Source organism: Penicillium digitatum, chromosome 1 (genome assembly GCF_016767815.1).
Source record: "Penicillium digitatum chromosome 1, complete sequence".
Classification (NCBI taxonomy): domain Eukaryota; kingdom Fungi; phylum Ascomycota; class Eurotiomycetes; order Eurotiales; family Aspergillaceae; genus Penicillium; species Penicillium digitatum.
The window spans coordinates 6,182,548-7,072,223 of record NC_089384.1 but is presented as its reverse complement, the minus strand read 5'-3'; the positions used below and the strand labels follow the sequence as shown (position 1 = coordinate 7,072,223).

The window sequence follows — 889,676 nt, the reverse complement described above, 5'->3', positions numbered from 1 at the left end:
ATGGAAACCCATTTAATCCTCAGCTAACCAACCCGAATCCGTACCTTGTTGGGGATTTCCAGCTTTACCGTGGGCAGCAATTTTTCACAGCGCCGGGAGTAGTCCGTTGATAGAAATGGACCGCGGATGCAGGATGCAGCGATGCTGCCTTACGGGCGCAGCTCGTACTTTTGCTACTTGGGAATTTTTTTTTTCCATTGTCGCTCCCCTCTGCCCTTTGGACTGATTGACCTTCTTAAAATCCACGAAAATAGGTCATATACCTACCTGGTCAGGCTGTTCACTCGATTTTGGAGGTGTGTTCCTCTCACAACCCAATTCGAGATTTTGGTATTTGTGCGAGCCAAAGCGAAACAGGTCCCTGCACATCCATGCCCAGAATTGACAAGATTCCTCTCTGAGGGTGTGAAATACTGCACAAGCTGCAGTATAGGAGTGTCGGAATGGTTGCTTCGTCGCTACTACCCTCTCGGTCTGGCTGTGGCGAGGCAATGGACCAAAAGCGACCCCCTTGAGCAACCGAGCAGTGACCTCGACCCTATCTATTCAAAACTGCCTTTCTACACCCTATCCATACCGTTTGCACCATAGCTGTCTTGGCTAGTACAACATGCATTGGAATACTCAAAGAAAGCGTCTTCCACTACCCCCCGCAAATGTTGGCAAAGCAGAATGGGGCTCTTTGGTCGCAGGCAGCCGGGGTGGAATTCGTCGAGATTGAGCGCCAAGTGTGAGTCATGAAGGCTACCGGGGTTCGTACAAATGGCAGCCTTGCTCAATGGGTCCACGATGCCTGGACAGAGTCTCTTGATCATGTGAAGAGCGCTCAAACGGTTGATGTTACTGTCATGGCTTAGGCTAAGCATTCATGCGCTTGACCTTTGTCTCAATATTCTATTTCTAAGCATGAAAAACCTGGATCGAGAGTTTGGCTTGCCACAGGCGTCCTTTGGTCGTCAATCTTTGCCTTCTTGCTAGCACTCGATATGACGAGAAGACTCGGGGTTCCGACGAACATGAAATTTTATCTTACGTGTCATCTTCTAGAATTTGTATGGAGCTGGATGCCTAGAAAAGACATTTACATCAAGCTTATACAACATAACAACCTAGGTAGTATACTACATACACATTTGCTCCAGACTTTGCTCGGTATGGCCACCTCCGCTCACTTCAGGGAAGCATTGCCAATTAGATTATCAAAAACAACAAAATTCAAAGACTCCTGTCCACCATCCTAACTTGATTACCAATCCCTTAGTTTACCAAAGCGGGGTCGACTTTTAGGAAGAGTCAACAGGCCTTGTTCAGCTCGGCTCATCCAAACACACCAGGCCAGGGAACCAGAAGTCTGCTTTTCTTCCACTCTTTATCCCCATCGGTTTTGATTAAACTCTATTCTATGATGTCGGTGGACGAGCAAATCAAACTCTCCAACTTCTCCAGCATCTTTTCCCTCGAGGGCAAGGTCGCCGTCGTAACAGGCGGTTCTCGGGGACTAGGACTTCATGCGGCATCAGGGTATGTATCTCTTTATATTCAGCTTGGAGCATCCCTCACTGAAATACTCTTACACATCTGCAGTCTTCTACAAGCCGGGTGCTCCAAAGTTTACATCACCTCCCGCAAGAAGGCAGCCTGTGACGAAGCAGTCGCAGCTCTCAATGCCATCCCCAACAAGCGGCCCGGTGCGCAAGCTATCTCTGTACCAGCTGATAGCTCAGATATGAAAGAGCTAGACCGACTTGTGGCTCAGGTGGCCGAGACCACAGACCGGGTTGATATTCTCTTTGCCAACGCTGGCGCTATGTGGATGGAGAAGTTTGATACCCATCCCGAGAAGATGTTCTCTAAGGTGATGGATTTGAATGTAAAGAGTGTGTTCTACACGGTCCAGAAGTAAGTTCCGAATCTGCCTGAACCTGGGGATGAAACACGATTCTCACACCGGCCTAGATTCACCCCTCTCCTCACAGCAAAGGCAACCAGAACGGACCCATCCCGTGTCATTATCACCGCCTCTGTGGCAGGCATTGAGGTTGGCACAGTTGGTGAAAGCGCCATACCATCTTACTCCGCTTCCAAGGCGGCTGTTATCCATCTGGCGAAGAACTTGGCTGTTGAGCTTGGGCCACGAAATGTCTTGACCAACACTATTGCGCCAGGATTCTACCCCTCGAAGATGTCTAGTGAACTTATCGAGTCACAAGGCGGCATGAAGCAGCTCGAGGAGTGCTCACCGAATGGTCGGCTTGGCAAACCTGAGGATATCGCTGGTTTGGTTGTCTTTCTCGGGTCTAGGGCGTCCAGTCATTTGAATGGAGCGGTCATTGCGACAGATGGTGGAGCTATGCTTAAAGGGAAAATCTAAACTTTTGATTTCGATTTCCTGTTGACACCGAAGGTCAAACTACGGAGTAACTTGATCAATGCAGTAACCAATCCTCGAATTGAAACTCATCAGAATTACGATCGGAAAAAGAACCATAAATTTGCAAGGAGAGTACATCAAAAAGTGAACATGTACGCATCTTCCGTAGGAGATCTCGGGTACAGGCGCCGGTCACTTCTGGGCCAAGGCGGATGTTCTCCACACCTCTCCCGCATTCAAAGCCACCTTTCCCCACCTCCATATATTTCCCATTGCCATGTCCAACATGGCCTCCCAGGAGCCCCGATATGTGGCAGTGGCCCAGCGCAAGCAAGCTGAGCTTGCTGCAGCCATTCCGACCGAATGGCGGCTACCCACACACGTTTTCTCTGAGGGGATGCTCTCAATTTCCGAGTCGATTACCGCTGGCCCAACAAGTTACCGAGAAGTCAGAGTGATGGAAATTCCACGGACTTGTGGCTTACTTACATCCAAAGAATTGAAAATTACAGAGATATACAATGTGCGGGGCCTTGTGGCGGAGATGGCAGAGGGGTCGGTTGAAAGCCGAGGACGTGGTGCGAGGGTTTTGCAAGGTGCGCTCGCATGTTAGCCGATATTCCGATTAAGTCACTCAGATATACGGTATATCGCAGAGAGCAGCCATCGCTCACCAACTCACCCGATATTTAACTGAGCCCCTCTTCGACCGCGCCTTGCAACAAGCCCGGGAGCTGGACGACCACCTGCAGCGCACGGGTACACCGATCGGCCCCTTGCATGGACTCCCAGTTTCAGTAAAGGACACATTTAATATTATGGGTGTGGACTTTAGCATCGGATTGTCTGCCCTGGCATTCAACCCCGCAGAAGCAAATGCCCCGCTGGTAGACCTGCTGCAGTCTCTAGGCGCTGTAGTGATTGCGAAAACAAACATACCACAAACGCTCGCAACGTTAGACAGTTGCAACCATCTCTTCGGACGCACGTTAAACCCTCTCAACCGTATATGGACTGCTGGCGGAAGCACTGGCGGGGAGGGCGCGTTGATCGCCATGAGCGGGTCCATGATCGGCTTTGGCACAGATATTGGCGGTAGCATCCGTATACCGGCCATGTGCCAAGGTATCTATAGCTTCAAGCCAAGTAATGGACGCGTGCCATTTGGAGATCAACAGAGAGGCCAGATTGAAGGCAAGGGCCGGATAGGGCTGCAAGCAGTAGCTGGTCCGTTAGCTCGCTCTGTTGCGGATATCAACGCCATCATGGCGGAGATTGTCCCTCGCGCAGAGCTATTCGGCGAAGATTGCATTCCCGGCGCATGGTTGGCACCATCAGTTCCGCTTTCTCTTGCTCCATCATGCAACTTCACTATCGGTGTTCTCAAAACGGATGGTCTCGTCACACCTCTACCCCCGATCACCCGGATCTTGACCGAAGTCGCGAACAGCCTCCGCCGTATACCCGGCGTTGATGTCGTTGAGAGTCCACTTCCACCGGTCCTACCTAAATGCCAGGCGCTTGCTGGCCGGCTCATGGGCGTCGATGATGGGTCCCACATGCTTGACCTTATCGAGAGCATGGACGATGACCTCATTCCGTGGCTGCAGGGCCGAATGAAGCGCGGCAAGGCCTTGACGGTAGTTCAAATGGCGGCGCTGCAGGCTCGGCGGGCCGAAATTGAGAAGGGGATGATGAAGATATGGGCGTTGTCCTCACCCCGTTCAGCCGGTGCCCGACGCGTCGACGCCATTATTTGCCCTGTGGCGCCACACCCGGTCCCAGAGATCGACCGCTACAATGCCGTTGGGTACACCTCGACCTTTGTGCTGCTAGACTACCCGGCTGGCTCGGTTCCTGTCCGCTCATTTACAGAATCCGATCTTGAGATTGGCCGGGAGATGGAGGCACCTGTGTTGGGAAGCTGGGATAAGGCTAATCGTCAGCTTTGTAAGTCGAAATTGACACTTGACTCACAGATGATCTTTTGCTAATTGTTCCATCTACAGGGGATGAGAAAACGATTGACCGTCGGGTCTACCTTGGGTCACCTCTCAGTGTGCAGGTCGTCACCCCCAAGCAGCACGATTACCAGCTCTTCCGGGCAATGGAGATTGTTGATCGGGCTGTGCAGGGCGGGAGCTCGACCAGTGCGAAGTTATAGCTTGCATTAATCTGTGCAGAACAACATGACAAAGTCATGGAAACGATCAAAAGTTGGAGCTCAGCATCCTACGAAAATCTTCGAGAGCCAGATGTGGTAAGAAATCTGCCAGGGAAATAGCCACTCGTCGGCTGTCGGCTCTCGCACATGGCTGATTCGTTGTTTTGGGAAAATCAATCAACTCGACCAATCAGTAGCTTTAGAGGTCGTTTTTAAAACTAAACTAGGGGCCCTGTAGCCCCTAACCAATTCATAAAAAGAGTAAAAAACTCGAGCGCTCCTTAATCGCTATAGCATCCTAGTATGATAGAAGACGCTGAGATCCTCGTGACAGTATGTCCAACATGGTTACAAAGGCATTCGACGTTAGGAGGCGGTCCTTGCCTAGCGCTATCATGCTATTTGCAGGCTTAAGCAATGGATGTGGTGTAATTTTACGGATTAGATGCCGTCGCGATCTCGACTAGGGTATAGGTGGGAGGTTCCTCTTTCGTAGGCGCTATCGACAAAGTCTACAAAGACATGGCCTTTCTCCGAATTGCCATTTGATTCCAATTCACTAGCCGTAAGGGCAGGAAGCAGGCCCGACGAATCTCGTATTTTAATATCCTCGCTACAATCCATAATTTCTCTTCCTCCGCTTCATCGAGGAATTGCTTCGAATACGATACCTTAGCTTGTTCACTAGTCCAGGTCTATGTCCGTCAGAGCTGGCGCATGTTCACGAACGGCATCACGGTGTAGGGGTCGTCTCGGCCATCCCCAGCGCAGCGTTCTTGCCACTTACGTCGTAGATCAGCTCCTCGACCATTGTATTCACACTCGACCCCATAGGCTCAAATCCCAGGCCCTGGTGGACGCCATTAGGCCCGTGGTGTTCGAACTCGTCTAGCAGTTGTGTGATATATCGGGTTCCTTCGACTGGTGCGACTTCGGTGATGTGGCGCAAGGTTCGTAGCTCGGTGGTCGATCCTAGGAGTTTCGAGACTAGGATCTTCAGGGCGACATATCTACTGTTTCTTTGGAGGACATAAGTAACAATCATCTATCCTATCGTGGGCAGAAAATGGAGAAACTGAAGTTTGTTCAGGTCACGGGCGAGCCACACCGTTGAGTAGGAACCCTCGCCAAGCTTCCGGATGACCTTGTACTGGCACTTGAAGAGGTCACCGAGAACGACTGGATGATACCCCCCTGGGCGGTAATCCTCCACCCACTCACAGGGTAAGGTGATAGTTTGGAATCTCTACTCGACATCCATTGACTTTGCTGGTGGAGTGGGAGGAGACGAGGTACTCATGGCTGCGATAAATGCATCGTTGTCCAAGTGGTGCCGAACCACCTATCTTGTACGAGTTGCAGGATTGGGGAAGACCCAAACTCGGGAGAAACTGGACAGTAATTCCCAACGGGCTTTGGGCAAGGCCTCCGGGGTATACCTTTATGGTTGTTGAGATTCGGATGTTGTTGCGGAACACGCGTCATAGTGCGCCCTACATCTCATTCGCGCCGGGTTAGCTCCGTCAGAGTGCATCCATAGCACTCTTTACATTTCTTTAAACTCGTTTATCCCCTTACCTTGAGGTCTATGAAGATGGCGTTGTTCATTTTTAACTGTTTCTTATGGTAGAGAATCTAGCAATCCTACTTTCATGTTTTTTTTTTTTTGGAATTTAGTAGACCACCCTTGGGTAGTGACTATCACCTCGACTCGGTGGCCGATGGTGCTCAAGCACCGATTGAAGTCATTTGACTCTAGCTCCCCCAGATCCCCCGATCTATTGACTCGGGAAACAAACCCAGTTCCCTCAATTCCTCGGTGACGTTAGAATCGGCTTTTAGTCTACCTTTACCTTGCATGAGGCATGTTGAGGATCTTTCGGGTTAAGACCCGATGGACCCCCATCGACTAGACCATAGTCGATCTGCCTTCCTCTCGTCACGACGGGAAAGAATGTGCGGAGTGTAAATTGGCCCAGACACAATGGCTAACAAGCATTGCGGCTAACCCGCGATCAGACCAAAAATCAATCTCGCGATGCTCTTAATTATGGCGCAATCGCTGCGCTTTTGCCGGGTTTGGACTGGCGTCCACGATCCCATGTCAACGCTAAGGCAAACGGGAAACAAGTGACAAGCCAAAAAAAAAACAAATAAGCGTCGAATCCACGTGTAATCTGTTTCTTACTGGTTTTATAATGCGGCCTCCGCCAATCCCTTCTACAGCTCTGGAGTCGACTAGTTAGACTGACCTTCTAAATCCATCCCCAACATGTCCAAGGAAGACAAGGAACTGGGCTATGTGCTGGGCACGGAATCCGATGGAACAGACTCTTTTGACACCATCACTGCTCTGGTAGCCGCAGGTATGGATTGCGCTGTGGTAAATGTCGAAGCCAGCTGACAGGATCCTTTCGTTCAGACCATGCCCATGAGATCAAGCTTCGGACGATGACATGGCAGAAGACGGCCTGCTTGCTTGCCGGTGAGCAGGTTTGTCTGGCTATTATGGCACAATCGTGGTCTCTCTCGTGAGTGATCGGTTCCTTCAAATGTCGGGTTGCGACGACGCTGACAGGGGTGTCTCACTCAGTGTTCTCGGATGGGTTCCAGGGATCATTACGATGGTCCTTTGCGGACTCCTATTCTGGGTCACGTCCATCACGATGCATAAGTATATCATGAAGCATCCTCATATCATGGATATCTGTGCGTCTTCAACGGTCCGAGACTCCTGGTTTCTACGGGCAATGAAAGCTAACAGGCTACTTACCGAAAGGCGACTTTGGATATCATGTATTTGGACAGAGCAAAACTGCCTACATCTTCTCCGCATTCATGATGCTTGCGAACAATATTCTTCTCATCGGATTTCACGTCTTGACCGGCGCCAAGGTTCTGAATACCCTCTCGGACCACTCATTGTGCACGGCTGTCTTCTCAATCATTGTGGCCCTGATGGGAGTCATCATGTCTATCCCACGGACCTTGCACCATGTTAGCCTCATGTCCATGTTTTCATGCAAGTAGCGGAGTTCTCTCCAGCCGTCCATTGGCTCTGACTGACCATCCCACAGCCGCCTCCATGGGTATTGCAATCCTCCTTTTCCTCATTTTCGCCGGTATCGAGAAAGCCCCTTTCTACGGAAACAGCGGCAACTACCCGACTGAAGGACCCGTGAAAACCTATGCCTTCCCCTTACCAGGTACCACGTGGGTTGCTTGCATGAACGCTGTGATGAATATCACCTTTATCTGGGTCCCCCAAATTTTGTTCCCAACCTTCATCTCCGAGATGGAAAGACCACAAGATTTCCCCAAAGCACTGGCCGTTCTCGCAGTGATCTCTGCCATCCTCTTCATCGTCCCTTCCACCATCGGATTCCATTTCCTAGGCCAATATTCTACAGCCCCAGCCTTTGGCAGTCTGGGAATCGTCTCGGACAAGAAAGCGTCATTCGGCTTCGTGATCGTCCCTACCCTGATTATTGGTGCAATCTACGCCAACGTGACTGGGAAGTTCCTCTACACTCGCATCCTCGGCAAGTCTCGACATTCCCACAGCCACACCGTGATTGGATGGGGCGTTTGGGGGATCATCATGGTCGTGATCTGGATCCTTGGGTTTGTTTTCGCAGAGATCATTCCCAGCATGGGTGATTTCCTTTCCCTGCTGAGTGCGGCCTTTGATTCGTTCTTTGGGTTCATCTATTTCGCCCTTGCATACTGGCAATTGAACCGGGGAGCCCTTTTCCGCGGTCTGGGGAGGACTGCCATGACGGTGCTCAATGTTTTCATCCTGATAGTTGGACTGTTCTTGCTAGGTCCTGGGATGTATGCAGCCGTGGAGGCGATCATTGCTGACTACGCGGGAGATGTCACACCTGCCTTTACGTGTGCCAACATGGCTATCTAAGGGGAGATCACTGAGTAGCTTTTATTTTATGACCAGATGAGCGATTTGATGCGATTGTAATGTTTGATGACGCTGCAAAGCCAGCAGGGCACTTCTAAAGAAAAAGGAAAGGAACTGGAATATCACTGGCCGGCGGAAATCCAGGGCTTCGGTCTATCATGTCTTTGTAGAGTCCCTGTGAGGGATGGAATGTTTTATTGTATCTTCGCGCACTGCAAAATCACCGCAAAAAAACTGCTAGACTAGCGCTCGACGCGTTATTCGACACTACTGAGACATTTTAATCACGGAATATAGAAGAATGCTTCCAGTTTATGACCGAAGAGTGCCATGCAGCCACTCTAACCCTGTCAGGAATATCAAAGCATTTGAATATCCAACAAACGGTTAATTCTCGATCAGACTCTTAGGAAAGCCAGAAGAAGTAAAAATCCTGACAACCCTCACTTTGACTCTCTTCCAAATCCCCCTCCACTCCACCTCCATCTTCTCCCTCACCAAAAAACGCAATGGCATCCATCAACCCCACAAATCAGCCGCTTCAAAATACAGTAAACCCCTTTCTCGACCAACTGGCCTTCCAAACATGGGTAGCCCCTATCAACAAACCAACAGGCCGTATTGAAGGTGGCGTGGCAATGATCCAATCAAAGGACCGAATCTCCACCACATGCGCGTGTTAAAAGGGCCTATCCATTCCGCCTAGCTTTGCGGCCTTGTGTGTGTTTTTCTTGAAGTATGCCGGGAGCCCGTTGAGGGGCGGCCGCGTAGTATCACAGCAGGATAATCCACCATGTTGGCATCGTTCCTCGACGAAACTGTTTCTCGGGCTTGTATCGTGGAATGCACCTGAGTAAGAGACAAGCACGTTCATGGCAACTGAGTGTCGTGCTAGACAGTTCAGGAGGTTGACTTCCACGTCAGTTTTCATGGATAGAGACGTCGGGCTGAGACCAGGGCGCGGCTTTGTGCGAAAAGCGCTTCTCATGATCCATGTTCAGTTGGGTTGAGTGCTTGTCCTGTTGAGGTAAAATTGTTTGAGGATTGAGAAAAGGTTTCTGCTTGTGGTTGACTGGGATTCGGTATATCACTATTCTGCATGAGGCAACAAAAGAATGTCTGCTTGATTTTTCCCAGGTCTCGGTAGCGTCGGTGGCATTTTGGAATACGCCATCCCACCTGGGATGCCCTTCTATATACATGGTCGTTCATTCGTGAATTGACTTCCAGAACTCCTCTTTGTCTTGAGAGTCCTATTTTGTCAATCGGGAGGTGCTGGAGTGGCTAAAGCCGCACTAGAGGGATCCATAACGGAAATCGCCAGTGTTTGATGAGGGCAAGTCCCGTGGTCGTTGATGTGTTCGATCTCAACCAAGCACCATCTGATACCCTGTTTGGTAGGTCAGATAGTCAAGATATCATTTTCACGAGCATCGATACCGTCTACAGTTTAAAAGTCACTACAACTTTGACTCGACTGGATATTGTCAATCATCTACCGAGACGGCAAGTAAGTCCACTGGTCTCTGTATGGATACCTTGAGATTTGTCACATTTGCTCAACTGGAAATTCAAATTGGAAACAATCCAGTCACTGTGTTAAACTAGTTGCTGAAAGGGAGCTTGAATTATATCAAAAGTAAAAAAGATGTGCTCTCCTTTGAATCAGCAGCGTGGATACTAGGCAATCTCTCCAACATTACGCACCAGCGATACACTCATGCCTCCACTGAATCAGGCCCGCATTAATCAAAATCGGGATTGCCTGGTCCTCAATCCACTCCGTACATTGAATTAATGGCCGACGAGGCTCTCCAGGCTCGTAGAACGTCAGAGGATCCCAGCTCTTGACGGGCTCCGTCTTCATCGTCACTTGGTTGAAAGCCTTCTGCTTCGGTGGCGCTGGGATAGACTGAAGAAGATCGTTCCAGTTCTTGGGATAGTTGAGAGCTCTGGTATGCCCAAGGAGATCCGTCGAGAAGAAGTTCTCGTCCGTCTCGGGGTTTTCGTATTTTGCTGACTCGTAGTGCATGTCTGTCACAACGTCACCCGTAACGTGGTGCTTGATGCCACTACCTAGACCCTGAGCGTCTGTCTGGACGAAGAGTAAAGTGTGATATCGTGGTATGGGCATGTCTAGGTCTTCGATTGAAAGTCTCAATCTGACTTTATAGACTGGGTAAATCTGGGAGGATGGCATCTTCAGGCTGGAAGTTGGAGATAAACAGGAAGATGAATTAGCGATCGGTGTAGCTGTCTTTTGGTCACGGAGCTAAATGTTTGATATTGCGATCCTCTGGTCTTTAAGAACTGATCCCCGCTTTCTTCTTCTTGCAAATAGGGTATCACGGAATGCAGTGCACCGCCCAGTCAAATTGGAAATCGCAAAAATTGTATCTCGACATCAGTGAGGGCACTTCAGATCTTCTCTGACAGCCGGTGTTAGTATTTCCAATAGGTCTGGTCTTATAATCTCGCTATACTTGGTGCATAGTGTGATTTTGATTCTTTTGCCTCTCATTTTCGCCCACACGCTTGACTGGACATACTCTGCAGGGTACATCTATGAGATGGTGTAGAATGACGTAAAGACAATCTGCACTAAAAACAGTGACTGATTTTGATTCTTGTCATCTCAACATCCAGCACAAACTAGTTTGTCGACTAATGTTCAAGTCCAAGTGTCTAAATAAATACTGGAGCCTTTTGTACTCAAGCTTAGTGACACTCGTGTCTCTTTTGACAGGGTTATACGAATCGACGATCAAACTCACTAGCCACGATAAACTCAACAGTAGCAAAATCCTTTTATGCTGGAGCGATGCAGCTAACAAGAGAAAGGTTGGAAAGACCGTCTGTGAGAAATGGATCGATTGGGAAGGTGGACATGTGACATTGACAATCAGGGAAGGTGCAAGGGAACCGTCCACTTTGGGAAGGTGCTTGGGGAATATAAAGGGCTCCCACCCTCAGTCCATCCCTTCCCTTCTTCCTCTCCCCATCCCTCTTGACCACCATCTCACCATAGTCCCTATGAGACAGCGTAGGCGGAGAATCCTGTAGCACCTGGGTACCTCGCCTATGCATGAAGACATCAACATTGCCAAGTTATTGAGGCCCATGCAGCTTCACCCACATCAAACCGGGCTTTCTCGTGTGAGCTCTTTGGCAAAGTCGTGGCTGAGCCTTTGGGCTCTCCATAGCCATTTGACGAGTCCCACGGAATACAGGGGGGGGGGGGGGGGGGGGGGGATTTTGATCACACCCTCTTTCATTGTACAGCTAGTCAGTCAGGTAGTCACCCCATCAATAAGCTTGGACTTGATTTTCCTCATTTCCCTGTATTCTAACTAGACAAGAGAGTTAATCCGTGTCTACAATGTCCTCAAAACCGCGAAACATCCCGACCAAAGATCTTATTCAACGTCCACCGGAAAGCCACACGGAGTTTGTTGCGCCAACTGATAGACATGCTGATATACGCCATCTTCCAAATGAGCGATGCAGTACGACCCTTGATCCCTTCCGGTAGGAAACTGTTGGAGGCACGGTCACCGTTGTGGGGTATTTGCATCAATGCCCGTTCGTCACCAATGTACGCCATCGTGCCCAGGTTGCGGAAAGAAAACGGCGGGGTCTGGGCCAGATCACCTTTATTCAAGCGATCAGCCAGCCACTTCGATTCTTGGTTGGTAGCCTGTGCCGTTGCAGGAGGGGCACCGTTCTCTGGCATGGCATTGTCACCTAACGCAAACACGTCCCGAAGAACGGCTGTCTGGCCTGCTTCATTTTGCAGCTGTACACGCAGATGCCCGTCGACAAGAAGGGGCCCGTTCTTGGGAGCTTTCTTGAATTTCCACGATGCGATTTCAGGATTTTGAGGTGCTTCTGAGGAGGCCTCAATGCTATGAACTGAGTCTGTAGGGAATGCCTCGACTGAATCAAGCGATTCGGTAATGAACTTGGGCATACCATTACCAGTCGCCCAGACACACATACCAACACCCAGTTCACCATCCTCCTCGGTTGTAAGAGTCAGACAACGCTTAGGATCCATGTGGTATGGCGGAGGCGCACCGGGCGCGCCCCAGCGCAAACTTTTGACATGGTGGGAGGTCTTGATATCAATACCCTCGCGCGTCATAGTCTCCATCGCATAGCGTGAAAGCGACTCGTCGAACATTGAAAGCACCTTGGGCGCAACATCGTACAAGGTGATCTTCGGCATTTCATTAAGACTCGGGTATAGTGCCATCATGTCGGAGTAGATAAAATCGCGCAGCGATGCTGCAAGCTCGATACCGGTTGGGCCAGCTCCAACAATCGCGAAGTTCAGTAGCCATTTTCGCATCTCTGGGGTAGTGAATGGTAGGACGGCCAGCTCAAAGCATTCCCGCACACGCCGCTTGACCCTTTTCGCGTCCCCGATGTCCTTGAAGAACATTGCATTCTCCCGCACCCCTGGTGTCCCAAACGTGCGGCTGACGGCGCCTACCGCAATGACAAGCTTGTCATAGGGTACTTCGAAGATTTCTCCCTGTTCCCATTGAAGATGTGCTTGCATTGGTTGCTTATTCGTGGCCTCCGGGCCTTCTTCGGTTCCTCGGTACTCTTCCGCCGTGCGAGGTGACTCGGTAACACCGCTTTTAACGACAGTTGCTTCGCATAGAACGGTTTTCTTTTTCAAGTTAACTGCACGCGCAGCTCCCTGGATGAAGTCGACTTTGGCGCGCGGGTCGCGCACGGGCTCGACTATGTTCGAGAAATCAAGGGATCCGCTGGCCGTGTTGGTGAGGAGAGGGGTAAAAACAAAGTATGAGCGAGGGGAGATTATGAGAGGTGCATAGGTCTTTTGAGAAAGCCTCCGCGAAAGGGTGTATCCGCCCCAGCCGGATCCAAGAATGACGACTCGTTCTTTTTTCGTGTCTAACTCCTGGGCTGTAGAGGGCTGTTCAGCTTGTGTTGCAAGGCATCTCCAGCCTGGTGTATGAATAGCGGGAGCAATGTTAGGAGGAGATTTGTGTGTAATATTAAAAGGGTGGGCAAGGGGATGGAACGGGTTCCGTTTGCGCAGGGTCTGGCGCCGCAGAGGGAGCATCGCGTTCAATGGCCGGGTTTGCATGATAATGCAGGACTATCTCAGTGTATGTCAGTAGATCGAAGGTGCTCTTTGTTTAAAAACAATCTCATTTCAGCACTAAATTATGCCGTCTAAATGCGGCAGTGGTGCTCACGAGGAAGGATTTCCCTATTCCGCTGACACATCGATGACCTCACCGTCTGCAGGGCAAAGAAAGGAGGTATCCGGCGCGGATCTCGAGCCTGGCCCACTCGGTAGGATCCATAGTGCTTCGGGTACTCGGGTTCCCGTGAACGTTTCGGGAATTGAGGACTGTTATTACTACTCAATCTGTCCAGCTCGCGGACATCCGGGACCCTTCGGAGCTGCGGATAAGAACGAGCTGCACGTGCCGTCGGAGACGATCGGGAGCTTCAGGCACATGCTGTCCACATGGCACTGAGGAGTTTTGACAGATTCATTTCAGCTGTAATTGAGTTTGGGGGAGGTTGGTGAAGAACAGAGGAGAAAACGAAGATATTATGAGTTCAATAGGAGCGTCATACGATGGGGTTGCGCTAGGGCTTGGCAATATCACATGGATCATACAAATGCGTCATAAGTTACCTCAAGCACCTCCCATGTTTAAGCGACTTGAGGCTTTTTTTTACTGTGGATTGATCTCGAGGCAACAAGGATACAACCAGGTCCCGGGTTATTCTCTCACGTTCTCTTCCGCGGTCCAGCGGATGCCCTTGTGTTCTAGGATTTGAGAACCCAGTTTCCTCGGCACTTGGAGTTAATCGAATTCAATCCTTTCTCGGTTAAAATAGGTCTCAAAAGTATCTAAGCAAATGGCGTGAGGCTTTGCGAACTTATCTGTCCGTTCGCATCCAATTATCGTGTATCGAGATTTTGCCTTCATTTCAGAGGCGGTGGGAAAGGCGGTGATGTATGTCTCAGAATTATGACATGCATGCGTGGCGTCTTGTGGCACAGTCCTAGTCTGAGTCAGAAGGTCGGATTTAGGGGCAGATTGCCTAATCGGGACGGTCTTTTTTCCTCCGCTGTACATCTTCAGCCTTATCAAAGTGCCTTCATTAGCCCCCCGAGTTTTAGGTTCTAGTAGGTCTTTGAATCGCTGTGTAATAAATTATTGTGACCCTTGTATTACTACACCAGGACCAATTCTTGGTCTCCGAGCCCTGATGGCGAATTGGCGTGAAAATGATGCACATGGCTAGGCAGATCTATGGTACGTATACTGTTGAACGAAATACAGCGCACTTTTCCACTAGACCATAACAAAAACAAGGTTCCTGTTTATGGCCTAGGGAGGCCGTATTTGAGGTTTGACATATACTTTCGGAATGACGACTCAAACGGCTGCCTGCGTATAACCCATGATATCTAAAGAGCAGCATTTTGCTTCTGTGCATATCTCTAATATCAGATCAAGTGTATTCACTTTTCGCTTTTCTTCGTCATTTACTCTCGCAGGTTGCACAATTTGCATCAATCGACCACTTCAAGATGGCTTCCTTCTACCAACTCAATCAGCCTTCCAATCTGTTTTGGGAATTTGTCAACGGCAATCTAGAGGATCATCCTTTCTTCGGTCCTCGCGGACACCACAGACACCACGGACATTGTGAACGTCGAAGTTCCCAGCGGGAGTCGCCGGGTAATACTCTACATTCAATGTTGAAGGCACATAAGACGGTTCCAATGACTCTGACTGAGTGTATCGCGTGTGAGTCGAATTCGACATACCACTGTCAACATAGGAGCAGTGAATAGCATGTTTGGTACAGTTCGTACATGGACATTGTTCATCGCACTGCGTTGGTTAGCAAACGCTCAAGCCAGGAGGTGTTCCTCATACCTTTATTCTTCGTGCCTTACACTGTGGACAACCATTGCGCGACTTGCGATGTGATCTCCTTGGGCCCATTATCAAGGTTATAAAAAAAAGGGAAGAGAGATCAATCCATCCGAGATGCGGAAATGGAGCGACGGAGACGGAAACGCCTCTACGCCCCCACATCGCTTGTCTGAGCCGCGTAAAAGCCAAGACGTTTCCTAAATGACAAGAAGAACGCTCGAACAAATTCTTTCAGTTGGAAGGTCTTGATGTTGGTACTTCATTACATTCGTGACTGGCGGAATCTATATGTGAGGATACTCACTTAACTGTTTAAAAGCAACACTAACTAACAATCTCTCAACTCATACAGTCCAGATCTTAGGACACATCTGCCGAGCTGTCTCGCATGACAACTTCCATGGAATCCCGTTGTGTGCCTTGCAGACCCTATTTATCCTGCTCAGCCCGCCGCTGTACACGGCATCTATCTACATGACCCTCGGGCGAACGGTGGCCTACCTTGAGGCCGAGCACCTGAGCATGATACCCGTCCAGTGGATGACCAAGATCTTCGCAACAGGAGATGTCGCCTCGTTTCTCTTACAATGCGCTGTTAAGTAAAGTCACTTTCATCAAATCAGACAAATGGCCAACCAGGGACTAAGAGAATGAAAGCTAAGTAACTCTCATCTAAGGTGGCGGCCTTGTGTCCACGGAAGGCTCCATGCGTGAAGTAGGCTCAAATCTAACCATCGGTGACCTTGTCATCCAGCTTCTCTTCATTGGCTTCCTTGTGATCGTCACGACGATCTTTAAATTCCGAATTTCGCGTCGGCCAACCCTCATATCATAGTCAGAGCGCGATCGAACCCGCTGTAATGGCTGGAAACAGCGCAACTGGTTCACCATCCTCATTGGGCTGTATATTGTCAGCTTCTTGATAATAGTGCGGTCTGTTTTCCACCTGCTGGAGTACAAGGAGGGTCACAATGGCCACCCCATGACGCTGGAAACCTTTTTATACATCTTTGATGAGTTGCTGATGCTTATTGCTATGGTCGTCATGAATATGTGCCATCCTGCTAAGATCTTAAGGGATGGAAAGCATGGAAGCCAGCAGTGCTCAGATGTGATACAGCTAAGCTAGAGAGCGAATACAGTAAGTCCTTTGGCTAGTTCCTTTTACCAATCAGACCATTTCAAATTCTCGTCCAAGCTTCTTCAACTCTGATCAGAACTTCAACAACTTCTCACGCTGTATAGAAGACGGGTATATCCAAATTTCCCCCAAAAAAATCGAAACAACGGCAATACCAAGAAAAAACATCCAATCATTAGATGCCATAAATCATATCATCGTGACCTGTAGTCCACACTAGACCGTAGATCGTAACTTTTTCGCACAGTGCCGCTGCTTAATCCACCAACGTATAGATCTGGCCGCCTTGATGTCTCTGTGCCATGTGTAGAAACAGGTAGTAGACTGCCACCATATCCATCGATACTCCTCCTCATTCGCGACAAACTTGTCGTTTTCTCCATCTCCAAAGCCTGGAGTATTGCCTCGCCCCGTTCACTTCTCGCAGGCACCTTCTCCCGGTTAGACAGCCAGCGCCGACCACCCACACGGAAGAAACCACCAATATCATCAACCATGAGAGCGACCCAGACAAGTGGAATCGAAATTGCAAAGCCAATACCAAAAGTAAAAATTGCCACGTAACCGAGGTTCAAATTTTCGAATTCTTTCAGGTTGATCGTGAAGATGGAGGCGATGAACGACAACGGCAGGAAGACAATAGTAACAATAGTAAAGACCATAATTGTCTTGCTCTGGCGGGCTGTACCAGCGGCCTGATCACGCGCAAAGCGTGCTTCAAAAGCGTTGGCGTGTTTCTGCTTAAGATCTAGCAGGTCCGTAATGGAGTGGTAGATGCGCTCGGCCTGTTTATCCATGCGGTCAATATCCTTCAGATGCATGTCGATCATGCGCTGCTGGTCTTTGAACCGTTTCTTGACCTCAAATTGGGACCGATGCTGGCCTTGGTAGGTCTCGCAGACAATTTCTTGGAAGTCAAGCAGCACGTTGGTTTGGTGCTCCAGCACTGTCCGGATCATGTTCAGCTCGTCTCGAATGTCCTTTGTCTCGGCTAGGAGATCGGTTTCCTGTCCGATGTCCAATAGCCGGTCGACGAAGAGTGGCTGGCCGTCCTCGTCGCAGTAGCTGCTACTTTCGTTCGTCCCATTGTGGGGCTTGGGCGGAGAGCTGAAGGAGCCGTTCAGCTTCCGGTGACTTTTCAACCAGTCGGATGCCTGTCCGGAGGCGTGATTGAACTGGTTAAAAAGCACGGTCTCTTTGTCTGTGGCTATACCGATGGATGACTCGAACATATCTAAAAACTGGTACTCTTCATCGCCTAAGCGGTGTCGATCGAAGACTCCCGAGCATCGATTAGTGATTATCATGGCCAGATCATACACTGATTTAACCGGGTCTCGGGTTTTGGAATTGATGTCTTCGATGATCCCATCCAGCACGTTAAGCGGGTCATTCTTGGGCTGATCCCATCTCTGCGGGAAGGCCGTTACAATCAGATTCGTGCCCAAAACCCACATCCACAGTTGATCAACCATGAATATCTTGGGATCTGCCCCCATTCCGGGGCTTTTTGTTTGGTAACGATACACCACCTGATCCTGATCCCGACTCTTGGTATCGATGTTTGGGTAGAAAAACTGGTCCAGCGTTCGGCGAATATGGAGGGAGGTCGTAGAGGATGATAGATGCGCGTCAATGAGCATCTCGTCTCTTGTGCGCCTTCGCTTCATCCCACTGGACACAAACTCCAGCATTTCCGCTCGTAAGATTGCATCCTGCATCTTTTGTCTGCGCTCTGTGGTCTCGAAGTGTAGATACGGCATGAACACGCAGACATTACCTGCAGAAACCAGAGGGTGAGAGTCTTTACAAAATGTTGATGAAGACAGGGGTGATGACCGCGCCTGTTTCTCACTCTGGCCCCACGGTGACTTCCCTTTCGTCTCCTGTCTGGGAGTTCCCGGTGCGCTGCTGGACTTGCCACGCTTCTGATTGTTTTTGCTCTTTTTTCCATGTGAGCCTGCCCCTTCATCGTGGAAGAAAGAATCCAGCTTGTCAGGTTTGCCGCCTGTGCCTTTTTGCTTGCGAATAGTGCTATCCATGGCCTTCGCCTGCACACTCTCGGAAACAGGCTCCTCTGAAACCTCCTCTTCGTGTCGCCGCAGCATCGTCCGCGGCGTATTCTGACACAACGGCCGCATAAAGTGCGAGTGCGTCCTTTGACCCCGATGCTGATAGTTGAAAGACTTTTCCAGTCCCTTGAACCCGTCAACATCATGCGCCCCTTCCTCAATAAAAGACTTGGTAAGCAGAGCTTCCACCCACGCCATATTGTTCGCCGGTAAGTGAATCCACCGGAAATCAGTGCCACGACTGTCAGCCGGCACTGTAGTAATAGCCTGTTTTCTAGGATTCTCCTGATCCCTCCCATAAAGCAGATTAAACACCGACATGCGCTTAACCCGATTCTCATTATGGAAATTTCCAAAATCAACAACAGTAGCATCGAACGCCGCACAAGCGTCCTTCACATCATCAGACAGGCTCTCAACATTGTTAAACGGCGCAAGTAACAGCACAATATCCTTCCTCTTGAACTGCGCCGCGCGCAGAAACGGCGTACTGCCAAAATTATCCCTAACCCGACGCCTCAGATCCGGTCTCTCGAGCAGACACTCCACAACCTCTTTATGACCCCCCTGCGCAGCAAGATGCAGCGGCGTGATACCATTCAACAGCTGAGCATTGATCTGCGCGCCTTCGCCGACCAAAATCCGGACAATCTCCACACACCCCTTATCACAGGCATTATGAAGCGGCGTCCAGCCACCATCACTCGCAGCATTTACAGCCGACTTGTGCGCAAGCAGCAGCTGCACGATATCCGCCCTGTCGTGGGCTGTAGCAACATGCAACGCCGTCTTACCACGCAACTCAACCGCATCGATCTTCGCCGGCCCGGGCCTCTGACCCTCCCCGTCCCCCTCACCAGCATTCCTCGTCAACAACATCTCCGCCAGCCTCCAATTCCCCGACGCACACGCCCAATGCAATGGCGTACGTCCAAGCTCATCTCGTCCCCCAGCCCCGTCAACAAGACACTCCGTCCTCAATAGCAACTTCACAGCCTCATCCCCCCACCCCCACCGACAAGCCTTATCAGCAGCGAGGTTATGCAACGCATTCCTCTGGCGCAGATCGCGCTTGTTCACATCCGCGCCGCGCATAATGAGCAGATGCAGGATATCAGTGTGATTCTTCCATGCGGCAGTCATGAGAGCGGTGCGACCGTCTTTATCCGCGGAGTCTGGGCTGGCGCCATGATCGAGGAGGAGACGGACGATTTCATAGTGGTCGCGTTCGACTGCGCGAAGAAGTGGTGAGGCGCGGTTTGAGGGGACGTCTGTTTTTGCGCCGAGGATGAGGAGATATTCTGTTGCAGCGACGCAAGCTCGTTCGGCGCTGCGCATTAATCCGATACGGAGGAAGTTGTCGGTTACTTGATTGTACTCTTGGGCGAGGAAGATTATCTTTTTGAGGGAGTCGATGTCGTTTGATTCTGCGGCGCGTAGGAGTCGAGGCTCGAGACGCTCGTGGCTGTCGCTTGTTATGCTGGAGCGGGAGGGCGGCATGGCGGGTAGTGGCGAGGTGAATTTATGAGGGGAGTCGTGATCATTAGATTACTTATCGTATGTTGTTGTGTATACGGTGTCGTTAATCCATTGTCGGTGGTTGTTTTTTTTTTAAATTGATTGAGCCTCTTTGGTTATTTTTCCCCCCGATAAGGTGAAGTACGAGGTCAGAGGGAATTGGACAAAGCTACGGAGTAGACTTGAGTAAATCTCTCAAGTGACAACAGCAAACGGCCCTTGCTCGGTCCGGAAGAGATCTGCGGGCGTGAAGGTCCTTTCTTTTCTTGGCCCCCAATCTCATGGGGGAATCTGTAACCGACGGTGACAAAAGGGAAGAGGCTGTGTGGCTGATCCCTCTCGTGTTGTCTAATTTAGTGGGTTTGACCTCGGCATTTGCATGGATTCATGGATTGACAGGCTAGGTTTTTTGGTTGGGAAGGATTAAGGAAAATTCCATAAAACTCTAGATAATTCCAGGGTGTGGCAACTTGAAAGGTCCAATCTAAGAGACACAGGCCCGGTGTCAACCAAAAATAAAGAATCTGGTAACTCAAGCCAGAACCATGGATCCGGGAGAACTCAATGGCACAACTACAAATAAAAATACTACGTTATGAGAAACGTCGAAGTAAGTAAACCCTCGTACAGTGAATTGTACAGACATTAGAATCTTTATTTCTATCAGGCAGCTTCCAGCGTGACAAACTACAGAAAACAGGGGGAATCCGAGGCGAAGAGGGAAGAAAAGCAGCAAGAAAAATTAGAATGACAAGGTGATAATAAACGAAAAACCCCTCCTCTGGAGATACCGATGCCCATATGCTGATAGTTATGATGTGCTTCTCCATGGATGCTGCCCCCGATGAATTAAAGGTTCCCGCTTTTGGCTTTCGCTTCCCTGTGCATCACGCCGACCCAGCCTAGTAGTTCGCGTCACAAGATGCACATATCAACAGAAAATGGATCAAGAGGGTAGTCAGAGTCACACAGTTGGTATTCTGAATATGCAAGCCATGTCCTCATGCCATGAAATCTAATCATAGAGAAAAGACACAGGACATTGCTATTTAATGCTTCTTTTTGTCCTTCTGCGGGACTTCCTTGAGAATATCGTCGAAACTCATGTTCGGGTTAAATCGACTAAGCGGACGAGTGGGAGGCTCGATGGGAGCAACACCTGCGGGAAGAGGCAGGGCTTCCAATCCAGGATAGAATGAGTGGCGATGCTCAGATCGTTGGGCAGCGGTAGGCGAGCGGGTTCGTGGAATAGCTGGAGGGGGAGTTGTGAGCCCACCTGGGGCCATCATAGGGTTCGGGTAAGGATCCGAAGAGGACCCAGCCGACGATGGTTGGCCCTGGTAAGGTGATGATATAGAGGACTCCTCATCATCATAGGTGGCGTCATCCATCATAGGAGGATCGAGAAGAGCGCCTGCCTCGGCCCACTGCTCGGCGACTTGCCAACAATGACTGCGGCGGTATACACCTTCCACTCCATTGATCACTACGTCAGATGGCAAGCTGACAACACCAGCCCCACCTGCAACTCCGAACCAGCTGCGAGAAGTCTTAGTGTCGTTTTGTATCCAGGGAGCACCGCCACGTGGGGCAATGCAGAGGAAATACTCCACACCCTCATTGAAGTGCACATCAGGGACATCCACCACCAGCATGGGGAGGGCTTGAATGACGGCATATAGGAAGATCCACTGGCCACATCGGAGGTCGGTAAGATCAGTGACATTCTTGCCGTGCGCCGAACGACGCTCGAATTGCATGAAGCTCTCAATGAAAGGAGTGGGTCGCATGGCTTCCCGGGTATAAGATGCCATCAAAACAGCGTTGATGTCGGAGTCCTTGAGCTTTTTAGCACTCTGCTTGGCCTCCTTCTTGGCATCAAGCGGTTTCCGATGCAAGGGCTGCAGCGACGGAATCTGAGGAATGTCGAATGGAATGGGAGGAAGCACTGGTGGTGTGCTTCGGTCGTACTCGGAAAGAACTTGCCGCAAAGCACGAAGGGTCACTTGCTTTGGATCGGATGATTCTAATGACTCATTGTTCACGCCCGAGATATCAATGGTACGCGTCGTAAGGGACGTCCTGTCAACCATCAAATCGTAGAGATCGGTGAAGTCGTGGTACAGATCCAAAAGGAGAAGACGATTCAGCCCGTTTTCCTCAAACTCGTTCTTCTTTGATCGAGCCTTGGGCGGCCACGAGCCGTACTTCTGTCGATAGTACTGGATAGTAAAGCGGCGGAATTCTTGGAATCCCGTCTTCCAGTTCTTGAAGCGCACCACCTTACTTTCCTCGGACGTAGTCGAGTTGGCGACGCCCGAGAAAACCGAAGGGAAATCGAAATCTTCCAGTTTGCCATAGAGACCGCGCAGACGGGTGTCGAGGTCAATGAACGCGCGCTCCAAACGTTTCTGCGTGATGGGATGGATAAATGCATATTTAGGGCTTCGCAATTGCTTGATCTCATCGAGCTTTCCAACGCCATGGACAAAGCCCTCAACATAGAGCGGATAGTAGCGCAGGCGCTCACCTAAGACAATGGCCTCGATCGTCTTCTCCCTGCTTCGACGGACATCTGCAAGGCGCAATTCTTCACAGTAGTTGCTGAAACTGGAGGTGGCAGTCTCACCAAAATTGGACGCATCCAAGTTCGAGAACTCAAACCGGGCCAAAAGGACTGCGACGTCCATGAAGATAGAGAAAAGAGTGGATGACTTGGGTGAGGCAATCAAAGACTGGCCGAGCAGGAATGCGAAGAGATTGCGGAACAAAAGAAGGGTCTCTGTGTCTTCTGGAGTGAGCTTTGCTTGCGGGTTGGATACATCACAATTCAGCGGAATGGGGAGATAAAGATGGAGTTCCTGTGCTTCCTCAGTTGTATCTTCGAATGCCAATCTTTGGCTTCCCGCGCTGTCGTTGTCGTTTTCGGGCTGACTGTCCAGTGGTGACATGGGGGGAGAGGTTGTGTCGAGGGACAATGCTTGGGTTGGCTGCTCAAGCCCACTCTTACCATCCTCACCGCGGGCTAGATAGGTGAGGGACGGTGATTCGGCGAAGATGGTGGAATCGACCTTGAAGGATGGGGCACGGCCGGCGCTCTGGGGGAACAAATAGACATAGGTGTCGCCTTGCTCGTTCCATAGTTCCTGGATCTGGAAAGTAGCAAAACAAAAGATCAACTTGGCACACTTCAAATCAGAATAGACTCCCATATGCATACCTGTTCTCCTGTGGACAATGGATTCAGATCGTAAACGACTTTCTGGTCCAGTCCTGCAATCCAAGCAGCCGGAAGCATAGGAGTTTGCCGCTTATCGATTGAGCTGCCGCGCGAACGACCGGGCATCCAACTTCTGCGCCTCGATGAGGGTGTGCTGGGGCGAGAATCCGGGGTCGATCCTGGGATAGCCAGCCCTCCGGAGCTGGATGGCCTAGTCATATCGCGCCCCCTGCTCTGCGGATTGCCAACGAGCGAACTCGGCGCGCTGCTGGCCAGATCTTGGTTCACCGCCAGAAGTGAAGGTGGCGGGGGTAAGCCTTCCATGTCGAGGTTGTCAGGCATGGTTCGGGGCTCAGAAGAGTAGATGGCATTTGGGGTCGAGACATGACGCGTGGGTTTTGAGCTACTCTGGTGTCGTTTGTCAATGGGGTTTTCCGAGGAATTCAAGACTGGCGCAGACACGGTCGAGGAGTGGGAGTCCCGATCTTTGGATCCCAACGAAAACAGAGACGAGATCCGCCTCGCCGACTTAACGGGAGCCGACAACATCGTAGGTGGTATGGATGTTGGAGGATAGATTTATCGGGGAGGAAGACGACCCAGTAGAGAAGGTCAAGCCCGCATGGGAGCCCTGGAGGAATGAAGAGTTTACTTGGCAGGTGATAGAAAGGCGGAAGTTTAGGTGGCCGAGGAATGGATCGGCGGGAGGGATTGGAAGAATGACAGTAAACTTGATGTCTTTCACTCCAGTGCTAGGAATGGATGAGGCTGAGCTGAGATCCAAAACAAACAAAAAAAAAAAACAAAGCAGGAAAGAGAAATGCACAGGGAGAAGAAGCTCAGGAGAAGTACGGATTAATTTGATTAATCAAAAAAAAAGATAACATGGTAGCCTTACTTTATTTTACCTTTTAATTTTACTGTTTTAACACTAGAATACAACGGAATACATCTACCATTCATATAATACGTAGAGATGGAAAAGACGGAGCACCTTCGAACCACTTGCCAATAATAGAACTATGAGTGGTTCCCTGGCTGAGCATGTCTTGGATTGGACCCCAATTAAATACAGGAGAGATTTCCGTATCGATATACAACCAAATAGGCAATCACATTTACAATTCTTTCATACGTGAGAATTACTTGAAAATTGCATCTACATAATGTGTCAGCCCACTACATTGATCCGGGATAGGACAGAAGAAAAAAAAAAACTAACTGAACATGGAGACTTTACTCCAACATGCCCATGATCATCCAGTAAAAGTCCATGTAGAAAACACGATCATGCCGCTGCCATCCGACAGATCCCACCAAGGTTTGCGAACTGGAGGATACAAGTGCGTATCAGGTTGGTATCGCCAAGACACTTTTCAATGACGTGCCTCGATGCCCATATATACATGTCTATATTATATCTCTATATTATATGTCTACTCCGTATATTATATCGATATATATTGAGATAACACTAGGGCACTTTCTACGTGTATATTTGAAAAAAATTACTACTTAAATTGTAACACATAAAACCTATCCTGACACGATTCCAATATATTTGTATATAGACATCTCACTATAAACCAAACTAGTCAATTTTGATGTTCCTGTACTTGTTTGACCCCCTGGAGCCATTCAATTCCCGTTCTCATATACGGTGCCCACCCGCCACATTCTATCCGTGGAAGCCCAAGCTTCTGCCCAAACATTAATGAGTGTTAACTTATACGTGCGCACCTAATATCCACGATCGTCTCTAATCTCCTAGCATGACACACACCGTTCCCCCCGACCAGCCTATTGACCTCCTAACCGGCTGGCCCAACCCCGCGCTCCTCCCCGCGCTCAATCTGCGCCACTCCGCCACAACCGTACTCTCCAATCCCTCCCTCGCAAACCCTGCCCTTCTCTACGGTCCCGATGAAGGATACGAGCCGCTGCGCACACACATCGCTGCATGGCTGAGCGATTTCTACCAGCAGCGCGAGCCCATCTCAACACAGCGCATTTGTATCACCGGCGGGGCGAGCCAGAACCTAGCTTGCGTGCTGCAAACCTTCACAGATCCGGTCTACACACGAAATGTATGGATGGTCGTACCGACATACCACCTGGCTGCGCGCATCATGGACGACGCCGGCTTCGCCGGGCGTCTACGTGGAATCCCCGAAGATGACGAGGGTGTTGACATAGCGGTGCTGGAGAACGGGTTGCGCGCCGCGGAAAAGATTGCTCTGCGCGATGGAAATACTGAGCCGGTAGGACAGTCCTCGACCCATGACTCAGTTGACATGACCGGGAGGCACCGTGCCATGCTACTGTGCCATCGTTTATTGAGTCCCGGGCTGACCTTGCCCCTCTTTCCCTGCAGAAAATGAAACCGCCTAGGCCCTGGCGCAAGATCTACAAGCATATCATCTATGCTGTGCCGACTTTCGCAAATCCCTCAGGGAAGATCATGTCGCTGCATAGACGTGAAGCGCTCGTTCGCCTCGCCCGCCAGTACGATGCACTGATCGTCACGGATGATGTGTACGATTTCCTTTGGTGGTCGGCCACGCCAGGAGAGGAATTCTACGGTAACCGTGCGTGTAGTCCGCGCCTTATCGACGTGGACCGCTACTTGGACGGTGGTCCACTGGATGAATGGGGACACACAATAAGCAACGGTAGTTTCAGCAAGCTGATCGGACCTGGGGCCCGTACCGGCTGGGCCGAGGCGTCGGAAAGAGTTGCGTATGGATTATCACAAACGTACGCGATACTGCTTGGGATGACTTGACTCTCCTTTTTTATTTTTTTTTTCTCGGATTCGGAGTTTCAAACTGACCCGATATCGCTTGCAGAGGCTCTTCCCGATCGGGCGGCGCTCCTTCCCATCTAACCGCCGCTATCATTGACCAGATGTTCCCCACAGGCGTACCAAACCACATCCGTAACGTCCTCCAACCGAAATACGCCGAGCGCTACCACACTTTGCTATCGGCAGTCCTCGAGCATCTCGTCCCGCTGGGCGTCACAGTCCCAGCACCGGGCCCCGCCGCCGGAGGATACTTTATGTGGATCGGTCTACCGGCGCCGTTGATCGCCGCCGACGTAGTCCAGCTCGCGCAGAGCGACGAAAAACTGCGTGTGTCACCTGGTCATGTGTTCCAGGTCCCCGGAGACCGGGTGATTGATGAGGGGTTTGCGGATCATCTACGCCTCTGTTTTGCGTGGGAAGAGCCACCTCATTTGACCGAGGGGATACGTAGGCTAGCGCGTGTTCTCAATCGTATGACTCGTACCCAGGTCTAGGTTATTGTGGTGGCGCTGGATATGGATCCGCGCCACTTCGGAGCCACGCCAGCTGGACCAGAATACGGTCCGTACCGTGTCCACTAGAGACGCGTGGTGGATGAAATTTAAGTACATAGAGAATCTCCAAAAGTCGCCTCGCCAGCTTATCTAAGCCGTTCGAGTTGGGGTGTAGTTTCCGTTTCACATGTTGAGGCTCTGCATAGGGCACTATGCTATGATGCGAACCTGAGTTGGCCCATGTCATTTATGAACACATAACCTGACACGTCTTGAAACCTTGAAAGATGGACGGAGTAATCCCGGCAAAAACAGGGGGTAAAGTATAAGATCCGAGACAGTAGAAAGGATCAGAAGGGCCAATCTCGAGCGGGTCTTGATCCTGCCTCAGGGGAAGCAAAGCTTGGCATTGACATTTTCCCGTCTCTCTCTCTCTCTCTCTCTCTCTCTCTCTTTCACCAAATGCCAACCCTTAGAGTTGACCTTTTGGGAATTCCAGATGTCGTGGCCTCGTCCTGTTGTGTCTTTTTGCTTTTTTTTTTGTTCTCCGTCATCAGGAATCCTTCCACCCCGGAATGTTCATCCATACCTGATGAACGCCCCCTGCCAACACGCGGGGGATATTCACCTTTGACTCGAGGCGTCGAGTCTCATCCGTGTTACATGTGTACATTTCCTAGATTCAGACATCCAACATAGACACGAACGTGCGATATGAAGCAACCGGAATGAACCAGCGATATTTTCCAAATCCAATCACCGGTGGAAACTACCATCACTAGCACTATTGAATTACCGCAGACAAACTATTATACAGGGGGATCCACTCGGTTCAAGGGCACAGTGATACGCGACAACGTGCAATGCTCATCCTGTTCCCCCTGTGAGCAGAACCTGCATCTCAGATGATTGGAATGGATAATCTGGCATACCCTGTTTGAGTTATGGATCTAGTTATATAGCGCGTAGACCCTGAGTACTCTTTTATTTCATTTAGCAGGCTGTTTGTTCATTGGAGTTGGATATACCCCGTACCGTTCAAGGTGCCTCCTAAGTTGCACTTCGAAACAACTGACGGCGCTATTTCGCCGAATGAACCTGCAAGAGTTTCGGCGTTTCAACTTCAGGCTGTCGTGTTTCAAGTCCAACGTTGTCGCCAATTGTGGGATTGTGATTGGTGGGGTGTGGTGGACGTGAGGGCCCCAGTGCTTCTTGATTGGCTGAAAGGTGGAAGGTTGTAAACGCTTCGATTTATAGGTATGATGACTCTCTAGTGTGTCCTATTTCTGTATTGTTGTCTTTTTTTTCTTCTCTCGTTCATTCTCTTCTCTTCGATTCATTTCTTTGACACCCTCCCTTTGTCTTCGCTCCTTTTGGGGAAGGAACTGTGCATCTGGAGGTTGACTCTTTAAATCTTCTTTTACTCTCTTTCTGCATATCGCTGCTGGTCAAGCGTTGAACTCGATTCTTATTCCAATCTTTACAGCGCTGGTTGCTGAATTATCTTCATTCTTTAGAATTCTCCATTTTTTTTCATACTTCGCTGCTGGTCCAGCGTTCTCCATTGTCAACATGGCCGTTTTACAGACATCCCTCGCGATCTTTATCGCTCACATCATCCTTTTACTCGGATTGCCAGCCTCTTTGGTCGCAGCTGCGCCAGTCGCCGTTCCCATCTCTCCGGTTAATAACGTGTTGGTTGCTACTGAAAAGAGATCCGCCTCGAGCTACTGGGTCGCCAATGTTGAGCGCCAGGGTATTGTGCCCTTTGCCAAGAGTCCAGACTATAAGATTTTCCGAAATGTGAAGGACTATGGCGCCAAGGGTCAGTCAATTATCCACACATCTTTCCGTTGGGCATTATGCTGACTAGATCATAGGTGATGGCTCCACTGACGACACCGTGGCTATCAACGAGGCGATTTCTTCTGGAGGCCGTTGTGGTAAAGGCTGTGATTCCTCCACCACCACTCCTGCTATTGTATACTTCCCGCCTGGTACCTATGTTGTCTCAAAGCCCATTGTCCAGTACTACTACACCCAGATCGTCGGTGATGCTGTCGATTTGCCTATCATCAAGGCCTCCGCCAAGTTCGCCGGCATGGCTGTGATTGACTCTGATCCCTACGAGGATAACGGCGACAATTGGTTCACCAATCAGAACAACTTCTTCCGCGCCATTCGCAACTTGGTCATTGATTTGACCAGCGTCCCCGCTGGCTCCGGTGCCGGTATTCATTGGCAGGTCGGCCAGGCCACTAGCTTGCAGAACATTCGTTTCGAGATGGTTAAGGGTGGTGGTGAAGCCAACAAGCAGCAGGGTGTCTTCATGGACAACGGATCTGGTGGTTTTATGTCTGACTTGACTTTCAACGGTGGTAACTACGGAATGTTCCTGGGTAACCAACAGTTCACTACTCGTAATTTGGTCTTCAACGACGTGCAGACTGCCATCTTTATGAACTGGAACTGGGCCTGGACTTTTAAGTCAGTCAGGATCAACAACTGCGAGGTCGGGCTGAATATGTCTACCTCTCCTGCTAATCAGACTGTTGGCTCCGTCTTGATGCTGGACAGCAAGCTCACCAACACCCCCATTGGTATCGTCACTGCTTGGACCCAGAAGAGCATCCCCGTTGGCGGTGGTGACTTGATTTTGGATAACGTGGACTTCTCTGGCTCCAAAGTTGCTGTGGCTGGTGTTGATGGCGAGACCATCCTGGCTGGTGGATCAGTCGTCGAAAACTGGGTTCAGGGTAACACCTACACCCCGTCCAAAACGGTCAACAAGCGCGCCAGCCAGGCTGAGCCTGAACTGGTTATCGTCGTTGAGACTGTTACGGAGACCATTCTTGCATGTCCCGCTTCCTATGGCCTTCCCAGCGCCACCCTTGCTGGCAGTGATGTTCCTGCCCCTGCAAGAACTGCATCGCTCGGATCCGCCCCCTCTCCTTCGCCCGCACCGGGTGCTGGTGCCGGCAGCGATACGGATCGCCTTATTAACCCTCCTTCCATTCCCGCACTGAACAGTGTCTTGTCTCTTCTCGGAGTAAGCACTTCAGAGGCTTTTGATGTCCCCGAGCCTACTCCCGTAGCTGCTCCTTCCACCGAGGCCCCTGTCACTTCCGCGGTGCCTGTAGGGTCTTGGCCCTCCAGTGTTGTCTCGGTTCAGCAACCTTCTGTGTCTGTCACCTTCGCTGCTCCGCCTACTCAAACTTCTAGCAGTGGCTCTCAAGTTAGCCAGGTCCCCCAGTCCAGCAGCGATAGCAGAACGGCCAATTGTGGTGCCGTAGCTGCTGTTTCCTCTGCCCGCACGCAGAGCGCTCTGAAGACTGCTCCCAAGCCCGCCAGCCTGCTCAAAGGGGCCGCCATCTTTGAGCGCTCCAAGCCTTTGTACGAGGATGTCGCAGCCTCCTCCTTCGTTAGCGTCAAGTCTGCTGGCGCCAAGGGTGACGGAACCACTGACGACACCGAGGCTATTCAGAAGATCTTTGACAGCTACAAGGATGGCCAGGTCATCTACTTTGATCATGGTGCCTATGTCATCACCTCCACCATCAAGGTTCCCAAGGACATTAAGATCACTGGTGAGATCTGGCCCATGCTTATGGCCCACGGCGAGAATTTCGCGGACCAAGAGAACCCCGTCCCTGTCTTCCAAGTCGGCCAAAAGGGTGACACCGGCTCTGTCGAAATGAGCGACCTCATTATCACTACCAAGGGCCCAGCCCCGGGGGCTATCCTGATGGAGTGGAACGTTGCCGGCGCTTCCCAAGGCTCTGCCGGTATGTGGGATGTCCACTTCCGCATCGGTGGCGCCGCTGGTACCAAGCTGCAGAGTGACACTTGCCCCAAGACCCCCAAGGAAAAGACGACCCCTAACATGGATTGTATGGCCGCCTTCATGCTCCTGCACATTACCAAGACTGGTAGTGCTTATCTCGAGAACAACTGGTTCTGGACCGCCGATCACGAGCTTGACCTCAAGGATCACAACCAGATCAACGTCTACACCGGCCGTGGTGTACTCATCGAGTCCCAAAATCCCGTTTGGCTGTGGGGTACCTCCTCGGAGCACCACCAGCTGTACAACTACCAGGTCTCGAGTGCTAAGAACGTCTTCATGGGCCTTATCCAATCCGAGACTCCATACTACCAGTCCAACCCGACCTCGCTGACCCCCTTCACCCCACAAAATTCCTGGAATGACCCTGACTTTGCGAATTGCAAGACCAACTCTTGCCGCAAGTCCTGGGGTCTGCGTGTTCTCAGCTCTTCGGACGTCTTCGTCTATGGTGCCGGTCTCTACAGTTTTTTCGAGAACTACGCCCAGTCTTGTCTCAACTCAGAGGACTGCCAGGAGAACATGGTCGAGGTCGACTGTTCGGATGTCAAGCTGTATGGTCTCAGCACGAAGGCTGCTGTGAACATGGTTACCTCGTCCAGTGGTCGGTCTCTCGTCCCGCAGAAGCCGAACAAGAGCAACTTCTGCTCTACTATCGCTCTCTTTGAACAGTCTGCTTAGATCATTCCTCTCTTCTGGAGCTCTATCCTTATCCTCATTTTCATTTCCGTCCATTGTTGTAAACAATACCATTTCTATCTTTTGTACTTTTCCCCACCTTTGTGCGAGATGCAATGTCCCTCTCTTCCCCCATCTCCCTATCCTTATGCTCACTCCAGGCAATCGTTTCCTTAGATTGTTCGGATGCCGGATTCACACTTCTAAGGTCGCTTGATACCACTGGATCCTGTTGATTCTTTTTTCATGGGATCATCAATAGACTTTTTTTCTTCCTTTCTGTGATATATATGTGGTTAGACACAACGCCAAAAGAATACATCCCTGTAGCTTCCTCTTACCCGTCAAAAATGCTAGCCTGCTTCTCTGTCCCTCGCGCCGGGCCAGGTAGATCCCCGTGTCGGTGCCAGCAAGTGCGGCTACTCTTTCATCCTTTTCTGCGTTCTTCCACGGTTAATTCGATAAATGTGCATAGTATAGGCTAATCTGAAAAGCCTTGGGACAATTGAGGTGACTCTCTATGTTAAATAATTCTATTACCCAAAGTCTCCTGACTATAATCAAGTAATACACGGCTGAAATCAAGCGCTGGGAAGTATAAAAAAAAAACAAATAGCAAAAACGTAGAAAAGTAAGACAGGGACAAGGGGGGACAAGGGAAGGAAATCATAGTTCATGTTTTGTTCGGGAGCCGATGTCGGAACGGCATATTTTTCTCGAGTTGGTAAGATAGGAACTTCCCGGAGTTCCTATGTTCGAATAAGGGAGGCTCGGATCACTGGGAGCAGTGGCTCTGGTTCTACAGTCGATAGGATCCGAGCATACGCCTCCCAGGTCATTCGGAGCAAGACACCCCGGGTAACTCGCTGTAGAAAGGTTGTTCCATTTTCCACGGGACCGCGCAAATGGTGAAGAGCCACAAGCGACTAGGATATGAGTTGTCCTCGGGTTACTTGCAATAGCAGTACCGGAAACCCAACAATCAAGAACGCAAAAGGTATCCATAGGAGATATGGGGTAGATCAATTCGCCCTCGATAGTCCGCCATGGAACAAGCTTTTCCTTCTTGGTCGCGGCAAAGGAAAGTTCATTCAGGTTATTGCTTGTGCCATGGCCGGAATAAAAGGAGACGAAGAGGGTTGGTTAGGCGATGCGGCGTTTGGACACAACCTTCTTGGCGAAGACGTTCTCTCAGATCCTAGCCTGGAGTAGGATAATTGTTCTTCATTACATATGTCTGGCTTGTAACTCCGAAAATGTCAGCCATCATATGGGCAAGAATTTCTCCGCCTTCTCGAGCAAGAGTATTGTCGTCGTCCCAGTGACAAATGAAGGCCGTGATATATGAGTACTGTTTCCCTCTAGCTTTAACTGCCCCTTTCCGGGGCGGATTTTAGAGCAGGAAGGGCTATCCTTTTGGAGTTGACCCTTGTGGGAATTTCGGATGGAAATGTCGGAGATGCTGGTGAGGTCGCAGAGGTGGGCGAGGTGGGGTCACACTGAAGGGATCCCATAGTGTGGTGACTTGACTGAGTGCCGTAGAGAGGATAAGCGGAAAGTGATTCGAGTAGGGAGGAAGAAAAGTGAGAAGTATTCTTGCCACAGAATGGCTTAAGGGTCGTGAATGTGAAGGATTCACAAAATGGCGACGAGAACTTGAATATGACGGAGAAGTGAGAAATCCCAAAAAAATTGAGGGATGAGTTCAAGTGAACATCGAATGATTCTTATGGCGAGAGTTGAAGAAGGTCAAGGCAGAGATGCTTGTGAAAGGAAATGCAAACTTCATGTAGGACTCGGATAAAACCAAAGAATCAGAATTCCTACGCCTATTCTGGCTGGTATGATTCCTTGTAGAATCTTGGGACTAATCCCCATCCCTCCATCTCCAGTTCCAGTTCCAGAATCCTGGCACAAATCATCATAAATAAGAGGCCAAGGTATCCTAAATGGAAAAAAAGCAAGTCCAAATGGAGTCGAGCAAAAAGTCTAGAGCTCCTTTTTCAGAGAATGTTCAGGCTTGTGGGTGGTCTCGTAGTCAACATGTACAAAGGCACGCTCAACATCGGGGAGTGACTCAAGCTTGATCTGGAGCTCTTCGGCGACATCATGAGTGGCACGCAGGGATGCCTCTGCGTCCATGACCACATCCACCTCGACGAGCAGGCGAGGGCCAGAGGTGTATGCACGGACGGTATCGATGGCAGTGATGGCGGGGGAGTGGGTCATGGCTGATAGGCAATGTTAGTGAATGTTTTTTACCAAGAGCACCGAAAAACCGAAAGAAGTGAACATACAGATATAAGTGATGAGCTGCTGCATCTTGGTATCGGCAGTAACGCCGACGAGTAATTGGAACTCGCCATAGGCAGAGTGTAGCCACAGCGCACTGACCAGCACGGACAGAATGATAGCACCCATAGGATCGATCCACCAACGCAGCTTACTGCCGCCGACGGAGGTCAGGATACCGAACCCGTTGATGAACAGATCGTTACGGTGATCCTCCCACAGAATGCGGATCTGCGAGACCTGGTTGCGCAGGGCCCAGCAGTACAAGAAGAGGGCGAATTTAGTGGCGAAGGCGACGGCGACGGCAAGGATGGAAGGTAAGTGGAAAGAGTCGGTTTCTTCCTGGGATCCCGACACCAGTTCGCGAATAGAGAAGGCGATAATGATGAAAGAGACGGCGGTCATGAGGAAGCAGAAGCAAATATTGCCAGCGGTTTCAATTCGGGCCTTTCCAGCCGGGAACTTGCGTGGATCAACGCGGTTGACTGCCTTATTGCATAGCAGGAGGGTCAGATTGGACATGGGGTCGAAGACAGCGTCAGCCATTGTGGTGAAAAGAGAGAGCGACCCGGATGACACGGCACCGTAAATCTGGATAGCCGAGAGAAGTAGGTTCGCGGCAAAACTACCGTAAACTGCGATCCGGTACTTAAGACGATTGTCGACGCTCAATTCGCGGGCAGCACGTCGGTGCTCCTCGACAGGCTTCAGCATGCGCTCGATGTTTTCATTTTGGGACTCGTAGAATCCCTGCAGCTTCTTGGTGATGAAAGCCTGCTGTCCAAGACGCGCAGTGTGTTTCACGATGGAACCCACTTTCCGGCTTTTATTTGCAGTGGAGTCCCGTTTCCGCGATGTGTTGGCTTTTATCTGTCGGATCTCATCCTCGGTCTTTAGCTTCGAGGCAAGCTGGAATGGATCGCTTTCAGGGGTGTAACGTGGCGGAGGTTGACCTTCTTCGTCGCTGGAACTACCACTGCGATGTTGCTGCACAGTGGTGAGCTCGTGCTCAAGGGCGGTTGTGGTCCCCTCGTTGATAGAAAGTGGAGCCATCCTGTCGGTCCGGTGTGACGGTGAGCTGCTATGAGTAAGATGCAAGCTCTGGAAGGCATGAGGGTGGTTGGAGAGACTGTGACGCAAATGGTCCTCCATTATAAACTAGATCAATGGGGAGGGGAATGGAAGAGATGAATGAATCCTTTCATGCAAGGGGAGAGATAAATTCCAACCTGGGAAAATCGCGGCAGTGCTTATATTATCACGAAGATCGCCCCACCTTAGCTTCTTGGCAGGGCGTTTGACATATACACCCCTACCCTGTTGCAGGTCCTTGGGCTATCATCATTGAAGATCTAATGGCCCTTGAACAAGGTCTGATAAAGATGCTGAAATAGATGTTCCCTGGCTCTCATGATAACTCGGATAATGTGGTTCTTCGGAATTGAATCGAATGGGGGGTGAGAAACAAAACAAAACCCTCGGTTCCTGTTTCGGGCCTTGGGGGTCTATCTTCCTAGTTCGACATGGGTTACTGGCAGATGCGGCTTGATCTCTGCCGGAATGTGAAACCGTGACTTGACTAGATCTCGTGTCTCTATAAGTCGTTGATGTTTGCTACCGATTTCGTCAGAGCAACTGTACCCCCAACGCAACGCAGTAGCTCCCACTATTAAAGGGTCAACCCTTTCCGTTCGTCTTCCTCTCTCTTCTTTCCTTCCCCAACCGATCTATCAGATATCTGGTTCATCTCATCTCATCTCTGTTTGCAAACCCATTCATGCCCAATTCAAAGCTGAAAATCTTCGTGATCAACATGGCTAAAGAACCAACCACCCCCAAGAAAGCTATCAAGCCAGTCAAAGCAGGTATTTTAAAACGGACCCCTGTCAAGGTCTCCCCTGCGAAAACCTCGTCCACTGCTGCCGACAAAGAGCTTGTGTTCCTGTGGAAGTGTGTCAAAATGTCCAGCGGCATGAAGGTAGGTGTCTCTCAGATGTGCTTTCCTTGTCTGATCAAACACATGATAACATAACATTTACTGACTGAGCTCTCTTATAGATCGATTGGTCTGCCATTGCCACAGATGCTGGCAAGTCGGTTAACACTGTTCAGAAGCAGTGGTCCCGTCTTAATATCAAAATGGAGAAGATAGTTTCGGCCGCTACCGCCAATGACTCTGACAAGGACGTCGACGAGGACAGTGACGGTGACCTGGTCGCCGCATCCAATGACTCTGAGTAGAGAGACCGGGATCTGGGTGGACAGGCTCTAGATGAGTTCTGATGGGCCACCCTTTCTGATTTTTGCTACTTGGTTCTCTGGATTCTTTTTGTAATTGCTCATTCACTGTTCTTGGGTGCACTCTAATATATGGCCCTAAGTCTTGTTCTCGTGGCGGTAGCTTTCTGGGAATGCCTGTGACGGTCTGAGATTCTTTTCTTTGACACGACTCAATACAATGAGACGAACTTCAACAAATCCTTGTTATGTTCTTTTCAGTCAGAGAAATTTTGCTTACTTCTGAGCGGCAAACCAATATCCGAACTATTCAAGATGATATTGAAGTTAGGGTTGTACAATCGGGGTTGACCGTTAGATCCGAACCCTGCAAGATACCAATCAGATATCAATCCTTGTCCTATGTGCGTCCAACTTGTACAATCTAACCCTAAGATGACCTCATTCCTGCAGGACCCCAGATCCGAGCCCCTCCTTTAATACCCCACCCCTTTCCAGCCCAGCCCATCCGTCTTGGAACTTCCTCAAATCATCGAATTCATCATGTCTAACCCCTACTTTGATATCGAATACACTTCGGCTGGCGGCCAGGGTAAGTGAACTCCCCCATCTCAACACAGTGACACTAACACCATGCAGTGGAAAATTGGGGTCGCATCGAGTTCAAACTTTATGACGACGTCGTCCCCAAGACCGCGACCAACTTCCGCGCCCTCGCCACAGGCGAAACAGGCTTTGGATATGCGGGCTCTGCTTTTCAACGTGTGATTTCTGGGTTCATGGCTCAGGGTGGTGACTTTACTAGCGGAAATGTCGGTCGTGGTACCTCCACGAGGAATGCCGAGCTCCGGCTGATTCGTACTTTCTCTTTAGGGCACGGGCGGCAAGTCAATCTACGGTGAGAAGTTTGCCGATGAGAACTTCCAGGTCAAGCATACCAAGGGTGGGTTGCTCTCTATGGCAAATGCCGGACCGAACACCAATGGTTCCCAGTTCTTCATTACTGTAAGCCGAGGCTATGCTGAAACAGGATTGGGAACGCGTTGTGCTAACTAGGATCAGTTTGTGAAAACTCCCCATTTGGATGGTAAACACGTTGTTTTCGGAGAGGTTGTTTCCGGTCAGGACATAATCCAGAAGATGGAGAGCAAGAGCTTAGATCGGTCTGGAAAGACTGATGGTACCATCAAGATTGCTGCCTCGGGAACAGTTTAAGCTATCCTTGATAAATGATACTCTACTCTATCTAGACTATTTGCTGAATAGCAAACCTGGACATGAATTTATGCATCTCACCTTTTCGATCGATTCATCAGTTTGATGGTTTTTTTCATCTCTGGATCTGGGTCGCATGAATACTTCCAAGCCTGGGGCAAATCCCTCAGCTCTATAATATCTTATAGAAATTTTTTTTTTTTTAAAAACAGTACCAGGAACAAAATGCTGGGACATACACAAGTAGACTGCCAACCAAATCATTTCACAGCAACCATAAACAACCGCGGATACTTCAACAAAACCCTCCCATCAACAGAAACCGGATAAGCATCCCGCAATCGCCTCAAATAATCCTTCAAGAAAGCCTCCTCCTCCGCATCGTCCAACGGATCCACAAACGGCCTCAACCCCGTCCCCTGAACCCACTCAACAACCGCCTCATGATTCTCCAGGGCATGATAATAACTCGTCTCAAAAACCTGAACCTGACTACAAAACGGCTTGACCAGATCATAAAGTTCCTGTGGCGATTGGAATCCATCTCTTTGCACACCAGCCAGTTTCTCCGCCCACGGACCTTCCGCCGCCGTCTCCCGCATAAGAAGATGCGACGGCTCGTTCAGGTTATGCGGAACCTGGAGCGCAAAAACAGCGCCCTTTTCCTGCGGCTGCAGCAGTCGTTTGATAACCGCAATGCGGTCGTCGGCTTTGAGCCACTGGAACACCGCGTTCGAGAAGAAGAGGTCGACGGGCTCGGCTGGGTCGGGCGTATAGATGGACAGGTCTGCGACGTGGAAGTCCCGGTCTGGAAGGACTTTCTTTGCGCAGTTGATCATGTCCGGGGATGAGTCTAGACCAGTGATTGTGGCTGATGGGTATTGGGTTGCGAGCACTGTTGTTGAGTTCGCTGGGCCGCAGCCTAGGTCGATTATTCTCTTTGGCGCTGTGAGGGGCACGTGCGATAGGAGATCGCGGGCTGGCTGGGTGCGTTCGTTTTCAAATTTGAGGTACTGGCTGGCGCTCCAGTCTTTGGCTGGTTGCGACATTGTTGTAGTGAGGGATCTATGGAATGGTCTTGGGGTTGGAATTCTTGGACAGTGGGTGAATAGCCGGGTTGTTGTTCTATTCAGGCAACCGTGCATAGTTTTTCGTGATTTTTAAATACTGGAAGATCTCAAAATTGTATAGGGAATGCTTGGTTTTATGTCGACGTGGTGTTTAATGAGGTACATCCAGGAAGTGGCGATGTCGGATGTTCGGTGATCTCTCCGATATCGTCATCAACAGCGACGATGAGTGGAGCATGGTGAGTCTGACATTGAAATACCGATGTATCTAACTATCTAACTACTAGCTAAGCGTAGGGGGAACAGGTTAACCCAAATTGAACATGATGTGCTTCCGACATGGTGCCGCCAACTTTTCAGTGGGCCATTCTTCACGCTTTCCGAATTTAGTTGCCCACCAAGTTGCCCAACATTGCCTCAATCCAAGCCAAGACGTCGGAAGCACTGTCAGTGGGGAAAGGCACAGCCGATGCGCTGGTGGACGGCTCAGCGCTGGCGGTATGAACGTGTGCCGCAGCCGAAGTAGCCGATCGACGGGCAGTGGTGGCGAAAGTGGTAGGCCGAGCAGAAACCTTGGTGGCGGGAGTAGTGGACTTGACAGCAGCTGTAGTGGGAGTTCGAACGGCGCCAGATGGGACGGTAGTAACAGCGATCTCCGTAGCGCTGGGGGTCGACGACGCTTTCGACAGGGCCTTCGACGACCAGGCCTTCGACGATGCAACTGAAGCCGAGCTAGATTCCGACACGGCCTTGGACGATGTAGCAGTAACGAGAGCTGAGCTAGACGCAGACACGGCCTTGGACGGCGCAGCCGGAGTCGAGCTAAATTCACTCACAGTGAAATCGACACATGACTCGTACGTCTGGTCGATGGACTCTGCGTACCAGTACCACTGCAGCACACAGTCATTGGCGGTGGCACACTGGCTTCCAATATCTTCAGGGATAGTGATACTGAAGCTGGTCTGGTTGGGCTTGACGCCGGTGGCGGTGGATGCATAGACATCCCAGTAGATCAGCGGGGTACCAATAACTTTGTTGAAAGCAGTGCTGACGATGGAGACGTTAGCGACACCGGTGTGGGGTGCGCGGATATCGACTTGGAAGTCGACCGTCTCTCCAGCTTTGTACGAGTGGACATTGTCCTTGTTGTCGTCGAACTTGTAGCCTTTGCAAAGCCAGATGTCACACTCAGCGGCGTTATAGTCGTCCTGGGTGGCGGCAACTTGTAGCTCGCCTTGGATGTTCCCGTACTTGTCGGCGGCTTGATTGGACAGGACTTGCTGGCCACAGGCGGCTCCCATGGCGAGACCGGGCTGTCGGGCTGCCGGGCTGGTCACAAAGCCATGGGCGTTGACAAAGGAAATAACGCTGGCGAAAGCCAGAGCGGGGGTGAAGTTCTTCATGTTGAACGAGTTGAAATATCGGGAGAAGTGAATGGAATTGATCGGTAAACCGGACCGATGAATGAATGTATAGTATAGTTGTTGAATGAAAGTCTGCACGGTATCAAACCGGAGGAAATGAATGGAAAGTGAATGAAAGTTCAAAAAAGACTGATCTGCATGCTCAACCGGTCTTATGTCGCGCTGGTGTGCCGCTGCTTATATAGTAGACGAATTCAAAATGAGCTCTAGTGAACTGCATACGACATTAATCAACTACAAACAGTCACTTGAGACTTGTCAAAAATCTAGAACCGTGAGAAGGGCTGAATGCACGTATCACACTGAAACACATCGGATATGCCCAAGGGACAGCGCTCCCCCCCCCCCCCTTCCCCCGGGAGAGAACACCGGTAAATCTATGTTGTAGTACACGTCATCTCGGAACAATATGTCCACCGGTGCATATTGAACTAGGCTGGGCGATCTTCTTAATCGAGATGAGGCCGTTTCTGGGGCTAGGGTTGCCAAGCCTTCACGCGCCGAACAGGGATACCGAGTTTCACGTTGATGGGACCTGCCAAGAAGGGGGCTGACTGAGACATGGAGTTGATAGCGCTATACTTTGATTTAGAACGTGTAGATCGTAAAATAAACTTATGACCTGGTAGTGGTGCTGGGGCGATTTTCCAATTTTATTCCAGGATGAACCCAAATCTTTGGTGGCCCAATCGGTGCTTTGCAAATCAACCCAAATTTTATGAAACTGACATAGGTATGGAAGTCTTATTTGAGCTATCAAGGGTTTCATCCAAAGGTCTTCTAGAAAACTTTTCATTTTGTTGCTTCGTCTTCGGCTGACCTCCCAACATGAAACATTCATACATGCAAAGGATCATTTACACACAATTCTTCCGGAGAGCGAGCAACTTCAGCTTTACTCGCTTAAGGTTAGCTATTATGATCAGTAAAGCTTTGAACTAGTGGCATCGGCCTTTCGAGAATACCCATTGCTGACCATGAAAGTAGAGTGCTTCTTAGATCAAATATTTCATAGAGCCTCATGTACACTTCCTACCTCTGTACCCACTCAGCTCTTAAGCCTTTAGGAGGTCTCTTACTCTTAAGACTGCCGAAAAATCGATTTTGACCGCCGTATCATTAACAACGCGCGTGGTCGAATTAGGATGCGATGGGAAACGAGACAACAAAAAGTGAAACCAGCAGCTTCATTGTGAGGCATCCAGACACCGATGAAGCAATGGATCATATCTCTAGCACAATTAGGAAATTACAATTCTTCTCTTTTTAAGGATTGTTGGTTGCTCGGATACGTTTCACTTGAACGACATGGGACGTATCCACTCAGCACCATACTTCCAGAACTGATTTATCAAGTCTCGAATGTTGCTAGATGAACATCATCGCTCAGCTCTAAACGGTTTGGTGACAGATCGAAAATAATCTTTCCCGTCGTATGCTCTCCATCCAGTCTCCATCCAGTCTCTTGAATACCTCCTCGGACTGCTCAAGAGGCCAGACACTATTTACCAAATCCCGACGCATTCCCTTCTCAATCAACTTAGAAATCTCCCCTAACACAATCAACAACAACACCGAACTTATTGAGAAGGTGTGCAGCCTACTCCTTCAAATCTGTGCCTGGGTAGTTAAGCCCCTCCTTCGCACCAAGCGATCTGACAAGCTCCACAGTCCGAGCACCACACGTCCCAACTACCTCCGCACCAAGTAGAGTAACCAACTGCACAAAGCCAAATACCCACACTACCAGAAGCAGCAGTAACAAGAACTCTCCTTCCAACCCAAGCAACCTTGGCAGCCTCCAGATCCATCTCCGCTCCATTTCCCGCGCTAGCAAGAGCATGAACGAAAAAAGACCTTGCCAAGCCGTCTGCGCTGAGACAGGCACCGCAGCAGCCTGCACCCAGCTCCGACCCTTAGGTTCGGGTGCTAGCTGGTCTGTTACAGCCATGGAATGCTCGCGCGCATTTCCTGGTCGGATATAGTTTGTGCGTGCGTACATTTCATCGCCTGGTTGGAAGGGTGAGTCTTCCGGTGCATGGGAGAACGATTTCTGCCATGTCCAGGCATGGAATTAGAGTGTGGGCTTTTGATGGAGGGAAATCCTTTGGCCAGAGTAGTTCGCCCGTGTAGGGACTACAGGCCTTGATTTGGATTAAGTGCTCTCCCTGTGCATGATCATGATTTGGGGTTGGGAGGGGTGTGGTTGTGAAGGTGAAGGGCTTTGGAGGAGGCGATTTCTTGGATAAGGCTGTGCATTTTGGAGGGCACGGGGTTGACAGGGTTGGAACTTGTCGATATTTTGCTTGAAATGAGGAATGGGTTAATCGTGTTCTGTTCTCGAGTGATCTAGTTGAGGCGATGACGTCATTCGAGAGCCAGCGATCCCCGTGTACCCGGAGTTCTTTAGGGAACCCAAGTGTATTATAGTGTGCATTTGCTCGTTCGAATCAGAACTAACCTAAATGTTGCAAGCTGCTTTGTATGTCTCGTGTCGGATATTTAAAGCTACGGATCATTAATTAATGCTCCGCCAAAAGCTTAGGCCATCTGTCGTAGCTTAGTAAATGCGAGACAACTTCAACCCTGTAAGAATAGATGTTGACTTTTAATTGTGATGTTTCTCGAATTGTCCTGTCAATATGCATGAAGATGTCATGTTGGAGAAGGAAGTGAGATTTAACCAGGCAGGGACTTTCTGCAGAATTGCTGTGAAGAATGCACTTGGTACAGACACATCCTATTGGTAAGAAATGGTACTTTTGGGATTTCACATGCAATTACCCAAATGACGTCCAATCCGAAGCCCTCAAACTAACAGAGGTTTCCACTCCACAATCCCACATATCAAAAGCCTACGTCTTAAGCCTATATATAACATGGGTTGTTTAACAAGTGGTTCCCTAATATGGCTTTTGACAGGACAAGAGCGGGGTGCCATATGGTCCGATGCCTTTCCATCCAATCCAAACCCTAGTCGAACATGGTTCGGACTCTTTACTCTTGACTTTGATCTCCCACTTCGCTTTTTGTTTACTTTTTTTTTTCCAAAAAAAAAAAAAAAAAAAACAAACGCTTCCGAACGGTTTCTACAATGGATGGAATACATACTGAGCCCGAGGATAATATTGCCGTGGTACGTTTCCTCAATTCTTCTTTTTCTTTGTTTGAAGCTGATTTGGCTGACACATTTCAGGATCCCACGACCCATATCACGACCGTTTACGGCGATGACTGGCAATCGTATGTATTTTCTCTTTGTCCGAGATGGAAATATAGCTCACAATCTTAGGGAAACCACTTCGATCGGCTCCTCGCTTTATCGGGGGCTAGAGGAGAATGGCCGACGGTATCAAACGTTGAGCCAGAAGGAATATCTGTACGCAGTGGTTTCCGAGTTGGGGTATTGCCTACTTACGTCCTATCAGGGTCCCATCGGATGAGAAGCAATTCGAGACATACGAAGCTGGGTATGGGCAATCCTCTTAAAAGGTCTTCCGGTCAACTGATAACTAACTATTGTAGCCACTTGGTAGCTCTCGTCATGGACTCAGAATATGACAACCCTCTTTTCCGAGCGCCGGTGAAGGATCCTAAAAACATCCTTGATCTTGGAACCGGTCTGGGTAACTGGGCCATGTATGTGGAAAGAAAATATCGCTCTCATCTTCACAAAGTACCACCACTCACTCTCTTCCAGTGATGTAGCCGACATGTTCCCAACCGGTAAGTCCAGAATCTCAATCCAATTGGCCCCTATCAAAACATTAACCAAATAGCCAGCCACCGTCCGCGGAGTCGATCTCTTCCCCCCACCAGTAACGTGGATGCCCCCAAACTGCATCCTGGAAGTCGACAACATCGCCCAAGACTGGACCTGGGACGAACCTCAAGACCTAATTCACATGCGCATCATGATCGGATCCTTCGACGACGTGGAATGGGCACGCGTCTACCAGCAATGCTACGAGTAAGCCACCACCTTCCTCTTCCCTTTCCCAGCTAACCAAGCCCAACCAGCAACATCCGCCCTGGCGGCTGGATCGAACAATTAGAAGCAAGCCCCTACATCGAATGCGACGACGGCAGTCTTCCAGAAGATAACATCCTTCGCAGCTGGGGCCCAGCCCTATCCGCCTGCGGTCAGCGTGCCGGCCGCCCGCTAGAAACAATCGACATGATGCAAGATGCGTTCCGTAAGGCCGGCTTCGTGGACATCTGTGTAAAAGACTACAAGTGGCCCATTGGCCCCTGGCCCCGTGATCAGAAATTTAAAGAGGCCGGCACGGTTAACCACCATCATTGGACGTCCGGTATGGAGGGCTGGGCGATGTGGTTGCTATGTAAATTCGGGGCGCCGCAACCTTGGTCTAGGGATGAGGTGATTGTTTATGTGGCGAAGTTGAGGGCGGAGCTTAAGAATCCGAGGTATCATATTTATGAGCGCGCGTATGTGTTTCCCTCCTTTCTTTCTCCGGAATGTGGTGTGGGTTGGGTTGACATTTTGGCAGGCGACGTGTGTGGGCGAGGAAGCCTTTCCCCGAGGAAATTGTGGCGAGGAATCAGGCTAATGAGAGGACTGCTATCAAGATTGAGTGAAGAATGGTAAGATTTTATTCAGGTAAATGTAATAGGTTACAGGATGACATTTCTAATTATGCATGGAAGCAGCCAGCCTCGGTTGAGCCCCTCGTTCATAGCTGCTGTCAGTTGCTATCAATTAATTCAATCTTTTCTTGTGATATAGACCTTGTACGTTCTAAAGGGATACTAGACCACAGAGGGTACATAACTTGCATGTATGTAATTACTGGAAAGGAAATTGTACCTAGTGTACGAAACGATGGTGCCCTTGCTGTCCTAGAGTTCAAACATGCCGAAGGCAGTCGTTTAAAAAAAAAAAACCAATGAGTATATGTGAAGTGATAATGTGCGAGGTATCATAGAGGGCAAAGGGTAAAAAAGAACCAAAAGAAACCCAAAAAAAGGCAAAAACTATACGCTTACAAAGATAAACAAAACCACAATCAGAATTGAAACCGACCCCCCAAAAAAAAAGAATCCAGGCGCTAGGCTATAAGAACAATACGTGCTATCGGTGATCACTAATCGATCCCTGCATGACGCTAGCGCTCCTGCTCAGTGGGCTGGAAGCGCACTCGATCAATCTAAGGCTGCGAATTGCCATGCGCCCGATCCCGCTCACCCAAATCGTTCGTATCATGATCATCAGCGAAAGGATTCCGCACGTGGAAATCCTCAGAGTTATATTCATACCGACCGGTAGTCGCCGATCCCGACACGGGGTAGGAACCAAGTGGACGGCCGCCAGTCATGATCGGAGAAGGCAGTTGTGCCGCGACGAATGCAGGGGACTCGGGTCTCCCTGTTTCGGCCTGAGCTGGGGCCACGAGGGGCGGAGAGAGATTCGCAGCGGCTGGTGCGACAGCCTGTGACGGCGAGGAGCTATCCATATGAGACGTGGTCGGCGATAAAGATCCTGTGATCTTGCGTGCCTTTAGCATGGCACGCTGCTGCTGCGACAGCGCGACGGAGATCTCGTCGTTCGTCTCAATGAGTGTCAAAAGGGTGTCCTCGTCCGGAGCCGGGTTGTTCATGTGGATGTATCCTTGAATTAAACGCGAAGCGCTCCCGCAGCGGTCAACGAACTCCTTGATGAGATCGTTGTCTTCCAGCTCTACTGGGGGCGTAGACTGGACAAATTGCGTTAGTAGTTTCGCCGAATTGCGCGCTTCCTCGATGCGGGCTGCTAGTTCCTCTGCGTTGGGGAGGGTATTTGCCGGTAGGTGGGACGGTCTATATGGCTGTTGCTGGTGACCGTGAAACCTAGGCGGGACTTGCGGCGGGGCTTGCGGCGGGACTGTGGGATTCATTGGGAAACGGTCGGTCTGGTTAGGTTAGAGTCTTGGGCGACACGCAGAGAGATGTTGGATATGCTCACCAACCCGTGCGAGGCTTTCGTCTTCTCCTTCGCCCACATCTGCAGCAGTAGTTTCAGATCCTCGTCCCATGCGCGCTGTTGCTCGAGGGTATCCAGATACTGGCGGAGATAGCTCTGCACGTGCCAGTCGCGTCCTGTGCGAAGCAGCTCTTTGACGGTCGTCACGAATTTGGCATCAAAGTTGCGCGTGAAAGTGTGGCCTGGGTTATCAGCCAGAATGCGCATGAGCATGATCGCATTGTACTGGGTTTGGTTCGAGGTGGCAGCAGAATCGGAAAAGTACTTCCGAATGCGCAGAGCCGCTTCCTTGGCGGCATTGGGGCTTGACTCGGCGGCTTCAACGATTTTGGGAAGGTGGACGACTTCGGCTCCTTGCTGCAGTGGTGTGAATGAGGTGGTCAGTCTTGAAAAAGGGTTGTTTCTTGTCATCTCCGAGGCACCTACCGCGTCGCGCGAAGAGCCATTCACATTCTCATTTGCATTTGATTCGCAGAAGGCAGTCTGGAAAAGTTGTCAGTCTACCTTATCCAATCTTTCTGGGATCAGCACAAACCAGTTCTTTCAGCACAGTGGCCTCTGGTGAGTCTTCACGATGTTCGACACTGTCGCTGGAGCCTATGTTCGGGTACAAGTCAGCGAATTTGCGGGGAGACGTGGAGACGGCGAGACACTCACTTGAGCGCCCGCTCAGAGAACCCAGGAAGCGCTTCATGGTAATTACCCAGTCTCTTGTTTTTTTTTTTTGAGGAAAGATTGAAAGAACGAAGAAAATTTCAGATTGCCAGAGAATGATTTTAGCCGGGGGATGACTGCCGGACTACCAGTCTGCAGGGAACTGGCAATGGGTGCCCTCGCTAAGGAGTCAAGAGAATGGAACAATGAGAGATATATATCAAGTCAATATCTCCAGCGGTCAAAGCCACATTCCACGCACGCCTCCAGGTGTTCTGCAATGCCAAGCTGAAGACCAGGCTCCAGGGAATTAGTATTCTTGGTGACTCAGCCACGTGTGAGGGTACATGGTACACAACTCCATTACTCATGGTCCCTGTATTTGTAAGTACCAGGTACTTGTCACTATGCACTTCTTTAAATCCTTATCGAACTACCACCCCCACTACTCTCCTTCAACAGCATCAGCCAGATGCCCCAAAGTCTCAAACCACTAATTAAAGACCGGATGCCCTGTATTCCCCATGAAAGCCTTGGAACTCTCAGGCTATATAGAGTCAAGACGAATCGTATGCTAATCTTTCTCGTAGGTTGAGTTGGTGATCATTAAATTAGCTCTACGCTGTCTAGATAACCCTATCTAGGCCCCACCCCACACCCATGTTACATGGCACTCAACATATACGCAAAGTGATATGGGTTAGGCTTATAACATACTACGCGATAAGAATCATTTAAAAAGGTCGCGCCCTATAGGCGACCGGCTTTAGACTTACCAAAGGAGACCCGGTCCACTTTCTTTAACACCACCAGCTTGTAGTATTTTGAAAGTCGGTGCAGGGCGTCGAGAGTGTCTGGGAAAGCTTGGTCATGTCCTGATGTAGATGCCGAATTCGCGGCTTTCCTCGTCGGTTGGGGGGTTGAGGCCTAATCGCGTGGCAGGAGTGGGGTGAATTGCTGATAGTCTAAGTATGGAAAGTCCGGGTTGCGGTTTGTTGGGCGCTTTTGAGGCCGTAGGTTGTTGGAAGAATCGCGGGTGAATTGAGTCGTGCTTTTGGAGAGGATTGGTGCTAACGCGGAGATGATGCCGCTTCCCCAATCAATTGGAGTGCCGTATATGTCGAAGCATAGTAAACGGTAGTCCGAGAGGTTGGTCATTTTGGTTTGGGTAGGTGTGTACATATATAGAGAGAGGTAACCTTGGGTGATGGGGGTATCTTGAACGTGTTATTTATTATGGACCGTGTACCTGTATCCCCGTGTGTAGATCCCTGCTTGTACGGAGTATTTATATCGATGTTGCCCTTGGCGTGATTCTAGCTAAGGATTGTCGGGACCAAAAGTGGCAAGAGCAGGGTGTCCTTGAGGTTCCATTCCGCCGACACGTCCCCATGCGAAGTTTACGTAAGAAAAGAACTCGTTCCAAGAGATGTGTGTTAGAGGTTCATTCATCGTTGCAGGATGGGATGCAGATGTAACCAAAAAAAAATGAAATCACATTATATGACTGAAAGATCCGAACCTCGACAGAGATGTGCTAGACAAGACAGAAACGGAGAAACACTCTCTATCAAAAGAGAAAACACTCGATAGAGTCACGGAGAAAGAACCACGTTTGTATCATGATTGGATCGGGAAGTACAGAATCCTATTTCCATCACCCTGGGGCCATATCGTTTAAACTTTTTATTGGGTTCTCCTCCGAGTGTTGGCGCCATGACCTTAAAATCTTGTATGATCCGGTATCGATTCCGTTCCAACATACGTAACTGATGCACAGAACTCCGATCCTTCCCGTCCACCGCAAAAATCTTTTCACATCACGTCCCCTCACACCTTCTTATGGCGATCCGTTTATGCCTCAATGAGAGCACGGCGGATCTGAGTACCACGCTGGCGGGAAGAGAGGCGGACCTGCTTGTCGGTGCTGGCCTTCTTGACCTCCTCGGCAGCCTCGGTGAGGATGAGCTCGATGTGGCAGGGGTTGGTCATGTAGGGGTTGATCTGAAAAGAAAGGTCAGCTTTCTGGAGACAGACTAAACCGTCAATCCTGGGGAAAACGTACACGACCGTGAGCACGGTAAGTGCGGCGGCGACCCTTGGGAGCCTGGTTGACCTGGATGCGCTTGATGATCAAGGCGCTGGTGTCGAGACCCTTGCCATCGGCGTTGGCCTCAGCGTTCTTGAGCAGATCGATGATGTGCTCAGCAGACTTGACGGGCCAGCGGGCCTTGGAGACACCGAACTGCTTGCCTATGAACCAAAAATTGTCAGTCGATGTTCGACTCCGTTCAAAATCTTCTTCCAGATTGTAGATCCACAGCATCGCAAATAAGCCAAGATATCCATCCTCTCATTCCGTTCTTGTTTTCCTCATCAATTTGCTGCATTTCCCAGTGGCTGTCGTATCATTTGGCGATGCTGTTCTTCTTCCCACAATCCGTTCCTCCGATCCTTCCAAAATTTTCTTAAAATTTAAAAGGGCGACTCACCCTGGGCAGTGCGACCGGTGGAGCCAGCGTAACGGCGCATGGGAACGGCCATGGTCTTGTTGGTAACGTTCTCGAGGAAAGCAAGGGCCTTGGACAGCTTCATGCCGTTGACGGCCTGGGCGGTCTCACGGGTGTTCTTGAAGCTGACACGGAGGTAAGAGCCGCGCGCGCGGGCGCTCTTGGCCTCCGAGATCTCCTGGGCGGCGTAACGGACCTGTGAAAAGCATCGCTCGTTAGCAATGGGATCGTCGTTGAATGTTGGTGATTGTGACAGCGAAAGTCGACCCGGCGATCGGACATTGAATGTGCATCACACAGGTGGCATTTCGTAAAGAACGGGATTCGGAATGGTCATTATCGATGACAGGAACACGCAGCACTCACCATCTTGAAGGAGTTGGCGAGGGGGGTGTGATGGTCCTCGGTGATGAGTTGTTGTCGCTTTTCGTCGTCGTCCGGCTCTCGCTTGAGCCACTAGATTTGGTGCGGTTTTTTTCGCTCTTGGCGCTCTGGCCCTAAGCGAGCCCTAACGCTAGCCGTTTTTGGAAGGTTTTCTCAATGAGTTATGTCAGATCTTAGTCACTAGCTTCCTGCTCCACATCTCAGGTGTCCATCTTGTTACAATCAACCAAGGCAGACATTGCCTTTGGAAGCTAGACTTGATGCAAACTTGATTCTTAATGATTGAACGAGGCAAATTCTCTTCCGTAAACTTATTTGTACATTTGATTAATTTTCCCTATTTCTTCTGCTCTGGCACCTGTGTAATAAGCTCACCCTTTTCAACAGCCGACCGCAGGTTATCCAGCACCAGAATCTCCATCTCCTTTTGAGTCTCATAGGTTCCAGTACCAATATGCGGCAGCAACATCACATTAGGGTTGCTGATTAGCCCAGGCTCAATTTGCGGCTCACACTCATACACATCCAAACCAGCAGAACGCACCTATAGAACATCCACCAGTCAGCCAATATTCTCCGCATACCCATCCCTGGAAGGTACAAGTTCAACGCGCAGCATTACGTACCTTGCCAGAGTCAAGCGCCGCAACCAACGCCTTCTCATCAATCAGCGCACCACGAGCCGTGTTCACAATCACGACACCATCCTTCATCTTGGCGAACTCGGTCGCACCAATAATGTGGCGCGTAGAGGCGTTCAAGGCCAAGTTCAAGCTGAGCACGTCCGAACTGGCAAGTAACTCATCAAACGAGACGTATGTCGCGCTAACTTCCAGATCAGCTGGTAGACGAGATCGGTTGTGGTACTGAATCTTCATTCCGAAGGCCTTGGCGCGGATTGCCATTTCCTGCTCATGGTCAGCTGGGGTCTGGTGGACCACTATCTGTGCTACATACCCGTCCGATACCTCCCATACCCAGAATTCCGAGGACCTTGTTCTTGGGATCGTGGCCCAGGGTGGTCTTGTACTCCTTCCCTCCTGCGGTGATTGGGCCTTGCCACTTTCCTATCATTGGGATCATTGTTAGTTACTGGTTACTGAGGAGGAGATCGTTCCGGCTCTAGGTTAGAGCCACTTACCTTCCCGGAGAGCAGTAATAGGTACATGGGCCTGGCGCAAAGCGCCGATCATGAGGAAAATACCCACGTCGGCTGTCGCATTGTTGACAGCGACTGGGGTGCTGGACACAGCGATGTTCTTCTCTGTGCAGGCAGCGACATCAATGTTATCGTATCCCGCGCCGTTATGGCAGATGTACTTCAGAGATTCAGGCAGGACTGCGAGCATCTCTGCATTGAACGGACCGGTGTACTATACGCTGTAAGTAGGATAGCTCGAAGTGTGGGAGCAATCAATGCTTACCTTGGTGGAGTTGTTGGATCGGTAGAGAGCGACTACATCGTCGTACTTGCCAGCTTTGCAGTTTGCAATGAACTCCTCTCTGGTTCCGCTGGGAAATTCCTGATTTGTCTGTATTAGCGGGATTCGATCGCGGAGCAATAGGGATCTCTTACCTTCAATGTCAAAAGAGATGAGATGCTCTCCCACTCCTTGCGCGCATGCGTAATTTCTCCAATGAGAAGAGCTGATTGTGGTGCCATGTTGTTTCTGCAAATGTTAGATGCGCCAAATGATGTCAGCAGGGTTGCTCACATTTGGTGAGTTCTATAGTTCTACAGGAGTATATCAAGACGAAGGGAGGGGAATGAAGCAAATTGGAGATTAGCAAGTTTGAGAATGAAAAGAAAGGAGAAATCTGAAAGGTCCAGAAAATCAAAAAGATCATTGGAGATCCCCGCTATCGTGGAACCCCCATGTCACGACGGGGGCTCCTCCGACGGTGTTTTGAAAATCCAACATAGACATGGTCTTGGAGATATAGATCGTATACTTGACCATTGATATTTCTACCAATTTGTTTCTAGATCCGTCCCTCTACACAATTGATTCACTTCCCCTATTAGCTTATGAACCTACACATAGGTAACTTCTAACCCGCGAAGTAAATGCAAGATGTCAACCCCCCACGTCGGGTATTGAAATCACCCTTTTGGTCCAAACCCCGGCAGCGGAGCACCTCCGGGCTGTTCTTCCCCCCCCCCCCCCACGACCGAGTGGAGTCTACGAGCGTTGGCTGAGGGGATTCAACGGGCCGAGTTGAAATGCCGTAGGTCGGGTTTCGCTACTTTCTAATTTTCTAATTCTTGAATTCTCTCCCTACAACATACCTACTCTCTATACTACAGTATACATCATGTCAATCACAACCACCACCGCGCTCGTTCTCCACGGTGCCAAAGACCTCCGCCTTGTCAGTACATCCTAGATACAAACCCAAGACCCAATTAACCCAAACACCAGGAACAACGCACCATCCCCGACCCATCACCAAAAGAAGTCCAAGTCGCCATCCGCTCAACCGGAATCTGCGGCTCAGACTTGCACTACTACAGCCACGGCCGCAATGGCGACTTCGTCGTGCGAGCACCAATGTGTCTAGGCCATGAATCCGCAGGTACAGTAACAGCAACCGGCAGCGAAGTAACAACCCTAAAAGTCGGCGATCGTGTCGCACTGGAAGTTGGTCTCCCATGCCGCACCTGCGCACTCTGCCAACAAGGCCGCTACAACATCTGCAAAGCGATGCAATTCCGCAGCTCAGCCAAAGCCTTCCCGCATCTCGACGGCACGCTGATGGAGCGCACAAACCACCCAGCAGATATGTGCCATTTGCTCCCGGACAGTGTGTCCGATGCGGGCGGTGCGCTTGTCGAGCCGCTCGCTGTCACGTTGCATGCGGTGCGTCGCTCCCACCCGCCGAGTCAGGAGGAGGTTTTGCAGAACCGTGCTGCTGGGGAGGAGACTGCGGCGTTGGTTTTCGGTGCTGGTGCGATTGGGTTACTGCTTGCTGCCGCGTTGGCGGCTAGTGAGAATTTCTCGTCGATTGTTGTTGCGGACATTGATGCGCGGAGACTTCAAATCGCTGAGGATATGGGGCTTGGGCTTAAGACTGCTCTGATTCCTAGGGCGGAGACTCCGCCTCCCGCGAAGGATGCGCCTCATGCGGAGCAGACGGCTTATGCGCTGGAGAATGCGCAGAAGGTTGCGGGTCAGCTGGTTGACGCGGTTGGTGTGAAGGATGGTTTTGTTGTTCATGGTTTCACTCGTTGTTATGACTGTACTGGCGTGCCGGCTTGCGTGCAGGCTGGAATCTACGCTAGTGCGCCTGGCGGTGTGCTGGTGCAGATTGGCATGGGTAATCCTATCCAGACCCTACCTGTTGGCGCGGCAGCGCTGCGTGAGGTGGATATCATTGGTGTGTTCCGTTATGATGGGTCTGCGTACCCTGCTGCTATTGCGCTGCTGGCGAGCGGGAAGATGAAGAGTGTTGAGGAGAAGGTTGTTACTCACAGGCTCAAGTTGGAGGAGGGAGAGCGGGCGTTTACCCTTGCTGGAAAGGGAGTTGATGAGGAGGGGAACCCTGTGGTGAAAGTTATTATTGAGAGCCGATGGGGCGCCAGCGGCTCTCTGTGAATTTAGCAGTGGTGATGACGGTGATGATGATGAATTGTGTTTTTTTAAAAAAAATACCCGCCTTGTGACAGAAGAGTAAAGGGAAATGTTTATAGATCTCGGTGAGATCGGTGAGATCTATGGGTACAAAATTAAATTACTGAACATATCTCAAACGACATCACGATGTTGATAATAGTAGCAACATGTCAGGCGCGAAATGCCAATGTAATTTGGTTGATGGCACGGCTTCTGGTTCAGAGATCGGCTCCCGGAGCATAGCCTGAGTCCGCCCTATGTCGACTGGAGATTGAACCTTCACTTTTGCATAAAAGACTACATCCCACGGATTTGCGGTAGAGATGACACCAGAACCGCCAGTTCTCGTGCAGATTACTGAACTTCTTGATCTTCTAGTTATCTAGTTATCTAGCATCTACTCCAAGAATATCATGACATCACCTTTCTTTGCCGCAACTAGAAATTGGAGGGGAACCTCTCTCAAGAAGGCACAGTGCCTAACCTTCTAGCTGTAATTCTAGTAGGAAGAGTTTCACTTCACATTACCCTTTTCTAGTTTCTCTTGAGTTGATTTTCGAAGAAACAGCATGCCGCTTTTGAACGACGCCTTCGTCCAGTTGGCGTCGATGTTGGCGATGGTATTCAGGGCTATGTTGTACGTATCTGCTTCCTTTTCCTCTTCGAGTCGCTGTCAATAGACATAATCTTCCATTTCAAAATGGCCGACGGAGACAGACATGAAAGGAAGAAGCGAAAATGACCAGGAGTAGCAAAAAGTGCGACGAAATAGACCGTTACTTCGAAAAGGGTTGGACAGTAGCCAGGCGCAAAGTCTCTATTGGAGAAAATTGGATGAAGACGAGAGTTGGCAGACGAGTGAGTTCCTTAAATATTCGAGAGTCAGTTGGACTACGGACTATGCCCTTGGTAAGAGTATTTGCTAATTTTAACATTGAGCGGCTACAGGCAGAGAACATATAGGAAAATCTCTAACGTCACTTCTGATCGTTCGTCCTGAGCATGGGAGGACTCCCGGAGCAGCCCTGAGCAGATCAGAAAAGTAGGTCAATCGGTATCACGTGGCTCAATGATGACTCAGATGTGCTCCCGAGTAGTTTGTAGGGTTTGCATCATATCTGTACCTGAGGCAGCCACACTCTAGCGCTTGGGATCAAGTGCTTGGCCTCACCAGGGGTTACAACCGTCAGGGCTTTGTAAGCCCACAGAGAAAGGGGTTCTAAATTGGAGCAAGTGAGTGCTTGGCAGATTATGTAATAAATCATACTAGGACCTAGTTCTACCCAATAGAAACCATGCGATCCTTGCAGAATCTCACAAATCCTGGTAAAGAGAGCACCCAAAACGGCGTCCCAGGTAGCCACTTTCGGCGCCCATTTTACCGTCAACTAGCGTTGGGGGTGGAATCGATTTTCCATCTCTTATACCGTTCCCCCAATATTTTCGGGTTGGCTGCTCATTTCAACCCTCCACCCAGCAAGAGGCTCTGCCCCGTCATGTACCCTGTTTTCACCAGCATGGTCACAACGTTGGCCGTTTCCTCGGGAGTTCCAAGGCGACCAAGTGGAATACCAGCTACCACATCGGGGATGGCCGCAGCGTTAGGGATCATGCCAGTGTCACCAATCATAGCAGGCGCCACGTCGTTAACACTGATATTGAATTCAGCAAGCCGGGTAGAAAGGTTCTTCATCATTCCTGTCAGACCACCTTTAGAGGCGGCGTAATCTTGAAGAGGGTTAGCTTTGTATTCCCCAGAACGTGAATGAGTCACATACGACATCCATTGATTCCCCCGCCTTGCGCAGCAATAGAGGACATTAACACAATGCGCCCCCAATTCTGGCTCTTCATATGCTCGACCGCCCCCTTGACGAGAATAAATGAAGCGCGTAGATTGACACGTAGAGTGTAGTCGAACTCTTCGAGAGAGCAGTCCCAGATTTGAGGAATCCGCTTCCCGTGTCCAGCGTTCGAGATCAGAATGTCAGGCCGGTGGCCGTGCTCGGTGTCGATTTGCTGGAACATCTTCTCTATGTCGTCAGCGGAGCCAACATCCACTTTGTGGATTGAGATTTGGAGCTTGTTGTTGGCGTATTTAGTCTGCAGATCGGTCACCAACGCATTCATTGCAGTTAGGTTGGTCGCGTATGTCAGGGCGAGATGCACTCCATGTTGGGCGAGCTGGTGTGCACAAGCAGCTCCAATTCTACAAAATCCATTGTCAGTAATTCATCCTCAGTGTGGGGTAACATGAGCTTGGGGAATACCATACCCTCCCGATGCACCGCTGATAAGCGCAAGTCGACCCTGGATCTCGTTAAGTGACATGATGCGATAGAGCTGATATGTGTGTTGATGTGTAACGATAAAGTGTAGAAGCAAATCACCAAATCTCCAAATCTCCAAAGCTCCAAGTTTGATCTGGCAAAGCAGCCTCGGTCGGGGTCATCTCCGATGGTACCCCCGCAGCTCCCCTCCGTATCATTTGCCGTCAAATCGGGGCGTGGGGGCACCACAACAACGCATCACATGCATCCTACAATAAGCAAAGCCACCCCGATCATTTAAAAGAGAAGGCTGCTGCTCATATCCCCCATCCAAGCAGAAGGCTGCCAAGATTGCGAGCGTGCCTCTCTAGATTGATACAAATCGGATGCATTCTGAAACGCATCCAGTCCCAATAAGCCATTAGAAATCTGGTCTCCGGATACATATTCGCCCACAGCCTCCAAGTCCAGCCACGAGAAGTCATTGGCAGGGCTAAATTGCATGTACCCCGTGTCTGCGACCGGGTTCGGAAGAGCTGTTTGCAAAGAAAAGTCACTATTTTGCTGTTTCTCTTCGGGTGGATTTGTGGGTTTGGGCTTCCACAGAAGCTCTAGAAGACGAGCATAACGCGACCCGACATCGTCAGTGCCGGCGCTTGCTTGTTTGAGGACTTCCGTTGTTCGGATGACTAGGCCCTGGACTTTTGCTTCTTCTGATGGGACCATCATTCCGAATGAGCGAGCCTATAGTATTGGTCAGATGTTATGCAGAAGACGGTACTCAAGCAGGGATCTTACCTTGTAGAGGAAAACGGCAGAATAGATGCCATATCTAAGTCGCATGAGCTGATTGTTTCGAAATAACACGCGATGAGAGAAAAACCTACAAGTAGAAGCGCAGAGGCATGAAATGGAGATGCTTCTCAGGATCTACCAGATCCACAAGGATTGTCAGGTAGGACTTGGCCGCATCAACAGATTCATAAATGAACCGTGAATCCTGCATCGATGCGACATTCTTAAACGTCGATCGTAGATGTTCTCGCTGGCCTTGTAGGTCGGTTTTCGGTTTGACTAGCGACTGCGAGATCGCAGCTTGGAATGCGAAAGCAGTTGTGTACAGCCGCAAATACTCGTATGACAACTGTAGTGTTGCTCGCACAGGGGGTGAGCCTGTTGATATGTTAAAACCAATACACACCCAGGCGCCCAAAGAGGTAAGAAACGGCACTTACAATCCAGTGACCCCCAAAGTGACTTCCACCGCAGAATCGCCAGACGGAAGTCATCCACATATTTAACATAGTCTCCCATCAACATCATCTGGTTACTAGTACGCATGCCCGAATACAGAACCTCATGAACATTCCCATAAAGTTGCGTAAGATCCAACGTAGCTTGAAAGATCTTCGCATAGTCCTCGTCGCCCTCGTTAACCGGCTGCAGCGACGGAAAATCCTGACTAACAAGACCAGTCATGGGTCCCGGGCCACGAGACCAGAAAGCACGTCCAATACGCACAGAAATCAAACGATCAGAGATATAGCAGCTCGCCCAGGCCAGCCGCCGACGAGCCTCACTCTCATGATCCCCATAAGGATCCCCACGGAAAGAAGTGCGATCCATGCCGATGAAATAACCCGATCGTAGCGCAAGCCCGACATGCATCCACGCAGCGCGGTCTTCCTCTCCGCGGCCAACGCGCTCAATACGAGGCCGTAGCCCCTGTGGTTCCCACTCGGCAAGTAACAGAAGCGCTTCGACCGCTTCAACATCGCACTCCGCGCCCGCGGCGATGCCAGAAATCAGCTCGTGCATGTACTTGGAGCAGTATTCGTGGATTTCGGGCTGGTCGACCAAGTCCTTGGAGGCGATCGTCAGGACTGCAGTGAGAAGGTGCTTCTCATTCGTGGCGAAGGAGTCTAAAGCTATGCGCGTAAAGTACTTCCGCGGCACGAGGGGAAGATACGGATGGAAGTTCTCCGCGTAGCGAGAGATCAGTTGCCATACCGTTTCCGGGTCTAGAGCACACGTCTGAACGAGTCTGTAGGCCCTGATGCCTATAGTTTGGTTGCTAAAGTCTGAGACAACGTCGTTGCGCAGGCTGTTGTATCCGGGGAACGCTGTTCGCTCCGACCGAACGTGGTCGTTGCGGACCTCGGGTATTGCCCCCGTGCCTTCCGTGGCGATGCCGGTCAAGCATTGCCAGGCGTCTGATGGATTCCGCGGGACAGATGATATTGAGGTATCATCATCCTCGACCGATGCTGAGGCTGGTGCTGGTGCTGGTGCTGGTGGGTTGGGTGGCAAGAAGACCAACGGGCCGGGATAAGATGCCGATTGCACTTTGCGGGGTTCAGAGTTGGTTGGACTTGATTCTTCCGAATCCTTGTCTGGCGACTGATTTGCGGGTGTAAAGTTTTTGATTTTGTTCTTTCGGATTCGACGACCTCCACGATTTGAGCCGCCTAAAATACATTCGCGGTTTTCGCGTACGCAGCGCTGGCATGGTGGTTTGCCAGGGTTACCGTTGGAGTCTCTGGATGCGATCAGCGTGGAACCAATATTCCGCCGATCCGGGGAAAGATCGCAAGGGATTTACTGAAAAAGGGAGAGAATGAGAGAAGTCGATAGTCTTACAGGTCACATCGAGACTTGCGCTGTCTGCAATGCAAGCAGGCTCGAGAAACACGCTTGGCGATCTCGCGCCGTGAGGCTTCTGGCGGGGATTCTTCGCCCATAGCGATATCGAAGGAACATTGAAGAGTTTGAAATTAAAGTCCAACGTCCAACGTCCCCACAGAGAAGTCCACTGGCTCTTACTCATCGTGTACTCCAACGCCAGCTATGTGGGGGAGCACCGTGGAAAACCTGGTCAAATCTTCTTCTCCTTCACAACTACTTCACAACTAGATATTGTACATCTATGCATGTGTATAATCTTCCTTTTGGATTACTGAAGTTAGAAAAACCCGACTAGAATACTAGAAGATACGATCTCACCTCGTCATACACCATTTAAGGAAACCCACTGCCAATTGCCGACGGCTATTGACATCGGCTGTAGGTATTGCCCGGACCCCGCGTGCTCGGTCTGGTCTGATTGGATTTCTCATTTGGAGCTCCTCCCATTTGGTTCTTTTGGTTCTTTTGATTCTTTTGATTCTTTCGGTGCTTTTCATAGCAAATTCTTTTTCATCATCATATCCATATTCACAATGGCAGATGTTATGTCCCTCTTCTCCCTAAGCGGGAAAACTGCTCTCGTTACCGGTGGAACTCGAGGTATTGGCCAAGCTATGGCCTTTGCCCTGGCTGAGGCCGGCGCCGATATCATCTTGATTCAGGTGAGTCCTTTGCGAGGAAAGAGTTGAAGAGCACATGTTCACATCTGAATAGAGAGATACCACCAACACATTAACGAAGGACGAGATCATTAATCGCCTTGGGCGAAAGGCATGGATCCATGTCGCCGAGCTTGGAGATCGCCAAGCTGTCAAGGACATCCTCCCTGCATTGACCAGCCAAGGACTGAAACCCGAGATTCTAGTGAACTGCGCGGGGATCCAACGGAGACACCCGGCGGAGAAATTCCCAGATGAGGACTGGGATGAGGTAAGTCGAGACCGATAAAACCCCGCAATCCAAATCCACCCCCCCCCCCCCTCTCTGCAACCTTGAAACAACATGTCTCATTCGTGGGATGATGGATAGGTTTTGGAAATCAACCTATCGTCCGTCTTCATCATGTGCCGAGAATTCGCCGCCTATCTCCTGGCTCGCGATGCGTCTGAATTCCCACAGGGTCGCCGTGGCTCTATCATTAATGTCGCATCGCTGCTCACCTTCCAGGGTGGAATTACAGTCCCCGCTTATGCGGCATCCAAGGGTGGTATTGGGCAATTGACCAAAGCGCTCTCAAATGACTGGCTCGCCAAAGGCATCAATGTCAATGCGATTGCCCCCGGTTATATTGCTACCGATATGAACACCGCCCTCATCGCCGATGCGACCCGCAACGCCAGTATCATGGCACGCATCCCTGCTGGCCGATGGGGAAAGCCCGAGGATTTCAAGGGTGCTGTGGTATATCTGGCCAGTCAGGCTAGCAGTTATGTGTCTGGTGAGATCCTGACAGTTGATGGTGGATGGATGGGACGGTAAAGATGGAAGAATATCACGGAGTTGAAACAAATTAGAAGTCTTGGGGGGAGTACGGAGTGGTCAGTGCACAGCTCTCTGAAACCACGACCAAACCGATGTCTTGCAAAACACCGGCCTGAGGAACTTTTCCAGTCGAAATCAAGTCTAAAAATTGTTTCAGATTCTTTCTATCCAACGGCGTCACGCTCAGAGTCGAACTCGGATCTGCGGAGATCTTCAATCTTCAGCAAATGTCGAAAGGGGCCACTAGTCTTTTTTAGAAACACTGGCGCCTTTAGTCTCAAAGGAGTTCTCCCGATAGGTCTGCCCTGTCATTTAAGCGCCTGCCTTGGCTAATCAGACCATACAGGGGGTTTGTAGAAACATGACATGTACTCTCATGAATTTCCTTTTCTTCAACTTCCGGGCCGAGCTTTGATTTCATCTTTCTTCTTCCTCGAATCGTTTGGCTTTGATAGTCCGTGGAATACACCCTGTCTTTACTGAATCCACTGTCTTTACTGAACTTGCCTTGGAGCCTGACGCTACGTCTGGTGTGAACTACCTCGACATTATCCGATTTCGTTGGAAAGATCCAAAAACGTGCCAACCCCTTGCTTGCATTCCAGACATTTTGAGAGCCTTGACAAAACTTCGAATTTTTGACGGGCTAATTTCTCTGGAATTCCAACCGACCGGGGTTATTTTGAGTTGTTTTGTGGACTTCAACCTGGACATTCACAGTGATCCTCATTGTTCATTGTCAACCACAAACAAATGAGCTACAATGCGCTCATGATAAGACATTGTCTTTGTCTGATACAATTAAAGAGGGCCCTATCTATATCGACGCACGTTCGCTAGCCCTGTTGATAATCCATCTCATCTGATCCATCCACCGTCGTTGACTTCGATTCCTCGCAGGCGCCCATATCCACTCGACTCGCACATCTTCCTCTCTCGATTTCAGCTGTTGAGCAGCTGCTCAAAACATACTCCGGATCGCTGTCCTGACGAAAAGAGCCCGCATCTCTTTTTTTTATTTTTATTTTTATTTTTATTTTCAATATCTGCACCTGTTCAATGGCAGCAACCCATCCGCATGTTGCGGCACGAGGGTACGGGTCAAATGCGACATACATATTTGAGTACTCTAGGGGGTTGGGGGGCGTGGACGTCCCTCGCGATGTGATCATTACTCGGATCATCTACGTTTCCCTGAGCGCCGTGGCAGTCGCATTGTTCTGTGGCCGGGTCGCCCAGATCAGCCATGCCTATCTACGCCAAATCACCGCATCTAGCGCAGACAAGCGCCAGCAGACTTTCTGGGCCCAGGAACAATCAAGATGGTGGTCCAAAATCAAGAAGCATATCCTCTATGCCCCACTAGGAAAAAAGAGACACAACCGAGAATTACAGCTCTCGTCTGCTGTCAATGTCGGCACCTTACCCTCCCGACTGCAGACCATCCTGGTCGCACTATACTTCACTAGCCAAGTCGCATACTGCTTTGTTCTGGACTATAGAGTCAACAAAAAAGCAGCCTTATTGGCCGAGCTGCGTGGCCGATCCGGGGTAATGGCCGTCCTCAACATGGTCCCGCTCTTCCTCCTCGCCGGCCGAAATAACCCCTTGATTGCAATCCTTCACGTTAGCTTTGACACATACAATCTCCTCCACCGCTGGCTAGGCCGCATGGTCGTCCTTGAGGCAGTCATACACACAGCTGCATGGACTGTCAACGCCGTCGACGAGGAAAACTTCTCCCTCATGCTCGTCCGCGTACGTGATACCCCCTTCTTCTTATGGGGCTTGATAGGCACAGTCGCAGCGGTTTTCCTCAGTCTACACTCTCCTTCACCCATCCGCCACGCTTTCTACGAGACCTTCCTACATCTGCACCAACTCGCCGCCGTGCTCACCTTTGTGGGCGTATACCTCCACCTCCAGCTGGATAATCTCCCGCAGCAAAGCTGGGCGAGATCAATCGCCTGCATGTGGCTGGGCGACCGACTCGCGCGACTCTTCCGCCTCATTCACCTGAACGTCTCGACCTCAGGCACAACCACGATGGTCGTTCAAGCTCTCCCAGGCGAAGCCTGCCGCGTAACCTTCCACCTGCCCAAACTGGTCCAGATCGAACCAGGCTGCCACGTCTTCGCCTACGTCCCCAGCATTTCATGGTGGATGTCACACCCATTCTCAATCGCCTGGACCGAACCCAGCACGAGCAGCACCGCAGCCTCAATCCCCTCCCCAGCCCAACGGCAAACACGGGGCAAAGAATCCGCCGATGTGGAAAAACAATCGGACCTCCTCAATAGACTCTCAAAACCATCCACCCAAGTCTCCCTCATTATCAGCGCCCGAAAAGGCATGACCCGCCGTCTCTACAACGCCGCCGATGCTTCCCCCTCCAAAACCCTCACATTATCAGGCTTCATCGAAGGCCCCTACGGCTCACACCCAACAAATCCCTCCAGCTACGGCACAACAGTCCTCTTCAGCGCTGGCGCAGGAATCACCCACCACCTGCTCTACACGCGCGCACTCGTGACCGCCGCAGCACAGAACACCGCCGCAACGCGGAAAGTCTACCTGATCTGGTCTGTCCGGTCTACAGATCACCTCACCTGGGTGAGCGGCTACATGGACCAGATCCTGCGCTTGCCAGATCGGCGGGATATTCTCGTTGTCAAGCTTTTCATCTCGAAGCCGCGTCGTGCGACGGATGTCGTGAGTCCTTCTGCGACGGTGCTGATGCATTCTGGGAGGTGTAGGCCGGACGTTGTTCTTGATGAGATTTTGCCGGGGAGAACCGGGGCTATGCTGGTGAGTGTTTGTGGGCCTGGGGCTTTTGCGGATGAGGTTAGGGCTGCGGCGAGAGAGAGGATTGGGAAGGGGGCCGTGGTAGATTTTGTGGAGGAGGCTTTTACATGGTGAGGTGTCGTTTGGGGTTGTTTTCTTCTTGTTTTGAGCTTTCCTTTCTCCCCAAGGGGTGTTTCCTTCTTGTTCTTTTCTTTAATGCGAGCTTTGTTCTCCGTTGTGCTTTGCGGTTGGCGATTGCGCACATGTCGTTTTTTGATTTAGAACTGTATACTCTGTACATTGTTACTTTTATCATCTCCACACTCTTCCTGGATGAATTTGAGAAAATCCTACTGAGAAATTGGGAAGGCGGTTGACTGTGAAATCTATTCAATATGCACGAGATGCCTGAGAAACGTATTTAACATGCAATAAAACAAGATGTTCTAAGCGAGTATATATATGCAAAAATCCAGGCAATGCCTTTTTGCAGGACCAAGTGTCACATGGAAGCAAGAGAACATGCACCAAGGACAGGAAGGATCAGGTATGGCGGTCTAATTCAGAGCGCTTTTCGGGGGTAACAGTAGCCATCGGAAGTCTGTCTCAGTTGAACCACAAACAACCAAAAAAGACAACCACATAATAGTGAAAAATAAAATCAAGCAGTCTTTGTCTTCTTGCTACGTGTTCCCTTGGGCACACGAGCGAGCCAGTAGATGCACACAGCACCAAAGATGTTGAAGATGATAAACGCCCACATGATACCGAAGTTGCGCCATGCATCTTTGTAGTAGCTCAGCACGCTGGCGAGATAAGTATCGGTATCTGCGATAGTGCAGAAAGCGCAGTTGCTAGTGGCGTTGTTGTCGACGAGGTAACCGCCAGCAGGAGCAGCGACCTGAGTTCCGTTGACAACGAGTCCGTTCATATAGGTATTCATGTACTCGAAACAGGTCTTGCCGGCAGTGGGCTCGAAGTGGAGCAACTCGACGGACTCACACTCGACCTTTGCACCGGATGTGCCGGTCGACAACATCGCAGAGACTAGGTAAGTGAACGGCGAGACGCGGTACATGAAGATCCAGAAGTGAGGCATTTTGTCCGGGGTAGCGAGGACACCACAGAAGATCAGACAGAGGGAGAAGAGCAAGTTGGCGAGATTGCCTCCTGTTTCGGCAAGCTCGATACCGGCAATCATCATATGAGAGAATGTGCTGGTGAACAACATAAAGGTTAAGATGAGGAGCCACATCAGAGCGCCTCGCTCATGGAGGTCATCGGCACTGGCGTTGCGTTGCAGCCCGACGGGATAGTACCAGCAGAGGAAGATGAGCACAGACATCAGGGCGTTCCATGGGAGTTCGACAAGGATGTTTGCCGACATAAAGGCTTGCCATGAGTATGTTTTGGAGGGGCGTTCGCGGACTTCGTAGAGGGAGCGCTGGGTAACGAAGTGTGGCATGATTTGTTGCACCAAGTTACCGAAGATTGTCATCAACATGAAGATACTGAACATCTGGTTCTGGAGTCCTTGCATACTGTTCTGGGCGTGGAAGAAGGAGAAACCGACGTAGAGGGCAGTCAAACTGCAGAGCGCAGTCTTGGAGTAAATGTAGATAGGAGTCCGCCAGTATTGGCTGAACACACGGATGAGACACTGCCAGAGTTGGACGGCGAACGGTGCAGCGAATTCATTGAAGCCGGCTGGGTCGTTATCGGTTGTGGCAACGGGCTTTAGAGAGAGGTTGTTCCTGAGCTCGGCGAGGTGGTTTTGTACTGCCTTGCGCTCAGGGCTTTCGCGCCATACAGCAGGCCAGTCGATATCACTATGGGTTCCGGGAGCAGCTCCAATCACCTCAAGCATCCACTCAGCAGGGTTGGCCTCAGGAGAAAGCTTGGGAGCACCATTTCGTTCAAAGTAGTTAGAGAGCGTGGAAGAATGCTCGCCGATTTCTCCGAAATAGACGGTTCTACCACCCTTAGCGAGGAATAGGAGACGATCGAATCTCTGGAAGAGCATAGCAGAGGGCTGGTGAATTGTGCAGAGAATAGCCTGACCGTGCTTAGTCAAGGTGTCAATAAGATCCAAGATAGACCAAGATGTTTGACTGTCAAGACCCGAAGTGGGCTCATCCAGGAAGAGAAGCAGCTGCGGCTTGGCAGCTAGCTCGACACCAATAGTAAGACGCTTGCGCTGTTCGACATTGAGACCTTCACCGGGGACACCGACGACGGCATCCGCATAGTGTTCCATTCCAAGAAGCTTAATTACTTCCTCGACGTAGTCAAGTTTCTCCTGGTGAGAAACGTGACGCGGCTGACGGAGAATGGCGCTGAAGCGGAGGGCCTCGCGGACTGTGGTAGTGTGGAGATGGAGATCCTGCTGTTGAACGTAACCAGTCTTACGCTGGAAAGACTGGTCGCGAGGACGACCATCAACCAACATCTCACCAGACACAACACCCATTGTGACACGCGTGGCAAGGACATCCAGAAGAGTGGTTTTACCGGCCCCAGAAACACCCATCAATGCAGTGCAGGTACCGGGCTTAACCCAGCCGTCAACGTGGTCGAGAATGCGACGTTCCTCATTTTTGATGTGAACATCGTAACACACGTCTTGCCATTGGAAAATAGAAGTTTGTCTTTGGATTGCAGCAGACTCTTGTTCGCCGCCGGAGCCAGCACCATCCTTCTTTTCCGCAGAGGACACACCGTGTGTCTGCTCGACATCACCATCGGAATTGCCGGAGTTCTTGGGGGCGTAGCCACGACGGAAAAGCAGAACCTCGCCCTTGGACTTAGCCTCGGAGATGTACTCGGTGCCGACAAGGTAGGTGACCATGAAGAAGACCATAAACCCAATCATAATTCCCATGTTCCTCCACCTGTGGCTGTTGGAGTACTGGAAGCTTGCAGTGTAGTAGGCCTCACCACTGACAAAGTTCTGGCCGGCCACAGCTCCTTTCGCCGAGCAAATCTTGTTGAACCGGCCGACATCAGCGTAGGAGTCTCCCGCCGGGATGAAAGACTCTGGGTTGCAGGGGAAATTGCGACCGTGGAACTCGTTCACAATCAAGGTCTCAAACCCATATGCGATTGGGTCAATGTAGTTCATCCAGCGAGACCAACCAAGCATGTTGCGGGTTGGGATGGTGAATCCAGTGTAGATGACCAGACCGAGGATCAGGATTGCGGCGGGCACCAGAGCCTGAGATAGGGTACGCGAGTAAGAAGCGATGGTTCGGAAAATCATCGACATGGTCAATGTGGTCACGAATGAGAAGAGCATGAAGGTGAAGAAAGCGCCAGCGTTTTGGCGAAGACCAGTCATGAAGTAGAGCGTAACGTTAAAAGTGATGGCATTAAGGATTTTGTACGGCATGTCACATAGCATTGACGAAATTGCTTCGGCAAACGGATGATACATGGCGTAGCGAGCTTGTTTCTCGACAATAGGACGTTGCGCGTAAAGAGTTAGAATTTCCAGGGCACTGGAGAAGGAGTTGAGCAGGACAGCGAAGAAGAGGAGGGCACCACGAGAGTAAAAACTGGTCACGTCGTCGGGCAGCTGATAGAAAACCGAACCGACAATCAAAGCCATAATCGTGTTTCCAATCAAGGCGGATATAGTTAGACTGTAGTCACTTTTCAAGCGCTGGAAACCACGTGTAACACAGATTTGGACCTGCTCGGCGACAGATAGGGTGTATGGAGACTTAGCGCGCTGGCCCTTCGACTGCATAGCCTTGCGAGATTCAACAAACTGTTGGAACGACTCGCCACCAATAGGGTACTGTGTATTGTAGTCGTCAATCTCTTTCTGAAGCTCCTTGTACGCAGCACTATTTTTCCAGGCCTTAGCGAACTCGTCGGGGGTACGGGGAACCATTTTCTCAAAGCCAGGCTTAACAACTCGCTCAGCGGGGCTAGTAAGAGAGGTCAGGAAATCGGCGGTAGTCTGGCGGTCGGGACAATGGAAGCCCATGTTCGTGAAGAATTCCCTAGCCTCGGTGGTGCGGCCAAAGTAGATCTGTCGACCCTCGTACAGTACAGTCACCTTATCGAAGACATCGTAGGCACTCTGAGATGCCTGGTAGATAGCGACCGCACAGGTGGTGCCCGAGTACTTAGACATCAGATTCAATGTCTTACAGAACTCCAGAGCATTGGCACTGTCCAGACCACGGGTACTGTTATCCCAGCATTGAAGAGGGCTGCCACAGAGAGTAGCCTCGGCGATACTGACACGCTTTCGTTCACCACCGGAAACTCCACGGATGAAATCGTTACCGACTCTGGTGTTGATAGTGTGCGAAAGACCAAGCATAGCCATGACAACATCACGCATGTGCTCTGCATACTGGTCACGACTGACGCCCGGCAAACGATTGCGCGGGGCACGAGCCAGAGCAGCAAATTTCAACGTATTTCCTACCGAAAGCTGGGGGAAATGGACATCGGTTTCGGCAGTATAGATAGCCTCACCGCGGAACTGATTGCGCATCTCCTTATCGGAGATTCCTTGGTAGTTCATGTGAGAATTGGCATCTTTGAAGATACCGTTCATCTCCCCCGCAATGGTCTTCAAGAAGGTCGAACAGCCAGATCCAGGACGGCCGAGAACGATCAGCATCTCACCGTTCTTAACAAGACCATCGAAGTCGCGCAGAATTTGAATCTTCTGCTTGCCAGTGCCGGCCATCGTACGGAAAAAGGCACCAATTTCCAGAACAGAGTTAGCCACATCCTTCTGGTAGTCTGTAGGACTGCCGAATCCGTGTACGCTGAGGTTTTTGAATGCCAGACCAGCCTGACGCTTAGGGTATCGTTCTGGATCGCGTGATTGGATAGCAAGGAGGTTCTTCATCCAATTCTTGGCCTTGAAGTTTCCACTGTGAGGGTTGAGAGTTGAGTCCTCATGGGTTTCGATGAAAGGGTTCTCTGCATTCTGGGGTGACACAGAGAAGCGCGTTGACTGGCGGGTGAGTTGCTGGGCCAGACGGGTGACTTCGGCATCCGTGTACTTCTCGTCACCGACCTCGCTCTTCTCATTGGCAGTGTCTTCGGTGTTCACGCTGGCAGTAGGGTCATGGCGGCGAGCTTCCATGTTGGCGACATGTGATTCCTGTGCGTCTTGAATGCCGGCGAAGTTGGTGTTAAATGTCCCAAGGACCGACATGATGACCTTCCAGCACGGTCACTGTCGAATGGATAGAGGTTTGGGGCTGATTAAGTGGGGTGGATTCCCTAGAATTGATGAAAAGAGAATGGGATGACCATCCACTGGATATAGTTAAAGATTATATAAATTATTAGGTATCGAGCAATGAGAAGAGCAATGAGAAGAAAGAAAAGTGATAAGCAAAGAGTTTGGATTAAGGAGTTATAAAGTAAGAAAATGTAGCAAGATCTGGGACTCGGCTAGGTTGCTTCCTTTTTGCCCGAAAAGAGAAAAAAAAAACGGAGACTCCCGTTGAAACAGACCCGGGGCGGAACTGGTGAGTTTCCGGGCGATTTCAAAAGTAAAATTTTCGTATAGGATTTTGGAAAGATCTAGCCTTTCGTGGCTGAGTGCCAAGAATCAATACCACGGGTTTATCTCTATATTAGGATAACCATGGTCATCATCGTAGGGATTTGATTGTGTTGTATGCTCGGACACTAAACTAAGAGCGAACACGAATGCGATGTACGGAGTACAAAGCATGACTATATACATGTATAGAGTCCTCCGTACCTGCTACTTCAATTTGATAGCCAAGCAAGGGGTTTGCCATGTTCTTTGTACATGTGCCACACACGTGTCTACAGGCGATGAGCAAAGTTCCTGCCCAGGTGGTCGTACATGGAGAGTCAGCACGGGACTATAACTATCCGTTTCACATAGGGCTCGGATGCCCGGGCCACACTGCATCCGAGCTGGATGACTAAGCTATTCCTAGCCCAGGAGGGTCCTGGGGGTATCCACGGATCCAAAGCTTGGATGAATAGATTCTTGGAAGCTAAACCGTATACGGAATGTGGAATGCTGGACTCCACCTTATCTCCGCACCTTAACTCCACGTAACCTCCCTCCTAACCCCTTAATATCGTATGAACCAAATCCCGCCTATTTCGTTGGGGGAAAGAGTCTCTGGTGTTGAAATACTTTGAAAAATCTCAGGTAGAATGTACTTCGTATGGATGAGTACTGTCAGATACGTGCTATAGCCCCCTTGCATGGGGTTGATATTTAGGCCGATGTCTATTGGTCCTTTCGGATGAGCCTAGCCAGCGACCTTGGAAAGCGCCAGGCTGCAATGATTCCATGGTTTTTGGCCCATGCCTATCTTGGAAATATGGAGCATGCCTGTTCGAGTGAGCGGACATTTTCAAAATCTGACTAGACGAGTAAAAATTCGGATACGCCGCAAGGAAAAAGTGAGATATATTAATCTAAATTGTACATTGGATATTGTTTAAAAACAAAGAGCGGTGTGCCAATCATAATCTTCCAAGGAACCTACAAATACAGCATTTGAATCATAGAGATCAGTCATATTCAAGACATGTCGGTCGCAGCCTCGTCATCATCTGGATCATCTTCTTCATCGATCAGTTCCACCAATAAATTGCCACCACGGCCTATCTTCTCTCTGATCGATCCTCCCTCGTCAACAGCATACACCACCCGAGGCATCGGTGAGACCAGTTGAAATCCGTATTGGTGCACAAACCCCTCCGGTGCACTCGCCACCGGACGCTCTATATCCTGCTCCAGTAAGATCTCATAACACTCAACCACGGCGTAAATCTCTTCAATGTCCGCATCGGGCGCAAACTTGCGCATGATACGCTCGCCAGACGGGAGCCGCACGCTTATACGGACGGCATCCTTGACATCTGGTCCGGGCTCCGCGCTAAGCGATTGCCCGCGCCAAAGCTTCCACTGGGCAAGATTACGGCGTCGCTGTTCCTCATCTGCCTGTCGGCCAGCGGCTTCCTGTTCTTCGCGTTGGCGTTCCATCTCCGCTTCTCGGCGCTGGCGTGCCCGTTCACGGTCAATCGCCAGCGACCGCTCGTAGGCTGAGTCTTGCTCTTCGCGAAGACTGCGCGAGGCTTGTTGCTCAGCGCGTGAAGATCGGAGTCGATCTAGAGGCTCACTGTTAGATGTCAAAACTGCACGGAGCTTGTTCACGACCTCAGATGGCGTAGTGAGCCCAGCAATTCGTCCTACAACAGACATGGCAGTTGACGAAACATTTGGGGTATGGACGATGACTGCTGCAAAGGGGAATTTAGTGCATTTCAACGAGTTGGCAACTTGGTACGCTTCAGAATCTTGCACACTGCCGCCCCACACCAGCAGGTTGTTGTGGGAGTCATTGACGAATTCCACGACCTCAGGCGCCAGCAAAGTATCACGGACCCAGTTGTTTGTATCGTCATGCTCTGGAGATAAGAGAATGACCACGAGGTACTTCAAGTCGCGATGAGCTTTCTCCAGCGCCATGTTGTATCCGTTCTCCAGGAACGGAAGCGGGTTTGATTCGTATTCTTCCTCAAACTCGCGGATGAAGCGAGCGGCAGTATCCTTGGGGCCGAGGGATCGACGGCCAGTGGTATTCCGGCGAGCGCCTTGCAGCGCAGGATTCGCCGTCCTATTAAACAAGCGAGGCAAGAAAGGGAAGAGGACACCAAAGAGGCGGAATGAACTGCAGAAAAGTCGATACACCAAATTAAACGGAGTGAGAAGTAGACTAAGAATGAATGAAGGCCGGTAGATGGGCTGGTCTCCAGGTTGCGTGTCAACTCGTGGAGCCAGATCTGTAGCTGTGGCACGAGCATTTTGCGACAAGTGTTCGGTCAAATCGTCGGTCATCAGATTCTGGGTTCGGCGGTTGGGTTGTGGTGGAGGCGGGCGATCCATGGCAGCTCGAGCTTCTTCAAGGGGATCCGGGCCTTCGCCATCAAAGAACTTGGAGATGGCAATCTATCGTACGGAGATCAGTCAAACACGTACGCTTGGCCAGAAGCTGGGGAAGATAGACCAACCTGCAGATTCCATTGCGACCGGCGTAGCAGGGGGATTGCTTCCGAAGGTTCCTGGCTGGTGACAGCCATGTACATTTCTAGCGTAGATTTCTCGCTATCGGAAAGGTGGTCCAGGTCAATCTCCGGTTGTGACATCTTGTTGTTTCAGGGCCGTAGACCATTAACTCAAGAGTGTGGATGATATCAAGAGAAAGAATGAGGAACAGCCATGAAGAGGAAGATCATCTAAGGATGGTCATTGAGCACGTGCAGATGGTCCACTACACAGACAGTAAGAACGACGTGACGTCGAAGCTCAAGTGGCCTGAACGAAGCTCTCATTGATGTTCTGACCGCCTGGTCCGTGCGTGTCCCCCTTCACTCGAGTTCGTCTCTCGCCCCGCGTCTTCATATCCATCAGTCTTGTCGCTCTCACTCATTCTTTGGGATGAGAGACGACTTCGGTCTTATCCTTTAATTTCATTCATGCTTATTGTTATCGGTTGAGATACTGCCCGACGTCCGTGGGCTCTCCCGGAATTGACCCGCCGCCAATCGCATAGACCATTGGCGACTTGAATTTACATCAGATCAAAGCCGGGGAATGCGGTTTTCACCCAATAGCACCCTTTGATCTCTACCGAGTCCGGTTTCAATGGGGATCTATTTGCGCTGATCCGTACCATCAAGTGGGTATCAGCCAAACATCATGGCGTCTACCGGAAAGCCTCCCTTAGAGGATGCTCGTCGAACAACCGGATCACCGAAAATGAAGAGCCGCGGTGAGTGCGACTCAAGTTCAAAGGCTGCCACACTATTCCATTTCAGGTCTGAGATGGGCAAGCCGGAGATAAAAGCCGAATTTGATACAGCCGGAGTTGCTGACAACGATGATTATGCTTGATAGAGAATGCGAAAGACACTTTGTGCCGCAACGTGACCATATATGGGCGATGCCGCTATGAAGACAAAGGTATTGGCGAACCTTGATCACGGACAGCGTGTGTGGTGAAGCTGATTTGGAACTCTTGTATCCAGGTTGTGCTTTCAATCATGACCCAACGAAGCTTAATGCAAACCAGTCGGACAGGTGCGATTGCAAACTTTGTTTTTTTTTAAAGACAAACACTGGGCAAGTTTTGCTAACAAGAAATGTCCCGTATGATAGCAAGAAGCGGTTCAATGTCGACTCACCCAGTTTCACCCCATCTTTGCTATCTGGGAACGTCGCATCAGCACCAAAAAAGTCCACCGCAATATCCCCGAAAGCTGCCAGTGCAGCTCCTTTTCAACCTCGAACAACATCATCACGTATGTGCTTAGTGGGAAGAAGGAGGAAGGTCACGAAGGCATCAGCTGACGTTAGAAAAAGGTTCAAACACGAGTACGCCAACAACACGTTCAGAAGCAGCCCAGGATTGGGCGGTAGCCGATGTGCAGGAGTTTGTTCCCCAGGGCTTTGAGCACGTGGTCAGTCGTCCCTGCCCTATCATTTGATTCCCCTCATCCATGGATTGCTTCTTGATATTTTACCCATCCCAACCTCTCTCTCCTTGCACTGGTCGTATTCTTATCATCATCTCTATCATCGTGATGGCGCAGGGTAGCTTGTCAGCCCTGGCAGCGGAGTTTGATCCTGGGCGTCATGAGACTCCCCGGTACTTCACCTCTCATCTGCCTCAGGCTGACCCTCCCCCGATCTTCAGCGCTGCTCTGTACCGCCGTCGTGCTAATGCTCGCAACCAGACACCTCTTCAGGGCAATGGAAATGGAGGGATCACCCCCACAGGTGCATTTGATCCTTTTGTGACTACTCCAACTCCCATGACTCCAGGTGCTGTTGGCCCTGTTTCTGCCAATCCTTATTCCCACGACCCTACTGGCACGATGGGGGGCGCTTTTTTTGCAAACCAAACTGGATTCCAACAACCGGTACGTTGATATCCAATTTTTCATACTTTTTGTAGCTTTGAATGAGCGCTAACCGCCCCAGTAGATTCAGTACCATCTCTATGCCCCAATTGGCCCTCACAGCCAAAACACATTGGGTTACCAGCGCAACGTGCATGATCTCTTTATCCCCAACGACTTGCGCGAAGAGCTGCAGAAGAAATCCGCGGCTACCCTTCAAACTCTCCCTAGTATGTTGAACCGCAACTGGCATTTATTTGTACTTATTCTGACGAACTTGAAGACACCCAGCTTCCTGCCCAGGTCGACTACTTCCATTCCCTTGTCCCTCTGGATCTCAGTCATCAAAAGAATGCTGCGACCTTTGGCTACCCGAGCTGGATCTACAAGGCCCAGTCTAGTAAAGATGGCACATTCTATGCTCTTCGCAGACTTGAGGGTATGACAATCCCCTACTCTCTTTTTTTTGTAGCCTCCAACTCATCTTGATAGGTTTCCGCCTGACCAATGAGAAGGCTATCCGTTCTGTGCAAGCATGGAAGCGCGTCTGCAACGCCAGTGTGGTGACCATTCACGACGCGTTCACTAGCCGCAGCTTCCAAGACAGTTCTCTGATATTTGTGACTGACTATCACCCACTGTCTAAGACACTTGCAGACCAGCATCTCAACACTGGAACCCGCTTCCCTGGCCGTCACACCAATGCTCATATCCCTGAGCAAGTTCTCTGGGGCTACATGACCCAGATCGCCAATGGACTCAAGGCAATTCACACCAATGGTCTTGCTGCCCGAGTGCTTGAGCCTAGCAAGGTTCTACTTACCGCGAAGACCCGTGTCCGCATCAATGCTTGCGCTATCCTTGACGTGGTGCAGTTCGACACCCAGCGAACTTTGGCCGATCTCCAGCGACAAGATCTAGTCAACTTTGGCCAGTTGATTGTCACCCTTGGCGCCAACTCGCCTATTGTCATCCACAATCCTACCAAAGCCATGGAGCATTTTACTCGCTCCTACAGCCCTCAGTTAAAGAACTCTGTCTTCTGGCTGTTGAATGGACAGCAGAAGGATCAGGAGCGAACCATTGACACTTTTATCACTGGCATCTCATCCCAGCTGATGTCGACCTTTGATTCGGCACTTCACCTTGATGATCAACTAAACTATGATCTCGGCCGTGAGTTGGAGAATGGACGAATTGTACGCCTGCTGAGCAAACTCGGGCTCATCAATGAACGCCCTGAATATGAACTTGACCAGCGCTGGTCGGAGAGTGGAGAACGCTACTTCCTGAAGCTTTTCCGTGATTACGTCTTCCACTCGGTGGATAGCCAAGGTGAAGCGGTGGTTGATCTCGGCCATGTGCTCACTTGTTTGAACAAGCTCGATGCGGGAATTGACGAGAAGATCCATCTGGTCAGTCGCGACGAGCAGAGTTCCTTCATTGTCAGCTACAAGGAGGTCAAGAAAGCTCTTGAGTCCTCTTTTCAGGCTCTGATGAAGCCGGCTAGACGAATGCACTAGCGAGTCTTCGAAATATTCTACACTCGATAATGGTATGGTTTCTGACTGCTTGCCGCTTGCTATTTCTGATCACCTGTTTGATGCTCATGTCTCTGGTTTGGCAGGCTGTTAATCAGAGGTACTCGCTCAGGGGTTAACTCAAGGGTTTCATCTTTTGTTCATTTTTGCAAGCACAGATCTCGTTCGCCACCGTGAGTGAACTACAAACTTAGGAATGAAGAATTTCAAATTGTTCTCTTTGAATGTAAGCCTGTAGACATCTCTCACAGTTCACCACGAGTCATCCCATTTCCACAACCCTTTAATCTCTCCACAAGTTCTTCAATCATCAGTTCTTCCTCGCCTTCACCTTCGTCTTTGTCCTGGATCCTCTTTGGCGGAACCAACACCCGGTCCAAAACATGCACCACCCCATCCCTCGCCAACAGATTCATCAGTCTAACCCTACCAAACCCATTAACCCGCATGTCAACCTTCCCAAACTCCCTCTTAATATCAACCTTCAAGTCCCAGTCCTTCAACAGAGTCCCAAGCCACACATTCGCAGACTCTTCCTCTAGCCGCTCACCCTCGCCCTTACCCTCATCTCCACTCCTACCACCATGCCCAGAAAACAACCGATGAGCCTCCCCATTACTACTATACAAGACATCTGAGTATAGCGTTCGATTTGGCACAATATGATACTGCATCAGCGCACGCAAACACCCCTCACCTTGTCGCGAGAAAAGAAATCGATTAGCACGCTCCCCGAGCTGTCTAAACGCAGCATTCGTAGGAGCGAAGGTTGTACCGCCCTGTCTCTGCGCAGGGTCAAGTTTGGAAGCGAGTTTTGTGCGTGCTAGCGCCAGCGTGAAGGTGCTAAAATCGGCCGGTGCTTGGTGCAGCAGGGTGCGTGTCTCTGGGGGTGGGTGCAAGGGACTGGATAATATGTGGATCATGCCGTTTTTGGTTTTCTTGAGGGGAAGTTAGTATCTACATGTTTGCCCATGTGTCATGCACATTGTACGAGGGCTACTCATGGCTACTCACCATATCAGCCCCAACTACCCTACTTCTCCGGTTCAAGATCACTCCGTTGTGGTGCTCTCGAACAACAATCCTCTGTGGCAAACCCGATTCCAGAGCTGGCTCGGTCAGTTTCGTGGGCAGTGTCCCGTGGCTCGCGATATGCTCGATGGAAAATCGACCAGGTAGGATGTGGTATCGCAGCAAGCGGGACAGGAACTTGGGACTGGGACCATATCGCAGTGGAAGTCCCTCTAGGGCTTGGTTTGTTAGCGCGAAGAAGGTGTGATTTGCCGTCGTGCTGTTAAGGATCTCGATTAGGTCCTTATCATCGGTGAGAAGTTCGGCGAGGAGGTATGTATGCTCGCTTTCTTTGATGAGTTCCCATGTTGTTTTGTCTGCGTGGCAGAGCGAGCCTGGACAGGCGTCGATTGGTCGGTGGATTGGATGGTGTCGGTATCTGTCGTGGTCGTCTCTGCAGTCTCCGTGTCGGGGGTGTGGAGGATATGGTCTGTCTTCGTCATCACGGTGTCCAGGCCATCCGCCGTGTTCGGGCCTTCTTCCATGTCCAGGGGGTTCGTCGTCGTCGGGCCATCCCCCACGTCTGGGATGATCACCACCGGGCCATCTCCCGTGCGGATCTTCGTTGTATCCGGGCCAATCGCCGTGCGGTGGATATTCATCATCATCATGCCAGTCTCTGTGTCTTTCCCAGCCTCTATGTTCATCCGGAGAGATGTCCAACTGGCCCATCTCAACATCTGACTTGGACAAATGGTCATTGGCAGCTGGAGTCTCGGATATTATCTCCGCAAGGTTACCCTCATCGGGGATCACAAAGGCCGAAGCCATTGTAGCTGCCACAGACAAGAAAAGGTAAATAGAACGCATAGTGCCAATGTCGACAGGGAAATTGGAGCTAAAAGTAGATGTTCGATCAAGCCGTGGTGATATGCCTATATACACTCAAATTCCTCCCTGTAGAACCCTTTCAACTGCCTTGCTTTCTGGTTGTACTGGTGGGCTAAAATTGATCAACTACATCGCATAGCCTAGATGCAAACGATTCAGTCCTTGTCGGTCCGGTTGTCGTACAGTGCACAGACTCGAGAGACACCTTGATCAATAATAGCAAAGTCAGGGCTGGGAACATGTTACATGTTCCATTCAAGACCAGAAATCGGCGGAATACAGATATGCGGGTTATATTTTGCAGTGTCAGTTCCGGGATCAACTCGCTTCGTCGAGATCTTGTGTTCACAGACTATTCAATGTCAATTCTTGCTGTTCAATTAAAACCGAACGGGGTTGGAAGAAATGCATAGCCAACTCGTACCGACATGATGTAAGTGAGATTTCTCATGTACAATTTTTTTTTTCTCGTCCTAGCGTTTAATCCAGGTCCGGCACAGGCAGCCCATTGACAATCTTGACTTTCCGGCCAAGCTTGTCCAGAGCGACCTTGGAATTGTGCGCACGCAGCTTGCTCGTCTCTTCATCGGACACAAGCACGAAGTCATATGTGAGGAGAGGATGACCCTCGGCGACGTGATATTTCTTAGCAATCTCAGCGTCGGCCTTGCCTATGTCTACAGTCAAGGAATCCTTGACGCCGAAGACAGCATCTGAGGTTTCGTAAGGGTCGTTGCGGAGGTATAGAGCACTAGAACTTAAGTTAGCATGATGTAGATCACAAAACAAATCAATGACAAAAGCAAAAAAACTTACGTTACCAAATGGTCATAACCTTCTTTCTCAAACATAAAATGCAGATGCGAAGGACGATACGGATGACGATGTAACTTCTTCAATAATTTCCCAACCGGCCCATCATGAGGAATCGGATACGGCACCGGCGTAATCGCCTTAAACCAAAAGACGCCCGTGTGATCGGAGCGCATAACACACCTCCCATCCGGCCTCTTCCTCCCGGCATACTGGACATCATAATGTCCCGTCGAATCCGTCTCCCAGATATCAATCTTGACATCTTCCACCGGCAACCCCTGCAAGTCCCGCAGAGTACAAACAACCAACAAGGGCTCGCCTTTGGGATCATGCGACATGGAATCACCGGCTGGCATTTCCACCGCGTCGTGCGTGTGGAAAGGGCCCAGGACCGTTCCCTCAGTGGATCCCTTGGGTTTTGGGTGGTCGATTGAGTCGACGAGGATGGATAGTCCGAGCACGTCGGACAGCAGGATGAATTCCTGTCTCACGTCTGTGCAGATCTGGCCGACTTCTGTCAGGAAGCGGAGGCCGGTCATCCATTCGTCACTGCTGAGACGGGTTTCGCGGGCGAAGTCGTGCAGATGGGTTACTAGGCGCTCAAGAATGTATTTCATGCGCTCGTCTTCGCAGAGACTGTTGATGGTGATTACATTGTCGGTGATGTTGTCCACTGTTTGATCTTTCATTGGTGGGATCTTGACTTTGGAGGGATCCATGGTGGGATGTGGTATTGTAGCCTGGGATGTATAGAATGAGATAATGAATCATTCAATAGTTGAGAGCTACATGAAATCCGGGGTCAAGTTGTTAATATCTTGTAGGAATTGGTGGGGTTCTCATGCAAGTGAGTCGACTCGTTCAATCATCACCCCGCAACCCCCCACCGTCGGATATAAGATCGGATTTATATATCGGGGTTTTGGTGGTTAACAGTGTAGACTACGGTGGAATTCGACGGTTGCCTGGTCTTAGGCTTCTTATTACGGGGGTAAAATATTATCAAGGCCGGGTGATAGTGATGGAACAACACCAGCATCAACAAAAATGCGAATTTCACATTTCCAAGGGTTTAAACCCCAGAAATAAATGACGAGAGACCTTACATCCGAAGTAGGCACCGGATGAGAGTATCTAGAGATCCTACCGACATCAAGATTCTCACAGCTGTCTAGACATGCTAGATATCCAGACACAACAATGACATGTGTGCATAGTAGAAACCTAGTCGGATAGAGGTAGATGAGCGTATTTCCATGGTCATAGAAATGTCGAACGAAGGGTAGAGATATTCTAGTGGTTGGAAGAAGCAAAAAAAAAAAAAAAGAACGCTAATTAGAGGGATATCTAACATAGTACTCCCACACCCAACCCATTTTGCTAACGGCGATGTAAGAACCACCCAAAATTTACACAAATCAACAGAAGAGACAGTACTTTACGCATGCACCATGCGCCGGTCACGGTCACAATCAGCCTCTCGCTCACGATCATGGTCACGCTCTCGTTCTCGTTCTCGTTCACGCTCACGCTCATAAGCACTGGCACCAGAACCCTGAGCCGGGTTTGGAGCAGGAAGAACAATGACTGGATGTTGATGGTCCCCAGCGCGCTCCACACCACGTTCTCTCTCCTGCACAGCAGCAGCAACACGGGTGTGATGATCGACAGTATCCATAATAGCCTGTCTGAGCCGCTGATTGGCATCGGGGTCCTCATCCTCGGAACGATCCAAGACACGACCAGCGGGGGCACGAGGACGGTCCCTCCTCTCTGCCTCACTCACAGCCCGTCGCGGGGAATTGTCACTTGAATGAAGCTCCATCGGATTTGTAGTCCCAGGAGCCAGGTTTGGGGCGGAAGGGGCGGACTCGCGTCGGTTTTGATAGTAGTAGGCATTCCTCTCTGGCTCGAAGGGTGGTTCTCGGGGATGCTCACGCTCAGCGGAGATCGGGGGGAGTGGACCCATACCAAACTGGGGCGGGGTTACGTTTGCACTGGAGCGGTCGGTGTCGGGACGCTCGTGGGATGTCGTCGATGTGGTGATTCCCGCCCGCATTGCTGTAATTTCTTCTTCTTTGACGTCGCGCCAGGAGCACTTTGCGTGTTTCTTCGTGCAGCCAACGCAGGCTGTGAGGTTCTTGAGGCAGTCCATGTGGAGACGGCGGCAACGGTCGCAGGGTGGGATCACACGCTCGCCACGCTGAAGCTCCTCCATGCGGGCTATCATTTCTAACTTGAAGGGGCCTCCATCATCCTTCTCTTGGTGAATGGATTTTGGCGGCGGGAGGAGGGATGATGGGGTGCTTGGGATCGCGACTGCCGCTGTGGTTGCAGCCGTGGTTGAGGTTGTGGTTGCGGGTGTGGTTACGGCTGCAGCTGGGACTGCGGTTGTTGTCACGGGATTGTAGAGACTGTAATCTGCTGGGTCGGAGGCACGAGGCCGGGGGAGAGGTTGGGGGTTGACAGGGGCTGTTGCATCGTCATAGCCGCGGGCGTGGCGGTCAGCTGTTGTGAAAAACCTCTTCATCAAGTCTGCCCGGGTTGTTGGGGAGGCACCTTTGATTGATTGTCCGTTGATCATGGTGACATTATCGGTGGATTGTGAGAACATGAATTGTGATGACAAAGGGTTCTGGTTCTCTTCGGTGTGTTCGCCTTCAGGGCGATGAGTGTTGACAGCGACGAAACCAGACGGGGAAGGGCGAGACGATGCATGACCGTTTCCTGGGCCATGACCGTTGGCATCGCGCCAGATTTCGGTGACATTTCGAGAATTCCTATGTAGAGAAGCATCGTTCTCTCGTCGGGTGACAATAGCATTGCGGCGGTTCTTCAACCGATGGTTGAGCTGTCGCGCTCGAGCAGAGACTAAACGCAGAAAGATCGTCAGCGAAAACCTCCTAAGCTGATTCGAGTGATTCCTTACCTTGATCGGCCATTTGAATGATATGATGCAAGTTCTTCTCAAGAATCTCCAGCGCGCCCAGCTCCTTTTCCTCGTCCTCAATGATAGGCTGGGGCGGGATCATCTTCTGGGGCATACCGGACGCAATCAAAACGAAATCCTCCTCGCTGATTTCTACACGACACTGTTTCGTGTAGAACTGGCAGACTCGCACGCCGTTGCGCGACTTTTCCAGATTGAACTGTTCAGGCTTATTCTTCGCGAATTCAACCACATCGAGCCAAGTCACTGTAGGTCCGTCTTTGCCATGAGATTTCAACACTTGCGGGGGTCCATCGAATAGACGCTCGAATCGTTTGATCAAGATTGGACCGAGCGGGCATGCGCCCAGATTTCCGGCGATGCTCTCGTGGCGATGTAAAACGCCGTCGTATTCGCCGAGCAGGTGGATTATCGCAGGCATGGTATCATCGACGGAGACGAGGGGTAGGTTGTCCGGGTATTGCCGTGCCAGATAGTTTATTTGCAGGTGATTCGAGTGCGTCTTGAGCATTTTCGACATGCCGTGATCGGCAGTGGGAGATCTCGGCCGTTTGTGAGACGACTCCGCCGTTGGGGCGTGGGATTCCATTGTGGGTGGTGGTGGGAGAAACCACTAAAATACACCCTGGAAGCTGGTTTGGGGATATGGTGGAAAGAGATTGGAGAGTGGGAGGACAGAGAGAGGAAGTCGCGGAGGGAATTCAGATAAGAACGCGCAGTATGGAACTTGCGCGGAAATGAACCGGACTTGCGCGGAAGGAAACCGGCAGGTAACTCCTTTTAAATAACTCAAGCAACATCCATGAAGGTGAAGAAATGAAAGGGGAAAATCGTAGGGCACCTACAGAGGGGAGGAACAACGCACGGGGAGTGGAGAGGAAAAACGTGATCTGTGTTTTCCGTTGGGGGCCCAGGACTCGGAGGGTCTCTTCTTTTCATTTTTCTTCAATTATTTTCTTGATGGACGAATAGTGCTACAACGGAAATTCCGACAACGTACGCTATGTGAGGAACTTCCACTAAAGTACCTGGCCACCTTGGAGCCCTCGGCGGAGTCCCGCCGGAGGGTTCCGCTGGCCTGCGATACGCTGTTTGAACCGGTGTACAACAGTTACGCCTTGCCTACTCCGTATAGTCTCACATATTTAGAGAAGAACTTTACATAATATTAGGAGCAGGTGAGCTCATCTTATAGGTTCATAGCTAATCTATCTCCAAAATTAAGCCTTGAGCCTTGTGGATCTGCGTTGATTTTGCTGATGCCTGGGCTGAAACATTTTCGGCCCCGGGGGAGCTCGGAGGAAATTTACGACAATCTGGCCTGAGATCAGATTACTTGAAAAAAATAGCAAAGAGATACATAAACAATGCAGATACATGGACACAATGGAGAAGGAAATCATACAGTCGAGTGTCAATTGCTCAGATCCGAAAAGCAAGATACCTGTAATTCAACAGTAAAATACCTCCGAGCGGGATCTCTCATGACTATGGAGCGAAATAATACATTGGTAATTGGTAATCTCCATACCAAGGCGGACTCACGACTCTCATGCCTAAGGCCACACTCTCAACCTGAAAATCCCTCATATACACGCCCACCTTTGCTTGTATCTTCCGCTATCTCCCCCCCCCAAGAGTACACAGAGATACAGAGATACCATAACTCTGTATCCCTCAGACCCAATCTTGCTTGCCTCGTTTAATATCTTCCTTCCCTTTCCGAAATCCCTCAATTACACAGACCATGTCTGAACGAGGCTCATTCCGAGGCGGTCGCGGTCGTGGAGGCCGCGGCGGACAGGGCCAGCAGAAAAGTGGCGGTGGTGGCGGTGCACAGGAGAAGCCTAAAAAGGAAAACATCTTGGATCTCAGCAAGTACATGGACAAGGAAGTCCAAGTGAAGTTCAATGGTGGTCGTGAGGGTATGTTGGATTGATATCTTCTCATCTTATCTCGTTAATTGGCGTTTTGGTTTGGTTTTTTTTAATTTTCTACTTTTGGTCAATGAGGACTTCTCATCGCCGATGAATTAATTGAGCTAATTGTAACTAGTCATCGGAACCCTCAAGGGCTACGATCAGCTGATGAACCTGGTCCTCGACGACGTGAAAGAAACCATGCGGGGTGAGTTCCAAGTTTCTTCCATGAATCGAATCTATCTGTCTCTGCTTCGTATGTGCTAACTTCCCCAGATGAGGAGGGCAACACTACCACCCGCTCAATGGGTCTGATCGTCGCCCGTGGTACTTTGATCGTACTGATCTCCCCCGCTGACGGCAGCGAGGAGATCCCCAACCCTTTCTTGCAAGCAGAAGAGTAAACTAAAAGCTCTTTATCCGACGAATTATCTCCTTTCCGGGTTTCATTCACTCCGGATCTAGATGTCATTTCGGGAAATGAACATCCTGGATCTGGTTGGAGCTTCATAACCCTACACACCTTGATGTTCCACTGACTCTCTGCGTGCGCCGGAACATACGCTCATCAGCAGCTACGAAAGGAACGAACGCAATGTGATGGTTTCGTTTTTTTTTTCCTTTTTTTTTTTTTTTCTGTCGACTTGTAATGTGCATGGTAGGACTGCTACGGTTCTGATTCGGTTCTGTCTTTTGTCACTCTTTTCTTCTCACGGAAGCAGATGTATTTGGGGATCGGCTTATGATACATAGCGCCTACCCAAAAAAAAGAAATACCCCCAAAAAAAGACAATGTCAACACGAAAGGTCAAGCGAACTGCGTAGGTATCATAGTTTCAAAGCCAGCGTAACAAATTCACATACCATCCTGTGCACTACCCCTAATCATCGATCTACTGGCCCACTTCCCCAGATGTGGGCCCCACCGTTTCTCCAAATTCAGCAGAGTCATCGGAAGCTTCATCACTAGGGTCATCAGCTGGCAGGGAAACCTGTCGCGGCTCTGCATCCTTCAACCTTCTTACACCCTCAGCTTCCTCGACCCAGGGCCCAACCTTCTCCATGCCATCGATAAACTCGGCCCCAATGCGCAGACTAAGACCCGCGCTTAGAGCACGCTCGATACGGGTCTCGCGAGTCTGCGACACAAGGGTGCGGAAAACGTGCACGAAGAAGCCGCCAAGAATATCAACGCTCCAGTCCTCCGGAACAAGATCGAGAACTTCGCGGACATCGAACCATGCCGCGAAGCGCGCGAGGAGATCGCAGGTGCGCTCGATGCGGTCTGAGAGGTCCTCGATGTGTAGGAACTCGTTCAGCAGGTGACGGAAGAGCGTTGTCTGTAGATTGTAGTCTGCTAGTTCTGGCGGGGTGCCTGTTGATGAAGGAGAGCTGCGCGGGCCTCCGAAGAGACAGTAGCGGATTGCGGAGTCGTGGTCGCCTAACCCGTGTGTGAGGAGGTGAAGGGCTGGGCCGTGGTGGCCCTGTAGGCCGTCGAGGATAATGCACTCCGAGACTAGCTCGTTCCGGAATGGCTCGATGCGGGTAAGGACGTTGGGGATTGAGTAGCTTATTCCTGTTGGGATGGGGTTGGAGGTAAACTGGGAGCTGTTGATTCCACCCAACAGCTGAAGTAACCGGAGTCGGGACTGCCACCAGGGCTCTGTGGGGGTATTCTCGATTATGAAGTTTAGATATGTCGGTTTGGGGGCACGTAAGGCTCGATAGGTTAAGTAGGAGTCGGCCAAAGAAGTTCGTGCTTCGGGGGATGACTCAAGCACGGAGAGTACCGTGTCTAAGTAATGTGAGATCAGGTCGTCGGCATATTGCGTGTACTGTATTCACACATTAATCAGATGTTCATAGACCAAGATAACCGAGCGTCTCACATTCTTTGCAAATACCAAGTGCTCTAGGTAAACCTGGACCGCATTTGGAGCTCGCTCCTTGAGTAAAGCAACAACCTCCGCCGGTTCCAGTCTAACACGGCTGGTATTGTCTGCAAATACCTGGATACCCAGATTGGGGTTCCGCGCAGCCAGCCAAGAGCCATACTCTTCAACCAGCTGCACGTCCTTGATCTTGACCAAGTACCTGCGCATCTGCGTCTCCACGCCATTGGCGGAAACCTCTCCGCCAGCGTCAGTCTCTCCATCGACGATTCGTCGCCAGGTTTTGAGGACATTTCGAGACATCTTTTGGCTTTGATACAGACGACTTAGCACATAAAGCCGCTTGTATGTTTCCAGGAGCATCACTGCGCGATCGAAATTCCCTTTCCAATTATCAACGAGCCTATTCAATTCGGGGCGAATTGGCGACGCCGCCCGCTGATCTCGTGTCAGGTAGGCATCTTGTTCCAATGTCAGGTGCAACAGCGCGGCATCTGTGCTATCCAAAACATTTGTTTCATCGGTGATACTACCATATCCCCGCTTCTGTTGCCAGGATAGAAGGAACCTTTTAACCATGTTGAGAACAGGACTGCGAGAAGCATCCAAACCAGAGGATTCAACCCCTATCTTTCCAACCTGTTCAAGATATTTTCCCACCATGCTTGCCAGCCCAGCGTGTGTCCAAATACCCTGAGGCCCCTGCAGAACCTCGCATCGCAACAGAGGAACAAAAAGTAATGCCAAGCGCGGATCGAGGTTACCTGCCAGTAGCGCTTTTTCGGTGCCGTCGATTGCTGCGGCATTGCGGCTGTCTGGCTGCATAGAGAGAAGGTCCCCATAAAGCATAAGGCTGGCCTTTTGCTTCACATAGCTCAATCCAATAAATTCAGCCTCAGTCTTTGGCTCAGTGTCCTGGACAGAGAGCAGTAGATCCATAATGATATCTCTACGCAGCACCATGTGCTCGCTCTCCACCGTCTCCTGAGCCCTATGCAAGGTGTCCTCCAGCTGGGCTATCAATGGATTATGCAGTACGCGCCATATTTGAGATCCAGACCACATGACAAGACTGCTTTGGACCTTGCCCAGTCCATGTGCAAATTTTGCTTCTTCTGCGTCGCGTTCAGCCTCCCAGCCTTGGCTTGCTGAACCGTCGCTCTTCTTGGAACCCCCCGAGTCAGTCAATTCTTGCAAATCGAACAGTTCTTTCTCCTTTTGGGAGTGCTCGATGGATGCCTGGGTTCTTGAATCTGCCACTGACACATGCGGGGGCAGCGTGGAGTTTTTGAGGCGTACTATCCGCAAGAGCTGCCCGATTTCGTTGAGCTCAAGGTGGCTAGGGCTGAGAGTATGTCGGAGGCCAACTTGGGTGAATTGCGTCTCTCCAGAAGACGGTATCTCTAACCAACTCTTGGTCCGCTCACTCTCCCCTGGGTCTTCATCCCAACGTTGGATTTCGAGTCTTGTCCGAGACTTTCCAGCGTCTTCGTCTTCGATCACAGCGAGAACAAACTCCTCTTTGCCATCTCCACTGGTCTGGAACGTTTCATCAAGCTCATTTGTATCAATCACAACCGACTTTGGGAATCTGTGGAAGTTGATTGTGCCACGAACGACTTCACCATCCATGTCAACAAACATTCCAACGCCCGGTTCTGTTTCCTCGGTTCCGGTTACAAGTAGAAATTCAGAAGGGGTTGGGGACACCACGTGAGGCTGGAGACGCCTCGAGCTTTGCTTTGCTGGCGGAGGTGGAGGCGACAAGGGCTTCAAGCTGTCGTTGGTGGGAGACTTGTTGTCTGGTTCGTGGTCACTGGGGAGCTTGGGGGAGCCTTTCCCCTCTTGTTCCTCTGAGCTTGATCTTCGAGATTCCCCGGTAGATGTGAAAGGATCAGGTGTCCCTGACGGCGATCTATCTAGCTGAGCCGCTTGTGCCTGCGGTGAGAGCATTCCTACAAGGGCGTTCATGCTAGTGCTTCTGCCACGTCCTGAAGCATCACTCGTTGGGGAAGTAGGGTATGAGGAAGAGGGTGAACGTTTGAGCGGAGTTCGCGGAGCTGGGTTCATATCTTCCACATGCCCTGACACAAAGACCTCATTTGAAGAGGATATCGGGAAGAGCGGAATCTTCTGCTGGTGTGCTACTTCAAGTAGTGAGTATGAATTTGTATCCGCAGCACATGCGATCGTTCCTCGTCGTGCCGCAGTTAAACAACCAGGGAACTCGATCTTCTTGATCCGTCGTGCTTCATCGCCAATCTGAACCAGCATGATCCTGTTCTGCACGGCAATCATGATAGTCGGATCCTCGCCTTCCTCTGCATCCCAGTTGAGATCCAACCCACCGATCCAGCGGCAGTTATTGACCTTTGTGGCTCCAAAAGCCGGGCTGAGCTCCGGTAGCATGTAGAACGTAACCGTGCCATTGCAGAGAACACATGCCTTGTTCACTGAGGATAAGACGACTATTTGTCGAACACCTTCTTGATTACTACCCGCTAGAGGACTCTGGGCAAATAGTATCGGTAGTCGGGATGCTAATATAAAGGTGGGTTCGGCGGCTTCATCTGGTGATGCTGGCGGGAGGCATACGAAGTGCAAGATCTCGGCTGCAGAGGTGCCAACGTATAGATTTTCATCTATACAATGTTAGTCAGCTCAGGGATCGTCGAGCAGGCAGCCCCTTTGACCAAAAAAATAGAGCTTACTCCAGTATTCAACACAGGTGATGTAGACGTCGGAGCTATGCTCAGTCGCTAGTGGCACATCCTCAAAGAGGGAATGTAACAAATAAGGTGCAGATCCTAATGTATTGATCTTACGTCTCTTGCGAGGACCAATTCCATCCTCTGAAGCCATCATGAGGCTGTACTTCCGAACATCTCCCCGCAAGCTTGGAGAGCGACGATGTGAGGGCGGTCAGCAACTGGGGCCAAAGCTCAGGGGGCCACAGTCAACCACGGTGGACAACGACCACATCGGGTAGAATTTGTCCGGCAGAATCTGGCTAGATTTACATACAGACGTCTTGTAATGTGCAATTACGACGGGACATGTCGTTCTAGTTGGTGTTCATTGATGGTCTTTTTATGTTTTAGGTATATGCAGGCAGTAAAGCAGGCGTATATTGTACAAGACACCATTTTACGTTTAAACTATGATGCCGAGGTCATTCTAGAGCTGCCTTTCGTTTGTGCTCTATTTTAGCTCTAGATGTGACTGAACTAGAAAACAAAGACGGTCAGCAAGGCGGTCACCTCCATCTATAGGGCGACCGTCATCTCCTGCCATAAAACCATGCTACTGTAAACTGGTGCCTCGAGTCCATTGCTGTCATCTTGAAAGAATACACTCTTCATACAGCCTGCATACTTGTGATAACTGGATTCCCTATCACTTTTTACATTCAAATTTGTCATGATTTTGTATCCAACAACCTCAACCCCAGATCGTACACTGTGCCCAGACAGTCGGAACAATATCGGCCCGTGCGCCGCGTGTCATATTCCTCGCGATAACAGATCTCCATCTTTCCCCTTTGTGGACTGCTATTTGATGTGGGGTGACAGTGCAGACCCTTGGGGCTAGGACCGACAATGGATTCATTTGCCATTACAGAGGGTTTGGTTCCTCAGGACCAACATGACAGCCCACCTGAATCACCCATATCCAGCAAATTGACCGAAGAGACCAACAAGTTTCAACGCGCCATTTCAGCCTGGAGAGGTAATTCTTATCTTACATATTATGGAGTCGCTACTGACATATGATAGGGATTGATTTGACCAACACGCTTGTGAAACTCGATGCAACCGCTACCGATCTCGTTGAACAACAACGCCGTGCACTCGTGCAAAGAAAGGACCTAGCGCAGAAGACAAAAGACTACAAAAAGCTAGACGATGAATCTAAGCTCTCGGAATACAAAACGTTACTGAAATCCTATCAGTCCTTTATCGATCTTTTGACCAACCAAGGCAAGACGTCATCGTCTTCCTTCTTACAACTATACTCTTCATTATCCGAGGCTCCGGACCCCTACCCACTCCTGGAAGCTTCGGTCGACTCCCTTGTCTTGTCCGAAGATACAGTTCCTAAGCTGACCTCGGAAAGAGACCAACTGCAGAAGTCAGTGGATCGTCTCACCAGGCAACAAGAGGAGACTGAGAAACGCCTGCAGGAGGAACGTGCTGCGCGAAGGAAACTAGAGGAAAACCAAGAATCAAGAGCTAAGGAGATCGAAGCATCATGGAATGCTGTCTTGACAGAAAAGACAAATAACTGGGCGGCAAAGGAGAAGACGTTAGAGGAGAAAGTGGAAAACCAGGATCGACTGATCAAGGAGCTCAAAGCAAGTTACGAAGTCTCCCAGCGCCTGGGTGAGGGTGGTAATCAGGGTGACGATATCGAGGGTTCGCGAAGTGGCGCTACTGCAGCTGAGCTCGAGCTCGTTTCTGCTGATTTGGAGAAAACAAGCTTGAGGTTGGCTGATGTGGAAGCACGCAATGAACAAATGCGGTTGGAGCTGGCTCAGGCTGCATCACATGCATCTGGTCCTATTTCTGTTGAGGACGACCCAGATTACTTACGACTCCAGTCGGAGAACTCTTCCTTGCTTCGGAAACTCGATGCTGCACGATTTGACAAAGACTCGGAACGACACACTTGGGAAGCTAAACTGCTTCAATCGGAGCGAGCTGCTTCAAAGGCAGCGGCGGAAAGGGAAGAGTTGCGTGTGCGGTTAGCAAAGGTAGCTGACTACGATGAGATCCGCCGGGAGCTGGAGATGATCAGGTCGGTTGAGTTTGCAGCCGGTGACGATGATGAGGCGGGAGACGGTGCTGGTGATGGTACCGCGGCTGATGCAAATGGTGAGGTGGCCAAATCCAAAGACAAGAACTCCCTGGAGCAACTCCTCATGGCCCGGAACAAGAAATTGACAGATGACCTCACCCTCCTACGAGTATCGCACCGCGATATCCAAGGGCAGCTTGAAGCACTAGGAACTGAGCTTTCAACTTCGAAGGGGGAGCTGGAAAAGTCACGAACCCTGTCAACCACTCTTGAAAATGACCTCCTTCGCGTGCAAGCTGAGGCTGCAAATGCATTCCCATCCTCGGCCATGTCTGTTGCAGGGACCTACACATCAAGATACCCGCACTCTGCCCGTCGGGGCGCATCATCGCCCACCTCATCCATCATCTCTGGCTTTGACCAGAGTGCCGTGTCTGCAAACGCCATAGAATCAATGCGTGCAGGAGAAGCTGTTGGTGGCGGTTCTGGCCTCCTACCTATGATTCAGGCCCAACGAGATCGCTTCAAGAAAAAGAATGCTGAACTCGAAGAAGAGCTGTCAAAGTTATATGCCACCGTCAAGTCTCTGCGACAGGAAGTTGCATCGCTCCAAAAGGACAACCTAAGCCTTTACGAAAAGACTCGCTATGTCTCTACCTATAGTCGTGGTCAGGGTGCTTCCACATCTGCATCATCAATTGCAAACACCCCCAGCTCAACTTCCGTCTATACCTCTGCAGACACGCCTTCTGGTCTGTCTCTCGACCGATATCAGAACGCCTACGAGGCTCGAATCTCACCATTTGCCGCATTCCGGGGCCGTGAATCAGCACGCGCATACAAACGCATGAGCCTACCCGAGCGGATTGTATTCTCTCTCACTCGAGTCATTCTGGCCAACCGGACGAGTCGGAACCTATTCGCTGGCTACTGCTTTGCACTCCACCTTCTGCTTTTCACTGTGCTCTATATGATGAGCACAACGGAGATTGAGAAACATAGCGCTATGGACTCCGTCAGTAGCGCCGCTGCCGTTGCATACGGTGGTAGTAGTGGAGGCAGAGGTGGGAGCCAGCTGCACGGTGATGACTGGCAGCAGGAAGGTTTCAACTAATGTTCCAAGGTTTTGTCTGATGTTTACACAGCGAAGAGCTCCGGAGTTCCTTTTTTTTTATTTAATCATTTTCTCTTCATGACTGGTCATAAGTCCTGCCTGGCGTTCAGGTTTGAGTGATGCTCTATGTTGTATCATTCTGGGATGTGAGTCGAGCTACATCGTTCATCTTTGATTTCTAGCAAATATCATATGTCTGTGACTAAAAAATAATGAGATGACCGTAGATGTCGGGCCTTTCCAATGTCAAATAATTTTCTAATACCACACCACACCTTGCTGACTGACACTTGCCCCCATGGGATTGGTAGATCACTTGGAAAGAATCTAGATACACAGATGTAGAGGTAGTATTGCCACAAAATAGGTACTTACAAGGTACAACAATAACCAAACGGGTCAGAGCAACTTCGTATAAGATGGTATCTACGCGCCAGTGGACTGCAACGAAAGCGAAAACTAAGACGGGGCGGAACGAAAGCCAAACTCCGCTATTTTAGCCTCCGCCGTTCAACATTGGAAGGACAGATTGTAAATAAGTTGACCCAAGTGAACTATAGCATGAGTGAAAACACGAGTAAGCTCTATTTGATTAGTGCTAAAATCCATGTAGCCAATGCCTGCAACAGTTTCCCCGAGTTCTGCACAAACCCTAGGATTAGTGACTTGGCATTATTTTCTCTGCACACTAGCCTGTCACGGTAATTATCTCGCATATCTAACCGCCTCAACAGACATGACAAAGTTCTTCAGTCAGATTTATTATTAGCCCCGGGGAATTAATAGAACTCATCACATTGGCTCAGTTTTAACAACCATGACTAAACGGTCAAGGGAAACCCCGTTGATTTGCTTAGCGCGTCGCTATCATGATTTAGTCAAAACTTGTTTCCTGCCAACGACAAATTAGAAGCCGAAGAGGTGGGGGGGGACCTGCCATCGGCGCATCTATCCACCAATGACAGGATGTGGTCGAGCCTTAATCCCTGCTAGTACCTGCAGGTTGCATCAATCGCTCTGTTAATAGCACAGCACTGTTTCGAGTCGGGCCTGTGTTACTATGTTTGATAAATGCTTGAATTGAATGACAGTTGTGATTACTACCGCATCTATCTGTATAAATGCCCCTCGGCCCAGATTATACATCATGTCAATCACTCCCTTTTCATCCCTTTCTTCAACATTCTTACCTCCCCTCTTCACACCCGAACTGCATCAGAAGCTTGCTGGATAATCCTTGATTTTCTCAGAAAAAATCCCCCGCCATCGGCCACCTCGCTATTCCAGTCTACCAGCGTATTTGCATAGTAGCTATGCATTTTGCTCCCATCATCATCTGTTTTGCAGCAATATCACTTGCTGCCCCAACAAACTTCCTTGACGATGTATACGACTGGACCGAGGAACTGTCTGAATTCTATGGGAAAGTGAGGCAGTACATCAAAAACGCAAAATACAACATCAGAGCACCAGGGGCTTGCGAGGTTTCTAAGATTGCTCTGCCCTCATATGCTTTGGGATTGACCAGCCCGTCTGGCCTAAAGCCGAAATACGTTGCGCTAGGACGGGGTACCCAGGTATGACAGGTTCCTGGGATATCTTGTTGAGTTAAACCACTCATCATGAAACTAGAACTATACATGTGCGGACTCTACTGCCAAATCCACACCCACGGCGATAGGGGCCATTGCAAGACTCTACAATGCCACATGCATTGCAGCCAATCTCCCCGATCTCCTGGCAAACCTCCCCGACCTTTCCTACAAAACTTCCTTACCAACCAACGAATATGCCTCGTTTCTTCCCGCCAACCTCGAATTGTTGGGTCATCATTTCTTCTATGATGCCACAACCCCCGAGTTCAACTTGAACACCACACCCAAAAAGCAAGATGGCATTGTAATGACTAAAAAAGGAGGTGCAATCGATGCACCCTCAGGTGCAGTGTCAGGAAAGCACGGTGCTGTGCCTTGGCTCTATCTCATAGCTACCGATGGAACGGTGGGCAATTACAAGAGTGTCTATCGAGTCGACACTGCCGCTGGGCTCCCACCAAAGACCTGCAAGGGTATGCCAGCTGCATTTGAAATGCAATATGCTGCAAACTACTTCTTTTTTGGGGAGTAGCTGATTGTTTTTGTTGTGTTTGTACATAAGGAGGGGGGGATTTTGATTGGAGATATGATTTTTCGATTTACGGGGCGGCGATGTCTTACTTTCTTACCGTTCTTTCTACATATTCAATGGCAGTTAATGGGCTGTATAACTAAATGAATCAATTGTTTTTCTTTAACATCATCGATCTTGGTGCTTCATCTCATCGACTACAAAGCTTAAGCAAACAGATTTCCCGGTTGCATAGAACGACCTACGTTTTTGTTAGAGATGTCACCTTCTTCACAGGTTAGTCCTTTTACATTTGTCACCAAATAATCAACGACCAATTTGCGTCTCGAACGAAACAGGGCTTTTCTAGTCACGTGGCATTTTCCCGGAGGAAGCAGTTCACGTGATGTCCTCTCGCGGAGGAAACGCTAGGCCTAAAACAGCCTAGCGCCGTTCTGATTTTCTGAAAGATCCCAAAGGCGCAAAAAAAATCTCGACCGCATCAACGAGCAGCAACGGTATCGATCCGCATCCGACAGATAGTCAGCGGCCAATTCTGCTTGAACTGCTTGATCCTACTATCTCAGATACGTTGCCAATTTTTCTCCATCTTTATCGACTCTCGGAACTTTTATTCCAATTTTCAACTACACTCGGTTTAAGCGCTCGGAAACGACAGCTTAACCTCACTCCCCTTTGACTCCTTTTACAACTGAGTCTTATTTCTCAAAACACACACAATGTCTTCTTTCGCTCCTCGTGGACGTGGTGGATTTGGTGGTGACCGCGGTGGCCGTGGCGGTGGTCGAGGTTTGTTCAGTCCAGTCCATCCGAAGCAGCAAGCATGCATGCATGCCCAAAGTGCCGTTGGTGACTCTATCGCACCAATGCCCATGATCCTCTCTTGCTGCGAGATTATAGTTCACCTTGCTGACTTGGTAAAGGTGGTTTCGGCGACCGTGGTGGCCGTGGAGGTGGCCGTGGTGGCTTCGGTGGTCGTGGAGGTGGCCGTGGTGGCTTTGGTGACCGTGGCGGCCGTGGAGGTGGTCGTGGTGCCCCTCGTGGTGGTCGTGGTGCCCCTCGTGGTGGCCGTGGTGCTCCTCGCGGTGGCGGCGGCGCTCGTGGTGGTGCCAAGGTTGTCATTGTAAGTGTCCGAATGTAGCATGAAGATGGGTATCAGCCACTAACAGACTCTTTTTCCTTGCGAACAGGAGCCTCACCGTCACGCCGGTATCTTCGTCGCTCGCGGCGGTAAGGAGGACATGCTTGTGACAAAAAACCTTACGCCTGGAACTGCCGTCTACGGCGAAAAGCGCATCTCCGTTGAGGGCCCCTCAACTGAGGATGGTACCGTTACCAAGAACGAGTTCCGTGTCTGGAACCCCTTCCGTTCTAAGGTAAATGCCCCATTTCCTGGATTAAAGATGCATGGCATCGTTCCCGGTTTTGTAGAAGTTGTCTCGGAATTCTTCAATATCGCCGCGATAGTCATGACTGCGTGTTGTCTAGTCCTTTTTTTCTAACACCTTTTCTCTTTTCTAGTTGGCCGCTGGTGTGCTGGGTGGTCTTGATGACATCTACATGAAGCCCGGCTCCAAGGTTCTTTACATCGGTGCTGCCTCCGGTACCTCCGTTTCTCACGTCGCTGATATTGTCGGACCTACCGGTAACGTCTACGCCGTTGAGTTCTCTCACCGCTCCGGTCGTGATCTGATCGGCATGGCCACTCACCGTACCAACGTTATCCCCATCGTTGAGGATGCCCGTCACCCTCTCCGTTACCGTATGCTTGTGCCCATGGTTGATGTCATCTTTGCCGATGTTGCCCAGCCCGATCAGGCCCGTATTGTCGGATTGAACGCCCACATGTTCCTCAAGGCTGAGGGTGGTGTCATTGTCTCCATCAAGGCCAACTGCATTGACAGTACAGCTAAGCCCGAGGTTGTGTTCGCTAAGGAGGTCCAGAAGATGCGTGAGGAGAAGATTAAGCCCAAGGAGCAGCTGACCCTCGAGCCTTTCGAGCGTGACCACTGTATTGTCGCTGGTATCTACAAGCGTACTGCCGCGTAAAAAGGTCTTAATCTCTGGTCTCTGGTCATGTCCATTCCCTTTTGATGTTCCCCTCGGCGTCTCGTGTTCTGTGATGTATCGAATGTTTTCCACCTTTCTTGTGACAGGTATTTCCGCCTATGTACTTTTGGCCGCGTCTTAAAATTTAGTTTTCCTTTTCGATGAATTTTACACGCTGGAATGTGTCATACTGAGTGTCTTGATCTGAAGTGTTGAGATAGCTCTGGTTAGCGTATGATATCCGTACCTAGATAGCAACCAGTGGCCAATACAAGCGATCTTAGTTTTGTTTGGGCCGTTAATTCAGATTGATTCGAGGATTATAAAGCTTGTTCTGCAAGTGCCTTTGTATCTCGACCGATGTAGAGCACAGATGACACAAACTCAGGACATACCACAACGAAGGTGCAGCACTTTGCTAGTTGTTGCTATCGTCCAAAATTCAAAAAGGTCTCTCGCTTTTTTTCACAGGTCAGATCGTCGTCCCAGTCCTAATCTCGGACTTGCGCCGAAAATCGGATTTCTCACCAAGGCTAGCACTAAGAAAATGACTCGGAATTGATACGCCATGTGTGCATAAGGCGATCATATTCGTGGGATAAAATCACCATTAGCTACTGGGGAAATTGTCCTGGCTAAACGAGTGTTGGGGAGACACGAGTTCCTCTTCAACTCCGCACGGTGTGTTACTATTTGATAAAACATATCGATTTCCGTTCTAGGTGCTTACCAGTAACCAGAATGATCTCAAAAAGTGATCTAGTTTCCGAAACTGCGTTGTCATATACTAATCTTGTCGATTCTCATTACCGGCGAGGGGGGTTATGTCGGTCAGGAACTGGCGGCTTCCTTCCTCCAAAGCACACCAGCTACAATGACCGTGACTGGCATTGATATCGTTGAGTCCGAGGTCCCAGAGTCAACTGCACGGCACGCGAAGCCGCCTCAGCTGTGTCAAGGCCGATCTCACAACCATCAAAGAGGTCCACGAGTTTATCAGCGTATCTAACCCCTTCGAGACAGTTTACATCCTCCACGGCATCATGTCCGGTGGCTCCAAGGCCAAATTCGAGCTGGGCATTCGCGTCAATCTCGACGCAGCACGCTACAATCTTGACTGACTACGCATGACTATGCCGGGAGCGAAGGTGGTCTTCACATCATCACTGGCAGTCTACGGCTATTCACCGCCAAGATTCTTCATTGACAGGACAAACTTCCCACCTCCTTCTCATATGGATCGCAGAAAATCATTGTTGAGACACTGCTGAGCGACTACTCGCGGCGCGGGTTCCTGGATGACCGGTCTGTGCGTCTGCCCACGGTGACAGTGAGAGCTGGCAAGCCCGCGCAGGCCGCCAGTAGTTTTGCTAGTGAGATAATCCGTGAGCCCTTCCATGGTAAGAAGGCCATTCTGCCAGTGGCTAGGGAAACGGAGATGTGAATTTGCTCGCCGCGCATTGTTGTCAAGAACTTATTTCATGCGCGCGACGTACTTGAAGGGACATTTGGAGAATCAAGATCTATTAATCTTCCCGGGTTGAATGTTAGTATTCAGCAGATGTTGGATGCTTTGCTGAAAATTGGTGGTAAGGAGCGTCGCGATCCCGTTGAGGAGAAGTATGATGCTGCTACCGACAAGTTTGTGAAGTCATTGATTGACTCCTCGATTTGATACTGCTTGTGCGTTCGAGTTGGGGTTTGCGGCGGATGTTTCGATGGAGGAGAACATTAGATAGATTGCAAGCCGGTTTGCATGAGACACAAAGTATGTAGCCAATCAATAGGCGCGAAATTGGATGACCGAAATTGAAGAATCGGAAAACGAGACGTACCAGAATACCTCAGCATCAAGAAAATCGATTTTTGACATCATCAAAATTAATTCTAACCACAAATAGGCCATTAGACTGCATTCTAGCCTACATAACGAATCAATGCAGAGTAAGGAAGTATTCGGGATGTCAAGGGCGGTTTGGAAAAGCGGGTTATGTAATTGGCTGAGCTGGGCGAACATTTTCAGACTTCGGAACCTCAACCTCAGGGTATCTCCATCAGCTCTTTTCTCCATCTCTCCCCTTTTCCCCCTCCCTCCACCTATACAAGTCGTTCTCAATGGCTTCTCGGCGCCTTGCTTTCAACCTGAACCAGGCTCTCCGTACTCGTGCGGCCCTGAAGTCCATCCAACCCGTGAAGCGTGGCTTTGCGTCGCCGGTTGCGTTGCCGTCCACCACCCAGTCCACTACCCTCTCCAACGGATTCACGGTACGACCAAGCAACTCATCTCAATGACATCGCAATTTAGCTAACTCGCTTCTAGATCGCCACTGATCACTCGCCATGGGCCCAGACCTCGACGGTCGGCGTGTGGATCGATGCCGGTAGCCGGGCAGAGACTGACAAGACCAACGGAACTGCACACTTCCTTGAGCACCTTGCCTTCAAGGTTCGACTCTACAAACCCCAAAAAACAAAGCGCTTTTACCTGATGAATATCACTAGGGCACCAACAAGCGCTCCCAGCACCAATTGGAGCTTGAGATCGAGAACATGGGCGCTCACCTTAACGCCTACACTTCGGTACGACCCGGGAACCCACCATCAGCGTCTACCAATCTAAATACTGATCGCGACTACAGAGGGAGAACACTGTCTACTACGCCAAGGCCTTTAACAACGATGTCCCCAAGGCCGTCGACATCCTCGCCGATATCCTTCAGAACTCCAAGCTCGAGGCTGGTGCCATTGAGCGCGAGCGCGATGTGATCCTTCGCGAGCAGGAGGAGGTTGACAAGCAGCTCGAGGAGGTTGTTTTCGACCACCTTCACGCCACCGCTTACCAGGCCCAGCCCCTTGGCCGCACCATCCTCGGCCCCAAGGAGAATATCCAAACCATCACCCGGGACAACCTGACCGACTACATCAAGACCAACTACACTGCTGACCGCATGGTCCTGGTCGGTGCCGGTGGCATTCCTCACGAGCAGCTCGTGAGACTCGCCGAGGAGCACTTCGGTAGCCTCCCCAGCAAGGCCCCTACCTCCGCTGCCCTGGCCCTCACTGCTGAGCAGAAGCGCACTCCGGAGTTCATCGGTTCCGAAGTCCGTCTCCGCGACGACACCATCCCCTCCGCTCACATTGCTCTCGCCGTCGAGGGTGTTAGCTGGAAGGATGATGATTACTTCACCGCTCTGGTTACCCAAGCCATCGTCGGCAACTGGGACCGTGCCATGGGCCAGTCGCCCTTCCTCGGCAGCAAGCTCAGCTCCCACGTCAGCCACCACAACCTCGCTAACAGCTTCATGAGCTTCTCCACCAGCTACAGCGACACCGGGTAAGTTTTGTGATCTTGTTGATAATCCATGTCTTTGGTCGAAAACATGCTGACTTGAAATTAGTCTCTGGGGTATCTACCTTGTCAGCGAGAACCTTACTCAGCTCGATGACCTGATTCACTTCACTCTTCGCGAGTGGTCTCGCCTGTGCAACAACGTCACCTCCGCCGAGGTTGAGCGTGCCAAGGCCCAGCTTAAGGCTTCCATCCTCCTGTCTCTCGATGGCACCACCGCCGTCGCTGAGGACATTGGCCGCCAGATCATCACTACTGGCCGCCGCCTGACCGCCGAGGATATTGAGCGTACTGTCAGCCAGATCACCGAGAAGGATGTCATGGACTTCGCTACCCGCAAGCTGTGGGATCAGGACCTCGCCATGAGCGCTGTCGGCAGCATCGAGGGTATCCTCGACTACCAGCGCATCCGTGGAGACATGTCCCGCATGATCTCTTAAGTTGTTCTACAGTATGATCGCGTGTGAAGATAGCTGCTGAATGCTCCAGGAAAACTGGGGGTTTGGCGGCTTTGAATTGAATGTACTATCAATCATTGCCTTGGGCTGTTAGATCCCAAATTCGTGTGTGAAATAGCAATTAATGGTTTGCCATAGTAGACTATATAGTTTGCCGCCTTTGCAGCAAACACGCCAATTATTTCCTTTGTCTGTTCTAATTCTTCCAGTGCACGCACCGCGCGGTTGTTCTTTCCAATCATCTTGTCGTCGCCATCGTAACTTCTGAAATCAGGTCGTGTGTTGAATTCTCGGTGCCCTCTTCCACGGTAAACTGCTTGCTTTTCCCACACACCAAACCCTGAGTTCTTGTATTTGCTCCATCTTGTTGTTCCTTTAAATCGTCGTTTACCCTTTGCTTACTCAATGCCAGCTTGATCAAAACTTCATACCCTAACTAAGTACCTATCTAGGTACTTTATTTTGATGATAGTTATCTGAACTGATTCGGTTCAATTCGCAAAATCCTGCATGTTGCCTCAATATCTTCATTTTGTGACCACTGCTTTTTCAATTATTGTCTAACTGATATTGATGTTTTAGTGACTGAGCTTCTCTTATCATGGAGCGATTCTCCACTCTGCCAGCCGAGTTGCGCCAGCTGATTTGGGAGTTTGCCGTTCCATCACGAGTCATTGAGATTGGAGAGCCGTGCGACCCAGATATCTTACCAGAGGAAGACCTCAGAAAAGCATGGATTCACAACAGGAAGTATCCAGCCATTGCTCATGTCTGCTGGGAATCCCGCCGAATCGTTTTGGCCAAATTCAAGCTTCCCAAAGGCCTAACTCTTGCGCCAGATTGTTTGACAGACGCTCGATGGTGGTGGAAGTCTACCGACATAATTCACTTCAATGCTCCTGAGATTATTGCAGCCACTCAAAGACGCAGATTAGAGGATGACTTGCTCGACTTGATCAAGGTTCATATTCTATGCAAGAAGGTCTCTATCAGTGCGGATGTAGTCCACCCTTTTTTGCGTTTCCGTACCAGGTCCGATTTCTCACAGTCGTTGGTATGGGAAGTACTTATCTCAACGAAGACATGCATTATCTCCCTACACACTGTCTGTATTCGAGCCACCAAAGAGCAAGCTCGGGAGCTGGGTCTCTTTGGCAACGGTGACGAGCCAGCACAGTTGATCGACCCGTTTGACAAGACAGCCATCAAGCGATTCAGACAGCTCTGGACGAACACAAAACAAGAAGTATCTTCAGTCAAGTTCTTCGACACAATCAACACCGAAAGATTCACATTTCGAGTCGAAAGATGGCTCGCGGAGATGGCAGCGGAGTACATTGATTTCAAATGGACCAATCCACCGTTCCCAACCCCAGGACCACAGTTTATAACTGAAGGACTTCGTCGGTACCCATCTCAAAGACACAATCCTGACACTAAACAATATCTTGTCGAATTTCCCACTCTGGAATTGAGGATCATGTTTCGGCTCTGCCCATCTGAAGCAGTCGATCCTGTGATTACGTAACCAGTCCGCATTTGCGTCGGGAGATTTTTTGAAGGCAAATTTGTTTGAAGTGCATTTTCCTATAACTCTTACCACATCATTACAATGGGAAAACGCGGCGGTAAAAAGGTAATTTTATCCTTCATACGTGCCGTGTGAGTTGTTTGTTGTATTGACCGTGTCTTCTTTCTTCTAGGGTGGTAAAGGCCGCGGCGGCGGCGGCGGCGGCGGCGCAGGCCGTACGCGCTCTCAATGGCAGGATATCACCAGAGAGAACGAGAAGTTCGAACGCTACTACAATGAGCCCGAGTTCCTTCCGGAGGAGGAAAAGGATGTTTTTTGGGCTACCATGCGCAAGGATCTTCCTAACAGCTTCCGTTTCACCGGCTCTCGAGGGTAAGTCACAATGGCCTTTTTTCGCAATTGGCGCATTGAGAGGATTCAAGTAAGATTGACCGTTTTGTGCCTTCATTAGACATGCGTTGGCCGTCCAGCAGCGTCTTAAGGACCACCACATCCCCGAAATCACTTCTATCAAATACGAGGACGAATTCGTTGAGCCACCCCGCCCAGTTTCATGGTACCCCGATCAGCTCGCTTGGTCCATGACCACTCCTAAGAATGTTATTCGTCGATTTGCGCCTTTTTCTAAGTTCCAAAAGTTCCTTGTCGCCGAGACTGACGTCGGAAATATCAGTCGCCAGGAGGTTGTTAGCATGATTCCTCCTCTCCTCATCGATGCTAGGCCTGGAATGACTGTGTTGGATATGTGCGCTGCACCGGGCAGTAAGTCTGCGCAGCTTATGGAACTGCTTCACGCAGGTGAGGAAGATGCCATTGCCCAAGTCACTGAACAGGTCAAGAACGGCACTGCTGGACCCGAACCCCTCGGCCCCGAAGGACTGAATGACGACGGCCGAAGCACGGGCCTATTGATTGCCAACGACAGCGACTACAAACGCGCTCATATGCTTATTCACCAGATGAAGCGCCTGAGTTCGCCCAACCTAATCGTTACCAACCACGATGCCACAATGTTCCCTTCCATCAAGCTGCCTCCCCTGCCCACTGCCGATGGCAGCAAGCCAAAGAACAGATACTTGAAGTTTGACCGCATCCTGGCAGACGTTCCTTGCTCTGGCGATGGTACCGCACGCAAGAACGTCGGCGTCTGGAAGGACTGGACCCCTGGCAACGCTTTGGGACTTCACAGCACGCAGTCTCGGATATTGGTTCGCGCCCTGCAGATGCTGAAGGTCGGTGGACGGGTCGTCTACTCAACCTGCAGTCTGAACCCTGTGGAGAACGAGGCTGTTGTTGCCTCTGCAATTGAACGCTGCGGCGGCGCTGCCAACGTCAAGATCATCGACTGCAGCCAGGAGTTGCCCGGCCTCAAGAGAGCCTCCGGCCTGAAAAACTGGAAGGTGATGGATCGTGAGGGCCGCATGTGGAACAACTGGCAGGAGATTGAGGACCACCGAGATCAGGAGGGCATCAATGGTCTTGCCAGACTTGCAGAGGGCATGTTTGCCCCGACAGGCGAGGCCGCCAACCTGCCGCTTGACCGATGCATGCGTGTCTATCCTCACCAGCAAGACACTGGCGGTTTCTTCATCACAGTTCTTGAGAAGACCTCCGAGATCAAGGCTAAGCCGGAGAGCAGCAACGTCATCCCCAAGGCTTCCGTCGCAGCTCTCGCCGCGGAGCTTGATTCTAAGAAGAACGAAGTAGAGGGAAAGCCCCTGGAGAAGCTCGAGTCGCTGGATGAATTGGTCACTCCCGACCAACAGGCCCAGGAGGAACTCGCCAAGAATGCTTCCGTTGCCGAGGCCGCCCACCAACTTCCGTACTCTGCTACTCTTGATGCATCGACCCCTGTTTCTCTCATGAAGCGGGATGCAGATGATCTTGAAGAGGAACTTCCTGCTAAGAGGACTAAGCTCCACGATGGTAGCGAGGTCCTTGTCGGCGACCGCCCTGTTCACGCCCCAGCGCCTGCAGTGGGAACTGGTATTGACACGCCTGTTGATAGCACACCTCCCACCTCCGCGGCTACTACACAACCTTTCAAGAAGAGAGGTCCCCGCCAAGAGGAGCCGTTCAAGTACCTGGATCCCAACCACGAGGAGCTTCTTCCCATCTATGAATTCTACAAGTTGTCGGAGCGATTCCCCCGTGACCGTTTCATGGTCCGCAATGCCGAAGGTCTCCCTACCCGCACAGTTTACTACACCAGTGCCCTAGGACGTGACATTCTCACCTGCAATGAAGGCCAGGGCTTGAAGTTCGTCCACTGCGGTGTGAAGATGTTCGTTAAGCAGGATGCACAGCGGGAGAACGTCTGCAGATGGCGTGTTCAGACCGATGGCCTGAAAATCGCCGAGCCTTGGCTGGGCCCTGAGCGGTCAGTCATCCTGACCAAGCGGGAGACTCTGCGCCGTCTCCTCGTGGAGATGTTCCCTAAGGTCAATGACGATGGCTGGAAGAATCTGGGCGAGATTGGCGAGCAAGTCAAGGATATCCCCATGGGTTGCAGTATTCTTCGCGTTCAAGCGACCGGCGAAGAAGATGGTCTTCCGTGAGTTTACCCCCTTCACATTCATTTGAGTGACATTTGCATCTTACTAACACAATCTATAGCGAGGCCATGGTTCTGCCCTTGTGGCGATCTCTCCATTCCTTGAACCTGATGCTTCCCAAGGAAGAGCGCCGGGCCATGTTGCTGCGTATTTTCAATGACTCCACCCCTCTTATCAATACCACCCAGAAGCAGAGTGGTAAGACCGAACCGACCGCTGACGCTGAGGACGTTGCACTGAAGGAGGAGAATGTCGAGGTTGGACAGGAAGCGCAGGACGATGTGGATGATCGTGAGACATACACCAAGGATGGCGATGAGGAGGATCGCTTCAACACCACCGTGTAAATTGCACTGTTTTTACAAGCTCCTACTATGGATATCTCTATGCCGTATCAAAATCCAACATCATGAAATCTGTTCCTAGTTTTAGGTCGGACTCCGTAATCTGAGTGATCTGCAACGGGGAAACGTCGGTAGCACTCTGCATGTACCTTCATCTTATGTCCGAAGTACAACGTGCACCGGTTAAATTCAGGATCTCCACACCTTCCCCGCAGGAAAATTGCTTTCTTTTTCCAAGTTGATTAATATGGCGCCACACTGACATGACATGGTGATTGCCATTGACCTTGCTAAGGGCATACGAGCATCTCTTATTTCGACTCTATACTCCGTACAGCTCTTTAGATCAGACTGAAATGGAATGGCAATCTACTCAGGTGAGAGCAGATCACATCTTCACCAAATCTCGTGTCTTTTGATATGTGGAAAATAGAGGCCCCGCAAGGTAAGCTGGCGATCTTTGCTCCGGTTACCATGTGAGGGTTTGGGGTAAATGATGGACCGTAGGGGCTTGCGGCCATAAGGAATCGAGGAATTTTGCTTACCACCTCCGTATTGTCCACGTTGGGTTGGTTTGCTTGGATTGTGTTAGATGTGTCTCTTATAGTATACAACAGGTTACCAGTATAGTCAACACTATCGGAGTACTCGTTATTTAGGACACTTGATTTTTGATAAGGACACCCCTCTTCCAGTCGTTCCAAGATGTCCCTTTAAATAGCTTCAATTTGGCCGCAATTACATGCTGCATCGGACCCTGCACCCCTGTCTGCATGAGCTATGCGGAGCATCCGGGGCACCCCTCAATCTGGGAGAATGACGAAAGTCCTGGGAAACGGCTCATCGCTACAGTAGTATAGCAGTTGCATGTTGTATTAATTAGTGTTAACGCTATGCCGAATTTCTCTGTGCTATATGAATGGCGCAACCCCTGCATTGCAAGGCGATTGGACTTGAATTCAAGTGCTTTCCCCCCCCCTCTCTCCCTAGCAACCCGCTTCACCACTGTTGAGACAGCTATGAAGCTTTCGTCTTCTTGGGCTGTTGTTGGTCTAGCGGCCCAGGCCGCTGGTGCTGCCATTAGCCATTCGGTGAATGGATTTACCATCACTGAGCACCCGGACCCTGTCAAGAGGGACTTACTCCAGAAATATGTAGGTTAGGGTTTTGGTCCTTGGATTTGGATGGTTTAGTTGACAGGCATCTCGTGTAGGTTACTTGGGATGACAAGTCTCTCTTTGTCAATGGGGAGAGACTCATGCTCTTTAGTGGTGAAATTCACCCATATCGGTGAGTTTAAAGGCGTCATTTGTTTTTTTTTTTGGAGATTTCAAGAAAGGATGATGCTGATCAGGATCTCCATAGTTTGCCTGTCCCATCTCTGTGGATCGATGTGCTCCAAAAAGTCAAGGCTCTAGGATTCAACTGCGTTTCTTTCTATACAGACTGGGCTCTGCTGGAAGGTAAGCCAGGTGAGTATACTGCTGAGGGAGTCTTCGCCCTGGAGCCATTTTTCGACGCCGCCAAAGAGGCTGGTATCTATCTTCTGGCCCGTCCTGGTCCTCACATCAATGCCGAAGTATCTGGTGGAGGTTTCCCAGGATGGATTCAGCGCGTCAATGGAACTCTGCGAACTAGTGATGAAGCGTACCTGAAAGCAACAGACAAGTAAATTATCCGGTTCAAATGCAAGACTGGAGGCACATGAGAACTGACATCTCAACTAGCTACGTTGCCCATGTTGCCGCAACTCTAGCCAAGGGTCAAATCACAAATGGAGGACCTATTATTCTTTATCAACCCGAGAACGAGTACAGTGGCGCGTGCTGTGGATACACCGGTTTCCCAGACGGAGCTTATATGCAATATGTGGAGGACCAGGCTCGCAAGGCTGGAATAGTTGTCCCTTTTATCAACAACGATGCCTCTCCTGGCGGCCACAATGCCCCTGGAACTGGCAAGGGTGCTGTAGATATCTACGGACATGACAGCTACCCTCTCGGCTTTGACTGCGCAAACCCTTCTACCTGGCCAGCGGGTAATCTGCCCACTAATTTCTATACCACACACATGAGACAGAGTCCCTCCACCCCATATTCTCTGGTTGAGGTAAGATATAAGGATATCTGCCATGCGGATTGTCAATCTGACTGAAGTATAGTTCCAAGGCGGTGCCTTTGATCCATGGGGAGGTGTCGGGTTCACAAAATGTGCTGCCCTCCTGAACCATGAGTTCGAGAGAGTGTTCTATAAGAACAATCTCAGCTTCCGAGTTGCATTCCTCAACTTGTACATGGTAAGTCCCGGCTCTCCTGTCACACAAATTGATTCTCATCTTAATTTGGTAGATCTTTGGTGGCACCAATTGGGGCAACCTGGGCCACCCCGGTGGATACACATCCTATGACTATGGTTCCCCGATTACTGAATCTCGCAACATCACCCGCGAGAAATATAGCGAGCTGAAGCTGATTGGAAACTTTGCTAAAGTGTCACCGGCATACCTTGTATCAACACCAGGAGACTTGACTACTTCCAAGTACACCAACTCGTCTGATCTGGCCGTGACTCCCCTGCTCGGAGGCAATAATACCGCTTCTTCCTTCTTCGTTATTCGACACTCTGACTACGCAAGCCAAGCGTCAGTCGACTATCAGCTCAATGTTCCTACCAGTGCCGGTGAATTAATCATTCCCCAGCTTGGAGGAAGCCTAACTCTGAGCGGCCGTGATTCTAAGATTCATGTCGTTGACTATGATGTGGCTGGCACTAATATCCTCTACTCCTCTGCTGAGGTCTTTACCTGGACGAAGTCTGGTAAATCGAAGATTCTTGTGCTCTACGGCGGCCCTGGCGAGCATCATGAGTTGGCTGTCTCTTCTGAGTCTAAGGCCTCTGTTATTGAAGGGTCATCAGCAAGCATCACCACCAAGCAGATGGGCAAGGCGGTTGTTATCGGCTGGGATGTCTCTACCACTCGCCGTATCGTGCAAGTTGGTGATTTGCAGATTATTCTTCTAGGCAAGTACTCTCTCAAACACCATTCTGCTTTATCGTAACTAACTAAATTACCAGATCGAAACTCTGCTTACAACTACTGGGTTCCTCAGCTCCCAAACAATGGCACAAGCCCTGGGTATAGCTCCCAAAAGACTGCCCCTTCATCTCTCATCGTCAAGGCCGGCTACCTCGTGCGTACCGCTTATGTGCAGGGCAACGACCTTCATCTCACTGCTGATTTCAACACCACCACCCCGATTGAGGTGATCGGCGCTCCGTCCAACACCAAGAGCCTTATCATCAACGGCAACCAAGCGCAGATCAATGTCGACAAGAACGGGATCTGGTCTAGCAGCGTCGCTTACACAGCACCGACAATCGATCTTCCGTCCCTGAAGAGTCTGGAGTGGAAGTCGATTGATACTCTGCCCGAGATCCAGAGCTCGTACGATGATTCCGCATGGGTTCCAGCAAACAGACCTACCAAAAACAGCGACCATAAACTCAAGACCCCAACCTCGCTGTTCTCCTCTGACTACAGCTTCCACACGGGAACCCTCCTCTTCCGGGGCCACTTCGTCGCAACCGGGGATGAGAAGACTTTCTCCGTGCAGACTCAGGGTGGCAGCGCGTTCGGTAGCGCGGTATGGCTGAACGAGAGCCACATAGGATCATGGGCCGGAATTTCCATCGACGCCGACCACAACGGAACCTACACACTCCCCGCCCTGGAGAAGGGCATGTCGTACGTGTTCACCGTAGTTATAGACAACATGGGCCTGAACGAAAACTGGGTCGTTGGTGAAGAGCAGATGAAGCTTCCCCGTGGTATCCTCAACTACGAGTTGTCCGACCACTCCGCGAGTGACCTTAGCTGGAAGCTGACTGGCAACCTCGGCGGCGAGGATTACCTGGACAAGGTACGCGGCCCGCTCAATGAGGGTGGTCTCTACGCCGAGCGTCAGGGATTCCACCAGACCCAGCCGCCGACCCAAAACTGGAAATCCGATAGTCCCTTCGATGGCCTGTCAGCACCTGGAATCAAGTTCTACAGCGCGAGCTTTGATTTGAACATCGAGAAGGGTTGGGATGTTCCTCTCTACTTTAACTTTGGGAACACCACATCGGCGGCAGCTTACCGTGTCCAGCTCTATGTCAATGGGTACCAGTACGCCAAGTATGTGAACAATATTGGTCCCCAGACGAGCTTCCCTGTTCCCGAGGGTATTCTCAACTACCAGGGTACCAACTATTTGGGGTTGAGTCTGTGGGTGCTTGAGTCGGATGGTGCTAAGTTGGAGAGTTTGGACTTGGTTTATACTACTCCTGTGTTGACGACGCTGAAGGTTGAGTCGGTGGATCAGCCTAAGTATAGGATGCGCCAGGGAGCTTATTAGGTGTGTAAGTCATACAAAGAGAGTTAGTCAAATTGATTTACCCCATATTGTGACCTTGAATATGATGTATCCAAGATCATGAGCAAATGTCCGAAGTATGTCAAAAAGATGGGGGCATCCAACATCTCCACTTCGTAGATCCCAGCCACCCCCAACCTCCTCCCTCTTTGTGACATTTTTATTTTTCTTACTTCCTTGCGATTCTCCGTTTTTTTTAAACCTTTTTAAGATCTCTTAAAACTTGTACTGCGTACTCCATTTTTCCAACAAAACCCACACCCTCTGAAGGCTGCATATGCCATCAATCCCCACACGCGCATATCAACTCGCAAGCTGACCTCAAGCCATATATTCGCTGGAATCGAAATCTCCAACCCGTCGCACAGTCGCAACATTTCTCCCCTGGAAACTCCAAACCAATGGCCAAACAATCAGACAAATAGACAAATAGATACAATGTCATCCCACCCTCTCGACGCCCTCGACCTAATTCCTACCAAACCCAACCTCAACAGAAGAGACTTAAACCCAAACCTCCTATACACCGAAACCTCCCTCCACAAACGCTACACAACAATCTCCATCCCTTCAACTTACGGCCGACTCCACACAAGCCCCGCCGCAGGGACGGTAGTTGGGATCGTACTAGGCAGCGTAGCAGGCTTCGTACTGCTAATGTACATACTCTACCTGGCCGTGAACCCAGGCGGTGTCGCGCGTGGTGGCGCAGCAGTGCCAACCTCATCGTCGATCTCGATGTCGATGGACGAAGAAGAGATCGTGGAGGTGCGCAGACGACGCGGTTCATCTGCTGGACGGAGACGACGCGACGTCATCGAAGTTGCCGAGGAAAGGGAGACTTTCCGTGATAGTTATCGGCGTCGTCCGTCGACGAGACGTGATCGCGTCGTTGTTGAGGAGTCTCTGGCTACTTCGACAACTGGAGATGAGGACGTTATTGAGGTTCAGGAGGAGGAGTCTAGTGTGCCTTCTGATGTTTCGCCGCGTCCGCCGCGGAGGTCTAGACGGAGTGGGGTTAGGCGTTTTGATCCCATGGCTTATGGTGGGGATAGTGATTATAGTCCTCATCGGTGATTTGGGGGGGGGGGGGGGGGGGTTAAATGTTTGTTTCTTTCGAGGATGGGTTGCGATACCCCTTTTTATGTGGTATGATTTATTCGTTATTCGTTATTGATTGATGATGCTAGTTGACATCTTGTTATGATGGATGAGAATGCTTTTATGATTCTTAGATATAATGCATATGTAAGAGCCAAACCCAAAGAAAAATTCAAAGAAAAACACGCAGAGAGAATGCTAGACAAACGCTAGACTTCATGTATAAGTTGACGCATTGAGCATGTACGGGTAACCTCCTCGAATCTATGCCTTATCCTCAATTGAGGCCTTCTTGAGCTCGTCCTCAACGTCGGCCACGGCATCCAGCTCTTGAGCCAGCTCAGCTTCCGCCGAGGGAACGACGTTCTTATGAGCGGGCTTCTTGGCAGCATCAGTGGCCCGGCCGTTGGTGTGGGGGACGTTGGCGGCCTCGGTCTCCTCCTCTTCAAGGCGGGTAATCTCTTCCTGGGCCTTCTTGATGTTCTGCGGGGTAATTAGCAACCGGTCACAACCAACAACTTTGAAAACAATTAAACTGACCTCTTCCGTCTTGCTGGCCTGGTTCTTCTTCCATTCGGTGATCTTGGCTGCTAGCTTCTCCACAGAGGCGGGAACATCCGACTGGTTCATAGGAGGGTCGATCTTAACCTTGGCGAAGTCCTCAATAATACCAACATTCATGTTGAACTTGGTGCTCTCAACACTGGCGGCGGCACCGCCCTTCTTGCCGCCCTTCTTGCCCTTCTTGCCACCGGAACCGACAAAGTAGTCCTCCTCGTCGTTCTTCCGCACAACCTTCATTCCCTTGATCTCAGCAGCTTCCACAGTGCGGCCAACTCCGGCACGGAAATTGCCGCCCTCATCCTTCTTCTCGTCCAGACCAAGGGAGGTGAAGTCGTAGGTGGGATCAAAGTGACGGATCAGACCCTGTGCGGTCAGGATCTCATCGGCGTAGGCAAGCTGCGAGGCTTCCTCTAGCTTCTTATCAGCGATCTTCTTGCGCTTCTCGCGAGCAAAGGCCTCTTGCTCGGCCTTCTGGCGCTCTCGGCGCACACGCCAGGCCTCATCCTCGTACTCCTTGTAGGCACGACGGGCCTTGAAGTAGGCATCCTTGATAGTGCGGATAGCAGTGTATTTTTCCTGCTGCTCGTTGCGCAGCTTGGTGCGCTCATCACGCAAAGCGTTCAGGTTCTTGAAAACACCGTCCTGCTCGGCCTTGATGGAATCGAGCTCCTTCTGGATCTCGGCGTACTTGTCGCTCAGTGCCTTGGCCTCGGGGTTGTCGAGGGTCTTGCGCAGTTCGGAGATCTGTGTCTTGATGTCATTAATGCCCTTCTGCGCCTCGTCCAGGCTGGCGAAGCTCTTGCGCTGCTTGCGCAAGTTGGAGACCTCGGTGAGAGCCTTGCGTTCATCCACCAGACGAAGGGTGCCGGAGTCGACCTGCTTTTCCAGACGGGCAATTTCCTTATCGATCTCCTCAACACTCTTGAATGATAGACGTCCACGAGAGTTGTTCTGCTCGGTAATACGGGCCTTGAGGTTGGCGTCCAAGGCGTTGATCTTCTCCTGGATGGAAGACCGGCTGGACTTAAAGCCGGACTGCTTCTGGCGAATGGAGGAGAGTTCGGCGCGCAGCTCCTGCTGCCTCTTAACGGTGGGCGAATCCTGGTTGTTGGGCTTGGCGCTGTCCAATTTTGCCTTGATTTGGTTCTGTTGCGCATATCAGTCATTGGCCTGAGGACATGGTATGCAAGTAAACAATGAACACGAGGGCAATCAACAATCAGAGTGGGTCAGTGATCACCCCCGCCATCCAAGTCAGATGACAGCACAATGAAAAAATTCCAAAAAAAGAGCACACATACCAATTTCTCTTGAGCAGCAGTGTGCTCCTTCTCGGCCTCAGCGAGACTGGTCTTGTAGGCGGCCTCGTCCGGCTTAGTGGGCTTAACCCGCTGCGCATCAGTAGCAGCCATTGCGACGAATTGATCGTAAAAAAAGAGACAGGGAGAAGGGAGGAACGAATTGCCTTCCGAGTATCCTGAATGGATTAAATAGACCAACGAGACCAAAGCGAAACTGAAAAGGGGAAACTTCGAATTATTAAAATGGTTCGGTCGGTTTCTCCGCTTAAGCGTCGCTGGCAGAAAGTTCCCGCCGATTTTTCGACTTCACCTTTCATCTCTCTCCACCGGAGCTCTCTACCCGTTTTTTTTTTAACAATATCTCTTGGCAAGACAACCTCCTATTTCTTTCTCTATCCCAGTCATCGACTTCACAATCCACCATGGATGGGGATTCGGCATACTCCATGGAGGCCGAGCGCGAGATGACTCGGCTCTGGCGCACCTTCAGAACAGTCTATGAACTGCTCGCTGACCGGGTAGGCACTTCAGATCGAGCCTCTGATGTCTCAGTATCACTCGTTATGCCTATTTGCTCAAGACTAACCATCGGCGATACACCAGGGCTACGAAGTGTCTGATAATGAGCTGGTACTCCCGCTAGAAGACTTCCGCGCAAAATATGCTGACCCTCTGGGCTATCCTGAGTATGCGAAATCCTTGCGCCCACCGTCCTATTGTCTCGAGAAAGTGAAAACTTGAGCCGAGAAATGCCGGCAAACATCTTTCAAAAAGTGCATATCACTAACATACTGTTTTGCAACAACAGTCGTACCAAGATGAAAATCCAAGCCCGCCCCACCGAAACCATGAAGCTGAAGTACACCGCACTGCCCAGCAAAGCAAACCCAAACCCTCAGCCAGACTGCGGCACAATCTACGTCGACTTCTGCCCCGACTCCTCAGGTGTCGGAACCAAGCAAGTGCGCGCCTTCAATCACCTTGTCGATGAGAACAACTTCCACACTGGTATCTTTATCACTCAGACGCCGATCTCGCCTTCTGCCGTGCGCCTGCTTTCTGGCGTTCCCGGCCGCATTTGCGAGCACTTCCAAGAACAGGATCTGCTTGTCAACATCACCCGCCACGAGCTGGTCCCTAAGCACGTCCTGCTTAGCCCCGAGGAGAAGGGCAAGCTTCTCGAGCGCTACCGTCTGAAGGAGTCTCAGCTTCCCCGCATACAGATCTCCGATCCTGTCGCTCGCTACCTTGGCTTGCGCCGTGGTCAGGTCGTCAAGATTATCCGCAAGTCCGAGACTGCGGGTCGTTATGCCAGTTACCGCTGGGTCATTTAAGCTGCACAGCCAGGTTGCTGGGAAATGGAATAGGAAGATTGACATGCGACTCTTCAGAATGGACTGACGCTTGATCGTCGTCTTCTTTTTCCTTTCTAATTGGCGGGGTTTGCAGAAAGTCAACCCCTGGTTCCTGTGAACGTCAACCTCACAAATTCAAATCGCATCAAGTCCACTTCTCTGTCTCCAATTTGACCGCTTTCTACACTCTGCAGATCTGCAGGAAATACCCCATTTGGCAGTCGAAAAAGAGCAGTTGATGTCAGACAGAAGTGGACACTTGGGGAGTTATTTTTTTTTACTCATCGCCTCACCTTCAAACACAAAAAAAGTTTTTGGTCTCCCCCTTGTATTATGGGCAGCATGGCGTATAGGCGCAAAACTTCTCCTGCTTTGGGAGATTGCGATGGGGGGTTTTGCCTGTGATTTTACATAATGGCCGTGTCTTTGTATGTCTAGAAAAATTCAATCTATGAATGGCTGTCACTTCGAGCTTGGTGGAAGTTGTAGATCATTGTTGTCTAGTTACGTGCTTATGCCACACACACACACTCATCAGTCACGATCTACTTGAAGCCCCAATAGGTGTACCATCTGCCAGCTATTAAATAGTGATCTATCATAGCCCTGCTGTACATACATACTTCGTTCCTTCTTATGCTCGGCTCCACTTGAAATCCCGAAACTAGCATCACACAGGGCGCAGTATGAGAATTGTCTGGACATGATGTGGTCTTGTGTTTCTCTGATTTTCTCACCATGACTTCATTAGGTAGGTAGGTAGGTAGATTTAATTAACGTCCGGCAGGGAGCAAGCTTTCGCTTGCTTCCGCGACCTCCCATGGGGTATATTCACCTTTACAACCATCTGCGAAATAGGGGCACCTTTGAGAAAAGGCTCCCAGACTCCCAGACTGTCTCTATTCTAATCGCTTAACCCTTCCGGTGACCCTCCCATCGTGGCTGGTCCATCCACCCCCGACCGTCCCATGGACGCGCGAAATGCCGAATACACTCGGCCCCCCGACCCCCCCTTCCCTACCAACCTCAACACGCGCGCTGGAAAACGGATGAAAAGCACCAAAGGGCCAGCTGCCCCCCGGTCCTCTCCCAAAAGGTGCCAGCGCCACAACCACAACCACAACCGTGTCCGCCTCTGCTGCCATCATCGAGCGGCTGGACGCAAAGGCCCGGTAGTCCTAAAGCAGGAAGACCGCCTTGCTCGCAAGGAACCATATGCGATACGAAAACAACTCGAGAGTGCCCTCAAAGGAGTCACACCTCACACCGACATTCCTAAGATCACCCGCACTGCCACAGGGTGGGCGATCACGCCCGGCCCCCTAGCCCGCCCTAGCCTCATCACTGAACAGGGGCTCAATGCCATCAAGGACGCACTAAACGCCCATAGCGTTAAAGTTCCTCAGAAATGGTACAACTATGCGGTCCCCGGAGTACCCCCCTCGATACAAGCCTGGGACGACACCCTTATCCAGACCGGCTCTGTGATTGAAGATAAGGTCTTCGCGCAGACGAAGCTTAAGCCAGTCAGCTGCCGTACCTCGAGGCATGGAGCCAGCCCCACCAAGCACAACATCACCTGGGTGATCTCTTTCCTCAGCCCAGTTGCCCCATTCACGCTCTTCAGCCGCAGCAGCGTCGCCAGGGCCATTCTAAAGAAGCCGCAGATCCAACACCATAATCCTGGCTGCCAAAGCTACTGTCACACAGCCCGGTGCAATCGTACCCCCCGCTGCCGAACTGCGCAGCCCCAACGAACGAGCATAACGGCCCCGCCGGGGCTAATTGCACTAACCCGGTTAGATGCGCCAACTGTCACGGCCCACGACCTTCAGGGCACACTGACTGCCCAGTCCGCCCTTCTCGCACTGCGAAGGGAACACTTAGCTTCCCCTCCCGAGCTGAGGTTGATAAATTCCGACGATACGGCGACAGATGGTATAGAGATGCCCACTCTACACCTACTCCACCACAAAACGAGGACACCCCCCCTACGGCACCCACCAGCAAGAGGAAAGTCCCCCGGGTCGGGGAGGACGGTTTCCAAACTGTCACTAGGCCGTCCAGGAAAGCAGCCTTTAAAGGCAACTTCGCGTGGACGTCGCTTAGGGGAAACAACGAGTCCCCACCTAGCCCCCAAGTCTCTATCCCGACACAAGAAATGGACGTCGACAACAGCACCCCCGCCTCGTCTGAATGATAGGACACCCTAATAGACTCAGACGCGCGCGGCGCGTACGACCCTCGGTCCCACGGGAGGTCCTAGTCTTCTGGGCCAACGTCCGAAGACAGACGGCGTGTCACACAACCGCCCTCCAACTTGCTTACGAATCCGCATGCGATGTGGTCTGCATCCAGGAGCCCTACGTCTCTGCTCCAACAAAGAAAACGGGACACCCGGCATACGACTGCTACGCCCCGACCGACGAATGGGATAGCTCTGACCCTATGTCAGGGTGCGGGCTGGCAGGACGGTATGATAGGAGATGACTGGTAGGAACAGGTCATAACAGATCAGATTCCACTTGACAGGTACAGGCAGGGGCAGGCTATTATACAAGACGTAGCTCGAAGAGCTACAACAGGATCTAGAACTGAAGTTCAGATATGTGCTCCCGAGAGGATTGCAGGGTTGCATACTCTCGGCGCCTGAGGCCGCTACTCAGCGGCGCTCGGACCAAGCACTCGGTCACAAGAAAAAGGGGTTTCATGTTGGATAAGCAAGGGCTTGGCATGTTATGTAATAACCCTACATTATAACTGGTGTTTAGCACTATCCAATAGAAACCATGCGATCCTTACAGAATCTCAGATAAACAGGTCGGAGATCACGTGTCGTGATCTTCCTCTTACTAAGCATCACGGTTCGCACCGTTACATAAACGGCACCCAAATCGACACTGGCGCTGGCGCTATCAACTCACGCTCTCATGTTTTCGACGCTGAAGCAATCGGAGCCTGGCGAGGGCTCGAATGGGCAATCGTGGTAGCTCCGCCTAGGTCGAAAATCCGGCTCTGTATTGATAGCACATCCGTTATCTGGTGTATTAGGGGGAATGCCTCTAACTCCTCGCAATGGGCATTTTTAGCCTGCCACCGGGCTATGGAACAGCACAATATCAGTCTCCGATGGGCCCCTGGGCACACTGGGATCGAAGGGAACGAAGCTGCTGACACCTTAGCCGGTGAAGGCGCGCTACGCGGTAGTGCTATAGGGATGGAAGCCGAACCCATGATTAGCGGGATCTGATCCATCTTCCGGGAACTCCGGAACGAGGCTCGCTTACGCTGGTGGGACACGGTCTCTCAAAAACTCTCCCAGTGGTACCGACGCTGGTCAGACACCTACGAGATTGATTCACTGCCGGAACTCGAACTCCGACGACCAGCGCTCCACCGCTGGCTTGCCCTCCGCTCGTCGCATGGCGACTTCGACTGGTACCACCGCAAGTTCAAGCACGAAGACGCCAAACTCGACTGCTCATGCGGCCGCCGAAAGTCACCAGAGCGCCTCGCTCTCTGCCACAAAACCCAGAGGTCTTTCCGACATTGGCCAAAACGCCCCCCGACGCCTCCAACCGACAGGATAGAGGCAGTCGCCTACCTTCGCAGCCTGGACCCCAAGCAGTTTGTTGAACTACTGGAGCTCACAAGTTTCTACTCGCGGGTCTGCACGAGGTAACTCACTCATTTGTATCCTCAACAAAGTCTCTTGGCACCCGCCAATCACACACCTGGACCCCCCGGGACCCTCACCCCCATGATGGCCGGCTCACACGTCGGAGACAGCCGTCACCAACTGGCTACTCAGCCCTCGCATTTACGAATGCATGAACTGCAATCTGTGGAGAAGGATCTTTGTATAATAGAAACCATAGCATTGCACGTCCCAATACCCCATGGTAGGTAGGTAGGTAGATTTAATTAACGTCCGGCAGGGAGCAAGCGAAAGTTCATGCATTCGTAAATGCGAGGGCTGAGTAGCCAGTTGGTGACGGCTGTCTCCGACGTGTGAGCCGGCCATCATGGGGGTGAGGGTCCCGGGGGGTCCAGGTGTGTGATTGGCGGGTGCCAAGAGACTTTGTTGAGGATAAAACTGAGTGAGTTACCTCGTGCAGACCCGCGTCCATGACTTCATTTGACTCTGGAATGGATGAGTACTTGCCCTTCGCGAGATCTTCTCCCACAAACAGAACGTATGAGTATCGTGCTACTTTGCCATGATTATGCATTCACGAACGAGCTACAACCCGCTCAAATCGACTCTTAGCAGCTGCGGGCAGAATCCCTTCGCCTACGAGAAGTCCACACGTCAGACCCGTGCTTCAAAACAACTAAACCTTGGCGGTAGCCTTTCCTAGGAGGTGGCACCATTCTCGGCTTCGCCCGAACCTTTTTTTAGCATCTGCTAGAACCGATGGCACCACCGTCTTGAGCCTTATCGGCGCTGGACCTGCTATGCTATCGATGAAAGGTCACATTCTGGCAGGCAGACCGCGTGACCCTATCTCAGTCACACTGTCGTATAGTTGTACAGTGGCCTTGCTCGAAGACGAGCGATGCAAGGCCAATAATAGTAGCTTTCCATAGTCGGGAGTGAAGACAAAGCTATCAATGATGATTCGACCGATAGCCCCGTACCAAATAGAGAAGTCGCCCTACAACATCAGTAGGATGCTGTCAATCTTACAATTTTGCATATGGGGATGGAAGACTCGATATCCACGTTATTGGGACTAGCGTGAAGAAAATGGCTTGCACAGCCAGACCCTATAGGCTTAGCGTATTTGCAACAGCTCTAGTGAACATTTTGCGAGCTTAACAATAGCTGCCCAAAACACCTACAGCAGCTAAAATATGATTGATAGGCATGGAGCACAGGGTGTAAAAGTTTCCTGGCCAGAGTCTCCGACCTTCCTTGTCGGTCGGTGAGATAGTATCGCTAGCCAGAGGAATAATTGAGATGAGGAGAAAGCTGGTGCATTGAGCGATTAAGGAGATCCTGCTGTTGCTATAAAGAAGAGTTTCGGTAAATCTTGAGGAAAAATTGGATCTATGTATGTTGCTTAGAGAATCAACGTAGTTTCACGGTGTCAGGAAAGCATTGTGACTACGGCACAATGCCCGATGCTAAATCGGTCCCCTACGCTTAGCGGAGAATGCAGAAAGATGTTGCTGTCGGGATTATCCTCCGTAAATATTGCGTGTTTACAGATTGTGAACTACTCAATATAGCGGATCAAATTCCACAAGTTGTACAGCGAATATGCTCCACTGGTGGTTTGTTTCGTCTGGATACGTAATATCTGGGGAAGGAATGAACTGACAGGGAGGATCAACAACATGTTATTCAAATTTAAATAATTAAAGTAGATGGTTTCCACTGAAGAATGCATACACACGACATCTTAGAGGTGGCTCTGGAAGTGACATGGTGCGTGTTGGGAGGGGAAGGTTAGAAGCCAAGTACAACATAAAATGGAGAGCCAATTGCATGGCTCCACTAACAGGAAGAGCTTCGTACATTGCATAAAAAAAAAACTAGCGACTGTAACTAAAAATGTGAGACTAGTCCAAATGCAAAAGATGAAAAAAAAAAACCACGTTAGCTCTTTAAAGTAGAAATGAGGCGCAAGCATCAAACCTGGAAACGGTTGACTAAGCCCCGAACTGCGCCACTGGCACTCTTACTCGATTCCGGCGCTTCCTTTTCATCTTCATCTACTTCTCTCTCTTTCTTGAGTGCGTTAGTCTCGAGTTCACAATCCATCCGACACAGAAACGCCCCCCCCCCCCCCCCCCCCTTCCCCATATCCACATTTACAGCGCAATTTCCTCAAATCCGCCCTAAGTCCGATACCACCGGGGAGCTCCACCTTCAATTTCCACTATGTCTTACAACAAACCCGTAAGTCCCCCCCCAAAAAATCAAGAACAACTAATCGCAAACAATCCTGAAAACACAAATCCTAAATACTAATCTTTTCCAGACAAGCCCACCACCCTCCTACCCCGCCCAAGTCCACAACGCAGGTCCTTACCACCAACAACAGCCAGGCCAAAGCCCCGGCGCCGCGAACGACTACTATGGCGGCCAGCCCCAACAACAGGGCTACTACCCACCCCAACAAGGCTATGGCCAACCTCAGCAAAACCAGCAGGGCTATTACCCTCAAGGCCAGCAGCCGATGTACTACTCGCCGCAGCAGCAGGTTCAGGGCTACCCCCCTCAACAGCAGCAGGGATACTATGCCGATGCTCGCGGGCGCTCTGACGGTGGTGCAGGTGGCATCTGTGCGGGTATAATGGCTGCGATGGCTTGCTGCTGCTGTTTGGATATCTTATTCTAGACCTATTCTGGGTTTGGGTCTTTATGACACGCAATACGCGACAACGTTTCTGTTTGGGTTTAGCTGGATTTGGAGTTGCTTTAAGTCGCTATGCTGTGCACGGACTGCACTCTTGGGAAACTATCGAGTGATAGAGGCTGGCGGTTCTATGTTTCCTGGGGTTGGCTTTTGACTTGGGGGTTAGGGCTTTGTGAATCCGGGGTTGGGAGCTGGTCTTGGGGTGTGGTGGTTTTTTTTTTCCCGCTCCCTTCGTATATATCCTTGTTTTTTTATTACTTCTCGCTGGCGCAAAACTGGACTCGGCGTTCTTGGGTCCTGGGGTTGGGCGTCAATTGTACTACACTTTTGTTTTTACTCTCCCTCGAGTCGGTTTGTGATGTTCTACCTAATTGATCCTTTCCAGTTGCTATACATACCGTACACTCCGATGATAAGTGTAGGCAGCAGTTTAATCGGTTCAGAAGTTACTACTGGATAGAAAGATATGCCCACTTTAATGACAAGGCAGAAGCATTATCATCCAACGTTACAACCCTGTAACTAGAACTCTGTCTAGGAATACGTTAGTTACCGTTTGATACCCAGGCCCTGCTTGTCCGTGTCCCATGAGGCTGACGTTTGAGAAATTCACCTCGTTAGTCATGAAGGGTTCTGTTCTCTTCCTTTCAGAGGTCGTTGTAATGCTTTCTGAGCCCAATGATTCTTGTTCGTCACTGAAGTTGAAAAGTTCTCCCTCCTAAGAACGATTGCTTAGCAGATGAGAGTACTTTTGGTTGGCATTTAGGCATCTGAACTGTTGCTGGTGGTACGGGCTGACCAGGCATGTTCGCTCTCGTCCTTCTGGACTCGTTGGGAGTGGGCGTAGAACCGAACTGAGATTGAGAGGAGGTGGAGAATCAGAGCTCTTGGGTTTGACTTGGTCTTGTTCGTTTCCGGGGCATGTGAACTGGGTATTTACAGCCATGAGTTGGATTCGAGGTGACAAGACTCAATTGCCGAACTTTCCTTGGTGTCTTCAGAGCAAGGTAGCAAACGGAACGAAATGAGGAGCTATGGATAGGGGAAAAGATCTTTAAACCAAATTTGGTTTGATGATTGATTTGTCGGTTAGAGATGAGAGAATGTAGAAGAATAGATATGATTGCTGTACTAGATGAAGAGGCTATGCTCCGTGGTTGATAACCTTCAATGGAGGCATCAGAAGCTCAAGTCATCCGATATTTGGTAGCTTGTAGAACAAATTTTGTTAAAGCTGATAACAAGAAGACTCTGAGGTCTTGCGTGGCTATGATCTTGTTTTCAAAGTGACCTTTTTGAGGGGAGTGCGTCTAGAGCGAGCTCTTTTCTCAAATGTGAACATACAGGGAGTGGATGACCTCATGGAAAATTGACTACAGTGACAAGATAAGCGGGCGGTTGATTGGAAATTTTGTAGAGTTGTAGCCTGTTTGATTTCACATTAAGAGCGTTTGGAGAAAAGGCCACTCGCAATCTAATCAGGGTTGTGCATCATCATGTGACGGATGTGACTCTGAATGATTTCCCAAAAATTCTTGTAAATCTCTATCTATAGTATTTGTATAGGGATACATCATTGGAAAGGCTCCAAATAGAGTGCCAGCCATGCCCGAGCCGATAGAAGTGCCCAAGGATGCAACACATTCAACATAAACGCCAATAGGCGCACGAGGGGGAATAAAAGAAAACAGGAAGCAAGAAGCAGCAAACCTAGAAGAAAAGGTAAAGGGGTGTGTAAGATGTGTACATAGTCTCGAACCCCGAAAAAGTCTCCAGCCTAACAACCTGTGTGTAAGAGACAACAAGCCCTGACCCAAAATTTCCAAGAAAGAAAACGACAGAAGAAAAACCAGCCGTCACATCATATCATGCCATCTATAATCGCACCACCCTGGAGGGGGGGAAGTCTTAATGATCATGTCGCGATAATAGCCCACCAACATCATGAAGCTCGACATCAGCATCCACAGTCAAAGCCGTCGAACCAGACATTGGAAGCAAACGCGAATTCCCAAAAGCCGACGCCGGAAACGGTAGATCCGGAGCACCAGAAAGCGTCGACCGTAGCCCATACGCAGCTCGCGATGGTCCGAAAATCCCCAAATCCTCCAAAAAGGCCCTGCTGCCGCCGCCTCTGCGATGCTGCGTAGACTCTACGGGTGAGGACAAGGTAGTCTGGGCCCGCACATGTTCCGGCCCGGACCCCAGCAGTGGTCTGGTCAGCAACCCACCGACATCCGAGAATGACACACGACGCGGCATCTCGGAGAAAGGCGAGATCTCCCGGGGGGACTCGTTTGTGCGCAGGTATTCACGCGGCGTGACTTTTGGCCCGAGACTGTCTGTCGCCGAGGCACGGTCGTCATCTGCGCGACGGGTTGTTGAAAATGACCATGTTGGATCTAGAGTTCCTGTGCGAGCAACTGCTGATGGCGGTTGAGAGGATGGGGCGGTTGATGGTAGTTTGGGCACACGAGCTCCGTCCGAAGTACCGGGGATTGTGTAGATGTCTGGATCTAGACGGATGCATAGACCCGTTGCTAGTTCCGAGTCTGAGCCCCATTGGTTTTGCATGACTGTATTTCTGCGTAGGAAAGATTTGTCAATGTTTTCTGAGACGGAGGCTGAGCCTTGAGCGCGTTTGTATTTTAGTTTCTTGACGCCGCGGTCTCGGACGAAGGAGCCTATCACTAGGACATTTGAGACCGCTGTTGCGGCAAGGATTTCGAAGGAGGCGAGTAAGGAGCGGTATGGCTGGGACCCTCTGTGTTGAAGTACGGAGGGGACGCGGTAGGAGGTTATGGCGACCAGTATGAGAGATAGACAGAAGAGGGATGCGAGGGCGAGACGGCGCTTTAAAGGCATTTGAGTCATGAGGATTATGGGGACTGGGATGGCCACGAGTAGAAGGTCGGTGATCACGTCACAGGTGCCCATCGTTATTAGATTGACGTGGCCGGTACGGCATTTTGGACCTGGGTCCGGGGTGACCTGCCAGTAGTGGTTGAAGGGTTGGCATTCCGCCAAGGTTGCGATGACCACGGCGACTAGGGTTGATAAGAGGAAGAAAGAGATAAAGCGTAGGAAGAAACTCGTTGATCGGCGCCAGGTAAGCCCTGTGACTCGCTTTAGGAATTCACATACTGTCACTTTAGCCGTCCAGATGCTGTAGTAGTTTGTGAGCCACTGCGAACACGCAGATGCAAGATAAAGATAAGAATGAGATGGGGGTGCATCTTACAAGAGGGCATAGAAGATACGCGCAGCAAGAACCAGCTTGCTACCTAGCTCTCTCTTCGATATCTCCTTCTCTGACAAGCCTGTGGTGGTGGTATTATTAGTCCCCAAAACGAGAACGAAATGCACGAGGACCATGCGAATCAACAGGGGCATGACAGCGATCATCATGACCTTGTCCTCGGCGAAAAAGCGCTCAACACGAATATAGCGACCACAGAGGCGCACGACGATGATCACTAAGGAGAACATAGTAGCCCACCAGCTCATCATGAGCGTCGGGTTGATCTGGTTTCTGGTCTGAAAGGCTGGTGGGGTCTCTTGATAAGTGCCACGCACGACTAGCGAAATGGCCATGGTGACCATGGTGACCATGAAGGCTTAACCACACACACACACACACACAAAAAAAAGAACAGCACACAGCAAGCGACGGGGTTTACATTGCTCCTCACACGTGGGAAAGTGTGGGGATGTTTTAGGTAGGGGGCTATGGGGCGAATTGCGGAGACCAAGATGAAGCCTGGACGATCTTGTGAGAACTAAAGATGAGAAAAACACAATTTAATGACATCGTATAATCGAAAGAGATAGGGGAATTAATTAGAGAGTATCAACAAGGTAGAATCTCCCCTACAAGAAGAGGGGAAAGATCAAGGATTGCCCAGATAAGCCTCCTCTATAAACAGCCAGTGATATTCGACTGGCTAATCTGAGAGAATCGAATTATTAGAACGTCTCCCCTTTCCGATCCGAGGAGGATAATACGTACCTTGGAACAGATAAATCAACCCCAATCGCTTTGGGACATTACACAATTTTCAGGGATTACACCTGGTCACAACAGCGGGCGACGGCCTTGGTTTGTGGTTTGCGGTGTACTCTGTAGGCGTGAACTATTTCTACTTTCAAAAGCCCCTGGGGGCATAGAATCCACAGATGAACAGGGATATACAACATAAAGCAGAGGAAATAGCCCTGATAAGCGAAGAGCCCTAGACACTTCGGAGTCTACCCTGTGGATGTCTAAATGTGTGATATCGTATGTTAGCTCTCAACCTTGAAATTATGTCCAAAGGTTATCTACTCCGTGCGTTCGTCGGGAAATGTGATCTCTCCCAAATCCTTATGATTGTCAAAATGATTAGTCGCGCAACCTTCATCCCACCACAGCCGAGTCTTCCGGCCTCGCTTCATCCTGAGCCCAGTCCACTCAACACAATCCGCAGCTCCTGAAGGAATTTGGTAACTTCCGTCTCCGTCCCGACAGTGATACGGAGACAGCCTTCACATCCAAGCTCTTTCCCACGGAAGCGGACCACCACACCACGCTTCTCTGCCATCGCCTCGTAAGCCGCATGCGCAGTCACGTTACTTGGTCGGCCCTCGGTGTCCAGAATCTGCACGAGCAAGAAGTTTGCGTCGCTACCACCAAGGAATTGCCCTACGCCAGGAATCGTCGGGAGCTCACGGAGCAGACGGTCGCGTTGCGCGATGATCTGCGAGCGGGAGCGGTGCATCACTGCCAGATTGGGGGCCGTGAGTGCGGCGGAGGCGAGCGCGCTGGTAGGGCTGGAGATGTTATAAGGAGCTTTGAGACTGTTAAGCAGACGCGCGACCTCCACACTGGCATAGGCCACGCCGAGGCGGATACCGGCCAGACCAAATGCCTTGCTGAGTGTCTGCATGACGACTAGGTTGGGCCACTCGGTCACCCACTCTGCCAGACTAGAGCCTTCGGGCGCAAAGTCGATATACGCTTCATCGACCACCACGATGCCGTTCCAAGTTGGGTGTTCAAGAACCTTGCGGATGTCCTCTTTGCGGATCAGATTCGCGGTCGGGTTGCCCGGTGAGCAGATATAGGCCAGCTTGATTGATGGGTCGGCTGATAGGGCCTCGTTGACCTTATCGGCTTGTAGGTGGAATCTGTTCGTAGCGTCGAGTGGTACCTTGACGATCTCGAGGTCGTTGACCTGCGCGCTAACGCTGTACATTCCGTAGGTTGGGGGACATGTGAGGATCTTGTCTTTGCCGGGAACGCAGAAGCAGCGTAGTAGCGCGTCAATGGCTTCGTCTGAGCCTACGCCGCAGAACATGTTCTCGGGGAGAAGGGTCTTCGGGGTGTGGTGGTGGGTATTGCGGAGGTTGCAGAAGAGCTGCTTCAACTCAATTTGGTGACTGGGAGACGCAGTGTTAGGTTCAATTGGTCTGAATGCGACGCGACAGCAGGAGTTTCACTTACGGATCCGGGTAGCGGTTCAGGCCGAGGAAATCAATCTCCAGCTGGGAGGCTCCCGTGGCATTGCCAGTCTGGGAGGATTGCAAGGCTCCCTCGCTATTCAGGGCAAGACTGGGACCGAAGGCATTCTCGTTGGCGTCGAGGAGGACGTTCGTCCCATCATCTTTGTAGTCACTGACTCATTAGCACGCCGGTACCGGTGATTGGGAATGGGCCGCACATACTCTCTGGCGCATCGGTAAGGCTGCAATGCCAGGATGTTAGGACGGGCGCATGTGGCCAAATTAAAAGGAGACTTCGAAGCCATAGTGGTGAGGAATGTGAGATGTTGAGAGTTCCGAGGTTGGTGGGGAGCCCAGGTGGGGGGATTTTTATCGGGACTCGATGACTCAAATACCGATCTATACACTTGACTAGTAGAATCGAAGTATAGAGAACAAGAATAGTCGGCCGCTTACGTGTAATGCCTTTTGAGTTGGTCTGATTGTCTTTTTACATATGAAGGCGGCTCAAAAGCACTTTTCTAGATTTCTTTGAAATCTGTCCAGGGATCAGGGATGTAACGTATCTTGCAAGCGAGCGGCCACCTTAAAAAGACATAAATGCGATCAAATACAATCCGACATCTCAATAATGATGGAAAGGTGAGACTTTCTAATAGCTTAATTCTTTGTAGATGATGTGTAACCTATGAAGGTGGTTTAGAAAAGTTTACTCTGCATGATCGCGACAGAGATTTTTTTTTTTTGTGTAAACGGCGGACCTGTGAATTACTGTATCCGGTTAGTTTTGCCATTTTGGGTTTAGCAACTCAATACGTCGTCACGTAACCTCCCTTCAATACCGCCGACATAAAAGACCCGTCTTCGCTGCTCCCCCTCCCTTTCTCTCTCTTTTCCATTATTCTGCCTCTCTATCTTGCACTCATCGCCGCCCCATTTCTTTTACTCTGGCCCCCACCGACTACTGCACATTTGCTTTCAACCAAACGCACTGCCCCTTTCATTTTATCGGAGATGCCGCTCGATCCGACTCCCTGGTCGTTCTGACCAGCGTAGGCTGCAATGCTATCCAGTCGCTCAGGAGCGGAAACACTGGGGTGATCCAGTCATCCACTGCATCGCATGATTGGATTTCAATACTCCATTTTCCGAAGAACTCTACAAAGATATCTAGACCGCTTTCTTTCTGCTGGTGGGGTGTCTGTTATTTCGCTGACCTCCCTTGGTGCGAAGTCTCCCAAATTGTCCTCCTTGATGCTGCATGCTCCGCTTCATCCGCCCCATCTCAGGCCCCACCTGAGGTTACATTGCACAGCCCTTGACGCCGCAGATCTACTCTCGGCTGCTTGTTCGCGAATGCCTCGACCTCCCATTTGTCGTCATCGTTGGCCTCTCCGGTCTCTCCGCGCCCAATCGGCGAACCTTGAAAGAATACCACGGCGATGCGAGCCAATAGCGAAAATACCGCACACTCGCCTGACCTCGGTCGATACTGCATCATGCGGCCAATGCTGGACTGCAACCACGAGAGCCATGCCACGATCGTACCGTCACCTACCGAATGGAGAGAGGGCTGACGACTAGTGCGGGCATACGTCACAAAGGTCATAAGCGAGGGTGGTGGGAATCGTGGCCGGTGAACTACAGCCCGTGGCTATGAAACTGGTGTGGTTTCGCGTCTTGGATGCAGTGGCCTGGATTGCAGGAGCTGGCCGAGATTGTCTGCGTTGGGTAGAAGGTGAAGTTCGCCTCACGGGCGACCGTCGTCTATAAAAAGACTACAAATCCACCCAAGTTGCAAAACCGGAATTCAAGCCCCCTTCAAATTCTCCTCTCCCCTGCACCTTGTCCCCTGTCCCTATCCCTCATCCCCGGTTCCGTGTTCTGTGTCAACTTCCCTGTTTTATGAGTGCCCACAATCCTCGACGATCATACCTTTCCAGGTGGTGAGCAGACCCAAACAACGGAAATTACCACCGGCATCTCAACATGTCCAGGCAGATGTCTCTTGGAGTGGTCCAAACTTTTTGAATCAGGATCCACCTCTTCAATTCATGACAAAATTCAAAGGGAACGGCGGTTCCTGGTCGTCAGTCCAAAAAAAAAAGTTCGAGTGTTGGGAAGAGACATTCGAAAGTTGGTGCCTCCCGGTCCAATAAAGGCCTCCATCGTCGCAGCAGCGTTTCGTTTCCTATCGTTCATGCTCAATTCTCGGCCCTTCCCGTCGAAGACCGGCTAGAGTTCCTGTCCTGGTTATTTGAGGGTGCTTTGTCTCATTATATTTGTACGTCTTTGAGCACAGATGCCACTGTATCAAGATGCATCGCAAACCAATATTCAGACATCACATTAGACTAACCAGCCAAGCCCAAATACCGAACTGGTTAACGCTCAGCATACCCCTTGTACGGGAAAAGGTTACTATGGTCCGAGGAAGAAGTATCTTTATTGGTGAAGCTCAGGGAAGAACAGAATCTTGCTTGGTCGGAGGTGACGAGACATTTTGCACAGAAATTCGCCAGGAGGAGTAAAGGGTCCATACAGGTGTAGTGGAGCACGACGCTCAAGAAATAGCCGCGAACTCTAGCGGACGCCACGTAGGAAATGCCATCCAAATCGATACTTAGACCAATCCCTCGTTTTCTCTTGCACCACAAACCACAATGTGAATAAACAGAGGACTGTAAATTGTCTTCGAGTTAGTTTTGCCGTTTCCGGTTTGGCGAAGAGACAGACCTACCGGAGAGTCTCGCAGAAGATCTCAGGCGCGTCCCAGTCTTGCGGGAGTCATTAGACATGCGGGAGGGAGCCTCCTATATATGTAGTCAGCATTAGGAATACAAATTTAAAACGCAGGAAATAATGCGGCCAAAAGAAAGAAGAGGTTCTTAAATTGGCAAGAATGTGGCGCAAAGACACTGTTTGAAGAGAGGCGTGATGCTGAACGATAAAATTCAACTGTCTTCAACAATGCCTTCTAAACTATCAGTAGAATAAAGAAGAATAGGCGCGAAGTGGTACAAGACCAATTGGTTGTTTCAAAAATCCGACTATTAAACCTTTTCATTTTCTTTTTGAACAGTGAAAGAAAGTTGGGTGTTCATTAAATATTATTGGGCAAACGACACTCTCGACCCCAAATGACCAAAACTTGTCGCACTGCTATCAGGCTTGAGCAAGAATCGAGTTACAGAACTTTGGGATTTCTTTTCGGTCGCAATCTGCAGTTGAGCCCGAGCCTCAACTCATGGAATGTCTATACCACTCGGTAGTGAATCCAAGTTGCTCTGGCTCTCCCAAAGAAAGCTTATGACGAAGCCCACGCTTCTCCAAGCTCTGGCAGAACGCTTTTTTCGAAGAGAAATCCTCTGCCGAGCGGTTTTGACCCGTGTCATGGCTATAGTCATCCGGCTGTCTGTCATTGGCTACTTCAGGGTTGGTTGCCTCGCTGGTGCGATAGAGCACTAACGCCCACCAAGATCTGAAACTATTCCATAACCCGCCCATACGCCATTCGGGAACGGATTTTGTTTCGGCCTTGGTCTCCCTCCTGATGGTTTTTCCAGGAAGAAGCGTATCTGTGTATGCGGCCAATTCCGCAATCGTGGCATAATTGTTGTGCCAGCATTTGTTGATAATGTTGTCAATTAACGGATCACGATCTAACTTTGGAAATTCCATGTTCTGCAGTAAGTCCACAACCTTGCGTCCGTGCTCGTTAGGATTCTCGGTAAGACATCGATCTCCATAAACCTCAAAGCCGTAGTTTATGAGGTAGAACAAGGAACCGAGGGCGAATTGTTCGGTTCGAGGGCCTAGGAAGCCGGAACTCCCACGTTGTCCTTGATCCAGCTCGTCGCTGTTGAGTATTCTTCCATACGGGGCCATGCAGGCTTCAAAATCTGTCCCGATTTCCGCCGTACAATCAAATTCTGACACTTTTAATCGGTCACGATCAAGTAAAATATTTTCAGGTCGTAGGTCGCCATGAGCGAGATTAAGCGATTCTAGGAAAGCGACGGCTTGTGCGAGGTCGTTCATCCACTCCTTTCGTAGGGGTAGAGGTTCCAGTTTTTCCACTTTAGTAACCACGGAAGTTCGCTGGTCGCGAATATGATTGTTTTGTATCCTACAACAGAGGGATAACCGTGCCAAGCGCCCAACCACCCATCCTGGGTAGTTGGGCGCTTGGCACGGTTATGGGAAGGATTCCTAACCTAAGTCGAGCCTTAGGGCCCGATCACTTGGGCAAATCGACTATTGTCAAGCAAATGCGGATGATTCCTTCAGACGGCTTCTCTGAACAGGAACAGCAGGGTGTTCTTCGCGCGCAGAGCCCAAGGGAAGGAGCTACTGAGGTCATCTTTACTCAGGCCGGCATAAATTGGCGCATGGTGGATCTATGTGGTCAAACTCTGGAAAGAAAGAAGTGGATGCCGTGCCTTGGAGACGTGGATTGTCTCGTATTCGTGGTCGCGCTATCTAGCTATGATCATTGTCTAGCTGAGGGTCACTGTACTGTGCGTGTCAAGTCAAGTATTGTGTATGACGTCGAGTTCTAATACGACAGCAGAACCAGATGCGGGAAGCAATGAAGCTCTTCGACTCCTCTGCCAACAGCGACCATTTCAAAAGCAAGCCTATTCTCCTTATCTTGGACAAACTGGACGTTTTCGAGGAGAAGCTCAACCACTCACCTATCTCTGGACACTTTCCAGACTTCAATGACTCCGAGGCCACATTTTGGGCTGCGGCGGAATATTTTGGCCACCTTTTCCAGCAAATCAATAGAACACAGGGCCGTGAGATCTGCGTTCATTATACGAATACGACTGACGATAATTTCCTCAAGTCGATGATGGCTTTGTTGTATCAAATAGTTATGGCACAAAGGCTTCGCTCCCATGGTGTTCGCGACATTTATTAGGTGGCGCGGCCGGCATAATCAAATTTCGCATGAAATCGACCTCCATGGTGTTATATCATCCAGAAGCGATAGCTATACTATCTTTCCAATAGATTACTTCAAGACCCAGATATAGATCACGGGCCGACGCTTCCTGCGGATTAGCGGTGACTGTTTGCCTCCAAACGAATACCGAATACAATTCTTCTACATATAGCTCCGGCTCCCCTCGCGGACTGTTCAGATACAAATATTTTAGCATAATATCTAGCCTGTCTCTAAATACCTACCTGTTAACCTAGGTATGGACTCGCATTTTGATCTAGTTGGCAGTTGGTTGTGCTTGTCATGCTCGCGGGAAGCCCGCCCTCGTGGTAAATCGATGGCCAAAGGAAATTAGTCACGTGCGACGGCTTCATCATGTTTACACTGTTTGCACTTGTCAAGAAGTACATAAGCCCGTGAATTGCCCTTCAGCAGTATTTTTTTTATCTTCATCAAAACGAGTCGCTAAGTTCACCGAGATGGACAACGAGATTCATCCCATCATTGAACTACCAACCATTGCCGATATTGAGGCGTCGACCGATGTCCTTAGTATACGAACCAACGCCATTAAAGTGGTTCGAGTAAAGGAACACTTCGCAGTCAAGATTGGGTATTCGATCCCGCCTTTGGAAGCTGAGAACATGAAATTTGTTGCAGCCAACAGCAAGGTTCCTGTGCCAAAGGTTCACGCCAACTTTGTCGACCCAGAGACCCAGAAAAGATATGTCGTTATGGATTTCGTCCCTGGTACAGACTTGCAAAAGTTACTGCCATCGCTCACCCCAATCGAGAAAACGACGGTCAGCAAGAGGATCAAACAGGCGATCAATGAACTGCGAACATTACCATCACCTGACTACTTTGGGAACTTGAATGGGACGCCTTACATCGACGGTGTTCTTTCAACTCCTGATAACAACCCAATCATTTCTGGGCCATTCAAGGATCAGAAGCAGATGAATCAAGGAATACTGGAGAGACTGGGCCAAACGCAGTCACCGCACTACATTCGATTGTTGAAAGAAATGATCAACTGCACCCTCAAGAACCATCGAATTGTCTTTACTCATGGAGACCTGCAACCAAAGAACATAATTGTGGAGCGAATAGGGGTCTGCAATGATGGAGACGCAGACTTCAAAGTCACTCTCATCGACTGGAATTTGTCAGGATGGTACCCCGAGTTTTGGGATTTTTGCAATTCAACATTGTACTGCCAAATGAAACCGGATTGGCTCGAGCTTATCCCAGACATATTTGACCAATACCCGATAGAATACCTAATGATGCAAGTCGTCTACTCGTCGGTTTTTTATTGATGGTAGATTTGGGAAAAATATAAAACATTCTCTGTATTTACATTTTCTTGTACTCGGGATCCATCCCACGACCTCCTTATTTGTCACCCCAATCAGAGAGCAGAAATCGATTTCAATATAGAAATGACGCATTCGATACGAGAACACGAGGAAAGAAGATAGGTAACGGAATTGAGCTCAGACTGTTGTGACCCAGAGTCGTGATACGTTGGAAGATACGTTCAGTTGTAGAATGAACAACTTCTACAAAGAACCAGTACTCGAGCTTTCGGATTCATTCCGTCAGAGGTTGTACCGTGATAAGTGGGCTTGACGAACTTAGCTCATTCTACCGCTTTAAGATGCCCTTTTCAAATGCCAATTTCTGCACGTCTCGCAACCAGTCTCCACAACGATAAAGTGGTGTACCGGGATACAATTGCTTGCCCCCGAGCGTCAACTGGGCCCGAGGCGCCTCGACTGCTCTGCAGCACTCCGTCTCGAATCTGGTCAAATCTGCCTGCGCAATGGATCCAATCACTTTCTTTGTACCTGGGACATAAGACGCCGAGAACTCAGGGTCAAAGGAACCTCTTGGGTCGTATTTCATACCCTGAAGTAAATTTCCAGTGACGTGATAGAGACGTCCTCCTTCGGACGTTCGCGGGGCAGTGGGGTTGGTTTCAATGTAAATGGCTTCATGGTTAGGGCGCACCAAGATATTCGGCCGTGTAAACACTGAAAGACATATTTAAAGAGGTTTGAGATGTGGTAACAAAATTGGCTATCGAGGTCTTGCTGATGAGGGCTGCTACGTCCGTACAAGTCTTACTTATATGTTGAAAAGAAAAACTAAGGACTTCATTGTGGCTAAGACCATTCTCATCGAAATATTGCATGTGTCGGCGTGCATAGAAGGTACCGCGCGCCAAAATCTACGGTTGGCCCTGATTGGCGTACACATCAAACTTTTGTGCGCAGGTTGCATTACACGGCGAGACGCCCATCACGAACCAGATGCTAATTTTTCTTTATTTCTATTGTCTATTTTTGTGCGAGTCTGGCAGTGTTAGTTCTCACAGTCCTTGCCCTTTATGCGCATGTCAAACGTGAAGGAAGAGTGTTTTACTTGTTCGAGGAAATCATATTGTTTAATTATATTTAATTAAATTGAGCCCCACTGGGCAGAAAAGGAAGGATGGTGTTTATTAGATGTTATTGGCTTGTTTGTCTCCACTCGCTCTGATGTCCGTGCATTCCCCAATACCTTGACCTCCCCCAAGTCTACCAGCGACTGTTCTTACTTGGACGTCACTACGCACCCGTTTTTGCCATGTTCCCCCGGCAACCAATTTTCAGTCATACCACTCTGTAGAGAAAGGACCAGCCAAGGTGTATGAATCTCCTATCCTGACAGTCTGGTTCTATAGTTGCTCAGCGTTTTTTTTCGCGCGCATCATCTCCTGCTGCCCTTTTTTCTTTTCACCGCATGTGACCGACCACTTTGATGACTTGCTCAAACCACCACAAATGGCTGTTTCTCAACAATCCTCGGACCACCGATCGCCTCAAATGCGAGTCGAGATTAAACCTCCCTCTTCCAAGAACTCAGCATCAGCGGCGAAGGATTTCACGTAGATCCGGCGGCAGCCAATCGTCCGACCCACTGTGTGAGTTGACTCGCTTGAATACTGCATTGTCAGCTCAAGGGCTGGATGGGAAGTTCCGCGCAATTGAAGGTCTGCTGTGCCTGTTTTATTGGTTATAAAATTATGATTGACTCGGCAACAATTTACCTACGAGGGACTGGAGCAATTTGTGATGTGCTTTCAAGGTGCTAGGAAGGGGTAGACACCGCTACAATGGAGCTGGCGTTGTGGCTTCTGCATAGGATTGTCAATTTGCACCGAGACCAAAAGCCACCCAAATGAAGAATTAAAAAAAAAAAAAACAAGAAAAAGCAAGCTGAGTGAATTCCTTGCACGGCCCCTCGTTTCAAATTGTCGAATGCTTATATTGTATTCTCTCTAATGATAGACTCATGAAATGCTTGACGCTGGAAAGAAATCTATCAGATCAAATGTGAGCCCCCAGAAATCAATAATTGAGAAATGGAGGATGCGCTTGCAGGGCGCCTTGAAGCCGTTGACATTCATTTTGAACGGCCTTGCTTGCCATGAAGAATGCACTGTCACTTCGAGACTAAAGTGATTACGGGTGTTATGTATGAAGATTCATGTCATTTCAACCTCTACGACCATAATTCTAAGCGCAGTGACTGGAACCATGAAGCCTCGGAGACAAAGGGCGAAAGGATACGGTCAATCCAAAGGGACCAATCGTCATCCCATCGCAAAGCACAGACAGCTAAGCAATATTCCCAATACCCTGGATACCATCCAGACTTTTCCCAATCAATTATCACGAGGCGCGAACATTCTTGATCTTGATGAGATTTCTCGCGGAGAATGATATTTTTCCTTTGCAAATCACCGTGGGTGAATGTCGCTTTATGGCCCTTGAAAATAAAAGGAAAGCATCTTCGAAGATATTCTGCTCTGTAGAGTGGGCCTCCGTTGTAGGTGTACTTTCGCAACATTGCTTCGTTGAGGTCTTCTTCAGAGTAAAAAGGACCATTCACCAACGGATCTGGCTCGTGTGTCCAAAATATCTCATCCAGAAGTCGTCTTTGGTCGAAACTGCCGAAGTAGTTTGGGGATGGAAGCTGGCGCAAGTCGTCAAAGTATCTCCGTAAGTGTTTCAGTATTTCTTCTTTCTCCGGTTTTGTAAGTTGTGGCCATGCTGAAAGAAGTGTTTGGCCGAGTATGCGCTCCATGACAATGAAATTTTTGCCTGTCTCTGGGTCTGAATAAAGGGCGAAGACCCGCGGGACGGAGATGGTTGTTTTCTGCCGAACAAATAACATATTTTCCCCTTCAATGAGATTGACACCCAGTCCAAATTTTACAACATAATGCTGGCCTACTCCGACAATTCTTCGTCCTCCATATTCCATGGAAATGTCCGGGGCGTTCTCTATTTCGGTGCCGGTGGGTAGTGGACAAGGCAAGTCGGTTGCATAGAACGGAACTTCGAATGATTTCTTCATCATCATTAACGGTCATTTGGTAGACCGAGGGGTAGATTGGAGGGTAGGGAGGTGGCAACGAAGGGAGTAGCAGATGGTTTTATTCATAATCAGTGATGCAAACACCTGACATATATATGTTTGTTTGTCTTCATCACGTGGTCAGCGCCTGCCAAGGTCATGAGACTAAAGTATGATTTGAGTTCGGGACTATAGTAGTGCGGATCCGAGAGATGCAGTATGTGGTGGTACTAGGATAAGTTATTCAGGTTATTACACGGTACTTGAGATAAAGTTTACTTCTTGAGTCCGAGGGCAAAATAAAGGGGCCTAGAACTAAAGGCCTTATGGCCGCAGCTCCTCAACCACGGACCCACATCTCCAGACCTAGGACCTGTTTGAACACGATTCCACAGATTAATTACAAAGTTGGCTTCGTATCACTCCATATGTGTCTAGCTTGGACAGCGAACCATACAGGCCAGGAGACGCTGTTTCTGGATCTTTAGGGGCCTCAAAGTACCTTAGGTAGGGTTACCAAAACACGGGTATCCAAGAATACCGTATCAGAGAAATCCAAGAAGTAGACCGGTTGCTGCACCGGATGATTCGAAATTTTGCGTTTTGATTGAATCTCATCCCCTCGGCCCGTCACCTTCATGTCCAAAATTAAATCAATACAGTAATCTATTCCATGTGGTTTGTTTGGTGTTGCGGCTGAGAATAACATGTTTAGTCATCTCATTGGAAGCCAATCATCGACCCGATGTGGAGCCTTACCTACAGTGACTCCGCAAAAGTTTTAACACCCCTGGCCCCACACCCCCTATATTATGTAATTTTCTGCCGGAATAAAACTCCATGAATTCAAACTATCTATCTAGTACGGCGTACACCACCCCTGGCTCTCAATAATAGCCTCCACCCGATTCGGCATGGTCTCAGAGAGATGCTTTAGATGATCTAGATCTATTTGATCCCATGCAAGCTGCGCTGTAGCTACCAAAATAGCCTTAGTTTCGTCATTGTTCCTCATATGAATGAGATCGGGCCGAAGCTTATAGATTTCAGCTTTCAATAGCGCCCAGAGGTTTTCAATTGGGTTCAAATCCGGCGAGTACGGAGGCCATTCCATAACTTCAATATTCATTTAACGTAAAGCATCCCGAACAACGCATGCAGTATGTGTAGGCGCATTATCATGTTGAAAAATAGCACCTTCATTGGACATCAAAGTAGGTAGAATCCGGCGGTATAACTCTTCAATAACAAGACCAGTTATACCCGTACGCTCAGCCTCAGGATTACCAAAGAGTGGGATAAGCCCCGTTCGGCGCGTAGCCCCCGAAAAAGCAGCCCAAAACATCTGTTTAACTTGCTTGCCTCGGTGTGGTAATCCTTGACATTGTCCTTCTTTCGGCTGGTCTCTCGGGCGAACAAAGGTCCATTCTCGACGAACACCAATCCCACGCTCAACCGTACACTCATCAGACCAAAAAACACGGGCCCAATCCTCAGGGGTAAAGTGTTGGTAACGTACGGCCCAACGGAGTCGTTTAAGTGCAGCTTCCTCAGATAAATAAGGCCTCCAGCTACATCTCCATTTCCGGAGGTTTTCAGCATTTAAAAGGCGTCGAATTGAGTCGATTTTCACTTTATAAGATACCTCAGTAAGAAGGTCTTCGTGGGTAATACGTGGATTATTCGAGATAGCATCCAAAAGACGTACTTTGTCGGTGGCATCAAGCTTCTTTGGTCGACCAGAGCGAGGTTTCGTAACACCAGCACGCCGTTCGTGCTCTTTTTTAATTGTATACCGGATTGTAGAGAGAGAAATCCATGGGTACCGGTTGTGAATGCGCTTATAACCCCAGTGAACAGCCGAGTGAAGCTCACATATCCTCTCTCTAAGAGCCGGGGTAAGCTCAGATCGAGCAGGCATTGCTGGCAGCCTATAAAATAGGAATATTATAGGGGTATAGAGAGCAGAGAGAGGTAGAGAAACGCGAGATATACGCGCCATGGGCGAGCTTCACTAGCGCGTGATATAGAGCGGTGTATACTATAATGGAAGGCGGTACAAAGGTGGGGCCAAAGGGGGTGTTAAAACTTTTGCGTAGTGACTGTATTAAGGCCGCAGAGCCCGTTTCGTTTGTATCCTTTTTAACCCCCCTGAAAGATTTTGGTACCCGTGAAATCCATCGATTGAATAGTATGGAGCTGCTGCCTACCGAAATCTTTTTATATTTATTATTAAACGTCATTGGAATCCTAAGTACTATTGGCTATCTTTTAAAGTAGAAAAACGATATCATTGCTTAGCCAGAAGACTTCTGAGATAGGACCTACGATCAGTCTATTGACATCTGAATTACACCTGAATATACAAGCAAAAAAAATTATCCTCAAGACTACAAATCACAGACCCCGTAATCGCTTTGACCGACGTGGCGTATATTTGACAGTGCACGCATTCATTTTGCCTGATCGTCCTTTACCCCTCTGCGGCTCCCTAGGCTGCTCTTCTAGGCGCCCTCTTTTTCGAGACGAGCGCGTCGCATGCTGTGATAAAGATTCCAGCCTAGGGCCAAGTTCTGGATATGCCGCCTGTGTGGCTCCCCTCGTCACTCTCCGTGTAGAAATCTCCGCCAACTTTGAATCGGTGCTCGTTGTTTGACATCCAGAAGAGGAGACGGAAATGTCAATTCTTGACAGGCAGATTGATGGCTTCACGACGGTGGTAGGGCCGGGTCTCATCAATCGAGGATCAATATTTGTCATATCAAAATCGACAGAGGAGGCGGGAGTTTCAGTGCCTTGCCCGATTCTCAGATTCCATAGATGTTTCCCTGGAAGAACCGTCATCGTGGCTAACCCGTGGCCTTTCGGTGAGATGACATAGTTTGATACTGACATCATATTTGTGTTCATTATTAGCATGGGCTAAGAATTCGGTGATTTTGGCAAACTTGGGAAGATCGAGACAGACTTCCCAGTTACAGCTAATCCCGTCGTATGCATGAACCAGATGCGAGTCGATGAGATGACGACGAAGTGAGTCCGGTCGCTTCGAAGGAAATTTATGTGGAGGCGGGTTCGACGCCGAGCGACGAGACTCACCAAAACAGATGATGCAAACATCCGTTGGACATATTTGTGTATTATCATCAGACGCCAGTTGCTCGGGCTGTTCAATAGGGATGTTTACCTCTTCATCGAAATCCCAATTGACACGGTTGCCTCGCCTGCTCGGCTCGCAAAGCAGTAGAAGCGCAACCATGTCCTTGGTAACCTGGATGTGTCGAGTAAGTAATTTGTCCTCATGAAAGTCTTCTGCGTCAGGGCCGTAAAAGTTCTCCACAAGCCGAGCTCGTTCAGGAAATACGTAGCCCGGGATAGGGAGCTCCCAGTCTTCTTCAGCGGAACTATCAGCATCGCGTTCCTGAACATCAGATTCGCCGAGAAGCATTTGCTTGATCTGTCGGTCAACTTCAAGCACGGGGGCATTATTGAAATAGTCCTTTCTGGCTGTCTCGCGAGTTTCGATCGCCAACGTTTTCCGAAGTTTGGCCATGTCTTTTTTGACGGTCTCATGCCTTTGGAAGAGGTGTGGAAAGGTGTCACGGGCGTTCTTGATTGTGCCAGCCACGGACCGCATCTCCGCCATAAGCTCTCTTTTCTCGCGTCTCAGTTGCAGAATTTCAGGGTTCTGGCAAATGGCACGTTTATGAGCTTCGGTAAGATCAGATGGTGCCGATAAATCTCTCTTCCTAAGCATACTCCCAGCGAAGCGTACCAGACCTTCTTGGGAGGGTCGAAGAAGAACGACATGCTGAAGGTCGCGCGCAATAAATTGTGATCGGTAATGTTTTTCAAACACCGCGTCACCAGACTGCCCGAGCACCCTTTGTCGCTCCTGGCTGGTAAAATTTTCTGCGAGTAGATAGTTAGCTTCGTTGCGAGAGATCCCATCTATCATGGCAAAAATGAATCCATCATCTCGCGTTCAGCAAGTGACATACTGTTGACTTCATTTGCCGTCCAGCGGCGGAAATTATAATGCCCAATATCGTATTCGAATCTAGCATCTCGACCTAACTCCTTGAGCGCCTGCCGACTTGAATCATAGGTCATTGGCAAAAGCTCCATCGCGGAAAGCGAACGCAATGATCTGAGCTATCGGGCAATAGGCCAGTTGAAAATCGCCGTGCATGAAGAATTTGGTTCTGTAGGCAAGGATCAGTGTCGAAGTTGGTTCATGAGAAATTCGAATCAAAATTTCAGCTTACCCATCAGCGCCTTCCGGTCGACCTTTGAGATTGCGAAACTCGATGATAGCACAGAGGACATCACGTTTACTTTGAAGGTCTTTCAGATAGAAAAGTTCGATATCGCGATAGCAGACCGAGCCCGGAAGATCTTTCAAGGAAATGTGCTTTGGAAGATCACTCTGGAAGGTGTCATCCCGTTTGCGTTTGCCCAAAACTGGATTGCCAGGCGACGAGGTGTCTTGAGGAAGTAAGACGCCAGGTCGCGTGCCTGTTATGGCGGACCAGAGCTGGACTGTAGCAAACTGAACAATCATGCTCCCGTGACGAAAGAATCTCGAATGGACCCAGTGATGCCGGTAAATCACACCAAAAGCATCCACATCCAGAGTATTTTTGTCCTTTGTTCGTCGGGGAATTTTGCGCTCAGCTGGGAATACACCCGCGAGAAACTTTTCTAGGGTAAGAATACTCTGTTTAAGAACAGACAGGATATAACTTACTCGTCGCATCTGTTGACGGGCATCCTCACCGACGCGGCGACGGGCGAAGAGCTCGAAGTATTGACAAAGGCGTCGCCAGTATTCATCATACGACTGAAGCAGTTTCTTTCGTGATGCTTTGAACATCCAATCAAAAAAGTTCATGTAGATCGTCTGATCCTCCAAAAGAAGAAAGTCCACATAGTCCTCGTTCGATTGAATGCAAAATCTATTATTCTCAGTCACAAGACTTTTCCCGACCAAGTGAGCACTTACTTTCGCCAATAACGTTCGACGACAGCAATGCCTTCCAAGGTCTTTGGCTTGAAGTTTGGAGGGAGCCATCCAAGACTGCGAAAATGTTCCAGTCTGGCTCGAGTTTCTTCGCAAAGAATGGGATCGGTCCAGTATTGGTGCTCATCAGTTTGAGCCGGATATACAGGCGCAGGTGACATGGAGGCGGTCGGATACAAAGTCTAGGGTGGAAAATTTGTGTTGTGGGAAACGACAACGTCAAGGTCGCCTTGAAGCGTGGGCAACGAGGGTGAGAAAATGGGAGGTGCAATGACACCGGAAGGGAGGGAAGGCGATGCATCTTATAGGCGCTCAAATGGACTGGGCGAAAAGGGAGGGGAGCCATTTTCGGCGTCGTTTTGGTCGCCAGTGGAAACGAGGGGAACAACTGTGCAAGTCGAGCGTCAACATCAGGACCGGAGGATGACTAAAAGTACTGGGTGGGTGCAGAATAGTGGTGTTACAGGGCAGTGGGCGGTCAAGGGGCGGCTGGACGTCCAAAATTACGGGTGGAAAGGCAGCCGTTTCTGGCCTCAAAAGCGGTCATTTTCGACCTCAATCCCACAGGTCCTCATATTCTATGTGTAATTGAATATACCGTTGCCATGCAGCTTTTTGATTTACTTGATCGTTATACAACTGCAAGATTTAGAATCCTTATAAGCAACCATAAAGTGACAATCAGATCAAAGAAGAGCGTTGTCGTTGAGATACGTTGAAAAATGCCTGTCCAGAGACGAATACGTCGAAGTGCATGGTGGAATGTGAGATGTACATTGAAACATTTGTAGAAGATAGCCTCTAGGCTATGAAATGTGGCAATCCCACAGTTCTTATGAGGGTTTGGAGGTGGCCGCTCGCATGTGAAACATGTTATCCACCATCAGATGAGGCAGAGAGACAGGCTTTATATGTCCTTCCAATTGAAGAAAACCCCATCTGCAGCTATCAGGCAGAAGTGCAGAATGCAAGGCGGACTACATGACCACCTAGAATATAACCTTTTCAAATGCTTCTTGTAGCCCTCTTTTCCCTAACCACGCTTCCAGCGCTTGCATATCACCCCGATTGGCCCGCTGGCCACCTCGCTCTCCTAGCGAGTCTGTGATTTCCTCCATCCCCGAAAAGACTCTCTGAACATCCTCTGTCTCTCGAAACCTCTCGCTGACTTTTTTCTGATGGCTAGGAATATCACCCCAGGAGTGTGTCTTGATGAAACTCATATAAGAGTCGATATCAGATGATGCACCCTCAAGACACAATACGCCCGGCTTGCCCGCCAGCACAAAGCCCGTCAGAGCATATCCTGGTGCGAGGTTGACCATGTCATCTCTCTTTTTACGGGTTGACAGGGATGGGAAATAGAACCAGACTCGGACAGTTGGCCCCCTGTCTGTATCTTTCGGAGTCACGGTCTGGGACTGTTTGCTTTCAAGGAAGCGGCTGGCTTCTGCTTGGATGTATTCGAATGCCTCTAAAGCATCAGCACCTTGCGGTATTGAGGCAGTAAGTCCCGCAACTTCGGCTCTGGACATCCACTCGGGTTGTCGAACCGAATAGCCCAATGGCGGTGAGTGGTCAAGTGTCTCTGGATTATCACATTGCAGCGGCACGGAAATGTTCACTTGAATGATTCTGCCTCCTTCTGCAATTGGTAGACAGACAGTGAGAGAGATGCTTGAAGGGAGTTTAGGAGGTGTGGAAGTCGGATTTTCGCACCAGTCGCGGAGTCTCTCCACACACTGCGTTGTGAATTCCGGGATTTCCAGCTCGCCCGGAGACGGGAACATCGCCATTAGAAGGTCAATCGTGGACAACTGTGACTCCGTGATGTCCACCGGTAGAAAACATGATTTTTCAAAAGTCATCTTGTTCACTGCAGATGCAAGAGTCATCAATATCGAAGAACATTCATAAAATCGAGTGCTGAGTGATTTTTGAGCTGGATAAAATCAGGTATGTGCGGGATAAGCAATCGTGGTTCTTGTTTGTAGGCGTTGAAACAAATTTACTAGAAGAGGCACAGTGATACAAAGAGTTGGACGGTTGAAATTTTGAGCACGTCTGTTTTTCGACATCATCAAGTTCAAGTCTCGAAATTGCCTCTCTTGGATGCAGGGCCGACCTCGGGGATATAATTATTATGTAATCACCTCCCTGATCCATCCGTGGGGCTGTATCCTACGGCAGTCTATCACTGTCAGTGCGCCTGTTCAGATTCCTGTACGGAGTAGGATGATATATAACAAAAGTCAAAATATGAATATTTAGCTATATATGCCGCATTTCCTCAGAAGGGGGGCAGTTTCCTAGATATCTTCATTGTGTCGATTTGAGCCTCTCGCCTACAACACATGCGCAAGCTACACCAACAAGAATAGGCGGCCGCTTATGCGGACTTGTGGAGTCTTTGCAGATGTCCGCTTTTGTCCCCATTCTCAGTTTCGCAGATGGACGGCACCAAAAAAACGAAAAGGATACAACTTATACCAATAACAAAAAATCTTCTAAAAACACTGCTAGAAAGACTTAAAGAACAGTACGAAACCAGGCGTCCCAAAGATTACATAAGCGGGCGACTATTCTTGGCCTTGTAGTTCTAGCCAAGTGGTCTAATCTTTTAGTGTCTCCATGGTAGCGGGGGTCTGAGCGTTTAGAATATCGCCGCTACCCCAAGGTCCTCCAAGATGCTTGGCGACTAGACTGCGACATCGCCCGTCACGGTGGGCGGTGGGCTATTTAGATTTTCGAGTACCCGTCCATTAGACTACGACAACACCCATTAAAGTGGAGACACTTTTAGCGTCGCCAAGATATATGCGGGCACTCATGGCAAAGTGGATACTGCCAAGAACTGATTAGTTATGTATGTTGTATATAAAATAGCCTAACTAATAGGGTAATTTTTGCATTATTTTTGCACAACAGTGGGCGATGGACGTCAAATTTCAAAAGGCCCACGGGCTGTGGACACTTCCTAGTGCCCATGGACGGGCGATGTCGCAGTCTACCGTCCATAACGCCCACGGCCCACGGGGTTACCTTTCAGTCATGCCCACTATACCCACCATTACATAAAGTTACCTAAAATGGACGTATAACTCGCTAACTTTATATAATAAATAACTATTCTGTATACCTATTTGACTAACTCTATGTAAAATCGCGGTTTTTGATCTATGGTATCTATAAATTTTACTAAAATATCGAAGTATATATGTAAATGTAACTAACTATACGTACCGGATTTTCCCTGGTGGGTGGGGCTTTCCTATTTGAGCTGCCGCTTTTATGAGGGTGCTCAGGCTCACTGAGTAGATGTGAGCACGGGCTCAGATTAGTGATCATGCTCAGTTCAGTCACGTGCAGAATGACTGATGCTCAGTAAGTGCTCAGTGAGTGCTCATTGGATGCTCACTGATTACTCAGTGATGCTCAGTGTCCAATCAGTGAGCAACACTGATGCTCTCAGCACGCCGCAGGCTATACCCAGAAGGGATTAGCCCCATAGGGTAGTTCATACCGTGATAGTTAAGTCGTTGATGGCATTGCTGCTGCCCTCATTTTTTGGAGCACTACATCCCACCAAGAAGATACGTCATGACCAAGTGGCGCAGGAAAGAGCGGAGAACTCCGTCCGTTTCAGGATGTTGTCTCCCTCTGTCTTCTAATTGAGAGCGGCTCGAGCTCAAAGTCTTGGATATAAAAGCAGACCGTGTGCCAACACTAGTATGTAATTATCCACACGCCTTCTATTCAAAAATCTTTTACCTGGTACCCTGATCTAATATCGCGATCTTTTATTTTGAATACATCCCCTACCTCCAGGCCGTACCGCACTTGATTATGGGCAGAAAAGACTTTTTTGCTAAGCGCGATGAGATTGCTGAGACGAAACGTCGTCTACAGCGGGAAAGGAATGGCTATGTCCCTGGAGCCCATAGACAGGAGGACTTAATTTGGGAGAAAGACAAAAGGCTTCCCAAGACCAAAAGATTGCATTATGAAACTATAAATCTTTGGCTGAAGTGAGTTAAGCCGCATCTGAAGTGGCAATCCCTTCCCGTTCATGAATAAAGCAGACATTCCCTTAGTTTCACTGTAGACCCAGAAAATGGGTTTGAATATTAAAAAACTTCCCTTAGTTGTCCGGCTCCAAGTCATGAGATGATCAAGGAATTCATCCGCTGGTACACAAGTTCCATTCAAGGACGACTGAACGAGGATGAGCTACCCACGGTGAGAACCGTGAGTGCGCATGCAGAACGATTCTTTGATGGATTTGAACAATTCACAAAAACTAAAATCGTCCCAGATGATCGAAAGGAAATAAAAGCGGTTGGTTTACTCGCCATTTCCCCTCTGAGATAATCATAAACAATTCTAACCTCGAAATAGTGGATTAAAAAAAACTTGACAGCAGATGGCATCTTGTGGACCAAAAGAAGGAGAAGCTCAACTTCACAAGGCAGGATTTTCTGAGAACAGTCTCGTCTTTGTGGCAGACAGATCACCAAACATGTATTCCTGGGTTGCTCAAGGTCGTCATCTTGTTCGCTCTTCAACTGTACCTCTTTACTAGAGCAAGAGTCGGGTCTTTCATACCCTCCAGCGAGGACAAACATGAGAGGGGTATCTTCGATACAGGCTGCGAAGTGATAACCTGAGGGAACACATTGAAGGGCAGCACTTGGCTAGGATTTGGAATTGTCAGACAAAGCCGCTATGCGGATGCTCTCAAACCTTCAACAGTGAGCGTGACCTTCGGCATCACTTGCACGACGCGCATGGGCTAAAAGAAACCATATGGCAATATCCAAAGCTACCCAATAAGAGAAAGCGCGCTTGCAAGGGGGAGTCACAAAGCTGTTCAACAGAACCAGAAGAGGAGCGTCCTAAAAAAATCCAATTCCATCACTACCTACCTCCACGTCATGAACGTGAGCACTGTGTGTCAGAAAAATCATCTGCCACCGTCCCGGCCTTGCTTTCGCTTGTCGGAGAAAATCAGGAACAATCCTCCCGCCATAGTATGTGTGACAAATCCAGCATGAGCAACAGAAGCAACTCACTGGAACTATGCTTCTCGGAGGCAGGTTCTCCACTCAGCTCGGGGCCAACAACACCAGGTCTTGAGGCTATCGATCCTCGAATCATAGAGCCTTTTGAATTCAATAAGGAGGATGCACGCCAATCTTGTGATCAAGCTGCTGTTCAGCTGAATTCACTTAATCTCCCACCAGAAGAGGGCGAAATCACAAAAAGGTCTGTCAGTGGCATAGAATAGCCGCAACCTCCCACCCCAAGCTTTGCCAGTCAGCCTCCTGGACACTGTGCTGTCAATGAAGCGAACGAGGAGAGGAAAGTCTTGCAAGATTGTAATGACAATCTATTATTTAAATATTTATGCCATAATTTACGCAGAAACTGGGTCGAACTGGGGCTATACTAGGTTTTCTGGGGCCCCAGTCACTGGATCTGGGTTGGGCCTAGGTTATGAGGTTTCGAACCAAACTGGGTCGTGCGGAAGTCTAACTGTGCCATTCATTACCGAGCTACGAATACCTCCATAGTTGTGCTATTTATTATGGCCTACTCATTCGTCATGCCAGAATCCCGCTTTATAGAAAACCTCAAAACTCTAGAAACAAATTCCAACAGGGTGCTCCTGATCTTCTTGGCAGCTGCTCGCATAACCTTTTGAGCATTTGGTAGGTAGATACACGGGCGGTGTGATAGGTGAGTCTCAAAGAGTCGTCAATTGTGTTGGTCTCTTCGAGAGATTTCCATGTCCCTAAAAAAAATGGGTTCCAACTTTCCAAATGATCTGCTTGTGGCTAAGACTTCTCACGAATGGTATATGGATTGAGGACCAGAAGTACCTTCAGAGTCCGTACCTGAATTTAAGCCAAAGTCACGGATGCGCCCGTGCGGGGAACGGGCCGAGATCCTTTTTATCGGTTCCACTTTGGAGCCGTGAGGCTCCGCCTTGCCTTACACGGGGAGGGTACTATTTGTGGAATTGATGGTTGCTAGAACGAATTATTCGGTCCTAGAATGCATTTCATAAACATCAGTTGCCTACATTGCCTAGGTGTTTCCTCCCCCCCCCCCCCTCTCCCCCTCCCTTGGCCGTCACATGCCTGACTAATTCATGCTGGGCCACTTTTTGACTAGCTATGTGTCCTCTTTGCCTCCGCCTTTGATTTGGCTGCATCGAGTGACGGCAGAGAATTTGGGGAGGGATATGGCTCGGCTACCAAGGATTCCCATGATTCATGGGTCACCAACCTTTGCCAGGCAACCAGTAGGCGAGCAATCCCCTGTATGAGAAGTCCTCACCATGAACTGGAGGGAACATGAAAGGGCACGTTGATTAAACAAAAACGATTCTCGAGCAAGTCGTTTGACGTTTTCTACATCTTGAGATAATAGGGCAAAAATCAAAGGGGAACAAGAACCATTGATGCTGAATGATTTATTTTACAAATGAAAGGCTCTATGTAGTCTGTATATATCTATTGGGCCCAATTAAAATTTCCTGCCGATGCACATCAGATACATCACACAACATTGATGGTTTTTGATACATGGGGCACAAAAATGCCCAACCCCTCCAAATGCCACAAGTCTGCAACATAGGGCTATTCTGTAACAAGGGAGTCGCTTATTCTTTCTTGGTCTCCTTCAGCTCCGACGACATTGGTGCTTGGGCGGGCTTATTCGCCCCAGAGGGGGTCTCGAGTGCTGATGCGGCTGCCATCCGAGATTTCTTGTGCTTATCACGTTTCTCCATGATGTAAGTCCAGCTCTTACCAAGGCCTGCAGTAAACGGTGCTTTGATCGTTTGGACAGTACTTGGCCAGCGGATTGTCTTCTCAATAGACTTGGAGACCTCTTCCTGAAGGTGGTCATCCCCAGAAATCCGTCGCTCAAATGAACCGCCTTGAGGCCGACGAAGAACCTCGTCCGAATCCTTACCCTCCTGGATCATTTTATCGAAATCGGCTTGAGGGATCTCATAGCGAGACTGATACTGGAAATACAGCTTTCGCCGGAAAGATTCAGGCAAGCGACGAACCATGTTACCACGCATCACCGGATCCATATCTTGCGCCATGGCTAAGATAGCATTCGGGTCATCAATCCAATCCTCGATGCTGCAGCGGGGGTCTTGGAAAGTAACATTGGGAAGATTTTCGATGAGTGGTGCGTAGAGCCGGCGGAAGTGCGCCATTTGCCCTGAAACAATATTTCGCACCTTGCTGGGATCCTCTGCGGGGAGAGCCATGCGCAAATCTCCCATATAACTCATACCCGCGATTGTGCTATAGAGCTCGAACTCACTGAATCTTTCTGGCAGTAACAGCAGTGCGACACGCAAAGCAGACAACAAATTCATCTGGTTGGCCAATCGCACCTTCGGGTGGTCCCGCAAGATCTTGACAGGCTTTTGCAGACGACCAGCGAGATACATGGTGTCCCACTGCGTGAGATCTCGACATAATGTATCCAGGTTCACCACACCGTATTTGATCATCGTCCCATTCACGGTGATATAAGGATGGAAGTACACTCCCGCGCCGAAGCGGTCCTGTACTTGGGAGACTGTGTACGACCCGAGCGAGCCTAATGCAGAGTAGTGATCACGATTTTGGTTAAGATTGATAGCATGCCAGTGCTGGGAGTATGAAACTCCGAAAATGAAGTCAATCATTTTCCCGGACCCCTTTTGCATGTTTTGGATGGCTGTAGGCGCCGAGGGGTGCAGTGAGCTGGACGGAGCTCCGCTGCCATTTTGCGCAAAAACACCTGACCCATAGGCAAATGCGTATCGGATTGGTGCTTTGAACTGCCAAAGGATCATTCGCAATGCCTCCTTGAAATCTTGGTTTATGATCATGTGCTGGTTGACTCCAAAATCCTTGGAAGGAAGCTCCGAAAAATTTGTGATTGACAAGTCCGGATTTTCGTCCCAGTTTTCGGGTAGCATCAAGGATGAAGACGTCGAGAACGAGGAGGAGGATGACTTGTTGGTGGTCACTTTGCACAGCAGATGCGACTTTGAAGCCCTGTTATTTGCCGAGAGTCGGCCATTGTAGGGAGTAATCGGATGACAATCGAATGATAGAAAACGCTCTGTAGAAGGAAGAACACCTGAGGGTGAGAGAAGAGTGCGTGAGCGCCAGAGAGAGCTGGGGTTAGCTCCTCGAGAAGCAACCATCTAGAATGTAAGTTGTAGCGAGACCATTGGATACAGTGGGGGATCTGACATACCGTGACTACCGGCATGATTGGAGTTCGGATAGAGAAAACTGGGGCGCGTAGCGCAATTCTTAAGTCAATTCAAACAGCCCGCATAGAATGCAAATGAGTTAATTGAAGTGAAGTGAATTTGGGTGCTCCGTCAACATTTCCGGCTCTGACGTACTCCCCGTCCTGCTCCGCATCTAATTCGGGTGCTGAGTAATGATCACGTGGACGCGTCGAAGACGCATAACAACCAAAAGTCAACAGACGCGGAGGATCAACAACATCGACTCCTTCGATAATTTTTGCCTACTTCCGCCACGAAAGATCACCTCACATGTCGGGCGTAGGTCCTGATTATCTCTGATTGCCCTGATACCTCGCCATGGTCTCTGAAATGGATACATTTGCGGCCCGCCTAGCCAGCTTTGACATTGTGCTAAAGCCAGAAAAACGCAGATCTTCTGGCACAAAAACGCCCAAAGCGATTACATGGCCACACCAGCGACCTTCACCGGCTGAGGTATGTCATTCTTCGCAGATGTTACACACGCCCATTCCATGGTGATTGACTTCGCGGGATTCTAGTTGGCACACGCCGGATTCTATTACAAACCATACGAAACAAATCCAGACAACACAACTTGTTTCGAGTGCCACCGGGCGCTTGACGGCTGGGAGGAGGATGATAACCCCATCACAGAGCATCTCAAACATGCGCCCGACTGCGGGTGGGCCATTATGATGGACCTCCAACAAAGCAGTTCTAACCCCGCATCGATTGAAGACCCTACGGGCGATCGGATCACACAAGCGAGACTGGCAACATTTGGTACAGCATGGCCTCATGACGGGAAAGAGGGCTGGGTTTGCCAGTCAGATAAGGTAAGGCGCCGCTGCACCGTATCCAAATTCTCTTGGCTCACAACGAAGATAGATGGTTGAAGGCGGATGGTATTTCTGCCCTACAGATGAGAGCAATGACCTAGCCAGCTGTGTCTATTGCAAGTTGTCTTTGGATGGCTGGGAGCCCAAGGACGATCCATTGTGGGTTTTCATCGCTCCTTCCCAGTTGGACAGTTTCTGACCCTCCCCAAGTGACGAACATTATCGTCGCTCTTCAGATTGCTCATTCTTTGTCTTCGCCCAACCTCCGGGAACGAAGGCCAAATCCACTCGTGCTAAGAAGTCTCGTGTGTCCAAGGCTTCCTCCCGGCTTTCAACCCAATCTGTTGGCCTAGTTTCATCCGAAGCGCCCGATATGGAAATGGATGACTATACGGACCAAAGCATCATTTCCCAAGCAACCACAAAATCCAAATCTACAAAGAAGGCAGCCAAGAGCAAATCCAAGGGATCTAAAGCCAGGAAGGAAGAATCTGCGGAGATGGAAAGCCAAGTTGAGGCCGACACTGAAGAAGTCACCCAGCCAGAGCCTATCAAACCCAAACGTTCAGGCAGAGGGACAAAGAGGGACAGCGAGGATATAAAGGATGAACCAAACTCATTTGGCATGCAGGAAAGAGAACTATCGCAGCCGCCAGCAGAACCCCCAGCGAAGAGACGCGCTAAAAAAACACGGAGCAGCAGCATTACTCGCAACTACAATTATGAACACAGTGACATTGCAATGGCGGATGCAGAGCCAGTAAATGATGCTGCTTCGCTAGAAGAACACAATAGAGGTCGGAAGCTCACAAAAAAGAGAGCGTCCAAGGCCTACAAGATCTCCGATGTCCCTTTTTCATCAAATTCTCAGTCAGACAGGCGAGCCCCTCGTGACTCGGAGATCGAAGCGGAAATTAAAGCAGGCCTCGAAGCAGATATCCCGCAACCTGTCGGATCTGAACCTGAGATCGAGGCTGAGCCAGCAGAGCAACGGGCATCGAAAAAGAAATCTACTAAAAAGTCCAAGGCTGCGCCTAAAATCATCCAACCGACCATACATGATCAAGTGGAGGATGCCAGTGATCGCGAGGACTATTCAGATCCTCACGTCGAACCGGTTGAAGATGAACCAGAGGCACCTGAGCCGCCAGCTCCAAAGTCTAAGCCGGCAAAAGGACCCAAGAAAAGGGGGACAAAGAAGACTAACACCGAAGAGACGAATCAAGCACAATTACCAGAACCTCGAGATTTTTTTGGGTTCGGGGCTCCCGATGTTCGAGATGATTCCGAGCGCCATGACTCCGTTGTCTCCGTCGAGATCGTCAGCAAGGAGCTGAATCATGTACCGGAGAGTGAAGAACAAATTTCCAAGGCTGAATTAAAAGAGATTTCTCGGAAGAAAAATGCCACATCAACCAAAGAGAAAAAATCTAAGAAATCCGAGAAAAGCGCGGAGCAAGCTCCTGTTCCTGAACCCCCGGTCGAAGAAATTCGTGCTGTGCCGTCGGATGAGGAACAGGATGATGAATTTGAGACTGCTGATGATTTGCCTGACCAGCTTGAGATGGTCAACCCTCCCGAGGAGCCTTCTCCACATCCACAAGAAATGTCTCTCGAGCCACAATCTCATCGGAAGTCGCCCAGTCTACCGCCAAAGACCGTTAAACGGTATAGCGATATTCCCCACGAAGAGCATCTTGCAGAGACCCTAGTCCAAAGCCAGACCTCCCCTCACGATATGCATGAGTCTCGGCGGAACTCAAAACGCTCTAACCGCTCCGCCTCACCACTTCCGCTAGCTTACGAAAGCACTCCCTCGCCATCACCCCAGTCATCAGATGCCGAAAACAAGCCTCCCCCGTCGCGGCCCTCAGCATCCCGTCCACCTGTTCAATCAACAACGAACCACACTGATCTCCGAGCGCCTCTGGCAGTTAGTACCCCATCACCATCCAAGCGCAACGCTATTGGTGGATTCAGACCATCCGGCCATCCATGGACACCGGTGGATATTGATGAAGTGCTGTTTGGAGAGGCTAGCGATAAGGAAAACGCGGATTTATCTGAACTTTTCAAAGGCGTGAAAGCCAGCTTGACTAGCCCAGAGAGGAAGATGACGGTTCAAGAATGGATCGCGTGGAACGCAAAGAATGGCGAGGAACGACTGAAGAGAGAATGCGAGCGACTTGTGGGCCGATTTGAAAAGGAAGGTGGCCGAGCAATGCAGCGACTCGCAGCTATCGAGTGCATCGACTGAATCAACAGTTCAACTATGTTTTCGGATGGATGATATGATTTGCATGTTAGGCGTTATGCTAGGTGTTGGAAACCCCTTGTTACATTTTTAGCTCACAGTTTAAATTTTTGGGAAGTGCCATTATTGCACACGAAGAACATAAGCAGTAAAAAAAAATCAGAGTGGAAAATATGCTAAAACACCATGGGTATCAAGAACAGAACGCACACCCTAGAACAACACTCAAGAAATGATTCCCAAACGGCCCTCCCAGCTATCATCTTCCTTCTTAACCTTGTCTCTCTTCCGCTTCTCATTGCGCTTCCGCCTCTTCTCCTCCCTCTCCTTGGCATCGATCTCCTCCCGCTCCTTAAGCCGCACTCCCAGATCGAGTTGCCAAGCCTTGCGCTCTTCCTCGTCCCGCTGACGCTTCCGATGTGAAAGCATCCTCAACCGCAAGCGCACGTCCTCAACATTCGCCCTCTTCACCTCGCCACTTTGCCCTGTCGCAATCAAATGTTGTTTGCTGTTCAAGTGCTCCACAAGCTGCAGATTGTCCTTGTAGGTGAGATCGCAGTCCTTGCAGTAAAATCCAGCGCCGCGACCGCGCTTTCCCATTCCCGAGCCTCCAGGCACAATCATCGTCTTTCCCACCATGGACGCGACATCTAGGCGCTGGTTGCGGGCTGTGGTATCCTCGAGCATGCTGTAATCGACTGGTGCGTGGTATTTCTTGCCCAGTAGTTTGGCTTCGTAGCGGGCTTTTCCTTCGGCTTTGCGCTTCGCTTCAGTTTCGGCGGCCTTTTTAGCGTATTCTTCGCGGTCCCAGGTTTTTCGGAAGGCCGTGTCCGACACCGGGGTGCCGTAGGCATTGGGTCCTGACATATTTGTGGTTGATGTGAAGATATGGTTTTGGGGAGATGTAGTGGGAGGTTGCTGGGTGGCGATCTTTAAAGTTGGAGCTTCGAAGGTTGAGATCGATTCAAGTCCGCTATTGAAGATTATATAAGCGACATACCAACCCACGCCTTCACCTGTACATGACTTCTAGGAGGCTGAAAATAGGCAGCTATTTTGGAAAAATGAAGTATTTGATAACTGCGTCGGATTAAATGCTTCCAACTCGATAGAAGCGTCAGTGGCTGCGATTTCAGGCAACAGTTTTCGACCCGCTCGTATAAGATGAACAACACCACCCTCACGTCGAATGTACACCATTAAGCTACAAGCAGCCGTCTTGGAAAACAAGTCCAGAAACATGAAGCCATGCCAGTCGCCCTTATATTCTCAAGCCACCAGCACCAATCTAATGACCCTCCCCTCTGAACTCCACATCCAAATAAGCACCTACCTTTCCTACCCAGATGCCCTAGCTCTTAAACACAGCAGCCGCCACTTCTACTCAATAGTCTTCACTGGCGTGCGCCTGAAAGTTGAATGGCTCATTGAACGCTTCGAGCATAAACTCGAATGCCCCATGGAGAAGTGTTCGTTCAGTACGGATGAGTCGTTTTGCAATGGACGAGTCTGCGGCATCATGGAGCGCCGTCGGTGGCATCTTGAGTGTCGCCCAGTTCGGGGTGGCTGTCTGCTTTTTAATGGCCAGACTTGCCGGGCGGACTTCTTGCCCGGTTGGTTTAAAGTGAGGGCACAGGGAAAACGGAGAGCTGTCAAGGTTATGGAGAGCTGGGGGTATGAAGGTCGGTTCCCTCTTCTGGCTCTATCTTCTTCCCGCGTGATGAGACATTGGCTGATACCGTGTTGCATAGTCTTTGTAATTGGAATTCTGGCGGTTCTGTTGGGCTTGCTGTGGAATTTTGCCCAAAGGTGAGACATGGGTTTGGATTGGCTTTCATGTGGCTTAAAGAGACCTGCTGATTGTACTCGCAGAACTTGGTACCTCGAAAGCAGATTGAGGGGACACTCTGCGACTATTCATTGAGTTATGACGCGCACTTTCAGCCACGTCTCCTATCAAGAGGAGCTCGGAAGTCAATTGACAAGTCCAGAAATATTTCCGCCCATGAACATGAATTCGAACTGGCATGTCACGATGCATACACGAGGGCCTCGTTGCCACAAGATATGACTTTAGATGTGACTTGGCGATCAAGCTCGCAAAATATTGATCCTGTAATACTGTATGTAACAGCTTTTCAAGAGACTCTTTCATAGTTGTGATGGAATGGAGGGGAGAATCGAGGACGACGGAAATGCACCCATGCCGAGGCCATTTCTCCAGACTTAAGAGCTATGTAACCCGATCTTCACAGCTTGCAAGCTTTCTGGGTGCTGTGATGAAGTGAACATGAAATTTGACCTCATCTCGCAGAGAATCTTGGTCCTGACCTTGATCTTTTCGATGACGTCACATTGACGACCGTGTATAGTTCCTCCAAGTATATAATTTCTCCCTCCAGCTGCTTCAGGCGCTCTATTCTGCCACATCGTCTCATTCTGTAAACATCGACCATAATGTCTACCGCAGATGCTACTATCAATACCAACACGGGCAATCACCCCGTCGATCCCTACAAGACGCAGAACTTCGAAGACCCGCCTCTCCCTCAGAAGATCGAAGAGCTGGTTGAATTTATCAACCAAGTTAAATTCGGCATGCTGACAACCAAGCAGTCAGAGGGAGAATTCCTGGCCTCCCGGTGCATGGCATTAGCCGCGACGGTACGAACATAATCACAGCAAAGGAACAGCCTGCTAATCCATCACCCAAAACCAGGAGAACGGCGGCATCGACCTCATTTTCCACACCAACCTCTTCTCTGGCAAAACAATGGATCTTACCGTGCACCCCAAAGAAACCAACATGTCGTTCCTCGATCCCATTAGTGGAGCCTGGGCCTCCATCTCCGGCACTGCATCAGTGATTGGTGATCCCGCTGTTGTGAAGAAGTATTACTCACCCGCACTCAAGGCATGGCTTGGTGATATGGGTGATGGTGTGCACGATGGTGGACCCTCCGACCCCCGGATTGGTGTTATTAAGCTCGAGGCCAAGTTGGCCACGCATGTTGTTGCGCACAAGGGCCTACTTGGCCGTGCCTATGAAACTGTGAAGGGTGCTGTGCAGGGCCGTGTTCCACATGTCAATGGCATTCGGGAGCTGAGTTTGCAGGAGTTTGCAGAGTGTATTATTCTTCGTCCCCCTCTTGAGATCTTGGGCTAACTTGCCTCTTCAGGGCGCCGGACGCATCGGGAATAAGTGTATTTTTACAAGGAAACTTGAAAGAAGAGTATACGCTCAGTGTTAAGAGACATCTAACGCATTTCATGGAAGCAAAGTTAAACGACTTTTGAAAAAAAAAGTTATGCTACCCTGCATAGTTGTCCATCAATCCGGTCTACCTCATTGCGCGTAGGCTCTATCCTCTCTTGGACCTGATTTGAAGGCATAAGTAAAAATCTCACCTTGACAAGGAACTCGGCACTCATTCGTACAGCAGCTTTCAATTGCAATAGTGTGCTACGAAGATTTTGCCAAGAGCTACCTACCATTCGCTCATCGTTCTGCAAACCTCTGATCATGTGGGCTAGTGGCCATAGGGGATGCTTATCCCGTCCTGCTTCAATATCAGCATGGACAAGTGTCAAATACTCCTTCGTGCATGCTCTTAACTTCCAGCTTGTAACCTAGCCCCTCGAGGATAGCCCACAACTCCTCCCAGGTCATGCCATCTACGGGTAGTTTCTCAGCCACTACCTCCATCCTTTCTCCCATCACAGGTTTAAAACAACTCGCCGGTTGTTTTTGAATGGGCTGTGCTTCGCCGCGCGCTTGACTACAGCTTCAGCGACACACTTAGTCTGGCTATACGCGATGGCGTTGGCGACTGAGGGCTCCTCCACAGCATCCAGCTCTTCTTGAAAGTCCCACCGCCGACCACCATAAATAGAGGAATTGTATGCAAGAGGGATCTATCGTGAGGTGCAATAGATCGGTGGTTGAGCGATTGTTGGCGGGCTTCAGGACTTCGTAGCTTTTTTTCCAATGTATCGTCGCACCAGTGTGCATGATGATGTTGATCGCTTAGCCACTGGCTAGCGAGTTCCAGCGTACCTGATCAAGTCCTAGATTTGGTAGTGACAGGTCGCTCCGCCAGATTTCTAGATTCTCCGTGTGGTGAATTAGTCCACCAGAGCACTTTCATAGCTGCATCAATGGTGTGCTGTCTAGCTGCGTCATCTGTATCACCACACATAAGACAAATGACACGACTGACGTGGGCGATGTTCGAGCAGCTGCCTTAGAATTTGTGTGCCGACAAACACCGTCGGCACCAATTAAGAGCATGGTATAAGACCGTTTGTCACTGTCTCTGGGTATATCATTGCTCGTGACATTTTCAAAGTTTGTGGGTCTTTGTTGAACACTCAAAACGTCGCAGTCATACCAGTTGAGCTTAGCCATGATATCAACAGAGACCTTGTCTGAGTAACGATCTGCGAAGTGACTATGTTTCGTGTGTGTGCAACTAACCATTCCGGTCTATCATCTATCATCAGGTAAATCTTCAACCGAAGCGAATCTTCCTACCGTGAATCTTTACCATCTGGCCTGTGGCCATTCTTTCATTATCTTCTCATTAACAACTCCGTGCAAAGCCTTCCTGGGGTTGGGGTGTGACAAGTGCAGATCTCAACTCCCCTGGTTCCCAAGCACTCTCAAATGGAGGACTCAATCCCCCAGTCTTTCAACATCATCTTACTATTGACAAGATATACCCACTGGTCCAAGCATTCCGACCTGGCAAATGATATCGTTTAGCCCCTTCGGCCTCCCCGCTCGACCCGTGCTTTGACTTCCCTGTTCATGCAATTCTGATTCCAACTCCGATGATCCTTCGTCACGTCCTACATAACGAACGCGAAATGTTCTCAAAAAGGTGATATCTTGTAAGTCAGTTTGTCTCATTTAGTGGATCGAATCACAACCGGCCACTGTTCACCAGCGCATTGTATCGTCAGGGCCACATGACTCACATTCTTCAGTTCTCTGATCTTCTAGCCCATCTGAGGGGTCTGGACCTCGAGTGGCTGGAACTGTAGAAAAAGAAGCATAGCATGATGACAGTCTAGACTTTTGTACCAGCACATGGCCAAATCATTTCGGGATGGGGTTGGTCTTCCCAGAAGGCCATGAATACAGTGCACCAAGATGAAAATGCTGTGTTTTCCGTTCGGGGGACTCTTTTGAAGGGGAAACCGACATCGTTGTGGATGCACGACCACCGCGATGCCTTTAACAGATCAAAAAGCCATCGCTGTTACACAGACGACATGTTTACTGAGTCTTGGAAATCGTGGTATCGATCTGCATAAAATTCCAAGATAGTTCTCAGTGCCTTGAAAGTTGCACTTAGCGCAGCCCTATTATTGCATGACACTGAGCAACAAGGGCTAAACTACATGGAAACTATCACGGAAGTCTCCAGCTCAAGAGATAATCCACCATTCCCATGCCCCGGTGGTTTACATACTCTCAGAGTCCACCGAGGGTTCCGGTGGTGCACTAGCTGCTGGTGATGTTGCTCTAGAACCGTAAATCGAACCAAGGTAGTAGCACAGACTCTCAGTTTTGGTCGATTGTTTCCTTTTAATTCTTAACATCGCATATAACAGTAGATCATTTCCGTATTTGTCCATGACTACATTCGTAGATACTGTCTAGGATAATGCGGGGGGGTGGACTCACGCTGGCTCACACATACTATTCCTGGTTGCACTAGTAGAGATCGGTTTATTAACGAAAAAAGACAAGTTAGATTATATCTCTAGGGGTCCAAATAAAAGATGCAGTCAACTTCTCTATCCTGATCTTCTTCTCCTTGACATTTTTGCTTGTTTCATTAGAACGGGAGTATACGCATACAGATTCATCTTTTCTTACCTCATCCCACAAGACTTTCAGGTTTAGCTTCCAATTTCATCAGCATGGCGGCCGAAACCCCAACGTATCCTTTATCTCCTATGGATCTTCTTATAGCCACACACCCAAATAACGCCGAGGCAATCCCTAAATTGCTGAACGAGGTTGTCGAGAGCGTCAATAACCTAACGACTGGAACCGATCAAGACCGTAAGGATACGTTAGTCAAGTGTCGAGCTTTAGCTTTAGCGATCGAAACGCCTCGGGAGACGATGGTTGATCACTGCTGGGGACAGGTAAGTGCCCAAGAGTCTCAGAGCTTGAACAGAATAAGTGATGTCGTAGATGGGTACAATTGCGGCTATAGGGTTTGGCGTGGACGCAGGATTATGGATCTTGATGGCTCAGAATGGCGATAAACCCCAGAAGGTTACTGACTTGGCCATGAGCCTTGGGGTCGACCCCAAACTTCTCAGTGGGCTCCTCACAATCAATTACAACGCTCTAGCTAACTGTAGGCTAGGTCGTTTGATGCGACATGTCAGTGCGATGGGACTCCTCATCGAGGTCGGTGAAGATGAATATCTGTCTACAAACTATACCAAGGCGCTGAGCCTCCCTCAGATTGGACATGGGTATCTTGGTTTGTGAGTGCTCATTTGACTCTAAGCCAAATACCAGGGAACGGTGCGACTAATACATCTTCACACCCACCTAGAACCGCGTGCAATGGCTCGGGCATTTTGAAATTCCACGAGTTCTCTCGCAAGCGGGGCTGGGTGAATCCAACAAATCCTCAGGACACGTCTCTGATGTATGCCTATGGTACCGACAAGGACATCTTTTCTTGGGTGGTAGATTTGGGTTACGGAAAACACCTGAATGATTACTTGGGTGGTTACAATCTGGGTCGGCCACTCTGGATGGACCCTGACGTCTATCCCGTGAAGGAGAGGCTGATCGATGGGGCTGAATCTAGCCCAGATGCACCATTCCTTGTAGATATTGGCGGCAACGTGGGCCATGACTTGGTGAGGTTTCAAAGTCGCCATCCGAACGCTCCTGGAAAGTTGATTCTTCAAGACTTGCCCATGATGATTCGCCAGATCAAGGATCTAGATCCGGCGATAATCCGAATGGAGTATGACTTCCATGATGAGCAACCCGTCAAAGGTCAGAGTCTAGAGATCTTCCCCATGATTCCCTTCCAACTCTCTCGATATCAATTCCGAATGAAGTGACTTACACAATCTCAGGTGCCCGGGCTTATTACATACACTCAACGCTACATAACTGGTCGGACGATGTATGTGAAATCATACTTTCACGAGTGAAAGAGGCCATGAAACCTGGGTATAGTAGACTATTGATCAATGAGAACGTGATGCCGACCACCGGAGCCCATTGGGAGACCACGGGACTCGACATGATTATGTTGACCCTCTTCTCTTCCGAGCAGCGGACTAGTACAGCGTGGTATGACTTGATTGAAAGGAGGGCGGGCTTGAAAATAGTCCAAGTGTGGAGCGCTGGAAAGGGAGTAGAAAGTGTGATTGAGTGTGAACTAGTCTAAACTTGTTCAACAGGTGTGGTTCAGATGTAGCCTTGGGAAGTATCAACTCGTTACCTCCCAACCTCGAGCACTCTCTTCCCATTCGTCGCAACTTTGGCTATACTATCCCGTCTAGCCTCAGGTAGCGTGAGGATACTGATTGTCAGACCAGGTGTCTGAATATTAATCCCCTAAACGAAGGACCTAGACAGTAATCAATCTATCAGTGTCACACACCATAAAAATTTTATTATCCACCAAGGCATTTCCAATTCGGTTCCGGTGGGACAAGCCTGGCTATGGTCGAGCTGACTAGAGAGGTAGATACAAGGCTATGCGTACAGTGCACACGAAGTTGATTAGATTCAGCATTGAAGACTATTAAGCACTTGATTAAAACAAAAGGCGGTTTCACCAAAAAAGGGACCTTTGCTCCGCCACCACTACAGGTAAAAAAAAAGATAATATTGGGGTATCGTCCACAAACTCCCGATGCCACGCGCATAATTCATGAATGGGCATCATTTCCAAATTGACGCCGAAGTGAGCGAACAGTTAAATCTAGTGAGTTTGTTAGCATAAAAATTATGATGTGCAAGTGTGTAAAGACCCACCAAAGCAAGAGGAAAACGATAAGGAACACGGCCGTTGTGCAGCAGCAGAGCTTTGGCCTTTTGAGGAGTAGCCTGCAATTTGCGGTATGCCTCATGAACGTGTCGTGGCTCAATGGGAGTCCGCCCCTCCTCGGGGGGATCAAACAAGCCGGTCTCGCGCTTCCGCTTCTTGAGATTTTCACCGGCGTCGGCACCTCCACGGCGGTGCTTCTCATTATCTTCGCGCTCCTTGACTTTGAGTGCCTCCTCGGTAAGAGTCTGGACGATCTCAAATGTGAGAAAACCGAGAATGTCCACAATGTCATCGTTTGGCTTAGATTCGGTCACGATGCCGAAGCCTGCCCACTCGCGGAATCGCTTGGTCTTGCGGTAGGTGAAGGAAGCCTGGCGACACTCGGACCAGAAGACATACTCCTCTCGCGTCATATGGCGGGTGCGTTCATCGGCGGCAGCAAGACGCTGGAGGGTCGCGTAGTTTTGCTCCTCCTCTTCTTCATCCTCTTCATCTTCGCGCTCGGGGACTTGAACTGAGTAGAAACTGTTGACATCCCACGCAAGTCCGACCTTGGCGCGCTTATTCTTGGGCTTGGGAGCCACATCTTGGGGGCCTGCAACAACACCAGCCGCATCGTCGGCGGCGGCGAAATCTGCGGCATCACCACCACCCTTGTCGTCGGAGTCCTTGACATTCTTGCGGACATCCTTCCATGACAAAAAGGTTCGCAGACGGGAGACTTTAGCCTTGTCGTGGCGGATCAGGAAAATTAGATCGTCGGTAGATATCGAGCGAACTCCGCGGCGAGTTGCCAATGCGGTGCTACGTGTCAGCTATTTGATTGTCAGTAACAAGAGCCTTTCAAGGCAAATTTTCCTGCTACCCACAATTTCGATCACTTGTTGGCGGGTGATCTCTTCAATCAAAGTGGTAGTCTCGGGGGACGGCTCTGCTGTCTCTCCGGAGACAAACATCATCTTTAAATCTTTGTCAGTAAACAAGTCTCCAATCGTGTTTTCTTTCTTTCCATGATCTTCCTGGCTCTCGATGATTGTTTCGGGGCTGGTCGTGGCACTGTCGACCTGAAAACTCGAACGAGTTGAAGATGTGGATGCAAAGCAAGCGAAGCCGAAGGCGAGCCAATCCATCCATAGTAGCATTATGCGACCGGGTGTAATTCTTGTGAAAGTACTCCCCCCTGGAGAAGAAGTCTGACTTAGAATTGTCCGACAGATGATCTTGATTTGCATCAGAGACCTCTTCAACAGAATGCATGGAAAAGTCCGTAATAAAATCCAAGCCTGAAGCTGAAGCTGAGGCTGCATAAGGAGCATTGATAGGAGAGGTAATGATACAATCACTTGAGGGCAAATCAGGATCAATCAAGGCCCCATCAAGTTCACTTAGCATGAGTTCTTCCTGGCTTCGCGCAGATTCATTCCGACACTGCATCCAGAGCTCCACGATTGATCTGCCACCAACAGACATGCTTGATGAATGACCACACAGATAATGTGTCCAATACAGTGAATGGATGGAATCTCGAAGAATGCGTGAGATGCGTTTGTAGATGGATTTGAAAAAATTTTTCAGGCCACAGGACGATCAAAAGAGGAAGAAAGGCAGTGTTGGTAACTGATATGCCGAAAAGACAAAGAGGTAATGAAGTCTTTCGGTGAATGGAGCGTTCGAAATCTTGGATAAGAAAGATAAAGAGTGACAGATAGCGAGGAAGGTGAAAAGAGAGCATCAAAACACCTTGGTACGATGAGTGGCACCCATCACAAGTCAACATCGATAAGAAGCTCTCGCGACCCCGCAAGTATCAGAACTCAGAAGAGAAGGCCCTACTGGCTTGGCAATTGCTCCTGAGGCCAAGAAATTTGACATACTCCTTGGTCTTCAGCCCAGTATCCCTCAATGATTCAACGCCCAACCTTCAATATTGGCAGGACCAATTGCAGAAAGGATCCGGGCATTTCGAGAATTGCAACAAAGTTGCTTGACATCAGAATACGCGTATACCAGCAGCCGAACAATGCAAGACTAAACGGCTTTTGCGCCCTATTTCAACCCTCGTTATGAAAATCGAAAGAGGAGACGGATACAATAGCGTCATTCCAGCGAATGAGTACATGCTCAAGGCAAGTGACATGTCGCAAGCCCGGCCGGACCACCCTTGAATATCATAGTTGCTAGAAAAGCAGCTTCGAACTTCCCATAATGACTTTGTTCCACGGTACTCGGAAAATCGAGGGGGCCGTGGCCCCATCCGCAAAAAGGATGCGTTTGCGCCGCGCAAGTTGTGTCGTAAAGCCAGCCGACAGTCGCGGTATGTTCAGGGGCCTTCCGAGGCCTAGTCAGACGTTCAAATGAAAATTTTCGAGAGCCAGAAAGATCGAGAGACCATAAATCTCAAGCAAAATGAACCAGAGACCGTAGAGGAACTCACCTGTTGTATCTCCTGTCGATATTTCGGATTCCGATCGGAGCTCATGATGGATGGCGGTAACCCTACCAAGGGAAAGGTTTTGATGATTGAGGTGGGGCTTATACAGGTGTTCAACTGGTGTGAGTGAGCGATTTTGGATTGATTCAAGTCAAAATGACAGAAGATGGGCGCAAGGAGGATGAAGCTCTGGAGGTTCGGAGAAGCCCAGGCCGATCTGGGGGGGAGATAAGCGATAACCGGATCCTCTTTGATCCGGCGGTCGCGGAGTATTCTGCCGCTATCGCGGGGCACGGCTGTTCTTTTTTTTTCGGACTGCTAGACATACAGTGAGGTTCATTGCTTTCTGCTCAATTGCATAACCTCAGACCCTACAGTCAAGATGCTTCACCTTATTGGACTTGGTCTTGCTGATGAGACGGATATCACCGTCCGTGGTCTGGAGATCGTGAAGCGGGCCGAGAGAGTCTATCTAGAGGCATACACGAGTATTCTTCTTGTCGATAAAGAAAAACTGGTGAGTTGAGCTCCAAGTTCTTATCTTCCACCCCGAACAATTACATGCCTTTTGTGCAGATGGACTGATTAAAAATTTTACCAGTAGGAAGCGTTCTATGGCCGCCCCGTCATCGAGGCAGACCGTGAACTGGTCGAGACCGGCAGCGATGACATCCTCGCCGGTGGTGACAAAGCCGACATTGTGTTCCTAGTAGTGGGAGATCCATTCGGGTACGACCTTTATCACTTCCCGCTCTAAGATCTATAACTAACGCCATACTGCGCACAGCGCAACAACGCACACCGATCTCGTCCTCCGCGCGCGCGAACTTGGCATCGAGACCAAAGTTGTCCCGAACGCATCCATCATGTCCGGAATCGGCTGCACAGGTCTCCAGCTGTACAACTTCGGACAAACAGTCAGCATGGTTTTCTTCACCGAGACCTGGAAGCCATCGTCGTACTACGACCGTGTGCGCGAGAACGTGCAGATCGGCTTGCATACACTAGTTCTGCTTGATATTAAGGTCAAGGAGCAGTCATTGGAGAACATGGCTCGCGGACGCCGCATTTTCGAGCCCCCGCGTTACATGACTGTTGCGCAATGTGCAGCACAGATGCTGGAGACTGAGGAGGAGCGACAGGAGGGTGTCTATGGGCCAGATAGCTTGGCTGTCGGTGCAGCGCGTGTTGGCGCTGCTAACCAGCAGCTTGTTTCTGGCACCCTTAAGGAGTTGGCAACTGTTGACATGGGCGCGCCACTGCACAGTCTTGTTCTTCTTGGTCGCAGAACACACGATCTTGAGAGGGACTACATTCGCGAGTATGCAGTCAATAAGGAAACTTTTGATGCAAGCTATGTCAAGGGATATGGGGCTAGCTTGTAAGAGTTGGAGTTTGCCAAGAGACAATGATTTCAGGATTAAAAATATGTGATAAGCTTACCAAATTACTTGCTATGATGCACTGGAGTTCTTGGGACGATCAATATTGGAAAAAGACACGCGGGCATCACATCAAATATGTTCTTTCTCGCCAGGAAGAAGAGTCTCATGTCCAGAGCCTTCATATACGAAGTTAGCTGCAAGGCAACCACACACGGATACCAATGCTATCATCCACCAGGCGAAGCCGACCATGCCAACAGTGCCAATCAGACCAACAAGTATAACGAACTTCCGACCATCCCATTCGGCATCGGCAACGCAATCCCGTGTAAAGTCGAAGACACGGCAGAGATCCAGCATCGCCAATTGACCCTTCCGCGGCAACGCCACCCAGGTTATCAGCGCGGGGCCAGTACTTGAAGCGGGTTGTGGTTATCGGAGCGGCCTCGAACAAGCTGTAATTTGCAACCATCCCCCAAATGTAACTTTTGATTGAACACGTTGAATGTGATAGAGAAACGTCTATTTTAGAAACCTTTGAATTAATCGTATAATCCACTAGGGTTTTTAATGACCAACACCGGCGGCCAGTGGCGCGGATTAGCGTTTCAGCCACATTCCAAGGATACGTCTAGTTACACACATGTACATCAGTCACTATAGCAAGGAGTCCTGCCACAATATATTGCAAGGCTACCATACTGAACCCCACAAGGCGAAGATAGGAGTTCGCATGATCAAGGCTATCAAACTTCCTGAAGTGGATACGGTACCTGGTCTTTTGCATACTTTTGATTTGCAACGAGGTGTAATTTTTCATACGGAGGACTGTGAAAACCCTATACTTAACTAGTTAGTTACCTGTAATGTAAATGTTTTACCTAAGCTGAGAAAAGGCCCCGGGTCCACCCGTGGACCCACGGTCACAGGCCTCGGGAGACTCCGTTGGAGAAATCGAGAGTTTCACACGACGCTCGTATTAATTTTGAAACTGCCTTGTAGGTAGTATTGTGGACAGTTAAGAGCCATAATTTAGAGGTCGACAACAGATGACATAGATACCGTTGAACCATAGACACCACACGTTGATCGACTATTTGGTCTTTGAGCAATATTTTGAGTGAATGGAAGTCTAGGTAGAAGCTCCCAGTGACATTGCATATACTCCGTGCATTGTAAACCATTCGACGCTGGGAGCTACAGCGTATAGATAGGAGATGGGGTGAAGTATGCTTTTATAATCCTTACAACACACCCAGCTAAAGAAAACCTATCAAGGGTCCATGAACACAGTTGAGATGCCTCTTCTTTTAGTGTGTTAAACGGCGTGCTATTTCCAGAATCACCAGTCCGAACATGCGCGGAAGATGAACCGATTCCTTAGCGTGCCACTAGTCCACGTCTGTTCATCAAAGCTTTTGATACAAGCCTTCTAAGAGAATCCATTCCGGGACACAAAATAAACGAAGCAACCTGAACCCCACTTGGTTTTCCATCCTCATATATATAGAAGTAGTTGTAACCATCAGTTACATGTGTTTCTCTCATAGAAGCATGTTACATAGAAACAATGCAGGTAACTTTCAATACTGTTCCACATAGTTGAAAGGGATCCCTTCTTCCCCATTGCCAAGCTACTGGCCGAAGAAATCCATAGCACTTCTCGAACAGAGTGTAGCTGGAACACTTTCTCTTAGTTTCACACCAGTACGGGAGTGGGGAGGTGGGAAGGACTTGGGGCCGAGTATGGACGGCCCGATTTAGAAGGTGTAGATAGCTGGTGTTTACGTACTTGCTGAAGTGGTTTCTTTGTGAACAGGTTACGATATTGGCCAAGAAGTGAATTCTCGTTCTCGTGTACGCTGTACGCAGCGAAACTTGAGAAGCCGGCAGCAGGCCAACATTTTATGCTCCCCTTGCCTCCATACAAAGCATGATGAAGATAGAGCCTCGTGGTTTGAATCCCTCTACTTGAAAGCCGGGAATGCTTTGATGCGCTTATTGCACAGATGTCCTCCATACAGAGTATGCATCAGGGGTGACAGGTAAAAATTCCAAAAAAAGAGGCAATTTTTAAATCACCCAGTTATTCTCCAACCTGTACCTGGAGATGGCAAAACAGTAGATCGATGTGATAGATGCAGTGGTCTGTTCCAACACGGAAGAAAACAGAGAAAAGCAACGACGACCTCAGGACCTGGTAACATACTAGAGGCGCCTGCGCATGCCAGCAGCCAGCCAAAGAAATGAGCTATGAGGAATTTGAAAAAAGGAAGACAAGTTCTGCAAGGTGCAAGGAAGAACATTTTAGCGAAGGGAGAAATATTTGAAAGCCAAAGTAGCCACGAAGCCAGCGGCAAGCAGTGAACCCCCCAGAGTGACAGCCTGGAGAGCAACGTTCATCATCTGGTGACGGTTGCGGGTGCTGCAACGCTTGTTAAAGTCAGCCGTGTCATTTGCACAGGGGAAGGGGGTGTCAGGGACCTCCTCCTCGAGGAACTCGCAGAGTGGGGCCCAGCCGTCGTTGATGTTGTATTCAAGCAGACGCTCGGGGGGCACCAAACTGCGGACCTGGGCGACATGATCCTCGTAGACTTGCTTGCCTTTTCCGGGAAAGTCACCACGGAAAAATGTCTCAAAGAACTTATTCAGCATAGGGTAGTACATGCCCGCGGCCCAGCTGAAGTTCGACACAAACTTGTGCTCTGGGTCTGAGATGCGCCAGAAGACAGTCTTCATGACGGATCTGGTGATTTGTTAGTAAGTTGCTCGCAAGACCGGGTGTACGTATTAAATAAGGTGTGACTGTGACTGTGACTTACGCGTGCCACGGGTTGACATCACGGGTAGTCAGGATGACCTTCGCATTGGGATAGGCCTCGATCAGCTCTTTTGCAAAAGCACAGGCAGGCCAGTCACAGACAGCCTGACAGTCACCCAGAAGCTGGTCCCATTCCTTGCGGCTGAACTCGCCAATTCCGTTGTACTTCGCGTTTAGGGCATCGTGCCACATCAAGCAATCCGGCGGGTTCTCAACACTTGCGCACATCATGTGGTAGCACTTGACATAGCCCAGTCGCTCAAAGGCCTTGCGAAGAGCTATTAAATTACGGTTAATTTTCATGTTTCTCCTTCCATCAGGCCCGGTTAACCATGAATACACAAAGTCCAACGCAACGCAGTACATCATACTCACAGGCAGTTCCAGTGCGACCAACGCCCAGAGCAAGGACCTTCATAGGTACTGTGCGGTGGCACTTTCGTCTGTCAATGTTTGTATCATCGGTAAAGATGTCGGTCATGGGCTGGGGAGCCAGAAAATCGGAGAGCATTAGAGACATAGTGGGATGTTTATGAGCTCAATTATGATTTGACATCGATGGAACTTGAATAGAGAGAGGATGTGTAGATGAAATGAACGAGAGGAAGTAATGGAGCTGGATAAAGAACGGGCAAGACTAATAGAAAAATTCTAGAAGGGGGGGATTAACGAAGTTGATATGGAGATCAGGGGAAGAAATAGCAAATGAATGAACGCAAAAATGCAATAAAATAACCAAGACTCGGTAGTGAACTGATCCCCAAGGGAGATCGATACAACAATGAAGTAGAGTGGGCACTCGGTCACAGAGGCAGTGCCAACGATGAGGCTCAAACCACTCTCTCAAAGTCCCCAAGTAGTCCATATGCACATCTCCCCGTGAGTGGCCAGGTTTCCGCCTATGATGTCCTAGTCTTGACTTTGAGCAATTCCTTCATTGTTGAATTCAGGTTGTGCCCCATGTGGACGGCTAGATTCCAAAAACAGAGGGTCCACGAGTGAACACGAACCACGTTGTACATTGGCAGCATTGAAAGAGGGATACGTACCTAGTTGAGAAGCCATTGTGTGTACATCGTGCTGGGGCGCGTAAAGACACGATGTTACAGGCTGACGCACAGGGATGTCGAGGATCATCAGGAGTGGATTTGGTGGACTTGCCATCTGTACAGTACGGATTTGGTGGTGCAAAGGGCAAAAAGTCGGTGAATTTGGCAAAGGAAATTTACCAAAAAGGATCCCAAGTCGATACTGTCTCGTACACCTTTTTAACCTGTGGAGAGTGTCTATTTCTAAAAGCAAAGGCCATGCCTTTAGGAGTGCACAGCATCTATCGTAGGCTCATGGACCAATCGTAGACTCGTCTACAATGTATGAGTCTGCAAAGTTGCGGTGCGATATGCCATCTCATACCTCAGCACAACACGGTGAAAGCGGCTCGAATTGGGTCTGCTAGGTTTGGCACACAAATATCTCAAGCAGATCAATATCGCAGCTGTCCCCGCCAGGGGAACATCGTCCCGGGTAAGAGAATGCGGCCTTCCTGTCCCATCGGAATAGTTGGGTCGTTTTAATTCTCACGTGTTAATCATCGTCCTGCTAGCGCAAGGGTAGAAAGACATACATTGATTAAAATACATAGAACTAGCTCGAACAGCTTAGAATAGCTTCTGTGATTTTTGTGCCTAGAAAACTCAACGCACCCTGCTCAGAGAATATCCTGTTCACCATACAACCCTTGGACTACCAGGTAAAGCAAAGACGCTTTCTGAACAGCCTCTTCCTCCGCAATTAGCAGAAAGAATGGAAAGAGAACCTTATGCAGCTTACTCGTATAACCTGTGATTTCGACAGCGGCCACTAAGTAATGGCATGAACTGTGCCGGCGATCTGATAATCTCCAGAGTAATCGCTCCTAATTTGAACATGAACAGAACTGATATTATCTGAAAGCCACCGGTACACCTGAAACTCCGTGCAAATGACTGTTTTGGTTTGGGTTGTCCAATGCAGCCGGGTCCGTTATCGACAAGGATCCCCATATCGTTCCCGAATCCGAGTATCAAGCAAGGTTGTCTTCTACTCCAACTTATCCAGGTGTTCCAATCGCGTGAGAACGACCTGCTTGCTTGTCTCTTGAATCTCGCCTGCGAGAAAGACTTCGTCCAGAATAGCGTAGACCTACAGATTCCGACACACGTGGTCAGTATCATGGCTCGTGCAACTACGCCAGCCCCGGTTCATGCCGAGCAGTGAGTCCCCAGCGATTTGCACGCACCTTGTAGAAATTGAAGACCAAATCCAGCTCACACACATTGCCGAAGAATTGGTCTAGCACTTCGACAAAGAAATGGATAGCCTCGAGATAGGCTAGCTCGTTGTCATTCGCGTCGACGCAGACGCAAAAGAACAAACCAGCATATCTCCGATAGACAACCTTGGTACTCCGACGGAACTCAACAAAGTTGGACTGGTATTTCTGATCTCGAGGGGCGACAAGACGATGGACCTATACGGTTGGAGGGAGTTAGTCCGATGGGAACCTCGGAGCAAGTGCAGGTGCAGGTGGTGTTGGATGGACAAACCTCGCCTTTCAGTTTGATTTTCTCTTCATCCTGTAAGCCGGTGTCAGCTTAAGTTCCTAGTTCGGTACGGACAAACGAGTTTTCGCAACACTCACACTATATGGTGAGTACCATTTCGCCAGGCGCGTTTTCCCCCTATACCGTCATTAGCGTCTGGGATTGAAAATGAGCGGAGTGGACAGCAACTCACTGGCGATTCTGAACTATGATAAATGAGAGAACCATTGCGACAGAAAGCCAGGATGTTACCTGGTCAGCATTTATGAAACCACTCGGGGAGTGTTGCGACAAGCTTTGGATGGTCTCCGTTGCTCCCGTCATCGAAGCTCCCCCTCCCATATTGCCCAGACTTACCGCCTGGATCGGATTCTATAGAGATGCAGATGAAATAGAACCGCATTTTGGAGAATTGTAGCATGTCAATTTCTGAATCTGCAAAAATCTTGGATTCCTGTGAGACTTCCAATACATCAACTGAACTAATATGACGAAATTGGTAAAACATAGAATATCAACAGACATAAAGCGTAGAATTCATTAAAGGCTCCCGTTGCAGCCCGGTGTAACACAATTTACAACGAGGCAACGAAGGACACCGTGTAGTGACGGAATTGATTAACCTGATTTGCCATGTTCCGTAGCACTCAGCTATAGCTTTCACCCCGAGCTCATTCGATTCCAGAAGCTCGTCAGACGATTCTAGAAATACTCCATTAGCAACCACGTAGATGTAGCATTGAGACTGGAAGGAAGTCTGCCATAAGAAAGCCAAAAAAAAGATTGAAGAAAGGAACCACATACCGTATAACTCTGCGGACTAGTAGGCCCTATAGAGCTTTCCCCCTTGCGGCTCTGGACCTGACCCTGGCGCTGATTCTGGCTCTCATCCTCAGAGTCCTCCTCAGACTCGTAATTCTCGGAGTCTTCAGAGTCAGGAAACCACCGCTCAGGGTCTCCATTATAAACAAGATACCATCCGATTTTTTCACCGGGTGCTAGACGATCGCGCAATTCCTCCAGCGCCGCCGTTTGATCGTGCGTCAACCCAGATCCCTGTTCCACATAATCCTCAATATTCTCCCCTCCACAATCACCACTCTCATCCTCTGAAATCTCTAGGACCCGCGTGGAAATATACGCATAGTCCTGGCTGACGGTGCCACTCGTCTCGTCGGCGGGATCATACTGCTCAATAAATGACAGCTCCGGCAGCCGCGTCACGAGGTCCGCCTGTGTTTTGCGGAAAGACGTTTTGAGGAGCTCGGTGGTCAGCGGTTGCTGGATGTATTCCGCGGCTGCTTCTTCCAGGTTATGGAGTACGATGTATACGCGGATCCCCGTGAACCCGGCGCGGGGCCAGCGGAAGCCGTGGAGCATATAGACTGGCATAGTAGTTGGCCTGGTTCTTATTTATAGGGCCTGTTTCTGGGTTCGGGGGGACTGTCACAGTGTCTATCGACCGCTAGCTAGGAATTAAAGTCGGATTTTCATGGAATTCGGAGTTCATATTATGTCTGTGTCATAGCTCGTATGTTGAAGCGCGATTGGGGTGTGCGGGTCCCGTGCGTAGTTTCAACGGGAGTTTCGATTTGTCCTGCTTTGATATGCCTCCAAATTTGGATGGAATTCGATATTAGGAGATTTGAGTTGATCACTTGAAACGCGCAGGTCTGAAGAAAGGGTCGTGCCTTGCTTCTATCACGTGTCATATACATATAAGACTTGGTTCGTTGGCCTTGTTATTTGGCTGCGGTGGTAGGCTCTTACTTTCTGCAAGTTAAATACCATCGGGGATTTTCTTTACGGTCTAATCTATTCAAAAAGCAGAAATTTGCTATTTCCAATGTATTTTCATTTCAGATTCGTTTGTTCTTAACGTTGGAAGTACGGATTCTCCAACTGGTAACTTGGGAATTCCGCGCTGAACATGACCTATCATATTCGGGGAACCACTCGGCCTAATTCAATGACAGATCTTTTACTGGTAGCAACTCAACTGGAGTTAACACAAATCGTTTGAAATGAGATGTGATGCGTAGTGCAGGGCCAGAGCCAAGACATTCGATCTAGCGAAGCCCTGTCCAAGGCTCTGGAAAGGAAACTGACAAGGAAACTGGCTAAAACCAAAACACTGAGCACTGAGTTCTGGTGGATATTAAGATTATGAGCTTCTCAATCATGGTCTCCTCTTCAAATCCGCAAATCTTCGCGTCAGTTCATCCAGCTCGGGTATCCCACTGTTGTTAATCTTGTGCTGGGAGGCACCATCCTCTTTAGGGACAGCCGAGGCTTTCCCCTCTGTGCCGGGAAGCTTGACTCTGGGATTGAGATTGTCCATTCTGGGAGCTGGCGGCGCAACGCTAACAGGACTTCGGCCCGAAGCGAGTCCACGGGGAGGTGTAGCTTTGGTCAATTCACTGGTCTCCGAGGCGCGTCTCGCTTCAGAGATGTTCGGCCTCAACGCCGAGTCTCCTTGCTGCTTGCCAGGAGTTTGCGGTAATTGGGGTTCCTCTGCATCGCCATTACCACCATCACCGAGATCCTCCACAAATTCTGGCGGCGCACTTCCTAACTCTTCTTCGGCTCCACGCCACTCAACACCGTATGCTTTCGCAATTTCTCGGAGGTAACTCTCAACAAGTTCCTGTCCTGGCGGACGCACACGCAAGCTCTTGAGGAGCCTATCCGGAACCTTGACAGTATCGACCTTATTATCTTGCGCCAGAGTCATGAACTCCTTGCCGTATCGCTCGCCTAGCATAGTGCGAAGCATGGTAAATTCCCGCACCTCATGCGGAAAGCGGTGCCACGCGTAGAAGACTACAGTAGCAGCCTCATCGAGCGCAGTATCCATGTAAGGGTTCTCTTCATCCGCAAGCCCGTCGCTGGAGTCTTCTGCGGCACTACCAGGTGCTGTTATAGGCGCGACCCGTTCAGCCTCCTTCTTCTGCCCTCCTCCTCCCAGCCAAGAGAACCCAAATCGCGAGCCAGTGCTATCACCAGCGCCCTTAACGCCTGCCGTAGTTGATACCGCAGCACTAGCGTGTTCATGGGAGCGCTTCTTGAGTAAGTCCTTGGCGCGAAGTCTGGCGCGAGTCCCCTGGTCGCTGAAGGCCATTTGATCCAGCACGTTTGCGCGCGCCAGCAGCAGCTCACAGTAGAGCTCGACCATTTCCATTACTTCCACTGCGATATCGGTAGCAATGACATTTTCGACTCGAATGCGCGCTGATGCATCGCGGCCTTCACTGAGGAGCTGGGAGAGTTCACGGCGTTGGACGACTGAGGAGGCTGTGTCTTTCTTTTGAAGAAGGCGAAGACGGGGGATCAGTAGGCGTAGGGTGGAAACTAGTCTAGTCTTTGATTCCATTGTGTTAGTCATTTGGTCTCTGTATCAGACGCGCATGGGATTTGCAGAGTAGGGCAAGCGTTATATGGGCAGTGCGGGGTAGCCTTCGGGGCTCTAGGTAACGAGATTTAGGGGGGAGTGTCTCGAAGATGAAGTGCGTATGTAAAAAAAAAAGAAGAGTAGACCATGATTGCTTACCGTTTGAGCCGAGGGAGGCATTTTGGCGTGATGAGTTGTTAGAAGAGAAGATGTGAGGGGGGAAATGGAGACCGGAGCCGAGAGACCTTGGGGTCACCACTTTCTCCATCTGTCCTCTGCTTTCTCACTTTTGTAACTTGAAGAAATCCCACAATACTCAAATAATGGAATGAGGAAATGTTCGTTATCTTTTTGGAGTGTTCTGGGTGACCGTCTCATGGCTATGATATAAGCGCCTTATTGCTTGAGTTCCTCCAGTGTATCGGCAATAGCCTGTCTGATGCCTTTAGTGTAGAGGAGCCATTTGTTGATCTCCTTTGTTGTTGCGGCGGGCGGTGATCTCATCTAACAATAAATTGAACTCATTCAAGGTCGTTGTCTCGACATTCTTAGCGAAGCACTCTGAATATCATCAGGATGAAAGAATTCAAAACTGTAGACACTGAATTACCTACCCTGGACCTGGTCTTCTGCCATATTGAAGAAGCTTCAGGTCCTAGAGGATGTAGTGAATGGGGAAATGAGATGGAGTAGAGAGATGGGAGGAGAACAATGGCTAGCTGGACTCTAGGGACTCAAGAGATCAACCAAATTAAGTCGATCTGGATTGGTTTCGTGTGTGACCTTGCCTTTTGTCATTTTTTCACTCTTTGTATTTCTCATACTTCCCTGTTTTATGCCTGCGTTCTGTGATGTGGGTTTAAGATCATTAGAGGCGCATTTTTAGTTTGAGACATTGGAATTTTTCAAATCTTTTCCAACTGACCTGAAGACTTGCCCTGGATGCTTTGCCGCCTCGTTTGTACTTACGGGACTTCCGTTTTAGGAAGTCCACGGGAGTGGGTAGAGTACTTTCAACATTGTTAGCGAGAAGTCAACCTTGGACGAGTAACAAGGATATAAAGACCCTACCAGTCTCTAAAACAAAAATTTCACTCACACAGATTCTTATAGAATTAAAAAATTGCCTCTAACAACGCCCATCCTTCCACCAAAGCGGGAGGATGTCTTGCAGATATCTATATCGCTCTTTGGGCGAAGCTAAGTTTATTCCAAAGGTTTTGTGCTATGGAATATGAGAGATTTCGGTTATATTCCGTTCTTGGTATGTTTTATCAGAAGATTGTCATGACCCAAACGACCTATTTATCAAATATCCACCGCGTTGGAGTCTCGCCTGCTTCCTTGTCCCAATAATCCGGTAGGATCTTCGCTGCAGTGATTACATTCAAAAAACTCGTAGCGGTCCAAAATTTCCCTAGATATTCAACCATAGAGTCATTCTGGGCCCGCGACCGACACTCCAAGCCAGCCACGAAGATAACCCACAGAACACATTTGAAGAGCACCTCGTCGTCTTTCCAAATATAAGTCAGACCCACCAGTTTGGAGACTAGATCGTCCTGAGTTGTGAGGGTTTCTGTGAGCACATCCAGAATGCGTCTGCCATATAGCAAAGCCACGATTTTGAATGCCTGCGACAATGCGCAGAGATGATTGATTTCCTCTGGAAAAGACTGTCTCATCTGTTGGAGGCTCAAGGCCCAGGCGTAACGGCCAAAGTGTTGAGTGAGTTCCATCATTGTGGTGGCACCTTGTACATGTGTTTGGAGAGCGGCACTGTCAGGCTGTCCTGCAATGGCGTCCCTTTCGTGGGAGAGAAATCGTATCGCTGATGACAGAAACCTCGGACACCCAAGGAAAGATTTTTCAATTTCTTCTTTGAGTTGCGTTTCTGCACGTCCGTCGAACATGAACTCTGACACCAGTTTCGGTCGCAAAATGTGGCTTCCAGTGTTTCGATTCTATTTCGTGGCCAGTCAGTCTCTCGTATGGCTCTAAGCCATCCGTTAGGCTTATTACAACTCACTGATGAATCTGGTAAAAGATTAAATCCCAAATCTGCTGTACTGTCTCTCCAGGTCCATTATTGACTCCAGCTTGTACCTCCAGCAGTGGGCGACGGGATGTTATCAAACGTTTAGCACCCTCAAGATGAAAATCCCAGCCTTTGCTTCCGGATTCGAGGAAATCCAGGGGAACGAAAAGACATATTCTAGCAACGGTGGTGTCACTTTTTTCTATTTTTCCGTTACTGCACACCCGGAAGAGCGCTTCCATGGCTTGATGTTTGAAAAGTAGCGCATCATGATTGGCATTAAGGAGGCTGGCGGGTGTCGAAGCTTGAATTTTGGAATGATGGGCCTGTATTGGCATGATGCCGCGCCGCAAAAGCAAGGATACCCTTCTGCAAGACCGAATCGTTCAATCCAAAGGAGATCAAACTCTGGAGTGAATTTCTGGCGCTATCTTATACAGTGAACAATTTGCATGTGCGTTCGTTGTCCGGATTGCGATATCAGCCATTGAAACCACGTTGATAGAGCACTGTGTGCAGATGTTAGTAGTCGATGTAATATTTCGAGCTTGGATCCAGGTTTGACATGGACGGGTCTTGAAAGGTAAGCGGCAGAGTTCTGCTAGCAGCAGGCGCCTGGACCAGCGCGCAAGGTAGTTTCTTCGGCGTCGATTAAACAAATTTGGCAGTTCTAGAAATGTACATAGTAGGGCCATCCATCATACCCTCGTACGAATGGAATGGCCTTGCATCTTTCCGCGAATAGCCACGCCCTTGACCCACCTCAGAGGTCGCTTGTCCAAGCATTCCACACCGAACTTCTCACAATTAGCGCATGGTATTCCGAACTGGTCGCATTGAAAGCGGCGGTTGCGACATGTCCAGCATGGACCGCACACTATCTCCATTTGGATGGAGCATGGGGAATGTGCAATGTGGCGAAGAGAGGCACAAGATTTGCTGACTGAGCCGGCCGGCTATGCCCGTGGGCCCGGGCCGTCACAGCAATGCAGGTTTGAACCCGGGTGTTTTGATAAATCAACTCCACATATTCAGCTCATATTCTGTGTCTGTTATTTATACTCTGCCAGAAGAAAAAAATACGAGAGGCGGTTTAACAGCATAGAAAAATAGACCAAGAACTTCTTTAGTTACAATACCAGGGTATTAAAGATGATTCACAGAGCCAGTGAGAGGCTAGTTAGCCCTAGTTAGTGGCTACGCCTCTTTTTCCGACTACAAAGATTTTTTTTTCTCCGATTTATTCTACATTTTACGACCCCTGTATGGATATCTCCGCTGATTGATAATCGAGCCTTCTTCAAGGGTCATATCATACCTTATGGCAAAAGATAACAGACCATTGAATCCAACTCTTTGGTTCGGAACAACATGATCGCAATGCGACGAGACTAGAAGCTAGATCGGAGAGTTTGGACGGCCCTGGGCGGGAGAAGAACCAAGGCGACGGTGCTCAATTGGCCACTGGATAGGAGTCTGACACAGTTGAGCGCAGAGAGACACCTTTGAATCTAGTTTAGAAGAAGAAAAGATGGTGATGGCTGGGCTGAAGGATTCACTATTAACCGTAGACGTGCAGCGACATCGGGGCTCTCGGGGTTATATTTGAGGAGTCAACAAGATTAGCAACGGAGAAACTGAGCCATCTGAGACATTTATAGCCCAAGCACATACTTACAACAACCCCAGTCCTCGAATTGCTGTAACCAACGCGGGCCCGACGGCCCAGGAAGAGACACCAGGCACCGTCGAGCCAATCAAGCACGGTATACAGCAAAAATCGAACCGCAAAAATCGAAAACAAGCCACTATAACACAAAAACATCAGCAATTTGGGGGCCGAAGAGCGGTCCATGAGAGGTAAGAAGAGGGAAGGTTACTGTACGGTTAAAATCCGTCAAATCCGTGGACATGTTTAGAACATTGAGTCCATTTAGTCGAATGAGCCCCATCTTAATTGGTTGACCCACCAGGTGCTGAGCCATGCTGATTGGCCCGCTCGGTTCCTGACATCATTGGCGTGGAAGTCTGTTGCCGCCATGCCTATTTAGGAATAATATCATGTATCATGTACTGAGGGTTGATTTTAGCAATCCCTTCGCGTTTCAGTATTGCTTAGCCGTAGATGTGAGGTTTGAGTGTGCATGTTATTCTAATTTATATAGCTGCCAGGAGTCGCACAAAGAATACCGTCTTTTGTTTCCTATCTCCATAAACCAATCTCAATCTCCTCGCAACAACTTCAAAATCGATCTTTGCATTTGCCAACAAGGGAGTTTCTGACATTGTCACTTGATTTTGACTACAGTGTGTGCCTTTCCAGCCCCATTTCATGCCCCTTATGTCCAATAACTAACGAGACCGTAATTTTCTACAGCCTCTTCAAACCAAAATGACTGCCATCCAACCTACAATAGAAGCAAGAATCACACAAACATCTACAATGAACATTGCTACAAGCTTGCTTAAGCGTAGCAATTTGGGCAACCCCGACAAATACCCCCTCTATATCTTCCTCATCATCGCCGGCTGCATTGTAGGAGGACTTATCGGGTTCAGTGTATACACCATGTACCACGGTCTTGACGACTCAGGGAACACGAATGACGTGCCCTACGAGCAACGAAAATACATGCGCGAGACCAGGCAGCGGTATTTGAACATATTGGCTGTTGAGTCGAGGAGACCTGACATGATCATTCCTATCAGAGAAGTGAATGCTTGATTGCTTGGATTTGGCGTTGGGAATGGAGATGTCTACATGTGGATCAGCAGCAAGGACCTGCCTGGGCTCTAGTTGGGTATCAGCATTTTGGTTTGATGCAGATGATATGCGAGCAACTAGTAAGGATTGGTGCATGTATATGGCGGATCAGATAACGGAAAAAAGGCAATTTCAATATTTGTTGATTTTCAATTTACCAAGTATTGCAAAGACAGAGTGGTGCTTGACCAGAGGAATCAAAGCGAGGATGAATGGTGAAAGAGTGCTTTGCATGATCATAAAGGATCTGTCTGAGATCTCGAAAGATCATAGTAGCAAGGATTGACGAATCAAAGAACACACGTTAGATTTCCCATGTCCAACCAGCCATCATATGTAAGCAAAAACAATTTCCCTTGCGTACCAAAAGCAATAGAAAGGGATATTTAACAAGCCAAAAAAAAAGAAATGCGGAGGAGAAAAAGGGATATAAGAGTCATGAAGCAGAGGGGAAAAGGTCCAACCTTGAGCGTCGTCAATAAAGGGCATCCGATGGATGTGAAGAATCATGAAAAAAGGGGATTGTGTAGAAAATAATTAAAAATGTGAACGAATCAGACAAGATTAGACACCTGCAGAGTTTCAATGAGATTGATAGCCGCAGACAAACATAGTTCAGAAAGGATGCCCCATGGGGATGTCTGTACACACCCCGTACATATATGCAATATTGCATGATCAATATAGCTGAGTCAATCAGACCTGATCTACAAGTTCGCAACCATGGCAGCGATGGCGCCGAATGCCAGGGTCAGCATGGAGACGGTGGCGCTGGTGGCACCGCCCGTGGCAGAAGATGTGGACGCAGCGGCAACGACAGCGGTCGTCGTCGTTGGGGCCTCTTGGATGTCAGCAGAACCAGTCAGAACATGAGGCTGATAGGTGTAGCTTGTTGTCGGGCTCGACTTGGGCAGACGGGCGGCAGGACTAGTCATGCTGAACACGGAAGTCGTGGAGATGGAGCCAGCAGTAAAAGTCCAGCTAACAGTGGAGGCCCAGCTAGCGGTAGAAGTCGGGCCAGCAGTAGAGGTCGGGCTAGCAGTAGAGGTGGGGCTAGCAGTAAAGGTGAAGCTAACAGTAGATGTGGAGCTGGGGGTAGAAGTGGGAATCGAAGTTGAAGTTGACGAGGGAGTGGAGGTGGAGGTGGAGGTGGAGGTGGGTGTCTCAGTGGTGCTGGTGCTGGTGCTGGTGCTGGTGCTGGTGCTTGTCGAAGTAGGTGTGGGACTCGAGGTGCTAGTGCTAGAGCTAGTGCTTGAGCTAGTACTGGTGCTGGAGCTGGTGTGGGTGTGGGTGCGGGTGCTGGTGCTGGTGCTGGTGCTGGTGCTGGTGCTGCTAGTGGAGCTGCTAGTGGAGCTACGAGTGGAGGTAAGACTGCTGATGGAGACCTCGATGGTCTCAGACGAGGTGCTGCCGTTACCCTCCTTCTCAAAGACAACAATGTGCGCGGTCTCGCCCTTGGGGATGGTCACGACGCAGCCGGTGGCGCCGCCAGCGCCAACGAAGGGATCACCGGTCATCTCATTGACGTCGTTGACAGCAGGGTCAATCTTGCAGGGCAAGCCATGGCAGCCGTCACCATCACATTCAATCGCGATACCAAAGTCAGGCTTGACATTGCGGAAGGGCGTGGAGGGCTCCAAGTAGATTGGGTTCCAGCCGATTTTCAAGAAGGTCTTGCCACTTTTGTCGGTGTTGCCACCGGCGGTGTACGGAGACCAGTTACCGATGGGTTTCTCGGAGGTACCCCAGACACAGCCTTCCTCCGCAGTGACACCAGGAGCGTTAATGTAGTACTGGGCAGCAGTGGAGCACCAGTAGGACGTGCCGGGCACGGCCAGATCGGCCAGTGTATCAACCGTGGTGGGGATAATCATTGCCTCATTTCCAGGAAGCACAGTCTGGCAGAAAGAAACAGGCTTTCCAGCTTTGTTATGGGCCTTGACAACACCAATGGCCGACTCACAGTAGCCACGGTGGGGGAAGGGTTTATGAATTTTGCCATCATCATCACAGTACAGACCACCTCTCAACGACATAGGGTAAGTGTAGGACGTCGCCTTGGGATCCCATTGCATAGATACCTGACCGGAAGGGCAGGCGTAAGGGCAGTAGTTGCCAGGTTTGCAGCGCTCGTCGGGGCTCATAGCCCAGCCGGCATTTTGCTCATTTGGGGTGATCTCAACCAGGCCAGCATTGGGGGGGAACTCGCACTTCCCACTCCTCTCTGCCAGAGCCACATCACGATTCTCGTGGTGATGGCTCTGGTCATGGCTATGTTTGGCAGCTTCAGCGCTCGCAACGAGGGCGACAAGCGCCGCTGCGCAGAAAGATGCGACCTGGAACTTCATTGTGTCAGGGGGGAAAAGACTTAGCAAATTTAAATTAATGAAATGAATGAGTATATAAAGCGAATGGATTAGTCAAACGAGTGACAAAAAGAAATGGCCAATGGCCAAGAACAGATACAGTGCTCACAGAGAATGAAGGTCAAGACGAGAGAAAGGAAAGAGATGGGGAAAGGCAGCAAGAAAAGGGAGAGGGACACGGCCACACGGCCACTCGAGAGCAGGGTCCCAGCTCAGGTCCACGAGTCTGCTAGCCTAAAAAAGTGTTAGATCTGGTATCTGCGCGCAATTTCGGCGCAGAGAGCAGACTTTAGGAGCAGCCCCGACATTTTCATGAGCGGTTTGTCCGTGATGGCCCATAATTCCCATAGTCGCTCCCCGAAACAGGAATTATGGGAGCAGCCTTGGACCCCAAAGGATGTACCCCTGAAGCAAACTCCACTAGTGGACAGCCACATGTAGCTACTAGACACTTAGTGTCAGGGGCAGAGACAGCCTGCAGCCAATGATGAACGCCATTACCCCGACGGTTCCTGCTTGGCAGGAAAAGCAAGGCCAATGAGCTAAGAAAGTTGCTTTGTGGAGTTGCCTTCCGACATTTTTCAACAGCAAAAAGCAAAACATCAATTCATCATTGAAGGGAAATGTGGAGGAGAGTGGAGGAAAGGGACCGGCGTTGCTCGGCGCAACCTTTGGGAACCTTGGAGATCATGTCACATGATATCTCAACGTCTAACCTTGGAATTTGCAACCTGCGAAGGTTGTAATTAATGGTACAGTACACATAGAAATAAAACGCTAATCAAATGAATCCAGAATGCATCATACGTTGTTTATACATACATCAAAAGGAGTGAACTCCACTGAAGGGAATTAATGGGGAAACCAGGCTAATATTCCCAAGTGGAGTATACCACAGATTGCTCCTGTAGCCTGGTAACCCATCAATCCCAATCAAGCCCACCACACTGCGGTCTGAACCCGTTGATCATTACAAGTGGACTCTCCCTTCTTTTTATAGGCACGGAATCACAATGCCAAGAAATCCGAAGCCTTGGGAATGTGTTGTCCGACTGCCAATGTGTCGCTTAGTACTCTGTAGCTTTTGGTCAAAGCTTGGTCTAGGAGTGTATGGGGTCTTGAAATAGCGAGGGATTAACAGGATCACTGTTGTGATCACTTTGATCATGAGCTCCATCAAATGCTATGTACAAGATGCGCCATAGTTGCACAAATTGTAATTAAACGGTCGGAATCTCAACGCAAGAAGCATGAAGTTGACTCATTATGGGATGTAGGTGTCGAATATCGGTATCTGGGACAGATTGAGCCAAATGTGTCAGATTAACCGAGTCTTACCAGGGCTACTCCGTCGTGAAGGACAACGGCCAAGTAGGTTCCTTTTCTACTTCCTTGTGCTTTTAACCCCCAGTACCTAGCTCTCAACGGTAGCGATCCTTGCATCCGCTTCGATCTCAATGCACTGCAGCGAGTTCTAAGAGTGGAACTCAAGAGGAGCGATGCCTCACGCATGATAAACAAGAAGTCGTTTTTGAGTTTACTGCAAGGACTGTTGATGTTCCTGGCATGGTGAGTACCCACTCGGCCCATCACTCTTATATTTCGCGGGGCCCCAGTGCATCTGAAGATATATATGACAGGTCGCATTGACATTACCACACCGTTATTAAACTCAACTCTTCCTCCTGATGGGCCTATTTTTGGACCAGTGAACGAAGCTGGAAAGAAAGAGTTGCACTTCAGACTTCAACATAAAATTCAGAATCAGTCGGTAGGAGTCTTTCTCGCTAGTGCAAGTCACATGCACAGACCTAGAGGCATTATATCGCCATCCACATTGGCTCGGTAGGTACTGCATCGTGTTGGACAAAGCTTCTTGGTCCAAACTTCTATTGACTTGTATTGCCAGACATGCACCATGGCCTTTCGCCACAGAGCTGTATCATCAGACATGATCTATTCACATAAAAAGCTACTCGCCTCGCTGGGCCTCGAGGTCCTTCCACCCAGCAAAAGCCGGGACATCATCGCAGTCTCTCCATCCCCAAGCAATGCAATAATGCCGTGCAAGCAACTGCCACTCCTCCATCTCATCAAGCATCTCTAGCGCAGAAACTCTTTCCTTCTCATCGTCGTTGACCCACCGCTGCCAAATAAACTCAATATCAGCTGCAGCCTGGCCATCCCTAAAGCCCTGATCTTGGAAGCGGCCTCGCTGCGCCTCAAGCGACGCATACCTAGGGAGGGTTTTGAGCTGAATCCCTCGCGCTGCAAGGTTCGACACCATTGTCCGACCGAAGGCATCATTCGGCCGGATGGGCTCATATAGAATCAGTCCGAGCGGAGTGACCTTCGCCTGTGCCTCCTGCAAGATATCTCCAGGCCCGGATACTGCATGCCCATGACCAAAAAGGCGTTGTGTGAAGAACGTAACAACCTGTTCCGCTTCAGTGGGTGATAGATAAACCAAACAGCATTCAGAAATCAGCAGAGTCGGCAATCCCGTCTCAACGCCTGGCAATGCTCCAGCAGGGTCACTGCATGTCGAAAGCGACCGCAGATCAACTGGGTGAATGTGGTACGAGGGTGAATGCAGCGCATCCCCGGCCTCCGACACGGTAATTCCAGTATCCTTTTCCGACGAAACCTCTGACGAGTCAATCCCCAGCGCGGTCTGCAGTACAGGCGCCGATCTAATCGCGCGGATTTTCTCCGCCGTATTTACGGCGAAATCGAGCTCGTGGTAAACGAAGTCCGGGGTTTGACGCGACGACAGAAGTCGGAAGACGCGCGTGTCCGACCCAGCGCCTAGAGATATGATTTGTTTCTTATTTTGTTTCTTATGTATATTTTCCGGTAAGCTCGGGCCGAGGAACCGCGCCACGAGCTGGTCGATGGCTGTTGTGCGGGCGTAGGTTCCTGGCGCGCGGGGAGATGTCCCGATCAGCCATGGGCTCCCATCTCATCAGGGGTAGAGTTGCTTGAGAAAATTGGCTCACCTCTGTTGATAATTGGCAATCTTCGCGTCGCCGACCCGGCGGGTGTCAATGCTGCTGCGTATGCGTCCTCTAGGTAACCTAGCTCGACGGCGCTGAGGCGGGATACACTTGCGTCATTGTCTGTACCTTGGACGATGCGATCTTTTCCAGAAGGGGGCCCGATTTCTTCTGTGCGACCTAGACCACGACCACGGCCTCGGCCTCGTCGGAGAGTGTTTAGGTTGGGAATGTGAGAGGCCATGGGGAATGGAGGAAGCTTGGAGCTTCGGCGTCCGTGGTGGGGTAGCTACTTGCCCCGGTGGGCATGTCAGTCAATTTTGTGATTTCATCGTCTATTATCTCCAAGTCAGTTTCACAATACCACCTCTTTTTCAAATTGTTCATCTACATCGCTCCCCTTTTTTGATCGACTCATGAATTCTGGCTGGGTATGTCCAAATTGAAGAAATGAAGTACACTAAATATCTCGAGTTCAACATTTACTGCAACGATCTTGCTCCCTATTGTCAATGCCGCCAAGTTATCACAGGGCCGTGCCTTTTCAAATGTCCCAAACACAAGCCCCGTGCCATTAGATGTACTGGTAGAGCTGCCATTAGACCTGCACCTAAGCCAACTTACCCTTGACAAAGGTAATAGCCTGTGCACCATACTCGGCTCCGTAGCCCTGGTGGGTCGCGCCGTTACTGCCGTTGCAGCAGTACGGATCCGTGGAGTCGCAGTATGATTGAATCTTACTGGCCGATGGACAAGAGAAGCCAGAAGGACGTGCGTCGAACTATATCTCTAGTATCAGATGCAAAGTTACTCGTCCAGGGGGGAGGTATGGGGAAGTACATACACCTCCAGCAGCACAAGTTCCAACATCATACGAAAGTCCTGCCATATACAGCGGATCACCCATGAAAATTGCTGCCTTGACCATGTTCACAGCGGATGTCGACAGCTGGACCGCGGTGTTTGTGTAGCCTTGGTTTGGGACGCCGCCGCCGCACAAGGCTGCATCCATGATTTCACCACCCTAGTTCATCGTAAGAAGTTGGTCTTTTCTATGGAAGAAGAAGAATATGGCTCACCTGAGAATATCCGACCAGAATAAGCTTGGTCGATGGACACTGTGTATTATAGGAGTTCACAGCCGCGGCAACAGCTGCAATGCCCTGGGCAACTGAGTTCGAGTAGCTCACGCTGCCGCAGGATGATTGTCCACCACATGCAGGATAGCTGATGGCCTCGGCCGTGGAGCCTGAGTAGGCGCCGAGGAGGCCATCTACAACTGTTCTGGATGAGCCGTATCCGGGAGATACGGTGGTCTCGCGCGCGCCGAAGATGTGGACGGCCGGGCAATTGATACGTTTCTTGATGTCCACCTCAACCGGGACGGCGAGGGCGCCGCCGGCAAGGAGGCAGAATTTTAAGATCTTGGAGATCATGGTGTCAATAGATATCAATCAAAACTTGAACAAGCTGGCTTTTGCCTTGGATGGGATTGCGTGTGCAAGTAGATTTGATGTTCGAATTGCCGGGATCACGGTTGCTTTACCTAGATTTAGAATGCCCCTTTGCAACTGGAGTGAGAAAATCTTTGCATTTTGCCATATAGTAGGTTGCCAGGAAATTAGTAAACGTGTCCCTTTCGACCGAGCGGGGCTTTTTGCCTAGTACTCGTTTTGGGAATGAAATTTCATGACAGAATCGCCAGGATCAGCCGTGAAGAAATGGAACAGGATCCACAATTAGGCTGAATCAACCAGTGTATAGATTTGAGTAAGGCTGGAATGGCTCGGAAATGACAGGCCATTGGATGCGTTGAAATTGTGACCCGCCTGCAGATACCTTGTGGTAGGTCTCCGCGTTGTTATAGGCAACTAAGCCGCAGATCTTTCTGGGGTATGCAACCGGGATCCTCGCTTTGACTAGGTAGGGCGAACTTGAGTTCTTCATATGCATTTCGGCACAAGAGCTAAGCCCATTCCCAGGACCAGAGACAAAATCAGAGAACTAACTGTAGTGATGCCATTGCCCAGATATGGTCTCACAGCATGGCCATCGAAGATAATCGGGCCAACTTCCCAATCGGTGATGGCTCGAAACGAACTTGTTTCATTAGCCTCAGTTAGCTAGTTGGTTGTAAAGATTCAAAATGCAGAGTGCTAGAGGTGGCCAGGTGGCCCCCTATATCCCTGATCATGATGGATTCTGAAATGCCGAAAATAGGATTCTAGAATGCGATTTTCACAACTATCGACCGACCCCGAGAGCCCTGCCCGATGTTTCTCGTGTCAGGTCTCTTTGATATGTACAATTGAGCTGGAATAAAGTATCTAAACATAAACAAAGTTGTTTCGGCAAAGAGGACAAGTGCTTTGGTTGCTGCTCTTGAACCAGCGGAACAGACAGACCGAGTGGAAGGTGTTCTTGCAAGTGGCACACCGCTTGTTCGGTGTCTGCATGTCTGTTGAGATAACAGAATAACAGATGGCACACTCACTCTGGCCTTTCAGAGCGCCTTGGACGTTCCGTCGGAAGGCCAGCAAGCCATCAACCAGGTTACCGTTGGCAAACATAATCACTCCCTGGATCGTCAGCAGCCAGCTCTTCCATTTCTTCTCATCCACGAGCACGCGACTGCGACCGACAACCAACGCAGGTTGAAGCGGGTACGCGGGTGGAAGAGTGATAGAAATGGCAACTGGAGGTGACTCCTCGTCGACTGGAATGCTGGCAATGATTTCGCCTGTCTTTGGAGAAATCTTCACCTCCAGGGCGCGCTCTTCGTTTGCATCCTGGGTGGCAATCCAGTCGGTCACACTTTTGAGTGCATCTTCTACGACGAGCGGGGAGATCTGGGAACACTGTTAGCTATGGTTGCTCGTATAAAGGGGCCCACTACCAAAGACCACTGACGTATCTTTCCGACCAGGCTTCTACCGGACCCTTGATGCGTTTCTTGGTGTCAATCCACCAATTCTTGGTCATGTTGGCAGAGTATCTCATACACAGATAATACAAATGTACCAGGAGCCATTGTGTTTCCTTTTCGGCACTCTCGGACTCATCTGGCTCAAATGATCGAATTTCAAGTTTGGATGCATCGATCATCTTTCCGTGCGATTTTTGAAGGAAATCAAACGTGAATTCCAGCAGTGGAGTGAGGATATTGTTCTCTCTGATGCTTGACATGTAGTATTCTTGGACAGGAAGCGACTGATCGGTCCGTTAGCAGACTGTTCTCAACAGTTTGTTGCAGATAAATCAAAACTTACAGCATTTGCGAAATGATCGAATACCACCTTCCAGCTGAGAAGATATGCCCGCACACTGGTCCACATCTTGTCATCTCCATAGGCAGCAGAGACCATTTGCATTGTCGGGGGTTCAAGCAATAGAGACACAAGCTCATCAGGAAGGCTGACTGCAGTCTTTGACAAGGCCACCTCAAAAGATACCTTCTCCTGAGCATGAGGAATATAGTGATGGAGAATTGTGTAAGCAGTTCGCTGAACTGCGCGACTGTGCGCAGTCAAAAGATGGAACGTTTCACTGACATCCTCCAAGTTGTCAACGGGGATAGTGTTCATCAGGCGTCGTAATAAGTCAACAGCAACATCCCGAGGTTGGTGGAATGTGGTTGAGGAATCTATATTTTGTTAGATCTATCAGTGATGAGAGAAACCTAAAGCGCTTACCAAACGTGTCAATGGTGGAGGCCAGAGCATTGAAAAGACCAGCCTTTCGATCTGACCAAGCATCTTGAACATCGTCGTTGCTGTCACTTTCTGAGATAGACTTCAATCGTGCGAATAGTCTGAAAGACGAGACCAGCAATGGCAAAGCCTCTTCGCCTCCATTGGTTCCCTGCAGCACAGAGCTTAGAACACCCATGCTTTCCTCCCAATGAGATCCATAAATTTCCCCAAGAGCTGGAAGGACAAGAGACAAAGTTTGGATGACCTCGGATTTCAAACCAAGAGACATAGAATCCGATTGAAGACATTCAATCAAGTTCTTGGTGAGGAAAACCAATCGTTGTGTTGGAATAGTGGAGACAACCTCTTCTTCCCCGGACAACAAGATATTCAACAAAGCCAGCTTCCGCAATCCTGCGCACAGTTAGTTTTGGTACTATTTTTGCTAGTGTGTCGTCAGACACTTACCAATTTGGGAAGGATCCTGGGGCTTGAGTCCAGTGGAGTCGGCGATTAGCTCATTACAGATTCTGTTTCCGATGGGATTTGAAAGTATGGAGCTTCGCAACACAGCAAACCACGATGCCGAGCGGATGACATTAGCCGTTCGTGCCTCTCTACAGATCTTCGCAACGTCCTCCGATGATTTGGACTTTTGCAATGAGTCCGCAACGGACATTATCTTGACGAAGGCTTCGCCAACCCTGTAGTCCAAGGGAGATGTACCCTTTAGATCCTCTAGTCTGCTTTCCCAAAATTCGGCAAACGAAGATGAAACGGTCTTCTCGGGTGCGAAGCTGACTGGTTCATTGTCACGAATCCAATTACCGACCACCTTTCGGCCAGCGAAAACAATCTCCATGTACTCTTCTCGCTGATCAGCCAGCTCTAGACCTGAGATGCCGTTGCAATTCTCAATACTCAAATCATCATCTATAAGTTGAATTGCCAAGGGCAAGAAATGGAACAAAGTCTCTAGATCCCCCTGGTCCAGATATTTCAGTATCTCAGAAGTAGAGAGAACGCTGACAGTGAATATTGCCAGGCGGAATGCAGAAGAGCGATGGTCTGAATCGCGGGGAATAGTCGGCCATAATGCCTTGAAGGAGTCAGATAGTTCACGCTGGACCAAGTGAACAGCGCCTCCTAGGGGACTTGTTATAGCAGTGGAAGAGCGAGGTGGAAGTTGAAGAAAGGGTGTCAAAGATTCCTCCCATGAACGGCGAGACGGCAAAAGATCCTTCACGGTACCAGTCGCGCCTTCAGCCGTAAGGCCTGGCAACAACTCCTCTGCGATAGCAAGAAGTGATTCAATCCTGAACCGGAGTTAGTTCATTTTCCTGCAGAAAATATGCCAATGGAGCACTCACGACAATGATTCTTCATCCACATGACTGAATCCATGTTGGAGGATTTCTATGCCCGACTTGGCACTCGTATCACCAACTCCAGATTCTTTAAATGATTTTAGCAACGCTTCCGCTAATCTTGCCACCTCTTCAGTTGGTGATTCTGTGAGGAAAAGTAGCTTTCCTGCTAATTTCGATCCAAGAGTTCCATTCTGGAACTCTCGAACTGAAGATGGTGCAGACTTTCCGATATGAGAAAGTCCATGCAAGACATCAAAGACTTTATCATCTGAAGATAACGACTCGATCAAGTATAAGAATATCTGATCCCTCAGTTCGTCTTGTGATGTTTTATTTTGAAGAACTGCAGTGATGATAGGCCAATGGGCATGGCTTCCTTTGCAAGCTTTGCCAAGAGCCCGTACAATTAGTGAGTTGAGCTTCTCTTTATGCTCGGCATAATTGAAATCGAGAGAGAAAAGTAAGCCTTGGAGTACATGCACATTGGACTGCTCTGGCTCCAGGGCCAAGGCTCGTTCAACAACGTTTTCGAAACTGGATGCAAATCCATCCCACTCCCGACACTTCAAGATAATTGAAATCAATCTATCAGCAGATGGCGAAAGCAAAAGCTCCGGTACGTCATTTTGCACGAAATTCTGGAGGTCTTGAGACTTTCTAGCGACATGAGGTAGGCTGCAAACACACTCCACTACTGTAGCGGCAGCTCCATACGGTTTCCCATTTCGGTTGCGCAGGACATCGAGACAACCTTCGAGAAGAGAAGTGCTTGTTCTGTCAAAGACCTCCAATACTTGAGGCTCGACCTCGGTATCTGCAACCCGTGAGAGGACAGCAGACTCCAAATCCAAGAGGCGTTTGGATTGGGCACATACTGAGTCTTGAGATTCACGGAAGTCCTTTGATTGTTCTGGAGACGATAGCTTCACGGCTTCAAGCAGCCCATCGGAAAGGCATGTACACAATAATTGCAGTTCCTGGGTTTGCTTAGTGGAAGCCAGAGCGAGAACACAATCCACACAAATTCCTTCGGCCAACTCGGCCGGAAGTGACCACTGTGTCAGCTTTGGGTCAATTTTCACATACTGCACCACCAAAGGAGACAGTCTCTTCGCGATGAAGTCGGACTTTTGCTCCTGGGGGACCAATGTTGAAAGCCATGTGCCTATCTGGATGTAGGATTTCCATCCGATGGCGAGGTTTGAACGCGGTTCTTCTCTCGAGTTGAGGCCTTCTTGCAAAGCCTCAGTCAAGGCAATAGCGCTAGTACAGGTGATTCCATGGTCAGCAGTGGCCTTGTCGGCACCTGCTAGCACTTCTTGGGGGGTAATTCGAAGTAGTTGGTCTAGATTTGACCAAAAGTTGGAGTGCCCACCTTGGGACCCTTTCTGCATGTACTGGCGCAATCTCTTTGAGGAAGATGATTTCCCAGTGTAATCATCTGTCCATATTTGAGGCCTCAGTGAAGATAATAAAAGGAGAGACTCTGACAATTCGGTAGCCGATCCGATCTGCTGGAGAGACAGAGATTTACCAATGACGGCTGAACTAAGAGTCTTCCAGTCAATCCATCCAGGCTCTCGGGAAACCGCAGATCGGAGCAAAATGTATATGGACCGGCGAACATATGGATCATCGTGGTAACAGAGAGCCCACAAATTCTTGCTGGCTAAAAGATTCTCAATTTCTGATAGGTTCTTCCGCAAATCTTCGTCGGACGAATTGCCTAGAGACAATCAATGGTTGGATTGGGAGTATTGCAAGGTAAAAAGGTTTTAACATACCTAGAACACGGTTGAAAAGCAAAATTGCGGCTCCCGCAACACGGGAATATTTCCCTTCGGCGTCATCTCTCTTTACTGTCCTTTCATCACTCAATGTCAAGGCTGTTTGGTGAAGAATGACATCATCTACAAAGTCCAAAATGGAACCCTGGTAGATCCTCCACACGTTGTTTCTTTTGTCTTCGGTTGTAAAGACTTTTGTGAACGATTCAAGGGCGGCACGGTGGACTAGTCGATCATTATCGTAGATTCCTGCGATCCATGCTCCAATGATCTTGGGTAAATTGGGCAAGATCCGCTTCCCCACAAGACCAGAAATTGTTCCTTGTATCGGATGGGCAACCTGACGTACTCGCCGAGACAAGTCAATAGAGAGTCTGGGATAAATTCTGAACTGAGAGAAAACATTGTTATTAGTTGGTGTTTGTCTCTAGAATTGATTTATGCATACCCATGCATCTAGAAACCCGTCATCAAGAGTTCCTTTCTTCTCTTCCACCGTTGATATATGGTCGCGCAGCTCTTCTAGAGCTTTCAACCGTGTTATGTCATCTTTTTTCAGTAAATTTTTGAATGCGATAACGAGTTGCTGCTCCGCGATGCGAGAAAGATCCGGAGGTGCTGCAATATATGTCAGAGCGGACGGCTCCTTTCCTTCGCTGGAGAGACCGCCAGAAAAGCTCCCGAATGATCCAAAGGCGCTAGCAGCAGCGCGACTGCTGGAGGCCTGAGATTTGAACTTTTTGCTCATGTGGGGTATGAGGTCAGCGGGATAAGCAAGTAGTAGGAGATGACCTCAAATTGAGGGTTTGGAAAGGCTTTGCAGAGAATAAAGAGCTCTGGCTGTAGATTCTGGTTCAATTGGATTGAACACTGTATCACTCTCCCATCGCATGAGTAAAAGTCGAAGTGCATTCAATGTTGGATCTCCAAAAGATACGCGGGACTCAGATAGCCATCACGTGAGTTTGTGTCATCGCTGTCCCAAATAGGACAAGCGCAGACGCGGAGCCGCGAAAGATGAGAGCGAGCTCTCTTCACTTTCGATCCTTTGCCCTCTTGCGTTCTGCATCGGAGCCCAGCCAAGATGAAGTTCTTCATAGAGTATGTCTCCTTTGCATGGTGCCTATCTAGTCTCCAAGCTGACCACATCCGTCCGCACCAGTGATCTTCCGGTGCTGTTTCCATATCCTCGCATCTACCCCGAACAATATGCCTACATGTGCGATCTCAAAAAGACCCTCGACGCAGGGGGTCACTGTGTGCTGGAAATGCCCTCAGGAACTGGCAAGACAGTTTCGCTACTGTCGTTGATCGTCGCCTACCAACAGCATTATCCAGAGCACCGTAAGCTCATCTACTGCTCCCGAACCATGTCGGAGATCGAGAAAGCGTTAGCGGAGTTGAAGGCTTTGATGGAACATCGTGCTAAGGAGCTGGGTCATGAGGAGGAATTCCGTGCGCTTGGCCTAACCAGTCGGAAGAATCTTTGTCTTCATCCTTCGGTAAAGAGAGAGAAAAGCGGTACCGTAGTTGATGCTAGATGCAGAAGCTTGACGGCTGGGTTTGTCAAGGAGAAGAAGGAGCGCGGTGAAGATGTTGAGCTTTGCGTATACCATGAGGTATGATTTTGTTATCTGCAATGCAGCATTGAACGAGCTAACAGGCCTAGAACCTTGACTTGCTCGAACCACATAACCTCGTCCCCCCCGGCGTTTTCACACTCGACGGGTTGGCAAGATACGGAGAAGAGCATAAACAATGTCCCTACTTCTCCGCTCGACGCATGGTAAGATCTCGAGCAAGTGTTCCACACAAAGTACCCCATTTCTAACATGTATCACTAGATGCCGTGGTGCAATATCATTATCTATTCCTATCACTATCTTCTCGATCCTAAAATTGCGGAACGAGTGTCACGAGAGCTCTCAAAAGATTGCATCGTGGTCTTTGACGAAGCGCACAACATTGACAACGTCTGTATCGAATCACTCAGTATAGACCTGAGCGAGGATTCTCTACGAAAAGCGACTCGGGGTGCAAACAATCTGGAACGCAGAATCGAAGAAATGAAGAGCACAGATGAAGAAAAACTCAAGAACGAATACTCAAAATTAGTGGAGGGGCTGCAGGAAGCTGAGAAGGCCCGGGAAGAAGATCAATTTATCTCGAATCCGGTCTTGCCAGATGATTTACTAAAGGAAGCTGTTCCTGGTAACATTCGCCGGGCTGAACATTTTGTCTCTTTTTTGAAGAGATTCATCGAATATCTGAAGACTCGGATGAAGGTCACCCATACCATTTCTGAGACACCTCCTTCTTTCCTCACTCACCTGAAAGACCTTACTTATATTGAACGAAAGCCTTTGAGGTTTTGTGCCGAGCGCTTGACGTCACTTGTACGGACGCTGGAACTTGTCAACATTGAAGATTATCAGCCTCTTCAAGAGGTGGCAACATTTGCAACACTGGTCGCAACTTATGATAAGGGATTTGTTCTCATCCTTGAGCCCTTCGAGTCCGAAGCGGCTACTGTACCGAATCCGATCCTCCATTTCACGTGCTTGGATGCCGCTATTGCCATCAAGCCGGTATTCGATCGCTTCAGCTCTGTGATCATTACCTCGGGAACATTGTCACCCTTAGAAATGTATCCGAAAATGCTGGGGTTCACCGCTGTTCTGCAGGAATCATACAGCATGACACTCGCTCGGCGATCTTTCTTGCCCATGATTGTCACTCGAGGCTCAGACCAAGCACAGGTTTCATCTTCGTTTGGAATTCGCAACGACCCCGGTGTTGTGCGAAACTACGGAAGCCTAGTTACCGAGTTTGCTCGCATCACACCCGACGGCGTTGTCGTTTTCTTCCCCTCCTATCTCTACATGGAATCAATCATTAGCATGTGGCAAGGTATGGGCATTCTGGATCAAATCTGGAACTATAAATTGATTCTCGTGGAAACCCCCGATGCACAAGAATCATCACTCGCCCTGGAGACTTACCGAACAGCTTGTTGCAACGGACGTGGCGCAATCTTGTTCTGTGTCGCTCGAGGCAAAGTTTCCGAGGGTATTGATTTCGATCACCATTACGGTCGTGCAGTGTTGTGTATTGGTGTTCCCTTCCAATACACAGAATCTCGAATTCTGAAAGCTCGTCTCGAGTTCTTGCGTGAGAATTACCGCATTCGGGAGAACGACTTCTTATCTTTCGACGCTATTCGACATGCCGCCCAGTGTCTGGGTCGTGTCTTGCGTGGAAAAGACGACTACGGAGTCATGGTGTTGGCAGATCGTCGATTCGAGCGAAAGCGTCCTCAACTCCCCAAGTGGATCAACCAGGCAATGTTGGACAGCGAAACCAATCTTAGCACTGATATGGCTGTATCAAATGCCAAGAACTTCTTGCGGACCATGGCCCAGCCTTTTAAATCGAAAGATCAAGAAGGCATTTCCACCTGGGGCTTGGCTGATATCGAGCGACATGAGGCAAAGAGGAGGACCGAGGAAGAGCGGATGATGAGAGAGGTGAATGACGGGCACCCAATAGGTGGAATTATCCCGTCTGCATCCCTGGTCGTCGAGGATGAATACGACGATAACATTGATGCGGACCTCATGATGCTCGATGCGCCATAAAATAATGTTGTTTGTTCTATACATAATGATGCATCTACTGGCATGGGCAGGGCGTTTGGAATTGGGCACTTGCGCCATTTGGCATGGTTTTTCTAAGGGTAAAGACCATTTACCTTGCAATTGAAGACAGATCTTTAACAGAACTCTCCTCGGGATCTCAGCAAATCCTGAGGGGAGATGATCAAGGCATCTATACAGTGCTCCGTGTAGCTCGGTATCGGATCAAGTATCTGAAATCTAGTGAGCCCTCAATGATCTTCTTCCCACACTCGCCCTATTAAATGGAATAACAGAACCAGAGATTCAAAGCACCCACTGTACGCAATATCAAGATATTATAACTTGGCCATTCATTAACAAACGTATCTTCAACCGGACAAGAGGACTCAATAGTTGTCCACATCCCCAGACGGTAGATAAGCGCACCCTGCTCTTGGAATATCAAATAGGTCACAGTTCCACCAGGATGTACCTCCAAATCCCATCAAGGTAGCGCTAGATTATCATGCGTCTACTGTCCTCGTTTGTTGTTGGCTTGAGAGGCCATAGAAGCGGCACTTTTGGCCTTGGATCCCGCCACCGCAGAGAAAACACCAAATAATCTGACAGCATAGTCTTCTACAAATACTAATGCCAGTGTGGGTCCTCTCATGTGGTATTTGTCGCCCAGCCGTGATTGTTATAGCATCAAGATCGCGGCGAGTCCAAGGGGGGGAGCTACAAGGCATTGAGGAGCAGCTACCTAGGTCCCTTTTCACGCCGAAAGGCTCTACATATCCATCTGCTCGGTTATGATTGATTTCTCGAACAAGAAAGGCATACTCCTCCTCGTCAAATGAAGCTGGGAATTTGGCAGGAGACGAATCAGCTAGCGAAATACGTACTCGGCCTATCCACCATCAAGTGCAACAGTACCGAACAGCTGGCTTCGAGCGCACCAAGAGGAGAAGCCACGCTCACAGTAGAAACATTCCCGGCAGCTTATAGTAAACGGTGAGACTACTCGATCTCCCGATTGGAAGTTCTTGATGTCCGATTCAAGCTTGACAACTTCACCTGTAAACTTGTAGCCTATGACAAACTCTGTGCCAGACTTTTGGTGGCCGCGAAAGACATGGAGTTCAGTTTGCAGATATGAGGGATTATAGGCTTTTGCAGATAGTTCCTGATATCTTACCTGCTACATAACGCAGTGTGTGGTGCCTTCAAGATAAAATCTGTTGAATCTTGGATCTGGGGGAGGGACGCTTGCTCGATGCTCGATAGCTACCTTCGACGGGCCCTTGATAACGACGCCTTGCATTTTGGAGAATTGCGATCTTTCCCGTGGATTGTGCAGAGCATTCTAAGAGATTAATAGAAGTTGCAACTGAGATTGGAGTCTCATTTTAAGTCGCAGCTTTAAGTCGCAGCGTAGTCCCACAACATCACCAAGGGTCCTCGGCAGATCTTGGATTCATGCTGGCTAAAACGAATTTCAATAGCGTTCTGGCATGACTGAATCGAAAGTGAACAATATCCGGTCTATGATTTCGAGATCTGAAGTGCTCCAGGGGCATGATTGACCTTCATCCATCCAAAGAAGGAAGTTTCAAAAGTCGTTAGTGATAGCGGGGGACTTTTTCCGGGGTAACGGTAAGGAGGCCTAGAGACATACATGGCTGTTTAAGGCTACAATAGAAGTATAAGCCATGCTTGAACATCATTACCTGGTTAAAGATTTATTTTATTGAACAAGTCAAGATGCTAATATGAACAGGACTTTTTGGTTCCGCTGCACAAAGACAAACTCCAGATCATCGACACATCAAAGATGAGGTGAAAACACATAAAATAATGAAAGCGTTGCATAAACACAATATACACATGAGGAAAAGACAAGAAAGACACATTTCAAAACTCCGTCCAGTCAGGGACTATGCTACGGGAGCAAGAATGTCGAACGAACCAGTGCCAACGGTACCGACACGGCCAACAACAATTCGGCTACTAGGACTCTTGAGGTTATCGGCACCCCTCTCGAGCACAACGTCCTTCAGAGCGCCGACGGTAGTCTCGAAACTGGCCCGTGCGAAGGCAGATGAGGCATCCTTGACCAAGCCATTGCGACTGAAGGCCTTGAAGCCACCGGACTGTGTCATCACATCACCGATCAAATTCAAGTGACGGTTGTCAACGGAGATACTGTGACCTTTGAAAACGGCATCCATTTCGCGGACGATAGTAGCGCGAGCAGCTTCAACACCGTACAGGTTGAGCATGTCGTGGATGGAGTTGGTGTAGATCGAGTGGGGCTTGATGATATCCTGATAGTCACGCATGGCGAGCAGGTTGACACCCTCAGTGAGGATGTTGGCGGGATCACCCTTCGCCTCATCGGCCTCGACGAAGACACAGTTGCCCATGCCGGGGATGCACTGGATGACAGCGAGGTGCAGAACTTTTTCAACCAGGGGAAGGAGGAGAAGTTTGGGGGTCTCAACGTCGTACTGCAGTTGGATGGAGCACGTGTTGCCGTTCTTTGGGTCGAACTTGAACTTCGTGATCTCCTCGAACTTGCCCACGACATCTTCCTCGCACGCCTTGCTGTCGTGGACGGTCTCATCGTCAGACTCATCTTCGGAGTCCGAGTCCGAGTCCGAGCCGTCCTTCATTTGCACGTCGCGAGTGTCGTTGGCAGGCTTGCTGCTCTCATCTTCGTCTTCGTCTTCATCGGGGGTATCTTGGCGTCTGATGATATCTTGCTCGCCGGCGTCGGGTCCTTCGTAGGAGACCTGGTTGCCCCTATTCTGAGCTCCGGCGGCCCGCTTGGCATCGTCCTCGTCGTCTTCATTGTCATCGTCGGCTGGCTGGGCCTCAGAGTCGGCGCCTCTTGGTGCCTCCGCGATTTTACCGACCGAAACACCAATTTCGGGCTGGGAAGTTGTGCCCTTAACGCCCTTCTTCTCTTCGTTGCGCTTCTTTAGCTCGACCTTGGTGAGTCTCACCAACCGAGGGATGAGCTTGGATTTCAGAGCAATCAGAACATCCTTGGTCTCAATGGCGTATTCCTTAGTGTATTCTTCAGACGGGAAAAAGTCAATGTCGATGTCGTAGATCTTAGCCCTGGCGTGGCCAATGCCCGAGCCAATGCGTTCCTTGACTTGCACCTTGTCAACAAGTTCAGCAATACTCAGTTTGCTGATAGCCTTGGCAAATTTCTCCGAGTCATCCTTGGAAATCTCTTCGTTCAGAAGAAGAGTCATCGTAGGTGTCATAATCTTGGCACTTGCAGTCATAACAATTTCACGTAGACGGGGAATACCTAGTGTGACGTTCTTTGCCGAGTGACCAGCCAAATGGAAGGTGTTGAGAGTCATCTGTGTGGAGGGTTCTCCGACGGATTGACCGGCCATAATTCCGACAGCCTCACCGGGGTCAATGATAGACTTCATATACTTCATGTTCATCAGTGCTTCGAAGGTCTTCTTGGTAATCTTGCCCTCGATGTTCTTCTTCTTGTCTTTGATGAGCTTGTTTTTGTTGACGTCCGCATACTATTTTCAAAAGCTGTTAGAATTGCAAATAATCACCGGAAAGAGACAGTGAGTTCATACCTTCTTTAGCTCCTGGGCGAACGCTTCGGATGTACTTCCGAGGTTTCCTCCAGGGGGGAAGTGAGACAACACAGGGTCCACAGCATCAATCTTTCCGGTCTTGCGGACCGCCTTCATGGCGTCCTTGTGCCAAGTAGTTACGTTTTCCTTGGCCAGTTTGTGGTAATCATCTGCTTGGACTTGCTTGGAAATGGAGATGTGGTTCTGGGCAAGGAAATCAAAGTCGTTCAGGTGCACCTGTTTGGTGATATCGAGACCGTCCTCTCCGTACAAGAACTGGACAATGGAGCCATCTGACGCTTCACGGACAGAGGAGTCGTATTCAGCCTTAAGACCTTCCATGCCCTTAATCAAACAACGTTGCAGGTAACCAGATCTAGAGGTCTTGACAGCAGTATCAATCAGACCCTCACGACCAGCCATGGCGTGGAAGTAATATTCCTGAGGCTTGATTCCGGTCAAGAAACGACCAGAAACGTAACCTCCTGCCATCGGGTTAGTTTCGAAAGCTTTGAATGACGGAAGACTCTTTCCACTGATCATGAGTGGTACACGGCGACCTTCAAGAACCTGTTGGCCGAGATTACAAGAAATCAGGTTGGCATTAACACCGGATCCCTTTGCTCCAGATATCGTCATAGACTGCATTTGATTCCAAGGGAAAGGCTTAGCAAGGCCGTACGGGAGACAGGCGCTAGTGATTTCAGAGGAAAGCTTGGCAGACCGGGCGTTAGAAACGCTATCCAGGCCACTTTGTTTGTCGTCATCACGAAGAACCTCTTCCAATCGTCGGTTCAACTCAGCAGTTTGGTCACCAGGAGCCTTGTCCAAGGTCACATACTTCAAGGCAACTTCGCGACCCATCTGAGGAGCAGTGGCTAACTTCTCCTTGCGGATACGGTCACCCTCCTTGGTCAACCGAAGATCGTCGATACCACAGCTGAAACCCCGCAAATTCAGGACGCGAGTGAGGAGTCTTCCAAGAACACCGATGAGCTTACCAGCAGTGCTGTATCCATAAACTTCATGGATGGCATCGATGAGACCACCGGCGGTGGGACCGAGCTGTTTCTTGTCGAGGATACCACAAAGGTACTCTCCATCCTGGAAGATAACTTCTCCTTCTTCATTGCCCTCACCCCATCGTTCGCCAGGGGTAGAAGACTTACTCTTCAAGGTCAACCCTCCTCGCTCTGGGGGCTGGATGTTCTTAAGGATTGTTGTGATGATCTGCTTTCCAGTCCATAGGCACTTGGGCTTGCGCATGGCGGGCTCGACCAGCTGGATCCGGTCAGTGACAATGTGCGAATGTTCTGGTCTCAAGCAACTGTACAACAGCTGGTGATAGTCCTCCTCGTCATAGAAGCTGTCACGGCACGTGACCCACGTTCCCATGGAAATATGATCTTGAATTAGACCTCTCAGCGGCTTTCCTGATGTCGCAACGAGGTACTGGTGGTCGGCATCTGCCAGCATTCTGGCTTCCGCTTGAGCAAGCTCGTTTTGAGGGAAATGCATATTCATCTCGTCACCATCGAAATCGGCGTTGTAGGTGTTACAATTGGCGTAGTGCATGCGAATAACCCGCTCGTTGGGAAGGACACGAGCCTTGTGACCCATGATGGAGGGTTTGTGCAGAGTTGGCTGACGGTTCATCAAGACGTAATCACCAGTGGTGAGATGACGGTAGACCTTCTTGTTACGCGAGCCTTTTTGGCGCCAATTTGACGGTGCGAGCAGTTGGTTGGCAAGTGCTGTGCGCTCTTCCAAGTTCTTAAACTTGAGGTTGATTACTTGTCCATTTTCATTCTCGATTGAAGAAGCGCCGGGGTATTTGTCGGGACCGTTGATAACAGCCTCCTTCAACTCCCAGAAGTTGTGGTTTGTCACAGGTTCAGGGAAAGTCAACTTCTTGGCGAAGACAAGGGGTACACCAATCTCATTGGGTTCGATGTTGGGATCGGGCGAGATAACACTTCGAGCAGCAAAGTTGACACGCTTGCCCATCATGTTCTTTCGGAACAAACCTTCCTTCTTCTCGAGAATCTGTTTGATACCGTTAGGCTGTGACGCGGCAGCTGAGCCGGTGACCGAAGTGCGATCGCGGTCAATCAAACCGTTGACCACATCTTGGAGCTGAACAATAGCTTGAAGGAGATCACTGTAGTTCCGTGCCCGAGACATGGTCTTCTCTTCCTCGTTTTGGATCTCCTTACTGATTTGGTTGATAGTGTCACAGCCCTTCAAAATCGCATTGAATGAAGTGTTCTGCTGTGCCTCCATGACTGTTCCAGCACCTTGCTGGACTGCGGGCCGGTACTTGTTTGGCGGCACCATAAGACTTTTGATGAAGAACATGTCCGCCGACACAACTTTCACTCCCTTGGGCACTGGCCGAGAGTTGTACACAAGCTGCAGGATCTCACTTTCTTTTTGGAAAAGAAGATGAAGTGCTCCATAGACTTCGGAAGAAGACATAAATTCCTGGCCGGCCGATCCCTGTACCTCCTGCACGACAGCCACACCACGGCGAATTTCCTCCTCGGCTCCGTGAATCTCAGAAAAACCGTTCTTAGACTTGGAGTTCCTTTCTTGGTCGAGAAGGACCATGGTATTCGGTGCCTGGAATCCTCCTTGCAGCATCGCAAGCTTCTGCTTCTCGGGTAATTGCTTTCGGAAAATTTTGTTGTAGCGGTCCTTTTTATAAGCGGGGGACACTCTACCATAACGTTAGCTCGGAAAGGCAGATTCAAGGTCGAGAATTATTGTATAACGTACCCGCTGCAGTTGACACACTTCTTGAACCCATTGATATCCTTGAAAAAAGCCTTGAGCAACTCTCGTCTGGCTTCTGCGGCAATAGGATTCTGTCCGCCAGGCATCAATCCGTCCAATTTTCCCTCTTTCTTGGCTTCGCGGATGCGCCGAGTGACATAATCAGTCCGCTTTTGCATATAGTCATCATCATCGGGATCGTCTGAGTCGTCCGAGTCGTCTTCCTTGTCCTTGGTGGCCTTTGATTTGGCTCCTTTGACAGCTCCCATCGCATCGACAATAGAAACTTCGTCGACCAAGCCATATTGCAGAAGGCGTAATTTGCAGGTGTACATGTTGACCTGGTTGCGACCCATCTGCAGACGAAGACAGTACACACATTGTGCTCGGAGAAGGCGGAAAATGTGATCGAAGAAGGTGACATTATAGAAGGGTACTGGTAGCTCAATGTGTCCAGGGTGTCCAGTACAAGTGAAAGAGTTCTGGCGACAGGTTGTGCATCTGTAAAATAGGAAAACCCCTCACGTTAGAAGATTGAACTACAAATTGATCAAGCCAGGACTTACACATGATCTCCCCAAGCGCCCATGGCAGGATCTTGAAGACCTCCAGGAACAGGATTGTTAAATGAATCCAAAGTCGGAGTATTGTGAATTCTTTTCACCGAGAGAGCTTTGATCTCTTCCTCGGAGTAGACATTGAAGTCGACCCCATTAATGGTCGAGGCGACCGGGCGCGCAAAAGTTGCCATTGTAGCCTGCAGCTCCTTGAGCAACAGAAAACGCTGGCGCACGAAATCAAAGTGCTCGGATTCAGATCTCCAAGTGTTTTTAGTTCTGGAGCGAACTTTTTTTTTTCCGGAGGAGCAACTTCTTTTCTGTCAGTTGCCACCGCCTTGTCCTTTTGGGTTTCTGCGTGGACTACTCGTGTCATGCACAGTTCCTGTTATTTGTCTACGCTTCGTTCATTCAACCTTTTTGTGATATATTACCGCCAGAAGACCGAGTGAGTCAGAAGCCATTGACAGCATGGCCGACGCATCGGGTAACATGCTGAAGCGTCCTCACCCTGAGGATCAACACGACAACTCCCAGAAGAGGTCCCGCTCCAACCATGGGTCCCCAGTACCAGGTCAAGGAGGTGCTGCCCCAGGCAAGCCAGATATCGCGAAAATAATGGCAGAAGCAAGGGCAAAAGCAGAAGCTGTGCGCGCTCGCCTACAAGCGCATCATGGTGGCGTGACTGCGACACCAACACCGCCAGCACCTCTAGCACCACCTGCACCGGATGCTGCAAGTCCTCCTCCCCCCCCACCACCGGCTCCTACTATGTCGAAACTGGAACAAATGAAAGCTCGAGTTGCCGCAGCTACTCAACGAGCCAGCGCACCCTCTCAGCCAAGACCCAGTGCACCATCCTACCAACCACCAGCGCATGACGACGAGGGCATATCCAAGGCTCGCGGTGGTCTGGATGTTGGCCTTCATCCTGCGCTCCTCTCTGATGCTGTGCCGGAATATCGTGGTGCAAATGGACGACCAACCAAGCCAAAGCGTGCTGGTGGGCCCCAGCTTGATCTGTCTGGTCCGTCTGTCGAGGAAATCAAGAACAACCCTTACTTTGACCCGGCTATCAACCCAAAAGCAACGTTTGCCAAGCCCCGTCAAACTCGAGAGCTCCTATTCAATCAAAAAGGCAAATATATCCAACAGGCAGCGGCTCTACGCAGACAGGCACAGCTGGAAGCTATGAAGAAAAGAATTGCAGAGAAATCACGACAGGCCGGACTTGACGAGGATATTGATGTGGAAAAGGCATTCCTTGTCCCTGCTCCACCTGCTATAGAGTGGTGGGATGCCAAGTTAGTTGATGGCAGTGACTATGACGCAATTAATAACCAGGAAAACATCAAACTCGATACCCTCAACAGCTATATTCAGCATCCTATCGAGCTTCAACCTCCGCAAGAAAAGCACATGCCCGTACAAAAGCCAATGTTCCTTACCCCGAAAGAACAAGCCAAGATTCGTCGACAACGACGCATGGCAGATTTGAAGGAACAACAAGCCAAGATCAGACTGGGACTCGAGGAAGCACCGCCTCCAAAGGTCAAGAAATCCAATCTCATGCGGGTTTTGGGAGAACAAGCTGTGAAGGATCCCACGGCTGTGGAAGCTCGTGTGACCAGGGAAATCGCAGATCGGAAGGAAGCACACGAGATGGCGAACGAAGACCGTAAACTGACCAAGGAGCAACGGCGCGAAAAGCTGGAAGCTCAGAAGGAGAAGGATGCCTCGTTGGGCATATTCCAATCTGTGTACCGAATTGATAGTCTGGCGAGTGGCCGGAACCGCTTCAAGATCGGCAAAAACGCAGAGCAAAATAATCTGACGGGCATGTGTGTTATGCATCCCCGGCTCAACCTGGTGATCGTCGAGGGCGGCCAGCACTCCATCAACAACTACCGAAAGCTGATGCTGAACCGCATTGATTGGACCGAAAACCCCGGATCCGATCGAGTACCTGCAGACAGCCCTGAAGCTCAGGTGTCATGGTTATCCACTGAGGATGACAAGGGAGACCCCCGGGATTTCAGTGCGAACACGTGTAATCTCCTCTGGGAAGGTCAGACCAAAGGCCGGGTTTTCAGGAAATGGTTTGGTGCCCGTATCTGTGAAACAGACTCTGCTGCCAAAGCAGCGCTGTCCCGATCTAAGATGGAGAATTTTTGGACACTAGCGAAGAGTGCCAAGCCAGCTGAATATTAATATTTCCTACGGCTGATAATCAACGTCTAGGTCGATTGTACTTTTACAGATAGAGAACTTGCTTCATAGCCATTATCATTCATACGCATGATGCTCCAGACGCTTATTATTTAAACATCACCCCGTAGGCACCGTAAGATATTCCAAACAAACACTCAATTAGAGCTATGAAAACTTTTAGTCAAACAAAATTCCCTACCCACATAAACCCCGCTCCGTATGCAAAGCAAATATTCCGATGCTAGGATATTACAGAAGAACATGTATGTAAAACAAATTTATCAAGAAGGAGGAGGACCCTGGTTCCCGCCGCTCAAATTGCGTAGCAGATCCAGCTGAGCTTTAACTTGGTCAAAGTTCATAGCTGCGTTTTGGGCCAGGGGAGGCTGATACTGTTGCTGAGGCTGTTGGTAATGCTGCTGAGACTGTTGGTAATGCTGTTGGTGTTGCAGAAGCTGCAGGAACTGTTGCTGCTGTTGTTGTTGCAACATAGCCAGGGATTGAGAATTAAACTGAGGAGCACCCTGTTGGGCGTTCTGGAGGTTGTTGGGTTGTGGTTGTTGGAAGGCCGGGTATGGAGAGAACTGGAATGGCATCTGTGGCTGCGCTCCACCTTGGCCGAATTGCGGCTGTTGCTGTTGCACTAGTTGCGGGCTCTGGGCCTGCTGCTGTGAGTACTGCGCATACGCAGTGAAAGGCCGGGGCATCCCGTATGGCTGCTGGGGTTGCTGGTAAATTGGCTGGCTGTAGGGAACAGCAGGCTGGGCTTGAGGCTGAGGCTGAGGCTCGTGGGTTGAGCCGCTGGCCTGCTGGGGTCGACGATCCTGATCCCACTCCCTTCCTCCGCGTCCACCTCTGCCTCGTCCTGCGCGTCCACGGTCACCCCGGCCACGACCTCTTCCGCCACGGAACCCACCACGCTCGTTGCCTTCAACCGGCGGCTCACGAGTATTCATCATCTCGTGGAGATTGGTAGGGCGTGCAAGCGGGGTGTAGCCTTCCTCACCTCCGGCATCGTCGTAGTTGAGCTCGCTCTGGTTCAATTTTGATGGTCCCGGGGCAGGCTTCTTGCCTTTGGGGCCTTCCCTGGCTTCCTTTCGCTCCTGACGCTTCTGCTTCAGTTTCCGCTTGTATTCAGCCTCCGCTTCATCGTCAGAGAATTCCATTTCTTCAGCGGCAACTTCCTCGTCGTGGAAGTTAGAAGCGTCACTTCCCTTCATGCCCTTGAGCGGCTGGGTGAACACAAAGGTGGAGTGCTCCTCAACATAGAAGATATCCTTGCCCTTGACTAAGCCCTTTTCCTGAACTTCGGATGCTGTGGCGTATGTGGTGGTATATAGAGGATTCTCTACTCTGCCCAGGGTCTCTGCTACTACGCCAATGACCTGGCGATCATCGGAGCACAGCAAGGATCCCGACTCAAGTACCTGATATTCTCCAGAGGTATTAGCCTCGATAAGAACATTTTTATCAATAGCGGCATGAATTTTGCCGAGATACACAATCTTCATTTCGGGGGTGATCTTAACGTCAGGGATAGGCAGGACCTCCTCCTCGATCTCGTTGGTGGTCCGCAGTTGTCCTCCTGCTTTCCCCTTGCCATCTCCTTCGTCGTCAGAACCACCTTCGGCCCGCATAAGAATCTGAGCTTGCTCCTCTGCGCTAAGTATAGGATAGTCTTCATCGTCACTATCATCGGAGTCCGAGGAATCAGAGCTGTCTGAAGATGACTCGTATGGTGAAGAGTCAACCTCCCACTCGGGGTGCTCTTCTTCCTTGTCATCGCCAGCCTGACCAGAGGCTTCGATCATGTTGTCTTGGTGGGCATCCTGCTCAACGTCCATAGCTTCGCTGAGAGGGGCAGTGGGTTCAATTTTGAATTTGTTCGCTTCTGTCTCATTCTTCATAGCTGCGTCGGTGGACTCGAACTGGATAATTTTCCGGGTTTCCTCTTCCTTGGTTTCGGTTTCGATTTCCTGGAAGTCCACTTGTTGATCCTGCTCTTGCTTGACTGTGTGTTCGGTCGAATACGAGCTAGTTTCTTGTTCGGAATTGTGCTGAATGAGATTTAATCCGGGGATCATCTGGCTTGGCTTCGAGGAAGTAGACAGTTCAACTGCGCCTTTTCCGGCATTTAGGCTATCTGTACTCATGTCCGGTGGACCTGCAGCCAAGGGAGTGTTATAGAAATCGCTGCCGTTGTCTGGAGTCCCTGCGATAGGCGTCTCGATAAGACAGGGTTTTTTCGGGGCAGGACCTTCATCCACACATGTGGTATCACTTGATGATTTGTGGTGTCCGTCCATATTGAAATCTACCAACTCCAGTACTTTTTGAATAAAAACGAGTTGACTTGGAAAGATCAGAAAGTTGGACGGGAAACTTTTTTTTTATTTTGCCAGACTCTGCAGGGCGGTCAAGAAGGTCTTATCGGTTATCGTCCATGGATCCAATTGATACCTCGCGACTCAACTCCAACTTGCAAGATGGCAGGGAACGACTATTCTTCTGGGGATGCCCATAAGCCTCGGACAAAGAAGCAGTATTTCAATGAACCTATTTTTGAACTAAGGATGACACTAACCAATACATAGACCCCCACCAGCCCCCTTCTACATTCCCCTCAACATCACACTCTACCTATGCCTAGTTGCCAACACTCTTGCCGCCATATTCTCTCCAATTCAAGATTGTGACGAGGTCTTTAATTTTTGGGAACCTGTACATTATCTGCAGCATGGATATGGTCTTCAAACCTGGGAATATTCACCGGCTTATTCTATTCGTAGCTGGCTCTACGTGTCGCTCCATGCTGCCGTAGGCAAGATCGGGTCCTTGGTAGTCCACACCAAGACAGCTGAATTCTACACAATCCGCCTCTCTCTTGCATTTTTATGCGCAGCGTGTCAGACTCGACTATACTCTGCAATCTGTCGTACACTCAGTCCCCGCATCGGTCTCTTGTTTGTGATGATCACCACATTCAGCCCTGGCATGTTTCATGCTTCGACTGCCTTTTTGCCCTCTACGTTTACCATGTATATGTCTATGCTTGGTCTGGCTTCGTTCTTGGATTGGAAAAATAACCAGAAAACAGCGCGGGGCATCATGTGGTTTGGCCTAGGGACAATTGTTGGGTGGCCGTTTGCTGGTGCTCTCATTGTGCCTCTTTTGGTTGAAGAGGCTATCGTTGGGTTCACTTCTGGATCCGCCGGCTTACTGTTGTATAATGTCATTGAGGGCATCATTCGTTGTTTGTCTATTCTAGTAAGTGACATCCTACTTGGTTTGAATGTCGTTGCTAAGATGTGTCCCAGGCTCTTGAAGTTGCAGTTGACTATGCTTTCTTCCGAAAGCTAGTTCTCGTCCCTTGGAACATTGTTGCGTACAACATCTTCGGGGGAGAAGGTAAGGGACCGGATATCTTTGGAACTGAGCCGTGGACCTTCTACGTTCGAAACCTCTTGCTCAACTTCAACGTCTGGTTTGTCTTCGCCATGCTATCCGCGCCCCTCTTACTTTTTCAAATCATCTTTCGATCGCACACCACGTCCTTGCACACATCCTTGCGGTCCATGACGCTTGTCGCTCCCTTTTACATGTGGTTCGTAATTTTCTCGGTCCAGCCACACAAGGAAGAGCGGTTTATGTACCCAGCATATCCGTTCCTGGCACTCAACGCGGCTTTGAGCTTCCATCTTATTTTGACCTACCTTGGCTCCACCAACCAAAAGGAACTGATCGGCCGCGTACCAACCAAACTGAAGATTTTTGCAGCATTGTCAGTTGTACTAGTCGGTCTGAACGCCGGAATGCTGCGCACTCTAGGGATGGTTACAGCCTATAACGCTCCATTGAAGGTGTTCAACCCCCTTCAGAGTGTGGATATCACGCATGCAGGAGACTCGGTGTGCTTCGGCAAGGAGTGGTACCGCTTCCCGTCGTCATATTTCCTTCCCAATGACATGCGCGCCAAGTTCATACGAAGTGAATTCCGAGGACTACTTCCAGGCGAGTTCCCAGATGCGCCGAGTTATCTTGCGCGTCTGGATGGTGCCTCGCAGATTCCATCTGGCATGAATGATCTCAACATCGAGGACCCTAGCAAATACGTAAGTGTCTCAACGTGGCGCTGGGAGGATTTGTCCTGTCCCTATGCTAACTCTACAATAGGTTGATCTCTCTCAATGTTCTTTCCTGGTTGACTCTTACTTCCCTGGTCACGACGCAACCGAACTAGAGCCCCAGTATTTCCTGGACAAGGCGCAGTGGGAAACGCTTTCCTGCGCAAGCTTCCTCGATGCGTCTCAAACAGGTCTGCTAGGTCGATTGATCTGGATTCCTGATCTCCCAGTCATTCCAGTCCACTTCCGACGCAAATGGGGCGAATACTGTTTACTCCAACGAAAAGTCGCAAGCCATGTATAGAGCTAAAATATGCTCAGAAAGTCTTCTAGATAAAACGTTTAGAATATTTCTCTAAAAAAAATCAACTGAGAAATATTCGCATCGAACGCAAGCAAACAAGTAACACAGGTTATCAAGTATAAGCGCAGCGCCACCATCAGGTTTTCTCCGCAAATATTTCCCTCACAATGGAAAAATGCATGCGGTCTCGGATTTTACAGATTGAAAAAGACGGTGCCCGCCTCTTCCCCAGACAAGATTGTCTCTATTACCAATCACAGCTCACAGGTTGACCAAAGATGGCCCTATCTCGTATCGGATCAACACGGTATCTCGCATGAGAGCACCATCTAGGCAGTCAATTTCGTACTCCGCACTCTGAAGCTGATAAGGGCGATCCGATTTGTGTTCGCTATATACTAAAAAAAACATTGTTTGATTACTCGACTTTCGATTCTTGGTGCATCTTGCAACTACGCACTGCCTTGAAGTATTTCACCATGAACATTTCGATACTAGAGTCCCTATGGTACAATATCTCGTCGATCCCAACGAAAGAGGCCGTGCATGCCTCGCTCATTCTCGGTGTCTGTTGGTGGCTTGTTATCTTGATCTTAAAAAAGTGGGCTTCTAGCACAGCCAAAGCTTCGAGAAGTGATCTTGAGAGACCTGCTGCAGGTGGGAGAGGAAAGGTTACTAGGTCACCAGGTGGTAAGGAAATGGTCAATTAATACGTTAATGAGAACGAAAGTCTCGCTGACTCCTGCTGCATAGAATGGACTCCATCGGACTTCAAGCGGCCAACAGCAGCCCCATACTCGGGATGGGATGTCCATTCGACGAAGCCGATTCCCTATCGGCCGTTTAGATATGGCCCGTACGTTAAGCAGATCCACCGAAGATATTTCTGGCCGTCTTTTTAACCTTTTCCGCCAGAAAATATTACATCACGCTGGGTCTGCGGAGCATGAAATGGGACGAATGGATCGGTGAGTCGTTCTTCAATGATCAGATCCTGCCAGCGCACTACCTCTTACCCTCTACACGCAGAACTCGATAACCACTATCTAAGATACCACGCCGACAAAGCACGCCGCATCGAAGAGCGCGGGAGAAAATGCTGCCATACAGCACCAGAGGCAATGGACGCTGCAATCGAACTACTCGAAGAACTGTAAGAGCAATCCAAACATGCACACTCTATGTCGAAGAATCCCCTCCTAAGACCCTTCCCACCAGATGCGCCTACCTCCCCGAAAGATACCCAAGCATGTTCACCACGACCGCAACGGGAATCACCAACAAAGTAACCAACGAAACCTTCCACATAACCCAGCGCCCACTCACCGAAGACCCAATGGCGACAGCAGCCCGACTCGTGCAAGACGACCTAGCCATAATGATCGAGCGCCCAGACGGCGAATACTACCTCCTCGCAAGGGCGGTGCTGCTAGCTGGGTTCTGGCGACTGAGCGACAAATTCGGGTTGCGGCTGTCCGAAATCCACACATCAGGCGACGTACCGCAATTCAAGAGCAAGCTGGAGAAAGGGATGATGAATTTCTTCCGACGATTGCGGCCCGAGGAGCCATTTATTCGGAACAACTATTTCATCCAGGTGGATGATAATCTGGCGTGGTCGCATAGTATTGGGTCTGAGGACGCGGAGACAGTATCGTGGAATACAGTGGAAAAGAACCAGGCTATTGAGAATCATTTCTTTCGCTCGGAGAGGCAGTCGCTAAGAAGATTGCCTAGATCTGGAGCGGTGGTTTTTACTATTCGGACTTATTTTGAGCCTATAACTGCGATTGTTGAAGAGCCTTATGTTCCGGGGCGTTTGGCGGATGCAGTTAGGAGTTGGGGGGATGATGTTGGTCGGTATAAAGGGAAGAAGATGTACCAGGATGTTCTGTTGGAGATTTTGGATGAGAAGCATAAAGTGCAGATTGAAGGGGGCTTAGAGATTGAAAAGGAGGATGAGGTTAGGAAGTACCCTTTTTGAATGCCATGTGGCTCTGGCTTCTTGTGAGTGATGTCATTCGTTTGTTCAATTTTTTTGAAGAAGTTTCTTTCCAAGGTTGGGACTTTTAGATGTAAATATGGCAGTGCCGTGCCTGATCTTGGTCTTGAAGCCGTGTATCCAAACACATCGGCACTGGATTAAGATGACCTCGACAGGCACAAGATGGATGTAATGCTCTCAAGAGTTGACCAATTCGAGATCCCCGTACCCTCGCTGATCATGCTTAATATAAATCCGACCACAAGCATCATATATCTGCAATGGGCTCAGCTCTCCGACCCCCGCCCCGTCTCGCATAAGCCATCTCACGCTCCTCACGCCAAGAGCACTCATCGCGGAATTCACAGATCCGACATTTCCACGCGTCCATAATATCCACGCCACGGGGATCTCGCTTGCCACGCCACCAGGTCATCTGGTCGGTGAGGTGGGAGGTAAGGGTTGTCGGATCAAAGAGGAAAGATCTGTTTCCGATGAGCTGTCTGTCTAGGTCTTCGTTGGCAACAGATGAAAGGTATCTAGCTGTAAGTACTGGGGAGAGGAGGGTTGAGTATGATTCCAAGAGCTCTGGCTGGGAGACTGATGGGATAGATGGTGCGACGGATTGTGTGTCGGCGGAGTTTTCAGGGAGGAATGTGAGGCGAAGTTGTTGTATCATGAGACTCCAAAGACGGGAGAGGTTGTTGTGTGTTAGGAGGATGCCGGTTGAGTCTTGGCTAGCAGTAGAAGGACCCTCGTTCTGTTCAGATTCTTGGGAGGAGAGAGCGTCGAAGAATTGGTCATTCAGGCCGCCAACCTCCGAGACGAAGGCGTTTGTGAACGGTTTCTCGGCGTTGAAATCATAGCGAGCGGCGAGGAGGTCAATAGTAACATCGTCGCTTGTAATCAGCCGGTTGAGCATATGGTAGTAGAGTTGCAACTGGAGAAGAGTAGGTCGGAAGCCCGTGCTCTTGACATTCGGTAGTGATCGATTACCCTTCGTCTTCACGTCTGTCAAATAAATCCTGGGCAGGTCATAGACCGCCGCAGGTAGTTCCAACTCAGTTTGCCCCGTTTTCTCAACTTCACCTTGTCCCAAATCCGACAGCTTTATCCCGCCTTGCGAAGAAGAAAGCAAAAAGTCCGACAAGGACATTTGATACTCTGGGAGCGCCGCTCGTGACGCTACAGCATCCGCATAGTACCCAGCAGCAGTAGCCTCAAGCTCTGGGTCCGGGCACTCGTAGGACAACTGATCAATAATGCCATTGACAAATTCACCATCGACAACGCCCCAAACCTCCATCTCACGCGTGATGCCATATTCGCGCAGCATACGCAGTCCCTGGATGATATTCCATATCCTGAGACCCCACGCGTCCTCTTTGGTCGTGATTTCCACGGGAACGGTAGTGTAGATCTCATCCTCGAGAGTCTTGTGTATGGAACTCCCTTTCTTCATTGCAGCAGTCCTCTTCTTCTGCCCTCCATGTTTGGTCAACGTGAACCAGTACTGCAGCTCGCACCAAGCTGGTGAGACGAGATCAGTCACCGAGAACGCTTTGTTGGGTGCTTGCCGGAACCGTTCAACGGGGGGTCGAGTATCGAGCGCCGCGGCTTCGGGATCCTGCTGTGTCCACTCGAGCGCGCGCGCTACGTTGCGCTCGCGTTCTTTTACTCGGCCTTCGGTTGAATTGGAGTTCTCGACTAAACGCTTCGGAGAAGGATGTTGTCAGTTCAATTCGGATTGGATGTAATGGGACCGATCCACAGGGAAAGTACGTGTGATCCACGGCGAAGGAGAAATATAAAGGTAAAGACGAAGAAGCATACCAAACGGGCTGTTCCTGTTGCTGTTGCCAGTGCGCGGGCTTGACCTCCCCATTGCACTCGCACTCGCGCCCGATCTAACCGCCTGACCTGGTCGAGGCTGCGGCTGCCGCCATGCCGAGCGAGGCCCTGCCCGACCCAGCACCTTAGGCGGCCGAACGCTAGCTGGCTCAATACCATCCTCGATGTCAGCAACGAGTGCCTCTAGAGCTTCCGGGCGCAATGACTCGAGTTCGGCGAGTTCGGGGGATTTGGGTACGGTGGTGTATTCGATCGGCGTTGGGGTCGAGATCCAGGTTGGTGTCAAGATCGAAGTGGCGTCGGCGTCGGTCGCGTATTTGGCGACGGCTTTGTTCAGTAAACTGGTCAACAGATCCTCTTCTTCTGGAGTGAAGTCAGATCCATAGTCTGATTCATCCTCGTTTATCTCTGGGCAGGACATGCCTGCGATTAGAGAGGATCATGTTGTGTAGATCGAGTTGACGTTCGGGTGCGTCATTGCCATGTGAGGGAGCTGCCTGAAGAATCCCGTTGTTCTTACTGGCTGGCCATCACATACTTGATAGTTGTAGAAATACAAGAGAGATTACATAGATTGCAAGTTAGCTAAAGATATTGAAGTCGATTGATCTAAGTAGTTGCTCTAAGTATCCCCATACGTCGTTTCCCCTTTAGAAAAAGAAAAAAGAAATATTCCCAACGCCGATACCAGGCAGGGATCTATAAATCTATATATCCAACCACTCACGGTCCTTTTAATTCTATTGTCTACTATTCGTATTTTCATGCAGCCCTAACAGAGATCATCTTCGCCCCTGAAACAGCACGCAATACACCAACACCCATACTTTCTGTCGCAGCGAGCGCCTCGGCAGCCGCAACCTCCTTAGCAGCCTTCTGATTCAACCAGCTCAGATAAGTCTGCCAGCCAACCGCAATACACCCAGAGAAAACATTCCGGAACTGCGCTGGCACATACATGAAGCTGAACGCGGTGATAGCGGGCCAGAGCTTGACACTGTTCTGGATGCTAACTGGGAGAGCCTTCTTCAATCGCTCCCAGGTCTCGTCAAGCGTTGCACCAGCAAGCAGAGATTGCACGCTAAAGAAGTACGTGTTGAAGACAGGAGTAAAGCACGTCTGCTGCACAACGACCTTCGTCAAGATCGAGAGCAACTTGCTCGGGTAGTTGAAATGGTTGCCGAGGAACATGAACCTAAGAGAGAGAGCGGTGATGTCAGATAACATGTTCATACGCCTACAGGTATCTTCCACATAGTAACAATCCGAAAGAGACCGTTGGTCGCACGTCGCACAACCGAATACCAACATCATAGAACATACCATTTATAAGACGGAATACTCGACCCAGCACCCACACACAGATGACGCAGAGTTCTGAGCGGATCATAGCCAGCGCTCACAGTGCCCCCACCCCCCTGCGCAACCACATCCCCATCTTCCGAGTCCGATAGCGCAGGAACAGGAACCTCAGAAGGAAATAGCATCTGCGCGCTCAGATCACCACACAGGTAGATGATGATCGAGCTCCAGAACTGTGTCGTGTACGGCTTGCGCGCCTGCACCCGCGCATACCATCTTCCGAATTTCCCGACCGGGCCAGCCTTTATCACCTCGCGGAATCCACGAATTCGCGCCGGTGTGGTCGCCGCCCCGGCTGCGGCTGCGGCTGTAGCGGCGGAAGTTGTGTTGGGCAGCTGGGGTGGGGTTGAGGCGGTTGAATGGTGCGAGTGCGGTGGGGTTTCACGTGTGGTATTTCTCTCGGCAGGTGCTTTCCCTGTAGGATGGCCTGTAGAGTGGTTGGAGTTGTGTCGGCGTTGTGGGCGTGTTCGGCGGAATACCTGGGGTTCGAATCTGGGGGTTATCGGTCGGCGGAGAGTGGAGTTTGAGGGTGAGATTGAGGCCCTGAATAAGGGGCCATTTCGGAGGAGGGCCATTTCCAATGCCACATCTAGATATTTACAAGGTGGGGGGAAATAGTCAAAAGTGAAAGTGGAAATAGTATCGAAAAATAGGAAACAAAAAGCTTTGAAATCCGAACTCGGGGTTGGTGGCGATAAGAGCCGAAAAGCAGGTGAAACTCCGAGATCAGTCCCGGGTGCAGGTTCCGACGAGGCTTGGATTTGTTGTCGTGATCTACGCTATGAAGGACGAGATATGTGAAAAGAAGTGCTTTTTAAGGTAAACTGACATTTGTAACATAAAACCCGAACACCGGCTCTATATATCGCATCCCATAAAAACATTAGTCGGATGAGGTTGCCCTCGGTATGATATAAACGGGTATCAAAGTAATGACAGGCATAACACGCAAATGAGGCACTTTTGGGGACATGAGAGGAAAGGGGCCAATAGAAAATAGGATTAGTGACACAGGCATGTATAGGTATGAAAAGCCTGGACAGGAGAGGGGTAAGATGAGAGAGAATATGCTAGCTGCTCAGCAGCCGCCTATTTCTTGAAGGATTCACGGGTGTTGACACGATCAATATCGTAAGGGTTTCCCTCATAGGTAACCGAGCGAGCCAGCGAGCCAGCAGTGCGGTTGGAAGCGACAGATTGCGCACGGCTGCGAACACGCTCCGTGGGGAGTGCGTCAACACCATCCTGAGACTCGCTGGAGAGTGAGCCTTCGGGCGCAGGAGCCTCTGTGCGGTCGTATTCCACTTTTTCTTCTGCCGGCGGCGGGGCGGAAAACTGTTCCTGAATCTTGCGCATGAATGCGTCGGACTGGGCGGCAAACTTGCACCGTGTGCGGATTGCGGGTCCGTACTTGTAGAACAAGAATGGGAAGGGCACGCAGGCGAGCGCCAGGAAGGCCGGGATCGATGATGCCCAGTGAATACCCAGGTTCTTGTACATGTAGGTGGTGAAGAGAGGGAAGGCGGCACCGAAGAGGGAACGGATGACGGAGTTGGCGGCTAGCACGGAGGCGGCGAAGATGGTGTAGGAGTCTATGAGGTAGTTCATGATGCTGAGGAACACTAGGACCATCCCGAAGCCGAAGGGGACGCCGGCTGCGATGCTGACCATGAAGTGGATTGAGGGGTAGTTAGTCCATGCGAACCAGAATAGGCCGATTGGGATTGCGGTGGAAGCGATGAGGCAAGGCGGGAGACGAGACTCTGGGGGTGCAAATCCATTATATTCATCGGACACCTTGACGTAGCGCTTGTTGTCCCAAAGGGAGTAAGCGACGGCACCCAACATGCCAATCATGATACCGAGGAAGGGAAGGCCACCAACACCCTGGTTCCAGCCGCGAGACTGCTGGTAGACAATAGGGAAGGCGGCGAACATCATGTACAAGGTGCCGTAGATAATAGCCATGTAGAGAGAAAGTAAGAACACAATAGGCTCCTGGAACAAAAGAATCCAAGGACGGGACAGCGACACCTTGAAGGACTCCTTCAGAGACACCTTGCCTTGGTCGATTTCAAGCTTACTCCGATAGACCTTACCGGATAGCTTTGAGAGTCTCTCCGCACGGCGGCGGAGAAGCACGGGCGCATAGGTCTCGGGGATCGTCAGAGAGCCGAGAATCCAAACGGTACCAGAAAAGATGGCAAGGAAACCCATGACCCATTGCCAGCCGCCGTCACTCATACCAATGAAGCCACCAATGATGGGGCCGACAGTGGGGCCGAGGAAGGGTGCGGCGGCGAACAAACTCATAGCCACACCTCGCTGCTTAGCAGGAAACATATCCGCAATGACACCACCAGCGTTAGTTAAAGGCGAGGATCCAAAAGAACCGGCAAAGAACCGGAGTATGATGATAGACCAAGGATTTTTGGAACCTGCGACTCCGGCATTGAAAGCTGCGAGAGCGGCGTAGGTGGTAATGAAAAGGATTTGGCGGCCAAACAGCTCACTCAGTGGAGCCCAGAGCAATGGTCCAATCTATTCCGAAGAAACGTTAGCATGCAAAACCAACCATACAAGCTCAAGGGCCAATGTCTGGAGAGTCGAAGTCTTACCGCGAAACCAAGAACGAAAAGCGAGACACCAAGAGTGGCAAGTTCTTCCCCGATTTTAAACTGCATCATGATCTCTCGGAGACCGCCCGTATAGGCAGACGATACCAGTGAAACAGCCAATGTTGCGATGGCCACCAGCATGGTAATAGTCCATTTCTTCACCTCGCTGAAGTTCATGGGATTGCGAGGGTCGTTTGGAATCCATGTTACTTCAAATGGGTCCTCATCTGTTCCTGAACCGGGGTATGGGTGATCAATGATATCTCGCGTGACAACACCCTGGTCAAAGACCAAGCGCCAGAATGGAATCGTCGTTGGGGCAGAGGACTCAATCTTGTCTGAGACCTGAGGATCTGCTGCCATAGTGGGCAGGAATTAAATTGAGATTACGATGTGTGTATTCGAAATTAAGGATGTGTAGGATCAAAAAAGCGGTGGGTATGAAGCTTTGCGGGGGAAGGAGATGCCGAGCAAAATTAGCGGAATGATTACAGTGCAGAGACCTCGGGATGGAGCTCCTCTATATATAAAGGCAACTGCAGGGTTATGGATGCACTAAGCGCAAATAGAGCACGGCTATGTAGAATCCGGTGTGCAGGTAGGATAGGGTGGAATAGGTGGGTCCTAGGCCCGGCCAAGATATTATTCTGACCATGAAAGTTGGGATCTGGTCCCTTGTGTTATTTTAGGGGTATTTGAGATTAAAAAGTTATGTCGGTTTCATACTGCTTTCGCACCTCGAACAGTGTACTGGTGTACTTCCACAGTGAATTAAAAGGTTATGCGTAGGACGGAGTACAAAGATTCAGATGCAGGTGCAACCCTGCTCGGGGCTTATCTGTTTGCAGCCACGTTTTTACCGCCACGTGATTTATGAAAGTTTTATGTTGAGCCACTCGGGTATGCGGCATCGATCTGATTGGCCCACTTGGCTTCCCGAAGGTTTCATGACAAGTCGAACTTCCCAGGGTCCTACCACTTTTACTTATTCTCTAGTCTATTCTATTCTGTACACCGTATAACGCAGGGGACATTGACTTCGTTTAGCTTAGCTAATATTGTACATAATATGCTAATGCACAGATGGTTCCCATAAGTAAATATGCACATGGGGACCGTGCATAGGTTTGGGATTCCACATTTGGACGCTCCAATCGGACTCGGTACCTTACCGAAGTTTCATCCACCCGTGGACGCTGAGAGCAGATCTAAAGTTCTCTGCTCCGTAGATCAGGTCAGCTAAGGATAATCTCCGGTGCGTGTGGGTTTTGTAATCATGACCGACTAAACTCCATGTACTTCGTAAGTTGCGTATGAATCATATTATGATTATCAATCCTCATGATGAAGAGGCCTATGCATGGTGGAGATGCAGTGTACAATGTGTGTATAAAGTTTCCAGTCTTTTCTGATCAGCCCCCGTTGAGTACCCGATTGCCGACTTCCGATGTTAACACCATAATTTGCTTACTCGTCTCGTCTTTGAAATCAACCACCAAATAGGCACCAGCGCCGTGATCCAGGTTTCCATGGAGATAATCGGAGCGGAGTCAGTCTAGTGCTACTTTGAAATGGCCATATTTAGATTCTTGTCATTGAATAGGGGTATACCATATACGGAGTACTCCGTACATTGTTTTGATGAAGTTCATATAGATTATCAGGCCACCCATGTCAAAGACGCGCATGGGCTGGTATAAGCCGTCATATGAGGCATGCACGGACTCGAGTTAAAATAAAAGGCAGGAAAGACGTCTCCCAAGCTGGTCAACTTCCAGCTGGGGATCGGTCAGAGATATGGTGTACCTTGAGTAGGGGAAAAACTCAGGTACTAAATCTCCGAGGTTCGGTCAAGGTTCGGCAGTGCCATGAGAAAAAACTAACTGGCCACACGCGGGTGGCTTGCAGAAAAAAAATGAGCAAGGAGAACCAGGGAAAGCGATGTCTTAAATTCTACCGCTAGAATTTTCCGCGGTGCTTGGCGCCTTCTTCTGTTTTGGCCTCAGGCCAGCTGTCAGATTTGGATCCACTGGGAATAAGTACATTTCCTACCAGGCTATATAGCCTTGATCTTGGCACTTAACTGGGGTATACATGTCAACCTAAATCCATAGATACCCCCTCTGCCTCAGCTACTTGATTCCCAAATCTCGAATAGTTTCCAGCGATGGTGTTACCAAGATCAAAGAAACGAAACACGCGTTCAAGTCACTCTATCCCCACTTTAAGTCTTCATGATAGCTGGGAGAGAGACACCTAAACTGCCCAGGTGCCATCCAGCGTCTGGGTCAGCCCTGCGAGTAGGTTACCATCGTTTTCTTTTTTTCACATATGTAACACCAAATAGCTCACCTTCCTAGAAATCCATGCAATGCTGTAAAATCAGAATTGCTGTCTTAGGAGTGCACTCCCAGTTGCCTCTAGTTTGCGTGCTGGGTTTTAGACCAGGATCGACCAACTGACATTCATACACATGTAGATCTGTATTAAAATTATCTACTCCCTTGTTCTCCCAAGTTCGACTTGATAATTGAGTAGAGATAAAAATGGCTTATTCGGGAATATTCCTGGCTAAAAAGGCGATGAGTCACTGATATTATATGCCTAGGTACGGATACAGAACCACCACAAGGCCGTCGACAATGACCTACCACCGCTTTGGGGCCCTATGATGCGCTGAGATCATTGTGACTCCATCATATCCGCGTATTTAATTTGAAGTTAAGTTCTCATGCGGCAATCGGATTTGATTCTTGAGTCTGGTCAATTTCAGTTAGCATGATGTGCACGAATTAGTCGGAGCCCCGAATTCGGGTTGTGTGCTGGTTAACTTGTTAGTTGTGTGATTGCTTGGTCGCTGAATTTTTGTACAGTTGGACTTGATTGGGGATTTCCAACTCCCAGTTACGTCTTAAACTGGGGATAAGTCAAGGTGAAGTCACAGTCCAAGTTGGTGCATTGAGTGCTCGGGGGTGGCAGTCCAGTTCTGAAATCCCGGTACACTGAGGTGGCATGCGTTCTTTAGGCGGTTTTTCCAAGTGGCCATCAGAATCCGTTGTCTGTATGTGACTGTCCAATGATTGATGTGTGGTGTTGATGATGTTGCCTCTTTGTTGTGCAATGAGAAGGAGAACTTCCGGGAAGAGTTTGGGTGGGATCGAATCACTCGTTTGTTTGTTGATTCTTAAATAATCACATTCAGAGACAAGGTCTCTTATTGTTGCGGGCTAAAACAAATTTTCATCTCGTTTTGGATGGTGTTGTTGGGCGTCGGCATTAGCCCCAGAGGCGTGACCTGTTTGGAGGTAGACGGCAAGTCTTGCGACCGAAGAGTTTCTCTCGACATGCAGCAATGTGAACACAGGAGAGAACGTAAACCAAGGCAGCGGAAAAAGAAGGCGCGTCGGTTTCTACACATTACCCTTTCATGTTTATCGTTTACCGGAATAGAGTGGAATAATGAACCATAGAAGACAGCATTGAAGCGTCTTGTCATGAGATGATGCGCGCTAAGGCATCATGTTAAAGGGGGCCCCCATAATGTACATGCCCATGACTGATTCATCAATCGATGGTGAGCAGTAGCATCGATAAAAAAAAAAAGCAAAATTGCGAGGCAACCCGGTGCCGAAACCCATTGATATTTGAAAGCAAACCCATCATGTATCGCCAGTAGTCATGATAAAAAGATAAAAACAAACCCCATGATCGCCTTTCAGAAAACCAGCTCGTTGAAAAGAAAAATTACGAGCGCTCGCCACGGAGACGGCGGGCCAACTGGATGTCCTTGGACTGGATGGTGACACGCTTGGCGTGGATAGCGCAGAGGTTGGTGTCTTCGAAGAGAGAGACGAGGTAGGCCTCAACGGACTCCTGGAGAGCACCGATGGCAGAGGACTGGAAGCGGAGATCGGACTTGAAGTCCTGGGCGATCTCACGGACCAGACGCTGGAAGGGAAGCTTGCGAATCAAAAGCTCAGTGGACTTCTGGTAGCGGCGAATCTCGCGAAGAGCGACGGTACCTGGAGATGGAACGTTAGAAATATTCTAGAGTGGGTTGGGTGGATGCCATGTTCGACATGAGGCGGAACTTACCGGGCTTGTAGCGGTGGGGCTTCTTGACACCTCCGGTGGAGGGGGCGGCCTTGCGGGCGGCCTTGGAAGCGAGCTGCTTACGGGGAGCCTTGCCACCAGTGGACTTACCTATTTAAACAGTTAGCAAAATGGTTCTTCTCCACGCGTGAACGCGTCACTAAATCCCCCTTCGGACACGGTCACCTGACCACGCAGGCTTTACCAGCGAGGGAGGAAAAATGGACAAGTATGAAAAAAAAAAGGAAAGACTTACGGGCAGTCTGCTTGGTACGAGCCATCTTGGATGATAGACTTGATGAAAAAAGTGTTTTTGTTGATGAAAGAGTTGGTTGGCGTGGATGGATGTAAAAGGGAAGAGAGAGGAGGGTGGGGGAAGAGTATTTGTAGGAGTCGGGAGGGGGGGATTGATCTGGAAGGGAGCAACGAATCAGGGGAAGTGAGCCGATCTGGATCAGGCAGGAAATTCAGCGCGTAGGACTAGGGACTGCGTAGCGTGTAGCCCAGAGACTGATTTGCGGTGAGCTCTGATTGGCTGAGCTGAATCAAAGTGCTGGTACTGCCAACTAAGCGAGCTCTGGACCAATAGGAATGCAGGATCAGGGAGTGTAGAATGTCAACCACTTGAATTCTTGATCTTGCAACCAACCTCCTTTGAATCCATAATTAATGTATTCTGGTGTATTCGGCATCTTTTGGAATGTATAATGCTTCTTTTTTTATTGTATATTTACATTGTTGGTGGTGGATTATAGAAGGATCAAAGATGGACCACGGCAAAGTCGGCGTTTCCAACTCTGGGGTCTCCCGGTAGATCAAGGTTGGTCTGTGATCCTGCATTCTCATTGGTGGACGCGATCCCTAGCGCGTGATTTCCCAGACCTCGCTCATTCTCGTATCATACAAATATCCTCTGTCCACATCCGTTTTCTTTATCTCTTTTTCCATCAATTCCATCAATTCCATCGACCACTCAACTACCATCTCCTCTTCAACCCACTTAAACAAATCTCTCTTTTCTTCTAATCCATATTCAAGATGTCTGGCCGTAAGTTATTACCCCACACTACAATCTTTTCAGCAAGAAGCGCGTTCTAACGCGTCTCGTTTCAGGCGGCAAGGGTGGAAAGGGTCTCGGCAAAGGTGGTGCCAAGCGTCACCGCAAGATTTTGCGTGACAACATCCAGGGAATTACCAAGCCCGCTATCCGTCGTCTCGCACGTCGTGGTGGTGTCAAGCGTATCTCCGCTATGATCTACGAGGAGACCCGTGGTGTCCTCAAGACCTTCCTCGAGGGTGTCATCCGTGATGCTGTCACCTACACTGAGCACGCCAAGCGCAAGACTGTCACTTCTCTTGACGTTGTCTACGCTCTCAAGCGCCAGGGCCGTAAGTTTTCACGTGTCTTTCCGTTCTACAACGCGTCTCTAACCTTCTTATTCAGGTACCCTCTACGGTTTCGGTGGCTAAATCATTTGTTCTTTTCTTTTCCGGGCTGGTTCACGGTACGACGGGACGTTGGGGTGTTCTCTGATTTATTTTACTACAACTGTCATGGGTCTCTGGGTTTGCTTTTCATAACACTCGATTACCACTATTGCGCGTCCATGGTGTGCGCTTCTGAGATTTATTGTATCATAGCGGCCTCCAAATTACGGCTGGCACCATGGACATGGTGGGATCAAGCACTTAAGTGCGATCCGATACGAATACAATCAAAACTTGAAATAATCTTTTGGACTTCTTTTGGTTTTGCGAGTAGTAAACCTCGTTTGGTAGAAGTACGGTATCTTGGCTTGTATTGCGGTGCTCAGCACGCTTTGATAGTTGGAGCTGGCCATTTTTGCTGTTCGCAGCTGACGTCCTCGTGGTTTATGGATGGTTGACACGTTGTTTGGATGGCCTGAGCGTTTTCCATCCTCGCCATCGACTCATCCTTGATTTTGTGTGGGTTTGATTAAATCTTCGTTTTGTAGTCCCGAACTTCCAATTCCTTCAACCGTCCATCAATCGATTCTACCTGTGTCACGCTATCGCTGATTTTCTTCCATGATATGCATAGAATACTTACCATTTGTATGTGCCTGTGTCAACTTTATCTCCACTTTTCGTGGCTTGTATTTAACTTGTATGCTCCACTGCCATCGTTGTCAACTCGTGTGGCATGTTGGCTTGAGGTGGCTCAGGGTGGGAAATTGTGTGAAGGACACAGACACTCGTCTATAATATATATCTCAATGCCAGCGATAGACTAGACTCGCAATCAACACGTAAAACGGTATAAGCCCCCACACAAGTTGCATTACAAGAATTCGAAGACATCGAGGATTGCTCAACTGCCCACATTGAAACCATTGAGACCACCATGGTGGCGTGGCAAAGACAATAATCCAAGTTGAAGTTGAACCTCCCAAAACGGCAGTTCAACTGTACTTGGCGCCATAAATCTAAACTCCGACCTGCCCACAACCAAGCTGCAAGAACTCACATCTTAACGGAAGTACACTAGAGATAGGCCGAAAGATCAAGATCAAAACTCAAATTCCATGGTCTCCTTTCGAAATCTGGCGGAAGTCCGTTCTTTTTTTCTAGAAGGACTGAGTCGAACACCTGAAAAGGGGGTCCCAACTGTCGTCCTTGGCACAACGACCGAGGGCGCTTCCACAAGCACAGCAGAATTAGCTTGGAGCGCCCTTTCAGTACTTACACCTTACAAGGCTAAAAATTAAAGGAGTCCAAGGCCTAGTCCGCTAGATGGCGAAATACCACACTAGTAAGCGAGGAAGTGCAGCTGCAACCTCCTTGCAACAGGCCAAAGGGCGCCCACAAACAGCATCTGCCGGCAGCAAACATCAACGTACTTGACGATAGGTATACGTGAGAAAAACCAAACTCCTGCATGTTGTCAAGTTTGTAAGAGCTTATGTATACGCCTACATGTGCCTAAGACATCCTCTAAGATTGGTAAGCGAACGACTACTGCCTGGCAACCGATGGGCCACCCCTGCCCAGAAGTTAAAATCCGAATCAGATCAAATCCGCCAGCCACGTCACCGAATAGACTAACTTAAATATACAGAGAAGAGAAAGACTGCCAGCAAATCAGCTGAAATGCAGACAAACACCTCAGACCTGCAAGTTTTTTTTTGATTCAGTATACAGGTCACCCATGGAACCAGACCGTAGGATGTACATTTGCATCTATCCACCCCTCGTTCGGTCTACATCATCACTAGATGAGCCAAGTATCAACACCACCAAGATCTACCACAGTACGACCACGATGGAGAGTACACCACGATGGAGAGTACACCACGATGGAGAGTACACCACGATGGAGAAAAAAACATCACCGAGAAGTACACAGTTCGAAGAGCTCCTCCGCAGGTTAGCAAGGAACCGGACTATCATATGAACATTGACAAAATAACAGCACTAACAAAACTATAGCATACGTCTTGACCATAAAAATAGCGACCTTATCACTGTGTGTGGCGACGAAGAATACGCTGTGCGCAAATGCATAGTCTTCCCAAGGTCGGATTTCTTTGCCAAAGCGTGCGATGGTGGATTGACGGTAAAACGAATATTGAGATGACGGGAACAAGACCGATCCAAGAGGTTTCTACTAGCTAACTAAATACAGGAACCGACTACAAATAGGGTTGTGTTACTCTATGAGCCGACTCCAGTCAGGCAAATGATTGAATATCCCTACACTCTGAACTACCACGTGGCGATTCATTCCTCAGAAGCGGACCCTTCTCGACAACCAGACGAAGAGGCAGCTCATGATAGGCCGGAAAATCATGATGGCACAGACGATAAAACGGTGTCCGCATGCAACGCCTTGTCAATTCTTGTATCGATGTACTCACTTGCAGACCAAATGTGCATCCATGGGCTCAAGGCTCCCTCAAAAGAGACGCTTGAGAAAGAGCTGACTCGGCGCTGGCTGGACTCGAGCACGTTCCCGCATGCCGTCCATGAGATATACAAAACGACATCTATAGATGACCAATGTCTACGAGACCTGGCAGTGAAAATAACCATGGACAACCCTGTATGCATGAGAACTGGAGTGGAACTGAATCCATGGCTTCTACAGATTCCTTGATGAAATCCATCCCCCAGTTTTCATCTGATTTGGCTGTAGCAAGGATGGACAGAACGGTTGCCGACTGGAATCGCCATGGAGTGTGTAAGCTCAACTGGGTTCGGTAGGATACCCAGTAGGGTGCTAACTCCAAAGTTAGCCTCGAAGAAAAAACAGAAAGGCTTAAGTGAGACCTGCTGAGAATAAGACTGGAACATTGGAATAATTCAAAGTCCATTGTCCCAATAAACAAACGGTAATGGTGGTTAATTTGCCGTTGGGCATTTTAAAAAGGGATCAGCCTCGAGCGAAGTGCACTAACAATAATACCAAGGAGCTGTTGTACTCCCCAGAAGGTGAATAGAAAAGATCAAAATGAAACCAAAAGCAGACATCAGATCGTATAATAGAGTGAGCACCACGTGTAAAACCAAATCACCAGCTCGATACCCTAGGCCGATTTGATTGACACCCCAACAACCACCCATCAGCTTGGCCACGAACAGAGAAGACTAGTGCGGATAGGGGTAAGCGAGACTAGAATAGGACACCAGAGGTGTTGTTCTGATCACAGCAATGGAATTAACGGGGGCATTTGGAGATCTACACGAATACCCCAATCACCACATCGCACAAAAAAAGACCCAATCAAATCCTTGCAGAATCTGTGATGACCGTCAAATTGCTAGGACCTCGTAGACCTCCGAACTGCCTGCCCAGTGAAGTCGAAAAGACCTCGTATCCTCACGCCGTCAACCCCAACCCGGCCTAAAATTGCGAAATCTCATTTGCAGAGAGCCCCGATAGCAGAAATGAGCTCTGGTCGTTGCGAACTAGCAGGAAAAATACGCCGCAAAGTGAAAAACTTGGCCGAAAGAGATATTGATGAACCCATCAACGTGTTGGGTTCTTGTTCGGGATGAAATCCATGGATATCATCTTCGATGTCCAACAGGGCAAGTGACCAGCCAATCGTCCGAATGGGGCTTCTAGAATACCGAAAACTGCCACGATGGAACCAGCTGTGATTTCAATTGCACAGTATAAGAATTTTCAGCAACGCTTGCGACTAATTCGACATAGTGCCACTGGACCCCAGCCTGTATCTTGACTCGGTCAACAAATTTTACAAGACACTTGGATCTCCAGATCTCTACGACCACATCTCTGTGCTCTCAATTCTTTCACCCAGATGGATCATAGTCGTCAGTCCGATGATACAGACATGCATGCCACATTTTTATCCACAGCCACATATCAACAGGTCATGACAAAGAACAGGCAAATAAGCAGCAGGGCTATATCTGGCGCCGTGATGGGCTCTCTCACTGGTGCAACCCAATAATCGCACCAGACATCTTCCTCATTCAGAGACGCCGTACCCATCCCACCAAAATAAGACCAAGCGCCCGCCATCGCTGAGATACAAGTATCGCAACAGCGGATGTGCTGTAGGATTTTGAATTTTACGATTTGTCTATGGCCTGCATGGGAAAATTTGCATTTTTAAGGTGTGGTGAGAAGTAGAAGAAAAAAAAAACCCTCCCCTAAAAATTAGGTCTAGCATGTCCTGGTTTCGATCCAGGGTCCTCCGGGTTATGAGCCCGGCGCTCTTCCCCTGAGCTAACATGCTGGGATGTTGAAACAAAGATCATTATTTGTCGACATAAAGAAAGTTGATTTGAATCGAAAACAAAATGTAGCGACTCACTACGTACATCAAGTCTTCCACCAAGAGGACTCTAACTCATGAGACTACTCTCATGGTTGGTTCAAGCTTTTAAATAAGTAGCTGGGTAAGTACCGACGCAACCTAGATTAATATGCAAGAGTCTATTTTATACAGAAATCTAATTGTCCTCGATGAAAGTTCCATCTGAAGGGCTATAGTTATTGTCACGATGAGATGACAAAGCAGTTAGCTTGTGGTCAACTCGAAAGCTTCTTGTATTGTAAGCCGATGTCATCGCCTCGAAAACTCATCTATAGGAACTCTGTACTTTAAACATGGCATCTACCTCTGTAGGGATCAAACTTGTTTGCGACTAAATGCCACAATATTCAGTGTTTACCTTCCCTTTCCTGTTCAGGAAATACCGATACCTTGCAGCTTGCCACCTCATTTTCAAGGCGGCATCCTACAGCCCCAGCCGGTAAGCTCATTGTTATCCGTGGCGTCCAGTTTAAAATTGCTGCATAACTTCTATCGGTTGGAGCTCCGAAACTTTCAATGTAACCCATATATCCTTGGGTCACGACAAAACATGATACAGAAGCGGCTACGTCTCTACCAATATATGCCATCCTCGTGCTCTCCTTAACCAGATACCAGGAGTTGAACTTTCATTCCCCCCAAGAGCCAATTTGCTAGGGTTCTCTAAGGTTCTGTCAAAATGGCCATCACAAGCAATGGACTTGAAGGCTGGCTCAAAAGGTGCCTGGCCATTAATGGGTTCCAGTTTCCGACTCTATACGATTAGACATCAAATTTGAGCAAAACAGAAATTTCTGTGTATTACAATGCCACCAGAGACGTGTGGCATTCCGGAATGCAGAGATAAATCGTGGCGAGCTTCTAGAATTTTGGAACACACGTGTACATAGGCAACCAAGTAAGGAAGCTGCCATCCCTTGCTGTCATGAGCTGCATAGCCAAGACAATTTCACCAACAAAGCTCCTAGGAGCCTTCTTTCTAAAGTTTTCCTAACACAAGATGACGAGGCGCATAGCATGTGCATGCGCGGCTAGCCTCGAAAATCTAAACGGACACGTGATAGCCCTTCAAATTACCAATGTGTGAGTCAGAACAAACAGTCAGTGTTAGAAATCCCAAATTACGAACATCGGGATAATCAAAAATCAGAATCAGCCACTGCGAAAAATCCCCCGCCAAAATATCCAAAAAAACAAGTCTCCGAAAACGAATTTGGAAACAGGAAGCATGGTTCTCCGACGATGTCGGCAATGCCCGGAGGCCGACATTCCGATACGAAAATAGAAAGCTTCCAGAAGAATGAGTGCAGCGCTAGCGGCATACACAAGCCACGGAAATTCCTTCTGGAACATACCAGAAATACCGAATTCGATTACATGCAGATCGTGGCTGCCCAAGTGCTGTATGGTAACAGGTTAAACCGGCAACTTGAACGGCGTAACGGCAGTACCGAGAAGTGGCTGTGCTGCCCTAGCGTCAAGCCCAATCAATTACATTGAAGAGTTTTCACTGTGCATTAGACTGTTACTAAATATGATCCTGCATGACAATCTCGCAGACCCATCGCCGAGAAACCCGAATTTAAAGTGCTGACACAGGGTTTGTTTTTCTCGTCGGAATTAGATGCCGGTGAAAATTTTTTCTCCGTATTTTTTCTGAATCCTTGTGCAGGGGCCCTCTATTGGCAATGAGGAACAAAATTGATGTCTACCCAATTGAGAAGAAGGTTATGTAGATTGTAAACAAGGGTGCCTTCGGCACGTAGTAGGCAAATCCGCCCTCAGATTTACACATTCCACTGTGAGTGGGCCATTGGATCTGGATAATTGGATCAGCCGAGGCCGGTTTGCCACTTCCCCGGACTCTGTAGGCCACGTTTTGGCATACCCTTGAGGAATTTGCCAAGATCTTCATAGATCTGTCCAGGGAGAAAGGGAGATCAGCTGGAATTGGGCCAGACTGGTCGGTAAGCACGGCAGACCCCGGACCCGAGTTCGCGTGTCCAGACCGAGAAAATCACTTGGCCCCGAAAACATGCCGGTCGGATTATTGTTGCGCTAGTGGATTTTCAAAGGGGGATCTTCGAGAGGTCACAGGGCACCTGTTAGACTATTGTTGCTGCCTTCTGTTTTGGTGCTGAAACAAGATCTAAGCTGGAAAGTCGGGGTTTGCCGATGCTGCTCGGTTCGGAGGCCCTTGATCTGCAATCTGATACCCTGGCATTTAGCGTATAAGCCATATGCATATGCACGGTTGAAGGGTGACAGTGCTGAAACAGAAAATTTCGGATGTAACCCACAGTACTCCGTACATGGCGTTCGTACCACGCTACTCAAGGTGTTCCGCGTGCCACAAAGGCCGCGCTCACAATGTAGCTACCTCTACTCCGTATAGGGGCCCGAGCACCGTGAAAATTGTGAAAATTGTGAAAATTTTGAAAATACCTAATTCAACATTAAAACTATCTTTGAATACTCCAAATTAATTCTCAACATTTTCTGACTCAAAAAGGAAAACATATGATTCACACGTGATCGAGTCATCGAATCATCAAAATTATCGAACAATGCAGACCAGAAAATTAAGGCAATCAGCCCACAGCAAAGGGACCATGTGACATTGATCTTAGAACCTTACGCATGAGATCCTTGTGTAGCCTAACAATGATAAGTACAAATTGGGCATTTCCCACCGAGCCTATGCCAGAGCTAAGTCCTATAGAGACAAGCGCTTACTTACATCGGGGAGCAGGTGTAAGACAAGGAAAATATACACGACAGCCCTTTGCTTAGAACCAAAACAAAAAACAAAAACAAAAACAAAAGACCTATGGTGACCCAAGATCTGGGGTCAGCTGGTCATCAAGTTCCTTTACCCAAACTAGATCCATGGTCCCGAGTCTAACTTGAGCTTATCATGCCATTAGATGCATGGTCAGCTGACTATCGCGTCTGTCGAACTACGGCCGAGCGGAATCCGCCGATTGGCGCGTAGTGGGGAGACATCGCGAGACAATCCTAAGACAATCGGACCAAGACCATTGAAAGACAGTTGGTAGACAATTATTTCACAGCCACAATTCAGAGCATTTGAGTCTTGAAAAAAATGGGGTCAGAGAACGAAGGAAAGAGAAGAATGTGCTCTGCATAATTTTCTTCCCATGTTGTGCAGGAATGGAACGTTGGGACGGCCGACCCGAACCTTTGGGCATCAGCCACATGGCTCATTCTGATGTGGCTGGTGTTTATAAGGAAAGTAATGAAGTATTGTGGACAAATAATATGGTTCCTCGGCCGAATAACTCTCCGGGTTTCAAGTCCACAGTTCTGGGTATTCTACAAAGTACGGAGTACGGAGCAATGAGTTCTGACTCACCGGAGATGGTAGATCAGGCTGAATTACCAATCCCCAACGGACGAAATTTTAGTAGGTGAAATGGGCCCAAAAACAAACTAAGGTGTGGCTCAGCCCTACTAGGGTAGGGATTTCTCCTCGGTATCTCCACCCCCGTTTTCCTAATCCTAAATTTGGCCCTGGTCACCCGAGTGCAAATCGGAGCTAGCTCTAGACTATGCGACAGAGTTTTTTTTTTATTTTTACTTCTTTTCCTTTTCTTCTCTAAGCGATGTACTGTAAACCTTGGCTGAATCGTTTATCCGACGTCTCTCCTTAAGAAATTCTAAAATATCCAAATTTATTTTGTAGATCCTAAAGCGATTTCTATTGACACCCAACAAGCCCAATCACATAGAATGTAGGTGTGGTGGATCCTTGTGGCTTTTGTTTGTCCTGTAAGCCACAACTTCATAAGGGAAAAGAGCGAGTGAAAAAGATCCCCAGATCAGATCAGTGGAACTTGGTAAAAAAAATGTGTATATGGCGATACGAGTCCTGTCCCGATCTGGACTAGCCTAGGAATTTAGTAGAATTAAAAATAATGATTACGCCAAATACGCCAAATACGCTAAATTGATCAATACGGTAAATTCTTGTTCGGAGACCCCGAGCTAGTGTGAGGTCATCTAGCTCAGAGCGCTCTTTATTAACTCAAGTCCTCCCGACCTCTTTCAACTTCATTACTCATACCCCAAACACTCTGACTCTTGAGATCATCATATCAAGTAAGATTTGTTTTTCCTCCGGTCGAGTCATTCTCCAGAACCAAACTCACACCTACCACAGTCAACTTCATTAAAGTTCCAGCCCTCATACAACTCCATTCGATCAGCCTCCCGACGTTTCCAGACTCTTCGCTACCTGAAGCTTTGAACCAAAGTCTTCAAATCCAGACTTCTCCAAAAGCACGGCCACAACTGATCCGGAAAACATAATCGGATTTTGTGCCGTCGGGTTCTATAAAAGCTCGCCTTTCCCCGGTGGCGAACACTACCCACTCTTTCTGACGTCCCCAACACCGTGATAACATAATGCTTATGTACCCACGTAAGGGTCTCATCACCGATCCATACAATTCAGAGGACATCATCATACAAGACGACCAGTACTCACCTGATTTCTATTCCGAGAACGCCTTGCACTACGATCAATCTCGTTTGCAGTCGCCGTTCCAGTGCCACCCCAGTGTACAGCTCTCCCCGCCATCTTCCGCACCTTCTTCGCCTACTTTCTCCTCTCCGACCTTTTCGACTTCTTATCCGCATACGTCTGACTGTCTATCGTTTGGGGCTCCTTCGATGACCCCAGCGCCTTCGTACAACCCGTCGTACGACATCCTGGGTTCCAATTCACCTTCGCACTATTTGCCTCAATTTCCTCAGCAATATTATACGCCGATGCTGGTACAACAGCCTCTCACCGGTAACCAGGGTTGGGACAGCAACCTGCAGCTGTTGAGCCCTGCACGTATCCCATACGCCGGTGTGCAAAAGCGATCTTCACCCTCGGCATCCGCGCGCTCGGCGCCCTCAAGGTCGGCAGCCAACAACTTCCACCGCCGTTCCAATAGCGCCAACAAGCCGCTACCTACCCCGGTGCAAACCCCTATCCAAAACTCATTTCTTGCTACTCCCTTCCAAAATTTCGACCCCTCCTCCCAAGATGGTCAAAATGCCGAGGCCGAGTCTGCGATGAGAAAAGCGATCATGGACCAGCAGAAGCAGTCAACCCCGCAGCAAATGCAGAACGACTACTCTCTGGCTCCATCGGTATCGACAATGAGCCATAACTCGCCGGTGACTCCGCAGACAACCCTCGACGAACTCGACGAAGCATCCAAGTCGATGACTAATGGTGAGAATCGAACTCCTGATATTGATAGGTGGATGGACCAATACTTACGTTTCGACTCACCTCTAGAATACAACAACACCAGTGGTGCCATGTCAATTGGAGTCCCAAAACTGAACAGAACCATTTCCGACATATACCAAGATGAATTATATAATCCCGCCATCATGGCAGCACCCCAGGTGTCCAAACCGATGGGACAAACCCATCTCAACCCGCGCAATTTCATTGCCGATCGCCTACAGGCTGCCAGTCAGGGACACATGTCTGCTCGTTCGCAATCACCTGCCAACAGACGGGATCGGTCACCTTTCCGTACCTCTTCCCCATTCGCTGGTGAGATGGGCAGCAATGCTCTCCAGCATCCGCAGATGGCTACCAGCATCCCGTTGGGCCAGAACGTTATGCACGGAATGAACACCGGAGAAATCAAGACTATGTCCCCCAAGGATGCAGTCTTGGATTTCCAAGACAACGATGATGCCCTGCCTCCTCTGTTCCCCCCCGGCCAAGCTGATTTCAACCTGGGTGATGCGCTTGGCTTGCGACGTGATAATGGCTCAATGCGACCGATAGAAGCATTCCCTCAATATTCGGTACCCAGCATGGCCCAACCACAATTCGCATTTTCCGAACCACAAATGCATCGTGCGCAGAGTAACCTCTTGCAACAAAGTAGCAAATTCCCTTCGTTACCAGCAGTGGAATCGACTGAGAGCTCGCCTCCAAGCCAAATGAATATGCCAATTACAGAAGGTGTTCCTCGTCCTGCCAACACATCTTCGGATGCGGGCACCTACACTTGCACCTACCACAACTGCAGCGACCGATTTGACTCCCCCTCCAGACTCCAGCGACACAAGCGTGAGGCACATCGGCAAACAACACCGGGCGGCCACCTTGTCAGCCGGGATACCTCGCTCCGCAACTCACAGGCTGGTCCACACAAGTGCGAACGCATCAATCCGTCTACAGGCAAAGCATGCAATTCCATCTTCTCCAGACCCTACGATCTTACACGGCACGAGCACACGATCCACACAGCCGGAAAGCAGAAGGTGCGCTGTCACATCTGTAACGAAGACAAAACCTTCAGCCGAAACGATGCTTTGACAAGACGTAAGTTTTCCTCTCTTTTTTTTCACCCCTTTAAGTTGTTCATACGCTAATTACAATAATTACAGATATGCGAGTGGTTCATCCCGAAATCGACTGGCCAGGCAAGCAGCGCAGGAGGAGAGACTGAGAGCGCCTTCCACGTCATAGTTTACCGGATCGGCATGCCGAACGTCATAGGTGGACCCGCTTGGGCCCACCAAAAATCCGGGGCTTCGTCATCATGACGATTCAGCTCCCTAATTCCTCATGAGCTCTCTCCGTATCACTATTCGGATTCCGAATTTTGTTCTATGTGTACGATTTTACGTTGATGATTTGATTTGCATGCGGACCCCCTTTAGCATTTGTCGGTGCGTTTTTTTTTTGGTTTTGGTTTTCTCGTTTATGTTGATGCCTTAGGCTCCAGGAAAACAAACGGTTTTGGTGTTGTCCATTTCTGTTGTATATGGTGTTGCTGCATATTTTGACCCCCAGTACAGTGTTTCCCTCTTGTACTATAGTACATTCCCCCCCCCCCCCAAAAACATGTATATTAGGCTTTGGATGTGGCATGGATTCATTTGGAAATGATCAAACTCCACACACCGCATTACGCTCCACAATCACCCTAGAAGGAGTAAAACGCCCCTCTTGCTCTGAAACAAAAGAGTTATATAGACTCGAATCCGTTGCTCCCCACCTAGATCACACCTGCATGTTCATACGCACTAATGTCAGCCATCATTACTGCTCCACGTCGATCGCTAAGTACGATGCACCCTGTGCAACAAAATCATAGGTGCTTTGTTCAGAATGTACCTTGCACATTGTAGACTGATTAGAGTTGTCAAAAAAAATCCCCACTATGGGCAAGGTTGACCAATGTATATTGTGTTTGGCAAATTGCAATAAATTAATTAATATCTCCACGGATGAGCCCCGATTCGCGCTGATCCTACCTTGTACTCCGTCCTCTTTACTCCGCATTGCATCAACAATGGCAATTACCCATTAATTTCTTGTTACTGTTGCGGATATCCAAGTGCCAAGAGTATGATCCTATGATTGCGTATCTTGTAGACCCATCCAGGAAAGCCTTGGAACACACCCGCGCTCATCCAAACTCTGGCCCGATAAGCAATTTGGATCCTGGTACCCGGTATGATTGTTTGGAGGAGGTTGGATTTGGAAGATCGACGTATTTGCAGACAACCATAGCACAACTACTAGTCCCGATTCAGGATTTCGTCCTCGATTTCCACATCACCGAATTGCTTATCTGGGTATATGGCTTGCATGTGGGGGGGGGGGGGGGGGTTAGTACCCATGTGCGGTGTATCATCCCCCATCTCCTATATTTTGCCGGGTACGAATGTTGCGGTCATTGTCTTTGATTGTCGGCGTCATCAACAACAACTAGCTTCTATTCAAGGTTGTGTAATTAAAACTATCCTTATCTACAATTGGGATCGGCATTTATCCAAGCTTTTACCATCGTACCAGATAAGCCACGGTAAATATTGGGCATGTTTTATAAACACCCTTAAAATGATAGACAATAAATCATAGACAGGGTGCACATCGGTGGGTCTATGGCCAAATAGCCATGGGTCTTTCATACGCCCGTTGTATTGGAGTGGGGATAGGAAGGTGGAGAGGTGGGACAATGGTGGATGTGTGGCTGGGGACGAACTTCTCGTTTTGTGTACTCCGGACGCCGTATGATGACCGCAAAGTTGCTGATTACCATTTACATTGGTGGTGTGATGGATGGCTTGTCATAGGTGGCTTCTTTTGATTGGTTTCTTCTGGTCGCTATTTTTTAGTTGGTGCTAATGCAAAATACTCCGGTGCGCTATATCCCTTGCATGGTCGCATCGTCGAGGGGGTCACATGAGATGTAAAACGTGATGTAGAACGTGATCAATGTGTCTTCCGTAAGACTTGGCAATTATAGAGCACAGCAATCATATCGAGTTCTAGCCACAGAATGCCTCCAACGTCAAGAGGTTATCTCTTCCCAAACTCTCCCTGGGTGACTCCAAAGGTAACCCCGAACTCCGTTTGATGCATGTGCATATTCGACGTATGCAGGCTCCGATTTGATGACAGAGATATCTATATCACTCCATACATGTGCGCATTCCAGCCAGCTTTAAACAACCATGTTGCCTCAGAAGAGGCCGATAGGAAGAGAAAAACCGATGTTCTGCTTCTTTCATGTAGAAGGGAAACGGGTTCAAAATGGGCTGGAGCAGCTAGGGATCTGCTCTAGGGTGTGTGGTATCAAGATAGCCATTCGCGAAAAGCATGTTGATTTGAGAGTAGTGCTTTAGAAACGCCCCTTTCGTATCATCTTGCATCTTAGGAGTTTTCAATTGACTGCGAGATTTGCTATCCTGCTACGTTCCCATCAGAGGTGACGGTCCTTTTGCTCACTAGTACTAGAATCCAGAGTTTCTCACGATCCTTCGCTGACGCCAGCATCACACAGTTCAATGTGATCTTTTGTACCTTTCAACATAGCTCCGACTCTGCAATCCCTCGCTCGGATTTGGAACCGAGCATATACCTATTCAAGCAATCGACCTTGTGTTTGTCCTGTCTATCAAACACCCTTTTTTTTAAATTGTCAACTCGACTTCCTCAAGCCCCGTCGCTGCCTGATTACCCTACGGATTTTCTAGTGCTCTTGCTGCTCTTTCGATTGATTCTTAGCCCTGATGCGCCATCCTCAACATTGACCAAGTCAATACTTCAACTATAACCATGCATTCTCAGTCTAGTGGCTTAGGTGTTTACTTCTCTGCGATCCTCGAGACCGTTGAATGTCTATAAGACAGAGAGATGGCATATGTCCAATATAGGGATCCGATTGATATCTCTGTAAATCTTGCAATCGATGCAGGGGGTTGATCATACGACCCATTCCTGCAAAAGGAAATCCCATGGGGAACGAATTGGGGGGGTACCTCGGGTGCTGACCCCCTACAGAACCAACGCCGGTGAATGATCTTGATTGGATTGATAACCATCGTGAAGTGTGTGCCATGTTATTCGTATGCCTTTATTCATTATTGTGCTGACTGAAGAGACCCCGTCTCAGTATTCATCCAAAGCGCCAATGGTTATGGCACAAGTATCCAATGCATCGAGAAATGACCGCTCGTTACAGAGATCAGCAAACGACCAAATTCCAACTGCTAAACAACGAAACTGGAACGAGATGGCCGGTAGTCGAATTGAGACCCTGATTCTAGGACCCGTCGATCGAACCTCCATCCTAGAGCTTTTGATTTCAAAGTGCGCCTCGAAATGAGCTAAAGGCACTCCTTCTGTGCTTTGGGAGTACGAAGTCACTGGAATACTCGAAGACAGCTTGAGTCCGGCCGTGGAGTATAATTTGTGAACAAAGTAAATTCGATACGATCGGACGTGGTGAATGTTAAACCTTTAGGACCAAGTTGCTAAGAAACCCTTCTTGTCTCCTGGGGAATTGGATAGGACCCAGAAACGAAAGCAGAAGCTGGCGTCTATCTTCACATTCTACGGGGAGAGAATGAAACAGCAAATCGATTTTGTCACTCTGGCTATTCTCGATGTCCCGTCTTCCCCCCGGACGCAGCTGGTTCTCAAACTAGCAGAGATGCGGACGTGCCTAGTTTTCCAAACACTGGCTTCACTTCATTTAGGCTCTTGGTTGCCGAAAAACACAACCCCTATATGGCCGGGGTAATCATTTCAATGTTGCATTGCCATTGTGGCAAGGTTTCACAGATCACACAGAGAACAACGCCACCACTGATGCGATTGGTGGCAGATCATCCTTTCAGCAATTCCTTCATCCGAGGATTTGGTTATTCGGGCGTGGGCGGAACAAACTAGGGATGCGTTCAACGACACATGAAATTCACCTGACCCAGGGATCAGAAATGAATGGTGGGATATTCACGAAGAGCGTATCCTCAGGGCACAGGACACCTAGGGTAAAAAAGAAAGCCGGCAAAACTAATCAGCACCTCGAAGGGGCGAAGGCTCTCGGATTGCATTCCGGAAATGATGGAAACCATTAAACTGAGGTGGGAGCTGGTTGTTTCAGGATCGCTGTTTCACAAACGCTTTGATCTTCATAATGGCTATAGGGTTATTCTCCAATTTCATGTAACATCGAGCCCACACTCGCACGCTTATGCCTCTTTCTGCTTCAAAACAGACTGCTACCCACTGAGAGGGTTCTATCCGTGGCCAAGATAGATCCAGAAGTTGACATTCGACTAAAAGCGACCGGAGAATGCAACCTACAAAAAATGACCACACTCGTGGATATTTTGAAAAACTACCTCTGCCGGGGAAAGCCAGGGGTTCAGGGAACGTTGGTTTGTTGCCAGGTCTTTGAGCACAAACAGTGATCTCCCAGGAAGAAGTATGTACACTTGATGTTGCCAGACTGAAATTTTCAAAGTTCACAATAGTTGCGCAAAAGACAATAACTCTTAATTAAATTGTCGCATAAACATCTTTGAGCCTTCTGTTACACTAAGATCAAGGGAAACAAATCTCAGCAGAGAGCCTGATATACAATGACTGATCGAGGTAAGCGATGTCAATGGTGGGTATGTTAGGGTAAAAACCTTGAAAATATAAAGTCACCGTTGCCTGCAATCCGGTGGAATTTGTTGGGTCAAAAAAAGGTATAGATGTGATGGAAATACCATCACATGGATTCTCAGGGCCCAAAAAAGATAAATGTAGCATGTCCTGGTTTCGATCCAGGGTCCTCCGGGTTATGAGCCCGGCGCTCTTCCCCTGAGCTAACATGCTGTTGAGATGTTATCATGTACTGTTAAAGAATCTATAGCTATGCAAACACCTTTCAAAGTTCAAAGGTGATCTAGAAAAAACAAACGCAAAAGGATCACCCTCGTCAGAAGTGAAAGACGAAGAGAAAGAAATCAGGGGGTGAACAAAAGTTATATTGTGAAGATGGTCTACATACTTGGCCTAGTTACTATTTTTGAAAGTTGAGTCGGCACTCTCAACCCGATAGGAAATTCTCCTAACGTATTTAGCAGTGAACTTTTCGTACCAAAATCACTGTAGAGAATGACTTTAAATGTGCTGGAAAGAGTAATAGATTACTTGAGGACGTGAACTTTCAACCAATCAGCATGTTAGCTCAGGGGAAGAGCGCCGGGCTCATAACCCGGAGGACCCTGGATCGAAACCAGGACATGCTACATTCATCTTTTTTGGGCCCTGAGAATCCATGTGATAAAAGTCACTCAATTTATGACTCTGCATCATATTCCACACTGTGGCTATAGCCCAAGGCACCCAGGTTGTTGGTGCTTGCCTGTGGTTTTTTTTTAATGGGTTTGTAGAACATATCACCTGCTACGCATGCTTCTATCTATATATGTTCTATGTGTTTTTACAGCGTGACCATGAAGTCATCAACACCGCAGATGGTCAGCTGTGCACAGAGAAAAGTATTGTGACAGGTCAGATAACCGACAAGAATAGTTCCAACATTTCACTAGCTCCGAAAATAGCCCTATGTGCTCGATCACAATGCTAACTTACTTTTGTTTCAATCGGGCAATCCTATTTCGATCAATCACATACAGAATACCCTCGACCCACCACCAGCCAGGTAGGTACCTACGGGCTACTTGAGCACAAATTCAGTTTGCACGGTGTGATACAACTTCCCCTACTGCCTCAGGCCACCATCCACATAGCACAAATCATTTGGACACAGTGGAAGTACTTGATTTATGCGCTTTGTCACCAAAGGCACCTACAGCATTAGGCTTGAAGCCTCGTACCCTTAACTCAATTTCCCCCAAATCCCTTATAGTGCAAATCCAAAACCTCTAACTCATCGCTGAATATACCGGGGGAAGGGGTATCTCCAAAGTGGGGGCGGAAATCTTCAAATAGCTCGAGGCCCCTGTCTGGCGTTTATATATCCATCAAAAGAAATACAACGCTCGGTTCCTGTTCGTACCCTCAGCATAGATAAATACCGTTACCTCCATAGGCCCAAATCTCTTTTGAAACAAGCGAAATAGGTAGCGCCCGAGGGAAGAAAAGAAAAATTGAAACGGTCTTTCGGCCAACCTGAAACCAACCTCCAACCCAACACTACCCCAACCCAACAAACCACCCATTCAGACAAAAATGGGCCAAAAAGCCTCCGTTCCCCAGCCGGGCGCACAAATCCAAGTCATTGGTGCCGGGCTACCACGTACAGGGACCTCATCGTTCAGCCAAGCGCTAGAAACTCTCCTGAATGGACCGGTGTACCACTGCGGCACACAAATATCGATAGGCCCACCAACTGAGATTAAAAGCTGGATGCCAATTCTGCAGAACTGGCTCAGAAAGGATGACCGCACAAGCCGGGCAAAGATGCTCACCCTCCTGCACCGCCGATTGACCGGCTACGTCGCCATCACCGACTCCCCAGGCTCTGAGCTCGTCCTGGAACTCATGGAGCTGTACCCAGACGCCAAGGTCATCTGCACCACACGAGATCCTGTATCATGGGAGAAGAGCATGCTCCACGTGCAGAGTTTGACGGGCGTCTGGTTTGCGCGTGCTGTTCTGCTCCCGCTGGACGGGATGAGACATTTTATCCCATATGGGTACCTGCTGGCGGCGCTTTGGGAGAGGCTCTATGGTGGGGTTGCAGGTCAGCATGGGAGGGAGACGTATGCGAGGCATGTTGCTTGGTTAAAGGAGTTTGTGCCCGAGGATAGGTTGGTTTTCTTCGATGTCAAGGATGGGTGGGGTCCGCTGTGTGAGGCTCTGGGTGTCGAGGCTCCGGTCGATGTGCCGTTTCCTCGTATCAATGACTCTGAGGCCATTGAGAGGTCTGTAAATTATCATTTACGTAGGGGCCTTATGCGCTGGGCTTACATTGTCGGCGTCATTGGTGTTGGGGTGGCGGCTTTTCGCATGTGGAGGTGAGACGGGGTAGGTTGATTGCAGAGTGTGAGAAGTGACCATGTGGCTTCTTTTTGTTGCGGGGATTCGTATAGTATAACTTTAGGGGCTTTGGATTTTTTTTTGGTTTCGCAAACTTCAACACCTCAGCGACTTGCATGCCTTGGATGACGTCCGTTTATTGCAGGGCCAGGGGGAGCATCAGTCAAAGACTCATCACGAACAAATCAGATAGATCGATCTTTACAGTTTCTTACATAGCCATGTACACACTAGATTAATGACGTTGACATCCTTTGGAATATGTGATGGATAATATGAAACCGAAATACATCGCCCTACTGGTTATACATACATGTAAGACTCTATACACAATCGCCAACCTTGGAACTCATAAGCGTAAATCAGATATCATAGTCGATCCTGTTCGAGCGATGGCGAACCCTCACTTCCATACTCATTTCTTTCGAAGGTAGTTTCGATCTGTGTGTGAGCAAAGATCTTACCATGGGGGATAATGCGCTCCTCGCTAGAGTTGCTAGCCGGGCCAATGTTGGTACCCATGGGAATATCCTCCTTGCCATTGACTGTGATCATAGTGAGGCTGTTAGGATCCTTGACCTTTCCGAATCCAGATGGATACCGCGGGGAAGTATTGTCACTTGACCAGGGACCATATTTCTTCCCACTGTTATATTCGCCGATGAAGCGGGGCAGGAATCGGGAGGCAATCGCCTTGAAGGACGGGATAGAGGCAGCAAGGATGCCGATGTTAGTTTCGATGACTGACCAGTACATGGCACCGCTGATGGCGTACGTGGAGTCCTTTGAGCTAAGCATGGTAGGAATGAACGTGATTCGGATGATAGAGGAAACACAAGTGCTGTAGGGCGTAATCCGTTAAAAAGCGGTCAGGAGGAAGTATTAGGGTACACTTACAAAAGACCAAGACAGAGAATTAAGGCCAGAATAAGCTTCTGCTTCCGAGGCATCTGGAGACGGAAGACGACATTAATCGGTAGGGTATAAGTCAAGAGATCGGTGAAAATGTTCAGGGCGGCGTTGCACAGGTAGAAAAGGTTGATCTGGACGCATTTTCCGGGTTTAGTGGTATTCCAGGCTTTGCTAATGGGCTGACATTGGAATGCAGCTACAAGAACGAATGAGCCGGCTTGTGCCATAATAACTCCCATCATAAGATAGGAGAGGCGAGTGAGATGGCGATCTCCGAGGCGAGTATAGAACCACAGGACGGAGGTTTTGATGAATCCAAGTGTTGCGAGATAGAACATCGAGCTCAGCCAGACGGTCTGGGGATAGGTTAAAAATGCAATACTGAACAAGGTCGGGTCCATCTCCTTACCAAAGCATAATCGACCATTCTGGTCTGATCAACATCCTGAATGTGTTCTCCAAGTCCATCTTTGACCGCTACATGACATTGGCTTTTGCAAACAGTTGTAGGAAGCGAAGCTGGAACATACCGACAATTGTGACAGCAATAAATGACCATGAAAACACCTATTCACATTAGTTCCGAGGGTCATTAATGATCGAGTTGATTCTTTCCGTACACAAGCGCCAATAATGAGGTCTGGGGGGAAGTCAGTATAGCGTTGGTAAAACCGGTCAAGAATAACTGCTTACAGTCGTCAATGCCCATTTGACGCAAGACAAAAATGCGTGCAAAGAGCCGGAGAGCCAAAACAATGAAGGTCAAGGCAGCAAATGCTACACAGATACCCACGACCACAGGGCCTTGAGAACCATTAGTACCAGCCATGACGAGCAATGTGGAGGGATCAAATTGAAACGAATAGAATGGAGAGAAAAGACAGGAATTTGATGTCAAGAAAGAATTAGGTCAATTGAATAACATAGATTAGTCGCTTCACTTGTCCATCCCACGGAGAACGGACGATAAAAGGATCACTTTAAGAATGATCAAAATGTATCAAGAAGATCTGGTGCCTCGGTCTACAATTTATAAGGATATTCATCTCTAATGCCCCTTGAATTCGTTCAAGTAAAGTGACTGCGCACACCAAATATGCGCATCGTGCATGGATCTAGTAGTCCTCGAGGTCCACTGTATTCCATCAAAAAGGCCGTTGGCAAAAAAAAAAGAAAAAAAAGAAAATCTAGCACGGATTGCCATGGCCTTCTCTTCCTAGAGCAACGCGAGACAGATAAGATGGTCTTAACCAAGCATCTTCACTACTCGGGATCTTTGGGGATCTATGCGTGATACGCCTGTCGATTATGTGGAGAGCGTTAGTTTCACCTTATTTTAGAGAAACATAGAAAAAGCCCTACGACGGGCTTTCCAGAGCAATGGGTTGCCACTCAAGTGCAACCGTTGGATTTATAATTCATTGTAAAAACGAAGTCCTAATCCCTGTCCATAGGGATCCCTGTTCCGGGGACAAGAATGCATTATGATTTAGCACCCAAGATACCCACCTGAAGGCCCCAATAGGGGGTCAGTCGTCAACACATCCGACACCTCGAAGACGATCCTGAATTCCCGACCATTGGGAAGTGCATATAATCGATACATTACTCATCCCTCAAAAGAAACTAGGAAAAACAAGAAAGATGATTTGAAAGAACGAAAGCGAAAAAAAAAGTCCGTGCCCGGAGGATGTCCGGGGAGGCAGAGAGATTTGATTCAGTTTTGCTTACATGCTCGTCGAGATGCCCAATGGTGATCCTTATGTGTAAGTATGATCTAACATAGATACCTTACATGCTGTCCTGAATTGAATCAACAAGCCAAAATGCCACGGACAAAAAAGGGGTAATCGGAGCGCATAGAGAACACAACGGAAGATTTCCAATCATTTTATGGCGAATCCTGATTACTAGGTCGTAACCTCGAAGGAGCTGAACGGTTTGTACGTTGCAAAACACGAGAGCTTTTGTCAATGCGCTCACCTACGGAGCACGGAGCATATTTGGAGTTATGGACAGTGCCTTGTCCGTGATGCAATGATGCACAGACTTGAAGCCAATCCGCTATGCAGCTCAACTCCGATCAGCACGACGACTCCATTTGCCTTCCGAGCCATCCTGGAGAGTGGATCGCCGATTGTGGCGCCTTATAAGAAGTAGGCGAAAATTAATAGACTGCAGATGATTTGGAAGTCTGTGTGCATTTCATATGTGATATGAGTGGGAGTAAAAAATCTGCACTGCATATTCTCAAGAATTCACAAAAGTACGAAGACATGGAACTTTTATACTCCGTACTCCGTCCGAATAACAAATATTGCACATCAAGCCCCTTTCCCAAGATTCTCAGTGGTCAGCGTTCCTCAATTTGCATTGAACATTCTCCGGACTACGAAGTAGAAGTATCATGCTCCGTTAGTTTTTGCTTCCAAACTGCTCCGTTATGGGGATTGAAAAGTACAAGAATCGTGCCAAGCACACCAACTCCCGGTGTTGGCTTCACTGGATGACAAATTTCAAGAATCAAGTATCTTTTGTATGACAGCCCATCTGAAAGGTACCTAAGCACAGCATAAGGACAACATCAATTCTCTCAGCCCTTAAAATGGGCTTGGGATATAAAATGGTGCGTGTTTGTTATGAATGAAATTCTTATTTGGTACTATCAACTTCAGTAGGAAATCGGAAGTGCGTAAAGCAAGAGAACAGCGAAACGGTGTCATCCGACATTTCAACATTGCTTTTTTGCCCTTTAGCTGGTTGGAAAGTTAAATCGTGCTGATATTGTAGATATATACCTTTCATGTGAAGCTATAGTAAATCCTCGTTATGGTGACCATATTTTACGAGTGCCTTGGGTTAACGAGTAATCACCAGTGCTTCCGTAGATCCGCCATGGCAATTATGAAATTCCCTTGTTAACCCCTTCTTCCTTAAATTGTCTTGCCACACTCACCTGCCTTCGCAGGATTGGGTCTGTTGTACCGTACGAGATCTTTCATAGTCCGTAATTTCTAGAATTTAGGTACCTCCATAGGCGCGTGCCATAAGAATGGTACAGACAAAGAAGCGTTGACGATGTTGCATTAAATTGGATTCTCTTTACCCTCGAAATAGCTAAAGGGAAGATAAGAGCTCTAATATCTGATGTGAGTTTAGCGTGATTGATTTAGTAATAAAGTAAGCTAACTAGTTATCGTATGTGTTCAAGAGAATCGAGGACCAATTACAGAGAGTGTAGTTTAAATGTACTGCGACACCCCAAATTATTAGCACCTTTTTAAACACTTGAAACATTTCTCCAGGTTTAGTAACGCGAAATGGCCTTCTTTGATTTAAGACATTAATAAGCTCACATCTCCCTTGATCGTGCCAAGCGCCCACTGCACCTATCGAGTTTTGGGCCCTAGAAAATCCTCAATATTTTACCATGTACCCAATCCATCGGTTAAGTATCCGTTATCTGACTTACCCGTCTAAAAGATACCCAGGCACTATGTGAATCCTCTCAATCTTCGAACTAGCTAAAAGTAAGAGAGACAGCTGGGATCAATCTTTGATACCTGATGTGGACGAAGCACAATTGTTCAAAAAAAAGCCCTGTGTATGAAGTTAGATGTGGAAATAGACTAGGGTGCTTTCTTTCCTTCAGTTCACTTGATACTCTTTACCAAGCTTTTATTTAACTTTATAAAATTCTCCTCTGACTTCCCCAACTGGTCCGAAGGTTACGAAATTTGGCATGTATCTGCGAGGCGCTAAAGTATCTTTCATATGGGCAAGTCCTATCAAAGATACCGAATTTGCAGATCGGGTATCAGGTGAAAATTGGGGATCTACCGGGGCCCAACACCCGGTAGGTGCATTGGGGGCGCTGGGCACGGTTATGTCGAGGGTGAGGGAAACACAGATTGTTGAAATCTTGTGCTAGTGTGCCTTTTACGCGCACTACCTAGAAGAAAACTAAATTTGAGCAGTTGCGTATTATGAAAAAGATGGTGTGGTGCTACCGATCCCCAATCCCACGAGGGCTTGGAAGACTACAACATTCTTAACGAAATACGTTGAGGTTTTGTTTTTCTCGACTGCTTTCAATCAATTAAAATGCCTCACCGATCGATCCCCACTTGTTAAAAAAACGCTCGGTCCATCTCTTAGAAGGTCCCCGAGGCCGAGAGGAGGCCTTTTTCGGGCAAATATGAGTTAATTATAACGCAGGTATAGGAATACAAGGGTTTGCTCTCAGGGAGGAGATGATTTTTTAAAGCAACTGTGTTTCTTTGACCCCTCCAGAGTTAAAAGGAGCATGTAAGCCTAAGATAAATGCATAATATCTGAGTATCTCGATGTTGTGAAGACCTTGATTTAACGAATTTTCTGACGGTTTACTATACCAAATAAAGGAGACCTGATCCTACTGGTGTGTTGTCTGGTGCAGCCCCCACCAACAGGGAATTATAGATCCGGTCGATGTTGTATGCACTGCTCACGTGATGGCACATTGAAGTTCTACAAAAGATCTCCAAGTACGGGAGTAAGGTGCTATATTAACATGTCACCCTTCTAGATTATATTGACAGTCTCCTTGGCGTTGTAGTTACAGTATACGCGGTAAACTAAAAAGGCCTAACGCAGTTTCCCCCTTTTGACTCCTGTATCAAACCTCAAATATGGCCCCCCTAGGCCATAAACAGGAACCTTGGTTTTTGTTATGGTCTAGTGGAAAAGTACGCTGTGTTTCGTTCAACGTCCTGTATATCTTTAGCTAGTTCGAAAGTTGAGGAAAAAGCAAGTTATGGCGTTCGTGTAATTGGTATATTTTGTATGAAATGACCATATTAAGGTACCCAATTTCCAAAACTATTGACAAGGGGAGTTGTGACTGGAGCGCATCAACGCAGATGTGTTGGGCACTTGGCATAAGCCGCTCAGGCATTGTGACGCTGATGGGGATTGAAAACAGTTTACCCCCAATTCCCCTGTCACATTCGTTTCAAGAACACGCCCGGCATATGCATGCGGGTCACACCTCGCACGAGGGCTGGGCCGCCATCACCTGCAGCTTCATGAAGTCGACTCCAAACGATGTACAGCGACAGTGAGAAACACTGGCTATTCCATAGTGGAGGACGCCAGCCTCCCGCTCCTAGTGCGAGGTATGCACTTTGTTATTTGCGTCTGGCCCTGTGCAAAGGACGCTCGAGATTCCCCGGGAAAGAAACTCCCCAAGCATCTCAAAACCGGTGCTGGTCATTGGCCCAAATTTGGATGGGCAACGGCGCCCCTCTTGGAGTGCCGAACCCGCACGGCCCCCTTGGACACCTGGGAACGTCTTTCTCCCTTTCCAGAACATCACTACCCCTTTGGGAAACAATGCTCTGGGATCAGACGTTGCTAGGGATGTGTGCGACGATAGACCAGCCACAAGGCTGCAATGCCGAACGAGCAAGCGGGGTCGCAATTCCTCTGCGATTCACCAATGCCCCTAGCGCGTGGACTAGCGCAAAGGGGGGAGGTGTAGATGCAATGAGATGCCATATGCCGAGCATATCTTCAACGGTTTAGACCTAGCTTGGTCTAAACTTGCACAATCATCAGAGAAACGCTGCGTCCTCGTGGGGTCTTGTTAGCTCGACATTGGCCCCCCTGACCAATGCCATTTGGTCGATGCACTGTGACCAATGACCTTTTGGCCTAAACGTTTACTCCGATAGATTTGCTGTTTAATGCCAGTGGTATTTCGTAGTACTTAATGCCCGGAGGGGCTATGTCCCCTCGGTCACAAAGACACGTTTTTTTCTTCGCATCAGCATCTCCAAATCAACCATGGGCCTTGCAGAAAATGTCCTGCCACTGGTGACAGTGACCAATGTCATATTAGGTTTTGTGGCCTATGTTTTTTTCAAGTTCAGCTGGCAAATCATTTACAATCGCTTCTTCAGTCCGCTCGCCAAGTTCCCCGGTCCTTTCTGGGGTTCTGTAACTCGTCTCTGGATCGCATGGCAGAATCTGCAGGAAACCGAGGTTCCAACTGTCTATGCGCTTGCTAAAAAACATGGTTGGTCTTGATTCGATCTGAAAAAGGAATGTGATTTCTAAAAAAGTGAATTATCTCAGGCCCTGTTGTTCGCATTACCCCGACATTGTTGCTGGTCAACGATCACAAAAAGCTTCCGGAACTCTACCACCGCAATGCAGACAAGACCGGGCACTATATTACGGGAAGCTTCGGTGAGACCGAGTCTCTGTTCAATATGAGGTCTCACAAGACCCATGCCGGGTTCAGAAAGCACATTGCCGGACCGGTATGACGAGACAGGAGCTCAGATGTAGTGATCAAACACTGACCCTCAACATAGTACAGCTTCAGCAACATCAAAAAAATGGAGCCATTGGTTGATGAGCGCATTACCCAATGGATCGGCAAGCTCAATGAAAAGTTCGCGAAGAGCGGCGAAGCCTTCGACTTCGCCTGGTGGGCAGTGTAAGCAACACATAAGCTAAATGAAAAAAAACCCCCCTCCGACTAACGACGCAATCAGCTACATGGCCTACGACATAATCAGCGAAATCGGCTTCGGCGAGCCTTTCGGCTTCATCGAAAAGGGCGAAGACATCGGGGGCCTAATCCAAGGCTTCCACGACGGTCTCCCAGCCTTCGGCCTCCTAGCCCGCTTGCACCCCTTCACCTCATGGGTAAAGACCACCTTCTTAAAAAAATACCTTGTCGCCAAGCCAGCCGACAACTCCGGCATTGGTGTTCTAATGCGCTTCCGTGACCGACTCATCGACAAGCGCATCAAGGACATCAAATACGGCAGGAAGCCCAACCGCACAGACCTGCTCCAGACTTTCCTTGAGGCTCTCACGGAAGACGGAAAGCCCCTTGATCTGGAGTACATCCGCGCAGAGGTTCTGCTCGTCCTCCTTGCTGGTGCAGACACAACAGGCACCGCCTTCCAGGCCATGGTGCAGTTCCTCTTGACCCACCCGGAGGCGTATAAGCGTATGATGGAGGAAATCGACAACGCCGCTCGTAAGGGCCTTATCTCAGATATGCCACAGTACGATGAGGTCCTAGAGCACCTGCCTTTCTATGTCGGCTGTGTGAAGGAGACCATGCGTCTATGTCCGTCTGCGCCGAATATCTTCCCCCGTTATGTCCCTGAGCCGGGGATCGATCTTTATGGTTGCTTTGCGCCGGCGGGTACGGAGATTACCTGTAATCCGTACCTTGTGCATCGGGATCCGAACCTTTATGGGTATGATGCCGAAGAGTTTAAGCCAGAGAGATGGTTAGATGTTGAGAGGGCGAAATTATATAATAAGTATAACTTTTCGTTTGGGTATGGATCGCGTGTTTGTTTGGGGAGGGATATTGCTATGATGGAATTGTTTAAGGGTCCTTTGCAGGCAAGTTCCTTTCCGGTTGTCCTATAAGACTGCCATTTTGGAGTGACTGCTAATTTGTCGTTTAGTTCTTCCGCCAATACAAGCCGCAGACTGCACAGGGTAAGCCTGATGCTCAGTTCATGATCAAAGGTGGTGTTGGCTACTGGAGAGATGTGTGGTTGAACATCTCTCCCCGGGCAGAGGTGAAGGCTGAGTGAAAGCTTGATGAGCTTTGGAGGAAATTAGTATTGTTGAAGCTGAGAGCCTTGGTGGGATTTACACCAAAACCATCACGACTATAGATTTCAAAAAAAAAAGCCACTCAGAAGGCCTTTTACGAAAACAACGTTCGAAATTTATAGTTGGATACCTATTTTTTGTTTTCTCCATTCCTCGCTGTGATTTCTGTGCATCATGTACAAGCCATTTGCATTTTCATTGTTCATATGATATTCCTGATCTCCATATCTCAATCGAACTTGATTTAGCTCAAGGGTAGCTGGGTCCTTTGCTAGAAATAGCTCACCGTTCCAAAAATTGATCACTGAATCGAATCCAGGCAAATATTGCGGTTCCTGGAACATGATGATAAGCACGGTGTACGGTGAAAATCTACCCCTGAGGTCGATGGTCACTGCGTAGCGATCTCGCAGAGTGTTGATGCATTCCTCTGTGCTGTCGAACCCAGAGCACGTTGTTCTGATGAGTTTCAAGATCGCAGCGGACAGCACAGCGTGTCCTTCATCTCGTATAACCTTTTGTGTTTCGGTTATGAATTCATCAGCAAAGGTCCCTCAGTCGCCCCGTGCCATGATATCTTGAACTACCTTTGCATCCACTTTGCTGGCCAGCTATGCCCGGACTTGCTGCGATAGCTGCATCTATTTCTCTATATTTGGGGCATTTTGGATGAATCGTGCGATGGTTGCATCGATGAGAGGGCGGATATTTTTGAGGCGGAGAAACTTGTCGATGGTATCAAGCCATGCGTCAAAATCCCCCCCTCTTTTAAAAGGCGCGACGGGACAGGCTATGCTAAAATTGCCTGGCTCAGGTGGATCAGTTGGTTGATCCCTTTCGGCGGGGGTTTCGAAACCAAGTTCACCCCGGTCGCGGTTGTTTGGTGCGCCTGGTTGAGTCTGTGTGCGGGCTACACCGGGGGCCTGGGCTGTGCTGTCACTCGTTGTCCTATTTTCAGAAAGGTTACGTCAGAGAAATCCTTTGAAAGATGGATGAGCAAGTGAGAGTCTTACAGATTGGTAAGACGGATGGTGAAGTTGGAGATCCGAGAAGAGAGATGGTGAGTGATGAAGTGATCTATGGAAGTCTCCAGGGCTGGATGTAGGAGGGAGGTATGGAAGAGGATATCGAGACAGAAAGCAACAAAAAGAGCCATTTGATCTGGTCTGATCTGGGTATCCAGATCTAGAAAATGACCTAGATGGAACGGCATTTATGATGAATGGTAAAACTAGTGCCCATTTTAAGCCAAAGTGAACATGATGCTATTCCTGTTATTCCTATGCCATGAATGGTAAAATGTCTCCGTAAGACACCCTGATCCAGCCGACATAAGACAAGGACAAGAATGAACGTGGAAGATAATTCGGAGTAGAAATCACCTAAATGGATGTATGAATAGATAGGAACTAGATGGAAATTATCGTATGGACACGACAAACAAGATACAAGTCAGGATAAGTTTCGTTGAATGCTTTTAATAACCCGCTCACCCGCCAGTAGAACATGGAACAGGGCACACTGTGAAATATGGAAAATGGAGAAAAACGCCCGACACATTTGTAAGGCATTCATGATCATTCAGCAGAACCCATGACAGCTTCCTAAACACAAAGACAATAGATGTTAGCAATGGAGCTAGAAGGGGAGTCTGAAACCAAGGTTTCTGCTTACTCTTGCTTCATGGTACAAAGGAGTAATACCAGTCCAGTGAACGAACTGGTACACACCCTGTCCAACAAGGACCTCCAGTCCAGGAATGGTGGTCCAACCCGCATCAGATGCAAGCTGCATCAAGGCAGTGACGGTAGGCTTGTAGGCCATCTCAAGAAGAACGCGGTGCTTGCTAGCGTCAGAAGACTTGCCGATGAGAGTGCCGTCAATCTCCTGAGCACGCTCGAACATGTGGCAGAGCGTCTCGCGCATAACAGGGTCGATGGAACGGTCGGCGGGAATCGTGCCGATAGCGACCTGAGGAACGGTGTCAAGCTGCGCTCGGTTGTCTACCACGCGGATGTTGTAGTTAATCGGGAAGGTTGAGACCATGTCCTCGAGCTTGCTGGCGCTACGGCCCACCACGTAGATTGGGGAGAAGCCCATGTCGTGGAGGGCAAAGATGGCAGCACGGGCAGTACCGCCGCCGCCGATGACCACGGCACTCTCGTTGCCGGTAGAACCGTAAACGCCTGCATTGCGCATGCATCGAACCATACCTTGCCAATCGGTGTTGTAGCCAATTAGACGAGGGGGCTTGTCACCGTTGGGGACGGGAACGATGGTGTTGACGGCGCCGATGATTTCAGCTTCCTGGGCAACTTCGTCGAGCAGGGGCATGATATCCAGCTTGAGAGGGATCGTCACCGAGGCGCCACCGAAGTCCGATGCGCGGATGAAGTCTTTGACGTCTTCGATGTTGGTGGTCTCCAGGCGGGAGTATTCGTGGGGTAGACCCATTTTGCCGAAAAGGGTGTTGTGAAGAGCGGGAGACCGCGAGCCAGAGACAGGGGAACCGAAGACAGCGAACTTCTTGGCCTTAATTTCACCCATCAGGGAGAGACCACGGCGAATCTCTGCAGCTGACAGTTGACCAGGTGCCGCCTTGAAAGGAAGGCTGGGGTGAGACACCGGGGTCATGAAGCCATTCAGGATGCGGCTGAGCTGACCACTATCGCCCATGTTGATCGCAATGAGCGGCACATCGTGAGCTTCTTCAGCCCATGTCTTGAACTTCCGAAGGGCATTGTTATCATCAAGGCTATTGGCAACACCGACGAGCTTGATCACATCGCCGTACTCCAGAGCACGGTTGTAGGATTGCATCCAGGACACGTTGGCCCATGACAGAGTGCCCATCGGATCATGGTGCGAGGCGATGATCCTAGAGTAACCCTTCATTTCAGTAACGGCGCGGAGCATTGCATCGGGGAACGCGATCTCAAGATCCACGAATTCGCACCCAGAACGGAACGCTAGTCGGTACAGCTGTATTGCCGCATCATGAGCATCATCGGGAAAGCGGCCACCTTGGCTCTTGGTACGGATGGTGAAGATGAGCGGTAGGGTGGTACTACGGCGAAGGATAGACAATTGTTCGTTGACGTAATCAACCGAGGGAATATCGCCGTCAACTGTAGGGTCCCTCAATAAATCCACCCGCAGTTCCACAGCATCAGACCCGACACATGCCTCGGTGATAGTATCGCCCGAATTTTGGACATCAGGCAGAGTCAGTGAGACAAAGAAGCTGTGCTTCTTTTTCTTAATGAGATCAAGGCTGTCTGATTGGCCGGTGACTACCCGCATGAAGCGGGTAAAGTCCTCTGAGGCAAGGGCCAGCTCCGTTGAGGTGGAGTGTTGGCTATAGTACTGAATATTACTGCAATCTTGGAACCAAGGCTTGCGTCGTAGCCACACGCCCATCATGTCCTCCACATAGGCAGGGCGGGTCTTATCACTCTGGAGGAAGTCCATCACCAGCTTGACGTCGCGCATGATGAGGAGCACATTGCCCTTGCTCTTGTGGTAGTCGGTAAGCAGCTTTCGCGCCTCCGGCATTTCGACTACACCTCCGCCGCAGGCGAAGACATATCCAGTAGGATGATCTTTAAGGACGCGCTTAAGGACAGCAAGTTCTGCGTCCCTGAAACCCTCCCAGCCGCGTGTCTTGATTATATCGGGGATAGTGATGCCCTCGGAGGTCTCAAGCTCTATGTCAAGATCGATGAACTGGCGACCAAGGGCCTTAGCAACCCAGTTGCCAGCAGTGGTCTTGCCGGCACCACGCATGCCGATTATGAAGATAGAGGCACTGCTCCGCTCCACATCGCTTGAGGAAGCATGCTCGTCTTCCTTCAATTCTTTGCCATCGAGATTCACGCTGAACATTTGCTTCAAAGCGTCCCACCAGCCAGGCCAGGTCTTGCCAACACATTCTTTCTCCAGAATTAGTGTAGACTGGGGAGCGATAAGAGACAGCACACTGAAACTGAAAGCGACTCGATGGTCATCGTAACAGAAAACACCACCGGAGGGCTGTCGAAGGGTAGAACGCTCAATGCCGTCGATTTCAAGCCCGTCGTCATGCTCACGGCACACTACACCGAATTTAGCCAATTCGTCTTTCATAGCCTTGATACGGTTGCATTCCTTGACACGCTGGTTTGCGATACCGTAGATACGAGTTGTGTGGTTTGAGCCCTTGCCCCGGGCAACGGCTGCGAGAACGGAGGCAGTAAGGAAGGCATCTGTCATGGGCTCCATATCCACATTAGGCAGCGGCTGCAAGATGCCATCAGCAGGTCCGGTAACAGTGGTTGAAGTATCGGTCTGTACAACAGAGCAGCCCATAGGCCGTAGAATGTCTACGGCGAAACGGGCATCGCCCTGAAGGGACTTGGAACCAATGTTAGGGACAGTGCAGGTGGTGCCAGTGACGGCAGCAATGGCCAAAGGATAGGTTGCAGAGCTTGCGTCGCTCTCCACAACATATTCGGCGGGGTTCACGTAGTGAGCCTGAGGAATGTGGTAGGTGTGCTCCTCGGTGGTGGATTTCTTCACGTCGATGCCGAAAGATCTCATCATCGCAGTGGTCATATCGATATAAGGCTGTGAAATGGGCTTACCACCGACAAGCTTCAAAGTGACCGGCTCCTTGGCGTACGGAGCGCACATGAGCAGTGAGGAGACGTACTGAGAAGAAACTTTAGCGGCCAAGTTGATCTTCCCTCCTGCGAAGCCTCCAGAAGCGGCAATCTTGAGAGGAAGGCATCCCTTGCTTTCCATGTACTCGACACCGGCACCATTAACGGTAAGAGCATCAACAAGATCACCAATGGGCCTTTGCTTCATGCGATTGTTGCCGGTCAAGACACTCGAGTCGACACTGCTGGGAGTTGCGAGTGTAGCCACAGTGGTGAGGAAACGCGAGGCAGTACCGGCGTTACCCAAGTACAAAGACGAAGGACTTGCGATGATCTTCCCGCCTTTGCCGTTCACAACAAGGACCTCACCTTCCTCCTCCCAAGAGAAAGTTGCCGCACCGAGGCGTTCTAGGGCATTTAACATGACCTCAGTGTCATCGGAGTGCAAGAGATTCTTGATGCGGCAGGTACCAGAGCCAAGCGCAGCGAGCACAAGGGCACGGTTGGAGATACTCTTCGATCCGGGGGGTGCGCAAGTGACATTGAGCGACTTTGGCACTCCGGGGTGAACCTCAACGCTGGGAGCAAGGACGACACCAATATCTTCGTTAGAGACGACGCTGGCCTTTGGCTCATGAGTACGGCCGATTGCTGACAAGAGCACAACCTTCTTTTTCGGGCCATCATTTTTCTTGTCCAAAGCCATGTTGAATAGCAATTGGTCTACTGAGCAGTGCTTGCCAGCAGTCAACTTACGAACCCGTGGATCTTTCATGGAAGTGGGCAAGCCGTACGCCGATATGCACTTTACCACACGAGCGACGGCAACACCTTTCAGGGTACCCAAATGTCTCGCAAGCTCTGCCTCCTTCACCATGCCGATTGCGACACATTCGCCATGAAGGATCTGAGGGGTAAGGATCGCCTCAATGGCATGTCCAATAGAATGACCCCAGTTGAGCAGGTTGCGAAGGCCACCCTCACGCTCATCCGCAGAGACGACAAAGGCCTTGTGACGTGCCGATGCCAAGATTCTAGCCTTCAGGATATCCCGGATGTCGTCGAAGCGACCTTGGCCAGCCTTCGGCTCGCTGCGCACAGCAGCCAAAATTGATTCTGCGTTATCTTCCAAGGCAGTGAACTCCTCTTCACTTGAGATGGCAGCAGTCTTGATGACCTCGGCCATGCCATTGATGAACTCTCGGACGGGAAGAGTCTCTAGGAACTCGAGATCAATGTAAATTCTCGATGGCTGCCAGATAGAACCTATGAGGTTCTTACCAAGAGGAGTGTCAATAGCTGTCTTTCCTCCAATTGAGGAGTCCACCATGGCAAGAAGAGTGGTCGGGACCTGTACGAAGCGTATACCTCGCATGTAGGTTGCTGCAACAAATCCAGCCAAATCCCCAATCACACCACCACCCAACGCAATGATCACTGTGTCTCTACCACATGGTGGGGTTTGGCTCAGCATCCAATCTTCAATGTCGGCTTTTGTCTGCCGTGACTTGGAGCTTTCTCCGGGGGCCGCATGGTGGACGAGAAGCCGCGGGGCTGGGGTGATGGAAGCGGTGGCAGCCTCAAAGGTCTTTTGGAAAGTGGGGGTATAAAGCGATCCGATGTTGGTATCGGTGATGAGAACATAGGTTGTCGAGGACAAGCCACTGACCAGGTCCTTTGCGACAAAATTGCGCCAAAGACCAAAATCAGCGACAATGCTCTCCCGGCCCAAGATGCTGATCTTGGTGGGTTCGGACATTGTGGAGGAGGATCTAGATGAGGATTTGGTAGTGACAAAGTTCAATGACTGCTCATTTCATTCTGTAACTTGTTAGTACCCCGACTCACTGTACTTTGTCTGTTTCCCCCACAATGAAGCCAGGGATACGACCTAGGAAGGTGCACACCAATCATTTGGAGGAAATAGATTGATTTGAGAAGGTTGACCAACCTGGAAAGAGCTGAGCCAATGACCAATGGTGTATCAAGAGAATGTATTTCTCAAGTCTAGAGCCAGCGAGACAAAAAAGGGAAAAGAGTAATGCTTCCACTCCGGTGTCGCGGGTCCGGTGTCGCGGGCAGTTTGTTGACCGCCCGGTGACTCAATCTGTCGATCTATACGGAGTACACCCTTGGACTACAACGGGTTCAACACTCAGACCATCTACGATTTAAATCATACAGACATGTGCTCTTATTCGTAAGTTTCTCGCTAGCTTAAATGAGTGTAAATATCGACTATGGAGTTGATATGATATCCCAAAATTTGCCAAATTCTACGTCTTAACTTCAACTTTCAACTTGGCCGACATCGCCTGTTTTGAACGTAAACCCTACAAATAGCAGAAACTGTTGTGAAGATTCGGTCTTGTGTCAAGTCAACTTTGATTACCGAGTCCGATTCAAGATTTTCATCGACTTGACTGCATCCAACTGACCTGGCGATTTCAATGCGCCTGCTAATTTCGAATTAAATGTCGCCTGGATACGTTCATTCAATCCTGTCCTATGGACTCTCAATGGCCAGGTCCTGCTTTTGAAAACTCTATTATTCCGCCAGTTTACGACTCTGAAGCGGCCTGAAAACGTTTGCAGGGGTGCTTTACTCTAGGGCTAGTGTCTCCACTAGGGTCAACTTCTTTTAAACTGCCTGTCTCCTTAGCGTTCTGGATTCCTGTTTGGGCATAGTGACCAGCGAGCTGGGTAAAGCCTGATGGAAGAAGCTTGAGCTATCTCCTATGGTCATGGGTAGAAGGGTGAAGGAGAAGTCTAGGTCGACCTGAACAGGGGATGAACGGCGCACCAAGGCTTGTTTGCTTTAGGGAAATGAGCCTAACGATCGGAAGCTCTTCTGATCTTCCAAGGTTATGTGGTGCATGCAAACTTTCCAATAGATTTCTATGGGGTTTAGCGGCCGTTAAATTTAAAGACGTACATCATACCAAGGCCCTGTTGGACTGACCCACTGAGTACCTACGTATATGTGTAGGTGGTATATGATAATGCCCAGTCTACCTGGGAATGCTGTGAGCTTGTACATACATGCTCCTAGCTTCCACTGTTAGGTTTATTGTAGAACTTCGTAGGCTAGCACAGAATTAGCCTGCTGGTAGTGTTATTCATATGGAGCATAGAATTAGATAGCCATCCCTGGAAGACATTGCAAGTCGAATTGTTGTATCTATATTCAATGCACAAATTAAGAACAGAAGATGTCAAAATGGACTCACATAATCTTGCTGTCTTGGACACCAGGCTCACCTGAGACCCCTACTATACTGCCTAGGGTAGGTTGAAAGTAGATTGGAGGAACGAAGACATGGGGAAAGTCGAGAGAAATGTCAGGTTTGAAACGACACACAGTCGCTACCTACTTGAGCTGTGGCATTTCGTGGTACCACACCGTAAATCACTGAAGAATTGAAATCTTTGTTTGTCTGAATATTTACACATGAGCACATGTCCATCACTCTTCTTCCTCATCCTCGTCATCGTCGTCGTCCTCAGTCTCCGAGACTTCCTCTCCGAGCTCCTTGAGCCGTTTCTTAGACAATTGTCAGTCAGATCCCCAAGAGCCAAGAGCAGCTCGAGAAAGTAAAGAGCCTTTAAACATACCTTGTCCTCCATTCGCTTAGCCTCAAGGTCTCCAAATACAATCAGCAGGTCTTCCAATTCAGACTGGGCTGATTGGCGAGCCTCCTCCTTTTCTTTAGCTTCAGTATGAGCCTTGTCGAGCTGAGCCTGGATGCTTTTGAGAGTCTCGGCTGCACTACGAGCGTGGGACTCGGCCTCCCTGGCCTTGTCCTCAGCCTCTTTAGCTCGCGATTCCAGCGCAGAGGTCTGAGACGCGGCATCTTCTTGGGCGGTTTCAAGATCGTTGCTGGACTTCTGAGCCTTGGCAAGGTCTGACTCCAAAACTGCGACAGATTGCTTCAGAGTGGCGATCTCGGCTTCATGTTCTTTTTTGGCTGCGGCGATAATTGACTCGAGAGTTCCGACTGTGTTATTGTGGCCAGCTGATTGAGCCTCATATTGTTGCTTGGTCGTAGAGAGGGTAGACTCCAAATTCTCAACTTTGCTCTTGTAGTCACCGACTTCCGCTTCATGACTTTGCTTGGCTGCGGCCAACTTGGATTCCAGGCTGTGCAACTTTTTGATGAGATCAGCGACTTCTCCATCGTGGGTTCTCTTTGTGTTTTCAAAGTCCTTGATTTTCTTGCTGAGGTCTGTCACCTGACCATCATTGGCTTTCTTGATGTTTTCTAGGTCTTGAATCTTCTTTTCAAGACCGGCAACCTGCTCATCGTGAGCATCCTTGTACTTGCTAATTGTACCCTGCAACTCCTGGATCTTCTTATTGAGGTTTTCGACTTCATCATGATGGGATTTCTTAGTGCTTTCCAGATCTTGAATCTTCTTTTGAAGGTCAGCGACCAGTACACCATGGGCCTCATTGGACTGGCTGATGATGGTTTCCAACTCCTGGACTTTCTTATTGAGATTGACAACTTCTCCAATATGTTGTTCCTGAATGCGAGAAAGCTCTGACTCCAAGCCACGAATGGTTCGCTGCAGATTAGCAAGCTCTCGCTCATGATGCTCTCTCAATTCCTTTGCTTTGTTGCTCTTGCTTTCAGATTCCGCCGAAGTCTGTTTGAGCTGATTATCGATGGCACGGAGCTGATCACTATGCTGCTTGAGTAACTCGTTCTCATAACGCTTATGTTCATTTTCAAGCCTCGACAGCTGTTGAGATAGCTCTTGCGCATGACGTTGTTGTAGAGATTCGTTGGCTTGTTGAATCTTGGACAACTCAACCGCATTGGATTCCTTTGACTTGCGATGATCCAACTGTTCTTGATCAAGCCTCCGTTGCATACTAACGATATCAGACTCAAGTTTTTTAAGGGTCTGGGTGCGTTCTTCAATTTCTGTACGCAAAGAATCAACAAGCTCACGCGAAATTCCCTTTTCAACGCCATTGGCAACAACAGAAATCTCGAACTCGGGTTCACGGTCAATGGCACGGAGCAACCGGCTGAAATTGTCTTTCAGGAATTCAACAAACGAGCGGTCAAAAAAGACCTCCGGCAGTCCACCCTCAAGCTGACCACCAGCGGTTTGGGGAAGGACCTCAAAGTCACGAATTAATGGACATTCTCGAAGTTTTGTGATCTTGTCAATATACTGTTCCCTGCCAAGCTGTTCGATGAGTAGCTTATGAAGCGTGATGCGAGGGATCGGGGAGTCTTTTGTAGAGAACTCATAGATGACACCCAACAGTACAGTGCAAAGGCCGGGCACCAATCTACTGGGGGTGCGCTGGTGTTTGATTTCCTGCAACAAGGTTTGAATGCAGCTACCCTCTCCAAGAAGATCATTCACAACGTCTGGGTCTTCAAAGAGCCACCCGCAGAGTAGCATCAGATAACCGACTGTGATTCTTTCATCATCGCCACGCTGCAGACCAGTAATCAGATTTCCAACGACAGATTGGACACTGGTGACTACTTCTTCACCACTCTCAGCATCGCCCTCAGAAACAGCCATAGCTGTTGCCTTAGCCTCTGCATCATCAAAGAGCAAATGGAACATAAGAACACAGGCCATCCACACTTGATATGGATCGGAATTACCTCGCGCTTCTGGGGCAATGAGCAGTACAGATAAAATGTTGGGAATCCGATCCTGCCCACTAGTATGGCCTTCAATCGCTCGTCTGAGCACATGCATGCGAATTCCAGGATGGTGAGCGAAAAACGCTTTCATACATTCGCAGGCAGCAAGCCGTGCGTCTAAAAGGTTGTTGGGAGCAGGCTCGAGGCTGAGCTTCAAAAAAGCTTCAATCACATTGATGCGCAAAGATTCATTCGCATCATTGTTGCCGCGGGAGTAAGAGCCCCACAGGACTTCAATATCACCAAACCTTTCCTGCAACGGGGAGTTGCCGCGAATCAGATCGGCACAAGTTGATAAGGCCTAGAATTGTTAGAAAAACTTACACGTAAGGATAGGTAATAGCAAAATCTCACCTTTGAGGTCACGCTAACACTGAACTTTTGACCGAATGCAATGCTAAGAGCTTGTTCTGTCACTCCATTCTGCCAAAATGCAGTTTGATTTATGGGTGTGCTCATGCCACCGCGAATCAAGAACAACTGAATAATAGCCAATAGGCCCCAGACATTCTTATCTCGATGGACCAGAGTCCACTGTGGTACCAGCTCGTTGTCTTCTGGCTCCTGCTGACATTCATGAAGCAGCTGCGTTACTCTTTTCACACAACCTGTCTCGCGGAAAAAAGATTGGTTGGAAACATTGAACCTCAACAAGTGGGCCAACAAGGAGAGACAGTCTTCCACTACCTCGGTCCCATGAGTCAATGCTCCCTCCGCTTCGATGAGAGTGAAAAGTATTTCAAATGCATTCTCGAATGCCACAAGCTTTTGGAGCTCTTCTGAAGCGGGGGTCAGGGCAATCAACAAGATGAGAGCCTCTAACAGATATCAGATTGTCAGCTCTAACCTTCATGTCCCACAGGGACGCAAATTTTCAGCAAGACATACCGTTTCGTACTGGCTCCCTTGCATCTGTCAGCACACTGACTAGCTTGGAAATGCCAAGCGGCGCTGTAAAAATGCATTCTTGTGTTCGTTCTGGTCGTGCGCTGCAAATATGGGAAATCAATTGGAGTGAATATAGGCGAGAGTAAAATTCGCGGGCTTCTAAAAGGTTAAGTAGGGTAGTAATATTATCTTGTCGCTTTAAAGATGTTAGTCCATCAGATCGTGACTGAGGTCACGTTGCGTACCTGAGTGAATTCATCTGCCAGCCACAGAGCTATTTCGTCCGATGCTTCAGGCTAGAAATTTATGTGAGCAATTTGAGTGAAACACCTCAGAGTACAAGATACCCACACTTGTTTCATCAGGCGTAAAAAGCATTAAAAGGGTCTCGAGGACCACTTTGATGGTGTCCACATCCTCACTGTCATTGCGTAGACTGTTTATCAATGACCGCAGGCCACCAGAAGCAACTGATGCAGGGTAGAGTTTTGCAAAGCTTCTTAATCCTTGGATCGCTGCGCGACGATCTTCCAACAACGTAGCACTCTGCAGTCTATTGCTCAATACGTCGATAGTGTCCGTAGCCGTTTGTTTGGCCGGAGCTTGCGACTCGAGGATTCGGAACATGGTGGTTGATTCGCAATATCATGGTCACTGCCGGCCAAGGGCGTGAGAATTTGTAGTCATATACGGAAGAGCAAAAGCTGAAAAGAAAAGAGGTGGTTGGGTAGCCGATTGCTGTAGAAAGCTGTCCTAATGTACTGCCCAAGGGGGCCAAACACCGATCTTGGTTCAACCCGCAGAATCGCCGACCGCCCGGAATTTATCTTTTCGTCAACGGCAAGCTCACTTTGGCTACTCTCAACCTGCACCGCGATCATATCTGCGGTTGCATCTGTTTTTGTCTCCATTACATGTTTCAGGGGAGTCTGTATATTATCTGAACAGGCTCAAATTCCATCTCATTCCCTAACAGAGAGATCGCGCCTTCGCCGGCACGAATACTATCAACTGATTGCGACACATAGGAGTACCGGAGCCCTCTTGAATTTGACCTCACAAGTGTCGCATTATCATCATGGGTGTCCCAGCGCTGTTCCGATGGCTGTCCACCAAATATCCGAAGATCGTCTCTCCGGTTATTGAGGAGCAGGCCCAAGTGGTCGATGGAGAAGAAATCCCAATCGACATCACTCGCCCGAACCCGAATGGTGAGGAGCAGGATAACCTTTATCTGGACATGAATGGTATTGTTCATCCATGTACTCATCCGGAGGGGAAGCCTCCCCCAGCGGACGAGCAGGAAATGATGATGGAAATTTATAAGTACACCGATCGAGTGGTCAACATGGTGCGCCCCAGAAAGCTTCTCATGATCGCTATCGGTATGTTTATACTCGAATGGAGTTTGGAATTCTCTCACATTTTCAAAATTGGCAATTTCCACTAACCTCGATCATATGGATAGATGGCGTTGCCCCAAGAGCGAAGATGAACCAGCAACGCGCGCGTCGATTCCGCGCGGCGCAAGAGGCCAAGGAGAATGATCAGAAGAAAGAGGAACTCCAGAAGATGCTCGCTCAGCAGCATGTTGCGAAGACCGGTGAGCAGTTGGTTCGGGAGGAGGTTGTTCAGAAGACATGGGACAGCAACGTAATCACGCCAGGAACACCATTCATGGATATCCTTGCTGCCTCGCTGCGGTATTGGATTGCCTACAAGCTCAACACTGACCCGGGCTGGGAAAACGTATGTTTTAATGTGTTTTCTTGATTCTAATGAATATGCTAACATTGACAGCTGAAAATCATTATCTCGGATGCCACCGTCCCAGGAGAAGGAGAGCACAAGATCATGAATTTTGTGCGATCACAGCGAGCCTCGCCTAACCACGACCCCAACACTCGTCATGTCATCTATGGTTTAGTAAGTTTTTGGCGATTGCCCCAAGCAGTCTTCTCGGATCACTAATTTCACATCTAACAGGATGCTGACTTGATCATGCTGGGTCTTGGTACTCACGAGCCTTACTTCCGAGTACTGCGTGAAGACGTGTTTGCGCAAGACTCAAGGCCTCGGGGCTGCAGACTTTGTGGACAGACTGGCCACAAGGCCGAGGAGTGTCTAGGCCGCCCAAAGGAGAAGAGTGGAGAATTTGACGAAAAGCAGCACGCGGCTCCTTTAAAACCTTTCATTTGGCTTCATGTCGCCGTGCTAAGGGAATATCTTGCCGTGGAGCTTCGTGTTCCTCAACAGCCGTTCCCATTCGACCTTGAACGTGCACTGGATGACTGGGTCTTTATGTGTTTCTTCGTTGGAAACGATTTCCTTCCTCATCTTCCTTCTTTGGATATTCGTGAAAATGGAATTGATACGCTGATCGCCATCTGGCGCGACAATCTCCCCGCCATGGGAAGTTACCTCACCAAAGATGGAAGTGTTGAGTTGAAAAACGCTCAAATCATATTGCAAGGACTGGCCAAACAAGAAGATGCCATTTTCGCGCGCCGTAGGCAAGCGGATGAAAGAAAACAGGCAAACGAGAAGAGACGCAAGGAGCAAGATGCGGCACGAAATAAAGAGCGTGCTCAAAAGCGAAGACGGAGTTCCCCTCAGCGTGACTTGACAGCTGAGGATCGCTCTCGCGGTGGCGGCGCCGAGCCCGTCCCTCCTATGGAACTCATCACCCCTGGCCGAGGTCACTTGAACAAGGAGACCAGGGAACTGACACACAGCATGGTTATCAACCGTGGAGCTGTGTACCGTGCTAACATGGAAAATAAGAGCGCCGCTGCTGTGCTGAAGAGCAAACTTATGAAGGTCAACCAAAATGCCAGAGACAGCGAAACTTTAGCTACAAACGGCGAGGACGTATCAACTGAACTCCCAGAGCAGTCCTCTCCGGGGGTTCTCGGAAAACGAAAGGCGGATGTGGCTGAACAGGATGTTACTGAGGCAGGAACACCGGGCAGAGACTCTCCTCTGGCCAATTTAGCTGTTGCCGAGAAGCCTAAACAAGATGAGGCCCCAGAAGACACTGTCAAGCTATGGGAGCCAGGATACGCCGATAGATACTATGAGCAAAAATTCGGCGTGGACCCGAAAGATTTAGAATTCCGCCACCAGGTCGCTCGCGAATATGCGATTGGTCTTTGCTGGGTTCTACGATACTATTTCCAGGGGTGCCCCTCTTGGGTTTGTTCACAATCCATACCTTATTACACAATTGAGCTTCACTAACTTGATGGCAGACCTGGTATTACCCGAGGCACTATGCGCCCTTTGGTAGGTTTTTTCCTTTCGTCTTTTGCCTCGGATTTCTCGGAAAGAAGCTAACACATGCGTCCAGCCGCCGATTTTGTTGATATCGCCGATATGGACGTTCAGTTCGAGAAGGGCACAATCTTCAAACCATTTGAACAGCTCATGGGAGTCTTGCCTGCCGCATCTAACCACGCGCTACCGAAAGTTTTCCACCCTCTCATGGAAAATCCCGATAGCGAGATCATCGATTTCTACCCGGAGGACTTCCCCCTAGATTTGAACGGCAAGAAATTTGCCTGGCAAGGCGTGATTCTTCTCCCTTTCATTGACGAAACTCGTCTTCTAAACGCCATGGCGAAGGTATATCCTCTTCTTACTGAGGATGAGAAGAGCCGCAACTCTCATGGCCAGGAAGTTCTTCTGCTATCCGACCGAAATCCCTTGTACCAAGACCTTGTCGCGAACTTCTACTCAAAGAAGCCCGGTCCGGCACAATATCCTCTCAAAGAGGACGTCAGTGGCGGCCTTGCCGGAATTGTCGAGCGCAGCGAAACCTATATCCCCCACAGCTCCTTGGTCTCGCCATTGGAGGCACATGGCATGCCAGGAGTTGATGATGATCGTTCCCTGACGTGAGTTAAGCTCTCAAATCTCCGCAGTTTGTTTCGTATACTAACTGATCAAAGAGTTCTGTATTCAATTCCGAAAACTTCTCATGTCCACAAGTCTATGCTTCTCCGCGGGGTGAAGCTACCTACGCCAATGTTGGATTCAAATGATATCAGAGCCACCCAGACCCGATCTCAAAACTCGGGCCGATCATTTGGCGGCGCACCTTTCCAGGGCAGAGGACGCGGCGGCAGGATGAACTACTCGAGTGACCGCGCGAACCCATTTGCTGCGCATCTTGACCCGAAGTTCAATTCTGGCCCACAAGGTGGTCCTGGAGGTCCCAGTGGTACCCCAATGGTACCTCCTGGCTGGGTTCCCCCTGGCCAAGGGTACGGAGGCTACGCCAGAGGGCCACCTCCCCCTCCACGTGGCGGAATTTCACACCAGTACCCACCTCAGCACCCACCCCAACACGGCTATCAACAGCCTGGGGAATTTTATGGCCAGCAAAACAACCAGTACAACCAGGGTGGTCAGTATAATAACGGTCATCAATCAGGCTATGGCCAGCAGGATTATCGCGGAGGCAGAGGAGGTAACCGCGGAGGCCGCAGCCGTGGTGGGCAGAACCGAGACCCCTACTCCCACAACCAAGGCGGAGGAGGGTATAATCGGTACTAGGAAGTAGACAAAGGTCCAGCTTTCTGACAATCACTTCTTGCTTCTTTCAATACTGCTGTCGGTATCTGTTGACACGTTTGGGAATTGGGCACGAGGGTCTGGGGAAGAAACGGAGTTAGAAAATTGTAAATGAATTCACTTGATGTTTTGGTGAGCTTTTTGTTTGCCCCTGTATAGCACATATGGCTTGAGCCTTTGGCTGACACCTGCAGTTTATATAGGTTGCTCGACGTGCATCCCATGCTGCATCATAGTTGGGCTATGTAGATACTGTCACAACTACCACATAGTTTACTTGTCATGTGTAGGGTATGGTCGTTGAATAGTTTTAAATTGTTAGATTTCTTATAATTCTCTCTCTTAATTCTCGTAGTCTTCCGCTTGCAACCCTAACATGATGCTTGCCTGGGTATGGCAGGCGGTGTACATGGAGGGGCCAAGGCAAGGCACACTGGCAGAAAAACGAGGCGGGGTGACTCACCCGTGGACTTGCAAGCCCTGAGAGGTTGTTGGTTGCAGTCAATTTTCTCTCCTAAACCACTGGAGTCACCACATCATGGATTTTCCTGCGGAAGAAGAACTCGTGCTCGCTCGGTGGAGGGAGATCGATGCCTTCAAACGCCAAGTTGAACTTTCGGCTGGAAAGCCACGCTATGGATTTCTAGACGGCCCTCCGTTCGCTACCGGAACCCCTCATTATGGGCACTTGCTTGCTTCGGTAAGATACAGTGAACAATTTGCGAATGAGTTGAAAGTTGTTCTAATAATTTTCATTAGACAATCAAGGATGTGATCCCCCGTTATTGGTCTATGAAGGGATTCCATGTGGAGCGCCGTTTTGGCTGGGATACGCATGGTGTTCCCATTGAGTAAGTTCAATTCAATTCAAGGCAGGACTTGTTCAACATTGTGTAGTATAGGTTTGGCTGATACAAACTCTAGATATGAGATCGACAAAAAATTGGGCATGTCTGGTTTGCAGGCGGTCCAAGAGATCGGAATCGAGAAATACAACGAGGAGTGCAGGTCGATTGTTATGAGATACGCGACAGAATGGCGCCAAACCATAGAGCGATTGGGTCGCTGGATTGACTTTGACAACGATTACAAAGTATGCTCGATAACGTCTGATTTTCTGTGCCCTTGTATTGATGCTTTTTTCTTTTCATTTAGACCATGAACCCGTCATTCATGGAATCCGTCTGGTGGGTTTTCAAGGAGCTCTTTGATAAGGGCCTCGTCTACCGCGGATATCGTGTTATGCCTTACTCCACCGCCCTCAACACGCCCCTCAGCAACTTCGAAGCGCAGCAGAACTACAAGGATGTGCAGGACCCCGCCGTTGTTGTGACATTCCCTCTGTTGGATGACCCCGAGACATGCCTACTTGCATGGACCACCACCCCATGGACGCTTCCATCACACACCGGTCTGTGCGCTAATCCCAACTTTGAGTACGTCAAGATCTACGATGAGGCCACAAAGAAAAACTACATCCTCCTAGAGGCTCTTCTTCGAACTATCTACAAGGACCCGAAGAAGGCCAAGTTCAAGATTGTCGACCGCATCAAGGGTTCCGACATGCTCGGATGGAAGTACCAGCCCCTATTTGATTACTTCTATGAAGAATTCAAGGACTGTGGTTTCCAAGTGCTGAATGACGAATACGTCACTGCCGAGGATGGTGTGGGTATTGTTCATCAGGCTCCTGCCTTTGGTGAGGAGGATTACCAAGTTGCCATGAATCACGGTGTCATTTCCGAGACTCGTCTTCCTCCCAACCCCGTTGATGCGCAGGGCTGTTTCACAGCCGAAGTCCGGGACTTCGTGGGCCAGAATGTCAAGGCTGCTGACAAGGGTATCATCAAGCTCCTCAAGGGCAATGGTCGTGTTCTTGTTGACAGCCAGATTACTCACAGCTATCCTTTCTGCTGGCGCTCCGACACCCCTCTGATATACCGTGCTGTGCCCTCTTGGTTTGTGAAGGTTAAGCCTATCATTCCCGACATCCTTGAAGGCATTGAGAAGTCTCACTGGGTCCCATCCAATGTTAAGGAACGGAGGTTTGCCAGCTGGATTCGGAACGCTCATGACTGGAACATTTCTCGGAACCGTTTCTGGGGAACGCCATTGCCATTGTGGGTTAGTGATGATTTCTCAGAAGTTGTTGCAGTCGGTAGCATTGAGCAGCTGAGGGAGTTGAGTGGCTATGAGGGCGAGCTGACCGATATTCATCGTGACAAAGTCGATCACATCACGATTCCTTCTTCGAAAGGAAAAGGCGTTTTGAGACGTGTCTCAGAGGTCTTCGATTGCTGGTTTGAATCAGGAAGTATGCCCTTTGCAAGTGTCCACTACCCCTTTGAGGATGCAGAGAAGTTCGAGGACCGTTTCCCAGCAGACTTTATTGCCGAAGGTCTCGAGTAAGTTACTTTTTTTCCCCTTTACCTGCGAGCTTTCACGCTAATAGTGGATTCTTAGTCAAACCCGAGGATGGTTCTATGTACTCAGCGTGATTGGAGTTCACTTGCGCCAGAGACTACCATACAAGAACGTGGTGGTGAATGGCATTGTGCTTGCAGAGAACGGCCTAAAGATGTCCAAAAGGTGCGTAAACACCATCCCGATATGACAAGGATCCGATCTCCATCTTAATACGTTGATTCCACAGATTGAAAAATTACCCCGACCCATCGCTGATCATGAATTCATATGGGTGAGTTCTGCTTTTCTTCAGTCCCGAGTTCAACTTTAAATGCTCTTCGGGAGTTTTATCACGCAACTTGTTATTAATGTTGTCAAAACAGATCGGACGCTCTTCGATTGTACATGATCAACAGCCCTGTCGTTCGGGCTGAGCCTCTTAGATTTAAAGAAACCGGCGTCAAAGAAATTGTCAGCAAAGTGCTTCTCCCGTTATGGAACAGCTACAAGTTCTTCGAGGGCCAGGTGACCCTCCTGAAGAAGGCATCCAACATTGACTTTATCTTTGATCCTGCAGCAGAGAGCACTAACACTAACGTTATGGATCGTTGGATCCTTGCCAGCTGTCAATCACTACTCCTGTTCATTGACCAGGAAATGGCCGCTTACCGTCTGTATACAGTTGTGCCACGGCTCCTAGAGTTGATTGACAACACTACAAACTGGTACATTCGCTTCAACCGCAAGAGACTCAAGGGCGAAAATGGCGTTGATGACACGTTGCACGCCCTGAACACTCTCTTTGAGGTTCTCTACACTCTTGTCCGAGGCCTCGCTCCATTCACTCCATTCATCACCGACAACATCTACCAGCGCCTTCTTCCCCACATTCCTGAGTCACTTCGTGCCGAAGATAGCCGTTGCGTACACTTCCTTCCCTTCCCCGAAGTGCGCCAAGAGCTCTTTGATGAAGTTGTTGAACGCAGAGTCTCTCGGATGCAGATTATTATCGAACTCGGCCGTATCTCTCGGGAGCGTCGGACTATTGGTCTCAAGACCCCCTTGAAGTCGCTTGTCGTGATACATAATGACACGCAATATCTCGAAGATGTTAAATCCCTCGAGCCCTACATTCTTGAAGAGCTTAACGTTTTGGAGCTTGTTCTCTCCTCCGACGAAGCCAAATACAACGTTGAATACTCAGTGTCCGCTGACTGGCCTGTGCTTGGAAAGAAGCTGAAGAAGGCTGTTCAAACGGTCAAGAAGGCATTGCCTTCTCTCACTAGCAATGATGTGAAGGGATACCTCGCGGACAAGAAGATCTTGGTTGATGGTATTGAACTCGTTGAGGGTGACCTGGTCGTGAAGCGAGGAATCAAGGAGACCAACAACTCCAAGGGCATGGAAACCAACACGGATGCTGACGTGTTGACCATTCTCGATGTGAACTTGTACCCAGAGCTGGCTCATCAGGGCCTGGGTCGTGAGATCATCAACCGAATTCAACGCCTTCGAAAGAAGGCTGGTCTTGTTCCCACCGACGATGTGAAAATGGAATACACCGTGATCTCGGATCCGGACAACATTGGCCTTGATGAGGCTTTCAAGTCCCAGGCTCAAGCCTTTGAGAAGGTCCTGCGCCGCCCCGTTGAGCAGAGTGCACATGGTGGCGATAAGCTTCCTACCGGAGAGGAAGAGGGCACCATCTCGCAGGAAGAACAGGAGGTGCAAAATGCCACTTTCTTGTTGCGCCTTCTGAAGCTTTAGAAAGTTAACCCAAGGACTAAATGTAGATATCAAGTCTACGTTTAAACTATCTTTTTTTTGTTGCTCTAAATGAAATTACATGGTCTTTCATCAATGAATTGTTCATCTTCCATACCTAGCGAAATCCAACTTGGAACAATTTACAAATGGTCCTGCTTGGGCCGCAATACGAAAAAAGCTCCAATCGTGCCTCCAATGCTTCCAACAAGTTTTTAACAGGAACCTTTTTTTTAGCCCTTTTTGGACGCCGCCTGTTGGGGTTGGTTAGCATGTCGAACGGCACAGCACTCGCTCGCCACCTACCAGGTAGCAATCCTTCAGTCGCATAAACTCTTTGACACACATATCTTTATGTACTGAATTGTAATCCGCAACAACACACTTGCCGTATGCCGCAACCTATCAAGCTAGTCAGTTTGGCAATGCAGAGATGAGGTTAACAGAAGCTACACACCTCTACGGAACATTGGGCTGAGGCCTTAGCAATCTTCTCGACTGGACGAGTCCTTCCCGGCATATTGTGAGGGTGAGGCGAAGATGTAGCCCCGAGATGCAATGTAGCTTCATGTTCCGATGTGAAGCCAATCGGACCTCCAGAGCTTGGAAATCCAAGAATGTTACATAATACCACGTGACTGTTTTACATGTTTCTGTCGCGACAACCAAAACAACCCACTCAGTCCATCCACTGTTACTTCCATTTATGGCGCATGGGTTTAGTCTATTTTTCCCATACTTTTGGAATTTCTGATTGCAAAGTGCCTCTGTCCGCGCATGTCTTTCATCCTTGGCGCTCCCCGCTTTCGCAATGATTTATTTGGACCTGCAGCTCTATGACCCAGATGCGATAGGCGCGCATTAAGATCGCGAATTTTCGATGCCTCCGATATCCTCTCAGCGTCGAGCCGTGACCGAAGAGATCTCATCTCTTTCAGACGATGGTAGGGCGCAATTGATCACTCGTCACTTCAAGTGGAACCTGACCTCTATAGATGTCGGCTTTCTCTACCAAGTTATCGCTGCCGCCGAGACTAAACCTGAAGCGGATCGACTCCCATTCCGGGCACTCTTTGAAGCATATGATGAAGTCATTGGCGAACATGGCGTCAACGCGGACCCAGGCCATGCTTGTCTGCGCTTCCTGTTTAAGATGGGAAGCAAAGGTGTGCGCGGCGATACTCTTTTCGACAAGTTCGAGAATGCGCTCCAACAGATGGGAATCGTGATTGAAATCGGCGATGACGGTTCTACGAATCCTCATGAGACACATGACTATAATCAATATACAGTGGATGTTACCCACAGCCAGGCGGTTGAATTCGACCATGACCATTCTCCAATTACGAATGGGTTACCACCGACACCCAAACGGCGCGCATCATTCAACACTACGTACGATATTGGTGAGGATGCTACACAGAGAAGTACAATCAATCGCCCTAGCTCTCGATCATCAATGTCGCGACTAGAAGTTGGCAAGTCCGAGTTTTATAAACCAAAACTGTCATTTACCTCCAGGCATAACTCCGGGACTACCAAATCCCCAGATCGGACACAATTAATCAGCCAGTTTTTGGATGTTGGTCGGCGATTGCTTAGCAGATTTGATGGAACAGAAAACAAGCACGGAGTCACGGCAGACCTCCCTTTGACTAATGGAGTAGTTGCGAGGTCAGCCGTTGCTCGTGATCGTTCGAGGAGAATAGCTGAAGCCTCACGTTACCGTCGTTCACCCTCGTACGATTCTTCAAATACTTCCGAGTCCGAAGATGTGCAATCAATCATGTCGCAGAGCCCAGAACACGATTCTTTTGACAAAGAAGAGGTGCCGCCAGAGTTCATTTATCGCCCACAACTCTCAGATCTACTTCGAGATGCATCGACCTTCAACATGTACCGACAGCGATCAATCTGCCGCCGAATTTTGACGCAATGGCTGAAAAAGGCCTTTCAAGCGCGACAGACTCGCCAAACCAGGGAAACGCTTGCTGTCAACTACGATCGAGGCCTTCTTCTCCGACAAGCCTTTGATCCATGGCGAGGGGTAATTCAAGAAAAACGCCACTCGGCTCGAACAGATCGGTTCTTCATGCACCTCGAAGCGCGTGCCAGTCGCGCACGGGATTTATATTTGATGACCAAGGCGTTCAGTCACTGGGCCCAGCTCACGTCGGAAGAAGTAGCTCGGACCTCAGCTGCCCGGAGACATGTGCTTGGCGTCAAATATTTCAATGCCTGGCGCGAGATCACAGCCGTCAATGAATTAAAGGCTCAGCGTTTTGCGCTACGGAGGCCCTTCAATGTATGGCGGAAGAAGATCCCAGGCTTAAAGGCAGCAGAGGCACAAGCAGTCAGTGTGCGCAACACAAAGATTCAAAAAGCAGCGTTTTGGGACTGGTGGTGGTGCTTCTGTGACCGGCGTGTCCTTGAGGTTTCTGATTATCGACTCAAAAGACGGTCACTTCTTTCCTGGCTTCGGAACCTGCGAACTAATCGAGAGCGTGACCATGAAATAGACCTGCACAATAAACGGTCCTCTCTGAAGTCAGTACTTCAGATATGGTCTCATCACTCCAAAGCCATTACACTTGCAGATCAGGAAGTCCAGGCTTTTCGGCGCCAACGTGACCTCAGAGAAATCTTTGATGAATGGAGAATTCAGTCCCGGTTGGCTCCGGCTGCTTCTCGGGTTTCGGATATGGTCGATATTAGGATTCTACGAAACGCATTTTCACAATGGGTTGGGAAGATCGAAATGATCAGACAGGCAGAAGAGGCAGATCGACATCGAATTCAGCACAACGCGTGGATATCCTGGAACGATACGCTTCGGTGCTTGGCTCTTCGTGCTCGAATCGACGAGCGAATCAAAATGGAGGCGATGTACAAATGGATATTGATGGAAAGATTCGAGCTGATGCGAAGGATACGCGAGCAACGCATCAAGCAGGAAGTATTCTCTCGATTTGTGACAAATACTCGGGACACTTATACCCGCTTGCTGTTTCATGCCGAAGCCCACGAAGCTCATCAAACCGAAAACTTGGTTCGATCTAAATTTGCCATTTGGCGTGATCAAGTGCAACTTCAGCGTGAGCGCGAGTATATAGCATCTGAGTTCTATGCGCCACGGCTCGCAGCCGAGTCTCTTGCGATCTGGCGGTCCAAGCATAGTCAAGTGGTGAAGATGGAAGGATGGGCTCAAGATGCTCGATTCTATTTTTTGATGAAGAGGTCCATGAAGAATTGGCATCAGGCCAAAGTGGACTCTGGCAAACGACGGCGGCAAGAATCGTATGCTAAAGTCCGGCGGCTTGTTAAGGTCAATCTTGCGTCCAAGGCGTTAGCTGCCTGGTCATCAAAAACTCATATCATCATGGAGATGGAGCAACAAGCTGGTGGTATTGATCGCGAAAAATTACTTGCCGACACGTCCGAGATATTCGTCCAATGGCACGACAAAACAACTAAGAGGCTTCAGGATTGCCAGGAAGCTGATGATACCTATTTTCGCCAACTAGCATTTGACCAGATGATGCAAATGTCCGAAACCTTCATCATTCGACGTGAGATGGAAGACCAAGCAGACAATGTACACCGGTTGCATGTGCTACGACTGGCGGCAGCTTCTCTTCGCAAGCTCAGCCTTCGTATCTTCCAGATTGGCAGCACCGCCGAGACCGCCGAAGCCATGCGGGAAAGAAATATGAGGAAGCACTCGAGAAACATTTTCCATGATTGGGTGGACAAGGCCCGAATGAAGCTGGAGGCTCGAGATTCGGCCGGTCCAACCTTCACGCCTGCACAAATGTCATCCTTCGGAAACGGCGATGGCGCCGGATCAGCGATGTTCGACCCCTGGTATCAAGAGCAGGCAGAAACGCCTTTCAAAATAAGTGACTTCACGGCAACATCTCAGACAACATCTCAGGCGACCTTCAATGATCCGATCTCTGCAAGCCCCTTGGCAACTCCCAATTTCACGACATCCCCATCTAAACGAGCCGCCCGGGCTCGAGTTCTCGCCCAACTATCCACCACCCCCGCCACTCCTTTACGCACACCTTTCGCAAGTCGACTACTTCGAGCCGGGACTACGACTGCTTTGTCCACCTCTTCCAAACAGCCACGAACTGGTCGGCAAAGCTCGGTAGGAAATAGCGTCCGATTTGTGGATGAAGAACCTCCCGAATCTCCGACAGATGGTCGCAGGTCAGCGAATCGACGGTCCTGACGTTCTTGTTCGGTGTATGACCTCTTTGCAGCCGATTTTAATCCCATGTACATCAAGTGATTGTCATACTTTGTTTTCTCCCATACCCTGTCGATAGGTGTGATCACGTTTCATTCAATGCATCATCCGGCGCAGCATATAGCGGGTTCAAGTGTTTCTGGGTCTTTGGTATACTCTCTTGTAATTTTGTCATGATTGAATGTGATACTCAAATGATGAAATGGGCTTTAATTAGAAAACTTTTAGTGTAAGGCATCTTCAGTAGATGGGATATATAACAGTCCACTACAGCGTTTAGTCGATCCTGAGGTCAGATACTGTTATGGAATTAACCTGGTTGTGGTAAAGATGATCTTATTACTATGGAATTGTTGCGTAGGATAAGTACGCTGCTTAATAATATATATGTCATCATCCATCCCTCACAGATACAGGTAAATGCTTATCGGGGAGCTCTCTACGGAGTACGGAGTAGCTATCCCCCAGATAACTTCCAAGACTATTGAGCCCTTTGAATGCGAATGTGTCACTGTAAGAAATAGCAATTGCTGAATCCGCATCATGTTTATATTACCTAGCCCCATTGTGTTGTTCAAGTCGAGGGTCATCAATCACACCGAGTGGAGCGGAAGCGTAATCGACCAGGTCTCCAGATCTCTCTTCCGCCTTGTCCCCTGCGTGTGGCCAGACAACTCCCCAAACACCCATCTTCTACATCCCGTCTTCCTTGCGATTCTGGATACTCCCGAGCATAATAATCTTTGAGCTGGCAATGTTTTAACGTGGTTTCAAGCGCAAAGAGCGTCCAAGCCCCGAACAAACCGCCTCTATGCGAGCGGTACTGCCGGGGAGGCCCCCAGCGAAGCTCCAGTCGTTCAGCACGGCGCTGTGGGATGGTCTTCGGGTTGTTGTAAGTACTCTCAACTCTTACCGGATTTTTGCTTCAGCTCTACGGCTCGTTTAAAGCCCCCTTTTGCTGACCCTTGCCCCCGCGCGCTCTCCAATAGGCATACATCTCCGGCCACGCGCTGGTTATCCTCGGCGGTCCGCAAACGCTCCTCCAAACGATTTACGTTGACGATACGGAGACCCTCGAGGCCATAGCTTTTGACGAGATATCTGGCAAGATTGCAGTTTGCGGCGGCCCCGATGTGTTCGTGTACCAGCCATATGGCATCCAGAGCGAGACTCTCAAGGTGCGCGCATACAACCCCACCACTCAGAGCTTGGTCGACCAGCAACACAATACAATCTCATGATGGTGGTATTAACACTTGATTCTCACACATGGAATTTAGTGGTCGCTCCTTTGCACATTCCGCGCCCCCGATGACGACGAACCGATCTATACCCTGTCGTGGGGTTCTCCGAACGAGCTCCTGGTGGGCAACTCCCGCCTCGCCCTTTGGTTTATGAACGACGAACCGCGCCTTGTATGGAAACGAAAGCTTGCGACACCTGTGAAGTTCGCGCAGTTCTCTCCGGATTCATCCTTGATTGTTACAATAGGGCACTATGACCGCTTGGCCAAATTATGGAGACGACTTGCCTTCGGCGCAGACGAGGTTCGATTCGAGAATTCGTATCTACCCCATCCGAATGTTATTACCGGGATACACTGGCGGTTACCTCGGCACCCCGAGCAATCTATGGACAATGTTCTATACACATTTTGCGCCGATAACAAGATTCGAGTATGGGCAGTCACGGAACTTCATGCGCTTTCCGCCCTACAGTTCTGGGCAGAAATTGACTTGGGTGAGTCGGTACAACCCAGGCATGCGTTGGATGAGGACCAAGGACCGCAACGGCGGTATGGGTTTATTTTGGATAGCCGTGACTTCTGTGTTGCGACTGAGCGTGCTGTTCAGAGGACTACAGGAAACAAGCAAAACCATGCACTAGAACATATAATTGAGGTTGCAAGCAAGGCCCCAGAGATCTGCGTTGTCATTGATGGCCAGGGCCATATGTCTGCTTGGGCTTTGGAGGATATTGGCTCTAAAGCAAAGACCACATTGAGCGTCTTCAATATTCTCCATGTCGAAGGCTTGGACTTGGGCTTTGCATTGAATCAGTCGTCACAAGAAGACTACGCTCAGATTCGTGCATTCCAGAGTACAACATTGGATGACAAAATTAGCGTTCTGGTCCATCACTTCGACGGTCGGATTGAGTGGTATGATTCCCATGTGGATGTTTTGTTTGATCCTGCACCCCGCACGAAAAGAATCACCCAAACGGCTTCTTGGTCTGGCCATACTGCTCCTGTGAAAAAGATCGTCCGGAATGCGATTGGAGATACACTGGTGTCACGTACCAATGACAACAAGGCCACCGTATGGACACAGCGGCGTCGAGACGGAAGATCTATCTTAGCACACCAGAGCGTCCTTCTCTCAGATGAGCATATTCATCGGACATGTGTGCTAGAGAACAGGAATCTTCTCGTCAATCTCCACCACAATGGGGTCTCTCTGTGGGATTTCAGCTCAAATCATGCCGTGAAATTGACTTCTCTGCTATTCACGCTGCCCGGCAAGCCATTATGTGTGCTGCCAATCCCCAGCACCCAAGCGACTCCAGGCGTCTCCTATGTGGCAACGATATGGGCAGACATGCACGGAATCGCGTGGGAAATACGAGGCCCAAGTCAAGAAGGCTATAGAGGGACCTTTGTAAGTGGCCATGACTATCAATTACGAGAATTTTGCAACTTTGACATGGGGCTGAAGGAGGATATTGCATATGTCCTTCCCGTGGACCCAGCAGGCCCCAGAACCAAAAAGTCGGGCTTCTTCGATGCTTTTTCTACCGACATTGCTCTCACTTACACCCTTAGTGGAATTGTGCGGACATGGACGGCCACGGTTGATCCAACGAATGCGAAAGTCGATTGGCTACTTCAATCAACCGTTGATACAGGCATTACCAACCCATATATGGCTAGTGGAAGCTCTATTCGCAAGGCAGCTCTGGTTGACCAGGATCGGACTCACCTCACAATTTGGGACACCAACAATGCTCAGCTGGAATTTGAGGAACATTTTGCTCCACATGACATTATCCGAGATTTGGACTGGACATCAACACCAGATAAACAGTCCATCTTGGCGGTGGGATTTCCACACAAGGTTGTTCTCTTATCTCAGCTGCGCTATGATTATCTAGATTCCCGGCCCTCGTGGACACAAGTTCGGGAGATATGGATTCGAGATCTCACACCTCACCCTATAGGAGACTCTTGCTGGCTAAATAACGGCCATTTAGTCATCGGCGCTGGCAACCAACTGTTCATTTATGACAAGGATATTGATATTGGAGATCGCTTAGTATCTGAGCTCCGGATGCCGTCTCGAGGGCTGTCATCTGTCGATCTCTTCGACGTTGTCAGCCGGCTGAATGGCCCATTACCTGTCTTCCATCCACAGTACTTGGCGCAGTATATTCTGGCCGGGAAGACTAGCTTGGTGCACTCCATTCTCTTGAATCTACATCGCAAGCTGAAGTTCTACACCGAGGGCGATGAACTGGATGGTTTCCTAGAGATGCCAGTAGAATGTTTCTACGAGCAAGATGTAGGTGCGCATCATTTAATCCTTTTTCTCAAAACTAACAAAAATTCAGAGTACCCAACAAGCAATCTCCAAGGAAATGCGCTCTTCCCACGTCGATTTCACTGGTGAGGAGTTGTTGTCTGTCGTAGATGAAAACACCGCGACCACGCTCAATGAGAGTTTAGCGCGGATTGCCTTGCCACAACTGTCTAGCCACGAACAATTCCGCTTGGCAGATACCATTGAATGCGTTGCAATGGTTGAGAAGCATCGGCGCTCAATGGACGATAATGCAGCACGCTATCTCTTATTCTTCCGACAGCATATGCTGCGACGGACTCAAGGAGTCGCCAACAAAGACACAGTCTCTTGGCGAGAGATTGTTTGGGCTTACCATAGCAGCAGCCAAGATATTCTCACAGATCTTGTTTCCCGGCAGTTCAATGGAAAACTGACTTGGAAGGCTGCTCGCGAAAGCGGTCTCTTCATGTGGCTATCAGATTCTGTAGCTGTGGTGCGTGCTTATCATATCCTTTTCTTAGCCACGATCTAACCGGTTTATTAGAAAGCACAACTCGAAATCCTCGCCCGATGTGAATACATCAAAACAGAGGAGAAAAACCCCATTGACTGTACTTTGTATTACCTCGCCCTCGGAAAGAAGAACGTCCTTCAGGGTCTCTGGCGTATTGCACACTGGAACCGTGAACAGGCAGCAACCCAACGTTTGTTGGCAAACGACTTCAAAGAACCGCGATGGAGGACATCTGCACTCAAGAATGCTTATGCATTGCTTGGAAAGCGAAGATTTGGTGATCTGACCCTCGCAATGTTTCCTACTAAATACTGCCAGCTAACACTCCACAGAATATGCGGCATCTTTCTTCCTTCTCGCCGATCATCTGCGTGACGCTACAAACGTCATCATAAACCAGATGGGTGACCTGCAGCTCGCGATCGCAATCACTCGAGCGTCAGAAGGGGACAACGGACCGGTTCTACGGGAGATACTGGAAGAAAAAGTATTACCTGAGGCCGCTTCCGAGGGTAATCGCTGGATGGCCTCTTGGGCTTTCTGGATGCTTGGACGACGGGACATGGCAGTACGGGCACTGATTGTGAGTACTTTTCTTCTCCGACATCAACCCCCACACTAATCAGATTTAGTCCCCGGTCGAGACCCTCCTATCACCAACGATAACCCCAGCCACCCCGGGAAGTCCGGGGCGGGTAACCCTTCAGTCCAAGTCTTATCTATCCAACGACCCTGCCTTGGTGGTCTTATACCAACAACTCCGCGAAAAGACACTTCAAACCCTGAAAGGTGCATCCAAAGTGCGACCTAGAGAAGAATGGGAATTCGTAATCCGCAATGCCCGACTCTACGACCGCATGGGCTGCGACTTCCTCGCTCTCGATTTGGTACGCCACTGGGAATTCCTGGGCGGAATCCCTACCCAGAATGCAATGAAGCCTGATACATCCCTAGAGATGGATGAGAACGGAGTTGATTACCGAAAACTGCTTCGTCGGCGGAGCAGCCTCGTAGTTGCTGATATGCCAGTGCGCCGAGCAGATTTCTTGCAGAAACCCGCCGTTTCTGAAATCATACCTGGCGGGCAACAGATGAAAGAAGAAAAGAAACTGAAGCCAAAACCACCTCCTACGATGTTCCATGAGCCGGATGCCAATTCGTTGCTGGATAGCTTTGGGTTCTAGGTTAGAGACTTATTTATGTTGACGTCATACTATTTTTCTGGATATAAACATATCCAGTTACCACCGAGTTGAGAACCAGGGATCTAGGACATATGGATTTTTATCCCTCATGTCCAAGCATTTAATTTAATAGCGATCCTGTGAGAGAATACATGTAGTCCATCACTCCAAGTGTTCACGTGACTCGTGTCAATGCGGTCTACGGAGTGGGAACTTCACGAGTTGTACAAAATACACCAACTTTTAACACAGTCTTCCTCATTCTATCAGTTGTTGGCCCCAAGAAGATAGGTGAGGGAAATCGACCAAGAAGCAAATCCGGCAATTGGATGGATGCTATCCACACTGCACGGGCCTTGATCCCTTGCAGAATGTGATATCGCAGATGAACTCTAGAGAATACATACGACTCAAGGAGGCTGGGAAGATGTTAATCACCATCTACCAGTCAGCCTGACAGACATTTCATGTTCTGATTATGATTGGACCTCTCCAAAACTCTATACGATCTACATTCCACTAAGTACAACGAACATCCGTGTGGTGCTATCATGCTCCTCACACAATGATCAACGATCCCTAGTCATTGCAGTGAGAGTGCTACACAGAAGCGGTCAAAAAGCGTGAAGACGGATTGATTTAGCAATGCAAAGTGGAAAACTCTACAGAAGATTTCGGTTGACAACTGTGCTGAACCCCAATGAGCTAGCCCGCTGGTTGCACTAGCCCCAGATGGCTGCAGATGGTCTGCAAATAGCCTGATAGACTACCTATCCTAGTGCGATCGGCACCACTAATCTACGCTATTGCATTGCAATCTCGCCGATCTTTCAGCTGTCCTCAAACTTCTTGTGAACGATGGAGACTATGGCCGAACGCAAGATCCCTCTTGCGCCAATGGCCTCGGTCACCTCGGCCTATGATCGGGAAAAAATGCAGACTTTTATGGAGACTAAAATTGAGAGCTGGTACTTTAGGACTCCCCCCGCCCGCGGGAAGGTTGAAATCCCTTTTCTCTCTCTGACTTTCGACATTTGCTTTGATGTATGAGTGATATACCTCATCGTTCTTCGCCAGCGACAATGCCTACCAAAATCCCAGGACCGCCCGGAGTTCCCCTCTTGGGTAATATTTTCGATGTCAACCCCAATGAGACGTGGAACTCGCTCAACAAGTTGGCCAAGGAATTTGGTATGACCGCAATCCATCCGCGAACCTAGGCAACACCCGGCCCCAACGAGTAATCACTAACTTGATTAGGCTCGATTTTCAAGATCAATGCTCTCGGTCATGAGATTGTTTTTATCGGTAGTGTCGCTTTGTTGGAAGAGATTTGCGACCAGACCCGATTCCGCAAGTGTGTTACAGGACCAGTAGTCGCAATTCGATATGCCGTGCATGACAGTCTGTTCACAGCATACGACTACGAGAAAAGCTGGGGTATCGCATACAGGATCATGATGCCTCATCTTACGCAATCTGCGACCGACAGCCTCTTCAGCGACATGGCGGAGGTCATCCCGGACCTGACCAAAAAGTGGAGTGCAGGAACCAAGACACGGATCTTGCTCACCAGAGACCTGGACCGTCTCCTGCTTGCATCCTGTATGCAGTGTTTCTTTAACCAGCGCGTGCACGTGCTCGAAGGCGCCGAGCCACCTATGCTCAGTGCCATGGAGGGCGCCACCATAGAGGCGATGAAGCGACCCACCCGCCCCAAGCTACTGAACTGGCTTTACCAGCGCCAATTTGAGAAAGATACGAATACCATGCGTGCGTTCGCTGCGCAGGTAATCAAGACTCGGAAAGAGCAGCCAGAGACTGCTCGTAAGGACATTCTGGATGCGATGTTAAACGGCGCCGACCCGGAGAGCGGCGAGAAGCTCTCCGAGTCGCAGGTTATCGATGAGATCATCACGATCTTTATCGGTGCCGCCACAGCACCCAACCTTGTCTCCTACGCCCTATACTATCTGATGATGAACCCGAGTGAGATCAACAAGGCGCAGGATGAGATCGACCGTGTAGTCGGCGATGGTAATATCGACCTGGAGCATCTGAAGAGCCTCAATTACGTCGAGGCCATCCTGCGCGAATCGATCCGTCTTTCTGCCACCGCACCAGGCTTTAACATCGAACCCATTCCCTCCAACGATAAAAGCCCTATCCTTCTTGCCGGTGGCGAGTATCAAATTGCTCACAACCAGCCCATGATCGCAGTCTTGAGTCAAGTCAACCGCGACCCGGCTGTCTTCAAAGACCCCGAGGCATTCAAGCCTGATCGTGTTTTCGGTGAGAAGTGGGATCAGCTCCCTGCCGCCGCGAAGAAGGGCTTCGGTAACGGCAAGCGCGAATGCACTGGCAAGCTCTGGGCTTGGCGGTGGTCGTTCTTTACTCTCGCCAGCATTATAAAGGAGAATACGTTTGAGCTGGCGGACCCCAAGTACAATCTTGAGTCGAACGGTGCATTCAGTATCAAACCGCTTGAGTTCTACGGTCTTGTTAGCCCACGGAAGTAATTTTGAAATTGACTTTTTTGGTTTTGATAGGATTGGGTCAGTGGACATGAAGTCGGTAATGAATTTGTCGATATACTCTTAACGTTGTTATGAATGAATATCTGAAACAAGTTTGAATCTATCTCTTTTTAATCCTTTTTTCTATCATTTTCTATCTTTAACTTCAAACACAGATGGTGACCAGGTGAAGATGGGCTCATTACGTGGCGGCTACGTAGTGGGCGAGGTATGTCAACGCCACGCTGACATCTAAACTCCCCCATGAGTCCGAAGTAAAAAACAGCACCTAGAGTTCTACAATGGAAAAGAGTATTTGAAAGAATGTGTTTCAATGTATAACCAAAAAAGGACCAGCCTAAAAGTCTCTATATTGACGTAGAAGCAGATACCATTCCAGCTGGGCGTAAACCATCCTCCCGAAACAGAATGATCCAAGAGTCTATCTTCAAAATCATGTATAATCAAATCTCAAAGAAAACCCAAATTTTTTATCCGCTGTAATCAATGGTAACAGCCAGACGAACAGGACCAGAGGACAAGTTAGCACCAATACCACCGACATTAGTCTCAGCGGAAGTGTAAGCGTTATCGACCGTACCGGCATTCTGGGTGACAGAAGAGCAAACAGAGCCAAGGGCATCACAGATCTTCATGCCAGAGATGGACATGCCAGCGTTCTGCGCAGCGATGACCGACACATCGAAGCCAGACCAGCCATTGTTGATAGTGGAACCGAAGTCGAACTCGCCCCAGGTAGAAGCGTAGCCACCCATGCTATCGGTGGGGATGGTGGAGCCGGAGGCGGCGGCCCAGCCACCATTGGAGTTTTCATCGAAGGCAACGTACACGGTCTCGCCGGCGGCAAGAGTGAAAGTGTGACAGGCATTGCCGTACCAGCCTGTCATCTCGCCATCTGGACCGTACTTGTTAAAGATGGCAACGGTCCAGTCCTCGGTGTTCGAACCGGTGAACTGCGCCACGTACTTGTAGTTGCTGGCGGACGAGGCATCAACTGAGATGATATTGCTACCGTAGGGATTGCCCACGTTGCCGGAGTATGTTTCGCCTGAGCCTGATGAGCTGGTGGAGCCGCCGAATCCGGCGGTAGAGTATGAGCCGCTGGAGGGCGTGGAGGTCCAGCTACCACCGCTGGCGGCTGCAGCCTGGCGGTGCTCGAGGGTTGCGGGTCTGGCCAGGGTGCTAGTGGTGAGGGCTGCGAGCAGTATGAGAGACTTGGCGAATTGCATTTTTATAGATGGTCTTGGATGTGGAGTCGCAAAAGAAGGTAAATATCAATGAAGATTTGAACGAGTGTTTCGATGTTCTAGTTGAATTCAAAGGACAGTCTTGTATAAATGAATGAATGGCGGTACCAAAATGAGTGTGGTTGATTGAAGAAAGAGAAATAAACAGGTGGAACAAAGGCAGCTATAAATACTCTCGAAAGTAGCAGAATCTTCTTCTTCCGCCACGTTTCCCTCGAGAGGAAAAGATGAACCGAAAGTTCCGGGTACCTGGCTCTATCCAAGCGAACCATAGGGGGTACACATCTGGGCACGCGTCAAACCGCTGAAAGAACTCGTATACCATGGGTTCCACAAAGGTCGAGGCCACGGATTTGACATTTAGTGACTGTGGATTGGGGTTGGAGCCGGTCGATGTGTCTCATAGTAGATAAATGTAGTCTGATTGGGCCCTTCTGTGTTGATTTAAGCCACCATCAAATCTAGAATTTTGGACAATTCAGGACATTCCTCATTGGTGGGCCTATCAGACCATGAGCTTAGCCATTCTCTTTGTCCATGGACATTCAGTTTCTGTATCCGTGGATGGAAACGGAGTAAGCTCGGAGTAAAGTCAGGCAGAGGAGGCACTTTCCAAGGTTACCTATTCTCCGCATTTTCAATCTAAATACATACCATTCTTCCAGAATGCAGAGGAAGGCTACCAGGCTTGAGAACTGTCGAGAGTGCACAAGGTAGAATTGTGACTGCAAAAGGAGCTACTCGACAAGGACAACTGCCGGTCTGGAAACTTTAATGTTTGCAAATCACATTGTCTGGGTCCAACTACAAAAGGATGCCCTAGTGTGGACCCAGTAGGGATCAGATCGTTTTAGTCCGGGGCTAAAGGCAACGGAACTATCAGGAACTCAGATCCGGGAATGATTAGAACTGTGGCCGCTGCATTGCTAAGATGCGCGAGATAACAGCACTATTATATTTTGACGCCTTACTGCTTCATGCTAGAAGCATCCTATCACTCCTGGGAATTCTCCGAAGTTGATTGTTGATGAGATTTTGTAGGATTTGTGTGATCCGTGGACACCAACGCTGTGGTCCAGGAGGAAAGTAATATGATTGGTTGAAAATGTTTGCGTTTCAACCAATGACAGTACAGTTTGTGGTCTTGGCAGGTCATGAGTTGTGCTGTAACCAATCATCACTGACCCCTTTTTGCAATCCATGGTTAACTACTTCTCAAAGTTCCTTGAATTCTCTTCAAGAGGTCAATTTTTTGGGTTAGAAAAAAGCCGCAATGCAAGCCTTGGATCCTACTTCACATGCAAGTCATCCGCTAAATCTCTCAAACTGCTACCATCTTCCAGCGGATTAGATTTCCACAGGTAGATCGTTTGGTTCTTTCTGTTATCCGGTGTTGTTCCGCTAAGAGTGCCATCTCCCAGCTCTAAACCAAGGGGGCGCGGATTCGGGCAATAAAGAACTCAATGTTCGAAGAGTGAACTTTGGAAGAGATTTCGGGATGGATGTTGCAACTGCCTAAATGCGGAAACAAGCCTTGGCATGTTATGTCAAGTTGATTGTTTCGGATATTTAGGACAAGCATTGGACTGGCTTTTCTTGCTTCAACGGTCATGATTAAAGTTAGACGCTACGCACAAAAAAGACCCTTAACAAAGACCCTTAATGTGATCCTCCTGTGAGACTTGGCCAAAAATTGTGGGTTTCCAAGACAAAAAACAAGTCTAGGCATATAGATGGTCTGATGGAGTCTAGAAAGAAGTTGGCTAGGCTCTATGATGCTCATTAAAAACTTAGATCAGAAGACGCTTTCCCTACTCCCCAAAACTAGGACACACATGCGGCCTCTGTCCTTCAATTTCAACTTAAGCCTACATAATGATTCACCTGGCTCAATATTGTACATTGGAATTGGCATGTAAGATAAAACCGTGTTTCCTTCTCGACTATCCTTTTGGATGCCTTTTTCTAGAGTTTCTTTGTCGAGGTTGACCTTTTCAAAGGAGAATTGGAAGTGGCACTGAGTAGACACTAACTTGTACGAATTACAAAGGCGGAAAAACGCATGAAATTTTCATGCAGGAGACTTTTCTGTGTATATCCAGGGATACAGTATCGATCGCAATTACGTTGGTGAGGTCTGTAACTATACTGTGCAATTGTCTTGTTTCCGGCACCTCTTGCAATGACATTGTCAAGGTGTTTACCGTGTGATAGGATGATGATTTATTCTATCAAGAGAAAATCTGAAAGTAGACATGCAAAGCTAAAATTATAGTCGCGCAGTGTAAAAATAGTCGAGTTGTGTACTCTGATGCCTGTTTAATTAGGCCTTCATTGCACCATCATATCACGTGAAGATACCATCGCGCATCATCCACGTCATCACTTGATCAGCCAGGGTGGCCTCCAGGACTCCACGTGATCTCTCACTGTCATGGACCAATCAAAACAGTATTTAATGGCCGTCCCACCAGGTTTCAGCTGAGTGAGACCCGAAAAATTTAAGCTCAGAAAGACCCGAAATTAAAACACCATTAAAGAGAACTACTCCGTAGAGCCCCTGAATTCCCTAAATTCCCTGATCCTAACAGAGCCCTGATAGAGAATATAGTGTAGAGGTGACAAAAAAATGGGGTTTTTCCTCCTGGTTGGCCGAGCCTTCTACTCCGTACCTGATTATGTAAAGTCAATCTTTAAAGTCAATCTTTCGGGTCTCCCTCAGCTGAAACCCGGTCCCACCTTAGCAGGACTTGGAATTTGCGGACGAGAAGCTACAGGGATCGTATGTTGTATAAATCTTCAAATACGAAGTCCAAGTTAGTTACAAAAGAGATGAATGGGGATCCTTATAATCCATAGCAACACACTATGGGCCCTGAATTTGCGAGAAATTCAAGTGCATTCAAGTCAATACAGCTGATTCTCATAGAGAAGAAATGACCGAAGGAACTAACTGGATGCAATATATAGTGAAAGGAAAGCTTGGGCTGGTTCCTAATCCGCCAAATTAATGACTTGGATTTACGTAAATCCTAGCTGCAGATTGCATGTCTCTATCTAAATATGGACATACGAGCTCAAATAAGAGCTTTGACGACTGGCTGCCTAGCCCTTGCCAAGCAGCCCAACCCCATTTACACCCGAAGGGGGTAACTTCGGGTGTTGAGTTACTTGGCAAAGCTCGGGTAGTAACTGAGATGCGCGGCAATCTGAATCATTAGAGAACCTTGGGGGGGAAATGCATAGATGAGCACAAAGGAAGGGACATTGATACATGATCTGAATGTCCCCTGGATAGGTAAACACGCTGGCCTCAGGCCGCAAGGCCGTCCATCTGTTATTCACGGTTCTCTTATATTTGTTTGGCAACTAGAATCTTACTCGGCTATTCGGATAATCGGAGTACTATATAGTTCCTTACTAGCCTAGAAATTAAATTAAGCTTGGCGTGTTTTGCAGAAAACCCGCAACACGTGCTCCGGCATGTCGATCAGCGGCGAATCGGCCCGATACTCTATCGGGCTAACTCCGAGTGTTGGCACACGCCATGGCTCTGAAATTTCGGAGAATCTCTATGTAATTGTCCCTGGATAAAGGGTATGAAGGGTCTATCCCCACTTTGCCAGCCCCTGACATAAGAAGCCCGATCTTCCCTCCATTTGAGGATCGTTCTACGTTCCTGGCGCTATCTCCAAGATGACTTCTCAACTTTCCTCGCTATCTACGCTGCTGCTCCTAGGATCCTTCCTAGCACCAGTTAGCTCGACCGAGATTCCTGCCAAGGCGCAGCTGATCGACCAAAGAATCTTCAACGTTCTAAACTCGACTCAGCCCGCAGCCGAATTCAATGCGAAGACTGTATGCAATTCCTCCGGTCTCCGGTGGCCCCTTACTGATTGATGTATAGCTGTTTGTTCCTCCCGGATCGACAGGTGAAAGTCTAGCCCAGCAGCCATTCCACGTGTACGACGAGGAATTTCTGAAGATCATCGGAGAAGCTCCAACCCTGACCCGGATCGCGCACTCCCCAAAGGACCCCTTGTTCCATGAGGCGGTTGTATGGTAGGTAACCAAAATGCTACTCAAGCACATCCCAAGGATAGATAGAATCTGACTTTACCGTCTAGGTCTAAGGAAACAGACGAAGTGTTTTTTGTCCAAAATGCAGGCTCTAAGATCGCCGGCACTGGTCTCAACAAGTCGGCTATCGTTGAGAAGATTTCTCTTGAGGAAGCTGCTGCTGTCTCCCACAAGTCGGATGCCGTGGGTCTTGTTAATGTAACCACCGTTCCTTCATCGCCGATGGTTCTCAACCCCAATGGTAGGCATTCAACTCTTTTTTTCTTGTCTGGGTGAAGACAACTGACTGTGCTCCAGGGGGTACCAATTACCGGGGACTGATCATGTTCGCCGGTGAGGGTCAAGGTGATAGTGAACCACCTGCTCTGTGGGCTATGAACCCGAAGAGTCCATTCAATACTTCAGGTCAGTACAAGTCACCTCTTTGCCTTTCAGGAGTTAACCAAGTGACCTCTAGTTGTCCTTAACAACTACTTCGGTCGCCAATTCAACTCTCTGAACGATGTTGCCGTCCACCCAACAAGCAAGGATGTCTACTTCACAGACACCATCTATGGCTATGCACAGGACTTCCGCCCTGCTCCCGGTCTTCCGGAACAAGTTTACCGGTTCAACCCCGAGACAGGTGCTGTGACAGTTGTCGCTGATGGATTTGACCATCCCAACGGTAGGAGTTAAAAAAAACATGCAGGCTTAAAAAGGAATGTGTAACTAACATTACGCCAGGCTTCACTTTCTCTCCGGATGGCAAGTACGCATATGTCACCGATACCGGACTCGACAGCGGCAAATTCGGTCTCAACTTCACCCGCCCTGCCTCTATGTATGTGCTGTCAATTCTTATATTCTCTAATTGTACTTGAAGCTGATGATAGCCTGCTTGTTACAGCTACCGATTTGATGTGAACGAAGATGGCACACTCGAAAACCGCAAGGTCTTTGCCTTTGCTCACTCTGGTGGACCTGATGGTAAGTCAAGCAAGCTAACACAATGTGATTGAGGCTAACCTCTTGGAAAGGCATCCACTGTGATTCATGGGGTAACGTATATGCTGGCTGTGGCGACGGTGTCCATGTCTGGAACCCATCTGGCAAGCTCATCGGCAAGATCTACATTGGATCCACTACAGCGAATTTCAACTTCGCTGGAGAGGGCAGAATGGTTATTTGCGCTGAGACCGACCTTTACTACGCCACAGTAGCCGCGGCCGGGAGCTATATTGACAGCGAGATGTGAGAAGCAGCGGACCACTTTGGGTTTTCGATATCTCGGGTCAGGTCATTGATGTAATAGTAATGATGGGTGATAATGCTGATGTGGCACGTTTATCTTGAGCTTGCGCTAGAGTCGAAACAGTTTTTTGTATTACAAATAAATAACATGAAAGATGTGATAGATCAGGAAGCCTTCTCTCGAGTTTTTACCCCACCCAGACACCATACACGCCATCACCGATGTCCCGTGTGCGATGGCAACTCATGGATCATATTTTCATTTCGACTAGCAAGCTCTTGCAGTGGTTGGGGCACTAGGCTTTCGGGGCCCTTATCGTGGTATTCAACAATGCTCGATCCAGGAACACTTGAGATAAGAGGGCTTGGGTCTATAGGTGTTCCTATGCTCTTCTTTGTCCGATTTCGCCGACTGAGTAAGAACCAGAGTAGACCAGCCAGGATGACCAACCCTGCTACTCCGCCAACAACGCCACCAGCAATAGCTCCGGTGTTGGACGATGACGATGACGAGTTATCCGGCTCGCTTGCGGAGGTGGTGGCATCTGCAGTACTAAAAGTGGTCGTGGTGCTGGAAATTGTACTGGAAATTGATGATGATGGCAAGGCTGTTGAGGTAGTACCTATAGTTGGGGGGGGGGGAGGGGGTTAGAAAATCAGTTCAACTAGTCAATGACTATGATAAAGGCCCAGGCCGTCAAAAAATGACATACCATGATACCAAATTTTCAAGAGAGACATATTACTGTCCAAGGTGGATGTATCATTGGTGCAGCCGACAAAAGAGTTCTTCTTCTCGAAAGCCTGCGTGCCAGCAGCGCAGCAAAAGAAATCATTCGCCTTGTAGACATTTGCTGTTCTATTTGCACAATGTGTGTCATCAAGCAACTCGGAGCAGTCTGCATTTGATGGGCAGCACTTCACGTTTCTTTGATCAGCTGGGCATTTTGTGCCTCCAGGACAACAGGCACGAAACGGTGCCCAAGTTTGGCCGCAATCTTCTTCGGTGACGAGACAGGAGCCGTTTCTGCGGACGGACAGCCCATATGGGCTACTCAGCATATCCGACATTGGATCTTTCACTTATGACTGTGAAAAATAGGGGGGGGAAAGAAAATAATTAGTTGAATGCATATAGAAATTATTACGGAGTAGGGAGAGTGTCAAAGCAAGGTCTCTTGCAAAAATAACTGATGCTGAACCGAGGGGGCGCTTAGTGCTTATATTGGGCAGCTCAATGGTTGGAGGATTGTGCCAGTCTCAATGTCCGTGATGAACATCGAATGAAAAATGGGGCCGTGTCTATTACTAGCGTATACAAAAAAATTTAGAATGATTTGGGGGCCATTTTCAATTGAGCTGCATCACTACGTTGTAGATACTCGTATGGGAAATGAGCGGCGGGGGAACATGGTGCTATTGGCTACACAAATTCACTCCGCAGCTGGCATTTTTAAATCTTATGTTAATCTACTTAGGACCAGCTAAGCAAGTAAATTGTTCACAATATCATAGGCAGTGGAGCCTTCACGGTTGCCCTTAAATTGGATGTGGTCGACTTTGTATACCCGTCTCGTATAAGGTCCCGCTAGCATTTCTTAGCGGTGTCAACAGCACTTCTGCAATAGTATAACTAATACTTTAATTATGGGGGAATTGAAAGAGTATGCATAGAAATGAAGCGGAATTTCCAAGAATTTCGTGTCCACCGACTGTACTCCATTTTATAACCTCCAATGGAGTTTCGCAAAAGCGTTCCTTGACAAATCCGTCAGCAAAATTTTGTTGAGAAATCTGACTTATCATAATACATTCTAGGTACCTCAAACGGATATTAGACCCGAGAAATTATCGCGAGCCATACCCTCACTGAAGAAAAACTAGTCTCATCTAGCCTTTTTACGGAGCACGAGCTTCACAATCTCCAAGAATGCTAATATGATGCCTGGTAGTCACATCAATTAGATAGATCCTAGACTCGCTGGAGAATGAAAGATCGCAAGGAAAGATTTACCAGACTCGGAAGCCATACTCGTACCGAAAATACATCTGACCAACAGATTTTAGATTGTCTCCATGATAAAGATTATCATATTGATGCAGACTTTAAGGATTGCAAAGACTCGAAGATCACATTGAATAGAATTCATGCCTCAATAAGACATCGATGGCCTCGTGGAACCATTAAGAAGAAAGATTGCATCTCCATCTCGTTGGCTATCATGCCTTCTTTCGTAGAAGGTCGAGCGTTTGGCAAGGCTCGAAAGAAAATCGCTGTGGCTAGACGGAGCTCCATTCGAGCTAGGTGCATGCCCAAACAGACTTTGGGAATTAGCCCTATTGGTGACTTGACCGGGGGACAACATCAAGAGACTTACTCCTTGATCCACCACCAAATGGTAAAGAAGCATCCTTCATTTCTTTAGTGGGATTTGCCCACCTCTCGGGTTTAAAGCTGTTTATGTTATCTAATTTCCCAATATCAACCCTATTAAGAACTAGCTGACTCACGTGTCCGGGTCCGCGAAGATAGACTTGTCTCGATGAAGACTATAAGCCTGGGTTGAGACCGTAGTTCCTCCTGGCACATTATAACCGTTGAACTGAGCACCTTCGGGTGGCACCAGTCGAGGGAGACCAAATGGAACAGCGGTATATAATCGCAAAGTCTCGCTGATGATTTGATTGAGGTACGGTAGGTTTCTGAGGCTTTTGTCCGTGATGGGCGCAGGAATACCAGCCAACTCGGCAACAAGCTTCTCTCGCACTCGGCTGTCTCGACACACGGCATACGTAAGATAAGTCAATGTGACAGCTGTAGTATCACTTCCTGCAATAATGTACCCCTGGGCCTCCTGTATAATTTCTGAATATGACATGCCACTCTTGGCGTCAAAAAGTTTTGTGAACAGGGTTGGCTTTGGGTTGGATGGATCTTGAGAGATTAAATTTTTGTAGCGATCAATAGACTGAACGGCATACGTCCTGAGTCTATCCTCTGATTTTGCCGTGTCCTTGATAATCGGTACGGGGACGTATCTTGCAATCTTCACTAGAAGTGGGAAGGTTGTCCGAAAGGGCTGTAGTGAAATCAGTCTTTCCATGTCAAGACTGTATTGATTTTTCTAAAATTCTGTATTAGCAGAGGTATTCTCTTGCCGAACTCAACTCCACAGACTTTGCCAATCTCAAGCATTCGAAATGAGTCTCCAAATGTGAGTTCTCCAATGATGTCCGTGGCCATAAACAGCCACCATTTGAACACATCACTAACGCCATGATCCTTGAGGTCCATTGTGATTTTTTCAACGGCGATGCGGACACGACTGGCTATTAGAGGCTCAAGGCGAGTCAGCGAAGAGTCAGAAATAGGCGATGCCAAAAGACGCCGGTGGTGAGTGTGGAAACTTCTGTCGGTTGTTGAGAATGTGGTGGGCACATTTCCTATGGATAGCTTGCGATAGAAACCAGTTTTAGCAAAACGGCTATTAGTTTTGTGGATCTCCTTCACGGCACTTGTGTCGCAGATATCGATCTGGTATGGGCTGATTCGTACAATAGGTCCTATGTTGATATTAGGCATTTCTTCTTTAACAACACTAAGTGTGGACATCACATACCATATTTTTCATGAAGCTGGTGAACATACATAGGTGCCTTTCCATTTAACCAGTTGTATGTTAAAATGACTTCTGACCATTTTGATAACTCAGGTCCGGGCATATGAGACAGCGAGTTTGTGAGTCTGCGATAGACAGTGCTCTATATCTCGCATGAGTAGCAGTACTTTTGAGGGGACTTTGTTGTGCCTACCAGAATGGCAGCACCAAGCATGCATATTAGCCAGCAGCTAATTCGAAAAGAACCAGTTAAAATTTCAGGTGACTCCATTATGTGTTTCGGGGCAAAGGCTTTTGATATGGAATTGGGCAACTATCACTGGGAAGTCTATTTATATTCTAGATTCTCTAGTAGCACAATGAGGTCGGAGAGTGTTCCGAAATCCCATCATATCCAGTCCTACGTGACACGGCAACATATCGGAAGGGAACCAAATGATCCGATAGGTAAATCTATGTTAGAGCAAAGCAGACAACCCTTTTCGGGGGATGTGGGAAAACTTTTCCTCCAAAAGGAATGGTTTTCTCTTGCCGACTTCCGATATTGTACTCGCCCTGTATATGTAAGGTACATGATTGGCTTTTTTTTTGCTAAAGGATGTAACTTTGCTGGAGAGATCAGTAGACCATCGGAGATATCATTGTCGGTGCACGATGGCATCCAAGGCAACAAAAATAAGAACATCTGCTTATTTATACCAGATTTTCCTAAATATTAAGTTAGTGGGGAAATTGTATCGTTTTGAAGCACTTTCTGGCCTCATTATTGTGCCAAGTTGCTAAGAGAGATGAGGTAGAGACAGAATCTGACTGTCGATTTGGAGACTACCCAGGTATTTTCTTGTCTGTTACTGAGCGAAATACATCAGTTATAGCAGCACAGGTTAGACATGCCGGGCTCATCACACTACGAGATATAAGAAAGTAAAAGCCAAATACAGATAGAGTGTGTGACTTCTCTAGGTGTACAAGGATAACGAGCAGGATGGCTGCTTGAACTTCATAGGCACTCACTATCCGGGGTATGTCCAAGTTTGATACCGATGGTTTTGTTTCTCCCCTTAAATATTTTTTCTCCTTCCTTGCATGTTCGGTACGATTTCCAGAGCCTACCTACCGTTTTGTTGTTAATTGATTAAGTTGGTAGAGCAAGGAAGGAGATGCAGAAGCAAAAAAAAAGACCGGCCCGAGCCCGGGATTGAACCGGGGACCTCGCGCATTAAAGATGCTCAGGGTTGAACCCTAAGCGCGAATCATACCACTAGACCACCCGGGCGGTTATTGCGAGTCAAGAAAAATTGTTAATACATATTCTTTTTCCTCACACAATCTATAAGGCACCCAGGTGAGGATAGGTACTGTTTTGTATCCAACTTTAAATAGCCTATGTTGTACGGTCGCCAGGTACTGTGGTTGGGCGTAGGCACCGTAACGTATTCGGTAAGCGAGCTGGCCACCCCAACCAACTTCTTAATTTAAAATGCATTTTTCTCATATAGCTGGGCATCTATTAATCTTATGCCCTATTTCTCCACAACCACTACACTTTGGGGGGGCCCGTATACGTGGTTGTAAAGCCGGCGAAGGGCTTCTTCGTGGAGGGAGAGGAGGTACTTCAATTGCTTCCACCGGCTCAGTAATCAATTGAGAAGCTTCTTGAACTGAGAGGCCTTCTTCAGCAGGTATCTGCCTCTGGGATCTAGTACGCTTTTGCTTCTGCTTCTCGTTGGCGGCGCGTAAATCCTTGTTTTCTTTAGCGAGTAAGATAGCACATTGCATTGTAAGACGGAAGCCTTTTATAAGCTGGTTTAATGCACGATCTGTGTCAGGGTGCGGGCTGGCAGGACGGTATGATAGGAGATGACTGGTAGGAACATGTCATAACAGATCAGATTCCCATTGACAGGTACAGGCAGGGGCAGGCTATTATACAAGACGTAGCTCGAAGAGCTACAACAGAACTGAAGTTCAGATAAACAGGTCGGAGATCACGTGTCGTGATCTTCCTCTTACTAAGCATCACGGTTCGCACCGTGACAATAGGCGCCCACGACGCCTAAGGCCCGTGTGCCCCAAGGGTAGGGCCCGTCCATGGGCGTGTCCATAGGGCCTATTTCCCGCTTGTATAAGGCCCGTGGGCAGTGCCCACCCGCCCGTCCACAGGCGATGTCGCAGTCTAGTTAGATCCTCTTCTTCTTAGCATTATCTACCAAGTAGGTCTAAAGTTCCTTAGATCTGATCTTAAAAGAAGGTAGATTAGTCTAAATAGAGGGCTCCTACCTTCCTCTAGCTCTATTATGTAGTTAGAAGTCTTTGTCCTTAGAAGGGTCCCCGCTTTTTTATAATCGAATATTTTAAGATACACTTCTAATTTAGGGGGAAATCCTTAACCGATCTAAGTATAAATCCCCACTATATTTATTTAGGTAGTTTAATTAAGGCGTAGATAACTACCAAAAAACCAAAGGGTTCCCGGCCTGAATAGAAAACTAAAACTGATTAATTTCGATTCTGTTTATCAGGGGCTCTTGAACTAAAATAAGAAAATATCTTGCATCACCGCCCGGGTGGTCTAGTGGTATGATTCGCGCTTAGGGTTCAACCCTGAGCATCTTTAATGCGCGAGGTCCCCGGTTCAATCCCGGGCTCGGGCCGGTCTTTTTTTCCCTCTTTTTTGGGCTCTTCCTTACTAATTCAACAATAAAAAAACACTCCAGTTAATCAGATATGCAGTTATTCACATACATCGTGCGTGACTCTTAGATTAACCACCAGAAGAATGTCAACCATGCTCGAATAAAGTTGCTAACATTCACATCACCTCTACTATATGCTCGTGGTATAGTGCTTGGGATGGAGATATAGGTCATGGAAGCATTGATAAAAAAAATTGATAATTGGCGCAGAAGTGGGTTGGAAGAAGGTAGTTCACTAGGTGTAAAATTAAAAATGGAACATTTTGTTTGACCAAGTCTCAAGTATACGTGACAAAAGTGCTTTGGGTTTTGTTGGTGGTTTACCAGATGGGAGCATGGAGGTGCATGGAAAATCGAAGGACATCTGAAGAGAGTATGCAAATACAAATATAATAACACACGCCGTCTTTAATAATCAAAATGTACCTTGGTAACTAACTAGTTAGGGCTTTTTGACGATGTAATCCAGAATCAATGAGGTCATCAGAAGAACATAGGGCATAAACAGTTGAAGCGGCAGAAATGTTGGCTGGATTCCTATTAAGAAGGCAGTACAGAAAAATCTGGCAGGGGTGAGCAACAACTTTAACAACACACATTTTATCTTATATGTATTTTTTGGCACTCAACTTATCAACTGCCCGGGTGGTCTAGTGGTATGATTCGCGCTTAGGGTTCAACCCTGAGCATCTTTAATGCGCGAGGTCCCCGGTTCAATCCCGGGCTCGGGCCAGTTTCCTTTTTTGCCCTTTTTTCGCATTTGTCTATCTACACCACATGGATAGCTCAGTTACAATGTCTTTCTAGATATTGAAGATGGGAACGCTCAAGCAGTATGCTCTCTGGCATACGTCGATTCAGCAGTCGCAAACGAACTTCATACCCTTCATGGCAAACCAAGGCAACCGGGACAGTAAACCAAGGGGAGAAGGGGGCTCATCAAGAGAGGTGTAGGAGTTTGTTTTGTCAATCTGTAAACTACTTACTACTCGTAACCTCCGAAACACCAATTTCACTAACTCATTTACATACTATCCGCCTGCATAAATGAGAGGACAGGTGCATGCGCATAGGGGAGACCTCGTCCCCCACTAAAATATGACGACACTTCTCATTTAGATGTTCTCTCTGTTCTCGCTTTTACAAAGGCGGGAAAAGGCTTAAGTTATGTGTATAAAATTGAGTACTTTATGAAGTAGTAGGGTTTCCTTATATGCATAAGAATGTGTTTATCAAATATAATAAACGGCCAATGGAATAGGTGAACCAAAAAATTGCTGGAAGCATGTTTAAATTTACCGTTGTCTCCACATCGAAAATGTCATTGCCATGGTAAGACCAGCTATAAAGATCTGTAACCCTCGTGAATCGTGAACAAGTTGCAACCCTCTCTAGTTGAAGCCAACAGAAATATGGCGTGCTAAATGGAATGACAATTCCTGGATAAAACGTGTCAGTTGCAGCAGATATCAAAAGGTTTGTATATACTAAATCAGATGTGAATGTAACATAGGAAAGACTAGAATTCGCAAAGGCTATATAGTTTGCTCCACACGTTCGAGGAGCGATTCGCCAAGGCCTTACAGAGAGATAGGTTGTGGGTCACGTCTCTAACTGAGCCATCCAAAAAAACTACTACAACTCCGTATGGAGTAGATAATCCCACAATGCAATATACATGCAAGGCACGCAACATGGTCAACATAGCGCTCGCTATCGGAAGCCCATTATAGAGGAGGGTAACAGACCGGAGACAGAATTTACTTGCAAAAGGACTCGGCCAAAAGGGAAACTGTCTGCGTCTCAGCTAGGCAATGGTATATCTACTTGAAAACTCAATACAACGCTACCTATATCTTGTACGTATTTAAATACGGAGTGAATAGATTGAGACAAAAAATAGACGGGCCAAATGCTTAATGAAGAATTAGAAAGCCCAAAAAGACTGGCCCGAGCCCGGGATTGAACCGGGGACCTCGCGCATTAAAGATGCTCAGGGTTGAACCCTAAGCGCGAATCATACCACTAGACCACCCGGGCAGTTGTTTATATTGAAGAAGATGAATTTGCTTATACAAATCCAATGTCTTTTAATTCCTAAAGTCCACTTGATCCGGATCTTCCCAAATTTGCAACCCTGCCCAGTAACACCCTAAGCTCCATCGAACTCAAGGATAGCTAAATTTTCCATCCACACAAGCATTAACTATTCTTGATTTTGTTTAGCACCTCTGGTGATAGCCTCCGCAATACCACGTGGAGCTGCGACTTCTTTAGGATCTGTGCTCTAGGACCTGTGGCTAGATTTCATGCCGCCACATCATCCAGAGAGATCGCGTATAGGATATCTGTTATGCTTTAAGACACGAGCTGTAAAATCTTGATATAAGGCAGCCCTCTCATTTCTAAGCTTGGTTCTACGATGACGTTGCTCTCTTCTGCCTATTTTTACTTCTCGCATAGCGTGACTGGTCTAAACAGCCATAGGTATTCTTGAATTTAGCCAAGCTTCTCGTACGGTTCCTCGACTTTTTTAATTGACTGTTGAATTGTAAAGGATCAAATAACTCTTGGGATGGTTAAGACTGTTGAATATCTCGTCACTGCTCTCTTTACATCTTCAAGTAAGCCCGGCCCTTCACCTTTCTAGTGGAACAGTACTTAGCTTTGTTGGATGCTGCCTTATTACCGCCTCTAGCACAAGATGCTTCTTTGAGAAGGTCCGACTTCGTTATATGTTAACTTATGTCAGACCCCTAGATTCACATGCCGTGCTTCTGAGAGACCTACTGGCATCTAACTGGCACATTGACATCATTAGATTGATCAAATCCAACTTAAAAAGATTCTGCTTCAAGAGTGTTCTCCTACTGCGAAACGAAAATAGCCATTGGAGCCAATTCTTTTCAGAGTTACCATGTCGCACGCATCGCCCTGAAGGTTACTGAGAAATTTGACGACCTGTCAACGGGCTAGGAAGAAAAGCTTAGCCAAGAAAATCAGTGCTTCAAGCCAACAGAGGACTTAAGGAGGAGAGAAGACGAATAGGGGAGGGAAAAAATTAAGACAAACAGGCAATAACCAGCCTGGGTAGGTAGGTAGGTGGGTAGATTTAATTAACGTCCGGCTGGGAGCAAGCGAAAGCTTGCTCCTACGACCTCCCATAGGGTATTGGGACGTGCAATGCTATGGTTTCTATTATACAAAGATCCTTCTCCACAGATTGCAGTTCGTGCATTCGTAAATGCGAGGGCTGAGTAGCTAGTTGGTGACAGCTGTCTCCGACGTGTGAGCCGGCCATCATGGGGGTGAGGGACCCGGGGGGTCCGGCGCTTGAAAATCTAAATAGCCTACCGCCTACTGTGCACGGGCGATATCGTAGTCTATTAATTCCTAGACGCGTTTTTGGTGGGGTGACTCGTTGGTGAACGACGTTGTTGGCAAGCAAAAGAGAAAAAGAAACCGGCCCGAGCCCGGGATTGAACCGGGGACCTCGCGCATTAAAGATGCTCAGGGTTGAACCCTAAGCGCGAATCATACCACTAGACCACCCGGGCAGTTGATATGTGAAGGACTTCAAGTAAGCCTATATCAACCTTAACCCTGCTCTCGTCACCGAAAGTCTTTCCTGTGTTCAGCAGGACCAACAATTTTACCATACTGTTGTTGGTTTGAGTGTCTAGTTTTGGAGTAACACGTTCCTTTATGGGTTGGGGGAATGCTGGACAATTTGTGAGTAGAAGGTGGTTGGACACACTCCTCATCAGGTCATTATATGTCTCGGGCTATCAGATGCTGGGGATGCGCAATACATGGTAGACCTGGTCTTCACCGCTAGGGATGTTAGGCATGTCCACAGATAGAGCAGGAGTCCCAGACGACAGGGTTGGTGGTGCCCTTCCTAGTTGTTCGGGAGATGGGAGGAAATAATCGTGCCATGTGCCCAGCCTACCATCCCTGTGTTGGTGCACCCCATTCGACAATAAACCCCAATCAACGATAAATTTTGAAACATGTACACCTTGCATAGCGTGCCTAAATAATTGATACAAATATCTTAAAATATTTTTAGAATTGAGTTTGCTTACTCCGCTGCATATACAAGGAAACCCGAAGGGTATACGTTGCATAAAAGGGAACCAGTTAACCTAATATCCGCATACAATAGTCGTAGATAAATTATAACTGAAGCAAGAGAACATTGAAGGTCAACGTATTATTTTTATACATGGGGTTTTTTTTTAAACACTGCTCACTTTTGTATACATACAAACTTATTTAGCAAGCTCAAGGGTTGAGAAATATGGATTTTATGAATTTGCAGTGCTTGTACCGTTTTTATGGGCGCGTCATGCATGATGTGACTGATTTTGTAATTTTGTCGTTCACTCGGGCGCACCAACTTAGTGATGGTGTTGTAGACACATTAAAATAAATCAATACACACCAACTGCCCGGGTGGTCTAGTGGTATGATTCGCGCTTAGGGTTCAACCCTGAGCATCTTTAATGCGCGAGGTCCCCGGTTCAATCCCGGGCTCGGGCCAGTTTCCTTTTTTTCCACGCACTTTTCAATTTTTTTTCTTCAGTGGTAAACTAATTTTACGCAAGGTTAGTTTAAATTTTATACCTCTATAATCGTGTCAAGCGCCCAACACACCTTCGTGTACAACATATTGGTGCGCCCCACTTAACGACAATTCTCACTTAACGATAATTTTTCAAGTTCATATTAACTTTCTTAGCGTTTCACACTCTACCACGATGGCCGATCAAGTTAAAACTCTCGAGGATCGAATTTTTAAGGGTATCAAAATGTTTCGTCAAGCTAAAAATTCTAAAATCGCCCCGTTGGTGCGGGAATTTAGGGTTCTATACTAGCTACCGCCGCGCCCTATTGTTACGCACTGCCTAACTGGTCACAGTTATGTTAGAAGCTTTCCTGGTTATACTTGCCTGTGCTGATCCTCCAACGTCAACGATCTGTCTCTCAACCGAGCTGTTGCTGCGCACAGTCTTAATTCAGCCTAAGTCCTTTTGAGGGTATCGAGGAACGATGCCAGGTAGAGCGCCGAGTAGATCTATACTAGACTTCAGCAAAGCTCGAAAGGCTCGAAAAGCCCGAAACCCGACCCGACTCAACCCTCAAAAGGGTCGGGTTTCGAGCTTTTCGAGCTTTGCGGAAGTCTAATCGGGACGAAGTCGTTACCGTTAGTGCTCGCAAAGTAGGATATAGAGATGAAATTAACCACCTAGGAGCTGATTTCGAGTGCGATAACTCTCTTGTCGTCCTTACAAGAGGCGACGAAGGTGTCCACCGTCTTAGCGAAGGTCTTAAAGACCTCCCTTAGGAGTTTGGCCTCTCGGGCCTTCGCGTCCAGCCGCTCGGTGATGGCAGCAGAGGCGGACATGGTTGTGGTTGCGGTTGTGGAGCTGGCACCTTTTAGGAGAGGACCGGGGGGCTGCTAGCCCTTAGGTGCTTTCATCCGTTTTCCAGCGCGCGTGTTGAGGTTGGTAGGGGAGGAGGGATCAGGAGGCCGAGTGTATTCGGCATTTCGCGCGTCCATGGGACGATCGGGGGTGGATGGACCAACCATGAAGGAGGGTCACCGGAAGGGTTAAGCAATTAAAATAGAGACAGTCTGGGAGTCTGGGAGCCTTTTCTCAAAGGTGCCCCTATTTCGCAGATGGTTGTAAAGGTATAACCAGCCTGGGCCTAGGCGCCACAACTACTTTCTCGTCATACTGCATCTATCTTGTGCTTTTTGTTTAAGTTGGACTTTTTGGCAGGAATCAAGTTATTGCAGTCGTCCGTGTAGAAAGAGCCGGGAATGAAACTCCGAGGATCGTATTAGCGGAGGCTGAAAGTTGTTGTTGGACGTCTTAGCCATTTTTCCGTGCTCGTAACGGAGTTTAGGATCTCTATCAATGTTAGGACCTGGGGATCTTTCCAAGCCAAGGGAAAAGGATTTTGCACCGAAGGTCCAAGAAAGAATCCTTGGAGAACTGGAGGAATCATGTTTAACCCAAGATTCGATCAAGGTTTCCCGTCCTTTTTTAGCCTGTTATAGGCCTCCAAAATGCTCCCTGGAAGTGATAGGAAAGTGCAACACAGTGTCATTTCCAGAAAATTGAGAGCCACGGCACGAGTAGTGTGCATGATAGCCGAGTATCTGTTGGTACTTCCCTGAGCTTGAGCCAGTTCGCTGCTCGATACCCTTGTCCCTGCACAATGACATAATAATACAGTCTGCTCCTAGACCCGCACAGAATCGCCCGATTGGGGAATTGGATACGATTTGGTGGTTTCTCAGACTGACCAGGATAGGCATCTCAGTATTCGTGGGTTCTTGAGTCAGTGACGATATCTACGTAGCCTCCATTGGGCCCCAAAAATTATTTGACGAAGACAGCTGCATGCGATTTCTTGTACCTGTTTTTGTAATATTTCAACCTTTTCAAGTACGATGACTTTAGAATCGTATTCTGCAACTCCTTCAAAACTAACATTATTGTATTGTTCTATCATTAGGTCTATTGTTTCATTGCCCCCGAATTATGTCCAAATCGGGACTTTTGTTTCTCCACCAACAAATATCAGGCTGCCCAGGGTTCTAAAATTTTTGATGAAGAGAAAGAAGAAAAAACATGAACAACAACTTCTAGCCCCGAGTAAGTCTTGCACGCAGTGCTGCCCCAAAGAAGTAGAAGATATACGGGATGAAAACCATACCAACACCAATGAAAGCAAGCAGCCAAGAAGCCCACTGCAAACCAAGACGATCATACATCTGCGTGGTGAACAGTGGGAAAGCTGCACCACCACCAGAGCGCAGGAAGACTTTGGCCGCCAAAGCCGACGCAGCGTACTTCTGGTACGAATCAATGATATAATTATTCACTGAATAGTAGCACAACACCATGCCGAAGCCAAAGGCAATACCCGACGAAGCAGGTCCGACCCAGATGATATGTTTGTAGGAGGTAGCGCCCAAGATGAAGAAGGCAATCGGGATTAAAGGTGCCCCAAGCAGGGCCGCGTAGAGTCGATCTTCTGGTGTTGGAGATCGCATACTGCAGATCTTCTTGAACTTGCCCTCAATGGTGGGAGTGACAACCAGAGCGAAGCCGGCACCGATCAGAATGGGAATGAACATGAGTCCGACCTGGCCGTCGTTGTAGCCATAAAGCTTGGGGAAGATCACTGGGTATGCGAAGAAGAAGGCGTAGAGCATTGCGTAGATCAGCACGATATACATGCACATTAGGTCAAGAACGGGCTCGGTCATGATCATAGTGATGGGTCGGATCAGACTTGTGCGAGCGATTTCGCTGAATGTGAGCTTCGTCTTTTCTTGCTCGGTGATGATGTTTGGGTTTCCAGTTTCTTTGCGGAGTCTTGCGGCGCGGCGCTTAAGAATCACTGGAGCATATGTCTCTGGGACAAGGCCGATCAGGATCGTGATGGCACCGGCGAAGGCTAGGTTCACCCAAAAGAAAAGTTCGAGGCGGCCAGTTCCGATGTTGATCCAACCGGTCACGATGGGACCAAGCACAGGGCCACAGTAAGGTGCAGCAGCAAAGTAAGCGATAGCCATACCACGCTCTTCGATGCTCCAGATATCGGCGATGGTGCCGCCAGCGAGAGAAAGGCCCGAACTGGAGAAGACACCGCAGAGGAATCGGCATACAAGCAAGCCACCGATGTTTGGGGAGAGAGCGCATGGAATGTTGAAGATGGTATATAAAGTGAGAGAGATGATGTATACAGGTCTTCGGCCGATGATCTCGGAGAGGGGAGACCAGAGTAGAGGACCAACTGCGAATCCACAGACCATGATTGAACATGTCAGGATTGCAACTTCGAGAGAGACATTGTATTTATGTTCAATCAAACCCAATCCTCCGGTGACAATGGAGGACCCAAATGCGACACATACCACAACTGCGGAAGCCACCATAGTGATATACCAGCGATAAATGCGAGACCAGTTGTAAGGGTGTTCCGGATCATTGATGGTGAATGTTACAAACTCCGTGGAGCCCTTTCCTCCCTTTTCAATGTCTGTGTCGACCTCATTTGCTGGTGTGCCGACTTTCGTGGATGGAACAGAGCCATGAGATCGAATCTGCTCCAAGGTTGCTTGGGGAACAAGACCGGTACTGGTTTCAACGGTGTATTCTTCAGGGAACACAGGGTCCGTGTCGTGTCCAATTGCTGGGTAATTGTAATCCAACGGTTGAGGGGTTTCTGCGATGCCCCGGTTGCGGAGGCTCTCTTGGGTCTCGGCCATGGATCGGTGCTGGGGATGCAAGGGCTCTGGGGTCTCTGAGTCGTCTGGTATTGTTGGAGACATAATGATGAATGTAAGAGTCTATAGGCAAGGACTTTTGGAATTTATGGAATGGTTGTGCCAAATACGTGAAGACGACATGGCAGATACTTATACTCCCAAGGAGATGAAGGAATGACAGTATGGACCTGCAAGGCCGACTCATCTCCGAGATGGACCGGACGATCACCGGATAGTCGGTAAGGCAGAAAATGGCTCACTGAACCAGTTGCAACATGACCGGCAAAATCTCGGTCCGAGCGATCACCGAAGTGTCGACGTATCGTATCCATGGATCCAGCTGGATCTAGCTGAATCCAGCCCAACTTTAAATTTGTGATATGCCGATATACCGAACTATGATGTTTCAAATCCGATCACATCAGGGTTTTTCTTAGGCCCGATATTTTTTTGGCCGTTGGAAGTCTCTGAATTCTTTACGAGAAGCAAGGGACTTCGCCAATAGTCGACGTAGATGTGATGGGCATTCCAAATGAAAACCCCCCTTTCATAGTAATTTTCTTCTGGTCTTGAAACAAAGAAAGAAATGAGACCCATCAGTCCTCCAATCAATATCAAAAGTTTTCAAAACAGGCTGCAAAGATCACGACAAATTCTAACCTATAATGCCTGTGTGAACACAACCTATAAAATGTGACCACACCTGAGAATCCATTGAGTCTGTCTGAAGTGCTCAAATACGACCTAAGAAATTTCACTTAGAATTTTATAATAAATAACTTTCTGATGCCACAAAAAGATTCTCATTAGGCCCCATAAAATAAGCACCACTGAATCACCCTTCTACTCAATGTTTAGACTGTGGAGCAGGTCCAGTCTTAGAAGGGAAATGCCGCAATCGGTCATTCCGCTATGCCGAAAAATTTCCGGTTTGCTAAAAGTAGGTGTCTGATTCAACTACGGAGTACATATAGCCGAGAAGTGTGCTCTGTGGAGCTTCCATCAACTATATTTTTCTACATCTCATCATGTTGACCCCCCAAAAAAGCCACAGCCTCTAATGACATCAACCCAGACTTACCCAGCACCTCGTTCTCACCTTCTTTCACATGCTTTCGCCATAGAGGTGTCGGTGCAAGCGCTCTTTCTACCTTTTCCCATGATATCTTTGGTACATCATTTTTAATGCTTTTACCAAGGCCTGACTGCTTAGCACGAATTCCGTATCGCCTTATAAATAAAGCGAGAACGATGGGCAATTTTGTGTGTGATATGAGGATGATGCACTTGCTGGTGACGAGATCACGTTACTTGATCGCCCAACAATTTTCGAATCAGGCTGTAAAGGTCGATTCCTTCTTCAATTTGAGTCTGGATCTTTACATTGCATTGACTCATCACAGTACGTGTACGTGTAACCTTTTTCAAATGTACGTTTCCTAAAATGATAGCGAACTTAAGACGCAGATAACTTCGTTTTAAAAGGCACAGCCTGGTGTATTAACATGTTAGCCAAGTATAGGCGTCGTCTTTTTAGCTTTGGCAAAATCGAAATCAATTCGGCGACTTTTCCTTCCTGTCCTCAGAAGGTGAGAATTCTCGCAGGGATCATTTTGAAAAGTGACTATCAACGTGCGCATGTGGGGGGGGGGGGTAGAGTGAATACAGTTCGAAAATTTATTGTCACTGGTCATTTATGAAATAACATGAACAGTGCCTCGCTCCAATCCTTAAGCGGTTCGACCATGAAACTCATGCCTCCGTCTTGGGTAAAACTTGCTGCTCCTCGACCGGGGAATAAACTACATCTTCGGCAAAGTAGTTCTCAGAGTTCATGTGCCTGAACCTGATCCAGAAAATAACCGTTTGCACCGCCAGTGCAACGGCAGGAGCAGCCCAAATCCAGATCAACCACGGGTCCTTGATCGCGGGGATGAGAATCTCACCAAGAGCACTAGATAAGGCAGTCATGAAAAGGAAAATGGCAACGACCAAACCCTTCATGCTTGCTGGGGCTCGAGCGTAGGCCACCTCGTACGCTGTGACGTTGGCAAAACATTCACTTATGGCGCTGAGAGCTGTATTGGGAACCTGCCACCAGATGCTAATATCGGCGACACTGTCACAAGTCGATGAGTGAGTGCCACATGGTGAGAGCTGGTAGACTTTCCATTGGACTAGTGCACCGACAATGCCGGCTAGAGTAGCAATAGAGAAGCCAATGGTCATTCGGGTAATGGGACCGGGCTTCAACCTGCGCCGCTCTAGGAATGGGTAGATCACGAAAGTTAGGATGGGGATGACGACCATGATTGTCAGCGGGTTAAAGTTGTTGAGAACGTCGTTGGGTGCTCCGTTTGTGATCATTGAGGCCCCTTGGTTCGTGGAGACTGAGCCGATACCACCGTCGTTTAGGTTGTAAATGGGGTAAAACCAGAAGATGTCGCACGCCTCTATTAAATGAACACGACTGTTAGCATTGATCAATGTGCCTAAGGGCTTTGCTTGAAGCAAAGTGGAGGAAAGGTCGGGGAGGTATAATACCCATTGTTTTCGCAACCTTGAATACTGCGGTATCCGTCCAATTAACTTCAATTCCCTTACTGCGAAGGTTTGCGGGTTTTGCTGCATCCCAGAAGTCATTGCGCCAGAATTGGAATCTGTTCTGCACAAGGGCAGTCCATCCGATTTTGAAGGCTTCCGCGAGGTCCTTGTTTCCACTGGGAGGATGCTTTTTGGTCTTTTTATAAACAGCAAAGAGAAGGATTGGAAGCAAGAAGTAAATGATACCCGATAGCAGGAAGGAAAGCCAATAACCAACATACTTTTCCGCGTAGGTTGTCGCCAACATGTAGAAAGCACCAATGTTGACAAACATGTAGAATAGCAGCATGGTCCGATTGTTGGTGGTTTCAGGGTCGACAATGACGTTCTCGCCCGACTTGAGAGTCTTGACGTATGGCGTTTGGGATTTGTGTTGATCCAAAACAGTCGGTGAGATATTTGGCTTGAAGAGACCAGCACCGAAAGCAAGAAGTAAGAGGCCAATAACGAACGGTGGAGCCGCGTTAGATTTGCCCTTCTGGAGAACAGATGGGATCGCGCCAATAACCTGGATGATGTGGGCAACGCCGCAGATGAAAACCCCAATCACAATAGCCTTATACCGACCGATATAGGTATCTGCCCAGTAACCACCGAAGATTGGTACGATGTAAGCCAAAAAATTTGAATAGTAGCACGAGGCCAGTACTGGCTTGTAATCCCATTCCGAGAGCCCCGGCAGTCCCTTGGGTTCCACGTGGAGGAGAACCGGCTCCATTGCCACCTGTGAGTAGTAAAACTCTTTAGCAATGGCATTCCTGAAATTCGATCGAAGACATGGCTCACCTTTGGGTAATGGGAATTGGACAAAGTTGGAGAAGAGTGTCTGTGCTCCATAGTAGGAAGCGCGCTCGGCAAACTCGACCAGACAGAGGGAGAAACCGACGAAAGGCAGATTGTCGGCTACTTTACGAAGGGTGTCATTTTCCTCCTTGGTTGGAAGAGTGAATTCATCATCATAGGATTCCTGAGATTCTTGCGATGTCTGCGAGGGCCCGAGGGCTACGGCCCCGGAAGTGTCCGTGATGCGCTCAATATTGCCTGATAAGTTTCATAAGGTCAGCTTTGCATGCTGTTTGAATAGATCAGTATGGACTGCATACTCATTGAAGAATAAAAACAGTTGGACTGATGTTTGGTTGATGGATTTCTGTAGGAAATCGACAATAAATACAGAGCTCCGAGACCCAAAGTTCAGGGATTAACGGCAAATCTCCTACCTCAATCGCGTGATTGTTATGTATTTGGGAATTTTCGATTCGAGTTTTGCCCTGGACTACTAGCACTTCTCCAGCTAAAATGAAGCAATTGCGGGAGATGGCTGCAACGGCACGGCATGGTGGGGAGAAATGACGAATGGACATGGAAATGTAACACTGGCGTATCACCCGGACCCAATTAGAGCACATAGTAACGCTTGGTGATCTTTCTTATGTGTCATACGGCGCTCTGTGGAAGCCATTACGGCTGTATATTCGCAATTTCGTTCTGATCTGGAGAGCGCCTCCAACCCTAAGCACGAATGGACTACATAGTACCCTGGCACAGATACCCTGCAAGTTTTGTCTTTGAGAACAGTTTGAATTGAGGTTTTATCTCAAGCTTTCGCCTTCAGGATGCCAAGATGCCAAGATGTCAAGTTTCCCAATTTGAGGGGCTTGTCTTATCTTCCTTTGCGGCTACCCAGCGCCCAATTTGAAGCAACGGCGAACACGCCATAGGCATTCTTTATTTGCATGTATCTACCTGTAGCATTAGCGTAGCCGTGTCCTGTGTTGAAACCACCCATATTTCCATCTTTATTAACTAGGGACACAAGAATAGTCGGAGGCTTATGTGGCTTTGTTATATGTAGGATATGTTCATTCTTTTCTCGAGCTTTCTAGCCAGTCGCTTTTTTATCGTGAAAGCTCTAGTACCTGGTGCAATAGGTTATTCAATTATTTCCTCGGCCCTAAGTGCAATTCCAGGACGAAGAGCATTTGAAGAAACAATGTGTACCCGGTCCAAAGGTGACCCACCCATGAAGGGTTGCGGAGAGTGGTAGGATCAAACGCATGTGCCGGGTAGCTGGGGTATGCATGTTTCTTAGATAAATGCCGCCTTAAGTGATCTTTGGTCGCTTATTCGTGAACCCAGAGTCTGGACGAGACCGCTTTCGCTCCATTGCCTCCATTTCAGCTCTCATAATCCTTTCCTGTTCAGTCATTTTCTTAGGAGCTGCGAATATAGAGCCCTTCTTCCCAGCTAAAGGATTCTTCTTAGCCACGGCGAACACGTTCTTCGGCTTCTGTGCGCCCATTGACATTGAAATTTTAACGGGAGCGGGAGGCTCAGAGGAAGCGGCAGAGTCGGTGCTTTCTGTCGGTGCACCTGTTTCTTCTAGCGATACCGTTGTCGTTGTAGGAGGTGAAGCAGGCTTTGCATCTGTCTTCTTTGAGCCAAGCCCAAGGTTCAACGTCATTTTTTCTCCATCTTTCCTCTGCAACAATCTTGCCTCGGGTTCTGGGTCGGTCACAATACTGCTAGCCAGCGCCGCTTGCTGGGCTCGCTTAATCTGGTCCTGAATCAAGCGTTGCTCACGTTCTTCGTCTCCCTTCTCCTGGCGTTCTTTCTTTAAGATGGCCTCCCGGCGGCGAAGTGTTTCTGGACTGTTATCAATCCACGCTATAACCAATCCTTTATCAGTCTCCTCAACCCGGCATTTCCCCTCCCGGCCCAAGTAGGCCGCGAATTGTGATAAACTTTTCCATTCTATCCCCGAAGTTAGCATTGGTCCTTACTTCCCCCTTCCATCAAGACATACCCGTGCTGTTCATGTGAATGTGCTATGGGATGGTTAGCCAGAGTGAGCAGAAAAAAGTGACATGCTAGGGACGTACCTGCTTGTCGGCGACAATCTGATTATAAAAATGATTTACGTTGATAGGTTTAGTTCCATGCGTGGTTTTGAGAGTGTCGAGGAAAGTTCGCTCAAATTCGCGACTGAACTCTCTGATGTGCTTGCGTGGGTCTTCTCCAATGATCATCATCTGTCGGACTGAATCCAAAGTTAGCAGATGGTCAGGAGATCTAGGATAGTTCCGTACCATGCGCTTCAGTCATGGTGTGACATTTAAAACCGTTCTCATCCCGACATTGTTTCTCGCAGGCTTGGCAAAACCATCGAAGGCGACCCAATCCTTTGCTTTTGATCTTGTTGCCGATAGCCTTTGTACTGCCAGCCTCCGCGCGGCCCATTTTGTGTGGTGGAAAAGATTTTGAGAGAAGAGCTCCAATAAAGCGACAAGAATAGAAAGATTCTCAGGGTGAAGACGTCAAGGAGTATGATGTGTGTTCAGAAGCATTCGAAGAAAGTCTTGGGAGAAGCTTGGAAGTGGCGCAGATCTGGAACGCGATAAGCCGATTGTTACATAACGTATCACATGACCCATCCGAAGTAGGCCTAGTCCATTTTAAGCTTCCGAAATTGGTTAGTTGATTCTTTAATTCGATGTTTCTACTCCGTAGTTAAAACTAGATGTTTCTATCAACGAATGAAAATGAAAGAAGTCAAAAAGTTAGGATCGTTGAACTATTCTGACATGGAAAAAAAACCAAACTCCCCCAAATCCTACGCCTGCATCCTGAGATCGCTTTTCTACCTAGGATCATAGCGTACATTAAACAAGAAACAAATTTCGCGAAGGCGAAGGGGTTCAAATACAACAGGCGAAGAAATGTCTGATAAACCAGCATGAGTAATGAGTATACCAAGCCTGAAGGTATTACAGGATATATTCATGGATTGCAGATGGTCCGCTCTCGTTGTACTCAACCCGGCTCATGTAACCCTTGCTGAGACCCTGATCAATGACAAAGAAAACCTTGGCAGCCATTTGAGCGCCAAGGAAAACCGCTTCTTCCATTCCATGCCCACCTTGGGATGTGCCAGACGTGCCTGAGTTAACCCCAGCACTGCCACCGCTGGCGCCAGGAGCATTGCTGTTGCCCTGGTCCTTGAAGTCTGGGAAATATTCAGGAAGCTTCAGGGTCTTGACTGAGGTTGGAGTTTGGGAGTGCCCGGTTGAGCGGTAGTGTGATAGCATGCTGGGATCCATGGAGGGCGTGCCGGGCATACCGGGATTGTTGTGAGTTGCAGCCACAAGGAGAGGGTTAACCCCAGGTACCGGGGGGTGGTACATCTGGCCAGGTTGGCCAATAGGAGCCGGTGTGTTGGCACCGGTTGGAAGAGGAGTGGTAAAGTTCGAAGGAATTTCAGAGGTGAAGATGGTGCCGGATGGAGAAAGTATGAACTTTTGCGTGATGACAGCCAACAAAGCCTGTGTGAAACCTGGGTTAATGTTAGTGAAAAATCCCAAGCTCTAGGTAGCAAGAATTAAGCATACCCTTGACCTTGCTTCCACATCCAACGATAATTAAAGAGTCCCAAAGCTCGCTTCGTTTTGTGGCATCTGGGACGGCAAGAATGGTGTGGTGGATCTGAGTCGCAATGTCTTCGAGGATACCACCAGTCAGGCGGTTTCCGACCTTCGAACGCGGAGAAGTCAATAGGAAACGCTCAACGCTGACTTCAATATCCCGAGTGTGACGAATGTACTGCCGAGCACCGTGTGCTGCCGCCTTTTCTCCTTCCAACTGAACAAACTCCTCAAATTGGAAAGATGCCTTCTCTTTCTTTGAGTTAGGCAAGCGGGCTCCCTTGGGGTCAACTGCGCCTTTCTTGTTGGTGGTTTTTTCCTTCTCGACATTGGCAAGGTATTCAGTCGGGTTGCCGCTGACGATCGCGGCAACATCGAGAACACCCTCATCTTCGTCGCCGTTATCCCCCTCAACTCCCGTCTGAGTGCCATCTCCTGGGCCACGCGGAGTAGATTCATCTCCATCTGATCCGCCCGTCGAGGCAGCCGCAGCGGGGTTGGCGCCCTGGCGCGCAGTAGCAGAAGATCCAGGAAGTGGGGTCCCTGGGGGCAAAATCTCAGTGATATTGCTTCGCTTGAGCTGCTCGCACATCTCTCTGGTAAATCCCTTCGGACCAAGCAGCTCAACGAGGCGATCGGTCATAGCATCTCCACCACATCCCTCCAATGCGATTCCCCTGCCGTGTTCGTTGACTGCGAAGTCGGTCACAGCAGTGACATCGACCTTGCCTTTTCCAATATCGACAATCGTGGCTGTAGCTGTACCATAGCCGTAGCAAGCCGCAAGAGCAGGGTCCATTAGACTGAATGCGGGTGCCTTGAACTTCTCAAATACAAATTGAGTAATTGCTTCGCGATCGCGTGCAGACCAGACTGGCTGACCAATAAGCATAATAGGAGTGTGGAAAGGTGGGCTCAATGTATTGTGAATGTGAGTGAGCAGGGCGAAGAAACAGGGCCAGTCGACGATGCGCCCGTTCTCGATCGGATAGATCGCCCCTTCGTCGGAGGCCAGATCCTCCTCGTAGAAGACCTCTTCGATAGTCTTAGTTGGCTCGCCATCATCCTGGGTATTTTCGTCGGTCTTGACAGTGGTTTCTGTGGATGCGGCAGGCTCAGCGTCCTTCATCTCCACGTCCGGCTTTGGGGCATCCGTGCCATTGTTGGCCTTCACCTCTTGACGTCTCTCGTGAACACGGTGAGGCTCATATTCTCCCTTTTTCTCGGCAGGGAACATGCGGGTTGGGAACCGAAATCGTGCGGGCGTGAACGTTTCGGGCAGGCCGAGCTGCGCCAAGGTCATTTGTGAACCCGGCGCAATTAGCTAGACAGATGGGTTAGTTTTTAACAAGAAAATTGGAAGAACAAAACATACCAAGATGTGCTCATCCTTGAAGGGAGGCATCGTTATCAGTTGCAGTAGAGGGCTTTGCGACGAGTGATGACTACGCGTGGGAGCTCCGCGGTGGCTCGATTTGCGTTGGTTGCGCTTTTGTCCCATTGTGGTTTAGTGTGATTTGAGCGCATCAAAAATCACGTGCAGTGGAGTTGTTGGACGAGGAATGACATCTCCGAACATTTGGAAGATCATTGCAAGGTGACAACAGCAAACTTCGATTTACACAATCAAACAAATTGATTTAAGAACGTTGAGCCAACTGGTACAAGTAATTAAACTGTGATGTTTCATGTATTGCTAGAAAATAGTGAGAACAAATTGAAATCATATCGAAATTGTGGAATTGATCATGACACAACTATGCACTTTTGGAATATATGGCAAAGTGCACCTCATCGTCTGCACAGAACCACCTGAGCAGGACTTGTCTATGAGCTCAGGCAAAATAAGACCTGTGGGCATACTCTAAATACCATGGTGGCTGACACACTCTGCTTTCCTGTCATCTGTGCTCACTGGTGAACTGCGATTTCCTGTTATCTTCAACCGAGTTGTACTCGAAACTCTGGACGTCGGAGATATTAGTCGCCTGAATAGTTATGCTCGGTCACTAACTTGTTGTCGGTAGCCTTTGTTGAATATACGATGTATACCTTGGGGACTTCTAGAAAGAGGTAAACCATGCCTATGAAACATTCAAATCATATGCAATTGACCAATGCATTGTGCGCTGTCGCATCATTAGATAGTATATCCTGCCCACAATCCATCCTCTCAAAACAGAAGAAGAAAAATTAGAAACCATTCAGGGAAACTCCAGACCCACATTTCCTGTGGAACACACAAAACGCCATCATCCTTTCCACTCTATGACCAGCACGAGTCTTGGGTGATCCTATTCTGGGACAGCATGGTATTTATCAGTCGCTGATCGGAATAGTTCCTGCTGTTGCCGTAGAAGCTCTTCTTCTGTCAGACCACTTTGCTCCATTTTGCTCTGCTTTTTCTCTCGTGACTATAATTAAGAACCGAGGTCAGCCTATGCTCTAAGGTGTCATAATTCCAAGAAAGATGCTCACGTACCTTCAGCTGCTGCTTGTGTTCTTCGGCAACGGCGAGTACATCAGCGATATAATCACTAAAGCCAAGATCCCGTAATGCCTTCTCCACATGTTCACAAGCGATGGTCTTCTTAGCCTCCTTCTCGCTGATGTCGTTTGCTTCGGAGGAGATCAGGGTGATGAATTCGACACAACATTCCATGAGCAAGTCGCGCGCATCCTTGGAGAAGGTTTGACCAGAGCTAGGTGGTAAAATCTCGGTAATAATCTTTTGAACCGTCGCTATCACAGAGTTAAGTAAGCAAATGCTAGCAAACGCGTGTGTGAAGCCACAATTGCACAGTGGCGAAGCGGCAAAGAAGCTCACAAAAAGCTATACACATTCATGAGAACTATTGCACCGTACCTTTAGGCAGCGATAGATCATCGTTTGCTATTCACGCACATGTCAGCAGGTTGCGTGTAGGCGGCCAAGATCTAGAGATCACTTACAGTTGAATTCTCGGTCGGACATGGCGAATCAGATGATTTGGTGACAGTCGATTCAAAAACAAGTGCCAGATCTTAAGGAAGAAGTGTAAAAAGGGATGCTTTAATTTCTTTGATCTTTTGCGTGGGGCTCAAAGTTTCAAGGCCCATCGCAGGCGCGCGACGGAGTTAAGTACAATTTCTTGCCGGCAGAATTATACCGCTTTGGATCACATAAAGTGCGCTGAATTTTTTTTTTCCAATTTTCGTTTTCATTAGTCTTCACTCTTCTCCAACTACCTTGGAAAGGGTCTTTCAAACGAGATCGACTCTTTCCAAGGCCACACACTAATGGTAAGCTCTTGCTTGAATTTTTTTTTTCAATTTCTACATGATGAACTTTGCTTGTCGCCCCTATCATACATTCCATGGTGACCTTACCTGTCCTAGCCAAACGGACTATCTGAACTTTTTATCAAATCTGCCTATTTGCATCGTCAAATTTTGAAGCCATTGCTAACTTTGATGAAGAATCAAACAGGAGATGAATCTTATTGATGCAGTTTGGAACTTGTTTCTGCTTGGATTACATTCGTGGATCACAATTGGAGGGAAAGGAATTCTTTCACACATCTGTATCTAAAGGTATGCTTCAATGTTTGCCAAATTTTCAACTCCAATTACATGATGTATACCCTTACATTCCATGCTAAACATGAAGGTGCACTGCATCTGATGCTTATAAATGTATTGCTTTTCATCTTTCGACTGACTTGTAAACAATCGTTGCTTTGAATCTTGCACTCAGTGTTCTATGGCGATCGTTACTGACTTGCTACAAAGAAAACAGATTTGAATTTTTTTGAATTAGCTATCAATAACTACTTTTAACTACTTATTCCTGGAAAAGCTCAAGCTCCTTGTCGTTCCATCTGCAAGTTATTATATCAGCATCTTTTTTCGCGTATCTGTGGGATAGGACATACGTATAGAACCGACCGCTGATTTCCTTCGGCGCATCGAGTACTAGCTTGGCCATGACATGGCCGGGCTGTTCGGGCTTGAGGAGCTTGCCGTCTTTGTAGACTCCAGTAAACTTGGAGTGCATTTCGGCGTCCAGTGCTGTAGCATGGTCCTCCCGCAGAGTGCGCTGCATCTCAGTGTCAACCATACCGGGTCTGATAGACACGGAGGTGACGTCAGGTTCTTCAGCACCCAAGCTCATAGCAAAGTTGTTCATGGCGGCTTTTGTGGCAGCATAGAGAGCCCAACCACGGTAGCCGGTGACTGCTGCACCGGAAGACGTGAAGATAATTTTCCCCTTGGATTCACGGAGAGCTGGGAGAGCCGCTTTGGCCTAGGTTCTGTTAGTAGGGCATGGTAGATTTAATGTAGGTCCCATACAAAAGCAACCAAGCTGATAAAGTTGATGTCAAAGCCTTCCTTCCACTGCTGCGGATCGGCGTCGGAGATTTTGCCGATCTGACCTAGGAGGCCGTGGTTAAGGACCATTCCATCGAGCTGACCGAAGGTCTTGATAGCTGTGTCGACGGCCTGTTGGGCAAGAGAGAAGTCTGACAGGTCGCCATTCAAGACTGCCACTTGTTTGCCATATTGCCCCTTGAGCTTTTGGAGGGGTTCAACGCTGCGGGCTACCACCACCACATTGTGGGATTGAGGTGCTGTGAGCAGATACTTGGCCACAGCAAGACCGATACCTAGAGAAGTTGACATCAGTATATGGCCATGCATGCGATTCTGAGGGGCGGTACCTCTTGAAGCTCCTGTGACAATGATGGTCTTGGCCATTTCGATAAATGCTATAGTGGTGTTAGTGGTACGAAGTTTCTAGCAGAAATCAACGCCGAGACAGAGAAAGGAGAAAGGGAAGCCGAGCATGGAATAACAGTAGCAAGGAGTATGCTTGACAGAAGCTTTCGGCATTGCTTTGTATGTCGAGAGACTCATTAAACATGCTCAAGCTGTCTCGGGCTTATGGGCGAAGAAAGATGACTAAAGAGCTTTATAAAGCAACTCACTCAAGCCCTGAGGAACTCTGGATCGGCGCCTTCGGCAGCTCGTATGACTTACTTTCAAATTTAACTTGCAGATGTCTTTGTTGCTGAATTTCAATTATGACAATGAATAACAATGAATAACAATGTGAACCTTGGGAGATCCGTGGACAATGACAGAGTACCGTAAAAGGTTTAGTGCGGTGCTTATTAATTTTTAAGCCACAGGAGGGGTTCTGAAGGGTAGACGTCGTGTTGTACACCGTTTACCAAGTAGTTGTACGGAACAGTGTAGATGGAATAGAACCTAGAGGCATGAGCTTGAGCTATGATCGAAGAATTCTCTCAAATTGGAATAGAAAAACAACCCAATCAACGCATTCTCCGTCGACAGGTGGTTTCCCCAATGAATAGCTCTCGGACTGTGTGATCCTGGCTCTGGAAAACACTAACTTTAATAAACACTTTAGTTTAAAGAACTATATCTAAATTTCAAGTGGTTGTCAGATGGGTGGTATGTATAGTGCACAGTTACAAAGTGCATTGTGTATTATGCAGCCGAACATCTAATAGTGAAGCGAATGGAAAATAGAGCCGTTCATGATTTCAGAGAAGCGATTCGAGGGTTCCGCTTTCATGGGAAACACTTGAGCAATCGCCTAAACGAGCTAAATTTGCAGTTGGGCTATTCCCCCTACTCCCTTAGTACATCTTGTCAAGCACTAGGGTATTAAAAACCCGAAAAAAATACTCGGACCGCCATAATGGCACAAATTGCATCTCATAAATAATTGGCTTTGTCCGCACAGATTGGGAAAAGGACGAATTTGTCATTTTAGTAAGAGTTGTGCATCTTCGTTGATCGTAATATAACTTGTTGTACCTCTAGATTTCCGTCACTGTTTTCTCACGGTCGGGTCCATGGGTAGCGTACATCATTATCTAATATGCCAAGTCATGGAATTCCACCCCGCTTATCTATCCCACTACAACATAGTTGTGCAGGCCGGTGCATAGGAAGCCGGGAAGATAAGCCATGGAGTGCCGAGGAAGATAATATCGAACAGTCCCATCTGCAAGCAATCGTTGCGACGGACACGTCCTTTTGACAATTTACAAGCATTTTTGAATCTGCACCTACAACAATCAGCATGTCGACCGTCATCCTTGGAGGAGGCATCATTGGAGCCTCAATTGGGTACTACCTATCTGCTAACCAGCCAGAAGGTGAGATTCACATCGTTGAGCAATCCCCAGAGCTTTTCACCGCAGCTTCGGGATTTGCCGCCGGTTTCCTAGCCAGAGATTGGTTCGAGCCATCTCTTGCCCCTCTTGGTGCTATGTCCTTCGACTTGCACCACGAGCTTGCCGCAGCACAAGGCGGAGAGAAGAAGTGGGGATTTATGAAAGGAATAGCATTCAACTTAGACACCGTTACTCAACGCAAGCGAGGTGGTCCCCGGGGTGACGATTGGTTGCGAAAGGGCACAAGTAGAGCAGAGACCGCGGCTGGATCTGAGGATACCACCCCTATTGAGTTTCCGGGGTGGTTGACCATGCAAAAAGAGGGAATCCTGGAGAAAATCAGCCAGGGTGAAACTGTGGCTCAAGCGTGGGTTTAAATTAAAAGCGTTTGGCGGGTGATTTGCTAATTGCGCTCAGAGATCCATTGCGGTTGAGTCAATTCCTCATTGACGGTGCTGTGGCCCGAGGTGTTCATCTTCACAATCCAGCCCAGGCAACCGCAGTGGTCAAGGATGGGAAAGGTACGATTACTGGTATCAAAATTTTGTCTTTGGAATCCAAGAAGGAATCAATAATTCCGTGTACGAACCTAGTGCTGAGCATGGGGCCGTGGACACCACAGGTTCTCAGAGATCTATTCCCCTCCTCTCGAGTATCATTTGATATATCACCTTTGGCTGGTTATTCACTGGTAATTCGATCCCCTCGGTACACAATGGAGCACGAGAGAAACAATTATCGGGGAAGAAGCCATGCTGTGTTTACCACGCACCCTGCGTCGTGTGGATTTAGCCCTGAGATCTTCCTTAGGGAAGGCGGAGAGATTTATATCGCAGGTCTCAACAACCCCACGATGAAGCTTCCCCCTTGCGCCATGGATACCAGTCAGCTTTTTGATCCCTCCGAGATGCAGAAACTCAGAGACGTTGCAGTCCGCTTGATGGGAGATCTTCCCAAGGGCGCAAAGGAGGCCACCGACATATCGGCCAACAAAGATGACTTAGAGATTATTCGTGAAGGGCTGTGTTTCCGCCCGGTGGGAGATACTGGTGTTCCCACAATTGGAAGAGTTGGAGATTGCTCTTTGGGAGGGGTGAAAGCAAACCCCAATGGAGGCGTCTTCATAGCCGCTGGGCACGGAGCGTGGGGAATCTCCCTGTGTCTGGGAACTGGAAAGGTGATTTCTGAGATGATCAAAAAGCAAAAGCTCTCAGCAGATGTGAGCGGCTTGGCAGTTCGGGACAAAAGTCCTAGCTCCAAGCTATGAGCATTTGATGCACAATGCGAAAGAGCCCCAGATGCCCCTCTAGATGCAATTTGCCTGTCACTAGCAAAACAACACAAAATCTATGCACGTCTTGAAGATTGAATCCCCCGAGAGTGCGCATCTTGACTTTCCGAAGTTTAGCTCGTCGTCATTAACAAAGACTGATCATCTGCCGACTTCGAATGTAATTGCTCCTTTGTCAACCTCGCGCTAAAGAGCTCAACCTCTTCGCCTGGTACTACGACTATGCAAATTTATCTTCCTCCCTCCCCTCTCCTATACATAGACACGTTGGGGCACCCCATCCACATCTTTGTAATCCAATTTTATTGTTGGACTAGATTGGCATTGGGCAAGAGAGCAGAGAGCAAGTGACATGATCTACATACCTCTTATCAAAGGCATTGATAGCATCGGCCTTTGTCTAGTGATTAGATGGAATGTGTTAGTACTATAACCAACCGGCTGTTCTGAACATCAGACAAGCCTTACAGCCACCCACCAGTGCCGGACTTGACTACAAACCCTACCACTTGACAGCGTCGAGCCAATCCCCAGGGATTCCAACCTAGCCCATGAGCCCAGGTTGCGCTTGAAAGAGTCTAGGGGAGGGTCCGGAAAGCAATCACAAGCTCTATCAGAAGCAAGCACCCACCACAGCATCTGCCTTTCCTTCGAATTTCTTAACACAGTGGTCATTCTTCGTCTTGTAATTGACCCATGATTCTATTGGGGAAGTCCACGTAAGATTGCATAGTCTTGAAGTTATCAGTACTAAGAAAATGAGCCCTGAAAACGAATTGCAACACCCTGTGACTTTACCTGCAGACACCTCTTCATCAACTACACTATGAAAGACGAAAGCGTCTTCGCCTGGCATCACGACAATCCCCTTATCCAACTTCCTCCCCCCCTTTGATCCGAGAGATATTCGTTCAATCGAATTTGTGAACTCGACTTCGTAATGCTCTCTGGGTTCCGTTTTTCTCCTTTCTTTTCTCCTTTATTTTCTCCTTTCTTTCGCCCTTTGTTGTTGGCTCGTTGGACAAATTCAGGCATAAGTCTGCAATGGAGTCTCACTAAATCTGATCTAGTTTATGGCAGTGAACAACCAGTCTACACGATTTAGTCCAAGGACGAGATCGAATCTTTCTAACTCTCCTCCACCTCAAATAAATTTCGCCCCGGTTCTGCATCTAGCGCCAGCAAGGGCCCTGAAGGTAAGCCTCATCGACTATGCCAAGTTAGTGGACAGTGTCAAAGGAAAATCCTTTAGTTATATAGTTAGGTAGATATCTCAAGGCCCACAGGAAAAGACGTGACAATCCTAGGCCTAGGGGCACTACTATACCTCTTCCAAAGTAAGCTTCTTTTTCATGGCCTTTCCAAAAGTTGCTTGTAGGTGTCTTTTTCTTTGGAGAACAGTTTTTCTTCTTGTTATAGCCATTCTTAGAGGAATGAGAAAAGGAAAATTGTGAAAAATAGAAGATGTGCGGTGAAAGATGTGTGTTCAGATGAACAGAATGCTTGTAGTACCTCCAAAATATTGGGCGGCATTTCGGCACTCTCACATACCGCCCTTTACCGCCCTTGACAAAGGGGGTACACGATGCCACTTAGGACTGAATTTCGGAAAATAAATAACCCGACCACTGGGCAGCTCCCCGGGTTTAGTCATCAAGTATTCGCGCCACTCGAGCTCTCCAGAAACTTCAAGCAACGGACATCACCCCAGCTGTCAAAGCAATTTTGCCCTCCTCTCATTTGTGCCTGCGTCTGCAACAAGGCCCTCTAATTTAACATTTCCCCGAATTCTCCTCAGTTTAACATCAGAGCTTGACAGCAACCATGGCCAACTACCTTGCATCCATCTTCGGAACCGAGCAGGACAAGGTCAATTGTTCGTTCTATTACAAAATCGGCGCGTGCCGACACGGCGACCGCTGCTCTCGCAAACATGTCAAACCTTCGTACTCGCAGACTATTCTCATGCCGAACATGTACCAAAACCCGGCCTACGACCCCAAGAACAAGATGAACCCCAGCCAGATGCAGAACCACTTCGACGCCTTCTACGAGGACGTATGGTGTGAGATGTGCAAGTACGGCGAGCTCGAAGAGTTAGTCATTTGCGACAACAACAACGACCGTACGTAGTGACCCCTTTGAACCATCCGATCCTCTACTGACATCTGGTCTCGCGACAATAGATCTCATTGGTAACGTCTACGGCCGATTCAAATACGAAGAAGATGCGCAGGCGGCATGTGATGCGTTAAACTCCCGTTGGTACGCAGCGCGACCTATATACTGCGAGCTATCACCCGTCACAGATTTCCGAGAAGCCTGTTGTCGTCTCAATAGCGGTGAAGGGTGTGTACGAGGGGGCTTCTGCAATTTCATTCACCGGAAAGATCCCTCATCCGAGCTTGATCGCGAGCTCCGACTCAGCACCAAGAAGTGGCTCAAGGAGCGCGGCAGAGATCCTCGCAGCGCTAGCCGAAGCCCCAGCCCTGAGCCCGCCCGGCGGAGATACTAGTGCTGTACCACGGCTCTTGACCTTTCTCATTGTTGTTTTACTACATTCGATCCTTTGGCGTTCGGCGACATCAGTTGGTGGTTCGATTCCACTTTGCTTTGCGCAGCGGTGCATCTAGGGCATGGGGTCTCGGTCTTTCTTCACTTTTGCTGATTTTAATGATATCAGACTTGCGCGATCAATAAAACTCACAGCTAGGCTTCATGTACAAAGTATTGCCAAGTAATTCCCTATGCGTAGTTGAAGCTGAATCTGGTACGTTGACCACCAGCTACTGAGTCATACCGTTCAAGAAAACTGATTCCAAGGCACAGGAATGAAAAATTTCTCTCTAGCATTTGGGTTCACAAGTCATTGTTAGAAACCCACTTTTTCGCTCACTGATTGCCAATTTTTTTAACAAAGTCACGCAAATGAAAGCACATGTGTCTCCCAAGCATTGAACAATAATTCCATGGATTGTACATACCCGACAGATCTGTTTTACATCACACCACTTTGTCAGCTTTCTATCATCCAGCACTGGTAGCTCGACAATGAAGGCACTGGGACCAGATCTAGGGCCATAATGTGTAAATTTGTTAGAACCGAAACCGGACTTGGCCTAATTAATTATTCCGAACACCATGTGTATATGCCGCCTTCGCTTTTCTTCCCAAGGCCTCGAATTGCTGTAACGAATTTCTGACCGCTGTCGGACTCGGCTGGTCTGTTTCGGCTATGTTGGGTACAGATATTTGTATGATCAGGTTATAGACCTATGTGAATGGCAGGAGCTTCAACCATCAGAGTGTACGCTCGCAGCCTACTCTGTATCCTTACCAGTAAAGTCGGACGATGCTAGGGCTGTTCACGAGTTTATCCCCGAGACATCACGTATTTGCTCAGATTCTCCTAGCTAAATTCAGACGTCCTTTGTCCGAAATTGGGAAAGATTCCATTTACATCTGACCAGGAATAGAAACCATGGTTTCCTATTTAAATTTCTCTCCAGTTTTTTTCCAAGGTTGGTGACAGTGTGGTGCCTTAGGAACTGATGCATTTACTAAGCTTTCTTATCGGTCCTTCTTATCTTTCTTTCATCTACAGCCACGCGAGCGCGTCTGATCGCGTCCAAGCCAGTGCTCCGTTGGCACAAAGGAACATGAACTGAGTGGTAATGCGCACTCTGAGACCTCCAGAATAGACGTTACCATAGAAAAATGCCTGAATACAATGACAGCAATCGTGCCTTTCTCCAGGCGTTCATGGCACGCTCGTCGATGACCTTTGAAGATGCGCAACCCATTCTGGCTGCGATATTAACAGTCTCTGGTACTTGACTCCTATTTAACCTCCATACCATGCATGATGGCAATTGCTGACGTTGTTATCGAGCAGAGGGGCGAACAGTGGATCCTGATGAGATTGGGGCAGACCAATTCTCTGACTTTATATCAGCGGCTAACACCGCCGTGTCACCCTTCGACCTCGAAATCAGAAGTTTACTGCCACAAGCCCTTGAATCAGCTCAGCAAGATGCCCCAGACACACCACCGAAGCGAGTGTATGCGCTTGTAAATACTACCAGTGATCCTTTGACACAACTCGCTACCACTTATTCTCCGGACGAGATTGCATTTCTCAAGCGCTTGCTTGACTACATGTTTACTACAAATAATAACCGACTGTGTGAAGGAATGGTAGCTACACAAATGCAGGCCGTCCAACTCCATAAGGTTTCCTCTAGCGAAAGGCAATCCACGGGCAATGATTCAACACAGACCCAAACCGCAGCGGTACAGTCATTGCGCATGACTCAGGCAGAAACTATGATTGTCCACTTGATTGAAGAGGGCTGGCTACAGAAGAGCCCAAAGGGCTACCTCAGTCTTACACCACGAGCACTTATGGAGTTGCGAGGCTGGTTGGTCTCGACGTATAACGACGAGAGTTTCGATGGCCGACGGGTGGAGCGGATCAAATCTTGCGCTGCTTGCAAAGAAATCATCACCGTAGTAAGTATACTTGATCCCAAGTTAGTGCGAAACAGACCTGACCGACATACTCTAAGGGCCAACGCTGCGAGAACCGTGATTGTCCGGGTCGACTTCATGACCATTGCATGCGCAACTTCTTCCGTATGCAGCAAGCCGAAAAATGCCCTGTGTGCCAAAAGGAGTGGCCTGGCGATAAATTTGTGGGCGAAAGAGCGCTCTCTGCGCACCTGAGGCCAAGTAACGCCACTCCACGACAAAGGCAGTCCTCGTCTGCTGCGCCTAGTGCCTTAAGTGACAATTCCGAGGACGAGAACGACGATGCAGAATAAGAACACACTTGAACGCTGGCGTGGCAGATTAAGTCTGTTGTGGGTCTAACCAAATTGTTTTGGCCAAGTGATAATTCCGAGATGCGCTCGCACCGTGGACATGCTCATGTGAATAGCTACGAACGAATGACAGGGAACATATTGAGCAAGGATCACTGCCAGCTTGCTCGAGGTGACGTCCCAAGTGATGTCGCATCTCGTGCATTAACCCTATTCCTGAGCTTTTTGACAAGGCTCAGTCTTACAGGCATTCTCTTTTGTTAACCAAATGTAGATAATACTAGAGTTCATGTGCATGAGAAGGGTCATGGACTTTGTAAGAAACAAAGCCAGATTCAAACATGATCTTGGGATCACCTATGAATAAAATCCAAAATCTTCCGCAATTTGAAATGCAGCTTCCTGGTATATCCGAGGCATCACTACAGATGGAGAAAACGTGGGAGTGTTGATGTTACTAGAGTAGACACCTAAGGGATCACAACCTCAAGCTCGACTTTTTGAACGTTCATCTTTCATCCTTTCATTGAAATTACCCTTGAGATCATTGAACAGTTCCCTAATCTGTTTTTTTTTTTTTGAATTTAACTAGACAACTCCTAGGTGGAATTTTATCGGACCAATTTACTGCTGCAACTCCAAACTTCCCCACAGATCCAAACCTCTCGCACCAAACCTTCCTTGCAGTCGATGACGACGATCTGGAGTGGCCCGATCCCAAACCGGGTAAATCTTGGCCGTGAAGGATACGGACGGAAATATTCGGTCTTCACAGCCAATCGTCACTGTTATATACATCATCCCATCAAACTGGTTGTTGTCCCCGCATTTCCGGGTTCTCTCCCGTTGCTGTTTTTAACATCCAAGCCTACGACATTGCCCTTGGTCGATGCTAAACCTCCACCCACTGGAAGGCGTGTTCAATCAGAATTCAGAAAAATCCTCTGAACTTGAAACGGGCCAGTAAGCTTGACTTTACTTCACCACACTTCACCTTGAGTTCATAACCAGGGTGATTCAAATTGCTACCTGCTCCCTGTCTAATGTAGGTACGTGGTTGGATCTTCTCACTTTGGACTCATTTAGGAAAGTGCTCTTAAACCTCCAGTCCATCTTTTCTCAAAACTCCTCTTACGTCCTCCAACTTTCTCACCCTATGAATAGTGCCGATCGCTTCTTCTTCTTCTTCTTCTTCTTTTTGAACTAGATTTTAATTTATTCAAGTACCTGACCTGACTGAGAACGTGGCGAGACTGCAATATGCAGTTCCAGGGGAGTTTCTACCTGTGTGCCCTTGCCAATCTTCTAACACTTGGATTAGTCGTTGACGTGCGCGGTATTGTCGCTACTTCTGAATCTTGTCAGCGGCTCCTCCAGCAGCCGTATCATAAGGTGCTTCAGAGAACACACAGGCTCTAGCTCGGCGGCCAACTTTAGCAACAATGTGTACCAGACCGGCTTCGATGGGGTGACCTGGGACGAAGACAACTGGCTTCTGAGCTCAACCAACTTGGAACAGGGCCGCTTTCAGTCTCGAGGATCCGTGGCGAACGGATATCTGGGTATCAACGTTGCCAGTGCTGGTCCTTTCTTTGAGATTGATACCCACGAGGATGATACCAACGGCTGGCCACTTTTCTCTAGACGCCAGACTTTTGCAACGGTCAGTGGGTTCTTCAATTCACAGCCTACCACAAATGGCAGCAACTTTCCCTGGTTGTCCCAGTATGGAGACGACAGTGTGATCAGTGGTGTTCCCCACTGGGCGGGAATCATCCTGGATCTCGGTGACGATACCTATCTGGATGCAAAGGTTGACAACAAGACCATCTCCAATTTCCGAACCACATACGACTTCAAAGCAGGTATCTTGATCTGGTCCTATAATTGGACGCCTCGGGGCAACCGGGGATCGTACCAGATTACCTATCGTCTTCTCGCCCACAAACTGTACGTCAATCAGGCTATGGTTGAGATGGAGATTATCCCGACCACGGAATCGGATGCGACCATCGTCAATGTTATCGATGGAGCTTCTGCAGTGCGCACTGAATTTGTGGAGACTGGAGAGGAAAACGGTGCAATCTTCTCGGCAGTCCGGCCGAATGGGATTGCCAACGTCACAGCTTATGTTTACACAAACCTCACTGGGTCGCTAAATGTAGATCTCTCTTCGCGCAAGATTGTGTCCAGCAAGCCATATGTCCACCCCAACAAATCGTCCATTGCGCAAACCGTGAATGTGAAGTTCAAGCCTGGTCAATTAGTTCGCGTCATCAAGTATGTCGGAGGTGCTTCTACGGATGCCTTTGTTGATCCGAAACAAGCGGCCAAGAAGGCTGCCTCCGCCGCGATGAGCAATGGATACACCGAATCTCTTCGAACTCATATTGTAGAATGGGAAAATGTTATGCCCGACGCGTCGGTTGATCACTATGCATTCCCCAACGGGACATTGCCTGCAGATAGCCACATCATTGATTTAGCGGTCATCTCTGTGGCCAGCACTTATTACTTGCTACAGAATACTGCTGGCAAGAATGCAGTCACGGAAACCGCGGGAGCACCGATAAATGTGGACAGCATTTCAGTTGGTGGCTTGACCTCTGATTCCTATGGTGGCCAAGTCTTCTGGGATGCAGATGTATGGATGCAACCTGGCCTTGTTGCTTCTCACCCAGAAGCGTCCGAGCGGTTCACCAATTTCCGTGTGGCCAAGTATAACCAAGCACAGGAGAACATCCAGACTGCCTTTTCTGGCTCCAAGAACCAGACACATTTTAGTCCGTCAGCTGCAATCTTCCCTTGGACTAGTGGTCGCTTTGGCAACTGCACAGCTACTGGTGCTTGTTGGGACTACCAGTATCACCTGAACGGAGACATCGGAATCTCCTTGGTTAACCAATGGGTTACAAGCGGTAATACAAAGGCATTCAAAGAAGAACACTTTCCAATCTACGATTCAGCAGCTACTCTATATGCGGACCTACTGATTCAAAATGGGTCTTATTGGACATTGACCAACATGACCGATCCAGTGAGCTTGGCGGCCTATCTCTTTGCAACATTCAATACTAACATAGAGTAGGATGAATATGCCAACCATGTTGATGCGGGTGGCTTCACCATGCCGCTCATTGCCGAGACTCTCCGACATACCAACGTCTTCCGTCAGCAATTTGGACTTGAAGAGAATGATACCTGGGATGAAATGGCTGACAATGTCTTGATACTTCGTGAAAACGAGGTGACTCTCGAGTTCACTACCATGAATGGAAGCGCTGTGGTCAAGCAAGCAGATGTGGTCATGGTCACCTACCCCTTGGGATACACGGCCAAATACACCAGCGAGAATTCATTGAATGATCTGGACTACGTGAGTATTCTGATATATGACAAAGATCGAGCCAAACTAACAAGAAGCAGTACGCAGCCAAACAATCTGCGGATGGCCCCGCCATGACCTGGGCTATCTTTTCTGTCGTTGCAAACCAAATGTCGCCGTCTGGTTGCTCAGCATACACATATGCGCAGTATTCATATAAGCCTTATACCCGCGCGCCTTTTTACCAAATGTCGGAGCAGATGGTGGATAATGCTACCCGAAATGGAGGCACACATCCGGCATATCCATTCCTTACTGGTCACGGTGGTTCTAATCAGGTTGCCATATATGGTTATCTTGGATTGCGGCTGGTAGCAGATGACATCCTCCATGTGGATCCAAGTTTGCCTCCCCAGATTCCATACTTGAGATACCGTACCTTCTACTGGCGGGGGTGGCCCATCTCAGCGTGGTCAAATTACACACACACGACTATCAGCCATGCCGCAGAGGCTGCCCCATTGGAGACTGCGGATCAGCGATTCGCCAACAAAACCATCACGATTTACTCTGGCCCAGAAGTCGATTCCACCATTTATCATCTCCCTCTCAAGGGCTCTGTTGTAATTCCTAACCGACAGAGTGGATCGGAGAGCACTGTGGCAGGCAACCTCATACAGTGCCAGGCTGTTTACTCTTCAGGTGCATTTGAACCTGGCCAGTTCCCTATATCTGCAGTAGACGGCGCAGCCTCGACAAAATGGCAGCCCTCACTGGCAGCTGAGGTAAACTCTATTACAGTCTCATTTGAAGATGAGGTTGGCGCTTTGGTATCAGGGTTCTACTTCGATTGGGCGCAGGCACCCCCAGTCAATGCCACAGTGATCTTCCACAACAAGACACTGGAAGACCCAGCGACGGCGCTTTCCGCTGGAAGATCGGACTACGTAGTTGTTCACAGCCTGACAAACATCATTCAATCGAATCCATACAATCCTGCAACTACCAACCTTGATAACATTGCCATCCCTACCGGAAATTCAACAAATGTGACTCTATTATCTCCCGTACCAGCACCGCGTTATGCGTCTCTGATTATTGTGGGAAACCAAGCGCTGGGCTCTGTTGATGTGGAGGCTAAAAATGGAACTGGTGCGACTGTTGCTGAGTGGGCTATTCTCGGGCAAGCAAAGACGCGAACTGCTTCCTCAGGCCCCAAATCTGCCAACAAGAAGATGAACTTGCGTGCAGCAGCAGCAGCAGCAGCAGCAGCAGTATCAGATTTGGATGCCTTCATGCGTCGGCGTCGAATGCTCGTGTTCTAACTTTAGATCCTGATTGGCTTGCCCTGGAGTTCTCTTGGAGTTTCTAAGGAGAACTCGCCAAAGAGACTGACTCTGTAAATACAATCTTCTCTTCGATCAGGTTATCTACCGGCACTTCCCCCTCAATACAAATTTATTGAGTAGAAGCTAAATTTTCATCGCACTCCAAAGTAAAAAGTTCAAGTTGTAGATCGTGCCTAGTTGAACAGTATTCGCACCTATTTAAAATTGATATATCCATACATACAGTCATAACGGAAACCCCCTACTCATCAAGAGCAAACCGATCCAAGAACTTGAAGGTCCGAAGTCCCTCCTTAAGATCGTTGGCAAAGGCATCTCCATCGGTGCTACCAGTGTACACACCCTCACGGTCCAGAGAGATAAGCCCAGACTGCAGAGCAGCAGAGCCCTTACCAAGCGCACCAATAGTCTTCCCGAACCGGAACGCATCGAGCAGAATATCCAAAGGCCGACCGGCGGGATACAAAGTCGACGCGCCAGAAGCCTTATTAGGCACACTGGTGAAAGATTTCGAGCCAAAGAGACCCTCCGCCCCATCCGCAACAACAATGGCATCGAACTGCACCGCGTCAGACGCAGAGTACGTCTGATCAACATCATCGACCAACCTCTCCGCCACGACAACGACATCAACACCCGCAGATGACAAAGCAGACTGCAACTTCGCGCCCTGCGCAATCGAAGCCGGCGTATCCACAGACGCAAGGAGTCCCACCTTCAGCCCGTCCAGCTTGGCGAGTTTCTGCCCAAAGGCGCCGATGTTCGCGGTCGTGTTGTCGTGGTAGAAGGAGTCGTCCGGCTGCGGCGGGTCAATGCCAATGGCCTTGGCGACGCGAACGGCGAGATCGTTGCTGATGCGGTTGAGTTGGATGATTACGTTGTTGCGGACGACGCTGCTCTTGACGTTCGATGTCTCGAATCGCATTGCGTCGACGACGAATTGTCTTTCGGCTGGCACGAGCGAGTTCCAGAATAGGCGGGGTTGAGACCAGACGTCTTCGAAGGTCGAGCTGACGGTGCGTTGGAGCTTGCCGCTTGCTGAGCGGTCTGGTGCGGTGAAGAAGCCCTTGCCCACGGTTTGGTTGGCTTGTTTTGGGGAGCCCTTGTTTTCCGTGTTGGGGAAGTAGGCGTTCGGGTTGAGGGGGATGAACATTTGGCCTAGGGTGGTTAGAATGGGGAGGAGCTTGACGGGGAGATTGGGGGTTATGGTGAGGTACGGACCTGCTCCATCACGGTTGTTGTTGTGGATGGGTACGCGGGGCCGGTTGATGGGGAGCTGCTCGAAGTTGGGGCCGCCGTGGCGGTTGAGTTGGGTGTCTAGGTAGGAGAAGAGACGGCCCTGGAGGAGGGGATCATCGGTGAAGTCGACGCCGCGGACGATGTGACCCGGTTGGAACTAAGAAATTAGTATTACTCGCCTAGGATAAATGGGCAAAACGTACCATGGCCTGCTCTGTTTCAGCGAAGTAGTTCATGGGGTTTCGGTTCAGTTGCATCTTGCCCAGCTTTGTGATAGGAACGAGTTCTTCCGGGACAATCTTGGTAGGATCCAAAAGATCAAATCCAAATCGAAGCTGGTCTTCTTCCTCCATGATTTGAACACCAAGCTAACGAATTATTAGCAGATGATCGGGATGGATTTTAGGGGGGGGGTTATTGCTTACCTCCCATTCGGGGAAACGTCCAGCTTCAATGGCTTCGAAAAGATCTTGACGCATAAAGTCCGCATTTTTACCAGCGATCTGCTGTGCTTCCTCCCACACAAAGCTCGCCTTACCCTGAAGTCCCGTCCAGTGGAACTTGACAAGCTTGGTCTTTCCATCGTCAGTAACAAAACGGTAAGTGTGCACGCCAAATCCATTAGTATGACGGAACGACCGAGGAATACCATGCCCAGCCATTGCCCAAATAAGGGTGTGGAGCGCACTCGGCTGCTGACTGAAGAAATCCCAAGCCGAGTCGTGCGCAGTAGCAGCCTGGGGGATTTCGTTGTCGCCGCGGGGCTTGACGGCGTGAATGAGATCCGGGAAAAGGATGGCATCCTGGATGAAGAAAACGGGGACGTTGTTTCCAACAATATCTAGATCGAAATCAGTTGTGTCCGTTCCTTGTCGACAGGGGGTCTCCCGTACCAAAGTTTCCCTCGTCAGTATAGAAGCGAGTCGCAAAGCCGTGGACGTCTCGTGCGGTGTCGGCACTTCCGCGACTGCCAGCAACGGTGGAGAAGCGGGTGAACATTGGGGTTTGTTTGCCTTTGGCGGAAAGGAAAGACGCGGCGGTGATGTTGGACCAGTCACCGTAGGAGGTGAATGTTCCGTGGGCGCCGGCGCCTCGAGCATGAACGGCGCGTTCCGGTACCTTGAAAAACACATGTGAGCTTTGTAACTTCAATTATCGCGTGGGACGCATACTCGTTCATGATCGAAGCGTTGAATCTTCTGGCGGAAAATGAAATCCTCGAGCAGGGTCGCTCCACGCTCTCCAGCACTGAGACTGTTTTGGTCCTCGATCGGGCCGCCAACGTCGGAGGTCAGATAGACGTCTTGATCCTTGAGGTAGAATTGGGAGAGAAATTCTTCGGTGTTGGCAGCAGCATCTCCGTCAGCTCGGCGCGCGATATGAGGGTTGTAGCTGGCCTCGCCGGTCATGTATGGGCAGGCAGCATTGGCAATGCCGGCAAGGCCCGTAACAAGGGCGAGTACGTGCATTGCAACAGTTAAGTAATACAGCTGTTGATCAAAAGCTCAACCTCAGTTGAATTACTAACAGGTCAACCTTCGGAGACAAGACGAAAGAACCCTGGGCTCTCTTTATACTCCGGTTAGAATGTAAACCCGAGCGAACTAAAGCTGCCTAGTGCGACCTTTGTAGTGAGCCAATGAGAAGATCCATAAAGTTGCGAACGACGCATAATTCAGGTCCTATGATTGATCAGACATGAGCTGGCTATGAATTTCCAACCAGAAAGCGATGGATCATTTCAACGCAACGGTCGAGACCAACAGTGTGACAGGATCGAATGACCTGCTGGACATAGTGGGGCGCAAGTAAGCTGTTGACCGTCTCCACGAGCCAAGGAGAGAAGTGGAGACAATCTGCATGCTTTGCTCCGACAGGATCGTTAGCTTGTCCCGGTTGAAATTCTGTCCTGTTGATCCCACCGACGGGCCATTTGCATCAGGCTATCACGAAAGAAATTGGCGAAAGACATAAGCTGATGGAAACTCTTGGCGACTTGAATCTGAGCCGGAAGAGTCGGACTACCTGGAAGAGTTTCAAGTCAACCGTCGTGCATAAGTGAAGGGGGAGTGAAGGGGCTGATGTCTTGGCAGTGATTAACCGTCAAAGGGGACCGTTGGTCGAGGCCGCGATGCTTGGTAATTGGCAAGTAAGATTCTTGCTAAATCCACTTGGCGTTTGAAAAAAAAAAAAAAGCAAGCTGTATGTAGGGGGATCTGCACCCTAGCGTCAAGACATCATGTCTCATTTGGGGGTTAATCTCCCAACCGTTCGGAGGTAACAGTACTCCGTACACCTTGGGCACCGGGAGATAACCGGGGGAATAGATTGCGACATGGGACTTCAGCACTCGAAATTGAGACTTGGGAAATTGACAAGGATCAGGCTGCAGTATCGATCACGAAGCCTATCTTTTCTGTGCCTAATCCTTGGAATCCTTGCTAACGCACATCTCTACCATTTTTAGAACCCACCCGCAACTCAATTGGGATTGTGATGACTCGTTTGTGTGGCTAGCCAAGATGTTGCATCGGTCTTCGAGGCAGTACAACATGGATAGTCAATAATGGACATGGGCAGTCTTGTCCATGAGAAAGTACGTCCCATATTCGTGGCCTACAACACACGGCTGAGCTCGTGGTGGGTGACAAGCTGAGAGATGCTTGGCGGAAGGGGGAATGACGGAAAGAGATGAGACCGGTCCTTTTGGGATCTTGGCAACTGTAAAACTGTAAAATGGACATTTCAAAAATGATCGAAAGAGTTATTTCTAGTGTGAAAGAGGTGGGATAAAGCTTCCGGCAGGTGAGTACGGTGTACAGTCTACGGCGTATTCTCGTAACAAGGGCCAGGGGGCCAGGAAATCTTTTGGGGGATTGAGAATTTCCTTTCTGAATTTGGGTAGAGTCATTGCATTCATCTAACAATCATACGGAAGATCGGCATTGGTTTCCCATGCGAAGGGAAGACAGTAAGCCAAGGTGAACGAATGTCCGAAATGTTCCTTTTGACTACTCCTTTTGTCGATAATTCTGAACAGCTGCAACTCCAACTCCTAGGAGTATGTTGCCTACTCGACCGAAGACATAATATAGATCTATCCTCGAGCCATCGGGGCAATCTCACTCGGTTTAGCGGGGTCACTGCGATCCACAAACCCATACTTCGCATACAATGGGACACCAGCCTTACTAGCATCGATATATGCCCCAACACCCTCAAGATCTGCAATGTCGCACCCCCAGCGAACAAGCATAGAGCCGGCCCCGCGATGACGGTAGTCGGGATGCGTCCCGAGCATGTCAAGGTCCATCTAGGGCGTCAGCAAAGGTACCATCACACAGCATGCAGCGGCTAGCGGTCAAGGGTTACCCTTACAGTAATGCTTCCGATCACCCATCACACGTTTGCGCTCTTTCTCCAGCCCCGCAAAGAAATGATCACATACTTGACCAGGCATGTCCCCGTGCCAAGGTGGAAACCGAGCCCCGCGCTCGTCGGGCATGGCCAGGTCCCATTTCGCATATGCGACTACCCGCGCCTGTCCCTGGGCATCTTTGGTGTTGGGGTCGATCATTTTGAGGTATTTTTGATAAGGCTTTGTGAGCATGGCGGTGCGGTTGGCTGCGGTAAACCAATCACGCACCCCTGGCGTATCTGGGAATAGGTGGCGCATGCCCGGGTCATTGAACACGGTAAACCATAGCTCTGTAATGGCAGGAAGGTCTTGGATCGTGGCGAGTTCTAAGACTAGAGGGGTTGAGGTCGACATTCTGGGCGTTGAGTTTCTTGGTTGTTGTCGCGGGGCAGTTTGGAGTATAGTGGGGTCCAAGGCTAGCGGTCAAGGTTGATTTGATTTGAAATCCTCGCAACGATGGGAAGTCTGAGTCAGGCATCGTATGAGGACGGAGCTCAGAAGGAAATCGTGCTAAGGTCTAACACGCAGGTCTAAATTACATCTAACTTTAAATTGTAACAGGGGGTTAACCCCTGTCAGATCACTTGGGTCTAGTGGGTTCAAATATGAAGAACCCTCTTCTTATTTTAGCTATGTTCATAGGAGTTCGTTGTAGGCAAGTTTACTCAACGCTACCAGGAACATCGACGCCAACCATCCCAGTTTCAGTAGAATCTGGAAGGTGTGGGTCGTGTTGTTAGAGACCGGTTGATCCCTAACGGTGATGGTATGCAAGTTCAGGTGAACGGAATCACTTGGTGGAGTTGAACGCCTTTTTTTTTTTTTTTTTTTTTCAAAGATAGACTGGACGAAGCTAGCGCTGAATGAGGCAAGTTGAAGTAGCGAAGCACGGGCTGGTAACAAAGTCAGCTCAACCCCAATTTTTGGCATCTCCTGTAGATCAAATGCGTAATAGAGTGAATGAAAGTAAGTTCACGCAGATCGTCACTTATCATGTCTCCACGTGGCTTGCCATGCGGATGTGTGATAGTCTCGGGTTATCAAGTTGAGCCCGTCACATGAGAAATATCAATTTAACTGAAATTGCACGAAAACACGAATTAGGTTGGATCGAATCCTCAGTGGTCTCATCTATTGCAGTCCTGTTCTGAATAAGCTTGGCGGGAGTCGTATGACAGTTTGGACGATCCAACACGATTTTGGGTTGAAGAAAGTAGAAAGTGGAACGTAGAAAGTAGAAAAGAGATACATGCAGGCAGGATCAGGAAGATGTCTCACAGCTTGATATCCACTTCTGGATTGATACTTCTTCAACGGGTGTCTTCAACGGGGATCTTCGGGACAGGATGAAACGAGATTGAGACAGAATAAAATTCTATTTGATTACAGTTCCAAGGTATCTACAATTCACATTAACATTAAGAATTACAAGATTGCGGGACAGACGGTCAGATTCGACATGCCCAGGGTCAAAACAAACCGTTCTACCGTCTGTGGACCAGCGACCTTGAAACAGTCGTCTCAAGTGAGCGGCAACAAGTATGCGCCAACCCTACATCGAGAATGTTAGCGATTACATCTCCAGCTAATAGATACAGTGCACATACGAAATAGCTGCAAAGCAGGCGCATAAGATAGCGCCCTCCAGATAATTGGTCTTTCCTTTGAGAACGATAAAGTCAACCAGAAGAACAGCCCCGATCAGTGTGACCAGTTCGAACCCATCAAAATGTAAGGTCATAGACTTGTCCAGAGCCCAACCTATAAGCACCATCGCAGGTGCAACCAAAAGACCGATTTGAATGGCTGATCCAAGAGCAACACTGATGGCAAGATCCATCTGGTTTTTCGAGGCCACGACAACCGCGGTGACATTCTCAGCAACGTTTCCGGCGATGGGAATGACAATTAAACCGACGAAGGATTCACCGAGGACGCCTTGTTGGTTGAGCGTTGAGAAGCTTGAAGAAAAGTATTCGGCGCATAAGGCGATGAGAACCGTTGAGATGGCGAGAAGAGCAACTGATATTGTTCGCTTGGACCTAACAACGTAGCGTTCGCAGCTACATGCTCCAAAGTTTCCCATAGGTGGTTCCGTTTGTGCGGGAAGGCTCGTTCGTCCTTCAAGTGGCTCGTTGTGGAACAGTGGTATTGCTGCTGCTGTGTGTGCGTCGACTGAACGTGACCGTGGTCGCACTTCTTGCATCTCTAGCTGGCGAAAATCTCTACTCGTTGCGTTTCCGACCCGAGTGGGATGTGATTCGAGGTCGTCTGTGTATTGTTGAGGATCGGTTGACTGTGGCACTTGAAGCCGTGTCGAGTGGAACAAGTGGGCGTGTGATTTGAACTGGAAGAAAAGGTACAAGAAATATATGCCGAGGAGGATGATGGACACCCCCCTGCTGAACGACAATGAAATGTGATCAGCAGAAGTGACACTCTTTACGCTGCCATAGAAAGCGCTCTATGTTCCAGGTTAGTATCAAGCTGAATTGGGACACTTGAGACATTGACCTACTGGTATCATAAGGCAAGAAATCGTGAGATTGAGAAGTCCCACAAATGACTGTGTGAGATCAGTGTTATACGTCACATCACTCATTGAGATACAGCCTGCTATTATTGCAGATCCGAGGACGAGCAAGAGATTCACGAGGATAGACCCGAGAAGTGACAATTGAACTACTTCAATGTTGTTTTTCACCAAAGCAGTGCTATGGAAGATTAGTTCCGACTCAGAGCCATGGCAGCCAACTTGGTCCTAAATGCTAACGTACATGCTAAGTTGCTTGTCAGTATCTATTGATTGAAAATGGAGGGATTGCCAAGGTCCCAATGGGACTCACAAAATTATAAGCTCCGCTAGATTCCCTATGGTGATGTTGAGGAGAGCGCCGGCGGTCTCGCCCAAATCTCTGGATATCCTTTCAGTGGCTTCTGTGAGCGTGATCGATAGCGGCACAATAGCAAGGAGGTTCCAGATGAATATTACAATCGCCGGGCTTTGGGTATTGGAGATAATGACTGCCGATACCGCGAATGCACCCGAGAAGATTATCCTGAGGCTGACAATCTGTTGTATTTGTTGTTTGAACATGGAGATTGAACTGCAGGGTCTACCATGATGAGGCCAACCAGATAACATGCCATCATCGGGTTGTGATTTTTCTGGTCGAAGAAAGGTTTTCACTTTGTGGAAGATGTCATCTGGGCCTGAAATCTTGCAGGCTAGCTCGGCATGTCCTTGATAACGATAAGAAGGCTACGTCAGCTTTGACTGGACGAATCGGAAGTATGAGACTCACTGCTCATTTCATATTGACAGGGATAGGAACCACTAGACCTGGGGTCGGATTCAAAAGAAGTATTCAGGGCGGTATGCTCGTCATCTGAGCTTCCAGCGAAAGCACTGATGTCATGAAGGTTCTTATCGTTGGAACCATTCACTGTGGTCATCCTGGAAAAGCCCCGGAAAAAAAAAAAAAAGGGAAGATTAAAAATCACTATACTAATGCCAAAATTAAGGGCGGAATGGCCATCTGAATGTGAAAATGAGAGTTGGGAATGAGCGTGTGTTACAGGTATGGATTAACATTGCGAGAATTGAGTATCGACATGGGAGATGCGCACAACCCCTTTTCCTTGTGGCACGCCTGTTTAAACCGCTTCCAAGTTAGCGGCTCTTGGCCATCATATAATTCGATGTAACTTCACCTTGTGCAGTGCACAGTGGACTGTGTGGGGGGCCATACACCGCCTTCCTAACGCTTACTGTAGACACACTGACGCGCTTTCGGATCAGCGGAATCTTGGAGAGAAGATGACATTTCTCATTTCTTGCAAGTTAAGGGTATGTGTATGAATGCCGGTCACATAGGTTGGAGTCTGGCTTTCTCTCCAATGTTGAGTTTGATAGAAGACAGGTTATGATAAGACCGGCAGGACCGGCAGAATCGGCTGAACCGGCAGTACCGGCAGATTCAAAGGGCGGTACATGAACCCCTGACGAAAAGCCCCACTGTGCGTTGATCACCGATCACGTGGGACAGATGGAGATGCTAACCCAAAAGCAGTCTAGAAAAAAGGGGTGAATCTGAAGCTGCCATGGCTGGAATACAAGAACATGCCCCTAGAGAATCCAATCACCTCCCATTTAAGCGACGGATCTCCCTCACCTGAAAGGAGATAGAGAGGGGAAATTTGTTAAGAAAACGAGGCTAGCAGTCGGTTAATGATCTGTGTCCGGTGGGCATTGGATGAAAGAATCCCCGCAGAGATTGACGTAGCGGGCCAACTACCTTGATAGGTTGCAATAGACCCATACAAGGCTTTGCGATTACGAGTGTGAGAGGGGCTTAGCCATCCAGGGCCATCTTGTACAAAATTGGAGCCCGGAGCATTGCTGAGAGGATTCTCACCTCGGCATGATTCGTTTAATCGCTCACATCTCCCCAACATGCGTGATTTTCCAAAGCCGGTAGTAGAAGACATTCAACTCCAAGGGCTACTGAACGGATTGTACATACAATTGACGGCACCAGCTGCCTCGGGAGTCTCCTTGTACGTTTACCATGATTGCATCTTTGCATCTTCCTGATCCCGAGAATGCGAACAGTATAAATGTGTTTTAACACATTCTTTTTTTTTGGTTCCTAAACCTCTACGAGGCTCTCTCCCTCTCATTGGCCAAACACATACCTAGGGTAACATGGGCGTATATCTGCAGTTCATTTCAAATCGAGCAGCCTTGATGATACAAAGGAAACTCCGTGCATAGTTAGAGATATCGGAGAAGTAGCCTATAGAGAAAATGACATAGGACCTACCTTAGAGCCTAACATGTGATGTTACGGAGGAAGGCGGTGCTTGGAAGGTAGATAGGTTGTCTAGGTAGGAATTTTTTTTGGACAAAGACTTATTCACTGGAGGCAAGACCCCGGTCGCTATGCTGTGCGCTGGCTATGTTTCCTTTCCTTTGGTCAACACCTCAAGAGCTTCCATGGATCGTAAAGACAACTAATTTAATCTATCCAGGGAGCTGGTCTCCTTGGGATGTACTAGGGATTGTTACCGCGGTTAGATCTATCTGTCTAATTAAATCAAGAAGGCGCCGTTAAAACCCTGTGGCGCCAGTGACGAGGACTTACTTGTGATCACCAGTACTGATCACGTGGTTAGGAAGAGACCAACCTGTGGTCCCCAACGGATGTTAGGGCCTTATATATGCCGCTACAATAACAAACAGATGTTCTGTTTGTCCTTATGATCTTTTGGCCTAGCGGTTAGTTAACTAGTTAAATGGTCTTAGTTATGTTGTCCATCAGGAGTAGCGGCCTGATTTGTCTTCGGGATTACAAACCTACAAGGGCATCTTGTAAGACATTCTTATCAGGTGAATGTGTACGAAGTAGAGGGATAGGACTAAGATTGACAAGTGTTTCCCTGGAATGGTCTTAATATGCATCTAGTACTAGTGCCCACCCCCCGCGTGGGGTGAATGTGGAAGCGAGATGAGAGATTAATATCCATAATATCCACATTACATCTGTGGGGGGGGAGCACGATAAAGTCGGAAAGGAACGCTGCACAGAAGAGAGTAGTTGAGAATTCTAGTTGATTGGTCTCAGGGAAAAGTCAGCCGCCTATGCGACCCTGTGTTTTTTTTTTTGGATATTCTTTTTGGATATTCTTTTTGGATATTCTTTTTGGATATTCTTTTTGGATATTCTTTTTGGATATTCTTTTTGGATATGTTTTGAGATGACCGCTTTCGGTATGATTCAGGGGTAAAATGCTGACTTTTTGTCAGAGACTTGTGTAACTATTTGAAGCCAGAGATATCGTCTAGAGATGTATGTCGAGGGGAAAATAATCGCCATCTAGTTATATCTACAACATGTTCATCACTTCCGTCTCACTTCAGTTCTTGCAGCACCTCCTCTGTTGTACGGACGATAACATCAAACGCATTACGGATATACTTCTCTTCCGCCAGAGCATTGGCACTAACCACCCGTAAAACACAGACTCCATCAACCACTGTAGAGGTGATGAAGATTTCGCCCCGCGTGTTGACCAATTCGGAGATCTTCTTAGTCAGGCCGTCAGCCACGTCGTCTTTGGCCACGCGACCAGAGGATTCACTGGCCCCGTTAGATACAAACTGGGGGTTCTTGATGCGGAAGACAGTCAAGCCAAAGCCTGGCTTAGTGACGATCTCAAATAGATCAGAGCGACCGCGCACTAAGTCGGCAAAAATGTCACCGAGCCCAATGGTCTTGCGGATGTGCGCTTTCATGCCGTTGAGACCATAGCTCCGAATCACGAACCAAATCTTCAGCGCGCGGAATCTGCGACCGAGAGAAATAGACCAGTTCCGGTAGTCAATGACGTTCCCCATATCCGAGTATGGGTTACGCAGATAAGTTGGTGTGATATCCAATGCGCTCGTCAGATCCAAGCGATTCCGGACAAAGAGGACGCTTGTGAATGTGAGACCAAAGATAAAATATTTGTCCAGAGACGACTGGAGTGACAAAGCTTACCTAGCGTCAAAGTTGACCAGCAGCCACTTGTGCATATTCGTGTTGAAGCTGTCAACACCCTCAGCAAAGTCCTTCGCCATATGCTGCCACTCATCCGCAACAAGCGACGCACCGGCATAGGCGGCATCAATATGCACCCAGATGCGTTGCCACGCTGGCTTTTCTTGCAGAACTGCCTTGATCTCTGCAAAGCGGTCCACACTGCACGTATTTGTCGTGCCAAAAGTCAACGTGAGGTGGTACGGAGTAAGTCCGTCCTTATCGCACTTCTCAAGAACCTCACGGAGACGAGGTCCGGTCATTTCCATGTTATCCTCCAACCGCGTGATCACACTGCGGAAGCGAGTACCCGCAACCAAAGCACCCTTAGCACCGCTGCTGTGTGTTTGATCACTGGCAAGGGCGACTAGCTTGGCTTGGATATCGAACTTGCGGTCCTCATACTCCGGTGTACCCTCTTTGAGGCCTTCAGCAAGCAGCAGCTCTCGCACACGCCTCTCTCGTGCGGCGACAATTATAGTCGCAATAGCATCACTTGCACTGTTTTGGATCACACCGCCGCCGTGGGTTTCTGACGTACTCCTGAAACACTCAGGTAGTGCCAGAGCTTTTGCAACCCAGTCCATAACAATAGTCTCCATCTCTGTGCATGCTGGCGAGCACAACCAGTTGAAAGCAGGGGCGGTGAACGTGGCGGAGTACATCTCACCCAGAATGCTGGGATACGTCACGCAGGCGGGGAAGTACGCCATGAAATTGGGAGACTGCCAATGGGTCAAGCCGGGTTTGATTTTGGTGTCAACATCTTCCTGAATTTGTGCCCAGTTCTCTGGCTCATCGGGAGGGTTCTCTGGGATTAGAGGTCGAAGGTATCCGGGCTCGACGGCGGGCAGGACTCGGCGCTCGGGCACACTGTCGAAGTATCTGATTACTGCACGAAAACTTGGTTAGATTGAATATAAATGTGCCTGGAAGTTGCACAAAGATAGGACGAGTCGTACTATCATCAATGGCAGAGTGCGCCGCGGTCTTGAACTGATCATGATCCATGCTGCGCGTCAACTAGAGATCTGCGATGCAGGGTACCAGATTTGTTCCGAAGGTGCAAGTACGACAATTGAGGCACAGTAGAATGAAAGATTGAGAAATGAATTAATGAGAATTAACGATAGGAACACAAGTGTGAATTGTGAGATTGAGGACACAGAATGTTTTGAGACAAATTTGCAGACACTTCGAAGACAGGCGCGGGGAGGTCTGGAATTAATTCCGTCGGAACTTGAAATTCACGGCAGTTTCCTTGAGCTCGGAGTGTTCCACCTTTCCGAGGAGCATCTCCATGGATAAACTACTATTTTCCAAACTTCGAGTCTGCTAATAGCTCAATCTTCCTCTTCCCTGGGATCATGAATGTCACCCCTAGGCGTCTTCTCTAATCTCTTCCCATCCTCTGTTACAATCTCCTTGCTAGGGAAAACCACCACAAAGACCCGGACAACGTCTTTGCCTCGATTCACCTATTTGTGGTTTGCGTCGTGGTAGACAATGATATTGTGTCGATTTAAAACTTTCGCTTTGCCTCGACCTGTGATAAATCCGACAGTGCCAGACAACACTACAGCGTAATCCAAGCTTGGTGTCCGATGGACCTGGCCTATATCTGCCAGGGGTAGATCGAGAATGCAAAAGGAAGGACCCCTGGTGTTAGCCAATGGGATCAGAGTTTTCTGCGGAAAGAGCTTGCGGATTTTGTTCACTGGAAAGCCGCGCGACTAGTGAAGTTGGATAACCCCGAACCTAGACTTGGACCCTAGGGTTGAGAATGCCGGAGTAGGAATGGGGCCGTATAGCGTCAGGATTTCGTCGGAAAGCGAAATGATCCTTTCTATGAGTATCTTTGTCTATAATTATGCGACAAATTGGAGTCTCTATGATGAGAAAAATGAGTGCCTGGAGTGGGTTGTGGACAAGTGGAGCTGGAAGAGAGTCTCTGAGGCAAGAAGTGGATATGAAAGTGGAGATGTTTCTTGTATATCAAGAAGATAGTGAGTCAGAAAGACAGAGATGAAGGGCAGTCGTTCATGGAATTGATATGCGCTGTTCCAATTGAGAACCATGAGATTGGTAAGATGGAGGCTGAAAATCTATGAAGCTGCAAGCACAAAGCTTCCAGTCTGACTGCGGGTAGAATAATCTAAATCTAGAGAACGATAGAATAGTCTTTTGATCGATCGTCTTTCTAGCTAATAGATTCGCTGTTGTTCACTTGGCCTCATTTGAATCCCCCTGATCGCCTTCCCCGTCGTCCGGATTGTCAAAGCCCTCATCGTATACCTCCGCCTTGAGCTCCTTCCCTTGGATATTCAACTTATCCATTGGTAGATATACAAACAACATGCGACACCAATCTGTGTCACTCCGGTTTCGGAACGAATGTGCAGTACCCCTTTGCACACTAACATCGCCACGATGCATGTGCCGACTCGCACCTGAATCCAGTACGAGATCAACGTCCCCCTCAATAATTACTCCATAGTCGACACTCACTGTCCGATGCATTGGTGTCGCCTTTCCCGGACGGAGATCTATCAAGCGGAACAGGGTTCCGTTGTCGACTGTGATTCCAGGAGGTTGATGAAGGAACTCGTCATACTGGGCAACGTCCGCCTCAGCATCAACCGAGGCTGGCATATTGGTCGTAGCGTATAGTAGGGCAATCTCGCCATCTTCCCCAGTCGGTGTGGACGGGAGGTAGTCGGGAACTTGCGCATGGGAAAGAAATATTGACTCACCCTCGGTGTTGTGGGTGGTGATGTAGCGGCGGATATAGGGAAGGGGGTTCTTCTCGTATGGAGGCATAATGACTTGACAGAGTTGGATTTTGAGAAAGAGAGAAGCGATTAGGGATTTATCAAAAGTCTCAATCTTGAAGTTCGGAAGTTCTGAATGTACCCTTGACAAAATGCTGTCACATCACGTTGGCGTCATTTCAATAGATCCATGCCTAAGTAGGATTAAGCATAACTCTGTTCCAAGGTTGATCCAAAATCAAATCGCCAGACAAGATGTAGGGACTCTATGGTGCAGGGTGCTTCGATATCATCTCCCAACTTTCTGGTTCAAACTATTCTTCAAGATGCCTCGAGGACTTGCTTTTTCCGTTTTATCAAACCCAGCTGGCAGAGGTAGGTAGGTAGATATATTTAACGTCCGGCAGGGAGCAAGCGAAAGCTTGCTCCTGCGACCTCCCATGGGGTATTGGGACGTGCAGTGCTATGGTTTCTATAATACAAAGATCTTTCTCCACAGATTGCAGTTCATGCATTCGTAAATGCGAGGGCTGAGTAGCCAGTTGATGACAGCTGTCTCCGACATGTGAGCCGGCCATCATGGGGGTGAGGGTCCCGGGGGGTCCCGGGGGGTCCAGGTGTGTGGTGATTGGCGGGTGCCAAAAGACTTTGTTGAGGAAACAAATGAAGGAGTTACCTCGTGCAGACCCGCGAGTAGAAGCTTGTGAGCTCCAGTAGTTCAACAAACTGCTTGGGGTCCAGGCTGCGAAGGTAGGCGACTGCCTCTGTCCTGTCGGTTGGAGGTGTCGGGGGGCGTTTTGGCCAGTGTCGGAAAGACCTCTGGGTTTTGTGGCAGAGAGCGAGGTGCTCTGGTGACTTTCGGCGGCCGCATGAGCAGTCGAGTTTGGCGTCTTCGTGGTTGAACTTGCGGTGGTACCAGTCGAAGTCGCCATGCGACGAGCGGAGGGCAAGCCAGCGGTGGAGCGCTGGTCGTCGGAGTTCGAGTTCCGGCAGTGAATCAATCTCGTAGGTGTCTGACCAGCGTCGGTACCACTGGGAGAGTTTTTGAGAGACCGTGTCCCACCAGCGCAAGCGAGCCTCGTTCCGAAGTTCCCGGAAGATGGATCGGATCCCGCTAATCGTGGGTTCGGCTTCCATCCCTATAGCACTACCGCGTAGCGCGCCTTCACCGGCTAAGGTGTCAGCAGCTTCGTTCCCTTCGATCCCAGTGTGCCCAGGGGCCCATCGGAGACTGATATTGTGCTGTTCCATAGCCCGGTGGCAGGCTAAAAATGCCCATTGCGAGGAGTTCGAGGCATTCCCCCTAATACACCAGATAACGGATGTGCTATCAATACAGAGCCAGATTTTCGACCTAGGCGGAGCTACCGCGATTGCCCGTTCGAGCCCTCGCCAGGCTCCGATTGCTTCGGCGTCGAAAACATGAGAGCGTGAGTTGATAGCGCCAGCGCCAGTGTCGATTTGGGTGCCGTTTGCCATAAGTACGAAGCCATAGCCTACGTACTTGATGCCCTCCTGCCACTGCTCGGAGCCATCTGAGAAGACGCAGATATCTGTGGGTGGGAGTGATTCCTGCCAGACTTGGAAAGCTTTAGACGCGGTCGCCTTATCTATACCCCCTGTAGGATCTATTCTGCAGCCCGGTGAGTAGTGCGGGGGGGAGAGGGTCGGTCTTGGGACTTCCGGGAGGATGCTCCCAAGTCTCTGGATAATTGTCTTTGCCGGTTGGCGGGTGCCGGTGCCGCGGCCTCGGGTGATCATCGGGGGTCGAATGCGACGGACAAGGGTGTGACCTTTGTGGATGGTGTTAAGCCTTAGAGCGAACCGTAGTTTCGCCTCTTCAAGTGTGGCGTATCCAGACGGGATTCCCGCGTCCCTAAAGAGCGAGGGAGTTGGTGTGGTGCGCCATACAGGGAGGACGCCGCGGATGGCGAGTGCCAGGGTCGACTCGATGACATTGATATGCCAGCCAACACGGGCGCTGACGGTGCCCTTGCTAGCCTGTTTTGCGGGCCTATTCCGGCCGCCATACCAGGCCTCAGTTCCGAACGTTAGGGAGGGTATAACACAGGTGATGACTGCTTTGCGAAGTGAGCTCGCGGGCGGGCCGCAGGTCGTGCGGGCCAGATTGCGGATATGTTGTGCGACAGCGCGTGCCTTGCCCGCCCGGGCGAGAATGTGGCTTCTCCATGTGAGCTTTCTATCGAAAAAGACTCCCAGCCAGCGGAGAGTGGGTGTGTATCCTGGTTTCTTGGCCTGAACGGGGTCGATGGTGAGCCGGTCGTTGACTACAATTGAAGGGGACTCATCCCCTCGATGTCTAGTGATATGGATCATCTCTAGTTTCTCGGGGGCGAAGGCCACTTTATTATATTCTCCCCAGGCAAGAATGCTCTGAACGTCCTTAGCGAGGAGTCTGACATTCTGGGTGAGATCGTGGGAGGCTCGGTATAGAGCTAGGTCGTCGGCATACCCGAAACGGAGCGTTTGGTCCATATTGAGGAGTTCGGCTAGGTAGAGCATATATAGTACTGGTGATAATGGGGAGCCTTGGGGGGTTCCGCAGACCACATCGTACTCAGGGGTGGTTGAGCCTTCCAGCCGGACGCGGGCTTTGCGTCCGGTGAGAAAGCTGTCCACGAGAAGTAGCAGTTCTCGTGGCCAGCCCTGCTCGCCCATGCGCTTGAGAAGTCGTCTCCGGAGGAGGGCATCGAATGCACCCTGGACGTCCATCGTGACTAGGGTGACTTGCTTGTTCTGTGAGAGTGCCATTTCGGCATCGTGGGTGAAGGAGGCGACTAGGTCTGTGGCGGAAAGTTTGGGTAGAGCCCCCGCATGCTGGGGGCTGAGGACGCCGTGGGTGAGGGCAGTCCAGGCAATTCTTTTCGCGATGATTCGTTCTAGTCCCTTAGAGAGACAGGATAGGAGGGCGATCGGTCTCCAGGAGCGCACGGAGGACTTATCCTTCTTGCCGACCTTGGGTATCATAGCCACCTCCGCGACCTTCCAGGCCAGGGGGATGTGGCAGAGGGCGAGGCATCGGTTAAACAGAGAGAGGACTATGTCTTTGAGGTGTTCCCAGCAGGCTTTGAGTAGGCGCACAGTTATCCTATCTGAGCCAGGCGACGTGCTGGAGACGCCAATTGTGTTAGCCTCAACTTCTTCCATTGTGACAGATTGTAGCCATGGAAGGCTGGAGGTTGTGGTGATAGGGATAGGGTCCGTTGGTAGGTCGTCGTCTGGGCTAAAACGGCCAAGGACTGCGCGGCGTAGGGCCTCCGCCTTTTCCATGGTGTCCTCCACAGGGAGGCCATCGACGAGAAGGGGAGGGGCCTTAAGGTCGGTGCCCAATTTATGCCAAACCCAGCTGGCAGAGATTACCCCAAAAACGCATTACTCGGATTTGCCGCACCACTGCACCCAGTCTCCAAACAACAAAGTACTTCAACAGCTAGAATTTCATTGTTCACGAGGTCGCCGGTTATGGTGATTTGCACCTGTAGCAATATTGACTCTTCCAGTTTCCATGAGTCTAAAGAACCCTTTAAGAAGAAATTCCAGCATCTTGCTCAAGCCCATCGAGTTTTCAAAAAAAAAGATGGAAAATGGATAAAACTATTGAGCTACAGTGGAGCGACCCTATCATAGAGGACTGTGTTTGGGGATCTAAAATCTGGATCCCGGCGCCAGTCAGGCTGATGGAGCATCAAAACAGAGGCGCATCTGTCAGAACCTTGTTGTCTTAGGTTACTAGCAGAGCCTCATGATCGACCAAATAATTGATGTCATATGTTCATCATCCGCCCAGCTAGAAATTTACCTACTCGCTTGGCAAAGTAACATTTGTCAACTCGGTAAGCAAGTCTGTCCAGTCTGGTGTGCTCAGCTCAACATTAGCGCTGCTCTCTAGTATCTCTGTCCATAAGTCTTCAAGAGGCAATGGACTAATCCATGCATCCTCTGAAGGGTACACCGTTGATTGACTATTGGAAATTCCTTCAGGGAATGTGACGCTTTTGGGATCCAACGAGGCTGGCGTGGGGATATCCGGCTGGGGGGCATTGACTGTTGTAGAATTTGAATTTGAAGACGCAGTAAGCTCCTGCAGCTCACGAGAGCTTACCCTTTTTTCATGTTTCCAATGCTTTCGCAAGATCCCCATCATAGCCTTGATTCCTTCACGTGCGATGGGCGAGGATTGTTGTGCCCGGCTGAGCATTCGACAGGCGTCAAGTACTTCCTCTTTTCGCTTCTCGGCCAGAATTTCATCCCAGTTGAAACACACATCTATCAGAAGAATGGCAGCTGCCATGAACACGTGGTGCATCACTGCCCATACGACCGAGCTATGCGGTGTGAACACAGGCTCTTCCTCATCCATAATGCGTTTTACTTCAAGCACCTTACGTGCAGATCGAAGAGCTACGACATGCGAATAGGAATATTTAGGATCCTTTGCTCCACGCACTAGGTAGTGGCGATGCAACCGACAGAATCGTGAATGGTAACCCTGTTGTACCAGAGCTCGCTGCCATGCAAGAGCTGGCCGCTCATGATAGAGCGCTGAGAATGCACGCCGAGAGGTTTGATCAAAGCGAAAGAAACTGGGGAGCTCAGCGCATATCTTGTTGAGCTTTTGATCGAGATCAAGTATCTTCTCATACGGTACCTCTTGTTCATGAAAGTGGTAGTGTGCCATTTCGTCCACTATTTGGCGACACACAACAGCCAACTCTAATCGACATAGACTGTATGTCATTGCGGTTGGAGTAGAAAGAGGAACACCATTCTCGCTATGGTCGATATCCTCATCCTCAACATTGAGAGGTTGGTGTACAATCATATGCTGAGGATAGATCGAGTACGTCCACTCTTGTGGTCCGCTCAAAAAGCCTATCAACCTTCAAATATCATCAGGAATTGTACCAGCAAGGTCTCTGCTAAAAACGTACCAGTCGTATGTTGCCAAGTCCCACCACAGCCGTCGTTTGAGCTCAATCTTTGTTTTGTCAAACCCATTCGCTGAGCGTTCGGCCACAACACGGGGACAATCCACAAGATGAAGGCCCATACCAGTAGCTTGACTCACAAACGACCTATGCACAAACAACGAACTGACGGATGAGGGCACGTTCATATTGGACAGATGATGGCCAATGACCATGGTCGCTTGCAGTCCCTCAAGGCTGGGATTAGGGATGTAATTGCTCTGGATCAATGCGGCACCCGCCAAAAACGTGTGTTCCTGACTGAATGGTTCTGCGTGCTCCGGCGACTCTATCAGGAGCTTGTAATACAGGGCAGCTGCAGTGATAGCAAACAGCAGCGCCGTATGGGCAAAATTGATAGACTCATTTCGCGCAACAAGCTTGTAGATGGTCTCAATCTGTTGCTCCACATGGCTGGGTATGATAAGATGATACTGGAAGTCTAGGTATTTGCAATAGTACCGAAATAGACTCAGGGCTTCTACCAGCGGTGGCAGATACGACGGCAAATGGATAGTTGCCGGATTCTCGCGAGAGGCGGACCGTTCGCACAACGGAGGAAATTGGTACCTAGGTGTAGTATTCTGCTGTGAAAGCGAGCGGATGGGTTCCCGGTGCTGCAAGAGCTCGGCCCTCAGCGTGGCAGGAACTGCACTGGGGACACGGTGTCCCATGACAATTGTCTCAAGCCAATCGGCTGTCAAACGGGGATCATTTAAATTGCGGCTTTGTGTCTCCCTGTCCTGTCGTGGAGTGCACTGTAAGGTCCGGGGTGGCTCAGACATGCGATCGTCCAACATGGGCCTCTGGTCTGTTTGGCTCATGTGATGTATAGGTGTCGCTCGTAAGCCATAGCCGTAGCTGCAATCTAGTCCCCGGGTAGAGCAGCTACTGCATGGAAGCTCTCTGTCACACTTCAGCTTTTTCTTTCGACAGAACTCGCAGGAAACGGGATCTTGTCGAGACTGTCTCTTCGAGCCTGGGGTGATGACTCCAAGATCTGATCTTCGTTTCATGTTTCAGATCTCTAAGACAAAGTCTAACAATAGATGCAACAGTGAAAGCAATAATTATGGCGCTATCAGTGTTTATTTTGCGCAGGAAACAGCATGTAGTTCTTCGCCCGGAGAGGAGAGTCCGCGGACTCTCCGAGACGCTAAACCAGATCCGTAAATTCTGCCTCCGGGCATCTATACAGTAGCCCGGAGACTCCGAGATCAGTTATCTTTTTCCTTGTAAATGTTGTTAGTTGGAATTTTTTATATAAAGCTCATGGCGTCCCGCAGTACCATCGCTTCAAACTAAATCCGTTGCCTTTTCAAATCGGTCTGCTCATTTCTCCATCCTCAACATTCTCATTGACCCCCAAAATGTTACCAAAGGATAGTCCTCCTACTGAATACACGTACGTGAAAGGTGCTTTAAGCTTTTATGTAGCCGAGCGTGCTGACTATAATAGAACCCGAGCATGGCTTTCCATATTCGGCGCCTTCACATGTGCATTTTGCACGGTGGGCTTCATGAACTCGTTTGGCATCTTCCAAGAGTATTACGCAAAGAATCAGCTATCCTCAAGCTCCACATCTACCATCGCATGGATTGGGGCTATATCAATCTTCTTTCTGTTTGCCACATCTGTCGGAGCGGGGGCAATGCTTGATATTTTCGGACCAAAGGTCAGCTCACTCTTGCTCAATCCTTGGGAGAGAAACTGATGATTCCTTCGCACAGCTTATGGTATATGTTGGCTCATTTGGGTGTGTTTTTGCCCTGATGATGACTTCACTATGCGAGGAGTTTTATCAATTCCTACTTACCCAGGGTATCTTGTTTGGTATTTCCATGGGTCTGGCGACATGGCCAATGCTCGCATTGGTTGGACAATACATCAAAGCGAAGCGTGCTGCGGCGATGGGAATTGTTCTTGCGGGTTCCTCGCTCGGCGGCATTATCTGGCCCATTGCAATCAACAGATTGGTTAAAAATCCCAATCTTGGATTTTCCTGGACAATGCGAATTGTTGGCTTTATCATGATTCCATGCTTTACCTTCTCTTGTGCAGTTGCCAAATCTCCGGACACACCTAAGACGAGTGTGGAGAGTCACCATACAAGCCAACAACGTCACGAATATATCTCTGGACAAAAGGACATACCGCCGAGTCACAAGGCAGAGGCTCTGGCCCTTGTGCGAAAGCCATCCTTGCAGCTACTGTGCCTTGCAATGTTCATCATATACTTTGGCATGTTCTCGCCGTTCTTCTACACGACTTCCTACGCAGTCGAGAAAGGATTTTCGACATCTCTAGCATTCTATACGGTGTCCATTGTGAATGGCGCATCTTTCCCTGGGCGAGTTCTCCCTGGCATCATTGCTGATAAGTACGGAAAATTCAACTGTTGCATCATCGCCACTATATCCGCAGGGATAATTGCATTGTGCTGGACCAAGGTGACATCTGTGGCCGGACTGGTAATTTGGTGCGCTGCATACGGCTTTGCGTCTGGAGTGAGTTTTTTTCTCGAATGACAATAACCTTCAAATGCTAACTAGAACTGTAGGGCATTCTATCCCTCCAGCAAGCTTGTGCAGCTCAAATTTCTACTTCTACCACTCTTGGCTTAGCCATCGGAACTGTGTCAGGTTCCACAGCTCTATCGTATGACCGCCATTTCTCGAAAAGATAATGCGACTTACTGACAAGAAGCACAGTGCTATGGCAAATGTGCCGATCAGTGGGGCGTTAGTGGAAAAATATGGGTATCTTTCCCTGTCATTGTATTCGGGGGTCTCTTTGCTGCTAGGTGGTCTCCTTTTAATTGCTGCACGTCTGGCACAGAACAGAGAGCTTCGAGCAATCGTGTAATATTTGACCATTAAAGTGGCTTTTTGTTATTCGATTCGATGCTCTAACTAATTCTCCGGATAATACATTCAACACAAGGCTAGTTTGACAGCAGGGCCTTTGGAAACACAGCAATCTGGCTCAGACATAACTGTAATTCTAGCATATTTCTTTCAGATGTAGATCAAACGTAGAGTTTTAATTCATATGTATTAAGGGGTTTCTGGTTTTCTCTGATTAGTTGGTCGATGAAGTATGAAAAATCTCAATTTTGACACCGAAAACCTCGCAGCCTAGAGGCACCACTTTCCTATTTTTGCACCGCCAGAATTGTTTCTATTTCTTGCTAGTCCATACATTCTGTATACCACCTATCGTATTGACTCGTCTTTCATGGTCATAGTGGAGGAGGTCCTAAGACGGCCCAAATAAATTGTTATATGTTGTCCGTAGGGCATCTAGGGCAATTTACTGATGCTCCAAATAGAAGTTATTGGTTCCTAGGCTAGAATCTCATCCCTGTGTGCATAAATCAAGATAGATAGAACTAAGATATGTTCCAGAATTTGCAGTCCTAACTTTCAAGCAATTTTGAAATGAGTGTTAGCATGAGGTAACCTGAAGAGGACCGTTGCCGCCATCGACAGGGCCGCCATCGCTATCAGAATCGAATTCAACACAGCCCACTTCCTGACTAATAGTGATATCGAATAGAATTTTGTCGGTCTCAATCTTGGCAATACCGAGGCTATCGCTACAACCGTCCTTAATATGACAGGTCCCAGGGTGACCCTTCAAAGTCTGCCTTGTGCTTAACCGTGAGTAGGGTAGCCCAGAAGTCGGTCTTGACACTAAAATCGTGGCCGTCGCCGATTTATAACAAGGGGTGTGGTTTTCGGGATAGGAATGGTCCTAGAAAGCCTCACTGGCCTCATTTAGGATGGATCGCAAAGCCTACGTAGTGTCCACTTGTGTTGCCGCCGGGGGATCCAGAGATTGCTGAAAAGTCACCACTTGATCAGGGGACCTTCAGGCGCTCGGAAAAGACGGTTGTAGAGGTAGTCATAAGGCAAAGAAGAACATCTCGGCGAGAAGGCATGGTTGCTCTGTAGGAACTGTGATTTCGGGCTGGGAGGTAGACCAAAGGTTGTTTGTGAGGCCCTTCTCTGATCGGCGCCATAAGGAGGTCTTTCATACTTGCCCCAAGTTGCTCTTCTTAAACTCCCTGGCAATCCTGCCCAGTCAGATGGTATCATATGGTGATCAATCACAGTCAAGGGCATTTAACGTATTTTAATCGAGCAACGTTCAACCTAACATCTGGGGTTATGCTTATCATGATGCCCAGTTTGAAGGCACGGATAGTTGCCTTGCTTAAAGTGAGAAAAGAACAGATGAATCCGTCGGTAAATGACTTCAATTTGACAAGTAATCCTGAGTGATTTTATTGGCTTCGAATATCGGGGGCTTCACTTTGGAATCGAGTCATGCAAGTCTAAGCTTCAGATCGTCAAGGTGAAGAGGATAACTGTAAGATCAGGTGCTGCTAACTATTTGATTTAAATAAGGGATTTGGAGAGATTTCTTGAACGACCCTGTACCGCATTCTCCATGTGTGAGAATAGCTTTTTCCAAGTCCTCAACGGTTTAAATGAAGTGCCGAGTTCTGTGGTAATGCAAGAGACTGCGTTTCATCTAGCAGTACCTATTAGGATAAATGACTTGGGAATCTTTAGGATTCGAGCTTCTTTTTGATGATGAAGTTTCAATTCTATCCGAGCTGCTAAACAAGCATGATGGGTGGGATAGGTAGAGTACTAAATTCATTTATCCTAGCTTTCATGGGCACGATAGGCAAAGTAAAAACATTAATAGACTGTATCACTTCCCGAAGGAAGAACATCATTGAAGCCATTCAACAATGGGGGCTTTTACTTCCTCTCTGGCCAGGCGTCATAAAGTCCCTCAAAGACAGTAACATCGTCAAATGTCACCTCTCCCACACCGTTATGGAAGAAGTTAATTTCAGTCGAGTTGGCGTACCAAGACCTGCATGCTGTCAGTTATGGATCAATTTTTTTTTTTGAAACAGGAGGGACTTACCGAGCCCAAGTGCCCAGAGTAAAGCGTCCATTAGCATAGACTTCTAGGATTCCGTTGTCCACCACGATGGTAAGCTCCAAGTTTTCGATTTGTTCTGTTCCATTTCTTAAGACGTCAAAGAGACGAAGACGGCCCGCCTCGTTATCACTGAGAATTCCATCAGTTGTTTTCGATGCGGCACTCGTTTTGCTGCGGTCGATGATGATGGACTCGTTGGAGAATTGGTAGTAGATAGTTGTAGACTCAAGACTAGAGGACAGCACTTGGAAACCAGCTTGCAGTCCGGAGTCACGAGCGGAGGCCGGGAAAGAGATGTTGGCTGTCAGAGCGTAGAACTTGTTTGAGGGTGAGGTGTTGAACGGCACCGACCCAGCCTTGGACAAAGTTTTACCAGACTCGACAAACGATGAGCCGGATGTGAGAGCACTGTAGGTCTCCCTGGCAATTGAGATTCCCAGTGTCTCAAGCTCGAGTTCACCGGATTCTTCGCGGGCCACGCGCCACGATGCGAAGGACTCGCGCGAAAGTTTGTTATCCACCACGTTGGGGATAGTGCGAATATTCAGTTCGCGTGGCAGCAAGAGAGCCCCGGTCCAGTCTTGCTGGGCGCTAGGGAATCCCTCCACCGTCTGGAACAGATCTCCGGTGAGCCAGATGTATGAAATGAAACGATCGGGGGCACCGCTCTTCTTGGATGCCTGAGAGCTAGCTGGCAAAATCTTGCCTGCAGCAGCATACGCCGACAAGCCCCAGTCAAGTACACCGGCCATGGTTGGCTTGAATGCGACGGAGTCGTCGTTTGTGACATTTCCGGTCACCCACAGCATGTCGTGAATTGGAGAGACCTGGGGAATGATGGGGAGCCCTGAGCCCTCAGTACCAAGGGACATGAAGATTTCACCATCCTCACTGTAGCCCTCTGCATTCAGACCGAAGACGTTGCCAACCTCAAAGTTGAAGCCCCATCCGCCAGCCCAGTCACCGGTACCCCAAGTGGTATTGGCGGGCTCATTCCACCATTGGCCGAGATACTCCCAGTATTCGAAATCTGCGTCATACTGACGGTAGAGAAACTGGCAAGGGCCGACATTGTGGACACCGCCAGAGATGGCGACATACCAGCTTCCCTCGGTGCTGTTGACAGATTTGTCTAGAATTGAGCTCTGGAAAACGTAGGGGTCACGGAAACCGGTGACATTGAGAGCAAATGGAGGCGTGGGGATCACAGGGCCTTGATTAGCCTTGGTGAAGTTGCGTCCACCGTCGGACGAAATAGCCAGTGATTGTGTCTCGCTTCCCCTGGTGTAAGGGACAGACCAGTGAATTGGGAGGTACGAAACAGAGGTATACAACAGGGTTGGCAGGCCATTGACACCGCTTGGAATGACGGAGCCATCGAAGACGGCAAGGGGATCATTCTTTCCTCCAGCGATGATTACCGGAGCTCCATCAGGATTGAGATCTTTATAGGTAGCAAGATCATCCGTCGTGGCTCCTGCAATTCCATCGTGAAGCCAACCCACATGGAAGAGACCGGACTTAGGATCGGTGTAGTGCGCGCACGGGTCGCCTATCCTCCCAGAGGGAGGCAGGAGGTGGGCTCTGGGTCTCCATGTGTCGAAAAGGGTTGCATTTGCCAAGGTAGAAAGGTTTGGCGGAGCCGAGTTGTAGTCAACCGAGGGGTTATCGGAATGAGCAGCCAATGCCTGGTTTGCCAGGCCCACGGTGATTGCACTTGAGAGCTTCATGGTGTAGATCTTGGATAGCTCCTAGAGCTTTCCCCGGGATATGCACGCTTAAATACGTCTACGGCATAATATGCCCAGGATCAATTGACCGAGAATAGATGAAGAAAGAGCCAATAGAAAGAATGTCTTGATCAATATAGACTAACTTGTGATGTTCATTTCCTATTTGGATGTAAACGGTAAAACCGCGGGGAAACCCCGGCTGACAGTTTCCCCGGTGCGAACAAAAACCCATGCTTTGTAGAGGATACCTGCACGTAGGCATCCACCGTGCATGAATCACGCAGTATTCCGACATCTGGAGACATGTTCTTGACGTGCAGGAAAGGTTCCGAGGTTTCGGCGTCGGAACTTTCTCATAACAAGGTACTTTTACAACGGAGTAAATATAGGCCATAGCCATACCTAGCTGAATCTAGACCCCTTCTCTTACATTCCCATTCTACGTCTTGTCGATAGAACCCTCGGGATAGAGGGTTTGATGATGGAATGGCAATGTTTAAGAAGTAACCCCCCTCGTCCCCTCTCAATCTGTCCTTGTACGTATGTCAGTGAACTATCTTTAATCTACCTATGGAGTACTTGAATTTAAAACTATTAGGCACCCACAGCACTGTGTAAATATTTTTGCCTCTTCCTCACCGGTCCTCCGCTGTACAGTATGTGGTATCTTGGTCTATGTGGATTCTAATCCACACACATGACCGAAAGCAGATAAAGTGAACCCAAGAAGAATAACAGGACAGATTGACCAGGAAAAGGCCGGTAGGAACGATGTGAAGAAGAAAGAAGGAATGCTATGTACCAGGATTTATTTTGAAATGTATTTCTAGATTCTTTTCTTATCTTTCTCTATATATTATTTTCTTCCTGGCTTTATGCGTAGCATGAATATAGAAGGAAGATACTCCGGGCTTCCCATTCTACAAATAGATCAGAAGGGAGTAAAAAGCTCAACCCGGATAGACGACTTTGATATGTACAACCCAGGGTAGGATCTGAACTAGGATTTCCATCGCATCCTGCAACTTCCGTGCCGTTATCCCCCTCACACTATTCTACACCATCGGCTTTCGTGCCAACGATTTCATGATATGCTCACTACCATAAACGGCAGCAACATCCAAACTGGTTCGCTGGCGTGCATCATCGGCCAAAGGATCAAGTCCCCGATTTATCAGGATCTTGAATCACCAGAACACATTGTACGAGAATTTTGCACGAGACCCTGTACCTGCTTTCTTAGAGACTAGCAAATAAAGAAATGAGGAACCTGCATTGTTATTTGCGAAGAAGTCAGCTCTAGCATTATCAAAAAATTCCAAGATAGTCTCGGTGAGACGTCCTTCTTTTCGTTATAATTGTATTTCCAGTAGCTTTGAGGAGGTGTCATGCCATTTTCTATGTCTTTTGAAAAGGAGTGCATCGCCTTGGAGATTCCGAGAGTTAAAATCCACGCCCATTTCCAGGAACCGCTTGAAGTGACTCTCGTACTTTTCTTCTTTCAGGTACTTTGCTAAATGGTGGAGCGCAGCCTTTCCATTGGAGTCTGGCTAGAGATAATCAACACCTAGTTCGAGAAGATCATTAACAAAAAATGAAGTTTTCGAGATCGTTTGAAGAAGGCTCTCTAAATCACGATGGTAGTCGATATCATTCTTGGGCTTGACTTGCAGGGGAGGGCTATAATCTCAAAGTTGACACAGCCAGTCACCCAGCGCAGCCACGGTCTGATGTTGCCATTGATAGTCTGTCTAGAAAAAGACAAAGATGACTAGACTCACATTCTTTTGGAATTGATTGATGGTTGAAGGAGCTAGGACAGACTTGCCGGAGCTTCAGATAAATTTGACCCACAACAGTCCATCTTCCTCGCCTTGGTGCCACAATTGATAGGGTTTTAGTGGAAGCAAGCCATTTACCTGTCCCCGCAAGATGTGAGAGGCAATTTCGAGAGCATTCACTTCGCTCCAAGCCGTATGCGGTTTGATGAAGCCATTTCCTGATTAAAACAATGTCGGTAAGAGGGGGAGGAAGGATTTTGTCCATAGTGAAGTCACGAATAACATTTTACGCCAACCAGAACAAAATTATTGACATCAGAATCAGGCGGAGCGGACATGACTTTTTTGTTTCCACCGATAACTGATTTTTGCAGAAGTTGAAAAGCAAATCCAAAGGTCAGGGGCTAATTCTGTAAAGCTCTAGCGTGCTTTAGCCCCTTGCAATAGCTGTACATCAATCATAGGCCTATCTATCATGATGCTTAGAGTATCACCCGTCATGATAGGTTTGTGAGAACCACATTTGTCACCGTTGCTTCACGGTCTAAAACTATTTGTTGCACCATCCCATAGATGCGTAGTTGCTAGCAGACTGAGCGCTTTGGAATGATTATGACCGAGCATGAATCCCAGTGACTTGCTAGTTTGATTGACATGATTTCCTCCTTCTCTCTCTCCTAATCCTTTTCCAAGTGAAGTCCAACGACATCAAAAAAAAAACGATATCTAGGGAAGGGTGTAAAAGGGCACTTCTCTATCAAATGTTCAACTTGTTATCCTCCTACTCTATACCATTGACCCGTCCCCCTGAGTTGGACTGGGAATAATTTCGAGTCTTCGCAAGTGTTCGATTTGGTTCAATTTATCCAGTAATAGCCAGAAATCAAAGCCTCAAAGCTTATCCTCCCCTTCGAAGATCCATACAAATTTTTAGAATTCAATCATAACAGAAACCCAGAGACCTAAATCACGTCTGAAGAGTACAAACGAATGTGCACGCCAAGATCATGCGACATGGTCAAATTAGATAATTTCACTGGCTCCTGCCGAGGATTGGGGTCCGCATTTTCGAGGGTATCAAAGTGCTGCATAAGACGAACGACGGTGTAGCTTGCCTCAGTGAGAGCGTATTGTTCTAAAGATTGATTGTCAACCAGCCATTCGGGTTGGGTTTCAATTTAGTGCCTTAGGAGAAAGCAAGGACATGTAATACTTACGACCAAGGCAGATACGCGGTCCACCATTGAAAGGCAGATATTTCCATCCATGCTTAGCAGTTTCCTCCCAGCGCTCGGGCCGGAAGGAAGTTGCGTCTTTACCCCACAGGTCCGTCCGGCGGTGCATAGCGTATACGCTGTACGCAACCATCGTACCCTTCTTGACATAGACCGGGGACTGGTAGTCCGCGCCACCGCCAACCGGTAGGGAGGTGTCTTTGGTTGCAACGCGGAAATTGATAGGCACAGGAGGTTGAAGGCGAAGGACTGGGGGGGGGAAAGTTGGTTTGAATATTCACTAATGCACTATACTGTATATGCTGCAAAGACTCACCTTCATTCAATACATATCGCAGATAATGAATATCCTTTAGCTTGGTATGCGTTACTTCCGACCGCAACTTCTTCGTGTCTCCGAAACTATCCACGATCTCACGACGCAGCCGGTTCCATACATTAGGGTGCCGAGAAAGATAGAAGAAAGTCGAGCTCAGTAAACTGGCCGTACTATCGCGACCAGCCAACAATATGTTGAGCAGGTTATCGCGCAGAATCTTGGGGTCATCGGTGTCGTCCGCTAGTGCTTCAAGGAAGATATACCGACCGTCGGCGTTCTTCTTTTGCGCATTATGTTTCGATTCCAGAGCGAGATGGACATAATGATCGACGACCTCGTGTACTTTCCGGTTTGCTTCACGGAATTCTTTGGGGTTAATGACCCAGTACATTCCCTGCGCACGAATTCGTGCAGCGAGATAATCCTGAGCGGTTCCGAAGGCGTTGGCAAAGCCCTGTGCACTACCGACGGCGCATTTCTCCAGCACGCCCGTCCTCCTCGAAGAGGGAAGCATACACCCAACCGACTCCCCGAATAGGAAGTGCGTTGCCGAATCCAGGGTCAGCAGGAAGAACAAACGCTGGATGTCAAAGCTGCTTCTGTCCTTGGGGATCAGATCGATAAAGTTGGAGATGTGGTCATTTAGCATGGAAAGATCGGCAACCTGTCACTCTTGTCAATCACACGTCGGGCATGAATTCCCCGATTCAACTTACTTGGTCTCTAGTGAACTGCGGGCGTAATAATCCGCGCGCATGTGACCATCCAGCACCGTCGAGAGTGAAGATGCCATCGCCCAGGAGTGGGTAGAAATGTTGGTGTCTTGTTCCCAGAGAAAAATCATTGAATTGGGTAGCGAGAATCGCCTTGACGTTTTCAGGCTCCCTGGTTGTGATTAAATTGCGAGAGAGGAACGTCTGTTTGAAGGTATTTCCATGGACAGCATATTCGTTGTAGAAATGATCGACCCAGCGCTTTTCGCGCACAGCCTTACTCAACCGAATGAAATTTGGAATGCCAAAGAAAGTGGAAGAGCCCGAAAGAGGAGGCTTACAGTGCAAGGCTTTGGATTTTTCGCGGTGATGGTGCAGCTGTGCGAAGTAGCGCACGAGCAAGAAGGCTACGGACAGGGCACCAACCAGAGCAACTGAAGGGCACAACCACATGTTGGGTTTTTATTAAAAAGAAATTGATTTCTCTATTGAATGAAAGAAGGAAGAATTAAATATGTGAAATGAAAGTGGTCTATTTCGCCAAATGCTATATATAGTATGTTCATGGCATCGGTAGAGCCCCGCGTTAGAAAATGTCCGATCATAGGATGTTATAAAATGGGGGAATAGGGCACAACTATGGGCAAATCATAGGAATCCACGTCAATCTCTCGAAAGTTCCAAGATTATGCAAAGATTAGCGAGTCTTGGCTTTGAAACATCTGAGCCACTCCGTCAAAGCCGTGTAGAAGAACTCCCGGGAAATCGCTCCAGGCACGAAGGTCGTGCGGAAATCAAAGCAGTGCTCCGCATTTTTCATGATGTATCCGAAAATTGTGTTTTCCTCCGTCTCCACATTGCACTTCGGGATCTCGGTTGTGATAGACACTCCCTGCGGGGCCAGCGGAGTGCCCTTCGCGAGGGGAGACAAAGTACGCCAGGGATCAAATTGGCCGCCACTCCAGTAAACGTTGGACGGGCGAATAGTCCATCCGCCGGTCTCCGCATTGGCCTCATCCACCAATGGGTGTTTGGGGAAGAGACCCTTCTTGATAGCCTCCGGGAAGGCTCTGTTGCAGTATTCCTGTGCGTACTCGAGGGTCTGGTATTTGGACAGCAGCGAGCGATGTCCGAAGTTGTTGGTCTGGAAGAATCCCCATTGGGTGCAGTACTGCCACGTCCAGCTGATGGTATCCGGGTCGCTAGATGGCTGCGACAGATCGCAAGTGAGCGCCTCGCTGGTTTCAAGTTTCTTGCAGTTGGTATCCAAGTTCATGTTGACCAGCTCCGTGAAAGCCGGCCATGATGCATAGCGCTCCGCGGCATACTGCTTGCCCCGGCTATCGGCAAATCCTTGTGGGGGCGCCGTCTGGTTGGTCTTCGGGTCGGTTTCCATGTGCGCACAGAAGGACTCCAGACTGCCCACACCACCGCCCATACCATAAGACTGGAAATAGTTGTAAACAATGGCGAGTGCGGCGGTGAAATCGCCGTTGCTGTTATTGTCGGCGCCTTCGCCAAAGAATGCCTTCTTGATGGCCGCTGCGGACGATGTGCTTTTGGAGAGCTGCTCATCGACGTACTCCAGTGCGGCCTGGACGTCTCGAGTGCAGTTCAAGTGCCCATATGCCACCAGGCCGTCGTAAACTTGATCGAAGTAGACGCTCATGTCAATCCGTGCTTCCACGGGGGCAGAGGAAGCGTAGGAAGCGTAAATTGTCTCGGGATACAAATGACGGGTGAACGCAGATCGCATGCCCGAGTACGAGCCTCCAACCATGACCCACGGTGTTCCGCCTGGGGTCAGGTCCACATCACTGTAGTTTCTGCGGGTGAAGTTGGCCGCAAAGAAGGGGATGTCGGCCAGAGCCTGTTCGTTGTTCAGGTACAGGAGATGCTCGGGCTGCATGTGCAGGCTGACGTTGTAGGGAAGAGAATCTCCATAGTATCTACTTTGCGTTAATTGAGATCAGGCTTCCACTAGGAAGCGGACACAAACCGGTGCTCCCAAACGATACCAATTCCACCGAACTCTTGAACCATCTGATAAAAGAACGTCGTCGAATTGCCCAGGTAAGCTTGAGCCGACGATTCAGCCGATGCTTCACCAACGTCATACACGAAGACGGGTCCGCCCTCCTTGTAATTATCCTCGGATACCCAGTATCGATTTTGGTAATAACCAACCGAAGAGTTGCTGTGATCAATGGGTAGCTACCAATCGTCAGCATTTCTCTCTGTCTTCAACACCGCCGGGAAATTTCGATACATACCGAAACATACTCTGCCTTAATAATCGAATCCAGCTGGGAGTTGGCAATAGCATGTACCGTAGTTTTTTGACTGAGCAGAGTATCCGGATGAATCCCCAGCTCAGCTGACAGCTTCAGGTCGCGCTTGAATGGTGATGTTACCATTCCCACAGCTGTGCCAGACAGCGCAGCCATGACGGCACTCCCCCGAACCATCGTAGAAAAATGCATATTGGCAGTGCCTCAGTTGTCCTTCACAAACCAAGCCACTCGCGAATGCAATGGCGCTTTTTTTTCCCCCTCCACTGCTGGGTCCCTCACGGAATATATACGGAGATGGCTACGGACTATGGAGCACTGAGGAAATGATAAGACAAATTAAGGCACATTAGGCTTTTTGCCCGAGAACAATACGATAAGAACAATATGCTTGCGTTTGTCTAGAACGGGGACACCCGATAGGATCAACGCCGAGTGGACACAGGCCCGAGACATGACCATTGCGGCCAGCTGTGACTGTATAACCACGAGAGGTTGCAGAGTCTAGTTTCTGAGCTCAAAATGTAACCTGGTCAGCATAAGTCGTATGTCTCGAATTAATTAAAGAATGGCCACCACTACCCCTCACTTCTTTCATGGCTATCGAGGTTTTTTTTTTCAGTCTAATGTGCATTGCATTAGTGTACTCCGTATAGTACGGAGCACTCCGTACATCCTCCGTGCTCCCCCCCCCGCTCAGGTTGACAATCATTTCCTGATTCGGTAAATCTGCAATCGTCGACAGATTCAGCGACGGAAAACTGAGATCATGGATGTTAAATCAATTTCCATGATTTGATCTCCTTGTCTAAGACTGAGCAACACACTTCCGCATCTGGTTTTACCCCAAAAACAGGCACCACGCGAGGTCCTTTCCCCGTACTGGGGGTGGATCCCGAAACCGGGTGTGAAATTGAGGCTGATCATTGGTCAGTGAGAGAAGCAACGGTCAACCGGACTCCGAATAATGGCCGGAGCTTAGTATTGTTATGTGGTAATTGTTTTTGTTGTCATTATAGTTTCCCCGTCTCTCTACCGACTCAATTTATGTCATTATCATGTCTCGGGATCTTCAGGTCTGGAAACGGTGGGAATTGTGGAATGTTGATCTGGAATGTTCACGCCAGATGGGAACCCTCTCTCTCTCCCCCAAATTTGCGCACACCGTAAAGACATACTCCACACATAGTTCATTGTGGCTTGAATTGACATGGGACGATTGTACCACGCGGTTTTCTTCTTCACGGAATTCCGGGAACGGGTCCCTCTGCTATCTCTTTTCTTTTCCCCCTTCAAGGAATCATGTGACACGAGGGAACGGGCGTGTCGTCAAAATACAAAAGGAGCAAGAAGGGGAATGGTTGTGGAGACAATGTTGCAATGATAGATCTTGTGTGGTGATGCTATCATGGTGAGACTACCGGGGGCATAGGTACCAATACATAGACGCGAGGTTGTCTAGATAACAACTTAATTTTCTATTTTTAAAACGCTCCCAAACTTCAACATTCGAAAGATTAATATCAATCTAAATCTATCACATTATTCTCTCGATTTTGTGCGAGGTTGCACAACAGTCCACCACTTCACATCTTGTGGACATCTCACACGGCAATACAGGCAAGATAGACACACTGGTATGTAGTATTATTATACCCAATTCTGAACACAGCACTACAACATATTCTCGGAAAACCGATCTGAGATAAGACACACTGGAATCACACTGTTGCGAGAGGAAGAAAGGAAGAGTATAAATCGTCCAAACACGGAAGGTGAAACGAGGCCTTTCGGCCCACCTTCCACCTATAGATATCTATCCATCCACACCCATAAAACTGTTTCTCGTGTCGACGAGCATTTAGCTGCTACGCGCTATCACGCATGGACTGGGTACTTGAAGCTCTCAGCATCATAACACGGAGGATGGAGTGAGCAGAAATAAAGGCTATTGAGAGATCTGAGGATCGTATGGGACCTAGTGTTGACCATTGGCGATGCCCGAGGGGTTGCGGCGGCGCAACCAACTCACATCCTCTGGAAAAGCTGCCCAGGCAGAATGAGGCAAGAGTGTGATCAAAAATCTGGGAAAAGCCATGCAGAAATTCAAGGCTGAGCAGGAAGAGGGGAATGGAAAGGATGCGGGGAAGCACAAGGACGAGCAAAAGAACGATAGCGCCCCGTCTTCCAAATGGGCTACAGCATTAGGTTGATGGCGTAGCCGACTCGCGTACAATGCGAAAACGTCATGTAAATAAGAAAACGTTGACTCATATCTGGTATGCCGTGGCATATCAACCGGAATTCCTTCATTCTCTGGTTGATGAATTTGAAGGGAGAGTGGCCTATTCTTAAGTCTTAGGTATCCTTTTTCGTCCAAGACAAATGAACCAATCCATGGTAATGGGAAATGAGACAGCTGGACTAGTGCCCGAGAAAGGCCACGGAAAAGATTCATCCGCAAGTGAGCGTCATGACGACCATGTTCCTAGGTTTCAGAAAGCATTTTGCCTTGAGATGGCTGAATACAATCAATCAAAATGTAGCCTACGCTGAGGGTAGGCGCTGTGGGAAAATAAACATTTTGAGATGTTACTATGTAGCCGAGGCGTTGTAGAGCCCAACGACGAAATTGATCAACTAAACGCGATAGGAAAAACAGATTTTCTAGATGGGTAAACTAAATCTGATTAGCCAGAAGGATCGCGTGTACTTTGTTTGTATAGACGTACTGTTCGGCCTGTGCCTTATCCAAATCCATGTAATTGTGGGATCGGTATATCCGCGCAATTCGCCTGAAGCCACGCATACGTGCCTGTTTCGCAAAGTATCTTATCATCGGAGTTCTCGGGGAGGATTTGCTCTCCAACTCGATATGGCAAAGGGAATCGCATTAGAACTTGTTTACTCGGTCGTGCCCCACGCCGAACGTCGACTCTAATGCAAATGTTAAAGCTTCCACAAAGCCAGTCTGCCGGATTAGCTACGTGGCAATCCTCTGCTGTTGAGTCGACATGCTGAGCAACAATGGAGCTAATGGAGTGTCGATTGTAATATCGATATGACAAGAACTTCCGTTCTTGCTCCCAGTAGCTCAGCTCATGGATAACGTTCGTTTCTCGGTTCTTTGCTGCGGAGTAGGTTAGGTCTTCATGCAAAAGGCGAAGAGTCTCAAAAGGGTGTTCGAGCTTGGACATGTAAATGGTGATTTGGGTAGTTGGTATTGCAAGGCGGCCTTTATGCAAGCTTGTACGGGACTCTGGAAGATATAGTTTTCCTGCCCGACGGAAAAATGTACATCCTAATTTTGTGTACCATGGAAAATACTTCTTCGTGTAGAAAGAGAAAGCTGCTCCTGAGAAGGTTTGCAGGGGTGTGTTCGCAGTGACTACTAACACCAGGGGGCCCCCCTTGATCGCTCGGTAGGGTTATGTGCCTAAGGCCCCTGCCGCCAAGAATTCATCCTCCTTACCCATTTCATTACTAATCTGACAGAGATCTATGGTTTCAACAATGTATGGGACTACCAATAGATGTGGCATGAAAATTCTCTGAGCTCTCTAACTAACTAGAATGATCAAATCCGCTTTTTAATAATCTGTGCGGATGAAGCTGACTAAACGTCATATACAATTCATGTTTGCGAAACAATTATAGTGGTCTAAGTGTCTTTGGGGATTTTACACTGTTTTAACTATAGGTTACACCCTTAGTTTCGACATACCCCCTAGTTTTTAGAGCTGTTTGGAGCTATAAGAACTATTAATTCCTTCACTTTCTCAGATGATTTTATCACTAATTCAGACTGTTGAAAGGGGCGGAATTTATCATTTTAGTTAGTTAGAGAGCTCAGAGAATTCTCATGCCACATCTATTGGTAGTTCCATACATTGTTGAAACCATAGATCTCTGTCATTTGGTATAGATACGAAAATTTTCCCATGACGCCGATGGCAGGTAAGTTATCCTGCTGTCTCTCGCATTTGATTTATACGATGCACAGTAGGTTCAGTTTGTGTTCATTCTCCTTGCAATTCCAATTTCAACCCAAAAATTTGGAATCTAAGCATTTCTGTTCCCTAAGAAAGTTTTCTTCCTTATAATAGGCGAAACCTCCCACTGGAAAATCTGCATTTTCTAGATCATTCGGGGCGAGTATTGACAAAGAAGGACAGTTATTAAACTTGTTTACAATTACAGGTCGATCCCTTTTGCTGTAAGCTCACAGCCCCAAAATTCTCCGCATACCAGCGTTCTCAACGATGTAACCTCCTCCCAGTCTGAATGTCCCGGGGCCCTGCAATTTTGCTTCATAGCGTCCCATCGCCATTTCCGTCAAGAATGACCCAAGGTGCTCCGTTGGAGAATGCATTGACTTCATGAGATACCTTACACCTGGGGCAAGCAAAGCCATTCCAAGATTTGAGACAATTCCAGTCACTGCTGCAGATGGAATATACGGTTTGATGGCACCGTGCGTTGCCGAATCAACGAATGCAGGCCTCACGCTATCGACCCGAAATGTTGGCTTTAGCTCTGACAGCGTTCCGAGAAGGGTTTCAGTCTCGCCCTTTACTCTCGCAAAGATCGGTGAGAATCGCCCGGGAGTCTGGGTGGCCCCTTCCCCAGATACATGGATAAATCGGAAGGGATGATCTGAGGGTTGGATTGTGGAAAACGCATTGGCAGCCGCCAGGGTATAATCCTTGGTTATTTTGACGTAATGCCTAATGCTTGTTAGATCTAATCTCTCTGCAACAAAGGAATCTCTCATACTCCTTGGTGACATTGGTTTGGCTTGTCCCTAGGGCCCAAACACATCCATCCGCATCTTTCAGTTGCTCGAGTAGCTCTGGCTTGTATGATTCAAAGTCTGTGTGGGTGATGACGTGAACACGTGGGTCTTTTGCATCCTCTGCCATTCGCACTGGGCTTCGGCTCAGGATTGAGATCTTGGACACTGCTGCGTTTTTGAGCATGGCGTCGAGCACTGAAGACCCGACTAGCCCTGTTGCCCCTGTGAGGATAAGATGCATTTCGGAAATTGTTGAAAGTGTTTGAACTGCTGTAAAGATTATAGGTGAAAAGAGAGACTTGGAGGACGAATATCGATTATATACCTCTAATCGGTTTAATCGGTTCCGAACGCTGAAGTCCGTGACAGAGCAACCCTTGCTGGTGCCCATGTATAGGCGGCCGATGCTGACAGCGTACTAACTATATTCGGTTAGCATGGAGAGTTTAAGTGGGGGTTGAAAAATTTGCAGGTGTTGATTGAATACAACCATGACTGCATACCATACCTCGGCCCCATTGGGATGAGGCTTACCATGGATTACCATTAGCTCAGCATCTCACTGTAATTGCACCTTGAGCCCACAAAGCCGCAACCCAATCACCACACCTAAAAGTAGAAAATGCAGGCATTGAAGGCCGGCTTAGACACTAACTGATCTTTCGAGAAGTCGGCAGTGTTTGAGAGATCTAAGGGTAAGTACCCCAGGTCTGAGGTGAATATCAAACAAAGAATTACTATACTCCTCTTGCATTTGCTAGCCCCAAACTGGAAAATTCAATGCTTCAAGTTGCCTCTAGAGGTTCTTGGTTGATAAAGTGAAATGCGAAGGCAAGTACGCCTCCGAATTTTTTGCTTCCTTCCTCGGACCTTCCTCTTTAACTCTATCAAATCGTGCCTTCTAGTAGAGTTATAACCCTAGCTATGCCATTGGCACTGCTGGCCGCCTTCTATCACGCTTCCTGGAAGCACTAGAACCAATAGATTCAATGATATGCACCGGGGTATCCAAAAATGCATGCAAGAATGTTTTAAAAAGAGGGTTAAAAAATGCAATAACAATGGCGTGAAAGAAGAGGACCAAAAATACAAGGCCTCATGAACGGTCCTTTTTTCTTTCAAGTTGTAAGGAGTACAGGACATGAAACTGAAACAAGCTTACATTAGACCACAATTTTCGAAAAGAAGATCCGTCAACCATGGTGAAAATGAGCTCCGCCAATTAAAAAGAAATAAGGATTTATTCCTTAATCATAACAGGACATCAGAGCGATCATGACTCGATGGGGAAGTAGGATAAGCAAACCAAGCCATGTGATAAACACTTTCAACACCGCATCTATCAGCTAAGTCTATTGAGCCCCATTTTTGGCAGGAAGGTGTTGAAAAGGTTCAATGGCATTTCAAGGATAAGTGCTGGCTTTTCGCTCAACGTTGTGGTATTGTTCTTTATTGACACCATATGCCATAATTTTGGATTTTTTCTTTACCCAATCAACCCCATGTTCTTGCGGAGCTCAGGGCTCACAAAACGCTGATCTCGACCTGTGAAAGTAGTCCAATAGATAATTCTTCTTATCAAAATAAGAGACCTCCTAAAGAAACCTCCTTACGGTATTTTTTACGACATGTCATCAATATCGCCTCCCTTGGGAATATAAATAAAAATGAACTGCAGCTATGTTGGAACGATCACGCCTCAACCTACTTTTCTTCTACCCACGATGAAGTACATCCAACTTGGCAGCATCCTCGCTCTATGCAGCATGGTTTTAGCGGCCACAATTCCCGATGTCCCCACAGCTGATATCATTGCCTGTATCAAGGATGGGCGAAAACCAATTGTCCCGGGCACCGCCTGTGGGCAGTTTCCATAAGGCTGCGCTCCTCATTAGCAGAAATGCGCTTGGAAAAAAGATTTGGTAGGCTCTTTCCCAGAGCTTTTGTTCCAAAACATCAACTTACGAGTCCACCAGCCGTGCTTGCAAGTGTGTTTGTCCTACCTGGCTGATCTACTCTTCTGCCTAGGTAATCTCTTTCTAACATGCAATGCACATATTTGGTTCGAAATCAGCGGACTGTGGTTGTTTGGTTGTGTGGCTCTCAATATGCTGGTCCATTTTCTGGTCACAGTCTATCTTGTCTGACTCAATATCTCAGGATCTCAGGCTGCTTCCTTCATTGACTGCGTATGTGAAGGCGAGGATTCATTTTAACATCTTTGTTTCTCGAATATATGGTGATTCTGTGGAATGCCATGTTTGTTGATTTTTCCAACTTTCAATGGTTCATTCATCTTCTTGATCTCTGGGTGAATCTCAGTTTATAGAACCGAAGAGCAAACAAGGAACTATATGTGGACCGGATAGCCAACTAGTTGACTAACTTTCGGGATATGCTTGCTTTCGCCGGGTCAAAAACAGTGACATCTACGTAATCTTAAGAGCAATAAAAGAATTTCCATAAAACTACTTTTTCTCTTTTTTCTGGAAATTTTGCCTATGGAACATGCTAGTCATCTCCAAGAGAATGTGCAATAGCTCTCTCGGCCTATCGGGACAAGGCACTGTGGAATCGGGAAGGATTCTTTTCCGTCAGGTTAAAATGATCAGGAATTTTTCCTATTTCGATTAAAAGATCCAACCGATGATTATTTTTTTCAAAAGTCAGACTCCTCTTTTACTGCGGGGGGCTCCGTGGTGATCAAACAGTCATCACCCCACACGGAGTTGCACTCGGCAAGGCTATAGTGACCTCCGAAGTATTTGGCGCGGTCTCGTACCCCGATTTGCCACTCTACCGATACCGCCTACTTAATGTACCGCCTGCCTATTGAATAACCATTGGCATCTCCATGCTTAGTCATGTGCTTGTTGTCAGCTAGTAGAACTGGCAGAATATGCAAGGCGGTATTAAGGGGTACAAATTTCCGCCCAATACTTCGGAGGTCCCACCACACAAGGCGAATACGGTCCGGTGACTTTACACTCCTCATAGAAGCTGGCCCTATGTCATTTTTTAACTAGCGAGCTTTACGTCGAATATGCAGCCTTCCATCCCTGGAACGGAAATCATCCAGCCACCAAGAGGCAGAAGCCTCATTGGTGGAACTATGTGCAAATCCACGGAGCACTTTTTAGAGACGGAGCTTCAGCCAGCTGTTCTCCACCTTCTACTATGCAGCATTTAAGCATGAAGAAATCAATGAACTCTCTTGTGTTTTATGCTGCTTGTCTGCTCTCCAACGTATTTTATGTGACAGCAAGTTTCTCTGCAATATTCGTCGAGCAAGATGTTTTTCAAGTCCTTGGCCATTGCATCGATAGGTTTTTTGGCCAAGCAGGCATCTGCGGCCTTTGGAATCACTACTAGCTCTGACTCCTATGTAATCGATGCTGGCTCAGCAAACGACCTTGTTTTTACTGTCAGCCGGACAAATTGTGACATAACATCTATCAACCACTTCGGATCCGAGCTTCAATACAAGTCAACTGGTTCTCATATCGGATCAGGTCTTGGTAGCGCAACTGTTTCGGCGACCGAGAGTGGTGAGTTGAGAAACCAGATCTCCATGGAAAAGTTTCCTGATCAATATAGGCGACTACATCAAGGTGACCTGCGAAACGTCCACCTTGACACATTACTATGTTGTCCACAAGGGAGATTCCATTATCCACATGGCAACTTACACAATTGCAGGTTAGTGCCCTTGGTGCTCAATTGTAACATCTATACTGATCATCTTCTTCAGAGCCCAGTATTGGAGAACTTCGATACATCGCCCGCCTTAATGCCGACCTGCTTCCCAACGAAGAGCCATTTGGCGATGTGTCCAACATTGGAGGTGGTACTGTTATTGAGGGAGCGGATGTGGTACGGTTCCGGTGAAGCGTTTTTTTTCAACGCAAAAAGCTAACATGCATCAGTTCTTGGTTAACGGAGAAACACGAAGCAAGTTCTACTCTAGCCAACGGTTTATTGATGACAAAATCCACTGTAAGAACACCTCTAACTAGTTTTAAGTGACTCGCAATAACACAAACAGGTGTTTCTGGAAGTGCACACCGCGTGTGCATGATCTTGAACCAATACGAAACATCTTCTGGTGGACCGTTCCATCGGTAAGCTCCCTGGCCGACATGACCTGATCCAGGCTAAAATACACTAGAGATATAAACACCAACAATGTCGGCTCTTACACTGGCCTATACTGGTATATGGTATGTGACCACTGTAGCTCACCTAAGAACGGCTTCTTACTTTGTAAAGAACTCCGGACATGTTCAGACTGAGAGCTACCGCCAGGGCCTGCATGGCCCGTACTCGATGACCTTCAGCCTGAACGGAACCCCCAGTTCCACCCTTGACACATCGTTCTTTGCCGATCTCGATATCAAAGGATACGTCGCCACATCTGCTCGAGGCTATGTTAACGGTACTGCATCTGGGGCTGACTCGACTTTCAAATGGGTGATTCACTGGTAGGTTCAATACAGCTCATACCGTGATGTGTCCATAATCTAATTCAGGATAGGAAAAACGACGTCGCACAGTACTGGACCTACACTTCGTCTTCCGGAGTTTTCACCTCCCCTGCCATGAAGCCCGGCACCTACACTATGATCTACTATCAGGGCGAATATGTCGTTGCTACCTCTTCTGTGACTGTTACTGCCGGATCAACCACGTCGAAGAGCATATCCGGGTCTGTGAAAACCGGAACAACAGTCTTCAAGATTGGAGACTGGGATGGAACGTAGGTTTATTGATTTTAATCCGCATAACCTCTATGATATTGACTGCCTTACAGACCAAACGGCTTCCGAAATGCAGCCTACCAGCTCCGCATGCATCCCTCCGACACCCGCATGTCTTCTTGGTCCCCGGGCACCTATACAGTCGGCACCTCTCTAGTTTCTGATTTCCCCATGGCTCTCTTCAAATCGGCGAATTCACCTATGATAATCAAGTTCACAGCATCCTCTTCGCAAACCGGAGCTTCAACTCTGAGAATTGGCACAACACTTTCATTTGCTTCTGGGCGGCCTCAGGTTAACGTTTGTTTAAGCCATATTCTCCAACTTCAACGCCTTGGCATGTATCTGACACTTTAGATAGGTCAACAGCTATTCTGGTCCCATTCCTTCTGCTCCAACTAACCTCAAGTCCCGTGGCGTGACTCGCGGCGCGTATAGAGGATTTGGCGAGGTTTACGACATCTCGATCCCGGCAGGAACTATCGTCGCTGGGTCTAACACTGTAAGGGATTTTGAGCTTATTCAGATGATATGGTGTTAATACGGCTTAGATCACCATCAGCGTTGCTTCTGGTAGCTCTGGAGATACTTACTTGAGTCCAAACTTTGTGAGTGCTTTTCTGATCATCTCGTCTTTTTAATGGAAGCCTAACTATCCTAATAGATCTTTGATTGCGTAGAGCTCTTCCAGTAAATGCTTCAGGCCTACAGTTGAGATTTAAAGATTAGTCTCTTTTTTTTACCCTTTTCGAGATAACCAGAATGCAAATCATCGTCTCTTGCCTGAAAACTTCCTATAGTATCTATACCCTTAAAAGGCCAAGTATAAACGCCGAATAGTAACTAGATGTCATAATAATAGACTAGAATTTAAGAAGTATCACGTGTTGATAGGAAATCTAATTCTTAAAAAAAAAATCCAAAGAAGATCGTAGTCTACCACTCAAGCCCTTGAATGGACCAATCTCCCCCCAACCCAGACAGCCTTCACATTCCGATCATCGCCACCCCAAAGCCATTTCTGAATCTTCTCCTCCCAACTCTCCGTCCCAAACAGATCAACATTCCCCACAGGACCATTCTTGACAAGATCCGCACTCCCATCACCAGGAACACCATCTAACGGGCTCTTCCCTGTCAACTTGACCCCGCCAAGCCGAATCAACTGCACATCCCACAACATCCCCATGTCAAACCCCCCGAGATCACTTGCCATATCAACGACTGCCGCTCCACCACGCGTAGCAAGATAAAGACTTTCCTCAGCAGATAATTTCTCCCATCCATCCGACCCACCCCCATTCACACCTTTCATATGATCCCTCTGCCACGCAGCCGATTGACCCAATAACCGCGAAGCAAGACAAGCCTGTCGCGCCGCCTCAAGAATACTAGGACTATACCCTCCACTAACATCTGTTCCAAGCCCAACCGTAATCCCCTCATCGAGCAGCGTCCTTACAGGACAAATCCCGGACCCCAGCGCCGAGTTCGACGCCGGACAGTGGGAGATCTTCGCCTCGCGTGCGCGGATCAGAGCGCGCTCATCCGCCGATAGATGCACCGCATGCGCGAGGATCGTGCGCGGCGTCAGCAGGTTGTATTTATCATAAACAGCGGCGTAACTGTCTGCCTCGGGGAAGAGCTCTTTAACGAGCGCGAGCTCGCTCATGTTCTCCGAGATATGTGTCTGGATATGCAGTGGGGGTGAATAGCTTGCTGCCAGTTCGCCCAGGCTCTGTAGTGCGGGTCTCGTGCATGAGGGCGCAAAGCGCGGTGTGATGATCGGCTTCACGAGCTTTCCTTCTGGGTCCAGGGTGTGGATATACTCGATTGTCTGGCGAGTTGCGACGACGGAGTCATCGGCGCTGAAGTCGCGGTAGTAGTCTACGCAGAAGTCTGTATTATCCATGCATGCGCGGCCGACGAAGGCGCGTTGGCCGCGGGTGTGGCAGAGGGATGAGAGGGCGTTGGTTGCTGGGATGTGGTTTGTTGCGTAGTATGAGGCGCAAGTTGTGCCGTGGGATAGAGTGCGAGAGATGACTTGGTCGTAGATTTTCTGGGCTAAGAGGGGTGTTTCTTGGGGATCGGTTTTGGTTTGGTGGCCTGTTCTTGGGTCTGGTGCGGACCCGAACCGTGACTCTACTGGGAATGTGTAGGTCTCTAACCAGTCTAGAAGCGTTGATGAGCCAAAAAGGCCCGCGTTTGGGTATTGCGGGGCATGGATGTGGGTGTCTGGGTTGATGTTCAGTTCGTATCGATACTTGGGCTCTGGGACTTGGTTGGACTTTGGAATTTAATGCATACCAATAAAACCGGGGAAGAAGAACTCGTTTTTTTCCTCGTTTGCGGTAACAATCCTTACTTTGATGTTCGAACCATGACCACTGACTTGCCCCTGGGCCTCAATGGTATCGATATCTACCCACCCACTCCGACTCATCAATTCAGCGAACGCAATCTCATCATTGCCATGCCAGTCCCAACCTCGAATCCGGCCATCGACAGCGCAGACCCATAATGCGCCTTGGTTGCGAGATAATTCAGGTTTGGACCCCGAGTCTGGCAGAATTGATTGAATGAATGTGCCGCGGTAGACAGTAAACGCATAATCCGTTGGCGAGCCCATGTCACTGGTAATAGAGCCCATCTTTCCGGCAAGAAAAATTAAAAAGGGGCCAATGATTGATGTAGATAGGATAAAGTTGAGGATGAATGTCTGCAGTGCATGCGCCACTCTCTAGAAAGCAACTAGATCAGAAGAATCGGCGGATATTTATAGACGACAAATGTATGTCAGCCTCCACAGTGGAAAGAAAAAGATCGAAGTATTAACTCAAAATCAACCAGAGGAGAAAAGAAGGTCAGACACATTCATATATCTGTCTTCTCGTTGATTCTGCTCACTACTTGTTGCCAAGCGAGAGGCATAGATAGGAACTATTGCCTATTAAACAGTGGGGTCCGTACAGTAGAGAATTTCAAGCTTGTTCCTGCTTGATTCGAATGTCCTTCAGAGTTTCTTCGGGACATTTGAGACCTGAATTGATAGAGTAGAGTGGATTGAAGCGGGTTGGCTGGATGATTAGGGCCATAATGGGGGGCGGGGTCGGCCGTCTCCGATGGTAATACAGGTGGGATACAGTATTTGGAGCGGGTGAGTTGAATTTCGATAGGGTAATTTAGCACAGGACAGTTTTGTAAGGTAACAGAGCCCCGATAAGGCCTTCGAAAGCCGCAAGTACAGTCCAGTATATACACAAGAAGCCAGTGTCGATTTCGATTGTTAGTTCTTGCTATTTCACTTTTTAGATGTAGTCTCGAACTGGAAAAGACTTGAACGTCTAGAAAACTCTTGATTCTTTGAATTGTATTATGCTTGGTATCCATGAATACTGGATGATCATGTTGAATCAATCTCGCCCGCGTAAGGACGTAGTCTGCAGATAGTCTTTTTCCACCGTCATCAAAAATAGGAAATGTTGAATGTATACAGAGAGAAGAGGCGGGCACTAGAAGACTGAGCCCCCAAAGAAAATAACAAAAAGCAATCAGCGCAGCATGGGTATCATAGATCTCGATAGATCTGTCTCTATTCGCTATCCTCAACAGGCCCGCAAGTGCAGAACAAGTTCTGATCACCAAAGGCGTCATCGACACGAGTCACGGTAGGCCAAAATTTCTTTTCCAAAAGCAAAGGCAACGGGTAAGCAGCCTGCTCGCGAGTGTAAGGACGATCCCACTCAGAGACAAGCAGGTCGCGCTGCGTGTGAGGGGACATCTTCAGCACATTACCCTCGCGAGGCTGGGCACCTGACTCGACCTCGCTGATCTCCTGGCGGATGGAGATCAAGGCATCGCAGAAGCGGTCGAGCTCGGCCTTGTTCTCAGACTCGGTGGGCTCGATCATGAGAGTGTTGGAGACGGGCCAGGACATGGTCGGGGCGTGGAAGCCGTAGTCCTGAAGACGCTTGGCGACATCGATGGCCTCGACACCGCAGGTTTCCTTGAAGGAGCGCAAGTCAATGATGAACTCGTGTGCGCAGCGGCCGTGGTCGTTGGTGTACAGGATCGAGTAGTAGGGCTTCAAACGGGAGAGGATGTAGTTTGCGTTGAGAAGAGTGATTTTGGTAGCGTGGGTCAGACCGCGGTCGCCCATCATGTTGATATAGTTAAAGGTGATAGGCAAGATACTAGCACTGCCCCAGGGAGCAGCGGAGATGGGAGGGGAGGAGGTATCGCCACGCTTCGACTGCAGGTATTCACTGGTAGGATGCGAGGGCAAGAAGGGACGCAGGTGTTCGCCGACACCAATGGGTCCGACACCGGGACCACCGCCACCGTGGGGGATACAGAAGGTCTTGTGGAGGTTCAGGTGGCACACGTCGGCACCAATCTCGCCCGGAGAGCAGAGACCGATTTGGGCGTTCATGTTAGCACCGTCCATGTAGACCTGGCCACCGTGCTGGTGCACCAGGCGGCAGGCTTCCTTGGCACCGGGCTCAAACACACCGAATGTGCTGGGGTAGGTAATCATGAACGCGGCCAACTCGTCCTTGTGCTTTTCGCACTTGGCCTTGAGGTCCTCCAGGTCGAGATTACCCGTCTTGGTGTCACACTTAACAGTCACAACACGCATACCAGCCATGGCAGCACTAGCCGGATTGGTACCGTGAGCAGAGACAGGGATCAAGCACAGGTTGCGCTTGGCATCACCCTTCGCCTCAAAGTACTTCTTGATGACACGAAGGCCGGCGAACTCACCCTGGGCACCCGAGTTGGGCTGCACAGTAACCTCTGCCATGCCAGTGATATCGGCCAGCTGCTGCTCCAGATCGTCAATCATCTTTGTGTAGCCCTTAGCATTCTCGGCAGGCATAAAGGGGTGAATCTGGGAGAACTCCGGCCAGGAAATAGGGATCATTTCCGTGGTAGCGTTGAGCTTCATGGTGCAAGATCCGAGGGGAATCATAGAGTGAGCCAGGGACAGATCCTTTGATTCAAGGTGGTGGATGTACCGGAGCATCTCAGTTTCGGAGTGGTAAGTGTTAAAGACAGGGTGAGTCAGGTAAGAGGAGGTACGCTCCAGGCTGGCGGGGACAGTAGTGAGCCCAAGAGTGCCATCAACCTCGACAAGAGAGACAGACTTGTGAGCGGCAAACACATTTAGAATGCCCTTCACCTCATCCCGGCCAACAGTCTCGTCCAGGGAGAGACCCACCTTGTTTCCGCCAAGACGGCGGAGGAAAACAGAGGCAGCGCGAGCCTCGGCCATGATGGCATCAGCCTCCGCGGCACTTGACAGTTCAATAGCCAGAGTATCAAACAAAACGCCACCGTCAATGCTGTTCGAGCGGACTGGGACATCATAGCCCATGCTGACAAGCTTCTCGCGCAGTAGTGAAGTCATGGACATGATACGCTGAGCAATTGACTTGAGGCCAACAGGGCCGTGGTAGATAGCATACATGGCAGTCATGTTGGCAAGCAGAGCCTGAGCAGTGCAAATGTTGCTGGTAGCCTTCTCGCGGCGAATGTGTTGCTCGCGAGTCTGCAGAGCCAGACGCAGAGCCCGGTTTCCGAGGCGGTCCTTGGACACACCAACGACACGACCAGGGACCTTGCGCTTATACTTGTCTGCACAAGCGAAGAATGCAGCGTGGGGACCGCCGAAGCCCATCGGAACACCCAGACGCTGGGCACTTCCAAAGGCAATATCAGCGCCAAACTCGCCGGGTGCCTTCAAAACGGTCAAGGCCAGCAGGTCAGTGGCCACGCTGAATGTACCACCCTGGCCGTGGATCGAGTCACTCAGAGCCTGGAAGTCGTAGATACCTCCCTCGGTATCGGGGTACTGGGCAAGGACCCCGATCAGGTGATCTTTCTGGTCCTTCACAATCTTGAAGTCATCAGCCAAAATATCTCCGATCACGAGGTTGATTCCGAATCCCTCGGCGCGGGACCGCATCACCGCAATAGTCTGGGGGTGGCAGAGGTGTGACACAACGAAGGACTTATCGGCCTTCTTCTGCTTGGAAGTGGGCATAGTGGCGAATGACATGGTCATGGCCTCGGCGGCGGCGGTAGCCTCGTCCAGAACCGAGGCATTGGCGAAAGGCAGACCAGTCAGATCAGCTGTCAGGGTCTGAAAGTTCAGCAAAGACTCCAGACGGCCCTGGCTGATCTCGGGCTGGTAGGGTGTATAGCTGGTGTACCAGGCAGGGTTCTCGAGAACATTGCGCTGGATGACGGGGGGCACAATAGTGGGGTAGTAGCCGGTTCCGATGTAAGTCTTACCGGAGATATCAATCTGCTTCCGGTAGGTGTCCAGCAGCTTGAGCATATCAGTTTCACCCAAGCCACCCTGCACACTGGAGCGGTACAGGCTGATATCGGCGTGGGGCTCGGAGACTTTAAGGTCCTTCTTGGAGAGAATGTCCTCGGGCAAGACCTGCTTCACGAAGTCATCTAAGGATGCCACTGGCGGGTCGAGCATGGCAAGCATTTCTGCTGCGGCGTCCGGAGAGGGGCCAATGTGGCGGCGGGGGAAGGTATCGAGAGGCTGGAAGATATCCTGGGGGTGGGGATCTCCATGGTCGGAGACAGAGCTAGTATAGACCCCACGACGGGTCACAGGCTGCGAGGTGTTCAATGCTCTCCGAGTATTCAATGGTGAAAATGAAGCTCGGGCAATTGTGGGCACGCGAACACGCGACCGCAGAGCAAGCTGGCGGCCGCCGCGAAGGGCAAACAGTGATGCCGCCATACTGAGACCGGAGGATAATGAGGGCTTTTATGGAAAGCACTCAACACATCCACAAGTAAGTCAGTAAATCAATGAGTTAGGAGAATGAAGAAGACAAAAGTGCCCGAACTGTAGAAAAATAATATTTATTGCCCACGCTTCATGCCTTTTTCCTGTCCGATTGTCCGATGACGGAGAACCTGTCGGGAAACTTAAAATGGCGATAAGGAATTATATGGAACCTCTCTTATCCGACCAATCATAGCTGCGACAATCTGCCAGCAGCCCCAGCTCGGCTGTTGACCGCCTTCCATACGGAGCAGACGGCCGGTTTTCCGTCGGGAAAATTGCTGTACATCTACTACACAAATTCCTCAAGGGGAAAGGCCCCGGTAGTCTCATAGCTTTCCTTGAGCTTCAGTTTAAGCGGGTTATTTAGAAAAGCATTGTAGAAAGGAAAATACCTGCCTTCGCGTTACTTTGTTGATCCCATCTAAGGCATGAATGTTTTCCCGACTCCAATTCGTATAACGGAAGGTCGCATCGCCCTTGGTCACCGATCCGCTTTCCCCGGTCCGCCTACTTTTTGCAGATCTGGAACCACAGACTCAAAGCAAGAAACATCGAGATGATCAGAATCTTTGGTGAACCAATTAGTGCACAAGCACAATTGGAGACACAGGAAGACCTACGCGATAGCGGCATACATTGCCGGTCGGTACCCAGTGCATCCTGTTCCCGGAACACCAAGCTACTCACGATACTACCGAGACCTCCGAAGCCTACAAGGGTAGCACTGGACACAGCACGCGTTCACTAACCACTCAAATTTTTCGCCTGGGATGCCATGCAAGCTGGAATATTAGTATTAGAACCGGCAACAGTAATGAACACTCCCAGGAAGCGGAGACATCGACTTGTCATCGGGTGGTTGAGGAAGTGTCATCTGGGGAGAGTTCCGACAAAGAGTCAGCTATGAGTTTACAAGGGAACTTTGACATTCCATGTCTCTTGATGCGTCGAATCTTAGATCGTGATCGGAAATGCCAAAAGTGTAATTTTCCAAGTAGAAAAGCCTTGATAATCCTGAGCTAGTGCTGGTATAACCCTGGTGCCACTAGATAGACATCGTTGCCGTATATGTCTCAAAGGTGACATTTAAAGAGATGGAAAGTGTTGAAGAGGTTAGAAAGTTCGAAACCGAATCCCAATCTCAGGTTCAATCAGTTCAATTTCATAAATCTGCTAACCCGATCGACGGTAACTTTCATCCTATTCGTCCTCTTCTTCGTCTGCTCCCAAAAGAAGCCCATCGCGCTCTACCCCATCCATTCGATCCTGTTGTCTCAGCTTTCTCACCGACACGAAAACAAAGATCACAAGCGCTGTTCTATTAACTAATCCTGCTACTGCAAAGGCAGCATGGATTGGAATTGGGTTCTCATTAAATGTTTGATGCGATGCGTCAATGCGTCAAGCCCATGCTGAGAGATATCTGGTATTTTCGAGAGACAGACGATGGCACCATACACACGACCAAACGTGGTAACGCCAAAGAATTTGGTAGTATAATTACTACAGCCAAGTTGAGCAAGTAGAACGTAGTGGTGAGTGGGAAAAGAGAACGTACGACATGGCTGAGTAATAGAGAGACTGGAGTAAGACGAAGAGTAGAAAGGTCATACAATCAGCCCAAAATGCCGGGATGGATTTCAGCACACCAATGACCGTGATGAAAAGCACAATCAGCCCAAGCATCATTGGCACACTAAGACGATCAAGTAGGTACCCAATCACGGGCGTTAAGAGAAAACCTCGTACCGGCAGTGCAACGTTGAAGAAGGCACCTGTTCTATCTGCCTCCTCGATCGATCTGAGCATGTATTCATACTGCGAGCGAATCGTTGTGATAAAGTAGTTCATGCGAATCATCAGCAGAACAGTCATCAGCGCAATCAGGATTAACCAGGGTGTAGCCATCTACCTGTACGATGGTAGGCCGTGCATTACACCCTAACCCGAGCTCGTCTGCTGGCGATCCGCGGACGCCTCATATAACGGCCATTGGAAGAGTAACACAGCAGCAGAAGCATCGAATTCACCAGTCACCAGCGCGACAATCGACCCCGCATATCTAGGAAACGCATTCGCGATCTGGAACGAAGGAACAAGTAAGAAGGTGCCAGCCGGGGCGAGGAAGGAATCCCCCGGGATATAGCCGTCGAAGCCGGGCTCATGGAATGCAAAGGACATAATGACACCGCCGATAGCAAGCAGCAGGCAGGCAATGAACCAGCAGATACGTGATCCACATCGATCTAAGATCGTGCCAACCGGAAGTGCGGAGACATCAGCTGTTGTCAAAGCAATGTACATTCAGATGCTCAACAAAACGGCCCAGGTTCAAAACAAGCTAGATGCTAGTTTCCCGCTCTGATTCGCCCGGCCTCGCCTGAATTGCCGCCACTCGTTAGGTCGAAAGCTTTTTCCTCCTATGGCCCAATTTCATCCTATCACAATTAATGTGGCCTAAAATCGTATCTTGCGAGTTGAATTGAAGTTATGGCATCCATAGCTCAACTCGGCGATCATAGATAATGCTATGTACGGATTGGCTACTTTATACTCCATAGCACACACTCTGGCAAAGTATCGTACGTCTAACCCCTGGCCCATGCACTAACATTCTAGTATCTACACAGATCTACACAGATCTCTTGGCCATCTAATACAGCCATTCCAAACAGCACTCTTTCTTAAGTAGCCATGACAGACGATTCCTGCCTCAAGACGTGGATTTTCGAGGGTGCCTTTGACGCTACAGCACCGAGGTGGTTTCAATGCCACGATATTTATCCTGCTCGAGAACCGTATCCCTATTTGCCTCTGATACTGTGTAGCTGGCAACAATATTCGGCGGGCGACAGCCTCAGGAACAGTGCGGATATTCTGCTGCTGATATCTTGTTGGAAGAACACGGAGGGGGTGGAATTATCGACGGAGCCTGGCTCTGACTTTTAAGGAATGGCTGAGAGACGCGCTTTCCTGGGTGCTCGATGAGAATCAGCTTGCCTAGCAACATGGGTAGTATTCTAAAGCTTTGCTCTCTTTTTCGCACGTTGCTACGAATCATTTCGATATTTGTTATTTGCATTTTTCGTGGGAATTTTTATGACAATACTGAGATTTTGCTACAAAGTATGGGCTATAGGCCACATTCACTACCCGTTGGGAAGCAGTAGATTCTAATGGCAAATATAGCCATCTCTGATTTGTCGAGAGGCGATCCACATGAAGTGCGAATGTCCTCCGCTCAGACTTCGAGGTCGCTTACTCATATATCAAGCCACTACGATTTTTATGGTTCCATGGGTCATGTATTCAGGGACAGGGCACGCATTTGTGAATTTACACAAGAAACGCTGGCCTTCACAATGCAAAATCAAAGAATGATGCTTGGAATGCAGCTTTTAAACCAACAGAAGGATCTGAAAGATCAGAGAGAAGAGTGAAGATGTAGAAATATAACAAATCAAGTTCGTCCTAGATGCCAAGAGTTAATGTACAAATGCCATGTTCCACCCATCTTGGGTATGACGTATGGGAGCCCGATGCCAATGACGTAGTCCTGGGGAACCCGTTAAATGTCAACTACGACCAATCTCGTTTTACCTGCTCTGCATGTATTGTCAATTGGATTTTTGGCATAGAATGCTCTTTGTTTGAAGTTCAAAGTTCCAAACACGGATAATTTGCAGGAAACCTATTTGCAACGACAACAACCAATGCACCACATGCGTTTGAAACCCACAAAGGAAAACCAAAACAGCACAATGGCCAACATATCAATTAGTGCCCCTGGCCTGAACAGTGGTGGGTTCCTTTACAATAATGGCAACAATAACGCGCGCCTATGTGTCACAGCTGAGACCGAAGACTTCGACATGGAGACCATAAGAAATTGGCAGGAGGAAGGATTCGACGTCCTATACCTCCCTTATAACGGCGGAGGAAAAGACTACGCTCGCCGGTTACAGTCTGTTAAGGATGGGCTTGGTGTAGGCGAAAACTACGCCGTGATTGGTATGTACAGGACAAGAGACTGTTACTAAATTCCATCAACTCCGAATGGCAAAATAAACAACCTAATTTCAAGCTTATGGCGACGCTGCAGACTACTGTCTCGATTATTATATCAATTCCGTCAATGCCAGTCGACTCTGTGCACTGGTTGCCTATTACCCCAGCTTGATCCCTGATACGCGATCGCGTTTCCCTCTCTCGCTCCATGTCCTCGTGCACTTGGCAGGCGAGACTGTCGATGTACTTGTTCAGCCCGTCGCACTAGGCTTGCAGGGGAAAAAGCGCCGCCAGACGCGGCCAATCAACACAGGTATCGGGACTGGGGAGCGTTTGGACCTGGCGTACCCGGCGTTTACCTATGGTAATGCCATGCCCGGGTTTGCGGAGACGGACCTAGAGGAATACGATCGTCTATCGGCGGAGCTAGCTTGGTCGCGGACTTTGAAGGTTCTGCGGAAGGGGTATTCCAGAGATCCGGATTACGAGCAGCGATACGAGCAGCACGTGGAGGGTAAGTTTCAGATGCAAAACAATCAAAGCAATAGAGCGATGGCAGGCTAATGCTTTGTTAGGCAAATTTTTTTTCGCCGAACGTCAGGAAAACTATGGATGGCTACGTCCAACACAAAACCCCTGGTGTCACTTACACGCCGACAATCAGCGGTGGGATCGGCAAAAATGGCTTGCGTCATTTCTATGAACACTACTTCATAGACAAACTGCCCCCGTCCATGCGCCTCCGACTGCTATCGCGTACCACAGGAACCGATCGCATTGTAGATGAGCTATATGTGAGCTATGAGCACACACAGGAGGTTCCATGGATGCTACCGGGTGTCCCACCGACAAACAAGCGAGTTGAGGTCATCCTCGTGAGCATTGTCAGTGTACGCGCCGGGCGTCTTTACTCCGAGCACGTATACTGGGACCAGGCTAGCGTTCTCGTTCAAATTGGTCTTCTGGATCCCAAGCTGCTGCCAGACGGAGTCCATGGCGTCGACCGACTGCCCGTTGTTGGACGTGAAGCAGCTCGTCGCATCCTCCATGAGGATACAGAGCTTGAACAGGAAGACTACCATAACAAGATGATACGTCGTGCGCGTGCTCGCGCTAGAAGGAGCATAAATCAGAGCTCCCGCATGCCGCAGGCCGGCGATGAGTCTGGTGCTGACTTGAAGCGTGAGGCGGAACAGTTGTTGCCTGACAGGAGTCGGAATAAAGGCAAGGCGGTTCAGAAAACCAAGCCTGCAAGTCTGCAACGAGAAGCCGAGGACGCCGATGAGCATGATGATAATGACGGCGCTGATACAGAAACAGAGTTTAGTGTCAAAACTAGGTCTGAACCTGGCAATCGGGCTGCCCATGTCGAGGATGGGGTAGATGACAGTGCTGGGAACGGGTCTAGACAGACCTGAATTCCCGCATATACTTCTCTTTTTCGAGATAACCACGAATAAACGCCCATGGCCCTTGGTCTGTCTCTAAGGGATATCAAATCGACGATTGATAAATTGAGTTGGGAAAATCCTTTCGATTTTTTAGGTGGCTGTTTTATGATTACAAGCGGTTTTATGCATGTCAATCTCTTCTGTTTAGCATTAATGGTTGTCACTATTGTTGAAATGATAATGAATGCGATATGTATGTTCGGACAGATATTGCAATAATTGAGTTGAACCTTGAAGCTCCACGATAGTAAACTTCGGCATCAAATTGCCGGCGAAACCATATTCCGGTGTGGGATAAGCATAGGCCGGTTCCAAGGTTATGGTAAATGTCAGACCAATGACACTCTCACACCCCTGGGCATGTACACAAAAATCAGTCAACTACCAACTTATCGTATAAAGCAACCTTGGGGAAGATCCGGTGCTTCCACTTTGGGGGTCGAGGCAAGCCGCTTTTCAGTTACCGCACATCTATATAGTGCTGACGTCGACCTCTTCATGTAGGATATGCACTTCCGCGATTGATTCAAGGGAAATTATCGACAAAATCCAAAATTTTATGCGTCAAGTTATCCCCGAAATGTGTTCCTAGCAACTCAAAGACGCATCTCTACGCAATCCCACCTCGGCTCGCCCTGGCCAAAAAGATGCGGCGGCGTTCACACTTCCAGACCGGTCGTAAGCCTCTAGGTCATCATGGCTTCAAACTTGACGAGACGCATGTCACTGGCCCAGTCCCCTTCCTAAATCCCACTTCTGCACTCTACGAACCAACCCAACAGCGAGAAAACACTCATGCATTCCCACGAATCGAGCGTCTATGGCGATCACGCGACAACAGGAAGGGCCGACATGCGGTTCGCGTCGATACAGAGGCCTTACCCCTTGAAATGGGATTGAAAGCACCGCGACTGACGCGATCCATTCCAGCAGTGGTCCAGATCTTTCTCCAGATGGTGACCTACGTCCCTTATTGGGACGTGTCATATCTAGTCGCCATGAGCTTCACTGTCGGATCCGCGGTCTTCATTGTCAATGGGTTCTTCGTGTGGTTACCACTTGTGAACAAGAGGACCGAGTTTCATGGTGAAATTACCGTTGCGGGCGGTTGGACGGCTTTCGTCGGCGCAACTATATTTGAAGTCGGGGGTGTCTTGCTGCTTCTTGAAGCTTTCAACACCAATCATACTGGATGTTTTGGCTGGGCACTTGAGAGCGTTCTCGAGAAGACTATCGAGGATGGGATTTCTCATCGTGCGGTGAATGAGCTCAGGCCGGTGGCCTCGAAATGTGAGCATCATCATGCGAACCGGAAGTCGTTTCTCCGGGAAAATCACTATCATGCCAGTGACAACGCCCACTCTCAGCGGGATAAAACTGGTTTTGTCACTTCATCGACAGATGGTAGGTTATTCCGATGGATTCCGTCGATGTCGGAATTGCGCACGCATTTCTTTCATGAAATTGGCTTTTTATCTTCTTTTATCTTGTTTGTAAGTGCAACGATCTTCTGGGTTGGTGCAATTGTTGGCATTCCTTGTATCTTTAACCACATGAGTAAGGGGCTCATTTATGGCCTCTACTGGGGTACCACGACTCTTGGTGGGGTGGGATTCACTCTGAGTTCACTTTTGTCCATGCTTGAGACACAGTCAAAGTGGTACCTTCCTGCTTGGCATGTTCTGGGCTGGCACATTGGACTCTGGAATTTAATTGGCAGTGTTGGATTTACTCTTTGTGCTGCACTAGGGCCAGCGAGTAGTCACTCTGGCGTGAATTATGAATCATCACTCGCTACATTTTGGGGCTCGATAGCCTTCACGATAGGATCTATGATCCAGTGGTATGAGAGTTTGCAGAAACATCCTGTTGAGAAGAAGTGAAGCAAATCTTGAGTCGGCATGCATGGGAACTGTAAGTGGACTTATAGATTGACTCAGTCGACATTACTTGTCACTAGCTGTACCTATCAGAATACACACGAAAACAAATGTTTATGGTCAACAAGGCTCGACAGATGGGCTTTTCTCTTCGGCATAAGAAGCAATTTTAACACAAATAAGCTGCAATTTGAGCAACGTGAGTAGCAGGGATAGAGGATTTGGTAGAGCAATCAAAGGTTATATTTAAAAAGATCTCTTGCACAATCTCTACCGCCTTCGCCTACATCTAGAAAGACATCTAAAAAGACATCAAAGAATTCCTATAACAACGTACAATAGATGATAAAACAGAGCTATGTACGGCAGCCGATTTGGACCAAATTTGACAATGGAGTTTCTGCCATGCAGAAACTTACAAATCGCCGCTAATAGAACCATACAATACTAGAAAATTGCATAGTATAGTTACACCATAGATCTATTTCTATTAACATTAATGGGGTTTCGAATCCGAACCCCATAAATGTGAAGAGCAACACCGAGGTTGACCTTTACTATGATTCTTCTGGAGTTCTCTTTAACCTCAACTGGGGGTTTTAAGCTGGGTGTGTAAATCAACTTGGATTTTGGTCTTTTCGGAGGTCTAGCGAGAGGCCTCCTTCAGTGATGGTCACATTTGTAGAGTGTGTAAAGGGTCTATAGACCCAAATTAGTTCATCTTTCACAACGATAAGAGCTTTTTTATAAGTTAATGACACAGTCAGCGTTTAACCTAGTAGCATTAAGAGGCTGTCAAGTGAAGTTGTCACCAATAAGATTCTCGCGGAATGATCACCGGCCAACCTCACGCACTACTGTCACCAATCATTTTGACATTGCCATTTCTTTTTGCATAATGGGCGAGTAGAAGGAGATTGTTCATTGGTTTGCCAGCATTTGCCAGCCTTTCTAGAGGGATTAGCCATTCATTGGAATGTATAGGGGACTTCCACATACCACGCATGATCTTAGATCGACATCAAATGAGCCTTTTGGGACTGGAATGTGCGACCAGACAGCCGATTGAGAGAAGGTTAGATTAAAGGACACTTGCCAGCCCCTAATTATGATGCAGAGGTTCCATTAGACGCGTTTCACTTGTAGCGTCACAGTCATTCCAGTCATTCTTCCCCGCCATCCCATTACCGCAGTACAGCAAATATTGGAATGATCAAGACGATAGGGTCTCTATTTAAATGCTAGTAGTAGATGAGCATCCTAATTTGTTTACCTGTCGCCAGAACACAATTCAATTATCACAAACTTTCCAAGCCCACGGGAATCAAAGTCCATCAACCATGCATTCGCTCACCAGGTCACTCATCTCCTTATCCCTGCTATCAAGCACATCCCATGCCCAAAGTTTCGCTCGTGTCTGGACACACTTCTACCCAAACTGCCCCGGAGAAGCATTCAGCAAACTCGACACATATGAAAACTACCAAGAATCCACCCCATCCCAAGACATCACCGTCGACAGTTGCAAAAACTTCGCCGTCCCCTCCTACGAGCACAACCTCGTCAGCGCCATCTCCGTCGATGCAGAGCTTCTCTTCCACAACCACGACCTCCCCTTCTCAGAAGGCGGTAGTGGCTGCAACATTACCGTACACGAGGTCCCGGGTTGCATCGACCCACCCCTCATCAACAAAGAGATACGAAATGGCGTGGAAATCAGCCAGTGCGAGCCACGCCAGTTAGTCGCTTATAGCCAGGTCTGGGTGAATCTTGTTTGTGACAGCGATAGCCCTCTCCACAGCCAGGACATCCCAACAAAGCAGAACAAGGAAGCAAATACCAAGCAGATCACGCCTACTGTCCAGCCCGATGTGCCTGTACGTGTGGAGAAACAGACTTTCGTGGAGAATATCAATAATATCCAGACTCCTGGGTCGAACTCGGATTCTTGGGGTTCGACCCAGGTTCCGCAGAACCAGCGTGAGCCCGTGCAGGAGGGTCAGGTCAATAATGCTGGTCATGGGGAGAGCGACCGGATCGTTCATCAGATGATGGAGTTGTTGAATAATGAGACTTCGTATATCGTCTCTGGCAAACATCACGACAACGATACCCGCTTGGATGTAGCGCTGCATAATAATGGCACTGCCCGGGGAAATCACACAGTGCTATCACGTCGGCACATGTCTAATTTGCGAAACAGGGATGTTCGTTTTGTTTAGAGTCGTTTTAGTGGATATTTGATCAGCGCTATTGTTTTATGTTTGATGAAATGGAATCGTTTGTGTATACTAAATCAATTCAAAGTCCAATGTCATTTCTGAAGAATTTCCATTTGCCAGATCCGCTTTTTAAGAGAGCATCGAAGTGGGATCTCTGTATGTATGCGATTTTCCTTTCAGTACGAACACAACTTGGAGTGGTGCATCATGATTCCCAAGTTAATATTCTAACTTGTCTCTTCTTCGGCCTCTTGAGCTACCTGCTTCCGACGAGCAGCCTCTTTACCGGCAAAACTGAACAACATGCCAAGATCATAGGTCACCTTTAAGCATCCTGCAACAATGAAAGAAACACCGAAATGACCGTTGCGCGACAAAATACCTGTCAACAGGGGACCCATACTTTGGGCGGTAGTCTTCACAACATTTACCGCGCCCATAATAGCAGTGCGCTTGTCTGCCGGTAGAGCCACAGCAAGGAATGCGGAGCGAGGCGCCACATCCATGTTCTGGGAGCAGGCTCTCAGAACCAAGAAGGTCAATGCCAGAGGCAGGCTAGATGGGACGGAGATGAGGGCCAGACAGATTGCCGACGGCAAATGAGTGAAGACCATAGTCTATCAGAAAGTTAGAACTCGCTCAGCGGACCGAGTAGGAAGAACAATTTACCTTGACATTGCCAATTCGTTTGGCAAGGGACGAAGCGACCAACATGGATACCGCGGAGATGATGTTTGTGGTGAAGAAGATAGTACCGAGTTCACCTTCAGGCAGATTGAACTTGCCCTTGAAGAAGTAGGTCATCCAAGACCTTAAAGGCATTAGCTTTGAAGCCAAGAAAATTTGGGATTACACTCACAATGAAGCCAATCCAGATGCAAACGAGTCCACTCCGAATAAGATGAAGAGACGAATAACCAGCGACCACAGGTCCTTCTCGATCGACGGAAATAGCCCCTTCTTCTTTGCGGATGGCTCCACGCCCTGGTCGACTGGTTCTGCCAGCAACGGACGGGTTTCAGAGCCCTGTTCCTGTGGCTCTTCTTTCTGGACCTCGACTTTGCCGCTCAGACCCAGGGCGAAGATCAGCTTAACAACACCAACGCCGGCATATACGAAGAATATGATGCGACAAGCAGGAATGAAATCCCATCCATGGTTTGACTCAAGAGAATTTATGATCCAACCACAGACAAGCATGCCTGTGGCCGATCCAGCAGTCCCAATCAAGGAATACCAGGCAAAAACATCGCTCAGAAGCTCATGTGGTGTGAGATGAGCTAAAGTGGATTCCTCCACGGCGCGGAACGGACCAATCTCATTTCCACTCAGAAAAATTAGCTTGGATTAAAGAACAAACAGAAGCAAGGGAAAAAAAAAACGAACCTGGGACTTATGACACCAAAGACTGCAGCCGTCAGTAAAATCCAAAAATTTCCGAACAGCGCGAAAAGAACTCCGCTGCCAGCCATCAGGATTGACCCGAGCGACAATACCGCCTTGCGACCCATAGAATCAGCAAATAGAGTGAGGAAGAAGCTGATCACCACATCTCCAATCAGTGTGAGAGTCATAAATAAGCCAATGCGGTCATCTGAAATCCCCAAGGCCGACAGATACGATGCCAGAATCAAGGTTGAGCCGCCATACGCGAAGAGGCGCACAAAACGCTGCGCGCAGAGAAGCTTTACGTCGAGCGACGACCTCCACATGGTGGTTAGGCCCAGCTCTTGGAGGGCATGAGCCAAGTAGCGCGTCGGTCGCGATTGACTCGCCATGGTCAAATTGTCAGATGGCAGAAGGAAGAAACAAGTTGAAGCCATCACTTCTTATCTCCGACCTCGGGTTCGGGCTTCGGGCCGAAGCTAAGCTTTTCTGGGAGAACTGAAGAACTATCTTGTCACTCTTTTGGATTCTCAAAAAAAAAATGATCATCTTTGTTCTTCAGATTCTCACGGCTATGCTCTCTACTCAACTACTATATAGTCTTGGGAGGCCATTTCACTCGTCGTTCTGCCCGCACATACAAGTTGGTAGGACGGATCAACAGGAACATGGGATCATACTCCACCGGCCCATCATTCTCTTTTGTAAACTTGTACCGGTACAACAACTTGGGCAAGAACACTTTGATCTCCTGCAAGGCAAAACTGAACCCAATGCACATACGCGGTCCAGCAGCGAAGGGAATATACGCAGTCTTATGGCGATGCTTGACTTCCTCCGTGTCCCAACGATCTGGGTCAAAGCGTGCCGGGTTAGACCATACCGCCGGGTTGTTATGTATGTGGTGAAGTGCCAGGATGATGGTGGAGTCTTTAGGGAGTTTGTATCCCCCTGGAAGAATCATGTCGACCTTGGCAGTGCGCGCAGGCTGGTATGAGGGGTTATGACGGCGCTGGGTTTCTTTAATGAAGTTGTTCAGGAATGGCAGACGATCCGTTAGATCTGCTGTCATTGCAGTATGGGCGTCAATATCGTTATCAACCAGTTCCTGTAGGAGTCTCTCCTGCATGCCGGGATAGTTGACTAGCGAATAAAGCAGCCACGACAGCAGCGAGCTAGTCGTCGTGAAACCCGCGCCAGTGGCCACTACTAGTGCCTCCATCAGACTTGTCTTGGGCAATTTCTCGCCCTTGTTATCCGTGGCGCGAATCGCATAATCTATATAACCGTGAGCTCGAGCTTTCCAATTCCTCGTCATTTTTACTTACCAATCATATTAGAAGCCTGCAATGCAGCATTCTGCAACGGAAGATCCTCGATGCCATTGCGAGAAGCATTTTGAATTGACTCATTTACCATCTCAAAGATACGACAGCGAGTATCCTGTAGTCGTTTCGGGTCACCGAAAGGCAATTTGGCGTACCAACTACCACGGGCAGTCACCTTCTTATTCAATTCCAACAACTCCGCAAATTGATTGACAAGCTCGTGAGTTGGCGCATCCACAGCGGAGAAATGCTTGAAGTCCATACCGAGAACTAGCTTGCCCACCGCCTGCGAACCGAGCTTGAGCATGTACGGGTAGACGTTCCATGCCTCGCCGCGCTCGTCTAGCTCGTCGAACACACTGAAGGCATCCTCGACAGTCTCTTGCATAGTGGGCGCGTAATGGCGCACTGCTTTCGGTCCCAGTGCCGGTGGGAGGAACTTGTGTGCCGCGCGCCATTCGGGTGTATCGGTGTCACCTAAAAAGACACCGGCTTGCTGATTCTTGATCGGATGTAAAGGGTGTGTTTCGTTGATTCTCTTCGTAAAAAAATCAGATTCGGCAAAAGCAATGGCCGATAGCTCAGGATCATTGGTGTGGTAGATTGTCTGGCCCATATTGGTAGTTTGAATGATGGGTCCATACTGGTCAAACAGACGCTGATGGTTTCCCAAGTGATCAGGGTAGACCTCAAAGAAGTTACCCACGAATGGCAGTCCCTTCGGACCAGGGATCTCCCGTACAGCCTTACCATCTATTGAGATGGCGATAGGCTCTTCATGGGCAAAAATCTCAGAGGGAGTGAACAGTATCGAGTCCTCGGACTGAAATCCGATGCCTAGCTTGAGTGTTAGAATAATGCTAGAGGCAATGAGATACGAACTTACCTTTTGGCTCCACGATGGCAAATTGACCAGCAATGAGAAGTTGAAGCCCTGGGTAGTCAACTGTTGTCTCTACTTCGATCGGGCGAGCTGAGGTGATAGCCTCGCCCAACAGGTAAAAAATTTTGGCAACCATCGTCAAAATAGGATTGAAAACAGTCTTTTCTTCTCTCTTCGAAGGCTGAAGGGCCGGCTTACATTTATAAGGATCTCATCATCCGAGCCATTTGAACGGCACAGTTGACCCCACCATTTATGAAAGCGCGTCCCGAGTCTTTTTCATTTCATAATTGTAGAACATGCATATCTCTGATTGCCTCGGTTCAAATCATTTCCTGATAAAGATCCACAATAATAACAGAATCCAGAGATTGGTGGATATCAGGCAGTCGACGGTTGGCCGCTCTGTATCTTCGTGGGTGGACCTTGTTTCGGGCTCACCGGGACGGCACTGCCGCTGTCATAGACGGCCCCACCTACAAGAGATTTGTTTTTTTTTTCTTCGTTGGTTGTTTTTTTTTTGGTTTTGATGCCGAGGCAATTTGGATTCCAAATTGCTGATAGTCCGGTTTCATTTACATGTCGGAAGTGCTAAGTGGGTTATTGCTGTCCTTCCTTTTTTCCAGTACGGAGTGCTTTCCGCGATATTAAAGTAAGACTCCGTCCTTTTGGTTTTCACAAAACTCATTCACAATGTCCGTTCCAGAAACAAAAGAGCTGCGTTCTGAGTGGAAGTCAGATGTCGAGCTTCCGGAGTATACATTGAAAGATGTGGCAGCACATAACACCAAGGGTGATACCTGGGTGATCATCCATGGACAAGGTAACATAACATCCCTTTCAAATAATCCCCCAAAAAAAGAAGGTACTAAAATTGCAACAGTCTTTGAACTCACAAAATATCTGCAAGATCACCCAGGTGGTGCAGACGCTCTCATGGAGGTAGCCGGGATTGATGCGACAGCAGCCTACGAAGATGTTGGCCATTCTGAAGACGCCCGCGAGATCATGCAGCCCTTCCTAGTGGGCACTTTGAAGAATGCTCAGCAGTACGTCCGGCCGAAGGCAGTGCGTGTGGTCTCCCAAAAAGCACCTAAAGACGCCGGTTCCTCATCGACCATCAAGACTATCGCTTGTGCTCTGGGTGGACTGCTCCCAGTCTTGTACATCTTCAGCCAAAGCAGCCATATCACAAACCTGGGAGCCATCAACCAACTGATCCCTCGCCCACCGAAGAACCTACGGTTACCTCAGGGAGGTTTCGTCAACGGCTTTTTGGCTGCTTCTGCTATTTCCACGGCGGTGGGAGTCCTAGTGGCACGACAGGCCGGCAGATTCACCAAGATCGACTCGGGGTTCATGTGCCTGCCATCTCATCTCGAGTCCAAGAAGGCGATTCGTGTCGATCCGCATCTGACACACGGTTTCCTCGAGCCGCAACAATATAAACGCCTGTCTCTCGTTGAAAAGACCGAATTAGCAACGAATGTCTACCGGTTCGTCTTTGCCCTGCCAGCCGCCACAGATGTGGTGGGTCTGCCCATTGGCCAACACATCGCCATCAGAGCCGTTGTCGATGGAGCAACCGTCACTCGCTCATACACCCCTATCTCCAACAACCTCGACCGAGGTCGCATCGAACTCGTGATCAAGTGCTATCCCGACGGTCTACTGAGCGGCAAATACCTCGCCGGCTTGACCGTGGGCGATGAAGTCGAATTCCGCGGGCCCAAGGGCTCTATGCGTTACACCAAGGGTCTTTGTCGCAAGATCGGGATGGTGGCTGGCGGCACAGGCATCACACCCATGTACCAGCTTATCAGGGCCATTTGCGAAAACGACACCGATACGACAGAGGTTAGTCTGATCTACGCGAACCGCAGCGAGTCGGACATCCTCTTGCGCGAGGAGCTGGAACGGTTCGCGCGTCAATACCCTCAAAACCTCAAGCTGTGGTATCTGCTAGACTCTGCGCCCGAGGGCTGGACCTATGGATCGGGATTTGTGGACCAGGCGGTTCTGGCGGAGCAGCTTCCTGCACCATCGCCGGACACAAAGGTCATGCTATGCGGGCCGCCCGGAATGGTCCATGTCACTAAGAAGAATTTGGTTGCGTTGGGCTTTTCTAAACCAGGGGTGGTCGGGAAGATGACTGATCAAATCTTTTGTTTCTAGATGATTTGCCTAACCATAGCCGAGGTGGTTTTCCCACAATCGATGGACATCAGCCCACACCCACTTTGAATGCGGTCAGATAATTAACATCACTTCCCAATTAGTCGTAGATTTGTGTATTTGAAAAGGTATCCACATAGTTTATGATTCCACCATAACCGTTACATCGACGTGGTGGGGTTTGTTATCCAATTAGGATCGTTTTTATAGATCAGGGTGGGTACCATTGATCTGTATGGACTTGTAACCCCAAAAAAAAATTACGGGCAGAAATCTTGACGCTAGTGGATCTGTGGAGGTGGGCAAATCCCTAGCTGAACGGTGATGTTAGATTCTTTTTCGGTTTCGTTTAGTTTGGTTGAGTTGATGAGATTTTTAATATCCTGTCCGGACGGCCCTGTTGCCGAATGCGTTCTCGTGTCCGACGAAGATGAAGAGAGCAAGTCCTCTCCTGAGAGAGCTCTGAGAGATTCCACTCCCCGAATTGCTGATACCCAAGACTTGAACTGGTTGGATCTTACCTGTCAGGGGAAGAAGTACTCTGTACTCCGTATAACGGTGATAGATTAATGCATGCTATAGTCGGCCGCTTGTGCTTGGGATATCCTTGTAGGAGCCTTTTGAGATAGAGATTTTTGCCCACCTTCTTCAGTTTCAGCTATGGACGACAGAGGAAGTGGCTTAATCTGTGCAGTGAACGTTTCTATGGATGACCAGGGTTAAGCTCTGGTAAAATGGACAAGGACCCGAGTATAACCTGCCCTCTCCAATATTTAAACCTTCCCTATTTACATCTTGGATTAGAGACATTCTCATTCTTTCGTATCCTTCTTCGCAGATTTGCGTTTGCTTCGATGCCTGTGAGACCTCCGACGCTTCTTCCTTGGTTTATGTTTCTCCCGCGTTCGAATCATGAAGCGGATCCGTTGTCCTAATCTTCCTTCCCTTGTCTCAAACCCAGTCCTCGAGTTCGTTTCTGTCGATAGTCTCACAAGATGCGAGATGTATAACTTGGCATCCTTCGAGGCCGAGAATGGAGGAAGATGTCGAGGGAGATCAGGCGACATAGTAACAGTCTTCGTTTTCCTTGCCGGTTTATCGTCAGTAGGGACAGGATCCGGAGGCGACGTAGGATCTTGCGCATCAAGTGGAACTTTGACCGATCGTGAAGTCATTGCCCGCGACTGCAAACGACATAGGTAAAGATAGTATAAGAGCAGGAGAAAGACCACGACACCGAGGATAGACCCCGCGATTGCGCCTTTGCTTCCATCTGAAAGTCCACTGCTTGGGGCCGCATTGATTTGTTCAGGCGCAGGAGTCGCTGCTATATCGACCACATGGATGACAGTCGTGAATGGAGTAGTCACCGTCAATGTAACCAAGTCCAACGTTGGCCATGGCCTAGTATACCCCAGAGTAATGACTGTCACAAGAGTCGTGTCTGCCTCGATCAGTGTTTGCGTAACCTCCCGAATCGCAGGTGCCATTGCCCGACAACAGATTGAACTGACATGACAGACTTAAGTGTTTGTAAAAGCTTCACTTGTTTCGCGCCACAAACACGTATGGTATGCACGACCGGATCAAACGGGTCTTCTAATTTATTTAACAAAGCAATCGAACTGATGATAACGGTATCTTCTGACATGAATATGCAGCTTGCACTGCACAGTCACCGGAGTTTCATGGCAATTGGTGGAATGAGCTGCAAGTGGCAATGTTAAGCCAGCTCACTACATCCTGGTGCGGGGATTCTGATGAGCCCGACGAACACCTGTGTCGGGGTCTTTTCCCGCGAGTATAGTCAGTTTAAGAGTCCATGTTCTTACCGAAATACCAGTTACTAGGACTGGAAGCTTTCACCTACGACAGTAGCACGGTCACATCCAAAAATAGAAGACTAAGGCAATCAGCAATATCAAAGACATAGGGCTACGTTCAAATATCTTAGGGCTTGATTTTTTTCCGTACACTAGTAAACCTCCCCTCTTTAAAGCACGTATGTAAGCATTCCTTTCAACAGTCATTTTAACCCTTTTTCGCCCCCTATTCATATAAATCAAAGAAGAGCAATGCGGCACAAATGCCAGTGACCAAAATTATGTGGGGGTTGATGGATTCTAAAACCTGCCGTACGCGAATGCTACGGCGGGGTCTCATGTTGCCTGATTTTTTTCTTTTTTTTTTTGACCAAGGTGCCGAACACTCCGGTTGTTGAGGCATGCAGCTTGATATCCAATCAGTTTCCCACACAAAGATAAAACCAGCGCAGGTGTATGGTCGCCTCGGCCACACGGATGAAACCGCTTGATTCTGGATAAAGTGGCCTACAACCTTCGGAGCGAACTCATAGTATTGGAGATGTGTGGGATACAATTTTTTTTTTTTTTCGCATTTACAGCTTCGCACGTGCAGGAGCAAAGTTCGACCCAGCGCCCTGGCTAATAGCATCAACGATGGTATCAACGCTGTCCAGAATCCACGTACTCCCCTCGTCGCTAGCCAACCACCGCGCAGCCTTCTCCCCCTCGACATCCTTCACCCACGAGCCATCTTCAAGTGCCTTCCGCAACCCAAACACATGCGAGATGACCTGAGGAGCAACGCCAGACTGAGCGCGCAAGCACGAGATAGCAACTATCGACGTAAGAATGCGCCCAGCAGACGCACCGGTGCGTCGCTCTGGATCTGACAACAGAGCACCGTAGTTGCCGTGCAGGATATGCACCGGCAGGTCGGGGTGTGAGTCAGCCAGTTTATTGAATAATTTCTTCTCAAATGGCCGATAGATAGAATCCCAGAGTGCCTGGCCGCGCTCACTGATCGCGGTGATGTTCTCCGGGGTTGGCGCACGGGTCGGAGTGCGGGAGAGCTGGCTGCCGACTGAATCTGGGAGGCTGGCTTTGAAGGCGTTGAGGCAATTAATGGTGCGTGGAATGCCATTGAAGCTGATACATTTCAGACCGACCTCCCGTATCAGCTCGGCGGTCTCAACTTGCTTGTCGGGGTTGGTGCTGGCTAGTTCGTAGAGGGCGGCGAGGGACTCGGGGGAATTCATGGTTATTGTTGCTGCGGTCTGGCATTGTTGTTAAATCGTGCTCACTCTTGATTGAAGAGATTGGCTCACTGATAGGGCGACCCATGATGGCTGCGAGATCTGTTTGGATTGCGCGGTTTGTTGGATCTTTTGGTAAACCGAAGTTATATTTGCTGGCGCTGGAATGGTAGATGGCCGGGCGGAAGGGGCATTGATCAAGGCCTTGAGGCTAGTTGAAAGTCTAGACATGTCGGATAATGAGCTCTCATTCCCTGAGGGTGGATGGTTTTTTTTTTCCATTAAATATTGGGATGGAAGACCAATTCTCTTCCCGAAGTCCGGAGCTTTTGAAAAACAAGCGGAGCTCAGAAGTGAACACCGAGAAATACTGAGTGGGTCGGTAAAATGGCAGTAATGTAATGAGGATATTACCGTAAGATTACCAGTGGGGAACACGTCAAAAATCCGGGGGTCGTGGGGAAATAAAGCACCCGGACGAGAGCCCCAGCGAGTTGCCTAGTAATTTAGTGCTTAAAAAGCATCACCGAAGATTTTGCTGCCGTTCTTGACGATCGTTTGGGGCATCTTTACTATGTGTCTAGGATTTGTACAAACTTTCGCTGGTTTTGTCGCCGTCCGTGCTTTGTTGGGAGTTGGGGGGGTCTACTCCCTGGCATGGTATGTTTCCAAAGTCTTGTGGGATTGGTGCTGATCATAACTGACGACGAAAAAAAGTCCTTTTATCTATCTTCATTCCAGAGACGAGGTGATTTGGCTTTACGAATTGGCTTGTTCTACATAGGTGCTTCCCTTCCGGGTGCATTTGAAGGTACAGATCCATCAATTTCTTTTCTTTTGTGGATGCTAACAGAGTAAAGCTTCTCGCTCGTGGGCTCGAAATCGGGCCTAGAGGTCGCATAGAAGGTTGGCGTTGGATTTTGATTATCGAGGGACTTTTGGTATGTGAAGGCAATTGCTGTTAAATTCAAAGAAAGATTCTGACTGTTAATCAGACATTTGTCTGTGAAGTGTTGAGTTTCTTCTTCCTTCCAAATATCTTGGAGTCTGCGTCTTTCTTGACTACAGAAGAAAAGGAACTTGAAGGGAACAGGCTAATACTTGATAGCCTCGGCCTACTGGGAGGGTAAACTTTTCTGACCCACTAGACGATAAAGCTTGGCTAACGTAAACAGTTCCTTGACGCCGGAAGCAGAATCGTTCAAATGGTCTGAAGTGCGCCGAGGTATGCTGGATCCACAAGTGTGGCTATCTGCCTCGGCGTATTTTGCCATTCTCCCTGGATTATACTGCTTTGATTTGTTTGTATGAATTCCCGGGGTCCAATCGCCGTCTCAAAGTCACTGAGGGTTTCTAGCTGCCAGCAAATATCAAAAACCGCGGTTTAGCCAAAGACGCCAACGAGGGTCAGTTATGGTCTGTGATACCTGATGCTGTCGCGGCCATACTTTACAGGTTTTTCTACTTTGGATCAACTTTTTTTTCAAACGCTCGTTCATGGTTTTTTAGTCGTTGTTGCCATTGTCTCTGATCGTCTCCGTCTCCGAGGCGTGATAATGCTCTTCACTCTCCCAATCGCTATCATTGACTCCCCTCGCGTTCAATTTGGCATGACTATCCTCATGGCAAGCGGCTAACACGCCAGTGTACCGTGTATCAGATGTCGTGGTAGGTCGTGTTCTCCAAGATCTGATGAAAGGGCCTCCACTGACGACAACAGTAAATGGACCGTAGACAATATCAGATCCATAAAGTGAGTTGGATAGCCCTTTTCATGTCATGGGTTCAGTTGTTCTCCAAGAAGAGGCCAGGTCCACCACTCGATTGTCGGAGAACAAAACTTCGTGTTTCCTCTGGAATGGGTTTCAGACCGTACGGATAACATACCATGGTAAGATGGAAAGATGAAATTCAGTCTTTTTCCCCAAGCGCTAGGCGCGTGTAAGCTTGTTTTAAATGAGCATGTTTTTGAGGCCAAGACCCTCAATGGACCGCTGATGCCTATAATCGAAGAAAAAGCAATTCTGCCGAATTAAGATCTTGAAGTGACTTTGACTATGGAGTGTTAAGTATATAATCCGGTGAAATTTAAGGCAAGACAATTTCAGACTCGAGAGCAAAAGAGAGACAAAGTCGGTTGTCCATCGGTTGCGGGGTACCTGACTCCCGTCTTCATTCCATCATCTCAAGGGTATCGGCGATAGTGAACTTGGCATCCGTCTTACTCTGGACTTCTTCCACCTCAACACCGGGAGCAAGCTCTGTCAATGTGAGCTCTCCAGTAGCTCGATTCACCTGGAAGACACACTGTCCGTTGGTTAGGGTTGTCTTGAATCAACTGGACTCTTCGAACGTACCAGGTCTGTGATAATAGTGCTAACAACATTGGCACCAGTCAACGGCAGACTGCATTTTTGTACAATCTTGGGCGATCCATCCTTGGCGACGTGGCTCGTGGCCACCACGATCTTGGTCTTATCCGGGTTCGATATCAAATCCATTGCTCCTCCCATACCCTTGAATACCTTTCCGGGGATCATATAGTTGGCCAAATCGCCGTTGGCACTCACTTGCAGAGCGCCAAGAATAGACACGTCGACATGACCTCCGCGAATCATGCCAAAGGACTCGGTGCTGTCGAATGTGGCGGCTCCAGGAACCAAGGTCACGGTCTCTTTTCCGGCATTGATAATATCGCTGGTCTTGGTCAGTCAGGGCCCAAGTCGTCATGTCGAGGAACAACTTACGGATCCAATTCTTTCTCGGTAGGATAATCACCCTGGGTCTGGTTAGGTCGGGGAGTAGAAAAAGATCTAGTAACTTACCATTCCCAAAATACCATTCTCCGACTGAATCCAAACCTTCACATCTTTGGGCAGGAATGACGGTGCCAACGTGGGAATACCGACACCCAGGTTCACATAGAATCCCGGCTTCAGCTCCTTGGCCGCCCGACGGCCAATCAGTTCTCTTTGCATCTGAGCTGCATCTTTAGCCGACCCGGCCGCAGTAGCCTCGCTCGAGCGTAACTTCCTGTTTTCAATGTGCTTGTCATCCGTAGCAGGGACGATCCGATCCACAAAGATACCCGGTAGGTCCACGTCGTTGGGATCGATAGAGCCAACTGGGACAATGTTCTCTGCCTCTACGATGGTTAGGGTTGCGGCCTTGGCCATAATTGGGCCGAAGGCTTTGGTAGTATATCTAATCAATATTAGTCTCCAACCCTGGAACGGAAAAAGTGGATGTATGTACTCACCGGAACACGCAGTTACCGGCCTCATCCACTTTCCAAGCTCTAAGGATGGCGACATCACCGGTCAAGGCTTCTTCCATCAGGTATGTTTTGCCGTTAAATTCCCGGGTCTCGCGTGGCTTGCCAGACTCCAGGACGTGACCAGACTCATCCATACGAACCGGGATTTTTCCCTCCTGAATAAAGGTGTCTTCGCTTGTCAGATACAATCGTAGCTTGAGAATCAAGTCTATACTCACGGACACCTGTTGGGGTAAAGAAAGCCGGAATCCCAGCACCCCCAGCACGGAGACGTTCAGCCAACGTGCCTTGCGGACAAAGCTCAATAGCAATGCGTCCCGTCAAATATTTCTTTTCTAGCGATTTGTTGTTCCCGAGGTATGAAAGGATCAGACGGTCGATCTGGCCATTTTGCGATAGTGTCGAAAGGCCTCCTTGACCCGCGGAGCCGGCATTGTTTGAGATGGCTGTCAGCGAGTGCAATTGATCAACACCTCGGCGGTGCATGGCATTAATGAGTGTCTCTAGTCTTCGTGTCAGGTCTTTTATTCTCGCGCTGATCACTCGTCCCACGTACCTGCAACCCCGCAAAGACCGAACCCAGAGCTAAGAATTGTCGATCCGCTCTTGATATCGGCAACAGCAGCATCCGCATCTTTAAAGAGCTTTGAGCCGCCGCGCTCGATCTTAGGAGCGAGAGATTGTAAAGGCGCAGGTCTGGAGTATCTAGCGCTGGTGCTGGTGCTAAATGGTTGCAAGGGGTGCACGCTGGCGCGGACTCCAATGAAGAGTCGAGGTCGACAGACTGTGAGCGCCTTGCGCGACAGGGTAGTGGAAATTCTAAGAGTCGTCATGTCTTGGAATTGTTTAGACCAAAAAAAAAGAACAATGCCAAAATGAAATCATCGCGCAGTTCAAACATTTAACGGTATCGGCTAGTCGGGACTACTTCTGGATGCCGAGCGGCCATCCACGGAAGCCATGCAAGTGACATTCCTCCAACCTTCCACCGACCTGTGCATTCTTCTCTTCTTCTATTAATTCCGACTAAACTCCGATTGACTCCTGTGGCTTATATAAGCTCCCAGAGCTTCGTGATTGGTCTTTTGAAATGAAAAAAAAAGCATTCGTCCCAGGTAAACTCCCTATGATGTCACAGGTACCATGAACACTAAACCATGACCCGCCAAACTGGAAATCAACAAAACAGCCCCTTCAATCAGCCCGTCAACTGCTTCTTAAAACCAACCCCCAGATTCCTCTCAGTTGCCCCTCTCCCTCCACGCCCCCTCTGACCATCGCTCTACTCCCGTCGAAGTATCAGCATCGGAAACCATCGAAGACGTAGGCGTAAGATCGGCGACTTGATTTTGAACGAAAAATTGATATTGTTAAAGGTGACTTATTGAAATACATCGGAGAGGGGTATATGACGTTGTGCAAGAAAGCACTCAACAAGGATCTGTCTGGGTGCAACAATCTTTTACATCGTGTGGTCTTTCGCCCTAGATCTTGTAGTCTTGACGAATTACAACTTGGCGTTTAGTAATTTGTATCGGGGTCCTGTGGGGCAGGAAGATACGTGAACTTCAAAGGAATCAGTGTCTTCCATTTGGGGTGTTGGGTGAATATGTGTCAAGATGGTTCTTAGCGATACGTATGTACACGGAAGCTAGGAAGATGGATATGATCAAAAAACAAAGGTTTGATCGAGCCCAAAAAAAATACACCCCTGGGATACGCAAAGTGCCGCATCCTAGACCTACTGAAGATTAAAATCCGGGTTGGCAAAGTCAAGCCAATCCCAATTTAGCATGTCATCAAGAGGCACATCCGGGATCGACGCACCAAACGCGGTGCCCGCACGGTTGACTGCATCTACAATCTGATTATCAGACATGGCAGAGAATTGGAGTGGCTCAAACCAGAAATCTTCAGGTGGTAGTGTTACTGGCGGCGGGCCATGATCCAGGGATGCAGACTGAAATGCTGGCTCGGGTGCATCGGCTTTGCGTAGATGTCCTGTAGATTGTAGAGGTAAGGCTGGTGCACGCCGTATCAACTCACGTAAGAACCTCCCGTAAAGAACGGATGCGCCGCTGCGGTGACGTGGTGTTGCTCCAATCCTTTCTAAAACACCGGCAGTCTCTTCGATGAGATTTCGGACGCTTGGGGCTAGACTGGATCTGCTATCACCGGGTGTTATACTGAGGGTGAGTGCATAGCATGCAGCAAAGGAGATCATTATGACGGTATTATTGGGCATTGATTTCAGTCGTGATTCACCCTGGATGGCTGCTCGTAGGACATTCAATGCAGACGATAGACCAGCGGCTCGGAAGAAACGTTTGACTTCGATTGGAGCTGTCGGATGATTGATGACACCACCGTAGGTGGACAACTGAGTGTGCGTGACAAGAATCTCAACATAGGGGGGTAGAGAGCGTGCTGTAATTTTTTAATTTGGAGGCGGTCAAAATTGGGGTGTTGAACTAACTGTCTCCTTCGCCAATCGACAAGGCCCATGTTGCATACCACTGCTCGTAAAAGATTTGAATGGTCTTCTTGATTCTGTGCGATGGTCAATATATAAGTGATACTCATCAAAGGCATAACGTCTTACGAATGAGCAGCTTCCGAGCCGGTATCGACGAAGCGATGACTATCACAGCTTGATTTAACTTTCTGAAATAGTCCATCCTGTACTTGTTAGAACGGAACTGGATGATATGAAAGGAGAATTTGTAGTAGAAGTTGGGATGGCACCTACAAGGTCCCTTCGAAGAACTGCCATGGAATTCATAGGACCATCATGCGGGTCTGCAATGTTGGACAGGTGCCAACGATCGCAGTTTTCGATTAGCGTTGTTAAAGGAACAGTGTAACTTCGTCCTCGCGCAAGACAAACACTAGACGAGTTAGTGCCAGATCCAGGTGTACTACCAAAAAAGAATCACACGTACCCCCTCTCGACGACATACAACGCAATCCAAGCTCTTTCGCGTCTTCTCAACAGCCGAAGGCCCCATTCTGAGGACGGATCAACATCACCAAATCCATCCATCTGTAAAGCCCTCTTAGCATCTACACACTCGGCTCGTGCTAGGCGATTCATAAGTTCATGGTCAAAGCTTGAAGAGGGCGAGATAATCTTGTTCAGCGATAAGTCTAGAGCCACAGTGAGAGCCATCGCAATATAGGAGCAAGTATCATCATCTCCCAGTCTATCACCAGGTGACATCCATGGAACGTTCACCATGAAAGCCAGAACAATCTCAACAGATCTATGGCGGTGTGTAAACACTCGCTTCGCGAGCCCTTTGCAATGCCTCGATAGCCTCTTAGATAAAGCAACAGCAGATGGCAAAAATAGGGCTGCGCCTGCCAGGATTGAAGTGAAAAGAAAAGCCGACTGGGACCGTACAAAGGACGGGGTATGTGTCAAAGGATCGAGGCCCCATCGAGTATGGGCGAGATTTTGGTAGAAACTTGAACTGTCAGGTATATGCTTTTAACAAGAATAGACAGACCACTTACAATGAGAACAAAGACTCGGACTCATCCAATGTGACCAAGCCTAGTTCAACGGGGTCTACTTCAGGTCCTATATCCAAGTTCGCTCTTGCAGGGACAAAAAAGGACTTGGCACTCGGTTCCCCTCTCGGGGGGCTCTGAAGGAACGAAGGACCGTCCGACAACGGCCGTAGAGACTTTGGGGCACGCCGCATCCCGGTCGGCGAAAGCTGAAGATTGGAAGCTCTAGCAAGCAGCTGAAGAGGATTTTCTGCATCGTCAAGAGCAAGACTCTCCTCTGCATGCATCTCACGTGGAGATGTCGTGCGCGGGTGATCTGACACCTGTGAAAAGCCACGCTCGTGCTCATGACCATTCTGCATTAAGTGGCTCTGTACTTGACCGAGGAGCTCCTGGAGGACTGAAATGGCTCTTTGGGCCTCCTCGTCGCTAGAAGCGTGGACCTTGGGCCGCTTGATTGCCTGCTCGATCTGATGTATCGCTTTCTCCAAGCCCTTACGTTTACTAAATTTCAGTCAGGATTTTTTCCATGTCGATTTGATTTGACTCACTTTTTAACCCCCTTTTGTCGACCCAGATGATGGTTCGGCACAACACACTCTGCACTGGTTTGTTTACATTTCTCGCAGCTGGACGCACCTGCCAGGCGGTTACAGCGAATCTTGCTCCGTCGACAGTTCAAGCATGCAGCTTGTTTTGCATGTGGGCTAGAAGCGGACACTACCGACTCGTTCTCCATGAGTTATTGTTTTTGATCTAGGCCATGGATACTCGTATAAAGGAGGTGCGGGAGTCTGAACAATTGAACAAAATGGGTATTGGCTTCTGTAGCAAATAAATGCAGCCTCTTTCAACAGCCCGGCCGGGCTAGCTCAATCGGTAGAGCGTAAGACTCTTAATCTTAAGGCTGCGGGTTCGACCCCCGCGTTCGGCTATTCCTACAAACCAAACCTGAGATTTCTTTTTTGCTGTTCAATTTAACGATATTGCTTAATAGTGGAAAAGACATTTTTTAATTAATTGAACGGCGTCTTTTTTGAAAAAAAAAATATCCTCTGTTCCAAATAAACCAAGGGTTGCTTCCTTGTAAGGACATAAGTGCCACACATCTGAAAATGGATTGATCCATCTCAATCCCTCCTTCAAATATATACTTCCCACTGATGATTGAAGTTGCAAAACTGTCCATTAAAAGATAGAGCCCATGCCATTCAATTTCTCATGAGTATCACAGAAGTCTCCTCAGGTATCTGCCCTCACCGTGGACACAGTCTACCCACATGATTCAAAACTGCTGGGCACCGATTAGTGGTAGAGTACGATGCAGCCAACGACCCTAGTATAACGAGGAAGTGGTATCAATTGAACATTATTCACTAGGTAGTTACAAGTTATTAAAAAACAAGGCCGCTGGCGTTTTCATGACTTATCAATGGACAGGGAAGATGTGACCGAACCCAACAAACCAAATGATCACCCATCACTCTCCAATCAAGCATGGCGAACGGGACCAGCCTCCTCGCCATGACCTGCTGGCAGAGCACCGGTACCGGGAGGAGTTACATCCAGCAAGCGCGGACCAGACTCATCGGGCCTCTTGTTTGCCTTGACAGTCGCAGGTGCCGGGCCCAAGACAGTCGGATACTTGAAACGGAATCCCCAAGCGAAGAACAAGCGGATCTTGGTCCAGAAACCCATCGCATCCCATCTCTGCCTGAGGACGTCGGCATCCTCTTTGCTACGGGCGCGATATCCCTTGCGAAAACAAAAGAGACAGAAAAGGGAAAGAGGGAGCAAGATGAATGACCAGAAAAGAGGGAAACCACGGCGGGTCTGCCAGCCCGTCATGAGACGACGGAATCGCACCCAGGCTTCGATCATGCCCAGGATGAAAACAATGCCGATCCAACCCAGCACGCATATCAATACAATTGCCAGGTAGGAGATGCCAAGGCCGGATCCCCATGTGCTGGTGAACCAGTTGTCGTCGTCATCGTAGCCATAGTCATCGTAGCCACTGTTAGATGTTCCGCCGGGGTACTGAGTGCTTTCTGGTCCGCCCGACAACCCAGTATAGTATCCAGAGTTGTCGTTATAATCCCCGCTGACGCCCGTGTACTGGCATCCGGCACCTACGTACAGAGACGTAGGAGTGTGATAGTAGCTCAGAAAGTCCAGAGTCCTGCTGGGAATTTGGGTGGGTTCTACGAACACCACCTCGAAGATGTACGTAGTGGGTTGGAATGGCTGGCTGTTGTCGACTGAGGTCGACGCTGCCACATGCTCCCTGGGCAGCAAGGTCGCGATCTCATAGGGCGGATGGACTGAAACAGCGGTCGTAGTGGTCCATTGAGTAGAGCAGGCCGTCGGGGCCGAGAAAGTCAGGTTGACCTGGTAGATGGTGCTATGATAGGTTCCATCGTTGTCTATAGCGCCACGGTAGCCATCGTATAAGCCACGCTCCTCGCCATAGCCAGTGGGATACAGCTCTTCGACAACAGTGTAGTCATAGACGGTATTGGTGGAAGTAATGGTAGACAGGGCCTCGGCTGGCAAAGTTGCAGTTGGAGTGATTTGATTGATTTCAGTGACCAAATCGGAGTAGTAATTTGTATGAACTTCTTGCTCGTAGGTATCCGTCACAATCCAAGGGGCGGCCTGAACGAAGGGACTCCAAATGAATGACAAGAAAAGAATGAACGAGTGTGAAGGCACCATCTTGAATGTTCCCGGGGGCTTGTAGGGAAAAACACTAGGAAAAGGCATTCATAGCTTTATTAAAAAAAAAAAAACCAGATAGCGGCTCATCTTGGAGGACCCTTATTTTGGGTCGATTTGGGGGCGCTTTGTCGTCTAAGGTACAGTATATACTGGTTCCTCCTCGGGAGGAAATTGCCTGCATTAAAGTAGGCAGATGCTCGCGTGTGATTGGTAAGGTCTCTCAATTTGCCAGAGCTAAGTGGAGGGTCTAGTCAGTTTACGATCTAGTCCTAGACCCTAGACTTTTCGCCTCATGTTTTTACCGAGCTGATCTTCTTTTGGTCTTTTGTTAGGATGGTAATGACTCAGGGTTGGCCTAGCCTCATGCATGAAAAAAAAAAACTTAGTTGAATACGCCCAATCACGCATAGAACAGCGCAGACAGAAATACAAGCGTAACTTCGTGGATCGTCAGTGTGTTGCAAGGTCCGATCGCGAGGAATCCATGTGGGGGATTGACAGTCCCGTAAATCCGGTGTACGAAGAGGACAAGGAGAGCGTGAGCCACCTGCTCAATTAGCAGCTCGCAAAGCGCGTAGCCTTGCACCCAAGCCATCCTCAACCTCAGCATCTACCTGCCTAGGCTCTTTAACCTCCTCCTTGGGCGCAGCATCCGCCTCAAGGTTTAGGCGCATATCAACACCCGCATCATCTGCGAGCTGTTCCATAAGCCGATCAACATCGGCCTCCCCCTCCGCACCGTATTCTTGCATCGATATACTCTGTGCAACATCCTCGATCGCACTGCTAGCAATCTTAAAATCTTCCGACCGGGCGAGGAAGTTGTTCGCGTGGGAGACGAGGTGTTCGAGGTTGACGCTCCGTGAGGCAGCGTCTAGACCTCGCGATGCCATAGCGAGCGTCCGGGAGGTGTCGCGGGTACTTTGGGCAGCCTTGAGTTCGTTGATGATGACATCTGCGCGTGCCGCTTCGGATTTGAGCGTTACTTGGCGTCGTTTCTCACGCACGGCGGAGGCGGCGTGAATGCGGGCGATCTGGAACTCGCGGTTTTTCATGGCTTTGTCGGCTTTCGCCTTTTCAGATTTAAAGGTCGCCTCTGCTCGGACGGCTTCTTTTTTGAGTCTGTTGGAGTGTAGCTGGGAAGATAAGGTTAGCCTTGGTTTCATGCATAGGCGGTGACGCACGCTGTGAGGAGGGGAAGCAAAGTGCGGGGAGGCAACTTACTTTGACATTTGTGCGGGCTTCGAAGATAGGGTCTTTGCGAACCATGATATCGGCTAGAAAGAATGTAGAGGATGAGGTTTGCAGGTTTTGTGGAAGGGAGATGGATTTGGGGGGGCGTGGCAACGTCACTGACCGCATTCAGAGCATTCTTAGCGTCCCGAGGTCGGTTGATTTAACACCAGTCTAGTTTTGACCAATATGCAGAAACAGTCTCTCCAAATAGAACTAGGCTAGGAGTTTTGTGGCGATTTGAAAAAAAAAAAAAAAAACTTTGTAATTATGTATATTTCTGCTGCGTGCATATCATGTAAGATTGGCAAACAAGTGCAAGATGAGCCAGTCAATTTTGCATTGTAAAAACTAGTATACAGGCCAAAACAAATTTGAAACCTCAGCGCTGTTTACCCATGAGCAAGGATGAAAGAGCCTTGCTCGCGCTGGAACTCCGAAAACTCCGTTTAACTCGATGCATCTTCCCATTACTGCGTTGCCGACCGGATTTCAATATGTTTCCCCGCGGGTGTCGTTTCGACAGACTGAGACTATCGATTGCCCAGGCCATGGTTAATAACAACTCCCAACTCGGTCGAGCCTCCGAGGCGCCAGCCGACCAGGTCTGCGGGGAGAAAGTCTCACTAACCGCTAGCTGCAATGCTCTGCCCGTCGCATCTCGAAGTGGACGCGCCAAGGCTGGGCTGCAAGCTAATAGTCTGGTGAGAAGTCTCATCCGAAAGATCGGACGGTTGGACACCTTCGAGGACGACAGACTCGGGGTCGAAATCAACCATAGAATCAAAGGGAAATGCCGATAGATCTCCTCCGTCGAGAACGTCAAAGGCAAACCCGTCTTCAGGGAAAGCAGGATTTGGCTCAGCGGGTGAATCACCGTGGAACAGGCGACGGAAGTCATCGTCAGAAAGAGGAGCTGCAACGTCATTTGCAGTCTGAGATTCGTCGGAGAGGTCGAAGAGGGGTAAGGCGCTTCCAGATCCTTCGAGGCCAGCGACGGACACTGCAGGTCACACAACACCGCTGCAGGATGTTGTGTCACGTCGGAGGCCTCAGCCAGAGTGGAAGGCTTAAGGGTGGGAGAGTAGTCGGTAACGGAGGGAGTGGGGAAGGGAATCCGTTCCATAGGAAGTTCATCGCCTTCTTGTTTGAAGAGGGTGGGCGTGAGGGTGGGAGATTCGATGGCGGGAGAGCTGGCTTTGGGCGTCACGCTGCGAGATCCACGGACCTCAGCAGAGAGCTTGGCCACTTGCTGACTCAGGCGGTTGTTCTCTGTCTCCATCTGTGAGAGACGCTGAATCAGGAACTGATTTTGTTGCTCCATCCGGATCTTTTCGGTCTCAAGCTTCTCCATTTCAAGGCGCTTGCGCTCGCGTGATGTTTGAGCAGCAGCACGGTTCCGGAGGACCCGTTCTATCCGGCGCTGCTCTTTTTCATCATCTGTCTTAGCGCGTTTTCTAGACGAGTTAGCGGGGTTCAACGTTTGTTCTAGCGGTGTACAACAACATACCTAGGAGGAAGGTTTGTCTTAGGGGTTGGAAGTTCTTGTCCCCAGGACTTTCTCTTCTTGGTTGGTTTCTTCTCTTCATCTTCTTTCTTAAGATCATCTTCCGGCTCCGGAGAGTCTAATGATGTATCCGCGGGGGAAACTGTGTACATTTCAGGGGATGGTGAGGTTGGGAGGGTATCCAACGGGTTGATAGTATCCGCCATGGTGACGGGGTCAAATGGATAACCGGTGCCGGACGTGAATAATAAGTTCAGTATATAGGTATAGACTTCTAATGACTGCTGTGAAAAGAGGTTCAAATCACATAGGCCACGTTATCATCACGATCGGCACCGGAGACCAGACTCCGGGGAAGATTGAGTCAGAAGCTGAGTCAGCGAAAAGAGAGAGAAAAGAATGGAAAGGACAGCTGTTCAACTGCAAACGGATGGGCAAGATGAAGTTTAAGTAGAGGCCAGCGTGGTCTGAAAGGGATGCTGTCGGAGGGGATGGAACAAAGGGGGGCAACCTTGGAACCTGGACACACACGTACATAAGGTACAAGCTACACCATACATTTTACCATGTGCCACCAAGTACCTCAATAGGGGGCTGAGTAATTGTAACGAGACACGTAAGTTACGTTAATTTCCCCCTGCATTCCGTGGGTTAGCTCCTGTCGGCAGCCAATCATGATTTGCTGCTTGAAACATCGCACTTGCCTTCTTCTTATGGAGCTCCGGAGCTCCGGAGGACATACATCCTAAACGGAGGACATACATCCTAAACGGAGGACATACATCCTAAAAGTGGGCACTTGGGTCTTACCTCTTGCGTTCGATTTACACGGTGTACATGATCCCGTTGTACATATCTTTACTTCCTTCGGCCTCTGGTTTCTCGGGTAATACAAGACACATTTGGTCATTTCGAACTTTTGATCGATCTGAATCACAATATGTCCATCCCACAATACCATGTACAAAATGATGCGAGATCACAAAGAGTCTCGAACAGTCTAGGGTGGATCTAGTATCGATAGGTTCTCCTGAATCTGAAGGCGCAATCAGGGTTGCCCGGAGAATGCTCCATTTAAAACGCCAATCACAGGTATTTTGCAGGTCAATCGTGCCCCGCCCCGTTAATTCTCCGTGCCCCTGACTGAGAATGTAACAATGTTATTGTGTACATGTATGGAGAAGGGGGCCAGTGTACCATTTGGATTGGCGCAAATCTTCCGATGTTATAGAATCATGCATCCCATGTTATAGGTTGAGAGGCTGAAACGGGTGTAGAACAACGTAAATAACAAGGTTGCCCTTCTGTTACTATTTAGGGATAATCTCGGAAGTTTACCTATTTTTGTCTAGGGGTGACTCCTACGGCGTGCATGGACCATTGATGAGTTGCTTGTGAAAAGATAACGATTTACGTCTACCTCAATTCAATACATTATATACACTATAATGTGAATTTATCGGTATTGTCATCCCATTTTGGAAACCTTCGACACCAGGGGAATTATATGCAGTCCCTCAAACAAAGAAGTTAAAAAAAAACGCCAACCCATAGAAACGTGCTCATGACAAGATCGTAAGCGAACATGTGCGGGGCTATGATCAATTGATCTCCTTTACATGGTGACATCCATCGTGTCGTCGCCAGCATCGAGAGCATTCTGGGCCTCCGGGTCGGGGACCACCACACCACGTCCTCGGCCAGCAAGCAGTTCGCGTCGCACTTCAGGTCCAATGTCCTTGTGTCCACGGACGAGAAGCAGATCGAGAAGAGCTTCACGCTGGTCCTCAGTGATATCGTTACGATAACGCTGGGCAAAGACCAAAAGGGACTGGTGCCAGAGAACTGGCAGCTTGTATGCCTTGGAACCAAGTCCTGACGGTCCGTCGTTCATAGCATCATCCGAAGGGTCGACGGCGCGGAAGCGCATGAAGTGGAACACCAGGGCGTCAATGACCTTGTACGGCATGGCATACTTCTTCTCCAAGAAGACACGGATGAACATGTTGACAGCACCAGTGCTTTCAAGGGAGGTCAACGATTGTTCCGCGGCCAGATCACACATGCGGAGCAGAGCGGCTGCAGAGTGCAACACGGGAACGGAGACGCGGGCAATCACAGAGGAGACAATATGGGCTTCACGCAGGGTGCAGGTGCCGGTGGACACGAGCGGGAATAAAAGTCCCTTGAAGAAGCAGGCGGGCTTGTACAGGGCCTTGCGCAGCGCATTATAGGTGTGGACGTTCAACTTCTTGGTTTCGTGGATTTCCTCGCGCACGCGTTCCAAGAGCACAGTGTTGATAAACTCCTGGGCAATGTGAGGCTTGGACGAGATGAAAATACGGGTTACAGCGTAGACGGCGTTGCCGGTCCACGACTCGGGGCGAGTGATATCCAGGAGGGTCTGCCAGTTCGGCACAGAGGGAAGGATCTTAATAGGCTTGGGGAGAGGGCCAGACTTGTAGCGAGAAAGAATCATGCCAACCCTTGAACAAGTTAGCTTGGCTTTACCAGGAACCTTCGCAAAACATACTTCTCATATACTTCCACAGCCTTGGCAGGAATTTGGACTGCATCTTCGGGGACACCACCGCCTTGGATGTATGGACCATGGGGGCCCTCACCAGCCTGCTTCGCCTCGTGCTCGGCAATCTTCTCGAGGATCAAATCGGCAAGGTTGGTGGGGCCAGCGGAGCTGGGGTCCTTAGGGTGGAATATAGGGTCCTCCTCGTGAGGCATGAATTTGTTGAATATATCTAGATCATTGGGGTCGACCTCCTTGTAAATGTTAGAAGCAATATCATCCTAAGGATTCGGGAGTCTTACAACTTGCTCGACTTCATCATCAACCCAATCGTCAGCCTCAAACTTCTCGTCGTCGTCAGAGAAAGCCCCCTCATCCTCGAAGCGGGTATCGAATTCAAATGCATTCGACTGTGGTCTTGCTGAGTTCTTGAGTTGCTCGGCGGCATCCTCGTCGGCCAATTCCTGACCAATCTGCAGAATCTTGCGCGACATCTTCGCATCGACAAAACGCTGTCCATTTTCGCCATTCTCATCGTTTTCGTCAGCTTTTCCTTTGCCTTTCTTGCTGCTCTGTGTCCGAAGGTGCCCCGCGGAAGTTATATCTTCAGCAAGTGGGTTGTGTCTGCGCGCCGCTGCCGCAGCGCGGGAGCTCGAAACCTTTGGCATGGCGGGTAATTCTTCAGATAAACAGAAGAAACCGAAATGAGTAGTTTGGGCTGCCTTATCGAAGTACACACGACGATCAAATTGTGTGGTCATATTTTTTTTTTTCTGCCGGCGGTGCCCCCCAGTGTCTCCACCGCCCTTGCTTCACACCGCCCGAGCCTCTTCACACCTTTTCTGCAATCTATCACTGACCGCCTTAGTCGTATCCCAAGGAAATTGTTGTCCAGCGTGCATGCGATTGACTCTTTATGCATTAAGAGAAAATTGCTGCCTATCAATGAATAAATGCTTCATTAGCGCACTATAAGACCTCGATTTTGGAAGCCACAGGCTGCCAACTAACTGGGTTTCTCGCGTATAAACGCCCGAACAGCTTGACAGGCATACATGCAAGCTCCAAATTAAGTAAGGACCCTACTTCGCAAAAGCAAAGTATCATGGAGCCATGCTCATTGGATTGTGCTTTGCCCAAAATGCTGACGCTCTCCAGGTGGACGGATTATCGACGTACTACAAATCCAGCAGACAAACATAGCCTCCATCATGGCATCCGGTCAAGCCCCCGGGTCCTCCGCTCCCTCTTCCAACATCAACTCCCCGGTCCTACCCCCCAATGGTGGACCTCTGCTGAATGCACAATTTACCGACCTGAATCCAAGATCTTCTCCCGCACCATCCGTCCCAGGCGATGGTCGAGCCAAGCGCAACAAGCGAGACAGTCGCAAGAAACGTGAAGCCAAAGGACTAGACACCGAGAACGCACCACCACCGAAAAAGCGAGCCACAGCTGCACCAAGCACAGCTCTGCCCAGCTCAAAACTGAGTATTCTTCGTCCATTGTTACTCGCCGAGCCGCACGCCTCAGATCGATACCCTCCACAACCTCGCCAGTTGAATCGCGTGAGCCGAAAGACGTCAGATGTTTTGGGTCAGAGCTGGGATTTTTACGAGGTTGTTGATAAACTCACCAACAAGAATGGGTTTCGTTATAGCTATGCCATTGCAGACCCCGGATTCCCTCATATCAAATATCGACAGACCGACGTGCGCCCATACCATGCCCGCTTCAGTTTCGAGGATTCACCGGCTGCCATCTCGTTTTCAGAGAGTGCAACTGCGGTGACAACCAGTGATGCGTGGCACACTGCCCGCGCCAATGTATGTGCCCGAGAGGGTACATATTATTACGAAGCTCGAGTGATTAGTGGCATAATCAATGATCCTCAGGTACCTCAGAACGGCAGATCAACAACTTCACCCCGTGGTCATGTCCGCATCGGTTTTGCCCGACGTGAGGCTGACCTCGATGTGAATGTTGGGGTGGATTGCTACGGGTACGGGATTCGAGATGTGAACGGCGAAGTTGTCAATCGCATGCGATGCGAGTTCTTCTTTCCCAAGGGAGAGGCCATCAACGAAGGCGATGTTATCGGCATGCTCATCACTCTTCCGCCTCTTTCTCTTCACAAGAAGATAGTGGAGGGCACTTACGATCCTGCCGAAAATACCTCATCACAGCCGGTAGCAACCAACATCATCCGAGATCGGATTCCCTTTCACTACAAGTCGGATTTTTGTTGGCAACAATCCAATGTCTTTTCTACGAAACACCTCCGTGACTACGCTTTCAATCTCAAGGAAACACCGACGTTTGGTCCCCCGTCCCCTTTGAACAGCGAGGATGCCACGCTTCGCACACTCCCGGGATCTAGCATCACCATTCTAAAGAACGGAGTCCGAATGGGCACTCCCTTCAAAGAACTTTATGCCTTCCTGCCGCCTGCAAGTCGTCTCGCTAATGGAACAAACAATCTCGGTATTGGCGAACGTGAGAATGCCGACGACGGTTTGATCGGTTATTATCCTGCCGTGAGTTGCTATGGTGGCGGTGCCGTCGAATGCCGATTTGAGGGGCCATGGTGGATTGGGCCACCCGAGAAGACTGAAACTGGTGATCCAGTCCGTGCCATGGGCGAACGCTTCAATGACCAGATCGCCGAAGACGTCATGGCCGATATCGTGGACGAGGTAGAAGCCATGTTCACATGGGGCGGCATTGATGGCGATGTCATCAATAACAACACTGAGCTTGATGGAGCTGGAGTTGTGAGAGGGACGGAGGGGTTGAAGGGTGTTGTCGGCGTGGCGCTTGACTCTACGCTTGCCCATACTCCTGGAACTGCCGGTGCATCTGATTCTGCTGCTAATAGCAACCGTGAGACACCGGCTGCAGGCGATCTTCCAAACCACAGCCTTGAAGATGCGATGAGCATAGAGATAGCCGGTACTCCAAATGTTGAAATGCAGGGTGACGGCGATGTCGAGATGACTTAGTGACATGGATCCGTACTCAACGGGAAAATGGAACCTCGGAATAGGCGTTTGAATTTCGTAATAGCATTGATACCAACTCTGATTTCAAAATTCTATTCACATAATATACATTTCATTTGGTAGTCGTACAGGTATGGGCCTAATTCAAATTCCTTCCCTCCAACATCTCTCCCACTTTCATCACTAACTGATCATCTCCATATTGACCGATGACTTGGATTCCTGTCAGTTCAGCATCTTTCTCTCCAGCAATTGTCACGGGGACTGAAATTGCAGGTAGACCAGCCAGACTCGCGGGAACGGTGAATACGTCGGTGACATATGCATCCAGGGGTGATTGTTTGGTAGATTTGCTCATCAAGTCCGACAGTCGTGGCGGGGAGGAGGGAGCAGTGGGACATATGATGACATCAATGTCATTATCATTTGTAATTTTGTCTGCGCCCTGCGCAGCGAGCGGATGCTTGGCTCTGAAAACAGCGTCAAAATCTTGCTGGACTAAACGACGGACCCGTTGTGCTTGGAGGAAATAGTTGTCAATGGCATCGGCACTCAAAGTGAACGTGCCTAGTACAATTCGTCTCTTCACTTCTTGCCCGAATCCCTGTCCTCGGGTATTTGAGAACAGATATCCATCAGGCTTTCCGTCGCCATCTGGGCCTTCGGCGCGAGTCCCATATCGTACTCCATCGTACTTGGCCAAGTTTGAAGATGCCTCGGCTGGACCCACGACATAATAGGTAGATAATGCGTGTTTTGTGTCGGGCAGAGAGACGGAATGAACGGTGTGTCCTTGTTTCTTCAGGTGTGCCAGAGAAAGAGCCCAAGCTCGTCGGACCGAGGGAGTCAGCTCGGAAACGTTGTACTCTATTGGCACACCGATTCGGAGAGGGGCCGAAGTCAGCCGTGAGGCAAGTTGTGGTGTTTGGAGAGAGGCTTGGATTCGAGAGCGGGAGGAGATGGAGAGGTTCGTAGGGTCGCGCTGGTCATGTTGGTTGAGGATATCTAGGTATGCTATTAGCACAGTTGTAAACCAGCCAACCTGGTCAAAACCTACCGAAGATATCTCGCACATCGGCGGTGGTTTTACCCATTATACCCACTGTATCAAGAGAATTGGCGTATGCCACCACGCCCCATCGTGAAATCAGTCCGTATGACGGTTTGAATCCTACTGTCCCGGTGTAAGCAGCCGGAAGTCTGACCGAGCCTCCGGTGTCCGTTCCTAGTGAGCTGTACAAGTCAGCACATCTAGTATATTAGCTAACGACTAGTCACTTACGCGTAGCATTGGTCGGCGGCGACTGAGGCGGCACTTCCACCAGAGCTACCACCGGACGAGAGGTCTTGCCCGCTGGAATCCTGACGAGGGTTCTTAACAGGACCGAACTGTGAGTTGATCGAGTATGATCCCATCCCAAACTCGTCCAGATTTGTCTTTCCAGCGACAATGGCTCCAGCGGCTTCTAGTTGATCGACAACGGTGGCATTGAACGGGCTCGTAAATTTATTCAAGATTCCCGAAGCGCAGGTCGTCGGAAGGTCGCGCGTGCAGATGTTGTCTTTGATGGAGATCAAGCGGCCGTCCACTGCGGACTTCGGTTTCCCTGATAATCTCGGTTAATCCTGAAGTAGAGAGTGGAAGCTCGATGTTACTACCTTCTTCCTTGCGCACATCTGCTTCCTTTACACGGTCCAGCCATGGCCCCGCGCGCGACAGCGGAGTTATGAAGGTATTAAAAGCATGTGCATATTGATTGGCGACGCATTTCTCAGCCTCGCGCAACAAGGACATTGAGACGAATGTGTGATGAGTAGAATATAGAAAGGGAGTGGGAACGCGAGTTTCCCGGGTCCGTGCTGCCTTTTTTACGGTTCCTGTTCAGGCTCTCTCCTACGAGACACGCATCTAGTATATGTGTAGGTATATACTATGTGACTTCATAGCCTGTTGGAGATAAATAGCCATTGATTGAATAATTTAAAAGAAAAAATCGAACGATTCTGTGCATGTTGTAAGTGATCTCGGAGCTATAGTGTCAACAGTTCCTTCGGGCCGAGCGAAATCGACCAAGACGTCATCCGGATTCGCTCGACTTCTCTTCTCCTCCACTCCCTCACCTACCAGCTATGTTCTCGCGAAGTGTATCACAGACAGCTACCCGAACTGCTCGCCCGGCCTCAGCTCGAGCTGTACCGCAGGTGTTGGGTCAAGACTCATTCGGTCGGCGATACGTTTCGGTCTACGGCTACACACAGGCAAAGGCTCTCATCTACTCCAAATATGGCGAGCCCAAAGATGTCTTGCGGTAAGTCCTCTCAGCTGCAATTGAGCAAATGAAACTGATCAATGCAGCCTGCACAAGCACTCAATCTCCGCGCCGCATGCAACCCAAGTGAATCTGCGCCTGTTGACCGCGCCGATGAACCCCGCCGACGTGAACCAGATCCAGGGTGTCTACCCCAGCAAACCTCCCTTCCAAACGGATCTCGGAAATGCAGAGCCCGCCGCAGTCGGCGGTAATGAGGGTGCATTCGAGGTGCTGTCAACCGGTGCGGGCGTTAAGAGCCTTAGCAAAGGCGACTGGGTCATTATGAAGCGCACAGGCCAAGGTACCTGGCGTACCCACGCCCAGCTGGACGAATCCCAGCTGATCAAGATTGAGAACAAGGAGGGCCTGACTCCGCTGCAAGTTGGCACTGTCAGCGTCAACCCCGTCACTGCGTACCGTATGCTCCGTGATTTCTGTGAATGGGATTGGATGCGTGCCGGTGAGGAATGGATGATACAGAACGGCGCCAACAGCGGTGTCGGACGAGCAGCTATTCAGCTGGGCCGCGAGTGGGGAATCAAGACGCTCAATGTCGTTCGACAGCGCCAGACACCCGAGGAGACCGAGGCTCTCAAGAAGGAGCTTCGGGACCTGGGAGCTACCGTTGTTATCACCGAGGAGGAAATGCTCACTGGCAACTTCCGGGATATGGTCCATGAGTTCACCCGCCAGGGCCGGGAGCCCATTCGCCTGGCATTGAACTGCGTAGGCGGGAAGAATGCCACCGCTCTGGCAAAGACTTTGGCTCCTGATTCGCACATGGTAACCTATGGAGCCATGTCTAAGCAACCTGTTGCATTGCCCTCAGGCCTGCTGATTTTTAAGAACCTCGCGTTTGACGGGTTCTGGGTCAGCAAGTGGGGTGACAAGAACCCCCAGCTGAAGGAGAGTACCATCAAAGATGTGCTCCAGTTGACTCGCTCTGGCAAGTTCCGAGATATTCCGGTGGATGAGGTCAAGTGGAACTGGGAGTCTGAGGGCCCGGAGTTGGCGGAGAGTGTGCAAGGAACTTTGGGTGGCTATCGCAGTGGGAAGGGTGTGTTCACATTCAACGGTGGAGATTAAGTGAACAGCCACCTGGCAATATGAGTGTATTATAAACCTAGCCGATGTTCCCCCGACAACTACTTCTGCGTACAACATGGGTCCAAAAGCTAGGAGTAAATTGTAACAAAATCGAGCTAGAAAAGATAATTATCAACACTCCCAGTTCTTCTTCACCCATTCAAGAATCAGGTTCGTTAGAGACACGTCTGGCATGTACACATCGCTTTCCTTGGCAATATCGACATCGAGACCAGCAAACTTGGCGGCCTGTATGATGTATTTCTCGATGAAGTCAAGGTAGACCAAATCAACCGTCTTCGGTGTCTCGGATGCATTGATGGATTTGAGGGATTGAATACAGTTCGGCACATGGTAAAAGGAGATGGGCGAATGGATGGTGTCATCGCCATCTGTGCCCGCATCATCTTTTGTCGTGTATCCGGGCACAAGGTTCGGACTGGAGATGGGGATTTGCTCACTAGCTTCAGGCCAGTTCTGAGCAATCACGTCTTCCGGATATGCAAGTTGCTCGAGAGGGCCTAAGGTTGTCAACGGAAATTCATCCGCAGATAAAACTTGAGGTTGCTCGTTCAAAACCTCGACAATGAGTTTCGCCTTCTCATATGGGACATCTTTCACATAGCGGAAGGTGCTAGTGAATGGAGATATTATAAAAGTCGAGTCTTGGGTGAAAGGCCCCTTGAAGATATCGAATCTCATAGCGCCCGTATTAACAATGGCTAGGCTAGGCGTGTCCCCACGAGTCTCATCCCTCAAGTCACCCAAAACCTGAGTCTCAAGCCAAGTGTAGATGCTGTTGGGGTTCGGATACTTGGCTCGCGACATATATAAATCACGTGGAGCACATCCATGAACTTGGTCCAGACGAAGGTCGGTCCGTGCTTTGGCGATCAATCGGGAGACATTGAGGCCCTTTTCGGTTGGGAAGGTCTTTTGATCAAGACCAGTGTGGTGATAATAAGAAAAGACATTGTTGTCAATGTACCTGCGCTTGAAGACGGGTCCAGCAGCAGACTGATGACTTGTTTTGCTAGCGAGGCCGTCGATGGACATGAAGCCAACAGTTTCCATGAATCGGCCACTCGCTAGCCCAAAGGCTTTGGAATCATACTGCGCATAGTCACGCACATGCTGGTGCCCGCCAAAGAATTGGATTGGAGTATCCCACCGAATTCCCCGGATCTCCTTGAAGATCGCCCGGTATTCTGGCGAATGAACAGGCACATGGCCGACCACCAAAAACAGATCCACTTCTTTATCCCGAATAGCTTCTTGGAACCAATCCTCTTTGATGGCAGAAGATACTCTCTGAACTACGGTGTTGTTGTAATTTCCGTTGAAATCAAAGAGGAAGCCAAAGGCTATAATACGGATACCTTGTTTCTTGGTAGTGAACTTCTTAAACCGCGGGGCTAAAGGCACGAGCTCTTTGGTGGTCGGATGAATGATATCGATATTTGAAGCCAGATAGTTGCCCCGGAAATTAGGAACGGTGACCAGAAATTCAGCCTCCGATGTGTTTTGCTTGTAAAGTTCGTGGTTTCCCGACGTCAACAAGTCGATGTGCAGGTGCTGCAAGATGTCTGAAAGGTAGATACCCTTGGGCTCGGACGAGTCATAAAGACCGTTCCCTTCGACTCGGTCACCAGTATCTATAACGAGTAGATCTTGTCCTTGTGCTTCAGCCTTTTCCCGCATGTGTGTTGTAAACGATACATAGTCTCCCCAGTCTGCGGAGTAGGACGGTCTATGATTATTAGTACAACTCAAAGCATAGCAGAGTCCAAGGCCTACTCCTGCAGATGACCAGCCAGCCAACCATGAGTATCGGTCGTGTGGAGGAAATTCAGTTGCCCGAAATCCAGATCTCGCAGCGGAGCGGAGATGGGATCGGGCGCGGAGGGCTGAGCGGCGAGTGCCGACGGAAGTAGCCAGAGCAAAGACAACATCAGTACCAACAATACACCCTTGGAAGAGTGGATAAAAGCATCAATTTACGGCCACCAGTACTTTTGGAAGGATTTGAAAGGAACCTGGAAGAGAGCACGTAGTTATAAAGCTAAAAGTAGATACCTCACAAAAGATGTGTTGTGTAAGCAAGGTCAATTGCCCTCAAGGTGCACATGAGCTCTCCAAGTCTTGTTTGGTTACGGTTACAGTACCGGTGAGCTCTGATATCACGTGATGCCCAACATCTTCGGATTTGCATCTCGAAGATTATTCGGACGGCGATGAGTTTTCCCTGGGCATTCACTTGGATCTACTTTCCCGTTCTTCTATTCAATTGCTTTTGCGGTCCGATTTGGTCTGCGATCTTTAATTGAATTTTCCCCCCAATCTGTTTGTTACTATCATCTCATATTTCCGCAATGGCAGCTCCCCGACTTTTCCGCCCAACAGCTCGTCTGTTTTCCTCGCGCCTTGCTTCCACTGCTCTGCGCTCGAATCTCCGCCAGTCCGCCTGTGCTCCTTCAATTCTGCGCCGCGGATATGCCACTGAGGATGGCACCAAGCAGGTCACCGTTCGTGATGCCTTGAACGAGGCCTTGGCAGAGGAGTTGGAACACAACCAGAAGACTTTCGTCCTCGGTGAAGAAGTCGCACAGTACAACGGAGCGTGAGTAGTACATTGGTTCCAGTTGAATCGAGAGCGACGCTGACCATCTGCCTGTACAGATACAAGGTGACGAGGGGTCTGCTCGACCGCTTCGGTCCCAAGCGGGTTATCGATACCCCCATCACAGAGGCCGGCTTCTGTGGTATCGCCGTTGGTGCTGCCCTCGCTGGTCTGCACCCCATTGTGAGTATTTTGGGAAATGACCGTTGAATCTGGGATCGCATGCTAATCATGATCCAGTGCGAGTTCATGACCTTCAACTTCGCCATGCAGGCCATCGATCAGATTATCAACTCCGCCGCTAAGACTCACTACATGTCCGGTGGTATCCAACCTTGCAACATCACTTTCCGCGGTCCCAACGGTTTCGCCGCCGGTGTCGGTGCCCAGCACTCCCAGGATTACTCCGCCTGGTACGGCAGCATTCCTGGTTTGAAGGTTGTCTCCCCTTGGAGCTCCGAGGATGCCAAGGGTCTTCTGAAAGCTGCTATCCGTGACCCCAACCCCGTTGTGGTTCTCGAGAACGAGTAAGATCTTCCCACTCATTTTGCTGGATTTCGTGTGAACTAAGCAACCCTAGGCTCCTGTACGGCCAGTCTTTCCCTATGAGCGAGGCTGCCCAGAAGAACGATTTCGTCCTGCCCCTTGGTAAGGCCAAGATTGAGCGCCCTGGAAAGGACCTTACCATTGTCTCCGTGTCTCGCTGCGTCGGTCAGTCCTTGAACGCCGCCGCCGAGCTCAAGCAGAAGTACGGCGTTGACGCCGAGGTTATCAACCTGCGCTCCATCAAGCCCCTCGATGTTGAGACCATCGTTGCCTCCCTCAAGAAGACTGGGCGCATCATGGTCGTTGAGTCTGGCTACCCCATGTTCGGTCTTTCGTCCGAGATCCTGGCTCTGTCCATGGAGTACGGCTTCGATTACCTGACCGCCCCTGCTGTCCGTGTCACCGGTGCTGAGGTTCCTACTCCTTACGCCGCTGGCCTTGAGGCCATGGCCTTCCCCCAGGAGGACACCATTGTCAGCCAGGCCGCCAAGCTTCTGCGCCTGTAAGCCAATAAAAGAGGGCGAGGAAGGAACTCGCCATAATATAGCCATGTGCCTAGTACCCTTTCATCTCTACCATCTTATGTCGTTGTTTTATTCTGCTTTTGTTATCCAACCGTCTTAGACAGTCTTTTGGAAAGCATGTACCATTACACCTAGATCAGGACCAACGTAAATGTGCTCAAGCGGCTTAGATGGATATTCATTGCTACCTAGTAATTTTTTTTTTAAAAAAATAAGGACATTCCGTATCCTTCAACGCCATTGGACATTTGAAATTTGATTCTCAATTCCAAGTCATGTCCGATATCACGATTTCCATCAGACTTTTTGGGCAACACACCCAACGAAGCAGTCCGTTGGTCGGCGAGGATCGTAATATCCTTCTTGGCCATATTCCTCGTCGGTTTCACTTTCCAAATCACCACATTCACTCTTCTGGGGTCTGCCCACCTTTGATGGATTGTCGCCTTTAGTTTTCGGGTTATCGTCTTCCTCATCGTCTCCTAGAACGTTCTTCTTGACTGGGGCTGTGGGGGCCACCGTTCCCTTGACAGCGGCAAATGAGCTTTTGAAACCTCCCTTCTTAAAGCCCGTGCTTCCTCCACTTGGTGCCACCTTTTCCACAGGAGTCTCGATGACTTTCAGACCGGCCTGCGCATCGGCTTTACGTTCTGCCCGGCGGTTCTTCTCAACGGCATTTGGATCACGTGTTAACTGTTTGAGATCCTGCAAGCGCTTTCTGTGCTGGTGATCGTATGAGCCGATATGTGCTTCGTATTCTGGGTGGCGCGAGTAGGATTTATTGCACAGGCCGCAGGTGAAGGAGCTGAGCGCAGACCGCGCAGACTCGGTCTACAAGGGTTAGCTTAGCAGTGGAAGATGTGGTAGATCTAGAAGATTTAGTACCCTAGGAGCCGGATTCGTGAAACCACGCTATTCTTGTTAGCCGAGGCATTAGATTTTGACAAAATAAGTAGAGCATACCGGTGCCATTGTTCTCAAGCGAGAGTTTCAGTGAAGTTCGGAGAGAGAGTGTGCAGTACGGCCGGGCATTGCGACCATCTGCGTATTTTACATCTACCGGGGCTTACGCGCGTTGCTGCCTGTGAAATGAGGCTGCGATAGATTCATTGCATCCTCATTCAATGCCTATGCGTTCATACTCATATGCTCTTGTGTATCAGTAAGGAGCTATATGGGTCCTATCTTATTTGAGAAAGATTTACACCTATACGCAATATAGTAGATCAAGCAAGTTAATCTACCATAATAACTTACGATGTATACATGGTCACCTGACCATGGATTTTGGGCAATCGTCATTACCCGTCAAGGAAGTAACCTATCAGAACTGCCGTATTTTCGCGACTCGGCGATCGTCAAACCTCAACACTTCCCTGCCTTCTCCCAAGTTCGCCTAAGATGGATGCATGATTGACGAGTTAATTGATTACGACTTTATTTATTACGCTTTTCCCCCAGCTCCTGATAACCAAAACCTCCGAAAATCATATAATGCCGTCTCACGTGCTCTTAAAACCGGAGGATATCGACACCAACTCTATCATCTCTCTGCAAGAATTAGACCCATCACCTGTTCAGGATGCTCTGGATGTCGAAAGCAGTGAATACTTCCCAAGTTCTGCCTCTCCTACACAACATGGAGCTGGGATTTCAATCCCCAAACTTGGCCTAAGTGGGCTTCGTTGGGATTCATGGTGTACGTCAAGCGACAAATTTTAGTCTATGTAGTCTAACCATTATGATCATTCAGTAGCAGGCATTCAAAAATACTCAACCTACCCACCTACGGCTTTCTTCATCCTACACCTCGCCAACACCTCTCTTATCCCACTCATGACTCGCTCTGTGCCCGCCAGCGAATCCTACCTTTTGCTCACTCGACCTACATATCAGGCCCCCGGGCTTGAGCACCTTGTCTTGACAGTTCCTTTAATTGCGCACATTGCCTCAGGGATTGCTCTCAGGAACATTCGTGCAACGCGCAGAGCACGTCTATACGGCGCCGAGACTCGCGCACAGCGAAACATGTTATATTTCTGGCCGCGGATGTCTTTACAGGCACGTACTGGATACTTTGTCGCGCCACTGATTGGATTCCACGTATGGGTCAACCGTGCCACGCCACTACTCGTCGAAGGAGGAAGCTCTGGCGTGGGGCTTGGGTATATTGCTCATGGCTTTGCTCGAAGTCCTGTGTTCTGGAATGCATTCTATTTCTTCTTTGTGACTGCCAGTGTGTGGCACTTCGTTGGTGGCTGGGCGACCTGGATGGGATGGAGAGTGACCACGGCGCGCAAGGAGCGTAGCCAAAAAGGCTTGTTGGATGGTTACCTTGCCCTTACAGAAACGAAATCGAAGAGACAGCGCAAGATTTGGTGGGTTGTCAATGGAGTCGCCACCGCTGGCGCAGCTCTCTGGCTTGCAGGTGCTCTTGGTATTGTTGGACGTGCCGGCGAAGGCGCGGGCTGGGAGGCCAAGGGGTGGAATAAGATGTATAGTCATGTCCCCATCATCGGGAAGTGGCTGTGACAGCTTTGTATGATTGTACATATTACCTACATAGACTTGAACCCAGCATTGTATTAAAAGAGCCTGAAGACATCATGGATACTGTTCTTCTTGCTATACAAACATCGAAACCTGTCCTCTGGTATCACCGCAATAATTGTCTGACCTGCTAGATAAAATTGCGGTTGCTTGTCCTCTCACTATGAGAATTGGATCTGATCTTGCCCTACACACTTCTTGAAGGAATTATACAATTATAGGTGACATAAATTACAAAACAGGTATTGTGGTATTGCAAGCTGGTCCGTGCACAGAATCTTTTTCTCCGCCGCAAGAGCCGTTGAATGCGACATGCTGTGAAAGGCTTCGCTCATGAGCCCCTCGTTGGTATTTGGATCAGCAACGAAATGCGCTAAGCGAATGCTTTTCCCCCCTTCAATTCTCGCCCTATCTCCCCGTTTAACAACCCCTTCGATCCGATCTCGTATCCGAATCCTTTCCACGTCTACAGCCATGGAGGCTCCTCAGGTCCAGCTGGTAGAATACCAGGGAAACAAATACCATGTTGTCAAGGAGGGTCTGGCGAAGATTCTCAACCCGCCTGCACAAGAGGCCGCCTCCAAGGGAACGAAGAAGGATCTTAAAGGCGACGACCAAATGCAATCCGTCTTCTACAACCCAATTCAACAATTTAATCGCGACCTCAGTGTGCTAGCCATTCGCGCCCATGGAGAACACATAATCGACCTGAAGAAGCAAAAAGCGGCCCAGAAGCAGAAGAAGCAGGCAGGCAACCGAGAAAAGAAACGGAAGCGTGAAGACGACCAGGCCGAGAATTCCAGGCCCGCCCCGAAAATAGAACATAAGGAAAACACAGAGACGAACGATCAGGAAGTCTCCGCTCCAGCTGTTGACCAAGAACCTCAATCAGAAGCCCGACCAGAGCAACCCGCAGGTTCCTTCACTGTCCTTGATGCTCTCTCTGCGACTGGACTGCGCGCTCTTCGCTATGCCTCGGAGCTTCCATTTGTCACAAAGGTCGTGGCTAATGACCTGTCAAAGTCAGCAATCGAGTCTATGAAGAAAAACATCGACTACAACAACCTTAAAACGATTCAACCCAATCTGGCCGATGCTCGAGTTTACATGTATGGGCTTGACCCTGCGAGCAAGTTCGATGTCATTGATTTGGATCCATATGGCACAGCATCTCCGTTCCTGGATGCCGCAGTGCAAGCAGCCAAAGACGGTGGCCTTTTGTGTGTTACTTGCACCGATGCCGGTGTCTGGGCCTCCACCGGCTACTCGGAAAAAGCATTTTCTCTGTACGGTGGTATCCCCGTCAAAGGCCTCCACTCCCACGAAGGTGGCCTGCGATTGATCTTGAACGCCATTGCCATGTCTGCAGCTAAATATGGAATGGCTATCGAGCCATTATTGTCTCTGTCCATTGACTTTTACGCTCGGGTCTTTGTTCGGGTCTATCAATCTCCTGCACAGGTCAAATTTACCGCGGGAAACACAATGCTTGTTTACAATTGCGATGTTGGCTGTGGTGCATGGTCAACACAGGCCATCGGGTCTACCAGATCCAAATTGGACCGCAAGGGAAACCCCATATACCACCACGGCCTGGCTAAGGGGCCCACGGCCGGACCGTACTGCGAGCATTGCGGCACAAGAACACATCTTGCAGGACCCATGTGGGGTGGTCCGCTACACAATCCTGACTTTATCCAGAAAATCTTGGACATGCTTCCAGGAGCTGATCCTGAAACGTATCAAACTTGTGCTCGGATTGAGGGAATGTTGACCACTGCCCTTGAAGAGGACCTGGACCTTACACCATCCAACTCCGAGTCATCCTCTCCCGAAAAGCCTGCGCCAGGCACAAAGAACCAGCATGATCCTGCATACCCTGCCATCATTCCTCGAATGGACGTTGCTGCTCGGGAAAAATACCCTTTCTTCTTCTCACTCAGTGCTCTCTCAAAGGTTCTCCACGCAACCACTATTCCAATCGACAATTTCCGCGGAGCTCTCAGCCATCTCGGATATCGCTCCACTCGCAGCCACACCAAACCAAACTCAATTCGCACTGATGCGCCCTGGGAGGTTATTTGGGAGATCATGCGCGAGTGGGTCCGTCAGAAATCACCCATCAAGGAGACATCCTTGAAGCCCGGAACCGCCGGTGCTGCGATCATGGCCAAGGGCCGTGAGAACCTGCGCAAATTGAGCGATGAAGATCAATGGCTATCTCTTCTCAAAAAGGACCTGCTGTCTGCCATTGAGGCTGGCAGGGATGTCAGTGACTTGGTCACCAAGGTTGAAGCCGCTCTCTACCGGTCCGGATCGCGAGCCACCTGGCAACGTGCTCCTACTTCTGCAGAGATTCGTCCCGATGCCGACCCCCAGCCTGTACCGGAAGTGGTAAAGGAACCTGCAAAGCCCTCCATGCGAGCTCACCCTAGTACCCTTGAGGTGGTGTTTGATGAGGCTCTTGGCCGTCAGGTGTCTGCGGCGCATACCAAGAAACGACTAGTGCGATACCAGCTCAACCCTCGTGCTAACTGGGGTCCTCTCAATCGTGCGGGGCGATCATGATGTTCAAATAGATACTTCCGTATATCGAAAAGTCCTCTTGACGGTTAATGCTTCTCTATCAAATCCCCAACTACCTATTGTATATTGTAGAGTGACAAGCCCGACATGTTTACTCCGTGTTATTATTTCCCATTCCCGGTAGTACCATTGTAGGTGTAAATAACCATGAGTCACCTACATTGTGATTCTTAAAGGTGGAATGGGCTTGCCCAATATTTTTCTTGTTGGGGTCACCAAGTGCTTAGTCACAAGTCGATCAGGCGTGCAGATAACATCTATAGTTCTAATGTGGTCTATGCGTTTCGTCAAGTCTTGAACCCCCTGGGCAGATACTACTAAGAATGGCGGTTGGCGGTTGTTTTTGCGGCAAGGTTCGAGTCGAATACAAGGGCCAGCCTCTAGCATCGGTTAGTACTATTCATTGGATGCTTTTTTTTTTTTTTTTTTTTTGGCGAAGTTGACCTAATCCTTTCCCCCTTAAGGGACTATGCCACTGTTACGATTGTCGCAAGCTTACAGGGGCACCCTATAGCTACAGTTTTATTGTCAAAAACAAAGATCTGGAGATCTCCGGAAGTCCGAAAGAAGTGGCAAAAAGATCAGAGGGTGAAACTAGGATTAAAAACTATTTCTGTCCTGATTGTGGTCTGTATTTAGACTACATTTTGTGATGACAGCATCTGACGGAAATGATAGGCACACCGCTGTTTGGACGGAAGATCAAGGCCAATGGAGATCCCGACGAGATTACGATCATCCGGGCAGGAATCTTTGATGATAGCCGAATCTTGAATGAACGGACACCTGTGGCGGAGATGTACATTGAGCAACGATTAAAGTGGATCAGTCCTATCGAGGGGGCTGATCAATTTTGTGGCATGTTGCCACTACCCTAGCAGTTGGGTGTTAAACAATTAGGTTGTATACAATTTGCTTGTGGTGTCATCTTTGTCTAAAAGACAGGCACTGTTTATTCTAGGACGCGCAAGAATGTGGGGTATAGCTGATATCGAAAACTGTATTAAAATGGAAACTGAAACTCATATACATGCACATAAAAACTCCAAGGCTTTGAGACATCTCACATAATGACCCATGAAAACGAGGAAAATGGTCTATCAAAAAACATAACATTATAAAGAGGATATCGGCAGGACTAGATCATTTCGAAACATTTTCGTTGCCCTCTTCGTACTTCTCCCAGTTTGCCAAGATAGAGGCAATGCGGGGAGAGTTGGTGAGCCTGTAGACATCCTCGAAGTATTCCTTGGTGATCTCAAAGGGACGGGCAGTGACATTGGGGATGTACTTGCCAATCAACTTGCTGGGATCGATGGTGGTCTTGTTGATCTTCTTCAACAAGAAAGAACGGAAGGGCTTCACACCAGAGCGCAAGAAGGTACTGTGGAAGGGCACGTCGATACCCTTGAGAGGAATGGTGGCGAAACCACGCTCCAGGGCGATGGGACGCGGCTTGGCCTCGGTTTGCTTGACACATTCTTGGATGATGCTGACTAGGTGCTCCTTGACGTCCTCCAAAGACATGCTCTCCATAAGAGCGGGAATGTCAATGTTCTGCGCCTTCAAGAAGTTCAGCAGGTTGGTGAGGCAGTCAAGAGCACGGAGATCACCAGCGGCAACGTATTGCATGTTGGCAACATTGTAGTTGACAATCTCCAGCAGCCAGCCAGTGTTCTCGGAAATGCTCTCAACAACGTACTGCAGTGCCTGCTCGTTGAAAGTCTTGGAAATACGGCTGGGGTTGACAGCGCACATGGAGTAGTTGGAGCGACCCTGTGCATCACGCTCGACGGCGACCTGCATGGTCAGACCACGGTAGAACACGACAGATACCAAGCTCTCAATTGGCATGACATCAGCCAGAGCGGCCAAAGCCGAGTATTCACCAAGTGAGTGGCCAGCGAAGCTGCTGTCGCGCTGCACTAAGCCCTTAGTACGCATGTCCTCGAAGCTGGCCTTCTCCATCAGAGTCAAGGCTGGCTGAGTGAACTGGGTGGCAGAGAGAAGACCAGTGGGAGACCGGTAGGTGTACGAAGCGGTATTCTCGTCGACCTCCTTGAAGATCTTCTCAGACTTGATAGACCCGTCGGCGTTCACCGACTCGAAGGTCATGGCCATGTAGTTCTCCCGGATTGCCTTACCCCGAGGACCACCGAAGTAGACCGTCAGCTCCTTAGGGTTGTTCTTGACGATGTCAATAATGGAAAGACCGTAATTCTCCATGAAGTGGCGATCAGCTCGATCCCAGACTTCCTGGGCCACTGGGCTAGAACCATACAGCTCCATACCCATACCCTGTTCCTGAGAGCCTTGGCCAGTGAAGACGTAGGAAGTGACTGGCTGCTCTACCTCGGCCTCACCCTGCAGAACCTTCTCCTCTGTCTCCTTGTTGCTGGCTTCAACCTTGATGATCTTGCGACCAGCAATCATGCCGACATGCTGGAGCTTGACAGTGATCATGTCGTTGGGCAGAACCATGCCCACCAACGAGACTTGGAAACCACGAACACGGCCAATGTTGTTCTCGGCAGCCCAGGTCTCGACAAGGCTGCGGACCGCGGCACTGCTGTACATTCCATGGGTGATGGTTCCAGGCAAGTTGGCATAGCTTGAGAAGACGCGCGACACGTGAATGGGATTGTAGTCACCAGACACGCGGGCATAGGTCTCGTTGGAGGCAGGGGCACGCAGTTCCAGAGCCGTCTTGCCACTGAGCGGGATGGGGTTTTCAAAGTAGACCGGTTGCTCAATGGAAGTTCCGTTACGCTGAAGGTAGTCAACCACGGGGTTACCGTGAGAGTCGCCTGCCTCGTATTCGACAGACGCAACTTGAATGACCTCCTTGGTGGGAAGCTCGAGGAGGACTTGTCCAACGGTCTGGACGTTGCTGAACATAGTGGCGTTCTTGAAACGGATCAAGCTCTGCAGGCGGAATGTCAGGGTCTGGCCCAGAAGCTCGATGTCAGAGTCATCCATGCGGAACCATTCCTTCGAGCGGAGGATGGCGACGTCCCGGCTGGTTGCAAGGTGGACCTGCATGGGGACCTCATCCTTGCGCTGGAAGGTGTTTTCATAGTCGGTGTAGGCACCCCGGTACAAGAATTGACTGGTGACATGCATGATGGCTTTGTTATCCCGCTTGATGGTGCCGCAGACCTCGACCATCTTACCGGACTCCTGGTTGATGACAGAATTAATCTGGGCCGTAGTGTCCAGAACATCGCCAACCTTGAGGGGCTGGGCGCCGGGCACCATCTGGAATCCATTGGACAGGTGGACAAGCTTCAGCAAATCTCCGTCAATGGTGCGAGGGAAGATAGGCTTGGTGATTGCCTGCCAGCCTGCCACGATGGCAAAGTCCATAGGGGCAAAGACTTCTTTGCCAGGACGGTCAACGAATGCCTCACCGGTGTTGCCAACTGCATGGACGAAGTCAGCAACATCCTGGGACGTGATGGTCTTCTGGCCACCACTGAAGGTGGCAGTGGTGGGGGTGTCGAAGGGCACGTCCTTGGTGCCGAACCAGATCCGGTAGTAGAACTCCTTGATGCGATCGTTGCGGTCACCCATAACCTCACGAAGAGGAGCGTATCCAGTCTCAGGGTGATACGTGAACAAAAAGGTCAGAGGTACAACGCCATTCTCGGCGGTGCGGCCTTCGAACAGGCTCAGACTAACCTGTCCCTTCTCGTTGATCTTGGCTTCGACGGTCTTGATCAACTTGCCAGACTGGTACGGCTCTCGCACGCTGATAACAGTCTTGGCAGGATCATTGGGATTGGTTACTTCCACATGCATGCCTGCGGTGGGAGCAACAATGCGCTTCATAGGGTTAGACTGGAAGCGGTGACCCTGAACGAAAACATCGGCCAAGAACAGAGCATGCCTCCATGAGTAGACGTTGCCGGCAAGAAGACTAAGCCAGCGGTCCAAGTCTGGCAAGGCTGCAGTGGAAGACAAGCGGAAGCTAGTCTTGGTGGGCTCTTCTGAGATAATCAAACCGTCGAACTCCGATTGAGTGGTGTTCATAAGCTGCCCGCCGAAGTACTCAATGACTGGAATTTTGGTGCTGTCACCACCGTAGACATCACGCAGGAGGCCAGCGATGTGTCCCTGATGAACACCATCAAGAATGTCCTTGACAGGCTCATCAATGATGTTGGAGAAGCGGGCAGCCATAGGACCCTGAAGAATACAGGTACGGCCGACATCTTGATCGACAATAGCCTCAAGATCCTCACTCTGCCACAGAGAATCCTTCTTGAAGAAGAACTCAAAGTTCTCATCCAGAACGGGAACGAAAGGCACGGGCTTCTGGCCGCGTTTCTGGCAGAGCAGCAGGAAGTGTTGCACATCCTGTGCGTTGATCAGTTGATCAGCAGCTTCGGGATAAGCAGACAAAATGTTGTCAACGGTAGGGTATGGGGTATCAATGTCGGAATAGCTTTGGAGCAGTGATGCCTGGCCCTCGGCAGCAGTGAACCGCTCCTCAACACGACGGATGAAGTCACCCGTCAAGCGCTTGAGCGAAGGATCGATCCATCGCGACTCGTGCTTGATGTACATAAGGTCCACCATACGGTGAACGACCTCAGCATAAGTCATATCTTCCAGATCCACGGTTTCGCCTGCGGCGTTACGACCGAACCAGACCTTGTGGAAGTCATCGTTCAACTTCTTGATGATGTAGTTCCGCTGCTTCTTCAGCTCAGGGACACGCTTGGCCTTATCCAGCTTAAAGATCTTCTGATCCATTTCCTGCCAGAACAGCACGCCGCGAGTAGCCAGCTTGTGGATGGGCTCGCCCATCTCAGACAGAACAGTGATCACACCACCGGTTGATTTCTGGTAGGTCTTCTCCCATTCCGAATCGTCCACACCAGGGGCATCGGCAATTGCTTTCTTGGCATTGTAAGAGGTGTGTGCCTCCTTCGCGATCATCATGCGAGACCCGAAGAGACAACCGTCGAAAGGCATAGGAGGGTAGCCAAACTTGGCAGACCACTTACCCGAGAGGTAAGGGTAAGTGTCTTCGGAACCACCGAAGCCACTGCCGGCAACAAGCACAATGTTATCCTGCTTGCGAATGCGGCTGTACATCTGGAGAATGGGCTGGTGGAAGTCCTCAAAGGAGTGGTGACCACCGCCACGGCCACCAGTCCACTGAAGGATGATGGGGAACTTGGGGTTGGCCTTGGCAACGTTGATGACTTGCTGGATGGCATCAACGGAGCCAGGCTTGAAGGCAATGTGTTTAATACCAAGAGTTTCGATGTATTCATTGGCAACTTCAATGGATGGCACACCAGCACCGATAGTCAGACCCTCAATCGGCACGCCTTCCGCGCGCAACCGACCGATCAACGGAATCTGCCAGGCCATGGCACGGGGGTTGACATAGATCAGGTTAATAGTGATACCACGACCAGGAGGGATAGACTTCTCAATCTTGGTAATGGCCTCCGTCATCGTCTTCGCGTTGTAGTAGCCACCACCAGCCAGCTCGATGTGATAACCGGCGTTCATAGTAGCAGCCACAAAGTCCCAGGCAACGGTGGTGGGTGTCATACCAGCCACCATGACAGGAGGAATTCCCAACAGACGACTCATCTTGGTGTCCACGTAGGTTTGACCAGTGGATGTCTGTGTTAGGCGGGGGCCGTGTTCCTTGACCCAGTCCACAGCAAACTTGACGGAATGCTCATCACGGTCGAAGAGCTCCGGCTTGTAGCCGACCTCCGCATTGGTTCCGTCCATTTCACCGGCGAGAATGACCCGAACACCGGTACCGTCCTTGTTTCTGTTGGTCAGAACGCCCAGACCGGAGATGCCGCCGGGGCCGAAGTCAACGATGTGAGTTGCACGGGGGAAGACAGTGGCTTTCTCCCAGTTGACAGCGTCGTGGGTGATCATGCGAACCAATGAGGGTACAATGCTCTTTTCGCCTAGTTGTCGCAGATCCTCTCCAGTCTTGGTGTGGAAGACGGGGATCACAAGTGACTTGGCAGAGATGTCGACGACATCTTTCAGATCCTCGAGAATACGGTCGTAGGCAGAAACAAGGTACTGGCTGTGGAAAGGAGCAGTAATTGGGAGGAAACGGTTGACAAAGCGAACCTTGCGCTGGGTGAACGGCACACGGTTCTGATCAAGTCCGGTGGCCGCCTTGACCTTGCGCAGTCGAACATTCAGACCGTAAAGCGAGATGGGAGGACCAGTCACCACAAAGTTGCGAGCACTGTTCACTAGGGAAATGGAAATGTGGCGGTCCTCGGGCAAATGTTGGTTGGTGGCATCAATGTGCTCTTGAACGGCGGTGAGCGAGAGGTCGCGGATAGACAACATCGGAGTAGGGATTCCCTCGCCATTCTCAACCGAGTCCTGGAGTACCGACGGGGCGATAGAGGTACGGGGGTAGGCTTGCTGACTGCGCAGACCAATCCAGAACAGCATGGTCAGGGCTTTCCGGGCCGCTGTAGCGAAGGACTCCCAGCTGGTAGCGGTTGCAATGGCGGCAGCGGTGACGACTCCCTGGGAGTGACCTGTGGTACCGAGGACACGTTCCAGGATATCACCAGGTTGGCGGCCCAGGACTTTGCAAGTAACCATATAGTGGGCCAACTGGACCAAACCAATCAATGGCAGACTCACAGGCGCAGACACCAGGTAATCGATGTCAGGCTGTGCATCCCGATCTTGCAGCCATTGCATGATGTCCATGCCCTTCGGGTAGAGCTTGCTAGCCTCGGGCTCGTGAGAGAGTGATCGGAGCAATTCGGCGGAGGAAGTAATGAGCTCTTCGACAAAAGAAGGGTACGTGGTGTAGATGCTGCGCAATTCATCAAAGTACTCCTCAATGTTGCCTTGACCACCAAACACAGAGTAGATCCCCGCAGCCTCCTCGTGTGCCGCACGGAACAAGGCCGAGTCGTAGGGCTTGGTGGGCCGGCCCGCCGCAGCTCGCCCGGCATAGTAGGCCTCAACGACTTGATTCTTCTTGGCAACAATTCCGGGGAGCGCAGCTGCTACGGCGTGAACATCATTGCCGCGCATGAATGCACGTTCGAATTCATTCAAAACCAGCTTGAGAACGTCCAAAAAGTTGCCCTGGGCGTCATCTTCCTCTTCGAGCTCGTTGGCCACATGTCCAATGTAGCGGGCGACCAACTCGGTCACTGATGATGGCTCATCATCTTGGGCCAATTCGTCTGTGGGCTCGGGTAAAGAGGCAGTGAAGCTATCTTTCAACTGCGATGCGTGGAAGTGAAGCGAGGTAGGGACGAGGAAAGAAAACTCGAGGGATCCATGCGAGAGGATGAGAGGGCGGAGGGATTGAGAGGATCGAGGGGTATTGATACCGGTTTGGGGACCGGTCAGTGTGCCGTACATGATGTGGCTCTCTCTTTGTGGAACGGAAAAGAAGGAGATTAAGAGCGAATTTGAAGACCAGAGGAACCCTAAAATTGAAGAGGGGTTTCCTATTTTCTCTGTTAGAATTCAAGGACAACCATCATGGGTCTCACGGGTCTTGAGGAACTCACTCACCTGAATTCTACAGGTCTGATGTAAAATGATGGGGGGGGGGGGGGGGGGTATTATCAAGGGAATAAAGAAAAGTAAAGGGACACCAGTTCAACAGATATACACATAAAATAGAAAAACAGGTCCAGAGCACAATTGAGCCTGAAGGGGAAACCTTGGAAGCAATAGGGAAAGAAAAAAAAAGGTCTGGTTGAATTACAGTCAGCTGAAAAGGGTTTAGCGTGGTCGTAGACCCGCCCCAATGGGTTCTGAACTTGGGTTGAACCCGTTGGGAATTAGTACACTGTGTTACCCATGTATTGTAATTGTAACCTAGAAATGTTATTTTGTGATTTGATTTACAATTTTCAATGTTTTCAAATATTTGGAAAATTGTAAGATAGTCAATTTTTATAATATGATGGGTTTAAGATGGGGTGAGATCTATAGGCACTTTGATGTCAGTCTCTAAAATCCAATCTACGTATCTCAATAAGCCGATTGGTAATTGCCGTTGGGAATTTCGCTCGACAACATATGTTGTATATCTCCCCTGACCCCAGCTAGCTATAAAATGATCCACAGGCAATGCCGCGTTTATCGTTGCTTAGTGTCAGATCCTTCGGCCGAAGCTCTGGGACCCCCAACGCCCTCACCAATTTGACCTTATCCCTCCCCATTCCTCCGAATCTCGCTGTCAATGACTCAGTAAATTTATGGGATCATCAGTATTATTACTCTTCCCATTCCCCGAAGTTCGTCTTTCCAATTCCATAGTTATCTATAGGGTGAGTGGTTCCATATTTTGGTTTGAATATATATGTGGATAAAAAAAAACTGGGAAAATTACCACCCGGTATTATTTGATACCACATCTATCTCCGTGCTCCATTTCCTTTCCCACCTTTTTTTCCCTTCTTCTTTCCGGATCAATCCAATTGTCTTGGGGACTTTCACTGATACCTTTCATACATAGGATTGACTCCTATTCTAATTCTCTCATACAACCTTTTCTTCAAGTCATCCCTCCATACTCCTTCTTCCTCCGTCTGGGCACTTGACGGCTCTGTCGCACCCAACCAGGACATTTGTCCTAATTTCGTCCTTCTGTTTAATCAATTGATACCCATTACTTCTATCATGCGTCCGGAAGTTGAACAAGAGCTTGCTCACACCTTGTTGGTGGAGCTGCTTGCCTACCAATTCGCCTCCCCCGTCCGATGGATCGAGACTCAAGATGTGATCCTCGCCGAACAACGCACCGAGCGCATTGTTGAAATTGGTCCCGCAGATACCCTTGGAGGAATGGCCCGGCGGACACTAGCCTCCAAGTATGAGGCCTATGATGCTGCCACTTCGGTCCAGCGCCAGATTCTTTGTTATAATAAGGATGCCAATGAGATCTACTATGATGTCGAGCCCGTGGAGGAAGAACCAGAGGCTGCTGCAGAGCCTACTTCCTCAGCTGCCCCTGCGGCAGCGTCAGCTGCTCCTGCAGCGGGTGCTCCTCCCCCACCCCCCAGTGCAGGCCCCGCTGCCTCAGTGGAAGACACCCCGGTTACAGCAGTCGACATCCTGCGGACACTGGTGGCTCAAAAGCTAAAGAAGAGCATTGGCGATGTGCCATTGTCAAAAGCCATTAAGGATCTTGTTGGAGGTAAGTGCAGCGCAGTCCCTCTCTAAACCAAAAAATTTGTCTCATCTAAGTCGCGAATAGGCAAGTCCACGTTACAAAATGAAATCCTGGGTGACCTGGGTAAGGAATTCGGCTCCACGCCCGAAAAGCCCGAAGATGTTCCCCTCGACGAGTTGGGTGCCTCGATGCAAGCCACATTCAACGGCCAACTTGGCAAGCAGTCTTCCTCCCTCATCGCCAGAATGGTCTCCTCCAAAATGCCCGGTGGCTTCAACATCACTTCTCTTAGAAAATACCTGGAGACTCGGTGGGGTCTGGGACCCGGTCGTCAAGATGGCGTGCTCCTGCTTGCTCTCACAATGGAGCCTGCTGCTCGTCTTGGATCGGAAACGGATGCGAAGGCCTATCTCGACGGCGTAACCAACAAGTATGCCACCAGCGCCGGAGTCAACCTTTCGGCTCCGGTTGCCGGTGGTGATGGCGGCGGTGGCGGCGGTGGTATGATGATGGACCCTGCAGCTATTGATGCCCTGACCAAGGATCAACGAGCGCTGTTCAAGCAGCAACTTGAGATCATTGCTCGCTACCTTAAGATGGACCTCCGTGGTGGTGAAAAGGCCTATGTGACATCTCAAGAGACCCAGAAAGCGCTGCAGGCTCAGCTGGACCTGTGGCAAGCAGAGCACGGTGACTTCTACGCTTCAGGAATTGAGCCATCATTCGATCAGCTGAAGGCCCGGGTCTACGACTCTTCATGGAACTGGGCTCGTCAAGATGCCTTGAGCATGTATTACGACATCATCTTTGGTCGCCTCCAGGTGGTGGACCGTGAAATTGTCAGTCAGTGTATCCGGATCATGAACCGCTCCAACCCTCTCCTCCTCGACTTTATGCAGTACCACATCGACAACTGCCCAACTGAACGCGGAGAAACATACCAGTTGGCCAAGGAACTCGGACAGCAGCTTATTGAGAACTGTCGCGAAGTTTTGGAAGTGGCTCCAGTGTACAAGGATGTCGCTGTGCCTACTGGCCCCCAAACCACTATTGATGCTCGTGGCAACATTAGCTACAAGGAAATTCCTCGCACCAGCGCTCGCAAGCTTGAGCATTACGTTAAGCACATGGCTGAGGGCGGCCCAATCTCCGAGTACAGCAACCGCACTAAAGTTCAGAACGACCTGAAGAGTGTTTACAAGCTCATTCGCAAGCAGCATCGTCTCTCCAAGTCCTCGCAGATCCAGTTTGATGCACTGTACAAGGACGTCGTTCACGCTCTCAGCATGAACGAGAGTCAAATCATCCCCCAGGAGAACGGCCACTCCAAGAAGGGTGGCCGTAATGCTGCGAAACGCACTACTGCCACCCGCCCTGGCAAAGTGGAGACCATCCCATTCCTGCACCTGAAGAAGAAGACAGAACACGGCTGGGACTACAACAAGAAGCTGACTGGTATCTATCTGAATGTGATGGAGTCAGCCGCCAAAAACGGTCTTAGCTTCCAGGGCAAGAACGTTCTGATGACCGGTGCCGGTGCCGGTTCTATCGGTGCGGAGGTCCTCCAAGGTCTGATCAGCGGTGGTGCTCAGGTCATTGTCACCACCAGTCGCTTTTCGCGCGAGGTAACCGAGTACTACCAGGCCATGTACGCTCGTTACGGTGCCCGTGGCTCCCAGCTTGTGGTCGTGCCGTTCAACCAAGGCAGCAAGCAGGATGTTGAGGCTTTGGTTGACTACATCTACGACACAAAGAAGGGTCTTGGATGGGACTTGGACTTTGTCGTTCCCTTTGCTGCCATCTCCGAGAATGGCCGCGAGATCGACTCTATCGATTCCAAGTCCGAGCTTGCTCACCGTATCATGTTGACCAACCTGCTCCGTCTTTTGGGTTCGGTCAAGACCCAAAAGCAAGCTCACGGCTTCGAGACTCGCCCAGCTCAAGTTGTCCTGCCTCTGTCGCCAAACCACGGCACCTTTGGTAACGATGGCTTGTACTCTGAATCTAAACTTGCTCTGGAGACTCTCTTCAACCGTTGGTACTCGGAGAATTGGAGCCACTACCTCACCATCTGTGGTGCTGTCATTGGCTGGACCCGTGGTACTGGCCTGATGAGTGGCAACAATATGGTCGCTGAAGGCGTTGAGAAGCTGGGCGTCCGTACATTCTCCCAGCAGGAGATGGCTTTCAACCTTCTCGGACTGATGTCTCCGGCCATCGCCAACCTTTGCCAGCTCGATCCAGTATTTGCTGATCTTAACGGTGGTTTGCAATTCATTCCTGACCTGAAGGGTCTGATGACTAGGCTTCGCACCGACATCATGGAGACCAGCGATGTCCGCCAGGCTGTCATCAAGGAGACTGCCATCGAGCACAAGATTGTCAACGGCGAAGACAGTGGTGTTCTTTACAAGAAGGTTGTTGCGGAGCCCCGCGCCAACATCAAATTTGAATTCCCCAACCTGCCCGACTGGGAGGAGGAAGTGAAGCCGCTTAATGAGTCCCTCAAGGGCATGGTCAACCTGGACAAGGTGGTCGTCGTCACTGGTTTCTCTGAAGTCGGTCCTTGGGGTAACTCCCGTACCCGGTGGGAGATGGAATCTAAAGGCAAGTTCTCACTGGAGGGCTGCGTTGAGATGGCATGGATCATGGGTCTGATTAAACACCACAACGGTCCCCTTAAGGGCCAGGCCTATTCTGGTTGGGTTGATGCCAAGACCGGTGAGCCCGTCGATGACAAGGACATCAAGGCCAAGTACGAGAAGCACATCTTGGAGCACACTGGTATCCGTCTCATCGAGCCTGAATTGTTCAAGGGATACGACCCTAAGAAGAAGCAGCTCCTTCAAGAAATTGTCATCCAAGAGGATCTCGAACCATTCGAGTCATCCAAGGAGACAGCGGAAGAGTTCAAGCGTGAGCATGGAGACAAGGTTGAGATCTTCGAAATCCCCGAGTCTGGAGAATACACCGTCCGTCTTCGCAAGGGCGCCACCATGCTCATCCCCAAGGCGCTGCAGTTCGATCGTCTTGTCGCCGGACAGGTGCCCACAGGCTGGGACGCCAGCCGCTATGGTATTCCCGATGATATCATTGAGCAGGTGGATCCTGTGACCCTCTTTGTTCTGGTCTGCACAGCCGAGGCTATGCTTTCCGCCGGTATCACCGACCCTTACGAGTTCTACAAGTATGTTCACCTGTCTGAGGTTGGTAATTGTATTGGATCGGGTATCGGTGGTACCCACGCTTTGCGCGGTATGTACAAGGATCGCTTTATGGATAAGCCGTTGCAAAAGGATATCTTGCAGGAGTCCTTTATCAACACCATGTCCGCTTGGGTCAACATGCTACTGTTGTCCTCTACTGGTCCTATTAAGACTCCCGTCGGTGCTTGTGCCACGGCTGTTGAGTCTGTGGATATCGGTTACGAGACTATTGTCGAGGGCAAGGCCCGTGTTTGTTTCGTTGGTGGTTTCGATGACTTCCAGGAGGAGGGTTCTTATGAATTCGCCAACATGAAGGCCACTAGCAACGCCGAAGATGAATTTGCCCACGGTCGTACTCCGCAAGAGATGTCACGACCCACCACCACCACTCGCGCTGGTTTCATGGAGTCCCAAGGTTGCGGTATGCAGCTTATCATGACTGCACAGCTTGCGCTCGACATGGGTGTGCCCATCCACGGTATCATCGCTCTAACCACGACCGCCACCGACAAGATCGGACGGTCCGTTCCCGCTCCTGGCCAGGGTGTCCTGACTACCGCTCGCGAGAACCCCGGCAAGTTCCCGTCCCCTCTGTTGGACATTAAGTACCGTCGCCGTCAATTGGATCTCCGCAAGAAGCAGATCAACGAATGGCAAGAAGCAGAGCTGCTGTACCTCCAGGAGGAGGCTGATGCCATGAAGGCTCAGAGTGACGAGACCTTTAACGAGGCCGAGTATATGCAGGAGCGTGCTCAGCATATTGAGCGCGAAGCTATTCGCCAGGAGAAGGATGCTCAATACAGTCTGGGTAACAACTTCTGGAAGCAGGATCCTCGCATTGCTCCCCTCCGTGGTGCTATGGCTACTTGGGGTCTCACAGTCGATGACATTGACATCGCATCATTCCACGGTACTTCAACTGTCGCAAATGACAAGAACGAGTCCGATGTCATCTGCCAACAGATGAAGCATCTTGGACGCACCAAGGGTAATGCAATTATGGGTATCTTCCAGAAGTACCTCACTGGTCACCCTAAGGGTGCCGCCGGTGCCTGGATGTTCAACGGGTGTTTGCAGGTCTTGGACAGTGGTCTCGTGCCGGGTAACCGCAACGCCGACAACGTTGACAAGGTTATGGAAAAGTTCGACTACATCGTCTACCCCAGCCGCAGTATCCAAACCGACGGTGTCAAGGCGTTCTCCGTCACCTCCTTCGGTTTCGGTCAGAAGGGTGCGCAGGTTATTGGTATTCACCCCAAGTACCTGTACGCCACTCTTGACCAGGCTCAGTACCAAGCCTATAGGACCAAGGTCGAGGCTCGCCAGAAGAAGGCCTACCGTTATTTCCACAACGGCCTGATCAACAATAGCATCTTCGTTGCCAAGACCAAGGCTCCTTATGAAGACGCTCTGCAGAGCAAGATCTTCCTAAACCCCGACTACCGCGTGTCTGTCGACAAGAAGACCTCTGAGCTCAAGTACTCGGCCACTGCCCCCGAAGCCAAGGAGTCCGAGAGCACTCGTCAGACTCTCGAGTCCCTTACCAAGGCCAATGCCACCGAGAACTCAAAGGTCGGTGTTGACGTCGAACACATTGATTCCGTCAATATTGAGAACGAAACCTTCGTCGAGCGCAACTTCACTCAGAATGAACAGGACTACTGCCGCAAGGCTGCCTCCCCACAATCCTCGTTTGCAGGACGATGGAGTGCCAAAGAAGCTGTCTTCAAGTCTTTGGGTGTCAGCAGCAAGGGTGCCGGTGCTGCTCTGAAGGATATTGAGATCGGAGTTGATGCCAACGGCGCTCCGGTGGTCAACGTGAGTGCATGTTTATTCCCCTGATTCCAGTGACAACGCTAACATATCTCCAGCTTCATGGTGCTGCTGCCGCCGCCGCCAAGCAGGCGGGTGTCAAGAAGGTCAGCGTTAGCATCAGCCACAGTGACTCGCAAGCTGTTGCTGTCGCGGTCTCGCAGTTTTAGAGCGCCGCCCATCTTGTTTTTGTGTTCGCATGTAGATCTTAGAGGCTAAATGTTCTCTTGGGTTGAGACGTAATGATTGTGATTTATGTTTTCTTAGATTTCGAACCAGCTTTGTCTCCTGGTTCGTTGTGCTTATAATGGGAGTGATGACATTGATTAGTCCTTTTCTATTTCTTCTGAATTATCAATTAGAGTATGTTCCCTTCACTGGCTTGTTCTCCTTAAAAAAAGAGAAACCTCAAGAATTGGACCTCCATCCGGCACACATCGTTAAAGACGGATCACGGTTCCGTAGTTATACAACCCAACCCGCATGTCTTCACCCGACCTTTTCCTAAGGTATGTTGTGACCTTTATACAGCTCAGCTTTGTCAAAGCTACACTTTGAGCTCACGAATCATATCTTTCCGCCTCCAGACCGGAAGTCATATTCAGGGGCCAGTATTCAGCCATGATGTCCTAATGTTCTAGCTGCGGGAACTAACCCAGGATTCAAGGGGACTCAATTACCGAGATCTCCTAGCTGTTACCAGGCCAAGAAATTATCTGAGTTTCATCTCTTCATTTTGGTCACCACTTAAGAGGTATCTAATGTGGGTAGGGGCCCAAGGTATCTATGAATGTTCATTGGTATGTATGTAAAAGATAGTTGCTCATGGTAAAAGATATCAGGTAGGTGCTCTTTATGAACAACGACGAACAAGGATAGACCGCCTATAGAAGATATTCATAGTTGAAGCATTGTTGATCACAAAGTGTCTGCTGGACAATGATTGGCAGATAGGAGATTTAAAAAAACAACATGGAAAGTATTCAACAACTGATTTTTGACTTGGGATTACCATAAGCAAACCTTCAGTTCCCCTTCCAGGGACCTGGTCGCAGCATCCGATCTTCTTTTCCGTAAACACTGACATCCTTGACAATGGCAATGAATCTCCGGTGGTTCTCCTTGGATTCGCCAATACGAGGACGGAAAACTTTCAAGAGGTCGCTGCTCAGAATGCCAGATGCTGGGATGGCCGCATGGATTTCCCCGGCCGTAGGGAACGTTTGGATTCCAGAGATAGGAGTCGACACACGATGGCCTGCGGATAGTTTAGTTCGTGTCTTGTATCCGAAAATGTACGTTATCCGGAACTCACCTCTGATGCCGTCGGGGCTGTTGGCGCGACTTCCGGGGAGTCTAGGCAAAGGACTTGCGGCGCGAGACCCTTGTGGAGTGCCACCTCGAGAAACCGAAGGAGGGGGGTTGAGTTTCAGTTTCTTGATCTTGCCACCCTCGGTCATTTCAGCTCCAGATCCGACACCAGTGTCGACATCACTGCCAGAACCAGCGCCACCAGTAATGTTTCGCACACGTTTCTTGCCCTATAAAATCAGTATGTATTGACCAGAGGGGAATGCTCGCACAAACCTGCAAAGCGGATGGAGAGATCGGACGCGACGGGGGTTGAGACGCAGGGAGATGCATGCTTTTCACCTTCTTTCGAGATGTGTCGGTGCCGCTCGCATCAGAAGCGTTTGGTGATCCAAGCCTTTTCCGAGATCCAGCAGCTGAGGCTTTTTTCAAGGGGTCTGTATGCTTGGGTCGGCCGGAGGGGGTACTTGATCCCTTGGAGAGGAGCGCTTCTTTCTGGTTCTTTTCTTCTTCTGCCTTCTTCCGTTCCTCCTCCTTGGCCCGTTCGGTTTCGCTGTCGTCGGAGCTCTGTCCACATTAGTCTTGGGTTTGCTGTCACAAACGGGTGAAATTTTACCTCCTCATCCGTGTATGGGTTGACGTCGGAGCCGCTGCTGTAATCAAAGTTTCGTTCTCTCTTCTTCAGAGCCTTGCGAACACCCTTGCCCAACACACGCCGGGCCTCTCTTTCACGTTTCTCTCGCATTTCTTCGGCATCATACTCCTTCTCGTCCTTGAGATCGAACACATTCGCCTTAAGCTGATCCTCTTTAATTCTCTTTTCGGCATCCTTCGCATCTTCATCCTCAATGAAGAGGTCATCGTGCTCTTCGTCATCAGCAAATCGATCTTCTTCGAAATCCATTTCACCGGCCTCCAATCCCGCGCCATTTCCGATATTTGTGCCCTGTTTACCGGCGTAGACTTTGCGCTGTTTGGCATATGTTGCCAATTCTTTTTCTTGCTCCAGCTGCTGCTGTTTTTCCATGAACCATCGAGGGTCTTTCACTCTCTTGGCCATGAATTTCTCGGCCTCGTCAATGGTCAAAGCCTTAAAGTTACTCTTAGCATTGAACTTGTACCACTTTTCGGCCGGGATCATTCTCATCTTTCCATTTTCAAGAACAAAGACCGCATGTGTTTCTGACAGAGCTGCTTCGTAGTTTCCAACCCAGGTGTGCTGGTTGTCAAAATCCTCCAGATGCCATGGCAGGGCTTCTTCATACTTGATCCGTGCTCTTGCGATCTCCTCGGGGGTCATGTCCGACTTGAAAACCTGCTGCGTCTTCTGCTTTGGTGCATTTGGTCTTTTCGAGGTTGAGCCAAGGGCGGGAGCAATTTGGGAAAGGTTCTCGGCACGTTCCTTTTCGCGTGCTGCCTTGCGAGCATCAAATGCTTCGCGTTCGGCTTCATCCATTGGCTGGCCATCGATCTCGGACCTTCCCGAGTTTGGATCATGAGTTCGCGAACGTGGGTCGCGGCGGTGAAGTCGGACTGGTCGAGTGAATTGTGATTCGTCACGAGGGTCGACGCTCTTCTTCGATGCAAATCGTGCGATGTGGTGTTTCAGTCCCTCCATCAGAGCCCTCTTTGTCGTCACCACCGGATAATCAACGTATTTATCACTAAGCAAGGGGCCGCTGAACCCGTTCGCTGCCATGTGGTTGTTTAAAATCTCAAGCATAGGCCGCTCGGATGGAAAGATTGCTTGAGGGTGGGACGGGCGTGAGGGAAGAGTCTTAGTGGCTGTTCTATTGCCGACGGGAGTGGCGCCAGCTGGCTTGGGGACAGGCCTTCTCTTCGGTCTAACCAAAGGATCTGCTGCCTTTGGACGACGCATCCTCATCAGCGGTGCACCATTTGGTCCAGTTGGAGTACGAGCGTTCGAGGGATTCGTTGGGGTTGACATGTTGTCGACGTGCAAAACAGAGTTGCACGAGTGGTAGGAGGCGATGTGACTGGTTGCGTCAGAGTCGGAAATACAGAACAAAGGTGAAAATGTGCCTCTCTTGTGTTGCGACAAGGGGAGAGCAGTTTCAATAAAGAGTAAAAGATCGGTAAGCCACTTGGAAAGAGCTGGAGGCAGCATACCGGAGGTATGACGGTTGACCTCGGAGCAATGTTTTCCCGCCCCGCTGTCACGATCCCGTGACTCGGACAGTTCCCCGACGGTTATGTCATCCATGCATCCGGAGGCTCTTTGACCGAAAGATCACCTCTACAGGGCGTGAGCTCTAACTGCTGGTCTCGTAGGTCATAATGAAGTGTGTAGAAAGTTGAACCAAAACGGAAACGTAGAGGATAAAATTACTACACCTTGCTTGATCCCAATGGTATCTTCTCCGATTAACTGGCTAGGGGCTAGATATATTAAGTTGAATTGCTGATGTATTCTGAGTCGTCTGACTGGAATTTACATTTTTCAAGTAATGCAGAATCTACTGACCGAATCGTTGACCCGGTTCCAGTGGTTTGTATGGACAAGCAATCCAATCACAACCCTTGACACTGTCAGCAGGCATCAAACAGCCAGATGATTATCAACTTACTTGTTTATAAATCTCCGTCCCCCACCATTTGAAACCATCGACCCAGCCAGGGTAAATGAAGACGAAGAAGACAACGACGACTGCAAATGCCAATCCAGAATCCAATGCGGCCGACAAGGTCATCGCATATTTCTCCCACCACGCGGTCTTTCTTCGGCGGATCACATAATTAAACACAAAGCATACAAGGGCCCAGATGGAAAAGTTGAGCCCGGTTGCAGGTGGTATCCAGCTCAGACTGCCAAACAAGATGGGGAAGTTGACCATACGCCAGAAGCTCTTCTTGCTGTGTCTCCCCAGAATCCATGCTCCTAGAGGAGCGACGGCTCCCACTAAAAAGGCCCAGACAAGCGGACGGTAGAGCCCTCCTGGGCCAAAGAAGCGCTGGGGGCCAACGACCCCCCAGAGAATACTGCCATTGAAATGTACTCGAGCAATGGGGCAATTGAACCCATTGATGGCCTCCGGGGTGCAAATTCCCGGGACAAAAGTGAACATCCAGTTCAGCACACCAATTTGGGTCAGACTCGAGATCAAAGTCGCCATCATCTGGACGCCAAACAGAATTCGTGGTGGGATCTTCATGTAATGGCCAAGTTTGAGGTCCGAGGAAAATTTGATCCCTTGTGCAGAGCTGATATATGAGTAGGTCACGAAAATCATGTTCGCCACAGGCCTTCCTGGAAATACGATACCGCAAAGGAGCTGACAGATCAGATAGAGGCTACTGTGTTGATTGGTGACAGCCATGATGATACCCACTGGGATGAAAAACACGGAAGTGATACCAAGAGCCAAGAGTAGCCCATACCAAGGCAGGTGCGTTGGGTAACTATCATATCAGGGTCAGCTACTATCAAAGGTTAAAGTCGGGGGGAAACTTACTATTCCACCGTGAAAATGGCTATGGCAAGCATAGAAATGAACACTATGAGATACCACGTGAGGGGAGCGTCCTTGTAGCGCCTCATCAAGCGACAATGAACATCTTCCCCCGTCAATGGAATTTCCTGGTTCGGTTCATGCGGGATAACCCTTGGGGGTTCACAACTCTGTCGAACCGTCTCATTGCTTCCACGAAGGGGCTGGTAAGTCTCCAAGCCCGTGACTTCTCGTCTGTCCTCAAATGCCTTTCTAGTCTGATGCAATATGTCCTTCCCATACCAGCAAATGGTGTGAGTGACAAGAGATGTCAAAGCAGCAAACTGAACACCGTAAGATAGCACATAGGTGATTGGGAGATAGACTGGGGAGTAATCCTGGTAGGCCTGTTCATCGAACAAGAAGTCTGCGGTCAAGATTCGGCTCACATTGTATGGTCGCCCACCATTATCGAATACAGCTGTTGAAACAATGGGCATATATGCAGAGAAAAGAACATTTTTATAATCTTTCTTTGATCAGCAAAGTCAAATGAGATAGCATGGGGAGAACTTACAAAGTATCGGGGCGGCTATCCAGATGACAACCACCAGTCCCGTCACGATATTGGCTGCGGCCCACCAAGGCGTGAGTAATGGGGAGCCAATGTAGGCAATCTGAGCCCAATCGAAGGTCAGGGGGAACATGCCAAGACCAGAGGCAACACCAAACTAGAGTGGTTAGTCTAAGCAGCGGCCATGGACCTGAATGTCTTACCAAGTTCGAAATCACCACATTTTTGGGTGCCAGCCAAGTTATCACATTAAAATAACTTAGAGCAGGCATCAACAATCCCGGAACAAAATACCAGAGAAATGCGCCTCCCCACACAACCACGAAGAATTTATATCGAGAGATACTCCACCCATTTGCCCTTTTGTTGACAGACTTGTGCATTGTCGAGAACATTGCAGTGGACATCAGAGTTCCCGGCCAGATCATAGCCGATGGCCGCACGAGGAATCGTCGTGTTAGACCCGCGAATGCATATCCCAAAACCTGAGTGGATACGATGAGTAGCAGTTGATAGATGATTGGAACATCCTGGTTGTAAAATTTATGTTGCTCGACAATAACCTGCCTTGGTCAGCTTCGTCACAAAGATCTCGTTGGTGCACTAACGTCGGTCGCGAAGGCAAATCCAAAGGATATATTGCTGCTAATGTAGACACAGGCATGCTCCTTCTCGTTCCAACGGCCCTGGGCAAACCAAAGTCTGACTCGGGACGCCAATGGAACAGGAGGAGCATCGATGTCACCGGATTGTAATTCTCGGTGATGAAGGGATCCGTTCTCAAAAACTTCGAGAGGGTCACCTGTTTGCTTGAAAAGAATATCCCAGAATTTCCCCAGTGGATGGACTAGAACAAGAGCAATGATTGGGGTAATGGAAACACTGGGATAGCGCAAAGAAAAGAAGAGATTGGCGGCGGACCCTGTCAAAGAGAATAACAAAGAAAGAATCCACATCCGAGGTGCTGAACATCATTAGATATACGCAGGAAAAAGCACTAGGAAGAAAGCTTACTGTTTATAGAAAGAGATATATTATCTGTCGCCGGAACTGAGGCTCGAACTTGGGCATATGGCGAATTGTCTGGAGGATCCTCACTCGAGGATTTCGAATCATCATCATCAATGTCGAGGACACTTTCATCATCACTTGTCATGTATGGCGAAGACGCCGGTGTCTCCTGCATCACCGGGTTGCCCGGTACTGCCAATCCGGTGGCAAACGAGTATTTCGAATCAGGGCCCATTCCCACATCGGACACGGCGGATGAAGGCCGACGATTTCTCTCTGCGTACAGGCTGTTTCGTCGCCTGACAGCGGAATGTGATCGTCTCGGGGTGGACACTGGTACGTTGGAAGAACCTCCAATGTCATTTTCGAAGCTCGCGCGTTGTAGATCCTCACGAACGGTCTGACCACGCGGAATTGAGATACCATCTTCTGAGTCGTTTGAGCTACCCAATGATCCATAAGAGGAAGCACCCAGGATGGGCGACGAGGGAAGAAGAGGGGCGCGCGACATGAAGGCCCGAAAGCGCTGAACAATCCCAGTGTCGGGGTTCATGTCGGGAGGCAGATTGTCAATTTCGGGGTAGGTTCCATTGTCGCTCGCACAATCATCAAAATTGGAATCAGTTTGATCCGATTCAGCGGGAAGCCACTTGCGCCTCGGGGCCGAGGGGCAAGACAGCTTCCGCGTCCGCAGTGGAATATTGGCCGACGTGATGGTGGGGGGGATGATGAATTACCGAATTTATTCAGGTTAGGTCGTGCATTAGCTCGAGATCGATCTGGGCATCGAGGAATCAGAGGAGAGAAAACCACAGAGCTAGTGGAGGACTAAGGTGGTAGTGTGGTGAAGAACGACCCATCGTCCCCTCCGGAGCTGGGCTGCCCCACCGACATCGGCAGATTTATCTTCCCTTTCCAATGAAAGGTGACATACGAGGCACGAGATACATCAATATACAGTGTTGTATAATGTTCACTTTCATATGTACAATTGATTTGGTATCTAATCGCTTAAAACAGTTCTACAACCTTTTCATCCTCGTTCTGAGGCGCCTCGATTTGAGGTTGCTCGGACTCCTCTTCACCTTCACCCTCTTCGTCTCGCATCAGGACTTGCACTAACCGGTCACATGCCTCTGTCACATTCTCGTCTTCAACATGCAAGTGAGTCTCGCGGATTAAAGGGTAAACCTGGACTGCTCGCATCTTATCCCGACCTTCTCGAGTTGTGGTCAGGAGGAGCAAGGTTTCTAGATGGGTTGTGATGATGCTGGTGTCGCTGTCTCGTTGCTTATCGGGCGGCAAAAGCTGAAGATCTGGCAGCATATCCGCCGTATCCTCTTCCGACAGCTCCTCTGGACCTGCAAGCGGGAGTAACAGGTAAGGCAAAAGGTTGGCGCCATCCTCGTCAAAGAGCATCGGGTGCGACTCGATCTCGAAAGCCACGTTCTTGATTGTAGATGCAACACCCTTCCTCCGGATATCGCTTTTGTGCTCAGTGAAGACCGTCAGTTTGGTAATGGGGACCACCCCATCGTACTCCTGGCGTTGGGTGAAGTAAGCTCTGCCCTTCTCTGTCTGGGATAGGTCGGCAAACAGGTATGACAGGTAATCATAATTGGCGTACTTGTTGAGATTACCCTCGGCACCCTTCACGAAGCAGTCCATCAGCTGATCGATTGCGTTCTCGGAGGTAGATACGGATTCGGGGATTCTGCGCTTGAGGGAGAACAGATTGTGTAGTTTTTCGGATTTGGCAAGATTGGCCAAAAGCATGGCCACTTCATCAGCGTTGGGTTCCTTGGGATTCTGGGATTGAACGAATTAGCCCCATTCCTGCCTACAGGTATGACACCCGAGGCCACTCACTGTTAATTTTACGAGCAAGGTCTCAACAAACTTGTCATCCTCGGCGAGAAGTTTCAACACCTCTTCATCCCCAGACAAGTTGACCAGGATGGTCAATGCATTCTTCGCAATGGGCTATACAAAAAAAAATCAGTCGAAAGTCACTCCCTCCCCCCTGACACCCCCCATGATCGCGAATAACGCACAGAGTAATCGCGGGCCAGAAGCTTCAAATCGCGAACGGGTAGGAGTTGATGGCGCTTGAACAAATCAGGCTGGGCGGTGGAGAAGCCGACGAGGTTTTCGCAAGCTATGAGCTGTTAGATCATATCTTTGCGCCATGAGAGGAGTTGCCGTACCGATTTGTCTAATTTGGGTGTTGCCATGGTGCAGGAATTCCACCAGCTATAGAAAGATGTGAGTGAGCTGATCAATATCGTCAGTCGCAAACACGCACCTCTTCCAGTTCGGTCGGCATCTTGGAGTATAATCTACAAGCCAAAAAAAGGGCTCCTGCGTGTGTGTTGTCTCCAAAATTGTAGAATCTTAAAGATTTTTTTTTTTCGTGGAAGTGGGGGTCCCCGACGTCACTGGAAGCATAGAGATGCTCCAGCCCTCATTACTGTTTGCAATGCAACAAATTTACCCCTACATACGGATTATAGACAGTCTTGGAGGACAGAGGTGGATATTCACTACTAGGTATCACTTTCAATCAATCCATAATTGTACAACATATATGTTGAAGTTACTATCTCCGAAAGAGGTCGGAACTGCCCCGCCTCTAGCGTTCCCGGAGATCGACTCTTTGGCCTTCAAGGCAGCTATACCCACGGAGTACTCCGTACAGCATAGGTAGACCGCAAGCCTACCGTCTCAACCTCCGAGCCATACCATGGAGAACCCAAATCTCAACGAGATCCATGACTTCCTAGTCTCATTGGCCTTCAAGGCCGGGGATATCATCAACAGTGCACTCCCAGAAACCACCGGCACAGGATCCAAAATGAATAGTCCGTATTGATACAAACAGCAAAAGGGGAAAAAAAAACTGATCTCCATAGGTGCCGACCTCGTCACTGAATATGACCGTGCTGTCGAAAACATGATCTCAACCTCCTTGAGGGAGAAATACCCACATTACGAGTATGTATTTTGCTCTTTCGTAGCTGCTCGCATGCTTTCTGATGCTTTATTCTCTTAGGTTCCACGGCGAGGAAACGTATGATCCAGCGCGCCCATTGACCGATGCTCCTACCTTTGTCGTAGACCCCATTGATGGAACGACGAACTTCGTGCATGGCTTTCCATTTGCCTGTGTTTCGCTCGGGTTCGCTGTTGGACGCATACCGACGGTGGGCGTGGTGTATAACCCCTCCACCAAGACCCTTCATTCTGCTATTCGAGGCCAAGGCGCTTTCCTCAATCGTGAAACTCGCTTGCCGCTTAAAGGTGACAATGTCGAGCCCCTGTCGGGACTAGCGAATGCTCTTATTGCCATTGAATGGGGCGCGGATCGTAGCGGGAACAATTGGGAGACCAAGGTTCGGACTTACGAGAAACTGGGCCAGTCGAAGGAAAACGGTGGTGCTATGGTGCGCGCAATGCGAAGTTTAGGCTCGGCAGCGTTGAATTTATGTGCTGTGGCTGATGGCTCTCTGGATTTGTATTGGGAGGGTGGATGCTGGTCCTGGGATGTCTGCGCGGGATGGGTGATTCTCTCTGAAGCCGGGGGCATTATGGCAGACGGCAACCCGGGAGCTTGGGAGGCTCGCCTTGATGGGCGAAAGTATCTTGCTGTCCGAGGTTCTCCAGGCGGAATTGGACAAAAGGAGATGGTGGAAGAGTTTTGGAGTTATGTACAAGGTGACTTGAAGTATTGATTCTCGGGCTAGTTAGTTGAAAATGATACAAAGTAGAAAAGGCCTCAATCAAAACCAACATTCAAATAATTACAGGGTATGCCTAAGGAAACCATATGTACAATGAAAGCCAGGATGGCGCTATTGTAAGTGACGGAAACCAGCTTTAGTTTCCACTTCGAAGCCAGAGACGCTGTCATCCTCGACAACTTCACGATCAGTCCATCGTGCTGAATCCTGTCTCGATACAAGATGTCGGTCAGTGGTGCTCATATGCGATTCATCATCGGCCGGTAATATGTCTTTTGGACCGGAAGATAGATCTTGCGATCCATGGAGATCGGAAACGTTTGGCAAATCGTCTGTACCTCTTGCTGGATTTGGATCGACGGAGTCGGACTGTCCTTCAACCTCATCACCCGAACTAGTCGGACCGACATCCGGAGACTTGGCCAATTCCACATTTTGCTTCAAAGAATCATCAGTCTCCGCAGGGAGAGTGTGGCCGAAATGTGTATCAACCAAGTGTTTCACAACAGGCCAGCCATAGGCATTGGTAAACATGCGCCGCACAATTATATTGTTGTGGGCATCGGGCTCGAGTCGAACAAGAACCTTACGCCAAGTCAGATCACGGTGATAGGCTCTCGCAATTTTTTCTTCAACCTTGAGGCCACTTTCGTTGTCCGTGGTGCCAGCAGGGGAATGTTCAGTGGCCGCCGACTTCGATTGCTTACCCGGTAGCGAACCAAATGCCAATGTGCGTCGCTTTGTCGGTGAATGGGGTGGTATATCTCCTGGGTGGTAGATGCGATCGTGAAAGATTGTCCGCGGTCGCGAGGCAGGGTCCATTATAAATTCCGCAGGTGGTAAAGGCGGCATCAGCAAGTCCCCCGCACACTCGAAAAATGTCGTCTTTGGAGGCGTATGCACTCCTTCGTGCTCAAGCGAGGGGCGTCCATGAGTAGTGGGCAAGGTGCCATCGCCACCGCCATCACTGGTCTCCAACGTGCTCAGAGTCTGGCTACGCTTATAAATTCTAGCATTTTTGCTATTAGGGGGGTTACTGCCCAGACTTAGGCGAAAAAGCGAGAAAAAGCTGTCCAGGGGACTGTGAGGCGCACTTCCCGAAGAATTTTCCTTCGCCGCACCCTCCTCTAAAAGTTTCTGGCTGGACACATGACTGGGTGCTGCTAGGAATTGTAACGGCCTCGGGGAGGTTATATCTTCGTCCAAAATATCGTCTTTGGGCCTTGCAGAAACCTGGGTCGCAGAAAATGCATCTTGATGATCGGCCTCCAATGCTGGGAGGCTCAAAGGCAGTTCTCCATCGGGGCGAGCGAGTCGCGGGGATTTCGAGTTGGCGCCTGTCAACTCTGCCCACCCCCATTCAGCCACAGTTCCAACAAGTCCATTGTCTCTCCTCGCCTTTTCAACTCGATCTAGACCTTTCCAGTCTAGGAAAAAAAGCGAAGATGTTCGCAAAGGAACTATCCCATCATTCACCACATTCGAATACACTGTGCGATGCTGGAATTTCTTAAGAACCTCGTGGGCAGGACCACAAGGAAGAATCCGTAGAAGCGGTTTGGCGCCAGGATCCGAATTGCCGGGGTCTGTTGCAGATTCTCCTCTTCCAGCAATAATGGCCCCCCAGCCACTTCGAACTTTCGGTGCCGTCCAGCTCAACCCGAGATCCTGGCCGGTGCGACCAACTAGACCTAAATCCAACGCAAATCGAACATACAGTGGATTCTCATTGCTAAGACCGAGAAAAGGGGTTGCAAGAGCAATAAAGTTAACAGGCTTGATTCGCTCAAAAAATTGTGGCGAGTGCTTTTGGATATATGCGATTGCATAGGTCTGAACCAGCCCTCCGAGAGAATGGCCAATAAAACTAATGCTCGTAATCTGGTAGGCATGGTCTTCATTTTGAAATTCTTGGGCATCCACTTGGGGGGTGGATTCCGCAGAATGAGCAGATTGTTGAGCTCGCTCCTTGCGAGGACTGAAAGACCGGGGAAATGGTTTCGACTTTGAGCCCTTCAGAGGGAAATAGGGTTGATCGGGATACGTGAGAAGCAGGACATATTTGGCCAGTCGTTTACCGAGGTATTGAATCCCACGTTCAGTCCGAACGGCATTGCCCGAGAACCCTCTGACAATAACTTGCTCTTCGTTGTCATCGTCGAGGTTATCACCAGACTGGCTATTTTGCTCCTCCTCAGCATGAACGGATTCACTGCTGACAAAATGAGGAATTAGAAAGTTTGTATACCCAAGCGCTCAAAGAAGGATCTCATACCTTGTCGGATTTTCTCGATCATCCAATCCAACAGGGCTGACATGGGGAGCTTTGGCTCGATTGTCTTTCATTTTAGACTTTCTCATGGCTGCGTCAATGCTCTCCTTAAGATAGAGCATGTCTGCCCCGAGATTGCTGTGCAACCCATGTGTCAATAACACGAGATGGACCTTCTTCTTGGCACTTTTCATCGGAGCCTCAGGAGAGACCTCCGGCGCTGGATTGTCACACAGAGGTTGCGACTCTTGACTCTTCTGATCAAGGCTTTTGGAAGCCGGCTTCGCCGAGGGGAATGGCGGATTGTTCCATAGACTACTTGTATCGTCAACATGAAGAGCGATTGCTTTTGAGTACACTCCCTTCGAGGCAAGCACCTGACTACCTCTAGTTTCAGGTAGCCAATGGTCTTGTAACTTTGCCGGAGGCCCGGAAGAACCATTTCCGCCACTCCATGCACCGCCCGAGGAACACGCCAGGGAGTTTTCATCACGGCCGACCAGCAGTTCAAAATGGACCGCTGCGCTACTTGAGAATATCACCTGCGATTGTATCTCAACAATCCAGCTAACGCTGTGTCCACTTGCCGGTCCGCCTTGACCCGGAGAGCCAAAATCGTGCGCTTCCAGGAGACTAGCCGGCACCTTGATGACGGCGTCCCAGCCACCCCCAGCCTTCAGGTATGGTTCAAACTGCGGTTGACCATCTAGGTCCTGTCGCTCATATTTGGTGTTGGGGTCAAACTGCGAGGGATAGCACGCGGCGTATAGCGTGTACGGGCCATGGAGGTATGCAGCGCGCAATGGGCTGGCAGATGTATTCTTCACCCTCACGTAGAGATTTGTAGGAATAGGAAGGATGTGATCGGCCGCTGGATTGTATGTAATGGTGTACCTGTTGGACGATTTCCTATTAGCGACCCAGGAGGGCTTCAGACTTGAGGGGCAATCCAGACAAGACTCACCTAACGACTTCCCCAACGCGAACACTGCCAACTTGGTGGATTAACAACATTTCGGCCACTTTCTTGGTATCCACCGGACTTTTTCGCCAGCCGGAGAAGGTATGAAATCGCGACCTTTTATTGCAGGGCTTTGCTGCACCTTGGTCTGGGGTCTGGGAGGCCAAATAGGTGCGCGCAGTGATCAGCATCGAATCTAATGGGCAGTTCCATTCTAATCAAGCGAATTCCAAAGCGCTAGATAAGAGAGACTAGCGAGACAACAATGATTTCATTTGCTGGCGCGTCCCATATGCTGGGATGGGTGGAGTGTGGTGGTTTACGGGGGTCCAATCCCGGAGATGGCGGAAAACACATGATGACCATCACTTTGCGGATCAACTACTCTACGAACTGGCCCTTGTTTACAAACCATAGACAGTGTACTCTTCAGTTCTAATCTAGTTTAAAATTCTATCGCAACTTTCGTGAACCTCTACCTAATTGATCAAATTCAGCAAACGGCTAGGTTCTTTACGAATCTCCACCCAACCATCTCTTTCGACGCTGACGATCTTTCCATCAATACAGACGCGTCGCCACTTCTCCTCATCTTCTTTAAAATCGATTCGAACCTGCTCGATGTTGGCATAGGTTACCGTATCTTCTATCACATGTTGACCGCCCTGATAGGCCAAAGTCATCAACTGCATCGCGTCTTCCGCCGACATGGGACCGAAGCGGATAAACCTCATCTGTCCATCCAGGGGCACCGAGTCTGGGGAAATCAAGAAATCCTTTTCAAGTCGTGGAACGAGGGTAGCAAGTGCATACATGTGCTCTAGCCCCTCCACTGCTTCTTGGGCTCGTGCCTTGTTCGGGCCATTCGAGGTAGTTAATGTGATTTTGCCTTTGAATTGGTGAGGCGGGGTGCCATCCGAGGGATTCAGTAGCTCTTGTGCGGCCATCTTGAAACGATCGACTCCAAATTTGCGATACTCGGATGTGTCGCTGTCTGCAACTAAAGCAGCATGGAGCCCCCAGCTCGCAACAACGGCCCCGTATAATGTGTGTTGGGCATCGGGGTTGACTTCGGCTCGCTGGCGACCTTCATCGATGACTAACCGACTGCCAGGTGAAAATCTAGCAGCAAAGACCGGTATGGAAGATGGGCTGCCTCGAAGTAGTGTTGAAAGACCCGGCACCGGACCAGATCGTAATCCAATGGAACTTGCCATGGCATTCCCTGTCCCACATGGAATCAACACAATATTCGGGGATACACCAATTGTCATCTTGGATTTGTAGAAGATTTCGAGAATGTCGACGAGGCCCCCGTCGCCCGAAAGAAGGATGATGGTCTGAGGAACGCCATCATGCGCCCGCTCCAGGAACTTCGATTGTGCGAGCTCGATAATAGTTTGTGCCGACTCTGTTTCGTAGGGCTCATAATTCTCTAGCCCAATATATGTAAAAAGGGGCCGCACAACATCTTCAAAGACAGTCTTTGCTTTCCCCGTTCCGGATCCAGTAGATACCACCACCTGCACGATAGGTGGCTCGTCTTCAGATCGAAGATGGCTTGGAATCTTGGTCAGAAACGGAGCCAGCGCAGCAGGCAGGGACTCGATCTCGATCTTTCTTAGGGAAAAGTCCTCGGATTTGGGGCCATCCAGTTCGGTTTTCTCGAAGAACAACACACTAAACCCGGGTGGATTGGACACCACGCAGAGAATATTATTGAAGTCAAGGGAACACTCAACGCCTGCGTGAGATGTGTGTTTCAGGATTTTATCAAATTTATCGACCGCCAAGGGATACGACATCTTTGATATCGCTACCCAGGTGATCATGTAGCGTCGTGAGGGAAAATCCACAGTTGGCAGGGCGGGGTTTACGGCCCGGACTTTGAACCATCTTACTTTGGTTTTCGATAGCAGAGATTCCCCTTTTTGATCAAGTTTGCTTGGCTCTCACTTCAGAGAATCACATCTGAATTCCTCAATTCTTTGCTCGGTACAAAATCGATCGAAGAGAGGCCCATCAAGTCCAGTCAAAGCCTAGACAGGAGATAAGATGATTCAATCCTTGTACCCTCATCCAACTTCTATCATGGCTCCGCCAAGAACACGCTAACCTTTGCTAGCGGGTATTGCATCGACCATCTACACCAATTTGTAGGTTGTTTAGTGGAGCAAAGACAGTATTCAGATGAAACCAAGGCAAATATTACTAGCGCCCGAAGATCGGCAGGATCTACAGCAGAATTTTGAGGGTACGGAGTAGATCGGCTGAGCTCACTATGGATTTATATGCTCACTTGAACGAAAACACCCTGGTTATCTTTTGTCTGAGTCGTTTGCCCTTTTTCCATTTGGTGTAAGGCGTTACTCTTTGAATGGGGAAACAAGGGCGAAGATAGATTCCTAGGGAAGAAACAAGGTCCAACGAGATCTCCTCTATCAAAGCGGTTCGTCATTGCTATTCGGCGGGAATGAAACAAGGTGCTTGGATAGGTACTCCAGGTACTGGTCATTGCCCATCTTATCACGGTCCACTAGGATCGCGGGGTTTCAATGTGACATAGCAAGGGCTGAGTTCAAGCAGGGTTAATTATTGGAAATAGCCCTTGTAATTAGATCAATCTCTGGCAGTGTTCCGAATTTGAAAAGGAGGGCGACAAAACATCTCTCCGTCAAGTTCTTCAGAGTCACGCATGTGGACCTGCCTCTCTCTCATAGGCGACCGATTGATAATTGGGGTTCTTTGTTTCACTGTCCCGGGAAAAATGATCGTTTGGTTTCTTTTCGTTATTCACTTCCTTAGTTAAGATCACCAGGGCCAACTTGAGCGGTTGTTCCCGCAGACTTGGCCGCGACCTCCCAAGGTTGGCCGGACTATACTAACTACTGGCATGGATATTTGAGGTCTTTTGTAATCGGGAGTTTTGAAGGAAGGTTAGAGATGGTGTATGAGTTTCCAAAAAATGGAACAGGTAAATCGTAGATCCGTCATTTACTAATTTCTTGATACAGCCTTGACAAGGCAGGGGGTACATAGAAGACAACCCTACCCAAAAGGTGCCGGTCACAAGATAGAGGATAAAAATAGTCATCACAAAGATAATATTCCCGAGAGATCGATCTTAATCCTGAGCTGGGGAAACATCACGAGGGGGGGGAAGGTGAATTCTCAGAATGAGAGCTATGCTTGTCACTGAGGTTTACCGCGATGAAGGTCTTGGGTAATTGCACACTACATGCTGTGATCAACATAAAATCGAGAGAGGTTAAGGTAGCAGACAACTTACGTGTTGAATTTCGCCTTCAAAGTTTCAATCACCTCCTTCCAGTCCTGATGGGCTGTCAGGCTTCGGCGTGGGGTGCAGCCGATAGAGTGCCTGGAATCAAGCTGCACGTCAAGCGGGTCGAAGGCGTGACAACCAGGGCTAACTGAGATCCGAATGGAGTAAGAGTAGGAGTCCGATTCGCTGTCGCGAGCTTCGTATAGCTCAAAGCAAATCTGAGAGAGGTAATCAAGTTCTGGGATGGCACTCCTGGCAATCTTAGTTTGAATTCCTCCTTCCAAGATACAGTTTAAAAGGGTATATATGTGAGATTCCTTGGTGAAGTAGAAGAAGGACCTGGCATCATCCGAAGCCTGCACTTCTTCTAGATCTCGAACGATTTCTTGAAGAAGGGGGAGAGACGTTAGAAGGCCAATCTCGAGTTTTTCGCTGTCGGTGATTCCGTATTCCTGAGGCGTCACGTAATCGAACAAAACCTTAGCTAGCTTGTACAGTTCCCGGAGCTTCTTGAGACGCTCATCCATCTTGCACTTGGAGGATTGGGAGCCAGGGAAAAGCTTGAAGTAATGATCGTATGAATCATCTAGTGCCCGAAGGTGTGGCAGTGACTCGAGAGTAAGGATACGTTTTTTCAACCCAAAGCGATGGGCAAACGTCTGAGTTTCGATGCGCTCTTCAGATTTGTCGTTCCCGGCATCCTGTCCAAGTTTCCCCTCCGCACTCGCGTCTGCCTTTTGTGCGCTATTGCTTTTCTGTTCTTCGTCTTGGTCACGTGGACTACCTTGAGGCATGAAGACCCATTCCAAAAACTGTCTATTATGGAGTGCATCGAATTTCATACTGTCGTATAGCTCTGAAAGCTTGCTCGGATCCACCTTCTCAGTGTCACAGAACTCTGCAAAGAGTTTTTCCCACCGCTCCTTGAAGAGTCGAGGGTCTTCACCCGCGCACCAACGGCCCTGTATGCTTGATATGTCAGGGGGATTCATGGAGGCTAATTGGCTCGGGGCTTCAGAGTCATTGGATTGAGCCTGGAAGACGTGCGGTGCGTTGTCGAGTTTCTCAAAGTTGTCTCGCATGACGGCCCGGTGGAACTTCATCAGTTCAACTACTCTAGCAAGGACGACCGAAGGTTCTGGGATATTTTTGTCCTTGGGCCAAGCAAATTGTGAGGGTGCAGAGCCTTCTCGCAAAAGCAACTTCAGCTTTTTCTTGACCTGATCCATAACATCCTTGGCGGCATTTGAATCGTCAAGCAAATCTTTCCGCACTTTGATCAAGTCTTCAGGGATATCTTTCTGGTCCAAAAATGAGCATGCCCATATTTGTGCTTTAAGAAAAGTATTAGCTGGATGCAGGTCCTGACAAGGAAGAGAACTCACCACTGGTGCTCACTCTACGTTCCGAGCTGGTAAATACGCGAACGTTATTCAACGCCTCCTTATTCATCAGCTTGAGGTCATCCCGCATATTGAGTCCAAGATCCTGCGATTGATAACGCGCGGCGTGTGTGGGCTCACCACCCCACTTGATTACAAGCTGTAGCTTGTCCAGGATCAAGTCATTCTCGGCGGCAGAGAACCGAGAAAAAGTCGCGTCGGAGATGGAATCACTCCGTGTCTGTGATCTACGCAAGTCTTCGTCCTCTGCCATGAGTCCCTCTCCCTCAGTAGGCATAGATGCAGGTGCAGGGGGCTCTTCAGAGGGCTTGGCCTCGGGCAATGGAGTTGAAGATTTCAGTGGGCCCTGTTCTCCCATTTCTTCTGGCTTTCGTTTCCGGAACATTGGCTTGATCTGTACTTTGGTACCAGGCCAACCGCCCTTTTTCTCCAAAGATGTGCGGAGCAACTTCAGCTTCTCCATATCTTCTAGGCCCTTCTCCATAGCCAGCTTGACGGCATCAGATACACTGGACAATGCAGCTTCCCCCTTGATCACTACTTCATTCTGGTGCCCTTTCAACAAATCCACAAAAGGTTGGCTATGAAAAGTGAACTTGAATTTTTGCTTCGGGGTCCGATCTGCGTGTCGAATCACTGCCACCATGCCCTTCAGCTTCCAGGAGTGTTTTGAAGCAGGAAGGGGTGGAAGGGCTTCGTCGCCAGCGTATTGCACCGAAAGAGCCGGAGATTTCGTGTTAGAGGAGGTATAGCCACGAGAAGTAGAGTAGGCTTCTCGGGAATTTAACTTGCTGAGAGCAGCGCCAATATCGGCACTCTCTATCCCAGATGACGCTACTGATGGAGTGCATGACTCTGGGGGCTCGGCAGTTTTTGGACTTTGGCCGTAAAGCCTGGAAGTGCTAGGAGACTTCAGTAATGTCTTGAGGGATTGACGATGAGATCCTGCCGTGCTCCTTCTGCATGAGCCTATGTCCGGTGATGGCGGCTCGGAAGATTCTGATATCCCCTCACATTTGCGTCTTTCTTCCAGGAAAATATCCCTGAGAATGTTGGCACATTTATCGTAATAATCATTGTTGTCCTTGACGAAGCTCCAGCCGTTGACGTCAATGACGTAGCTTTTATCCCCCACGCGGAGCATGTCAAAACCACAAATTCTTTGACCAAATCCATTTGAGATCTTTGATGCAATTGTGGCCTCCTCCTTGCCAAGCTTCGTAATGTATCGTATTTCCTTTCCGTGGGTATTGCGCCGAACGAGACCGTCGACTACGGGAGATTTGCGCGTCTCTGCGTGACAAAAGTCTGGCCCGACGGTGTAGGCTTTGACATCTTCTGCATTGTCAACCCTAAGGAACTGTTCGTACAGATAGCTTGCATCCTTCTCGGTGACGGATCTTGGAACAGTCAGATTGGGGTCGTATTCCGAGCTTTTGTTGCCGACCTTGCGGAACAGTCTTCTTCCACCGCCGCCGTACTGTTGGTCGTTGGGGAAGTAGATGTGAATGTTATGGTCCTCGCCATTGACAGGCTTTTCAACAAAGGGCTTTTTGAAGACTTTGCCGTCAACAATCAAGGCCTCGCCATCTTCAGACATTGAGACACTCTGGGTTTGAGGGGCACCCCCACCAATTCCGCTCTCTGGACCTTCCAGCTTCACACCAGTCAGGCGGTAGATATGCTGGCCTAGTTCTGGCGATTCTAGAACCGGGCCACCATCGCGGTTGACCTCTATCCGCTTCGGGGTGGGAACACCCATATGATCCAGAATCCTCAGGCAGAGCCGCCTATCCCACAAGACCTTTTGCATAGGCAGGTCATTAACACAGAGCGGTTTGCGAAGTTTAGCATACGCAATGGCTTTGTCCAAGGGGAATCCATCGGAGAAGAAAGCAACCAAGAAGTCACACACGGGCCAATTTTCCACTGCTTCATCGAGAATGACCTTGTCTCCGAAAACGATCACCTCAAATTCGCCTTTTGATTGGAGTCGAGTCAAGATATTCTGGCTTGGTTTGCTGCGTGCTTTCACATCCAAGGCACAGACTCCGATCCTCCACGGTTTCAGGGAGCCGGATTCCACCTCGCTGATCGAACTCGCAGTGGTGCTGGCGGCGGTACTTCCGCTGAACCTTCTAGTTGCGTGGCTTAAAGAGCGTGTGGATTGTCCCATTAGAATGGTGGAGCGAGGGTCAAATCCTGAATCAGCCTTTCCAGATTGGGTTTGGATCGACTTTGCGTGCGATGCAGACCTAGGTGACACCAATGTAGATTCGAGGACGGGCCCTGTGGGTGTCAAGTCGTTGTTATCGGAGTCCGTATCAAGTAAAGGAGACGAGAGGCTGGGTTCTGCAGCTCTCAAGGGTTCAGCATTGGCAAAAGAGCCGTTGCTGTGCTCAGCGGCATCATCCATGTGAGGAATCAATTGTCTAAGCAATTTTTTGGTTTTAAAATCCAATTCAATCGCATCAAATTGATTTGTATCAATGGGGATGGAGGAGTTGTGGATGCGCAAATTCTTAGCAGTTCGCGGAGGATGAGCGGGCTCTTGGATTTTAAGGTTGTATTACCAAATATGGGGTTCCGCATTTGCATAGGCGGAGAGAAAGAATGGGCATTTCGCTGGTTCAAGTTTTGTACTTTTGATTTATGATTAGATTGAATGGGCGGAAAGTTGAATGCTATATGTGCAATCGATTCACCGGGCTTTTTCGAGTTCCAATAGACTACGCCATAGTATATCCCAAAAGTACTCCATACACATGCCCCATCAGTCTAGATACTTGTTGTGGCTGTCACCAGTACATGACGACACTCTATGATAGCAGTTTGATCACACAATACTATCTCCGATAAGATGTTCCGTGGCTTGCATTTTGAAGAATATACTGTATGTAACACAATTGATAGCTTCATTGGTTTTTTTTCATGTAAGGAATACTCAAGAGACATTTTAGACAATTTAATGTGAAAGTATTCTATACCCGGGAAAATGTACATCACATGCTTGAAGGCGGTCTGGTGCCTGCAGGACTAGGCGGGGCAGAAAAAAAACATCGGGAAAAAAAAGAAGACAAAGCTAGTGAGACTAGACTTGGACGACTTGGATACCCTTCGTGGTTGACTAGGTGAAGAAGTCAGAAGAAAAATCTCACTCACAAGGCTAAGGTGTTTCTTCTCATTTCTTGAACCCTACAAATATCCATTGTCGTCAGTGTGCCCTTCGATATCAGCATGCCTTCAGCCGATAATTTCGATCTGCCTCTCGCGAAGAGGCAGAAACGAGTATCGCAGGTTAAGGCTGGAACACGTGGTTCTAAAATCTTTGCTCCTTTCCGTGTAAGTTGAGAAACTCATCTGAATCGCTGCTTTACTCTTAATTGACTTGTCGCTATTAAAGACACTAGGACTAGTGTCGCCAACACCCGTTCCCTTCACATCGGTGCGCCTAGGTAAATCGACCTTTCAAATCACGACTTCAGTGGGGCATTCACTGCAGACTTATGATTTGCGCCGAGGCTTGAATCTCATCTTTCTGAGTCGACCACAAACACCGGAGATCATTACCGCAACATGTGCGTGGCAGGATAAGGTTTTCGCAGCTTGGGGCCATCTTCGGTCGCAGTCCGCCGGAGGCGTCTGGGTTTTCAAGCGTGGCAAACGAGTTGCAGTCCTCGAGGGCCCCACAGACTTGAAGGGACCCATTGAGCGCTTGGTAGTGTTTGGTTCGTGGGTGGTTGGTTGCTGGGTCGGTGGCCTCGAGGTTTGGAAAACGGGCACATACGAGCACTATGCCAGTCTGCGGCCGCAATCTGCTCGGGGTTCCTCTGGAGAGAAGATCTACACCGGGATAATGTGCAACATGCCGACTTATCTGAACAAGATATTCGTGGGCCGATCGGACGGAGCGGTTGACATCTGGAACCTCCGCAGTGGGAAGCTTATTCACACATTGCCCTCTCTGTCGGCAGATTCTGGGCCTGTAACTGCGATTCACCCCACACCTGCTTTATCACTTGTTGCCATTGCCTACAAGGGCGGTGCGTTGGCTATTCAGAACGTGAGCTCAGGTCAGCTGGTGTTGTCTCTCAAGAACGCATCGTCCCGAGGTCTGCCGGTAACATCGATTACTTTCCGTGGCGACGGATTGGGTGCTGGCCACGATGGTCGCAGCTCAGGTGTCATGGCCACTGCGTCAAGTGGTAGCGGCGACATCACGCTTTGGGACTTGAACAATGGAGGTCGAATTGCAGGTATCCTTCGCGGAGCCCACCGAATGTCAAGTGGCGAAAAGCCCATGGGCGCTAATCGTGTTGAGTTCTTGGATGGACAGCCCGTGCTCGTGTCATCGGGCGATGACAATTCTTTGAAGACTTGGATCTTCGACGAAACGCCATTTTCGCCCATTCCCAGACCTCTCCACAGAAGAAACGGACACTCTGCTGCCGTCAGCGCTCTCGATTTCCTGCCGACGTCTTCAGATGGGTCCGAGTCTGGCGGCAAGTGGCTTCTTAGTGCAAGCAAGGATTGCAGTCTCTGGGGACTTAGTCTGCGCAAAGACAGCCAGCATACCGAGATATCGCAGGGTAGCTTGGAACGCAAGGCTAAGAAGCAAGGGCCATCAAACATCTCAAACACAGAGGATCTCAAAGCTCCCGAAGTCACATGCATTGCCTGCAGCCTCAACCGTGATGGCGGAATGGGAGTCACCACCTCCGGTCCAATCTGGTCGAACCCGAAGGTTACAAATGCCGATGCTTCCAACGCAACCGGCTGGGAAAGCGTCGTTACTGGTCATCGGGGCGACAAGTTCGCACGTACTTGGTTCTGGGGCAAAAAGAAAGCTGGTCGATGGGCGTTTGCAACTAGTGATGGAACAGAGGTCAAGGTGCGCAGGTTTCAAAACATGATTGACCCAACGTTCTCTTTCGCTAATTTTAATTTTTACAGAGTGTGGCGGTTTCACAATGTGGTACTTTCGCTGTCATTGGATCAGCTGGAGGTTCTATCGACATGTTCAACATGCAGTCAGGTCTGCACCGACAAAGTTTCCCAGCTCGCCCCCCAGCTGGCCGTGCCACTAAATCCAACGCTCAGACCTTGATCGCCGCGGCTTCTAAACACACCAAAGCTGTGACTGGCTTGATGATTGACAGCTTGAACCGTACTGTTGTCAGCTGTGGTCTGGACGGCAAAGTCAAGGTAAACCCCACCCGTCACTTTTTTTGTAGGGATTTACAAATTAATTTGGTCTGGAATTTAGTTTTGGGATCTTCTCTCTGGAAAATTCATTGATGAACTAGACTGGCATCCCATGGCTGCCATTACTGGACTTCGCTATAACAAGGCGAGCGAATTAGTCGCCTTCAGCTGTGACGACCTCTCGATCCGTGTGATTGACCTCGAGACCAGAAAGCTCGTTCGTGAGTTCTGGGGTTGTGTGGGTCAAGTCAACGACTTCATCTTCTCAAATGATGGACGATGGATCGTTGCTGCCTCCATGGACTCGGTGGTGCGCGTATGGGATATGCCCACCGGGCATCTGATTGACATTTTCCGGGTCTCAAGCACATGTGTCGCTCTGGCCATGTCTTCGACTGGTGAATTCCTTGCCACCGCACACGCTGGTAGTATCGGCATCAGCCTTTGGAGCAACCGAAGCCTTTTCATGCCTGTGTCAACCAAGAATCTGGACGAAAACGTTATTGAAAACGTTGGGCTCCCTGCAACATCAGGAGAAGGCGGTGCTGGTCTGATTGAAGCCGCCTTTGTGAATACTACAGAGCAAGATGAGGCAGAGGGTCCAGTACTGGCAACAGAACAACTACAACACGACATGATGACTCTGAGTCTTGTCCCCAAAAGCAGATGGCAGTCATTGCTTCACTTGGATACTATCCGGGTATGTGTTTGTTCCTTCGTATGTATAAGTCTCTAGCTAACAGTTCAACAGGAACGTAATCGCCCTACGGAAGCCCCAAAGGCACCTGAAAAGGCTCCGTTCTTCCTTCCCTCTCTCCTCGGTTCCAGTGGGCCCGAGATCGTCAGTGAAATTCCCGGCACCGAGGATACCGATGCGGGATCGGTGGCCAAGATCGCCGAAGCTGAAAGATTGCGGATTGCTAAGTTGCAAACCGGTGGAAACGCCAGTGGTCCTCAATCCATTTTCACTCGATCATTGGCATCCGGCCATGATTCCAGTGACTTCAGCTCATTTATCGACCACCTCAAGACCTTATCTCCGGCCAAAGCAGATCTCGAGATTCGTTCACTGGATCCTCGACTACGTGATGGACACTCTGAGTTGTCCGATTTCGTTATTGCCCTGACTGCTCGCCTGCAGTCCAAGAGAGACTTTGAGCTTGTCCATGCGTGGATGGCGGTCTTTTTGAAAATTCACGCCGACACTGTGAGTCTCAGCTCTACTCAAGATGAACCTCAGTATCGTCTGTTACAAGAGGCTCTAGCGATTTGGTCTGCCGAGCAACAGCGGGAGGGAAAGCGCCTAGCTGAGCTGGTGGGTTACTGCCGTGGAGTTGTTGGATTCTTGCGATCTGCTCGGTAATTTGAAATGGACAGATACTGGTTAAATCCTTTTCGGGTCATCAGTGCCTTTTGTTTTCTTTGTTATCTATCATGCGTGTCACGTTGAATCTATATATGCATCTGTTTGATGAATCCAGTGTTTTTGTAGGAATTTAAAGAACTTGGTTCTATCTTCTTTTCGTGCCATTTCTTTCTCAATGGCTCCTGAAACCATTCATATATCCTAGTCATTAAGAGAGATGAGATGAAGATCGAAAGTCATCTCATAATCTTGTCTAAACTTGGAACCCAGGCGCCTCACCATCCCTGACTAATACACCAAAAAAAGAGAAAAAAAAAAAACAAATCCACAACCCACAACCAGAAGGGTTCTTCCACGCATTATGGGGATCCCTCACTTAACCAGACACTTGCTTCCATATGCTGAAAGTGTCTTGTTAGATGGGAGGGCAAGTGATTCAGCACTCCCATGCGTCCAAGCTGTTGTCATTGATGGCCCCAGTCTAGTATACCATGTCTACCGTCGACTCCTGGGCTGGATGGACCCAAGCAGTGATGTTCTTGATTACCAGCCAACCTGCGACGAAATCAGTCGCGGGGTCGTCAGTTGCCTTCTCCAATTAACCAGACTGGGAGTTAACATGTAAGCCTTCACACTAGTCTGAAAACACAGCTATCCTCTGATTATCAATTTTCTTTCTTTCTCTGCCTTTTAGAAATAAGATATGCTTCGATGGTGCCTTGCCTGTCTCTAAGCGAGGAATCCGCTTTTCCAGAATTGAAAAGTTACGACATCGACTGGAATTGGCTCGTCGAAACCTGTCTTTGCCTGCAACGCCCAAATGTCGGGATGTGATCCCGACTAAACGAGGGCAGGTCTGGTGCAGTCGAGGCTTGCCCCAGAGACGAAAAGGCCTTCCAGAGAATCCCTTTATGGTATCGGCGGTCTTTGAGGACTTGCGGAACCGATGGACTAAGGAACAGATCCGGAAAGAGGTTGACGATGATGTCACCTGTCTTGCCGCCGATACTGATTGCACCTGGGCTGAAATCACCGTCATGGTGCCAGGAGAAGCAGATGTCGAGTGCGCTCGTGTGGCAAAACGTACCGGCTGTGCAGTGTTGACAGACGATTCGGATCTTCTGCTTCACGATCTTGGCGAGGATGGCGCGGTCTTGTTTTTAGAGTCGGTGCAAACATCCTCGGGAGTCTGGAATCCGGCCGATCCAGATATTCGGGGGCTGAGAATCTGTCCCTATTCGCTCTCTGGCCGATTGGGGATCCCTAGTGTTCAGTGGTTTGCTTTTGAATTGCAAAAAAATCATCACTTGCGTTTTGCTGAACTTACCCGGATAGCCCAGGAGAGTAGTAAAGCGACTGAGCTCTCCTCGGAGTATCTGGAGTTTCTTCGAGAGTATCAAAATGAGACTGCAGATAACGAGGTGATACGGGGAGCAGGGCAGTCCGCACAACCCTTGGATCCTAGGGTATCGGAGTTATATTGGCAATATGAACTTCCTGGCATCTACTGCTTAGGTGACCAGCCGCATGTCTATCTCGGGATTCTGAACGAAGATTCTTCGAGGCGATGTGCCTGGGAACAAGGTCGAACATATAGGTCCCTAGGGTACTCATTTTTCAACAATTCCCGTCCTACTACCAATCGCTTCGCGGTTGTACATGAATTTGTCCGCAGAGGTGGAAGGATCGTGGCCGAGGAGATCACTTTAAGCGGAACAAAGACCGTGACTTCTGACCTGGATCTCCTCCGGGGACGCCTTGCCCATGCACATGCTACCTTTGACGAAGGTCTGGCACCGGAGAGCTTTTGGTTTTTGTATGCTCTTTCCGATATCTACCGCGATGGATCCGGCACAACCACAGTTCCAAGTGCGAAGGAACTGGAGAGCTTTCTTACGAATGGATACATGGTGCAAAGTACCAAGTGGGCAGACATTCACCTTCTCGCTCAAATACAAGCTGCACTGTACTCTTTACGAATGCTGAAGCAGCTTTTCCACATCGCAGCTCCTGATGATGACTTGGTTGAATCCAGCTCATTACTCGCGGATTTACCTCCACTGCACATCATGATGTCGCGACAGAAAATGATCCAAAGCTTTGCCAACACTCGTCTTGTTCGGCTTGCGGTTCGTCAAGTGATAGAAACATATGGTTAACAGAGATCAAAGATACACCAAGCCAATATACTAGTTATGTGCTTCACAAACTGAAGACCCAGGTAAATGACCATAACCAGCTAAGAATTCGACATTCATGCGTCTCTAAAGATTATAAGGATTGCAAAGGCTTTTGCATTGGTAGTCAATGTAGACGGAGATGACATATTGTGCCACCATGTAACCTTGCCTACGAAGCCCCGGGTCCTTCAAACGATTCGTTCCATTGGCACATAGATTTAGAGTTCTAGAAACAGCCATGGGAGGAGCGGTTCTGCTGGTTCTCGGTGCAGTTGTTTTGCTTGATCGGATAGGGTCCATTGACATCATAATTTAGTCGTGCGGTCTTGCGTGTTGTGGTCGGTTGCTTGCCCGATGTCTGGAGGCGAATTTTGTGTGTTGTTTTACAACTTTCTGGTAAAGAAAGAAACAGATGTGGTTGTGGGTATCATGTGGATGGTCGCAATAGCGACAGACGATTGGGATAATTCGTGCAAGTCGCTCATTTTTCGGGGGCATCGGGAAGGCGTTCAATCACATATTTGCCGCGAGCGACACTCATGATGGGTGCTCCAGGAATCTTGCTGTTATGGTGATTAGAATTTGACTGGTACAGCGAACATAAGGTCGAGATGTAAATTACATACCGAATACGTCTCTTGAGATCACGATCGTTTGTGGCGACAATGTAGACACGATGCTTGATGACACGGTCAACGAGACAGTCATCGGCATATGTTCCCTTGTGGTCACACTTGACTCGCTCGAACCGAGGGTCTTTGGCCACACGTAGGGCAAGTCGGTATTTCGGGCCAAGTTTCTCCAACTCGGCAAGTACACAATCTGTGACGATAGGGATACACTTGGCGTACAAGCAGTCAAGCATGGTTGGGATGACCTCGAGTTTGTGCTGAATGGTGTGAGAGATGAAATTGGTATCAACCAGCACAGAGTATGGGGGGGCAAGAGCCGTGTTGAACTGGAAGAACATTGACGAAGGAGCTTGGGGACTAGAGGCGAACTTGTCAGTGCAATTCTTGCGATAGTATAACACGTTGTACTTACGCCTCTTTGACAAGATCGTCCTTCTTGGCCTCTTTGCCTTTCTCTGTCTTGTCTTGGTTTTGCTTCCTATAACCGACCATTAGCAAGTCGCAACAAGACTGTATTTCGTGGTTGCGACGAACAGGCGATTATCACGCATTGAAATGGCCCTCTTGGCCAGCGCAAACTTGCGAGTCTTTTTCTGAACTCCCATGATGACGAGATGCCGATGGTGATAGTAGCGAGGAAGAGGTTTTTTTTTTCTTATTTCTTATCGGGAAATCAAGCATCTCAGGCTCTGGATGACTAATCAAGTCGGTGGACCCCGGGGGGGCATCCACCTGCAGGCGCCGCAGACCATTATGTCTTCAAACTCCCTCGCTCGTACTCAGCAATAACCCTCCAAACGGCCACTATGTCCAGACCAGATGCAGACTTTGATATGGCGAAGGTAAGTCCCTCCATTTCGGTGTTCGCAAGCAGCATCTGTCTCCCAATACTATGTTGCTAGGCAACGTTGCCCCTCTTACATCCCATCTACCAATTGATCCGAGGTCAGACGGCTGATTCATGATATAGGCACTCGCAGACCTTGCAAAGTACGAGAGTTCACCTATAGCTTACAAAAATAAATCCACAAGACTGACATGATATATCTAGGGGTGAAATGACTGCCTCGGCCCTGGAGAATCATCTCAACTCAATTGAGAGCAAAGTTGATGAACTCTTGGCATCTTTCGAAAGGCATGGTACTGCTGCAGCGGACGCTACATCTGTCGATGAAATCAACCCGAGTCAACCGCGCACAGATCAGGATCAAAAATTAGAGCCATCAAATAGTCCACCCAAGTGATACTGGCCATCGGATCCCTTCTCTACAACTCCATTCTCTGTGATAATCCCATCTATCAAACTCGCAGGAGTAACGTCAAATGCCGGGTTCCAGACATTGATCCCTGGCGCGGCAATTTTCACGGTCTCAATCGCAATCTGATCGGTGGTCTCAGAACCCGCACGGGGACCTTTGATGCTGGTCACCTCAGATGCTGCACGTTGCTCGATGACGATGTCATTTCCTGATTTTGTGGCCATATCGATTGTTGTGAGTGGCGCTGCAACGAGGAACTTGACACCATGGTACTTTGCCAAGACAGCCAGGGCATAGGTGCCAATTTTGTTGGCTGTATCACCATTGGCTGCTACCCTGTCAGCTCCCACCACAATTGCATTCACCCCCACTTGGGGATCTGCGAGCAAAGCGGCCGCCATAGAATCCGTGATGAGCGTAGCTGGAATTTTGTCGTGAACCAACTCGAAGGCTGTAAGGCGAGACCCCTGGTTGTAGGGCCTAGTCTCTGTGCAATAAGCGTGACGTAGGATTTTCTTCGAGGCCAGCGAACGAACCACACCCAATGCGGTGCCATATCCAGAAGTGGCGAGAGAGCTAGTAATTAATGATTAGTGGGAACATACAGTGCATAACGAATAACGCGGTGAATCAGCCCTACCCAGTGTTGCAGTGAGTCAACACAGCAACTTCTGAATTTCCTCTGGCCGCATGGGTCGCGATCCATTCTGCGCCATTGTGCCCAATTCTTTTGTTATCTTCGAGGTCCTTTCCCATCATATCCTCTGCCGCCTGAATAAACGCAGCTGCGACTTCTTGGCCAGTAGAACCTGATGCTTTCGTGCGAGTGACCACTACAGCCTCCAGCTTGCGCGCAGCATCAGCGAGATTGACGGCAGTTGGCCGACTTGTCACCAGATAAGCAAGTTTTTCTGTGATATATTGGCACACCTCTTCTGGTGATTGTGAAAGCTTGCCACTATCCACAGCAGAGGTAAGTTCCGAGGCGAGGGCAAGCATTGCGACGATGGCGATAGCAGGTGCCCCTCGGACTTTCATATCTTTAATTGCATGCCATCCATCTTCAGTAGTCCGAATAGGAATGTATTCTTCGACGAAGGGAAGCTGTAACTGATCCAGGATCTCAAGGTTGCCCTTGCTGAACTTGATTGCCTGCAACATCTTGATATGTGACTGTCAAAATTTTTGAAGAGCTGGGTAAGCAGCGAAGAAAGAACCTTCAAAGCACCGCGGCGACTTGGGCAAGCTTACTTAATCAGTGCCTATCTCCAGAGCTTCGGCCGCGGGGTACAACATCGGTACAACATACACAAGTACAGACTTCCCAGGAACATACCACCAACGTATGTAGGAAATGTAAACAAGTCATAGCGGGATTAAATACCAGGTATTACTGCGTGAATATGCTTCGCATCAATTAGAACACGAGGTTAACGGCACATCGCCGCATCACCAGAAGATATTACCAAGCCGCCTGGGCAAAAACGATCTTTACATGCGCCACTGTTGAGCTCAATAAAAAGCAGGGAAAAAAAAACGAAACCCGCAGGAGAGTAGCCTCCATAACCCCAGGCCTGCAAGTATGGTCAACTGCGTCATGAGAAGAGTTGGTCAATCACCACCTAGGCTTGTATTCGGTCCTCCTAGCTAGAGAATTCCAAATCATTGTGATGGAACTCAAATTGTGCCTCTCTTATCCACCTACAGGCTATTGTAGGTAGGCTCAATCGATGAAATCGAGCAGTGTGTTTTCAGGATCAACTGGAAGAGATGTAGAGCACTGTAGGCTCTAGTTAGAAAGCTGTCGCGCCAGTCATAGGATTGGAACACAAGAAATCATTGACAAACCATTGTTTCCACGGACGAAAGCATCCCCATAGTTTCGTCGTAGTTTTCCGTTCACATATTCCTCGGTCTTTTCAAGGGCGATGTTCATGTAGCCGTCAACCGATTGCAATTCACCTGTAGGCGCATTATGAGTGAAGCCACTAGAAATTAAAAGAACTGCCCATACCCTTGTAGACCACTCCGGAATTCAGTTTCACAATCACAGGCGCACCGATGATCTCACTCAGAAAGACAGAGGGGTCTTTCCCCTCGGAGGTTGGTGCGTTCTCCATATCAATGCTATGATCTGAAACTTATCCAATGTCAATCAACGCAAAATTCAAGGGGAAAAAGGGAAGGCATACCAAGTTGAGATGTGTTTTGTAATAAGAGGAAGGATGAAGCATTCGAAAGTGGTAAAGACCAGGAAGGCGGTGAGGGCGATGTACTGTTGCAAGCGGGGCGGTATTGACAAGTTTTCCCATGGAATCGGACACCGCTTTACTATTCTGCCGGTACTGCCGGTCTTATTGTGTACCTTTTCTAAACTTCATTAACAGCATTCAAATCACTGAAATGGTTGAAGTTTGAGAGACCGGACTTGATAATAAGTATTTGAGGCTAACTATTAAGAAACCAAGACGAGAGACACCTCATATTGTCAAATCTCCCTGCTGGTCAGAACGCGCGCTAATATACCTTTGGTAGGCGGTAAACAACGGTGTCTCTCGAGGTCCCACTGCACCTTATTCCAAGTTTGGAGAGATGTGATACATGTTCCCTCCACCTTAGCTGTCAATTCTTTGGCTTATGCGCAGGCCTCATATCGCACATCTTACTTCTCCGCTAACCAATATTGTATATCACTGATGATAACCAGGTGCCCCCGAGCCACCTATTAAATCCATTCAGTCATCCTACCATAACTTGCACTTCTTGGCTTCATCAATTCCGGCTCCAAGAGGCATGAGCTTTTTCAAAAAGCCCTCGTGGGCAATCAAGAACACAGAGGAAACTGGAATTGATTTTTATCGACGCTCAGAACAAACATACTCTGATATCATTGCTGCGAACCGTGAAGCACACCACAAACCGAAAACACCGGAAATACCAGCAGATACCGAAGACCCAAAACAAAAAAAGCGGCGCCGAATCTCCAGGGAAAAGGGAAAAGGGCACGATGATAGCAATCTGGTGCAAAATGTGACCCGTGAGGTTGCATGCGATCAAATTATGATACCCGAGCCACAAGGGCTCTCGGCCTCCTCGCATGATTCCTCACCCGAACCAACCAAGCCTGTCAAACAACGCGAGGCAACACAAAGACTCGGCTCAGAAAATCGTTTGTCCCAGTCACCGCAAAAAGTCAGTGGCCCAGAACCACTAGGTGCTCTGCCAGTTCGACCAGTGATTGTCCTAGCTGACGACTCGGAAACTCGAAGCCCTCGACCCGTTCAACCTCCTCAGCCTGTTCAGCAGGCAGATGCTCCAGCGGATGACCCGATTGTTCTGATCATGATCTCATCTGAAATTGCGAATACCAAACCATTACTCGTCCATCGAAAAATGTCACAGCGGCTAAGAGATGTGCGGTTGGCATGGTGCAATCGCCAAAATTTTGATCCCCAAATACAGGCATCGATCTACCTGACTTGGAAGGGCCGACGTCTTTTCGACGTGACAACTTGCAGGAGTCTAAACATAAACACGGGGAAGAACTCTACGGCGATCCCTGGCATTGATGATGACACCTTGGCAGACCAGAAAGAGCTGCGCATACATATGGAGGCGGTTACCGACCTACCTCTGCCAGTCAATCAGCAAAGTATTGAGCCTGATAATGACAAGCCCACTACAGGGTCGCAATCCCCAGAAGATGACCCGGGTGAGCCAATGAAACTTGTTTTGAGGAGTCCTGGATACGATGATTTCAGAATCAAAGCAAGAAAAAAGACCCTTATCTCGCGACTCACGTCTGCTTTTCGAGATAAACAGAATGTTCCTGTTGACCATGATATCTTTCTTTTGTTTGATGGAGACAAGCTTGACCCTGATTCATGTCTTGGTGACTATGACATTGACGATCTAGATCTGGTGGATGTCCAAATCAAATAATCTCAGTTGAAGGTTTCGAACCACTGAATAATAGCTAATCAAGGCTAACAAAAATCTAATCACATCTTCCAGTTTGAACTTCGGAAATTTCCATAAAATCATGTACAGTCAATTCCCAAGGTAAACATCAAGGCAGCATCCATGTCGATCACATGATATCTGATAAGCCGTGGGGCTCTTTTTTTTTTCTTTTCCAGAGGGGCCACCGACGACGTTCATTATCCTTAAAATTGATCTTCTGCCTAGACCAATCTACCTCTACATACTTGGCCAAAAATCCCAGAAGATTCGCGTCGGACTCTACCAGCAATCACCGCCCCCCAAACCCCCCCAACAATGAAAGTGATCACCGCCAATTTCGTGACATGCGCCGTGAAGGATTGCAAGACATCGCCGGCCTCTTTCCCATTACATTTCCACGATGCCGAGCTCGAGCAACAGGAACTAGATTTTCACCCCGAATTCATCCGCAACGTCCTTCCCCGAATTGACTGGGTAGCCCTGCGCACCATTTCCAACGAGGTATGAATATCCAAACCGGGGTTGTTCACCGACAGTTGCCTGGGTATTCAGCATTCGTCGATAATTACCAATAAGCTGACTCTAGCGATCTTAGCTTGGATTCCCTAGTCTTCCGGATTCGAAACCCGAGGGCGAGGCTCTCGACAACGAGCAGACATTGAAGGACTTGCACCGGTTGCTGCTTGAGACGCACGTCACAGAAGGGAAGTTGACCTGCGGGAACTGCGGTCATTCATATATGATTAAGGAAGGAATTGCGAACTTCCTTCTTCCAAGCCATCTAGGTAAGAAATAAGGTCTTCCATTTTTTTTTTCTCTTGGTCGTGTTCGTTTTACTAATGAGGCCTCTCCAGTTTGAACAACACAATCCCCACACGCGCTTTTTCACCCAAATTGCTTCGCAAATCGATACCCCAGGGCTAGGAACCGGTCTTTGAGAACCAGTCTCTTCGCCGTTCCTTTCGAATTTTCTTCGAAAAAGAACCCTATGCAGTGGCCCCAAGGTCATCGGACATCCGAGTTGAGTTCTTCTGGGATTTGACACATCTACGCTCTCACATTGCTTTCTGAGAGGACTTTACTTCGGGCTATGACTCGAAACGAAAAACGGGCGAAATTCTTTTGGAATTGGTATATTGTACAAAAGAGTTTGTAGTTTATGAAATCACGGTTGCCTTTGATAAATGTGTCAGTGCTCCCACGCTGAAAACGCCAGCCCGTTTCAACGCCATCCGGTAGATGGGAGTCAAGATGCCTCCCATGGACTTTGCTAAGAAGACCTTGGAAAGTGCTTTTAATTGAGGAATCCCTTGCAGCCCGTTGAACCACAGAGACAGGGGATTCGGTCATCGCTGTCCCACTCTCTTTCGAATTTGTAGTCGTACGTTAGCTCCTCATCTGATAGGTTTTTGTTAGCATCGGTGTTTTCTTGTGAAGCGAGAGCAGTTCACAAACCTCTTTCGATATCCCTGAGCGCATAAATCACAATTCGCTTGCTGCCATCGACCTTGATGATCTTGGCAGTGCAGTTGGGTGTACAGCTGTGATTGATGAATCGCGCAATTCCTCCTCTCTTTGTGGCATCAATGACGGTGTTCTCGTCAATTCGGAAAAGATAACTGCTGCCGATCCCGCTCTTCAGGTATCGTCTTTCTCTCATATCGGCGACTTGCTGACGCACTTTCTCTCCGACATACTCGATGATCATGTCGTTGGCAGTAATGTTTTCCTCGGCATACAAGCCCCAATTGTGAATGGCAGAGCGAGCGAAGCGCACAGGCTTCTTGCGTTTCTTAAGCTGATTGAATCGAAGAACGTCTCCATCGCCGTTCGCAGTGGGGAGGGCCTGCTTTTGCGCATTGATATCTGCAATGAGCCGGCGGTTGTTGACTCGCGTCGACCGGGACGTCGATTTTGATATTGTTTTGGCGGCTGCAATCCGAGCAGCTTCAGCTGCTGCTGCCTGGGGGTCTGCCTTGGCATTTGCTTCACGCTCCTCGCGAGCTTTCTGAACCTTGATCCGATGGGGCAGGTATTTGGACTTTTCCGCCTCAAGAATTCTTTTTCGACCTTCCGTCCGCGCGGCCCCTGTGGTATTTGGCACGTAATATCCAGGGATACTGATAGCGTCCTGGGTCGTACCGGTTTCCAGACCATTGAGAGCTTTGATCTCCTTCTGTTTCCACCCCCATGCAGCCAGATTTTGAATCGTTGATTCGGACTGATCCAGGAGAATTTCTCGCAAAAATCGCAGATCTTCATCATCCTTAACCAGGTGTTGCCAACCATCTAAATCAAGCACGATAGTTTCATCATCTTCCACCGTGGCGCGGGGCTTATCCATGGAAAAGCCCCATTCAATCTCTGTTTTCGGCTCATCGGTAGGGTCGGCGTTCCACGTTTCGCTGACCGAAAGATCATCACCCTCGGGGTGTTTGTGTTTATGAGAGACAAGCTCGGTGAATTGGTCTGCTGATTGATCCTGAGTTGGTAGTTTGTCGAAATCCTCAGCGAGATCATCGCCAACAACAGGCGTTTTCAGGTCCTTAGTTGCATCCTCATACCCGGTTGTTTCCGAGTCAAGGCCAAATAGCTCATCTTCCTGTCGCTGCCGCTTTCGTGCTTCTTCATCTTCGGCCAGTCGCTTTCTCTTGCCTGACGTAGGAGATACCTGAAGTTCATGAGAAACGTCGCTGATCTCAGTTGTGACCTCAAGATCGTCCACATCTTGAATGCCGCGCTCTTCGCTCTCTTGAGATGATTCCAGCTCGTCTGACTGGTATCCTCCATCCCGATCGAACTCCGATGACGTTGAACTTGCGCGACTAGGGGGCCGGCTCTCTCGCTCATCGACATCCCTAGTAGCAGGGGTACGCTGCTCCTCGTCCGAATCTTCACCATCGTGCAGCTGCTGTAAGCGATGATACAAAGGCCGGACTTCTTTCTTTCGTAGTGGTTGCCTGCGCCGTTCATCTAGAAAGGCAGCACCCGCACGGTCAAGACCATGGGCTTTCCGGATACGAGGAAGAGCAAGGACATTCAGACTTGAGGATCTGAGGGGGTCTCGGCCAGAAGACATTTCGCCTCGAGAGCCAGGGGTGCTGTCGATTTGGAACACAGAGCGTTTTTTCCCTTCGGGATCCGAGATACCCAGTCTTTCTCTTTTAGCCGCATGTTTACTAGGTTCCAAATAGTCGTAAAGAGCTGGGGCAGCTATGCGTGACTTCACGTCCTCAAGAAGCTTGTCCCTCAGGTCACGAATGATGATGGACAATACCTCTCGGCATGGATCCAAATCAATCGCCCGCTGCTTTTTCTCTTCCTCGAGATCTAGTTCCGCCTCTTTCCTTGTCCGATCCTTTTCGGCTTTGTTTCGTTGTTCGGTGCGAAGGCGTTCGGGGCTGGGACTTCGTTCGTAGCTCGGGTTCCCATAGGGCTGGCTCTCCATATTCATGATATAGGTGAACAAGGGTTGCATGTGGCACAGTCGGTAGCAGCGTTCAGTTTCTTCCTCACCCCGGCGCGAATTTTCGAAAATGATATAGTAACCGGTTTTGTCACAACGAATCTGCTTGTATGAAAAGAGCCTGAGTCTCTTCCTCAAGTGCGGAACTGTTGTGCTAAGAACCGGGACATAACAATGCGCAATGAAAATGTACGGATCGCGTTTGATCTGACTCAAGATCGGAGTTTCTTCGACTAATGATTGTACAACAGGGGATCGGACACCGGCCCTGGGACCTTCTGGGATAACGACCCCCGGCCGTAATGATGACCTGCCTGAGGGACCTTTGGGCGCAGTCGGTGGTGGTTCGCTTTTCTTGATCTGAAGATCCGGTCTCGGTTCAGTTGCAGCAGGAAGGGTATTCTTGGAAGCCAGTCGCTGGGACTCGACTGCTTTCGCAGCCATTCGCTCTGAGACAATCCCGTCGCGGTCCAGCTCGACCCTTATCCTGCGTGTGCCAATCCGTTGTTCCTTTTTGCATTCGAAGTATGCGCGCCGGGCAGCGCTAGATGCTGACGATGGGCCATTTCCCCGGGCCGAGATGCTATCTTTGTATTTGATAGAGCAGATTCCCAAAAACCGGCCGGTGATCGGGTCTGTGCGGTTTTTGATTTCGGCTACATCTCCAAAACTCGCGAAAAGCGCGCTGATCGGGGCGATCGGAGTCAAAGGGTCAAACCCCGTCACTACGACCTGTATCGGAGGCCCGGGGCCAATGCTCGTTGCCACATCGTATGACCATGGCTTCAGATTGTAAGGCGCGGGTCGGTATTTTGTCTTCTGCTTGCAGCCAGATCCACGGGTATAGTTGGCAATCGCACGACGCGGATCAGGTGGTGCATCTGCTTGGCCATTATTCGCTATGTCCACATACTCAAGCTTTTTTCGCTTTTCCTTTGACGAGGTCCGCTTGTCCAGATCGGGGTCGTACACGACCTTGCAACCTCTCACACGGGGCTCGAGGTGTCGGGTTTGCGACTGGGGGGTCGGAGGGGTGTGGATTGGAGTGATGGAAGATTTGGTGATTTCAGGATTCGGCCTGGAAGAAACAACCGGAGAACCTCCGCCTATTACCTTTGACTGTGATGGACTAGTTAATTTGCAAGGGGGTGATGACTCCGCATTGGTAAGCGGTGTCAGTGTATCAATTTGTGATGGGACGGGATTCGCCGTGGGTGGTGGAGGTAGCCCGGCTTGATCCTCCACGCTTTTCGCCGGGGCGAAAATGGTCAATTCAAGCTCTTTGGGGACCGATGGAGTGCGAGCTCCCCCCTCGTGTGTATCGGGTTTCAGAGACGTCTCAACGGTCGCAGGTGTGCTTGGGGCAAGAGACACTGGGCAATCCGAGCCCCTTTCAGAAATTTGATCAGTTTCAACCTGCAGTTTCCGCCGTTCCTGCGCTGTCTTGAAGCGCTTCTGCTGAAGGACTGACGGGGCGGTGGGGAAGAAGTCTGCAAAGCCAGCCGAGGCGCGTGACATGGTGAGAGGTTGGCTACACGCCAGAGACCGTGGCGCGATCAGAAGGCAGCATCCTTGACAGAGGTGATCCGGCTACTGCGAACACATGCGACCGAGAAGATCCCGGCACGGCAGAATTGAGGAAATTGAGATGAAGGGCCTTATACAGGAGTGCCGATGTCAAGGAAGAGATGAGAACGCAAAAGAGTTTAGAAGAAAAAGGAGGAGTGAAAAGCGATATCCAGGAGCTTTTGAGTCTGCGGAGGTGCCGTTACGCGCAATTCAAGAGTTTGCAGGAGGCTAAGACGCGATGGAGCGGAAGGAAGTGGAATGGTGGGGACGAGTTTGAACTTCACGTTTTCAAGGGATATGAACTCCTATAAGGACAGAAATGACTGGAGCACTGGGGTGAAGTGAGAGCGATTATAATTAGGTAGTGATGAAGTTCAAGTTCCAGTTCCTCGGGGTTATTCACTTGGGTAGTAACAATGAATGATTCAGCAAGGGTTTTTTTTTTTTCTTTTAAAAAAAAACGGACCCCTGTGACCTCACCGCGACTTGATCACTGACCAAGAACACGCCTTCGGTCGCGGTACCTAAGAAGTATCTTTGGACCATAAGGAAGTCAGTTGAATCTTGTTTTTATTTTTTTAAAAAACAATTCTGAGAGTACTTGTCCGTAGCCTTGGTATTCATCTCGTCACTAGGTTGCGCCAAGAACAAAGCCCAACTGCATTGAATGGTTGCAAGGCCTGAGAGATATTACATAGTCATACACTTGAACAAGATGGAGTATCATGTATGTCACTCTATGTATCCAGTTGAAGACCGGGATGCCGCGGAGGGCGCTTAGGGTCTTGGAAGCCGCAGGGTGATTACCCGACCCTTTTAAGAGCAGCGGAACCTCACCTTCAAAGTGATCTATCCATGTGCTGTTTAGTTGAGACTTCTGCACCTCCATTATGGCCAGATAAATCAAAGGATCAGGACAGGTGGAATGTGCAAGCTGTTTCTTTCCCTAAATCAATACGGGGTACGGAGTAGAGACTGTCGACATCGTTAAATCACCCACTCCCATTACTTAATCAATAGGCACCTTCAAGGACTTACCCTATCACATGGTCACCTGTAATTCTTTCTTTTCACTTTTCTCTTATACTGAATTGCCCTCCTGGATCGGAGTAGCCATTAGTTAATGTGTTTATGTTCAACCTTGACAAAACTTTGAGGCTGGTCACTCAGTTCAGCCGTTCCACGCTTGGATCGCCTGGAAATCAGTTATCAGATGGAAAAGTGATACAAGCTAAGCACTAGAATCGCCTGAGCACCATATCAAAAAATTTCATTTTGGACATGATTGACATCAAGCCAGCAATTCCAATGTCGACTCCTTTATAGTGGTCTTTTATAGAATGTAAACGCTGGAAACGGCATGAAATAAGTAAAACAGATCTTCCGTGTCCGTGATATATACGATACAATTTTCGATGTTAGAATAGATGCTTTATTAATATCCGACGGTTGGCACATCTTAAAAATAGCCAGTACTAATGATATGATAGAATCAGTATTCGCGGATGTGACGGAGATCAAGAATTCTCAATCTTGATTGATCATCGAGCGCTCCAGGTCAGCCGCTGATTCCCAAAATTGAATGAGAAAGGGCAACCTACAATGATTCAAGGTCAAACAAGTCCACAGCCCTATGAAATGTGTCATCCCAAATGACATGGCTTGCCACTCCACCAGGGAAAGAAGCGAGCTTAGCCGTATTGACAGAGACGAAACTAACCGGCGATCATCAGAATGAATGAACTCTGCTGCTGAATTCTTACCACTTGTTTCCCCGTGAGAAACGCTCGTCCAATGATCGCGAGCCCGACCATGGCTCTAAATTGACCCGCGGGGCGATGTGTTCGATGATGCTGCCTGTAGCGAAGCATACATCATATTAAGTGACTTGAGCCCACATAAACCACACGATGCCGAAACCCCCAATGTAGAAGCTTAGTTTTCAGAGATGCAGATCCGAATAATGTCAGAAAGGCTGACAGCAGCCGTCAAGTATCGGCCAGCATTCAAAACGTCGCAGTGACTGGAAGTTCCTAATGCAGCTATTCCTCAAAGATCTCACCAAAGATATTGACGTCGTTGTCCGGAGAAGAAAAGGTGGTGGTTTCCTTGGTACGCTCCATCTCGCCCAAGTCTGGGTTGATCTTTGGAAGAGTCTCGGTGACGAGGGTACCATCTTCGACAGGAGCAGGGATTATCGAGAATCATAAACAGAAGATTAGCATGGTGAATGAATTGGATAACCTGGAAGTTTTAGAAATTTCTCATAGCTAGTTGTTTTGTGCGAAAAGGAACGTTGGAATGGAGAAAGAGCTGTGTCGGGCAACCCCAGCTTTAGAAAGACAAAACTAGCTCGATGGGAGATCAACAAAAATGGTATTTAGGGAAGATACTGACATGTTAATAATCTTCCCATCTCACGTTACCATAAAAGCCAGACAAAGGGCCAACTCAAGCTAACGGGATCTTGATGAGAAGTCTCACAGAATTCACTACTAAGGAGATAGGGCCAGGCAAATCGGCACTTAGAGACTTGATATAACCCCTGACTTGCTATCTCATACGGATAGAATGAAGATTAGCAATATGGCCTTCAACTATATTTAATTTCTTACCCTTAATCAAGACAAGCTCTTTTAGTTCTATCAGCTTGAAAAGCATGGGTACAAGGCATGGTATAGGGGGAGTTCTCTAATGGATCCATAAGCATGACTAAGGCCCAGTCAACAACACTTGTACTCCAACCGTTCATTATGTTGCCTGGAGATAACGTTGAAAGCTCTCCACACTTTCAAGCCGGGTTTCTTGGGGACACGGAAACCACACCGTATCTCACACAGCCACTACGAAGCGTAAAGAAAAGACATAGGTCTTTTGTTAGGACTATGTCTTGCCTGACTCTAGTGTGTTTCTGTCTCCTCCCCAAGCCCAAACCCAGACTGGAACCGGAGAACTGACATCCCAAAGTCATTGGGATTGAAAATTAGAGCAAATCTCCTGTATATTGGCTGTCAAAGGTTCAAAAAACCCTCACAGCTCGGGTGGATTGCTCGTGTGGTTCTTCGAACGGAGCTTGTGCTGTTTCTGATGACTCTTCAGTTCTGGAAAACTTGCCATCCAGTTCATCCACTGTAATTTCCTCCGATCAAGGAGATCATCAGACGGTGCATCAGGCAACATATCCAGTGTACGTGAGGCTGTATCCGCAAGAACTTGGATCTCCTCGACGCAGCGACGCTGGTACCGCTCAAAAACAATTCGCTGCTGAGGTGTACAACCGGGAGTCTCCCTTACAGACCTCAAGAAAATAAAGACTGCATACGAAAGGCGCATGCGGAAGTTGCTTCGGAGGATGGGGAAACCAACGTAATATTGTGTTGACGGTTACAATGGATGAAGGCACATCTGCTGGATGGAGATCCTTTCACCGTAGAATGTGGAGATTGATAATTGTAATATCTGTCTAATGTACATAACGAAGAAGAAGAAACTATCTGTTGAGAAAAAGGAGAGTCTGTCTCTCGGAAACGGGACGCCTAACATGTGATCATGTTCTCATGATCCAACGTTTTGGTATGCGTGCTTTGCCCAAGTATACGGCGTCACTGGGAAATCTACCACATAACTTGTCATTGCCTCCTGGTGGGATAAAGAATGGGCTATATGCTCCACTCAATCCATGCCTTGGAGATTAGACGCAAGAATGGACAGCAGCTCATCGAGGTCACCTGTGGCAACTAGGACGCGGACACGGCTACAGATGCAGGCACAGTGGTGCAAAAGAATAAACGCCCGCAGCATTGGATATTGTGACAGTTTGCAGGATATGTGGAACTGAACAAATCAAGTCAAGACCTCTTCACACTCTTGGCCAGGCATGATGGTGTTAGCCATGAAGACAAGATATGAAAGGCCACCTTCGCACAATAGTAAATTTGATGAAAAAAAGATTCCGCCCGTTCCGGGTAGTCAATTATCCCGAGCCACGCAGGCAAATTAACTTTGACACAATACCTGCTTGCGTAATTGTCATCCAGGAGTTAGAACTGGCTTAGTGCCATTTCGTGCGCCAAATAGAAGCACAATTCAAATGTCAGCAGAGTCGGTATTCGCCAATGACTAGATCGAATGTACCTCGTGAAATCCTAGCAGCCATGCAGCTAGTAGCGCATTGGCGCTTTTGCATCGCTGAGGAGCCAGGATGGCTGAACGGATGGCCACAAACATTAACCTGTATGATTGAGCTCAATCGAAGGTTGCCTTCGAAGTGCGGGTAATGCTTAACATGCAAGCACATGCGACGGCATTACGGGCCTGATACAGAGAAGACCTCTCCTCTGCTTTGGAAACTGCATCGGGGATAATACTGTAGATGATTTTGGCCATTCTAAATGAGAGCCCGAACTCTTTTTGGCAAATGAAGTGGGTCTTCCGCGTTTCAGCCAGGGGGTATCGTAGGGCGAAGTTCGACCAGGTAGTGGTGGAAATCCATCAGTTCGCTCTGAAAGATGCGTTCTTGGGATTATAGCTTCATCCAAAGAGTAACCTCCAAACAAAGGTGATCAAATTCCAGAACCGACAAGATCGGACAGTTCAGTGTCGTTAAACCATCTCCAGATCATTCGTTGAACTAGTCGCCGTTGTGAGTTGCCGTCAACACAAATCCTTGTAGTGGCATGATCTTTAAACCTCCACTACAAAAGGTGGGGAAGAAAATCTGTCACATTACCTACTTGTTTAGACACATCGCAGAGACTGGGGCTTTTCTTCTTTGCATATGTTGTACGAATTTTGTGGAGTCAGTGAGTGCTTCTGCAGGTGGCGAGATCTTACTTACGAGCCATACACCCAGACTTGAGCTTGGGTGCCCGTTTTCTTCTACGAGCAAACGAATATGATTTCTCGACACCTGGCATCGCAGCTCTGTTGGAGGACTCTTGACAGATAACCAGCACTCGATCCAAGCCCCCGCCATGGGGTGGCTGTGTGGGGATGCCCGGGATTTAGTGGGAGGCGGTGGGTCACTCATACGAGATCAGCGCTCGGGGTTAAGTGGCGGCTTGTGAGTGGCCTGAACCGTGAAATTGACTCCGCTGGCTACAATCCGGGTTTGCCAGAGAAAAATTCAAATTGTCGGGCATTTCGATGAAAGAGTTGTTAGTGTAGGTAAGGTTTAATAGATTTTATGTTATAAGTCTCGATATGGCCAATCTAGGCGCTCGGTCCGTCGGTTCTATAAAACTTGTATGAGCGGATGACAGCAATACGACGATGTATGGGACCATTCAGTAGTATGCAACTCTCTAACAAAATATGCACTTCCATGTGGGGCACACCAATCCAAAATCACCTGATGAGTAAAATTCCATGCATACAATTATTATGATTCCTCGTTAATTCTCGCTAATTAACATGATATCAAGCTTTCAACGCTGGCCCTAACCCGGCCTTCTGGCTCGATATGCATTCGCAACCGACAAGCCCGTGCACCTACAAATATACACACTCAGTGTACAGGCTATTTGGAAGTTGGGCGCAGTTCATAGGTACAAAGTTGCGCCTTCAATGCATCACTTCTAGCCCGAGAATCACTGTCCCAGAACATATTGGATCTCCTCTGTGATTGTGGCAATTCCTCAAACCTAGGCCTTAAGCCATTTACCTGAGCAAGATCCGACCTAATTCGGGCGCTATCGAAGGAATCAATCCTGTGCATGCTGCCTGCAATGCTAGATGGTTTCACTTACTTGGAACAAAAGAACTCTTCCGCAAAAACCATGTTTCCATTCATTCAATCTTCAGCCGCCTCTTTCAGGCTTCCCGATTTCACATCCGTGTTCCCCAAAGTACCAAGGAATGAACCTCTCTCGCGATGCCTTTCTCGTAGATCAAAGGCGACATCAGGATCAAAGTTCCTACCTTCAGACTTCGATGTTTTTCAACAATCGCAACGTTACTGCGATAAACGGGGAATGATTCCATCTCTTGGCGCTTCTTCAAATACTTTTACATGCTGTTCGACTTGCCTAAGAAGATTTAACTATAGAACCTATGATGGGCCGACCCGCCATGGAGCCTGATATCGCCATCTGTGAGGATTTAGTGGCACATGCACAATTTATGAAAGCTGGAAAGGACTGTCGTCTATCGCACCCACATGGATGAAGTAGACGGCTCTCTCGGGAACTTCTCTCCTTACGGCTAAGCCTGCAATCATGGCCTTAGTTGTTTCCGTATGCACAGTAAATGCTGTGTAGATAATCACTGTATCGGGCTGTTAGTTTGCAATGATATCCAGCGAACGAGCCGGCAACCGACACGTACCGTTATAGTTTGTCCTTGGCCAAGCTATGCATCTAAGCCAGATCCTCGAGGTCGTCGATAACAAACGCCATGCTAAACCCTGTGGACCTATTGTGGACTTAACAGGCATGCCCTAAAGAACTTTCATCGCATTAGCATGTAAGTCCAAATAAGAATAAGCGATCTTTTTCGTACTGAAATTTCTTGTTTAGTAATATTCAGAATCAATTGAGAAGTTTTACCGCTCTCATTCTAATGTAGAACTAGGAATAGAGGGTTAAAAATAAATTTCACAACGATCTAGAGACGGTGTCGTAGATGCGAGAACGTCAATTAAAACGGTAGTATAACTACAGAAAAGTAAGACTAATAAGTTCGCTCTTACTAATTTGTACAAATTTGCCTCCTAACTACGGAGAAGTGAAACAACTCAACCACATTAATGATGACAGCGTTGTGCATTTTAGGTAGGTACAACATTTGGAGCTGAGCGCTTTGCTCCGGTCTTGTGCAGTGAGAGGTCCACCCACGGGTCCACGGGTGGAATATGCGCTTATGTAATTCTTTAGGTGTGAGCCCACGAGCCCCGGGTTTGATGCTTATGTAACACTCAGGGGTGTGCTCAGTGTTACGCAGTGATCAAAAGGCGGCAAGGGATGAGCACCAATGGGGAAAGGGAAGGCCATCTCGCACCTGAAATCCGGTGCCTATGTGGAATATATCAGTGTGCCATTCAGACAAGTCCAGAACAGACAACGATTTTGGCCTCGGGGAGGATGTTCAGGCTTACTGGTCATAGTGCAGCCTTTGCCATGCCTCTTTCTTATTCTCCATCGACAGTTGACATGAGACTAAAGTACTCCGTACAATTTACGGAGAAAGATCAAGGCAATCTATAACGAGGTGTGCGATAGGGTAGCTTAGTGGGTATTCCCTCTCAGTTTCTGGTCTTGTTATGTGAACGATCTTTTCCGGAATTCATGGACCAATAGTGTATACAGTCGGCGATACCGAGTGCAGGGGGGTTGTAAAATTGTCAAAATGGTCAGAATAACAACTGCAGAGGCGTGGAACATCTTTCGAACCTTTCCAAGGTTCCTTTTTTTTCAGGTGATCCTCCCACTAAGAATATGTGCCGGGCCACTAAGAGATGTAATTATAGAATTTATCCCCATCTATAAATTTTTTTTGGGGGGGGGGGAAGGGAAACTTCACTCTCAAAGCTCCGCCACTTTTTTTTCCCTCTCTTCTGGTGGCTCCGATTAAAGCGTGGATTTATATATATGTTGGACCAAAAGAGAAACCAGGTGAAGATCAAACCAAGATAGGGAGTCACTGGGTACAACATAACTTCAGTATCTGGTTGCCCAGGGACTAAAAGTTGCCAAGAAAATCAAGAAAATCAAGAAAATCAAGAAAATCAAGAAAACAAAACTGTACTATCTGTGTACTCCATACTATTATTGACACTATGTCCATCCTATTCACTACAGTAGTCTGATAGTAAATTAAATTAATTAAAATTTCCATTTCTGAGCTGAAGTAAGAAGTTAAGATACATAAGAATCATCGAATGGTACGTGTGCCAAGTGAGACATAGGATTCCCCTGGGAACCAAAATTGGTCCGAGCACTCCCCTCATTGGACCAAAGCTTGCACAAAGTGAAAGAGCTAATAATAATCCGCCCCTCCCCCTACCTTGTCTGTTCTTGCCCCCCTCTATAAATACGAAACACCTGTACCTTCCTAACCGATTTTCTATCTTTTCTCCTCTCTCCGCTGTTTGTGTTTAATCTTCATCCTCCCTTTACAATCTTTGCTCGTTCAATACCCTTGTCTTTGCAGTCCCCTTTCCTTTTTTGCCCATCATGTGGTAAGCTCTTGTCTAGATTCCCCAAATGGTCAATACTCACAATCTGCTTTTAGTGGTATTTTCGGCTACATCAACTACCTCGTGGAGAAGGACCGCAGGTTTATCATTGATACACTGCTCAATGGTAAGTGGCCAGAAATTGGTCCAATGGTGACAACCTTTTGCTCACCGTTATTTCCCTAGGCCTCTCCCGATTGGAGTACCGTGGCTACGACTCGGCTGGGTTGGCCGTGGATGGCAACAAAAAGAATGAAGTCTGCGCATTCAAGGAAGTTGGCAAGGTGGCCAAGTTGAAGGAACTCATTGAACAGAGCACATATGACATGACCAAGACCTTTGAGTCTCATGCTGGTATCTCTCACACCCGTTGGGCTACTCACGGTACCCCCTCCCGCCAGAACTGCCACCCCCACCGGTAAGTCCCTTAAAGTCGATGGAAAAAAAAAGGCAGCCCCGGATCAGTTCAAGATCGAGAAGCTAATTGGATTGTTATTGACTAGTTCTGACCCCAACTGGGAATTCTCCGTGGTTCACAATGGTATCATCACCAACTATAAGGAATTGAAGGCTCTGCTTGAGACCAAGGGCTTCCGCTTCGAGACCGAGACCGATACCGAGTGCATCGCCAAGCTTGCCAAGTACCTCTACGACCAACACCCCGACATTGAATTCACAGTCTTGGCCAAGGCGGTCATCAAAGAGCTTGAGGGCGCCTTCGGATTGCTGCTCAAGTCCGTCCACTACCCCCATGAGGTCATTGCGGCCCGTAAGGGTTCCCCCCTGGTCATCGGTGTGAAGACCTCCAAGAAGATGAAGGTGGATTTCGTGGATGTTGAATATTCGGAAGATGGTGTCCTTTCCGCGGAGCAGGCCTCCCAGAATGCGGCAGCCAAGAAGTCTGCCACAAGCCTCCTTGCCCCTCCCGACAAGTCTCTGTTGCACCGCTCCCAGTCGCGGGCATTCTTGTCCGACGATGGCATCCCCCAGCCCGTCGAGTTCTTCCTGTCTTCTGACCCATCTGCCATTGTAGAGCACACCAAGAAGGTGCTCTACCTGGAAGATGACGATATTGCCCACATCCACGAGGGACAGCTCAACATCCACCGTCTGACCAAGGATGATGGCACCTCCAACGTCCGTGCTATCCAGACTATCGAACTCGAATTGCAGGAGATCATGAAGGGCAAATTCGATCACTTTATGCAGAAGGAGATCTTCGAGCAGCCCGAGTCTGTTGTCAACACTATGAGAGGTCGTCTGGATGTGGCCAACAAGAAGGTTACCCTCGGTGGTCTCCGTCAGTACATCTCGACTATCCGTCGCTGCCGCCGAATCATCTTCATTGCCTGTGGTACCAGCTACCACTCATGTATGGCTGTGCGTGGTATCTTTGAAGAGCTTACTGAGATCCCTATCGCAGTGGAGCTCGCCTCTGATTTCCTTGATCGAAAGGCCCCTGTGTTCCGGGATGACACCTGCGTGTTTGTCTCTCAGTCTGGAGAGACTGCCGATTCCCTAATGGCTCTTCGCTACTGTCTGGAACGTGGCGCCCTGACCGTTGGTTGTGTCAACGTTGTCGGATCTTCCATCTCTCTCCTCACCCACTGCGGTGTGCACATTAACGCTGGTCCTGAGATCGGTGTGGCCTCGACTAAGGCATACACCTCTCAGTTTGTGGCTATGGTCATGTTCGCTTTGTCACTTAGTGAGGATCGTGCTTCTAAGCAGGAGAGACGTGAGGAGATCATGGAGGGCCTTGGACAGATCTCCGAGCAGTTCAAGCAGATCTTGAAGCTCAACGATCCGATCAAGGAGCTATGTGCCAAGTTCTTCAAGGACCAGAAGAGCCTGTTGCTCTTGGGCCGTGGTGCTCAATTCCCCACTGCCCTTGAGGGTGCTCTGAAAATTAAGGAAATCTCATACCTCCACTGCGAAGCTGTCATGTCGGGCGAATTGAAGCACGGTGTCTTGGCTCTTGTTGATGAGAACCTTCCCATTATTATGATTCTCACCCGTGACAACTTGTTCACCAAGTCCTTGAACGCCTACCAGCAAGTCATTGCTCGCGGTGGTCGCCCCATTGTTATCTGCAACCAGGATGACCCCGAGTTCTCGTCCGCCCTAACTGAGAAGATCAACGTGCCCAAGACCGTGGATTGTCTTCAGGGTCTGCTCAATGTGATCCCACTGCAGCTTATTTCTTACTGGCTTGCCGTTGGCGAGGGACTCAATGTCGACTTCCCTCGCAACCTGGCCAAGTCGGTCACTGTCGAGTGAATGTTTCTTTTAGGGCAAGGTTAGACGATTCTTATGATCCGGTCATCTTTTTATTTTTAGGTGTTTTCAGCTTCGGGACAATGGAATCTCGTTGATGTTTTTTTTTAAAAAAAAATCTCTTTTCTGGGCCTGTTGCCCATTCGTAGGTTTGCCGTAAACAATCTGTGTTCAGCCTGCATTAATTCCATTGGACCAATCTCAACTGCTATGGGTGATGACATTCCATTCCGCCTTCCCCGCCAAATGCGGGACCGGGCGATTTCGCCCCTCGAGCTCTTCTGATGCATCAACACTTGTGTCAAGCTCAATTTTCTCAATCCTCAACGAAACAACCTTTTCTCTGTTTCCTCGTACTATTAATCCCTCCCGAAAAATGACTACTATCAAAGGCCCTGGCGCTGCGCAGACTCACGATGGTGAAAGCGAACAATAACCCTTGGAGAGACCCCCAGCTAACAACTACCTAACAACAGGCTCTGGACTCCGCGTTGCAATTGTGCACGCCAGATGGAACACAGTGATCATCGACCAACTGGTCTCAGGAGCGAAGAAGAGCCTGCTCGCAGCTGGCGTGCTGGAGGAGAACATCACAGTCCAGACAGTTCCCGGCAGCTACGAGCTGCCCCTCGCAGTGCAACGGTGAGTGCGGGGATGATATCACACATTGATCTCACATACAATACACCATCCATTTCACAGAATCGATACTGTGTACTTAATCAGAGTGTTGGCTTTCACTGACACTACTTTCCAGCCTCTACGCCGCCTCCCAGCTCCAGGCCAACTCCTCCGTCCAGGGCATCAGCGCCACTGACCTCTTGTCGTCGCCCACTGCCGAGGTGTCGGGCGCTGGCAACTCTACGAGCCCGAAGAAGCCCTTCGATGCTATTATCGCCATTGGTGTCCTCATCAAGGGCGCTACTATGCACTTTGAGTATATCGCTGACGCCGTCAGCCACGGGCTCATGCGCGTCCAGCTTGACTCTGGTGTCCCTGTCATCTTTGGGTTGCTTACCGTTCTGACGGAAGAGCAGGGATTAGAACGGGCTGGTCTTGGAAATAGTGGTATGCACAACCACGGTGAGGACTGGGGAAGTGCTGCTGTGGAGCTGGGTCTCAAGAGGAGGGGGTGGGCTGAGGGCAAGATTCTGTAAGTCTTGAAATAGCTTGACAGACTTCTACTAGATCTTTGAGAGTTGTGGGCTTCAATGGAACCCTCCAACATATTTGGTGTGGATTTTTGGATCTTTAACAACTTGGTCCTTCGAAATAATTTGTTTTCGTTGGAGTAAAAAAAGAAAACACCATCACAGAACCATAATTCTTTGGGAGCATAATCTATTACATGTTCACTCTTCCATCTGTTCGGCTTGACCCTTGTCCTCCTCTTCTTCATCGTCCCCTTCCAGGGCCCGCTTTGCTGCTTTCTCCGCTTCCTCGAGGAGCTCCTTGGGAACTTCCTCATGGCGACCCTTGGTCGGTCCATCGACCGAGCTGATCCACGTCATCTCGAGCTCGAACTCCTTATCCTTGCTTTCCTCGTGGGCAACATGGATAATGCGGGCAGCTTCCTTCACACCGTCCAACAAAGACAGATTGCCCGAGGTCAGGTCTAGTTTCTCGAGTTCGGCTTTGGCGGCCTGTCGTCCCTTCCCAGTAGCAGCACCGTAGTAGCCCTATCAGATTTCGTCAGCATAACTATCAACTTGCACACACGGACCAGTCCGTCGGAACGTACCCAATACAGCCCACTAGGCTCAATCATGTATAGACCAGGACCTCCAGCCTTGGCCCCCTCGACCTTTCCACCGGAGCCGGACTTGGGTCCATTGCCAACCTGTCCATCAACTGGAAGCTCCGCCTCGGTATCCCATCCACCAACAATAGCAGTTACACCAAAAGGCCGTACGCTAGAGTAGAGCGTGTACGCCTGCACATACCCACCCAAGCGATTAGCCAGCGCGGAGGTCGGGATGGGACCTTTGTATGTGCTTCTCCAGGAGGAAGCCTCATCTCTAGCTCTGGAAACGAAGTGACGACCGTCGGGGACGAGTCCAGCGGATACCTGCATTGAAATTAAGAAGCCAAATTAGCAAAAGGCTATTTCGAAGCATTCGCGATGGCATGGTTTTGATGAAAACGCATTTGGGGAAAGGCAGTTTGAGCATAGGGGAAACTCGATCTCACAATTCCGACATGGCGATCGACTGTAGCGATTCTCTTGTTCGCGCCTGGCTTTAGGAGCTTGCTCGTGATGATCTTCTCCACTGCCAACACTACACCGTCCTTGCATCTGATGCCAACGGCAGTGCCTCCATTCTCGACTGCCTTGACGGCATACTCGACCTAGATGGTATGGTCAGCAGCGTGAAATTGGCTGCCGTGGCTCACTGAGCTGGGTTGCATTTGGTTACCTGGAAATTCCGGCCGTCTGGCGAAAACACCGAGTTGGAAAGATCGTAGCCTGTGCCGATCGACGTCTATTTAATCATCCGATTAGCTTGATCGGGATCCAAAATAGAAGATTGTGTATATCCGAAGCTGACTGACCATAATTTTGGTGAGAATGCGATACGGTGAGGCTCAAGAAACAAAAGACGTCACCGTGGGTAGGCCGGGCGATAGAGATAATCGGTAAATTGAACAGATAAGGGAGGAGAATGGTCGGTTTGGAGGGTGACTATGGATAGGTAGGGTGAGGTTGGAAGCTCTGGGGATGATAACGGAAGTTCCCAGGCACTGAGCAGTGACGCTGTCGCGTCACGGGGTTGCCTGAGAGCTTCTAGTCACATGACCTTTGTATACCTAATCGGTACTTCGGTTTGTATGGCTTCTACATCTATCTCATCGGTACCGCCTGAGTACCGTGTGGTTTTAATGTATATCATGGACACAATGTGGAAACACTATGACCATTTCATGGGCTTATTCTTGACAAGTTAAAGGCACAATGTGCAGTTACAACATAAACATTGAGACATCTCCTAGTGGCCCCCCTCGGACTGCAGCCCAACCGAATAAGCCCTTGGGCATCTTTGCCCCTCGATCTAAAACAAAGACAAAACTCTCTACAGTCTTACTTGGATTCATTTATACAGTGAACAAAACATTTGAATCGAGTTTCGACCTTTTCCCGTTCATTAGGATCTTATTGAACTAGACAGAAATCCACCCTGCCATGTCTTCCTCAATACTACAGTGCCCGCACTACGGGCATGCCTCCAACATCTCAAGTGCACTCGCAGCCTTTATCAAGAACCCTCACTGCACACAGGTAGATTTCGCTCGTTCTTGATTTATGATCCCAAGGAACCTGACCAGGAGGACATAATTACATATAGTGTGGCATGTCTACTTCCGAGAACAACTCCAAAGTGCAAGACGAACTCTCAGCTCTGTTTGATAGACAAATGAGTATGACACAAGTGCATTCTGTCCCTAGAGAAACCACCGTACCATCTCAAGCGCCTGCAATTACATACAGCATCACTCAACACTACCACCACTCGGCCCACAGTATCGCCCGGCCCACAGAGCAGCCTTCAAGCATTGACATTTTGAGACATCACGGTCTTGATGCAAGTGCCCTTACTCCTGATCAGCTTGTGCTCTTCCAGAATGCCGATGCAGAACAGAGAGAACGGTTGATTCAAACATGGCAGCTCTACTCGCAGTTTGGAAATGAAGCCAATGTTCCTGCTGGGGACTTTGCTATGCATGATTCTGCCATGGACGACAGTCCAGATGGAAATGCCTATGCCGACGCTGAACCATACATGGTCTCTGGCTATGAAAATATTGCCAATCAAGCCTCTCATCTCCCGAAAGAGCCCACCACTGGTGAAACCTATGTTGGCTCAAAGGACCCGGTATATCAAGGTCAGCAATGGTGGGAGCTGACAAAAGCTGGTCCGATGGAATCAACCTACGGCGCATTTGAAGAGATGAGACGATATTACCCTAGCTGCGGTGTATACCACAATTAGTTCTTTCTTAGATAGTTCTATTGAAACGAATTCCTTTTGTATGCATTTCTCTATCCTTGTTGTTATTTTCACCCCTAGACCAATGCAGTTACCGACTCATACCAAGGAAACTTATCGTAAAGCCCTCGTCGGCCCAAGGAATTTCTATAGAGATACCCCAAACGTGTAAGCCAAATTTAGCAGCTCCTTGAGCCGACCGGAACTTCTTACCCTTTAGGATTCTGAATTGAAATGGTGTGTGGAAAGTGGATGGAATTTATTGGATTCTAGGTACATGTTTCTTTGGGTTATGTCCATCAACTCCCACCATTCAAGTGCTGGTTTAATCACAAACTCATTCCATGACCAATGGTGAAGATAAAAGAGAGTTCGCCATCGGCAATTTTCATAAAGCATTAACCCATCTATCACATGCCAAATGGGCTTCCATGAGTGCTTTCACGTCGAAAAAGTAGTCGATGATGTCGTGCATATCGGAAATTGAAAAGAGACTACCAAGGAATCTCTGTCGATAAATGCAACACCATGGAATTCAAAGTAAAGGAGACACTGGGAAAAGTCAGTCAAACGATTCCATGAAAAAGGATAGATGAAACTGCAGCGCACCTTTACTCCTCATCATCTTCCTCGAGAGCAGCCATGGCATAAGCGAGAGCATCACTGGTACGCTTGACCTCCTCGGCAGCATCGGCGGCGCGCTTAGCCTTGTAGCAGCCCTGGCCAATGTGGCCACACCACTTCTGAAGGACAAGGGGCAAGTTCTTAGCCATGGCCTCGGCGAGAGCATCGGCAGAGCGCTTGACATCGACGGAGGCCTCGGCAGTTCGCTTGCAGCCCTGGCCGATGTGGCCACACCACTTGGGGAGAGTATCGCCGGGACCGCGACTAGTAGCGGCGGCCTGAGCGGTGCCAGCGGCGAGAGCAACGGCGACGACGACGGAGGTGAACTTCATCTTGATGGTTGAAGGAGAAACCGGGAGGTTGAAATTGGGAAGTTGGTTTGAAGAGCGAAGGACAGATACTGAGAAAGCTCGATGATGGAGATGTCTGGAGAAAAAAACATTCGAGAAGACGAACAGTCATGAGGTTTTTATATTCGCAAAGATCAAGGCATCATCGCTGATTCAACAGTAGTCTTGTTATTGAAAAGAGCATGTTGGGCTTGAGTTTCGAAGAACTCGTTCCTCTGAATAGAGGCATGTTTCTCAATAGAGTTCTTTGTCGACGGATATCAGCCCGAATAGAGGTACTGTTCGAGATCACCCGTTCTGAATAGGGTTCTTATTGATGGGTCGCAGCTGGCCACTCCAATAATGAATTCAGGTCTCATATAGAGGGGATCTAGGGCAAGCCATGATCTCGAATGCTTTGACAGACACGCTAATGCCAAGTGAAGTAAGCTAGAGTTCATCAGTCGTAAAGATCTTTTGTTCGAGTTGATCACTAACCTTAGGTATGTGACATTCGAGGACCAGAAAAGGATATGAATAAGAATTGGAGAAAGAAATGTCAGAGTTCGGGGAAAGGTCAATAAGGATGTATGTTGTAGATTGAAGTTTGGATGTTGAGATCCTTTGAGATAAGATCGGGGCGCTAACCACAAGTTGCTGGATGCCGAGCCCATCCGGAGCCTTTTTTTCCCGTTTTCATTCCCTTTTCCACCCCCCTCTCCTTTGGTGATTCGAGATTCTGTCCCCTTTTCTTTGTTTAACCCTCAATCATACCAAAATGTTCTCTAGAACGGCTCAGCCTGCCCGGGTAAGTTATTCTTTTTGTTTTTTTTGCCTTTTCGTCGTTTCCGTGTTTTTGCGCAATCCTTTTCAAGGCAATTGGGGGCTTCGGCTAACCGATCCTTGCTGTCTATAGACTCTGATCCGCAGTGCTTCCGCAGCTTCGTCTCTCGGTCGCTCTATTCCCGCTAGAAGTACGCCTATCGATCTTCCTTGACGTGCCTCCAAATTCCCGCTAACGAATTTGCGCAGCCTTCGCCAGTGTTCAGTCGGACATCTTCAAGCCTACCAAGTATGGTGGCAAGTACACCGTGACCCTCATCCCTGGTATGCCTCGCATCCTTCGCGCCGTCTCTGATTGCTGATTGCATGGCGCACGCTCTGAACTAACACTTGACAAGGTGACGGTATCGGTGCTGAGGTTGCCGAGTCGGTCAAGACCATCTTCAAGGCCGACAATGTTCCCATTGAGTGGGAGCAGGTCGATGTTAGCGGTGTTGACGCCGGTAACAAGCATTCCGAGGAGCTTTTCCGTGAGTCCCTGGCTTCTCTCAAGCGCAACAAGCTCGGTCTGAAGGGTATTCTCCACACTCCCATTGAGCGCTCGGGCCACCAGTCCTTCAACGTTGCACTGCGTCAGGAGCTGGACATCTACGCCTCCATCTCTCTGATCAAGAACATCCCCGGTTACGAGACTCGCCACAAGAATGTCGACCTCTGCATCATCCGTGAGAACACCGAGGGAGAGTACTCCGGCCTCGAGCACCAGTCCGTCAACGGTGTCGTCGAGTCCCTGAAGATCATTACCCGCGCCAAGTCCGAGCGTATCGCCAAGTTTGCTTTCAGCTTCGCCCTTGCCAACAACCGCAAGAAGGTTACCTGCATTCACAAGGCCAACATCATGAAGTTGGCCGATGGTCTCTTCCGCAGCACATTCCACAAGGTCGCTGAGGACTACCCCACCCTGGAGGTGAACGACATGATTGTGGACAACGCCTCCATGCAGGCTGTGTCCCGCCCCCAGCAGTTCGACGTTATGGTCATGCCCAACCTTTACGGTGGCATTCTGTCCAACGTCGGCGCTGCTCTCGTTGGTGGACCTGGTCTTGTCCCCGGTTGCAACATGGGTCGCGATGTTGCCGTCTTCGAGCCCGGCTGCCGTCACGTCGGTCTTGACATCAAGGGCAAGGATCAGGCCAACCCCAGTGCTATGATCCTGTCCGGCTCCATGCTCCTGCGCCACCTTGGTCTTGACGACCACGCCAACCGCATTTCCAAGGCTGTCTACGATGTTATCGGTGAAGGGTGAGTGAACCAGTGTCCCAACAACCTTGTGAAAAATGACCGTGCTGACTTTTGCTTCTTTTAGCCGCACCATGACCCGCGATATGGGTGGTCAGGCTACCACTCACGAGTTCACCCGGGCTGTTTTGGACAAGATGGAGGCATCCCTATAAATTTTGGAATCCCGCGCGCTCCAATATACCTACCGCTACGATTGAGGATTGTGCCTGCTGAATCTTAAAATGTGTTCTGCACACCGTAGATTGGTTGGCGTGGACCTCATTTGATATACTCCTCTTCCTTTCAATTTAGCTCGAAACGTTCCCCGGCAAGTTATAGCAATAGACATTTTCTTTTGTGATCATAACGTGGACATTCATTGCATTAATATTTGGGTATAAACATCAAAGTAGGCCATGAATCTTCAATGGGCCAACTTCATGACGGTGCCCAGAAGGTAAGAGTTCAACCTCCAACTCATTGCGAGGCCTCGAGCAGGCACCTCACAATCGACTAACTTGACCGAGTTGAACATGCAGGTGACCCCCATGAGCAGCCCCCTTCGACAAGACTATGTGATCAAATTCCGATCCAGGAATTTGAACAATGCCCGAGGGAATGCACATGCACAGACAGAATGGGTGAAAGTTATGTACTTGAGGATAACTTGAACACTCTCTCCATCCAGGCTTTTTCTCCATTCTCCTGTTTTTTGTTTGTTTTTGGAACCCACCAAAGACTCCCAGCGGTGCCCGTAGGCAAAACGGTTCAATCAGAATGCGATTCGTCGTTTGCGGCCAGTGTACTTCGAGCTTGCCTTGACGACCTTGCCCTTCTTGGCCATCTGCTCCTTCTTCTTCATAATCCATGCCTTGTCACCCTTCCTTGGTGGCCCACGAGCATTGTTGATCTCCGCGGCCTTCCGTCTCGCATCCAAGACATTAACATCATCCATGCCATCCACAACCCCAGTAATATCACCCGTCAAACCTCCACCACCAACAGTCAAAACCAGATACAATTTGCTGCTCTTAGTGCCGGGGTCATCTTCAAGGATACCCGCACCAAAGCCAGCTTTGATTGCAGCTCCACTGATCATGCTCCGCTGAACATCGTTTTTCGGGTAGAACTGGCAAACCGCACGTCCACCTCGACGAAGGCTGGCATACAGTCCTTCGAAGAACCGTCGCAGACGGCCTTCAGGGCTCACATCGCTGGTTTCCGCATTACACAGCCACTGGATTGCACTGATGCTGATTGCGGCGTCAAATGTGCCTGGTCGGAAGGGAACGCCCTGTCCGATGTCTGCGAGGAACAGATCGCCTTCCACTTCGCGCTGTAGAGCCACGTCCAACATGCTCGGTGAAATATCCATCCCGATCCATGTGTGCGGGCCGCCTTCTTCGGGGGATACTTCGGAGAGCATCTCGCCTGAGAGACCGGAGCCGCAGCCGAGATCGAGGATGAAGGATGGGGATTTTAAGTCGAGGAGTTCAAGTGCGCGACTCGTCATGCTGGCTTGGATGTTGCGGATTCGCGAGGACTTCGTATACTTGCGCGATTCATTGTCATTGTAGAACAAGTCCGGAGGGCTGGATTTTTCAAGGTGTGGGATTAGTACTTTTTATTTGTTCTTCATGATCGGTAAAATAGATTCAGGGGGTCGTACAGAATATCTTCGGGGCGCGACATGGTGTGTGGTATTGAATGTGCAAGTTGCGTTGCAAGTTGAAGTTTAGAAATTCATTAAATTATTTTTGGTGGTGCTGCCTGAGGCATCTGTACCCCAAAACGTCCACGTTTCTCCGAGTGCATCTCCAACCTCTCTTTGAGGCTGAGTCCCTCCTACATTACTTTTCAACACTGTGACCGTTTGACAGCTTTATCATCACTGGTCATCATGTGGATCCTACCGCTAGTCGGTTATTTCGGGGTGGCTGTCGGGTTTGCCTTTCTCACCTTGGCTATAGGTATGGAGCGATATGGAATCCCGACAAGAATGGAAAAGCTGACTTTCGAAACTCCAGCTTCGGGACTATACTATTTATCCGAGCTTGTGGAAGAACACACGGTTCTTGCCCGTCGGGTGTTGACCCGTCTGATCTACGGCATCGTCGCGATACAAGTCCTGCTTCTGATAGTTGACCGTTTCCCCGTGTCATTGTCTCTGCTGAGCATCGGTTCGCATGTGGTATACGCCAGCAATCTGCGCCGATTCCCCATCGTGAAATTATCCGATCCTCTTTTCCTCCTCTCCTGCCTTCTAGTCGGTCTCAACCACTGGTTATGGTTCCGCCACTTCTCGAAGCCCTTGCCTCCGTCGAACAATTGGCGTCAACCGTATGGAGTTAATTACGACGAGATGCCCTCTTTCTCTGAAGTGGCTTCCTACTTTGGGTTGTGCGTGTGGCTCGTTCCATTTGCTCTGTTTGTTAGTCTGAGTGCGGGCGAAAATGTGTTGCCAAGCATGGGCTCTGAGTATGCCACCGGGGCCAAACCCACTGGCCCAGGTCCCTCTGATGGCAAGTCCAAGAACAAGGGAATGGCCAAGGCCTTGGTGGATGGTGTCCGAGATTGGACAAGCGAGACCGGCGAAGTTATGGGACTCTGGAGGGGACAACGTACGAAACGATTCTGAGCTCGGCCACAGGAATTGATACTACAGATAGATGAAATTTAATGCGTATTCCGCTATTCAAAGTCGTACAAATTGAAAAAAAAAAAATTAAAATCGGCAAAGTGGCAGCCTCCATTTCGCGTAACCGTGGATTAGATTTTTAAATAAATAAGAGTAGATAATAATGTATGGACATCAAGCCATAGGGGAAACGCTGAAATATAGAGAGGAAAAGAATTATAAGGGAAAAAGGAGAACTGAAGAGAGATAAAAAGTAGGGGGTATAACGACGGCCAAAATTGCTGACCATGGCATGGGAACTCTCAACTCCAAGGACAACCCATCAAATTTGGTGTGCAACCGCATCTTGATTACCATTATCATTAAAACATTCCCTCGCGACTTTGATGGCTGAGATCGCCAAGTGGGTTAAGTCATCATTCTGCAGTCGTGCAAGTCGTAATTTTTCAGGACAAGAGAGGCAAGGCCACTGGGACATTCCAAAATCAGAAGAGCGTAGAATAAGAAAAGACCGGTGAGAAGCAAATCATGGTTCACTTGCCCTGGTAGAAGGAAGGGTCTTCATGGACAAATAGATTAGTTAAGGCCATGAAGATCTTCTTGTGCTTTGGTCTTACCATCCATAAAGAGCATCGAGCTCTCCCGTCGTTTTGACTTTGCCGAGCGAGTGTCTTCTGAGTCAGGCCCCAACTTGCCATTCAAAGAAGACTGCGAGGTGCCGACACCGGAAGGTTGGTTATACTGCTCATGTCTGGACAACGTCGGTTGGTCATGGCTAGGTTGCATCTGGGTGAAGCTGGTGTCGTAGTGTGTTCTGGGGCCATCGGAAGGACCGTTTGCATTACCACCGGTCCGAAACGAAGTCTGCTGGTACGAAGGCGTAGGGAGATCGGAGTACATTTGATAATGTGAAGGAAGATCATCGGGTGAAAGTGTGTTTTCGACTGTCAGTTCCGTAGCTGAAGTGGCTGGTTTTGATTCAGTGTCGCCAAAGATGCTGTCGTAGTCCGTGAGGAACATCGAGAAAACCGGTGCCGGAATATTGAGAGTTGGGGCAAAGACAATGCCCACATTCCGGACCGTCATCTTATTCACATCAGAATTTCTTACAATCTCGATCAAGAATTGGGATAGAGCCCGTAACAGTGCTAGATTGGGCCTAGGCAATCTGTGCACTAGAGAGTTGAAGGCAACAACCTTCTTTTGGCGATCGTCAAGTTCTGTGAAGTTAGATTGGTAGAAGAAAAGAATACAACCCTGGATGTGTACGTACCGAGAACGCGAAGGAAGTCTAAATGAAGCTCCCGGGTCAAAACTGTCGTCGGAAGCTCTCGAAGGTACTGCTTGAAGAGAGAAGCCACAGCATGAATATCGTAATACTGATCTCCAGACACGAAATCAACATCACCTTCGGTGTTGAAACGTTCTTTCAAGGCTTTGATCACCACATTGGAACCACTTAGACGGAAGATTCCTTCCTCCAAGGCTGCTTCTTTGGCATGGAGATATTCAATACAGCGATAAACCACTGCTGGTAGCTCCATATCAATGCCTGGCAGTCCACAATCTTGCACGGCCTCTGCCAAGGGTATACCAAACACAGGTCTAACAGGATCCGCCCGCTCGACATTGTTGCCTGCTGCTTGTGCATCGCTGCTGGCCTGGGACGTAAGATCGAAAGAGGACCTGCTGCGGAAACCCCATATACTGCGTTTCTTTTCTTTCGTCGTTGTCTTGGGTTTGTTACCCCAGGCTTCCACATCCTGGATGACGGTGCCATTCGTGGGCCTAGATATCAGTCTGGGAGACTGTGTTGTGTGATCAGGAGAAGACATGTTCATGTCCCTGAATTCTGTCAACAAAGCCGTCGGAGGCCGTGGGGATCGAGGTGCTTGCTCAAGAGTGGAACCAATAGTCGGAGGATCAGCTTTTACTGCGTTCTCAAAGCTGAAACCTTGCACAAAGACTCCTAGTTCCTGGTCGGGACTATCAACTCCTCGGCCGAATCTCCTGCTCCCGTTGAAAATTTTAGACTTGGCCTCCGCTCCGGAGAGTGGTTGCTTTTGAGATTCATCTTGAGACTGAGGTTTACTTTTGGAAGATGCTCTGCCACGTCCCTCATTCTCGGAAGAAGCATTCTCAACAAATTCCATGAGAGCATTGACCCATGCATCGCGCTCCTCGTCGCTCTCGGCGCAAAGAACATGTCGAACGAGTGCTGAGGAATCCTTTTTCTTCGGTTCCAAAATCAAAAAAGCATGGCGATACTGGTTGTCGGAGTCTTCCTCGCCCCCAGGAGGTGAAGCGTTCTCGGTGGATTTTGGCGATTGCTTGCCAATCTGGGCATGATGAAGTTTGATAGTCCCCATGTACGGACCACCTGGAGATTCGTAATATTTCAGTTCGGGTCCATCGAGAACAAAATATCTCGCTTTCCAACCACCAAAGTTCTTGCCTCGTTTAGTCAAGTAACCTTCCTTTTGAGGCTTTCCGTCTGGTCCACGTGGCATATCGGACCCTGTCTGGGCGAGACCTTTCACGAGACTTGTCTCGTCGTCTCGAGGCTCTATGGCATCACTTGTCAAAAATTGGCAGATAGCTAGCGCGGCAATCTCATCCATTGGATTTTCCAAAAGTCTGTCAAAGTACGCATTTAGTGCGGCACGTCTCAAGTCAACCTTAGCAGGGGAGTGTCCGCTAAATATACTTTTGTCCGGTAATTTTCCGGCAAACGGAGAAGATTGCCGGACTTTTTGATCAAGTTGTGGCAAAGCACCGATGACTTTTTCAACTCGCCATAGCTCTGACACATCCGACCGCAAGATCACACTGAGAGTAAAGACAGGCTCCTCATCCAGGGACTTGGATACCATATAGCTGTTCCGGGAAGGGCGAAGGCGCGATGAAGATACTCTGACTTGAACCAGAGGAAGGGCATTCGGGGGCAAAAGCAGGCCTGGGTATTCCTCAGACATCAATCCTCGGTAAATTTGGTTGTCAGGAAATTGTGCAGATCTCGGACTATCAATCATGACTGTGGGATCAATTAATGGGATAGGACGTCCCGAAGGGAAGAGAGCAAAACTCGTGGAGTAGTTGTCCATTCTTGGCAAGAGCGGCAACCCTGGCGTCTGATACACGGCTGCCATGGAAGTAGACATGTCTCGAGGCATGCGAGGCATGGGCGAGTTAGTAGGTCGATCTTCTGGTCTCGGGCTCAAAGGCAGTCCAGGGCTCTTGGGCATGGTAGCGATAGATCGCCCATTTCTTGACGAAGCAGGAGGCGGCCGAGAGCCCAAAAGCGACCCCAATGAGTGAGAATCATCTACACTCGGCAGTGATCTCGTAGAAAGCTCCCTATGGACCGTTCCCGGGCTATACGTTGCTGTTTCCCGGGAGCTATGAGAGGACACTGCCCGAGCGGGTCCCACAGGACCAGTAGACTCAAACATATCCCCCTGCAGCGCGGCTTCACGGTCCTGGTCGTCCTGCTCTCTCGTCATTCTTCGCCCACGGCCCTCACTTGGAATCTCAAATACATCCTGGTCGTCGCCATAATCTGAACCGGAATCAGAATCAGATGCCGAAGATGCCATGTTGTTCTCTGCTTGTAGATTCAAAGGTGCAGGCGGTGGTTTGCGACTTGGATGCTGGAACACGCTCATTCCTTCCCCTACTGGGGATGGGATATCTGTGGCAGAGACTGGGCTCGTGTTTTCGAAGCTTCGCCTAAAGGCTTCAGATGGTGGGACAATAGATGGTTGGTCTGGTTTGCACGACACATCCTCTTGATCGCTGCTCGGTACGGCCACAGAGGCTAAAGGCTCGGCAACGGGTAATGACGAAGCGTCTTGTGTATCTTTAAGCCTCTTCCGATATTTATCCTTCTCTTGAAAAGCACGCTCCAGATCCTTGTTGAGGCCAAGAATCAAAGCTCTTTGTTTGTCGACCAATTTCCAAAGTTGCGCGTTTTGAGAGGCCGCTTGGTGTTTCTCCTTTAAGAGATGTACAATTACAGCCTCGGCAGATCCAGCGGCGGTTATGAGATTGCTAATGTCGGTTGGACTGAGAGCATTGACATCAAAGATCGACCTCTGGGAGTTGGAAGACAGGGATGAAATTGCAGAGTCGATCGACGAGGTCCTAGGCATGGCACGATTGGGTGCGCGATCTCCCGGCATCGAGTGTATAGAGCTGATAGAGGAAGAGGCAGATCGATCAGGCCCCGGCGCACGGGATTTTTTCGGCATACTACTCTCATCAAGTTGGCCGCTGAGATTCCCCGATTCTGTTCCTACCATTTCTGGTGATTGCGACAGACCCTGGCCTATGCTAAAGGGTGGTGCAGTGTATTGTGCATTGCCCACACGAGTGATTGGCGACCGATTCTGATAGGAAACAGGATTGCCGGATTTCGGAGAAAGAGGACTCTGGGATGATTCAGAGCCGTCGACACGATTTGACTGAGGCAGGGAGCTTGTATGTAACGGGGAAGGTGTGATGTGTCGAGAGCCAGGAGCAGATCCGGGGCGTTGATCAGATCGAGCTAAATAGTCCCGCGGGATAAGGCCGTTGTTGATCGAGTAGCCAGACTGGATCTTAGAGGAAGTTGGCGAGCTTTCATCGTTCCCTTGCGAAACTTGCGACATGGCTGTAAGAATTGAGACTCATCAGAGTGGTCACGTTCGGGGGCGACACGAGGCGAAGGCCAAAAGGGGCGAAAGCGCGGAACCCCGGAAGCTTAAGCTTGAATGCCAGGGAGAAAAAAGGGGGTCTTGTTAACCGATCAACCAACTGCGAAGAAAATAACGGTGAACACACTCCCTGGTGGCACAGAGAATGAGTGTTAAGAGGGAGAGATACCTCGGGAGCTTAAGAGAGTGAAGTGAGGGGGGGGGAGAGAAAAGGGGGTTTCAAGCTAATAAGGATAATAACAAACAATAAAAACAAGATCAATATGAAAGATATTGGATAGGATAGTCCCAGTACTTTTGAGGAGGCAAATAGAAGAGGAAGTGAGGAAGATAATTTGAGATGTGTTGGTATGCAGACCTGATCCCTTTCAATCTCCTGTCTCTCTACTCCGGGTTACCTAAGAGAGTAGGAGAATGAAATGTGTTGTATACAGTCTATTTCTTTGAGGTCTTTTCTGATTTTACTTATCAAAATCAATAAATTGCCTATAAAGGCTCTTTGCAAACACTATAAATGGGAAAAGGGATATATAGACTCATTTGTGGTACAAAGCCGTCCTAGCATTCGGCACAACTGCAGTGGAACCAGAGCGATATGAAAGTGATTTAGAAATAACTGGATGTTGGTGATTAGAATATTTTGAGTGTCCAGGGGAATACCCGGAGATCGTCTCACAGTTGGACTGGGTTGAGTTCTGTTTCGTATTTGGGTTGAGATGGATTCTATCTTGAAAAATGACCTAGACTCCCCCGTAAATGCAACCGCAATGACTAAATATAATATACAGACCCAAATGTGAAAATGAAAGATTAAAGTGCCAGTCATATAAAAAGTACAAAATAGTACAATTAGGCGATGTTTCCAGCCATGCCCATGAAAATAGCCTGGGCGGCCAGCTGAAGGGACCAGAACCCGACTTTCTTGAACCGCCTTTTCCGGGCTTGATCATCCACGACATCTCGGGCAAACGCATCGTAGGTCTAGAGAAGATATCAGCAACGACCAAAGTAGGGAAAAGAGAAGAGTACTCACTGCAGCTGACAGGTCATCCATCAGGCCACTGTCAAAGATGGTCCAGCTTCCATCAAAATCTTCAACTCGCTTGACCAAGCGGCAATTGATGGGAATTAAAGTGCGCTTGGAGTTGATATAGGCAACAATAGGACGGATCAGTGCGTTGTTGATGTAGGAAAGGTCCCGCGTGAAGATGGGCACAACAGCCCGAACATTGTTGAGGTGCACGCGCAAATCCATGGCGAGGAAGCGTCGATCTTCAGTCTCTGATTCTGGACTGGTGGACGAAGATAGAGGCTGCGGGTAACGATTTGTGGTGACAGTGGTTTCCAACCGATCATAGAAGTCAACCATCACCTTGGCCAAGCTCTCATCGTTTTCTGCAGGCAACATGATGTCGGCCACAATATCTACCGTCCCTTCGTGAATCCAAGAGAATGGGCCCTGAACACCGCGATTAAGATGATCGACATTGAGTCCGTCGACTCGAATCCTGTTATGTTTCTTCCACGGGCTTGGCTTGCCGTCTTCTTCTGCTACGCTATCCTGCCGGATGCCTGTGAATCCATGGGTTTGACGAGCGTGGATCGTGAACAAAGAGTTGTCATACGACCCAGACATCATGTTGGCAGAGAGGAAATCATAGAACAGCCATTGTTTCCGCAACTGAGGGAGATCGCATGAGAAGATGCTCACAGAAAAGGGACGGAAGTTGTCCGGTTGGTAAACGGTGACAAGCAAATCATGCATCTTGAAAGAGTCGATTTCGAAGTCGCCGGGAGTATGCTCATGTCGATAAGATTTAGGATCCAAGTCCTCCTCCGGCCAGTAGACATGGCGGCGGTCGACAACACCCCGTATGCCTTTCACCTCAACATCATGAAGTGGACCCTTTCCATTGAACCATTTGGTAAATGATAGCGTCACGTTGACCGTCTCGATCGACAAATCAAATTGTGTGTAGTTAGTATCTTCCTCTTCATCGGATGCTGCCTGGGAATCTTCGAATCCAGTGTCACCTCGCGCTGCGGCCGCGGCTGCCGCAGACTTCGGAGATCCCTTACTGACATGACCTGTACCTTGGCCCGGCCGTTTTGACACAAATACATTCTTGAAGGTGATGACGCCATTTTTCCATTTGGGCACGATTGCAGATTCAAAGACGACTTTGACTCCAGAAGACTTGGTGAGATAGTTGCCCACCCATCCTGCCAATGTTTCTGTTTAAGCATATTAGTATCCAGGCTTTGCTACAACGACAAGTGGTAGTACCTTGAGCAAAGACTGTGTTGATCGCAAGGATCAGAAGCGAGAAGAATGTAGTAGTTCCCACAACGACCCAGACGATGTGGCCTATCAAAACCCACGAAAAGAGGGCAGCTATCTCATCCAAATTGTAAGGACGAACACTCCTTATAGAAAACCATTTGAATCGTACTTTGAGGCGTGACCAGAACCCAGTTGCTGCGGCCAAAAGCTCCTCCTTGGTTGGCCGATGTAGATGAGGCATATGTGGTAAGCGATCCATTAAGTGTCGACTGTTCGTTGTAGATTGTTGAGTATCTTGGGAAAGTTTGGCTTGTGAATGCGTGGTGGATATATCTTTGCCGGATTGGCCGAGATTCCGGGTATGGTCATTTTCGTTGCGTTCGTGAGTGTCTTGAGAAACCTCTTTCCCACGTCGATGGTTGTTAGAGGTATGTAAAGTTCGTTTCCAGACATGCTGGGCGGTAATTTTGGGAGTGGAGATGATGCATGCTGCCGTAGTGTCCGCAGCAGTTGAGGTAGGCGAGACGCCAAGGACGAAGAAGCCACCAGAAGCAAATCTTTTCGTGAAACCAGTGTGTTTCCTCGGGAGGGTTACAATGCGTTGAGATTGATTCGGAAGGGACGAATCAAGAAATAATCTTGAGCTATAAGCATCGGGGGCCAATACGCGATTTATTCGCATGCGACCAAGAAATGGATTGGCTGCTTCCCAGATGTGGGTGTACAGCCGGCGTCCCAGATTAGCAGACATCTTTGTCTTCACATCCTGGACATGGATGAGAAACTTGACAAGATAATAGGACAGACACGCTGTATCATGAACAGCAGTTGACTTGTTGACAAGAAGCTTTCAAGCTTATGAGAGTTAAGGAACCCAGATGAAATCATCTGAGTTTGTCTCGTTTGCATCAAAAAATCCCTTCCGCCCAGCCCACATTTCATTTTTCCGTGAGGGGAGGAACTGATTAAAATTTGCGATAACAGTTTTTATGGAAAAAAAACTTCACTCTTTAATCAACACAATGTCGGCACCTACAGCTATTCGCCAGCCAGAACAGGCTCAAGGGTTCCAGCCTGAGAATGTCTCTCACAGTTAGTGCTCGATCTGATCTGCAAAAACCCTCTTCATCTAACAACCGAATAGATCAAGATGACGAAGTTTTGATCGATGTACAAGCCACCAACGAGGGTACCCCGGCTAACCCCGTTGCCGAGTCTACGGAAGACAGCGAAATGCGCATCGACGAGGAAGGTCGCCCTGTCTTCACCCCGGCCAAAGACGTCGCCACCGCATATAAGATCGAAACACGAAAGGTGCCTGTACCACCGCACCGTATGACCCCGCTCAAAGCGAGCTGGGCCAAAATCTGCCCTCCTATTGTCGAACACCTCAAGTTGCAAGTGCGAATGAACATCAAAAGCCGATCAGTCGAATTGCGAACCTCGAAGTTTACCAACGATGTGGGAGCTCTGCAAAAAGGTGCCGATTTTGTCAAAGCCTTCACTCTTGGCTTCGATCTCGACGATGCGATTGCCCTCCTCCGACTTGATGATTTGTATATCCAGACTTTCGAGATCAAGGATGTGAAGACTCTGAATGGAGAACACCTTGGCCGTGCCATTGGACGTATTGCAGGCAAGGATGGAAAAACCAAGTTTGCAATCGAAAACGCCAGTCGGACACGAGTGGTACTGGCAGACCAGAAGATTCACATTCTGGGTGGATTTAAGAACATTCACATTGCCCGAGAGGCAATTGTCAGCCTGATTTTGGGTAGCCCTCCGGTAAGTCTTGATCGTATCAATCGTCGAATGAGAATTTTTTAACACAAAGTAGGGCAAGGTTTATGGAAATCTTCGGACCGTCGCCTCGCGAATGAAGGAACGCTTCTGATTCCAAGACTCATATAGTCATCCGGCATGGTGTGGGCGTTCAGGTGCATCAGGTTTTACGCTGTCTTCTTTTTTTTGACCTTGGAGGCATGACGACGTATATATAGATATCTATTCATGGAAATTTCATTCAATTCGATTATGTTTGTGATCCACAGATCAAAAAAGAGCCCCGTGCACGATAAGATGGCCATGATCTACCATGCCCTGTACTTTAATCCTGCTTCAGGGCGTGGAACACCTCCTCGATCCCTTCCCGTGTAACGATCAGCATTTGCAAACCATCGCCAACCTCAATGTGTCTCTCCACGGCACTTGTGAAGGCATCCTGTACAAGCTTCTTAGCCGTCTCCTTGTCCAGAGGCTCAGCCTTCTTGGGCACAAGGGCATGTCCTTCTCCGCTTCCCGGGATGTATTGGTTCTTGGAGTTGACTTGGTTGTCCAGGAAAGGCATGATCAAGCTGGATGCCGCACCGGCAGCCCGGCACTGTTCCCGCTCGTAAGAGCCCACTGGGTCGTAGCTGTACAAAGCTCCCACGCCTTCCTCATCCAGACCAGCCAGAATAGCATGTACATAGTATGGGAAGAAGCGCTTCTCGTAGAGAATAGTCGACAATCGCTGTGCACATGCTCCCACTGACATGGATTTCCCATGTTGGTACTTGTACATCTTCACCACGGTGTCCAGCTTTTCCTTGAGAGCGTTTCCATCCGCGGCAAAACCAACAACGGAAAGAATGATGGTAGCTCCCTCACCGGTCTCATCATCACCGCCGATCTTGAAAACTTTGGGGACCATGCGAGAGTTGATGTTGTAGCCTGATGTGGAACGAGTATCACCAGCTAGGATAGCGAAATCAGCACCCGTGATGCCGAGGGTGGAACCGCCATTATCGGTGTATCTAGTGTAACGGTTAGCCAATTTAATGCTCATAATGAGCAGTTATTTCTTACGGGTAGAACGAATGTTGTTTGACATTAGCAGTTGTTGGCTCAGAGAAGGAGTATCCGATAATCCCAGACTGATTACCCATGAGCGGCGTCATTTTCGGGGAGATATAGCTTGATCGAGATAACTATCACAATAGCAGCTTAAAAAAAGATTAAAGTGTTGAATGTAGAAGACTCTCGAGCTTGGGGAGTTCTAGAAGATGGAGAGCAGAGAAGCTGGGTGTCTGACGCGATGCGGTAGCTGCCTTCTGATTAGGTAAGAAACATCCAAGCTCCCCGAGAGTCCTTTCTCGATGGTTAAGCTCGGCGGATCATTTGCTCTTGGACGTCGAGTTTGGCAAAATCTGATTCAAAAGATTAAAACGGTATAAATCTCTGGATAATATACAGTGTTCGCTTGATCCCTTCAAATCTCGAGGCTTCTACCCAGACACAAACTGCGACGTGATGCTTGGTCTTGGTGACTATGAGAGCAGCAGTGAAGATGAGGTAGAGCACAAGAGTTCTTCACCCAATTTTCTGGCATGTTTACCCCCAAAATGGGACTGAAGAGGTGCTAATTCCGAAACAACAGTGTAACAAGGATAGACCACCTACAATCTCACAAGCTGACCAGAACGAGGGTAGCGTGCCTCTAAATCTCCGCGGGCCAGTTAGCTCCAAGAGTTGGCGCTGACAACTTATCTAGATCAGAAACCATTCCACCAGCAACAAACAGAGACACGCTCTCACATTGCCGCCGATTCAGTCCCAGAAGGACCTGTCCTTGGCCCCGCTGCTATCGACATGGCGCTCCTCTCGGAGGACAAGCATTTGACAAGCGGACGCTCATCTCCCTTTTCCGCTTCACGAGGACTCGTTCAAGACCTCACTCTACCTCCGGTTCCAAATCTAGACATCCCACCATCACCTCCTGGGTCTCCCAACCCAGCCGCGAACGCGAAATTCGAGCATTTCCTCTCGCTCAAAAAACAAGGCGTACACTTCAACTCCAAATTGGCCAGCTCTTCATCGCTCAAGAACCCAAGCTTGCTGAAGAAAATGATGGAACATTCCGGGATCAGTGAGCAATCGCAATATGATACATCTCTACCAGCTGATTTATGGAATCCCTCTAATCTACCCAAATGGGGGTTCAAGGAAGAGCTCTTGAGAACACAACTGGATTCTCGCAAAAAGTCGGAAGAGAAAAAGGCATCGGGCCAGCGAAGCTCGGTTAATTTTGTCTCTGGGACTACCTGAATATGCATTCAGCGGCAAGCGGGCCAAAAGGATCAACCCTAAGTATCCCACAACTCGAATGGCGTCGGGTGCGACAGTTCTTTCCAAAAATGTGGAAATTTAACAAGTTGTGCTATAAGGATGGCTCTGGCACATAACCTGAATGCTTCACATATTCAGTGGCACAGTATTTGCCTGCTCGACGATGGAGTTTACGTTCTGGCATCGTTTCACTCAAGGTCTCTTCTATCCTCTTCCAAACCCCAAGACCACGTGCCCGTCTCGGAGAGCATAATGGTGATATGACCAAAGACTCTAGAAGGACTCCTGGAATATCATCGATACCAATTGACATAGCGCACACTTGAATTTGTGTATATTATCATACTTGTGGATCGAACATTGCAAAAGAAGATTCTTGTTTCAGGCTCGCCACCACCGCCGGACGAACTCTATTTGCGCTGCCTCATCTTCTCAAACAGACTTAAACAACAAACCAACACCATCCGATCAATGTCCTTTTTGTATTCCACTCTGATATGAAGTTTCCCATTTCTGCCGGGTCTTCTCACACCTGAAAGCGCGGCCATTATTCGCTCGGTGTGCTACCATCCACAAGCCTAAAGTTCCGACCAGATCATTTAGACCCTACTGAATGTTTAACACCAATGCTGCGTGCTCGCTTCCACGGAGATGACTGGCTCCCCCCTCTGGACTTGATCAGATCCGCATCGACACATCATTTCTGGGCGGTATCCTGGGTTGTGGAGGAGATTCCTGGTCATGTCCTTCCACTGGACGCATTTCACATCGCCGGGGTTCCCAATTGCTATTTAAATCTCTGCACGACTTCAAAATTTTGGAAGTGGCCACAATTGGGGCCTTGCTGCTGGTACCAGCATGGAGAATAAGGTCAGGCTTGTTAGGGGTGAACATAAATACTTTGGTGCAAAACAAAGGCTGATCATCTTCCGATTTGGTATCGTGGTGCTTGCGGAAGAGCCGGTTGGTGGTAACATACGTGAGAAGCGCCATTGTCATCAATGGGAGGGATAGATGCCGTTGACCCAGCACGACTAGAATTTGGAGAAACGGAGAAAGCATTCAATCCCCTAGAAAGAAGTTTAGATGTTTGAAGATTGCCGAATGGTGGAAAGTACTGCATCATCTAGTATACGAGGTCCACAAGTTTTCAAAGCATAGAGGGATTATCCCTTTGGAAGAGAATGCGAGCACCGAATCAATTTGTACGAAAGAACAGACCTCGGGAGTAACTAAGTATATATTAAAGGGTATACAATCCGATTGTCAAGGTTTGCATTTGAATGAGATATAAAACACATTTGTAGGGTCTAGTGGTCTATATAGTACACTGGTTGATCTATGAGCCGTGACCCGCGAATCTTAGTCAGCCGAGCTCTCCGTCAGCTCGCCTGCCTAAGGTAGCTCCCCATCTTTCGTCATCATTTTACTGTACTGTCCATCTGTTATCCTTCCTTCTTGTCCGCAATCTACCTCACTTTTTCAAGAGCCCCGTTCAAACTGTTGACTTATCTCCATTCGTCATGAACCACTTCCCTGAAGCTTGGGGTCGCGTAGGTGGCACAACTTTCCCAGTCCTTGCTCTGTTGCTAACTACCCGTCCAGCCCAGGAACGATGTCTACGGCGCCTACGACCACTCATATTTGCAGACCACAGGCCCCAAGGTCCATACCTCATCTCCTGCAGTGACGGGGACGTCAGTGGTGGCTGTCAAGTTTAATGGCGGAGTCGTTATAGCTACCGACAACCTGGGTACGCCGTTCCCTTGTCACGTTCCGTTTCCCTCGCTGCATTGACGTCTGACATGTTGTGATTTGTGAACATATAGCCTCCTATGGATCTCTGGCTCGTTTTTCCGACGTGAAGCGTCTGCGTAAATTCGGTGATAAGGCAATTGTTGGCTTTGGCGGTGACGTTTCCGACATGCAATATCTCGACCGTCTCCTCGACTCCATGGATATCAAGGAGAACTACTCGCCTCATGGCAACATGCTCAATGCCAAGAACTTGCACACTTACCTTGCAAAGGTTTTCTATAAACGACGCTCCGAATTCAACCCGCTGTGGAACCATGTCCTTGTCGCAGGCTTCGATGCGCAAGGAGAGCCCTTCCTTAGCTCTGCAGATTTGCTCGGAACGACATTCTCTGCTCCCCATCTGGCTACAGGCTTTGGTGCTCATCTTGCGGTGCCGATCCTGCGCCGCAAGTTCCCCGAGGGCACCCCCCTTGAACAAGTCAGCAAGGAAGACGCAATTGAGGCTTTGAAGGAGTGCTTGAAGGTTCTGTTCTACCGTGATGCACGAAGTACCGACAAGTACTCGATTGCCGTGATCACGAAGGATGGTATTGATTTGAAGGAGGACGAGCAGATTCAGGGTCAGAGCTGGGCCTTTGCCGAGAGAATCAGGGGATACGGCGCCCAAACTGCTTAGATTTCTTATTTACGTTTATCTTTTACATGTAATGCACACGGAATTACGGATGCAAAGATAATTTTGGGGTCCAAATAACTACACTGATCAATTGCAAAGACTGAAACGCGCAAGTAGCCATGCACAACTTGAACCAGTGCCAACCCTTTCACTGGTCTCAAGGCAAGCTCAAGAGAATTGAATCTAGAGCTTGGCGCTAGGCTTGTCAAAGACCACTCGGTTGACACAGGACCCGACTCCCTCCAGCGCAACCTCGACTTCATCGCCGTCCTTTAGCCAGACAGGAGGCTTGCGGCCCATGCCCACGCCTTGGGGTCTGTCAAATAGTTAGTCTATCGGATTCAAGCGGCCGTTTACTTGCTTATCTGAGTGTACTCACGTTCCGGTGAAGATCAGATCTCCAGGCAAGAGTGTAGTTCCCTGAGACAGGAAAGCTATCGTCTTTGCCACGCCGAAGATCATATCCTTCGTCGAAGAAGACTGGACCGTCTGCCCATTCAACTTGGTCGAGATAGCCAAATTGTTGGGATCCGAAATCACCTCGGAAGAAACAATGCCAGGACCAAACGGTGCCCAGCCGTCGAAGCCCTTACCTAGTGACCACTGACCACCACCCCGTTTGATCTGCCAATCCCGGTGGGAAACATCGTTACCAACAGCATAACCCAAAACATATTCCAGCGCCTTGCTTTCGGGGACATTAGTGGCCTCTTTGCCGATCACAGCGACCAGTTCGCACTCGTAATCCAGACCCTCGCCCTCCTGGGCTATTTGGGCCACGGGAATATCATCTCCGGGCCCGGAAATCGAGGTGATGGGCTTGTAAAACAGGATTGGATACGTAGGAATGGGCATGTTGGACTCCTTGGCGTGTTGCTCATAGTTGAGACCCAGGCATCGGACTGTGCCGATATCCTTACGGGCCAGGGGTGCGAGGAGCATTCTCACATCTGCGACCTGCTCGGTAATCCGATATTCGCCGAAGATGTCACCCTGGATGACCCTGGCTTTGGTGGTTTTAGCGATATCGCTCACTCCAGATGGAAGAATAGCATTGCCGTAATAGACTTGGCCATCCTTGGCCAGGAAGCGGATGAGGTGCTATATGGGAAATCAGCATATGTTGATGCAATGAGTACTTTCAATCACGTAATTGATCGAAATGTTTTTTTTTTTTATTTTTTTTTTGGTCTGTCTTCTATGTTGAAATGATCGAGATTAATCTTACTCACAGTAAAGGTAGACATCGCGAAATATGCAGGGAAGTTCAGAAGTTCGAGGGGATTAAGAAGGGTGATCTCTGAGTACTCGGGAAAGACACTCTTTTTCCCCGGAAACATCTCCAGCTCCACCCCAATGATTCGCACTCTTTTCCCCTCTTCACAGTGAAATTCGCAATGGCTCGGCTCTCCGGTCTACAGAGAGACGTTTTGTCTCTATATCGCAAATGCCTGCGGGAGATCCGAAATAAGCCCGAGGTGGGTTATCTCACCTCATCGCCCGTCCAGCCCAGCTGATACCGATTCTATTGTAGGACTCCAGGATCAATTTCAGGAAATATGCCCGGTAAGGCTCTATCAATTGCCTTTCTCGCAGTCCTTTCCTTCCCTTTTCCTTTCCGACGGCATCCCCCCTAGATACCGGTGCAATCCGGCTAAGATGGACTATAGGGCGGAGTTCCAAAAGCACCTGTCGGTGAATAAGAAAGACTTTAGCACCGTCGAATATCTCCTGCGCAAAGGTCATCGACAGCTCGAGTTATATGCTACCCCGGGAATCCGCAATATCCGATGAGCGGACGGTGCCAGACCCCAGAATCTTAGGGTTTGGGGACGCCTACACGGCTATAGTGTTGTATGTCTCATCTCTTTCAGCCTCTTGTCTCCACCAGTTTACTCATTGAAATAGAATCGGAGATCTCCAGCGTCGCCGGTTCCCCAGAAGACGGAATCCTGGGACACGTTGAAGAGCTGTCGCAAAAGACATGGCAACGCATTATTGGGTTGAAGCCCTGTTTTGGAGGCATTTTGTAGAATAATATACCATAGTGTTGCATGGACTATTGGGTCAGTAGAGCTTTGTCATGGTGTGTTCTGCCTAAATTACTGTACCAAACTGTTGACTCCTTGTAAAGATTGGAAGTTTTGAGCTTCATAAAGTAATTACCAATCAATTCTGCACTCAAGAAAAATGGATTTGTCAAAAGCTATTGGATTGTTAGAATCGGGTGTGGAATGGAGTGTGGTTGTGTCCTGAAGTTGCTGGCGGCTGGTAGACTGCGCCACAAGCTTCTAGATGCTTCGGCCGAAGTATAGGAAATCAACATCCAAGGCCGTCGAACAGAGATATAAAATGGCAGATATTCCAGGACAAATGAAACAGAACACCATCATCACAGCCTCTCTCAGATACTTTCTTACTTTCTATCTATCCATCTGTCAATATCTCCTCAAACCAAAAAATCTCTCAAATCCAAAACAATGGCCTTCTTCACACAATCCGGCCTCTCACCACTCTTCCTCCTCAATGACTACGAGGCACCCAACCACTACAAGTCTCGCCAATGTCCCAAGTCCTACCTGTGCTCCAAGCCTCAAGCACGCAGCTCCTCCTTCGCACCGGCATTCGACGTGCGCGAGCTGACAAATGCCTACCACCTCGACGGCGAACTCCCAGGCGTGGACCAGAGCAACATCGAGATCGAATTCACCGATCCACACACCCTCGTGATCAAGGGCCACTCAGGCCGTGACTACATCAATGATGACAGCAATGACGATGCCAGCTCAAGTCGCAGCTCGTCTCCTGCAGGCTGGCGCCAAGCCACGGTTGAAGACGAGGACGCAGAGTCGACTAGCTCGGCCGACACCGCTGCCTCCAACGCTCCTTCGCACTCCGCCATGAAGGACCAGCCTCATTACTGGGCCAAGGAGAGGTCGGTCGGTGACTTCCAGCGCACTTTTAGCTTCACCGCGCGTGTTGACCAGGACTCTGTTCGCGCAAGTCTGAAGAATGGTGTCCTATCTGTTGTCGTGCCGAAAGAGGCGGCTCCTACGCCGAAGAAGATTCGGATCCTGTGATTTGATATCGACAAAAAGAGTGTCACAGTGCCATTGGATTCAAATCCGTGGGCTTGATATCTTTGATTGCATTGGGATCTCCGGGCGGCGTTTCTTTCCTGTATTTTGTACTTTTTATGATCTGACTTAGTGATGAGGAATAATCTAAATTGACGTTTATCTTATTGCTATCCCGCCTGTAGACACTTAATATGCATCTGCATTGCTGGGTGGGCTGTAAAGAACTTGGCTACTTCGACCCTGCGCCTGGCATGTTAAACTATAAAGCCCCCGTGTCTGACTGGATGCCCTTACTTCACATAGATGAATAGCCAGGGAAGCGCTGAACCACGGAGCCAGTTACACGGTGAGAGATGTGCAAAGAAAGGATGACCAGATGGCCGAAGCCTAAGATCGCATCTCATCGGTGACATGCATTCCAGGGATCAGATTGAAAGGCCAAGCCTAAAATTGCGAAACGACATTTGATTGCGGACAGAACTCATGGATTTTGTGCATAACGCCAGTGATTCCTACCAATTCCCCTTCCAATTCCAAAAAAGGGTATACCTAATAAGACTCCATATCCAAAATTGTGTCAAAACTCCCGCCCAAGTCCAAAATTCCACAAAACTTTTGTAGACGCCTTAGGCAAAGGAGGCAAGATCCAAAAAAAAAAAAAAAAAAAAAAAAGAAAAACATCCAAAGGGAAAAAATGGCCACGAACACCGTGACCAGAAAAATTAATAAACCAAAGAAAAGCAGTTGTTATGTGCACAAATCCGTCTGGTGGTGGGCTTTTGTCAACCGACGACGGTGATAGTCATTGTTCCGGCTTCGGGGCCGGCCTCGCATCGGCTCAGAGGAAGCCAGTTCAGCATCAAAGTCAAGGTCCTCCTGCAAGTAACCCGGAGACGTCATAGTTGGCGGCGGAGGAACTTCAGCGCCTGGGTTCTTGCTCCAGATGCGACTGCCCAGTCGGCTTCTGGGTCGAGAGAGTTGTGTATCGTACCCTTCATGAATCTGGTACTCAGAGACCGACCTGCGAAGTCGCTCCTTGGTTTGAGTAGTTGGGCGTTGGTGACTGAGTTGTGATTCTCCACTTGTGGCAGACCTTGTAGCAGACGCAGGGCCAAACGAGCTCATGGACAGTCGATCCCCATACAAAAGCCCCCTAGTAAAGCCTTGGTGGCTCTGGTATGGAACAGAGATCACGGCGGTAGATTGGAACTCGACGAAAGATTCACGCGGCGAGAAATATTCCGTGTATCGGGGCGCACACAACGTTGACCGACGCGAACGTGACGGGGCGAGGGGAGTAGGGACACTTGCATCGTACCAGCGAGAAGCGGCTGGATAAAGCCTTGAACAGTCATCCGGGGATGTCTGCAGATTCTGTAGCGCTTTATCGGCCGGTCGATCTGAATTCAAGTCTTTCAGGAGACAGACGTTCTTTGAGCTGTCCGCACCACATGAGCCAGATGTCCGCGAGCCAGCAGAGCTCTGCGTCCGACTCCGCGGCATAGAATGAACCGAGGTGGCAGAGCTGTAGCCACTGTCAGACTTGGTGAGGGATTGGGACGTGCTCCGGGAAAGACCGACGTCCAAAACGCCTTTCTCCAGTTGGATTCTCGTATCGTCGCAGAGGACAATCCCTTCATCTTCTGGGTCCCCAGGGAATAGGGATTTTCTTCGAGGCTGGATTGTGATAGTGGGAGACTTTTCGAAAGAGAATGGACTGTCCGGAACATCGTCCGATCTCTTCAAGTCAGGCAAGGAGGGAATCTCCAGCGTCGACCCCCGGCTAGGCCCAACGACTTCTATGTTTTCAAGGCCAAGCCCAGAACCTGGAGCGCAGGACCCCTCCAAAGGGATGCGTTCGCTCGGACATGGGGAGGCCGAGCCATTCACAACTCGCAAAGACCCCAATTTGAGAGCGCCGAGCTGAGTATATCGAGCATCCATTGGACTCGCCGGCCGCACTGGGGATGGCAGGCGCAGCGATCTTTGGGCCAAAGGTAATGGCCATTGCAAAACGGTTGACTCAGTCGGATCCTCGATCGGGTTTTCAGGCTCTCCAATGGGCGATGGGACACGTCGAATGGCAACTGATGCTCGTCTTGTGGCAACCCCAGGTCGGGTCAGGAGCGATCGCCGACGAGTTAGCGAGAACCGTTGGTTGCCAACCAAAAAGTGGGTGTTGGAAGATGTCGCATCCCCAATTTGGGTTTCATAGACAGCGCTATTGTGTCTCTGTAGGGGAACTCTAGTTGAACTGGCCCGTTTTGGTGGCTGGTCATGAAGAGGCGAGCATTGGGAAGCTGATTCCCAAGGTTCCGACTGGTACGAAGTTCTTCTCGAAGAGGTTGCGCTTAACAGGGCTGGGCGGGTTGGACGACACTGTGTGGGACTCTGATCACCAGAGGTTCGATCCTCAGTCGGGGTCTCTTCGGGCAACTTTGTTTCAAAGAGGGTAGGTGGGATCCCTGCCTTCTTGGAATAGCTGCCCCTTTTTTCCACCGAGGCACTGGGGCTATTTTTGCCCACCCAAGGATTTTGCCACCCGATCAGCCCTGGATTAATTGCTGAAGGGTCTGCCTCGGGGCGTTGAGAGCTTTGACTGGCATTGAACTTCTTGGTCAGAGGCTTTGAAAGGCGGTTGGAGCGGTGGGTCTCGTCTTTGGCTTTGCTCGATAGGGAGTTGCCCATGACTTCAGAAGCAGATGCGATGCAGGTAGATTAGATTTGCTCCAGATTCAACTGGGCAAGTGTAGTAGGGGGCGGTAGCCAGAATGATATACAATTAGATTAAGGGCTTGGTCGCGAGCACCGTTCCCCCGCACGACAATGAAGTGACCTAGAGAATTTCCAAGCTTTGTCCCGATAGGAGCTTTTCAGATTAGATCGCACCCCCGGACCACTGACGTCAAGCCACGCCCTGATTGCCCACGCAATCCGAGCTCCAAGCTCGTGCAACCGCTGGATTTGGAATTGAGCGTACGATTGGCGGCTCAGGATTCCCCAACAATCCCGGCGATGATAGGGGGGTCCGTGTTTCAGATTGGGTGCGATGCAGGAATTGGTTGGACTGGAGAGCAGACAGATGACCGGGAATATTGAGGTAACGTTGAAGGCAAATAGCCAATCTTCAAAGCCGGGAAGTTCCCTTCTCAACGCAGGATTTGAATTCAAGATTTCAAGAATTTCAGGATTTCAGGATTTCAGGATTTCACGATTTCACGATCTCGGTTCACGGGGGAGGATGGTAGATCAGGGGTAGATCAAAATCGGCAAAAACACCATCCGATCGCCATTAAGGTTATAGACAAGCGAAAAACAAAATTTCCAAAGAAGCAAAAAAAAACAACGAACAATAGAAATTAGAAGGGAAGGGGAAACATACGATACATAAGTGGAGTGAGATTCAAAGTACTCCGTACTAGCAGACGCAAGCATTCAAAAGTTCTCATGGCATTGGCAGTGGAGCTGCATGCAGCTCCACGCGAAAAAAAAAAAAAAAAAAGGTACCTACTGCAACCAGGAAGAGAGAGGTACTGAATACTTTCAATTCAGGTGTCCTTGTAATACAAAATTGATGTACCCTATACATCCTTCCATGTTTGTGTTCTGGACAACTCCATTGTTCCCCCTCTCTCTCTCTCTCTTCTGTATCCGGTCCACCGCAATCGACGTTCTCGTATACAATTTTTTTTTTCTTCTTGTCGTTTTTCGCTTTTTGCTGTTTTTCTTTCTCTATGGGATGACCTTACACATGTATCTGATTTGACAGTGACAAGTGGCAAGGTCAAGTGCTCTTACTCTTGCGAAAACCCCCATACCCTGGCCACACTGCGTTCACTGAGCGTCTGCATCCGGGCACGCTGGTGCTCCACACGGGGTACTTGAGTGACCTCTCACTAGGAGCTGCATGGCGGCATCTTGTTCTGCATTTCCCTTCCTGGTGCAGTCCGAGTTTGAGGGTGCATGTCAAGATCTCGTCGATCGATGCACTTCGGCCCAAAATATTGGCTGGTCCACCGTTCGATTGCTCATGAAGGTATTCATTTTATTCACACAACCACTAAACCACATTTGGTCCCTTGTTGTATGAAGTGAAGAAGAAAGAACTGATGAGAAATATATGGATTGGATGGAACTAGTCAGATGGAACCAGCCTCAGAATAACAAAATGGGTCGATATCCCTAGCCCGCGAGAATCCTCAGCGCTGGAGGACCTTGAAGAATCACAGGAAGACGAGGATCCGGTCTGTAGAGTTCTAGCCCCTCCAGGGGACGTGTCCTCCGTCCACTTGTCCTGACTCTTCACCGCAGGAAGCCCTCGTTCGCGTCAAACCTCAACCCAGCTTACAGATCGATTATGACATCTTGTTGTCCCCCACATATCAGGTCCCCGTCTTGTACTTTGGCCTCAGGTGGCACAACCACGGCCCACTCGGACTAGACGAAGTCTACCAGTATGTCGTACCGGAACGGTACAGGCAAGAATTGAAGAGTGTGGGTGTAATGGGCGGGATTAGTATGGGTGTAGGTGCATTCTCCGATCCTCGTGACAAGAGCTCATGTCTTTTTGTTTTTTTTTTCTTTTTTCTTGTAGTACCATCCTGACTCTGGCGCCCCGGCCTTTTTTGTCCACCCATGCAACACCGCGGATGCCATGGCGAACATTGCAGACGCACAGAGCGTCACTCCTGGGTCATATCTCCTCATCTGGCTCGGCCTTGTAGGTCATTGCGTGAACCTGCACGTCCCACGCGAGCTTTTCGCTTAGCACAGTACCAGCCAGTACTCTTGCATATGGTGGAAACGCTGGGGAATAAAAAAAAATCCAAATGCAAAGCGAGGACTTTAAGTTTCTCTCTCAGTCCACAGTAGGGCCCCGAATCATTAGATTACTCCTCATCTGAGGAAGCTTCCATAGGCACGTCGCTATCTTCGTCCATCGGGGTCTCTTCGTTGTCGCTTTCTTCTTCACGCGGTCGCTTCAAGCCATGGGCCTCCCCATTAGCTTCGGTCGTCGGTCGGGCGGGGAGTGCGCCCGGAGGACCACCGAAGATAGACTTTTGGAGGTCTGTCGAGACTGGGGCTGGCGCAGCCTCAACTGGCGCAACATATGTGCCGCGAAGTTTGGAAATGACATTCGAGGATCCTTTGGCGTAAACAATTTTCTGGACCTTGAGTGAGCGGGTGTTTGCGACGGTAGAAGGATAATGACTACATACCATCTGTTTCCCGAAGAATTCGAATCCTTGTAAAGCCCGCAGTGCCTGTGTACTAGCTTGGACATCCTTGAAAACAATGTGGGCCTGGCCTCGCATTTTGACGGTCTTCATGGTCACCACGTCGAGAACGGTGCCGTATGTAGAGAACAGGGCATAGAGTGCCGTTCGGAGATCATTTTTCTGAATCCTTCGGTCGGGCAAATTTGTGCAGTAGAGTCTAAGAGTTGTTAGCACCAATGCGCGACAGTCTCCTATACTTGGAAGGGCAAGCTCACGTCTGATTGGGAGCGCCGGTAGCAATGGCCTTACTGTCAGGGCCTCCCCGAGCGGGCAATGATTTTGAAGCCATTATTCGGATAATTAGAAAGGTGCGAGGAATTAAAGTCTGATGGGAAGAGTAAATAGGATAGTGTATGGGAGAAATAAAGCTCAATCGCGTGCTGTGTCCATGGCCACTCAAAACCTCGACACAAAAAGTAGCTTGGGGTCATGTGATGTGTTCCCTTACTAAGCGTCTCCGTCATCACCCAGCTCCCCTCCTGAACTACACAACCAAGTACACAAACACGACGGTAGAGAGATCCTCCTGTCGTAACTACATCCAACATGGCCGCTCCTCAAGTTCACCATCTCTTCCATGCACCAATTGCAGACCACTCTTTTTCATCCGACAAGAAGACACTTGCTGTCGCTCGGGAGAACAATGTGGAACTGTATCAACAATCAGGTAACAAGTTCACGTTGAGCGACGAGCTCAAGGGCCACGAAAAGACGGTCACCAGCGTTGATATCGCTCCCAAGAGTGGTCGAATTGTCACTTGCTCTCAGGGTATGTTTTGGCACGGCTCTTTTTAGTGTTCCATGTACAATACCTAACAGGTGGTCGCTCCATAGACCGTAATGCCTACGTTTGGGAGCAGACTCCGACCGGATGGAAACCTACTCTGGTCCTTCTCCGAATAAACCGCGCTGCAACTTTTGTGCGCTGGTCTCCGTCGGAGCAGAAGTTCGCCGTCGGCTCCGGCGCTCGAGCGATTGCAGTCTGCTACTTCGAAGAAGAGAACGACTGGTGGATCTCGAAGCACATCAAGAAGCCTATTCGCAGCACTATTACAACCCTGGCGTGGCACCCGAACTCCGTCCTGCTGGCAGCCGGATCGACCGACTCTCACGCCCGAGTCTTCTCGAGCTTCATCAAGGGCATTGATACCCGCCCGGAGCCGAGTGCATGGGGAGAGCGCCTCCCTTTCAACACCATCTGTGGTGAATACCTGAATGATACCGCTGGTTGGATCCAGGGTGTTGCCTTTTCTCCTAGTGGAAACGCGCTCGCCTTTACTGGACACGATAGCAGTGTTACTGTTGTGTATCCCAGCGCCCCGGAGCAGCCCCCGCGGGCGATGTTGAATATCGCGACCCGTTTGCTGCCGCTCAACAGCCTTATCTGGAATGGCGAGACCGAGATCATCGCTGCTGGACATGTAAGTTGTTTCAGTTTTTTTTTTTTTCCAGTAACACAATGGCTTGCGCTAACCGTATGCAGGACTGTAAGCCTTTCCGTTTCCGCGGCGATGAGAATGGGTGGCAACTTGCCGGCTCTCTGGAGAATAAGGCTGGAGAAGCTGGGGATGCCCGCGAAGAGTCTGCCTTGAACATGTTCCGGCAGATGGACCTCAAGGGCCAGGCCCAGGCGGACACCAAGCTGAAGTCTACCCACCAGAACACTGTTCACACCATCCGGGCCCACGAAGAAGCTAATGGGGTTGTGAGCTCCTTCAGCAGTAAGATTGCCCCAAACTCCTGGAATCAACGAGAGACTAATGCATCTTGTCATAGCGAGCGGTGTCGACGGTCGTGTTGTCATTTGGGCCGCCTGATTTGAACTTCCTTTTAATACTGGCCTTAGTCCATAGTCAGCATGCATATAGTATTGGATAGAATTCTTCGAGCACATTCCAGTCCCTCGTGAGCATTCAGATTACAAGGTCATTGCTTTCACATACACATGTACGTTGTAGTTGTAGTTGTAGACCCAAGTACTCCGTACTCCCCGGGGTAGTGCCCCAAGATCGGTCCAATGAAGGAAATCGATGACATAATGGAGCTACCCCGGATTTCAGCCCTGGAGTCAAATCTCCACACTACAAGGGTTTGTTCTCTTCCTTTAATGATGAATTACCCCGTCCCTCCTACCAAAATCAAAATGTTCAGCCATGACTAGCACTTTGTTATCTCATCTACTGCTATACATCTGTTTCCTGAGCCTCGTCACTGCCCGGAATGAGAAGCATATATCAACCGACCTATTCAACTCCCTGGAAGAGTTATCCCGGCTCGTAGACATTTCATACTGCGTCGGAACAACGGGAGTACAGCAACCATTCCAGTGCCTCAGCCGCTGCGACGAGTTCCCAGATCTAGAACTAGTAACTGTGAGTCACCTACCTCCTCCCAAGCACGACACTCATCTCCACGAGGACACCCAACCCACTAACCCAACCAACGCGCCGCACAGACCTGGAATACGGGCGTTCTCCTCTCTGACTCATGCGGCTACATAGCCCTCTCCCACACCCCCACCGCCAAACAAATCATCCTCGCCTTCCGCGGCACCTACTCCATCACAAACACCATAATCGACCTCTCCGCCTATCCCCAAGCCTACATCCCCTACCCAGATCCGGAAGAAAAATCCACCACAACCCTTATTCCCGCAGATCCCCACTGCGAAAACTGCACCGTCCACGCGGGCTTCATGCGCTCATGGCTTCACACCAGAACAGAAATCCTTCCAGCCGTCACCACCCTGCGCCAAAACTACCCCGATTACGCCGTAACGCTAGTCGGCCATTCCCTTGGCGGCGCGGTCGCAGCACTAGCAGGACTGGAGATGCGTCTCACGGGCTGGGATGCGACGGTGACGACGTTCGGGGAGCCGATGATCGGGAACGGGGCGTTTGCGGCATTCCTCGATGAGCAATTCGGGCTCGTGGATGGGATGTCGATTCCCTCGCTTGAAGGGGGTCAGCGGTTCCGTCGTGTCACGCATTTCGGGGATCCGGTTCCTAGGCTGCCGCTTGCTGAGTGGGGATATAGTCCTCATTCTGGGGAGGTTTTTATCATGAGGGAGGGATTGCCACCACGGAGGGCGGATGTGGTTCATTGTGCTGGTGCGGAGGATTCAGGATGTATTGCGGGCGGCGGGGCGGAGGGGGCTTTGGCTGAATTATATCGGGATTTGAATGTTCCTGTTGGACTGGCCGGGTCTGGTTCTGGTGGGGAGGCGTGTCTGTCGAGTGGGCGTGATGGGGGTCGTAGAGATGTTTCTGAGGAGCAGGCGGTCTTGGGATTTGAGAGTCCGGATATTGCTGATTGTGAGGATGGATTATCGCCTCTCCGGTGGGATTGGTCTCTTATACCGGCGAGGTATCGGCTTTGGGAGCTGTTTTATGCTCATCGAGATTATTTTTGGCGAATTGGTCTTTGTGTTCCTGGGGGAGATCCAACTGGGTAGAGTGTATCTCTATCTATTCGGACTGGATACTGGCGTTGGCTGCTATATTCACGGTTAGTGTACCCCGGATGTCCCAATTTGCGCATTGTCAGATACCTTGCTTTGAGAGAAATGTCGTTGTAGTCCGATCTCTATAATTTCATTTCTGATATTGTTACTCGAAAGCAATTGCAAGCCGAGCCAAGTATCAAGTCAAAACAGCGGTGTAATTATCTCGACGTAATCAAACAGGCTAGGGGAGCAGGGAAGACAATGGCAGGCAGACATGCAAACACGCCCAAAAGCAGCAATTCCAAACAACCATCAAAGCAGAACAGTAAGAATGCTGTGTGGGAAATAAGACAACGATCAAAACCAAAGGACCCCCTGATACATGTATAAAAGACAAAAGACCCTCAAACATTATCACCGACCGTGATCTAAACTCGGCACAATCACAGGTCCAAACTTAACCACACTACCCAGCGCCCCATCCCCCTGAACCATAAAGTCTGCTGCAAGACTCAACTTATGAGCCCCGGAAGGTATATGGCCATATGAAGGATTTATCGTCTCGGGATCATAAGCGACAATAGCGACGTAGTTCCGACGCGCCATGAGCTTGCGGTGCTCACGGGGCTGTCCGTTGACGTCCGTCTGGAAGATTTCCATCATATCTTCCTTGGTATCGCTCACCTGGCCTGAGGATCTGTGGCCGTTGGAGGGGATATAGAGAGGCTTGCTGTGGCTGTGTAGGAGCTTGATGACATATGACGGGGGTGGAGTGTTGACGACGGAGGAGGCGATGAGTTGGTACATTGTCTTGTGGTCTGAAGGGTTTGAGGGGTCGTGGACGAGACCTGCACCGCAGACGTTGACGGCGCCGGAGAGGAAGGTCATGCGGATTGATTTTTGGTGTGCGATGCCTTGCAGTGTGCGGATGAGGTATGTTCGTTCGAGATCCTGGCTTAGGGTTAGTATGGATCTAATTTCGATAGGATAGTAGTTATGGATTTGGTGAGTAGGGGGACGAACCTTCGAGTCGTGTGTCCATTGGTCGCGTAGCTCGTCCATCGAGTTGAATTCGCCAAATGGACTCAGTATACCGCCCATCAGTCCGGATTTGCCTACGGCTCGCTTCACAGAGTCAAAGCCTGAGCCAACGAATTCTTTGGCACCGACCACTCCGGCTACTGAGCTGGTTACTTTGCCTAGCACATTGTACGCGCCGGTCACGGCTCGCTTTCCTGTTGCGACGGTCTGGACGATGTGTTCTGCCGCTTCTAGACGGGGATAGATGAGTGGCACGGCGACCATCCAGAGACAGTGTTGCACACTCGGTGGTAGCATTGCAACCTTCGGGAAGAGACCCTGGTACGTGGGGCCGGCCATTACCTGATGTGGGTTTCTTTCCGAGCGGCAGTCTGGACCGACGACGACAACGCCGGGGCCTAGATATTTAACAAAGTGCCAGCCTGTGCCGGTGATGGTGAAGAGGTCCATGTCGTTGTTGACATTACGGAGGATGTCGAGGGTAGTGTGGTGCTGGAAGAGGAGGTACATTTCAATGCCGATACGGCCGATATTCTTGAACATGTTCGAGAACTGCATATGCTCGGGATACGAGCCGAATCCATCAAAGCTTTTTATGCATGTTAGTGCTGCTCTTGGCTATTGCTGTATGGGCGACTCACATGTCATGATCGTCAATCTGGCAGACATAAGGGATCTGCGCAAACGACTCCCTTATGTGGGGTTGATCGAAATGGCTGGTGTAGTAATGGAAGTATGCGTAAGACACATCCTGCTGGTAAGCTGCTGTCCAAGGAGCGTTCTTTCTAGCCTCTTTTCCGCTGATAGCCAACCACTGCTTGAGAGATGGAATCTCTTTCCACATGCGATCCGCATAAATCTGACCCCCTAGACACAATTGGGCGTGGAAGCCTCCAATCTCATTGTGTTTTTGCATAATATCCTTCCACATGTAACCGACGCCCCCCAAACGAGCCCGCTCACCAGCATTTACATTGAGCGAGAAGTCATTTCCAGAGGTAGCAATGAACCGCCAGTTCGTCTCGTATCGACCAGCGACAAGGAACTCATAGCGAGTGCAGCCAAGGTGTGACGTGATGGCGTAGGTCCATTTCGCAGGACCCGCATCGTCCATCTGCAGATCAATCTCATACCTATAGAAAGTCCAGCGTTGATGGGCGGCAATGCTGACTGCCTTCAATTGTCTCGGATTTGGAGACAAGTCTAGACTCTGGTGCATATGAATCGTGGGTGGCTGCGCGGCATCTGTCACAAGCAAGATAGATCCCATCCAGACTCCGTGCTCGAGATCCATGTTGGTGTAACGCAGATAAGGACCAAAGTAGACACCGTTGGTTGGAGTGTTCTTGTACAGATCCATGCCACTACTCGGAGGAGGCCCAGAGAACCCGGACACTATAGGAGACTGTAGGATTTCGAACCCAGGGGTCAAAGGCACACCTGGTGATGCTAGAGGCTTTCCAAAAGCCGACAGACCCGGAGAAACTAGCGGGTGGGCGCTATACACACTTCCCACCGGGGACAAGGGCGTTTCGTTGAGATTAAGCGGCGTGGGTCCCTTCGGAAACTCCCACTGAGTGGATTGCGTGGGCAAGTGGATATAGTAATACTGGCCTGAGTTTGGATCCATGTGGGCAATCCATCCCTCCGGAAGAGGTGGTGGAGATGCTGGACCTGCGCTAGAGGGCCCCGGAGAAGTTACCTGGATTGTCTGGTGGTGGAAGCCGGACAAGTCATTAGCAACAGAAGCCTGTGGGGGTTGGTTTGTTTGCTGCTGCTGTTGCTGTCTCTGGTCATTCGCAAAAGCGGGATGATCCTGAGGCGAGACTGCGGGTGCAGGGGAAGGCGTTTTTGTGGCAGGAATGGGTTGATTTACTAAGGCTGGGTGCATCATTGCGGCTCCAGCAGCAGCTGGAGCTGCAGCTGCTGTGGCTGCCGCTAACACCGCACCGCTTTGCTTTTCATTAGGATACCCATTCGAAGCAGAAGGACCAGATACACTTGAGTAGGCGGGAGGGGGAGAGGAGCTGAGACGCATTCGGTCCATGTCTTGTTCCGAAGCGTTGGGTGCAATTCTTCCTGGCTGTTCTTGCTGCTGTTGCTGCTGTAGCTGCTGTAGCCCAGATGCAGGGTGCATTTGGGATGGTGATCCACCGTACTGGCTAGGATGAGCCTGAGGTGGGGGGCTGTTGTATTGGCCCGGATGAGCTTGTAGTGCTGGGCTGCTAGTTTGACCCAGGCGAGCCTGAGGCGGTGGAGTGCCATTAGACCCCGGCATCTGAGGTGGCGGACTGCCGTATTGACCCGGATGCACAGCAGTCGACTGATTATCATCATTGACTAACTCATCACCCTGATAAACCATAGGAGGTCCATGAGGCTGGGACCCAGGCTGTTCAGTGGGAGTCCACGGGCGCCGTGGCTGCTGCTGCTGTTCTTGTTGCTGCTGTTGCGGCGGCAAAGTCGGCTGCTGTCCGGAGTACTGGTCAGCTCGTCGCTGTGCAGCGACGTTATGCGATTGAATACGTTGTAGGGTTCCAGTGCCCGCGATACCAGCAGCAGCATAGCGGGCCTCAATATCCGAAGCGGGCTGCTGGCCCGGTTCAACGATAGGAGTCTCTGGTGGCGGGGGTGAGCCAAGCTGTGCGCGGGTTGTCGATATGGAGCTAATGCGATTGAGCGGGCCTTGCGCGGCCTGTAGAATTGACGGGGGACGGGCTGCAGAGATTGAGCTTTGGCGTTGCGGGGGCGGGTAGTATTGTTGACGGTAATCGTATTGAGTTGGATTTACTGGTGGCTCTGGTGGGCCCGGTGGTAGACTGGCTGGGGGTCGGGGGTACGGTCTTGCAGCTAAGGCTTCGCGGTCTGGCGCATCGTAGCTGGGAGATTCGGGCAGCGGCTTTGGAGCTGCTCCTCTTCGTTCGGCTAATGTTGCGACTCGGGGCTCACGGCCGTCCCGCGGCCGGAGCGCTGTTGGGTATTCGTTTGGACTCACGGTGCCTGAGCCAGGACCAACTGGCGAAGACCCATGTTTAATGTTGTCATGATGTCGGTCGTTTGAATTTGAGGTGTGCATCTGGAGACGTTGGCGGTCATCTGGGTAGGGTAGCGGGGCGTTAGGCGGGGAACTGGAGCCCGCGGCCGATGCTGGAGATGACGAGTCCCGTTTGTTGATACGGAGAGGGCCGATGGTGGGTGATTCTTGTCTTGCTGGGCGGTCATTGAGGAAAAGCTCCTCGGAGTGAAGGGCACGGCTGCTACTATTCATTCTGAGAAATTGCGGCTGGGCTTGAAGCTGCAGAAGACAGAATTCAGCCACAGCAGAGTGCGTCGAGGTAGTAGTCCCAATTACGAGGACAAGCGCGAAGATCGTTCAGTAGATGCGGGGCACGGGGAAATCTTCGGGGCTATCTCATCAATTCGTAGAAGATGTCCGAGAGTAAGAAGAAAAAGAAAAAAGAGATGCCGAAGGAACAGGAAGATTTTCTGTAGCCGCCAAGTTGAGCGAGACGCCGACCCCGCAGGTGACGAGAATCATCACAAGTTGCTGCCTTGGGGCCTGCATGTTATGTGCTACATAGGACTACAGAGAACTTCAGGGGGACCAGATGTAGTTTAGATGTTGATCTCTGTTTACAGTCTAATCTATGGGTCATGCAGTTCCATCAAACATATTCGTCTCTATAAAATACAGCCCATATCCATCGTCAATCATGCTAACATACAACCCTCATAGTCCCCATAAATACAAATATGCCCTTGTAGCGCCTATGCTATTCAACCCCCCGAAAAATCAAAAATCAAAAACTCCATTGTCCAATCAAAACCCGAAATTAACCATTTGAAGCCCCTCTTGAGCAATCAGGTCAGACCAGTCCACATCCAATGTATGACCCACATGCATGAGTCGCTCCAACTGCCGCTCATAGACAATCTGGAGGATTGCACGAGTTGTTGCAGCATTGCGGCCCATACCATCTTCCTCGTCTTCCATGCTAGTCATCAATTCCATTGCCATCATCTTCAATCCACTAGCTGATGCCGTAGCACCTGCTAGGAATAAGGGGAAGACGAGGAAGTGTCGATCAGCCCGTCGAGTGTGTGTAGTTCGCTCGGCTAAGCGCAGGATCTCTGTTACGTGGTGGTCTATCTCTGCGTCTGGGGAGAACTCGGACTCGACACGTTGTCCGGGCCACATGCTGCTGTAGGAGAAGAGTTGACAAACGTGGTATAGTGTAGCGGACTATAAAGAGTTAGGTTCACTTTTTTTTTCCCCAGTAGATGGAGAGAGTGAGAGCGGAAAGAACTGACCTGCTGCATAAATTCCCGAGACCGCCGCGGGAGGTTATCCTGATGTTGATGTAAGAAGGCGACATCGGGGGATTCCCATAGTCTCCCGAAAGCCTGGCGCAAGTCGCTTAATTCCTGAGATCTCTTATCAAACTCTTCGAAGGGCACATTCTGTTTATCATGACGAAGGCGAGTAGCCAAAAACCCAAGTTGAGCGGCTAGTCGGAATGTATCGTGGTACAGACGCATGATCACTGGTAGACTTTCATGCTCGTCGGAGTAAATCACACTGTAGCCCTCTGGGGCAGAAGGGTAGAGAAGACATTCCGATCCAGGGAGCATCTGATGATCGATGACGGCTTGTACGAACCCTCCCGTCCCTGCTCCACTGAATAGGGCATATAAATCAATGTGGCACACCCACCAGAGGATAAATGGGTGGGGTTCCTGGCCATATTTGGCCCGTCGAAGGAATGCGATGTGAAGGAGACGAGAGATATGGTGAGACCAGAGATTCGAGCCGTGTGGCTCAGCGGCTGCGATCTGAAAGATGTCAGTATCTAGACTAGAAGGAATTGCCGATGGAATTCTCTTACCTCGTAGATCAGGAGCAGGAAGTGGGTAAGAAATAGTCCGTCAGAAACAAGATCATCGTTATTCCGTAGACTGACTTGAAGCGAGGGAAAAGCTTGTTGATAATATTGTAGCGCATCGACATTGTGACTTGTGCCGCTGTGCGAGAGACTGAGGGCTGATACAGCCATCATAGCATGGGAAAGCTGTGATTCTTGTTAGCAACGGACAGTGGCTCAATAATGACAATACCCACAGGAGGGAACCGAGTGGCTTCCTGCTCTAGGAAGTCCATGCTAAGAGTCATAAAATGACTATCAGATCCACGAGAATCATCGAGCCTATGGTCATGAGGGAACAACTGCCGCCATACGACTCGACGGAAGTGAGAAAAGATCGTAGAATCCTGACCTTTCGGATCAAGGCGCGGGCCTAAGAAAGTCATCTTTTCTACCTTCACATCCGGCGAAGGAAGTGAAGTGAAAGTTGGAGAAAGAGACAGATTGCAGAAAGGATCTGAGATCTCCGATGTTGGCGAGATCCTCGTGATCCTCCCATTCGACGACGAGCGGCGAGTAGCATCTTCAAAAGTCTTCAAAATGACCACATTAGGATCATGATCTTTCGAACTGGAGTCGCCCTTGGCCGCGCTTGTGGGGCTACTAGCCACAGAGCTTCTACACTCGCTGGTTGGATTTGATCTAGCTTTCTCAATTGTCTCATCTGCATACTCTGGCAGCGAGGAGAAACTGTCGGGTGTCATGACGACATGGTACGTGCCGGGACTAAACGCCTCTGCTTTCCTTTCCCGCTCTTCGTCCGAAGTGAGCAGGAAAAAGGGCGGAAGAGAATCCCCGGAAGAGAAATAATCGGTTCTCTCATCATTAGAACCCGGCGAAGTGACTACTTCTAGTCAGTGCTATTAAAAAAACCTCTCTTGACAAAGAAGGTGCTTACGATCCCAAACGACGTGACCATTTGTCTTCACATCGGCCATGCGGCCCATGATACGAGGGGTATCATCGCGAAAGGCCAGCCGTGGGCGATAATCGCAAGTATGGCCTAGACGTGTACATTGCTGTCAAGAAGTATAAGCAAACGTGTGGAGATTAGCAAAAGCGTGAAAAATGCCATACATTACATTGCGGGTGTCCTTCATCACATTTGACTGGAGAATGTGTGTCAGCCACGAGATTGAGACGGGAGCAGTTCTCCAAGCCACTTACCCTTTCGACTCTGGAAACCAAACGAAAAATCACCAATCAATCAACTGCTTTTCGTCCGATTTAATATAACACAAACAAAGAACTCACTCGGCATGTCCTAGATGAGATCAGCTTTGCATTCGGGGTTGAGTCATCAGATAGAGAAGATCACTTACCAGCAACCGGTACGAGATCGCGGAGGCAAGCGGATGCGCGGTGGAGCGATCAAGGCCTTTTCGGACTTCGCAAAGGCGTCAAAAAGATCTTCCTTGGGAGCAATGATGGGTAATCGCAGAGGAGGTTTCCCAGAGATTTTGCTCCGTCTGTTTTGCATGACCAGACTGGTCGTCATGAGGCTGTGCCATCAGCTGATGTACGGACAGGCCGAATTGGAATGGACTTGCTATAGAGTACGTACAGTACAGGATAGTATATATTTAAGGGTTTAATCGTCAAAGAAAAGAGAAAGCTAAAGAAAATAGTATGGGGGAAGGCAAGGTAAATTAAAATGAAGTTATATGGAAAACAGAGGGGAAAGGAAAGAGACTAGATGTATGTTTGCATCAGAAAAATGCATAGGGAGTTCATGGGTATTTTGGACGGGTGGCGTAAGGAAAATGAAATTAGAATTTTATGTTATTTGATGATAATTCAATGGTTCGATTTATTTCTTATCCGATGATTAGACTATTTGGTAAAGGAAGAGGATAGAGCTAAGGGGAAAAAAAGTGAAGAGAAAAAAAATTTAGACCAAAAAAAGGGAAGGGAAAAAAAAGCCAAAAAAAAAACAAGGAAAATGAGAGAGGGAGGGAGAGAAAATTTTTTTCTCCAAAAAATAAAAAATAAAAATAAAAACGCTATATGGCATGCAGATGCCAACCATGTGGACAACTCTTGGAAAGTTACTATTATTGTTATCCCGGACTGAAAGGGAGATAGGGGAAGACAAAGATGGGAACAGGGGCTGAAAGTAAGAGAAACCTTGGACGAACTCTGGAGGAAATCAAGGCTTATCCCTTGAATCGGAGCCGAAGAATGAGCTCAATTAGGAAACCCAAAGTGTCTGGGGAAACTAAAACAAGGTCTCGATCGGCCCGGACCCCCGGTCTGGATCGACCTGTTGAAAAATCGAAGAGATCACACCTTTGGCCCAATTGGGTTAAGGTTGGACTCATTTGGAGGTTAGACACTTTTCGACATGTTTAGACATTCTGGGACTCTCCGCATTCTAAACGGACTTGGCCGAGAGTTAAGCGAGTGGCGTAGACTTGGGCACCTGGGCATTTTCGCGCAGGAGTTTAACTTGCCTCTGGCTCTGTACGTGTTTTCCCAAAGGAATTCCTATTGGTACGATTGCAAGCCCTCGTATCGAACCCATGTACAAAGATGCCCAGAAATTAAGAAATAAGCATCCTACATGATCGACCTGGAAATAAAAATCTCAAACCCAAACAATCCACGTGGGATTCTTAATTTGGGAAAGCCAAGGCTTCGTCCAAGAGACGCTGTACCGGTTCGCATCGCTCACTGGTTCTCCAATCACGAAGTCGGACGATGAGGGTGTCAGGCACATCCGCATGGGCATGCGGACATAGTTTCAGGTACGCCAGAATGGCCTCTGCACGACCCTTGCGGATGGCCTCGACAGACCCGTCTACTGGCCCCGTGAGAATCTTCTCCGCGAGAGCAGTCAAGGGTGCGGCCATTTCCTCACCGGAAGCCTCCGGTGACCCGATCCACTGATCCACTCGTGTAAAGAAAGCCCGGAGCTCATCGTAGCCCGTGCTCACGACCTGTCGTCCACCAAGGTGGAGGGCTTGGGCTAGCGGACTGGTCACCTGTTCCACGTACTTTCCCAGCACTGTGGTTAGCGTTAGCAAGGAACGACGCTAGGGGTTTCCCACAATTTGAGGTGTAATTTTAGGGGGATTGGGATTTGGGGAGCGAAGGGGGGGGGGGGGGTTAGACTGACCTTCACCCGAACCGGCGGTGGCATTGAAACATTGCAGGAGACATTGGACACACGCCGCAAGGGTGTCATCTTGGGTCAAGCCGCGCCCATTCTTCGAGTCTATCTCCATCTGGTCTTGGTCTTGGTCTTCCATCTCTTCCACCACCCCCGGAATAATCTTTAATGCGTCCGTCATGAAATTGAGGTCCTTGCGGGCTTGTGCGATCTCGCCCATTGCTCGCAGTCCATGCGGCCGGTAGAGGACGTTAGCTCGTTTCGCTTCGCGAACCGTAATGGTCTGCTATGCATTAGTCTCCACTGCATGGTTTGAACCCTTTGCCTTGTAACTATAATTAGGGGAAAGTGGCGACATATCAGCCCATACCTTCATTAGGTTCCTCAACTCGTCATTGGCTTGCCACAACGTCTGAGCTTGCCCACTAAATTTCACTAGTGCCTTAAGTACCACTTCTTTACCTTCCCATGTCTTCCCCGCCAAAGCGCGCTCCAATACGGGCCAAACCAATTGAGCTGTTGAGAGGTCAATCTCCGCGTCCAGTGATAACACTGCTTGCGCAATCGCCCGGGCGGCTGTGTGCTTGATAGCCCAGCGGGGGGAATCCAGATTGTCCGAAACGAGTCCCACAATCTCGCGAATGTAAAGCGATACGGCACGCGATCCACCGACATTATCTTGCCATGTCTTCTCAAACTGCTCTTTCACATGTTTGTCATCATCGTGCTTACACACAAAGACGAACGGCAAGGCGCTCGCCGCAAATGCCGTGAACCGATCGTTGGACAGTTTGGACACCGAGTACAGGATCTCACCGGAGATCACTCGTGGCGTCGCATCCTCGGCTGTCAGATAGAGGTTTTTGGCATAGTCAAATGTCTTGAGAACCCGATCGTCCGAAGCGAGCCGCAGCAGATAGCCCAGAGATGAGCAGTAGGAGGCGCTGACCGTGTCGTTTCGGTCCACCACGTGCTTGGTAAGGATTTGAACAAATCGGTCGGCGTATGGGCGGAAGAGCAAGGTTTTCATACTAAGCAGCACCAGCACGCGGCTGCAACCCACCTTCGACGGCAGGCCCACAGCTGACCGAAGCACATCCTCGAGTCTCTGTGCCAGTTCATCGAGATTGCTTTCATCCAAACTGTCAATCAAATACCGCTCAATCACCTCCATCATAGGGGATGTACGAATGCTGGACAAACGCATTTTGTCAATCTCTTGACCGGTGAGACCATATTTGTCGGCGTTCAGGTGGACATAGTTGACAGCCTGTGGCTCTAGAGAGCTCAGAGCACTCAGGAACTTCTCCAGCATAGTGGGGACATATGGACGCAGTAAGTTGCCAGGGCTCTTCTTGATCATTGAGATAAGAGCACCGATGGCATATCCTTGCACTTCTGCCACGCTGGAATCCAGTCCCTTATCGCTCAGAAGGAAGGGGATCGCACTTTTCAGCAAAGTACCGGCGCGCTTCTCCGTGCCGCTCGTCTCGAGTGTGCGGATGACCGAGTTGGTAATGGTTTGACAGAGCTTTAGCGCGGCAGTGCGCACAGATTCCTTGATATCGTCCAGCAATCTAAAAGCCTTGCTGTAAATCTCATCAAGATACTGGGCGTATTTCTCCGTACGGCGACCTTGAATTAAGTCTGCCACAGCAGCACAACTTGCTTGCCGAACACGCCATTCCCGACCAGCTAGAATGCTCTTGAGAAGATCCTGCATGATGTCATCAAAGTGTGTATCGATGACCACATTAGGGTCTCTAACTAGTGCTTGCCAAATGGTGTTCATAGATCTTTGCACGTTCGGGTTGGGATCGAACCGGTAACGGAAAAGCTTGGGGTAGATCTTGGGGTTCTTCGCCAGATAGCCATCGACGCTAGAATCAGAAAAGATGCTGCTGATTCCGAAGCGGCCAAAGGCCGCACGGTTTGTCCAAATGGCATTGTTTGAAGCCAGTGACATAAACCGGTAAACCAAAGTGGGGTCACCTGCCTCGGCGGCCAGGTTCATGATATCCTTGTAGGTATTGACAGACGACCCCTCACCGGTGGGGAGGGCACCAGGCTCAAATAGCTGGGTGTCGGCCTCAATCTTGCCGCCCCCAAGATTGGGGCCAGTCGAAGTGAATGACTCGACCAGGTCTTGGACCAGATCATCTTTCAGGGATTGGTCACCGATCTCATATACAAGGCTGAGTCCGTGTGCTCCAGTCTCCTGCACCACCTCGTCCCGGTTTCCAAGGAGACTGCTGAACGTAGCTTGGCACTTACGCAGCCGCTCCTGCATCTCGTGCATGTGACCGCAGTTCTTAACTAGGCACAGCAGCCAGATTGCAGACGCTTTCCGCAGAGATGGCTTGGGCGCAATGCAATCGGCAATCACCTTGTCACAGATGACCGCGAACACCGATCGCGGGACGTCTGAGCGAGGAAACTCTGCATCAATGTCGAAATCTTGGATGAGAGCACGAGAATCCCAACCAACAGCGACATTGCTCAAGGCACCGCCTACAGTGAATTGAACTTCAGGACTGCGGATTTCGTGTAGACTGTAGAGTGAACTCAGGAAATCGTTGAATAAGGTACTATCCGAGCCAGATCGGGAGAATGTCATAGTCAACAACCCCAGAGAACTGATAGGGATTTGGTTCTCGGTTTTGGCGTCGCGCGATAGCTTTTCCAGAATCTTTTTCCAGCCATCTTCTGTGATAATATCAAGAAACAACACGCCAGATAGACTGAGCTGTCCAATCGCCTCTTGCGCAGTCCTCTGGAGCAAAGTATCCCGGGAAACATCTAGAATATCAAAGAGAGTCTCAATAAACTGCTTGGTTTGTGCTTCTGGAGCTCGGTTCACTAGACCGCGGTAAGCAAGTCGACTCAATAAATACGAGAGTGCTAAAATAGCCCCACGGGCTCGCATGACTTCCGAACCAACAGCAGTATTCCACGTTTGGATGGTAGCAGTCAGTTGAGTAATGAAACTTTTCAGTTGCTCCTCCGAGAAGGCAGGATGCGAAACCAGAAGTCCAAATGCCCGCGCAGTAATACCTTGGTTATCTTGGTTGTTGCTGCAAATAGGCTCCATTAAGGGTGTCGCACGCGAGATCAAGTGTTCAACAACATCATTGGGTGCTAGCGAGCAGATTTCCACGAAATAAACACCGCATTGCCGCAGTCCTTCACGCTCGCCGGTTACAAGGCCTTCAAGGGTGCCAGACAAAAAAGCCAAAACGGAGTCCTTTGCAGACTCTCGAATGTACTCTCTCACGGCCGAACGGGCTTCCACGCTGGTGGAGAGGAGCACTTCTAGCTTATAATCCCAATCTTCTTCTAGACCTGCGGCAACACCCGAGGCTGAGAACGCCTCCCAAAGCAATGTGTTTCGGAGGAATGAAATGGCAGGCATAAACGAGCCTTTGTAGAGGCCAGACAGTAGTTGGGATGCGGACAAAGCTTGAACATTTAAATGTTCCTCTTGCCCTCCTGAGCCAAGCAGGAAACGAGTAGCCTCATCGAACCTTGGGAAGGCAAACCAGGATTCATCGCGAACTGGAGCTGCCGATGAAGCTGACCATTTCCCATCCTTAGCGGGATTGAGGAGCCGGTACCAGTAAGGGTGAAGACCTTTCTTTCCTTCCTCAACAATTTCTTGTTGTCTTTCTGGACCTCTTGCAATGGCCATCAAATCGATCCAACGGGCGACCACATCGCTAAAAGGCAGGAATCGGTTCGCAAAACGCACTGCAGCATACTGAACACCTCGCGTGGCACGGTAACCAGTATCGGGATCAATATCACCAGGCTGCATGCTCATCTGACGAACCAGGAATGGCCGCAGCTGGTCCTGAAAGGTCTTATCGTGGCTGTCCAATGAAGAATTGAGAATACTTCCTAGTGCCTGATCGATACTGACAAATATCTGAGGACTCGAGTCATCAGCACTTAAGGAAGCAAAGAGCCACCGAATCAGGTCGAATTCGAAGTTCTCTACAGCATCGGCTTGCGACAGAAAATCGACTTTGGGAACCAAAATACCGATACTCTCGTAGGCAAGGCCTCGCAGGCTCAGATCTGTTATGGGTAGTTTCTGCCCACTAGCTGCTGGACTGGGCCATCCTTGAGACTGAATGAAATCCCTCAGTCCTGCAATAAGTTTGGGTGCGATTTGTTTGAGATTAGATGGTGTACCCATACGGACAACCCAAGTCGTAAATGTAAAAATCTGGGTCCTTAGTTTCGACGCTTGTAGCCCCTGAGATGATCTAGCAGAGTCTGATAGGAGCCCATTTTCAATGAGTCTCATTATTCGATGAGGGTCTGCAGTAGCTTCGATGGACTTCCCCAGAAAGACGAGGAGCTTCACTTGGAGTGGGGAGCGCACGGGAGGAGCACCACCAGTGCCGAAATACAAATCGTACAATTCTTGCACAACGTCGGGATTTTCAATATCCGCAGCAAACCGTTTCAAAGTCTCATCTCCAAGATCAGCAAGGCGGGAGTTGGCATCAGCAGAAGCGATCAGTGAAGGCAGGAATCGTTGTGGATCCTTGAAAGCACCGCTTCCGATGAATCGAAGGGCGATAACCTTTGTTTCGGTCAGGTTCAACCCACCGCCGGTAGAAGGGTTCCATGTCTCGTTTCCGGGAGCACCCTTATTCAAGAAATTATACTCGTCCGGAGATAGACCGGGACAGGTTGAAGTTTCCCTGGGGCCAGGGGCAAGGAGCAACAATTTCGCCAGCCAAAAGGACAAGAATTGGGTATCTTCCTCTGATAGACCGAGTCGGGCCTTCAGACCCTGATCTTCTTCACTACCTTTTGCTGGCAGCTTGAGAAGTGGCAATAGGCGCAAAACCAGATTAAATACAATAGCACCCTGAGTGGGTGACGTTCCGATCTTTGAGACACCCTGGAGCAAGGGCAGTAGGATTTCAACTCTGGCTTCGGAGCCGAGGCGATCAACACCTTGCTGAGCATAGATGAGATCAAAATGCCGGATCAATTGAGATTTTTGGTCCTTGAACTGCTTCAACAATGCTGCCACTGGCAGCTGAATAGAGGGGGATTTGACTCGGGTGTTGATATGCTGGCAAACCGAGATGATCTTGTTGCGCACCTCCACGCTATCTGACCCAAGCTTCAGCAACAAAGGAGGCAAATACGTTCCAAGTAGTGACTGCAGCTTCTCATCTGTGTCTGCCATGGCAATTCTGAATTCCACCTTGCCTATCAGACTCAACTCGCGAGCCTCAGAACTCTGTGAGTCCGCCATGATGAGTTTGTTTTTGCAGAAGGGTGATTCTAACGGAGCATCAAATTGACACAAGAAACACACGAAGATGACCAATTTATAAACAAATGATATAGGCGGCTACACTCACGTCATCGTCAGTTGAACAAGTACGGGGCACCTGCCCAGGTGTTCCATCGATTAGTCAGTAGCTGATTAGTCACTTTTCTTGGCAGGGCCATTTATCCCTGGCAGGTGCGATTCTGATCAAAGTCAACATACGTAGACGAGTCTACAGGGCATATGCATTAGGAGAGGGAGGAGTAAGGAAGCGAAAATTGAATTTAGATCATTAAAAAGATATAGAATGTTCTAAGTTACAGTGATTATTCATATCTCAACCTTCTGTTCTTTGCACAGCAGCCTCACCTCTCAAGAATCGACCAACCTCCCTTTCTGCCTCAGTCGAAGGTTCAATGTTATCTTTCTGCTTGATTTTTCCAAAGAGGCATCGCCAAAGGTCATCCTTCTTCACCATCTCGCCACCTACGGAGTTATGTTGCATCAAGGTTGTAAGAGTGGCATCTTGTAGTTCCATCGAGTTGGCAGATTCAATAGCCTCTTCAGTGACACCACCACTGTCAGCAGGAGTTTTCAAGAGTGCTTGTTTGACCTGCTTCTCTTTCTCCATGATGTGAGCGAGGCGTCGGGTTACTGAGATCTCATATATAGATTCTTCCACCGTGCCGGAGACAAGGTACATCCACACTGTTGTTGGTCGATTTTGGCCAATACGATGCACTCGCGCAATGACCTGGAGCTCGATTGCCGTGTTAATGAGTGGCTCACATAGAAAGACATGGGTTGCAACAGTCAAATTCAGTCCGGACGACTGTGCTTTGCCATAAAAGCAAAAACACTCAACCTAGATTAGAAATCGTCAGCGTGTGTCTTCCAATGAAGGATGAGTCCGGACCACCTACAGCCGGGTCGGTTTTGAATTTCTCAATGCCATTTGGAGAGTCGATACTGGTGGTGACTATTCCAAGAGATTTGAATGCGATCTGTAAGTGCGACACAAAGATTCCATATTGAGAGAAAATTATCGACTTTGCGCCAGGGTCGTGTTCCCGCAGCCATAGGATGTGTCGGGCCAAAGTGTCGATCTTTGTCCCGTAACCATGCTCCAAGTCAATTTTCTTGATCTCATTGAGATGACCGGAACTGATATCACTGTAAATCGCATTCTGAGAGTGACCTTCGTGGTCCAATTTGACAGGTGTCTTTTCTTCTTGTGCAACTAGCTTCTGTGCCTTGTATGTGATCTGATGGAAATCATTACGCTTTAACTTCTTCTTGCACATTGGGCAACTTTGGTGTGTACCCCACCACATTAGCAAGCATTCAGTACAATACTTATGACCACACACAGTCAACACACCTGCGTGAGTGGTTAGTCGGCGTGTAAAAGACACATCTAGGGAAAGGATAACACACCAACTTCGAAGGTCGACTGACAGACAATGCACTCTCGAGTATTACTGTCGGAGCTCGCATCATCTCTTAGGTGAATTAGATATCTTGCTTTGGACTTGAGGGATGCAATCTTTCCTTCGATGACTTCCTCCTGCTCCAGCCTCAGGGTAAAGGCGTATTCATCGAGCGGCTTGCCTGCACTTTCCTCATCATATGGAGCCACCGTATCCGAAATCTGCTGTAGGTGACGATAATACTCCAGTCGATTGTTCATAGTGTCGCGAAACATCTCAATTTCTCTGTTCAGTTGGCTGGATACTTTAAGTTGCTCAGCGATCATTTGACCGGCGTTTTTCAAGACCATTTCGACGATCTCATGTTCAGCACGAGCATGCGAGTTGCCTGAGCCGGCTTGCCACTCCAGCGATGTTGCAAGTTTGCGAAGTTCACTTACAATGCTGCGGAGCGACCCAAGATCAGGATCAGGCATAAGCTGACTGCGAGTTTCCATGATCTGGAGAAATAGTTGTGGAGAGGGCCCCTCACCTTTGTGGGCCTGAACGATTCCGGCTTTGGCTTCGTGGGAAATGAGAGTGTTCTTGTGACCAGTGAGAGCGTCGTGACGGTCGCTGTACATGGACCTCAAAGCCTCCATGTAGACATACATTTCATCTTGATGTTTTGTTGACCGCTCATACTCGTCACCCTCCAGCTTTGCTTCTTCTTCTTGGTCAATGAGTGACTGAGAGACCAGTTTGGCCATGACATCCCGCCATTCCTTGTATTGCCCAGCATGGATGTTCAGAGCGTCGCAGAATTCTTCAAACTTGCTGAGCAGATTGTATGATTCGACTCCTTTGCTGTAGAGATGGGGATTCAATTTCGGGATGTTCACGAAATCCTTGTCTCGTGCCTTGATCCTGATTTCCTTCATGTAGCGCTCGACTTTCCGGGAAATATCAGTCAACATCTCCTTACGAATGACTTTTGCAGCCTCATAGGCTTCATCCTCACGTTTCTCAAGCCTTTTAAACTCGTCTGAATCTGGCTGTGTTAAATTTGGATCGCTCTTGATTTGGTAGTATGCGTTCGCAGTGAAGAACACTGCAATATGCTGGACCTCGAGTGCACCTCGGAGCTTCAGTCGGCACTGGCCGAGGCGGCTGGTGTTGTCAGGATCTTTGTCCTCTTCTTCCTGGCCATCATTCTTATCATCCAGATTGATGACTTTTAAAGCATCCCCATTATTGTCACCGGTAGCGCCTTTGGCCTTCAATAGGCGCAGTTGTTCTCTACTGTCTTCAACTAGCCGAGTGGCATGGTCCAGTGCCTTCTGCCAAGTCACAAGGGCTTCTTGGCGTCGTTTTGCATTTTCTAGAAGCTGGCCTCTTCGAAGCTGAGATAAAAGGAGCGATCGTTCTTCCGTACGTAAAGCCGCCTCATTGGTCTCAGTCATGACTTCCAGAACCTGAGCCACAGTCCGCAAAGGACCAGAGCCTTGACCTAGGGTTCGGCTATAGGTAAGAATCTCGGGGTAGAGGCATGTTTGGCGGAGTCTCGTCAACCAAGTACGCATTTTTTCGACAATTACAAGGTCTTCGGGGTCCCAGTCACCTCGAAGGGGGGCTCCAACGGCGTTCAAACCGCATTCTTCGCACATTTGCTCAAACAGTTGAGCATACTTCTGTTCTTCTACAGCTGTGAAGGGGGTGGTGATAACAATGCGCTTCTGGGGTGGTAGGCGAAGCTCATCCAATAATTGACCTTTCCTATGCCGTAGAGCGATTTCGTTTATGATTTTTGCCAAGACTGACCCGAAACACAGACACAATCTTCTCCACAAAGGGGCTGAAAAGCAGAACGGCTCGTAATGAAGGAAAAGAAGAAGACCAAATAAGTCATCTATGTTTCTGCGCAGTGGGGTACCAGTCGCCGCCCAAGCAATCTGTCGAGGGATCAAGCGAGCTACTTTCGCTGCATTGCTTACTCCGCTCTCAATCATCTGAGCCTCATCCAGGCATACCCGCCACCATGAAAGGCGAACGAGTGGTGTCTTTCTCTGTACAAATCGCTTTTCGTGCCGTAGGGATCGTTGCGGAGTAGCACCCACATAGTGGATTTCTTTCGCGATGACATTGTAGGTTGTCAAAACAACATCGAACTCGGCAAGCTCGTCGACAATCGTATCGTCGGTTGTTTGTTTCCGACGTTTGATGCCATTGTAATGATGAACACGTAGATTGGGAGCATGCTCTTTCAACTCTTGTTTCCATTGCTCAAGAATTGCGGGGGGAGTGATGATCAAAGTGGCGCCAGTAGGTTTCAATCCGTCGGGATCAGACTTGATGGGCTGGGACTCTCGCTTATTAAGAATTATCAATGCAATCACTTCGACTGTCTTGCCAAGCCCCATTTCCTCTGCAAGTATTCCACCCTTCAAATTATCTGCGGCATCGTGCCACTCAGAAAGATCAGTTGTCAGAATCATGAAAAGACGACTGAAGTAGTAGATGCGTCCATCGGCATCTTTTGTGGAATTGAAAGATGCTGGAAGGTCACTTTTGGGAAGTTCTTCCACAGGCATAATTTCTCCATTTGGCCCGACTTCTCTTCTTTCTCTTTGTAAAAGCCAGCGAACGGCTCTTCTCTGGAACGGGAATAGATTGCATTTTAAATCAGGGCATTTGATATTCGTCGAACTCTCTGTTACCTTGGGAACGTGAACATTATTGTAGAAGTCCCGGGGAGACCATTCTTGCTGTATTCCCAGCATTTGATCACGATATCCGTGAGGCTCGGTCAAGGCTGATGGGCGAAGACATTTTTCCTGCAGCACATATCGTGTAAAGGCTTCCAGGTCTGCTTCCGTCAAACGGCCTAAATTTGGGGCCTCGATCGAATCACTCCAAAGAACTACCGTCTCGAGAGTAAAGTTTGCCCCATCTGGTAAGGCGCACAATTGTGCTTGGTAGCAGGCTGTAGGCACATTATTAGAGAACTTGTCCACGTGAGGCAGTTTGCAGGCGGCCTGAAGTTGTCCAAGGAGATCAAACAGACGCAAATTCTCGCATGAATAGATCAGCAATTCTTCTTCATCGAGACTGGATAGTTCCAGCTCCATACGATTAGGGTCACCATCGGCCGAGTCTGGTTGTGGCGTGTTGTTCAAATCATCGTCCAGAAAATGAACGCTTCGAACGTCTAAGAGTAGAGGAACGCGGGAAATGGAGAGGCTTGGATCAAAAGGCCTTTTATTTTTGCACGTGCTCGTATCGGAGGATTTCTGCGGAGGGAAACATGTTAGTCGTTTTGCTCTAAGACGAGATACCAGTGGCAACCTACTATGCGCAGTGTCAACCGTGCTAATGGAATATAGCCCAGAGGTATCCCAACTAATGATACACCATTTTCTTGTGTCAGACTCCTCGAGCCCCCTTTAGTAGTCTTGCGCCGCTTGGTGGGACGGTCATCGCATTGCTGGAAGATGGGGTACAGAGACTCGAGAGTCGCGTCTAAAATAAGAATGAATGTTAGCGCTTCAATTCTCTCAACACAATCAGCAATAAAGACATACCTGGCAGTATGAGATCTTCGACGACCACACTCATTTTGAAAATAACAGCCTATCTAGTCGCCACACTGGAGAGCTGACAAGAAAAGGGAATGCGACTCGAAAAGATGGGGCAGTTTTCTAATCGCAGTGATCACGGGAAGATAAGACAGGAACTAGTTGCCGGCTAAATGCAACTCCGGCGCAACTTGGTAGATCAAGATGACAGTAGCTCAGGTCTCAACATACTACGTCCAGCTATTTGTAGTCCAGTGCATCAACTGAAATTTCTCGTTTGATAATAGCTATGCTGGTGATACTAAATGTATGATGATTTACTGTGTAAACATATCTGGCTGCTTCCACGGTTCGAAGTGAATATAGCTTTGAACCGCACTGTTCTAAGAAGCCGAGTGTCACGTTTCAGCATTCGTGAGCAAAAAACTGTGTATTCTGACAGGGAGATAGATACTTGAACAGATCTCTGTCTTGCCTAAAATACTCCTACTAACATCACAACAATTAAAAAAAACAGTAGCATCACCAAGGGAGAGACAATCCCCTCAAATCGCAGCGAGATAGACCTCAAAAAGCCCCAACCTTATCATCCTGGCAAAATGGGCATATGGTAAAGTACTCTGCCAACCCCACCTGGATCTGCCATTTTGCAAAACAAGACAGACAAGAAAAGGACTGAACTAGACGAACTCTTGTAGATGCAGACTGAGGCAACCACCTGTGCGAAAGCAGCACTAGATCGGTAGCAAGTCCGGGAGTTTCTTGAACCAGTTTCTCGAATGCTTCCTTCTCGCGCAGCTCTTTCCTGTGTTTCTGACAGACCGCAACGACCACATCCCGAAGACCTCGATCCGACTTTGGTGTTGTTTTGTATGCTTCAAAAGCAGCAGTCAAGAAGTCTTCCGAGTTCCAGTTGTCTTGGGCGAGGGTGACGAAAGTTAATTTTGCTTGAATTTTGAGATATTCCACCTGGAATCTGTCGGCGATTGAGTATACTTTGACAGTGAACAGCATGGGGCACATTTGACGCTCGGACTGGTTGATATCGTAATGTAATCCGTAGAACGAGCGTACCATGGCTTCCACAATGCGTGGATGCTCGTCTTTAATTTCGAAAACATGAGCCTCTTTGCTTCCCTGCAATCCTTGAAGTCAGCCGGGTCTGTAAATTTTAGAGATCTTGGGACTTGGGGAGACTTACACTGGGAACATCAGAGAAGAACCGGCAGAAAGCTTCAGATCGACCGCAGACTACAAGTCTATGCACCTTCAAAACTTGGTCCGTGGTGTAAATTGTGAGGTCGGAGAAGATGCCTGTGGGATAAAGCCTGTGTCTCATCAGTCCTCTCATCTCTCATTCATACGTTGTGTAGACCAAGAACTCACTCCCCCAGTCGGTGGACAAACCGATCAGTACCCTCGACGCAGTGAGAAGTAATTTCCATTGCAAGGGTGCATCAAAGAAAACCTTGACGTGAAGCGGATGAGAAGGAGCCAGTAAAATGTGTGAAGAAGCAAACCAAGGGTCCAAATCTGTTGGGGGTAACCAACAACAAGCATTTCAGATGCTCTTTATCCTCCATGCCAAATGAGACTGAAATATCGAAACAAAGGTAAACAAGTATGCAGGACTTTTTCGTATCTCCCGTGTAGTCTTTATTAGGCCACAAACCATTCTTGAATTTCCTGCAAGATCAAAATTATTTACTGCTGGCGCTCCGTTATCATGACGCGTTGCATCCCACCTCCATGTCCCAAACGAGATATTGTCTACTTGACTTTTGTGACTCTCCTTATTATGCCATCCTCCCTAATTTACAGGAGCACCAGGTCCTTTTCCAATCATAGCCCTCACACTGTCTCTCCCCGTATCCTCATGATCTTGCGGAGAAGAAGAAGAAGCAAAGATTTTGCGTTTAGGATCGGTGTCATATACAACGGTACCATTGACTGCATGAACAGATCGATGGTACGGTTGTCCATTCATATGACTGTTGATAACATTGATGGTGTCACCCCAAGAGCTTGAGCTCCCGCCAGTGACAGATCTATACTGCGCCGTGCCAGACTGACTTGTGTGTAGGTATGATGGCCCTGAATTCAAGGTGTAAGTGGAAATACCGAGCCCCCCTGTTGCCTCAAAATCAAGCCCTCTTTTCATCCAAGATTCAATCGTCGTCTCATTCGAGGTGATGCTGTAAGTTGCGTTGACAAGCAAGGGATATTGGAATTTAATGCTGTTTGAGATGGGTGTATCCCCGAGCTTGGTGATGGTGTTAGTGCCAGTTGTAGTTTGTCTGTTAACTTGACTGTATCCTTGCTGGTTGAGGAGACCATGATTGGAAAAGGATAGTTTCTGGGACCACGAGTGCCGAGAAGAAGTTGCGCTGAAGACTCGTTTGACAACCACAGAGTATGATAAGGAATCATTTCCTCCGGTTTTATTGTGCAAAAGACTTCGAGTCACAGCAAATACTGGCAAGGGAGCAAACACTGTGGGCTGACTGCTGTCACCAGTGATAGTGGCTTTGTGGACTGAGCTATCGTTATCGGTATATATAAAAATATTTCCTGCAACAGCCCAATATGAGCCCACAGTATTTGCCAATGTGATGCCCCCGTCTGCAGAGACATTAAGACCAGTCACCCGGATTTCAAACGAATGTTTTCTCCCGTCTTGAATCATAGGGAGAAAGGGGGATATATCAATCTCCGGCTGTCGGAGATCAAATGCATCAATTCCAACGACCGGACGCCAGAATCCAGGAGCCACGCCTCCCGTAAAGATAGTGGGGTATGGCCAGACAAGCCCGGCAAGTATCCCATCGATATAAAGCTGAACTTCACGAAAAGGAGTGTATCCATACAGCTCACCGACAGTGCTTTCAAAGTCTTGGGTATCTTCAGAGAAGACATTGGACCACCAAAACTCTTCTTCTGATTGCCCACATGCCGAAATTGACACAACAGCACGCGATGCTGCAGCAGGGATCTCGTACATGACTGTTGTGTTGTCGGTGGGCAGTTGGAAGGCACTTGAAGAGTTTGACGTTGACCTTCTGGCAGAGATAGGAAGAATTAGATCTGCGGTCTTGACATTTTGCTCCTCAGAGAAGTGCGCCATCAGGGTCACATTGAATGAGCCGGTGTAAACATCGTTAATGATATTTCCCAAGTCAAATATCAACCTCTGGGGACTCTTCCATAGCGAGTAATACTGCGACATTTCTTTGACATATGTCCAAACAATCCCATTTGCTGTCGGCTCTGCTGTTGAAGTCCGGAACACTTCGTTGTCTCCCAGATACAGGAGTGCGAGACGGTCAAACTGCTTCCCCCGAGAGGTTACTGTGAGGTTGATTCGCACAGTGTCAAAATCGCAGCTTGGAGGCTCATAGTCGCCTGGATAAGTTGCAAGATTAGGTCACAAGTAGAAGTAGCTTTCGAGACCTCTTACCAACAAATGGTGCTCCATAACTGGCTCCAAAAACATGATCCATAAGCAAAATCTCGATATTGCACTTGTTGTTTCTACTAGACCCGAGTGATATTGGCTGATAGAGCTGGAAAAACTCTTGCAAACCAGTTGAACTAGGTGTCTGGGAAGAAAAGGCAGAAACAGACTGCAATCCGCCTCGGGGCGAGGAAGCCGGTGGGAGTTGCCTCAAAATTAACAACCCACATATGCTGGACAGAACCACAATCGCTAGCAGTCCGAGATTTGGATTGGATGTTCTCTGTTTTCTGCGGGTGTCGTTCATCTTTGTGTTCCAATCGCAATGATCAATAGACCAAACAGTATTGGCAGTTGTGTAACTCCTTTGGGAATTCAGTGGTTCATGGCTGAGTACCAACACTGATGATCGATTGCAAGACCTGCGATGCGATTTAAAAACGTTACAGAATGTGACCAGAAGGCAGAGAAGAACAAAAGATAACAGCCATTCGGACAGCCGGGTTAAACAATGCTCCAGTGGAGGCAGCGGATCCTTTAAGGAGACTAGCATGTTGCCTCTGAGGCAGTTGGGATATTGCTTCTTATCCAGGATGGGTAGTTAAAAGGTCAAACAACCTTAGAAGTAGCTCTTGCGATACAACAGGATTATCCAGTACATGCACAATTGTGATCTTCTAGACTTGCCCCTGACGATCAGGTGCATAAAGAGGGGAAGGTGCGACTGAAGTCCGACGCAAGCCCTATGTAATCTTTCCAGGCTACTGTACGCTAACCAAGTCCGGAAATTTGAATTATCCAATGATTTCTATTGATATTGACCAAGAAATGCTTGGTGTTGTCTAACCCTACATAGCAAAATAACCCGGCTAGACGAGCAGGAGAGTATAGTGTACAAAAGAAAGAGAAGTTGTGAGACAAATGTCTCATGTTAAGCAAGTCAAAAACAATCGCTCCAAATCCAATGCAGACTTTTGCCACAATTCACATAAACAAGCGCCAGGCACCAAGAATAAGGGCTGCGGTACCAGTACAGACACCCCTGGAGAGAAAAGAAAGTCAGCATTAGCTCGCACGTCGATAGTGTAGTTCGGGGATCATACATAAGCCACTGCAATGTCGAGAACTTAACAGCTTCTACTCGTTCCCTTAATCCAGCAACCTCCTGCTCAATTCGTGTTTCAGTCTCTTTGATACGCATTTCTTGGCCATTAGCCTCCTCACGAATCCGACCCTTCTCAAGGTTTAGATCCAACCGGACCGAGGCTTGGGTTCGTCCAATCTCATCTCGGAGTCGTGAATTGAGTTTGGCGAGGTCTGCCGCGATCTTCTCGTGTGATGAGCGAGTCAATTGTGCCTCAGTCGAGTCTGCGTTGAGTAGTTCAGAACGCAATTTGGCAAAGTCCACTTTCTGTGTATAAGTTGATCTCTCCGAATCTAGCAAAGCGTTTCCCGTGAGTTCTCCGATAAGCATAATAAAGCACAAATGCGCGATCGCAGTCACACACCTTCTCGGAGGACCATGGTCCTGGTCAGATTTTGAATTGACTCTTGAATGATATCGTTCAAAACCCGCATCATTGCTACGGACTGCTCCTCGCTGAAGCCCTCCGCTTGTAGGCGCTTCACGAATTTCAAGGTATCAAAGTGATGATCTCGAGGCCGGGCTGGCGTCGCATGAAAGGCGCGACGAGCGGAATAGTAGGTAGCCACGTAGACGCCATTGTGTCGGATTGGATTGCCGCGGGAGTTTGTGTTTGACGTTGCTGGCGTGGTGATAGAGGTTCCTCGGGAAACAAGAAACCCGGAGATAGCATCCCGGGGCGAGGAGGAAATGGGCTGGGAGAACTGGAAATGTGGGCTTAAAGAATGGAACTGTCGCTTTGAAGGACTCCAGCATTGGGGAGGTGATCGTCTTTGACTTGTTGCAAGCGCGGGATAGTGGGTGATGGTGACGGATGGACGCGAAGAGGAGCTGTTCCAACTCAGGCGGGGAATGATATTGCGCGGGACATCCGCGACATGTTTTTGAGACGCCATGTCGAGGAGAGTGGACAAATAATTAATCTATTGAAGTGCGCTTGAAACCGATCAGGAGTGACGCAGAAACGGAAGCATGGGGACTATTCCGGGGCCTGCAATGATCGGGATGACTAAAAGGACATGTGAAAGATCGACGCTTGCAGTTTCCCGGCCCCGGTGCCCACACTACCCGCACTGCCCATGAAGGTTGTTGTAGAGTGATAAGTTTGTCAATTCATGCAATTAGAGGACTATTTTGATCGATCTTTGACTAAGGCTGTTTTGAGGAAATATCCAAATTAGACGTCGTATGTAAACGCTATCACAAATCCATTGCCCTTTCGGCTACCTGGTATTCAATTCCAACCTCATGTCTATAAGTCAAACAGCTTCTTCAGCTGCTCGATGGTATCTTGAGGGCCATCAACGGAGTGTCCAATGGTGCGAGGGTCCTCATAGATCTCATAATCGTTTCCTCCGACAAAAGTCTTATCGCCGAAGAAGTGGATGGTCTTGTAGTCGATACCCGAGATGTCCTTCTCGGCTTCGATATGCTGTAGGCAGTAGGTCTTGTCCCAACCGGTGGGGAAAACATCGAAAGAGATCTGACCACCGATAGAATAGCTGTATTGGCGCACTGATTAGTGCCATGTGAGAAGCAAACGTCGACGGACTAAGACTTACGTGAGACCGTAGTCAGGGAACTCCTTCTTCAAGGACTCCACCAGGGTCTTTCTGACATTGTGAATCTTGTCAAAACTATAACGCAGGTCGGTCAGTCAGTTCATTCATGTGGACATAGTGGTGCAAGATCAACACGTACGCTTCGAACTCATCACGCTCCTCGATGCTAGCAGCACGTCCAACGGGACTAATGTTAACCATTCCATTCCGGAACTCAACGAAAGTACCCCGCTTGCGAGGCAACTTGGTGTTGGCAATAAACTTGAGAACAAAATCCACCAGCGCTTGGTACTTGTCCTCCCCAAGCCACTGAATGAAGTTGTTGCTGGCAAGCGACTCGCCGAGACGGAATGCGGTCAGACCGTTTTCGGAGAAGCAGAAATCGAACATTGTGGTAACATCGATGGTGGACGATCCAAGTTGCTCTTGCTGCTTCACGAGGTTCGAGCCGCCAACCTGAATCATGTTAGGAACGGGTTGGGTGCATTGGTTGGGAGGAGACGAACGAATCCAATAGCGCACTTGTGGCGTAATCGAGAGAGCAATTCGAGCATCTCCGGCGAAGCATGCTGTAATAGAAATTTATTAATATAATCGAATAGCAGTGAGTCTCATCGCAACCTACCCGTCTTGCGGGGGTGAGAGTCTCGTCAACATCGAATAGAACTACTGTGTTCTTGATGGGACGATCCTCCAACGAGGGGTAAACACTGGCAGCTTCGGTCATATTGTAGGAACTGTTCAATTGAGTCTCAAATAAGGAGTTTGTCAAAGACAAAAATTGCGCCCAACTTCGGGGTAAATATAGAGAGGGGCCCATTTTGGCCGCAAGCGGTGAGTGAAGGCGGGAGCTTAGCGTGTGGCCATTGGGCCCAGAAGCAGAAGGCCACCTGGTCTGTCTCGACTGTTTAGAGAAACGACAGATTGGTTATAGTGACTCACTCACATATTCCATCCTGTAAACACTACAGCCTTGGACTGCATGTGCATGCTATGTTGCACAGCATTGACATCTAGTCTCTAATGCCTGGCTGTTATCGATAAGACACGGATGGGTCACTTATCAGATCAGAACGAATGGGAACATCGACACTCGAGAATTGTCCAAGCTACTTGTTATAGACTTAAGATATGCATTTCCGACCGTACAAGTCCAGCGCCAAAACCGCTCAGAAAACCATCAAAACTCAGTGTCCCATAGTAGACTGGAAAACCTTAGCCGCAAGCTCACCCAGGAGACGCGTCCGATCCTGCGCTGGAAGATCCAAGAAAACCTCATAAACACTTTTGCCCTTGGCATCGCGGATCGCGCCGAGACGATTGCCCGCAACAGCACCCGCCAGCGCACCCGGTAAGTTGGCAACAATGAAGCCCATAGTGCCACCACTTACACCGCCGACCACTGCCCAGAATCGCCTGGTTGGGCGAGTCCGCCTCCCGCCATCTCCCTCGTTCTCCTCTGCGAGGCCTTCTTCGCGCAGCATTTCTTCAAAGACAGAGCCAAACTGGTCATTGTTACGGTCATCGCGGGTCCCGCCAAACCCAAAGCTAGACCAGGGGAAACCGCCAGTGCTGGTTGGAGGGACTTCCGCGTCCGCTTCTTCCTCGGCCGCCTGGTGTGCGCGAGTAGCGTCGTACTCCCGACGACGCGCGGGGTCGGATAAGGTGAAGTAGGCGTCGTTGATTTCCTGGAACTTTCGTGTGCGTGAGGGCCGTTCCGGGGAGTCGATCGGGACTCGATCGGGATGGGATTTTAGTGATTCCCTAGACTTTATTAGAGGGTTATTCCAAGGCTAGTTGTGGTGCACTCACCTCTTATATGCACTGCGGATCTGTTGTTGGGTGGCATCTTGGGCGACACTAAGAGTCTTATCTGGCATTTGTCAGTTGAAAAAGTCCCAGTTAAGCCTTTGGGAGAGGTCTTACAATAATCGGGACCTGGATAAGAGTAAGTTAAAATTCCGGCAAGAGAGCGGGAGTCAATTCAACATACTCGGCATGGTCACACCTGGTTTTTGGTTCCAACAAGAAATAGTATGGTAGACTTATGATAGACTCGGAAGAACTCGAGAGTCTTCCATGGAGGGGCATCACATGCAGTGACGTCGCAACGTCTTTGTCGCCTGAGGCATAGCTCCCCACTACAACATAGGTTCCACGGTTCAACTGGTCGTGATGTTTGATTTTATACAACTCCATTTCGGGAAAAAAGCACATCCTCAAAAACGATTTTGAAGAATTCTAATGTCTACCACTTGTAGCTTGACTCTCTGGGGTATTTGATCTCCCGCAAAATGGAGTTTGGCAACTAAGTTTAGCCAAACACCCCCAGCCACCTTCATTCCACCAAGGGAGACTGATTAGTCCAATCTGAACATCCCCTTTGACTTGCCTGAAGTTGGCATTTAGTGTGGCCCAGAAACTCCTCTTAGAATCTCAACTGTGCCAGCTGTCAAAAGAGATTTCCGACATAGAACATCCGCAAAAAGCGGTTACACACGTTGACCTAGATCTCGGATTGCGCATCTTCGCAGCAGCAGGTGGCTGACTTGCATCTGTCTCGTTTCAGTCTTTTGATTGCCACACCGAGAGCAAATGCAAAAAAAACGAAAAGGGTTCAAAGAGATAACCAGGGAAATCATTCCGCTGCAGCACCTCAAACCCGCCTTCTTCTGTGTACCATCCTGCCACAATCCAATCCCTCTCATAACCCACAAACCCGTTTCTCAACCCAGACACCTCACTCGCCGGTCTGACTCTAAAAGCATAAAGTTGCACCCGTAACCAGTCTCAGTCTCAGCGTCAGCATCACCACTAACACAATGGGTTGGTTCGACAGCAAATCCAGTGCCGTGTCATCCGGAGGAAATGTGCAGCGACGATCATCACCGACGCCTAGCTCGCACAGCATACACAACAAACGCAGCAAAAACAGCAAATCCGGCTACTCCACCCACCACACGCGAACATCGGCGCCGTCTTTCATCAGCGGGTTAGGCGGCAGCCGGGCAGGAGCCCGATCAAACCCATCTGTGTTCTCGTCGTTCTCATCTTCGTCGCGACGGGCCCGTCCCCGCGATGGATTCGTTCAGCGCATGCTTCGCGACATTAAGCGTCTGTTCCGTGATATTTATCGCTGGGCCCGTCGCAACCCTGTGAAAGTCTTTATGCTGGTTATCTTGCCGCTCCTGACCAGCGGTGTTCTGCCAAAGCTGCTTGCTATGATTGGCATTCGCTTGCCACGTGCTGTTACCAGCGCCCTTGGTGGCGCGGCAAAGTCGAATGGTCGTGGTGGTAGGGGTGTTTTGGGAAAAATTGGCAGTCTCGGGAAAATTGCCAAAATCTTTGCGTAGGCGATGTCCTTTGGACAAGCTGTGCTATTCGACTTTGGGAGCCTGAGGTCCTTTTTTTCCACAATCTGCAATGGCTGAAATTCAACGTTTGACAATCACGATGATATGCCTACAATCCTTTTGATGTTTGTTTTTTTGCTCTTATAAGCCCGCTTTTTTAACGTTTCTCGCTGAAATTTGCCATTTCCCAGTGCTATCATGAGCTGAGAGGCCCGTCTGAATTCGTCAGACTTGTCTTCTTTGGAAAAGTTGTTGTTTCAAATTGACGATGGAGCATCCGGAAATTCACAACACGTCTAGAGTTACATTGAAGTCTCCTATCTATATACTACATTATGTAGTCAAGTGTTGGTACCCAAGCCAGTGGATATGATTTTGTCGGACAGCAGTGCACCGCACTAGTAGAAGTGTCTGCAGCTGGGGGAGTGCACTGGCCCCTAGGCAGACCCGCCTACCAACTGACCAAAAATGGTATGGAGCACATTTTCTCCTGTGGCAAAAGCGATCTTTGCGGACATGCTCCGTAGTACGGCAGATGTGAGATGGATCTGCAAGGATGGAGCAAATATCGTAATATGTGTGACTATGCACGGCATATCCAAGGCTAGTACCTGACTGACGTCATTTCTATCCGGGAAACTCGATTTTGAGAAGAAAAAGTATGTGTACATTTTGGTTTCTACTTGGGTGCAATCCTGACATCCGAGCAGGAATTCTATATAGCAAGGAAGCCTTGAGGAGCTTTTGTGATCAGCACACAGCAGAGAAAGCAGCGACCAACGTCCGAGGTGCAGCTATTCAGCCACTCAAGTCTATGATCGTTGGGAGCGCTTGTTACGCTTCCGAGCGCGGGAGTTAGAGGTGGCAGTGGTCTCGGCATCTTCAACCAGCTCCTCAGCCTCATCAGAATCCCCTTCCTCCTCAGCGGGAGTTCTCAACACCCGACCAACAGTCTTGTTGAAGCACCAGATGGGAAGCTTGAACACCATGGTTTCACGGATAGAGGGACGTTCAATTTGATTAATGTCGAGCAGGAACTCCTGGCGCTCGCCAGCGTCGTTCTGCTCTTCCAAGAAAACGTTGCCAATAGAATCAACAATCAGGGTCTTTCCATTCTCAGCCACGACGCGCTTCCGCTCGCCAACGCTAGCAGTCTGCTCAATAGGGGTGGAGGTACCAGAGGAGGCACGAGCGCTCACACGGCCTCCTTTCTTATCCTTCTTGTTCTCCTTATCCATCATGCGCTTCTGACGACGATTGACAGCTACGGCACCGGCCTCACCGGTCTCAGGGGCAGGAGGAGGCGCGGCTGCGACCGAGTCGATTCCAGGAACAGCCATTTCATCGCCCCAAGCGGCTCTGCGGGCCTGGCGAATGTAGCGGTCCACAAACTCGCGCTGGCGCTTCCAGCTAAGGACCAACGCAGCGTAGTGAGCACCGCCACCGAACACTAGGAACAAGCCCGCCAGTACGGAGCCCAGACCGGGACGGAAGCGCGAATAGTAGTATCCGGTACCCTTCCACAGAGGGAAGCCATTCTTGAGGAAGTGATCATACCGCTCGCGATTCGGGCCGCGCAGGACGTTGGCTACGAGGTTCAGACGGGCAGAGCGGGCATCGGCGTTCTTGACTGCGGCATCAATCTCGCGCTGAGTAGGACCCTTGTTGACATTGACCCCCTGGTTGGACTTGGCCTTGCTCTTATCCTTGGCGTAGTTGGCGATGAAGGCACGCTTGACCTTGTCCGGGTGGATGGTTCTTGACTTCTTGCGGTAGGCCTTGGTGATTTGTTCCTGATTGGCATTGGGACGGATCTCGAGGAGGTCTGCAGCGGGCCAGGTATAGAAGTTAGATACGTGTCCTTGAACTTGATGGAAATGAAGAAGAAGAATGCACTGGCAATGCTTGCAAGACATCACATACCGTAGAAGGTTACATTGGCCCCCTCATTTGTAGCCACATCATTTTGTAGACCAAAGATCTCATAGTCTGGTCAAGGTTAGTTTGGGAGCTCTCCGGGTAAACAATACCCACCTTCTTTGGACCAAGCAGCGACGAGGCCGAAGAGCACGAAGAGCGAGAGAAAGGCAATTGACTTCATGATGATAGCGGTCAATGCCGCAGAAGCCAGAAAATGAACAGAATTAACGAATAAGCTGTGTATTAGTGGAGGACGTGGTTGGAAAAAAAGCGGTCGGGCGGTCAATTACCGTGAAGAACCCAACGTGGCCCCAATCGCCTTGTTTTTTTTTTTTTAAATTGTTTTGGGGGGGGAATACACTTGGGCTCTGCATGAATTATTGCACCTGAGCGTACTCCGTACGGAATACTCCTTAAATGGACTATATATAGAGGGATGTAATTAGGAACTTTTCATCTTCTGTTCGACTGCCTGTTTCTTATTTTTTGTTCTCTACGGAGTACACTAACAGGATTCCTAAGGAGCTACCCAGGGAGCCAGGAACAGGGTCTCAGGGACCCATTACTATTATTAGCAGACTATCTTTCTCATTTTTGGTTATTATTTCTACACTGTCCAGCCATTTCTGTTATACTGGAGAACTGGTGAAACGCCCGTGCTCTGACTAAAAGAAAAAAGTCGAAAGGGGAAAAGTCCCAAGTCTCTTTCCGACGTGTTGTTTCCGGCTCTCTTTCCTTCTCTGCCACTTTCGTCCCTGTCTCATCAACTTTTCAACCTCAATAATTCTTTCCAACCCCCCCCCCCCCCCCCCCCCCCCCCCCCCCCCTTCATAACTCTTCCTCAATCAACATGGTCTCTATTCCAATTGATGCGATCACTTCGCGTTTTGGCGATCGCTTCAATAACTTCCGCAGCACCTCGTTGACCACTCGCTTCGCCAACCTGCGCCCGATTTCGGAGTTCTTCGACATTAAGCGGTTATCCAAGCCTGCCAACTTCGCTGAAGCCCAAAGCCGAGTCAACTACAACTTGTCCTACTTCTCCAGCAACTATGCCGTCGTGTTTGTGATGCTCAGCATCTACAGCTTGCTGACCAACCTGGCGCTGCTGTTCGACATGATCTTTGTGAGCTGTGGTCTCTACGGAATCAACCTGCTGCAAGGTCGGGATTTGGATCTGGGCTTCTCTCGCTTCACCACTTCGCAGCTCTACACGGGACTACTCATCATTGCTGTCCCCATCGGCATCTGGGCGTCTCCCCTTACGACTGCGCTGTGGTTGATCGGTGCTACTGGCGTGTCCGTTTTTGGCCACGCTGCGTTTTTGGATAAGCCGATCGAGAATGCTTTTTCCGAGGAGGCGGTCTAGGTGGTCGGCCGCGAGCTCCTTTTGATATGCCCTCATGGGGAAGACCACCGGGGGCACGAACGGGGAGATATACTAGGGGACGCGCGGCTTGGGGGAAGACACGACTGGAGGAGGTAGATAGCGAGGAGGAAGAATACGGGCGGGAGCTGGTGCGGAGCAGTCGATACAGGCAGGAATATGGAGGGCGAGGGCTGCGGAGACGGCCGGTGGAATATGTGGACCTGACAGATGAATCTGAATTGGTTGATGGGGGTGAATACGATTTATACGACCATGAGGATAGCACAGTGGCCTATGCGATTCAACTGGCCATGCAAGACAAGGAAGATCAACTGGTGGACACAGCGCTCGAGCGAATTCGCCGCGCCCAAGTTCTGGGAAAGAAGAACGTTCGGCTGTCAAAACGCGAACTGGATGCCCTGGAGCGCAAGCGCCAGCAGACGGATGGCTTGAGCGGAAGCCGGCGCCCTTCGGTCAATTCTGTTAAGGTGACGTCGCGCCCATCGTCCCGACGGAGTGCAGTTGTTGCACCAGAGCAGTCCGGCCCGTATCCGACCTATACGCCGGATGCACATAGCACCTGGGCTCGTGGGACAGCGGCTGCGAATAGCCAGCCGTCCAGCTCATCTTCTGCTCCCCGTCCCCGGACTCCAACAACACAATCTCTTCGCTCCCAGCCATCCAATTCACCTCTTCGACCTACCTACACACCATACACCCCCGAGCGCTTTGCCCCCCATGGCCGACCACAGTCGATGCAACAAGCGCCTGTGTTCCAACGGCCACTGCCAGACGATCCTCAATGGGTCCCACCCTACTACGACACAATGCAGATGAGCTCATATGGAGAACCCGTGCCATACCACGCGGTTCCCCTTGGACAACAGAATCGAATGAGTTACCCTTCGACCACCCCGTACCCATCTCATCAATCTCCATCTCCGGGCCAACTTCCACCGCAAGCCACCCCGCCGACCCAGGGCAACCTAGCGCCAGCTCTTGTTCCATCCAAGTTGGGGCCTGTGAAATCCAGTGAAGAATCGGAGGGCAGCGACGAGGATGAAGTGCAGATTGTTAAGGTGGCTAAGGTGGCTGAGCGCAAGGCCCCGTCCGTTGCAGTTGCGCAGAGGCGACCCGTTACTGGAACCACACGTAAACGGACCAGTCGATGATGTTGCCCTAACTTCCAGTTTTTTTCGGCCACGGGTTTTCTTTTCTTTCTTTTCTGCTTTCTTATTTTCGACTCCATCATCACGGTCTTTCCATACCATGACGGCGTTTTTTTTTAGTTAGACCGGTCTGGGGCTACAAGTATACACAAATTCTTCCTCCTTCTGGTTGACTGGTAGATCGTAGGGCTTGGAATCTGAAGTTCCAGAAGTTCAATACGGTGATATAAGTGGACCGATGCAACATGGCTGAAAACGTCTGAACGTCTGAACATCTGATGAATTGCTACATGGGTATTTTCTCAGCCTCCGAACCTTTCCTGTCAAGTAATCCGCCACCGGGTGTTACCGATTAGAGAGATGCATTCAAAGTGCTACTCTTGGAGTAAAAACTGAGGCTGATCACTTGGACTAGGCTGGGATCAATCTTTCTGCCTTTCCTGCCTTGGCATAGAGATGACGTCGTTGAGCTCACTCTCCAGGGCCTTGTGGGCGTCGAGATGATTCTAGTATAAAATCTTTCTTTCTTCTCTGTCTATTCAAGGTATCCAATCCCCCACTCAATATTCCCCTTGCGCATTATTGTCCCTATCCCAGTTTGACATCCCTTGGTCATTTAAGCGCAACTGTTGTCCCCTTTAGGACCTAATCATAGGAGGAATGCTGTGATAAAATTGTAAACAAATGCCAGGACATAAGTGAGTTCCATAACTGGGCAAATTGACCTCGGATCCACACCTTCCTTCCATGCTACATGGAATCACCGGCATTGGAGAAGCGGCGACTGACAGGGTCATATAGGCTCAAGTGCGCATTGCCGTGCCGTCAATCATCCAGTCTCTCGTTTGAATTGGATTGTTAGCGGACATACAAAGACCTCAATTACCTCCATTGTCTCAAATTTGGACTCGAAATACCCCCCCCCCCCCCCCCCCCCAAAAAAGGTCACAAAGATGTGGATTATATCGTTTTGGATGTTTCCCTTGGTATCGGCCTGCATGTGGGTTGGTAAGACATCCTTGAACTGAATTGGAAATCGTGGTCCGGGCTGCAGCTAACATAGTCTTAGCAATGTTGATCGCCATGTTGGTCACCTGGGTCAAAGACGGGAGACCGCACTATGCCAGTATGGATGATGGACAGACTATTGCGTATGTCGTCTTTCCACCATTGGCCCACCCGTACGCTAACGGGACGGTTCTAGGTACATTTCAGATGTCGGAGCGCAAGGTCTGAAGCCGCTGTTCGTCGCAGGTAGTGCTGTCACCGTCGTATTTCTCGATTTAGCACTCCTCTCCGAGCGGTGGCTTCGACACTCAAATCAGTTGGCCTCGAACAAGGGTAGGTTGGACAAGGCATGTGCCATTCTTTCGATCGTTTTCGCAATTGCCGGTGCTGCCGGTCTGATTCTGCTCTCTGTCTTTGATACACTCCGCCACCCGAAATTACACGACGGTTTCATCGGCCTGTTCATGTGAGTGACGTCCTAGGAACGATGCAGCCACCAACTAACCCATCAATCTCTCTCCAGTGCTGGATACGTGGTCAGTGCCATCTTCATTTGTATCGAGTACTTCCGCATCGGAATCTTCTACCGTCGCGAGCACCGTATCTTGCTCGTCAGTTTCTTTATCAAGCTTGTCTTTGTCATTGTCGAGCTCGCACTCGCCATCGCCTTCGGTGTCTGTATCGGGAGTAAGCAGGCATCTAAGCAAAACCCCGGCGCGGTTATCGAGTGGACCATTGCTTTCGTCTTCACTGGATACGTTGTCTCCTTTGTTGTCGATCTATTACCTTCCGTGCGCACCAAAAACCATGTGCCCCAAGGTGAGAAGTACCTGAACCAAGGTGGATTCAGTGGAACCCGTGAAGGTGTCTCCATCGAAGAGCCTCTGACCCATGACTCAATGGGCCCGAGCACCGGCTTTTACCGAGGCCAGCGGGTCTAACAATCTTCTCGAGGTTTTTCATTTTTTTTTTTTTCACTTGTCAAGGATTCTCTTAGTTATAGTGTTGTTCAAGAAGGCATTGCTAGAAGACGTGGTCCCTCTGGGGTCTTAGAATACATGGTCCTGATATAGCATGTGATGTTTTTCATCGTCTATTTCATATGTTCCTACATATAGATCGTAGACCTGAGACAACATCAAATGCACATGCAATAAAGAAACGCTAGACCGATCACAATGCCAAGGTCATTATCGTATCTACATATCTCATATCCAATACAAAAAGCCAACCATACGTCCTAACCCCAAACCCCAGTACAAAAGAAACCTCAAGCCAAAATCTTCATTCGAACCCTCTCCTGCATCTCGACCGTAACCCCGGCCTTCTCCAGATACCCCCTTACGCCCCCATACCTGTGCTCAAGATACTCCGTCGTATCACTCACAAACCCAGGTGGACAACGCGTATAATCCTCCCCGAGCCCAATAGCCCTGATCTCCTCCAACCTCTCCTCAAACTCCGACACAAGCTCCAGCTCAGATCGACCGTAATCATCAACAATCGCTTCAACCGGCACAATACTCCCCACCAGCAGTAACACCAGCAATACAACCAGACCCGTCCGGTCCTTCCCCTGCGTACAGTGGACTAATGTCGGGTATGATTCCTCGCACGCCAAGATCTCGAAGACGGATCGGATTTCACCCATGCTGGAATCTAACGTGTCTTGCGCTAGACCTGTTAATCCACGTGGTTGCATTACTGAGCCGCAGACTAGACGAACGGCATCGCTGCGGTAGCCGGTTGTGACGAGGCCGATTGTTTTGCTGTAGGGTAGTCATTAGTATCAGTTCGAGGATGTCGGTCAATGTCATGCATAGAGGATGGGAAGGAAGAGAGGGGGGGGGGGGAGGAGGGGCACGTTACAGATATGTCAACCAGTCCAATTTTGATATCAAGGCGCGTTCAAAGCCTTTACCGGTGAGATTTACTAAAGCTCGTTTTGAGCCGGGGATTTCGGGGAGGTGTTCGTCTGGGTTGGGTGGGATTCGGCCTGTGGGTGATGGTGACTTTGCTGACGGATCTAATTTGGCATTTTCACGTCGGCGTTTGCGTGTGCCCATTTGATGTTCTGTTCTTGCTTGGGGCATCAGTTTCTGCTCTCGGTTGTCTCGGGTGATTTTGGGACACACTTGGAACGAAGATCAATCACCGTGTGAATGTGGAGTTCTTCCGCTAAACGGCGTTTATCTCGTTCTGAGGCATCGTCGAGCTGGTAGAGTTCACATCAGTTTTTTTGTGAGGTCTTTTGCGTCGCTTATGTCTGCCAACGCATCAAGGGCCATCGGCGTTGGAGCGGGGGTTGGAAATTACCCTCGCACTACGATAAAACACGCCTTCTTTCAGGATACTGTTGGAAATGGTTAGTCTCTTGGATTGAGAGAGGCACTTCGAGGATTCTCCCCGGGTCCGATTCCGTGTCTGAACTCACTCTTTGCGACAGAATTGATTTACCGACCGGCCGACATCGCGGAAATTGATGATATTGTCGAAAGGCCGATCAGGTGAGTCTAGGTCCACACTGTTATGGCGTGACATGATTAATTAAGGGAATATAAGAATCTCAACGGGATAGAGTAGGATGTTTAGAAGTGAAAAAGAGGAACGTGTTTCAACGTGTGGAGAAGTACAAATGGCGGTGGACAGTGTGGACGTTGGGCAGACATCGCGTTTTGACCGATAGTCGCCTGGACAATGAATGTTTTGGAGTTACATTGAATTCAAATTGGTTTAATAGGGATTAAATTGGTGTGTCTTGGAACTGTTGACTATCCATAGCAGAGACGGGTGGTTCTAGCATTCTCAAGGTCCTGTGGGATACCCTTTCTCAAGAATCTCAAGAAGTTGACTGGAAGGGGGAGGGCTGCGTGTCTGTTTTCGAGATCTTCGTACAGGCATCGATCCAGTCTGATGTAATGCATAGGGGGGGGAGAAAAAGCAAGGAAGCAGGGTTTCATGCAAAAGCGATGCGTGAAACAGGTATCGGAGCTCAAAGAACTACAGGATACAGGAAGATCCAGACCTCGGGAAACATTCCACTCCAATCTCAACAAAGGTGTCAGCAAGTACTACACACCTTCATCGATATTGTCCCCGGTTGTTCTTCCATGGTGGCTGCAGGTAGGACCAATCGTGGTTGAAATTGAATCCAGTGCGATAAGCCCCATATGCAACCAGATCCACCTGATGTAGTCTCGCCCCCTGCTCCGTCAGCGCCCACAAACTAATCGCCAATGTATTCTCCCCACTGTTGTTGATCACCCCGGGCGGGAAAGGGAATCTAGTCTGGGGACCGATGTGCGGCAGGTAATGACCGAACTGGTACCCATTCATGAAGATCTGGACAACTGCGGGGCACTCAGATGCACCCAGCTGCAGACCAATCGGAACGTCAAGGCCGGAGTCCAAATCAAGTGTGAAGGTCGTCGTGTAGAATCGGCCTGCGGCACCAGATACACCATCTAGGGGACTGTCTGCGGTGGCCATATCGGACGCGGTGTATCCGGGGAGATGCCAGCCCAGACGTTCGCCATAGAGACCCCCTTCATTCATGGGTCCACGGACGGGGTCGACGTTGGCTTCGCCTCCCGCATTGCCTTGGATGCGCCAGGACGTGAAATTATCGCCAAGAAGCGTCGCACCCAATATGCCACGAGGGTTTTGGGCGCCATTCGGTGACACATTAGCCTCGTCGTGGCCGGTGTAATCCATGACAACGGTCAGGACATTGTTTGTCTTGCGCAGGGTGGAGCTGTTGAATAGGAGTTCCGCCGATGTCACGGCTAGGGCGGGATTGCCAATGGCTCCGCCCACGTAGACTCCATTTAGCCAGGCGGCCCAGCCAGCCGCTACGCCATTCTGAACGGTGAGATTTGCGCCTGTCGCGGTCACACCATCGAACCGTCCCCGGTAGATCTTCGTTCCGGCATGGTAGCCGTAGTCACCAGAGTAAAGCACGGGAAGGGTTAGGGGTGCTATGGAATTGACCGAGGTGGTTTTGTTGCAGACGGTCCAGCGAGAGTCATCATAGTCGGGCTGGATCTCTGGAAGGGTATCTTGCGCTTTCCATGAATTCAGGGTCGGCAGTGAAATCGGAGCATCCTGGGCTCCTGGGGCTGATCCGATCAAACTGCCGTAGGCTGTCTTCGTGGTTGAAATCTCCTCGCCATTCCACTTGATTGTGGTGACATTTGAGTTACCCGTGTAGACCCTAGCGTCACGTATTAGCCACGATTATCATTGGAGCATTAACATCGCACTTACTCCAGATATGTTGTGTTTGCGTTATCACCAACAAGACTGACGGTGTCCCCGCTAACATTGGCTGTGCGGACGAGATATGGCCCCAGGGCAAGAACTTGCTCACTGGGCGCCACAAGCGGATTGGAAGTAGTAGGGACTGCAAAGAAATTCCACGCTGTCTCCTTAGCGAGAAGATAGACTAATACACCATGCGAGAATTTCAGCACTGTTGTGCCGTCTCCTTGAGGATAAGTGTATTTGGTCCCCTGATCCGATGTGGCAGAGCTCACTTTCGAATTGCCGTATGTTTGGAAAGTCACATTGGTCGGTGCGTTTTTGAAGACAAACTCTCCAACCTGTCCGATATTCAGATAGAAAACAATGACATCTACATCGAGGGTGGCATATGTTAAAACTTCGGCGGATGAATAAAGCAAGCTCGAGCCATCACCGATCTGGTAGTCAGTGACAATAATTTTGCTCTGGCGGCCGGCCAACTCAATATTGGGGATTGTAAGGGCTCCTGTGGTTTAGGACTCAAAATTAGCGCTATTCGTCCTCTCAAACACCGGCATACGTACCAGCTGAAGTGTTGACATTAAGCGAAGTGGTAATCACAGCACGAGACGAGCTTGTAGCGTGCGCCAGAACATAGAAACCAGCATAGGTTTCCGGGTTCCGCAAGGCCCAGGTATAGATACTCGCCTCGCTAGTGTATCCCGTTCCATTCCCTTCCATTTCCGTTTTGAGAAGACCCGACGACACACGAGTAAACAGACCAATCAACTTGGTCTGCTTGAGCTTGTCCCGAATCTCACGGGTCTCCCGCAGGGGCGCAGAGTAATCGTACGAAGTATAGACAACCGGGGCAGCACTGTGTCCCCAAGAAGTTGCCCCCATCACCATATAGAGATTCTGCAACGTGACTCTGGATCCGATGTTATTCTTATAGTAGACGTCGGCAAATTCCGGCGACAGTTCGGTCGAACATTGATCGTAGAAAGTCCCTCCCCAGGCAGAGAACCAACCGCCCTCAAACTCCGGCAGGTACTCGGGCTGAGAACTCGAGTAGTTCTGGAACCACTGGTAATAAGTACGGACGAGATTGAACCCCGTGTTTGGGTTGGTGCAGGACAGACCACCAGGATAGGAATCCAGACCATAGATATTGACGGCACCCCCCACATCTTGGTAGTCCGTCGACCAGCTCATAGAGCGCATTCCCTTCTCGTTGTGTGTGCTCGGGATAACAATGCCGGCTTCGCTGAAAGCGGCTTGGATTTGTTCCATGTACGTGACAACGGTGTTATCGGCATTGTGAATTGTCTCCTGCAACTCGTTCTCGTGCTGATTGAGAATGACCGGACCACCATTTGTGATTTGATTTGCCGCGATGATCTTTCCAATCTTCTGGATCCATGGATACCATCGATCATAATAAGAGCTTGCGCTGGTGCGCGTGCTGCCCATTTGACCGTTGGATGCCCATAGTGCGAAACCGCCGGCAGAGGTCTCGGCGTTACAATATGGTCCTGCGCGTGCGATCACATACAAACCCGCCTGCTTCGCATAATCGAACACGCGCTGGACGTCATGGGCGCCGTTTTCGAAGTCGAAAGTATCTTCGGAAGCGGAGTGGAAACTCCAAAAAAAGTAGACTAATTGAAATGAGCACTAGCGCAGGCTAAGACTTCAGAGTCCATTCACTCACCAGAAATCGCATTAAATCCATTTGCGCGTAGCTTCTGAAACACGTCAAGCCAGAGCTCCGGTACGGGGAGTCGCTGGTAATGGAATTCACCGGAGAACACATACACCCTTTCTCCTTTGACTGAGAGGCTATATGTATCCCACGTCACATCAGTCGTCTTGCCATTATCCGTCGCACAGACAAGGTGATTGGATATGAGTCCAAGGAGGGCAGGGAGAAGTGCGAGGAGACGCATTGTTGAGAACTGTCCAGATACCTTTCATTTGGGAATAGGACTGGTTATAATCGGTGTTTTGTTCGGTCCTCGCTATGGAGATATCCCGTCCTGTGCGGGGATTGGTGGATGTTTTGCAGAACACATACCAGATCAGGCAATTTTCCATAATGTCTCATGTCTCAAGAGGGTCGTGAAGGTGCGGGGGGATGGTTTTTGACCAGGCCGCGATGCACTTTTATGTCTTTAATTGATGCTTGGTAGAAAAGTGACAGTGGTAGAATCGAAGAAGATGGCCAACTGAATGGTTTGTCTGTGCTGCGTGGTCGAAGAAGAAGAATAGGGACGACTCGTAAACGTGTTCCACCTAAGCCAACAGATATTCTGGATCTGTTGAAATTCAAAAGACGTCAAGTCCCCTTTCTGGTGTCTGTTTGAGGAGAATTGCTCTTTATGGCACCGGCGACAAGCCAAAGGATCCACAGGAGTCTCCCCGTCGGATTTGCACATCTTTCGATCCGCCCCATGATCAAGAAGCAACTTGACTACTTCCCATACCGATGCCAGTACTGCTAGGGGAAGAGGTGTGTTATCATCGGCCTTCTTCACAATGTACTCTGCTCCATGTTTCAATCACAATTGAACTGTCCCAACCATCTCTTTTGATGCTCCGTATGTCATGGCATGCAGCAAAGTTTGGCCATACGAGTCCAGCACATTAATGTCAGCTCCATGGGCCAGGATCGGCTTCACAGGATGCTTGTTGTCGATTTTGTAGATGGGGTTTGGCTCTTCGCTATCTCCAATGTCCCCCTCTGCACCATAGCTCAACAGAAGCTCCATAGATTTGTGGATGAATGAAACACAGGTTTCATTATTGAGGTTCTCAGGTTGGGACTCGTGTATTGGACGTCGTTGAAGATATCTTGGGGGTTGATATGATCTAGCAGTCGAATCCTATACCACTTCGAACACATTCCTCTGCGGCAATTAGCAAGATGGGAGACTATCCCCCAACGGGTACCAAGAATTGTGAAAAAGAACTAGAGGACACCATAGTAGCAGAATATCTGGTGCATGATATATGGAGTACGTTAGAGGTCGTCTCCGTTGCCGTGTGTGTGGATGATTGTTGGCCAGAGGCTGGGAAATTCGCTCTTTACCACCACTTCGCTGTCAGTGACTGATTCTCTCGTTTACTACCATCCACGACAGAACGTTATGTCTCTTCTCGCACTGTCAAGTGAATTGTTGATCATTATTCTAGCAGAATTGGAGGTTGAAGATGTGATATCAGTCCTCGAAACCCATCCCGATCTCTATCAGATCTCATTCCACAGCCTCCGCAGTCGTCGTTTGGATCTTAGACCGTACTGCACATCCGGGGATATCTTCAGAGTTCGATTGTTACTTCAACCAGGTGCGGATGCCGATAATAGTTCATTCCACTTCGGAACGCCTCTTTCCGACGCCGCGGCAAATGGCCGCGAGGAAGTCGTCAAATTACTGCTTGAACATGGGGCCCGAGTGGACCACGAACTCCATTTCAAACATCAACCTCTCCATGTTGCCGCAAAGAAGGGATAATTTACCATCGTGAAACTGATACTGGATAGCGGCGCTGATGTTAACAGCACGGATCTTTGCGGGCCCACCCCTGTCGTTGCAACCATCTCATCCAAGGGTGAATACTCTTACAACAGTGGAGGGCCGTGGAAAAGACGTGGTCTCTGTCTACACAGAAACCCCAAACGCCCTTCAGCTACTACGATACGATGAAGCTACTTCTTGATTCCGGTGCTGATACCCACATTGCCGATCAATTCTCCCAGTACACAGCACTACACACGGCCGTGTTGAAGTATCCCCATTTGCAACAGGATGCTGTTCATTTGCTGATTGAATACGGGGCCAATCCGAATGCTCAAATTCGGCACGGTGCAACTCCGTTACATTTGGTTGATGCCGCCAATCCAGCTTACGACTGTCGATCTATCGAGATGGCCAGAATCCTCCTTGATCACGGTGCGGATGTCAACGCACAGAACTGGGACGAACGAACACCATTACACATCGCAGCATCTGGTGGTACGCAAGCAGAAACACTCGCTGCAATGTATCTCGCCCACAATGCCAATGTCAATGCAACTGACTTTTATGGGATCACACCACTCCATTTGGCAGTCTCGAAAAAAAAATCACGCGCCAATATCCGAATCGTAGAGCTGTTGTTGAAATCGGGTGCTGATGTGAATGCGAGGTCCGTTAAGGGTCGGACACCTCTACATTTGGCAGTTGATGCTCACGCACCGAACGAAGTGTTCGAATGGCTTTTCGAGCATGGGGCAGACTGGAACAGTTCAAATGGAGAAACCAGCCTTGATACGCCGTTGAAAAAGATGAAAGAACGCATGGGGGATACTAGGACGTCTTTTTGATTCAAATCATGCCTTTTCTCTAGCTTAATCTACATCTGTAGCTGACAAAATTCCTGGTCATCTGGGCTTTTTGCAATTTCAAGTAGGCCCCTAACGATTCTTGAGATTCCCTTTTCTAGACCATCAAGGATATATCCAAGGACACTCGACTAGCCTTCAGGCTCTGTTCTGCTGGCTGTTTACCTATTCAAGCTCAAGTTTTCCACTGCCAGCATCAAATCTCCAACCGGGCCCATACCCGTTTGATCAAAAGTAGCAAATGCACCGCGAGAGGAGCCGTCAGACAATCCCTCGACAAGGCCCGACCATTCCGTGGGTGAGAAATATGATAATTCGAGAGAGACGCGTGCCAAGACGGCGAACTCATTAGCGTAATGCATAAATCCATCTTGCTCATCGGCTATATGGCTCGAATCTCTCGATGCTCGCTTATTCAGGTCTTGCTGTTGATTCAATTTCCAAGCGACCTCCCACCGGTCGAGTGCCTTCCCTAGCGGGTTTTCAGAAAGAGGAAGGGTGTACAGTGAGGATCTTTGATGAAATATGAGACCGTGGATTGCTGTGTCTCGAGAGTTAATTGAACGACCTGCGAACAAGGTCGAAGAAGAGCTCACCTGTAGCGATCGTGAATAAATTCAGCTCGCTAGCACCGTCCAAGAAGTTCGTGCTTTGGGTTGGAGTCTCATTGCATAACCTGCGAACGGAATCCACAAGAGAAAGATTCTTCTCCGGCAGTCCAGGGTTTGACTGGACAGCAGTTAGGAAGTCGGCAGAAGAGGATGCTTGAAACCATGACTCTGGAGATGTCAAATCAATCTGCATCTCCTGGAGAACCATTCGTGGGAATGAATTATGTAAAATCACGAAAGCCGAGTCTAGAAGAAATACATAGTTGCACATTCTGTGTTTGAATTAGCATCTGACTAGCAAGCTTAATTTTCCTTGAACACACCTATTGACTTCTTCTCTTTGAATCCACGCTCGCCAATCGGAATCGCTAAATTTTGAGGTAATGGGTCGGTGACTCTGTCTAGCCCTTGAAAGTCCCATTTCACGTGTTGCCTGCAAATAATTAAACACTAAGTTGTAAAACGAAATTGCAGGCTATTTGATAGACAGTACGTACGGACACGAATTTCGTAAATTGATCACGCTGGATGCGGATTTTTGCTTCATTGCTCCCTTCCCACTTTTGCATAATACAAATCAGATAGGTGGCTTGCAAAGTGCTGATTTGAGTTCGATGGCCTTGATCTGCATCTTTGGCCCTAGTTGCTACGGTCGAGAACATAGGCTGCGAGAACACAACAGCTTCTGTAATGTCAAGGATTGACCTTGCAATATGGCGATCGGCCTTATATGGGGATATACAGCCTCCCATGAGGACCATGTTTGCAAGAAGGAGAGGCGAACAGGATTCGATTCTGAATGTAGGCCTGTGGAAAATTAGACAGTGAGGATGCCAGCGGTCCCAAAAAATATCAACGAAATGGAGGATATTCTCTGGCGAGAAGAATGACATGATATCAGCCACATGTACGCTCCGTTCTGATTTATCATCACAGAAAGGGAGAAGCATGTCCCAAATGTGACAGGACTGAAGCCTTAAGGCATCATTCACAGGGTCTCCCCTTGTGGGACTGTCAGATCTAGTAGATGGTGCTCTGTCCCCATCTGACCATCGATAGTCCCCACCCCGAAGACAGGAATTTGGGCTCATGGGAGAGGTCACCTCTTCAGAGGCACTGCGGTCGTGTTGGTCATCTGCCACGAACAAGCGATTGCAGTTATACGCTTCATTGATTCCAGCGGCACGAGTAAACTTCAAGAGAAAGTTAAACCGGCACCTACCAGCAACGCCCAATTTAGTTCTCAACTGTTGGCCGTGGATAGTTGGCTTTTGCTGGGCTTCGGAAGCGCCAGGAACATCGAGCCCGCTAATGCCACCATGATCATCTACCGCGCTCACAGAAGTTTGTGGATATCTTTCGCTCTTCTGAATATATGTGCATTCAGATTCTTGAAGAGTGCACTCAGCACAAGGGTTTCCTTGGTTACAGGCGCGTTTGCGCTCTGTGCAACGATCACACGCACGCTTTCTCTTTCCAGATCGAGCACGCTGAGGAACTTGGTTGCCAGTTGCTAAAAGAGATGTGCAATTCTTCCAGTGACGGCGAAGGGTATCACTGTCAATCCGTCAAATGGCCGAGCTATCAACTTAAAGTTGGCCTAACTTTACCTGCGTGTGAATTCGGAACCACAGAACTCGCAGAAATGTGGTTTCTTGTCAACATCTACCAGTGAAAGATTTGGTGGTTAACAACAACAAAAAGGACAGTGAAAAAGAGTTTGATCGTACGGGTTGATTTGTGTCTCTTGAGGTGTTGGATCTTTCCAAAGGTTTGGGAGCAAACAGAGCACTGAAAAGGTACAGAGTTCACTTGGCCATTTGAGGAAGTTTGAGACTTCATTTTCAAGGAAGCCCACGAATTTCTTGTGTTTAAGTCCACATTTGAAAATGTAGATCCTAAGCTTTGGGGTGATGTAAATGGAGAAAGAGAAAAGGCTTGGGGTGCTGGTGATGATGATGCGCATGTCACATGTTCTGGGGTATTTTAACCATTCAAAACACACACACGTGTCTACAAGCCCTGAAATGTGCATAAATATGCGATCTGCATACATAACTCTGTATTCATACAGTAACCTACTATAGCCTCATACCAAATGCGTAGGATCGTCTTTGGTGCCTTCACATAGTCTTTACTCATATTTACATTCCGATTTCTTAGCCAGTATCTTCATACACACTTTTGAATAACATGAGACATGCATCAGGGTTTTGCTGAAATTCTACATTGAAAGGATCCCTCCATTTCCCCAATCCCCGAGCTGCGGATCCGGACGTGGTCATCTTGAGAGATCGGATGAAACTCGAACTGGCTGACCAATGTAGTCACGGTCTTTAAGATATTGGTCATGGCAAGATTTCGACCAATGCACATGCGGTGTCCGATACTGAATGGGATGAGGAACCGACTCTGGTTGGACTCGTCTTTTTCCAGCCATCTATCCGGTCGAAATACCGCGTGATCTTCACCCCAGATCTCTGGATTGTGATGGAGAACATAGTTTGATATGCAGACATTTGTCTGTTTTCATAGATTCAAAGGTCAGTATTGTGGATTGAAGACAACCCCCTGAACAGTTAGAAGGGTAGCCAAAACTTACACCGCATGGTATGTCAAATTCTCCAACTCTCGCTCCACCTGGTGACCCAACACGTCGCCACAGCGGCATGGTAAACACTGGATTCAGACGGAAATTCTCCTTCACGCATGCCATGGTGTATGGCAAAGAAGCCTCTAGTCCCTTGATGGGGTAGGAGCTATCTTTATCTTGTAGTGGTTGGAGGGTACTAGCTACCTCGGCGGCAACGGCAGCACATATCTCAGGGTTGTGGATGAGGTGCCAAAAGAGAAGTGTCAAGGTGCCAGAGGTTGAATGAGAGCCTGCTACCCTGGTACGAGTAAGTACATAATGAAAGATTTCCAAGTGGTAGGGAGATCCTCACAGCATAGCAAATGCCTCTGAATTGATTTCTTGCTCGGTGAGACTAGCACCAGTTTCAACGTCTTTCGCAGTCACAAGGCTTTGGAGCAGATCTCGACGGTCGGATGCATTGTTGATCTTGTTGCTAACACACTCGGAGCACGTGGCTTTGAGGTTATTTCTGCTCTTTCCTAGTTTTCTCATCCACGAAACGGGCGACCATCGCGCTAGGAACGTTGACAGGGCCTGGAAGGGAAGTTCACCAACTACGCAGGATAAGAGAATGTGGTCGTTGATTGCGTGTATTTCATCTGCTTCTCCTCTGACTTGGGCATTAAAAGGTCGACTGAAGGCGACCTCGCCCAGGATATCAAGGACGAAGTACGAGATGGTAGACTTCAGGTCGAAGACCTCTTCGGTCTGTGCAAATTTATTGAGTTTGTTGAGTAAGATCTTTATGTGGCCATTGATGAGAGGCTCGAAATTCTCGACAGATGCTTGTGAGAATCCGTGGGCTAGTTGTCGTCGACGAAGGGAATGGACCTGTTCTTGTTCAGCGGGTGGTCTGATCAAATCGGGAGGTGCCTTTTTTACATCTTCATCCCTGCCCCCAAATAGATTGGGGTTAAATGCCGTAAATGCATCATAAAACTCCGTCTTTCCCATTTTCCTACCTCCCTTGTAGATTGGGGCGATAGCTTCACCATCCCAGAAATGGAGATGGTTAGGACCGATTCGGACGACGGGGCCATACTGCTGGTGCAGCTCAACTAGCTTCTCGTGAAGAACTAGTTTGTAAACGTAATATGCCCTCCAGAGGCTCGTCAACGAAGCTATTTTTGGGCCGGGGTATTGCGAAAGGGGATGGAAATATAATATGTAGGATATGTATACCACGAGCAGAAGACCGATGACCAGGCTGGTTATTTGGACCGGTCCCAGAACGGGGAGTGCGACAAGTGATACTTCGAACATTTTATAGAAAAATATAAGGGGCACAGAAGATAGGAATCCAAGAGCCCATCTTTGACCTACAAGTCGAATTTATATCAAGCAAAAACGGAACTGCCGTGACTACCATCCAGGTCGAGGTTCCCCACACTTTTGAAGCCGCGGAATTTCCCACCATGATACACTGTACATTTATTATCCCGACTTAAAAAGACATACACGATCTGCATAAAATGCTATACCTCAATGAGCCAATTGGCCTTGACGTATTGGAGATGTGAACTCTTCCGTTTTCGTTCCCGGAATCCCGCGCCAAGTAACCCCAACTCATCCCGCAATTAGCGTGGATCTCCCGCACCAAAAATTCACTTCATTTTGGTTGTCATCCCACTTCATACCAGCGTAATTCGAGATAAGTAACAAAAGTCTCTGCAGTCAGATCTCCGTACCAATGAGCCTAGTTTTCCAGATAGACTTAACACGTTCATTGGTATGTTCACTGGAACCCCAAATGCGGCATTTGATCCCGAGTTGTCCAAGAGGGGGCGAGTGTGGGGAAATCCCGCGGTGCACTTATGAACCGTCAAGGACCGTCCTCCATTCCAATGGAACATAGTACCCCCGCACATAATCCATATCCGACATGTCTTCAGAGTCGTAGACAGTCACTCCCCTGCAGCTAAATAAGAACTTAGCCCCGTTCGTCCCTTCCATGGAGGCTTCCGAGAAATTCCAAGAACATCACTCACACCAAAAAAAGAACTGAACTGATTTCCGCCTCGCAGGGAGTAGGCGGAAAAAAACCCCCCCCACATTCCCACCCCATTGGCTAAGAAGCGCCTGCTTATAGTGAGGCTAGACATATGCAACAGCCTCCCACCGCCTCCTCCCCCGAATCCCCGGGCCTCGAAATTCTGGAGGATGCAAGAGACACCGTGAACTGGGTCTCTGCAAATGCGAATGCTTTCCCCGGCTAACTTTGGGTTGAAGGAGGGAAGTCCCGCCTACGGTCTCTTTGCATGGGGATGCGGATGAGTTGGTTGGGTTTAAACAGAGTGTTGCTGTCGTTAAGAGCTTAAGAGGGACTTGGGGCAGGTGTTTCGATGGAGGGAGTTGAGGGACAGGGATATGGGTTTGAGGTGAAGGTGGTTATTGATGGGGAAGGGGATGGGGATGAGGCTGTGGCTGTGGCTGATACACTTAGATGGGGTATGGCTCATCGTGAAAGACATGATCAATGATGTTGCCAGGGTTTCAATAAAGACATGGTTGATTAGATCGTGTACATACGAAGCACCGAAAATTACTAGCAAAGTAAGCAATCCCAACCCCAAGACCCCCCAGACCCCCGATTTCAAGGTCCAAAAAGCGCCTGTAAATTATCCGTAAGATCCAAAAATAGCAAAATCGTACATCAAGGCAACGTTTCAAATAGACACACACATCTACGTTCAACATAAGAATCACAGATTCTCAGAGAATCTCGATTCCCTTCTCCCGTTCAACGTCTCACCAATAGTGGGTGGCACAGGAAGAATCTGTCCGAGAGTACTATCCTGCAGACTCTGGATGTCACCGCCGCCGACATCCTTGGAGGAAGATTGAATTCCCGAGTCACGACGGGAGTCACCATTGTTCGACCCATCAGGGCTACCGGAGACGGCCCTGAGGAACGTCCTGCTCAGACGATTCCTCTTCTTGCCGTTCCCATTCTGCCTGGTAGAGTTGGACAAAGAATCGGCACTGTGAATCTTGGCCACATCCAAGTCGTTGCTGTAGTAGCTCGAAGATCTATTGTAGGTTGGGATGAATTCACCCACGACCACAGGGTGTGAGCCAAGTGCTGCACCGCGGGGCTCGTCGCGGCCGGTTAGACTGGCGCCGCCTTGGAAGGCGGGTTCGTTGTCAGTGTTCAAGTCCGGGCCAGGCTGGTGGGGATAGATGGGGACTGGGCCACTGGATCGGCGAACAAGACGGTCACGGAACCAGTTCTTGAGCTTGGTGTCGGCGCGTGGGCTTGTCACAGGTGGTGTGAAGTAGTGCACAACCGTAGGACCTGAGGCAGCTGCATCTCGCTGCTCGATCGGGGGGGGCTCAGTCTGGCTTCGTGTCGGCTGCCGTGAGATTGCGGCGGGCCGGTCGTTTTCATCGGACCGGGAAGGTTCTGCCTCTGGGACTGAGGACGTGGCTGCAACAAGTGTAGCGGGACCGGCTGTCTCCGTGACAATAGAATCTTCGTCTGGGATGGTGACCGTCGAGACATTGTGATCTGTTCCAAGCGAAGCTTGCTCGGGAATACTGTCCGTTGAGTCGTTGTTGTACGGGGCTGCAGTAGGAGCCGGCTCTACTACAGCTACCTGGGAAATAGGTGAGACAGCTTGAGCCTCTTCAGTCTCTGATTTCTCAACCCGAGCTCGTTTACCCTTCTTTCTCCACAAGAAGAATTTGGGAACCTTGCTCTCGGATTTGCTGTCGCGCTTCCTTGCCCCTAGTTCCTTGATCAGATGACACATTAAAAGAGGAAAAGACAGCACAACGAACCTTTTTGTTGCTTCTCCAACTCCTTCACCTCAGCTTCGCGCTGACGCTCCACAGCAGCATGTCTCTGCTCCTCCTCAGCATCCAGACGGGCTTCAATATCGTGGGCTCTCCGTAGCTCGGCATTCTCGGTAATCTCGTCGAGAGTAGGCTGGAGGCGAGACCGAGCAACAGCGTCGATGTCGGCCTGTTCCATATACTTTTGGCCGCCGATATTTACTCGATTGTCCTGAGTAGTAGCTGCTTCAAAATCTTCTGCCTCCCGTCGCACGCGTTCCTGGGCAACTTCATCCCATCCCTTCTGTACCGAAGGGGGAGCGCGACCAGTGTTGGCATAAACTTGCGCCTCCATGTCCTGGAGGGTTCGGTCCACATTGCGGCGGGCAGCTTGCATGAGAAGTTCACGATCCTTTGTCTTTCGGACATCCACTTGGTCCAACTTGGTCCGCAGGCTGGTCATCTGGCTCCGTATTTGCCGCGACTGCTCTGCGTCGATCTGAGAGGCATCCGCGTCGCTCGAAGTTCGTTTGCGGCGAGTGGTCAAGCGCGACCGTTGTGGTGGAGGCGCGGTGCCATAGTATTGCTGGTACTCTGCATTTTCATCTTGCATAAGTGCCAGCTTCTCAGCGGCTCGCTTTTGCGCTGCTTCTTGTAGGGCGATTGCGCGCCGGACAGCAGCCCCATCCACGGTGGATACAGTCTTGCGGTAGCCAAGTTGACTTTGTCCTTTTTGGGCCGCTAGGATGGCGGGGGACTGGCCTGGTTGTTTCTTGGTACTGGTGACTCTGTACATGTCCTTGGCCATGGATATGGCAGCAGCGCGTTGCGAGTTTTTGTAATTTTGTTCCTCAATTTCGCATTGGACAGGTGGCGACGAAGTATACAGCCTCGGATTCGTGCTAGCGGCATGTTGGATCCGGCTTGCTTCTAAAGCGGGATCTAAGTGGTCCAGGGGGCCTTCCTCTTGTACGCGAGCATGTCGCGACGCGCCAGCGGCTGAACGGCCATATGATGATTCAGAGGTGACCCCTGGATCACTGGGTGCTGAGTCGGCTCTCTTGCGGGAGAGTGTATAAGCGCCCGACGCTGCCTGGAGCGCCTTTTCATTCGGGTTGCCACCGACGGCTGTGTGGTGGTAGCGATCGGTCACCGAGCTGCCACGCCTGTGGCCAGCGGATGTAGGGGCCTGGTCCACCGAGGCTCTCTTTTCCCGCACGGCGATCATAGCAGCTCCCAGTCCCTCCGTACTATGCCCGGTAGCAGGTTGGGGTTGCTGGGGTGGAGCGTAGTCCTTCACGCATAGGGCTGCCTTCTCCGCGGCAGGCTGTCTAGTCGGGGGACGCCATACTTCAACAGGTTTGCGGTTCGCGTGTGCGAGAGCGGAGGCCGCGGAGGCGTGGCTGAGGTTTGGAGCACCGCTGCCGGCGCGTGAGCCTGCCGCAAGGCGCATTGTCAGCTGGGGTGTATTCGTCTATCGTCTCGAGGGATGAAACTCACTTAAGTGTTGGGAATTTGTTGCAGTCGGGGCGCGCAAAGATGCCCTACGTTCAGGATGTGTCACATACAGAGCAGCTGTCGCGGCTATCTCACGTGAGGTTAGCGATCCGACCGTAGATTGGATGCACGATCATCTTACCGTCATCTGCTAGCCGGGACTGGCGAGTCACTTGCACAGTTGCCATGATTTAGGAACTGCAACAAAGACAGATAAAACATAAGTCATGGGGAATGAAAAAAAAAGAGGATAGCAGAGAACAAAACTATATGATGTGGAATGGAAGTCCGGAAAGCTTCTTTCATCCCCGTGACGTCGATTGGAAAGCCATTGCATCATCGCCTTGGGGGATTGGGGGGATTTTAAGATTTTTTTTGTGGGGAACCTCGATCTGTCCCGGAGCTACGGAGTGCTTCGAGCTCCATGGGCGCTAGGCAAAGATCTAAGTGGAGTGACGATTCCGCTTTTGAACGAGCGGAGGCCCATTTTTCGGTGGTGACGTGAGGACTTGAATCATTGTCTGAACGAATCCTGATCTACATCGTTTGATCTCGTTCTACGTTATAGATACCCCAATCCTCCACGTTGCAGGATTGAAATCGTGACGATAACACTCAGCTATACTAAGTGATCGGGCAGTGGTGTACCAAGGGGTCCTTGAGAGCCTTAATCAGGCACCATTGCCAAGGATTTGATCAACCACACAGTGATTTTAGCTGCATTTCATTGAAGTGGTCTAGATTAATGCAGAGACTTGAAAAGTCATGCACTCCCCCATCAAACATGCCGATGTAGTATTCCGGTGTATGCATTTCACGCTTCGATCTAATTCTCACGGCTAAGACATGGAGTCCAATGGATCATGACTCAGGACCCCGCACAACGTACCACCAGTCCTAGTATTGCTCCTAGTCACCGCCACTTACTATTGATAGGACATATGAATGTACTATAGGCCTGCACTTTGCACAGTATTAACCCTGTGCTATAAACGAGTTACCGCTGTTTCCGACTTGCGAGCGGCGGCTGGATATCTCATAGAGTTATCCAGCAGCAGATAACGAAAAGGCCCATCGCTTAAGAGATTTACATCTCATTGTACCATACTACACATTTTCATCGTGCCAATTTTCTGCCAATTTTCTGCCAATTTTCTGCCAATTTTCTGCCAATTTTAACCCAACCCTGGGAATAATGGGACCATCGGGATAGGAAACGGGTGACCCATCAAAAATTTCCACAGGAGTAGAATAGATACATTTTGATGGCACTCATTCTCATTTGAAGTCCACGATGGTGTACTCGGGGACATGACTATTGTACACATCGTCCCAAATCAAGTGTCATTAAGTAATGATCGGACTACCAGAGAGGAGAGAGGAGTTGTTGTCGACTATTAAACAGGAAGCTACCTATAACTATAGCTAGAGTGGGGGGCTTGGTAATCAAGCCACCAAGGCAAAAAGGACGTCTCAACATTCTAACTATGTGAGCATTTTTTTAGGCGACGCCACTACTGAGGTAGATCCTGAAGCGATTCGTCTGGTTGAATCAATCCTTAAACAAACCCCCATCATGCGCCACAAATTGCACCATCCATTCCGCATGGCCCTGAAGCTACGCCAGCCTTTCTTGGCAGATACTAGTCTTACCGAATTTATGGATCGAGACCATTCTTCGTCATTCATGGAAACATCTGCTTCGACGTTCTCTGTTTGCCTGGGGCACTGAGCGAGATTATCGGGGTTTGATTTTTATACAGGCGCGGATACAGATGGAGAATCAGGAATGTACGGAGAGGGTAGCAGAGGAACGGTTAGTTATAGAATGAATATCAGGTATCATCCATTCGAGCTTCTCTCTGAACTCTATACGTGAGCCGTGTTTCAGTATCTAGCTAGCGATGTGAAGAACCAGGAACTGAACTGAAAGATCATATAATGTCATGGCTGGTCGTTGCCGTTCTCATCCAATATCGAGCTCGTATCAGCTGTAACGGACATCGGGGGTTTCTTTCCTAGGTACTGCTTGTTATTGATCAGAAGCCAAGCGGCTCCTCTACCGTTGGGAGTACTCAACAAGGCCAATTCATTCCGGTTGATCAACACGCCGCCTTCCTTCTTTTGACTGATGTCGAAGACCTTTCTGGGCCACGCCAGACAAGGGCCACCACACACAGTTCTCATAACATTCAAAGCATCCGCATTGATGATGTGTCACTGGACCAGGTACTTCGGATTTGCCATGGAGCTACCGGTAGACTTGGCTAACGCGGCATGACTGAGCCAGATCACGTCGGACAATTTGCTAATCGATTAGTTTCGCCCACTTATAATCTCCGTGGGACTTCGATTGTTCTCTGCAATGATCAGGCTGGCTTTAGGACTCATAGGGTTAGTGTCGAATCCATCTGTTGGCTGTACCAGGAAAACCAGATCAGCCATTCTCTATAAACTATGCTTCTCTATTTACGAGAATGAATGACAAAGGTCAACCTTACTGCTATGCAAATCGACTCCCTCCCACTAGTTTCACTGCTCGTATCAAGTAGGAGTGTACCATAACGAGGAGCCGTGAAAGGCTTGTAGTATGACCGATGGCACCGAAATCTAAACTATTTCCGTACGAATTTTTCGTATGTTTCTCTTGCTTCGTCTTTAGTTTCCTATGTCTTCATTCAATCTCGGTGTTTGTCTCAAGACCCTTTTATGGAGACTTCAAATAAGGCTATGATGTTTTCGGACAATCAAGCGGTGGTAGCGTTGCGAGCCGTAAATGTCTCACCACGAGGGTCTGTCTAAATGCTGCATTATATACAATGGATCATAAGGCATAATTTTTCTGCGATGGGGAGGAAATTGTGAGAAAAAAATTCCTGCCATTTGTATCACTAGACCATAACAAAAACCAATGTGAACGTTTAGGGGGCCCCTAGGCAGAAATGGACATCAGGGCCCACACAGAGTGGATGTGCTCCATTGGAATCCTGAAGCCTTTTTCAATTTGCGCTGATCCCTTTTGATTTCCTATGCAAAAAGTGTATAGTATCTTTGATTAAGTGAAAACTTGCGTAATTCTCGCCTTTCTTGAGGCTAAGCAAGCGTTATCACCAAGCATTATTCCATCCGGAAACAGACAAAACCCGCTGTGAGAGAAAGAGTCGGTTTGCTTTCTTATTCCCTGAACGAGTCGAGGCTTGGGTCACACTTATCGTGTGTCCCTTGAGGTGTGTTCGAGATGGGATTGCCCTAATGGTGAAAATGGCGCTTCCTAACCGTTGATATCTATGATCTGATAGACAAGATCATCAAGGCACAATGTAATGTGTTGTAGTGGGCTTCTGTGTGCTGATGGAGATAGGAGGAAAGGAAATAACTAGTCTCCTATGGGAGATTCTGTATCATCTTCAGAGGATTTAACACGCTTTCATTTTTATTTTAGAAAGGTAAGGCATGTTCTGGTGATGGAAAATATCAGCAACAAATACTCTAGAACACAATGTGGCACGTAGTCTCGTCCAGTGAAACATCTGATCTCTAGCGTTAGATCGTCGACGATAACGGCTGTTGGTTGGTGACAATTGAATCGTTTCCCATGTTTCTCGGTTGGCGAAATATGTGCATTGGGGGCACTTCGAGCATAGTGGCCACGGACCAGGATGTGCGGCCAGACGTAGCTCCTCATCAACGGATAGATCTTTCCACTGATGTATGCCTTGAGAGTGTTGTGCATCAAATGATTGTTAGCCGGAAGAGAGTCATGGCCAACCCTTACTATGGCTATGATGTTCATCTGTTATGCATTAAGTCAAACCCGCGTAGATATTGTGGACGGATCCGGGCTATACATGCAAAAAACACTTGTATAAACTAGTTAAAGCAACAGTTTCTTACTACATTCAACAACCGTTGTTATTGTAAAAGTGCTCATTTTTGTCAACGGATTAATCGTCACCTAGCGAGCCCAAAGGATCGGTAAATTTGTTGATTCAGCCGATATTTGTGTCGAATTGAGTAAAATGATATAGGTCTCATAGCAGATGCTTGCTCTATCACTCTTGTCACGTATGATCATGAATATCCACTTCTTGAACTGCCGAAGAATTCCAACGTTACCAGCACATCAACGGAGATGAAGCATCTCGAGGATGTCATGACGGGCAAAGAAAGACCGGTTCCATTTCCCAAAGACATCTACACCGGAAAATCGGTTAATTAGGCAAAGAATCAAGATCAAAGTCATACACTTGGCAAGACTTACACATGGGGATGCTCAATAGACAGATGCCCACTTGAATGCTACCGATGATGATCATGGTATGTTTGATTCCTCCGTGAGCAAACCATTTGTAGGCGAAAAATGTCAGAACAAAACTGAGCATGTTTTTGAAAACAAGCATGCAAGTAAAAGCCTCAATGGCAATCTCGCCTATTATTGTCAGCAATCACTTCCACCTAAGACCTGGTAGTCCACATACGATGAGCATCGACGATGTAGAGTGAAGCAGCAACGGCTCCCATCACCATGCCGACGATCAAGAATGCCAAAAAGACATCTGGTAGCAGCCAGCTATATTGCATCGCATCATCTGCGGTCCATCCGAACCCGTAGAGTCCGATGCCGCAGAAAATGAGCTGGGGGACCACCAATAAGATCCGGAATTCAGGCTCGTATTTGCCGCGATTGAGCCGGACCATCAACTTGTTCATGGAATCAGAAAGCAGACCAGACAGGATGAGGCCCACAACAGAACCGATGAAGGCACCTGTGTAAAGATATCCAGTTTTGTCTTCCTCGAACCACATAGGCGGTCCCAGAAATACAATTGCTAGAACCACACCGACGAAGACCGTCCATCCAATGACAACACCTTGGATCAGACAAGCCTAAACCTTCGTCAGTCTGTGAAACTAAATGCAAAGTGTGTTGCTTACCCAGAAGATGCCTGGATGGAAGAACAACGGGAATGGACGAAGGAGCAGCTTGAAGAAGCTTTCATCTGTCATTCGTCCATCGAAAAGCCTAAGCAACTGAGCGAAGGAGTATTTCTCAGAGACTGTTATTGTGGCTTCGGCCTTCGAGCTTCCGTTCAGACCGTTGGAGCCTGGTCCGGGCTCCCTAGTACCATCAGTGGAAGCTCCACTGAGCGAAACATGAGACTCCATGGACTCGCCATGCTCGCTGCTTCGCTTGAAGTCGGTATTCAAGTAATCAGAACGCCGGAAAGCAGTTTCAGGGACAAAAAATAACATCAATGGCAATGAAACACTTAGGAAAATTGCCACAAAGTAGAAAGACCACTGCCAACCCATGGACTTGGTGATCTTGCCTACCACAACGGGAGTCAGGAAGGCCGCGCCAAACAGTGCGACATTGGATACAGCCATTCGCTTCCCTCGTTCCTGCATGTTCTCAATCAATCTCATCAGGTCTCAAATCTGCAGGAGAAAAAAGGCCTAGCTTACATGAACGAAATAAAGATCCCCAACGCAGGCATTGACCAACGCCTCAAACGGCGCCAGTGCAACACCCTGGAATATCCGTGCCCACATGAGACTATTCTTGTTCTTACAACTAACCCCTGCCCAGATACAGCTGATGATCATCAAGACATGCCCGATCAGGAATAGATGACGTTTACCCCAGACTCGAGCCGTTGGCACAATGAGAATGCCCGCCACACCGACACCGCAGAGGTGATATCCCGTCAATAGAGCGGCTGTTGTGAACGTGATTTCCTCATAATCTGCGATGGTAACTGTATTTGCGGCTAGGATGGAGCTTACGGTTGTGCAAAGGATGCTTACGGATGAGAGGATAGCAAGGATCATATCGCGTCGGCATAACGGCCAGTTCTAATGGAACCATTTGGGTCAGCACTTTTGTGCTTATTGAACCAGGTCCTAGAATACGGTGCTCTTCTGGAACCTACCAATGGGTCGTTTGGGTCATCGCTCGGTTGCGGGACGAGGATTATCGGCCGGCTGCCCGACCAATCGCATTTGAGGCCTGAGGCGCCTGGGATCTGGTCGCTCGCATCGTTGTTTTGTTCGTAGATATCAGAAGTGCCTGGAGTTGGAAGTGGTGATGAACCATGTTGGATTCGATTGCGCCAAAGCTAAGGGAATCTTACCTGGAACATGGGCAAGCTTCGTATCTTCCAGCACCCCAAGACCCATGATTGTAGGAAACTCACGACGCGGTGCTTGTATGCCTTGAGGTAATGTAGCGGTTTAATAGAAAATAAAACATTGTCTGGAGGGGTACGGAGTATGTGAGCTCAAACTCCCATGACCCTCCAAACAAGGAAGCTACGTGTGAAAGCTTCTTGGGGCCAATAGGGATATATAGTTGACTTAAGTAAAAGTGAGAGGTCAACACTTAGGATTAAATTTTAGGACTAAATATAAGGACTAACCCTAGGAAAGATAAGCAGCTCGGTCGATATGTACATTAAGACCCGAGTGTGGGCGTAACCTGCAGCGCCATTGTTTCGAATGTGATTGAGGTAAATTTCAAATCCTTGCTTATTCAATATAGCACACTCAAAGCTCCATTCAATTCGTTCAAGCCAACCAAAGGTCCTTTTTATTTAATAGCTTACAGGATGGTACGAGTAGGACGCGGAGAAAGCTGGCCTACGGTCCCATTGTCGGCGCTTCTAAGCTTAGACCGAGGCATCATTCTTGTGCTTGGCCGCTGATCCAATATTCGACCGAGATACAGATAGATCTCTGCAGTCGATAAGGAAACAACTCAAAGAAGTGGTTTTGCTTTTGTAGCACACAGGCTCAACCCCCCAAGTTCGGTGTTGATGAGATCAGGGACTGGCCCACTGTGGAGGAAACAAACCCACTTGTGCTGACCCGGGGGATTGCAGACTTCCCATTTGAACCTTGCGATTGGTATAGAGTGTAAGTCGTACAACCCGAGTCATCGTCCTCTTATTAAAAATAGGGGGGGGGGCGTGGAAGTGAAGCATTGTAGAAACAAGGCGACGGGAGAGGTCTGCACTTGGAATATAGTTGGGAAGTAAATGCCACAGCCCCCAAACTGAAACATCCACAGTTACGCCCAGACCTCTAGGTAATTTTGTGAAATGTCAATACGAGATGGTCTCGAATTCAAAACCATTGGAGGCACATCGATTGGTTCTACACAAACGGCTCCTGGTCCAGGCCCCAGTACCGTAGTCTCGCATTTAAAATCAGACGTTGCCTTTTAGAATATTCATCAAAACAGAAGAAGATGAGAAACTTCGCTGCACAAGCATCCTTACCAGCACGTGATAGTGTACTGTCATGTGACACGTCATGTGATGATAAGTCACATCACCATCAATGGCTTCGAGAGCTAGCTAGACTCCCAAGTTGGGTGGCGCGTTATTTTCCACAGTAGCGGCTACGACGTTATCACATCCCTCATTGAAGTCGAATCCGTGTCCTTGAAGACCTACACCCCTCATCAATATCAAATCCCAATCACCGGGTCCACGCTCTCCTCACCTAAGACTACTGTGCAGCGAGCACGCGCACAAGCACTGACACAACACCCAAGATCCACTACATCTATTCAACCCCATTTTAATCATGTCGTCCGTTTCTCCTTCAAAAGAACACGATCTTGACCCGGAGACGCAATCAGGAGAAGAGCAAGAACACTTAGACAAGGATCACCACGACGCGCAGGGACACCAAGGCGAGTTTGAGGTGAAGGAGCAGGATCGGTGGCTTCCAATTGCCAATGTGGCCCGTATCATGAAGCTTGCACTTCCTGACAATGCGAAGATTGCAAAAGAAGCCAAGGAATGTATGCAGGAATGTGTGAGCGAATACATTTCATTTATCACAAGTGAAGCATCGGAGAAATGCCAGCAGGAGAAGCGCAAAACTGTCAACGGCGAAGACATCCTATTTGCCATGACCTCGCTTGGCTTCGAAAATTACGCCGAAGCACTCAAGATCTACCTATCCAAGTACCGTGAAACCCAGTCTGCCCGCGGTGACAATCAGAGACCACCAAGCGCTGGCTATGGAGTTGGAGGACCTGTTGGTGGCCAGGCCGGAGGTGCGCCTGGCCTAGCTCGTCCAACGGGCTTCTCCAATGCTGAAGGCACCAACCCTATGTCGAATCTCAATCTTGACCCGTCCGAGCAAGATGCATCTGCCTACGGCTATCCGCCCATAGTTGGCCAGCCTCATAACGGCGCAGGTGGCGAGTCATACTAGTGGATAATGCGAAGGAGTCAGCTGAGGGAAATTGCCACCAGTTTGAATCTTGGCTGCATATTCTGGAGTTCAACGACGGTATCGATTTGAACAGACGCCTGAGAAGTGGGGGAAGGCAAGGTGGGGTGCATCTTTGATTTCTACAATGTTCATCTGCACTGGTAGGTATCCCGGCTACTTGATATAGAAGGAGGGAGAGATGTGTTGGGATTTGTGGCTTCCTGGCTTCCTGGGTGCCTGAAGCCTGGACCTTTCCCCGTTTATTTGTCAAACCCTGCTTCCTAGCTTGGTTTTCATCTCTCTTTCATGTCATCTACCGGAGATCTTTTCTCCCGTGGCTTCGCCATCGAGATAGACGTGGGGTGCGTTTAAATACCCCCTATGTAAAATACCCAGGAGTTTTGATATTTAATATCCAATCATTCAAAAACGCCTCTGTGCCGCCTTTTGTGGGGAATTCTTTGGGAGCTAGTTGCAAGGCGAAAGGTTTTGCGGGGAAAAGGTACTGTTGATCTGTGTACTAGTGTATTTTTGACCTATCTATTGGGGTATTACCACGTCCTGCACATGCAACCTGATCTAGAGAACAAAACCTGGCACATTTTCACTCCGACCAATACCACACTTCATCCAACAGCCCCATATCTGCAAAGATGAAGTTCACCATCCTTTTCGCCCTGGCAGCTCTGCTGACCATTGCCGTTGCCCAAGGCCTGGGTGATCTCCCCGACTGCTCGGTATGTGTTTACAGTTTACATGCGGCTGTGCCAAATGGGCCGTCTGCTAAACAACCTATTCCATAGAAATCCTGTGCTACGGGTTCAATCCCCCAGAACTGCGGTATTGATTTTACGTGCGTCTGCAAGTCCAAGTCCTTCCTAGCCGATGTCGCCTGCTGCATCGCTGATAAATGCTCCAAGGCGGATCAGGATAGTATGTTGTCCGCCCTTCCCTATCTCCAATTGAGTACACAAGTGGGAAGATTCCATCTGACTACACATGACGGATAGCGTAAAATGCACAGTGGAAAATATACCGTGAGCTGATACGTTACTCTTCTCCATAGCAACCATCAAGGTTGCCAAGTCAATCTGTGCCCGGGGTGGTGTGACCGATCTGCCCGCCGATGTGGTCTGCTCGAGCAGCAAGTTGAGCTCCAGCTCTAGCGCCAACTCGACCGAGACTGGAACCAACTCCAGTGCCGAGACATCGGGTGCGACTAAGACTTCGGATTCGACTTCTGTGACAGGCACCAAGGCTTCTACCACGGCCTCGAAGAGTGTTTCGAGCAGTGCCTCGTCTGCCTCTGCTGCAGCCACCAGCACTGGCGTCGCTGCGGTTTCCCACAAGGATTCTTCCCTTGTGGCCGCTGCTGGTGCTGCGGCGGCGTTCGCCATTCTGATCTAGAATGAAGCATCATGGGTAATTATGGAGGGAAACAGTATGTTTAGCAGCATTGAAATGTCGGCATGATGATGATGGAATGAATGGAAACACAAGAATGATCTGAGAATGCACCTGTGTCTTATTTTTGTCCACGAGATAGTTTTAATCGATTGGGTACACGGTGTGACTAAGTGCCATCGCCTTCGCACTGGCGAATGGATATTCCACAATAATAATACACTCATAGAAAGAATTACCGATGAACAGATGGAAGTGGTCATTTTTCACGGGCGTCCTCCAGGAGCTTGGTCAGACGTTCCTGACGCTCCTCACGGAGGGCCGCAAAGTTCTGTGGCAGCAGATTAGCACGAAAAACGGCTAACAGGTCAAGCCTGTCCAAGCAAGACAGTTTCCACTTACCCAGAACCAAAACATCATTTCGAAGAAAGCAAAGCTAAAGACCACTCGGTTCTTCAGACGATCCAAGCCTCCAATAGCCGCAGCGCTTGTGTAAGACGAGGCCAGGTGGTCACCTCTGCTTTGGTAGATAAAGAACGCAATTCCAGCATACACAGCAAAGCGACACGCAGCAACTGCGATCCAGACGCTCCAGTAAATTGTCAAGGACTTTGTAATATATTCGGGCAACCGCTGTAGAATCTGCAGATCCTCGGCAGGGAGGTTGCTATTTCGGAGGGGCCGGATGTAGGGGAGAGCTTCATCGAGAGCTTCATGATAGGGGATGTTGGACAGCAGAACGAGGTCGACTAGGGCCTCAGTAAAGATGAGAATGGCACAGAAGGTGAAGGGGGATTGTTGCGGGCTTGACAGGGATGGAAAGTCCTGCACCATGAGTGTTAGCAGTCCAAACTCACTGTATCTAGCAAGATCCATTGCCAACATGGAAGAAATTGCCTTGTAAATCGGAAATGCTGGTGACAACTCACAATGTTTAAAGCTTCGCCCATCATAAATACCAGATCGCAGTCAGTGATGACCTCCGGGCTCTTGACCAGATAGCCGGCGATCACGACTAGAAACACGGCATGTGCCTGGATTAGAGTCTTGGACGAAATTAAACCCATGGTGGAGGAGTCACAATGGCACAAGTTTGTGGACAAAAGACGTTCTAAAAGTCACAGACGGAAGTAACTTGTCCGAGTGTCCTTGGCCGCAACGCATGTGGGGAAAAAGCAGCTACGGTCGAGATGTCCCCCCCCCCCCCCCCCCGCCAACACAACAACTGCGAGGATTGGATCTGATTTGCGACTTGACGTATGCTGATCAATTTGCCTAAATTTATACTGGAATATTGCAAAGTTCCTACCATACTACACAGTGGTCCAAACCCCTGACCATCCTCTACAATGACCGACTCAAACCCAACCTTCAACACAGAGCGCCATGTGAAATACTACCTCCGATGCCTGAAGACTTTCCTCCCGTCCGCTTATACTTCCAATGACTCTAATCGCATGCTCCTGGCCTACCTGACCCTCTCCGGATTGGACGTGCTTGGCGTTCTCCAGAGCAAAACCACCCCGGATGAAAGACAACGGTACATTGACTGGCTCTATCACTGCCAGGTACCTTCGGGCGGATTTCGCGGTTTCCCAGGCACCTTTTTTGGGCCAGATAAGCGAAACAAGGATAATGAAGCCTGGGATCCAGCTAACGTCCCCGCGACATTCTTTGCGCTAGTCAACTTGCTCATCCTCGGGGATGACCTGTCGCGTGTCAAGCGACGGGAGTGTCTTGAGTGGCTTCCTAAAGTTCAACGCGTCGATGGAAGCTTCGGTGAGCTTCTTGGTCCTGGGGGGAGTGTAGGGGGGCCTCGCGATTTGCGATACTGCTGTTGTGCTGCCGGCATACGGTATATCTTGCGCGGGCGGAATGAGACGGGGCTTGAAGGTGTGCCAGATATTGATGTCCTCGGTTTTGCCTCTTTTATCGAGGCGTGCCAGGTATGTAGAGACATCGATGCTCTTTCCGTGATTGGGGTGTTGACACAGTCTACCTAAACAGACATACGACGGTGGCATGGCTGAGTCTCCTTTTTGTGAATCGCATAGTTCGTGTCTCCCTTTCCACCATCTGAATCTTCTAACAATTCACAGGTGGACACACGTACTGCGCAGTTGGGTCTCTAGATTTCTTGCGCCGGACGTCCAATGATGTGAAATCACTGCCCTTACTATCGGCAGGCTCCAATCAGTTTGAGGCTTTGATTACATGGCTGGCTTCAAGGCAAACGGCCCAGCTAGAGGAACCCGATGAGGATGAAGATGAAACGCTTGAGGTGACAGGGACGGGATCTCTTGATGATCGAGTCCGCGGGTTACCCAATGTTCAACCCCTCGGAGCCGACGCACTGCCATGTGCCGGTTTCAATGGCCGATGCAATAAATATGCAGACACATGCTATTCATTCTGGAACGGAGCGACACTGATGGTATGTGCAACCTTGGCTGGTAGTGGTTGTCGACTAACGCGGAAGCCAGATGCTGGACCAATATTCCGTGGTTGATGAAGTTCGTAATCGTCGATACTTGCTGGAGAAAACCCAACATGCTGTCGGTGGGTTTGGGAAAGGGCCTGGGGATCCTCCCGGTAAGGCGATAGCATGCTGATATCCAAGACTGTGTTGCTGATCAAACCGTTAGACCTCCTTCACTCATACTTTGGTATGGCGTCCCTGGCTTTCCAGGGTGAGGCGGGACTCAACCCCGTCGATCCCACGATGGGTTCTAGTGAACGCACAGTTCGACATCTTGAATCGCTGCCTTGGTGGCAATCATGAAGTATATAATACCCGTGCATGTAATTCAATGGTTATTCAGCCATTCCATCATTTGGCTCAGGTCAGCACGAAATCAGCCAATAGCTGCAGTCTACTAAATTAATCGGGCGTCGGTGTACATCGTACGTTGTACAGGTACCGTCCACAAGCAAGGGCTGGATCTTAGGCAGTAAGGTAGTAACAACACGTATTTGCCTGTCTACAACGCAGGATTGGGGTGACCAGGATCAATTTGTTGTTTCAGGGCTATAGTCGAAGTCTGTCGTTCGAGCCAATTAAGGTAGATGGGGTTGCTGACCATTCTGGCCAGTATCAGGAGAGTTATAGATAGGAGCGGAGCCCGGAACACTTTTTTTTCTGTCTGAAATATAGAATGGAGATTGGATATTGTATATAAAGATAATTATAGACGACTCCAAAAAAAATTCAAAAAAAAGGAGAGCCGTCCCAAGTCCCGAGTTCTCCACACGGTCCACGTTCCCGTTGACGTCTTCCAAGGTAGGGATCTTCCATAGGCTTTTTGTGTGCAATTTCCCTTCTCCTTTTATCCTTTGCAGTGTTACTCTATTTCTCCGGCCATCGTTCAGAGCCCCCAGCTACCCTTTTTGAAACCTATCGGCCTCTCCCTCCGCTTCGGATACCGTTTTATCCGCGCATCCGTGTCCCGTTGAATGGCACCCCCGGCACATCAACCATTCCTAGTCTACCCCTTGACGCGCAGAGAGTCTGTCGACAGCGAAACTTGGCAATCATAACATATGCCGCCTCGAACAAGAGCGGGGGTTCAAAGCCAAAAACAGAAGGAGAAGGTGCGTCATGGGGGATGCGATTTAGGGAGCTCCGCCGGTTCCCTTTGTTTAAGCCTTTCGCAAAGTCCGTGGAAATATGGCTAATTTGGAATTCTCGATAGCTTGCCAACTCCTATAATGAACTGCTTGAGTAAGCGATCGCTTTGGTCCCGGTCTAGATGGTCAGTTGCGCTAATATGGTGGTTCTCCACAGGGAGTTCTCCTCCAAGGATCTTCGGACTGTGGGGAATTATACATTGGGGCGGTTAATTGGGAAAGGTTCCTTCGGCAAGGTATATCTCGCCTCGCACAAACTCACCAATGGCTCAAAGGTAGGTCACGTCATGCGAAGAACAAATTAGTGGAGGCAATGTTGATCAAGTCCGCAGGTGGTGCTCAAATCGTCCAGCAAGGAGGACACCAATCTCGTGCGCGAAATTCATCACCATCGCCAATTTCTCCATCCTCATATCACACGGCTGTACGAAGTGATAGTAACTGAGAGCCTCGTTTGGCTTGTGTTGGAGTATTGTCCCGGTACGTTAGCTTGCGCATGGTGGACGATGCCACGGCAAACAAATTGACAATCGTATCTTCTAGGCGATGAGCTCTACAACTACCTCCTTCGACACGGCCCACTCCCGGTAGAAAAAGTGAAGCGGATGTTTACTCAATTGGTGGGAGCGGTCGCCTATGTCCACAGTAAATCCTGTGTGCATCGCGACTTGAAACTGGAAAACATTATGCTGGATAAACAAGAAAATGTGAAGCTCTGCGATTTTGGGTTCACGCGTGGGTATGAAGGAAAAACTAGCTATCTTCAGACCTTCTGTGGGACGATATGCTATAGTGCACCCGAGATGCTCAAAGGAGAGAAGTACGCGGGAGAAAAAGTGGATGTCTGGAGTTTGGGAATCATTCTCTATGCGCTTTTAGCAGGCGAGCTGCCATATGACGACGATGACGACGAAATCACCAAAAAGCGAATATTGTCAGATGAGCCGACCTTCAACGACAAATTCACAGACGATGCCAAGGCTCTGATCAATCTCCTGTTGTCCAAACGACCTCTGATTCGACCCAGTCTAGACGAGATCTTGGCTCATCCTTTCCTTTCGGAGCATGCTCCTGAACAACTTGCCATCCTGAAAATCCCAAGACCCTCGCCATTTACTACGCCACTGGAGAAGACTACATTGCAGCGGATGAAAAGCGCTGGGGTCAACATTGACGAGGTCATTGAAAATGTTCTGGCTCAGCGGTGCGACCCACTCGCCGGCTGGTGGGCACTGCTAATTGAAAAAGAGCAACGGAAGGAACGAAAGAGGGAGCGCAAGCGTCACGAGCGGGAGGTCGAAGCCATTAACCTTCGTCGTCTGAGCGCCGCGAGCAGTCGTCTAGAGAAGCGATCATCGGCTCTAATGGAGGTGGAGGAAGAAGGCTCGGGATTGGGAGATCGTGGGAGACGGGATAGAAGAAGCTTACTATCCCAGTCGGCAGTACCAGATCTTCCTGCGCTTCCTGAACCGCTTCCTATATTCCCAATTGAGCTCACCAAGCCACCATCGTCCCTCGACAAAGCTTCTATACGGTCCCACAACTCGACACGCCGCCGCCCAGTTCCGCCGCCAAAAGATAGACGGCGATCACGGCCCAGTATGCTACATGTTAGCGCATCACAGCCTGAATTAACGCAGCAGCACAGCATCTTCCGGCGTCGTACTAGTCGTCGTCACCAGTATCCGATACTCAGCCAGCTAGCATCCCTCAAGCACTGGTTTGTAGAGTCGGCGAAGAGAGCACGATCTCCCCATGCCAAATCGATGGGCTCGCGCCATTTTCTTTCCGAGAAGCTGAGCCCGGCGAAGTGTCCAGATACTGGAAAGAAAGATGTGGTCTTGTCGTCCCTACAAAGTGAGGTCGCAGGGGAGGAAGTTGTGACACCCACCCAGGTCAAACGAATCTCCAATGCTAGCAGCCTCACTCCTAGTAGTGCCTCATACCGCCAAAACAGCCATTCTTACACTCGCCAGCCGCGGCCATTGACCACCGGTCATAACAGTCATCGAAAATCCCTCTCACCCTCACCTATCACACCACGCGGATCCTATCAGCGTTCATCGGTCGGACTACGAGGACGCAAATCTACATCCTCCTCGGTATCATCGATCCGAAGCATTCATCACGCTCGTGCTCATTCCAAGGCATCTTCGATTTCTTCCAACAGCGTAGATACTATCTCGACGCCCACTGCCAGAGTCTCCAGATCGCCTCACTCATCGATTAAAGTGTTGCCCACCACCCCAGGTTCCTCATCCCGCTTTCCGAGCAATATTCGCTTGGTAAGAGGGCCAGGTGGAGCACCTCGCGAACTTGGCGATCCAGGTCAGATGCCATCGTCATTCAATGAGGCGGTACCAGGGCCGTTATTCTACTCGCCCTCTTCAAGCCTGGTGTTTGCAAGGCGGAAGAGATCTCTCTTCAAGGGTCCAATGATCCATACCACTAATTTGATGGTTTCTGGTGGGGTAGTCAACTCCCCCGTTCTCGGTCAGCCAGCGAATACCAGTCCCGACATCGTGGCAGGGCGGCCTGTTGTACGCAAAAGCCAAATTATCGAGGAAGAGGAAGATATCGAAGGGATTGAGGAAGAAATCGAAGAAGTCGACGAGTTCGACGAACCTGGTGCACCTTCTGATTCCGTTGCCCCCGACGAGCGCCCCGCGGACGAGACCGGATCTCCCTCGAGCGGCAGGACGCCATCTGCTCCTGTTTCAACCCCTGAAACCAATCCCCTTCAGCCTCCTTGCTCCTCCTCTTTGTGCTCGCCGTCCGATGCCGTAGAGAAGATCCACATCGCTGAATAGTGCCGATGTTAACCTGTCAGCTTCATTGCAATTTCCCATCTGCGCATTAGATTCGGGCGTTTCTTTGCCCATCCCAGGATCACTTATTCCTATGTTTGGTTAGACGATAGAGCTTTTTATACCCCCACTTACACAGCGTGTTCTCGTTTTCGTTTCCTTGTTTTGTCTCTTTTTCGGCATCGATCCATCATTGGATCGATGCCTTTCTCCGTCTCTTGCGCTCTTTTCCTTTATGTTTTCCTAGCTTCATGAAGCGCTTTCTCTCCACTATATTTCCTTGAAATTTCATGATGATTCGACCCTCGCTTGAATTTTTATGTCTTTTGCCTAGCATTCCCTTGTCTCATATGGAACGCTGTCCCACAATATCTTGTTGGATTTATCAGCAATAGAATAATTCGATAATGAAATTGCATCGACCATTTCCAACTTTGATATCCCCTCGATCCAACATGCTGTCAGGCTTCTAGAACCTAGAGAGATCTTAGATCGGCAGTCAGTATCTGGAGGAAATCAAGCTCCCAATCCTCATACCGAAGAGCCTGGATATGAACATGTACTTGTCAACAAGGAAACGGATCAACTTCACTTTACTTCTGAGAGATTGTCATACTTCTAGCTGTACGCTATTCAGAAAGCGAATCGGAAAGTGCTATATGAAGAATATCTCATGAAGTCCAAGTCGTAGTCGTCCGTCGCGAGATTGGACATAATCTCAGCTGTCAATTCTTTGTTACTTGTTTGGGCCTTTTGTCCTTTCAAACTCAGAGACTTTCTGGTCTTCTCCTTTCCATCTTTTCCTCAAACGTCATTGATTCTTTCATCCCCAAGCTCCATCAAAATGGATTTCTCTCCGCTAACTGGTCTCTTGGCCCTGCCCCCAGGGGACCCTCGAAGCTTTCTTTCATCAACCTTCACCCTAAGTTGGCGGGTATTGCGACGGTCACCTATTTATGCCGCAAGGGTGATTCGGCTGTGACCCCCAGCCTGTACCAATAGGTCATCATATGGCAACCAGTCAACGTGGACCGCGTTGCCAGAACCATCCAGGATTAAACCCCACCTCATTTTCTTCATTCGGAGACTATTAGTGAAATTCCATAATATTCCAGATACCAGGAACGATCAGCCGCACATTTTCCAGCTTCTCGACCTCGGGCTTGCCCACTGTGACAAAGGGCATACATACGAAGCCATTTCCTCCATTCCCGGAACGACTCTGGCTGCTAAATTGCTGCCTTGGCACGACGATTCTCGCGGGAATTGTGAAGTATCCGTGTTCGTTGAAGCATGGCACTTTCAAATACGAGTCTCGGGGATTCAGTATTGGCATCCCCTGAAACGATGTAGAACCGACCAGAAATGGATCCAAATGGTGCCAAAGAGGCCATACTACACACTGCACATGTAGACGAGTTATGTATAGCTACATTGTTGAGGTAGCCTTTCTGCCCAAGGCCGCTGAGGTCTCTGCTCCTCACTCTGTTTGATTTTCCTCCCTCTCCCTCTCCTCCTTCTCTCTCGGTCAACAGCTCAGCTCATTTCTTGGTCTGCTTTCCATCTTGTCTTTGAGTGTATTAAGGCAACAACGACACTTATATCGGTGGTCTCAAAACTTCCTAAGCTGCCTTCTTCTAATATATGAACAGTGGTCCATGGACACAGCTAGCGACATTGTTCAAGGAGACCACGAGATCCGCTGCCTCTTGGTGCATCTTCGACGCGTTCCAGATTCCCCCAGCAATAGCCGTACGCAATTGCAAATTCCGATCCCGCACTAGTTTTCGTGAGCCATCTGCTAGCTTCGATCCTCGAATTAAGGCGACGAATCCAAGCTGAACGGGTTCCGGCTGCCCTTGGCTGTCGTTTGTATGTCAAAAACCACGAACTCGAAGTCGCGCACCCATTCCAGCCATCTCGTCGTCCATTTAATAGAGTCTTCCGAGCAAAGCCATACAATTCGAAGGCCTTTAATCAGCGGAAGATTTTGCCTGTAGCAGCTCATTGCTACATGTTGGTAACGCAACGTCCGAATTCGTGGCTACGAAAAATCAGCCTGTAAAGAGCAAGCGCTCAAAGTGGACCTGCTCGACCTGCTCGACCTGCTCGATGGAACACAGACACTTACCCAGGCCTTCAGCAAGCTGGGTGCGTGGTCTGCTGTGTCACACAATGACGAGTTAGCCCTGCCACAAATTGACACTTCAACTGCTATCACACAATGCCTAGTGGCGGTCTTACAGTGAATGAGCCATGTCGTACATAAACCCATCGATCGGAGGAGTGGATTGGCATCGAATCCAAGTGCAGAACATCAAATCATTCCAGGACAAGGAGTCTTACGTCGCGATCTTTGACATGTTTTGCACCTGGCTCGGTTTCATCCGCCACTTCCACAGGCTAAACCAAGCCCTCAGTCATGATCGACATGTCCTACGCGTTGTCTTCGGAATATTATGAATGATGGGCCTTCTGTGGGTTTCCGATCGGTCTGTACCGACTCGTTACACATTCTGATGATATCCAAAGCCACTGTCACCAACTAGCCACCGCGGTCACATGTCGGGCTGTCTTCCCTTCCGTCGCGAAGATGGTTTCAGTGACGATATCTCTCTTCTGTGGTTTAATATCATGATATCGTATATGGTTCCCAGCTTGGCAATCTTCATAATTCGGCTTAAAAACTTAGTTGCTATTCTAATCGCGGGCGCTGGGTGATCTCATGTGGTTGTTGCTGGTAATGAAGCATCGTTATATCGGTTGGTCGTCACACATTACTCTATTACATAGAGTATTACATAGCGAAGAATGCCGAGCAAGTAAGGCAGAACCAAAATTCTAACCCTTGTGATCCATCATCCAGTGACCATCAAGATACCGAAAGCAGAGCAAATGACAACCATCTACCGCTCCACATGCAGGGCTTGGTGCTTCTCACCTACAGTCTCATCAATAGCATGAGACCCCACAACAGCTTCCTCATCTTTCGTACTCGGACGATCAGTACCAACATCACTCTCACCAATTTTGTCCACGGTGTTTGTGTACGACGGAACAAAGTTAACAGCAAGAGCATAAGTCCAAGCGACCATGAACTGCAGGCATAATTAGCTACCGACCCAACAACGCAAACGAAAGACAGACAGAAGCATGAATCCAATGGCAAAACCATACCATAGTCGGAATAATAAACGCGAATCCGGTGTTATCACGCATATCAGCCACATGTCCCAGAATAGGCGGCACGACAGCTCCTCCACAAACACCACCAACAATCAACCCAGAGCCACGCTTGTAATGGCGCCCGAGGCCACGGATACCCAGTGCCATGATTGTCGGGAAGCAAACAGACTCAAAGAATAGTGTCATGAATAACATGACAACCCCAACCTGCTTCGTCTGCGTCACGGACGCCGCGAGAAAAGCCACCGTGCACGACAAATACACCAGGAAGACCCAGCGCGCCCGCACGAACTTCATCATCCCCGAGCCGAGGAACCGGCCGACTGCGAACGCGCCCTGCGCGCCGGCAAGATACTTCGCCGCTGTGGCATTCGGTGTACCCGGCCAGGTGTCCTTGACGTAGTTGATGAAGTAGCCCGCGATAGCAACTGGAGAACGCATTTAGCTTGTTGGAAGAACGGAGAAAGTATAAGATGAAGCGGGGAGCGAGGAAAACGCACCCTGCGCGCCTGTATACGTGAACTGCGCCAGTGTCGCATGGAACAACTTGTACTGTTTCCCGAACGGCTTATCCTGCTCATCGACATGGGTCTGCGCAACCTGGAAAGCCATGTCCGCATCTGTGACTTCGGGGATCTTGGATAGGAAGAATACGCCGGCGAGCAAGAAGACGAAGACACCGATGGCGAGGTAAACCCACTGTACGCGCTGCAGGGCTGCTACGTCGTCCTCTGTCTCTGAGAAGAAGACGTACGAGCCCAGTACTGGGCCGACGACTGTGCCAATGGCATTGAAGGCCTGGGCGAAGTTGATTCGGATTTCAGAGTAGCCGGGGGGACCGCAGACTAGATCGAGGCAAGGAGAGATTAAAATTTAGGCACGGCTCAGTGTGGTATGTGTGATTGTCTTACCTGTGAGGTAAGGATTAGCTGCTGTCTCGAGAGACCCCAGTCCGGATCCAATGACGAAGGTGGCTCCGCAGAAGCCACTGAATGATTGGTTTAGTCCCGCAGGCCACATGCATAGAGCTCCGATACCGTATAGACACAGACCAAAGATAAAGACGGTCTTGTAGCCGTAGTTGCGGAGGATCCAGTTTGCGTAGCCAAGGGAGGCTAGGGGGTATGCGCTGTGCTTTATTAGGGGGGGGGGAGGGTTCATTTTGAGTAGGATAGGGGGGTTATGGAGAGACCTCATACCCAAAGTAGGCTGCTTGAAGACCAGCTGAGCGGCCTCGGTCGATGTGTAGGGTTTTTTGAAAATGCGAGTTGAGGGTGTCCAACAAACCATATGCAAAGCCCTACTTGAAGTTTTAGTAAGAGGATTGTCTATGAGCAACCGGTGAAATTAGTAACTTACCCATAAGAAGAACAAGGTCGTGACTAGAGTCAAGGGCCACAGGCTCTGTCGTAGAGTCAAAGTTGCAGCAGAAGTAGTCGCGCGATTATCCACACGCAAGCCTGAGCGGCTTTTAAAGAATTTCTTAACGCCCATTCTTGTATAGAGAAAATGCATTCGAAATAGACAAATGGAATCAGATTCAAAGGGTCCAAAGAAGAGATTTAAAAGGAAAACAACTTAAAAGGCTCCCATTTCTCCACAAACTCCACACTTTCAGTCCGGGGGAAAGCCCCCCCAGACGATCCCTGGAGAAAGACCAGCAATATCCAATCAACCCTCACAATGCGGAGGTGCACCAAGGATTGAAGGTGACTTTGATCGATTTCCCCTGTAGTCTGATCAAAGCCCCCCGCTTTCCAATGGTTAGACCCTGGCAAGGTGGTGTCAGGGTTGCATGGTTGTTTCGACCGTTTGACGTTATTGATCTTGGGGATATGCGGGATGCTATTCCGGTGGTCATGCTGATTCTCTCCCGTGTCTGGTGGAATGTTACTCCGAGACATATGGGTTTAGTCTTACCACGCTGAGCAGCAACCTAGATAATACCCTAGGAACCGTCACGCATCATCGTGTCTACGATATACTTCAGGGGAAGCTATGGGCTACACGCTACCCATACAACAAGATCTAGTTGAATGGCCGTGGATGACGACTGTACTCATTGCAGGGACGCCGATGACAGCGGAATCACATCATTCATTGTTCTCAAACCCAAGGTTGGAAAGAGGTCACGGCTATCCAAGCTAGACGAGGATGTAGATATCTATACCCCCGAAAAGGATCGACTCATCGAATAAAAGCGGTTTCCTATGAAGATACAAGTACAGACTGTCCATCTATCCACAGGTGCAACAATCGCAGGTAGTAATCTTTTTATTCGGATTGATCTATGGGCTTCCATGATAGCATGTCATAAGTAATCCACGCACTCTCGTGTTCAATGCGTGACCAAAATCCAGCCAATCAGGCGCAATCTATTTCTATTACACACCGATTAGCTCCTGCTTGAGCAGATACGCGGGTAGGTGGGGTCCTATTTAGGCATTCGCCAATATAGCCCCAGCCTTTATGCCCGCTTGGGCTTACCAGCGACACCGTTTGGGGCGACAGGGTTGACGGCTTTCGTGCCGTAGAGACGACGCTCGGCGACCTTAAGCACCTCGTCGATCAAGCTGGGAGCTTAGGTTAGTGGGGCATTCTTTCGAGATTAAGCCGCAATAGTCACTTACATTACAGGCGCACTGATCACCAACACTGCCCGCCATTCATTCCAGTCCATAGGCAGAATCGAAAACAGATTCTGGAGGAAGGGAATGTAGAGGATAGCAAAGTGAAGGAGCATGGACAGAGTGATGGCGTAGATAAGCATGGGGTTGTTGCCCAGGAAGAAAGTCAGGAGGGACTCGCTGGAGGACAGTGCGTTCATGGCGTTGAGCATCTCAATCACCACAAGGATGGAAAGAGACACGGTGGAGGCAGACTTGCCCATGTCGTTGCTGAACATTTCGCAGCCAATCTCCGGGAACTGAGCACCACACTTGTGGTAGTGGGACTGAAGTGGCCCTATTAGCAATACTTAATTGATACCGGGATACAGGGTAAACTTACCAACTGCCAGAAAGTGATTCTGGGACCAGCGGGGTTGTAGATAAACCACCAGACGTAACCAAAGACAGTGGCAGCACCAACGTAGATGCCGACAACCATATAGCGGAATAACAACCAGCCTCCGACAAGGGCCTCGTCGCGACGGCGGGGAGGACGATTCATCACATCGTGGTCCGGAGGATTGAAGGACAGAGCAGTAGCGGGCAGACCGTCGGTGACAAGGTTGACCCACAACAGCTGAACGGGAATCAGAGCCTCGGGCATGCCAAGAGCAGCAGTCAGGAAGATAGAGACGACCTCTCCAATGTTGGAAGAAATCAGGTAGCGGATGAACTGCTGAGTGTTGCTGTAAATGGAACGACCTTCCTCGACGGCGACGGCGATAGTAGCGAAGTTGTCATCAGCCAAGACCATATCAGAGGCCATCTTGGCCACGTCGGTTCCGGTGCCCATGGCCACACCAATGTCGGCCTTCTTGAGAGCGGGAGCGTCATTGACACCGTCTCCGGTCATAGCCACAACGTGGTTCAAAGACTGGAGAAGATCAACAAGCTTGGACTTGTGGTTAGGTTCAGTGCGCGAGAAAAGGGAAGCGGTCTGAACGGCCTTGACCTGTTCACTTTCACTGAGAGCGTCGAATTCCCGGCCCGTGTAGCTCTTACCAGTGAGATCCTCGTTGGTGCCAAACACACCAATTGAGCGACAGATAGACTCGGCAGTGTTGCGGTTATCACCGGTGATGACAATAACACGGATTCCGGCAGCGTGACACTTCTTGATGGAATCGGCAACCTCAGGCCGTGGGGGGTCCAACATTGCGACAAGACCAATAAGAGTCATGCTCTGTTCCAGCTTGGTGTAGTCCTCGGTGGTGGTGGCGTTCTTTAAAAGGGGGTTTCCGGAGACATCATCAACACTTGCGATGGCCATGACACGAAGACCACGGTTACCATACTCAACGACTTCCTCGGAGAGAAGCTTCAAGTGATTCACAGTCACAGGAACGCGAGATCCGTTGGCACCTTGAATAACGTGCGAGCAGCGGTCCAGGATGCTTTCAGGGGCACCCTTGACCAGCAACTTTTGTTCCTTGCCCTCGCCAACGAGAACAGACATACTCTTGCGGTCACGGGAGAATTCATAGGTGGCCTTGAGGGGAAGACGGGACTCGTAATGGGCGCTGGCGGCATGCAATCTTTCGGACGCAGGGAGGCGATAAAGCTTCTGGTTCAAGGCGAGGTCGGTGGATCCAATCTTTTCAACCAAAGTACGCAGGGCTCCCTCGGTGGGCTCACCGATGCTAGAGAAGGCTCCGCTCTTGGCATCATGGGAAAGAGTAGCGGCGTTGCAAAGGGCACTGACCTCGGCCAATTGTGCGATGGTCGATGACGAAACAGCCAAGTTCTCGACAACCTTGCCATTCTGGGTAAGCTTGCCCTCGGGAGTGAAAGTAGTGCCTTCGACTTCGATTTCCTCGAATCCAGTGCCAGAGCTGGTCAGGTAAACAATCTTCTCGACGCTCATCTGGTTAGTGGTCAAGGTTCCAGTCTTGTCAGAGCAAATCACGCTGCAGCTGCCCAGGGTTTCGACGGAGGGAAGAGACCGGACAACCGCGTTCTTTTGGGCCATCTTGCGGGTACCCAGTGCCAGACAGGTGGTAATAACCACTGCCAGACCTTCTGGAATAGCCGCCACACCAAGAGAGACCGCAATTTTCAGATAGTAGATAGCACCCTTCGTCCAGCCACCAAACGCGGGATCGTTGAAGTTCTCGTAGTTGATAACCCAAACCAAGACACAGATGACGGTAATGACTTTGGCGAGCATGTCACCGAAGTCGTTTAGCTTCTTCTTCAAAGGGGTTGGCTCGGAAATCTGGGAGGTGATGCTCTCGTGAATACCTCCGATGGCAGTCGAGGCACCGGTCAACACGACCAGAGCCGTAGCGTGACCGTTGACAACAGTGGTACCAGAGAAAACCATGTTGATCTGATCCTGCTTCACGGCCTGCTCATCCTTAATAGCCCGCGTCTCCTTGGCGACACTTTCACTTTCACCGGTCAGAATAGCCTGGTCGACGCGGAAGCTGTTGCTCTGAATAGCGAGCAACCTGCAGTCGGCGGGGACACGGTCACCGACAGAAATTTGAATCACGTCTCCGGGAACCAAATCTTCGGCCTTAACCCTTCGCGTCATTCCATCACGGATGACCTTGGCCACGTTAGCCGAATATTCTTGAAGAGCTGAAATTGCCTTTTCGGCGCTACTTTCTTGGGTCACTCCGACCACGGCATTGAGGATGAGGATGGTAAGTATCTATGAGCGAAGCACAACTTGGTCAGCAAAAGAGAACACAAAGGGATTCAGGGGGAATGTAGAACGTTCCAGGACTTACGACAGCGGGATCCACGAAAGCAGTCCAATCGTCGCCCTCTTCAAAGAGAGCTAGCACAAAGGACACGGCAGCCGAGCCAAGCAGAATAAGAACCAATTGATCCTTGAATTGTTCCAAAATCAGCTCCCACATGGGAGTCGGGGGTTCTTCCGGGAGAGCTAAGTGGCCAGCAGACGTTAGTTCCGATAGTGTCATTTGCGGAATGTGTACTAACCGTTCCGTCCATATTGTTGTCTGTATTTGAAAATCGCGTTTTGCGACAGACCGGTCTGCTCCGACACCCTGAAGTGCTCCAGCGACTCAGCTGGAGTACGGAGAAAGGCGTTCTCCATGATCGCGAACACCCTCAACGGCAATACGCAGGATCAATCGCAATAGCCGCAGAGGTGAGGAATAGTATTTGGGGTAAACAAGAGAGAGATAAATTTCAGTTGTTAAGATAGCATCCCCGATGTCACACAACGTCGGAAAGAGAAATAGAGCCCAGAGGGGGGGTCCAGGTGATGTTCAGAAAAAAAAAAACAGATCAAGCGAAGCAAGGAATATTGAAGATCGAAGATCGAAGACCGAATGGGGAACCTTCAGTGGGGGAAGTCAACGTGTTCTCATCCATTTGATTCTAGGGGCTGAGTAAGCACGGACCTGCCCTGCCCTGGTGGGGAAGCCCCGGGGGTCTACAGGGCTGAAGGCGGGTCATTTTTCCCATGCAATCCTCTGCTTCGTTCTCGTTTCTTTTTGTTTTATTTGATCTTCTATTGAGTATTACGGTAACTAAAAGTACAGGGTATGTACTTGGCACTTCCAGGTTTGACTTACGTTGGCATAGACTCCGGGGTTACTATATCATTCTGGAGTGAATTGAAGCAAAAGAGCCTCCAACGTCATGCCAATTCTCCAACCTGGTTGATTTATGGGGCATCTCTAGGCTGCATCATTTTTGGCCTATCTGTCTTGGCAACTAGGACTGCGGACACCGTTGCGCCAAATGGGTATCAAATCTTCTAATTCGACATAATTGACTCCTCACTGGTCTCTTTTAGCTATGTTTCGTGCCCTGGCCACAGCTCTTCGCGTGTATTGATCCCCAGGCCAAGGTCTTTGATCCAATATGATCGGCCCACTTATGGTTGGGAATCGCTTTATTTCCAGAGCCGAGATCTTCAAGGCTAAAGCACAGTCCCTGCAAGATGCGCGAATGGCATCTCCACAAGCACGCTAATATATCCTTGCCTATAGGGCTGACACTAGAGGCATAAGGCCATGGTGCATCATTCATTTATAACTCTTGATCATCCTTTCCACCCTCGGCAATTTGCCCTTTGCACATGTATTAATCTCTCGATTGATACCTGTCACCTGAGATCTTTACCGTCCCAGCGAGCCGAATGGTCAATTCAACCCACTTTTAGCCGCCAAGATTAGGGGAAAGCGATGTCTTAAAGGTTCGCTCATTCACTGATTCACCGATCAACCGGGCGTTATGATGAATCATATGATTCTAACCCAAGAATCCAAGTTTCCAAGGCTGGAATGATCGATCAGCCTGTGGACATTAGAACAAGAAACTGCAGTCATTTCGAATGGGGTTAAAAAAAACATAATGGAATCTGAACTAAAAGATGCTTCAACTGTAGACCTGACATTTTCATATCCGACTCTCGGTTCCAGCAACTCAAAGCTTGACCGCAAGTTCCCACTTGCTCACGGAAGACCCCTGGATGGTGTGCTTGTCATAGCAAGGTACCCGTTGAAGAAAAAAGCAGTAAACTTCCAAACCAAAGCAATGGTAAGCTTTTGTTTTAACATGAACGTTCTGAATCCGAAGTGTATACTACAAGTCATTCGCATAACAGAAGCCTTGAGATACTTTTGAGGCCTGATTTGAGAGTGGCCTGGGTGTCTGGAAGGTTCCAAGAGATTAGCATCATCCCCAGATCTCCATCTCTAAGGTCAGGAGACCATAAAGGGGCTAAGTACATTGCCAATACCTCCAGGACTGCTCTAGAAATCGTAGGTATGGTTTCTGATCATCGACGGCGATCGGAGTCTCTAGGACAAGGTACTATGACCATAAGATACGCAGAGATTTCTATGTACAAACCAGCTGTACAGAGTAGAATCAAGCAAAAGGCCATCCATCATGCTACTTGTTTGATCCACGTGTCCATGTCTCCTAAAAGGGGAGTCCTGGAAACTGTCTAATATTAGTAGTAAGTGGTAACAAATACGGTCAGATATACCCCACCCCGCGCAAATTAATCGTTAATTAAGGGGATCGACGGTAACATGAATACTGGGCCGCGGCCCAAGTACCGGAATACTTCCACAGAGCGGTGCCACAATAGGGGGCGAGAAGTACCGGGTACAAGAGAACAGCGTATTGTTGTTATGATTCAAATCCCCCCAACTCACTTCACTCCATCTCTCTCCCCCCACTTGGTCGTCTCTACCCATCTTCCTCTTCTGCATCTCGTGCTTCCTATCTCTTAATTCTAAGTCTCAAATTCTAACCACACATCTCGATTCAATTTCACAATGGGTTCTGAGGTACGTTGCTGCCTTCTATCGGGCGCTCTCTCGAGTTGTCACCATCGCAATCCCACATTCCCACCCCCATCTGGAATTCTTGTCGATAAGGACTAGGCTAACAAAAATTGTAACTATGCAGCGTGAGAAGTATGCCCATCGTTCCTAAGAAATCCCATGACCCGACATGACTGACCCCCTCACCAGCAAGACGTTCCTCGCGCGGCTCTGCGAGCAGGCCGAGCGCTACGATGGTAAGATAACTTGCGATGTTTTGGTTTGACGCGTATGCTGACATGTCGCTCTTTGCTTCTCAGAAATGGTTACCTTCATGAAGGTTAGTCGTACCCCCTCATCTTATTTATTGGATATCCATGCTAATCGCCGAACAGGAAGTCGCCAACGTATGACACCATCCTCCCCTCCCCCCACCATATTCGCGATTGACACATATCTAGATTGGTGGCGAGCTCACTGTCGATGAGCGTAACCTGCTTTCCGTTGCCTACAAGAACGTGGTTGGCACACGCCGTGCCTCCTGGCGCATCATTTCCTCCATCGAGCAGAAGGAGGAGAACAAGGGCTCCGAGGAACACGTCAGCATCATCCGCGATTACCGCCAGAAGATCGAAACCGAGCTGGAGCAGGTGTGCCAGGATGTGCTTGATGTTCTTGATGAGGCTCTCATCCCCAAGGCCGAGACTGGAGAGTCCAAGGTCTTCTACTACAAGATGTGGGTTACACCCTTATCAACTTAGTTTTGGAGACTCCTCGATTTGTGGCTTTGTGTTGACTTTGTAAACAGGAAGGGTGATTACCACCGCTACCTCGCCGAGTTCGCTTCCGGCCCCAAGCGCAAGGGCGCCGCTACTGCTGCCCACGAGGCCTACAAGGTAAACAGCTTTTCTTTGGGCTTCGTTTCATAGGCCTTCCCTCTATCTGCTATGAACAGCTGTTGATTGTGTCACAGAACGCCACCGACGTTGCCCAGACCGAACTTACCCCCACTCACCCTATCCGCCTGGGTCTTGCCCTGAACTTCTCCGTTTTCTACTACGAGATCCTCAACTCCCCCGATCGTGCTTGCCACCTTGCCAAGCAGGCATTTGATGATGCCATTGCAGAGCTCGACTCGCTTTCTGAGGAAAGCTACCGTGACAGCACCTTGATCATGCAGCTGCTGCGTGACAACCTTACCCTCTGGACCTCATCTGAGGGCACCGAGGGTGAGAGTGCCGCTAAGGAGGAGAAGTCTGAGGAAGAGGCTGGTGCTCCTGCTGCCGCCACCGAGGCCGCTGCTCCCGCCGAGGAGAAGCCCGAGGAGGCTAAGCCCGCCGAGACTGAAGCCTAAAGAAACAACGTTAGGGGTCGCGACGAGCCGTATGCCGTTTGATAGGGTGGGCGTTCGCATTTATTCCTGGACGTGGTTATGCAAGTCACTTCTTTGTTTTCTCTGCAGCGCTGGGTTGGACCGGCAGATGTCTTGCAAGTCTTCGGGACCGTGTGGGTCGGCCGGCGGAGTTTGATATTCGGTTGACGCGAGCGGAAAAGGGGCTGAGTGGAAATTTCTCTCTCGTTATTGTCTCTATTCCCACTCCAGCACGTTTCAATGTGTTTATTTTCCATTCCACTCCGAGCTTCTTTACCTGACATGCACCTGTGTTGGGTTGCTTGCGTAGCCAGTGATTCCCCTTTTACCAATATTCGTGAATGAAGTTTTAGCCGATACAAGAGTACTAGTTCTTTCCACCGACTCGCCTGTTAATTAGTCCCAAAAGCCTTGACATCCTGAAGAAATCTGCAGACCAAGATGTGCATTTTAACGCTTCCAAGACCAAATTCCCACCATCTTCCCTTAGTTGTGCTACTGTCTGTTTAAAGCTACCACCATCAACTCGGACGCATCCAAACCTCATCACTATGCAAAAACCAGCACGCCATTAACGTCCAAAGCAAAGTCACCAGCACGTCTGACTTTGGCAAACGACCCAAAAAAGGGCCACAAAATGCGTCATCCCATCTAGCGCCAACGATGTAGAACCAAAACCATCGAGAGCCCTGATCCCTTTATTGATACATCAGAGTCAAAATCTGGACAGCAACATCAGCGAAGGCAATGAGGCTACAGTAATACCCCGCCCGCTTTCTCCCATCGTCAAAGCGAACTCATCGAATAAACCCACGTCTTCCCGCCAACGAAGACCAACCAATTGAGACCGGAAGTATTGAGCGCCACTTCCGGGTATCTGCTAGAAGACGGCAGCTGAGCGGTTAAACATCACATTGTATGCAGTCTTGACGTAGGGAACACCACGATGGCGAAGCGGTAGTGTCGGCGACTGGTAGCTGGGGTTTTGAGAAGGTGGTCTGTCGTGCTGTCATTGGATTTTTTTTTAATGCTGATTCCTGCATGTTTGTAGATCTCTGTAGTCATACGGAGTCATTTTCGTTGGGTTATGGTCTAATACAGATTTGTTTAAGGAATAGGGCGAGTCAGATCGGTGTTGTGTTCTGATGGTGTCATTTGGAGAATGAGTTTTAACTTGGGTCAGTTCTATGGCTTCATGGCAGGGCTCTTAAGAGTCCTGCTTGTTTGCTTGATTCTTGGCAACAGCTGGGATGAATGTGAGCTGTTGTTGTTGACCTGTTCCAAGCGAAGATGAGGAGGTCTGGGACACACCAACGACGGTAAGTCATTTCAGTCGAATTTTTATAGGGAACTGACTAGACACTGCCGACCAAGCCAGGGAATCCTAGTTCGTTGCGTACACATATGATATTTTATTTAGCACTCGTTCCGTTAGCGCTATACTCGATTTAATTCGGAGGACGCTTTGGCTGCCGCGTGCAGGCCCTCAAGGCGCTTTTTACGTTGGATGATGAGAAATAGAAGGAAAATATCGGCATGGCTAGGAACCTTATGGAGTTCAAACTGGAGACTAGGTAGCTTAGGATGCTTGATTAAAAGTCGGGGTGCTAGGTCGATCACGACGTGTAGGGCGTTCCTTGGTAAATGTCTTACTTATTGAAGATGATCATCAGCTGTAGAGGTTAGGGATCCAAGGTTGTGAGATCATAGAATTATCGAAATGGATTGGGTCTTTCTATGGGTTGCATGTGCCCAAGCATTTGAGATAGAGGGGATGTACAGAGCAAGGATTAGGAAATGGGGGGAAAAAGTAGAAAGGGTAACATTGGACCCAGCAGAATTAAACCTGCATATGGGTGAAGCAGAAATAGAGGATATACATCTTCCTTTTAAGATGCGTATTTTCAAGGATCAAATCCAGGGGAAAGCAAAGGCGAAAAAAAATTCAAATGGAGACTAGTCATCCGTATTCACATTCACATAAAGTCATCATCCCCAAGATCATCGTCACCACCCTCGTAGTTGGTGTGATCGACGTGGCTGTTGCGGCTTGCATTCAGCGAGATCTTGGTCTTTGCCGCCTTGGATTTCTTGTTGCCCTTGTCGGAAGCACGCTCCTCGCGCAACTTCTCGTTGGAAGCAGTAGTCAGAGCACTAGCAATCTTCTTGATCTCAGCACTCGGCAAGTCGTTCACAAGCTTACGGGCGAAGTCCTGCGCCCAGAGAGAGTAATGGGGCTTCTTGGAGTGCAGGGTGAGGAGCGGCGCGAGGGTCTCGGTCAGACGGGTGAAATGGGCCTTGGTGACAGGCTTGAACAGTGGCATGGCGGAGAGGTCGATGGCGTTAGTAGGATCGGATGAGTCGCTGACAACGATGGCCTTGGGGGCGCCCTTGTTGGGTTTGACATCAACAGAGCCGAAAAGATCCTCGGCGTGGGCAAGGTCGGCTTCCTGCTCGGTCCTGCGCAGACGAGCGCGGCGGTCTGCGTCGTCTTCGCTCTCGGATTCACCGCTACCCTCCTCGCGTCGGCGCTGCTCCCGGAGCTCCTCTATCCGCTGGGCTTTGGTCTTCTTGTTGGCGGCGGCGGCGGCCTTGGCCTTGGCCTCAGCTTCGGCGGCCTTCTTGGCCTTCTCACGCTCTACCTCGGAGTCTTCGGCGGCATCCCATGAGTCAAGGACCTATCGTTTGAGTGTTGTTAGTTTGTTGGGTTTGGCGCAAAAGCGAGGGCCGTGTTGGACAGGTTCGCGATTGTATTGCCTTACATCTTCTTCCTCCTCATCGTCGAAGCGGCGGCGGGGCGCAGCAACAATAGGAGGAGGCACGGGGCTCTCCTCTTCTTCTTCGTCTGCAAGAGATTAAAGGATTAGCAACGGCTACCTGGATCAGAAGATGAGCCAAGTAACTGTGGCAATCACTATAGGAGGCGATAATACAACGGCAATAACATACCCCACTTGGAAGGCGGCATTTTGGGCAATCTAAAGCCTTGTTGATATGGGAAAAAAAATTTTTTTTTGAAAGAAAGTAATGCGCTTTACGCAAGGCTAAAAAGGAACAGGTCAACACAATCGGACCCAGCAAAGGATGGAGGGGCGAGGGCAAATTTTATGTGGGACACACTCATCGTCCCCAGGTGGGATGTGCACGTGATCTCGGGCATTAGATGCCCGATGCGCATGATCTTTGTTTGTAGATTACTTGTTACTATTTTCTAAATTATCAAGTGGTGGAAATTTGTTATCATTGAAAAAGATCCTATTAATTTCATAATCGTCATGGGCAATGGTTCCGTAGATCATCAAACCACCGTTTTCGATGGGCCCTTATCAGGCCCACTCTATGCTGCCAAAAGGCTGCATTTACAGGTTGACAGCAGTGCGGAACTTCTCGCCGGCGTAGATAGCGTTGGCACCAAGCTCCTCCTCAATACGGAGCATCTGGTTAAGCTTGGCAAGACGCTCGGAACGGGCAGGGGCACCGGTCTTGATCTGACCGGCGCGGAGGCCAACGACGATGTCAGCAATGGTGACATCCTCGGTCTCACCGGAACGGTGGGAGACCATGACACCCCAGCCGTCGGCGTAGGAGTCCTTGGCAGCCTGGATAGACTCGGTCAAGGTACCGATCTGGTTGACCTTCAGGAGAAGGGAGTTGCAAGACTTGAGCTCAATGGCCTTCTTGATGCGCAGAGGGTTGGTGACAGTCAAGTCATCACCGACAATCTGGAAGTCAGAGGTCTTGTAGAAGTAGCTCCAAGCCTCCCAATCATCCTCAGCGAAGGGGTCCTCAATGGAGACAATAGGGTACTTGGCAGCGAGAGACTTGTAGAGGTCGGCAAGCTGCTCGTAGGTGAGCCACTTGGTGGGGTCGCTCTCGGGGTTCTTGAAGTCAAGATCGTACTTCTTGGCATCCACCTTGTAGAACTCGCTGGAGGCAACATCCATGGCAATCTTGATCTGGCCAGTGTAGCCAGCCTGTTCAATAGCATCGGTGATGAGGTCAAGAGCCTCCTCGGCGGTCTGAATGTCAGGGGCGACACCACCCTCGTCACCGACGTTACCGGCGGACTGACCGTACCTCTTCTTGGCAAGAGTCTTGAGCTTCTGGTAAACCTCGGAACCCTGGCGGAGAGCCTCGGAGAAAGTGGGAGCGGTGCTATGTTTGGTCAGTTTATAGTTGCAACCCATTTTGAATCTGGAAGTCTTACTCGGGCACAATCATGAACTCCTGGAAGGCGAGACGGCCACCGGCATGGGAGCCACCGTTCAGGACGTTCTGGAAGGGAACGGGCAGGACGTAGGGCTTCTTGGTTCCGGCGAGGTCGGAGATGTGAGCGTAGAGAGGAACACCCTTCTCAGCGGCGGCAGCCTTGGCAATGGCCAGAGAGACACCGAGGATAGCGTTGGCACCGAGCTTGCCCTTGTTGGGGGTTCCATCGAGCTTGTTCAGGAACTCGTCAACCTTGGCCTGGTCCTTAACATCGATGTTCTCCTTGATGAGGGCGGGGCCAATGATATCGTTGACGTTCTTGACAGCGTTCAGGACACCTAATTTTGAGAGGAAGATGTAAGTTTTTTTAATCCCTTGTGATGTGTGGAACCGGGTTCTTTCACTTACCCTTACCACCCCACTTGGTCTTGTCACCGTCGCGGAGCTCAACGGCCTCGTGCTGGCCTAGGAGTGAAGGTTAGCAATCTAGTCCAGTTTTTGTTTCACTGTCCACGAGTCAAGGAGGACGAACCAGTGGAAGCACCGGAAGGAACAATGGCGCGGTGAAGACCGGTCTCGGTGACAACATCCACCTCAACGGTGGGGTTACCGCGCGAGTCGTAGACGGAGCGAGCGTGAATCTTGGAGATAGGCATGTTGAAATAGGACAGGCTGAATATGGTTTCAATCAGTTAGAAGAGAGGAGGACATGGGTTGATATATGGCAAAAGCAACAGGTGACTAACGGCGGGGGGAGGTTCACCGATGACCCAAAAAGATTGGGCGGGAAGAGGTAAGAAGGATATGATTTGCTTGGAGAACTCGACGGGGGCAAGTTCCTACTACGATCACCGGTAGGTCTTTGGTTGGGTTTCTATTCCTTTCCAGAAGACTTGGTGTATAGTAGGTGCATGGGGAGGTGTGCTTTCGGAGGGGCAGGAGGTGGTGTTATGGTGGGGTATATGATGTTATGATGGTTATGATGCTATGATGCTATATTCAAAACTCACCTGTGAAATAAGGACAACTTGATTGAAGGAAACCCTCTACGGAGACACCCGACTACTTAAGCCCTTTCCCCCAGAGAAACCCCGGGAAAGCTCATTGCTGCTCCGATTCTTTCCAATGCAACAGTGGGGCTCAACAGCCATCCTCGAGCACTTGCTGGCTGGTCCGACCAAATGCGTCCTCTTTAGCTACGAGATCTCCCGTTCCTCGGAAGATATTAAACTATGATGACATACTCCATACCGGTCTCCCGATTGCACATGCGCTGTGTTGTAGGACGTGCACATCGTACGGCATACCCCTCCATTGCGTGTCAAGTCCAAGCTATAAATAGCCCCTTACTATCTGGGCTGATGTTACCTTTAAGGTGCTCCGTATAGTAGATTCAAATCTATAGAAATGCCTCAAAGTGATTTATCTTACGTCGCATTCATTTATTTCCAAGGTTCCATTCTAACTTGGGACGAAGACAGCCGTTGGCGCCTGTTTGCTGAGGCCAAGCTATGTCGGACCGAGCTCCGGGTTAATAATCTTCCCTGCTGGGCTTCCAAGGTTCCCATCCCCAGCCAAGCGGGTAGTACTCCGTACTTATGCTATAGCACCTATTGCTAAAAAGGATGTGACAACTCACAATTGTTAGCATGTATCCATATGTGCATATTGAAAACGTTCGATGTAGAGCATACAACGTAGTTAGCTAACTCATTGACGTGAAATCCATTGCACATATCGGGTGTGTTGTATTGAGAATGGGTTGATGTCTGATTTCTCAGACATGAAGGCATCAAGGTACTTGGGCAACTATTTTTTCAAAATTGTGCCTTAATTGAACCACATTCAAAGCATTGGGATGAGAAGGCATCTTGAAGATCAAAATGACTGTGGTGAGAAAGGAACAGGAAACCACTAGAAGATATAGGGAATCTATAGACCAAAGGGGGAAGAAAAGGCCTAAAAGAATCCTAAGTGAAGAACCTTTAAAACGTTTCTAGACTGAAGTTGAAAGATAAACCGATTTCCAGGGTTAACATCATCACGTTATCAACTCTTATTCTGTTCAAGGATGGCATGGATTCAACTTTATTTATGCCTTAGGTGTCTGTTGATGACCAAGATTATGACATAAGACTGCTCTTGGGTCATGTGATGGTCTCTCACGGACGCCGCGCTGCAAGCTGTAAGCTCCCCAAGCAAGGTGCTATCGCCCTTTTCATTCACGATATCCATCCATTTCGCATCCACGACCTGACACGAAACCCTGAATTTCTATCTGAATCACAGTTGTCCTTTGACCATCACCCCCCAACTCGTCCACACTCCGTGAATCTATCGTTCGTCCCTTCTTCATCATGAGCGACCCGGAGCGCGGCCAGGCGCTCGAGGACTATAAAAAGAGCTTGCTCGAGCTACGAGAATGGGAAGCAAAGTTGAAAACTCTTCGCTTGGGTATCAAGGATCTTCAAAGAGAGTTTGATATCTCCGAGGATAACATCAAGGCACTACAAAGTGTTGGTCAGATCATCGGCGAGGTGCTGAAGCAGCTTGACGAAGAGCGATGTAAGTATCCGAGGCCCAAGCGTTTCGCTTCAATGATCGCATCAAGAAGCTAATCCGCTTTACAGTCATCGTCAAGGCGTCATCGGGTCCTCGATATGTGGTCGGTTGTCGTTCAAAGGTGGACAAGTCTAAGATGAAGCAAGGCACACGTGTGGCCTTGGATATGACGACACTCACTATCATGCGGATGCTGCCTCGTGAGGTTGATCCCATGGTGTACAACATGTCTCTAGAAGATCCAGGGTCCGTCAATTTCGCGGGTATTGGCGGTCTTAACGACCAGATCAGAGAGCTCCGTGAGGTCATCGAACTACCCCTGAAGAACCCAGAGCTTTTCCTCAGAGTTGGAATTAAGCCTCCGAAGGGTGTTCTACTCTACGGTCCTCCAGGTACTGGTAAGACACTGCTCGCACGAGCAGTGGCCAGCTCGCTGGAGACCAATTTCTTGAAGGGTATGTTCAACTTCTTACAACATCTATAACCCACATTATCCTGATCAGTCTACTTTCGTTAGTTGTATCTTCGGCCATTGTGGACAAATATATCGGTGAATCCGCTCGACTGATCCGAGAGATGTTCGGATACGCCAAGGAACACGAGCCCTGCATTATTTTCATGGACGAGATCGATGCCATTGGTGGACGACGATTCTCAGAAGGTACATCGGCAGATCGAGAAATTCAGCGGACGCTCATGGAGTTGCTGAACCAGCTGGATGGTTTCGACTACCTTGGAAAGACAAAGATCATCATGGCCACCAACCGACCTGATACACTGGATCCTGCTCTGCTGCGTGCCGGTCGTCTGGACCGTAAGATTGAGATTCCTCTTCCCAATGAGGTTGGCCGTCTGGAGATCTTGAAGATCCACACAAGCACAGTCCAACAAGAAGGCGAAATCGACTTTGAGAGTGTGGTCAAGATGAGTGATGGTCTTAACGGTGCTGATCTCCGAAATGTGGTCACTGAAGCGTGAGTGACAACTTTTTATGTTGAAATCTGCCGTCAACACGCTAACCATTACTTAGTGGTCTGTTCGCGATCAAGGATTACCGTGATGCTATCAACCAGGATGACTTCAACAAGGCTGTACGGAAGGTGGCAGAGGCGAAGAAATTGGAGGGCAAGCTTGAGTATCAGAAGCTTTAATTGTATTTATCTTGCGGGGGCTGGTGGCCCACATCATCTGGTGCACGGTTTAGATCTTTATCTTGAAGCGCTAATGCTATGCATTCGACCTATCTCTTCTATTGTTGATTCAAGTTGGAATCTATACAATATTAGACCTTGGGGGAAAAAAACTATTACTTGCTTGATTAACAATTGTGAAAGGTAAAAACACTCCTAAGGAGGGTTATGTGAGGACGTTTGGTAAATCACTCGATGCCCTGGATGTTTCAAATCTGTGCTCCCAGTTACAGAGTTATGAGGCTGTTACGCGTACAATGCGATCTGATTTGCGGACCCCTGTTGCCTCTCCACTTCCCCAGCTTCCTTGAATCTGCCCTTGCCACGTTCTCAGTTTTCGCGCAAATTTCGTATCGAATTAGATTGAATGCTTGTTGCGATTTTTGGCCTTGGTCTGCTTTTCTATTGCACAGCACACGCGGGATAAACGCTGCACTCCGCAAAGAAATTCTTCACGGACCACCTACCCACTAAACACGACTGCATCGGTGCATGTTGGTTTGTTTTTTTTTTTTTTTGCTTTTTTGCTTTAAAACCCGAAAGACCAGATTGTCTTTACGATCAAGACCTGTGCATCACAACCGCTTTAACGGAAGGTTGTACTTGGGTAAGTGTGCGGGTGTCCTTGTCCGAGGGGTTGGCTCCTTGTCCTTCAGGGCTATCAAACCTGACTAAATGTTGCATTTGAATAGCAAGTACGCTTGAAAGACCCTTGAAAAATATAATCTTGATCAACATCAACATCAACATCAAACAAAGGCGAATACTCCGAGAGCACCTCACCCTCCTCCTGATTCCCATGTGGCGCATTCGGTAATCGCAAGACCGGCAGAGATTCCCCCTTGGAACATCATACCAAATCGAAGAAAATAATGGCCTACCAGCCATCGCGCAGCCCCTTTGCGCCCGTGCAACAAGATTCCTTCTACGGAAACCCCCGTAGTGGCCTCCGCGGGTACGGTCTGTCGAACCACCCCATTCCCCTATCCAATAAAGTGAACGGCTACTTCGAAAAGGACCGCACATTGCCTTTGTACAAAGATAAGCCATTATTTTCGCCGCGGCGCACAGGTCCTCGAAGGAGATGGAGGCCGCTCGTGAACGTGCTGGGGGTGTGTACTGTGTTATTTGTGTTGTATTATAACTTCTACCTCCGCACGTGGTCAGGGCAACAATCAAATGATAAAGGGGTAGAATTATGGAAGTGGGCCCAGACATTGGAAGACGGGAAATCTTCTGGGGACTTGTCTGACTGGACTGCAAGACGAGAGAAAGTGCGGGACGCCTTCATCGTCAGTTGGGAGGGATATGAGAAGAACGCATGGGGTAGGTCATACAGAAGCCTTGTGCACTATGACAGCGTTGACACCATGATTCAGGATACGATCAGTATCGCCCGGTTTCGAACGTTATCCCAGAAGACACGGGCGGCGGATTAGGCTGGATGATAGTTGACTCGCTGGACACACTGATGATCATGAATCTGACCTCCAAGGTCCACCGCGCGCGGCAATGGATCTCAACTTCGTTGAATTATGATCAGGATCGTGATGTTAACACGTTCGAGACGACTATTCGCATGCTGGGTGGTTTGCTGTCCGCACACTATCTGTCAACCCAATACCCCGATTTGGCCCCTCTCAACGACGATGATGTCGGTGCTGCCGGTGAAGACCTGTACATTGAGAAAGCAGCTGACCTCGCTGAGCGGCTACTCGGGGCTTTTGAATCTCCCAGCGGTATCCCGTGGTCGAATGTCAATCTCAACACGTCAGAAGGCGTCGTCGTGCATTTCGACGAGGGAGCTACGTCTATTGCCGAGGCTGGCTCAATACAGCTTGAATTCAAGTACTTGGCCAAGCTGACTGGTGAGGCGGAATATTGGAAGTTGGTTGAAAGAACCATGAAGTTGGTTGACTTGCAAAAGCCGCAGGATGGCCTTGTCCGAACCGCCATCCATCCTGACAGTGGCGCGTTCACAGGGGATAGCATCAGTCTGGGCAGTAAGGCGGACTCCTACTATGGTACGTTGATGATACTCGGTGCTCCGTGGTTCTTATTTAGCTGACTCACTCCAGAATATCTCGTCAAGCAATATCTGCAGACTTCCGAACAGGAGCCCGTCTACAAAGAGATGTGGGACGAGGCTTTGCAAGGCATCCGCAAACACCTGGTCTCATTCACCAAGAACGCTCAGCTGATGATTATCGGCGAGCGGCCCCAAGGCCTGGACCAGGACCTGTCACCAAGAATGGACCACCTAGTGTGCTTCATGCCCGGAACAATCGCGCTCGGCGCGACCGGTGGCCAGCCCTTATCCCACGCCCGGAAGTTAGCGGATTGGACTCAACAGCGCGAGGAGGAGATCCTCCTGTCCAGAGAATTGATGAAGACCTGCTGGGCAATGCACCAGGCAACGGCGACCGGCCTCGCAGCCGAAATCTCCCATTTCATCCTTGACTCGCCGCCCGTGATGATGGCAGACAAGTACCCAGACTCAGCGACGAACCCCAGTCACGCATCTAAGCCTGAGGCACTGCGTGGCATCTCCCAACCCTTAGAGGCACAGAGTGATGCGTCCGAGCCCTGGCGCGCAGATATCGACGTCCACCGCAACGACCGCCACAATCTACAACGCCCGGAAACAGTCGAGTCCCTCTTCTACCTCTACCGTATCACCGGCGATGACATCTACCGCCAGTGGGGCTGGGAGATCTTCAAGTCTTTCATCAAACACACAGCCGTGGTGGAGAAGAAGAAGAGTACCTCCCGTATTCCTACTTCAACCAACACGGCACCTGTTTTCCGTATCAAGGGCTTTACATCGCTCGGCAACGCGGATGCAGTTCCTTCATACAAGCGCGATAACATGGAGAGCTATTGGATGGCTGAGACGCTCAAGTATTTCTATTTGTTGTTCTCGGATCGTGATTTCATCTCTCTAGAGGATCACGTTTTCAACACTGAGGCCCACCCATTCCCGCGGTTTAAACCTAGTGGGGATCTTCAAACGGGGTGGGAGAGGGCGCCTATGCAGTAGATTTGCTGGGTGCTCTGCTCTCATGGAGCCTTAGTTGGCTATGGCTTTGATGTCTTTAATATGTTCTGGACAGCGCTTACATCTGTGCTTTTTTTCGTCTGTTCTCTGGGGATCCTAGCTTTGTATCCCAATCGTCTTCGCATTGCCAATTCTAACTTTCAGTAAGCAATGATCCTGGTAATGACATATCGAGATTGCATTTCCGACACAAAGGCAAGCTTCCTTTAAGTCTCTGTTGGGAACTTTTGACAACAGGACCTAGTAGCTGAAATTATGTACACACAGCACTAGAGACACACCCTCACCAAGACAATGTGCAACAAGAAACCCCTCATACGGCCACCTCACCCTTTTCCTCTCTTTCCAGCGCAGCCTCAATTAACTTTTTACAACCAACCACTGCCTCCTTCATCTGGCGGATAGTCAAGGCCTCATTGTCACCATGAGCAACAAAGATACTACCGGGTCCATACAAGTAGCGCTTGACACCAGGACCGACGACCAGATTTGGTACATCGGTACCATAGTTGACAGTAGTAACATCAAACCCATCAACATCAACATCCAAATCCTGCGGCGGATAAGACTCGCCATGCGAAACAAAGTCCAAAACAACCTCCGCCTCAACATCCCGAACTGCTTCATCAACAGCCCGCTGAACAATCTCACGCGCCTCAGCAGGTGTACCAGCCGCAAGTCTCACAGCAACATCCGCCCACGCCTCGGAGGGGACAACATTCGTCGCGACGCCAGCGCGGATGACGCCAATATTCAGGGTCGTCGGGCCATACTTCGGAGAGGCAGGCAAGCCGCCCTCTTCGACGGGAATATCCCCGAGCACATCGATGCGCGAGAGTGCAGGCAGAATCGCCGAGACCGCGCTCTTGCCTAGCCACGGGTATCCCGAGTGGGCAGCGCTGCCGTGAGCTAGAACCTTGAAGCCGATCATGCCCTTGTGGCCGGCGACGAGGGCTGCCTCGGTTGGCTCGCCGAAGATGACGGTTTTCAGAGCGCTTTGGGAGTTGAGGCTGGAGTCCGAGAAGACTTTCATTCCATCACCGCCGATCTCTTCGCCGACGACAAAGAGTAGACCGAGCTTGGCGTCTGGTTGGGAGTCTAGTGTTTCGAGGGTCGCAAAGATTTGGGCTGCGACGCTGCCCTTTGCGTCGACAGAAGCGCGGCCCGCTAGGATAAGATCCTCTGGGTCGAAGGTGGGGAGGGAGTCCTCAGGCTGGTGCACGGAGTATGGGATGAAGGGTGGGACGGTGTCGATGTGGCTTGTGAGGAGGATTGAGGGGGATTGTGTGTAGGATTTTGGAATGGCGTAGATGTTGTAGCGGGTCTTGGTGTTTTCTTGACCTTTCACTGGGGGTACCTCTTGCTTTATCACGGTGAAGTTCCGGGCCTCCAGGAATTGCGCGACGAAGAGCCCGACATCATGCTCATTGCCGGAGATTGACTCAATCTTGACCAGATCTCGGTGGAATGATAGTAGAGGCGAACTGCTGATTATATCATCTAGGTCCGCTTGGCTATAGCTGGGCTGGAAAGGCGATGATGGCACACCCAGGAGCTGTTGCTGCTGAGGTGCGGGGTGCGGAGAAGCCTGAACACCGGACATGATGGCCGCCGCCGCGAGGTATGAAGAGAATTTCATTGGAAGATTGGGCTATGAATCTATTGCCACTGGTTCTGATTTTCCGTATTCAAAACAATTGAATAACCCTCACACCCAGAAAGTCGAGTATTCTGGGCTGGCAGTAGGTCGGCGGTCCGAGATTGGGAACCCCCGATGTATACGGTCACGTGGATAAATATATTGCAGTTGCATGTCGACGTTCGGCTCGAGGGTATTATGCACAGGTAACTCCAACTTTCGCAATATATCTCTGAAAGCATGCGAGAATGACCAGGCCTTGAAAGAGACAAGGAAAATCAGAGGCTAGGTATTTCATTTGTGGAAAAATGCCGATACCTCGATAGTTACTACTGTCGTTGTAATTTTAAAATCACTGCATGCAGCGAATTCACTGGCAAACAAAAATTGATCATAGTCTTAAGGCCCGAAAGAAGATGAGCCGTACAGCTACACATGTCAGACGTCAGACATATACATCACGTATCCCATGCGTTGTCATCTGTAGATCAATACCATACCGAGATAGCTTGATCTATGCACTTATACGAGGGATAGTTATGGATTGGGAAGCTAACATGACGCATAGCTAGTTGGTCCACTGGTATACGTACACAAGGATGATCATCACCGTCACGAACCATCTGTAGTCTTCTGGTACAACCAATTTGCTGTGCTGTGCTGAGAAGAAGGAGAAACCCCATCCCTATGAAGCCAACACGAGACGTAGCAATGCTCGGCATGGGGAGGATGTTTCGAGTGGGGGTGAACTAGTGTCATATAAGCAGGGATCCACACGTCCATGCCAGTTAGTCCCATAATGGATAAGCTTCACGCTCCATATCTTGTACGGCAACTAAACTAGAGTAAGGGACTACGGAATAGTGATTCACCACTCAGCTGACACTCCGAGCGTAGATCGTTTTGCTTGGGTGTTGGGTCGCTCCTTGGAACCAAGTTGGATTCAAAGATGGATTGTGTACCCCCCTTTGAATTGATGTTCCCCAACCCGCCGTATGTTCTATTCAGAATCTCCTAGTATTCTTACGGCAGAGTTCCACTTGACATCTAACTCACTTCAAGTCACAGAAGGGCATGAAGTCTCGTCGGAAAGACTGCTTGCGAGAACGGCAGATGACCGTGCTGACACCAATCCTTAGTCAACAATCTACAATCACTCTATAGGGATCAGAAATAAGCAATGGGTTCCAAGATCTTTCAATTGAAACCCTAGCACGGGCTGTGAGTGTCCTGTGTTGGTGGGTTAAAAGCATCATGAGACCGTCATATTCCCGAGAGACGTTGACCTAGATATAGAGGGGGCAGTAATGTGCGCAATGTATTATCAATGCCTTTATAACAGAAGACCGGATACCAGGCAAGAGAATCAAGCAATATAGGCTGAAGATGGGAAAATCGGACCGAGTTTTATCGGATGAAGCCTATGTTTATCTACCCAAAAGCGACGAACTACACCAAGTGCTTCTGCAGGGAGGAGCACCAGGCACGAACCCTCTAGATCCATGGACATGTTTTGGTTCTTAGAAACCTTCCAGGTCCTGGCTAAGAAGAGAATCCTCGGTGACAAGGATGGCCTTCGCCACTATTCATATACCACGTCCTCTGCCGATACAGAGAAAGATACAATGTGCATCGTCCCGAGCTCCGAGACAACGGGCAATTCCGTGAACATGCCAAAGCCGGTGCATCTCACTAACAGCTTCTTCGTGACCATCTTCTAAATTCTCATATCCCAAGGCCGCTGGGTCATCAGCCATCTATGTTCCACGATCACGGTCAAACCGAGCTAGTGATGGCCACGACACCTTTCTTCCGTCTACTGGGACTGATAGCCTTCGCATTCTCACTATGGTTCGTAGTTCCCACCCTCATCAGCCCAGATAAGCCACTTTTGGTCGACGGTATGATAGAGCTGCTGCGTCCTGCCCACCCCACAGTCGCACTCTGCGCACCCTCGATCCTGGAAGACGTGAGCTACTCCGACAAATCACTAGCTAGTTTGAAAGAATTCAAGCCATTTTACTTAGGAGGTGCGCCTCTAGTCATATGAGGGAGGGTTGGAGGGTTTATTTGAGAAGGTGATTCCTCGGCAGGATAATGCTCCTAGGAATTGTCCGCATATACCCTGACATCAACGTGTAATGAACCAACGATTTTTAGACCCCGAAACCCGACGAACCCTCATCTGTGGAAGCTCGATGGGTGTTAGTATGATGTGATTGTCCTAAGCCACGGTGAGAAGTTCACTCCTGTCGGGATGGAGACTACCATCGAAGGACACCCGCTGGTTGGGAGTTCCAGGCAGGGCTTCTCATCGAGCTGAGTCACGGAGTACCGGATATGGACGCACAATTCTCTATTGATTCAATCTAGGAGGTCTAGCCGATAGTGCAAGTGGCCAATCAGACTATTACAAATATGTGCAGCCTTGAAGCTTGAGCAGCTGCAGCACCGCCCATCTTCATTTCATCTCCTCCATCAGTGCGGTAGGCGCTTGGACCCCACAATTGAATGGAGGGCATTGCCATAGTTCCCCCGCAAGGCTGCGGCGAATCCAAGCACATTGCCGAGCGCATCTGCCTTGAAGCCTCGCAGAGATCTCGTGTCCCCACGTCAGTGTATCCCGTCGGCCAGATCGCCGGAGCGACCAGCGCGCGCGGACACTGGAATCCGCAGGACTGGCTACCGACGATGATTGCGACATCGAAAGTGATGGGTAAAACGCTTAACCGACTGGGCTCAGCCGAGGTCGATTGGGTGTCAGTAGTAAGCCCCTCATCCTGAGAACTATGTTGTACATTTTTGTTAGATCCAAAAGCCCCGTAGCCGAGAAGAAAAAAAGAAAAAGAAAAAAACAAGACCTACCGCCGATCACCCTTTCTGACATGCTACATGCTTTGTTCAGGACACTCTATCCAATATGATAGTGGAAATTGTCAACCAACGTCATAGGAGCTCACACGAGGCATGGTGGGTCGTGTTTTATCTCACGAATCCCGAACGAGTACTATGGCAGTCATTGATACTCGCAATCAAAGCCAGAATGCGGTCGAGCCAACTCCAATGTCTGCGTGGATTGACGATCCGGAAAGTACATCCAACCCTGGCAGTGCGGAAATTGCTTCAAAGCCCGCGCTTCAGCCGCTAGGTTTCTACCGTGGGCTACCAGACAAGGGTAGTGCCCTGTGTGTGGCGCTGGATGTCCGACGGGCGAGGGAGGCAAGTGTCAGCATAAGAGCCCTAGACCCGGTCTCTTCCTCGCTGATGCGAAATTGGCTGCAGCACTGGCAATTTTGATTACAATGGAATATACTCCATATACCAAGAATACATCTTACATCTTAGTGTCCAGAACAATGTATATTGCTCTGTATCGCTATGTGATATTCCCAGGATAAAAAGTGCCCGTGACCAAAGGCCCTTCCCAAGGTTCTCCAGGGCTTGGGCAGAGCTTGGGCAGGGCTTACTTGGGTAATTACCTTGGAAATCTACGGCGTGTGTTGTACAACGATTGTGGGGGGGGGGGGGGGGGGGGGGGGGGGGGGCGGGGGGTTTTTTTTCGCTTTGTTTTTTTGTTTTTTTGTTTTTTTGTTTTTTTTTTTTTCTTTTTGCGTTTTGCCGAGTGGCGGTGATTGGCTATCCCCGAGATAGAAGACTTAGTCTATGCCGTTTTGGGTTGCAGTGTAGTCTGTTCTGTCCTAGTGCCCTGCAGGGATGCCTGGTGAGAGATGGGATCGAAGAGATCTCCAGGGGCAAAAAGAAGAAACAAAGAATCTGATCCGTCATAATAATCGAAGTCTGAAGAATAAAATATGACTTGTCCAGCCAGTCCCGGCTTGACAAATCCGTCCATCTCGGTTGCCGCGCCAAGGCTCACGCCAAAGGGCACACCCGGGCAGAAGCAACACCATGGATCTCTGTTGCCTTTTTCCCTTCGCCTCTCCAATGGAAAAAAATGGAATGTTCCCCGAATCCCGAGTTCCCCGAACGTTGGTTAGGGCCATGTGGATCTAACGTCTGGTGCCAACGATGAATGAATTATTCTCTTTCCAGGGTTTCCCTTGGTTATTTCCCCTCTCCGGCGGTACCTGTTCATTCCGATGGTTATTATGATTGGATGGCAGTTCTCTCCTCTAGTATAACACTTGCCACGGTTGTCAGTAGTGCTTTGATGTCTATCGTGGTCCAAGTCTAGTTCGGAGTTCGCACAAGTTATCGTAGGACGGGGACCACGATACGACACCTCGCAACTCCGTGCGCTGCCAAATTTGGCACCGATTTACCCTCCCATTGTGCTACCGTGCTCGTCATACTCGGACAAAGTTCTGACCTCTACGGAACGGGACCTTGTCCGCAGTTGCGCAGCGTTGTTGGAGCTCTAATACAAACAGGATGGATGCAACAGCCCGTGTGTGGAATGGGGACGGGTATACCCAGTAGTTATTTTAGGCGGAATGATGATCGAGTACTACGGAGTAAACAGACCTGAGTTGGATCAATGATGAACATCGTTCCCCCCAATCTATGTTGTATAGAGCGAATCAACACCGATCGGCTGGGTCGCAATGGTATCATAATGGTTCCCCTCATGAATCCACTTCAGTCTAGATTGTTTGCCGATCGCACACCCCAATTGAGAAAAGGGTCCTGGGGGGGGGGGGGGTATCGATATAGAACATAGGGCTACACAACATAACTGTGTAGCTGGTAGAAAGGGGATTGAAAAAACAATCGAATTAGAGATACATCAATTTAACACTATACAAAGTATGTTGTATAACTGGCGGAGGACGAATAAAGTCTAAAAAAGGAGGATAAAGAAAGCATAAAAAAAAGAAAAGAAAAAAAAAAGGCAAGATGCCTTCCAGACTCTTTCAAACCATGGTTCAAGCAGTGTCAACCACCGGAACTAAGCGGAGCAAACCCTGGAAACATGGATCGGCGAGTTCGAGTTTGAGGTTAGTCCCTTTTTTTTCCTTTGGGAATCCGATGGAATTCTCCACCAACGGTTGTTTAGACAGTCTAGAGCCCAATTGCCTCTCCAGTTCACTTTCTCTCATATCTCTTCTCATCCTCGCCATCACCTTTACTCTCTCATCTATTCTCTCATCCATTCTCTCATCCATTCTCTCATCTATTCTCTCATCTATTCTCTCATCTATTCTCTCATCTATTCTCTCATCTATTCTCTCATCGAAAAGGGCCAAGGTAGAGAATCTGTACTACTTAGGATCTCCCTGTTCGCTCAGTCCGTTTGCCGATTGTAAGCAAAAGCACCGAATCTCTTTCTGCCCAGCCAGTTGGTCGCGTTCACTTGTTTGGTCCACGTCGCTCAGTGGAATTCGTTTTCTTTTCCCCTTTTCCTGTCTTTTCAGAGTGGTGTACTCCGTCTTGGTGGGTCTTTCTACTTGGACGATAATCACATTCGCATTTCCTATCCTTCATCGCATGCTAACTGGCCCTAAGTCTCAGTTCCCGCGTTTCCCGGACTTTTTTTTTTCTCTCTCGGACTCTCGCTCTCCATCACACCGCCACGTCCTTTCTCGCCCAAAAGCCATTAGGGAATGACTTGTTGAAACCGAGCGTTGTCTCTTTTATCTTAGGGTCACCCCTCACATCCAATGCTGAACTGCAACCATCCCCTATATACCAGCCACCCCGTCCACCAGCGGCGCTCACCTTGTGAAAATGTACAAACTGTCTCATATCATCGACGCGACACGAGAAAATCTTGACGCGGCCGACTCACCTACACGCCAGCCGCACTCCCCATTGACTATTAATACCTCCGCGCCGGCCTCACCTGCCATCTCTTTGTTCTCCGCAGCAGGCCACAATCGGGTCTCTAGCTCTGTCTCTTCCCTTGTCTCTTCATCAGGCCTGGGAAACTCAATGGACAGTCCCAGTCGGAGTCATTTGACTGGAGTCAAAGAAGAGGAATGCACACGCGACTCGTTGGAAGATCACTATTTCCGTATGTGTCAATTGCCACCGCAAACATTCCTCGGAGAGATCGCAGTTGCTAACAGGGGCTTTTCTACAGAACACTTCGATCACGACACGTCTGCAGAAGAGTCGTATTTTTCCCCCGTCCTTAACTCAGATAGCTACGATCTGAGCGTTACTGGCGTAGAGACTGCCCAATCACTCGAGAAAAGACGATCAGACAGTGTCTCATTAAAGGGTGTCTCGCGCATCAACTCGCACATCTCGACCATGTCGGCACGGTGGAAAACCAAGCGATCCTCCAGTGGCGCAGAAGGTGATGTTTTCCCAGATAATCTACGATCGCGCGCGAACTCGGCAGCATCCTCCGCCTTGGCAAGCCCCATCCCTGGTTCCATGCCTGTGAGCCGTGCCGACCCTATCCCCCCTTCTCCTGCGCGAACGATCTTCGAAGAGCGCGCAAGCGAGTCTGGCGTGCGTCCAATAGACATCACCCGAGCGAACAGTCTTAGCCAGGACGACAACGATGTGCAGAAAGCGACAACCCCTCTTTTGCCACCTTTTATGGGAGACGACCCAATGAGCGTCGCAGCATCTCGCGTGCAGTCACCCCTGCAGTCTCCATCAGTCGCAGACGTGAGCGAACCACACTACATCCACAATGTGACTTCAGATCCGCGGTTTATGGGGATTCTTCCCTCGCCCCCTCTCTCGTCCAAGCCTTCTGTGGCTTCATTCAACCGGCCGCGGGCTAGTACCGTGCGCACAATTTCAGGCGATGTAACGCCCCTCGTCCTCTCCGATCCCAATGACGAATGGGCCAACAAACTCGGCCATGCCAACTTCAATATCACGCCTGAGCCTTACGACCCTGTGGTTTGCGACCTCGACCATTTTCAGCAGATGCGGGCAGACTGGGACATTGCGCGTTGCAACTTTGCCAAGCACCTCGTTCGCACGGGTGAACACTACGGTGTCACCTCCAACATCTACAAGCTTACCGTCGAGAAATGGGAGTCGATCAACTGCGAGTGGGCAATGCAACACGGGGCCATGCTCGAACAGCTTAGTGCGATAGATGGTGTTGCTCTCACGCTCACTCAGTCTAATATCCACCCTTGCCAGCAAGTCCGCATCCCGCGTCTTCACAACAACAAGTTCCCCGAGATGGGGGATGAAGACATTGTCGGCCCTATGACTGTAGCACCGGCTACAGAAATTGCAGGTTCCTGCCGTTCGGAGAAAAAGAGGAATTTCTTCCGCTTTTTCCAGGACTTGGTCTCCCGACCTTGAGACCAGAGTCCTTTCGTTGGTCTCTTGTCTTTTTCCCCTTGCTTTTGTATCTCACATTTCCAAGCGACTCACAACGATAATGATGATAGATTATTCCCCGCATGTTTTTTGATGACTTGTTCAATTTCGCCCGCACTGTTACGACTAATGTCTCTCTTAAATCTTTTCTTGGTCTGAAACTATTGCTTATAATGACTCTCATGACACACGATCCGGATCAGCGACTACTGTTCTCGCCCTGGATCATGCCATTCCTTTGTCCATATCCCGAGTCTTGTCTTTTTCGGCGGGTTAGCTTTTCCATTTCTTGGTCCTGGATGTCTTGCTAAATTTTTTTATTTTTGCAAACCTGTGATCCCTTCAACAGTCGACAAGCAAGAAAAAGGAACGAAAAGTTAACCTCTCCAACTGACTGGGTGTACCACCCCCTTCCTCTCCTTTCATTCTGCTTCCTTTATATACTATACCCCCCCATACACCAAGCCTACCAGCCGTTGTATCCTCATAGACTTCAATCCTATACATCAACATCTCTGCTGCACGAGCAGAACCGGACTACAAAGCCCCTCTAAAAAAAGCTGGAAAAAATACCCAGCCATGTCTCTAGTGGTACATATCCAGCTCATGCACAACCCACATGTGATTGCACTTAATCTCTACCTTCATATCGACATCTACAATTCTCAAATGAGATCATCCTATGAAACACTCATGTACATGCCATGGGAAAGACGACGCGGTGCACAATAGAACCACCCCACGTGGGAGAGACATCGAACATACTGTCTCCCACCGGAAAATGAAAGCGCGAAGCCCATGTAGATGAGTCAGATGTATGGGGTACAACGGCACAATGAAGAGAGGAACTGACCTGGTACTGTGGGTCGGCCACGTTGTGAAGATACAGCCATTTGAACTATTTATACCATTCTAAAATACACTCGCATGAACGATGGGGGTTTCATACATGATGACAAGCCTGGCAGGATCCACTTGAAACATATCCAGATTGAGATGTGGAGGTTGGTGCGGATGCTGGTGTCTATACCTGTCTGCGTCATTGGGTGATATTTGATTTTCGAGAGGTGAGTCAGAGTCATTTTAATCTCGGATTAAGATTGCGTCTACAGAGCACTCCGTACTGGATTTAGTTGAGCGGAGATGTCACTAGGCAATGGAGTGTAGAGTGTATCTCGGGCTAGGTGTTCTTGAGTACGGTTCTTGGTCGCTTACTACCAATACTACAGTACGTATACCTGCCCTACCTACGTGTCTACATATAGATGTGTAAAGGTAGTTGTATTGTCAATCTCGAGAGGATGTAGGTTATGTCTTGGATGGAAATCGGCCGGGGAAGTCCGAGGATGGGCTTGACCATGACACGTGCAATACATCCCAAGTCACATCCCATACCCCTCCGTCAGGGTCGATGGCAGAGCCGAGAATGTCTGAATCTATGTTCATCACGGAGCCGAAACATGCATCGATGCAGTCGAGATCATCATCCGCTTTTTTTGAGGTCAGGTGAAACCCCGCCACCAGGTAATAGGTCCGTCGACACGAGCCGTATTTCAGCTTCAAAGCATGCAAAATAAAGATATCATGATTAGGATGAGCGCGACGCAGACATATGTAGGCACCAGTCGTCAGACGTGAGTGGTAGGGCAAGTGGTTGGCGTATACATCAGTCCTGGTCACTGGTACTTTTAAACCCAGTACTGGCCCCAAAGCCCCTTCGCCTCTTCGCTGCCGTGGAACTGAAACTCGACAGGGATAATATCATCAAAGCCTTCCTCCAGCGTTGGTGCGCGGAAGCGGCGGCCGAAGTCGCCGAATGCAATTCCGGGAAGGGAGGTTCGGGATTCGGGGTTCTGGTTGGGATAACAATGAGGACGAGATGGAGATGGAGATGGAGATGTTGCCGATACATACCAGTTCTTTGTTGGATGCTCGGACGGCGTTGTTGTGTCGGCATAGGTCGGGGGTTGAGATAAATTGTACGCAACGGATAGGAATGTTGAACTCTTTTGCGAGAGACGTCCAGTAAGCTCGTGTTTCTGGGTCGGCATTGGTATTATCTAGGGGTTAGTCAGTAAATTGCTTGAAAGCCGAAGCTGAAGCTGCGATCGAGATAAATGCTAGACGTACCGACTGCCACGGACTTCTTGGCTTCTAGGTGCTCGCGGGCGACCTTGAGACATTTCGGACGCTGTTGTTCATCAGCATTCGATTTTAGGTTCATTTCGGGGTTAATTATGGTGCGCACCGTCTTGAGAAGATCTTGATTGACTCGTTCATAGCCTAGAGGCTCCAGGTGATTCCAGTAGAAAGTGGACTTTCCGGCACCTGGGCTGCCACAGAATATGACAAGTTCAAGTGGATGCTTGCGAGCAAAAGGTTTGGCTGCGATGAAGACCCGTCAACCATCTACCAGAGTCGGATTTCTTGGAGATACCAAGTTCATTGGAAGCAACAAAACAACACATACCGGGCTCTTCAAGATCCGTCTTTACGAAGGACATAGGGTCAAAGCCCATCGTCCCCGGCTCCGTGATCTGCCCAAGGAAAAACTCTTCCGGGGTCTTGAATGGCATACCGATATTGGTAGCAAGTCCCCTGGAGGCGAGATCAGACTTTAATCACAACATACCAACAGTGGTGATGCTCTTACCGATCCACAGCTGAATGATCTCCTGGCCTTCCAGCCGCATCACCGACAAAAACCGATGCGGGCAGGTTGACACCCGCAACATCAAGATCATAGTCATCCAGGAACTCGCGCCACATCCCGGTACGGGGTTTTCTATATTCAGGGTCTGCGGTGGCTGCGTAGACACTGACAGGGAAATCCAGTTCCGTCATGACAGCGGTCATCTTTTCCTTGAAGTTCGACAGACTTTTTGAGTCACTCCGTCCACCCTTGATATCTTTCTGGACACTGATCTTCTTTTGGTTGGAGAAAATCACAACTTGGAAGCTGCCAAGGCATAAGCTCAAGTGATCTCAAGAATACCCACACAGCGAACCTGGACATACCCTTCCGCATTGAGCTCCTTTAGTCGCCCCGGGACTTTGGCGTTCCACCATTGCCAATCAGTGGCAGACTTGGGAAAGACATTACCCGATTTGGTTTTGATCAAGGTTGAATCCTATATGTTGTCGTCAGTTAGGCCCCTCCTGTCTCTCGACGCTACCTGTTCTAGCGTCCGGCTTCAACCACTGACCAGATCAAAGCCAGCGATTCGGCGCTGTTTCTCGGTGGGAGGGACTGCCTTGCCCGTTATCTGCTTTCCGATGATAACACTTGTGCCGATGACGCGCCATGTGATCGGCCCGGGCTTCTTTTGCGAGGCCGGAGTGAAGAAATTTGCCACGGATTTCTCTATAGGTTCATTAATTTTAGCTGATGGAAACCCTGGTAGATGTTAAAGACATGAAAGACTCACTGGTTACCGTTGTCTCAACTTTCCGGCGCAATGGTGGCGGAGAGATGGCTTGCGTGGGGGAGGCACTTCTCTTGGCTGCCCCCTCGGCCATTCTGATAGCCCGAGTGAGTGAAAACGTCGTGAAGGATTTGTACGTAGATTTAGAAGCGTGATGGTCGACTCGATCAGTTTTCGCCGTGAGTTGTAGTGCTGGACGCGCCGAGACGCGGGAGAAATCACGAAGTCACATGTTCTTGAACTTTTAAAGTGGACATCATGCAGGCAGATCTGTGAAATATCCAAAGATAATTAACAGATAATACCAAGAAAAACTTTAGATGTGATGGAAGATAGTCCTCTTCTGAGGAAGAAGTGATCACGAAATTACCCGTTTCGATATCCCGGAAAGCAAGAATAGATGCTACGGTGCTGGAACGCAAGCTCGGATGGAAGACATCTCCCGTTGAAACCGGGCAAGAGGACTTGCGAGGGTTTACCCGCTCAGCCAAATCCTATCTAGACAGGAGTATCGGTATAGGTGTGTTACTTCAAGAATCCTATGAGCCCATCTGTGTCACATATGCTTCTCATGTGCTTCGATATTCACTCTTACCGTGAGAGGAGAATGAAAAGGTTCAGTGAAATTGATATTGCTATGATGGGTATATTTCGTCGTTCCCCAAATTTTTTTTTTTTAAAAAAAGGTCGAGATGTCTAGCAACGCCGTGGCTGGAGACCGGGTATTGTCTCCAGCATGCTCAAACGAACCGAAGTAGGAGGGGCCATCTACTTCGCCCGTGTATCCAGAGACAGTCGATCTGCCTGCTCCAGGACAACCGCCGACTTCAACTGCTCGCGCAGGCCAAAGAGATGCTGCGCGGCAGTCTTCATCGTTTCCTGGTTGCTACCGTCCTGAACAATGATGATAGCCTGTAGCACATAGCTTCCGCTCTTCTCAAACAGAGTCATATCCTTCAAAGCAGGTAGCTGCCGCCGGGGCAGGCTCAGCTCATTTCCGCCCGGGTAGTGCAGAACGCGATGCAAGAAGATAGCAATGTCATTGTAGATGAACATATCACCCTCGACCACATACTCCGTTGTGAAACTAGAACAGACAGGGTTAGTGCCCGCGATGATAAGATTGACCTCGGTAACGCCACTCACTGATAGCCCCACGCATTCATAGCTTGCACGACGTCTCCCCGCGGCAGTGTCGCACTCGACATCAGGCGTGACGTAACCGCCGAGCGGGTGCCAGCTTCAGGGATATCACGAAACTCCAACTTCCATGGCTGACGTTCATAGTCATAGGATGGTGGAGATGAGGAAGATCCATTAGGCTTGGGGTCGTCCGTGCCGGCCATCTGGGTGTCTCGGTCGACGGGGGCGGTGGATCCGAAATCCGATTCGGAAACCGGACCAACCACTTGAGTGTAGTACAAGTTCCCATTGAGCATCTTGTTCAGCCGCTGCAAGTCCCCCTGTTGAAGGTCCTGACTGGCTCCAGTGCGCCCCGCCACGCCGGGTTTTCGGTAGGCCTTGAAGATCAGCCGCCGCTCTAGGCAATGGCGGGGCTGCATGGCAGTTAACCCGGCAAGCTGCTGAAGAAGCTCATGATGTTGGTGGACTGGAACCGAGGCGAAAAGCGACTGCTCGTGCATATTGTCTGATTTGTGCAAATGGAGCGGGTGAAGCCGGGATGTGTTAGGTTAGGGTCCAAGCTTCAGTGGCGCAGTCCTCCAAGGAACGTTATCGGATTCCAAACTGCTATGTGTCGGTGCTATTGCTAATAGCGTCTAATGACCTTGTTTGATATGTTTGGTCTGTTTGATTTGATCTGTTTCTTGGCCGTGGGGTTCAATATTGGACTTTCCCGACACTGTTTGGACTTTTTCCGATCCCTGTGAAACTTGGACTCTATCAATCTCAATTGCAAGGATGTGTTGACAAGGATGTGTTGTCCAGTCACAATCAAGGAAACCTTGGACTTTTGCCTCCGATTTGCGGGGGAGGTCTAAACTGTGTGGGACAAATAAGCTTGAATGGGTTATGGGGAAGTGCCAGTTGGTCTAAGAGGGGGATGATGATTGGCGGAGAGTGAAGGTCTCAAAGAAAAGAGACGTAAATATCAGGCACTGAAGAGACACCACGAATAAGGAGGAGCTCCCTAGGAGCTCACCGGAGTCACAGAATGGGAAAGGATGAGGAAAATGGGATGGAGAAACACGGAGTGCCAAGGTAGAAGCTCGGAATCTTCCGATGCAAAGTACTCCGTACGGAGTGAGTTATACAACGTAGTGCAACATACGGAGTGTTGGAGAAAAGAGAAAAGATGGCGTGATATTGTTCCGTACTCCGTCTGTTTCTTGTACTCGGTAGATGCTATACCATGTCGATGGACTCCAATATACCGTGTACAACATACATAGGGCAGAAGACACGGGCATATAACTTCCCCGGTTCCGATTCGGCTTTTCCCAAAACGGCAATCCTCCCTCTCTTATCTTCCGAGTCTTTTCCTCCTCGTCCCCTCTTTGCAAGCTAATTTCTTCATCTACATATTCGCCTTCTTTCATATACCCAGAAAACTCTTTACTTTTTTTTTTTTAAAAAAAAAAAAAAAGACACCCATCGCCCACTCTCTCGTACAACATAACTTCCTCTCGGTTGGATTCGGATACCACCGGACCCCTTCAATTTCGCACATTCCCGCGTCAGACTGATCTTACCGACTTCCTACCTCACCACATCTCGTAAACTACTTAACTATATCACAATGCGTGTCACTTCCATCCTCAGCGGCACTGCCCGCACTCCCCTCATTCGCTTCGTTGGCAAGCGCTCCGTCCCTCGTACGTGATATTCCCCATTTCGGAGCTCCCAAAGCCCCTAAGCCCCTAAGCCCCGAATTAACCCTAATATTCCAGAGTCCATCGACCACTCTCCTCGTGTCCACCCCGCCTCTCCCACAGGCACTCTCCCCGACTCCTTCGCTACTTACCGTGCCAAGGCTCAGCAGCACGGCCCGCTCGGTCGCTCCTCCTTCAACAGCACCATCGGCGGTAACTCCGGCGCCTCGCTGGGCTCCGTCCAGCCTAAGAATGGCGAGTTCTTTGACCGTGCTGAGCTCCCCTCGCGGTTCGGTCGTCTGCCCTGGACCCAGGCTGAGATTGATGCCATTGAGACTGGCGGCGCAAGCCTGTTCGCATAAGCGTTCCCTCGGGGAAAAAACAAATCCAAAAATAAAAAGTTTCTCAAAATATATGAATGGGACATGATACTTCCCATGGAAGTTGCGCGATGAATGAGCCTGAGTCGTGAGTCTCGATTTTGGGTATGAAGCGCGGTCACGAGCTTGACTTGGACCGACCGTGGCGTTGTCAATGCCTTCGCGGTCGCTGGGAACACAGATCTGATGCGTGCTTGCTCGTTTCGAGAGTTTCCGACACCAAAAGCTCTCACTTTATACCTTGTTCTTTGTGATGGTCAGAGAATATTCACAAGCCAGCGGCGTTGCTTTCCCGCTTCGTTATTTCCCGGTGTTTTTTTTTTTTTTTTTTTTTCAACTCGTTGTACCCGGCGCTGGTGGTTGATTTTTCTCGGTGTTCTATTTCCATACGCGACATGCAGCCGTATCGTCTTGATGTCGAAAAATCGGAGTCGTGTTCGTTCTTTACATAGCTTGGAGGACTTGGTGATTCTTGTTAGATACATAGGCTCTGTGAGCACTATTCGAAGAAATGATTCCCTCGAGGCAGGACTAAGCTTTTCGGATCTACAAATCGTAATTTAGACTAAAGACTGTAGAGCCATCGAAATATAGACCTGGCATCTTGTATCAAGGATCGTAAGGTACGTGGTCTCAAGCACGTGCCTCCCCGACTCTACCTCGATTCGAGTAACCCTTGTCTACTTCCCATCCCGAGGTCTTGAACATGATCTCCCATCTGAGCGAGACGAATAGCCTGACAGTTCGGGAGACAGACGAGGCTGGAAACCCTACTGCAACCTACGTCTACTCGGGAGATGTCGCTTCCTCGATCACTTCCTCGAAGACACCGGCTGGCCGAGTAGATGTAATAGTAAGTGGTCATTTCTTACTTTCCTATTGGATTCATCTATCACTGGATGTTTGAAATGGCACACAAGCCAAGTCAGTTCCAGATTGGTCATTCATCTTGCCGACTAGCAGGTCGGCATCCCGGTTAATGTCCTGGGATACCTGCCAAACACTTCAGAATGAATCTGTTTCCTGGAAAATATGCAACCTCTCTTGCCTTTAATACGTGAATTGTGCTCACTGTATCTCGAATTGTCATATCTGGGTTCAACATCTGGATGTCATTGCGTGATTCGGGGGAACCTGCAACGCTACCGTGATAAGTTGAAGATCTCGATCTTAATTGACCTAGTTTGCCAGAGCTCCTCCTCATCTACCTCATCATGGTCAGCCAAGCTCCTAGTCAGCTCTCTGAGTGACGTTTTTCTTCCTTCTGGATATCCCCAAAGCGTCAGCGATGACTATCTCCCGTGAGTGCAGACAGGAGCCTGTTGAAATGCATGAAACATCCATGATCATCAAAAGATGCTAACGTTAAGCCCAGATATCAAATCTTTGTGAGCATCCAATCCCCGGTTGCCGGAAACAGAAACCTTATGGCTCAATATACCTTGCCATGCCAAAAATAGGATCAAAAATACATCTAGAACACAGATCTAATCCAACTCACCTCCCGCAGGATTCCCTCCAAGCCTTCTGCAGCTCAATCGCAGGCCTCCTCTCCTCCCGAGCTGTCCTCCAAGGTCCATATCCCACCATCCAACCCAGCCCTCATGGACCAGAACCAAACCATAAGACATGCTACTAACACCCAACCCAACACACAGGAGTCGGCGTCGGCAACGCCAGCGCGAGTCCAACATCCGCATTGCTTCTACAAATCCTGCAAGATATATCGGGCCGCATCGCAACAATCTGTTTTGCCCACCGCGTCGGCACAGCCCTGGAGCCAGAATGTAAAACCTACCGACTAGCAGCAGACGTCTTCAACGACATCGCCATGATCCTCGACTGTCTCTCGCCGGGTGTTCCCGCCGGACCGGCGCGGGTGATTGTCCTCAGTACAGCCGGTGTCCTCAGAGCCCTCTGCGGCGTAGCCGGGGGCAGCTCGAAGGCGAGCTTGAGTGCTCATTTTGCCAAATGGGGGAATCTGGCGGAGCTTAATGCCGTATGTGTCAATTTCGAATTCCCGTGATGCACTGTCTCTTTTGAAATCGACAGGCAGAGCTAACAAACCAAAATTTTGTCGTGTAGAAGGACTCGTCTCAGGAGACGGTCATTTCTCTTTTCGGCATGCTGGTGAGCATCCCCATCTCCATCTCTAACCCTCTCCTCCAAGCCAGTATTCCATCCTAACGACAAACCCCCCAGGTCGGATCTGTAGTCATCTCCCACATAACCAGCTTCAGCACAACCTGGCTTGTCCTCCTATTCCTCCTAGCCCTGCATCTAAGCATGAACTACGCCGCCGTGCGCGCCGTCCGAATGACAAGCCTAAACCGCCAGCGCGCGAACATCGTCTTCTCAGCCCTCCTAGCCTCCGATAAGAGTCTAGCACTAGCACTAGAACTCGATCTCGATTCTACTACACCCGCCCCACCCAAAAAGAACTGGACAATCCTCACACCAGCACAGGTAGCCGAACACGAGCGTATCTTCCACCGGGACGGAGCGTTGCAGTGGACGCAACACTCGGGCACGCATACAGTAACCCACCATCTAGGATCCGCGCAGATAGGCGTATCCGTGTCTACTTTCCTGGGCGGTTCTGGCTCCGGTAGTACATTGTCTGCTCTCTTGGGTGGATCTGTGTCCGGTAGTACATCGTTCCGACGCACCCTCCCGCTACAGCGGCTTGCGACTGTTTTCGCGGATGAGTTTTATATCCTGTTTCTTGTGCCGTCGGCTGCGGGAGAAGGTGTGAAGTGGCATGGTTCGATTCTTCTGAAGCGGGGTTGTGCGGTTGAGCATCAGTTAAAGGCATGGGCTCATGCTTTGCTGGCTGCAAGGGTCTTGGCCCGGATCACAATGGGTTCCTCTGTTGATGCGGTTCTCACTGTTGTTGAGGGGACGCTTGCTTTGCTGAATACCGAGAACCGATTTGAGAAGTATCTGACGGGGTTGAGTGATGTCGGGTGGGATGTTGATATTGCTGCCTTGGAGACGAGAGGTGGGCGGAGGATTGATCTGTGATGGTTGATTTTTGTTTTAGTGTACACTTCCACTTCCACTTGCAACTATCCTTGACCTTTTCCCCATTTCCTTTTTGGGCCTTGGATCATCCACTCGTCCGGACCTATCCCTATAACTATTTTCGACCCAGTGCCAAACTTTGCATGAACATTAGGCTTCGATGCGCCTGCGAGGGGTTACGTGTGCATCTGTACTACAACTCTTGGAAGTTTCTATGTATGGCCCCCCGAGCTCTCTGGGCGACATGTCTGAGTGTGGGTGTCCGACGTGTGTGACCAGGCGGATCGAGAAAGGCCTAGACATGGCTTGGTCTCAGATCTGAGAAGGAATGCTGGGATGCCTGCTCGGATCACGGCTGGTAATATCTCAGAGCTGAATTGAGACATGCTGGAAATGTAGGCAAAGAATCGAGGTCTTGGTTTTCGACTCTGTTGGGTTTGGAATTGGCGCTACCGATCGAACGCATGGCCCATGTAGGTCTGCGTAGGGGATTGAACACTAATTAAAACACTACATGCAGTTGTGGCTAAATCTACGGGTTACTGTTAAAGAAGCAAGTGATGTGAAATGGGGTATCAAGTCTGTGGATTCCGAAAAAAATAATGAAATCCCAGTGGGAGATGAGGAACCAAGACAATGTCTCGGCAAAAACGCCGTGTGTCCAGAAGACCTGAAATGCCAACAGGTCTTCTGGCCAATCTATAGATGAAAATATGGTAAGATGTATGTGGGTTTCCTTTCCCGTGATGCCATCCGCCAAAAAAAAAAAAAAAGTGCCAAAAAGAAATTTGAACAGTGAAGATGGAAAAAAAAAGAGGAAGCTCAGCTGGAGACATCCCATAAGAAGAATAAAATGATCAAAACGCCAGTTTCAAATGCTATCAATGCATCATGCTCTCATACACCGCCAATATAAACGCTCGACAAAGGCTAGAATCAAGTTGTGGGATGGTGTATTTCGGTATTTTATGCAAAGTGTGTTGAGATGAGAAGTTTCGTTGCGGAATTCGTAGTTGTCGTAAGTGAGGAGACAAACAAAAGATGTGTTTTGAGTAGGTTTTGGGTGTGTCGACAAGAGCTGGAGTCCAAAAAAAAATGTAAGAAAGAGAAGACAATTAGTCGTCAAGACCAAGAATCTTAAATTCACGAGAGCTACCACTGCTGCCTCCAGTGGAACGCTTCTTGAATCCAAGCTTCATCCCCATCTTCTTCCAAGGGTTCTCGGTGCGAAGTCTGGGGCTTTGGATGGGAAGATGCGGCTCGCTGGCAGGTGGGGTGGTAGGCGGCGTCATGGGCTCCTCAGCGGTGGGGCTGGACTGCGGAGAGGCAGAGTCATCAGTCAGAGACAGGTAAGCCGACTCGCCGCTGGTGCAAGTGTTGACATGGGCGCCGGGAGAGTGTTTGCCAATGGCATGCACGGCGCCGAGGGACATGGTTGAGCGGTGGTGACCCATTGCGGTAAGATCCTTGGTAGACGACTGCGGGGAGATGCGCTTCGACACACGCGACCGGACCATTCTCATGGGGTGCTCGTCCAAGCTCGTCGACGATAGACTCATGAAGTCGTCGGGTCCCATGAAGGGTTCTGAGGGTCCCATGGAAGGGGAGGTAGTATGGCTATTGACGAAGGGGAGGAAGATTGATTCTTCCATCAAGTCGTGAATGCGGTTCACGGCGGAATCTAAGATTTCAGGCACGGGCGGCGCGGGCACATTCGTGTACTGCAGAAGCGCATCTCGGACTTCGCTCGACAGGTTGATCTCGCGCGGTGACCCCGGGAAGATGTATGCGGTCAAGAGACGTGTCCAGAGCATTCGCAAATGCTGAGTTTCGGGGCATTCCGAATCCATAGCGTCGGAGCCCAGTCGTTCGGCTAGAGCGTGATAGGAATCCCTATATCGATTGGCCTCCAGGGTGAATTCTAAGGTCTCGAGACAATGGTTCTGGGAGAGGTAGGCCATGAAGGCGCTCAAGGTGTATGGAGGAGGAGCAATGTTGGCTAGCACCTCATTGAGCGTCGGGCGCACGGAGAAGGCCCCCGACGAGATGGCCAGGCTGACCGGCCGGGAGCCAGAGGATTCCATATCCTCTTCGGAGTCGCTGTCTGAGGAGGTTGGGGACAATTCGGGGGTTGTGGTAGGAGTGTGATTCCGGAAGAAGAGGGACGGAGCCAACGTCCTCTTTTTAAGCATAGCGTGTAATGTGCGTCGGGGACCCTTATTCGGCTTTTTTCTCACCGGTCGTCCCCTGCGTGTGGAACGAGGCTCCAGTTTGTTTAAAGAGGGGGTTATCGGTATACAGGCATATATTGGAATCGCACTGAGAGGTGGATGTGAAGTAGAATATAGAGCTTATAGAGACCGGGCAATTTTAAAAAAAGTAACAATGGGGGGAAAAGAACCAGGAAACCTAAGCACTCAAGAAGAATAAAAAGGGCAGTTTCTGGAATCATTCATGACGATACCTTGGGTAATGGGTTACGGGGCACCTCTGTAGACTCCAGTGGGTCGAGATATGGGGACGCTAAACTAGTTTCTGCGCCCAGGTGGAGTCTGCTTTCGATAAGATGTCATAATTGTTTTTTTTATCTTTTCTTTTCTTTTTCTGTCTTTTTTCTCTCTTTTTTCATTTTCCGGTCCTCCTTTTCTCTTCTGGATTTCCCAATTTGATTTATTTTACTCCTTTCTTTTCCCCAGAATTTTCTGATTGGTTATGGCTTTTGTCTTCTTGTGGCGACATGCTGAACTCTCACGTTTGAACAAGCGCCTCAGATCTGCAAGGGATACTTGAAAAATGTAGAGTCTGTTGAGATTAAAATGTAAATATTGATCCTCTTTGAAGATCAATTGGGCATTATGTAACTCCCTACTCCGTACATGTGTCCTTGTTTTGGTCACTCCACCATCCTTCCAGAAGTCCTCCGTGTAAGCTTCCACGGGTTCTGGAAAAACAACCCAAAAAATAAAATAAAAATTAAAAACGACCTATACGCCCAACGTGGCGAGTTTGGGGATTTTCGTTCCCCTGAACTCCACCACGGAACACGAACTCTTTCATGATTCAAGTTACATTTAGCGACGACTCCGTCCTCTACGGAGTTCTCCGTACAATTTCGGTCTTTCTACTATATCTTACTAAGACATAACTCCTATGTCTACTTCCTAATCCACGATAGCCTCCTATCTTTCGGCCGCTAGCACGCCATCCGAGACCGGAATGTCAATCGTCGACCCACGGTTCTGTGGTATTATAACGTTGCGACACAAGGGTGACCAGACCAATACCACTTAAAATACACGATAAGGCCGTGTCACGGTATTCTCTCCCTTGCATCGAGGGTACTCACTCTTCCCAAGGTTGCTTTGTCTTGGACGTCATGTAAAACCTCCCCTGTCACCTTAAATAGTAAGTTCATCGTGATAACCTTGGAAAGTCCACCCTACTCAGACACGGACAATTTCGGTTCCCTAGTTAGGGCTGGTGGTTGATGCCAACATGACCCTGTCGATCATTCCAGCCCTGGGTTTCTGAGATCATTGGTACCACACTGGAATGTCACACAAGCTTGTGTTGATATCTTTCGATCTTTAATACCGGACTCGTGGATGGGCATCTGGAATTCACAGGGATTCGGCAAGGTACAACGTAGGAAAGAAAATATCTTGGCTTGACTTGGTGGAGGCGAAACATGTCTAGTAGAGACCCGAACTGTCTTGGATTAAACTATGTAAATTGGAACTACATTGAGTAAATGATAGACAATGCGATAGACAGTGCGATAGACCGATTTTTTTTTTAAAAAAAAAATCGATGCTGCTCTACTCCGTGCATTGTACAAAATAAACTCGTGAGGATCTCTGAATAACCAGTGTGACCGCGGAACTGCCCAGACCTTCTAGAATTCTAGAAACCCCCGTCGAAGGACTTTAGTTCTATCCACCCGATCGTAAATCCTGTACTCCGTACTCCGTAAGAACCTTGGAATAAGGAAAAAAAAAAATGTCAGAAATGACATGAAAAATGATCTGACCCCCTTGGACGGACTCAAGTTCCACACTCAGTCACCCGTGGAATCAGAGTTTTTTTTTTTTGTAGATCCGGATATCGCCACTATCATGATTCATATTCTGTCTGTCAGTCTGCCCACATTGTCGAGCACATGCGCATTTTCCATGCATGCCAAGCCACACCCTCCCTCCCTCACGGTTGACATGGAGGATTGCGACTCTCGTGTTATTTTCCCGACACTATAAAGTACATTGCTTGGCCGGAATATTGGGCTCATGTCTTGCACCATGGCCCACGTCAAAAATGGGTGAGACTGCCGATTGAAACCGAGAGCCAAGACTTGGAGAGATCAGCTCGGAGGCTTTCAGGGACCTCCGGTATTATGTTGCATTTGTTGCAGATCCACTTCATCTCATCTTCTCACCGTAGACAAGAATCGAATATCGATTATCACATCCACAAACGGAGGACCAGAGTTGACATCCAAACATAGAACATAGATAGGTGTCATAGACCTTTCTGCACGAACGCTCTGGGCCGAAAGATTAAACACGGCTCGATGAAGCTTGGTTCGCCAATCCCCTCACATTTTTGGATTTGACAGGTCGACACAATCACTATGTGGATTGTCTGACCCAAAAGGAGAGGCCAGAACACGGAAGACAAGTGAGTTGTGTCAATTGGGTTATGAAGAGGCAAATGCAAGACTCATCTTTGATGGCATGCCCTATCCTGAAACACTATCTCAAAGTCCAGACAAATAAGCCAACCAACCATTTTTGCGACCTCGACGGTCAGATGGCAAAACGGTCAATCCTTTTCTTTTTTTGCCTTATGCATCTAGTAAATTTAATGGGGGCACAGACCGTTGAAGGAACTGTCAAAATGGCATCTCTGGAAATCCGTTGGACCACAGAACCAGAGAACACCTACAACGTGCAGATCGATAGGTAACCCGACCACCGGCCTACATTCACGTTGCAAAATGCAATGCAGTAATCAAAAACATTTAAAATTATTTAAAAAAAAGCGAAAAAGCCCTAACAAAATTACACACGACTGCACGCCAACCCCCCCCCTTGAGACCGTGCGATAAGATAGCACGCCAATTACCGCAGCGATCATCCCCAGAAATCCCACAATCCATGCGGCTAGCTAGGCTCGCAAGGCTAGCAGGGGCCAGATGAGACCTCACCACGGAGCCTACATACGCCCACGTAGCAAAACTGTAAGCCCAAGCCCGTCTTCCGCAGGGACAGGGATGCCCAGCTCTATGCATGGAATCCCCACCAGACAAAGCCTCTCAAGCGCCCCAACCCCCAATATTCGATCCTCTCCCACTAAAACCAGGGCAGAAACAGAAAGATCCACAATTTTCCCCGTTCTCCGACGTCCACGGCAAGGCAGCACCCTCCCCACATCGGTGTGCACGGGATCCCAGTAAGATCGCAGTAAGATCGCTGTGCGCCCTTACCGTGGCCGAGCTGGGGTTCTAGTCTTCCCTTTGATTCTTTCTCACGTAGTGCAATTGAATGCTTCTTTAAAAAAAACAATCGGTGTCCCGGTATCCCGGTTTCCCGATGAGTTTCCCGTTTTGGCGAGAAAGTGGATATTTGTGACTCTTCTCTTTTTTTGGGGGGGGGTTTGCATGAATTTTCTATTTTTACGGATGTCTTGCTACGTTTGATGTATGGGGTACATTTGCCAGGACGCTACTGTCTGTCCTAATCCTAGCGGGGAATTGTTTCCTTTGCTAGTGGGAAGGGCCTTTTGTTTTTCATTTTCGTGATCGTTCTCTTTTGCTTTTCTTTTAAATTCTTGTCTCCCGTGTCCGGGGTCGGCGCATTACTCCTTTGGCTTGTGGAGGACGGATGGTGGCACACCCTCTCTGCAGAGAGCTTCTAGGATTGGCAGATGTGATTCGTTGTAGCACGGAGTACGGAATAGACATGCCCGGTTTAATCCAGAATGAGGGGGGCCGGGGTGTGATGGTTGTTCATGACTCGTGTCTTGACTCCCACATTAGCACTCTGCACAATCCTTGACGATAATGCAGTATCGGATCACCGTTAGTGTCTCAACTTTGCTGTACACAAGGTTCTCACTGTTTCTCGTAGCAGCTGATACCTCTCACACGATGCAGCATAGCTGCGCTGTCCAACCTGGTAGAAGCAAAATGGTAGCCAAGCAATAGCTCAACCGAAGCCAAGCAAGGAGAAAACATCATCATCATCCCCCCGGAAATACCCCTCAAGACTCTTCTTTCACCGGAAATATCTCTCGATCGGTAGTCGACTACGGACTACCGAGTACGAAGCTTGAAATGACCTGACGATAGGGAATACCAAGAAACACAGTCGAGCCAGTCACAGCAGAACGAAGCAGATCCACCCTCTGATTTTGGGAAATATCACTCACCGTTCTAGACCAGTGGGGCAACTCCACAGCCCCTTCTAGCACTTCACACGAGATCAAAAGAGCTAACAGAAAATCGGAAAAGCGAAGGAAAACGCTCCGGTTAAAACAGAACGTCGATCAGACGGCAGGTGCCGCAAATGACCTCATTTTTCTCCACTGTGTTTAGATTCTAGACTTGCCAAAGATGCGATGAATTAACATGACTTTCCTTTGTACAACTTACTCGTTTCAGTCATTTTGCATGATTTTAGCGCGACGTGAAACACTGGGACTCTGAACGGAAAGATGTGTTTCCAGGGAATCCACTCGTTCTAGACTTTGGTCTAACAGCACCTTGGGCGCGACCTTTTTTTTAATTTTTTTTTTTATTTTTAATTTTTAATTTTAATTTTTGGTTTTAGTTTTCTCTCCAACCACTTCGTGGAAGTAGATCACTGGGACAGTACGTAGGCCCATTACTTTGGACTCCGGCCGGAGGGTCGGAGGATGGAGTGTGCGGTGCTAGGAAATCGCTGTTTCACGTTAAGCGACAACATGCCATTTGTTTGAAGTGAAATGTTAATGAATGTAACTGATCGTCGCTGTGGTCAAGGTACTTTTGGATCCGGGTGGGTGAAGGGCAAGTCGATCCCGTACTCTATGCTCCGATACTCTGAAACGCATCGATACTCTCTTCTGATCACCTTCACCATCACATGTAGGAATTCAATAGCTCACACTATACACTATCCCTAGGTCTCCTTCTACCAGGAATGAAGTGCAATTGTGTTTGTTTTTTTTTTTTAAAAAAACATAACCCCCTTAAACCAAAGTACCCACGTTTCCCCTCATCATATCTAGGAGTATGGAGTCCCCTAGTCCGGTGTTGTTTGTAGAATCCCCCCCCCCCCCCCCTTTCCCCTCCAAAACAAAAACCCTGTCAACAACTCACGCAAGCCCAGCTGCAAATTACATCTCTCCCCAGCCCAGCAGCCAATCCCAAACACGTCAACCAACCCGCATAAGAGAACCAGCCCATCCACACGCACCCATCTGCACCTCCCCCCCAAAAGCAAATCGGAAAAAAAAAAAGACCAAACAGACCAACACGAAAAGGAAACTACTCTACCTAGCTTCAGCCACGCAAAGTCTCAAATCACCAAGCGGGGAAAGAGATAAAATGCGGGGGAAGATGCATTGACATATTCGCAACGAGGCGATTTTCATTGCACATCACTATATCAGCCTATCAACCCCCCGCGGCTCAACTCTGACTGGTCGCCCTGTCCGAACTCCGAATACACTCTGCAAGGTGCGCCGAAAGTAGTTCCCATGGGCGGGGACTGGTAATCATCCGAAATGGACGTTGGGTATGGATTGGGACCATGGATTCTCCGAGTGGATGCTGGGTCTTGGCTGTGTGGTTGGGTGGCTGGTGCATCTCCGCATTCGGTTCTCTTCACTGGTAATGGCGCCTACAGGTGTAATCAGTAGGTGTGGGGGCTGCGCCATTTAACATATCTTTCTCTGTGGTCGATGGTTATTAGCTCGAACGGAAGGGGGGGATGAGCGGGATAGGAGATGTAGACTGTGTGGTAGACTTACTTATATTAGGTCATGGGGTTGATCGGCAACTCTATATATACTTTGGGGGCAAAAGATCAGATTCTGTGAGATTTCGAACTGCATCGGTTAGAGTTTACGTTTCTGCAAGAGTCTGGGGGATGATCGACGGATCTGTAGTTTTGGTTGGAATCATACGATACCTTCTTCAGTTCTCCATGGAGAGGGAGGTTGCTATAAGATTGGCCATGCACATATTCTGCACTGCGAGGTTGGGCAAGGGTTGAGACACACTCCTTGGGTCATGTAGTAGAGGAATGTCCCCGCTGGACTATCTCCTCCCCCCTCCCCCCGAGAAGGCTCCAAGATTACTCTGTTGGGCGACTTACGTCATGCTATGACATGCCACGGACTGGTGATCCTTGCATTAGCGTGTTATCTAGATCTGCAGAAGGGATACGGAGAAGGGGGGCACCCATTATTGTCAATTGGATATCAGCCGAAAGCGGGGTGATTGTCGGAGCGAACCTGTGGCGAATGGAACATCTCAGGGACTGATACTAGTGGAAAGGCGAAAATGTGCCCGGGGGGGGGGGGGGGGGGGGGGGGGGGGGGGGTGAAAGGCTGGAACGGATAAACAACTGCCTCACTTGATCGGGAAGTACTCCTGATGACTGGACTTCACACATGGTCTTATGCTCCATCGGGTTTATGTGCAGCGATTGATTGTCTAGTGCCTGGTTATACATCGAATTTTGCTTGCAACCTTCAAAAAGAGAGAGCTCAAAAGAAAGGTAGACAGACCAGCGGAAGTAGACCATGACCAGGCCGCAGAAGCGACCAACAATTCTTGCAAACACTCGTTCCCTCCTTGCTGTTCTAGAAATGCATAGGCTCCACTAGACCAACGAGGACAGCGAAAATGATACCACCAAGTTTATAGTATAGATACCGCTAGGCTGGTGAGAGAAGGGAGGATATAAAAATGCAATAGCTCTTATTACAGGAATTATGTATATACGCCGTACGAATAACTGCGGAGGACTTGTAAGAACAAACCAAATGAAAAAAAAAGAATGCTATCTTATGCCTACCAGGAACACAAAAAAAAAACTCGCTTCTGAAACAGAGCAAGGAAAGACACAACAACAAAAGACGATTATAGACATGGACAATAGATCTTTGGAACAATCAAAGGGGCAGAGTAGGTGGTTGATGGGAAAGAGAAATGGGGAAAAACGGAAACGGGGATATATGCAACATGCTCTTCCTCAGGTTCTGCGTGCAATCATGAAGACCACGCGGCGAGAAGGATTTTTTCCCCCGGATGCACACAGGATGGGAGATAATAACAAAAATGACAGGACCATGGTAGACGGGCCAGAGTAAACAGAGCAACCAAATAGAAACGAGAGTTGTCTGGCTGTCCACTCGGCGAACAGGACGATGTGAGACCGAAAGATGTTTACCAGAGACACAGACAAGCATAGCTCAATTTCAAGCGATTCTGATTGGCATCTCTCGCAACTCGGTTCATCCCCAGGGTGGATTTGTGTCATTAAGCCTTGCCAAGTCTCATGCGGGGGTTGAAGCCATTGATCCAAGTTGTTTGTCTCCTGAGCCAGCGCAAGAGACAATGTCCCAGGGCGGCGCGCCGCGAACCAATGGCATCGGAGGGTCAACCAATGAGTACCTGCCGATTTGAAAGACCAATGGTTGATATTAAACGGTGCACGCCGAATATAGTGACGAGACGAGGAAGCGAGATCTGAAACACAAGAAAAATTCTCTCAAGTTCGCTGTTTCGAGTCGTAACACCATGAAAGAGTGATGAGACGTAACATCAATGAGAAAAAGGTTGTTCCTACCCACAGTCAAGGGAATAGGCTCAAAGATCGAATGGGACAAAAAAAAAAAAAGAGAATGGCCAGAAGGTGATGTAGGCCGAGAAGCGCGATTCTTGCTCGGCGGAGCGGCGCTAACCACTTGAACACAAGGCAAGAAACGAGCGAGAGGTGAAAGTAAACAAGAATAGAAATAAGAAATCCCATGCAGACCTCCTTAGGCCATTTTCGGACATGAAGGGCAGGAAGCAGAGGTGAAAGCGTGGCACGATAGGTCTTAGTGCGCCATCGCTTTATCTTTGACTAAAATTCAACCTGGATCCTGAGATGAGCTGGGCGCTCAAGTGATGAGGCACAGCCGAATCACCTACCGCAGCACAGAGCCTTCATCAATTTCTGTGTGAAAGTAGGTGGCGTATCAGGAGTACCAGGGGTGTCAAGGGGTTGTTGGTTACTGGGCTCCGGGTCACCTGGACTTCCGTTGCGACTGGGAAGGTTGGCATTGGAGTTTTGGAACTGTGCCTGGGTTGACGCGGCTGGAGTTGATACTTCCGCCCCTGCGCTCTGGCGGTTGGGAGGCATGCCGCCGGTGCTGGGGCGGTCACGCGTCTTTCCAGCTGCAACTTTGGCTGGAGAAGGAGGCGGGGGCTGCGCGGCGTTTAAACGGTCGGCTGTCACACTGGGACGCTGATTGTTGCGGAGCTCTCTTGCATGCAGGTCGCGACCGGACGAGCCCTGGTGCTGGTTGTGGAGATGTGCCTGAGATGAGTAGGACTTGTAGTCCCAGCCCCGTCCGTTGTTAAGCTTCATCCAGTCATACTCGCCATCCTCGACCTCACCGGCGTTCTTGAGAGCTTGGGTTAAGATATCACGGAGATAATCATAGTCAGGCGTGTCCTCAAAACCAAGGTTGCGCACGTAGCTTAGGTACTTGTTGAATTCTTCTGCCGGAGCGATTAGCAGACGAAGAAGGATACGTACGAGAGTGGAATAACATACCTGGATAACTATCACAGAGGTCCTTGATTGCCGTCGTTTGCTTCTTCTCACCAATCTTTTCGTACTTTTGCTTGTTGGTAGCAGCCTTCAGGCCCTGCCAGGGAAGGCCACCTCTCAAGAAGTACATGAAGACATGACCGAGAGCTTCCAGGTCATCACGTCGAGATTGCTCACGACCCAGATGTGTGTTGATACTCATGTACCGAGCAGTGCCAGACAAGGATTTGCGCTCGCGGTAAGGGATGTGTTGCTTGGTCTTGGGATCGCGATATTGCTTGGCCATACCGAAATCAACCACGTGAATAACGTTGGCAGCCTTGGTTGATGGCCGGCCAATTAGGAAATTGTCTGGCTTGATATCTCTGTAGATGAGATTCTTCTCATGGATTGTTTGCACGCGTGAAAGCTAGTTGAAGTTAGCCATTGATCAACTTTTAATTCCAAGCAGGAAAGACACACCATCTGCTTGGCCACCATCACAACAGTCTTCGTGGAGAAGCGGCGGTTGCAGTGATCAAAAAGATCCTCTAAAGAAGGACCCAGAAGATCGATCACGAGGATGTTATGCAGACCCTCCTGTCCGAAATAGTAGACGTTGGGAATGCCAGCTGACTTGAAGTTAGAAGAGTGCACCAAATGTTAGATCTTCCTAGATATGGAATACTTACGGCATCCAACCAGAATCTTGTATGTCCGGTACTCATCGCGGAGTTGAGGTGCATCGCTTTTTCGGGGTTCCTGATTTCAGGTCAGCCAGGGGCTCGCAGCGACGTAGGGAAAGGAGAACATACGAATTTAATGGCGACCTGCTGGTTGTTCAGGAGGTTGGTACCCTCAAAGATGACACCAAAGGAACCTTCACCGATCTTCTTGCCCACACGGTAGTGAACACCCACTACGTTTGACGACGAGGAAGCCATGGAGACAGGAGTGAGGATTGTAACTCGTGGAGAGGAAACCTTAATCACGGGGAATCCTTCAGGGACGTAGACACGTGATTGATACTATCACTAGGCGCAGTCAGCACACACGAAATCAGGCAACGATGAGTGGGATATAAAAGAGTCAGGTCACATACATCACAATGACCTCTATTTTTTTTCCGATCACAGCAGCTCTAACCGGCTCAACAAAATCTATCCGCCCAATAGCCGATGTATTGGTGACGGGGATGAAAGGAGACAGGGCGGTAGACGAGATGCAATATCGGGACAAGATCAAAGGGATGAAGGGACGTATAAAGCCGGCACAACTAAATACAAGCGGAATTGGAGGCGCTGAACAATAATTGGGGTGTCCGTGGGTCCTTTTTTGACGGTCGGAAGTGACGAGCTGGGGTGGAAGCCGGAGGAGCTTGTAGAGAAGCCAAAGAAAAGGGTAAAAGAAGGGGAAACAAAACAGATAGGACGCTTCGACCTACTGCGAGTACGAGCCGCACTGAGCAGTGGTTCAAAGAAAGACCAGAGGACCTGAGAAGGGGGGAGATGGAGAAGAAGAGAAAGGGAAGGTGCAACACTCTAGGAGAGAGAGACAGGGAGCGGAGGGTACTGGGGTATTAGGTGCGTATTGGTAAAAGACGCCCTGGAGGTGGGCGCAGGAATTGGTGGTCACGGGGGTACAGTGACTGTATGGTAATTTTGGGGTTGAGGGGAAATCTTCTCTAGGACCTATGAGAGGGTTAATCGTCTTCATTGTTCTCTCCGTACTCTCTACTCCGTAACTATGGACTTATATTAAAAGTCTTGCCATTGTTCAATAAAATCCCAATATTGATAGTGAAAGCCACCAAATTGACCACTCTTGGATATTCCTATCTTGTATCTAACTGCTCCGTGCTCCGTACCTAGCTCAGACCTAGGCGCTTTCGCAGCGGCTCAACCTTCAGGGCTGCATTAACCAGGCACCGAAACTGTCAGGGAATATACATATTGATTGAGTACTTCCATTGGTAAGGGTCTTATGTTTTTATTTTTTTTTTGGAAGAAAAGAAAACAGAATCAGGGCCTGACTAAGCCCGAGTAGCATGACCGATTCAATATTTTTTTTTTTTCAGGGGAGTTCCCGTCTGGGATCAGTCTGGAATGTTAATCGGTAATATTGGTTTTATTACCGTCTTGCAGGAACCTGGTCTCCTAGTTCACAAATTAACTTCTACAAAGTGCACATGTGCACATGTGCATATTGTACGATTGTACAATGATACGAATGTGCAAATGTGCAAATGTGCGAATGTACCAATGTACGAATGTACAGCCCTAAGTTGTATATGATACATGTGTGTATGACAGGTCAACATAGCCCCTGGGGCCGATTATACAAGTCGCAAGCGTTCATACAATCTAATCTTAGTATCGTTACATTTTACTAGCAGATATCGTGACAAACGGGTCCGTATTGATTGTATCCTAATGATCTTCAGCAATGTCCTCAGCTTCACTCCGAAGCTCATTCTCGACTATGTCTTCATCACTGTCCTGGCCAGCATCTTCATCGTCTTCATCGTCTTCATCATCTTCATCATCTTCTTCACTGCTGGACCCGCTGCCTTCACTATCGTCACTGTCAGGGTTGTAATCTTCCTCCTCTTCATCCTCTTGGTCTTCAAGCTCCCTCTGGGCTTTCTGGAGCTCGCTTTCATCTTGACCGGCTGCCTCAGCGGTGGGTTCCGTTGCGTCCTCTCCGCTGGCCTTATTGACATTGTAAACTTTAGCGCGCCGCGCCTCTGCGAGACTAGCATCCTGGAGGCCATGTCGTTTGATGTAGGTGTCGATCCCGGAGAAATTATCCTGATCAATCATCGAAAATTCGAATTCTTGGATGTCTTTCTCGGAGCCGTTCGACGGGCGAGCCATGACATTGAGATTGAATGTCCGTTGGAGGACGGATGTGTAAGAGACAGAGTCAACGGTAGCAAAGGAAAAGAACAGAAGCGGTTTCTTAAATGCAAACAAGATACCTGTAGAAAGAAGGAAGAGGTAGCCTGGTGCCAGACAAAGTCTGTTAGGATGAGCGAGACCAAAAATCCAAACCAAAATGACTTCCAGTTAAATGAGGATGTGGGTATAACATACCTTCTTTGCTACCGCGGAATGCCTTGACATGGTATGCTTTCTCGCCCTTTCGGTGCGCCTCAGGCATGGCACTAACAAACTGATGATCATCTGGGCGCACAACATTGGTGTGCGTCATGTTCTCATTCAGAATTTTACGAATAAATGCCTCGGCTGATTCTCCGGGACCGTGACCATGCTGCTCCCCATTTCCTGAGAATGCAGCCTTCGCTGGTCCATCGGCTATCGTAAACACCATAGCTTCAGAGGCTGCTGTTCCCTCGGGCGGAGGTGTGATGCCATCGGCATACTCGGGAATGATGCAAAAATTGAACTGTTTTTGTGTCTTCTCCGGCACGGGAAGACAGAGGGCATGTCCTAATTTGGTAACAAGCCATGTTAGCAACTTTAAGAAGAACATGTTTTTTTTTAGAAAAAAAAAATCCTGTTCTAGTGCAAACTCACGAATCTTATCCATCGAAACACCAAATTCAATCTCTTTGGTAGCTTGATTCCTCGCCCGAAGATATTTATGCCCAGCAGTGATCTCGAGCGTAAGCTTTTTCCTCTGCGGCGTGGAGAACGACACATCTTGCACATAAAACTGAACTGGCGCATTGCCATCTTTCAGGTTGACTGACGCCTGCGCAGTCTCCCCCGAGTCTCCATTCTGAAGCTTGCGCTTTTTGGCGGCAGGCCCATCAGCGACTGGAGGCCGCGAAGGGAGGGTAGTGTTGACAGTCCTGGCCAGCAGGCTGGAGGTAAATTTCGCAAGATCTTCGAGCAGAGGTTGATGCTGGGGTGTTGTACCTAAAACGATAAAACCGATTGGCGACAGTCAGCAGGAGGTCGATGGGGTCATCCGATGGGGACGTGGGTGCGCTGTTGGCTACACACCGATCGCATCGTAGACTCGCTTCTTCAGCAAGGGTTCTGTCGCAAACGCCTCCTCAATGGCAACGATGGGCGCGCCCATAGAATTAATTGAAGCAAATGCCATGTTTTGTGCGACTGCTTTGGTTCAAGGAAACAGCAGTGCAGGGAGATGCAGGTTAGTCGAAGAATTGGGGGATGAACGCAAGGGTGGACCCGAAGTATCCGCATTGACTGGAACCCTAACTTGGGATCATGCACGGATATCTACGTATTGTATGAATTTCGAAAGATGCACATTCGAAACAACGTTATGAAGGAATAGATGCGTGAGTGAATGCAAAGCTTCATACTAGAATACAGTGGTGTGTGTACACAATGCTACAGGGAAAAAACTCCTTCTCTGACTTCCGTCGCCTCGCCCAATCAAGCAGCCTGCTTGGACTTCGACTTCTTTGTCTTTGACTTCTGAAGTCGCCCAGCTTGGATATGGTTGTTAATGAAGTTGATGGCATCCGGTGTCAATATCCCATTCCCGTTGGCATCCAAGTTCGCCTTCCTCGCTTCCGCAAGTTGAGCGATCTTCAAGTTTTTCGCATCTGTCTTCGGTGTCATCATGGAGACAGTTTTCCTGTATTCCCTGCGATAGTCCTCCTTCATCTTCTCTTTCAGGTATTCCGGATCGTGCCGAGTGCGGAATCTGGAGTATTTGTTGCGCAGCTCATCAATGACGGTTGAGGGCATAGGTGGCTGCTCTAGTGTAGGTGTGAATGTGCTGGCCTCAACCGCCATTCGTGTTGTGTCCATTTCGCCGTCGGTGATGACAGGCTCTTCCTCCAATGGCCAAGGGATTTCGATGTCCAAGCCGGAGACGTAGCGAGTGAATCTTGGGAGCTTGCTGTGCTCACTTCGCTCGGTGTACGGCCCAGCAGCATAGGCGTGCTGGACAATGACGTTCTGCATCTTTCCAGTCTTTGTGTCTTCCAGCGGAATGACGTGTCGAATGTCGTCGAAGGACACGGGGAAGGATTGTGGTTGGGTATCACCTGTGTGTCCCATTCTGTCTTTGGCCCATGCAGGAATGATCACGTCGGCCTAGTTGAGAAACATCAGTAAGTGATTTGTTTTGGTGTTTTGGTGACCTAGAGAGGTCATTGACCTGGATAACTGGCCAGCTGGAGACATACCATGTTGATGCCCTTGATCAGGACAGTTTCACTGTCCCGGTTGACCTGCTGAATCACATTGATCTTTCCCTGATCCCGTCCCCGCATAACGCAGACCCGGTCACCTTCGGCGAAGAGGACATGCCTCCGTTGTTCGTGCTTAGGGAGGCGCGGCGGGTGCAAGACGGAAGCCTCCTGACCACCATATGTAGTGCGCTGTAAACCAGAGTCTCGCATAGGAGCCAGAGGCCCCTTTTCCCAATCTTCCCAGCGGTTCTTTCGTGCTGCTTGGAATTGACCAGACAGCGCGCCGCCGAAGTCCTTCCGTGCCCGCTGAATCCCAACACGTTCCAACAATTCTTGTCGTTCATGAGCTTTGTTGGTTTTTCTGAGGGCCTGCTTCCGCGCCGAAGCGGTCCGTTGGATAACTCTCTGCATAATGAGTGTTGTGGTCCAGGAATGGCCGAACGTTGTCTCTACCTCAGAATCCCCGATTCGCGGATCGAAAATTGAGGGTGTCCGATGTACCACGTGATCACAGCCGGTACGTTTTATGTCAGCACCATCCGCCGCCCGGTCCCTCGGCGGCCGCGTGCAAGCATTCAAGCATACCTAGACCAGCCCTCAATCTGTGTTGTAACTACATGCTGGTTGATGTTTCAAAGGACACCTGTTTACCATTTTCTTTGATATCGTAACCACATCTAGTTGATAGAGGACTATGATCCCCACGGAAGAGCGACTACTACGGCCGGGAACAATCGACAGGCCTCAACAACATATGCTGATTTCAATAAAACCCAGAGCATGAATACCTCCTTATATAAGCAGCTGTCCATGATGGCTCATTCCACTCGAGATTCCAGGGCCATGACCCACATAGAGGCCATATCGAGGTGAAACGGATGCTGTCATGATATCAAAAGGGTATTTGACCCACACCTTGATTAGAGTTTTGTAAGAGGAATCAGACACAACTGATGGCTGTTGAGCAGTACTGCTCAACAATATGTAGAGCCATCTGTGTTTGGGATTTCTCATACAGGTGCAGATGTACAAAATTATCTGCGTGGTGGTCATTTCCAGTAGAGCTCATTCAATCGATGCTTAGTCTACTCTCATTCTTGTCCAAAGGGCAGCGAACAGGTTTGTGACTCGTTTGAAGTAATACGTGGCTTAGTGCAACCCAGGCCGATGCCACGTAGTTTGAGATCATTGTCCGAAGGTGCTTCATCATAGGACTCTAGGAGACCACAGAAGAGAGGAGCCGGCGCGGTATCGTAGCTTTAAGAGTTAATCCGCGTAAATCTCAGCAGATGACCGTAGGAGGCTGATTAAAAATGCCGAAGTCGAGCGCGAAAAACCGATTCTTGGTGGGTGCACGAGAAGTCGGGTTACATAGTAGACGCTGGGCACTTTGCGTAGAGACAATATTAAGATGCGAGAAGGAAATGAAAGGTCCGTATTGTAAGAAAATTTTCCTGATGCATGTATTGCTCTTGATCAACCTGTCACCGAGGTCTGGATGTGCTTCAATCTTGTTCTTTAACAAAAATCTGTCATGAGGCTGTATTTATGGGTCAGAACGACTGCCAAGTCCACCACACCACGCCTACCGAGCTTGTCCTAATTTCCAGTGGAATATTTGACCGACAAATGAAACGACACCGATCAATGTTGTAAGTGTGTATAGATTCTGTTGGCGCCGATCGATAAAGCGCTAAAAAATTCGCATTTGCCTTGGAAGTACCACGCTCTCCTATTTTATTTCCAATTAAAAAGCGACTTGATGGCTTGTGGCTTGTGGGCGCAAGCTCCAGGATTTGGCCCCTGTGTACTATTTTTAGCCGGTACAACACGATCATTGGAGCTGACAATATATCAGCTCCACCTTTAAAATAGCAGCTTCAAGAATGCTGTGAAGTTATGTAAGCTCTGAAGCAAGCGAAGGGGGTGGGTTTTTAATGATTTAATTGAGTGAAATATCAAGAATTCCGGTACAAAATTTCCCCAATGGTTTGATAACACGTTCAAAGTTAGTTGGGAACCCCCTGGGTGCGACAGCAAATGAGAGGGGGTTTGCCAGCAGGCAGCATGAGATCGTTGGAGACCTCCCCCTCCCCCTAAGTCAGTTAGTCAGTACATGCTGAGAGCCCCCGTGAAGCAGATCAACTCCAAATGAAACTGAAATATTAGGAAAACTACCGGAGCGATCGTCACTGGCCGGGTCAAGCATTTTGGGGGAAGGTTACCTTCCCGTAGCCCTAGAGGCAGCTGCGTAGTAGACTGTCCGTAGAAGATCCCAGTAGCATGGCACACGATCATGTGTGAACCTTAAGGATATGGAACTGAGACATTGTCACAGTAGACCTTGTTAAATTTTTTTTTTCAATGCAGTGCATGTCGTTGGATATTTTTGTAGGTATCTAGGGATTTCCCTTTTCAGGTGGTGAATGAACGGTTTAGGTTGGGTTTGTTCAAGCTCTCAAAGAGAAGCCATGAACGACCAAATCACCCCATAGCAGAGATAGCGCCATGAGAGGACGGAACTGAATTCACATTTTGGGTCAGATACCACCAAATTTATAGCCACGGGTGGCTGTGCAGGCTGTGCAGGCTGTGTGGACAAAGAGCGACAAAGTGGGCCGGATGATGTGGACGAAGCGGGTTTTTCTGGACCTCAGCCACACATTGTGAGGGCCGTGTATCCAATAAGTTCTCAATTTTCTCTTGATCTTGGAAAAGGGGAGAGATTATAAGCCACAGTAGGTAAGAAAAAGGTAGCCTGAAATTCAGGGGGTTCATATGGGTGCTCATCGTAGATTGTAGGCACGATAGTCAAGGGAATGTACTTCAAACATACATACATATACACCGATACTCCAAAGTTGTACAACGTAAGTATCTTTAAGGTGGCCTACACAAGTCAATACCTTTACCATTGAAGTCAAAGGGGAAAAGTCACAATACCGATACACCAACTGGCAACAAATACCGGATACTGCCACCGCCCTCCGTTGTCTGGCCTGGTCTTCTATCTTTCTCTCCTCCACCTCCAAATCATCATTCCATCGTCTTTTTTTCATCGCTTCCCATCGGAAATACCTACTCCATCTTCTTCATTTTTCTAGAGCTATTGCTGCTGGCACTAGCTGATTTACTGCATTAAATCTACGACACCGGTGCGCCTTTGAACACTGTATGGGATCACCCTTTTCCTTTCCCCCCCCTCCTCGGGAGCCTGACTTCGCCCTTTCTTCTTGGTCATCTTGTCTCTGTCCCCCCCCTCATGCCTGTAGAATTTCTTCATTCTTGAAAATCTCGGACTTGCGGGGCTCCCTGGTCCATTCCTGCTTATTTGCCCCTATACTGACTTGTTCCTTATCAAGATGGCCGAGATCCGTCGCAAGCTCGTCATCGTCGGCGATGGTGCCTGCGGTAAGACCTGTCTGCTCATGTAAGTACTCAATATGGCTCCCTTGTTCGAGGGGGCTTCCTCCAATCTCGGCGTTCACTTTTTACTGCGGCGGTCTGACTCACGTTCCCAGTGTTTTCTCCAAGGGCACCTTCCCCGAGGTAAGCTCCTATCCTATTCGAAACTCCGATCTCCGAGACCATAGTTCCATTACCCAGGAACCTTCGCTGAAGAAGTATCACTCATAACGGATAATCTGACTTTGTTTCCGTCAGGTCTACGTCCCTACAGTCTTCGAGAACTACGTCGCCGATGTCGAGGTTGATAACAAGCACGTCGAGCTCGCTCTTTGGGATACTGCTGGCCAGGAAGATTACGACCGTCTTCGTCCTCTTTCATACCCGGACTCACATGTGATTTTGATCTGTTTCGCCGTGGACTCTCCCGATTCGCTTGACAACGTCCAGGAGAAGGTGGGTGTCTCCTCTCCCATCAATCCCATATCCCGAAGCAAAGGAATGTTTAGGTGCAAAGTGGACTGAATATGCTGACGGTACTACAACAGTGGATCTCCGAGGTTCTGCACTTCTGCCAGGGTCTTCCTATTATCCTCGTCGGCTGTAAGAAGGATCTTCGCGATGACCGCAAGACTATTGACGAGCTTGCCAAGACCTCCCAGCGCCCCGTCTCGCAAGACCAGGTATGTGTTTCCTGATCCTATGGTGAATCCACTAGATGCTAACTTTTAACCACAGGGTGAGGAAGTCCGCAAGAAGATCGGTGCCTACAAGTACCTCGAATGCTCGGCCCGCACCAACGAGGGTGTCCGTGAAGTCTTTGAGGCTGCCACCCGTGCTGCTCTCCTGAAGGCCGTCAAGGGCAAGGGAGGTCGCAAGCAGGGCAAGGGCTGCCTGATTCTCTAAACGAACCAATTGTTGAGGTGATCTGGCTCGAGCAGATATCATATGTATGAGAGCCTCCACGAAAAACCATTGGTGACGTTGTTCTCGGAAAGAAGGAGGGTTTCGTGGCCTACACGCGAAATTGTGGATAATATCGAATCCGAGCACCGGAGTCGTGGAGGTTTCCCCCACAATTCAGCTGGTCAACCTTGTGTTTTTCTTTTGCCTTTATTTGCAGAATTTGTCTAGGGAGGCGTTGTCTTCATCATAACCCTGTGGGCTTTTCTTTTTCTTTTCCTCTCCTCGTTCCGACGCCGTGAATTTCCAAGTGCCAAACTGCCGTGTTGAGATGGCATCCATAAACGAACCGAAAAACATCGAAAAAAGAACCCAGAATTGGAACAATCAGGAGATGAAGAGAGGAAGCCATTCAGTGTAGCATCGGTTGTGCAATTTGGTCAACGCCGTGACTTGCCTTCCCTGGCCGAGTTCCCCCTGTGTCATAGATTCTTGTCCCCTGCGGTTATCTCCCCATACGCGAAGAGCTTGATTCGGCTTTTACTGTTTTCTCTCCCTCCTTTACTACATTTGTTTTTTATGTTACAGTTTACGCATGGTGCTGTCTATTTCCATCTAACGTGTACTTTCCTGATACGTAATCCTGTAGCCTGCAGAGCAAAATGTCTGTAAGGCTGTAAAGCTGTAAAGCTGTAAAATTTTCAATTCTTTCAACTACTAGAGCATCTGAAAATTCTCGATATCCATGTTCAAACGTGGTTGTTTATGGTGGCATATTTATGTACCTATTCTGTAGACATGCATAGAAGAAACCCCACAACTCCACTCTTCACTCCACCAAGCCCCATCTGAACTACCGATTCAAACTCAGCAGACCCTCAATATAGCGCCTAGCGTCCATGCCAAGCCCCTCAACCAACTTCGATGGAGCTATATCCGCAGCTTGGGAGGACCCCGTCAAGCCAGCGGAAGAAGACGCACCGCCTAGGTCACGGAAAAAGCGAGCGCCACTGCTGACACGGCCATGGCTTGCCGGGGAGAGGTAGTCACTCGCTTTGCGGACGATGAAGGCCTCCCGAGGTGGAGGAACAGGATACGCTTGGGTCTGATTTGCAAGGAATGAGTCATCGTTGTTGGCTATGGAGGATAGGGCGAAGGACGAAGAGGTGATGGATAGCGCGGTTGGGGTTTGGGCTGGGCTGTGTGGAATACGAACCCAGACGACCCACCATCCGCGGTGGGTTTTGCTCGTGCGTTCGAGCTCTTGCGAGCGGGACCGCGTGTCTGAGTGCGTTGATAGGAGGTGGTGGTGGATTGCTAGGCTTTCAATGCGGGACCAGGGTGTTTGGGTTGATGGTTGAAAGGGGGAGGGGGATGGGGAGTGGGGCGGTGAGCTGGTTGGTTCGCCGGAGGGAGACGTCATGCTCATGCTGGGGATGTTGGGGATGGAGGAGCGGATGGTTAGATTAGACGGGTCGTAGACTAGGTCGTAGACTGGCTGGGCCCGGGAGGAGAACTGTTTATTGGGGTCCGGGGAGGTCTCGGACACGGCGATTCGAGATGCTGCCATTGTTGGAGATGTTGATGATAGAAGGGGTTTATGGAGAGGACCAAGTTGGTGGTGCATGCTTGAGTATAGTGATGGCGATGATAATGCTGGTGTTTGAGGATCAAAGAGGAATGTGAACATAAAAGGTTGGTGCTGGGGATGGTGTGTTAGCGAGCTGATTTGCAAAGAACAATAAAAGAAAGCACCTACCACATATATCACGACTTGGAGCTTTGTAGGAGTAGTAGTTAAACCATCTGCCAGGTGCACATACAGCGTTCTATGCACTATTCGAGTCTTGGGTTTGCCGTTCTCCGATTTGGGCTCTGGGCTTCGCTCTTCTAAATCGTCCAATTTTTCAAGATCATCACGAGGCCCAAGAACAAAATGACCCGAAGAACTGTTCCTTGTGCAGTTTCGATATTTTAGTCCGGTTTGAGGCGATTGTACAGCACTAATGGGCTGATTCCTTGGGGTTGAGGTGTTTGAAGTGGATTCGTCTCGCATTGGAGTAGAACTTTCAGGCGGCGTAGGTGTCGACTTTGGAGAGAAACTCCAAGAAGAGCCATACCCAAGAGTCAGGTATTTAATGACCGCCTCTGTTGGAAATTGTAGGTCCGCGCTGTTCTGCTCGCTGCCATGTGGCGGTGGCTCATTTCTTGTTCCTGTTTGGTTTCCCTCATTAAATTCCGGGGGTGGCTGCGGTGCTGCTGTTATCAGCGGACGAGGTATACCTGGCTTAAAATCGTGATCCGATGTGGAACGCCGAGGGGCATCTTCTGAAATTCGCCTTCCACGCTGCTTCCGTGGTTTGCGGCGACGCAGCGAGGTTGGGTCCCGCCCAACTCCATACGCAGCATCGCCAAACCGATAAATGCATTCCATCCAGTGTGATACATGCACCAATGAGTGCCGAGAAAGAGCACCGACACCAGTAAATACCACACCATCGGATGGTTGAGGATCATTGTCTGCCCCAAGCCATCGACTTTGGTTATTTGACCCCGTCAAAGCCGGAGACTCCTCGAACTGTGAGGATAGATCACCAAACCTGGAGACAACCAAGTCCACCAACCCGTCTGTCCTTGTCACAAAGTCTTCAAGTACTTCTCTTTCCCCGCTGCCCCACTCTTCCTCCCCGACGCCGATCCCCAACTCTCCTCCCGCGGAGAGTTTGATGCCATTGTAGATTTCGATAATTGGGTTTCCGGTCAACAGAAGTTCCCAATTCCACGCAAATTTCTCCCAGAAACGCTCCAGGAACAAACAAAATGTGGACCTGCCGACTTGATGGAGGATGTCGTCCAAATTGTAGTCATGGTGTAGGAGGAATTCCGAATGGGCGCGACGTAATTGCTGGATCAGTAGAGGCGGTGGTCCCATCTCTCGCGAAGAATAGTAAAATGCCGGAGAGTCGGATGCTCCAGGGGATCTCTCAGCGGGTATTCGAGTCAGGTCGATAGACTGGCTTAACATAAGCTTTGTGATCTGCGCCGTTATCTCAACTACTTACGGCAACAATCCACCAGTCCTTCTCCAGCTCAAGCAGAACGACCCGTGCTTTGTCTGTTTCAACATACTCCAGTGTCTTTCCAGCCGAGAAGTTGCTGCAGAACAAGCACGATTAGATTGGTTCATTTGCGGGGTCTGCGGGGATACTAACCTAGCAAAGTTGACCATCCCCTGCGCCAGACCTATCTGGCGCAATCTCTCATTCTCTTCATCTTCGAGGCTTTTATTTGTTTCACCTTCTACCGTGGAGCTATCGATGCGCCGTGCATAGCTCGATTTCGAAGTATAGAACACGATCTGGTCCGCTATCGTCTCGTCGGTAGGTCCGAGGGTCGGGTTATATATGGCAAGGTACGAAAGTTGGGCTGGAATCACCGAATCATGATCGCTTTCAGGCATCGCATCGTCGAATGGCGTCTGGAGGTCGCACCAGACAGGAAACAACGGTAATGGTTGAAAGACAGATACATCCGAAGTGGTATCTGGGGTGGATGTTGACATCACGTGGTTTGTCGATAAGCTGCTATGGAACTTTCAACTTTCTCCCCTAACAGCCTTTCGACTTCTGGCGATTGCTCACTATAACGATGTGGATAATTCCAGGCCCGGGGAGCCTACGTCTCTGCAAGAGACCGTTGGTCCTTCAAGGGCTTGTCTTCAGGTCATATGCTACCAAGACCTCCGATCCGCTCCGCATCCTCTTTTGCGGCTCTGATGAATTCAGCATCGCCCATTTGAAAGCTCTCCACGCTTATCGTTTGAAACAGCCGCAGCGTATTTCCTCCATTGATGTCGTCTGTAGACCTGGAAAGAGAGTTGGAAGAGGACTGAAACAGTTTCGGGAAGGTTAGCTTCAACTTGCGTTTCCTTGAATGGTCGTGTCTTCTGATTCTATTTCCCCAGTACCGCTCAAGGCGGCCGCATCTGCTCTCTCGCTTCCTATCCATGAGATTGATACATTCACTGGATGGACGGTACATGCTACTAAATCCCAACTCTACTGGCCTCTTTGCTGACTGTACTAGCCCCCGACCTCCCCGGATGGTCACATAAACTTAGTGATTGCTGTATCATTCGGACTTTTTGTTCCGCCGCGGATATTGAATGGGGCCAAGTATGGAGGGTTGAATGTACATCCCTCGTTACTACCAAAGTATGTGGTTGTTATATGTTCAGAATCGAAGAGTAAGAAGACTGACCCTATCAATCAGCTTCCGTGGTCCTGCACCGCTTCATCATACTCTTCTCGCCGGCGAAACCACTACTGGCGTGACAGTTCAGACGTTGCATTCAGAACACTTTGATCACGGGGTGATACTATCACAAACGCCGGCCCCGGGGTTCGACATCCCCAATCTAGGTTCCTGCACCGTCCCCGAGTTGGTGGATTTCATTGCACCTAAAGGAGCACAACTGCTCGTGGAAAGTATTGAAAAGGGGCTATTCGTTCCGCCCATTGCAAATGCTGGTACTGAAAAAACCGGAAAGTTGAAACAAGCACCCAAAATCACACCAGAGGACCGGCACATCAACTGGGCAAACTGGACCCTGGCAGAAATCAACCGACGCAACCGAGTGATTGGACCTCTCTGGAGCAAGGCCCTCTGTGCAAGCAGTTCTGCAGATGGACTTCTGTCATTCCAACAGAAACGAATCATTCTCACAGATACCGAGGAGGTCGACCCGCCCAAGGGATGCGACTCGTTCTCAAGCCTCCCAGGTCTGCCGTTTACAAATGCTTCCCACCCTGTCGAGCCAAAGAAGTCACGGCAGCTATACGTTTTTACTGTTGACGGCAAGGTTTTGCGCATCAACCGGATGAAAGTGGAAGGCGAGCAAGATGCAGAAGGTCTGCGAGCTGCTATCAAAGCTCGCATGTTTGGTGATCGAGCATTCCAATATGAAGGCCGAGATCTAACTCCCTTCCGCAACTCTCTTATATAATCACGATAAAATCCTGTGTACTATACCTCTGTTCTGACCAAAACTATTCCATTTCTCACCTATCAAATCCCGAAGCCAGAATCTGAAAGGACTGTCAGTTTCAACTCAACTCGCCGAACCTGAAACTCATACCAATTTGAACAGTCTGACCGGTTATAGAAGCATTCTTGGCCAATGTAACAAACATGTCCGCGCAGTCCTCCACCTCGGGCTATAGCCGGATTCATCAGCACACGGAGTCCTTTTAAGGGTTGGGACATACCGGGATTACCTACCGCTCGCTTGAGGGTTGTCGCATTTTTCCAGCTCTCGATTTTATCGGGCGAGAAACCTTGACCCTGGGATATGCTCAGAATTCGTTAATGCCAGTGTCGATCATACCCTACTTACCCATTCAGTGAGCAACAGACCAGGAAGTATAGCATTGACGCGAATTTTCGCGCCTTGGCTCTTAGCGAGACACTTCATGAGATGGATAGCTGGGCGATACAGAGTCAGTAGTCGAATAGCCTGATCTCTCGGAATGATGGCGTACATGCTGCTTTCGACACAGCATAAGGCAAGCTGCTGCCAGCTGGTATAGCGCCCTATGAACAGACCCTGCAATCAGTATTTCAACGTTCCCATAACAAGTAGACAGTTCAAAGCTGTCCGGCACGTTTTGGTAGCTCACCGCAATCGAGGCCGTGATGAGGAAAACACCACCTTCCGGGTTGACATTGAACGTGGGTAAAGCTGCCTTGAATAGGTAAAAGCTGCTCTTAACATTCACCGACCAGCACTGATTCAATGGTCAGTCAAACCAAAGCTTTTATCACGGAGGACGCGGTCGATACCTTATCCCAGTCATCGTCGTCCATGGCATCAAGATCGCCGAAATCAGTCATTTTGGTCCATCCCTTGTCAAATGTTAACATTTAATATCCATCTTTGGAGTCCCTATTTAACTCACGGCATTTGAGATAATAACATCCAAGCCACCTAGCTTCTCAACAGTGGTTTTGACAGCGTTGATACAGTCATCTTTGACTCCGGCATCCTGTTTCCAGATGCAAGATTATATCAGCAGCTCAACTTCAAATCGCCCCTGTACAATGGACTTGAGTGCCTTACACCTTGTATGGCCACTGCCTTTACACCATATTTTATTGCAATCTCCGAGGCAAGCCTCTCTGCAATCTCCTTGCTGGATAAATAGTTGATAGCAATGTTGCTTCCCTGCGAGGCGAATTTCTCAGCTGACAGAGCACCTAGCCCTCTGTCAAACGAGATTAGCTTCTTGAATGGATTATAGATTCATGTTCCAATTGAAGATTCCTACCGAGAGCCACCGGTTATCAATACATTGCGACCCGACAAAGAGTATGGCATGACGAGTAAAATTGTATGAGATAAAGCCCAATTCCTTTGTTTCAAAAAGGAAAGACAGAGAGATGTAAGGTGAACTATGCAAGAGGTTGAAGAAGCTGCGTCGGGCTGTCCGATGCGGGGTAGGTACATTAGGGGCCGAGTTCTCCTTTAGGTAGATTAAGCATCAAACAGATGTTCATGATAATTGCATCCAATCCCTTACTGAGCCCAAGGACTGAAGTTTACCGGGTGAGACTGATTCTAGGGCGTTCCTATAAAATTTGCGGTAGCTAGCATGGCCCTAGAGGGAAAGCCTACATGGATGTAGAGTGATCTAAATACAACATAAATTAATACTCTATTTCCAAGTTGGGATATACCGATCTGCATTCAACAGTCTAAGATCCTGTAACCGATCACCACGAATTGTAGACTTCTTACACTGCGGAGTTCTAAATATCTTACATTGAGTGTGTGTGCAGAGATGCCGTTGCTTATTAACCGATTCATTTCTTACCTAGGTACGTGCCTGGCGAGAACGTCGTTTCTTGTGATGCCTGCAATTATCAGATTCAAATGACGGGTTAAGCAGATCAAGCCAGGGTACAGCACTTAGATCACAAGCCATCCTGCATATTGTGTTCTCTTCATCCCCCACCATGCCCGTCGTCCGGCCTGGGCAGGCCATTGAACAAGAAAACGGTCGACCAGAGGTAACAGCAGGACACCAGAGGTACTAAGCGAGCTCACACGGGCCCATGATTCGATGTAAATAGTGCGCAGCTTTGGTGCGGATGTAAACGCGGATGTTCGCAGACCACGACACAAGGCAGTGCATTGGACCAAACATAAAAAGAAACGAATGAGTTTGGCGCCTGCGACAACACAGACTGCTGTAGCGGGACCGTTTGTGAGAATCAGATCCGGGTAAAGCGAGCTGTATTCCTTTGGGAGCTTTTGGTCTGGGTGAAGCCCACGAAGAACATTGAGACAAGCCCAGAAGCATTGAAGCGTAGAGAATGGCGCAGTGAGATAGGATTGATGGACCCGCCGGGCACGTGGCACAGTGACAATAGTGTAGCGGTTGTTATGGATACCCTGGGAATTCTGTACACGTTGAGCCTCAAAATCCTTGGCTTTATCTGCGCTGAAATTATCTCCGGAGCTCACGACGTATGTCCGATACGTGTAGACTTGGGGGTCGAAATTCATCCGTTCGAGCATGTAGAACATCTCAGCTGTATGACCACCACTTCCAAGGACTACCAACACGTGGGTAGGAGATCCCCTTGGACGGCATTTGGAGGGAATGGTATTCTGGGAGATCGTGAGGGTGATGAGCAGAATCTAGGAGAGATGAACAATTTAGATTGATTCAATGGTATGAGCAAAGGGTACGCACGAGAAGAATGCTGGTCCCAAGTGTAATTGCTAGGATAGAACACCATAGGAGCAGGTCCCAGAAGGATAAGGAAGCATGGAGGAAGGGCATCTTGGATAGCTACTGCAGGGTCTCAAGAGTTTGGTGAGACCGCCCGAGGGGTTTAGTATCTCATGATCATAACAATAGAGTGAATAATGATAGAAAGAGAAAGAGAATGAATGTCAACAACAACGGCAATAGGGTAGCCAAGTGCAAGTTCTGAAGTGCAGGTGAACAAAATTGGAGTCGCGGTACTTCATACACGTCCCCCACGTGCAAGCTCCGACTTGTTTTATTTTCCTCTCTTTGGCATCCGGAACCCTCTCCCTTGTTTACACCAACGCTTTCACTTGTGTTTTCTTCCATGTTACTATGTCATGGCTTCTCTATTTTCCAAGCGTTTGACCTGCTTTTATTGTGGGCAGCGGTCCGCTCGCTCTCGTCGCGGGCCTGTTCGCAATTTCCGCTGTGAACATTGTGAGGCTGATAATTTCTTTGACGAGGTAGGTTGATAGATCCTTCCCTCGAGTCTTTACATGGATTGCACTAATAAATGTTCTCTACAAAGAAAGGAGAAATAACAGACCCTCCAGCTGTGGTCACCAACGCTGAAGTCGACGCGCCTGGCGTGTCAGACCTGCCCTTCAAATCAACTGATTTCGGTGGATCCCAGTCATTTTGCGTCAAATGTGCTCGAAATCAGCATCTATTTACAAGCTCACTGGCTTCCTACTTCCCTCCCTCGGACGACCCCAGCAATAGCGAATACGAACGCGGGTATGAGCAGTTCCGCAGAAGCCTGGAGGACCGATACCCCCAGGTTTGCGAGTCGTGCGAACCCATTGTCAAATCTCGCATCAGAAGAGCTGGTTACGAAGCGAAATCGGATCACCTTAGGCGTATGATGGATCAAAGCCGAGCAAACCGAGAATCACGACAAGTGAGGAACCGGAGCTGGAGAAGCTTGCTTCTTCTCGTGGGTGCATTTGCATATTGGGCTAGTATTGCTGGTCAGCTAGCCTGGAATATGATCAGTGTAGCCACCCTCTCGCAGACCTCCCTCAATTCCGAACATTTACCCGATGCCGGACGGCCTCCAATGGCACCCAATTCTGTGATCTCGTGCATCAACCAGTCTATCCGGTTACAGCGCATTCCCAGCGAATGCTCGCCTGACCTAGTACCGACTGCCGGTCTGGCATTGATCGCAGGTGCACTTTCACTCTGGTGGAATCCAAAGCTGCGCATGAAGGTAGACGGAATGCCCGGTAAATTCTGTGGTCTTGCAGAGTACTATCAAGCCCAACTCATTGTCATGGTGGTAAGATGTGTTTTCTGGGCAGTGGTAAAGGATCCATCTGCCAGTGGGTTAGACACCAAAATGATTCCGGCCTTCCATGCTTTGATGATGGTTTTCACTGTTCTGGTAAGCATGTCCTGACCCTTGAACTTTTCATGCGCTAACCTTGACAGTCGGTTTTGTTTTCTCGATATGTTGTCAGCTACTCCAGCCGTCCACTTGTCAATTGGTCTGATAATAGCTGGGAAACTCAATTCGAAAGCCCCAAGGCGTCTTCTTCTGCACTGCCTGAGTCGCCCGTGCCGACTAGAATCACAAGATCTGGCGGAACACCGAAGGCGAACACTATTGGATTACAGCAGCGCTTTCCAATCAACAAGTTGGCCCAGCCTCAATCTCCGTCACCCGTTGAACAGTCGCTTACGGTTGCCTCCAATCTTGCGGAGAATGATGGCATGGATTGGTCCCCTTCTATTACCCATAACCTCCGGCCGACTGTGACACGGCGAGATCAGCCGTCTGTGCTCGCCGGTCCTCATCCTTTTCAGGGGCAGATCCCGGCAGCCCCGATTTCTCCTGCGTGGAAGCTTCGCACCCAGACTTCAACAAAGCCCATCGAGCAAGTGATTCAACCTAATCCGTTCCACCGCAGTCCTACCCAACCGCAAGACCACTGGCAGCAAAGGCGTACCGATGCCGAACCAGTGTTTAAGGAACCGAAATTCTTTCCTCCTCATGATCATGATACATCCACCGGACTGGAAACACTGTTTGACCGTGCCTTTAACTTCCAGTCCGATGCTGCTCAAGGACCTGGTTGGTCTCAACAACAGCAGAAACAGGGCCCGCGCCTCGATGAGACGCAACGTCTTCTCTTTTATGGATGTCTCCGACTAGGTTTGCTAGTCAGCTTCATCAGCGCATGGACTTTCTCTCAGAATCACCAGGTCTTGATACCAGGAAATTACGTGGAGATCGCTGCCCTAGGCGCGGCAAGCCTTGTTGCGGGGTTCGCTTTGATAACCATGGTTAAAAAGCCTCTTGTGCAATGGAATGGCATGGAGATTCTCATATCTATCACCGAACTTGGCGTCGCTGTCCACATGGGGGCGCATTTACCCACCGTTTCGCTCAATCGGGACTACTTCGATCGCTACGGCAAACTACTCCTGATCTTCATGGCTGCACAAGAGACCATGAATGTATTATCTTTCTACAATATGGCCAGGTTCGAAAGCCAGCAGAACTCGGGATCTGTATCACCACATCCGCAGTCACAATCACCGCATCTGAGTCAACCAGGTGCCCTTGACTGGCCCGCAAGCCAATCTTCATCCAAGCCTACGCCTGAGCTTCGGGTCAGCAGTCCTCCTGTGCACCGATCATTTGAGTCACCACCATCCGCTCCTTCGCTTTCATTTGGTGATACCGAAGCGGCGTCCAGTTTCTCTTCAGCATTACCTTCCGTGCCACAGTATGGGCTTACCTCATCTCGAACTGTCCACTCCTTCCCCGCTGCCAATCAGAACACCTCCAAGCAAAACAGCAACCCACATAGTTTCACCATGGAATCTCTAAAGCAAATCGAGTCCTTGTCTGATTATGAGCGAGATTCCGACACCGAGACTATAGCTACAACTACAACCGCCGCCACCAATTTCACTAACCGCAACATTCGGTATGGGAATCACCCCGGTCTGGGTTCCAACGCCTTTTACTCACCCCGGCGGAGTGGTCTCGGATCAGGCATAGGTGGTTTGAGCTTGGACGATGATCCTACTCCCCGCCGTATGACCCGCAGCCAGACCCAGCGTGGGCTACTTGGTCGGCGTCCGACTAACTACGTCCGATGATTCTGTAGGTTTCATTTCGCGTTCATCTTTTCTTTCTTTTGGAACTTTTTCCTTCTTTTTTGTTCAGCACACCACTGGCCATTCTCTGGCCCCCTGTCATCACTTGCAGACTGAAGAAGCCATCGCCACTACGTTGATAGGTTGAGCCAGTCGTTTCCTTCCTTTTACATTTTCGGTCTCCCAGGTTTGATTCAAGCGAATTTCGTGGGTTCATAGCGCTGGCGAATAATTTTTTTTTTGTTCTATAATGACGGATTTGGCCGTCGTTCGAGGTGTTGGGACCGCTGTACATATCCTGCGAGAGGGTTGGACTATCCAGGTACTTTGATGATGTCTATGAAATTACGATGACTAAATAGTCTTTGAAACTACAGTGTTGATTTCTTGAATTAGATCGCTCTCAACGTTCATTGACACTCCACTTAGATGTAGACTAGTGGATCACAGATTCACTCACTCAACATGCACCTCGGACGACTTATCCACTCCATCGCCAATAGAGGTTCGCTCCTCGCCAGCATGCTTATGCTCAAGCAGCTGCGAAACTCCAAAGAGCTCATCCATTTTCTCGAGGGACAATCCTATAGGCGCACCATTGTCAGCAAAGAATGCCATCATACTATTCGAGGACTCGACTCACCCTTGGTTTCCGGAAGAAAGAACCACACAAACACACACATGGAGAAGCAGAAGCACGAGAAGATAAGATACGTTCTGCGCAGCCGAAAATCAGCATCCTCACTATCCAAGATATCAACTTGTCAGCCAAACTCACCCATAGCCATTATCACCAACCGTAGCCAACATATTTGGCACAGCCCTGGCCACAACAAAATTAAACAGCCACTGCGTAGCAGCTCCCAAAGAAACATTCAGTGAGCGCAACCTGGCAGTGGGGATCTCGGAGACGTAAATCCAGCAGACGGGTCCCCATCCAAATTGGAAAAATGCCGCAAAGAGGAAAATGCACACGAGCGCAACATACCCGGCCGGAATGACGGGCGCGCCCTCCACTGGTGGCGCAATGCGCACATACAGTCCGATGTACATCATTGTCAAGCCCTGCGCGATCGAGGTCCACAGGAGGGAGCGGCGTCGGCCGAGCGAGTCCGCTACAAAGATTAAGAACACGCCACAGCTGATCATCTTAACGATGCCGTAGACGCCAGTTGCGAAGAGGTTGGTTGCATTGCCAGTTACGCCGAGCTGGAGATAGGATGTGGTTAGCCTCTTATATTCTCGCTTTGCGGGGATTAGAGATAGAAGCGTGCGCTCACGTTTTCAACTGCGACTTTTTAGCTGGGTGATTTTTCAACGGCAATAACTTGAGGTGAAAAGCAACATACAGATTTGGGGCGCATAGTAGTTGATCGCATTGGTTCCAGTCATCTGCTGGCAAATCATCAAGACGATCGAGATAATCGCGCGTTGGCGATTACCCGGAATAAGCCACATCTCTTTCATCAAGTCCCAAAAGCCGGACCCAGCGACAAGTGCGCGCTCCTGTTCCAACTGCGTGGCAATGGCCGCGAACTCCTCTTCTACGTATGGGTGATCAGAGGGCAGATTACGCACTGTGGAGAGAGTCGCGCGGGCTTCTTCCCACCGGTCTTGTTCGGCCAACCAGCGGGGGGATTCGTTGCACATCAACATACCAAAGACCAGGAGCACTGCGGGGAGACCTTGCATTGCCAGTGGAACAACGTACATTGCGGGGCCCTCGATGTCGAGCAGCGAGCCATAGTTGATCCAGAATGCGAGCATGATGCCCATTGTAATGAAGAGCTGGTATAGGCCTGTGAGACCACCGCGGACTGCGCGCGGCGCGTTCTCAGCGATGTAGAGTGGGTTGATCATGGATGCGGCGCCGACCCCGAAGCCAGTTATCAGTCTAGAGGTTTAGATATCTGGTTACACCGATGGGTGGATGACTGAAGGCGGGAATATCTGTCTTACCGTCCGATATACATGGCTTCGATGTGTCCGCTGGCTGCAGTTTGTAAGACAATTCCGAGTGCAGCTACCACCGCTGTGCCCATTAGGGAAAGCCGTCTACCCCATTTTTCTGCTATCGGAGAGGCAACTAGAGCTCCAAAGAAACATCCTGCTTGGAGCGTGGAGACGATATTGGCCGAAAGATTTGCTGCCGCGACTTTGGAAAGATCCTCCAGGCCGTATGTCCTATATCAATGACACTAGTCAGAATCGCTGGATGTCAGGGAATCCAAAGAAGACTCACTTCTTGAATCCTGGCATAGTTAATACTCCGCCGATGGTACCGGAGTCCATTCCAAAAAGCATTCCGCCGAAACATGCCTGGGGACTCTTAGCTCTGTAAATCTAGCATCATTATCACTGCCATGGCTGAAAAGAGACTGACCGAGCCGGCAAGCATTAAGACCCTCCACCCATAGATCTCCTTAGGATCCTCCTTCATTGCCTCATTATGAACGATCTTCTTTAGAAGCCATGACATCTTGGACAGTAGTAAAAGGGGTGAATGGAGATGATCGGGCTTATTCCAGTCGAGGGGAATTAACCAGTCTAGAAGAAATTCTCTGGTACCAGCTTGCAAAGAATTTAAACACAAGATGCCGACGGTGAACTGATATACACATTAAAGGTGGAAAGAGACTATAAGCTTGAAGCCTATGAGAGGTATGATCCTAAGCTCAGTTATCTTTGTTCGGCCACCGAGTGGCCTACGGGACAAAAGCAGGGTCACGAAACAAGGCGAGGGAAGATGGATGAAAACATCCACGAATCCGAAGCAAGACCGAGGCTGCAAAAAGCGACTACTGCTCACATGTCTAGTATGCTTGTGGGTTGGTCCAAGGATCCAAGTGTCAAAGATGCTTACGGCTGATTCACGTGCAGCTCTCATATAGGCAAGAGGCGTACGGGGGGTAAAGTTCTAGGCTAGTATGTGGTACTTCGAATGTGCTGATCTTCTGGTGATTTAACCGTGGCGAAAATAATGGGAGAAGAGGGTTGTTTTAGCCGGCAAAGAGAGAAGATTCGACGGTTGAAAGTGAGGTATCGGCTGTTGATCTCACCCCGGACTGCGGGAGAACTTGGAAACTTAGGGCTAATCCCAAAACAGTAAAATCAAGATGTTCGCAGGGCCCCATTCATTTGTATTGCATACAAAACTGGAATGTCGCCCAGAAATCAACTCCGATCTGTGCTCTCCATCCTCTTCTGTAGCCACTCTGGAATAATTGGTTTCTTCTTCCAAGCCGCCTTCCAATCCCTTTGATGGTCTGGAACAGCATACACAGCCGACACGAACCAGCAATCCTGACCAGCTGCTAAATCCACCAAAAGCGAGGGCAAAAGCGTGCGTCCATGAATGATATTAGAGTTTGGATCAGCCAAGATGATATGACCAGCCCGTTCAATAGCCGAATGAATCTCGGCAATGCCAACAGCCCCAGCCGATGAAACGACAAGCCCACTCCGACTGTCATGCATTGTCCCCTCAGAATCATCCCCAGTCATAGGCCCCAAGGTACGACCATTATCACTGCGACATCCGTAAATAGCAAAGGCACCTTCGGAAGTCTGCAAAGCGCGACCGGTGCGCACATGGTGAGCGCGCAGATGCCAATTTTCAGTTTCCTCTGTCGGCGGAATGAGAATGGTCTCTATATCAACATCTGGCCACGGTTTCCAGCCAGAGACAAGAATAGGCTGACCATTGAGCTCGGGTTCCTCGAAATGCGTATCGAGCGCCAGCCGTCTAGTCTGCCAGATGTCGCCGCCGTCGTCTGACAACGCAAGCATGCTGTCTGGGGCGTGCTGCTCAAGCCGGTAGCCACCCGTCGGAACCGAGTATCCAAAAGTAGAACTGTATGCGAACTTGCCATACTTGGCTTGTGTCGCTTTGAGTGGGTAGTGGCATGCTTGGCCGGATGACAACAGGAACGAGTGTCCCCCACGACGGATGGCAATGTGTTTGGGATATTGGAGGGCTACCACTTCGGGCAAAGAGAAACTCGGGTAAGACTCCTCTTCCGCGGACCAGAAGGGATGTGTGTCCGGTAGTGCCAGTGGGGTGAATGAGAGACAGCACCAGTACGGTGACCCGGGGGAATTGTAATTCTCCGTTAGGTACATGTTAGCGTACGAGTAGCCGAGACTCAAGGTGCCATCATTATTGAACATGTCATGCTGCATAGACCACCACCGGAAATGGCGAAGGATAATTCCCCTCACCACGCCCCAAGTCAGTGGTTCCGGTAGTTCGACATCTGCGAAGCCTAATGCACCCCAGAATCCAACCATGGCAAATCGATAGGTCATAGAGCGTCCGAATGGAATAGCACTGCCTGTTTGATAGTACTTCTAGTCAGGATCAAGGTACATCCTCAAAGACCAGAGAGAATTATATCAAAAAGATCCATCCGAGACATACCATTAGGATTGAAGTAGTGCACAAAGTCTTGAGCAAACTCCCGTGCCCGCTGACGATAGCGCTCAGCACGCTCAGAATCAAAGTCACCCGCCAGCTTCGAATAGAGAAGCTGCAAGAACTGAATAGCGAACGAGCTCGAGTAGTAATCCATCTGATGATGACTATTTGGTCCATCATTACTCCATCCTCCGCCAACATGGAAGGTATCCAAATGGTCCATATCTGCCTCGATACGAGACAAAGAGTACGCAGCGCCATTTTTTTGGAGGCCTAAGTTTGCAAAGACGCGGAACCACAGCCTACAATCGTCCCGGCCACTATTAGCTGACTCGTTCAATCCACACCAACAAAAGCACATCCTGGGCAGATCAAGTTATGACATACCAATTCGTATTCGGCATCTCGCGCGCATTAATGCTCGCCAACCAACTACCAACATTTCCCCTCTGCTTCTCCGTCAATGGATCCCAAAAGACATGAGGCGCAACAGCAAGCGCAAACCCAATCGGGCACATCTCCACCATGCGCTGATCCATATCCTCGATATGGCCCCAGAACTCCGGGTGTTCCGGATCAGTCCCGTTGATGATTCCCTGGCGCCAGCGCTCGGCCTCGGTGTATTCATATCCGCCGCTCAGCAGCGAGGCTAGGCCCCATAGCGGGCGGGCGTATCCCTCAATCTGGGCGCCGCCTTCGTCGAATCGTGTCGTCGACGTGCCTACTTTGATGCGTGTGCCACCTGGTGTAAATAGAGGTACTAGCGGGTCGATAATAGCGCGGCATGCCTCTTGTAGGTCGGATCTAGTGAGGAAAAGGGATTTGCTAAAGGCCTGGGAGGGGGTTCGGCCGTTAGCGTGGATGGACATCGTACGTCTGTAAGCCTAGAGACTATGTAGAGTTCGCGATGATAAGGTAGCTTGTTTTTAATTTTGTTTGATGTATTGTTTGTAGGTGTCATTTAAATTGGCGTCTGGTTAATCGCCGGTTATAAGTTACTTAATAGGCACTTAATATCGGGGTTCGCGCGACTGTGATAACATTTAGTAATACCTAAGGGCACTTTGTCGCGAGTCCGAATTCGGCCAGAATGCCGATTCAGCCACTTAGATCTGTGCGTATTCCTGGGGAAATCCTGGGGCTGGCGTGGGATTTGAATTTAGCCGGTTGACGTAACGTAAGGAGATCATCAGTGGCAAGAGGCTAGTCTGTCCGAAATAAGCTGCGAGAGTCCTATTAGTGGGGAAATCATCGTCCACCAATGAAGGAGACAGGCAACGCAACCAATAACATAGCTCCTCGTGTAGGATATCATGGGATTATATTGTACATCGGGTCCAAGAGCATTCGATATCTATGCACGCCAAAAATCACATGGCATCGATGCAGTTGGTCAGTTAACCCCCCAGAAGGCCGCCCAAGAATCGGGCCAGCTCTTTCACAAGAACATCATCAACTCCTTCAGTCTTACCAAGGCCCTGTTTTAAGATCTCGATCCACCGGGCCAAGGTAATCTCGTGCAGCTTCTGTCCATTCAGTGCTGAATGGACGTGATTAGCTTGGTCGGATGCGGTGGACTCATCGGGTGAGACAGAGATGTGGCTTTCGACGATAGCGCCATGCTGCAGGCGGAGGAATGCACGAGTACTTGACGGGAGCGAGGATGGCAGTGGCGGCCGTTCACGAGGGTCTTCCTCAATGGGGTACGTCGAGAAAGTGAACCGTGGTGTTTGAGTGTACTTCCACTCCAACGAGCGCAACTCGGCAATCCCTTTCCCAATGGCGGGCACCTGCTCGCCCTGCACTTCTCCCACTGTACCAGCCACCCAAGAATCTCCAGCAAATACTTCAGGCTCATTGGCATGAGCACGCTGGGCCCTTAGAACAGCATCGGGATGTACCTCGTAGAGCCGAGCAAACTGCTCGATTACACTTTGAGCCACGCCCTGCATGGAAAAGAACGAGTCGGCTAACGCAGCCGAAACATTCCCGACCGGTGAACGAACGCTTTCAACGCCCTTGGCTTGGATGTACGGGCGGGCGGATGATCGCAGGTACCGGCCAAGATCATGAATATTCGGGGAATCGAGCAAGCAAGTGCCGTGATGGAGAGCTCGGTGTCGAGTGAGCTTAAACGCAGAGCCAGAGACTTTGCGTGTGGGAGGCTCGTTGGGGTCATTTTGCAGTCCCTCTGCTCGGGCCATAACAATATCATGCCGCTCATTTACACTAGTGTTGGTAGCTCCGACCTCATGAAGTGCGCGCACTACCATCTCGGCATGCTTGTCGCGTGTAAACGAGGTACGCGGGCATATGACGCTGTAGTTCAGATTGCCTTCATCGTGGAAGACAGCCCCGCCACCTGATCGCCGACGCACAAATACTGCATTTTCGTCTTCTCCCGTCGTGCCGTTCCTGCGGTCATTATGAAGTGCACGGAGATCTGTTTCAAGCCAAGGGTTCTGGTTGCGACCAATGACCACACATGGTCGATTGGCATAAAGGAACAAAATGCTGGATTCTGCCGGGGCATTTTCTAGTAGGAAGTGCTCGATCGAAAGGTTCACATAGGGATCTGTTGATAGCGATTGGTAAATCTGGTGTAAAGAGGAGGGACGGCTGGCGAGCTCGGCGAATTGGTCAGCGGGATACGATGAATTATGGCGGACCCAGCGATGCTTCAGTGGATTGGTCCAAATAGCCAAAGACGAGGAACATCCTCGAAGGGCGAGCATTGGAGCAAGGGTGGACGAAGTCATTGATCGCATCACGAACGTTATGGGCCGATAGTCGGTTGCGCTAGTCCCAGATAGGAATCCCAGCGATGAGTCGATTTCCAATTTCCTTTTTCTCTACTTGCGGTCAGTCATCAACCTGGTTCACCTTTCCTACTTTACTGTTTTGATTGATCTTGGAGTTTTTTGAACTTTTAGATTTCCTTCGTTACCTTGCGACCATCTTTCAACATCCATCATGTCGACGTGGGGTCAATATTTCCGTGTCACCACGTAAGTTGCCCACCGCTCACCACACACATCACTATTAACACGATTCAGCTATGGCGAGTCCCACTGTCGCTCCGTCGGCTGCATCGTCGACGGATGTCCTCCGGGTCTAGAGCTTACTGAAGCCGACATTCAACCCCAAATGACCCGGCGTCGTCCCGGCCAAAGCGCCCTCACTACCCCGCGGGACGAAAAGGACCGAGTCGAGATCCAGTCAGGCACAGAGTTCGGTGTCACTCTGGGCACACCAATTGCTATGGTTGTCCGCAATGAGGATCAGCGTCCCAAAGACTACGGCGGCAGTACAATGGACCTGTATCCCCGCCCTAGCCATGCTGACTTCACCTACCTTGAGAAGTACGGCGTAAAGGCCAGCAGTGGCGGTGGCCGCAGCAGCGCCCGTGAGACCATTGGTACGTTATGTGTAAACACCCACATTGGAAACCAACTACTCTCGCTAACTCAATCCCCACAGGCCGTGTCGCCGCTGGTGCCATCGCCGAGAAGTTCCTCAGCCTGGCGCATAACATTGAAATCGTCGCCTTCGTTTCCTCTGTCGGCAACGAGCACCTCTTCCCCCCGACCCCCGAACACCCCTCCCCCTCCACGAACCCAGAGTTCCTTAAGCTTATTGAGACGATCGACCGCAAAACCGTCGACTCCTTTGCGCCCATCCGATGCCCGGAAACCGCCGCCGCTGAGCGCATGACCAAAGTCATCGAGAAGTTCCGTGACAATAAAGACAGCATCGGTGGAACCGTAACATGCGTGATCCGCAACGTGCCAGTTGGATTGGGTGAGCCCTGCTTCGATAAGCTTGAAGCCAAACTCGGCCACGCGATGCTCAGCATCCCCGCAACCAAGGGCTTCGAGATCGGCTCCGGTTTCGGAGGCTGCGAGGTCCCCGGCTCAATTCACAACGATCCCTTCATCGTCGACCAGACTGCAGGCAGCCCCCGCCTCACTACCAAGACTAACAACTCTGGCGGTATCCAGGGTGGTATCTCCAATGGCGCGTCCATCTACTTCCGCGTCGCGTTCAAGCCTGCTGCTACTATCGGCCAAGCGCAGACCACTACTACTTACAACGGTGAGGAGGGTATTTTGGAGGCTAAGGGTCGTCATGACCCTTGTGTTACCCCCCGTGCTGTACCTATCGTTGAGGCTATGTCATCGCTGGTTGTCATGGATGCTCTCATGGCTCAATATGCCCGCGAGGGCGCCAAGAACTTGCTTCCCCGGAAGCCTCAGACTATTCCGACGAACCCTGCTACCGCGCCCAAGAGTGCTGCATCGTCGTAAACGGGAGGAAATCTGACAAGTTGTATTAAATATTTAATAAACAAGCGTCGTTGCAAAAGTTCATGTCGACATCTATCATGACTTGAAAGTATCATGGACCTATAAAAGTGGTACATAGATGCCGTGTTCGTGCATTTACTTCAAACCCAACGTTTTCTCTTCTATGTATGCAATTGTCCAAGAAGGATAGTAACTTCTAAAGGCTTAATGACCGCAAAGCAAGATCTCTCATTTTTGGATTCGCTCCCTAATCCAACAAACGTTCACTCTACAGCGAAGAATCATGAAACAAAAAGGGGAAACATCAATTCATCAGGACCATCATCTCATCTCATCTCGGGACGGCATCAAAAGACCGCCGTGGAAAACAAAAGCGACAGAAAACAGCAGCCACCCACTAAAACCAGTGTGACAAAAAGCAAAGACTCCAAGCGAGAGAACGGCAACCGAAAACTTGCACACCAAAGTTGTGTACAAGCGACGCAATGCAATGCAACACATCTCCGGGTGTTTCTCATAGATACAGACACCAATTCAAGCCCACAAAACGAAGAGAAAAAAAAAGAAGAAGAAGAAGGCACATGCAAAAATACAAGCAAGAAGGTAAAACCAAGAAAAGAAAACGAGACAATCAGGAGAAGTGAACAAAATCCCAGATCTCAGATCTAGGTACTGACCCTCCGGTTCCCAGTGCCCAGATTAATAGAGCGCTCGGACATACTTTCAAAATCGCCAGCAGCAGCATTAACGACACGGAGTTTCTCTCGCGGAACAGTAAAAGTTGTCTGGACTCGTCGACCCTCGGCAGCAACCTCCAGGTCCCAATCATCTTCCTCGTCATCGCTGAAATCCGCTTCGTTACCTACGTATTCCGCCACACCGGTGAAACGATCATCGCCTGTAGACCGGGCAGTGTTGAACACATCGTCTGAGACTCGCTGGTGCGCGTTCCAGTCTTTGGCACCCTGCTTGCGGTAGAACAACTCTGCTGAAGCGCTAACTACCCGACGCGATGTGCTGGGGCCCGGGACTGTATGTTGGGGGGATCCAACGAGCATATTGCGGTGGTCAATGCCGGAGGCATGGTGCATTGTGCCAGCGCTACTGGTATCAGAGTAGAGCTGGCTGTCGGGGCTGCGGTGGGTCATTATTAGGGCTCGGTGCATGCTATTCATTGCCCAGTCCGAGGCAGTGGGTTTCGATTCTCGGGGCAGTTTCGAAGGGGATGAGGGCGGGGTGGGGTCAAGGGCGTCGAGGAGGAGGGACTCGTTCTCTGCCTGGCGGTTGGCCATGTTTGTCTGGGCTGTAGAATATGAATCCGCTGACACGGAATTCTCGGAGGGGGCTACGCCCTCTGGGTCGCTGTGTGTTGAGGCTGCGGCGAAGTACTCTAGTGACTCGCGTCCGCTGCTCCAGCTCAGCGCTCGATCAACGAGGATACCTCGTGCTTGGTTGACCTTGCCCACGGGCTGAGAGGACGCAAAGGAAAACGCTGAATGGTCTGACAGGTTGGTGCCTGTGCGTTCACTTTTTGTCGGAGACTCGACATCCACGGATCCAATTTCCTTTCGCCGGCTGTAGAAAGGACCTAGGCCAACGCCGAAGATGGTGCTCCGAGGAGTCGCATAAGGGGTATTTGAAAAAGCGTCTTCGGACTCTGTAGTCTTGACCGTAGGTCCTGATTCATCTGCGATGGTTGGCAAGAGATTTTCTCGGAAGGTCGCTTCATCTTCTTCGCGTTCATCGATAGGGTGGATATCACCAGTAGCATCACTGCGCCGGTATTCACTGTTTCGATTAGAGAATGGCCTATTGTTCACCGGAGGCATCACAGGGGGACGGCTTTGCTTGACTGGACTAGTAGGGTCCATCAGCAGCCCAGTCCTCTCCGCCGGGCCTTCGCCTTGGTCTGTCCAGTTAGGCCTTGTTATCTGGCTGCGATTTGCCGACCAAGGATATATGGGGGCATCTCTTATTTCGCTCATTCCAGAAAACCGAATACTGCTTGCTTGGGTTGGACAGTCTCGACCCCAGAAGTGAGCACGTTCCGCTCCCAAAGCAAGTTCCCGTAGCTGCGAGTCTCGCTTGACCTTGACGCGGCGCTTTCGGTGGTAGTTCCATCCCCACAAAATGATGGCCATGACAGCGGGACATCCAACGCCCAGTCCAACCCCTAAGCCGGCCTTTTGGGATGATGAAAGCTTACGGGAACTGGAGGAAGCGTTCGACGAACTTGCTGCGGGATGGCGGTAAGAAGTGACCCAACTGCTAGCAGTCGTATTGTAGAGATAGACCCGCGCGTTGGACTGTGCAGTCGCTGAGGCCCGTTTCGAGGATGGTTTCGGGATGTTGTAGCCCCCCGAAATCATCATCACACCCCCAGGGAGCATTGCCGCCCCATGTCCGAAGATGCCAGCACCCTTGGCGATCCCTGATCCTTCAAACGAGAGTGCTGTCCAAATCCATTCGGTGGCTCCGTCAAACCCTTCTGCCAGCTCTAGAACTGCAAACTGCGGCTCCGCGGGGACAGTCATATCGCCCACCCACCCTCCAAACACAAACACCTTATTGCCATCCTCCGACAGAGCTGCAGTGTGACCGGAGCGAGGCTCAATAGAAACCGTGTCCGGGATCGTCAGCTGAGTCTTTGATGTCGAATTCGAGATTACAGAAACAAAGCTCCAACTTTGCTGCGGCAGCGAGAAAATGGCCAGTTGCGACATGTTTAGGAATGCCTGGCTAGTGTGTCCACCAATAAACAAAAATTCCTGTTCTTTCCCCATCGAATCGGCAGCATAGGCAGGCTGGAGCGGCACGACGGCCATTCCAGCTTCAGCGATAGGGGGCGCGCGCTTGCCAACAGTGGCAGCGGTGAACTTGGTATTGTAGTAGGGACTCGGTCCGAGCACGACCGTTGATTGGGAGTAGTTGGCCGCCGAGACCCATGTTTCATCCGTGCTGTTCGCGAATGGACACATCCCACCAAAAGCGTACATGGAGCTCTCATCTTCTTGTTTGGATGCCGAATACGTGAATCCCGCCGCCAGGTAGTTCGCTGCGGTTGTTGCATCGCTGGTAATGACTGGCAGCCTATCCCAGGTCCCATTGCCGATTGAACTTTTGCTGTTTGGGTGGAATTGCCATAGCACCGGGTTATCAGATGCACAGTGGCAGTTGCCCGAGTAGACTGTGATGAGCCCTTGCTCATTGATGGCGGCGACAAAGCTCGCGTTCTGATCCGAACTGTAAAACGGCGTGCTCTTCAACAGGGTTTGAAATGATAGATTCTCGACATCGATACTGCTGGACAGGTTGAGGGAGACGAACTCGGTTTGACCAGTGGAGCTAGGTCGGAGAATGTATGCGAGGGAGTCATTGTGCTGGGAAGAAAGAAAGATAGAGGACGGGGTGTATGGGATTGCAGTGGAGGTACTAACTAGCGCAAGAAGCGCAAGCAGGAAGACCTTTACCTTTCGGTGCTTCATGGTGTTTGCACTCCGAGACAATCAGAAGCAGGGATACATTCCAGGATCAGCGAGCATGGCGTGCCACGCGAAGATCTATTTTCGGACAGCGCAATGCAGATGATACTTTTGACAGGTGGTAGTGTCAATGTCAACGATCCTCAGAATGAAAAGGCAAAGAGATGAGTGACATTGTATTGAGCAAATTTTGTTTACCCTCAGGGCTATGTTGTATATTGTAGACCAATCATCAAGTGTACTCAGTCGTTTCATGCCGACTTTGCTCGCCCCTACAACATAAACAAAGAAAGAACTTGATGGATAGCGCTAGATCGACGCGAAATCCACCTCGTTGCCTGGCAACGATGGATGATCGTGTGTTTGTCATGGTTCACTGGATCAGTATGTTGGATGTGGTATTCCCTCACAATACAACGTACATTTAAAGGTACATATATAGTAGCAACCCATATTCAGCGTAAGGGTTGATTTTTGGAAATTCAAGGAGACTACTGGGCTTTTTTAATTCTTTTGCCGTGATCAAGTGTCCCCATGCGGGCCGTTGAAGAGTGGGGATTGTGTCTCTAAAAATGCAAAATATAAAAAATTCAATCTTGACAACCATGAAGATAGGTTGTAGGAACGGTTGATTCAAAGTGTTGTCAATACGTATACTAAAAGAAGGTCGGGAAAAAAAAAAAAAAAAAAAAAAAAAGCAGCCCCAATTCTAAATGAATGCATCACTCCAGAGAACATGGGATACCTTTTCTCCAAAGCCCTAAGATTGTACTAAATTTATTGGATTCATTTCACCGTATAACCAAACGATAGCTGGAGATAGCAGCTTGCCAGCTACGGTGAAGCGCCCCCTGCTACGCGAATAAAAGTCATCCATTCCCTTATTCCCCTTATTCCTCGGGCTGGTGGGCGGATCGACCTCCTTTCCGACCGGCTTCCTTGGCTCTCGGGCTTCCTGGCTCGAATTTTCCACGGGAAGCGTGACCGCCTTTCGAGGCAATCTCCCTCTTCAGTGGGGTGAGTTGGGTTGTATTCAAATTGCTTTCTGCTTTTTTACTGACCTGCTTGTTGGGATCCATCGAAGCGAATCCACCGTGGTGGCTAGATTGTCCACCCTTTCGAGCAATGTTCTCGACCTCTTCGTGAGGTCGGTTGTGGAAGTTACCGGGGTTTGGGTTGTCGACCATTATGATAGGGAGATATGGACAGAGTAGATTTTGTAATCGTAGATGGGAAATGTCGAATATCGGATTTTGAAGGCTATGTTCATGGTATATTTATATCTGCAACGCCACGAGGTATCTGTGGCCAGATGCGATGGAGTCATATTGACGTCTAGTCAACCGCAAGTTGCTACGTTTGCCTCCACTGAAGACTGGCCCATCGCCTCACTACGATCCATGTCCGAGGGGTTAAAGAAACATTCCCCAACGCCATGAGAAGGGAAAATCAGTGCCCAGGTCCGCTGGTTGTGAGTGTTCGTTTGAGGCTCAAAGTAGGTCGGAGCTTCATCTTGAAGGAAATCGCGCCCCATTGGAGATCAACTCGTTTGGTCATTACCGTTAACCCCATAAGCACACAGGATCTGCAGACCTAGTCAAAGATTCCAAGCTGTCTTAAACTAGCCCTGCAGATGAACACGAAGCATGCCATCAAATTTAGACAGTGGCAAGGAATAATTGAGAGAAATCAGGATTGGCGACATGGCCGGTGAGGATGTTTGTATCCTGCTAGCATCAGGGACTAGGAGGCAAGGTAGGATTAGGGATGTAGACCTGCTGGGTGTCTGAAGGACACTATCAAAGTCAGGAAATTAATGGGGCCTGACTTGAATGATAAGTTCCCATGATAGCTCGGCAGAGGCACTACGGGGAATATTATTAGATCTAGGGGACTTATCGCTAGCACAAGTCTGCTAGGAGCTCTCACATCTTTCCAACCACGCATGCAACTTGAGGCTGACTTCTAGATAGACTCAAACAGAAGTCGACCGAAGGCAAAAGGTACCGCGGTGTTGAAAGTAAATCGGTTCCAACCAGACCCAAAGCCCAACATTCCAAGGTGTCTACGTCGATTTTCGTCATGTCGGCGGAATAGTGGGCTGAAGATCTTTGTGGATCACCGCCTCGGTACTAAGTTAGCGAACCAAATAGAACCTGTGATAATGAGAACTAATTTGGAACCGAAGTACACAACATCCCGAAAAGAGTCCAGATTATTGCAGCCCGCAAGGTTCATCCCAACGAATTTTTATTTCGTAGATGGATTAGGCATCCCCGATTTATCAGGCCACTTACGGAAGAGGTCAGCGAGATGATCGATGGGGGCCGTCAGAAGCCCCACAACTGTCTCGTACGGGGGCTTGTCTGGTGCACTAGGGTGAGCACGCGAAGGGACGAACATCTTCGTTCGACCGAAGCTCTTAGAATACTCCTCACTATCCTCTTGAGTCAAGGCTTGCTCCAGTTTAGGTAGATCGTCATTCTCCTCCTCTTTGATATGTTCGGTAAGATTCTCCATCAGCTCCCTGACAGTAGGAACAAACTGCGCATCTGACGGTGTCATTTTTTGGAACGCCTTCAGTTGTTTTTTAACCTAGACCCATCACATCACGTTAGCACCATGATAGGTAGCAGCTGAGCCTTTTAAATCACCTTCAAGTGTTGATCACGGTCTTTATTGGCCATTGCCACGCCCTCGGAGAGTAGTTTCTCAAAGAGAGGATAAACAATCAGCTCTTCTCCAATGGAGTGTCGAGCTAACTCCCAGGTAAACAGATTCTGGAAGCGAGTCTGTTCATCCTCATTCTGGGAGGTAATTAGTTTGCCATAATATGATTCAATCTCCCGGTGGTTCTTTTTGATTGTGTCGATGATGCGGGGTGCCATGGCGATAGGGGAAGTTGCAATTGCACGTCTCTGAGAAACGCGGGACTCGAGTTGACTGAAAGGAAAGCTCCTTGATAAACGAAGGGCAAAATTCATCTTAGCCTTGGAAGGGGAGATACACGACAGCAACCTCAGCAGGGCTATGCCTCTTTTATACTAGATGCACGTATCAGAACAATTAGATGCAGGGCAAGTCCGCATTTGTCTTCCTGCGGACTACATCATGCTGACGTGAAGTGAATTTAGTATAGCCATGAAATACGTGATATTTGCTGGGGATCCTATTCCAGCCTAGACAAACCCGAAAGAGAGAGATCTTACGTCTAATGGATGTAATGGGTGTCACATTTCTAGAATGCTAGGGCTCATCCGTGGCTATGCTCTTGGCTGTTTATGTAATCACCTGTGATTAATTTAGGCCATGTTCTATAGTCCTGATGGAACTATACGTGTAAGCAAATAGCTATCCCGCTTATTGAAGGTACCTCAAACGGAACCCGTGTATGGAAAATGGAAACTACTACCCAGGCTCAGCGGCTATAATCGTCAGCCACCGGCGTTGGGGGGCGCTGAGTCTCCAAAACACGAGAGGCGAAGGGGGAAAGCAAACATAAATGGGAAAGCTAGTTGATTTTAGCAAGTCAATCTTGACAAGTAAGTGAGATAGGTGGGCAGGTAGTAAAATTTTGTTCGGCAATGATAGGCAAATATCCGATATTTTGTGATCGTTCAATTGCCTTCATGTGAACTCTTTAACGGGTTTCCAAGACATCAGAGTTACCACTTGTGGACTTGTATACAATCACAGATAGAACTATGTATTCCAATTGAGTACCATTTTCTACCAAACACCGTCGGAGTTTACTCCAAACCCAAAATTATTCGAGCAGTTTGATACCAACAGAGAACATTAATCCAAATCAAACCACATCGCACCGTGCCTGCGCACAAATACCATTCACGGCGGTGCCTAGTCCACGGGCATCTGATGTCTGGTATTCAGCACAGTCAAATGGCAAATCCAACTCAACGTTAACACAGAACAATAAGGGACTATAGCATGGCACATGCTCGGTCGAACGGGAGTCAATCACAAACGGAGAGCAAAACCCCCCCTCGGACCCCTTTCGTCATTTGGCAAGTCCAGCACGAACCATTTCTCTCAGTTAGCATCAACACGGATCTTGAATTCCACGGGGGATGTGGAATTGAAACTAGGATTGCGGTTGGTGAGCAGAGGCCATACTCATCTTCGTGTGCTTTGATCGCTGCGGTGCAGGTTGCGCTCGGGGACTGTAGGTATATGCGTCCTGGGGAAAATCTAATATTGATTGAAATATGGATTGTAGAACAGAGCAAATTTAAGACTGCATCTCTTGCAGCATAAGATGATTGTGTTATAGAAACGGTAGAGGCATCGCCAACCACCCGGACAAGTGTCCAGGGTGCTCCCGCCTCTTGGTCTCCTATAGGATTAGCTCGGTTTGGAATCGTATGCTTCGGCGCCGGAATTGGCTGCAGAGCGTGTTGTCTCGGACGTTTAGGCTGAACTTCCACTACGGGGGGGGGGGGGGGGGGGGCAAGCTGTGCCACAATTGTAATAGCAAGTGGAATTTTCGCACGCTCTATACCTGTACTAGAAGACGACTATAATGGCCTAGCATACGGCATGTAACCATTGCTCGGCCATTTCTCATATGCGACAACAAGGATGTCTACTCTTATCCACTCCGCTATGTCCTGAAGTGAAGATGAGTATACTATTAGACTGAAAAGCGTCTGGGGTGGACTTCAAAGAACGCTCATTAAACCCCACGACCATCCTGGTCCAGTCTGTTTAGCCCATTTTTCGCCAGTTGGTCGAGTAATCCCCCGCACCGTAAGTTGTGGGGATTGAGCGGAGAAAAGCAACTAATTTCTGAACATGTCTGATCCTTAGACGCATAAAAAGTTCTCATGGAACATCTTAACACCAAAATTCCGCAGAGAACCAATCGTAGAGATTCACAGGTCACAAGAAAACACGGCGGTGTGCCAACAGTATTTTATCCGGACATGATTAAGTACCAAGATGATAGTTCGAAGGTTGCTTGTACCAAGAGGGACAGATGGCTAATTGGGGCCAGACCCCTAGATGACGTCGAGGATAGCGCACTGATACTCTGACGCACAGACCGCGGATTTATTTTTTTTTTTCATGGGAATTTCCTCCCCTAAAAGAGCTTCATGCAGGATGCCTCCCGGGAGATTGGGAGATTCCGTACAGAGTAGTATTATAGTATTAGAGAGTGTCACAGTATACTATATCCACAAGCATTTATCTATTCACCACACTACAAACAATTCTGTTTGTATGTACAAAATAAAGTCGGAGTGCATGGAGTTTCCCGAAAAGAAGAGAAGGTCCATCCACGGACACAGTTTTGCCTTTTTCTACCGTCAACTGGGACGAACTACAAAAAAAAGAAGGGAAAGGCAAATGTAGTACTGGGGGGAATCCCTAATAAAACAGTTTCCAAACAGTTAGGAGTTTGGAGGTGCCGAGCTGAGGGGGAGATGATTGGAGGTAAAATGGCACATAGGCAGGGCCAGAGTAGCCTCTATACATGGATAGTCTCTCTACGGAGTACTGTAGATGAATCTCAAGTGTCGGAGCCGAGGAAATCGGGTTCCAGGAAAAGAAAAAAATAAGAATCATCATACGTTGGGCAACCATGGTCGGCCGTTTTCCGTAGGTATTCTCACGATGACTTCTAGTTTAGGCTTATTGCCTACATGCTTGCCGTACTCTGTCATCCATGTCAACTCCTCTACTTTTAGTCCACGGGTAAGTCGACGTAAAGACCCAAAGCCCAGTGGCAAATCCGTCACTGGGAAAGAACAAAACCACCTACATACCTACTCTATTTATATTCTGTAAAATTATATATACCCCGTAGTCTTTAATAAATCCCTCCCTAGTGAAGATGTTAGACTCATCTGCAAACAGCCCGGAATTTCAGAGCTGATAGCCCCACTATGTATGAGGATTACCGTTGATATCAAAGATTTCTATAAAATAAAGATCGATTGAAACACGTATGGAGTGTATCTATTCCATTTTCCAATTTTTTTTTTTTTTGGACTCATTTTTGATCGGCCATTTGGGCTTGTCAATGGTAAAAAAATTATTTGGGTTCTTGGCGTCCCGATCATCGCTCTGCCATATTACCCACCCAACCTCCCCCCCCCTTCGACTCTTCAACTCTCCCCTCTTGTCGCAGCTTCTCCATCTTTTTCTCTTTCTTTTTTTAAAAAATTCTTACAGCTGTTGGCTGTCTTGCCTTTCCTTTCCACGTTTACTTTCGGATATCTCACTTTTGATTGATTCCGATCTCCCTGCTCCCCACCCCACCTCCACCCCCGAGAATTGGCCATCCGAACGAGCCTAACCCCAAATTATTTATAGCATCTGTTGCAACGGCACTCCTTTTTTTTGAATCCCCACGTGTGGATGTGGGATCGTCCAAATCCTCGTGCAGTAGCAGGTCTACCTCGTGTGCTTCCCCCCTAAGGCGCTAACCCGCTGTCCGGTACACGGTTTCCGTTGCTCATTTGTCGCCATCCCTATTGATCTCACGAAAGTAATGCCGACCTGTTCGCGCATGCCAACAGAGCTTTTTGTCAGCTCACCTTGAACCAATTTGAACGAAACCTCCCCCCCCCCTCCCCCCACAACATTAAGTGTCGAATTGGAGGATGTTCAACTAGAATGCTCAACTGCACTCTCGGCACAGCTGCCTCGGCCCCCTCCCTTTAAAAAGAGTACCATAGAAGGAAGAAAGGAATATGACAGAAATTCGGTCCTCGCAAGCTGGTCTGGAGGATCCGGATCAGCTGGCTCGGAATGGTCATGTCTCAAAAAATCACAAGCGGATTCTCAGCCGATCCGACGAGTCATCGCAACTAGCATCTGCGTCGACCGAACTTGAGTCTCGTCTTCCATCCAAATCATCTGTGGAACAACCATCTATTATCACCGATGTGTCGGAAGCTGCTGCGACCTTCCGTCAGGCTTTCCCCGGCCTTTACGGTGCCCGGACCCCCTCGAATCGCTCGTCATCGAGTTCGCTACAAGCCCTCAACGAGGGCATCGTGGTCGACGTCCGCTCGGAAAGTGGAAACATTGGAAGGGGCACTCGACACGCTTCGAGACACTCGGATCATCAATTACCTGTTTATCCCGACCAATCTTATGCTTCCCTCCAGTCCCAGGTGCATCCCACCTGGCAACCACCCCACCTCACAAAACCGGATTCGCTACCTAGACACTCCTATGCCCGTGGTATTCGTACCGCGGGCAACACTCCACTGTCGAGTCCCGGGCTCTTTTCCATGAGACACTCGCGTTTGGGAACCCCAACCGCGTCGGATGATGACGTCTCGACGGGAAGTTCACTTCTCCATCCGTCACACCTTCAACCCCCAAAAGAAACACACACCGCCGAAGTGGATCGCGATATGATTACAGGAAACAAAACCATCAACCAGTATGAGATCCTTGAAGAGCTTGGACGGGGTGAACATGGCAAAGTGAAACTCGGCCAGCACGTTGCGACCAAACAGAAAGTCGCTATCAAGATTGTCCAGCGCTACTCCACTCGCCGTCGGTTAGGCAAGTTGGGCAATCCAGAAGACAAAGTGAAGAAGGAAGTGGCTATCCTGAAGAAGGCGCGGCATCCAAATGTGGTCAGCCTGCTCGAAGTCATCGATGATCCGAATCGACAAAAGGTATACATAGTGCTAGAATATGTTGAAAATGGCGAGATTGTTTGGCGCAAGAAGGGTCTACGAGAAATTGTCCACGTCGACAAGCTACGTCTTGAGCGGGAAAAGAATGGAATCCCAGACACCCCTGCGTTCTTGGAAGAGAGCCACCAATTCATTCGAACTGCGCAGCACCTGCGGCGGCAACGCGAAAGGGCTCGTGAGCGGATTGAAGCGCAGGCTGCGGATGCCCAGCAAGGGCCGATTCCCGCTTGGAGCTTGGAGCACGGTGCGGAATCTTCCGACGAGGAGGATGACGAGGGCGGTCTTCCTATCAGGAGATCATCTAGCCGTTCTGTTGCAGTAACAGATGACTCAAGCCCATCCTCTTCCCATGACCCGTCTGTAAATGCCGTCGAGGGAAGCATGTACGGCTCCTACTCAGATTACCCGTTCGAACGACGTTCCAGCACAACCTCTAGTAGCTTTGGTTACGCCCCCTCTGAACCTGAGTGGTCTGCAGAGGGCGATGACATGGCCTTCGTTCCTTGTTTGACTATCGCTGAAACCCGCAGCGCATTCCGGGACTCGGTTCTTGGCTTAGAGTACCTCCACTACCAGGGCATAATCCACCGGGATATCAAACCAGCCAATTTGCTCGTCACCAGCGATCATCGGGTGAAGATCTCTGATTTCGGTGTTTCCTACCTGGGGCGCCCAATGCGGGAAGAGGAAGAAGAGCAGGTGGGTGAGACCGATGCGACGGAGTTAGACGATGCCCGTGAATTGTCCAAGACCGTTGGCACTCCGGCTTTCTATGCCCCCGAGTTATGTTACACTGGCGATGACTTTGTGGAAACCATTGGGTCGATCCCCAAGATTACTGGTGCGGTCGACGTTTGGTCGCTCGGTGTCACATTGTATGGAATGATTTTTGGTCGCCTACCATTTGTTTCGGATGACGGGTACAGCATGTTCCAGACTATCGTTAAGAAGGAAGTCTTCATTCCACGGAAGCGCCTTGTGCCCGTGATGGATGAGGCGTCCGACTCCAATCAGTGGAATCTGAGAAATGATGATGAGCTTGTCTATGAGGATATCGACGATGAGCTATACGATCTACTCATGCGTCTGTTAACCAAAGACCCGATCAAGAGAATCACCTTGAAAGAGATTAAACACCACCCTTGGACACACCATGGTCTTCCCAACCCTCGAATTTGGATTGAGGAGACTGACCCTGGCTATCAAAGTAAGGGGAAGCGAATTGAGGTCTCGAATGAAGAAGTCACAAGCGCTGTCAGCAAAGTCCCATTCATTCAGCGGGTTCGGTCTAATGTCGCCAAATGGTTCGGCAGCGGTCGATCGAAGGACAAGGAACACCGGAAGCGCACATCAAGCACAACACCGTCTACTGAGACACTGTCCTCTGCCTCAAGTAACAGCACATTCGGGAAAACCTCCCGCGACAGCCGCCGGTCCAGTTTGCGAGGGGACGAGGAATTATTCCGGCCACTCAAATTTGGCAATCAAGGACACCCCCTCGCCCAGAGCGTTACTGCAAGCCCGGTGGACGAAGGCGACTGGGCATCTTATTTCGATGCCGTGCAACCAGCTGCAGCAAACCTTGCGGCTGCGACCAAGCTCGCCACTCCACCTCCTACCGTGACACCCCGACCTGGTCCTCCTCGTCGCGCAAAGTCTTCAATATCTACAGCAGAATCCACAAAGACGGCCAAACCATCCAGCTTCGATGTCCCATCAACTGTTCGGCCACTTTCCATCATCGAGGCCCTAGGACCGGCCAATCTCGGTAGTCTTTTCAGCGGTGCTGCTCGAAGGGCATCACGAGGCAGTCGCAGTCGGCGCACTTCTCCGTCTGGCGATTCAGGATCTCTGCATGGAGATGGAGAAAATCGCTCTGCTGAGCCTAGCATTGCTGTTAGCAGTGCATCGGCTCATGGTCAAGTGCGGATCCCCGGCCTGTGGCATGAGGAGGAACACCCTTCTGCCGATCAAGTGGCCCCTGGTCACGCAAACCGGTGCAAGCGATCTTCGCGTCTCGAGGATGCATCACCTGCAGAATCTCTTAACCTCACAAGGGATGCACTCCTACGCCGTAGGCGGAGCGACATCGAGGCAAACGAAGGCGGTACCTTAAGAGTTGATTATGCGATGTATTCTACTGAATCGCTCCTCCTGCCGCCCGTCAATCCACCTAGCAATCAAGGATGTCCCGACAACACCAACAATCGGCTGGCCGCCTCCACCTCGGCTACCATCTCTTCATCTTCTGCTGACGACTTCACCAGTGGCATGTCCCAGAGTGCCTCCCACCCTAGCATTCCGTCGGTCGTCTCCAACGCATCGTCTCTTTCCGGTGATGGTTACTCGGTCAAGGGCAATGACTTGGCCGAAGTGCCCTCCATGCTCCGAACCGGAGAGACACTCAAACCCCCTCGTCCGAACTCGCCCCGGTCGTCCGAAGAGGACGAGTCGAGATACTACTGCGATGACGAGGACGAGGATGAGTCGGAAGATGAAGGCCTTGTGATTGGAAAACGCAAGCCGCCTCCCAAGGCTGCTCCATCGGACATTCCGTCCTAGCTATCGAACTGAAATGTGGCCGGTCCCGATCAGTCCAGTCCGTCCAGTCCCCCTTTTGAACATTTGATCCGCCTGCCACACCACCTTTACCAGTCCCATACGATCTACCAACGCTTTCTCCATCCCTCGACGCTTCCTAATAATACCTAGTGAAGTTGTTGTATATCACCGAATATCGTTCTGATTCTCTTTCCATTCCGGTTCCCGGCAGGCTGATATATGGAAATTGTTCCTAGAAATTGTTCCATACATTCTACATGGTCTGTACATATACCTGAACTCGCATGGTCATCCATTGATACCTCCTTGCGAAGATTTCCCCGGTGCCTCCGACCAGCCCCGTCTGCGTTTCTGTTTCTGTTTCTGTTTCTGTTCTGTTGAGTTCAGTGTCTGTGACTATGAATCCCGCAGTGCATTTCAGTGTTTTCTTCTTCTTATTCTTTTTGTTCTTCTCTCTTTGTCTTATGCATGGATGAAGGGCCAGAACGGTTTTTTTTAACTGTATGTAATGTTGACTTTGTCAAAACCGGAAGATTGGGTTTTAGGGCCAGATTTTGGATTCCTTGATCTTCAAGGACCTACAGAGTCTGTGTCTCTTGGGGAATTTGGGCAATTGCGACATGACTGATATATGATGCTGGGAAGCGCTAGCGTGTGATGAAGAAATGAAACATTTGGGGCTTGGGGACTTTTGATTCTATCCCCCTGAGATCAACCTGTTTCTCATCCATTGTAGAATACTCCGTATTTAGATTGCATGCCATATCTCGTCATAGACGGAACAATCCTTTCAATTCCTCCAGTGGGAGTTTCTCGTGGGGTTTTATACTCCATGTCTCACTTTGAAATTCCAACATTCTACTCCGTACTTCCACCAATGATAATCTCAATGGATTGCAACCTTAGCCAGTTTCCAGTTCGGGGAGACTCAAAAAAAGGTTCCGGGAGACTTGGCAACATTGCTTACATACCCTTACGGGGGGAGACTCCCATTTGGTAGATTATATAATCACCTGATGATGGTTAACTGGTTAACCAACCTGACTAGTTAGCTGTCAATCTTTGTTTTGACTTTTATTTAATCCACCTATCTTCTTCTTGAGTTTCTTCATAATTACAACACAATCTATAGCAGCGTTCATAAATTTTTCTACCATGAAAGGGGTAGTAGGATCAGCAGAGAAGGAGCTTTAATTATATTAAGGATTTAATAGTGGTAAGGAAGGAACGTCTATATATTGTAATAATTATTGTATCAACATTGTATTAATATAGCATTAAAAATTGTGAACAAATAGTTTAAATTGTTTTATATTATTAGATTGTAAAGGATGATTCCCGGTGCAATTCTGCCCTTGCAGTCTTGAACCCTAATTGGTGCTTCAGGATCCTCTGTTGCAGGATCCTCTGTTGCATGATCCTTTGTTGCAGATCTTCTGTTGGAGGATACCCTTTGCTTCTCAGAGTCTAGGGTTTATTCAATGTTGAACACTCCATTTCCGTTAGTAGCTCAGAGCACCCAAAGAAGCATCATCGTGATATACGCGAATAGGGGGTATCCATGAAGGATCAGCCTTGGAGGAAGAACTTGCTCGTGACAAGAATTAGTCTTTGGATGAAGAATACTATCCGTTGCTTCCTGTTACCACTATGACCTCGCCTGACCAACCGGTCCAGCCCCAAACTTGCTATCAATTCCCTATACATTCTGTACATGCATTGTTATTATCAATATATGCTTTAGAATATACACCCTAGGTTCTGAGATATCACCGGTTAAGATCTAACTACCACTCTTAATACTACCGTAAGCCCTTTTAATAACAAATTTCATAGACAAAGGAAAGATATCGTTATAACCAGTTTTTGCTGTAGATAGAAATTCTCTTTACTCTACGTTGTGGAGGTAAAGTAAACAGAGTAATCCATTGACAGTTTCATTAACAGTGAGTAAATATAGGATAGATGATTGTGTTAGTTAATATTGTAAAGATTAGCCGTATTTAAGTGTGAGGTTTTAGACCAAGAAAGCTGAATACGTGGTATGGTTGGACTAATGAAGATCATATAATTTAATCTCCATGAGTCTTCCTGCGCTGATAGCCTAACCTTGGCCACAGTATCTGAACCTTCAAGGCCCAATTATGCATACAGATCGTTAATTTCCATGTCTCACCGCCAGTTTTACCGCGGAAGATTCCTGGTTGTAGTCCGGAAAAATATCTCCTTCCAGTCAAGTGCGAGACGTAATGGTGGGAATATTCGGAGAAATTTGAAACTCAATCCTATATAAACACCAGAAAGTGCCATGTAGGAGAGTAGATAGAACAAAAGCAGCCCAGTCTCTACAACCAAACAGCTTCTTTCTGCTTCACAGGGCCATCGATCTGAATTGACTTTGCTCGGCTCTAAGAAGTGGTTGCCCATCATGCTTCCCTACCTCTTCCTAGCTGCCACTCAGCTCTTCGCCTCAACATCCGCCGCATTAACCTACAGAGGAGCGGATGTCTCTTCCCTCCTCATCGAGGAAGGTAAAGGGATCTCTTACAAGAACCTCGCCGGCACACCAGAAAGGCTGGAAACCATCCTCTCGGCCAGCGGCGTCAACACTGTTCGCCAACGCTTCTGGGTGAATCCCAGCGATGGATCGTATAACCTGGACTATAACGTTAAGCTCGCAAAGAGGATACAGGCACAGGGGATGGGCACGTATCTCGACTTGCATTACAGTGATTACTGGGCGGATCCAAGTGAACAGGTAAGAAAATAACCCCTCCGTCCCTCCCCCCCACGCAGAGTGTTTGATCTAAGAGCTGACCTACTTCTTTAGAGCGCTCCCTCGGGCTGGTCGAAAACGGACATTGGAGTCCTGGCTGGACAAGTGTACGACTACACCCTGCACGTATGCAACACGTTTGCGGCCAATCATCTCGATGTGGAGATCGTCTCCATCGGTAACGAAATCCGCAACGGCCTGCTATGGCCCCTGGGAGGAACAAGCAGCTACAGCAACATTGCACGGATTCTGCACTCCGCCGCGTGGGGTGTTAAAGACTCCAAGCTGGCAACCACTCCCAAGATCTTGATCCACCTCGACAATGGCTGGGACTGGGGCTCTCAGAGGTACTTCTACGATCAAGTCCTGGCATCCGGATCTGCACTCCTCTCCACGGACTTTGACTACATTGGTGTCTCTTACTATCCCTTCTTCTCCGAGGATGCGTCGCTTGCTTCGCTGAAGACGAGTCTTGCGAACCTGCACTCGACGTTCAAGAAGGAGACGCTAGTTGTTGAAACGAACTGGCCGGTTTCTTGTCCCAATCCTGAGTTCCCCTTCCCGTGGGATCTTAAGGACATTCCGTTCTCGGTTGCTGGACAGCAGACTTTCCTTCAGAGACTTGGTAACGTTGTGGAGTCTGTTGGTGGGTTGGGTGTCTTTTACTGGGAACCTGCTTGGGTTGATAATGCTGGACTTGGAAGCAGTTGCGATGATAACTTGTTCTTCTCTTGGACGAATGATCAGGCTAGGGCTAGTCTGAATACCTTGGGTAGTCTGTGAGAATTTCATCGACATCGGGATCCCATCCAAGTGATGAATTATACAAGGTTTTAGCCCTGTCACCTGATTCGATAGATCGAATCAAATACTATGGCAATTTATATTTAATTAGGCAACAATCAGAAATTTTTGAATCGCAGTACAAAGTATCGACAAGGCAGACTGTTGAAGTATGCCTTGGCCAATAGTTTATATCCGTTGTGCCTAAATAGGACTAGCGTCAATGGGCCTCAGCTGGGTGGCTGTGCAAAAGCTAAGGCCAAGTTCTTTTTAGCGTTGAACACCTCCACTTTGGGAGATGAAGTGCTTCACGGCCTAAAATTTTGTAGATTCGACAGGCAGCACTTTTTTTCTTCTTCAATTGAATTTACAAGAACATGCATCTGTATATAAAAATAGTCTGTGTTCGCCTATCTGTTATCAGAGTGGACACTGATAATGCCAATGTGGGGAGAGACCCATTTGGGGTTCTTTTGCAGGAACTTGGACGGAGTTATAGAAGGAGGTGGGAACTCTTTCTCTGTCTCTTTAAGCTTAGGCACCCACAGGGGAATAAGATGGGGGAAATGTAGGAGTAAGAAGAGAATTGTATGGGAATATCAGGCATTAAAAATATCATCAGTTTAACTCCAAAGTCAACTTCGCATGGACAACACACGCGTGTTTAACCTAGACCGCCTTGCGCACGTGAAGACGCCTATCCTTCAACTCCTCCCTCATTTACTCTTTCATTGCGGACCTCTTTTCAAATTTAAGGTATCATTGCTCTCAGGGATGATGAGGCAATCTGGCGACCGCTGACAACTAGTTCAGAGGCTCTCATTCGTGTACTGGACCCTACCCTGACCCTTGCGAATGACATCCCACCAAATCGTCAGACACCATTCTCCCTACATCACTAGGCGTCCACGACCCTGGCAGATTTGCTTGCCTAATCTGCCCTGTCGCTAAAGATCTGCGCTATATCCGATTCGAACTCCACCCCTCGTCCCTGATAAAAGCTCCAGCTTGGCGCTCGTAAAAGAGCCCACAGCCGCGCGCATTCGCAAACATGGCCTCGCATGACCAGAACAACGGTACAGCCTACTGCCAGGGTGATATCAAGAATCGGAGCATGAGCCCTTCGTTGCACGGCCAACAATACCATGACACCAACTTAGGTGGTTTAGGAGTTGACCCCTCCATGGCTGCTTATTCGACAACCTCCTCCTTTCACAACCCCGACGGTAGCATTGGTGGTGCTGAAGCATATGGGTACCCAAGCTACCTTGCTGGGACGCCCTCGAGTCAGGCATTATCGCCGACGGACCAGAGATTTGCTCCAAGCATCAATACCAATAACATTCCGATATCGCAGTCCTTCGAGACAAGCCTGGTCAATCAGCTTGAGCACTCTTCGACAGGACTCAGATCGATGCAGGGCGAAGAGAACTTCTCCAGTATGCTCAATTCCAATCACTCGGAATTGGACTTTTCTCTCTATCAGAATCACAGCCCCAACAGCGCTTCTACCCCCGAGTATGATTCTTCCTTATTGCTAGACCCGCAAATGCACCAGCGCCAGTCAATCAACCAAGCGATCAACCCCGCTGATCTAGTCAGCCCCATCTCTAACCCTTCATTACCATCGCATCCATCGTCGCAAGATCAGCAGCATTCCTCGCCTGGCCCCATGTCTCCTCCAGGATCCACACCCAGTGCATACTATACCCCTCGGCATTCACGACACACTTCCCTCGACCCGGCTACTGCGGCATATTTGACCGCCCAGCCAGGTCCAGACTGGCAGTCAGTTATGAATAATGTTTCCTTCCAGGGCCATCGACGTGCACCGTCTGAAGTATCCGAGGTATCCTCGGCCAACCACTCTCCGTATTTGTCTCAGCACGAATTCGATAGCATTGAGAACAACGCGTCGCCTTCTTTGGCTCCCCAAAGTGATCCAAGTCTTTACGACAATGGCCTCGGCATGGAATCATTCACGTTGTCAGAGCAGCATCAGCAGGGGATCAGTCCGCTCCACAGCCCTTATATCTCTCCGCAGTTGATGCCAAAGCAAGGGAGGGAGATGGTGCCAAATAATTCGTATCTCACCCAATTCCCCTCGGCGCCGACAGACATGTACGGAATACCCGAAGAGGATGTGATGAACATGAGACATTTAAACAATGTTCCGGGCGACATTGGTCAAGCTTCACAGATGGCTCCTCCTTCGATCAACGTTGAGTTTGCCCCGCCATTGCGGAATCCAAACTTCGATACATCCAAATCAACGGCAGATTTCGACTCATTGAGCCCTCCCGCTATGCGTAAGTGTTGATTTACAACCGGTTTGGTTGATATTACACTAACGAGAACTTAGGATCCCGTGTTCGTAGTAAATCTGATCCTTATCACCCTGCTTCCCGCCCACGTTCTCCTGCAAGTTTAGCAACAAGTCTGGAACCCCGCGTGTCTGTCACCCCACGATCCTTGTCACCCGCTGGATCGGTTGGCTCTCACTCGCGCAGTAGCCCCAGCTCACGAGATCCCTCGCCTTCACGATCAAACCGACGACTCTCCACCTCATCAATCGAGAATCGGAACTACATTCTGGATCTTGCCGATCCACAAAGACCCGGAGCAGCACCCGGAGAGCCGAAACGAATCCAGAAACACCCAGCTACCTTCCAGTGCACCCTATGTCCGAAACGGTTTACCCGCGCATACAATCTGCGATCCCATCTCCGCACGCACACCGATGAACGACCATTCGTGTGCACAGTGTGCGGCAAAGCCTTTGCTCGGCAACACGACCGCAAACGGCACGAAGGCCTCCATTCTGGCGAAAAGAAATTCGTCTGCCGCGGCGAGCTCTCGCGAAGCGGACAATGGGGCTGCGGCCGCCGCTTCGCTCGTGCAGACGCTCTGGGCCGCCACTTCCGCTCCGAGGCAGGCCGGGTGTGCATCAAGCCTCTTCTGGACGAGGAGTCGCAGGAACGTGACCGCGTCTTGCTAGAGCAGCAGCAGCAGCAACAGCAACAATCACCAACTAGCCATCTCCAGCCAATTCCCCAGCCTCTCGTTATGCCCAACATGCCCGGCATGGATGGGCAATCAACGGGCAACTTTGTTCTTCCTGCTGCTCTTCTGGCGCAATACCCGGCTCTGCAGACATTGCAGTGGGACCAGATTTCGGCTGTGGGTGATGATCCGGGTGATATTGGAGGGCGGAGTAGCTTTGATGCTAGCTCCGGTGGGGAGTTTGGCATTGATGAGGATGATTCGGGGATGGGTGGTGGCTATGGTAATAACCAGGGGAGTATGTACGGTGTCAACAATTCTGGTCAGATGTTGGGGGTCAATTCTGGGAACCAAGGCTACTCTGATCAAAAGTGGACTGGATGACACTGGTATGTTTTGCTTTTATCTGTTCCCTACCTCTTTCTCTCTTCCTTTTCTCTCTCCCTGTTTCAGGTTTCAAAAAGGATATTGCATTATGCAATCCACCTGCATACAGCCGGTTCTTTTGTTCTCAATTCCGTCTGTATAGAACGGCTTGTTGGCGTTGAGATATAGGATGCTCTCGGGGATGTCTACGGATCCCTGAAAGCTGGCAATCAGGCGATATGATTGTCTTGGTGTTTTGCTTTTGCGTTTTCTCGCCTCTAGATATCGGTGTTCATTATGCCATCTTTTGGTCTTTTTTGTTTCATTCTTATTCTCTTTGGCTATCGACTTCTCCTTCGAGGCAGTCACTGTCCTATCCATCCCACTGCTTTTGAAAGAACCAGGCACCACGATGCTTTTTCTTTATGATATTCTCATGCTTATTTCATGCCCAGCTGCTTCTCTTCTTTTCTCTCTCTTCTTCTATCATGACTTCTGTCTCGGTTTGATGTCACAGCTTCAAAACTATATACCATGACATGCGATGAATGGATTGAACCCCATCAGATGACTTGGCTCTCTTGGCCTAGTACTTTTTGATTACTCTACCAATTTCATCTTGCGCCACTTACGCCCCTGAATCAAGAAACGGTAGAATACAGATCACATTGGATATCATCTAGTCAGCAAAACAAATCTAAAACCACCAAAATTCACCATATACAAGGTGAGGGACTACTATAATGCAATCCACCCAAATCATCAACTCCAGATCGAACCCAACAACCTATTTTTATGGTGTCAAACCAGTCTGGCACCCATTTCCATCTGCTCCACTCTCCCTCTTCAAGAGGAAGCCTTCTTGGCCAACAAGTTCAGAGCACTACCAGCAAGGATGAATGCACACTGATCCTTACTGAAAGTGTGCTGAACCGGAACATCAAACACCTCCCCAGTCTTCAGCTTAGTAACACGCAGCTTAATCTCGCCTTGTCCACCAGCCTGCAGCACATCATAAAGACCAACGGTATCAACCTTGTCACAGGCATCAATACGATCATAGTCCACCCGGTTCGCAAATGTAAGAGGCACAACACCCTGCTTCTTAAGGTTCGTCTCGTGGATGCGGGCAAAGCTCTTAGAAACAATGACCCGGCCGCCGAGGTAGCGCGGCTGAAGTGCAGCGTGCTCACGCGCAGATCCCTCGCCGTAATTATCCTCTGCAACAACGAGCCACGAAATTCCGCGCTCCTTCCAGGCCTCCGCTAGCTCCGGGATTCCGTACTTCTTGCCGGCTTCATCGTAGGCGACATTCGTCTCGCCAGTTGCGGCGTTGACGGCGCCGATCAGAGTGTTCGCGGAGATGTTGGGAAGGTGGCCCTTGTACTTGAGCCATGGGCCTGCGGCCGAGATTGTGTCCGTCGTGCACTGGCCCTTGACCTTGTACAGGACCTGGAGACCTGAGAGATCGCCCTCGGGGAAGGGAGCGAAGGGCTCGAGGAGAGCGAGGCGGTCAGAGGTCGGTGAGACGATGACTTCACTGCTTGCGTCTGGGACGGCGGCTGTGGGCAGGAAGTTAGGGTTACCTTCTTCGAAGCCGGCGCTGGGGAGGTCAAAGCCGCGGGGGGGCTGGAACTTGAAGGCTGAGCCGTCTGGTGCGGTCAGGGAGTCGGTCATGGGGTTGAAGGTTGTGCTGCCGGAGTAAGCGAGCGCGGTGACGAGTTCCGGTGAGGCGAGAAAGTTCATTGTTTTCCGGTTGCCGTCGTTGCGGCCGGGGAAGTTACGGTTGTAGGAGGTGAAGATGGCATTATCTTCGCCCTTGGGGACGCCGTCTGTGCGCTTCCATTGACCGATACAAGGGCCGCAGGCGTTGGCGAGGACGATACCACCAGCTTCGGAGAAAGTGTTGAGCGTTTGATCGCGGTCGAGAGTGGCGCGAATCTGTTCACTGCCAGGGGTGATGAAGAAATCCGCCTTGGGCTTGAGGCCTGCTGCGGTGGCCTGCTTGACGAGATCCTCGGCGCGGGTCATATCTTCGTACGAGGAGTTCGTGCAGCTACCGATGAGGCCGGCGCCGAAGGTCTCGGGCCACTTCTTCTCGCGGACGGTGTCAGCAAATTTAGACAGCGGCACCGAAAAGTCGGGGGTGAAGGGTCCATTGATGTGTGGCTCGAGCTCGGACAGGTTGATGGTGACCAGCTGGTCATACTCGGCCTTGGTGTCGGCGCGCAGCAGACTCGAGGGGCCAGCGGCAGCAACCTCGGCGGCGGCCTCGGCGACATGACCGCGGTGAGTCGACTGCAGATAGGGAACCATGCTAGGCGAGAAGGGGAAGACCGAGGTGGTAGCACCCACCTCAGCGCCCATGTTACAGCAGGTGGCCATACCTGTGCAGCTCAGAGTCTCGACTCCAGGGCCGTGATACTCAAGGATGTAGCCAGTACCACCGCGGACAGTCAGCTTGCCAGCCAGGGATAGGATGATATCCTTAGGCGAAGCCCATCCGCTAAGCTTGCCCTCGAGGCGAACACCGAGAATCTTGGGAGCCTTCAGCTCCCAGGGAGCATCGACGAGCGCATCGACCGCATCGGCACCACCGACACCGATGGCAATAGCACCAAGACCACCTCCGTTGGGAGTGTGGCTGTCCGTACCAAGCATCATCAATCCAGGGGCGGCGTAGTTTTCCAGCACGCTCTGATGGATGATACCGGCACCCGGAGGCCAAAACTCAATACCGTAACGCTTGGCAGCACTCTCCAGGAAGTCGAAAACCTCGCTATTACCCTTGATTGAAGCCGGTAGATCGGTATCGGCACCGCGCTCACCGACGATCATGTGGTCGCAGTGGATGCTGGCTGGGACGGCAGTGGAGGGAAGACCGCAGGACATGAATTGAAGTAGAGCCATCTGGGCCGAAGCATCCTGCATGGCGACACGGTCGGGCTTCAGCTTCAGGTTGGCCTTGCCTCGAACATCGCGGCCATTGTTGGTTCCGGTGAGCAATGACTCTTCGGCATTGTCTAAATGGGCGTAAAGGATCTTTTCGGCGAGCGTGAGGGCGCGGTCGGAGCCAAGGACCCGGCGGACCTGTTCAAGGTTGCGGACGAGCTTGGGATATGGAGGCATGCGGGAGGAGGAGGCCTCGGTGGCTAGGCCACGGGCGAAGAGCCGTTGTGAGGAGAGCCGTGTGGCCATCTTTATAAGGTGTTAGTTTATTTAATTGAGTTGCCCTCGATGTTTACTTACGCCACGAGAGGCAGAAACCCGCTGCCAAACAAGCTGGCTCACCATCTTCACTGATGTCAAGCTGGGAAAGGAACTGGGAGAAGATGATCCTTAATTTTTCCCGGTTATACGTTATTTACATAGGCTCTGATTGGTTGGTTGTTCCGATCTCGGAATCCAGGCATTGTGTGGGGAAATGGCTTGTACAACCTCGGACCTGTACGGAGTACATCTCGCCAACTATTCACCACTCCGCTGCTGATCTATGTTATATATCTGGATCTGAGGTATGTGTTTTTTAGTATGATTTTTCATACTTCTGTCACATTACAGAAACTTATGCACTTCAAAGTTTTGTATCCGTGTCAATGCTGGTTACTTATTTCGTCTCCTTTGGCTTCTAGACCATAGCCGACAGCTGCTGGGGTGTGCTTTTAATTCCTGCAATCCAGAATGAAGTAGCCATAGGGCCACGAGTTACATTCACCTTGAAATTGCCGACTTGGCCTTCGATTTGATGGTGCTAATTTGCTGGAGACATGTCAATGATGAAAAGTCCGTGTGTCACTGTCACGATTCAAACCTGTCGAAGTGTTGCTGTTAGAAGTTGGGTCAACTAACCGAGGGATATTCCCTAAAGGTCTTGACTGTGTAGGTTCTTAATCTGCTTCTTCCTCCCAGGTCGCTTTCCAAGGGCCATATATCCAGAGAGGGCAAGAGCCCTAGTGAAACTTCAACCTATCTGGCCAACAATGAGTGACAACATTCACTTTTGTAACTGCTACAACTCAGTCAATTTTCTAATATGGGCAATACCAACAGCAACATCAATCTGAAGTTTCCTAAATCTGCGAAGCCCGACCAAGACACGCGGATTGGTATTTCTCGGGTGTGCTTCGTGAAGACTGTACAAAACGATGGGGCTGTCGTGAACGCAGGTGTAGATGCTGCGAGAGGCCACGAATGACTGGTACGACAACAGATGGGGTCTGTGATTGAGGCCATGGTACCACAGCATGCAGTTGCTGCCTCGTGGCTCACATCCTTGGGTCATTGCTTTAATCTTCGCTTCGCTAGAATTACAAAACTGCCCAAGGAAAGCTCTACTGTGGGTATTCTTAGTTGAATATCATTCGGGGCAAGAGATAAGAAACTAAGATCTCCTAAAATCATTCGTCAACAGGGAGAATCAATTGAACTGAAAGTAAACCCACCAGAGGACACCTATCAGAGCACACCGAAGTGCCCTCGTTCCCAAGACAAATGTCAATGCCATACCATCTCAAACGCCCATCATCACAGAAAGAAAAAGAAGAGAAGACAAGGTAAGACTCTGATCATACAATTAAAGACCACTGCATGCTAAAGGCATATCATGGCCACTTCTTCATCGGTACAAATTCACAAATATTGGAGGGAAAAAAAACATTGGCCGAGAACCAAGAAAAAAGAGGGATTGGTCTAAAAAGGCTGTAGTTTTAAGACTCGTCATCCCCGTCGACCACTGCGGCACGAAGCTCCCAAACCAAATCATAGCATTCGGCAAGCAAATTATTAACACTGCCCTGGCCCTCCGGGATATCTGGACCCACGTAGAATTTCCCATCGACTCGCATGTTGTCAATCGAGTTGAGCTGTTTCGGTCAGCTTTTGTGAACCAACAGTGTAGACGGTTACATACCTTCATGCTATATGGGTAGAGTTCGCGCGAATTCGCAACACCTCCAGACTCCTTCACTTCAATCAAGCACCGACGAAGAGTTTGAAGTTGGTTGTAGACTGGGAGTAGAGCTTCAGAGACAGGTTCTGATGAAATCAAAAGCGCAAAGATGTATGCATAACTACGACGAATAAGGTATAGGAGCGTCTAATGATGTGTTAGCCAGATCCACCAAAGAATGTCCGAGGATGAATCCTTACTCGCTGCGCGTGCAGATCCGCTGGCTGACCCTCGGCATCGACGAAATTTCCATTAACCCGTGCCTCGTCAATTCGGTCGAGCTTTCGTTGGTATACAAAGAGATCGGTCTCGCGCAGCGACCAAGCTTGTGTTACAGACAAACGATCCAGTTGGTTGCGAATTTCCAACAATCGTTCGTATTGATCTCGGAATCGCTCGTCGATTTTACCCTCTCTGTATTTGAATCAGTCGATGTCCGGTTGACCCGTTGGCAGGCTAGAACATACCGCTCGAGCACAATTTCAGTCCACCGCCAACACCTGTGAATCAAAGACTTGAGGCCGTCCTGCCCCGCAAGAACATTTCCCTCGTCATCCACAAAGTTGCCTTCCTTTACTGTCCTTTCGATTTTCTTCAATTGTTCTCGAAGAGCATTTACCTCCGAAGCCGAAAACTAACAATTCAACCATCAGTTAGTGCTAATCAGATGGATAATGAAAGCATTCAATGTCATGCCTTTGTCCGAGTGTTCACAGCCGATGTCGACCGTAGAATTGAAACTAGCGTCTCGTGTGTCTGCGCCAAAGGAGGAGCCAGTACGGCAAGACCGCTTTGCAACTTCGCCAGTGATTGTTCGCATTGCTCTAGGCGGCTTTCCAAGAGTGTGAGAAGAGCCGGTGAGTATGTGTTGCGGCCACGCTCAAGAGTTTCCCGTGTGGACTCTAGTGTCTTGGTGATAGAGTTCAAATCCTTTGAGCCGTAGATTCCAGCCTCTTCAAGATGGTCGAGCAAGCGCTGCAAAGTGGTCAGTATCCAGAGCACAAACCCCACAAGAAAAGGCTGGAAGAAATCCTAGGAGCAAATACCTGGATAGTAGTCGCCAAGGAGTATCTAGCCAAATGTCAGTCACAGTCATAAGATGGTGAGGTAAAGACATTGTCGCTCACACTGCGGGAGCTTCGTTGTTCTTTCCAACAGTCAAGAACAGCAGGGAAATCAGCTGGAAACAATCATCCAAGATATAATCCACTATCACTGAATGTCAGTCGCATCCCAGTCGAGCGCGTGATCTACTGAACTCACGGCGATTGTGTACCAAACGGCGATCTTGCTCTTTACGAACCGAATTGAGCTTTTCAACTTCTGCGATCACTTCCTCGTAAAGTGGTAGGATGTCGCGGGACTTTATGTATGAGGATTTATCCCGTTTGATTAGGAGCAGCGCGTCGCGGGTTCGGAGCAGGTTTTCAAGGATGGGCTGCTCCCGCGGATCCAGCGGGACCAGGATAGCGGGGGACTCCATGGTGAATATACGTATGCACGTTGGAATAAGCAATATTGAGGTCAGGTTGAGCAAAGGAAATAAGTTTCTTTGAAGGTAAAGACAAGTATGACTGATCGTAAGTTTGAACCCCACCGGGATGTGATGTCAATCAATGAATGGATCGATTGATAGCGAGATCCTGCAGATACGACCACATCGCACGGGCCCCGCTGCAGTTCGCTGGGGGATTATGTCATCTGGGTTCAACTCCATTTGCGGCTTAGCTCCAAGTCACGAGGAGGGAAATCGACTAAACCTGATTAGTCCAAGCCCTAAGCGAGGGCTTTTTCCCACACACGGCGCGTTTGCCCTGTTCGGGTGTCTATCATTGGCGTTCTCCTCTCTTCTTCTTTCCCATCCCCAACTCTCTTCAAGACACCCAGTCCGGTCAACACCACCCGTCGACATGTCTACCGCCGAGCTCGCCTGCTCTTACGCCGCCCTCATCCTGGCCGATGACGGTATTGAGGTCTCCGTACGTATCCAAAATTCCTTGATTTGGGTGGAACAGTGGAGGCTTGAAGATCGCACTTGAAGCGTTGTTTAAAAAGTGTGAAATTGAGCTTTGGGACAAATACAGCAAGCCGCTGCAAAACCACTGGGATCGAACAACTATTATGCGAAAACCATGACTGACTTTGAATCTTCATCCAGGCCGACAAGATCCAGACCCTCATCACTGCCGCCAAGGTCCAGGAGGTTGAGCCCATCTGGGCCTCCATCTTCGCCCGGGTAAATACCTGATCCCATCCCACAACCCGCGCCAAAACTGCAACAACCCGAACATGGTCGCGCGCGACAATTATTTAAGATTCGATAACTAATGCGATTTTCAACACAGGCCCTCGAGGGTAAGGACATCAAGGATCTCCTGACCAACGTCGGTTCCGCTGGCCCCGCTGCCGCTGCCCCCGCTGGTGGTGCTGCTGCTGCCGCCCCCGCTGAGGCCAAGGCTGAGGAGAAGGAGGAGGGTAAGTTTCAATTACAACCCTCTGGTTTGTTGATTCACGGTACTAATCCCCACTACAGAGAAGGAGGAGTCCGATGAGGACATGGGCTTCGGTCTCTTCGACTAAGCGTCTTATCTCCGTATCGAATTTGAAAACTCGTTTCCTTTTTCTCTATTCCTCAACCTCTTTCCCCACTGCCGCATAGCGGCTCCCTCGACGATTCTCTATTGTACTCGATACTCCACGACCCCCGTTACGACCTAGAACCCGGGGAAGAAAAAAAGAAAATTAGCAAAAGAATTCAAACGGACACGGACATTCAATGGAGACTGGGTGCTCGGTGTGCCTTCGTGTCATAATGTGGCCAAGGTAGACTGGATCGGATGCCGCTGCGATTCCGAAACTCTTGTTGCTTCCAGGATTTTAGGGGAATTGAAGAAAGACGTTTGGCACACTTCTTGATTTTTCCACGATCAAAGTTCTGCTTTGGTCTGGCGAGTAGATGTATGGTTCGTTTTCTCGCCCTCCACATGGATCAGCTAGATTAGTTTGCTCGGTCCTTGTGTTCCGTCTGTTATGCGACCATGATCCAACAACGAATGCCGTCTGATTCTTATACGGGGTGCTTCTTCGTAGGCCATGTGACGTAGTTCTATGGGGCTGATCGTCGATGTTGGACCTTTCTTATATGGGTGTTTGATATCAATGTGAGCTTCCGTAAAAGCGCATCAGGTACTCATGGTTCTCGCTCGACAAGCTGGAGTCCTCGTGGACAGTGCAAACTATGACACTTTAGCACGGTTGCACCTTGAATTCAAAATTACATCGATGTTGTCAGTGATGTGCGCTGCTAGTCAATTTGAATTTGCCTTGTCGCGAGCAACACACCATACTTTGTGCATCGGCACAAACAACCACATATATCGGATTCAGTAGCCACTTTACTATCAAAACAACGCTATGCTATTCCAAAATTTTCCGATGTCCAGCATCACCAACAAACAAATATGTGCAAATCATCTCTCATCCAGAGATTCTTGAGCTTGAAACCAAAATTCACTTTCGACGGTATATAGACAGAGCTCTCTGCTCTAAAGATGAGAACCAGTATCAATATTTAGGAAACCGCGGAGAGTCGCGGGTCCTGAACAGCATAGATCCGGAATTGGAAGAAGATAACTACATCCTCAACCATAGTTCCCAGCGATCCAATCAACCATGGAAGATTGGTAAGGAAATATTCTTTCTCTGTAGAATGGCAAAGAATCTATTTTCGCGCCGTTAGCTTGCGTCCAATTCATGGGACAACTTGCAGCATTACTCACCCCTGCACCATAAGTCAGATTTCCAAGAAGAGAGAGAATGAAGAACAAGAGCGATAGTCCTAGATTAGTGTCAACACTGGCTTCACGTGTGGATCAGAAGACAGAAAATTACCTTCGCATGACTTCTCGCTGTAATTTTTGTAGATCTGAGGCAATCTTGCTCTGCAATCAAAGTCAGTACCCAGTGACCAGCCCTAACGAAAGGAGGCACTCACCCCAGATAGCACACAGCGCTGAAATACCCCAGCGCCAGTCCCCCAATAGCCTCCTCGGAACCATTATGATTCTCCAATGGCGCTGGCGCCCACATCCCCGTCTGCCAAGCCATGGTCCAACCAGCCATACCAATAAGGAAAATCCCAACAACACTAGCGAAATTCTTGACCCACGCCTTTCGACCATAATCATTCTCCTCGACGATCTTGGCCAAGGTATCCTCGACCTCGCTCTCACGCCGACCATTAGCGTGATGACGGCGCTGTGAGCCCGACAACCGGCGTCGCGACTCGGAAGACGCGAGGGGGTCGCTGAAGCGCCGTCCCAGCAATGGGGTGGTCGGGTCTGGAATTTCTGTGGAGGAGCGTCGGCGGTGGAAAGGCTTGGGACGCGAGTTGCGTACTTTATAGTACAGACATTGCGTGATCAGCACGCCGTCTGCGATGCAGAAGTATGCTGCGGTCGCAATGATCACGGGCACGAGCCCGGATAGTAGGCCGCCGACGAGGTTTGCAACATCGCCAATAAACCAAACAAAGACAAAGAGGAGAGAAATGGCTTCTGAATTGCCATTGCGGTAATTTTCAATTAATTGAGGCACCTGTAACAGTATTGTTAGATATGAATTGAGCCCACTTTTGGATGTCGAGGTGCAAGTCTGGCTAATCGCGCTTGTTAAACATACCAAAAGGAAAAACCAGCAGGTTATAGAGACTGAACCCAAGATACCAGATGCAGCCTCACGGGCTGTTAGAGGTATAGGGCCTTGTTCCATGCTTTCCATGCTCTGCAACAAATGTGGGTTGGAGTGAAAGAAAATTGTGGGAGATGGAGATAAGACTGATGACACAATCTACTCGCCAGTCCCGCTTTGACTACGCTAATGAGTCCAAATGAGTCCAAGCATATACAATATAGAGAAATTTATATTGTAATTTTGTCGATGCTAATATGCTAGGGATTTGTATGTTAGAACGTCTAAAAGAATTTCTTCAGACCAGAAACATTCCTGTTAATTGAATAAAACCTATTGGTGTAGGATAACGCGCATCAGCCAAGCATCAGAGGATTTCTGTAGCCAATGACACACTTCATTATGGTCAAGCAAGTCTAACCTGCACTGATGGAGGAGAAGATGCAATCTGGATCAATGATGACTGCTACAGGATGCAGTTTCCCCGTTCATTTTTTCCCAGTGGTAGAAAATAAAGATATGTGTGGTTCCTTTTTTTTTGATTGAATGTCTCGAGATGAAATATGTAGACCCTGCAAAAACGGTCGAGAGGTTCAGATGGACAATGGGGTGATTGATTGTGGCATTGAGATATGTTGGCTCTGCTCCAAAGGCATGAAATCTCCTCTATGGGGTTTGAGTTGACTGTCGTTCACAAGACAAGCCAGGGTCACACTTGGAATGTAGCTCTACAATCTCAACATTGTTTTATTAAGAATCCATTCAATGATTTTTTCATACACCCACACTAATACACAATTCATGTTCATCATGACGCTGGTTATTCTCCTCGCATAATCGCGAGTTCGTCCTCGAGCATGCTGACCGCAAAATCCCCAAGAGAGTTCTTAATAGTGTCATCTAACAACCGTTGGCGGGTTGTTTCTGAGATTGCTGCCATGGCCTCCAGATAATTGGTCAGAGGTGCATAGTCCACCACAACCTCGCTCCAGTTGCCTCGGTCGACTCCGTATTGAGAAAGAAAAATTCGAAGAGTTTGCAACCCCTCGCGCGTGAGCCACCCCTCAAGGGCCGCCGGATCTCTGAGTGGTGGGCGTGAGTGTGGGATATCGAAATGTTCTGTATCCTCGCTCTCATCCTCATAACTAACTGGCTCTTCGTCGTCGGATGGGACATTAGGAGGGCGAGCGTCGTGGTTGATCTGGCCGAGGAGATCCTGCAGCCAATTTTCGCCACCCCCAGTAGGAGCCGCATAAATCGGTGCAGGCTCAGACTGTTGCCTGTAGGCTTCAGATTCATAGGGGGGAAGAGGGTCGGAGGAGGACAGTCGACCAGCAACAAAGTGGTTTGGAAGGTGGGTTGTCACTTTAGCTATGTCGGACAAGACCACATGACGAGCGATGTCCAAAGTGATCTTTGGCGGATCATTAGGCTCCTCGCCAGAAATAGAATCTGCGACTTCCACAATGAGAGAGATAGCCTCGGGGGTATTCCAAAGATCCTTTGCGCGGGCAATGTAGAGTTCGGTAAGTAGCTCATGAGCGCCTGTAGGAGGCATCTTGCCCCATATTTGCTTCGGAACGTGCTGAACATCAAGTTCCTGTGCTAGCCTACTGAACATCCACGGGTAATGGGACATGGCGAGCTGCAACTGTCGGCGACATTCTTGGGGCTTGTTCAACCGGAGGTATGCAATTACCAGAGAGCATTGAATATTGGGGAGGTTGGCCCAGTCGCAACTAAAGCGTGTCTGGGTGCAGAGCTGCACGAATTGTGCGTATTCTCTACCTCGGAGCGCGAGGTGGTCGATGAGCAGTCTCATGCAATAAGGATCGCTGCTATCCAGACTGAGCAAGAGCTTGGCCCATTCATAGGCGGTTCTCCATGTGCCCTTCATTGCTAGATTGGTGATGTACCTCCACCCAACAAGCCAGAGCTCTCGGTTTTCCGCATGTATGAAATCAAGTCTGGCCTCGCCTTCCTTGAGGCGATTGGCAAACGAAGAGTGCACCGAGCGTCCGATATTGAATAGAGCTCTTTCCATCAGATCGGCAGACACAGCATGGTCGCCTTGGTGTTTGGCAATCTCCGACACCTGGAGAAGTGTAGAGATATGGTACGGGTTATATTGGAGGTGCCCGATGAGTCTCTGTGGGTCCATCGATTCAACACAGAGGTCGAACTGCCGTTGTACATCTTGGTAGGCGGTATTGTGCACTAGTCGGTAGAGAGTCTCCCCGGAAGGAAGCTTCTCCACAGTCTCCATGCCCAGCCCTCCACTTGGAGCACGAGGCCACTCATCTTTGCCCTGCATAAGAACGTTGCGTCGCAATGTGACTCCAGCCAGACTTTGACCTCGACTAGCCGGACTGTATCTTCCTGTCAACGCCTGAGCAAGGTCAACCATTTGCCGATTGCGATCCCGACGGCGGCCCGTTCCATTGTCCGCTGGTTGATCAAAGTTTTCTAGAACAACATTTCCAAACAGTCTGCGCATCTCATTCGTTGCATTGAGAAATTTGGGTTCGATGCCGAGCAATTCGCTTGTAGTCTTTGGAAAAGAAACCTCGAGAGTGTGTCTGGTAGATATACCTGTGCCAACTGAGGAGTGCCTACTTGTCGATAACTCTTTCAACGCCCGATCAATTTCATCCAGATCTGCTTCATTGGATTTTGAAGGCGGGGTAGTTGCGGGATCGGAGGTTTTGGCTGCCTTCTTCTTTTTCTTCTTGTTGCTTTTTTTGGGCTTTATTGGGGTTGGTTCAGGCTCTGGAGTCGGCGCCCGAGGTTCCTCCTCAATATCTTCTTCGTCTTCCTCCTCGTCCTCATTTTCGGCATTCAGTAAATCAAAGGCATTGAATTTCGGTTTCGCGGGGCGCGGGGCTTCATCTTCGCTTGACTCCTCTTGCAGGTCGGATTCTCGCTGCTGTTCTTGTTCACGCAGCTTCTGCAATTTTCGGATTGCTCGTGAAGACATTTTGCCCTCTGAGGCAAAAGCATTTGAACTTATGAAATCAAAGCTGTCTGCGAAAGTGGAAACACAAGCAGAACGCGCTGAAACAAAACCGCGGGGAATGACGACAGAGACTAATGCGGATTAGCGCTCCCTTGGACAACGTGTACACGTGACTGTCGTCTTGATGAGACCCAGCTCCTTGTCAAGCTTGAAACTTCATCTACTTACAATCTTGAGCTTAAATCTGCCTTGAAATAGGCACTGAAGTTTATCAATTGTTATATTCACTGCTGGAATAATGCGTCGGGCGACTGTTCAGGCCTGCCGTACTGCTCGGCATGCACCAGCATGGAACATTGCCGCTAAACGGCCGTGCTCTGTGACCTCTAACCAGCTCCGAGGTCTTCGGTTATATTCTGGTGGCAGACGCTCATCCCACAGTCAGGTAACCCCTCAATCATCTATGCATCGCCGCAACCTCTCCCTCGCCGTTATCTCGACCGTTGTTGCCTCCGGGGCATGGTACGCTTATCAGGGTGACACCGTTAAGTCGGCAGCAACCCAGATCCGCGGTTTCGCATCGAGTGCCCTCAACACCGCCTATGCAGAAGGGCCTGCTGAGTCCACGCGACGTGCATTGCTGGTCAGCGGTGATCAATTTTACACCGCGACGCTCTCCGGAGACCAGCCTCTAGCCAAGCATACGGACGACTCAGACCGCCAGGTCCTAGAGATGTTGACTCCCGAGCAAGCGACCCAGAAGCTTCGTAAGAATGAGGAGTCATATTTGGTCAATCGGGGCAATGGCGTTGTGCGTTACGATGTTGTTCAGGTTCCCAGCAACTCCCCTATTGAGGATGACCATGCGGAGAAGATAGTGGAGATTCCGGCATCCGTGGCTGCTGTCAGCAACGGCGAGCCGAGCAGTGACTGGATGTTCTGGGGAGTTTTTGACGGTCACTCGTGCGTTATGTCAAGGTTGGGTACTTAAATTGCAAATGCTAACTAGAAACCAGGGGCTGGACCACATCTGCGAAACTGCGCAATGTTTTGATCTCATATGTGGCCCGTGAACTAAACACAACCTACAAGGCTGCTTCCGCTGATCCATCTCTCCTCGTGCCAACATCCGAAGCGATCGATGCCGCTATAAAGAAGGGCTTCGTCCGCCTCGACAATGACATCGTACATGAGAGCTTTAAGGAAGTCCTGAAGTCTAAATCACGACGCGTTGCCGCCGAGCTTCTTGCTCCTGCTCTCTCGGGATCATGTGCTCTTCTCAGTTTCTATGACTCCCAGTCCAAGGACCTCAAGGTTGCTGTTACCGGAGACTCTCGCGCAGTTCTGGGCCGTCGTGGTCCTAGCGGGAAATGGACTGCTACTGCTCTTTCCGAGGACCAGACTGGCGGCACCCCATCTGAAATGAAGCGTTTGCGGGAGGAGCACCCCGGCGAGCCGTATGTGACCAAGAATGGCCGAATCCTCGGCCAGCTTGAACCCAGCCGTGCGTTCGGTGATGCTTTCTACAAGTGGAGCCGAGAGGTCCAAGATACAATAAAAGCGAAGTTCTTTGGGCGCACGCCTCATCCCATGCTGAAAACGCCCCCCTATGTCACCGCCGAGCCTATCATTACTACCACCAAGATCGATCCTTCCAAGGGTGACTTTGTTGTCATGGCTACCGATGGTCTGTGGGAAATGCTTAGTAATGAAGAAGTTGTCGGCTTGGTTGGTCATTGGCTTGAGCAACAACAATCTACTGCTGCAGGCACAGGTAGTAAAGCTTGGTTACAGAGTTGGTTTGGGTTTGATAGCCAGAAGAAATTGCCCGTGGAAACTGCAACCGACGGATCGACCGAAGGCCAACGGCGCCCTATCCGCCAGCAGCAATATGATATCTCTGGCGCGGCTACTCGATTTGTGATTGAGGACAAGAATGCAGCAACTCATCTTGTGCGGAACGCAATGGGTGGGAAGGATAAGGATATGGTGTGTGCGTTGTTGACGCTACCCAGTCCTTACTCTCGCCGATACCGGTATGAATCCCCTTTTCATGACATTTGATTTTTAGCAGCTAGGCTAATTATTCTTAGTGACGATGTTACTGTTGAGGTCATTTTCTTTGGTCAAGGCCCTGATTCACGCACTGTGGAAGTCAATCAGGAAGCAAGCGCCTCAGAACAGGCTCCCAGGTCGAAGCTCTAGGCGTTCGTATTGATTTTTGTCGTTCATGACATTCCCAAAGCATTTTGAAGATTGGCGGGCTTTTTTTTTAAATATGTTTTTGCAATCTACTTTCTCCAATGGAGTTGTGGCTACTGGACTATGGCAAGGCCAAGACAAAATACCAGAGAATATTTTCTTAAATCATACGACTTGTCTGTAATGTCCCTAGTTTTACAAAACAATTGTCTGTGCTTGTCATGCATTTTCCCTCTTTTGAATATTGCTCATTGTAGAGCAGAGTGAAAAGCCTGGTACGTTTACTTCGTACTATTATTCCAATTCATAACTAATTCACCATCTTGCAACCTCTAAAACTGCCAAAAAAAAGCCAAAAAAAGGAGATCGGAGTGATGTCTTGCATAAAACATCTGTGATATTATCCTGAGCCACCTGGGCACATATATCAGATTATTAAAAGTCATGTCGTCAAGGATGGAGGCCGTGTACGCGGCCAACTATTCTTGTGAAGGGTAAAGGATGATCGTACATGAACCCGGGTAGTCAAAGAAAATTTTGTTACACAATGAACCTCGAAGCCATTCGATGAGCTATGTGCATCTTGGATTGTCAATTTGTAGGAGGGTTGGACCAGGTTACGAACGTTGACGCACAACCCCAGAGGCTCTCCTGTGACGTCTGATCCTATCCGAGCCCGGCTCATAAGTCTGTACGAGTCATCCAGAGGCCATGGGTTGACTCGGGTCTGACATGAGCTTTCTGTTTGAAAGTGGCCACCATCCCGATGAAACTCTGAGATTCATCTAGAGCCAGTGCGTGGATAATTCACAACTCATTATTGGAGTATGGCTGGGGAAAATACCATTGACTCATGGCATAGAAAAGGACCCATTCACTCCAATTGAAGCGTTTCTCATGGATGGAATCAGCGCAAGTTTTTCAATTGGAAAGGGTCCTTGTCACCCGGCTTCTCGAAAGCGATGGATTTCTCGATGAAGCGGTCGAACATCACCGGTGAAAACACCTTATTGTCCAGTACCCAAGTCTGCAGCGTGGCAACGTTGGTACTGGTAATCCAGTAAAGCATAAGCGCAGTTGGCATCCCTTGAACAAAGCTTGCGAAGCCAATGTAGCATGTTAAAACTATAACAAAGGCCCGCAGCCCGGTGAAAGAAATCTGCTTGTACATCTCGGTCTTTGAAAGGAGCGGGATCTGCCTCCAAGGCCGGACCTTCCATCCCATCAGAACGTTTCCCAAGATCGACGCAGTCAGACAAATTGGCAGCACACCTGTCGGATCACCAGCCAGCAAGTCCGGGAACCAGAGAGCACCCTCGTTCGCAAGAGTGGGCTCGATAGTTAAATGCAGAGATTGGGCTGCGGAGGTAGGGTCTTGCGGCGACTCGATGAATGATGACAGCCAGGCAATGAGGCCGCTATTGTTACCGCTCATCCCGCGCAGACTTTCCATGAGCGCAATGAAGACAGGTATCTGTAGGAAGCCAACTGCTTTGTGCTTGCCGGATACCCCCCAGCGCTTATGGAGCTGGACTGTTCGTTTTCTTATATCAACCAGGGCTTTTTTCTTTGATTCAGCACGTGTTAAATTATTGATACTCGCAATGTTGCGTTGGGTCACTTGTTTTTCTGAATATCTCTTTATCCAAGCGCTTAGAATTGGCGATATTTTTCTTTCGCGATGGCGATGGAGTCGAGTGTATAGCAGGATGGGCAACCCAACAAATGTACGAACAAGTACAGCCGTTAGAGGAATTGAGGCAGCCCATGGTAGACTTGAAACAGTGTGGACGCCGTGAATAAATGCAGTAGAGCTGTCCAGCGCAAGGTCGATGATGCCGAATGAGGCTGGTCTTGTTGGGTGGAAGTGCCGAACTTGCGAGCGAGGCAGTTGTACGATTCGCCGCGTTAATTGCATGACCTGGGCCGAGTGAAAGGCACACATGATGGCTGACCGGGGGACGAGATAAACAATAAAAGATGGCTGGAAAACCGAGGCTCTAAAAGTTGCGGCACGGAAATCGGATATTTGGATATCATCATGTGACACGTATGGAGTTACCCCTACAGATCAACTTGTTGACAGCAAGAGAGGAGCAGCATTTTCTGACTTATTCACTAGTTTGACTTCAAATTCTCTTACTATGTGTGATTTCTGATGAGGTCTTTTTAAAAATTGCCTTTTCACCATGGCCCTCTTATCAAACGCCATTCTGGCCCTTCTGGTCCTCACCGCCACGGCTGTCCTGCTTCCGAAGCTAACAGGTGTTCTATTCGGTTTAGTGTTTCGAGGAGCGGGCTGGCTGATATGGCGAAGAACACGGTCTCGCCGTGAATATGTGTTCGCGCGGGCGCGATCTGAAGAGGAGGAGTTACGCGCCTCACGGCCGAAGGGTTCAACAACTTCACTATCGCGGAACGGTGCCGAAGATGAGGACTGGGAGAAGGTGGATAGCTCAGGCGCAGGCGGGGTACAAACTGCAGCTGGTAGTGAAAGCAGTGGTGTTATTGGCGAGAAAAGCAACCAATGTCCAGAGGACTGGGATGGGATTATTGGGTTCTTCCACCCATTCTGGTATGGCGTTCTCTCAACAGATCGAAACACCCAATACTGACTAGACGCTACAGCAATGCCGGCGGAGGTGGCGAACGAGTCTTGTGGGAAGCAATACGCGCAACACAGAAGCGCTGGCCGAAGGCAATCTGCGCTATCTATACTGGTGACCATGAAGTAAATAAAGCCACAATGCTGGAGAGGGTGGAGAACCGGTTCAACATTCACTTACATGCGCCGACTGTGGTGCTCCTATACTTGACGACCCGAAAGTATGTTGTCAGCAGCTCATACCCTTACATGACGCTCCTGGGACAGTCACTTGGGTCACTAGTTGTTGCCTACGATGCCTTTACACTGCTTGTCCCGGATGTTTTTGTTGACACCATGGGCTATGCCTTCACGCTTGCTCTATGCAAATGGCTTTTCCCGACTGTGCCTGTTGGCGCCTATGTTCATTACCCGACCATATCAACCGACATGCTCGCCTCTCTTGACGATAAAAGCGGGGTGCAAGGGATCAATTCCGGCGCAGGGAAAGGGTGGAAAGGAAAAGCCAAGCGTCGGTACTGGGAGATATTTGCCAAGCTGTATGGCTGGGTTGGTCGCCAGATCGATGTAGTTATGTGCAACTCGTCCTGGACAGCAGCGCACATTCGCAAGCTCTGGGGCACCGGCAAGAAAAGCAGCAACAGTTGCGGCGATGGGACTGCATCTTCACCGGCAGTAGTGTTTCCCCCAACAGCAGTCACCGAACTGCAATCAAGTATCGCCGTTGACGTGGAGAGCGAAAAGACTCGCCAGCCCGTTCTACTTTACATCGCCCAATTCCGGCCAGAGAAGAACCACCCGCTAGTATTGCGCTCATTTGCACGATTCTTACAAGAACGAACGAATAACCCGGCCTATGAAGGTCAACCCTCTCCACGTCTTGTACTCATTGGATCTGTACGTCATTCCAGCCCTGATGAAACCCACATCTACAACCTGCGCCTCCTGGCGCATGAACTCCGCATCCGCGACCACACCACCTTTTTGTGCGATGCCAGCTGGCCTGTCATGCTGTCACATCTCCGTACTGCCTCAGTTGGTGTCAATGCCATGTGGAACGAGCATTTCGGTATTTGCGTCGTGGAGTACCAAGCAGCAGGTCTCATCTGCGTGACACACGACTCGGGCGGTCCACGTGAAGATATTGTCGTTGATTTGGGTGATGGTGCAACTGGATTCCGCGCTGAAACAGAAGAGCAGTTTGCTGCTTCTTTTGAAGCTGCCCTTGCTCTTCCGGAGGTAGAGAAATTGGCTATGCGACAGCGGGCTCGTCGTTCAGCTCAACGGTTTACCGAAGAGGAGTTCTCCCGCAAGTGGATACATCAAGTACAAAAGCTTATCAAGGCGTCAAAGGTTTAGCTTTGTGAACCCCCCCCCCCCCCTGGAAATAGACGAATAGCCTAGTTTAGTGGTTGAAGCAAGAAGTCAATTCTACGATTACCGCTCTTAAAGAATGAACTGAACTCGTAAAAATTGTAAAATAGAAATAGAGAAGGTGGTCAAGCCTAAAAACTTGTGCATGAAAACGGATATCTCAACTAGGACAACTCAAGCCTTCTACCAGAAGATGGCAATTCCTGTAATACAATAGATGGCAATGTGAACACCTTCAAATTCCCCATTTAATCGCTATCGCTGGCCTCTCCACCATCCGAGTCCACTCCATTGCTGGTATTTTGAATACCTTCAGCCATGATATACTCGGTTTGCTGAAGGGTCTTCTTAATCTCGTTGTTGTTGAAGACCAGATCAGCAGGTTTCTGACCATGCTTATTCCGCACTCGAGGATCACAGCCAGCCTCACACATCATCTTGATCATGGCCTCACCCAGTTCTGCGTCTTTATCGTTGGCGTACCGCACTGCGGTGTGCAAAGGCGTGTCCTTGTCCAGCCGGGTCAACGGGTCACATTCGAAGAACTGGATGTCAAACAGTGCGTCCATGGTATCATCTAACCAAGATTGAAGTTAGTTTCCATGAGAGACAGGTATTCAAGAAGTGACAAAGTAAACACGTACAACTGCCGTACTGGGCACAGATGTGCAATGCGTGGTTTCCCATAGAGTCTGTCACTTCATTGAAGAATTGTGCCACTTGCTCATTTCTCTTGCCTTCCATTTCATTCACCACTTGCTCAATTAGGTGGGGTTGATCCCGGCGGCAGGCCTCCACGACCAGCTCACGGGGTGATGCGCCCTGAATCGCAGCACAATTAGCATTGGTATTAGTCAAGGGTCTGGTGAGCAGCGTTCACCTCATCAGCCATGTTTGTATCTGGTTTCCAGGGTCCGGGTTTACCGAGAGTGAATTCCGTAGTCCAGGAACTAGTGTTCGACTGTTATAGGAGGCGTGGAGCTAGTTGCAGCACGAGTCAGGCGTTTTGTATGGATATTTTGCTGATCAGAAATGGATCGTCCACAGGGAAACGAAGTAGGATACGTATGTACAAGCTGGACTGTGGGTTAAACAGACATTCAAGTTGCTGGCAGGTACTACTGGCTATCGGAGTTGTTCCCCAGGGACATCTCACACGCGGGTCGCCCGGATATATGATTTTCCAATCCCGCTTGGATTTAGCCGCGCGCCTAGACCTCTCATCATCGGCGGTGATGTTCTACATCTGACGGGGACTACACTGTACAGCTGCTGAGAGCCTAACTTCCTCCTAGTCTAGCTTCCTGAAAATTTCTTGGCCTTATCCACTGCATCCTCTAACCACATCAAGATGCTAGTCTGTATGTGCTGTCTCCAAGTTGATACTGTTCAGCGACATTCCAGAACAGAAACTGACTCCTCTCTCTAGTCTGTCCCAATTGCAGCAATGCGCTCACTATTTCCAAAGCGGACTCGAGCACAAGATTCCCCGCAGGTGTGAACCGCTTTGAATGCCGTGTCTGCCCCTATGAAGCCCCGCTGGATAAGAACTATTTCGAGAAGAAAGACATGAAACAAAAGGAAGTAGACGATGTCTTTGGTGGCAAGGAAGAGTTTGCCAATGCCGACAGTGTTGGCAGTAAGTTCTTTCTGCTTTTTTCTCTCAGAAGTGACATGTCCGTCGAGACATACAGGACTGACGCTCTCTTCTTTTCCCTGACAGCTCAATGCCCTGCCGAAAGCTGCCATGGGGAACGTGCATACTTCTTCCAGCTGCAGATTCGCAGTGCAGATGAACCGATGACTACGTTCTTAAAGGTATGTCTCTCTCCTTACGTCCAAAGTGAGGTACCCGTCTCTGACAGCTCCAGTGTACCTCATGCGGTGCTCGGTGGAGAGAAAATTAGAGTTGGGTGGCAAGGCTGGGAAAAAGTCACCTGCGTTTTATTTTTTTTGGCTTTCATTTTGAGTTTTTATAACAGCGAGGTGCAAAGGCGCATTTACCAAGTGTTCAGGGAATGCAACTCAAAACTATCAAGTTGATACAACGATACCCAAATTGATCGACGTCACAGTCCAGCGCACAGGGTTTTTTTTTTTGCCATCAGCGGAAACTTTTCGGGTGGGACATGGGTCTAGCTTTTGCATGCACTTTTATCTCATATCATATTGACCATGGCTTTGACTTTTGGAGTTGTTTATCTATGTAACTATAAATACAATTGATCTAGTACAGATGCAGAGCCCGACATTGATTTCTACCTAACCTTAGAATGTTCTAAATATGAATTTAAGTCTCAGGAGGCAAAAACCAAAAGGGAAAAGAAAGGATTTTCCATGCATGACATGACATTGTTGGTGGGATGAGTTGGCGGTGAGGAATGTTGCCCCTCACCCGCGGGGTTCTTATAGACAAAAGGTAAAAAGGAAAAAAAAAAAAAAAAGTGAAAAAACGGATGGGGACATCCAATATTGCCACAGTAATTCGTACAGGCCCAAAGAAAGCAGAAAAAAAGCACAAAGTACGGTGTAAACAGTGCAAACTGCGTTGTAGAAGTTTCTCACCCAACCACTCTGCGTTGCTGCCCAGTTTCAAGCGTTTAGAGCCACAAAGTGGGCTGGTACGGAGCAGATGAAAAAAAAAAAAATTTGCAGAGGGTGGAGTGTCATGGCAGGACACAACCAGGGAAACGGAGGGGTGTTTCAAGAACAGAAGTAGACAGTACATCGTAAGGTATGGTTGCCAACATGTTGAAGCAAGTACATCTACCTCAGCCGACCAATCCACTTTGCAAAATCTGCGTACACGGGTAAGGGCTAAAGCCAATCAGGAGCCCTACCCACAGAGGGCTTGGCCCCACCTGCTGACTCGCCTCGCTCGCTTGCCCCTCCATATAAGGATTTCCCCTCCTGCCCTCCCACAGAGTTTTCTTTCTTCCTCTTGTCTGCTACAGTGAGTTTTTTCTCCCCCCCCTACTGCTATTCAGCTCTCTCTTCCGACTACTTTTGCTGATTACTATTGCTCAGTACCTCTACGCGTTCTGCCGTAGTCTCTGAGCAAGTTTTTCCACAGATTTTTTCTAGTATCTTACAAAGAACTACAAAAAGTTACAACCGTCATCATGGGGTATGTGACTGTCTTTGATTTCTTAGCAGAACCGAGACTGACTTGACCCAACAGTAAGGAAGAGCGTAGCCACATCAACATCGTCGTTATCGGCCATGTCGATTCCGGCAAGTCCACCACCACTGGTCACATGATCTACAAGTGTGGTGGTATTGACCAGCGTACCATCGAGAAGTTCGAGAAGGAGGCTGCTGAGCTCGGAAAGGGTTCTTTCAAGTACGCCTGGGTTCTTGACAAACTCAAGGCTGAGCGTGAGCGTGGTATCACCATCGATATCGCTCTCTGGAAGTTCCAGACCGCCAAGTACGAGGTCACCGTCATTGGTAAGAAATTCTCCCATTCTTTCAGTTACTTGTACACCTGCTAAGACGGTTTGTCACAGATGCCCCCGGTCACCGTGATTTCATCAAGAACATGATCACTGGTACCTCCCAGGCTGATTGCGCTATTCTCATCATCGCCTCCGGCACTGGTGAGTTCGAGGCTGGTATCTCCAAGGATGGCCAGACCCGTGAGCACGCTCTGCTTGCTTTCACCCTCGGTGTCAAGCAGCTCATTGTTGCCCTCAACAAGATGGACACCTGCAAGTGGTCCGAGGACCGTTACAACGAGATTGTCAAGGAGACCTCCAACTTCATCAAGAAGGTCGGCTACAACCCCAAGTCTGTTCCCTTCGTCCCCATCTCTGGCTTCAACGGCGACAACATGCTTGAGCCCTCCCCCAACTGCCCCTGGTACAAGGGTTGGGAGAAGGAGACCAAGGCTGGCAAGACCTCCGGAAAGACCCTCCTCGAGGCCATTGACGCCATTGAGACCCCTGTCCGTCCCTCCAACAAGCCCCTCCGTCTTCCCCTCCAGGATGTGTACAAGATCTCCGGTATTGGCACAGTTCCCGTCGGTCGTGTCGAGACTGGTGTCATCTCCCCCGGCATGATCGTTACCTTCGCCCCCGCCAACGTCACCACTGAAGTCAAGTCCGTTGAGATGCACCACCAGCAGCTGAAGGCCGGTAACCCCGGTGACAACGTCGGTTTCAACGTCAAGAACGTTTCCGTCAAGGAGGTTCGCCGTGGTAACGTCGCTTCCGACTCTAAGAACGACCCCGCTGCCGCTTGTGACTCCTTCAACGCTCAGGTTATTGTCCTGAACCACCCCGGTCAGGTCGGCGCTGGATACGCTCCCGTCCTCGATTGCCACACTGCCCACATTGCCTGCAAGTTCGCTGAGCTCCTCGAGAAGATCGATCGCCGTACCGGTAAGGCCACCGAGACCTCCCCCAAGTTCATCAAGTCCGGTGATGCCGCTATCGTCAAGATGGTTCCCTCCAAGCCCATGTGTGTTGAGGCCTTCACCGACTACCCCCCTCTCGGTCGTTTCGCCGTCCGTGACATGCGCCAGACCGTTGCCGTCGGTGTCATCAAGTCCGTTGAGAAGAACGCTGGTGGCGCTGGTAAGGTCACCAAGGCCGCTGCCAAGGCTGGTAAGAAATAAATGATTCTCGGATGATGCTCATTATGCCGTGATGATTTTTTTCTTTTCAAAAACAGCTACTGGATCGAGGTAGATTTGCTGTGTAGTTGCCCAAAAAATGACTACCCACATTTTTATGACTCAAAGTTACCTTTTTCTCTTGCTCGTAAACTCACAACGTAGAGGGTTCTCTGAATTAGACCTGTACAAGCATTGATAGGAAAAACTGCTGATCGCCCGCCCTTCGACGGCAAACTTGTCGCACCCTCGGTGACTTGCGCTCAACTCAATGCGTTGGGCTCGAGGCCAGCAACCTAAAAGCTCCATGAAAGCTATCTGAATAGTACATCATTACTCCGTACATTGAACAAATTTCGTCTCCTGTCCTCTCTTTCTTCCTCTGGCACCTCTTAAATCTTCCATTTGATTCCAACGCCCTATTCCCATTTTTGCATATGTATCAAAAGAAATGGTATCTAAATTTCTCGAATCGGCTTCAAAACAAGCGATTTCAAGTAACGAGTGGCACCATATTCAATCTGGAACCCAACTGCAACTCACTCTATTCCGATTTGGTGTAGAGGGTGACTCCCATGCTTATCTAGAGAATCGACCCCGATCAATCACCACGGGGTGTTTGATCAGCCGGAATATATAGTTTTGTATTTGGTGCATGCGGGGTATAGTTCTTCACCTATAGAGTCCAACAAAGAGAAACTCCATTGGACAAGAACCATTTTGAACTATGATGACCCAAGTGTCTAAAATCCAGACACCAGTGGCATTATAACTCCAAGTTCTTGGGTACATCTATCCAAGCCACTCTGAATTTCCATCTCGATGTCAATTTCTCAAGCCATGCCGAAACCGAACCAATCCAAACATCCAGACTTACGCTCGAGCTATCATTGAGCTTCTGTGGCTACTATGATAGGGAACTGGTCATGGTCGTTATACGAGTGTTAGACCAAGCGAAGTATACGAAGTAGACTAGCAGTTCAACATCCAAGTCGATTTTGTTGCAATGCTCATGTCGTCACAGTGCTCATTCTGGCCCTCCTGATTGTGGTCAAGCACGCCCTCGAAGCCCTGGAGGCTCACTTCCAAGGTTTATAATAAGATAGATTCCCTGAGGCTAGATGTGGACTGGTGGCAAGAGTGGCTTCGTGGAAATCCGTAGTAACCCACATGTGAGGTATCAGGGCTACATGTACGTTCTAAAGAAGAAAGCAAAGTTGTTTCTATTCTGTTTGGTATGGGTCATCGGTCATGCATCGCAACCTCGGCCTTGATTATCAATCTGGATGAAACCTCTGCCAGTGAGCTTGAAAGCAATGTTTCTTTGCCTGACAACGTGTGGATGGAAAAACAGGGCCACGAAGGACCACCTCTCGTCCGCCTAGCGCCTTCGAACAACTTTGCGGGGAAGACCCTCAAAGACATCGTCACCGCACATATCCAATTGGATAAAGAAGAAATACCTCGTGATGATGCAGGGGCAAGTGGAGACCTGAGCTGGTATCCCTCCGCCTTTCTAGCTGTCACGAGCAACGGATGGAAGAAGCATGGGATAATATTTGCGCGCGCAGATACCGAACAGACAAGTTTTCCTGTGGACTGTATTTTGTTTCTTCCAAAGGACGGGTGATGCTTTTGAGTATCATATTTGGCGTTGAAGGTGCTCGAAACAAGGAAGAGTTTGGCATTTAAGTATGATGAGCCTATCGAGTTGATCAACCTCGACAACAATTTCTACAAGTGGATGATCTACATCTACAAGGAAATGAGAGTCAGTTGTAACCTTGCCAAATGGAAATCACTTACTATATTCTTTATTAAAAAAATCTCCCAATATCGTGCTAAGCCGGAAGAAAGCGACCAGTAGAACTTGTTCTCAATGATTGACTGAATTCCAAGGTAAGCTCACAAGAATTGATCTCAACTCCCACGCGGACTTGGACATTTCCAGGAATCGACAATGCATGAACCTATAGATCAAAGATTTAAAAAGGCAAAACATTGGTCAAACGTGGGTATGTAAATGACCTTTCGTATCTTGGGTATCAAGTTGCAGATATCTACATGTAGTATGTATCCCTACGCTATGACGGCGTGCCAATCAAAGCTCTATCAATCAATCTTCCTCGTACTCTTCAGAACCAGGTTCTTCATCATCCTCCTCCTCCTCCTCCTCCTCCTCCTCCTCCTCTTCTTCCTCCTCCTCTTCTTCTTGAGTACGTCTCGAAGACCGTCTAGGCCCCGAGCTCCGCGGCGCCTCACGTCCCTCCCCGTGCCCATTAACTCGAGCATCCTCATCCACATCTCTAGCACCACCCGCCCCATTAGCTCGTCCGGTCGCCGGCTCAAACCCAAGACTCCTCCCAAGCTTCCCCTCAAAGTCCTCAAGGTCTTCCTTCTGGAGTTGAGTCAAGCCCGCATGGTCCCCCTTCTCCTTCCCATAAACAGTTCGCACAAGACCCGCGACACCACTAGTCCCGACCTCAATTTTACCTCGCGGTCCAAGGACATACTCAATCACCTCCTCGCCACCATCCATCTCCCTCGTCTTGACAATGTACCCCTCCTTGCATAGTCGCTGCAGCAGTTTATCCGTGCGGTCAACCGGCGTAGCAACCTCAGCGTTTGTGCGCGCCAGGTACCGGTCAAGTTTCTGCTCAGCCAGCGAGCCACCATTCAGCAAAATCACAGCGATAATGAAGCTGTACAGGCCCGTGTATGTGCTTTCGGTGTAGAGGGAAGGCGCTTTAGTGGGAATGAGGATCTCGGGGGAACGATATGGGAGTGGCAAGGTGCTAGTGACGATCCAAGACTTATTAGCCGAGGAAGACTTTTCAGTCCTCTGCGCGGCTTTTGAAAGAAATGTCAGCAGGTGATTTCTAAGACATGGCGTGAGTCTGCAGCAAAAGCAAGATGGAATCCCACTCACCCCGTCGCTGGGTTACGGTGATCTTTTCTCGCGCCGGTAACTCGGTCATCTCCATACCAAAACGCTGCCTCAGTTCCCACTGCGCCTGGTCAAAGACTAGCTTGAATTGCCGTGGGCCCTGCTCGCCCAGCACCTTCGCGCTGATGTCGTTGCGCCGGATCGGGAGCCGCGAGTACTCGCTTGCTATGGCGAGTCGCACCAGTTTCTTGACCATTGCATCGGTGCTGGACGGTGCACTTGGCCCATCCCCGTCGCTGTCTGGCGCGGACGATGAGTCGGGTTCTTCGCTTTGTCTTCTGCGCCGACGAGCGCTTGGGGTTGACTCGGTCTCAGATGCAGCGTTATTCTGGGGAAGAGATTGAGGTTAGTTGAGGGCTGATCCATTGGATTTGACATTGCATACCCGTCTTTTGCGATTTGATGACATTTTGATTAGATATGGTGGTGAGGGTGGTGAGTTTGGGGAGACGCGACGCGATAGAACGATTTTACTCCATTGGGGCAGGTCCGTGCATGGCGCTGATCGATGGTTCTTTGTTTCAGAGCAAATGCGTTTCGAGGTCGGATTTCTTTCGATGACTAGCTTTGGTGATCTATTAAAGAGCATGCTTTACAACATCTACAAAGATATGAAGTAGGAATTTTGTGTGTTTTAAAATCCAGCAAGTTGGTGGCGAGGTACTGTGTACAACATACATCGATGGACCTGAGAGGAGCAACATACACACAGCAGTGACAAGGTAATATTTTCTCCAAAAGACTACGAAAAAGAAAACAAGGAACCCAAAAAAAATCGCTTCAAAAGGTCCCCAAAAAACTCCAAAATCAGCGGCGGTTCTTCTCATTGGCAACCTCCTTTGCTTCCTCCTTCTTGCTCTGGAGGAAAGTGCTAACCCAAGCTAGTGATTCCTGTGACAGAACCAAACTGGTAGTGACAAAAGCCTTTCCGGAAGCAAAGACACCATCTCCACCACACTTTTTGTACTCGGAGCCGTAGATATCGGAGACATGGTGCTTGACATTGCCGGCGACGCGAACAGGCAGCGAAGCACTGTTGTAGATGGAGCCGCGCAGCTTCTGGGTGTCCTCCTTGATGATCGGGAAGCGGGTGTCGATCTGAGTTAGACCCTTATCCCCGAGGGAGTCGGCGCGGGCTAGGTAGGGAGCGACATAGCTGTAGGGAGTGGAAAAGTAGGGCAGAACGGGTTTGGCGAGACGAGTGTAGCCCTGGTCGGCGTATTCGAGGGACTTGGCTCCGTAGGGGTTGCCCTTGTAGTAGGAGATGGAGTCCGAGATGATGGGATAGGAAGTGAGATGCTAGATTTGGGAATGGTTAATTAGTATGGGCTGATTCTCTGGTTCTGCGTTTGGGAGTTGGGCTACGGTGGGGCGGTATACTTACGTCAAGGAACTGAGAGTAGTGTTTCTCGCCGTTGACGACCGGTTCCCCCATTTTAGCTGCGTGAGGCATGAAGAAATTGTAAATTGAGGAGGATGTAGGATGATGGGAATTGAGAAGAGAAAAAGATAGAGAGAGAGAGAGAGAGAGAGAGAGAGAGAGAGGAATTACTGAGATTGTATAGGAAAAAGGATTTTCACATGTGATTGCGCTGTCATTATGCAATGGGTCCTACCGTAATTGTATCATTTGTGCAATACATCCGTATTCTGGTTATTGGAGTTGGCTATCTTAGTTGGCTATGTTGAATTTTCGTCCTTTTTCGTCTCTATTCTTTTCTTTTAGATAGGGCTTAACTGCCTCAAGTCCCTAGTGACACCTCCAACGCCAACACGCCATTGCCTATGGCCACTATGCACTACAAATTGTCAATTGAATATGGTTAATCAAAGCGAGGTATTAAATTAATATTATTCTATACCAAATACACTTAGTTCCAAAAATCTTGAAATACTAGTCTCCATAAATGAAATTTTGATAAGAGCTACTTTTGCATGTGATTGCGGGTCTGATGCAAAAACGCCGTGTGGTTCCACTTGGATCTCTATGATCGTTTCTCTCATCTTCTATGGCATGTCATTTCCTGTATTCCAGGGTTCTCTTAAAGGTTCGATTTCCTAACCCTTCCCCCCAGAATAGATCGATTTGACCCAAAGGAGGGGTGACTTCATCAGACAATTTCTCACCCATTTCCCCGAATTTTTCGTTGGACAAACCTGCTTATCTGCACCCTATAATAAAATGGCCTAGACGGTGGGCGCAGATGGCCGCTGATCGGGTCCAACCTACCAAAACTATGACTGACGCTTCTTCTAGGTTATGTGAGTCGAGCCAATCTGCACCTACATGAGTGATGCTAGTAATGTACCCACCGGCCTCAGCGTCGGGTCCCCCAACTGCGGAGTACCCTCGCCAGTAACACGTAATGACTGTCCAATTGCAGCAGGAGCAAGATTGCGCAAGGTCCTGGCCGGATTGGAGATCGTTCTCCCGGTCCCAGGTTTGCGATGACCGAAGCGATTCGTCACGGATTCATCCGAATCTCGGCGTTTGATGTGACCCTATGAAACAGTTGCATTCGATAGGAATATAGTAGTACTATGGCCCTATGGATTTGATTGTAGTTGATGTGAGGCATAGAAGACACCTTGGTACTTCGTGCATATCCAGATCTTTGTCTTTCTATTGCAGCCGAAGGAAGAGAGAAATCTGCATTCGGTACGACTATCAGGGTAAGCCGGGAGGTGATCAGGTTTCCCCTGGTCGGCAGATGAGAACTGAACATGTCGACTGGGTTAAACAAAGTCATGAGCATTGGAATTCGAAGTCAGAGGGGGCGGGCGTCTTTTCTCCCCCGCTTCTGATTTTGTTTTCAACCCATTTTCCCTTTTGCTGAGGTGAACGGATTGCGATGATCGACCGGCAACCCACTCGATCAAGTTACTTTGCAGATCCCTGTATATCGGGTCTTGACCACGTTTGTCCCAACATCTTCAAAGTACAACCTTTGCCTCTTCCGTTCCTGCATCCTTTCTTCTGAAGATCTGTCCACAACCCATACGGCCTTCGATCTATCTCTACTTTCAGAGCGGTTGGGATATTGGGAAATCGCTTCTCGATTCAGCCTGTCACACGCTGCTACTCATTTTCTGCTTCTGACGTACAACCGAGTCTAGAAAAACATTTTTTTTTGCACGAATAGCACTCTGTTTATCCACGGGTGGCAGTTGGAATGAAGGTGGAATCTCGGTTACAGCCTTCTGAACATTTAGCACAGCGGAGGCCCGTAGCTCGTGAACCGTTTCACGTGTGAGAGTGAGAGGTCATTGAGTATTGACTCGGGATCAGGGATTCAACTGTGTGTTGCCTTAGGGATCAATTGCTCGGGATGGTCACAAATCAGGCGAATACAGGTTCTGATGTTTGGGTGATCAATTGCGCGGGAGACTCATGTTTTCGAAGTGCTTTGCCCTTGGCTTGGCAGTTGTGAACATCGGCCCTGAAGAAGCACCACGTAAATCGGTGCGCCAAGGGAATCAGCTGTCGGGAATGGTATCATGTACGAGTGGTTGGATTTTCGGATCGCTTTGTTTTCCGGACTACGCCATTGGGAAGGGATTCCTGATTTCATAGATTCTTGAAACCATCACATGATCTATGCCGAACTTGGCTATACAGCTATGCACTCCACATGTACATCATTTGATTCTAATCTCCTATGTTCACGGGATGCGGGCTCTCAATCTAGATTCCCACCTTCTATGTGATAGTGCTAAGATGGCTATACCAGTCTTCATTCTAGCATTTGGAAGGGATTCTATCTAGGGTGATACTCCAAATGTCGGTATTGCTTTAGTACGGCTGATTGTTTGGTTAACTTCTACTTCTTCTATACCGCATTTTTGAGAAAGATTAGTGTAAAACACTAGACTGTATTTAATGTGGATCTATGCGTTTTGAAAAAAAGGAAAAAAAAGAAAAAAAAGAAAAAAAAGAAAAAAAAGAAAAAAACCCCCCCCCCCCCAACCATGTGCTAGGCTATAAACATAAGAGAGTAAATCAAAACCTACCAGGTGTTCAAATTTGGTTCCCCATTTACGGTAGTTCTTGTCCACCTGTTCAAGAATTAAAGCGATTTCGTAAGTATCCTTACATCGCAGTGGACTTGTCAGGATTCTCACATTCCCATAAGAGGACTTGGTGTGTTAAAAGAAAAAGAAAAAGAAAACACCCAAAAGATCAAAAGAGAGTCTCGCATACATTACAGCAGATCCATAATAGCCAAGGTAGATCGTGATCCGCTACAGCTAGATGGAGGGAAAACGATCGCGCCATACTCCTCCAGAGAGGCACGTGAAATCCAAGGGGGCAGAATCACTGCATACGCCGTCCCAGCGAAGATGGGAAACATCCTCACGGCTAATAACACCAAGGGGATTGTTTGGGAGGGACATATTCCAAGGATCAAAAGGGTCCTCCCCAGCAGGAGTATGCGAGGGGACTCTGAGAACAATGTCAAAGGGACCAACAGTGGGTGGGTCTGCTTTGAGAACCCACTTCCAAAGATGCCAGAAGCTTGTATAAATCAAGTGTCGGCCTGAATTCGCACGGAGCCGCCAAGAATACGGGGATTTGTTAGCCGTGATTCTCACCTCTGCAATCTGGAAGGGCGGGGCCGGAACCTCGTGAAGGAATCTCTCAGGGAGATCGGCTATGCTCTTGAACTCGCCCTGGATCTGCACCCACTTTTCCTTGCATTCATCTTCGAAGAACTCCGTCCACTGTGGGTTTACGCCGCTGTCAGCTAGCCCCGCGGACATCTCCCAGATGAAATATTCCGTACTAATCCACTTGTCAATACTGACCGATGTCTTTAGAAGTGAAGTAGTGTCACGGCACACGTTACAGTGCATCAGGACATGAGGCTTGGCTCGCACGACTACCATGGGCATGTTGTAGTATCGATGGACCTCGTTGTCCATCCATTCCTCCCCGGTATCCTCGCGGATTCTTTTTAGATGAGAGGGCATGGTTACCAAAATTAGATGGCCAGTGAGATATGTATTGACTTGTGGTTAGGGATGTTAACGTGCACCGTGTACTGTGTGGGTGTTGGGGGCAGCTGATTGAAAAGATAGCTTAGTCGTGACCAACTTATATGGGACGGAACCGATGGGGGCTTAGAAAGAAGACAGTTTCTCTAAATACAGGGTGAAGAGTGCACCAACCATGAATAAATGGGCAAAGTCTTGAGGCTATGGAGACTTGGATAGAAAGAAGACAATGAAGACAAAGAATGCGTGTCACTCATCACGAAGATGATGTCGTTCAAAGGCCAAGATCCCCTTTGTTTTAGTAGCGAGAGTAGGATTAGGGTGTGTCAGTTGTCCCCTGGAACCTCGGAATTAATGCGGCTCTTTGTTCAGATTGCCTACCTGGTAGACGATAATACTCTAAGGGCTGCCAACGCTGCAATGTCATTGGGATAACAGTGCAAGCACTGATGCTACATAGTCTAGAATTAAATTCAAAATTGAAGTCTGCTCGTATCAAGTACTCTCTGCAAGCGCCGATATCCACATGACTGAGGCATGGTATATCTTGGCGGGGGTGGGGTTCATTTTTGGTACATGGACTGTGGAGGAAGAGAAGCTATGATTGCACCATCAAGTTTGGATGTGAGGACCTAGACCTTTCAGGGCGTGCCGTGAACTATCTTCCTCAAAGTTCGAGAATTCGTTCTTGGACACCACGATGATGCGTTTGGAGTATAGTACATGGTTTGGAAGAGAGGATGCGCGGCTAGCCAGAAGTTTTTTTTTGATAGCTGCGTTTTTGAGGACTACGTTGGAAATTACAGATGGGCATGGATACATCAATCGTAGCAACGACACCATGGAATTGAATGACCTGGGGCAAACCGTATAGCTACAAGGCCATGGGAATGATCTGCGTTGAGAGAACAGACCAAAAATCGACCAGTTCTCAGGTTATAGACAACATTGATTTTTGAAATAATTGTTCATTTTCCATTTCATTCAGACGGACACCAGGTATGGAAGTGGCGTCCTGTTTAAAACTGGAGTTCATCGATACATTCACGAATCTGTTTCCAGCCATGGTGTATGTTTTCCCATCCCATGTTCGCAGGGACCGAATGTGCTCGATGGTTTTTCGATCTCGCCTTCACCTAGACCCGTGCGCTCAAAACGACAAAACGCCCAAGTAAACCGTTTAGAAACCTGTTCCGGAGAATTAGTGCCGAGTTTCAAAGTGCTGAATGTTCTGGGCCGAACGTACGCAGGGCAGTGAAGAACCAACGGTTCTTTCCGCTGGTGTAACGGTCCTCAAGGGCCTTCTTGATGGTCTTCTTGGCTTCCTCGCGCTGGGAGACCTCCTTGAAGGTGTCGTTGGTGACAATACCCTTAAGACCCTCAAGCTCGAGAGTGTAACGAGTGGGCATCAAGTGGTTGTAGTTGACAACCTTGATGAAAGGCTTGATGCGGCTGCGGCGGTCGACGAGCTTCTTGCCCATACCACGGGTAACCTTGAGAGGGTAGCGCTCGATACCGGCGACGATAGCGTAGGAGAAGGGGTGCGACTTGGAGCCAGCATCAACGGGCTGGACAATGACGACCTGTAAATTCAAACAAAAATGCCGGATTAGCACTCTGGATTTTTTTTTTCTTGTCGCGTAGTTCCTCCACATTGCACTGTGCTCTTTCAAACATCGAGTCTTTCCCTTGCAAATCGTTTCGCCTTTTTCCATTCTCGTGCTTTATTTCGGGAAGGATCAGGAACTTGTCGTACCTTCTTACCGGCGTAGCGGCCACGGGTGATGATGGCCACACGGCCCACTTTCATGACTGTAACACATCCGTCAGCATGTAGATCGCAAGGGGAGTCGAATGATGAAGACGTACACTTCATTTTTGAAGGTCCCGGGGGCGGCGAGGATGGGTGGTTGTCGAGATACGGAACGGTCAAGATCGAAGTGTTCGTTTTTGCGGATGTGAGGTAGAGGGTTTCAGGGCACAGTAGCGATTTGTGTGCTATGGATTGATTGGTCGACTTACCGACAGATGGCGACTAGCCCTTTTGGGGAGAGTTTCTCCATTGGGCCCGGATCAAATGATGACATAATCAATCTGTCGTCCATGGGCGCCCAGCCTTGGGCAGGTGGGTACCCAGAGCTGCTTACCGCCTGATTTTCGCTGGCTCAGGGTTTGTTTACATGACGATTGTAGTTACCCCGGTTGCTATGGCCATGAGTGGTGTGTACAAGGCTGCGTACCTCATCTCTTTCTCCAGACAACTCTCATCTCCACTTGGTTTTTTTTTTATCAAGCTGACTTTCCGGTGATTTTCTCTCCTCCACCGAGTTTTGAGAGTGTTAGCTTTTGCTTTGTTCTCCCAGCGTTTCCTCCCTCGTGTTGATGTACCTTGATGACCTTGCTTCTGTTTTTTTCTTTGAACGCACTTTACACATACCCTACACACATTCCATCCATATTGTCAATACTTCTCGGAGACATCTTGACATCCCATTAACGAAGACATCATGCCGTCCCCAGACAAGGAAGCCCCCCGTGACCGGGAATTGGTCCGGCATTCAATAACATTTTCCGAGCCCAAAGTTCCAATGTAGGTTCTGAGACAAACGCCGCCTAATTGCTTTTTATGACAGATCCTCATGGTTGATTTCAAACAAATGCTAACACGCAGTTTACGAAGGTGGGACAGTTCGGATCCCGAGCGTGCGCCTCCGCCGCTACCACTGAATCCTCGTTCGATGAGCCCAATGAGCCCTGCGACGAGGTCCAATGTCTCTCCCAATATTCAAGCAGTGGCCGCAAAGTTTACAGAGAGACCCAGCGAACATGCACCGAGCTCTTACACAACAAATTCCATGCCACTCAAATCTTCCTCTCCAGAAAGGTCCTTGGTCAAAGGCCAGCACCACAAGCGCATGCAGTCACTACAGCCTGAAGATACCCGACAAGATGCGCGCAGCGACTTCTTGAATTATCTTGAGAACAGATCCCCAGAGCGCCCCCTTCGTGCGACGATTATTGAGGCAGCCAAGCCGCGCGATCCTACCAAGTCCATCAGTTCGCCAGTGCTCCGTCAAGACGCGGACCGGGAGATGAATTACTCCGTGTCGAGTCGTTACTTATCCAAGCCAATATTGGGGGAGAGTACTCCGCCTTCAGCTACAATGTTAGCCCTGCAAAACATGCAACTACCTTTAGAACCTGACCCTCCATCACCGTCTAAACCGCCAAAATTGGCCGCTGCCCCGTTTGAGCAGCAACATGTTCCCGCGAGTAAAGCAAGCATGGATTCCCTCTCATACCAAATTCACAGCCTCACCGACATTGCAAGCGGTCTGCAGCGCGAGATGATGAATTTGAGCCGACGCAGCAAAGACAATGCCACCGACCTGGTTAGCCTCAAGGCGGCAACCAACGCCCGCGACGAAGACATTCGAAAGAGTCTTAAGGACCTGTCTTCTCATCTTACAACCAAGTATTTGGACCCTCTTGCTTCAAGGTTTGATTTCAGCAATCTTTTCAAGGGTGATGATGGGCCTAACAACCATAATCCGGATAGTCCCGCTTCGAAGAGGAGCTACTCCGTGCCTCGCATGCCCAGCCCCAATCCATTCGCATTTGATCGTGACTCTTGCATCTCACCTGACCCGATTTCCGATGGCTCTGCAGCCCTCGCTTTGCTCGAAAAGGTATTGCGCGAGATGGCAACTAAGGAAGGTGAGCAGAGGCTCTTGGACCTCGTTGAAGAAATCAGATCTCGACCTGCACCTACCGGCTCAGACAAAGATGCGGATAACAAAGTCACTGTCATGCTCGAGGAGATTCTCAACCTCGTCAAAGAGGATCCTTCGAGTAAAGCCCTCGTCCGGTCTTACAGCATGGCTGCCAATCTTGACGATATCGAATCTCGGAATACCTCCCCCGAGCCAACACAATTTGGTTCAACGAGATCTGTGGATCATGAAAATGTACGTGCGCTAGACCTTTCCAATTGTGACAAAGGAGATGGTTCTTCACCCCATGCGGGTGAAGTTTTGGAAATTCTTAGGAGTGTGAAGAATAGCGTCGTCGAGGGAGGTGGGATGACCAACGGTGTGAAGTCCCTGGTACGCGAACTACGAGGTGAGGTCCTGGGCATGGGTCGAGAACTCGGCCGGCGATTAGATGAGATCGAGAGTTCCCGTGCCAGTGACGAGCCTGAGAAGGAACCCAAAGCTGTCGGCACAGAAGAAATATCTGCCATCGTCAACCGCAGCCTGGACGACCTCAAAGAGCAGCTGGCTGCTACTATCAACGAGAGCCGGCAGCAATCGTCCGACTTGTCCGAGTTTCGATCAACTATGAACAGTGCCGCAATCTATTCTGTTGTGAAAAAAGCTCTCGACGAACTTGAACTTCCCCAACCTCAAGCTAAGTCGCAAGTTGCTGAGATGGACAGAGAAGACATCCTCGAAACTGTGCGTGAAGCTTGGGAGACTTATAAGCCCGAAATCGAATTCAACAACTTTGGCTTGGAACGAGACGAAATCCTCACGTGTCTTGAAGAAGGGCTCAAGTCCTACCAGCCCCAGCACGAACAGGCAGTCACCTACGAGCAGGTTCTTGCAGCTGTCGAAGACGGCATGCAAAAGTTCATCCCCCCGCAAATTGAGCATCCGCCAAGCATATCTCGGGACGAGATCATCTTGACCATCCGCGAATGTTTGGAGAAGCAGCCCGACCCTGCCTCCAGACCCCTTGACGAGGAACAGGTCGGCCATCTTCGTTCAATGCGAGACGAAATTCTTGATGCTATTTCAAAAGCCATGGCTAGTCATAACGAAGGTTCGAGGTCCCTGGACGAAGAACACGTCAACCACCTCTATGAAATACGAGATGAAATTCTCGATGCGGTCACTGGGACGATGGCAGCCAACAACATGCATCCCAAGTCTTTGGACGAGGATCATGTCAAACACCTCTACTCTGTTCGTGATGAGATCATTGAAGCTGTCACGGGAGCAATGGCAAGCCACAGCAGCTCCAGGCCTTTGGATGAAGACTGCGTCGGCCAACTGAACTCTATCAGGGACGAGATCCTTGGCGCATTGGCGGGTTCAATGGCACAAAGTACACTGAGCAAGGAGTCATATGACTCTGGTCTCGGCCGTGATGAGATTGTCAGTGCTGTCTCCGATGGTCTAGAAGCCCATTTCACTACAGTCAAAGAGATGAATGAGCCACGAATTTCTCGCGATGATGTTATGGACGCTGTCAAAGAAGCCTTTGATGTTCAACAATCAGCTCTTGCTCTTGCCCAAACGAATGTATCCCGTGATGAAATTTTGAACGCCATTGCTGAGGGCATTCGAAGCTCAATGAATGCGCAGCAGTCGGCTCTCAGTACCAAGGTTCAGCAAAACGTCTCTCGTGAAGAGATTTTTAGCGCCATCGTGGACGCTATTCAGCACTCGCGGTCTTCCCTTCATAACAAAGGGGAACCTAGTATCTCCAGAGACGAAATCTTGAACGCCATTGCCGATGGCATCGAGAACTCAAATAAATCCTCTTCGAGGGCTCTCATACCGTCCGAGCAAGTTGGTCGGGATCACCAATCGACTCTTTCCCGGGAGGAAATTTTCAACGCAATTTTCGAAGCCATTGAGCACTCTCACGCCTCGCTCGGCACAAATGGCCGGCTCAGTGTTTCCAAGGAGGATATCTTGAGTGCTATCGCTGAGGGCATTGAAGCCTCGACAAGTAGCCAGCAGTCAGCACTCAGCACCAACATCCAAGAGCCGTCCATCTCACGCGAGGAAATTTTGACTGCCATTGCAGAAGGCATCCAAAATGGCAACTCGATCACCCGGGAGATCGAGCTGAACCAGGATGACCTAATGGAGGCAATCACCTCCAGCCTCAACGAGGCCATAATCACGACAAATGCAAATGTTGGAGGGGACATGGCAGAACGCCTTCAGAATTTAATCGAAGGCATGAAAGAGGAATTGAGTCAGCACTCGGCCGCCGGTGGAAGAGACACTGAGCAAGTTTTGGATGCACTCAAAGACGGACTCGAAATCCTACGCAAGGAAATTGAAACTAACGTGGTTGCCGCTGCCGATCTTTCCGGTAAGGACGAAGTAATTCACACAGTCAAAGAAGGTTTCAGACTTCTTCAAGCCGATATGGAGAGAACCATTACGGAGACATCTCTTTTGAATGCGCCGCGAGGCATTCCCGATACACCTGAGCTTCTCGATGCGATGGAAAAAGAATTCGAGCACCTACGGGGAACTATCACCACTCTTCTCCTACGTAATAATGCCACCGAAGGCAAAGACGAAATCTTGGATGCTATTCGAGAGATTGCTGATCGACACAAGAATGACACCGGCGATGAAGTTGTCAACGCGATCAAGCAAGAGTTTGAGAGTCTGCGTGAGCGCATGGAGATGAGCATCGTTCGTGCCGAGCCCGTTGTTGAGAAAGACGAAATCATTTTGGCCCTGCGTCAACACTTCGATAACTTACGTGAAGAGACCTCGGCCAAAGATAGTAAAGAAAATGATGTGCTCAACACTATCAAGCAGGAATTTGAGAATATTCGTGAGCGTATGGAGATGAGTGTGGTTCGTGCCGAGCCCGGTGCTGAGAAAGACGAAATCATTTTGGCCCTGCGTCAACACTTCGATAACTTACGTGAAGAGACCTCGGCCAAAGATAGTAAAGAAAATGATGTGCTCAACACCATCAAGCAGGAATTTGAGAATATTCGTGAGCGCACGGAGATGAGTCTCGTTCGTGCCGAGCCCGGTACTGAGAAAGGCGAAATAATCTCAGCACTGCGCGAGCATTTTGATATCTTACGCGAAGAGACCTCGCGTAGCGACGGTAGCGAACGCACGTTATCCGCGACAAGTGAGCTCCTCGATGCATTCACACATGGCGTTGACTCGATCCGCGAGGACCTGAAGATACTACTGGAGAAGCCAACCCAGTTCGACAGCTCCAAAATTCTGGACACCATGAAAGATGGTCTTGCCGACCTGAAGCGTGAGATGGATTCTCTTCGTGGATCTAGCAAAGAACTAGATGATGTCAGCACCGCTCCCGGTGGTGTACTTATGCTTGCAAACGAGCCTTTCAACGGACCTGACATTGACGGTCTAAAATTACTCATAACTAAGCTACACGACAAAATCGAGGCCATAGAAAATGCCCCTCGTGTCGTGGAGACTGCCGAGGATGCCCTTAAGCGCTCCCACCTGGATGAAATCCTCCTCGCGCTTCATGAAGTTCAGCTCGCCATGGGTGAGATGAGTACTCAACAAAGTGCCGGCAATGACAATTCCGCTCGAAAGCAAGACACTGAAATTCTGGAGCAGTTACTGTTGAGTACTAAGACCCAGATCGATGAGCTTGTCTTTCCTTCCCCGGATCAGGTCGCCACCCCGGAGCATATTTCAGCTCTGGAAACCATAATCCGAGAGGCTAAGGATTCGATTGCCGAGTTTTCTCGTCGGTTCGAAGCCGAGGCTCCCACAAAGTCCGAGATTGGCACTTTGGAGGGTCTCATCAAAGATGTCTGGGCTATCCTAGATGAGATGAAGGGCAAAACCAAAGACGTCGAGGAAGAGGAAGATCCTGAGAGATTGCTCAAATCCGATCTGCAAATGGTCGAAGCCATGATCTTTGAGGTCAAGACTCAAGTGGATGAGCTCAAGCTTCCTGATGTGGACACACTCCCCACCAAGACGGATATCCAGGAGCTATCGACACTAGTCTGCGATTTCCGAGAGCAGATGGAGACCAACAACGAACTGACCGCCCAAGGTTTCGACGCCCGCAAGGTTGAGCACGGTGGCCTTGCCGAGAAAATCGACGACGCCAAATTTGTCGTCGGTGAACTGGGGGATGAACTCAAGAGCAAGCTTGACGGCAGCACCGAAGGTCTGACTGAGCTTAAGCAGCTCCTCGAAGCACTAACAATCACAGCAGAGCGCTTCTCCACCGTCAATAATATAAAGGAGCTGACTGACCTTATCAACCGAGAGTTCGAACGCTCTCGGGGTGAGGAAGATGCGGTCAAGGTCGAACAAGAGGAGCGTGATGCCGTTACACTGGCCAAACACGACGAAACCCGGGCCACCATCATCATTGAGCTTGGAGCTAAGATTGACGAAAAAATTTCAGAGGTCTTAGCCAAGTATGAAGATGCGAGCACGTCCCTCCACTCGAAGTTCTCAGAAATTGAAGAAAGAGACCTGGCACACACCGAATCTTTAGCAAGTACAAGGAGTCTTGCTGAGGAAATCAAGCTTGTCATCGGTGCCATGGGTGTTAGTGTTAATGAGTCTTGTGAGCGGTTAAGTGTGGACACAAAAGCTCTCATGGAACAAGTCGATCACTCCCGTCAACAAATGGAGAACATTCACAACGATGTGAAATCGCATCAGGAGCAATCTCAAGCCGAAAACGAAAGGGCCGCGGCTGCCACTGATCGAGTGGAGAGCAAGCTTCTTGAATTCCACCCTCGTATTCTTGAATCTGTGCAGGAGATTTTGACAATTGTCAGCCAGCACTATGATCACTCCCAAAAATCAGCAGAGGACTTCAAGACTGAACTGTCAGCGTTGCCCTCAAATCTTCCCGCAATGCTACCTGCGCTGCCTCCACCGGAACCGGATCGTATGCTTGCAATAGAGGATACTCCCTTACACAGCAAAATCGATGATCTTTTGGAACATGCAAAGAACAACAAGGTCCACGAGGTTTTGAACACTCTGCTTGATCACTCAAAAAATGACCAACTCCACAAGAAGCTTGACCGTGCTCTAGATCAACAGTCAGGTTCGAATGATCAAATCTATGAGAAGCTAAGTGAGCTTCTAGATCTCGCCACCAACGGGAGTGGTCCTATTCATGAGAAACTGGACGCATTACTCAGCCGTCCTCTGAATCCGCCAGAATCCGATCATTCTGTTACCCAGATGACAAAGCTGGATGAGATGCACAGGGATATCATGGAAAACTCCCGCAGAATGAATGAGATGTTTGCTGCTCAGTCAGTCCTGGTCGCTGAAGACACGGAGCGAAAGCGACGCGAAGCTGAAGAGGCTGCGGTTGCCCTTGAACGGAAAGTTTCACAGCGTGAACAAGTGGAAGCGGAGCTTGTTGGCTTGCATGAAGAAAAGGATTCTATGCTGAACATGATTCATCGCCTAAGAGCGGAGAAGGAAGACTTGATTAAGCAAAACAACAAGCTCAGCAAGGATCTGTCTGGTCTTGAAACGGCCCTAGAGATACGCCACGAAGAGATGCGACAGATGGAGGACCGCGCGGATGGCCTCGAGAAACGCATTCTGGAGGGTGTGCTCGACCATGCTCGTACAGTCCTCCTTGGGCGATCAAACAGCTCGCATGCCATGAACCTGAAGAGGAACCGCAGCACTCGGAGTACCCGTTCCTCACGCACAGGCGCCCGAAGTCCTAGCGTGATGAGCATTGCCAGCACTGCAAAAGAGCCCAAGGACAGTCGCAGTCTGCTTGAGAACGGTGTTGGGATGGCTTTGAAAAGAATGCCGACCTCACTTCAAGCTGGCACAGTCGCTGTGCAGCCCAACATCGGTAAAGAACGTCGGATTCTTAGCCTGAGTAACGTCACAGGCAACCGCGGCGTGGACCGACAGGTGAGCGCTAAATCTGGCATCACGAACTTGAAGCGCAGCCATTCTGTCAAATCGAACTCTCTTCGCAATACTTCTTGGGCCGGCTCAATCTCTGTTGCCGACAAAGAGAACCAGCCATTCGACGAAGAGGACGAGCTTGCCAGCGACGCGGAAGATGCTAGCCAACAGCGCAAGACTAGTTACGCGGAAAATCACACACCTACCGATCGTAAAATAAGCTACGCAGAATCCAACATTGCCACTGAAACTGAACTCAACCATGCCCCGAGCAACGCTGCAACTGACCGGCGAACAAGCTGCGCAGCAAGTCATGCAGGCACGGAGCGCAAGACAAGCTACTCTGGCAGTATCGTGGACAGTGTGATTACAGATGCCACCGATCAGCGTCGTGTTAGCGGAGTGAGCTCCACAAGCTCATACCGTGTGGCGGAGAGCTCAATCGCTAAGCGCGACCACGAGGACCACCATGATGAGATCTCCATCGATGGCTCCGAATCAGAAGATGATGCGCAGACAGCACGTGAGAATGGAGAGAATGCTGGCGATGAGCATCAAAATGAGGATCATGACATGTCTCGCCACATCAGGGAAGCCAATAAGGCTGCCGAAGCCGAAGTTCGCAAACTCTTGGCTCCCTCTAGTGACAGCGGACTTGGCACTGATGTTGCAGTTTGATTTGAATGTTTTGTTTTGGATGGAGTTGGGTGCTTTCTTTCTTTCTCAAATACCACTCTTGTTTTGCTTCTGTGCTTGGATGAATTGGATGACTTTCGTTTGTTACCATAAATGTGTATTGATTAATGATGATTCTCTCTTCACTTTCCTAAAACACTCTTATGTGATGTGGCTAGATTGCATAGGTCCATGTGGTCAAAGTCACTAGGTCGTTAATAAGTATTTCTTTGAACCAGCATTCATAACTTTAGCTGGCCGAAATGTTCCTCGTAGGCCAAAAAGTCTACACCGACGAGTGAGGCAGGGGATCATGTGACCCCAATAAATCATTGCTGCCTGAGGCTATGCCGAGGCCAGCTTCACCTCCCATTACTTCATTCTCGCATGAAGCTACATCTTTTTCCCCTATTCCGAGTTCTTGGGGTTTCCTTTGATTCCTGTTATTTTTCTTTTTCCCCCCTTTCCCCCCCTTTTCCATGATAGACAGGATAGGGTGCCCTCTTAACTGCATATAGATCTACATTCCGATCGAGCCTCAAAACAGCTTTCCCTTACATCGGGGGATCATAGCTAGTTGAGGGGAACTCTCACGATGTTGGATCCCTGCCCACCGCCTCCGGAATGGCTGCGTAGCTTCACAGAGCCATACGCCATCCAACTCAACAGCCCGACGCTTGCCGAACATATTCACGAGGTCATCGCAGCGTTCGCCTTCTACCTGTTCGTCCATGCAGTTCTCTCGCCTCGGCTCTCGCCAATCCTCTTTCCTCAGTCCTACAACAAGCTCACTCCTCGGACCAAGCTAAACTGGGATATCCATGTTGTCTCTCTTGTTCAGAGCGTTTTAATCAACGCTGCTGCTCTGTGGGTCATGTACTCCGATGAGGAGCGCAGCTCAATGACATCCGGTGAGCGGGTCTTTGGGTATACAGGTGCCTGTGGTTTTATTCAAGCTCTGGCCGTGGGATACTTTTTATATGACCTGATTGTCAGCATTGTGCACGTGCGCATGTTTGGCATTGGCATGCTTTTCCATGCCATCAGCGCCTTGTGGGTATTTAGTCTAGGCTTTGTAAGTTGCGTCTTCGATCCACCTGACATAGATACATTCAGTGTCAAGAAAATCATCAGCATTTACCCTTTTTTTTCCCTTTTTTTTCCCTTTTTAAATTTTACGAGACTTCTAACATAGTTTCTGCAGAAACCATTCCTAAACTTCTTCGCCCCGACCTTCATCCTCTATGAGCTTTCCAGCCCATTCCTCAATATTCACTGGTTCCTTGACAAAGTCAACATGACCGGCAGCCGCGTCCAATGGTATAACGGCATGGCCTTGCTCTCCAGCTTCTTCGCCTGTCGTCTCGTCTGGGGCACTTGGCAAAGCGTTGTGGTGTACGGGGATATGTGGAATGCCCTTCAGCAAACCTGGTCAGCAGCTGCAGCTCCACTTTCCGAACCCAGGAGCGTCAACGCGAATGTCTTCTCCCCAGCCCGGGACGGTAGCTTGTGTGTCAATGAAGCTTGCGTGCGCGCCAACGCCGAAATCACCAAGTTCAAGGAGTACACTGCGGGAGGCGTACCGACGTGGCTGGTTTTAACCTACGTCGGATCAAATTTGATCTTGAACTTCTTGAACTTTTTCTGGTTCTCCAAGATGGTCGAGACTGTTCTCAAGCGTTTCCGCGCTCCGGCTGAGTCTGTTGCTGCTGGGGAGAAGAAGGGGAAGAAAGAGCCCGTTGGTGCAGAGAATGCTGTGCAACTCAATGAGGATCTTGTGCGTGATGTTGTCCTCGAGGTGGCTTCCAAGCTAGAGCAGGAGGAGACCGCTATCAGGCAGGGTGATCTTTCCTCGTTACAGGAACAAGTCTCCTCGGCTGTGGACTCAAGTTTCGGGGAGGAGTTACGGAAACGGAGATCAGAGCTTGCCGCGAAGATCTCTTTGCCCGGTGCTTAAGCTTTAAATGAGAGTCCGGATTATTATTGTTATAATCTTTGTATCTCTGAGGGCTGTTAAAAGTGTTCTCCTCTTTGTCCATTTTTGCTTTATGATTGATTGAGATGTCTGTGCATCCTCTTTATGTTGCTTTCCCTTAAAGTTCTGTGGGTTAGCTTCCGTGCACATTGTTGATGTTGACCTCTTGGGCCGACCCTTTCTATACTAGGTGGGCAGAGATACATCGCCTGACGTGGTGACTCTGTTACACACAATCACTAAAATAAATCCGGAATGACATAGTATCGTATCGGATTCTTAAAATACGGAATTCAAAACTATTCCATCCTGCCTGTCATATCCCGGCTACACCAGTCCGAACACCACACAAGCGCCCTGTATCAGATAGGAAAAAAAATTACATCAACACATCTCCTTGGCGGTTGGTAGTGTGGAGATGCGAGCTAAAAAACAAACAAACTGGAAAATCTACCGTGCAGCCGCAGCTTCGGGTTTGGCCAGCATGTACCGCACAGCTTCCTTGGCAACCTCAGAGTCCCATGGGCCATCAACGCCGCCATAACGGAACTCAGGTCCGCTACCATCCTCGCCACCTCCACGGGTAGCTTCGCCCATGATAGTTTCGAGATCACGGCGCTGAGAGCTAATCCAGCGTCGGACAAAATTGGCCGGGTCCTTGCTCAGAGCAGTGTAGAATGAGTGGCGAGCACGGGAGTGAGTAAGGGCCTGGACAATCAAAGCAACTTGGTCATCAAGCGAGGAGATCTGGCGTAAGCCACTTGTGTATGCCGGGTTCTGAGTGAGAGCCATCATCTTGGTGCGCAGCGGGTCTTCAACTGCGACCTGGATATCGTAGATGGTCGGCGTTGGGTTGCCGTGGAACTCTTCGTCAACGCGGATAGTGTAGGGGAGCTTGATTGGTTCCATTGGGCTGGTGTGAGGACCGACGCTTTCAGGGATCTGGGGAAAGAACATTTGCTCCCGGCCAAAGATCTACAGAACTTGTTAGCGGAGGTTGAAAAGACCAAATGTTCAAAGCACGCACCGAGCGTAAACGGTGATCACAGCGCACTTGTCGCTTTTCCTCGTCTTCCTGCAATTCCATGGCGCGGATGTAGTCCCAGATTCCAAGAACAATTCCACTCCGGGTCTCCTCTTCAACATCCAGAACCTCGGCCAGCTCTTTGCTCAGCTTGTATCTCTCTGGGATTTCGTCCCGGACCAGACTGATGGTAACATTCAAATTGTCCTGCGAGGCTCGGGAGAATTGTAGACTATCAAATTCGGCACTCGGGGACAGTGGTGTATTGGAGTGTGTGCTGGATTTAGACCAGTTGACCGGCTTGACCTCGTCAGGGATTGCCGAGACGGGCTTGTCGAAGTCGATGGTGATAGCCTTGAAAAAATGCGAGAAGCGCTGGGGCTGGCTCTTGGATTCGGGCTTCTTCGCCTTATTCCCCTCAGCTCCATCGTGGTCCATCGCGTCTTCATCTTTCTCATCCTCGTCAGGAATTGTGGGGTCGGATTCGTCGTCTAGCAGCCGTCCTTCTATGCGCACTTTGTAGCGACCGGAGCCTGGGTGGTTGCCCAGGCCTTGCCATGGCTGGTTTTCGACGGTATTAGAGATCCAGATGCGCATAGTCCGATACTTCTTGACGGTTTTGTTGATAGAGTCTTGGATGTCCAGCCTCTTCCGCACAACAGCAGCATCCAATCGCTTTTCCAAGTCGCGGAGGTTCTTATATTGCTGAGCACCCTCACCGATGATAACGTCTTCGATGCCGTCGGGGAGATTCCTGTCGGTCGGCTTGCGGCTACGCCGAAGGGCAGCATCATTGGGGTGGGGCATGGGGCGTGAGGCCATGTACTGTGGGGCAACAGCGTGCTGTGGCATCGGAACAGGCATTGCGCCACCTATAGAGATGTAAGATTGAAGCCGAGAGGAGTGGGTGGAGACTGATCAAAGGGGATTTACCTGGCCCTGGGGGGCGACGAGGCGCGGCTGGAGATCGCTGCGCATTTGGGGGCATGGCCCGGGCATAATGCTGCTGCATTGGAGCTTGCATTGTGTAAAAATTAAGCACCCAAACGGTGGTGGGAGGATGATGGATTGAGGGGGGGGGGAAGATGCGAGATGTTGGAGATGCGAGGTCGCGATTCTTTTGCCCGTCGCGCTTTACCCCTTTCGGACGATCGCGAACAACACCGTTGAGAGGACAAAACTTCATGCTCTACTTGGGATTTCGCAGTTGACATCCCATAAATGGGTAGGAGCTAAGTATTAAAATGTAGTTCAAGATTATAACTACTAACTATGCGCATATCGATTGGGTATTGAGTGTGATCGTGCATTGTCTCGATTATTTCCTATCAAGTCATCGTCTCAACTGCATTGGACAGATCCCATCTTTTCTATTCCAGAAGAGATGCCTGATTAGTATACAGACCTTCCACCACGTTGCCGAGCTTTTCGATTGTTTCCAGTGCGGCATCGTAAGCCTGGTCCCGTTCCGTCTCATCGTACACAATCAGACACCCCGAGCCCTGATCCAACACACCGATGATCACCTTGTCCAAGATCATTTGAGACAACTTCCTTTCGACCTGCTGTGTGTCCAAGCCCACCATCTTCGCAATGTGTTCAAGCTCGACTCGACTGAAGGGCTCAATGACCTTGATCAAGTTCTGTTCCAGCATGGCATCGTAAAGACGACGGAGGTGGTTCCGGATGAATACATCACTGCCCAGTTCATATCTGTAGTCCGAGAGGGCCTTCTCGTAGTCCTCTAGAGATCGGTTGGCATGAGCCCGTGCCACGGCCTTCATTGCCTCTAGGCGTGGACTGGCATACTTTTGCGCTTGTTTCGAGCCTTGCAGCTGTGTGACATCATCCACCAGGTTCAGCATGATCTTGCACAGAAGCATGTACTGCAATGTCGCCGTGGCCAGGTCAACCTCATCCAGCGAGCTGTACCCCTCAAGTGCCTCGATGAAATAGGAGTATGAAGTAGTGAAGTCCTTGTCTTCAGCGTGTAGCATGCCGCTCTGCATATCCAGACCGGCTTGCAGGTTCGGCGGCGTGTAAACGGAGGCGGCCGACGTCCGTGCTGCCGTCAGAGCAGCGCGTGCCTTGGCCTGGTTGCCTAGGGCGTGGTACACACGCGACTCAAGTAGTTGTACTTCCACCAGCATAAGCTTATCGTCCAGGCGCTTCAGCTCACGGAGAAGAGAGTTGATAAGAGTGAGTGCATCGTAATAGGATTGCTTCTGCATATAGATAGCTACGAGTCGAGCTTGAAGGGCCTGGCGAAGGAAAGATCGCCGCTCGGCAATAGCCCATTCTATGCATGATTGGATAACGTTGCCTTGGAGTTCGAGTGTGTTGGGGATTTCGCTTATCAGGTCCAGAAGTTGACGAACTAAACACTCACAATTAGTTGTTTTATCTGTACATGATTAAGACCACAACTTACCCAGCTTGGCCGTCTTCGCTTTGGCAAATGACGAGAAGGTGTCGCGGCTAGTCTTGATGAGGTCCGCGATCTCCTGTGGCTTCTTTGCATCCCGATGCAACTCGCCCAGCCCAATCAAAGCCTGTTCATAGTCTCGCGAAGAGGCCTCTGTAGATCCGGGGCCCTCTGAGAGGATCTTTTGGTAACTGGTCGCTGCTTTCGAGGGATCCTCCTTCACCAGATCTCGGACTTCTTGGATCCGTGGCGAGACCTTAGATGACATGATAAGATTTGTGAATAGCGAGCGAGCGCGATGGAGAATTAAAGGAAAAGGAGAACAGTGGAATACGGTTTTTTGAAGAGAGGTTGATGACCAAGTCGAATGGGGAGCTTGAAGCTGGCGGCAGCTCACTGTCCTCTCACCGCCTGCTTGGCAAATCAAACAGAAAAAAAGTTCCATCTTGGCATTTTCTTTTCTTTAGTACATCGCTTTCACAACAGCATCATGGTGAGTTTTTTCCTCGAAATTTTGGGTTTTTAGATAGCTATGCTAACAAAATGTAGAAAATCAAAGCACTCTCGCGCTCCACGGCGTCGCAGCAGGCCCCTGGGTCCGCTGTCGTTCGCCAGTCGCGGAATCTCGACCCGACTCAGCATCCTTTTGAGCGGGCTCGTGAATATACTCGAGCTCTGAATGCGATCAAGATGGAGCGTATGTTTGCTGCTCCATTCTTAGCGCAGATGGGCAACGGACACGTGGACGGTGTTTACTCGATGGCAAAGGATCCTGGCTCGCTTGAACGCTTTGCAAGTGGCAGTGGCGATGGTGTGGTGAAGGTGTGGGATCTGACGACTCAGGGCGAGGTTTGGAATACCCAAGGCCATGAAAACATGGTCAAGGGTCTGTGCTGGACACCGGAGCGAAAGCTTCTGTCATGTGCGAGTGATAAGACGATTAAATTGTGGGATCCTTACAACTCATCATCTGAGGCCCCACCGATGGCAACCTATCTCGGAAATAGTGCCTTCACCAGTGTCACACATCACCGAACCCTCCCTTCTTTTGCTGCCGCTTCTGGTGTCATTTCGATTTATGACCTTTCCCGGCCTTCCTCTACACCATCGCAAACTCTGCACTGGCCGACCAGCGTTGATACCATCACATCTGTTGCGTTCAACCAGACTGAGACTTCCATCCTGGCTTCGACTGCCATGGACCGCTCAGTCATCATGTACGACCTGCGTACCTCCCAGCCGGTGCATAAGACGATTTTGAGACTGGCATCCAACGCCATTTCTTGGAACCCAATGGAAGCGTTCAATTTTGCCGTGGCAAACGAGGATCACAACGCGTACATATTCGATATGAGAAAGATGGACCGTGCTCTCAATGTCCTGAAGGACCATGTGGCTGCTGTTATGGATGTCGATTTCAGTCCCACGGGTGAAGAGCTGGTCACTGCCTCATACGATCGGACAATACGTCTATGGAACAGATCAACCGGTCACTCGCGTGACATTTACCACACAAAGCGGATGCAACGTGTCTTCTCGGCAACATTCACGCCTGACAACAAGTATGTCTTAACAGGATCGGACGATGGCAATGTTCGCCTCTGGCGTGCCAATGCATCGGACCGCAGTGGAATCAAGACTGCCCGTCAACGTTCCAAGCTGGAGTACGATCAAGCTCTGATTAAGCGGTACTCACACATGCCTCAAATTCGCCGCATCAAACGCCAGCGTCATGTGCCTAAGCCTATCAAGAAGGCCGGTGAAATCAAGCGTGAGGAGCTCAATGCTATCAAGAGACGTGAGGAGAATGTGCGCAAGCATACTAAGAAGAGCAACCTGGCGCCGAGAACCCATGAGCGTGAGAAGATGATTCTGGCCCACGAGCAATAAATTGATCAATCTGATGTATCACTTTTCGTCGACCAGGCTCGGCCGCAAGACTTGCAGTCGAAACTATTGTCGAAGGGGCAATATGCTCAATGAAACCGATCGCTCCGCTTCAAAATATATCTTGATGGGACTCATACAAGGGTCCTTTTTCATGATTTATGCCAATCTGCACCGCTCAGCTGCATTCTAGCCACCTATCAATCTGTCTTGTCAGATGTCTGCCGGCTTTGAATCACGGCAGCATCTATTCCACTCAGATATCTCGCAATCCGTTGCACCGTGGCGGGTAGCACGGCGTACCAATTCACGAGCTTTGCATAAATAGGCAATCTGATCACACCACCTCGACCGCTATCAATCGCTGTCACCATCTCCCGCGCTACTTCGACCGGTTCCAAGACTGGCGCAAAGAACTGGTTCGGTGCACGCACCCAGTCGAACAACGGCGTCGACATCTGCCCAACTTCCACCAACAATGTCTTGACCAACGGGTTACCCCTGGTTTCTGCTTCTATCGTCCGATGGAGTGCGCTAAGTCCGGCTTTACTTGCTGCATAGTCTGATAGTCCCGCAGCACCCAACTGGCCCAGCACAGAGCTGACCGTGACAAGGGTTCCTCCATTTTCTGCTGCGATGATCCCAGGCAAGAAGACTTGGTACAGATGGAAAGCTGCCAGCAGATTAGTGCGGATGGTCATTTCGAATGCGTCCGCTGGCAGATCAAGCAAGGGGAGGCCGTTGATCCTGGCCGCGGCACAATTGATGACGATCGTCGGTGTTCCTAGCTGTAAAAGATTTCGCGAATCAGACCCCAATTGAAGCAAGCCATAGCGCGCTATAAAAACAATTTACCCCAGCCATTAAACTAGCCAGAACCGCAGTCGTAGCATGGAATGGAACTAGAGTCCCAAAACCAGACCAAAAGCAAAGAAAGCAAACCTACCTCTTTCAAAATCCTCTTTTTCGCAACCTCCAATGCGCCCCTCTCCGCGACATCACATTTAATGTACAAAACGCCTTCTCCAAAGACCTCATCGCTGCATGTTTCCGGAATGTTCTTAATATCCAGTACGGCGACACTCCCCCCGCGCATACTATACATCTGCGCAATCAACTGACCCAGTCCACTCGCCCCGCCGGTGATGACCACGACTTCATGCTCGAAATCGACTGTGCGCGGGACACCGTGGGCGGCGCGCTGGTTGATAATCCGCGCGATGAAAAGGACTGTCAGGGCCGTTGCGTAACTGACAGTGAGAATCCAGGCTGGGTCTGTTGATGGTGTTACCTGTGCGCGCAGGCAGAGTACGGAAATCCAGGCTATGAAGGGGTTGAGGAGGGATTTGGAGAGGATGTTTATTAGGGTATCGATTGTTAGGACGTTGGTGTGTGGGTTTGTTGGGCCGGGAGTTGGGTGGGGTACTTTGGCCGTTGTTTTTATGAGCTGAGGGGTTGAGGATGACATTGCAATGTCTGTCGTGGAGTTTTGTTCTGACTCCGTGAAATTGGATATCAGAGGTGTGGAGTGAGAACGACCTTGGCAGATTCGAGACGCGTTTGGTTATGCGGGGCTGACAAGACCATCTACGAACAGCTCAACTTGGATGAGCGTTGCAATCTCGCCATTTTACTGCTAATTAAATCAATTTTTGATACCTGTCTTGTGGCAAGGATGAAGAAATTCAAGTGTCTGAAGGCACAAATCTACGGGGTATTGACTTCGACATTCCTTGGCCAGGCTGAAGACATGAAAATTGAACTCAGATTCACGAAGGTCATTTGATCACATAACATATCCCATTTCCCATATCGAAGAAAAAAAACCAGCGTAAATCCACAAAATGCTTGCTCCCCCATGATTGTGTCCGACAGTGCACCCCTGGCTTGAACAACAAGGTCGCAGATCAATCATCACTGCTTGCGATGACCCAACGCCGAATGAGGCTTCCGGTTCCGAGCCTCCTTAGCGGCGCCTCGGATAGAGTGACTAAAGGTAAGGCAATTCTCATCCTCAGCCATGATGTCAAGATCGCTTGGGGTCGACGGCACCTGGAAGCCCTGGCCAGCTTCAGGGTAAACGCGGTAATCTTCAGGATCATAGTCCGAATCATGCTGGGATCCAAAATGTGAAGACTGGGACATAGACGGAGTGGGAGACTGTAGTCGAGATTGAGAGTATGATGACTCGTCATCGGTGAGGAGGTCAGAGTTCGAGGAAACGAAAGAGGCCTTGCGATCACGTGCAGTTGTAGGCGCAGCTTGAGATGTAATCTTGCGCGCAGCCCTGGAAGGTGTCTGCAAAGTCGTTGTGGTAGAATTCTGGGGAGCAGTTGTGGAGGCATGCGCATGAGAAAATCCGGTGAAAGTCTGGTCCCCGGTGACACCAAGAGTTGGGGGAGCCGAGTTGGGAGCAGCATCGGAGACCATTGCAGCAAATATTATGTTATTATCCAGGACAGTATCTTCAGAAGCTGTGGTATCAGAAGTCTTGCCGATCCGTTGGTTTGGATCCATGGCGTTAGCGTTCTCGGACGGGGTTCCCAATTGTTCCCAATCAAGTGTTGCAGGCCGAGGTTTTTTCTCTGGTGTAGTTTTGGAAGCCCGATTGTTGTGTGGCGGCAAGAGGGAGGGAGTGAAATCAGTCATGGTGTGCATATCAGAGGGAAACAGAGGAACCGACGGCCATTCGTTTGAGACTTTCACTAAAAGCTGGACCAGGGAATCATGCGAAAGAGATGACAGATACGCCCGGCGTTCTTCTTCTGAATAACAATTTCCACTGACTTGAGATCCAGCCACAGGCTGCTTCATCGATCGTCCATTTTTTTTCACTTTCATTACAGCCTTCTTTTGAGATTTGACCTGGGCTGTCTGACGTTGCTCGGGCTTACACTTGATGCAAAACCAACTCATCTCCGATATTTTGATAACCTCATTATCGATGTTCGGGTTGTGACATTTCTGATGCCACGGAGCATCGCATGAGTCACACAGAACAATCAAATTGTTCGAAGGGCTGTATCCTCGGTAGCAGCCAGTGCAAACTATATTCACCTGGCGATTCAAACGCTTCCGTTTTTTTGCTGCCGCTTTGACAGGTGGCCCTTTTGTTACCACAGACTCAGCTTCCCTAGCAGCTGGCTGGGTAACACGACGGCCAGATCGAGTTCGATTTGAAGCCAGGGCAGTGCTGGCATTTTGATGAACAGTTTCCGTAGCCCGGGCTGTTGTCCAAACTGCGTCTTCCTGAGGCATTGCTAGTGATCCCCAACTTTCCCAGGGTAGGTTATCAGCCATAAGCTCCAGGGGTGATGATAGTGGTTGGATCACTTCTGAGATGCCCTCGTGGTCAAATATGTTGCCCTCATGGACGCTCTGGGGGCACTCTGGGTTGATGTCGGGGGCGGGGAGACCCATGAATGCCGCTGAAACCGTCATAATGAGTTTCTTGCAGAAGATTGTTTCAAAAGGGGGACTGGCCAAGATTTTTTTGGATAACTAATTGAGCTTTGATGTGAAAGAACAGAACAAAACTGCAGGTGATAATGAGGGGAAAATGCACTATTTATGTCCTTTTAGGCAGTACCGGTCTTCCAACCTGATACATATCACAATAGACACTAGGTTTTTTTGCTGATGGACAGTCAAATGCAGTTGAGTTCTCTCAATTCTTCAACTAGAAGTAGGGTTGGAGCGAAGTCGCCGAATGAAAGACCTTTGTATAAGCATCACGTGATGTCCCAAGGCAACCTTAAAAGGCTTTGGATAATGCTAGTAATTCTAGACTATGAAGACATCAATTGAGATAGAGAGAAAAGATGCACAATTGATTCTTTACGAAGTAAGAATCGCTAATTATTTATGGATAGTACTGCCGGCCAGAAAGAAGGCCTGATCATCAATACCGAAACGCAGTAAGCATAGCAAACCAGGATAGTAGTTGTACGACCTCGTTTCTCGTATCTTTTCTGTCTAGAGAGCAATCAGCAAGATACCCGGCGAAAAACGCGGTTTTTGCTTGATAATAGGTTCAAGGAAAATCCAAGAGTTAATGGGATGTAAGGAAGATGCCCCCAAAGGACCAAAAGACTATAATAGAGCCGAGGGGCCACTTGCGTATGGTGGTGATTTCTAATTTGCTTATATACAGACCTCGGGGAGTGTCGTTCATGTTTGTCATAAACAATCTTGGGTTCAGGACACGACTCCCTCATCCTTCAAGCGAGCGATGTCCGCCTCCCCATAATTGAGGACAGTACTCAATATCTCATCCGTATGCTGACCTAAAGTAGGAGGAGGCATGCGCACGCCTGGTGTCGCTTCGGAGTACTTGATAGGCGTGTTGACCATCTTGATGGGACCACATGCAGGGTGGTCAACTTCTGTCACCATGCCTCGTGCCAAAACTGATGGTAGGGTCAGTGCCACTCTGATCACATGCAAGGAAAATAGACAGACTTACCATGCTTGTGATTCAGGGTCCCCTGAATGTCGTTGACAGCCGCATAGGGCATACCGCTACCTTCAAAGACATCCAACCACTCCTGCGTGGTCTTCTGCATAGTAGTGCTTTCAATAATATCGTCAATCTCCGCCCGGTGCTGCACTCGGTTGCTGTTAGTGACGAAGCGGGCGTCCGACTTCAGCTCAGAGAAGCCCAGTCGATCACACAACACGCCAAAAAGCCTATCATTACCACCGCCAAAGAGAATGTCTCCGTCACTGGTCTTGTAGCTCCGGTAGGGTACTATTGATGCTGGGATGTGTCAGTTCGCTTATTAATATACTCGACACAAGAGACTGTTTGCTGCCTACGGTGTGCTGTGCCCCAACGGCCGGAATCCTTTTGCCCACTGATAAGCGCAGAGCTAGCCAGGTTCGATAGCGTAGCGACCTGGCAATCACTCAAACAGACATCGATATGTTGACCTCTACCAGTCCGACCCCGAGCAATCAAAGCCGCCATAATGGCATTTGAGGTGTATAGTCCGGTGGTCAGATCGGTGACGGCAACACCAACCTTTACTGGCGCACCATCCCGAGCACCGGTAATGTGCATCAATCCCATCTCGGCTTCCACCATGACGTCGTAGCCTGCACGGGTGCTATATGGGCCTGTCTGGCCATACCCGGTGATGCTTGCATAGATCAACTTGGGGTTGATTTCCCGCAGGCTCTCATAGTCCATGCCGTACTTTTTTAAACCCCCGGGGAGATAGTTTTCGACTAGGACATCGCATTCCTTTGCAAGCTTGTGTAGAATCTCGACACCTGATTTGTGCTGGAAGGATAGACCAAGGGATTTCTTATTTCGGTTGACCTACATCCATGGTTAGTGCCATGGAAATTAATTTTAATAACTTCAGGGGAAGGCCCGCACAGCTAGGTAATAGGCACTCTCACCAGGGCCTTTTCTGGAAGCATCTTCGTACTTCGCATACGGCGGACCCCAAGCACGAGTATCGTCGCCGCGCACAGGGTGTTCGACTTTGACAACGTCTGCTCTATGTTTCGTCTTGTTAATCCCATGCGTATCAATCTTTGGAACAGCTTTACAGCTCTTAAGCTCACCACATACCCTAAATCACCCAGAATTTGAGTACAATAAGGCTACAGCAAGTCAGCTTGGATCGTAAACACATAGTAGTACCTCGAGAGGTGTACTCGCACCAGCCAAAACGCGCGTCATATCAAGCACCCGAATACCAGCTAAAGGCAACGACCCATCAACTGGAACTGTACTGTAGTAGCTCCGTCCTGGCACCGTGCGCCGCAAGGCATTACTACCCCAGGACAAGCCCGATCGACGGGCAACAACTTGGAACCTGAGCGCGACCGTCATGATGATAAATCTGGAGAAAGCAGCGAAATCCAAAAACGAAGCACAAACAAAAGTCCTGATAGCAAGAAGATCCCCCAGTAAATGGGATCCGGGGAAACTGGCGAGTCTCCGCCAAAACGCCGACGCCGACACCGCTCGGAGGGGGCAATGCCGAGGCCACACACCGCGGGGGCATTTTTCTTGTAAATCAACAACCGCAGCTATGTTCACAGGTCTTGTTGAGACAATTGGGAGTATGTAGATCTTTCTTTTGTGAAGTGAGGTCAATAGCTAATGCTGGTTTGAACAGCTGTCACGGCCTTGGAGCCCATCGATACCTCGTCGAGCGGGGGCGGGGGAACGTCTCTCACCATCTCCGACTGTGAGGAGATACTCACCGACGCGCACCTGGGCGATAGCATCGCAGTGAATGGTATTTTGCCCTTTTTATGTCCAAGGTATATGGAAGATTGTCTAAAAGTGGGCTTAAGGAACATGTCTTACGGTCACTGCATTCGATAAGACCTGGTTCAAGGTTGGCTGTGCGCCAGAGACGCTACGACGCACAAACCTGGGCTCCTTGCAGGCCAATTCACACGTGAACCTCGAACGCGCCGTTTCAGCCGATACCAGGATGGGAGGACACTTCGTGCAGGGCCATGTCGATACCGTTGCGGAGATTCTGTCTGTTACGCCGGATGGAAACTCGTTGGTGTTCCGGCTGCAACCACGCGATAGAGATATTCTGCGCTATATTGTGGAGAAGGGCTACGTGACCATGGATGGTGCTAGCTTGACTGTCACCAAGGTTGTCGATGGACAGGACGGATACTGGGAGGTCATGCTTATTGCCTACACGCAGGGGAAGGTGGTCACCGCGGCGAAAAAGCCGGGTGACCTTGTCAACGTTGAGATTGATATTGTAGGCAAGTATGTGGAGAAGAGCGTGCAGGGATACTTTGCTGGTACCTCCGGCGGAGATTTCACTATCTTGGAGAAGATGGTGAACAAGATCGTCGATGAAAGGCTCAAGCAATAGATTAAAGTTACGAATCACGAATCTCCACCTCTCAAAGCCATTGAAATATTCGGTGATGATAAGGCAAAATGTGTCCTTTGAATACCACGAGACCATGGCCAAAACCTCGGTTAATGTTTATGGCCTAGGGTCGGCCACATAGTATGTTGTATATTGTAGTCTGACAAAGTTGTCAGTCGGAAATAACTCTTTCCCGTTCCGGTAAGTCCTATTACGACGGAGTTGTAGGATCCACTCTATACTGCTTTGTAAGCCCACAGGCAGGTTAAATAGGTGAAGCGCTGGCTTATTTAGAAATGCACACTCATTTTACCACTTGCTCCATATAGTAAGCACTTAGTATCAAGTCATACATAACCTTCCGTTAGTTCAACACGAAGCCCCCTCAACGTGTCCATAAACGAGTCAAAATGTCGTCTGAAATAGAAAGGTGACGGCGGCGTCTAGCAGATGCCGAACAGCAGCTTTCAGCTTCTCAACAACAGCTTTCGGCTTCTCAACAGCAATTCTCCAAAACCAATCTCCCTACGTTTCTTGATGGCCTTCATAAGCATCTTTTCCTCAAGCTTGGAATCCAACCGGATGAGACACAATCAACGCGTGGGGATCCCGCAAATACGAGCAACAAGCTTCGCCCCCGGAAACTTAGAGCTTGGGACTCTTTCGCTAGCGAGCAAGACGAAATGTGGCGCTTGCTGATGGATTCTTCGCTCGTGGAAAACAAACTATTCACTTCTCTACATATTTTAGAAGAGATAGGTGAAAATATTTGCCGGCAACCGATCGGTTCAGAACTCGACTTGAATCACTTTCTTCGTCAGACTGTTGAGGACCATGGTTTCGAGAATCGTTGAAGAGCTCTACAAGGATCCACAACTTCGACGCACTTTCCGTCTAAGAGGGTCGATCCGTTTCGAAAACCATTCTAATACACTGAGCCCAGCACGCGAACTAGAAGAAGGGTTGAAGAGTATGAATATTCACGGTCGCTCGGCACCGCGGCGCTCACCGCGTATAGCTGCCCGAGAGAAGACGCCATCCAGTGCGGCTGCACGTGAGCCTAAAACTCCGCTGCCAGCAATCAAACGACCTCAAGCTGACCAATTTTGCGTCTATAATATTCCAATCGAATTCTCAGAATCAACACATCGCGTCGCTGCTTATATCAAAGAATACAAATCTCCACACAATGTGACTTTGGGCCATATATACGAGGGATTGGGAGATATGGATGTTGATGAAGTGATACAGCAGAAAGATGATGAGTCTCTGAAATCTCGCTTTCAGCGAGCTCTTATTGCACTCCTCTCGCAGCCCTTTGACTATATGGTACGCGCTGGTACGCAGGTAGGAGTCCTCAGCACTGGCGAAGCCGATATCTATCTGCGAATTGACGATGACCCTTCAACACTTTTCTACCACCTTTCCGTGCCAAAAGGAGACGTAGGAAATGAGACAGGGTGGGACTCTCACTCGGATTGCCCTAATCGCTTACACTTGACTGCCGTAGGTCAGTCTCTCGCCTTTACTCTCCAGGCGCTACGCTTGCAGCCCCGGAATCAGGCTTGGAGGTGGCAAGCAATCGATAACCTGCCAAAGTGGGAAATTGTACTTGCGGGAATTCTGGACGGTATTTCAGAAGATGACGTGCCATCTTCCGAATATCGTCCCCCAAAAGCGAATAACTCCTTCGTGCGATCTCCGGTCCAACTGCGTCGCAGGAGGCTTAAATCCAACACGGATGGTTTTCGACCCTCGAGCACGCATAGTAGTTCTGATGACGACGGGGATGACCCCAATACACCAAGCCGACGTTTGCACGTTCCTCAGGGCCTCGAAAGAAGGCAACGAGTAGCAATTGGCCAACAGCGTGACCCAGCCAAGGCAGGGTCATTTTGCGAGGATAATCATCGGCGCTACTGCACGTTAAAATGCCTCCGTGGTCTAGTAAATCGAGGGGCTTTGAACAGGGAATTAGACCGGGCTTGCCCCAATGTCATTAATCATGGAAAAACGAAGCACATTCTGACCTTGCAATCCTTCATCAAGCTGTTGCAGCGTCAACTATCCGAGACCGTCAATGCAGACTGTGAGACGCTTGGTATCCATGGTTCCCGAGGTGCTCTTTTGAAAGTGACGCTCTCATCACACGGGTACACCGCGCCCGCGAAATGCACGGTTCCAGAGTTCCGCGACTTCCTTCGCCATGAAGCAGCTGTATACAACATCCTTCGTCCGATCCAGGGAGTATGTCACGGTGCGAACCGTGATGCTTAGTTAGAGGAAGATCACGGCACGTGATCTCCGACCTGTTTATCTTGAACTTCAGTTCTAGATCCTGTTGTAGCTCTTCGAGCTACGTCTTGTATATTAGCCTGCCCCTGCCTGTACCTGCCTGTCAATGTGAATCTGATCTGTTACGACCTGTCCCTGCCAGTCATCTCCTATCATACCGTCCTGCCAGCCCGCACCCTGACACTACGTAGCTCCTACCCCTAGGAGTTGACTGTCTGAAAATGTCTGAACCGCCCCGAAAGCCCCCGAACTGAACTCTGGTAGACCCGGTCCTGAGCAGACCGCTACCACTGAAGAACCGCCTGCTACCACTGAAGAACCGCCTGCTACCGCTGAAGAACCGCCTGCTACCACCGAAGAACCGCCTGCTACCGCTGAAGAACCGCCTGCTACCACTGAAGATCCGCCTGCTACCACTGAAGAACTGCCTGTTACACTGAACCAAAGAGAAGAAGAGTTCCCGAGCTATGCTATGCTAGATTCCGGAGCTGAGGGGAAGAGATTCGTCGACCAAGAATGGGCTCGAGAGAATGGTCTTACCCTCATACCACTGACGAAACCTATCCAACTGGAAGGATTCGATGGACAAGAAGCTGAGTGTGGGCCGATCACCCACTATGTCCAAATGCACATCCGCATCAGCGATCACCGAGAGAAGAAAGCCTGTTTCCTGGCCACCCAGTTGGCACACTACCCGATCGTGTTAGGCCTTCCGTGGCTGAAAGTACACGACCCCTATGTCCGTTTCGCTGAACACAGCATTGAATTTAACAGCGACTACTGCCGAAGGAACTGCAACATACCCTTGCGGAGCGCGAAGATCCAGGCGCTCCACGAGATACCTGTAAAGTCCCGTCCGAGGAACCTGCCTGCACGACCAACTGGTCTCGAGAAAGGAGACATTGCAGCCGTATCGCTAGCTGCGTGTGCTGCGTATGCAAGAAAGAAATACAGCATGTTCGCAATTACAACCGCGGACATCGAGACTGCACTGAACCCCAAGACCGACACTGAACCTGACCCCGTGTCTGCACTGCCTGAAGAGTTTAGAGACTTCGCCGAAGTGTTCTCACCCAAGGAAGCCGAGCGCTTGTCACCCCACCGATCATACGACCACAAGATGGTCTTACAAGAGGACAAACCCTTACCTTTTGGGCCCCTCTATCCCATGTCCCGAAATGAGCTCGAGGTCCTGAAAGACTGGATCGAAGATAACCTGAGGAAAGGGTTCATTCGGCCCAGCTCCTCGCCCGCTGCCTCGCCTGTTCTGTTCGTGAAGAAACCCGGCGGAGGTCTCCGCTTCTGCGTGGATTACCGTGCACTGAACGCAATCACTGTTAAGGACCGTTACCCGTTGCCGCTGACCAAGGAAACCCTGAATAACCTGAAAGGGATGAAGTTCTTTACGAAGATTGATATCATCTCCGCCTTCAACAATCTGCGAATTGCGAAGGGACAAGAATACCTGACTGCCTTCCGTACGAGATTAGGACTGTTCGAATCATTGGTGATGCCATTTGGTTTAACTGGAGCCCCCGCATCCTTCCAACGATTTATCAACGATACGTTACGAGAGTACCTGGACTGTTTCTGTACTGCTTACCTGGACGATATCCTGATTTACAGCCGCACGCGTGCGGAACACATAGAACATGTACGAAAAGTCCTCCAGCGCCTCCGAGAGGCAGGCCTGTTCGCAAAACTATCGAAATGCGAATTCTGTGTGTCCGAGACGAAGTTCCTTGGTATTATCATCGGTGAAGATGGTATCCGTATGGACCCCGACAAGATCGAAACGATCGTGAACTGGAAAACACCGACCTGTCTGACTGATGTGCAAGCCTTTATTGGTTTCGGCAACTTCTACCGCCGCTTTATCAGAGACTTCTCGAAAGTCATCGCCCCGCTCGTGAGACTCACGAAGAAAGACGTCCGTTTCGAATGGACACCTGTCTGCCAGCTGAGCTTCGAAGCCTTGAAGAAGGCGTTTACATCTGCCCCGGTTCTGAAAGCGTTTGACTGGTCCAAGGAGATAGTCCTGGAAACAGACGCGTCTGATTTTGTCTCTGCCGGTGTACTGTCTCAGTACGATGACGCTGGAATACTGCACCCTATCGCATTTTTCTCGAAAAAACACTCCGCCGCCGAGTGTAACTATGAGATATACGATAAAGAACTGCTAGCCATAATCCGCTGCTTCGAAGAGTGGCGTCCCGAACTGGAGGGCACACCCTCGCCCGTGAAGGTCATAACTGACCACCGCAATCTGGAATATTTCACGACAACGAAACTCCTGAACCGCCGCCAAGCCCGATGGTCTGAATTCCTGTCCCGGTTTAACTTCAAGATCACGTACCGTCCCGGAAAACAAGGTGCAAAGCCCGACGCCCTGACCAGGAGGTCAGAGGATATCCCTAAAGAGGGGGATGAGCGCTTAGCGCATCAGAGCCAGACTGTTCTGAAGAAAGAAAACCTACAGATAAACGTCACAACACGACAGAGAAACGGAGTCACTACAACCACTCCACCTGAACTGCCAGACCTGCCAGAAGAACCGCCTGCTACCGCTGAAGTCCCGCCTATTATCACCGATCCGCCCATCACCGCTGCTCCTGAAACAAGAGTCCGATTCATCGAGAACAACCTGCCCGAACCACCATCTACGATCAAGGATTTACTGCTGGAAGCCTACAACCAAGATAAAGTAGTACAATCTATCCTGGAAGCGTTAGACAAGAACGCTAGCCGTCACCCTGAGATTACACTTGCCGACTGCGAACGAAGAGGCAACTACCTCTACTACCGGAACCGCTTGTACGTCCCTGACAACGATGAACTGAAAGCTGAAATACTGCGCCTGTGTCATGACAAGCCCACCGTGGGACACCCTGGCCGGTCGAAGACCTATGAACTGCTGTCCCGAGAATACTACTGGCCTAGAGTATACCAGTACGTGAGCGACTGGACCAAGAACTGCCATACCTGCCGCCGTATCACCCCCGCCCGAGAAGTCCGTCAAGGGATCCTGAGACAACTGCCCGTACCTGAGAGAGCCTGGCAAGATATCAGCATGGACTTCATCACGCACCTGCCCCTGAGCTACGGTTACGACGCCATCCTAGTCGTGGTAGACCGTCTGACCAAGATGAAGCACTTCATACACTGCAAGGGAACCTGCAACGCTGAAGAAGTCGCCCGCCTGTACACCCGTCATGTCTGGAAACTGCACGGCCTGCCGAATACCGTTGTATCTGACCGAGGACCCCAGTTCGTGGCCCAATTCTGGAAACACCTGACAAAGCGCCTGCGAATCACCAACCTGCTGTCAACCGCTTATCACCCGGAAACTGATGGCCAGACTGAACGCGCGAACGCCGTACTGGAACAATACCTCCGAGCGTATGTGTCCTACTTACAGGATGACTTGTCTGAATGGCTCCCGCTGGCCGAATTCACTGCAAACTCTCATTACTCCGAGAGCACCCGAGTTTCTCCGTTCTACGCGAACTATGGGTTCCACCCCCGCATCGGGTTCGAACCATCCCAGCCTGCCAGTCACCCTGCGACCCGAGACGCGGAAAAGTTCGCTACACGAATGCAAGAACTGACTGAGTACGTCCGCGCCGAGATACTGTCCGCACAAGCCCGATACGAAGAACAAACGAACCGTCACCGCGCCCCTGCCCGCCGATACCGTCCTGGACAACTGGTCTGGCTGAACGCCAGGAATATCCGAACCCTCCGCCCGCAGAAGAAACTGGACTGGAAGAACCTAGGCCCCTTTAAGGTCCTAGAAGCTATAAGTGCACACGCTTACAAGCTCGAACTGCCTGCTAGTATGAAGATCCACCCTGTGTTTAACGTCAGCCTGCTACAGCCTGCCGCCACGAACCCGGTAAATGGACAAGTTACTGAACCCGCACCGCCTGTCGAAGTCGAAGGACTGGAAGAATGGGAAGTTGAAGACATCCTAGATTCCCGCTGGGAACGACGAGGCCGAGGAGGCCCGCGTCTGAAGTACACCGTCAAATGGATTGGTTACGACGAACCCACTGAAGAGCCTGCTGAATACCTGGACCACGCCCGCGAGATCGTACGGAACTTCCACCGAAGATACCCGCACAAGCCTCGCCTCGACGGAGCTCGGCTCTAAGGGAGGGGGTACTGTCACGGTGCGAACCGTGATGCTTAGTTAGAGGAAGATCACGGCACGTGATCTCCGACCTGTTTATCTTGAACTTCAGTTCTAGATCCTGTTGTAGCTCTTCGAGCTACGTCTTGTATATTAGCCTGCCCCTGCCTGTACCTGCCTGTCAATGTGAATCTGATCTGTTACGACCTGTCCCTGCCAGTCATCTCCTATCATACCGTCCTGCCAGCCCGCACCCTGACAGAGTATACGTTCCTCTACACCTTGGAAGCTTCGATCTGGTCCACCCCTACAGCTACGATGGAATCGCCTATCTCGAGCACATGATGCTATTGAGCCCAGGCGGACTTCGTCTCGACGTAGCATGTAAAGACTTGGATCAGAACAGTCTGGTCTCTAAGTTGAAAGAGTCCCTATCAGCAATTCATAATCAAAACGTCATCCATAACGACCCGGCCCCGCGCAATTGGTTGTACAATCCAGAAAGCAAAAAAGTGGTGGTTTTTGACTTTAAAAGGGCTGGAGTTATCCACCCACGCCCGATCTTGAGCCTGATTTCACCAAATCGCAAACGCAAACAAACGATCGACGGATCTGATAAGAAATCTCCAAGTCCAGGATTTGCGCCGGAAATGAAAATAGCAATGCACGAGTTGCGGGCCTTCCGTCTACCGCCTGCGAAATACGTCACGCGAGACGCATGTATAGAGCAGAGAGCGTCTTCGAGTATGTGACAGGTATCAAGATCAGACCATTCTCGAAGTCGGCTGCACACCGTTGCACACCAACTGTTTCGTGTCATTTGAGCTGCTCGCAATATAATTAGGGACGCCGTCAGATACACAGTGCATAATATAGCATATTTGTAGTGAAGTAAAAGAAAAAAGCTCTCCCAAGTACGGAGTATCTCATCTCTTGATGATCCAGATAGATCAATTGCCTCGATGCCAAAAGGTAGTGTTCTTTGATCCTCATCAGAGGAAGCAATCTCGACCGATGGTTGTCTGAACATCGCTGCATGTCGTGGGAAAGAAGGGTCAAGGAACCAGGCCGATTAATTTCTAGACCAGCATATGTTGACAACCAGCAGTAAACCCCGCCCCCCCTCCGAACATCCACGATTTGGTCAGCGGGTAGGTAAAAGGGCAGCGTAGGGGGGGGGGGGTTCAATGATACGGAGGTGCCCACCCTTTCTGAACACTTTCCATTCTTGCTGATGCAGTTATGAATGAATTCCTTCTCCCCGGAGAACAGAGGAGGAACTGGGTGTGTCTTACCTGAGCCGACAGACACGAGATGAGAAAACAGTACGCTTTCTTTGACGTTTTGAGTTGATGTAAGCCGATAGCTCGGTCAAGTGTGGCTTCTTTCAGGTGTCAGGTTCAAATTGCATCCTATATGTTGTACAGGAAATCTCGTCGATGCAGGTTTCGGAATAAAACGATTTTCTTCCTCAACTTGTATTTGCGTATTTGATTTTTACCAGTATCCAAGCTCGACAAAGCGGATATTTTTATAGACAAGAACAGATTCGATGACCGAGTTTGCAACCTGGTAGAACTTTTGCCGAAGCCAGGTACTCCATGCTAACCAGAAGTGAGCACCAATTCAATATATACGGAAAGAACACGCCAAGAAGTGGCAGAGGAAATCAAGTACGTAGGTAGTTAGTGCTTGTAGTGAACTTGAAATCTAAGGGCGAAGGATGAATTTGATTACCAAGACTGCATTATATGAGGACAAACCCCGAAAAACGCCTAGATGCCTATCGGGTATGTGACAGTGACAGAAATTTTGGTCCATATGAAATGGATAAAAGATGTGAAGACGGGGGTAATTTTTGATACAGTCCACCAATGTGACACTCAAGTCGGCACGACTTGAGTGTCACATTGGTTCAGTCGCAAGAGCCGTCCATCAAGCGTTCAAATAGAAGGGTTGGGAAAGGTGTGGTGATGACTTCGAACAGCCACTCACTCTTCCATGGACTCGTCTGAATCGGCGTCAGAGTCGTCATCTATCGCTTCACCCTCACCCTCAGCGTCTTTATCAAAGTCATCATCGCTGAGCCAATCTTCATCGTCCATATCAACACCCTCATCCTCATCCTCCTCGGCCACTTCTTTGCCACCTCTAGCCTTGGCCTTTTCCTGCTTCTTCCGCTCAATGTTCTCCCTCTGCAGCTTCTTTCTCTGCTCCTTCTCCTTCCTCCGAACGTCCCAGCTCTGGTCCATTTTCCGCACCTCCTTCTCAGATTTCTTGATGAAGTCGTGCCACATGATCTTGCCATCGCAGACTCCATCCTCAACCTTCATCAAGCGAAGCCGTAAGCGAGGACCCAGCTCCACGAGTTTCACAGCCCGCTTTTCAACACCGGGGGTATGGGCTGGCTTGTCCTGACCCTTCTCTGCAGCCTTTTGGCGCTGCATTTCTCGCTTGTTCAGAACTCGGCGGGTCGTGCTCTCTGCAACCTCCACTTCGGCATCGGTGTCTAGCTCGGTTTCACTAGCTGATGTGTAACCTGCAGCAGAGGGGTCGAGCAGGTAATCAGCAGCATCTTCTAGCTTTCCAAGGTTGGGAACGGCGGTCTTTTTCTTGTCTCGGTTCCGAATCTCTTTGGGATCCAGGCGGCGGATTCTTTTCGATACACCGGTCTTCTTCGTGGCAATGGCGTAGTGACGGAGAGTCAAGATATATGAGTCACTATCTTTTTCGGCAGGCTCTCGGTTGAGAAGCATAACACGGCGGATGGAAGAGAGAGGCTGGATTTGGGGGTTAATGGGAGGGAAGAGGGATTGGAAGATCGTAGTTGTGAGGGTCTCGAGCCGCTTCGGCACTTTGGAATCTTCAGTTGCACCTGGCGTGGTGAAGTTGTTCATGACCAACAGAGGCGGTGTCTTATGGTCTTGTCCGCCACTTTTTGGGCGCTTCATGGATCTCTCAACGTCCTTGCACAGCGAATAGTTCTCGACTTTGAAGTGAAGAGTGGGTCCACGGGGAGTAACAGCGAGTCGCATATTTGTGTTGCCAGTTGCAGATTTAGAGAACAACATAAGATGAGTGACGCCTAGGGGACCCGTCATAACGGTATAATCTCGCAGTCTGTTGGATTTGCGTTCCTATTTTGTTTATTAGAGGGAACAAGCAGAATAGTGATTGTGAATCACACCTTCAATCGCACAGCAGTATCGGGCTCCATCATACGACGGACGTCCTTAACCAACTGGGTCACACTGCTACCAACTTGAGAAGCGCCTACTCGAATGACCATAGACTTTGGGGTTTTCGACATTGAGGCAGCGCTGCCCTTCACAACGGAAGCATTTTGCGGCTTCTGATGAGTGCGCTTCTTGACACGTTGCTTGGCCATTTTGATGTAAAAGACGAGAAAAACAAGACTGGTGGGGAAAGCAATGTATCTTAGATCGAATACCTCGAGGTTTTTTTTTTTCTCCAAAAATTAGCTTTAGAAACAGCGCCGGATCAACAATATTGCGGCCCCACATTAAATTATTTCTTTTGAGAGTAGTTCAACGTCGACAACTTTGTTTTTATTAAACAGAGACCAAACAATGCCGATTGCCAAAAAGCGCAAGGTCGCACACGCGGCACCTGCTGCACCTGTTGAAGAAAGCGACGTTGAATCAAATGCAAGCTCTTCAAGCCCCCAACCTACCGCTAAGGATGCCGATGTCGAAGATGGCGCGAGCGATTCAAACACCCAACCCACCGCCGATGACCCCAATGTTGATGGCGCTTCCTCCGAGACTGAACCCAGCGCTCCCAAAACATTCAAAGAACTGGGTCTGATCGACTCGCTCTGTGAGGCCTGTGACAAAATGGGATACAAGGCTCCTACACCAATCCAGTCCGAATCAATCCCGCTGGCACTTCAGGGTCGTGATATTATTGGATTGGCTGAAACAGGATCTGGAAAGACAGCCTCATTTGTACTACCGATTCTTCAAGGTTTGTGTTCATTTGACGACAGATGCCTTATACGATACTAACGAGTCCTCTAGCACTCATGGAAAAACCCCAGCCTTTCTTTGGCCTCGTAATGGCCCCAACCCGTGAACTGGCATACCAGATTTCACTAGCGTGTGAGTCTCTTGGTGCAACAATTAACGTCAGATCCACCACATTGGTCGGCGGCATGGACATGGTTCCTCAGTCAATCGCTTTGGGAAAGAAACCTCACATTATCGTTGCCACCCCCGGTAGACTTCTCGACCACCTCGAGAACACGAAGGGCTTCTCCCTCCGCAACTTGAAATTCCTCGTCATGGATGAAGCAGACAGACTCCTCGATATGGATTTCGGCCCTATTCTCGATAAGATCCTGAAGGTCCTGCCGCGCGAGCGCAGAACCTTCTTATTCTCCGCCACTCTGAGCTCAAAGGTAGAATCTCTCCAGCGAGCCTCGCTTTCAAATCCGGCCCGCGTCTCGATCTCTTCCAGCAAGTACGCCACCGTGGAAACCCTCCAGCAAACCTATATCCTTCGTCCTTATAAACACAAGGACATCTACCTTGTTTACCTCCTCCACGAATTCATCGGCCAGTCTGTTATTATCTTTATGCGCACCGTTCATGAGACGCAGCGTGTTGCTTTCCTGCTGCGCGGTCTAGGCTTTGGCGCAATCCCTCTCCATGGGCAGATGTCTCAATCCGCTCGCCTGGGAGCATTGGGAAAATTCCGATCGAAGAGTCGTGAAATCCTGGTCGCCACTGATGTTGCCGCTCGTGGTTTGGACATACCGTCTGTGGACTGCGTTTTGAATTTTGACTTGCCAACCGACAGTAAGACCTATATCCATCGGGTAGGTCGTACAGCACGTGCCGGAAAGTCTGGAACTGCCATCTCTTTTGTCACACAATATGATGTAGAAATTTGGCAGCGCATAGAGGCTGCAATGGGCAAAGAGTTGGCCGAGTTTCCCGCACCAAAAGATGAGGCTATGGTGTTTGCCGAGCAAGTGAGTGCCTCGCAGCGTGACGCCATCCAGGCGATGAAGCACTACGACGAGAAAAAGGGGGCCAAAGGTAAAGGAAAGTTCTCATTCAAGGGTAAGCGAAGTCGCGATGCCATGGACCAGGAAGAGGGCTAGAATTTCATGTTCTTTCATTTGCTTCTTTTTGTACATGAACAGGCGGTCTAGCTTACGAATTTGGGGCGTTTAAGTATATAATATGAAAATAACCCATAGCTTTCATTACTGCGTCAAAATGATATCGAATATTTCCTGGACCATATTTCCGGGGGTCCATAATAGTTTTAAAAATCCGCTGCCTAAAGCCACAAAGGCAGGTATGATAATTGCAATACAGCCTAGAGAAACAGTGACCCCTAGGGCATCTGTCAAGGCCAAAGAACCATTTCGGACAAGAGAATCCCTTAGGCACTGCCTGCCTCGCTAACGGCGTTGGCGACGCGAGTGGCGAGGTCGTCCGCCTCGGAGCGGCTGGCAGCCTCAGCGTACACACGGACGGCATCCTCGGTACCACTGGCACGGGCGAAACTGCGGCCCTTGTTGTACCGAGACTGAAGAGATTCGATGGTGCCCTGCAGACCGGCAGGAGACTCAAGCTTACGCTCGGCGTCGTATGCCTTAAAAATGGAACGGTCATTGACCTCGACACGCACGAGACGCGATGGAAGGTCAGTGTAGGTTCCAAGCCACTCCTTGGGTGACCAGCCTTTGTGGGCGAGGATGGCCTCCACAAGAAGTGCATCGGACAGAGCATCACCGACAGCTTGGTTGATCAAATCAGTCAGTGCCTGAAGGCTCTCCAGGGCGTGCTGCTGCGCTGGCGATTGAGGCTCGGTGTTCTTGATGACCTTCAGAGCATTCTCGGAGAAGGTGACTGTGCCATGTCCGTTGGCCTCAAAGTAGACACCAACATCGAACCGTAGTGCGGCGTGGTGGAGGTGCTTCACGCCGGTGTTGGTACAGATAATGGGGAGCTTGAGGATCTTCTCAATGTAATCTGTGCTTGCACCATTAGCATAGGCGGTCTGGACAACACCAATCTTCAGTTTCGAAGCAATTCCAGCATTGCGGGCAAGATCGCCGATAAAAGAAGCGGCAAGGGTGGCAATGCGGTCACCATCCAGAAGGCGGAACACGTTGCTCTCGTCCTGGAAGTAGTAAACAAGACGATCGGCGTCACCGTCAAGCGAAGCGCATCGATCAAGCGCAGCAGCTTTGGAAGAAGGAGGAGCACGTTGCTTGGTCTTGACAAAGTCGGCACCGCACTGCATGAAATGTTAGGTTAATTGAAACTTGGCTGTTGGGCAGGTGGAGGCATACATCAAAGTTCAGGGAGTCAGGGTTGATAACATCATCGTTGACAATCTTAACATCGATTCCAGCAAGATACTTCATCAGTTCCCTCAATTTAGGCCCACCAACACCGTTGGCGCAATCCACAGTCAAGGAACCCTGGACCTTCACTCCTCGCATAACCTTCTTGAAGGAGTTTGCAAGCTTCTCATAGTATCCTTGCTCAGTTGGCTCGCCATACTCGTATTGTGTTCCAAGGGTGTTTTTGCAGCGAACAACGTAGTGAAGCTGCGGGGTGGTCATGTATTTAAAGTCCACAAACTCAACGTCTGTCACGGTGAGCGCGGCGTTCAGAACGCCTACTAGACGGGAACCAGAAGCACGGGTGTCACGAGCGAAGACCACACGAGCGGGGTTGGCCATATTGACATCAATTTCCTTGACAAGTTCATCATAGACATCGGCGATATTATCCAATGGAGCATTTGCCAGTCTTGTCGCGTACGCCTCCCACTCGGCCTAGTTAGAACAGTGAGCGGGTTGTTCCAAATTCGGTTATCCAACGCAGGGCAATCTTACTTCAAGCATCTCGCCCTAGAGAAAATTAAAGTTAGACTTGTCTCAATGGGGATAGTACGAGGATAGTACTATGGCAGGGACCGATGACTTGGACTCACCATGGGGTCAACCAGCTTGACACCATTGTCCTCCGCGGGGTTGTGGCTAGCAGTAACCATAACACCAATCCATTGTCCACTAAGCTTCTTCGACCGCAGACTTGCAAGCAAGCCCACTGCAAAAACAACGGTGTTCAGGAGGTCGCTGCACAGCCAGATTGGTCAGAACAAGTCGGCGTCAACAAGGACGATCGCAGAGTTCTTGAGATGCGGAGGCAGGGTGGATCAAAGCCACATTTGAAGAAACTTACGCTTTCATGCGAAACTATAACGGAGAGAATGGAAGTTAGCCGACCTAGCCTGAGTGTTCTTTAAGTAATGCGACATACCCCTGCTGTGCCATACTCAAATACCTTGCCCTCTGGCTTTGTGTACTGCAACGCCGCCTCGGTGATCGCTTTCTTGACAGCCGGAGAGGCCATGGCGCAAAAAATGTAATTGGTTATGAAGCACCGTAATGAGATTCAAAAGGGCAAATGCTTTGAAGCTTCAGGGAAAGTCAAGGTCGAAGAGAAGGGTTGTACTTGAAACAAAAAAAAGCGGCTGAGGGGTTTGAAGGTTTATTGCGACGGCCTTAGCGGTGAGCAATTGGCGGGGAACACAGACCAGGATGCGGCAAGGGAAGTGGCAATAAAATATACACCCGCATTAGCCGCCGTGGATATAACAGCACCGGTAAACACTCTGGTGGGGAGCACCTAAATCTTCATTGCTGCTACCTCCACGTCTAAGCTACAGTCAAGCATGACAGATTACCATGTCTATGCTATCCTGGGTATGTATACATATACAATGATCGCCAAATTTTAATCCTCTTCACGCCTTTAGCCTATGCGTCGCAATATCGTCTTGTGTGTCCCTGATCAGGAACCTGTCGGGAGCAACCGATATGTTAGTCATGGGAACAAAATATGTCGTGCAAACGGAGGGATGACATACGAATACCACCAAACAGCGGGGACCACTGTACCCAGATGCCAGAGACTGTGCGCGTCGATCAACCCATTCCAAGGGGGAAAATCGAGCAACTCTAAACTCATAGCCATGATTATCCACGCCACAATCATACCAGGCCAGGCGGTCCAAGATTTCAAATGTCTTTGGTATCGGAAGATACTAAAACCGGTCCACAAGAGGTTTTGAATAATGCCAACGACTACGTTCGCCATCATATTGTAAGTGTAGTCCCAAGACCAGAAGGTAAGATAAGACACGTGCAATGTGTACAGCAGAACGCAGACAGCAGTCCAAAGCCGACGTAGGGTTGGCCGGTATGGAGGATACTCGAGGTCCAGGCGGAAAATTCGAACAACAGCAAGGTAGAGACCGTACAGCACACTAGCGCCAGCCGCCCAGTAGTCCAGCTTCTCCGTCAGGGGGAAATCACGCATATGGAATATCATGCTGAAACTCCAGCTTGCAAGTCCAGCGTATCCAAACATCATGTAATATGGGCGGAGCGAGTGCCAGGCGGGGATAGACTCTTGAATACGAGACATGCCATGCCAGTGGGCAGCGAAGTTGAAGAAGGAGAAGAGCACCGAGAAGGGCTCCTGCATCCCTAGGAGCCTACGGAATGGCCACTTCCCGTGGAATTGTACAACCGGGCTGATCATTGGGGGATCACGCGAAACTCGGCGGTCGGTTATGACATGTTGACAAGTGTAGTCACATTCAGCAGGGCAGGTCCATAGTAGCAAGCGATGGTGGAGAGCTAAAAAAAAGTCAGAAATGGGAAACCGGGGAACGATTGGAATGATGACTTAACATACGTAGCACTGAATTACCGTTCTGACAATTTTCCGTTTTACAGACCTATGGTTGTTAGTTGTTTCCAAGGGTCTGTTGTCGCGGAGTTGTACCTGGACACATTCTTTGAATTCGGGGAGATGGTCTCCTAGTGACGCGTTGGACCTGCCAATGAGGGAGGCTAAGAAGACGAAAGAGAAAAGAGCGTAGAGATTCACTCTTCCTATACCCAGATTCATTGTGGACCGATAGGTTGGTTTCGAGGTCTTGGGCGTTCAAGTAAACTAAAGGAAGAATGGCAGGTTGGGCGGAGCTCCCGGCGGCATCGAAGAGCCTCCCTCGGTGGTCTTGGCAAGATCAAAACAGCTCTTTGTTTACCCCACAGTGCCATTGATTTACTTTGTGCAGCTTCAATTGAAGTGGAATTGGCCTTTTTTTGCTGCTATTGTCAGATAGCATTATTGCTTGGAGATCTTCATAGTTCACTCGAAAGAAAGACATAGTCAACGGCGCAATTGGCCTACTCTAATGATCAAATATCATCAATTGGTGCTAGCCATCCTTGGACATGGGTTATTCTCCATACGGATACCACCCACATAGGATGCAAGTGCACATTGATACGCCTAGAACTTCCCAGTGGTACAACTATGCCACGCAGATAGCCCTATGCGAGTGAGGGCAAGCTTTATCATGTGCACATCCACGTGATTTCCAAATGCAGCTAGTGCGGGCGGGGATTGGAGTTAAGCTTGGCGGGCGGGCAAATAACCCAGAAGAAAAAAAAAAGTTAAGGGTCGATCTCTGTTGGACTTTTATCTTCAACATCCTTCCTATTTTTTTTACTCTTCTCTACCTTCCCCTTTAGACCCGTTCTTCTTTTCTATACAGTCAAGATGGACACCGGATCCGATACCCCTCAGGGGATCACCAGCAGTGCTGATCGCATGGTTGGCATGGAGCACTCTGAAGTCCGCTACTTCACTAGGTACGTTGTTCTTCATCGATTGGGTCTTTGGACTTTTGATGTTAACAATTTAATAGCTATGACCACCACGGTAAATTGTCTTGATCAGTGATGGTGATTTTTTGGTTTGGTTTTGACTGACGATCATTTTTTGGGGGGCTGCCACAGGTATCCACGAGGAGATGCTTGTAAGGACAAATGCACTGGTTTAGTTGACTACTACGGTATCTAACATTCATTTCCTACCCTCTAGAAAGATGATGTGCGCACACGCTCCTACCGCGACTCCATCTACCAAAACCGCCACATCTTCAAGGACAAGATCGTCCTTGATGTCGGCTGTGGAACTGGTATTCTGAGCATGTATGCGTCCGGACAGTAATCCTGTCATCTTGGATCTTTTTGTTCACTATTTTTTCTCCAACAGGTTTGCTGCTCGTGCCGGCGCAAAGCACGTCATTGGTGTCGACATGTCCTCAATCATCGAGAAGGCCCGTCAGATTGTCCAGGTGAACGGACTGTCCGATAAGATCACTCTTCTCCAGGGCAAGATGGAGGAAGTTAACCTTCCTTTCCCCAAGGTTGATATCATCATCTCTGAGTGGATGGGCTACTTCCTTCTGTACGAGTCCATGCTGGACACCGTTCTCTACGCCCGTGACACCTACCTCAACCCTGGTGGTCTAATCTTCCCCGATAAGGCTACCATGTACGTTGCTGGTATTGAGGATGGCGATTACAAGGATGATAAGATTGGATGTAAGCATCTTTACTTTGAACGTTTTTCAGGGCTGTGCTAACCAAGTTCAGTCTGGGACAACGTCTACGGATTTGACTACAGCCCCATGAAGGAGATTGCTCTTAACGAGCCCCTCGTCGATACCGTCGAGATGAAGGCTCTTGTGACCGATCCCTGCCCGATCATCACCTTTGATCTGAACACCGTCACCACGGCCGACCTTGCCTTCAAGGTGCCTTATGCCCTTACCGCCAAGCGTCCCGACTTCATCCACGCCATGATCGCCTGGTTCGACATCGAGTTCAGCGCCTGCCACAAGCCCATTCACTTCTCCACTGGTCCCCACGCCAAGTACACTCACTGGAAGCAGACCGTGTTCTACCTCCGTGATGTCCTCACCGTCGAGGAGGAGGAGAAGGTTACCGGCTGGATTGAGAACCGTCCCAACGATAAGAACAAGCGTGACTTGGATATCGGCATCACCTACAAGTTCGAGACCCCTGATGCTACCCGCGCGGCTGAGGGTGGCTGCTTCTACCGCATGTAAGCTCTTCTGGCATTTTTCTTTGGCTCGTTTGTGAGGCTTTTATACTAATACATCAAAGGTGTTAATTTTGTTCCACTTTTCTAATTTGATGTCATTGGGATGTACAATTGCACGTTTGCACGATCTAAGTGAAATATTCTCGTCACGCAATGCATCCTAGCATGGGCATGTATGAAATTGCCCAAGGCGAGTTGGACAACCGGTTTCGCCTTTGTTTATTTCGGCGTTTAGTTCTTGGGAGGCAGGAAAAAGGCATTTTGTGGCGCGAACGGAGGGATATCATTCTGAAGCTCCTCGAATTTCCAGGTAGATACCCGAGTCGATGCTTAGTCTAGCAAACTCCAACGCTCTTCTTCTGGACATGTTTTCCATGCTAGGCTGTAGACAATGTCAATGGCTTAACCCGGCAAATTTAAGACAAAATAAGACCGGCTAAGGGAAATTGTGCCAAGGAGATGCCCTCGTCGGCAAAGCCACGGCCTGAAAAGACTATCACTTCTTGATGGCCTGTACATCTATTGGAGCTACTTCAGTCTGCCATTTCTTCTTGATTTTCCTTATTTTTCTAAGAAGATCCTTATCTTATATTCATCAATCCCTTTGTGTTCCCATACTAATGTTGGTCCCTGGAGCTGGTCACGAATTCCCCGTCCAAGGGGTCTCTTGGAAGAGGCGTGAAGTGCTAATGTTGGCCAACAGCATTGGTATCAAGGCGGACGAGCTGCGGTTCCTCTGTTCATGCCACAAGCCACATATGTACCAGTCTAAATACCACTATCTAATTAGGATCAAGGCACTCCACCCCAACTTCTCCGTCTTCCCAACCTATTCTCTCATCCCCGTATGTTAAGCACCCCGGGGACTTTCAGGAAATTGTACTAACTCCAAATCCATTCGCACTTAAGCTCACTGACCAGGAGGTGGCTGATTCTTATGCTCGCCAGAAGGCAGTTCGTATTCTAGGCGCCCCCGACCTGCACCATCTTCATAGAGTCGATGGCCAGCATCAGCTCACTGTCGTTAAGCCGCTCCCTACCACTAGCGCAGGGTGCAAGTTTGAGCTGCGCAATAATTTCGTTGATGTTCATGATAAAGGCAAGCATGGTACTGTCATTGAGACCGAGCAGTCTATTGTGAATAGGGAGAGCGGCGAGTTGTACACCAACGTTGTGAGTAGCGGTTTCATAGCCTGACAGGGTCGCTGTGGTGGCAAGAATAGTAATGGTCTAATTTGATCATCCTGCGCAAAGTTTCAACTGACGTATTTGAGCAGGACCAAGCACCGTCAACTATCCCCCGCCCAAGGGCAAGGTCCCGAACGCAACGCACGTTGTTCAGAGCAACTCAGAGGCAACCCGCCTGTACCGGGAAGTACTCAGTGCATGTTTTTTTAGCTCTATATCCTTGAATTTAATTATATGCTTAAAACATCTGTGCTAACTCGTTGCCTAGTCTCAATGGTGACTATAGCCCTCTCCACGCCCACTCCGGAGCCTGACCAGAAGATGAGCTTCGGTGGTGCTATATTCCACGGTTGTTTCAGCTGTGATTCTGCTGCGCACGGAGTTCTGCGCGAATTGGGTGGTAGCAATTCTATCAATATGAAGGAGTATCAGGCTCGTTTTGGCTCCCTATCCAGCCCGGTGAAAGACTTACCACTGAAATTTGAAGAATAGAAATTTTTCAGGATAGCTATGAGGAGATCCGATTTGTCACTAAGAACGACAAGGGCTGTGTCGTGTTGAGCAATGGCCGTTGTCTGTTGAAGGTGACAAGCGTGAAGAGCAAGCTGTGATCACGATTGTTTACATCAAAGCTCAGTTCTGTTACAGTTAATATGCCTTTTCAATTAAATGCACATCTCACAAACCCTTTTTCATCGCCGTGTGCCACTTTCGTAGAAAATGAAGCCACAGGTAGTTGTGCACATAGTTCCCTTTTATGCCCACACGTGACCGTAACCTCGGTTGTCCCGCCCTACAAATCAAACCACTACCCCGGATTTCTCCAAGCATTGTCGCATTACTCCTTGTACTCGACCTAAGAAACCCTCGTTCTTCATATCGATCATGAGCTTAAGCTGGCGTGCAGCACTCAGGTCGAGTGGACTGTGGAGTTGCGCCGGGTAAGATCTGCTATTCACCTGTTGTTGAACAATCAAGGCTAAACTCCCTCTCGAATTAGACCCAAAAGACTGAGAGCCCGTTACTCCCCCGCTGGTGCTTTGGTACGGTCTTAGTGCATGGTACACACTGAAGTTAATCATCAAAAACTAACTAGGTCTCTTTGTTCCGTTGTTCATAGACTGGTCATCGACATGCCACACCTGGTTCCTTAAGATTGCTGAACACCAACATGGCCTGGAATGGTCCTCAGATTGCTTGGTCCAGATCCGATATAGTGACCTTCCCAGGTAAAGACAAAAATGATCGGGAAACCAAGTTAAATTTGTTTGTTATAACTTCAAAAAAAGGTGAAAGGCAACTGACTTGTATCTTTTAGCGGTCGTTTTTTCCTCAGGTTAGTGACCAAATCTGTAAACTAGAAGCTTGAGATTTCACTAACAACATGATACTTGCTACCAGAGAAAACTGCCAATGTCCCAAATGTATCCACCCGGATACGATGCAGAGGATAAGCGACACTTTCTCGGTAGGACTACCTACAACTCTCTGTGACTACATTCTCTCTGATACTACCTCCTATAGATTCCGCAGAACGTTAAGATAGAGTCAATTGAGCACAGTGATAACACGGCCAAGATCAAGTGTGAGAGATGACCTGCATGATTCTGATCCCTTCTATTATCAGAACTAACACCGCTGCAGGGTCTGATAACCACATAGGGCTTTATTCATATGCCTGGCTTTATGCGCACTCGCAGGAAATGTCTCGTATTGAAGGAAGCAAGTCAGCGCCATATCCCCAATCAGCAATGCAACGTCCCAGGTAAGCTACTCAAAGCCAAAGAATTCGAGTCATGAAATGATGTTGATGCCATTGAAGGCAGTTCACCCCAGTCATGAATCCAGATCAGAGTCCCAGGGTCAAATATGACGATGTTATGTCAGACGATAATTCTCTTCATATTTGGTTGAGCCATATTGTACACCCTCCCTGTCTTGAATTTTTGATTAAACTTACTAACATTAATGAAGTGGGACCAGGGATTCTGTTTTGTAGACGATGTTCCTATCAACCCAGAGGCTACTCAATTTCTCATCGAGCGGATTGCGTTCATCAGGAACACCCACTATGGTATGTACCGCAGATCTAAGATTCACTAATGGCTCATTCAGTTAACATAGCTTCAGGTGGCTTTTGGGACTTTACAGCCGATTTAACTTTCAAAGACACGGCATACACCAATGAGTTCCTGGGTGCTCATACAGACAACACTTATTTCACAGATCCTGCAAGGCTTCAGCTCTTCCATCTGCTATCCCACACCGAAGGATCTGGGGGAGAGAATCTCTTAGTTGATGGTTTTGCAGCTGCAGCTCAACTACGCCTTGAGAAACCTGAGCATTATGCCCAATTGGCAAATCATAGGCACCCATGGCATGCAAGCGGGAACGAAGACACCTGCATCCAACCATCCGTCATGGCACCGGTATTTTCAATGCATCCGGATCTGAAGAAAATGTACCAGATCCGTTGGAACAACTATGATCGTGCACCAAAGACCAATTGGTCGGCATCGGAACAGACCACATGGTACCGCGCTGCGCGCCACTATAACGAGATCCTACAGAGCAGAGAAATGTGGACAAAGCTAAAACCAGGATCGGCGCTTTGTAAGTCTTTGGTGCCATTTTGATGGTAACTTCGGCTTACACGTTTCTTTCTTAGTGTTCGATAACTGGAGAATGTTACATGGCCGCTCTCAGTTTACTGGAAAGAGGCGAATGTGTGGTGGCTACGGTATGTACTATCTGATATCCCACCTTTCATAGTTTTTCTACTAAGGAAGTGCCAGTCAACAACGATGACTATATTTCTCGACTTCGTTTGCTCAAGTTCGGCCGGAAAGAGGTGCTAGACAACCTTGGCAACGTCGGAAATAATCCCAAGAACCCTTATTGGTTCATATAGACTCTGGGTGATACCAATACAAGATAACTCACATGTACAAATAAATCAACACCTCCGTAGATAGAATCGAATCGCATTTGATTATAAACATGGATCATATCACGTGACGCTATATGGCTGACGTTGTTGGAGCTCGGCCACCGACAGCTCTTCCTCCCAGCAACCTTTTCTCACCTTCCCCCATCCTTTTCCAATCTACTAGCCTACTTTATCCTCATTTCCGAGATTTCTATCTATCTGGTTCTATAATTCCCAATTTGTCGATTCCACCATGTCGACTCTTGAGGACCTCGACGACCTTGAGCAGGAGCAGAGAGACAAGAAGCAAGACCAGAACGATGGTAATGGCAAGAAGCCTGAAGGCGATGGCGATGCCAATATGGAAGACGTCGGCAAAAAAGACGAAGAAGAAGAGATGCTGGACGAGGATATCTTGAACTCAAGCACGGCAGACATCGTTACGCGACGGCGGATGCTGGAGAACGAGATGCGAATCATGAAAAGCGAGTTTCAGCGTTTGACACATGAGCAAAGTACAATGAGGGAGAAGGTGAAGGATAATCAAGAGAAGATTGAGAACAACAGGTGTGTATTCCCTGGTCCCCGTGCTCGCTGTTCTGCAAGCCCACGGAGCTTGGTAGCCGGCTTGCGGATCGGCGAAAAGCCACTTTTCTCTCAACATTCTACTGACTTTTCATCCGCGATTATCTAGACAACTACCATACCTTGTAGGAAACGTTGTGGAGCTATTGGATCTTGATGTGGAGGCAGAAGCAGCGGAGGAAGGGGCTAATATCGACCTGGATGCTACCCGCGTAGGCAAATCCGCTGTCATCAAGACCTCCACCCGCCAGACAATCTTCCTTCCGCTTATTGGTCTTGTTGACCACGAAACACTGAAGCCCGGTGACTTGATCGGTGTCAACAAAGACTCATATCTCATTCTGGACACACTTCCGGCCGAGTATGACAACCGCGTCAAGGCAATGGAGGTCGACGAGAAGCCCACGGAAAAGTACACAGATATCGGTGGCCTGGATAAGCAGATCGAAGAGATCGTGGAAGCCATCGTGTGGCCTATGAAGGAGGCAGAGCGCTTTAAGAAAATCGGCATCAAGGCCCCAAAGGGTGAATTCCTTTGCTCTCTCTCCCGCATTTCAGAGCTAACCTATTTAATTTTTCTTCCGTAGGTGCTTTGATGTACGGACCCCCAGGTACCGGTAAGACGCTTCTGGCCCGTGCCTGTGCCGCCGAGACGAATGCCACATTCCTCAAGCTTGCCGGACCCCAACTGGTGCAGATGTTCATCGGAGACGGTGCCAAGCTTGTGCGCGACTGCTTTGCCCTGGCTAAGGAGAAGGCGCCCTCTATCATCTTCATCGATGAGCTGGACGCCGTGGGTACCAAGCGTTTCGACTCAGAGAAATCCGGAGATCGCGAAGTGCAGCGAACTATGCTGGAACTCCTGAACCAACTGGACGGCTTTGCCTCGGACGACCGCATCAAGGTCCTAGCGGCAACTAACCGTGTCGACGTGCTGGACCCTGCCCTGCTGCGTTCCGGTCGTCTGGACCGAAAGATCGAGTTCCCCCTGCCCAACGAAGAAGCCCGCGCCAACATCCTGCAGATCCACTCGCGCAAGATGTCTGTCGAGGATAGCGTCAACTGGGCTGAGCTGGCTCGCAGCACGGATGAGTTCGGCGGTGCCCAGCTCAAGGCCGTTTGTGTTGAGGCTGGTATGATTGCACTCCGGAAGGGTCTGAACAAGATCGGTCATGAGAACTATGTCGATGCTATCGCTGAGGTCCAAGCTAAGAAGAGGGATACCAACATGGGCATCTATGTTTAGAGTAGATCGTCTTGCTTCTTATGTCCCGATCCATACACGCTCTTCTCTTCTGTGTTGCCTCTCTTTGATGTTTTGAGTCATCTCGTGTATGTATGCTCCCTCGGCTTGAATGAAAGCTAGTAATTCGTTATGCATGAATGGCATGGACCTCTTATTACGATTTTCTTTATACATCTTCCAAGCAAGTGTGGTTTAATTATCTGCCTTGCGGTGATACCGTCTATGTGGCGGAGTTCTACTCGTAGAAATACATGCTCAGAGATAAAAACCGCCTTTTTGATCACTGTGCATTGTAGCATGTACCAATAAATGCGACTAGAATCACTTGTGCATAGCGAATACCACAACAGCCTAGAGAATCCCCAAGGGCAAAAAAAGATGTAAAAAAAGACACGCAAAGATGCAATGGTCATAAATCCATACCAACAACCGTGGCTCGTCACAGACACCAACACCACTTCCACCATGAGTTTTATGGGGGAAAAAAAGACAGGAAAGGAAAGAACAGAGAAAGCAATGAGTCAAGGACAAAGAAGAGGAGGCAATCTGATTAGAAAACTCCCCAGTCCTAAGTCTTAGTTCTTACCCTGGGCATCCTTAAGAGTTACAATGCGATTAAGCACCAACCTCTCATCCGTAGACTCGCGATCAACAGCAAAGTATGCAACACGCATACCCTGGAAGCGAATAGAGTGCTTATTCTCACCGGGCTCCTCAGCACCCTTCTCCTTGGGCCACGGTGCCGAGCGGGAGATATCCCGGAATCCAGTCTCAACCATAGCATCCTTGAAGATCTCCTCGGAGTCCGGATTGATATCGGCGAGGAAACCAGCCGGGTGGGCAGAAGGATCCTCTGACTTGAAGAGTGAGTTGAAACCACGAACCTCGGCGCGGATGGGGCTGTTGTGTTCGGCCGATTCGCCGATCCAGTGGATGAAGGACTTGGGTTTTGTGGGCGTTTCGCCTTCGGCGGGTTTCTCGTATTTAGCGTGCACGCAGGTAACCTCGCCGGTGGCAGGGTCTGTTTCGAAGGAAGTCGCCGTGATGGGATAGGGAACTTTGAGGAGGCCGACTGTTTTGCCTGGGGCGAGGCGGAAGTAGTCTGGTGAGTCGACAGCACGGAAGTCGGAGTGCTCAATGTAGACCGTCTTCGTGAAGGGGATATTGTGGGTGCCGAAGGCTGGATCCTTGGAGAAGGGGCAGTCGAGGAGCTCGACGTAGTCTTCTGGGAGGTCGTCGATGATAACCTTCAGCGGCTCAAGGACAACCATCAGACGTGGGACAGTAGTTTCAAGGTACTGGCGGACGATTTGCTCGAACTTGGTGACCTGGACGTTGGTGGTGTTCTTTGTTACACCGAGGTCGTTGACGAAAGCGAGGATCGCGCCGGGGGGTACACCGCGACGGCGCAGCGCGATGAGGGTGTACAGGCGTGGGTCATCCCAGTCGCGAACATGTCCTTCCTTGACAAGCTGGATGATCTTACGCTTGGACAAGACTGTGCCGGTGATGTTGAGACGGCCGTACTCGCGCTGGTTGGGGCGGTAGACCTCCAGCTTATCGCAGAGCCACTCGTACGAGACGCGGGAGAGCTCGAACTCAGTTGTACACAGAGAGTGTGAGATTTCTTCAATACTATCACACAAACAGTGCGCGAAGTCGTAAGTCGGGTAAATCTTCCACTTGCCGCCGGTGAGGTGGTGCTGCTTGTCCTCAGTGCCCATGATGCGCCAGGCGAACAGATCCCACATCTGCGGGTTCGGGTCTGTGATATCCTGCTTCATGCGCAACGCTGCCTCACCAGCCTTGTATTTTCCGTCGCGCATGGCACGGAATTCGGTCATAGACTCTTCGATGGGTCGTGTGCGGTGGCTGCATGAGAAGCGTTCTCCACCGCGCTGGCCGCCCTCGACCTCACCACGCTGGGCCTTAATCTCTGACTTGTTGCAATGGCAGACGTATGCACCATCACGCTTAATGAGATCCTCTGCGAGCTCGTAGAGGCGGTCAAAGTTATCGCTGGCGTTGGTTTCACGCACAGGGGTGAAACCGAGCCATGTCACAATCTCCCGGATAGCATTGTAGTATCGCTCCTCCTCGCCTTCTGGGTTGGTATCATCGAAGCGCAGAATGCACTCGCCACCGTGGTACTTGGCAAATCCAAAGTTGATTGCGATGGCTTTGCTGTGCCCGATGTGGAGGAATCCGTTGGGCTCGGGCGGGAATCGCGTGCGGATCTTGGGGACGGTCTCGGAGAGGGGCTTTTCCTGGTACACGTCGTGTAGGAAGCCGACCTTGAACATAGCCTCGGGGTCCCGGGGCGCAGGAGCCTCCTTACCCTTAGGTGCCTTTGGCTCTCCCTTGGGTTTGGGCTGGTCCTGTCTTGCTAGCTTGGCAGCCGCTTTCTTGGCCGCTGCAGCCTCTTTCTTCTCCTGACTCTTGGACTTCTTGGGTGGATCCGTAGGCTCGGTGGCCTCCTTGGGCCTCTCAGGCAGGTCAATGGGCTTTGCTGGGTCCATTGCGATGAGTAACGATTGTGAAAGCGAAAGTGATGATATTTTTTTTTTCTCAACGAGGGGCTCTTTGTATTCAATGCTTATCAGTTGACATTCGCTTATCGGTCCGATTTAGCCCGGGATGAGTCATCTTTCATACCACCGCCTCGTGTGAGTAACAACGTAGGGCTGCAGGGGTATTTTAACATAGAGAAGAAGGATGAGGCATTTTCTATTCTAACAAATTATTACTATGTGACCAATGAATATTGTACAAGTACGAGACAGGGAGTACGCAGACTCGAGTAAGACAGAAAGAAGAACAGAGCACATTAACCTCCCACCGACGATGATACAACAATGAAAGATAGTTCGAATGGCAAGGCGCCAAAGCATATTGAATCATTATGCAACGTGATCTCCATCCATCTGACACAGCAGCACATGTCTCCTGGATCCCGTATTATGAGACAAGAACCAGTGAACTGGATGATCGAATCGAAAGGAAGTTAAAAAAAAAAACACAAATAAGAAAAAGAGAACATAACAACTGTGGGGTATATCGCATGGAGTATAGAAAGACAAGAAATAGAAGGAGATTTAAAAAAAAGAGGATAGAGGAGTAGAAGGAATGGGTTAGAAAAGTTGTTTAATGCCAACGAGCTCTGAGTTGCCCGGACGATCACGCTCCATATGGAACCACCAGTCTCGTCCCCTTTTGTGGTTCCAGGTTCCAGTGCAGGTATCCTTCTCCCAAGGCAAGGTCGAGCCCATTACACTGCTCATCGGCGTGATTGGTGTTGTGGGTGTTGTCGGAGACGTACCCATCATAGACCGCCCACTCAAGCTTCCCCAACCAAACCTAGAAATGGTGGATGCAGGTGACATGGGCTCCTCGGGAGTTAGGATAGAAGGGCTTCCGCTGCCGAGATTGTTAATACCTACCCCGGCAGCATATGACAGTGACTGGTTCGAGGCAAGCAGTTGCTTCCACCCAATCAAGCCACCGTCTGACTCCTGCCCAGGTAGATCAGGACGGAGAAGGAAGTGAGGAATGGATGCGCCAGTTGCAGGATCCCTGATTCCACTACGGCCCATCAAAGTTGGCATACGGAACTCGTAGACCGTTTTAGGGCCGCTGTGGCTGTTGCCCTCGCGTTTGAACCGCTCGCAGGCAGCCCAGATTCCGTAGTCGTCCATTACCTGGGGCTCTTCCTCAAACTGGGAGTGACGCGCATTGTCTGGCACATACGAGTCCGAGTAATCTTGGATCAAAACTGGCATGCCGGCCTCGGTGTCCTTGGCGGCCATATCGATGAACGTCTGGGCACGAATTCGAGCGGAAGTCAGATTGTTCCCCGCTGGCAAAGCGAGCGGTCGAGTGTTCACAGAACCGCGAGAGCTGCGAGGCAAGCTGTACCGGTCTGGTCGGAGTAAGGCTTTGCCCTTGGGTATTGGCCGGCAGGCAGCCTGGAGTGCACCTGGGGGCTCCACATCGCAGGGTGCGCGGAGAGCTACCAGTTGAGGGAAACCGGCGGAGATGATGCTCTGGGCAAGATGAAAGTTGGGGGCATTGGAGGATTTTGTGGGTTTCTGGAACGGGAGGGTCTCAAGTTGGGTAAGGGCGGTCCCTGGGTCTGGGCATGCCACATCCCAGTGCAGATATTTCAGATTTGATGAGGCCAGGATGGGCTGGAAGATCACATGTTCATCTGGCAAAGTTGGGCACTTTTCGGTCTGGACTATCTTGAACCGTTCAAGTTGTCGTAGTGACGCAAGGATTTTGGAAATGACTAGAAGTGACTCGATGTTTGGCTCGATCAAAACAAGGGTTTTGAGAGAGAGTGATTCAGCTCGCGACGCGTACTGCGAGAGACCAACATCTGTAATTCCAGGCAGGTTCTCCAATCTTAATGACTCCAAGGTTGGCAGACACATCAATGTGCTGTCATCAAAGGAGTCTTTGTTGAAGGAGGTAATGCACAGGTTCCGCAAAGAGGGAAGGAGATTGAACATGCGCAGAGAGATGCTAGGCTCCAACGCGCCATTTCCGTTCAATCCATAAAGCATCAGTGTCTCGAGACTTGTCCACGAGGTGTGATAGTCCAGAAACTCGAACATTTGGGAAGGGCCCAGGCTCCCAGAGCAGGCTTTGTCGCGCGGGGACAACTCCGATGTTTGTGCGGCTTCACCTAAAATCCATGTGTGCTCTTTGAGCTTTTTGCGCGTCGACAAAGCATGGGTCAGACGATCGAATTCATGGTGATATGGGATCGACAAGCCCAGTAGGCGCTCCAGATTCGGGCACACCATGACCACGGATGCTACGATGTCTCGGTACTCTTCCCATTGCCCGCCTTGTTTTGTCGTGGTAAAGAGCAAATCTAATTGCGGCACCCGCAGCTCGCATACGAGGTTGGCCAACAACTTCCGTTCGCGGAGGGTTCGTCTGAGTAGCTTCAGGCGACTCCCTCTCTTCAGACGGTATTTCTTGAGTTGTGCCGGGGAGTCATTTCCGACAATGTGTATTTTGTGATATCTAGTATTGCATTTTCAGTCAGCAAGCAATCCTGGTTTTGCTCGATAACCATGCATTCATCAAGGGGGAGGCTGGACTTCAACTCACAGAGGTCCTCTAACAGCCTTCTCCCACGACCGGCAAGTCAAGGCCAAGGCATGCAAGTCGCGTTGAAAACACGTGGTACATCCAGTCTGGTGCTGCCCTTTGTGTAACTCCTCTAAATAGTAGATTATCACTTTGTGGGCCTCATGAGGTAATCGGCGTTGAATTGGTTCAATTGATCTGGGAAGAGAATTGACAGAGTCACATGGACGGTCAGATGAGGATGGTGAGGATAAAGAATATGTGGTCGGTGCGGTTGAGGCGCTATAGTTGGTTCTGTAGGAAGATATCGAGGAGGCCCGGGAAGTATTTGAATGAACGGAATAATCGACATGGTTCTCGGGGATGGGCTTGCAAGATACCACAGGGGTCTCTGTTCTAGTGGCGATAACACTCATGATGAATCTACCCTGGCATCGGAATAATGATGCGAGACGGGAAAACACAAAGTCAAAGCTCAATAGAGAGGTAGAGGGGTTTAGGAATGTAGGGGTGAAGTTCGGGAAATGGCGTGTAATATATGTGGACCGGCAGATTCCAGCCGTTTTTTTTTTTTTTTTTTTTTTGGTTAAATGTAGTCAGAACACACGTATGTTGTATTGAGCAAGATTGATGAAGAAATGACCAGGTGAGGAGAAAGAAGAGTAAGCATAGAAGGGACATCAGTGAGATCCGAAAAGAATTAGCACGTCTTGGAAACCCGTACGGAGTTAAAAAGAACAAGAACAAGAAAAAGAAAAAGAAAAAGATTGTCAGTCGATCTCCTCTCCATCAGGAATGAGTTGAGTACCTAGAGTCCATACAATATAGGTACTCCATACGGTAAGCCGTGCAGAGGAGTAGAGCGGAGACGAGGAGGGGCGGTTCAGGGGTTAACAATCTGTTCTATTCGGTACAATCGGATGTAGAGAATTGTAGTCTTTGGATATTACAATGGTAAAATCGATCGAGCTGGATCTATTCTCTCATCTCACATCTAGTTCCTGTGAATGACCTCAGTACGATGACGAGGGAAAAATAGAAACGTCTCATTCTTGAAATCGATACATTGATGACCATGTGAAGATATAAAACATCTAAAATATCTGATTATATCAAAAACATCCGAGTGTCAAAAGGGTTCGTGGCCTTGACCACACGATCGCCTATTTAGGTTTAACCCGGTGGGTTAAAGCATCAGTCACGTCTTACCCCTTTTCCTTTTCCTTTTCCTTTGCCTCTTTTATTTTTAATACTTTTTTTTTTTCTCTTTGCTTGTGTTCCACAGGTTGATTTTTAATATATTAGACCTACAGACTCTCGTTTGGTTTTAGGGTGATTGAAATTGAAAGTACGGAGCACAGGTGTGTTTCACTTTATAGTAGTTCATACTTCCAAATTATCCCCTTACTATATACTCCGGTGTATAACGGCCCAAGCGCATATCATTCTGCAAGCCAAGGAAATAGGCAAGAAGGCGGCTCACACCTTTCTTCCAATTTTTGGGGGGGGGGGGGGGGGGGGGGGGTTTTTTTTTGTTTTTTTTTTGGATTTATAAATACATGGTCTGCGTCATTGAGGGATCGACATCTGGATCACTATTGCTAACCTTGTCCCCGAGAACAACCACTTATACGGAGTAGTATCACAATGTCTAACCTTGGAACATGGACGGAATACGGAGTATGGAATTCAGAGGGCCTATTAGTAAACCTAAAAAAAAAAAAAAGTTACTTGGCTCCAACTACTCCGTAAGCTCCCTCGCAATCATCTCCCAAATCAATACAGCAAGATCGGCGAATGGGTCACTCTCTCGACGCATGCAAGTATGGAGCCCATCCAGATCATTCCCCTGCCTTGAGTTACGATGTACCGAGTACTCCAGACATCGTAACTATAACGTAAAGCGGAACGCTCGGGTACGTGATGTCTATCCCACTCCACTCCCACAGATCGGAACTTGGAACAGAGTCACAACTGAAACCCCGATTTAGTGGAGACGCACTGAGGGTCCAACTCGAGTACTGGAGCCAATTGCGCCATTGGATCTTGCTGTACAAAGTACTGATAAGGGCCTTACCAAGAGTGCCACTCTCGTTCGGATTTGGAATTGCATGTGGAAGGGCCACTTGTCTGCGTACCTGCAGTCCAATTTTGATTAAATAGAGAGACCAACATCAACGAATGATCTGTTGAGAAGGGAGAGTTCTCTTACCGGCTATTGCTGCGAAGGGCTTTGGACGTCTTGGATAAACCGATGAGCACTTTTGACTCCGTGCTTCTGGTTATGCTTTGTTTGAAGCACTCCACAGTTGCAATAGAATCGACAACCTACTTTAGACGCCCCCTGTATCAAAATTCAACATCGCTCCCAAGAGTCCTTATCTTGACAGAGCCGGTTGTGTTGGTGCCTACTGCCTTCACTCTTGAAATGGCGGAGCATATGGCTTCACACAAGGATCGGCGGCTAGTACTGCAGATCACATAAACAAATAGGCGCATGATGCTCTAACTAGCTCTTTCTGGAGGACATTACCTCAATGATACCTTTCTGGTATGAGAGGGGGGGGGGGGGGGGGCAAACACCAGGTTTCCTCCCAATTGTGACATGTTAATAGTGGTCTTGAAAGGCTTGGCTTTGGATTTAGAGTGCTAAGGTAGACAGGCAACTCCAAGGTCCATGTCCGTTACGATTCCGCGGCCGTTTCTAAGGATCTTAAGCGGAGAGTAGAGAGGGGTTGCAATCAAAAAAAAAATTTTTTTTCACTGTATGCTATCTATGAAGCTGGAACTGTTATCACATCACTCCAATACAAACATAATATTGGAACCACAAGGACTCGCAACCATTTCCTACCCCTTTGTTCCAATCATAGAGATTAGCCAACGTAATTCCAGCCGCTTTGGCGACTGTCTCGCAATTATCTTTATCCCCAACTCGATAGAATGTGTTACAAGTCCCAACCATGCCGGCCTGTGTCGGAGTCGGCGTAGCGACCCCTTTGCGTTTGGCTGTTGTTGTGGTTATTGTCGTAGCTGTGGTTGCAGGTTTAGAATTGACACTGGTGATGGATACACAGACGTAGTAGTCCAAAGATAGACCGGAGCAGTCGGGTTGGAGCTCGGGGTTGTATTGTTTGAGTTGGGCGATCGAAATCCCATAGCTGTGGGCAATTTTCCCACATGTATCGCCATTGCGGATCATGTGGAAGCCATCACAGTTGTTGGCCACGCCCGGGAGGATAGGGGTTGGAGTAGTGAGCTTTGTGGTTGTGGAGGTCGCTGTAGTGGAAGTCGCTGTAGTGGAAGTCGTTGTAGTGGAAGTCGCTGTAGTGGAAGTCGCTGTAGTGGAAGTCGCTGTAGTGGAAGCCGCCGCGCTGGGGGTGGCTGTACCGGATGCTGTCGCACTCGACGCTGCCGCGCTGGACGCCGCTGCGCTGGATGCCGCTATACTAGATGCCGCTGCACTGGACGCCGCTATACTGGACGCCGCTGCACTGGACGCCACCGCACTGGAAGACGATATGCTAGACGCCGCTGCGCTAGATGCCGCCGCACTGGACGCCGCTATACTGGACGCCGCTGCACTGGACGCCACCGCACTAGAAGACGATATGCTGGACGCCGCTATACTGGACGCTGCTGCACTGGATGCTGCTGCACTGGAAGACGAAATACTGGACGCTGCGGCACTGGAAGCTGCGGCACTGGACGCCGCTATACTAGACGCCGCTGCGCTGGATGCCGCCGCACTGGATGCCGCTATGCTGGAGGCTGCCGCGCTAGAGACCGCCGCTATGCTAGATGCCGCTGCGCTAGAAGCTGCTGAACTAGAAGCGGCCGCACTGGAAGCGGCCGCACTAGAAGCTGCGGCACTGGATGCCGCTATACTGGACACCGCTGCACTGGAAGCTGCCGCACTGGACGCCGCTATACTAGATGCCGCTGCACTAGATGCCGACGCACTGGACGCCGCTATGCTAGATGCCGCTGCACTGGAAGCTGCCGCACTAGATGCCGCTGTGCTGGATACCGGTACACTGGAAGTCGCTGCCGTGGAAGACGATATGGTTGAAGCCGCTGCACCGGAGGCTGCTAAAGTGGTCGTAGGCTGAGGGTCAGGTTGTCCAGACGCTTCAACGCAGTAGGAATGGTCAGTGAGGAAATTGCCACAGCCGGATGATATAGAAGGGTTCTATTCAAATCAAAACGAAGATTAGTGCAATGGATGCGCATTGAGATAGTAATACGAACTGACCCATTGCAGGAACTCTTCCATGCTAATGCCCCAACTGGACGGTATGTCCTGACAGGCAACTGATCCGTCGTTATCATACCACCACGAACAAGACGAATTAGTTGCCGAGTCATGTGAGAACTTCGGCATCTCGTCTCTTCGGAGCTTTGTTCCCGCAACAAAGGCGCTCGTAATCCCAAACACACCACAAATGGCGGCATACATCTTGCCAACCATGCTGAAGGCGCTTAATCGCAAACAAAAAACCGATAATAAGGCAGAGATAATGTTATTTTTAGCAGAGACTAATCGGGGGATCACTCGGCAAGTCCTTTGATATTTATCTACGAAGGTTTGCCCATCTCAAGCCCTAAGACGGCTCGTTCGGAATGAACAACCTTATGTTTAACTGCATTCCAATCTTCGATCTGAGGCATGGCGACAAGAGCTCACAGTCTATGCCTCCACTTGCAGATTAGTGAAAGTAACATCTTGATGTTGCATTCTGTTATTCATCATCGAAATACCTGGTTTTGTTGACTCGACAACGATCAAATATCGATCGCATACACTCGCCAAGACAGGCTCGGTTTCGCTTATGCAGGAGATCTGAGTGGAGACTCGATCTGGATGTTGAAATACCACTATCTTGGTAGCATTCTACGGGTACTTTCCCGTTATTAGGATCGGTTCGATCGAGCTAGGGGGATACGATGCAAGGCGTTTTAGTGATTTTCAAGATCGGTCCTGCATACAAAACCTACAGGGAAGGACTGACGTAGAAGGGGCTTACAACAACTGATGATCCTGTCTTTTTGCTGCAATTGAATCGCAGGAGTCAACCAAAGGCTCACGTATGACGACGAGGAAGGCTTCAAGAAGAAACGTGGAATGCCGGACGAAGAGCATTTCGGGGTTATGATGTGAACCACTGATTAGGACACGTCTGATTTCCAAGCCCTCACTAGACTTCTTGGGGAGACTTGCCAATCAAGTAGGCCGTCGGAAGGATGAGGAGGTAAAGCGATGAAGAGCAAGAAGCACACGTCGATGAGATGGTAGGGGGGGGGCTGATAGATGCTACGTGACTACCAGCTGTGTTAGTGCGAGGCCAACCATTGGGGACAACTCAACCTGCAATTTGTGCGATATGATCGTCGCTTTCCTCGATGCACTGAGAGGAACAATTGCAACCCTGTACGGGCTTCACTGATCCCAAGATCACACTCCCTGAAAGAAGTGCAAGGGTTGAAAGGGGTTTGCATCCTGTGGCTACCAACTCCCAGGCATCCAACACCGACTCAAGATGTTGTGGAGATAAAATCCAATGTCGCCTTTGATTCTCAGACCAGATGGAAATTGATATCTTCAAAGTCCCTAATGAGTTTTTTCTTTCCCTTGATTTCCATCAGGAAAGTTGGCAAAATGGTCTAACTAGGTGTTGAGATCCCTAGAGATGCCGCTGTGGTTAACGTTCTATTCCAATGGAGTTGTTTTGCTATTGGAGTAGAATCTCTCTAAGAGAGATATATAATTACTATGATTGTGGCAAGGGTAACTATGGCACAATCTGATAAGTTAGGACTGAGCAGCTCCAAATGACAAACCGCATAAGGATAGTCTGCCGCTTGTGCGGCCTTGGTCCTGAACGACGTCAGACTTCAAAACCTGGCGCTGATCTATTTAGTCCGAACTGATTTTTATGGACGCTGCGTGTAAGAAGATTCCAATGTGGTTTCAAAAGGTATGTGAAAGTGGCGTGCAGACGACCTTTTCACGAAACCCCTTTTAGAACCAGGAATTTTTACCACATTTCCCTAGTATTGATAAATTGCTTTGGAGCAATTCTGCACAGAGGGTGGACTCTGCGGGGATGAGATGAGCGCCATTATACATCGCCGTGGGTTGGAGCTGGGAATGTTAGGGGTGTTTGTGTGTATGCTGAGTCATTTTGGGGATTGGATCAGTATGGAGGACTTTGTTTGGCGAGAGATGAAGGGAATGGAAGGGGATGGAAGGGGATGGAAGGGTGACGGGGAACCGTTGATTTTCTCGTTGCGCCTCTCACTCCTGGATACACGAGTTCTCAAATGGAAAGAGACAACAGTGATAGATGAAGGTGGTTGTCGAGGCAAAACCCAGAGAAAGTAGATCCCACTAAACATATTGTAAACCCAAAGACAGCATGGACAGTTACAAGTTCAGATAAATTTAGTGTCACCATTAGTAAACAGTTCCCATGTGAATACATGCCTACATTGTTCCTGGGTGGGCTACAAAGCATCGGACGTGAACCCGGAACCCCGGACAAGGCAGGAAAATGACATGCCACGGGGAACATCATTACCAAGAGAGCCTTGGAAGTAGCAAAGAATTCCACCGCAACGATGGATTGTATGGAAGAATCTGACTTTCGACACGAACAGCATATCCATCCTCCCCCATGCAAAATGCAGATGAGATGCCGATTCCAGTCGCCAGTCTTAACGCCACGAAAATGGAAACTGGAATGAAACCTTCTACATCTCGGTTCTCCTCAAATCCCTTGAATCTGGGTAGCTTCAATCAAACCTGGAGATGCAAAGAAAAAGAAAAGCCGCGAGGAAAAAGATCCCCCAAATTATCACCGGACAGTACCGTGCTGGAACAGGAAACACCACGAAGAGAAGAAGCAACAGCAGAAACAGGAGCGAAACCCGAGGAAACGCTTCCAGGGGAAAGAGCAGGTATCAGAATCCAGGAGATCAATCCCAGATAGAGAAGAAAGTTATCGACACTGCACCAGAGACAGGATAGAAGACAAAGACAGATACCGTGCCTTGATAAATCGCCCCAGAACATGATGACTGACAAACAAGGCGCACAAGGAATATTACCCAAAACCAACTCCGCCAAACACGCAAGAATCCCCCAGGGTGTCCTCTGAAACGGAACGTGAAGAAACAGACCGAAGCCCCGGGGGAGGGGGTATGTGACCGGGAACTGGCTGACGAAACGAACGAGAGGGTTGTTACCAGAAAGAGTAGTAAGGCTCAAGATTATTACCAGGAAGGGTCCACGATCGCAGTATGATCACCATCTCAACCTGGCGTTCGGCAGGACAGGGAACAGATTGAAAGGGATAAAGGGAAGAAAGTAGGGGCAAAATCCGCAGAAACACCAGGAGGAAATGGGGATTAGAAACAAGGCAAAGGCACATGAGAATGGAAACGGTAACCCGCATTTGCGAATTGAAAGTGATGCTACCCGAGGGCATATACAAGACAAGACAAGAAATCATAATGTATACCAGATCAAGACTCCATGGTCATGCAGTAGGAGAAGAAAAAAGAAAACGTAATCACATGTCAAAGGTATCGTCAACGTTGAAAATCCCGGGTTCCGTGCCGTCGTGCGCCTTCTGGACGCCTGTCATGCGCTGGTCGACCGAGTTGACCGACTGGTGGCCTCGTTGCCAGTGATCATCGTGCATGGTGTCCTCTTCCATGAGATCGCTTTCGTCAATCAGATGATGGTCGATAGAGCTCTCATTCACGAAGGTGAAGCCCTTGAAATTGGCTTGCATCCCGGGGGACAAGGGTGTGGAGGCTGGCATGAGGCTGTTGGCGAGGTTGGCGGCGCGGAGATTGAGCGAGTGGTTCAGCTCCATAGCGTTTGTGAATTCCGGGTCGAAGTTCGATGTGTCGGTTTCAGACTGGAGCTGTGGCTTGAACGGAGGGATAACTTGCTTGCGGCACAGTGTGTCCCAGTTGATGTCGTGGAAGAAGGGGTGTGCCATGAGCTCCTTGGCATCGCCATTGGCGCCCAGTCGATGCTTGGGATTCCGGTTCAGCAGACCCTTGACGAAATTTCTTCCCTCAGTGCTAAGCGCATCACGGGGAAATCTGACTTTGCCGAATGCGATATTCTTATACATCTGCTGGGTGTCCTCGGCATAGAACGGACTCCAGCCACAGCACATCTCAAAGACCAAGACACCAAGGGACCAGAAGTCGACCATCTTTGTATATCCTTGCTCATCGAGCAATACCTCTGGGGCCAAATATTCAGTGGTACCGCAGAAGGTATTGGTGGTGTCGTTTTGGGACAGGTTTGCCTTTGATAGACCGAAATCACAGAGCGCAATGTGACCATTGGCATCCAACAGAATGTTCTCCGGTTTGAGATCCCGATACACGATGTCGTGGTCGTGCAGATGTTGCAGAGCCAGAATCAACTCGGCGATATAGAACTTCGCCCGGGCCTCCTGGAACCGACCTTCACGCTGCAAGTGCCAGAAAAGTTCGCCGCCTGACATGTAGTCCGTAACCAAATAGAGATCTGTCGGGGTTTGGAAGGAGAACTTCAATCCAACAATAAATGGAGAGGCCGTCATCGCGGTTCGTACTAAGATATTGCGCTCTCCGAGCGTATGTATCACCTCCTTCTTCTGAATAATGACTTTCTTGGAGAGAACCTTCATCGCATAGATGCGCTGTGTGTCCTTCTTCTTCACCTGGTAGACCTGTCCGAAGGTTCCTTTGCCGATAAGTTTGAGGACGAGGAAGTCGTTCGGTCCGACCTGCTTTCGATCTGTCTTTTCGAACTTCATATCGAGGTGAATTTCTCCAGACACTTGGTTGTCGCCAGCACCGCGCGCGACCAAGGGGAACCAGCCTTCCAGTCGGCTGTGATCTTCCTTCAAATTGATGCAGAGCCGTACGTGACCTAAGAAAGCTTCCTGGTTGTTGCGGTCATAGACTGTGACATCAAGTTCCGACTGATCTCCCATAACATCACTGAACAGAATGTTAGTGAGTGACCCAAGTGAAGGAGCTGGGTTGGAGTAACATACAAGGTGGCCTCGTGATCCCAGTGCGGATCTGTCACGGGCGTCCGCCCCTTGTGATCACCCTCGCTAGCACTGTTGTGAGAGCTGGATCGGGTTTTCAACGGAATAGCCATGGGCCGACCAGCAGCCTCCTCGGCATCTGATTCCAGCTGGCGCCGTTTCTTTTCCTCCTCGCCGTCACGAGCACCTTTGGAGATATACTCATTCCATTCGAATACACACACCACATACGGATCAAAACTTGGCCGGAGCCCTCGACCATCGGTGATCTTCACAAACAATTTACCATTGATCGGGCCTGTGGGCGCGCCGTTGGCCGGGGATGCTGACTTTGCAGCCACAGACGCAGTCGCAGACTGGGGCTGTGAAGGGAATGCTTCATCGAGTTTCATAGTGATCTCGTCCGTGGAGCTTTCCAGGTCTTCCGGCTTCGACTCAGACCGTGGAGCCTCTTGCGAGAGGTTTTGCGGGGCGGAAGTGGCGGTCTTTTTCTGGGCGTTTGGGACCTCGTTGGACATGGCCCGGGGAGTGAGAGGTGGGGTATTCTTAAGACGCGACCCATCGGGCGCGTTTTCAGTTAGCTTGGCTAGATTCTCGGAAGATATTGAGACATGCGGTTTCTCATGGTCGAGTAGGGAACCTTCAGACAGGGGAGAGGCATCTGAGATAGGAAGGAGGGATGGATTGGAAAAATGGGTGGCAAGAACGGGGTCGTCAGAGATGCTAGAGACTGGGAGGGAGGTTTGACGGCGGGAAGAAGGATCTTCTGGAGGAGTTTGTGTGGGTGAAATGAGGTAGTTCTTCAGCGTTGTAAAGATAGAGGACACTCCTGGACTCGTCCCGAGTTCCATCTCATCCGACTCGTGCTGTAACAAGGAATGTGGAGGGGTGTGCAGACTGGGGTTTTCCTCCTCCATCTTATCAGGCCCATCTTCTTGCTCCATCATGACAAAAGATTCGGAGGAGTCGGAGGAGTGTTGGGTGTGCGCATTTGTTTGAAGGTTCTCAGAGGGTTTCGACAGACATGACCATAACCGCGGCAGACTCGCTTTATCACCAGAGAAAGAACCAACCTGAAAGTAGTTGTGCATAATGGAAGGCAGACGCTTATCGACCAGATCGGGTTCAGGTGTTGCGATTCCAGTCGGCGTCGGGGTAGAACCATTTGACCGGATCTGATCTTGGGTATCTTCCTCCAGTCCAGAGCTATTGAGATGGAAGGTTAGCCAACGAGATGATAGCTCCGATAAAATCTTCAAATTCCAAGCTTTTAGGCATATTCCGCCAAGGTCCGAGGCAAAAGGCGAGGCACGCTTTGAGAGAAGGCTATCCTCGAAACGCATTGTTTCATATAGGTCAACCCTAACAAGAACAGACTGTAATGCAATGCGGTGTGAGGGGATCGTGGACCCTCTTTTTCCCTCTTCAGCCCCGCCTTTCAAGAGGAATGCTCAAGCGAAAAATGAACCAAAAGATATAAGAAGTTGACTCACTTCATTTTCTTCATGTCGTCGCCGTGCAACACGGGTCCACTCTGCGCAGCCATTGTGTTTCCATTCAAGAAAGTCGGAAGATGAGGAGTGAGAAGTGGGGGGGGGGGGGGGGGGGGGTAAAATTGGGAAGTTGGGAAAGAAAAGAGAAGATTTCTTGATGAGCTAAGGGAGTTTGCGGGATGGATTTGAACCCGTTCGGATTTTCCCCAAGAACAATGAACTTTGGTTTTCTTCTGGTTTTCTTCTGTTTGGAAAATGGTTGGAGAAAGTCGATGAGTTTTCTTTTGGATTTAGCCCTGAACAAGTGGGATTATCTTTCGGTAATATAGAACCCCACTGAAAGATTAAAAAAAAAGTCTCTCAGGGATAGTCCATCTTTCCGGGTGCATTATCAAGGGGGCATAAGCTCAATGAGATGCGTTGTATATATATATATAGAGAGATCCGGCTGAATGAAGCACCGACCATAAGATCACGGTTCTTAGAAGGACAAGAGCTAAACAAAAAGAGGTTATGAATACATTCTTGTATTCTCCAATCCCGAGTCATCTACGCCTAATTTCCTAATTTGCATACCTAAAAATGGGAATTAAGAGATTATTGGAAATCTACAATCAGCAGTCAGAAATACTAAAAAAAATTTCCAAGAACAACGTCATGAGGAGATTCAAAAAAGCGTGGGTGACATTGTTCAATAGCCCAAGATATCAAGAGAGTTGCCCGGAAAGATCGATTTACTTCTTCCTTTGATCCTTATTTCCCTTATGTCCCTAACAGATTCTTGCATTTTCAAGTCACGGACATCAGTCCGAATGACATTAGGCTCCCAAGGACATGTGGCTATATCTTTTCAGAAGAGGCTGAGAGGAATTCGCCTCTCAACATGCGCCCATTTCTTCTTTGGCTATTATCTCCCCCCCCCCAAATCTCCACTCACAGCAAGATATCTCGTTATTGCATCCGATGACAAAATGGAAGTATCCGGTGTAGCGGTGCAACAAAGACCCCTTCTTATATTTGGATGGTTTCCATCTTCTACCTAGCACCAGTATGCATAATAATGTATTTAATAATGACTTGAAGTGGCAAGTTGCATGCATTATAAGTCTATTCATCCACTATTAATTTAGGTCTAGGATTTCTTTCCATGACATTATGAGATCTACATTAATTGTGAAACCCACAGATCGAGTTTCGATCCTCACATTGTGAGATCGTGACAACCTCCCAGCTTTCAAAATGGCCCGGGTCCATCTCAGCTCCCCTTGCATTTGCATACCAGGTGAAATGTGAGATATGCCGTGGTCGCAGTGGGATGCTACAAGGCCTCCACATGCGTCATCGGGGCGCACTGTGAGGTCCCAGTTTCTGCGCTAACATGTGGTTCGGCGGATTTAAGACCCGGTGTGTGCGCGATTGATGTACAACATACGTGCCACGGAAGGAAGTGAGCTTGCTGTGACTGAGCAATAGTTGTAGGAAAGGAAAAGCCAGAGAGAGCTATTGCCGATATCCGTTTGGGCCCCTCAGCTTACAGTGTTTGTTCTCTCGAATAGGGAGAGGATAAAGAGGTGATCGACGGTTGCCTTCCGCAACCTCCCTTGAGTTTGTGTAGTATAACGAATGGTGTGCTATGGAAATAAAGATCCGAGGCATTGGTTCAACCTTGTTAGTAGATTTTTTCATACCCCAAACTTGCAAATAGGTGTGCACCTTGATTTGCATTTGCCATGGGATCGTGCAGTTCTAACTCCAAAATTGGGCATACTGATTGATTCCGTGGCATACAACCTCCATCGGTGTACAGCCGAGACCTGCATGACTTCAAGGTGCATTTTCCGTTATGCACAAGACCGAGTCCGAGCTTGGATTAAATTTGTAGGTCATCTGCAATGGGACATGATCTGCGGGCTTGTACTCCGTACAACGAAGCAAGCACCTTTGAAAGCCACTCAGCATAATTTTTCTCAAGCTTCCAGCTGTCGGCAGAAAATCTACTTGATCAGAACAGACATATCTCCGGAACGTTATCATGACCAATTAGGGGGGTTTTGGCTGCTAGGCCGAAAGGGGAGATTACGGCTTTTAACATGTTATGCTGTTGCGCAATCCGAATTTGCTGCTAGTAGGGCCAATTTAAGATATTGTCCATAGAAAGCCTGGTCCTAGCGGTGACTACCACGATTGAAACAGGTACCTTCACCCCAAACGATTTTGCGATTGACCTGGAAGATAGCTTGCTCAAGTCTCCCAGGGAGTTCAAGTCGGGAGCTATCTCTCACATGTGAGATTGGAGACTGACTGCACATAGAGGCCCAAAATGAGGTCGGTGGTAACACAACCAACTAACCTATACGTTTCGATGCAGTCGTGTCTCGTGTCTTTATTAGATGGATACCATTGACACCCAATAACAATAATGCGATTCGGGAGAGAACGGTGCAGTAAACGACCGATGAGCATTTGCGGGGTTTTGTTAACATGTAAATCCATGGATGAACTCATCCTGGGCATTGAGTCCTCGCACTCCTAATGCCAGCCAACTAGGTGTAACACAAAGCCTGAGATGCTGTCCTTTGCGGTCAACCTATGATATCAATATGGAAATTATAAGACGGCAATGGCGGTTGAGAATCTAGAATTGGAAAAGACTGCATATCGAAAAACAGTTCGGAAAGTAGAATGTTCGCCGTTCAACGGCCAGCCAGATGTACAGCCCGAGGGCGCTCCCGAAAGAGCGTATGACATCATTGAGCATTATGTGACTTTGCCTTGTTTGCACTGCTTGGTGTTTGTCGCGTTTAGGACGACCGGAAAAATTTCGGCCCTTCGCAAAACAGCTATTCCTCCCCATTTGCGCTTCCCCAGCGTATCGACCAACCATCGTCAAAATGCCACGAAAGCTAAGGGCGGCCGCCCAGGCGGCTGCAAAGTCGATAAGTGAGTTGATCTCAACCCCACGTTGGCCTACACCTGCCACAAGCACCCGTCCCTACAACTACTCATTGAATTTCGCCCTTCCCATAGACGCGTTTGCGACTAACCAGCTTTAGAAAATGTACCTTCAATTCCAGATGGGTCTGATGAGGAGATGGTCGATGTCCCTTCCTCTCATCCCTCCTCACCCATAGCTGAACTAGAAGACTCCCCCGATAAAGATCCCGACGTTGAACTGGAGGTTGAACCCAAACCCAACCCCGAACTTGAACCTGAAGCCGAAGCCGAAAGCGCAGAAGTTCAGGCTCCCGAGACACCTGCCACACCCAAGCCAGAGGAAGAAGTGAGTGTTGCAAACCCCGCAGAAGATTCAATTCTTGCCGACACAGACAATACACCTTCCTACGGACCTGGCCGCCCATCACTTCCGCCCCGCGGCAAGCGTCGCATTGGTCGCCCGCCCAAGAACCCTCGGCCTGAATGGGATCCGGCCGATGGCGAGCAGCCACTTCGAGTCACCACACCAGTTAAAAGACGCCGCGGTCGCCCTGCTGCTAGCGGTGGACGATGGGCACGTAACCGTGGCCCCTCCCATCTCACCCAGGTGCCTGTCGACAAGGAAGGAAACATGATGGATGTGATCAACGACGAAGTGTCCATCCCGCCTGACCCGATTGGCGCCACTAAGGTCGATGAGAATGGCCACCTACAAGGCGGACGTGAGTATCGAGTTCGTACCTTCAAGATTCTTGGTCGCGGAGACCGCCTGTACATGTTGTCGACTGAACCGGCCCGCTGCATTGGCTTTCGTGACTCGTACTTGTTCTTTCAGAAGCACAAGATGCTGTACAAGATTATCATTGATGATGACGCCAAGCGTGATTTGATTGAACGTGATCTCATTCCCCACTCCTACAAGGGACGAGCCATTGGCGTTGTCACCGCGCGGTCAGTGTTCCGCGAGTTCGGTGCAAAAATTATCGTCGGTGGCAAAAAGATCACCGACGACTATGACGAAGCTGCTGCTCGTGAGCGCGGCGATGTGGAGGGCGAGCTTGTCGTTCCGGAAGACAGATTGCCTGGACCTGGAGAAACCTACAACAGGAATCAGTATGTCGCCTGGCACGGCGCCAGCAGTGTTTATCACACAAATGCGCCTGCGGTCCCGCTTGCCGGTGGAAAGCCAGTTGATGCTAAGAAACGCCGTGTACCGGTCACTGATGATAACTGGATGCTTGAGCATGCCCGGGCTGCAAGGTGAGTCTACATTCGATAGCGAGCAACCCGTTAGGACCTGTCGACTGATGCATAGTATAGCAACTTTAACTCAAAGCTCGCCGAGATGCGCCGTGCGAATTTGGGTGGTGTGTACGATGTCCATACCAATATTATGCAGCACCCGAAGATCATGCAGCCAACTCACGCCCGCTGGGAGCGTGTTTCCCCATCCCAGGCGCCCATGCCAACCGAGTTGACGAGGAACATGGACTCATTGAACCTCTCCAACGGAGGCTCCCATTCCGGACATGTAAACCAGAGCCCCCACGAAACCCAAGAATCGCATGAGGCTACCACTGGCGGAACCTCCACCGAAAACCCCATCACTACATTTTCCCCTGTTCCCGCTCATCTCCACGATCGCTATGTCATTCAGGACATCATCTATGAATCCCCACCATTTTCAAACATGGGCATCCCGGGCCCTGACGGCGATGTGCACGATATTGGCCCAAACGGCTTGGTCAGCGTTGCAAACCCCGAGCATCCCGAGTTCATGACTCCAGAGATTCTCGAGTTGCTTCCACCAGAGTGCAAAGAAGCTCTCATTGACGCTGCGGCACAGGAGGTTGAATGGAAGTCCAAGTGGACAACCGAGACCAGGGGCGGCGAGCGTACTCAACCAACCAAGAGCTACGCCTGGTACCCGTAAATCTTGTAGCTGATTTCCTTCCTTTTTTTAATCTTCCTCGGATTCTTGTGCGTCGGCGAAATTTATGGGTTTAGCATGGGCTGGGTGGCTGGACATGGCAGGCGAAAGCCGCTGGAGTTTTTTTTTTTTTTTTTGCTTTCTGCTTTCGAGTCTGCTTTTGCTTTCTCGGCATGTGTCTTGGATAGATATCTGCCTATCCCCATGGTATGATTTAGTAACTGGTTTTTTTTTCTTTTTTCTGTCCTTCAATGCCGAGCCTACATGACTGGATTTGGCTTCGAGGGATGGACAATTAGACAATAATGAACCAACTTGGTTCTACGGCAACAATGCTCAAGCTAGCATGCCAGCTCTTCCAGAACCTCTATGATGTTATCTTCTCTCTAAAAGCAGCACTTACGAAATAACCCCCTCTATGTGCATCTTCTAGCCATGGTCAACTGGTGACCTACAACTCAAGTCATGGATGCAGATATGTCCAAAGCTGAAAAATTAAATTAACAAAAAACTAAGCTTACACAAATAAATAAAAGAAAGTAAGACCGAGGTCATCTAAAACTCCATTTTAAGAAAAAAGCAAAAATGAACATGAACCCAAGAAATGGAAGGAGTTGGCTTGAAAAAGGGGGTTGAGGAGTGGAACAGCCAGGTAGAAAAACAACAAGAGACATAGAGGTAATAGACAAGGGCTTGCTTGATGAAATGGCCGGGTCATGCATGCGAGAGTAAGACAAGGAACAAAGAAGAGAAAAAGGGTAAGACTTCAACGGAAACGAGGCTGCATTGGTCGCGTGGCAGGAAGTATGACGCTGTCACATGGCCATTTCCGCGCGCAACTTTGCCAGCTCGGCTTCCTCGTCGTCTTCCTCTTGAGCCTTGGCGTGTTTGACTAAAGGCAAGTCGGTCAGTGAACGATATATGCGATATCTGTGTGTACGGCTCCCACTTACGATCTGTGTTCCCCACAGCTGGCAAACGGTCCAGTTGACTGCCCACCGGCACGGTCCCGGTATGAAGCATCTTTGCGTCCATAGCTTCCTGCTCCAGACCCTCCAATTCGGCATCGAGCTCTTCCTCGTCCGGCTGTTCGCCGATAGGGAAACTGGTAATGACGCTTCCGATCTCGGCGCTGAGCGCATGCTGGTCTTGGAGTTCCTCCCTGTGAGGTATCAGTACGGTTGTAATTGCTGCGAAATGATGAAACACAAGAGACAGGGCATGACAATATGATAGGCAAGGAATAAGTGATTCCACGTACATCGTCTTGTCTACATCCTCGAGCTTCATTCCACCATGAATCTGTTTCATAGCGGCGCCGGCCTGCTTCATAGCTGCCAAGGTCTCGTGGTTGATATTCGCGGCTTCAATGGAGTATATCTGCTGTTCGAGTTGCATTATCTGGGCTGTGGTCTGCTCGAGATTCTTCTCGTGGACCTTTTTCCGTCGGAGGGCATTTTTGGCGGCTATTCAAATCAACGGTAGAAGAACCGATAGTTAGCCACTATTCGCAACTCTCAAATAGACGCCCGGCAACAATCTGTAAGATTCGCAACCGTACCATTCTTATCTGTGTTAACGTTCTTCCGCGCCAGAGCCTCCTGTTCTGAGATTTGGGTTTCGAGATGCCTCTCGCGCTTTTGCAGCATATCCAGCTGCTCGCGCAGCTGTAGGATAGCGTTCTTGGGCGCATCCTTTCGCTTCTGAGCGGCGGCCCCGCCAAACCAAGACCACATGGTGATGTCGGTGTCTGTGTAACTGGAAACCGAAGGGAGTAAATAAGCAGGACAAGCCCCCGGTGGTCAGTGAATATGTCCAAAGGAGAACAGCGGCCAAAAATTCAAAGTGAGTGAGGGGAGAGGAGTAGATTGGTTGTTTTCCTTGCTGCAAGTCAGGTGGAGCGATAGGCTCCAGGCAAATTCAGTGAGCTGACAGGCGAAGGAAGAAAAGGGCGGAAAATAAGCTCCTCACGACCAGTGTGTTCGGAGCACACGACTCGCCGAGTGCTCTTCCAAGAATTATTTCTGGATGAATGCAAAGTGGAGGGGAGAGAGCCCGACTTTCCCCTCGCTGAGCCTATGACATACACGGTAAGGCTAGTCACGTGCGCCAACAAGATTGTTGTGCTTGTGACCTATTGAGCTGCCTCTCGTTCTTTTCTTTCAATCTTCACACTTTTACAATGTTATGCATCTTCTTCAATTAGCGCATAGATGAATGGGCCGCGCCCCTCAACTCGCGTGTTCCTCTCCGATCTCTCAACTCTACAGGCGGACTCGAAGATCCGCTTTCTTGGCTGGTGCGTCAGGCCCAGAGCAGAGAACAAAATAGTACAAAGTTGAGGCTTTCCAATACTAACAATGATCTACGTTGTTGTATACACATAGTGTGACACATTATACCATCACTACCGGTCATTTGATACTCGAACACAACTTCCCCCGCAGCAAGATAGCTCCACCCTCTGTATCTGTTGATATCAATGCCCTTCTTGAGGATCTGATCGCCGAAGAGCTGCGCGTAGGAACGTGGCTGAATGTTGTGGGCTATGTCAGAGAGTCGGAGCCAGTACTGCCGCCATCTTTACTCTCTTCGACTCCCGATTACGCGAATCGGCCGAATCAGAGGCTTTCCGGGGTGCGCGCTCGTCCGGTGTACATCGAAGCAATTATGGTCTTTTCGGCGGGTGCTATTGCTATTGGGGAATATGAGCGAATCCTTTGCAATTCTCAGCATGTCGAACGGATGATGCACTTCACCCACTAAGAAATCATCCGTACGGGCTCAAAAGATTACATGGAACTCACAACCAATCCGGCCTTGATGGAGCGTCTTTGCATTAGGAACTTTGTTGTATACCAATTTTCAAGCACAACAGATACAAGCCGAGGGGTATCAAGACGTAGATCAGAACATCAGGCAAAGCATTCCCCCAAAGCAACCCTAGACCACCTTAGCCACCTTCTCCTCGTCCGACTGGTACGCCTGCTGAAGTTGAAGCTGCCTCCTAGCCCGCTTCCCTTCCAGCTGAATCTTCTCCTCCTGCATACGCAGAATGAGAGGACTCTTCATGCGAATCTTGTGACCATACTTGTAAAACACAAACGGAATCGGGACAATAACAATCTCCAACACTCCTAGCAGAGTGCCCGCCCAATTCGGCCCCAAGCTGGAATACATAGATGTGCCAGCAAGAGGCAGAACACCACCGAGGATACTCCGAATGACAGAGTTGCCCGCCAAAGCAGAAGCAGCATACATGCCGTAGCTGTGAGTCAGGTAGTTGGACGCATAGATGAAGACACCGGTGTTTCCCGCGCCGAACGGGATACCTGCGAGCAAGGGCACGATCCAGGGAATCGAGGCTGGGGAGCAGGTCCATGCAAACCAAAGCTCACCGATTGGGATCATCGCTGCGCAGATGCAGATGAACGAGACCATTGCTTCTGGGTGTGGTTTTCCGGTCTCGGGGTCTTTGGCGTGACGGTTGATTAGTCGCCGGATGAAGGGTTCGCAGGCGATGGTGAGGATAACACCGATCCCGATGCCTAGGAAGGCGAGCCCGGACACGCCCAGTTGCCATCCGCGGATGTCGCGAAAGACAATGGGGTAGGCTACGAAGCAGAGGTACAGGATGCCATAGATAATAGCGATGTAGATGTTCCAAAAGATGCTGACGAGATTAGTTTCACGTTGAAGAGTCGCCGTGGGAGGTATAAGTGCAAGAAACTTACCAGATTGGTTCGGTGACTGCCATCACAAACGGCCGGCTGAGGTTCAGCCCGAGGACCTCGGGAAGACTCGCCTTTTGGTCGTAGCGACTCCACCAGCGTGACTCGCCGGTCTCCTTGCGAAGTCTGGCCGCTTTCTTTTGGAGAAGGGTTGGTGCGTAGGTTTCTTTGAGAAGGATAGCAAAAAGCAAGGCAACAGCGGAGAGAATGAGGGCGATCCAGCACATCCAGCGCCAGCCAAGATATTGAGTGACGAAACCTCCAATAACAGGACCGATGACTTTATCCTGTTAAAAATTGCACTCGTTTTGTTCACCAAGGGGTAGAAGTGAAGAACAAACCTGGTCCATTGAGTGGCCCGATGCTCCAAACGGAGATTGCCAGAGCACGGTGCTCATCGTCCACCAAATCAGCCACCATACCGGGCGCAGTAGAGATCATGACGCTGCCAAAGAAAGCAGCGATAAAGCGAACGATGATCAGTGCCGTGATGGACTTTGCGAGCGCGCAGGGGATGATCAGGACGGTTAACACGGCTAGACAGATGACACAGACGGGTTTCCGTCCGTAGACCTCGCTCAACGGGGCCATGAACATTGACCCGATGGCAAGACCAAATAGATAGAAGGTTAAGCCAAGGGTGACGACAGTCTGAGTTTGGCCGAATTCATTGGCCATTAATGTAATTCCTGATGTATAAGAAGTTGAGTATAACACGCTTCCGAAGTTGTCAGTTATGGAACCTCGTGCTTTACAACTTTCCACATCAAAACTTACACGACGAGAGTATTCCATGATAGAAACAAGATGCCCATGGACTTATACTTGAGATTCCAGTTCTTGGGGTTCTCAGGGTCCCCATCGCCGTCCCAGTCGACCTCATAGTCGGGGTCGGCGGTGGCATTGGTTGCGATTGTCGTTACACGCTCCGACAGTGACATGTGCGAAGTTCGCGAGGCCTGCGCTATCAATGTCTTTCCTATCGCATCGCAATCGGTCTGTGAGTCTACCCTGGAAATGGGTTCGATAGAGTGTGTCTCCTGGGACCTCCTCGCGGTGTTTGGGGGGCACTTGTCATGGCCCTCCACATTGGAATGGTACGCTACCATGTCCGGAAACCTGGATAGATGGCCTTTTTTGCAGTAAACCAGTGCTCAGGCAGCTTATTTGAATGGCCAACGGGGATCGAATGAGCAAGTTACTCCGATATCTGGGGGTGTCGTGAAGAAAATCGGGGAAATGGAAGTGCAACATGAACGGATCCCTCTGTTCTCGGATTCAACCCCCGACCTAAGGCTACAGTAGCGTGTGTCGCACTCTATCTCTTTCTAGAGATTTGGTGGAGATGCAAAGGTAGACCGAAATCCCGACGCCGAGACTGCTTTGAAGTATCAACCACAAGCTCTCCAAACTGACACAGATTACTCGAGATAGAGATCGAGATCGGAGGCACTTATCATCGAAAAATTTACTTGGAACTCAGAATATTTCGAATGTGGGGCTAATAGTTGGCGATCAGCATATTCGACGAGAACGAGCTGGGGAGTGCAGGACGCCGAGATGATTAAGAGTAGAGATGGTTTCTTTTTTTACTCTGTGGAGAGTCCATACGTTAACAGCGTCTCAGATATTCCTTTTAGACTCCCTACACGTACTCTCCTACAGAAACCGTGGGTATATTCCCCATGGGCAAAGAGACCTGTCATGGCATGATATCTCTTGACAAAACGTATCCCCGATTTGTCTCCACACGGCGTCGCCCGAAGTGCGGGGGTTCTAGCCTGTGCCGGTTTGCCGTGCAATATCATACGGAGTATGGTACGGAATATTGTAGGGAGTATTATAGGAAGTAGAGCATTTCTCGTGAATTCCAGTACAGACAAGAAGCCTAACGTTGGAATAGAAAGTAGATGTCAATCTTAGGATGCAAGTGGGTTTGAAGAGGGAAGGAAGCCGGTGGACAAGCAGATTCGATGTCTCCCCTCCATACTTCTCATATTACAGAATATGTGTATAGTATCGTGTTCGTTCTATAACAGACCGAGGAAAGCCGATCCATACCAAGACACTCGATTATATAGCCGACAGCTACTACGTCCACATCCAACCTCAGATGGGTTTAGGGAAATAGTTCATCGTTCAAAGATCACAAACGGAGACGGATGAGTTTGTCAATTCCACCGCTTTGCTACAAACGAGGCTCGTTCTGATACAAAGGCAAGCCGGGAACATAGAAGTGAGCTAGGGTCTCACCCGCAATTGTTCTACTTGGATCTCAAACGGGCTGGTTTATACTGAGACCTTCAAACAGGCCTAGGGCAAATGGCAACCTTTTTGTACCCCCGTGCCGTGTGACCTTTCTTCCAAAAGCCTCGGTGGAACTGCAACCTTGCAAAAAAAGCATTTGGCAACTATCCAACGATCATGGTGTCGCTTATAGCAGCCGGTCTAATTGGACTGGGTGCTCTCTATATGTGGCGTGTTAACTCGGCCATGAAAGTAGTCCCCGAAGAGGCACAGAAACTATCACCTCATCGCTGGACAGTCGAAGAGATCAAAGCAGCTTATAAAAAGAACCTGGAAACGCCCATCGATGTGACCAAGAGCCTGCCCCCAAAACAATCTCGACGGTACGTGGTAGTAGGCGGAACCGGTACGTCGAGATACAAGTCGCTCATATCCATCCACTGACTCTCCAAACTATAGGTCTGGTTGGCGCTTGGATAGTCTCGCATCTCCTCACACGTGGCGAAGATCCCAAGGCCATTCGCATTTTAGACCTGATCTCCCCAGAGCAGGATATGCTCAAGAAAGGCGTGTGCTGGATCAAAACCAACATTGTCGACGAGTTCGCAGTAACAACAGCATTCGAGGCGCCATGGCCTGCCAATGTTACCAACCTCGCTCTGACAGTCTACCACACTGCAGCCATTATCCGACCCCAAGATCGACTCAAGAGCTTCCTACCGCTCAGCAGCAAAGTCAACATCGATGGAACACGGAAGGTGCTGAATGCCGCAAGACTCGCTGGCGCCACAGCATTTATCTGGACATCCTCGGGGTCCGTCGCACTGCACCAACCAACCTTCTGGATCGCGCCGTGGGCAACCCAGCCCAAGCGTGTAGTTCAAGTGATCAGCGACAGCACCAAGATGCCCGAATCCCACGACCAATTCTTCGGCAACTACGCCGTAACAAAAGCCGAAGCAGAGCGCCTCGTCCGTGCAGCAGATAACCCAGCAACAAATTTCCGCACTGGCTGCATCCGCCCTACAAACAGCGTCTATGGCACTGGCGGCCAAGACAACAACGTTATCACGGGCCTTTACCTCCGCAACGGAGGCAGTCCGACCTGGGCCCGCCCGATGCTGCAAAGTTTTGTGCACGCGGAAAACGTCTCGATCGCACACCTTTTGTACGAACAGCGTTTGATCCAACAGAGCGAGCCTGGTTCGCAGCTCCCGAATATAGGTGGCCAGGCGTTCACCGTTAGCGACCCCAACCCGGCGATTGCATTTGAGGATTTATACACCTTGCTCACGACATTGTCCAACACGCCGATTTCGTTTCCCGAGGTGCAGCCCTTGCCGTTGTTAGTGGTTGCGTATTTCGTTGAGATGTACACCTTCTTGCAGTACAGATATCTCTCGTGGTTTCTGCCGAGGTTGTCGGGGGATATTGGGCGGCTTCAGCCCTCGCTGTTCTCCGTTATCAACGTGCATGCGTTTGCTGATGATTCGCGCGCGAAGCTGGCGCCTGAGTTGGGTGGATTGGGATATAACCCGCCTCTGAACACTCTCGAGGGTCTGTGTCGGCGGCTTGTGGACTGGAATACGAAGGCCGAGAGGGAGGGTTGAGGTCATGGGGAAGAAGATACGGTTGGGCCCTGTGAAGGTTTCTGAAGATGGTGTCGAGGTGGCTGTGCCGAGGGTGTTGTGAGGATTCGAGTTGGTCCGATCTACTTCGGATATGAGTAGAAAAGCAGACACTGGGCTATGTTTTATTGAAGCATGATTTGGCATGCAATTCAATGCGCACTTCAAGTGGTATTAGGGGTTTAGTTCTAAAATGGAACACGTTGTGGCGTGAAATAGAATCATTTTGCGAAAAGAAGGGCCCTGGTGAATTTTACTCATTGAATTTTTCTGCAACTTCCAAGGTTGGAATAGCCGGAGCCGACCAGCAGTACCCGGCCATATCAAGGTCTCATTCCTCCTCAATCTTCCTTTAAACAAAAAGGCCTTGGATAAAGTTGGTCTGGAGATTGATAAGCCCCCATAGATAGTCGTGACTCGAGATCGATGGTTGCACTGACCTCGGGACAGTTTGCCGAAGCACACCGAGATGTCATCGTTGATAAGCTGTTCGGGCGAGCATAAGTCCTCGGTGCAAAAGCAAGAGCGACACAAGTAGGCCACTTCCCAAAGTGTCCACAGACCAAGGAACAAGGGCATTGTAACTCTCAAGTCGCACACATAGCAATGCACCATGCAAGCGTTCCACCAAGCAGACTGTGCGACCAAGAACATGAATCCCTCAGCCAGCAGAGGGTCGCTAGGATGACAGCCTTTCATTTCTCAGAAAGACAGTACACAAACAAGACGAAAGTCTCCCTTAGCGAGCCTGCTGCTGGGCCATTTGACGCATATAGTCGAGACGCTGTATGCGTAGACGCTCGGATGCCACCTCAACATCAAGAATCGCCCCTAGACGATCCTTCCACGTCTCCTCGAGACCGACTAGCTCGCCCTGGCTCGCTTCCTGTACAATTTTTCTCTGTTTGTTCACCTCTTCAGAAGCCTCCTTCATATCTGCCAACTCCTTCTCAAGGGAACCGAGTATCTGCTCAAGCTGTGAATTGCCGATCAGCCAAGCGTTCTTGCCATGCTCTTCCAGCAGAGCCAAGTTCTCGTAGCGCTTTGACAGGTGTGAGCTTGACGCATAAGCCTTCTGCAAAGTCTGGCGCCAAGCGTCTAAGTCGGGCGTTTCGGTGTCTGATGCGCGAGTTGGGGCCTCTGGTGCTTCGTAACGGGATAGGTCAATACCGCCGGTGAGAGGCGCGCCTTGCGCTTTGCGCGAGAGTTCTTGTTGCATGAATTGAGAGAATTTGGGCTCTGGTGCTTCTGGAATCCAAGGGTGCATTGTGGATGTGTGCTCCGGGGATAGCTCTGCATTGATGAGTTGCTGCGCTCGCGCTTGCGCGGACGCAGTGGGCGCCGCATCGATATCTTCAAGAGTCAGTGATTGGGCTCTAAAAGTACGTCCCTTGACCACTCTGGGTACATACATGGCAGCGAGTCATGGGATTCATTGATTAACGGCATTTTGAAGTGATGTGCTTGTATAGATGTCAAGACCAAGAACAGTACTCCGTAGATTAATCTGAGAACCATTGCTACATGAAGGCGGTGATGAAGGCGGCGAGGTGAGGGCAGCTGACCTAGCCCATATCAACCACGTGACCTCCGCCTTTTTTTAAATGTGTACGAACTGTGGGCTTAGTTTGTAAGTTAATCACCATATCCAAAGTGGATGCATTCATGGCTGCATTCGAGCCATGGGACATATTTTATACATTACTGTAGCAAGATCCAGGGCTTGGGAGTTCGGGGAAATACGCGGGCAGTTACCACGACCCTCTAGCATGCTCTCCCGACTGTATAACGACGATTCTATCCAGTTTGGGTTGTTTTTACGCGAGGTACCTGAGTGCTAACTCGTGTTCTCAGCTCATCGACTAGCTTAAAGTCGATGTAACTCAGCCTTCACATGTGCAGCGGGCGCACGAACACATCTCATTCCCTGTGCGGAGGGAGTCCAGCGAAAGTCTATTCCCTTTTGGTCTGCGGGATTCAATGGATGACGACCCCAACCCGTTGTACATCGCTGAGATGAATGTCACCTACCGAGTACTTCAAGTACACTAATGTTCGGCTTCTTTCCTAAGCTTGGTGGTACTTGGGCATTGATCATCTTCACTTGCAGGTAGCTCGTTTGTCTTCCCATCGTGTCCCTCACTAAGTGCACTTATATAAGAACCCGTATCTCGCGGGAGGATACCGATTTTTCAAGGGATATATTTACTCATAGCATCCTTTCTGCAGATATCCTAACTCGATATTACTTGGTATACATTGGCAAATTCTTCCAATGATGGCCAACTTTCGCAAGGGCGTTACCTTTGCTGGGATGACTCTTACAGTGTTAGTGTTTTTGCAGCTGATTGCAATCTTCAAATTTGATAGCCAGTCACAGTCGCCTTTGCCTAGCTTTATTTCAAACTTCAATCAGTGGAAAAGCCGAGCGAACGTGGCTGCAGCCGATGGTGTCTTTTTGGTTGGAGCGGGTAAGGCAGACATAACTGGGTATGCTTATATTTGAATGTTGACATGTCAATGTACTAAATTGACTGATCTGATCACTAGGCCGGTTGTGGAGCTTGCTCTCGCTGGCTACGCCAGTTTGGACCAACTAGGCACTGGTCTCAAGCAGAGGCTGTATTCTCGCGCCTTCATCTTCGCAAACCCAAACAAGCCCGATGACACTTTTGTGTACCTGGTCCTCGATACACTTGCGGGTGACACGGCCGTGCGACATGGTGTCCTGGAGGGTCTCAATGCGCTCGGTGGGAAGTATGCCCGGTACGGTGAACGCAATGTCGCAATGACGGGGACACATTCCCACTCCGGGCCTGGAGCGTGGATGAACTACTTGCTGCCTCAGATCCCGGCATTGGGGTTCAACAAGCAAAGCTATCAAGCCATTGTCGACGGCACTGTTCTATCAATAATCCGCGCTCATGAGAACTTAGCGCCGGGTCGGCTCTCTTTTGGATCCATCGACTTGCCCGAAACAAATGTAAACCGCAGTCCCTTTTCATACGAGCATAATCCCGAGGAAGAACGGGCACGGTATTCTGCTAATGTTGATAAATCGCTCTCGCTCATTCGGTTTGATCGCGAATTCGACAACAAGACAGCGGCTGTCCTAACATGGTTCCCTGTTCATGGCACGTCTATGTACAACAATAACACTCTGGTCAGTGGTGATAACAAAGGTGTTGCGGCTTACCTCTTCGAGCGCAGCGTCGATGGCGATGCAAGCTTTACTGATGATGCCGTAATTGGATTCTCTCAAGCGAATGTCGGGGACACATCCCCGAATGTTCTGGGGACTTGGTGCGAAGATGGCTCTGGAAAGATGTGTCGATATGAAGATAGCACTTGCGGTGGCAGAAACGAAGACTGCCATGGTCGAGGTCCTTTCTTCCGTGAGAACGACAACGGAGCGAAGAGCTGCTTCGAGATTGGGCGCCGCCAGTACTCAGCAGCAAAGAAGCTATACGAAAAGATGGACACCACCGCTCTCAAAATCACTGGTTCCGCGGTGAAGTCTTTCCATGTGTACAAAGACATGAATGGCTACACTTTCCTCTCGCCGTTCAACTCTAGCATGTTGACGACTTGTCCCGCGGCTCTGGGGTACTCATTTGCAGCCGGAACTACAGACGGACCCGGTGCCTTTGACTTTACCCAAAATGTTACTGGTCCTGCCGAACGCAATCCCCTGTGGCAAGTTGCGCGTGCAGTCATCCACCAGCCCAGCCAAACACAGCAGCAGTGTCAAAGCCCCAAGGATGTGCTATTGGATATCGGCACTCTTACTGAACCGTATCCATGGGCCGCGGATATTGTTGACATCCAGGTCTTGCGAGTGGGTCAGCTGTTTCTTGTTATCTCCACTAGCGAAGCTACTACGATGTCTGGGCGACGCTGGAAGGAGGCCATTGCGAAAGGAGCAAATCAACACCTTTCAGTTTACGAACCTCTAGTGGTACTAGGAGCCCCATCAAACAGCTATGCTCACTACGTTGCAACAGAGGAAGAGTACGACGCCCAGCGCTACGAGGGCGCGTCTACACTTTACGGCCCCAACACACTGGCAGCCTATGTCAATCTGACCCTCACTTACCTGCCATATTTGGGAAGCTCCTCAGACGTTGCCAAACTTCCAGTTATTCAACCTGGGCCCACGCCACCAATCAATACCAACCGTTCATTGAGCTTCATCACGGGAGTGGTGTATGACGGAGCGCCCATTGGCAGGCATTTCGGAAATGTGACATCAAACCCAGGGAGTGGACCCTATGGCCCCGGAGATATTGTCAAGACGGTCTTTGTAGGTGCCAATCCCCGGAATAATCTGCACCTCGAATCAACTTACGCTGCTGTTGAAAGAAAAAGCGAGTCTGGCGCATGGGAGATCGTCCGCAATGACCGCGACTGGAATTTGGTCTTCACGTGGAAGCGAACCAATGAGATCCTTGGCCATAGTGAGGTGACAATTCAATGGGAGATTGAGGATGAGTATTATAGTGTCGATACTACGTCGCCTCTGCAGGCTGGGACCTATCGGATGCATTATTATGGAGACTCAAAGAATCCTCTTGGCGAAATCTCGCCGTTTGAGGGCATTAGTGGGATTTTCACAGTGAAAACTTCCTAATCTGACTCATTTATAACATAGTGGTATGTGGAGTGGTGGCAGGTTGAATGAATGATGTCAAATAATTTCATTATCCGAAGTGAATGAAGCAAGTGTACGACCCCCAGAGTAATCAGGTCACAGAAATTATATCCTCACTTACGCGCCCGCACATGTAGCAAATGAACTAGCCAGGCACTCTTGGTCTACAAATATACTCAGTCCATCTGTCAACATGAAATTCTCAACACAATAGTACAGTGGTCCTGCGCCTGCAGCTGGCCAATCACCACACGCTATAGACCAAGGCTGGGCGCCTACTGCAACATCTCTTTGTCGTGCGATCTATTTCTAGAAAATTTCGTCCCACAAAGAGCCCCTTGCAATGGCGGTTCCCTCTGAACTGAAGTATTTCTGGCTTCTTCATGGAAAAACCATGGTTTGAACAATGGGCGACTGGCAGGAAGCCCTAAGCCCACACATCGACCCCTTATGAAGCGCAGGAATCTCGATGGCGAGGGATGTGAAAGACAAATCTCCTTCCTGTTAAAGTCTCAGGTTGCTTCATCTTGCTCCGTTCTTTTGTTTCTCTTCGTTTCTATGGTCCCTAGTGATCCGGCCATTCTTTCATTTGCAAGCCATCAAGACGTCTCTCAACCCTATCCATTCACCACTGACCTACATGATATTTCTTTCGCCATGCTTTTTCTAAACATTTGATTGTGATCATCTTATACATATGCTCTTATGCATTTTTGACTGAGCATCAAATTTTTTCTCTGTCCCACTTTATCCAAGTCGTGTCTCGACAATCGTTTCCAACACTCTCGTTTCTAAATCAGGATGCTTCGCTTTCAGTTCTTTTTGTTCCTTCTTCTACCCTGGATGGCTTCGGCTGGTCCGATATTTCGCTGGCAGTCCCGGTCATTGAAGGCACCTAGGCCGACTTTTTCCCCCCTGTTGCCTAATATTGAACGGCGTGAACCTGGCGGGATCACCGAAATCACGCCTATGGCGGGACCTACCCAGATGCAGTTTACGTACGAGGATCCAATTGTATCTAACCCTCTTCTATACCGTGCTGCCAACCACTAAGCTAACCATTAATCAAAAGCCAACTACAACTCCAGAGCCAACTACCACCTCTCATGCATCCACTACGACTCGGCGATTCACATCATCATACACAGCCCCGGGAATGCTAAGTTCAATACCCACAACTAGTTTAAAGACTGTCAGCATTCCAGGCTCAACATCTTTCCTCGATTCCCTGGTGATACCGAGCCCAGCCCGATCTTCATCGGCTGCGCTTCTAGGTGGAGTGACCAGCATCAAAGCTACCACTGTGACTCCACCAATCCCGACCTCTACGACCATACAGTCAGCAACAGTGTCCAGCAGCAGCCCAGCTGTTGGAGCTATTGCGCCCCCAGGAGGAGCAGGCAGCAACGGTTCTTCTACATTTACACCGGTGATCCCAACCTCTAATCCCATCCAGCCAGCGAAGACTACGCCGACACAATCTACATTACTATGGTCTCCCACATCAGGATCCAAACCAGCGGTGACCGTAACCGAGCCTGTGATTGTTTATGTGACCAAAGGAGCATCGACTCCCTTCTCGACATGCGTTATCCGTCATGCACCCAGCGGCGACAACTCATCAGTGTCATCGGCATATCCAACGGTAAAACCGTCTGTTGAGCCGATAACTACATCTTTGAACTTTGTGACGATCCATTCCACTGCAACGTCGGCCATTCGTGTGCCTGTTTACCCAACATTATCATTACCTGCGTCTTCGTCTTCGGTGTTTGCGTCCTCAACTGTGAGCGCCCCGAGTGTGAGTGCAGCACCTACAGTGTCCGAAAATGCCAGTGTAATTTCAGTTGTTCTTATGACCGCCAGCCCAGCAACACCATCGCTTCCTTCTTCGTCTTGGTTGTTGTCATCCCCGAATGAGGCTGCTCCTGTGGTGACAGCTCACCTGACTTCCACGATTGTGGTTCCTCTGACAGTTTTCCCGACTACATCGTTGCCTTCTTCTGTGTCTTCATTTTTGACGTCCTCAAGTGAGATTGCTTCTTTAGCGACATTCCGTCTCACTTCCACTAGTGTCGTTACAATAACTGTTTACTCGACAACATCTCCATCTGATCCATTGCTGCAATCCTTTGGTGAGACTGCTCCACTTGAGACTTCTCCAGTCGTGACAGCCCACATCACCTCCCCGGAAATTGTTCAACTGACCTCGTATGGATCGACTGCCATACGAGCAACAGATTCCACATCTACCGTGGATGCCGATTTCGCCCCCACGACCTCTACGCCAGGTCAAGGCATACTTAGTGTGAATCCAGTTACGCCGTCTGGCTTTATCACGATCACTGAGACTCAGACGGAGACAACGACGGTAACAGATCGCATTACTGAGACTGTTACTGCTACTGTTACTCGGGATTAACTGCAAGATTGTGATGAAATTGATTCTGTTCATTTTTTTTTGCATGGGGGCTTTCGTGTGGTTGTTTCTTTCAAATTTCACTCTTTTCTCTGTTTTCCTGTCTACGTCAAACTGTTCCTTTCTTATAATAACAAGTTCATACAAAAAGGCTATGTTTAGGCTAAGCCACAAAAAAATCACATTTGAGTCCCCCTGGTCCCTTCGCGATAAACGTACATAATGTACCTGTATACCTCATATTTGCTGTTTCTCCCCCCTTGATGTATCCCTTCGAGTCTGAGATGAGCTTTTCCCACTAAACACCATAACCACCTGTATAACCTTAACTACCTCTCTACCTTGACTTCCACCTAACCCTCCCAACCCACATAGCCCAATCCCGCACATCTTCCCTCTCACAAATCCTCTCAACAGTAAACCACTCCCTAGCGAGCTCTTCATTACTCGCCATGCGATGCACGAAACTATGACAAGCGCGACAAAGCCACGCCACGCTATTCAACATCCACTCATCATGCCACCCCTTCTTAACAACCTTCGCATGTACCCCGCGTGGAATCAGATGGTGATACGATAACGGGATCCAGTCGCGCTCGCATATCTCGCACGCGTCCGCACGCGTGCTCGCCCACGCCGGCGGACCAGTCGTCACGCTTGAGGTGTATTCTGCCAATACCGGCGCGAGGAAGTCTAGTAATTCAACTGTGTCGGGGATTATGCCATAGACTAGTAGCGAGTCGGTTACGCTAACTGGTATTGGTGAGAATAGGGTTTCAAGCGTGGCGCGTGGGAGAGGAGTATCGGTGTCTGGGGGTATGTAGAGGGTTGATAGGGTTGGGTCGTGTTGGATGGCCGCGTAGCTTAGGGTTTGGAGAAGGATTGGAAATGTGGCAAAGGTTTCCGAGGCTATGAACTGGGGTTATTAGCTTTGGGGCTTGGTAGTTGTTGGCTGTGTGTTGGTTTTGCTGAGCCCAAGGGCTGATTGCCTTGCGCTGGGGTAGACTGGGTGCATGTACATCAACAAACTCGGCGAGCTCTTCCGGGTCTGCTCTCCCGGTTGAGACTGTTGTCGCTGTTCTTACGTCTTTGCGCTCGGTCCGCTTGCCCTTTGGCTTCCGTCGCGTTGGCTTTGGTTTTTCCTCTGAGCGGGCCACGATGGCATTAGACAGACATTCGCGGAATACTGCATAGTTCTCATTGGAATTCATTGAGACTTGATTAGGGGAGAGAAGCCTTGACCGTAAGCTTGGCCCGGAGAGATGTTTTGCCCCACGGGAGATTGACATCATTCTACTACATTCTTCAAGGCTTCAAACTTTTTTTTGCTTTTTGCCATCGGCAATTCTGAACCATCATTACAGCTAAGACCGTTGTCGCTTTTGACCTATGAGGCACTTTGCTCTCAACTGAATCAATGGCCAAGGTGTAGTTGATCTCCGCGCTCTGGAGGCGGTGTCAGTTGGAGTACACATGGAGATTGAACAGCATGGGCAAGCAACGCTTCGAAGCTTGGCGCTCAGATTATTGACTATCAAAAGGCCGACATCTCAGCCATCACACGCAACTCCCTGCTGCACGCGCTGGTCGACAACAACGATCAGCTGAGCGACGACAACATCGAACACCTGATGCAAGCTTGACAGTCTCTACACGTTTTCTGATGTGAATCCAACTTTGACCCATAGAGCTGCCGACTCATTCATCTAAGCTGTGGCATTCTCCAACGGCATCCAACTCGGCATCGCTGTCCAAGGACCTTTCGCCATACGCGAGTGTCATTCCAAGATATCGTCACCGTGGACGAAGTCCAACAACATCAGCCACTAAAAGGCGAGCTACAAGCACCTAGCGGAACAGACAGGCCAAGACCCATCGCAGATGAGCAAACATGCTGATTAGCAGCAACCCCTTCGGTGTGATCAGGGCGCGCTACACGAATGCAATCTACATGGGTTGATCGTGTTGGTGCGGGATAAAGGATGCCGCGGCTCCAGATCTACAGCCAACGGTCATTTTTAAACAGTCTGGAGCGTCATGTGCACGAGATTCATTGCCATCGGCTTTGAGTCTAGACGTCACAACATTGAACTTCGAACAAAGGTTCAAACATCAAAAGAGGCTTGAAAAGAAGGAATGTACAGCTGAATATATTTCCGAACGCTCCACACTTTAGTAGAAGAGTTTGGGGTAAGCCAGCAGATTTGGTCTTTCCTCCCATTTCCCCTCCAGAACAGTGATTGTAACAAAAGTTCAGAGTGAATAGGGAGGAATTCAGTTTATGTGAAGAAGAAAAGGAAGAGGGCCCACGAGGAAAAAAATTCTCAGTAAAATAGCACCAGCTTAGTCATCTGAGCTGATATCCACGGATCGCGTGATGTCTTATCGATAAGCTGTGGCCTGCTTTCGAACTTCGTCAGCAGGGATTCTTTGAACCTGTGAACCTGCAAGTCATGTCGCAACTCCTGGATCTTAGTCGAGCTGCCTGGCTGTATCCTCTTCGGGTATGTTATTTGGGGGAGGGGAGGGGAGGGGGGTTCCTAAGCTCCATCACTAAACTTAGCAGGGAATCTACTATTTTGCGTCGAATCGGTTCCTATGGCCTCTCTTCAAGGCTCGCCTTCTTCCCATCCTCCTCCTCTCATCCTTCATATACTTCATCCTCTTCTTCTTCACCTATCTACCTCAGGTTGCTTTTCTTGCCATATTTCAGGGCAACTCAGCATGGGTGAGTGGCGCATTCCTGGTGCTTGGTGAAGGAGCTGCGATTGTTGCCGCCCTCTTCGAGGCATTCTTTGTCGATGAGACTCTAGTGGATATCTTCGACGCAGTATTGGTGAATGAGGGCCAAGAGGAGCTTGTCACCATCTCGCGGGTTATCTATCCCGAGCCCGACAACCCGGCCAAGCGATTGGGCACGCCGACCACCAGTGCCGTATATTCTCCATTTTCGTTGCAGCAGATCGTTGAATTCATCATTCTGCTTCCGCTTATCTTCATTCCGGTGGCCGGTACTCCTATGTTTTTAGTTTTGACTGGCTACCGTGCCGGTCCCTTGCACCACTGGCGTTACTTTCACCTGCTGGATATGTCCAAGCAGCAAAGAAAGGAAAGTATCAGTCGTCGTCAGCTGCAGTACACTACGTAAGTCCTGTTCCTTTTCTCTGTCAATGTGAGACCTCACACACTCTAGGTTTGGGACGGTGGCCCTGATCCTTCAAATGATACCTCCTTTCTCTATGCTATTTTTGATGACCACAGCTGCTGGGTCGGCACTTTGGGTGACCGACATCGAACGCAAGCGACGAGCTATTAACCGGCCACCCAGCCGACTTGGTGAGCATTACCGTGACGATGTTATGCCATGACGTGTGAACGATACATCTCTTTCGGGTGACCGAGGTTACTGCGAAATGCACCTAACTTGCCATTTCTGGTTCCTGATTCAACCTTTCCGTATCATTAGGGAGGAGTCGGTCACGGATCAATATTCTTGATAACACCCATCGTAATTCCTTCTGCCTGGTTAATCTTGTAGGAACAAGGTCTGGAGTTTGGTTGGATTGCGAGCAACACGTGACTTCACCTGAATGTGGCCCCTAGAGGAAAGAGCCTGATAAAGATACCGCTGCAGCGAGAATTCAATGTCTAAATAGTTCCGATACATGCTTTGATCTTTTGGTCTAGTAGCTAAATGGTCTTTGGTAATTTCTCAGGAGCTAGCGGTCTGAGTTGAGCACAGAATTACACGAGACGTGTTTTCATTTAAAAAAATTTTTTTTTTGAGAACGAATTCATAATGTATGCCTTGAAATGATCCCTTGAGAGCAAATCATCGAGAAGATCTTTTGTTTTTTTTATGGTCGCATCAGGGTTAAAGTACCCCAGATTTCCCTGCAGGTTTGACCCGCTTAGCAATCCGGAAGTGTGACCCCCCTCCATCACTTCCCCGAGATTTCCAGAGCTTCAGCTATAAAAGTTCCTTCTGGCTTTGGGGACTCAGATTTCCGCATTCTTCTATATGAATAAACCTGGAGTTTGGATGTGCTGATAGTCTTGGGCCGATTAAACATGATTTGACGGTTCGAGGTGTGGTCATCTCGGCAATTTGCTCATCGATGGACCCGAAAACTAGGCTGCGCAAGGCCTGCGATGCCTGTAGTATTCGAAAAGTGAAGGTATCGTTCCTTTATCAAAATGTGCAGGAAAATACTGATTTCCATGCAAGTGTGATACTGGTGGGCCTCCTTGTCGGTCGTGCGCTAGCTTGGATATTCCCTGCACCTATGAAAGACCAAGCAGGCGCCGCGGGCCTCCCAACCGCCATGCAGAGGCGTTCAAGAAACAAAAGCGGGAGCCTGAAGATGCAGCGTCGCTTAGCCCGGCAGACTATCCATCGGCGACGACTCCCCTAGCAATGCCTTTCACCAACCCTCAATCTGCATTGTTCCCTCTTTCGGTGGAATCGATATGTTCTTTGCACACGGTGCAAATGTTGCTCGATGACTTTTTTACGTACATCCATCCTTTGGTCCCAATTCCACACGAGCCTTCTTTTCGAGCAGCCTTTGAACGCCGAGAAGATGTAACCAACCATACATTTTTGGCACTTCTGGCCTCAATGGTTGGACTGCTAGTGGCTTCCTTTCCTCGACGACCTAAACTCAGACTCAACACGGAAGCCGAACGCACTGCTTTCCCCAATTCCACAGCTCTAGTAAAACGATGCCTTGACGTTGCCATCCAAGCCCGCGGGACCGGGTACCTTGATCGCAACGCCACGGTCTACGATGCAGCGATCAGCTATTTTCTCGGTGTATGTGCCGGATATATTTACAACATGCGTCGATGCCGGGTGTACCTGTCGGAATGCCGGGTCATGCTCCAAGTGTACGATTTATGCCGATCTCCGACCACCACCAACCGCCCATCCTCGACATCAGGGCCCCTCAATCCAAGATCATCGGCCTCAGCAATGGTCCACAATCAATCAGCACAAACTTTCACGGAAAGCCAGGGGATCGACCTCATCACGCAAGAGCTCGGCCGGCGTCTGTTCTATGTCACCTTTGTTGGATATCAGACATTACTCCAGATGGGCTCTTCGGATATCAAGGTTCATGTTCCCCCAGAGACACCAACGGACCGTTACCCACCACTCCCACTGGAGATCGACGATGAATTTTTATTCTCAACATATGTTGAGCCGCAGCCATCCGACCGAGTTTCACAGCTAGTCGGATTCAACGCAAATGTCCGCGTCTACAGCTCGTATACCACCCTGCTAGCTTGGGAAATAGCGTTCGGCAGCGGTCAAATCTTTGATTGGGAGCACCAGCGCCACTGCATTTGGGACTGTCTGAAGCAAGCAAAATCTGCACTTATCGATGTTCCTTCTGAATTGTCTCTCCACAATCCTAAACACATGTCTCACATATCCCCGGCGGGTTTGGCAGGTCTTGGCGGAGATGATACAATTTTCAGCTACTCTAATGATCATATCCACCAAGAACGACGTGCCATACAGTATGAAATCCAGAAAGCCAATATCTACGCAAGCCAGCTATGCACCAGGTCCTATCTAGTCGAGAAGTACTGGAGCCTTTTCGAGACATTTTCAAAGTATGGAAAGTCCCCTAAATTTTCGACCCTGGGCAGCACCACACCACATATCAAGATTGAAGGAAGACTTCATCCGGTACCGAGTGCGAGTGCCACTGCCACTGGTACAGCCCCGTCGGAAATCAACACCCAAGCTCATCCCCATGCACAAACCGACTACATTTGCCGCATGATGGCCGAAGAGCGCAAACTGGTCATTAAAGATCTCTTCGTACTATTACGAACAGTGAACGAAGTGAACATGGAGCCAAACGGTGCAAGCATTGTACGCTCCCCTTGCTCAAAACACCACTTTCTCTCACGTATGAAACTGACAAAAGGTCCTTGTTTACAGACCAACAAAATCCGCCAAGTGGCATCCACCCTCCTCGGCCTCTCCCACCGAACGAATCAATCCTGCACCGAAATCCCAAACCTCAAGACCGCTGCTGCACCATCACCAACGACCGCACCGCCAGGCCTCCACATTCTCACCGCCGCAGAAGCGGAATCCTACCTACACGCATTCATCGAGACGCTTGTCCGACTGGAATGCCATTCCTTCGTGGGTGAGGCAGCCAGTCCTGCCGACGGCGTTAGTCCGCAAATGAACGGCCGCGCTATGAGCTATTTGAGTGATTACGAGCGCGACCAAGAAGAATTGAGCCAGTGGGCAAGTTTAAAGGAGTATCAGCAGAAGTTTGCGGAAGCTGGCGGTGTTTTGCATCAGTTGTAGCGTTTCCAACTTCTTCCTGATGTTGTTCTTTTCCCCTCGACATTCGCGTGCATTACTTTTTGGGGTGGGATGGTCAAATGCTCTGTAGTGCTGGATCACAAATGGATATTGTATATTTCGTTATTCAAACATGAATACATCAAAGACCTGATCTCTGATCCCATTTAATTACAACGTGTCTCATCACATCGAGCCAGCTGGGTGTTGAGAATTCGACTTCGGCAGTCTCCCAGGAGTCCAACGAAGCGGCGACTATGGTCTTAGCATGTTCCAATTCGTTCCAATTATTCTTGCTGGGTAAAAAGGACACGAATGACATGACAATGTGGCCATTCGGCCATCACATTTGAACATTTACACATGTGCTGCAACAGCAGCATCCTCTCTAATTACAAAGATTGTATGCTTTTTTCTTCCGGTCCCTAGTAGATAGGGATGCAACAACACCCAGACCCTGAATGCACGTCAACCATGTCGAGAGAAAAAGGAAGATATAATACATAATTTGAATGAAGATTATGAGGGGAATGGAGAGTGTGAGATGACTCAAACAAAATAAAAAAAAAACACAAGCGGCCATGGCGACCGCACAGATTTTGAGATCACGAAGCGAGTATCTCACAGATAGCGCTTCTCGGAGATTTCTTCGTAGCATTGTACATGGTCACCGGGTACGAAATCTGTCCAGTTTTCGAAAGCGATTCCGCATTCTGTGTCCTTGCGCATTTCGGTGACGTCTTTCTTGACGTTTTTAAGGGAAACCATTGTGCCTATTGTGGAAAGTTAGTCTGGTCCAAACAATTCGTGTTGAGCTGCTTGTGATATGCTTACCATCATAGACTGTCTCCTCCCCGCGAAGCACCCTGACCTTGCGAGTTTTGTTGATGATACCGTTACGCACACGACTTCCAGCAATGGCCGTCTTTTCACGTCCCTTGACAGTGATCTCGAACACCTGCTGGATCTCGGCCTCTCCAGTCACACGCATAGTGACCGTCGGCGGCAGTTTTTCACTGAGAATGGCCTTGATGTCATCAATCAGTTTGTAAATGATGTTGTGATCCAGAATCTCAACGCCCTCAGTCTCTGAAATGCGCATTATATTAGGGTCGATGGCCTGGTTGAATGAGATAATCTTGCCCTTGGCACTGCCAGCATGTTCGATATCGAATTCACTGACAGGGCCAACACCAGAACGGATGATGTTGGCAAAGACTTCGTTGGTACCGATTGCTGCAACGGAGTTCAACACCGCTTCCACCGAACCGTCCACATCGCCCTTCAGGATGAAATTGACTGACTTTGGGCCGGTTGGTTCAACTTCCTTTGTTGTCTCTTCCTCTTCTTTCTCGCGCCTGCGCTTCTCGAGAAGTTCACGGCGAGCCTCATTGATGGCAACCATATCGACACCCATCTTCTGGGTATCAGACTTCTCTAAGCGGTAATCCACAACGTCCTTGGCTTTCTGCTCAGTTGGTGCCTGTAAGAGCTCGGTGCCAGCACCTGGCTGCTCTCTCCAACCATCGATCTCGACGGGCATTCCAGGCGTGGCTTCACTGATGGTCACACCGGCTTCATTCCGGAGAGTGCGGACACGAGCCCACGCGGTACCGGCAACGACGATATCGCCTGATCGCAGGGTTCCACGTCGAATCAGAACGGATGCTACGCGACCATAACTCTTTGTAGAGGCCTCGATGACCCAGCCTTCGACGTTACAGGTGGTTGCTGCGCGATGGTCGAGCATTTCCGAGAGCGCGACGATTGCTTCTTCCAATTCAACCATTCCTTGTCCGGTCTTGCCGCTGACACCGATGGCCTGAACGTCACCTCCGTAGTCCTCCACATGGATACCATGAACAGAAAGGTCACCCTTCACTCGATCAGGGTTGTTGCCCTCCTTGTCAATTTTGCTGATGGCGACAATGACGGGAACTTTGGCTTGGGTGGCGTGCTTGATCGCCTCGATGGTTTGCGGCTTGACACTGTCATCCGCGGCAACCACAAGCACCACAATATCGGTCACGTCGGCACCTCGGCGACGCATTTCCAAGAACGCAGAATGACCGGGAGTATCAAGGAATGTAATAGCTTTTCCAGAAGGCATCATGACGGAGAATGCACCAATGTGCTGGGTGATACCACCATGTTCAGAAGCTGCCACCGATGAATTACGCAGCCAATCTAAGATCGTGGTTTTGCCATGATCAACGTGACCCATAATAGTGACCACAGGTGGCCGAGATGGCAGATCAGATGTGTCCTCTAGTTCAGGGGCGGCGTATAGATCTTCCTTGCCACTGTCGAAAATGGCCTCATAGTTGAATTCGGCTGCCACCAATCCGGCAGTTTCTGCATCGAGAATATCCCTGTACGTGATTTCCTCGAAGCCCATCTCCTCCATTCGCTGCACAAATTGCGCCGGTCGGACGCCAATAACATCGGCCAAGTTGCTAATACTGATGAATTCAGGCAGGTAGAGAGGAGCTGGTGCTGCCAGCGCGGCGGCCTTCTTTGCAGCCCTTTGGGCGTCCTTTTCTTTCTGCTGGCGTCTCCGCTCTATGCGGAGACGCTCGCGATCTTCGGGGTCAAAGTCGGCCCCATCAGACTCGGTCTCACGTCCTTTGCGTCCATCACGGCGCTTCATAAGCATAGGCTTCGGTGGCGGCTGTTCTTGTGCCTCTAGATTTTCTAGTTGCTCCAGTGCAGACATATCCCAAGACCATTGGTTCTTCTTGAAAGCCTCCTTTGTTCCGGGTCGGTCAGATTCCTCTGAATGGCGCTCTGTGGTTTCTTTTGTACTCGGCTGAGTGTCTTGTTCCAAATCAGACAAAATTGAATCCCCTAATTGCTGAAACTTTCTAGTGTGCCCAGAAGGGGATTGGAACTGTTTGAACTGTGAAGAACCGGGAGAATCGCTATACTCTCTAGTTATTCGGAACTTTGGCTGGGCGTCGCCAGGCCGAGAGGTTTTGCAGAATGGACACACTTGCTTCGTGGCGAAAACATGTTTCATACACTGAGGGCAGTTCCAGTCTTTGTGGGCCATTGGATGGTCCCTGGTCGCTCTGCTCAAAAGTTGGCCCTGGAATCTGTTTTGAGTCTTTTCAGGTGCGAATGGGTTTTCTTCTTCGAACGCCGTTTTCTTTCCTCGGTTGGACGGATTTCTCTCTTGATTCCGTGATGTTCCTTTCGGCCTCATGTAGCTACCTGAATTCTCTTCTTTGAACGGATTCTTCTCTTGAGTGGACGGGCTCCTCTCTTGACTCCGCGCAGTTCCCTTGGGCCATCTCATGTAGCTACCTGAGCTCTCTTCTTTAAATGGATTCTTCTCTTGAGTGGACGGATTTCTCCCTTGATTCCGTGGGGTTTCTCTTGGCCACCTCGGGTAGCCACCTGGCTTCTCTTCTTCAAACGGGTTCTTCTCCTGGATGGACGAGTTCCTCTGCTGGTTCCGTGGCGTTTCTCTTGATGCTCTGTAGGCATCTTGATTCTCCCGAGGGCCCACGCGCCGCACGTACGGTTTTCTCTGTTGGTTTGATTCCCCCAAGTTCCATTGCCGATTTGACAGTTCCCGCCTCCGTTGCAGTGGTTCAGGTGCTGACGGCGGCGGTTGACTATTGGTGATAAGGGTTTGGCGCATCGCTTGTTCTGCGAAAGTCAAGCCCGCCGATGGCGTGGATTGTTTAGGGCCCCATCGACTGCCAAACTTGGACTTCGCTGGCGCCGGATCTGAAGCAGTCCCATCATTATTTCCAGTCGACGGATCCGACGAGTTCCAACGCGTCGCGGACAACCGTAAGGTCCGTCGAACTGTGAGAGCTGTTAAAGTGGGTGTTCGGTGGGCTGAATTCGACCACTCAGCCCGACGCGATAGCTGTAGTTTGAGTTAGATACTGTCGCAACACTCCACAACTGCGAACTTACTCTGCAGACTGGCCGACGATGCATCATTCATTAGTTTATCCACATCTGGATCCGTCAACTTTTTTACATTTCCAGAAGTTCGAAAGGATGAGCTTATGTCACTGATTATGTCAGCCATGGGGATCAAAATGCTTAGATAAGGCGATCACCGGGAAGTCACGTGCCTCGGCATCCTCATCGAATCAGAGGGCAGATGGCGCCATGGCGATAAGCGGGCTGGATATAAAGTCTGGAGTCTCCAGATTGAGTCCCTGTCTCTACTTTTGGTCGTTGCAGTTGTGTTCTTTAAAAAATGGAGACTGAGGTAATCGACAGTCTGGACAAGGGCGGTGGTGCCCTCCGCACTATCAAAGATTTGGCCGCGGGCGCAGCGGGTGGAATGGCCCAGGTTCTCCTCGGTATGTGTGCACCCTTCTTGATTGGAATGAATTCCACGGGAAAGCCATGGGCATCGCGAGATGAGAATCTTTCCATAAGTGGTGGTTTCTTGGGGAAATACTTAAAAATACAAAACTAAAGCAATTGCTAACAAGAAACTAGGACAACCCTTTGGTATGTGATTTGCCTGAAGCATATCTCAGGAGGCATTGGTTAACAACTTGGCAGACATTGTCAAGGTGCGCTTGCAAACTACCACTCAGTACAAAAGTGCGCTAGATTGCGCAACCCAGATCTTCAAGAAGGAAGGTCCCACGGCCTTCTATAAGGGCACACTGACCCCGCTCATTGGCATCGGTGCTTGCGTGAGTTACCCCCGCGCCAAGGCCCACTATTGACAATTCTTCTAACAAACCAATCCAGGTGTCTGTCCAGTTTGGTGCATATCACGAAGCGCGTCGGCGATTGGAAGAGCTGAATAAGAAGAAATATGCCGACTCGGCCCTTTCTTACACCCAGTACTACATGGCTGGTTCATTCGCGGGTCTCACCAACTCCGTGCTATCAGGCCCAATTGAGCATGTGCGTATTCGCCTGCAGGCACAGCCGCACGGTGCCGGCCGTCTTTACTCAGGCCCTATCGACTGCGTGAACAAGCTGGCCGCACAGGGCGGTGCCCTCCGCGGTATCTACCGTGGCCAGGCGGTAACTCTTCTCCGTGAGGCCCAGGCTTACGGTGCCTGGTTCATGGCCTTCGAGTTCATGATGAACCAAGATGCCAAGCGTAACAATGTCAGACGTGAAGATCTCTCTAAGGCAAAGATTGCTATTTACGGTGGTCTGGCTGGTGAGGTCCTGTGGCTCTCCAGCTACCCGTTCGATGTTATCAAGAGTAAGATGCAGACCGATGGATTTGGTGCGGAACAAAAGTTCAGCAACATGCGCGACTGCTTCAAGAAGACTTATGCCCTTGAGGGTCTTGGTGGTTTCTGGAAGGGTATTGGTCCTACTCTGCTGAGAGCTATGCCGGTTTCTGCCGGAACATTCCTGACGTATGTTTGCCCTTTACTTGGCTCTCTTGTGGTGCTTGTGTTTCTAGGATTCCAGCTAATACCTTCCCTCAGTGTCGAGTTGGCTATGCAGGCACTCGGTTAAAGGTCCAGTTAAGGTCCATTTTATGATGAAAGTTGATGCATTCGGTTTTTGTTCGGTTTCACTTCAATTCTTTGATATCCAGGGCTCGGTAAATACCCCACAGTTGGATGGAGGCCCACCACAAAAGTGAACGGCTTTTCAAAGCTTATAGAGATCTATATCCATGTCTGACCTTTCGTAATTGTGAGAACCGATATACGCATGCCGTGTTTACAATAAACCAAGTTAAAGTTCTTGCGATACTAGTTGGAACCCCCCCCCCCCCCCCCCAGCAGGGGAAATCAACTAAAATCCAAACAAGCAAAGTTCTTCTTAGAGGCGAAATACTCCAACAAAAACCATAAAACATCTGCCTGTGCCTCGATTAACTCCAGAGCGGGGCATGTAGGGCTACTGGCAGGGACAGCCCAACACTCTTCGAAAGCTGATGTCTTTGAAGTCAACTGTAGTCACAAAAACCAGACATATATCGGCACATTGTGTGTCTTGAATAACTTGAAATTAAAGAAGCAGCCCAAACATACATAATTATAGGTTTGGTATTCTTCCCATAGAGTCTGATTGTATGCATCTTAAGTGATTTAGAAATGGACAGAAGAGGTTGATGTTTGTTTGACGCCTGAGGCACACAGCCTCGGCAGGCAAACCCTGATGTCATCTGTCCAGGTCATCGCCAACTTTTCCTGCTTCGGCCTTCCCAATTGCTCTAACTATGCTCTGTGGTCATATTTGAATGTGCCATTGAATCCTCATTGTGTAATTCACAATATACCATTCCATTTCCATTTCCATTTGCTCGAATCTCACCCTATGCATACAACCATGGCCACAGCCACTGCGCGGCCTGTCACCCTCCTTTCGAATGTTCTTCTCATATACCCTGCAACATTACTACTCGGGTCTTTGTACTCAACTATCTCCCCAACAGCACGCCATTCCAGAGATTTGTCCGACTCTTACCCACAGCCTGCAAGCCCTCTGGCCCCATCCCTGGCTGCCGAGCTGCACCTCTCCGAAAGCCCTGTCAACTACTTCGCCCGAAAGAATAATATCTTCAATCTCTACTTTGTAAAGATCGGATGGTTATGGACCACTGCCGCCTTTGTTTCGCTCCTCATATTCCAACCCCTCTACTCTTCATCTCGCCGGGAATCCTCCTCACAACAAGAAGCACGTTTCCGACGCACCCTGCAAGCCATTCTGCGCTATGCACTCACGACAACAGTATGGTATCTCGCAACACAATGGTTTTTTGGGCCGGCAATCGTTGATCGCGGTTTTGTGGCCACGGGTGGCAAATGTGAACAGGCTCTCGAGGAAGTCGGGAAGATGGCCGCTGGGCAGAGTAGCCCAACCGGCCTAGAAACGCTTTTCACAGCGGCGACGTGCAAAAATGCCGGTGGTGCATGGAGGGGTGGACATGATATCAGTGGACATGTGTTGATGCTGGTCCTAGCCACAGGACTTCTCGTATTTGAGGCTGTCGGGGCTAGCGCACCCGCACCCGCATGTTTATCACATTCTGGTTCCACTGGGGATGCGGGACGTGAGCGCAAGGCAAGCGATGCTGATAGCACTTCGGTCATTGATTCAACTGAGGCTGGCGGGTTCGCAAGGACGTGGTCACTCCGCTTTGTTTGGGGTGTTGTTGGCCTGGATTGGTGGATGCTGTTCATGACCTCGATTTGGTTTCACACCTGGTTAGAAAAGGCAAGTGCATTTTTGGGCAAAACCCTACCATTATCAAATGTTCCTCTTGGCTAACGTCTCCTCCAGTGGTCTGGTCTATCCATTGCTTTGAGTGCTGTGTATGCCATCTATATTCTTCCACGACGGGTAGCACCATTAAGGGACGTGGTTGGACTGCCGGGAGTATAGAGCTCTGTTTTGTCTGCGAGATCTGCTTTCTCAGCAGCTGTGAATATGCCGAGTGTTAATAATAGATTGCAATGTTCTTCGGCATGAAGAGATGCTCAAGTCGTCTTCATCCAGACGTTCAACCCCGAGGTCATACATGGAAAAGTTGTCTGTACGTTTTCATGCTTTGGCTGTCATGAAGCATTCTCCTCTCGGACCTATTCGTAGATAAGTTACTTTGTAGAGTGGAAAGTCCGGAATGTCTACTCTGTTTTCTAGTCATTCTGGCTTTAACACTGAGAAGCGTGTCCTAACTTTTAGTAGAAACGTACTTGTGAAGACTCTCTGGCAGACATTTTCTATTTCTCTTCTTTCCATTCTTTCTCGGACCTTCGGGCCCTGATCAACTCCAAGGACTGCTTGTCCGACTCCATTGTCGTTGTAGAACAGGTGTATCTATCCATTCCAAGAAAATGCTCGTACCAAAAAGAAACCTTTTAATCTCTACCTTGAGATCACGTATGATTTTGTTCACTGCTAGGATGTTGGTGTTGGTTCCTGTCCCAGGAATCCAGCTTGAAATGCTGGAATTGACATGTCAAAATACCGAACTCATTATAGGGTCTCGTTTGACTTACCTCCTGGCATCAACGCCGACGCATACATCACCCGCGTGATAGGCCTCAAGTCCTCTGGTGTCAGATCATCGGATATGGATAATTGCATGTATGGATCCCAAGCGGCAATGATGGCATCAGAGTAGCATTTCAAATCAACTGTGCGTTCTTTTTCCGCGTTCACCTCTGACTGGCATTGAATGCCCATGCAGGTTCCAAATTCGCGAAAGGCCAATCGAAATCGGATATTGCGCTCCAGATATTGATTGATCTCGAACAGATTGTCTGACATCATCCTCAGTCAGCTTGTTGCTTCCCTGCCCTATGTTGCTTCCCGGGCATTGATACAAGGGCGACTAACATATTTGCTCGAAACATTTCCCCGCCAGGTCAGCAGCCCAGCGCTCTCGTCCGGAAAACCAATGTGCCGTCCATAAAGTCATGCCCAGATCCAGGGGATCACTTGAAACAAAGTGCTCTCCTTTTCGCTCCATCGTGCGTCTGTAGTCATCTATCTCCTCGGCCAAGAATGCACCGTCGCCTGCTTCCATGGCTGTGTCTTGTAGGAGTCGAAACACAACAAAGCCGTCAATCGGATCAAGATTACCCTCTGACTTGACCATAGGCTCTGTCAGATCCATGTTCATTTTCCATATCATTCTCGGTCGAGCTGCCGCGCGATCAACAAAGAACTTTGGGTGTATCGCTTTTGCCAGCTCTATAGCTTGCCTGTTGTACCTCAAATCTCCCGAGGCTTTGGCCATCCGGTTTAACGCGAACATCCAAACCGTTAGATAATGATGGTACTGCCCATCACCATCTGGACCGCGAGCATCTGTCTTGCCGATCCTCAATCCACCGCTCAGCGGGTTCGCGTCTGTTGCTCCCGGCAGTCTTGAGCGGCCGTCCCGATTCCTACCTAGAACGTCATGGACAGTCTCAATCAGACGAGCAGCTAGCATTAGATAACGGTCGTCGCCAATGGTGTCATTGCCGGTTCGCTTATACTCGTTGTGCATTGTGAGAAAGTTAACAACACCAAAGGCGTCTGTCCATAGGTATCGCCCCCGATGACCGCCTGATTTCGGTGGTGGAGTCCAGGTCTTTGGGTCTTCAATGCTGCTAAATCTCCCATAAAGAGATTCCATAGCTTGTCCAAACCGATCTAGGCGCGGTGACGGACTGCTGATTGGGAGAGCCATTCTCGAGGTATAACCCTTCAGATCAGGACGGGCATGTGTGTAGTTGCCGGGGTAGATGATTGCTGGTCTAGTGTCCTGTTTGGATAATCGCAACCTGGACCACTGCATACGTTATAGATTTTCCTTCTCAAGTGTCATTTATTCTACTGTCGTCGGAATCGAAGCATTGTGGTTTGCCTTCGATGAAGTCATGGTGACCGTTTAGCTGCCGAGATGTGAACAATTCGCTGGGAAAAGTCCCCCGAAACAATGAGTATATGCTGTATTGATGAAAGAAGAATAGAAATGCCGTGGCTAATCTCTGGCGTTCCAGGACTCGACATGTTCATCTGTGTGAGATGTTCTGCGTGAAGATATCCCAAACACGGCTTGACCATCCATGCGCCTGGCGTCTATATTCCGAACTACTAAAAAGATGTCTCAACTACAGGAGCTTTTCAACTCAGCAGTGCAACCCCTGCCTGCAATCGAGGACAAGAGCTTCGCCTCACACTTTGATACCTTCGCGGGCAACCAAGTGATTCTTCTAGGCGATGGCAGTCATGGAACATCTGAGTTCTATTCTGCACGCGCAGAGATCACTAAGCGACTCATTGAACGACACGGCTATACCATGGTCGCGGTCGAGGCTGACTGGCCAGATGCAGAGGCCATTGACCGATATGTGCGCTTGCGTCCAGGCCCAAAGGCGCAAATTGGAGGCAGTGCGAAAGGGTATGAACCATTCAAACGATTTCCCACCTGGATGTGGAGGAACTCAGAGATGCAACAGCTAGTTGAATGGATGCGCGATCGAAACAAGGGCCTCCCACCCGAGCAAAGAGCCGGGTTCTACGGGCTGGACCTGTACAGCATGGGTGCCTCCATCGGTGCTGTGATCGACTATTTGGACCGGGTAGACCCACAGGCAAGCAAGCAAGCACGCCAGCGGTATGGTTGTCTAGAGCCTTGGGTCGACGATCCCACTTCATATGGTCTAGCATCCCTTCGAGGTATGGAAGACTGTGAAGGCCCAGTGATGAAGATGCTTGGAGACCTTTTGGCGCGACGGCTGGAATACATGGGCTCGCGGGATGGTGATGAATACCACAGCGGCGAACAGAATGCCCACCTGGTTCGTGACGCGGAGAAGTACTACAAAGCAATGTACTACAGCTCAGCAAGTTCCTGGAACCTGCGCGATATGCATATGTTTGAAACCTTGGAACGCCTTTTAAAGCACAATGAAGGAGAGAAAGCCATTGTTTGGGCACACAATTCCCACGTTGGGGATGCGCGTTATACAAGCATGGGCTTTCGTCGTAAGGAGCTCAACATCGGGCAACTATGTCGTGAGCGACTGGGACGCGAGAACGTGACCATTCTTGGATGCGGAACTCACACTGGCACTGTCGCAGCCGCCCATGAATGGGATGATGATATGGAGGTCATGTCCGTCCGTCCCTCGCGGGACGACAGTTGGGAGATTGTGGCCCATGATACTGGGGTACCACGCTTCGTGCTCGACCTGCGTCAGGATCGCATAGATCCCACTCTGCGCTCAGCTATCGCTGCTGAGCAACGCCTGCAACGTTTCATTGGTGTCATCTACCGCCCTGATACAGAGCGTGCCTCGCACTATTCGCAAGCCTTCCTTCATAAACAGTTTGATGGTTATGTTTGGTTTGATAAGACCCAGGCTGTTCAACCTTTGGAGGTCATCCAGCCCGACACGCCGCTTGGAAAGGGCGAAACTTATCCATTCGGACTCTAGTGATACACTTCTGTTGTTGGCCACAAATTCAAATTGGTGTTTCCCCCACATCTTTGTCTCTTGATGCTATTTTTCTTTGGTATGCCTAATCATTGCAGGAGCCATAGCTCTTTCTGGCAATTTCGACCAGGGCAAACTGGACGAAGCGAAGGGAATGTTTAAGCGGGCTAGAAACTTGGCAATGAAGTTTTTTATGAGTCGATAACTTGTCTCGCTTCACCGGGATCACCCCCTTGAGCCTTCATATTTTTATTGAAATGACGTGCTGCCTTCGTCTCTGAGCTGTTGTACTCCACTGGCTTCGGTATGTTGCGTTTCTTATCCTGACATCTCTCCACTGTGATGTTCGGAAAAAGATTAGAAAACTTGTTGCCCAGACTCATTTGACCCATACTCATCGTCAGCACTTGGCTTTATCTGATAACTTGGATTTCGTACTTTTTCTGGCAAGATCTCAAGGTGAAAAAAATCAAGCAGCAAGTGCATGGTGTGCACCTAAGATAAGAGCGCCATGCTGTCGTGTGCGGCGTTTTTATAGTGACAGTTTGGACAACGAAGATCTATTGGTCAAGCATACTTGTGTGCTCATAGACTTCCTTCGTGTTCCAGTAATTTAAAAAAAAAGTTGGACCAAGGAGTTTTTTAGAAGTCTTCTTTCTTTGTTTTCTCTCACGGTTGTTAATTTGGAAAAAAAAAAAAAGAAATGTGTAGCAGTAAACTATAGAGCAGTGGTGAAAAGGATACTTCCTATAAGAGGGTTTTCCAACAGGTGAGATGGGATATTTGGATTGTTAAATAGATAGATAAATAGATATATGCATAGCTTTAGATGCTGTTGTGCGCATAGAATTTCAAACAGGTGAAAACATAACCTAGGCGACCACTCAACAATGTTGTCCGAACTGCCGCGTATCAATGATTATGGCGCAGTGGCTGGCCTTCTTGAGCTAGCCGCTGATATTTGACTGCCTTTCGTAGCACCATACCATTGCTCAGCTGATCAGTTTCCTGACGGAAGATCTCCTGCCACGGAGTATTAGCCGGAGCAGTGGGATATCCTTTGGCGCCCAATGCCTTCCTTCTTTGTTCAATCTCATCGTCGGTAATGAGCATATCAACCCGCCTTTTGCGCAAGTCAATGCGAAGTCTATCACCATCTTTCAAAATAGCAAGATTGCCTCCAGCCGCGGCCTCGGGGCTAGCATTCAAAATGGAAGGTGATCCAGATGTTCCCGATTGTCTACCATCCCCGATGCAGAAAAGTCCATCAATACCCTCTTTCAAGAGTCGGCCTGGTGGATGCATATTGACGACCTCCGCTGCTCCAGGATACCCGATAGGACCAACACCGCGCATTACCAGAATAGTTTTCTCATCAATATGTGGTGTATTTTCCAGGCGATCTTCGTAGTCTTCGGGTCCATCAAACACCACAACAGATCCTTCAAATGCCTCGGGGTCATCGGGGTTGGAGAGGTATCGCTTCCGGAATGCAGGTGAAATGACACAGGTCTTCATGATTGCAGAGTCGAAGAGATTACCCTTCAAATGAACAAATCCAGCATCTTTCATCAAAGGATCATCGTATGGTTTAATGACACGCCGATCCCATGAATGCTTCCCACGGACATTCTCAGCGAGAGTTTTGCCATTGCAAGTGAGCACATCGCCGTTCAGCTTGCCCTGGTCTAGTAGCTCAGCCATAATAGCCGGCAATCCTCCAGCGCGATAATATTCTTCGCCGAGATACTCCCCTGAAGGCTGCATATTCAACAGCAGCGGGATGGTAGATCCAAGAGTATCCCAATCATCCATGGATACCTCTATGCCTGCATGCTGCGCGATAGCGTTGATGTGGATAGGAGCATTCGTGCTACCGCCGATTGCGGCGTTCGCTACGATAGCATTCTCAAAAGCCTCACGTGTCATGAGATCACACGGCTTTCGGTCGGCCTCTACCATCTCCACAATCCGTTTGCCTGTTTCGTAGGCACATTGAGCTCTGTGACGATAGGCAGCGGGGATGGCGGCTGAGCCGGGGAGTGCCATTCCTAAGGACTCCGCGAGGGCATTCATGGTTGAGGCAGTTCCCATTGTATTGCAATGACCGACTGATGGAGTTCTAGAGTTTGTGTCAGATACTGCGGTCATCAACCAAATTAGACATTGCCTACCCTCGGGCGATGTAATCCATAAACTCATGTTCGTCGATGTCACCCGTGGCGAACAGCTCTCGCCCGTGCCACAGTACAGTGCCTGCTCCGGTCAAAGCTCCCTTGGAGTAGCCGTTGAGCATAGGTCCCACGTTCATGCAGATAGCCGGGATATTCTGAGAACATCAGCATGGATTTAGGAATCTCTCGGGTCTGATACCGACCACCGTAGCCGCAGCCATCAAACAGGCCGGAGTTGTCTTATCACACCCGGTAAGTAGCACAACACCATCAAGGAAATACCCCGTTAAGATCTCCACCAAGCCAAGATAAGCCAGATTGCGATCAAGGGTTGCAGTGGGCCGCCTCGATGTCTCCTGGATAGGATGTGTGGGGAACTCAAATGGAATCCCTCCAGCAGTTCTAATACCCTCACGAACACGCTTGGAGAGCTCTATATGATGGCGATTGCAAGGTGCAATATCCGAACCCGTCTGAGCAATCCCAATCATCGGCTTACCGGACATTAGCTCTTCTTTGGTGATACCGAAATTGAAATACCGCTCCATGTAGATCGCTGTCATACCGGGGTTGCTGCGGCAATCGAACCATGCGGACGAACGAAGTGTTCGTCCCGGTTGTTTGACGGTGACTTGGGCATTGTCTGCCCCGCTTGTGACTTTGATACGAGTCTCCAGCTCCTTATTGCGTCGTCGCAGGGCCTGCAGCTCACTTAGGCAGTCCTCGATGTTTAGTGATTGGGGTGCGTCATTGCTGCAACAGCCCTCGCAGGACTTCTTATCAGAACACGTCATAATGAGAGGCACTATAAATTGGGGAAGTGCGGGATAAACAATCCACCCACGGATTTAAGGATAATGGATTATATATAAAGAGCTTCCCAGTTGTGCGTTTAAAAAAAGCGGAGTGCTGTCGGAAGATACCTTGCAGGCCCATGGAGATGCACTTACAATTCGATGCCCCGCGTGATCACGGAGATAAGCCGAGAATTCTGCCGGGATGTAATGATCCGGACGTTGATCGTTGTGATTAACTTCTCTACTGCTTTCATTTCCAACTCACCACAAACTCATGAACACTGCAAGGATTAAAACTGCGGAAATACAGTGCTCGACAAGGGCCTCATCATAACGTCACATGGAGTGAGCCCGATTGTTCGTGTTCCAGATTTCCCAATCTTGGATTGATCAAACGTATATCGAACAGATTTGTTTTGATATGGTTAACCCACTAGAGAAAAGTTTTTTTTTTTTTTTACATAGGTGCCCTAAATGCAGGCGCACAAGTCAGGGCAGAAGGCTGGGATCTACTGTGGAGATGGAAAGCAGGTGAAGAAATATGTCGACTTGGGGGTTGACATGGTCAACGTTGTGACGGACGTTAATACTCTGACTTAGCTCGCTCACAAGTGAGATGGGGATTGCTAAAAAAAAACAGGTAGGACTTGCCTCTGGGTCTTACGGTAGCTAGTGCATCACATATGCCACCGAACCTTTTTTGGTTTCTTCTTTGGTCTCGCTATTGTTGATCGCGTAAATCACAAGGGCCCATGGATGAATATCGTGAGCGCATGATCATTCATACCAAAGAATTCCAGAAAAAGGGCGACTCTATATCAGCCTGATAACCTTGAGCGATTGCCTCAAGGTCCAGGTCAGACAGCTCTAAACTCATCAGCGAGGGTCCAAATTCAACTGCACAATCTGCGACGCCAGATTCTCTGGCAACGTTTATAGACGCATCTATGAGCATGTGCTCACTGGGAATAACCTTCCCAGAGACCCCTGGGCTTTCAGTGCGTGGGTTATCATCTGCAACACTGATCCCTAAGTGAAAAATCTACTTGTCCAAATTATCCCTGGCCTTTTCTGCTGTGGAATCGAGGCATCTGTGTTCCACAAGAATCCTTTGGCAAAGGGCCAGTCATTGGAACACAGTTGAGTTGCTCCCTTTCTGTGCAACAATCCATGCGTGATCCATGCGTGGATTGTTGCAATGATATCTGTGGCGTAAGAGAGCATAAACGGTGCATTGCTCAGAAAGAGGTGCTGCGAGTAGTCATGGAGGATCTGAACAATCTGATTCGCAGCTGCTGTACATACGTTCACTGACTCATGTGCAGTTGTTGAATTTATGGCCGCGTCATGGCCAATTTTTAGAGGTCAGTGGACCAATATGATGAACACATCGAATAGAGCTCTTTTCAGTGTGGTTAGCAGCCATCGATTACTCTTAATTGATGCAGGGAACATACACAAGACAGGCGGACTGAGGCAGGGGAACCGCCTGGTCTAGGAATGACAGATAGTCAAGCTGAAGTGACAAACTGTGGCGCCAGGTTCTCAGCTGTGACTTTCTTTCCTCCGAGAGATAAGAAGATTTGACTCTCGAGGTTCCGAATAAATCTCACAAAGAACACGTTCCACAATTGTTGTCAAATCGCATAAATTGGTGAGCAAAGAAACATTCAGTGATGGAACCACTCCTCGAGGGTTGATAGCCACGTATGTGATATCCTGAAAAGGTTCAAGCTCGTCATAGTCGTCCAGGAAGTCTAGTCAAGCTCTCAAGTTGGCACGGTTGAGAAGCGGAGGTCTTCTTAGGAAACGACACTGGATCTTATCAATTACGACCTGAGAAATTTGGGGTGATTCTTAGGACAATACTTAGTACAGGGAAATGATAGCTCACAGTATGCTCCCCAGAGAACTCGCGTTCGAATTTCGAGCTCCTCGGCAGGGATAGTATCCACAGCAGAAAGCACATGCAGACCAAGATCAATGAACATATTCAATGCATTTCCAGTGTATAGCCACGACAGACTCCGTTCATCACATCTGGGGAAAACAGCGCATTGGATGTAATCCGCAATGTCTGGAGAGTAGTAATCTCGCTCTTATCGAAGCAGTCTCGTAAAAGCTGCGTGAAACGTTGCCGGAACCTCCATTCTGCAGTCGAAATGTCATTTGAACCGGACCGAAGCTTCGGCCAGTCGCAGTGCTCTGGTGCTACGGAAATATCGCGTTCAAAAGCAGTTTGGAAAATCATGGTCCCTTGCAGTTCATATCTCGCAAAAGAAGCCGGCCGGTAAATATTCTGGGACGTGTAAAGCTTACGGCTCCAATGTATGGAGAGTAGATGTATGCCAATGTCAGGATCGATGCCATCAATGTCGAGTTTTCCGGCGGCAAGATTAAGTGGCTCTAGCTGTCCTTGATTTCAGAATTAGCGCTATAACCATCTTTGGTGTTGTCTGAGATCCGACTTGCTCTGTCTCGCTGTCTGGGAAAAGAGAAAATGCCGTGTTCCCTCTTCGTTCCATTGACCTGGTCTATTCTGCTCACTGTGTTTCGGACTCGTATCATCATACACTGTACTCGTTGGGCCGTGATACAATGGATGTGTTTCTGCGGTCGTTCTCCGGTACTTCTGAGGGTGATGTATCTCTTGTTGAAGTAGAGGGCGAGTCATTACGCGAAAGACCAATGCCTACTATTCTCGAGAAATACTACGGAGGACGTGGAGGATTTTTCGATGTAACAGAATGCTCCGGCTCCGATTGAACCCTTCTGGTAGAAGTGTTGTTGCTTCCTCGAAGCTGGGCATATTTCTGTCGAAGGCTTTCATTTTCTTGCTCTAATTCCGTAATGCGGTGGTTAGTAGACCCAAAAGCAAATCACGAGCAACTTGAAATTTGATTTCAGGTTTCTCATTTGAACTTGACTTATTCTGAGCCACGCCTGGGTGACACTCGATACTCTTGGCTAGACAACCCCCACATTGGGGCCTCTGGGCATCACACTTCATATACTTGTTTAATCCAAAAAAGAGCTCAAACCCCGTATCGAGGCGTGAAATAAGCACATTTTTCTGGCGATGACGCACACACGCTGCCGAATGGCTCCTTAGAGTCTCCTTAGAGTTGGCATTGTGCTTCAGGAAGTCTGGAAACTCATGTCTCATCTTTGGGATGCCTTTTCGATGACGTCAATCGTAGCACCAAACATGTTGTGCCCTAGTTCAGTCAATCGGGGATATTAGCTATTGAACACATGCAAAGACTATAAGACTTGGCACATCCAAGTAACGCTTCTGAGCTTAGCTCTTAAATTATTAGCAATCAAAGGGCCGCTAGTGAGAGCTTTTCTTAGCTACCATTGAAAGAAAAGTAACCCTTTTGCAAACGCCGCACTCAATGCAAACCATAAAAACTCCGACGAATGCACCAGCTCCCTGAGATTCAAACAAACGGCCAAAGGCAAGGGCCGCATACCAAGACCGGCCTAGACCCCAGGCCACGACGTCGAACACCCCGCCAACGAAAGGCAACTCTGCCAATCAGAAATATCGGACTTGCACCTCATAACCTCATCAAGGTCATTCAAAATGCACGCCGAGAAGTACTCGCATCACCAGTAACACCGTCAGGTCCATTCACCGCCCCACCCGTCGCAGCAACCACGCGATCAACCTCGCCGCGACACTCGGGCATAGCGCTGCGTATCTCGCGGGCCAGTACGTCGCGGAAGCTCGCAAATGCCTCACGCTTCCCGCGCAGGTCCTGATTCCCACGCTGCACAAGCTCAACGAACTCTCGCGTGTAAATATCCGGGTTGCGCGCCGAGTCGACGTAGTCAATTATCTCTGGTGGGAGCTGGATGCTGGCGAGAGAGGGATTGGAGGGGTCGGTACTTGTGTCTGGCTGGTTTTCTTGTGTTGGTGGGAGTTGAGTATGTGTTGACAAAGTTGAGAGGGCGATAGTTAGGTTTTTGCTGTAAGAAATTAGTTTGAGGTGGTGTGTAGGGTTGGGGTTTAGTTGTATTGCTTGTCGGGGAGTGTTTGCTCGAACGGGGCACCCTCATGGGCATGGAGGAATGGAGGAATGGAGGAATGGAGGGATCATGGGATGCCATTGTGGCTGACATACATCTTTCGTACAAGCTCCTGCTGTGTTTCTGGGCCTAGATAGCCGTGGACGGCAGATTGTATCTCGAAGAGGTGCTGGATCACATCTTTGAGGTCGTCTGCGTGAGAAATTAGCATGATAACTTTCAAAGCCACCCGCAGCTTGTAACTCACCATCGACCGTTTTCAAAGTCACTGGTGCCATGATCCAATAGATTGAAAAGAGATGCCGGGCTGAAAGTGAGGTTTCTCTTGCTCCAGTGGGGAGAAACAAAGGCGGTGTGAGGACAGAATATGTACAACCTTGGTGGTTGAGATCGAGTGCACTGCCAGCTACGATTATGAATAAACGAAGTTAGGTGGGGTTTGAGTCGTATTTTCAAAGTGAATTTATGTATTCAATATGTCACTGTCTATATATGCATAGCTCGTGTGAACCAATGTCATTCCCCGAGTTGCGTACGCGCGGCATACGAACACACGCTGAAACCGCATGGTGTGAAACCAACAAGACTTGTATCCTATACTCTACACTTCCCGTGTCCTCAAGCTGGAGATTTTCGGGATCGTGATCTCTGTCTCCATTTCAAGTCCAGACAAACTTGGGAAACGCTGACTGAATTTGGCCTCCCAGTCCTCCCCAGTCTCTTCGGAGGAACCGTGGCCAGAACCTGGTCGCGAGGTGGCTGACCCAGTGCGCAAACTCTTGGGCTTTGGTGGTGCAGTTGGTCGAGCTGTGGGACGTTGTGTTAATGGATAACTGGTAGGGGCGACAGATTGCGGGAGACATGCAGAGACATTGGGGCCGTCTGGACGATCTGGGAGTGTCCTTGAACCGTCACGAGTGTAGGTCGGGCCGGATGTGTGAGAAGCGTGCAGCTGGCTGGAGGCGGAGGCGGTGGTTCTGGTCTCACTCTGCTTTGCCTGCAAAGAAGAGGAAGTCTCCGTGAACCGTCCATACCCTGTAGCAGTCTTGGGAATGGTCGGCTTCTCAGACTCTCCAAGCAACGATTGTACCTTGTTCAAAATCGTGAGGGAGCGTGTGCCATCGCCTATCGCTCTTCCACCCCCATCACCTTCGGCTACTCGGCGCCGGTACTCAGCTGCGGCATTGGCAACTCGTTTCTCCTCTTGGGAGAGTCGGCGGCGTTCTAGCTCCCGACGCATCTCCGGTGATATGTCGTCCCGGTTCACGTCTTCCAAGGCGATCTCGTCATTTGATGAAAGACTATCCTCAGACGAGTCTGACACCTCGGCCAGACCCTGCTGGGGTGCATCTTCCGCCGATGGCGACGCGGATTTTTCTTGGTTGCCCGCCTCAAATCGGCGGAATGCGTCGCCGAATCGACTAGAAAATAGGTTCTTTCCTCCCGAAAGCGACAAAGTAGACAGACTAGCGCGCTTATTGTATTTGTAGCTACCACTGGAACGCTTCTCGCGCTTGCGGTTGCTCTCTTCTTCCTCCATCGCGCGTAGGTAATCGATGTCAGAGGAAATGGTCCGATCAGACTCGCGATCCATGTCGGTGCGCACTGAGCGTAGTGGCGCGCCGCCCTCGTACTGTAGGCGGGGCATATCGAGCGAAGACCGCGGGCTCTCAGAGTCACGAGGCAAGTCATATCTCACTCCCGACTGGACAGACATTGGGCGAGCCTTTCCAGTAGCGGATTTAGAACGTCCCACGGGATCAGTTATCTCTAATGCCGGGGGCAGTCTCAGGGTTTCCATCGAGGGATGCGCAGAGTTAGACTGGCTGGATATACGGTCAGAGGGCAGCCGCGAGCTTCCTTCTACATTCAAACTTGACATCTGAGGGGATGGCACTTGGTGCGGCCGTGTCATTCTTTGTTCCTCGTCGATTGTAAATGGCTCGCTGGAAGATCGGTGTTCGTTGTCAGAAGAAGGGAACCGATAGATTGGGCGACTGATCAGCTCTGGCAAACGGGGTGTTTGGATGGGTGAAGTCATTGTACCCGTCGACACCATTGCGGGCCGTTGAGGAGTTGGCTGGTACAAGGGAACAGCCTGCGGCGCGGGGATTTCACGCAAATTGGGTGCTAGGACAGGGGAAGTCTGGGATGGGTGCTTATATACCGGTTTCGGCACACGTTCAGGCGAAACACGTCGGGCAAAAGCATCATCGGCTAGGGCGTTGGTGAGTCTTCGAGATAGATCCTCGTCCTCAGGCTTAGATTCAACTGTTGGCTCAAATTCAAACTTGTCGCCCTTTTCATGCAAAATGTCAAACTGGTCCAGGGAGGGGAATCGTTTCGACATTTCCTCTGCTGTCTTCGTTCGGGCTGCGCTCCCATCCAGGGCTGCAAACGGATCATTTGACGAACCTTCAGCAGTGGCTCGATATGGCGAAGCATTCGGTCTCTCGGAGCTAGGTTGGGACGACGGGGATTTCCCAGGTCGACCACGACGCATAGGCGCAATCTCTGGGATTATTTCGGTCTCCTGCATTGGAGGCGAAAATATTGCGCCCACTGCAGGAGCTTCCGTAGGTGTGGGCGGTAGCTCTTGATACTTGCGCACTTCCGAAACAGAGCGTTTTGAATATATCTAAGCGACAATTAGTGCCAGGTCACTAAAAGAGACGGGAGGCGACATACGTCTTTGATAGGAACTTCCTTTCCTTGCATGTTGCACACCTCTCGCACGACCTCGTAAATATTGGGACGATTGCGGGGATCTTCCTTCAGCATTGAGCCTATGCGAAGTTGTCAGCCATGGGTGATCAATTTTAGGCCAAAGAGGTGTTCCAAACTTACCAATGAACAGCTTTAGCCGACTCGAGAATGAAGGGTAGGAAGGGTATTTGAAGGTCGCGTTGAGGATAGCCATATGACCAACCTCTTCGAAGGGAGTTGTATAGTAGCATAGCTTGTACAAAAACACACCAAGTGCCCAGATATCACTCTTTTCGTCAATCGGTTGCTTCCGATAGACATCGATCATCTCTGGGCTTCGGTACTGCAGCGTTGTATGCCGCTGCACATCGTCTTCAATCAAGCGGCCCTCGGCGGCAGAAGTAGCGGCAGGACGAGGAGGTGCCGATGATCCAAAATCACACAGTTTGTAGGTGGCGGAATTCCCCTTACCCGAGATCAAAACGTTCTCGACTTTCAGGTCACGATGGAGGAGGGGCGGTTTGAGATAATGCATGCACGCAACACCTTCGGCAACATCGGAGAAGATCTTGATGATCTCCGGCTCTGTCAAGCGGTGTTGAAGCCGGGTGTTCATGAAGTCGATAAGACCACCTCCCGCGCAGAACTCCATGACAAGGAACACCTCATATCCACCTCCACGCAGCTGCGAGGCATGCGAATCAATGTACTTCACAATATGCCGGTGACCTTTGAGCTTCTTCATGGTTTCCACCTCAGTGCGCATGTTGGCAAGGGCCGCCTTGTCAGGCACGGCCACCCGCTTCAGCACTGCGGTTTCGGACCCATTAACTGGCTGAGGCAATCGCACCACATAGACATGAGCAAAACCACCTTCAGAGAGGTACCTCTCAACTACCACGCGATGGCTACCGACTTGAATCTTGGTGCCCGGAAGCAAGGTCCCCGCGGGTGCTGTCACTGGGGCGACTGGATTATAGGCGGGGAATTGACGTGATGTCGCGGAATTACCGTGGTGGGGTTGTGAGGACATGGTGCCGGGTTGCCCTTCAAGGGCAGGTCGTGAATCGGTTCTCGGTGGCTAGCGACGCGGCATAGAGGGTGAGACGAAGATTGGGGAGGTTCAAGGTTGGCGGAGATGGGTGCCTGGGAGCGGGACTGAAAGGACAGGTTGGCGGGGAGGCGTATACACGGGGTAGTACCTGACTACCAGAATATTACAGGGGGCACGCAAGAAGATTCGAAGCTGAGGTGAGATAGAAAGAAAACGATCAACACTCCGATGGATAGAAAGAGGGTATTAGAATCTCAAGTGGAAAGCCACCCAATCATCGGCTGCGGATCACGTTCTGCCGAGTCATTGTTCCTCACCATCAGGGTTGCCTTTCACACTCAGTTCTCCTAAACTACTTTTGCTGCGGTGTCCCACTACCAGAGTAATAACCAGTGTCCAGCATGGCCTAAGTGGGCCAGGATGACTACAAGTGCCTCTCATGAGGCCCTATGTCCTCTTCTCCCTGATCATGGGACATCTACTCCGTATATTTTACGGCGCTCTTGCGAGATCTTTGTGGGTGGTGATCATGAGATACAGCTGCTTTTAATCTTTGTTTTCTATTTTTTCTGGGTCATGAGCCCTTGACCGAACCTCGGACTCGAATTTTACCATACACTCCACGCTGTCCTGTGAACAGGCCTCGGTGGCTACATCCTCCAGCTCGAATATCTTGGACCCACTACGTTCAAACTATTTTGCCCCTAACCGCTTGACCGCAAGATTAACAAGGGTTTTCAGGTGTGCTGCCCCTAGCGCTATATGCTTGGGACCAAACACCTGAGGGACATGCTAGGAACGAAGGTTCTTTGCGCTGGCCGACGACTCGAGGTCCATAGGGGTATAAAACTATAAAACCACGCATCAACGGCAATCGCTTGTCAAAACTAATGAAGCTCGCATGGGTTGACTTCAGACAAAACATTGTGAACATCTGAAGCACCCCGTGGTAAGAGGCTCAAGTGGTCCGAATGCGAAAACGAACCCCTCTTAGTCACAGAGTAAGGAAATAGCCGCAAAATTGACGAAGAATATCGTTGACATAGCAGTCAAGGAGATACCGGATATCATGGAACCTAAATATTAGACCTCGAATTGGTTTTTTTTTTCGCTTCTAAAGCCCACCGCATTATCCTTTCTACCCTTCCTACTACATCTTTCAACGGTACAAGCCAAGAAAGCGGAGAGCAAGGCGGTCAGGATCTTGGAAGAACACCCTGGGCAATATTCCCAGCTGATGTAACCAAGTCCTTTCCCAAAAGAGTAAAATCAAAACAAAACAGCCGTATGGAGTACTTGAGCCATGATGAACAGGAGCGTTGAGGCCTTTGCGGATTAAAAGGCCAAGTTTAAAGACAAAGATTTGAGAACAAATGCCTGGGTAGTCATAGCTTTGAGCAATTCCATTGCCATTCAACATAGGCAAAACGTTTGTGGTAATTGTTGTAATTTCATCCCTTGAGGCTGTTTCTGAGCTCGGTCACATAGCCCTACGTAAAATCGCGTGGCCTCCGAGGAATTCAACATTTGTCGGGTAAAATATGGGGAGCCGCATTATAATTAATAGGCATCTATTCCATTTGGTAGCTCATTCGGATTGCGAAATTTTGTTTTTGGATAAGATGGCCACGTCGAGTGGTGCAGGAAGCGTCGGCGCCGATCCTTAGCTCCCACACACTTCTAAACAAATCCCGCGAAGTCAGAATCACGTTCTTCCGCGCTTTCGACCTTTTTCTTTGGCTTTACGATTTGAATATTTTGTTGGAATTTGTTTGGATTTTGCTTTCTCCTGTCAAGATTCCTTAGATTTGGCATCTGAGTACTCTTCACAGCGCTGAGTGCCTAGGGCCTCAGTGCAACACTTGTCAGACTAATATGACCTGGCAGTTGACTCTCAACCGCGAGAACTTGCTCATCTAGGATCGACTCGGCAGATCAACCCAGGTCGTAGCTAGTCGTTCGACCGACGCTGCGCTTTATATATACATCAATCCTGTCGTTGCTCAGGCTGTTCCAACATGGACGGTCAACCACCACCGCCGCCACCTCATGGCGAAAATCCTCATACGACTGAAGGCGAATATCGCAAATCCTCGGACCTGCCAGATGGCAATTACGACATCTTTATCGTCCCACCTCACTCCGCTGGCTCGGGCTTCCTCTACCTTCCGTCGCTGCAGTGCAACCGAAATAGTTTCTTAGCGGGCGTCGCAAGCACACTCCTCACATGCTTCGTGTGGTCGTACATCTCTCCGATTTTGAAGACATGGTATCTAGTCACGATCACTAGCGACAGTAGTACGGGCATGGCGGTACTTGCGATCGGGGTAGGTGTCGCTGGATGGCTTCTTGGCTACATTCAGTCCACCAGCTTAGGATACAGAAAAAGCAATAGCAGCGCTCGAGGTGGGCGATTCGGATTTGGTGGCTTTGGTGGTGGTTCTGGGGGCCCAGGTGGCTCTAGGAACGCCGGTCCAAACACCAGCCAACGGTCCTCGGGTGCCAAATATAGTAGCCAGGGGGAGGGTCATCAAAGACAACAGGGAGGAAACTTTGGAGAAGAACAACCATACGGCAACCAATATTCTGGTAATCAACAAGGCTCTGGTCCTCCTCCACATTATAATCATAACGAACGTGAAAAGGAGGAGGCTGAAAAGCGCGCCAACGAAGAGCGAGCCAAAGAGGAGCGAGCCAAAGAGAAACGAGCCAAAGAGAAACGAGCCAAAGAAGAACGAGCCAAAGAAGAACGAGCCAAGGAGGAACGAGCCAAAGAAGAACGAGCCAAGGAGGAACGAGCCAAAGAAGAACGAGCCAAGGAACGGGCTAAGGAAGAAGCCGAAAGGGAGCGAATAAAAGAAGAAACGAGACGCAAAGAGGAGCTACGCCGAAAGATGGAGGAGTTCAAGCGCAAGCGTGATGCAGAGAACAAAGAAAAAGAGAGAAAACGCGAGCGCGAAGCAATGGAGAAGGAATTACAGGAACGGCGCGAGCAGCTCGAAAAGGAGATGGCTATTGCAAGAGCCGCCGCAGAGAAGGAGGCGCGCGATCGACTGGAGAAGGAAGCCGCGGAAGCTCGCGAGAGACAGGCAAAGGCCGAAGCTGAAGCAAAGGCCAAGATCGAGAAGTTGGAAGCAGAAGCCAAAGAGCGGGCTGCTAAAGAAGCAGCTGAGAAAGAAGCTGCCGCAAAGGCCGCGGCCCAAAAAGAAGCCATGGCCAGATTTGCGGCGCTTAAGGAAGCAGCAAGCAAGAAGTACGCCGAGAAAAAGGCGCAAGACGCAATGAAAGAAGCCGCTGCCAAATCACCGCCACCGAAGCCAGCTAGTACGGGAAATATGCCTCGCACCCCTTCTCCCAAGAAATCCGCACCCTACTCAACCGCAAAGACCGCCAATGAAGACGATACGTATTCATATCGCCCCTACGATCGACCCCGACGACCATATGCGGTTGGCACATCGGTATCCTCAGAGTCTTCATATGCACCTTCTCACTCGACCGCGCGCACAACACCTCCCCCCTCACATCGCAGTACAACATATTCCACCAAGGATCCAGATAAGATCGTGATCCAAGGTGTATACGCCTTCAACAATGCCTCTATGAAGACCCCAGTGGCGCAACTTGTCTCAGGCCAAGGCATGATCACCGATGGGCTGGTGCTGCGCATCACAACCGAAGGCCTCTTCATCGATGATGATCTACGCGGTATTGGCCAACGTGAGTGGGATGTCAAGGCATGGACCCTCAAGCTGGTGGAGGTGTGGTGTCCACAGGTAAACGCCTCTTCATCCGCCAAAAATGCGGCCAGTAACTCTTTCTCCTTCCGTCGTGGGAACAATGTTCCGACCAACGAAGAATCAGAGGCCTTTCTTGGCAACTTGCTTAAAGTATGCAAGAGTACTTGCCGCCTAGCTTCGCCCAGTGCGCAGTTCGCACGCAGCGCTACTGCCAGCCATGACGGTGGCCCTGTTCACCCGCCCCAGGGGGAGTTCCATAGTTTACACGTTCTCCGCGCCAGTGTACGTGACCAAGAAGGCAAGAAGTATGTCTTTGTATTGCAGGATAGTGAGGCCTGGAAGGTCGCCATCGGTCTCCAGCGGCTCCGGGCTGGTGCTCTGGTCCGAGCGCTAGGTGTCTGCGCTCTGCCGGTCCCCGAATGCAAAACTATGCTTACTGCTCTCGGTTATGCTTGATTGAAGGGCATTTAATGCCAGCGTTTCTTGTTTATTTTCTTGCATCTTCTATATCGTCACCATTTGTCTCTAAATGTCCTTTCTGGTGTTTGATATGACTTGAACATCATCACTCATTAGCGGCGAAGGTTGCCTTACGCTCTTCTGTCCGGTATATTCATTCGCTATCCTTGTCTTATTCACCCTACATTTTGTTGAGATTCCCCTGATTTATCTGTTTCTTATTTATTAGCATAGTCGTTCGGCATATTGAGGGAGAAGTACATACTACAGAACATTACGATTGCTTATGTTGTTAATTATAAATACATAGCATGGCCATCCATTCCATAGGACAGGTGCGCAATGAGAAAGCCACATCATTTTGGCTTACGGGGATGGACCAACATTCGGATATCGGCGCCATCTATTCTGAGTGAGATGGTAAACCCCCAAGCCTTCATATCCCCTCTTTGGCATGAGGTTGACTCTCAAGGTTGCTACGGAGTAAACGAGAATGATCATATCATATCGAAGAGAAGAAAAAAAAAGGTTGTATGGGTGTCATTCTAGTGTGTACGATATGTGTGCTTTTGCTTGACTATGTGGAAACAAAAATGACAACCACACAAAGTGCATCGGGAGCCAGAACATGTGAAGCAAATCTCTCTGAATGAAAAATTCAAAATCAAGAGCAAAACTCAAGAGAAGAATAGGAGAATAGAAAAACGCCGAAGATGGTTGATCGGATGTAGAGCTTGTAGGTCTTCTGTACACATGGATTGCAAAACCATCGTCCATGGAGGCACTGTTCTTAAGAATTCACTCCAGATCGCAGTACTCATATAAAACCCTCCGAAAGAAGCCACGAGGGCGAAAAAGAAAAGTGAGAAAGAAAAGGTTAGACCGAAGAAAAAAAAAACTTCAAATCTATCGTATCGGGAATCATATGGCGTCTCGCAGAAACATGGTGAAAAAATCGTGACATGGCAGTGGGCAAAAAAGTGAGACCCCAATATCCAACAAATAATCAATGTGTGAGATATTGAGGTGCAACTCCAACTCCGGTGAAAGACATGCGAATTCCTGTTTGGGGGTTTCGTCGTCTTGGGACGAAAGAAGAAAGAATCGGTCATGGTATAGAGTGAATAGAATGGGTTAGATGGCTTCTTCATCTAGAAGTGGAAGCTGCCATGAGCATGGCCGAAGGGGTCGCCGCCGCCGCCGCCGCCGCCGTTCATCATGTTGCGAAGCATTTCGGCATCGATACCACCGCCGAACCCACCACCGGGGAAGCCACCACCACCGGGGAAGCCACCGCCGCCGTGAAAAGCACCACCACCGGGGAAACCGCCGGCGCCATACATCTCAGACCTCAGATCGTCTCCGTTATCAAAAGCGGCACGTTTCCTGAAGGCAAGGTTAGCTTTGTGTCGATTGGTGTTGAAAAGAGGTGGCGGACTTACTGAGGATCAATCAAATTCTCATAGGCCTCACCAATTTCCTTGAACTTCTCATCGCCGGCTGCACCGTCCCGATTCTTGTCTGGGTGGTATACAATAGCCAGCTTGCGGTAGGCCTTCTTGATTTCCTGTTCGCTGGCATCCTTGTCGACTCCTAAAATCTTATAGTAGTCTTTGCGTTGAGATTTCTTCAGCTCAAATTCAGCTTCGCGGATCTCCTCCGCAATGCCACTCTCGCTGGGGTTGTTCTCAGCAACGCTCTTATAGTCACGAATAGCCTCCTCCCAGTTGCCGGCCTTGCCGTTGGCCTTGGCGCGGCACTTCATAGCCTTTATATACCCGGGGTCGAGACGGAGGGCTTCAGTACAGTCCAGAATGGCAGAATCATACTCTTTCAAGTTGATATAAGCCTGAGCACGGTTACCCAGGAGCTTGGCATTCATATCCTTGTTGGAGGGGTCCACCTCGAGAGCCTGGGCCCAAAGCTCGATAGCACGGCGATAGTCCTTGGCCTTGAAAGCGGTATTTCCTTCTTCCTTTGTGCGAGCCAATTTCTGCACAATGCGCAACAACTTGATGGCCTGCTTCATGTCTGGGTCCAGCCCGAGGCACATCTTCAGAAGCTTCTGCGCCTGCTCGGTCTCACCGAGGGCATAGAAGGCGCGGGCTCGGATCATCATCGCATCCAGGTCTTGGCTGTTCTCGCGCAGCAGACTGATCGCAATGTCCTGTGCCTTGCCTAGCGAATTCATGTTGTTCAACTTCAGATGGGCCTCGGCGGCCAGAAGTGTCCACCTGCGGGGCTCCCTGACACCTTTTCCGAGTCCCTGCCGTGCCTGGTCTAGACAATAGATCACCATCGACAGCCCACGGCCTTGCGCTATTGTCTCTTCGGCTTGCGTGACGAAGCGCAGCATCTTCTCTGCGACTACTCGATCAGTGGCGGTCACTGGTGGCTGGATGCGTGACAGCACCCCCAGGGCCTCTGCAGGTCGACCCAAACTCGTCAGAATCTTAGCCCGCCGGTGCATGATTTTTGGGTTGTTCGGATCGAGCTCGTTGGACCGTTGGACATCCTCAAGCGCATTCGAAAATTGTTTGGCGGACATGTAGGCGGCCGCTCGGTTAGAGAGATAGGCCGATGAGTTGGGATTGATTTCGATGGCTGCAGTAGACAAATATCATCAGCGACCCCGCTCATTCAAGGCTTATTTTGGAGACGCGGCATCTCTGTGAGATGAGAAAATGCATACCCTTGTTGTATTCCTCGATAGCTCGTCGATAGTTGCCATCCTTGAAGAATTTGTTTCCGGCCAGCTTGAAGGAGTCGGCCTCGTCGGCAGAAGCTGAATTTGGCTGGTGCGGTGGCGGGGTCGGACTCCGCTCCTCAGTGCCATTCACGCCATTATTCTGGGGTTCCTGGGGATCGACATCCATGGAGCTCCGCTGCTCTTCTTTGGATGCAGCCATGGCCGACAATCGACGGCGTAGCTCGTCGGGTGGAAGATTGAGGGGGTGTATGTCCTGGTCACGCGAAGACCGGGCAAACTTGAAATTTGCGGTCGCTCCGGAATTGGAAAATGACCGACTGAGGGAAAAATAGGATGGTTTGGAAGATTTGGAGGATTTGGAAGATTTCTTAGTTGGGGATCTGGAGGGCGAGTTCGGAGATGGGGATGGGCGCGAAGCGGAAAAGGAATTGGATGAACGTAGATCAGGTTTGTTCTTCTCGTTCTTCTCGTTTTTCTCGTTCTTCTCACTCTTCTCGCTCTTCTCGTTCTTTTCGTTCTTCTCGTTCTTCTCGTTCTTCTCCTTCTCCTTGTCCTTTTTGAAGATGTGGGCGAGTTGGACCATTTGGGGTGGGGAGGGCTTTTTTTTTTTTTTTTTTTTTTCTATCGAAGGCGGTAGAATCGGGGAGATTCCCAGGTGTGCACCACGGATAGGGGAGACTTGAGAATATCAAATTTGGACTTTTGCAACTTTTGCAACTTTTGCAACTTCAAGGACTTGAGATCTTTTTTGATTCAAGTCTGAGCCATGCCTTGTCTCACTCTTTGATTCCGGTCATATTAATCCCAGACAATAATAATGAGAAAGGATGTGACTGGGTTTGGTAGCCTTGATGCTTGCCGGGATGAAAACTAGACCGAGAAATCCGGGTGTGTCCTCTTATATTATATAAGTTTTTTTTCATATTCTATCATATGTCCCATCTTTGCTACTGGCTGGCAAATAATCCAGAGGCTGGAGAGCTGCTGGTCTGTGTTAGCGCACAAAAAGAATTGGAGCAACGGAGTCACACTCATTCCTTGACCGGGATTGATCCCCAGCCGCGAGAGGGGGAAAAAAAAACCAAGTCAAAGTGATTCGAGAATCTTCTATCCTCTTCTTTTTCTTGAATCATATTGGCCCCTCAACAGAATCTGCAGGGGTGTTCCGCGAGACTGTCAATAACTCGCGGTGGAGCGGTGGAGCGGTGGATCCAATATGCAGTTTGCAACGCTGACGGGTGACAGGCATACAGTAACGGCGTGACTGGCGTCTCAGAGAGGGGAACCCTTGCATCGGGTTCTTCACCTGGAGATTATTCACACTAACATTGCCTGGACCAATCCAGCTACGACTCTCCATGCGGGGGTATCATCTCAAATTGAGGGAAAAGTCTTGACCGCATTAGGGCTCTAGTGTACCTAGTCCGAATGTCTCTTGTGGGTGAAATCTAGGTGAAACACCAGTCTTACGGTGTCATTACAAAAGTCTGATTTATCAAAAGATCCCGAATACAGCAAAGCCAAGTCGAAAAATGATTCGGACCAAGTCTAGGGAAGTGAAAAGAAAAAAAAAAGAAAAAAAAAAAAAAACCACCAACCGCCCCGTCGAATGAGGAGAGCCATAATAACAGCTGGAAAAAGAAGTGGCTCACCGAAGTCTTGACATGTGTATTCTCTGAGAGCTACCACGTCGTTCTCATTCCTTCCCAGTTCCTCGTGGGTTTCCTGCGGTTAGTCATTTCTTTGGGGGGGTGAGTGGGGGGGAGGGGGGTTCAGATTGGTAACCTTGTAGAGTATAGTTCATGTTGACGCGTCAAGTCAGCAGTGCAATCTAGAGTCTCTCGAGTCTCTCTCTCTTGGGTCGGAAATGAAATTGACATGGCTCAAATGGATAGTGGAGACGGGCCCATTCATAATCCCTGCTCCGTTCCCGGTACCGGTAGCGCATTTCCGCATCTCAATGCCAATATTGAGAGGAACCAATAACAGGCAACCTTTTCCATTGACGGGTCACCCTCAAGGAAAAAGGCCCCTCGTCAGGGAGATAGCAGTGGGCAAAAAGACAGACCGTCACGAAACGCTCGATCATTGTATAGGATATCGAGATGAAGCTCTGACTCTGGTGACATGCGATCGGCCTTCTGTTTTCGTCATCGTGTGACAGAAGATGAATGGATTGCACCTGGGGTCGAGTCAAGGTAAATTGGACGCCTTCATCTGGAACGAAAAATCGCCGTGATGGGCACGATTGGGGATTCCGTTTGGGTCGATGAGATCCTCCTGGAAAAGGCGAAAGATGGGAATGCAAACTTGTAAGGCTAAATAGGTGGAAGGTAGCCTTTTGATCTAAAATCGTGATACCCCCTGAGTCATTGAGACAACCCAAGAGTCAGATAGTCTGAAATCAAACCGGATGGATATTGGAACCCTTTCGTCTATAAGCGGTGCTCGGGTTCTCAGATGGCGAACTTTGTCAGAGGAATGTCACAACTGCATCGATCAGTACATATCTATCTGGATTCATGAAGATGAGAGCCAGCCGCGAATCAACAGATTCCCATGACATGTCAGAAAAGTTAGAACGTGAATAAAGCAAAGCGATACCACGCTCACCTCAATCACACCCAAGTCCACCGATCGACATGCATTCTTCAAGCAATGGCAACCCAATTAAACCCCCGATTATCCCCTACAACGGTGTCATGTGTTCGGCTAATTCCGTGTCCAATCTAGGGCGGGGGCTAGGGTCAACAGACTCTCCCCGACCAAGGTGACTTTGGTAGTCGATGCGCTCATCAAGACGTGCAAACGCGTCCTCCCCTGGTGTAATTGGTGAAAGAGGCGGAATTGGTGAGACTGTTGATCGAGAGGATTCTGTATCATCTTGAGGCCGATGGTCATGTGCGCGGTGTATGTACATCTCTCCAACACCCCATTTCTTTTCATCTTAGATCCACCTGAGAGGCACACAATTCCGTGGTTGTAAAGAAAATGAAAGGTATTGTAAAGATAGGAGCACCTCATATTCAAATTGTGGATCGCAGTTGGGAGAAAATTCGTCCGGCGGATTGCTGGCTACGTGTACGGGTAGACGCCCGGCTTAAATTGCCATTGATGGTGGAGCGGTTTGGTGGTAGTCTGTTACTGTCTTGTGTTGGCGAGATAGCGTGCAATGAAGTAGGTCTCGGTGGCAGGTGTTTTGAGTGTAGATATTGAACTGAAACATGTGACTGTGTATGAATACTAGGAATGGCCGCATCTGGCAGAACAACGAATTTGAGATTAATCCTCGAGGGATGAGAGATCCATGAGAGGACCAGCAAGGTCCAAGGGTTGCTTTGGAGGTTCGGAAGCTCGCCGTTGAAATGGATAGAAAAGCACTGTGCGGTGGAACAGAAAATTTGACAGGCACACCATGTAGCATTTGGATTGACATCATCCGTACTGTCTTTGAATACGAGCTATGTGCGCTTAGAGAGGGTACCATAATGGACCGTCACGGTCCGGATCCAAAGTCAGAATAACACCGAACTTGAATTGAAAATGTTCTTCCGAGGGAGGATAGGTCCAAAAGGCATTCAATCTTCCCCGGAGAAGGGGAAGAATAACACATTTTGTGCAGGGCATACACAAAGGAGTAAATCAATGACAGATTCATAGGCCGGATAGTGAGAAGGATGCTCTTAGAGCTAAGAAAAAAAGCACTGATGATCTTCTTGTTCTTTTCCACCGGTCCTCCCTAAGTCATCACTGAACATCACTTGTCCAAATGTGAATACCGAAGTACTCCTTTTCAGGACAATGGCCACGGAGTCCTACAAGGATAAAACAAAGGATATCAAGAGAACCCCACTATAATTCCCACATACTATCAGTTGCTCGGAACACAAGTTGGAGTGCAAGTGTATCCACACAAGGGGTTATGCATTTTCGCATTCTCACTACATGCTCTGGGCATGAAATCACCGAGCTCGTTGGGGTTGAGAAGGAGAGACGATGGCAGACTCACCGGAGACACCAAACAACGAAGAATGTCCCGTAAGATCGAAGGAGCCATCAGTTTTTAAGACACAACACTCGCCATTAAGAGAAACATTTGTAAGACATCACCTTGACCGACATTTTGTGTGGACTAGATGCTAACTCGAGCCCAGTGTGTTGAGCTTAGGGTGCACTTAAGACAACAGTGTATGTTAATTTTCACGAAATTCTGATTTAGATGGATGAGGTTGTGATGGTAACACTCATAGTAGTTCCTGTTCAAGCAGGGAATTACAGTCAGCACCAACAATGCGGGACGAAATTAATCAGTTGGATTTGAATTTTAGAATTCAGCCACCCAGTTGACTTTTCAATTGGAAGTCGTGGCACATTCAGCCCTAGGAAGTACAGGATTCGAGGTGGCACAGGGAGTCAGGGATAGGAAGGGAGGCAATACTCAGAGTTGGCGACCGAGTCTATGATAAAACTCGTATCCGGCGACCAGTTCTAGCAAGATGGGCCTTTCTATGAGCTTTCAACCTGGAGGGACCGCAGGTAAATTACATAGTTACGAATGTGCAATGGCCAGGATATTCCAAACAGGCTACAGACGCCGGAGAGAGAGGGAGAACGTGAAGAGCTGTCATGGTTTACATTAAGGTCGTGCTCAAGCCACCAAGCAAGCTTCGCACAACTCCGAAGCTATCCAGGAGAGCCCGAGAGGAAATAAAAAAGTAGAATGTATATCAAAAAAGCCAAAAAAAAGGGATAGACATATCCTGTCAGAAAGCAACAATTGTTAAGAGTAGATCACCAGAAACCCTAAATGACACAATCCTTGTCTCACGTCACCTCTCGTCAACCACTCCAGTTCGACACAGCAGCTACGCCAGTATTAGACCCAGGGGATCCAACTGGGTGCATCAGTGGATCGGAAACCCCGAAGAAGTCATTTACAGGAAGAAGGCGGCAACGGCGGCAGCACCAGCGAAACCGAGGGAGCCGCTGAGAGTAGCACCGGCGTTGAAGGCAGGGATGGAGGCGGAGGGGGAAACAGCGGCGACGCCGGAGGGAACACTGCTGCTGGAGGGACTGTGGGGGACACCACCGGCGGGGCCGTGGGGGACGCCACCAGCGGGGCCGTGGGGGACGGTGTTACCGACGGGGGTAGGAGCAGAAACGGGCACAGTGGAGTAGATGACGGTAGGCACACAGGTGGTAATGGCAATCACGCTGGAGGCCACAGGGGCGGGAGCACCGGGAGCACCGGGGGCACCGGGGGCACCGGGAGCGCTGGGAGCACCTGGGGTGTTAGGGGCACCGGGGGCACCGGGAGCGCTGGGAGCACCGGGGGTGTTAGGGGCACCGGGGGCACCGGGAGCGCTGGGAGCACCGGGAGCGCTGGGAGCACCGGGGGTGTTAGGGGCACCGGGAGCACCGGGAGTACCGGGGGCATGGGGGGCACCAGGGGCGCCGGGGGCACCGGGGGCGTTGGGAGCACCAGGAGCGCCGGGGGCGTTGGGAGCACCGGGAGTGCCGGGGGCATTGGGAGCACCAGGAGCGCCGGGGGCACCGGGGGCGTTAGGAGCACCGGGAGCACCGGGGGCACCAGGAGCCTTGGGGGAACCAGGAGCACCAGGAGAACCAGGAGCACCGGGAGCACTGGGGGCGGGAGCACCGGGGGCGCTAGGAGCGGAAGGAGCCCAGGTGGGGACGGAGGTCCAGGAAGAGGTCTCAGAGGACCAGGCGGTCTGAGTGGACGCGGCGGTGGACTCGGAGGCGGTCTCAGAGGCCTCACCGGCGGGGGTGGTGACAGTGGCGGGAGCGCTGGAGGGGGTGGTGCTGCCAGTGGGCTCAACACCGGCACCGCCCTTTCTGGCGGGGCAGTCGGTGACCGTGGGAGCGCAAGAGGTGATGGTCACCTCATCGGTCTCGTAGACGGTCTGGTCGGCACCGGGGGCGGCGATGGCAAGGCCGGCGAAGAGGGCAATGGTCGCAGTGGTGAAACGCATTTTGAATGATATGTACGAAAACTGTCAAAAGTGTTTAAAAAGGTATTTATAAAAAGCGGAGCTTTTAAAAGAGTGAGTTGGGGGGGGTTTTTTTTAAAGAGTGGAAGACCGAAGTCAAGAGAGAGTGACTGAATGCTTTGCAACGAAGAATGTACTTGGAGAGAAGAAAGAAACAGAAACCGCACGGGGGAGGCAGGGGGCCTTTGTATGAACGGGGAGATTAGTGTCACAGATTAGCAGCCACTTGCTTCCTCGTTATTTTGACCCATTTTGGATTCATTTTTTGATCTATTTTGGCCCTAAAAAAAGGGGAAAAAGAATCAAGCCCCAGTTGTACTAGGTACTTAATCCACCACTACTCTACACCGCAACCTGCCAGGTACCCGGAACTTAACCATCTCACACCCTTCATTAATTCAATTCTGTGATTGGATCGATGCCAGGGGGTTGTTCCTCACTCCCAGGTCGGTTGGTAATTTTGACCCGCTGTTGTTTCTAGCGTTAACTTATGACGATCGAGACTTTGACCTTCACCCTGACCGAGTGCACATATCAAGTTCCCATGGGGTATTGGGAGAGAGATACACTTGGGAATACTCCCGTAAGGAGGAAGAAGAGTTGACACTGCAATCCGATCTTCTACATCACCCTCTCTCTCGCGCGCGCGCGCGCGCTCTCTTTTTCTCGGCAAGTTTTTTTCGATTTTATTTCGATTTTAGTTCGATTTTATTTGTCGAATCTTGATGTTTCAGACCTCATCGCTAATCCACTACCCGTTCCTAGTATCCCAGTTGTTAGCACTTCCCCGTGGGTCTCTACTCATCTCCACTTACCCCTGAACAGCCCGCTATTTATTTCGCCAAGAGAACGTACTGTGTAAGGGCGAGTCCACGATGATGTGCACTTTACTTGCGAAATGGGATTGGTTCTTTCTCCGGACGTTCATCTTAACATGGAACTCAAAAACACTTTCGATTGCTTTGTCGGAGCGAATCCCGAGACATCCTGTGTATTAGTTATTACTTGTTTATTACTTACTACGCATGGAGTGCTTCGGACCTTGTACGGATGACCCTTTCACTAGTAGAACAGAGATCGGAGTTCTGGTGGTACGGTGTCCGCCAGGGTATTGAGTATCTTGTCATCCGACACTGGAATTTTTTTGGGGGGGATCTAAAAAGAACCGCCATCTCTTACTATCCCTCATCGCGCAACCGCCAGCAGGTCAAAAACTTGGCCAATTTTAGTAAAACTAAATCGAAACCCCCCAAACACAACGCCACTACGGAGTACTCGAATTGCCGCCCGAAACGGAAAGGTCTCGCTTCACGCCATGACGGCTAGACCGCATTGTTTTTTTACTTCTGGGCATAGTGACGATGCTTGCATCTCATGCCCCTGTTCTAGGTAATGTGGGATTCAATGCCCAAGCGCAATTTAAGAAACCAATATCAGGGTTTGGCCGTGTGATTGGATGTCCCTAACATGGCGCATACGCTGTAATTCGGAGTCCGTTACACCACTTGAGCTGCACAGTCGATTTTATTGTTTGAACTTCCTACTCCGGATCTACATTTACGAGATGTGTACACTGAAATACACATACATATACATACTCTGTATTCCGTGATACAACATACAATGTGGTTGGAACCTTCAGCATCAAAGCGTGTCGATCTTCATCCTGTTCCCAAGTCGAGACCTAGGATCAAACTTTCGAAGCGGTTCGACCGCTAGGGCAAGATCAGGGTCAGGGCACACCGAGGCAACGTTACATAGCCAATGATCGTTTGGCCCGGTTCACACTTTTGACTTTACAGCATACATAGACCCCTACGTTGTCCCGACTCCATGATAGGGGATGTTCGCTCCAATCGGTTTCCGTAGGCCTCGTGGCGCCCCCAGACTCCACATGCCGCTACTGAAAGCCTGCCCTTTGTGGCCCCTTTTTCAATCGATCGCGCCTATTATGCTATTCCACAGTGTGTTGTATGGTAAGGTCGTACGCTTAACCCCACACGCATCTTTGGTGCTATCTTTAGCTACCATTAGCTTTGTGGGACCTAATTATTGGCAAAGGGTGTTTGATATATATATAGTATATCGTTAAGCCTTACCATCAAGGAAAGGGGCGTTCGTGAGATGTTGGCTTGAGTGGACCTAGGCGTTTTCCGAAAGTTCATCCTCCCCTATCTCGTGGGATATCCTTGACCTTCCTCATTCGATCTTTGATCTCAGTTGTGTCTGAGTCTCTGTTGTGCCGGGTAAGGGGCTTCTCCCTATCAGACCGCATCCTAGGAATCCCGGGGTTTTGTTCTACTCACCTGACATCCTTTGACATATTCTGAGCATCGCGCAGCGCCATGCACACGAGACGAATAGTCGAGTGATTTGTGGACATCCAAGTCCAACTTTCTACTGCTCGATGGCTTGAACCTTGAGATGACAGATTCCATAGAGCTTCCAAGGTTATTCCCACTCACACAGCACCGACAGATATACGGTGCAAGGATGATGTCCTTCGCGCCCACCCAGGATATCAATTCAGCTTTGATGCAAGACGATCCCCATCTGCCACCTCATCTCGTCGCCTAGTCCACTCTACAAAATCCGATTTCATCTGATCGCCATCAACAATCACCTAATCGTCACCCAACCCGACCGATCAGCACTGACGCGTCATGTTTAGCGCGGATGACACAAGCGAGCGGCACCGAGAACAATTCAACTTGTTGGGCGTATGTCTCGCGAACATTCCGGTTTCCGTACGGAATCCAGATATACCGACTTTTTTTCGTACCACAATGGGGTCGGTGTATCCTGTAATACAAACCCACACCCGTCAAAGCTCATACAGTGCAGACTGTTTGGAAAGGATCGGAAAAAGTAGCTGCTCTGCGCGCTCCTTTTCAAATAAGGTGTTGCAAAGCCCTCTATTTTTATGGATCGGCGAGTACCATGGCCTTCGTCAGGGTTTCTTGTCAGTACGGTCGTTCTTGAAGAGCCAGTGAGATCGAGGATCAACCAGCAAAGTTCTCGGTAATGGCTCAATTTTCTATCATGAGGAATACATTGTTGGCATTATCAGTCTACGGAAGCTTTTGTGTAGACAAGTACCCGATTTTGTCAGGGTTCTCGTGATTTTATCTCCATGTTGTGTATACATAGGATTGGCTCAAGACACGATTCAAGGTCAACCCATCTACTCCGGGCAACGTCAATTTTGCGCATAGAAACCCAATCCAACTATTGCATCTGCATTTGCGAGCTTCCTGGAACTCACTGGGACCCAATTTAGATCGAGATTGACCAGGTGCTTGTCTCAAATTAACCCAATTTGTGATATCCACACTGGGGCTATCTACTCCGTACGATGTTATACGATTGGCCCCATCTATAGGACTTGGAACCGGCTCTCCCGGCAAGAATCGGGTCTAATTTAAACCACAGCCTTGGGATCAAACCCTTCGACAGTGCTTCGTGCTCTGTACACAACCCGATCTTTTGAACGCCCACCTTCCGAAAAAAGGGAAAAAAAAAATTCCAAATTTAACGGTGACAGCTGAAATGCGACTGGTGCGGATCGACTAGGGTTTTCGGGCCCATGTCATCATCGGGTCTCATTGCGCAGCCGTAAAGTTGGGCTAAGCCACACCTTTCCAAGAGATCGAATCTTAGCCTTGGAGCCTGGAACTAACCCCCTCAATCCTATATATCTGTGGGTAGTCAATCGAATTCTTTTTTGGGATGTGTGGATTTAGAGACCTTCGCAATTTGTCATGAGATAACAGGTAAGATAGTTTTGCAAAATGTCGGGCACTTTGGAAAAGCTGAACGCCGTCCAGCGGAAGATCTCTATGGCCTATGATGGGTCGTTTTCAGGTGGGAGTTCTGAGGAGACTTGAATTTACAGTGACGACGGCACTAAAGCAACGCAAGTTTACAAGAACGTCAAGTAGAGATGGGCTTTGTTATCCTTTTTTTTTTTTTTTTTGGTTTTTACCCTCCATCTCACTCGTCACCAGGTATACCTATAGGTACATGATGTCCCGACAGAATCAAGAGGAGAGAAATATGAACCCTGGTAATTGGGAGAATGCTCTGTATTCTACAATTAGAATCGACTACATCGACAAAAAAAAAGACATTGAAATGTATTCCGTGTTCTGTACTTTCTACTTTGGACGTTCTACTTTCTACTCCGTACATAGACATGTGTTTCAGCTCAGACGCTTTCTGAAACATTAGAGGCCCCACCATAGCCCGACCTCTGTTGTCGGCTGTGTCGCTCTATTAATATTCTCTACGGAGAGAAGAGAGTTTCCAAGTCCTACAAATGTTAGAACTAGACCCTCGTTGCTTAAAATATACTCTAGAAGAAGTACTCCATACGAAGGACTCTATTTCTTATATGGTGGAGTAACAGGTCACCTGCCGCATCTCTCGGTAACTTCCAACTCCACTCGTTTGTTCTCTCTACCTTATCTCTTTTACTTCTGCCTCTGCTTCTGCCTCTGTCTTTGCCTGTGCCTTCACCTTTGCTTCACCTTCTCCTTCTGTTCTGCCTTTCACATTAAAAAAAAAACTTTTTTTTTTCATTCACTCCAATCCGTCTTTTCCCCTTCCCCTCCCCCGGACTCACCAAGGCAGACTGGGCCAAGGTCGACACTGTGGCGACTCTCGCAGATCCAAACGAGTTGTTTTTGCCTGGCGAAAGGCAAAACAATCTCGCCATGCCATCCCCTGTGCCTCTCCTTCGGCCGCCAGTTCCTGGCGCTCGCAACAATAACGGCGGCAGCCCACGGGCCCCGAAGCTCACGTTAGGCATTCCCCCCTCACCTAGCGCCAAACCCGTCAATGGCAATCCGGCCCCCGCCCAACTACCTCAAATCCAAACCCAACCCCAACCTCAGTCTCGCCCGTCGGGTCGACCAGCACCACCACGATTGCATCTTGCTACTCCTATGGGCAGTCAGCAGAATGTATCCCAGCCAACCCTCATGCCTAACGGTCGACCCGCCCCGCCTCCACTGAGTACAAATGGTCTAGGAGGGGGAGGTGCGCCCAGTCTAAAAATCCAGACCAACGGACCAGCCTCGTCAAACCCTGCTTACTCGACGATCAATTTTGCCATGGGCCTCCGACAGCCGGATGGCTCGTCAGATCCGTCCTCGGCAATTAGTTCGGTGTACTCAGATCGCGAGAACGGAGACCGTGAAAACAACGCAAACGGCCTTCTTCCCGATCTGGACAAACTGAGTCTAGAGAAGGGCCGGCCCCTCGACGTGGATGATCTCGACGACGAAGGCTGGCACGCGGCCAGTGAACAAAATATGATTGTTGAACTGGGAAGTCTGGGAGAGGGTGCTGGCGGAGCTGTCACCCGATGCCGCCTCAAGGAGGGAAAGACTGTTTTTGCATTGAAGGTGAGTCGTTTTTGGCTCGTCAACTTTTGCACACCTGCTCTCGGCACTCGAAGCTAACACCCCATTCTAGATCATTACTACGGATCCAAACCCAGATGTCAAGAAACAAATTGTTCGTGAGCTTAACTTCAACAAAGACTGCGCCTCGCACCACATCTGTCGTTACTACGGTGCTTTCATGGATAAATCCACGGGCACCATCTCTATTGCCATGGAGTTCTGTGAAGGTGGAAGTCTGGACAGCATTTATAAAGAGGTCAAAAAGCTTGGAGGTCGCACTGGAGAGAAAGTCCTGGGCAAGGTCGCAGAAGGTGTCTTGAATGGGTTGACCTATCTCCATAGCCGAAAGATCATTCATCGAGGTACGAACCATTTTTCCGTGAGAAGCACTGACCATGAGTGGCTAATACCTTCTAGACATCAAACCATCGAATATCCTTTTGTGCCGTGATGGCAAGGTCAAACTCTGTGACTTTGGTGTCAGCGGTGAATTTGGTACCAAGGGCGACGCCAACACCTTCATTGGCACTTCCTACTATATGGCCCCAGAGCGCATTACTGGTCAATCATATACCATCACATCCGATGTTTGGTCTCTCGGTGTAACTTTGCTGGAAGTCGCGCAGCACCGGTTCCCCTTCCCTGCTGACGGGACTGAGATGCAACCCCGTGCAGGGCTAATAGATCTTCTAACTTATATCGTCCGCCAGCCAATTCCCAAGTTGAAGGATGAGCCACAAAATGGCATTCGCTGGTCGGACAACTTCAAATACTTCATCGAATGCTGGTATGTGCTTTGTCCTTCTCATTCCGATTTTCTATGCTAACTCGACCACCAGCTTGGAAAAAGAACCCCCTCGACGTGCCACACCCTGGCGGATGCTGGAACATCCATGGGTGCAGGACATGAGAAACAAGAAGGTCAACATGACGAACTTTATAAGGCAGGTGTGGGATTGGAAAGAGTAAACAAGTCCCCAGGGACCCTTTCTTAAGGGTGCTTTGCTGCTTTACTGCTTTGCTGCATTTCTTTTGAGTATGAGTGGCTGGACCCCAAGGATTGACCTGGCTGTCAACAACTCAACCCCGTTTATCACGACTCTACTTCGTATCCATCTGCGTTTTGTGCTTTCCGCTGGCTCCCCCGGGCCGGAACTCGCGGGGCTCGACATTACTCTCATACCCCCTTATCATCAGCAAATGCTTTTTCCTTTCTTTCCTCGACACGAATCTTATCGGCTACGCTTCACCTCCTACGATCCTTGATGGCCTGACATTCTCCATGCGTCGCATATCATTCGATCATTTCGCCCTCTTCTTTGTTTCCCGCTGTTTCCCTCATCTTCTTACGATGGACTGGTCTCTCTCCTTTTGCTTTGGTCTTTTTCTGTCGCATCTCGATTCTGGACATATCCTCCGTCTTCGTATATCGCGTTTTGTTTTTAGTGTACAGCTTGCTTGCTTAGTTTGTTTTAGGGTTATATTCTAGGTCTATTTCTCGCTTTGCACTGGATGCGGGAGTGTTGCAATGCTTTGGAGACTTCCTGTGGGACATTTAGGCACTTAATACCATTGCATCTTGTCTTCGATTACAGTTATATGGACATGGGCACAGAAATATAAGTACCGACTTGCCCATTATAAGACTCTCCGTGCTCTCGTGGAATTGCCAGATTCGTCTATACAACCAGCCATGCTATGGCTTTGCAACTACCGATTCTTGTAACAATCAGCCCTTGCGCTTTGAGAGGAAAATTGTCTCATTGTTGTCGTAAGAGCTACATACAGCGCAGGCTTCACTACGCATCCTCGTCAACCACAGAAGCAGCTGAAAGAAATTCTCACCTTCAGTCACTCGCAACCCCAGATGATTCCCATGTCCCCTACTTCTTGCTCACCGGATCAGCGCCAAGAACCCAGCCAATCCCACTAACCAAGCCCCCTGTCATCATGTTGCTAACCATATCCCTCTTCCTAACACGCCCTTCCCTATCCAGCGACAGCGGCCGATCATCATCCCGAGGAGCAAGCGACGCCGAACCACCAGCTGCACCCCTCAATGGGAAAGCATTCTTATGCAGAGCCAAAGCCGCCCCACGAGCAACCTCAAATAGACCCATAGGCGCCTCGTGGCGATGAGAGTTCGGCAACGCAGCGCGCCGTGCGCGCGCTACACGCTGCTGCTCCGTATCAAAAGCATCGCGCTCTGCGTCTGAGGGTCCAAATCCGCCCGGGATGGAGGTCAATTTATCGCCTTTTGTGTCCCAGAGGTCTTGTTCCTGCTGCTCGCGCGCACGCAGCGAGGTGATTTCTTCGTCGCAGCGACGCCAGGCGCCGAGGATTTCTGGGAGTGGGTCTGGAGATGGAACGAGGACTAGTGCGAGGGAGAGTAGTTCCATTCGTTGAGAGAGGTGTGAGATTTGGGATTGGAGGGTTGGCGGTGGATGGGTTGGTGATGTGGCGCGGTAGCGACCTGCGTTGTAGACGGCGCGCCAGGTGATATCATCGGGGACGGGGGTAGTGTTTAGGAGGGGGGAGGAGGCTGAGAGGAGGGACGGGGGTGTTAGTCGGGTTAGGATGTAGGAGTAGGCAGTGCCGAAGTCGTTGGAGGATAGAGCAGAGGCAATCGCCAGGGAGGTAATACGGCGTTCTGCCGTGAGGAGAGCGTGCTCCTTTGTGGGTTTGTGGTGAGTTGGCTCGTCTTCGGCTTCGTGTGATGCCGCTTGCGTGGGAACGTCAGCGGCTACTAGGTTCCCTCCAATGGAAAGAAGATCGTCCAGTTTGGTATAACTCTTAGCGTTTTGCTCAAGTACTTTCTCAATCAAGAGGATGGGATCGTGATGGACGCGAATGCTAACAGGCTGGAATGGAACACCGTGTTGCAGAGTCAGTGAATAGTATGAGAGTGCGTGTGTTGCGGCAATGAGGGCGTGAATCTGTTTGAATACAACAGACTCTGGGAAGTGAGATGTGAATGATTGTAAACTATTTACTGTCAGTACCGAGCCGATATGTCCTCTTTTAGTAGCAACACGTACATGTCATAAGCTCTCTTCATTCCGCCCCGGGTTCGATTTCCGTTGCTTGCATTATCATACGCTGTGAATATGGCTTCTTGAACCGCAGCTTCCACTTGAGCATGATTAAGCGGCGCTAACTTAGAGTTGGTGTATATATCGATAGCCAATTGATACTCTAGAAATAACATCAGTATGAACAATGAAGGATAAAATAGGGCCATATTACCTCTAGCTGCCAGCAACGCCTTGAAGATTTCCAATTCAACCGTGTCGCGTGGAATCCGCCAGAAAAGTCCATGGTATGGTGAAGGTTCATCCCAGGCGTTGTCGGACTGTTCCGCCTGCCAATCTCGAAGCCAGAGCAATCTTTGTCGAACCATAGACCAGCCTTGGTTTACATTCGGTTGCTTCACGATCGAGTTCACCACATTTTTGAGTTCGGCCAATTGCATTGCCTCGGTGCTGTGAACACACAAATTTGCTGCAACCCGACAAGGAACCAAATGACCAAGTTCGGTAAGTATACGAAGGGAGAGAAGTAAAGCGCTAAGAAACGAGATCGATGAGGGTGATGGCTTTGTAAGAGGATTCGTCAGACTCAAAAGGCAGTTCTGCAATAGGGATGCGCGGGATGTCGAGGAAATTGACTCGGTATCATAGTGCACAGATGGCAGTTCCGAATCTGAAGTGAGGTACGAGCTATCTTCAAGATCGAGGAGCTTTGCAACCCTCGCCAAGACCTGAAACGAGCCCTCCAAGACAGCCATCGATGAGTCCGCATGGGCATACACCACAGCAAGACCGGACTGGCAGTATCGAACCTGTAGATCTCTCGCCTGCTCTTTGGATAATTGCGTGCCAGCATTGTCATATCCTCCCAAGTCCACATCTGATGGTCCATCCCAGTGGGTGTAGGCACTCACAACACTATCGCGGTCTACGAGACTCCGCGACAGTAGCCATTCGTTCACGTGTTCCCATCCATCCAGTTCCGTTGCTTGAGGTTTCTCGCAGCCTTCGATGAGGGAAATCGAACTCTGCTGGGCTGCTTCGTTAAGCCTCCGCCGTTTTGTCCGATTACCACCATAGAGCCAAGGTCCAATCAGACCCCTCAGATTGTTGACCAGGTCCATTTTGCTTTCTTCGGTGCTCACCAAAGACAGGAGAATGTTGACCGCGGTTTGATCGTCCATAGACTCCAGAATCTCAAGAGATATAGATTCGTCGCGATGAGCATAGAATTCGTAGTTCAGTCGAAGCAATGGTAAGAGGCTCGATATCAGCCATGTTCGAATGAGTGGCGATTTCTCGTAGAACGGGACAATAAGTTCAAGGATAAGAGGCTGGAGTGCTGTTTCCGAGTCAATCAGATGGGCCCGGTGGATAAGAAATTGGGTCAACGGATCTGCTGAAGCTATCTCGTCTTCCTCGTCAGGGCGTTGCAGTGGCCGTAAACGAAGCTTCCTCACGCGCTTCCTTGCAAGCGATTCGGACAAGTCTTGGACAGCAGAGGTATTTATCAATCGGTCAGATGGCAGATTAAAGCTATTCGTTAGCTCTTGTAGTACCGAGGTGTACAGAGAGGGCTCTGTGCTCTCTGGGAGAAAGGTCAAGATGATACGCAGGAGGCGTTCCACCGGAAAACAATGGGGATACCGAGCCTGTAGAATAGGCAAGTCTGCCACATTACCAGCTGCGCAAAAATGCGTAGCTAGTAGAATAGCATGTGCATCGGACAGCTCTTCGAGAGCCATGGTCAAGCCAAAGAGACGAAGCAGTCCAGTGAGGTGGCCTCATAGTTGGTGATGACTATGTTGCATACGGCGGGTGCACGGACCAGTTCGGAAACGAAAGGGAAGAGTCGCATCCACCAGCACCTCATCACTACCTTTTTCGCGGTCTCTGTGCCTACCACTTACTCAGTTACCTCCTTCTACATATCACAATGGCTTCCGGCTACGGTAACAACGGCGGTATGTGCTCATTTCTCCATCCCAAGGGAACCTGGTCGGATCCGCGCCAACATCCCCTCGGATCACAACTTGCGCACGCAGTTCCCTCCCCCGCGAATACAACCGGCTAACGCACTATGGCTTTTTACTAGGTCCCGGCCGCTGCTATCCCTTCTGGCAAGAGGTTCTTGGTTGCTACGTGGTGAACTCGGGCGATGGTGCGGCTGGCAAGAAGAAGTGTGTGCCCGCCCTGGACGACTACTATGAGTGCCTTCACCACCGGAAAGAGGTAAGGACAACCCCCGCTCGATTGAGATAAGTGCACACAGATAAGTGCACGCTTGATGGACCTGAGTCTAACAATGGAAAATTGGAACAATAGGCTCTCCGCACTATGAAGATGCAAGCTGCCTATCGCAAGGCCGAGGCCGCACATCCACGAGAGAATGCCCCTAAGGCTGAACAAATCCGGAGCTTAGGTCTACTTGGGAAGGAAGAGGAGGCAGCCAATGTGTTGAGCCAACGGTGAATGGGAAGGATGTGCTTATTCTTTTTCAATGCTTGTGATTCCGTGTTTCCGCCCCGGGACTTTTGCCCGGAGCCTGTGACTGTATAGAAACGCTCAACTGGTTAACTTTCAGGTCTGTCAGTGCCAAATGATACTCCAATTCAACGACAAACAGTGCTTATCCTTTGTTTTGATGTGCTTGATATATAATGGATTTCGGAAATGGCAGATGCTGCCATGTAGGATGAGACAAATCTCGATCTCAGCAGTCTACTTGACGAAATAAAATGGATTTTGATTGGGCGCAGGGAAGTAAGTCGAACTAACAGTCCCACACGCCTAGCCACTTATCCCAGGGTTCTTTGTACTGCTGGGTTCTCTTTTTTATATGCTTGAGGGAGATTTACTTTCGAGATTTTGTGATGCTATAAACCCATGGCTGTCTTTATGACAAAGGTCCAAGCCTACAGACGTGATTTATGTGCCCCACTCGAGGGGGACCACAGGAGAATAATGCGTGAAGGAGAACATCTTGCAAATTGTGCGAGTTTACGGAGAACTGCACGGATATATATAGTTCGGCAGGCCGATTGGTGCACTTGGATAGGAGCAAAACTAGATTGACACTTGCATATTCTTACAAGTATAGAAAAGCTCACTTCTGAGGTAGCCTGATCACATATCCTTCAAATATCATGAAACCATCACATAACTACTTTGATGTACATGCACTGCTGATCATTCATGGTTCCTTGAACTTTCAAGAGGCCATCTGGCATGTCTTGGCATTTCTCCATCCTTCCTTTAAAGCTTGAACGAATTCTGAGATATCGGTTTTATTGAATTCACAGAAGTTCGCTCCGTCACAATATCTTTAATACGTTGATCTAGGTATTTTGATCAATCTAAATGCTCTATGTCATTCAACGCGTTTCATGGACTCACGTGATCATTTTAGCAGCAGAAAAAAAAATCGGCGCGCTGTGAGTGGAAGCCCACCGCCTGCGCTAAACCACAAACGGCCTAGGCAGAGTGACCCAAACATGGACCAGCGCGCCGGGCAGAAGCACCCCCAATGATATAAACCCGGCTGCGTGACCTCGACCCTCGCTCTTGTGTACTAAATCTGAATCCCACCGCTGACTCAGCATTGCGGCTTGAGGTGTTAGGTGTTTGGTCTTTGTTTTTCATATCGAGGTCCTTCCACCCTAATTGCGCGCTTTGTCGCGCGCAATTGCTCTTTTCTTTGCGGTATTCACTTTTTTTTTCCATTTATTCAAATTGTGCCGCATAGTCGGGAGAAAAGTGAAGACCCGCGATGGCTTCCCGGTAAGCCCTTCAGCCAATCACCACGCGCATATCACGTGAAGCTAACCTAACCTAACCTAGACTCGACCGTCTCGTCACGTGAGTACTGACCAATGCGTGTAATCACGTGAAAACAGTGACCACTGACCAATGACAACACAGGCTACTCGAGACGGGCAGTACTCAATTGATTCGTAATACTGCTGCTCAGCAGCTTGCAGATGTGCAGAAACAGCATCCAGATGAATTATTTAATCTACTCGGGCGCATCCTGCCTTACCTCAGATCCAAGTCCTGGGACACAAGGACAGCTTCTGCCAAAGCTATTGGACTGATTGTCTCCAACGCAGATATTTATGATCCCAACGAGGATGATGGACTCCAGATCAAGTCTGCAGCAGCAGAAGAAGCTGATGATGATGATGATGATGATGATGATGATGATGATGATGATGTGGAGATCAAGTCCGAGGTCAAAACTGAGGAGCCAATACTGGCTGATGATATCCTCAAACTCGACACCTTGGACATCGCTTCCGTTTTAAGATACGGTAAGCGGCTGCTCGGAAGTGCGGGCAAGGAGTATGAGTACTCCCTTGCATCCATGGAACCAGCTTCACGCCTAAAGCACCAAAAGAAGACTTTGACTTCGCGGCTGGGTCTCGAAGGTGAGTACGTTGAAGAAGACCTCATCGAGGATATCGAATTGGCCCCTAAAGTGGTGACTCCTGCCTCAAAGCATGAGTCAACTATTCTGCCAATCTCTCATCAAAAGAGTCTGCATGAAGCTCCCTCCCGCCGACCCTCCTCGCCTAGTGAAAGTGTGATGAAAGAGGACGGGGGACTGAGCAAACGACAACTTAATCAGCTCAAGCGGAAAAACAAACAGAATGCCAAGATGGGGGCCAACAAAGTTCGTGTCGTGGATTTATCTTCCCGTCGACAGTCTGATATTGTCACAACCCCTGTGGCCACAACTCCCCATCCCGTCAAAGCAGAGAACGGAGATGATCAGAACGGCGAGACAAAACCAGATTACTTTTCCTTTGAACGTACTGAGGGTGATGACGATTCCAAGCTTGTCACTGAATTCAAAGGAGCTGCCGTGCCAGAGCGACCTCATATCCAGCCAGATTTCGTGGAACAGGGTGCAGGATGGCCTCTTGAACACATGTGTGAATTCTTGACTATGGACATCTTTGACTCGAACTGGGAAGTTCGACACGGCGCCGCAATGGCCCTACGTGAAGTAGTCAGGGTCCAGGGCGTGGCAGCCGGCCGCCTGGATGGAAAAAGTCGCTCAGAAAACGATGCACTCAACCGCCGATGGCTGGATGACCTCTCATGCCGACTACTCTGTGTTCTGATGCTTGACAGATTCGGGGATTACATTTCAGACAATGTGGTTGCCCCGATTCGCGAAACCGTGGGCCAGACTCTTGGTGCTCTTCTATCACACCTACACCCGAACTCAGTCCGAGCGGTCTACCGATGCTTATACCGAATCATAATGCAGACTGACCTTGGACTGGACCGCCCCGTATGGGAGGTCTGTCATGGAGGTATGATTGGGCTGCGGTACCTTGTCGCAGTTCGAAAGGACTTGCTTGTCAAGGATCCTAACATGATGGATGGCGTCCTGGAAGCTGTCATGAAAGGCCTCGCTGATTATGATGATGATGTTCGGGCTGTTAGTGCCGCCACACTTGTTCCTATTGCAGAGGAGTTTGTGTCCTCCAGGACTGGCACTCTTGGCCCTTTAATGAACATCGTCTGGGACTGTCTCTCCAATTTGCAGGACGATCTTAGTGCTAGTACAGGCTCTGTGATGGACCTTTTGGCCAAGCTGTGCACATTCTCTCAAGTGCTGGATGCTATGAAGGCCAACGCTGCAGATGATCCGGAAGCGTCATTTGGAAAACTTGTCCCCCGCCTCTACCCATTCCTCCGTCATACCATAATCAGCGTCCGCTCGGCAGTCCTTCGGGCTCTCATGACATTCTTGAAGCTGGAGGGCGAGGGCACCACAGATTGGGTGGATGGTAAGGCTTTGCGCTTGATCTTCCAAAATCTTCTAGTGGAGCGCAACGAGGGTGTTGTCAAACTGTCTGGCCAAGTGTGGTCTGAACTCCTCAATGTTGTTGAGCTGCGCGGTTCATTCAAATTCGAAGAGGAGTTGTCGGACTCCATTCAGCCTCTCGTCACTTTGACTCTGGGCGCTTTCGGTGTTCCCCGGTATCCTATCCCCATGAACGCCTCGCTCTTTATTAAGCCGTCTGGTCTGCCATTCTCCGCCGCCATCCCAGCTCCCACCCCCTCTAAGGGCTCTCCCTCTGCTTCTATTCCGGGAGGGGGTGAGATCAAGGTGGGACGGAGGCGCAAATCGGAGAAAAAAGAAAAAGAACCACCCCCTCCCTCAGCCCACAACGTGGATGGACACATGCTTTCTGGTGATATCGACCTCGTTGGGGCAGATACCATGCTGAGATCCAAGATCTACGCCGCAAAGGCCTTGGGCGGGCTGATGTCTTTCTGGGACAAAAATGAACTACCAAGCCTTTGGCCGGCAATTCTGGATGGTCTTGATGTCTCTGCTTCTACAACGCAGCTTGCTTCGGCCATGGTCATCGAAGAGTATGCTCGCCAAGCCGGACCAGAGAGCAAATATCGCTCGTCTCTATGTGACCGTCTTCGACCAATTCTCGAAGGTGACCGCCCATCCTGGTATGCGGACATTGCGTGCTATCTTCATGTCGCACGCTCTCAGTGTCATTCGCTGTTGAATACATTCCGGGATCATGCGCATGTGGCACCTTCTCGGCTGCCAACTTTAGCTGTGGTCGTCCAGGGCGACTCAGAAGCTGGGCCTAACGCGTTTTCCTTGGCGGACGCCGAGAAAATTGTTGGCCCTGACTTTGATCGACTGAAGAAAAATCTTACACCTGCCCAACGAATTACTGCAACTCAAGTCTTGAATGACACTCGGACCACTGCGCAATCTGCTGTTGAGGAGGCACGGCTGATGAGGGAACAGCGGGACATGCGTGTTCTAGCTGCGACTGCTGGTGCCCTGGTCGCGTTGCGGGATATCCCCAAGAAGCCTGGTCACATCATCAAGGGCATGATGGACAGTGTCAAGAAAGAGGAGAACGTAGAACTTCAGCAGCGCTCTGCAACAGCAGTGGCAGGCCTCATCGAACATTACACAGCTGCCACAAAGCGTGGACCAGTCGACAAAATCATTGGAAATTTGGTCAAATATTGCTGTGTGGACACTTCCGAGACACCCGAATTCCCGCACAACGCGCAATTGGAGAGATCAATTTTGTCCCTACGCAAAGAAGAAGACCGACGCGATCATCCAGATGCGGCCAAATTCGAAAAAGAGGCAAGAGAGGCACGGATTATGCGTCGTGGTGCTAAGGATGCGCTTGAGCAGCTAGCAGTCAAATTTGGCGCTGAGCTTTTGGAGAAGGTACCGAATCTCGCGAAGTTGGTTGAACGGCCGTTGAGAGACGCTCTGGCAGAGGACGAACTTCCTGGGGACATCACTAACCCAGGGAATGAACTTGGCCAAGAGATTGTGGATGGCCTGTCTACGTTGCGGGCTCTGCTGCCCAAGTTCCACCCGGGTCTCCACGAATGGGTTATAGACCTTATGCCGATTATCGCCAAGGGTTTGCAGTGCCGTCTTTCTGTTATCCGCTACGCAGCAGCCAAATGTTTCGCTACAATTTGTAGTGTCATCACGGTCAAGGGCATGACAATGCTGGTTGAAAAGGTCTTACCAATTATCAACAACGGGTTGGATGTCAATCACCGCCAAGGCGCGATTGAGTGTATCTATCATTTGATCCATGTCATGGAAGACGAGATTCTCCCCTATGTCATCTTCCTGGTGGTTCCTGTCCTTGGCCGAATGAGCGACTCCGACAACGATGTGCGTCTTCTAGCAACAACATCATTCGCCACCCTCGTCAAACTGGTTCCCCTGGAGGCCGGTATTCCCGACCCCCCTGGCTTCTCAGAAGAGTTGCTTAAGGGCCGTGACCGAGAAAGGAAGTTCATGTCCCAGATGCTGGACGTACGTAAGGTCGAGCCATTCGAAATTCCAGTTGCCATCAAGGCTGAGCTCCGACCTTACCAGCAAGATGGTGTCAACTGGCTTGCCTTCCTCAATCGCTACAATCTCCATGGCATTCTTTGTGACGACATGGGTCTTGGTAAGACCTTACAAACCATTTGCATTGTGGCAAGTGACCACCATATGCGAGCGGAGGAGTTTGCCAAGAGTCAATCGACAGACTCTCGAAAATTGCCTTCTTTGATTGTCTGTCCGCCTTCTCTGTCTGGACATTGGCAGCAAGAAGTCAAGCAGTATGCCCCATTCCTCAGTTGCATTGCATACGTTGGCCCTCCCGCGGAACGGTCAAGACTTCAATCCCTACTGGCCACCACAGATGTCATTGTAACTTCCTACGATGTTTGTCGCAACGACAACGATATTCTTTGCCCTATCAATTTTAACTACTGTGTGCTCGACGAGGGCCACCTTATCAAAAACCCCAAGGCCAAGATCACGTCGTCAGTTAAGAAGTTAGCTAGCAACCACCGTCTGATATTGTCTGGTACTCCAATCCAGAACAACGTCCTTGAATTGTGGTCATTATTTGACTTCTTGATGCCCGGCTTTTTGGGAACAGAGAAGGTCTTCTTGGATCGGTTTGCCAAGCCCATTGCAGCGAGCCGTTTCAGCAAATCCTCTTCCAAGGAACAAGAAGCAGGTGCATTAGCAATTGAGGCACTACACAAACAGGTCCTGCCATTCCTACTCCGTCGTCTGAAAGAAGAAGTCTTGAATGATCTCCCTCCTAAGATTATTCAAAACTACTACTGCGATCCGAGTGAACTGCAGAAGAAACTGTTCGAGGACTTCTCTAAAAAAGAGCAGAAGGAGTTGGCAGACAAGGTGGGCAGCGCAGACCGAGGCGACAAAGAGCATATCTTCCAGGCGCTTCAATACATGCGACGTCTATGTAACTCTCCTGCCTTGGTTGTCAAAGAAGGCCACAAACAGTACAATGAGGTGCAATCCTTCTTGGCTGCTAAGCGTTCAAATATCAGAGACCTTTCCCACGCGCCCAAGCTAAACGCTTTGAAAGATTTGCTGGTGGATTGCGGTATTGGCCTTGACCACACAGCAGAGGGTGAACTGGATACAGGCGCAAGCTATGTCAGCCCCCACCGAGCTCTTGTGTTCTGTCAGATGAAGGAGATGTTGGACATTGTGCAGAATGATGTCCTCAAGAAACTCCTCCCATCCGTTCAATACCTTCGCCTGGATGGTGGTGTGGAAGCAACCAAGCGCCAGGATATTGTAAACCGATTCAATACCGACCCTAGCTACGACGTCTTGCTCCTTACCACTAGTGTTGGTGGATTAGGTCTCAACCTTACTGGTGCAGACACCGTCATTTTCGTGGAGCACGACTGGAACCCGCAGAAAGATATCCAGGCTATGGATCGTGCTCATCGTATCGGCCAAAAGAAGGTTGTCAACGTATACCGCCTGATCACGCGTGGTACCCTGGAGGAAAAGATCTTAAAGTAAGTAATCATCGTTCCACATGAACCCCGCATATGTATGGAGACTAATCTGAACCCTGCCACAGCTTGCAACGATTCAAGATCGACGTCGCCTCCACCGTGGTCAATCAACAGAACGCCGGGCTTGGAACAATGGACACAGACCAACTGCTTGACCTGTTCAATCTGGGTGAAACGGCAGACACAGCTGAGAAGCCAAGCGACACAGCTGGCAACGAGGTTGACATGGTTGACATTGACGGCGAGGTCAAGGAGAAGGGCAAGAAGGGCTGGCTAGATGATCTGGGCGAGCTCTGGGATGACCGCCAGTACCAGGAAGAATACAACCTGGATTCGTTCCTGGAAACCATGAAAAACTGATACATACTGTGTCGTCCATCCCTGATTCGAAGCTCGCTCCAATCCGGGCTCGAGGTCTACCTTTCTCCCTTGCTTTGCTAGCATCTCAGATGCATATCTACCACTTTCCGCCCCCCTGGGTCTGATTCATATCTTTACACCTCTTCGGTTCACCTCTTCGGTTCAACCCTCCCCGAAAACTCCTTCATATCTCTTCAACTCCCGAATGATTGTCATGCTTAATGTCACTGTACCATTCTCTATCCTATACCATGGAGGCTCTTGTCTGCACGGCAGACAAGAGCATAATCGCCTGTTTAGCACTTGTTCTACCGTTGGGAAGGCTCTCTGTTTTCTTCTTGTTCTGTTTTCTATTCTTTTTCGAACCCTTCATGTATTGCTAGCTGTTTTGATCTCCGCGATGGATGGAGTCTAATTCCTGTTTCTTGTACATAGCAAATTCTTTGATTCATTCGCAACTTTGATATCTTCCTTCTGTAGAACAAAAGTGGCGTAAACTAGCGGATTCTTCACTTTACGTTGTTGGGATGTTGACAAGTTAGAATGCACACCACTGACCATGCTTAACTTTGTTCACGAACTTTGCCACAAGAGTTCCTTTGATTTCGAAAGGTTCATTGACAACAAATACACAGAAACAGACACACCATGGCACCCTCCCAATAGCAATAGCCCGAAGGCATAACAAACAATAAACGCCATATTTCCCACGAAAGTGTTACCCGTTAAACGGGCAAAAAAGGAAGGAAGATGAAAAACACCAGACTCGAAAAAAAGATATTTCCGTCAAAGACCTTCAAATATGTTAGTGTAGATACAAATCAAGACTGGAAATGTTGGTTCGTTGACACCACAGAAGAGCATTACTGCAGCATGTGCTGGGCTGCAAGGGCCCAGAAGGGGGAAAAAAAAGTAGCAACAAAAAATCAGGCACTAGGTTGATCATAAGGCTGAAAAAATTAAGTCATCAAGGCGCTGCCTAGCGCGCCCGGTGTGTACTCATCAGGTCATTGCATGTTCAGGCCTGTCTCTTCGGCTTCGAAAGCATGTTGAGGCGGCTCATGCTGAGAACACCACGACTCTTTTTCTTGCTAGCTGGTGTGACATTTTGGCCAGAAGGACGCACAGGAGTCTTGGTAAGACGCTTTTTAACCGGGCTTGGAGTGGGCGGGTTGGATTTGAACCTCTTGCTGCTGCGCTCATCAGACTGTACATCGATGGGCGGCACATTCTCACTATTTGTCGCGCTGGGAGAATCCTCGTCATTTATCTCGCTGCGGTGCCGCTTCTTATTGGCAATGCCATGAGCAATGCCATGAGTCACCACGGGAAGCTCTTGATAAGGAGCGGGCTGTTCACCGGCATCCGATTTGCGAACATGACGAATAGACTTAATTGCAGAAGTAGGAGTACTGGACGTTAAGACAGCCGAGTTCTTCTCGGGAGTGAGAGCGGGGAGAGTGGGATAGACCACATCTCCAGCCATGGAACGACGCTGAGCGGAAGAGGCCTTGGAAGGAGAGGGTGAGGCGACAGCAAGTTCATGGTGAGATTTCACACTTGGGGTGAACTCAACGTGCTTCTTTGGCGAAGGGGTTGGAGCAGAGTCGCTTATATCACCAGCTCCTCCAAAGAGCGACTTGGGATTGAAATCGGGCGCTGCAACGTGGGTACCAGATGCAATTTTGGCAGGGTCGCGGGAGAAAAGAGGTTGGCGCTGACGAAGAATAGACCTAAGGCTACCAAGGGTGGGTAACTTGTTCTTGAGGCGTGGGTTGAAATCAGTGTGAGGAGTTCGAGGTGATGCCATTGTTTTGGCAACCGGAGATAACCTCAAGGATGGAATCATTGAGGTTCTCGGTGCCTTGATGCTGGTAGAGGTCGTACGAGCAAGCGAAGCATGTGTGGGTGTCAGGAGGGAACTGCGAATGTTTGTGCGAGGGCGAGGGCGAGGGCGAGGACCTGCAGGTCGGCGAGGGGTTTCGACCTTCTGTGTTTGATCCTTAGATTCATGACGAGTGGATGCATCATCGCTTTGATTGTGCTTGATACGCTTAGCTGTTGTAGCGGCTGTGGGGGTGGATAGCTTTGAGATCTTAGTGGCAGAGCGAGAAGGGGACGAGTTCTGGCTCTCTGGTTCGTCAAGCTGCGCCTTGGACTTGGTCCGCTTCAGAGACTTGGTAACAGGCTGGAAACGACCGGGAGTAGCCCGGAAAGACGAAGCGTGCCCAGCAATGGAGTCCATCTTTCTGAATTCGGCCATGTGGATATCGCTGAAGCGGTTGGCCTTCCCCTGTGGCATGGCGATCTTCCGGTCTTCTTGAACCTGTTGGGCCTTGTGATCTTCATGCTCTTGCTCTGAGTTGCTTTGGACCATTTGCGCCTTAATTCGAGCAGCGTCAGCACGGACGCTTTCCATCAGCAGTTTGGCCTCGTTGCTGAGTTCAGTCTCCTGGGAGTGAAACTTGTATTCGAATCCTGGGGTCCCAAATTGGTCGGTCGCGGGAGAGGCCTTGGATTTGGTCGGGGTGTCGTCACTGATGCCATGCTTGACTATATTACCATTGGCATCTTTCTTAATGGGGTTGAACCCGAGGAGCAGACCCAAATCTGCGTGCTTTGTTGTGCTTTGTTGTGCCTTGCTGGGATGCATTTCTTCGCGGGACGGACGAGCCGCAGTCACACTAGTCGGTGTCCTCATACTAGCACGCTTTTGCTGAATAGACGCACGAGGCGTTTTTTGAGAAGGAGTTTTCCTCAGGGGGGTTTGGAAGTGTGGGAGTTCAGAGCTGTCAGTCTCTTCGCCTTCGGCAACAGAGTAAAGTCTGGAAGCTGCGACTGGCTGAGGGGTCAAGTCTTCAACCTGAAAAAACCCCAAAAAAACAATACAAGTTAGTTTGCCGTGATTTCTAGGATTGCAAGGCCTCAATATGTCCCACGACAGGTGTTGTTGCTATGTTGCTTACCTCCGGGGTGCCCTTGGCACGAATGCGCGCAGAACGGCGGATCGCCATAATCAAAGACGCGAATGCGAGGAATCAACAGATATCAGCAGATTACAATAGCGTGAAGAAGCAGTGCAGGGGGTCACTGGGTCGAGGTAGGCTGTGAGGAGGCATCAAAAGTCGAAGCGAGCCCAAAATGTAAACAACGCGCTTGACGTCAGATGACTCAGCACTAATCTCCCTGGCTACTTTCATACTTTCATTACGGAGCACTCTTTTCTTGATCTTCATCTTTCACCTTTTAATCTTACTCTTTCGACAGATCCGTTTCCTTAGTCTTCTTTGGCGACTCCGGGTTAATCTATCTTCGCTCTTTACATACTCTGAGAGCTGAAAGGCCTAACATCTGAGGCAAACAAGCAGGCCCACAAAGATTACATGCGTGGCAGTATCTTTTCGAGTTTTGTGATAATAATTCATCAATCAACGGCAAACAAAAACATGGATTTGTTCAACTCTTGTTCAATTGGAGACTAAATAGGAAACAAATACTCAACAACTTCTGGCTACTCGCTGCTTGCCTTTCGATCATGAAACAATGTACACCAATAGAAGAAAGAGAAATAGGGTGGCACTCGACTCTCGACCTAGCGTTGATCATGGCTAACAGTGAAGTCCTATAGCAGATACTCAGGGCACAATGTTGGGGCAGCTGAATCTTGCACGGCGAGCATATAGCTTCTTCTGTAATTCTTTGGTTACCAGGTGGCAGCCCGCATGATTCAGAGTCAGCTTCCGATCTGCTCCTATGAGCCTGCTGTCTAGCAAGGATTCCCTGCAATCATGTTGAATGATTCTGGGTCTTTTGATCCATGTTTGGGACTTGTGTGGTCTCTTACCACGAAATGAAATGGCCGTTGGTGGGCTGATTGATTTCCTGACCGAGATCAACTGGGCTATTGATACGGTTCACCCCGAACTCTTCACGTCTCAAAATGCAGAACTCTAGTGCCCCTATTGTGGACTTGAAGAAACTGTCTGAGTAGGTCTTCGCTGGATTATTCTTTCTTTTATGATTCTCGCTTTTAGCGTTCTCTTGGAGTGTCTTACCATCTCATCGCCCGAAAAGCGGAAGGAAAGGGAAGAGGCATCTCTTTGTTTTTCCTGGGCTATCAGGGCAGCGATCGTCATCTTACCCTCCTTCCACGGCGAGAGTTTGGATCGTGCCAGAGCAGGTTTGGTGGTTACGCGACATCTGTTACACATCAGACAAGTCGCAGGGAGCTGGCTCGCCATCAGCTTTGCCATACGTATGGCCGAGCCACAAGGCATGCAGATAGATTGAGACAACTGGGGGTTATCGAGAAAATCCACTGGAACCAGAAGGCGTCTCTGGGGCAATCTGTACTTGCTTGATAATACTATTACCCTCGCTCTCGGCAGACCGTACATGATCTCGGATCAAGTGTGTCTGATCTCCAATGCTCCTCAACCGGCGGCAATCTTGAACGATCTTGAGGAATGTTGCCAAATATATAGAGAAGGATGTTGGACCAAAAATAAATTTGGTCAAGCGGGGGTTGAATGTGGTAGAGTTGTATCTAATCCGTACCACTGGACTGGCCTAAGCCGCTAACCAGCTAAGTGAGCAGGTCCTAATGGCGCCCTAATACACCGGCACATGACCTTCCCTCCAATCTCGTCGTTAACGCCCTATCACCGAATCCCAATTCAAAGACGTCATTAAACAACAAATAGACGGAGTTCAAGAATGCTGGCGCTGCAGTCCCTTTGAAAACTCTCCATTAGACATCTCTCCCTTTTTATCCCAAGAAAAATCTAAAGGAACAGTGGACCTCAATTTGAATCGCGGATCTTCGCAAACTAGCATCATCCTTAACGTCCGACACAATGGGGGACCTCGCAAGCCATTTCGCCCTTCCTTTCCAAAGCAAGCGAGCGATACTAATGGGATCATCTCGTGGAATTGGTGCTGGCATTGCATGGGAGCTTGCCCGCCGTGCGACTGTAAGGAAGAATTTACAATCTTGCGCAGTCATTATTTTAATTGGTATTGTTGGAAAACGAGAACTCGAGAGCCCGGTGTCCATCACCTAGATCTCAGACCGAAGCAAATTGATTGCTTGTCGAAAAACTGAGGGCTATGATCAGCCTCTTCAGCGCTTCCAAGGCCACTGTCGAAAGCTTCATCCACACCGAGGCCAGTGAGCTGGGCGGGGATGACATGACAGTCAATACTGTGGCGCCAGGATCTGTACCTAGCGATATGCTGGACAACATCCCCGAGGAAAGTGCCAAAATGTAGAAAATGACGACATTTATCGAGCAGTGACTTGGCACAACGGAGGATATTGGGAGAATCGTTGGATGGTTGGCAGGACCCGATGCCTCATGGGTATCCGGCCAGGTCATCAATGCAAGCGGTGGTTGGCCAATGTATTAGGTTGCATAGATATGATGGAGGGTCGGTCTGGTCTTGCCTTGGGCCATTTCAAATCACACTCCGTAGACGTTTAAGCTTTATTATCCAGTCACAAGAATGTATGCAGATGCAATTTCAGGTTCATACAATCATTGCTGCAAAGAAAGTGCAATAGGCTTCACTACCACTAGCGTGTCACTTTGGCACACGACCCAGTGTTTCTTTTGGGGATAATTGGTGGCTCGGAAGTTATTGTAGCCCCAGGTAGATTTCTGGCTAGAGTCTCCATGCTTTCGGTTCATTGACTGCAAAGCTGGCACAGAGGCCAAGGGTTTCGTGGTTGTCTACCATCTTTGGGGTAGAGCGATAGTATGCCATTAGACTTGAAGGCCTTCGGTCAGTACAGAGAAGCTTCTCAGTGTCGAGGACAAAGAGATGATTGGTTGATAGTGCCTCACTGGGAGGTTCGTTTCGTTGCATCGTGTGATCCATCATCAAGGTGATCACATCAATTTGGCGTTTGATGTATCCATGCAACACGAGTGACATCCTTCCAGATGTGTCTTGGACTTGTCAGTTCAATGGTTGATGTTGACAACGTTCTCATGGTTGGCGAAATCATAACGCTAAGGAGGACCATAACCGTAGCTACAATCTCATTCTCGAGCCCATACCATAATAGAAATGCTGTCATCTCATCCTTCAATTTGTCATCCGAGCGTTTTTGGACTTAAATAATAGGCCAGGTGGTCATTAAGTGACATTCATGGGCGAGTCATCTATAAGATTAAAGCGTTTTCTGAAAAAGATTTCATCAAGGGGATTCAAATCGAAAATGTTGGTAACAGATCAATACATTGGCTAGAAAAACAAGACTTTGTATGCAACGCTGAGCCTATCCCATAATAGTTTCCAAATTCAAATCCAACATAACATCCAGCCAGAACTCTTCTAAACCAGAGTCTGCACGATCCCAAGTCTCATGCACAACTTTATAGATGCGTTGCATTGGTAGTTTTGGTAGAATTAAGATCAGCTCAGACAACCGCATTTTAACCTTTCGTCTGGCCTGGGCAATTTCAACATCCAGTGTATTCAGATTGGGAATCGCATTTTCTGTGGCGCCAAGCACAGACCCGGACGAGAACACAAGGTCACTAGAGATGCAAGCCAAAACTACGGGCTGCAAAACCTTTGTTCCAGATGTTGAAGGAAGCTGCTCCAAAAGGGATACAATGTGAAGTGCCAGGGTGTGTCGTGCGTCATCCACCGAGCACGATGACCATTCAGCGGCTATTGGGAACAATAGCAAAAAGAGGGCCGGGATCGGATTTTCGCTATCCGCGGTTTGATTAGATCGTAGTCGTTCCTCAAGGATGTATGGGAAGACATGGTAAATTTGCAACAGTGCTGTACAGCGATATGCCTCGGCCAACGTAAGAAAATGCGAAGGTGGGGTGTTTGAATCGCCGATGTCGACAGGCCCACAATAGAATGAGAAGCCCGTAAAAAGAATTTTGTCCTCAAGTTGCTCGGCTTTCTGTCTGAGATCGAGTTCTTCAGCCATGGAGCTCAAGTCAAGCAAAGCGGGATCCAAAGCTGCTGGTATTCGGCGGTGGGAAGTTCTTGCGGCCCGAACTACTCTTGCAGTTCGATAGAAGAGACTCAATGAGTATCTGAAAGATCCAGTCCATGGATGCGGTAAGACCTGTCCATCGACAAGATAGACTGAGAGATCTGAGTCGCTGTTTTCTATATAGCTGTCCACGTCCAGAATAGGCGACTCTTCTGCCACAAAGGCAGCTAGTAGGTTCCACCAAAGGAGGCACTGTTTGAAAAGTGGATGTTGTTTTGCGAGGGCAGAGTTTGCATTCTTACACTCGCGCTCTTGTTTCAGAAGGTGATCTTGAGCCGCTCTCAGATATGGAAGCCCCAAATCGGAAGCATTGTGCCATCCAGTGGTGGATCCAATCATGAGCAGTGCCAGAAAGTATTCATCATCTTTCTGAGTGGAATCCTTTTGGACACTGTTATTCAGGCACGCGATTGCTTGCTGCTGTGTCTGTATTCCGATGGCTCGCATGGTTGGAAAATCGTTAGCCAACGAGGCAGCTGACATGCTCTGGATAGCAAAGTAAATTGCCGCATTTCGACTCCAGAGCCGGCTAACAATAATTCGGAAAGGATTGAGAGGACAGTCAAAAGATGACCATTGGTTACAAACCGTATGAAAGTAATATTGCACCAACATCACTGGTAGTTGGATGAGAAAGGAGGGGACCGATGTATTGGCCAGTCGTTGGCGCAGAATCGACAATCCATCTAATTTGGCATCAGGTTTCACTAAAGCCGTGCCAATAGATCCTGGCTCGGTATAGAACCAGGCATCTGTTGGCTCATCAAAATCCGGCAGTTGATCAAATAGGTTTGGGCTGGCCGTATCCCAGATATTCTGGGGTTCATTTTGAATATTGACTTTTTCCTCCTGCATAGGATTGTTCACTTCGGAACACTCGGTCGCGGCCGATTCGGGAGGCTCAATCGGTGGTGCTGGCTGATTTGGGTCTTCGCTGCTTTTGAAAACATGTCGCCACTGCAAGCTCTGCTTTTGGTAACCGGGGCAAATGTGTCCTCGCTTGGTACATTCCTGACAGCTTGGCTTTGCCTCATCACATCTGCGCTGAACAAGTATTAATTTTTGGAATCCAAAGAAGGCCTTCATAGATGAAGGAGCAACTGTGTATCTTTCACCTCGACTTACTCGCCGCTGCTTGCACCTCTGGCAGCCCCCTCTTGATTTTGGTCGGCACCGGTTGGGATTCTGCCTTTTCTTTTGCGAAGAAGCTAATCTCTTTGTGTTCTCCATGATCCCTAAAGCAAAGATATTTGGAAATGTTTCGCTGAAAGAGGAAAAAACGTCTGAGATAATGGGGGATCGGATGAGAACCCGATCGAAGTACTCGAAGGCCGGTGTATGAACCGGGATCCGATCACCTGCCGATAAGCAACGCCTCATCTTTGATACTCCCCCGATTGGTTTGAAGCGGCTGACTTTATCTCCCCGCACCTTCCTTTTGCGCTAATCCAAAAAAGGTTCAAAGATACGCTTTGGAGCGGATTATTTTTCCTAATATGTACTAGCGCTTTTAATTCAGCATGCGCGTGACCAGAGACGTTTCAAGCATTTGTAATAAACTTCTCATTGGGTGACCTTTAGGCCATCAACATCTCTAAAGATGGCCATACGCTCCACCAGGTACTTATTGACAGAAATCTGACTGTATGAAATGTATTTGGTCGACGGGGTAGGCACTGTCGACATCTATGGTGTCAACCCTAGCAATGGAAAGGCAGTGAGAATGGAGCTCTACGATGTGAGATACTCTCCCAATTTCCACAGTAATCTGATATCCCATGGATTGATGATGAAAGGGGGAGTACTGGTGAACTTCAGGACAAACTGCATCGAGACAAGAGAAGGTAAAGCGGTATACCAAGTGTACCAAGAGCAAAAGCTTACCTGGCTCACGCAACCGAAGGGGCTTCAGTACCCAACATTGACACCAGACGACTTGATGTTTGCAACCAAATATTCAGAGATGAAGAAGTCAGCTCAGGAACCAAGAGCTAAAGCTTCAACTCACACCTGGCATAGGCGCCTAGGCCACATTGGTCAACAGCGCATTGCTAAGCTGGCAGAAATGACTGAAGGGATCACCATTGAAAGTAACCCTGGCAAAGAGAAGCAGGCATGCGAAGCTTGTCAATTGGCAGACGCCCCGAAGCAGATCTCTCGCCGGCATATAGGCCAGAAATATGGTGTATTTGGACGAGTACACTTCGACCTGGTTCAAAATCAGCCAGCATACAACGGCCATATCTGGTTAACACATTTCTACCTTGATGGTATTAAGTGCCACTTTGTGTTCACACACACAAGGAAGAATGAATGCCAGATGGCGGTTAGGAAGTTCCGAGCGCTAGTGAGAAACTGGTTAAAAATCGAGATCAGAGTGTTCCACTACAACAACAAGCGAAGCGCCGGTCACGAAGTGGAAGCAATGATAGAAGCCGAAGGGTGTACCATCGAGCACTCACCACCTAACCTACCAGAGATGAACGGTCCTGCCGAGAGATCTGGGGGGTTGGTAGTTCGAACTGCGAGAGCATTGATCAACGACACAGAGCTACCACACAACTTATGGCCTGAAACAGTCAATACTGCAGCATATATCCTGAATAGGACACCCACAAAGCGTGACAATGAATGGTTCATACCATGGAAAGAGCTCATGAAGCATGCTGCACCAGATGGCATACGACACCAAACCATCAACCTGTCAAACATTAGGTTGTATGGCTGCTTGACATACTAGAGAATTTGATACCTGTCATTTCAACAAATACATTTCATACAGTCAGATTTCTGTCACTTATCACTATCCTAGGTGGGTATCAAGTATTTCTTTTATGGACATGACTTGGAAGGTTACGGGGATTGGCATGTGAGAGTTTAGATCTGACACCTTGCGAATTTTTAGAACGGGGCAGATTGTAACATTCATTCTTGGGGAGGAGCCCTCCACGTTTCGAAAATTCCACTTCGTTCTTGGTGTGAAAAACAGAATGCCCCACGTGACAATTATCAGTCAATGGCAACCGCGTCTGGATTGATTTCTCTCCGCACTGTGTCTTATTATGACATCATGTTTGCGGAGAAGAATGTCTTTTTTATTTTATTCTGTTGGGAGGGGAATCTTGAACGGGTAACTCCAGCCGGTTAAAACTCCTCGATGCTACGATATTGGCCTACCGAGAGTTCGTAGTTTGGTTATATCCCCTTATCAATGTCAACTGTCGAGCCATCCTAGACTAGCCTCCGAACCAATCAATCCTAATTTAAATCCATGTATCTCTCACAGCGTGGGTAAGTACAACATGGACGGCTCGGGAGGGATCTACATGGAGGCCACATCCTCATTTGGTATAGCGGAGCCACCACGCATTAGGGTTAAGGCTCTAGCCTATTTTGTACTAGCCTGGGCAGTTAATCTTGAGTCTTCCATGGAGAGGATCATCTATGGTTCAGCTCAGACGTGCTGTCTAATCTCTCTGCTCGTCTTATCTTCATGTCAGATGTGACTACCTAAAGCCATTGAAACTTCCTGACAAATGTTATCTCGGCGTAAATCCAGTTCTACACTTGGTGGATGATACCTTGTTAGGGAACGTACTTTGGAGAGATATGGGACAGCGCTTTGAGTAAAATTTATCCTCAATCGTCAATATGCTCAAGCGTTAATGAGTAGTTACGTGCAGGACTCCCCCCTGACCAGAAGAGGAGATAAGTTTCCCAGATTCTTAATGGTTATTGTGTCCCAAAATTCCTCTCAAGGTGTGGTTATTTGGCTAAACTCGGGGGTTGAATGCCTGAAGCTCAGAATTCTGACCTAGCTTTGCTATAGAACTTCTCTCTAGGAGACTTTGTCTCTTTTTTTTACTCGTCCCAATTTCGTGGAACTTCTGTTATGGCAGACGAAATCGGCGCCCAGATTCGTCGTTCTTCGAAGACGAAATGATCCAAGCCCCATCCACCAGAGGAATTTCTCAGCATCGAAGAAGGCAAGCAAACTTCAGTATATGGGGCACTGGAAGCTCTAGGCTACGAGCCTGAACTTGTTTAAAATCGCTCCACGCTTCAGGTAGTTTTCATGTTCTTCATACTCGCAACAATTCCGTACGGAATGGCTACGACTTTCACCTACCCTCTCGTTCGGGGAGGCCCCGTCAACAATGTTTGGGGATGGCTTGCCGTCTATTTGACTACTACGTGTGTGGCTGCCTTACTCGGCGAAATAACCTCGGTCTATCCAACTGCTGGAGGGGTCTACTACCAAACCTTTATGCTATCTTCACCTTCATATCGAAGAATTGCCTCGTGGATCTGCGGTTGGTCAGATATTGTTGGAAATATCACTATCACACTTGCAGTCAATTTAGGGAGTACTCTTTTTCTCGCTGTATGGATCAATGTTTCCAAATCTGCTCCAGGAGCCTATAGCACTTCCTCTACTGGCATGGTAATTTGGTAGATAACATTGATTTCTACCACAGAGCAACATCTCCTGTCTCATTACACACTGTGAAAAGCGTTTGACTGATTCTTCAAAGCATGTGTGATGGAATCCAGCAACCCTCAACACAAGTCCCAAAGCAATAGTTCAAACGGTTATTATAAACACCCTGGCCGGATTTCTCTTCCTTATTCATTGGTTTTTGTGCTCCCCGACACAAAGGTTTTGGCGGCTTTCGAATATGGTCAATCAGTTCCGAGTATTATCAAATCCGCGATTGGAAGTCCAGTGGGATCATTCTTGCTTCTTCTGCCATTGATAGTGCTCTCTCTATTCTATGTCATAGGTTGTACCACTGCAGTCTCCCGAAGCACATGAGTGTTTGCTCGCAATGGGCGTATATCAGGCTCCATGTGGCGGAGGCAGGTAAACAGAGACAGGGAACCTTTTAATGCTATGATGCTTGGTATGGTTGTACAAACATAACTTGAATTCATTGACTTCGGCTCAACTACTGCATTCAATGCATTCAATGCATTCAATGCATTCAATGCATTCAATGCATTCAATGCTTTCACGGGCGTCCGGGTTATAATCTTGACTATCAGGTATGCTTGTCCAATTGCTGTGTCTATTGCTGGAGGTCGAAGGCAGATAAGAAATGGTCAATTTGACCTTGGTACACTCGGGCTGGCTTGCAATATTGTGGCATTGGGCAAGCATGGAAAATCTAGCACGATTTATTGCCATTGCCAACTGCATCTTCATTTTTAGGATGGAGCATTCTTGTCATTCCATTATTTTGCATGCCTTCTACAATCCCTGTGAATGCAGAACCGGTCAATTACGCACCGGTGGTGTTGGTTGCGTTTACGCTACTTGCGTCTGGATGGTACTGGGCCTGGAGGTACAAGAAGTATGTTGGGCCTCCAACAGTGGAGAATAAGTTTCGCTCATCAGACTGGCAAAGTTGGAAATTTGGGATAAAAGCGCCAGTCTACATTTGTATTCGACTTGAATCTATTTCATTGCACATTGGAGGCTGAGGAGACACGTCCCCTCTCAACGATTTCCCACTTCCCTCACCCGGTGAGATTTGTTCTCCTGTGTGATCTCTTCTAAACAATATCGAAGTCTCCTCGAACTCTAATCTTATCAAAGGAAACTAAGATGCAGTAGCAAAAGTCCCAGTCCTGTGCTAATCTGCTGATATTGCGGCAGACCGAAGGGGATACAAGCGGTTGGTGACAAACGTGGCGTGCAAACTTCCACCTGGAAGATCCAAATGACCTTTCCGATAATATCACACGATGGCTGCCCTCCACTAATCAAACTGTGCTTCTCGCCTTGAACCCCGGTCCGCCCACCAAAGAAAGCTTCCTGAGAGCAGTGATGGAGATAGTACTCTTGCCTGACACTTGACCAGGACCTAGGCCCCCTAGTTCATGCAGAGACTTGGACAATCCTATTAATCCAATCACGACGATAGTTCTTGCCCTATCATAGTGTCGGAACTATGTTTTGCATCTCCGCAATGACTCACTAGAGCCTTCAGGAAATAAGAACTTGTAGCGCTCACGGTGCCAGCCGCAAAGTAGGCAGTCCGTGTCAAAAGCACAAAGAAATCACACATAGGCAAATTCTACCCTTTTTTTTTTTTACGTTGTTCAAACATCACAGTATAATTGGCACTGCGTTTTACCAGCCAAATTTGTGGAACTACACAAGTCGGGCAAATATCAGGCTGTTCTCTCGAATGTTGCTGGGGGAGGGGCTTAGATAAAAAGAGTTTCAAGGGCTTTGGGTGAGTAGCTAGGCCTTATATTTTAGGCATCCACTTTCTCCCAACCGTGGTTTCTGCCAACGCTACGTTCTCCAACGACAAGTCAAGCCACACTGCCCTACCCTGCTCCTCTGCTCTTCTATGTGCGGGAACATCTGACCATGACCATGGAATTTCAAAAGAGATTCAAAATTGCAAGTCTGGGCAGCTCCTTTGCCGCTGGCCCTGACATTCCCCCCCAAATCGAACCACATGCTGCATTGCGGTCAGGGCAGAATTACCCCCATCTTCTGGCGCAGCACTTGGGAGCTGATCTCACTGATCTGTCTGTTTCTGGTGCAACGTTGCTCAACATAACAGTCGATTCACAGTCTACTCCATTCAATATGACCTTCCCACCGCAAATCTCCGACCTCCCCGAAGATGCCAACATCATCACTGTGACTGCTGGAGGAAATGACATAAATTATATCGGCGGCATGATCGCCGATGCTTGCGATGCCGAGCTCCAATCGTCCATGTCACTATCACCAAGCGAATTGGCAGAACGGCTAGGGGGAGTCCTCGACCAGATACACAAAAAGGCCCCAGGAGCTCGAATCTTCCTTGTCGAATATCTTGCTGTTCTGGGACCTGGCACTCAAACTAGTGGGGATATCCCACTGACCCAAGAGAGAATCCAACATTACCGCGGTGTGGCGTCTGTTCTACAACGTGCATATACTGTTGCTGTGGAAGGCCGAACCGATTGGTGTGAGACAGTCCCTATTCACCAACTCAGCCAGGAACATGCACTTGGCAGCAAAGAGCCCTGGGTTGGAGGATTTGAGTTGGGGCCGCTTCTCCATCCGAATCTTGATGGGATGAAGGCCGTAGCGGGTATTCTAGTTGAGACTATCCGCAAGAGCACATTATCCAAAGCATCGCTGTGAATATACTCATCAGAGTATGCGCTGTGTGGTATTACTTGGCGACTATGATTGTCAAACAAGATAAAGCAGGTGTGAAATACTATCAGGGTAACCAGCATTGACTAGGGCTGTCTGGGAGTAGGTGGCTCAGTTCTCCTAACCCCGTCAAAACAAAGGAGTTGAATTTGCCGTCCTTCGTCATGCCTGCATCATAGAATGCCGGGCCAGGGCCTTGACTGGGCTTACGTACCCAGCTTTTTGCATCCCCAGGCCGCAACCATGACTTACTAAAGGTGTTGGGACTCCTGGGCACTGCGTTGTGAAAGATTGCAGATGGGCCGATCAGAAGCCTACAGTTTGTTACAAAAGTTCGTGTGATCTGGAGCAAGCCCTGCAAAGGGGAGACGGGAAAGCCGAGGGCTCCTTTCTGGGCCCTCTGCTCATGCAAGCCTTTCCTCGCCAACAACTCGCTTTTGGCCCTTACTACTCATTTTGAACCTCTTCAAGATCTTTTACAAAGAGCTTGAAAGCTTGCGCGCCAGACACACATGGAGCATCGAATTTAGCTTGCAATCAAAAGTGCAAACGTACAATGTACATATTTCTCAGTCGTCGGCGAGGACCCTGCATACTTGGCACTGGTCGCCCGTATAGGAAGCAAATCCTTGATTATTGGGACGAGATTTGCCTTGAATATCTGGCGACCCAGGCAAGTAAGCAACTAAAAGTGCCAACCGACGCAAGCCATCAACGAGAGCGTTACCCGTGCTCTTTGGGGTCATGTCCAACGCAGATCTATAAATTTTTCTGGGTTCAAAAACTTCTACCCTAAATAATGCTGTAGATAAGGTGGGTTGACTACTTTGTTCGAATAAAGAAAGAGATCATTACACATTGACATTTTTGATACAACGCCTCTCTTTTCGATCGCTCAAGCTCTACATCGAGTACAAAAGCCGCAAGAGCTAAGTCTTCTTCCAAAGTAGCAATAGGTATCATTCTACTCATCCGGAAGTCTCCGCTTCACTTACAGCAAAGGCGAAGACTGTCCTTTCAAATGCATCTGAGAGCCTTTCGTTCTCTATTAGAGTATCTTGGCTAGCCACGTATCTACTCCAACACCTACGGCGTTGACATCAATCCATCCACCTAGAGAGACATTGGTATCAATGGCGAAATTACGAATTTCGAGAACACTACGCAGTACTGAGTTCCTGGCGCGGGTTTGTCCCCACGTCCCGGTTACGCGAGAATTGGGGGCTATAGAGGGGTTCCCATCAGTAATTGGAATATTAAGGCGCTGCTTGGGTTTCGAGAAGAGCATCATTGGGTGAAGGATTCTGAATGAGTCTGGAGCAATCAAATCTGATTCGGCGTGTTCGCAACAGTGGACGTTCTCTCTCTCTCTCATCTAAAATCATCTGGAGGGCCATGTTAGTAAGCAAGTCACGCGCCAGGGAGTTCCCGATGACATCAACAGATCTGGTGAGGGCCAACGCTTGGCCACATCCAGATATCCCTGGGTCTCTCCGGGATGAATGTTGTAGATAGAAAGAACTTAAACCCCTATAAGTTCATGTTCGCGGAATGCTTCAAAGCTCAGATGGGTTTGACTTGAGGCTTAATGCTCCGAGGTTCCAAGGTTGGATTGGATATTCTGGAGTCTCTCTAGCCCCATGGGTTCTATGCCACTCAACAGCCTCGCCCTTCCAACCCCCCACCATTTTTCTTGTAAAACAGTCTCTTTAAATCATATTCATTTACCAAGTTCTTTTTATCGATGTGATGAAACAGCCCAAATCAAGGCAGTTGAGGCAATGTGTTGCTAAAATTTCCCTTCAACCCCCGGTGCAAAGACTCATACCATGGAAGTTAACAAGATTGACAAGATGAGATGAGTGGGCATCTTTCGTGGTTCCCAGTTAAAACTTTTTTTCTGCGTTCCCAATTGCAGTGTTCTCTTCTGATTCTTCCGTCTCATCCACTTCTTTTGAAGCTAAGCTCCCATCCGGCCTCCAACATGACCTACACATCTACCACGAGACCCCGATTATGCTTTAACTACGTACTTGGGAAACAAAAAATCCTTTTTTTTACTCCGGGTAGAGATGTTGTCACACAGCGAAACGCGTGCGTTAAGAAGGTGTAGTCAAAGGGTATGTAATGTCTCGACCAAAATATAAATCAACAAATGGCCATCAGTGGAATGATACATAGCAAAGCACAGCATAATGAAAGAGATGTATGAAAAAACGAAGTAGCTCGTAAATCATACATAGAATAAAGTGATAGAGACTAGGTCCCTCCTACCACCAAGACTCAAGACCTCGAAGCTCCCAGGCTCGGACGCTCAATCTCAAATGCTCGGGATCCTTCAATCAATCCATCAGAGAACTTCGTGACAGCCACCCATGCCGGACTGAACTGTCTCACCTCGTCGAGAGCGGGGATGAGACCGATTCGGTTATTGTCGCTCCATAGGCAGGTGATGCGGCCCGTGATAGAGGACTCGCCAACCTCATCGGCCTTAGGCGAGTCATGCTTCGAGAAATCGACATCCACGGTCCACTTGTTGTCCCATGTACGGCTCCACAGTTGGATCCGGTTCAGACCATCTGGGGACGGGTTCAGGAAGCGGTGATCCGGAGCAGAGGAGCCAACCACACTGAAGTTCGCGATGTAGTTTCCGTCCATGTTGATACGGCAGTTACGTGTGTTTTGGCCTGATACTTCGAATCGGACAATGGAACTGTCCGGATGAGGGTGGGAAATGCCGAAGGAAATCCAATTCGGCGACAGCTCAGAAGCCGCAAGCAGAGAGTCAGCACTGGGAACAACGTGCGGTACTGGTGCACTCCAGGAGCATCGCTGGAGTTTGTTTCTGCCTCGGAAAATCCATTCACAGGTCTTATTTTGGCCAGCTGCGCTAGGGAGCCCGTAGGTGACATCCTTGGCAAACGGAGGCATGCCAGTCAGTGAAGCAGTAGAGATACCGCTGTCGAGATCGACCTCTTGCAGGAAGAATAGCTTCAGGCGGTTGGAGTCTGCGAATGGGAAGGCGACGAGGTTGTAAATCATTGTTCCGATGAAAACAAAAAGCAGGAAGATAGGTAGGTGGTATGTGTAGCGGTGGATCAATGGGAGCATGGGTGCAAAAAGGAGTGCAGTGAGACAGGCAATGAAGAGATACACAATCAGTTGGGGGCTACCGTCTTGACCGGTCTGGCTGAGAGCGCTGGTAATCAGAAGAGCCAGCGGCACGATCAGTATGAGAATTACGGGAGCTGTGATGAGCAGCTGCAACAGCCAGGTCCATCGCGGCAACACGCCACTCCACCCCTGCTCGTGTGCATACACGTTCGGGTCTTTCTCTTCTTCCTCGTCATCTAGTTCATGAGATGCGCGGTCTACCCCAACGCGGACATAGTTGGCAAAGGTGGGGCGGTGTCGGCCATGCAAGAGCGACGTTGACTCAGTCGGGTCTTCTTCGGCATCATCGTCCTCGTGCTCGTCGCCCGATGCAGCAAGGCGACTTCCCTGGGTACTAGGCCGTCGTGATCCAGCTAATCTACCGACGTACTCTGACTTCGTTGGCAAAGAGAACAACTCCAGATAGGAGATCCATGTGGCCAAGAAGGTACTGGCAAAGTAGAAGAACATGAAATAGCCACCAGCGAGCCCTTCCTCGTTCTCATAAACGGTGCCAACTACCATGAGAGACCAGGTAAGAACAAACATCCAAGTCCAGGCGTAGACTCGATGAAAGGCTGATGGGCGCGCAAAGTCTGCAACGCGAGATACAAACCAAGCTAAGAAAACCCAGGCTGAGATCATCATACTCCATACGGCATATGAACTGCTGTGGGCAATCAAAGGGTTTACTTTCGTCACCATATAAGCCAACCCGACTGTCACTGCTGTTGGAATTGAGATCAAGAACGGGAATCTGAAGAAACCACGCAAACCACGCAATGGAATGGTGTCGTGGTTGAGCTCTGAATACGCCGATGAGCGAAAGAGATACATCTTGTCAGCCTTGGAAAGAATGATACTGGTGACCAGCAATGTCAACGGCGCCACAATCAGCAGTGTGACAGACAACGCAAAGAGAGTGTGCAAACGGAACACGGCAAAAGCACTTCCAAAAAGATCGAACCAAACAGCCCGGGTACCTAAGCCGCTAGGCACAGTTCCATCATCGCGGAGATGTCCATCGAACCGATCAGTGTGGTCAGACACAAGCTCCTCTGTCGTAGCAACAGCAGTAGAGAGCATATGCCAAAGCGAGTCGACACTGGTGTGTCGGGCATCATCCTGATCAGTGTGATAACGAGCCCTAGGTTCAAAGAAAGCGACATCCAGACCACGCAGGCCCAAGATACCGTCCAGGATAACATAGTCCGTCTGGCTGCTGACAAACCCCTTTTCGAATCCATTGGCACTCAACACCGAGCCGAATGGGTGCTGTGATTTCGCATACGCCTGGGTAACCTCCGTGTCCGAGCTGCGGAATAATGTCGCACGACCTCCAGCGCCTGCACCCTCCAGGTTCAGAAATGTGTGCGCAAAGCGCGCCATCGGATGCTGGCTGTACGCGCGTGCGCCGTTAAGATAGTCTTCCTCGCCATTGTTGAAGAGAAGCACCAATCCGCGGCGCGGCGCATGGCCCGGTGTCAGGAAGTATTTCACCAACTGCAGACACGTCACAACACCGACCCCGTCGTCTGTCGCTCCATACCCGGTCGAAACACTGTCGTAGTGCGCGTTGACAAGTACTCCTCCTTTGCCGATGGGCATCTGGCCGGGAGTTTCCCACCAATTCTGTTTACTATCTTCCGAGCCGCGAATGTAGACGAGGATGTTGGTTCCTTCAAAGTAAACGCCGACACTTTTATCAATGAAAGTCAAATTAGACACCAGGTCGTCGAACACAAAAACGTCGGGCTTCTCCACCTTCGCGTGATGGTATTCCTCGGTGGATAGGGCGGACTGCTTAATCGCGTCGATGCGCTCGAGCAACCACAAGCGGACCTCATCATTCTGGTGCGAGTTGTAGGGGTGAAAGCCTTTTGTCAGGCTTTGAAGATCTTGCCATGCCTCTGTGAGGTTGAGGCCGTTGGGGCTCGTCTGGGGCGCGGATGGTACGTTGAGGTGGATCACCAGCAGTGGGATGATCAAGGCGAGGTACACGGCCGTGGTGATTATTGTTACCGGCCACGGCGTGAATGCCAGAGGATTTCTGGCCTTGTAGGTAGCCATACCCTGTGCTATTTAAGCCAAGAGAGAATGGGTGGAGTGGAGGTTGAAGTTGGAGTTGAATTAAAGGCAAATGCGGGGGTAGCTGGTGTTACCGTCATTACGGTACATAACTTGTTACGTACATTCGTGGACATGTACACATGTGTTGCGCAAGTCCACCAACGCAACTGCAGTCCGGCGAATTAAGTGAGAGAAAGGAGAATTGCTTAAATTCTATGCGATTACACATTGACAAAAAAAAAATCCAAGTCCGTAACCGCTAGCGTACTAATGCATTTCCCACAATGACAAAGAAAGAAGGATGAGGTGATCTTTGCTCATATGGGTAGAAATATGTCTGCCTGTTTGATCCAGATAGGGATCGCGGACAAAGAAAACAGGGGAGTGAATGGAAGGAAGAAATCTGAGGGCCTGTGCTTATTTCGACTACAAAGAAAGGGGTATCGTATCAAGTGTTCAAAGGCCCAACGTCGATATAATCGTCATCTCCGTCGTTGATGACAGTTGCGTTCATCAGCCCAGTCATATGGCCTTCATCTTCATCCAATTCTTCGTCGTCATCGTACATCGTGGCTTCGGCTTCTTCATGAAAGTGTGGTTCACTTCGGTTCAAGTGGTCCCGGAGTCGATTAACACCATCACCGCTGAACACACAAAAGACGTCCCGTTGTTGTTGCGTGAACTCTGGGGGAGCTTCTCGGCAGAATGCGGTGAGATTTTCTCGTAGGAACTCTTGGACGCCAGTCAAACTCAAATGAGTCAGGCGCGGGCAGCTATTTAGCAAAGCATGAATACCCTAGTTCGTAATGTCAGTGTTGCACATCATGTACCCCAGGATTTTTGACCAAGACTCACCTTCATTCTCAACTGAACGCAATAACTAAGGTGCACACGCTCTAGACTGCTGACGGAGGGATGATGACCCAATTTGGGCCGTGCCAACGCTAATATACTCAGATCGGTGATTGCCTGACATTTGACTAGCCCGATTCTTCGGAGCTTCGGCAAGGTTGCCAATTGCTGTACACTACGGTCCGTTAGGAGATTGCAGCAGGCCAGGTCGATGTATCGAATGCGGTTGCAGGACCTGACCAAGTTTATCACGGCCGAGTCCGATATGTTCGAACAGTGTCCCAGATGCACGTAGTGGAGGTTTTTTCCTAGCCTGCAAATGGCCATCACAGATCGATCGGTGATAAAACGGCATTTTGCCAGTACCAGATTCCGCAAACGAGGAGCTGCACGCACGATTCGCTCCACTGAGTCATCCCTAACGTTCTCGCATGCAGTGAGATCCAGGATACGAAGGCTGTCAAAGGTCATTTGACAAGGTAACGACAGGAACGCACTGTCGTCGATTTCGATGCAGTGTGCGAGCCTCAGCTCTCGGAGATGCCGCAGTGTCGTAAGCAACGGAGTCACTGATATGCTAGTGACAAGTTTGCAGTCATGCAAGTCGATTTCCAGTATAGATGGGCAGTTCTCAGCAAAAGACTGAATGGCCCGGTCTGAGACATTAGAAACTCCATTGAGTTTCAACTATTATGCAATTAGCGCTTGGGAATCCATCCAATGTCCCACAATGAATCTACATACCCTTTTGATTTGACGGCACTTCTGTGATACAATGAGCAAAGCATCGTCGGTGATTTTTGAACATCCTGTGATGTTCAAGCCTTGCAGACGGGGACAATCCCTGGATACAGTGGCGAGCGTGTGGTCTGTAAGGTGTCGCAATTCTGAAACATCCAGTGCTTGCAGATGCCGGTTCCCCTCCACCAAGTCCGACACACCCTTATCCGTCAAGTTCTTGCAGCTTGTTAACGTCAACCGCTCAATCCGTTTGCACTGGTTGAAAGAGAGAATAGTTCCATCGCTGACATCATCTGACAGAGCAGATAGATTCAGTCTCTTGATAAGGTCTGCGTAGTTGAAAAGACTGTCTGGCTTCCCCAACGATGTAGTCACGCTTCTCACATTGGCCCAGGTGTTGCAAGTCGGCCGATGCCACAGTATACCTACAGAGTTTGCAGCCCACCCTCGACACACCAGCATGGAGTTTAGCATATCTGAAGGCGCAACCAGTTTCGAGAAAATCGCGATCAGAATCTCGGGTGGGAGGCGGCCGATCGGCGGCAATGGCTCGGATTGTTCACTTGACAGGCGAGAATCGCGGAAATTGGCCACACCGATGGAGGATTGCGAGTCGTTGGTCTGGGCCATGAAGAAATCGGTGTCATCATCGGCGGCACGTTCAGGTGACGTTGACCCAGAGGTTTCGGAAGGGGCTGCACTTGAGCATCGATCGGCTTCTCGTTGCCGATGCATCCTGTTCGGGGTAGATTCGCTTTTTGAAGTTCGCTTCAATATATTTTTCGGGTGTCGGTATGGTTGAAATCTCATAACTTCAGGTAACTCTGCATGGGCGGTGCATGTGAGACTGGAACAGGCAAGTCCGGTCCACAGATGCAGCCAGTCTTTGATCAGTCAGCAGTCCTAGGACCCTTTTTCTCTGAATACTGGCAGTTGAATGTGATTTTCGGGAAATATCTGCAGCAAGGTGGGTGCACGAGGGAGGTAAGCGTGGTTTCGCGGTGCGTATTTGGATGACAAGGGAGAGAGGTGTACAAGGGCAGATCGTTCAAGATGAAGTTGAACTGATCTGTATCATCACCCCAAGTACCCCTTAGGTCATATGCAAATGCTTAACCAGGAAAGTCAATGCAAGTAAATGTGAAGGGATAAAAGCGGCAATGGAGGGGGGGATGAGGCAGTAGGGCCGGGTTTCACAGTGCTGCGGAGTCAGTGCCAAGCACGGCTTATCGTTTTGATAAGATGGGAGATGGGTCTGCAGATTGTATAGCCCTTTTGATGGAATTTGAAGATAAAATCTTTCTACAGAAGAAAACATGGATTAGAGTGGCTTGCTGAGCTAGGTGAAGACAAGAAGTATCTAAAGTCGTTTGATGTGAACTTGTGTTTGATCTACAATCGGTTACTCGATGCGAGAATTCTGGACATCTGATCACATTGGACTGTAGGGAAGCCCTGCTTTCTTCTAGAATATCTCCCACATCTATTCACAATCTAATCATATGTTTCGATATAAACGTATGTAATCCAGTCGTGGTGTTTCTCTAAGCTTTTGTTGAGCCCTTCACCCAGTCACGCAAGATGTTCTTCTGGATTTTACCAGTGCTGGTCTTAGGTAGTTCAGTAACCACTTCCACTTCTCGAGGAATCATAAACTTGCTAATTCCGCTGGAATTTCGAGCCCAGTCAATCAAATCTGAGCTTTTGAGGCTCTTGCCCTCCTTCACCGTAACAAAGGCTTTGGGTCGTTCGCCCCAATGGGAGTCAGGAACAGAAACAACACCAGCCTCCAAAATGTCAGGATGCATGACTAGCATAGATTCAAGTGCAACGGAGGAGATATTTTCGCCGCCTAGTCATTATTAGCAATCTGCACTCTTGGAAATTGAGCTGCTCGCCACACATACCACTGATGATAATATCCTTTGCGCGATCAAGAATCTGAACCGCACCATCCGGATGCCAGACAGCCAAGTCTCCGGAGTGCAATACGCCTCCTGCAAAGAGTTTTTGGGTTGACTCGGGGTCCTTGTAGTATCCTCGGGCACAGGCATTTCCAACAAAAACAATCTCGCCAATCTCCTGGCCATCCTTGCGGACATCGGCGATGGTCCCTTCAGGGACTTCGGTCTTGATGACCCGAGCTAAAAGACTTGTGATAAAGCCGTGGCCTTGGCGGGCCATCTTCTGGTATTTCTCCTTGAGAGGGAGCGCGTCCCATTCTGGCAAATAGTAGCCCCTAGTGATCGGGCCGTATGTCTCCGTCATTCCGTAGGCATGTATAGGATGCAAGTTAAGGTTGGTCATTTGCTCGAAGAGAAGGGGCGTTGGCGGGCTTGCTGCCACTGTGACGCGGACAGGCTCGGCCAGCCTCTCTGCTTCTTTCGCATTGCAGAGCAAGGTGTTGACAGTCGGTGCAGCATTGAAATGAGTGATGTGCTCCTCTTTCAGTAACCTCCAGATTTCGGGGTAATCTATCTTGCGTAGGCAATAATGGGTTCCACGAACGGCTGTGACTGCCCATGGAAATGTCCAGCCTAAATATATAAATACACATATTAGATATGCAGGTCATTTTCGGATCACTCAAGTGAAGAATTTGCACTAACCCATAGCGTGAAACATGGGTAGCGTCCATAGATAACGGGCACGTCCGCGGTGGTGGTTCAGACCAGTTTTAATGACGTTTCCCAATGTTGCCAGGTAGCAGCCCCGATGAGTGAGCTCGACGCCCTTGGGACGGGCTGTAGTCCCGCTGGTATATGCCAACGCGAGTGTGGACTCTTCATCAGCAGCATGACTCTCGAGTCCTTCCCAGCCCCGAGAACCTGTGTCGATATCGTACCTAAGGCCTTCCAAAACAGCCTCATCGAAGGGACCTGTCAGCTCACCCTCCGTTGCGTCAGTGTCGGTATCTACGATTATAGGAATGCGGGGGTATTTGGATCGATAGTTCTCCAGAAGTGGAACATATTCCTCGTCGACGATGACCGCCTCTACATCACCATGATCAAAAATATAAGCAATATCTTCTTGTTTCAGGCGATAATTGACAGCTGCAGATTTGTTAGTTGATTGATTTCTGTCCCCCAAAGGCAAATTAGTTACCGATGTTGACAGCGCCAGCTGCGGCAATTCCGAAAATCGACTCAAGGAATGCTGGGGTATTTGGACAGAGTATCCCCACTCTGCTCAACCCATGTTTCTTGAGGAAGTAAGCCACGCCCCTCGCTCGGTCTGCGATCTCACCGTAGCTCCTGCGAAGGATCTTGTTGTTGGTGGTTACATGGTAGATTGCCTCAGCCTGTAATTCTTGGTCAGACCATGGAAGTACTACCTAGGTACCACATGCAAAGATCTTACATTGGGTTCAATGGCAGCAGCACGAGGAAGAAAGAAAGTCGGGGATAGCGGATGGGTATTAACTCGGTGTTCAATAGGCAGCGTTGAACCTGTGAAATGACCAAGCAGGCCAGACAACCGAGACTTTGAAATAGACATGCTAGTCCGGGAGTGTAGATTCCACAAAACGAAGGTTTATCTGAAGGGGTATTCCAACGTCGAGGAATCAAGAGATAATGATAAAGTTATGTGGAATGATTGCAGAGAATTGAAATGCTCCAAATTGGAGAAATGCGGGGACTCTGGTGTTTACCTAGACTATAACAATCACAAGCGGGGGGGGGGGGGGGGGTCGTTTCGGGTATCGGTTATGGGATATCCGGACTGAGCTCAGTTTTCGGGAACGCCTTGATCTACATGATACTCTCGCCTCAATCAATCATCATGGATTTGAGGTTGAGTGAGGACAAAACCGGTGGATGCTGAGTCAACCCGGAATTATCCAACTTGGTCGCAATTTGAGTGGATGGGGTCAAAAAATGTTCGCATTTACGTTGTAGATGTTGGTTACAAATAACAGATATACATGGGGAAGTGTGGGGATAGATGTAGGCAAGACATATCCCATATGAATGACCGTTAGTCAAAAGGGCTACCGAGTGGATAATGGTATACGTCAAAGCATTTTTTGATCATAAGAATAATGTTGAACTCTTGAAAATTGTCTCTTTGGATTAAACCGCCACGGCGCGAGTCAACGGCCAGCTATGTTGAACCATTCATCCCAATCGACTCCGTTTTTTCGACTTTTGGCAAATTTCGAATACCCCAGTCCCCGAGCAGTCATGTGCGTCACAGAGAGTGGTATTCATGAGTTAGGGAACCGGGCCGCAGACAAAGGTTGGTCGGCTTGCCATTCAAATTCGCTGGAAAAAAAACCGTCCGCGATTCCATCCCAGAACCATCGCTCGACACAACAACCAGCCACGCTAAAGGTATCTAGTAGCCAAACTGAGCAAGCTGGGTCTTGGTCTTGCTGTCCACGTTCGCTCCCTGCTCGGCCTTGGCAAGGACACGGCGAGCGGCCTTCTTGCGCTCGTAGTAGGCCTTGCTCTTGACCTTTCTGCGCTCCTCGAGTCTGTAAAAAATTGTTAGGATCTGCCAGTTGACCCAATAGACCACATTCAGGTGATATATTAGAGATTTTGCATACCTGGAAACAACATCCTGGTACTTCCAGCCAACCTCGTGGCTGAGACGGCCGACGGTGCAGTACTTGCGACCGGGGCGGAGACGCAGGACACGGAGAGCCTGGGGAACAACGACACGCTTCTTCTTGTCGTAGGGAGGGGGAATACCCTCGAAGACCTTGAGGCGCTCCAGAGCGGCGGCACCACGGGCGGTCTTGTGGGGCATCATGCCGCGGATGGCCTTGTAGAGGATACGGGAAGGAGCGCGGAAGTGGAAGGGACCACCACGGGTGGGGTTGAAACGAGTCATCTTGCGAAGGTAGGCGTGGTACTTGACTGTACGGCGGAGTTTCGAGTCAGCTTTCTATTACCAAGATTGTAGTGCATTTTTCCTCCAAAAGTTGGTCAAACTGCTGTGAACGGAACTGCCAAGTGGTTTCGAGTTTCGGGTGCATTCGGTCGTTTCTTTCCTCCACAATGCTTCCCACAGTTCCCAAGTTCACACAAAACGCATAGGAAATACATTCGAAAAGGGATTGAACGTACGCTTCGCGCGGAAGAACTCGCCGGAGATGTTGAGAGCCTCACATCTCACGACGACGATCTTCTGACCGTTGAGCAGCTGCTTGGCGACAGTGCTGGCCAGACGACCGAGGAGGTGTCCTTTGCCGTCGATGACGACCTATTTCCAAACAATTCAAGTCAGCGACGGATTCGATATGCATATTCTAGGATCGAGAGCGACGGCATTCAAGTCGTTGGGTATAAACGCACCACTGATTCGAAGGAGGACATCCTGGTGATCTAATGTCCCGTGGGATGGATGTTGTCGGCGGTTGTTGTCGTGGGTGTCAAGTCGACGCACACAACGAAGTCGGATGGCTCGATGAGAATGGGCTAAGCGAGGGTCCGCTCACTTTGTGTTAATGGCGAGGGTCGCAGCCCTAAGCCTGACCAATCATGTGCTATGTAATCACGTGGTTTGTCTTTTCGCAAATCCGCTCGATATTGTATTACGTAATAATTCTATTTCATGTTGTGCGTCAAGGTGGTTCTGTGCTCTGTGTGCCGTTAGGGCATCAGCCTAGGGCTGACATACCCTGTTCTAGAAGGCATTGTAAGATCGACTGATAATCTCAAGGTTGCGAGGAACGGGGGGTTGAAGACCTTGATACCTAAAATTTTATTGTTCGGTACAAACCTTTGACAACATATGACCATGTACAAGTAGTAGTATGGAGTTCCATTCTCTTCCACGTAACCCTCCCCCTGTTGTAGAGAAGCATGTCTTATCGTCCGTCCTCTTCGATACCAGATCTATGATCTAGGCAACTTCAGGTTGGGTCCGATTCCGATGACTAATACATCCTTGAACCCGTCCACGGTCGGGCCATTGTATTTTTCCCTTCAAAGAACCTCCTCGCAGGAAGAACATAAGCATCGAGACTTCTCATTCGACCTCCAACTTATCTCATTTGTCTGCGATTCCAGAATACACCAACTATCCAACTTAATGTCCCCTGAAGATTTCATTACACCTTGAGGCAAGGGTTTTCTTCATACTCAGGTTCTGCTACGAAAAACACATTTCGTCTGCGTCTCAGATACACGCGGATACACTCCCTCCGAAGCGGGCTTAAAACTACCCAACCACTAGGAGGGGAAGTCCTAATTCATGCCGGCAATTTGACAACGATTGGAAGCCTAAAAGAGCTGCGTAGCAAAATGGATTGGATCTGCAGGGCCGACTTTGAGATCAAAAATCAAAGTTGGTGTTCAGTCCTGCAATTTGTTGTTCACGCGCCTGAGTCACATTTGGTTCATGTCGGGCATTAATGAAGGTCACATCTTCACTGCTCACCCAAGTGCTTCATTTTATCAGCAGGAAAAGGTCAACACAACGGCCCTAACCTTTTGAACAGGCAACCACGATGTCACCTTGGACCAACATTCTGCAGAGAGCATCGACAAAGCTTTCATGGCCAACAACTCGAAAATCGACATCACTGCCTAAAACTTGTCACGAAGTCGCCTTCAATCATTCTACTTCGCCATGAGCCCGCCCTGATTCGCTTGACGCAAATGAACGGACCAACTACAGTGTTTAGAATCTTTGGTTCACCGTGCTCTTAATTCCAAGAAAACTGGGCATTCGGACACGAATCAAGTGATGCTGCTGCGCCGTGAGGTCAGATATCAATTGACAAATACAATGTCGTCACGCATACGCCACCACGATCTTGCTGCAACCAGAAGCTGAACAAAATGCCCATTGGGAGTGTTGCGCTTCCTAGTGCGTTGAACCTTGTTAGGCCGCACTTAGCTGTTTGCGGCCATGTGCATGAATGGCGAGGGTACGAACGAGTTCGCTAGTGAGGCAAGCTTGTCAACACAGAAACATGAACATAGCCAGAATTTCAGTCGGCTGAAGACATCACTCGGGGCATTCTACTATCCGTGGGCAGCAAGAAACAGACCTTTGTCGACTTGACTGGTAAACAGGATATTCGACTAGACAACGAGGGATTTTCGCGCCTAGTGCCACAACGGCATAATCTAGCAAAGGCTTAACTGATATCAACAGTCTCGCCAGGGTCAGAGTCATCTGCTGGAATTCCTACAAAGGCAAGTCCACGGAACTTGCAGAGTCCTGCCTCCAGTAGCCATGGTTTTGAATACGTCTGAATACGTCTAGCAAACACTAAGAAAGGAGACCTGTATTGTCAACGCCGCTGCTGTGTCCACTCGCTGGCCACACAAGGGGATCAAACGGTTCAATTCGCCGATTGTGGTTGACCTTGAACTTTCGGTGTGGCAGGATAATAACGTAGTTGCGAAGGGGTGAGTGTGTTTCCTCATGGAATCAAGCAACTTTTTGAAATTGCAATTTTTGGCCCCATCGATCGTAACGGCAATCTTCCCTTTGTTTGCTCTGGTCGTGCATAGTGGCTTGATGTTACGTTTTTCCTTCTCCCTTGGACATATAGTGACCTTCTGGGCTTTGGTCCTGTTGACGCCGGTGGTTGGACGCCTTGATGATTCACGGTTTCTAATACTGGTCGCCTAGTGACTTGATGCATGAACCCTGGTGCTGTTAGACTATCTACATTTACAATATTTCTTAAACTGTGCACCACATTGGCCTCGAGCGTGGTAGGTGAACCCGTCTACGCAACTCGATCATCACCTCCGTGCTCTGTACGGAACACCGTAGGGAGACTTATAACAGATTCTAATCTTCTAATCTTCGTCATTTTCATGGAAAGAGGAAATAAAAGACGTTCCCGCGTTTCGCTCTCTTCTCAAACTGCACAAACACCGGACTACCCCTCTTGTCTCATGTATACCCCGCATGCAATGTACAAACCCATCTGACCGATCGCAATCACATCAAGCCACACGTGCCTGTGACATCACAACTCATTCTCTTGATTATCATCACCGTAAGTTCCCAGGCAGTACGGCGTTAAAAATGTCATCTGCAACGTGGATCTTCCCAAAACTCAAAGCTTCCAGAAACCGCAGCGCTTCCAAACGACCCAACAGTCGCCCAGATCTAGCCTGCAAAGAGGAAAAGTTGAGCCAACCAATCATTGGCTCTTCCCGGTCTCTCTTGGGTACCCGATCTAACCATGCACAGCCGATTATGGATCAGTCAAGGGAAGTTGGGAGTTTGTGTTTGTTTTCGGTTCTTCAGCGGGGATTCGGGACTGTCTCGCAAGACTTGCTGCTTATGCCAGTGCACGCCTTTCTAGAAGGCGTTGAGTGGCTGGACGGAGTGAGTGGTCTGGCCACACTACCCCATACAAGGTAACAATATAATGCTCTAGAATAGTAGAAAATGCAGTGGGACCACCGCAACATTGGGCGGCATCTCAATCCCTGCGCATACAACATACCGCTTTCGATGCTGAGATGCAAAATTCGGCCCAATACTTCGGAGGTCCCACCCTATTGTTGCATGAGAGGCTATTACACGATATCATTTTTGCAGGTCACCTGCATTACATCTGCATTCCTGTTTCCCGGGTGGCAGACCTACAAGCGTTTCGAGCCAAGGCATCTATAGTGTATGTTAGTACGTCCCAGTAGTCTATGTACACAAATCGCCATTTGTAGCTTGCTTACCTGGTGATCCGTCCCGTTCCGACTCCTCGATGTTACTATTGTTTCAACTATACTGTAATCATCTAACACATCAAACACACACACTGTCTCCTCTGGCTCCCAACATCCAATCCTGAATTCACCGACCTCGGCTTAAGTGGGGTTGCGTGACTGTCAGGGAAGAGGGGTAGCTGTAGATCAGGGTTTAAGCACGTAAGGTTACAACCCTGCATTTCAGAGGGAGCCTTTGTGTGACCTCACGAGCACTGCTGATGGGATCGGTGGATTATGGATTCGGCCGGTGTACTTCGTAGTCGGGTTGGAAAGAGCGAGAGGCCGTGTGGTCTAGTGCCATCCCTATCTGCGGATAAAATCGACCCCAGACCGAGGGGAAAGTATACTACAATCACTATCTTTATCATACAAGAAATTGTCAAATGATAAAGTCAGGGAGATACAACGACTCAGGTCTATTAGAGTGCACGATTTGAGTGGATCGTAGGCAATCCTCGCCTTGAGACATGGGACACCTTAAGCCCTCAATCGAAAGATACCTGCTATTCTCCGTGAAATGGAGAGTATTTAGGCAACAGCTGTAGTCATACAGAGTCGTAAGAGAAAATGGTGGTAGTGCTGACACAGCGTCACGTCGCTCATCATTTGCAACTTTTCCCATAAACTTGTTCTGATCGGGCCTGGCACACGCATCAGCTCCGTTCAGCATCGGTCTGCATAATTCCTGCGCTGAGCGGACCGTAGTACTGGGTCCAGATGACTTGGAGCCAATGGATAGACCGGAACGTCCGAGACGGAAGGAGCACGGAGGACTCCGTCCAACGTACTCCGTAGTTTCATCATGATAGTCTACTCCGTACAAAGTACTCCGTACCGATTAAATGGTTGGAAGATACGTAGTCGTGAGTGGAGGTATTTTAGCAAAGACACGTTGTATAATGGGGCCGGTGTGGGACCTGTGCCAGCTGTGCCAGTGGTTTTAACTTGGGAGAGTATTGTGTGCTCAATGACTAATCATCCCAGGTGCTTCGTATTCCGTAGGATCTAGAGAGTGCCAGGAATGCTACAGAGCATTAAAAAGCTCCCTTCGTATTGAATTTTTGAGAATCACAGATTGGATGTTGAAACTGGAGAATCGATTCCTTCGAACTACACAGCGTATTCTTCAGAGAAGGATATCCAAGGCCTACGGAACCATTCGGGAAGACAAGGACAATATCATGGGCCAAGTCAGGCACTAGTTTTCTTTGGTTCAAAGGTTCATCGAGAGTCCTCCGTATATCGACAACGGATATGGTAGACGTTCCAAGTTAAACAAGCGAGTTCCATATTACTAACTGGGGTTTCTGGGAAACGAAAAAAAAACCCCAAAAAAGTTACAAAGCGCAAGTACTCCGTAGTGAGGCGAGCGAACCTAAAAAGGCCAAAAACTCGCAGGTACAGCGATAGGAAAGTTGGGGATATGCAGGAGAGACTGAATCGAGAAGAGGTAGGAAAAAGGTAGCGTCTGTTGTCGTGACGATTTCAATAGAGGGGACCGGGTCCCTTTGGAATGGAGGGATCATGGTCCTCGTGTTAATTGATTGACCCACCGTGCATAGGCCAAACGTTCGGGTGAGGCTTTCATAGGCAGGAATTTGAACAAATCGGATGAAGGGCTCAGACCAATGATGACCAGGGTAAGCCAAGAGTCTTGAATTGTTGTACAACATACGGAGTAGATTGATGTCAATGAAGAGAAGAGGGGATAGAATAACAGGTTGGGCCATCTGGCTTTGAACGTCTTGATAAGATCCATCTGTTTTTCGAGGTCCTTTTGACTCTCTAGCGATATTACACACTAAATTCCCCTTCGATTTGTGGCGCAGTCACTCGCCCCCTGGCATTTTTCGGTTGGCTCGGAGTCTGAGAATAAGACGGCAACTCTGACAGCTGATTCACTGTTCATTGTCCCATCTAGGTCTTTTGGGGGGGTGGTTTTCTGGTCGGACAAATTTTCACGACAAATCAGCCATCTTGTTGACTATTCCCTTTTACTTCTTGCTACATTGCAAATCATCTCCAGTTCATTCTGGATCGGTGTGGAATCTTTGCTACGTCAACGTCAGGTTGTTGACATTCCACATCTCCACCGCCTCTTTCCCCTCTCCCTCTCTCTCTCTCTCTCACTCTCACTCTCACTTTTTATCTTCTTTCATCCCCATTCAATTCAGGGCATTGAAACGAAACTTTGCCCATGATGTCCTCACCACCAGACATAGACCCATATGCAGTACTTGGTGTCGCCAAGGAGGCCACCATCCCTGAAATTAGGGCAGCTTACCGAAAGCGGGTTCTCAAATGCCATCCTGACAAGGTTCAAGATGAGTCGCAGCGGATTGCCGCCCAAGATGAATTCCAGAAAGTCCAACAAGCCTATGAACTTCTCTCAGACGATGTCCGACGGACTAAATATGACCAAAAAGTCAAGATAGCCGAGTTGAAGCGTGAATTGCTGGAACGCAGACGAACAGACCCCACATACAACTCGTCGCGAGGAAGTGGACCCGGCAATCGTGAATTCCGCAATGGCCACATCGTGGAGGAGAGAGTCCCGATGGAAGTCTTCTTTGAGGAGACAATGCGATTCACGGACGAACCACGGTCCATGTCATCTCGTAAGTGTGAAGAGTATGGCGTGCGCACAAAGGCGAAACCGACAGAAGAGAAAAAGGCTCGAGCACCGAGCATGTTTTACCAAGCGAACGAAATGCGGGAAACGGCCAAGGCAACACATTCCGACCGTGCGAAGACGCGTGATCAGGAGCGACGACGACAGACCGAGGCAAAGTCCGAAGTAAAGCACAGTACCTTTGAATCCTATAGAGTATCCGACGAGGAGGCATCCGATTCCAGCGCTTCTCGTTATGTTCACATGAAACGAACGTCAACAACGCCCCGCCGAGAGCATGATTCGCGATCGCGACCATTGGACTCCTCTCATCGCCATGAGCGCCGCTACGACGAGGATGGCAATGTTGCCGATCACTGGCAATCCAAGTTCGATAGTCAGTGCTTCAATGCAGAAGATTATATCGCACGCAAAGCCCAGAGTTCCAAGTCTCCACGACGTTACCATGGTCTTGACTCGGCGGAACCAGAGTTGTCCAACTCGCGATCCACGGGACGGTCCACCCGCTCCCGCCGTCGTTCTTCGTCACGCGACAATTCCTATGAGCATCTTGAGTCCACCCGAACCTTCGAGGTCAAGCCGCCCAAGATGCAACCCTCCGTAACCTCCCCGGGTATCAAGGCGTCTCTCCGCCCTTCATTC

The 889,676-nt window shown here is 49.4% G+C and overlaps 333 protein-coding genes and 10 non-coding genes across 343 annotated transcripts in view; 154 read left to right on the top strand and 189 right to left on the bottom strand.

The window, feature by feature from the left end:
- Positions 1–1,405: 1,405 nt before the first annotated feature.
- Positions 1,406–2,371, top strand: Pdw03_4790 (General amidase, putative; the record flags this gene model as incomplete). Its single annotated transcript, XM_014675321.2, has 3 exons — positions 1,406–1,521; positions 1,585–1,899; positions 1,957–2,371. 3 exons carry the CDS (start codon positions 1,406–1,408, stop codon positions 2,369–2,371), a joined length of 846 nt encoding a protein of 281 aa, XP_014530807.2.
- Positions 2,372–2,657: 286 nt separating this feature from the next.
- Pdw03_4789 (General amidase, putative) lies at positions 2,658–4,535 on the top strand (the record flags this gene model as incomplete). Its single annotated transcript, XM_066100837.1, has 4 exons — positions 2,658–2,819; positions 2,884–2,967; positions 3,028–4,321; positions 4,381–4,535. 4 exons carry the CDS (start codon positions 2,658–2,660, stop codon positions 4,533–4,535), a joined length of 1,695 nt encoding a protein of 564 aa, XP_065956237.1.
- A 733-nt stretch (positions 4,536–5,268) lies between these two features.
- Pdw03_4788 (Serine protein kinase, putative) lies at positions 5,269–5,580 on the bottom strand (the record flags this gene model as incomplete). Its single annotated transcript, XM_014675322.1, has 1 exon — positions 5,269–5,580. The coding sequence occupies one exon, from the start codon at positions 5,578–5,580 to the stop codon at positions 5,269–5,271; it is 312 nt and encodes a 103-aa protein (XP_014530808.1).
- Positions 5,581–6,807: 1,227 nt separating this feature from the next.
- On the top strand, positions 6,808–7,565 carry Pdw03_4787 (Amino acid transporter, transmembrane; the record flags this gene model as incomplete). The annotated part of the gene is made up of 4 exons (XM_066100836.1): positions 6,808–6,901; positions 6,958–7,066; positions 7,129–7,244; positions 7,315–7,565. 4 exons carry the CDS (start codon positions 6,808–6,810, stop codon positions 7,563–7,565), a joined length of 570 nt encoding a protein of 189 aa, XP_065956236.1.
- A 55-nt stretch (positions 7,566–7,620) lies between these two features.
- Positions 7,621–8,451, top strand: Pdw03_4786 (Amino acid transporter, putative; the record flags this gene model as incomplete). The annotated part of the gene is made up of 1 exon (XM_066100835.1): positions 7,621–8,451. The coding sequence occupies one exon, from the start codon at positions 7,621–7,623 to the stop codon at positions 8,449–8,451; it is 831 nt and encodes a 276-aa protein (XP_065956235.1).
- A 1,699-nt stretch (positions 8,452–10,150) lies between these two features.
- On the bottom strand, positions 10,151–10,585 carry Pdw03_4785 (O-methyltransferase, family 2; the record flags this gene model as incomplete). Its single annotated transcript, XM_014675324.1, has 1 exon — positions 10,151–10,585. One exon carries the CDS (start codon positions 10,583–10,585, stop codon positions 10,151–10,153), a length of 435 nt encoding a protein of 144 aa, XP_014530810.1.
- Positions 10,586–11,836: 1,251 nt separating this feature from the next.
- On the bottom strand, positions 11,837–13,796 carry Pdw03_4784 (Pyridine nucleotide-disulfide oxidoreductase, putative; the record flags this gene model as incomplete). The annotated part of the gene is made up of 3 exons (XM_014675325.2): positions 11,837–13,585; positions 13,686–13,707; positions 13,783–13,796. 3 exons carry the CDS (start codon positions 13,794–13,796, stop codon positions 11,837–11,839), a joined length of 1,785 nt encoding a protein of 594 aa, XP_014530811.2.
- Positions 13,797–16,730: 2,934 nt separating this feature from the next.
- Pdw03_4783 (Ankyrin repeat protein) lies at positions 16,731–20,108 on the bottom strand (the record flags this gene model as incomplete). Its single annotated transcript, XM_014675328.1, has 1 exon — positions 16,731–20,108. The coding sequence occupies one exon, from the start codon at positions 20,106–20,108 to the stop codon at positions 16,731–16,733; it is 3,378 nt and encodes a 1,125-aa protein (XP_014530814.1).
- Positions 20,109–21,175: 1,067 nt separating this feature from the next.
- Positions 21,176–23,895, bottom strand: Pdw03_4782 (Zinc-binding dehydrogenase family protein; the record flags this gene model as incomplete). The annotated part of the gene is made up of 2 exons (XM_014675329.1): positions 21,176–23,278; positions 23,347–23,895. The coding sequence occupies 2 exons, from the start codon at positions 23,893–23,895 to the stop codon at positions 21,176–21,178; spliced, it is 2,652 nt and encodes an 883-aa protein (XP_014530815.1).
- Positions 23,896–25,118: 1,223 nt separating this feature from the next.
- Pdw03_4781 (Pyridoxal phosphate-dependent transferase, major domain) lies at positions 25,119–26,646 on the top strand (the record flags this gene model as incomplete). The annotated part of the gene is made up of 3 exons (XM_066100834.1): positions 25,119–25,607; positions 25,721–26,103; positions 26,196–26,646. 3 exons carry the CDS (start codon positions 25,119–25,121, stop codon positions 26,644–26,646), a joined length of 1,323 nt encoding a protein of 440 aa, XP_065956234.1.
- Positions 26,647–27,509: 863 nt separating this feature from the next.
- On the top strand, positions 27,510–31,171 carry Pdw03_4780 (Exo-1,3-beta-D-glucanase, putative; the record flags this gene model as incomplete). Its single annotated transcript, XM_014675331.2, has 4 exons — positions 27,510–27,529; positions 27,874–27,903; positions 28,164–28,471; positions 28,527–31,171. The coding sequence occupies 4 exons, from the start codon at positions 27,510–27,512 to the stop codon at positions 31,169–31,171; spliced, it is 3,003 nt and encodes a 1,000-aa protein (XP_014530817.2).
- A 1,986-nt stretch (positions 31,172–33,157) lies between these two features.
- On the bottom strand, positions 33,158–34,513 carry Pdw03_4779 (putative cation efflux protein; the record flags this gene model as incomplete). The annotated part of the gene is made up of 2 exons (XM_014675333.1): positions 33,158–33,399; positions 33,466–34,513. 2 exons carry the CDS (start codon positions 34,511–34,513, stop codon positions 33,158–33,160), a joined length of 1,290 nt encoding a protein of 429 aa, XP_014530819.1.
- Positions 34,514–35,273: 760 nt separating this feature from the next.
- Pdw03_4778 (uncharacterized protein) lies at positions 35,274–35,701 on the top strand (the record flags this gene model as incomplete). Its single annotated transcript, XM_014675334.2, has 2 exons — positions 35,274–35,438; positions 35,519–35,701. 2 exons carry the CDS (start codon positions 35,274–35,276, stop codon positions 35,699–35,701), a joined length of 348 nt encoding a protein of 115 aa, XP_014530820.2.
- Positions 35,702–36,241: 540 nt separating this feature from the next.
- On the top strand, positions 36,242–36,913 carry Pdw03_4777 (Cyclophilin-type peptidyl-prolyl cis-trans isomerase; the record flags this gene model as incomplete). Its single annotated transcript, XM_014675335.1, has 4 exons — positions 36,242–36,290; positions 36,338–36,510; positions 36,572–36,703; positions 36,761–36,913. 4 exons carry the CDS (start codon positions 36,242–36,244, stop codon positions 36,911–36,913), a joined length of 507 nt encoding a protein of 168 aa, XP_014530821.1.
- Positions 36,914–37,173: 260 nt separating this feature from the next.
- On the bottom strand, positions 37,174–37,962 carry Pdw03_4776 (Trans-aconitate 2-methyltransferase, C-terminal; the record flags this gene model as incomplete). The annotated part of the gene is made up of 1 exon (XM_014675336.1): positions 37,174–37,962. One exon carries the CDS (start codon positions 37,960–37,962, stop codon positions 37,174–37,176), a length of 789 nt encoding a protein of 262 aa, XP_014530822.1.
- Positions 37,963–38,369: 407 nt separating this feature from the next.
- On the bottom strand, positions 38,370–39,389 carry Pdw03_4775 (putative secreted cellulose-binding protein; the record flags this gene model as incomplete). Its single annotated transcript, XM_014675337.1, has 1 exon — positions 38,370–39,389. The coding sequence occupies one exon, from the start codon at positions 39,387–39,389 to the stop codon at positions 38,370–38,372; it is 1,020 nt and encodes a 339-aa protein (XP_014530823.1).
- Positions 39,390–42,504: 3,115 nt separating this feature from the next.
- On the top strand, positions 42,505–44,009 carry Pdw03_4774 (S-adenosyl-L-methionine-dependent methyltransferase; the record flags this gene model as incomplete). Its single annotated transcript, XM_014675339.1, has 9 exons — positions 42,505–42,546; positions 42,607–42,653; positions 42,703–42,789; positions 42,839–42,880; positions 42,936–43,049; positions 43,111–43,136; positions 43,194–43,380; positions 43,431–43,859; positions 43,922–44,009. The coding sequence occupies 9 exons, from the start codon at positions 42,505–42,507 to the stop codon at positions 44,007–44,009; spliced, it is 1,062 nt and encodes a 353-aa protein (XP_014530825.1).
- A 569-nt stretch (positions 44,010–44,578) lies between these two features.
- On the bottom strand, positions 44,579–46,084 carry Pdw03_4773 (ENTH/VHS; the record flags this gene model as incomplete). The annotated part of the gene is made up of 5 exons (XM_066100833.1): positions 44,579–45,319; positions 45,373–45,747; positions 45,817–45,873; positions 45,926–45,987; positions 46,048–46,084. The coding sequence occupies 5 exons, from the start codon at positions 46,082–46,084 to the stop codon at positions 44,579–44,581; spliced, it is 1,272 nt and encodes a 423-aa protein (XP_065956233.1).
- An 887-nt stretch (positions 46,085–46,971) lies between these two features.
- On the bottom strand, positions 46,972–47,202 carry Pdw03_4772 (Haloacid dehalogenase, type II; the record flags this gene model as incomplete). The annotated part of the gene is made up of 1 exon (XM_066100832.1): positions 46,972–47,202. The coding sequence occupies one exon, from the start codon at positions 47,200–47,202 to the stop codon at positions 46,972–46,974; it is 231 nt and encodes a 76-aa protein (XP_065956232.1).
- Positions 47,203–47,898: 696 nt separating this feature from the next.
- On the bottom strand, positions 47,899–48,923 carry Pdw03_4771 (60S ribosomal protein L17; the record flags this gene model as incomplete). The annotated part of the gene is made up of 4 exons (XM_066100831.1): positions 47,899–48,048; positions 48,110–48,297; positions 48,537–48,750; positions 48,921–48,923. 4 exons carry the CDS (start codon positions 48,921–48,923, stop codon positions 47,899–47,901), a joined length of 555 nt encoding a protein of 184 aa, XP_065956231.1.
- A 352-nt stretch (positions 48,924–49,275) lies between these two features.
- Pdw03_4770 (60S ribosomal uL22 domain-containing protein) lies at positions 49,276–50,601 on the bottom strand (the record flags this gene model as incomplete). Its single annotated transcript, XM_014675341.2, has 6 exons — positions 49,276–49,482; positions 49,565–49,846; positions 49,896–50,005; positions 50,080–50,311; positions 50,363–50,461; positions 50,515–50,601. 6 exons carry the CDS (start codon positions 50,599–50,601, stop codon positions 49,276–49,278), a joined length of 1,017 nt encoding a protein of 338 aa, XP_014530827.2.
- A 653-nt stretch (positions 50,602–51,254) lies between these two features.
- Pdw03_4769 (Zinc-dependent alcohol dehydrogenase, putative) lies at positions 51,255–52,534 on the top strand (the record flags this gene model as incomplete). The annotated part of the gene is made up of 2 exons (XM_014675342.1): positions 51,255–51,311; positions 51,362–52,534. 2 exons carry the CDS (start codon positions 51,255–51,257, stop codon positions 52,532–52,534), a joined length of 1,230 nt encoding a protein of 409 aa, XP_014530828.1.
- A 1,474-nt stretch (positions 52,535–54,008) lies between these two features.
- On the bottom strand, positions 54,009–54,883 carry Pdw03_4768 (3-ketoacyl-acyl carrier protein reductase, putative; the record flags this gene model as incomplete). Its single annotated transcript, XM_014675343.1, has 3 exons — positions 54,009–54,280; positions 54,331–54,761; positions 54,828–54,883. The coding sequence occupies 3 exons, from the start codon at positions 54,881–54,883 to the stop codon at positions 54,009–54,011; spliced, it is 759 nt and encodes a 252-aa protein (XP_014530829.1).
- Positions 54,884–55,119: 236 nt separating this feature from the next.
- Positions 55,120–57,563, bottom strand: Pdw03_4767 (C6 transcription factor, putative; the record flags this gene model as incomplete). The annotated part of the gene is made up of 5 exons (XM_014675344.1): positions 55,120–55,566; positions 55,621–55,654; positions 55,710–55,995; positions 56,058–57,361; positions 57,463–57,563. 5 exons carry the CDS (start codon positions 57,561–57,563, stop codon positions 55,120–55,122), a joined length of 2,172 nt encoding a protein of 723 aa, XP_014530830.1.
- A 477-nt stretch (positions 57,564–58,040) lies between these two features.
- Positions 58,041–58,986, top strand: Pdw03_4766 (2-deoxy-D-gluconate 3-dehydrogenase, putative; the record flags this gene model as incomplete). Its single annotated transcript, XM_014675345.1, has 3 exons — positions 58,041–58,169; positions 58,222–58,437; positions 58,537–58,986. The coding sequence occupies 3 exons, from the start codon at positions 58,041–58,043 to the stop codon at positions 58,984–58,986; spliced, it is 795 nt and encodes a 264-aa protein (XP_014530831.1).
- Positions 58,987–60,048: 1,062 nt separating this feature from the next.
- Positions 60,049–61,908, top strand: Pdw03_4765 (Metalloreductase, putative; the record flags this gene model as incomplete). Its single annotated transcript, XM_014675346.1, has 1 exon — positions 60,049–61,908. One exon carries the CDS (start codon positions 60,049–60,051, stop codon positions 61,906–61,908), a length of 1,860 nt encoding a protein of 619 aa, XP_014530832.1.
- A 526-nt stretch (positions 61,909–62,434) lies between these two features.
- Pdw03_4764 (ABC transporter, putative) lies at positions 62,435–66,958 on the bottom strand (the record flags this gene model as incomplete). Its single annotated transcript, XM_014675347.1, has 1 exon — positions 62,435–66,958. The coding sequence occupies one exon, from the start codon at positions 66,956–66,958 to the stop codon at positions 62,435–62,437; it is 4,524 nt and encodes a 1,507-aa protein (XP_014530833.1).
- Positions 66,959–68,320: 1,362 nt separating this feature from the next.
- Positions 68,321–69,948, bottom strand: Pdw03_4763 (Uncharacterized conserved protein UCP037991, UAS, UBX; the record flags this gene model as incomplete). Its single annotated transcript, XM_014675348.1, has 2 exons — positions 68,321–69,751; positions 69,814–69,948. The coding sequence occupies 2 exons, from the start codon at positions 69,946–69,948 to the stop codon at positions 68,321–68,323; spliced, it is 1,566 nt and encodes a 521-aa protein (XP_014530834.1).
- A 553-nt stretch (positions 69,949–70,501) lies between these two features.
- Positions 70,502–73,226, top strand: Pdw03_4762 (Zinc finger, CCCH-type; the record flags this gene model as incomplete). The annotated part of the gene is made up of 9 exons (XM_014675349.2): positions 70,502–70,574; positions 70,700–70,765; positions 70,831–70,882; positions 70,961–71,103; positions 71,165–71,262; positions 71,539–71,724; positions 71,789–71,933; positions 71,987–72,142; positions 72,196–73,226. The coding sequence occupies 9 exons, from the start codon at positions 70,502–70,504 to the stop codon at positions 73,224–73,226; spliced, it is 1,950 nt and encodes a 649-aa protein (XP_014530835.2).
- A 263-nt stretch (positions 73,227–73,489) lies between these two features.
- Pdw03_4761 (FAS1 domain) lies at positions 73,490–75,576 on the bottom strand (the record flags this gene model as incomplete). The annotated part of the gene is made up of 4 exons (XM_014675350.2): positions 73,490–74,182; positions 74,259–75,153; positions 75,341–75,498; positions 75,571–75,576. 4 exons carry the CDS (start codon positions 75,574–75,576, stop codon positions 73,490–73,492), a joined length of 1,752 nt encoding a protein of 583 aa, XP_014530836.2.
- A 50-nt stretch (positions 75,577–75,626) lies between these two features.
- Positions 75,627–76,681, bottom strand: Pdw03_4760 (Catechol dioxygenase, putative; the record flags this gene model as incomplete). The annotated part of the gene is made up of 2 exons (XM_014675351.1): positions 75,627–75,897; positions 75,963–76,681. The coding sequence occupies 2 exons, from the start codon at positions 76,679–76,681 to the stop codon at positions 75,627–75,629; spliced, it is 990 nt and encodes a 329-aa protein (XP_014530837.1).
- Positions 76,682–77,400: 719 nt separating this feature from the next.
- Positions 77,401–79,501, bottom strand: Pdw03_4759 (Fungal transcriptional regulatory protein, N-terminal; the record flags this gene model as incomplete). Its single annotated transcript, XM_066100830.1, has 3 exons — positions 77,401–78,434; positions 78,522–78,833; positions 78,892–79,501. 3 exons carry the CDS (start codon positions 79,499–79,501, stop codon positions 77,401–77,403), a joined length of 1,956 nt encoding a protein of 651 aa, XP_065956230.1.
- Positions 79,502–80,659: 1,158 nt separating this feature from the next.
- On the top strand, positions 80,660–81,235 carry Pdw03_4758 (Small nuclear ribonucleoprotein (LSM7), putative; the record flags this gene model as incomplete). The annotated part of the gene is made up of 3 exons (XM_014675353.1): positions 80,660–80,837; positions 80,968–81,039; positions 81,108–81,235. The coding sequence occupies 3 exons, from the start codon at positions 80,660–80,662 to the stop codon at positions 81,233–81,235; spliced, it is 378 nt and encodes a 125-aa protein (XP_014530839.1).
- Positions 81,236–81,724: 489 nt separating this feature from the next.
- On the bottom strand, positions 81,725–85,585 carry Pdw03_4757 (TGF beta receptor associated protein 1, putative; the record flags this gene model as incomplete). Its single annotated transcript, XM_014675354.1, has 3 exons — positions 81,725–82,666; positions 82,721–85,365; positions 85,435–85,585. 3 exons carry the CDS (start codon positions 85,583–85,585, stop codon positions 81,725–81,727), a joined length of 3,738 nt encoding a protein of 1,245 aa, XP_014530840.1.
- A 737-nt stretch (positions 85,586–86,322) lies between these two features.
- On the top strand, positions 86,323–88,634 carry Pdw03_4756 (Golgi membrane protein (Coy1), putative; the record flags this gene model as incomplete). The annotated part of the gene is made up of 2 exons (XM_014675355.1): positions 86,323–86,452; positions 86,500–88,634. The coding sequence occupies 2 exons, from the start codon at positions 86,323–86,325 to the stop codon at positions 88,632–88,634; spliced, it is 2,265 nt and encodes a 754-aa protein (XP_014530841.1).
- A 1,313-nt stretch (positions 88,635–89,947) lies between these two features.
- Pdw03_4755 (histidinol-phosphate transaminase) lies at positions 89,948–90,761 on the top strand (the record flags this gene model as incomplete). The annotated part of the gene is made up of 2 exons (XM_014675356.1): positions 89,948–90,211; positions 90,267–90,761. 2 exons carry the CDS (start codon positions 89,948–89,950, stop codon positions 90,759–90,761), a joined length of 759 nt encoding a protein of 252 aa, XP_014530842.1.
- Positions 90,762–91,480: 719 nt separating this feature from the next.
- Positions 91,481–92,810, top strand: Pdw03_4754 (Fibrillarin; the record flags this gene model as incomplete). Its single annotated transcript, XM_066100829.1, has 4 exons — positions 91,481–91,550; positions 91,685–91,884; positions 91,952–92,137; positions 92,283–92,810. 4 exons carry the CDS (start codon positions 91,481–91,483, stop codon positions 92,808–92,810), a joined length of 984 nt encoding a protein of 327 aa, XP_065956229.1.
- Positions 92,811–93,684: 874 nt separating this feature from the next.
- On the top strand, positions 93,685–94,485 carry Pdw03_4753 (NAD-dependent epimerase/dehydratase; the record flags this gene model as incomplete). The annotated part of the gene is made up of 4 exons (XM_066100828.1): positions 93,685–93,763; positions 93,834–93,895; positions 94,021–94,210; positions 94,313–94,485. The coding sequence occupies 4 exons, from the start codon at positions 93,685–93,687 to the stop codon at positions 94,483–94,485; spliced, it is 504 nt and encodes a 167-aa protein (XP_065956228.1).
- A 440-nt stretch (positions 94,486–94,925) lies between these two features.
- Pdw03_4752 (Peptidase M16, core) lies at positions 94,926–96,599 on the top strand (the record flags this gene model as incomplete). Its single annotated transcript, XM_014675358.1, has 5 exons — positions 94,926–95,075; positions 95,131–95,256; positions 95,313–95,390; positions 95,450–96,144; positions 96,209–96,599. The coding sequence occupies 5 exons, from the start codon at positions 94,926–94,928 to the stop codon at positions 96,597–96,599; spliced, it is 1,440 nt and encodes a 479-aa protein (XP_014530844.1).
- A 619-nt stretch (positions 96,600–97,218) lies between these two features.
- Positions 97,219–98,145, top strand: Pdw03_4751 (tRNA (C5-cytosine) methyltransferase, NCL1; the record flags this gene model as incomplete). Its single annotated transcript, XM_014675359.1, has 1 exon — positions 97,219–98,145. One exon carries the CDS (start codon positions 97,219–97,221, stop codon positions 98,143–98,145), a length of 927 nt encoding a protein of 308 aa, XP_014530845.1.
- An 84-nt stretch (positions 98,146–98,229) lies between these two features.
- Pdw03_4750 (Methyltransferase (Ncl1), putative) lies at positions 98,230–101,050 on the top strand (the record flags this gene model as incomplete). The annotated part of the gene is made up of 4 exons (XM_014675360.1): positions 98,230–98,253; positions 98,321–98,520; positions 98,600–100,702; positions 100,765–101,050. The coding sequence occupies 4 exons, from the start codon at positions 98,230–98,232 to the stop codon at positions 101,048–101,050; spliced, it is 2,613 nt and encodes an 870-aa protein (XP_014530846.1).
- A 1,016-nt stretch (positions 101,051–102,066) lies between these two features.
- Positions 102,067–105,444, top strand: Pdw03_4749 (Beta-galactosidase; the record flags this gene model as incomplete). The annotated part of the gene is made up of 7 exons (XM_066100827.1): positions 102,067–102,201; positions 102,261–102,337; positions 102,413–102,715; positions 102,775–103,156; positions 103,209–103,343; positions 103,396–104,068; positions 104,123–105,444. The coding sequence occupies 7 exons, from the start codon at positions 102,067–102,069 to the stop codon at positions 105,442–105,444; spliced, it is 3,027 nt and encodes a 1,008-aa protein (XP_065956227.1).
- A 456-nt stretch (positions 105,445–105,900) lies between these two features.
- Positions 105,901–106,539, top strand: Pdw03_4748 (glucose and ribitol dehydrogenase-like protein 2-like; the record flags this gene model as incomplete). The annotated part of the gene is made up of 1 exon (XM_014675362.1): positions 105,901–106,539. The coding sequence occupies one exon, from the start codon at positions 105,901–105,903 to the stop codon at positions 106,537–106,539; it is 639 nt and encodes a 212-aa protein (XP_014530848.1).
- Positions 106,540–106,827: 288 nt separating this feature from the next.
- On the bottom strand, positions 106,828–108,539 carry Pdw03_4747 (Nuclear segregation protein, putative; the record flags this gene model as incomplete). Its single annotated transcript, XM_014675363.1, has 3 exons — positions 106,828–107,046; positions 107,104–108,273; positions 108,429–108,539. The coding sequence occupies 3 exons, from the start codon at positions 108,537–108,539 to the stop codon at positions 106,828–106,830; spliced, it is 1,500 nt and encodes a 499-aa protein (XP_014530849.1).
- Positions 108,540–108,850: 311 nt separating this feature from the next.
- On the top strand, positions 108,851–109,762 carry Pdw03_4746 (DNA-directed RNA polymerase, RPB5 subunit; the record flags this gene model as incomplete). The annotated part of the gene is made up of 3 exons (XM_014675364.1): positions 108,851–108,946; positions 109,032–109,114; positions 109,237–109,762. The coding sequence occupies 3 exons, from the start codon at positions 108,851–108,853 to the stop codon at positions 109,760–109,762; spliced, it is 705 nt and encodes a 234-aa protein (XP_014530850.1).
- Positions 109,763–110,751: 989 nt separating this feature from the next.
- Pdw03_4745 (rna-directed dna polymerase from transposon x-element) lies at positions 110,752–111,996 on the top strand (the record flags this gene model as incomplete). The annotated part of the gene is made up of 1 exon (XM_066100826.1): positions 110,752–111,996. The coding sequence occupies one exon, from the start codon at positions 110,752–110,754 to the stop codon at positions 111,994–111,996; it is 1,245 nt and encodes a 414-aa protein (XP_065956226.1).
- A 3,677-nt stretch (positions 111,997–115,673) lies between these two features.
- Positions 115,674–116,133, top strand: Pdw03_4744 (UV-induced protein uvi15; the record flags this gene model as incomplete). Its single annotated transcript, XM_014675365.1, has 2 exons — positions 115,674–115,691; positions 115,774–116,133. The coding sequence occupies 2 exons, from the start codon at positions 115,674–115,676 to the stop codon at positions 116,131–116,133; spliced, it is 378 nt and encodes a 125-aa protein (XP_014530851.1).
- A 1,926-nt stretch (positions 116,134–118,059) lies between these two features.
- Positions 118,060–119,754, bottom strand: Pdw03_4743 (Integral membrane protein, putative; the record flags this gene model as incomplete). Its single annotated transcript, XM_014675366.1, has 2 exons — positions 118,060–119,317; positions 119,393–119,754. The coding sequence occupies 2 exons, from the start codon at positions 119,752–119,754 to the stop codon at positions 118,060–118,062; spliced, it is 1,620 nt and encodes a 539-aa protein (XP_014530852.1).
- Positions 119,755–120,581: 827 nt separating this feature from the next.
- Positions 120,582–121,937, bottom strand: Pdw03_4742 (Histidinol-phosphate aminotransferase; the record flags this gene model as incomplete). Its single annotated transcript, XM_014675367.1, has 3 exons — positions 120,582–121,569; positions 121,634–121,804; positions 121,855–121,937. The coding sequence occupies 3 exons, from the start codon at positions 121,935–121,937 to the stop codon at positions 120,582–120,584; spliced, it is 1,242 nt and encodes a 413-aa protein (XP_014530853.1).
- A 1,600-nt stretch (positions 121,938–123,537) lies between these two features.
- On the top strand, positions 123,538–124,163 carry Pdw03_4741 (MYB-like; the record flags this gene model as incomplete). Its single annotated transcript, XM_066100825.1, has 4 exons — positions 123,538–123,578; positions 123,630–123,648; positions 123,703–123,916; positions 124,000–124,163. The coding sequence occupies 4 exons, from the start codon at positions 123,538–123,540 to the stop codon at positions 124,161–124,163; spliced, it is 438 nt and encodes a 145-aa protein (XP_065956225.1).
- A 92-nt stretch (positions 124,164–124,255) lies between these two features.
- On the bottom strand, positions 124,256–125,520 carry Pdw03_4740 (protein kinase; the record flags this gene model as incomplete). Its single annotated transcript, XM_014675368.2, has 3 exons — positions 124,256–124,313; positions 124,373–124,409; positions 124,878–125,520. 3 exons carry the CDS (start codon positions 125,518–125,520, stop codon positions 124,256–124,258), a joined length of 738 nt encoding a protein of 245 aa, XP_014530854.2.
- A 311-nt stretch (positions 125,521–125,831) lies between these two features.
- Pdw03_4739 (Putative Small G-protein GPA2) lies at positions 125,832–126,559 on the top strand (the record flags this gene model as incomplete). Its single annotated transcript, XM_014675369.2, has 2 exons — positions 125,832–126,152; positions 126,206–126,559. The coding sequence occupies 2 exons, from the start codon at positions 125,832–125,834 to the stop codon at positions 126,557–126,559; spliced, it is 675 nt and encodes a 224-aa protein (XP_014530855.2).
- A 503-nt stretch (positions 126,560–127,062) lies between these two features.
- Pdw03_4738 (Protein kinase-like domain) lies at positions 127,063–127,905 on the top strand (the record flags this gene model as incomplete). The annotated part of the gene is made up of 1 exon (XM_014675370.1): positions 127,063–127,905. The coding sequence occupies one exon, from the start codon at positions 127,063–127,065 to the stop codon at positions 127,903–127,905; it is 843 nt and encodes a 280-aa protein (XP_014530856.1).
- Positions 127,906–132,622: 4,717 nt separating this feature from the next.
- Pdw03_4737 (Transposable element tc3 transposase, putative) lies at positions 132,623–132,914 on the bottom strand (the record flags this gene model as incomplete). Its single annotated transcript, XM_066100824.1, has 2 exons — positions 132,623–132,625; positions 132,702–132,914. The coding sequence occupies 2 exons, from the start codon at positions 132,912–132,914 to the stop codon at positions 132,623–132,625; spliced, it is 216 nt and encodes a 71-aa protein (XP_065956224.1).
- Positions 132,915–133,781: 867 nt separating this feature from the next.
- Pdw03_4736 (uncharacterized protein) lies at positions 133,782–136,177 on the bottom strand (the record flags this gene model as incomplete). The annotated part of the gene is made up of 7 exons (XM_066100823.1): positions 133,782–134,704; positions 134,753–134,905; positions 134,995–135,089; positions 135,136–135,198; positions 135,262–135,692; positions 135,744–135,951; positions 135,999–136,177. 7 exons carry the CDS (start codon positions 136,175–136,177, stop codon positions 133,782–133,784), a joined length of 2,052 nt encoding a protein of 683 aa, XP_065956223.1.
- An 828-nt stretch (positions 136,178–137,005) lies between these two features.
- Pdw03_4735 (Uncharacterized conserved protein UCP038021, RWD) lies at positions 137,006–137,812 on the bottom strand (the record flags this gene model as incomplete). The annotated part of the gene is made up of 1 exon (XM_014675373.1): positions 137,006–137,812. One exon carries the CDS (start codon positions 137,810–137,812, stop codon positions 137,006–137,008), a length of 807 nt encoding a protein of 268 aa, XP_014530859.1.
- A 4,871-nt stretch (positions 137,813–142,683) lies between these two features.
- Positions 142,684–144,308, bottom strand: Pdw03_4734 (Mitochondrial matrix Mmp37; the record flags this gene model as incomplete). Its single annotated transcript, XM_014675374.1, has 2 exons — positions 142,684–144,240; positions 144,294–144,308. 2 exons carry the CDS (start codon positions 144,306–144,308, stop codon positions 142,684–142,686), a joined length of 1,572 nt encoding a protein of 523 aa, XP_014530860.1.
- A 343-nt stretch (positions 144,309–144,651) lies between these two features.
- Positions 144,652–147,411, top strand: Pdw03_4733 (Chromosome segregation protein BIR1, putative; the record flags this gene model as incomplete). The annotated part of the gene is made up of 4 exons (XM_014675375.1): positions 144,652–144,789; positions 144,855–145,151; positions 145,204–145,313; positions 145,365–147,411. The coding sequence occupies 4 exons, from the start codon at positions 144,652–144,654 to the stop codon at positions 147,409–147,411; spliced, it is 2,592 nt and encodes an 863-aa protein (XP_014530861.1).
- Positions 147,412–147,633: 222 nt separating this feature from the next.
- Positions 147,634–148,275, bottom strand: Pdw03_4732 (Zinc finger, U1-type; the record flags this gene model as incomplete). The annotated part of the gene is made up of 1 exon (XM_014675376.1): positions 147,634–148,275. The coding sequence occupies one exon, from the start codon at positions 148,273–148,275 to the stop codon at positions 147,634–147,636; it is 642 nt and encodes a 213-aa protein (XP_014530862.1).
- A 373-nt stretch (positions 148,276–148,648) lies between these two features.
- Pdw03_4731 (Cyclin-like F-box) lies at positions 148,649–149,332 on the top strand (the record flags this gene model as incomplete). Its single annotated transcript, XM_066100822.1, has 3 exons — positions 148,649–149,090; positions 149,160–149,217; positions 149,281–149,332. The coding sequence occupies 3 exons, from the start codon at positions 148,649–148,651 to the stop codon at positions 149,330–149,332; spliced, it is 552 nt and encodes a 183-aa protein (XP_065956222.1).
- Positions 149,333–149,865: 533 nt separating this feature from the next.
- Positions 149,866–150,610, top strand: Pdw03_4730 (FMN-binding split barrel-like protein; the record flags this gene model as incomplete). Its single annotated transcript, XM_014675378.2, has 3 exons — positions 149,866–150,072; positions 150,128–150,536; positions 150,588–150,610. The coding sequence occupies 3 exons, from the start codon at positions 149,866–149,868 to the stop codon at positions 150,608–150,610; spliced, it is 639 nt and encodes a 212-aa protein (XP_014530864.2).
- A 2,729-nt stretch (positions 150,611–153,339) lies between these two features.
- Pdw03_4729 (O-methyltransferase, family 2) lies at positions 153,340–154,515 on the top strand (the record flags this gene model as incomplete). Its single annotated transcript, XM_066100821.1, has 4 exons — positions 153,340–153,570; positions 153,620–153,749; positions 153,798–153,921; positions 153,993–154,515. 4 exons carry the CDS (start codon positions 153,340–153,342, stop codon positions 154,513–154,515), a joined length of 1,008 nt encoding a protein of 335 aa, XP_065956221.1.
- An 866-nt stretch (positions 154,516–155,381) lies between these two features.
- Positions 155,382–156,595, bottom strand: Pdw03_4728 (Transcription factor spt3, putative; the record flags this gene model as incomplete). The annotated part of the gene is made up of 3 exons (XM_014675380.1): positions 155,382–155,387; positions 155,441–156,268; positions 156,323–156,595. 3 exons carry the CDS (start codon positions 156,593–156,595, stop codon positions 155,382–155,384), a joined length of 1,107 nt encoding a protein of 368 aa, XP_014530866.1.
- Positions 156,596–158,266: 1,671 nt separating this feature from the next.
- Pdw03_4727 (Diphthine synthase, putative) lies at positions 158,267–159,689 on the top strand (the record flags this gene model as incomplete). Its single annotated transcript, XM_014675381.2, has 4 exons — positions 158,267–158,401; positions 158,489–158,613; positions 158,672–159,265; positions 159,422–159,689. The coding sequence occupies 4 exons, from the start codon at positions 158,267–158,269 to the stop codon at positions 159,687–159,689; spliced, it is 1,122 nt and encodes a 373-aa protein (XP_014530867.2).
- A 1,887-nt stretch (positions 159,690–161,576) lies between these two features.
- Positions 161,577–162,610, bottom strand: Pdw03_4726 (putative NAD dependent epimerase/dehydratase; the record flags this gene model as incomplete). The annotated part of the gene is made up of 3 exons (XM_014675383.1): positions 161,577–162,015; positions 162,092–162,368; positions 162,466–162,610. 3 exons carry the CDS (start codon positions 162,608–162,610, stop codon positions 161,577–161,579), a joined length of 861 nt encoding a protein of 286 aa, XP_014530869.1.
- A 1,188-nt stretch (positions 162,611–163,798) lies between these two features.
- On the bottom strand, positions 163,799–164,900 carry Pdw03_4725 (AP-2 complex subunit sigma; the record flags this gene model as incomplete). Its single annotated transcript, XM_014675384.2, has 7 exons — positions 163,799–163,869; positions 163,921–164,005; positions 164,212–164,271; positions 164,369–164,599; positions 164,676–164,705; positions 164,771–164,810; positions 164,866–164,900. The coding sequence occupies 7 exons, from the start codon at positions 164,898–164,900 to the stop codon at positions 163,799–163,801; spliced, it is 552 nt and encodes a 183-aa protein (XP_014530870.2).
- Positions 164,901–165,332: 432 nt separating this feature from the next.
- Positions 165,333–166,064, bottom strand: Pdw03_4724 (AP-2 complex subunit sigma; the record flags this gene model as incomplete). The annotated part of the gene is made up of 2 exons (XM_066100820.1): positions 165,333–165,374; positions 165,477–166,064. 2 exons carry the CDS (start codon positions 166,062–166,064, stop codon positions 165,333–165,335), a joined length of 630 nt encoding a protein of 209 aa, XP_065956220.1.
- A 787-nt stretch (positions 166,065–166,851) lies between these two features.
- Positions 166,852–168,243, bottom strand: Pdw03_4723 (DUF292 domain protein; the record flags this gene model as incomplete). The annotated part of the gene is made up of 2 exons (XM_014675385.2): positions 166,852–168,033; positions 168,223–168,243. The coding sequence occupies 2 exons, from the start codon at positions 168,241–168,243 to the stop codon at positions 166,852–166,854; spliced, it is 1,203 nt and encodes a 400-aa protein (XP_014530871.2).
- Positions 168,244–169,364: 1,121 nt separating this feature from the next.
- Pdw03_4722 (Fungal transcriptional regulatory protein, N-terminal) lies at positions 169,365–170,439 on the bottom strand (the record flags this gene model as incomplete). The annotated part of the gene is made up of 3 exons (XM_014675386.2): positions 169,365–169,894; positions 169,975–170,027; positions 170,093–170,439. The coding sequence occupies 3 exons, from the start codon at positions 170,437–170,439 to the stop codon at positions 169,365–169,367; spliced, it is 930 nt and encodes a 309-aa protein (XP_014530872.2).
- Positions 170,440–172,544: 2,105 nt separating this feature from the next.
- On the top strand, positions 172,545–172,826 carry Pdw03_4721 (uncharacterized protein; the record flags this gene model as incomplete). The annotated part of the gene is made up of 1 exon (XM_014675388.2): positions 172,545–172,826. The coding sequence occupies one exon, from the start codon at positions 172,545–172,547 to the stop codon at positions 172,824–172,826; it is 282 nt and encodes a 93-aa protein (XP_014530874.2).
- A 746-nt stretch (positions 172,827–173,572) lies between these two features.
- Pdw03_4720 (SUN family protein, putative) lies at positions 173,573–175,213 on the bottom strand (the record flags this gene model as incomplete). Its single annotated transcript, XM_014675389.1, has 1 exon — positions 173,573–175,213. One exon carries the CDS (start codon positions 175,211–175,213, stop codon positions 173,573–173,575), a length of 1,641 nt encoding a protein of 546 aa, XP_014530875.1.
- Positions 175,214–177,203: 1,990 nt separating this feature from the next.
- On the bottom strand, positions 177,204–178,471 carry Pdw03_4719 (Leucine carboxyl methyltransferase 1; the record flags this gene model as incomplete). Its single annotated transcript, XM_066100819.1, has 2 exons — positions 177,204–178,150; positions 178,231–178,471. The coding sequence occupies 2 exons, from the start codon at positions 178,469–178,471 to the stop codon at positions 177,204–177,206; spliced, it is 1,188 nt and encodes a 395-aa protein (XP_065956219.1).
- A 366-nt stretch (positions 178,472–178,837) lies between these two features.
- Positions 178,838–179,663, bottom strand: Pdw03_4718 (Leucine carboxyl methyltransferase superfamily; the record flags this gene model as incomplete). The annotated part of the gene is made up of 3 exons (XM_014675390.2): positions 178,838–179,008; positions 179,072–179,251; positions 179,307–179,663. The coding sequence occupies 3 exons, from the start codon at positions 179,661–179,663 to the stop codon at positions 178,838–178,840; spliced, it is 708 nt and encodes a 235-aa protein (XP_014530876.2).
- Positions 179,664–180,554: 891 nt separating this feature from the next.
- On the bottom strand, positions 180,555–185,824 carry Pdw03_4717 (RING zinc finger protein, putative; the record flags this gene model as incomplete). Its single annotated transcript, XM_014675391.1, has 8 exons — positions 180,555–181,076; positions 181,138–181,437; positions 181,497–181,870; positions 181,920–182,333; positions 182,388–183,235; positions 183,290–185,015; positions 185,074–185,467; positions 185,525–185,824. The coding sequence occupies 8 exons, from the start codon at positions 185,822–185,824 to the stop codon at positions 180,555–180,557; spliced, it is 4,878 nt and encodes a 1,625-aa protein (XP_014530877.1).
- Positions 185,825–186,160: 336 nt separating this feature from the next.
- Positions 186,161–188,714, top strand: Pdw03_4716 (TFIIH complex helicase Rad3, putative; the record flags this gene model as incomplete). The annotated part of the gene is made up of 4 exons (XM_014675392.1): positions 186,161–186,177; positions 186,239–186,695; positions 186,746–186,862; positions 186,921–188,714. The coding sequence occupies 4 exons, from the start codon at positions 186,161–186,163 to the stop codon at positions 188,712–188,714; spliced, it is 2,385 nt and encodes a 794-aa protein (XP_014530878.1).
- A 1,916-nt stretch (positions 188,715–190,630) lies between these two features.
- On the bottom strand, positions 190,631–195,836 carry Pdw03_4715 (DNA-directed RNA polymerase; the record flags this gene model as incomplete). The annotated part of the gene is made up of 4 exons (XM_014675394.1): positions 190,631–192,250; positions 192,311–195,029; positions 195,089–195,586; positions 195,652–195,836. The coding sequence occupies 4 exons, from the start codon at positions 195,834–195,836 to the stop codon at positions 190,631–190,633; spliced, it is 5,022 nt and encodes a 1,673-aa protein (XP_014530880.1).
- Positions 195,837–196,113: 277 nt separating this feature from the next.
- On the top strand, positions 196,114–197,853 carry Pdw03_4714 (U4/u6 small nuclear ribonucleoprotein hprp3-related protein, putative; the record flags this gene model as incomplete). The annotated part of the gene is made up of 1 exon (XM_014675395.1): positions 196,114–197,853. One exon carries the CDS (start codon positions 196,114–196,116, stop codon positions 197,851–197,853), a length of 1,740 nt encoding a protein of 579 aa, XP_014530881.1.
- A 281-nt stretch (positions 197,854–198,134) lies between these two features.
- Pdw03_4713 (Translation elongation/initiation factor/Ribosomal, beta-barrel) lies at positions 198,135–200,159 on the bottom strand (the record flags this gene model as incomplete). Its single annotated transcript, XM_014675396.2, has 1 exon — positions 198,135–200,159. The coding sequence occupies one exon, from the start codon at positions 200,157–200,159 to the stop codon at positions 198,135–198,137; it is 2,025 nt and encodes a 674-aa protein (XP_014530882.2).
- Positions 200,160–200,339: 180 nt separating this feature from the next.
- On the top strand, positions 200,340–202,281 carry Pdw03_4712 (GPI mannosyltransferase; the record flags this gene model as incomplete). The annotated part of the gene is made up of 4 exons (XM_014675397.2): positions 200,340–200,395; positions 200,448–201,120; positions 201,171–201,965; positions 202,027–202,281. The coding sequence occupies 4 exons, from the start codon at positions 200,340–200,342 to the stop codon at positions 202,279–202,281; spliced, it is 1,779 nt and encodes a 592-aa protein (XP_014530883.2).
- Positions 202,282–202,760: 479 nt separating this feature from the next.
- Positions 202,761–204,265, top strand: Pdw03_4711 (GPI mannosyltransferase; the record flags this gene model as incomplete). The annotated part of the gene is made up of 5 exons (XM_014675398.2): positions 202,761–202,971; positions 203,035–203,137; positions 203,197–203,249; positions 203,311–203,434; positions 203,500–204,265. The coding sequence occupies 5 exons, from the start codon at positions 202,761–202,763 to the stop codon at positions 204,263–204,265; spliced, it is 1,257 nt and encodes a 418-aa protein (XP_014530884.2).
- Positions 204,266–204,533: 268 nt separating this feature from the next.
- Pdw03_4710 (Major facilitator superfamily domain, general substrate transporter) lies at positions 204,534–206,537 on the bottom strand (the record flags this gene model as incomplete). Its single annotated transcript, XM_014675399.2, has 2 exons — positions 204,534–205,972; positions 206,099–206,537. The coding sequence occupies 2 exons, from the start codon at positions 206,535–206,537 to the stop codon at positions 204,534–204,536; spliced, it is 1,878 nt and encodes a 625-aa protein (XP_014530885.2).
- Positions 206,538–206,878: 341 nt separating this feature from the next.
- On the bottom strand, positions 206,879–208,053 carry Pdw03_4709 (Mpv17/PMP22; the record flags this gene model as incomplete). Its single annotated transcript, XM_066100818.1, has 2 exons — positions 206,879–207,311; positions 207,440–208,053. 2 exons carry the CDS (start codon positions 208,051–208,053, stop codon positions 206,879–206,881), a joined length of 1,047 nt encoding a protein of 348 aa, XP_065956218.1.
- Positions 208,054–208,567: 514 nt separating this feature from the next.
- Pdw03_4708 (MFS multidrug transporter, putative) lies at positions 208,568–210,459 on the bottom strand (the record flags this gene model as incomplete). Its single annotated transcript, XM_014675400.1, has 2 exons — positions 208,568–210,019; positions 210,097–210,459. The coding sequence occupies 2 exons, from the start codon at positions 210,457–210,459 to the stop codon at positions 208,568–208,570; spliced, it is 1,815 nt and encodes a 604-aa protein (XP_014530886.1).
- A 3,381-nt stretch (positions 210,460–213,840) lies between these two features.
- Pdw03_4707 (histone H3) lies at positions 213,841–214,469 on the bottom strand (the record flags this gene model as incomplete). Its single annotated transcript, XM_014675401.1, has 3 exons — positions 213,841–214,118; positions 214,192–214,299; positions 214,445–214,469. The coding sequence occupies 3 exons, from the start codon at positions 214,467–214,469 to the stop codon at positions 213,841–213,843; spliced, it is 411 nt and encodes a 136-aa protein (XP_014530887.1).
- Positions 214,470–215,226: 757 nt separating this feature from the next.
- Pdw03_4706 (Histone H4) lies at positions 215,227–215,658 on the top strand (the record flags this gene model as incomplete). Its single annotated transcript, XM_014675402.1, has 3 exons — positions 215,227–215,236; positions 215,302–215,577; positions 215,633–215,658. 3 exons carry the CDS (start codon positions 215,227–215,229, stop codon positions 215,656–215,658), a joined length of 312 nt encoding a protein of 103 aa, XP_014530888.1.
- Positions 215,659–217,471: 1,813 nt separating this feature from the next.
- Positions 217,472–218,305, top strand: Pdw03_4705 (BTB/POZ fold; the record flags this gene model as incomplete). The annotated part of the gene is made up of 3 exons (XM_066100817.1): positions 217,472–217,575; positions 217,639–217,765; positions 217,835–218,305. 3 exons carry the CDS (start codon positions 217,472–217,474, stop codon positions 218,303–218,305), a joined length of 702 nt encoding a protein of 233 aa, XP_065956217.1.
- A 1,540-nt stretch (positions 218,306–219,845) lies between these two features.
- Positions 219,846–219,917, bottom strand: Pdw03_tRNA20. The gene has a single exon. It is a non-coding gene; the product is annotated as a tRNA-Met (tRNA).
- A 3,950-nt stretch (positions 219,918–223,867) lies between these two features.
- Positions 223,868–224,330, top strand: Pdw03_4704 (uncharacterized protein; the record flags this gene model as incomplete). Its single annotated transcript, XM_066100816.1, has 3 exons — positions 223,868–223,871; positions 224,052–224,120; positions 224,182–224,330. 3 exons carry the CDS (start codon positions 223,868–223,870, stop codon positions 224,328–224,330), a joined length of 222 nt encoding a protein of 73 aa, XP_065956216.1.
- Positions 224,331–224,426: 96 nt separating this feature from the next.
- Pdw03_4703 (C2H2 transcription factor (Rpn4), putative) lies at positions 224,427–226,492 on the top strand (the record flags this gene model as incomplete). Its single annotated transcript, XM_066100815.1, has 3 exons — positions 224,427–225,249; positions 225,316–226,365; positions 226,431–226,492. The coding sequence occupies 3 exons, from the start codon at positions 224,427–224,429 to the stop codon at positions 226,490–226,492; spliced, it is 1,935 nt and encodes a 644-aa protein (XP_065956215.1).
- Positions 226,493–228,509: 2,017 nt separating this feature from the next.
- Positions 228,510–229,663, top strand: Pdw03_4702 (uncharacterized protein; the record flags this gene model as incomplete). The annotated part of the gene is made up of 2 exons (XM_066100814.1): positions 228,510–228,620; positions 229,451–229,663. 2 exons carry the CDS (start codon positions 228,510–228,512, stop codon positions 229,661–229,663), a joined length of 324 nt encoding a protein of 107 aa, XP_065956214.1.
- Positions 229,664–231,093: 1,430 nt separating this feature from the next.
- Positions 231,094–231,165, bottom strand: Pdw03_tRNA19. The gene has a single exon. It is a non-coding gene; the product is annotated as a tRNA-Met (tRNA).
- Positions 231,166–231,509: 344 nt separating this feature from the next.
- Pdw03_tRNA38 lies at positions 231,510–231,581 on the top strand. Its single transcript has one exon. It is a non-coding gene; the product is annotated as a tRNA-Met (tRNA).
- Positions 231,582–232,527: 946 nt separating this feature from the next.
- On the top strand, positions 232,528–233,319 carry Pdw03_4701 (NAD dependent epimerase/dehydratase; the record flags this gene model as incomplete). The annotated part of the gene is made up of 1 exon (XM_014675405.1): positions 232,528–233,319. The coding sequence occupies one exon, from the start codon at positions 232,528–232,530 to the stop codon at positions 233,317–233,319; it is 792 nt and encodes a 263-aa protein (XP_014530891.1).
- A 387-nt stretch (positions 233,320–233,706) lies between these two features.
- Pdw03_4700 (Integral membrane protein Pth11-like, putative) lies at positions 233,707–235,078 on the bottom strand (the record flags this gene model as incomplete). Its single annotated transcript, XM_014675406.2, has 6 exons — positions 233,707–234,178; positions 234,235–234,605; positions 234,659–234,726; positions 234,780–234,816; positions 234,870–234,889; positions 234,943–235,078. 6 exons carry the CDS (start codon positions 235,076–235,078, stop codon positions 233,707–233,709), a joined length of 1,104 nt encoding a protein of 367 aa, XP_014530892.2.
- A 4,997-nt stretch (positions 235,079–240,075) lies between these two features.
- Pdw03_4699 (Cytochrome P450 monooxygenase, putative) lies at positions 240,076–241,859 on the top strand (the record flags this gene model as incomplete). The annotated part of the gene is made up of 5 exons (XM_066100813.1): positions 240,076–240,307; positions 240,367–240,554; positions 240,609–240,733; positions 240,792–241,662; positions 241,728–241,859. 5 exons carry the CDS (start codon positions 240,076–240,078, stop codon positions 241,857–241,859), a joined length of 1,548 nt encoding a protein of 515 aa, XP_065956213.1.
- A 1,599-nt stretch (positions 241,860–243,458) lies between these two features.
- Pdw03_4698 (Pentafunctional AROM polypeptide) lies at positions 243,459–248,280 on the bottom strand (the record flags this gene model as incomplete). The annotated part of the gene is made up of 3 exons (XM_066100812.1): positions 243,459–243,485; positions 243,556–247,739; positions 247,803–248,280. 3 exons carry the CDS (start codon positions 248,278–248,280, stop codon positions 243,459–243,461), a joined length of 4,689 nt encoding a protein of 1,562 aa, XP_065956212.1.
- A 1,707-nt stretch (positions 248,281–249,987) lies between these two features.
- On the bottom strand, positions 249,988–253,714 carry Pdw03_4697 (Transport protein, putative; the record flags this gene model as incomplete). The annotated part of the gene is made up of 6 exons (XM_014675409.1): positions 249,988–250,065; positions 250,137–252,500; positions 252,554–253,017; positions 253,088–253,283; positions 253,333–253,383; positions 253,439–253,714. The coding sequence occupies 6 exons, from the start codon at positions 253,712–253,714 to the stop codon at positions 249,988–249,990; spliced, it is 3,429 nt and encodes a 1,142-aa protein (XP_014530895.1).
- Positions 253,715–254,165: 451 nt separating this feature from the next.
- On the top strand, positions 254,166–257,644 carry Pdw03_4696 (5'-3' exoribonuclease 2; the record flags this gene model as incomplete). Its single annotated transcript, XM_014675410.1, has 7 exons — positions 254,166–254,472; positions 254,556–254,836; positions 254,888–255,013; positions 255,074–256,282; positions 256,339–256,372; positions 256,437–256,983; positions 257,038–257,644. 7 exons carry the CDS (start codon positions 254,166–254,168, stop codon positions 257,642–257,644), a joined length of 3,111 nt encoding a protein of 1,036 aa, XP_014530896.1.
- Positions 257,645–258,200: 556 nt separating this feature from the next.
- On the top strand, positions 258,201–261,835 carry Pdw03_4695 (Isoleucyl-trna synthetase, putative; the record flags this gene model as incomplete). The annotated part of the gene is made up of 7 exons (XM_014675411.1): positions 258,201–258,362; positions 258,422–258,513; positions 258,587–258,755; positions 258,818–260,067; positions 260,126–260,251; positions 260,316–260,360; positions 260,452–261,835. 7 exons carry the CDS (start codon positions 258,201–258,203, stop codon positions 261,833–261,835), a joined length of 3,228 nt encoding a protein of 1,075 aa, XP_014530897.1.
- Positions 261,836–262,712: 877 nt separating this feature from the next.
- Positions 262,713–266,069, top strand: Pdw03_4694 (Sfi1 spindle body; the record flags this gene model as incomplete). The annotated part of the gene is made up of 2 exons (XM_066100811.1): positions 262,713–262,776; positions 262,828–266,069. 2 exons carry the CDS (start codon positions 262,713–262,715, stop codon positions 266,067–266,069), a joined length of 3,306 nt encoding a protein of 1,101 aa, XP_065956211.1.
- Positions 266,070–266,898: 829 nt separating this feature from the next.
- On the top strand, positions 266,899–271,345 carry Pdw03_4693 (WD repeat protein; the record flags this gene model as incomplete). The annotated part of the gene is made up of 7 exons (XM_014675413.1): positions 266,899–266,979; positions 267,077–267,265; positions 267,368–269,647; positions 269,697–270,140; positions 270,192–270,438; positions 270,494–270,744; positions 270,794–271,345. The coding sequence occupies 7 exons, from the start codon at positions 266,899–266,901 to the stop codon at positions 271,343–271,345; spliced, it is 4,044 nt and encodes a 1,347-aa protein (XP_014530899.1).
- A 1,082-nt stretch (positions 271,346–272,427) lies between these two features.
- Pdw03_4692 (Bifunctional P450:NADPH-P450 reductase) lies at positions 272,428–273,864 on the top strand (the record flags this gene model as incomplete). The annotated part of the gene is made up of 2 exons (XM_014675414.1): positions 272,428–272,536; positions 272,606–273,864. 2 exons carry the CDS (start codon positions 272,428–272,430, stop codon positions 273,862–273,864), a joined length of 1,368 nt encoding a protein of 455 aa, XP_014530900.1.
- Positions 273,865–274,352: 488 nt separating this feature from the next.
- On the bottom strand, positions 274,353–275,111 carry Pdw03_4691 (Allergen, putative; the record flags this gene model as incomplete). Its single annotated transcript, XM_014675415.1, has 1 exon — positions 274,353–275,111. One exon carries the CDS (start codon positions 275,109–275,111, stop codon positions 274,353–274,355), a length of 759 nt encoding a protein of 252 aa, XP_014530901.1.
- Positions 275,112–278,825: 3,714 nt separating this feature from the next.
- Pdw03_4690 (Six-bladed beta-propeller, TolB-like) lies at positions 278,826–280,446 on the top strand (the record flags this gene model as incomplete). Its single annotated transcript, XM_014675416.1, has 8 exons — positions 278,826–278,987; positions 279,037–279,191; positions 279,257–279,450; positions 279,507–279,614; positions 279,667–279,876; positions 279,936–280,032; positions 280,099–280,178; positions 280,229–280,446. 8 exons carry the CDS (start codon positions 278,826–278,828, stop codon positions 280,444–280,446), a joined length of 1,224 nt encoding a protein of 407 aa, XP_014530902.1.
- Positions 280,447–282,588: 2,142 nt separating this feature from the next.
- Positions 282,589–284,333, bottom strand: Pdw03_4689 (Cytochrome P450; the record flags this gene model as incomplete). Its single annotated transcript, XM_066100810.1, has 6 exons — positions 282,589–282,764; positions 282,821–282,897; positions 282,954–283,567; positions 283,621–284,006; positions 284,063–284,204; positions 284,256–284,333. The coding sequence occupies 6 exons, from the start codon at positions 284,331–284,333 to the stop codon at positions 282,589–282,591; spliced, it is 1,473 nt and encodes a 490-aa protein (XP_065956210.1).
- A 912-nt stretch (positions 284,334–285,245) lies between these two features.
- On the bottom strand, positions 285,246–285,338 carry Pdw03_tRNA18. Its single transcript has one exon. It is a non-coding gene; the product is annotated as a tRNA-Pro (tRNA).
- A 1,285-nt stretch (positions 285,339–286,623) lies between these two features.
- Pdw03_tRNA39 lies at positions 286,624–286,716 on the top strand. The gene has a single exon. It is a non-coding gene; the product is annotated as a tRNA-Pro (tRNA).
- Positions 286,717–287,397: 681 nt separating this feature from the next.
- On the top strand, positions 287,398–287,490 carry Pdw03_tRNA40. The gene has a single exon. It is a non-coding gene; the product is annotated as a tRNA-Pro (tRNA).
- Positions 287,491–288,705: 1,215 nt separating this feature from the next.
- Pdw03_tRNA17 lies at positions 288,706–288,798 on the bottom strand. The gene has a single exon. It is a non-coding gene; the product is annotated as a tRNA-Pro (tRNA).
- A 1,424-nt stretch (positions 288,799–290,222) lies between these two features.
- Pdw03_tRNA16 lies at positions 290,223–290,315 on the bottom strand. Its single transcript has one exon. It is a non-coding gene; the product is annotated as a tRNA-Pro (tRNA).
- An 895-nt stretch (positions 290,316–291,210) lies between these two features.
- Positions 291,211–291,303, top strand: Pdw03_tRNA41. The gene has a single exon. It is a non-coding gene; the product is annotated as a tRNA-Pro (tRNA).
- Positions 291,304–291,843: 540 nt separating this feature from the next.
- Pdw03_4688 (uncharacterized protein) lies at positions 291,844–292,168 on the bottom strand (the record flags this gene model as incomplete). Its single annotated transcript, XM_066100809.1, has 2 exons — positions 291,844–291,944; positions 292,054–292,168. 2 exons carry the CDS (start codon positions 292,166–292,168, stop codon positions 291,844–291,846), a joined length of 216 nt encoding a protein of 71 aa, XP_065956209.1.
- Positions 292,169–293,419: 1,251 nt separating this feature from the next.
- Positions 293,420–295,114, bottom strand: Pdw03_4687 (MFS multidrug transporter, putative; the record flags this gene model as incomplete). Its single annotated transcript, XM_014675419.1, has 1 exon — positions 293,420–295,114. The coding sequence occupies one exon, from the start codon at positions 295,112–295,114 to the stop codon at positions 293,420–293,422; it is 1,695 nt and encodes a 564-aa protein (XP_014530905.1).
- A 1,689-nt stretch (positions 295,115–296,803) lies between these two features.
- Pdw03_4686 (Major facilitator superfamily domain, general substrate transporter) lies at positions 296,804–298,993 on the bottom strand (the record flags this gene model as incomplete). Its single annotated transcript, XM_066100808.1, has 7 exons — positions 296,804–297,504; positions 297,596–298,234; positions 298,305–298,379; positions 298,442–298,696; positions 298,759–298,805; positions 298,876–298,926; positions 298,989–298,993. The coding sequence occupies 7 exons, from the start codon at positions 298,991–298,993 to the stop codon at positions 296,804–296,806; spliced, it is 1,773 nt and encodes a 590-aa protein (XP_065956208.1).
- A 766-nt stretch (positions 298,994–299,759) lies between these two features.
- On the bottom strand, positions 299,760–300,895 carry Pdw03_4685 (Zinc finger, C2H2-type; the record flags this gene model as incomplete). The annotated part of the gene is made up of 4 exons (XM_014675421.1): positions 299,760–300,409; positions 300,462–300,483; positions 300,538–300,695; positions 300,745–300,895. 4 exons carry the CDS (start codon positions 300,893–300,895, stop codon positions 299,760–299,762), a joined length of 981 nt encoding a protein of 326 aa, XP_014530907.1.
- A 527-nt stretch (positions 300,896–301,422) lies between these two features.
- Pdw03_4684 (Chromatin remodeling complex subunit (Arp9), putative) lies at positions 301,423–303,577 on the bottom strand (the record flags this gene model as incomplete). Its single annotated transcript, XM_014675422.2, has 3 exons — positions 301,423–301,988; positions 302,044–303,400; positions 303,452–303,577. 3 exons carry the CDS (start codon positions 303,575–303,577, stop codon positions 301,423–301,425), a joined length of 2,049 nt encoding a protein of 682 aa, XP_014530908.2.
- A 793-nt stretch (positions 303,578–304,370) lies between these two features.
- Pdw03_4683 (Histone-fold) lies at positions 304,371–305,050 on the bottom strand (the record flags this gene model as incomplete). The annotated part of the gene is made up of 4 exons (XM_014675423.1): positions 304,371–304,490; positions 304,559–304,818; positions 304,943–304,969; positions 305,029–305,050. 4 exons carry the CDS (start codon positions 305,048–305,050, stop codon positions 304,371–304,373), a joined length of 429 nt encoding a protein of 142 aa, XP_014530909.1.
- Positions 305,051–308,170: 3,120 nt separating this feature from the next.
- On the top strand, positions 308,171–309,531 carry Pdw03_4682 (FAD dependent oxidoreductase; the record flags this gene model as incomplete). The annotated part of the gene is made up of 3 exons (XM_066100807.1): positions 308,171–308,631; positions 308,682–308,785; positions 308,858–309,531. 3 exons carry the CDS (start codon positions 308,171–308,173, stop codon positions 309,529–309,531), a joined length of 1,239 nt encoding a protein of 412 aa, XP_065956207.1.
- A 1,848-nt stretch (positions 309,532–311,379) lies between these two features.
- On the top strand, positions 311,380–312,070 carry Pdw03_4681 (U2 auxiliary factor small subunit, putative; the record flags this gene model as incomplete). Its single annotated transcript, XM_014675426.1, has 2 exons — positions 311,380–311,680; positions 311,742–312,070. 2 exons carry the CDS (start codon positions 311,380–311,382, stop codon positions 312,068–312,070), a joined length of 630 nt encoding a protein of 209 aa, XP_014530912.1.
- Positions 312,071–313,272: 1,202 nt separating this feature from the next.
- Pdw03_4680 (DNA repair protein Nse1, putative) lies at positions 313,273–314,378 on the top strand (the record flags this gene model as incomplete). The annotated part of the gene is made up of 3 exons (XM_014675427.1): positions 313,273–313,384; positions 313,451–314,067; positions 314,124–314,378. 3 exons carry the CDS (start codon positions 313,273–313,275, stop codon positions 314,376–314,378), a joined length of 984 nt encoding a protein of 327 aa, XP_014530913.1.
- A 1,260-nt stretch (positions 314,379–315,638) lies between these two features.
- Positions 315,639–319,028, top strand: Pdw03_4679 (Alpha,alpha-trehalose glucohydrolase TreA/Ath1; the record flags this gene model as incomplete). The annotated part of the gene is made up of 4 exons (XM_066100806.1): positions 315,639–315,664; positions 315,744–317,415; positions 317,467–317,754; positions 317,805–319,028. 4 exons carry the CDS (start codon positions 315,639–315,641, stop codon positions 319,026–319,028), a joined length of 3,210 nt encoding a protein of 1,069 aa, XP_065956206.1.
- A 265-nt stretch (positions 319,029–319,293) lies between these two features.
- Pdw03_4678 (Catalase B) lies at positions 319,294–321,760 on the bottom strand (the record flags this gene model as incomplete). Its single annotated transcript, XM_014675429.1, has 6 exons — positions 319,294–320,210; positions 320,274–320,448; positions 320,495–320,659; positions 320,717–321,132; positions 321,185–321,410; positions 321,464–321,760. 6 exons carry the CDS (start codon positions 321,758–321,760, stop codon positions 319,294–319,296), a joined length of 2,196 nt encoding a protein of 731 aa, XP_014530915.1.
- Positions 321,761–323,593: 1,833 nt separating this feature from the next.
- On the bottom strand, positions 323,594–324,063 carry Pdw03_4677 (Acyl-CoA N-acyltransferase; the record flags this gene model as incomplete). Its single annotated transcript, XM_066100805.1, has 2 exons — positions 323,594–323,604; positions 323,670–324,063. The coding sequence occupies 2 exons, from the start codon at positions 324,061–324,063 to the stop codon at positions 323,594–323,596; spliced, it is 405 nt and encodes a 134-aa protein (XP_065956205.1).
- Positions 324,064–325,446: 1,383 nt separating this feature from the next.
- Positions 325,447–326,236, bottom strand: Pdw03_4676 (Sodium/calcium exchanger membrane region; the record flags this gene model as incomplete). The annotated part of the gene is made up of 3 exons (XM_066100804.1): positions 325,447–325,470; positions 325,532–326,173; positions 326,228–326,236. 3 exons carry the CDS (start codon positions 326,234–326,236, stop codon positions 325,447–325,449), a joined length of 675 nt encoding a protein of 224 aa, XP_065956204.1.
- A 234-nt stretch (positions 326,237–326,470) lies between these two features.
- Positions 326,471–327,165, bottom strand: Pdw03_4675 (Sodium/calcium exchanger membrane region; the record flags this gene model as incomplete). Its single annotated transcript, XM_066100803.1, has 3 exons — positions 326,471–326,489; positions 326,556–326,952; positions 327,015–327,165. The coding sequence occupies 3 exons, from the start codon at positions 327,163–327,165 to the stop codon at positions 326,471–326,473; spliced, it is 567 nt and encodes a 188-aa protein (XP_065956203.1).
- A 2,458-nt stretch (positions 327,166–329,623) lies between these two features.
- Pdw03_4674 (Aromatic-L-amino-acid decarboxylase, putative) lies at positions 329,624–331,304 on the bottom strand (the record flags this gene model as incomplete). Its single annotated transcript, XM_014675432.1, has 3 exons — positions 329,624–330,191; positions 330,255–331,185; positions 331,256–331,304. 3 exons carry the CDS (start codon positions 331,302–331,304, stop codon positions 329,624–329,626), a joined length of 1,548 nt encoding a protein of 515 aa, XP_014530918.1.
- A 1,212-nt stretch (positions 331,305–332,516) lies between these two features.
- On the bottom strand, positions 332,517–333,113 carry Pdw03_4673 (Cupin, RmlC-type; the record flags this gene model as incomplete). The annotated part of the gene is made up of 1 exon (XM_014675433.1): positions 332,517–333,113. The coding sequence occupies one exon, from the start codon at positions 333,111–333,113 to the stop codon at positions 332,517–332,519; it is 597 nt and encodes a 198-aa protein (XP_014530919.1).
- A 623-nt stretch (positions 333,114–333,736) lies between these two features.
- Positions 333,737–335,560, bottom strand: Pdw03_4672 (putative RNA-directed DNA polymerase from transposon X-element; the record flags this gene model as incomplete). Its single annotated transcript, XM_066100802.1, has 3 exons — positions 333,737–334,178; positions 334,569–335,480; positions 335,538–335,560. 3 exons carry the CDS (start codon positions 335,558–335,560, stop codon positions 333,737–333,739), a joined length of 1,377 nt encoding a protein of 458 aa, XP_065956202.1.
- Positions 335,561–336,884: 1,324 nt separating this feature from the next.
- On the bottom strand, positions 336,885–338,876 carry Pdw03_4671 (Fungal transcriptional regulatory protein, N-terminal; the record flags this gene model as incomplete). Its single annotated transcript, XM_066100801.1, has 3 exons — positions 336,885–337,115; positions 337,188–337,965; positions 338,017–338,876. 3 exons carry the CDS (start codon positions 338,874–338,876, stop codon positions 336,885–336,887), a joined length of 1,869 nt encoding a protein of 622 aa, XP_065956201.1.
- Positions 338,877–339,422: 546 nt separating this feature from the next.
- Positions 339,423–340,918, top strand: Pdw03_4670 (Sucrose/H+ symporter, plant; the record flags this gene model as incomplete). Its single annotated transcript, XM_066100800.1, has 5 exons — positions 339,423–339,457; positions 339,512–339,728; positions 339,784–340,560; positions 340,614–340,711; positions 340,765–340,918. 5 exons carry the CDS (start codon positions 339,423–339,425, stop codon positions 340,916–340,918), a joined length of 1,281 nt encoding a protein of 426 aa, XP_065956200.1.
- Positions 340,919–342,828: 1,910 nt separating this feature from the next.
- Positions 342,829–344,748, bottom strand: Pdw03_4669 (Extracellular invertase; the record flags this gene model as incomplete). Its single annotated transcript, XM_014675436.1, has 2 exons — positions 342,829–342,946; positions 343,001–344,748. The coding sequence occupies 2 exons, from the start codon at positions 344,746–344,748 to the stop codon at positions 342,829–342,831; spliced, it is 1,866 nt and encodes a 621-aa protein (XP_014530922.1).
- A 2,746-nt stretch (positions 344,749–347,494) lies between these two features.
- Positions 347,495–349,252, bottom strand: Pdw03_4668 (Cytochrome P450 alkane hydroxylase, putative; the record flags this gene model as incomplete). Its single annotated transcript, XM_014675437.1, has 4 exons — positions 347,495–347,667; positions 347,750–348,016; positions 348,084–348,750; positions 348,803–349,252. The coding sequence occupies 4 exons, from the start codon at positions 349,250–349,252 to the stop codon at positions 347,495–347,497; spliced, it is 1,557 nt and encodes a 518-aa protein (XP_014530923.1).
- Positions 349,253–349,496: 244 nt separating this feature from the next.
- Positions 349,497–351,246, bottom strand: Pdw03_4667 (Serine peptidase, family S28, putative; the record flags this gene model as incomplete). The annotated part of the gene is made up of 3 exons (XM_014675438.2): positions 349,497–350,748; positions 350,799–351,013; positions 351,073–351,246. 3 exons carry the CDS (start codon positions 351,244–351,246, stop codon positions 349,497–349,499), a joined length of 1,641 nt encoding a protein of 546 aa, XP_014530924.2.
- Positions 351,247–355,312: 4,066 nt separating this feature from the next.
- Positions 355,313–356,126, bottom strand: Pdw03_4666 (NAD(P)-binding domain; the record flags this gene model as incomplete). Its single annotated transcript, XM_014675439.1, has 2 exons — positions 355,313–355,817; positions 355,867–356,126. 2 exons carry the CDS (start codon positions 356,124–356,126, stop codon positions 355,313–355,315), a joined length of 765 nt encoding a protein of 254 aa, XP_014530925.1.
- Positions 356,127–359,177: 3,051 nt separating this feature from the next.
- Pdw03_4665 (Glycoside hydrolase-type carbohydrate-binding) lies at positions 359,178–361,336 on the top strand (the record flags this gene model as incomplete). The annotated part of the gene is made up of 12 exons (XM_066100799.1): positions 359,178–359,433; positions 359,483–359,584; positions 359,637–359,758; positions 359,812–359,881; positions 359,931–360,006; positions 360,054–360,105; positions 360,155–360,366; positions 360,420–360,641; positions 360,696–360,942; positions 361,004–361,144; positions 361,194–361,250; positions 361,307–361,336. The coding sequence occupies 12 exons, from the start codon at positions 359,178–359,180 to the stop codon at positions 361,334–361,336; spliced, it is 1,587 nt and encodes a 528-aa protein (XP_065956199.1).
- A 249-nt stretch (positions 361,337–361,585) lies between these two features.
- Positions 361,586–363,292, bottom strand: Pdw03_4664 (Chlorohydrolase family protein; the record flags this gene model as incomplete). The annotated part of the gene is made up of 2 exons (XM_014675441.1): positions 361,586–362,877; positions 362,950–363,292. The coding sequence occupies 2 exons, from the start codon at positions 363,290–363,292 to the stop codon at positions 361,586–361,588; spliced, it is 1,635 nt and encodes a 544-aa protein (XP_014530927.1).
- A 942-nt stretch (positions 363,293–364,234) lies between these two features.
- On the bottom strand, positions 364,235–367,408 carry Pdw03_4663 (Glycine dehydrogenase; the record flags this gene model as incomplete). The annotated part of the gene is made up of 1 exon (XM_014675442.1): positions 364,235–367,408. One exon carries the CDS (start codon positions 367,406–367,408, stop codon positions 364,235–364,237), a length of 3,174 nt encoding a protein of 1,057 aa, XP_014530928.1.
- Positions 367,409–368,793: 1,385 nt separating this feature from the next.
- Pdw03_4662 (Major facilitator superfamily domain, general substrate transporter) lies at positions 368,794–369,367 on the bottom strand (the record flags this gene model as incomplete). The annotated part of the gene is made up of 2 exons (XM_066100798.1): positions 368,794–368,962; positions 369,018–369,367. The coding sequence occupies 2 exons, from the start codon at positions 369,365–369,367 to the stop codon at positions 368,794–368,796; spliced, it is 519 nt and encodes a 172-aa protein (XP_065956198.1).
- Positions 369,368–369,400: 33 nt separating this feature from the next.
- Pdw03_4661 (Major facilitator superfamily domain, general substrate transporter) lies at positions 369,401–369,763 on the bottom strand (the record flags this gene model as incomplete). Its single annotated transcript, XM_066100797.1, has 1 exon — positions 369,401–369,763. One exon carries the CDS (start codon positions 369,761–369,763, stop codon positions 369,401–369,403), a length of 363 nt encoding a protein of 120 aa, XP_065956197.1.
- Positions 369,764–371,220: 1,457 nt separating this feature from the next.
- Positions 371,221–372,885, top strand: Pdw03_4660 (Dienelactone hydrolase; the record flags this gene model as incomplete). The annotated part of the gene is made up of 5 exons (XM_066100796.1): positions 371,221–371,260; positions 371,312–371,470; positions 371,544–371,981; positions 372,043–372,108; positions 372,185–372,885. 5 exons carry the CDS (start codon positions 371,221–371,223, stop codon positions 372,883–372,885), a joined length of 1,404 nt encoding a protein of 467 aa, XP_065956196.1.
- A 680-nt stretch (positions 372,886–373,565) lies between these two features.
- Positions 373,566–374,801, top strand: Pdw03_4659 (Integral membrane protein; the record flags this gene model as incomplete). Its single annotated transcript, XM_014675444.1, has 1 exon — positions 373,566–374,801. One exon carries the CDS (start codon positions 373,566–373,568, stop codon positions 374,799–374,801), a length of 1,236 nt encoding a protein of 411 aa, XP_014530930.1.
- Positions 374,802–376,138: 1,337 nt separating this feature from the next.
- Positions 376,139–377,020, top strand: Pdw03_4658 (FAD linked oxidase, N-terminal; the record flags this gene model as incomplete). The annotated part of the gene is made up of 1 exon (XM_014675445.1): positions 376,139–377,020. The coding sequence occupies one exon, from the start codon at positions 376,139–376,141 to the stop codon at positions 377,018–377,020; it is 882 nt and encodes a 293-aa protein (XP_014530931.1).
- Positions 377,021–377,247: 227 nt separating this feature from the next.
- Positions 377,248–378,798, bottom strand: Pdw03_4657 (Cytochrome P450 monooxygenase, putative; the record flags this gene model as incomplete). The annotated part of the gene is made up of 4 exons (XM_014675446.2): positions 377,248–377,637; positions 377,690–377,831; positions 377,880–378,347; positions 378,407–378,798. 4 exons carry the CDS (start codon positions 378,796–378,798, stop codon positions 377,248–377,250), a joined length of 1,392 nt encoding a protein of 463 aa, XP_014530932.2.
- Positions 378,799–378,998: 200 nt separating this feature from the next.
- On the bottom strand, positions 378,999–380,753 carry Pdw03_4656 (Cytochrome P450 monooxygenase, putative; the record flags this gene model as incomplete). Its single annotated transcript, XM_066100795.1, has 3 exons — positions 378,999–379,684; positions 379,735–380,571; positions 380,621–380,753. The coding sequence occupies 3 exons, from the start codon at positions 380,751–380,753 to the stop codon at positions 378,999–379,001; spliced, it is 1,656 nt and encodes a 551-aa protein (XP_065956195.1).
- Positions 380,754–381,310: 557 nt separating this feature from the next.
- On the top strand, positions 381,311–382,792 carry Pdw03_4655 (Cytochrome b5 reductase, putative; the record flags this gene model as incomplete). The annotated part of the gene is made up of 2 exons (XM_066100794.1): positions 381,311–381,440; positions 381,501–382,792. 2 exons carry the CDS (start codon positions 381,311–381,313, stop codon positions 382,790–382,792), a joined length of 1,422 nt encoding a protein of 473 aa, XP_065956194.1.
- Positions 382,793–383,604: 812 nt separating this feature from the next.
- On the bottom strand, positions 383,605–384,282 carry Pdw03_4654 (uncharacterized protein; the record flags this gene model as incomplete). Its single annotated transcript, XM_014675448.1, has 1 exon — positions 383,605–384,282. One exon carries the CDS (start codon positions 384,280–384,282, stop codon positions 383,605–383,607), a length of 678 nt encoding a protein of 225 aa, XP_014530934.1.
- Positions 384,283–385,190: 908 nt separating this feature from the next.
- On the bottom strand, positions 385,191–386,081 carry Pdw03_4653 (putative mitochondrial protein; the record flags this gene model as incomplete). Its single annotated transcript, XM_014675449.2, has 2 exons — positions 385,191–385,871; positions 385,923–386,081. 2 exons carry the CDS (start codon positions 386,079–386,081, stop codon positions 385,191–385,193), a joined length of 840 nt encoding a protein of 279 aa, XP_014530935.2.
- Positions 386,082–386,424: 343 nt separating this feature from the next.
- Positions 386,425–387,573, top strand: Pdw03_4652 (Sucrose/H+ symporter, plant; the record flags this gene model as incomplete). The annotated part of the gene is made up of 9 exons (XM_066100793.1): positions 386,425–386,510; positions 386,568–386,598; positions 386,635–386,661; positions 386,711–386,791; positions 386,846–386,976; positions 387,026–387,155; positions 387,208–387,256; positions 387,496–387,518; positions 387,571–387,573. 9 exons carry the CDS (start codon positions 386,425–386,427, stop codon positions 387,571–387,573), a joined length of 561 nt encoding a protein of 186 aa, XP_065956193.1.
- Positions 387,574–388,022: 449 nt separating this feature from the next.
- On the bottom strand, positions 388,023–389,960 carry Pdw03_4651 (Coenzyme A transferase, putative; the record flags this gene model as incomplete). The annotated part of the gene is made up of 7 exons (XM_014675450.1): positions 388,023–388,157; positions 388,208–388,547; positions 388,598–388,629; positions 388,676–389,054; positions 389,110–389,296; positions 389,346–389,630; positions 389,684–389,960. 7 exons carry the CDS (start codon positions 389,958–389,960, stop codon positions 388,023–388,025), a joined length of 1,635 nt encoding a protein of 544 aa, XP_014530936.1.
- Positions 389,961–390,868: 908 nt separating this feature from the next.
- On the bottom strand, positions 390,869–393,379 carry Pdw03_4650 (Fungal transcriptional regulatory protein, N-terminal; the record flags this gene model as incomplete). Its single annotated transcript, XM_066100792.1, has 7 exons — positions 390,869–391,554; positions 391,604–391,677; positions 391,730–391,806; positions 391,877–392,015; positions 392,070–392,594; positions 392,644–393,144; positions 393,192–393,379. The coding sequence occupies 7 exons, from the start codon at positions 393,377–393,379 to the stop codon at positions 390,869–390,871; spliced, it is 2,190 nt and encodes a 729-aa protein (XP_065956192.1).
- Positions 393,380–393,501: 122 nt separating this feature from the next.
- On the top strand, positions 393,502–393,574 carry Pdw03_tRNA42. Its single transcript has one exon. It is a non-coding gene; the product is annotated as a tRNA-Lys (tRNA).
- A 557-nt stretch (positions 393,575–394,131) lies between these two features.
- On the bottom strand, positions 394,132–395,358 carry Pdw03_4649 (uncharacterized protein; the record flags this gene model as incomplete). The annotated part of the gene is made up of 1 exon (XM_014675452.1): positions 394,132–395,358. The coding sequence occupies one exon, from the start codon at positions 395,356–395,358 to the stop codon at positions 394,132–394,134; it is 1,227 nt and encodes a 408-aa protein (XP_014530938.1).
- Positions 395,359–395,912: 554 nt separating this feature from the next.
- Pdw03_4648 (Transcriptional activator hacA) lies at positions 395,913–396,630 on the bottom strand (the record flags this gene model as incomplete). Its single annotated transcript, XM_066100791.1, has 2 exons — positions 395,913–396,497; positions 396,586–396,630. 2 exons carry the CDS (start codon positions 396,628–396,630, stop codon positions 395,913–395,915), a joined length of 630 nt encoding a protein of 209 aa, XP_065956191.1.
- A 590-nt stretch (positions 396,631–397,220) lies between these two features.
- Positions 397,221–398,307, bottom strand: Pdw03_4647 (Transcriptional activator hacA; the record flags this gene model as incomplete). Its single annotated transcript, XM_014675453.2, has 3 exons — positions 397,221–397,510; positions 397,597–398,051; positions 398,105–398,307. The coding sequence occupies 3 exons, from the start codon at positions 398,305–398,307 to the stop codon at positions 397,221–397,223; spliced, it is 948 nt and encodes a 315-aa protein (XP_014530939.2).
- Positions 398,308–399,716: 1,409 nt separating this feature from the next.
- Positions 399,717–401,293, bottom strand: Pdw03_4646 (RRNA processing protein Bystin, putative; the record flags this gene model as incomplete). The annotated part of the gene is made up of 3 exons (XM_014675454.1): positions 399,717–400,587; positions 400,635–400,879; positions 400,928–401,293. 3 exons carry the CDS (start codon positions 401,291–401,293, stop codon positions 399,717–399,719), a joined length of 1,482 nt encoding a protein of 493 aa, XP_014530940.1.
- Positions 401,294–401,836: 543 nt separating this feature from the next.
- On the top strand, positions 401,837–403,627 carry Pdw03_4645 (Histone-lysine N-methyltransferase (Bre2), putative; the record flags this gene model as incomplete). The annotated part of the gene is made up of 1 exon (XM_014675455.1): positions 401,837–403,627. One exon carries the CDS (start codon positions 401,837–401,839, stop codon positions 403,625–403,627), a length of 1,791 nt encoding a protein of 596 aa, XP_014530941.1.
- Positions 403,628–403,766: 139 nt separating this feature from the next.
- Positions 403,767–405,422, bottom strand: Pdw03_4644 (Glutamyl-tRNA amidotransferase, A subunit, putative; the record flags this gene model as incomplete). Its single annotated transcript, XM_014675456.1, has 4 exons — positions 403,767–404,632; positions 404,685–404,860; positions 404,910–405,234; positions 405,287–405,422. 4 exons carry the CDS (start codon positions 405,420–405,422, stop codon positions 403,767–403,769), a joined length of 1,503 nt encoding a protein of 500 aa, XP_014530942.1.
- Positions 405,423–405,757: 335 nt separating this feature from the next.
- Positions 405,758–407,025, top strand: Pdw03_4643 (Mitochondrial enoyl reductase, putative; the record flags this gene model as incomplete). The annotated part of the gene is made up of 2 exons (XM_014675457.1): positions 405,758–405,936; positions 405,984–407,025. The coding sequence occupies 2 exons, from the start codon at positions 405,758–405,760 to the stop codon at positions 407,023–407,025; spliced, it is 1,221 nt and encodes a 406-aa protein (XP_014530943.1).
- A 132-nt stretch (positions 407,026–407,157) lies between these two features.
- On the bottom strand, positions 407,158–408,977 carry Pdw03_4642 (putative phosphoesterase, C1039.02 type; the record flags this gene model as incomplete). Its single annotated transcript, XM_066100790.1, has 3 exons — positions 407,158–408,341; positions 408,405–408,775; positions 408,823–408,977. The coding sequence occupies 3 exons, from the start codon at positions 408,975–408,977 to the stop codon at positions 407,158–407,160; spliced, it is 1,710 nt and encodes a 569-aa protein (XP_065956190.1).
- A 420-nt stretch (positions 408,978–409,397) lies between these two features.
- Pdw03_4641 (Pyruvate dehydrogenase E1 beta subunit PdbA, putative) lies at positions 409,398–410,697 on the top strand (the record flags this gene model as incomplete). Its single annotated transcript, XM_014675459.1, has 4 exons — positions 409,398–409,645; positions 409,705–409,828; positions 409,886–410,172; positions 410,226–410,697. The coding sequence occupies 4 exons, from the start codon at positions 409,398–409,400 to the stop codon at positions 410,695–410,697; spliced, it is 1,131 nt and encodes a 376-aa protein (XP_014530945.1).
- A 315-nt stretch (positions 410,698–411,012) lies between these two features.
- Pdw03_4640 (Zinc finger, C2H2) lies at positions 411,013–411,687 on the bottom strand (the record flags this gene model as incomplete). Its single annotated transcript, XM_014675460.1, has 3 exons — positions 411,013–411,546; positions 411,601–411,627; positions 411,679–411,687. 3 exons carry the CDS (start codon positions 411,685–411,687, stop codon positions 411,013–411,015), a joined length of 570 nt encoding a protein of 189 aa, XP_014530946.1.
- A 522-nt stretch (positions 411,688–412,209) lies between these two features.
- On the top strand, positions 412,210–413,247 carry Pdw03_4639 (N2,N2-dimethylguanosine tRNA methyltransferase; the record flags this gene model as incomplete). Its single annotated transcript, XM_014675461.1, has 2 exons — positions 412,210–412,414; positions 412,469–413,247. The coding sequence occupies 2 exons, from the start codon at positions 412,210–412,212 to the stop codon at positions 413,245–413,247; spliced, it is 984 nt and encodes a 327-aa protein (XP_014530947.1).
- A 492-nt stretch (positions 413,248–413,739) lies between these two features.
- Positions 413,740–415,833, top strand: Pdw03_4638 (N2,N2-dimethylguanosine tRNA methyltransferase; the record flags this gene model as incomplete). Its single annotated transcript, XM_014675462.1, has 1 exon — positions 413,740–415,833. One exon carries the CDS (start codon positions 413,740–413,742, stop codon positions 415,831–415,833), a length of 2,094 nt encoding a protein of 697 aa, XP_014530948.1.
- A 341-nt stretch (positions 415,834–416,174) lies between these two features.
- Positions 416,175–416,729, top strand: Pdw03_4637 (Glutathione-dependent formaldehyde-activating, GFA; the record flags this gene model as incomplete). Its single annotated transcript, XM_014675463.1, has 3 exons — positions 416,175–416,240; positions 416,316–416,478; positions 416,530–416,729. 3 exons carry the CDS (start codon positions 416,175–416,177, stop codon positions 416,727–416,729), a joined length of 429 nt encoding a protein of 142 aa, XP_014530949.1.
- A 265-nt stretch (positions 416,730–416,994) lies between these two features.
- Positions 416,995–423,503, bottom strand: Pdw03_4636 (Fatty acid synthase beta subunit, putative; the record flags this gene model as incomplete). Its single annotated transcript, XM_014675464.2, has 3 exons — positions 416,995–423,332; positions 423,400–423,406; positions 423,483–423,503. 3 exons carry the CDS (start codon positions 423,501–423,503, stop codon positions 416,995–416,997), a joined length of 6,366 nt encoding a protein of 2,121 aa, XP_014530950.2.
- A 460-nt stretch (positions 423,504–423,963) lies between these two features.
- On the top strand, positions 423,964–424,436 carry Pdw03_4635 (uncharacterized protein; the record flags this gene model as incomplete). Its single annotated transcript, XM_066100789.1, has 3 exons — positions 423,964–424,083; positions 424,153–424,163; positions 424,352–424,436. The coding sequence occupies 3 exons, from the start codon at positions 423,964–423,966 to the stop codon at positions 424,434–424,436; spliced, it is 216 nt and encodes a 71-aa protein (XP_065956189.1).
- Positions 424,437–424,515: 79 nt separating this feature from the next.
- Positions 424,516–430,196, top strand: Pdw03_4634 (Fatty acid synthase alpha subunit FasA; the record flags this gene model as incomplete). The annotated part of the gene is made up of 3 exons (XM_014675465.1): positions 424,516–425,032; positions 425,093–430,032; positions 430,086–430,196. The coding sequence occupies 3 exons, from the start codon at positions 424,516–424,518 to the stop codon at positions 430,194–430,196; spliced, it is 5,568 nt and encodes a 1,855-aa protein (XP_014530951.1).
- An 855-nt stretch (positions 430,197–431,051) lies between these two features.
- Positions 431,052–436,924, bottom strand: Pdw03_4633 (Oligopeptide transporter OPT superfamily; the record flags this gene model as incomplete). Its single annotated transcript, XM_066100788.1, has 13 exons — positions 431,052–431,284; positions 431,342–431,567; positions 431,614–431,904; positions 431,954–433,334; positions 433,468–433,511; positions 433,688–433,737; positions 433,823–433,877; positions 433,926–434,757; positions 434,811–435,315; positions 435,364–435,517; positions 435,564–435,923; positions 435,969–436,324; positions 436,375–436,924. 13 exons carry the CDS (start codon positions 436,922–436,924, stop codon positions 431,052–431,054), a joined length of 5,037 nt encoding a protein of 1,678 aa, XP_065956188.1.
- A 458-nt stretch (positions 436,925–437,382) lies between these two features.
- Pdw03_4632 (DNA-binding protein HGH1, putative) lies at positions 437,383–438,697 on the bottom strand (the record flags this gene model as incomplete). The annotated part of the gene is made up of 5 exons (XM_014675467.1): positions 437,383–438,180; positions 438,241–438,354; positions 438,426–438,529; positions 438,579–438,624; positions 438,677–438,697. 5 exons carry the CDS (start codon positions 438,695–438,697, stop codon positions 437,383–437,385), a joined length of 1,083 nt encoding a protein of 360 aa, XP_014530953.1.
- A 417-nt stretch (positions 438,698–439,114) lies between these two features.
- On the top strand, positions 439,115–440,102 carry Pdw03_4631 (Inositol monophosphatase, putative; the record flags this gene model as incomplete). Its single annotated transcript, XM_014675468.1, has 3 exons — positions 439,115–439,232; positions 439,284–439,365; positions 439,424–440,102. The coding sequence occupies 3 exons, from the start codon at positions 439,115–439,117 to the stop codon at positions 440,100–440,102; spliced, it is 879 nt and encodes a 292-aa protein (XP_014530954.1).
- Positions 440,103–440,222: 120 nt separating this feature from the next.
- Positions 440,223–443,535, bottom strand: Pdw03_4630 (Lipase/serine esterase, putative; the record flags this gene model as incomplete). Its single annotated transcript, XM_066100787.1, has 3 exons — positions 440,223–442,323; positions 442,387–443,277; positions 443,348–443,535. The coding sequence occupies 3 exons, from the start codon at positions 443,533–443,535 to the stop codon at positions 440,223–440,225; spliced, it is 3,180 nt and encodes a 1,059-aa protein (XP_065956187.1).
- Positions 443,536–443,823: 288 nt separating this feature from the next.
- Positions 443,824–445,149, bottom strand: Pdw03_4629 (Diacylglycerol kinase, catalytic domain; the record flags this gene model as incomplete). Its single annotated transcript, XM_014675470.2, has 1 exon — positions 443,824–445,149. The coding sequence occupies one exon, from the start codon at positions 445,147–445,149 to the stop codon at positions 443,824–443,826; it is 1,326 nt and encodes a 441-aa protein (XP_014530956.2).
- A 1,341-nt stretch (positions 445,150–446,490) lies between these two features.
- On the bottom strand, positions 446,491–450,446 carry Pdw03_4628 (Actin cytoskeleton organization and biogenesis protein, putative; the record flags this gene model as incomplete). Its single annotated transcript, XM_014675471.2, has 3 exons — positions 446,491–446,578; positions 446,634–447,960; positions 448,013–450,446. The coding sequence occupies 3 exons, from the start codon at positions 450,444–450,446 to the stop codon at positions 446,491–446,493; spliced, it is 3,849 nt and encodes a 1,282-aa protein (XP_014530957.2).
- An 821-nt stretch (positions 450,447–451,267) lies between these two features.
- Positions 451,268–454,598, top strand: Pdw03_4627 (SnoRNA binding protein, putative; the record flags this gene model as incomplete). Its single annotated transcript, XM_014675472.1, has 5 exons — positions 451,268–451,372; positions 451,434–452,921; positions 452,984–453,235; positions 453,297–453,935; positions 453,987–454,598. The coding sequence occupies 5 exons, from the start codon at positions 451,268–451,270 to the stop codon at positions 454,596–454,598; spliced, it is 3,096 nt and encodes a 1,031-aa protein (XP_014530958.1).
- A 364-nt stretch (positions 454,599–454,962) lies between these two features.
- On the top strand, positions 454,963–456,760 carry Pdw03_4626 (Small-subunit processome, Utp21; the record flags this gene model as incomplete). Its single annotated transcript, XM_014675473.2, has 2 exons — positions 454,963–455,222; positions 455,296–456,760. 2 exons carry the CDS (start codon positions 454,963–454,965, stop codon positions 456,758–456,760), a joined length of 1,725 nt encoding a protein of 574 aa, XP_014530959.2.
- A 502-nt stretch (positions 456,761–457,262) lies between these two features.
- Positions 457,263–458,018, bottom strand: Pdw03_4625 (rRNA-processing protein FCF1 -like protein; the record flags this gene model as incomplete). The annotated part of the gene is made up of 4 exons (XM_014675474.1): positions 457,263–457,344; positions 457,408–457,770; positions 457,826–457,891; positions 457,948–458,018. 4 exons carry the CDS (start codon positions 458,016–458,018, stop codon positions 457,263–457,265), a joined length of 582 nt encoding a protein of 193 aa, XP_014530960.1.
- Positions 458,019–458,219: 201 nt separating this feature from the next.
- Pdw03_4624 (exodeoxyribonuclease VII) lies at positions 458,220–458,657 on the top strand (the record flags this gene model as incomplete). The annotated part of the gene is made up of 3 exons (XM_066100786.1): positions 458,220–458,255; positions 458,384–458,403; positions 458,465–458,657. 3 exons carry the CDS (start codon positions 458,220–458,222, stop codon positions 458,655–458,657), a joined length of 249 nt encoding a protein of 82 aa, XP_065956186.1.
- A 22-nt stretch (positions 458,658–458,679) lies between these two features.
- On the bottom strand, positions 458,680–459,833 carry Pdw03_4623 (Methylthioribose-1-phosphate isomerase; the record flags this gene model as incomplete). The annotated part of the gene is made up of 3 exons (XM_066100785.1): positions 458,680–458,694; positions 458,753–459,248; positions 459,313–459,833. The coding sequence occupies 3 exons, from the start codon at positions 459,831–459,833 to the stop codon at positions 458,680–458,682; spliced, it is 1,032 nt and encodes a 343-aa protein (XP_065956185.1).
- Positions 459,834–460,429: 596 nt separating this feature from the next.
- Pdw03_4622 (Like-Sm (LSM) domain) lies at positions 460,430–460,792 on the bottom strand (the record flags this gene model as incomplete). The annotated part of the gene is made up of 3 exons (XM_014675476.1): positions 460,430–460,452; positions 460,521–460,634; positions 460,687–460,792. The coding sequence occupies 3 exons, from the start codon at positions 460,790–460,792 to the stop codon at positions 460,430–460,432; spliced, it is 243 nt and encodes an 80-aa protein (XP_014530962.1).
- A 673-nt stretch (positions 460,793–461,465) lies between these two features.
- On the top strand, positions 461,466–462,614 carry Pdw03_4621 (Ubiquitin supergroup; the record flags this gene model as incomplete). The annotated part of the gene is made up of 1 exon (XM_014675477.1): positions 461,466–462,614. One exon carries the CDS (start codon positions 461,466–461,468, stop codon positions 462,612–462,614), a length of 1,149 nt encoding a protein of 382 aa, XP_014530963.1.
- A 336-nt stretch (positions 462,615–462,950) lies between these two features.
- On the top strand, positions 462,951–463,494 carry Pdw03_4620 (AdoMet-dependent tRNA methyltransferase complex subunit, putative; the record flags this gene model as incomplete). The annotated part of the gene is made up of 3 exons (XM_014675478.2): positions 462,951–463,136; positions 463,231–463,420; positions 463,490–463,494. 3 exons carry the CDS (start codon positions 462,951–462,953, stop codon positions 463,492–463,494), a joined length of 381 nt encoding a protein of 126 aa, XP_014530964.2.
- A 435-nt stretch (positions 463,495–463,929) lies between these two features.
- On the bottom strand, positions 463,930–467,619 carry Pdw03_4619 (Histone-lysine N-methyltransferase, H3 lysine-4 specific; the record flags this gene model as incomplete). Its single annotated transcript, XM_014675479.2, has 2 exons — positions 463,930–464,033; positions 464,091–467,619. 2 exons carry the CDS (start codon positions 467,617–467,619, stop codon positions 463,930–463,932), a joined length of 3,633 nt encoding a protein of 1,210 aa, XP_014530965.2.
- Positions 467,620–475,841: 8,222 nt separating this feature from the next.
- On the top strand, positions 475,842–478,123 carry Pdw03_4618 (Glutamine:fructose-6-phosphate amidotransferase; the record flags this gene model as incomplete). The annotated part of the gene is made up of 4 exons (XM_014675480.1): positions 475,842–475,846; positions 475,900–475,970; positions 476,030–476,261; positions 476,347–478,123. 4 exons carry the CDS (start codon positions 475,842–475,844, stop codon positions 478,121–478,123), a joined length of 2,085 nt encoding a protein of 694 aa, XP_014530966.1.
- A 373-nt stretch (positions 478,124–478,496) lies between these two features.
- On the top strand, positions 478,497–479,277 carry Pdw03_4617 (6,7-dimethyl-8-ribityllumazine synthase; the record flags this gene model as incomplete). The annotated part of the gene is made up of 3 exons (XM_014675481.1): positions 478,497–478,539; positions 478,597–478,762; positions 478,878–479,277. 3 exons carry the CDS (start codon positions 478,497–478,499, stop codon positions 479,275–479,277), a joined length of 609 nt encoding a protein of 202 aa, XP_014530967.1.
- Positions 479,278–479,472: 195 nt separating this feature from the next.
- On the bottom strand, positions 479,473–480,676 carry Pdw03_4616 (Proteasome subunit alpha type 3, putative; the record flags this gene model as incomplete). The annotated part of the gene is made up of 5 exons (XM_014675482.1): positions 479,473–479,799; positions 479,862–480,188; positions 480,311–480,469; positions 480,538–480,603; positions 480,674–480,676. 5 exons carry the CDS (start codon positions 480,674–480,676, stop codon positions 479,473–479,475), a joined length of 882 nt encoding a protein of 293 aa, XP_014530968.1.
- A 625-nt stretch (positions 480,677–481,301) lies between these two features.
- Positions 481,302–482,109, top strand: Pdw03_4615 (Rubredoxin-type fold protein; the record flags this gene model as incomplete). The annotated part of the gene is made up of 2 exons (XM_014675483.2): positions 481,302–481,397; positions 481,465–482,109. 2 exons carry the CDS (start codon positions 481,302–481,304, stop codon positions 482,107–482,109), a joined length of 741 nt encoding a protein of 246 aa, XP_014530969.2.
- A 608-nt stretch (positions 482,110–482,717) lies between these two features.
- Pdw03_4614 (Pheromone) lies at positions 482,718–483,062 on the bottom strand (the record flags this gene model as incomplete). Its single annotated transcript, XM_014675484.1, has 1 exon — positions 482,718–483,062. The coding sequence occupies one exon, from the start codon at positions 483,060–483,062 to the stop codon at positions 482,718–482,720; it is 345 nt and encodes a 114-aa protein (XP_014530970.1).
- Positions 483,063–483,837: 775 nt separating this feature from the next.
- On the top strand, positions 483,838–485,296 carry Pdw03_4613 (NAD(+)-isocitrate dehydrogenase subunit I; the record flags this gene model as incomplete). The annotated part of the gene is made up of 5 exons (XM_014675485.1): positions 483,838–483,867; positions 483,976–484,033; positions 484,092–484,166; positions 484,241–485,144; positions 485,209–485,296. 5 exons carry the CDS (start codon positions 483,838–483,840, stop codon positions 485,294–485,296), a joined length of 1,155 nt encoding a protein of 384 aa, XP_014530971.1.
- A 599-nt stretch (positions 485,297–485,895) lies between these two features.
- Pdw03_4612 (Methyltransferase, putative) lies at positions 485,896–486,815 on the bottom strand (the record flags this gene model as incomplete). Its single annotated transcript, XM_014675486.1, has 2 exons — positions 485,896–486,715; positions 486,793–486,815. 2 exons carry the CDS (start codon positions 486,813–486,815, stop codon positions 485,896–485,898), a joined length of 843 nt encoding a protein of 280 aa, XP_014530972.1.
- Positions 486,816–487,023: 208 nt separating this feature from the next.
- Pdw03_4611 (DUF396 doamin protein) lies at positions 487,024–487,761 on the top strand (the record flags this gene model as incomplete). The annotated part of the gene is made up of 2 exons (XM_014675487.1): positions 487,024–487,093; positions 487,151–487,761. 2 exons carry the CDS (start codon positions 487,024–487,026, stop codon positions 487,759–487,761), a joined length of 681 nt encoding a protein of 226 aa, XP_014530973.1.
- Positions 487,762–488,207: 446 nt separating this feature from the next.
- On the bottom strand, positions 488,208–492,410 carry Pdw03_4610 (Rho GTPase activator (Bem3), putative; the record flags this gene model as incomplete). The annotated part of the gene is made up of 4 exons (XM_014675488.2): positions 488,208–488,230; positions 488,303–488,320; positions 488,379–488,981; positions 489,035–492,410. The coding sequence occupies 4 exons, from the start codon at positions 492,408–492,410 to the stop codon at positions 488,208–488,210; spliced, it is 4,020 nt and encodes a 1,339-aa protein (XP_014530974.2).
- Positions 492,411–493,304: 894 nt separating this feature from the next.
- Pdw03_4609 (Mitochondrial distribution and morphology protein 31) lies at positions 493,305–495,490 on the bottom strand (the record flags this gene model as incomplete). Its single annotated transcript, XM_014675489.2, has 3 exons — positions 493,305–493,436; positions 493,489–494,690; positions 494,743–495,490. 3 exons carry the CDS (start codon positions 495,488–495,490, stop codon positions 493,305–493,307), a joined length of 2,082 nt encoding a protein of 693 aa, XP_014530975.2.
- Positions 495,491–495,761: 271 nt separating this feature from the next.
- Pdw03_4608 (Pre-rRNA-processing protein pno1) lies at positions 495,762–496,633 on the top strand (the record flags this gene model as incomplete). The annotated part of the gene is made up of 3 exons (XM_014675490.1): positions 495,762–495,831; positions 495,884–496,524; positions 496,577–496,633. 3 exons carry the CDS (start codon positions 495,762–495,764, stop codon positions 496,631–496,633), a joined length of 768 nt encoding a protein of 255 aa, XP_014530976.1.
- Positions 496,634–496,846: 213 nt separating this feature from the next.
- Positions 496,847–497,678, bottom strand: Pdw03_4607 (Proteasome B-type subunit; the record flags this gene model as incomplete). The annotated part of the gene is made up of 2 exons (XM_014675491.1): positions 496,847–497,534; positions 497,587–497,678. 2 exons carry the CDS (start codon positions 497,676–497,678, stop codon positions 496,847–496,849), a joined length of 780 nt encoding a protein of 259 aa, XP_014530977.1.
- Positions 497,679–498,030: 352 nt separating this feature from the next.
- Pdw03_4606 (HCNGP-like) lies at positions 498,031–498,825 on the top strand (the record flags this gene model as incomplete). The annotated part of the gene is made up of 3 exons (XM_014675492.2): positions 498,031–498,105; positions 498,158–498,206; positions 498,272–498,825. 3 exons carry the CDS (start codon positions 498,031–498,033, stop codon positions 498,823–498,825), a joined length of 678 nt encoding a protein of 225 aa, XP_014530978.2.
- Positions 498,826–500,369: 1,544 nt separating this feature from the next.
- On the top strand, positions 500,370–501,280 carry Pdw03_4605 (Proteasome subunit beta type; the record flags this gene model as incomplete). Its single annotated transcript, XM_014675493.1, has 3 exons — positions 500,370–500,399; positions 500,452–500,599; positions 500,676–501,280. The coding sequence occupies 3 exons, from the start codon at positions 500,370–500,372 to the stop codon at positions 501,278–501,280; spliced, it is 783 nt and encodes a 260-aa protein (XP_014530979.1).
- A 183-nt stretch (positions 501,281–501,463) lies between these two features.
- On the bottom strand, positions 501,464–502,527 carry Pdw03_4604 (Fumarylacetoacetase, C-terminal-related; the record flags this gene model as incomplete). The annotated part of the gene is made up of 3 exons (XM_014675494.1): positions 501,464–501,596; positions 501,660–502,381; positions 502,513–502,527. The coding sequence occupies 3 exons, from the start codon at positions 502,525–502,527 to the stop codon at positions 501,464–501,466; spliced, it is 870 nt and encodes a 289-aa protein (XP_014530980.1).
- Positions 502,528–502,677: 150 nt separating this feature from the next.
- Positions 502,678–503,246, top strand: Pdw03_4603 (Succinate dehydrogenase assembly factor 1-like protein A, mitochondrial; the record flags this gene model as incomplete). Its single annotated transcript, XM_066100784.1, has 5 exons — positions 502,678–502,758; positions 502,815–502,846; positions 502,951–502,975; positions 503,022–503,134; positions 503,189–503,246. The coding sequence occupies 5 exons, from the start codon at positions 502,678–502,680 to the stop codon at positions 503,244–503,246; spliced, it is 309 nt and encodes a 102-aa protein (XP_065956184.1).
- A 514-nt stretch (positions 503,247–503,760) lies between these two features.
- Positions 503,761–504,360, top strand: Pdw03_4602 (Heat shock protein, putative; the record flags this gene model as incomplete). Its single annotated transcript, XM_014675495.1, has 1 exon — positions 503,761–504,360. The coding sequence occupies one exon, from the start codon at positions 503,761–503,763 to the stop codon at positions 504,358–504,360; it is 600 nt and encodes a 199-aa protein (XP_014530981.1).
- Positions 504,361–505,107: 747 nt separating this feature from the next.
- Pdw03_4601 (uncharacterized protein) lies at positions 505,108–507,048 on the bottom strand (the record flags this gene model as incomplete). The annotated part of the gene is made up of 1 exon (XM_014675496.1): positions 505,108–507,048. One exon carries the CDS (start codon positions 507,046–507,048, stop codon positions 505,108–505,110), a length of 1,941 nt encoding a protein of 646 aa, XP_014530982.1.
- Positions 507,049–508,390: 1,342 nt separating this feature from the next.
- Pdw03_4600 (Atg10p) lies at positions 508,391–509,128 on the top strand (the record flags this gene model as incomplete). The annotated part of the gene is made up of 4 exons (XM_066100783.1): positions 508,391–508,444; positions 508,500–508,604; positions 508,672–508,884; positions 508,955–509,128. 4 exons carry the CDS (start codon positions 508,391–508,393, stop codon positions 509,126–509,128), a joined length of 546 nt encoding a protein of 181 aa, XP_065956183.1.
- Positions 509,129–509,249: 121 nt separating this feature from the next.
- Pdw03_4599 (U1 small nuclear ribonucleoprotein A, putative) lies at positions 509,250–509,928 on the bottom strand (the record flags this gene model as incomplete). The annotated part of the gene is made up of 3 exons (XM_014675498.1): positions 509,250–509,525; positions 509,580–509,796; positions 509,855–509,928. 3 exons carry the CDS (start codon positions 509,926–509,928, stop codon positions 509,250–509,252), a joined length of 567 nt encoding a protein of 188 aa, XP_014530984.1.
- A 257-nt stretch (positions 509,929–510,185) lies between these two features.
- Positions 510,186–511,456, top strand: Pdw03_4598 (Actin-related protein 2/3 complex subunit 1A, putative; the record flags this gene model as incomplete). Its single annotated transcript, XM_014675499.1, has 4 exons — positions 510,186–510,408; positions 510,474–511,060; positions 511,123–511,360; positions 511,416–511,456. 4 exons carry the CDS (start codon positions 510,186–510,188, stop codon positions 511,454–511,456), a joined length of 1,089 nt encoding a protein of 362 aa, XP_014530985.1.
- Positions 511,457–511,792: 336 nt separating this feature from the next.
- On the top strand, positions 511,793–513,093 carry Pdw03_4597 (Extracellular triacylglycerol lipase, putative; the record flags this gene model as incomplete). The annotated part of the gene is made up of 2 exons (XM_014675500.1): positions 511,793–512,011; positions 512,095–513,093. The coding sequence occupies 2 exons, from the start codon at positions 511,793–511,795 to the stop codon at positions 513,091–513,093; spliced, it is 1,218 nt and encodes a 405-aa protein (XP_014530986.1).
- A 405-nt stretch (positions 513,094–513,498) lies between these two features.
- On the bottom strand, positions 513,499–517,393 carry Pdw03_4596 (WW/Rsp5/WWP; the record flags this gene model as incomplete). Its single annotated transcript, XM_014675501.1, has 3 exons — positions 513,499–514,035; positions 514,108–514,714; positions 514,767–517,393. 3 exons carry the CDS (start codon positions 517,391–517,393, stop codon positions 513,499–513,501), a joined length of 3,771 nt encoding a protein of 1,256 aa, XP_014530987.1.
- A 552-nt stretch (positions 517,394–517,945) lies between these two features.
- On the bottom strand, positions 517,946–520,781 carry Pdw03_4595 (WW/Rsp5/WWP; the record flags this gene model as incomplete). Its single annotated transcript, XM_014675502.2, has 11 exons — positions 517,946–518,368; positions 518,437–518,958; positions 519,012–519,194; positions 519,245–519,891; positions 519,946–520,066; positions 520,125–520,156; positions 520,215–520,224; positions 520,302–520,311; positions 520,370–520,549; positions 520,612–520,662; positions 520,741–520,781. 11 exons carry the CDS (start codon positions 520,779–520,781, stop codon positions 517,946–517,948), a joined length of 2,220 nt encoding a protein of 739 aa, XP_014530988.2.
- An 881-nt stretch (positions 520,782–521,662) lies between these two features.
- Positions 521,663–527,437, bottom strand: Pdw03_4594 (Proteasome component (Ecm29), putative; the record flags this gene model as incomplete). The annotated part of the gene is made up of 3 exons (XM_014675503.1): positions 521,663–522,054; positions 522,166–522,442; positions 522,530–527,437. The coding sequence occupies 3 exons, from the start codon at positions 527,435–527,437 to the stop codon at positions 521,663–521,665; spliced, it is 5,577 nt and encodes a 1,858-aa protein (XP_014530989.1).
- A 355-nt stretch (positions 527,438–527,792) lies between these two features.
- Positions 527,793–532,479, bottom strand: Pdw03_4593 (SNF2 family helicase/ATPase, putative; the record flags this gene model as incomplete). The annotated part of the gene is made up of 5 exons (XM_066100782.1): positions 527,793–528,320; positions 528,379–528,836; positions 528,893–532,154; positions 532,214–532,383; positions 532,446–532,479. 5 exons carry the CDS (start codon positions 532,477–532,479, stop codon positions 527,793–527,795), a joined length of 4,452 nt encoding a protein of 1,483 aa, XP_065956182.1.
- A 527-nt stretch (positions 532,480–533,006) lies between these two features.
- Pdw03_4592 (BTB/POZ fold) lies at positions 533,007–533,884 on the bottom strand (the record flags this gene model as incomplete). The annotated part of the gene is made up of 3 exons (XM_014675505.2): positions 533,007–533,576; positions 533,641–533,767; positions 533,826–533,884. The coding sequence occupies 3 exons, from the start codon at positions 533,882–533,884 to the stop codon at positions 533,007–533,009; spliced, it is 756 nt and encodes a 251-aa protein (XP_014530991.2).
- A 365-nt stretch (positions 533,885–534,249) lies between these two features.
- Pdw03_4591 (Peptide-N4-(N-acetyl-beta-glucosaminyl)asparagine amidase A) lies at positions 534,250–535,939 on the bottom strand (the record flags this gene model as incomplete). Its single annotated transcript, XM_014675506.1, has 2 exons — positions 534,250–535,841; positions 535,897–535,939. The coding sequence occupies 2 exons, from the start codon at positions 535,937–535,939 to the stop codon at positions 534,250–534,252; spliced, it is 1,635 nt and encodes a 544-aa protein (XP_014530992.1).
- A 938-nt stretch (positions 535,940–536,877) lies between these two features.
- Pdw03_4590 (Protein FMP32, mitochondrial) lies at positions 536,878–537,933 on the bottom strand (the record flags this gene model as incomplete). The annotated part of the gene is made up of 3 exons (XM_066100781.1): positions 536,878–536,935; positions 536,997–537,330; positions 537,402–537,933. 3 exons carry the CDS (start codon positions 537,931–537,933, stop codon positions 536,878–536,880), a joined length of 924 nt encoding a protein of 307 aa, XP_065956181.1.
- A 356-nt stretch (positions 537,934–538,289) lies between these two features.
- Positions 538,290–539,326, bottom strand: Pdw03_4589 (Eukaryotic phosphomannomutase; the record flags this gene model as incomplete). Its single annotated transcript, XM_014675508.1, has 5 exons — positions 538,290–538,539; positions 538,600–538,674; positions 538,739–539,055; positions 539,106–539,168; positions 539,225–539,326. 5 exons carry the CDS (start codon positions 539,324–539,326, stop codon positions 538,290–538,292), a joined length of 807 nt encoding a protein of 268 aa, XP_014530994.1.
- Positions 539,327–539,786: 460 nt separating this feature from the next.
- On the bottom strand, positions 539,787–540,599 carry Pdw03_4588 (DnaJ chaperone (Caj1), putative; the record flags this gene model as incomplete). The annotated part of the gene is made up of 4 exons (XM_014675509.2): positions 539,787–540,363; positions 540,412–540,472; positions 540,526–540,537; positions 540,593–540,599. 4 exons carry the CDS (start codon positions 540,597–540,599, stop codon positions 539,787–539,789), a joined length of 657 nt encoding a protein of 218 aa, XP_014530995.2.
- Positions 540,600–541,421: 822 nt separating this feature from the next.
- Positions 541,422–541,952, top strand: Pdw03_4587 (oxidase; the record flags this gene model as incomplete). Its single annotated transcript, XM_014675510.1, has 1 exon — positions 541,422–541,952. The coding sequence occupies one exon, from the start codon at positions 541,422–541,424 to the stop codon at positions 541,950–541,952; it is 531 nt and encodes a 176-aa protein (XP_014530996.1).
- An 812-nt stretch (positions 541,953–542,764) lies between these two features.
- Pdw03_4586 (Heat shock protein DnaJ, N-terminal) lies at positions 542,765–544,053 on the bottom strand (the record flags this gene model as incomplete). The annotated part of the gene is made up of 3 exons (XM_014675511.1): positions 542,765–543,777; positions 543,876–543,941; positions 543,987–544,053. The coding sequence occupies 3 exons, from the start codon at positions 544,051–544,053 to the stop codon at positions 542,765–542,767; spliced, it is 1,146 nt and encodes a 381-aa protein (XP_014530997.1).
- A 669-nt stretch (positions 544,054–544,722) lies between these two features.
- Pdw03_4585 (COPII vesicles protein Yip3, putative) lies at positions 544,723–545,241 on the top strand (the record flags this gene model as incomplete). The annotated part of the gene is made up of 1 exon (XM_014675512.1): positions 544,723–545,241. The coding sequence occupies one exon, from the start codon at positions 544,723–544,725 to the stop codon at positions 545,239–545,241; it is 519 nt and encodes a 172-aa protein (XP_014530998.1).
- A 26-nt stretch (positions 545,242–545,267) lies between these two features.
- Pdw03_4584 (Prenylated rab acceptor PRA1) lies at positions 545,268–546,413 on the top strand (the record flags this gene model as incomplete). Its single annotated transcript, XM_014675513.1, has 1 exon — positions 545,268–546,413. The coding sequence occupies one exon, from the start codon at positions 545,268–545,270 to the stop codon at positions 546,411–546,413; it is 1,146 nt and encodes a 381-aa protein (XP_014530999.1).
- Positions 546,414–547,408: 995 nt separating this feature from the next.
- Pdw03_4583 (Frag1/DRAM/Sfk1) lies at positions 547,409–548,359 on the top strand (the record flags this gene model as incomplete). The annotated part of the gene is made up of 4 exons (XM_014675514.2): positions 547,409–547,418; positions 547,480–547,561; positions 547,615–547,884; positions 547,942–548,359. The coding sequence occupies 4 exons, from the start codon at positions 547,409–547,411 to the stop codon at positions 548,357–548,359; spliced, it is 780 nt and encodes a 259-aa protein (XP_014531000.2).
- A 329-nt stretch (positions 548,360–548,688) lies between these two features.
- Positions 548,689–549,959, bottom strand: Pdw03_4582 (Tyrosine/serine protein phosphatase, putative; the record flags this gene model as incomplete). Its single annotated transcript, XM_014675515.1, has 5 exons — positions 548,689–549,187; positions 549,288–549,497; positions 549,554–549,633; positions 549,735–549,771; positions 549,853–549,959. 5 exons carry the CDS (start codon positions 549,957–549,959, stop codon positions 548,689–548,691), a joined length of 933 nt encoding a protein of 310 aa, XP_014531001.1.
- Positions 549,960–550,499: 540 nt separating this feature from the next.
- On the bottom strand, positions 550,500–553,609 carry Pdw03_4581 (Beta-galactosidase, putative; the record flags this gene model as incomplete). The annotated part of the gene is made up of 4 exons (XM_014675516.1): positions 550,500–551,631; positions 551,685–552,186; positions 552,245–553,321; positions 553,375–553,609. The coding sequence occupies 4 exons, from the start codon at positions 553,607–553,609 to the stop codon at positions 550,500–550,502; spliced, it is 2,946 nt and encodes a 981-aa protein (XP_014531002.1).
- Positions 553,610–554,809: 1,200 nt separating this feature from the next.
- Positions 554,810–555,175, top strand: Pdw03_4580 (Ankyrin-1; the record flags this gene model as incomplete). Its single annotated transcript, XM_066100780.1, has 1 exon — positions 554,810–555,175. One exon carries the CDS (start codon positions 554,810–554,812, stop codon positions 555,173–555,175), a length of 366 nt encoding a protein of 121 aa, XP_065956180.1.
- A 188-nt stretch (positions 555,176–555,363) lies between these two features.
- Positions 555,364–556,026, top strand: Pdw03_4579 (Ankyrin-1; the record flags this gene model as incomplete). The annotated part of the gene is made up of 1 exon (XM_014675517.1): positions 555,364–556,026. One exon carries the CDS (start codon positions 555,364–555,366, stop codon positions 556,024–556,026), a length of 663 nt encoding a protein of 220 aa, XP_014531003.1.
- Positions 556,027–556,205: 179 nt separating this feature from the next.
- On the bottom strand, positions 556,206–558,497 carry Pdw03_4578 (putative transcription factor with C2H2 and Zn(2)-Cys(6) DNA binding; the record flags this gene model as incomplete). The annotated part of the gene is made up of 7 exons (XM_066100779.1): positions 556,206–556,585; positions 556,641–556,927; positions 556,979–557,088; positions 557,153–557,462; positions 557,706–558,212; positions 558,266–558,320; positions 558,386–558,497. 7 exons carry the CDS (start codon positions 558,495–558,497, stop codon positions 556,206–556,208), a joined length of 1,761 nt encoding a protein of 586 aa, XP_065956179.1.
- A 363-nt stretch (positions 558,498–558,860) lies between these two features.
- Pdw03_4577 (Cytochrome P450, E-class, group I) lies at positions 558,861–560,553 on the bottom strand (the record flags this gene model as incomplete). The annotated part of the gene is made up of 3 exons (XM_014675518.2): positions 558,861–559,178; positions 559,258–559,546; positions 559,601–560,553. 3 exons carry the CDS (start codon positions 560,551–560,553, stop codon positions 558,861–558,863), a joined length of 1,560 nt encoding a protein of 519 aa, XP_014531004.2.
- Positions 560,554–561,992: 1,439 nt separating this feature from the next.
- Pdw03_4576 (Eisosome protein 1) lies at positions 561,993–564,749 on the bottom strand (the record flags this gene model as incomplete). Its single annotated transcript, XM_014675519.2, has 4 exons — positions 561,993–563,017; positions 563,071–564,501; positions 564,565–564,648; positions 564,704–564,749. 4 exons carry the CDS (start codon positions 564,747–564,749, stop codon positions 561,993–561,995), a joined length of 2,586 nt encoding a protein of 861 aa, XP_014531005.2.
- A 3,935-nt stretch (positions 564,750–568,684) lies between these two features.
- Positions 568,685–570,741, bottom strand: Pdw03_4575 (MFS transporter, putative; the record flags this gene model as incomplete). Its single annotated transcript, XM_014675520.1, has 7 exons — positions 568,685–568,755; positions 568,823–568,990; positions 569,040–569,448; positions 569,497–569,964; positions 570,028–570,417; positions 570,495–570,631; positions 570,696–570,741. 7 exons carry the CDS (start codon positions 570,739–570,741, stop codon positions 568,685–568,687), a joined length of 1,689 nt encoding a protein of 562 aa, XP_014531006.1.
- Positions 570,742–572,151: 1,410 nt separating this feature from the next.
- Pdw03_4574 (CCAAT-binding factor complex subunit HapC) lies at positions 572,152–572,790 on the top strand (the record flags this gene model as incomplete). The annotated part of the gene is made up of 1 exon (XM_014675521.1): positions 572,152–572,790. One exon carries the CDS (start codon positions 572,152–572,154, stop codon positions 572,788–572,790), a length of 639 nt encoding a protein of 212 aa, XP_014531007.1.
- A 653-nt stretch (positions 572,791–573,443) lies between these two features.
- Pdw03_4573 (Extracellular membrane protein, CFEM domain) lies at positions 573,444–574,197 on the top strand (the record flags this gene model as incomplete). Its single annotated transcript, XM_014675522.1, has 3 exons — positions 573,444–573,527; positions 573,594–573,723; positions 573,857–574,197. The coding sequence occupies 3 exons, from the start codon at positions 573,444–573,446 to the stop codon at positions 574,195–574,197; spliced, it is 555 nt and encodes a 184-aa protein (XP_014531008.1).
- Positions 574,198–574,453: 256 nt separating this feature from the next.
- Positions 574,454–575,261, bottom strand: Pdw03_4572 (Increased loss of mitochondrial DNA protein 1; the record flags this gene model as incomplete). Its single annotated transcript, XM_014675523.1, has 3 exons — positions 574,454–574,525; positions 574,597–575,019; positions 575,124–575,261. 3 exons carry the CDS (start codon positions 575,259–575,261, stop codon positions 574,454–574,456), a joined length of 633 nt encoding a protein of 210 aa, XP_014531009.1.
- Positions 575,262–575,543: 282 nt separating this feature from the next.
- On the top strand, positions 575,544–576,976 carry Pdw03_4571 (Geranylgeranyl transferase type-1 subunit beta; the record flags this gene model as incomplete). The annotated part of the gene is made up of 5 exons (XM_014675524.1): positions 575,544–576,140; positions 576,202–576,247; positions 576,294–576,628; positions 576,678–576,786; positions 576,840–576,976. The coding sequence occupies 5 exons, from the start codon at positions 575,544–575,546 to the stop codon at positions 576,974–576,976; spliced, it is 1,224 nt and encodes a 407-aa protein (XP_014531010.1).
- A 758-nt stretch (positions 576,977–577,734) lies between these two features.
- On the top strand, positions 577,735–580,631 carry Pdw03_4570 (Serine/threonine protein kinase, putative; the record flags this gene model as incomplete). Its single annotated transcript, XM_066100778.1, has 5 exons — positions 577,735–577,785; positions 577,887–577,915; positions 577,979–578,096; positions 578,154–578,301; positions 578,365–580,631. The coding sequence occupies 5 exons, from the start codon at positions 577,735–577,737 to the stop codon at positions 580,629–580,631; spliced, it is 2,613 nt and encodes an 870-aa protein (XP_065956178.1).
- A 2,903-nt stretch (positions 580,632–583,534) lies between these two features.
- On the bottom strand, positions 583,535–585,308 carry Pdw03_4569 (Sucrose/H+ symporter, plant; the record flags this gene model as incomplete). The annotated part of the gene is made up of 6 exons (XM_014675526.2): positions 583,535–583,726; positions 583,806–584,242; positions 584,315–584,659; positions 584,726–584,943; positions 585,014–585,114; positions 585,174–585,308. 6 exons carry the CDS (start codon positions 585,306–585,308, stop codon positions 583,535–583,537), a joined length of 1,428 nt encoding a protein of 475 aa, XP_014531012.2.
- An 890-nt stretch (positions 585,309–586,198) lies between these two features.
- Positions 586,199–589,550, bottom strand: Pdw03_4568 (Endoplasmic reticulum calcium ATPase, putative; the record flags this gene model as incomplete). The annotated part of the gene is made up of 6 exons (XM_014675527.2): positions 586,199–586,248; positions 586,302–586,387; positions 586,445–586,767; positions 586,824–589,139; positions 589,219–589,376; positions 589,433–589,550. The coding sequence occupies 6 exons, from the start codon at positions 589,548–589,550 to the stop codon at positions 586,199–586,201; spliced, it is 3,051 nt and encodes a 1,016-aa protein (XP_014531013.2).
- A 2,203-nt stretch (positions 589,551–591,753) lies between these two features.
- Positions 591,754–593,095, top strand: Pdw03_4567 (14-3-3 family protein; the record flags this gene model as incomplete). Its single annotated transcript, XM_014675528.1, has 8 exons — positions 591,754–591,765; positions 591,887–591,894; positions 591,952–591,998; positions 592,062–592,081; positions 592,137–592,148; positions 592,203–592,477; positions 592,550–592,637; positions 592,715–593,095. The coding sequence occupies 8 exons, from the start codon at positions 591,754–591,756 to the stop codon at positions 593,093–593,095; spliced, it is 843 nt and encodes a 280-aa protein (XP_014531014.1).
- Positions 593,096–595,089: 1,994 nt separating this feature from the next.
- On the bottom strand, positions 595,090–596,081 carry Pdw03_4566 (Eukaryotic translation initiation factor 3 subunit J; the record flags this gene model as incomplete). Its single annotated transcript, XM_014675529.1, has 3 exons — positions 595,090–595,791; positions 595,876–595,958; positions 596,063–596,081. The coding sequence occupies 3 exons, from the start codon at positions 596,079–596,081 to the stop codon at positions 595,090–595,092; spliced, it is 804 nt and encodes a 267-aa protein (XP_014531015.1).
- Positions 596,082–596,472: 391 nt separating this feature from the next.
- Positions 596,473–598,637, bottom strand: Pdw03_4565 (Enolase; the record flags this gene model as incomplete). The annotated part of the gene is made up of 6 exons (XM_014675530.2): positions 596,473–597,268; positions 597,321–597,660; positions 597,731–597,787; positions 597,855–597,994; positions 598,069–598,134; positions 598,567–598,637. The coding sequence occupies 6 exons, from the start codon at positions 598,635–598,637 to the stop codon at positions 596,473–596,475; spliced, it is 1,470 nt and encodes a 489-aa protein (XP_014531016.2).
- Positions 598,638–599,679: 1,042 nt separating this feature from the next.
- On the top strand, positions 599,680–601,035 carry Pdw03_4564 (Proteasome regulatory particle subunit Rpt4, putative; the record flags this gene model as incomplete). The annotated part of the gene is made up of 4 exons (XM_014675531.1): positions 599,680–599,887; positions 599,953–600,339; positions 600,402–600,858; positions 600,915–601,035. The coding sequence occupies 4 exons, from the start codon at positions 599,680–599,682 to the stop codon at positions 601,033–601,035; spliced, it is 1,173 nt and encodes a 390-aa protein (XP_014531017.1).
- Positions 601,036–601,946: 911 nt separating this feature from the next.
- Pdw03_4563 (Mannosyl-oligosaccharide alpha-1,2-mannosidase) lies at positions 601,947–604,114 on the top strand (the record flags this gene model as incomplete). Its single annotated transcript, XM_014675532.1, has 3 exons — positions 601,947–602,400; positions 602,454–603,098; positions 603,153–604,114. 3 exons carry the CDS (start codon positions 601,947–601,949, stop codon positions 604,112–604,114), a joined length of 2,061 nt encoding a protein of 686 aa, XP_014531018.1.
- Positions 604,115–604,445: 331 nt separating this feature from the next.
- Pdw03_4562 (Peptidase, putative) lies at positions 604,446–605,771 on the bottom strand (the record flags this gene model as incomplete). The annotated part of the gene is made up of 1 exon (XM_014675533.1): positions 604,446–605,771. One exon carries the CDS (start codon positions 605,769–605,771, stop codon positions 604,446–604,448), a length of 1,326 nt encoding a protein of 441 aa, XP_014531019.1.
- A 2,402-nt stretch (positions 605,772–608,173) lies between these two features.
- Positions 608,174–608,740, bottom strand: Pdw03_4561 (uncharacterized protein; the record flags this gene model as incomplete). Its single annotated transcript, XM_066100777.1, has 3 exons — positions 608,174–608,558; positions 608,637–608,659; positions 608,732–608,740. 3 exons carry the CDS (start codon positions 608,738–608,740, stop codon positions 608,174–608,176), a joined length of 417 nt encoding a protein of 138 aa, XP_065956177.1.
- A 1,912-nt stretch (positions 608,741–610,652) lies between these two features.
- On the top strand, positions 610,653–613,010 carry Pdw03_4560 (uncharacterized protein; the record flags this gene model as incomplete). The annotated part of the gene is made up of 5 exons (XM_066100776.1): positions 610,653–610,729; positions 611,002–611,034; positions 611,238–611,242; positions 611,425–611,745; positions 611,815–613,010. 5 exons carry the CDS (start codon positions 610,653–610,655, stop codon positions 613,008–613,010), a joined length of 1,632 nt encoding a protein of 543 aa, XP_065956176.1.
- Positions 613,011–614,716: 1,706 nt separating this feature from the next.
- Pdw03_4559 (Polynucleotide kinase 3 phosphatase) lies at positions 614,717–616,547 on the bottom strand (the record flags this gene model as incomplete). Its single annotated transcript, XM_066100775.1, has 9 exons — positions 614,717–614,881; positions 614,943–615,088; positions 615,159–615,219; positions 615,277–615,413; positions 615,499–615,626; positions 615,682–615,987; positions 616,047–616,159; positions 616,235–616,392; positions 616,457–616,547. The coding sequence occupies 9 exons, from the start codon at positions 616,545–616,547 to the stop codon at positions 614,717–614,719; spliced, it is 1,305 nt and encodes a 434-aa protein (XP_065956175.1).
- Positions 616,548–616,978: 431 nt separating this feature from the next.
- On the bottom strand, positions 616,979–618,096 carry Pdw03_4558 (Mediator complex, subunit Med18; the record flags this gene model as incomplete). Its single annotated transcript, XM_014675537.2, has 4 exons — positions 616,979–616,981; positions 617,049–617,088; positions 617,226–617,540; positions 617,600–618,096. The coding sequence occupies 4 exons, from the start codon at positions 618,094–618,096 to the stop codon at positions 616,979–616,981; spliced, it is 855 nt and encodes a 284-aa protein (XP_014531023.2).
- Positions 618,097–619,211: 1,115 nt separating this feature from the next.
- Positions 619,212–619,646, top strand: Pdw03_4557 (Ribosomal protein S36, mitochondrial; the record flags this gene model as incomplete). The annotated part of the gene is made up of 2 exons (XM_014675538.1): positions 619,212–619,287; positions 619,363–619,646. The coding sequence occupies 2 exons, from the start codon at positions 619,212–619,214 to the stop codon at positions 619,644–619,646; spliced, it is 360 nt and encodes a 119-aa protein (XP_014531024.1).
- A 724-nt stretch (positions 619,647–620,370) lies between these two features.
- On the top strand, positions 620,371–622,688 carry Pdw03_4556 (RUS1 family protein-like protein; the record flags this gene model as incomplete). The annotated part of the gene is made up of 7 exons (XM_066100774.1): positions 620,371–620,517; positions 620,856–620,965; positions 621,040–621,052; positions 621,175–621,238; positions 621,323–621,663; positions 621,750–621,794; positions 621,867–622,688. 7 exons carry the CDS (start codon positions 620,371–620,373, stop codon positions 622,686–622,688), a joined length of 1,542 nt encoding a protein of 513 aa, XP_065956174.1.
- A 1,115-nt stretch (positions 622,689–623,803) lies between these two features.
- Positions 623,804–624,880, bottom strand: Pdw03_4555 (Regulator of G protein signaling superfamily; the record flags this gene model as incomplete). Its single annotated transcript, XM_014675541.1, has 1 exon — positions 623,804–624,880. One exon carries the CDS (start codon positions 624,878–624,880, stop codon positions 623,804–623,806), a length of 1,077 nt encoding a protein of 358 aa, XP_014531027.1.
- Positions 624,881–632,810: 7,930 nt separating this feature from the next.
- Positions 632,811–634,419, bottom strand: Pdw03_4554 (Casein kinase I-like protein; the record flags this gene model as incomplete). The annotated part of the gene is made up of 6 exons (XM_014675542.2): positions 632,811–632,815; positions 632,872–633,444; positions 633,500–633,905; positions 633,959–634,107; positions 634,168–634,237; positions 634,291–634,419. 6 exons carry the CDS (start codon positions 634,417–634,419, stop codon positions 632,811–632,813), a joined length of 1,332 nt encoding a protein of 443 aa, XP_014531028.2.
- Positions 634,420–634,463: 44 nt separating this feature from the next.
- Positions 634,464–635,191, bottom strand: Pdw03_4553 (uncharacterized protein; the record flags this gene model as incomplete). The annotated part of the gene is made up of 3 exons (XM_066100773.1): positions 634,464–634,509; positions 634,578–634,751; positions 635,016–635,191. The coding sequence occupies 3 exons, from the start codon at positions 635,189–635,191 to the stop codon at positions 634,464–634,466; spliced, it is 396 nt and encodes a 131-aa protein (XP_065956173.1).
- A 713-nt stretch (positions 635,192–635,904) lies between these two features.
- Positions 635,905–637,549, bottom strand: Pdw03_4552 (Negative regulator of DNA transposition, putative; the record flags this gene model as incomplete). The annotated part of the gene is made up of 4 exons (XM_014675543.1): positions 635,905–636,479; positions 636,571–636,927; positions 637,015–637,359; positions 637,447–637,549. 4 exons carry the CDS (start codon positions 637,547–637,549, stop codon positions 635,905–635,907), a joined length of 1,380 nt encoding a protein of 459 aa, XP_014531029.1.
- Positions 637,550–637,848: 299 nt separating this feature from the next.
- Positions 637,849–639,026, bottom strand: Pdw03_4551 (mitochondrial 54S ribosomal protein uL24m; the record flags this gene model as incomplete). Its single annotated transcript, XM_014675544.1, has 2 exons — positions 637,849–638,517; positions 638,610–639,026. The coding sequence occupies 2 exons, from the start codon at positions 639,024–639,026 to the stop codon at positions 637,849–637,851; spliced, it is 1,086 nt and encodes a 361-aa protein (XP_014531030.1).
- Positions 639,027–641,977: 2,951 nt separating this feature from the next.
- On the top strand, positions 641,978–642,926 carry Pdw03_4550 (Rho GTPase Rho1; the record flags this gene model as incomplete). Its single annotated transcript, XM_014675545.1, has 5 exons — positions 641,978–642,045; positions 642,137–642,164; positions 642,279–642,476; positions 642,569–642,703; positions 642,759–642,926. 5 exons carry the CDS (start codon positions 641,978–641,980, stop codon positions 642,924–642,926), a joined length of 597 nt encoding a protein of 198 aa, XP_014531031.1.
- An 850-nt stretch (positions 642,927–643,776) lies between these two features.
- Pdw03_4549 (Protease inhibitor I4, serpin) lies at positions 643,777–646,485 on the bottom strand (the record flags this gene model as incomplete). The annotated part of the gene is made up of 4 exons (XM_014675546.1): positions 643,777–644,625; positions 644,683–645,936; positions 645,986–646,079; positions 646,136–646,485. The coding sequence occupies 4 exons, from the start codon at positions 646,483–646,485 to the stop codon at positions 643,777–643,779; spliced, it is 2,547 nt and encodes an 848-aa protein (XP_014531032.1).
- An 86-nt stretch (positions 646,486–646,571) lies between these two features.
- On the top strand, positions 646,572–647,928 carry Pdw03_4548 (Formyl transferase, N-terminal; the record flags this gene model as incomplete). Its single annotated transcript, XM_014675548.2, has 4 exons — positions 646,572–646,830; positions 646,888–646,958; positions 647,010–647,137; positions 647,196–647,928. 4 exons carry the CDS (start codon positions 646,572–646,574, stop codon positions 647,926–647,928), a joined length of 1,191 nt encoding a protein of 396 aa, XP_014531034.2.
- Positions 647,929–647,990: 62 nt separating this feature from the next.
- Pdw03_4547 (Short chain dehydrogenase, putative) lies at positions 647,991–649,299 on the bottom strand (the record flags this gene model as incomplete). Its single annotated transcript, XM_014675549.1, has 10 exons — positions 647,991–648,010; positions 648,061–648,139; positions 648,204–648,266; positions 648,319–648,407; positions 648,464–648,515; positions 648,602–648,709; positions 648,765–648,827; positions 648,881–648,967; positions 649,042–649,186; positions 649,250–649,299. The coding sequence occupies 10 exons, from the start codon at positions 649,297–649,299 to the stop codon at positions 647,991–647,993; spliced, it is 756 nt and encodes a 251-aa protein (XP_014531035.1).
- A 591-nt stretch (positions 649,300–649,890) lies between these two features.
- Pdw03_4546 (UDP-N-acetylglucosamine transferase subunit alg14) lies at positions 649,891–650,770 on the bottom strand (the record flags this gene model as incomplete). Its single annotated transcript, XM_014675550.1, has 2 exons — positions 649,891–650,625; positions 650,681–650,770. The coding sequence occupies 2 exons, from the start codon at positions 650,768–650,770 to the stop codon at positions 649,891–649,893; spliced, it is 825 nt and encodes a 274-aa protein (XP_014531036.1).
- A 308-nt stretch (positions 650,771–651,078) lies between these two features.
- On the top strand, positions 651,079–653,854 carry Pdw03_4545 (Integral inner nuclear membrane protein ima1; the record flags this gene model as incomplete). Its single annotated transcript, XM_014675551.2, has 3 exons — positions 651,079–651,204; positions 651,270–652,127; positions 652,175–653,854. The coding sequence occupies 3 exons, from the start codon at positions 651,079–651,081 to the stop codon at positions 653,852–653,854; spliced, it is 2,664 nt and encodes an 887-aa protein (XP_014531037.2).
- A 453-nt stretch (positions 653,855–654,307) lies between these two features.
- Positions 654,308–656,330, bottom strand: Pdw03_4544 (MFS quinate transporter, putative; the record flags this gene model as incomplete). Its single annotated transcript, XM_014675552.1, has 8 exons — positions 654,308–654,435; positions 654,495–654,568; positions 654,630–655,060; positions 655,132–655,139; positions 655,201–655,745; positions 655,811–656,035; positions 656,094–656,170; positions 656,235–656,330. 8 exons carry the CDS (start codon positions 656,328–656,330, stop codon positions 654,308–654,310), a joined length of 1,584 nt encoding a protein of 527 aa, XP_014531038.1.
- A 695-nt stretch (positions 656,331–657,025) lies between these two features.
- Pdw03_4543 (Uncharacterized conserved protein UCP014753) lies at positions 657,026–659,137 on the bottom strand (the record flags this gene model as incomplete). The annotated part of the gene is made up of 3 exons (XM_014675553.1): positions 657,026–658,185; positions 658,272–658,570; positions 658,656–659,137. 3 exons carry the CDS (start codon positions 659,135–659,137, stop codon positions 657,026–657,028), a joined length of 1,941 nt encoding a protein of 646 aa, XP_014531039.1.
- A 528-nt stretch (positions 659,138–659,665) lies between these two features.
- On the bottom strand, positions 659,666–661,036 carry Pdw03_4542 (Lipoyltransferase and lipoate-protein ligase, putative; the record flags this gene model as incomplete). The annotated part of the gene is made up of 1 exon (XM_014675554.2): positions 659,666–661,036. One exon carries the CDS (start codon positions 661,034–661,036, stop codon positions 659,666–659,668), a length of 1,371 nt encoding a protein of 456 aa, XP_014531040.2.
- Positions 661,037–661,241: 205 nt separating this feature from the next.
- On the top strand, positions 661,242–662,575 carry Pdw03_4541 (Chorismate synthase; the record flags this gene model as incomplete). Its single annotated transcript, XM_014675555.1, has 3 exons — positions 661,242–661,276; positions 661,325–661,686; positions 661,749–662,575. The coding sequence occupies 3 exons, from the start codon at positions 661,242–661,244 to the stop codon at positions 662,573–662,575; spliced, it is 1,224 nt and encodes a 407-aa protein (XP_014531041.1).
- Positions 662,576–663,240: 665 nt separating this feature from the next.
- Positions 663,241–666,060, bottom strand: Pdw03_4540 (Galactose oxidase/kelch, beta-propeller; the record flags this gene model as incomplete). Its single annotated transcript, XM_014675556.1, has 1 exon — positions 663,241–666,060. One exon carries the CDS (start codon positions 666,058–666,060, stop codon positions 663,241–663,243), a length of 2,820 nt encoding a protein of 939 aa, XP_014531042.1.
- An 887-nt stretch (positions 666,061–666,947) lies between these two features.
- Positions 666,948–667,244, bottom strand: Pdw03_4539 (Conidiation-specific protein (Con-10), putative; the record flags this gene model as incomplete). The annotated part of the gene is made up of 2 exons (XM_066100772.1): positions 666,948–667,064; positions 667,119–667,244. The coding sequence occupies 2 exons, from the start codon at positions 667,242–667,244 to the stop codon at positions 666,948–666,950; spliced, it is 243 nt and encodes an 80-aa protein (XP_065956172.1).
- A 626-nt stretch (positions 667,245–667,870) lies between these two features.
- Pdw03_4538 (hemerythrin/HHE cation-binding motif) lies at positions 667,871–668,945 on the bottom strand (the record flags this gene model as incomplete). The annotated part of the gene is made up of 4 exons (XM_014675558.2): positions 667,871–667,922; positions 667,987–668,122; positions 668,355–668,652; positions 668,712–668,945. The coding sequence occupies 4 exons, from the start codon at positions 668,943–668,945 to the stop codon at positions 667,871–667,873; spliced, it is 720 nt and encodes a 239-aa protein (XP_014531044.2).
- Positions 668,946–672,773: 3,828 nt separating this feature from the next.
- Positions 672,774–676,298, top strand: Pdw03_4537 (Serine/threonine protein kinase, putative; the record flags this gene model as incomplete). Its single annotated transcript, XM_014675559.1, has 1 exon — positions 672,774–676,298. One exon carries the CDS (start codon positions 672,774–672,776, stop codon positions 676,296–676,298), a length of 3,525 nt encoding a protein of 1,174 aa, XP_014531045.1.
- A 2,428-nt stretch (positions 676,299–678,726) lies between these two features.
- Positions 678,727–679,857, top strand: Pdw03_4536 (Arabinogalactan endo-1,4-beta-galactosidase GalA; the record flags this gene model as incomplete). The annotated part of the gene is made up of 2 exons (XM_014675560.1): positions 678,727–679,056; positions 679,129–679,857. The coding sequence occupies 2 exons, from the start codon at positions 678,727–678,729 to the stop codon at positions 679,855–679,857; spliced, it is 1,059 nt and encodes a 352-aa protein (XP_014531046.1).
- Positions 679,858–680,908: 1,051 nt separating this feature from the next.
- Pdw03_4535 (C2H2 transcription factor Crz1, putative) lies at positions 680,909–683,244 on the top strand (the record flags this gene model as incomplete). The annotated part of the gene is made up of 2 exons (XM_014675561.1): positions 680,909–682,166; positions 682,220–683,244. 2 exons carry the CDS (start codon positions 680,909–680,911, stop codon positions 683,242–683,244), a joined length of 2,283 nt encoding a protein of 760 aa, XP_014531047.1.
- An 828-nt stretch (positions 683,245–684,072) lies between these two features.
- Positions 684,073–686,520, bottom strand: Pdw03_4534 (Aconitase/3-isopropylmalate dehydratase large subunit, alpha/beta/alpha, subdomain 1/3; the record flags this gene model as incomplete). Its single annotated transcript, XM_014675562.2, has 2 exons — positions 684,073–686,424; positions 686,476–686,520. 2 exons carry the CDS (start codon positions 686,518–686,520, stop codon positions 684,073–684,075), a joined length of 2,397 nt encoding a protein of 798 aa, XP_014531048.2.
- Positions 686,521–687,932: 1,412 nt separating this feature from the next.
- Positions 687,933–689,657, bottom strand: Pdw03_4533 (Uncharacterized protein family UPF0662; the record flags this gene model as incomplete). Its single annotated transcript, XM_014675563.1, has 8 exons — positions 687,933–688,088; positions 688,136–688,321; positions 688,375–688,588; positions 688,642–688,808; positions 688,871–689,149; positions 689,221–689,245; positions 689,302–689,383; positions 689,438–689,657. The coding sequence occupies 8 exons, from the start codon at positions 689,655–689,657 to the stop codon at positions 687,933–687,935; spliced, it is 1,329 nt and encodes a 442-aa protein (XP_014531049.1).
- A 427-nt stretch (positions 689,658–690,084) lies between these two features.
- Positions 690,085–690,754, top strand: Pdw03_4532 (ribosomal protein P1; the record flags this gene model as incomplete). The annotated part of the gene is made up of 4 exons (XM_014675564.1): positions 690,085–690,153; positions 690,333–690,410; positions 690,520–690,649; positions 690,708–690,754. 4 exons carry the CDS (start codon positions 690,085–690,087, stop codon positions 690,752–690,754), a joined length of 324 nt encoding a protein of 107 aa, XP_014531050.1.
- A 991-nt stretch (positions 690,755–691,745) lies between these two features.
- Pdw03_4531 (Vacuolar membrane PQ loop repeat protein) lies at positions 691,746–692,953 on the bottom strand (the record flags this gene model as incomplete). The annotated part of the gene is made up of 5 exons (XM_014675565.1): positions 691,746–691,895; positions 691,954–692,012; positions 692,066–692,115; positions 692,169–692,770; positions 692,855–692,953. 5 exons carry the CDS (start codon positions 692,951–692,953, stop codon positions 691,746–691,748), a joined length of 960 nt encoding a protein of 319 aa, XP_014531051.1.
- A 730-nt stretch (positions 692,954–693,683) lies between these two features.
- On the bottom strand, positions 693,684–695,840 carry Pdw03_4530 (Nulp1-pending protein; the record flags this gene model as incomplete). Its single annotated transcript, XM_014675566.1, has 1 exon — positions 693,684–695,840. One exon carries the CDS (start codon positions 695,838–695,840, stop codon positions 693,684–693,686), a length of 2,157 nt encoding a protein of 718 aa, XP_014531052.1.
- Positions 695,841–696,117: 277 nt separating this feature from the next.
- On the top strand, positions 696,118–698,024 carry Pdw03_4529 (Protein phosphatase 2C-related; the record flags this gene model as incomplete). Its single annotated transcript, XM_014675567.2, has 3 exons — positions 696,118–696,782; positions 696,836–697,855; positions 697,913–698,024. The coding sequence occupies 3 exons, from the start codon at positions 696,118–696,120 to the stop codon at positions 698,022–698,024; spliced, it is 1,797 nt and encodes a 598-aa protein (XP_014531053.2).
- A 904-nt stretch (positions 698,025–698,928) lies between these two features.
- On the bottom strand, positions 698,929–699,966 carry Pdw03_4528 (Membrane insertion protein, OxaA/YidC; the record flags this gene model as incomplete). Its single annotated transcript, XM_014675568.2, has 1 exon — positions 698,929–699,966. The coding sequence occupies one exon, from the start codon at positions 699,964–699,966 to the stop codon at positions 698,929–698,931; it is 1,038 nt and encodes a 345-aa protein (XP_014531054.2).
- A 244-nt stretch (positions 699,967–700,210) lies between these two features.
- On the top strand, positions 700,211–701,985 carry Pdw03_4527 (Alpha-1,2-mannosyltransferase (Alg11), putative; the record flags this gene model as incomplete). The annotated part of the gene is made up of 2 exons (XM_014675569.1): positions 700,211–700,596; positions 700,650–701,985. The coding sequence occupies 2 exons, from the start codon at positions 700,211–700,213 to the stop codon at positions 701,983–701,985; spliced, it is 1,722 nt and encodes a 573-aa protein (XP_014531055.1).
- A 263-nt stretch (positions 701,986–702,248) lies between these two features.
- On the bottom strand, positions 702,249–702,892 carry Pdw03_4526 (Ankyrin repeat protein; the record flags this gene model as incomplete). Its single annotated transcript, XM_014675570.1, has 3 exons — positions 702,249–702,577; positions 702,645–702,822; positions 702,881–702,892. 3 exons carry the CDS (start codon positions 702,890–702,892, stop codon positions 702,249–702,251), a joined length of 519 nt encoding a protein of 172 aa, XP_014531056.1.
- A 459-nt stretch (positions 702,893–703,351) lies between these two features.
- Positions 703,352–703,907, top strand: Pdw03_4525 (DNA-directed RNA polymerase subunit; the record flags this gene model as incomplete). Its single annotated transcript, XM_014675571.1, has 4 exons — positions 703,352–703,361; positions 703,430–703,639; positions 703,724–703,818; positions 703,872–703,907. The coding sequence occupies 4 exons, from the start codon at positions 703,352–703,354 to the stop codon at positions 703,905–703,907; spliced, it is 351 nt and encodes a 116-aa protein (XP_014531057.1).
- A 1,215-nt stretch (positions 703,908–705,122) lies between these two features.
- Pdw03_4524 (Elongation factor 1-alpha) lies at positions 705,123–706,618 on the top strand (the record flags this gene model as incomplete). The annotated part of the gene is made up of 3 exons (XM_014675572.1): positions 705,123–705,127; positions 705,182–705,450; positions 705,510–706,618. The coding sequence occupies 3 exons, from the start codon at positions 705,123–705,125 to the stop codon at positions 706,616–706,618; spliced, it is 1,383 nt and encodes a 460-aa protein (XP_014531058.1).
- A 2,113-nt stretch (positions 706,619–708,731) lies between these two features.
- Pdw03_4523 (MAGE protein) lies at positions 708,732–709,971 on the bottom strand (the record flags this gene model as incomplete). The annotated part of the gene is made up of 3 exons (XM_014675573.1): positions 708,732–709,465; positions 709,545–709,890; positions 709,948–709,971. The coding sequence occupies 3 exons, from the start codon at positions 709,969–709,971 to the stop codon at positions 708,732–708,734; spliced, it is 1,104 nt and encodes a 367-aa protein (XP_014531059.1).
- A 398-nt stretch (positions 709,972–710,369) lies between these two features.
- Positions 710,370–710,997, bottom strand: Pdw03_4522 (Pathogenesis associated protein Cap20, putative; the record flags this gene model as incomplete). Its single annotated transcript, XM_014675574.1, has 2 exons — positions 710,370–710,861; positions 710,947–710,997. 2 exons carry the CDS (start codon positions 710,995–710,997, stop codon positions 710,370–710,372), a joined length of 543 nt encoding a protein of 180 aa, XP_014531060.1.
- A 552-nt stretch (positions 710,998–711,549) lies between these two features.
- On the top strand, positions 711,550–712,314 carry Pdw03_4521 (uncharacterized protein; the record flags this gene model as incomplete). Its single annotated transcript, XM_066100771.1, has 6 exons — positions 711,550–711,610; positions 711,678–711,756; positions 711,820–711,824; positions 711,947–712,003; positions 712,174–712,235; positions 712,309–712,314. 6 exons carry the CDS (start codon positions 711,550–711,552, stop codon positions 712,312–712,314), a joined length of 270 nt encoding a protein of 89 aa, XP_065956171.1.
- A 1,496-nt stretch (positions 712,315–713,810) lies between these two features.
- Positions 713,811–714,533, bottom strand: Pdw03_4520 (uncharacterized protein; the record flags this gene model as incomplete). Its single annotated transcript, XM_014675575.1, has 1 exon — positions 713,811–714,533. The coding sequence occupies one exon, from the start codon at positions 714,531–714,533 to the stop codon at positions 713,811–713,813; it is 723 nt and encodes a 240-aa protein (XP_014531061.1).
- A 1,204-nt stretch (positions 714,534–715,737) lies between these two features.
- Pdw03_4519 (60S ribosomal protein eL27) lies at positions 715,738–716,433 on the bottom strand (the record flags this gene model as incomplete). The annotated part of the gene is made up of 4 exons (XM_014675576.1): positions 715,738–715,745; positions 715,804–716,140; positions 716,314–716,369; positions 716,427–716,433. 4 exons carry the CDS (start codon positions 716,431–716,433, stop codon positions 715,738–715,740), a joined length of 408 nt encoding a protein of 135 aa, XP_014531062.1.
- Positions 716,434–717,064: 631 nt separating this feature from the next.
- On the top strand, positions 717,065–724,903 carry Pdw03_4518 (chromosome segregation ATPase family protein; the record flags this gene model as incomplete). The annotated part of the gene is made up of 3 exons (XM_066100770.1): positions 717,065–717,147; positions 717,238–718,056; positions 718,117–724,903. 3 exons carry the CDS (start codon positions 717,065–717,067, stop codon positions 724,901–724,903), a joined length of 7,689 nt encoding a protein of 2,562 aa, XP_065956170.1.
- Positions 724,904–725,495: 592 nt separating this feature from the next.
- On the top strand, positions 725,496–726,857 carry Pdw03_4517 (TRAM/LAG1/CLN8 homology domain; the record flags this gene model as incomplete). Its single annotated transcript, XM_014675578.1, has 2 exons — positions 725,496–725,975; positions 726,105–726,857. 2 exons carry the CDS (start codon positions 725,496–725,498, stop codon positions 726,855–726,857), a joined length of 1,233 nt encoding a protein of 410 aa, XP_014531064.1.
- Positions 726,858–727,325: 468 nt separating this feature from the next.
- On the bottom strand, positions 727,326–728,923 carry Pdw03_4516 (SWI-SNF complex subunit (BAF60b), putative; the record flags this gene model as incomplete). The annotated part of the gene is made up of 3 exons (XM_014675579.2): positions 727,326–727,850; positions 727,903–728,771; positions 728,833–728,923. The coding sequence occupies 3 exons, from the start codon at positions 728,921–728,923 to the stop codon at positions 727,326–727,328; spliced, it is 1,485 nt and encodes a 494-aa protein (XP_014531065.2).
- A 346-nt stretch (positions 728,924–729,269) lies between these two features.
- On the bottom strand, positions 729,270–730,592 carry Pdw03_4515 (Proteasome regulatory particle subunit (RpnF), putative; the record flags this gene model as incomplete). Its single annotated transcript, XM_014675580.1, has 2 exons — positions 729,270–730,276; positions 730,331–730,592. 2 exons carry the CDS (start codon positions 730,590–730,592, stop codon positions 729,270–729,272), a joined length of 1,269 nt encoding a protein of 422 aa, XP_014531066.1.
- A 222-nt stretch (positions 730,593–730,814) lies between these two features.
- Positions 730,815–732,214, top strand: Pdw03_4514 (Small nucleolar ribonucleoprotein complex subunit (SOF1), putative; the record flags this gene model as incomplete). The annotated part of the gene is made up of 2 exons (XM_014675581.1): positions 730,815–730,817; positions 730,874–732,214. The coding sequence occupies 2 exons, from the start codon at positions 730,815–730,817 to the stop codon at positions 732,212–732,214; spliced, it is 1,344 nt and encodes a 447-aa protein (XP_014531067.1).
- Positions 732,215–732,411: 197 nt separating this feature from the next.
- Pdw03_4513 (Short-chain dehydrogenase/reductase family protein, putative) lies at positions 732,412–733,679 on the bottom strand (the record flags this gene model as incomplete). The annotated part of the gene is made up of 2 exons (XM_014675582.1): positions 732,412–732,999; positions 733,158–733,679. 2 exons carry the CDS (start codon positions 733,677–733,679, stop codon positions 732,412–732,414), a joined length of 1,110 nt encoding a protein of 369 aa, XP_014531068.1.
- Positions 733,680–734,125: 446 nt separating this feature from the next.
- On the bottom strand, positions 734,126–735,652 carry Pdw03_4512 (Zinc finger, PHD-finger; the record flags this gene model as incomplete). The annotated part of the gene is made up of 1 exon (XM_014675583.2): positions 734,126–735,652. The coding sequence occupies one exon, from the start codon at positions 735,650–735,652 to the stop codon at positions 734,126–734,128; it is 1,527 nt and encodes a 508-aa protein (XP_014531069.2).
- A 756-nt stretch (positions 735,653–736,408) lies between these two features.
- On the bottom strand, positions 736,409–738,056 carry Pdw03_4511 (CAIB/BAIF family enzyme; the record flags this gene model as incomplete). Its single annotated transcript, XM_066100769.1, has 6 exons — positions 736,409–736,620; positions 736,677–736,970; positions 737,030–737,534; positions 737,595–737,718; positions 737,793–737,824; positions 737,883–738,056. 6 exons carry the CDS (start codon positions 738,054–738,056, stop codon positions 736,409–736,411), a joined length of 1,341 nt encoding a protein of 446 aa, XP_065956169.1.
- A 202-nt stretch (positions 738,057–738,258) lies between these two features.
- Pdw03_4510 (Riboflavin synthase, alpha subunit) lies at positions 738,259–739,074 on the top strand (the record flags this gene model as incomplete). The annotated part of the gene is made up of 3 exons (XM_014675585.1): positions 738,259–738,289; positions 738,346–738,468; positions 738,527–739,074. 3 exons carry the CDS (start codon positions 738,259–738,261, stop codon positions 739,072–739,074), a joined length of 702 nt encoding a protein of 233 aa, XP_014531071.1.
- An 834-nt stretch (positions 739,075–739,908) lies between these two features.
- Positions 739,909–741,351, top strand: Pdw03_4509 (metalloprotease; the record flags this gene model as incomplete). Its single annotated transcript, XM_066100768.1, has 1 exon — positions 739,909–741,351. The coding sequence occupies one exon, from the start codon at positions 739,909–739,911 to the stop codon at positions 741,349–741,351; it is 1,443 nt and encodes a 480-aa protein (XP_065956168.1).
- Positions 741,352–747,492: 6,141 nt separating this feature from the next.
- Positions 747,493–748,889, bottom strand: Pdw03_4508 (Ribosome biogenesis protein SSF1/SSF2; the record flags this gene model as incomplete). Its single annotated transcript, XM_014675586.1, has 2 exons — positions 747,493–748,638; positions 748,689–748,889. 2 exons carry the CDS (start codon positions 748,887–748,889, stop codon positions 747,493–747,495), a joined length of 1,347 nt encoding a protein of 448 aa, XP_014531072.1.
- Positions 748,890–749,091: 202 nt separating this feature from the next.
- On the top strand, positions 749,092–750,629 carry Pdw03_4507 (ATP-dependent RNA helicase, putative; the record flags this gene model as incomplete). The annotated part of the gene is made up of 2 exons (XM_014675587.1): positions 749,092–749,488; positions 749,542–750,629. 2 exons carry the CDS (start codon positions 749,092–749,094, stop codon positions 750,627–750,629), a joined length of 1,485 nt encoding a protein of 494 aa, XP_014531073.1.
- Positions 750,630–750,916: 287 nt separating this feature from the next.
- Positions 750,917–752,904, bottom strand: Pdw03_4506 (N-acetylglucosamine-phosphate mutase; the record flags this gene model as incomplete). The annotated part of the gene is made up of 6 exons (XM_014675588.1): positions 750,917–751,777; positions 751,833–752,324; positions 752,385–752,399; positions 752,483–752,627; positions 752,734–752,747; positions 752,812–752,904. The coding sequence occupies 6 exons, from the start codon at positions 752,902–752,904 to the stop codon at positions 750,917–750,919; spliced, it is 1,620 nt and encodes a 539-aa protein (XP_014531074.1).
- Positions 752,905–753,298: 394 nt separating this feature from the next.
- Positions 753,299–754,470, bottom strand: Pdw03_4505 (Per1-like; the record flags this gene model as incomplete). Its single annotated transcript, XM_066100767.1, has 4 exons — positions 753,299–753,353; positions 753,422–754,196; positions 754,255–754,297; positions 754,345–754,470. The coding sequence occupies 4 exons, from the start codon at positions 754,468–754,470 to the stop codon at positions 753,299–753,301; spliced, it is 999 nt and encodes a 332-aa protein (XP_065956167.1).
- Positions 754,471–755,127: 657 nt separating this feature from the next.
- Positions 755,128–756,549, top strand: Pdw03_4504 (Histone H4 arginine methyltransferase RmtA; the record flags this gene model as incomplete). Its single annotated transcript, XM_014675591.2, has 7 exons — positions 755,128–755,219; positions 755,276–755,289; positions 755,367–755,386; positions 755,452–755,561; positions 755,626–755,957; positions 756,009–756,480; positions 756,543–756,549. 7 exons carry the CDS (start codon positions 755,128–755,130, stop codon positions 756,547–756,549), a joined length of 1,047 nt encoding a protein of 348 aa, XP_014531077.2.
- Positions 756,550–757,100: 551 nt separating this feature from the next.
- Positions 757,101–758,160, top strand: Pdw03_4503 (Peroxisomal dehydratase, putative; the record flags this gene model as incomplete). Its single annotated transcript, XM_014675592.2, has 4 exons — positions 757,101–757,325; positions 757,402–757,663; positions 757,758–757,862; positions 757,937–758,160. 4 exons carry the CDS (start codon positions 757,101–757,103, stop codon positions 758,158–758,160), a joined length of 816 nt encoding a protein of 271 aa, XP_014531078.2.
- Positions 758,161–758,553: 393 nt separating this feature from the next.
- Pdw03_4502 (Taurine catabolism dioxygenase TauD/TfdA) lies at positions 758,554–760,579 on the top strand (the record flags this gene model as incomplete). The annotated part of the gene is made up of 12 exons (XM_014675594.2): positions 758,554–758,609; positions 758,669–758,711; positions 758,789–758,934; positions 758,987–759,004; positions 759,070–759,136; positions 759,193–759,253; positions 759,313–759,433; positions 759,491–759,590; positions 759,643–759,742; positions 759,799–760,281; positions 760,337–760,408; positions 760,464–760,579. 12 exons carry the CDS (start codon positions 758,554–758,556, stop codon positions 760,577–760,579), a joined length of 1,383 nt encoding a protein of 460 aa, XP_014531080.2.
- Positions 760,580–760,850: 271 nt separating this feature from the next.
- Positions 760,851–762,428, top strand: Pdw03_4501 (Proteasome regulatory particle subunit Rpt5, putative; the record flags this gene model as incomplete). The annotated part of the gene is made up of 3 exons (XM_014675595.1): positions 760,851–761,164; positions 761,292–761,707; positions 761,770–762,428. The coding sequence occupies 3 exons, from the start codon at positions 760,851–760,853 to the stop codon at positions 762,426–762,428; spliced, it is 1,389 nt and encodes a 462-aa protein (XP_014531081.1).
- A 575-nt stretch (positions 762,429–763,003) lies between these two features.
- On the bottom strand, positions 763,004–764,947 carry Pdw03_4500 (Glutaminyl-tRNA synthetase; the record flags this gene model as incomplete). The annotated part of the gene is made up of 1 exon (XM_014675596.1): positions 763,004–764,947. The coding sequence occupies one exon, from the start codon at positions 764,945–764,947 to the stop codon at positions 763,004–763,006; it is 1,944 nt and encodes a 647-aa protein (XP_014531082.1).
- A 612-nt stretch (positions 764,948–765,559) lies between these two features.
- Positions 765,560–767,944, bottom strand: Pdw03_4499 (RNA polymerase II, heptapeptide repeat, eukaryotic; the record flags this gene model as incomplete). Its single annotated transcript, XM_014675597.2, has 2 exons — positions 765,560–767,462; positions 767,550–767,944. The coding sequence occupies 2 exons, from the start codon at positions 767,942–767,944 to the stop codon at positions 765,560–765,562; spliced, it is 2,298 nt and encodes a 765-aa protein (XP_014531083.2).
- Positions 767,945–769,325: 1,381 nt separating this feature from the next.
- Positions 769,326–769,687, top strand: Pdw03_4498 (uncharacterized protein; the record flags this gene model as incomplete). The annotated part of the gene is made up of 3 exons (XM_066100766.1): positions 769,326–769,351; positions 769,411–769,444; positions 769,520–769,687. 3 exons carry the CDS (start codon positions 769,326–769,328, stop codon positions 769,685–769,687), a joined length of 228 nt encoding a protein of 75 aa, XP_065956166.1.
- A 1,041-nt stretch (positions 769,688–770,728) lies between these two features.
- On the top strand, positions 770,729–771,640 carry Pdw03_4497 (repetitive proline-rich cell wall protein 2-like; the record flags this gene model as incomplete). Its single annotated transcript, XM_014675598.2, has 1 exon — positions 770,729–771,640. One exon carries the CDS (start codon positions 770,729–770,731, stop codon positions 771,638–771,640), a length of 912 nt encoding a protein of 303 aa, XP_014531084.2.
- A 3,462-nt stretch (positions 771,641–775,102) lies between these two features.
- Positions 775,103–778,139, bottom strand: Pdw03_4496 (CAMP-dependent protein kinase-like, putative; the record flags this gene model as incomplete). The annotated part of the gene is made up of 4 exons (XM_066100765.1): positions 775,103–776,540; positions 776,597–777,138; positions 777,667–777,799; positions 778,087–778,139. The coding sequence occupies 4 exons, from the start codon at positions 778,137–778,139 to the stop codon at positions 775,103–775,105; spliced, it is 2,166 nt and encodes a 721-aa protein (XP_065956165.1).
- Positions 778,140–780,251: 2,112 nt separating this feature from the next.
- On the bottom strand, positions 780,252–780,549 carry Pdw03_4495 (uncharacterized protein; the record flags this gene model as incomplete). The annotated part of the gene is made up of 2 exons (XM_066100764.1): positions 780,252–780,357; positions 780,437–780,549. 2 exons carry the CDS (start codon positions 780,547–780,549, stop codon positions 780,252–780,254), a joined length of 219 nt encoding a protein of 72 aa, XP_065956164.1.
- A 428-nt stretch (positions 780,550–780,977) lies between these two features.
- Pdw03_4494 (Nuclear localization protein NPL6, putative) lies at positions 780,978–782,953 on the top strand (the record flags this gene model as incomplete). Its single annotated transcript, XM_014675601.1, has 3 exons — positions 780,978–781,026; positions 781,140–782,280; positions 782,341–782,953. The coding sequence occupies 3 exons, from the start codon at positions 780,978–780,980 to the stop codon at positions 782,951–782,953; spliced, it is 1,803 nt and encodes a 600-aa protein (XP_014531087.1).
- An 812-nt stretch (positions 782,954–783,765) lies between these two features.
- Pdw03_4493 (SNF7 family protein) lies at positions 783,766–784,686 on the bottom strand (the record flags this gene model as incomplete). Its single annotated transcript, XM_014675602.1, has 4 exons — positions 783,766–783,842; positions 783,904–784,112; positions 784,212–784,416; positions 784,512–784,686. The coding sequence occupies 4 exons, from the start codon at positions 784,684–784,686 to the stop codon at positions 783,766–783,768; spliced, it is 666 nt and encodes a 221-aa protein (XP_014531088.1).
- A 477-nt stretch (positions 784,687–785,163) lies between these two features.
- Positions 785,164–785,716, top strand: Pdw03_4492 (Telomere length regulation/capping, TEN1; the record flags this gene model as incomplete). The annotated part of the gene is made up of 2 exons (XM_014675603.1): positions 785,164–785,249; positions 785,338–785,716. 2 exons carry the CDS (start codon positions 785,164–785,166, stop codon positions 785,714–785,716), a joined length of 465 nt encoding a protein of 154 aa, XP_014531089.1.
- A 177-nt stretch (positions 785,717–785,893) lies between these two features.
- Positions 785,894–787,622, bottom strand: Pdw03_4491 (MFS multidrug transporter, putative; the record flags this gene model as incomplete). Its single annotated transcript, XM_014675604.1, has 4 exons — positions 785,894–786,623; positions 786,685–786,961; positions 787,023–787,399; positions 787,459–787,622. The coding sequence occupies 4 exons, from the start codon at positions 787,620–787,622 to the stop codon at positions 785,894–785,896; spliced, it is 1,548 nt and encodes a 515-aa protein (XP_014531090.1).
- A 1,483-nt stretch (positions 787,623–789,105) lies between these two features.
- On the top strand, positions 789,106–790,538 carry Pdw03_4490 (3beta-hydroxysteroid-dehydrogenase/decarboxylase; the record flags this gene model as incomplete). Its single annotated transcript, XM_014675605.1, has 2 exons — positions 789,106–789,334; positions 789,388–790,538. 2 exons carry the CDS (start codon positions 789,106–789,108, stop codon positions 790,536–790,538), a joined length of 1,380 nt encoding a protein of 459 aa, XP_014531091.1.
- Positions 790,539–791,295: 757 nt separating this feature from the next.
- Pdw03_4489 (BCAS2 family protein) lies at positions 791,296–792,005 on the bottom strand (the record flags this gene model as incomplete). Its single annotated transcript, XM_014675606.1, has 2 exons — positions 791,296–791,909; positions 791,969–792,005. 2 exons carry the CDS (start codon positions 792,003–792,005, stop codon positions 791,296–791,298), a joined length of 651 nt encoding a protein of 216 aa, XP_014531092.1.
- A 571-nt stretch (positions 792,006–792,576) lies between these two features.
- On the top strand, positions 792,577–795,186 carry Pdw03_4488 (Neutral/alkaline nonlysosomal ceramidase, putative; the record flags this gene model as incomplete). The annotated part of the gene is made up of 5 exons (XM_066100763.1): positions 792,577–792,609; positions 792,667–792,673; positions 792,853–792,884; positions 792,937–793,046; positions 793,107–795,186. 5 exons carry the CDS (start codon positions 792,577–792,579, stop codon positions 795,184–795,186), a joined length of 2,262 nt encoding a protein of 753 aa, XP_065956163.1.
- Positions 795,187–796,008: 822 nt separating this feature from the next.
- Pdw03_4487 (Cell wall protein) lies at positions 796,009–797,629 on the top strand (the record flags this gene model as incomplete). Its single annotated transcript, XM_014675609.2, has 2 exons — positions 796,009–796,221; positions 796,280–797,629. The coding sequence occupies 2 exons, from the start codon at positions 796,009–796,011 to the stop codon at positions 797,627–797,629; spliced, it is 1,563 nt and encodes a 520-aa protein (XP_014531095.2).
- A 440-nt stretch (positions 797,630–798,069) lies between these two features.
- Pdw03_4486 (putative pectin lyase a precursor) lies at positions 798,070–798,837 on the bottom strand (the record flags this gene model as incomplete). Its single annotated transcript, XM_066100762.1, has 3 exons — positions 798,070–798,093; positions 798,177–798,542; positions 798,712–798,837. 3 exons carry the CDS (start codon positions 798,835–798,837, stop codon positions 798,070–798,072), a joined length of 516 nt encoding a protein of 171 aa, XP_065956162.1.
- A 278-nt stretch (positions 798,838–799,115) lies between these two features.
- On the top strand, positions 799,116–799,524 carry Pdw03_4485 (uncharacterized protein; the record flags this gene model as incomplete). The annotated part of the gene is made up of 3 exons (XM_066100761.1): positions 799,116–799,119; positions 799,168–799,259; positions 799,315–799,524. 3 exons carry the CDS (start codon positions 799,116–799,118, stop codon positions 799,522–799,524), a joined length of 306 nt encoding a protein of 101 aa, XP_065956161.1.
- A 555-nt stretch (positions 799,525–800,079) lies between these two features.
- On the top strand, positions 800,080–800,994 carry Pdw03_4484 (Transcription factor; the record flags this gene model as incomplete). The annotated part of the gene is made up of 3 exons (XM_014675611.1): positions 800,080–800,130; positions 800,193–800,770; positions 800,820–800,994. The coding sequence occupies 3 exons, from the start codon at positions 800,080–800,082 to the stop codon at positions 800,992–800,994; spliced, it is 804 nt and encodes a 267-aa protein (XP_014531097.1).
- A 750-nt stretch (positions 800,995–801,744) lies between these two features.
- Pdw03_4483 (Fungal transcriptional regulatory protein, N-terminal) lies at positions 801,745–803,963 on the top strand (the record flags this gene model as incomplete). The annotated part of the gene is made up of 3 exons (XM_066100760.1): positions 801,745–801,804; positions 801,855–803,513; positions 803,583–803,963. The coding sequence occupies 3 exons, from the start codon at positions 801,745–801,747 to the stop codon at positions 803,961–803,963; spliced, it is 2,100 nt and encodes a 699-aa protein (XP_065956160.1).
- A 618-nt stretch (positions 803,964–804,581) lies between these two features.
- Positions 804,582–807,914, bottom strand: Pdw03_4482 (Mitochondrial translation initiation factor, putative; the record flags this gene model as incomplete). The annotated part of the gene is made up of 3 exons (XM_066100759.1): positions 804,582–804,733; positions 804,795–807,840; positions 807,891–807,914. The coding sequence occupies 3 exons, from the start codon at positions 807,912–807,914 to the stop codon at positions 804,582–804,584; spliced, it is 3,222 nt and encodes a 1,073-aa protein (XP_065956159.1).
- Positions 807,915–808,182: 268 nt separating this feature from the next.
- Pdw03_4481 (Mitochondrial carrier protein (Ymc1), putative) lies at positions 808,183–809,423 on the top strand (the record flags this gene model as incomplete). The annotated part of the gene is made up of 5 exons (XM_014675614.1): positions 808,183–808,288; positions 808,431–808,442; positions 808,497–808,633; positions 808,692–809,320; positions 809,393–809,423. The coding sequence occupies 5 exons, from the start codon at positions 808,183–808,185 to the stop codon at positions 809,421–809,423; spliced, it is 915 nt and encodes a 304-aa protein (XP_014531100.1).
- Positions 809,424–810,245: 822 nt separating this feature from the next.
- On the top strand, positions 810,246–811,301 carry Pdw03_4480 (Inositol phospholipid biosynthesis protein Scs3, putative; the record flags this gene model as incomplete). The annotated part of the gene is made up of 2 exons (XM_014675615.1): positions 810,246–811,133; positions 811,200–811,301. The coding sequence occupies 2 exons, from the start codon at positions 810,246–810,248 to the stop codon at positions 811,299–811,301; spliced, it is 990 nt and encodes a 329-aa protein (XP_014531101.1).
- A 516-nt stretch (positions 811,302–811,817) lies between these two features.
- Positions 811,818–813,099, bottom strand: Pdw03_4479 (uncharacterized protein; the record flags this gene model as incomplete). Its single annotated transcript, XM_014675616.1, has 3 exons — positions 811,818–811,864; positions 811,919–812,182; positions 812,259–813,099. The coding sequence occupies 3 exons, from the start codon at positions 813,097–813,099 to the stop codon at positions 811,818–811,820; spliced, it is 1,152 nt and encodes a 383-aa protein (XP_014531102.1).
- Positions 813,100–813,514: 415 nt separating this feature from the next.
- Positions 813,515–814,852, top strand: Pdw03_4478 (Erythromycin esterase, putative; the record flags this gene model as incomplete). Its single annotated transcript, XM_014675617.1, has 1 exon — positions 813,515–814,852. One exon carries the CDS (start codon positions 813,515–813,517, stop codon positions 814,850–814,852), a length of 1,338 nt encoding a protein of 445 aa, XP_014531103.1.
- A 912-nt stretch (positions 814,853–815,764) lies between these two features.
- Positions 815,765–817,820, bottom strand: Pdw03_4477 (Dihydroxy-acid dehydratase; the record flags this gene model as incomplete). The annotated part of the gene is made up of 3 exons (XM_014675618.1): positions 815,765–816,974; positions 817,027–817,181; positions 817,230–817,820. The coding sequence occupies 3 exons, from the start codon at positions 817,818–817,820 to the stop codon at positions 815,765–815,767; spliced, it is 1,956 nt and encodes a 651-aa protein (XP_014531104.1).
- Positions 817,821–821,407: 3,587 nt separating this feature from the next.
- Pdw03_4476 (Mediator of RNA polymerase II transcription subunit 10) lies at positions 821,408–822,136 on the bottom strand (the record flags this gene model as incomplete). Its single annotated transcript, XM_014675620.1, has 3 exons — positions 821,408–821,798; positions 821,954–822,050; positions 822,106–822,136. The coding sequence occupies 3 exons, from the start codon at positions 822,134–822,136 to the stop codon at positions 821,408–821,410; spliced, it is 519 nt and encodes a 172-aa protein (XP_014531106.1).
- A 323-nt stretch (positions 822,137–822,459) lies between these two features.
- On the bottom strand, positions 822,460–825,597 carry Pdw03_4475 (Serine/threonine protein kinase, putative; the record flags this gene model as incomplete). The annotated part of the gene is made up of 3 exons (XM_014675621.1): positions 822,460–824,496; positions 824,547–824,644; positions 824,706–825,597. The coding sequence occupies 3 exons, from the start codon at positions 825,595–825,597 to the stop codon at positions 822,460–822,462; spliced, it is 3,027 nt and encodes a 1,008-aa protein (XP_014531107.1).
- A 2,039-nt stretch (positions 825,598–827,636) lies between these two features.
- On the top strand, positions 827,637–829,814 carry Pdw03_4474 (uncharacterized protein; the record flags this gene model as incomplete). Its single annotated transcript, XM_014675622.1, has 1 exon — positions 827,637–829,814. The coding sequence occupies one exon, from the start codon at positions 827,637–827,639 to the stop codon at positions 829,812–829,814; it is 2,178 nt and encodes a 725-aa protein (XP_014531108.1).
- A 1,154-nt stretch (positions 829,815–830,968) lies between these two features.
- On the bottom strand, positions 830,969–833,110 carry Pdw03_4473 (Heat shock protein DnaJ, N-terminal; the record flags this gene model as incomplete). The annotated part of the gene is made up of 3 exons (XM_014675623.1): positions 830,969–831,203; positions 831,260–832,421; positions 832,510–833,110. 3 exons carry the CDS (start codon positions 833,108–833,110, stop codon positions 830,969–830,971), a joined length of 1,998 nt encoding a protein of 665 aa, XP_014531109.1.
- Positions 833,111–837,461: 4,351 nt separating this feature from the next.
- On the bottom strand, positions 837,462–838,520 carry Pdw03_4472 (Collagen triple helix repeat-containing protein; the record flags this gene model as incomplete). Its single annotated transcript, XM_066100758.1, has 1 exon — positions 837,462–838,520. One exon carries the CDS (start codon positions 838,518–838,520, stop codon positions 837,462–837,464), a length of 1,059 nt encoding a protein of 352 aa, XP_065956158.1.
- Positions 838,521–843,253: 4,733 nt separating this feature from the next.
- Positions 843,254–844,915, top strand: Pdw03_4471 (MAP kinase kinase (Mkk2), putative; the record flags this gene model as incomplete). Its single annotated transcript, XM_014675627.1, has 4 exons — positions 843,254–843,946; positions 844,017–844,308; positions 844,364–844,733; positions 844,786–844,915. The coding sequence occupies 4 exons, from the start codon at positions 843,254–843,256 to the stop codon at positions 844,913–844,915; spliced, it is 1,485 nt and encodes a 494-aa protein (XP_014531113.1).
- A 914-nt stretch (positions 844,916–845,829) lies between these two features.
- Positions 845,830–848,720, bottom strand: Pdw03_4470 (Protein transport protein Sec39, putative; the record flags this gene model as incomplete). The annotated part of the gene is made up of 3 exons (XM_014675628.1): positions 845,830–846,931; positions 846,985–847,141; positions 847,193–848,720. 3 exons carry the CDS (start codon positions 848,718–848,720, stop codon positions 845,830–845,832), a joined length of 2,787 nt encoding a protein of 928 aa, XP_014531114.1.
- A 191-nt stretch (positions 848,721–848,911) lies between these two features.
- Positions 848,912–849,447, top strand: Pdw03_4469 (NADH dehydrogenase iron-sulfur protein 5-A; the record flags this gene model as incomplete). Its single annotated transcript, XM_014675629.1, has 3 exons — positions 848,912–848,939; positions 849,071–849,207; positions 849,301–849,447. The coding sequence occupies 3 exons, from the start codon at positions 848,912–848,914 to the stop codon at positions 849,445–849,447; spliced, it is 312 nt and encodes a 103-aa protein (XP_014531115.1).
- A 1,297-nt stretch (positions 849,448–850,744) lies between these two features.
- On the top strand, positions 850,745–856,701 carry Pdw03_4468 (TBP associated factor (Mot1), putative; the record flags this gene model as incomplete). The annotated part of the gene is made up of 4 exons (XM_066100757.1): positions 850,745–850,755; positions 850,816–850,833; positions 850,897–856,341; positions 856,407–856,701. The coding sequence occupies 4 exons, from the start codon at positions 850,745–850,747 to the stop codon at positions 856,699–856,701; spliced, it is 5,769 nt and encodes a 1,922-aa protein (XP_065956157.1).
- A 1,018-nt stretch (positions 856,702–857,719) lies between these two features.
- Positions 857,720–859,715, bottom strand: Pdw03_4467 (erythromycin esterase; the record flags this gene model as incomplete). The annotated part of the gene is made up of 2 exons (XM_014675630.2): positions 857,720–859,564; positions 859,668–859,715. 2 exons carry the CDS (start codon positions 859,713–859,715, stop codon positions 857,720–857,722), a joined length of 1,893 nt encoding a protein of 630 aa, XP_014531116.2.
- A 3,269-nt stretch (positions 859,716–862,984) lies between these two features.
- Positions 862,985–864,955, bottom strand: Pdw03_4466 (Fungal transcriptional regulatory protein, N-terminal; the record flags this gene model as incomplete). The annotated part of the gene is made up of 2 exons (XM_066100756.1): positions 862,985–864,769; positions 864,851–864,955. 2 exons carry the CDS (start codon positions 864,953–864,955, stop codon positions 862,985–862,987), a joined length of 1,890 nt encoding a protein of 629 aa, XP_065956156.1.
- Positions 864,956–865,376: 421 nt separating this feature from the next.
- Positions 865,377–866,763, top strand: Pdw03_4465 (Polynucleotidyl transferase, ribonuclease H fold; the record flags this gene model as incomplete). Its single annotated transcript, XM_066100755.1, has 5 exons — positions 865,377–865,488; positions 865,544–865,569; positions 865,629–866,233; positions 866,508–866,537; positions 866,631–866,763. The coding sequence occupies 5 exons, from the start codon at positions 865,377–865,379 to the stop codon at positions 866,761–866,763; spliced, it is 906 nt and encodes a 301-aa protein (XP_065956155.1).
- A 3,350-nt stretch (positions 866,764–870,113) lies between these two features.
- Pdw03_4464 (Esterase, SGNH hydrolase-type, subgroup) lies at positions 870,114–870,878 on the top strand (the record flags this gene model as incomplete). Its single annotated transcript, XM_014675634.2, has 1 exon — positions 870,114–870,878. One exon carries the CDS (start codon positions 870,114–870,116, stop codon positions 870,876–870,878), a length of 765 nt encoding a protein of 254 aa, XP_014531120.2.
- Positions 870,879–873,176: 2,298 nt separating this feature from the next.
- Positions 873,177–876,116, bottom strand: Pdw03_4463 (Peptidase family M28 family; the record flags this gene model as incomplete). Its single annotated transcript, XM_014675636.1, has 1 exon — positions 873,177–876,116. One exon carries the CDS (start codon positions 876,114–876,116, stop codon positions 873,177–873,179), a length of 2,940 nt encoding a protein of 979 aa, XP_014531122.1.
- Positions 876,117–876,564: 448 nt separating this feature from the next.
- Pdw03_4462 (SCF E3 ubiquitin ligase complex F-box protein) lies at positions 876,565–878,444 on the bottom strand (the record flags this gene model as incomplete). The annotated part of the gene is made up of 3 exons (XM_066100754.1): positions 876,565–876,912; positions 876,972–877,655; positions 877,713–878,444. The coding sequence occupies 3 exons, from the start codon at positions 878,442–878,444 to the stop codon at positions 876,565–876,567; spliced, it is 1,764 nt and encodes a 587-aa protein (XP_065956154.1).
- Positions 878,445–879,253: 809 nt separating this feature from the next.
- Positions 879,254–881,210, bottom strand: Pdw03_4461 (Ribosomal protein L13, eukaryotic/archaeal; the record flags this gene model as incomplete). Its single annotated transcript, XM_066100753.1, has 5 exons — positions 879,254–879,561; positions 879,617–880,246; positions 880,319–880,765; positions 880,818–881,013; positions 881,073–881,210. The coding sequence occupies 5 exons, from the start codon at positions 881,208–881,210 to the stop codon at positions 879,254–879,256; spliced, it is 1,719 nt and encodes a 572-aa protein (XP_065956153.1).
- An 840-nt stretch (positions 881,211–882,050) lies between these two features.
- Positions 882,051–883,036, bottom strand: Pdw03_4460 (60S ribosomal protein uL13; the record flags this gene model as incomplete). The annotated part of the gene is made up of 4 exons (XM_014675639.1): positions 882,051–882,189; positions 882,265–882,577; positions 882,788–882,923; positions 883,016–883,036. The coding sequence occupies 4 exons, from the start codon at positions 883,034–883,036 to the stop codon at positions 882,051–882,053; spliced, it is 609 nt and encodes a 202-aa protein (XP_014531125.1).
- A 3,031-nt stretch (positions 883,037–886,067) lies between these two features.
- Pdw03_4459 (uncharacterized protein) lies at positions 886,068–886,581 on the bottom strand (the record flags this gene model as incomplete). Its single annotated transcript, XM_066100752.1, has 4 exons — positions 886,068–886,192; positions 886,284–886,304; positions 886,370–886,404; positions 886,496–886,581. 4 exons carry the CDS (start codon positions 886,579–886,581, stop codon positions 886,068–886,070), a joined length of 267 nt encoding a protein of 88 aa, XP_065956152.1.
- A 2,021-nt stretch (positions 886,582–888,602) lies between these two features.
- The window catches only part of Pdw03_4458 (Heat shock protein DnaJ, N-terminal), a gene marked incomplete at both ends in the record, with an annotated part of 1,611 nt that continues 537 nt past the window's right edge, over positions 888,603–889,676 (top strand). The window contains 3 exons of the mRNA XM_066100751.1: positions 888,603–889,020; positions 889,077–889,146; positions 889,229–889,676. The exon at positions 889,229–889,676 is cut by the window's right edge and continues 537 nt beyond it. Of these exons, the coding sequence (XP_065956151.1) occupies positions 888,603–889,020; positions 889,077–889,146; positions 889,229–889,676 (936 nt within the window). The remainder of the gene's footprint in view (positions 889,021–889,076; positions 889,147–889,228) is intronic.